The sequence below is a fragment of the Solenopsis invicta genome, chromosome 4, assembly GCF_016802725.1.
Source record: "Solenopsis invicta isolate M01_SB chromosome 4, UNIL_Sinv_3.0, whole genome shotgun sequence".
NCBI lineage: Eukaryota > Metazoa > Arthropoda > Insecta > Hymenoptera > Formicidae > Solenopsis > Solenopsis invicta.
The window spans coordinates 21,140,299-22,279,125 of NC_052667.1; the positions used below are offsets into that span (position 1 = coordinate 21,140,299).

General features: G+C 41.6%; 34 protein-coding genes and 2 long non-coding RNA genes across 115 annotated transcripts; 16 read left to right on the forward strand and 20 right to left on the reverse strand.

Annotated features, from left to right (window-relative positions):
- The first annotated feature begins 42,101 nt into the window (after window positions 1-42,101).
- On the forward strand, window positions 42,102-616,843 carry LOC105201456 (CUGBP Elav-like family member 4). 29 transcript variants are annotated; one of them, XM_039448062.1, is made up of 14 exons: window positions 528,739-529,331; window positions 537,544-537,592; window positions 543,431-543,510; window positions 543,631-543,702; window positions 546,347-546,472; window positions 586,985-587,064; window positions 598,797-598,937; window positions 599,432-599,561; window positions 602,383-602,550; window positions 603,628-603,732; window positions 607,232-607,309; window positions 611,871-612,029; window positions 613,751-613,935; window positions 614,157-616,843. In XM_039448062.1, the coding sequence occupies exons 5-13, from the start codon at window positions 546,367-546,369 to the stop codon at window positions 613,876-613,878; spliced, it is 1,095 nt and encodes a 364-aa protein (XP_039303996.1). In that variant the 5' UTR covers window positions 528,739-529,331; window positions 537,544-537,592; window positions 543,431-543,510; window positions 543,631-543,702; window positions 546,347-546,366; the 3' UTR covers window positions 613,879-613,935; window positions 614,157-616,843. The 29 variants fall into 29 exon arrangements, with proteins under 29 accessions (XP_039303983.1, XP_039303986.1, XP_039303987.1 ...); XM_039448049.1 differs by lacking the exons at window positions 528,739-529,331; window positions 543,431-543,510; window positions 543,631-543,702 and adding exons at window positions 42,102-42,294; window positions 99,068-99,150; XM_039448052.1 differs by lacking the exons at window positions 528,739-529,331; window positions 543,431-543,510; window positions 543,631-543,702 and adding exons at window positions 42,102-42,294; window positions 99,068-99,150 and having other exon boundaries at window positions 611,886-612,029.
- Window positions 48,594-281,547, reverse strand: LOC120357520. Its single transcript, XR_005574514.1, has 3 exons — window positions 281,333-281,547; window positions 138,241-138,362; window positions 48,594-49,794 (listed from the first exon to the last, which is right to left on the reverse strand). It is a non-coding gene; the product is annotated as an uncharacterized LOC120357520 (long non-coding RNA).
- LOC105201455 (major royal jelly protein 1) lies at window positions 191,171-193,649 on the forward strand. Its single transcript, XM_011169464.3, has 3 exons — window positions 191,171-192,093; window positions 192,275-192,681; window positions 193,016-193,649. Exons 1-3 carry the CDS (start codon window positions 191,746-191,748, stop codon window positions 193,497-193,499), a joined length of 1,239 nt encoding a protein of 412 aa, XP_011167766.2. The 5' UTR covers window positions 191,171-191,745; the 3' UTR covers window positions 193,500-193,649.
- Window positions 616,844-631,658: 14,815 nt separating the features above from the next.
- LOC105201453 (E3 ubiquitin-protein ligase RNF181) lies at window positions 631,659-633,627 on the reverse strand. Its single transcript, XM_011169462.3, has 2 exons — window positions 633,141-633,627; window positions 631,659-633,004 (listed from the first exon to the last, which is right to left on the reverse strand). The coding sequence occupies exons 1-2, from the start codon at window positions 633,495-633,497 to the stop codon at window positions 632,870-632,872; spliced, it is 492 nt and encodes a 163-aa protein (XP_011167764.1). The 5' UTR covers window positions 633,498-633,627; the 3' UTR covers window positions 631,659-632,869.
- A 32-nt stretch (window positions 633,628-633,659) lies between these two features.
- Window positions 633,660-637,327, forward strand: LOC105201454 (carboxypeptidase Q-like). Of its 4 annotated transcripts, none has more exons than XM_039448046.1 (7): window positions 633,660-633,794; window positions 635,270-635,628; window positions 635,714-635,864; window positions 635,955-636,204; window positions 636,265-636,505; window positions 636,612-636,797; window positions 636,995-637,327. In XM_039448046.1, exons 2-7 carry the CDS (start codon window positions 635,288-635,290, stop codon window positions 637,269-637,271), a joined length of 1,446 nt encoding a protein of 481 aa, XP_039303980.1. In that variant the 5' UTR covers window positions 633,660-633,794; window positions 635,270-635,287; the 3' UTR covers window positions 637,272-637,327. The 4 variants fall into 4 exon arrangements, with proteins under 4 accessions (XP_039303980.1, XP_039303981.1, XP_025991099.2 ...); XM_039448047.1 differs by having other exon boundaries at window positions 633,685-633,794; window positions 635,339-635,628; XM_026135314.2 differs by lacking the exon at window positions 633,660-633,794 and adding an exon at window positions 633,832-634,350.
- On the reverse strand, window positions 637,315-664,781 carry LOC105201484 (protein unc-80 homolog). 12 transcript variants are annotated; one of them, XM_026135306.2, is made up of 51 exons: window positions 664,494-664,766; window positions 664,283-664,393; window positions 664,152-664,200; window positions 662,616-662,642; window positions 662,032-662,052; window positions 661,697-661,842; window positions 661,461-661,608; window positions 661,149-661,380; window positions 660,892-660,965; window positions 660,724-660,813; window positions 660,576-660,653; window positions 660,363-660,508; window positions 659,997-660,257; window positions 659,545-659,723; window positions 659,290-659,453; window positions 658,928-659,079; window positions 657,953-657,982; window positions 656,549-656,678; window positions 656,177-656,368; window positions 655,966-656,107; window positions 655,412-655,792; window positions 654,882-655,314; window positions 654,274-654,397; window positions 653,997-654,189; window positions 653,779-653,920; window positions 653,560-653,669; window positions 653,228-653,418; window positions 652,932-653,147; window positions 652,712-652,847; window positions 652,362-652,631; window positions 651,991-652,245; window positions 651,119-651,605; window positions 650,228-650,867; window positions 649,520-649,700; window positions 649,278-649,450; window positions 648,948-649,196; window positions 648,576-648,849; window positions 648,184-648,488; window positions 647,677-648,102; window positions 647,371-647,589; window positions 647,139-647,284; window positions 645,597-645,909; window positions 645,027-645,347; window positions 643,901-644,171; window positions 643,629-643,832; window positions 643,131-643,481; window positions 642,710-642,985; window positions 642,432-642,524; window positions 640,511-640,633; window positions 638,679-638,827; window positions 637,315-638,458 (listed from the first exon to the last, which is right to left on the reverse strand). In XM_026135306.2, exons 2-51 carry the CDS (start codon window positions 664,366-664,368, stop codon window positions 637,868-637,870), a joined length of 10,590 nt encoding a protein of 3,529 aa, XP_025991091.1. In that variant the 5' UTR covers window positions 664,369-664,393; window positions 664,494-664,766; the 3' UTR covers window positions 637,315-637,867. The 12 variants fall into 12 exon arrangements, with proteins under 12 accessions (XP_025991091.1, XP_025991095.1, XP_025991089.1 ...); XM_026135310.2 differs by having other exon boundaries at window positions 642,851-642,985; window positions 664,494-664,765; XM_026135313.2 differs by lacking the exon at window positions 640,511-640,633 and adding an exon at window positions 641,863-641,875 and having other exon boundaries at window positions 638,207-638,458; window positions 642,851-642,985; window positions 664,494-664,777.
- Window positions 664,782-669,146: 4,365 nt separating this feature from the next.
- LOC105201452 lies at window positions 669,147-671,467 on the forward strand. The gene is made up of 3 exons (XM_011169461.3): window positions 669,147-669,455; window positions 669,696-669,898; window positions 670,440-671,467. Exons 1-3 carry the CDS (start codon window positions 669,362-669,364, stop codon window positions 671,163-671,165), a joined length of 1,023 nt encoding a protein of 340 aa, XP_011167763.1. The 5' UTR covers window positions 669,147-669,361; the 3' UTR covers window positions 671,166-671,467.
- Window positions 671,468-671,766: 299 nt separating this feature from the next.
- Window positions 671,767-675,605, forward strand: LOC105201451 (myosin light chain alkali). Of its 2 annotated transcripts, XM_011169459.3 has the most exons (6): window positions 671,768-671,894; window positions 672,064-672,091; window positions 673,172-673,480; window positions 673,762-673,848; window positions 674,188-674,259; window positions 675,148-675,605. In XM_011169459.3, the coding sequence occupies exons 1-5, from the start codon at window positions 671,892-671,894 to the stop codon at window positions 674,217-674,219; spliced, it is 459 nt and encodes a 152-aa protein (XP_011167761.1). In that variant the 5' UTR covers window positions 671,768-671,891; the 3' UTR covers window positions 674,220-674,259; window positions 675,148-675,605. The 2 variants fall into 2 exon arrangements, with proteins under 2 accessions (XP_011167760.1, XP_011167761.1); XM_011169458.3 differs by lacking the exon at window positions 674,188-674,259 and having other exon boundaries at window positions 671,767-671,894; window positions 675,148-675,603.
- Window positions 675,606-697,878: 22,273 nt separating this feature from the next.
- LOC105201483 (microtubule-associated protein tau) lies at window positions 697,879-711,965 on the forward strand. Of its 4 annotated transcripts, none has more exons than XM_026135318.2 (9): window positions 697,879-698,460; window positions 700,019-701,843; window positions 702,259-702,296; window positions 702,414-702,525; window positions 703,189-703,397; window positions 703,598-703,783; window positions 705,087-705,128; window positions 705,900-706,067; window positions 710,436-711,965. In XM_026135318.2, the coding sequence occupies exons 1-9, from the start codon at window positions 698,398-698,400 to the stop codon at window positions 711,114-711,116; spliced, it is 3,324 nt and encodes a 1,107-aa protein (XP_025991103.2). In that variant the 5' UTR covers window positions 697,879-698,397; the 3' UTR covers window positions 711,117-711,965. The 4 variants fall into 4 exon arrangements, with proteins under 4 accessions (XP_025991103.2, XP_039303639.1, XP_039303640.1 ...); XM_039447706.1 differs by lacking the exon at window positions 710,436-711,965 and adding an exon at window positions 707,142-709,558 and having other exon boundaries at window positions 697,948-698,460; XM_039447705.1 differs by lacking the exon at window positions 705,087-705,128 and having other exon boundaries at window positions 697,917-698,460.
- A 24-nt stretch (window positions 711,966-711,989) lies between these two features.
- LOC105201449 (cyclin-dependent kinase 2) lies at window positions 711,990-715,456 on the reverse strand. Of its 2 annotated transcripts, XM_039447709.1 has the most exons (6): window positions 714,842-715,456; window positions 713,399-714,722; window positions 712,980-713,175; window positions 712,628-712,900; window positions 712,335-712,538; window positions 711,990-712,251 (listed from the first exon to the last, which is right to left on the reverse strand). In XM_039447709.1, exons 2-6 carry the CDS (start codon window positions 713,422-713,424, stop codon window positions 712,141-712,143), a joined length of 810 nt encoding a protein of 269 aa, XP_039303643.1. In that variant the 5' UTR covers window positions 713,425-714,722; window positions 714,842-715,456; the 3' UTR covers window positions 711,990-712,140. The 2 variants fall into 2 exon arrangements, with proteins under 2 accessions (XP_039303643.1, XP_011167757.1); XM_011169455.3 differs by lacking the exon at window positions 713,399-714,722 and having other exon boundaries at window positions 714,842-715,453.
- Window positions 715,457-716,280: 824 nt separating this feature from the next.
- On the reverse strand, window positions 716,281-721,834 carry LOC105201448 (tetraspanin-13). 2 transcript variants are annotated; one of them, XR_851032.3, is made up of 7 exons: window positions 721,473-721,827; window positions 720,679-720,846; window positions 720,283-720,381; window positions 720,095-720,205; window positions 719,892-720,029; window positions 719,557-719,684; window positions 716,281-719,321 (listed from the first exon to the last, which is right to left on the reverse strand). XR_851032.3 is itself a non-coding variant. In XM_011169454.3 (6 exons), the coding sequence occupies exons 1-6, from the start codon at window positions 721,530-721,532 to the stop codon at window positions 719,223-719,225; spliced, it is 675 nt and encodes a 224-aa protein (XP_011167756.1). In that variant the 5' UTR covers window positions 721,533-721,834; the 3' UTR covers window positions 716,281-719,222. The 2 variants fall into 2 exon arrangements, 1 of the variants encoding a protein (XP_011167756.1); XM_011169454.3 differs by lacking the exon at window positions 719,557-719,684 and having other exon boundaries at window positions 721,473-721,834.
- Window positions 721,835-725,628: 3,794 nt separating this feature from the next.
- LOC105201447 (facilitated trehalose transporter Tret1) lies at window positions 725,629-731,439 on the forward strand. The gene is made up of 3 exons (XM_039448416.1): window positions 725,629-725,824; window positions 726,767-726,842; window positions 727,447-731,439. Exons 2-3 carry the CDS (start codon window positions 726,791-726,793, stop codon window positions 728,823-728,825), a joined length of 1,431 nt encoding a protein of 476 aa, XP_039304350.1. The 5' UTR covers window positions 725,629-725,824; window positions 726,767-726,790; the 3' UTR covers window positions 728,826-731,439.
- Window positions 728,551-757,932, reverse strand: LOC105201482 (ARS-binding factor 1). Of its 2 annotated transcripts, none has more exons than XM_026135323.2 (4): window positions 755,187-757,932; window positions 754,563-754,833; window positions 750,619-750,926; window positions 728,551-728,729 (listed from the first exon to the last, which is right to left on the reverse strand). In XM_026135323.2, the coding sequence occupies exons 1-4, from the start codon at window positions 755,668-755,670 to the stop codon at window positions 728,692-728,694; spliced, it is 1,101 nt and encodes a 366-aa protein (XP_025991108.1). In that variant the 5' UTR covers window positions 755,671-757,932; the 3' UTR covers window positions 728,551-728,691. The 2 variants fall into 2 exon arrangements, with proteins under 2 accessions (XP_025991108.1, XP_025991106.1); XM_026135321.2 differs by lacking the exon at window positions 728,551-728,729 and adding an exon at window positions 731,583-737,025 and having other exon boundaries at window positions 755,187-757,929.
- Window positions 756,887-769,257, reverse strand: LOC105201444 (urea transporter 1). Of its 3 annotated transcripts, none has more exons than XM_011169451.3 (11): window positions 768,502-769,257; window positions 768,035-768,157; window positions 766,369-766,488; window positions 765,873-766,024; window positions 765,063-765,210; window positions 763,748-763,834; window positions 763,062-763,209; window positions 762,615-762,799; window positions 762,360-762,524; window positions 759,014-761,825; window positions 756,887-757,072 (listed from the first exon to the last, which is right to left on the reverse strand). In XM_011169451.3, exons 1-10 carry the CDS (start codon window positions 768,538-768,540, stop codon window positions 761,757-761,759), a joined length of 1,236 nt encoding a protein of 411 aa, XP_011167753.2. In that variant the 5' UTR covers window positions 768,541-769,257; the 3' UTR covers window positions 756,887-757,072; window positions 759,014-761,756. The 3 variants fall into 3 exon arrangements, with proteins under 3 accessions (XP_011167753.2, XP_039304352.1, XP_039304351.1); XM_039448418.1 differs by having other exon boundaries at window positions 756,979-757,072; window positions 758,942-761,825; XM_039448417.1 differs by lacking the exon at window positions 756,887-757,072 and adding an exon at window positions 758,187-758,479.
- Window positions 769,258-769,436: 179 nt separating this feature from the next.
- LOC105201443 (DNA replication licensing factor Mcm6) lies at window positions 769,437-814,753 on the reverse strand. Its single transcript, XM_011169450.3, has 13 exons — window positions 814,309-814,753; window positions 799,838-799,980; window positions 772,776-773,080; window positions 772,518-772,661; window positions 772,184-772,448; window positions 771,900-772,102; window positions 771,629-771,827; window positions 771,018-771,548; window positions 770,650-770,955; window positions 770,247-770,577; window positions 770,032-770,157; window positions 769,816-769,955; window positions 769,437-769,744 (listed from the first exon to the last, which is right to left on the reverse strand). Exons 3-13 carry the CDS (start codon window positions 772,865-772,867, stop codon window positions 769,631-769,633), a joined length of 2,451 nt encoding a protein of 816 aa, XP_011167752.1. The 5' UTR covers window positions 772,868-773,080; window positions 799,838-799,980; window positions 814,309-814,753; the 3' UTR covers window positions 769,437-769,630.
- LOC105201481 lies at window positions 774,877-777,077 on the forward strand. The gene is made up of 3 exons (XM_011169508.3): window positions 774,877-775,064; window positions 775,714-775,988; window positions 776,479-777,077. Exons 1-3 carry the CDS (start codon window positions 775,029-775,031, stop codon window positions 777,002-777,004), a joined length of 837 nt encoding a protein of 278 aa, XP_011167810.2. The 5' UTR covers window positions 774,877-775,028; the 3' UTR covers window positions 777,005-777,077.
- Window positions 814,754-814,908: 155 nt separating the features above from the next.
- LOC105201442 (collagen alpha chain CG42342) lies at window positions 814,909-972,972 on the forward strand. Of its 15 annotated transcripts, none has more exons than XM_039448401.1 (26): window positions 814,909-816,360; window positions 916,543-916,622; window positions 918,160-918,195; window positions 919,532-919,567; window positions 924,673-924,744; window positions 927,506-927,592; window positions 928,483-928,536; window positions 934,993-935,172; window positions 936,762-936,867; window positions 942,107-942,195; window positions 948,582-948,708; window positions 950,368-950,456; window positions 951,396-951,485; window positions 951,562-951,606; window positions 952,667-952,693; window positions 952,869-952,904; window positions 953,382-953,486; window positions 954,146-954,190; window positions 955,759-955,821; window positions 962,185-962,211; window positions 962,472-962,525; window positions 963,152-963,178; window positions 964,819-964,854; window positions 966,310-966,444; window positions 966,995-967,271; window positions 971,509-972,972. In XM_039448401.1, the coding sequence occupies exons 1-25, from the start codon at window positions 815,940-815,942 to the stop codon at window positions 967,118-967,120; spliced, it is 2,193 nt and encodes a 730-aa protein (XP_039304335.1). In that variant the 5' UTR covers window positions 814,909-815,939; the 3' UTR covers window positions 967,121-967,271; window positions 971,509-972,972. The 15 variants fall into 15 exon arrangements, with proteins under 15 accessions (XP_039304335.1, XP_039304336.1, XP_039304341.1 ...); XM_039448402.1 differs by having other exon boundaries at window positions 966,998-967,271; XM_039448407.1 differs by lacking the exon at window positions 966,995-967,271.
- Window positions 972,973-974,365: 1,393 nt separating this feature from the next.
- LOC105201441 (putative peptidyl-tRNA hydrolase PTRHD1) lies at window positions 974,366-977,765 on the reverse strand. Its single transcript, XM_011169447.3, has 3 exons — window positions 977,414-977,765; window positions 975,253-975,441; window positions 974,366-974,580 (listed from the first exon to the last, which is right to left on the reverse strand). Exons 2-3 carry the CDS (start codon window positions 975,436-975,438, stop codon window positions 974,407-974,409), a joined length of 360 nt encoding a protein of 119 aa, XP_011167749.1. The 5' UTR covers window positions 975,439-975,441; window positions 977,414-977,765; the 3' UTR covers window positions 974,366-974,406.
- A 206-nt stretch (window positions 977,766-977,971) lies between these two features.
- LOC105201440 (peroxiredoxin 1) lies at window positions 977,972-984,218 on the forward strand. The gene is made up of 4 exons (XM_011169445.3): window positions 977,972-978,125; window positions 982,800-982,961; window positions 983,407-983,715; window positions 983,877-984,218. The coding sequence occupies exons 2-4, from the start codon at window positions 982,828-982,830 to the stop codon at window positions 984,019-984,021; spliced, it is 588 nt and encodes a 195-aa protein (XP_011167747.1). The 5' UTR covers window positions 977,972-978,125; window positions 982,800-982,827; the 3' UTR covers window positions 984,022-984,218.
- LOC120357588 lies at window positions 980,996-983,424 on the reverse strand. The gene is made up of 2 exons (XR_005574606.1): window positions 983,323-983,424; window positions 980,996-981,341 (listed from the first exon to the last, which is right to left on the reverse strand). It is a non-coding gene; the product is annotated as an uncharacterized LOC120357588 (long non-coding RNA).
- A 989-nt stretch (window positions 984,219-985,207) lies between the features above and the next one.
- On the forward strand, window positions 985,208-988,755 carry LOC105201480 (synaptic vesicle 2-related protein-like). Its single transcript, XM_039448458.1, has 7 exons — window positions 985,208-985,466; window positions 985,789-985,910; window positions 986,441-986,715; window positions 987,002-987,165; window positions 987,253-987,494; window positions 987,977-988,136; window positions 988,269-988,755. The coding sequence occupies exons 1-7, from the start codon at window positions 985,237-985,239 to the stop codon at window positions 988,753-988,755; spliced, it is 1,680 nt and encodes a 559-aa protein (XP_039304392.1). The 5' UTR covers window positions 985,208-985,236.
- A 2,653-nt stretch (window positions 988,756-991,408) lies between these two features.
- On the forward strand, window positions 991,409-1,003,790 carry LOC105201438. 4 transcript variants are annotated; one of them, XM_039447969.1, is made up of 14 exons: window positions 991,409-992,592; window positions 993,082-993,233; window positions 994,643-994,915; window positions 995,279-995,435; window positions 998,078-998,454; window positions 998,638-998,954; window positions 999,105-999,316; window positions 999,401-999,571; window positions 999,795-1,000,341; window positions 1,000,423-1,000,499; window positions 1,000,885-1,000,964; window positions 1,001,163-1,001,436; window positions 1,001,513-1,002,756; window positions 1,002,797-1,003,790. In XM_039447969.1, the coding sequence occupies exons 1-14, from the start codon at window positions 991,512-991,514 to the stop codon at window positions 1,003,643-1,003,645; spliced, it is 5,811 nt and encodes a 1,936-aa protein (XP_039303903.1). In that variant the 5' UTR covers window positions 991,409-991,511; the 3' UTR covers window positions 1,003,646-1,003,790. The 4 variants fall into 4 exon arrangements, with proteins under 4 accessions (XP_039303903.1, XP_039303902.1, XP_039303900.1 ...); XM_039447968.1 differs by having other exon boundaries at window positions 994,643-994,918; window positions 1,001,513-1,003,082; XM_039447966.1 differs by having other exon boundaries at window positions 994,643-994,918; window positions 999,105-999,571; window positions 1,001,513-1,003,082.
- LOC120357483 lies at window positions 996,384-998,091 on the reverse strand. The gene is made up of 2 exons (XM_039447970.1): window positions 997,444-998,091; window positions 996,384-997,126 (listed from the first exon to the last, which is right to left on the reverse strand). The coding sequence occupies exons 1-2, from the start codon at window positions 997,675-997,677 to the stop codon at window positions 996,461-996,463; spliced, it is 900 nt and encodes a 299-aa protein (XP_039303904.1). The 5' UTR covers window positions 997,678-998,091; the 3' UTR covers window positions 996,384-996,460.
- Window positions 1,003,791-1,007,526: 3,736 nt separating the features above from the next.
- Window positions 1,007,527-1,012,275, reverse strand: LOC105201436 (protein atonal). The gene has a single exon (XM_039448382.1). The coding sequence runs from the start codon at window positions 1,011,858-1,011,860 to the stop codon at window positions 1,010,991-1,010,993; it is 870 nt and encodes a 289-aa protein (XP_039304316.1). The 5' UTR covers window positions 1,011,861-1,012,275; the 3' UTR covers window positions 1,007,527-1,010,990.
- Window positions 1,012,276-1,046,366: 34,091 nt separating this feature from the next.
- Window positions 1,046,367-1,049,460, reverse strand: LOC105201435 (WD40 repeat-containing protein SMU1). Its single transcript, XM_011169441.3, has 8 exons — window positions 1,049,435-1,049,460; window positions 1,049,289-1,049,355; window positions 1,049,074-1,049,217; window positions 1,048,254-1,048,368; window positions 1,047,220-1,047,862; window positions 1,047,043-1,047,144; window positions 1,046,629-1,046,965; window positions 1,046,367-1,046,555 (listed from the first exon to the last, which is right to left on the reverse strand). Exons 1-8 carry the CDS (start codon window positions 1,049,458-1,049,460, stop codon window positions 1,046,457-1,046,459), a joined length of 1,533 nt encoding a protein of 510 aa, XP_011167743.1. The 3' UTR covers window positions 1,046,367-1,046,456.
- Window positions 1,049,461-1,049,541: 81 nt separating this feature from the next.
- Window positions 1,049,542-1,057,999, forward strand: LOC105201434 (adhesion G protein-coupled receptor A3). 2 transcript variants are annotated; one of them, XM_011169440.3, is made up of 13 exons: window positions 1,049,542-1,049,889; window positions 1,050,196-1,050,404; window positions 1,050,484-1,050,627; window positions 1,050,698-1,050,769; window positions 1,050,861-1,050,932; window positions 1,051,061-1,051,132; window positions 1,051,519-1,051,602; window positions 1,051,679-1,052,008; window positions 1,052,314-1,052,450; window positions 1,052,510-1,053,364; window positions 1,053,440-1,053,680; window positions 1,053,772-1,054,065; window positions 1,054,137-1,057,999. In XM_011169440.3, the coding sequence occupies exons 2-13, from the start codon at window positions 1,050,220-1,050,222 to the stop codon at window positions 1,056,481-1,056,483; spliced, it is 4,833 nt and encodes a 1,610-aa protein (XP_011167742.1). In that variant the 5' UTR covers window positions 1,049,542-1,049,889; window positions 1,050,196-1,050,219; the 3' UTR covers window positions 1,056,484-1,057,999. The 2 variants fall into 2 exon arrangements, with proteins under 2 accessions (XP_011167742.1, XP_039304608.1); XM_039448674.1 differs by lacking the exon at window positions 1,050,861-1,050,932.
- On the reverse strand, window positions 1,057,763-1,061,337 carry LOC105201431 (oxygen-dependent coproporphyrinogen-III oxidase). 6 transcript variants are annotated; one of them, XM_026135316.2, is made up of 3 exons: window positions 1,060,166-1,061,337; window positions 1,059,652-1,059,807; window positions 1,057,763-1,059,564 (listed from the first exon to the last, which is right to left on the reverse strand). In XM_026135316.2, the coding sequence occupies exons 2-3, from the start codon at window positions 1,059,784-1,059,786 to the stop codon at window positions 1,058,608-1,058,610; spliced, it is 1,092 nt and encodes a 363-aa protein (XP_025991101.1). In that variant the 5' UTR covers window positions 1,059,787-1,059,807; window positions 1,060,166-1,061,337; the 3' UTR covers window positions 1,057,763-1,058,607. The 6 variants fall into 6 exon arrangements, 5 of the variants coding, with proteins under 5 accessions (XP_025991101.1, XP_011167738.1, XP_011167739.1 ...); XM_011169436.3 differs by having other exon boundaries at window positions 1,057,763-1,058,428; window positions 1,058,569-1,059,807; window positions 1,060,166-1,061,330; XR_003268742.2 differs by having other exon boundaries at window positions 1,057,783-1,058,105; window positions 1,058,260-1,059,807; window positions 1,060,166-1,061,329.
- Window positions 1,061,338-1,061,933: 596 nt separating this feature from the next.
- On the reverse strand, window positions 1,061,934-1,063,822 carry LOC105201432 (28S ribosomal protein S18a, mitochondrial). Of its 2 annotated transcripts, XR_005574664.1 has the most exons (5): window positions 1,063,345-1,063,822; window positions 1,063,081-1,063,214; window positions 1,062,869-1,062,992; window positions 1,062,421-1,062,534; window positions 1,061,990-1,062,088 (listed from the first exon to the last, which is right to left on the reverse strand). XR_005574664.1 is itself a non-coding variant. In XM_011169438.3 (4 exons), exons 1-4 carry the CDS (start codon window positions 1,063,445-1,063,447, stop codon window positions 1,061,979-1,061,981), a joined length of 471 nt encoding a protein of 156 aa, XP_011167740.1. In that variant the 5' UTR covers window positions 1,063,448-1,063,803; the 3' UTR covers window positions 1,061,934-1,061,978. The 2 variants fall into 2 exon arrangements, 1 of the variants encoding a protein (XP_011167740.1); XM_011169438.3 differs by lacking the exon at window positions 1,062,421-1,062,534 and having other exon boundaries at window positions 1,061,934-1,062,088; window positions 1,063,345-1,063,803.
- A 1,386-nt stretch (window positions 1,063,823-1,065,208) lies between these two features.
- Window positions 1,065,209-1,080,857, forward strand: LOC105201433 (UBA-like domain-containing protein 2). Its single transcript, XM_011169439.3, has 4 exons — window positions 1,065,209-1,065,972; window positions 1,073,167-1,073,241; window positions 1,077,961-1,078,054; window positions 1,078,558-1,080,857. The coding sequence occupies exons 1-4, from the start codon at window positions 1,065,865-1,065,867 to the stop codon at window positions 1,078,719-1,078,721; spliced, it is 441 nt and encodes a 146-aa protein (XP_011167741.1). The 5' UTR covers window positions 1,065,209-1,065,864; the 3' UTR covers window positions 1,078,722-1,080,857.
- A 223-nt stretch (window positions 1,080,858-1,081,080) lies between these two features.
- On the reverse strand, window positions 1,081,081-1,089,861 carry LOC105201430 (1-phosphatidylinositol 3-phosphate 5-kinase). Its single transcript, XM_011169433.3, has 14 exons — window positions 1,089,463-1,089,861; window positions 1,088,882-1,089,087; window positions 1,088,596-1,088,785; window positions 1,088,287-1,088,524; window positions 1,088,007-1,088,213; window positions 1,087,705-1,087,919; window positions 1,087,292-1,087,634; window positions 1,086,856-1,087,216; window positions 1,086,491-1,086,761; window positions 1,083,693-1,086,393; window positions 1,082,730-1,083,286; window positions 1,082,227-1,082,559; window positions 1,081,997-1,082,158; window positions 1,081,081-1,081,916 (listed from the first exon to the last, which is right to left on the reverse strand). The coding sequence occupies exons 1-14, from the start codon at window positions 1,089,575-1,089,577 to the stop codon at window positions 1,081,711-1,081,713; spliced, it is 6,105 nt and encodes a 2,034-aa protein (XP_011167735.2). The 5' UTR covers window positions 1,089,578-1,089,861; the 3' UTR covers window positions 1,081,081-1,081,710.
- A 1,286-nt stretch (window positions 1,089,862-1,091,147) lies between these two features.
- On the reverse strand, window positions 1,091,148-1,093,290 carry LOC120357650 (ribonucleoside-diphosphate reductase large subunit-like). Of its 3 annotated transcripts, none has more exons than XR_005574666.1 (7): window positions 1,093,140-1,093,290; window positions 1,092,815-1,093,025; window positions 1,092,436-1,092,722; window positions 1,092,190-1,092,356; window positions 1,091,707-1,092,099; window positions 1,091,451-1,091,620; window positions 1,091,148-1,091,241 (listed from the first exon to the last, which is right to left on the reverse strand). XR_005574666.1 is itself a non-coding variant. In XM_039448680.1 (4 exons), the coding sequence occupies exons 2-4, from the start codon at window positions 1,092,496-1,092,498 to the stop codon at window positions 1,092,063-1,092,065; spliced, it is 267 nt and encodes an 88-aa protein (XP_039304614.1). In that variant the 5' UTR covers window positions 1,092,499-1,092,722; window positions 1,092,815-1,093,290; the 3' UTR covers window positions 1,091,999-1,092,062. The 3 variants fall into 3 exon arrangements, 1 of the variants encoding a protein (XP_039304614.1); XR_005574665.1 differs by having other exon boundaries at window positions 1,093,108-1,093,290; XM_039448680.1 differs by lacking the exons at window positions 1,091,148-1,091,241; window positions 1,091,451-1,091,620 and having other exon boundaries at window positions 1,091,999-1,092,099; window positions 1,092,815-1,093,290.
- Window positions 1,093,291-1,095,386: 2,096 nt separating this feature from the next.
- On the reverse strand, window positions 1,095,387-1,098,428 carry LOC120357647. Its single transcript, XM_039448675.1, has 2 exons — window positions 1,098,229-1,098,428; window positions 1,095,387-1,097,552 (listed from the first exon to the last, which is right to left on the reverse strand). Exons 1-2 carry the CDS (start codon window positions 1,098,383-1,098,385, stop codon window positions 1,096,273-1,096,275), a joined length of 1,437 nt encoding a protein of 478 aa, XP_039304609.1. The 5' UTR covers window positions 1,098,386-1,098,428; the 3' UTR covers window positions 1,095,387-1,096,272.
- A 2,579-nt stretch (window positions 1,098,429-1,101,007) lies between these two features.
- Window positions 1,101,008-1,102,965, forward strand: LOC120357648. Of its 2 annotated transcripts, XM_039448679.1 has the most exons (3): window positions 1,101,008-1,102,048; window positions 1,102,126-1,102,335; window positions 1,102,843-1,102,965. In XM_039448679.1, the coding sequence occupies exons 1-3, from the start codon at window positions 1,102,036-1,102,038 to the stop codon at window positions 1,102,902-1,102,904; spliced, it is 285 nt and encodes a 94-aa protein (XP_039304613.1). In that variant the 5' UTR covers window positions 1,101,008-1,102,035; the 3' UTR covers window positions 1,102,905-1,102,965. The 2 variants fall into 2 exon arrangements, with proteins under 2 accessions (XP_039304613.1, XP_039304612.1); XM_039448678.1 differs by lacking the exon at window positions 1,101,008-1,102,048 and having other exon boundaries at window positions 1,102,055-1,102,335.
- Window positions 1,102,966-1,120,366: 17,401 nt separating this feature from the next.
- On the forward strand, window positions 1,120,367-1,121,443 carry LOC113005758. Its single transcript, XM_026141630.2, has 3 exons — window positions 1,120,367-1,120,425; window positions 1,120,916-1,121,084; window positions 1,121,199-1,121,443. The coding sequence occupies exons 1-3, from the start codon at window positions 1,120,367-1,120,369 to the stop codon at window positions 1,121,433-1,121,435; spliced, it is 465 nt and encodes a 154-aa protein (XP_025997415.2). The 3' UTR covers window positions 1,121,436-1,121,443.
- A 6,632-nt stretch (window positions 1,121,444-1,128,075) lies between these two features.
- LOC113005759 lies at window positions 1,128,076-1,135,047 on the reverse strand. 2 transcript variants are annotated; one of them, XM_039448200.1, is made up of 3 exons: window positions 1,134,898-1,135,047; window positions 1,129,544-1,129,717; window positions 1,128,076-1,129,478 (listed from the first exon to the last, which is right to left on the reverse strand). In XM_039448200.1, exons 2-3 carry the CDS (start codon window positions 1,129,700-1,129,702, stop codon window positions 1,129,266-1,129,268), a joined length of 372 nt encoding a protein of 123 aa, XP_039304134.1. In that variant the 5' UTR covers window positions 1,129,703-1,129,717; window positions 1,134,898-1,135,047; the 3' UTR covers window positions 1,128,076-1,129,265. The 2 variants fall into 2 exon arrangements, with proteins under 2 accessions (XP_039304134.1, XP_039304133.1); XM_039448199.1 differs by lacking the exon at window positions 1,134,898-1,135,047 and adding an exon at window positions 1,134,285-1,134,713.
- Window positions 1,135,030-1,137,655, reverse strand: LOC120357612. The gene is given in 8 exon segments (XM_039448459.1): window positions 1,135,030-1,135,054; window positions 1,135,168-1,135,737; window positions 1,135,813-1,135,905; window positions 1,135,907-1,136,003; window positions 1,136,198-1,136,735; window positions 1,136,845-1,136,946; window positions 1,137,052-1,137,339; window positions 1,137,422-1,137,655. Coding segments are annotated over 8 exon segments (1,947 nt in total).
- Between the last annotated feature and the right edge of the window lie 1,172 nt (window positions 1,137,656-1,138,827).

The following is a 1,138,827-nucleotide window of genomic DNA, read 5'->3' on the forward strand; positions in this document are numbered from 1 at the left end:
ATATTGTGTTACATACGCGTGCCACCATAAAGCGTCAGCGGTTCGTTATAAATCACCGTCTAATGAAAACTCGCGTTAAATACTCCCATGATCACGTTGATTATTAATTAACGTGCAAATAGTGAGTCACGCGCGTCCAAATCGTCCGATGACAACTTCGATTTTAATTTGATGTCTGTACGAATACGGGTTCATTGCACGTGCGGCTATTACCGCGGAGTCGTGCGGATTTCCTTGCCGATTTCTTTTCGCGAAAGCGGATGAAATCATCGCAGTGTTCGTGAACACGGAATCCAGCGGAGAGGCAATGGTCCAAGGGAATCGCGCGCGATCCACGAGGAGGGTTGCGGCACCGAGTTCTGCGAATGATGTATTGGAAGTAACTGCAGCCAATAAAAATCAAGCGCTTTCTCTGGCCGGCGTGATTTGTGGCCGATAAATCAAAGGAGCCGCACTTCTTACGCGCGCCGTTCAGGCGAAAAACGCACGGAAGCGCATTCGGTGGGCTCGCCTTCTTATCCTTAATCCGAGCGCAAAGCGCGCGCGAAACTTGCTATTTGTAGTATCAGTTGGATCCGGCATGCGCATTCCTCTTTCTCTCTTTCTCTCTTTTAGTTCTCTTGCTTCCGGGTGTCTGAGAAATTCACTTTTCAATTAGGTAACATAACATATTTTTATCTGTTACGTTATATTTGTATATTTGTTTAATTACGTTATGCACGAAATTGAGATTTGACAATTTTGTTGAAATAATTGATAATTATTGATGAATAATTAATATCGGGACGCATACATATTCATGAAATCGGTAGACTAGATTTATTATTAGAGTTCTGAAGAAATCAAGTTCGCTGGAGATACAGATGAAAGAGAAATGCATTAGCATCGATTGGCACTAATTAGATTAATTAATTCAGATATACATTTGTAATACTCGGAAACCGAAGAGTCATCTGCAATCCGATTTTGATAGGATAGAATTTCGCTCGTTACGCGGGGGATTGTATTCTACAATCGAGATGTCTCGTTGCAAGTACGTCGTCGCGGGTCCGTCTGGCAGCGCGGCACGATGAATCATTTGATTACCGGAAAACTTATGATTTCTACTCTCAGCGGAAGGCAATTTACAAGATTGGTGGCCCGGCGCTATAATGCGATAGCGTCGGTACCGCTTCGGGGAAAGCGACGGCCGGTATATGGCCAAAGCTCGTAGGGTGTAGAGAAACACGAGAGGAAGAGAGCGCGGGAGAAAGCTCGCTTCGGCGAGAGAAAGTGCAGCGAGAGCGGAGCGAGGCCAACGAGGGGGATGAGGGAACGGACGAGACGGGGCCACGGGGTGCCTCCCGCTCGCTGTTTGTGTTTTTAATTTTCCCGGGCCGTTTTGTATGCAGATATCTAGCGTAATTTATCCGAGAGCGGAGGCAGGGAAGAGAGAGAGAGAGAGAGGGAGGGAGGGACAGAAACGGGCATGACGGAGGAGTGTACGTGTGGCGAGTAGCCAGCCTCGGCCGTGTACCGGCCGCCTGTGTCGACGAGGTTTTCGCCACTACCACTGTAGTTGAAAACTTGATGGAATCTTCCGCTGCCACGTCGCCGCGATACAGGCGCAAAACGTTTTCGTCAGTTCACCGCGTCCGAAAATGATCGATGCGAAAAATTTTGCACCACGGACAGCGAGCAATCTCGTTTTCCACCTTCTTTTTTAATCAGTATTTTCATTATCCTCTCGTGACAGTTATCAAAGTCGTTTATTCTTACGGAATAGTTCTCGCTAAATGAAAGACTAACTCTATCAATGTCCTTTTGAAAGGTCTTTTTTGCTAAACGCCATTATATTTTCTAAATTTATCTGGAGCAACGTGTCACTCGACTGCCGTTGTCAGGTTTCTTAAAATTGTGATTTTAACATCTCTGTCCCCCTCGCGCGATTTTTCATATCGCGGCGCGTTATTTTCGTTTGCTGGAAGAAGTATGGGCAAAATGAGACGACAGGTCTATATGCGCCGTGCAAATTAGCAGGTGGAAAAATAACGTCAGAAGTAATAAATCAGTTAAAATTTTTGGATAGATTCATTAACGATTGTTCGATTAAAGCAGCGCCGAGATAAATGGCTTGGCGTTCTTGTTAAATCGATGCTCATTATTCTTCTTTTCTTTCTTTGCGCAGTTTCTTTAACCAGCACTTAAATTTAGCTCTATCATAATAGACCCCTTCCGGCAATAATCACATTTAGGTGGTTTAAGCGGATCGACAAGCGGATTAAGATCGAAATATCAAAAGCCAGCCTAATTTGCAATATTTGCCAAGACGTTTCATCGATTTCATAAATCGCGGCATAAAGAAACGCTTGGCTCACGGTTTCGGTCACAAATCACCGGTAACGCGAACGGGCGAATGGGACAGAATCGATATCCGGTACACACAGTTTTGCCGTGCGATACTATAATTCCCTCGGGAGAACGGCTGCGATCGTATTTGCAAAGGGCAAGCTCCTAATACCCACCTACGAACGGGGACCGGCTTACCCGCTTGAACGAGAACGACGGCCCGGAATGGTTTTTCTCCAGATTGGCGAAGACACCGTCGTGGCACGTAGGAACACACTGCTGTTGGCCCCGAAGGCGCTTTCCAAGAGTAAGAACTTAATTATCTGCGAAACAATAGCGGCGAATTATGATTATTACCCTTGGAGACGGTCTTACGAGCGAACCAGGCCAGCAACGGGTTGCGCTCTGTATCCGCGGTGATAAAAGTTGCGAGAGCGTAAATAGAGGGATCCAGCTCCGTTTTCCCGAGGTCCCTCCGTGAGCGGAATCACGAGCTACGCCACCGATGAGCCTTTGTCGTCGTCCTTCCGTCGGTCCTTCCGTCCTGCCGGCCTCCTCTCTCGCTCGGCGGCTGCGGGATAAGCTGCAAAGATATTCTGTTTTAAGCCCAATCTATATTCGCGCTCTCAGCCGGCATTCCGTTGCTAAGTGGATTTCCATCTTGCCGGAAATTCTAAATTACCTCTTACGTTATAACGTTGGATGTTTGCAATTCTACGCATATCATGTTATTAAATCACGTTAATACATCGAATGTTATTTCACTGTAAAATTCATCGACTGCTTATTCAATTCTCAATTAAGATTTTAGCTAAACAGCGATTGCTATGAAAAAGTCATGCGTTAAGACATCTACGTTCTCGATGGTATTTCGATCTGGTCCTCGTCTGGAGCGAACGTCGCAACAGTCCCAAACGTCAAGAAACGTGCGATCGACAATTTCGTATCGCCGCGCGGTCGCGTCATCGAGTGCTCTGTTTACCAGTCGTGAAAAGACGACCTCGTTGCGATAACGGCGACGACGATAATCGATGTCGAAGCCGGATCTACCAACTCGGTATCCGCTGGATCCGGAATCGAGCGAGGGGCACCGTTGCTCCGCGCGACGTTATCTTAATCGAGTGCCGCGGTAACTTTTAACGAGTTCACCGTGCAACGCGAGGCGACGGGATAAGAAGCGACGCGAGACTTGTTTACGAAACCGCGCAACGTCGATGCACCATCGTTGATGTAAATGAAACTCCGCGAGAGATTGGCTCCGCGAAGAGATCCATCCGTTTAAGCGCGCGGTGACGGCGGTGGCGGCGGCCGGCGTCGTTGTTCGTGCGTGAGGTATCGCTCGACGGGGATCGACTCGGGGAAACCCTCATCTAGAGGGCTGGCCGTGGCTGCCTGGAAAATATGATAATGCCCATGGCGACGACAAGACGGATGGCTCTCCGCGATTTCCGCGCCGGTCGTCCCGCTGATTGGTCGTTGAGCCGCGAATTTGGTCGAAACGAATCTTCCGAACGGATCTCCGCGGTTTTTCGCGGATCTCCGCGGTTTTTCGCGGTGTATCAGCGGACCGACTCGTATTTCATCCCGGTTGCCTGCCTCTGTTTTTCTATCTGTTGACTGCGCGGCGCTCTCTCGCCGAGCGTCGAGCGTCGAGCATCGAGAAGCGATAATTCTCGAGAGAACTCGGAACTCGCGGAAGAAGCCCCTTCTTCGACGAGGAGGCGAATTGATGAACGGTGCCGATCGACGGACTCTCGAATTCCGCCGCGTTTGCGCAAATAGGATTATTTTTGTTTGCGGCGGATAGAGTCCGGTGGTCCCGTGATCGATGGAATCCCGTGGGATCTCTGCGGAGCGCGCCGAGTTTTTAAACGTCGCATCATGAACGAACGTCAGGTCGCGCGAAATATATTGTTACACACATCAACGAAACTTTTGCACCGCATTATTATCTTACGTTCCCGCGCGGCGGAGGTGGGCGCGGCATCATCAATTTCTTCCGTTAGACAACTTCTCTGACAAGTTGCTGAAGCAAACATCTCATCGCTTAGGTTCTTCATTCTTCGATCGTTTAGTAAGATTACCATTTTTCGTTTTCGACAAGAAACGGGCTAAGCGTGATCGGTGGCACGTTAACATTGTTATGGAGCGTGAAAACACGATTTTTCACAAAAGTGTCATATTTTTCTAATTGAAACGCAAAATTTCGATAGCCCAATTTCTTTGTTTTTATATTGTACACAAATTGCCTTTCCTATTTTGTAGACATCTTTTGTTGCATTTCATACAAATTGCGTTTCTTGTAGCAATTACATGTCCGCCTGCACTTAAATTCGAGCTAAATTTTTATCGGGTATACATGTCGCGTTATTAAAGATTCACGCTGTCATCTAATAGTTGGAACGAGAACCACCTAGGTTGGTTATCGTTTGCTAATTGGCTTCAGCAATCTTGGGACCAGAGAAACGAACGATAATCGATAACCGGGGCTAAACTACGGTTAAGCTATCGATGTCGTGAACTCTAAATCAGTCTTATTTCACGGTATTCGCACGGCCTCGGAAGTTCCGAACCTGCAGTATATAGGAAGAGCGGCCGCGGTCTGTGGAGGTGTATCCTCTCGTGTAGCTTCCAAAGTTTCGTACACCACGGGAACCTGCGAATCGCTGACCCGACGGCGTCGCCGCGGGATTTCAATTAATCCCCTGTCCCCTTCCCCTCGCGGAAAGCAATCGTGCTATCCCTTTGCCCTCATTGATCCATCCTTAACCTCCCATTCATTCGCTCCGTCCGCTCCACCCACTCGCGAAGTTACAACTCGGTTATCCGAATCGGCCCGCGCGGTCTTAATTTGCGCCTTTGAGTCACCGCCGGCTAACGTCTAATTGAGAAAATCCGACGCGTCGCGCAAATGCAATGCAATTATCGCGTGCGGTCCAACGCGCCGCGCAATAAACGCCGTTCCCGCTAAGGTAAACGGTATAAGAGAGATTTACCGGCGAAATGCCACGACCTGCGAAGCTAGTAAACGATCCCTTCCGGATTAGATAATGGATTATATACGAGGGCTTTTTTATGTCGGTCGTTCGATGGCATCAGCGGCATTATTCGCGTATTATTTGATGCACCACCGCGTTTCATTCTACGCTCTCTGCATCGCTGGCTCTCCCACCTCTCTCTCTCTCTCTCTCTCTCTCTCTCTCTGTCTCTCTTTCGCGCGAAAATACGTCTTCATTTACGCCGCCATAACTTTTTAATGGTCGCTCGGCGAGTGGTCGCGCGGTATTTGGCGTACCGGCATGTATGAACGCCGGCTGCATCGCCGCGTCGCGATGCTGCAAATATGCATCTCCGTTACGTACCAAATGCGAGATATTACGAGAGAATTGAGGCTAATGGGTGACCCGGCCGGGGGAATACTTCAAGGGGGATTACTGCCTGATGACATAATACGCCATTCGACAATCGAATCGGATAATCATGCGATGATAATGAATATTGCCCAAAACGGATATATCTCTCTACGCTCGCTGAGAGTATCGCGATGATTGAGTATTTTTCCCGGAAGCGTCGCATTTGGTAGAAGTTAACTGAAGAAGAAAACGTTACTTGTTTTACAGTCACATGTTCAGCACTAAACTTAAATTACGTTAAATTACGAGCTATTAAGAGAGGATTCTCTTTCCTTTAATTACAAGCGGATTTCGTACTTAAGTTTGGCCCAATTTGTAGTTTTGTAACATTAAAGCTTCACATTTATCGTCTACTCGCACGTCTACTCGCACGTTCTACTTATTTTATGATCTTAATAGTTTCTTATTCAAAAAGATACAAGAAGAGGATGTAGCCGAGTATACTTCTCTTGAAGTAGAAACGTAATTTTACGCAGCTGTGGTAAATTTAGCACGACAGCGAGATCGTACATCGTAGTTTTTTGCAACAGCAATTGTCGTAAACTTTTTTAACATTAATGAGCGCGATATGCCATGAAAAACCGAGCGTCACGCTGCAGCAAAAGCGAAACAGAGGCACATAAAGACTGGAAATAATTAACATTGCTGAGAGAAAGAGGGAGAGAGAGAGAGATGAGGAGAACAGCGTGTGTGAGCTGGAGCACCGCAAATTGAAATTTGCGTGCGACTGAATTCGTTCGCGCTCGCGCGTATTCACACCAGATTTTTCATCAATTCATGACACGTATGTACATCCAACGGTCGTTCGGCGATCGATGCCTATTAATACTCGACGGTGATTCGACGTCCGGTTGCTAGAACGACGTCGAGCATGTTTGGCATCGATTATTGATTTTATCATGCGGCGGTAATGACAAGCGCCGGACAGGCGCGACGCCTTGTTGCGAATGGTCCTGGTGCGCAAACGACCGCGAATGTTCGACGATCCGCGTATAACGGGCGCATAATACGCGCAACCCATTCGTCGCACTCGTCGCATCCATCTTCGACCGGCCCGGATATGGATGAGCGTGCGTCCGCGTCGCAACCTCGCCGCGCCGTTGATTTTGCCTCGTCCCCGCTATATAGCGAATGACGATCGCGCGTAACCGTCGAATTATGGTCGTCGAGCGACGCGAATGCGCGCGATAAAACAACGCGCCGCTCCACCCACCTATTTAAAAGCGACATGAACTACGCGGAAGTTAATTAATCGTTCTACGAGGAATTTCCTAACCGACGACGATCTTTCCCCGCGGATCATCGAATGGCTGACGACGACGACGACGACGACGACGACGACACGAAGGACGAGAAAGAGAGTGAGAGATAGGCGGGAATAAATAACATGATCGGGACGGGGAGGAGCACGTCATTATATTCATTAGTGCTCGTCCAAGCAGATAAAAGTTACCGGATATAATGGTGCTCCGCGTTATTAATGATCCCCGGTAATCTCTCCGCCTCTTTTCTATCCTTCTCTCCTCCCTCGGCCTCGTGGATACCTACGCCCACGACCGAACTTCCTCCCGTATATTCGCAGCCCCGAATTTGTTTGAAACCCCATCCTGCGCCGGCATTAAGGTCCGCTCGATTCATTCGGGCTATTATCCTTAACTGCATTCCAGCGGCCACACGAGCCACCGTTTCCCGGGATTGTTTTCAACCCTGATATTTTCCAGATATCTTCTCACACACGTACATGCAAATGTGGAAAAGGAAAAAAATTTATTTACACATTTGTTACATGAGCGTTTATTGTATCAACTCTTACGACAGATTTCCTTATACAAAAGCAGACGATCTCCATACATCGCATCTTTAACACATTTATTTATTCATTTATTTATTTACATGTAAAAAAATTGATAGAGAATAAGAAATATATAAGAAATTTTTTATCAGATTCCTCATAATTTTACAAATTCCATAAAATATTCAACTAAATTTCATGAATGTATTATTTTTGAGAATAATATTCTCAAGATGGTTAAAATTAGCACAGACTTGAAATGTACGTGCTTCTCGGGGCACATTATTCCGTCGTTTTAAAGAACGGAATTTATAAAAGAGGAATCGTTAGTAGGGTCTTTTTTTCTTGAATTTCTTATTCATCGTTTTACTCATGCGACATTGGTACCGCTCAATAATTTGCTTCATTCCCGTGCAGTTCAGGGGACAGCAGGGCAGACTGGGTATCATCAAAAGGAAACGCAAGTCGTGATAGGATAACGCGATGCTAATTAAGAAACATAGCAACGGGCTGCGTGTTCCGATCACCCTCATTTGGCATCTGCCTCACGTTTCGTATTGCTACTACAGAGTTCTGAATATCTTCGTTATTCGCAGACACTTCTCAGTCCTCGTCCTATCCGGCTGCAGCAGTCGAAGACGAATGATTTTCGTCCTTATTCCGAGGCCGATTGCGCCGCCGCGCCCGCCGCGTGCGCGCCATTAGCATAATCACGCATCTTTGTAAAGTTCGCGAAAATCTTCCAGGTAACGGTCGACAGCTGTAGATAAATGGCCCTTCTTGAGATCTTTGGGACCGTTCGTTCGTTCGTTCGTTCGTTCATTCGTTCGAACGGCCTATATACCGGCGAGCAGCGCCATTGTAGCGACGAATGGGCGTCGTAAAGAGTTTAACAACGCCGCATCGAGAACAGAAAGTTTCCCTTAAGACCCTTACGGAATCGTTAACTGCGCGTATTTTAAAGTAGTTGTAATGACGTTGGGAATGACCGACGGAAGTAGAAGCAATTCTCATTAAAACTGCCGTATCAGAGGTACATTAATATTTAACTTACTACGTTCCTAAGCATTAATGACATAAAATTTTTTATTAATATCTCGTAAATGATTACTGCAACAGGTTGTCATAGTAAACACTTTATTTTTTAATGGTTATGTAATATACATATACATATAATGATCACAGCTATGTAAAATTTATAAGCATTGTAAAAATCTTTCACGCTGACGTAAGTGTATAGTGTGCTCATAAAATATGAAATAAGAAATATAATATCGGAAAGATAAAGTGTAATAAAAGGAGCTCGAGATTTGTCGGCGTAAAACGTTCGGGAACGTAGACGATATCGTTTCCAATACTTTGCGCGGGCCACTGTTGAAATCCGTTTAGAGTTAGAAAACTTCGTCCGCCTTTTCGCCTCGTAATGTTGCCCGGAAGTGCTGGCACGTTGGCCGGCGAAAGAACAGAGGCTTTCCGGGGAAAACGAATATTTATCCGAATGGATGGACGCGAGCAAGGATCGTAACTACTGCGAAGCTGTCCTCCGTAGATAACTCCGAGGCTAGGCACCCACCAGCAGTCGCGAACACAGACACATTCGTATTACTTAGCGTGGCGATAAACTCACCCCCGAGACCTGTAAACCCCTAACTCCCTCCCGATGGTCCAACCTGCATTTTCGCCAGCATTAAACTGCCTGATTTGTCGACTCGAGTACAGACTTCCGGAGTTGGCCCCTATTATCCTTTGGGTCCATCGAGACCGAAGGAGGTGGCTCTGTACACATACACACACACACACACACACACACACACACACACACACACACATACATAATGTCACTCGAGCCAGTCCTTTAATATAAACAATTTCTTTCAAAAGGCCTGACAAATAGGTGGATGCTATATGAAAGAAAAGTTTACTAATTACAATAATAAAGTCATAAATTTAAAATATCACTGATCATTAAATGTAATACTTAATACGCCATGGTTTAACGATGTGGTAAAGTTATTATATTATTAAATTTATTAAATATCAATAAATGTCAATACGGTATTACTAAATGTCGACTCTTCGCTGTTACGAGTCATTAATCAGCTGATTGTCATCGCGCACGATTTACGTATTAAAAATCCTCCACGAGGTATCCAGCACGAGCATGCTCGGTTCATTAGCGGTTCTTTGCGGAGCGTCGAATGGTCACTATTGAATGGGTCGCGCGTGTTCATTTCGCGACTTAATTGGACTAACGGGGAGATCCGCGGACTCTTGTGCGGTGTTCCCGAGGTTGTTTCCCGCGTGTGGTCGTTATTCTCGCTCTTTCTTTTTTAATAACGAAACGTACGTTGTCCGTGAAAAAAAATGCACTGCTCCTCGGAATTGGACGCGTTGAAAGCGTTTCGGAGCGACGAGCGTAGGTCGATGGTTGCCGGACGTTGTAGCGAATTACGGGCCGACATTTTATCAATTTACGAGAAAAATCCGATTTGCGTCACGCGTGACGCGATGCTGTGCGTCGGCGGAGGGACAAAGAGGGACAGAAGAGCGGAGAGAGAGAGAGAGAGAGAGAGAGAGAGGGGAGGACTAGAGGAAGAGAGAGAGAGAGAGAGAGAGTAGGCGGTGGAGTACACGGCTAACGAGTGCTCGATTGTAAATAACTGCTGCAGATTGCCAGCCGGAATGCTGACCGATCGATGCCGCGTATCCGATCTTTCGCAAAAGTGTATATGTATATTCAGGAAATGAGATTGCCCTATCCGCGGACATCACGATGCCAGATGCGTGTAGGTTTGAGTCAATGCGCTTTCAAGGAAAATCTCAAGCAGTGTTGAAAAAAAATTTTTCGCAACAGATTTTTTACACTCATTTTTATTATTTCGACAAAATGATAGACAATAAATTGTATCGATCGAATAATTTTTATTACGGCACTCTCAACTGAGAACTATCGAACAACAAATCATTGGGAGGTTTACTCACTTGTTAATTAATAAAGCGTTGTTCGATAGTTCCCTGTTATATGCCATGTTATGCAATATACATGAAGCGCAAGGCATTAAATGGTATTATCCCAAAGTACGATAATTAATTAGCGCGATAAATTGATCTACCGGATATTATCATATAATCTCTTATAATTTTAATTTAGAATAACTGGACTTTATTATTCATTGAATTTGTATCTGGCATCGATACAAATTGTCGATTTTAATCAGCAAAATTTCCACGACAGATGAAATATTTTGCTAAATAATGCTCGTGATATTATTTTATTTATTTGCACGATATGGATTGTCATATGGGATTTTGAGCGGAGGGTTGAACGTCCGAACGTTTCGACCCTCGGCGATAGAGCCGAGTTCAAAGACTCACCGAGAGAAGTAGTTATCGCTGCAATAGACGGACTACGAGATGCCGCGTGGCTGCGTGATGTACGAGACGCCCGTTACGTAGGCGCATATACGCAGGATTCCGTGCGATATACGTCGGTTCATTACAGGAACGGTGCGCGCGACGCTAATGTGACATCAATTATGCGCCAATAACATAACAATACATAACACGTCGCATTGCTTGCATAACAATGCGCCGTGTGACCTCCCCCCGCTTCTCCTAGCCCCATACCGGTTGCCCTACGATTGGTACCCGCATATCCTTCTATTGTGCATCGTGTACGGCCGATTGCCGCGCGTAATACGCCGTGTAATTCTGTCGTCGCGATATTACATTAACGTCAGGTCGCGCGGCGCGGCGTGGCGCGGCGGCGAGTTTTCGACTACGACTACGTCCGATCCTGCGCGCTGGATTATACAACGCGTCCCGATCGTGCAAGGTCGTGCATTATTCCACGTTAAATGCGCCCGCTTTTGCATGACCATATGAAATGGGCAATTCATCGTTGCATTCGAGAGGAGATGGAGAGAGAGGAAAGTGGAGCGCGCGAGTCATTATTAAGTAATGTATCTTTGTGCGCCGCCGGAACAAATCGATGAATAGACAGATAAATAGAGACATTTATTCATATTGGCGTTATAGTTGTATATGCGCGAATTCGCCGCGTTATCGTTTGATTATCGCGCGGTTTCGAAAGTAATTATTTTCGAGGTGACTTTTAGAAGCGAGAAAAAAAGCGACCTCCAAGGCTGATTGAAAGCCATCATCGAAATGCAATTTTCGATCGCATGGCGTTCGCACCGCTACAAGTGCACCCGAGATAGCGATCAATAGGAAATTGTTTTTCCGTGTTTGCTATCGGCCGATCAGTGCGCGGATGATTAAATTAAAATGGTTAATCCGATAGCGACAATAAAGTGGTCGGGTATCGAGATATAACATGCACGATCGCGCGATTTTGCGTCATTAATACCATATTTGTTGCCGTCGCGACGACTACCGCGCGTGTTCACCGAAGAAGATATTGCAATTATTTTCCTACGAACTTTGCAAAAATTGACGATAAATCAGTCGCTGCGCGTCATGTCTCGTAAATAGGCTTATTATTATCTGAAATTGCCATTACATCAATCTAGTTCTTTTATGTGATAAATATTAATCATTAATATGTTGAAAAAATATTCTAATTTTATTTTAATATTTCAATACTGTTACAATTTTTTTATGTACACGGAAAGAACAATTTTGCTCAAATACAGATCTGTAGGTATAATAATTACGTCAAACTGTAAAAAAAAATTTTATCACATGTATAACTGGGTCGTTGGAATATTAAAACTGTTTGCAATATTATTATGCTTGGACGTCCACATAATTATTTTGATAGTCCAACATGAAATTATTTTCTGATCTGTATTTAGCTAAATTTTTAGATGCTACGGTAAAATTGTTCTTTCAATGTACAAACTCTTTTATATGAAAATAGACATCTCGTTAACAAAATTTTCTTTTATTTTACAGCTTTGTGGGGATCTCTCGTCGGATGCAGATAATAAGGTAAGAGGATAATCTTTGATCGTCGGAATCTTGGTAATGATTTAATCGTTGCTTTTCGCTGGGAAGATCATCCGCGGGTCGTGGATCGTTAGCTTAGTTTCCCGCGAACACGATGCGTTTGTGACGCGATAATCTGCTCGCAGCTGGTATGCGCACGCGGGACTATTCATTATGTAGGACCTGTCAAATGGCCCCGACCGCGAAGCTGCTAAAAGGACCTCCTCCCCCACTCTTCGGCATGAGGCGCAGGACGTACTCGTTCCTGTCGAGTTTGCGTTACGCTAGCATTTGCGGTGGTTCGGCGTTGCGGTCGCGATTCGATGCCCATTCAGCCGCCCCGTTTCGGTTTGCTTTGGAAATGACCCAAGCACTCTGAACGAAATCCCTCGAACCGGAAAGGCAAACCGTCTCCCGTCGCGTCGCGCTGCCGGGCCGCGGACGACCGTGGTGCGTAACGTCTCTTGGTGCCGCTCTGATCACAGGACGAAACCCAAAATCGACTATCCTCGCGCGAAGTTGTTTTCGCGAGATCGGGAATATTTTTATCGCCGTCGCGCACAAACGGACATTCGTGTCATGCGTTAAGCTTGTAGACGAAAACATCTCGACGATTGACGGGAAATGAATTTGGCATGATATCTCTTCGCTATTTGTTCGTGACTGTGTATACGCTCGAACCACTTCTAAAAGAGAGATTTATAGTCGTCGAAAATGAATCAGATTATTGGAAACCTGAATATACATGTTCACACAATGGATAGAGTTAGTTATTCTATGTCTCTGATAAACTTTTAAGTGCTAACTTGGTTGTGTATTTTTGGAGTATTGCAAAATTAATTTCAAGATTTATTTTCTTGTTTCTAAAATTTGTCGACGAATGATTATTCTCTATATTGAGGAAATTATTTTTGAAACAATTTCTCCAATTGTAAGAAGTGTCGACATAAATATATTGTGTGTGTATGTGTGTGTGTGTGTGTATATATATATATATATATATATATATATATATATATATATTGTTTTCGTTAAACGATATTCAATTCGAAAAGTTCTGATGTCGGTTTCTCGATGTCATTTTTATGTACGCGAAAAGGATGAGTGTGAATAAAAAAAATGTGGACTCAAGTTACAGACCGTTGCATCGCTTTCATATAGATGAGGGTGTACATACAAAAATCGAGCGTATCGCGGAGCCGGTGTAGCGTTTAGCGTATGTTCACACGAGCGAGTGAACGAGAGAGCCTTTATGGCAAACGAAGAATCGAAGTAGATGGCAGGGAAAGAGCGAGCCATGTAGAGATGGCATAGGAAACGAGAGAAGTGGCCGCGCAAAGGGGGAAGGGACGCGCAGCGGGGTTATACAGAGCGAGGGTTGTTATTGCAGATTGCGTGGGGCGAGGGCCGAGTGCAATACTCTCGGCGATGGAACCGAACGAGAACCACCACCGTGCAGGCCCGCACCGCTCTTTCGGCCGCTGATGCAGGTCTCTCAATAACGAAAATCTATACGGTTTCATTTGTCTGCTAGGCACGACTTTATTTGCGAATCGCCGAGGAGTTCGGCGACCGGTCGCGGCCCGCGCCGCTGCACACTGTGTGGGCGAAATCGGTAATCCGTACGGACAAAAGCCCGAAAATAAAATTTCACGCCGCGATGAAAAATTTCCCGGCTAACCTTGCTGGCGCCCGCGCGCGAGAGGCCGCGCCAAAATATCTAGAGTTTTATGATGCGGCCCCCAATCAATAGGATAAAATGGCGTATATAAATTCTCATTGGTGGAAACTGCATTTCCAGCTCCTGTACACATGCATAACGCAGTGCGTGTAACTCTCGGAATATTTTTATTACAACAAATTGCCATATGCCGCAATGTGCATGTTTCGACAACTGTTACAGAAACATGATGACACTTGTGTTAGATGCATGCCCGAATAAAAAGGAGAATTTATATGGAAAAATACGGCCTGACTAAAAATAAAAATAAAAAAGGGAGAAAAAAAAAACAGTATATTGCGATAAAGCTTACTATATGTAGTGTGTAAAATATTTTTTCTTTTTTTTTTTAAATTGAATATTCCATAGTGTCCGCATAGTCAATACCTTTTGCCTTTTTACAAACATATGGTACAAGGGCAAATTATTGAATAACTACCTCTCGATGATTTTTTAGTACTAGATAGTTCTTTCTTTGGCGAACGCGTGATCGGGTTAAACGCGCAATCGTGCTACAATCGAATCGTTAGCCCGGCCGTTAATGAACACCAACTGACGTCGCTCGTATTTTATTTAATAGCCGAAATGGCAGGCGCTGCAGGCAGTCGAACTGCGTTTTGTAACAAACAACAATGGGCGAGGCGTACGGTTCGGAACGACGCATAGATGCGTAATGTAGGCGCGGATTATTGCATCCTGTATGTGCACAGTCGCTGTCGCGGTACAATATAAAACGCGCACGCGTAGGTTTGTAATTAATTAAATAATTAATGGATTATACCGCGGTGACGGTTATAAACGTCGCGACTTCAAATTGGAACGCGGAACGCGGTTTCTCTTCCAAGGAAATTATCCTCCAAATATATACATACATGAGCTGTTGAGATAAAATGCAGAGAATTCCGTCTCGCACGATATTTTATATCAAATATAGAAGATATTGCGTCAAACGACATTGGCGCGTTTAATGGTAATTTTTAATTTGATCTCGCGGAAAGGGAGGGAAGAGAGGTGATTATTCTGGCAGAGAAGCGAAGAGCGTATCGAAGAACGGCGCGGCTCGATAAATTTTGATTCACGTGCCGATACTGCAGTTTCTTCAGTGTACGGAGCGCACGTGCCGATACACATATCGCGGGCACGCACACGTAACGCCGTGTGTACACGTAGCGGACGCGGCGCGGCGAGCGTAATCGCGTACATACGCACACGTTAGTTCCCTTTACTGCACTCTATTCGGTTCTATTCGGTGTTTACGGCTGAAAGCATTAACGGAGAAAGAGCGAGGCTGTGTGGGTGATGGCAGAGAGATAGAGAGAGAGGGAGAGGGAGGTAGAGACAGGGAGAGAGAATCGCATTATTGCAACTCGCTCGACCGAGCCCCGCCGCTACCCACTACCCCAGCTGCCGTTGCTGTACCAGGGTGTAACAGACCCCCCCGAGCCTGGTTCCAGCTCCGAACCAATAAGGTCATTTTTCTCCTGTATAATCCAGCCAACCGGCAAACCGGGTATCCCGTTTGCGCCGAGTTAACGCAGAGTTAATAGCCGGCCCATAATGTATCGAAGCACCAGGAATATTAAGGGATTATGGCGGCGCGCACGGCCGCTCCAAGTCAGCGAGGCAAGGCCGACGTACTTTTCGGCCCACGTTTTTCCGCCCTACTTTTCCTGGCTTTACGTAGCCGACTTGAAAGTTTAAGAGAAAAACGATAACGTGAAAGCCAGGTGGACGGTCTTGACTGCCGATCGTAGTGCACCCGGGACTGATACGATAATGGCAGTTTCTTCCGCAAAACGTGCAGGATGGCGATACATTTTCAAGAATATCAAGGTACTTTGTTCAGTGACTTGAACACAGTTATGCTAGTTGCATAATTCCTAACGAGAAATATCTTTCATTCGATATCTTTCTGAGTAGAATTGTAATTTGTGTCTTAATAATTTTGTTAATAATAAATAGAATTGGATAAGTTAATGTATTTTTTTTAAATTAAATTAAAGTTAATAATTTATAAAATTAATTTAGTTACGGTAAATGTTACATAAACAAAAAAGACTAACTAGTTGAAAGTTACGTTAAAATTAAATTAAATTTAAAGTTAATTTTGGAAAGCATTATTCATATTAAATTAGAAATTTATAGTTTTTAAAGTTAAAGCATTCAAAACAATTATAATATGTATTTTATTTGTATATTAAATTTATACGAAATAATAAAGAAATATTGCTTTTCTGTAACGTATTTTTTCTCTTATAAGTTTCTTTCTTTTACGTAGATAATTTTTTAACTTGGGAAAAAAAGTTGATAAATTAAAGTTTGTGTTTCAAAAATAACTAGTTGAAATAAAAAATTAAATTATTTAAAATAAATTAAACTAAACATTATTAACTTTTTAACTTTATTTTAACTTTTAATTTTCTAACTACTACCAAACTCTGATAATAAATGAAAACAATATATTTGAAAGTGATTAATATTTTATTTAAAGTGATATAGAAAAAAATATTAACTAAAGAAAATCCCTTAGTTGGTCTCTACAGTTTATTTTTAGTAATTATCTTGTAGCAATAAATTTTATTTGGAACTATATTTTCTCTGAAAAAATAGCATTTCCTTTTATTTACTCCATAAATATGCCAACGCGTATCGCGTACCGCACAAATTTATTACAAATAGAGTGCATTACTCGAGAAAAATATATTGCAATAATATTATGCGTAAAAGTCGCCGGTGACATTTTAGAGTCACGACACGGTGAGAAGCGGTCTAATCCAGAAGAGAGAAGTGGCTCGCCGGTACTTGCGGTCGGGTAATGTTGTTTTAAGCGCGGCACTTACCACAGCGACAAATAATCATTAGACAGAATTCAGAGGCTCGCCGGGAAGTTTGGAGAGTGGCGTGGGGAAACTCGCGGCTAGTAAATATCCTTCGTTTTCGCCGTTGCTCGGAGGCCTCTCGCCATCCCGCACGTGGATAGCCTATCCGCATCCCTAAGCCAGATTATCCCCCGGGAGATCGCCGAAATATATATTTTCATCTGTACATGCATTTTGGTTCTCAAATATATCGGTCAGCCGAGCTTGCATCACGACGAATATGTATCGTGAATATATATCGAGTCGCGCAGAAATGTCTCGTGAATACTGTATTAAACGCAACGGAAGCGGAAGGACGATATTCGAGAAGTTATTTCGAAATTCTGCATGGGCTATTTACTGAAATCGTTTATCTTGGAAGTGGCATAAGTCAAATTTTGACAACGATGGCGTCTGAGTAAGATGTCGATACTGGCGACACACCAATTCTAGATGAATACCCAACATTCATTTTGTACCATTTTTAAACGATTCTCCTCACATGCCAAAGATTTTACCAAGATGTCAATTCTCCAAATGCACTTTTCTATTCATTTTTAAATATAATTTAAAAAAAGAACAATTTTAAAAAGTTAGCCGTCTATTTACGATAGAATAAACTTGAATCTAATTAAACATAATTTTTAAACGGGAAATGTCAGAATAAAGAAATTTTTTTTGTCAATCGCCGTATGTTCGACCGATTCGATTTGACGAGAAAATGTCGCGTCTTTTTTTTTATGACGATGGTCAGAATAAATAATTACGTTTAATCTTTCGAAAGCGGCGTTTGCTCGTTTATAATTCACCGGTTACACGGCCGGAGAATCGCGTCAGCGATTTAGTATCATACGTGTTAACGTCGGCGGCCCTCGCCGCCGCCGCCGCCGCCGCCGACCGCTGCCGCGCATCGGGAGCAAGAGCGAACGGCAGACAGAGAGAGAGAGAGAGAGAGAGAGAGAGAGAGAGCGGGTTGATGCACGAGGGGCGCGAGTTTTATAAACTGGAATGAATGCGCGGGCTCGAATGCAAACTGCGGGCTCGGGCGAGGTCGCGGGGTCAAGGGTTGGAGGTTTATCTTCCCGCAGTTGCGAAGCGATACGCCCGCCATTGAAGTTGCAGCGGCATGCGGGCTGGCGGATGGCGGACGGCGGCAGTGTGTAGCGTAGGGCGCAGGGCGCATCCAGAGTGTTGCAAGTCGGGATTCGGAGCAGATTGCGTCACTCACCACGCGATACAGAGTGCCGCGCGCTATTGCAATAGTTGCGTCCGTATGGCACGATTCTACACGGCAGCGCGATTCTACGGGTAGCGTGTTTCTCCCCGTGTGAAAAGGGATATTGATAAAATGACACGTTTCTCCGCGGGCCGGCAGTCTTAGAACGGAGGCCGAGCTGAATGGCAATTTCGCCAGAGGATGCGCATTCCGTGGCGCATTCCGTGGCCCCCTCGTCCGTAGAGCATAATTGGAACGATCGTCGCCGTGTTATAACTGTGGAAGCTTTCTCTCTCGCCCTCTCTCGCGGTGTTCTCGCACTCTCGTTCATTAATTGGTATTCAGGCAATAATCGTATCGATACGCTTAAATGAACAGGACACGGACTTGGGCGAAATCGGTGCAGAAATGAAAAACTCCGCGTAATTAGAATCGCGCGCCCATTCCTTGCGCACCGGGCCAGGGAAATTGGCGCTTCTTTCTACCGTTATCCGCGCTATCTGGAATTAATATTCGCTACGGGGCGCAATTTACAATTTGCATATTACATCGAATATTATGTGACCACTGCGACTTTTCAAGGCGCGGCGAGCGCGCGTGTGCTCGCAATTATCGAAATAATATGCAGTTCAACAATTTCGTGATCTACACAACGCGCGATATCGCGCTACGCCCTACGCCCAATATAATTACATTGAATTTAATTAAATATACACCGCGCGTGTTTCTTCGTTAGAATAGTGTGCATGCACATCGCATGTTGCGCGGTAATAGCGATGGTGTTGTAAACGAATAGACCTCGTATCATTAAAGTTCTATTATATTTACACAGAAACGCTTTTAAACGATACATTTCGACAATTGTTCATATTTGCAGTTGGATGTTGCATTGTAGTCTTTAGCTATCTCAATTGTATTATATTATGTGATATTATATCGTATTCTTGTCTAAAAGAATATTTCATAGTCCAAATGGTTCGTACATTGATAAGCTTATTAATTATTATAAGCAACGTATATTGAAAGCTCGATATTGCGTTTAGAATAGATATCGTGCTTGATTGCACTTTGCTAATATTCCTACTGCTATATCGAACATTTCTATTTCGGTTTCACGGCCTGTCGATTATCGATGTGCTTTATATTAACACTTCGTAAAGTGCGCGCGAAGCCGTGCACGGGGCTTAAGAGACGCAACGATCGCCGCTAAACTTCTCAAGGAAATTAAACCGATAGCTCGACGCGGACGCCGGGGCTCATTTGCATCAATTACTGACCCCCGAAGTTTCTTCTACGGCGAATTAGCCGCCGGGGAGCGCGTCGAATGCGAGATAAAAGGAAGAAGAGGTGGCGGCGGGACCTATTAAAATAAAGGAGAAAAACAAGTTTCGAGATAGTTGCGTTACGAGCGACGGGGGACGCATAACGATCCGTGCTCGGCGGTCGGCTGAGTTACGTCGCCCGCCGGGAAGTTATGCTCTCTGCTTATCTTCCGAATTCCGCGCTTGTCCTGCAGGACGTATCCCTTGGTGCTTCCAGCTCGGCGGACTTGGCGAAGCGTCGGTCCTGATAACCCTCGATAGAAAGTATCGTGAATCACGGCCGTGAACGGTGGAATTGCTTGCTCTTTTTGTTTGTCTGTTCGGTGAAAAAATTTCATTAGAATCTAGGGGGACATTCGCAGATTTCTATTAGGCGCAGGTGTAAGGCGCAAATAATGTTGCAAAGAAATTTTATTACATTTCGTATATTAATTAGGAAGTAGGCTCATATTAGCTCACTATTTTAATTAAACGATGTTTTATTATTTTAATTTTATATACAATTAATCTTTTATATGTGTGCTACTTCCACTTTACATTTTGCAAGTACAGGAATTTATTTTTCAAGATACATTTCTATTACTTGCTATTTTTTAAATTAAACTTTCATTCAATATTGAAAAACATAAAAAAAATTACGTTATCACGTAATAAAAGCACGCTGTAAAAGAATTAGCGCAACTGATTGCGATCATTTTTTTGCCTGGCGCAAGAATCGTAACGAATGTCAGATTTTGAGGGCGCATTCGCGGTTCACATCGGTGGCGATTCACAGCATCTCGCTCGTCGGCGTTTAACGCCGAGTTCATTGATACGATCGACGCGCGCGGGCAAGCGATTAATGAAAGCGGCTGGTAGCTATAGCAGTCGTCTGGTCGAAACGCGTTTGGTATACGATGGAAACGTGGATCAGTTGAAACGGGGACCGTAAAGAGAAGCCTCCGCGAGAGACGCGGGGGTGCGCACACCGCTATAACACGTCGCGGGGGAGGTATACGACGGCGGAGAGAGAGAAGGGTACAACGGGGAGGGAAAGAAAAAAAGAAAAACGCGAAACGAGCGGCTGAAATTCCGCGCTGCAGCCTCGTCGTCGGTGACCGTAGCCGCGCGGATATTGTTGGACATTCCTCGGGTCGTGCGAATGCGGTCATCTGAATGCCGGGCGCGTAAACCACGCCGAATGGCCCCGCGAGTCTGGGTCGTGCGGAAAGGGCAGGGACCACGAGGGGGAGGGGGGAGGGAGAGATAGAAGCGAAGGACGAGGACGACGAGCAGGATGGTTAGGCGCAGGATACAGAGGAACGAACTGAAGAGAGATAGAGAGAGAGAGAGAGAACGAGAGACAGAGATACGGTCGGTCGTATCGTGGAAAATCTACCCACCGCTGCCGCAGCTATGCCGCCAAATCGCGTTCGCGCTATTTTAATTAATCGCCGCCGTCCGGGATGTTGATTCGCGCGAGCGAGCAAATAACGATCGAATGTTTTTCGATGGCTCAAAGTGATCAGAGTGGAGAGATCATCCGTCGCGAGAACGTCATCAATGACTTGATTAAATTAACGGAATCTCTCCTGAAATAGATTTTTTTTTCAATTTTAAAATATTTAGATAAATGACTGCCACGTTGGACATATGTACTCGTGAAAATATCAAGTTTTAAGAGAACTTTGCCTAATTAAGAGGACGAGAGGCTTTAATTTAATTAACAAATTTTGTTTACATCGAATTTTTTTATAGACATTTAATTATCGGAAGCAAAAAGGTGATTAATTCTCGAAATGATCGCGTAGCATTTTTTGTGTAAAGATACGCTTGTAGCGGGCAGCAATTGAATTTTTTATGCGTTCGCATGGAAGATCTAGGTGCGCGATAACTATCCTCGGCTCGACTGCCCTGTCTTCCTATAATCCAGGCGTTATCCCACAGCGGAGGCACGCCGTGTACACGGATATCGCCGAAGCGCACGGGACGCAACGTAACGAGACACGTCCGACATTTAACGGATCCAAGATATCCCCGTCGAATGCTTCAATCAGGGATCCGACGATGGCGGCGGCGAGGAGAGCGGACCGTGGGCTTTATACGTCATTCAGGCGAATATACACCGGTGTGTACCAGTGCCTGCAGCCGGTAGGTTTAATCAAACACAGGCGCAGCCGGTGCAGCACGGAAGGGTGCGGCTGGAGCGCTATTGAAACGGATGCCGAGATCGCCACCATCATCGTCGTTGTCGGGAGTATTTCGTTAGCGTGGCAATTGAAAAATACGAGACGAAGAAGGAGCGTAAAGTCGTGCCCGCACGGTCAGTTCGTCGAATATAAAAAGAACTCGATTAGGTACTACCTGGCACTAGTAATCAAGTCTTACAAATATTGCTCTTGCGTCAAGGGAACCAGGGTCGATTTGCGATTGAAAAATACAACTGTCGTTGTATTAATTCTGGCCTGTGTATTCTAAGCGCACTTCTAAATATGTTAACACTCTTTTTTGGGTTATTTTATATCTATTGTTCATTAGACTTAAAAATAAAATGACGAAAAAGCATGTTGACATTTTTATAAGCGCGTTTTAAACACTGACCTCTGAATATCGAATTTGGATATTCTGATTTTTTTTTTAAATAACTAATCACAAAGCGCAAATTCACAGTTTCGTATTTTATTTTATGACATGTAGAACCTAATCTTGCATTTAATAGAAAATATACTTTTATCACATAAAGAAAATAATTTTCTTTGATGAATACTAACTTTCAATTGAATTTTAATTATGCTAAAACGGAAAAGAATCTAAATTTCTATTTACATTGTTGCAATACCGCAATGGGTTAATTGGAAATTCGTACGTGGAAAAATTTGCTTTTTTTATTATTAATAAATTATTAACCATTTAACATTTAATAAATATTGCATGATCGTACAAAACGAAAGCACCAAATGTATTTACTAATGCACCAATTTCGATTGCAAGAACCAATTAAATTCTGGACGTGCTTAGTTTCAACAACGCGAAATCTAGATGTATTTAAAAAAAAGCTCAGCGTTTTCATTAACCGCCACTTTAGCAAACTGCAGCAAAATGTATGGTATTCACAGTATAAAATTTTTATAAACGGCTATTTTAGTTTTTACATTTGAAAATATGGCCTCTCTCGCTCTCTTTCTCTCTTTTTCTCTGCTTCCCGTTTTCCAAGCTTTATCATCTATTTTTCACAATCAGATGTAAATAACAAATATATATATTTTATCGACATCGTATTAAATTATTCGTTAACTATGATCGTTATCGGTTTGGTTATCATTCGTTGTTGTTATCTCGCGTCGAACAAGAGTCGTAAATTCGTTCCGTAAATATCGTTAGAATGATTTCTGGTCCCTCCACTAAGTGGGTACATCAGTTCGATTTCTACAACGTTCGCTCTGGTCTCGGGCTTAATTACGAACCCATGGTTTATGGCACGGAACAGGCAGGTCAACGTTCCTGACGTGTTACGACGCTTCGATAAACGCTTTCGACTATAACGTGTTACATACGGTCCCGGTTGTACAAGTCAATACGTGTGAGTTCGTACGGCCTTTCCTTTCTTTCGATTTTCGATTGGCAGAGTCGTGAAGTTTGTCACACACAGAGTTTCGATACACATTGCACAAAAATTTGTTTCATTACGTACAATAATTGTATTTTTATATTTAAATTGTTTTAAATATCTGGCAATTTTTTTTTTAGAAATTTTACATATTTATATTGGAAACTATCACGAAATTTAGATTGACTATTTTTTCACATTTAGTTGCTGGAATTTATTTCAAGGCGTATCAAGAATTTTATCTTTGTTTGAAAAAAAGATTGGAATTCTATATCAAATACATTCTAGAAATAAATTATTAACTTTCCACAGAGAAGTTCTGTATTTTCGCATTATATGAAATTTATTGTATCTCGCTGAATTTGAGACACACTCCTATCTAAAACGATATGACGGGTTGAAAAGTGTGAGACCAAGAATTCCACAGAAGAGTCCGGCACTTTATCGCGATGTAACCACGTGGGCGTGTATGATATCAGACGGGCGTCTAACACTGCACGTGATTACTGTCATAAAAATTTATACGCGTCGTCCATCGGGCATCGGCGACGGTGCACGATACTTGTGTAATAAAGTGAAAACGACCGTCCGAGATTTTGCGAAGGAAATAAATCGGCGGCGGGCAAGGACTTCGGAGACGATCGCTCTTTCGTACTTCTCAGTCACCCGTTGAGCCCGCCCGGGGGCCGCGTATATCGCGAAAGTCTTCTGGAAACGATCCCGCAAGTCGTAAACAACCCCGGAGCTCGTCTAGCCTTCCAGATATATGACGTAATATTTTTGTGCGTGACAGATCCCGCGGGCATTTCTACGGCCATCGATCGGGTCTGTACGCAGCGCGCTTGCACGCAACGGTTTCTCTTCGTCGTCGCTTCTCAATCCGAGCAGAAACGAAGACGAGATTATTTTTGCCGCTCAAGGGAAATGATTCAGAAATGATATTAGATACACGTTGTCATAAAGAAAAATCATTTTTTTAATAGATTGATCGCGTTTTTAACGAGTTCTTTTGTGTTGCGGAATTTTGATAATATTCTGACTACTCCTGAATATGACACTACCAGTGACATAATAATTAAGTGATATTTAAGTGAATTAAATAGCGGATTTGTTTGTATCTATTTTGATATCGAGAAGAATGGTCAAGCACCGAAAAGACGTGAGGGTACTAAACTTAAGAAACGGCTTGGTCACAGGAGAGTAAACAGGAAACGGCTGCCGTCGCGGCAGTGTATACCGGTAACAAGATATTGACACTGGCCGATAATGGCTGTTGGGCTAGCTGACGGGCGCAACTTGGCCGAAAAGCCGAGCGGCGACTTGAGAAAATGGGGTTGAAATTGGTGAGAGGCCTCTCTTCTCCCTCCCTCTCTCCCTCCCACCACCTCTTTCTCTGTCTCTCTTCCTTTCTTTCCTCTCTCGGGAATGGCGAGCTATCCGCACGGTGCTCCTTCAAGATACTTTTCCGCTCCAGAAATCGTCGCCATCGATTGGTTCTCGATATTGCAATGTCGACTAACTGGCGACACGTTCCCACAAGATTGGAGTATCCGATTATATGTGTTACCGCGAACAAAAAATTGATTGTGTAATTTTAACGGATTTTAAGCGCTTTTTAACAATGCTTGTTTTAAATTTGCGATAGTAGTATGGCTACCCTATAGTTCTATAGTGGATAATTAAAATATTGCATTTGACATTTTGCAAAAGTTTGAAATAAACGTAAATACTCAATATTTGTTCTTAACATTCTTAGTTAAACTTAAAAAGTATTGGATAAAGTATAATTTTTGAATTCGGTTGGCTAATTTTGAAGTTCAAAATATGAGAAATTTATTCCTCGGTTTTGTAATTCGTAAATGTCACAGACAGTTTATATTGCACAAAGTTATATTGCAAAATACGATCTCGAGTGGAGGGTAATATAATTGGAAACTTAACACGCGCGAGACGGACGGGGCTTGTTCGATTCCACGACGTTCATATTCGAGTGAAACGTGCTGCATTTCGAGGAACACGATCTTTTCTCCGGGAATATCGAATAATCCAGGACACATCTGCCGGTTGAGCCGATATCCGTCTTTGTCCCCGCAATAGTTGCCGTGTGATTTATACGTTAGAATATTGGCTCCAAGATGGCGTTACATCTACAGTGATGGATCGGCACGTTTTCTACTACAATCGCCACGCGAAATCACGACTCCCAAGTTGTTTCGCTTATTTCCAATGTAGTGCAGCGTGAATTATTCAGTACCCTGTCGCTTATCCCCTGGCTCTCCCTTCCTTTGTCGTCAGAGTTTTCTAAAAAAATACATCCACGTAGCAGAAAGATTTTTCAAACGACTTCCAAGATGACGAAATTATGTCGCAGAAATTACGGGAGAGGAAGAGCTGTCGTTTGATAAAATAGTCTGGCTCTTTCTCCGCTCACTTCTTGTCGAACGAACAGATAGGTCGTCGCCGTGTCCCACTCGAACGAGACAATATTGATGTGCGATGAGTTCAAGAGGTCCGGAGCAGGCACCATGGAACAACTTGCTCACCGCCGATAGGACGAGTGTCCTCTCGTTTTTCGAGTGGAGATAAATGCGGCGGAGGTCAGTTCCGGTTTTAAGACCGATTTCATCAACGGAGACTGCCGGTAACGTTCTTAATGGAAACGTCAGACGGCGATCCCGGAGCTACCGCAATCGCATCTGAATCCCCCTCCCTTTCACGGTAGCTTCGGAATAGATGAAGCTGATAAATCTATCGTACCATCGTGCTAATCGCTTCGTATTATTCGTACTGTGAGTTATCGCGATCAAGAAGCTACATTTATCAAGGGTGCGCATCGCGCGATCTTATTGTTATTCTAAAGCGTTGTCTCGCGGCTTGAAGCTTACACAAATATACGGCGTTACATAGTTGAAGTTTCATACATGTTTCATCTTTAATACATAACTATGCCAGGGGAGTAGTAGCGCATGCCTCGTCTAGTAGGCCCCTCGCGAAAATAATGCTGCTATGCGCCCAGCAGCAACAGCAACAGCAGCAGCAGCAGCAGCCAGTAACAACGGGTGCAACTTTGTGCACGTGGCTGCCAACGACGGCGCGAGATATGTCCGGGGCGCACGCCTTTCGTGAGAGTGCCGCATTTGCAAGACGAAACGGTTTCATTTCCTGGAATCCATTTTAGCGCCTCGCCTTCTGACAGGGTATTAGTAGTACATAGCTAACCCAGAACGAGCCGATTATACGCGCGTGAGCACCGGTGTCTCGTTTGTCGTCTTCGTAGTAGCTGCTATTTTCCCCGCCGGTAATGCTCTCACGCTGCAATTTCAAATATATCGATCTCTAATTGCCATGCATCCTGCATACGTTCCGCAGCAGCATTGCCGTGATTATAGCTGAATGATTATAACTGAATCTTCTCTTTATTACTAATTTCATCGTAATGGTTAATTTTCCAAGTTTGTTGTATGAATGAGTATTTTCTAGTCAAAATATGGCAATTAAATCGTAAGCTTTATTCGATCGCAGTTGGATCTTAGTACTGATATTTCTTGTGTGATTTCATATACAATTTTAAGTTTTATTAAAATTGCACATCGAATAAATTTTCAATTTTAAAACTGAGTTCTAAGCTAAACAAGAATAGCAATATTGTAATATTAAATTGATTATCAATTCAAAATTGTGTTTTTAATATCGAAAATTTATTCGTCGCGCAATTTAATAAACTTGAAACTGTGCTATGTATAAAATCAAGAAATATCAGCATTAAAATTCTGATATGTCCGAATTAAGTTCATCTTTATTAGTTGAGTAACATATCGGTTTATATTCTCTTATGATTGTTTTAATCGTGCTATTTTCATTAGAACAAGGTTCTATTTTAATGTCGATAAACGGACAAATAAAAATACTTCAAATAAATTCTATTAATTTTATAGAGGTATAAACTTAGTATTACATCGAGAAAAAAGTTGTTAAATTTGTTTGATTGATTTTTTCAACTCAATGAAATCTTTTTAATTCAAATATTTATGTATTTGATTTAATTACATAAAATATTTAAACTTTAATTTAAGCATTTATACATTTAACTTAATTACATATATTTAACTTAACTACATAAATACTTAAACTGAAAATGTTTAATCAAGTTGACAACTTTTTTACTCGGTGTACCAATGTAATGTTATTTCATTTCGTGTAGCATGAATACGATATAGGCAAATCTTGCTGATTTTGTAATCTCGATAACTGGTAATTCCTCGATATAATAAGCATAAAGTGAAACAGCTCGCGATAAGTTGGGTAGCATGAAATCTGTAATAGCGAACGTTATAAGCTCGTTGAAATTAGCATAAACTTGCCATCCGAAATATACATGGGGATAAATGCTCTTCGTTAATATTTTTTTCATTGTAATTTTACCCTACCGACAGAAAGATCTGCGTTTTTTCCACCCCGCAAGCAAAACATCGCGGTTGCGGCACCGCCCTGACGCTGCGGGACACACAGCGAGTCCTCGTATTTTATGCAGTTCACCGCGAAAGCGACTGGCGCGCGGCTATAAACCGTAATGTATTAGCAGGGAAATGTAAATTGAGCGCAAAACCACGGTTCGAAACAATGCTTTTAGTCATGGACGGGGTAGGGGTGTCGGCCGAAGAGCGGACCCGTGCGCGCGATGCCGGCTACTTCGTAAATTAACATTAACCCATTATAAATAAACGGTAACTCAAATTAATGCTAATGCCGTATCCGCGTATTTAAGCCGATAGCGCTCGCTGCTGTTCCGGCACCGACGATTGTATCGCGCGTATCAATTGTCGATCGCTGAGATTCATCGTCCTGTTTCATACAGAATAGGTATATCTAGCAACGTATATTCTTTCTCTCTCTCTCTCTCTCTCTCTCTCTCTCTGCTGACAGATATTAGCTAAGATATTACAACAGATTAACCTGAAAATGCATTCTGGTTCAATAATGTTTTATTACAATCACTTGCAAATCAGAAAGTTTTCCAGCAATCCGGTCTTAGATTGGCAAATAGGTGATAAGATCTCGTGCATTATTTAAATTCAAATGGATTTTACTTTAAAGAAGTTTAATTCTAACTTTCTGATCGGGATACTTAACGTTGAAAATGTAGAAGTTACGAAAGAAAGTGGCGCGAAACGAAAGTTTTGTTAAGAAGATATTAGCATTAAATTTATTAGTCTCGTAGTTGGTGTGGATTTTAATGTACTCGTTAAATATAAACGGCGCGCATCTGAGTTATTTCAAGCCTGAAGTCAGTCCTGATACGGGGCGTGTCATGCGTATTTTTACATGGCACTTCACAGCAATTACGGGGTGATGGAAGCTCGCATCAAATTGACGAGAAGGAATTGCGCGTATACGAGACGCGGCGGTAAACGCGAGACGAGAGCGTGTGATATCGAATTTCGATACTAAGACGATTCGGGTGTCGTCATCGCCGGCAGCGCTTTCGTATCTGACACGCTGCCTCGGTTCATTATACGGCGACGCTGGCGGCAGGGTGAGAAATGAGGAAAAAGGGAAGGGGAGGGGGAGAGAAAGGAGAGAAAGGCTGCAAAAGGACAGATACGCGGGAGGAAGCGAAGATGAGGCCGAGGACGGGACAAGGATAACGAAGAAGAGAAAGAGAAAGAGAGAAATAGATCGAAGGCACGAGATATGTTATCTGAATTCAAAGCAGACGTTGTAACAATGTTTCGCTTTTGCCACCGCGTGCATAATACAAGGTATCGAATTCGGGAACATACGAGCATGCATGCAGTTAGATCGCTGGTGGCGTCGCTTGGCTGTGATATTAAGAACGGAGCGTAAAAGAGGTAGAACGCAACATGTGGCCGTGTTACCCAGTTATTATTAATCATCTTTCTCTCCGATGATCTTTTACTATTTTCTCTCATTAAATTTTTCTTCGTCATTTGCCTGTTCTTTTCAACTATCTATTATGCATTGTATTACACAAAAATTACTGTAATATTTTAAGTAGCACTAGTTTTACGAAAGCTTACGCGTGTTTGAACAACTCGCAACTCGCTAAAACGGACAATACAATTGTATACCGCTGCAAGTTTCTAAGAATGTCGAACGTACTCGAATGTACTCGAGAATGTACTAGAGTGAAGATTATTCGTCGAATTTTATCCTCTCTCGCCTCTTACTCTTTCTCCCTACGCGTATCCATCTGCGTATCTAACTTGCGTCCGCGTCTTCTGGCGTTAATCCAGTTTCCACTCGTGGCGAACGCGTTTGCCTTGCGAACGAGTTTGTCAGTGAAACGGTGCACTATTAAATCTTAACTGCGTTCGCACGAGAACGTGCAGCGCAGCAATGCGCAGTGAATGCACACATTGAATAAATTAGAGAGGTGGATAAACACACGAGAATCAGCATCACCGGTCCTCTCCCCGCGGCGGAGAACATAGTGCGCGCCACCCTATCTCTCGCCCCTCCGCAATGGCCTCTTCGTTTAGTCGTTCGCAACGACGACGTGCCGTTTTCGTCATTGTGTTGCCGGATGAAAGCGGCTAACGCGCGTTTCTCGTTCTACTTGCACTATTAACGTTCTACTTCTGGGTAGAGGCGCTACGTCGTAAACGCGTAGAATTGTTCATCCGCGTTAGACGCATGTCTCTCGCTTTCGCGAATTCTCCGTTGCATTCAGCACTATTTTTGAGAAATAGCGGTATTAGTCGGCTTGTGCACAGTTCGTTCGACACACGCGGTGTATTTAGGCTACAAACACGGTGCACAAACACGGAGTTTGGATTATACATGCATAAACACGACGTGTGCGAAGTACATACCGGAAGATTTACAATGCATGTGAATCGGGCGTTTTGATTAACGACGAAAACAGCGATGCGTCAGTCGGGCGTGCGGGGTAATTTCTCAAAGCGATTATCCGTCCGCAGGTCGCGACGCTTTGCTCCTGATGAGACTGTACCTCACGGCGGTCCATAGTATTTAGACCGTGGCCTAACCCGCTACCAGGTCCCGGCACCAGGGAGGCCTGGGGCGAGAAGGGGTGGCAGCGCAATGTAATTAATAGGGAACACAATGGCTGTCTTGCGGAGACCGGGACGGATGGGGGTGGTTACGGAGGCGAGCGGCTGTGTAGAGGCCGCCAAGTAACGCGAGGGGTGGTAGTAATGCGTTCTGACGGATGCCGGTTGAGAGAGAGGCGACGTCTCCTGCGTGGCGGTGACTTCTGGGTCACAATAGGGTGCTCCTCTTCTGCACATTGTGCGAATGTAGAGCCTTCTACACACGTACGTCAGGCATCCCGGCTTGCTTCGCGAGGAAAACGGGCCCGCAATTCCTCGCCATCGTCCTCTTTCGTTTCTCCTTGTCCCATCGGAACCGTGTGCTTCGTCTTGCGTCACGCAATCGTGACGTCAATTTACCTCCGAGAGCTTACACAGGACTTTTTTCTCCAATGAGAAACACACCGATACATTTCCCTTCTGTAAAATTATATGTATACGCTCAAGCAGGAAGAAAAATTCTTTATTATTTAAAATTTTTTTATAAATTAATTTTCTAACTACTTATTAATTGAGTTTACTTTACTTACTGTCAATGTAACATTACCTATTGTCAATGAGTAAAGTCAATTAGTGATAGACATATTTAGGAGAAAGGATAAGTTTTGCTGAAATATTTAAAAAATTTAGTTAGGTACAGATTTGAAAATAAGTTTATTATTGTTTTGACATTTTAGAAATCAGTTTGAGCATGCCACATAATTATTTTGATAGTCTAACAAAAATTATTTTCAGATTTATATCCAAGTTCTTAGAAAGTCTGTGCAGTTCTGAAAAATCTTCTTTTTCTCCCTCTAGCGAATATTTTCCAAAGAACATCATCTACAATAGGTAAGATTTGTAAGGATTGCAAATTTTCTATTTATACTATAGATGCTCCGATGCCAGAGACTTGCATGTTTCACATTCGTGTCAAATCTTCACATGTCGCGTATCAAGTTATCGTGTTGCCATGTACTGAACACATAACTCGAGCACGCGACTTGCATCTTCGCTTCTTCGAGACGCGCTTACGGATTCAGGCACCGCGCCTCTGTGTCTTATCGGCGTGCCGCGTTTCGGTTCTCAGTACTTATCGCGGTCACCGGTACACGGTCTGTGAGCGTTATCTCCAAACCGGAATTAACCAGGCGGTGCCGATGTATCCTGTTCGTGCCGAAACAGCCCGGATGGCTTGGCTGACGCCCCCCCTAATGGTAATTCTAAGCACGGGCCGACCTTCCCACACGGCAGTTCCTCAAAGTCTCGGGTAGCTATGCCTTTGCACCAAGACGAATGTGCACTATGCGCGCACGAACCTGCTGGTTGTTGCATCCCTCCGCGTCCTCCCTGAGGGCTGAGCGTGCGGAGGGCTGCTGCGGTCTATAACGGCTAAACATGCACGGCTGAGCATGGATAAATGATTCAGAGTTTTAGAAATATGGAAAGTGGAGTGGCTTTAGGTAGATAGGCGGATAGGTAGAAGCGCGGAGACGGAACGGAAATAGGTGTCTACCTATCGAGGTGGGCATGCGATTGCTAAGAGTGCTCTCTTCTTGGATACAACTCTCGAATGCATACGTTTGTACGCACCTCGCCCGGCAGTGGTGGTCATTTCCTCTGATTCACGAAGAATTCGCGACCTCCCATCCTCTTTTGGCCCAACCGAAATCAGCTTGTGAAATATGCTCGGTCGCGTTTATGCGATCGCATAGATATCGCGCGATTCACGGCCGGTCGGATCTATTCTCGATTTGTAGTACCGGCCGATATTCGGTACTGAATACGGAACTGGAATTGTATGGCCCGATGTATCTCACCATCGCCGCCGAATATAACGAAATTTCGCGACGGGCCAACGATTTTGACTAATGGGCAGGAAATTGCTGGGTACTCTTCATAAATCAGAGAGTCTAGACTTCGATTATGCGGTGAAACGTTGAGTGCGAGTCGCTTTATTGATCACGCTCACATCGATCGACAAAGTTGTTATCGCGTTATAAACAGGCGGTGCAATCGGAATGCGGCGATATGTTCGACCGATGATTGAAAGCATGGCCGCATCTAAATCTCATTGTCGTAAAATATCACCGATTATTGATGAGGGAAGATCGTTCCGTGCCTCTTTACAGATGTATCAATTGAAATAATATTATGAAAGATGTCTCGATTTAATAATGGCAATCACATAAAAATTTTCACACTATTCCGCAACACATTTTGCGGTCCGTTATCCTTTAAACAAGAAGTGATAATGAGTAGGAGAAATCACGGCTAGCCGCTTTCGCTATTATGTTAATTTCGTTTTCCTCGAGAGAATAAATTTTCTTTCAATTTATACCCAACGCTGCCTGGCCTGGTTATGACCGACCCAGTTTACTGCGGGAGGATGATATTCCGGCGTTGAGCGCCTTCGCCCTAGTCTGATCCGAGGCTTACCAAACTTACTCATATCACGCTCTCTATCCGGCCCTCGTATGTACTTATGTACGGGCTTGTGCCTATACCGGCTGGGCATTTACCAAATTCGGTGTAAGGGTAGGCGTGGAAGCGATCGGAAATTAGGAACCATGTGGCGAGAGTCCCGAGTGTCGGAATTTCAAAACGTTCCGACAACTCGCCGAGCCCTGGAAAGAATGTGAAACTCGCTCGAACTTTACACACACGTGTCACGTATGCGCGCGCGTGCGCGTATACGTTTATATACGTATGCATATAAGCGTATATGTAATGCAAAGGGAAGGAAGGAAGGGTTGGAGGGAGGGAGGGATGGGTAGAGCCTAGCGGAAAATCTGTACTCGATATGAGTCGGGAGCAAACCGACGCGTTTATATATTATTTAATATCGCGAACAGAAGTATAGAGGATCAAATAACTTAAAAAAAATAAAAAAATAAAAAAATAGAGAGAGAAACAATGAGGGATATTATCAACATGAAAGCATAATTATATCTACATTTACAATACATTTATGATGTTCTGTAGTTTGTCAGATGTTACCTGAAAAAGATGCGATAATGCTTGCAGAATAAACGCTACTCTGATTTATTATTCATAATTCAATGCATAATTCAGTGCATAACCGAAAAACATCGTCAGCCCTGTATTTAGCCTCTGTAGGAGGCGGTCAACAATGATGTCACGCTTCCATTATGGAAATATCCGGTCTAGTCCAATTTTGTTTTCAGTAAGCAACGCCCGATATTTAATCAGTTTTAGCCAAATGTTGTATAACCGTATAACGCGGGTAACGAAATTCTGATAGTACCCACAGGGGCACTTTTATTTCCAGTTTACGTTATCGAAATAGAGAAAATCAATTTATAATGCTAACGGCGGTTATAGACCGCGTACACCGTTTCCTGCACAATTATCACGTTACGTTAATTTTACTATAGCCTACAATTAATAGGTTATTGCAAATTTAATCAATCACTGTATTATAAACTTCCCAGCCGTCTGGTCCGTTACGTATATAAGAATGGTTTTCGCCAGCGAAAACAACGGAAACGCGCGGGGTGGGCATTTTAATCATAGAAAATTTATATTAATGGTTCATACGCCATAATTGGTATATTTCATAATTCGCCGGTAACGCCGACGATGCGGTCGGGTGCGGTTTGACCTGACATGAGAGAGTCACGAATCTCCCCTCTCTCTCTCTCTCTCTCTCTCTCCCCTTTTGCATCCCTTTCTGTCTCTCCCTCTTTCTCTCTCTCCAAAAATCAAAACCGCTCCGTTGTGGCTGTACTCACTACGGGGTGGTTGCCCTTTTTTCAGTGAAATAACGTTAATTGATTGGTAATCGCTCGCGCGTGGGTCGCTACGTCATCAAGAATGCATAAATATTTGTTGTTCGGGTGCGACGGGCAGGAGCGCCGTTAAATGCCGCCGTCATATTGTGGCCGTACGGTTATTAAAGCGCGCGCGAATGCCGCGCGAATTCGTGGCAGCTTTATTCGAATAATTTTCAAGTGGCCCGGTATATATGCATTGGCGGGCTCGACCGGTTGGGGCGGAAATTTAAATCCGGATGCGCAAGAGCGGCATGCGTTAAAATGTCGCCGAGCGTTTGTAAAAATTATCCAACTATATTCATTGTTTTTTAATTCTTGGCGTGCGCGAAATCGCAATCTGCGTGATGTACGAATAAATTGCGACCGCGCGTAGCTTGGAGCTTATTTAATTTGGCTTTACGCGGAAAAAATACTGTAATCGGTCGGATGCTCTCGCGTATCATGAGTTTACCGTATATATTTTTCGACGAGCCTCCCAGCGCGATAAAATCACGCGGCCGTAACACATCGAGTTCTATGGTTCGGGAAATTGAGGTCCCGGGTTTACAACGTTCTTGCAAGTAAACCGAAAGAATTACTCGCGCGATACACGTGTACGTCTATCCTGGGAAACGCGCCCGCTGCATTCGAGTTATCGCGCTGGCGTTGGCTCTGTCACGATTGTTTTCGGTTCGAGTGCCAAGACTGTAGTCGCGACCAGGCGCGAGAGCTTCTTTCCTCCTTGCTTCTCATATTTTTTCTTCTCATCGTTGATTTACCGTCGGTAATTCCGTTAAGAGGCCACCGTCGTCGATTTACGACTCGTCGAATGTTCTAATTCACTTTTCCGTCCCCACCGCGCGCTATTCCGCCACCGGCCTTTGCGATCTTTCGCGCGGGATGCGTGTTTCGCTGATATACATCGCGAACGCGCCCACGGACCCGCTGAAAACACACTCATCGTTTCCGTCTTTCTGCTGGTTGTGTGCACGTATGCACCTGCGATGGACGTGTGTACGGGGAGTGATGGCGAACGAGAGCGCTCGGTAATTGATTGGCTCTAATCCTAAACTCTCGTGCGCATCGGCAGTTCCGGTGTAATGCGGCTTTACGACTTTCGCGATACGCCGTCGTTGAGGAGCCTAGGTGCTCTCGAGAGCGGTGCACGGTTGGATGCGAAGCGAGGTAAATACGCGCCGGCGATACGAAGACGACGAGGGACGAATTACGTCATTTTAATCAATTATTAAACTTGCCGGAAGAAACGGTCGTTCGTCTGCTCATCCGAGAATCCGGCTGTACCTACCGGGTGTTAAACTTGAAGACACTTGTCACCTTTGTTTCGTCGCTATCGACACGTTCAAGCGATTCGCATAAATTTGTAAAATCACGAGCTTCAGTTGGTGAAATCAATTTGCAAGTATCGCGAATTGCACGACGAGTACAACGGTAGCATCGCGAGCTTCATGTTTCGTTTCGTACACGATGGTTTTGCAGGTAGACGATGGATGGTGTGGAAGCCTACCTGCAAAAGTCTCAATGGCACAAAGCTTACACATTTAAGTGGCAACATAAACGACGAGTATTACGTTTCGCAAGTGTGCACGTGCTAGTTGGGGTCAAGCTGCATTATAATGATAACGAGAAAGCCACCTCGGTACGAAAGAGCCGGCGGAAGCAGTTTCGGGTCAGATCCTCGTGAAACCTAGAGATGGCTACGTGCAAAACATTAAGTTGCATTACGGTACGCTGAAGATTTCCTACTTAGGTAACTGTTCCCTCTTGGAAATACGATGTGACAAATAATTTCGACTAATTCTGTGTTAATTGGTTTTTTTGGAAATCGATAAACCATTTCTCGAGGCATATAGATGATCTCTTTCTTACTTTTATTCGTTAGACACTTAATGATTTATTACGTAGAATTAAAAATGCAAAATTGAAGACGTCTTAGAATATTCCAATTCATTTAATAAGATTTTATTATTTCTACACATGAAATTTTTCCGAGAGTGTCGAAATAGCGTTGATTTCAGTTTCAATAATTTTTATACATAATCTTAACTTAAAGCAAAGTAATAAGAAATTTTTTTTCCCGAAAAATATTACAGATAAATTTGAAATTAAAATGATATTAAAATCGAGAAGAAATATTTTCTGCGTTGATATATTTTTGAAATTCTGTATCTAAAGGAGTTTATAAATTTTATTTATAAATTTTGGATAAAAGCCGAGAAGAAAGCAACGAAGCAACAAATAATTTTCGGAACGTCGCTAGCGGGTAGCATCTTGCTGCATCTGTTTGCTAATGTTTGGCGCTAATCCGGCAAATCCCGTGGCACCCTCGCGCATTAAAGTCGGCCTTAGATGAGCCCCGAGATGGCGTAGGAAGAGAGAAGGGTTACGGGAGGTTAGTCTCGACGGGTGAAAGAGAGAGAGAGAGAGAGAGAGACAAAGAGCGAAAAGGGAGAGAACGGGCTTACAGCGGGATGGAAAGGGCGTTAGACGAAGGAACCCTTTGCAAAGGGTGGGTTGTATGGTAACGCTACTTGGCGATGAGGCTAATATGCATGCGCTCGACCCGGCCAAAGTTCACTTAGATCGCATTGCATTGCATTACGCGGTATTACAACGGTGCTCCATCTCGTACGGTGCAACCAACCAGCGGAGCAGGGTGATACAGGTGAGAGAGGAAGGAACGGAACCTCCGCCGGTGACCTCGTACATCCCTTGTCACTATCATCTCTCGGAGTTCCGCTCCTCCACCGTCCACGGATCCTTTGACCTTTATGTTCTCTCGATGTGGCCAACCCACCGTCCAACGTCGTCCCGTTTCTCGAACGGCAAAGGGACAACGCATGCTTAATAATTTACGCGGCACAAGTGGCCTGGAACTTTACCGTGAGTTATGTCATACTTGCCCATGCATTCTCGCGCGCGTGGACACGGGACCGTGTCTCGGCATATACGCGCGAGTACACCCACGAGGTTGGCCAATACCGCGGGGCTAGATGATACCGTTTATATACGCGCGCGTACGTATGTGTCTGTGTGTGCATGTGCTCGGAGGGAGCTGGCAAGGTAACAGCATCCTACATGCGTGAATTATTGCACGTAGGCTTTCTAGGGCATATGCGCCTGATATCGTAGAGTTATATTTTTCGGGTGTCTTTCTCGCGCGTTCAACGTGGCGGAGAAGCCGCCGCTGGGACACGTCGAGGTAGTTGGCTGGTATAAACCGCGGATATACACCATGTAATACCATGACGACGAGAGTAGGCCCCGCGGAGTGTGTCGGTATAAATCATGCGTGACTTAACTCGCTTTCGGCGTATATCGGGCGGTGAAAAAACGGAGCTAGGGGCTAAGTCCGTAATTCCGCTCTGCACGAGCTACCGAAAACGTTGCAGTCTTTCTGACGGTCCGAGAACGTCAGATATACATACTCCCAATACGAAGAGAACGCCGTGCCGTGATTAATTCTCCGGCGAGAGTACTTTTCTCTGAAAAACGGCTGCGTTCCATCTCCCGGTTCTGGAAACTGTTAGTTTCTCTTTCGCATTGCTCGATTCGTGTGTGTATCGGTTTGCGTAAAACCAATAAAATGTTTTTCTGTATACACGGTGTCTAACTTTCAAACAATTTCTTTTGCACGTAGATTTTTATTTAGAAACTTATATTTTAATCTACAGCACAAATGTCGAATCATCATTTTCTGCACAAGCTAATCTAAATTAATTAGTTTCTAACATTAAACTTTTTGAGATCGTAAACAGATTACATGATATTATACTTCATTTTTAATTATACGTTAATAGAATTTAAATCAAAGTGCAGATATTGAGATTTTTCAAATTGATATAAAAAGTTGCTGGGACACAATAATATGCACAAGTCACTAAAATTTTTACTAAAAGATTAAGAAATTCACAAATAGAAGTTGAATGATTTTGAGACACCATGTATAAGAGTATCGATGATTCCGCCCGCTTTTTGTCCTAATCGTAACATTATCTACGGACCATAGCGCACTTTTTGCAGATCACATTTCGCATCTCCGCCGTTCGGTGAGAAATTCGTACACTTTCGGGCAATTTCCTCGCTACTATAAATCAACGTCGACGTCGTCGAGTTTATCGCGTGTACGTTGAGCGTTGTCGATGTCGAACATTCTTCGCACCTTTTTCGCCATGGTTTCATTATAGCGAAAAATATAAATCAATAAGATTTACACAGGCGGAGTAGCTGCATGTTACATCGAGCGACACGTCATTGATCCCCCAATATTTCGAGATTGACGTTAGCCAAGCTTGTCCCGATGTCAGCGGAATCCCGGCAAGCTTTCCAAACTGCGCGCAATTTTTCATGAAAATATAGTGAGTCGTATAACAGAATTATGCATTGAGCATTAATAATATATTGCATCACGAAATACTTTAACCTGGAAAAAAGTGATCATACTCTTAAGGCAATTAAATTATTATCAGGACAATTGATAATGCTGTCAATAGTGATTTTTTTTTAACTTTTTATTATTACTTGAATGTATCCGAGTACAAAGTACGTTCTACTTATTATTACAAGAGGTAATAGTACAATATTCCAGCTGATAACAGTTACTAGAATCTGTTATAATTACATTACAACCATACATAACGAACAGGTTTGCGCGAGTTTATACCAAGTTTTACCGAGATTATCGGATTTTTAAAATATATCCATTTTATCTAGGCTACCTCTGTATTATTCTTAGCATTTCAATTGAATGTTAAGAGGATTAAAATCATTCGCGGGAAGATGCTTGTTTCGTGGCTGCGCATTCCCGTTCACTCTCGCGACAAGGTTTCAGCTTCGACGAGCAAGCAAGATAGCTTTTCAAACAGAAACAAAGGGTTACTTCACACGGTTGGATGAACGCTATGAGCGTAACGTTTGGCCAAACCATTGTACTGATCGCATTTTTTTCGAGAGATGGGAAACGATGTTTTCTTTCCACCCTCTGCCCCGCGAACCTACATTTAACCTCGTCTACTCTCGTTTTCTCCTTAGAGAAGAACAGCGATCGATAAGCGTGAAGTCTACACATATGTTCTAACTAAATTCGGAGATACGTGCGCCCGATGTTACTTCTCATGCGTATACATGCAGACACCAAATTTCTAGCAACAATGGCGGCAACGCCCCGTTGCAGCGTGGACCGTGATGTATAAATGCAGGCGTTTTGCATCGCGGATGTTCGCATTTATAGATATCAGCTCGGCTAGTCGGTAGTCGCCGTTTCAACGAGGCTGAATATTGTAACGTAGGAAATGGAACGAAAAAGCTTGTCGCGAAAAAAGCCGGCCGTTCACGGGTGTTGCCGCGGCGGCGCAACGTTCAGAGACTCGGATAAATAGAGCGTCGCGTAGCTTTGTATTCGGTTGAATGTTTTCGATTCTAACACGGCGAATAAAGTCGCGGATTTCGTTTCCGCATATAAGGCTCTCGCGTGCAGAAATGGAAGCCCATCCATACATTCACATAGATATACGCGCGCGCGAGGGAGGGAGAGTCGTTAATGAGACGTGCACGTTTACACGCGCTTGTTCGAGTGTGCGTGCTTACTAGAGGGTCGGTTTAGTACGATGCGATCGAGTAGCGCACGAGGCGATGACTCAGCTCGCCAACCCCCTATAAGACAGGGAACCCCATTATGCCAGGTACCCTTTTCAGCGTTGTTATAGCGAAAGCAGCGTCCATAAAAGCGGCGTAACGCCGATTGCTGTGATACATTTTTATCGAACGTGAAGAGTTGAAAAAAGATCAGCTCGTGCGAATGCAGTTACTTGCCGCATTTCATTCATCGGCACACGTTACTTCCAATTAATGTGTCATTGTACTTTTTTTCCAAAATTGTATCTAGAGTATATGATATAATTATATAAAAAAAATCTGACGTAACAGTCGTTTGAAATGATGTTACCATGTAATCGACATTTTTGTCGAAATTACTAAATGTAAAAATTTCGAAAAAAATTCTTCTTTCTTAAAGCAACGTTTTCGCTTGAAATTGTAATTCTTAAATTTTACTACAGCCTTCTTATCTTTTTTTTAGAAATGTTTCCTACCTTTCTGATAATATCTTACCTGATAATCGTCGCTGGATCGGCATGATTAGAAAATCCGTTTTGCTAGAATCCAATTTCGATGCGAATTCGGGTGAATGGGGCATCAGAGATTAAGGGCGGTCCGTGAAAATGGATGGTGCACATGCTGCTGCTAGGGATGGTAGGTAGGCTAATAAGAGGGAGCAAAGACGCCCTCGCAACGCTCGGCAAGGTCTCGGCACAAGGGGAAATGCGCCCCCCTCGAACATCGAGATGGGGTGACGTCGTCGTAGGGGTGGCACGCAGGCCAAGAGGGGTGGAGTGGGTGTTTGTATGTGTAAGTAATTTCCCCGTGGACGGTGGCGTCAGGGTGCGCGGTGCCGATCAGGCCGAGGGTCGTTCAACCATCAGTGTTGTCTCGTGTCTCGTGCAGCGTGTCGTAGTTTCTATTCTCTCGTGATCGTGAACGTGCTGTACTTGTGATCGTTTAGTTTAGGATATCGTCTAGGTAGGACGGCTGACCGTCACAGTCGCCAATGTGAACTATCGGCAAACGGTCACGCGGCGGAAGTAATCTGCGCAACTGCCACCGAGCAGAGATATTCGGCGTGATAAACTGGGTCTCGGAAACTAGATCAACTACGTATACGAAATTAAGAATTAAAGGGGAAGCGCTCGGACAACTACGCGCGTGGGAGTCGCGCTACGAGTTATCGCTCTCTTGCTTTACCGAAGTTTGCGATAAAATCACTGCGCGTTTGGCTGATATCACAAAATTTTACGGTGGCGGATCGCGAGATATTTTGCCGTCGTACATCAAGAAACGTATAAAAGTGTCTGTTGTTTGTGAAAGTGTGGTATCGTGATCGACTTCTGTTCGTCATTAATTTCTTATCGGATATACTTTGAGCGAATATTTTGGACTGGTGACGCTACAAATTTCATGACATTGAATAACGAAAAACCTTTCATTACTGTTACAAGCGATATGTCCAACGACACCGACACTACATTCGTCGAATGACCGCGTGGTGTTCATGCACATGCGCGCATGTAAAATCGTCTATCTGTAAGCTCCGATCAGCTGTAGGCAAATGCGTGCATGTTAACACACGTACACAGACGCAATACACGAAGATCGTTCGGCATATCGCTTGATTCCACGTATTGTAACACAATGCTTTTATCGTCAATAATTATTTAAGCGAATTTGATTGTATCTGTGCTTTTTATTCCGTGTGAACATTCATAGCCCCCGCTTCGGAACAAACGCGTATCATCACGTATCTAATGCATACGAGTGTATCTTAAACAGTTGTTGAACTATCTCGTTATTCTACGTTGCAAAATTCATTAATCGTTGCATGCGCGTTATTAGACTTCCTCCCATTGGCGTTTCCTCCTGTGTTCTCTCTCATTCTCTCGTCTCTCGTTCTTGTTAAGTATTTGCTTTCTTGCGCGCTCTCCGCATTAGCCATTCTCCACCCTCTTTACGGTGGTTCTATCTCGTTTCTGCATCCCTCTTTCCTTCTCCCGCTATCCCTGCACCTCGCTCTGTTTTTTCCGTTTCTACGAAGATTACGCTATCGTGTATTTTTTATCGAGCTCCTGATTAAAACCACCCTACGAACCGCCCGTTAGCTCTCCTCGCCGCTTCGTGACTGCCGTTTTCGGCGAATAACGCCTCCGTTTCACGACAACCTTCCACTCCCTCGAAGACGAGAGTTAACGAGTACCTCCGTGACGGTTAATTCACCCCCTTTTCTCTCCCCGGTCCCTTCACGTGTCAAGTACTCACTGACTTCGTCGCGGTCGTGCTTTATGCTGCGCGTGGCGATAAGTAATCAACGAACGCCATCGTTACTCGAGGCCACGTGGTGATCGGTGCTCGCCTTTCAAGGTGAAAGGAAAAAGAGCGAAGCTAGTGATCCGAGTGCGAGAGAGAAGCGAAATTCGTGAAAAGAAAAGTGACAGCGAAACTTAGCTGCGTAAAACTTGGTCTTGCTCGGGTTAAGAAATGCTGATACCGGTGCCGACATCGCCCTCGTCCAGCAACGACGACGGCGTCATCAAACTCTTCGTCGGGCAAATACCACGTCATCTCGAAGAAGACGCTCTCCGTCCAATGTTCGAGGAGTTTGGCAAGATTTACGAATTCACCGTGCTCAAGGATAAATACACGGGAATACACAAGGGTAAGGATTCAACGCGAGAGACGTAGAATTCCTTAATAAATTACGAGACATCGCGTCTCATTCTTATAAGAATTAATTATTAAAAAATTTCAAAAACGCAAAACTAGTGCGAGTCAATCGAGCAGATAAAATTATCACGCTCATAATAGCCGCTTTGGGTTTTTAATTTTTGTCAGTTTCGCGAGTCCGTTTATCTTAATTATTTATTAACTCATTCAACGTATAAAATTTCTGTCCTGAAATCGAGTAAGCTCCAGCGCGATAAAACTAAAAAAAAAAAATCCTTTAAAAAGAACATGAGCGAAAGCTCACGTCACAGCGACATATTAAAATTTTTATACTCTGGTTCTTACGTCCAGTTAGAGAGGGAAACTATTAGGAAACGTCCGCGTTTCAGCGGGATGTCATTTTAGCGGCGGCGCCACGTCGCGCGCTAACGTTACGAAATTATTTTTACGAAGCACCGCAGTCGCCAGCCACTAAATCCAAGCGGCCGGGCGCTCATTAATTTTTCAGCCGCGCAAGGACACGTAGAACTCGTTGCGCCGAGTGAAGCGTAATTCCGACGGTAACGATGAGGCAAGCGAGAGGATGCGCGCGCGCGCGTACGAGCGAGCGAGCGACGGCACCCTCGGCGGCTTTCGAAGCGCGACCGAGAGATTAATCAGGATTTATTCTTTTGTCCCCCGCGACGTAGTGTATGGCGTCCGGGGGCCGCGGTCAGGGTCGCGCGGAGAAGAGAGAAAGAGAGAGTGAGAGAAACGGTGAGGAAGAGAGGTAAAGAGAAAGAGAGAGGGAGAGACGAAGGGGTCGTATAGCGGAAGGGAAGTCAGGGAAGGGATCGTGTGGGTGCGAGAGCGTGCTAAGCCGCGGCGAAACAATAAATTTCGCGGGCATTCACGTCGATCGCCGAGAGGATGAGCCGACGTCGACGATCGACGGCCTTTGTTGGCCGACCGTAAGCCATCCTCCCTCCCCCTCCCCTCCACCCCCTCATCCTACCCGCGCGTCGGTACAACACCCTACTGCGCGCCGTTTCCTCCTCATCTCCCCGTCTCTGTCGTCCCCATCCTCCGCGAATGGCGATGCGCCATCCAGACGTCGACGGGTCTGATACAATGAGACAGCGCTCGCGGACGCGTTTCGGGCTGTTTCCGCGGCGGAAACTTGTCCCGGAAACGGGGACTTTAACACCGACGTGCCCGGTTACCAGTCACAGCCTCTTCTCGGGAACGGGCTATCCAACGCCACTATTCGATCCCCGGTGCTCGAATTACGACAGGAGCGTGTTACGCGATACCATCGTATGATGCTCGACGGGGCGCGGGGCGGCGCGGAGCGGAGCGGCGCGGTGAAGAGGTGAGCGGGAGGGACGTGAGCGATACGCGCAAAAGAGCAGACGCTGAGAGAGGAAAGCTTTACACCGTCGTCGCGCACGGTATCACGGGTATGGTTGGGATTTTAGAGGGGTATTTGGAAAAATGAGACAACGCGCCTCGAGACCGGTCGGATCGTCTTCATGAATTGTACATCAGTCGGAAAGCCGAGCGCCGAGCGATTCCGCGCGGAAATTCGGTCCCGACGGTCGCTTCGTTATTCCGGAACCGATTTTGTAATGGAGAAGTCATGTTATTCGATACTTATCAATAATGGAGGACGCGCCCGATATGGCGGCGAAAATTTCAAACGCTAGTTGTCCACGTAGCCGTATAAAGCTTAGCTCTTTCTCTCTTTCCAGACGTGAGCGGCTGCCGCATAAAAATTCGCGGTTAGAAATTCGCCGCTTCTGAAAATAACAGACTTTTGCCGGGCTCTACGGACCGCCGACGTAGCCCTTCGGCGGCCTCCGTTTATTTAATTTGCAGGAAAAATGGCCGCAATCCGCTTGCCTGACCGTAGCATCGGACTGTTGAGGGCGGGAGGGGAGGGGGAACGTAGGTATTTTACAATAAATATCCGGCCGATAAGCTGCACACAATCCCGGCGCACCATAGGGGGAGGTGGGGCGAGCGCATTTTTATTTTTGTAGGCATGCGGAATTTATGGTTGACGAATGGTCGTTCGAGTTTTTGCCTGGAAATAGCTCGTTAATCTTTCGAATTATCCTCCCTTCCAACTTCGCCGCCGCGCCGCCGCTCAGCTCGCGGCGTCCGCGACTCAACGACTTTCCGTTGTTTCACGACGGAAAAATCGAGGAAAATTCTGTATCCTAAACGACATGTGTATGTTTATGAAATTTTGTTAAGTTTCTATAAATTTTCAATAATGCAAAATTAATCAGTACAGTATTTTCTCGAGGGAGAGACTTTATGACAGAAAAGTCGAAAATAATTTAAATCTTGAAATTATAATATATATCTTTTTAAAATGTTGTACAAATTTACAATTTGATCAACGACTTGTAATCATGCAAAGCAACTATTTTATCACATTAAAGTATTAGCCTTAAATTAATTAAATTAATTTTATTTGATGTTGCAAGCCGCGCGCTTCAATAATACTAATTAAATTGCAAATTGTGCAAATATATCCTTTAGGAATTTAAATACTTTTCGATGGTCATGAGAAAGTTTTGTGTGCCGAAACATATCGCCGAACTAGCGTATATCGATCTGGCTCACATTCGGTGGGACAAACGGTAGGCGAGGGGAATGATTTTATCAACGTCGAATCAAATGCATTCGCTCGCATTGACGCACGTTCACTAAATCAAATAATCCGTGTCTACATATATCATACGCGCCGGACTTAAATCTGCACGGATACGAATCAACTGTACTGCAGTCTCAGTAATTTTGGAAATATGCTACTGAAACATAACGGTGTTGTCGAAATATCGTTAAAAAAATAAAACGAATGCATATAAGTTTGTGAGATTATAAACCCTGAGCTGTGAGTAACCCAACGCTAAATAGAACGTATTTTTTAATTGAAAAATATGCTTTACATTTAAAGTATATGCTTTATAAAAAATGGTGTATGATTTAATATAACATATAAAATGTTCAACTTTTTAAATATAGAAAATAAGAAATTTATTGTATGCACCGATTTCTTGAAATAAGTATATTTATTTTTGAGACAACATACTTATTAAATAAAGCCCACTTATATAACATTCTTTGTTTAACGATAATTTAACCATAAACTTCAAGAAATTTTATTTTTACAATTAATAGTTATTTTAAAACTGATAATGTTTAATTTCTTTATTATTTTTGGTTTATTTTTTATTTAAATTGTATTATAATATTCGTAAGTATATAATAAAGTCCAGATTTGAATCCATATAATATAAGTATAATGTTAGAGTTTAAAAAAAGATGTTTTTGTTTAAAAATATTTTATAGGAAAGATATATTCTATTTTTGTTTGTGATTAAAAAATAAATTTTATTATATTTTCACTTATAGCTTATTTTTATATCCTCATAAATAAAGTTTTAAAAAAAAATAAAATGTATTAAGTGGGACTTGTTTAGCTCACGTACTTCATATACATTGAATCAATTCATACACACTAATTTATTTACGTGTCTCGTAGTTAAGTTTTCATAATTGTAAGAACATCTTGATTACTTAGCTAGTAATTTAGCAAGATTTAATGTAACATTTATTTGAAATCTTTTGTCTGTAGTTTTAGATTCAATTCAACTTTCGATGACTGACTCAGATCTATCTCTATATGACATTTATAATAAATGTAGTATTTGACGAGATGCGCAATTGCAAAAATCGCATGTCGTTGGATGATGTGTTACATAGGTTCTTTATAATAATCGTCAGTAAGCGGAGCGGAAAAGATTCTTTTTGTTTCAACCTTTCACGGGATCACCGCGGCACGAAAGTAGGAGGACGCGAAGGGACGAGAGGTCGGACCGAGTTAGGAAAAGGTAATGCTCGACGGTGACGAGGCTGCAACCGACACAGCAGTCTCGCAGTTTCGAAACAGCTCTCCAATTTTAATGAGACCCGTCTATTTCTCCGCGATTCTGTCTCCGTGTTACGGCTTACCTTTGTGTAATTATATTTTGATTCCCCTAGCTGCGCGCCGCGTCTCTTCCCGGTTCGCCTCATTCTCTCGTCGTCTCTTACCGTCCGCGCCTCATACAACTGTGGATTTCCAGCTTGCCTCTTCTCGTTATTGTTATCAATTTATGCGTCCTCCCGTCGTTTTTCTCTCCCTCGTACCATCTCGAACGTTATACGCGAACGTTGATAAGCAAGCGTTCATTTCGTAACGGTGTCAGGCCATTGTTCACTCTGTCTGGAGACATAGTGACCTACCCTCGGTCTAGTTACCCTCCCTGCTCCACCTCGCTCTCTTCGTGGCACGTTCATCCCCGGATTGAATTACGACTGGGGATAAATAAAGAAAAAAAAAAAAAGGAAAGAAATACCGCTGCACCTTCATCGACGAGAATCCGTTTTGCATCTTCTTTATTCCGGTGGCCGCTCCATTGGCCGCCACTTCAGCATCCGTACTTAATTACTGGGTAGTTACGATACTTCGGTGACCTCCCGTCGTCGGTATTCGAGAGGCGTTCCCGTCGTTTCTGTTCTCCCTTGTCGCGCTGCCAACGTTGCTGTACGTACTAATGAGCGCGCTGAATTGTAGCTTCGAAGGCGAATAAGGAAATAATTCAGTTGTTTCGCCACAATCGGATATTCGCGCAATTCGTATTACGACTCATTCGCGATTTATTAATCGAGTTACGTATCTCGCCGTGAAAGATCACGGCTAGCTTTATTCCAGGATAAAGTCGCGCGACCTTCTTACGATTTGCTGTAACTCTTAAAGAGGAAAATGTTGGTTCTCGACTGGTCAGTAACGAGGGTTTTGGTGTTACTGTCAATTCAATGAGGAGCTAACAAAATGTGGAGCATTTTCTTTCAATTGCGAGCACTCCCTCGTCCACGGGGGAGGCTTTAAAGAGGATGCATTCGAAAGAGAGAAGAGAGATAGAGAGAGAGAGAAAGAGAGAGATCCGCTGGTATATATAGTATCGATTCGAGTGATAACTACGAGTTTAACTCTCGCGAATGGTTTGCTCGTTTCAACGTATTTAACAGCAGAGCGTACCAGAGGGCTCAGCTGCCGGGGTGGTTGGCACATGGGGACCATGGCACACGCCATTACAATGGCAACCAACCCCACCACCGACCTCTCCGCAATCTCCCTTCTCGCTTTCTCTTTTTGTCTCTTTCCCTTCCTCTTTGCTTCTCTCTCTTTCTCTCTCTTTCTCTCTCGTTCGTTCTCTCAACGCGAGGTGCACGAGGGCTGTCCGTTCGTCTGTCGGTCTCCCCCGTCGCGTGCACGGACGTATGTTATCCTACTTTTTTGCCGCAGGCTCTCTACATCCGTCTCTCTTTCCGTCCCGTCCGACCGATCGATCGAGAGTGCATACATCGCACTCTCGCTCATTGGGAATTGGTGGGATCATACGACAATGTTAGCGTTCATGATGAAACGCTTTACCCGCTTGTCACGTGAAAATCTGTCGACGATATTTCTTTGCATGATCAAACGATTCTTATCGCGGAAATTAATACGCGATATAGCGTGTAATACTACATAAATACTAGAGTGGAATAAAACAAGATTTTATTACGATTATCTAAGTTAGATTATTTAAACGAAAGTTTGATATCAAATGATATACATGTGTAAAATTACATTTTACACGGCAATTTTGTTCATTATATTAATTATGGAAATACGAAGGGGAATATTAGCCAGGAAGAAAAAAACTCCAATGCCTACATCCTTTTATCGTCGCATCGCTTCACTTCTATTATACTTTTACTCTGCATATCGATAGTTGTCTTGTCCTCTGTGAGCATATGAGGAATGCGAAATCCATTGAGAATATAATATGCGAATAGGTTGTTCCGGTATAAACATCAGGTGGGAAAGAGAAAGAGAGAAAGGGGGGAAAGAAAAGGAAGGAAAGGAACGAAGAAGCCGAGTGCGCGAGATGGTGGAATGGGTTATGGGCGAACACTCGCGTAAGAAGGATTTGCGCGATAGAAGGGGAAAGACGCTGGGGAAATAAGGTAATACCTGCGGCTTTGTCTCGATCGGGGGCAAGGAGAGTCGCTGTAAAGGAAAATACGGAGGATAAGTAGCGCTGCCTTTCTCTTCTTTCTCTCTTTCCGTCTTTTTTACTCCCTCCCACCATCCATGGTCTTTCGTTATTACATCGAAAGGAGAGTAGACAGGCCGCACGGCTATTGCGCTGGTATCAAACTAAAATTACGCTCTCGCACGGCACGGAGGAGGGAAGAAGTTCAGGCCGCCCGCCGAAGCCGCCTGCCGGAAAATTCCGGGCCGTCGAACGCGAAGAATGGGAATTCCCATCGAGGCAGCAACGGGAGGTAGGATCTCGAGATGGGAAGCATAACCTGCCGCTGTATTTTCCGTCGTTCGTTGTTCCGACGGACGCGAAATCCGCGCGCACTGCGGTTGCAGCGGTCGTCAGGATTCATTCGCAAGGGAAATTTTTGAGGGATATATTATTATATTGAAAACACTTTTACATTAACATTTATTTTTATTCCAGTAAGCTTATATATATACAGATATAAAATAATATCTTTGACTGTTGAGAACGAAAAAACATTAATCGTCAAAGGATATAAAAAATAACCTTTTCTGCGTTTCATGTACAAATTTTGCATGTTTAAAAAATACAATTACGTATATATGAAGAATGAATACATAGACATACAACATACAAGATAATTTTCCGAAAATAAAAAATTAAAACTCATCCCTCAGTCAAAGGTTTAAGAATTTATAAGCAGTTGTACTCTGCTACAACAAAACGAATAATTACCCGTTTTATAAAATGTTTTGCATATGCCGTAGCTTGGAACGACAAAAGAAACTTTTTCGCTGCTATCACTACGACACAAGCCAGCGTTGTGTAGAGATTAAAATATGTACTGAACTTTCCCATGCGCGCAGCATGCACGCTTTTTTTTCAAGTACCAAATAATGTTTACTGTAATTTGTATTTTAGAAATATGATGTTATCGCGTTTTTGTGCAAAACCAACAAATACTCTCGCCGCTCGCTGCACGAACAATGGCTATATTTGTACGTGGCTAGACCTTAAACGTGATAACCACTACCTACCGAAATTATTTTATACGATGCACGCGAGCGGCCGAATTTTCATGCGCAACTTAAATATTAGCGTCGTCGTTTTAGGTTCGCACACACAAGTGATTTATAACTCTGTACATGAAATAATTGAGACCGTCGTACTTTCCCCGGTAGCAAGATTTCTCTTTTACTCCCTCGCCGTCGTCTATATTCACTCTTCAGTTTAGGACGTGCTTTCCGCTCTCCCCGTCCCTTCTTCCCCTCGTAGTCTAATGTCTTAATCTTCCGTGTGTGAAGAATTGGGCCGGGCCAAATGAAATTTGCATAGTCGTTACCAGCCCGCCTTTACCGAGGGATAGTTCCGTAGATCCGCCCCAAGCTCTTTTGGCTCTGAGGAAAGAAGAAGACTGGTACAATGATCCGTTTGATTGCTTAAGATAACATTTTCTCCGTCGGTGATCCGAATCTTCAATAAGAGAAATTGTAAGAACATTTTTATGACGCGTATATCGCACGTAAGAGACAAGGATATAATTATATAAATAAAGTCACAGTTTTTCCCTGATTCTGTATTCCACTCTTAATTAATGTGACTTCTAAGAAAGAAGACGTTAATTTTGCATATAACGATTCGCTATTTCAACAGGCGATAATAAATATTTGCCATTCAGTCGAATCAATCAGATATAAGTATCACGATAAAAGTACGTGTCGCCTTACTACGAGGCGTCGTACGCCCGCGGTTCTCCAAGCAAATAAATTATGTATGTGGCGAGCGCGCCAAGCGTTTCTGGATTTCCAAGTTATATCCAATGCGATAACGCGGATAAAGGATGTCGCGGGGTTCTCGATCGATCTTTAATAAGCGCTCTGTTCCGAGGATAAAGATTCAGAGTAGTGTATATTGCGGGGAAGCCATCGCGTTGTTGGAGCGCACGGTAAAGGAGAATATAGGGGTAGAACGTAGAACGCGTTGGCTAGGTCAGGAGGTTTAGGAGCTACGGAACCGATAAGGGTTTGCCAGGCATGCTCGTTAACGACTATGTAAATTGACGGGTCTATTTATTCTAACCATCGTTATCGAAAGTGCTAGATGAAGAAATCAGAGGCCGGTAGTACGGGCCGTCGCTTCGACGACGCTACAATCAATTACACCGATATTGCATTAAAGCGCGATTATTCCAATGAGCGTTTATTATTCGCGATCGAAAATATCGGATTAATTTTCGTACACGCTTTCCCTGCATACTCATTCGTCGATGTTACATTTCCGTCGTCGTCAATAATATACACGTCTCACGCCGTGAGCGAAATCGCAAATAAATTTAGTGCCGGCAAAATAGCTTTCTCGATAGGTACTCGATAAGAGGGTAAGAGGGAGAGAGACAGCACGGGCTATCATAACGCGCTGTCCAACCATTTTATTGCAATGCTAAAGTAGGTATTGATCCGAATCTAGGAGAATCACGAACTAAGGTGCTCGACGACCATCGATCCGTCGTGGGAGGATGAGATGAAGGAGGAAGAGGTGGAGGGTAATCATTTTCCGTGTCCTCCTGCTTCTCCTCCTCCTCCTCCTTCTTCTCCTCCTCCTTTCCTTCCGTCGGTTATCCGAATTGGGTTCGAGGGGGTCTCGTAGCAAAGTTGGGGACTAGGAGAGGACACAAACACCTCCGTTCGGGCTACGAGAAGGAGGTGGAGGAGGAGGAGAGGGAGGAGGAGGAGGAGGAGGAGGAAGGGTTCGGTAGGGCCTCCGCTGGCGAGAAGAGGCGAAGAAGATTGAAGGAGGAAGAAGAGGAGGAAAAGAGAGAAAGCGAGGACATCCCCATGTCTCCCTCGCGCTCTTTCTCCCTTTCTATCTCGCTCTCCCTCCCGCTTTCGAACGAGAGGATGCATGAGAGACTGCTCCAGACCGTAGAGAGCGCGGAGAGAGGGTGCTGCCTTGGGGTTCATTATTCAGGGCTATTGATTTCCATCCACCTCCTACCATCAGCCCACCCAACGCCACCGGCGACCGTGAATGAGGGAGAAAGAGGGATTGAGCGATGGAGATGGAACGAGAGCGAGATTGACGGGTTGCTGTTCTCTCTTGCGAGCTTCCTATCTCTCTTTCTTTCCCTTCCTTAGACCCTCAACATTTCTGCTCCCAGCATGCTGCGTCAACCTACATACTGACTGACATCTGTTTAAACCGAGCTGCTTGCTCATGACGAGCCTGCGTCTTATAATATCGGTCCGTTGCTCATGGCGTCCCGATTTAATCCGTTTATCGATTGGACATTACTTCAGTAAGATCAATTTTGAGATAGGAAATGGAAATTCGTAATGAGTAATTCATTGTAATGCGTAATACATGACATATAATGGTGTATATATGTATATACACTGGCTATATATATGTATATTACGTATAACGTAATTTTACTTTAAACGTGTCGGATACACGAAAATGCAATATCTATAATTTGCGATTTACATGAATATGATTAATATGAAAAAGAAGAATATATATTACAAATATATAATTTTAATATAATTAAAATTTTAAATATATAATTTAACTAATACAATAATATTATATTAATTAAATTAATTTAATACAATTATAATTTTATTAACATAATAACAGTATAATAATAATAATAAAAATATGTCGGAATTATCGTTTATACAAATACTCATTTGAAAATTTCTGATAAAAATTTCTACGGATCGACATTACTCCATAAATATAGGTGTCAAAAATATATGTAGGATAATGTTCAGTATCAAATTCGACTCTCTCCTTCTCTTTCGAAATTGTCTACTTTTGCAAATTCTCGCGGAGTAGCGTTATCCTTGCCGATCCTTCATCTTGGATTCGGATTTCTCCGTCGTTTCCTATGGAGTTGACGGAGTTGGGAAGAAACTTCCACCGAAACTTTCCACCCATAACGGCGGTCCGATAGGGCTCCCAAGCTTTCTCTTCGGAATTTCATGCCCTGGGTTTCCTGTTTGTGGAGGATCAGTTTGAGGATCATGGATAATACCGCAAGACCAACGGCCAATCGGTTTTATCCCTTTGTTTTCAAATCAGTATGGATAAAATATCGCATCGTCCGCTCAACGAGAAGTTCGTGCTTTATCGTTTTCGATGATGCACGTTATTAAATCTTTTCATTAAATGTATTTCATTCTTAATGTATACGCGGTCATTTTAACATTATGGTACATTTACAATGAATGATTATTAATTGAAGCGAATATGACAAAAATAATTGCATAATATACGAAATAATTCAATATTAATATACGGACTGTTTTATTAATAATCGTATGGAGCTATAGTCATATATAATTTTTATCACTGAATAAATTTCACGTGTTTTTATCTTTTTTTTTGCATCTGGAAATAAGATTTATTCATTATCCGACACGTTTATCAGATACATTTTAATGATAAGTTATTATTAGAATAATCGGACTGACAGAACGTACTCGCTCGTATGTCTGAGCATATCGCGCTTTTACTACTTACGCCAAAGAGAATTATGAATTCGCGAAAGTTTTGACAGTTGTATCATCATATATTAAATGTTTTACAGATATTTCTGCATTCTATTGATATTTCTAACATTTCTATATTATTTATTAAAGTTGGTTTTATGAAAAACGTATAATAATTTTTTTTCCATTATTATACAATTTATTATCTCTCTATCATAAAAAATAATTTCGATTTGCCTCAATTGTGAAATATTATTAACGAGTTAATATATCTTGTTTTCCTATCGTATTCTTCGTATTAGTCGTACTTGTACGTCCCGAAGACCATAAATTACATCTGAATCACATGCAAGATCAAGCACACTTGAGATTACGGATATGCATGTGTTACAATCAATTACTAGTCACGAGGTTCCCGTTTTTCCGTCTCGAAATTGATCCAGTATGCGGAAGCGGCACGGGTTTGTTCTCTTTGACCGTGCCCAACGTGACGTAACGTAAAACCCCATTAGGTGTTAGCTCCTCCGTCGACGGTTAAACCGTTACTCGGCTGCCGTTCGTAGGTGGAACGAGAGTCGCTCGCCGGTAGTATTGGTGCATGGGATATATACGTAGTCAGCGCCAAGAGAAAGAGAAGGAGAAAGAGAAAGAGAGGGAGAAAGAGAGAAAGGGAAGCACACCGGCGCGCAGGGTTGTACTGGCACTGTGTGTGCCTATAGGGATTGCAGCCGCCGCGGGCGCCGGCGCGAAACCGTCGCTCGCGAGACCACCTCCGCGTGGTGGGCTCGTGACGTCAGCTATCCTCAGTGTGCGGAGAGCGACCGCAGTGTACACCATCTCCACGTTTTGGTAAAGAGGAGGCGGCGTCGTTGCCGGAGTGCACGAGTTGTATATCGCCGTTGATCGTACGACGATCAGCTGGAAACGCAGCTCGTCGTAGCCCTCTTCAATTTTTTCCCCCCCCCCCCATTTTCCACCACCGCCGTCGTCATCCTTCCCATCGTCGATCGCCGTGTGGGATCCGGTGGGATCTGGGCGACGTACGCGATACCTGGGACACGTACGAGGATTTCGGACGGATTTTCGTCGGTGGGAGAGGAGGACGCGTCGTCGTCGCCGTCGCCGTCGCCGCCGCCGCGCCAGTTGCTCGACGAACTCGCGCAATTTTCTTCCCGCGGCTGGCTCCGTCGTCCGCTCGTCACTCTGCTCCGAAGTGACGCGGCCCTTTCTTCTCCTTGATGTGTACGACGACGACGACGAGGCGGAGGACGGACGGTAGTCACGCGGACGACGCTCTCGCCGGCGGTACCAGCGCATCAGAGTCGAGTGACACCTAGCACGAGGAGCGTTCGTTGCGGGGACAACGGGGTGGCAAGTTCGAAACGACGATATTTCTCCCGCGTATCGGTGGTGATGTTATTGATGTTTTGCTCGTGTTTTGCGCGTTGGTGTTGAAACGTAACGAGTACTGACCACGCGCGACGTTGTTCGCCTCTCTGATTCTTCAAACCGCGAGTTTACGATTCAGTGTTGCTGTTTCTCCCTTTCTTCGTTTTAAGACACGAGATTCGCGTCATCGCGGATTAATTCGACGTTTTCGCAGGCCCAGTCACAGTTCAGGCGAGATCGAGGACACGTGGAGTCGTTGGATCGGATCTCTCTTAGCTCACGTGGTCGTCGGATGCGTGCCGGCGGCGCTGCTCGTCCTCGTGCGACTCCCGCGTACGTTCCGCGCGTAGTTTAGACTCGTCGTGGGTGATTACGCGAATAAGGAGGATTTTCTTCGCGCCCCCGTGAACTCGGTTACTCGGTTATTCATGGTGCCTCTGGGCACGCTCGACGTTTATCCGCACGTGAACGTGAACTGTACTCGATGAGTGTTGGCCTTTGAGTGAGGACAGGCGTTTCGTTTGTGCGACGACGACGACGCGTTCTTCAGTCTGCTGTCGACGAACGAAGCGTACATGTCGCGAATAGAAGGAGAGGGATGACGACGCACGACCATCGCGATTCCGTTGAAGGGGACAACGTGAACTCGTGAAGAAGAACGAGACGAGCGCGACTGTGTGACTACGAGACGAGAGACACGGCGGCTCACTCGTGGCTTGCGACTCTTCGTGGGATTTCCGAGATCCGCAAGCACGCGGAATCAACCAGGCAGCGTGGAGCGCTCGGCGATTGTGTGGCCGCGCGCCGCGGACCTTTATCTCTATCAGCCAGGTATCGAACGTAGCCCAGAAAAAAATTACTTGCCATTTCGCAATTCATTAGCGATGGAATTCTATTACCATATGCGTGCGACACGTGTCATTTTCTTTAGTTTCCGGAATAGTCGAGTCTGGAATAGGTATGCAGTTTCTAGAGGTATAATTATGTTTTTACATAATTATAGTTATAGTTTCTAACAATGTAGTTTCTAAAATAGAAACACACGCTATTCTTAAAATTACGACGAGCAAGTTGTCATCAGATCTAATTAGCTAGTAAAATTATTGTATGACTGACTAGTAGGCGTCTCGTAATGAGATGTGCCTTCTAAAATATTCGTAAAGTATTTCGTTACTCCGGTTGGCCCTTTTAATAGAATCAGCGGAATAGTTGGATTTACATGCTCAAAATGGCAGTGGGATGTTATTTTTCCGCGGGAAGAGCTACTTTGCATCGCTTGCTGTATATCTATTTATGAAGGGCGCGAAGGATGGAAATGAAAAGGGATAAGTTATTGCGTAGATACTTGACACGATTTATGCTCCGTGGGCTATCCTCGTTTTAATATCCGCCGGCTCGCACGAATTTTACATTTTCTACCTCCACAATTTTACATGACGGCGCGAGCCTCGAAAAAAGATGGCGAAGAACTTCTCGCGGTATGTCGGCCCATTCTTCAGTGACTGCAGCTGCGAGCTTTCGCCGCTTCGCGGGTGCATTCTTGCACCGCCGTCTGTGAGAGCATATTCCAAGTATGCTCAATAAGATTCATATCCGGTGACAAAGGGTGTGCTATTTTTCCGTGACATTGCATGCTTTGAACGTTTTTGAGAGAAACGCGTATTTTTCACGAGTCGAGGCGTAACGTGCAAGTATGTCTTATGACGATAATGAATTCTGTCGATAATATTTTACTATATATATATAGTTGGTAAAATAGTTGATGCTCCGTTTGCTAAAATAAGATTTTGCAGCAAAACGAATTCCGGTGATATGCTAGTGATATATATATATCAGAGTAATGATACATATTTTTATACTCCGCATAAATATTTTGAGCATTAAATTCGTGCTCCAAGAGGAAAATGGCTAGCGGGCGAGTTAAGAAAAGTTTAAAGATTACTGATTTTCGGTTAGATTTAGCGACGTGGTAAGCTATCTTCTTCAGTTTCCTAGCAGAGGTGGTGGTAGGTTTACGGATTTCTGAAGGAGCTGTGTATATATATATATATATATATATATATATATATATATATAGCTGTGGAAATTGCAGGGCTAGATTCGAGTGAATCGGTGCGGCAAAGGTCGATTAAATTTTCGCGTTTTTCGTCGTGTCGTGTACTCGACGCCTGGTGCTACTTGAGTTTTGGTTTTGGCAGCGCCTCCAAAAGTGTTTCCCTATATTTGCAATCGAGACAGGTTACAGCCTGACCCGAATCCTTAAGCTAGACCACGGTCACGGGATGCCTCGGCGAGCAGGCACGTAGTAACCTACACGCCAGGCTGTGCCAGGAGCGTCTTCCTTCCTTCCTCTTTTTCCGCTGTTCGGTTTATTCCATTCTTTCCCATGACCCTCGTCTGAAACTTCGTCTCCGAACGGCCCGCTCCTCGTTCCATGCTTTGCAAGAATACTCGATATAAAAGCGGTCGAATCTAGATATTATATGAGCCAAAGGGAAGTTTGAAGCAAGTATGGAATAAACGTATCGAATGAAAATTCCGTGCCCGTCGGTATTGTCTCTCGGTATCAAAATTCGCTCTTTTCCGCTACCTAAAATATTTTCTCGAGAGATGAGAAGGCTGATTTTAATAGAACTTGACGTAGCATTTTTTAGCATTAAGTTATTATTTAACACTAAATTTACTTTGTTAATTTTACGAAATCTTTTGATTTTTACAAAATATCAAACAATATCTTTTACCGCAGAGAAAATCTAATCCCATTCATATTGTCCCTCTATTCTATCCTCTCTCCGTTGAAACGCTCTAGTTTTTTTCGTAACGTAACATATCCCGCCGCAATACTTGAAACGGTCGTCAGTATTCCGGACGCATTTCCGACGCGATGTTGGTAAAGAGTCGCACTTGTTGGCGTCCAGGGACACGGGGACATTGGACGTGGAACACCGAAGAGCCGGTAGAGAAAAGGTAGTAGTGGTAGAGGGCGAGGATCGTACTCGGAGGGACACTGGAAAGCGAAGCGAGTGCGCGGTGGTCAGCCTGGAGGGTCTCTTGGGAGATTTCTGGACCGCAGTCCTAAATCAGGTTTCATTCCCCTGGCGAGTCTCTGGCACCTCGAACCCTTTCTTCTCTCTTCCTCCCTCTCTCGCTCTTTCATTGAACGTGCTTGCGATGTATCGAACAAAGCGTACGAGCGACTCGCTACAACCGCATCTTTTTTTCTATGTCTGACAATTTTCCTCTACGTGTCGAGTAGCGTTAAGCGTGGAAGACGGAGACTGAACCCGATCTGAAGAAATACTCAAACACCACGACATATATTTGACACGATCGGTCATCTACTATTTCGGTTCAATTTTTCAAAGTGGACCGAAAAGAACGTTCATTTTCGCGGAAATAGTTTCGATTGTAGCTTCTGTATTATTTTGCCTGTGAATGTGTGAAGTCGAAGGTAATGAAAACAACGCTGTATAGCGGAGAATGATCATTCGACCGAGAGATCTGTACTAGGCGCATGTATTATCGCAAACGATATCGCTGTAGCGCAGGCGTGGGTTACATACACCAACGTTACACATTCGAAGACACGTGCGCGTAATAAGATAGCGAGAACACGCTCGGATACGAGACATTGCAGGAACGAAGGGAGGTAATTTCTCTTCTTGTGCAAATAACTTCCTCAATCTTCCTCGGTCTTATCGACAGCTTTGCAGAAGGCGGAGTTAATCTTTCGCGCATTTATAAAATCTCTGAGAGTTAGTAATAATTTGCAGAATTATTTCCCCGCACATCTTCTCTTTGTTATCACAAGTAATTATATATATATACAATAGATATACAAATGACGCTTAATATTTGTGGCTAGCAAAAATAAATTGAAAATTAAATAAATTAAAAATAATTAATAAATTGACTGAAGTATTTAACATATGTAGTACAACGTAAAAATATATTTATACGTATATTTGTGAGGACGTCCTGTAACGTTAAAAGATGGAGATAGAAATTTTCGAAACACGTGAAACAATCCTTGGCATGCGTGTGTCAAAATGTTTCACGTGTGCTCGCAAAATGCCGCCGTCATACATTTGCGGACACCAAGCAGGAACCAAGGACCGCCTTTGTACTATTACGGCCGGAACATCATAGAAAGAGATACTCGCGGTTTCTGTGCGCTTCGTTGCTCCGTATGCAACGACGGCGACGACGACGGCGACCTATGCCGTTACGCCCATAAACATAGATCAAGCTCAACAATAGCCCGCCGGTAAACGTATTGACATTTTATACTTCCCACCAGCGCTGACTGGTTGCCTCCGCGAACGTCGGTGTGTTACTCAAACTGCGATACCGGGACAAACTGCAGGATACGCTGTCCTCGCCGCGATTCTACGCACGACGAGATGCTAATGGACGAGAACGATACGGCGGGCAGATTTATGAATGGTTGCGATCGAAGGCGCGTTCGAAATGTCGCTAGTTTACGGATCCGCGATCGCGGAAATCGAGACGGAACGGGTGAAATAAAACTGCAACTTCGTAACAAGATAAACTGACGTCCCGCTTCTAGATGATATATGCAATGTATTTCCATTCAATATTTGTAATATTTCTTAACGGCAAATTCAACAAATATTTTTTCAAGTGCAAATCTTTCTTAATACGCACGATACGTTTAATATCGTATGTTATTTACTAATCATTTACTCAATTTACGCGTATATCCGTGAAAGCCGTGTAATCTCAATTGGGCATTCCGCGCTATTATTTTGCGTAAATGGCGCTAAATCAGATTGATGGCCGATAATCCTCGTGCCTCTCGACGCAAGGTGAGATATACCTCGTTGAACGGTTGTTAACCAGATTCTAAACCATATGGCTGATATTGGGTTAATATGGTGAAAGTTCTCGGAGGGAACTTCTCATAGAAGTGTGTTACGGGAACAGCGACGTCTGAACGTAACGTTGCGTTCTACTTAGGGCACGTGATATTAAAGCGAGTAGATAAGGGCGGTATATAGTCAGACGTGGCACGCGTTTCAATGCGTCGCGGTCTCGTTTTCGTTTTTCTTTTTCTTGCAAGCCTTTTTTTCATTTTTATTGTCTTTGTAGAACTTTCATTTCTCACACGTCGTACACAGTTGCCATGTGTTCCTAATATTTCTTTGTCACGACATTTCGATATTTCGAAAAGAGACTTTAAAATTTAGCGTTATCCCTTTTTCGTTCGGAGAGTAAGCTTTTTTTCGTTCAGCCACAAGTGAATATTCATTAGGAGAATCCTCTTACGTAATCCTTTTACATAATTTTAAATACTCACGCAAAGCGTTATTCGGACGCCAATATGTTGCGAATGTTAGTGCAAGATTGCGTCATTATAAACTCTCTTAATCTCGCACGGAAGGGAAGGTAACCTGCGCTAGGGGAGGGTTAAATATTTATCACAGTCACGCGCACCGCATTATTCACGCTAGACCTTCGGGCATGGTGTTATTTCTTTGATAGACTTAATTTAGAAATAACAGGATTTTCCAACTCACGAATGTTTAGGGCAAACATTTTTCATCGATTATTTTATTCGCGAGTACGTTACCTACGAGATTCATCTTTTTGCTGTTTAACATAGCATTTTACTTTCTTACATTTTTTTACACGGAAGAAACTTTTTTTTTTTACAAAGATTTTAAGATATCGCACACGCTCGCGACAGTTTGTAGCGTTAGGAAGAACAAGCGGAGATGGAAAAACGGATAAACGAACGGTTCCCTTGTCCATGTAAACGTGACAGCTTTCACACATCGAAAAGCAATTTATACGATTATACGCGTGACACCTTGTGAATGCACCTTCATCAAATAAAACGTATTACGTCGCTTACATAAAATGAGAAGAATGTCGTGAATCGATGCGTTCAAACGCATCGAAAAATTTCCTCTCAAGCGATACAACTTGATGCACTGCCTCTAACGTCATAAAGAGATTACGTTGCTCCTTAATGTTACGAAAAGCATGAAAAATCCTTCCAAGTATTTGCATTCTATCATCATTTCTTAAAGGAAGAGAATTTCTCTCGCCAGAACAAGTGTTAGATTAGTTTCTCGACACAAATATTTGAAAACACGCAAAGTGGTATTCGCGAGACGCTTGATTTATGATATTCTTCCCGACATTATCTTCACCCGGAAAATATGAATTGCCAAAAGCGTGGAAAAGATGCGAGGATTACGAAAATTTTTGTCAGATGTCTTTCGTTACTCGCGATGAAAGAGAAACATTCGTGTTGAACCACCGTTTATTTCGGCGCGATAAAAATCTAGCCGATGCGTTAGGATGGAATAATGTCTTGAATTTTTGGGATAACGTATCGCGTGTTATACTGGAACCGGCCGTAAAACTGTGACAACGGCAGGTGACGGAGGAAAGTTTTCTTCACGCCGTGTGGCCCTTCAGCTGTTCACGTCGGATCCGTTTACGCCGGTCGGGGAAAATGTTTTCGAATACCGCAAGTTGGAATAGGCTGCCGTCGACGGTGGAAACGGTGCCAAAATCTCAAGAGAAACGCGCCCGTGTTCCTCCCCTGCCTTTGGCTCGACGTATCCTTCCTTTCCGACCGCCTCTCACTTCCCCTCGCCCCGCTCGGCCTCGCCTCGCTTTGTTATGTTAATTGTTTCAAACTCGGGGCATCATCGCTACGTTTATTTTCCATTCTCGTCGCCTTCCTTCCTCTCTTCCGCGCGGCACACACTCGCCGGCCTCCGTCGACACAAAGCCTCGTTTTCGTCCTGGGCTATTGAGCTACGAAGAATACGCCCTTTGTTGAGCAACATCCTCCTTTCGGATATCACTTCTGATGGTCGTTTAATCATATTTTATTCCCCAAGGAAATACCATCCTTTATATTTTATCGGAATGTAATGTATCTTGGATTTTACGTGTACATTTGATTTTACGTATATACGCGTGCGAAATAAAACGCGTGAATTCGAAATCACTTTTGTGCGGCTGCGACACAGATGTCTTGCGTATGATCGTATGAATCGTATTCGCGTAAATACTTCAGATTCCAATCTGATCTCTTTGTTTAACTACATGTGCGTTTTTTTTTTCCCTCCCTCCCCCTGTATTTCTCATTCGTTTGGAGTTGTGACGGTTGCGCACCCGTGGTACTCCATATATTTTAATGCCCACGTTGTGGAATGCGGACGAAACAGTTATTACAGTTTTAATTAAACGAAAATCATATCATTCCATACATACTTGATAGTAGTCTGGCTGCTGTGGGACATGCTGATGCATTCAGCGTAGCTGCACAGCGCGGAACATCCCCGATGGTTTTCCGTTTCAAATATTGTATGCCTACTATCCTCTGGGAGGTCGCCGCTGCCAACTTTTGGAGCGCCTCGGCGAGGCTCGTTGGTACAATTTTTGTTCTCCGTTTGCATCGGGAACAGTCAGTTTAAATGGACGTGCGAAAAGCGTGTTACTTGATACGGAAATATTAAGCATGCTGCATCGTTATTTATTATAAGATATATATCCTATTGAGATTCTCACATATATCGTAAAGTAATATTCATGGCAAACCACAAATATTGAAGGAATTTTGTGTGTAGCATTCTGGAATATTTTATGTACGCAAAATATGCCGGTAATGGGTCTTTCATCTTTGAATAGGCATACCTCGATATCTTTACGTATAGGGAGGCCTCGGCCGCGGTATGTGGAGTACGAGAGGTATTTACGTTACGGCCATAAATTCAAACGACGTCTCAAAACGAGGTTAGAAGTACGTTAGAGACCGTTTTCACATGCATACCGTTTTTCCTCTCGTGCGTAAAAATCGCTGGCGTAAAAATCGCTGGACTATTTCTTTCGATTCTAAAAGATGTTGGTAGCTATTTTTAACGATAGTACAGAAGCGAATGGAATTTCTGAAATATTATAGATATTAGAAATATTAATCTGACAACTGTGTGGATGTCACGGTAATATTTTAAGTTGTATTATAATATTTAGAACTTGCGAGTTTGGACTTCTCTGATGTATTATCGGCATGAAACTTAGAGATGGTTAAACAAGATCCTTTGTTACGAGGACGCAAGATTTAATAGTCTTGCAACCAGACGAGGATAAGACTCGCGCTGTGTTCTCACGTTGTAGCTTGTGTTCGGTAGCCGCGTTATTTAGCAAGATACACCAAGCCCAGGTGCGCTCATTCCTGTTGCTCGTCTCGTTAATTCGAATTCTGGCTTCTTGGACGGAACTGTGCCGTAATTTGAAAGCTTCGTAGCGGGCTTGCGGAGTCTTAGTAAGGTGTGGTGTTCGGTCAGTCGGCTTCCCCAGTCTTCTGGCAAGGTCACGTTGTCTGTCTTCGGCCTCTCTTACTTCGGTGTTTGCCTCCTTCTCCCTCTCCCTCTCTCTCTCGCTCTCGTTTCATCGCTTTTGGAGAGTAAGGGAGATGGACATAGCGAGCAGCTCCTTTGGTCTTTCCCGTAAGGGATGACCGCAGGATCTCGGGCGGGCTATCGACTTGGCTTGGACTCCGCCTGTGTGGGAGAAGGGCAAAGGAAGATCAGGGTTTGGTTGGTAGTCTGATGTTGTGTAACGGACGGCCTGGCTAACACCAAAGATGTCAGCACAGCATAATATTATCCTAGATGCCTCGCAGTTCGGAATTTACTCCGAAATACATAAGCCTGTGGTTAGCTAATACCGGCGCTTCCACGACCTTTACATCCTAGAAGTTGCTCGCTTGCATTAGGGAGAGAGAGAGAGAGCGAGAGAGAGGAGGAAATAATCCCCCCTTTCGATATTCGGCCATCTCCTGCATAATCGATCACGGTATTGGCGAAAGGCGAAAACAGCTCGGCGAGACTTTCGTGACCGGTCGCGACATTACGTGTCGTATCGGATTTAGTGCGTATCGTGAAGGGTGTAATATCGATCCTTCCGGGCTCAAGCGGAATTGCCGTTCCGCCGCGAGAGATGTAATGGGTCCTGTATACCATAGGTAGAGGTTGGTAGAGGTGTTAGGATAAAACTGCGAATTATTGGAAAGCGGGAATGCGGGTTTGTTTCGAAGCGACGGACGTGTCGGGCGCAAGGGTGGTGCGCGCAGGACGTATTATCTCACCCGCAGTTCAATAGAACGGACCGAAACAAAGGGGGCCACCGAGCAAAATAATGCCGACGTTCAGGGGACCAGGAACTAACTGAGAAAAGGGATCTTGGTGCCATTGTGTACGGGCGCGTAGATATTTATAGATGGCAAACGCGCGTGTTGGTAAACGCGTGAGACCGTGTGAGTGGAAAATGAGAAGAACTACGTGAGGGTGCTACCCACAAGGAGTGGAAACAATGGAAGAAATAAAATGAAGCTTAGGACCGGGATAGGGAGCAATCGCGGGGTAGAAAGAGAGAGAGCTCGAAGGTCGAAACGTGCTTTTATTCAAGATAACACGAGAAGGAAACAGAGCTGGGAGCTAAATGGAAGGAGGCGAAAGCTAGAGCCGCGGAAAGCGAAACTCTCGACTCTCTCTTTTGATTTTTCTTTTAACGCGAAACTAGATATTACCTTTGAGAAGACGAAGGGGGCGAACAACAGCGCGAGTAACAACTTTTTAATTCACCAAGTTGGATATAATGAACAACATGCCACCCGCTGTACAGCGCGCATCGATTGTATGAATTGAATCGTTACCCTCGAACATTAGTTAGGAATCAAGGTGTGCGGCTGCAAGTGGCGAACACGGTTTACGTGCCGTGGCGCTTTGCTTTCAATTCCACTTTCAAACTTTTCCACCCGCCACACGCCGCTCTCAAACAAACCGTACCGAACCGCCTATTTGTTTCTCGACGAGACACGACATTCGTGCAGCACGTTTTAATGCGGCAAGAAGATATTCACGGACAAACACGCGTTTGCCTTTATTATCATTGTCAGCACGTAGTGCCATTCGTTATCATCGATGATGTAGCTTCTTCATTTGCCAATTGTGAGTAATAGAAATTTGTTTTTATCAGATCTTACATCATTTTTCCATCCGGAAAATATGTAATTATAACAGGCTGATGTTTATCCGCACTCTTCATTATTTCGAAATAAGAGGGTTTTATTTCAGTATAATTAAGTTAAAAGAATCGTGATGATTGCACGAAGATACGAGGAGACGGGATAGACGCAAGGACACGCGCGGGAGCAAAGCCGGACGACGACCCCGGTCACCCCATATAAGCTCGTCTCCTCTTTCCCCCTTGCCCACGTCACTGACATAACCACCCTTGGCTCCGATCAATCTGGCGTCTGCTCTGCCATCGTCGCCTTTAGTTCCCGCTATGTGCTACTCTGCGTCGGACCGAAGCAAGTACCCATCGTACATCAATGTGTCTCGAACCTACTAGGATGATCAACTGTCAAAATCGGTGATCTGCAAGCGGCATCTCTATCCGTCTACGAAATCGATGACGGATAGTTGGGGTCGGTCAAAGATATTGCTAAGGACATCCGTGTATAAGCGGCCGAGATATACATGGATAGATTGCTGTAGGACTGGCGACGTCGGCTTAATCATCTTCGATATAACTCATCGAGATAGCTCGAGATACGTTACAGACGTTAGATATGAATGTGTAATTAAGTTTTTTTTTTAAATTTAGCAATATACGTGTTTACAACAAAATACCGGAAAGAAATTTAAAATTCTTTATCTTTTAGTCGTACGTTTTGTGTTTCGTATTTTTCTTCTTAAAATTTAATTTGTTTCACACAATTGCAATACAAGTGACAAGAATTTTCGCTACTTTATCGTAACGCTTTTTCAACTATCTATTAGAGGAAAACGAGACCACGATTAAACCGCAGAATGTCGTACGTTTTCCATTAGGATCCTCTATCGCCCGCAATGCTTCGATAATGTCTTCGAAGTGCGATCGTTCATTCTCTTGGGGCGCGGGTCAGATATTCGATAAAAATTCGTCCGTTCTCGTGAGTGCGGACGCGTGCAGTTCGCTAGCACGATAGCGCGATTTCATACGCGTTTGCAGTTGGTGCGAGGCCAGACCAACGTCGGGGAAAGGTTGGCTGGCCAGCCAGCCCGGCCTGCCGCAGTTGGCCATCCGTGAACGGCAGTTCGCTTTTTGGCCGGTGCGACCGGACAGAAATGTTGTTTAGCTTGATTGAACTTTCGCGGTACCGGGGGTTGACTTTCAAAGCAACGCGGCGTAGTGCTGTCTGTACCGTCGCCACCTATCCACCTGCATAAACCTCTGACCTCTTCTCTGACCGTCCGCACATCCGATCTTGTCTTCTTACTCTTTTTGCTGCACGCGCATTGTTGAAACTTTCCTGCGGCAACCGCGCAATTCTCTTGACGCTCTTGCAGCATTGATTACAATAGCGTTTCCCAATACCTTTTTGCTGCGAATCTTTTATCATATAAAAAGTCTGTTTAGTAATATTATTCCATAATTTTTTTTTATCTTAGACTCTACAATAAAATTCCTATTAGATATATTTAATTTTTAGAGTTTTTTTGGTTAAAAAATGCTTTTATTAAAAATAAAATGACACGTTATATTTCAATCAAAATATTTTCCCTCACTTGCTACAATCTTGTCTCATATTTTTGTCAATAAGTGGATTCCACTGTAGAAAAAAGATTTGTCTTTTGAAACGATCTATTTTTTTATTTTCTAAAAATTTTGAAAGTTTGTATCCTCAAGAGCATGTTGCAACAAGTAATAATCTGGTTTAGCAATGTTTGGAAAGGGTGGGATAAAATTCACTGTCCAAAATCTAATAACTTTGCTTTCATGGACTTAACGACATGTGACCTGGTATTATCGTGCCAGAATCACCTTATATCTTTTATTTGCTATTGGAGGTTATTTGTTGTCTAAAGCTTGCTGTAATTCGCTTAATTTGTTGCGAATAGCTGAAACAGTTTCATTTATTTATAGTAGCTCGTAGTACACAATACCTTCATAATCCTACCAAAGATCCTGCAAAGCGTAACCTTGTTTCCATGAATATTGAGTTTTGGAGTCTGTATTAATGCTCCGTATCTACCACGTATCTACGTGATTTTTTCCGTTTAACATAATAAATTCACTTTTTCTCTCCAGTAACAATTTGATATAAAAACTGCTTCTTCTTATGCCTTCTTTAAAGCAGTAAAACGCAAGTGTTGTAACGATTTTGGATGGCTAACTTTGACAATTCATGTGGAACCCATTTTCCTTCCTTTTGGATCTTTCCCATCGCTTTTAAACGCTTGGAAACAGCATTTTGGCTGACATCCAATAAACCTGCCAGTTCTTTTAACGTTCGAGCTGGATTTTGATCCAGAATTGCCTGCAATTCTTCACCTTCAAACTTTTTTGAGCTGTCCTGGGCATTCCTTGACTTTCAAGTCAAATCACCAGTTTTGAATCGTTTAAACAAGTATTCGTTTCAATAGATGGAGCAGAATCGGAATAAGTTTCAATGATGGTACTGTGAGCTTTAGCGTCTTTTTTTTTAATCAAAGAAGATAGTAATAAGTGTTACGCACATGTATATCACGATTTTTACGCGTTATAAACAATGAGTAATTTTATAACAACAATTTCACAACTGTTAAATTATGTGCAGAAATCCCAGAGCTTTAACATATAATAGATGTTATTAAAAAAATTTACTGTTATTCATTACTAACGCTATGTGAATGTCAATATTCAAAACTAAATGTAGTAATACATATTTTGACATTTCTTTCAAATTTAATCAATTTGTTATGTTTCTAAAATGAATGGTATATTTATATTAAGAGAATTACGTTATAAAAAACACTAAACATATGCACATTCATTTTGTACGTTTAATGAATTTTAATTTAATTAAAGAAGTGGTATAATCTCTATTCAAGTAAATTTTTTAATTTTCTTTTAATCAAGAAAATTTAATTAATATGATATAACTGCGGCTTTATCAAAATATTATTGCTAAATGCATTTCTTGTTTTTATTCTTCTAAAAATCTTGGGATTATAACATCTTGCTAAAATGAAGCCCGGAATTGCAAAGCGCCCTTCCATGAGCACGTAGCATCCACTATGGCCAGACTTCTCGATCCCTCATACGTGAATCGCATAAAGGGTGGCGATGAGATCGGAATGAAGTTCGCTGAAAGCATCAGAGAGATAGATTCTCCGGGAGGCTCGATATTACTTGCACACTTTACGCATACGAAGTAATCCGTACGCATGGAGGTGGCATATTGAACGAGCGTCATCCCGCTCTTCTCACTTGTAGGAACCACAGAGGGACAAGTTTCTCGTCTCGGAGGAGCTTGTCTTGGTTTACCGAGAACGAAACTATAGTAAACCTTTGTCGGTAATATTATTTATCCGGGACCAGACCACGCGAGCCGCCTGGCCGCCTCTTGGCGGGCGATGCGTTAACGCAAACGGCATGGAGACGCGGCTCGCCAAGATCAACGACATTCATATTGAACGTGGCGCAGGTTCTGAATATTCATGCCACCGTGTAGGGCGAACGTCGTCGACGTCAGGTTGCAAGGTGGAGACGACGAAGGGGTAGAGGCGGACTTAGTCGCCGCCGTGCAGAAGGGTAAAACGAGCCTTAATGCCTCGCTGATATGAGCAAAACATGCCGCGTGGTTGTTACTCATACGACGCAAAGGATTCGCGTTCTACAACATCGTATACGGGGTGGCTGATACGGCGATACGATAACCTTTAGCATTCGCTTCGTCTTGAGAGGATGCCGTTCGAATTAATTAATAATTATTCTTCTCCTAATTTACCTAACACTTGTTGTACATTTTCTTAAAGCTCTTGCAAAATTGAGAGACGTTGCATCCCTTCGTCGAGCATTAGTGATTAGATACACATTATTGACTGTCATAAAAGCAACATTTATCCATTCAGATTTTCATCTTGTCACTATTGTCGTACTCGACATGTCGTATAGAGGTGTGAATAATAAACTGGTCGATTTGATCTGAAAGAACAGACTCACTTTTCGCGAGTCGCCTTGCATGTACGTCTGCTGTGGGGAGAAAGGGGGGGAGGGGCAAAATTATCTATTGATTTTGAATGGGTGGCCACTATGGCGGATTAGGCTGACCAGCAGGTTGCGGTGATTGAGGCTGTGTCTGGCCTTCTGCCCCGGCCGTCCGCCAGCTTTATCATGCGCTCCCAACATTGGCGCGGAACACGTGTAATCAGCCGATCAGCCAAACATGAGGGCCAAGCCGGCCGCATATTATTTTGCGGTCGGCCGCGGCTTACGAGTAGACGCGGGAAAAATTTATAGCCCCGGGGAGGAGGGATTCGCTGGAAGAGAACAGCGGGCCGCGATCAAATATCCCGCAAAACTTGAAGTTTTCCCGGGGTCGAGTTAGATTAAGTTGGAAACATATGGATACTCTATATGAAACTTTGTTACACGCGAGCACTTTAATCAGGAACTTTATCGAGCGAAAACGTGCCTCCCCACAATTGATCGCGCCGAAGATCGGGTCTCGTCGTCGCGATCTGTCAAAATAGGGTAGTATGCAGAAACCTTGCAATTGGCTTCTACGATGTATATGCTAGCATATTAATACAAAATTAAAAAATTCTAATTTCGTAAACTATAGACGATTTATCGAAGTGTGTCGTGCGAAATGATCTCACGATCCGAGCGTAAGTCAGGTCGAATCGAATTTGCCCGGATAGATCGACTTTAAGAGAGCAGAAGGATGGGGGCGGAGAAATGCAGCTGGATGTCGCGAAATCGTCCGAGAACGGAAGCGCGATCAGAGACGCGAAGTCACAGCGCCGCGAACGAACCGCACGTGAGATAAACGTTTCCCCGCCGTGCCGGAGAACTGTCCGCTGATTTATTGAGCAAATTAAAGAACTTTTCAGTCGGCATTCCTAACCCTTCTCGCTCTTGTTTTACAAAGTGGCTCTAATTAAAAGACTATAAAGAGTCAGCCGCCACGTAACAACGGCGAGAGCTCACGTAGACGTAGGACGGGCAAAGGGCGGGTTGTGGGGAGGAGTGGAGTGCCTGGACGAGCATGAACGTTTCTTTCATGTCTGACCGTCGGTGTAACGCGCTCGGATGGAAGGGTTGTTTAAGGGTAGAGCGGGTGGCGTGGATTCCCAACTCGCAGATACGATATAACGAAGAGCGGGGTTGGGGGAGGACGCGAGTCATGCCGCAAGCAGACTGCGCGCACGTTAACCGGTCTCTCCAATTATTTTTACGTCGGTTCGCGAGTAACAACTGTATAACATGATTCTATTGTTTAACCGTTAATTTTTGCGGCGTGCGACCGTTGCGAGTTTTCGAGCGACGGTGGCACGCGAGACATGCTGTTAACTCGGAACGTTTCCTCCCCTAAATCCTAAATCTCTTTCGCCGTTATGCCAGTCGTGGGATATTCACTCCCTTCCTCCTCCTCGTGTACTTCCAAGATAATACTATCGTTCACGGAGCGTTTCCCGAGCCTTCAGCGAGCTTACCCAACGTAGCGTATATCTTCCATGCGGGAAACACGTCAGCAAAAAAAAGGTTTCATAATTCTTAATTCAGTTATTGGGGATCGATATGGGAAAGTGCCATATCTTGTAATGCATCAGCGCGAGAACAGGTGGAGGCTGTCTCATGCAGTTTTATTCACGCATCTGCAATCTCACAAAAAAATCCGTTCGTATACTTGTACAATAGTAGCCTGCTTGGTACTCAGTTTTCAAAATATAATATAATATATAAGAAAGATAAACTTATTGATTACAGTTTTTCCTATTTACTAGAAAATCTCATTATTATTAATAATCATTATCCTTTCTTTAAAACTTTAATCAACATTCTTATCTCTATCATAAAATTAATATTAATTAATGCTATTAATTAATTAATTATATTGTAGACCTTAATGATCATTAGATATGTATGGCAATATATGAGGTATAATTGATATAGCGACCTAAAATTTGCAGACGTGTTCTTGCATAAATTTGAAGCTGATATCTTCTTAGAGAAACTATCAATAATTTCTGAACTAGCTTCCTACAAATCAAAGTAATGAAAATAAGAAAGAATCATCAAACAATCAAATTTCTATTTTATTTCTAATTTTACTTTAACGTTTTTGTAAAAATCATACATTAAGGTATATAATATTTGCAAAAATAAAAAAATAAAAAGCGACTCACATTTTTGCAAGAAAAAAAGAAAAAGATCGATTCTAAATCAATCAAGGGAGTCATCCAAAAATATTGATCCGTGTAGTTCATTTACATCATGTTCATTTACATCATGCTGCGACGTAGATCGAAAATATCGTTGTATCTTCTAGAAACGCATCGGCGGCGGCGGCGTTACGACGCTTTTAAGGGCAGCGATCCAACGCCTTCCTCTTTAATGAGACAGGGCGACAGGGCTGCGCGCAGAAGAGGGGGAGGAAGATGTTCTCTCGGTCGCCCATGTCCCGTGGGGTAGGTTGATGCTGCGTATACCTACTATCTCCTTTCGGGAGCGCCGGGGGAGATGGAACGAGATGGAACAGTCACGACGAGACGGGGACGGGACGAGACGCGTTGGTTCGAATAAGAGACAGATCTATAGCACGGGGGTCTCGCCGGGGATGAGGGAGGAAAGCAAGCAAACACGGGCAAGGAAGCAAGGCAGGCAGGCAGGCAAGCAGGCAAGCAGGCAGGCAGGCAGGCAGGCAGGCAGGCAGGCAGGCAGGCAGGCAGACAGGCAAGCAAGGCAGGCTTGCGAAACGTTACCTATAGCAGTAGGCCGTGGCTGTATTGATCAAGACGAGGCGGGACGGCGGAGCCTCCCTACGCCTCTATTTCCGTTGTTGGCCCTGTTCTTGCCTCTCCTCGCGCTTACGAGGAGGAGGGTCTTGTTCCTTCGATCCCCTGTTCCACGCTGCCCTTCTTTTCTTTGGTACTGACCGCAACCTCCGCACTTCCACTGCTGGGGGCGAAACGCCGCCATCGCCGATACCAGCAGTAGGCAATCTCTCACGATCAACATCAACGACTGGTCTTCTAAAATCTATTCGTTTTCAGACGGCTCAGGCTGCGGGAGAGAGAGTGCGGCCCTTGGCACTCTGTTTTTCTCGCCTCATCGATTTTTCTTGTTCTCGTGTATTCATGCCGTGAATAATTTACGCGGATAATTTTGTACCGATTTCTTCCCGAGTCGCACCTTCCATTTGATTGCTTAGGTCCTTGAGTCAAGTTTGATGTTTCCGCATCATTGCGCCGTTTCAGGAGCCTATTATTTATAGATGACCTGTTCAGATAAAGGATCTTCGGTTCGATGCATCTCCAGCGGAGTGGAGTTTATCAATTTGTCGCGAAAGAATGAAGCACGCACATATAAAATTGATTTTATAAATTTTATTTATTATATTTACATCTTGCGGGACACAACATATTTTTCGAGGAGTATATCGGTATATTTCACGAACACGTTGGTTTTTTCCGCATAAATATATACATATAGATAGAAAGAAGCGCAGTTGCGTACAGGCATATAGAATGAGCAGCTGTTGCAAGCTCGATTCTTTTAACCTAGAGAGAACTATTTTGCTCTCAGTTTTCTACACGCCGTCGTATCTCATTTTTCCTTAAATTCTCCCGGAATTTCGTAAAAATTCGGCATATACGGCAGCCCGCGTGTCGCCGCGCCGCCTCCTTTCAAGGTGATCCGACGAACAAGTGAAACAGCTGTTTCGCGATACTTTTACGTTTTGCCTCGCGATTACAATTCGCAGATATTTTTGCGAAATATCGAAATGTGACGCGACGGTATCGCGCCGGAGCCGCTCGTACAAACTATGATTAAGGTACATGCGTCGAGCATTTCGCGCGTACCTATTTCTAGTTACGGTTCAGCCAGCATATCGCGACGGGCTAGGGGTGTGTGCACAGTTTTAGTCGGACTTTCCCAGGGAAATACCAGAAAATTTTATTTCGCCCGGTGTCGTGGCAGGCATAAACGTTCAGGGTAACAAAAAAAATATAAAAAAATGCACGGACATCCCGTCCGAGTACCATCCGGGTGCGAACGAACGAGTTTACGTTTCAGCCGTCGCGGATCGAGTAAATGTAGGGAAAGATGAGGGATTGCGGTTTTCGGGCTGTGGATCGAACTGGAAAGAGAGGGAGAGAGAAAGAGAGAGAGAGAATGAAGCGAGAACGGGAACGATTGAGGGGGAGGATTCGTGTCGCGGGGACAGACGACTGCCGTTTGAGGGTAGTGGAAAAAATTTCTCACCCCCCCCCCCTTCGCCCGCGTCCGTGCGCGTGGACGCGCGGGTGTGCGCGCCGGCACGTATATTTATGCGATACATTACGTATTCGGGTAAATGACACGTGGCTTGATTTACCGCCGTCGGAATACGGCGGCGGAATAAAACGCGCGAGCGGATGGCACCGCGTGACTCCTGAGTAAATGCACCTCGCGCAACGTCGACGCACGCGCGTTACGCTATCTGCATTTTAATCGTCTGGTTCCGTCGCTAATTAATCACCGGCGCGCGATGCCGGTGCGTTCGCGGTGTATTTTTCGTCGCGATTTATTTACCACCCACGGGCGAATTATGCCGCCTTATGATCGCGACCGCTCGCTGTTCTCTCCCCTTGGCGCGCGTTGTGTTGTGAATCTTTCTGCAGGGCGCGTCTAAAACTCATACACGGTCGAAAATAGTGCTGCAGCTGCATTGGCAACTGCTAATACGCTATGTTTATATTTTACACATCTGTTGCATTGTTCCGTGCCGACTATTCATTCAAACAAATATACTTTTCACCGCGATATTTTACCAGCGCCTTTTCACTATGACGAACGAAATCACGACGATTACAGGAAATAATTACGACTGGCTGTGAATAAAAATTGCTGCGAGATATTACGCGTTATACAATGGCAGAAATAAAGCGTGGATCTTTTTTAATTTCACCGAATATAACGTGGTAACCGGAGAACATTGTACCTGCATGACCACAGCGTTGATGAGTTGCGCTATCAGCCGTTCTGCATTTTGCGAGAGATGTAATCTGTAATAGCGATAACAGCAATTTGCAGAATCCAATGTTAGCTAGCCCATATCACAGAAATTAATGAGTAACAATCGTGATTTCAAACAGTAATTAGATAGGCAAATTGAAACGCTACGAATGCTATGTAGAGCATGTATTTTGTATTTTCGTGTGCAGGCGAGCGAAACGTTTTACATACTAGGCACAATACGCAATTAATCTTCCGTGCGACAGTAAAACAATGCATTTAAGGGCTAGAAGATATTTCATCGCTCTTGTTCCTGGAATTCAGCTGTCTCTTTAACCATGCAATTCCGGATATAGTTGAAAAGTGTGGCGTCGCGCCGCAAGACTGTAGAGGCTCACTTTGAACAGTGAACATGGCGCGGTATAACAAACCAGTTTGGGGAACGACGGAATTTAAGCGTCGAAAGTTTCGTCTGGAATACGCACCCAGTTTAATTCCCCTTTCGCCTTTCAGCCCTTAAAACTCGCGAACCGACGGCCACGTCTAATTGATGTAGTTTTTATCGACTTACGCACGCCTCGAGCTGTGGCGTTATTCATTCAATGCTTTTCGGTAACCGAGGGTTGAAAGAAACCGCATCGTTTACCGGCTTCCACGGCATGCGCTTTCGCACCCCCGTTCTATTCTCGTCTTCTTTGAATGCTTTCTACTTAACGAAATCAATACTCTAAAGTGACTCAACTAGCGTAAAGGGAAAAATAGCCTAAGTTGTTATAGTTTCTCAAGGCTATCGAGTGTACATGTAATACAATTCACAAACTATAAAAAAATTTATAAATTAGAAAAAGAAACACACTAAATGTTTCTGATGCAAGAATATAATTTGTCGTTTGCGTGTGAAATATACATTATAAATTATTATAAATGTGTTGAAAAAAAAAGAACGATTATACGCAGATATGAAAAGTTTTTATCTTAAAAAATGTTTTCAAAGAATGTTCATAAATTTTGCAGTACATATCTCATATTAGAATACGCATCAATTTTATTTTTGTATCTGACTACCAATTTATATATTCTTAGATATAATTAGTCATTAGTCAATTTATATTAATGAAGCTATGAGTCAAAATTTTTTGATGCTCCTGACGACACGTAGGATGAAGCGAGGTGAGACGAGAGTGGTCGCCGGAAGTCTATTGCTCCGTGAGACCAAAGCAGAGACCAGAGATAGCGAGATAGAAGGAACTCCTTAGGAAGAGTAGTCCGCTTCCTCGCGATCCAGACAAATGCACTCCAGTTGTTTTCCCCGGTTCGTTCCGTTTGGTCTTTATCAAATCTTCTCTCCCGTAGCCGGGTCGGGGGGCTTTCCGCAGTTTGGAAGACGCGGCCGATAAGGTCCCCTCACTCGCGCGCGGATCGCGCTTGACGAAAAAAGGACGGAAGGACGAGCGGGCCGTGCCCGAGGGCAGGAGAAGCCACGATAAATACTTTCCACCACGTCGCAAAACAGAACGGGAGGGAAGGTGAGGGCGAGGATGACGATAGTTCGCGGGGGCAAAGTGTGAGTGAAGAGAAAGAAGGGAAAGAGAGCGAGCTTCTTCACATCTCTCCGCTCGCCGTTCGCAAGGAAGAGTCGAAAGTTTCCACTCTGAAGGAAACTCGAGTAGTTTCACCGATCGAGAGGCACTCTACTTGTGCGTTTGCCTCCTTTCTTTCTTTCTGTCTCTTTCTCTCTCTCTTTCTCCTTTTCTCTTTGCAGAGATGCTGTCCGTGCTAGTTAAAATCGCACTTTTTTTAGTGCTCGAATATTTAATTGAGGCTACAAAGAAATAGTTTTAATTCGCGGACGTTAAAGACATATATTAGATATTTATATCTAAAATATATGTAGAGAGAGTAGATAAATAATTAATCTGTCACATTGGCAGAATATTGTCAAAAGGTGCTATGTACAAGTGGGAAATTTATCATAATTACGACTTTAATTTTTACGAATCGGTCTCAACTTTTACATCCGCTTTAAGTATGAATTATACATGCACTGCAATGCTTCATACATTAAGGCCACATTAAGGAACGAAAGGGAAGGTTGTTGATTTACGGATTTTTCGCGACGTGCACATTATTTCATAGCTGTACCCTCTCGCACGGGAGGGGAACTTAGCTATGGCTACGGAGTGAAGTGCAGAACTGTGGAAAAGGGAAGTAAGAAGAGAGGAAAGAACCGGGAGTAGCTCCTAGCAGACTGGCGCGAGGATGGAGCTGTCCCAACGGAGGGGGTGCGGAATATCGTCTCGGTCCTAGCCCTCTCTCGCTGCCGCGAGCGCAGCTGCCGTACTTTTAATATTGTTCTACCAGACTTAAAATATGAGACTGCGCCACAACTCCGGCCTCGTTGCAGGCTTCGAGGTCCGTTTCCGTCCTCCGGTCCAATCCTCCTTATGAAGAGGGAGACGCCGCGCCGCCGTGCCGCGCCGGGTCCGGTAATCTACTTGCGCGTAATAGCTTCGAAAAATCTCTCCTCCACCTAACTCGCGACTCCGAGAAATTACGTAGCAGCAATAATCACTAATTACCGAAGAACTTTCTCCGGAAGGTCTCCTTATTAAACAGCGAGTTTCATTTATCTCTCGAGGGGCAGGGAGGGGGAAAAGGGAGGAAGAGCGGATCGCCGGCACGCGGATACGGCACGCGATGTTCCTCTTTTTGTTATAACGTTATGTCGGACTGACGATAACAACTATACCTCGTGTTGTTTGTAGCCGTCGTGAATTTGCGCAAAGTATCGCTTCCGTTATTGAACGTAAACGCTGACCACTCGGATTCGCGAAACTCCGGAGTGTCAACGCTCAAGTTTGTTTCCACGTCAATACATTTATCAAGGATATTTTTGCAACCGACCACAATTCTCAGCGTCAGATAGATCGTTTTTTCTCCTGATAAAAAATAGAAGTGCCGTGCGGCGAAAAAAAGCCAGTAGGACGTATTTGTGGGACGCCGAGTGCGCCGGGGCATGAAGTACAACCTGTTTGTTTCGATACGTCCGAACTGTCGTTTGTCTTAATTGTTTACCAAATTTACTTTAGACCGTGGCACCGCTCTGTCACTCGCTTCGAACTCCGTTACTCGCCCAGTTCTCCGTATCGACTGTTCTCGTGCCTGGCCCGCGGATTTGTTTGTTCGCAAAGTTCCGGCGCATTACGTCAGAGGTGTCTGCCACGGTCCTGCGATTCCGCCGTTCGCGAATTCCTACGTTCGCAACTTCGTAGACGCGCAACGCGCCCATACATACTTACATGTAATACATGTATGTGCCGCATCTGCACACTTCACGGAGATCTCTCGCCGAGGTGACTACCGGTCCGACAAGATGCATCGCTTTTCTTTCCGACCGCCGTCGCGGAGATACCGGCGCGGATAGTTTCCGTTCTATATTTTATCGGTATTTTGAAATTCAAGGAGCCGCGGCGGCGTTCTTCTCGAAATTCGAACCGCACGGACTCAACTTGCACTTTGAAATTTTAACGCACTCGCGCTCGACAAGGTACACCGCTCGTGTTCGTACGATTGGTGCAGACATTGTCGTCTTCATTCTACTCCAAATGGTGTCTTTCGCAGGTAATAGAAGCAGCTCGGTATGGCATGTTATTTTACTTTCTCTACGCGTTTGTTCTTCTTATTATAAGTTTTATCATTAGAATACACGTCGGGAAACGTGACGTTGAGTTTATGACTGTAATATCGCTGAAATTCATATGTCGAACGTCCCGAAATGTATACAGAGATCTAGTAGAAGGAATTAATACACGAAATAGTGCTATACAAACTCCGAATTGACTGGGCATAAAATGTAGTCCGTTGGAACTCCAAAGTTGTAATTCTGGATGATACTCTGAGGGTTAATATTACATGAGGTTAATATTATGTATACTAAATTGACATTGGGTTTAAAAATCAGCTTAGGAAAGTAAAAAAATTATAAATTATTTCTTCCAACTTTATTTGACGTTTAAAAAACAATTAAATACCTTATAAACATTTTTCTTAATAACGAATGTTATATATTACTCGAAAAATATTTTGTTTTATAATACTTCAACTTTTTAACGCCTGTAAAAAATATACGATAGCGTATACTTGAAACGCTGTTGTTAAAAATAAGCATATCGTCATTAAATATTAACATCCTATCGAAGACTCTCGACACAAATGAAACGAAGATCGATGTCGCAGGTTTGCTACGCAAACAGGGTTGGCGCCTGCCTCTGCCACCCGACAAGAGGACCGAAAATCCCTCGATAAAACGCGTTTGCGAAATATTCTGTGTCGCGACACAAACGAAATGCAAATGGCCAGGCTACGCGTCGCACAGACGTTTGGCAACACTGTTTGGGTTTCGTCCGAGGGGTGGTTTTGGCAGTCGGTAGGTGAACATAGAGGGTGTATACAAGACAGATAGAGTCACGAGGAACGTTCGAAAGGGAGAGAAAGAAAGAGAGAGAGAGAGAGAGAGAGAGAAAGAGAGGAGACAGACCGAATGAATGAACATGGATGTGAGGAAAGAGAGATGAGAGGGGCGAGTAAAGAGGAGGGAGCGAGATGAGAGGCAGGCTGCGTTGGGTCGTTGTACCACGTCCGTCAACACCTCGCCACCCTCTGTCGAGCGAAACTATAAAATACACGCGACATCACCCACACTGCCACCGGTTTTTGGTACAGCGAACGCGTTATATCCGAGTCGATCGACTACGCTGCCGACGCTCCTCGTTGGACTTTGCGTTCGATTCACGCCGTTCCCTTGAAATCCGCCGTATTTCGGATACTCCCGAACGATGATTCACGCATTCGGCATACGCATACGCCCGCGCCGATAACACTGTCCGGCTAACTGCCGGATAGTGGATTTACGATGAGTTCCAGATGATTATCTCTTCGCGTTCGGCGTCGCGCAGCCGGAATTACCCGCCGCTCCGCATTCGCACGCTAATTGAAACGATCCCGGCCCCGCGCCCGGGATTCAAGCAATTTCCGCGGACGCGTTATTTCACCAAGTAGAATGGAGGTCGCGACGACAGCTCAAGGAAGTTTCGCCGACGCAGCCGCCGCGCGCCGTCGCCAATTCCGGGGAGTAATTATAAGTTGGTCGAGACGCGAGGAGAGACGTGCGGGGGAGGACGAGCTGGTCAAACACGCGGTCCATCCTGTCATTTTTATAATTCTCTTTAGTATTTCAACATGTTTTTCGGTGTACACTCGCACGTTCAATATACATTTCGCGTGTAAATCCGTGACCTCGTGGTGTCGCGATGCTTGCGCGGCTTCAGTTCTATAGGGTCGTCGCGGTGAAAGGGTCGGCACACACCGAGAGACACGTCGGACCTACAAAATGGGGAGTGCGTGTTTTACGACCCATGTAAATCCTCGTGTCTCCGTGTATTTGTTGTTTAATTTAGATGTTTTCTACTTCGCGCCAGTATATTCGCCATATGGCCCATAGTATTTCTCTCGTGGCGCGAACTCGTTGAATGCAGGTTGCTGCAATTAGTCTTTTCAACGTATAGCTAACGCGATAGGTATTGTGTACCTGAGAAATTATGTACGTTACTACTACAGTATGTAGCAACTGCTTCTTGAATTGTTTCTCAAATCTTGAGTTGTTGGACAGACTGAAATGTAACGAGCGAATGTCACATAAAGAATGTTTGCTGAGAGTACAATTTTTCTCTCTGAAACTAAGGCAACTGTAGGTATTAAGCTGCTGCCAAACGAAAGAAAGTCAGAATCGCAGAAAATGTTGGAGTAATAATATATCGGCCGGGTGTAACGGCGCGGTATTGGACATTTGCGATTTTTGCGGAGACCAGTAGACCGGTGGTCTATCCCTGTTGACAAACGAAGGAAGGCTAGGTCGAGACGTCGAATAGGATTTAGACGATCTGAGGATGGAATGGCATCGAGGGTGGGTCCCCGTCGAGGAAATAACGTCGGCAGCCCGCCGAATGGCAAACGCTACACAGGAGAGAGCGTGGTAGCACAATCAGGCTTGATGCCAAACAGTTCTAGCCACTCCCAACCGGTTCCACCCGTGGGATTGGTTGGCAATTACAAGATGTGCGATAATCCGCAGACTTGGCAGCGGGCGCCGCTTGCGTTAACCCACCAAGATTAACACTTACCTACACGTAACTCTTGGCTCCCGCTTGGCTGCCGCTTGCTTCTGCCTCTTGCTTCTTCGTCACCAGCCACCGCGCCGTTTCGCCCTCTTATGGATATTAATAACGTATCTTCCTGTACCTCTACGAATATTATACCGCCTGTAGGACCAGCAAGAACCAAGTTTCTCGACCCACAAAGAAACCACCTGTCTACCGTAATTTTCTACGCATCCGGAGCGGCAGGAAAACCGGAGAAAATTACATAAGTTCCTACAATAAGTTTCTCGCATCATAAAGTGTTAATTGCGATTTTTTTTGTTTCATTTACAACGTTTTATATCATAGCTTACATCATGATATGTTTCTAGCAATCTCTATAAGAAATCTCACTATATATTCTTGAAAAAAAGTGTCCATTATAGTAAACAATCCGCGCTATTTCATAAATATGAAGTTAATTAAAGCATAGTTTATATATTTTCATGCGACATTTAAAGCATCCCGCATCGATTTCGACCGTTATCAGGTTCCATGGTGGAGCTGCAGGCTTCCGCGTAGGAGCTCTACGTAATTCAACCAGAGGAGAACTACCGGGGGATTAAAGTTGCTCTGGCAAAAGTCCCTGAATCTTGCGGACTATGTCGGCCGACCCTCAGCAGCAGAACTTAGATTTATGCCGCGAAGCCCTTGGAATTACCGAATCGAGGATTTATTTCTCTTTTCGCTTCCGTTCGCTTTCCTCACCTTCGCGTATAGGTAACGCATCCCGCGAAAGCACAAACGCAGAGAATAGTAAAGTGCAAGTTAATATCTCCTCTTTCTCCCTTCCTCTTTCTCTCTAAATTATCAGACAATAGCGCTATAATAATTCTTAACTGAAGTCAAGCTTATCTCGACTATTGTTGTCTTTTCTGATACAGCTATTTTCATCGAGATACGAGAGGTAACATGCGATTCGGTTATTATATTAGTGTGGAGCCAGAGCGAGAGAGACTCATAATCGTTACCGCCATTTCCGAGCGTATCAGCGATAACTAAAGAACTTTTAAAGCCTGGAGTCCGGAGGGCGGTTGTATTTGGCGACGAAGATAACTGGTTTCTAATTGTGGATTTGCAGTTTCATTTAGCTATCGATTTCTCCGCGTTAAGGCCAATGGGAAGGTACTGCGTTATATCGTGTAACCGCATTTGGTGACGTTACATTAGTCCCGTAACAGACAGACCGTGGTTAAATGTCTACTCGACCGGAAGTCAGATAGCAGATTGTCATGTATAGCGCTATAAGCCGTGATTAATTTTCATTCAAGAAACCGTAAGAAGTTAAGCGCTTGCATTAACGATCAAACTATTCTATTTTTATCTTTGATTTAAATTAAAGAATAATCCGTCGTGCGTTTTGTGCAAGTACAATCGTTTGTCGGATTCTCAAATTTTTCTAAAGTCAACTCGTGCAATTTTACGTCATTGTGATTTCTTCGAAGTGAGATGGATTTTATTAATTTACTCATACACACGAATTTTTGTTGTTTCTCAAAACATTAATTGTGTGCTTTTAAAATGGATACGGCGGTCTGAGAGGGAAAAAAGCGGACAAGTAACGAGTGCGGAAGGTCTGACGGTACTTTTTACACTTGTCGCACACATCGGGCGCGGTGTTTCGCGAGCCGCGCGACTGCAGGAAACGTTTACGACTAATGCAGACGACCACGTCAGACACCTTAAAGGTTAGCATGCACGTGAGCCATTCGTCGAAGCGTGGTTAACAAGGTGTACCTGCGGCGCGACACTCGTAAACGGAAACTGTGCTATGGCGTCGCTTGGAATGCGTTTAAATTCCATCGGTCGGTGAGAGATGCAAAATATTCAGGGTCTTTCGCTAAATACGTGGCGGTTCTCGTCTGCTTCATGAGACTAAAACATCGCAAGACGGCAGGAAGCACGATAGATATGGATAGGATAGGTTGCTACGCATCGCAAATCTCTACGGCCTCCCTACCGTTCTTCGTTAATTTATGCGCGTGCACACCTAATTAAAATAAGAGTGCGAATGGTACTCGCTCCCGTGCACCCGTGTTATCATAACGGCTTGCGCCAGTTTTCCGCTGTTTCACTCGATCGCGAGCTTGCTCGCGGATCTTAAGGGAGCAACTGCTCTCCCCTGCCACTTCTCCTTCTTATCTCTCATCCTCTTATCCTCATGTCGCGATAGTTGGAAGACTCGGGCAAATGGAAGACCCTCGCAGACGGGTGAAACGCGAGGTGTTGGTTAGCGACCAGAAACTGTAACCTGTTATGTTAGCGGCTTAAAATCATTTCATTCAAAGAAGTAATTCTGGAAAGGTCGTTGGAGGTTTACCATTTAAATGCTTGTACTTTTTAATTAAAATCTATTTGCTACATAAACAATTATGACAAAAAAGGTAATACTTCCGCAATTCTACGACATAATAAAAAAAATTAGCATTGTAGATCTATTATAACAGTGGACATTCACTTATCATACACAAATTTGCAGATATATGATAAAGATATCTGCAGAATTAAATCACTCGTGTTGTCCACGAAAGAAAATCTATAAGATTGCAAGATGCATTTGATTTCTCTTCATCGCATTGATGGTTACTGGGTACGATTATTCAATAAATTATCATGACTTCAGGGGATTTCCATTATTATGGAAATGGATCGCCGTCGTGAAAGAAAGAAAGAAGCTTGTCTCGCGCTTAAGTTCTATCAACAAAGCGGGAAGTCTATCGCCGCCGTCGCCGTAACTGACCGAAAGATAGAGCACGCGCGATGCACTAACGAGATACAGTCATTAGCCGTATTTAGTTTACGAACGTAGCGGGGCTTCAAGAGGGTCCTGATGGGCAAAAATTCAATAGACCACCAAGCGATAGAACACGGTTCGCTGGCGCTGTTAAACGGTCCTCCACTCACGTAATGCTTCGCCACTTATAACGGACGGAAAACGTAGGAGAGAACGAAGGAGATTGGACAGCCAGATATTATATAAGTTTTATAACCGGGCCGAGCACCCCTCATGAACGCCCTTCTATCTTCCCGCTGCCGGGAGCGTTGTTGTTTTCGATTTGCGGCGAGACATTCATTATCGTCGATAACTGCTCCCAATTTATTTCAGTTAAGTTGGAAAAATTTGTGATTATATCAGTAAATTAGATGAAATTCGATCGTAGGTTATTCTATCCGGAACGCATTACGTACAACTCGTAGTCTTTTTAGTTTCTGTTTTATTGAAACTGCATCGTTTTGCAAAGGGAAAACTGATCGCACGATCTGGATTTTCAATTTTAAGTATTGGAATGTAAAAGAGAGAATTCATGCGGTGAACTCAACTGAAGAAAATACATGAAACACTATTCCATACAAACGCGAAACGCTATACTTCGATATCACGAGAAAGTTTGACGTTAGCGGAATCGTTCTGCTGACTATGTACGTAAATGAAATAATACTTACCGCTCACAAACTTTTTCGCACAATGTCGTCTCGGTTGATCCCAAACCCTCCCGGCTCGCGGAGGAACGTGAGCTCGACGTCTCGGTCGCCCCATATATATCGCTTCACTTTCCTTTTTTTCTGTTCGATTTTCCCTTCGCTCCACTTTCGCAGCTAGTGAGCGTGCACGTAACCACGGGCCGGTAATTTGCAAAAGTACGAACGTCTGCTCAAGCGGAGGGACGACTCGCGGAATATAAGAACGCGGGACTTGTTGCTGGTTCCAAGCGGCAGCCCGGAGTCCCGCAATATACCGGAGGAATTCGATGGTTTATTGGCTTTCCTTGGACGTGGTAGAACAACGGGCGGAAGAAGAAGGAAGAGAAACGGCAACGGGCGGAAGAGCAGCGAAAAAGAAAGAGAAATAGCAACGGGAGAAACAGAAAGGACGATAGAGAGAAGGAAGATGGAGAAGGAGAGAAGGGACGGTGCGAGAAGGAACGAAGAAACGAGACTGGTGGCTATAGACCGCGGCGTCGGCTTGTTTATGGGAGTGCCGATGCGCACCATCTGCTCAAAAAGACTTGTTGTTCTAAATGTGTACACTTCGCGTGCACCCCCGATGTGCACAGACCAGTTGGCACAACGAAATCACCGATCGTATCTCACTTCGCTTCTACGTTTCGGTCAGGTAGAGCGCAGGTCACCGCTCTCTCATTTTTCGACAAATGCCAGTCGAGGGGGAGACCGTCTCGCAACGACGATTAACTTGTCGTCGCAGCTATTCCGGGACTACAAATTTCGTTTCGAGCGAGTTTCATGCGCCAATTGCGCGTCGGAGATTCGCGTGGCCGTTTGATGAAAAATGTTTATCCTCTCTTCTCATTTTTCAACAGATCGCGCAGATATTTAAACATATTTATGTAGGATAATTGCCAGCCTTTAAAGTAATTAAACGCGTTAAACCTACAAGCAGGCAATATAAATCCACCGCTTTGATGGCATCATCGGTTTTCCGCGTTTGAGGGTAGCCTAACGTCTTCATGGTGGTCTTGGGCACGCGTTCGGGTACGAGAAAGTCCATTTGCGTGGACGAGGACGACGGCTGACGATAAACGCTCAAACCGTGCCACGCGCGTCTCCGGTGGTGGTGGTGGTAGTGGCGACGACGGTGGTGTTCACCCTCCGGGGAAAACAAAGAAGGCTCTAAACAGCAGCAGGCTCGTGTAGAGAAGAGTTTCCAGCGAGCGCCTCGCGCACAATGGCACAGTTAGGGTTACAAGCTTCTTGACGAGTTGCCAAGTCGCGTCGTTGACGGCGAGTCCTCTCCTTTGTCGCCGTCGCCAGTTAGACGTTGCGCGACGGTGACGATCGCTCCTGCGAGCGACGACGACAGCGGTGCGGCGCGGCGCGGCGCGGCGGAAGAGGCGACGCTGGCGGCGTCGACGTCGGGCGTCGTCGTTGTCTTCGACGGCACAAAGTACCCGCCACCGCTTCCCTTCTGCCCGCTTGGCGAGCCAGCCACCCGACGACCGCACGTCGGCGTTTGATCCGCTAGCCGGAATTGAAACGGAGCCAATGAATCTGCCGAACGGGATTGCGACCCGGGAGAAATCAAACTCAGGGGGAATATCGCCTCGTCGGAGGCGCTTATTTCTTTTCTTGTCTCGCCAGGGGGAGAAGGGTGGTAGGGGAGAAGTTTGCCGAGAGCAATGGGAAGATATATCTTCTTCTATGAAACGGATTTAAGTATCTTTATTTTCTTTACTCCTATGATGGCATTTCTCGTCGGCGTTCGTAATTCACACAATTTGTACCGTACGTATCACATATACGTATCGTACATAAGATCGTATACTTTGTATCTGATGTAGAGCGAGTAAAAGAGAGAGAGAGAGAGAGAGAGAAAGAGAGAGATACGCTAAAAGGAACACCACCACTTTTCGAGATTACTAGAATCGTTTTATAAAAGCGACCTACTTGGATGAGATACAATATGATGCATTTGGCCTTATCGAGTATTCGATGAAGTCATCCTATTTTTACACTTGCTACTTGTTACCTTGTTATCCTTTCGTTTTGACCTCGATATGTGACGGTTAATTTTTCTTCATTGGATATAATGCTAAGAAATAATCAAGATATATCGTATTATCGATATGCAAAAGAGATACTGTCAGCGCAACTTGGGATTCCGCGGCGGTATTTCAGCCGTGAATTATCGAAATTGCACTTTAAGTCGAATCTGATTCTACGGGGGTAAGCCGAAGCCCAAGCGATTCCGGAAAACGTGTCCGCTTTACCTTGTTGAGATCTCGCGCCGCCGCAAAAAGAGAATCCAAGCGGTTTATACTCACACGAACAGGCTCGGGACACACAACGGTTATACGTACGCTGGATGCGGTCGCGCGGACATAGGTATATGTACACACGTCTACGTGAAGGTACCTGCGGACAGATGCCGGAATGGAAGTCGAGCTTTGCGAAAGCCGCGCACGTAGCCGCGGGGGATAGAGGCGGCCGTAGCTTGGCTTGGCAATGATCGCCACCCGGTGACTGTGCCAGCCATTAACGGACACGTGTCTCTATCTGGTCCTTGCGCTAGAATCGCGAGATTTATCGTCCAGAACGACACGTCGCACCGCCGAAGACTCGAGTGTATTTTTATCACGCGTCATCGATCGCTCGCGTGTTAGTTTCTAGTCGACAGACTCATATGTGCGTTGCCTAGATGACCGTTTCCGAAATCGTATTTGGAGCACTAGATTTCATTTCGTTGGATTTAAGACATTTATCGCGATGTTCTGCGTTTCCCTAAAGAGTTGGTTGATTTGCTACGTACTTCTCGTGAACTTTCATACGAGTTTATTCTTAATTATCATTAACAGCTCTCTGAAAAGTCCAAAGTATGAAAAATATCTACGTACCTCGGTCTAATTTTAGTACAAAGTTAACTGTAGCAGCAGATACTTTCAGACAATAAACTTACTTTCACGTACAGTTTCTCACGGTACCTTACACATATATGTGTTGACGAAAAAAAATATTTTGTGTATCTTTTCAAGTATTGTCGTGATAGATGTGTCAAATTGCGAATGGGTCCTCTATTTTGCGAGGCGAACGAATTGTGAAAATTGTAGTGGCAGATATGTTCTTTTAAACGAGGCACGGCTATTAGTAGCATGCGTTGCCAAATCTCCGTCAATCACATAAGTTTTCTCGAACCGCACGGCCGCAATCAATATCGCCGCCAATATCAGTTTCAAAGGATACAATCGTATCGGCAAACTTATTGTTATCGCGATAACAGCGTCGCCGCTCTCAGCTACGCTGGCTGTTTAATGTTATGCGTTCGCAAATAACGGCGCGATTCATTTTAGCAGCAGGACCCCGCAGTGGTTTGTCAATGGCTCGATAGCGGCGTCGGCGCTCGGCTGTTCCGGTCATTAAAACTTGATCCATCGAACTATTTGTCCGTCGGTACATGCTGCAATCCCGAAAGTCTCGTTTTTCACGATATCGCCTCCCCGACGTGGGCTCTCGTTCACATTTTTTATGCGGTCGCCTATACATCATCGTAACGGTGAAAGCGAAGCGCGACAGATAATTCACGTGGACCCCGGACAGCGCTCGTAAAGCTGATAAAAGTGGCAGAATGACTTATTTTAATTGAAACGTTCGTAATCATTTCGCGATTGATCTGTGTATACGAGCGTGACACGGAACAAATGGCCATAATATTGTGTCTCGTAATTATATCGGGGCAAAAAATATCGAACTCACAAATTGACCGGAACGTAATTCGACATTGTCAATTTTTTTTTCTTATAATGGAGAAGCTGAAATTGCGCTAATTTTTTATATTTTATATTTTTTATATTTTATAATCGTGTCTAGTTAGGGAGCAATAAAGGAAAACTTTTAATTTTAAAATACATTGATCAAAAATAACTGAATAATTAAATAATATCTGAATAATTAAATAACGCTACAAGGATTGGCTGTAGACAATTGAAATGTTTTAAAATAGAATTTGCGGTTTCTATTTCTAAGTCTTACTATTCCTTCCTCACGGTCTTATTCTCCCTTTGTGCGAGTTTTCGTTAGTGATACGATTCGAACATGCTCGATACCATTGTGGCTTTTATTGTCATGCAAAAGTTCGAGCTTATGCTCGATGTGGAGCAATTCAGCAGTCGGTTGGACACAATAGACCGGACAGTCGGCCCGGTACAAAATATGCAAATTCGGCCGACGTCGGGGCCGGCCTGACAAAAACAATAAACGCGAACGATTGCATGTGTTCATACATCGATGGATTCATAAAAATATCCATACGAACACGGGCATGGATAGAGAGGGACGAGAATGGTGGTCGGGATGGGCCAAAGAGGAAAGAGAAAACGCCGCACGGCCGTGCGAGAGTAGAAGTACAATATTATTTAACCACAGTGTGAAACCGACCGCCCGTTATATTCTAACGGATTGACTACTAGCGAATTTGCGAGAAAGAACGAGGCATTTTCCTATTATGTTATGTAGCGAATGGGAGCAGCGATGGAAATGCTTTTACACTGATTTGCATACAATATTTTTTACATATAAGTGTTACACGTACAGAGTCAAAGAATTGCAGTATAATAGTAAAGGTATATGTATTTTTAAGTATTTATTCAAACATAATAAGTAACCGACGTTAAACAGAATCTTTTATGCCGTTTTTAATTTCAGATCTGTATGAAACTTTTCTGCTTGTAGTTTAATGTCGCCCTTTTTTCAGACTTGCGTCTTTATCTTGCCGGGTGACGTTCTATTTAGAACATGCCTTTCCAAAAGTGTCCGCCTAAGGCACACTTGTTCTAATTTTGGTCTCTCCGACGCAGTTTAACTGTTCGTTTTTTCCCCCCAAACTTTTTTAACGTTTCTTTAAACTTTTCTTTCAATCTGCTAAAGATTTTATCGTTTTCCGGCGATATGTACTGGCAAGAATTCTTTTCTACTTTTTCTATTGCTAATTTATTTACATTTTAATTTATAAAAGGATTAATTAAATCTAGACTAACAGATTTAATAGCCTGATCTTCGTTAAATAAGGCGATTATCTCAGTTTAGCGTTAATTTAAAAGCTAATTAAAAAGAGCTTATATTTGAAAACAATTGTGAATGAAGATGTCATTTAATTCAATTCTGTTTTAAAAAATTTGATTATGTTTTACATTCGACAAAAAATCTGCGACTGCACCACTTTAACGCGTATATTCGTATACCGACATCGAGCAGAATGTGCATCGATGGATAGATCCTGTTAGAAGCATTTGACCATTTGTTCCATCAAGTGCGCCGAACCTCTATCTTCACCTCATCTGGTCGAAAATCAGCACTGCAACAAATCGCGTGACGAGCGAGAAACGTTCGACGAGAACACCCGAGTGAATTCCGAGGATGCAACTTCCCTCGCAGCGACGGGCGGGAATAAAAATGGCGCAGATTGGGGAACGGATAGAGAGAAGCGAATCGTTGGCGGGTCCCACAGGCCGATTTGACGGGTACGTTCTCTTGATGTTTCATCCGTCCGCACTGCCCTCCGCCCCCTTGCCATTTCGACCATTTGCTACCGTCGCTTGTAAATATGAGCGGTCCTTCATTCGGACAGAGAGCAATAGCCCTAACAACGTCTTCCTGCCACCGTGCCCGGATGCCCGTTCAGCGCGACGGCGGTTTCCCTCCGTTAGGGAATGTACCGCCATTCCTTTCCTCAGGGCGGTAGACTGCGGAAAGAGAGAAGCGGCCGGAGTGGACGAAGAAAGGGACGCGGCGCGAGAGAGCGCGAGGAAGGAAAGTCCCCCGACAATCAACGTCTATGGCGCCGCGCCATCGTTCTTCCCATTTTACGTGGTGTCGTAAAAGATGCTTGTTACGAGCGGCGAACGGACAAAATGACGGATCGTAATAAGTTCTCGTTCAGCCGACGGCGGCATTGTAGGCCGGTCTCGCCCAAGTTCGAGACAACGACGGTCGTAAACGGTCGGGATAACCGAAAAATGATGAACGAATTTTGCGAATCATTGCGAGATTCGAGCCGTTCGGTTGTTACGTTTTGTATTAGCCGAGTGATATAAATAAATCATATATGTAGCACGTGTAACATACTAATTAATGCGCTACATTCAGGTACAACAATATTATTAACATGTGGCGTGTGATATATGATGATGGCTTATACATATGATATTTCACAATGTACCATCTGTGTCCATAAATTTAAATGGATGTTTAAGATCGCGCATTTTACGTGAATTCTCGCAATTTTAATCATTAGACACTCTTAACGTCGCAAACATGATTTATTTTCTATCCGTTTCTTCGCGGTTAGACAAATTGCAGCGTAATAAAGTTTTATAGCACGCCTCGGTTGCGTGCGATTGTAGCCGGTTCCTTCTACATACGTACGTATACATGCACCTATAAGGATATGCGCTCCCGTTGCTTGTGTGTCCGTATAAATTGCCGAGCTCACTTAGCCGGCCAAATTTATTCCAATCCCGTAATCCACGCCTATTCATATAGATGCAAATCGGAGAAACGTGTGCCAAATTCGTACGCATCCTTCTGGAAACGAGATATCTCGTGGGGGAAGGATAGCCTACCCGTAGTCCACTGTACGAGCCGTGCCGAGAATGAATTAATCCTTGCTGAGAGGAAAGAGGGGGAGAGAGAAAGAGAGAGAGAGAGAGAGAGAGAGAAGCGCGACCTGAGTAGATGCCGGTGTAATACAACGCATTGTCATGGTCCCACTGGAAGCCGACATTCGGGCTTTCGAACATACACCGCGCGAACATTACGATACCCGACGTACTACTGGCTCGTCCTGACCATCGTGAATTATTAAATGCCCGAATTAAATGCCGCGCCCGGTCATTAAACTGGCATAAGTCACACTTGCGTTCTAGTGGCCGCGTCGATGAAATATTAAACCGGAATTCTACAACGACGAATATATCACGGGCGACTCTATTATATCCGCAATATCCGTTTGTTTGCGCTCTTTCATGCTATTTTGCACTATGCAAACGCTACGTATTACATGCAACGTTTCTATATACCTTTGCGTTCGTAGAAAGAGACATGTATACGTATACATTTTGTTTTTCAATAATTTCCCAAAAATTATAATATCGTTCAATCTATCATCTCAATTATTTTCTGAAATTAATCTGATATTTACATCTGATGTCGACCAACGAATTGCCTGTAAGACTCATTTTCATCGACACGCGGTAGGCGCAACTCAAGATGTCTGGGGAAATGAAGCTATGCGGGCCGGACCCGTTTCATCTTCCTGCAAATAATTTAATCCTGACTAAGTACATATTTATGTCTGTACATAGGGAACGCGTAGGTAGCGAAGGGCCGTAGGTATATAGGCGAAATACATGGCTTAAGAAGACTATGTGCTCACCGTTCTACGTAGCAGAGCGCCGCGTCACGTGGCTTGGTGCTATTAAATAAAATAAATAAATAAATTTTGAAAAAGCTTAATTAAAAAGATAGTATGGAGTTGTGCCAATCGGTTTCTTTCGCAGAAAAAAATTTCTTTATTCGGGAACCATTCGCGACATTGAAGATCTCTTCTCTCCATCCTTTTATATATCTTATTTCTCGTCTGCTTCGTTCTATCGTCTCCTTCTTCTTCCATGACGATATACTGTGCGGCAAAGTAGTTGAAATTGGACGTGGCAGTGCATCCAAGACGCTTCTGAATATCCGAGGAGTTTCCTCGGAGATTTTCCGGGCGTAGTATTTAATTTGGTCGTTGTGAGAAGAAGCAGCAGCGGATGGGCAGAGTAAAGGGCGAAAAGGTGAAGAGGAAGGCAAATGGAGAAAATACGAGAGATAGAAAAAGATGAGGAATCGGATAGAAAGGAGAGACTAAAGGAAAGTGGGAGAGGAAAGAGCGAGAGGTCTTACTCGCGATGAAAACGCTTCGGTAAGATAGCCGGTACGTAGACTTAATAACTTTGTAGGTGGACTATTTTTACATTTCTACCATTCGTGACTTTCAAAACCCAGATTTAAAGTAAGCGTCGTTGCCCGAGCGTCGCGCTTTGAATAAAAATTGCCTTCAATGGAGCATTTTACGTTAATGCTCTGCTCTCTCCGAAACGTATTTATAATGAAGAAAGCGCGGGGCGATGAAAGCGGAGCAGAAATGCTGAAGAAAGTAAAGGCTAACGGTGATTTATTAGTAATTGTAATAGAGTTAATTAGATGGAGTTCTATTGATAGACAAAATATCTCAGATTCTGAATGACCTCGCAGAGATGACTAATTCGCACAGTCATTTGGCAGTTCAGCACGGATAGTATTCAGTGTAACACCAATGTAACTTGAATTTACATACATTTCTTTTTAAACATAAAGAATATTGTTGTAACAATCGTAGGAATTTTTCCGACATTTAATGAAAAATGATATTACAATGCCTTACTCTTCTTAGCTCAGGCTAAGTAAAAAATAAGAATAAAAAGAAGAGACTTTTATATATAAATATAGCGAATAAAACTTAATTTTATTTGTAATCTTTTAACAAAATCTGAATCTATTTTTCTACTTATGGCGAATATTATACCGAGAAAAAAGTTATTGACTAAATTTTTCCGCTCGATTAAACTTTTTCAGTTGATGTATTTGATTTAAATACATAAAAACTTCAGTTTAAGCATTTATATGTTTAACTAAAATGCATACATACTTGAATTGAAGAAATTCAATCAAGTTGAAAAATTTAGTCAAATTAACAATTGTCTAATAATCATTACTAATAGTTAGACATAATTGCATTTTATTTTGTTAGATATTTCACTCATTTTACAAATAAATTTCAGAAATAAAACAGAGCTAGAGAACGGACTTAGAAACTGTCACTCGTAGTGCTGTTAATAATTTTTATGACATGATTCAGTAGAATCGTCGATTTGGTTATTGATTGACTGAACTGTCCGGTCTATTTCTATACACTGTGGGTCAAAAGCATTTCTCAAAGGCCGACAATCTTTGACCGAGATCCGCCTTTGATCGGATCCGGAACAGAGGTTTGCGACGAGAACGATTTCACAGGTCGTATGACACTGCGTCACACAGACCGTATGAAGAACCGTATCAATAGGCATGGTAAAGTTAGATAAACGTTAGGCATATGAATTCTCTTCGAGCAGTAAAATATTAAATAAAAAAGTATTTCTATTCGCTGTTTATGATTTTGAAAAATCGTGCCGGAGAACTTGGATTAATCCCTATTCGATTAAACTTTCACGGCGCCTTTCTTCGCAAACGTCGCAAACAGTTGTCGCGTAGGTCGATGGCATAGAATGCCACAGAGCGGGTTCGTCGTTCCGTTGCCGTGCGACCACTTCACTTATGCGCACTCGTCGGCTTTATGGACCGAGACTTGGTGGTTACAGTAGCACGAGTCTTCTTTCTCGCTTCCTTTTCTCTCGTCTTCGCGAGGGAACTTCAAACCGTTCCGACGTTACGACGCTAACTTTTGCAAAGTGCCGAGGAGAATAGAATTAGCTCGACGTCTGATAATAGCGCGGTTGCTAATCGCCGGGAACGACCGACAGAGACGAAATAGGAACGGATGAATATTCATTCGCGCTCAGCGACGCGGAAGTCTGAGCGTGTGGTCTCGTAATATATGCATTCGCGACGTACGTTCCTCGATTCGAACGACAGCCCGGCACGTAGAACGTGGCAAGTCGTCCCGCGAATCGGACGGCCGATCACCTTCTTGAAATAGCAAATATCTCTCGCCGCTAGTCGACCGAACGGATGCAGCAGGCACAACGGATACAACGGATGCAACGGAGGAGGGGGGATAACCTGCTGTTATCGATATTCAAAAAGCCCGTTTTCGACGCAGAGGTATGTCCGGTGTGTTGACGATAAAACGCCGATACACTCCGCGGACGAAACATCAACCTTCGCAGAGTCGGCGCTACCTAGCTGCGGTTATTTGCATATTTCAATTTCCTCTGCGCAACACCGAAGGGGTGCCGTCGACGTGCGGCTGAAATACACGAACGCTCAAATACACTCGCATACCCTCACGCGCGTGCACACACATTCTCGGTTCTCTCTCTCTCTCTCTCTCTCTCTCTCTCTCTCTCTCTCTCTCTCCACCTTTCCGTTTTCGCACTCGTGTGCGTGTAGGTACCATTGTCTGTGTGTGCGCGACGGTGCGTCGCGAAGATCCAACGGAGAAAATTTCGTTGTCATGGACAACCATTACCACGCCGGGATATCGCGAATGTAAGTACATACACTGGCACAGAGCTCTTTCGTAGCGTGTTGGTGTGTCTCCATGTGTGTAAAGTCACGATACGCTTGCACACACACACACACACATACGCGCGCGCGCGCGCGCACACACACACACACACACACACACACACACACACACACACCTCGGTAGCAGGGGGTGTATGTATGTGTGTACCGTCAGTTAGAAACGCTTCTCGTTCCGCCGCTGCGGCTATATTACCTGCGTCCCTATTATAAAAGTCATTTCGCAGGACACTCTTCCCTGTCCATTGTACCGGTGCATTTCAATTTTCGCCCAAGATGCAAATTCCACCTCTGCGTGGTCCCCGGCAAGCCGGTCCCAACGCTGGCACGAGGACTTCCGTATACTATAACGGGTGATGTGTGGGTGCGGCCGGTGGGTGAGTCTACCAGAGGCTCGTTTCGTTTCAATTCATTAGAAGGACCGTAAAATCCTCATTCCCGGACTGCCTAGTACCTGGTTAAGAGCAATTTGGTTGGCGCGACGCGCTCTTTCTTCGACTCCGCGGTCGGGAAACTTTTCATTCCTGTTCACCGTGTCACTTGGGAGCTTTTACTTTCCAATTTTCGACAAGCAGCGCTGGGTGATTCGAGGGTTAAAAGAGTTCGCTCTAGACACCGGGATTTAACTTTCGCGCGTTTCTTTTCACTTCGGGATTTTCAACCCGTGACAATACACGCGACTTAATTCGAGACCAGATGTTATTTTTCACTCTTCTCTTTGCTCCAGATTTCTCACAAATGCCAATTAGTTTTCTCTTTCAAAATGTATTGTATTGTATGATAGCAAAAAATATAATTTTAAAAATCTTTGCCAATGATTCATTTCCATCAAAGGTATGCTTCTGATTTGTAGCAGAAAATAATCTCCCAATATCCTGTGTCAATTAGTTTCATGACTCTGTATATATTCAGAGATTTCACTATTCGGTATAGAGAATGAGATTATTATTTTATCGCCTCCGAAAAACAAAGCGGGGAACAAATTGGTCGGATTCTTTTTTCGTAGTATTCGAGTTTGTTCGAATGAACGACGTAGCCTCGCAAAGCTACCCTTCCTCGAAAGGTACGGACCGATATAGGGCATCGGCGGACATCCGATGGGAGAGCGAAAGAGGGGAACGGCGACTGTCGGAAAGCGAGAGAGAGAGAGATCTCGTTGTATCGATCGGCGTCATAAAATCCATTTTATGACTTGGACGCTGTCCAGTGACTGGTGTATTAGCCGTCGCATTGCCTCGCAAATAAAACGCTCTTCTACTCTTGAACCCCCTTTAACCACCTCGCCTGGCCCTCGTCGACGTCGGACGATGCCATCAACTCTCGTTTGTATCTCTCATCCTGCTTTCTCTCTCTTTATCTATATGTCTCTCCCACCCTCTCTCTCTTGCGATACACGTCGGCAGGTTTATAGGCAAAAACTCACAAGCTAGACGGTCCTTCTTCACGGTCTCATACCTCTCGGGGTTTTGCCAGCCTCTTCGCATACGGTCCACGGCAACGAGGAAAGAACTACTTGATTATCTACCTGCGTCCTCCACGTTCGTTCGACGACGTATTTGTTCCCACTCGAATCAGCGTAAAACAGTCTATAATCCGGCTTCACTGGATTTGCATGTGTGTGTCCTCGTCGTATATATCTCAAGACAAATGAAAGCTTTCCTCCGGATCGTAGCGAATCTGTAACGATGACCTTTTCGCGTATAATACGTGGTACTTTTCTCCTCGCGTGTTTAAACAATAGCTCTGCTCCGCTACATACACTCCCGATTCGCTTACACAGTGTTACAAGCAATAATAATAACCGTATTGTTCGCAATGATCAATACCGGCGGAGATTTCGCAACGTCATTGTGAAAATTTAACTTTATAATATTTATGCGACATAAATTATACACAAGAAGGTAATACAATATAGTAAAATGTAATACATACATTAATAGAATATATCGTTCTTATTTTATCGCGTTATTGTAATTTTACATTAAACAATCTTTTTATACTTTATTACGCCCCATATTTATCTCAGCCTCGTTTAATTTGCATTATCGTATGCACTACCAATATACTTACTGTATTCGGTCACTTGAGTTTTACACGGTGCATCGCGGTGAATACCAACGTAACAACGTGAGAGAAAAGCGGACCATCGCGCTACAGTGGTCGTTCTCGCAAATTGGCCTCGCGCATCGAGGATCAGCGAGGCCCGCGTGGACTCGTGATAATTAATCTCAATTGAATTAATTAGATTTGCCTGTGGAAAATTAAGCACCTATGGGATGTGCGAGTGAATCACACTGGAAATGCCGTACGTTCGGCGCCAACTTCAATCCTTTTTGTCCCGTATCTTCGTTAGAAACTTAACGACGAGACAAACTTCCTCGCGCACCGATTTGCCGCAGCTAATCCACGTCGTTGTTCGCAACTTGTACATTCGTATGCGTAAGCCTGAATATGACGAAAGTTTGCTGCACATGCAGGTGACTATGCGCATACCTGATGACAAGCTGTTTCATTATCTAGAATCAGTGAATTGTTCCTACACTACCAAATGTATAACTGCTTCATCTGCAATTTGCACGGGGCCGCGCCGCCACTCGACGCTTCGCTGTCAAGCTAATCGTAAGCCTTATCGTAATTGCCTATGCCGCTAGACGCGACGCGACGTGACTACGTCGAGGAGGAGGCGTGTCAAAATCGCAGTATAATCGTTACCGCTCGTCGCGTTAATTACCTTACACAGTGAGACTAGAATTTATTTCGAAAGACATTTTTCCCCCTCAAGTTCTTTAAATATTCCAGTGACATAATCCAATTGCATTTAAACATTTATTAATCTGGAAACTCTAATGAATTAACTCTTTTAATGGGGTCGTATTCTGTCCCAGTTCGAAAATAGATATCTCAAGAGCGGCTCTCTGATAGCGGAGTAAACAGCAGATTCCAAAGTCAAACTTACACACGTCAAACTTGCCCGCTAATGTATATATCCATTCGTGTATCTGGAGTACATATCTTATTTTCCCCGAGTGGACCGTATTGCGTCGCTCGCAGATTGAATTTAACCGAAAAAGACAAAAGCGGAGCAGGGGAGATTCATGGCAACGCGCGAGGAAACGATTGTCCCTGTTCTTGTCGCGTCGCTGGGAGCTAATTCATCCTCGGGAGGCCCGCGGGGCTTGCGATTTGCCGTCGCGACGAAGTTTTCTATTCCCGCTGGTATCCGGGTCGCAGAATAGGGGAGCCACAACGCACACGCGAGCCCAGTCCCCAATGCAATTAAGATAAGCGCGACCGCGATGTTTATAAATATTTTCGGGCATTTCCGAAATAGCGAGAGCGTGTATTCCCGTATCTGACGTCGAGTACCCGCGGCGTCGTGACCGGCCGCAGGCTACAGCCCCACGCGAACTTTCGACCACCCCGTCCCGTCCCGTCCCGTCCCGTCCCGCTGGTCCACGCTTCTCCGACGAAGGGAGCTTTTACACGCGGATTTGCCCCGGGTTAGGTTGGACGTTCTACGTGCGAATGAGATGTACTGCGATGCCGGAGATAACCGTGCGAGCCATGGACGCGTGCGACGTGTCGCATGAAAAATTACAAGTGCGCGCAGCGCGCTCCTCGCGCCTCTCTTACTTCCTCGTTCTCTCGTTTACGCGACGTGACTCCTCGGAGAGAGAAAGACCTCCGAAAGAGAGATTGTACATACTCTCCCGCCACATCGTCATGAAACTGCGTCGTCGAAGTCCTCGCGCGAGATTAAAACGTCTCAAGTATCACGCCGCAAACCAGCGTTGTTCAGAATTTAAGTTTCCTTTCCTTCGCGAATACAAGCGTAGTGATTTATACGAATAGTATTGACAGTTTGTTAATCAATTTGTCGCTTAAATAATTTCATACGGATCAAATAAATAATTGAAAAAAAATATATTAAAATTTAATGCGAATTGAATTGCTGTTAAAAATTAAGCAGCTTAGAGATTGTGTACGTGTGTATAAATTGCGCTAAGCGCTAAATTTAATTATTTTTGCAACAATAGAAACGTATTATTATATAATAACGTAATAACAGGCGATGTAAGAAAATAATTAGGGAGTGAGACGTACGTGTGTAATACATTGGCATGAATTAAGATTGAGATTGAGTGCGCGAATGGATTCTCCGCACGTGAGTGTATTTAACGAATTTAATGAATTCCGTAAGTGACAGAATCGCGCTGATAGAGTCGTGTCATAAATATTTGCGCAATCTTGGCTCTCCGTGGTCTGTCCGCGGGTTTTGCGCTACGCGTGCTTGCTCACATCCATCTCCCTATGTTGAGATAGTCAAATGGTGATCAGATAGGACCAAGAGGCCCTTTGAATAAATTCTCAGACCGATAGGAAGGCGGTCCCAAGGGGTTTGCTCGACAGTGCGATAGCCGATAATGGTCTGGTTCAGGCACCGTCCAATATTCTCGGGTTAATTACCATCGTTTTAACCCGCCGCGATATCGACGCTATTTCTTAAACCGAGTGTGGTTTACAAAAATTAATTCTACAGATTTTTATTTCTCTATATCTTTACACTACCGTAATGTTATACCGTCGAATCCTAATTGACGCCTGTTACCTTCGTACAATTCGTCTTATATAAATGGATATATTACCTCGTGACAATGACTTTCGTCGAAATTGGCTCGATTACGGATACTCGATAAAGAACGTTATATTTTGTGTAAATTATAAGTCTGCGTACAATTTTACGGTAACGGATAAGCAGCATATGAACTTCTGAAGTGCGACTAATACACGGCTATTTATATCAACCACGAGATAACGGCCTGATTCTAGAGTGTTGCGCGAGGCTTGCGTGAGCGCCGACGTTGGCGCGGGTGTGGGTGGGTTGTTTCCGTCGCTACATCGATATTACTATCTGACGAAGATGATAGCGTAGCGGACTCGCATAACGTGTTCTGCAGGGGCGCGATTAAGCGACGTATTTTACGAGTAACGGTATATCGCGCGCGGGAATCGAAACGCGTCGCGTGGGTGATGAATCCCCGGGGGGTGTCCCTGCAGAAATTATTCTTCCGTTGTTGACAAAATCAATGGTCGAAATCTCTCGGCGGGCGCGGTTTTTTGACGGTGACCGAGGCGGCCCGTGTTGTACGCGACGCGGTCGTACGTCGTCGTGGTCATCGATGGGCAAGAGCGGGAGCGTCATGTCTATTTTCGTGCGACAACGCGCGTTCGCGGCTTCAAGAAATTCGGTCGATTCGCGTGAGATCCATACATTTCCGGGGCGCGAAGGCGGCTTCGGGTCTCGTGTTCCCGCACGTCGTGCGTCGTAAAAATCGCGGCGTGAAAGTTTGGCGAATGGTGCTGTGCCGGCAATTACGCAACGAGAACTTTCCATCCATCTGTCTAATTACGATAGCACCCTGCCTTGCGTCACGCGTATAATCGCGTTATTCGTAATCGATCTTCGAGATTCGCCGCGCGGGGCCCGGGGTAAAACTTTTATTCCGACGGATCTCTCAGCTGTACAACGTCTGTGTAAAAAGCTTTTCGTTTTACGTTGCGCGACCGTTGCCGATAAACCTCGCCTCTCGCAAGCGAGCACGCCGTAATATTCCTCTAAGTGATTACGCCGCGCCGCCGCGCAAGCCGAATTCTCGCGTGCCCGCTTGTCGCGACCGGCCGCCCCACGATGCCTTTATGATAAAAAGGGTACGCGGAGAATTACTCTCTCGCGGATGCTATGTCGTAGTACACGCGACTTAATCTTCACGAGAGATAAGATTTCTGTTTTTCCTCGTTTTCAGGCTGTGCGTTCCTCACCTACTACAGCCGTGACAGCGCAATCAACGCCCAGAACGCTCTGCATGAGAAGCGGACTTTACCAGGGGTGAGTGTTTACAACGTTTACTGCAAGCGGTTTACCTACTTTTCAACCAATTATACTCCATTAATGCCATCTCATTCCGCGTCGCGCCCACCCTACCGAGGAAATCTTATCTCGGTCTCGCTTAATAAGCGCTCTCTCGTTAGTCCGCCATACTGCGAGCGTGCGCTTCGGTTTCTGGGGGACGTGAGGCCGTCCTCTGAAGACCTATAGGTCTAGATATATTTTTCTTAATCGTCAAGTCCCATCGACGTGCAGCGTGTGCGCGACGTTCCGAGTTTACGGAGTGTATCGCGGCGCGGCGCGGCCCAAAATTGTTCGGCATTACGAATACCTCGATACGCGTGAATTAGCTGTCGAGAGACGCAGACGCTGCGTTCGTTTTGCATGGCGAGACCGTTGGAGCGGCTCCAAGTTTGCGGGCGGGACTTCGAAATATCGATTTATTTAGTCTCCGATTTCCGTTCCATACCTCATGGAACGGCCGTTGAGCGTATATACGCGCGTAATTTTTAATCGAGTTGCGTTTGCGCGTGAAAAGTTCTAAATACGCACGCCACAGTAACGGATACTTATCGCCGTATGCCGTTTCTCCGATTAATTTCGGCGATTTGGCCGTCCGCGACTCGGGACATTAAAATGGCTCGACGTGACGAGTTAATCTCTTAACGCCGAGGGGGAGTCCGTTTAGGGAGGAGGAGAAGCGGTCGGGTAAAAGGGGAAGGAGCGCGATCGCGGGGATGGCACTGACGCGATGTATCATCAGACTTTCCGTGCGGGATTTCCTGCAAATGCCAGTACCGCCAGCACGCGTTCTTACACCCTTCCCAGATACGCGCGAAGAGCTTGCGTTTCTCTTCTACGGGGACTGTGAGAGGATATGCACTTGCCGCATTCGCCTAAGAAAAGTCGGTCTCAAGGATATAAGGAAGGGCGAAAGAAACGGTATGTCATAATCGTAGGGTCCGAACACGCGGCGTTCCTTTTCTCTCTCTCTCTCTCTCTTATTTATGGCGAGTAATGTCGTAAATAACGCTGGACATATCACGTTATCCTCGCCGTCTGAGTTGCTAACTCGACGCAGCTCTCCCTCGTACAACGTTAGAAAGTTACGATATCCGCGGGACGTTCGAGATATTTTCACCGGACATTTATCGCGTCCGTAGCTCGTGACACTCGGCCTCGAATATCGATGCCCCTCTTTCTTCGTGTAGTGTGATTGATCGCGTCATTATTTCTTTTAGATATATTTTTACGTATTTTTCGTAGTTAAACCCTTTCGCGTTGCTTAAGGTCTCTCGAATGCCCGAGTTGCCGAAACTCGCGAAATTTTCTATCGATCGTGGCCCCGGAGGCCCCAAGCCGCGGCATCGCCGGCACTGAATGCTGCTTAACTGCCAGAGCGGTGCCAACACGCCCCTTCCCATTATCTGAGCTACCCCTTGGAAGTCTGTAGCGAGTACTGGCGTTATGTTTCGTTAATCTATCCCCGAAACAACGCTGCTACGGTCTTGGCACGGCTGCCAGCGGAAATCGTTTTAAATGTTATGCCGAGGGATGCGCGCCGGGCGGAGGGCACGGTTGAGTTATGACTTTATGAAGAGGCAGACGCACGTACGCGCGTACGCCGACGAGGGTTTTTTTTTCTTCTTTTGCATGCACGCGGTTTCCGCGTGTTGGCCGCCCGCGAGATATATCTGAAAAAAATCTGCACGTCCGATTCTCGTGATATATGCGTCGCGGGCGAAACCGCTCCGTCCGAAATTGCGCGGTTTAGTCCACAATCCGACGACAGAAATATATATCGGCTTTTTTGTTGCGTTAACTTCGAACTCTGGCCGATAGTTAGGATTTTTGCAGTGCCACGACATGCATTCTCAATAACATATCTTTCAATTAAAATTAGTTAAAATAACGACGGCAAAGCAGGCTTTCGCAAGTTTGTAATTCTTGATTAAATTTCTTTTCGGCACAACGATGTCGCAAAACGACATATTTTTATGATTCCCACAGGGATGGCTGATCCGCAAACATTTGAGTTTAGTGAATCCATAAATATGAACTCAATACACACACACATTTATATGCTGCAGACACTTATGCGTTCATGTTTTATGAGAGAGAGAGAGAGAGAGAGAGAGAGAGAGAGAGAGAGAAAGAGCAATAATCGTTGAACAAAATTCGAGGCAAATTAAAGGATAATAAAAGGATAGAAATGTGGATGAGAATCAAACTCACATATGCAAAGAATCCCGAAATTCGCGATCAAAGTATTATAGCAAGAAAGTTCTCAAAAATCAAGTAGAATAATTATTTATAAATTTTTATTTCAAGCAATAGTTTTTGAAATATAAAGGCTTAAACGCAATCAGAGTTTGTTATCAATTAGCTTTAAATTCTTACATTTCAGAAACTATTAATTAGCTCTTTTGTTAACTATTGTTAAACTATTTTATTTAATTTTTCAAGAACTTTTCTTGCTGTATTTTTGATTCGCGAATTTCGAGATATCCTGTATATTCGATGTATATTCGATGTATAAAGCAGGATGTAAGCTAAAGTAGATGTAAACTAAAGTTGACTTTTTATTAAATTTTGTGTTTATTTAATTTATTTATATCTCGCATTTATATTAGTTTTTAAACATATATTTGTCAAAATAGAATTTGAAAATTCATTTAGACGCGCCATGCAAAATTTGCCATCGTGATACCTAACTAACTAGGCGCATATATGAACAGCTGCCTTTGGCTGTCATGCCATTGCCATGTATTCCTCCTCCTGTCACGTTTGCCGCGTCTTGATAAGATAAGGCAGCCCAGAATGATATTTAAACAGATGCTCGTCAGGGGCTTGCAAATTTCACTTTGATCAATCGAGTCTAGGATCTCTCAGTTTTCGCTATACATTACGCTAATTCGAACTCATCGCGAGCTTATAGAGATTGCGATCTCAGCGTGAAGTTGCATAAAGTTACGTAACGCGTCGCGCTATGTATGCATAAGTCGCGTCAGCCCGATCACATTAAAACACTTCGGCCGGAGAACGCGACAGTTATGCAAATCTTAATCTAGGCGCTTACATTCACACCGGGGCGGTTTTACGAGCCGTTACACGAGAGGGTAACGGAGCTTCCTCCGAGATGCCGATTTCATTCATTGGCGCAAGCTCCTGTAAACGCGACTAAACATCTGCGTTGGCGATATGTACGCGCATTTACGATGCACGCGCTCGCTCGTTTGCCGATCGAACCCTGGCCGAGTCGTAATATTCGAATACACCTGAGGCCATAACTCGGTCGAGCAACGGACCCTTCATAAACACAGATCTCGGAGCCGAGCAGCGCTGCTGCTGCTGCTGCTGCTGCTGCTGCTGCTGCTGCGCAAGCAATAACAATGCCGTCGGTCAGCATCTCGTCTATACTTAGCTCGCGCTTACTGCGGAAGCGATCGTTGCACGTGCGCACGCGAGAGAAACAGAAAGCGACAGAAAGTATTTCGGCTCCCCGCTTCCGGCCGTTTCCGTAATACTTCTAGCGTAGCTTGACGTGGCGTGTCAAACTTGTTGCTATACATACGTCCGATGATTCAGATCCCCGTCCCTTCCTTGAACGCTAAATTTAATGGCGCGTACATATCGCTGCTTCGACTTTCGTATACGCGGTACCGCACATCTCACCGCTGTATTTATCAACATCGTCATTAAGCGAACTGCATGTAAAATAACAATTACGTCACTCGATGCCGTCGAGCGTTCACTCTTTTTCTCCCTTTCTCTCTCTCTCTCTCTCTCTTTCTCTCTCCACAAAAAAAGAAAAACGATTCGCTTAATGTATTCCGTTTGGTGGATTTAAATGCACATTGCAGTTAACCGACTTTATTTGCTTTCTATTCTCTCTATATTTTTTTTCTCGGTCTCATTTGCTGCACTGAATCCGTATAGAAATATCCGAATCTTTTCGCTTCGGTAAAGCCTTCCAGATTTAATTCTTGTTTATTTGCTTTACTTCGTAAGCCATGCCTGAAACTTGGCCGTCGGTGTTGGTCTAGGCAGCCTCAACATTAACAAATCGCCAGATGTTCGCTGGTATCTCGCCGGCGACAGAAAAATTCGTATACGTTACAGCTCGTAGATAGGAATCCGATCTGTGCTCGTGGATGTTATAATCTTGGAATTTCGACGAGATATTCGGGAGAATGGAGATGGCTGCATTTTGAGGTACTATAAAGATCGATCGAAATGGCGAATTGGTATCACAAGAATCGTCAAATGAAAATGCAATTTTGAGGCATCGCCCGAGCGTCATGCTGTACGCGGAAAGTAATGTTCCGCCTAGCGCGTAATCGCTTGGCACCGGTTCCCTCGTGAGAATTGAAAAAATGCATTAAAGCTCACGCTTGCTTTCCGGCCGCTGCTGCTAGAGACCTTCGTTTTCAGTCGAAATCATGAGAGAGAGAGAGCTTAAGTGGCGAGGACGTCGAGGTGACGCGATAAGGAACGTTGAAATTCAGACGGACGAATTGCGGGTGACAAATTGGCGGGCCGATTTACGAGGGTGTAATTGGCGGTGTCGCACCATGGGGTTTACGCCGCCGGTACCGAAAGCAAAGAAACGTAGGCGCATGCAGCGAAAAGGCGAAAGGAACGGGCAGGCGAGAGGGGACGGAGTTCGCGCGGATTTGCATAAGGCGAGCGATACTCGCGCGTGCAAAACTCGACGTGGAGCCTGAAAAAAAAAGGGCAGGAAAAACGAGCGGCGGCGGTCGGGTGCGCTCGTGAACGTGAAGGCCCAAAGAAAAGAACGGAGCTGTCCGAACTCGTGCATTGTTTGCATTCTCTCCTAACGAAGTTTTTGCAACTACAGCGTGCACCTGCGCCGCACTTGCATTCAATGACATTTCAACGATTTCAGTCACTCCGAGTGTCCACTGTCATGCATAATTCACTGTCTCAGAGTAATGATAAAAATGTAAATTTTTCACGGACTCCTATCGCTAGCTCGATTTGTACAGAGCTAAAGGAGTAATACACCATTATGTTAATTTTTCGTTTTGTATCGCGCTACGTATATATTTTTAATAAGTCCCGTACCTTTCTCGTTCTACGACACAATGGCCTGGATTCAGCTTCGCGATGAAAGGGGATTTACAATCCGCTGACAAAGTGTATTAAAAGTAGCTATTATATATATTTCGCGTACACGGCGTAAAGTCGTCAGATCGTTACGTAATTATCGCGTGACTATTACGTACCGAGTTGAAACGAGGTCTCAGTCGCCATCAAACAATTACGCGGATCTCGCTGCGCCCACCGTGGCGACGGGGGTCGTTTTCGCGGGGCAAAAGATATCGAGACGAGAGAAGACGAGAGAAGGAAATATAGACGAAGACGGAGGAACGCCGAGGAGGGATGGAATGGAAATGGTAGGGGATTGGAACCCAAGGGGGGAGTCACTCCCGAAGAGAAGCAAGCCGAGTGGCGACGCCTCAGTGACCGAGCTTACTCTCCCTTGTGCTTTCGTTCGCAAGCGCGGCCCGCTAGATTCTCGTTTCCTCTGTATTACACACGCGGTCACTTACACCTGCGCACGAACGTACACACCTATACATCCTCGCCTTTCCCTCCGTACATCTTTGTCTGTGTAACGCCCCGCGCACACAGAGCCCGTCCGCTTTCCTACCTCCCTCGTGGTCGCCTCGTGGACCTTCCCTTTCGACTTCCGCGATACAGCCCTGGGAGCAGTTACGTGCGCCCTTCGCCGTTCCATTCCCTCGTTCTTTCTTCCCCTCGTGTTCGTGCATTAAATTGTTACGTATCCTTATCAAGAAACTGTCTCTCTCTTTCTTTGGTCCGCTGCGAAAAAAAATTTCCAACATTTTGTGCGCACTCGAAAGCTTCATAAAAAAAAAATATAAATCTTCATGGATCTTACATTGGATTAATATGATTTTAATAAGCCTAAAATGCCACGTGCGTCGTTCTTGTTGCCTACTAAGAACGAAAGTGCTTTGAACAATCATAAACGAATATCGTACACGCGTTTTTCGTGACAGTGAACAGAGTTTTGTATTTAATATTTTACATGATTGCTACTTTAAAAGTCATTGTTAGACCTTTGAGTGAAGTTTATGTTCAGTGAAATGATTTATATTACATTAAGATTGTGATTATATATTAGAAGAGAGAATTTGTGAAAATTACGTGTACTGAGTTGCAGTGACCGTTTACGGTCTGTCGAGTTTTATCTCTACGTGTAATCTCTGGAATTAGTGCCGCGTTATTTGCTATTCGGTTTATACATCGCAACAACATGGTCGACTTCATCGCCTATCCGGAGATCTCCTATCTCTACGATGAATTTATGATGGTACGACAAGCTTCTCTTTTAATTTTACAAATATTCATGTAGGAAGAAAGATTGGAGCGCAATCACATTGTAAAATATCACATGTCCCATTTAATTATATATATCAGAAATGTTATTATTATTAATGATCGGGGAATTACATCAGCCGCTAATTATTCACATCCACCCTGTGTAACAGCTGCGACTCGTTGCCTTCTATGGCTCATTCGGAGGCTATTAATCGTACAAGAGCTATTCTAGCTCTAATATGAAACTATGAAACTAATATATTGTGAACCATACTAAATAGAGCCATGATATATCTCTAAACACAGATATTAATTTCTAATTTCAATAGAAATGGGAGATAAATCGATTCTATTCAAAATGATCGCTCATATCTTTCTAAAACCGAACACGAACCGAGTGAACGAGCACAAACAAACGTGAATAAACAGTTTACGCGGAATCATTCATATTCATTCGAAGAACTTGTTCATTCATTTCCTGTTTAGCATTCGTTTCGGCTTAAGATTCAAGCAATTTTATTATATGATTATCTTTTAAATATTGTCACAGGAAATATTATTGGAAAATGTTATAAATTCTTAATAAAATTTAATTGTATTTCTCAGAGTTTTAAAGCTAATCCATAATATACACAGAGAATTAATTTAAGAAATCAATTTAAGAATTAATTTACTTTTTTTCCTTTTTTTACCTTTTTTCTAATATCTGCACAGAATAAAATTGGTATCAAATTAATAATTTATTGCTTTATATATAAACCTAAATATAAAATTTTCTTGAGAAAGAATTTAATAACGTGAAGAAATTAAATTTCTTGATATTAACAACTTATGTCTGTTTAAGATTATAAATCATTTCAAAGAGTTTTTATATTTTTGCTTTTATACAATACAATGAAACGTTTTTATACTAATTTTTTTTCTGAAATTCAAGAATCTAAATAAAATCTTCGATAAATCAGAATTTCGTTTTTCTTCACATATTTTGTCGCACTTTAAGCTGTTTCGCTTATCTTAATTAATGAAATCAATCTATGTAAAAAATAGAAAAAAATGTTATTTTTATCCTGGAAAGAATTTATCATATGATACGGATATCGGTACAGAAGTTTGCGTGAAATCGACACCTTCGCGTGAAGCACGAGGGCGGATTTTTCATTGTTCGTTATTCTGAGCCGTGGGACAACATCTCGCAATGACCTTACTAGGTAATTAATCGTTCGTACGACGGCGGCATAAAAGATTCACCTACATCTCTAGAGGAAAGTCACGATGTTCTCCCACCCTAATACCGTGATAGCGAGCGTGGAAACGTGTCGAGGGAGGTGAGGGTGGTAGAAAGGGTGAACCCTCACCACGAAGTGGAACTACTTTACGGGAATATCACTTTGATCCGACGCTTAATGAACGATGGACCGAGCTCGGTAAGAGTACCCAGACTGAATTTAATTAGGGCTCTTAACTTGCCGGGTCGAGAGCATGACGGAATCCCGTGCAGGTCCCGGTGCGTGCGACAGAGACTGTCGAGTGTCGCGGTAACGGCCGAGGAACCAGGGGGGAGGATATGGGGGTCGGTAAAAGCTCGGATGGAGAACGGCGCGGTGCGTACGCGCGCGCTCTCTCGAGAAGGGAAAAGGCTTTTTGCTTTGAGAAGGACGGAGCAGATCCGTCACGCTGATGACGACGTCGACGATTCGAGTCGAGCCGATTGTCATGCAAATCACGGAACGGAGCGGCCCGTTATTGACTCGCGACGCGGCGGCCGGCGACTCGTCGCTCCCGCGATTCGCGTTTTCATTCGGAGAGTAGGGAGAAAACCGAACCACCATCGCCGCTCGACGACGACGAGTCGCAGCCGCTTTTCCGCCGACGAGGCGCGGCGCGGTACGGCCGGTGCGAGCGTAGCGAGTAATTACACCGGGCTGAGCTAGTAATTAGAAGGAGGGAACGACTCTGCCACCGGACCGGATAGGAAAATTGAAACAGCGTCGGCGTGACGGTGGCCGAGCACTATCGGCTCGGATCTCGATGACCGGATCGTCCGCGCGATTTTACCTTTGGCGCTTTGATCCTTTGGTCGCGGAAACTCGCTCTCGCTCGCGAGCGCGTACGCGGCGCCTTTTAATTTTCCGAGGTAAACAGATCATTCAACACGATATTTTCAGCCGAGTAATTTCATGCTCTCTGAAGCGATTTCTATTTTTTACACCGAAACAATTACGTTGATGCGAGGTTAATTGCGTAAAAGAATGATCGCTATTACTGTAAATTGGTAATTTTATTTCTTTTAAATATGCATTAGCGTAAAAGCGATATTTTCATGCTAGCGCGATTTCTATTTTTTACGAAACAATTATGTTGATGCAAACGTAATTGCGTGAAAGAATTAGCGCTATTACGGCAAATTAGTAATTTTATTTATTTTAAATACGCATTAGTGTAAATGGCTGTTTATTCCCGTGGCACGGGAATAAACATAATTTCGCGATATGCACGTTCCGCTCTTCCGGCTTCCAATAGCGAGAGCACAGCGAGATAAGAGAGAATCCACAAACACGAAGATTATTACAAAACTAGGCGCATCGCGGAAACGTCTCTCTCTTTATCCCGTTGCGCACGATTGTGCGGGGAGGGACTTGTCTTTTTTTAGTTTTCCTTTCTTCCCGACCTATCGTCGCGATTTCTAATATTGCTGGCGACATCCTCGACAGAGGAGTTCCCGACAGAGACAGGCGCGGACGAGCGCGAAACGGAAATTGAATGCGTCCCCCCGGCGGAAAAATAATGTCCCAGTTTTAGAAGTTTGATCAGGCGGAGAGCTCGTTTCGTCGCGAGATCACGACACGGCCGCGTCGTCGTCGTCGTCGACGACGACGACGGTGGCTCGGTACAGAGCTCGTTCACCGCGGATCGACCTTTTCACGGTGAACGTGCATGACACGATGCAGTGCACCTCTCGTGCGCCACTTGCGTGCGCACGGCGGCGGCTCGATCTCCCGTGGAAATTGAGAAAACTTTATTTGCCCCGACGCGGTCGTGGAAAACATCGGGAAACGCGAGAAATAGGAATTGCGCCGAGCAAACCCCCTTTGCCGTTTGCCCAGGCGAACAAGGACGCGCCCCTCGTGGCCAGTCCCGGTGTCGAACTTATTTCCACGTTGCGATACCGTGGGGTAGTAAACCGTTCCGCAGAAAGTAGGGGAGTGTCTGACACGAAGATAGCGAGAGGTAATAGAAACGAGAGCGCAACTGTGCGCGACTCTTTGTTACTTTTCTAAGGATTAAGGTGGTTAACGTAAATGAAATTAAATTGACTTGGAGGGAAGCTCGTTTCGCAAGTTCCTACAACGAGAGAAATGAAATCAGCTAATAAACGTTTGCATTATTACAATATAATTACAATAAATTTCATCGAGAGAGAGAGAGAGAGAGAGAGAGAGAGGGCGAAATGTTGCGATATGCTTCTTCGCGGAGTTTCGCGAAAGGAAAAACTTGTATACACTTGGGTGGTACGTAGCGCACAGTATGTTGGATGTGGATGTGTATAGGCAGCTACGAAATTCGCGCTGCGAATACCTAAAAATAGTCGAAGATCGTGCAAACACTCGAGGCACCATTAGCCGTTACTATTTCCAGACAGCCGCTCTTTAAACAGCAGAAGTATTGGAGGAAATATCGGCGAGATTTCGGCGGAAATATCAGCCGGGCTAACTTTCTTTGCTCACTGGCGTTACCATATTTCCGACCGATTTCCCCGTCTCCATCCATGTACCGTCCATTTACTTAAATCATTTCGCGATTGCTCCGTCGGCACGTGTCTAATATAAATATTTACGCCGGCCCAGCCAGCCAGGCTGACATCACGTTCATTTTAGGTTTTCCGACAAAGATCGACTCGCCCGCTCTCAATTCCTCTCGGCTTACTTGGCTAAAATTACCCCGTGTGTAAACGTCATCGTGTAGATAAAGGTACTATCGCGAAGTTACGAGTATATTATCCCGGATGTACGTGTGTGTTGAAAATTCCTGTCTTCCACGGAGTAAGGACGACGTTGTTGTAGTTCTTAATTTCACTTAATGGATCTCATCTATTGCGCAGCGCAACTGTCAATCGAAATGAGGTCAATGGAGCCTCGTGATCCCGTGACGTGTACAAGTCAATATCGGAGCCAACTTTTTTCGTTATACGTAATTTACACGCGGGCTTATCGGATTTTACACAGCTTCCCTGCTCGCTCGTTCGCTCGTTCGCTCGCTCACTCGCGCGCGAACAAAATAAAACTAGAGTGAACACGCGAGAGGAGTTCGGGCAAGTGCTGGGAAAATATTCTGGGCTTTTCCAGCGAGTTTTATCAGCGATAGGTCGGTCCGCTTCTACGCGCTAGGACATGGAAAGAGTGTCCTTCCTCCAGTGCGTTCAGGTATTGTCGACGATATCTCGACCGGGTAGTGGGCAGGCTTTGTGTTTCTGCCCCAGTTTCCGCTAGCCAAGCCAGTGGCACACGGGTTTGGTAGTACATTACAGAGAGGGAGACGAAGGGCCGGGCCATAAAACATTTATGCGTTTTACATGTGTGTCCCGTGAGTTCGAGCGCGCACATCGCGTTAGACATGTGTGAGAGAGTATGTTGCCACCTTGAGTTAAAAATATCCGATACATATCGCGCAACACCGGTCGTATACGGTTGATTTTCCGTCGACATGGAACCACAAAGCGTGCGCTTTCGCGGTTTTGCGCTTTACGAGACTTTCAGCATCCGCCTCGCGCGCGCGGTTCGGTTCCGCTGCGTGCCTCGATCGATCGCCCCGTGCCTATGCTCAACATCGCACGAAACATTCTTCTCTTGCTCGCCCATGCTACGGTTCGACCTACGTGGGAGAATCGTTAAATACCACTGTCTAGACTCGAAACGAAAATCATTCCTCTTCTCTTGACTCTTGCTCTATTTCGAAAGAACGCAGAAACTCAATTTAGAAATCAGAAATTAAATTTTTAATCACAAAAGAATTACTAAACTATTACTAAGAATGGAAAAATTAATTAAAAAATCAAAATCAATCGTACGTTTTTTTTAGAATTCACATGTTTTATTACAGAAATTAAAATAAAAAATTTGTTTGGCAACTATAACATTTGCGAGCCAAATTGTATAAAAATTTGCTTGTTAGTTAAACGAGTACAGAGAAAGTTTAAAACCATCGAATGTCTTTTTAAGAGCAAACACTTTGGAATTTTTTAAGACAAAAATTTTTATATGAAAATGTCAAGACTATATTCATTTTAAAATTATTAACGATTTAAGACCATACACACACACACACACACACACACACACAAGTTGTGGAGCTGACATTTCGCGCACATGTTTTAACACGTGGTAAAATGATATCATGAATCAGCTCTTTTAACAACGTTGAGGACATAAAAACATACAATGATATTTTTATTAAAACATATTTCTGTTTTTATTCGAAACCTACTTGTATATTACATATGCATAATTAATATTGGAACGTATCACAAAATATCAATTCAATAGCAAAATATTACATGTGTGCGTTGTCAAAATAAATTCATCTATTTCATAAATGTTTTTGTCATAATATCTGTAGATAAACTATTTTTTTCATGAAAAAATTACCTTTTCATAAAAAGGTTTACTATTACGCAGAAATGAATTTTTTAATAACTCATACATGTAACGTTTCGATATTAAATTGATATTTTCAATTTTTGAATTGATATGTTCCGATATCTATTGTGCACGTGTAATGTACAAGGGTTGACTTTGTATAAAAACAGAAATGAGTTTTAATGAAAATATCATTGTATATAAAAGTTTCGTTATGTTAAAGTGGCTGTGTTCGTAGTAGCACTTTTACTATCTGTCACAACACTGTGTCTGAGGGCGTGAAATGTCAGCTCTACACAATTTGTAAACTTGAATAATTTAAAAACTATTATAGCCCCGACATTTTCATATTAAAATTTAAAATATTCCAAAGAATCCGTTCTCAGAAGGACATCCGGTGATTTTGAGATATCTTCTATACGTAACGAAAGTGAGCATTACGACGATAGGTATTTACGCGAGTAATCCGCGGCTGAAACTGCTCACTTCTAACGTCTTTTCCCGGTAGGGTCTAGAAGTTCGTTCATTTATATCTAGCCAGTGCAGAAAGCGCTGTCGGTCCAGTCGTTTTGGGTACCAAAACCCAAGGGAGAAAGAGAAAGAGAAAGAGAGAGTTCTCTTTGGTCGCATTCAACCGACATTAGCGTCACGCTCAGCAGCAAAGGAGACGGAAGTCGAACGTGAGAAAGAGACGTGGGCGTGAAAAGGAAAGAAGAAGGAAGCCCTTTCTATCTCTGGTAGGAAGGCTGAAGTTTGTAACTCCATTCGGGTGAAAGGGTCGCGGGGGGCATAATTCTGGTAGAGAGGCTATGACGAGCCAGCCAAGTTGGCCACCTCCAGGAGACGCCTCAAAGACTCTTCCGCTAATTTGATGATCCTCCAAAGACCTGGACTGCAATCTGCCGCTCGGCTCGTGCTCCTTCAGACATGGACCTTAGCCGATCTCGCTACGTCACTCTGACCTAGAGGGAACGGTTCTCTCCGAGGAACTAAGCGTCGGCTCTCTTCACCTTTCTCGCCTACACCCCTTAACCTCTGCATCCTCGTCCGCAGTTAAAAGAACAGTTGGCATTGTACTGACCTTATAAAACGTATATTATGGTAGGCTCAGTAAACTTGCATTTATTCTCATCCACGAAGTCGCCAGAAAGAGAGAGAGAGAGAGAGAGAGAGAGAGAAGAGTTACGTAATCTTCAAGATTTACCTATCCAAATATACCGTGTCAAATTTGAAAGCAGAATGTCAATAATTGATGAGAGGAATTAAATCAATGAGCAAATAAGGTATATAAATAAAGGTCACATAAATTAAATTAAATTATTCCGAGATTGAATATTGACGAGATATGGCACATATACACAGATTACTTGCTAATATAAACTAAAGAGTTGTCAGCCATAAGTAACAATCGAAAAATAATTATAGAGATATCACTATAACTTTAAGAGAAGATCGATATATCCGTGTGAAGAATTAAATTTTTCTTTGCTCTTTAACGGAATTACATTGCGCGGAACGTTTTGCGGTGGTGTACAGTACAAACTATCTGTGCTTTCCAAAGATCCTCTTCTGCAGCTTGTACGGTCTTACACGTATTGAATGTCTCGTGCGAGCTGCTTAATTCCGTGGGTAATTCGTTCGGGTCTCGTACCACGGGGATTACGGAAGATCTGATGAGTTCCTCGGGTAGGGTTTCGGCGCGAGTCGCCGTAGAGAGAAGAGCTGGGAGAACCTTCCAGATTCCAGAGAAGAAAGGGAGGAATAGCGAGGGTGAAGTAGGCGGCACAGAGGGCTAGGAGAGAAGCTGGGTCAGCGTCACCGGAGTGTATAATTGGCTTGATTGTCGGGTTCTAATCTGGTTCTGCTTCTGCCCCCTGTCGGGGTGGGACGTGTCCAGCCTGCTGCTAGTGGCATAGAAGGGTCCAGGAAATACGAGCAATGTGGCTCGCTTTTCTGGTCCGTTTCCTTATTTGTAATACATCCTTCTTCGAGTTAATCTACAACATGCCACACTACCGTCCACTCGACTAATGGATCAAGGAAAGGTCTCCTCGAAGAGAACCGAGGCCATGCCTCGCATAAAGGAAGCTTGCACATTACAACATAAAAAAATTAGGAAACTGACTGAAAGCCCTAGCTGCTGCGTCAGAGAATGTTATCGCGGTAATGAATCATGACAAGTCATAAAACTGAGTTACGGCATCCCTCGCAATTAGGCGACGAGGCATAAACAAGCTTCCTGGCAACGCTGAAAGCGACGTCGCGCAATCGTTCTATGTGCCTTTATAATTTTCGCGATTCTATCGCCGTGGACATTTATGACTACGAACACTACGAATACTACGAGCAATGAGTGCTTATTGAAAAATTCAGGACATGCATCATATCTATGAAAAATAGGCGGTAATATTTTTGCTACGTAAAAAAGTATGAGTAGTAGTTATTAGTATGAGTAGTTATTATCAATATTTTACGGGAAGAGTTTATATCGTCATCGTAAACTTAAAATGATGATTAACACTTTGTCTAGAGATATATTTCATAATCGTTTTAATTCTCTATAAACGCATCTTCTACTAAACGAAGTTAGTTATTAAAAGTAAAAAAAAAAGAGAAACGACGTTGAACTTTTATTACTATTTTTAACTAGTAACGTTCTGTTTTCACTTTCATATTTTGAAATCCATGTTAAAAATAATATCAACGCTTATGTAATTTCGCACTCGAAAATCCGTCTCGGTTTGTACTTAAGATCAACGAACGTTCTCTGTTAATATATGATTTCTCAGCATCGTGTAACGTTAAGTTTGCTTTGCGCGAACTTAGATAGTTCCCCAGGATGAGCCTCGGGGAGTCTGTTGCTGCATAAAGTAGAGATTGGAATTGAGGATAATGAAGCAGCATCGATGGCTAAGATAAATAGTGGCTAAGACGCACCCGGGGGCATTACCTTCGTAAGGTATACATCCTCTCGCGAGATAGTTACGCGATAATGAGGAAAATGGCCAAGGGTGGCTTAAAATGAGGCTGGTGCCGCAGAAGAGGAGATATTTTCGGAGACCAGCTCGGAAATTGCCTGTCCAATTGAATCGCAAACAATATGAAAATTTGTTCGAGAGTTTTGATTATACAAAGGAGACTACGGTAGACGTTGGCAAAAGCGGGAAAGTGGGAGGACAAAGAGGACGCGGACACATTCCACGATGGCGGAGCGAGACGGGGAGTCTTAGAGGCGCGCGGAAACAATGGGCCACCATCAGACTTGCAAAGCGGGATCGCATTTTTACTTTCAAATTAAATTATTTTCTCCGTTTCGTGTACGATTAATGCTCTTCAAATCCTAAGTACTTTTAATCGTCGAGCTCTTTCATTGATATTAGGCCATTAGTCGTTACGTTCATCGACGACAAATTATCTCGCTCGTCCATTTAGTTTTTACAATTAGATAAAGTTTCGTATGGAACTAAATTGTGAAAAATGAAAATATATGTAATAAGAATTGGCGTATATATATTTTTCTCAAACAGACGTACAAATATGTACGTAGAAAATACAATAGTATAAATTCATTTTATCTGAATAATAAATAATAAATTTACGAAAAGAAAATAAAATTTATATTGATTAATGAAATTTGATATTATTAAATATATTCGTGATATATCGTTGATAGCTAACAATTTATTTATTTATGCATCATGGATTATTTATTCTGACATGAATTATTTATGTTGGATGCAATATTATGCAGTTATCCCTGAAATGCTAATATGCATCATTGTAAAATGTAAATTTTTCTAGAATGAAAATGTTCATTGTATATTTCGGTGAAGCAACATTTTGGTAATAGCAATATTATCGTACAGTATTTGTTGTTTTCTCGAGATTCAGCTCTAACTGCTGCGCGATGACCAAAAGGAATAATGAGCTTGTCTCACAAGAATCTTAGCTTTATGTACACTGCAAATCCAAATGTGTAAAACGTGTAGTCACTTCTTACGCATTTATCTGTAATTTATGTGTAATTTAATATTGATACGCGTCTAAACGTTTAACAAGTACAAAAATTACACGCATAAATTTAATTTAATGCATAAAAAAATGCAAATGCGTAAAAAGTGAATATACGTTTAAGAAATAATTTTTAGATTCGTTGCAATTTTTTATTTTATACATCTTCGAAAAGCTCATTCTTTTGTATTTTTTTTTTAAATTGCTACGAAATTGTCTGTGAAAACGCTCCTATTTCGCGAGGTGGGATCAGGTGTTGCGAATAATTCCATTTCGAAGTCGAGAGGTGACGTAATCGCGCGAGTCTGATCGAAATGGCATAAAATCGATGGCGCATTCGAAAGGCGAGGAGACTGACGTGGCGAAGATACCGCCGATGTACCTCCGCGCGTGGCACAATTCACGGACGCGCGAGTGTATGACGACCGCGTTATTACGGCGTATCGAGAATACATGCGGTATATGAAATGTAAAAGGGCTTTCGGAGCATACTAGAGGCAGAGCCTGCTCGCGCGCCTCTGGGAAACTGGGTCGCGTATATTTCGAGAATTGTCCCTTATCTCTCTCACGGCGCGTAACCACGAATTCGTTTCCCCATGAATTTCAATCGAGTCAATCGTGTCGCGTCGACGCCCATTGACGCCACCGTTACGTACGTACGTCGCCGCGGAGTTGACTTTAAATTCCCGTGACGATCGACCGCCCGCGACGGTACGGCTCCTTTGTGACGCGGATCGGCAAGGAAATGAGAAACGTCGAGAAGAAAGGAAACGGTCCGCGTATTGTTTTTTTAAAAGAATCATTGCTTTTTAAAGGGGGCGACGCGAAAGCGCCGCGGTAATGCGACGCTTACGAGCAAGTAAGTGCTGGTATTAATATTGAAACTCAAAACGCTACCGCGTGCGTTGCGCAAGGCCCCCGCTAAAAGGAGAGCTTTGTACCTCGATATAAGGTTTTCCTTTATGTATGCCGCAGTCAATATTGCACACGCTAAATGCGAGCACGAACCCGCTTTATTTTATCATGCATTTTGATCAGACCGAGGCTTCGATTTCGGACGGGAAAATAATTGTTCCATTATGTCTTCCAAATTATTCATCGCATTATCGATCGTTTAGATCTGCTTTCTTTTTAATGTATATTGTTCCTGCATTCTCTCCATTTTTTTTCTATTTTCTCCAAATCACAAATGTTTGTCTGTTTCGTATTCTATTTTACGTATAGAAAATATATAACTGCCCTAAAAAGGGCAGTTCTCTTAATTTGCTGAAATTGCGTAGCAACGTTTCGCTAAAATCGTTTGCAACGTGCGATTTTTGAAACGATTTTGACGGGCACGAGACTTTTTATCGGATCGACCCATGCGCGTCACGATAAAGTGGCGTACATATTAAAAAATCAAAACACCGAGGGACGATGGAACGACTGTCAAGATGCAAAAAAGCGATATAGAGGACCGCGGGTTTATCCGGATGCGCGACGCGAATCGATGGCGACAACTTTGTGTCCCGTGGACCATTCGAGCTCCCTCATCCGCTGCGCCTAGCGTGCATGTGTATTCGTGTGCACGCGTCCGCGACGCGGAGATACGGCCGCTCACGCGTGCTAAACGCGCGCATCGCGCACGTCGCGTGTGAACGTGCGCGTAAACAGCCCCCGAAAAGCTAGCGTGAGTTGAGTGCATAGGTGGAGGGAGAGAGAGAGAGAGAGACGGAGGAAGAGAGCGGAGAATTTGGAACGAGATAGATAGAAATAGAAGCGGAGAGGGAGAGAGAGTTTAAGAGGGGTGGAGAGGTGGCTGGGTGAGAGGGATGGACGGACGCAAGGGAAAGAGACGAGAGAGTTGGGAGAGGCAACATAATGTGCGCGGTATACCGCGGCACTTTCGAATTACTCCTGCAAAATCTCCCCGCGTATTTGCATTCCCCCGCGGCGAACACAGACAGAAATTAATTGCGTACTTGCGCGGGCGACAATGAAACGTCGTTGTACACCGGCGAATTCTGCCGGCTACGCCGAAAATCGAAGGCATTCGGATATCCCGGATCCCTGAAGTCTCGTCGCCAAAATTTCATTTTCTAGCCGACTCGATTGAATTCGAATACGTACGCGAGAAGATCATATACGCCCACGCTCGTAACAGAGATGAATTAGGAACGTGTCAGCAACGTCATTCGACGCTAACTTTGATTGAGTAAATTTTCTTTCTCCTCTTATATCACAGATAGGATAATTTAGGAAGGAAGGAGCAAATTCGTCAGCTTAGTTTAAAGCTAAATCCATTCGGAGATTAATACACAATAGTTCTACCAATAATTTCTATCTATTTCTGTAACCACTGCCCAAACAGTATAGCAATTGGGATTTTAACAATAGCCGCCTCGATATTCCACGTCTATGTTCACACTACGCTCTCAAATATGAACGACGATGAATTAAGCCAATCTACATAGAAAAAAGATTCTGCTGAAATATCTAAACATTTAGCAAGATATAGATCTGAAAATAATTTTATTGGGTCGTCAAAAAAATTATGGATGTTCAAGCATAATAAGCAATGCTACAAAAAATATATAAAAATATTGACATTTTAGCAGTCAGTTTGAGAATCTAACATAATTATTTTTATGGACAAAATTATTTTTAGATCTGTATTCATTTAAATTCTTTAGATATTTTAACAAAACTATTTTTTTGGGGGGAAGGAGAAGTTATTTTCTAGTATTATACAAAATTTTCCAAACTTGTTATTTTGAAATCATATTTTTTGCTTTTCATACGCTATTATTATCGGTGTTTCATGTGTAATATTAAACATATTTTTGCTGTAGAAAAGGTTTTATAGAAGAATATATATTAAGTACACAATGATTTTGTGATCGTTCTTTTCGTGTACCTTTTTATATTTTACTGTTTATAATTAATATAATCCAGTATTTTAAGTCAAACTTCTGTTGATAACTGACATATTTGTCACTTTGAAACAGGTTACGTGGTCGTATTCTTGCATCTAATTAATTTTGATCGTTAACCATCCTTTTTGCTGTAGATGCTAAAATTGGCAAGTGTTGTATTCCGCAGTAAGGCGCGAACGCCTAACGCAAGCTCGCCGGTACGAAATATAGCGGCAGGTCGTTAATATCGTGAATAAGCGTTATCTCGCACGACACAATGTGACAAATCGTGCCCGGTTTTGCCGTTGTAGTGGCGTCGAATCACAACGACACAATGCGGAGTAGTTCTCGCGTACTGCGCGCGCGGTCTCAGCATATTCCGCTTCAACTCCTGACGAAGTTCTCGCTCTTGGGTAATTACTTGTCCTTGCGGAGGAGTTACACACCAAACGTCAGATGTACAAGCGACGCTACAATGACTGTTCAATCGGCTTAATCGCGGTCCCACAGTTGTGACCACGTGGATGATAGATTCGGATAAATGCCAGAATATATCTCCTTCCAATTCTCCTTGGAATTAATTCAAAAGCGTTACACGTGTACATTTCGCAACTCTCGTAGATATGCGATATACTCGCCCTTGTAATACACGTTCGCATCACGCAAAAAAGTTTCTGGTGAAATATTCAGGAGGAAACATACGCGAGACTGACAATTGTATCAAACGTGATCGCGCCTGTGATATACTCGCCCACTGCTGGAATTCTACTCTTGAACGTTTGACATTAACGCGGTGTGCCAACGATATTTTCTTACTTGCATTTTATCACGTCCTTCCTCTCGACCCCGGCGTGCCAGACGAGCCGGAGGGTATCCCCTTCGGCGACTTGTTTCGCGTAATTAAATCCAGGCAACCCGACGAGACGTCGGAGCTTGATAAATGAAGTGTTTCGCCAGGATAGAGTAGATCTTCTCTTCGTCAGAGGCTGTGGCGAGCGGAGAGGTCGACGAAGCAAGGGGTCATGTGAATATTGCAGGATCTCGCACCTCTCGTCGCCCGTCGTCGGACTCTCGTCGACACATTATTTAGCATACATAGACCGTGTAGTTCTCGCTCTAGACTGTGCTTTGTGGGGCAGGATCACCGCAATCGTCTTCTCTTCATTGTGACGAAGACTGTCACGTGCAAGGTTGCGATTTTATTTATTTATTTTTACGAATAGCAATTGCGCTCGAAAAGCTCCAAAAGAGGCTGAAATGATGAAAAAGATTCTTACTAAAATACCTAAATATTTAGCTGAATACAAATTTGAAAATAATTTCGTTAGACCATCAAAATAATTATGTGGAACGCTGAAATTGTATTGTCAAAATTTTTTATAACCTTGCTTATCCTTCTTGAACTTTCTTATAATTATTATAAAAATATAAAAGTATAGTTATTTTTAGATCTGACTTTAGCAAAATTTTCAGATGCTTCAGCAAAATTGTTTTTTCCATGCACGTATAAATTTGCGTCGACACTTGTTACGAATTTTTGCATTCATCGTTTTATTAAATTATGTATCCAGTGACGCATGTTCGATACTCTGCATATTATAGCGCGTCTACCACGTGTACGCGTCTCTAGCCAGTCCACAAAGACAAATTTCAGCAGTAAACACGTCTGGATCACTGCCAACCGTACTTTTTTTGGGCAGCTTTATCGCACTTCAGCTTATTCAGCCAACCTCAATTTTCAGAACAGGATTAATGATTCTCTTTATCCGTTACTTCCGCGATAAATAACGCGCGGCGACGTTAAAACAATGCGGGCGCGTATTTCTAAAATTATGGTAATTTTTTGCCGTACATAATTTACACGCCGAAAGGTTAATTAAGTAGCATCTCATTAGTGCGCGAGTTCCGTAATGTTTTTCTCGTAAATAATCCCGACTGCCCGTCAGACCATCACAGGACCCGCCTTTCGATCGATCGCTCTCCGATCATTATATTCAGACGGAGATGCGTAATTCAAAGGCTCTCTCGCTATATCTCTTGCGCACGGACATATTTCAGCGTCGGTCCTCAACCCGTGCGGCCTATAATCCCGAAGGATTTGTCGTACACATGTTTCCGCGCAAACTGTCCTCGAAACGTTCGATAACCCTCCCCTATAACAGATCCATGGTGGCGGGAAGATCAATGTCGCGCGTTTGGCTGCGAATGTCAGATGATTTCTGGTTGCACCTGAGGCCGTCCGTGAAGTTCACGCTTGTCACGCCGCGTCGCGTGATGTATGCACGCCCGCACCTGATACAAAATTTCGCCATTTATATTCGATCGATATTCGCCTGATAGCCGTGGACAGATTACGCGTTCCGCGATTCGGCCACCGAACCGTTCTCCCTCTCTGTTCCTCCTTCTTCCTCTCTCTTTTTCTCTCTTTCTCCCCCCTTTTTTTTACTAAACTCGCCGTTATATCGGAAATATCGATCTCGTCTCTTCTGCGGATGTGTTGGAGCTGCGGGCCTACACGTAAAGCACGAGCCGTCGCATCGCGAATCCAGACGTCACCATCGCTCTCATCCCGCGCCACCTACCCCCCGTCCCCCATCCCCCTTCTTTCAGTCAGTCCTCAGGGTTTTTGCGCGCCACCACGAAACGTAATATTTCCACCGGCCGCGTCCTACCGGCTACCAATCTTCGCAGAAGCAATAATAGCGTACCGTTCGTCCGACTGTCCATTCGGATCACCCCCCCCCCCTCGTTCCTCCCCTAGCTCCGTTATTCCTCGCCATACATCGATAGTCCCCTGTACTTTTACTCGCTCGGTCGACGTCGCCGTGACCGGGGTTGGTGACGGAGACGAAGAAACAGGAGGGTGAGGAAAAGGAGCGTCCCGTCATTCTCCGTGTACCACCTTCTCCTTTATCTCTCTCGCCTTGTGTTTAGCATCGATATTTGCCCTGACAAAACGGAATCGCCTCTGCTATGCGAACGAGTGGCGGCGACGCCCGAGGTGTTTGAACTATAGTAATTTGAGACTGGCTAATGAAAGTGCTGCGCAAACAGCGTCGCGACGCCTCTCTCCGACGTCAAAGCCGAAATCTCCGACCGTCGCGTCGCGTCGCCGTGTTTCCCCGCGCGTCCCTTTCCACCGTCTCCCCTTTTCGGTCCTGTCGCCCCGCGCGAATCAAAACTTTTTTGTGGTCATCCGCCAATGTGCGTTTGCCCTTATGACGAAACACCATATTCAGCACGCAGAAAATATCGAGCGAGCAACTCGTAATTTTTATTGCATGGCGTACGCAAAAAAAAGATATATCTGCGGCTGCACCTCTATGTAATATAAAATTAAGCGTAGGCGGAGCATTAAACACACGCACGCACCCACACACACGTAATCCGTTTCAGCTTTTCATTATAATACGTATGAGAGGTAGGTAGCCGAGGTATTAATACATTGCTGCCATTATACGCGGTAGAATGCCTTCATAATGCATAAAACACCATGCAATTCATGCCTGATCGACCATTATACACCACGCTTTGGTATTGTATCACGTAAAGGGAGAGTATCTTTTTTATAATGTGTATCATTCTTTAGCAATACATAAGTATTGTAGCGTAAATCTAGTTTTAAACGTAATAAAATATTGTAATATAAATTACACTCAAATTAAATATGAAAAGGACTGTGTTACGTGCTCGCAGGTAAATGAGGAATGATAAATTCGATTATAATCTGTATTAAACGAAACGGGCTGATTATATCATTTTTAGAGCTGATTGCATTTAATTGCATCAGCATTGCGAATAAATCTTTTTTATTAATTTAGATATTTTCTCTCTTTTTATACATTATCACTTTCAGTGCTTTGTGACTCTTCGCAAAAATGGTTATTTGCGGTTTTTTTTTTTAATAGAAAAAGATGAGATAAGAAATAAATTTGGAGGGAATATTTTGTAAACTCGCATGTAAAGAGACTCGTTGAGCTTTCCCCGTGAATTCCAAAAGAAATCTTCGAAAAAGGAATACTGTTTATTGAATGTTCGATTTTGAGGCGAGAGCTCGAGAGATGTGCCGAATAAAATGAAGCTGCGCATTCTTTTCCAAGATTTAGCCATCGTACACACGATTTGCCTCCTGGGCGTTACACGAAACCAGATAATCCATGGATAGCGTGCTAATGCAAGTTTTGGCATCAACGCAAACGCTTCTTCTTCATTTTTGTCGGCGCTCCGCGACTTACTCCGCTGGCATATACCGGATTACAGCGGTATCCGGGAGAGGCGTTAATCTCGAGGAATATTTTGCGCGCGTCCCCTTTCGCGCTATATCCGCGTCCTTGCTCCGTAACTGTAACCTAATAAGACCGCCTCCCTGCGAATCCCTGCTTTAGCTCGCTCGGATCCGACGCGACAAGTTCCAGCGCGGTGCAGCCACTCGGCAGTTTCGCAGTTGCCGAATGGTAATTTCAGCTAATGCCGCGCACATACCCGCTCATCTTTTCGATGAGCACCGGCAGAGCGAGGCGAGCAGCGCGCGAGCGAATTTATCGTTCGTCCCGTGTCTACGAAGATTAAATTGCCGCCGCGCGGCATTGTCCCAGGCTCTGCGAAACGATCGTCGCGTCCGCTGATCTTCGCGTCGGGGATATACATCTCGGCTCTCGACTCGAAGGTGACCCGGCCCGAAGTTTGCGGTACTCTCGAGAGGATCGAAAATATCCTCGACTTCGGATAACTGGATGGGGGCTGTGGTCAAACGTGTGCGTCGGCGCCATGTGGCTTCTGGTTTGCAGAGAGGATATAACGCCGCGATATGAGGCCGGCTTTCGCGTTATCTCTTCTCGTGTACTCTTGAACCAAGGCCCGAACTCGCAGCCGTTTCGTAAACTCTCTCTCTGTCTGTCTCTCTCCCCACTATCGTAGGGTAACTTTTACGTGTCGAGCACGAATCTCGACGTTCAACTTTGACTTTTCGCACCGTTACATGAAAAGAAAGTTTCGCAAAAATTTTGAGAGCCATCGTGAAGGCCAATCTGATCCCCGCGGTCTGTGTCGACGTGAAGTTAATGGTCGCCGATGAGAGCTGGCGAAGCGCTTTTAACTTTCTTGTTTTAAACTGGCGGCGCCCACGGTCGTAGCGTGAGTCACGGAGGCAGGTCGGAGAACGCGTTTCATTACACGCCAACGATGTAGTTACAACGGGTTAGTTGTTAAATGTCGTTAAGCGTCGTTATGGTCGCGACGATAATTATCGTACGTTGGCGAACAAAAGCGCGCGCGAAGAGGTTTTAGGATGATCGGGCACTGGTCAGCGGCCCCCGTGCTCTATGCACACGTTGTAAAAGATACCCTCTCTTTCCTTCATCCTTTCTCTTTTGCCTCCCCCCGTTACTATTCGCTACCCTCTTCCGTCGTAATTTCGAGACTTCCTGCGGCCGGCAGTCGCAGCAGATACCCCGTATTAATTCGAGGCGAGCTTTCGGGTCGTTTTAAGCTTTACGATCAGGCTATAAAGATTGTCTTGACCGATAATTATATAGACGAGCGAAATTGTAAACCGCTATCGTGCGACATCCTTTGAAACACTGTCTCCGAGGAAGCTTTAGTATCTACCATCTTGAGAACGGTGTGCGACCGGGTTATCGCGATTTGATTTACCTTGATTCTCCATTTGATATATCGTTGATTAGCTTTTGTTCAAGCTTTGTCCTATCGCACTGTACGATACACGAATTAAAGTACGTCGATTGCTATCTGATACACAATTACACTTCTTTTTAGATTGAAATAAAGTCGCACAAATATCTTTGTAAATATATTAAAATACTTTTTTTTAAGGAATATCATAAATATTACATCTTTTTAATACATTCACTAAAAATAGGAAAAAAATAATTGAAAGGAGTTTTCTATAAAAAATAAACAAGATTACATTTTTTAATATCGACTATAATGCCAAATTTTCTTTATCGGTATCACATTGTGGACAATTATTACGTGGACGACAGGAATCAAACACAAAAAATGGGAATTTTTCCGCAAGAAAAAACCAAACAAGTTCAAAGGTTTTTTAATCTTTTTTTTTAATCGGTCCTAACAAAATATTAACCAAAGCATAGAACGCTTTATTCTTGTATCCATTGTACCTATATTCAGAGAAAAATTACCATATTTATACAATGAAAGTTTGAAGATAAAGCTTTTTGTTTTCTAAAAATGTAACTTTTTGGATTGATTTGGTTTTTTTAGGAAACCTTTCAATTGTTATTTTATACTTATTTTGCTTTTGTTATTTTCGTGACATAATGCAGGAGATTCTCGCAACAGACATCGATTCATCACTCACACAATGACACGAAACAACACGCATACGAGTACGCTACTCGTCTCGCGAAAGGTAAACCTCGATGAATTGGCGAGCAGCGAATACCAAACATCATTATCGAAATTGGTGGAGATTCTGAAAGTTATGTACGACATTCGCCAAATTCCCGTGCGTTGCGTAAAAGGCGAATCGCCATGTAGCGCGATCGCGGATTAATACATTTGCCGCGGCGGCTGAAATTCGGTCGATTATCAGGAATAACCGGCCCAGCCATCGCGTTTCGGGCTCCAGAAATATCAGGAATGCTTTAGCCCTCTGCTCCGCGCTTCTATCTCATTCCAATTTACCACTTCCATTAGCTGGAAATGTAATGTAGCTATGTACAACTCCACGCGTAGATATTTCAAAGCGCAAAGCGCCATATATATATATATATACGCGTGTACATGCGTGTATCCGCGTACTCACGATAATTGTGCGTGAAATTTTTACACGTCGTCGGCACGTACACGTGCGCAACCGATAAAGATACGGATAAAGCGTCATGGAGCTCGTTTCGATACACGCGCCAGATATATTCGCCGGAGCTATTGTACTTGAGAAAGCTTTTAACTTCTCGGCGAGTCAAAAAAAACTGAGGGTCGTGAGCGAAAGTGGCGAGGAAAGCTGATTGTCATTGCACGATCGTAAACTCCGTTTCAATCCTGAACGAAGCAATAAAACTTGCTTGTGAGCGAGCAGTTTCGTAGAATGTTTGAACGGCCATGAAACGTGGCGAAAGTTGCCACAGGGCAATAACTCAAAGGGCGAGCTACGATGTGGTTGAAGACCGTGTAATGTAATTGCTGTTAATTCGTTTCGTCAAAGAAAAATCCTATCTCGTACAATCCTTTTCGTTAGAGCGCTCGATCATCTAATAATTGAATGATTAATTATTCTAGTGGATGGTGCGCGCTCGCGTCGCGTTTGACAGGAGAGAACACGGAGTTTGCGGGGGATGGATGAGGTCGATTCGCTAAAAATACAATTGCGAACCACCGCAGGCGCGCGCTTCTTTTCCTCCCGTTACAAATTGATTTCTTCTGACTTGAACCGGCTACTGGTTACAAATGCATTCTCGCATATATCTGCATACGTAAGTTACTTATGCGTGATGTAAATTCGGCGTACAGCCGGATGGAGAGAATAGTTGGATCGCTTTAACGTTTCATCGGATCGCTGTTGGGTTAATGGAGTTTCCATGATCTTCTGGAAAGCAATGAAAGACGAAGGACTGACGTTGCTGACACGGGTTACGCTTCTTTATCGCCTCTTTATCCGTTTTGACCCAGGGCAAGTGCCTCGAGCGACGTAAGGTTAGACAGGTTCTCGAAAATGATGGATGTCTCCCTTTCCTTCTCTCGTTTTGCACAACCGCTCGTCTATAAGGGGCCCTACCTCGTTACAGCTAGTGCGAATTGATAGTTATTGATAGCACGCTATCCTGACTCCGTTGGGAGCTTGATCGATGTCATGCGCAGTAGCGCGTTCTAATTATGGTCAGGGCGCCTGCAATTACGGTGATCATCCTTCGTCCCTTCGTCCCTCTCCGACGATTATCCGCTAAGTGATGCCGTCACCGGAGGTTTAGGGTCCTCCATTGACAAGGGAATAGAATTGTGTCTCTCGCGCGTCATAACCGAGATTCATTCCCGTTCGTCGAGGTGAGGTGCATACACGCTACTTGTGATTAACGCCTTGTTCTAAGAACGATTCTGATTCTCGCCAAGAGAGTACGAAGAACAGCCAGCACTTCTCACTGTTACCCGGAAAAATCGAACGACACGAATTCAGAATCTGCATGGACGAGCACTTGCATAAAGAGCGATTGACATTTTAGGAATTAATTCGGTATTGATCGACGAGCGACAGCGAAGACCAGATTAATCACAGGGAAGAAGAGGGACGTGGAAATGGACGGAAGAAGAATGGCAGTCGCTGCCAGTCGGATGGGAATAGGACCCGGTAGTGTGTTTGCCGGCCAAATTACATCTGCATAATAGCTACGCGGTGGGCTATCGATCCGTGAGCAGCGTCCCTTCGTCACATCAGCGTCGTGCATCTCGTGCGCGCCCGCATGCGGCAGGCATGGGCACATGCACAAGAATTAAATTTCATCCCGCGGTAGCGCGCCAAAATGGTTTTCGTAGATTAGAGGAACTCGGCCCTCTCTCTCTCTCTCTCTCTCTCTCTCTCTCTCTCTCTCTCTCTCTCTCTCTCTCTCTCTCTCTCTCTCTCTTTGCGCGCGCTTGCCCGTTCGCTCGGCCGGAATCCGGCCGGCACAATAGATTGGTAAACAGATTTACGTGAACGTAACTGTTAAGTTCTCGTATCTATCGGCACGAAATTGCTAGTCCTGTAACGAAATTGACCGTTGCCGCGCGGAATAAAGGTTCTCGTATGTTTTTTTTCCTCGTCCCTGTCTCTCTCTCTCTCTCTCCCCCCGCTTTCTCCCTCTATCTCCTTTTTTTTTCTTTTACATTGCCCGTAAACGTGGCAATTTTTTCTGCATATTACTGTCAGCTTTGTATCGCAGCCAGATGGGGATTTAAAGCGCGATCGTTGCCGGCGCAAATTAAATCTCGTGCCGCGCGCGACGGTGTCCCAAAATGATTTTCGTACGCCGGAAGAGAACGTTGTGCCGTCCTGCGTTGCGACATCAAAGGGCAGCACAATCCCAACGAGTATCGAGAGAACAGTAACCGCCGTGCCGCAACGCGACGCGACGCGGCGCGGCGCAGGGCGGTTACCGATCTCCCGCGCGGTCCAAAATCACCGCGGAAAATGATGACGACGCGCGATGGGCGCGCGCTAATCTAATTATATGATCACCCGCTCTCCCACCCGCCCCTCGCCCCCGGGTACCCGACGCTAATAAAGGACGGCTTGCTTGCCGATCGTCCATCATGCTGCGATTGTTGTATTCATCGGTGATTAGGCGTGACTTGCCAGCGAAACGACCGTACGGCTAACGACCCGCGCTCGGGCGTCACGTTGCGTCACGTCGTCACGCATGCACCTGTATGCATATTATTACGCGACTATATGCGTATTATGCGGCTCGCCTCAATTTTCCGAACATTGCGACGTGCCTCGCGCGAAACACCCGGATCGAGAGTCGAGAGGGTCCGGTTCCGACTGTCTCGATTCTAGATTCGTCAAACTAGATCCGAACGTTTAACGTTTCCACGTTCGCTGCGGACAATTCGTGACGCTTATGAATAATTTCGCGCCGTCGAATAATGCATTGTTCTATCGTATATTGGATCGTACGTGGAAGGTCAGAGAGCTTACTTTTACCATCGCTGGACACTAGCGTGAGGTAATCTCAGAAATTACGTTTGCGAATCGAAGTAAATGGGCGCAATTTACCGCAAATGCGACTACGGCCTTTCTCTCTTTACTCCTGGAGTCGCTCCGAATCGTTAGTGGTAATGGTTGTGTAGCGCCGCGCCGCGCCGCAGCCGAGCGATAATGTAAAACTACCGCAGGCATATCATGCGCGTAGGATAAGGGTCGATTCGCCGAATACGCAACCGGCAAAAATTCCTTTCCTTTGCATAACATGACAAACGGTAAACAAAGCGTAAAACACGCTTCTCCGAGCTGGCAAGAATATACTCTATTTGTCACTGTCCAACCAGGGAAACTCCACGATCATTCTTCACGGGTTGTCGACGCGAGAGGAGGCGGGGCGAGGAGGCGAGGAGGCGAGGAGGCGAGGAGGCGAGATGGCGAGAGACGAGAGACGAGAGATGAGGGACGAGAGGGTTGGCGGATAGGTATCGGGATCGTTTGGCGAGGAGGGTTGAGAGACGCGCGTCTATAACCGCCGGATAAGGCGTTGCGCGGACTGCCGGATTCGCAATAAACAACTATGCTCGTAATTACGCGTATACGAGCTGTCGGACGGACACGCACGGCGGGTGGTATCGTTGAATAATACATGCTGCATTAAAGTCGCATTACGTACACGTATGCGCGTGATCGGTACTCTGGCAGTTGCATGACCCGTAGAATTTTATACTTCAGCACGACGTTTCAAGTATCGGCCTCGTAAAACGACGCCTCTCGCTGATCCGTCCAACTGTGCAGGCGGTTTCCATCGTGCGTGCTAGCGCAAGCTGTCGATGCTCGTGTCCCACGTGATTATTTTTCGGATGCATCCCAGAATCCTTCGCGAGCTCTTTCGCGTGTGTGAATGCGCGGCATTGTGAATCGAACCGTCGTATGCGAATCGTCGGATCTCTTTCATCAGTGTTCCCCTCGGCTCGGAATGGAACTGCGGGACATGACGATGTGTAAGTCGCAGACAAAGGAAACGCCGTAATGGGCGAGTTAAGTTGAAGCCTAGCTAGCTGGCAACAGGCCTTGATAAAATCTCCATAATGACTGCATTCGGAGTGGAATTACGCTTCTGTTTCTCCGAGACCGAGGGACTCGGGAAAAGGAGGGATGTTGATGGGAAGCGGGTGCTGTGTGCTATTTCATAATTATATCAAATCCAGCTCGATACGAACTGAATGGTAACGACTGTTCCTCAAATGACGAATATTAGAAACGTTACAAAAGCAACATTTTTCCTAATGTCGTCATCGTTTTAAACTTATTAACGTCTCCCATTAGTTAATAATTAAAGGATATACAATTTATAGTATTTTAATTTTTATAATATAAATTGCTAATTAATAAATATGGGAATTGAAGTAGTAATTAGGTAGCCCGCTCTTTTGTTCCGTTTGATAATTACTACGACGCCTATCACACGAACTTTCCCCGCTGTCTCTGCCCCATCGACCGCGAGACGTGTTGTACTCGGAAAAGCAATCGCGGAGTAATTCGCGATGGATGCGATTAATTTCTCCGAGCAATAATAGGCGAGAGCTTGTGTTGCTATCTCGACTGGCGCAGACGATGGCCATTCATGCTAATCCTTCGGCGAACCGAAGCCGACAGTACTCCGCATGCGAAAGTCCCCGTCCACCATCCACCTATCCTCTCCCTTCTGTACCTTCTATCTTCGACTCCTCCGCATCAGCCGTTGGAGCCCAATGATGCTAGACTATCGATCCTCACTTCGGAGAATGGTAGAGGCTTGAACTCGTATTAGCACTGTCGAGCTTCAAGGGAAGTGTCACTCTTGTGACGTAAATGCATCATTACAGATGGACGATTATTCCTCCGTTTTACAAAATTATAACCTTTTAGATCATAAACAGTTCTTAAAATACTCGTAAAATTTACTTTACAATACTGATTATAATTCTTGCAATAATATTTGAAGAACTAATAATTTAGCGCAACAAATTCGCCATTTTTATTTTATTTAAATGCAAAGCATAAATATTTCTAAATATTCTTAGAAACTATATGTACTTCCTCTTAATAGGGGAAAGTACTGCCTAAATCGTATTTCCTTATTAAAATTTATATTTTTATTTAATACAAGCAAAATTTAGTGACAAAAATATAAAATAAATAAAAAATAATTAATATAAACAAAAATTTTAATTTTAGGGTTAAATTTTTAACATCGTGTTTTTTTCATCTTTTCTTATTAAATTTTTAACGTCTTGTTTTATTAATATATAACTGATAAGTGACAATAAGTGATCAATTATATTCAGTGCCATTTTTATTTGAGAAACACGAGAGTCGTTACATTTAATCGAAATCGTATTTCTACGAATTAAGTCCGGCAATTAAAGCCTATTGTATTTTCACTACTGCTATAGGATTATCTACCCGATTCGAGATTTTCTTAACCCTCATTTTCGCACGTCTTAGCATTCGCCGAAGCTTGAATGCTCGTGATCGTTCACACGTTATGAATATCCTTGTCGGACCAGTCGCGCGTGCATTTCCTTTCGCGTGCTTTCGCGTTTGCTTGTTCTACCGCGAAATCCATCCCATCGTTCCCCGAGTGGCAGCGATTTTTCTGTCATCAAAGGTAAAATGCATTGAAAGAATTTTTTATGATATTATTTGATTAATCAAAAAATATTTTGTTTTTGGTAACGCAAACGACGTTTGTAAATTAAATATCACGGATAATATTTTGGATTCCGATTGTCTCGCGATTAAATGTGAAAATGTGCTACGAAATATCGCGTGGAGAGATACGTAGACTACTTTGTTGGCCACTTTGCGAATGCCGTGCGAGGGAAAGAGCGAGAATAATGCGTGGAATAAGAAGAAGACAGCAGACAAAAATCAGGATCAGAAGCAGAGGGTTGCGGGTACCGGGTAGGTTCTTGGCACGGCCTCTCCTTTCGGAGTAAGGGTAAGGGAACAGCCGCCATCCATTACGGGCGGCTCATGACACCTCGAGAGATATATCGACTCACCGCATCCTCGAATTGAATCGAATGCCGCCGGCAAAAACACCAATGAGCAAAATAGAACATTGTGATCGATGCTTCGCCCGCCGAAATTTATCGGTGAATGAGTTACAGCGGCGGACTTGTATACTGCAGTAGCATTCTCGGCGATTCCGCCGATCCATTTTCCCTTCTGGCTACAAAAGTACCGACGATCCACCGACGTTACGGTAAATAGCTGTTTGAGACTGCAGATCGGATTCTCGGTGAGCATATACATATACGTATATGTATATACATATCCACTGGAGTACCAGCACGGCGTAGTAGGGCTGAAATCTTTCAGACCTTTCTCAACGATCTCGTTTCTCGACTCCCGTTTATTGTAGTTTTCTAGACACGTCGAACGTTGCTCAACGTAAACGCGAACAACTGTCGTTGGGGCCAACGGTTTTTATTATACGATTCGAGACGTGCGAATCAAAACCGACGAGATTTCTCGTAAGATGGACCAGCTGGAGCTAAGATTGGCTCTTGTCTAATACAAACGTTCGTAGAGGGCGCATGTATTTTGCTCGGCACGGCAGTTGGCGAAGCGCTTCTCCTTTGTGAAAACTTCTCCGCCTCGCTCAAGGCGCCAGTTCTGCCTTGCGGAGAGTTCTGAGCGTTGGGCTGCCGCCTTCCGTTCTCCCGACGCGCGGCGGTGGATTCGCCGGCGTAATATTCGGGATTAGCTGGAACTAGCGTACAAACAGAAGTTTCACTTTCAAACAGCGGGGCACAGTCGAGCAGTCGCGATGTGGCGTGGGGGTTGTTGTCGGAAAGCCGTATTAGCAGCCTTGCGCGAGTGTAAACATCGCATAAATCCGCCCATGCGCCTACCACCGCTCGACGCTCGGTGCCCTCTGCTGCGCCGGAGTAACTGTAAATACCTCGTATTACCTCGTACGGCTTTGTTGATTACCACGATGCCATTAACGAAAGAGAGTACCGGGATAATACTTCTCTCCGCGCGTGGCTTTGTGCGCGACTGGAGGCGCGTACGTCTCCCCTCCCCCCCGCCGTCCCCGCGCCAAGTGATATATTCTCTCATGTGGACCGTATAATTTCTCTGCGGTTAACTATGCTCGTTATCGGCTCGCGAAACACCAGAAGGCGACGTCGCGCAGTTATCAGAATAATTTATCTGGATTTTCCGGCGAGTACAATAATCTCATTAAGCGAACGAAATTTCCCAGCGGTAAGATCCGCGAGAAGAGGTAGGTGCAATCGATAACTCGGATTCCTCCTAACGTATGGGACGCGTGGTAAGCATCGTGGTAGGAGCCGAGCTACGCGCGCTACGTCCACGCCTAATTGAAAATTGAACTGTCTTATCTATCGTCATCGTCTGCCCATATCCTTTCGCTCATATTCTCCGTAACGTAGTCCCGACTGCCTTTCCGGCCTTCCAAATAACCATTTCCAGAGAGTGAATAGTTAATTTCCTAAAGTTTCAGCACGGCCGCCTGAATGCCGCATTGATTGGTACTCCAATCAGTTAGGAGTGAGCGTTGGCGAATGGGGGAAGAGGTCGTTCAGAATAGTCTAGGAGTGAAGGAAGGGAAGGATATAGGGGCGGTAGGCGCGCGGAGGGCGATAGGAATAGGGCGGTGGTGACGAAGGGAGTGAAAGATGCAGTCCGCTGCGGCGTTGAACCTTCCGAAGATAGGAACGGGTAAGGACGCGGAGCAGGGCGAAATTGAGTCTCCTAGAGGTGATTATCATTCGAAGTGGATCAGCCAAAGGTAGTGGCCTCATCCCCTTTGGCTCCGGCTTTCGCCTTTTTCTCCTACAACGATCGCTTGGAAAGATTGCCTTTATAAAATTCATTTTTAATGGAGTAGCCATAATCGCTATACGACGACGTCGCGATGAAATTGCGCGATAGGCACGTCTTACGTTCAGCGGAAGATAACGTATAATACCACTGTACAAAACTAAAAAGTTTTCCACGTGGGTCATGGCATCTATCAGGAAGAATATCTTTATTAAGATCGGTTTCTTTTTTATTTTCGCCATTTTTCACAGAAATTAAGAGTATAATGGTTTTTAGGACACTTGAGATAATCAGCTGTTACATTATATATATAATTGGCAATTTAACGTACACATTACAGTTCGTCCGGTTGATATCCAATTTCCGGAGAAACGAGACGGAAATCAAGGTGAGACGCTTTCTCGCGCGAAAGATGACCTTCATTTGTTGTCGGTCCGCTAAATCTCCTCCGAGACGGTCGAGGAAAAAGCTCCAATGCGGAGCTAAAAGCGTCCGATCTGACGGTAACATCGTCCGCGACGTTTCTCCGGGTATCTTGACCGATGATCGTCGTGACGATTTGGTGTCGAGTCTGTTGGAAGAATTTTCGTGGCAAGGGGAAAGAACGGACGACACAGGGAGCTCGAAAGAAGCGACGATTTGAGGTGCTGCCGGAAGAAATGGGTTGAGGAGGGAAATCCATCCGAAGCTTTCCAAGAATGTTAGGGCGATAAACTCCTGTCGGAGCCCAGCGGTATCTCTCGCCGGCAGTACCTGCTGCAGGGAGGCGCAGGGCATCGCGCCAAACCAGTTTTAAATGCGCTCTTAAATTTCACCAACTTGCGACGAGCCGTAAACCATCTCGGCGGCTCTACTCGAGTTAGGCTGCTGCTCTTGTCGTATTTGGCCGGGCGAAGTACCCGCAGAGTTCCTCCGCGCGATGAGATCTGCCGACGGATCCACCGTTCCTACCACCCGTCGTCCTGCGGATTACGTACCCACCCTAATCCTGATATCCAGATTTGATCTCTTTCCGTCTCGCTCCGCCGCACCGCGCCGCGCCGTCTCTTTCTCATCTAATGCTCACCGTGTCTCCTCGTCGTCTTTTTTTCCTCTAAGACTAGTCCTCAAGATGCCGTAGTTTGGCGAGATCAACGAACGCGTTACCCCGATTCCGCCTTGAGAATCTCCCTTTTAGGATCACGAGGCAATAGCCGATCCTCGTCTGTCTTGATGTTGCGATGTTAAAATAAAATATTTACGACGCAAATCGTTTCACGTGAACACGAGGAGCCGTGCCAGTAAACGGTGCGCTTACGTCATAGAGGCCATTCAATCGCGCAGATTAATCCGTCTCGTTGGCTTCGTCAGCGATATGAGGAAGGGGAACGGGAGCTGATTTAACAAGGAAGACAATCCCGATTTATCGCGATTTTGAAGACCGCCAGTTATGAAGCGGCGTAATGAAATCCTCCCCGCATAAGTATATATGCAGCTCGTATATGGGGTGGTGGGTCCCGTATGAGAGTGCGGTGTACATCTTAATGCCGCAGGCCCATAACAATAACCACCATGAAACGGGCGAGTAGCCTCGGCGGCAATAATACCGTCTGGGTTCTCTGCCTGCAACACCAGGCGGCAACGTACGCCGGAGCTCTCTCGGATATCTCGAAGCAATTACCGGCTAAGAGACTGGGGCCTCGTTAAGGTAATAGTGTCCATTATCTCCGGACATAAGGGAAGAAGTAAACCAGACCCCGAGCCCACGGAGTCCAAATAATCAACGGTTTCCCCCGCGAATAATCCGGCGTCTATGTTGCAGCTATAATTTCTTCATTATCGAACGAGACTAGAGATGGAACATATATCTTACATATATGTATATTAATAAAAGGTCATGTAAGATTTACAATTGTCAATGTAGTTGAATAATGCACATTTCTTTCGCAAATTTTTCAACGTCAAATGTAACAAAAATGAAGCTGTCACTGATAATTTTATCGCTGCGTTTCTCTGAGCCGAGAACGAACACCCTCGTTGTCCGTAGCTCACGTCCACGGCGATCGTTCACGCATTATCATAATCGCAATTGAACGGAATTCAATGAGGTGGATCGGACCCTAGATTCCCTTAATGGCACGAGCTCCGGGTGCCGTTTAGCTCCGGGCGATAGTAATGGGCTTGCATCGTGCTGCGGTTGAAATCGGAGGCGCCATCGAGCACCGACGAACCCACTCTTGTCGTCGTCGTCGTTGTCATTGTCGTCGTCGTTGTCGTCGTCGTCGTCGTCGTCGTCGTTCTCGTTCACGTCGCCGTCGCATTTTACGGTGCAATCAAGCAACTAATGTCGAATAGATTACGCGCGGCGTCTGGAAGTAGAGCAGACTGACGGCGGTAACTAGAGAGGAGCGGGTCATGATTCGACTGTCCCGCGCGTCGTCGACTGCCAGCTGCGATTGTCTTTTATGCGAGAAGGTTTGATCGCGCGCCTGCTTGAGAAAGCAAAGGAGTCTAGATAGAATAACGGCGCAGCCGTTCCAGCTCTGGCTGGTTTAAGCTCCCAAAGGACCGGGTAATTAAATAGGAGCCATATTACCGCGACGCGCCGCGGAAAGCCGTCAACCGCGAATGCAGCTTGAGTTGTTACTCCTCGAAGAAAGGCGTCTGTTTTTGGCGAATAATTAGCAATAACCGTTCTAAAATTGTTCATGAAACTTTTCTAAATCTAATTAGTAAGAAGTATTGAATTATTAAAAGATATCATTGCATTAAGTTAATGATACATTCTTGAACAAAATGAAAGGATCATTTCGAATCGATGATAAAAACAACAAAACACAATTTATACAATTTCGTGAAAAGTAACCTTAAAGCTCCATTTTTCAAAAAAAAAGTTTGGAAGCCTATAGATCCTGCTTTCAAACCCGGTCGAAGCTTTTTCTCGGCAATACTTCTCTGCTCCAAGTGGCGTTATTTCCAAGTCGATTGTGCAACATTGACTTTTTGTCTTTTAAAGTCTTGTGAAATTTTTTTAGCTTCAACTTTGAGATCATGCGGAATTCAAACAAATTGTTTTCAACTTTGCTTGGAATCTTCTGAAAGCTTAAATCCGCCGGCATTATTCCTAGTGATGAAAAGAAAACGTCGATTGGCCATTTCAAATTACGATAACTCGGTGAAGAAAAATCATAGCTCAATTTTTAAAGACATATTTTAAAGAGGAGATTTTAAGCTTTTAGAAAAAATGTAACTAAAATTTAAGTAAAATTGAAAACAAATTTTTCCCAACTTTCTGCATGATTTTAAAGTTGAAATACTTTTGTTAACTTTGCATTGATCGACTTGAAAATGACGTCGCAGAGCAGCAGCACTGCCAGAGAAAAAAATTTGATGGGTTTGAAAACAAACTCTTTAAGCTTTAAAATGTTTTTTTCTTGAAACTTTTCTATTATATTCTGCAACATCATAAATCTGTAATTTAACTTGGCCTTAATAATATAGCAGTTAGTAAGTTGAACATTATTATTTGCATCTTTTTTTATCTTAGTAGTCTTGTATAAATTTAATTGCATTTTGAAAAAAGTTGTACTTTTCTTCTCCACATAAAAACATTCTCATTAAAAAATAAAAATTTATAACGTCAAAATGGACTTTGAGGAACAAATAGTTAAGAAAATTTAGATACGAAGAAGCCGTTTCAAAATCTGGTTTCTACATTCCTCATGGGAGTATTCACGCTAGATACGAAAGATAGAAAAGAGTAAATGAGAGAGACAAGAAAATACAATACGCATTCTACTGTAGCGAGATCGGAAGTGCTTCGTGAAGTCTCTCGGAGCGCGAATCCGCGCTACCTCGTTATGAAAAAGCTGAGAGCAGATGTCGCCTAATAGAGATATACATGCCCGCGCATGCACAGAGAACAAGCACAAATCGGTGGAAGAAGTTTGTCGGCAACTTGCATTCGATGCACTTGTTAGCGACTGTTCGTGATAGGAGCTGTACGAGGAAAAGATCGGGCCGTCTCGAGGGTGTGAGAGGAGACAACTAAAGAAGAAAAAAAGTAGCGACGAACGAGGAAGTGAGAACGTGGCACGTTCTCCAGAGGGAAATGGACGAGGGATGATGCAAGTGAGGAAGACAAGAAAATAGAGAGAGAAAGAGAGAGAGAGAGAGAGGGGGGGGGGTGCAGGAAGAGAGAGTGTGCTTAAAGAGAGGAGAGAATTCGTGGGGAGAAAGGAGTCTCGTTCTTTCTCTCTCTTTCTTTTCCTTTTTTCTACGGCTATTCCAAGAAAGACAGAGAGAGAGAGAGAGAGAGAGAGAACTAGCGCGAAGAGGAGAGAACGGAAGAAGTGAGCGAGCGAGCGAACACACAAGCAGGGGGATGGCTGTTGCTGTTGCGGCCGCGGCATTACCTCCGCACCATTAACTCGCAAAACTTTCCGCTTGAATCTTGTTCTCGACTCGGCTCGTCTCCTCTCTACCTACCCTAACCGACCCGCCTTCCTTGCACGACCAAAAAGATCCGCGAATCCACCATCCCCCTTCTTCTCCCATACTTTGCAAGTGCTACCAGACCGCTGCCGGACCACCGCCGAACCGCCGGCACTCGGTACCGTGTATCTGACTCCATTCCGAAGTTATCAACATAAATAGTGGCACTGTAAACGACCGTGGTCGAGCGTGCAGGCGCGGGGATGCTTTATGCTCGCCGCCATTAACGCCATATACAACCACGCACGCGGATGTTCCCTCTTCTTTCCCTCTCGCGCTCTATCCTCCTTTCTCTCTTTCTCTCGTCTCACAACCGTCCTGCGCACGCCACCGAGCCAGAACGGACCCGAGATCGCGGTGCGTGCAGCTGGCCGAACTTTTCCAAGTTTTCGAGTGGCGCTTCCTTCGAGACAGGAAGAAATAACGTTTGCCAAAGTACCTTCTACAACGGCCGTGGAAGTCGATTCGCGCTCTAATTTATCGCGCCGCGGACACACCGTGCCCGGGACTCCCGGTAATAATCATTAGCCAAAATAGACCACATTTGCGTCGACATATTGTGTCGAAAAGCTTTGCTAGATTTTATTCGTCACGTGCTTGAAAATAGAGGCAAAAGCATTTCGTTTATCCGATTCTTTTCTCTTCCGAGGCTGTTTAAATTCAATCTACATACTTAAATATTTGATAATTATATTCACCTTGTATAGAGGAAAAAATATTTAGCTATATTTTAGTTTATTCAATTTATTCATTGCTTTATTCAATTTTATTTTAATTCTACGAAAATTTAGATACAAAGAAGTGCATTTTAATTCTCGATTGCGAAATTAGCATTTCGAGCCAGAGGCTGTCTATCTCTTTTTTTCCCTCTTTTCTCTCCACAATCGTTTCTGATGGAAAAATCATAAGTAGTTACTGAGCGCAGATTTTTAAATAGCCTCGCTAGTGCAAAGCCCGGATATACGATGGCGGAAGTAATCGTCGTAGATCGAAGTGGAAGATAATCCAGCCGTGCGATCGATACGTGCCACTTTCACGGTACAGACAGTCGGCTGACTCGAAGATCGTCGTCGTGCCTCGAATAATCCAAGACCCCGGTATAGCCTTGGTTTTCCTTGGGATGCGAATCCCGAGCCGCTATTCCGTCCGTTTCTTTTTCTCTCGTACCCGTTTCCTTTTTTCGCTCACGTTCTCCGAGGCATCTACTTACCTTCTCCCTCGTTCGGCTATAGCTCCTGTTTATTCTCTGTTTAGCCTTCTTGCTCCGCCAATCCACCCTATTTTCCACCGGTAAAAGGATGATCCTCCTTCGTCAGCCGATTGGAGATTAATCTGAAACCATATGGAGCGTGATCACTTCACTTGGATCTTATTCTCGAGTATTCTCGTAACGGAATTATCGATGTCTCTACCTTATCCGAGACTTATCTATTTATCGCGACGAATATCGACTACAGAAGAGTTTCATCTCAGAGTTTCGGATGCACGATACTCTCGCGCGACGTGTATGCGCCGGAGGGCGGACGAGCAACTTCTCCCGCATATCCGTATGAAAAGAACGGTTCTACGTTTCACGATATTACTTCGTGCAAGCCCCGTCGCTGCGAAAGTAGTATTGCATATTCCGGCGTTTTACGGCGCATGACGGACTCCTCGTACCTCGTACAAAGCGGCCTCGCATTGTGCGTTGCACGATCCGGCTCTTCCGCGCTTTCATTTTCAAGAGAGAGAGAGAGAGAGAGAGAGAAAGAGAAAAGGAGATCGATCTATGTCGAAAATATGGTATTGTCAGTAGAACGAAAAGAAGACCGGACGACTAGAACCCGGGAAATTTCCTTTTCCACGTCAAGGCAAAACGACTGCGGCGGAGGACCGCGGAATTGAAAAATAACTTTACGTCGGACTGTATACGTGTTCTTCTACGTTTAGTAGTCATCAACCTTTATTGTGCCTCGTAGGGTCATAAAGTCGGACCCTCCTACTTTTACTTGTACTTTTGCCCGTGAGGAACGAACATTTGGGAGGGAACCGTATAGCGTGATTCCGTCTCCGTTCTATCGGGTACAATATCTACACGCTCTCGGACAAAATGACGAACGATACGAGAGGAAAGATGAGACCAATCGCGCCGCAGAAGCTCACCATTTTTACGTTACAATGAAGGAAACGGTGTTCGTTGGAAAGAAAAGTTTAAAACAAGTCCCATTCTCTTCGCGCCAACGCAGATCCCTTTAAGCTTCGAAAATTCTCGTTATGCCACCAAGAGATTCAATTTGCATACTTCGAAATAAAAATGAGCAAGAAAAAAAAATACAAACAAAATTAAATAAACTTGCGACAGCTTTTGCGTCCTCGAAAATTAACGTTAATTTTCGAGATAAACATAAACTTTCGATAAATACAGGTGTGTATATCATAAAATATACATAGATTAATGTACCGGGAGATTAGTCCTCGCTACTAGAGGAAGACTCTTACGTACTTTACGACTACTTTGTCGACAGTACTAACTCGTCTGCACGGCGACGAGCAACATGCACGCGAAACTAGCAGTGTGTTCGTACTTTGAGTCTGCTTATACGCTCGTTAATACCTCAGGGGATCGCAAACAGGTATCCTCGTGTAAGGATGACGCAAGGTGTATCGTGTAGTTTCCGAGGCATGACCGCGCGAACTGCGAGGGCACTCGGGAACCGCAAGCTGGACCACGAAGACGAACCACCACTACCAGCCATTCCCAGCTATTATGTTGGCCCTAATTAATTTACGGGTTCGCGGATGTTGCCTGCTTTCTCAGTGTTTGACCGTCCTGCCCCTCCCTCGCGCCCTTTTTCTCCCTCGATAATTCAACTTCTCTGTGCACGCTCGACGCGCCGTGTCGTTTCGCTTCCCGTTACGCTGTCTCTCACGTTACGCCGCCGCAACGGAAAATGAAACGGCCGGCCAATTAACAATGCGAACACGACACCGTGGCACCAGGCTGCACTCCACCTCTCTAAGCCGAATTCGCCCAGCGGGGATCTGTTTCGCGTATATTTAAATTCCATTATTCATAATGCATGAGCGGCGCGAGGAGGAGCCGGCGGCCTCGGCCCTTTTTTTTCCTCCCCCGGGCGAAGTCCCGAATTAAACAGCCGCGTCGCGGATCTCTGCAGGCGCTGTTTTTTGCCCGGGGTTTCCTATCACCACCCCTCCGTCATCCTGGCCCCTGCTATGTTCCCGTGCCAGCCCAAAATGGCAGGCGTCGTCGCGGTGTTTTGCCGTACGAGGCTCCGCGAGACTCGCCGTGAAAGTTCTCCGTTTTTCTGCCGGTGACGCCGGCGATGCAGCCGATTTGCAAGCGTCGTACGCGGACGGAATGCGCGAGCACTAAGAGGCAAATCGGAAAGGAGATTTTTGTCGAGGACACGCAATTACGAGGGGAGAGCGGCCCTTCGGATATAAGCGTATGCAAAAAATACGGACGGCTTCATTTCGAGCATTTCACGGTTTTACGTATTCTTACGACGACGCAAGGCACGTCGTCTGTCTCTCTTCTTCCGTCTTTCTCTCTTAATTTATTTTGGTTAAACTGCCATGTAAAATCTCGGGTTTATACGAGATTTTGTTAAGTCGCGTAGAGTGTCTGCTGCCATAAGTTGGCATTTGCTTATCTGCGTTCGCGGAACGTTATCAAGCACCGCCTGTGGAGTTTCCGCGCGGTTCGCGGTGGTCGATCGCCACGCGGATAGCATATTTACACCGAATACAAATTATGCAATGTCTCGCGAATACAAGGTGGATCCCAGAAGCGAAGGACGTATCTTTAGTATGCATGCAGGTAGCTGTTTAAAGCTTTCCGTAAGGATTATCGTACATCGAATAAGTTCGACGACGATATAGTTCGGTGACGGCTACGGTGCAATAGCAGGTGCAACGTGGATGCATGGAAATAAGGTCGTTTCGATGATGGTGCCCCGAGACGTGCCGCGGAAAATGGGTAGCCGTTACGAGGCCGATTATCGGCCAGTTACGTTGAATTCTTCAGGAGCTCCGGTCCCCTTCGCGCTATCGAATGTCCGTGAACCTTGTCCGAGAACTGCTGAAATAACAATATACCGATCTGGGTAACGAGAAACCGATAGTATCGCGATGTGCCGTGCGCGGGGGATCATACTAAATTCCACGGGGTTACTCCCGTTACCGTTCGCGATGGCGGTCCTTTATCGCAGGCTCGTCATTTTCGCGTTTCGAAGGACCTCGTCGCCCGGCGTGTAACTATTCGCCTTGCTTTTTATCGCTCTTATTTCCGGCAGTATCTTACGAGCGTCACGTGTGCCTTTATCTGGATATGAGTAAAGGACGGAGGCACGGACGCTTTCGAAAGCATCTGTCGCTTCCGTTATTTTCCGTTTTGGAAGATGACGCTCTGGTGATTTTATTTAAATTAAATCAGCGCATCTCCCGTTCTCGTCATTAATACAATTTATACATTTATTATATTTATAATGGATAGGAAATTAATGTGCCATTGTACATCGCTTTATGCATTCATATTTATTCATTCGTGATGATTATTGTTAGGGATATCACTAAATATTGTACAATCATTAATTATAATCTATTTCCCTTTGCGTATCATATGTGACATCAGTAAAGAAGCATTTATCTGTCGAAAAACTACGTTTCTATAGATTTTAATCTCTTTAATCTCTAAAAAAAAAACAGATAGGCGCTACCGTTTCTAATTCGAAGCAATTCAAATGCTATATCGCACGGCTATGAAAGTAAAATCTGAGAATATCGAAACGAATGAAGTGACCTCTCGCAAGACGCTTGGGGATTGGCTTGAATTCCAGTATGGGGAAGTCCGCCGGGAAATGAGCCTCGACTCGACCCCCCACCACTTCCAATTAAAAGTTACGCTGCTGTTGAATCAGAGTTAATGAAGGAAATAGAGAAACTACAGCACGGCCGACCCTGTCCCCCATCCTGGCCCTTCGCCCATCGTATCACGTTTCCGCTCATTGATTTCTTTTTTTCTCCCCTTTCCGACGTTCTATCGCTACTCTTTCTCACTTCGTCCCGATCCTCTCCTTTTCTCTCCTTTTTCGACGGGAGAAATAAGAAATGAAAAGAAAACGTCTGGTGAGCGTCTGCGCGCTGCGTCGACACACCGCGCAACAATCTTCGAAGTGTCGGCCATCAGATAAATAACGTAGTTCGACTTTCGCTTTCAACGAATTTTCTCTCTTTCCTCTTTTTTCTTTCTTCTTGCAGTTAAAGTCCCCGTTATCCCACGAAGAAAAAAACTTTTATTGCCGAGTGTACCGACCGACCACCTTCGCGACTGCCTAACTTCCAGCACCTCCTCCACGGGATTTAATAGACCGACGATAAAGCTATTAGTCTTTATTAATTTCTAATTAGAGTGTAAAAGTTTAACGCGCTGAAAGTGGTCTTAAACTTCTCGGCGAACTGTACGTGCTGTCAGTGGTTTAGTATATGGGCGATCATTTTTTTTAAGATTACGCCCGGTCGTATCCGCACGAAGCGTTAATGCATGGAGGAAAGAAGATCGGCGCATATCAGACACTGACAAATGTATTTTTAAAATTATACCCATCTTTTTTTCTTCGGAGATACACGACGGATAAAAGCATTGATGGGTAATCTCAAATATTAGTTCGACTTTTCTGATATTTCTTCGCGCAGACTTTTGTTCTCCATCCACGACGCTTCCTCTCGACGTTCTCTCGGGGAGAAGAGGGGAGGGAGGGGGGAGCTTGACTTCAACCTTTTCCACTTTCAAGGAGTACGGTTCTTTCCTCCTACATCGTCGAAAGCCTCGGCGATTCTCTATTTATTTAATACAGCTGTGCTATCTACTAGGATTCGTCCAACCTTACTCCGCGTTCCCCGACCAACTTAGGAGATACGGCGGCAGACAACGCCCAAGGGTACGACTAACATCCACACAGAAGGAAGTCTTTTGTCGTTGCTGCTTTCTTATTTACCTCAGTCCAATTGTACCGGTAGCCGTGCATCAAATAACGTCGCGGATATATCAGGGCACGTCTGCCTTTTGACCGACGCCAAAAAATCAAATCTCCGCCAAGTCGCGGGTTAAATTTTCACGCTACGCTGACGCCCGCTCTGCTTTGTGCTGGGTCGAATCGTTGTTTGACTAGGTCGAAGATACGTATGAATATACAGCAACGGTGAGAGATACCTGCGCGAACGATGTCTCCCCCGTGACCAGATGAAAGAATCTTCCTGACGATGTTTGTAGACGGTAGACTGTTCGCAGCTTTTGCACGAGATGCGCTGTGATTTCTTTTTCTTTTCTTTTTGTTTTGTATTTCGACGATGCATTGTAGTCGTACCGCGGAAAATGTGAAAAGAAAACCCTCTAAAAATGAGTCTTTATCAAAAATAGAACCTTGTATTATCTATCAAAAAGAATGAACTTAAGCTCTTGTTTTTATTCTTTCGCAAAAATAAAATCTTGACATTTTATTAAATTTTTTTTTACATAATACGACATTAATGAAACGTTTTGTCCAAGACAAAATTAATTTCTTTTCTCTTACTTATTTTTGTACGCTAATATTTTTGTTTATTTGTAAATATGTAAATAATTAGCTTTCGTGATAAAGGTAAAGAATTAATTTTTAAAATATTACGACACATGTATTCACAGATACAAATATTTCTTTTCTACGAGCAATAATAAACGTTTCAAAAATTAGAACTTTAACGCGGATTTATTTTTCTATACTTTGCAGTATACGTACATTCATATCAATGCGCTTATGTTACAATGAGTAATGAAATTATCAGAGCTCGCGATTAAACGAATAAATCCTTATTAAGAATTTTTCGGTCGATCTCACGGGAAAATGATTGAGGTCGCAAATAAATTGAATGAATTTCGCGTTTAAAAGATGGAATTTATAGCGGATTGTAACTCTCTGTGTACGAGTAATCCAGATAAGAGAAAAGATTGAAGCTCCTCGTGCGGTACCAATGAGATCGCTTAGAGAAAAAAAAAGATGGCAAACGCGAGAGAGAGGAATACGAAGAGGTAAAAGAGGTGAAGGATATCGGTAAACACCGTGCATTCCTGGCTTTCCTTCCCTTTTCGCCGTCGCTATGCAAGGGATTATTCCATAATCCAAATACTATAAATACCAGACCAGTTTCGCTGCGCTGCAACTCATCCCCCTTGGATAAGAGTCTTAAATAAATAGAGCACGAATGTTGCTCCGTGTTGTTTGTTCTGCATGAACGGGCATCTACGGGGTTTTAATACGCTACATGTAGAGATGCGGGAGGAAAAATGTAATGCGAGATCCTTGGGTTTAATTGTTTCCCTAAGCGCAAAATTGAGAACGCCAAGTGGAACAAGTAAATGGCTGCTGCCGCGAGTATAAACGAGAAATCAAGGAAATTTAGAAGATGGAAGATACGATCTCTGTCTCTCTCCGTGAACCTCGCGTATCGCGGTCAATTTCAATGACGACGAAGACGGAGGTACATCTTCACGTAACTCGATACCAGCCGTCGAATTCGCTTTTCGTCCCGTCCATTATCCGATACCGTTTCGTCGCGGTTAAACCTGAGTCAAGTGTTCGTTTTCACTGCTCTGCGTTAGTATGAGTTTCTCATGGATATACATTTCAACTGCGTTCACAATACTTCTAATTGATGCCGCCGTCTCAGTTCAGATAAACGTGCGTTCGAAATATTCTGATAGAATTGACAAAAAAAATATTTAGTAAGATTTATAAGAAAATATCATATATTATTTATATAAATTTCAATTCGTTGCATCTTACTCTCTAACTCAAAATCCATTTGCGGTATCATATATATTTAGGAGAAAATTTTATTCTTCTTTTATCGCGAGAAGGCGTTACGATACGTGTACACGGAAATGCAGTAATTTGGCCTACTTTCACGCTGACACTTTTTAAGAGTACTACTACCACCTGAGATACGCGAGTGGCAATTTTTATGTCGCACGGCTACTAAGTAATGTTTATGGGTCAGCGTGCTACTCCCATAAATGTATACAACCGTACCCCCCGACGTGTGGGTTACCTCGACCAAAAAAGAAAAAAAAAAGAATCGTTCCGGAGGCAGTAAATATCCGTAAAGTATGGTCTCATATTTTGAAAGGCGGAAGAAGCCACCACTCCCGACGCGCCTTCTCTTGCCCTCGCTCTACCACGTCTCTCAGCCTTCTGCTCACGCCGCTCTTTTTCTACCCTTGAGAAACTAGCAACACCCCCAGTATAGAGGCACACTATGCTGAGAAAGTAGCCTTTAGCTACGAACTGGATAATGTAGGTAGGTTCCGCCCGCACCCATACCTGTAATATACTCAGCTCCGCAGCCGCGCTGGTTCACGGTTTTCTACAAAGGCATCGTATTATTTAAAGCTCTTACTTCCATTCTTTGTCCACGGCATTTCCTATTCCCCGAGCTGCTCTCCGGGCTTATCGCTAATAATGTATGGCGCGGGCAAACAATGGCCATCAGCGCGCCGTGCTCGGGGTCGAATCGGTCACACGGCGCTGGGCGTTCTTCTTCGTACCAAAAACGTTCATCCTTCTACCCGTCTCTCTCTCTCTCTCTCTCTCTCTCTCTCTCTCTCTCTCTTTCTCTCTCTCTCTCTCTCTTGCTCTCGCTTCTTCTCCTCTTAGCGTCGTCGCAACGAAGACGACTTCGAGAAGCGTACGTGTAACAAACATGGAAGCTCGCAGGAATTGCGATAAATTGCGACATCGGCCGCGCCGTGTTGCGCCAAGATATCTCATGTTCTTGCAAACGTCTGTGGACATTTGCGATGCAACCACGGTCGCTACGACGCGACGGATAGGTATTGCACGTTCGATTTTGCCGATCATCCCTGTGTATCAGGTAGACTCAGTCCTGGGTCACCAACACTGGGGCGAGGCATCCCTGCCAGTATCTGCAGCAGGCTGTAATTCGCCCAAGCTGCTGAGTACTCTCGATAATTCTGGAACGTGCGATGCATCGAATCTCCGTATGCGCGCCCTAACAGGCATCTCTCTATGCAACTAGATAAACCTAGTTACACAAGCCTGGAATCTGCGGCATGCACAAATGCAACCTGCATTCGAAGCGGCCTTGGGATACGTGATTTTTACTCCGTAAGACAATAGCGTCGAAACGATGGAATCGAATAGGGAATTTTCATTAAAAATGTATTATTTATCGATAAATCGCAGGTGACGGAGAAGTCACCGCGCCTTAGCGCGTATCCGCAGATATTCTATTACACAAGAAATCATCTCGAGTAATTTTGCATCCTTGGCGTGTCTGCAATATCGTTGCCGTCGTGGAGGAGCTCACCACAGATATGATGCTTCTGGTCTGGTTTACCTTGTGCCTGGCCTTTGTACACCGTGGGTGGCACGCGCGTGTGTACACATATCATTGAGTGTGACTCGAAATCGAAGCAGTTTCCTCGGACCGCGGACGTGACGCAGCGACGTAACGAATCGGTGAATATTTCCAGGAACGCCCCAACCCGCCACCCCGTGACCCTTTTTCGCGCCCGGTTATTTATTTATTATTAAGTCTTATCGCGGCGGATTATCTTCAGCTGATGCTACCGCTCGTAATTCGCTGCCATCAATTTTTCCTGGCCCGAGATAGCGGAGATGCGCGCAACCCCCGCTGATCGTACGATGCATATGCGATGTTCCTGATAAAAAGCGGAATACCTTCGAAACCCGTTTGCTTTTATTGAGACAGACTGCGCTGCTGCGGGCGGGTTTCGGATTTTCGAGCGCCGCCGCCGCGCCCGCTCGTTTCTCCCGCACCCGAGGAAAAAAAAGCCTCGACGTACAATTGACGCACCACACGAATGAATTCCGCCGAGCACCAAAAATTCGTGCTCTTGAAGCCGCGCGCGGCTGCCCCAAAATAATGGAAACATTTATACGCGCGCGCGGAACGCGCTACGATAATATTTTCTAACTGTAAAAATACACGTACAAAACCCGATCGCCGCGGAACGAATGTACGTTACATTTTTCTGCGCTGCTATAAATAGTATCATTGTTGCATTTATAATCTTATAGCTGGCCAACGTACGTTATAATAATTTCGTTCGCATTTATTTTGCGAGGAACGTACGGATCGGTGAGCTTTTGTTTCCTTTGAAACAACGAATGATCATCCGGGCGCGTTTTATTAAATACTCCTCGCATATATTTTAAATACGCTTGATACTTTCGTGCCAACTGGCGTCGCATTATTGCTATTAGCAATTACCTAATTGCGCGCCAATTATTGGGATCAATCTCGACAATATATTTGATGACTGACGCAAGGCGATAACAATGACTGCTTTTAGCAATCGAATCTTGTCGACGATGAAACGATCAAATTTATTTCCATTTATTTCCGTTTACGATAAATTCTTATTCTATATGTAATATTTATATTTGTTCTCGGCATAATACAAGTACGCGTATGAGAAGAGAAAAGAAAGGCAGAGTCGTCTGAAGTATCAACTCTCTGATATTATCGTAACTGAATATTTGTTTCAGCCCTGCTTTCGCGGTTATGCCAAAATAGTAAAAAAAATTTTATCCTCTCATAAAAAGTTTGACCATGAGAGGAGCCATGTAACTTTTACGGTCAATTCTCCGATGAAACATCGGATTGCTTTATTTTACGAGTTACAGATATCGTATTGTCCAAGACTGAGAGAAGAGCGCAAGGTCTCCTTCTCTTCCCACCGGAACCTAACTATGTTCTTCTTATTTGATACAGCGCCAGAGCAAAATTGTTAGAGTTATTTCGATCTCTTTCGAATCGATATACGCGTTAATGTATCTAATAAATTTCGTTCGCTATAACAATATTACGTGTCCTCTCCAAAAGTATTTTCTCGTTCATGTATTTCGTCAATTCACCGACATGTCGCTCTTCCATCTTAATCAGACGTAATGAATATTCACGCGTCATGGCGTACTGTGATGTGGAACGTAAATACTCTATATTCCATATTGATCACACGTCGTGCAAACCTCAGGCAGGATTTCTGAGATTCGCGCAAAATGCGGTCTCTGCCAAGGAATGACGGAAGGAGGAGGGGAGGAGAGGGGAAGTGATCGCCAAGGCGGTAAAACCGAATTCGCCGAAGCCGATGGGATTTCACGGACTTTCCGTCGGCGCTATGATAACCGTGTTGGTTACCTTCTGCACCATCTAACGGTACATCCCGAGCACCAGAAACGGCGGGCAGGCGGAGAAAATCCAATTGGCAAATTCCTGAGCGTCACTGGACCGCGAAATGGGGTGGCGGGCGCGGCCGCTGCTACTTCCATCTCTCGGGGTAGCGATTGTGACGACGGTGGCAGTGGTGGTGCGAGATGCGGGAGAAGGGCTTATAAATTGCATACGATAACGCTATCCCGAAACACCACCGCCCACGTGTGTCCAGCCAAGATTGCGCTTCGACCCTTTCAATTGATTTATTTAATGCCACGGTTCGGCCCATCGAGGGAAAGAGGGAGAGAAACGAGAAGTGGCCGATAGATTGGAAAAGATTTTCTCGAATTTTCTCGGATGATCTTTCGTTTTAACGGGAAGGATAAACCGATACTTGATAAAATATATATGATATCAGGTAAGCTATTCATATTGGAAAATTCAACGCGTAAATTTTTTTATATTACGATCTATGTATCATGTCTTCTTTTTTTATCGTGTACGAGGTTTTATTGAGGTTTTATTGAGGTATATCACACGGGTTAGTTAGAGACTGTACACGTACACATCTTTGAATGTTAATCCACTGCCGGGGCAAAAACTTGGATTGTTTCTGTCACGTCGCGTTTTATTTGCAACATGGAAAGGGTTCCGGAGCTATTGTATCTTGCCGCGAGATGAAATTTGGCACGCTCTACGAATCTCCCTCCCCTCGAGTCGGCTAGGTGTCGACGAGCCTGTGTTGGTTCCAAAGGAAATATCAAGTGGCAGCAAGATGGCGAGGGAGAAGCATCCGCGCCATGGATTGGGCTAGAGAGAGCTTGCCCGCGCTGGGTCCATCTGGCTCCCCAACGGGCTTAAGAGTAACCTGCCGGACAGATTGGAGTTTCTTGGCCCCTTACCAAAGAAGAAAAGCGAAGAGTGGCGGCGGGCGGAAGTGTAGCAGTTGCCGCCGATGTCGATAGTGTTGGGATGCGCTGGCGTAGAAGATGAGTGGAAGTGAATGTGAGGGAGGGAGGAGAGGGTTGATAGTCGAACGTGGAAGGAGATGAGGGCGGGGGGAGGGAGAGAAACCGGTAGCACATGGCCCGGTGCCTACGTGCACGCCGGTATCGCTTGGCCCTTGCGGCGACTGGGATCGACGTATTTACCTACATTGAATCTCTGCCAACCTACAATTACCGGTTACCCATCCTTCCACCCGTGCTCGCCCGGCTGCTCGCTCGACTCTGTGCCTCTATGCCAAAATTCACGAGGCTCGCGTGATGCTAGATGGATCTGCATAAAATGTTCATTCGTGGAGCGCATGGGTTGGCGAAAAGGACAGAGCAATTCGACGATCTCTCAGCGCCTGCTGTTCGTTCCTGAAAATTTAGACACACGACCGCGTGCCGATTTTCTGAGGAGAACGAAGAGATGTAGGGGACGAAGAGGAAACACAGGGGAAGGTAGATCCGAGTAAAAACTTGGTGCACTCGACTGAAAACGCGAGCCATTCCCGCTGGATTAAATCTGTTCGGTCACTCGATGTAGATTATCGCGAGGAGATACCAGCGGTGAGGTATTAAAACTTTTAATCCCCGACGAGAGAGAGGCACCATGAAAGAGCGTAGATATCACTTATTTCGCTACGCTGCACGTCCGAACTAGGTCTCGCTCTTGCGAATATTTGCAGTGCACAAGACTGCGAGTTTCTCTTTATATCTATACCGATACTAGCTTTTACGGCCGGCGGGTGAGCCGCGAGAAATCGAGTGCCGCGAAACGCCGGTGAACGCATTATCCACGCATCGTCGATTTATTCGCGCGAACGGGGCCGCGGAATTTCGACGCCTCGTTTTCGGTTTTATCGCTAACCCGGGGTTATTCGTCGTGCGGGATGAGCGGGAACGCTTGCGTTTAACACACATAAAGTCATCGCGTTCGTGTAACGTTCGAGTTCATCTCGTAATACTAACGCGTTGACCTCGGTCAACCTCTATCTACCCGGGGCCTTGCCCATTCGGTGATGCTGGCGAACGCGCGACCGCGACGACGTCGCCGCGCGCCCGCTCGGAGATTGAAACAAATATTTTACGAGGGCTCCAGAGTTACGGCGATAATAATTAAAAGGTGGTCCTGGCACGCTGTCCCCGGCTGTAAAGTCGGGCGCCAGATATTACCGTCCTTCCGACGACGGCAGTCTCGAGAGGCTTTGATGTCCGCGGCCTTCTTTCCAAGTCCTTGTGCTTCAATTATAGAACGACGACTTCGGAAAAGTTCCAAGTCGACGGAGCGCGGCCGGGTGAGCTACGGCTTAAATAAATATGCTTGAGATTTTATTACCCGACGTATAGATGTTTTTATAAATTTATTATACGTCTGGATAATGATTTAGTTAGCATTTTCTTAACAAATTTATAGTTACAAGATAACAAAATATTGAAATGCGTCTAGATACTGAAATTTAGCACGTTACTTTACGCTTGACGTATGAGTAAGAATCTAATGATCCAGATATAAATAAAGCAAAACATACACGTTGATCGAATTTCTTCCAATTATCCCATTTTGCATCATGTTTTGCATCAAAATTTCAGCGGAATTGGGTTATGCCCTTGGAAATTGATAGAGCTCCACAAACTCATCATAGGTGGAAGGGTTTGATCTAAATTGTAGCGAAAATCCGCCGAGAGCGTAGTGGTAGAACATCTACTAGGCCGACCGGCTACGGGTGACCTGGTTTAAAAACTTTTTAGCCTTAGGTACCACGTTTTACACATGAGTGCAGAAATAAGGACTTCTCCATATATTTTATAAATGTGAGCGAGATTATAATAAGTACAGTTACTTATATAGCTCACATAGACGTCATAGCTAACGTCAGAATGATTGAGCCTTTTTATTTCGTAACTTTTTTCCATGGGTTTTTCTTATTTCAATAGAAATCAAAGGCAGTAAGAAGTAAAATTGCAATATTAATAAAGTATGTCATATTAATTTTTGGTTAATATTTAATATATTTCATGTGTTAATAATTAACATTATTAAGCCCTGGGCACAACGAACGGAATAAGAAATCAGAAATAAGAAATAAGCAACAGTTTAATACGTTGAATAAAGTACATCTTGCGTTTTCTTTATTTAACATATTCTACTGTTCTTTATTTCCTGTTGCTGTCGTCTTTGCTTTTCGTTGTATCTGAAGCTTTACACTTCTTGTCTCGTAGAAGAATAAATTCACGAAAGTTATCCTCGAAACGAAAGGTGTCAACCGTTCTGACAGCGAGCACGAGTACGATTGAATATGTAGGAAAGTGATTCATCATGCATCTTCCGTCGTGCCTTAAACCTTGCGGCAGAACCTTAAAGTCTCGCACAAACGGCCTCATCTCGGCTTACTCACGACGTATCGTGCTGGTTCCAGTTATCGGGGATCATTTTCAGCCCCCGAGGGGATCAGACGAGAGCGGGGCTTAAAGCGAAACGAATCGCCGTCGATACACCCCCATATACGTGCACGAGAAGCGGAATCCTTTTTGCCCACGATACAAACGGATACGATTGCGGCGCTCGGCCGGCAGAGTTACGAAATTGCCGCAGAGACGGATTATTTCTCTTTGTTCCGCGCACGTTTCCGCGATAGCGTCGTTATCTCGCGCCGCGGAATAATCAGAGGGTAATACGTACGTGTATTAGCCGCAAATAGCCTCTCTTCGCGCGCATTTATCGCGCCGCTCTGTTTCGCCGCTAATTCTTTTAGCCGTTTCATTCGTGCGCCTGGAATATATATTACGTCTTCGTTTATTCCCATAAAATGGATTATTTCCTTTACAAACTAAATTCAGAACGCGGGGATATACGAAGGGATAAATCTTTCGCAAATTAAAGCAGCAGTCAGAGAACGCGTTCGTGGCTTTATGAGCGCATTTCTCGGAGAGCGTTTTATTCGATTCTACGTCTTCCTAATGTAAAAACTTTATTCAACTGAAACCCTGATTTTAGATTACGAGTTCTTTTCGACAGCAAAGTTCTGACTTTTCTGATTTTAAACATCAATTAATCCATTAGATACGACGGGGTTGCACTCTTTGCAAAATGCAAATGTATATACACGAAGAAAAATAATTTTAGCAGATTTTATGTAAAACCTTTTTATTCTTATGTGAACAGCAAAGAGATTAGTTAAGAGTACTAGTTGATTTTTGCTAGACATAAGTTCACTGAACCCATAAATTGTTTTGTTGTAACAAATTCATTTTTAAAGCAGCAGAGAGAGATGGAAAAGCGGTTTTAGTATTTTAGCTCCAATGTATAACTATTTGCTGAGAATATATCATTGTGCATTAACAACAAATTATTCTTAATTATAAAGACAAATATACACTAAGCAAATTTTTTTTATTTTAGCAACAAAACAGATTCTGCTCTACTAACGAATAATATCTAAAATTACTTGTGCCAACTAAACTTTGTCGCAGCCAAATATGCAACAAGCAAATAACAAATACAATTTTGTTAAAATAGCAAAATTATTTTTCTTCGTGTACATTTGTGTTTATTATTGTGTGGATACGCCAGAAAAGATAAAAGATCTTAAAGAAAAGAGTATTTCTTCATTCGAATTTTGATGGCCGCCTCATGGCAGTAGACATGGCGATAGGTCTGTACGCGCACGTTGCACATATTCCGTCGAAAAGCCTCGTTTCTGTACGGTCTGGAATACGTTAGTCGCGGAACAGATTGTCGTACTGTCGTGTAGTTGCGCCGGCGACATACGGAATTGTTCGTATTTGTCAGGAACCGACGACACGGTAGCTGCAGGAGGGGGAGGGAAGACTCGTTTCGGATTGAAGCCAGCTTTGCCTTAAAGAACACGAATGGAGCCGCGATTCGTACGGAATTTTAAATCGTCGGACCATGAGGCAGCGACGAGAAATAGGCTAGGGACACATGGGAAAAAAAACTTAAGCAGTAAGAAAATCAACATGTTTGATTTGCTACTGCTTACCTTACTACTTCTCGACTGTGATTGGCCAATTCGCTTACTGATTGCTCACGTTTTTTTTTTACGTGTCACTAGCAATAGTTGCAACGACCGCGCGTAAAAAAGAAGCGAAAGAAAAAGGAGAGGTCTCTCGACGTTTCTCACCGAGAGATACGATTATCGACGCGTACGGTAATTTCACCTCGCGGCGTTTGATACCGCCAGTTTATTTCCAGCGAAGACGTGTGCCGCGTCGTACGTGCTTGTAGTATCCACCCGTAAAACATCCTCGCGCACAAGTATGTACAGAAGTCATTTCCCCGGGGAATCCTGTTTATGATCACTCTCGAGTTATATACGTCGTATGAAGCGTGCCACATACTTTTTCAGCGGCGCGGCTCTCGGGCCCGCGAGACAGTCAAGACATACGAGGTAGGACGCAGGTTGCTCGTGCAACGTTACGGTTACGCGGCCTTATAATCGCGCCCTAAAATGGTAGAACGATTTACCTTTGCGAAACACATGCGGCCCTCGAAAGTTATATCGACTCGTTTATTAAATCGTCACCAGTTGCGCGTAGTAAAAGTCCCGGCGCGATCGCCGTGCCCCAAAAATCCGTCACTTTTACGACCGTTGGTGCCTTTTATCGATAAGTAGCTCATACGGGTATACGTGCCTCCCGTTCGCGTACCTCATCCCAGAGCAATACGAAGATGGGTCCCGATCGAGCAGCGATGGCGCTACGCGAGGAAAACCGTCCCACCACGTCCGTGCGCGACTGGTAGTGTCTTTGTATAAGGAAGACGCTCGTGATTATTTAAACGGTTACGGGCCTTTCGGGCGATATAATTTCTTCAATATTTCAGCTCCCATTGGAGCGCGGCGCCGGCCGCTGAAAGACCACCCACCCCACGATGGTTGGCAGACTTCCACGTCGTCACCGCAAAACTCCTTCATCCGGGAGCGGCGCGGCACCAGTGATTTCGAGGAAACCGCACCATTTCGCATGCATAATACATTCTAATAGCCCGGGTACTCCCCCTCCCCTCTGCCACCCTCCCCCTTGCAGCCTCGTCGTCGAATCAGCCACCGCGACCGAAAAGAAGCAACATGAAACGCGATCATTTCGCTCCCTTGTTCTCTCCTGCACGATAAACGGACTTTTCTACTGCCAACGTCGTCATCGAAATGTCCCTGGTCCTCGACTACTCTTCGGCATTTCGCGAAGCAATGCTTACGGTATACCTCGGGTTATTCCGACTCATTCCATTGCTCGCCTTAATCTATATTATGCTGACGTTCGCCGGAAGTTCGCTCTATGCTCATGCTGCTGTAGATATTATACTTCCTTCGAAATGTAGAAGACCGCTCTGTCTATCGATTATACTTGCACTCGAACCAGCTCTTAAAAACAGACAAGTAAACGTTTACGTGTATTGCTTCCTAATCCCTTAATAGTCTTCTTTTCTTTCTACCGTTTTCTCCGGCAATAAACTGTAGAAGTAGGCCGTAAATAGCGGGCGGTTTGTCGCTGTCGCGTCTCGAGTTCCGTCGTACTTCGGCTCAAGATCCCTTACACGAGATAGGGCTTTGTGCACATCATTGAGGATTTTCCTCAGACGCGCTTTTCACATAGCCGTCGTTGGCATCGGCGTTACGTAAGGAAGAAAAATGTCGCGCTTACAGTTTCCCGCGCACCCGCGCACGCTTTGCTAACTTTCATTCGAGAAAATTTTCAGCTGTTAGCTTAAATCTTTTAGAATCATGCCTAAAAGATACTATCAGGAAAATGACTAACGTACACGAAAGAGATTTTGCATATCAAGAAGCTGCACGTCCCTTTCCAAGAAAGTCGAATTTCATATCTGATTTTAGTCTTCAAGACGTCTTCGCTGTAGAAGTCTTAGGCGAACTTCTCGGAGGGATCGATCCACTGTTAGCGACAGCGAGAAAATCCCTTCTTTAAACTTTTAATTGCAAAAAGGCGGCGCAAGGGAACAAATCATTCGCAGGGCTAGGAGAAGCGGCATAACAAGGAAAATCATACTAAAGTTTCTTTTCTCAAGCAGTCAGCTTTAAGCCCCACTCTTATTATTTGAAATTAAAATCTACGCGAAAAGAGCGCCGGGCATTGCCGACCCTCGAATTTCGGTCGGCGCACTGATGAAGAGATTGAATGAAAGAGGTTACTTGGCCGCTTGAAGGCTTAGTGCCTTTTATTATAAGAAAAAAAAATACAGTTTGAGCGAATCTTCTTATGGAGCAGCGTTTTTTATGGCACTCGACACCTACTATAGAACAAAGGGAGAAAGAGACAGCAATTCTTTCTACCTGCGATTGTTACTTTTTGACGAAAGAGCAAGAAAAGGAATGCTAGTGTGAGAAAACGCGAACGACGTAGTGTAGCGCACGGTAAGAGGAATGGGAAACTTTTAATTGAATAGTAGGATGCCACGTCTCCTGCGATGTTGAAGCATACCAGCTGGAAAATCAATTGGATATCGGAGATTACGACGTGAGGGCTTTGCTGATACGACCTCGAGAGACGGAAGAGGAGAACGAGGAAGAAAACGGAAAGAGATAGAGGGAGGGGTAAAAGAGAGAGAAAGAGAAGCTCTCGAGAGCCTTTCAGTTACCCGAAGGCTTCGGTCATTGATCCGCACATAAGGTACACAAGATGCCACAAATGCCTTAACACATGACGCCGCGCCAATTTTTAACTTCGCCTTCCATCAGAGCGCGAAGACTTGACATGAGAATGATTCCTGTTGTATTAATCTCATTGCATATTTCCCGAGATCCGTTTATCAAGTGCATTGCATTATTTCTCAATTTCATTTTTCACAATCTGAAAAATATATTAAATTCAATTAAAATGAGTTTTAAATCAAATAAGCATCACATTAAATTTAACTGCCGCGATCAAGAATTACTTTTTTTATTAATTGCACAATCTGTTATTTAGCTTTTAATCGTGAACCAAGGAATTTACGAATATGAAATTGTCAAGCTCATAAATCAGCTGCTTCGTGTCGTTACCCAGAATGACTAACAATAATCGTGATGCACACGCTTGGAGTGTGCACCAAAAATACGAGTTTATCTGTTCAAGCATTTGTGACATCTGGCACATTGCTGACATCCACTTTATTGACACTACAAACCTCTTCATCTCGGTAGAGGGAACGATCGACCGCACATCTATACCTCGGACACGCTTCTTTCTCGCACGAATGATAATCGATATTTCCTCGCCGTGGCCTCGACAAACAGTGGCTCGTATAATACACCGAGAATCTGGCGTGAGAAATAATACGGGGCCAAGTTATTTTCCGCTCGAGCGAAAAACGGAGGCCCGATTCCAAGATAAGTTACTCTAATTAGAGTTTCGCGTTCGACTGCGCCAGCTGGTTAAGTACCGATACACCACCCGACAGAATTGTAGACTGTAGACCCTTTCTTCCGGGTGAACGATTCGATTTGAATCTAAGGACACCCCGTATGCACTCGGTATATTATTAGTACTCGCTAGGGTCGGGTTATAGAGTGTCTAAAAACATTGCACGTCGCGGTGCTCGCGCTGGAGGCGGCGGTTCAACACGTGCATCGTCCTCACGGGAGTCCCCGAGGAGAGTCGAAAAGATGCGACCATCGAGGAACGGAAGGAGCCGACGAGGGCGAAGAAGAGGGAAAGACGAGCGGCGCGGCGGTGACGGCGGCCGCAGCGACTAAGGTGGAGGGTGCTCTCATGGGAATCCTCTAAATTTAATATAGAGTCAATTGGAGAGAACCTAATAAAATTGCTACTGCCTGAAGCTACGAGGCGGTCGGCTTTTCGTCCCCGATGGCGTTCCAAACGTCTGAGAAATCGCCGGAGATGCAGCGTTAAACATCGTCGCTGCAAATCGATCGAAAAGCACACTCCGACGGAGAAACTTAAAGAACTTTTCTCTTTTTTCATTTTGCGAAATTGGCGCAAGTGGTGTTGGTGAGCAAGAAACAATCGCGTACATCGCTACTTGAAACTTTCGATAAGAGGGAAACGAGATTTGTGCTGAGCATCGCGTAAAAAGTAAAACTGAGATCCAAACAATCAGCTAGAAACATTTATTTCCAAGTATTTGCAAGTTGAGAATTTAGCCAGCGTCGCATCACACATTTAGCTCGTTAGACACGACGCTTGCGAGCTGCATCGAGTGCACATTTGTTTCAAAATAACGTCGCGTCGCGACGTCCGCGGCAAAGCGCGACTATCGTTAACCCTCATTAATTATTCGATGATACAAGCGCGTTAAATAAATTCTGTTTGTCTGTATAACGCGACATGTATTATGCCGAGGGTAATACAAACCGTTGTACGAATTGTATTTTCGGTATTCTCTCTCCCAATGGAACCGCCATGATTATTATCACCGTGTACGACAACAGAGAGCGCCAAATTAAAAAGCGCATTACATCGCGTCCTCGAATAGACGCGCCGCATGATTTTGTATACGCTCCGCGACATTTTCGTATCGCGCGTATAATTATTTCGCGTGTAATCATCGTAATATCGTGCATGACTACATGCAATTATTGCGCCGCATGCGGACGCGATGTTAACAAATTTCAATTAGCGGATCCGTCACATTCCGCGCGGGAACAATAACATTATGCATTTTAAAAGCATTCTCTCCTTCTCCCCTCCCCTCTTTCCCCTTTCCCCCTTCCTCCGCCCCTCCCCCCTTCCCCTTGGGCTGTTATTTCGGAAGGGATTGGACTGCGTCTTGCTCAAAAATCTCGCGCGTTAGCGGCGCCCGCTCATTTACATTCCGTCCACGACGGATAATGAAACCAGGAGAAAAACCGACGGCGGTTTAACGGGAATCAGCCAGCGAATAATGAAACTGCTTAGTATTCTTAGCGCCCGGGGGCGGAGATGAAATAATTAAAACGAAACGGAAGATCGAAAGTTATGGAGCCGGCAAAGGGTGCTTTCTCTTTAAGCGAACTTCCACGTCATCCTGCGCGGAGCATGACCCGGAGACCTCCTCTCTCCTGAAAGTTTTTCCAATTATGGATTAAAGCGAAGCGAAGCTTCTTCCGAAATATATGGAATATTTTCCTCCCGATAAAATATTTTTCTTTCCCCGCAAAATTTAATTTACTACACATATGTAATATTTTCCGATAGCGCGTCTGTAGCTGCAGGCAGCAGCACCGGCACAGTCGAAATCTCGCTCCGCCAATTTTTATGAATTATTTGTTTAAATAAAAGCAGCTATCGCAAGAGTTTCGCTGAAAATACGAGCACTACAGTACATTTGAATTATTTAAAATTTACAAATAAATACGATATCCACGCGACGCGCGGACCACTTCTGCTCGTAGAATATTTATGTTACGACGAATCCGCGAGTGCGCTTTGATACTGCCCGCGGCTCGTCCAAATGGACGAAAATATTTGCTCGGGGTCTACATGGTCCCCAATGATGGCTACGTACGATATTTTATTATATACGTAACGGCTTCTTTCCCCTAACCGGCGGCGCGCGGCACAGCGCGCGCAGTTCCTCGGGATTATTTATTCGGCAGATTTCCGCGGGGTACGCGATTCCGGCGAAACCGGATACCGCCTACGGTAATGCACCCCTGAGCCGACAGGCCGCGGCGCGCGGCGCGTGCGAGGCGGGGACGTGGAGTGCCAGGGATGAAATAGAGCAAAAAAGAACTGAATAAAACACGAAATAGCAGTTAGCGAAGAAAAATACGTTGCTCGGCGTTGGTACGTTGAGTTATTCTCTCTGTCGCGAGTTCAAAGCTGCCAGAATGCCCGGCAGAACCCTTTGTGTTCGGCATCGAGAGAGTTTTTCCGTTGCGCCCGAGCCCGCGTCCCATATACTTCTACCTTTTTTCACGATTGGGGATTCCTCACTGTCGCGGATAACAAAGTTGCGCCGGGAACATCGCAGTAGTTACTACTCGCAGCGCGCGCCGCGCCGCGCCGCGCGTTTGTACGGTATAGTATCACGAAAAGTGCTTTGTGCCCGATACGTATCCAAGTATTATAACGTCTCTCTAACAAAATACGGCTTTCGGCTTCCTTTTTATAGAAAGCAACCGGTCATTGAGCGATTCAATTTATTTGTAAATAAAACACCGGCTGGAATATTTCTGTGATGGAAAAGGTGGAACCTTTTTCTCCGGACGCCTGTCGATATTTTAATCTAAAATTGATATAACAGAATTGCAAGTTTTTGCAGCGAAGGTAAATATTTTATTTTTACAAGCTTGCGCGCGATCATCTAAAATGTACATTACGAAGGTACAGTCTGGGATATGTGGCGATGGTTTTACAATGTAACGCGCATTAACTCTCCAGGCGCGTTCAGATTTATACGTTCGGTTATCTCACGTCTCTCTTTTCCATGAGCCTGACAATGACGTACGCGGCATATGTCCTATCTGGAAGCCAGTTTAGCGCATTATGACGCGCGCTGATCGATCAGAGTGCGTGTAGAATAGTCTGCGTGTTCCTCGGTTCGCGTTCGTTCACGGGGACGCTTGCATTCCCGACGCATTGCGTGCCCGGCCGTACTAATCCGCGCCGTTACAGCCCCTACCTCGATGATAAGCACACTGACGCCCGCACTTCGTGCAGCGCTCCTCGTCTACAACTAAAAATGTGCCCCGATGTGTGTTTTATCGTCATGGAACATTACGTATTCCGATTCCCTCTCAGATTCGCTATCGGCCGCTAGCGGTTTTTCGCAGCCTATATAGCCTATAAATATTCTAAATCATCCAGCGCGAATTAATTGAAACGGTTTCGAGAAATTCGAAAATTTTATAGTGTCCAGTCAGGAAAGATATGGCTTTTTTTATGCTGTTTTCGCGTAAACAGCTCTGTCCTGTAGCAATTATCATTATGCATCTGTGCCAATTGCATGCAATTGAATATTTAATAAAGAGATAAGTTAATCAACGTATCAACATGTCATGACAAGAACAGGTTTAATAACCGCAAACTCATTAGCGCGAAAGGGAAAAAAACACGAGCTATGTCGTTTTAATTTAAAAAAAAAAAAAAAAAAAAAATGACGCGGATCGATCGCACGTAAGTGATCGCGGAATGAATTTAGAACACATTAGACACGCTATAAACCTTCGCGTTTGCATCTGTATATATTATACGAGCATGTACAGTTAATAATCACATGCATGAGGCTCTATGCGCATGCATGCTGCACAGTCGTTCCGTTTCTAAGATAACGAGCAACTTTTTCCCAATTATTATTGCGCTAGAACGCGATAAGAAGACCTCCACTGACTTGGCTATTAGACCATTATCGTTCCAGATTACGCAGTATATAGGTAGATTACGACTGCGTTGTCCGCGTTTCAGGCTTACAAAAGCGTCGCTTGTATGGGTCATGGCGCAACGATAATCGCTCCGATGAAACGGATAAGGTCTCCAGAAGGCAGTAGTTTCCCGTATTTGCGCGTATTTTTCGTCAATTATTTTTAACGTGCACGAACGGAGAAACCAAGCCCATATTTGATATCGCCCATGATATTATTTGTAAATTTTCGCTTTTAGTACGAACAGTAAAACAGCAGTGTATAAACGCACCGCTTTTGTCTGCAATTCGAAACGTGAATAATGTTTTTCCATTAGTTGGACCCATTATGCCGCACAAAACTATATGGAGTATACATATTTCTCTCCTTTTTTGGTTGAACGCGTCGATATATGGGCGTAGCTCGTATAATGCCCCCCTCCCAAGAGCGTAAATATACTTCACAAAGAGCTTCGCAAACCACATCGCCCGCCGAAAGTGACAAAGGCATTAAAAGAGCCATAAATTCAAATTAGCGGCCGATTTTACTCAATTTTCGCGAGGACCTGTTACATAACTTTTTGTTAACGGGCTACGCACTCCCCACCGTGACCGTTGCCGTTCGCCCGATATGTTTGAACCATATACCAACACACTCCCCGTTCGCCTCTCCAGATACATCAAACCACCCTCCTCCCACCCGGTTTAATTACACATTATAGGCGCCAGCTATACCTTGTTGTCGGCAAATGCGGGAATAAATGTTCATAAATATGCGCGAATCCCGTGTCGGAAAAGCGTTTCGCTTATAGCGCGCCGCAGGATTATCAAAAGTTCGCGACTAGGGCGCAATGTTATTCTACCTTCTAATCCGAAATTCAGCGGTTTAAAATTATCCACATATCCGCCATCATCGCGTAGACGTGGTATTTTCGGTATATCGCGATATTGCCGCGGGCTATGTGATTTACTTATCGAGAGCTAATTGACAAATGGATAACCGTTTTGAGGGTTTACCGTCACGATATACAATTTAACACTCCCGAGGGATATCAATCGATTATTGAAGTTAACCACAGCGTGCCTGCTTGATTTAATGCAATCAAAAATTTTTATATATGTATAGAATCTTATTAAAAATATTAATATCTTCTAATAAGGGAGACAAATCTCTCTCTCTCTCTCTCTCTCTCTCTCTCTGTTTGTCTATCTATACTAAGTCCATTCGACATGAATTACGTTTTAGTGATAAAATCACTAAATCTGATATCACTGATATCACGTTTTCGGTGATAAAAATTCACGATTGAACGGATTTCAAGCCGGCGGGCGATCCGCAGCTATGCCAGCGACGATTAAAGATATCATCGATTCATATCGCCGCTTGAATACGAAAGCAGCGTTTACGGTATTTCTAATTTATGACGTTGCCTTTGCAATGGTAATGCCCATGTAAACCGCGGCAACACGTACCGGTATCGCGCGTACCGGTTCATTCCGGATTGTTCGGTACGAGGATATAGCTTAAATTCAGGGTTTATGGTTTCTCGTACGTAAATGATCGCCCCGAGGACTCTGGCTGGCTCTTCCTTCCTTCGTCCCGCACGTACGCGACTGGCTTTCCGCGAAAACCAAAGGGCGTCATACATTTTTGAATGCACTTACCTGAGTGCTCTTAAGTACCGCGCTCGGTATGCACGCTGGTTTTATGCCGTATGAAATATGACAGAGCTAAAATGACATTTCCAATATTTCCGCGGCAACGAAGGTACGCAGTGTGCCGCGAAAATTTAAGCTAAGAATACTGTCTCTTTCTTTGCGAAAAAAAAAAAATATATATATATATATATATATATATATATGTATGTATGTATGTATGTATGTATAACTGCTCGCTGCCATAGAATTTTATATTATTTAAAATGTAATTGTATTATGCCCATATTAGAATTGAAAGTTGAAACCCATTAAAGATCAAATGCAAATGAATCTTTTATAACATATCTATTATCATTTAATTTTCCTTCGTAATTTAAAATATTTTCGTGATGGTAACTTGAGCTTGGCAAAATGCCGAATAATACCTTCTTCCCATGTTGGGAATCAGACAAATTTAAAAGTTAAAATTAGGTTTTCAAAAGTATCACGTCAGACAAATCTAACATATCAAAATTCAATTTAGATTTTACGATTTAACAATAGATGCCCATTCGTTATTTTAACTGAATAAAATAAATTCCATTTATATTTTGCATTTATAGTAGGTATTTTTATGATGATATTTTTTTTAAATTGTCGAGATTTCTGTAGAAAAAATTTATACAAATAAACTTCTTTTATTTCTTTAAAAAAACAGTCTCGTATACACTTGACGTATAACCCTTTATTCTTTCATGTGTCTCGAACCTCGGCGCTCGATTGATTATACAAAACGGAAATTTTATTATGCGATTGGTCACGAATGTCTTATTTCTTTCCTTGAAGCTCTCTTGCGAGCAATATCTTGTCGCGCGATATCTTGTCGCGCGAGTTGGTGTTATCGGCAAATGATTTGCAGTTCGGGGCACGGCACTTACGCGTTACACGTTCGTAATTCGCCAGCCGTGATGATTGTAACGTAGGCGGTACGTGCTATGCCAGTATTGTTTACCGTTCGAATTGACATATGCGGCACGCAGTTACACCTGCGTATTGCCGTTCTCGTTCGGAATACGAGCGATCGCATCGCGTTCAGACGCCGCACGTCGCGTCGCGTCGCGTCGCGTCGCGTCGCGTCGCGTCGCGTGCTCGCGTGCGTTTCATGCACGTATTACCACCGACGCAACGCGCGAGAGAGGACAATAAGTATAATTATTATAAACCCGCCGGTGCAGCGCGACCGCAAAATACACCTCACACGGGGCTGCACCGGGAACAGTTGCATGCGCGAGGATAATACGCTTCGCATTATAATCAAAGGGCGTGGTAGGAAGTTGCATATATATCGAGATCACCATCTGTCGTCAATATTGCATTGAAAACACGACGGATTTGTACGTAATCCGTGTCGTGAACAAGACGATTCGTTAATGGGCACACGAGAGCTGTTGCTGTTTGCCGCCAATGTGCAGTAAGTCGAGTAGGTGACGTTTTTAATGAAAATTAACAACTATAGGATTAAGCAGTACATTTTAATTGTAGATTGCTCTAATTTACGACATCTATAAACAGTAATATTTACGAATATTTCGACGGCGCGTAATTAATGCAAAATAATTTGTAAGTACTCTCTACGCATTGGAAATAAAATACGTTTCCCACAAACGATTGTGGCTGACGTCATAACTTTAGATTTATTAGGCGAGTTATAAATCTACTTTCTACCACAGAAGCGCGTCGGTATCCATCATGACCAGTCAGGCCAAAGAAAACGTCGTTACATTGTAATAAATCCTTATAAAATAAAAGTGTTCTTTGAACGCGTCATCAATCTTAGTAACGTCAGTTCTTAAACAGGGAAACGAATCAAAAAAAGGGCGGTATATAAGACATTCTCATTACCATTCTTATAATGCTTCGGAAAAAAGATCTGTCAAATATCATAATGTTTTCGCTCCCACTGTACGCACATTTCACAGAATTTCGTATCCGTCGGAAAAATGTACCAGCGATAGCGCTAAGATTCCAAGATTCTAAAACTGGTTTTCATAGTCCGTTCTTAAGACTGGTCTCTTTCAAGACCATCTTCGGTACAGTCTTAAAGATGCTAATACGGCTCTGTGACTGGTTGATGATATTTTAAGACAGTATTTAAGACGGTCTTAAAATGAAAAGCGCCTTAAGGGTGACACTTTTTCAACGACATTAGCACTCGTAATTCATTTTTGTCGTTGTAGCAAAATTATTCGGTGATATCTCTCTTACGCGCGATGGCTCCTGACATCAGACGAAAAGTTCGAAGATTTCTCTCGAGACTCAGCGGGACTCGTCCTCCCTATTGTACTGGTATTACCAGGTCCCTGGCGCAATATTCCGCCTTCAGACCCTTTTGCCCTTCATTTGTGCTTCGACCTGCTTTCCATTCTGCTTTTGCTTGATCTTCGACGTTATCCTGACGTCATCGCGAGAAATGAAGCTTCTTCATTCTCCCCTCTCGATCTTTGGAGCTTCTGATTAAAAGTTTGCCGATATTATGCCATGACACAACTCGAAACTAAATTTACCCGCTCGTCGTAGAAAACGGACAGACGGCGCAGTTGATAATGTCGTGGCACCCATCGTTCAAGCAGAAAGCCTGGCTTAAATTGCGTCTGACTTCATTTTCATCTTGTTTAAACGCAACTGCGTTTCTAAGATTCTATTTTTCTTCCTTTCTTTTTTTTTTAAGCGCACTTTCGCATCCGATTAAAATTTTCCATTGACGTTAATGTTAATTTACATGCGATTAAAATAATATTAGCATAATATTGACACACTGTTCCAGACATAAATATATTTATAACGCCTACGTGATATCTTTAAAAAATGTACCAATTCTTTTTTGTTTTCTCTGTTTCAGGTAAGCACGAAGATCTGATAAGGAGCGCGTTGGTACCAATGTTTCGATTCTTCGTAATAACTCGAATCAATCATTCGCGTTTATTATTACAACCTAGTAAGCACACTTGCAACATATGCTCGCGATGGGATATAGTATATTTCAATTCTCTAAATCCGACGTGGTGAACTGAAAATAGAGCATACCGTTTTGAAATAAAAGTCCGCTAACGCGCAGAGAGGAACAAAACGGCGGTACCTAACGTACGATTTCAGTATGAAGGGGGTGCGCAGCCCTTATCCGGGTGGCTCTCACGCGACAGCCAGCCAGTCCGCCGGCTGCGCCGCCGTTCGTAAAGGTGGGTGCACACGACTATGACAAAGTAAAGTATATTAAGCTCATCGGCATGCAGAGTTCGCTCGGGCCGGCTTAATACGCGAACCGGGAAGCCCGGGTACATCCACCCTCCCCTACAGTCCCCCTCTCTCGCTACCTATCTTTACCTAGCTACCTAGCAGCCCATCCACCGATGCCACCGACCTACGGTTCGCTGAAGTATCTGCCGCGGTGTCTGCAGGGTGCGTGCCTCTCGCGCTATCCACCTTCTCCACCTTCGTCTCCGTTCTCGAGCCGTTCTCGACCCTCGAAGCTTCCGAAAGCCCGCCGCCCGCCGTTACCCTCTCGCCGACCCTTTTCGTCCCCTCGCCCCCACACCGCTTTCCCTCGCCTCGCTTCGCCTCGCCTCACACAACCCCAAACCAGTCTTCTTCTCGAACCACCATCCTCCTCACACACTTACGGCGAACTACGACGTGCCGCGGGAATACAATAATTCCCGTGGGCGGCCGTATCTTTTTCCCCGTAACACAACGCCGCGAAAAAGCGGCCGTGTCGCGCCGTGAATATTAACGAGTCCTGCGGGGGTGCACTGCGGCGACGTGTAGGGTGGCAGGACCTGCTCGGTTCCACGGTGGAGACTCGAAGGTTTCGAATGGAGAACCGAGGCAGGTTGGAGCGAGTTACTTTTGCGTATATCGTGTCTGACACGTGGCTACGTTTTCATTTTAAAATTAGTCTTTCTTCGTCTAATAATAATAATAAATCAAAATAAGAGATGCATTATATCTGAACAAACACGTGTAATACGTAGAAATACAATAATTTCTCATTAATGTAATTTTACTTCATCTTTCAATAGTCTCTTCCGAGTACTTCTCGTTTTTTTCCTTTTTTTTTTTAATAAGAACACGATCTAGGGCGCACTCGAAGATGCAATCAAATTTCTTGAATAGAGTTCGATTTCGATTTAAATCCAGAATTCGATAGTCACGGAAAACCGGCGAATTGCTCGTCATCGTGCTCGTCGAAAATCTTTTCTGCAGTTTTAATGAGTTATCCATAGACACGAATAAAAGGCCTCTCCGAACAATTAGAAGGAGGTCGAAGACGTTGAAAGGGATGAGACTCGAGATGGAAAAGTAGACGGGAGTAGGGCAGAATGTACGCGTATATATAATATATATTTCTTACGTCGCGAGCGATGCAGCAGCCATACACCTTTAAGACGTGAATGGCTGCTACGTCGTTCGCGACGTGAGAAATACGCAGACAACAGCGTCGGGCACATCCCGTTAATAGGACGCGGACCAAAGTTTTCCCTCGGACTGGCGGGGATCAAGAAGACGCGGAATCGCGGCATCGCCGCCGCCGCGCTTATGTGATGTGTTGCCCGTCAATCGGTGAGCTATGGCAGGAAGAAAGTTTCGGCTCGCCCTCTTTCTCAACCCCTCGCGGCTACCCCTCTCCCGACCGTCGCGTCCTCAGCCAGCTGCAGCCATGGAAGTTTTAAGAGAAATGCGAAAGTTGGATAGAGAATGGCTAGGGTAGAGTTATCTATCGATAGCACGAAATATCTCTATCACTCCTTTCTGCCTACTCTGCTTCCATCCTTCGAGTCTTTCGAGCAACGCTGTCACGGCAGTCTCTCTCTCTCTCTCTCTCTTTCGTCTTCTCGATGCAATCGATAATTGTCGATAGACGTGTTTTAAAATCCGATATCATATTCGCATATGTCTCCCTTTGCACAATAATTTCCCAGATGCGCATTAGTATCGTGACGATGAAATGAAATAGACGTTCTCCCGCGTCGAATGTGTCCCACCCGTACGCGATTACACGTTATTTTTTAAACAGGAAATACAAAACTCTCATAAATGCGTGGTACTTTCATCCCCTCTATCCCTTCCTCCCTCTTTCTCGCATGGTTTTGCCGCATTTCCCGGGAGAGCGCGGTCTCGATTGCTGCTTCTTTCCCCGCTTTCCCCCGCACGTCACATCGTTCTTCTCGTCGTCGTAGAATCTCGACGACGAGTTCCTCTTCATAATGTCCTGGACGTTCTCGAGCGCATAGGCGCCTCCGGTCCGGACGACATTTTCCCTTCACGGCTGCTGTCCGAAATTAATTGCCACTCCATTTTTATCGTCGTCTATTTATCCCGCCAGTTGCCGCCTCGTCCCTTGTCTCTCGACAACCGTCTCATTAATCAAGCCTTCTTCGTCGCCGCGGTGACGGTCTTCTGCCTCTCTTCCTTCGTCGAAAGGATTCGTCGGTGAGGCGGAGCGCCGTGAGCTTGATTGATTGTCGTCGCGAATCGATTGATCCCGCACCGAGTTTAATGAACATTACCAGAAATCTCGTCAAGCGGGAAGAGTCGCAAATATTTCACAATCATTATTGTACAAATATGTTAAATTTTATATCCATTTATGGAAATCATATTATTCACGGGTGAAGCGTGGCCCGAACTGAATTAATCGTGTGATCCGAATAAATAATATAGTCCATTTTAATACATCGTTGCAAATTTATGTATCGCAATGTCGACAATGTGTCCGCAAAATTAACTTCTTGCCAATGTCCACGCGCGTATTTGCAATGCGAATCAAATATTGAACAGTGTTAACGATGTGTAACTATCACAATTATTAGTAACTCAGTAACCCTCTTCTACTCGTACGACGCAATATAAAATACGCCTCGTTCGTAGCGTAAAATATCTTCGTCTTTCACCGGCGGCGACGACGACGCCGAGGGATGAAGCGGTCCGGTGATTTTACGCACGGGAAATAAAAAAGAAAATTGCGAGGAGGCCGAGAACGTCCCGGTATTCTACGCGCGGGTCCCGGCGGGGCTCGTACAGTGCGCGTGTATCGTTCCTATTTTCACGACACCATTAAAACTGTAACCTCGTCGGGCGTCCTGGCCAGCCTGGCCGTGAGCTCCTCTCATAACGCGTTATGATCCTGTCGGCAAGGGCTGATGCGTTTCCTGGGGGTCGCGACGTCTTTGTTCCTGATATTCGTGCGCTCCGCGTCGCCGCGCCGGTCGTTTTGCGAGGTTGTGAGGAAAAACCGTGGACGTGGTGGTATAATGGTGCTGGTGGTGGTGGTGATGGTGGTGGTTGCTTGTCCGGGCATCGCGAGCCGGCATAATCACACGTACGCTTTCCGTTACTCCGCCACGTCCGCTTCTTGCTACCGTCGCCGCCGCCGCCGCCGCCGCCGTCCTTCGTATACCCGCGTTGCGCGACGCGAACTTCGCTTTACACCGCGTGCATTAATTATAACGTCGCGTTACACGGTCGCGTGGCACGCGCGAAGGAAATTGGCTTTCCAGCGCGCACAGTAAAAAGGAATTATGCTTCAACTACGTCCGCTGAAAACGTCACCGGCGATTACAACGCGAGGCGTACTAATCGCACACGCAACTACCGCTAAACGACCGCCTCGTTATCAACATCACGCTGTCTCGCATATCTTTCATCGCTCAATGATGGAAAATAAAATGTAGCAGTGACGGTTCGATTTACGTTCCCGACGGCCAGCGAAAAGCTTGTGTGCCGCGCGCGTAAAAATTTTGACAAAGGTAGCCAACAATGGTCACGGCTTCGTCGCTTCCATTTTCTCGAATCCGCACTGACAGCAGGCGGGCAGGAGAAAACTGGAGGAGGCTGTAAGATAGATCCTCGAGACAAAGGAACGAAATGGATATGGACAAAGGAGCGTAATAGGAGGAAACTGTGGTGGAGGACGCCGCGGGAATGCCGCCGCGCGCCATCCTGAGACGCGACTTTGTTGGATTTATGGATTATAAAGAGAAGCAGGACGGCGGAGGTCTGCTTGTGACAACACGACAATGAGAGGACGGGAAAGAAGTGAGCGATAAAGCTGTCGTGGAAATGCATAATTTATACACCACGCCTCATCCTGCCCCGGGTCCCTTCTTTCCCACCGCCGATCCTTTGCCTCGCAATAAATAATGCGGTACTTCTCGGAGGGACAGGCCCGGCGGAAAAAGAGTGGCAAAAAGATCCATGTGTTGTTTGCTGACTGTTGGACGCGCGAGTCGCTAATTAATTAGAATCTGGCAGAGAGAATTTTGAGAATTATATTCACTGCGCTAGCTAATCGATTCCCGGATGAAAATTAACACTGTTTTTCTCAGCATATCATTATTGCTAGTTATACGTTACAGGCTGAAAATTGCTGCTGAAATTATTATGTTCCAAAGACGTAGAGATCGCATTTGCGATTAGATTTAATTCTCTCTTGCTTCTGTCAAGAGGAAATCGGTCGTTTCTATAAAAATATTAATTATACACGAAGCGACAAATCTTTCCGTTCGTGACTTTCTATTACATATACGCGTTGCAAAATATTAATTTTTTAAATTCTTCTTTCAAGTACGACAGATTTATCTACCAAACGAACGTTGCACAAGTAAACTGTCTACTGTCAAGATCACGAGTTTAATTTTTTCCATAACTCACCTATGAGGATTTATACGTATGTTACTCGGAATACCGTGCTTTAAAGCTTATAAAGTCGATTTGAAATAAAATATAAAAGGATAAGTCGACCACCGAAGCAGTCGATACAAAGAGGCACACATCGTCGCCTCATTGATGTATTCACGGGAAATCCGTAAATCTCGCTCCTCCTACGTTCCCTTTCATGCCGTTTTAGAAAACTCCTTTATCAGAAGGACTGTGAGGCTGCAATTCCTTTCGCTTCCCAATGGCGTCGTAAAGGATTGCTACCGCGCGCAAAAGTTAGCGAAAGAGAGTGGAACAAGAAAGGGGCGGGTGGACGGAGAGACGCGGGGACTCCCCTTTACGACGAGCAGAACCCCGAAGAAGTTGCGCGGCCTCTTCCTCCGGGGGGAACTGAAATTAGGTTTGCAAAGAGGTAAACATCAGCGGGACTGTACGTTTGCATAAACGGAAGGCGTTGCTCGCATGGGGGGCACGGTGACAAATGCTTGTCGCCGCCGTTGCCTCCGTCGCCGTCGACGTTGTCGTCGTCGTCGTCGTCGTCGTCGTCGTCGTCGTCGTCGTCGTCGTCGTCTTCGTCTTCGTCTTCGTCGTCTTCGTCTTCCTCTTCTTACTCGTTCTTCCTTTTACTTATCCCTCTTCTTAGTCGTTGGTAGCGTACTTTGCGTCGACCGCGCCGCAACTTTTGCGAGACGGAGTTTGTTTTTGCACCATTAGGGCCACTTTGTTCGACTGTAGTAGAGCGAACCCATACCTCCGCAAATATTTCCACTCCGGTACCGTGGACACAAGGAAAACTAGGCAGAGCGTAAGAGGGACCGCGTATGATACGGGTCGAGGATGTTATGCACGTAGAGCAACGAGACGTGCTCCTACCAGGATATAAATCATCAGCTCGGAAGAAGGTTGTTAAATTCGCAGTTGCCGTTTCTTGCGGTAAGAAGTTCGCGTAAGGGCGATATCTTTACGACGTTGTGGTAAGAAGAAAGTCACGTTAAACGCCTGCGCGTTGCCTTTGAACGTACGAGGTCAGAAATTAAGATAACACTACAACGATGCAAGGACAAGAAACATGGTACGTGAGATTAAAAGTAGGTCCAGCCATTAGAAAGTTCTTCCCTCGCTCCGTACTTATGTACTTTCCGTCTAATAAAGTTCTGCGGTCAAGTAGGGAAGGAATGATTAAGCAACCGTATAATCGTGGCCGACGAATTGGCGTGTAGAAGGATCGGGAATGAAAATGTGGATGGAAGTAACATGCAAAATGCTGGTTGAAAGGAGAAAGTAGCAGATCAAAAGGAAGGAACGAGGAAAATGACGTAAAAGGGAGAACGATGGGGACGAACGTTGGTGGAAATCGTGATGTTCACTTGTTCGAGAGCTGTTTCGAAGTATATGCGTACGCTCCAGTAACCAAGACGAGAAGACCGTGGGCGCGGTAAATGCGCGCGGTAAGCTGCTGTCATTAAAATGTTCCGCAAGATCGACTAGGTTCTGTGGTGGCGCGGACGTTGGTAATGTCAGTGCTCTTTCTCGCTTCCTTCGCGCGCTTCTCCATCTTTATATTTCTCTCTCTCTCTCTCTTTCCCCTCTTTTATTCTCCATGCGTTTTACCCTCTCGTCATGATTGAGCAAGGAGATGTTGAGAATAAACCGACAGCGGAATGGGATGCGCTTGATGGACAGTGCATTGTGCTCCGTAATGATGCGTTCTCCAGTCGGCGTAAATCGTATGCGCCGACGACAACAACGTGCTCGGCGCGTTATTAAAACGCGTATTTTAAGAAGAAAATTTAACGCGCTTATTCACTAAACTTGAGAAATTTTGAAAACTAAATCTACGATGGATCTCTCAATTGATTTACGAATGATTTTCCACAAAGCTAAATTTCATTAGCTTACGTTAGAAATGTATCGAATATTGATGCTCATTAAAATAGAATTTCTGTATCGAACATCTTTTCTTATCAATGTCATGAAATCGTATTTTTGTGAGAAATTTTATAATTTTAAATCTTACGTCGTTAATCTACACTTGAACTCAATTATTTTCTTCGAAGGAAATGAATTCTCGTGCATAAAACGAAAGAATATTTTTAACGGTTTAGTAAGAAATATTTATGAACTTTTTATCCTAGCTCAGGTTTTTTTTTTGATTGAAGAGAGAAACTCGTAACTTTACCGATTAGTAAATATCATCCAGCTTGCAAATGCGCTTAGCCTGCGATAACGTAACGTCATGCACAATGATGGACGAAATGCGAAAAGCATCTGTTCGTGACCGAATTATTGCCAAGGATGTCGTCCATCATTCAAAGAATATTTTTAGATGCGGTAACGCAGAGGGATACGTGCGGAAACTCGAAACATTTATTTTGCAGAATGATTAATGTCCCGGCTTGGGAAACGGGACAGTTGACGCAGTGCGGGGGTGCACTCGGAGACTGCGCTGTTTTACTGTAATTAGGGCCATATTCTTCAGGCTTTTTGTAAGATCGCTTAGATAGCCGGTGTCTTGAACCGAGCTCTTTGTTCCCATCGAAACCTGCTTTTCCAATTATCAGTGTCAGTGGTTTTGCCAAGACCTTTGTGGTATTTTACCAGACCAGTGTCTTCGTTACAACCGCACTGGCTAATTTCGATTTGCCATTCGTATTTTTATTTCGCCACTTGGATTTTCATTAATGAATGTACACGCGAGAGCGAACGCGAGAGTGGCGGGAGGAATAAACGTCAAATGTGCGCACGCGTTCTCCGCACGGAAAAACGAAATTAGTTGCACTTATTGTTAGTTGCAGCAGCAAGAATGTGTGTGTGGTAGCTAAAGGGTGAAATGGCTTGATTTTGGTCTCTGGAGTAATAAGTAATAACGACATATTTTTGATTGTTTCCGAGCTGCTGAACTTGATTCTAATCTTTGAAAAATGTTAATTTGTCAGAGAATGAACAATGCCTTTTTTAATTTTAGTTAATATTTATAATAGTTCTCATCGATACTTTGGTTTTTAGACATTAATAACCTTATTTTTTCATCAAGCAGAGAACAAGCAACAATAATGATTTACGATAGATGTTTGATAATTTTATATGATGATTTTAATAAATTCCTGACAAATTAAAATTGTTTGAAAATCAGAATTAGATTCAGCAGCACAGAAATCACAAAAAAAAGTATCGTTTTTACTCGCTACTCCGGGAACCAAAATGGACTCATTTCATTCCTGGTTCTTTTAGCTCTGTATACATTTAACTAAAATTTAGTTACCATATACGGTTTCTTGATGCAACTATAATTCTTTTTTTCCCGTTAGCGCGCACTGTAGCTCATTTTCGAGTTTACGTAATATCCAGGTGATCATTTACGACTGATTAAACCTATGACCTGTCGCATCCGTACAAACGCCGCTCCGCGTTTTGCACGCGATCGGCATCGCGGCATCATTTGCAAAATGAAGAAACGCCCCAGTATTATAATGTATTCGAATCGCGCGGGGAAACGGTTTGGCTGGCCGGGATTTTGGGGCTAGAGTAACGCTGGAACACGAGCGGGTGCCGGGCTCCTGTGTACGCGCACGGAAGATTTCAGCACGGACCACAATATTACCATAAAGCCGCCGCCGTGGTTATGCATAAGCATAATTTTTCCGGCGGCCGTTGCGCAGCTTACGAGCGCGCGGCGGTCCCCGCGTCTCTAATTGGTCATGCGGCTAAACGTTGCATAAATTCGCAATAAAGCTACCGCGGAACCACGGACCGTTTCACTCCCCCGACCGTCCAAATTATCCGGGATTTCCTTCAAGTGCGCTAATGTACGTTCGTCGTCGCGGGATTGCCGCGGACTATCGCGAGTTAACACATGGAGAACGCAAAAATACGCTGGTCGCTCCGTGAAGAAACTCGTTTGGCGTCCTTGACTGAGCTCCTGTACGTGAACTTTCTAATCTTACTTGAAGGGTATACGCGATAAGAGGACGAAAAAAGATCGTGAGGGTGTGTACTCGGTATTTTCATTATTGCAAATTACACGCGGAGATGTCAAAAGTACCACCACCCAGAGTTGATAGAATAATTATAATAATTAGGAACTTCAGATCGATGCGTTTATGCGGTTCCGATACGCGATAAGCCGCGCGTCACGTGAGCGTTCGTGCGCGAAAGGGGCAATATTTAGAAGCGACTAAACGATAAAATCGACTTTCCTATACAAAGCGTTCATTAAAGCTTTGTCCACCGCCAATGTTTAACTTTTTCTCCAAGTTCATTAGGTCCTCCATTTTTCTTCCAGCTCTTTTCCATCGCGTTCTTTGTTCGCCGACCTTATTTCTTTTCTTTTACTTATACGACATTTTATGCTTTCGCCCTTCTCATCGTGGACTGCGCGGCCGCAAGTACGGGAGGGAGAGAGGGTCGAATGCCCAGGGCAATGCTTCCCACGACAGTCGAGTGTCCTCAGTTTCTCTCGGTGTTCTTTGCCACTTCTCGGATCTCCTATCGGACACGATAGATCTTCGCTAATGGTTACTTTTCGGCGGGACAGACGTCTTCCCACCAATGTGATCTCCGACCGCAAGAACTCGATTCACTTTAATGACGACATTGATTAAGTAAACGTATATCCTACGTAAGATACTCTTTACAGATAACAGGATACATAATCACACGTTGGAAATGTAGAGAAGCATATTTTTTTGCGAGCGAATTGCTGAAAACCATTTGTTCAAAAAAGAGAAACAAATGAAATATCGATTTTTTGAAAGCGTAAAACGTCGCTCGTTGCCTTTGCAGGCCGCTTCCTGTTCGGCGCAAAGAATTATTTGGAAACGATAATTGCTCTATTGTATCACGGAAAGACGATAGCGCTGCAAACACCGATCGATCGTGATCTAGACAATCACTCGGCATCAGATAGCAAAGCATCAGCATCGGATAGTCTATCGCGCTTCCAACTAAAGCGTAATCTCTTTCCTCGTCGAACGCTCGTTCATCGACACAGCGCGACCGAGTACCGGTCGGTGCACAGGCCAAGGGACGGGGGTAGAACTCCTCGTTGCTGCGCTGTAGAGATTAAACGGCATTGTCCGCAAAATGCCTCGTAGACAAAAGAAAATCACGGGACCAAACATTTAGTTTCGTTTCTGCAGTTTTTTAAATCTTTTTTTTTTTTTTTTTGTTTTACCACTGATAGCGTTGTGGACGATACTTACAGGCCTTTACAATGTTCGTAATAAATTTAATAAGCGCAAATACCCCGACGCGATTAGATATGAATTTTCTTCGATAAAAATTTTATTGTACGTTGTAGCAATTTTTTTTTTAAGTACGTGGATTTTCAACATAAACTATCTTATTATATCTTGAGTAAAAATGTTGTCAAGAAGTACTTAACTTTAATTGAGAAATGAAGAACTTTTATTATTTGTTTGACATTAAAAATTCTTTTAAATAGACAGAAAGAACGATTACCTTGAAGTGTCTAAAAATTTAGCTAGATGCAGATCTGATAGTAATCTTGTTTAAGCTATAATAATTATATGAGACACTCAAATTAATTGCTAGAATCTCAAAACTTTTTGCAGCGTTGATGATTATACTTAAGCGTCGAACAAAATTATTTTCGAATCTATATCTAGCTGAATTTGTAGATTAAAAAAATTTTTAGATTTAAACTTCAGCAAAACTCCTTGAAAAAAAGAACTGAAAAACTGTTTCAATTAACTGACTACATATATCGATAACTAATGATATTTTATTTACTGATGCAATAGTGAGTTTATTGGAACACTTTATCAGTTCTTTTTTTCAAGAGATTTTATCGAGCAGAAGATTCTTTTAGACTTTTAAAGAAATTTTTAATAATCAATAGAGTTTCTTTAATAGTCAGTATTAAATATTTTCTATCACGTCTTAATTTAAGAAACTTCATGTAACAACACAGGCTATATTTGATGGATTGGAAATCAATCAATTTATTATTGCTCCCTAGTGACCCGTAGCATATTTGCTGAGTTACCCGTTTTCTTCTCTACGCCGATCTCACGGTACTACTGCACACGTAGTTGCAAGTAAAGGGTTGAAGTTTCATAATGTATCGACAAGTCAATGAATGCAGATTAAGTTCTTCGAAATTATGTCGCCAGATATGCATCATTCGTGATAAACGTCCCAAGGTTGGAATGCGCCTCTCTTTAACAGCGTACATAAACGCGTTTCATTGACGTGTACATACATACATTGCCTTGTATGCGCCAGCGTTGCGCTGGACATTGTTCATCCGTACGTACGTACGTACATACATACATTCCGCGATACCGGAATTCCAATTCACATTGATGCGCGATCGGCGAACATGCGCGCCACTGCGAAATGAAGTTCGATGCGACCTACCCTTATCGGCCTCTGTGACGTATTACCACCCACCCACCCCCCTCCCTCCTGAAACTTTCAATTATTCCAGCAGGCCGCGGGGATTTAATATCACGCGATAATGTCGCCGCGCGGACGAACGTTTACACGTGTGCGCGGTGTAACGATAGCTGCCCTTCTCGCGAGGGGAAGGGGGAGGGGAGGCAAGGAAGGGCACATACTTGGGAACGGGTTATTAAATTTTCAGGAACGAGAGCAGCCTTAAATATCGATTTCGGCCCCGGTCCTTCCACCTTCCGTCTCTTCCTTTTTCTCCGCTTCAAGTTCTCTCCCGTCTTCCTCTCCCGTTCGCTCGTTTAAAGTCTCTCCACAACGCTGTCTCGCCACCGATCGACCGAACGCAGCATGATTAAACGGAAGACTTCCGAGCGCTCCGCGACGAGATAGATATCTCACATTTTTTGAAATTCCATCGGTGACTACGAAATTAGTTCGTACGAGAAAGAAAGGGAAGGGTGACGGGCCGGTAGGGGCATTAATCTCTTGAGGACTTCGACAGTTGCTCCCGGCTGAAAGAAGGAAAGTCCTCGATCTTCGCTGATACTTGGGCTATTTGTTATCGCTCTGGCACGATCTTTTTCGTTCATTACGGCACGTAGCAGCTACCGATCGAATTCCGAAATTTGGTATGGCTATGCCGTTCATCATGTTCCTGTCTCCATGAAGATTAATTCACTTCATTATCACGTCTGAGATATAATTTATGCGAAAAATTTTCCATGCCGAAATGTTGTGAGCGGGCGATGCAGTTTATTGAACTAGTGTTTATTATCCGCATTAAACCGAAACGAAAACATACTCTTTTATAGCTCGCAAGAAAATTCATAGCTTATCCACTTGTTAATTAGGCGACCGTTGTGCATTTTCACGTCTTACTGCGAGGGATATTTTGCACCAGACAAACAGCCGGCTTGCGAGCCAAGTGCTTCTTTTTAATTTCGTTGTCTCATCGCCCTTTTCACCGGGCCGCGACGACTGGCCATATCTACTTCTCGCAGCCGCACTGCAGCGGGACAGAGTAGGGTGTACAGAGTAGAGTAGAGTCGCGGCAGTGAAAGAAGAGTACGCGCGCGCGCGCGCGCGCGTGAGGGCCAGGGATACGAGCGCAAAGTAAGGTCGGCAGCTCTCATCCTCTCTTTGACGCGAAAGAGCCGCACAAAGAAATGGGCCAGGCCCGGGTCCAATGTCGCTGGAGGGCTAAGCAGATTACGTTAATAAATCCCTATGGCAGCGCAAGTCCATTTTCCGTAGGATCCAAAACTGACGCATTCGGAGCGACCGTTATACGACCGTGTCTTTCCCCGAGGTCGTACGTGCCTTCGACTTTCTTCGTGTCTCGCTTGACACGGAAACGCTTTATGCCTGCTACAATGCGCAAATTTCCGGTGCCTCCTGTCTGTTGCGGGGTCACGTATTACATGTGAGATTCCATAAATTCATTTGTTACGTGCCCGCGCGCGAAGAAGGTTTACGATTTTAGTTTAACCAAGTCACGGCAATGCGATAATAATAGCAAGTTCCTTCCTTTTTAACGCTCGTTATAACGTACTGGACGATATTCATTAATCCGTTTCTCTCTAATAACGGAAGAGCGTCGCAATAACTAAATTATTATACCTAATTATGTTAATATATCTCTCCTCGCTTTATTCATGTGTTACAGATGCAAAAATATTCTTATATTAAACGGCTAACAATTATGTGCATGGTTTATTTTATTAATCCAATTCGATTAATGTTTCGAAATTGTTTCTCTGGAATGGATAATTATACACGCATGTAACAAGTTTTCACTTCAAAATATGTGTTACTAGAGTATTACATTATTATTACATAGTATTCTCGAGCGAGAATCTGCTTAGTGCAAAAACATCATGCGGGATTAACCAACTGGCCGAAGCGGGAGCAAGGTCGTTGCATAAATTTACGAGGCACCCGCGAACGGAGTTTCTCCGCGTTGCTTTTCGTAAAGCCTTGAAAGTTATTACGCATTCTCTTACGAAACAGGCGTCCCAGGTTTAGTTATAAATGCACACAGCTCTTTTCACGCATACGCTACTCGCTGTTATGTAATTATGTACGTAATTATCCGCGCAGAAGTAGGATATAATTGTCTTTACCTTAGAGATACAATAATTTTACTCGGTCGTCGCTTTAATCGAAAACGAACGTGTTGTGTCGTTTTGCTATTTTATAATTTTCCCAGCCCTACACCGACAATCCATAATTATATGTGCCACATTGAAACGTGATGTTTTTTTGCGATACACGGCCGTTTTGACTGATAATCTTCTTATAACTTCGCAAATCGCGTGTGCACAGCCAGCGTAGAAGGGGGACGGGACGCACATCGAGTGTGCTTATCGCGTCGGTGCGCATCATTCTGCTCTCGTTATATTCTCGATATGAGCTCGACCGCTGGCATTTCAATGGTTACATTATTGTCGAGTGCCGAGCATCAAAATATACATTGATTCCATATGTGACACACAATAGGCATCGTGTTCCCGTCAGTCCGCACGACTCGCAGCCGTCTACCATTGCCGCGCAATCGACTAACTGTCAATCGATCGAGTCGGATTAAGATAATTTCGTTATCGGCTAGCGGACCTTGGTGTCCGTCAGACAACGAGACCGGCTTTCTGATGAACGTTCGCTTGCTGAAGCAACATTTTGTTCAGCGTAGATAAAAATACAGAGACGAACATTGAATTGTTTTATTTAAACGTTTGTGGTAGAAACTAGATCGTTCGAAACAGCATAAGCCGTCCCGACATTAATCTTGTTTACTGGCAGGTTAATGAATACGTTGCAAGAATGTTGATTTTTGCTTATTTACAATTTTTATTTACTTTCCAACTGTGTGTTACTGAAATATGAACCGACGTGTAACTCTTTTAAAATTATTATAAAATTTCGACAGAACGGTCACGATCGAATATAGCTTTCTACACGTTTCTCGCACTTAAAGAAACTTAAATCCCACTGCCACTTTCCACACGAGATTCTCGTTGTTCCCGGTCGATGTGCTCCGACATTATGAATTCCCGATCTCTCTCGAGGACGTCGGTCCAAGTTTTATGGCACCTGGCGCTCGCAATAAAGAGCGTTAGCATAATCGCGTCGCGTCGCCGCTAAATTCAGAAATCACGGTCTGGAATATTCGGTTTTATCGGTAGCCAAATCAGCACGCGAATACGAGAGGGCCGTGAGGGCGGTTAAGGGAAGGCAAAGAAGAGACTCGAAGAAGATCGGGCGAAGGCGAAGTCGAAGTCGACGAACGTTTGCCGCTGCTGCGTCAACGATGCGGAAAGCTCGAGGTGAAATTTGGGTCAGCATCAAGGAACGAAAACGATCGTCAATATTTTTTCTCCGCGAGCGCGGCATCGCTCCGTTCGGATCTCTTTTCTGATCCGGCGAAGCCCTGTTTTCGCCAAGTCGAACGTCATCCTCCTTATCGAGCCTCACCGTATGTCCTCGTTAGGGAAGGCAAAGTCGTTTGCCACAGCGCAAGCGACATAAACCCTCCTGGAAAGGGTCGGAATCGACTACGGCGAAAGTTCCTATCCTTCGTCCCTATCTCTCTTTTTTTTCTGACTCATCTCACTTCAGTTTTGTACGTGATAAAAAAGAGGGCGAGCGAAGGACGGCATCTGCAAAATGACTTTGAAAGGAATGCATCTGCGACCCGCGCTATTTAGCTGACTACTCGGCCTGAAAGCGCGATATCCGCTTTACGCGCCTCCGCTTTATCCCCCTCTATGCATATTTCACTTTCAGCTGTGCGTGTTGCCACTCCATGACACTTTCGTTTTCTTCTTCGACAGTGTCGTAAGAAGTATCTGGCTACTTGCTCGCGCTACACACGTCTAGTTACACATATTACGCAAACCACCTATCTCGTTTTTCCCACCAAACGATGATAAATATCCGCTGCCTTTAAACTAGCCCGTCAGCTTTATGATCAGACCTGCCGTTTCGGCTTTCACGCTCGGAAGGCGCGCGTATCGTGACACCTAATCGTAATATATCGATCACGCGGTTTAGCCTTTCGTGAAAACGTCAATATCGGCGGCCGGCGTATTGAAGCAGAATTATTGGCATGCGAATATTCCGCGGGCACACTCGCTTATCATTGCGGTATTCCGTGGCTTCCCGTGAACATCGAAATTCTTTATGCTGCGTTTTTACAGTGCCGCATATCAGTCGTTCGGATATTTCCCGCTTACTGAATAAGCGCCCGCGTTTATACTCGCGACTTAAAAATAGCATTAAAAACCTACTCAGAAGTTCAGAATTTCATGACAGTAGTAACCGGATGAGATTGAAATTGTATTTCTCACAGATAGGAAAAGATGTACCTTTAACCAATTTTTACATTTGTCTATTGTGCAAGTTTATTTTTGTGTCTAAAAACACAAACACAATTTTAAAATATTCTTTCGAGTATTGACATATATTGATATATATTTTTCGTAAATTTAATTAAATTGTTATTTTTTATATATTTATTTTAACATTGGGAAAAAATTAAATTCTTGTCAGAGCTCACAACATCTATGATGTATTATATAAAAGATGCGTGTAAGAGAAGTTGAGATATTTTCAAATTTTTTATATTTATATTTTTAACGTCTCTTTACATTATATAAAATTGTATAAAATATATGAACATCAATTTAAGCAAGTTAAAATAGTATAAGAACAGTTCCATATTACAAATTCAATCTTATTAAAAAATACAATTTCCTTGTAATAAATTTCTTTTTCAAAGCTTTATCTTGACTTTATCTTTTCTTTTCAAACTGTTGATCAAACAAAAAATTGATCAAACATTTACTCATTTTCTATTTGTAATTTTATAAATTGTAGATTAAGACAGTGTTGAATTTAAACAGTTTTTCGCTAGACGATTGATTAATAATATAGATAATTCAAATATAAGATATAATATATAATATATTAATTTATGAAATTGAGAGAATTTAAAATTACTTTTCGTTCATTCTTAGCCCTTGTATTCTCGTATAATTTTATTTTATTTTATTAATATTAAAATTACTTTATACTCAAACAATAAATGATTTTTCGCAACAACATGATTTACTTTATTATTAAAATGGTTGTAAAGCACTTTTTAGTAATCAAATTGCAAACTATATATTTTTACTTTCACAAGTATCCAATCGATAGTTTCATAGAATTATATAGTCAAAGGTACAACAGGTTGAAAAAGAACACCTTCTTTTCTTATGTCAATCTTATTAGCGTTCTTGCTTCAATAAAAATTTTATGTTTTTACATAACGTTACTTTTTCTTTATTGCAAAACTCAATTTATTTCTTGCGTCTTTAACTTTCCTTAAGAATGTAATAATTCGTTCATGTTGCGTCTGTGTTTTAGTTTGTAATTTATGTAGCAATTATTTACACAAAGACTAGTTTTAGAAAAAGTAATTAAAATATTGAACTATTCGCGTCCTGAAATATAAATCTCAGTTTCGAGGGTATCTTATTTGATTATAAATATGCAAAATCCTTGGTGCACGTGCAGATTGAGCTGATAATAAAGAGCGATGCGCGACAGTCGAAATACATTATTAAGCGGTTCACGATGTGTACAGGGTGCGTCACAGTGAATTTCGTCGTATTAAATGGGACTTTTTTGCCGGCACGTTTGGCAAGCCGAGACCAACCCTCCGTGTAATAACCGGTGCCGTGGCCAAGTCCCACGAGGGCGGTGAATAAGGGCCGCACCGTGGACTGACTTCGTAGTAGTTAGATCGCGCAAACTTTTCGTACCCTACTCGCGTAATTTTCGAAGTTACGTCGTCGGGCTGCCCGCGTAATTTCCACGGTGTATATTATAAGCCGTTCGTGACCCGACCCGCAATGTTTTTTAATTTTTCTTCCTCATACTTGAGGGGGACGAGACCAGCGCCTGCTCGAAATTACGTCATTCTCTCTCCTAGGCTGTAAACAAAGTTAATGAAGTAATACCTTCTAGATGAAAGCGGAATTATACGACCCTACCTGGTCATCTAGTTAATGAGGAACAAAATGAAAATCAGGGATAAAAGTATACGTGATAAATTAACGTATGAATCACGTATGAATTGCTAAAAGTAAATTATAGCGAGTAAATAAAAGTATATGCGTCCGCGCTGTTAATGTACCTTTCAAGATTGAAATCTCGCGTGAATTGGAAGCATGATTAAAGGAATCCGAGCGAATAAGACCTTTCATAGACACACACACACACACACATACCAATCTCTCGCCTCACGTCACTCGCTTCATTCTGCTGCTTTTTCCCCCGTTAGGAGAGTTCTGCTCGCAACGTGCGTCAGAAAAGTATCTCGGTTTTCTCGGAGTCGTCCCGCTGCCCACGGGTACCGGGAGAGCCGCAGTTGCGGAGTGCCCCTTTATTTTCATTTTCGTTGTTTCCCCCGTGGCGCTGTTTCTCCCTATATTTATCTAATAGCACCCCCGGACCCACAAAGTCGCTCCCCCGTCCCTCTCTCGTCGCCATCCTTTCGTCGCACTTGCATACAGTCGGCCGCGCGTACTTTGCGCCTCCATTATACGGGCAGTTTCCCTCCCCGCTCTGGCGTGTCCTCGAAATAATTAAGAGTTCATTAAGCCAAGATTGATTGCTCTGTTTAGAGTCAGCCCGCGCCGTGACCTGAGCCTTCCTCTACCGCGCGCTGGCGCTCGCACGACGCGACGCGGCGACGTGCGAATCCATGAATAGAAGACCGTTGTTTATCAACAGGCATTTCTCTCTCATCGTCTCTTCTCGTCGATTCTCGCCGTTTACGTTGGACACCTCCTAATGGATACGGAATATCGACTGCGAATTTAAGCTTTGTCGACAGTGAATGACGACTTGTCGAAGGAAACTCTGTCGCGCGTTTCGTCGTATATTAGAGGCTTATTCACAGCGTTTCAATAAGCATTCCACAAACAGGCAGCTGATATCGGGATCTTTTTAAGAAAGAAAGAAAAAAAAACTATTATTTTAAACCCGACAAAGGAGGTTCGCACAACGCTACGTGACATTATTATCCGATTCCGAGGGGAATCGTCGGATATATAATGCCGTAAAAACTTAATGGAAAAAAATTTTGAAGATGAGGCAAGGGCCGTCGCAGTCAAGTTAGACCTTTTCGTCCGTTTCCGTTTTACAGTAAAGAGGTCTGAAACGTCTCGGGGACGCCCTTAACAATACAAATGCTTGTCGTATTCTCGACGGGATCCGCGCAAACGATGTCGCTTGGCATTATGAAAATACCGGCCCTGGGCGAAGTAAAGGGGCTCGCCGCGCTGTCGTTTCGGAGACACGAATTATATTGGAAACAGTTTCTAGCTGAGTCAGGCTCCGTATAACGACTAACTACTCCGTTGGAGATTTCATGCCGGGAGCAGAATTTGTGCCGTGATGTTAATATTTATGTATTTAATGCAAACTGCGCGAAAGATTTGAAGATCGTTACTGTTAATTACCCTCTCTCCCTCTCTCTCTCTCTCTTGCTTCTTTATAATATTAATCTTTACGTCAACGAGTACCGGGCGAAATATTTAATTAATTCTCAAGGAGGAAAGTTATTACTTACGAACGACATGGAACGTGCGCGCGTTTCAACGGGCGTCAAGTTTATCCGCACGGAATCGAAGCGGCGCAAACCAAGTTTAATCGGCAAATCGCTAATCCAAGTTACCCAATGCACATCTTCTCTTACAAGTCACGCGCGCGAAATGACTGATTTAAGTACCCAGGCTCTCCTGGATGGATTTGACAATAAGATCGAAGGAGAGGTTCGAAAGAATAGTTACCTCCGAAGACCGATTCCCATTACGGTTATTACTCGTCGTCCGGAGTAACAAGAACCCGGTAGATTGCCTCAAATCACCGACTGCGATCCGCCTAGCAATCAAGCCACCCCGTTTTTCTCCGTCCTACCGATTCTAGCCTCCGACTATAAGTTACCTCCGGAACTCATTATCGATCGTCGCCTTCTATAACGAACTTTAAATCGATGATCGCACTAACGAGATGTCCAGGGGAGAACTCGTGCGCGCCTTCCTAATCCACAAAACTTACAAATTATATCAGCTCTCTCGCAGCTAAAAAAATTTGCCAGATAGAAGGTGTTTGCTTTTCTGTACCTAATTGCTTGAACCTCTGACTGTCGGGGAGTCTCTATATGTATACACCTGTGCGCTGTCGCAGCCCCTACTACGTTAACGTAACAAAGCGTAATTGAATTTCTACTCATGCGTAGATTAGGATTGCAAATACGAGATTTTTCGAGTTCTCGGCTTTTATTTACCATTGATTTCTCATTCGATCTTCGCTGTACGAAAAGATTATTTTCCTTTTTTCTCTCTCTCCCTTCTTTTTTTTACCGATTGGTTGACATGGCTGCAGGCGGCGAAACGTGCCGATGTGAAGTATTATTTTTCGCCGGTTCGTCGTCGTTGGTGGTCGAGATATCATACAAACTGCAAATTGAAAACCGAGCCGAGCAATTTCGAGCCAGCGACGAAGCGCCGCCGCCACGTCGGCGATCGGCCGTCCTTTCCTTCTCACCTATACGTCTCCTACTTTCCCCTTTTTTGAACTGCGCTTGAAAGCACGAAAAGCGAGCGGCATATCGTATTTACACAGCCGGCAGCGACTGCTGACAGCCAGACAGCTGAGGGAAAGAGCAGCGGCCATTGTGTTCCAGTGGGTCACATATGGAACAGTCGGGCCGTGGTAGTGGAACGAGAACAAACAGTTGTACACCAACTTGCTCGATTAAGGACGATTGAAACGAATCTCTTTTACCTATGGCAGGAGTATTTTACAGCAAGCTCGGCTTTATGTTTCGCGCAGACGTTGCAAATCGATGGTTCACAGTAGGCTAAAGAAATACGTGTACGCGTGTACGTGTATGCGCTCGCCTTACTTTTCTGCCGAATAAATTCACTAACAAACCTGTTTATCGGACTCACGTCGGATAAGTGGAACGAACGTGAAACTAATTAAATCGTATGACACGGGCAAAGGAAATACGTCGTGATCGAGGGCGTATAATAAGCCGCGAAAAGTACAATCGAGGTGACATCGCCGTGCCTGAGAGCGGAGCGTTCTGTGATTGATCGAGTATGCGAAATTGAAGCGGCTTTGATTGCCCATGCGGATCAAAGCGCGTCTCTCTCTCTCTCTCTCTCTCTCTCTCTGCGTTCGATGCGTGATGTATATCGTAACGTAATCACGAACTCGATAGACTCGACTGTGCGTAAGTTCGAAACAAGGAGCGGCGCGATCCCCCGTCGCGCTTGTTCGCGGCAAGTTACGATACCGCTCTGCGATCGCGATCCAATATATCTTCCGAAGCATGGATTCAATTCGGGCGAATATCAGGACGGTGGGTGCTTCTGTACAATGCGCGCGCCACGACGTACGAGAATACGACGCGAAGAAAGAACAGACGCGCCGGTAGAGGAAAGCTCGGAAAAATAAGCGAGACCATGGGTTACGGTGATAAATCACCCTCGATCTTACTCGGGAGATCTTTTCAGGTTCTTGTTAGCGAGACGTCGGTCCACGAAGGGGGGTATCCCGAGAAGCGGACGAGGACAGGGGGAAAAGCTGACGACGAGGGGGAGGGGGAGGGGGAGAAGGGCGGGTTAAATCTAGCATAGATACCACCAGCCTGACGATAAGATGCAGTTCTTCGCACGCAACAAAACACTACAAGATTCAGGTGACGCTATGGTAATCCTACTTGACTAACATGAGCTAAGCGTCTGGCGGTCGGAAGAAAAATTGCGGGTAGGAGTCCCCGCCGTAGGATTTCCGTTTCTCTTCGAAAAAGTAAATTGCGGCCCATGCTGCCTAGCACTCCCGATAATTAAAGTGCCGTATTAGGAGCGTCCGTTCGGGGGAGGAAGAAGCAAGCGGAGAATGGCCCAGGCTAAACGGCTCTAATCCCTTTCCCCGATTGTCCTAACAACTTCGGCTCTATTTATTCTCATGAGTTTACTTAAGCCACGATCGAACGGGAACGCGGCGGTTTGGAAGCGGAGGGAAAATCGGGTTTAGGGATTCAGCGACCGTATAATACCGATCAGAGGGTAATCGGTCCTGCAAAAACGATCCTCTATCTACGAGTTCACGGTCCGATAAGTATAGTCCGTGAAATAAATTATTCGATGGGTGCTCCAAGTTGCGCGACGACGACGACGACGACGACGATGATGAGGCTCGACCACGACGGCAGCGGCGGCGCGGGCGGCACGACGCACGATCGAACGATCGTTGAAACGTGAAATACAATTTGCACGCGCGTAACGTTCTAGGCTATCGGAGGCAGTTAATTGTAATCTTCGGCACATAAATGCCCGAGTCCGTGCCGCGACTCATTATTACTCGGCTTTTGCCTCGCGCTAGAATTCATATCGCACGCCCTACGTGCCGGGGAAAACTTCCCTTATCGTCCCTCCGTATCCGCGCCTATATTTTATTCCGGCCGGCTATTCCAAGTTCTACATTTAACTCGCGCGCGCTCTCGCACTGCGATGAAGCTGCGAGTCTCGGCTCGGTGCGGGTCTCGGACGAGTAACGATTTTCAATAGAGGCTGCAAATACCCTTATGTGTGCCACCGTCGTAGAACTCGATGAATGTGCAGAAAATGCGGTATTGTCAACGCTCAATCCTCAACCCTCAACCCTCCCTCGCGGCCGTTCTCCGTTGACGATGCGCGCGAGATGACGTGGTCTCGGGCCTCCAGGTAACGCGCCAAAATGGGCTAAAAACTCTTCCTACGGAAACTAGGCGAATGCCATTATTATTTTGGCAGAAACCTCTCCGCCGCTCGCTCGTCGTACTGACGGACAAGGATAGTCGAGTGGGCGTCGAATTAAGCTATTCGACGACGAGCAACAACGCCGACGAAATCGAGGGGGGTGGCCGCCGACGGCTAGCCCAGCTGTGGCATTCTAATGCGCCGCCTTTCGGAACTCGATTCGGTGAATTGCGTTATTCAAATTCGCGGCCCTCGACCGCTATTTTTCCGACACGCCTCGCGAAAGCGCGCGTCTGGCGAGGAAAGGGGCGAGAGACACGAGAGAACGTGGCAGATCGGGCGCGCACGAGATTCACCAAATTACAGGCAGTCGGTGAAAGAGAAAGAGAGAGAGAGAGAGAGAGAGAGAGAGAGAGAGAGCAGACTCGACGACTTCTCGCATTTTTATCGCTATCGACGATCGCATTAAGGATGGCACGGGAGGCGCGAGTGCGACGGTGTGCACGCCGGGGGAGGAATTAGCGTCGGTGGATCCCTACGACAAAACGGATGCGCGCGGAATATAATGAGGCTCCGCGTCGAGGCGGATGCGGCAAACGAAAGAGATTAAATACGCGTCTCTGAAACTCGAGGGGGTGCTAGAAACGGGGGAAAAATGTTCGTCGTTTGCGAAACCAGTGCGTTGCACAGTGCGACAGTACGTATCTCAGCGGCGCGACGGCGACGCACGTGTGCGGGAAAAGCGGGCTGCAGATACGCGCGTGGACACCGCGAATGTTTCATTTTCTCGGGATTAAGTAACCGCCGCGGCCGTTACGTGCATGCGCTCGCCGCTATTAACGATTTAATTAGCGTAAGTTTTCATCTCCCGGATTACGGTTAGAATAGTGGTGCGCGCCGGTCGGGAAGGGATGATACGGTCAGCGTCGGGAAACGGGGTTGCAAAAGGAGGGAGTACGATGGAGAGCGCGCACGCCCGTTTTTCACCGAGGCAGCCGGCTTATTATTGCGTTTTCGCGGATTACGTTCTCCCGGACTCGCGGCAATTTGCCGCTTGCGTGTAACGTAACGAGTCGAGAAGAGTGTCATTAATTTCGCGCGGCTCAAGGATCCCCCGAAGAAAACGGCTGCAGTCTGTGGTAACCGGCGCGGCGTGAAATCGCCGTTGAAGATGGACAAACAAAACGTCGTAATTCAATCCTCGCCGCGAGAGCGCTTTTCTCCAGCGGAATATTTGCGCGCCCGAAATATATACGCGTTTCTCCCGGAAACTGTAATCGACGTTAATCTGATTCCCATGTCGGAGCAATGAGCCAGGCTGTTTATACGCGCGCGTGTACTTTTTTGCCCCCCCCCCCCTCTCCTCTTCAAACTTTGTTATACTTTTTCTAGCAAACGTTTATCGAGTCCGTTCGATCGATCGCTCTCTCTCTCTCTCACGGCGATTCCGGCCATCGACGTTTCTCATTCCGTTAATGCCGTCGTTCGCTGTTTTGATTTAAGTACAACTCCCTCTGGTAAGAACGTCACGTCCGGTGGGTCCAACAGACGTGCTCGTGACACCAAACTCGAGTGGATTGGTCGACGGGTTAGCCGCTAGAGAGACAACCGCGAGACAGGCGTAGAAGCGAGAGAAAGGGTCGAGGGGGGTGAGGGGGAGGGGGAGCGGGGGCGAGATAGAGGGGCCCCCCAGCGCTCGTACTGTGTGCTCTCCTCTCAAACTATTTATTCCGGCACAAATCGCATTACCAACTTCAACTGCAAAATTGACTTCGTCCAACTTTTACGGCGCCTCCGCCCTCACGTCCCTTCGACGCCACCCGCACGGTCAGAACTTCGACTTGTACGAGGGTTTACCAAACTCAGTTTAAGAAGAAGAAGAACTGTTTCAGCCGTAGAAAGAGAGACGCATCTTGCGGGACTTTCTCTCCTACCTCGTCGATATAAAATCGCACGACGCGAGCTTCTGCCAGAGAATGGCAGTTTCGAAGTTCGAGCCGTCAGGTATAACGAACGCGATAGCGTAATCGTTACGTGTTGTTGTTCCTCCCTCATCGATCCGAATCTGAAGCTGAATCTTCGAATCGTCTCTTTCTACGCCTCCGTTCTAAATACTCATTCCACTTGAAATTCCATTTTAACGAGCTTCTCACATATGTGCGCTGTACTTTTCTTTAAATTTTACCGTAGGTTTCACGTAATGCGCAACCTTAATAACGTCCATGCTCCCATTCCGCGCGCAGAACGAAGTACAACGTTATGATTACCAAAACGAAAAAAAAAGCACTCGTTTATGAGCTCGCGCTTCTTACTCCAAGATATTGCTATTAGACGGTCTAATTCGCTCGAATAGATTTGCCTTTCCGTTGTTGGATAGAGAGAGACATATATATATATAAAGAAAGAGAGAGACGGAGAGCGTCCACGCTGCCCGTTCTCTTGCACTTTCCCGTTTTCCCTCTCGCTTTCATGCTCGAAGCAATTTCATTCGATTTCATGTGCACAAGTTTTACTGGTATTCGCGCTTCAACTGGCGCGTCCAATCGGAAATCCGGCAAATGTACCACGGCCACGGCACCGCAATTCGACGGTATCATCGTCGGGGGCGCGCGCGGCCGTGATTAATCAAAACGATAAACTATTCCTTATTAATAAGCCCTAAAGCGGTTCGCGCCCGAAGAGTGGGGCTATAACTCACGACGGAACAGATACCTTCTGGGCTTCGCATTAAAATTGAAATTAGCCACCCATTTGTCTTCCCGTTTGGCTTAATCGTGACTAGCCAGGTGATTTATGGTTTTCACTTCTGCCGGGCGCGAGTGTAGTTTCTCTTCCCGGATACGGCGCAACGCGTAATGCAATTCAAAGCCCGAAAGCCGACGGAGGAAAAAAGAAGTTTGGGCGCGGAGAGCGCGCGCGATGAAAAGCGTACTGCTTACAGCCGCGTTGCGTGATCGCGCTATAACAGCTGTTGGAAAATAGTTTTGCTCAACTCGCGAAACTCCTTATTACATTCTAAACACGCGTGGTCGTCCCGTGATACAGTGCCATCGCCCTATGCCGTGACACTGGCCACTGTTTATACGCTTCTATAACCAGTTTATTGCGTTTTAATTGACATTAACTGACGTAGACTTAACGAGAGAAGCTGAGGTGCTATGTATAGCTGCTACGTATGCGAAATCGCGCTTAACACCGCGATTTTCTATTATCTCAATGAATATGCAAGAAGACCTGCTTCTCGAGGTAGCGTAAGACGATCGATCGACAATAACAACGCTGACTAACATACTTTATGTAATGAGCATGCATATTCAATTAGGCAAAGACGTATTGAATTAAGTGAATGATTGACTGTTAGTAAAAAATAACATTTGCAGAACGTAAAGCGTGCTGACGTGTCAATTATAAATCCGTGAAACGGGCAGCATTCATGGCGTGAAAGTTTCAATGTATTGTCTCTCGGAGCACACGTAAACTTCGGATATGAAATTTATAGAAAATCTCGTTACATAGACACGCTCGTAATAGCTTTCGCAACGCGTTCGAGGAAATGCAACAAAGGTTCCTGGTTCTATATCAGGTAGACGTGCACTGTTTGCGAACACTTGCTCTAGTTTCCGATCACGCGGTGGCTAATGTGTGCGCTCAACCACATTCTGTATTTCATATTGATGTGCAGAACTTGATATCACCGATTTGCGTAACAATCAGTATACAGAACAGGTTTAAATAGATACATACGTAACGTGTATAGCAAATCTCGTGCGATCATAAAATATTACGCGGCCTAACCTCAGGCTGTTAACATCATTCATAGGAAATTCTGATGTTTAATGGATGTATTTACGTTTCTTTTTAGATATTCATCGCCGCATAAATTTTCACATCTTTTCGAAAGATTTTCAAATAATAACAATACCGCGTATACGTTGTTGCGTGATATATTTTTAAAATTGCATATAATATATTATTTTTATTATTTATATCTTTTACTCTTTACAAATTTTATTATTGTAATAATTAAAATATTTTATATTTATTCATATGGCACATATAAAATTGAGAATTTAAAAATAGATTATTTATAGATTTTTCAAATTAAGAAATATTCTCAAATTATCAAATATAAGATACTGTACATTTTTATTAAAATTGTTCATACCGTCTCGCGTGAGAGACGGCCTTGTTTTCTGCAGCAAATGCTAGGCGTTACTTATATGGCTACATGGTAGATTAGTAGGAAGAAGCAAACTCGGCTCTCTCGAGGCTCTTCTTGCTTCCTGATTATTCAATGAGTCATGTTACATGATGTACCTGAAGTATATCCAGATCAAGGTGAACCACACTCTCCCTGCTGTCATAAAAAGCGAAATAGGCGCGGTATGGGGGGTCGTGACGGGAGAGAAGGGTGGGGCCTGTCAGTTGCTGTCGAAAGAAACGATCTATGCCACTACGGCAATAACCATGTTCAGTTCCGTGATACAGTGGTCCCCCGATCGCGGACACGATCGAGACCCTGAGGATCGAAAGGCTCTCCGACGGCTAAAAACGCGTCGAAACGAATTAACGGTCAGTCGATCAGTGTCGCGGCCTAGGTCGTCGATGGGCTTCCGACCGTACGCAACATGGAATTGATTTGGGTGCTCGTTCTGTTCTTCGGGTTCGTACATCCGTCCCAGCCGTCGCACCTCGAAGTGGCTTACCAGTGGAAATATCTCGAATGGGTTTGGCCAAATATACATCTGACGGGAAAAAACTATACCCTGGGCAATGCTTTCACACAAGATGTGGATATCGACAGTCAGGGCCGCGTGTTCGTGACGAGTCCACAGTGGTTGGATGGTACACCAATTAGTTTGTCTTTGGTGACTAAGGCGCACGGTCCTGGTGGTCCTTTACTCGTACCGTATCCCAATTGGTCCTGGCACGTGTCGTTCAGTTGCGAGAGCATTATATCTGTCTACAGACTGGCGGTAATTTCACAGTTGTACCAGGCTAGATCCAAATTGTGGCAGAAAAATGTTTGAATGTGCGATCACTCACTCTCACGTGAGCATACGTCATTTCGTCTATTCAAAATTTTTTTGCTATCAATTTGGTGTTAAATTCCGTAACAATAGGTATAGAATTGATGAATTGGTACGTAATCTTTAGATCGATGAGTGCAATCGTTTATGGGTGGTCGACTCTGGCAGAGCAATGATGAAAGCGGTATGCCCCGCAAAAATATTGATCTTCGATCTTGCCACGGATCGGCTGATCCATAAATACGTGGTACCGGATGATCAAGTGCTGTACGGGAAGGCCTCATTAGTTACGCCAATCGTCGACGTCGGAAAAACGTGTCTCGATACTTATCTCTACGTGGCGGACGTGGATCAAAATGGACTGGTGATTTATGACTTATATCGCGACCATTCCTGGCGAGTAAACAACACCCGTGGTAACGCTTTTGGCCCGGACGAGGATGCTATGAATATTACGATCGCCGGCGAGTGGTTTGATTTGACCGACGGTACGCTCGGTATGTCACTGTCGCCGTACGGATACTTCAATCACAGGTACCAACGCTAATTACTATTATTTTGTATCAGTCAAACCGAGGAGCATTGCATTATTGGGGATTCAATCGAAATTCGAGTATATCTGATGTTGTTTTTCGAAACCAAGCTCAACAAGTTGAAGTCAAAAATTTCACGTTTGCTCAACGTAGTAAGATAAAAATATAAAAATTAGTCTGATTGTTTAAATTTTTTCCTATTCATGTAGCTTTTCTATTTCTACATCGTCAAGGAAAATTTTCGAAAATTTTTATAGTATAAATATGACCGACTACAAGTATGCTAATTCGAGCAAAAGTCGTTCACCATCTGTCACGATATTTATCACTTTCAGACATTTGTATTTTAACTCGCTCGCAAGCTTCCATATGAAACACTCGGATACATTTTCGTTGATCCAAAGCGAGTTTCGGGAGCCAATAATATTTGAATCAAATTACAAACTCGTGAGCCAAGCGGGCGCGCAAGCGACCTCTCGAAGAGGCGTAATATTTTTCCAATTGGTCCAATTAACTGCCATTGCCTGTTGGGACATCGGGAAACCATTTACTTCGGAGAACGTCGTGATAATAGCACAAGACGAGGAGACTCTGCAGTACGTGAGCGGCATTAAAGTGATCACGAATAGGGCCGGCGAGGAAGAATTGTGGTTCAATACCAACAGGCTTCAGAAGACGATAAACATGAGCCGCAAGCCGACGGAGACAAACTTCCGAATAATTAGAGGAGCAGTCGACGACATCATTCGGGGTACAAATTGCGAGCCGTATGGCATGAGGAGGCAAGCAGCAGACACCGTCTTCTGGCATCAAATATAACTTGCCACGACACTTTGCGCCTTTCATTACCTCACTCGAAATACCTTTAATGTGTTCCTGTACATTTCATTTGTTTTGCCATTTTAAATTTAATTTAACAAAGATTTTTTCAAATAAATTGACGCGTAATGGCGTGTTTTTATAAAAAAATTCCATTGCACTCTTCCTTCAAATTTCGCGTCCAGAGATGGATTTGTAACTAAAAGCGACAGATCGTTCGCATATCCGCGCACGGCCGAATAGAAGAACGGAGTGGCAGCTGGTCCTGCGAATGACAGCCGGAGCGTGTAGCAATTTAGTTAACCGTTTCATTGCTACCTTTTGAGATGTAACGATGAGGTCTGTCGGTGACACGAGCGCCGCCGCGAGTCCCGAATGTTTCGACAGGGTGGCTTGACGCCGTCAGTAACGGGAGCGGTCGTCGAGTTCGTAGCGGAGGAAGAGGAAAAGGGGAAACGACGCGACGAATTTCTTGTCAACCAAGTTTTGCCGGGCTTTTAGGTGCGCCGCCACCGATTCCGCCCGCCGCTGGTGCCGGATCCGGAATAAATGCGCATTCACGGGGAATTGTTCGCGTTGCTACCCCCCGGGATACCAATAGGGCGCGCGCAATTCCGGGAAATTCGTGTCACCTACTTCTCTTTCTACGGCGCGGTTCGGCGTGTGACTAATGGCGGCATATTCATGGCGCAACCTCCCGGCACCCTCCACGACACCATCCGATCCTCCCTCTTACGAAGCTCTGGCAGTTAACCTCAGACAACCCCTTCGTCGCGATAATATACGGCTGCCCTTAAATTTTCGTTCCCCTCCGGCATGCTTGTTCGGCCTATCTCACCTCGTGGAGCAAGAGCACACTCTTCTTTCTTTGGAATAGCTTCGGCCAACCCTGTGATTATTATTGCCAGGTTGAGCTAATTTTTTTTTTCTTCGAAGCGATTACGTCAGTACACCTACGTAACGCGAGTATCGTGAAAAATTGTTAATCGTTGATAGGATGAACGTGAGATATTGTGTTCTTAAGCTTCATCCGCGCCAAAGTACGTGTCTTCCTTGTCTTAAACATATCGGCCCGTGTTTATCTTTATGCCGCGTATGAATACTAATCGGTTACGGTTATGCTAAAATAGCGTTCGTACGATAAAGCACATTTTCCGCGGCGCGCTCGAGAGCACGCTCTCACGATCACGATCGTTACCTTAAGGGCAGGATGTGGAATTACTTAAGGAACGGTAGTACCTTAGCCGCGGTAAAAAGTCTCACTGCAGGTCCGGTGTGTCCGCGACACGGGGAAAGGATGTCTCAAATCGTTTTACGAGGATAGTTTTAAAACGACTTTACGAGAATGGCTCGGAATTTTGAAATAAATTTGCATCAGTTTTACTACCCCTGATATACATAACTACCGGTGTTTGGCACTGATACTGGCGCGTATACGGGCCTGAACGGCCCAGACTGGCGGTACTTCAGTGACTCGATATACATCGTAGAACACGCCTATCCTTCTAAAGGAAAAAAAAGAAAAAAAAGACACGATATGTACTCTAGATACGATTCTTTTTTTTATTACTTACTGTCGGAACGATAGCCGCGAGACATGTGTTTACACAATATCTCGTCGACCTCAAAGAGAAAAGATAATGATAAATTGGCATGATTTCCGCGGTATTCTGACTTGACGGAACCACGCGATTCTTACGAATTACTATATTACCGTTGGTAGCGGGCTTTATTATAATCGTTAAATATTCCGAAGCTTATGTTCTCTCGAGCAATTTACTTTTGACAGGAACAATTCTTTTTCACAGAGTTTCAAATAATTGTATTACTTCATAAAAGAAAGTACAATGTATTCCTCGGCGTTTCGTTGAGCAATGCGATATGGAACGAGCTACGCATGGAGCGTAACGTGAACGAATGCGTCGTCGACGCGGTACGTCACGCAGCGGCAGCGTCGGTTCGCAATTCGACGGAACCGCGGCGTTCCCGGCCCAGCCGATGGAACGCCGAGCGAGAATTTCGAGCATCCACCGCGTCTTTATTAAGGCCAGCTCGTCTATAATTCACAGGAGAGAGAGAGCGCGGCCCTAGGCCGTTCCGACAGTGAGGCTCGGACTCACCGGCCGCATAAACACACCGGCAGCGTCTCGCGCAGGAGGTTCGTGCTACACACGGCCGTGTGTGCCACGCATTGCGGTTGTCAGCCCTAGTCAACGTGTAATTTACTAGCTCACCCTCCCCATCCTCCCCCTTCGGCACGATGCAGATGCAGTCGCCGGTTTTGGACTCGGTCGGCGCGGCGCGACGCGGCGGTTGCAGCAGCAACGGCAGCAACAACATAACACCGTCAAAAGCGACCATCGTTACTGCTGTTGCTGTTGCTGCTACCGCGACTAGTTACGATGCAAATGGATAACGCCGCTGCACCAGCGGGTACCGTCCTCTGACCACTCGGAACACGACGACCACACGGCCGCTATAAACCAGCGGAGTACGCACTACGTTCTCCCGAAACGGCCAGAACTTTCGAGCTGTCGCGCCGAGATGATCGTCGAGCTTATCTACCGCTCTCACGCGTGAACATTTCTCGCGAAATATTAGGAAACTTTTAAATCTCTCGTTTTTCTCCTCTCTTTCTCTTCCTTTTAATTCACATTTGTATTCTATTTTTGTTTTGCATGTTACTGCAACCGTACTGTCACTACAATTAACAAGATACCTGAAAAGCTACTTCCCTTCTTTAATTATTATTCGTATCGCAGTTACTTCAATGGTTTAAGATACGTACATGGGAAGAACAATTTTGCAGAGGCATTTAAAAATTTAGCTATATGCAGACTTGAAAATAATTTTGTTAAATTATTAAAATAATTATGTAGAACGCTCAAGTATGATAAATAATGCTGTAAAAGTTTTGGCATTCAAGCAATCAACTTGAGTGTCCTGCACGATTATTTTGATGAAGCAATGCAGTCGTACTTATAGTGGTCAGTGATAAAAAATAATAAATAATTGAATTTAGTCGCGATAAAAACTGGCAAATTGTGTTTAATAATGAACTTTATTCACTAAACGTCATTTGATGGTCTAACAAAAATATTTTCAAATTTCTATTTAGCTACACTTTTAGATATTTTAGCAAAATTATTCTTCCCATTCATGAATTTCAATTATATTCCTTTGATACTTCGTCGAGAGTTGGTCGTGCGGAGAACGTGTTCCAAGTATAAATCAACTCATCCATCTATCTATCTACCTATTTGTCTTAGGCGCTACGTGCTCTACTCACTCTCTCCCTCGGAATCTCGCAAATAGTTTGCTTCCTCTTACCGCACGCACCGCCGTGCAACGCTCGGTCGAAATGTCGTTTGCTACGGGAACCGGTCTCTTACGTTCGCAACCGTTCGTTACCGTTAGTTCCGCCTGGCGTAGCGCGTTCGCAACGTAAACACGTATGTGTGCACGGTACCGTAGAGAGAGGCCGGAGGAGAGCGCGCGTTTCGAAGGTGTGGCTGCTTTGCCTTCTGCCATTCGTTACCTTTGCCGCGAGTGTACGCGCGTGCCTGTGTAGATGTGCAACGACGGTTGTTTACAGTTGTGCAAATAGCAAGAGGCCGCGTACACCGGCCGTGGGACATTTCACTTGGTTTCTTAGGTGTTCGCGAAGCGCGATATATACGCAACTGATCTCGCGCGCCGTTGAATATTACGCGGCGAGAACTAGTCATCATCGTTTTACGGTCGGCCCCCCGAATAACTTTCGGTCTCGACAATCTCGTCGGTCTTCCGCTAGTTACCTTCGCGACTCCGCCCGCGGCTTTTATCTCTCTTAGTGAGAAGAAAATAGACCTCGCGCGTGCAATTAAAATAATTTGCGCCGCTTACAACGGAAAGTGTAACGACCAGCCAGAAGTTCGGAAGAGTTAATTTGTAAAACGGCCCATTCGGTTAAATTACGCGTCGGATCTTTGTTGTAAAACTTCCTCTCCCTTGAAAATTGCCGGGTCATCGAGCGTGTATCACTTGTACATTCACTGCCAAAGCGCGGTAATCTCGGCACGGCACGGCTTTAGAGTCCTTCCGCGACGGGTAGAAGGATTCATGACGTGTCTGCAGTATGAATGCATAACCGCTACCGTGCCACTCGCCAATTTTCGTACATCGATGTATCGTGAAAGGAATCGTTGCGGAACGTAATGAATAGCTGGGTGGAAATGTACCGGGTCAGGTGCAGGTAGCAATGGAAGGATAGCTCGATGAATGTAGCGAGTGCGGCATAGGGGAGGGAGGTATAGGTGCAATCAGCGCGATGATAACCAGTATTACCGCGTCTACCCATCCCAGGCCGCCAGGCTCCGCGGCGTAATTCCCGAGGGTTCTATTTGCGACGAGAACAAGCGGCTAGTATGACGGCAATCCGCGGGGGATGATGTATTCGGTGTTATTTATTTCTAGCGATACCAAGCCGAGCCGATTGGCCGAGTGACAAAATAGAAATCAGTTCAGGAAGCCCTCGGATATTCGTGCTTTCAGTCAAGCTTTGTCCCTTCGGTTGGTCTATTCGTCCATGTCCTATTTTTCATTCAAATCACCTTCTCATCGTAATGTTCTCTTTAGAATAGAAACATTTAAATGTCGCTCGTACATTATGACACGCTCAAGTGATTTCTACAGTCAGATCTGCATTTATTCCTCGCGCCATAATTACGCGGTGATTAAATTTTTACTTTCTCCTTAGACAGAGATAAAGAATCACACTTGGTTATTTGCTTTTCACTCGCTTGCGCGCGCACGGAAGATGGAAGCTTAAACTCGCGAGTGAGTTTTCATCGAGAGGAAAACTAAGGAAGACGCGACTAACAGCTGGATGGAACTTTCTCACTGCGTAGCATACAAAGTAAACTTGCTCACGTTGTCTCTCACTCACTAACCCGCTTTTCTCTCGACTTCCTCGTCTCCCTCTCTTTCGGATATTACCCTCTCCCGTGCCACGTAATATTTCCGCCTATTCATATCCATACATTCGCCACGCTGTGTGCGTGTGCGCGAACCCATTTTTCGCGTCCCTCGAAAGTAATACAACCCTCTACTCCAGCAGGCACCCTATTTATTTCCGTACGAATTTTAGGAGGCAAACGGAAACAATGATTTTTAATAATATAGCGTACGTGCTCGCAGAGACAGAGCGGGAAGTCTTCTCTCGATTGTATCAAACTTATTTCTACCGTAATACTTTAACATGCTAAAAGACTGAATACGTTACAGGTTTCTATCTACTTACGACTGCCTCAACTTACGAATTTTCAGACTTACAAATCAGTACGCTATTGACTAAAAATTAATATATTATACTGAAACTGATTAAACGTTTGTTAACTGGAGGATCACATTAAATATTATATTCATTTTACAAAACTGAATATTACATTAAAAATTATATGAAAAAAAATATTATTTTTTAATTACTTGTTAAAGCTCATTCTTATTTAAACCAAATATTAAAGTACGTATTACATAAAAAATTAAAAACATTTTTTATTTTCTAAATAGAGATTTGTAATCGTTTTTAGTAATAAAATGATCATTTTATAAATCTCATTTATATGAAAGTTTAAATGCTGTTCCCAACTTACTATCAATTCGATTTACAACTAAAATTTAGAACGTAACGCTGTCGTAAGTAGAGGGATACCTCTAATTGTTATATACTCGTCACAAGCACACGTCTGTTGATACAATTATTTTTACTTTGTTTTTGCTTCATTGGAAATGAATATGTTTTATCGTACGGACGAACATTATCGTTCAACTCATGCCGAGGCACGTTGCGACAATATTTAATCCCCTCACATCGCGAGAGGAACAAGGATTTTTACGGTCTTTGCTTAAATACTTGGAGGTAATCGTGATCTCTCGCTATCAGCGTGCTAGAAACTACTACGTCGTCGCGAAGCGGAGTCTCTTTTATTAGAGTTAAATAAACCTTGTACGTATCCTTCTTACCGCGATGAGACACGTGCTGCGGATCTCACGAACGAGTCTCTTACGTTACACACAATTTATTCACCGACATCATTGCACGTGTTTTACGCTCGATTAAACGCCACGTTATTATAATTCTGCAATTTGCGTTGCAAAAATATTATACGGCAGCCTTCTCGACGTGCTTCGCGTCCAGACGGTTGTGCAAAAATCGTTAAATATCACTTCATGACAAGCGCGACCACTCTTTGGCGAGTGAGAGAGCTGAAGAAACTCCGTAGTTGTTTCCTAACAAGAGCCGGGTCGAGGGAGATCGGTTGTTTTTATCAATTGCGTGAGCGCCCTACGTATGAAAACTTTCATCCGCTCACGCCCTGTTTCCTGCTACGAAGATGACGGCTAGATGGACGAAAGGGCGCGCGATGGATGGCGCGCGGGATGAGGTAGGAGCCCGAGAGGAAGTTGTTGGACCATGTCGACTGCTTCCCAAGCCAGCCGAAGTGGACCTATCGACTCGAAACGAGTGTGCTCGACGTTAAAATCCCGGTCGCTGCTCCCGTTTCTAAGCCTCCCCTCTACCGATCGTCATCACTCTTTCTCTCTCTCTCTCTCTCTTCCTCTCGCTCCGCCAACTTTCTGCCTTTCCTTCACGTACGTGGCGCGCGCGCTCGTCTGCTCGTTCGTGTTAGACGTAAACGATGCAATAAGGGGGAGGTGGGAGAGGGTGGACACGGTCCAGCAAATCCGAAATCCCCTTTTCCTCGATATAAAGCTTCGTCCCTTTTTTCGGCTTCGATCCTCCACGTAGCGAGACTTCGCGCCGCTACTCTGTGTGAGCGAAGTATCGGAGCCACCGATAAAACCGAGTCGTAACAAACGAAATCGACACTGCCAGGTCAGACTCTCATACGTGAAGGCGCGCGTCAACAGTAGAATTCAATTTCGAACTAGACGCTAACTTTGTCCGATGTATTTCGATCACTTTAAATATCGAAGTTGGATCTATTTAGCACTTATATTTAGCACTGATTTTCAAAATTGACGTACCGATTCCGTATAAAAGCTTACGTTCGCTTTTTTTATTTGAAACAAATTTTCTGAGAAGACGATACCATTTCTGTTCTTAAATTTGACGGCAGTATACAGAGATCAAATATTTGTTAAATTATATCGTAAATATTTTTATAGACTTGGAATAATATGAATATTAAATATGGTGACGATATCGTACTAATTACCTACGAATATGTTTCTGTGATCATCGCGAGATGATCGCAGTGTATTGTTAACGAATTAATTATGTTAAACAACGCTTACAGAGGAGAGTCGGTAGGGATGGTATTTCTTCGCAGGGGGAGTGACAATATTATTCTGTTTCAGGGTGTGACGGGCGACCGGCTGGCCGGGGGCGCCGCACACCTCCTCCACCTCTTCTTCTTCTTGCCACGACCACAACACACAATGTAACAACAACTACTACTACTACTACTACTACTAGTGTCGTCCGCGCGAACCACGTTCTCAATGTACTCGATGTGGTACGTCACTATACCCCTACTCGGTGTCTCTGAAGATGTGTCATTAAGTTTTAACACACACGTGTCTCTCACTTTTACGTTATCGTGTCACACAATTAGCATTTCTCGTTGATGTTTTTGATGGGAGAGCTCTGCGAGGCTCAAGATCTGCCTTCGCCCTCATTGGGCGAACGTGGACCCGAGAGTGCTCTGTCTAATTGGCAATCTGGTTGGACTCGGTGGAGCATATTCTACACGCGGTATTCCGCAAATTTCGTCCTACAAAATTATTTCGACGAAACTTAACGTCGCGCTGTGGCAGAAGCATTCCTCGTGTGCACGTACGTATTTACGCGTCATTTTAACATTGTGTATACGTTTTGTATTCTACATATACACATATATTCATTCGTCACACAAACATGCGCACGCACACGCTCACACACACACATACACACACATATATGTATTGGTGGATTATGTCTTCACTGTTCGCTGAATTCCGTTACAATGTGACTTGTGGTTGGTTAAGTTTCGTTGGTTTATCGATGTTCAATGTTGACTGCTATTGTTGGTTGTTAGGTGTTTAGTGGTCATTCTGTGTTGGTGCTCACCCCCTACCGACTATTCCTTGTATTCGCTATCCCCGGCGACGAGCACCCTACCCATTTCCACAACACAAATTCCCTAAACTTGATGTTAGAAGTTACGATATCAAACCGCCACCATTTTCTCTACAGACGGCCTCCAGAATTTATTAATAGATATAGGTAAATAGGTAAGATTTCCATTAAATATTTGTTTCTTTAATAAGCATGTTGTTATTATTTGCGGGAAAATCTGCATGATGCGAAATAATGCATTCGAATTTTCAATCGCGATATCATTCACGATTTAATTTTCAAAGCACACAAGAGAATTTTGAATAAAATGCCTTTGCAAATTGGCGGACGAATCAAAAATCGAACACCGTTTCAACGTGGAATTTAAATTGATTTAAAGGATATATATATATATACACACACACATATATATAGATATATATGTATAAACCTTGTTCGGCCTGGTATATGTGTTCAGGTTGAACAAGGTTTTTATGCTGTACGCGCGGGAAAAATTTTTCTGAATAACCATTTTTCGCTCAGCCACGCGCAGCTTAGGAATGACCGACATTTGATTAGAGAATAGTACGTATTACCGTATGTTTTTCTTCTGGCATGCACGTTTCCACATTTAATCTCTAGCGAACGTATCTCTGAATATATTGAAAACTTTGTGCACCGTTACAAGGTTTTAGTTTATTTTTTTACGTCTCGATGCACATTTCAATAACAAGTCTTCTCCAGCCTATTTATATGTTAAATAGCAATTTTAATGTCATAGAAGCACCCCATGAATTCAGCAAATCGACACGCTGATACGTAAACACGCATTGCACGTAAATGAGTCGATAATTATATTGCGTGTAAATATTGTTCTCTAAATATGTTTTACATCTGTAATGATAATTAAGCTGAGAGCTCGCTACACGTTTGGGCTATTCTTTTAATGAGCTTGGAAAACGGTAGCAAACACTGGTCCGATGGTGGGTTAATCTGCGGTTGAAACGCTTGAATTCTTAACGAGGACGAACCGAGAGGGGGGCAAGAAAGAGAGACATACTTTTTAAAACAATTACACGAGTAGACAGCATGAAATTGGATGCTTTAAAACGTGAATGCTAGATACTCACGTTCCCCTTTTTTTTAACGCGATATGATATGCGATCTTGATAATACAAAGGGTAACGTACGCTCCAGCAATTTTATTGCAATTAACCAAAAACAATGAAATATAATCTGACGTTTCTGGTTCTCGGCTAACAATCTGAACAAGACACGAGAAAGTGCGCGCGCGATAAGACAAAAATATTTATTATACTTTCTTCCCATTTTCTTCGAGTTATGCGATCGATCGTAGCAAATTACGTTCCAAACTTCCCATTTCCATCGGAACTGGTCGCCGGCACTTTATTCCATTTGATAGCGATGGCGAGCCGTGGTGAGCAAATGGCTCCTAACAACGACGTATGTGAGAAAGGGACGCAGCTAGCCCGGAAGCATTTATTTGCCAGCGGGAGTTCTCCTCGTAGTTTTACAATGTGGTCGCGCGACGTTTCGCAAAGGCAGCTCGATTCCAGGCGCACCCCGATAATATTAAAAAGTAATTGGATTGCGATCCGGATGATGGTTGTTGCCGATTCGGCCGCGCCGGGGCTACGTCGCCGAAGGAAGGGTGATGGAATCGGCATCAAGAGGAGAGTGGAGGGGCAGGGGAAGGGGGATAAAGGCGGGGGGGAGTTCGCAGACCGGAATAATGGACAGTCGTTAAATTTAATTGGCACATAATTATCGGAAGTCCAAGCACCAAGCAGGTCGCCGCACGCCACCAATCGTCGCACAGTCCCTATTGCTCGGGCTTTAATATCGAGGAAATTCACATGCAAAGAGGGGGGAGAACATCCCATTTCGTCCGCGCGTATTTGGTAGAGCATGCCCGGCGCTTGTGGTTTGTGCCGGCCTAACGAGTCCGGAATCGACCTGCCCTTCATCCGAAATCGCTTTCCAGCGCCGCGCGCGCACGCTTGCGTTTTCTTCCTTTTTATCTACCTGGCCGCGCGCGCGTCGAACCGCGCTCTCGCCGCTTTTATTTCTTTCCGGGCGTACGAGAGCGCGTCCGCGCGCGATCTCCCTCGACTTTGAACATTCCCGTGACTAGATTGAATCTTCGCAGAATGTAATTTGTCTTGGATGCTCTTCCAAGCCACCATTTCGAGCTCGCCACTGGCGAGAGGAACTTTAATAAAACAATAAAGCGCTCACCTATGTCTGTGTTGCGAAATAATGGAGAGAAGAAGATGAAATTATGTCTCCCTCCCCCCCCATTTACATTTTGTACAACAATTATGTCAATAATCAATATTTTAAATTAAAAGCTTAATGGTCACATTCATCAATATATTGTGCAATCAATTTTAGAGTTAACGTTATGAAATATACTATTAATTACTTGAAGAGAAAAAAATGAGAAAGTATGTGTAATTAAATGCTAAAATATACCTTAAAAACGTTTTGAGAAATGCTCAAAAATAAAAATGACTTGTAATAAATGTTGACTACTTTGTATTAGCATAATACACATTCAGAGAGAATTTTCTCGTAGAATTTACCCTGAAAATTATGGTAGTCGTAGGGCAAATTGTACGTATTTTAAAGGCATTTCATATAATTCTTTGATTTATTAATATCTGCTATATACATACATTTACTAAAATATACCATAAAATTTCAGTGATTTTAACATATGTTGGCCAGTTTATGATTCTTTAATATTTTAAATAAAATAAATAATAACAATAAACATGTACAATATCTTATATAAATTTTACAATGCAGCATATTTTCAATCTGATTTAGTCGATCATAATAATTTTATCTTGCATAATAAATTGATCCGTGCGCTATTTATATTAAAAATAGATAATTTATAATTAACAGAATCTATCAATAGAAAAAATGACGTAATATGTAAGGTACAAGTGCCGGGTTTGAATCCTACTAGAGTAAACGTATTTTTTGAAAAACGATATATAATATTAATTACATAATTATATATAAATTTTATATATAATTATATATTAAAATTTTTTATAAGATATGCCATTATACAAGAATATTTTGTCTCAAATTCTAAAAATTTTGCCTCAAAATATTTTACAGTGCTGCATGGTAATTTTTATTAAGCAATTCAAATGTCATTTATATACTTTAAAAATTTCTATCGTTACTAATAATATTTAATAGGCTGTCAAATTGTTTCAAATTTATCATCACAAATGGTAAAATTTATAACGAATTTTATTATAAAATATAATAAAAAATTCTCTTTGCGTAGCATTATGCATAATGTTATAGATAATAAATAAATGATTCTATAAGTAATTACTAGAATTCATCTAATAACGTAGTGGCTACGAGCCGTTATATTTAAAGGGCTATACCACCTGTTTCTCTGGAGAATGTGCAAAGACGATAGCAGAGAACAAAGAAATGAATCAAAATAAATAAATAGTCAACGACTCATTTTCGCAAACAATCGTCTCAAGAAATTGATGCAAATACTGCAAATGTCATGCGCGTTCACGAGATTTCCTCAGATAGCTAAAAAAATTACTAAGAGCCATCAATGTGAGGTAGCTCGGACAAATTAATTTACGTATCAATTAGCGGAGTAGCGTTCGGTCAATTAGCAGGGTATCGCTATCGGTCGACGAGAGGCGCAGCCGTATACAACGTAACGTGGCTGCCACACCGTGGCTCGAAGCTACGACTAGGCGGCGCGTCGGATTATATGTTACCTCGATATCATCGTATACCAATAAATAAGCCCGCCGATATCATCTTTTATTTCGATAATTATTATAGCGCGATGTTAATTAATTAACAACTGAGGTCGCTGACTACCGAGGAGTAAGCGTCTTTCCTCCCACCCGCGCCGCTTCATCGCTTTCGCGCGCTCGGAACGGTAGGTAGGCAGGTTGACGAGCCGCCCCGCGCGTGTGTATAGCCACGATCGCGCCAGGTGATAACTCCTCGAGCTCTCTGGCTAATTACCGGATGAAAGAGCTATCTGGCGACTGTCGTCAAAGCACCGGCGAGAGCCGGTAAATGCACCTGCCGCGCTATTGTGCCGTGATATTTTAACGCGTTTCCAGCACGGTTTCGCGTACAGCCCACGCTCGCGTCGGTTTCGAGATATCTAATTTTCATTCGACGTTTTCAGCCCCGTGTACATGAATACCACGTCTGCAATCACGGTCGGCGGGATATGCAACGAATATTCAGCGCGAGTACGCACGCGGCAAACGCAATGTTATTCTCCGCCGGCGTTCTGTTCAAACACAATTATTGTTTCCTTTCTATTTAGCTCGTTAAAAAGTGACGGGAGTTCCGTTCGGTCTCGTTAAAAAGTTAAAAGTTGAAGCTAGTAAAGTACTGCCGCTATTTCAGATTTCGGACATTTCCGCAACGCGACTGGCCTGCACCGTCTGAATACTTATAGTAAATTCACTCTTGCAGCAATATTTTACTTATGAAGAATGCAATTAAAAATTTTATTCTCAATTTGGAATAGAGCCAGAAATGTTACGTGAGATTGTACATGAATATGTATTTTTCTGGGTCAGGACAGTTTACAGGAATGAAGAAATATGTAGGATCCTGCCGACGTGAAACAAAAGATTTTGAAATGATTTTCTTTCGATGTAAATTGTCTGAGACATCAAAGACGCCCGAGTGTGAAGCGTGCGTGAGACGGTAGCATGCGCGAGGCAAATACTGGGATACTCGCGAAAACCGTTCTATTCGGCCGAAAGCCAAGAAAAGAAGTGCGAGCGACAGATAAGAGAGAGCTCTAGTAATTTATTAATTTAATGCGTAACTTTTTGGGTCAGAATCGTATCTGGGTGAAAGCTGGTTGTGTGCGCTGGCGGCGTTCCCGGGTAAGAAAAAAAATATCTCCCTCTATACCCCTGTCCCTGCTCGCCGCGCCTTTACGTACACGTGTAGACGCTCGGTGTCCCGTCCGCTGTTGGTAAAAACGGACCAGTCGCAAACAACAAATAAATAAAGGCTGCATCCGCAGCGTATAACGTCCGACGCAGGAGTGCTGCTGAATATTTGATCGTTGTACACGGCGTTACGTTGACCGAGTACCTGGTCATAGGGTTGCTCGGTCGCAGAGGGAACCGCATTTTCCCCTTAACCCAGTACGAGAAGATGGAGCGAAAAAGGGGGACGGAGTTTTATTGCTGTATTGTGTAGGCGTTTGGCGCGAGGAGAATCCCGCCCTCGGGGCTGACGAAGTCCGGCTCTTCTTCCACGAAGGATCACTAGAAGGCGCGCGCGCGCTCCTCTATTACGTTTCGCACGCCACGAAATCTACGATCTCCTAAATCTCGGGAATCTCGACCTTCGCGTCGTCGTGGCGTATAATTGCGCGTCGTCACGCTTGATGGTTCAAAATAATGCCAGCGCGTGCCTCGAAACAACCGGTAACTTTGCGCGGTATTGGATTCAGTGATGCAAGTAGGCTCGATAACGCTCGCGACAGAAATTCAATAGTCGATAGATACTCACGATGAAATATCTCCGGTAAGGACTAGACTTTTGGTACGGGGGGTATGTTGAATGAGTATGAGAAAGGAGAACGGCGAGGGCTAGAGAAAGACAGAGCGATACCAGACACATCCTATAAAGAAAAGGAGTAGGAGATATGGAAGAGCGGTACAGCTATGAAGAGCTTGCTAGGCGTTGCGCTACTATTGAATTTAGCCGCGCCGTGCTACGGATCCTCACTTTCTCTCTCTCTCTCTCTCTCTCTCTCTCTCTCTCTCTCTCGCGTATACTCGTTGGGATTTGATTTACGCATAAAATATTCACGTTGCCCGAGATTTCGTTAGAGTTTCAAAGTTCCGGAACGCGCCGCCACCAGCTGCTACTGCTACTATTACCGCTTCTACCGTCGTCGCCGTCACTGCCATCGTAGCCGCGTTTGCGGCACAAATAGTGGTATGTAGCTGCGAGAAGAGTAGAGAACGGTGTCGCGGGAGTGAGTTGAAAGAGGGAGGGGAGGGAGATACCGCTAAGTATATACGTAAGAGAAGACCTGCGGAAGACAGAGCAACGAAGCAGTGTATAGGTATGATACTGGACTGTTGCGGGGGAGTCCGGGCACACAGGAGCCCCAGCAGGATCCCTGGGCAGGATACCTGCCAGGAAAACTTTGCAGGCATCGAACGAAAAAAGAGCTGCAAGTACTGAAGAAGAGAGAGAGAGAGAGAGAGAGAGAGAGAGAGAGAGAGAGAGAAAGGCCAAGAGATTCTGCAGCCTCCAAGATCGCTGTGCGCTTCTCTTGGCTTCCTGCCGCCTCCTCTTACCTTTTCCTTTCTTCTTGCGACCGTCCCTTTTTGTTTTCGTTCTATCACCCTGGTCCGTCGTGAAATCTAATAAATCAAGAAGCGGAGGGAGCGGAAGTTTCACCGTGAGATATTCGGAAAGACGCACGGACGCGGGCGCGCGCGCGAGTCGAAGATAGTGGACCACGAGTTTCGGGCGTTTCTGATAACGAGTTTCCATCCTGCCATCGCCTTCTTCTCTCCCCGAACATTTTACGGACGGTATCGTTTACCGTAGAACCGAATCGACGTGTCTGTCGAGCGTTTGTGTATTCCCACACAATGAGTATTCCTCTCTTTCCTTGCTCCTCCCAATCTCCTTTTCGTCTAGCCCCCGCTCGCCCGTGTGTCTCCTCGTCTGTATTCTCGCACGCAGACACGTTCGCGCTCAAGCTCTTCTTCGTTCTGTACTTCCTCGGTGTACTCGTGTCTCCATTGTGCGGCGTTTCCACTTTCACCAGCATTAAGCCCTCCGAGAAATGCATTCGGCCGCCTGGCGCGCGATTTCAGCTCAGCCCCGCGGACTTTCAGGGCGAGATGGCAAGGTAGATGGCTTCTCGGTGCTCAAGCAACGACAAAGAGAAATAGAGAGAGAGAGAGAGAGAGAGAGAGACAGAGAGAGAGAGCAAGAAGACTGGAAATGTGTAGATACTTAGAACTGAGATACTTAGAACAAGTCGTTACTTCATCAGTACAGTCGATGCACCAAGTTGCATAACGCATCACAATTTCGAACTGTTTCGCGGAGTGCAAAATGGTCGGGCAAAAAAAGGCTCGATAGGGGATATCGCGGGGAAAAACGTCACAGAGAGACCAGAGATTTGTCGAGAGCACGCTGCGCTGTATCAATTGCGAAGCAGTGTACGTTTGTGACATTGCCGTGCAGAAATGTTTCGTTCTCGCGGCGTATCATCGTTATAAAAACTGCCGCCGAATGTTGTTCGACGATCCGATCGTTTTACACACGTTTTCCGCGGAGAAAGAGAGAGAGCTCCATGGAAAACGAGCGCGTTTCAACGCGCGTTGCGTTTATACGCGTACGCGGTATAATTGTAAAATATTTCATTTCATCCGTCCGCGTTATTTTCCATGGAAAAATCCAATTTTACATCCTATTATTTCGCTTTATCCCGCTATTACTCGTTTCTCGCAGAAAATTCGTATAAAAACATTTTCACCCGCGGACGGTTGTTATTTTCATACCGCAAATAACTCGCGGCGGTGAACATTGCGCGTTTGTACGTCGCTTATTTGTCATTGGCAAAGGGCCTCTCTCTGTTCGCGTAGCCTCTGTCCGCCTTCGTATATACTCGTAGTTGAACTCGTAGTTGCCGCGGACGCGCACTTTGCCGGGAGTTGCGCGAGACGGAGCGAGACGCTCGAGACACACGGGGGATATCTCAGAGGGAATACGCGATAAAGGACGCTCGGGAAAAATTTAGGAACACTCCGCTCTCGCGGGCCGTTACCTCGCGTTAAGCGTCGTATGTAGACTTCCGGGGCGGTCGTCGATGCGTCTCTGCTGCTCCCCCGTCTTCGTCCCGCGAGGAAGTTTCGCCGGAAGTTTCGAGGATTTATCCGGCCCGCTACGTCTTCCGTCCGAAAACTTATCTGCCGTGCGGGGGGATGATGGAGGCCGCGTGCACACACGTTGACCACGCTAGCACGGATAATATGTGCGATGGCAGAAGCCGTTAGCTTGCTCTATTGGGTTCGAAGGACTCACGGCTCGAGACTCTTCTCTATTCCATTTATTCCGTATACATAATATATCGTATTTTGCGAACGAGCGTGTGGTGGCCCGCTTCTCTCTCTCTCTCTCTCTCTCTCTCTCTCTTTCTTGTCGGAGCTCGTAGGAATTCTTATTTTTTCGCTCGATTTAACGGGCCGCGATAGGAAGGCTCCTCTCCTCTTTTCGGCGTAGCCGCGGGGCTTTTTATGCTTAAACGCTTCTTCGCGATCATCAATCTCCGCCCGTAACGAACGGTGGAAGAACGGCTGCCGTAAGAACTGTAGCAGTTCGACGCTCTCCTAATGAAGAACTTTCTTAATAAGGGAACGCTGCTGCCGTACACGTGCAATTTTTCTTCGATCGAAGAAATTGTAGACGTTAAACAATCGAGGAATCTCTATATATTAACAACAGGTGTAATGTTGCTGATAAAGTTGTACTCTTCTTCCGCAAAAGCGGATTAATGCCTTCGATAACGGGTTTATCTACATGAACAGTAATTCGTATAAGTTCTGTTTATCACAAACTATTAATTTCACCAGGAACAGTTACGATGCCTCGCCCGGTGTCTTAACTCCCAACTTACAGTGTAGCAAGCCGTATACCAAGAAATTTATAGGTATATAAATTCAAGCTCCTTTCATGGGAAAGTTAGCAGGTACCTCTTGACCGGAAAGAACGGAGCGGAATGACCGCGCCTTTTTCCGGCAACGCCGAGCGTTTTGACAGACGTAATACATGTTTGAGCCGCTGCTTACATAGCGTCTATGAAGGAGAAGTTACGGAAATAAGAAGGAAAAACACGGAAAGGTCATAAAATTTATCGAAACATATAAAATATTAAAACATTCAAATTGGAGCAATCAGAAACGATAACAAAAGAAATTAAAATAATTATTTCATAGAATGCGTTAAACTGTATTCGTTGAAAAGTTGAATAAAACATGAATGTCAATTGCATAAAATAATTATTTGTACATATTATATTATAATTATGTGTACTAAAAAGTTGAATAAAAAAGTAAATGCCAATTGCATAAAATAATTATTTGTATCATGTATGTTTCTATTGTTCGGAAAAGCGAATGATATAGAATGAATAAATCTATCCTCCTTCCTCCGTCTGTCCCTTTTTCTCTCCGAAAAAAAAATCGAGAAAAAGGGCTTAACTCGATGAAATCCGCGACGGCGGCGGCGGCGGCGGCGGTGACGGCGGGGGCGATAACCGGGCTTTTCGAGTAGGTGCTTCATATAGAATATACGTTCCGATAATGCACGCGATGGAACGTAATTCCCGTAGCGACGGTGTGAGACGGGAGCGCTTCGGTTTCGCGGGGATGAAAATCGCATTCGGCTTGTTCGTCGCTTGCGCCTCGTATGGTTGGACACACGGGGCGCGAAATTTAGGCGAATCCTCGTGAATGGCCGGCCGGCGCCGCGCGGTATAGCGCGGATACGGCGCGTAATTACTTTATACGTTTATGGCGGCGACCCTTTCGTCGGGCCCCTTTTGTCGGTGCACCGTGTGATTTATCGCGGTAAACCTACCTACCGCGCCGCGCCGCGCCATCGCCATCGCCATCGCGCGCTCACTCACCCCCGCTGCTGTGCCGCGGCGAGAATTTCCAAAGCTCGCGTGGCTCTCGCCCTAAGCGCTGGATCGTTTACTACGCCCGAATTTGTAACTAATTCAGGCGCTTCCGCTCCTGACGTGTATTACCTTGCCAAGCCATTCCGACGGACAAGTAAAGCACACTCGTCTTTGCATCTATACACACGCTTTTCTACGCTCGATACATACGAGATTAAAGCGCAAAAAGAATTGTGAAATGCCGAAAAAGAAATGTTAGAAATGCCAAACTTCTCATGTTTAAAATAATAGGGAAACTAATGCTGAATGCATACTGAATTAATAATTTATACGAATAAAAATATGTCAATTGCAAGAATAAACTCAAGCCAATTTTATTTCCAAGTTTTTATTTTTTCATTATTGTCATTTATTAATTATTAAATATTTAATTCGTTTTTTGATCAATTATTAATAAAATAAAATAATAATTTAATTGGTTAATAATTTTTTTATTTTTAATTATATTAATTCAATGACTTCGAGAATAAATTCAATACTTTCAAAGGCGATATAGTTTTAATAAACCCAGTCAGTTGTAAATTGTACCCTTTGTAACATGCTGCAAAAAGGCTTATAATAAATGTATTTATTATTGGTGAAAAATTATACATTATAACTAGTATTTAAAATAGCATTCTACATTTTCTAACATTTATTTGTACAAATGGGGAATCAAATCAAATGGGGAATGTAGTAAAAAAATTACTTAAGTGGAGTACGCGTTTGGCAACTCTTCCCTACATTTTCATATGCGAATGGTATCACATTGAAAGCTAATCGACCTAATACCAGATGACGTAAGGCAATCGTTAAACGGAAACAAAAAGCACGGAAATTCCTAATTAGGATAAATCATGCGGTAATCGAGAGTCCGTATTTGCTCTCTCGAATACATCGGCGGTCTTTGGACGAGAATAGAGAGCCCGTAGCATGACGATTTCTGATGCTAGAATCGTGTTAATATTTGACAGGCATAATTTGGCTTTACGGACGGTGTAAATGCGTCGCACGTGCGCACATCGAGAATTATCGGAAATACTAGTAACGCGGAATCGATGGCACGGCGATTTTGGCGTTAGGGAGGAAGAGAGAGAGGATTTGCGTACGGCGCGGTATCATTTTGGTCATTGTTAGCGCCGTTTCGATCGCGTTGATCGTCGCAAAATACGGGTTCGCAGTGCGAACTGATATATCTCAATTGTGCATAATACCGACCCGAATTCTGATTCCCCGCTAGCATTTACATGTAACAGCAACGGCGTATTAGGCTGTTTGCGTTTTTGGCAAATGAAACGCATTATGCATGACACTATACGCGTTGTCTGAAAAGTCACGCGATAATCATCTAGCCATTTTAGCCCTACGTCAGATTTATGTCGAGGTAATTTGAATATCGGAGGAGGAGTGCAACGTACTATTCATGTATTCGACACTTTTTATTTTTCGGGACTGGGACTTCAGACGACACCTTACACGAGGCACTCGGTGTTAATGGTAGGACGTGAATACATCTGCATTAAAAAATGTGACATGGCATATTTTTACAATTTTTGTGGTTACAAAATATGCGGCTTCTACGTACAGGAGCTGTATATACGTATATTGGCCTTCATAAATAACGCCGAATTTTTTTACTCGCAATAATTTTTGTGTTAATTATTATGTGTCCCTGTCCCCAAAGTTTTATGAAAAAAAAATTATTTAGATTATGTATTGGGACAATATATTATAATCAACAATCTATTACTGTATTTGTTTAAATTTAAAACGTTCCTAAAGATATTTGAGTATGCTGTTAACGACAAGTTCTACAAGGTTGCTGATTTGATTTTGAGAACAGTGCTATAGAGAGATTATAGTCAGCCTTCTTTAATGGATGTCCTTTGAAGTAGGTGGAAATCGTAAGAAAAGAAAGGGAAAAAGGTTTCTTTTGCTATCGTAATGGGCGGGGAACTTCGAGTTAGGACGACATCGGGGCTGCTTTAGAAGCGAAAAGACACACAGACCAAAAGATTCTGCTCCAGAACCTTTAGACTTCCTTTCTCCGTTAGATCCTGAATAGTTGCGGGTATAGATGCTTGCTATTTCTAAATGAAAGTAGTTTTTCGATTCCGTCTTACCATCGGTCGAGCTGAATCTTTCGTGTACTTCAAAAGCAAAAGTCTTTACTTCTTAGATGATAAATCTAAAACGTATCACGTGTACGTATACACACGCAACTATACGATTTCTATCTCATTTGACATACAACATATTACATTTGAAAAAGTCAAATTCGAATTCATACGAAACAACATGCTTCACACGATCTTTCCAAATATACGTTTCACAATTTAAAGTTTAAAAATTAAAATTATACAAAAGATATTTTTTAATTCCCTTTTTCAAATCCAATTTCCATCCCATCTCGTTCAAAATATCGATATAAAGGAAGATTGAAAATGTATGAGATTGTAAAAAAGAGTCGGGCTACTTTCTGTTCTTATCATTCTGATACAAAACGTCAACTTGACATTCTTCCGCCATTCGCTAAATATCTCTTTCCGAAGACGCAGAATATCTTCGTTGCTGGATAATTCTGTTTCCCAAGGGAAACCCCTTGCAGCATTAGGCTGCCGGTCATACCTTGGCTCGAGGCGTGGAATGGGTTGCGTGGAGATGAGATCTCGGTAGTAGCGTGCAAGAAAGCGAGAATACAAGGGTAGAGACGTGTATAGAGGATAGCTGGAGAAAAAGAGAGAGAAGGAAGCGAGAGGGAATTTCGGGGAGATGCGGAGAAGTGGATGGGTACAGACCGGCCATGTAAAGCGGAATGAATCTCGCAGCCGCACGTGGCTTGGCCGCGATCCACGCTATCCCGACCACTGCTCGCGTTCTGCAAGCTTTTTATGTCGGGAATTTAAATTAGATACAACCACTCTCCATCCGCAGCCACTGAAACTCGCGCCGCGCCTACCGAATCACCCGGGAGAGATACTCCTTTATTTCACGGCACTTTATTCGACGGCGCCACGCAGCTCGTCTTCCTATTTAAAGAGAATCCAAAAGTTTCCATCATGGAAGTTACCGCGGAGAGAGCGTACAAAAATAGTATCGACGATTTAACGAGATTTCCTTTCCAGATGTGGAAAATTTTCCCCTATATGCATTTCGTTGACGCTTCGCTTATCGAACAGAGATGTTCCATGAATGTTCCACGTATAGCACTTGTTATACGCATATAGACACGCCTTCTCTCTCTCTCTCTCTCTCTCTCTCTCTCTCTCTCTCTCTCTCTCTCTCTCTCTCTCCTACGTAACCACTTTCTGGTATTGACGTGAATATCCATATTACGAGTATACATCCTATTAGCATAGAAGTGACAACAACGGCTGGATCGATACTTCCCTGTCAATGACACATAATATATGCGTACTACAGGACACTTGCGTAACAACCCAACGTGCAAAGATTTAAAGCGGACATAATAAAATAGTTTCGCTGTTTGTACATGACAGATTTATTGTTCGCATGTATCTGTGCTGTAATACGAGCTTAACAGTTAGTACACCAAAACTATGGGAAATAGGTATGTAGCTCGGCCGTATTTACATATAATGCGACCGTAGCCGCGATTTGATTTTCTCGGATGGATAGAATTAAATTAGATTTTACCGTCTACGTCGAAATTCAATGCGAAATACAATACGTGCGATCGATTTAATAGGAATGCCAGAAAACTGAGAAGCCGGCGCGACGTGACGCGAAGCAAGTTATAGACACGGCCGCCCGGATGTACAGCCAGGCCCGAATTTACACAGTGGCGAAGGCCTCCTCCTCCTTCTCTCTCTCTGTCTCTCGCGGTCGGCTCGCTCGGACCGTCGTTAGACGACCGTTCAAGTTCCGCACGGTCGATACCGGTCGAATTTAACACGGTGCTAGATATCGAAGGTACCTTCTCACCATCGGGAAGAGAAGCGGGAGGGGAGGTATCGGTTAGGCAGAGGCGTGCCAAAATGTGATTGCGGCAACATTGCGTCACCGCCACACCGGTCCCGGGGTATCTTTGGAGGCTCGTCGTTGGAGAGGACGAAGTAGGATTCTCCTCCTTTCGAAAGCGTCGTTAGAGGCTGCTGGCACCGGGCCAATCACATCGACTAGCTACTGTGTATGTTCCACCCCGGTGCAATGTGCGCTACCTTCCTCCGCACACTCTCCACGGCCCTCGGTCTGATCCAGCCTGCTCTGGCCAGCGCGGCGGTAAGGAGAATCGGGGAATGGGTATTCTCGTTTCTTGTTTGCACCTATCGCCTGACTGCCCACGCACCATCCCCCTCTCCTCCTTCGCAAACATTGATATGGCCATCGATACATTGGAATATAACTGGGACATTACGTTCAATCCGTTCGGATAATTTTTCATATGTTCGTTCTGGCTCTCGCGAAAAAAAAGAACGGCTTTCTTTCGATCGCTGAGTTCCACAGATGAATCTGATGAAGATTTATTATTCGAGATATTTCAATTGAACGATAAATCCGATCATCCTTTATACGAGGCTGATCAATTATATTTCGTAAAGCAGATGACGATGCTGCACAAGACGGGAATACGTGTATTGCATGCGTGATATCTGAACGCTCCCTCGTGGGGTAAGTGCGAATATCTACTTCGCGCGCATCGCAATTCTCGACATTTGCCACCTGTGATTCAGTTTCGCTGGAAGAGATAGAGAGAGAGAGAGAAAGAGAGAGAGAGGGAGGGAGCAACGAAAGCGCTCAACTCCAACTTCGAGGAGTAAAGGGTGCGAGGTAAGGGATGGAGTTAGTTAGCATGCTAATTCCGCCGAGGAAACACTTAAACGCATTATACAAGCTACTAATTACCGACATAATGAACCGTCGCTAATCAACGAAAGAAATGCATCTCGCAATTACGATGGAGTGCGAATCTTACCGGGCAGAGTGCTGAAATGAAAATATATCGATTCGGATGACTAAACACATCGCGTTAAAGCATTGCGTTCGCGCTCACGTATTTTCTCTCTCGCGCCCCGGTGAAGAGAATTATATCAAAGAGCGATTTCGATCATTGACATTCAATGGACGGGCGAGCGCGTGAGATCCGGCGCGCGGCCGGGAAAAAAAGTTTAACGTATTAATTACGAAAAGTTCCACCGGCTTTTCCTGCCTCCCAAACCGCGTTTTCTCTTTTTTTCCCCTGACTATCTCCTTCGTCTTTTTCGCCGACGAAGCGTATTGCATTACTTAATGCCGATGCCGGCACGGGCTGCCAGCTTTTATATATAACGAAGTGAAACGTTTGACGCCTCGTAAAAGGAGCGAGCCACCTAGCTTTTTTTTCAATTTTGTCGAGAAGCCTCGTGACATTTGCGATGGTAAATTGTACCGAGCGGATGAGGAATGCAGAATGAAGGTAAACGCGCTTCGATAAGCTTACAAAAGTTAAAAATTAAACCGCGAATGTAGCGAAATGTTGTCATTAACTTGATTACGTATTTTTTATTAAAATTTAATTATATATCGTCGCCAAAATTAAAAAATTTCTTGATATTATGACACAAATCGATATATAATTTCTCAGCGGTTCTTTTATGTTATGCAATTATTGTATATATGTAAAAGTATCTTACAATTGTATTTATATAATATATCTGCTATATTTCATTACGTAGAAAAATTGAGAATTTTTCACATTTCTCATCTCGTCTTTTCTTCTTAGAATTTCTCTCTATTTTCCTAATTTGAAATTCAAGCTTCAATTGATAGTCTGACAAGCAAGTACTTACGCCACCATGTTAAGTAGGATCTGTCAAAGACTGGCCCGCCGCGCCGGTCTGATCATGACTTCAGTACGATCAGCAACGGGTTGTGGGGCGAGAGTGTAGAGAATGGGGGACGTGACTGGCTTACGAGGGGTGGCATTATGCCTAGACGAGCCGGGATCAACGGTATGGCGCCAATCCCTAACCAGTGCCGTCCTACGAAGCACGTATATCGTTATGCTCACGACGCGGTGTAGCAGAGTCTATCTTCCTTAGATGTCTACGCGCACCATTATATTCGAGGGCAGTGAAATTTCCGTTCTTGGATTTTCCATACGAGCAAAAAGGAGTTGCTTCTTGCTTCAACTTTTTGCACAATTTTTAAATGTACATGAATAATAATTTGTGAAATTTTATAAATTATATAATTTATATACAAATATTCTTCTATTTACGAGTTACCTCGGCTTATGAATTTTCGGACTTATAATCGATATGTGATTTAAAAATGAAGTAGATTATAACGAATGGCACTGATGAACTGATTAAGTACATTTATTAGTCAATTCAAATTAAATATTAATTTTGTAATACTAAATATTATATTAAAAGTTATATTTTTAAGGCAAAAAATAGTATTGTTTTTTAATAATTTGTTAAAGTTAATTTGTAGCTTAATTTAAGCTAGATATTGACTTTATAATAGAAAATATTACATTAAGAATTTTAATCTTTAATAAAAAATTTGTTTTATCATTTCCTAAATAGAAGTCTATAATTATTTTATTAATAAAATAATTACTTTGCATAAATAACGTTTTATTTATATAAAATATAAATACTATTAAACTCGCGATCAATTCAATGTAAAATGTCAGAATATTAAAGTATATTAAAGTGGAATACCTGTAATTATATCGTACGTATATTATATCGTACATAAATTATGTAAATTAAAATATACATACGATCTGCACACGAGATAAACATAGGTTGTAGCTCCCTAATGTGTTACACGTTTTAACTAACGATAAAATCCTAGTGCCGAATAAAGCCTACATCGAAGTGATTTTCTTGGCAAAGGGCGCTAATGCGAGTTCCTCGTGCGCACCGCGGTAACTTTCACGATAAGTTACATATCTTTCCTGTGTAACAGTGCCGCTTGTAATTTGTCGTGAACGAAACGGACATGAGTGCACGGCTAACCTTCGTACGTGTAAAGACGTCGTTTACATGCAAACAGCGTACGCCCGGTAACTGGCCCCGTAAAGAAGCGGCGCAAGATACGCCGTCCAATGGTAATTTCGATCTCGCAGATAGGAAGTTACAGCGCGAGCGGGCTGTAATTACTCCCGCACTACCCCTCATACTTCGGCATCGTGTGTACCTACGTGCGAGCGGTCGGTGCTTTAACGTGCACGTCGATTTCACGTTGATAGCACGGCGGCGCATACACAGCCGGCCGGCGCCGGCCGATTCGCATATCGCATAAGGACAATACAATGGTAATTGCGCGCGAATGAGATTAGGCGCGTGGAAAGTTTATGAATGTTGGGAAGGTTCCCAACTTTCCTAGTTAATAAAGTGCGAGCGACAGAAGCGCGGAGCGGGCTGGTATATCACAGTATTTAGTGTAATGCACTAAGCACGCGTATAGACCTTCTCAGCGTGAGACCCTTAGCACGCTAAGAGTTTACGACGTGGAGATGCAGTCGAACGAACATATAGACAGTGATTAGATGTTAAATTAGTAATGTGCGGTTAATGCGGTTTGAAGTTCGCGCGGGCGTGTAATATAATCAGTTTTGGTTCTACGACCTGCTTGAACTTAAGCCCTCCGGGTTGAAGTCATACTTAACGTTAAGTAATGAATATGCAGATATAATGCTAAAGCGGATGGGAAGGGCGCGGCCACCATTGAGTTAACGAAACACGGCATAACGGTGTAAAACATAATTATCAGTAAGACGTACGGGGTTGCATTATTCATGGGCCGGTTAGCCCGCTTTCAGAACGCCGCCGCCACGTACTGACAAAATTGCAGGCTTACGACTCTATTTCTGATAAAATAACACCGAAATGTAGGCCACGCGCGCAAATTAGATCTCCCTCCCCGAAATCGTAGCTTTTGAATCTTTTCAACGGCTTCAAAACTACTTTGCTCGACGCAGAGTGTACCTCATATTTCATTATAATAGAAAATTCTAGTAGCAATATTTCACCGCGCCGTACTACGCGTCAACGATTGCAATTTGCCGGAACTTGATTACGTTCGCATAGATTGACGCGTCAAATGAAATCCGGAGGTAACTCGATAAATAAAGGAAGAATGAGACAAAAAAAAACATGGAAATATAAAATCCGCAGAGAAATATATTAAGAAATTAAAGATGCCGATCCATCTAAGATCGTCTGATTTTGCACGCTTACGATAATTTAGATGGATCGGCACTTTGAATTGTTTGCCGCTTTACGTCTCCATCACGAATGCCGCACGTCCAATATCGTCGAGCGAAATACATAATTTCGGAACGCGATCCCGCAATTATAATCGAGAAGCTAATTTCCACAGTAACAAGCGAATACAAAGATGGATTCGCAGCCCAATATCTTGCGTGCTACGAATCACAAGTAGGATGAGCCCGGTTGGTCGGGAGAAACGCAGCGCGGTACGCCGGTTCGTATGTTTTAGAAGATTAGTTGCCGAAGGGGTGGAAGGGAAAAGAGGTAAGAGAGGGAGAGAGAGAGAGAGAGAGAGGGGCCTCGAGTTGTTCTTGCTGCTAGAGATAATGGGGCCGGGCTGTCAGTCTGTTGGATAACATAATACTTGGACCTGTTTACACTAACCCCCCGTTCTCGCACCGGCCCAACCCCGTTCTGTCTTCCCTTAATTAATACCACAAATGTGTAGGACGGAGAAAGAGGAGGGGGTGGGGGGGGGCGGGCGTGTATATAACGGAATAAAGGAGAAATCAGTCAAACGAGGAGCAAGAACAAGAGAGCAAGAGAGAAAGAGAGCGGGGGATAGGCACGACGAGAAAGGGACGAAGAAGGACGGAAGGGAGGAGAAGAAGAGAGAGCGAAAGAGAAGGCCTCGGGCGTCCTAACCACCTAATGGAGCCTGCGCCATCGAGTTCATACTATTGGTTACATACCGCACTGTGTACCTGCGGCACTTTGAAAAGGGTTGGCCTCCTACATTGCGGCATAACGTATGCGCATACTCCATAAAATGTGCCGTACACCCGCGTTGCATACACATCGAAAGCCATTAGCGGCAGTGATGGCAAAATAATTGTAACGTTACAATGCGGTTTGTATTAATGAATCAAATTAATTTGATTGAGTCTTATAGAGAGTGGCGTCGAGGCCTGCGCCGTGTATTGTTTACTGTAACTATGAACATACATATATATATGTATGGCTGAAACATGATGTATGCCAAATTGTATGCCAATTAATTATTTATTATTTACACTGGGGGTCAGGTGATATAATTATATGTCGACACGGTCGAGTTCGATTAATGATATGTGATTTTCAGCGATGCAACGTGACAAATGTCTAAAAACTGATTCTACAAACTGTACTTCTGCGTGTAAAAGATTACGGCGAGTTCATTATTGCTTACAGCAATTACTTATCTCCACTTCACTTGCTTGACGTCGTAATCTTCGTAAGATTCAGCGCGCAATCTTCTTGTTTTCGTACTTAGAGAGAAGCCTTTTAAAGGAAGATTCCTTAACGGGCGAAGTTGACGTCGTTTCATTATGAGCCGTCGTCTGGAATCTCTGATGTGCCTGCCGCCTCCCAGCTCTTACTAGATATCACTTAATCGTCTAGTTCTATTGTTCCCTTAACCGCGAACGAGTTCCATTACAGTAGACACATCGTAATCGCTCACGAGGTGCGTCGCGTTCACAGCACAGATGAGCTGTTAACCGCGATGCCGGTCCATTGTTCGGTAATGAAGACTGATGACAGGATGTCAGCATGGCGCCGAATGAGCCTTACCCCGCGACAAGAAACCGTCGTCAGTTTATTAGACGTCGTTCGCGATAAACCTTCATTCTTTGTTTGGCTCGTCGTGACGAGCGATCCGCGACACGGCGGATTAATGAACTAGCGTCGTCCTTATAGGGATGGTCACGAAGATACCTGATTACCTGTACTCCATTGCACGAAGCAGGTCTTTGTCCTTTGCAAGCTTGCGCATTGTACTCAGATGTGACCTCGTTGACTTTGTTCTCATTTACAATAATTAACAAAGTAAATTTAACCAAAGTACTATGTAAACGTCGTGTATAAAACTCACGTATTTTAGACTAATTTTATCATACCTATTAACACATTCACGAAATTCGTTTACATCGCTGTACGTGTTTTTCATATAATATTTTTTATTATACTGCGAACGGTTCGTATTTCTATTGAGCCGTCATATAGTTATCGGTCTCAAAAATCTGTTTATAATAGATGCGCACAAAAAGGTTGTCATCTCAATCCTCGTCTAGAAACACATATGTCAATAACTGAATATTCGACTTACATATGAAAAATGAACGAGAAAGAGACTTGCACGCATCGGTATAAAAGAGAAGATAAAAAAAAAAATAGCGAAAAAGAAAGTGGGACGAAAGTGAGTCGGTATAGAGAGAAATATATATATATATCGATTCCCAATTCTCAATTGAATCTTCGATAGAACAGAGTTTAAAAGTACGATGCGCGATAGACGACGGTAGAAAGAAAAGCGAGATAAAGCACGACAGTAAAAGGAAAGATGGTAGATAGTCAGACGCAACTGATCAGAGAGAGCGGCTGTATAATCTGTCACGTTAATGCGACGGGGAAATTTCCCGTGGAATATACGTAGCTACGTACTTCACCTGAAAAGGGTACCATTCGCTCGGCAGTAATGGCCTAGGATTTTGAATGTCGCCAGCACGATAAGGAACGGAAAGGAAGCCATTATCGTGCTACGTGATCTTTGGCGTACGAGCGGAGCGTGCTCCTTAACCGTGCTTGCGCGCCGGGTTCTTATATTTCCGAAATATGCCGTGGACGTGGTCCGGTAAATCCGACCCGGTAAAAGTCATGAGAAATTGGCCCCGTCTAAGGTTATTAACGGCATATTTCACGGAGGAAAAATCCCTCCGCCAGGGAGAACTCGTTAAGATTTGCGAATTTCGCGTGCGATCGAGAGACGAGCGGACTGACTCGCGTACTATCTCTTACCACGCGAGTGTTATGTGGTGCAGAGTAGCCGATCCATTCTCTCTCTCTCTCTCTCTCTCTCTCCCTCACTCTTCTTCTCGACATTATTAATATTATATCTCAAAACGTCAGAGAGGACCGAGATCGTTCGTGTGCTTTATCGCCGGCTCGCAGATCCCGCAGATAAACTTTCCATTTCCACGCGGCTGGTCCGTCCCGCACGTAAAGAAAAACCACGGCGATAAAAGCGCTATCCTGTATTCGGGTCGTTCGTTATCGTGCCGCCACGTTATCGCGCCTTATATTTACGAGATACGAGAGAGCGAGTGTCGCGCAACCAGTACAGTGTGTCGCCGCGTGTCGTCCGCGCGAGAGAGCCTGGAGGAATTATTGGTCTACCGCCGGACGTTATCGCAGTTATCGCCGCCACGGCGCGGCGGAAACGGGCCGCGTTCGTCTAATTATTCCAAGAGGGGCCTTTTCTATTCTTCCCTTCCCAATCGACATGGTAGTTCGCGGGACGGAGACTTGGAAAAGGTAAGAAAGGCCGCTCGTCGGAAGAGGTGTCGACGGGGGATCGCGCGGGAGGGGGGAGGAGGGAAAGAGCGGGTACTGGGGATAAGGGAGCCCCTTTCATACCGAAACGGAGTTGCCCGTTCCCAGCCATTCAACGAACTTGGGCAGTTGACTCTTTATGCGCAAAGTTTCCCGGCATTTCGATTTTATGTTAATTTCAATTCACTACGCCGAACTTGTAGTCGAAAGAGTGTGTTCATCGATGAGTCGCGCGCGCACACAGCCGCGGAACACTCGGCCAAGTTTATCCACGACCATCGAATAGGAATCGACGAAATATCGTCTTCCCACCCTCCCTCGCCTTCACCTTGCTCCTTCCGCCCAATAGTCCGGATTGTAATTCCCTTTAAACGATTCCCCACGAGCGTGACTCCCGATTCAATTCTGCCTCGCAGGTGAGCGAACGAGAGAGAGTATCCTTTAACCCAGATATGCTGGAGTTTCCAATATCCTGTTTAACTTATTTCGTATGATCGCCTTTTTTTCCTATCGCTCATGAAATAATTATTGCAATGAAATTATCGATAGGAGCGTGCGCTATCGGAATCGGTGCAACCTCGTTTTTCAAACTAATGAAAGCGGAGCCTTCGACGTTTATCGCATTCGCTTGTCATTAACTGTTTAAATAGCACGGGACTGTTGTGTGCAATATTCAACTAGCAGCGGTTTTCGTCGGATGTGTGTCTGTGGCAACGGACACACACGTTTTCGCTGAAAATAAATATTTTATTCGCGAGGCATAGAAAGGAAGTCTGACAGCCCGGGCCTGTTAACAAAACGACACGACTGTGGCTTCAATGAAATTAATTACTGAATAACGTATATATATATGCCTCAAGATTGTTAGAGAGGTAAAACTTTTACAATTGCTGCGTCGTTAAATAGATATCTTCTTTTTCAACTTATTTAAACGTCACGCGAAACTAATCAACACAGATCGTAATATTAAATCAAAAGAATAATTAAATAAAAACAAACTTGAAGACCTCGAGGTAAATGTGACAGGCTCGCGTGTCGAGCTGAGGAATTAATGAAGCGCCTGCCGTCATTAAAGCTCATAAAGGAGCGAGTAGCAAGGTAGAGTCAGACGGTTTTAAGTCGGACATTCGTTCGTTCGACGCGTCGCTCGTGCATTTTCTTTCCTTTTCCTCGAAAGTGAGAGGACGCAAGAGAGAAAGATCGCGGAGAGGTGGTCGGTCGGGCTGCAAGTCATCGCGGGGTTATTATTTGCTCGTCTTTCGGAAGGCGAGTAGTCGGAGAGAACCCCCGCAGGAGAGACGGGAGAGGAGGGAGGGGGATGGCAGAAAGGGGGTGTATGCAAACAGCTGTGCGTGGCGGGCTCCTCACACCATTCATCCATCCATCCCTCGTAAAACCGAGCGACGCGAGAGGGATAGGCGGCTCGTTCCAAGGGTTTGACGGCAGTTCGAGGCAAAAGGGGTGGCGATCGCGGGACGCACGGGGCACAGCGACGGAGAGTGTAGTGCTGGTGCGACAGTGCGACCCTGAACTTGCCGCGAGTCGGTCGATACCAGGTTCACTGTCCTACCCTCCTGCATCCCGTCCACCTCCATCGCCGCCACCTCTCCCGCATCTCATCTTCCTCTCTCTCTATCCTCCATCCACCCACACGCCTCCTCCTCCTCCTCCTCCTCCTCTTCTTCCTCGTCTCTTCCGATCTGAGAGTCGAAGGGGGGCACCATAAAACCCCAAGACGCTTTCCGCGAGGATCCCGTTACACGAGCCCTGGCTCTTAGCTCGGCGTTAACGAAAAGCGCGACCGAGCGTGAAGAGACACGGCCGCTTCGAGAGTCGCTCCTCGCCGTCGTGTGGCGGTGGTACTACCCAAGGATCGATACCTTGATATCCTGCCACCCTGTCTCTGTACTTGTCCCCGACGGTCTCTTGAATATTTTTCTTCCTCTCTCGCATGCTCATCTTCGCTGGTTTTCACCCCAATTTCACGGAAACGAGATCCACGTTTGCGTTTCTCTCTCTCTCTCTCTCTCTTTCTCTCTCCCTCTCTGCTGCAACTTTTTCTCAATTCCGCAGCCTGGCAGCACTCTCTTTTTCTCCGCCTCTCTCTCTTCGTCCGTATATCGTCGGCATTTGGCGAATACGTAAATACATCTGGTTTATTTCATTAATTTAATTGCAGTGGCAGTCATTAAGAAATTATATGCGCTGACGACGACGTAACGAGCTGTACGTAGCGGCGGCCTGCTTTCGAAAGCGCGAAACGTACATAAATGTGGTACCGAGCGCTTTGAGAGGAAAAGAGCGAGGTTTTAATTAAAGGTCCCGTAATCGTCGGACAAACTAGCGCGGAGACAAAGTTTAGTACATTGCGAAGTTCGCGTATCGCGGATGTCGAACAGGCTGTCTCGGCGCGACACGCCAGCGCGGCGAAATTTAATTAATTAAGGGACGGAGCTGCGCGCGCGAACGACGTCTTGTGTCACGCGTCGTGAGTTTATACTGCGCTTCTCCGATACTTTCTAGTGGCTTTAAAGCCGCGCGAAAACTGGGTTACCCAAATATTAAACAACGCGATGTCGATAAGATTCAACCTCGCGCGCGAGCGGCTGAATTTATTCTCCGTTTAATGCAAGCGCGCTTCTCACACATATTCGTAACCACCATCACGTCGAAAGATCGATCCCTTCCCCCCCACACCACCCTCTGCTTCTCTCCTCCTCTCGAGCCACTCCAAGTCACGTTGCTGCCGTTATCGTCGTCAACGAGATCCGGTCGATGTCTCGTCGTCGTCCCTTTGAACGGGTAAAGGACGAAGGGTCGAGCGGCTACGCCATGTGCTGCGACAGAAACCTGTCGCTTCGCGTAATACGCCGTCCATTGCTCTCCGTAATAGCACCCCGAGGAATTAGCGGTAACTACGATCACGTGTCGCTGAGCTTCACGACGGCCGCGACTTGTCCAGGACGTGCTCGATAATTTCGAGCTTCAAATCAGTCGCCGGAGGCTGGTCTTGTCTTTCCCAGGCAACCCCGCCGGGCTATTTCCTCCAGCACATATTCATGCTTTTGACTCCCCCCCCCCGTTCGTCGAGATTCGTTCGCAAGGCAATCTTTTTACAGTCTATTGCATGTACATGGATATGTCGTAAAAAGATTGCCATGGAAATGATTATGAAGAATGTGAATGCGGGCACGTGTATTAGAGGGTCGAAAAAGTAAACGAGGGTGCGCGATGCACAGCGCTAGAGGGATACGTGTTTCGTTTGCGAAACGCTCGCAGTCACTTCGGAGTCTATTTCACGGAGCATGAATTATTTTCGAAGTATGTCACGCCGTCGGCGACATACTTGCAATGCGAAGTAATATAAAACCGTGTTCTTCTTTCAAAGTTAAAATACTTAATTTATGAGACTTCGACTCGTGGCCGATAAAAATAGTTAGGGCGATCCGTGGCCCATTTTGCGAGGAGAAGAGAGCCCCGCGGCAAACTTTTAGATCCGTTGATACTTTCGAATCGATGCTGAGCGCGAATAGGATTTAAGAGGTAACTGGGACAAAGCGCCGAAATTAGTGCCGCTCCGCGCGCTCAGCAAGCACCAATTAAAAACTGTTCACAGTTAATTAAAGCATTTTTTTCTGGCTTTTCAATGCATTTGTATATCTGGCGTGTCCGCAAAAGATTTTATTACATCTACGTTTTTGTTATCAGATTATTGTATATCAAAGCGCAATTTCCATTTCATATATATATCGACATTATCAAATATATTCCAGCGCATGTGGATCAAATTGACATTATTTCATCGCTAGATGACCGAATTTATCTCTGCCATTCTTTAAAAAGCTATTACAAACAAGCAGAGTTTTGATAATGATCAGCTTTCGAGCGAATTTTTTTTGAGAGGTGACATCTCGTTTTGCGCCTCGCTATCGTGTATTCCGAGGGAAAAATCGCGGGGAATGAATCCGGCGCACGGATAGTACGTCTCTGAGTAATTGGACCCGTTTGCATCCCTCCGGGATTCACTTTTTAATCGTGTCAGTCGGCTCTCCTACCCTCTTTTTTGCCTTCGTTAAATTTCGCCGCTCGCCATGAATATATACTGCAAATAAAAAATTTCAACGTGTAAACGGTACCGCGGTAAATGAGAGTACATGTACGAAAGAGATCTCCGCCTGGAAATATTCTAGTTCGTCTTAGGTGTTTCTCTTGAGGTACGTGAAATCTGGAAAATCAACGAATTCACTTATAAAGCTCGCGCGCAAGGCCGACGTTTGACGTTCTTCTTTCTGCATGAAAAACGGGACATGCATAATGCCGTCTCGGCTGTAATTGAATAGCTGTGGTTGGACTTAATGCACACGGAAAGTTTTATATAATCCAATCTCGCGTTTCGCGTTGCGTTCGACGGCCCTCGCGTTTCACATTACGCTCAAAGTTTCAGCGATACCATTCATCTCCCCGCGAAGAATGAATATTTCACCGTTTAAGATCGCATTAACGTCACCCATCTATTACGATACCTTTGTGAGCGAAGAGCCGTGTACGAACGCCCCCCCCCCCCCCCCTGCGCACCACGGTATACAGTTTCGGAGTTCTCTCCCCTGATTCTTCGTACCAAGATTTTTACGTGATGATACACTTCTTTTTTTTTTCTTCTTCGCGGCCGCACTTCCATCGTTTCTATCCGACGTTGTCGGGCCGATAATAAATCTACCGCAAAAGTAATGTGAGACCCGTGTTGCGCTCACCTATATATCGCGTATACCCCATTCAGACGTGTTGCCCTTACAGGCGCTTCTGGGGTGGTAATGGCCCCCGCGAGTATGTATACCCCACATATCAAGCTCCCGTTCGCACACAGAGCCCTGAGCTCGCCAAACCGGTAGCGGTTCGTCGCGCGCTGATCCGTACGAGGGTCGTACCTCCTAGACCGAGCTACGGAGTTTGCCCCTCCTTTTTCTTCACCTCGATACGATGCGTAAAGAAAAAACTTTTCCTCCCTTATTCATAAAGGAGCGCCATGCTACTCGTGTTGACGGAAGTGTGTTGGTTAACCATATTTCCCCCCTACGCACTTGTAGTCGGTGCGTACCTAGGACTAAGGTGACATATAACGATGACTAATAGCCGTTTCCCTCCGCCAGCGAGGGCTCATCAACCATGACTGGTGCCAAGTTGAGTGCCAACCGTATAAATGGATGTCGCGTATCGTGTACACGTGTCTGGCGAGACAAGATCGCCACAGCTGGCTACACGGCGACAGTAACTCACCAGCCGACGACGAAACGGCACCGCAACATCGACGCGAATATACCGAACCATGCGAAATGTTTATGCTCGGACTACTCGCGTACACACGAGACAGAATGAAATTGTCATTAACTATTAAAAAAAAAATAATTGCACTAAGAAATTTGAGAAAATAATTACAGGCATACGCGTGAATATGTAATCCTGACTTCCTACTTATTTTAACATCTACTCATATTTTTTACATTAACTAGTTGCCTCTTTTTTACGTAAACCAGAATAATCACTTAGGATCATTTTTACACTCCAATTAAAAGACATTGTTATTAATTATACTTTGTATATTATTGTTATATAATTTATTAATATCTAACACATTTAATCATTTTCTGAAAAAAATAAAGAGGAGATATTAAACAAATGGAAGAAGCACATTAACATATTATGATAATATGTCTAAAAAATAAAGAAATCAGTAAATAAAATAGTTTTATATTGCAAATTTTTGCGGGAACATTTAAAGAGTTTGTTAAAAATAACAATTAAAAAAAAATAAAATGTATTATATAATATTCATTTTTTAGCAATTTAAAATAACAGCAATTTAAAAGCTAAATTGCTGTTATATAAAGTCATTTATAATGTGTTCGCTCTTGCAAAATTGTTCTATGTTTATTTTTTTATTATATTTCAATAAAAATGTTTTTCCAATAAAAATGTGAAAATAAAAATAAACATTTGTATAAACGTGATATAAACGTAACATGAACTTTTATAATGTATAAACACAAGATATTAACAGCTTGTAATACTTTTTAACTCAAATCTAATTTAAACTTATATTATTATTTCAAATTTATAATATATGTGTAACTAAACTCTTGTCTTGATTAACTTTATTAACATAAATGATCACTGAGTGATTTCTACGTCCCAACTTGTTTCAATAAATCGGCACCGTGAATATATGAGTCATAACGTGTTTCTTGTACAAATTAGATTTCAAAGTCTTTAAATAAAATATAAATCTGGATTTTAAATTGGTGAAATAATTTTTTGGGACGTGAGTTCCATTTTTCCAACGCTGTGAGATGTAAAAAATTCGTCAGGTGACTATCTGGTAATTCTGAGTGAAAATTCAGTAATCAAATGGAGAACTTTTACACTTTAAATATTTTCACATTTTTTTCTACTTTATAGATTGCAAAGTGTCAAAATAACTGAATTAACATTATTTTAATGTGAACAAAATCTTATTTTAAAGTATCAAAATTTTAATAACGATACAATATAGCAGAGAAATTTAGATAACTTACGCAGAAGAAATGCCGAGAATTAAACGAGCTCAATGCGAGATCTAATGAAAAATATCCTGGTCGCACTTGGCGCGCCTTTCGCACCCCTATGGATATTAATCGTGAGACGGTGGTTCAATTATACTTCCAATCGTCCCTTTCCCGCGAACGACGATTTCGCGACGATCAGCCCGTGAAATTATTGCATCCCGGCTATATCTATAATTTCCCCTTCTTCTTTCCCGATATTTGCCGAGACAAGCGGCGGAGAAAAGGTAGGAGGCCGAGAGTAAAAAAAAAAAAAACGAGAAGAAATAAAAAAATCAGTATCGACGCGGGCGGAGCGAAGCGGACGGAATATCGTCGGTCGTTGAATCCTCTTTCCTCTCTATACAGGCAGATAAAAATTAACCGCACTTTCCAACAGCGCAGTTTGTCGCGTGCGTTCTCGTAATATTATAGCTCATGCGTTACCGCGCATAAAACACTCGTTTATTCTCAGACGACGTGTCGCAATAGCCTGACGTTATGTCAAACTGCGAACTTCGCGTATGATACCATAAATATAAGTATTCTTAGCGTAAACGCCGCCCGCACAAAACTTATTCGTACATTATCCGCTTTTAGCGTACAGTAATTTATTATATGACCAAAGGTAAAAAAATTTATTGTACCTGGAGATAGTATGGCGCTTAGACAAACAAAATTTGACGGCCGAGTATCAATTGTGAACGCAACTCCGACGATATCAAAAGTATCTCTCGTATAAACGTGTCATCGGTGTAAACTGTAAAGTTTTTTTGCCCGTGCGGCATTCGTATACTGCGTTCTCCAACGAGCACGACGACACCCCGTGACAGCGAGCCGCTTTAAAATGCGGACGAGATAAATCGCGACGGACATTCGAGGCGCACACACCGCGCCCGGTGATTTGCTCGTGAAACTACGTCTCCTTGCACACCGTGACCGTACATACGGTCATGTACGGGGGCTTATGTGTCCGCACGCACAATACATCGTGCCGGTCGGCGTATCAGAAATAATTACATGCAAATTATATGAATAAACATTGGAAATTTTCAGCGAATTTTCTCCTCCCTCCAGGCGATATGCCTGCTCGCTTTTCTGCCGCCCGCCGCCGTATTAAACCGGCGCGGCGCGATGCGATTGAAGGCATACCGGGTAGAAAACCACCGTCCGCCGGCACAAAGTGCCCGAAGCGGTGTGCGTGCGTGCGTGAGCGCGAATCGGCATACGCGCTTTCGGTATAATATCGCAACGTAAACGGGTGCAACGTAAACAATTTATACGATCCCGGCGTAGTGCAGCGCAGCGCAGTGCAGCGCGGTCGCAAAGCTATATACATGCACACACACATATACATATATATATGTATATACATATATATACATATAAATATATATATTTCAGTATCATTTTAATTTGCACACTCGGAATATTTTACCATCGCATTTGCATCCGCATTACAGCCGGCGCAATGTAATCTCGTCGATATTTTGCGCTGCATCGCGAGAACGCCGCGCTTCTCCCCTTCTCTCTTTCTCTCTGTCTCTCTATACCCGCCTTCCATTTTAATTATTTTCGCTCCGAAAGTAGATACCGGACTCCTGGGGGAGAGGGTTTGATACCGGCGGCTCGACGGTGCGGTTTGCTTCTACGCGGAAAAGCGGGAAGACGTAGATTTGCCGCGAATATTTGCGCTCTTTATTCCTCGGCTCTGCTTACCGGCAAACGCTGCGCCGCGCCGCGCCGGCGAATAATGGACGCGCGGCATGTGCACAAAGTACACGAATTCAACGTTCGGAACAATACGAGAAGCTCCGCTGGAGCGTATTTGCGTACTTTATAACAGTTTTGCGACGGGAAAAGCTAGGTAAATACCGATTTCGGATCTCGAACAAACTTGGAAAGTCGGAGGCGAGTCATTTGCGGAGACGGTATTTCACAGGAGTTATTTACTAGTAAATTTTTCCTTCTCCGATGAAGGAGGCAACATGGCAATTTATGCATGAACTTTTGCCCCGTAAGATTGGAGGAGCCTCAACATGTATAAGTTACTTTGGAAAGGCCGCGATTAGCAACCGTGTAATTAGCGTTCTACTTCTGATGCAACCACTATTCCGTAAGAATATCTCCTCTCTCTCTCTCTCTCTCTCTCTCTCTCTCTCTCTCTCTCTCTCTCGTACGTTCCGAGCTCACTGCGAGCAAGAGAACACATTGGTTCACATTACACCTAGTAATTTATTCGCACCGGCAAGAGAGTTGATGAGATCGTTATTCAAAATATCTCAGTCCATTACTTGCTATTCCTGAAATTTTGGTCGAGAGCACACGATAACGGCGATCTTATTGCAAGCTCTCGGGGCGTTTCGCAGCACCCTAATAATTCAGAAGGATTCCCGTCCGTCCCACCGCAATGCAGCGCGATTCTCCGAATCAATTCGCCTATACCTGACCTGACCCGAACACTTTCGACTCGATAGCAAATTTGCATAATACGGGAGAAAAATACAGCTTTGAAAATCTAACGCCCTCGGTGTATTTGCTATCGGCGGCTATCAAAATAATAGTGGCAAGAAATATCCGTGTGTGTGTGTGTGTGTGTGTGTGTGTATGTGTGTGTGTGTGACGAGGAGATGGCTGAACGTGCTACGGATTTGTACTATTCCTGATACACCTAAAGAGTATCCCGACGCATCACGTACTGGTTCCTTCCTGTAGCAGTGTGCGTACATTAATTACGTACACACGAGCCGGCCGACGCGGGGCGAATTAAGCTCGTCGAATAGCAGAATTCGTTAATGCCTCTCGCGTGAGGAAGATCGATTGGATTTACCTTGGTGCCACGCTAACGCAATCTCTTCGCCTCGCCCACCACCACCTTTCCGCAGCCCTCTACACGCTTTGTTCCCTCCACTCTTGCCCTCGAAACTTCCTCGCACGAATTAACCCGCAGACCGGCTGCACGCGTGCAGTGAAAACCAGAAGCACATCTTGTCGTAACGAGGCGGAGCGGTTAGGTATAATGCTTGTAACTAGGCTCTCGCCCTCTGGCGTGTTTGTGGTGTGACGTCACAAAGTTACATTCTACGTGAGTCTAGGCTTACCGCTGCGTGTACGACCAGGGTGAGGGCTACAACTGCTACTGCTGCTGCTACTGCTACTGCTGCTTTGCTGCCTCTCACCGGGTAGGTAAGGGTAACGATAAGTCGCAGGAATTGTCCCTTGGACCGCGCGTATGTTGTGACAGGTGACACTAATTACTTTCACATGCGGTCGTACTTTGGCCTGGATTCATTTCGATTAATGCATATATATATAAATATATATATATATATATATATATATGCATACACTGCTTACATTATTAATGTGGTTTGACTGCAACCAAAGTTACCTATTAAGTGCGTAAAATATAATTTCTTTCGTTTTTCCTCAAAGGAAAGAAAATTGTCGTGAAGAAATTCTGCTTGGCACAAAATAATTTTTCAATGCACTGTATCGTACGAAAAATGTCGGGTTGAATCCGAGAAAGCTTCATGAATCCATTTGGTAATTCCAACTTTTTACATCAAGTCAACGCGAGAGAGCAAAGCAAATGGATGCAAAGCATCTCGTGGCAAAAACCAAATTAGATCCGACCAGCGCGCCGTCCTTGGAGTAAGGGAGACAGCTATTCGAGAACAAATAATACCGATCTGTGGCGTACTTTATGTATGCATTATTTCTCTTATTGCGAAAAATTAATGAAATACAAAACACAAATCATTTCATTTGGCAACAACAAATAATGCTTTAACAAAATTGAACAAATTAGTAGTTTAGTTTGACGCGTTAGTGCGCAGATCACTTAAATTTTACTTAATTAAAATTTAGATTATTGTTCTTAATTTATTCGTTAACAGAATTTTATGTCGAAAAAACTGTATTCCGACGCCGACAAAGTGAAACTCATATCAGTGCCGAGTGCCAGCAAAGTTTGCCAGAACAAGACAGCTGCTTTTCGACTGTACACAACGATCATGAGCGTCTTGACAAATATAATATGGCTTTAATCGCGATACAGGATACTCCTGCAAGCTTATTTATTGCACATTCTTTGCCAGCTAGTTTTCTACCACAATCTCCACGCAAGCCTTTGTGCGGTACTTCCGCGTCATTCATAATATTGTATAGAGCAAAGTGCTTAAGAGATAAAAGATTCCCACAATCAATTATACATCTAACAATAAAAACAATCGTATAAATCATTGAGTTGAATCTAATCTATAATGCTTCACATTATAGATTACACGTTTCTTCCGCAATCTTCAAATAGCTTCGAGGAAAGTTTTCTGCTAACTCTGCTTAATATTGCATCGCGATGTCTGCGAGTTACATGATAAACTAGAGAAAAAAAAATGGAATTTTTTCGACGGGCTATCAATTATCGAGCCTTACTCGACTTGGCCCGCAAATATATCGTCGATTTTCGGTTTAGCAATTCCGCATTATGTCTAATATGTTCTTGGAACTGAAAACCCGAACTTTCTACCTCATAGATCTCGCGGGTAGACTGCATCGACCGTTAGGGGAAAGGGGAAAATGGGAAGAAAAGGGAAGGTCGCCGTAATCCTTCGACTAGTCTGGTAGGGCGGATGGCTCTGAGCCCATTGGCGAAGAGCTCGGCATACCACGCGACGGTCCCCGCTCTCCTGCCGTTTGTCATTACGGCTGGCCACATTTTATTTATAATAATTGGTTAGAAACAGTTACGCGGTTCTGGCTTAAGGTGGGGAGCGCGCACCCCCCTTGAATTTATGAAGTCGAAGGCGGGGAGGGGAGATCCGAACCGAGCCAGGAGATTCTGGGGTGTCTTGGTCTTTTGGAGACAGTCCAGATGCGGCTACGCTTCCCCTCTTCTCCCCTTGGCCAACCCCCTTGAATAAGGGTTTGGCTATCTTACCACGAAGAGACAGATCGCGTCGCCCGCCGCCGCGCATAGCCGGAATGATAAACGAGCGCGATGTTGCTGTATAATCATGGCTCCGGGACACCGACCGGGCACATTCTCCACGTCCGACCTCGTGACGGGGATGAAGGCGAGCCGCAAATGACGACGAGTTCCCGATTGTCTCGAGTTTAGCCTCGCATCCTGCATCTTGTTAACCGGAAACTTTGCATTCTAAGTCTTCATACCGCATTGCACTCGCTACCTTTCTAAAGCGTCGCGTCGGGTCCATATTTGTCTTTTCAGCAAGCGCGTCAAGCAAACTTATGAAACTATCATCGTGAGCGGACGTTTAGTCGGACGACGCAAAATGGCGGAATAGAATTATCTCGAGGTCTTTGAGGACTTACGACTCAAGGCAGCGGCGGCGGTGCAGCAGCCGCATCGAACAGCCGCCATGATTCCGACTTTCCTCGACGGAGTTATCCCTCCCGTCCCTCTTCTTCCGGCGCACGCATTACCAATGTAAATCCCAGAGACCTCCTCTCTCTCTCTCTCTCTGACTTTTTGTCGCGCGAATCCTCGCAAATCGGTTTGAATACGTACGGCGTGTAAAGTGCAGAGCCAAGCCAAGTCTAGACACCTCAGCCGCGGCCATGGCTTCCTGATTCCCGGCTTTCCCTCACCTCTCCCTTTGAGTGTAAGGTCTCCCACCCCACTTTCTCCGCGCCCGTCTTGACGTAGGGCGAGAACATTCACATAATTTCTCGCGACTTGATGCCAGACCGTTCTTCAGTCGACCAGCCGACGAATTGTAGGCACCCTGCGCTACCACCACCATCGCTACTGCACCATCACCATCATCCGCACTACCGACGGCAACGGCCAAGTCTCCGACGTTATTGCTGATCCAGGAGATTTATGGCGGACCTCCTGCACACATGGCGCTTTAATTATGTGTGCTAGCTAAAATGAATTGCCGAATATTTTATGCGACAGGAAACTGCCCCCTGGTCCCGCCAACCCCTATAGTCTCTTTACATGTCGAATTTATCGCGTGGTATATTTATTAAACGAATTCATCGCGAACAGCATTGTACGTGTGAATAAAGAAACTCGCTAAGACGAGTTATTCATCGTAGTTGCCGCGATTGCTGCTTTGTAGCCCGCGCGTGTCACTGCGCAGGCAGGCAGGCAAGAGATTTACGAATGACCTTTTGCCATATTCCACATTAGGTCGCGCCACGTGTCTCGTATCCATAGTAGCGCTCGTGCAATAATATTTTTGGGGCACCTCGACACGAAGAAATCTCTTTTTCTTCCTTCCTCCGCGCGCGTACGCGTGCTACATAAAACTTGCCGTAATTCCGGCCGGATCTCTCCCACCAGCGTGATTTAACGCGGACCTACGTTTTCTCTGTTTCGTCCTCTGACCTTTCTCGTCCACGAGGAGGAAGGTTGGCTGCGTTCCTCTTAATCTGTAAAAGTCCCGAGAAGTTAACCTACTTACGCGCGGATATCCAGATATCCGGGAATCACACGGGAATTCGAATACTGCTGAAGATTCAAGCGTTCGCCGAGCCAAGATTTTATATCGGCCATCAGTTTTTCTTGCCGTCTTGTGCAATGTGCATTTTACAAACGAATGAATTTCCGAGGTTTACCGAGAAACGCATTAGATATACGTAAATGCAAGATCGCGAGGATTGTCGTGCAGCGACCATGGCAGACGCGTCGGGATCAATTAATATTCAAGCGAACGAATTTATCCCGTTGAAATCTCGCGTCCATTGCAGACGCGAATGGTACAGACGGACGTGTTCCTAATTGGAAATTTTAGCAAATCTACCGTACGCTTTTTAACGCGGCCTCTCATATTCATGTCTTTCGGGACGCATCGGCACCTGGGCTGCGCCCGGCCGTGCCCGACTATCGTGTCATCTCGCCGTTTCTCGCCACGCGACGACACTAATTGGATGATTCAATACCGCGGAAACGTGATCGGAAACGAGATCGGCCGGCCGTCACGATTCGTTACATGCAATTTTTCTACGTGAATACCTCGCGCCGCGATAACGAGGGAAAGAAAATCGCGGCTGCGTCCGACGAACGGCGGAAGTGTCTTTGTGTCGCCGGCTAATAACGTCAAATTATACATAGTCGAGAATCATAGCTTCTTCCTTCACAAAACCACGTCCATGAACGGCGCTTTCTATGGGTGCACGGCACCCGCGCATGTACAATAAATATTTCTACAAATGAATATGCGTTTTCGTTCTAACTAGTGAAATAGAAAAAAAAATATTCTTTTTCTTCGTCGAATTTCACGAGACTCGTCGTGCCGTCGATGCGTTTCGAGAGAATCGAGAGACAAGGTAAACGGTGAACAAAGAGAAGAAAATGGAATTCTCGGTGACGTTAGTAATTTGTACCTCGTGAATTCTCGATCTAGCTAGGTCACCGCGCGGAAACACGGAGAAAGAAGCAAGTACGTTTTAATAGCTAATCAGTTAATTAATGTTTGTGCGGAGTGATTTACTTGACCTGAAAAAATTTAGTACGCTCGAGGATCGATAACGAAATGAAAAGTAGAAAGGGAACGACACGTGCAGGGAGGCTCGGATGAGTGAGAGAGAGGTGGTGTTGCAGGGGGTATTAATATACCTTGCTGTCGCCACTACGGGCCATGAATATGTAAACCCGCTTTGTGACGACGGGGCGACGACGCTTCGTAGACGATGCCTAACGTCGTTTCGTAGCAGGGTTGGACTTCGAGATAAGCGGCTTATAAGTATCGTTTGAAAATTCCTGCCCGACCAGAGCGATCCCGTGTTTTTCACCGCGCTTTGTTTGCGCGGCAACGGTGATTAATGCCGCGCAGTTATGGTTAACGGCCATTGCCGGGACCATAATATATCTATTTACGCAAATTACATAAGTCGTATATTACTCCTGACGCGATAAAACGTATATTACTGTATAGAGTTATACCTGCTTCACGTTACACCTTTGTAGTACATGTATGAGCATAGCGGTAAGTAAAAAAAAAAATGTCTACTATATTATAATTTACGAGAACCAGCTTATTGTTAGTTGTAACGATCTATGTTCACTGCACCGCTCATAAATTCACTTGATTAATATCGACAATTGTGATCTAACCAAATATCTCTTTTTCTGTTTCAGGTAAGTCGGTTCCACCAGTACCGTTTCTGTTTTACACGGGAAAGGTAAAGACAGCCATTGCCAATATTTTCACATATAAAGAAGGTACCGATCGTTGTAGACATTGTAGATGGCTTTCAGCCAGTTCGGAGGGTTGTTGGGTATTCGCGTTTCTTAAAGGAGTGTCCTTGAGCGATTGACTTCTTACAGTATTCAAGAGAGAATATATTTATTTCTCCGCTTTTTATACACCGCCGCGACACAGATATCTTAATCTTATTCCTATCAAAGAGACGTCGCGTTTTACTTATATAACCCGTATAGCCTACGGTCTTTTGAAATAACTGCATTCGGAAACGCGAGTACCGGGCATATCTAAATCTTGAAGTATATACCTCCGAAAAGACCGTACTTGTATGCTTTAGCCCTTTGAGACTTTTGGACTAACTCTTCGCTCGCAAACAACTCGCTCACGAAGCGAGCAACGTCGTCTCGCTGTCAACTTCCTCTTACTCTAAACATTTGGCTAATGATAGCTTTTAGACAATTATGCTCTTCCTTCCTGAACAGAGTACACTCCAAAGTTTAAAAGCACTCGGATTTCTCAAGTTTAGATTTTATAATATTTCGCAATCCTACATGATACGTAAAGTCGGTAATAATAACGATAGCTATACTTGCATGTATTTGTTATGTTGCGACGTACCTATTTACTTTTCTACATGTGCAAACCGACGGAAAGAAGAGAAGTGTTACACGCACTTAGCTTCACCGACGATAAAGAACGAAGGTGCATCCACATAGACTATACCCCGCATAACCGGAAAAGGAAGGCGGCCGACGACGGCGGCGGGGAGAAAGAGGGACGCGTATACACGTACTACGCGCGTGTGTTGTACATGCAAACCGTAAACCCCGCGCTTTATCCTAGCGAAGGTGCGCTCCGGTGTTCTGCGATCGTTAATTTCGCTCGAGGAGAAATACCGAGGCCGTTTCTACAAAAACCGCGAGCGATCCGGCCTCGGTCGAGCGCCCGTGGAACTTTCCGGCGGAAGAGCAGGAAGGAAAAGGGAGTGATTGGCCCGCACGCGGGAAAAGCTGGAGCGAAAATGTCGAGAGAGAGAGAGAGAGAGAGAGAGAGAGAGTGTGTGTGTGTGTGTGTGTGTGAGTGTGAGTGAGTGAGGGAGGGAACGTAGAGAAAGAGAGTCCTCCCAATAGCTCCGTTAACTTATTTTACGCTGATCTTGCCGCTCTATTCGATTCGGCCAGGTTGCCATCGCCGTGAAAATAGCTTCTCCTCGTCTCGACGAGGAAAGAGCGACTGCATAGATGCATAGATGCATAGATTTTTACAGAAGTGACGATTTTAAAACAGATTTTTAATATTATGTAAATCGCTGATGCCATTCTGTGTGTAAATGAGTAATTTCGCGGTCTGTTTGAATACATCAAAACGATACGATTTTCATTTAAATCAAATGTAAAGCTAAATATATTTCATAATGCAGTAACTATGCACGATATACCAGTAGTTCGTGAAATTCATGCAATTTAGTAAGTATATGCTACATGGCATTCAAGTTTGATTTCGCTCCGCGTAACTCAAAGTATTTTTCTTCTGTCTCTTTCTGCCCTGTCGCCTCGAGCTACCAAACTTTTATGATAGAAGAAAGACTTCAACTGCGTTTTGTACTAAAGCTTACACAGAACTATAATTTTAATGACAAATTTCATGCACAAACTAACTGTGTTTCCGGATAAAAATGATTAAAAAGCTTCGTTATTTGCTATAAGCTTTTAATATTTAGCATGATATATTTTAACAGATAAAAGGTATTTAAAGGGTTAAATTTATGATCTGCACAGTTTTGCAATATTTATTTGAGCCCGTTATTCAGAAGAGGCATAACACATTACGTATCGGTATACTTATCGCTAATATAGTAAAGTTGGGAAACTATCGAACTCGTAGGAACTGATTGATGCTTGCGAGAGCAAACGATGAACTTGCTCATTTAGGATTATTCAAGCTTTAAATTTGCACATACAACTGTTTCTCGAAAGCGCTATCGTATTCCGCGACGAGCCGTGATGTGCCGCAGTAACGGGAAACGAAGAAACTCCCGCAGCAGCCGGAGCGGCCACGAAATGTTTCCATTCCGAATCGGGAAACAATTTTAATTTACCAACCACTCGCCACCGCTCTCTCTCTCTCTCTCTCTCATTCTCTCCTGCCTCTTTTTCACCCCTCCCCTTTTCTCTCTTTCTCTCACTAACTTTTTCCGCACTCGTCCTCTTCCGTTTGGTGCGGATGCCCACCCTCTACTCCCCGCCTGTTCATCCCCGCTCGCTCGCGGGTGCAGAGGGTGAATAGCCATTCGTTGTAACGGCTTTGTTTCATTTAACAGACCGACCGTCGACCGTTTTCCCCTCAGGCCTTGCGAACCGTTTGCGCTGGCAGCTCGTTTAAAGCCAGGCTTTATTACTGATTACTGGAAAAATTGATGTCCACCGGCTAATGAACCCAATCTACCAGCGATCCCGTGTACGCGATACCGTTTCTATTCCAGCGAGCAGGCAATAATTCGCTCGGTCTGTATGCAAATCGAATATGTCAGCGAGTATGAACGGTTTGGGAAAAAACTTGTAACAGAATTCAACCGCGATATATCTGGCTGCTCTTTATTTTTTTTTGTTTTTTAAATTTAACCACCGGTCTTTGTACGCTTCAAAACCGAGTTTTTGTTCAGTGTTTAATCCTCTCGCGCCGTTGCTCTCTCGCGAGTTCGTTGCGAAACAACGCCATAAAGAGTCGGGTGCAATTATTAGAACGTTACTGATGTGGAGGTTTCAACCACATATGAAACACTTGGCTTTTCGCGTACGTAAAAAGAATTACTTTAACCGAGCGCGAGCGGTATCGTAAACAGGCTTCGTTAATGTTCGAGACTTAAAGCCCGGCGACAGGCTTGCCTCCAAACAACGGCAGTAATGAGAAACTTTTAATTAAAACCTTGGTGAGTCCGAGGCAATCGCAAAGCGGAACAATGGGAGAAGAAATACGTCGTTAATGGAAATCTTTTTTTTATACGACGCCGAGGCTTTGTCTTCGGCAACGCAATGGACAAAAAAGTGCAGTGATTGTTACAATCATCCTTGAAACGGAACGCGCTCGCAGTAACTTCTACGATTATTTGCCATTCTATAACGTTATAATTTCAGCCACACGGCTAAAAATCGTTACGTTTGCATTTCGATACGGGGGAATGAGGCAAAATTGCAGTGAACAGGGGTCGCATTTACAAGCCTGGGGTGCGTAATTAATTATAAGAGTTTGTGATGAACGAACAGACAGAGAATAGTATCGAAACACTCTGGGAGTCCCATCGGTTTTGTTGTTCAACGGCCAAAACCACGGGAATAGTTCGAAACCACATTACACGTTGCACCGTGTGCATTTCATTCCGGTGAAAGAGGTCTGTTGTACGTGTCGGTGAGATTGATGAGGGACAAGGCCCTGGTAAACGCTAATGAAAAGATACAGTCCACACAATCCAATTAACTCTCATAAACGTTGCTCCTATTTTTTTCTGCGAAATAACGAACACGAGCTACGAACCGAAAATCACCGCGCTAATTTCATAAATAAATCCGCCGTTATTTCGTACCGTTATTTCGAAATAAATTGTTTTTTTGCTGATGAAATGCTGTTTTTCTTTCGCAAGTTACAAATATAATTAAATAATCCCGTTACTAACAATGCTTTTGTAACACAAGAGAATCGGAGGCATGTAAATATCTCGATAGAGAGAAAACAAGTTCCAAGTAAATACAAGTATTTTGTTAATTTAATTATTAATAAAAGCATTCAGCTGGCAGAAATACTAATACCAATAGAAAAACAATATTGTACAAAATGGAAAAACCAGTTTTTTGTATGAATTGATATTTTTATAATATGACGATGATTTATATATCTAACTACACTTATCCTTCAAATGATTATATAGAAGATTCATCAAATTAAAGATTACTGTATCGATTGAAAATACGAGTGACCCGAAAGCATCGAAAAGCGCAACAGAGCGCAACATAAATTTCTGCGGGAAAACTATTTCCTAATGTATCTCCCACTAACTTAATTCAAAATTATTCCTTTCTCTCTACTCATTCTCTATTAGTTTACGCTTCGCTAATTTGACGCACGAGAGCAGAAAAATCGGAGCGAAGACGTAAATAACGAACGGAGCTAACCGAGGCAATTTGCATCTCTCATACATGCATTGTACGCATCGAAAATAATCAAGTCCAGCTTGTCACCGCGGCTTGCACCGATAATGTGAATATTTTATTAACCGAAACGCGCGACGCGACGCGACGCGACGGGGGACGCGATGCGGACGCGGCGCCGGCGATCTGCAACGCCACGTCGGAAATTGTATCCGGCTCCGTCGAAACGGGAAAGAACGAATTTACCGTAATAAACTTCCGCCTCGTTCGCGCGATTGAATTTCGGTCACGGAACGCCGGATCTTCCGCGCGCGAACGGCTAAAATTATTGATGACGTTTCGCGCGGCTGTTTAATGGAGGCTCGCACGCGCGCGCTTCGCGGTTTCGCGCGCGGAAAGAAACGGAAGGCAATTCATCAGAACGAGCACGCGAGCCGTGGTGATACGGTATTACGTAATATCCGCGCCCGTGCCGCGCGCGCGGGCACCTTGTCAATTTCGTAATATCGTCCCGATTACGGATGTTACGCTCGAGGTTTGCAATTCAAATTACTCGAGTGATCTATCCCGGGCACGGAAACCGTCCGCTCGTAAGATCATTCGAGACGACACGATTCCTTACGTACGAGTATGTTCGACGTCGCCCGGCAACGGCAAAGCGTGGGTATTACTTTGAGAGGCAAATTCTCGACCCACTCGGAAATACCAAGCATTCACCAGAGGACACAAATCGGGGTTGTCTAATAAGGTCGTCGTGGTGCGCAAAGCTTGAGCGATGGAGCTCCTCCGCCGGAGGACGGAATACTGTAGAATTCGAGATTCGGCCTATCACTCTGCTTTTTATCGTGTAAAGAGGATGGCGCGAAGCTGTACCTCGATGCAATGGCGTAAACCGCACTAAGGTTTATATTTATTCGCCAACATCGGTATCGCAACGTCCCAGTGCGAATACTTGCTTCAGCATTTTTATTTTCGTTTTGTTCTTCCGATTTGTTATTCAAATTAAATTTTTCCTTAGAAGATCGTTACTGCTGAATTTATGACTGTTAAACAACAGTCACGGATATATTGATATTACTGAGTGTTGCTCTGTTAAATCGCAGATGTATTGCGATTTAAAAATTTACTTTACTTAAAATTTTACTACTTGTTCTACATTATTACGAATGCTCGTACCATCGCGAGAATGTCGGGTGAGAGAAAAATCGAATCAATTTGATGTGCTTCAATAAGTCGTTAAAGACTTTTGCGCATAGTTAGACGATTGAGTTGAAATATTTCGGTGATTCGTCTAAAAGTCAATCCAGATTGTAAACATATTACATGGGAGATTTTTCGCTTGGAGTTCTCTCGATCCCTCGCTGCATGCTCCACTGCGTTTAGAGCGATATCGAAAGGTAAGGGCGGATACGGAGCTTGCAGGAGTCAATCCACTTATTGGAATGCCTCGCGTCTCGTTCTCGCGCACCGTATCGTCTACACACGGCATTCGAGCTCGCTCCGATTCGATTTGTATTGTTGTCGAGCGCCGTTACGACTACGGCCGATGAAAACGCCTCGATCGGTGACCGTGCATTTAAGGCACCTCGGCGCGTTAACGCCCGCCCCGGAGTCTGCCTGCATCGCAATAACGCTGGTTTATTCCGCCGCATTCCGCGCAGCCGTGAAATAAGCTAAAGCTGATAATCAAGCGATTGCGCTCGCGCTCGGCTGATCTAAACAAGCGGCGTACTATCTCGAGTTACCTAGACACGTAACGTAATTTCGCGTCAACGGGAAGCCTCTATCGCGCCCGCGATAATTCGATGAATAGTGCGAGACTCCGTTCCACGGCAGAGTGAGGGAAAGAGGGAGGGAGAGAGAGAGAGAGAGTGTGTGAGTTTCCATCTCGATAACGCGCGAAGAAAATGGGAAACCGATCGATCCATCGATCTCCCTAATAAATGTTTCTCGCGCACGGCATAAACCACCGTGTGCAAACGTGCGAACGAGGCAAATTCGAGCTAGGCAAATCGATTTCTATTAACAGGCTGTTTTTCGAAAAATTGGACGTTTAAGAAGATCTAAAGTCTCTTGATGCATACGCGGGACAACAATTTCGTATACGTTATGGTAAATTTTATTTTTGTAATTGTGTGGTAACCGCCCTGAAAAAAATTCCAACTGGACTAACTGGATTAAAGCTTCAGCCAGAGCGGCGGAGTCGTCCGGGCGATCCTCACCGGTGGCGTGGCACGAGATTAATGCACATGGCCCCGCCGCCGCTTCGTGCTAATCATCGTAAAGTACACACGTCCAGGAAAAGCCGGCTACCAAGGTGCTCTAGCAGTGCTCTCTTAGATTTCACTTTGTAAGAATTACGAGCTTAATATAGTCTCTACGACGAGAGAGAGAGAGAGAGAGAGAAAGAGTACGGCGCGCCGCGCTGCTCGATCCATAGCGAATTAAAAAATGGACGCGCGGGCTCTTGAAGCGAGTGACGATAAAAAGTAATGAAAGTAGTAAAAGCCCTACGCTCTAGAGCGGCCGGGGAAGGAGGGCCTGACTTCGTAGGTGGCACGACGCTGAATGGCGGTCGCCAGGAGAAACGGAAGAGGACGGGACGCAGGCTGAGAGCTCTTTTGAGAGACAGCAAGCCTGGGGCTTGACCAAAAAGATCCAGCGTCCTCCCTTTCTCCCTCTTCCCCGTTCTACCACGTTTCACCAGCACAAAGACGCCATAGTCGGTTCTATCTTACCGGTCGTTCCATTTCTGTGGACAACGTAATAACCACTTTCCGACGGTCGAAGGAATTATCCGGAACGACAATTGGACCCGCGCGTTACAAACGATGCGAAGAGTTTGCGTTCTTCTCCCGGGGCCAGGTCGCGAGAAAATACGGCGACCGAATCGAATAAAGTATTCCGCGGGCGAAGAATGCGCGGCGACGATACGTTTGTCGAATGCAGAAATAAATCCGCTTACCGCGTTAGCGCTTGATTTGCAGAGTAGCGAAAGTCCATCCCTCTTTCACTGCTCCTACGTTTATCCCTTTGATCGTGATAAATTTGATTTCTTCTCTCTCTCTCTCTCTCTCTCTCTCTCCTCTCTCTCCTCTCTCTTTCTCTCGTTCGACGATGATATCATCGTAGTGCAAGCCGAAGAAATATGTGTGAATTACGAAAGAGCGTTCTCCAGTTCGTCCAGCCTCTAATCCTGGTCCGCTGGACGACTCTTCGCATGTCGTATCAAGCGGTGCAACTGAATTATGAAACGTCAATCACGAGCCAGATGGAGTCGAGTGGCTGGAAAGAGAAGCGAAGGGATTGGAAAGGGAAGGAACAGGTCAATCGATACCTAGCCCAGACGGGTGGGGAATAGACAGCCAAGTATTATCGCGGCCAAAAAGTTACGATGTGTATCGACGTTTCCATCTCGTTACAACCCCTCCTTACTTTTGGAAAAATTGAAAAAGGAGTGGATATCTGGCATCACACAGGCACGCTTACTTCCTTGAATCCTATAGAATATCCTTTGATCCCCTCTTAATTTAAAAAATTTTCAAATTTTATAGAATTTTTTATGTTTATATGAAAAGAATAGTTTTGCTGAAATATCTAAAAATTTAAATAGGTTCAGGTTTGAAAATAATCTGGTTGAATCATGAAAATAATTATAAAGGACGTTAAAACATAATGAGAAACGCTGCAAAAAGTTTTCACATTCTAGCAATCAACTTGAACATCCTACATAATTATTTTTGATGGCCCAACAAAATTATTTTCAGATCTGTATTTAACTATATTTTTTTATGCTTCAGCAAAATCGTTTTTTCAACGTACTGAAAAGGTAACACGTATATTAAATATCATATGTTAAATAAAAGTAATTTATGATTGAAAAAACTAGATATATATGTATAGGTACAGATGTGAATAAAATAATGAACTACTATTTTTATAAGAAATATACTATTCTTTTCATTAATAATAGATTAATTCTGCAAATTTCTCTTTAATTCATATCCTTGTTGAAGCAATCATAGAATGCTTGAATAATCACTAATGGAATATAATACTGTTCTTTTAACAGAACGCTCTTCGATTTATTCATATAAGTAATGTTGGAAAAAAATTTGCTTCTCACGTTGGCTGATTAAAATTACCTCTCTTTTTCAAAACTTTAAACGTTTTTCTCGGTGAACGTGATTGCCTGACTTAAATATTATCAAGTCGTTGTGTGCAGTTTTGAAAGCTAGAATAAAAAAGTGAGATTTTTCTCCTTTAATATCTCTTAAAAAGTATTCTGCTGGAAGAATGGTTTAACAGTGCACTGATGGTTATTTAAGTATATGACCTTATTTCAAAGGATAACATTTTTTTAAAGGCTAATGATGAGCTAATCTTTTATTAATAAAATAAATAATGTATTTTAAATGTTTTTTTAGGTTGTTTGTTCTATCGTCCGCATGTATATACATACATACATACAGTTTCTTTTTATGTTCTTTTTTTTAATATACGTTTCTCAGAGAATATTTCAGCTGCATACTATTTTGCGAAATATAAAATATGTTACGGTCGCTCGGATTCAAGTAAGGGTTGTCGACAACTTTCCGGACGTGTGCCATTCTTGAAGTGTCAATTGTTCCTTCTATACACGCTGTTTTGTAGGCGAACAAATGCGTCGCGGCGGACATTGCATTTGTCTCGAAGCTAACTAACAGATAGAACGACGATAGGAAACACGCTACGCAATAAATTACGCTTTACTCGAGCGTACGTGTAGCAACATTCTTTCTTGAAACGGCAAAAAAATTAACGGGCGGTGGAGTGCAGTGCAGCAGCGAAGTCAAGTGATGTAGCGTTGATTGCGCGCGACCGCGACGATAAGCTCGCGGTCGCGAGCTCATTGATAATTCCGCGCCGTTATACGTAAGTTACAGGCGCCGGCACTCGTGACCGGAAGCAAAACCGTGCAGGAATAGGTGGAATCGGTTGGGAGGAGCGGCTCGAGCGGGGTTAAGGGGTAGGTGGGAAAAGGGTCGTCGGTTGGTCGCGCCCGAGGGGCGCGCGAGGAGAAAGGAGAGGACCGGCGAAAAAAAAGGGGGAAAATAACAAAGCGCCGGTTGGTGCATATATTCTCGGTAAAAACTGCCGCGGCAGAAAGCGGATGCGGGGAAACCGGCGTGGGGAAGGGCAGGACGATGGTAATCTTCCGGCTGATATTTTATGTGTGTCCTGCGAGCCGGGACTCCCTACCGTTGCCCTATGCGGTACACTCGCCCTCTTCCACTCTCCCGCTTTCGTTCCTCTCGCAACTCTCCTTTATTTGCCTCCTTCTGGGCCGGGTCCATTGATTACCGCAGGTAATCACGAAATCACGAAACCAGGGGAGAAGAAGCGAAATGATAGTTTCTTTCGCGTGTTCCTTCCAAGCGCAATGTAAATAATTTGCCATAAATCGCGTTCCTAAAAATCTTACCGCCGCAAATAATTTGCCGCAAATCAAGTTCTCACTGTACAATCTACGCGACTACGAAAGGAGGAAGGGAACTCTGATAAGTTAGACGATAACACGCTCAACTTGAAATAGTCGTTATACATCCAGGCCAAAGATAAGGCTGTAAAGAAGCTGACGTTTAAATGTTTTTTTTTCGAGAGCAACAAGGACGATCGTTATTATCCCTTTTTTTAGAGTTAGAATCCCTTTTTAAAATTAATTATCGTTTTACTCTAGATTGCTAAAAATAGCACGACGTTATCCCTATTAAGCTAGCTCCCCCGCCAGCGTAAAATTAAATTTAAAATATTTTAAAATTAAGTGCTAATTAGATACCAATTTAGTACTAAAGTCCGAAATTAGGTGCTCGAACCGTTTAGCAGAAAATAAAAAACAAAACTGGCCACTTAAAACACTACAAAAGAGTACCTTAATTTTTTTTAATGACTTCTTTCTTGTCAGTCAACCACGTGACCGGATTCTAAGTTCCATAATATATATTTTCAATTAATTTTTATTATTTGTTGAAGCACCTAGTTAGCAGTTAATTCTGCTGTATTTATTTATTCATTTACATAATAAATATTTATTTTTTTGTTGGGCGGAGAGGGGCTAGTTAAACCAGCGCCACCTAATTTTTTTTTAATTTTCTGCCAAACGGTTCAAGCACCTAATTTCGGACTTTAGTATTATATGCAAATTAACACCTAATTTTAGCACTTAATTTTAAACTATTTTAAAATTAATTTTGCATTGGTGGGAGGGGAGGGAGGGTCCAGCTTAGCATGGATCACGACGTTGCTCGACGAGAATACTTTCCTCTACAACAACGCACGTACAGCGTGGCACAAAGATATATCGCAGAAATTCGATAATTGTCGGGGAACACGTGGGCCCGGAGCTCGCGTGTTCGGGCCAACAGCGAACTTCGCGGCTAATGAATTTACGACGAGGAGCACTCTCGTGGACCACGTAGGGAATCAATAATGCGGTTAAATATTTCATGGATTTCGCGGAATGCGGCTGCCGGTGTACGGTCACGTCGCACCCATCTGTCGCGATCGGGCCAACTTCAATCGTTAATGGGAACAAACGGGCTCGCCGGCTGCGAGAGCCGTGCGGATGACGTAGCCCGTGTTTATGCGGGGCCATGTTGACGGCGCGCCCGCCGCCCGCGCATACACGCAATATTTACAAATTCCTGCCCGAAAATCGAGCACCGCGATCCGCGAGCGTCGTGTCAAGCCGAGCCCTGATGTATGCGCAGATGCCGCCGCTTGTAGCTCCCAGTACGCGCCGATGTGCTGTGCGATTAGCACTCGAGCGCTGCTCGTATCGCTCGATGGCGTATCGCTCAAATTCCACGGAATTTCGATGCGGCGCGACGGTTTAATTAACGTTCTCCGTATCGACAAAAATGCCGATTGAAATTCTACCGAGATAGATTCGACATGTATCCGATTCGCACGGTGGGCGATAATTGCGACGATAAATGCGAAAAAAAAGAAGTTTCTTTTATTTTATTTTTTTTCACGACAGGCGGAATTATCGGATAGAACATTTCAATTTGACAAGTTTCCAGTTTCGAGCAATCGACAGTATAAAATCTACGATTAAGGATAATCCGAAGTGTGCTGCGCGTCAATTTCCTGTCACGCGACAATAATTTTACAAAATTTCAATCGAGGATCTTTTTTTGTTTATACACATTATTCGCTTTTATTAAATTAAATATCGTTTATTATTATGATTTTTTTTTAAATACAAATCGTGGGGCTTGCACGAAGAGCAGAACGACCAACGGCACTGGATTCATCAAGAAGCAGCGTGAGTAACGGAGGCGTTTAACGACTGAGACTAGTTGCATATTCATGCTCAACCTTTCTACCTTCGCGTTGCGCAACCACCGCCGATAACATCGCGGCTTTTACGGGCTGCTTTGCTTTTTTGTCGTTAAAAGCACTTAGCCTGCCCTTCGGTCGCAATTGCGTCTCTTCCGCGTGCTTTCCTTCCGTCGGTCGGAACGGCTTGGCTCCCATCACGGCATTAAACTCTTACTTAACGGCCGTGCCCTGCAAAGCTCGGCCGCAAACAAAGCGGCCGGCGGATCCAGAACTTCTTGGAAGACGTTATAATTTAATGTTAACTCGTGTAACTCGCTGCCACGTTCGTCCCAATCGTGTGGATTATGTTGCTTGAGCTATGTAAGTGGTACAAAGACGGCGTTCTCCGAGAAAGTCACGAAGTGGAAGAGAAAGAACGAGAGGAAGAGGCGAACGGCGCCCCTCGCATTTTGCAAGGAAGCTTACTTTCGCGACTCACAATCAAGCCGGACTCGATAGCAAGTCCGGCCATCCGAAGTTTGCAATTTGGCACCGACGGGCAGGCGTATTAGCCGCTCGCGGAGTCGAGAGGTCGGCCGCAATTATTTAGGGGCTTTATCGTAACGCTTCTTTCTCTCTCTCCCTCTTACTTGTTCTCTCTCTCTCTCTCTCTCTCTCTCTCTCTCTCTCTCTTCTTTTTTTCCACTCGAGACGAGCGAAAAAGAAAGGAGCGCGCCGACTGAAACATGGGCCAGATAGGCGGGTTCGTCGCGTGCCGACGTACACTGCAGGCTCGCCCCTGCTTGTCTGCCCGCTAGCCTCACGAAACTCTAAAGATTAACGACGAGAGGTGGCGCAAGACATAACCCATCCGCGCGTAAAAAGCTAATAAAACCTTTTTGCATTCGCCAGCAATATAAATTTACCGGTTCCGCCGTTTCCCGCGATAATGCTCGCCCTTGTTGCTTCCAGGCACGCACAGCTTGTAGGTATCAGTATCGCCGAGCAAGATTTTAATAATCCAGCGACAGTCATATTGTTTTCTATCTTTTTCCCGAACGTCCTTCGACGCTCTGCGAAGGTGCGCCGTTATTCCTTTCGCGATCGTTACGTTGAATAAAAGTACCTCGGGAAACTCAATGATTTTTAACGATCGTAATGCGTGTATATATTAATTACTTTATTCTTAAGTGAATTAGAGGGACTTGGCGGAATCTTGGTGTAATACCGCGCGATCCAGCTCGGTCCGCGTGGTAACGGTTAGCTATTAATACGTGCACGTCTTACAACAGAGTCGTAGCGGGAGTAACTTTTACGTGAACTTCCTTTACGTGAAAGTTCGGCCTAATGCCGCGTTTAACGGGAGCGGCCGTTTCCTGGCGCATAACCGCCGTCGCCTCCAGGTAGGATCATTATCGCGGGCGTAACGGCGCATTTATGTTATACAAGTACTACAGCTGCAGTACGTCCAATGTTGGCGCGCGCGGATCAGGAACTATGGAACGTCGCCGACGTTGGCGCAACAACGATAATTGCCGCGACGTGACGGCGCTGTTTCGTTTTATTGCCAGGCTCGGTAACGGTTTATTGAGGATTTACGTGGGCGCAATATATCTCGGCGCACTGATCCCTTCGCTCGTGCGTTTCTTCGTGCTCCCGCAGCCCCCGAGGTTTTTCGGCCGAGGGACATTTATTAAGGGTTATCGCGGCGTCACCGAGAAACAGAAACGCGTATTGACAATCGGACGGAGTTCAGAAGTAATCTCCAATAATCCCTTTCCAGCCGCGTTCCCCTTTGCCGGTCACCTCTTAGCGAAAGAGAAGCCGCGCGCACTAAAATCGACGATCGGGGTTTACGACCGACGCTCGTATTTTCGTAAAACGGTGCGGGCGCCTGTCATCGTGTTTCCCTCGTGGAATTAGCAGATCACTTATCTTAAACGGTCCCCTCATCGTGCTTGCATGTATAAGCTCTCTCGCATAATGGACGCAGAGATGCATGCAAGCAAGCAGTTAAAGATACTGGCGTATTATAGCTCAGTAAGACGACAGAGTTCTCAAGAGTTGCATGACGCAAAGTTGCATTGTATCATGTTTTCAAACTGGACGATACAAATCGACAGCAATAATTCGGCGTCCTTAATCCAGAAATCGTCACCTCATTTTTTTTCTCTCTTCTTTTGCGTAAACTTGATTTTTGCTGTTAATTGCAAATTGTGTGTTAGTAATTGTTCTATATTTTATTAATACTCAAGGACATTATGCATATAGATTTAATTAATGTTTTTTGAAAGAAGTCAAAAGAAAGTAATCAAATATATTAAATAAATGGAAAAAGCTCATATTTTTAAAAAAAGTATTTTTTTTTAATTAAGAAATTAGTAAATAAAACGTTTTCACATTGCAAGTTTCAACAGAGATCTGTACTATGAATGCATGAATCGTAACTTGTTTCTATGGTACCAAATTGGATCTCTGAATCTTCGAATGAAAGCTAAGCGTGGATTTTGAATCAGTAAAGAAATTTCTTGTAACGCGAGTTTTATTTTTCCGATATTGGGGTGTAAAAGAAACAATCCAGATAATTATTGTCGAGTTAATACAACTTATGACAAAATAACTTAATGACACTTATATCTGGTCATGCAATATCTATTTCACGTAAGCGCCAATATTATAATATATTCACGTTTCACCGTGACATGTCGATAATATAATATGGATGTGCGGCAAATTTCACGAAAACTCGTGTATCGTCACTATCGCGTGTGCACGCACGCGAACGGATCGCATTAGGAAGGTGTTCCAAGTGCCAACACACAGAAGCCGGTTTCTCCTCGTTCTCCCGTACGTGTGTCTCAAGGGTTGGCGAGTACGTGTACGTGCACGTGTACGTGTATATACGTACGTAACCTGCAGTCGCTTGAAATATTGCTCGTCGCTCCCTGGAAGATGTACGACGCGTTATTGTTGAAAGCATCGAAGCGAAAATTTCAGTGTCTGGATATATCCCCGTGTTCCGCAGATTCGGCCCTATGGATACACCCTCGTCCCTCTTCATTCCGAAATACTGTGACATCCTCAAACCCCCATCCAATCTGGAGGGTGGATATAAATGTAAATAGAATGTCTGTACATCCGCGAGAAAGGCGGCTTTGCACAACGGCGTATCAAAGGCATTCTGGTTTTCGCTTCGGTTTGTACGCAATCTTCGCTGTCGTACAGTTTCTTCCTTTTTGCATTGATTCTCTTTTATTACGAATTTTATCAAATGTTGCGAACGTTAAAGAAAATTGTTTGAAAGCTCATTATTTTTTTAAGTTATTTATTTTTTTATTTTTCTATATATTATAATACAAATGGTAAAAATGTGTCTTTATACGTCACCACTATACGTATTCTACTATTTCATATCATAAACATCTTTATGAAATTTTTTTAAATACACATTTGATAAATTTCACGAATAAAATTAAACTTCATAATGCTCTCTCGTAACGAAGCGATCGTGATAACGAATATGCCAAAAAAATATTGGATATACATCATGAGTCTCACATATATTCGCATCGCTACGAATGATATTATACAGAAAAAAAAATATCTGATTTCGCAGCTTTATTTATGCGATTTAACGAAGCGCGCAGTTAATCGCGATATTTAAAGAAGCTGATGCTGGGCGTTATCAACGTGCAACGCATCGTTGGAGTGCGCGACAGCCCGATGCGCATCACGGCACGAAATATCGGTCAACTCTCCCGCGCCGGAAGTTGGGAAAACTCGGTGTGAAACGCAATTCCGAGTCTGCCGTGTATAATTACGCGCAGTCGTCGGCACTTCCGCGTTCCGGCTCTCCGGCGTTTCGTTCGTTATCGCACGCGTTAGAGCGTTCGCCCGTGTTACATTTTAAACTGCATTTCGATGCATCGTCGGGGGAGAACGGCGACCGGGATGATGGATTTATCCGGATTGCACCGCGCGATTCAACGTACTTATTTCTTCGGAGCCTGGTATCCTATAACAGCTAAATCCATTTTGGTATTAGATTTCTTCGTATGCCTTTCATCGTGCCATTGATGGATTAAAGAAGAAGAGGTGGATTAGGGGAGCGAGAAGGAAGGGCAGCGTCGGAAGAAGACGGCTTGGAACGTAGCCACGTTGCGACAAGACGCGGACTTAATACTTCGAGGATGGTGTCGTTCCGTCGTACTGGCGCTACTCTACCAGTCAGACTAAATCCGTTGGCTCGAAAAACTGCTTTGCCGTCGTCAGAGCTCGTATAAATGCGATAGTTAATTAAAGTGAGAAATCCAAGGGAATGGTCTTGTTAGGCTAGACTTATCAAATAAAGAAATGCTTAAAATTCGACAAAAACATTCAATAGTTTTTTAATGAACTAAGTAGTTGAAAACTTCTTTTGTCTATGAGAAAATGAAACGCTACAGACGTTCGCGTCGATTGCCAAGATTCGATGGCGAGAGGGCAACGGGAAGAATGATCTTCTCGTTGGTACGCACATTGAAACGCTCGCGTGAAGAAAAAGTCCTATGAATGGGCACCGAATGCGAAACGAACGAGATGGTTAAAGCAAGTGCACTCTACGCCCCGGCTAAGTGTTCGCTGAAAGAGGTACGAGGCGACGGGTGGAAAGTAAGGGGTGAGTGTCCGACCCCGGGAGAGTAGACGCGAAGTTATGACTCTGCGAAACGCCGAGCCGGAACGAAAATTGTGATGAGTGTAGTGTGAAATATTTACACGCGGAGGACAATCCATCACCACCACCACCTACCTTCACCCTCGACGCGTTCACCATCGCTTGCCGACGGTTGCCGCCGGTTGCCGTCGCCGCCGCTACCGCCGCCGCCGCCGCCGCCGCCTCCTTGCGTCCCGGTCTCGCACGATCGTAGAAACCTAGCCCAACCTACTTCACGCCTCCGCAACCTTCATACTTCGTAGAGTAAAGAGGAGTGCTCTTCATTTCTTGGCTTTCCCGTTCACCCCGCCGATACCTCCCCCCCCCACCCCATTCTACCCTACACCGCAACCCCGTTTTCACGACACAACGACTCCCTGGCCTCAACAGCGCCCCATCTTCCGCGCTGATAACGACAAACGGCGCCGCTATGTGATAATGGGCATCCTTGCTTTCACTCATCTCTTCGAAGCAAGGTCTTGGATGCCGAAGAGACTCTCGGCGTAACCTCGGTAGGCTAACTGAAAACTGTTGCCTAACGGCTGATGTCGTTCTGAGACAGATACGGATGACGTACTCTTTATATCGAAACCAACAATTTTATCATCCTAATAAAATACATTGTAACAATATTAATATTTTAAAAATTGTTTCCATGTAATTTGACGCATCGAAATCGCAACGATTAGAGTAAGATGTGATTCTTCGATGTTATAGAAGTTTTTATTTAACCGATATGATGTCATGCTGTGAATATCAGTTTGAAAGTAATACAGAATACGATCGGCGAGATCATTTTTCATCACGCTGCGTGGACGTCGGTGGTGGCGCTTAAAATTCCGCCAGAAATTGATGGTGGCGAAAATGGCAAAGAGCGCCGCTGGGATAACACAAATATCGTTTATGAGTAACAGTATTAATTTTTACGGCCGCTTGAATGGCGAACCGCGAAGTTGCCGGACGCTCTGTTAACCTGTGTCGAACACGAGGACAGTGCGATCGTTACGATTATGTCTTGCAATTACGATTGTGCAACCAGCGTTTCGATAGAATAATTCGAATTTATATGTAAATTGAATTTAATGGTCGGTGCAATACAGATAACTCGGCATAGCATTGAGCGGTGGTGGCGCACCACCTCCTACCCGTGATTAACGACGCTGCATGGTAGTAATTTGACATTAGTGTCTGTGATGAAGGATCGAATTCGCGTTTACCATTGTTTCAGTCGATTCCGCGTATCAACTGCTGTATCCATCTATTTGCGTGTGACGGCGCGCCATGATTTACATCAATTAACATTTCAAAAATCAGATAATACGTGTATCGAGATGTACGAATATATATATGCGAGTGCGACGGTTGTGTGTAACTCGAATTGTAATTTGGCAAAGAAAAGTTATCGAGACCGTTATCGCGTTATCGTCGATCTTTGATGCTATAATAGATGATAAGAATTTTCAATTACGATACGTTTCGATACATTTCAATTTAAAAATATTATATTTCACACTGAGAAAAAGATACTTAAAAATTTATTTATGTAAATATAATTTTATTTCACTGAAATAAATATTTAATGTCATGTAAAATTTTATATTTCCAGCAAATAAACTAATAATTAAGAAAGTTAAGATATATTTCACAAAAATGTACATTCGTCATTGCAATCAAAATTCCTATAAGCAATAAGTATTGAAACAAATATCAACAAGTAACAATTGCTAATGTATCGAACATTGTTTTATTTCTCAGTAAAAAAAAATTGCAATGTATTCATGTATTCTGTGCTGCAAATTTCTGATGAAGAGATAAAGTTATGTTTAAGTGACGCAAGTATACAAAAAATTTGTTTACGCCTTGAAGAAAATTGAATAACGCTTTGTAGCGTACGTCTAATACATACAGTGTTGAGTTGATAGTAACGATTCAGCTGTTATTCAACGATACATAAGGTTCCAGTGCAAACAGTCAGACTGCATGTGGTGCGGGAAGGTCTGGTTAATTACTCACCCCCATCCAGTCAGGCAGGGCAGGCAGGCTTCAGTGTGTTCCACCCACTGTTACTCCGAAGCCTTTCCCGTCCGAGCCCTGATGGATCACCCAGCCAGCCCGCCACCCACAGAATGGCCAACAATGGGTTTTTGTTTCTTTTTATTGGGAGTAGGCGGATAGGAAGCCGGTCAGAACAGAGTATTTGTCGCTATATAGCTCGTCCCTCACCCAACGGCCCTCACGATTCGATTCGTCCCCTTGTTCTCCGACCGTCAAGTTCTTTAACCCGCTGGACCGAAATAGTGCTACACCCGCAGAGAAAGAGAACGATGAACGCCGGGAGAGGCCAGAGAGGCGATAATGGCTTTCACGGGGCTTTACACGAGTCGGGTGCTAGCAGCGCAAACTCGTAACACGCCGATGTAAAACTGCCCTGCCTGGATTTGTAAAAGTTCTAAGACTCCGAAAATTCGATAGTTCCACGGGCCGATCGTTCGGTTGGAATTTTTATCCGGAAATCTTGCGCGACTGGAATTTACATTATTATATATGTTAATTAATTGTTAGGCTCTCAAATAAATACATTAAAAATGTATGATTCTTTCATATATAATATGTAAATGTTATAATGATTTAGAAATCATACTACTGAGAAACTACATATTGAGCTAACTGCGATGTATGTATTTAATCATAATTATTAAAATTTCGAGATCTCGTATAACTGCAAATAAAATATTCGAAAGAAAGTTGAAAAATCTTTTTTCATGTATTGTAAAATTTTTTTTATGTGAGTGAAGGATGTAATCGCGTCACACGAGCGAATGCTTGATATTTCAATTAGTACAGAAGAATGATCACATCAACTACTTCGAATTAAATCGCACAGTTTAAAGTTATGCGGATGACGTCTCTCATTATACCGTAATACGAAAGAGCACGGGGACCAGACGAATTTCTGAAACTGTTCCCGCAGGAAATCGATATGCTAATGCCGTGCCTTAAGTAATGAGAACCCCCGTAAGGTGGGACGCCCTTCCAAAAGTGGACGAGCGGTCGCGGAAGGAGGAACGAATGGGTAGAGATCCAAGGAGAAACCCGACCGAGGGTGATTAATCTTGGACACGGAGAGCTTAGGTGTTGGAGTTTGGGATACTGTAGTACAGGCTGGAGGTCGCGGTCACCGGCGATTCACCTCGACATTTCCCCGCGCAAAATCTCGGCAACTTTTCGCATAGTTTGCGGCGACAACTCGCGCATCTTCCAATAGTCAATAAATAACCATACAAATTGCAAATAGTTACTTATTGAGTTGAACGTTGAAAGCACGTGAGAGCGTTGAAAAATTTACGCGTAATTGATCTTCCGTGTTCCTCATTTCCTAAATTTGTCTATAAAATAATATCAACTTGGAACGGCAGTAATAATCGGAACGATTCGGCCTGTTAACTAAACTCCAAACTTATCGTCCGAGTCCTAATTGAATTTGTCCTCTTGGACCGCGTCGCCATGTTGCGGTAATGTTGGCAGTTCTCGACGCCAGCCTCTAAGGTATGCCAAGGGCTTCGCTTATTATAATGGCTACGAAATTTGCATAATGGATACATATGCACGCTCAGAGAGGTCTCCTCGACCTTACCGCTTGCTCCCTCACTCTCGTGCGGGAGAGGCGGAGGGCTGGCTCTGCCGACTCCGCGAAACGTCTTAGTTGTTAGTTGTTGCTCGCTGTACGTGTCCTATGCAAAGTTATGCCCCATTGTGCAAGCCCGCTAAGATCCAGACTCCTACGCTGGAGTATACGGCAGCGGGGGCTGTAACTCTTGCAAAAGAGTACTGATTAACTTACGAAAGTCACGAATGGGCTCCGCCCCGCTGCCGCGGATGGGCACGTTTTGCTTGCTGTTCTTTACAGGTTACACGGGCGGCACCGGCTCGCATCATAGTTATTCTTTAGCGGAATGTTTTTGCATCACTTTGCATGTTCAAGGATGCTAAAGTTCCTTGTCGTATCCTAGTACGCCGCAAAGAAAAGTCATTGCGTCACTTCACGCACGCGGCAATCTCAAGTAGCGGTGTTTCATCACTGTTATTCTTGCCGCACCGACTTGTTCGTTTTATTTCGCACATTGCTGTTTCCAATTTGAATACAGTATAGCAGAAAAACGCGTTACATTCCAAGGCTTGCACTTGGAATATCATGATTAGGATAGAATATTGAAAAAGATCGCATGTAGCATCGAGTATAATAATTTGCTAAAAATGTATTATTCGATTGACGATATTTCCAGTCTATCACTATAAACGCGATGCATCTACGAATCTTCTCACATGTAGTCGTCGTCATCAAAATTTCGCTGATCAACGCGACACGAAAGTGCATAGAACTGTATAATTGACCTATTTAAATATACGTCAGCAGGTGCGACAGTTATGTCTCGAGACGGCGTTATCGACCCCCGTAGAACAGTAAGGGAAAGCATCCTTGCATGTATCACCGCGACTCAGACAAAGCTCCGCAATTAACTCACCGAGACCCATGCGCCCGCGGCGGTTAAGACGAACTATCGGATGAGGGGCAACGAGGAAGTGGCTCTTGTATCAAATCGCACGTTCCCCGTGAGTAATCGCTGTTATTCCTAGACAATTTCCCCCGTCTCGACTGTACGTGACACGTTCGCTCGAAGGGTTCTCCGCGAAATTGCCGCTAATTCGTTTGTCTTACTGCGAAAAGTGCTTCTCGCATCGGGAAACCGTCGTCAGCTGCGCGCACGTTTGGTCGCATAATATTGCCGCTGTTGCTCTCCTTTTCCCGCTTTCCTTTTCGAAAGATAACACAGAGCGAACTCGCTCGAGCACTGTCTATAGATAATTTCGTAAATATTAGTACGTGTAATAATTACGACAGGTGGTTATTAATTATGTGCCGAACTTAATTTGCCTTAGCCCGAGGCACGTGCTTGTGATAAAATAGTAGATAGATACAGTCTACTGCGCGGTATAACTTAAATTCAACACTAATTGCACACCCCAATTAGTTACATGCGTAAACAGTAAATTATGATAATGTATGGATGCGAGAGACAATGTATTTGACCCGGTCGAATGCATAACCGGCTCTGCCCTCGCCCCCTTGCCCTCGCCGGATCGCTATTATACGCGTTCATGTCTAACGTATAACAAAACCGCAGTAGCCGTGGATAGATTGCGAGCAGATATGCGAAAGAGCGAAAGGGGGTGCTGGAAGAAGCAAAATGCGTGAGAAAAAGAGCGGACGGAGTGAAACAGAAGTAGAGAGAAAGAGAGAGAAAGACAGAAGGGCCGTTATACCAGCGACTCCTGAAACCAGCAGGCTCTTCGTGCCGTCGGTGCTTTCTGACGCAACATAATGTGACGACTATTGTGCTAAAGTTAGTAGCGGTGGGTTATTCAGCGGCGGCATTTCCATGCAAAGCTTCCCGGATGAAGCCCAGACAGAGAAGAGTAGCCGCGGGTGCCGCGCAAACCTCTCCGTATCCTGGTCCTCTAACTGCACTTCGCCGTCGGCCCTTCCTACCCGTCCTCTTTACGGTCAGGGTCCCTCATCCTACATCCACCTGCTCTATGCGCTCTATCCTACCGCGCCCCCATCCCAGTGTCATCCCCTTTCGCTAGTTGTCCTGCTACGCGCCATGGAGCTACATTTTACTTCATTGTGCGCCGAGCTTATCCATGGCCGCCCGCGCGATTCTGATAACGAACGGCCGTGAAACATTTTCTCCGATGATTTTATTTTTAAAATTCACCGCGTGTTTTCGCTCAACCGTTTCGTTCAAAAGCATTCGGATCAATGTTAGCGGCAGTATCAAGAGTAAAGGCAAAAATTCTATTACGAAAAGCATGATTATTAATATTGCAATAGAAATGGTTACGTGGTATAGTAATAATTAAAATGTGATAAATTTCTTATGTAAAAAATATTTTATGTAAGAAATTATTACACTGCTTCTAATTAATAGTAGAGGAAGTTGCTGAATGAGTATCATTTAACTTACTTTTTATTATATTTGTATTTGATATCGAATTTATGAATTAAAATAATTAAAAATATAAGGAATCATTAACTAATAATTTATCAAAAAAATCAAATATTTAATAATTAATAAATAACAATAATGAAAAGATACGAATGTCGAATAAAACTGGCTTAAATTTATTTTTGCAATTGACGTTTTATTCATATTAATTATTAGTTTTATTATTTCCACTTATCGGCCTTACGTTAACATCATTTATTGTAATAAAATGTGTGTGGTGATACAATTTGAAAAACTTGATAGATTTTATAAAAATATTCATTTAATCTTTATAATAACTGCAAATATGTAAATAAAAAGATTCTACAATAAACCTTTTATAAAAATAAAAAAATTTAATATAAAATTGTATAATTACATTATCAACTACATAAATTGATTAAAAATTGACATCAGTTGTATCTGAATTTTTTTAGTGTTGTTAGCATGTACGAATAAAAACAAAATCTCTTAAAAAATTGAACTACAATTCAGGCAACCACATTCAGCAACTCTCCTCTAAAATACCCAAGTTTACGTACTCATTATACAACCCGCCTCGTTCCTCATCGAGTGATTACGGGCATAACTTGGTATCGTCCTTGTACAACGGCAGAAAAGAGATAGCGAGAAAAAAAAATACTAATGGAACGCGGGAAATGATTAAACTAAATGCGCGGAGATGTTAATGGGGTGAGCAGCGTGTAATTGAACGCGAGACATGGGAATACCCGGCCATAGCCGCAGCTTTATTTCTTACTCAATGGGCGACGCAGACAGCAATTCCCAGAGAAATACGTTCCACTTTCGCGAAGTCAAGGCCGTTAATGCAAACCACCAAACTGCTAGAACGCTCCTTTCCTGCAGCTTAATCACTTAAGTTCCGCCTTTATCAGCCGTGTTTCGACGAACTCCGCGAGGTACTGAAACTTAGATCCCTATATCGGTAAACTATAGCCGAATGCATCTTCTCTCTGTAAGATATACTTATCCGCAGCAGGGAGTGAGAGAGAAAGGTGGCGGCGCGGGCGGGAGGAAGAGGCAGAGAGAGAGAGAGAGAGAGAGAGAGAGAGAGCGAAGAGTAATGAATAGACGCTCTGACCGTCCTTATAACGGACCGTTTCGTAGCGCAACAGATAACGGAGCAAACAAACGGTCAAAGGCAAGGATGTCATGAATAAAACGGAGCTAGTCGCTTTGCTTTTCGCTACGCGCGGCCCTGAAACAGAATTCGCTCGTACCGTCGTCCTATCAATGAATAAATTATTATGATAACCTGTAGCAAACACACGCACATCCACGCATCGAGTTTCATCCCTGCGTCTGCGGAACTACCGTGCATTATAATCACATATAATAATGTTCGTATCTATTCTAATTATACTCCATATTACGCATGAAATTTCATACGTCGAATAAATAACAAATGAGCGTCCAACGTGCATTACAATATAAATTGCGCCTACGGTAATGAACGTTACAATGCTCCGTTAATAATCGAACCCGCGTCCGCGGCGTACGAGGAGAAGTCCGCGAAATTTGGGGTATCGAGGCGGAACGACCTGACACGAGACTCTGACGAATTTCCCGTGCCCCGCAGGAAATATTGCTTTGCGTGATTCTTATATACATCGGACGGGAACGGCGCTGAATCCTCGCGCCGCCCGTCGTCGCGCACGCGAACAATCGTACGGGCCGATAAATAATAAAAGCTCGGAGACCTCGGGGGCGATTTTTCACGTATCTTCGCTCCGTATTCGGCGGACTGAAGGTGGGAGGCCGCTGGTGGATGGGAGAAAGTCGAATAGGGGATTTTCCTTGGGGATACTCCAATATCCTGGGAAGAGTACGTATATCTATACACGCGCGCCCCCCTTTCAACCCACGAATTTTATTAACGTATCGACGACGGCGGCGGCGGCGGCGGCGGCTGCTACGTAACGTAGCGGCACGAAGGCAGAACGGCGAAGGAGTGGCGGATTTAAAGGGCCCTTTCCCCCGTGCGCACTACCAGGCGGGGATGCGGGCAGGGTGTGAGTTGGGAGCCTCGCGCCGCATAATGTATAACATCATCTTTTACGATATCTCTTTCTGAGGCGCACCGGAGTATAGGTAATGCACGGTATTGTATTTTGCGATTGCATTTTCAGAGACGTCCGCCTGCGCTTTGAATATAAAGTGGCTCGACCGAGCGGTGCGCTTGTTTCACGTGCGGCAGCGTGCGCCGCTGCCGTCTCTCGCCGGCCGTACCAAATAGATACGGTGCTACTGGCAGCTGCGCCAGACTGCACGGTAACCATCCGTTATTATCGCGCTCAGAGTCGGTAGATACTTCTCGAGTGTGTTGCGATCAGAAGTCACTTTTGCGACGATACCCGGGCTAAATCGTTTCGTCGATTCTTGTACACGTCGAGTCTTTCGCCGTAAAGCGAAAGCAGTCGTGCTCTCACGCAATAAATCACAGTGATACAGTTAAAAGTGAATATTATATAGATCGTTATATTAATCGATATGTGACGTTTAATATAATTCAATATAATTTTTTTTCGTGCACGTAATAAGTTCTAAAAGCTTCGCGGTGTCTAAATTTAACGCGCGATATCGGTGGAAACGGAGAGCTTACGAGAAATATGACTGCACAATATGCGGTTACAAAGGGAAGAGTACTCGTGAAAGGTTTTCGATTCGCCGATTGATAGCGTACGTCTCTCTGCGGTTATACCGCAAATCCTCTCGTTTCAAGGAACAAGGAGGTGGAGTCGTTTCGCGGCGATGGCCATGGTTCCACTCGCGTAAAAATGGGAATGGTAATAGTTGAAAGCGTTGTAGGGTGAGGGACGGCGCTTAAGGGACGGGTAGGGGGCATTTCTGTGATAAATTAATCGTCGATTTCCGACGATTACAATTTGGTATGCTTCCAAATCGCTCGCACCCTTTTTGTGGCGGTGAATTTTAGCCGTGTGCATTTTTCATCCGGCGCGTTGCGGCTCTCAAAAAGAGGATATCCATCTTCCCTAGAGGCTGCCGGCCCTCCACGGTATCCCAACCGTATAACCCACCTCTGCAACCGTCTTTCTCTACCTTTCTTTCCCGTCGTTCCCTTTCCCTGTTCTCCGCGCTACCCCGCGCCCGACTGCCGCCTCGTCGGCTGAGACTGGCTCGCTTCCAAAAATATTATAAAATTCCCAATTACGTGGCATAGATTGGCGAGGTAAATTGCCCCTGGTGCGCGGCGGTGGCGGGCGGCAAGACGACGGTCACTCCCCCTCGTCCTGTGCCCCGACGTCGCCGCGCTACACCCTTCGTCGCTGCCCCGACGCCGACGTCGGCGACCGAATCGAACAGGGAACCGGATTCTCCGCTCCTCTCCAATCGGTAATCCATTACCGTGACGCGATTGGGTAATTGCAGGTGAGCGGCCTATCTAGAAACGTGCCCTCCGACGTGACTGCCTTCGCCCGCGCGCTGCGCTCGGTCCTCCTCGGCCGCCTTCACCCCCACAAAATTCAGGGTCCCGACCCTCTCCGTTCGGTCGATACTTCCTCTAATTAAACACCGGGGGCACAATGACAAATCTACCTTGTAGCTCGGCCCCGTCGCCGGTTACGACAGCGAATACCGCCGCCGCGCCGCCGCCGCTGCGCCGGTCCGTGGCATAGCGACCCATGCCGGCCCAGGAATCCAGTAATTCGGTTAATCTAAGGTTGGTTGTTGCGAAACGCGACTTGGAATAAATCACTCGTCCCTTGACTGCTGTAGTCCTCCCGGAACCTCCTTCTCGCTTCTCCGAGGGAGGTAGAATAAACCGAGAACAGAACAACGTCCTCCCGCCTGTGAGCATCACGCCACTGAGATAAACTTATCTTCATTGTACGTGGACACTTTGATAGTATAACAGATTACTCCTCCGATTACTTGAGTTTTATCAAAAACTTCTCCTACAGTTTACCGCATAAATATTACGTTATCGTTTCTTAATTAAGCTGTAAAAGTCTCTTCGGCTCTCGAGTTTTAACGTTTTAACCATCATCGTTACGGCGATATATTCGCCAACGATTGATACAGCATTCTGGATAATTCCGTGACTGGGCACGTCATTATGGTGATAAGAGGCAATTTACATTTCTATATTTTCCCTCTCGACGCGATCCATTCGCGGTCACGCCATTTCGTAGACCGAGGCACTGAAATTCTCCTGGATCGTTACTCAAGGCCGATCTGACAGGTATAAAGCGAGAAGCAGAGCGAACAACCTCATCGGTGGTCAGACGTACTCGTAGCCTGTCGCCATTAATACAGGGCTTGCTCCTATGATATGGAGTCGCGCAATTAAGTATCATCCATTTTCCATGCGAGCGTGTTAATCTACCGTGCTACCACATATACGTACTTTCGATTCTGTTTCCCAACTTCAATTACACTGAAAAACTATTGCTGAGTCCGCGGTATAATATTGATCCTTTTTTCTAGAACTATCTCCACAGTCATGATTTTTTTTCTTTTTTATTTAAAAGGGGGGAAACTATAACTAATGGAAACTATCACAATACCAGAGATACTATATGGATGTAAGACTCGTAAAAAAAAGCATATTTCTCGATTTAACTCAGACATTGTTCTGCGGCCCGGTCGATAAACAGCTTGCGTAAAAAAGGGATAACTTTTTAACGAGCGAATTAACTTCGTTCTTCGTTTTGACGTAAACACCATAAAAAGAGCCAAACCCATAAAAATTATATTTACGACGCCTCAACGAATCTCTATAGTCTGTCAGTTCTTTGCGCAAAACGAGGACGTTACTTTCCAGAGTATCAAAATTCTCATTTGCTTGTTCTTCGTATAATATCGCTTATCACTTTTGGAAATCTTTATCAAATCTTTGCCTTCTTGATTAACTTAATAATAACGTTTAATGAACTATTTTAATCCTTATCATTATTTACCTCTCCAATATCCCTAAACAGAAGAACCTTTCGCAGGACAAATCTCCAAGCGTGATGTCGCTGGACATTATCCCGTAAAAAAATTTAATAACAGAGAAGTACAAGCTGAACTTTTTTTCTGTCTGACTTGCACAGCGCATATGATGCTCGTAACGTATGTATCTTCATCGAGTGCGGTTCGGCGTTTAAGAAAAATTTAGCCTACTCAAATAAAAAAGTCGCCCTGGCCGAGACCCGAAGGATACTCCGCCTTAGGAGTCACCGTGCACCTGGTGCAGACCCGCGATATATCCGGCAAAACATAGCCTTCGAAGTTCCCGCTGGGCTTTGCCGCTCCTGAAGTTGGACCGTTCGGAGACTCGTAAACACATAGGACGCACCTGGGACTCGATGTCTTTACCGATAATGCGACGCCTATACACGCGGTACCATAACTCACAATTCTAAATATTTAACGCGCGGCTGCTGCTTCGCCCTTCGGCCCCTGTGTTTCTCCCTTTCCGACGACGCGAGTGCGTTCCGCTTATACGTATGTATTCGTTTCCCGAGTCAACAGCGGGGCGCATTGAATTATGGACAGACCAATCTTCCGTCGGGTGGGCAGTAAACGTAGCTCTAAATTTCGTCGAGTATTACGTAGACGTAATGTGTGGAGAACATGTGCAATTTGATTATGAATTAACCTAAATTATCACCGAAAATGAGGCAGAGGACATTGTGATAAATCTGATTTATATAAAGTACAATGATATTAGTCACATTTACACTTTTCATCGCAAATAAAATTATATTTAAATTCTCATGTGTTTCATAATGTAAAATAATTTTGAATAATTAGAAAGAAGGAATTATCATTATTTAATTACTATTTTTAGGAAACAATTTAAGTTCACTTTATGTAAATTTTAGTAGCAACTTTCGATTGTATATTTGGTAAAAAATAAAATTGAAAGTACTATACATGAGTGCATTACGCGGTGCGAAAACTTCTTGGTAGCAAAGTTCCGAAATACTAGGTTCTGAGTCATTTCTTTTCGCAGCTTTTTTTATCACCTTCGGCAAGCTCGCGTTAAACTTCATCGTCTTAATGTCGCGTGTCCGCGATCTCCGGCTCGTCGTATGCGAGAGACTCGTTGAGTTACTCAGACTGGACGAACGTCTCTGGAACACGTCGCGCTCTCGAGCTAATCGTTATTTTGCGTGGACAGTACGGGTGATCGATGCGAGGTACGGGTCGAGAAGGGCGCGCGACGCGCGGAGGGTGGAATAAGGGCGGCGCTCGACGCGCGAGGGGGGTAAAATCAATGATGGCCTCTTGAAAATTTCACCAGTCAAAACGGCAGAAATAGTCGTCGCTCTGCCCTCGCGCGCCGTTTTAAAGGAGCAACGCCGCCACCGTCGCCGCCACCACCGCATCCCGACCTCTTTTCGAGCGCGGGCGTGCTCGAAAATTTATAAATTTCTATAATATATTGACGCCGGCTCCGGCGGAGTTCCGGCCAATTTCTGCATACGTGTCTTCCCATGCCGCACGTATACACTCGCACGTACACTCGCGCATGCTACGTACGTACAGCGTGCGGAGTCACGGATAGATTTCAAATATGCAGAGATTGTTCTTCGAAATGGAGTGCAGCTGCGACCCTCGGGGTGTCGCGAATCGGGGTAAAAAATGGATGAGAAACGAACGCGGCGGGGTAAAGTGTGGAGCGTATCGGTTGTCGCGCAGCAACATGTGTTAACGTATTCACCGAGCGCGATGTGCAACAATGTTTTTCCGCCGGCGAGACAGGAAATATAAATTACGCTCGAATTATGAAGAGATCTGCCCTCATAATCTCTCTCTGTCTGCAACTAACATTTGCTTGTTACATTATATCATTAGATTCTCATGTCTCTCACCTATTATATTCACAGAATTATTTATATCGCACAAAATATTGAAAAAACTTTTTAAAAATAGAAAATGTTTTCTCAATATTTTCTTAAAAGAAATTACTTTTAATATAGTAAGTTTCAATAATTTTATTTCCAATAATTAAATAAAACTAAAGATCGTACGCTATATTTATATCCAAACAAATTTATTTTAATATATTATATATAATTTATGTATAATTATATATGTAATTATACCTAAATTAATATATATAATTATATATGAATTTATATATAATTAATTACCTCTTAAATTAATTTAGTTTAAGAGGTAATTATTTTTCACTAGATGTTTAATATTGAACACTAAGAAATTGATGAATGTTTCCTTGCAACATTTTCAAACATTCTTCCATAAAGACATTTTTCAGTAGTATAAAGTGATATATAAATTGCTGAATTCATTTTAACTCAATTGAGTTTTTGAAACTCCAAATTAAACCAGATAAGACAGATGAAGTTGTATCTTGTCGAGTTAGAAGATCCATATGGAGATGTTCATATATCCCGACCTCGAAACGCTCGAAACTTCGCGTCGTATATAGCAATCGCGAAGTGGAAAACTTCGAGTCGCATTAGGCGAGTCAGAGCGCGGGGTTTGAGGGAAGATAGTGATCGATTTCGTTTTACATCGGAGACTGTCGAGCGTCTCGCGCCGAATTTCAATGTAACGGAGCTCTATAAAAGTCGGAAGAAAGTCGGGTTGTTTGCCCAGAACTACCCGTAATGACATCCGATAAATCAAAGGCGCTTCAATCTATGTATAACACGTTACAGAATCGTAGCTTATCGTAGCATGGTTTACTTTACGATTTATTTCACGGCGCGGCGCGCGAAATGCGTCGAAGCACCGCAGAACCTCACGCACTGTTGTCGCACAGAATCACGGAAACATCTAGTGCGACCGGTCGCCGTCAGGATCGTTCCGCTTTTCAACGGAAATTATCGGACCACGGTGAATGTAATCCGTGTAACTATTCCCCAGAGAATGAGAATGCAATCGAGCACTTGCCGGGTTTCTCTCTGGTTTCTCCTGCAGGATGGAGCAGGAAAACGGCACGACTGTCGCTAACCGCCATCGGGGTTCGTACACATCCATGCTTGTACGTCTGCACGCGCGAAAGTGTGTGTATGTGTCTGCCGCGAGGGTGAAAGACTGCGAGAAGGGTCAAGCAATGACGATCGCCAGGGGTGCTCCCGTCGCACTTTTCCGACTCATTTTCTCCGCCGATATCTCCCGTCTCCGTTCGTGCTCGTAAATGTGAACGGCCCTTAGGCGTCGGCGTGTCTGTCGTTACCGCGAGCATAACGGAGGACGAGCGGTAACGATGGCGGAGACGAGAATCCGAGGAGAGAGAAAGAGAGACAGAGAGAGAGAGAAAAAGAGAAAAAAAGTAGAACGAACGACGTTATCGTGATCCCCAGCGATCGACATTTTACGACTGACCCTAACGCGTGTCCGATATGACGAATAACGTCGCTCGATGGGCGCTAAAACGTTAGCGTGTGTGCTAGTATCGTCCGTTCCGTTTTCCAAGGTCCATTGAGTCTCTTCTCGTGGATGCCGAAAACCATGTCACACGAGTTGCGCCGCTCTAATTCAATTATTAAAGCGGTATTCTCGTTTTTTGGCTTCAAAAACTCGATTATTATTTTTCTTTTTTTACATTTTTTAATAGTTTGAAGCTTAAAAGAGAGACAACAGATTAAAGATAATAGATTGCAGAAATTTTTATTAATGTAAAAAATTTTAAACGTGCCTTTTTTAAATAATATTGTTAAAAACTGTTGCCACGCGCGATAACTCATTTAGTTTTAATCTAATTCTAAATCCAAAAGTCTCAGAAAAATGAAAAAAAAAAAAACAGTGATTTTTTAAACCTGCTATTTTTTTAACTGAATTGTAGGTCAGATGAGAACAACATTTATATAGATTAAGAATTTCTTTTAATTTTTATTTTAGATGATTGATGTATCTCTTGAATCATGGCAACAGTAAGCCAGTATTTTTTTGACATGCATATAGACATGCAAATAATTGCTACAATATTCTTTTTTATGTTTCGAAAAATATATAAAAAATATTCAAATATCAAAGAAGAAATATACCAAATTTCAAGTTTATAGCTTTTATACTCTTTCTAAAAAAAAATTCCTAAAAAGAGTATAAAAATGGTATTGAAAGCGAGAATATACCTTTAATGCATCTTTACTATCGCTTTTTTAATTCGGTAAAATAATGTTTTAATAACTCTTTTCTAAAAAAAATATTTTAATATATATATGTATTATATTATAGAAATTCATGCAATAATTTGATCTACGAATGCTAAAGAATCACCCAAAAATAAAAAATTTTGGAATTGCAGAAAGAGAAAATTTATGTATTGTACTGCTTATTTATTCAAATAAATTCTTATTTTTTGCAAAAATGATAATAGATACTACCATTTTGTTAAATTTATTTTTTGCTATTGCTAAAGGTTGTCTCTTGTGAATTGGTCTGGCTAAACTCTCTTAAATTTCTTTCATTAGACTTCGAGATCACAATTTTTTATTAAGCTTTTTTAATATACTTTACTGTCTACACTGCCATTATATCTGCCACTTACTAATACAAGTGGAATTTTCTTTCTAAAGGGACAATAAAATTGTTTTTTCTCGCTCTTACTGCCCGTTTCTCTTTTTATTCCTCGGAGGAAGGAAAGCGACACGCTGAGTAGATATACTATCCAATAGCATTGTTCGCACTTGCTTCTGCTTCCCAGCGCTCTTTATTTCTTATTTATACTCGCGCTCACAGATTGTAACAGCGCAATTACAATGAAAGCGCAGTTGTGATAGTGCGCTGCGATCGATCCGGCCAGCGGTGTAACAATGCAACGTACACATCTGTAACGCGTACGGAAGAGTTATAAAAATAACTCTGGCAAAACATCATTTCGGACAGCCTTCGAAATGTAAAATGGGTCGTGGAAAGAGGATCCCCCGTGAGCAGTAGCGCCCGCACCAGCTTTTACTCTCGTTGTCGCGAAACAAAAAAGAAAAGGACGCGGTACATTCCTAATGAGATGCTCCACCGAAAAACCGGATCAATTGAATTATTCATTGAAAAGCCTCGCTCGTGTAAATGAGATATAATGGCGGCACAGCCTTCCGTTCGATTTAATCGCGCAGAGTCACGCGTACACCAATTTCATTTGATACATGTTAATATGCTTTTCTGAGGCACATCTATTTCCTTCCATTGTTTGGCCCACATTCACCAGCATACCTTCTTGCGGATACCTCATTCCTGCCTCGTTCGCAAATCACGGTTGTATGAATTAATATTTTAGCGCGCGATGTACATCCAATCATAAAGATTGCTCGACGCCACGAAGTTGTATATTTACATAAATGTATAACTTTATAAAAAGAACTGTGTAAAAACTGCATCTCGATTACGCGAACAAAATATAAATACTTTGTCGCTTGGTTATTAAAAATAAATCGCTCTGGCATATAAAAAAAAATGCGTCAGTCGGAAATTACGAATCAAATCGCAACGTGTGATGCCAGTTATTTCGGAGTCATTTAAAATTAAATATTAAAATATGTGACACGTGACAATTTTAAATTTAAAAACTGGTACGTTATATTCGACATGTATAATTCACGCGGTCATGTTATAAGTAGCTGTTTTATAAATCTTTAATATAGCTCTATGGATAGTTTTTAATATTTCTGTTAACGCTTTTCTTTCGTTTTATAAATTGGCATTTAATTTTTATCTAGGTGATGTGCATATATATCTTATGATAAGTATATTGCATTGTACGTAAACACACTTGTTGGATGAAAAACACAGAAGATCAATTTTTATCGCATTTTCATTGTATTCATTTTTCATGGAGTTAAACTATTTTAAAAATTCGATGCCACGTATGAAAGAATGTCTATCTTTTGCATGTAATTTCATATCTGCATTATAAAAAAAAATACGAAAACGCGTGCAATAGTATTTTTCAAGTGAAGTATGCTAACTCCATTAGTAGTTCGTGATTGCGATCGATATAATCATTAATATCGCATTGCAGCGAAATGTTTTCAAAAACTGAAACTTTAGTGTTCCTGATGAAAACACGATGATTCATCTCGTTCAACTAATTTGCGAGATATCGTTATTAATTACGAAAATGAAATTAATTTTGTTTCGAAATTGAGTTTCATGGTTTAAAGTAAAAATTACAATATACTCAAATTAATTTTTCATTATTTTTCATATCATATTCTTGCGTCTCAATAACATTTACGTTATTTGATTTTAATAAACAATGAAAATATAATTGTTAATTGTAATTAGTACATGCGTACTAATTATCATAATAAAACACTCGCGCAGAACTTTGCTTGGAACTCATATAATAATGTTGATCGTACGTGTTAAACATCTAAATTAACAAAAACTTCAAAGCTCAATGTAAAACACATTAACCCTTTAAGTATAGGTGCACATATACGATAAATGACATCTAATTTATTTATTGAATAATTAATTCTAATTAGTTCTAATGTAATTTATCTATTAAATAATTCATAAATAAGTCAGAGAAAAATATTTTAGTAAAAATTCTGGAAGTATGTGTTATACAACCAGTCGGATTTTAAGCTTAATATATGACGCTAAGCATCGCACTGTTTCATACTCAAAAGTTTAATATGTGTTCTGCTCTAGATCGTTAATGATTTCAACATGGTACCGCGAGTATAGATAGCTTCCACAATATTCTCGTAGCGCATACTTGGCTCGTATATTCGTGAGTTCTCATATATAAACGCATATTTATTGTTGCATATGTCGAAGATTAGGAACTCTTTTGTTTCCTCGTTCCATCATCAATTGCTCATCATTTCTATACATTATTAGTCATAAAACACATGCTTGTTTTAACAAGCTTCGAATGCTCGTCGCGCAATGGGTTGTAAAACATTTGAAATAATTCAATAACTATCGTAGAAACACGAGAATTTGATGAGAAAGTAATCTCCGCGATCGATTGCCTCATTTTATAATTAAGAGACATAAATAAAAACTGAGCTTCAGCTTTTGTTATCTTGCACCATTTCAAATATATATTATTTTTAAAAATTTTTGCTTTCACTTTTCCTCAAATATTTATTACATTATCACTTGCAGAAACATGTATACATGACGTATAAATGTATGTAAGTGTCCGCAATGTATCGAGTTCGGTTTGTGGATTTGCTAAACCCAAATGACTATGCGAATCAGTCATCCCTGTGGAGCAATCGATCGTGAGAAAACCAGGGATTCGTGTCGCCCTCTCTCTGCGGTGGTAGGCAACGGAGCAGGAAGGGGTGCTCAGCTGGAAGTCGCGTAGAGTGGCCTTGAACCACCACCGGATATCCTGCGCAACGTCATCGTCCGTCGACAAAGACGTTGACCTCGGGATATATTTTCTCCGGAGCCGTGCAAGCTGCCAAGCGTGCATCGTATATTTAATGCTCGGTTAATCACATGAATGTTATATATTTATATTCTCTTGAGTATCTTTTACAGTAATCTGTTCAACATTTTCTTCAAAAACGCTTGTAATAACGCATTTTGATTACTATCAGCAGAAATCTTATTAAAAGAGATATATAATTGAAAAAGCAAAAAAGAATACCACTTTAAAAGATTCATTTCATAATTGGCTGAAATTTTATTTTTTCTAAACGGCTAAGTAATATACGATTGAGATCGATACCAATTTAAATTCTTGAAAGCAAGCAGGTTCAGATATATTATTTGCCGAAAGGTCCGAATAATAATGCAAATAATTTGACCTATTTTTAATATTTTATACAACTCTGTTCTGGGTGTATTGATATTTTTTTTATTAAGAGAAATATATTTATGTATATTTTAGGGAATTGTTATATTTATAGATGTGATTTAGTGTTGATTCACAAACTTAACAAATTAATGCTTTATTGGCTCCATTTGTTATGAAAATTTCATCAAGTTTTGCGAAGGAAATCTATAATTTTGTATTGTTCAATGAAGCCTGAAGTTGATGAACACTGAATGATAAGGGGTTCCGAGCTTTCCTCAGGGGTGGCGCCACGAGATGCAAGCTCCAAAGCTTTCGCTGCAAGCACAGCTTCAGCATCAGAGATGCTGCCGTCTACCGGACGTTGGAGTGCGGCTCTCCGAATAAGCGCTGGTTAACAATGACCAATATTTCCGGCCACGTCACGAACGTTACCTTCAGTCGAGTGAATCATTTTTCTACATTTAAAGGATAAAATAATAAAATTGATACAAAAAAGGCTAATTCATCAGTTTTTATCGAGACGTCGCAATGTCTGATGCATCTCAATTAATATCATCAATTAAAAAAAAATATCTCGCATACAAGAAAGCAGGCAACCTAAAATTGTGCTTGTGCCACGATTTTCTCTACCTATTTTTTTTTTCAATCACGTAGAAGTTTCCATTTGCGCAAATTGTCCGCTATATCGATCTTGAACTGGTATTTAAACGCGGACGTCTCTAATCCGGTCGCTTTTCGACAATGTGCCGCTTTTTAATCGTTCACCGATGGACGAAACACAGCCTGTACAACGTGGGTGGTGAGATTTATTCGCATTTATTCTGCCGTCCGATCGCCTTGATCTTACGCTTCAAAAGACCCCGCTTTGCTCGAGCGGCGAGCGCTTTGCAATTATAAAAAGGTCCGCCCTCCTTTCGCCCTAGCCCCTTCAGTCCCACCCTTTCCCCACTTAGTACTTTCGTTTTTTTTCTCCCTTCCTTCTCTTTTTGTCTCCCTTTCTCTGTCTTTCCTTCGCGACGACAAGCGCAGAGCGAGCAATTGCTCGAGGATGGAAAACCGTTCGGTGTACGGCGGCGGAAGCGACGGAAGGGACGGGAGGGAATTAAAGGGAGAAAGGGTTGCTGAACTTCTAGCCCCGTTCCTTCTTCGTTATCTGTTTGGGCCGGACGCGCAGGCTTTTTAATTACGCGGCTAACTAATGAGCGAAATTCCTTACTTTCGAATCGCGAGGATGCAAGGTGGTACCCGTGCGATTAATTCGGCATACCGAGGATGCAACTGTTCCAAAAGGAGAGCACGGAGTAATTTGTCTTTTCGCTCCTCTTTCTCTTTTATAATAAAAAAAAGAGGCGACACGAAAAATCGTGACGTCGGTATTTTGATAGTTGGCGATAGTTCATTAATTTTTTTTATAAATGTGTTAGAAATATAATCTGCAGAGTTAAAATAGTATTATCAAGGATTTATCGCTTTTAATTAACATTTAAAAAATTAAAAAAATGAAAAAGTAGTAATTATAACGTTCAACCGCATTTTAAGAAATGCAGGGGTATGACATGTTTCATACGACCGAAATAAATAACTTCCCCTTCCCTTATCGCTTTGTCTCTGTCCGCCCTATGGCAAACCCTTTTCTAGGTACCTAACTGCCGCGTCTCTGAGTAATTGCGATTTAACTGGATGCAGGTAGGAGAAAGGACGACCGCAGGACCGAGGACCGCATTAAGTGCAGGAAAGAGTGAAATCGCAATTAATTACGTTCAACCCTTCTCGTTGTCGCCGGTGTCCGCCGAAAGGTTGGTCAGAGATGTGCGGAGAAGCAGAGAGGCGGCAAGCCGGAAAGTCCAATAGCTTAAATGCTCTTATAAGCCCATCGAATCTTTTACGAAAGCGAAGCCCTTTTCCTTATTTTCTTACATTCTATCTTTAGAAATTCGCAAAGTCACGTTCGAAGCATTTTATAATTTAATAGGATATTTTGCCGATAAAACGTACGAGTAAGAGGCATTAATAAAATAAAACCGCTGACAAAATTAAATCCCATAAAAAACTTGTTAACAAAGAATGAAATCAAATTTCGATTAAATTAATAATTTTTTCGCTTAAAAAAAATCTTTCTCAGGAAAGAAATTTTTACATTAATATATTTACATTAATTATAAACATTGTTTTCTCGCGTGCATTTTTTTTCTATCTCAATTAAATATTTTATCTATTGAAACTTTTTCTAGAAGAGATACATAGAAAAGATACACTCGTGCGTCCAAAAGTCGATAGTAACTGCCTCCCGTTTGATCTCGGTAGCTCGTGATTAATCAGCGCGTGTGAAGTCGTTTGCCGGCGGTGATTGGGTGGTTTACTTTGAAGAACCTTTCCACGGTTGTCGACGATGAATACGGCGGGTAGCAATTAAAGGGTTAAAAGGTCCGCGAGGACGCCCTGCACTATGCAATATAGCTCGTAGGCGCGACTCCCTCGCAGGACCTTCAAAGTATAGAGCGAGGCTAACTTCAATTCCATGGCAATCCGCTTACAGCCCCACGTAGAGCTGGTTCTATTCGTGCTACAGAAGTAAAGGGGGATGATGTACTGCCGCATGGCAAAGCCCTAGAGGATCGTACAATCGGTAGGCCTGCCAGCAATTCGATCGTGGCGGATAAAGATTCTTTTCCCTCTATCGACCATAATATTGACGCGACATTATTCTGTCAAGAGGCACGGATTTCGCTCGTAGGATTCAAGTAACTCCTGGTACACATTTTAATAGCCTGCACCGCGCTATCCCGATAGGTTGCGGCCACTGCGCTGCATTAGTTAAAAGTTTATCGGGTTAAATTTGTCGGAACGGCCCTTCATCGGGAGTATATTATTTTTCATCAACACATAAACCTATTTTCGTGCGACGAGGAATTACTTTGAAATTCAAGTAAAATTTAGGTGCACACGACCCATATAACAGAAAACGCTTTCCAAGTAATCCCTTGTGCCTGTAGCGAGTCACGTACACCCTTACCAGCGATCCTGTGTACCAAAATTTATTAAGCCGCGTTCGCGATCGATTCCAGGAAAGTTGACGCAAATACAGGCCATGAATTATAACTTACAATAACGGTATTAATTTTTGGGCTACGTAAACAAAATCGACAGTTTAATACATGCAAAAGTATTCGTATCTAAATTTATTTTTATGCTTTATACGTAATATACGCAGTAATTGAACAGAATTACAAATATCATCATCGAGAGAAGATTTATGGAAAAATGCAATAGTTAGTTATTTAAAATTCTGCCCGGAATACCAGCAGTTGCTGCCTGTAATGCACTTAGAATTTATGCAATGAAAACGGTAATTAATGCTAAATCACATTGCCGGGCTTTCGCGTTGTATAGGGTAACAAGAACGCCGTGATCCTCAAATAAACATTGACTAATATTATGCACGAGCACATGCAAAAATGGTAATATTCGTTATCAAAGGATCGTACGCTTTCCATGAACAATTAGTCCGAAGCTTTATTTCATCAACATTTAGTTAAATAAAAATAAAATAAAATAGTATGTATATAAAAAGATTTCTTGGTATTTTTCACTCTTACATTTTTCTTATCTCGTAAGCTTCAGTATTATTTTTCATTGAATATCATATATTAATAGAAACCTGTTGCAGTGTACGAGTATCTCTAACTCGCATACCAAGTAGAATCTCGTTTGCAGCTTATAATGCTAAAAGTCTGTTTTCTTCGTAAGCAGCGCGCAACAATATGAGAGAACGTCGTGTTTAAATGTCGATCGAATTTTTTTTTGTTAAGGAACGCGTTACGCGAGACGGTAATTTTAGAATATCGAATGGCGCGTGGGGCGCCGCACGGATGGATGATCGATATATCTGTTGATGTGTTATCGTTTCTGACGAGCACTTCGGACCCTACCTTGATCGCGCAGGGTCTCCTGACCATCCCTTGTCCTCCCTTAACCATCCCTCTTTCACCTTCTTCCATCTTCCGTCCTCTTCCAACTCTCTCTCTCTCTCTCTGTCTCTGTCTCTCTCTCATCCCTCTTTCACCTTCTTCCATCTTCCGTCCTCTTCCAACTCTCTCTCTCTCTCTCTCTCTCTGTCAACGTGCGTCTCTCTCACTTTCTCTCTCCTTTCCACCCCATCGTTCCCGCTGCCGCGCTCTCTTCCATCCTCACGCTCTCTATCTCCATCTATCTCTTTCCGTTTCTCTACACAGCTTTGAGCGCCACCCCGCGTTTCCATAGCGATAGGTAAATGGAATCCGTAGTGAAGCCGTTGCCATGGGGATTCGCTCCACAGCCTCACCTCGACTCACCTTACCTCACCTCGCCGTCCGTGCTTTAGCCTCTCATCCCGCTTGCTCCTTCGACCTGATCAAAACGCGGCTGAAGGCTAGTAGGCATCGGGCATGAGCAGCGGCGTATCGCCGCCGTCTTTGTCTTTCACTTCTTCTTCTTCTTCTTCCTCTTCCAGACAGTTGGACGCCTTTCTAACGACGCGACGTACTCATCCGGAAGAAACAACGGTGGAACTTTATTCCGCTGCCGCGACGACCGTTGTTCCTTCCATCCGTAGAAAAAGGGGTATAAACAACGCGATGTAAACGCTGTCGTGCTTCTCTCCACCCTTGCCGCACGTCGAACCTATTACGATGCCGCCTCATGAAAGAGACATGAACCGATCGGCCGAATAGAGCGTCGTGTCACGTGTGTTGACACGAGTACGCTCAAGCGCACGGTGGATTCGCGACGTAACGATTTATGTGAGATACATTCGGATCGGAATGGAAAAATCGTCGAGAAGTTTCAAACGTGTTGTATAATTTCGTAATATTATCGTGCATTCCGATTTGCGATATCTTCTATGTCAAATTAGTAAAATCGATAAGAATTAATTCGCAATGTTCATGATTTCGTTTGCTATCAAATTGATTCGCAGGAAACTATTGTTATCTTGTACTTTTCATGATGAATTAGAGTTATTACCTAAGCGGACATCTGTACTTCTAACGCACACTTTGCCATTAGCGACAGGATTAATGAGCGGAGAGATGTGTCCTAGGTGAGACACAATAGCGCCGGCAATTTTTTCCTCAGACTGTAATTACGCGTGTTCTTAATGAGAGGAGCTTGCTGGCCCGGAAGTAACAATGAGGGAGAATCTGCTCCCGTGTCAGATGTTTATACGGCGTATGGCGGAAAGGTGAGAATCAGGTTCTCCTACGCGCATAGCGGCGACGTGTTCGTATAGTGCCTAGTTGAGTACGTTGCTGGTACATCATGTCGAAGTTAGACTGCGGGAATTAGTTGTGCGCGGCTCCCTAACGACATGACGTACACCGCAGCCAATTAGGAGTTTGAGTCGATAAATTACGCGTTTCTCGAGATACGATTATACGCCGGTGACAGCGTTAATTGCCAATTCCAGGTCGCGAATCTGTCGCGTTGTATATTGCGTTAGGAAAGCAACCTAACTGGAATCTTCCGGCAAAACAACGCAACGACCATCTAGCGCTATGCGAAAACAAGATTCACGAGGCAAATCGTTATCCCAGATTGAATTTATCTCAACACGCACGTTGCTCATAAATGCCACGCACTACTGCTGACACACAAAGGAAGCGTTTCATTTCGTTTTTTTGCTTCACCAATCGGCATGGCTAATGTGTAAATCGCGCAATGCGTCAGATCGACAAAGGATTCGATATCGACGGCTCATTCGCGCGCAATTCTCGCGAAAGACACGTTGTAAGTGCTCGGCACTCTGTATAATTCGCAGGCAGTATTCGCTTCAGTGGCGTGCGTGCTCTGCGGTATCCTCGGCAACTTTACTCATTAGCAATAATTTGATTTGGAACTCCATTAACCATTAAACGCTGCCTGAACGACGAAGTGGATACGCGCACAATTTCATCGTCATTCACTTGAATAGGTTAAACTTCTTTAATGGACGCAATGTCTTCTATCGACACTCGGGTATCGGTGACACATTGAAATTATTGTCCAGGTATTAACAATAAAAAAAAGAGGAAAAATATCCATAAAAATCAAATTCACAAGAAAATCAACGTATGGTTAAAAAAAAGAGTCAAAATTAATTACGAGCACAAATTACGTATTTAAGAATTGATAAAACGTACCGATATCATAAAAAAATAATTATGTACTTTATATAAATTCAGAATTGTTTCCCATCGCTCTCCTCCTTTTTATCTAGATTCACGATCTTGTCGATTTCTTCTTCGTCTTTTTATTACGCGATTCTACCCTCCAATTCTCACATCGCCAATTTACATGGCAGTACATACAGTTTAGCTGTAGCTACTCATTGTACAATACTGTACATAGTGCCGTTAATTAGAGACACGTAAAAACCGAAGTTTCGAGTATGCCGCGCAGTAGCTACTATTCGTAGCATAAGAAACGTGAAGCTTGAGTAAAGTGCGTAACAAAAAGCGTAAGCAAAATTTTTGCCCGAAATGATTAAAGTCAGTAATATTTATCTGATTAGCGATAACGTTTTTCTCTCTTTTATACTTGTAGCCAAATTCTTGTAGCAAACATCTCCTTTGTCTATATTTGAAAATTCGTCGGCGTTTTGACGTCTCTACGTTTAAGAAAAATTTATTCTAAATTTGTCGAGAAATTTATGGACAAGAGGAAGCATGAAGACAAGCTTGAGATACCTTGTATTATTATCGATATATGTTCTTGAATGATCAAAGACGATTACACGATCAGAGCTTTACTACATGTACGTCTAATCCTATCGAACTCGTTGCGTACTCTACGTAATCAGCTTAGCCTTATTATCAACATAGAATTATAATTAACAGGCCCTTCTCTAGGAAATCTGCCTAGGGGATCGGCGCAACTGCTATAGACGCAATAGACGTATTGCGTATTGTGCAAAACGAGATGCGACGGTATCGCTGCGCCACGTGCACGTGAAACATCGATACCTTATAGGTAAATGCAATGCCATCTCCTTCGCAGTTCCGATTCCGCGATCGTATCCTGAATTGGGTCAGGCATGCGTGGAAACGGATTATCTGCTGGAGCAGAAAATATTTGTCGCGCAAGCGAGCGTGGAGAATCCGTTGCCGACGCGTTCTTCCTTACATGCATTCTCCTGTACGTATTTAACATACGTTCGTGGGAGATATATCGGCTCGTTTCTCTCAGATATGTATCACTATTTATCAAATATCTGTTAATTATACTTGATTCAATTAAATGCTGATAGAAATATTTACTATTAATTTTGAACAATTTTAGACCAATCTATTTGATCATATTAAAGTTATTTTTATATTACCATTTAATATATTATATTTTTATATTACCATTTAATATATTATGTCGTATTAATATCACGAAGATATTAACCTAATAAAACTTTTTGATGCTCTATATTCAAGTGGTAAAATCTAATCGCTGTGTTAAATTATGGGAATGTCACGTTACATTTTGATTCGTCGCAGTATGATTGTGTCGCTAAAACGTTTGACCTGCTCATTAAGACAACTTCTGGGCCGTGAAGTGCCTGAGCAAAGCGCAGAACTTTGATCGTCTTCGAGTAGAGAACTCGTAACCGCAGCAGCCGGGGGACCGACACGGTTACACGCGCTAATCAAAACGATAATGAGATGTCGAGTCATGATTAACATCTCACCTTTACGTCTACCATCTTCTTCCAATACTTAATGAAAGCTCGCACCTTCCTTCTTTAAACGACTTTTATTTCCTCCGCGCTACTATCCTTCATCGAGGTCGCGTTAATTACCATCACATTAAAAAATTCCTTTTGCAACAGAACAGTTATATCTCTAGTGCAATTTATGCTCATATTTACGTAACAACAAAAATTAAATATCTATCGTATAACCAATTAGCTTTATTAATGTCATTAATATCTTTCATATTTGTTAATTTTAATTTCTCATTTTCTCTGTTTCAGGTGAGTATCCGTTATAAATTTATACAAGAGCTTTGTAGACAAACATACTAATAATTAAGCTTCCGATTTCCTGGTAAGTAATAACAATTGCTTAGTTTATTAATTGAAAGCATGTCCAATGGTTTGAAAAAAGTTAATACCAAAGTAGCGAATAAATTAATAATTACATCCAACATAAAAGCGAATGAATGAAATATTAACATAATACACACAAATAATGAAGTACTCTTACTATATGGTTAAACGAACATTACATTACATTATTCAAATTATTACGCGAATTATAATAAATCTTTTTAAATATTAAAATTGTATTAATAAATTTTTATTCTACCGAATTAAAATATGTTGTACTTAATATGATATTGTGACGTAATAAATTAAGATAATTATTATAACAAAAAAATTTAATTATATATATATATATATATATATATATATATATATATATATATTGTGTGTGTGTGTGTGTGTTAAAATCGATTTTCATATATTAATAAATTTTTTTTGTAAGAAAAGATTACCTTCTCAAGTAAAGAGAGTTTCTCACTCATAATTTGGAATAAAAAATTTATATTACATTACTAAACTGCAAATCCAAGTTTGTAAAACGTGTAGACACTTTTTACGCATTTGTACTTTTTATGCATTAAATTAAATTTATGCTCGTGCTTTTTACACGCTTAGACGTATATAAATATTGAATTACAAGTCTAAGCATGTAAAAAATATAAAAATTACATGCACATAAATGGGAAAAAAGAAACATAATTTTATACACAAACATACACATTTGCAATGTAATCTTGTGATAGGTTACTTACCCCTCTCCCCGATTACGCTGCCTGGCACCGACTGACGTCGACCAAGCCTCTGCTTTCCCTCGTACGCTACGAAACAATAATTACGATATGATTAGGAAACGACAGTACGCATGAGCATCGATATACATATTTCAATTACAAACCACAAATTTTGGTCAGCGGTGATACAAAACAATCGACGAGACACGCGACGTAAGTGCGTAAGTCGCGAACGATTGGTATCGCGCGAGTAAACAAACAAATAAAGTTACCCTTCTCCGCAATCGCGCTGTCCGGTGTCGACCGACGCCGACCGAGCCTCTGCTGTTTCTTCCCTCGAAATCCTTCGCAACGCTGCTTCTCCGTAGCACTCAAACGCGCGCGCTTCTTATCGAAACGCAACAAATGCAGAATCAATTGCGCAGGCTGCACCTAATTCCCGATTAAACGCGATTTGAGAGTGCTTCGCTGCGCTGCGTCCGCTCCGTGGCGTTCCGTTGGCGGGAAAGAGCGTCGACAGCGGATGACGTCACGCCGGCAAGCTCACTTCGATTATCGCGGCGACTCGGTGCGAGAGTTAAGCGAGAGTTAAGAGGTCGAAATCGAGACGACTGATCGAGACGGCTTCCGTGCATGCAAAAGGTGTTCGACGCGTGCTGTAACGCGCGCTACTACGCATATAGAAAGTGAAAGTTAATCGCGTCGATTCGACATCTTAACTCTAGCTTGACTCGCGTCGTGTCGCGGCGATAAATGTGGAGTGAACTTGTCGACGTGACGTCATCCGCTAACGACGCTCTTTCCCGCCAGCGGAACGCCACGGAGACGCGGCGCAGCGAAGCGCTCTCGAATCGCGTTTAATCGGGAGTAATTACGTACGGCTTGCGCAATTGATTCTGTATTTGTTGGGCTTCGGTAATAAACGCGCGCGTGTGAGTGCTATGGAGGAGCAGCGTTGCGAAGGATTCCGAGGGAAGGAGCGAGCAGCAGAGGCTTGGTCGGCGTCGGTCGGCGCCGAACTGTGCGACCGCGGCGAAGGGTAACCTATCATTTGCTTGTTTATTTACTCGCGCGGTACGAATCACTCGTGACGCACTCGCGTCGTGTGTCTCGTCGATTGTTTTGTATCACCGCTGTCCAAGATTTTTGTGTGTGAAATTATGTAATCACTTCTTACGCACATTTGTGTACGTGTAATTTTTTATACGCTTAGACGTGTGATTCGACATTGATACACGTCTAAGCGTTTAACAAGTACAAAAATTACGTGCGTAAGTTTAATTTAATGCATAAAAAAATGCAAATGCGTAAAAAGTGACTACGCATTTTACACACTTGGATTTACAGTGTAATAATAAAAATTGAGAAAAACTCTATATAATTTCACAAATGATTGAATTGATATAATATAATAATGCATAATTGATTTATAATTATTAATTTGTATTTAATAATCGCGTCCTTATTAAATATATAATTAATGAGAATAGTTTAACGATGAGATCCATCAATGTATATTGTATATAACGGTCCCTGATGTGTAAGTAATTCTTTTATAATCTTGGATATTGGGGGTGGCTATGCATGAAATTTGCATAAAGCGCATTAAAGCATTTCCACAGATGGCTCAGCAATAATCACGACGTAATCCTCATGGTCCTAAATGCACTAGATTCACGAGTAATCGATTGATTTCACCGTGATCGGCTTAAATACTACGTTAATCACTCTAGCGAGATGCTGCTGTGCGAGGAATTGTTATGTAAGACATGTTTATCCTAGTTACAAGCAAACGAATATGCTTCTGCAGTAGGGATTTGTACACTCGAATAGCCTTTAAAAATAATATATCTCTGAGCTTTTATATGCATTAACTTTTATTATTAATTTATTATCATTATTATACATGAATGAATTTATATTTTCTTCTGATAAATTTTTATTTATAGGCGCATGTTATATAAGTAATTATTCCTTTACTATTTTGCAATTAATAATACTAGCGTTTAGATACAATTTTGCATTTAACTTTTATGTATTACTTTTAAGCTAATTTAAGAACAAGGTTTTGGGTGTGAGCAGATATTACCGTTTCCATCTCTCGTGCTTGTGCATTTTCCACAAGTGATGCGTACTATAGAATGGATCTGCGATGTGCGCGTATGAACGATAAACTTGTACATGCGGCACGAATTATAGCTCTGTTCAAAAGAGCAAACATTCCGTGTCGAGTAATATGTAAAATGCGCCATGTTAAATGCATTTTTTTTTTTTTTTTACGTGAATTGTGCTAAATCACGCTCATATAACTCAAGCTTATACTACAATCGGTTATGCGGGAGGTATTATATGAGATAGCGCGCTCAGATATATGCGCATATATCCGTTCGTCGTCGATATTTTCTTTTTGACATGACAGTGAACCGGAAAACTGGTTTTACGATCTCGAAGGGCGAACCAGACGAGATGAGAACTCCCCCCAAATTATCCGTTTTGAAATTGTCTGTACGTCAGCCTAGAGGACGTATCGATTACACGGTGTCCGAATTATCTTGAGGGGCAAGGATCCGGGGGTTGCGCGGGATTTGGATTGGGGTAGACATACCCCACGGCTAGCGTGTCACCACTTTAATTACATCCATCCTGCGCAGTGCCCTCCCCGTACGCTCCCGTACCCTGTGGCTCTCGTCAAACCGTTACCGAGCTATTTTCCGTGTAACACAACCTCTCTGAAACATTCGCGTTCCGGTATTTACGTACGCTTATACACTCCACTTTCATATATTTCTTGAAGGGTAAATATTTAGTAAAAAAAAAAGTGGAGAAGTACTTCTCAATATTATTCCACAGCTTATATTCACCTTTGCAAGCTTTTAATTGAAGGCATAAGCGATTTAATAAAAAAAAAACGCGACTTTTTCCCCAACGAAAAGTTATGAGATGCATGAAAATTATATTTTATGACACGTATATTGCCATTCATGTTATATAACATTTTAGAAATAACACGCCTTTTATATTATATTCCACCTTCAAACTTTGTAAGCGAATTATATTATCGTAGAAGTTATCCGATTATATATCCAGAAAAATTTAAGGAAAAATAATATTTTAGGAATATGGTACGTTTTTCGTTCATGCATTTTTTTAAACAAAATCAAATGCTAGAATTTTTAAGTAAAACTTAAATCTTGCTGAAAAGACTATTTCATTTTTTGAAGAAATATCATCTTTACTCGTCTGAATTTCAGTGTAATCAGCCTCTATTCTGCTACGAAACAATTTCGACGAACGATAAACTCTCTTTACTGTAAAACATGTCTACAACGCAGGAGTTCATGATCAAATGTAAACCATGATTTTCGCGTATATTGGGTAAAAATAGTTCGCCGTCTCTATCGCTCGTTACGCATATTCCCTTCGCCCATCCCCCTCTAGTTATCTCCCGTATTCTATCCCTCTCGTCACGCTCACGAATAATTCAAGCATTTCGTTACATCCGTGCATGATTGGCCGATTTCGATATTAAATGCGAGCGAGCAAATACTCGTTCCACAGCCCACTCGACATACCCATCTCTATCGGTCTCCCTTCTTTCTTTTGGCTCATATCGTTCCATCCCGGCCGGACTCGGCTGTTTCACGCTACTCGGCTCTTTCATTCGCGCACCGCTTTCATTTCGCGTATTAATTGGAAACAACTCCAAAATGATACCGGACGCGATGCTTTATGCACGTAAATATTCCGGCTGGAATTTAATATCGACCGTGGTCCTTCCCTGCAAAGTGTAAAAATACCACGATTATCCTCTCGCTACAGGATATAGGATCCACACCGAATAGGCGCGTAACTACATTTATTTTCAATATTTACAACCCGTTTCCGATTCCGATTTCAATAGTAAACTTTTTGAATTTCAGAATTATGCTCAGAGCTAAAGTAAATTTTTGCTTTTCTAAATATTGTTTTAGCCTTGCTTGTTTGATCAAAAATTCTTGAGAATTAAGAATCAATTTGTATAAATCCAATAAAATATTACTTTATGGTAAAGACACGTAGTTTATTTGGAGCATAAAAAAATTTGAATAAAAATAAAATTTTTTTATTTATTTAGAGCTGAAAAAAAAGAAATTAATATAATAAAAAATTATTTTGCCTTCGAAAATATTTGGTAAGCAAATTTGGTAATACTAAATATTTAAAAATGTAAAATTATTTTTTGTTACATTAATAATAATAATAATAATAAATCTGCTATGCCAAAATTAATATCTAATTTTTTATATTAATATCTAATATTTAATTGGCTCAACATTTGGTAGAGCTATTACCAAACTGTTTTTTTTCAATGCAGATCACCATTTCCATCAAGAGTAAGCGCATTCCATTCGAACGTAAAACAGACGACGTACCGATATGTTAGGTATGTCTTCGAACTTAGTTTCGAATTCGGAACCGGATTCGTGGCGGGGCATCGAACTGCGGTCTCTCTTCGACGCATCTTCCCTTTGGAGTTGCGAGCCGAGTTGAACACGAAACTACGTTGTTAGGGAAACTTTCCTTGCTAGTTAGCCGACGCCTTTCTCGGGCTTCTCGCAACCCTTTTGCGCGGCATAATTGAGTGTCACCTAGACATAACAAATGGACCCAACGAGGAGGAGACGGAAAGATGTGTAGGGAAAGATGGGAAACACGACGGTTTCAGTCTTCACTGTCGGAAGCTCGCCCTATGGCATCGCCGTCGCATGGGTCAAGTTACTTGTGACTCGTTTCTGATTAATGGACGTACTTGTTTAACATGCTAGACTCAGGTCGCGTTTGTCCACCAAATGTCCGTGTTAATGTCCATGCTGAAACGTTAACCGTTGCTGTTGAGACACGCTGCTCGTCGAAGTTTCAAATGCTTTGGGGGATCATTCCGATGGTATCCACGGTGCCAATAGCATTCGATACATTGTTTTTTTTTTTTTATATTTTTCCATTTATTCTAAAGATAATTTTTCCTCTATTTAAATTGTTAAATTTTTTTTAGTTAAAACTTAATAAACTAAAAACTATTCTAGGTATATTATTGTTAGTCGTTTTTTTTTTATTCTTATTACTATCACAAGACGTGAAATAATGAAATCACCTTAGGAGAAATTGATGTTGATTACTGGATGTAGTTTACTACAATTCTGTAATAATCTTTAAATGAAACGTACTTTTATTACGTGTAAAATTCGCCGTGCACGAAAAGTTCGCTCCCTAAAACGAGCCCCAAGATTCAGGTCGGCAAGATTCAGGTCGGCACAATCTTCGCTCACTTACTTAAATAAACTTCTCAACACTCTGTAAGGCATCTGCGCATGAAAATGTTAATAAGGCAAGTTTTAATGAGCCCGAAGCCCGTCTCGATCTGACCAATCGGAATTTTGTGCCTCTCGCTTTTGGCATTTGCTTATTATAGATTTTGATTAACAATGCGTGATGTAAACAATTTTTTTTATTATAAATGATTCTATAAAGTTGCGTTTAATTTACAATTAAAAAATTCTTTGCTATTCGCAATGTTTATGATTTACTAAATAGTAATTATAATAACAATAACGCAATGCATACGCATCGAAATTTAATTAAATTCATTACATTATTAACATTAATATCACAATTACTGTTGAAGTTCGTAATAACTAGTATTATTCAATTTAGTTATTCATGACTATAACAAATGCTGCCGAACGGAAATCAGCGGGTTGAATAGAGAACGAATCGTCCACTACACTTGCATTACTCCCTGGGATTAAAAAGGCCAGCTTTCGGAATTAAAAATCCTTGGATTCCCGAACGGTTCCCGGCATCCCTCCTCCCGCCTCACCCACCCACTCGCCACTTTTATTGGCCCCTCGAGCTAAAGGATGGATATTGCATTATCCGCTCAAACAAACCCCGGACGGCTTCAGTCGGCTAGCTTAAAGGTGAACCAACTCCGGGTTCAGTCAAAGTCGATAATAGTCGCCGCTGAGGTGTGCTGGGTTAGGAAGGTGGAAAAGGTTGAGGACGGAAGGAGGATCCGGAGGGTGTGATAAAGTCGTTATAGAGGCGACACCTGCCCCCCTGCCTCCCCTGCGCTCATCCACCTATTCGCCCCCTCCCCCCACCCCCACCGTCGGTTCACTCCTCACTCCTCAACCTCTCCTTTAGTCCCTCTTCATCCTCCCTATTACGGGCACAATGTTAAAGGGACTCCCGACGAGATTGAATTTGCTAACGGAAAACGCGAGTGAGTGAAACGTATTTGCTTTTTATCCCTCACTCCATTGAGAAGTCCTGCACTCCTCCCCCGACCCCGTTTCTCGCCGGCACTGCCGTTCCTGAAGATCCCGTTTCTCTTCTCCGTCCGTCCCTTCCCGCCGATCGACCACCTTCCGGTGCTCCCCTACTCCCTTACCCTTCCCTCTTTTCCGCCCCCTCAGCCCTCCAACCGATGTGACTACCCTTCCGTACCAGGTCTCCGGATCAACTCCCTCCACCGTTCTTCTTCGCACGTCTCGGCACATTTGTCCAACGTTAAGGAAGTGACTCGCCGTCGAAATCCCACGGAGCTGATGCGTCCTGGCACGTTCTGGAAACTGATGTGATGTGAGATTTTTCCGAAGTATTTCCTTCTCCGCCGAGAGAGCGATGCCTCCCCGATCCTACGATAGACATTAAATTATTAGCCGCTTTGAGGATTTTAAGTGTCGCAGCTTTTTTTTTCTTTTTACGGTGCGACTTTTTCAAAGTTACTACATGGCGGTAATGAAATAGAAGTGATAGTTTCACTTTACTGTTACGTTCGAAGATACGATCTCTTTCTCTCTCTCTCTCTCTCTCTCTCTCTCTCTCTCTTTCTCTCTCTCTCTCTCTCTGATATTGTCGAATTGCATGCCATTTTTTCTTTACGCCAATAAGACAGGCGTTAGACAACAAGTTAGACGGCAAGCATGTCCGTGACTCGTGCCGCGTTCATTAGCCTTGCTGTTTACGGCAGAGTATACACATCGTAAAGCGCGTCGAGTTTCTTTACTGTCTCAGCCCCGCTTCCTCGCCTCACTAAAACGTGCTTTCATAACGTTGTACGGATTCTCTACCACATGTTATAACACACCACTGTGCAAGATTTAATTACTTTGCGCAGTGTATTTAGCGACGTTGAGTGAAATTAATTTGTCGTGATTGTACGCTGGGGTCACTTGCAGATGATAGTAGCTTGGGGTAATCAAATGTTGATTCTTGTACAATACTGTACGCTTGAACAACAGTAGTTTCATTCTACAAAGTGGCTTATCGTTAAAACGTATTTAAGATTTTGCATATCTCAAAATTATCATATTATTATCACATTTATTTTCTGAGTACAATGTACAAATTTAGAGAGAAATAAAGGGGATTTGAATGTCTCTTATATTAATGCATTAGAGCTATATTTTAGAAAAGAAAACGTTATATTGCTCTCAAGATGATTGCGAATTCAAAATTCTCCATCGTAAACATGCCTTTAATTAGATTCGTGTCTGTGGTGATCGACACAGAGGCGACGACATTGAGAACGTCGCATTTCCGTTTTTTCCCCTCTATAGCAAGAAGCCGCTTGCCCAGAGAGGGGAGAGGGAGAGATATGGGATGAGACCTTTGAGAGTGCAACACGCGAAATCCTGAAACCGTCCTGAGTGCAGGATATATACAGGAAAGGGTGGTTAGAGCGGGTGGTAGGCTGCGCGCGCTGGGACCGCATGCGGCAGTCCCTCACTCTCTTCGCGTTCTGATGCGTCAAGTGCATCTCGCCCCCAACCCTCCCCGTCCAATCCATCCTTTCCCCGCAGTACCTTCCACCACCTCCTTCACCTGGACTCTACCTACCCCTCTTCTTCCGTCCCCGGCCCTCCCTCTTTCAACCCTTCGCCTATCAGGCGTCGCCAACAGGTCAATAGCGCAAGTAGGTCACGTCTGTACTCGCCGACGACGCTGCCGCCACCGACGACGACGAGGACGACGACGACGACGACAACGACGACAACATCGACGACAACGAATGCACTTTCGCGCTCGGTGCTACTTGTCTTCCAGGAGCAGACAAAGGAGAGAGTGAGAATGTGCGATCCGAGACACGTGGCACCGTGAACGGAATAGAGAAGCACATAGAGTATTATCGTTTACCGATACGATCGACACGTGGCTGTACCGTGCCAATGCATCTAATTGCATATTACTCTGTTCAACAATATCGAACGTTGCGATAAGATACGTCGTGCCATAATGAACCCAACGATTCTCTCTCTCTCTCTCTCTCTCAATTGAGAATCACGATGACGAACAGATCTCGCCAATTGTACCTTTCGCTCGGCTTCACTCGACCCAAACGTCGACGCGACTAATTGGCACGGGGAATGAAGGATTCGCGTTACGAAGGGAAAATAGCACAAGGAAAGAGAGAGCGATCTAAGGAAACGGCTCTGCCGGCCGGACCCAAGTTTTTCGCGAGTAGTGCTGCCGTCTCTACCCGGTAGCACGTAACAAGTTGAAATCGCGTCTGCTCGAGCACGGCCACGCTCCGCCCCAGACATGCACTCATTGGCGATGGCCTGCGTCGGCCTAGTGCCGCGGCCTATACCAGAACCCGGGTTGGAAAATGCGGGGGTCGTGGGTCGTGCCGGAGCACGGATTTCTGGCACGATGCCGCGTCGCCGCGCTCGTACGGGCAACAGTTATTCGCTGCTCCGTGCTGCGATATCTTGCCACTGGTGCTGTAGCTAAGGGTGGAATATGACGAGGCACTCGTTGTCTTGGAGAGTTTATCACGGGGGAGGAATTTAACACCTTTCGATCGCTCGATTAATCAGATATCACGTTGAAACTCAAATATCCAAAGCTGGAAGGAGATACGCAAAATTGTAGATAATAACATTGAAATTTACGTCGTATTGATCGTGTTGTATGCTACGCTTATTTGTATTTAAACGAGGTTTTAAATTAGCTTATTCGCTACTGGCTACCGGCTATTCACCGGCAAGTTCCTTTGCGCTATGCATGCGGAATTAATGAAATCACCAGTAGATTGTCATGCAGATTTTGCGATGCGAGAGTAATGTTTCTAGTTTCATTTTGCGCGATAAAAATGTGAGGATTACTAATAAAATTCCAAATATTTAGCGCTAATTTGATTTAACGTCATTGTTATTACACATATAACAAATAATTATATACGCTATATTCTTCGACAAAATTAATTTGGATTAAAATCGCATTTTTATTCAATGAGCTCTTAATCACAATTTATTGTCTACGGTTTATTTTCTTACACGATTTAGTGACAAAAAAATGTCTCGTATATAACGGAGGAACACGTGAAAAATATTCTTATCATCATTATAGATAGTAATGTGCTCTTTCGCCTTTCTCAGCGCATGTTCGAACCGCATTCGAAACAGTGCCATATTGAAAGAAGAAAATGTCTCTCCTCTCTCCCTCTCTCTTCTCTCGTTCTCATGTAAATCTTTGTTTGCTCGTAGAAGAAGGTATAAAAGGAACTTATTCTAAGATGGAGGACTCGTCCCTAGAATCTTCCTCTGTCCGTCTGTAAATTTTACGCGGCATTCGCTCCTCTTGAATATTCGTAAAGTTTCCTCCAGGACTTACAGATACTTAAATCTTTATTTGCTCCCCAAGGGAAAAATGATCTTCCTACAACGCTATCAGCCGGGTGAAAATCTATCTGACTACGTGTTTTAACGTGACATTAATATTCCAATGCGTTGGGGCATCGTGATTTACCCTCCGGCATGCGACACGTATGCAGATTGTAATGGAGACGGAAATGGCATGTGTCAGCAATACGAGTCGTACATTTGCGTATTTGTATTCTTGCGCGGTGCAAGATTCGCGATTGGTAACTTGTTTCCATTTCGCATCGCAAATATCAATCTTCGCTACCGTCTTAATGATTCTTACGTGTTTCGCGCGGAAAGGCACGAATAGCCATCACTCTTTTTCCGTAGATCCGTGGATAAGACGCGCTGAGGCAAGAACGCGTCGAGATCTCGACGAGCTCGGCGGTGCGGAAAGACGTTTCGGCGAAAGAAACTGGAGGTGTGTTAATTAAAGGCCGCCGAGCGCGAAAAGTTCTCGCGCGTTTTTTGACCGCGTCACGACCGTAACTCGGTTCTCCGTCACGTTACCCAGGGTTACGCCGGCGCGGAGCGGCGCGGCGCGGCGGTGCGAGCCTCCCCGACACATGCACGCGTCACATCCGCGCGATGCACATAATGATGGTGGTGCGAGTAGTACATATACCGGAGTGCGCGCGTCACGTACGCGGTTCTGGTACATATGTACATATGTAGCCGCGCGTACCTACTAGATGCACTGCTCTCGCTCGTACTGCCAGGCAGAATTCCGCTCGGCCCTATTACCTTCGATTTGTCAGCTGGCTGCAGACGATAACGCATTTCCCTGGTTCGTCCCATCTCTCACCCTTTCCCTGGCTGGCTTTATACCACCCGCACAATCTCCGTCTCTTTCTCTCGCGCCGCGCCACTCCCTCCTACCTCTTCATTTGCACGACCACCCTTTCTCCCCCTCCCGCCCCCTTCAGCATCGCTCTCTTTCCCTTCCTCTATCGCATTTACTCTTCTCTTTCTGCGTATGGCCATGTGCGCACTATGCAGCGGAGTAATGGTTTCGTTATTGAATTACCATCAACTGCAAATTTCATTTTATTTTGGGAAAGTGCTGATACACACGCACGCACGCCACGACCGTGCACGCCAAGACGAAATGAAATTTGTCAGGCTGTTTGTCGCGCGTGATCGTTTTGTCCGATGTAGAAAAGTTTTTTGGAGATTAAAGGCCGCGACTGGCGAGAAATAGCTGTTACATTGCGGCGCGCTCCTCGAGGTTTTTCCTTCGTTCTCCGTATGCGTACATAAAGACGGGATCATTGGAAACACGATCTTACTGGCCCATTAGTAGAATCTTTAGCGACCGAGTTCGCCGCACGATCTTACGCATTACTATTCCATTTTTGCGATCGCTCCGGTTACCCTTCATTAAATTCACGGCCACTCGAGGAGTAGCGGGTGTGAGGCTTCCAGAAGAAAGGATTGGCAACCGCTGAAGCGTTCGCCGTGCGACGATCTCGATGAATAAGAAGCTTTCTCAAAACATTTGATTTGAATAATAAATCCTTATCAGAGATAGAAGAAGGGCCGCGCGAGATCCAATTACTGCAGGGCGATGAATACCTATTCCAGGATAGTCTCTCTTCTTCGTTCCTCTTTACTTTCCTACTACTCCATCTTCTCTTCGTTATTATTCTCTTTGCTTTCACCATCCAGCTGCTATCAGTACTTCCTCCTCGCTTCTTCCCCATTCGTAGCGAGACGCTTCGCTGTTTCCACAATTTTCCCTCGGGCAATATGTGTCATTTACATTACGTGCAGTACACACAGGTGGGAGAAATGGCATTCCTTGCGCTTGCATTCAGCGTGCATCAAACGTCTCTCTCCATAGGCCTTAGTATACCTTCTCCTTTAGCAGTTTAGACGATTAGAGCATCAAGAACAGAGAGTGGTCGATCGAGTCAAACGAGGAAGATGCTCAATGCACGTTGTGAGTACACAGGTTACACGTTGATGTGTGTGTGTATACATCATTTTACATAAGATGTGCGCGAATAAGACTACTTGCTCATTTATCGATTAATTATTACAAATAATTATTTATACAGCGTTATAACGGAATAATATATTAAAGTTTAGAATACCCAGAATATCAATGTGAAGACGTTCCTTCGTTTGTCTGATGGAACGTACATCGGAGTAATTTATGTAGAAGCGAGTCATGATTGAGATGCCGCATCGTCGACGGAACACATTTCGAGTTCCGCGACAAAGTTCTCACGAGGCTCGCGTATACAGCAACGTCAGGCCTTTCGAGTAGCGCAATGGGATAAGGAGACTCGACGCGAAGACACTACCGGAGGGACGTTCCCAAAGTTATCGAGGAGGACGCATTCACGTCTCATAGAGTCATAGAATGTAATGAATTACTGTTTGCCGAACAATGCCGGTAGGTGCTTCCGGAGCAAGTAGGATAAACTGATTTACCGCTCGTGTAGACGTCACCGCACTGGCGAAGGACCGAGCCAGGAAGGGCGGAGGAACACGAAGTAGAGAAAAAAGAATGACACGAAGAGGCGAGCTATACTGTGAGCCGTACGTACATAGATATATACACACACACACACACACACACACACACACACACACACACACACACACACACACACACACACACACACACACACATACACACACATATAGATATACGTATAGTTTATTAAAGTTCGGTTACCTCTCTCGCTGTGCCACCCGTCCCTTATCTATTTTCTACATTAGAGAAGACTTCGAGTTATGTGACTGTCGAAAGTCGAAACTACTTCCGCGGAGGAGTTCGAGCTCGCCATGCGAAAGCGCCAGTTTCTTTTCTTGGAAGTGTGCCCGCGCCAGCTTTTTCGGGCTCCGCGAATCTGCGCGTAAACCGATGGGATCGTTACTTCGGGAGATTTCGGACGAAGTGATAAAGTACACGGAGCGTTTCGTTCTGACGGTAACCGTAACGAGAAAATCTTTCGCTAAATTTTCTATTCCCATTTACGCGAGAAACATTTAGATCTGTCGACGTTACGTCGTTTACAGGGAGAAGCATCGCGTCTCAATAGGAAGATGCTGTAATGCAGTGATACATTCGTGCTCTTGTATTCCCAAAATCTCTCGTGAATCGACTGGCAGCATTATGACAAGTTCCCAAAAGCGAAGCTTTGTTCGCTGCGTGCATTAGACATCATTGAAATACACAACGTGAAAGCTAGGAGCAATAAAGAGCGTGCAAACGAACAAGTAAAGGGTTGAAGAGAAAAGAGAAGAGCAAGATAGATAGATAGATAGAGAGAGAGAGAGAGAGAAGTAAGTAAAGAAGATGGAAAGAAGAGTGAAACGAGAGAGTTCGTAATAAACCTCTTGGGCTAGTTCCTGAAGCGAAGAAGAGCGAGCTACCTTATTTTTCTCTTTCGTCTACCTTGCCTCTTCCGCGTTCAAAAGGCTTTCTGTTACGCGTACGCTAGTACACGTGTTCAACTTACTTCGACTATTTATGAAGGAACGGATGGTGTCGAAAAGCAATTTAATATTAGCGAACAAGCGCATCTTAAGGTAATTAATGCTAAATGCAGCTGCCTTGCGCGATTGAACGTACATTCTTCTTTCATCGCTTTATTCTCTATTTACGAGCGTCTAATACGATTAAATTCGACTATAATTAGTATTTAACGACACATTTACTGATAAATTAATACTATTACGATGACTTTCACCGCCGGAAGTCATCTGTTTTCGTCCGCGTTACAACCTTGACCATTTATTGCGATGTCGAACGCTATTAAACGGTCGTATTGTCCATACGACGGTCTAACATGAAGGTCCGGTACCAAAGATAAAATCAATATTACGTCGGTCATGAAATACGAGCGTCACGTGATACAGCGAGCCCCTTACACATGATCTCTATGGTCATATCATGCTACAACGTATTCCTCTAGATGTGTACAATGTTACCGGCCCCTCAATGCAGCTGCAATATTATCCACGAAATCCCATCGCTTTCAAACTTCTCCTATACGCCGAATATCGACCTTCGAACGATAGCTGCAACCTTGATAGAGTCTAGGTGCGAGAATCAAAGCATGATGCACTGTGCGGCATGTAAAATGCATCAAGATGCTGCGGGGTATCACGGTGGAAATATCCCGCCGACATTGATAATGAATACGGCAAGTTTAAGTAAACGGCAAGCCCTAGCCTGGGGATCGCTAGCTCGTTGAGAAGATAATAGCGCGGACTCGAGGCAGCGAAGAATATGATGGAAGGACCATTAAACAAAAGCAAGCTAGTGCGGAGCGTTGCTAACAAAACGCGAGTAAGAAACTAGGGGGGGACGGTCTTCTCGACATAAATAACCGGAAACAACAAAGACTGTAATTAAGAGGAGCGTTCCGCGAGAAGCGAACGAAAATTTGTTAGTGACGCTGAAGTCGTCACGCGGCAAGCAACGCACGCGCTTGTTAATAGAGACGACGCATGATTTTGTCAATAGTTTTCACAATTAATAGTATCTCCGTCATGTGAGAATCTATCACAAGTTACAAAAATGTATATCACCGAAAAAAATTGTTATCCTCTTGAGAATTTTCTTCTTATATTTATAGTAGTCTTCTAAAATGGGCACCAACAAGATTTTCTTAACTTCAAAAGGAATTCTAAAAGATAGATTAGTAGCAGATATTCTTAATTTTTATAAGGGTATAGAAGTAAGATGAGATTTTATAGAATTTACTCTAGGACTGATTTTTCACAAATATATGAAAGAAAATAAATTTTAAAATAATGAACCTTGTTGGAAAACAATATTTACAGCTAATTATAAAGATTAAAAATAAACTGATAAAAAGTATAAATACCAAACTTTAAACATGTATGTCGTCTGAGACGATTAGCTTTTCGAGCCGTGTTTTTATTAGAGTCTCATCCATTATTTAAATCTTATAATTAAGATTTTGAGCACCAAATACTACAGTATATTATATTAATTTATAATTTATAATATACAATTATATTAATTATATTAATTTATAATGATAATTGTTGCAAACACCAAATGAAACACGATCTGCACAGAATGTTATTATCCATAAATTTATAATAGAAAGAATATGTTCTTAGTTTCTAAGGATATTCTAGAAAAAAAAAAAGAATACATTCATTAGAGGACTTGCAAACAATATAGTCCTTTTATTTTTGAAAATACAATTTTTTCGATGTATTATCTTATATTTTACAGGTGAACGTGATATCCAAATGATAATTCATTGTAATTATAATACATTTGCCATACATCTCGACGTTGCATCGCGTGGCATTGCATTATTGAGCTCACAAATTGTTCGCAACGTTCGAATTTTTTCGGAAACGGTAGATGTATACGCACGTAAATACTCAGCGTGTGTCCGCTTGGCGAGCTACATCAAACTCGGTTTACAAACTACCTTTCTGCGCGTTGCTGCTCTACACTGAATTTTTGGACGTGTATTACTTCCGTATCAATCTGTTCTTACGCTCCCGTAAGTGGTGCGACGAGTTTTATGCTTTACGTGAACGGAATGGGGTGCGCGGCGCCACGCCGCGTTCAGCAACGACGCGGCCGGAATAAAGGGAAAATTTGTAAAATGACGCGTTGCGAACAGTACTGCGAGCGAGCTTGAGGATTGAATGAGAAGCCCCGCCAAGGAAAACGACGTCAAACAACGAAAACATGAAGAAGGAGGAAAGCAATCCGCATGACTGAAGCCGTAACCATGACGATACCAGTCCGCGATGCCTGAGAAGAAATATTGAATCCTCTTCTATTACCTCCTTGCAAAATAGTTTGCGGCGAATGCATCTAGATGCACCCTGTCGCGGCTTGTTGCATCACATGCCTTGGAATATCCGGGTGCTCGCTGTTTTTCCGCGGGGATCTTACGCGAATTTGCCCTTAGAATGCCGGCGAATTGTACAAATCCCGCAGGGCAATAAGTGACAATAATATAATGACTCGGATTTCGAAAGCGCAAAATATCTTCGATACTGAGTTTCCACCTGAAAATGCGTTAAAGTTTTAACAATAGAAACATTTTATCTCTCGAATAACAGTATTTCAGTTTAATATTTTAACACACGAAAAAGTAATGTATATATGTGTGTGTGTGTGTGTGTGTGTGTGTGTGTGTGTGTGTGTGTATGTATGTATGTATTTTTTTGTGGAAATAACTGCAATAGGAAATAGATTTTGACGAGCGATAGAAAATACATTTCGACACAACGGCAGACTAATCGAATGTCCAAAGCAGCATATCGAATTCAGGTGTTAAATTTCGTTCTACCGACAAAGGGAAAATAAAATTGCGTTTTCCCTACAAATTGCCGATTATAACGATCAAGTATTATTTTTCGCGAATGAGGGACTTGGATGTTAAGATCCGCCTCGAAAGCTGCAATAATAAAGTATAGTGTGAGAATTTCAATGCTGATGGTAAAAGCATCGTTGAAAGTCTGTACGCTGAAATGACCGAGCGTTCGCTCTTCCTTGTGGACAGTCATAATATTATCTGACACAGCACTGCCTCATTTCCATTTGCATGTTTCATTATCCAGCTCGATGACCCGCAGGCGCAAAACCATCCAGTCAGAAAAGTAAAAAGAATCCGCTTTCCCGAGTAATCAAGAGTATCAGAACGCGAGCACCGACAGAAATGTTTTTCTCGTTAACGAGTTCGTTAGACCAATCAACGTGCTTACGTTTATTTGAGATTCCAACTTTTCAGGCGTACACAATTTTTGACGAAATCAAAGGAGGTACATAGCAAAATTTTCAACTCCGAACTCGAAACTTGTATACGCGTCGCATGAATGGCACGCCATAACGCGAATTTGCGCACTCGTTAGAGTCGTGAAAAGTACGACAGGACGTGAAATTTTGGCAACGTTTCAGGGCAGCTTGTCTAAAACGATGCATATGAGAACAATGCATATCGTGGCTTTGACGTGGCGTACTGCCACGGGCGAATACGTTATGTAATATGCAATAGTTATGTAACGAAACAATTAACAGTCAATTCTCCATTCGCGGATTGCGTTCTACATACGTAGCAGTCGTGCTCGTGAATGAACCGCAGCCTTTGTAGTCTTATATTTTGCACATGATATACCGTTAACTACCGACACATGCAGTTTGTAAAGTGCTTTTTACAATTACAGCGTTCATACTTTTTGAAAAACGCTTTCTCCTTCTTTTTCCTTCCTTGTTTCCTTGTTTGTTTAGTCGTTTCCGCTCGGCTTGTCAACGATGCATCAACCTAAATTGATAGATTCTATCTCCAAAGATCTCAGAGGTACAAGGAGCAAGAGAGAGAGAGAGAGAGAGAGAGAGAGAGAGGAAGGGAGAAAGAAAGCGCGGCGAAGAGGCAGAAACGAATAGAAGAGAGGGGAAAAATTGCGGAGCCCTCAATCAGAGGCAGTGCCGTCCTTTAAACCCGTGGCGGAGGTTTACCCCGGGAGTAGTTATTGGCTAATCTGCTTTTGACAATGCAACAAGAGCAACGAAAAAGAGACAGGGGATGGGAGACAGCGAACACGCAAACCCCGCCGTTGAGCACGTCGGGGCGACCATGGAGCGGTCGGTTGGATAGCATTATAACCCTCAGGCTATATCCTAAAAGTTATCTGAAAATTTCATTTACGACGAGAGAGTTAATAAATGTAAATATTAGCCGTAGAAGCAGTTTGACGGGAACTACCACTACCGCTACCGGGGGCTGGCGGCTGCTCTAAAACCAACCGAGGGTAGGCAACGCACCGGTGATGTAGCTCGCGCGCGCGCGGGGGAGGTTACACTTTGAGTTCATTAAAGTGCGTATCGACCTGCGAACGGCGGCTTGATAAAAAAAAAGTGAAAAATCAAATTCATACCGGTCCTGGAACTCTGCCATCCGGAGGATGAAGGATCTGATAGGACGACGATGAACACTTGAAGGCGGTGAACGTTTAGCAACGGCAGCGTCACGAAACGAGAAACATAAGCGGTAAAATAAATTCATTTCGCGATTCGCGTCATCTTCCATTCTTGGAATTCAAGAATGCGCGTTTTTATGAATGTTTCTTTTCATATTGGTAACCTATGTGTTTTCCGCTGTGTCGAAATAACAAGCAAAGACTGCCGTTGAGTATAAATTAAATGTAAATACGACGGAAAATGGAGAGCAAATACCGTGCCGCTGTTCCGAAACAACAATGCGGCTTAGAGGATGGGACCCTAGGTTGAAAAGGAGAACAGAATGAAAGAGAACACGATGGCGTAAGAGGCCGGCGAGGCAGGCAGGGTGGCGTAGGCGGGGGTTGAGTACCTGTCGAGAAATACCCAATAGATAAAATCGATAACGGCAGCTTTCAGCGGGCGTTCTATGAGAGTCCAGAAATTTTAGTCGACCTAGAGCGTAGTTTCGTTATACTCGGCGAAGTATCGAAGAATTTCCATATTAAATATCGGACGCTGCACAAACATTAATTGAAAGATACCGCCACCCACAGCATCGCTTCCAACGAAACGAGGAGACTCGACAAACGCGCGGAACCACGTCTTGCGAAATAAAGCGGTCAGCGTAAATATATGCATGTTTTAAATATACAACGTTTAACGCTTTGCGTAAAAATGCTGTCTAAATATCACGCGACGTCTCGTACTCGCTTGCCAGCCCCTCCTTCCCCCGCCGTACTTTACAGCGCGAGCCCGAACTCGTTTACGAACTTTTCGTTTATTATTCTTTCCACCTTTTCGCAACAAAATGAACGAATGCGAGCGCCGTCGTGTAACGCACGGCGAATATTTTGCGATGGCTCGCGACGGATATTTCATCGTTGATGAAGTAACAAATTAAGGAAGAGTAACTCGATACTGACGCATACTGACGCAAACACGTATAGCGTGGGCTTCTTATTTTACATGAAACGACTTCCCTTTGACAAGAAAATTTCTTCCTCCGCAGAAGCGGAGCGTGGCTTCCATTTTCCGCAGATCAATCGTATACCTCGATTGCTCCGACAACTTGTACGACTGCTGCACTTCCCATCTTCGCATCTCGTTTGGCGAACGGTCTTTTTCGCTTCATCTGTCTTACATCGATCCGTACACCGATTCCCGAGAACGGTTCATCGTTGGTGATGCGTCGAAATTGCCTTTCTTAAAGTCTAGCCGATTAGATCCGCGCGTCAGTCCGTGAAATCACGCTCGACGGTGAGTGGCGCCCCCCTCGCAAGGGTTGCTTGCGGTAGTTAGGTAAGATTGAGTTCTGGCATTTCTGGCGTTGGTCTTAGGGAGAGGCGCGGATGGTCTCTTGGCCGGGATAGTATCCAGCTGCGAAAATGACCCGTCATTCACAGCCTCCGGCGAAGGATCTGGAACCTCCTCCTCGACGGTGCGATCGAACGTCTGAGCGTTCAAATCTGGCTATGATCGACACTCGTTCCTGCCGTTTATATACCCATCTATCCGTAAGGGTAACGTCGAAAATGCGATCGGTGACATCTGCGTGATACCGGGGGATGCTGAAATTTCACGTGATTACGGTTTTCAAGCGCGACATATCGAGATAGTTGACGCGATAACACGCGAATGCGAATCGGAGGCATTCGTAAATGATGGATCATTCTTTCCGAAATCTCGCCCTCTCTCACCGGTTGCCGGTTGCATGCACGTCCATCCATCATGTTATCTTCTGTAATGGATATGCATCTTCGCGCGGGTAATGAATAACATGTCGAGCATATATGAGTTTTCTCATTGTGGATGACAAAACGTATTTTGTCATCGGTCACACGGATTATTAATTACGGGGAGAGATTATTTAATAATGATTCTAGCTTGATTGATTTTAAAAACATTAGTACGGAGCGGGAGTAAAAGTTATTATCCCAAACTTGTATTATAATACGACGTTCGTTAAAATGCAGCATCCCTTTTTTTCGGGATTCGCGCATAGGATGGCGTCAAGGGTTAATGGCGACTGTCCCGCCGCAAACCTGCGCACGATAAACCCTTGCTCGCAATTCTCGCTCAAAGTCGTTACGTCCGCCATACATCATGTGGAACGAGTTTACTTCATGCCGTAATGCCTACGGTGAAATGATTTTATGGCGCGATTCATTTTCGGCCAAAACGCACGTTCTCGAAAAATCCCTGATTTCCGTGCAGCGGAGTTATTCTCTTTCCCACGTGCAAACGGTCGGGCTTAACATTTTACAGTACGAATAAATCTGAAAGCTTAAAATAAAAATACCCTGGTGCTCGTATTACGATGGCGTGCTGGCAATGCTGCAGTAACGCGTACATACCTGTATGCGAAATAAAGATAACGTACTTTGGATTTCTCGCCCGATCTCAAATCTATACGAGCGCACAAATTGCGTATTGGTATTTATTAAAAAAAATATTCAATAAACGTTTAATACTTTACATTGAAAAAATTATATTATCGAAATAAACGAACTATACACTTTACAAACCCTCTTAACATGTATATTTTCAATAAATAAAAATGTATTCTTTTCTATTCTTTAAAACTAAGAATAGATCTTTTTAACTTTTAGACCAAATCATTCTTTGCAGACCATGATTCATTTGCAACAAAATTCTATCGTTAATGATTTAATACAGCCAGTGTAGTGTTTGGTGCCCAAAATCTTAAATATCGTAAATATTTTAATAATAGATGAAATAGTAATAAAAAGTAGCTCAAAGAGCTAATCAAATTGTCTCAGACAACATGTGTGTGTTTTAAAGATTATTTCTAATTTTTATTAGTTTGTCTTTACACTTTCTAATTGACAGAAGACAACGCGTGTTTTAATAAAGTCCAATATTTTAAAATTAAACAATTCCTTTCATATTTGTGAAAAATTAGTTCTACAGTAAATCTTATAATCTCATGTTACTTATATATCCTTAATAAAAATCATGAATATCTGCTACTAAAATCTACCTTCGAGAATTTCCTTTGAAATTAAGAAAATCCCTCTCGTTGCCCATTTTAGAAGAGACTATTATAAAAATAAGAGGGAAATCCTTAGGTAGAGAAAACAATTTTCTCCGTGATAGAATCTCAACAATAAACATCCTGATTGTCCAGGGGTCCCTCAAAAATGTTATAACGCAGAATCCAGAGATGAGTGTAATTTGAAATTTCGTACATGAGCCTTTTCGTTTAGCCGCGTATTCTTGAGTCGTAAAGTTTCATGGCGGCCGCCGCCCGGACCCTCTTGCCTCGGATACGTAAGAAAGTGTCGCGAGCACTTGGAACGATAGCGTACGAGGCTCTTCGGCGACGATTCACTCGAAGGTCGAGATTTTAAGGGTCGAAACGACTCGGGATCGCTCGTTCGAGGATCCTTATCCTCGATACGGCGGAACGATTCCGGATGACTGGACGGGCGATCAAGGTTCTCGAGAGGGGCAGAGAAGGGGGGGGGGAGACGCTGTAAGAATTCCCTCGAAGACACGGGGAATCGGTGAAATTGTATCCCAACATGCCCCGGCGTTACGATAATGGCGGCAAACACTCTCGCTCACGGATCATTAGTCAAAAATGTTCGGATTCGTTGCCGCACTGTCGTCGTCGCGATGCAATGGCCAACCGCGGCTAAAGGTGGTAGCAGAGGATGGACTCGTGTATTCGGACATAACCGTTCTATTCTACTCTCAAGCGGCTGCAATCACTTGTAATTTGCTTCTGTTCCACGAAACAACTTCCCCCTCCGGCTCAAGACAATGACCCGTGCTAGTATTTTTTAAATTTACATTTGCATTAAATTCATTTATACAACTACGTTGAAACAAGCGATTCAATGAACATTTATTTCTTTTAATATCATCGTTCTCTTTACGATCGATAATAATATCTAGCGTCGTTCAAGTATGAGCGGAAAATAAACGTGCTTGATATCTGGACGAATAAAATTTTAGCATACCTCCTCCTTTTTCCCTATATCTTTTTATGGAAATACGAATATTTAGGTATTGCATTATATTCCTGTTTTTATGAGACGGCAACCGCTCGGCTCTGACGCTCGATAATGGACGATTACAAGAGAATACCGAATAATGGACGTAGGATCAAGTGCCAGCGTACCTTATGAACTCTCAAAGCGGTACATGGCACGAACGTATGTTTGCAGCGTCCCATACATATGTAGTCGTCCGCAAAAGTTTCCTCGTTTGCCCGCCACTTTGCCGGTGCACACGTACTAATCCGTTACTCGTAATTAGAGTCGGATTGCCAATGGTTTAATCCCTCAATGTCAGTGTCCGCTTCGGTGGGAGGAAAGGATGGGCGGAGAAACGGAGAAAGGGAGAAGAAGAGAAAGATAGCGAAAGGAAGTGAGAATAGAAGGAAGAGAGAGAGAGAGAGAGAGAGAGAGAACAGAAGGAGTTACCACGAGAGAGTAGACCGAAAGGCACACGCAGTATGAAGGGAAACTGCCATTGCAACCTCCTTCGCTCCCCGGCCGACACTTTGAGTAATAAGATTAGGAGGCGTCTCTACTCAGTCCGAGCAGGCGAGATAACGTCATTGCGAACCAAATGGACCGAGATATAGATAACGGATAATTAGGAGAAAAGAGACAGACGGCGCGGAAACTGGATGAAGAGAAAATGAGAAAGAGAGTGAACGGAGAGAGACCGAGCGAGAGAAAGGGGGGAGGGAGAAAGACGAAAGAGAGACTGAGAGAGACAGCAACGGCCCGACCGAGGTGGCACAAGGATGACGTCGGACATTTATTACTACGGATTTTACAATGAGAGATTCTCCTTCACCCCCTTCACCACGAAAGTTTGGTGTGCGCTTCGTGCAATCATAGTCGATCTATGCCCGTATTCTCAAATGATATTCGAGAAACTTTGTAGCAACATTAGTTGTATATTATGAAGACAAAGCCTACTCATAAAACAATTATATATATTATAATATTTTTCGAATTTACTATATACATTAGACATTTAGATTCTATCGCGGCAGCTTTTAATTATATTTATAATATTTATTTTTTTTTATTTTGATGCACGATTAAGCATTAGTAATATTCAATGATATATGTTACGCTTTAATAACTTAAAATTATCTAGATAAAAGTTAAGTACATGTAAACGTATTTTAGGTAAGATAAAAATGATATAATTTTAAATTTATAATAGATAAATATGTGATAAAATTAAATATTATTTTACCTAGATAACTTTAAAATAATATTGTTGAGCAAAACAATTTAGGATTTAAAAACAATATATTTATACTTATATTTTCAAATTTTTATTTCTTAAAAATAAAAGTTTTCCAAATAATTCAATCTAAGTTCTTTTGATGAATACGTAAATCAAAAATCAAAGTTGAAAAATATAGAGGGAATATAATGAATCTAACAAAATTCTTTGTAAAAGTTTTCGAATCACTTGTAGTTTTGGGACAATTTTTATATTGTGCCACTATTTTTTTATTTGAGCAATCTGTTGTTCAAAAATTTCTCCTGTTAGAATAAATGGTAACTTGAAACCAAAAAAGTATTTCATTCGTCGTTCACATTGTTTAAAAAATTTAAAAAAAAACACTTCTTTTACTTAAGAGAAAAGAGAAATAATATACGAGAATAATATAAGAGAAATTATAATTCTCTCTTGTCTATATGTATGTTTCGTGTGTCATTTATATTCTCTCAGCTCGAATTTTTTTCCGTTTTGTCCAATTCCATCAAAATCGTATTTCTTCTCTATTTCTTCCACTTTTCTTACTTTTTTTGGAAATCGCAAACATCTTCATAAATTTTGAATAGTAAATTACCAAAATTACAAATAATATAAAATAATAACTTTAAAATGTGATACTTTTTTTAAACAGCTTGGACTTTAATTTTACCTTCACAATTCATTTTTAATTATTTTTTGTAATTGTTTTACAGGTAAGTAGCTGATTGATTGACTGAATAAATCGACTAGAACCACAGCGAAAGGTAGGAAAACTAGATAGTTTAGAGTATAAAAAGAACGCAGAATACAAGCAAGAACATCAGGTAATATTATTAAATTAGGTAATGTTAGAAGTTAAAAAGAAACTCTAATATTTGTGATATTCTATATTTGCTGTAAAAACTGATGAAAAGAGATATTCTTCAAGTGCGCAAAGTAATAGTGCATTCCAAACTTTGTCCAGTTAGCTTAAAGTCTGTGTGGAATAATGCTATAATAAAATAGATTCGACATATAGCTTTGGCATCAGTCTCATCAACGGGCGACGGCACGCATAGGAGATATCGCGTCATTAAATCGCATTTGCATATCACTGATCCGGTGAATAGAGGTCCTGCCATGGCTCACCGGAGCCAATTAAAATTGACAGCGCTGGCATCCGGAACTTCTCACTCCATCTCTCTCTTTTTTTTTCCCCACCGTGAGCTATGTGGCGTACGAGCGAGCGCGCGTGTTATCGGCGAGCTACAGTGATCGGCAGCTTGAACGGATACTCGGGGGGGTTGAAGCGCGTGGTGAACCATCGCTTCGATGTATCGGACGAGGCTGCGTCGTAAAAAAAAAAGAGCACTTTCGTCGTCGACTACCCAACCGAGCGATCCGTCGTAAACACGGCTGCGCCAGAAATGGCGGGACATAAAGAAAGAGCAAATAATCATGCGTGATGCTGCATGCATCAACGTCCATCGTTTCGGCCGCGTTACGCGTTTCATCACGTAAGCTCTCCTTATGTGAAGTCACGCGTGACCGCACGCGTGCGTGCGTGCGCGTTTCGTCCCATCGCCCTTTTCCTCTTCATTAAATTGTCGCTCCGATGTGTAAACAGGAATGATATGACAAATCGCGGATTCATGCGCGTTTCAGCATCAATTATCCCTTGCGGCGATGAGCGGTAACGAAAGCGCGAGTCGGCTTTCTGGGACATGCGGCGCGCGTTCAGTTTTAATACAACCCGTTTAAAACTGCCGCTCCGTTATCTTTCAACCCCCACGTTTCTTTCGACATCCCGTTGCCTCTTTCTTGACGCAGTTTGCTCCGTTTCCCCGCGCGTTACTCATGGCTCACTACCTCCAGACAAACATAACGAGGCACATACCGAACTTCCCTCTCGCGTTCTCCGCCTTCACGCTGCGTCTTTCCTTCGCCGAGCAAAGGGAGGGGGCGAAGGAGGAGGAAAAATACATATAAAGTGCAATATCGATATCCACATCGAGATATTCCCAATATCGTCGTGAGTATATCGAGTGTAGCACGACGTGGGAGGATGCCTGTTTGGACGTTGCGCGATACGCGCGTCGTTGTACGTCGATGTGGTTCGCAGAAGCGCGTTATATACCATCCAGAATATATAGGATGTCGTCCCGACTCCCATGGAGAAAGCTCGGTTTGACGAAAGCAAGAATAAAAGAACGGTTCTTAAGCCCTCGTCTCATCCCTTCCCCCCTCGCTAGACATGTATCCCGATCGACTGCGATTGACTGGCTGTTCGCGTGTGTGCAAACAGCGAGTCTGCACTCCATCCTACACTCCATCCGCTCCCTTACGTTGTAACAACGAGACGTTTGAAACCGACCGAATCAAATTATAATGGTTAAACGCGAAGGCGATAGTCCGAATTAAAGGGATTAAAAAAGATCGTCTGAGTGTTCTACACGTTTTTATGTAAAACCGTCATTGAATCCTAGCGAAGCGAGTGACTCTCCTTCTTTCGCACCACCTCGATCCATTGAATCGATTAAAGGGTGGCACCGGGCTGGAGAAGCGGCGTTACCTTTCGCAGTAACGGATCATTAGCATCCCCTCATTTAATTTAGATTAGCGGCGTTGGGGGAGGGTATGAGAAAACCGACGACGGCGATATCCGACCGAACTTCCGTCGAGGCCCCTGCGCGGGGTCCGCGGGGAAGGAAAACTGCGTTCGCGTAACGCTTTGTTTCGCCGGCGCGCATAATATCATGTAGATGCGTCGTGTCGTTTCGCCGCGAATGGAAATTCACCCCGTTTCACGGGGAAAAGTGTTTCGATAGAAATTCACTGGCGTGTGTCGCGCTGGCGGGGCGTAGCCAACCGCGCCAGGACGTCGCGACGCTGTGTTAGAATCGTTTCCATGCCGGCGATAGCGCGCACCACACACGAATCGAATGGAACCGGATGAGATAAGCGAACGTGTCCCCGTGCGCGCGGAACGGTGGCGTCGGACGACGGAAGCATCTCCCCACGGTTTGAAGGATAGTTCGATTTGTAATCCAGTCGGATACCCCTTTGCAAGGACTCGCCTGTCCTGTCCGGAAGCCTCGAGAACGACCGCCGACAGTCCCCGTTAATCTCGGCGCGCTGTACACGCGCGCGATGTAAAAAAAAAAAATCGTCGTTGTAATGTACACGCGGAGGTCAATCAAGGGAGAAATTTAATTACGCTGTATTTGACGAGAAGTAGATACGTACATGTACATGTATCGTGCGAACGCGTACGTACATTGCAACAACCGGTCCACGCGATCAATACGTTTGCGCTCGCCGAAAATCGTCCGTTAAAAGGGACCAGGGGGAAAAACGGCAGTGACGATTAATTAATACGGAATGTGTCCGGCATCGCAGTATCGAATGTGATTATCATAATGCACCTTAATTCGATGAGCGTCCGGCCCGAAACGGGTCGCGCGTAATTGCACAAACATGAAATATCAAAGCCGGTTTGCCGGCACATGCGTGTTACGCGTGTCGCCGTGTCGCGTATCCGTTTCTCTCGTGCGTAAACGGATCGGCCCGTGTGCGTCGTCGGTGTGCGTGCGGCGCGCGTGTCCCCGCGCGCCCGTCGATTGAAGTATATTTTCCACGTATCTCCGAAAAACGACCGACGTCCAACCGCAAAAACCAGTGGCGCAGTCGTGGACGCGACCATTTTCCTCCCCATCCCCTTGCCGATTGATCGATACGATCTGTGCCACGTCATATTTCCGCTTCTTCCAATTTTTCTTCCCTTTTTTTTCCTCGCGGACCGACGACATTTTTCACTCCCGCGTCGGCGCGTAATTGACAAAGGTATTCGCGCGATTTTGCGAATCAATGAACGCCGGCGCTCCATTATCCTCTCTAATTGTATGTCGCGATTTTCTTCAGTAGACGCCTATTTGATCTTTTTTGTCAGCAATTAGGATTTATCCTACATTAACGTCGAATTATCCGAACAATCGAAATTCCGCGCAGCCCCGACGTGGAAAATGGGTTGTAATTTGCAAATTACGTGTAACACAATCAGTCGAACAAAATGAGTCCCTTACCACCTTGCGAAGGGTTCGTACAAATTAGATGCGAACTTCTCGCATGTGAAGAATACGTGCGAAATGTACGAAGTGATGAAGCGCGAAGCTACGGAACACGTTAAACTTATCAGTAACTCTCCCTTTACGCCCGCTAAAAAACATTATTCTTCTTATTTGTCCTAATTCAGTTGGTTAAGGAAAATTAATTAGCTTTTCACATAAAAATGAGAAACGAATTGGTGCCCGAAGAAGCAGAACATTAAAACTTATTCGAGATCTTAATCTAGCAAACAAGATCCGTCAACATACAAGATGTAGACGAGAAAATAGAAGTTGATGCCAGCGCCGGGTGTCGTGGGGAGGCGGGTTGGCAAGCGGGGCGTGAGATGGAACCTGGAAATTCGAAATTCTAGCTGGGGACACTCGCAAGGAGAGAAGTTTGCGAAGGAGTTGTTTACGCGGAGTTCCCCCTCGTCGGTAACCTTTCGCGGTGCAAGGGTTGGCAAAGCCTTGCCTCGGGGTGCTGTAAAATACCGGTTAAACGTTGTCGCTACGTTAAAATTCTAGGCTCCGAATTTGCGTACTCGGTGGTTTTCGCAGGAAAGCGGGACGCGGCATTTCTATATTTCATTCGGAGGTATATAGTACGCACAAGAGTCCTCGCGCTCTCTCAAGAGATGTCACGATACTTTGATGATATTTGCAGTTACTCAATATTTCGTGGCATCGTTCAGGAACCGTACCAGACGTCACTTAATTTCATCATTCGCGTTTATAGCAGACGCACAAGCGGCCTTTAATTATACCCGACCCTCCGGAAAATTAAGAATTTGGCGCAATAAATAACCTTTTAATCAGTGGATTCCTCACCCGCGGAGAAGAGAGAGAGAGAGAGAGAGAGAGAGAGAGAGAGAGAGAGAGAGAGAGAGGAAGGTAGGGCGCAAATTAGCAACGGGGCAGCGCTATCTTTTCGCTATTATCTTAACCCCTTTTCTCTCTCAAATTTATCGCCCCTAGCAATTAATTGCTGGGGTCGATCCGTACTCGCTATTACCAGTCCAATGGTCGTCATCAAGAATAATGTGAACGAATATAAATTAATAGCGCGATAGCGAAAGATATCACATGTTCCAATAAAATAAAGTCGATATCATTGATCTAATTAACCTTATATCTACGAAATATATATATAAATATATATAAAAATAATCTAGTTTATACTACAAGCTTCTAACATCTTGAACGCAGATGTGCCATGTCTTTTGTAACTTGAAGGAAAGGGTTGCCTCCCTTATACAATAACCGAGGTTCTTTGGAATCGTATTTCCCTCATAGTCGTTGCGCATTGTCTCACATCCTTTGCTAAAGAGGCGGGATTGTGTCAGCTCCAGCAGTCTCTACTCTTCTGCACGTCCCTTTGTCCTTTGCTCGACCTCCTATACCTCTTTATAGCAATTTCTCTCTCTCTCTCTGTCTATCTATCTATCTATCTTTTTTCTATCTCTTTTTCCTCTTCTTGCCGAGTACCTCATAATTTTATCTTCACGTGTCTTCTTCAATTTCAATTAGGAATATTTCGTTATCTTTTGTCAATAACTACGATCTGCGAATTCAACTAGCCACTTCCACCGCGCTTGACGAGAAGCATTTCCGTAGCAATTATGTAATTACGACAAATTCAGATACTGGTAATGCATATCGAAGCAAAATTAATTTAATTGCTTTCTAGATATTCGCAGGAATTAATTCACGATAATTTGATTATTTCTCGCACGGGTTTGTTATAGATATTAAAAATTTAATCATACGTTTCATTCTATGTTAACGATATCAATTATATTCAGCTAATGATATCGATTTCCTAATTTCACGCTCTAAAAGGGCTTTTATATAAAAGATATATAAGTATATACGATCAACGCGGCTAAGAAAATACATTTCTAATAAGAAAAAAAAAAAAGAACCGGTCGCCGTTTCCCGTTTCCGCCGTTCCGTCCCATCTATTTTTCGCCGGTCTTCGCACGGAGCCAGCATTTTCCATTACGATTCCGATAAATTAATTTTCAGCTGCGCGCCGCGCGCACCTTGCCACGGGTATTGGGTCGTCGTCGTCGACGACGACGAAAAAGGAGACGACGTCTTATACGTGCCATTTATACTCTTTACGGGCAGCGTCAGTCTGCGGGGGTTGTAAGATGCATCCCCTCCCCCGCCCTCCTCCCCTGAGCCCCGCGATCCTCTCTCCGCTCTTTACCTCAGCCTCTACACCCTGGTTACCTCAACCCGCACCCGTCCTTCCGTGTGATGCGAGAGGAATTTTAAATCCAGTCCTCCAGCATTGATGAATCCGCTTTACCCGGAAATTGTTCCCATACGTCTCCACGGGGCGAGTTTCCTCCCCGCTCTACACGAAATCCACACGGGGCAGGTTTTCCGCCGTACGAACCACGGACGAGCGAGACGCGACTACACGTCTCGGATCAATCAAATTATTCACCAAAATTCTCTACCGCGCTTCACCTCACGGGACAAGATATTTTTCATACTTGAATAGATCGCTCGTCGTTTCGCGGTCGAAATACTTCTATCCGAAGGAATCATCGCACGGACGAGTGAGGATGAAAAAGCGGAATTTTCCGAGCGTTTGGCAGCCAGCTGCGTTCGTCGTGGTTGCATTTTTCAGGAATACATACGGATGTTTCCGGGACAGCCCGAGGCTCACGTTTTGCGACACATATGTGTGTTACGTCGTAAACAACTGTAGGGACTAGACGCGAAAGTTCTTTACTCAGCTGAGGAAGACTGCCTCGCGCGCGAGCACAAGCTTTCCTGTTCCTTTCCCATGGAATGATGAAACCGCGGGTCTACCGTCCGCGGCGACGATCGCCCGGTTGAGAACGTATCAAACGTGAATAATGTCAGCTGGGTCGTACGCTTCGTGGAAATGCAACCGGGCTCGAGCGCGGACATTCACAATAGAGGATTATGCCATTGAAGTATTATAATGACGTCGTGCGGCCGCATAATACGTAACATGCGAAGAGGAATTACGCGACGTGGAATGAATAGGGTATAATCGGCGTGCGGGGGAAGGCGAAGGTTAATGGTATTATGTAAATCGTATTACCCGAGACATTGTGAATATTTCACAAAGTAACGAAATACAACAACGAATGTGAATTTTTCCACGGAGTTTAATGAATTCGATGATACCCGGCGTATGCGTTGTGGCACGACGAAAAAGACTGCGAACAACTATACGCAATATAGCCGCGAGAGTAAATTGCATTGGCCGGATGTGATATTAATCTTTCGCAAGCATGTCGCCTTAGCGAGTGAAATATAACTTTACACGCCATTGGACAAAAATACGGCAATAATATAACATGACGAAAAAACCGTTAAGTATAAAAAAGTATTACATCACCTGCCACCAATGTTTTGATTTATGCACTGTGTTCCATCATCGTATATCGTAGTAATAAATTATTTTCCCATCAAAAAGAAAAAACGTTATTTATATACCGTGAGTTAATCATAACTAGTTGAACTAATGCAACATTGGCGAAGATGAATTGCGTCGCCATTCTCTTTACACACGTACCGCTCGAAGGACTTGGTCCATTTAACGTGATGGAATCGGTCGTGTGAAGGTTCACTGATAACTGAAAGGATACGTGGTAGGGAACACCGTGTGCCCAGCGAATGTCCTACAGCGGCCGCGAGTGTGTGGACTATGTACAGGGCGGACAAAGTTGGCAATTCTTCGGTAAGTTCCAGAGGAAGTCTTCAACAAGCCCTACCTGCGCTTTCGGAGGCTGTCCCCTACCCTTACCCTTCGTACACTGTCTGTTCGTGCTTCGCGTTTTCGCACTGGCCGCGACCACATCAAAGCGACCGTTGGACGAGCTTTGAGCACGATACGCCGTGCCCTGCCTAGCTTTGTGACACCGCAGCCAATATAGTCGGGCGTCCGTTATTACCGAGCTACCATTCAATATCCTTAATTAAATTCGGAAGCTTATTCACTGCGGTTAATTACGGTTTCGTTCGAGCGGACCCGCACGTCGGGCGTCGTTAAACAAGACCTTCCTACTGGGACACAAAGCAAAAAGCCCTAGGGAATCAGGTCTAGCTTGCCGTTCGAAGACCGTCGGTTATTTGTAATCGAGGCTTTCGTGCCGCGACAGAATGCGCCGAGGCCTCGATCGGTGGCTAACGCGGAAGCGCACTCGATTACGTGCGGCGATAGTTTGTAAGGCTGAGGCGAAGGAAGTTATGGCCACAAATTGTAAGCAATTAATAGCACCAGCAATAACGTGGAGGGTGAATTGTTCTGAAATATACGTCTGCATGTTAATTTCAGCGCGATCTATCTGGTCGTCTCGAAATTAATTTGCTCGGAATCTCTTTGTGTTAATGTGCAATATTGAGCTACACTCATCCAGCTTTCGTAGCATCATCGCCTGTAGCTCACTGTTTATCTTATCGACATATTTTATGTGAAGAAAAATGTAATTTTTCAATCAAATCTACTGTACAATATCGAATCGTCGCACGAACGAAATCGTTTACTAGATTCCTTGTATCTTAATGCTTTAAATTAGATATTGTGAATTAGTAACGCAATATGAGACGTTCTCTCAAGCAAAGGAGCGTTCTCTTTACGTACAGGAATAAAGAGAGATGTATAAACAGAAAGAGAAGAGAAAGAGAATGCTTCCTTAAGACCGGATCAAGTTTGAAGTTCTCAAAAACGGTCTACGCTGCCTTCGACTACGCTGCAACGGACTATTCGTGAAAAGAGGATTTTCCAGATGACTTCGCATGTAGTTGAATGCATTGTGTACACCAATATTGTGACGTTGATCGGGTTGCTTTTAGAGATTCGCAATAATAAGAACAACATTTGCGGAATGAAAAAAAATACACCTATTGCGACGTTACCATAATTGGATATTTTAGATCCTTATAAGCATCCAAAGCTTCACGTTCCAAAGATTTATAGTAAGATCGTGTCCTTACGTACACATTAAAGTTACGTTTAAGATCGTTTCATGTCGCGGCGCGATCGATACTGTCGATAAAACATCTACTTTTAATCCGTCATATCATCACAGTCTTGTGCCTGCAGCTCTTCATTCGCATCTCCAGAGAAAATTTCCAATTACCTTTATTGTAGAAGTGACAGGAAAGGACCAGACTACGTCACATTCTCCTACAGGATTACCCCGGATGCTTGCTCCTCGCTTTGTCTCCGACTCTCGGATCCAACTTCCGTTCTCGAGCTCTTGGCGGGAATACGGAAGGAGAGAAGACAGGAAGGGAAAGGTGAGGCGAGGAGGGAGGAGAGTGTTCGCTGGAGATTCGAAGGTGGAAATGAACTGCCGGCATCAACAACCTTAGTAATGACGCGGCTCCCCTGTCTGAGTCTATCTTCGCTGCGCCGCTCATTCCCGAGCGTCATTCCCAGACAATGGTCGCACTTGAAGCCGCCAGCTCGACGACAAAATGATAGTTTGGACAGCTTGCTAAATGAGATGCTCCATTTCCCGATCCTTCTCAACTTTCCGAAAATCGAAGCGCTCTATTTTTCGTTCGCGGCGGGGTGTAACACGCGGTACTTCAGAGCGAATAGACTTTTATCAGATTCGAATCTCACACCGTTGTTCGCTGCTCCTTCTTTCCCACGATGCTTAAATCTTTCTCGTTCACCGATGACATTCGCAGAGTATATTAAAATATTTAATGAAATAAAATGTACAATTAGTTTCTAATTGTAATCATAAAAATAGAGCTAGCTTTCTACTTTTTGATTGCAATTAAAAAATTATTTATTTTTCTTTAGAACGAAATATATATAGAAAAATTGTGTTTCTCTCTCTCTCTCTCTCTCTCTCTCTCTCTCTTTTATATTTACGAGTTGATAAGCATTATCTCCGTGTTTGAAATCCGCCATTTCCGTAGAGCAGATAAAGCGGTGTCGTCCTCTTGCGCTAATGATCGTGAATGTGCCAGCGGAAAGTCCAATTCGCGATCTTCATTCAACGCAACGGCACCGTCTGATCCAGGCGGACCGGCTAAACATCCACGAGGACTCGTTATGGTCTCGTACCTAAGTTGGCAATTATTCCATCCCAAGGGGATCCGCGGTATTTCTCGTGCCGGATTCGACAAATGCACGGTCTCGCGCAACGAATAAACGGAGGATTATAGTTAATGACGATCCATGGTATTGTACGCCAATGATGAAGGGCCGCATAAGCGGCTTTCAGTCTCGCGTCCATGTACGCCGCTATGGCAACGGCTCTCGCGTGCCTCCTTGACCCCATGGGAGATCTCAAATATCACCCAATATTAAAACCTGCCGCTTCCAAGCTCGTTATTTATGTTTCATCAAGGTTTCATAAAATGTTACATTGTTTAGAGATCGACGGATAAACAATTAATAATAATTTTATACACGACAAGTGGATACTTATACAAAGCAACTAACATAATTGATACACACGTAATTCATTTCAGTTTTTATTTATGGTATGCGCAACTCGAAAGGTAGCGTATCTTACATTATTCATATAATTTAAATTGAATTATTAAATTTAACATTAACGTTTGTATTGTATTGATAATACTTTTATCCTTTCAACTTTAGTTGTAACAATGTTGTTAATATGGGAACATTGAAACAGTAAGTAAACGTAGTCTCCAGTTGTCAATTAAAAGTAGAATGGGATGTGTGCTAAAAAGCAATGCGAAAGACTTGGCTAGTTCGAAGGGCCTGATGTAGCAACGGACGTAAAAACAGGGCTGCTTTGAATGGCGGGCACTTACTTAGGCAAATGCCTGCTATTCGGATTAAGTATTTGTTCTAAAAGCTAGAGGGGGAGGCGTCGGAGAGAAGGACGGTGGTGTGGGGCTGAACCGTAAGGGTGGCGACCGGGAGGATAGCGGCGGAAAACAATGGGAGGCAAAGAGGGCTGTAAAATCTCTCCACCCCAGTGCACGGCGAAAACCGGAAAATTTAGTGAAATTTACTTCTTACGCGCGCATCAAACGGAAACATTGGATTTCCGGGGAAATGCTGGTTGTTACGATACAGCAGAAAATCGTGGTTTACTGCCCACCACTTCATCCGATAATGCAAGAACGATATGCTTCAAATCTGTTATATTGCGCATTATGTATTATTCATATAAGTGCTATTCACGTAGATTCGGGAGCTTTAGGAGATATATTACAACCGCAGTATCATCGAGCGCCATTTCGACATTTCCCTGCAATTACTGGCCGATTATCACGGGATATTATCACTAAAAAAATGTGATAACTCGAAAATCGTGATCGATTGCGATATAAAACACGTCACGATAGAGGTAAATATAAAAGTTTAGTTTTTAATGAAATCCATTTTTTTGAGAAGAATCAAATTTTGGAGATATTTTCGCAAGTTTACCGTCGTCTTTTTTCCATCGTCTCACGGCAAACTTTCGCGGCCAGACGAGGGAGAGACGAGATTCAAGATAAAACACGTTCGCAACCGAATCGGAATCGAACTATATAGCGTTACTGCGCCGCCCGTTTCTAAAATGACCGCCGGCTTTCAACGAGATTACGAGTAGTCAACGTGTATTTCTAAAACGAAACCCTCGCCGCTCATTTTCACATGCAGCGCATAGCATGCGAGTTATGACTTTAGGTTTTATCGACTGTCAAGACACTCGCGGTATTGCGCTGTAAAGCGAAGGACGTTGGAACATCATGAATCCAAATTGAAACGTATCCTCGTTCGCGAATTCATCGTCCACGCTACAACGTTACACACGGTGGAAGTAAAAAAGGAAAGACAGAGGTCGCAACTGCAGAGGTCGCAACTGAAACACTTGAATCAAAAAGCAGCGTTCGCGAACGCGGGTTTATGAAAAAAACACGAGGACGGCCCATGCACACACTCACACGTCAGTTTTTTTATGCGTTTCGCTTTTTATCAGATTTTACAAAAAGCGAAATTCCGTTATTTATGTGTGTGCTCATTTCAACTCGGCCCTCTGTCGAAATGCGCGACGCAAATATCGCCAAATGTTTCAATATCGCAGCGTTCGCATGTATATGTAGCGCGCGTAGCCTCGCTCGTGACGGAATTCGCTCGTGACGGAATGCCAATTCGAATTAATTACTTGGATCTTGTTCGATCAACAATGGGAGGCAGACACATTGCGGCACGTTGCTCGTACGATTTGGGATCGGCCGAAAGTCACGTGCCAGAACGCACGCGAACGAAATCGAATCGCGGATTCGCATTCGGTGAAAGACGACGCGTCTAAAATTGTTCTCGGCAGGAACTTGGAGAAACGTAGAGTTTAATCAATATCCCGGAATGTTCACGCTGCGCGCTCTCCTGAATCGCGACAGGACCTCTTCTCTCCGCTTTCACGTGCCGCTCTTTGGTCGAGTGGTCGGCGACCGTCGAAGTAAGCTCGCCGTCGAAGAAAGCGAAGGGCAAACTCTTGCCTGAGTTTCGAAACATCGGCGATTCTCGAGCCGCGCTCGGCTATCACATTGCCAATGAAAATCGTCGTTGAACGGATTCCTTCGCCGTTTAGCGAAGTCGCTAGATTGGAAATTGGAATCGCGCGCTGTGTTACGCGACTCGTAAAGGCTTTCTACCGATGCGATGGTACCGCTTTTTTCATGGCTACTGCTCTGCGAAGCTAAAACGCGCTCAAGTACAAAAGGATTATCTTGACCAAAGCGCGGATTGATTTACTCCCTCGCGCTTTATATCACGGGTCTTTTACGTTTGTAGCATTCTTTGTCTGTCTTGAAAATTGGACGTAAGCACTCGGGAAAATTTAATTACGTTCGAAACAAATTGAGTGAGAGGAGTCCGTAATCATTAATGGTCCGAGTATCAGATTCTTAATTACCTGCAATTTCATCCTTTCTGCAAACTTTTATCCTATGTATGTCGAATCTATCGGTTACTCGAACATAACTCAGAAGTGGCTTTTATCGTTGAAAGATGAAACGCGAGCATACCGAGCGAAGGAATTTGTAAGCACTTTATGAGGCTTCGATGCTCCCTCACTGCTGTTCTCCCCTATCTGTCTCTCTCTATCTTTTTCTCCTTGCGCTTCCTTGCCCTTAATCTAAAAGCGCTGACAAACCGCGAAACTTTCCCCACCGTGAACAAACACGCGAATAAATCGACGCGAGGCGCCCTCGGATTTCTCGGTTTATATTCAAAGTTTTACGAAGGATACCTACCGTCGTTCGCCTTCTTTGTCTCTTTTTTTATTTCTAATGCCGCGCGCGCGCGCACGCGACTTCGGGCACGAACGTACTCGCCGCTGCAAGAAAAGTGATCGTTACGATTTATAACATTATCGGAGAGGTCACCGAAAACGTGCACGTGGCTAAGTGAGAGAGGCGAGACGATTGATGACCGATGAAAAATTGACACCTCGCCGGACAACGATTTACGACCGGACATTGTACACCGTCGGTGCGATCCGTCGAATTTAATAGCCGAATAACAGGAATAGCTCACTGCAGGCGTAAGACACGAGTCCATTTATCCCTGATGATCTTCATTATCTCGGGTTCAATTGCACCAATCGAATTTGGCGCGAGGGTTCTGCGATTACCAAACTCGACTGAATTTCGTGTCGGAGGGAGGAAAGAGATTCAAAATCGTAGCGTCCGTTGCGTAGGAAACTCGTCGGAGGCAGAACGAAAGGGCCAGGCCTCATTTTCGGGTCTACGTGTGTTGTCGTGCGACAACGTATCCGTACGCACTGAAGGGCCACGTCGCCGCGGGAATTGCCACGGTAATTAAATTATCAACGGTCGTGGCCTGTGGTCGGAAATAATTCGGCGCGGCAGCTTTCTGCTGCAATTCGCATGTAGTTTCCGCGGATGTCGAGGCCGAGGTTCCAGGTTTGCCGAAACCTCTCCTGGCTGTTCCATCTCCACATCGTAACGCGAGAGAGAGAGAGAGAGAGAGAGAGAGACGACGGATTGGAAAAGGAAGGAGGAGGAGAAGGAGGGAGGGATTACGCGAAGGGCAAAGGGGCATGGGGAGGCGGCGGTGGCGCGCGATGCGGTCTAACCCTCCGCGCCTGGTCAGGACATATAATAATACGGTCAATTTTGGATTGAGTTTAACCGGACGATTCCTCATACCCTTCTCTCCCCCTTCAGCCCCCATTTCTGCCCGCGACCTCATCGACAGCGCTTCGACCTCCACTCGACCTTTTCCCTCCCCCACTTACCCTCCCGCAGTCGCAATGCTGCATCTACAGGACCGGTTACCAGTTTTGCGAGCCTCGCTTAACCGCCAACAATTTGAGGCTCTGAATAATTCCTGGCGCTCCAATCTAACTGCGAACAAATTAGACCGAATTATCCGAGATTTGGTACGTGCTTTCAAACCGCCCTGCCGCCCCCCGCATCCCCCCTTCCCTTTCGCTACATCAGTACTAATCCACCCTCGTGCCACCTGCCTTCAAATTTCTACCTGCGGTATCGTTTCCAACGTACCACGGCCCATCTGTGCGCGCACGCGCGCGTATTACGCATATTCGACAAACAGCCTAAACGATGTTAATTTAATCATATGCGCGCGACTTTGACTCGGGCGCAGACCCGCTCGCTCGTATTACTCTCGCAAAATACGCCAAAGCGATGTCGTCCGCTCGAACTGATTTAACAATTTTAGACAGGAATCTGTCTTTGTCGTAAAATTCCTTGTGATAGGTTTTAGGAATGTATTTATATCAAGCGCCTAATAAGCGAAGAGATGCAACATTTTGTGTCGTGCTTGACACAAAGCAAAAACGATTGAGTGAGTTAAAAGAATGAAAGTAAATTGCTTTTTCTATATTAAATTCGAATTCAAATGTATCATAAATATAACATGTCGAAAGTTCCAAAAACGGCAATTAAAGAGGCGAGATCCTTTTCTGCGTTATTTTTACTATATATTATCAATAAAAAAACTATTTTTAAAGTTATAAAATATTAAGCTGCTACAGTCTATTCTATCGTACTGTGTAAATCATGATTTTTCAGAGATTGCGGGTGATCTAGTTGATACCTATGTTTGACTGAACCAAACGGCATTTCTCTCCGGACGTTTTCCACTGTAGTGTGAATGAACTAGAATAAAAAAAGTCCGGTAAAAATTAACAAAATAGCAAAAAATACAAAAAGCCGAAGAAATAGAGTATTTTTATTGGTATAAAATGTAAATAAATAGCAACAAATAATTGACGGTAGTTTGTTTTGTAAAAAATGTAATATTCTTTAATTAAAAAAAAAATACATCTTAATATCTTAATTAAATTATTATTACTTGATTAAGTAATATCTTATCATCCTAATATCTTCATTCATTCTCGAATTATCTTTGGAAAACTATAAATTTACAACGCGTGAAGTCTTATTGATCAATGAAATCTTACTGCTTTGCAATGTTGTACTTATGATCATCAGTGACTATTCATTGTCTTTTAGTAAATAACGCACTAATTCTGATTTAAAGCACAGAGCAGCTTTATACGTTAATATTTTATCATTTATTATTAATAAAATAATTTTTTTATTGTTAATATGTAATGTAAATAGGTCACCAAAAAAGAGATTTCAAATTCAATTTATTCAAAGTTTATCAAATTTTCCGTTATTACAAACCTTTCTATCCCCCTTAATTTAATTTTATAGTAAAGCGCGTGGAACATATTAATACAATATCCACGTCTTCGAATTGAAGTGCTTCGAAATCCCATCGGCTTTATATTAATATTCTCCTTTATGGAGGTCGAATTGTTGCCGCAAAGTTTGTAGCTCCTGATTTTGGGAATGTAATTTTACTCGAAACTGGAAAGACTATCTCGAAACTTAGCCATCGCCGCTTCGCCTTCGCCTTTCTATTCGCACGCTGTTTCGGCCGGCCGCTGTGAAGCTGATGTCGTGGGTGGATAGTAGAGGCGGGTCGGCCGAGGGTGTGGGCAAGTCGTCGGTGATGAATGCCGGTAAACTTCGCACGAAAAGTCGTTTATAAAGCAGTGCTACGCCACGCCACGGATGCTCGCACTTCATAACTTCCGCCCCATACCCCGGGCGCAACGCCCCGACTAACTTAGTAAAGACTTTCTTGAGATTCGGGTGGCACGATCCATACACGAGCGCGATACTTGGGAGACTTCTTCTGGAAGCACCCAATTTTTCGATCCAGCACAGACTTAATTTTCAATGGCGGTCCCCTTTCTCATTTCCGTCCGCTGTTTCCCCTTCGCGCCGCGAGCTTAATGCAAGTTTTACGCGAAATCAACTTTCACTTTCACTTTTACGCAAAATGCAGCGAATAATCGAGTAAATCGCGGCAATAAATGTTAAAGAGAATTGTTAGATGCGTAAAATATATAAAAAAAATGTCTGAGCCTCAACGGCAGATTCTGAACGATCGACGGCGTAACTCGCTTGTAAAATTCCGCGCATCGAATTTTCTAAAGTCGGGAATCTTTCGGGGTATCGTACGTGGGTATCGGGAGTATTGGTTAAAAGATGGCTGCAGGTTGCATACAGCTACACGCGTCCCATCCATCGTTCCGTGAAATTTAACCAGACACGAAATACGTTCCCTCCACGTCGGCCGTCCGTCCTCCCCGCATCGGCGGCGCGGCGCTCTCCTCCGAAGACGCACGGTGCTGGTAGCACGGCCTCTTCGTGTTTCTTCCTATCCTCCCTTCGCCCGCCATCCACCATCGGGTATAAGTTTCAACGGAGGTCGAGGTCGGCAATACATCATCCTCTCGAGGAGACATAGATTCACGGTGTATGCATAATATTTGCCGAGCCGGCGGGAAAATTAGAAGTAGCGTAAGCCGCTTTTCTTATCAGCTCCGTACTTTACGAGTGGAGGTTCTCCGGAGATGAAACGTTCGGAGGGGAGGGAAGGGGAGGGGGGGAGGCTCGCAGCGGGATATTGCGCGGATCGACCTCTCCGATTTTCTTCGAATCGCCGAAAGACGAGAGCGCTCCGTTGCAAGAATATCACCATCACTTTTCCACAATGTCATTTTGGTAATTAATCACGACCGACTCTCGGCACACGTGCGCGGTGTGACAAGGGACAGGATGACAGGGTGACTCTAATCGAGCGTGTTTCGCGCACCGCGATAAATCTCGTTACACATTCGCGCGCGGGTCGGTCCCGACGATAATAATTTTAGAGTATATTTTGGTGTAATAAATTATTCTCCCGCGCGCAAACGTGATCGCGACTTAAGACCGGAGCCGGTTGGGTACCATTTCAATGTTTCCGGCAATAGCGCAGTTATAGAGACCACGGCGGGCGGCATTATATGGTATTAACGTCCGAGCGAAGTACGCGGCTACGAATTGAATAATCGAATAACAATAAATTTGCATTTGCGTTGTTGTGGCCGGCGCTGACGCCGCAATGGATGTAGGCAGTTGCCATCGTACGCAGATATCCGACGAGCGGCAGGGACCCCGCCCTTCGGCCACATCATTTCATAATCAGGGCGCAAACCGGCTCCACGCGGCTCTATTTTCCGCTACAGCCGACTGACGGATGTAATCTGTGTCCGTGGGCGTATTTTGCAAATTCAATCGCACGTTTCCAACTGTTTATAATATATAAACCGATGTAATCTGCTAACTATAAAGCACCGGTGCGATTTGTATGGAACACGGCATCTGTAAATTGTGTGCGAGCCATTTGTACGTTTATCAAATGGAGTGCAGTTACTAATGGTCGCGATAGTTTGATCGGAGAATGCGGTTTACGATCGATAGGATTATTTTGCTTAAATCCGACCAGAGGATGGATTCGTTGCGAGCGACAGCTATATTCCGCGTCTGGAGAGAAAATTTAGGAAAGGACTCTTTGTGAAGAATTGACATCTAATTTCCGTAAATCCTGGAGATCCTTCTTAAAAGAGAAGGGCGGATCCGGATAGTTTCGCGTTGATGGAAAAGTAAGATATACCCGGGTTACAATTTACTCGATAATCAATATCTGTCCTCCCCCTCGAATGACGCGTACGAACGGACACATCGACACGCGTTTCGGTAAATTAAAAAGCATCGCGCGTGCAACAACACAAGCATTTCATCCTTCCAGAGATATTGCCGAGAAAAGTAGACGGGGCTATCCGTAAGACGATATTTCGCACACAATGCCGCGCGCGTACAAGGTAAATGACGTAGTGTGCGTGCGTGCGTACGTGTGTGTATGTGTGAGCTCAACGCGCAGTGGCGCGAACACTCTCGCGGCTTAATTACGCTCGCGTTGGTCGGTAAGCGACCTGCAGACAATAAATACCAAGTGGCAGTCGCGTCCTGTGCACTGTAAATTCAAGCAAGGGGAAAGGACCACCGCAGCCGCCGACGCCGCCGCCGCCGTTGCCGCCGACGCCGCCGCGCTGTCGCGTCGTTTTCGCGATACAGCCCCGTAACACACAATATCATTTTCCCGGCACAGTCGGCGACCCTCATTTCTCTCGCGGGCTAGCAGTCCAATTTCACACCGTTGTAAATACGCTTCTCTTATTTTTGACATCGTCTTCAATTCTTCTTACTTTGTCGTCCCGGCCGAGCGAATTCCTCCGCCGTTGCGCGGTCTCGAGTCGGAGCGGAGCGGGTGGATGGCTTCATTTATAATCATTTCCCGGGGCTGTATCTCTCCCTCTTCTTGCGCGCCTCCTTCCTGCTTTTCCCTCTTTCTCCTCCTCCTCCCCGCCTCTTCTCTACTTCTTCCCCCCCCCCCATTCTGATCGTCGGAGGCTGAGTTGTTTTGGGCGTCCATCAGGATCTTGTGTAGCCGTTTTCTTTGGCATTCATTAAATGCTATCTCTCTTCTTTCTCTGACGTTTATGATATCGAAAACAACTACTTAGTCGCTATAGTAGAATATGTGGATTCGCGATACGCTATTTTACGTTTTAATTCGCAACGCTTTGCAGAATGTGATAGCTAAAACCTTCGGCTGCAACCACACCAAAAAAATTGTATTTTCAATTTGAGAGATTTCTTCTTATTTTTATAGTAATCTACTAAAATAGGTATCAAGGGAATTTTTTTAACCTAAGGAAATTCTTCTAAAAGAAAGATTAGTAGCAGATATTCTTAATTTTTATAAGGATATGTTTATAAGAGATGTTTTTTTATAGGATTTCATAATTGATTTTCCGTAAATACAAAAGAAAATATAAGTTTTAAATATTGAACTTTATTGGAACATTTACTGTTTTCCCGATCACGAAGGTTAAATATAAAAACATAAATATATAAAAACATTGAATGAAACATAGTTTGCATAGAATGTCATTATCCAGAAGTCAGAAATAATATATTCTTAGTTCCAAAAGACATTCTAGAAGAGAAGAATACATTTTCATCCATTAAGAATATGTGTCAAGGGGGGACTTTCAAAATATATAGTCCTCTTTAAGAATACAATTTTTTTGTAAAGTCAGCAGCTTCGTAAAGTTTTATTTCGACGTCATTAATATGTATACTCGATCGTCTGATTATTATATACGGTACAAAATATTGAAACATCGTTTTAAGCAATCGCCGTAAAATAAAAGTCAGGAGATACATATGAAACATATAAATTGCAATTTCATTTTAATCCAAATTGAATTATGGGAAAAAAGAAAAATGCTCTTTCCTATACATGGACGTATTCAAATAAGCAACATTAAAAGGCTTCGAGGAGAAAAGATAGCTACAATGCGTAACAGTATTAGCAAGGAAACATCAATCACACGGCTGTCGGCCTCTTTCGATCGCATCAAGCAATCTTTTAAATAGTACCTTCGATGGTTATTATCGCTTTCGTGCAATTCTACTTGATGCACAATGAATAGCAGATCGCAATTCGCTTACAATTTCACAGCGAGACATGACATTAATCCAATGAGGAACTATGAAAAATAGAAGGCTGGAAGGAGGAATCTCGTCCTGCCAATTGAATGTGGAACTGCTCATTGAAATCGTTGCCCGAGGCGAGCGGGTTAATCACTGCCCCGTGACAAGCGAAACGTAATATCGCGAATCAAATTCATAAGAAAGTAGGTCACCTTCTATCACGACCAAATCCCCCGCCTTCCTTCGCACCCTTTTCACTTCAGATCTGTCCTCGTCCCATCGTCCCCTCTTTTCCCCGCCATCTACTTTTTATGCGCGACAAGAGGCGAATTATTCATCTCGGAATCTTTCCACGAATGCGGAACATAACGATCGATCTGTGAAATTATCTCGTAAACTGCGAGACATTATAATACCTACCATTAATAAATTCATGCTGATGTTCAAGGGCTCGTGAGCGTAGCTTTAAAGAAAAAAAAAGAAAAAAACATTATTTTATCATTTTAATCCTAGGCCATTAAAAATTTGTAGCATGCCGAGTAAAATGTTGTAATTTTATTATTTCGATTTGTTTATTAATGCCGTAACGGTATGCTTATTAATGATGGTGCAACATAATTAAATAGATTCGACCAGATGGATTAAAAATAATTGATAAATTATCCACACGAGCAATTTGCGTGTGTGCGCGATGTATCAGCTTACAATCAATACGATATTAGTTGATGTAATTATCCTCTAAAGTATATTAATTTGACTTTAGTGTTCCAATTCATAATCAATTAAATTTCATTAAAATAAGCTTCAGTCATTGATATGTAACTTAAAGATTTGCTCGTATCACTTCGAGCACAGTAAACCGTCTCTGGAATTTTAGTAGATCGATGTCGTGAGAAACCCGGTATTCACTTGGTGTGTCAGAACACGACACCGTAGCTCCTATTATATACCGTTGGGCGAACACGAGGCGTTGAGGCTTTGCCCAAAGGCGTGATTGGTAATTGATTTTCAGGCTTCAGCACCGTGCTCACTCGTCTCCTGTCCGCCCGCAGCTTTCTCCGTCTTTCTCTTATCTATCTATCGGAATCTTCCGCGCGCGCAACTTGCTGTGACAAAGCATACAAACTTTCAAGATATATACAGAAATAATACACGTCGGGAGATGTAGCATTCTTCGATCCCTGACGCATACACAACTTTAAGAAATTTACATAAAAAATACTTTGAGATTGCTACCTTTGAGATTGCTACTAATACAAAAATTATGAATTTATACATAATACGGACGATTGGCAATCGTCGTACGTATTAATATAGAGCAAAGTGTGCATTAAGTGACGTTTGCCTCGACCAATAGTCTCCGAGTATAACAGTGGATAATGCTCGCGGTATCTACAGATGGCATTCATATGCCAAGAGCAGGCGTAGTTCTACTGGCGCTTGGTAACACTGCGGTATGCAGTTGATTATGGAGGCTATATGAAGGAGCTCGACGTGGCCTAGCATCTTGAGTACCCCATCCATGCTCGGGACAGCACCACCTCTTAGCCTCGAAACCGTGCGCAGCATTATATACGTCACGCTATGGTTAATCCGCATGGGCGTTCTCAAGGGATGTCGAAGATTCATCTCAAGACGCTCAATATCGCCTGGCTGGCTCGACCGAGAGATTCAAGCATTTCCCGTTGTCTTTGCGCGCCACTTTCAACGTCCTATATTATTTTTATTTGTTCATCGACAGTTTGTTCATAATACACAAGTTGGTTTTTGCGTTATACATGTACGCCCTCGGTGAAGATAAATTACCTTTTTCAATCTCCAAGAACAATTATATAGAAAAACATTTTTGATGCGTAATAAAATAAAAGTCTCTAGCTTAAAAGCATGATGGAGACGTTGAAACGATACTACAATACTGCAAAACTACACAAGTCTCTCTGTCGTTGCCGTGGCAACGGTACCGGAGCTTTATGCAGCTTCACAAAAGATTTTTCACGCTGTATCCGGCAACGTCACTGAGAGACGTGATATTCCTGCGTCTCTCGATAGCCTACCATCCTTTCTGCTTTTGCATCGTTCCAAGTTTACACAGCCATCTAAACTGATCCGCCTGTGGTCCCGGTGGATCGCCCGGCTAATTCGAAAGTAAGGCGAGGATCAACGGGGTCTTCGGTCGGATGCTAGGAGGACGGAAACCTACGCAAGGAGCGCGACTGATACGAGATTTATCGGATAAATCGGATTTAAGTGCGACGCTATATCCGCCCGCAGACAGATTCAACGAAATCGCGAACTGTAGTGCGAGTAACAAACCGACATGAAAGACGGACCACTACCGAGAGAGAGAGAGCTGGTCTCTTCGCGCTTCAGATGGCTTAAAATGAAACGCCAATGCGCTACCAGACTAATTACGCTAATTGGCATAATACCTTCAATGGGTTCTCAGGTAGCAAAGTGCCGACGCTCCGATACCGTCCGGAATGTAACCAGAAATGCCGAGGGAAATGGAAAATGGCAAATGGCAAAGGAAAAAAATATTTATTTTGCGATCCCCTTGCCTACTTACGTAGACGGGTAGAAGGAAACTTTAGAGAAACCGGGTTAAGCTCCCTCGGACTATTGGAATAGCACTAGCTTGTTGACGTGTCCGTGATATATTTACGCACAAAGTACGATGTGAGCCGAGTATTACGACCTTTTACTAGCGCACGTGTGTGGTGCACGATGAATTTCAGATATATCTTTCTCTCTGGCTTTTAGAACTTACGCAATCTCGTTTCAAGAGCGTAATATCTTGCAAAATAATATTCCTATCTCATCAAGTTGTATTATGTTAAATTTTATACATGCCAAATTTGTATGCTGCAACATGGATAATAATACAAACGCGCGCGTGTGATTGCATATTTTTAATTTTCCACGATTCAAATTGCGAAATTAAAAATAAATTGCTTTTTTTTATAGTAAATCGATAAATCTTGATGAAGAAATGAAATGTGAACGACATCAATAGCAAGAGGAAAATAACAGAGAGATAGTTGTATGATTTATATAGGAGCGTATATAAAATGATGTCCTAAAATCAATGTCGTTCTGCGAAAGATTAATAGAAACTTCTTTTTGAATTCCATTTCGTAACGAGATTTTGCGAAACGAGTGTAGTATAATTTCTCTGCTTTATAGATCGAGAACCGGAAACATTTCTGGGAAATGATAAAAAATGTATTATTCACTGTCACAGACAGTGAAACATTTGAGTCTCCCTTTTAATTTTATTAACGTCGAAACTTTACGAATATCAATGAAACGGATATAGCTCTAAGTTTGGAGTCGAGACGTACTAGGAGAACTAAAATCATAGATCCCTGACTAACTTTACGAAGAATTTTATATCGCTCCACATACCCGCGTACATATATTTCATTGAAATGACGTACACTGAAAGAGAAGAGTTTCGATAATTTATCTCAGGCATGTACACACAGCGGCGATTTATTATCCTCACTGTTATTCGACGCGCAACGCATTTTTTTGCGTACGTATTTACTACCGCAGACAGAGTCATAACATGTCAAGGATATGAGAAAAAAAAGTCATTCGGTATCCCCGTGTACGCGAACGAGGGGGCGCATTCGAGGGAAGGAAAAGCAACGTGGAAATTTCTTTCGCGCGTGCAGAATGGTGTACGAGGAGGAGGGTCGAGCTGAAAGATTCGCGTCACACGCCACCATTATCCGCACTAGCCGAGCCGTAGATCGTTCAAGTTCCAAGTTTTAAAATGTGGGCCAGATAAGAGCTGCCGGCGAGGTCCACATCTTCCGATTCGAACTCACGGAGAAGTCGCGTATCCACTCCGTATCATCGATTCCGTTCCCCGTCCCCTCCTTTCTTTTCCTCTTCCGCTCTTTCTCCCTGCATACACCATTCCTCGATCTTTCCTTTCCGTTTCCCTTTCTCGCCGCGAATCTGTCTCGTCTCCGTCGCCCCTTCTTTCCTTTCCTTCTCGAAATCTACTCCTTTCTTCCGTACGTAAAGGCGGACTTGAGAGTGAGTGCTATGGCGGCAGCAGAAGTTCCTCCATTAGCGATAACAATGAAAGATGGACACTGGGCTCGGGGCCCCGATCATTCCTGACAAACGCACGCGTGGGCCACGTTCGTTGTCACTTGAGGATACACGGAAATGGGGAATATCGCGCCATGGCGTCGCGTCATAAAGCGCGCACCTCGACAGCCAACTTTTACTTTGATCGCCGCACTATAAATATGCTGCTGCATCTAGTGAGACGGCAAATCACAATTTATCGTTGGCTTTTGCCTTGACGCGTGCTCTCGCTGCTACGTATCTCTTTCAATATTTCCTTTCCTGTCTCTTTCGCTCGCGACGCTTTCAGAAGATATGTCACTATCGCGCCTCTTTGATAGCGCAACATTGGTATGCGCCGTTCCGCCCTTTCAGAAAAATATTGGCTGTATTATTCCTTTTCATGCTTTTTATGTTTACTGGTTGCGCTCGATATTGTGCCTTAACGGCGTCTTATCTTGCGTTCTTTCACTTTCATAATTGCTTTTAAGACTTGTAAGGAAATTAAAAACGCGCAAATCGCTCTGCCGGACTGTTGTTGCCGCGAATTTATTTTACGTTTGCAAAGAAACAGAAATGAAATGGCTTTAGTCTCGGTTATCCGGACCGGAAAGCGCATCCATTAACAGCTTTGCTAATGGACTCGTTACCAGTAATAACGCGAAAAAAAAAATATCAACGTAATATCCGCAGCTTGCAAAACGCAAACGAAACTTTTACACATCGCTAGCTTTCGTCACGCGCGTGTATAATTCCTCAAATTCCTGTACACGCCGCCACATATCGGCATCGCGCACGGGCTTGCATCGAAATTTCTATCGATTAACGATCAATACGACCGGATGATGAGAGATTTACCAAGTTAAGTGAAAGGAGGAACCAATTTGGGAGGGATCTTCCAGGCATCTGACATCTGTGGTTCGTTTTCATTCGATTGTTGTTCGCTCCGCTCGGTCTTCCTATTCTAGTCGGCCTTTTCATCGCTCGGCCGAATTGTACGTCATGAAACGAAATTTCCGGCAAGAGAATCGGATGAGGAGTGAGAGGTAGAGATAGAAAGGGACCGGTGGAAAGGGAGTGGAAACAGAGGAACTTCATACATGATTTCCCCCGAGTCCCTGAAGTGAAGCATTTCGGGCAATGCGCGCTCGTACGAGCGCGCGACCACTGGCTCGCGGCGTGGTATCTCGCTGACAAAGTTGCCCAATCATGCGTGCATTATGAGATTCGCGGACCAGAAGAATACCAGCGAGTGGAAAAAGTGGAGCGCTGCAGCCAGACAAGGCGGCCGATTACACCTATCCGTCGCGAAAGTGTCGTTGTCGAATCGCATATTTTCTTGTTCGGAGATGAAATTTCTGCCCGCGTGATGATCATGACGGAATTCCCGGGTTGCAATCATTAAACGCGATAAGCGTTAGTCTAATTACATTGGTCGAAATTAATTAAACAACAATAACGGAAATTCTATATTAGACGTGATTTAATGCCCCCGGATCTCGATTCCAAATGATTCACATTAATAATCGGTCTTTCGATATATTTTTGTTACAACCTGATTTTTTTTTATCACGACATTCGTCGATTCTGCCAATAATCTCGAATATACGAATGCGTATCATAACGTTAGTATCAACTTTCACGGCATAATAAAGGCAAAACGCGAATAAATATTCATGGAAACAAGCGAATATAATAGAAGCGCAACTATAGCAGCTTCGCTCATAATTTTGCCTTTTGTTATAGTAAAAATAATTCTCAAGGATTTTTACGTAATTTTGGATTTTTCGCAATATGTCCATGATCGGACATTCCTACCGAAGTTAGTCCAGAAGAATAAAAAAAAAGCTGTAATATATAATAATTATTACCCATAATACGTAATAATTATACCTATAATACAATACATAATAATTATTTATTCGAATTTTCGACTCATTGTCAGTATATCTCAAATTGGCGAAATTTAATTCTAGTAGTTCGCACAATTGGACGTTAATTTCCGATCGGATAAATTCAGTGCCAGCTCCGTTCGTTCATCGTTGCGATTGTATGCAATAACAAAAGGCGCTCGCGCGCGCCGTCCATAGGCGTCGTCTCCGCTTATCTTTAGATTCAACGGGGTTTCCAATCGTGTCCTTAGGGATAGCGCGAACGACAATGCGTGACGAACGTATTGTCGCAGCGCGAATCTCGTTCGTACCCTCGGATTACATCAATCACGATCTCGCTTCACGCTCAGGAACTCGCAGGTCGCGCAGAACCGGCGCGCGCGCACACGTGCGTGCATAGGCGCGCGCGCGCGAGTGTGAGAAGCGCTCACGCGGATCCGCTGTATACGGATGCTACGTTGGTAAACGGGCGGGACGTAGCGATTAGATGTTCGATCTGTATCAATATTTACCTCGCCTCGCTGCGGCGCGCCTTGCGCGAAATGGAAGCCAGACTTCCTTCATCCCCGACGTGTTTGCCCGTGCCGCGGAGCAGATACGCCGGATTCCCCGGGGAGGACGTGCCGCTAGTCCTACGGACAGGCTTACCCTTCGAGCTACAAACCGTCCCCTTTCCCGCGTCTTCTTTGGCCCCTCCTCCCTCTCTCTCTCTCTCTCTCTCTCTCTCTCTCTCTCTCTCTCTCTCTCTCTCTCTCTCTCTCTCTCTCTCTCTCTCTCGCCCCTCGCGTTCGCCTTACCCGCTACCCTCGTATACCCAAGTCGTCTTACCCCAAGCCCGGGTGCTCGCACCGGCACGATCGATCGGCCGGCATAATAAGAAGAGTAAACGGCAGGAGATATTGTATGCAAGATCAACCGGCAAACTGCACTCGAGCGGATGCGGCGTGGTCTACTGCGTGTTCTCCCACTTCCTCGTCATCTCCTGAAATATCTACGGGAAATCGCGGTAGGCGGGATGCAGTTTGATAAATGTTTAAGTTTGTGCTCCTTACCGGCTTTGTAACGCGTCGATCGGTAGAGAAGATAGCTTCATCTTGAAATTAGGCGATATACCTCGGGACCCCTCGCAGGCGCAAGCGGGTCTCGTCGGCTGTCGCTAAGACTCGTGCTGGATACGCAATCATCTTTGGCGAGCACGCGATATATAAGTCGAGTGACGTGGAAACGGCGAAATCCAGTAGGATCGATAGAGAAGCGGCAGTAAAATAATGATACTCTGGACCGCGGTTCTAATGGGAATTTGTGTTGGCCCCGGTCTCGCAAGAAAGATTCCGGAAAGTATTTCACTTAAGTTTCCGCGCTGCGCGTGAACGCGAAACAAAATCATCCGCGATAACTTCCACTTTAACTTTGCGGAATTCAAGGTTCTGACAGTTACTTCCATTTTAACTTCGCCCACTTCATCAATCATCCTAACGCAGTTTTTCCCTCAGTCTAGCAATAACTCCCAGTTTTGTTCCATTAGCTCACTCGATCGGATTCTTATCTCGGGAATACTCTACATGTTATAACGCGTACATATATCGATGACGAATGATACGCGCGCACATTCCTCTATCTCGCTTCCTTCGGGAGCACCATTAATCAATGCGAGCGGCTGACTGTAACATGTCTCGATTACGATCGCCGTTACGCTCGTATTCCGTTCAAAAATTAAAAGGCACGTCTTCTCACGGTTTTAAACATCCAAGTTTTACCGTCGCGGTTGATGTTTTGCGTCGAAAAATACTACCGCCATCAACCGTAAACGTTGTTCGTCCGCCGGGATATCGGGTGCTCGTGCAGCTCTGGCAATGAAGCAAGATTGCGATCTGTACGCAATGCGGGACGATGCCGGGGATAATGGACGAGTGAGAGGAGAGAATGCACGACCGTGCGAGAAAAAGGAGCGTGTCCTGCGGTGGAGTTGGCGCAACGAAAGGCGACACGGAATGCGGTTCGGTCGCGACACGGATAAGGGTACGGGGACGGAAGATCGAGGGATGGAGAGGACCGTGAGCGAAGGCCGAGGGGGGTGAGCCGACGGAAAAAAATACTCCCGCCAACAAGTCTCAAACCCTAGCTCGCACCCGCGTACCGCGTGCGGCACCGGGCAATTTTTCAATGGCTCCGGCCGAGCTTGAATTCTCGTTAATTTTTACTTTCTCTCGCCATCCGCCACGGGGATCCGCCATTGTCCGCACGGCTTCGCTCGGAACCCCTACAACGATAACAGAGAAAATGCAGCGAAGCGAGCCCGAGGTATATCTACCTACCAACCTACCAACCAACCTAACGGCGCGAAGCTGTCGATAGCAACACTCTCCAATAAAGCGGATCCCTCCCTACCATGCGGAACAATCGTTGCTTGAGAGTGCGCCCGCACAGCCGTCGTCGCGTCGCGCCACGCCGTCGGTTGTTCCACTGTTTTGCGGTTCCCTATATGTACGCACGGCTGTTCTCGGACAGTAACGCAATTTCGGTATTTGACGTATGAGCGGATGACAGAAAAAAAGAGGACGCGAGATTCTGAGATTTCAGCTCTGGCTTATCACAAAAATTACGTTTAAATTATTGCAAATTTACTTCGACAATGGACGAAGCTACAAAATGATTAACTATGAATTACAGCCGTATTGCTTGAATTAATTATTTAACAGCATTTTTTGTTACGCTAAAATTAAATCAGGATGTCTTTGCGGGTGAGAAGTCGATTGAAAGGGTGCGATGTTATCGGATTCCGTGCGTGCCGTATATGCAGAGGCATTGATCGCTGCTGCTGACCGCACAATCACGCTATCCTCTCCAACTCTTCTTCGTCCTCGTCGTCGACGCGTCCTCGTGCCGTGACAGCAATCGACAGATCTCACGTCGGGTCCAGACCTCGTTGCATGTTTCATTGCGTTCGACTGTTTTCAACAATTTTCTTTTTACACAGTACAACAGATCTCTCTTGTCAAGTTTAATGAAATAATAAGGTGATCAAGGCTATTAAGTTGCATTAAAACTGATAAAATTTTATATCCTTGCCTAAGGAGTAACGGTATAAATTTTTTTATTTAAATAATTCTTTGAAGTGTTTTCCAATCTATATCTAAATACATTTCTCTCGGTTAGTTTATTATTTTAATTCCGTCTTTAATAGAGATTCCGTCTTTCTATAGAGAAAAATGGTAATAATAATAAATTCTTTTTAACGATTTTCTTTCTTAACAACAAAATTTCTTCTCAAGTTTAATTTTATTATATAACTAGTCAGATAATAATTAAGCTATTAAATTTTAACAAAAGCTGAAAAATATTTTTATCTACTACCTGAGAATGTTATAAATTTCTATTTAATGAGTTTTTGGAGTGTGAAAAAAATAAAATAATCAAGAAATATATTTAGATAAATTTCTTTATTATTTTATTTTTTTTAAATCTGAATGTTTATCTATAAAACATAGTAATAACGATAAATTATTTTCAACAATTTTTTTACAGATTTTTTTTCAAGATTAATTTTATAATAAAATGATAAGATAATTACGCTATTACATTTCAATAAAAGTTTCAATAAAATTTTTTATTTCTGCCTGAAAAGCAACGTAATAAATTTTCTATTTAAATGATTCTTTGAAGTAATCTCCAATGACCATAAATCTATATAAAAATATCTCCATTTTTTATTTAATCATTTATATTATGTCATTTATATTATGCTTTTCTATAAGACAAAAAATAATAATAAATTGTCAAACATAAGGTCAACAGACAAAATAATAAATTGTTTTGATAACAATTGTAATTGTTATGATAATAATTGATGTACTTTAACATTTAGATACGCAGTAATATGTATTAATATTTAGATTAGATACACATAAATATGTATCGATCGATTAATTAATTGATCATTGCTTTTCGCAATAAGCATAATTTGCTGCACATATATATCAAAGGAATTAAAGGGGATTTAATGAATATACAGTACAGAATTTGCATAGATAGACATCCTCGCGGTTTTTCTTTTTTAATTCGCCGTCTGTTCTGCGTGACGGCTAAAAGGTAGACGCGGTTGTCACGTGGCGGATCAGATCACGTTCATCAGACCGCCGCCGCGCCGCCGCGCCGCCGGGTTACAGCTTGTGCACGCGCGCACGAAGAAAGCAAGAAAAAATTAAACATGCAGAATGTTACGTAGTTAAGCACACCTGTGGCCATGTAGAGAGAGTTACGTCATTCAGTTCCTTGAGTTCGCGCGAAACTTCCGCCAAAACCAACTAGTTTATACGAAATTATGTTTACTTATGCGCATCGCTAAAACTACTCGCCGAACTTGCTACGCGGAGGAATCCCCGTCGTTCGATCAGTTCGCATAGGAAATTCTTTGCTTCGTAACTGGCGTCTGTCGAATACATCGGGGACAAGGTAGTAATTTTTCCATTTACTGACCTCGCGCTATCCGATGAGTAATTCCTGCTGTTTGCTCGTAAGTTAACGACGCGGACGTGTGGCCTTCGCGAGTCGTGGCACGCGATCTTGAACCTCATCGATCTCCACGAATACACGACGAAAGTCGCGCGGATTCGGCGGCAATACGTTAACCAATATTCCCAGCTTTCGGCACGAGCAGGATTTAAACCCCGGCGGCTCGCGTATGGAAATTTATGAGACTATTTCGCATGTAAGCACTAACCAGGTGTGGCTACACATAAATTCCGCATCCTCCTGCGTATATTTCAGACCCATCGCCCTCTTCTCCTTCGTTGGCTCGGCTGGCGCGGGCCAACTTGCCAGAAGTTACCTGTGCCTAGAATCCCTTTCACCTCCCCGTTGTCCCCCCTCCCCCACTTCTCATTCTCACAGAGTGCGTTCCCACCCTTCTTCCTTCCTACACCCACCTTTTCTCCTTCCTTATTCGCCTTATACACCTGGCATGCACGCCATAGTCGACCCCTCTCTCTTATTCTTCGCTCTCGAGATCGTATCCCTAAATCACCCCCGACTACCCACCAGCACGGAGGCGCCCTTCTAATTGCTCTACGCTACGTTTAAATTACTTAACCCCCACCCCTCAAATTAGTTTCGGATAGTCGAAAAGAATGACGCATTCGTCGGTGAGCTTGTAGAACGCGGAAGAATCCTGTCGGGAATGCTAATTTAAGCCAGAGCCCATTTGCGCTTCGAGAAATCGTTTCGCCCCTTCTTACAAACTGTCTTTCTTACTTGCGAAGTATCTTTCGATTTGTCAATATCCTCCTACGCTCTTTCGAGAACGTGAGAAGTCATAATACGAGTATACCATTGCACTAGCTCGATTTATAATCTATAATAAAAGAACGAGATTTACATTTTTCCTGCATACGCGCGTTGCATGTTAAAATTTTGCACTTGGCATGTACAATAGGTTTATTAACAAAACGTGAGTAAACAGCGAGACGAAAAATTGGTTAATGTAAAGATGCTCGGTCTTTCGTTGATAATTGAATATCGTGCACAGCGCATACTTAATTTATAACGCATCTGTACTTGAGCGCGGGAGGAAAGCAAAATTCAAACGCGCGAATAAAGAGCCATTGAAAATGCTAATCGTCAAATTGCGATCTTCTGATATACCGTAAGGGCGCTTTCAGACGTTCCCATTTTGAACAAAGCTAGCTGATGCTCCCTCCGGCTACGACGAATCACGTTCGCAATTAAAGGCGAAGCCGCAACCACCGGCGGAAACTCGTGAAGGCCGGGGACGGAAACGTATCTCGTGTACGTTCGCCCTCGTTGCAACGACACGAGGTGCACTTACGGGGCGTCCTTTTAAATACGTGACCTGTAAATAATTATATGAAGGCACACACAAAGCGCGCGGTGCAAGAGAAAGAGTCGGCCGCGAGTCGATCGTGTCTTGCATATGTGTGCCAAGCATCTGCACACGTACACAGGATTCTTTTTCGTTTCTTTTCCCGTTCGCTATTTACTTCCTCCATTGAGAAGACGTACCGCCCTCCTTTTTACCTTGTACCGTGATTAAAACTTCTTTGAGAAAATGTTAGTCGAAAAGTGTCTCTGAAGCTATATGTGCGAAAATAAAACACGAAAGTATACGGAGGGTACAAGTATTCCAGTTTGCCCGCAAACGTAAAATAAATACGTAGGTTTTAAAGATAGTGCGTTCCGGTGTGGGTCGAGATATTTGGACGACGAATATAATTGCGGAGCGTCGATTCGATAAACTTCCGCTGATAACGTCCGCGCCGGAAAGGAAAATGGAACGGGAATTTGTTCGTAGAAATAACAAAAAGATCGCTGCTGCGTCGGAGCAACGTCTTAGTAACGGTGCGACGTTTACACAAAAGATGCTATTATTTTTAACTACTTCGCTGCAACAATCGCATTCGCACAGTTTTCCCCCCTTTACCGCAGCTGGCTTACACTTCTGCAAGAACGATCGCCCGATCGGTTCTGTGTACCGACTGCGGTTTTAATTTTCATAAAATTCGATATCCGCTCGTTTTGCGCGCGTATCATTTCTATGGATGCCATACGCGGCTACATGAAACGAAGGGCTCTCGGCGCCGCACACGTGAAGCTGGAGAACCGCAATCTGATTGTAAAGCTATTGTACCATTTCGGAAATCAAATCCGTTTCTCGCGGTCACCATCGATGACGACCAATCATTCTGATTGACCAGAATCGATCAGACGCCCTTGATGGCGCAGTGTTCCGATTTGGGATCTACACCTGTGTATCCGCAAGCAATTATCTTCGAATACCGCGAGCAATTATCTCATTCAACCAATGACACAGTTTTTTTTTTTTATTATTTCCCGTTCCCTGTATCAATCGTATCAATATTGTCGCTGATATCTGCTCGTGTTACGACGCGAATAAACGTCGAAAATAAGTCTTATGCATAAAGTGCGTCGAGATATGAGGATGCAAAGCTTCGCACAGAGCGTTCTTTGACATTGTCAAAAATAACGCGATCGCACCTCGCGCAAATACATTTTTCGCGATATCGCTTTCAAACGGATGCCGGCTGCACGCGTTTGCCGAGACGCTAAGGCGGAACGCACGTGGAAGAAACATGGCGAAACGCGGAGGAATATCCGAGACACGCGCTTAGTTTTGACAGAGGATTCGTACTCTCGCGAAACGTTTTCATAGATCTGAAAATTGAAGTTTCCACAAGCTCTCTTTCCCTCGGACCGTAATCGCGCCTCCTCGAAACGCACGCTTTGCTTTCAACTCTCCGTCTTCCGCCTTTCGTTTCCCTGCGCCACACCGCGCGTGCATCTACGGGCGGAAAAACCAATTCCGGATAAAGATATCCCGGCGGAGAGACAACGCGTCTTTCAGCCCGTCAAGTCGCGCAAGGTCGTCGTCGCCGTTGTCGTCGTCGTCGTCGTCGTCGTCGTCGTCGTCGTCGTCGTCGTTGTTGTCGTCAGTCGTGACGACAGCGCGGCGCGAAGTAACGAGGCGCTACGCGACGCGCTCTTTCCGCGACATTTCGCGGGCAAGTCATATACATATATATACATATATATTCGGCAGGAATTTATTTTATTTACCGGAACGGTACACTCTGTAAGCGCCGTCCGGGACATCCCTTCCCCACCCTTCAGCACACTGTCTGTTTCGGCGAGACGCGCGAGCTGGAAATAAAGATTGGGGGAGAGAGAAAGAGAGGGAGGGGGAAGAAGACTAACGCGCGACGAGCAGAGACGAAATCACCCCCTCTCTTGGGACCGGAGGCGTCTCATTAGGCGCGATTCAGTGTACCACACTCCGGCAGATCCCTGCCTTCCAGATTGTTCCATTTTCCTTCATACATATTTAAATTATTGAAATTGTGCGGCATTACCATATTCCATTGATTTATCGATGCCTCTCCGCGGTTTTCTCGTTCCCCATACCTCCCCCGCCCTCTATCCCTTCCGCCTCTTGTCCCGTTTCTGCTTTCACCTGCATCTCCCTCGCTCCTTATCTTTTATTCGCAACTGCTTTCTAATGCTAGGCAGCTCTATTTTTACCAACCAAGGCGCGATAAAAAATAAGAAGGGAAAAGCCTTGAAGTCCACCCACACGATAGACTTCTATTACCCTCTCTTGCTGTCGTTTTATCAATAAATATAAATAGATAGACTATAGATTGAGAGTAAAATTAGCGCGTTACAAGAATGAAGAATGAAGTAATTGATAATAATGAACACATTTTTCATGTGTTCATTATTATCAATTACTTCAAATATATTAGATGGAATATATTCTTTGTAATATAAAATATTTCTTTTTCACGTTTAAGTGCTTATGATATAGAAAATACCCGAGTGTTATTTTCTCTTACCAATTTAGCATATATTTAACTCTGGGAAAATGGAAGATCAAGTAGAACTTAAATTCTTTTAAAAATTATTTAGAGGGAAGAAAAAAGGAGAAAATAAAGGAACATTTAATTAATTAATTACACCCAATTAATTTTTTCCTATCATGGTTTTTTAAAGATATAAATTTATTTTGGTTTCATACATATTTTGTAACATATATATATAAATATCTTGTTTCTATTTTTATTGCATGAACATGAAAAGAAATTTATTAGATATAAGCTTTATGTTCTAAAACTATATTAATATTTCACGCACTCTATGATGTGTGTATACATATATATACACACACAATTCTTTTTCTCTTTTTTCATCATTTTTCATTACTTATTTAAACTATTTATTTAAATAACCAAAATTTAATCAATAAAAAATTAATTTATTATTATGTTACATTAAATTATTACATCTCAAAAAAAATGAGACTATATAATTTTAATTGAGAATTTTATTATAATTTTTCTTAATAAATCAAGAAAATAGAATTAAATACCGTAAATTAAGCAATTTAATTTTCTCTCTTTCTTGCTTCCTGATTATTTTACTTTCGAGACATAAAAAAGTTGATAAGAAAACATCGAGTATATATTCCATTTTTCTATAATAAGAACATAATAATGTTTAAAATTCAATTTACTTTAAATTTAATAATTGTTTCTAGGTGATATAATTAATCATAAAAACGTTTATTAACAAGATAAATAATTTACATGTAAAAGTTATCTACTATTAATAATCACCTTGTCAATATCAGCTGATTGCTAGGGTGTAATTGATTACTGTCATAGCTATATATGCAAGAAAAGATAAAAGACACAAAAGGCAAAATCAACTATGCAGTAAAATCAATATTACTGCGCGCTCTTAAAATTAAACTAAACGATTTTCTCAACCGGAATTCTTTCCCCATAAAACTCTTTTACGGTAAGATCTTTGTTTATAGATGTACTTATACTTGACATCAATTTTTAAGCCACAAACAATTTTAGTGTTCTTTATCTGTCTCTGAATATATTTCTCTTTTACCTCAACCGAACAATTCATTTCGTGTCGTTCGCCAATTATACGGCCGCGCGTTTTAGAGCTCTAGTAACATTTGACTGTTTTGTTCTAATGACCATGGCATCTGGGAACCTCTTACGTAGCGCTTGAGCGAGGATTTACAACTTTACAACCTATAAAGCTCATGCCCTGCGAAGCTGTACAGGTCAATCCCACTCCTGTCGGCGGTTCGAAGTCCGGTTGTGGACTCATCCCCTCGCTCCTTCCCGCTACCATCTTATCCTCACAATTCGGGCTCCCGTAGCTACATCCTTCAAACACCGGCCGATCGAATGGACGGTCAAACAACTTTACACCTATTTTATGGAGCCCGATATTGTATTTAGAATCGCGATAGTGCACGCCACCGATTCCGACACCGATCGAAAACGCGACTGTTATGACGGTGCTGAGGAAATATTGCCCGCGAACGATATGGGGATACAAATGGCTAACAAAACCGGAAAGTGTTTAAAAGATTACAAACGTTAAATGGTTTATGGGCTTTGCGATCCGCAGTTTATGGCAGAGAAATCGCATATAATTTATTCCAGTGCGTAAAAGAGATTCATTACGTTATTCATTAACTCCGGATAAATACAAGCGTATTCAGAGGCGACAACCGCGCGCGCCATCGTTATTATTCACCACTGTTGTTGCTGCATTTATTGAAATGATGATTTTTGCGGTGTTGTTCGCAAAGCAGGAAGAGCGCTGTGCAGTAACAGCGCTTCCCATGATCGAATTGTCTTTAAAATACACTGGTTAATATTTGCAAGATACCACCGGAATTATAATGGGAAACGAAGCTGTCTGTTCATCTTCGATCAAGTTTCGGAATTAATTACCGAGTCGCAATCTTTCTTCGAAGCATTCGTTATGCAAGCGCTTTAACGAGCTTCTACCCCTCCAGTTACTTTCAATCAGACGGGATAGTCTTTCTTTTTATGACTGGACGGCTTATTCTTGTCCGCCAAAGGTTCCTCGATCGCCACGTAAGACATATTAGTTAAATCATTAAGCTGTGTTTTCTTTTCTTTAACTGCGTTACGACGCACAGGAAACAATAAATTTACTCGTTTCCATTAATCCAGCAACAAATGTTGATCTTATTAGTGAAAACAAAAAATAGAGAACGGAGAAAATTCCAATAAAAGATATAAATACACATAAAAGAATAATTGGAATCGTAGTTTTTCTGCAATGGTAAGAGCGGAACATCGTCTTTTTCCTTCGAAAGGCGAAAGTAATGCGTGGTATCGGACGCGTCTGCGTGAGACGTAGGGTTTAACTACGTTTCCAGACGTGCTCCAGGTGGCCAATACTACATAGGTCGTTTGTCAGTATAGACTTTACTACACCAATAAAGCCAATGACGGGTCTCGCGTCTATTCGGATGCACGGTATCCTGCATTTTCTCTCTCTCCTATCCTGCGTCCTGCCTTTCGGCTGTCGGGCCTTCTGTCGGTCGTGTAATAGTGCGGCCGATCGTTCTGACATTCGTCATTCGTCGGTTGCAACCATTCGAAATTAACGGCTTTGAAGATACTCGGCAGAGGCGGCTACGTTGAAATTGCGCGCACGTATACGATGATACGCTTCACGTACAGCGAGGAATATCGAATTAATAACATCAAGAGCTAAAATAATAGAAGAGCGTATAAATTTCGGCAGATAAAGATGGATGCGGAATTTTTTTCACACTGACAAACACATTTTTGTATAATCCGAAAAATATATTCGAGCAATATATATTCTACATATTTTTTTGTTCGAAATAGCAACGCACGAAGGAACAAAGATGAATGCATGGTGCATCCCATGCTTCCATCCGTGCGTGTGTTGTTACTTTAACGCGCGCGCGAAGGTTTCGAGAGAAACAAAGTGCTGCTGAAAATTTTTCAACCGCTATTACGACACTGGCGAAGCCGGACGCGGCGATGAAATTCAAGCGAGCGTTTAGGTCGAAATTTACATTAGCAATCTACTAAGGATATTTCCGCCTCGCCTTTTAATATAATTTTCCCCACGTTGCGGAGCGGCAATGTCGAGAATTTCCCACGTTGCTTGCGTTCGCAGGTCACCACGGCGCGATTAAGGGTGAGATAAAGAATTTTTCGAGGCGATGCTTTATGACAAAAACAGCATACCGCGATGTTTCATTTGAAATTTAAAGACTCGCCCGTAATTCGTTTACGAAGACAGAGATGCAATTTGTATAATTAGAAATAAACGCAATAATGCACAACGCACAAAAAAAAAAATATATATATATATGTATGTATTGAGAACCCTTGCAACATTTCCACACGCTTACAGTAATATTGGCGAGAAAGGTAAAATTGGAGATACTTGGGCTATTTCGCAACTTACACGTTTCAGATCTCACGCGGAGGTGTTGTAGCCCTCGCCATTTACATGCGTATTACCTTCTTTTACACACGCGTTACCTACTTGCAGCGAGCGCAGGTGTGTCTTATGAGACACACAGACGTCCACGAGCACCAAAGTTTCCACTTGCGCAGCGTCATCGTTCCTAAATAGAGAATGCGGATTTCTTTCTCTTCGTCTGCACGTATCCAAGATACGCGGCTAATCCCGAAGCAGTGGACTCCGCCGAATTTCCCTGCGAGCTTCGACTGCCGCAAAACGTTTCCGGACAAATTCGCATCCTCCTTCCGCGGGCGAAAGCGAAAAAGCGCGTTTTCGGCTTAACGACGTTAACGAAAACGCGCGTAACTGTAACAAAACTGAATTCCAGGGCGAGCTATTCTCCGCAAGTTGGGAAAAAAACGGCGACGGCCAACCAGTTTTATAACGGACTGTCGAGCTTTCCCGAAATTGATTTTTCTCCGCTGTTACAGCTGCTGGCGCTCGCGTATACCCCCTTCGCATGCACCCTCGTGTTCCCACCGTTACTTTTATGTCATGGCCGCGCGCTGAATTTCCAGCAAGGGTTGTAAATCGAATAATCAAAACGTCAGAACCTTCCTACGTTGGAACACCGCGACCGTTTTGTACGCGGGTTTTAGTCGATGAAAGCGCGATATTTTGCTGGCGAAAATAGCGACAAGTAGCACTCCTTGAGAAAAAATAAAGCGCGAAGCAGAAAAGGGCGGAGTAAGAGAGAGGGAGAAAGACGTCGCGATCGCTGACGTCGCTGTTAATTTCATGTGGTTGCAACCGCTAAATCGTGACGAATGTCGGAACGATCGGCCACACTATGAAGGATAGCCGAAAGAAAGGACGCGGGATAGGAGAGAGAACGTGTCGTGTAAGAATATATGAATATTTTGTTTCCAACATTCGACGGAAACGCGCGATATCCGACGATGAACGCATCCGAATAATATAAATCATCCCGAGTAATGCGAACCGTCTTCTGACCAACACACCGTCTTCTGACCAACACACGGCGGAACGCGTGTCAGGGTAAGAAAATGCACGACCCCTCTCGCACTCCTTCCTCTTTGCTAGGTGGATCCTTACTTTCCTCCAGGAACGAGTTACCGTACCCTTCGACCGTACCCTCACGTTCCACCGTCAAAAGGTATTGCGGTGTTTTGTATTCAACGGAAAGTGCGAAATATCATAAATCTTTCGATTGTAGATCGTCGGGATAACTTAACATCCGGAACGAGCGCGCTACGAACAGCCCGACTACTTTCTTTCGCTATGTTAGTTATTAGGACGTATCTACAAATACTTGCAATTTTGCAGGAGGATAATCAGGTGTCGCTTATTTGCCGCAACTTAAAACTTGTTCTTTTTTACTTGTAAGAAAACGGAGAAATTCTGACGAGAATTTACGACATTGAGTGAAGAGTTAATGATACGATATGATTTTAGTACTCTACAATCAGTAGACTAAATCGTTACACCAAAAATCGCATTTAAAAGTAATATTACAAAAATTTTCAAAATATTCAAATTGGAGAATCTCTTTTCTTTTAGTTACATCATTATTGTAGCAAATGAACGATGTGTATTTTTAATGCGTTAATGTGTGCGTGCTTATATTTAAATGTTATCGTACATCTGATATTATCTTTTTAAAAAGTAAATATAGGGTAACTCCGGTATTTACGTCGTGCGAGGATTTACGCCGCAGTAGTCAGAAAAAATAGGAGTGTAGGTAGTGTTTGCTCGCAAACCATTCCGTTATATGCCTTTATGTTAGTGGTGTTGTGATTTCAGTGTTTTACTGTTAATGTCAAACCATTGAGAGTTGAACCAATTTGTCAACGCTTGTGAAAAGTGCAGTGATGTATTATAATCTACATAAAATGATTATTCTCTTTCTACAGGGAGCGTAAAAGACTAATGGTTATTTGACGTATAAGTGTAAAGGGATAGTAATGATGGAGCTAAAATACAAACGCTTGGTTGTATTCTTTGTTTAGCTTGATTGTCCTGTTGATAATTGGTCTCCCTTTTTAATATTATGACAAAAATGCAAGGAAATTTTTTTTCCAAATATAAAGGAATAAAGCTTTCAATTTTTTATTTTTTGTATAATAATAAACTTTTTATTTACTTTTTGTATAATAGTATAAAATTTTTCCCAAATATAAGGGAATAAAGCTTTCGTTTTTTTTTTAATTTTTTTGTATAATAATGGACCTTTTTTGTTTACTTTTTGTATCATAGTATAAAATTCTTATTGGTATAATTTTTTATCTTAAACATAGTAAATAATGGTTGATAAATTAAATTTTAATTGCGACATATGTACCAAAGTTATTTTATTCATGTATATGTTAAATAAATTTATTAGAAGTATTATTATTTCATAAATATATATAATTAATTTAAATTATACTAATTATTGATTAAAGGATCTGCACGTAAAAATAGAAAATTATTAATTGAAAATTATTACGTTTTATATAATACATAAAACCAATAGATTAAAAATTTCACCAAAACATATACATTGAGACTTCTATCATACATAAAAACACTAATATAATAATAAAATAAAATTAACGACATTAGTAAATCCTCTACAAAAAATCTTAAAAAAAATTTTATTGGATATGATAGGATTGAGAGAGTAAAAAAATAGAGTGAATTAATCTACTGATTTTACTTTCTAATATGCAGTTTCCATATTCTTTTATCATGATTCTATCGGTATTCATTCATATTCTAGTGTTCACGAGATACTCGACAGACCTCTAATCGACGTTTCTTACGGATAAGGATTTTGGACTGAACAGATTGAAGAAATGGTAAAAGAGCGCGCAGACGATGAAAACCGCGGCCAGCGCAATATCTATGGTGCGTCGATAACTCACGCTGCCTGTCGCTGCATGTATACGTGCATCACGTGACTTCTGCACGTCCTTCGTGGCGCAGATGCGCGAGGCTGTGCGAGAACGTGTACGTATGTATGTACACGCAGAGAAGCAACAAGAGCACGTGGTTTCTCCAAAAAAAGAGATAAAATTGTTCGTCCATAAATTTATGCTGCTTCGCGAAAAACATTTTCCCTCATTCCTTCTCAAACCCACCTTCCCTTTGCTTCGTATGTGTTCTTCTCATGCTGCCTTCCATTTTAGCAGTCGAGAACGGGAGAAAACGTTCCGATGAGATTATGCCTAAACACGACATTTGTAAGCAATAGTTTTATTAATTTTAAATTCTCTAGCCATATAACGATCGGCTGTCCAAAAAGGGGCGTGCAGAAATCGAGATTATGACTCTGATATCTATCCGTCGACAATTTCGATCTTCCGTTCTGCTCGTAGCATTACATTCGACATCAAAGCGCGCTTGTCGGCGCCGGTCGCTGAGCATTTCGCGTGCGGCATTTCAAACTTCAAATGGCCGAGAAATCCAATGCGAAAAGGGGATTTCGCCGGTAATCCGGAGGTGCGTCGGAAACAGGGACGAAAACCGATTTTACGAAACGGCCGGACAAAGGAAAAACGGCTACGTTGAAACTCCTTTATCTATCCAAGCCAATTTGTACAAATTTATTTCCGGCGATGTCATACGACGCGAGATGCACGAGGGGTGACGCAGCAACAGCTGTCCAACTGCGCGCGCTCGGGCGAATCTGAGGCGAGGCGAGTGGTCCGGAATTGGAAGAAGCGCGACGCCGGAAATCCCGTCCGCGGCGAGAAGCATTGGAACAATTCCCTCCCCCCCTCACCTCTTTTTTTTCTTTCTCTCTCCTTCCTCGCTTAGCCTACGAGTTTCCCGCGCTAGAACGCACGCGGCGCGGCGTGCTGTTTGCCGAATCGCGCGCCGGATATCGGAATAGCAATAATAATCAATTGTCCATGTAAAAGCCTCGACAAGTTACATGATCGGGAAATAACTGAAATCAATTCGCCGGACGCGCTGGGCGGCCGGCGCGCGTCCAACTGCACGTAGCCAGGCGTGAGTCTGCGGAAGGGTAGGGAAAGGGGACAGACAGGGTGACCAGGGAGAAACCCGATGGTGGGTTGCACGGTCGGTGCACTACGGGTCGTAAAATGCATCTGCCCTGCCGCCCGCCACCAGCAACGGCTTTTATTGCGTCACACACCCCCCTCCCCCCCGCGATTTCCCCCTTTTCACTCTTTTCTCTCTCTCCGCTCGCGCGACTCGCCTCTTGCTCTTCTGGTATCTCTTCCCGTCCTCCTCCCTCATTCTCGTGTCACCCTCTCCTCCCCTTCTGACCGCCCACCAGCTCAACGAAAAAACAACAACGCCAACTGATTTATAACCCCCGTACACTCGTTAAACTGATTCGATAGATTTTACTGCGCTTACGCCGATTTCTTCTCTCTGCCTCATTCTCCCCGTCTCTTCGCGTACTCATTCCCGTCTTCCTCTCCGTTCTTCAACTTGCACGCCACTTTTATTCTCGCAGCATCCCGCAATTTTTTTTTCTCATTCCTTCTGCCTCCGTCCACTCAAGGTTTACAGCCGGACTTACATCATTCAGTCGAGTTTACACGGGCCGTCGACATTCCGACGAAGGCATTATCGTACGTAGCGATCCGTGACATAGTCCGTGACACGGTCCGTGACCCTTTAGACTTAAGCTTCCGTGGTATTTCTCTTGGTATTCCACGGTCACGTGTTACCTCGCATTTTTGAGAGTCCGCGCAGTTGGAGTTAGTGTCGTTTCGACGAATGGAACGGTCACCGTCATTTAAGTACGTGCTCAGGTGAAATGCACCGTGAATCTCTCGCCTAGTCATTAAGAACTTGGCTATTAGAAGATAGCTTTCTGACATTTGATTTAAAAATGTGATCGGCGATAGAGAAAAAAAAAGTATTCAACCGTTCGCTCATTACAAATTGCATCAATAAGTTAATAAATGAATCTACCGCACTATATTCTTACTTACTTAGGATTGTTTTCTCCTAAAACAGATCCTAAGAAAGATTGGTCCACCTCTTGCATGAGAAATAAATTTATTTTTATGAAAATTCATGAAAGCATACGCCGAGACAGATTGCGCGAATTATAGGCTTGAGTTATGGGCGGATTGCGGAAAGCAAGCCTAAATGAAGCGTCTGCGAAGGGGCGTGACGGCATTCAAAAGCGCAGCAGCGAGATCAAAGGTGCGCGAGCGAAACCGAAGAGTTTAAACCGCGCCACTTATTCAGCACTTCGTCATTGTCCTCTCCAGCCCTCGCGTGTTCTTCTGTTTACCTTGTTCGTTGCACCCCGGAGGGTTATCAGCGGTAACGTGTAGGCTCTTGTAGTGAAAAATGAAGGGTATCGGAAGCCCCTACAAAGGTACCTCTAGGCAAGGGATGAGAACACGTTTCCGAGTGAAAGTGTGCGTGCGCGATATTAAGGGGTAAACGCTACATATGTATTCCGATTGCGCATACAAGAAAGCAAATGTAACAGTATCAAAGTGAAACGATTACCAACGTTACCTTCGATCGCAATGCTACGGAAGAAATCTCTACAATTCAGAAAGGAGGGTGGGAGAAGGCTTTTTCACTTTACGTACTGGCCATATAGTTATCGTTTCTCGGAATATCGTAGTCTGGAGAACAGTGATTAAAGCGGAGCGCGTAAAGTGCAGCTGTTAATAAAATGTTAGGTAGATGAGGTAAATGAGTTAAGACTTTACGGTCAATAAATTATAAGCTTTCATTATACGACCCACTGCCCCTGCGGTTAAATCCTTTATTCCCTCTTTTATTTGATCGTAGCTCTGTCCCAAAAGCACTTGGATTCAAGCAGGAAAATTAATGTATTGATTGCGACTGATGCTATTGCGGTATCTGCGGGGCAACAAAAAGTCGATCGTCGAAGAATTAAGACTCGCCGCGAGAATCGTGATAAGAAATCGGCAGAAAGCACTGGAACTTACACGATTTAATAACGTGAGACTTGTTCTCGATGTACTTGCCCGGGGTTGGATAACTCGGCCCAGTTCGAAAGCCCCGCGGTACTTAAACTCAAAGCACACATCGAGAGGTATTTGAAAAGTTTCTCAACAATTAGGATTAACGGGGGTGTATTCCTGCCGACCTATAGATTCCGGGCGAACGTAGCCATAAAGCGCGGAACAGGGTGATTCGGAGGTGGAAGGGAGACGATGGAGGAGAATGGAAACGGGGCATGAAGGAGCGAGCAAGGGGGAGAAACTCCGGTCGTGGAGGCTTGCGGCAAGCTTCACCAGCGGCGATACACATTAGATACCAAGTTCTTACAGCTGTATCCTCGGGCAAGAATCGCGCCAATATGAACTACGAGCGCGCGATAATGCCGCCTGAATATACGGTTGTCACAGATTCCTCGGAGTGCTCCCACACACGTTTTTCTTGCCTCCTCTTCTCTTCTCCTCGTGTTTTAAATAGTGCGTATTGGTTCGTCACTCACTCTCTCTGTCTCTCTCTCTTCCTTCCTCTCTCTCTCTCTCTCTCTCTCTCTCTCTCTCTCTCTCTTTCGTCGACAGGTCACGTCTTGCTCAGGACGCAATTTTATTTGCTGTAACCTGCGAGTCACATCTCCGTGAAGTAATTTTCAGGCTGTCGTGAAGTTTTCAGCCTGTAATATTACTTCCAGAAGACGTTACGCCTTAATACCTGGGTAAGCAGGAAAACACAGCCACGGTGTTGAACGAGATTTCATGATTATTAAACTTCTGCGCCCCGACGTCCGATATTAAGCATGGATTACAGGATACGGAGCATAATTAAAGCATTGCAAACTCGACGGATTAACGTGCACGAAATACTTAATACCTAATATAATTAGCGAACGTTTTTTTAAGTTTCAATAAGATCGAAAAAATGTGCGCAATAATAATAAAGTTATTCACATATATATACATATATATAATGCCAAATAGTTTCGCTAATTTATTATTGATAAATAAATAATTTATTGCACGGGGATAATAAATGTAAATCTCGCAATGTCGTTGGTAGTTCTCTTCGAATTTTTTCGACCTTTATATAAATCATTCAACCGTATAAGTTTGAAGTAAAGCGGGCATGCATTTCCGGTAAATCCATTTGAAAACCATATCTGCTTCCTGACTGACACTTGGCGTGAAATCGAAAGTCTGTTTATATTACGGTTAAGAATTTATTGCGAAAGTATACGCGCGCGTATTTGCGAAGCTGTCGCAAACGATGCGGATCCAGCGAGCGGCAAACGCGTGACTCGTGCGAATTCGGTGAGACACGCAAGAATGTATCGATCTGCCCGACATACCAGTCGGCCGCGAGATCTCTAAGGGCGACACTGGCTGGCATTTCGCACCTCGTGGAGCGCCTTGAAATCCTCTTGCACGACTTTCATCGACCGATTTCATATTCGCCTACGTGCATAGAATATCTGCTCAAACATTTGTTGATGAAGATAAGAATGTTACAAGGAAAAATATTTTTAGGAAGAACATGCATTTTGTAGGAAGTAAAGAGTTTTGTAAATTCTCTCTTTCTCTCTCTCTTTACGTTTTTTTTTTCTTATATCAGTCAATAAACTAAAATAGTCTCTACACAATTGCGCGACATTTATTCCCATAAAATTAGAAATCATTACACAAGCATTACGGTTCTCGAAGTTTGCGATTCTACAACTTTCCTTGCAAGAGCAATGTTTACGTGGAAAAAGAATCTGGAATGAGGAATGAACAGCTTTTGTTAAGCTCCGGTAAAGCCATGGTGTCAAGAGCGAGGGAAAATTCTCCGGCGCGGGTATTTGCGAATGCAAGTGAAAGGAACATTACGGTGCGTGATTGCCGTTTTATTAGACAAAGGGCGAGAACTGAACGTAGACTTACTCCTATTAACGTCTCTTTATCACCAAGCATTACATCAGAGGGAAATGAAAAGCCACGCGGACCCTCAAGTGCTGGCAAGGGTCTTTTCGTAGACAATCTAAATTGTCATTGCACATCTTACGACAGCTACGAACGATTACTTCCCGACGTGCAGTTTGATAATTATCGAAAATGTTTAACTGTTTGCCTAAACGGATGAATATTTAATGAACAACTCTTACAAACCTAGCAAATAAAATAAAAGTTTCATAATAAAGACATTTTATTTAAAAAAAGTTATTGAAAGTTTTCCGCGTAGGTATACATCGCTTTGGAAATTCAAAAACAAATTTTTTAGACTTTGCAAAAACGTTAGACACTAATGAATTTTAAATAATTAACATTTTGAAGTTAAAAGTTTTTTCCTCAATTAAATATCGTGATGTATTGTTAGATAAAATTTTAATCTTCAAGTTTAGATTGTAATTTTCTGGAATTACACAATATATTATTAACTTTAACTGGCGTGCTTATGTTTGCTTCCCACTAAAGCTCGCAAGCAATTTTCGAAATGACAATGGACACATGCGTCATGAATAAACAAAAGTACGACGTAAATTTTAAATCCGAACGATGTACTCTATTTTACGTAGTAATATAAAAATAACTTTTTCAATAATTCTAGCGGTCTTATGGGTTCATTACCTACCCAATGGCATCATTTATGTTATTATCGTAGTATTTTCTGGATTCTATAATGACATTAAATTACATACGGCAACTCCCCTTGCTTTCCGGTAGGGAAAATTGTAGCTATATATTATTCAATTACAGAATTTCTTTGTACTCTTTTTCCCCGTTCATAATAAACCCACGGTAGTATACTAAAACAGTAATTTTCCTTCCCTAAATAGAAGTGTTTTACTAGTAAATAATCTGAGATATTCACGTCTGAGTTCACCTAGTAATTTTACAAATTATACGCTCTTGTAATGGCGTGGAAGAATATTTGGGATTCAGTAATGAGTTGCGTACAAAGCGCGGTTTTCTTTAAACATCTTAGAACGTTCCTGTTCTATTCATTCATTCAATATTCACTCAAAGTCCCTTAGACTGTGCTTCCGTCCTTTCTATCTTCCATCTCGATTTGTCCCCAATCCCACGGTATCACGGGCGCCCATCGGCGGCATCGGCGACGGGCAAGAAGCAATGGCCCTGTGATGGTGGGCAATTTAAATATCTTCTCTCGTCGGAAAAAAGATTATTATTCGAGGTGAAGTTGACAGCTACATCATATTCCAATATCGAACTCAAGGGGGTCGAGATGCGACGTCGTACTTACGAAGTACTTCGTCGCACCGTATATTCATCCCTCTTCCTGGTGTAGGCTAATATTGATGGCTCTAAGTGAAATACATTAAAGTTTTTGAATTTCATTAGGAGTCCCCGCGCGCGCGGAGCCGTACTTTGATGGCGGATGACATTTATGGAGAATCACGCGTCACCGCGAAATCGAATAACAGCACGAATGACACGCTCCGTCAGGTGTCAAATGATTATGTTTTCTGTTCGCGCGATTCGCTAATACGATGCGTACGGGCATTCCGAATCGAAGATAAAACAAGCTGAAATAAAACGTGCACAAATCGTATCGTGCGTTGCAAACGAGCGTCGTGAGTTTCATTTGGTCGCTTTCGAGAATTTTTTTATATTCGTCCAATCTAGCCTTATGTTCATAATTATTGCGCGCCTCAATTGTTCATAAACTCGATGTAAATTAAAAATTAACGTTAACACGCACGCGAGCGGGATTTCAGCGGGTTTCCACGATATCCTGGAGGCGTATTACAAATAGCCGCGCAATGCAGTCACGTACGTCACGCGTCTGGAAAGTAATTTAAAACTTGGTAGTGTTATCGCGCAACGCGCCTCACCAGACGATGTTTGACTTGAGAGCTTAAGGTTAAGTCTCGGTATGTAATAACACGCATGCACGTTGCCGCCCAAAGTTTGTAACGAGCGCGACGTACGTAGGGCTCATGCTCCTTTGGCTCTCTGTACTCCGTGCAGTCGTCTACACACCTCTGCTTTTCTTCCGCCGTCTTCTTTCTTGGCGAACGCACTACTGTATTGCGAATCGACCCTTGCGCATTCTCACATCTCCCAACCCTATTTTCTCTCCTCGCTCTTGCCCCTGCGACGGAGGTGGGTACTGCGAGAAAACTTTGGTGGCGCGTTCAACTTGACGCAATATCTGTGCGAGCTCGTATAACGTAAACAACGTGTCAGTATCCGCTGCGACATGTATATGGTGACTCCCTTCCCCCCTCCCCCAAACCGCACCGCTGTATATTCACGCACGAAATGTACGTTAAGGGAAAACTGCGCATCAGGATTTGCGAGATTTTTTAATAAATACAAGTTATGTCCATTATTATTTCTGAACTGAGATCGTGGAATAACGTACGAATAATTTGCGAGCAAATGGTTCAAGTAACATAAAGCCACGTGATGCTGACCAAAAAATTAATAATAATAATTCGTGTATTTTTACGCGCTTAACGCGACTGATTAATTTTTTCATATATGGTGCGCTCTTACCAAATTTTCAAAACTCCAAATAAATGGACGACAAAAATATGCAACGAAAACTTGCGTGACTTTTGGTCTTTTTCGTTTCGCGTCGCGTATAAAGAAATGCATGTGGAAATATTTGTCTAACATTTGCTACATTGTTAGTGCACTTGTACGCAAAAAAATATAATGCACACTAAATTGAGGCATAAATCCGTGTATAACGAAAGAGCGAGCATCACTGTATATAATTATTTTTAAAAAATTTTTTGTTAAGGTAAGAATAAGCGGTTAAAGCGATTATCGACTTATTGAGGATTTGAATGAAAGCTATAGGGATGCAGTTTAGCAGTGTAGTGGCACTAAGAGATAAGCAAGGAAAAAAAAGAGAAAAAGAGAAACAGGTCTAGAAGGGAAAAGAAGAAAAAGAACGTGTCGCGACTGACAGGTCATTTTCCAGAGCCGAGCACCCTCTCGTCGGGTGCGACTTTGGTTCTCCCTCTTCATACCTGCCTGCCTTCGTCCTCCTCGTGCCTGCCCTAAGGATCACGCGGCTATCCTAAACTCTCATCTGCCGATTCTCCAGGCAATCCTCGATATCTCGTTTGCCAAGTTCGAATTTGCAATGACGCGCCTATACAGCCGTACCAATATCTAATTTGATCTCGCTCGTGAAATGCCATCCATCCGCATGCAAGCGAGCGAACGGGGAAGAAGAAGAGGCAGGAAGAGAGAGAGAGAGAGAGAGAGAGAGAGAGAGAGAGAGAGAGAGGGAGAGAGAGATACTGTGAGACTGTCGGCACGTACTTGCGTTATACCGATAAAATTTCAACGTTTCGCTCTATCGCTGTGCTCAAGGTATTCCTCGAATCTGTTCCTCGTGTTGCTTAGCGTGAGTATGCGAAATCATAATTAATTGCGGAATTCGCATGAGTGAGTATCCTTGATGCAATCAAAATGATACAGCCTCAGGGAGAAATTCGAGCGCGAGCGGAGCAACCGATACAGCCAACCGTAACGACGGCACTGAGCGACAGTGCTGAGAGCATTCATTTATTACGCTCGTGCGACTAATTGTTTATTTATTTCCAACGATTCCGGTATCGCGTTGTAATGGTCATTTGACAGACGCGTTGACAGATGATTCGCTGCAAGTCTCGAATTAAATAATGCAGAATAAAATATGATTAACTTGCAACATGTTGACAACAATATCACATTTCATAAAATCATCACATGTACAAAATATATTCCATAGAATTAACAATGCATGAAATTTCATGTTTCTCGCAACGGCATCGCGTACTCGTAACGCGCTCCGAGCGCGACAAATTTTTCCTAACTGTTTTTCTAAATCTCCAAAGGAGCTTGCTTCGACTGCGAGGCGCCGGCTGATTTATGCGAACAATATTTCATCGCGTCCTATCGCTCGTGAAAATGTTTGGATTTTGATTATCACATGATTGAGATCTAAAGCTATACCGGGAAGGTACTGAGAACGTGACGTTGATGTTGAGGAATGAACAAGATTCATCAAACCGCATCCGGTGAACGATGAAGGTTCGCCTCGGCTTGATTTCCGCTCGGCTGCTCATTGATATTCACGCTAATCACACGACGTTATCGATGCTGATGTATTTTGCCTTAAGGTTCCTCCTTTTTATTTGGCAAGGAGATTGCAGAAGATAAACTCTTCGTGAAATATGGGCCTATTAATCATGCGTAAGTAGAGTAATTTATCGCGCTGGTAATGTAACAAAATACTGTATTTAATTTGTATAATACATCACGTAAGTACGCCGTAAATGAAACATCCATTACGAAGGAAATGTATTTAGCGTAATACTGATGTTTCGAATTCCATTTGATTTGTATAAACGTCACAGGGGATTAATCAAAGTGTGTAATAGTACGGAGACCGCTTGTAATATGTAGCGCCGCGTTGCGAGATTGAAAGCGAAATATAATGTATTTTCATGCCGTATATTTTATCTACTTTTTTAATGCTTTAATGTTAGCAACGTAGCAGGAATCAAAAAATCATTAAAAAATTTGCAAAAGAGAAATATCGTAGACGTCACCGCATCTATACTACAACGAAACGATAAGATTACCAATTTTTAATACATGAGATGTAGATTTTAATCAATATAAAAAGCGCAAATGGACAATCGTTTTCAATGACGCGTATTTTATAATCTCTTTCTTATCGGCATATCCACCGAATTCACTTAAATTTAACGACGATTACGCGCCAGTGCTTCTTCTGCAAAATGGACTTGCGAGATACGTTTCGCGGTACAGCGAGTCCCCGTTTCGCTCGAAAAAGCCACAATGGGTGCGTTCAATCGCTTAAGTGCAGGTCGTGGTTTGTCCGCCTGCCTGCAAGTGAAAGGGCGGTATTCAAGTTTTCTTACTGCGACGAATGTATACGTAGGTACTGGACGTTACATAACTAATGAATTGTACATCGGTGCTTACATAACTTACAGGCGTGCAACTAAAGCAGAGGGAATGACAAAGAGGGAAAAAGAGAGAATGAGAGAACGAGAAAGGCAAATACGGATGGAAACAGAGAGAGAGAGAGAAGGAGAGAGAGAGAAAGAGAGAGGCTGAAAACGGAGGGTGAAGCTCAACGAATGCGCTGCATGAATAACATGCATTTATGCAGTGCCGACGCAATATGTAAGGAGTCCTTCTCTCCTTATCCGCGAAGGACCAAGAAAACGCAGCGGTACCTCCATATTTTAGGGAACCCGACAAAGTGCTCGATCCATGCCCCACTTCCCTTTCTCGTAGTCCATGCATTTATGCAATGACGTAATAATTTCGCGCCTACGTCCGTGCGACATCACGCTCAATTTCCTGCGTCCTCCTCAATCTCTGGCGCGACACGCATATACCGCGCTCTCTCATATTTATCGTTTATTCACAAATTTTATCTTACGCGCCGTCGCAAATATATCAGTTGAAGTAAAAAAAGACAAATAAACTCGGGAAAAAAAGTAACAACGTAACGCATCTTTCCTGGTATTGAAAAGATGAATTAAATCGAGCAGCGAAAGGCTGCTCTTCGCAGAAGAACGAGATCCGAGGAAGCTACGTTCGAAAGGTAATTATCTCGGGCAGATATACGACGGCTATAAACGTAAACGATTATGGACGTGCTTACTGAGATGCGACCAAGTTGCTCCGCACAGAGATTCCCGGCTATCACTCCTCCGTGTACCATACTCAACTGCTTAAGTTATGTGTGGCGGTTCCTGTGGTTTCTGGCCGCTCGCTGGAGTTTACACTAGCAAAGGCGCTGCTCCTCTCAAGGTATCAAGGCGCGATAGCACGTGCCATGAAGCACTATCCCACTGATTGTTCAACGAGCTGACACGACTCGTGTATACGCGTGTGCACGCAAATTACATTTTTCATCAATTGCGCCGCCGGGAATCTACATTTCATCATATTTTAATTCCCGTGTTTTCGTTTCAACAAATTTTAATAAATATGGCACATTTATAATTAACGCTATCTCCAGACGGAACGTTAACGAATTTTACTTTGCCCCGGGGGCGCACAGAAATTGTAACAATATTTCGTTGTTACGAGATCGCCAATTACATAACGCGAATCCGCGATTTACTGCCGATTAAATGCCATTTTCCGGAAGGGAGAGAAAAAAAAGAGTACGAGGAGAAATAACAGAGGAGGAGCTTCTCGTTAAGATCGCTTCCGAATCGGGAACTTTGCCATCTTAGCCACTCAGATCTCGGGCCGAGGGTTGGAAGAGCGCGGAGCTATGTCGGCGCAAGAATCACGGCTCAAATCAGAGTAATTCCGCGTTTATCCGATTGGAAGGTGATTTTAAAACTTGCCACTTTCTATTCCGGAAAGTCGGTCCCTCGGTAATGACTTGTGGAGTACTTCGCGGAAGATGACAAAGATCCTATTTACCCCTCTCGATCAACGAACAGTGCACTAATCCTTTTACGTTACTTCGCGAACTAGGAAATATACCGCGGTACATGTATATGTATGTATGTATGTATGTATGTATGTATGTATGTATGTATATATATATATATATATACTATGTGTGTGTGTGTGTGTGTGTGTGTGTGTGTGTGTGTGTGCATACACCTGTATATATATATATATATAAAAAGAAGGAAAGGGTATCGGCTGTACGGCTGCGGAATTGGCTATTAAGCACAATTAAATTTTCGTTGAAAATGCCGTTCCGACAAACAAGATTTTATTGACTTTTAATCGTTACATGCGAAGCGTAAAGATAATTGGCAATATTTTGCGTTAACGTCGGTATTTCGACCGTACCTATCAATATTGCTTTAATCATCGGCGCATTTGTAAAACGGGGATGAATAACCCGATCGACGTTAATTATATCTAGTACATCGCTGAAAAGAATAGTTTTAAAAAATGATTGCACCCACCCAAATCGACGCGGCACGCGCAGGCCTGGCACAGGTTTAAATTACATTCCGCTTCGCTTCTTTCGAAGATACATTTTATAAACGCACGTTGCGAGAGAAAGAGAGAGAGAGAGAGAGAGAGAGAGAGAGAGAGAGAGAGAGAGAGTCGGCCGTACTTTATTGGAAATATTCACTTTGAACCCTATAGCCCTACAAGCCAATTTTACCGAACGAATGAGGGAACAGGGATAAAATTTTGGCGATTACGGGTACACGTCGGAGTTAAAAATTCTCGGCTTTGCACGAATACTATGTTTAATTGAGGCTACGTTTAAAATATTTCTGTTATGCGCGCGCGGCGTTTACTCTGACGATATACGGAAGTGCATTGTGCCAAACTCGCTTGTGTATGATCGAGGCAATGTAAATGTCCCTGTAAAATATTTACACGTATTTGCGCCGAGTCGCGTTGAATATTTAATTTTCTCCTTACCCCTCGCGTTTATTAAAATTGATAATTCCAGTGAAATCCTCGCAAATATTTGCCGAATTTTGTACATCAATGTATCCAATATTAACTCGTAATCCGCGTTAATACCGAAATTCGAGGTTTTCGCCTAACTAACCGTTAACCGGCATATTACACGGCTCGTCTTCTCACACAATCGCCGCCGGTAGGCCTCCCCGAGCGCTGATAGGGATCGAAATTCTTTGGCCTTCCACTAGAAATTCCGAGGGTAGGCGGCACGGTGCGTCAAGGCGCGTGATCCTCTTAGCTGTAGTTGGCGCATAATCTACGCTCCCAAGTCGCTCTCAATCAGCGCTACGCGGCCTATAATTCAATATATCGAACCCTTACCCGGGCGGCCTAACTTCAGCCCACCTGCGTGCTTTCGTCTTCGAGCCCTATCCCACAACCCCTCCTCGCTCGACCACTCCGCGCATGGCGCCCCGAAATGATACGCCTGGAATCTCTAAGAGAAAAGAAAGAAATGAAGCGCGCGCGCGCGCTCGGCACTTTTTGTCTCTCCACAATTCCATTCTGTGACTGGTGTGGGAAAGAGGTTTCGAGCGTCGCTGGTGGTCGTCGTGAACGTCGCCGAGCAGAAGGGGATGAACGGAGTTACCTTCCATCGGCGTTGCGCCTCTTAGCCCGTAATTGAATAACGTGTCTCGAGGTACCAACTGGGATCTGGGTAGCGTGATATAGTGGGATACGACCTTCGTCCGCACCTCGGCGACTTCAATCTTTTCCTCCACTCCTTCTTGTTCTTCCCACCGGCACTCGTGCTCTCGTTCGGTCCGATACGTGATGAAAGATTGCCCGGCGGATAAGTTTCGTAGGCTTCTTGTTTTAGGCTAGATCCCGAGAGTTTAGTTCGTAATCGTTCGCCCCTTTCCCTCTTTCCCCCGTCTACCGTTCCTTTCTAACCGTCTCTCCTCCCTCCACCGCCCCTCTTCCAAGAAGATCGATCGAAACGCTAGGCTCGTGCACGCGTTCGCGCTACGCTCCGGAAAAGTGATACCCGCGCGCGCTTCCGTGCGGCAAGTCAGATGATGTATGTGAGTCGAACCTTTAAAATATTCGCGGTGTCGGTCAGGAGCACGTACATTCTTACTTGTCGCGGGTAAATAATGCGACGTGATAAACGGGGCCGGGATTAATGCGGCCAGCCGAGGCCGCCGAAAAAACAGGGGCAGGTCGGCGCGTCGCAAGCTTTATTTCGAGGAGAACGCCTTTCTACCCCGCAACACTACGTAATAAGTAATGTCGGCGTGTCCTTGCATCTCATAAGTATCCGCGTACGGAACTCTCGCGAGCAGAAAGGAAGGCAGACTTAATATATCGACACCATTACCGGTATTATTACCAGCGAAAATTGGAGCCGACGTCCCACCATTATTTTATGTCATACGTATCTTTTACACGCGAGATAACCGTGATAGAAATTAATCTGTGTTGACAAAATTCTTAATATGTCTGATCACGCCGATACTCACGACGATATTTCTATTGATTAATACGTATTTGATCAGCGTTTTAATGGAGTGTATAAAAACTGATATATACGACGTGAAAAAAAAAAAACTGCCGAGTACGGTGTTCTGTCATCGTGATCTGGATGGGGTATGACATTTTCCCAAGCACACTTTCTGTAGTTAAGAATAAGTGATCCGGAAAAGCATTTCGGGTAACGCGTAAGCCTGGAAACTTTGCACCGTTTCCAATATGACGTAAAAGGTCTTTCAAAGCATCGTAGCGTCGTCACGCCTTTAGCACTTGCGCCGTATAGTAAATTTCAAGTATCATCGAGCCAGTGGCTTGAGGTAAATTCGCCGTTTAACTGCCCCGTTAGAAACCATGACTAGAAATATGTGGCCATATATTTAGATGTCTAAAATGTTTGGGAAAAAAAATGTCCCGCAATACATACCGTCTTGTGATTTATTCGTTTTCTGATTTTATATTAAACAACAATGTATTAAGTCGGCTTAATAAACTTTTCCGTATTAACTAGTAATTCTAATAAACTGTCGAGTCGATAATAAAGATCTATAATAATAATGCCAACGGTGCTTGTTTCCAATTAAACAGAAATGCTAAGTATGCTACTGTATATTTATGCGACGAAATTAAATCGATATACTCTCTAAATTCTTTAGAGTGGAATTTCATCTAAAAGAGTGGAATCCCACTCTAAAAGTGTGAAAGTACTGCCACTCTTTATCAAGACTGGCAGTATTTTCACACTTTTAGAGTGGGATTTCACTCCAAAGAATTTAGAGAGTAAGCGATATGATAATCAGAGAGCTCGATTTAATCGAAAATATAACGAATTCGCCAGACATGGGGGTATTTCCCAAAATGTCCCCCAAAAGTATGTTTCCAAATTGGATACGGGATATTTCCTATATTTCGCGGAACCTACTCTCTTTGTACGTAGGAAATCTTACGTCTCTAGAAATAAGCTTCGAATCGAGATGATCGTAGGAAGATCTATATATTCAGAATAGCTGGTACGGTGCATTGGTGCACTGTAAAATCGCCAGATTCGAAAAGATCGCCCACGGGAGTGGGAGTGTAGGATAGAGGAAAGCAGGACCTTTCATCTGAAAAAAAAGAGAGAAACGAAGAATGTAAGGAGAAAGAGCGGGCGGAAACACGGATGGAGGATACTGCACGCGCGCGGTACAGATATTCGTAGGTGCGGAGAAACAATCTGGGATACGGTCTGCGCGATACGGGACGGCGACGAGGTCCGGGGACGCGAAGGGCGCCCGGGTATAGGAATCGGAAGCGAGTAAAGAAAGGGGCTACGGAAAGTGTAGTCTAGAAACTTTATCCACTTTGCATGCTGATGGTCACAGATTCGGGAAGACAAAATGGCGCGCGGTAGCAAAGGGTAGAACGAAAAGAGGAGGGGAGGAAAAAGAAAAGAGAAAGCGGCTGGTGGGCGCGCGGATCGCGATTCACACAAAATCGATTCCCTTTGTGCCTCACCGCCGCTACCGCGCGCGCCACCGCCTCTGTTGCCTCCCCCTTCTCCCCCCCCCTCTCTCTCTCACTCTCTCCAAACTTTGTAGCCAATTTACGAGCGACCAAGTCAGCGCCCTTCGATTTTACGCTAATCCGATGCCGATGTCGTGCCGTAGACGAGGCAAACCTCTCCCTTTACGCCGAGCAGGGACCGAAGGGGATTTCATTTTCCGCGGTCCGTGCCATTCCTTTCCCGGCAGGTCTGTTTCAAGGTAACCACTTCCCTTCACCCTCCGGCATCCGGCACCCTCTACATCGTTGCTGTTTCTTTGCGCCCTCCTCTCCTTCCGCTCATCCCCCGCCTGTACACTATTCTCTCTCTTCTCCTCTCCTCTCCTCTCCTCTCTCCATCACGATCTTGTCTCTCGTAACTCAGCCCTGACGAGCATCCGCGGTCGTTCGAGAAGGTAATGGGGTTTACCGGGGAGAACCGGCGGTACATTTCATCCGGTGTGGCCGATCGAGTTACAGAATTAAGTTCAGCCGTACCGGAATAACGACCAGGCCTCTCATTCCCTCTTCTCTCCGCTGCTCGAGCTGCTCTACCATTTCCGCTCGGTTTCGTGACCAGGCAAAAGAACGATTTGAAACCACGATAACGATTTAAGAAAAAATACTCTTGTTTCAATTGATTCTCCGTGTCGTTTGCGTGAACTGCGAAACGCGCGATAAGACGCGGCTTTATGACAGTCATCCGCGATTGAAAAGTCGTCGAGAAACCGAGCTTCGATTCAAGGACTAATGTCCCGATAGATTACGGAAGGATCTGTGCTCCGGGTTCAAACATGGGGCGGCGATAAAAAGGCGGGTCGTTATATCCGGATCGTTTCAACCTCCTGATAAATTTTTCCTGATAGAAATAAATTTTAATCATCCGCCGGGGAGTCACGCCGCGTTGCCATCGTCGATACGACGCTCCCGGGTGAATGTATTATCCGATTACCCACAAGCTCGTAACTTGTAAAATTTCCTCAATTTTTACATCGCGATCGGTACGACCCGCGCGACGATCGATTACGTTTACGAGTCGCTCGCGAGTTTACAGCACGAACAGCTGCACAAAAGCCTCCTATACGATCTTTCGGGACGTCGACGATCAGTCGCGAGCGCCTTGACTGCCAATAACGGAGACATTCTGTCCACCTAAAAATTGAAATTCGAGACGATCGTATAACCGGCGCGCGGACGATTTTCCGATGCAGATACGTATTCCCAACCGTGCTATATCCGGTGACGACCTGGCGATGGCGGGAAGAGATGAAGGCGGTTTCACGGAGAGAAGGAAGGAAGGAGAAAGAGGAGAGACGAGAGAGGGTAATATAAGAAACGGAAGGAACACAGGGGCGACGCCGACAATTGTTAAGGAGACGAGAGTTGAAAGGTGCCAAAAACTCATAAAGAAAGTCGAAGGGATCAAACGCCTTGTTGGAAGTAGCTGTACCACCCATACCACCCGCGGCCCGATCGTGTGCTGCAGTGGATGTTGAAAATCTCGGAGATGTCACATCTCTCTCCCGCAGAACGGGACGCGCGCGACCTGCCCGATGCTCCGATTTCAAAAATCGGCTCGAGTGTGCGATCCGAAAAAAAATTGAAATTCCTGGGGAGAAAAATGCGGGAATATTCGAACGGGCGTGCGAGTCAGCTGTCATTCCCGTGATTGCACGTCCGTCAGTCATCAGGAGCGGAATGCGCCATTCTCGCAACGCGCCCGTTCGACATCCCACGGCACGACGGAAAGGTTCATTAATTTTCGACGATGACGCTACAGTTCCTTCCGCGTCGACGAGGCTGACACTCGATATCGGGCGCTCGACACGCTATATGTTGGGATTCATCCTTGCCACGCCGAATTTCGCGTTCGCGAGGAGCCACCGCGCGTCACCCTCATCAAAAATGTCATTGCGACAATCGTTGCGTTAATAGGATTTCGAATAGGCATCCTCTACACGTTCGCGCCCGCGCGCCCACGTTCAATTAACAGCCGGTCGATGTTACTTTTGCGAAGGCGTAGAAATTTCAGTCGTGTAAATTCAGAAATTCAAGTGAAGACAGATCGCTCCACGTGTATCGGGTGCGAATGCGCGACGGATCATGAAACACACGTTGTCTTCGAATCCGTAAAACTTTGTACCGTGAAAACTGAAAGCCGATTCAGCTAGCTCTTCTCGTATCTCGCTTCTACATCGTGTCCGCGATTGGCCTGCACTCGGGGGGAGGGGAGAGGGGGATGAGAGAAAGAGATAGAGGAAAATGGAGTAAATCGGAGCGAGAGACGATTGTGGTGGTAGTCGCGCCGCACAGTTGTAACCGTGTCGCGCACGAACGGGTCCGGTAGGTTCTAAATGGCGAAGCGGATATATCTGCGTATCGGAAGGGGGGCTACACCCCTTTATTGCTTCGCGTATGGAGTCGTAAACAATGCGCCCATATGAAACAATGTTACGGCGTTACCGCGAAACTGCGCGAGGATTGCTCGGGTGTTTCCCAGCAGCTTCCACCGTCATTCCCGCGACACTGCGCGCCTCCCTCTCTCTCCCCCCCCCCCTCTCTTTCTCTCACCTCAGGGATACGAGGCTGTCTACACTACTGTGACGTGGTTACCGCCACGACGGAGTTTCAGTTACGAAAAACAATGCCCGGTGACACGACGAAAACCGTGAGAAACGTCGGCTCTCGTCGACGATATTTTTTTTTCCATCCCCCTTCACTCCCCTCCGACCCCTCCGCAACCCGCTCGCTAAAGTACCGCGTGCTCGCGAGTGCACGCTAAAATTATTTCGCACCTACGGAAAAATACACGTTGAAACTCATGAAATGTTTTTAACTAGACACCAGTGATGTGCGAAGAGTTTAGATTGAAAAGCACTCTCGCTTAACTCTCTGCACGATAGACAAGTTTTTTTTTAATTCATTGCTTGATCAATCGCATTATGCGCAAATGCAGTTTTTACAGAGCAAAATTGCAGTTGCGCGTAATGTGATTGATCAATAGATGAATTAAAAAAAGAACTCGCCTCTATACTAACAAACGGCGCACAAACGCCGCATGACAAATCAATCCTCGTATCGATCGTACTAGATATCACGCGGTCGGGAAAAAAAAAACAGAAAGGACGCGACAGAGATTTGATCGCTCGGGGAAAGTAAGTAGAAAAAACGCTCGTGTCGCATCGCTGTTTTGTATGGATCGCAATCACGATGGGATAGGCCGCTCGGTAGTCTCGGAATAAAGCCACACTCCCCTTCTTTCCGGTACGCTGCACTCTGATCCATTTCAGACAAACCGCCGCTGGACAATTTGCCTTGATATAATGGTTCTTGCTTACCTACTCTTGCATCCACGTGCTCCAAATCGTATCAACTTAATTCATATTCACGGAACGAACTTGAGAGTGGAAAGTCGGGAATCGAGGGGGAGATGGAAACGCGGCAAGAGCGCGGAAGGGTACGGTCGAGATGGCTGGATTGGGGCGCGGCGGAGAGGATGAAGGACGGCGGTGGGCGAGCGAACGTTTGCCCGAGCGAGCTGGATTTTAGCCCCGCTTCCGTCTCATTACTCGCTACACTCTGATTGAATTACCTACAATCAACATCAAACATTTTTAAACTCAATTTCATGTACGCGCAATCGTGTATTTTCCCGCTTTTTCTGCGTTATGAAACCGCTTTGAGAAGTACGGAGGGCTCTATTCCGCGAAGAGTCCGCGAGACGAGTCTGTTCCGTATTCGTATTACGTGTAGATGTACACGACCGAGCACACCGGGGCAATCGTTACATCGTAATTGCTATCTCTCTTTCCCTCATCCTATCCCGCTCCTTTCCTCAGACAGATTAGAATAGACATCTTTGTAAAAAAAATTTCTTCAACATTATATCTCGGATTAATTCATTCGTCTTAATTCATTAACTGAACATTTCCTTGTACATCGTTGTTTTCTAGCAACACGATTCAAATTCTAATATTTTTTTGTTAAAAATTGACAAAGAAGAGATCCAGGGTACAGGTGATCAAGAAGCACCTTTATTAAACGTCCTTCCTATTTAATACCTAATAATAGAATTTTTAATTGGAGATGATTCTAAAAACGTGTTATGTAAAGTGCAGTTTGAAATGGATTCTCTTTTTCTGATTATAGCACCGACTGCATGCGATCAGATCAAATTGCTCGAATTCCGTTGATAACGCAGCGAAGCGTAACAAGACGTATGTAGCGTACGTACGTACTCGCTTTATGACCTGCTAGCGAACAAGCCGCATCTTAGAGTCCTTAATTTAATAGACATTTTTACTGCGAGCTTGCTCGACTAATGTTACAATTATGCAACTAATTAGGGTTCCTTTGTAACGTAATTTGTGGACGCGCGAGCCCGACGAGGTATGTCCCGCCTATCGTCCCTCAGAGAGAAGGAGGTCACGTGGCATAAACATAATTAGGTCGAGGGTAAGAGAGGCACGGGGGGGCTCGAAGGGTGGCGAAGGGAGGGCTGGAAGCATACCGAGGAATACTCATCTCTGTTGCCATGGGATCCTATTAACGCAGGAAATACTCACTCGACCGAGCGGCGCGAGTGGGATGTATTCTAATACTTTCGAGATATAATTTCGCCAGCGTAAAATGCGAGGGGATCAAAAGCGACTTCAAAAGAAGCAATTAAATGTTTAATTTAAATATTTTATACATGCACCAACTGCGGTATAACGCACAGTAACATTTATTACATAATATTTATATTTTTTTATCGCTTGATATTTTTCATCAAATTACCTGTATTTCTCGATTGATTCTGTACTCATAGAATGCTAATAAAAATATTGATGCGTTTAATAAACGGTAATTATTTATATACTTTATATTTTTTTTAATCTATCAAATTATTTCTGTCTTATTTTACAATTATTCAATATAGTTTTACCTCCCCATCGATCTCGTTATTCTTATAGTAACGTATTAATTGATTTAAAGAAACATATATAATTTCGTTTATGGGGGTAGGAAAAGGCTACTAATTTCTCGAGTAATTTTATTAAAAACCGCACTAAACAACTCACGGAGTGAGTTTTTAATTATTTTTTTTTATCCACGTGTCTTACTTTCGTTATATTTATTGTATCAAGAGATGATTCCTAATCTAATACGAGCACTATTGTCGTAAAGCTACGGAAAATCTCGGGCACCCTTGTATCTCCGGGAAGCGTTGATTTCGAATACGCGAGCGGATTCTGTCACAAAGGCTGGGTTTCGGAATTAAATTATTGCATGTGCGCGGCCTGTTCATTGGAATCCATAATGGCGGAATTGAATCGCTTTCCCGAGAGCGCGATTGATTCGCCAAAACGAAGCACTAATCAAAATTAATTTCCATTATTTCGTTAATGACACCGTGCATCGCGCTGCTCGTCACGCCTGCAAGCTCGATTTGGTGCGAATTAAAGATAATTAAGAACCTATTTATGCCGGAGGTAGAATCCCAACCCTCGCGAAGAAGCAGGAATCGATTCTGTAACCTTTCTGTTTCTTTATCGTCGTAAATTGCTCCGTTTTTTTCTATTTGCGGGAGGAATTTTCTTTGAAGAGGAGAATATCGCAATTAACTGGGAGATCGATATCGTGACTATGCCTGCAAAGTGCCTAAGTATTTTTTCATTCCAACGACATTTGCTAAAGCAGTACAATAAAATTGTCCATACATAAAACGCTTTTACGATCAAGTATTAAAAGCGTAATTTCTCTTCGGCTTAAAGCTTATACCTACTTGCAATAATTAGCATGCGTAACTTTACAATGCATCGCAGTTGCCAGGACGATAAGTCCATTAATAAGGTATGTCTCCAAACCCTCGTGGGCGGAGAAGAGCCGTATGTTATCGACATACAGAAATGGTCCATCCTGTATGCGAATGCATCCAAAGCAATTCATCCACCGTACATGGAAATCTCATTAGTCCCAGATACATATAACGCCGCGGCATGCCTAATGGTTGAGTTCGGATCAAGCCATAGGACAGACGCTTTACTCGGAACTTGATCGTGTCGATGTTCATAATGCGTGAGCCGTGATGTGCTGCGTTTCCCAACGCATAATAACCAACGTAGCGTACAAAATTGCCGCAATCAATACACGATCCAGCTACCGCGACTGATCGCGCGGCTCTCTTGTTTCAGTTTGATTTCTCTAGAACGGCGAAATTAATCGCGTACAAAATTGCATAGTTTTAATTCGCTGTTGCCTTCTTTGGAATCAAATGAATTGAAAATAAAAATGAATCGATGGATCTTAATCCACGATCACCGAAGAGATCAAAGTAATCGGTTTCCATTGTAATCGCCGAGAGAGAGAGAGAGAATTTGCGTTATCAATAAAGCATGTATAATATAATATCCCCATAATCTTTCCTTCTCCCTCTCCTCTTCAATGATGGATACTGGATGGTTGGGGATGGGAGGAACGATGAGACACGACGACGACGTGCGTTACGCAACGATGAGGCAAGTAGCGGACGAGCGAACGCGGGCGAGTAGGCGAGCAGGCGTGCAGAGGGCGAACAGGAGGGAGAGGCAGGGACTTCATTATAACCTCATCTCTTCCCAGGGAGTGCATTCGAATTGAAAAACGCGCAGGCTTGTTTTGAGGCACGGTTACCGTGACAACGCACGTATACACACCAACACGCGCGCGTACAAGCTCGCGCGCTCACTTTCCCTCTACCTTTTACCCCGCACAGTCTTTTTCTCTCTCTCTCTCTCTCTCTCTTTCTCTCTCACCTTTCCACCCTTCCGCTATTCTCCCCGTTTCGTTCGCCCTTCACTCGCTCGCTCACTCTCGCAAGCTAGTATACGCCGTCGGCGTATATCGGATGTAGGCGAAGAGAGCGCGGCACTCGCGCGCGCGCGGGGAGAACGAGGACGAGAGAGAGAAAGAGAGAGAGAGAGAGTGAGAGAGAGAGAAAGAGCAAGAGGGGTTGCGAGAACGGGGGTGGGATGGTTGCTCGGCGCACGGGGAGAGTGGGGTGAACACGGAGCGCGCGGGGTGACGCAAGGGCGGCAGCGAAACGCGGGCATCGGCGAAGCAGTCACTATGACAACGGTGACAGGCGAGGTGTTAGTGCGCATCCGTGACCACGCCTACGTCACGACGCCGTGACGTCAGAGCGTCGACGGCAACGGCGCCAGCCGCCGACGAGGAACGTGGTACACAGCTCTCGCCGGCACTAGCGAAGAAGAGAGAGGACGGCTGCCGCCTGTTGCTACTTCGCTACACGTCGCGCGCGCGGGCGTCGGGCGGGTGGGCAACCCCTTCGAAGCACCTCGGCACCGCGCTTGTCTCCCTCTCGCGCGTATCTCCGCCACGAGGCGAATTCTCTCCCGCAACCCCATGCGCGGTAACCCACCCGCGCGCGCGACGCTCTCTCTTCCCTTCTCTCATCTCCCAGCCAGCGCGCGTTGTCTCTTTCCTTCCCGCCGTCGTACTCAGCCGTATCTCCGTCTCTCCCTCTCTCCTCGCTCCTCGTTCCTCTCTCAATGCGCGCGGTCGTACGCGAAACCCCCCCGTTCACCATCGCCGCCGCGCCGCTACCCTACCCTACCCCACCGGGTTTCCAGCCACCAACACACCCCCTAGGACCCCTCACCCTCCCCGCCGAGCACCCTCCCGCGCGCGCGTTACCAGCCAGCAGCGATCCCCACGGCACGACCGAGAGCCGAGACCGACCGAGAGTTGTCGGCTCTCCGCCAGTCAGCCATCCGACTCGCCGCCACGCCACGCCACGCCGCGCGTAGCGTGTGTTTCTCTCTGCATCGCGTTTCAAAAGCCTGCGAGAGCGTGAGAAGCCTTATCGCGCGTCCCTCGTACCGTAAATCATCGGCGAGGCGCAATTTCGCGCGGCAACCCCTAAGGGTTCCGCCTGGTTAATCATCGCGCACACCGTCTTTCCGTCACGGTGACCGTCACAGTACCGTGATACCGCGAGATACCACAGAGACAACAGAGAAAGAGAAAGGGAGAATCGACGACGACGACGACGACGACGAGAACGACGACGTGTTAAGGGGAGGGGGGTGAGACGACGAAAAGTTCAAGGTAAATTGCGCTCGCGCCGGAGTTGCGCAGCGCGTGCGTTCGTTCGTTCGTTCGTTTCTACACATCCCGAGAGAGACCCGAAAACAAGAGACCGGACGAACAGCGTGCAGCGGCTGGCGGACGATACGCGGCCACGCGTATGCGTACGGCACGCGCGCAAGTGCGCTGTCGCTCATCGGGGGTAACACTTAGGGAAGCAGCCTAAGTGGTCGCCGGCACACACGTGCCTGTGTGACGGCGGGGGTGCGACGCGGGACGCCTCGGGCGACGCAGCAACGTCACGTTGAGACGCTGGTTCGCAGCAACGCAGCCGGCTTTTGGCGCCACGCTCTATTCGGAGAACGGTCTATGGATCATAGGTCAGATCAAAGTAACATCATATTATCAAGTTGCGAGATACCAATCGCGTGCGATAATGCGATAGTGCGACGCCATAAGGGATTTTACCCACAGGCTTGCGGGTGGTCAGGGTGGCAGTGAGAAAAAGTGAGAGAGTGAGAGCGAAAGAGAGAGAGAGAGAGAGTGTGTGTGTGAGAGAGAGGGGAGGGGGTGAGAACGAGTGAAAGAGGGACATGCGACGATCGAGCGCGCAGCACACGCACACAGGGCGCGATGCGGCCGTGGTCGACTCGACTCGACAAGTCGGCGAGTGGCGCGTGCTGGTAACCTGTTGCCGCCGCCGTGAACGAGACTCCCGAAGCCGGTAATCGCGAGCTTAAGGATACATTACTGCGCGACTACCTAAATGGATGATATTGCGTTGCGCCGGTGCGTACCATAACGGATGAACAGGGCACGTTATGGGAGAGACGGGATTCGCAAAAATCGCAAAGTGTACGCGCCTCTGGAAATACGTGGCGAGCAACAGGGAAGCGGGCTTGCGTCATTGCGCTAACCGACTCACTTCGTGCCGCCAATGAAAATTTAGGGGGGCACGTGGGACGTGCAAAGTCTTCGCGCGATTGCTTCGGGAACGCGATACCAGTAGTAATAGGAGTTTAGAGAAATGGTACTTGTTACATTTACTTTCTCGAATTTCTCCCTTGGTTCTCGCTTTACAAAGTTTACCTTCGCGAACAAGATGTTTATCGAAAAACTACCATTTAAAACTTTATATTTATTCATTAAAACCTCGGTGGAAGTAGGACCTCCTGCTCGCTTGCAATTCGCAGAATGCTGTTTCTCTAACTATAAGTAAGCCACTGACAGTGTATACATTCGGTGAATTGCGTCTACGCGAAAGTAGTACGATTTTGCAGCGTGTGTACAACTGGCTGGACACAAACGTACCATACGTACACAATAATATCTTTTAGTTTATTTTCACGTCAGATGCAAAATCAGATAAGAATGCCAGCTTTTATTGAAGCTACTTAATCAAGACAAGAATGCATCGAATGGATAAACGAGGTCAGAATAGAGCAAAAAGTAGGCGATGCGAATATCTAGGTCATCTATCACGGTTCTTCTGCGAATGAAAAATTTACAAGTCGCCGTCTGGAATACATTTGCATAGAATTTCGTAGAATTCGTTTGTTCAATATCTGTTTTGAATATATTAATAACGAATTTCATGGGTACCAGAATCTCTCTCGTGCATATTCACGTACCTATTAAGTTTCTCGAATACGAGTGCCACTTCTAATATAAAACCATTTCTTTCTTAGCAAATTAACACATTTTGGAAACACTCCTTCTTTGGAAGTTGTTATGTATAAGTCAGAAAATATTTCTGAATTTATCTATATTTGATAATGCGAAAAATGTAAGATTAATTCATATAGCCGATTTAGTATATGAGTCCATTATGTAAAAAAAGAATAATAATAATTCTATCTTAATATGGCTTCAGAATTATACTTAATGCGTAAATATCTACAAATAGAAAAAGACAATCTGTGTGAAGGACATCCAACTATAAGTCTCACTGAGCTTATCGCTAATAAATCATGCCATCTACCTACCCATTTGAAGATTACAGAAAGAGTTGACACGATTTTTATCACATACATAATGTAAGAATTTCAATGTGAAATGATTTCAATCCCTATAATTTCAAATCCCTATAATTTGTCATAGATCGCGGAAAAAAAATGTAGCGAGCAATAACCTTCTTGCTTTGATATGAAATGATAACCGTGCTTGTCCATTTTATGCAACGTATACGCATGGGTTACAGCAGCAGGGAGCTTTATGTACAAGGGAATTAGATTTCAAAAACTTTGCCGTCGCGCCATTTCGAACAAAAGGTATTTATTACCAAAGTAAGCGTCGTGTCATTTTCAACAAATAAAATTTTTCACACAGATATCGCGCACAAAGTAACAGAAAGATGACACCGCTGGTACGTGAAACTTTATTCACAGAGTTACCGTAATCCACGTAGAGAATACACGTCACGTTCATCATGCTATACGATCTGTTTGATTCTTTTTGCGAGATCGCGCGCATTTCCTCGCTGACGCTTACAATGATATTTGTAAATTGTGAAAAAAAAATTGTTTCGCCCGCGTAAGATTTCCACCGCGATATTGCTTACCGAGATACAGCAACAAATTGCTTTTTAAAACACCGCTCGTCGCAATGCGATTCAGTTTTTTTTTTTTTTTTTTTTTTTGCGAGAATGTTTGCCAATGACGACGTAAATTCATTAAATGCGGTTTAACCTGAGCCAAGTGGGTGCCGTATAAGTTTTTAGGGAGCGTGTGACATTAGCTTCGGGGGGCGTACCGAAGAATGTGGAATGAGGTTGGAAAGTAGGGTACGTGAAGAAGGACCCGAGACCCAAGACGCACCGTGCGAGATATACGATATATATCTTTGGACGAGGCTACGTGACCGGAATCCCGAGGAGGTTAAAGTTGGATTTGTAACGTATTTTTCGCCGACGTGGAAATACCTATCGAGTTGGCGCGCCGCGTGCAACGGCGTCCCGTAATTTCCGTCCTGGGGTCCCTTCGATTGACACGGGGGAAGGAAAGATTTACGTTCAAAGGACCTAGGCGACGCGACGCGTACGCGTACACGCACACACTTATGCATAGGGGGATTTGCCGCACTACTTGTCGCATATAAAATTGCTTCCAAATTTCTCGTAAACCACGATTTTTTCCTTCTCGCCTGGCGACAAAGGCATTTTTCAATTTCACTAATGTACCCTCGTCGTCCGTGAGGAGTCACGAATTGACACGTGTAATGCCCGCACCAATTTATATTCTCCCCGAAATTACGCGTCGCATGTCCGCCACAACGTCCCTATGGCACACGCCGATGCTCTGCGGCAGCCTTCGAATACCACCGGTGAATTTTCGATTTCCTCAATTTGCTCTGTTTCCTCAACGGTCTCCCCGGCAGCCTTTTTTGATCGCGTACATAAAACTCCCCGTCCGGCGTTTCATCTCTCCCGGCGTTTGTCCCTGCGCGCTGCTGTACCTTCGAAAGTTTATCCAACGGTGCATTCTCCCAGCGGTGTTGCATTTGTCGAGATGCAACGCGATTCCGAGCAAGATAAATGAAGCTCGCGCCCGTTGTTTCTTCGGAACGGAAGAGAAAGAGGGCGAGCAACATAAAATGCGCATTCGTTGAAATATGTTCGCCGGTGTTACGTTGACAAAGTCTCTTTACATAAATTGCGACCGTCGTATCTTGGCGATCGGCATTATTTAATTGAACAATCCGTTAATCGGGCTTTTTAATGGCATCCGTTCTCATTACGAATTACTTTCCAGATCGGCTGCATTCGCGATAATATGGCATTATTATTTATAATTTAGAGTCGCATATGAATAAATGAACCGAAATATTAACGACGCGATAACACGCGACACGCTTGATAGAAGCATATTTTATATTCGTACGCATTGAAACGCTTGTAGATATAGACGGTAAACTCTGATAACGTAGCTCATACAAAGCTAATCAGATATAATGCATTACGCTAGTGCGTTGCGACAGAATACAGAGAGCTTGTACGATGCAATACCGGAGAATGGAGCAGGCTCTATAGATACTAGAACCGCGCTGAATTATACGCCGTTATGTTTGTGCCTTTATAGGTGCTGCTTACCGGAGAGCTCGCAACGCTGTACTCCCTGATATTCACTATATATACATATATCTGGCGTGCCTTCTAATCGAATAGACCTTTAATCGGAAAGAGGATGACATCGAATGCTTGGCGATATACCCGATATATTTTTTTTAAAGCGCGAAGCGATCACGGAGGTTTGTAAATACGTGGGGTTACCGAAGCTTAAGGAGCGACCCGCGCCCCTAAAGTAGAATTGATTCTCTTTATGCGCTCTTAGAATCCAGCGAGTCCGCTAGAATCGTATCCGCCACTTGCCGCGTTATACGAGATTCCTTTTTATTGTCGCGAACTCGAAGTTCGATACCGCGACGCTCATAAACACCGCGGAAAGGAAGACGCCTGCGACCGATGTTTACGCCTTTATTGCTAATATCGTTGGTTCACGCTCGATTGTTCTTCGCGGTCGTATCGTATCGTTCGCGAAAGCGTTGCGGTGCTACTATCACGCATTGATATTTCACGGTTCCTCTTTACGGCCTTTGTTCTTTCGCGTCCCCCGAGACGCGCCTTGCGGATAAAAATCTTTGGGATTTTAGTGCTCATCAAAATTTATAATATACCTTTCCGTCAGCTTGATTGCGTTTGGAAGTTGTCGTTCACACATTTAAAGGTCGTACCTTTCTTTTCATAAATCTATTCGACGTAAAAATATATAGGCTGAAATATATTAAAACGAGAGATCAACAGTTTCATTGTCATCCAAATTTTATTAAATTTCATGAAAAGCAGCAAGTATGGAATAACATATAAAATATTGATCGTTATATAAATTTAAATCATACAATTTTTTAAATGTATAAATATTATTTAGATAATGACAGTGCGCTAAGTATATTTAAAAAATCTTTATAATGCAACAGCAATTAATGTGATTCAGCAAGTTAACGATTCTGTTCTTTTTTCTTTACAGGTAAGTGTCACACGATCGCGCCCAATGGTACTCTCGATACGTAAGTTATCAAAGTTACGTTAGTTCGTAGTCACCATTTCATTGTGTAACAAGAGGTAATAATCAGGTGGGGTTGGGCGAAGGTGGAGGAGGAAAATGCAATTCACTTTGTAATAAAAATGGAAATTAACACGAACTACGTGGACGGAAAACAAGGCTAACCTCCTCCGCCAGTAGCTCAGAGGGTAACGTGAAAGCTTGAATAAACAAACTCACCCCGCTACGCCGGTTGCCACCCTCTTTGCCGTCTCCATCAGTCTCAAGGCACGGGCCAAAGGACGTTGTTATGATTGCTAATGGAAAACTATCCAATTCAAAGAACAAAGTGAAGTAACGAGTTACTTTACCACCGCACGAATACACTGACGGGGGCTGTGAAACTTTCGGACGGGGTGGAGACGGACGCGCGGAGAGAAAATAGCACGGTTTGTTAACATTAGCAATGAGAGTGGCGAAAGATCATGGACGGACAAAAGCGGCTTTATTTGTCGCAAATAGATCGCAATTACGAAAGGATTGAAATTTATACGAAATAAATATTAAACGTGCAAAATATAAAATTTTCCATACGCAATATTTTATTTTCCAATCCTCGCTCGCCGGGATACTAATTCAGTCGATCGCGCGTCGGTCGCACACACGTACGAATTATTCATATAGTTTTCTCTTATGTTATTTGTCAGCCGCCATTTCGAACGGTACACAAAGGATTCGTAAATAAATGTAGCGGAGGTATTTTCATCGAATTAACTGCAATATTTCCGCATATAATCAATCCATCGTCTGGTACTCGAGTCGGGAACACGATTCATACATTGTGATGCATATAAATCTGGAATGAAGCGTTCTCGGCATCCGAGTTCGCACGTGCAACGCGCTCCGCCGTCGTGTCAAGCACCGTTTGATCTCTCTGAATTTCTCTCGCTCCGACGAAATTATCCGACAATTAGCAAGACCTTGCCCGCACTCGAATACTTGCATTCCCCTCTCGCTTCCGCCCCGTCTCCTCCCGCGGGAGGCCGCGGACTTTTTAAGCTTAAGTCCCGGCAAGATTTAAATTTCAAAATTTCAATCTGGCTTGCAAATCTGCTCGCCTCCTTCCGCCCGCGCGAGCGAACGACCGCGCTTCCGTCTCCTCCTAGACGCGGCCAGATTGCGCGGGTCCGACATCAAAAGTCTTTTACGTCGCGTGCTCTTTTTCTTTCCCCCTTTCGTCCCTCTCGCTCCCCTTCTTTCGCTCCCCTCTTACCTATTCGCTTCTCTTGACGCTCTTGCGTAAAGTCGCCGAATTGAAAATTTCATCGCTGAATGGAGACACGCGTGCTCCGCCGACAAACATCCTCCGCCGCTTTCATTACTTACCTGAAAAATAAAATTAAGTCTAAGTAATATCGATTTTATCATTAAACTATTGTTGAAGAACTCAAATCGATTTCTTGTTACAAGTAAATTATTCTTATAAAAGATGAAAGAACTTATCAACATGTTTCTATTAATACTGAATGTCTGGAATTACAAATGACTATTTTGATTGGACAAAAGTTATTTTGTATTTTAATTTTTTAAACTGATGCTTAAAAAATTATTATATAATATGCATAGACTATACAGCCAGTGTAATAAATATTTGTACAGAGAATATTTTTTAAAACATTTTTAAAAAGTAAACATTAATTAGCAATTTATTAACAATGTTAACAATGAATCCAAGTTTATATATACAATCTATTAGGTTTGTTATTAATAAATTGCTAATTAATGTTATTTAAAAAAATAAGATTTTATTAAAAATATGTAATTTAAATACTTTTTACAGTGATTTAAATAAAAATAAATATATACATTACATATATGATGGTCATGAAAATAGAGCCAATGAGAAAGAAAAACAATAATCATCAGTAAAAGTACTAAAGTTTAAATGTGTACTAAATTTATTTTACTGCATTATTTATTCCAAATATAAGAAACTAAAAACAAATTTTTACTTGATTGCAACTTATATTAAAATAAAAGAAATGATAAATGCATCAATTTTTATATAAATGGTTCTATTTTCATGACCATCACTCTGTATATGAGAATTATATCTACAAAAAATATAACGACTCAAAGCAAATAAATTACCTTCTTAAATATTTTATTATGTAATCGTTTTTGACGAATGTTCGTTTCGTACATTCCGAAATGCATAAATAAGTTATGCGACGATCGTATCAAAATGATTGCTGGATCGCAATATTTCGAGCAATAAATCAGCTTTCTATATCCACTCGGAAATCACTTCCTGTGAGTGACTTTGTCGGCGTAATGACCTTACGAGATATTAAGATACGGTGAGATACTCGCGTACCTTCAGGAGAAAAGCTTGTCAACCGACGAAAGGGGAATGTCGCGTCGCGACGCGTCGCAGCGGACGGCGGCGCGGTCAGGGGCGACGCTATGGCGAACGCGACGGCAAAACTTTTAATTTTTCCTCGAAAAACTTTAGCTGCTCGTTACGTCGTCCCGAGTACATCGCGCGACCGCCGACGAGGCGGGGCGAAATTAAAATTCATGCGACGGCGCGCCTTTTCTCGGCCGCGTGTCTCCGCGGGATCCGCAGGGCGTCCTGCAGGACGAAGCGCGCGCAATGAAGGACGCCGCCGTCGCCGCTGCCGTACATTGCCGCGCGAGTAGCAGCGAGAAACAAGGAGAGACTTGGCGAGGAAGTGTGGGGAATTTACCCAAATTTGCAAATCAAATTCGTTCTCTGCTAGCGCGCGCGCGCTCTTTCGTACCAATTACCGTTCCTAAATCGCCTTTGCTTCCGTTCATGCACCTGCGATGGCAAATGATTATCTCGCAACTTAAATTAGATCATTCAAATGATTATTTTCGGTGTCCCTCGGCGAGCAACATATCTATTTTCCTTTTTTTATTTTTTATTTTTATTTTTTATTTTTTATAGACACGCTATTTGTACAAATGGTGCGTAGACCGGATTATGGAGCGAATAATTCGGTCAAGATAATTACACGGACTCGTAAAGTTCGGTGAATTTTTCGATGTGCGCCGTTGGATAGCGCGTCGATCCGCGCGATTCCAATAAACGAGCCGAAATTCGCGTTGCGATCACCGGTAATCGGAGTTTCGATTTTACAGTCCAGTGGGCGCCGTCAGATATTAATTCCATTCGAGCCCTTTTGTTCCGGCCGATTTTATAGCGAGCGTGCCATTCGAGACGGGTTGTCATATAATTTTTCAGGATGGGGCAGCGGACCAGCACTTCGCTGACAATCAACGCGATCAACACGTGACAGGTCATGATAAAATTTCATTCGCAGACCGGCGGCGCCGAATTATGATTATTTGCGCGAATCAACGCAAACGTGGCGATTTAAAACGCACGTACTAACCGCGTTCGCCAAGTTTCGCGCGGTGAATCCCCGAGGAAATTACATCTTACAAGCTCCGCCACCGCTCCGTACGCACAAGTTACAACATTTCAATACGACTCGCATGCCCCAAAGTTTCACATCTCGTGTGCATTCCAGCTTTCACCGGGAGTTAGTACCTTGTATCGCGATATATCCGGCTCCGTGGGCGAAATCTCGTGACAATTACGTTAATGGAACCACCGCCACGGTGAACTGAATGATTAGTGCAACAGAAGAGACGAGATTGCGTGCGTCAAGAGAGAACAGGGGGAGTGAGAAGCCGCTGTTCGTGTTTTGCCTTTAATCCAAAATCGAGTCGGGAATTCACTCGTGCGGGACAAATCAGTCTATTGCGAGGTCCCAATTTTTATATCCCTTTATCGGTACTGTCTCCTCTCTATATATCCCGACACGTCTTTCGTCTTCCTTATCCCGCATCATCTCGCAAAAGTTTTCGAAACTGGTGCGTCCGCCTCGGAAAGTTTTAACGAGATCGATTTTACGCCGGGGCGAACGGCGAAGGTACCAGCGAGCGAAGAGATTGTCCTGGGAATGCTGGACGACGTTTTGTTGACAGTGAGCCATGTATTGTTCCTCGAGTCTCCCTCTCTCTTTTGCCAAATGTGAAGTGCTCGAAGCGGCTGCTACGCTTCTTGAAACTTCAATATCGGACCGGCATTGTATGTTGTAGCTCGGCGAGCATTCTATTCCCGATTTTCTTACAACTTCAACTTCCACCGTATTTATTATTATTTTATCGTACTAGGAGCATATTCGAAGGGAGCATAATATTCGATTAAATTCAGGGGAAACGTTCGGGCAAGTAAGACGCGGTTGTATTTACAGTTGGATTTGTTGTATTTTTGCAATCTGCTTTTTGTGGTAGCGAAGGCAGATATTTAAGAGAGAGTGAGGGGGGGATAAATTTCACTGTACGTTTTGTGAATCTACATATTTCGCGTACAAGATTTTAAAAACAGCACCGACTAACCCTCGGTGTCCCTATCATGTCGTAATAAAATGCACGAACTCGTGCGGAAATTGAATCGCGAATATATGTACAAGATACGTAATTTACAATTATGATTCTTATTTCTACCTGGAAATTTTCTAATAATCGCAATTTTCGATAAATACTGCGAACCGAAATTACTACAATTATGTAAATATTGGTGGTGGTCCATATTCCATATCACAGCGTTTCATGCTCGTTTATTTCGTAATATGAGTCGGCGAATAGCACATCGTCACTAACGTAATGAGGGCATGACGGCAGATATGCGTGGGTCCATATTGATTGCATATTAATATCGGCCAGATCGTCGTGTACATGGAAATTATAGATTCCGCGTATCTCCGCAATCACACCCGAAAGTAACGCATAGCTAGCTCTTCACTTTTGCAAAAACCGATCACCCGCGCTAAATCTAGCGTGCGCTCGCATATTACATCGCACAGTATCAGCGACAGTTAAACAACGTTATCGTTTGCTATCAGAAACGCGATACACAATGATGTACATAATATTTACCGCGTGCACACGGAACGCATTACATTATCGTTTCGCAGGGTATTATCTCGGTCCAGTCCCAATTTTAATTTCAATACCAGATTCTTTGACCAACCGGTGGAACTGTTTTTTTGCCCATGAAAATGTCGAATTATCAATGCAGCACGTTTCTCGTAATTGTTACAAAATATGACGGAACGTTACTTCACTCGATACAATGTTTTTATGTGAATATTACTAGCACGCTATTTCCCACATCTTTCCTTCTACATTCCACTATCATTAATGCCATGTAACACTCGCAAGCGGACACGCAGCTCTGCAAAAACGCGGGAAGTAATCTGGCTTAAGTTTCCATTTGCAGCGACATAAAATTCGCGGGTATGCTAAAGAGATTTGCCAGATGGATTATTTGTGCGAAATAAATTTTGCGCAGAGCTTGGAATCAGCACGCGCGTGGAATCAGCACTTTCGTTAGCCGCGAAGGATGGTTTTTGAAAGGACTGTTCGAGGTATTAAGGCTCAAGCACGAAATTGAAAACGTACGCTTCGCGGAGATGAACTGGGGAGAAGAGGGGACGCCGCGCGCCGAAGCAAAAGAGAGAGAGAGAGAGAGAGAGAGAAAGAGAGAAAACGAGCAAAGGATGAGAGGGGTGGGTCAACGTGCAAACGGACGGCCAAACCAACCCCATTCCACACTCCAACTCGGCGTCAGTCACTGTTTCCAATCCCATTAGCGACACGGTGATTCGTGAATGGGCGCGAAAATGCGAGGCTTTTAATCAACGAGACTCATTATCATCAAGCGTTCCGCGATTTTCACCGCGTCGTGTCGCCCTTGCGAGTTAATGAACAGAATCGATCTGAATGACACTCGCGTACGGCAGTTTGCGTCCTAAGATTAGCAGCCGCTGCGCGGACGATCTGCATTTTCTCCCATGTACGAGGCCAACCTGTGTGAAAACGACGGTTCCTAATGCATGTCTATTAATCGAGGTGGGGCAGTTAGAGGGTTTTATGTAAGAACTTTCCAAGTACCATTTAATTTAATGGCACTTCGAGACTTCGTACATAAAGCTTTTCATTTATAACATCTTGCACATAGTCGTCGAGTCTTAATTCTGGTTTCCACACTAAGCCACGACAATCCAGGGAACGCTGTTAGCTCATGTTCACATAACTTGCCCGAGTACTTTCGTCAGGTAACGTACTATATATGCGATCCATTTGATAATAGCGCAGATGCTTCTTCGCGATATAATCTGCATTCGGCGAGAATCTGCATTCTGTTTACGTATCCCACGGCGATCCTCGATTCGCTTTTATATCTCTCTGAAGAAACCTTCATACTCGCAATTGCTCGAACGATTCGTATTACTCCCGCGGGTGTCGTGGTCGGCAAAATACGTCGTTTTGCGGACACTGCATCCTCGTCTGGGTATTTCGATACGCGCCACGAGCACGAATTCGTCCAGACAGCGAAAACATCCGCCTGGCTTCGAGGGAGGAAAGCGAAAGAGACTTGGCGATAATAAAAGAAAGCGAGCAGATGGCGGACGTTGGCGCCACGCTAAAGTGACGTTATTGTGATACAAATTGAGATATAGAGTGCCGGAGGTTCGGGAGGTGGTGACGAAGAAGGTTGAAGGATCAGCCGAAGCTGTTAGTCTTGATTATCGCGGACAGTCGTTCTGGAACCCTCGCGATGTCGACGCGAATCCGAGGGAAGACGCATTGTGTCCTTCCCGCCGCGTAGTCATGCTGTCCTCCGTGCTCATTGGGGGGCTATTAATTTGTACAAATGCCATCCTTTATTAGACACGGGGCTCATTAGTTCAAGGGATAGCGTTCTAACACACCGCTGCGCGTGCCCGGCATCCCGCGGTGATTCGTATATATAAACTAATTTTTATTCTTTAAATATAATCTCATTTTCTTCCTATCGCGCGCGCACGCAGCTTTACGCTCGTGAAATAAAAGCGGGATATAATAATGATTAAGCCCACGAGTATTTTTCATTCTTCTGCGCGATGAAATTTCATCACGCTTGATTAAGAAAACGTTGCCTCTAAGCCACGATGCATAAATCAAATCCATGCACGAGATGTTAAATACTATAAGCAATTAGAAGAGATAGCAGCGTACTTGTTTAACTTTGTTTACAATTTGCATAGCGACGCATCATAGTTGAGTTAAATTCGTATATATGTATATACATATATGTATACATGCACATTGTGATCAAAGTGGGCGCATTTTATCGAGGTGCCTGAATCGAATGTACCATAAAGCTTCGAGGCTACTCGGCAGTTTAGCGACGCCGACATAGTACCATCCTCATCACTCTCCGTGACCATCTTGCCTGGCACTTCGGCAAGAGCTTTATTGAAGTCCAGTCAATCTCTGTCGCCCGTAGTTTCCGATCTGAAGCGCACCGTCCAGCCTTTGAACCGGTATACCGGTTGCGAGGAGACGAGGGTGGACGATCGGCTTTATATATAAACTTGAGAGACAAATGGCGCGAGGTCGTACTATGGTGGCAAAGGCACAAGTGCTAGGAGCAGGTGTAGCGCCGGGTATATACTGCCGGTGAATGGGAAGCCGGTAATTAAAATGTCCTCCCTTAGGAAACTCTCCACGCCCGCAGTGGCTCGAGCTGTAGCCAACTTTCTTTCGGATATTCTACTTACGTGTCACTGGTCCTTGCCAAGGACTAATAAATCGGTTACTGATACTGAGATGTATATAATTTTGAATATTATGATTAATAAAAATATAAATCAATATAGACGATTAATGTTTATGAGATTAATATTGCAATTAAAGGGGGTGAAATGTTTTTTTTTTCTATCCTGTAACGTAACTCCAATACTTGAAACCTTTTAGGCTTTTTCGCAAATTTATTCGCTTTCTTTTAATGCATCTTGGAAAATATAAATGACATTGCTTTATTTTCGCCCGATTATTTTGCAACGTAAATTCAAGAAGATATCATTTCTGTACGACAAAAATATGCAATCCGTGCGTTTTCCAACGAGAAATCCTTAGCAAATCTTTCTGACACTTTCAGCCTCGACGTGTTCCGATGGGCGGTAATGCTCGCTTACTCTTTCCTGACACTTTTTCGTCCATCTCTCCCTCTTCTTTCTCGTTAGTAGTTTCTGCAGGTGGAGAAAGCCGCGAGGCATGCGATTTCTCGAACGACATCGGCGCGCGCAACGGTACCTAAAAGTGCCAAAAACTTTCGGCGAACAAGTTTCTCTAAAAGTCACACGGATCGCCGTATTATCTGGCCTCCCTTCTCTCTTTGCTCCTTTTTCTCTTAGTCTTCTCTAACACGTCGTGCCGATGACACGCGAGATTGGGCGGAGTAATTCCGGTCGAGCGGTTCAATATTCGGCGGCGCTTTCCGTCGTTAAAAACTACGGGGGATAAGTCCGCGAGTGGACAGCGTATAAGCGAAAGAATTTTGTCGACCTTCGTCATTCTTCGCTGGCGCTGAAGCAGCGGAGGCCGGCGAAGGAAAGAGGATGGGTCCCTTAGTCTCCGGGGATTATGGACCTCCGTCGATGGTCCTGGACCGAGTTGGATGACGGGAGAAGACCGGGATCAAAAGCAAAGTGTATCCTCGACGGAAGAACTCCGGGGAAATCGATCGGTCGAGTTTCGATAGTTAATTAAACTTGGAGTTATTAAATCCGCAAGAAGTGTACGATCGGCGATGTTTGAGCCTCCCGTGGATACACGTGCGTCCATCACGAAATTATTTTCTATTTACCGTGCCACTACCAATTACATACAAACACACCCACACACACACACACACATACACACCACGTATATAATTAGTTTTATCAAATATTGACGGGCAAAACGTAAATAATAAACATATAATTATGAGAGTTGGATCAGTCATAAAGGGCGTGGTAATCGAGAAAACACACGATATAATATTCAATGATGAATATTATGTGGCGGAGATAATTGCATACACGCAAGAGAGGAGTACGGCCTTTTTAAAAATAGTCCCCCTCTTTTTCATTATGCAAAATCTCTGCTTTCGCATCGAGCCTCGCTCACATCGGAGGGTTATAAAAGAAAACATCACGGGCAGAACGGCGAGACGATTTTATTTGTAGCCAAGGTTGCGGCGCTTTATGCGCCAGGCCCTATCGCGAAAGATTCATCGAGACAATCCGCGCACCTGCGTACCTCCGATCTCCTCTTCCAGACTCGCGTTTGACGTAGGAGGATTTACGATCTTGCGCCCCGGGCCAGATTAGGCTGGCGCGCAGCGCAACGGCGGATTTTCCAGGAGCGATTCCACGTAGGGGGTTTTTAAAGGAGGTGCTTTTAAAACGCCCCCGCGCGTTTCTCCCTACCATCTCCGGCGATGCCGCTCGACCTTCCATGTTCGCAGCAACCCGCCTGCGTTTTTCGCCATAAAGCGACGCGAAAGCTCGCCAATGATGTGGCACCAAACGCGTCGGCAAAAGTTATAGTTTTATCTGGTTCAACGGCGGACGCCGTTGGAAAAGGTGAGGAGCGACGAGGCGAGAGAGAGAAGGAGAAGTATAAAAACGGAAAGGCCATGAAGCGGGTTGTGCGAACCGGGCGGGGAAAAGAGAAAGAGAGGAAGGTATTTTTGCCCCTTTATGATTGTAGAATCTCTCGCGCATTTTACATCGCCTCGTAAACTTCTCTCTTTGCGCCGCTCGCGGTCCTTAATAATAGATTACCACGTGCATCACGAGCGACGACGAGGAGCGGACGGGCGAGAGGGTAGGAACGCGTGACGCGCGCGAGGGATGCATCGATGCCCGAGCTGGCATAACTTCGCTGGCGATTGCCGGTCGAGACTGCGTCTTTTTCCAGCGCGGAAGCGGCGATAACTTTGAAAATTTATTTAGCACCTGCCGTATAACCTGCGACTGGTCGTATACGTACGCAGACTCGGGCGTGACGGCTCGCCCGAATGTGATGCGCGGCATCGATATTACGGAACGAAAGAAGGATGAGGGAGGAAGTCTTCCGAAGGAATACATCGTACCGTCATACATCGGTAAAGACACGGCCTCCGCTCCTCCTTCGTGCGTGCACTCGCGAGCACCCGCCGCGCCGCGCCGGCCGGATAAACCGCTGAGTCAAGCTGTTTGACTTGCACATTTCTAGCGCCGCTTTCACTGCCACCCCTCGGACACCACTCCGGGGGGATATAAACGAGCGCTTTAGAGCTCCCTTGAAATTGGAATACTGGAAATGAATGCCCGCTTGTCCTCTCCTCTCTCCCTGTCTATTTTCTTTTTTTTTGAATCTCCTTGCTTTTTCTCATTGCCTCCTAAACTCGGCTTAACATTAACCTCAGACAGTGAAATGTCTCTCGACGTTTCTGTATCACAAAATGCGACGAGGTCGCGGAAACTGTTGACTGATGGCATGAAGCGGAGAGAAGATAGCTTTCGCGATATAACAATATCGACAACACTCTTTTCTGCATTTGCATATACACGAAGTTATGACGTGACACGTCTGGAACTTTGAAGTGATAGTGCTCTTTGTCTTAATTTATTTAACGTGTAATTAATTATTATGGAAGATTGCATTAATTTATATAATTAATTCCGCTTTTTATACGATTCTCGCAAGCAATCTTTCGTAACCGACTTGGCGGAAGAAGAATTTATACGCATGTATCACACATTGTTCTAGAAGACAGATATATTTCGTGACGAGAAGATCTTTCTTATGAAACTCTGCTGTTAAGAGATCGAGTTTCACAGACATTTCTATCGCAGCTCATTTAGACAGATACGTAAAAAGAAAGACATTTATGTGCGATCGGTGACGCTCTTCTGACTTCTAGAACAATAGAACGCGCGCAACACTATCGATAAAATCCCTTTATTTCGTCGTGCGATGCGTGAATTCCGGAACAATGCACGCCGAAAATTTCGAGCACGGTCACCGGGAGTCTCCTTTCGAAGAGGGCGGACGGGCGGGCGGGACGCGCGCGGCACTGGACGGTGGAGAAGTAATGGGACAGGGAAGTGCCATTGTACGCGCATAAATACAATTCCGGGATTAAAAAAGTGGAGCGAATCCCCGCCGACGAGGGGCCGCGATCTCTTTCCTGTGACGCGTCCGTGGCGCAACCGCAATACTCGTAAAGAAGATCCGACTGGCGTGCTACCATTGCGGATGCTGAGCCGCCGGAGCGTAAAGAGAAAGCAGCTATCTCCATTCCACCCTCACCCCTTCCCCGGTTCGACTACACCCGGTAAACCCTTCCGTTACACCCGCCTGTCGCTGCTTTTTTCGACCGCCACTGCCATTGCGTCTTGCATTTGTTTGTCGTTTTCCCTGTGCGTACCCCCGAGAACTCTCGACTTAACACCGTCTGTAATGTCGACCCCGTCGCGCTTGCGTTGTGACGAGATTTCTACCCCGGAGCAGGATTTTTTTAAGATTAAGAGTGCAGAAATGCAAACGCGAAAATAGAATTCTGTACAAATTAATAACAAAAATTGTGTATTTAATAATTGTGATAATTGTTTCGACCTAATAGATGTTCTGTAAGAGGTACTAAAAATAATATGCAATACATCTGAGCTTCTTTTAAAATAAAATTCAATTAATAATTTTATTCAAAAATATTCGAAATATTCATTGTGTAATTAGTACATCATCTACTCAACGAATGATATCGCAGCGAAAAAAGTTGTGACAAGTTATTTATACAAACGACATTCTAAATCTGTCGCTAATGCCGATGACTAATCACTATCCATCAACGTTTTAGCAAAAAGCCATCTATCTTTCGATATTTCCCTCCTATCAGACGTGATGTCATATTCGTGATATGATGTAGAGTCGAGACTTGTAAATAGTCGAGGCCGTAAAAGTGTCGACTTGGCTCGTAGTAATAAAATCGAGTATAGTACGTACCTGTTCACGGCAACCACGATTTTTACGGTCGACGATCGATCGACGACCTGGCTCGGTAGATGGATTAGTGAATGACGTTAGGCAATAACGGTAATGGAAGGTGGCAGCGTTTAACCGTAGGCTATCGGTGAACGAACCGGAAGTTATCCGGCTCATCGCCCGCGGAATAGGCGAACGAGCGAGCGAGCGAGCGAGAGAGAGAGAGAGAGAGGGGGGGGAAGTGAGATGGGCAATAGATCGGAGTATGGTAATTGCGTCTCGTACCGGACCAATCCGCAGTGCTCTGAAATAGGTTGGCAAAAGTCCTTGGATGCCTGGGCGCCCGGACGATCGCGATCGATCGATCAGAACCGCCGAGTCGAAGGAGACAAAGCGTGTTGCAAGTGTTAAAGTGTCGGACGTCTAGTAATACCAATTCACTGTCGGTTCTAGATACTTAGCAGTGTGCGACGTGGCAGATATTGAAAGAGGAAGCACGTAGTATCCCGCGAAATTGGACAGTATTGACAAGTATCCTGAAGGGATAGCAAACGTACTGTACACGTACCTATACAGTCCAAGAAACTTGCATCTTACTACGCGTATACACAAGACATTTATTTTTTAGCGTATGTGCGAGTACCTAAAACGGAACTTCAACTTAAGTTTTTACATTGAATATTTACTATTTATTTTTAATGAATTTTTGAATCTACTTGCGATAATCTCTCGGTTCTCTCTCTCAAGATATTCATAATAACATCACGTGCTTGTAACGTTACTGAAAATGGTACGATGACGTAATACATATTCGGGCGTTTGCAATCACGAGTCGTAATCCCCCTTCTTATCGGTAGCATCAATCTGACAATATTGATTCGAGTACGCAGTCGGGCCTTCCGGCTGCCCATTTCGACCTATTGGCAAGTGCTCCGAAGCACATTATATTCTCGATTTATTGGAAAGGCTTGCGAACTGATAAAGAAAGAAAGAGAGAGAGAGAGAGAGAGAAAATAAAAGAAAAAGAAGCAAAAAGGAAGAGTTAGATGCACTACTAGCGCGAAACGGAAAAAGTCGTCGTTGAAGAGAAAAGAAAAGAAAAGAACAGAAAGGAGAAAAAGGGCGAATGGAGACCGCGCCGTATACTCGGAAGGACGAGGACACGAGCGGCTACAAACACTCTCGTGCGTGGTCCCCTCTTGGGGAAAAGCTCCCGGCTACGACTCATTCCCGTGGTCCGTAAAGAGGCTAAGGGAGCACTAGGGGGGACGCGGGGACGAGCGAGCCAGGAACGTATAAAATGAAGACCAGGTCTGAAATGATAAAACTGAGGATATTTCTAGCTTACGCCGGTATAAAGAAAGGTCTTCGCGAGATGGAATGTCCCCGGCTGGATGGCAGAGAGGCTAGATCGAGTCTCTTTCATATATGGACAATATCACCAAAATATGGTCAGTTTTAAGAACCATCCCGGCTCCGGAGAGGTTCCTCTCGTCGTCGTAGTGATTTCCGCGCCGCGTTTATATACAATCCCTCTCGCTTCTTCCATCTCTTTTCCGTCACGAGGGGACACGGCCATCGGCGGGCTCTTTGCACGCCCGTTGAACTTTACGAATTTTATTTTTCGCAAGGGCGGAGCGGCAGACCGAGCCCGAGCGGGGAGCGCCACTCGCCTTTAATAAAGTTACACGCATTCGTTCCACCTCTATGAATACGTAAACGGCTGGGCGCTTATACCCCGATAGAAATATCCTCTTTAAAAGCGATTCCTTTCAGGATCGCATTTGCAGCGCGCACGGACGCCAAGTGGAACGCGACGTGGGCATGCCTTAAATCCTGGGATATGCCCGGGCAACTACGGAAAGAGACGGAGAATTATGAATAAGACGCGGCGTTTATCTCGGAACGAGGTACGATAAAAGTATCCGGTATGTGGATATATCGTTGGAATTGCCATCCGCTCGAATACCGAGCACGGAGCGCGTATCTTTTGATTCGGTTGGCGACGATGGTTCATACCGTAGCGCGTAGGTTTCCCTGCTTGGCGCAGCCGCGCGACGAAAGGGAGGCCTGCCATTGAGAAAAGTAAAGAGGCTACCCGATACTGCCCTACGCTGCACCGCGCGCCGTTGCGCTATTGTCAAAGAGCGAATTGCAATTTTGGGCGTATAAAGAAACGCGCAGATGGGTCTCGCGGATCCTTGCTGTCGCGCTGCTAACACTCGTCCCGCGCATTAATGCGGAATGAGATTACTTAGGTACGTGAGAGAGGGTCGTCGTCGCCTTCCGAGGCTCTCTCTAGCACTGTTAATTTAAATTGACTATCGTTCTCGAAATAATGGCGGTGTCTTTGTCGCCTTTGCGCCGAGCTCCCGCTCCCTCGTCCTCGCCCTTCCAGGTCGTTGGTGCTCATTTTCGTCCCTCTCGCTCCCGGCCCACCCCGATCCTTCTCTGCGTTCTTCTCTCCTTTGAACGAGCGCGCGGAACTTGGCGTCGCGAAATTGTATTTCGTCTCCAAATTAACAATTACATCGTTTTAAAAAGCTGCGCGCTCCGGCTTAAGGGTTCTTCCTTCTGCAATCGTTCCGTCGTATAGCGAGAGAGCGAACGACCGAAGACAGAAGGCGGAAGCGAAAGCGACGCCGAGGACGACGTCCGGGGAAAGGGACACATCCCGTTAAAAAACTCTTTCAATTATTTGCCGCACTAACGCACCCAGCGAACTTTTAGTTTTTAATCTGGCAGCCACGACGTGGCTACCGGGAAAATGAAAAAGGGGAAGGCTAGAGATGGGCCGCGTGTCCCTGCTCGAGCCTCTCTGCGAAGCGAACGGTGTACGGGGGTCAAAGAAAATTCCTGGACCTTAAATTGCTTTCGAGACTTTGTCCCCTCCCTCTTGCCCCCCCCCTCTCTCTCTCTCTCTCGCTTTCCATCGACTGACGATAGAAATGCTGATATCTGTATCAAAAATGTAGTCACGCGCTATTCACGTGTCTCCGTCGTGTTTGCGTATCGCACCGAGCTGACATTTGTCTCGCTCATGTCCGGTTTTCTCATTTTTCAATAGTAAAGAACGTATCGTTCGTGCGGAAGGTTATATCAAGAAGTCGGTCGAAGCACGCCCTCACCCTTCTACGCGCGCGAATGAATCTTTTCATCCCGGAGCAATTTCCGCGAAACGGTTTTTGCACACGCAGCTGTTGGTAGGCATTATCGTTTCGAGTCCCTTCGCGATTTCGCGCAAATCAAATGGCGGCGCGGCGGGCTCCGGCGGCGCGGGCGTTCGGCTTTTTCTTTGATGCTCTTTCGAGCCTTCGCCATGCTGGAGAGAAGGCAGTCGAGTGAGAGCGTGCAGCCATCCCTTGGCAGGGGTTGGCGGCGAGGCGATCGCGACGTAAGGGGCGTTCGAAGCGATGCTATGCGATGCCTCGACGCCTCGTACCTTCGGCCCACACAAAGGTCTCTCTCTCGCGTTATTGGCAGACCGCTTTACCGCGTCACCCTCCGCCACGTCTCTTCCTCTTCCTACACCCCGTTCCGACACCGTTCTGGACGTGTTACGTCGAATATTCCACCGTATCGCCGGATCGCAAGATTTTCTCTCGCCCTCCTTCGCTCGATAGACGAAGGAAAGATCCGTCACGTTGCTCGTGAAAGCCGATATCTTCTGTGTAACCTCTGCAAAGTCTGGGCTATCCCCGACGTTGCTAGAATTTTGATGGCACGCGGAAAAATCAATCGCTGCGACTTGGAGTTTTAGGAAAAATACGACCGCAAAGGTAGCCGATAAATACATTCGTTCGCGGTAATTTCTTGGGCGCTTTCCTCCAAATTCTCTCTGTCTTCTTTGATATACACTTGTATATATTTCTGAGATATATACGTATACACACCAAAGTCATAGTGCACTTCTACTGATTTCTGCTAGATATTAGAGCACGGTGAGGTAACCGGGCGTTTCTATTGGTCCTCTCCTGTTAAAATAATACTTGCCGAACGGACTGCGAAAAATATCTTCAAAATAGCAGACACGGTACGAGTGCCGGCAACGAAATCCCTTTATTTACCCATGAACGAAAATCAACACGTGGGCAAAGTCGGAAACGCACACACGCTCTCACACGAGAAATACGCATGCGAGCAAAAACGTCTGGCCAGCTTGCCGCAGAGCCCTGACATACGTGTACCACCCTGTGGAAAGCACTGCAATTTGCGCGATTACGTTTTCGGTTTTCCTGTCGCGAGTCATACGAGTTTCTACCCACATCCGGCATGATGGAATATTACCGAGCAAAACGGCTGAAACTCCGCCACATAAATCAGCTGGACCCCAAGGTGATTTATTTATTTGTTAAGAGGAATAGAACTGCCACTGTCGACGGCTCGTAGGAAGCGAGTCTGCACATATTGCATACGTAAGCCTGGAAATTGCTTTAGGAAGAGCGCGTGCTACAATATTGCGAATGTATACGAAATAAAATATTTAAACGCGAACAGCGGCAGTTCTTCGTCAATGTCGATAATATATTAAACATTTCTTCACCAAGTCCTCTTTCGCAGACTGCGCGACAGGATAAGCACGAAAATGTGTGATAAATAAAAATTTCCTTGTTTATGATACGGAGAAAGAAGTTTAATTAACATAATATAGATATGACGCGCTTTTACCTTTTTAAATTCTACGAGAGATTAAATCAGATCCGCGTAATTAGAAATTCTTTGCTTTAAGTAATTTTATACCATTATGGAGAAAATCTTATTCATTTATAGAGACTTAAACGCGCGGCGAAGCGTTGAAATACGCCGAGCTTGTTACGTAAGTTTGTTACATAAGCTCTCTCCCATACTCACATACTGTGACATGCGCGCGTACGTATCTTTCCCGAGTTCGATGGTTTTGGCCTTTGTGCTCGGGCGGGTTAAAAGGAATAGGAGGTCGGTCGTAAAAAAAAAAAGAGCCGGTGCGCTGAAAGAATTAGCTAATTGACGAAACCTCTCAGAAAGAAAGGAGCCGAGAGAGGAAAGCTTTTTCAGGGAAGACAAAGAAGTAGAGAACCAAACTTTCAGTTCTATTGTCCGCCTCGAACAATTTGATCCGCTCCAGTATAGGTTGACTTTGTGAAACCCAAGGCAGAGCTTCGCGATTACTTACCCGAATAGCATTCCACGGCGTCGCGGATATCTGAGATATTTAAAACTTCTTTCCGCCCGCTTATAATAAATGCCTTCCTACACAGAAACGCCATTGCAACCGTTCGAATCCCCCCTATTTGCCGTACGCGCGCATTTCGAGCAGTTCGCGCCCGTTGTTCGCGCTTTGAGCAATTTCACCCTTGACTTTTACAAACGATTACAGTCGCTATGTTCCACATTCCCCAACCTTCATAATCGCAAGCAATTAAGTGTTCTCGACGTGACTAATGCGCGAAGTAAGGCGGCGCCTTATCTGCACGGCGAATGCCCCGCGCCAGATTTTCGATGCTACGTACAAGATACGCGGAGCGAAATTATAAGAGCTAATATGCGCCTGTCTGAATCGTTGCTAGACTCTTATGTCTTCAGGTTCTCGGTTCGTGTCTAAATTATTGCTGTAGCCTCTTCAAACTTCCTAGATCTTTCTCAACGAGATGAGATCGCAGATATTATCTCTATAATTTCATGACTACGTGCAAATCGGTGCAAATTGCAGAACAATTACAACGTACGTGTGACAAGTACGAGCGAAAGGAAACGTAATTGAAGAGCAAATGGTAGTGTAAAAAATTATTCTATAAATACGCTCAGTTTTGTAAGTACAATCGTCTTTTCTTGAAAGTCTTTCTCTCTCAAGGAGACTATCTTGTTATCGCAAAACATTGCTTAGACAATTTACCTTGCATCACTTTGAAATACTACAACACAAATATACGCTCGAACGCTACTGACAACTTATCATTATCGGAATACGTATAGAATCCCTAAATAGGATTTCCTTGTCAGTTATTATCATCGTTATATTCCATATGCCGACAACGTGGACGTTGTCGATACGACGTCACATCGTTCCAAATCCATCATAACTCCCACATAACGAGATACTTATCGTTAGGGATGCCTTCAAATTGCCACTCATTGTTTTACCCTTATCGTACTTAGTTGCGACATGTGAATGATTTACAGAGAAATACATTGTCGTAAATAAATGTCTTGAATAATTTTTTTCGGATATCATCATAATTTACATCACGTTCGAGCATTATCGTTATTCGCAATCGAATAGAATTTTATTCGCTTGCTAATATTAACGAATAAAAGACCATTTTCTACTGACATTATTAATAAAGTAAATACTTATTGATAAAATAACGCAACATTAAATTATTAATAAATATTTTAATAATAATGGAATTCTAAAATGCGCAAAATATATATAGTGATTAAATTCGAAATTAAAGGAAGAGCAACGCGAAATTTTCTCCCGAACTGTAACTTGAAATGTTTTGACTCGTCATTTTAAACTAGGAAAAATAAATTTCATTTTGCAGAGAAAGCACGTCGTTAAAATGCAGATCGGAAACACTGAAACATTCTGCATACATTTCAACACATAAAACATACTTTTGCCAAACGTAGCTCTTGGTACATGGTCACCATGTCGACCAGGATACTGGACTGCGGGCGCAGTTTGTGCAAGGGACACGCCTCTGAATGGGGTATAATTAAGTCACAACATCGACGCGGTCCCCCAACCGCGTGGCCCTTGGGAAAGGACGGGCAAGAACAAACACGGCTAAATGAGCGCCGCAGTTTCTCTCGTTACCGCCCGGCCTACAAGCTTGCGGGCATCTTCTATCTTCGGCGTCGTTATCAAGGACTTTGTGGACGGACGCGCGCCGACCTGTCCATTTCTGAAAACTCATCGAGGTCGCGCGCGAATCTATCGATGGTCCCTCGCAGAGCCATAATTTCGTTTCGCGACGCGCTCGCTGGAATCTCAATGCCGGTACACGAACGTCGACGATGAAATCACGGCGAAACGCGAGAATATATCTCCTTTCGTTATATCAGTGGTTTAACTAATTCTTTTTCTTCCGACGTTAGGATAAAGAGATTACAACTCGTTACTCCTAAGAATCTTATTTTATCATAAAAATTGAATCAGTGTCAAAATCCCAACTGCCAAAAAACAAATGGTAGAGCAAAACAAATTTTTCTCGTGATTTCTAAACTAAATACAAACATGAAACGCAGAAAGCTCTATCATATTTTTTTCAAATATTCGATAAAAAGTGACGCTTTTGTACGTAAATGTATTACGTACAATTATTTTAGTTGAGCAATTTGCAGCAATGAAGCGACAGCTGCACGCAAACGAGGGTACGAAATAAGATGAAGCGACACACGGTGCGATGATGCACATGTCACAACGTGTTTAGTTACACGCAGCGAGAAATCTTGATTGCGCCTTTTCACCAGTGCAGCGCCCGGCTGGACATGTAGTAATAAAGAGCGAAACACGACTACGAATTACACGTACGAATCACTACGCTTGTACGTGAGAGCGAGCTTCTTCCTATATGTGTCCATTTCGTTGATTTTCAAAGGGTCAATATAGTTTCCGCGCACGGAATATCGTAATTAAGAGCCGTTGGAAACAGTCCGTCGGTAACCTGCTGACTTTTTTACACGAAGCGGAGAGAAATATTGGCTACCATCGCTACCATTGTTTACGTCACACTTGGCGCGATTTCAATTGAATTAGCTGGAACGTGAAACGCTTGTGTACAGGCTACGTGTTTGCGAAAGCTTTCAGCGCAATAACACCTAAATTTTTATTTCTTTGTTAGCTTAAGTGGCATAAGACAAACAAGCCGAATATTTTATCGGAAACTATCGACGCGCGATTTTTATTTCTAATGATTGCGCAAGATGAAAACACTTTGCGTATTCCAAAGAATGGACTGTTCCAATAACTACGATTGGTACTTGGCGTAAACTCTCGAGGAGTTCGGTGGGCGAATTTCATGAAGAATGGGAGGGAGAAAAAGACGTGAGGCAGATCGGTGAATGACTTTTCATTAAGGCTCGATTCATTCCTCATTTTTTTTCCTCCTTTCCCCTCTCTCTCTCTCTCTCTCTCTACTCTAGATGGTCACAGATAAATTACTGAATCTTTGGCACCTCTTTCTCCCTCGAGCTCTTCACGGACAATTTAGCTACGCGGCGTCTTCCGCTTCTCGCTCTTGCAGAAGCACGTCCTCTCTCACTCGCTCTCACTTCCTCTCTTTTCCTCTTCTGTCCGATACAAACTTTTAAATAAGACGCTTCTGGGCGAATTGACTTCCTACGACGACGCCGCTTTGAGGGCGTCGGTACCTCGTCTGAGCGCCCTCCGTTTCTACCTCGCCCTATCCCACGCTTCCCTCTTCTTTGTTCCGTTCCGTTCTCCCTCAAGAAGACGTCGGCTATCGAGTGCATGTCATCAACATTGTTATTGTGGTATCAATTTCCGCCTGCGATTCCAATTACCCAGACTTCCCGCCGGTGTAAAATTCAGCCCTACGTCTGCACGGACCCTAATGAAAACTCGGAACGAAGTTGAAACGAAACGAATAACGGCGAGTTTATGAGAGAAAGAACACCTCCCTCTATACCCTAGTCGACTGTTCTTGCGGAATATTTTCAGAAATTGACAATAATACGTTTATTTTCCTCGTTGGGTATTCCACGTAACATTATTTGCGTTCGCAAACAGCTTTATGCGCGTTGCACTGTTCCCGAGCTTCTGCGCTCCCGCGTATTCGAAATATTTTTGTGTACTTCAACTCGTATTTTTTTTATAACTTTGGTGACTTCTTACCGAATATTATGCGCATCTATTTTTCCAATTTATTTTTTTCTAATTGCTTAAAAATACATTTGTGATACGGAAATTGTGTGACCAAGTTTTCTAAACATTAATTACAGTGAAATTAACTTGGGTGGAAAGGCGAATTTAGAGTAACTCCGATTCACTAAAATATTTGTAATGTTACGTCAAAGCATATTCTAGGCAAAATGATCGCGACAGTCGGAATAGATAATGATAACATTTTAGTAAAACGCCAAAGTTGAGATTCACCAAGAATGTGACTCGAAAATCACTTGTCTTCCGCTAATTAGAGCAGAGTGCTCTGCCATCTTTGCGGTCTTAAAGCGTATGCGAACTTCGCTCGAAGTACGGCAGGAGAGCATACAATCCTCAGCATACGTATCCCCAACATTTGTTAAACATACCCGTTGAATGTACTCACGAAATTTCCATATATATATATATGGCCTACACACCGACTGTTATATAAGATATCGCACTTTGGTCGGATGTTCCTAATACACGCGGCTACATCAAAAGAAATCTTTTCCTTTTTTTTTACACGCGAGGATAAGGCCATTTTTACGAATTTTTTTGGTAAAAACCACACGACGGATCGATTTTTAATTTCGTACGTTTACATACTCCATAACGTGTAAAAAATAGTTGTGTATAAAATAATCATACCTAAAACTTTAAACGCGTTTCTCTCGAAACTTTTTTCAAAACCTGCATGCACAATATTTCAAAAACTATAGAATCGATTGACTTTTACTTTGCCATTTATTTTTAGTATTTATCCATTTAAAGAATTTTTAAAATTTTCAACCTTTTAAAAATAAATATTTTTTCACTGTAATAAAAGCTGATTTTTTAATGAAAATATGCAATGTTAATTTTAACCGACATTGTTTTGTCAAATTACAATTTTTCTAAAATCAAAGGTCCATTCTCTACCCTTTTAATAAATAAAATGCAATTAAAATTTTTTGTTTTAGATTATCTTGAGTTACATTATCATGTTTTGAGCTTTTTTTTAGAAACGCTTTCTTCATTATTCTATATCTTTTAAACAAATTAACATTTTTTAATAATTTTTATTTTATACATTGTTGAAGATACATCGAATAAACGTATAAAATTTGAAATCGATCTGTCGCATAGTTTTTAGCAAAAAAATTTTATAAAAATAATCTCGTTTTCGCGTGTAAAAAAAACGAGAAAGGTCCCTTAAGTGAAAATAATCGACATTCCTTCGACACATTCGGCTTGCAATGTACTAGCCTAGAGATACACAGGCGTATACACATGCCCTCGGATAGATCGATTTCGCTATTTGGTTATCCGACAGCTTCGGAATCCGGGCCGTGCCCGTGGGACAGCTGAAATGGGATCACGGTGGCTCGCTTTCGGAACGTGGCAGAAAGAGAGAGAGAGAGAGAGAGAGAGAGCAGGGGGCGGGACGAAAGTTCGGACGATTTCATGAATCACAAATGAGGAACGAAATGATATTAAACTCGCGGACTTTCGCACGTACAACCAGCGGAGGGAGCTACACATAAGGCGGTGCGTCGCGCTGGCGACGCAAAAAGGGAGAAAGGCCGCGATATCATCTCGCGTAAAAGCACCCTTACGGCGTTATCAGCATTTACGATAGCTGTTTTGTCGCTAAATGTGCATTGAAACGAATGTGCCATTATCCTCACGCTAATTCAGCCTTATGTTCTTTGTTCCAGGTAAGTTCGGTAATCGTGCTACTGGGAGTACCTTCGAGATCCCCCGACATTTTGGTATCCTTAACGTCAGCGAGGGGAAGGGGGGTGAGTTTTCGCGCGATGTATCGCCGACTCCTTTATGTTCACGTTAACAGAGATTTCTTTAAATAAATACACGCGAAAGCGGTAGATAAGAGCCCGAACTTAATTTGGAAGAAACTTTCGGGATGGATGGTATCGAAATTTAAGTCTCGTCTTGTATCACTTTGCATAAAATCGTAGAAGTAGAATGTTATTCCACAATTTTGGTAACTAGGTCAAAATTCAACGAGGATATCGCAACGATGAATTTTGCAAAATTCACAGTTTTAGCAGAGATCTTCCTACGAAAGTATAATTCGTGCGTTTACGAAATTATATATTATTGCGCGTAATTACAGTAAATTTCGTGTGTCAGGGAGATATTCGAAATAGCACCGCCGTAAAATTTCAATGTCTTTTATCTGTGCGAGTAACGCTAACGTATGTTCCAAATGCGCTAAACAGACAGTAAAACAATTTTATACGGCTGTTAAAGCTTTGAAATAGATAAAAATACGTCCCGTGGAAATCTACCGTATGCGTACGAATACACACAGCTATTTCCTTTTATGTTCTGTACATCATATAATAAAATACACGTACATTATACAAAATTCCACAATTTGTATCTGTATTATTTTGCATCCTTTTACTGTTTTGTTATATCCCCCCCCACACACACACACACACACACTCCTCTCTCCCGATGCATAATTTAAAATCTGATATGATAATACTCTTTCGGAAAAGTTAATTTTATTTTTATTAACAGCCTTAAGCGCTAATCGTTGTTCCCACGAGATAATTATTATTTATTTTTTTTATTCTGGAATTAATTGCTCGTGGTATATCGAGATAAATAGAAAAACGGTTGTTTTTATTCGCAGCAAGGCGTTATGTCCAAGATCGTCCGTCCTCCGACGAATAATTCACGGGGGAGCCTAAGCAAATACTTATCGATAGCCTGTATTTTCCTATCGTGGACGATCAGTTCGCGCCCGACCCCCCTTTTAGCATAGTTCGCGCGATTTCCGTCTCTCGGTCTCACTCGCCCCTGTCGTGACTTTAGCGCTATCGTTAGATGCGTGTGACCGATAGTCAATGACCATCGGTCGATTGTTCGACGCTTCAACTTTACTCGATAGCACAATGGATCCATTTAGCCTACGGTTGGTCGTCTACTCGAAATCGTCGTCCCTTCCGCGCCCCCGAACCGCAGAAATGTTTGCATTTACCAGAGCTAGGTTGTGTATGTTCCCGGTGAAAGCTTTTGGGGTTGTTCGAAGTGTCAACTCGGAATGCGTCCATCTATCGTACGGTATACAACACACGGCCATCAGGACGAGGACCAGTGTGCCGGGACACTTTATCTTCGTACATCCAGGGACGGCAATGTTGCACGTAATAAAAAAATCCGGTCCAATAAAGGGGAAAACTCTATACCTTGCAGAGTCTCTCGTGAGTCAATCTTAACATTTGGACCTCGGGTGAGTTTTCTGAGATAACTCGGTTGTTTAAAATCATTTTAAAGTAATATCCATCGTTTCTCGTGGCTAAGCACGGAGATACACGAAACAGTGATAACACCTGAATGAAAACAATTATACTTTCAGTATAAATTTTTAATGTAAATAAGAATTAAACCGTCATAAGCAGTTGAAGGGGGCGGATCTACTTATCGCGATTTTTCAATTCTGTTATCGGACGCCAGGCAGTACATTATATTATACGAGACGTTGCCTTGCGGCAACAGTAACTAAGATGATATTTTATCCTTTCCAATCCCGATGTATCCTAGAGGTAGCTAGCGCCTCCCGGTAAATGCGGTTATTATGTTATCTCAATTCAGCAGGAGGACGGTGTATCCATATGCAGGGAGAGCGCCCCCGGTATCGGATGAGTTCAGCTCAGGCGGCGAGAAATACGCACATTATTTTTCCCGCTCTCATTTTTGTCACGATTTTAACAACCTTCGTTACGGCAGGGGAATTAGTATAATCTGTTGGCCGTCCTAATTAACGCTTAAAGCGCGGCGCCTTTTTTTCCTCGCCTTACGGTTTTTCTCTCTTTCCGTCGTTAATTCTTTCACGGGAGACCGTTAATTTTTATCAACCTCCCTCGTGGAGCTTGTACTTCCCGCTTTATTCCTAGCGGAGATATACACAGGTAATAATAACTCGGCGGAAATATATTCCTCTGCTATACTTACGCGATATGATATTGCCTCATCGATACGAGTTCGATAATTGTGCTGGAACGTAAATTACGGAAGAAACAAATTTTATAACTAGACTGTATAAAATTAGATACGCCCTCTGATCCCGAAAAAAGCTGAACATTCTTTTACTCTCAAGTGTTAGGGTGAATAAATTTTCATTTCCAAATGTTAATTCAAGTATAGTACAGTTTTTGTTATAAAAATTTTGATAGTTTAAAATAACATTTAATAAAATTTTGTTTACATTAAAATGGTGTTAGTCATTAATTTTAATACCTTGCAATCTATAAAGTAAAAAAAGTGTAAAAAGAGTTCTTAAAAATAAAAGAAATATTTTTAGTTTTGTGCGTAAATTTTCACTTAAAGTAACGTTAATACAAGAAAAATTTAAGTAGCACTCTAGGATTAAAAATAATTACGAATATATCTTGTTTTCCTATCCTACCATTTAACTCGAGATTTACCGAGCGTACCATGTCGTGTTTCTTGCATCGGAAACAATTCGACGGGCATTACAATTGAGTCTCGTGTTTAAACTCAAGATATCTGCAGCGAGGGAAGCGCTTCCGCTTGTGATAGCGTTAAAATCTCGCGTTCTCCGACGACGTATTTCCACACGGCGTCCGGCGCACGCTCGGAAGTACTCCGACAGTGCTTGAAAATTGTGGCGCACACACCCGTTGGTAATCGAGATAGCGCGGGATCAAAGGGTCTATATAACTAAATACACATTTGGTCCTCGGGTCGTGGTGTAACGGGCAATATTTCGCGGTGGCGGCAGCATCACGCGATGACGGTATTGGTGGTGTGCTCTCGCCACGCCGATACCTTTAGCTAGTTGGCCTTGCTTGGACTCCCAAGTTCGGAGTCCGGCACATTAACGGAGATAGTAGCTCCGCTCAAACGTATAATTGCGGGACGAGGCAATTGAGGGAGTCCCTTGGGAACCGAGGCTCCCGCAAATCCGCCCGCCCACCAACTTCGAACCCCTTCAGTCCACACGTTTCTCCCGACACAAGCCTCTCCTCTCTCTCTCTCTCTCTCTCTTTCTCTCGATAAGATGCCCCTTTCCTCCATTGAGTCGCCTCCGCACGACCGCCTCCTATCTTCTCTCTCGCGGCAGATAACCGAAAACGATGATATTACGTGTCCAATCCCGCGCGTCAGCCCGGTCTCCACGTCTAGTCGCGATTATCCCTTGTCCTCGTACAGATTTTCGCCTCCTTCTCGAGGCCCCCGTCCCGAAATCCTCCTATATGTTTCTCCACGTCCTTCCTATCGTGATAGTTCACTTATACTTCGCGGCAGAATGACATATAGCAAGCGATAGCAAAACTGAAACTGCAATGTGGTCGTGTTCTCTATCGATTAGCAATGACGGTAAATAAAAATCGCGATTACGCTCAAATCGCGAGCTCTGGTACGTAAAGAATTGCCGAATAAATGACTCTGCGAAACGTATTAATGAACCGTTCGTTTTCCGTTCGTTTCGCACTGCAATCATCCAATGTTATTTATTCCTTTGATGTGCACACAGTACGTACGCGTACCATCGACGAATTCAGCGCGTGATATTTCGGCGAATCTAATATAATGAAATGTAACTTCAAACGGTTAATATATTGAACGATCGCCGCGCCGCGTTACGCCACGTCGATGGGCGTACACAATTTAACGAGGCGTCGAAACTATGACGGATACCACGCTCTACTCTCGGAAATTCCAGACATATCGTCCCAATTTTCTGCATACGCGGCTAATGAGGTATGGCCGCATTCACTTGCACACTACGCGCCACTCTGTCACTTTGATCGTGCATAATACACCAGGCTAAGTTACGGAGGGACCATATAACTAATTATACACTATTACGCGCCTGATTTCCCCGCGGGCGAAAAATAGAGGAAATATATCAGAAAGCCTCCGACGAGAGTAATAAGTGCTATTAAGATCCGCCACCTCGCGCTCGTTTCCACCCCCGCGCCACCCTCCCTTTCTCTCTGTCGCTCGCGCAACGGCGAAAACCGAGAACGGGAGGAGGAGAAGGAGGGGTAGGGAAAAAAGGAAAGAAAAGACGGAAACAACGTGGCGGCAAGAATATGGAGAAAATAGCTTACTACCCTCCCGTCAACCAGAGCCGCCTTCGGATAACATCGTGGATTGCTTATTAATGGCCGTACTTCATTCAATTAGAATAAATTACCGCTACTCCTTTCGGATGCTGTGCACACCTCCCGGCACGTCTCGAATGGCCGAGGGGAGAAATTCGATTCATGGAAACGCTATCGCGGTGCTTCCGCCCGATACGTTATCCGTCGTTGTTCTTTTTCCTTCCTAACCGCTCTCGTCAATGCGAATTAAGCGCGTTAATTCGGCAACAAGTGCGCGAATTTATCTAAGATTTCGTACAAGTTAAATCGAACGAACGGGCGCTCTTTCGATAATTCAATGAAATCTCAACGCGAATCGATAACCGACCAAAAATATTACCGTCTTTACGGACGATCGCTTTTTTGCATCAAATCTTCGTGACCTCGTTTAAGATAGTTGCTTGATTGCAATTTTGACTGTAGAGCTACGCACGGTTGTCTTATCGGATTTAGCAGAGTCTAGACTCCGGATGGGGAAGGGGAAGAAACGGGGGAGAAAGCGAATACCCTGGTTAGGTGGAAAGTTAAGGTTGGGTCTTTACTTAACCGTAATCGGAAGATATTGCCGGCAGCACTGTACCAAGGGCACTTTACCAGCCGCCTTAAGAAAGCACTAGCTTCGCGAGGCCCGGTAACGCCGGTCCGGACCGTTATTAAAAGAACCCCCTTTATCTCAGCCCCTCTCCGTCTCTCTCTCTTTCTTCTTTTCCCCCTTGTCTTCTCTGCCAAGATGCCGCTTCCAGTCACTCTCGTTCTCTTTGAAGCTAAGAGTATTTCTATGTCAACCTTTGTACTTTTTAGTGAGGGACCTATGGCGCCGATGGGTCTACTATGCGCACCTCCGTAACGTCGCAAGCGTCGCAAGGTAACGTCCGTTTCAGCGTGCGACCGCGCGCGCCTTAATGGCGCTTCTTAATTTCTTGGTGAGACGGGATCTCGAAATGGTTACGGACGAGAGAGGTGCAGCAACAGGAGATTGCAGCGTCTCTCCGCAGGGACAAATACCGGAATAACGTTGCCGACGCGTTTCATTCGCCGTTCACCTTCCTCTTTTTGATAACCCCCCTTCCCCCCGCGCCCCCTATCCACTTTTTTAATTACGTCTATTCCGCACAAGCGCTTAACGTTTATTCGTCAACACGGAGAACTGTCGTAGAATAGAGGACCGTCGGAAAATTTCGACGTGCAAGTAGATGAGTAATGGAGTTTTTATAATCCATTGTTAAACGTCATCGGTCACGTCAAGTCGCGTTTTTCACGGTGGACGCTACCGGAAATTTCGCGTTTGATCATACCACCTCCGACTACCTCCACGGTGTGACGGTGGAAAGTTGACACTTCCGGGTCGCGCACCCGATGCCCATAAATTCCTGCGGCGGCGACACTTTTCATCAGGCTCTGATTACTTATTCACGCGCCGACGAACGCGACGATAGAAGAGTGCAGACGACGTGTGAGTAAGAGTGTGTGATGTGTGCGTGTATGCGCATGTCTATGTGCCGACTTGCTCGCAGCTCGGCGCTGCCACTGTGATTGATAATAATGCAAGTCCGACGTCGACGCTAGCGCCCGATATTACTGAAACATTATTTACGGAGGTAAAATGAAATTTTTCGATCCCAGAATGAGAATTATAATGGAAAGCGTGCAGCCGATAAACCGAGGGTATATTCGCGTAACAGGCAAACTCGTTACGTTGACGAGAAGTTTGAAGTTCAGATCACCAAAACCGTGCTGAAAGCTATGGAAAACGTATCTCTCTCACGTGCACGAATAATCTTTGATATTCAATATTATCTGTACGAGTATGACATAGACCCCTCTCTCATTCATTTTTCCCGCTGAACGTTACGATCTCGCTCTCCTCCGCGACTCCTCTTTTTCAATATTTCTACGTTCGCATGAATTTAATTTTGAAACTCGCACAATTCCCCATAAGTCCGCAGCAATTATTAATTACATTACACGATTTGGGCACGTCAAGCGGATTAAATCCTCGTCCTGTCTAATACCTTCGACTAGTCACCATGAAAATACCTTCCCCTTTAATTTCAGCGTCGTTAGATATTAACAAGGCTAAATAAATCCGTGGGACGGCGCGGCGCCTCGCGCGAGCAGCCCCGTATTTTCGCGTAGGTATCTCGTTTGTGAAATTTGCGTACGTGTGCATCCCCAGACATTCGACGTAGTTACAGCGCGTTACGTGTACACGTGCACGCGCGAATATCTTATCCTACAGAATAGTAGCGGATACATCACACCCAGAAACGAGAGACGGAGAGAGAGAGAGAGAGAGAGAGAGGAGCCCCTCGTTGTCGCGCGTTTCACTCCTTCTCCCTCGTCTTCATCCCTTTCGCTCCTCATCTTCTCTGTCTTTGTTCCAACGAGGAACAACGACGGCAACACCGTTTCAACTGTGACTGTCCTGTCACCCTCTACCGTACATCTCCCTTCCCGCTTCTCGTCGTCGTCATCACCGCCGCCACCGTCGTCGTCGTCGTCGTCGTCGTCATTCCCCACTGCGTCGCTCGTCTCTGAAATAGCAGGCTACACAACTATCATATTCCCCCTTATTTTTTGCGGCGCTGTCATGCGGCGCCATATATTTTGACGTCCATATTCCCTTTTCCTCCTGTACGCGATACCTACATGCGATGAGATACGTACCGCGTGTCAACGTTGCAGGTGCACGCGTCCGAGCGTCATTTCTGCAAGTTATCGCCGGTTTTCACCGTTTTAAACGCATGTAACGTACTCTTGTCGGATAATTTCGTCGTAAACGCTATAATATGCATACGCGTACGTTTTCAAAGTTAAGAGATGAGTTTTATTAGCACCGTAATACCAAAAGTTTCACGAAAGTCCAACAAAGTCGACACACTGATCGTTATGCTCTTTTTCCTCTACTGATTTCTACAAGAAATATGAAATATTTATCGCGCGGATTCCTTTGAAGAGAATTTTTCTTTCGCGGAGAAGTTTTCCAGCTCTTTCTGCCACATTTCACGTGACAAAAGATAATGATTGCGTTGTTTTCTTTTTTTTTTTCTCCGCGACTCGACCCGAACGCTGAAACGTTCCGTAAGTCTGCGATAGCAGAACGGATTGAAGGTGCGTCCGCGGGTAAAACGACGAAGAAAAAGGAAGAAGGGGGCAAAGATAGTTAGGGGGGTTGTTTGTCTCTGCTTCCGTCTACGCCATTGAATCAAGTCGAACAGAGCCGCGGGCTGTTGTGTAAACCTTGGACCTTGATTGAAAAGCTCCGCACTCAAATATTGGATGATAAATCAGAGAGTCCAGAGCTCCGATATCCCAGATTGTATGCCTTTCGCTCATATAGGCGTATCCGTCCGTGATTAGCGTACAAATACCTCGAATAGTCGGAAAGCAATAATCAGGATGTTCCGAAGCTAATTGCGCGGCAAATAGTACACCGCCTATGTTTGCAGCGATAGTGCACGATTCTGCACGAGCCTCCGCGGCGCGCCGCGCTCGCTGAATTATTCATAAGCATCGTCTCGCGCTTCGCATCGTTACGTTCCACGACCTCGACTTACATCATTACGCATCGGATGAGACGAATCGGGTTATCGTAGCGAATCTGGTCTCGCGTCATCATTCTAGGACTCTGAAGGGAGGTGGCGGACGCGCCGAGAATGAGCCCTCGGCGAGGAGCTTCGGGTTCGCGCGCGCAAATCAAGTCGGTATATTGGAACATATCGGATGTAAATCGACAGGCAATGGCATTGACGTGCTACGTGCTATCTTCATGTCTCACGCAACTGTTCGTTGCACGACTTTCGATCTTCGTACATCCTTTGCGTCCTTGCCACGTATTTTCTCCGTGCCACGTATTCTCTACGCCGTCTCGCTTCTGGCTTCTCCCCCCCTTTTCTCCTCCTTTTTCCTCGCATACTACCGCGCATCCAAGAACACTTACGAGCGAACACTTTGCCGAACACCTCCCCGCTAATACCGATATTGCGACCGAAGTGGGCAGATACGGGGCACGAGGGGACGAGGGTTGCGTGCTATAGTAGTCTCTCGTCTCCTATTTCCCTGCAATTCCACGTCGTTCACAAATTATCCCCTTCGCGCGCACGCCGTACGAAAGTGGCGGAGCTCGCCCGACATCGCCGCCAACGCCGCCCCTACGGGAAAGGGGTGGCGGTCCCCAAGAATGGCGACGGTGCCGGCTCATATTTAGCCATCGTATAAATCCGGCTCCGGCTTCAAGGAGAGGTTTAATTTTACACGGAGGTTGCAGAGGCCTTCTGTGTCGAGATAACGTGCGGGAGTTCCGTGGAGCGCGCTACGAGGTCGCCGGCACACCGACCCAACGACCCATCTCCGTATGCTGCTCCACCGATACGAAAATTCCAGTTTTAATCGAGCAACGCGTTTTTCTCTTCGGATTAGTAACAAATTGACGTACATAATTATATATATATATAAATGATATTCCTTTGATCAACAGTTTTGTCGTCCTATCTATAATATGATCTGTCACTGATGATTGAATCCGTATTAATATAATTATACATTCATGTATATGATATGTACCGTGATCATGTTTGTAATAATTACGAAAACATATCATTACGACAACGAGCTCGCTAAAGGACAACAAATGCGCATATATGTGTAAGCGACATGGCTGGAGGAAATTTGCAACATTGTAAATTATGTAACAAGTACATGTCGGAACAACGACAGTATACGCGTACTAATTTCATCGTAGATGGTAATAATACCCCGGTAGTCGCTCGAATGTCCTTCGAGGAATGCGAGCTCCGGCGAGAAAGATAATGAAATGAAATACGCTAGAAATATTTAATAAATTTCCGCAGCTCGCGAGATGCTCCTTCCATGGCATCCTGGCCCTTAGCGAATTCTCCTTCAGATATTCCGCGCGCAGATTAGAGCCCTGTTTCTCCCCCTTCCTCCCCCCCCCCTTCCTCCATTTATCTCTAGACCCTTCACGCTCCGTCTTTAAGAACGCACGTACTTCCGTAGCGTCGGTACTTCTAGCTTGATTTGACGAAGACTACGCGCTTGGATCGCAACGTTTCCACATTCTACTCGATAACCGTGACATTTCGATTAGACTATACTCGTTACTACAATTCGAGTTCAACAGAAGCGTCCTCCTTTCGACAATCGTTACCGCTTGTTTTTCCTCCTGTCGAAAGATCTTCCCGTAACTGCGACTTCGCTTCGTCCGCGTGTCGAAAGAAATACCGCCGGGTTAGTCCACAATAGTTGTACGATACTCTTTACACGACCTGGAAAACGCGGCCAAATGCATACATATGCGAAACGAGCCGTGATACCCCGCGCGCGCTTTTACAACCGTCGAGAACTTTTGCATACGCGTATAATTCCACGCTCGAATCGCGCCGCGCGCATGGTACCGCGCGTCAATCCATCCGCGGTTCTCGCCTGTAATCCCCGATCGTTTGACCGGGGCATCCGCTATTTTCGCCGGTAAAACGTACGCGCAGCTTTCACGCGAAACGTGGTTTTATCGCGAGCAGTAGCGGCAGAAGCGAGAGAGCAATTCTGTCGGAACTTTCAGCAAATGCCCCGCGCAGTTTGAACTATACAAAGGCCATTATTCGAGGTAAATAAACGATTCTGTTCAATGCACGATTCATCAGGAATCATTCGGCGTCTTCCTACCCCCCCCCCCAAAGAGCATCAGATTCAAAATATCCGCGCGTGTTAGGTAATCGCGCATTGTGAGAACCAATTATGAAGTGAGTAACTACGACTGCTCGCGAGAGAGGCTTCAGTTTTTAGCTTTCTCTTTCTCTCTCTCTCGCGTTTCCTACTTCTTTTGCATCAGCACGCTGCACTCAATCTGGACGTAACGTCGCGTAAGCGCTTTTACGATCGTGTTCGAGTTACGATAGCGACCGTCATGCCGCGAGCCTTCAAGTCGAGAGCCGACGACGACGACGACGACGACGACGACGACGCGCCTTGTTCGATTCCATCGTCGAATTTATCGACGAAAAACAACGCTCTGCGTACCGGTTCGCTCTTCCGAGTCTTTCCTTCTGCTTTCCGTCCCGGAAATAGGCGTTTCATCAGTATTCAAATTGACAGTACGGCCGTCAAAGGTACGTCGATTCTCCTGTCTTTTCTGTTTCGCCGCGGTAATGTCAATCTTCGCGGCTTATCTTCGCCTTCTTTGGTCTTTGAGGACTTGATCGATTAACGCCTGAAGATATCGTGAATTACGAAAGAATCGATATTTCGACGGTAAAAACGTAACCCAGCAAACATCGCTTTTATATCTGCGCATCTCAATCTTTATCTTACCTCGTCCCGATGCATTTTAACGAGCTCTACTTCTCATCATGCACGTCTAAATAGAAATAATCTGGTATATGGGGCACACGTACAGAGAATATTTTCTGTTTGCTCTAGAGCTCTTGTGTTCTCTTTCAACTGAGCTCCTTCTACTCTCCGGCTAGCATTAATTAAAGAGCAATAAAAGTCACGGTGACATTTCAGTCCAGAAAGCCTTTTGTGTCTATCCACGCTCGGGAATTAATTAGAACTTAGCAAAAACATGAGCCCCGCTGCTACCTATTGGGCCACTTAAAATACAATCGTCAAGAGAAAAAGAAAGAAAAAGAGAGTACTAAGGACAACGTATCTCTTCCAAGAAAGATCCATCTTTTGCTAGAGAAATCTCTCTCTCTCTCTCTCTCTCTCTCTCTCTCTCTCTCTCTCTCTCTTGCTCTATTTCTTCGCGAAGGTTCCGGAATGAGAGATGCTGGTCTTCGTCATCGAGAGTTCTCTCACCACTAAAGTTCCCTCTTACTGGTAATGTCGGAGGATACCCGTCGTACAGTATCTCACATGCGAGAGTTGTACTCACACATACATATATGTACACGTATGTACATATAGATAGGAATCTGCGCAACATTCGTAGAACGCACACAAGCACGACCTCGTACACGCGCACTGTCGACGTTGCAAACGGCTTCGCTATGTTGGGTTGCATTTGCATGTGAAAACCAGGAAGTCTCGAGGCTTGCTCGCCTCTTACTCGCGAAGGCGAAGAACGGGGGGGCGGAGGGGGAGGGAGGGGTTATACGGTGTGCCGGATACTGGGACCGGAGCAAACCCCCGCCGGAGACTAACGGAGGGTGCACCACTACCGCGGCGACAGAAGCTGCTGCTGCTGCTGCAACGCGCAAGGGTGCTCTCTCACTTCGGCCGTCTTAAATATTCAATGGCGTCACGTTCTCGACTCGGCATGCAGATTAGCAGCGGCGAATCACATGTTCCCGCACCAGGCCTGATTTTGTATCCAGACTCGCGTTCCTCCACTTCCCCGCTTCTTCCCTCGTCGCGCTTTCTCTGTCGCGCGTTTTCCATCTACTCTCCCCCCCTTCCCCCACCCTCATCCTACCGTCTTATGTCTCTCGATGGTTCTAGTTTCCACTTAAATGTTCATCAGTGTTTCTCCAGCGTAACTTTCTGATCTCTCCGGATACGAGAGGCGGCAAGAATTTCTCACTAGTAAACTCGAAGAAGCCGCTATCGCGACTACGGCACCCTTATGTCAAGTATAATAAGGAGAATAATGCACTCGAGAAGCTGTGCTTTATATCAATGAAGACCGTCTAATTTTGCATGTGCAGAATATTTTAGAATTTTACCTTTGGTTTCTTTAATAATTAAAAAAGAATTCAAGATCTTCAATAAGTTAATGATAAATTAAAAGTCTGAATAATTGATTTTTAAGACAAAGTAGATATCAGTCGGATCAAAAAAATTCAAATATTTAAAATTGAGAAATCAGTTGAAATTTTTACTTTTGCACATTCTCTAAGCATATATGTATGAAGAGCGTTGAAATAAACGGTTAATGTACCGTTCCGATAGCGAAAACGGAATAATTGCACATCTTTAAAGTGTATATGTTGCATAGTACTAAGTAACCTCTCGCGTCATAATGCAATCCGGAAAGCTTTGTGCAAATGGTTGCACCGCGTAGATAGGTAAAGCACGAGAGACTGCTGACAGACGAGCGGAGAGAAACACATAGAAGAAAGGAAAGAGCGGAAAGGCGAAGTTACTTTATGTTTCTTAAGTTTCCTTTTAGCTACGCGCGCGCGCGCGCGCGCGCGCGGCAGACCCAACTTGACTGTTCGGCCCCGTAAGGTTACTCCATATAAATGCAAAGAGATCCACGGCTCTTTCGTGTTGTTAACGTAGCTTGCAACCCCCTCTTGCCACTTTCCCTTCTTATCCCCTTCGTCGTTCCCCTTCCGTTCTCGTCATTGCTACGTTAGAAGAACGGATGCCAAGCGAGTCGAAGGCAGAAGCCCATTAAAATCCGCAAAAGCGACCGGTTTGAAGCAAAACTTGAAAAAAAAAAAATTAATGTTTCTTTGTACCAAATCGCTGTGAAAGGGAACGAGCAAAGTTCTTAACTCCCCAAGTTTTATACTCACTTTCATTCCATCCGCCTTTATTAAAACAAAGATCGCAACTAACTTTCTACCGACGACATATTTGCGGGATGGCGAAATAAGAGACAAGAGATGAATGAAAGAAAGAGAGAGAGAGGGATAAAAGAAAAGAGACGCGTTATGATATTATAACTTACACGAGTTGCGTGGCTACCGTATTGTTAAATATATCTTTTTGTTTTTTTGCTTCATGAACATTTTAGTGGATCTCTCCGGGTGCTCATGATATTAGGCTATAAATTCGTTAACGCGAAACCGTTAAAGCTCCACAAGTAGATTTCTTTCAATTACGTAACATTTTGTTCCTAATCCTATCTCAAAGAACTAAATTCCGATTTCGCCTGCAATCGTCTCCCAGCAGCTTACTCTCTATCTTCCGTTATTCTTTCGTACGTTGTCTTACCGGCTCTCGGCAACTGTTGTTTTTCGTTTTCGCGCCACGGATCTTTAGTTTTAATTACCGCAGAGGCCTGACGTTTATTGCTGCTTCTTGTGGCGTTTGCCGAGCACGAGGGACGAGTTCGGGGTGAGTTTCGCTGTTAGGGGCTGCATAAACCTTAGGGCTGCTCGAAATTGTTCGGAGATGAATTCCCAAAAGTAGACAGGTTCCGAAACAAACTTCCTTCGTGGAACAGCGTAAGAATTCGCGAGAGATGAATTATCCTATAAAATTATAACGCTTACGAATATTTCATGAATCAATTAAATCGAATACTAATTGAACACTAAATACTAAATAATCCCGGCGTAAGAAATACAAGACGGTATTGTGGTCTGTTTTCGCACGGCTTTAATACCGAAACGGCTGAAGGATAATTCTCGTGTTTCTGTCTTTCTTAACTATTATATGAATAAATGATGTGTGTAAGCGGTGTCATATATCCTCATTCAGTCTCTATTGTCGGGACTGGTACTTGCCCAGAAGTACTCGATACATCGCCGCGCTCGCTGGAGCGCCACGGAGCTATAATTGGCTTGCCCTGCAATAAAGTCCCGTACCGGAGCAGCTTGGGTATCTCACGGACGACCCAACCGTGATATAGCGACGATAACCTCCGATACCCTCCTACTTGCTCCTCGGGGTCCTTCGCGTTAGGGTCCTTCTCACCCACTTACCGTGATTTACTTCCCGGACGCGCAAAACGTGAGACTGCTAACAGACGGTATTTCCTGGGCGAACCAAGTATCGAAAGGAGACGGCGGCTTTCCCCATTTCATTATCCCGCAGGTCGAACGACACGGCAAGGACGCACGACAAAGATTTGCGGTATAATATTTCGACGCGACGCGTATCAGAGCCGATGTTATTTCTCGCCGCCGTTCGCCGTAATCGCGTTATCATCGAGGTAACGCGATCTTTATGAGCTGCATAGTTTCGAGGCCGTAATACGCGGCCGCCGGCGGATATCTATCTTCTCCGTTAGAAGCATCCGTTTTAGCGGCAACTTTGGGCACGTTTGTTGGCTACCACGTAGAAAGTAAAGCGTGCGCGTATTTACACCGTAAGCGCGGCCGAGCTCGGCGCGAAGTAATAAAAATCCCGGAACAACAGATTACCCTTTCGTACCCGCAACAACTAATCACGGCTTAGCGCTCGTGTAAAAGCTCCTAGTTCCACCCCGCTCGCCCTCGCACCCTTCGCGCCTCGCACCCTCATCTCCGCCTGTTCCGCCCCCAGCCTTCTCTCGCCCCTCGTCCGTCCGGACGCGCGCGCCTTACGCCTTACGCCTTACGCGCCTCGGATGATGAATGAGGGATTATTTCCAACGCGCCCGCGCCCGCGCCCGCGGCGAGAGGAGAGTTTGCGATAAATTTAAAGTTTCTTTAAAACAATAAGTTTGCGAGAGCGTGCGCACGGGCGCGCCGCCGCCGCCGCCGCCGCCGCCGCCGAGTCGATACGAGGAACCGTCATCTTTCATAATCGATTATTAACGAACGCGGGGTACCGCGCGCGCTGAAAGAAGGAAAGTTTTCTCCTCACGAGGCCGGCTACCGTGTATACATAAATGAACATTGCGCCGCCGCGCGGTGATGGACGAGCACCAGGTGCGGCCGGAGCCGTACTTAAGTCTCGTTCGATTAATCGATTGCAGCCAGAAATAGATACCCGCGTAGAAGGCAAAGTGTAATGACAGTAATGCCGCCGCCGGCGTTTCTCCCGGCTCGGGGCTTCATAGTCTCATATTTCGCCCGTTCTCGCGCGAGTTTCCCGTTCGGTGCTTTCGTGTCAAACACGTGTGTAAGGCGATGCGATTTTCTTCGATGCTGCTTCGTGAAACGTCGCATCTTATCCGCGCCTCGGCGCGCGCTTGCATTATCAAAGATTGCCGCGTCCTCCTCCCGTCTTTATCGAGTTATTTTCCCCGCGACGCCGACGCGTCCCCGCGATTTCGTTCGTTTGTTTCGCTCGGCGTTTCAAAAAGATCACTAAAGAAACACGCGCGGCGACTACGGTTTATCTCCGACGTCGCCGGATTTCAGATATTACAGTTTTCCGCGTATCCCCGGAATCGAAATCGCCGCTTACCAAATCGCATTGCGTTAGCCACATCTATTATTCCTGGTCTCTCTCCTGTCGTCCAATCGGATTCCGGCGCGACAACGACAGTCCGATTCGATTCTCATCGGATGCGACGGCGGAGGTAGCGGCGGCGGCGGCGGCGGCGGTCGGGAATCCCAATTCCCTGAAAGATCGTGTTGTAATCTTCGGCTAAAGCAACGGGGTGGAACAACAATTACGGATTGTATACGATCGACAGAGAGGGTGATTCCCCAGGCCGGAGATGCTCGGATACATCGCCGTGTACACTCTCCACGTGCACACATATACACACACGTGTCGGTGAAACGCGGACGCGTGTCTGCGTGTAAATCAATTGTCGTGGCAACCGCAAATCCTCGTGCTACGGAGTGACGCGTGAAGGCGCTGCCGAAGCCGCCGGGCATGACGGAGAGTGGAGACGAAAAAAAAAAAGAGAATCGGCAACGAGTAGAGAGAACGACGGAGAGAAAGAGAGAAAGAGAGAGAGAGAGAGAGAGAGAGAAACCTAATGGAATATTCGGAAAATGGAACGAGGAGATTAAAGGGTTTTTCCCTAAGCGCGACCCATGGTCGCCAACAAATTACAGATTTATTCGGAGATAGAGTCTATATTGAAGCGCGGTGATGAATATCGCAGAACTGGCACCTCTCTCCCGGATGCTGTAATAATAATAACGAATCGGCAATAACATCATTGATCGCAGAGAATCCAATCGTAATTTGCTAGATAACTATATTTTGAATTAATTCGTATTGTGATAATTAAACATAGATCGAATGGACGTGTTGGATTTTTTCAAAAATAATTTCTGTCACTCTAATTCTTACTCCTACATGCACGTTCCATCAACCACATCTAAAAATGTAGAATAACATGTACATTATGAAAATGAGTTTCAGGGAATTGGAAAGTTCCGAACGCGCGCGGCTCCAGCGTGTGCGCGCTGACAGGAGTTCGCACCGCTGAGTGACACGCGGCATAACTTGCAATTTGGTAACGACAGGTGCTCCGGTCACGCTAAACCGCAGTTTAATTACTGTACCCGCGCGAATTGGCTCGCTGGCGGCGCTGTCACGTGCAACGCCGTGCAAATTGATCTCGGCGGTCTTCCGTTTGGCGCACCCGGGCCCAAGCATCGGGATAAGACTCCTCTATCGGAATCGCAGTAACAAGACGGACCGTTAATATTTCCGAAATGCCAGCGAACACGCGGAAGACGTTACGGGCACGTCAATTTTCAGATATGATATTTCAAAAATCAATTGCCGCGTAGAGTTTGAAGAAATCGTTGAAAAATTTTCATGTGATAAATAAGGAAAAAAAATTTGTTTAAATAATCATTTTGTACATTACTCAATTACTATAGTATTGTAGTAATTACGTGAAACAATTTTTAAGTTTTAAAATTCTTTAACACGAGTGTTACGTTTCTGATTAATTGGAAATTTCCAAATTCGGATAACGTAAAAAAGTCAGACTGTGGTGTGTAATTTTTTGTATAATAATTTTTTTATAAAATATCGAGCTCCTCTTGAAGTCGTCTTAATTCATATTGCATTATATAGTAATTGATTCAGTTGTTAACATCAGAAGTCTTGGGGAATGCAACGTTTCCACCAACTTCGGCGCCTATCTCGCAAGTTGAAGCAGAAGTTATACCCAATTTCGCGATGGTTTTCAACGTTATAACGAGCTCTCGTTATATAATAACGAGCAGCTTTCTCGGGCTTCGTTTGTTGGTTGCAAGCACTAATACCAGGCGTATATATTCATTCACATCGCTACGTGGTTATAGCGGCTTAGTAATGGGAGTTGCTAAAACATGACGTTTTGCTGATTATTTTGTTTACGACGTGAGGAGAACGCGTATACATTGCGTACATTACCGTGCACATAACGGTTGCCTTCGATTAAATATGAATATAAATGTGCAGGCTTTAAAACACAAATTCAGTTTTTTGTAAAATGATAGAAATTTAATATCTCGCAAGCAGCTTACTTTTTCAAAAGAATATTTATATCGCATAAAATGTTATTCCGTAAAGTAATTATTCATCAATTTACATGCTAAATGATGATTTTCACATTTTTGGTATTACTTATTTTCTTGTAATATATGCGCAAACGATTAAAAGACATAAAATTTATATTTCGATGAACCGGTCGAATCATTTGAACCGCAACAACGATAATTACGCTGATGATAATAATAAGAGTAATAATTTTATTTCCGTCCAAAAACCGCGTTAAATCATTATTAAATAGCGAAGGGGGAGAGAATCGGAGAAAAAGCTTGCCACGCGCGGGTAGGGACAAGTTTAATAATGATAAATACACATTACACGGTTGGAAGGGTATTTGTTAATTCAGTGAATGCACGCGGTACATATCCTCATCGCCCTCCTGCATAATTCCATTCCGACCATGCACCTGTATTTCCAGTAGCGCCCAAAAACACCGATACGTTTATTTCTAGAAATCAAAACGCTGACCGACGTTTGAAAGAAAACTCGGGTGAAAGTTACTATTCGCGGTAGCAAGAATTAAGAAATCTAGTTGAGACGGTCACGTAATACAAATAAAGAGGTGCACGCTCGTCAAAGTCACCGCCGTACCCCTCCCCCTCTGGTTACGTGAGAAAGGAATGACGGACAGACGGAGAAACAGCGAGACGCAAGTTTAATTATGGAACTAAAAACTTCAGGCTAGCAAAAAAGGTGTGTTACCGCACGTGCCCGCGATTCGTTCTGACAAACATACGAGAGAGGAAAGAAGAGAAGAAAGAGAGGAAAAGAGGAGAGAGGAAGGGTGTGAGAGAGAGAGAGAGAGAGAAATAGAAAGAGGGCCGAAACGGGAGTAGAGAAGTGCGGAGGAAGGAACTCTTTTTAAAACGTTTGCATCTCTGACAGAGGGTGCAATTCTGCGTGGAGGTTTCGCCGTTTTCATTCCCGGCGCAGGCGTTGCCAAGTGTCAATGCCCCTAATGGCGTTCAGGAAAGCTTTCAATGCTTTTAATTATTTCCATCTTTTTTTTCCTTCGGCTCGACTTCAAAGAGTACTCGATCGACCGTCCCTGCGCCTCGGCAGCTTCAACCCCCATCGTCCGTTCATCGGCGTCCATCGACGGCGATCCTCCGACTTCGAGCCGGGCCGACCGTTTAAAAAGTAAAAAGGGAGGGTAGAACCCGCGCTCGGCGCGGCGTTGACGATAATTGGCTGTTGGAATAGCTGCAGCTGATAACTTAATTATGAAATTCCTATCTCATTTCATAGCTAGCGTCTCTCGTACCTCCGCGAATTCCACCTTGGCGAGTGTCGATTGTCGGATACTTTTCGTATTGGGTTGAAACGGTCCGCTGCACCGGTATGCCTCGAAAAGAAACGATTTATAAACTTCAACGACCGAGCAACAAAAACACAGATGGATGATTCTAATGAAAATGTGATATAATAATTATTATTCGAATAGAATATAATGCGACTAATTGTATGTCATAGTTACTAGAGAATGCTCAACCAAGTCAAGCCAGAACGTGCATAAGCTAAAAATATTTTATCATCACATATGCCTTAGTGATCAAAGTGACTAACCGCCCCTGGGAAGTCCTTCCAAGTTTGATCTCTAACTGAAGTGTTATTTTTGAAAGAAATTCTTTAATTTTTTTTTGTTTAAGGAAAAAGGGTTTTTTTTATTGACATCATTGCCACATTAGATGTTGTTTGGCGAACTTGAAAGTGTATGTAAAATTACACGAAAAATATTAGCACTAAGATCTAGCTATAATGGTGGAGGTTCTTTAATTAGTTAAAAATATTTAATTCAAGGAGTTCACCAGTCCTAAAAATTACTTTTCTTTAAAACAAGATGCGCGTGTCTATGAGCGACTACGATAGACTATCATTATACAGAACTGTCTTGTTCTTAATTTCTTGCCTGTCCGCAACAGGCGCACAATGAACGAGGATTAAACCGTCTTCGCTGAACGAGCGGGTCAATCGTTCCCAAATGTTTCCTCATTGCCGACCGTTCCTTAGCTAAGTTTTGCAAAGAAGGTACGTCGACGGGCGAACCCCCAGAAGAATCGGCATGAAAGGCAGCGTCGGCAATCGGCATGGAGAGTCGGGAAACGGTGTGCGCGGGCAACCGCCAAACTTAGTTAAAAACTTTGCAGTCAGCTTGGAATTCCAAGCTCGCCTTCTCGGGCACAATTCGCAAGCAAGCAAGAACGAGAGGAAGAAAGACACGTAGAAATCTAAGAAAGCGAAGGCTGTCTTTTTCCTTTGCCTTTCTGCGAGAGAGTGAGAAGAAAGAAAGTGAAGAAGGGAGAGAGAGCTCGCTGTTCTACGTGCCGCCGGAAAACTATTTCCGAATTTTCAAGCGATTTCGAAGTCGATGGCGTGCCGATGCCTGTTCGACGAGGTCTTAAAGAGACCCGCGGAATCGGCAGTTATCCTTTAGCATGCTTCCCAGACGGCACGACCGACTGCCGCTCGTCTGGATAGTGGCATAAAGCGCGTGCCCCGCATGCGAAACATGCGACGACGTGCATGCCGTAAATTATGAAGGCAGTAAAATTCGCAATATGACATTACCGAGTTACTGTCAGAACCGCGCGGTATATATCGTTGCGTTAATAACGTCGCGCAGCTACGACATCACGCTGCCGTTTGTCCCAAGTCGTCGTGCTGCAACGGCAGTTGTTGTTCGTCGCGATTTCATTGATAATAAGTCGTGGCTTTTTTTTTGTCGTGGATTTTGACGCGCAAGATCTCGGAGACTATGACGCGAGAAAGCGAACGTACTACACAGGACGACAAAGACGACAGCGACGACAACGACGAATGCTCGCGAAACAGAATACGATGTCGTAAACGTCCTGTACTTTTAATACGATAAAATCGGGGAAAGGTACAATAATGCGGATAAGACGGGGAAAAACAAGGAGAAGTAATTTCTCCCGATGGTCTAGCGCGAAATCGCGGCGTACGTACTTTCGGAGGCGCAATTCCTCCTTGGCATTATCGCACTCGCCATTAATCTCGATCATAAACGATCCGCGATCTCCGCGCGATGCAACTGCGCCGTAACCGCTTTAACGTCGTGAACCACGCTCTAATCCTCGGGCATAAAACTCGTCGACCGTCGAGCGTCGTACAGTCGCGATTATGCCGCGGTCGTTAGTAAGTCATTTCGTGTCACGGGGACGTCGCCTTCGGAACGATTTGAGGAACGACAAAAATGTTTTCGCTGGCTCTGGATCTGCGGCAAAGTCGAGACAAGGGGAAAATAAAAACGTGGGCGGCGATGAGAGAGAAAAAAAGTGGAGGAGAGAAAGAGAGAGAGAGAGGAGGAAAAAAGGCGAGCGCCGATATACGACCGTGCCCGCACACTCGGGGCCATCGGGCACCGTAAACGATGGCGATAATAACAGTTGCAGCTTTATCGTCACGTTCCGTTAATGGAGGCTGAATCGGAAATATCATCGCCCTCCCCCCTCCCCCATTGAATCGTTCTACGACGCTCGTACAAAATCCGAGACGTGCCCTACGAGCATTTTGAGAGACTCTCGCGTCGAGAAAAACGTAACTTCGATCCCGCGTTTACAAACAGCCCCTTAAAAATCTTCTTTTCCTAATTTTCCTCTCTTTCTCGGATTTTTCCACCCTTCCGTAAGACGCTCATACAGACCTTTACTCAATTACTCTGCGACGTAGACAACGGCGGAAATTAAATCGCAAAAACGTCACCGGTATACAGCCTCGCTAACTGCTACGTTTAATTAATTTCTGTCAAAAAGACTTATTGTAAAACGTACGAACATAGTGTAAATCGCTCGTGACATACCTACGTGTAGAATGCACGTTGTGTCACTTATCAACTTGACCTTTGTATCGATTCCAGTTATTATTATCTAACTGAGCACCTTACTTGTAACCACGATATCTTTTTAAGAAAAGTGCATTCTTGTCATAATTAGATCAGATTTTACCGTGCGCAGCATTCATCCAAAATTACACAACTCACGGTAAGTACGGCATTCCCGGACTTTCTCCGGTCGGGTATTAGAAGATTCGAAGACCAAAGTCGGCCGATAGATACCAGGTCTTACCGTGGGTACGACGAGTAGCATGGCGGACCATTGTCTCACTTCCTCTCCGGTAGCCGTGCTACCTCCGGTAATATCGCATTATGCCCTCGCGACTAATGGAGATGCTAATTCCGTCTCCGCAACGGCGGCTTCCTTGGGAAACGACAAGAAGGTTGATGGCGCAGAGGGAGAGAGAGAGAGAGAGAGTAAGAGGAGGGAAGAGAGAGAGGTGAGGGCGGTGGTGTGGCTCTTCCATCTCCGAGTCACCTCAATCTCCCGCAATCGTGCGGAATATCATGAATGCCGGAGTGTATCTCGATGAATGGCTGCAGTCGGAAGGGAGGTATTGCTGGTTAGGGGTGACGGTAGGGGGAGGAAGAATGGGCCATTCAACGGATTGATTGATTTACTTCCTCGCCGCCCAACCGTCGTCACGGCGCGAAACGAAAATGTTACGTTGTACCGTCTCGAGTCTCCTGGCGACTCGCTTCCAGAACAATGCGATCGCTCTTCGCTCGAGAAATGAGAAAGAGTACGAGGATGACATCGATCGCGTAATTGTTCCCGCGAGCAACGTTCCTCGCGCCTCAGAGCATCGAGGATATTCGTTTCGATACTTGCATATTTTTATTATATTGTATTTCGCTACAACGTTCAGCACGTTTCGCAGAATGATTGTATTTACGTTAAGTAAAAAATTGAATTTTGCTGAAAAATATGGACGAATCGTGTTATTTACAGACCGTGTGACATATTGCATCGCTGCGCACACAGCGCGTTATTGCCTGGCTTCGTTATACCGATCAAAAGTCTGCCGACCAAATTTCATGTGGACCGCGCAATCAAATCCGACCGATATAACGAACATGCCTTTCTCCCTCGACCTTCTGTACAAGGGGGCAGGTTCGAACGTGCGCGCCAACCAAGTTCCGTACGACATGTCTCGATTGACCGTAATCTTTTAACGCTCCGTGTCAAACAATGCGAAAATCAAGCCTCCGATTATCATTACGAAAATAGAAATCCACGGACGAAAACTTATTAGCTTAATTTTCTCTTATCACGAATTCGCCATGAAGATCTTTGCGTTTCCGCTGTGATTAGCTTGCTCTGATCAAGTTTAACAACGCGGGATTGAGCCGTAGGCAAGATTGCGTGGTGTCCCTCCATGTAATATTCAACAAGGCGAATCTAAGCAAGCATCGCGTGCATTCGTAACACCAACAGCCTTAAATGTCCCACACGACTCTGCCCCCTCCCCGCTTCCCTGTCCACTACTACTTCCTGGCTGCCATTCGCCATTTCGCTTCTTCGTCCCCAGCCACCGATTCGACCATATAACCGCTTCCGTCTGCAGCTTACCTTCCGTGCCCTTCTTCTCTCTACCCTGGCCCTTATTCCTTCAATCTCGCATTATCCCGCAAATAGCTCGCCTACTCGACGATCCCGAAAGTCCAGCTGTCCTCGCTCCTGCAGCTAACCAGACGTATCGCGATCGATATTCGTCCTCGCTACTTCTCTTCTCGTATTTCTTTCGAATCTACGACTTTTTTCTCCGTAAATCAATTTCACGTAACTTGGAACCTTGATCTTTTTTACGCGCAAACGCTATTCAACTCGTTAATAACCCGATTAATCTACTCGAATTAAATATTACAAGATGACGCAACAAATCAGTCGCGAGATACTTATTAATCTTCGGGTTACGAGTAATGCTTTTAGCCAATTGAGAACGATCGATAAACGCTAAGCGAGTTTGGGAATTCTTTCCCTCTCGTCTGCTTCTTTTCCGTCCTGCTGCTTCGAGTCTTCCTCTAGAAAGCATCGAGAATTCAGTGCTTTGCAGTGCCTGCAGCGGCGGCACCTTAAATTAATGATCTTGAAAGCCTAAAGCGTCGGTAGACACTGCGGAACAGGAGAATGCACTCAAGGGGTGACCGCTAGCTTCTAAGTCTCTTAGACCACGGGTGGCTCTCGCTAGCCCCGCATAAACCCTTGGCTCCGTCCAAATGTTAGTAAACTAAATATCTTATTAACCCCTTAAGCTGCCACGAGTTAAGCCTCGTGTTACGCTTCATAACTTTTCGCGGTGGTTTAACGCCCTTATGGGACTAATTCGATCCATTCCTTTGTGTGTAAGTTAAACGACGGAAAGATGGATGTAACGCGATTAAGCGAAAATCGATTAAAGTTAAGCGCGCTTGACTCGAATGCATTTCAATCGACAATCATCGGCGTTTACCTATAACCCGGGCGAAGTTGACGTACGATAAAGGCGAGAAGACAATCCTGGGAATCCACGATCTAATCTCAATTGAGTGTATATTTCTTAAAATATCTAATTCAAATAATTTTATTAAAAAAAAAAAGAAGCCGCGAAAACCTGAAGATTTCCATGATAATCTCGACCCGTTCGCGAGCTCGAATTTTCGCGATTGCCTGAGTAGAAGCAGTCGGGGCAAGTTAAACCGGAACTTTCGGCCCGCTGCCGCGAAACGACGTGGAATGTACATTAAGCAGTAGTACTTAAAACATAACCGACTATTTCATTAGCGCCTTGTCTCTGTACCGACGCCTTCTCACTCGAGCGAGCACTTAAACTGCGCTTTTCTCTTGCCCACACTCTATCCTTCCCTCTCCCCCCCCCCTCTCTCTCTCTCTCCGTTCGTCTCTCTTTTCGACTTTTCCCTTTTTCACTCGGACTTTCGCTTTACTCCTGGCCTCTTTTCCTTACAGCTCAGACTCTCCTTCCGACTCGTAGCGAACCCGACAACTCCACCATTTTCTGCATACGTAAACGGCACTGCACTCTAGTTAACTTCGCTAAGTACTGGTTTTTACTCTCATCGTCCGCCTCGACTCTCGGAAAGGGTTTCAACGCGGACTTTCTTCCTTTCATTCCCGCAAATTTTTGATATCCATTTCATCTTATAAAAATTCCAATATAAAAATGTTTTCTACATTTCCACATTTTCATTTGTAACTTCGCAAAATACCACTATATAAATTTGTATAAATTTATTTTTTGCTCATTTCAAAAATTTTAATAACAAAATAGCTAATTACATTATTGTTACAAAATGTATAAATTAACTCATTAATTATAATACGTAAATGTAAACAAGAGCTTTTTTCATTATTCGTTGAATATTAAATGTAGGATGTATTTCTTTTTTCTCTCAGATCGGTAATAAACAAGGCAAAATTTAGCTATACCGCCACATTAAAATTCAGTCTGACATTTTTAATTTGTCGCATATAGTTTTTAACCGACGATAAAACTTTCCGTCGTATATTATCGTAGAAACAAACAGTGGGGTCTTAAAGATGATTAATTAACTACGTGCAATCAACTGGAAAAAAAGAACGGTGTTCCCGTTAATGTTGTTAAACGCGGGAATAAACGCATGCAACTATCTCGTTAACGCTTTTTCGCATATTCAGTACGTTCATTACGAATGCAAAGCGCAGATGTCGTTAATTTGTAATACGCGTCGCACAACGTAAAAGAAAAAAAAAAAAAACACATGAGGGTTGCTAAAGGACTGCAAGAGTTGTGCATTAAACGCGGGTGACGAAAGGTACAGGTCTCCTCCTCGTGAGCGGTAACGCGGGCACAATCGATACTTTTTCATTATGACTACCCGAGGCAATTACTCCGCGTCATGGTAAAAGTGAGGTACCTAAATGTAATTAGTTGTCGTCGGCAGGGTGCTTACCTAGATGGTCCGCGCCATTGTATACGTGGTGCAATTACAATTTAATTTTGTTTCCCCGGTCCGTTATAAACGAGTGTGCTTCATGGCCAGCTTCCTGCGTCGAGACGAAACTCGGGCTAACTTTCAGCGACCGTTCTAACTAGACGCTTCGTTCGAGCCGCCGCTCTCGCCCCCTCGTACCCGTTGGCTCCCTTTGATTCACACGCTAATTAATTATATTTCAATAAAGCCCTACGCAATTTTCGCGTCGCAATATCGCGTTGCCAGTAATGCCCTCGCGGTAACGCACCTCACATTTTCATATGCGCGATGCAAGCGCACCTCTCCGCGGCTCGTTATTCTCAGATTCGTAACGGATAGAAGGGAGGAAACGTATATACCTTTCCACGCCGATTTTCAAACGGCACGGATGAAAAGAAAAAAGAATTTAACGAACCGATTAATCCCCGATAGCTTGCGTTCGCAACGACAAAGCGACATTAACGTTTATCGTTATTACCAGCACGGCCGTAAGTCACGGCGAAAGACCGCGGGCACTCTTTTATTGCGAGAAACGAGCGCGGTTTAAAGGTGGTACGGAGAAAATGGGCCGGCACGACACACACAGAAGCAGAACAAGCGCGGGGAGAGCGAGGGAGGATGCTGGCGGCGAAGAGGATAGAGAATAAGGGTCGGCGAAGGAAGGGAAGAAAGGGAAGAAAGGGGTGCGGGGTGCGCGCGGTGCGCGGGGGAGGTGCCACGCAGCACGAGCCAGTAAGGTCCGAAGTCTTGAAAAGCCGCGCTAAAATTCTTCCCCGAGAAAAATTGTTTTCCGATATTGGATTCGCATTGGCCGCGCGTGCTACGCGCTTTGCGGCAGTGCATCTCAAATGAGTCGGAGAGAGAACGCGCCGAGAGTGTGACGACGCGAAATGACACAAGCGGCGGTGGTGGTCGCGGCGCGAACGGAAATTGTCGCATCAGTCCCGGGTCCCGTAACCGGCTTTTTTTTTACACAGGAAAAATTGCCTACGATCGCGTTGCACATTGTAATTACTTCCGATACGATTTTTGGAGCACAATTTGCCGCTAGCAATTTAGCGCGCGGCTGGTTTGTTTATCGGCTCTCTGATGATACGTTTCGCCGTTACCGAAGTCGCGCAATTGCGAATGATTTTCCGTATCGGGCTATCGGGCAAACCGTCGAGGGATACATTCGCATTGAATAAAAATTCGTTTCTCTACTGGACGACAGATAGTTGAAAATTATTCCCTCCCACATGTTTCCAACGACCTATTTTACAGTACATTAATAAAGATACACGCGCAGAACGACTCTTACCGCCAGAACTAAGGAACCGTTGAACTTTTCGAGTGATATTTACACGGGCCGCTGGGATGAGACCAGCTATGAATATTCAGGGCAAACTGCTGCTAAACTAGGCAATGAATGAGTCGGTTAGTCCCGAGCCAGGCTCTCACCACTGAGCGAGACAGCAATGAACGGTGAAAACCGGAGAAAGAGAGAGAGAGAGAAAGAGAGAGAGATAGCGCTCTAAGCATGCCACTCGGAATATTCGACGATTATAACACTCGCAAATCTCTTATACTTGAAAGAGTGAAGATATGCTAAATTCTTCTAGCCAAATAACTCAGCTATATTCTCACAATAATTCATGAATTACAATTTCCAAGGACTGCTATCTCTAAATAACTTGGCGCATTAAATATACTGTCGTATTTCTTCAGCTTTGTTGATTCAAATAATTTTAAAATAATTAACGTTTCTCGAAAATTTAAACACATTGCTTTCACGCAATGAGGTTTGCGAGATTACAAATCTGGATTAGGCTTCTCGCAAGGTTTAATTAAGAGATTACGTAAAATTATTACGTGTAGAATCAATATTTGATATTTGACGATTCGATGGAATGCATAACCAGCAGATTGCATGCAATATCGATTACTAGTTAAGTAGTTGGTCGAACAGGAATAGCCATTTATGCAACACGAGTTTATGAGTTATGAGGTTCAAATCATAGCAATTCTCACGCAAATCGTAAATGTCTTTCAAACTATCAGTCTAATGTAACATACATTAATATACTTTACGCTATTCCGGTATGAAAAATGCAGTACACCGAAAAAATTGTATTCTTGAAATTGACTATATGTATGTGGGTTAAGGAGTTAATAATGAAATTTTTCTTCAATTCTGCACATGACATTTGCAAAGAATTAAAATATAATAAGAAAATTAATTTCTGACTCACCAATTTGATGCGCAACGAGCGGAGTTAATCAGCCACGAAGGTGATTACTGAAACACACAAACATAAGAATTAAAAATTAAAACTGCGCTCAAAATAATCAAAATTTCAAATGTAAATTCTTATACACTCAGAGAAAAGTTTCAACAATATTTTTTTTTACTTAAAGAAGTTCATGCGCTGTTATACGATTAAAGAAAAGTTTCTTTGATTTCAACAAATTTTATGATTGTTTCTTTTATTAGAATTAAAGAAACAGTTCGGTTGTGCAACGCAAATTCTACTTAAATGAAAGAAACATATTTTTAAAACCAGTTCGTTTCTTTATTAAAAATCGACGACGGTGGGTGTTGTCCTTTCCATAACGAGAAATATCTGTAATATACCATTGAAGTAAGAATACCTACTACTATTTTATTCTTTAGAAGAATTTCTCTTCAAGCTAAAAAAAATCCTTTTCGTGCCTATTTTAGAAGAAACTACTATAAAAATAAAAACAAAATTTTCAAGTTAAAAAGACAATTTTTTTCGGCGTATGAATAGACACATAAAATTTAAAATTATCAAATATTATATCGCACTGCATTGATACAATAAAATTGACTTGACAACAATTGATGTATCGGGAGAAGAACTACATGTACGATCAGTTAGTTGAAGAACGTGGCCGGCCGCTTTGAGTCAGAGAACCGCTTATAAGGAGCGTTAAAAGGAGGAGCCGTGGTCGAGTGTGCTCTCGGATAGCCTTAAAGGGGCCAACTGTTGCAATAGCCGTGCAAAAAGTCGACTGCGGGCGTGCCGCTAGCTTTCGAAGTCTCAGCTCTCGGCCAGGCAGACTCCCTTGCCCAAGCAGACGCGAATGCTTAAACTTCGTCGACAACCTAGAATACCTTCGCCATCCATCTGAGCATACGCCTTGCATAATTTATACGTAGTCGACGATGCACGCGTGGCGGAGCGCCGGAAGAAGTACGTACTACAGCGCGATACTTCACGTGCGAAGCACGCAACCCTCTGCCGCGCTCCTTTAATACGTAATCATTTCGCATTCGCGTTACGGAAAACTCTCATTGCGTATGAATAAAAATACGCGACTACGATAGACTCTCGAGAAACTCTCTAGCAGGACGGTGTGCTGACGTAACGATAAACTGCAACGCGAAGACGACGTACGTATTGTACGGAAGGAAATTTATTTCCGAATACGCAAAGCTCTCTCCTACAAATAAATTCAGCTGTAACGCATTTAGTGGTCGTTCTTTCGCGGAAATCGCGAGATGTACCTATCCCCACGGAGAAGGGACAGTCAAAGACGCGTTGAACGCGTGCGATCCCAGCAAACGTCATATTTTCTTTATTGGCCTTACGTCTAGCCGCCCATTTCAGACTCGTAAGAGAACCCGGAATATTCCTTATTCCGCCGGTAAATCCCACTCTTTGCTCGGAACGAGTTTCCACGCGCACTGGATATCATAGCCCCCTACTTTCACAGACCCTGCACTTTCCTCCTGCCCATCCCCGCGCTAACGGCAGCGGTTGCATTTACGAGCGCGAAGGTGGAATGCCGTACTCGTTTCTTTCTCTCGAGGCAAGATCGCGACTTCGCGAAGCGCGAGCAACGACGGAAAGACAGAAGGAATTCATTCAAGGAATTTTTTTTCTTGGTATCCATATAACTAGGGTTATTTAAAAAAAAAAAAAAATTGTTTTGTCAGAATTAGGGTGTGGATTTCTTCTTCGCGAGCTACATACAAAAAAAGCTTCACACGCGTATCTTTTTCTCGTGGGAATGCGATGTCACGATGACCACCAGACTTTATATTTATTCGAGGGTAATCTCCCACCCTCCCCCCTCTTTCCCCGCCCTTAAAGTCGCTCCTTCGAGCGCTGGCCAGCGCGTAGGGAGAAATCGCGATCACGTTTGGTGTTGCGGTCACGTTCGCGTATTTCGGTGTACGTGATGTTTGTGAGATGTCCACGATCATTAAGCTCCCAGCTGCGCGCGATCAGCAAGCGTCGGGGTCCGGAAATTTCATTACACGTGCGGAAATACCAAATTTATCGGGCATCGAATATCGCGCGCGGGATTTTCCCGCGGGATAACAAAAAGCGATTTCGACTGAAAAAAAAGGAGGAGGGGGGAGGTCATTTATCTCCGAGATCGTATCGGAGAATGGGTAGACTCCAACATTATCGAGGCTCCCTTTAATCCCATTAGGATTTACGAGTTTTACGGGATCTCATTATGGATGCAACTAATTGCCAGTAGGATAAAGTCTTCTTTCATGGGTCGTATAACTGATTCGAGAGGCCACGAGAGACGCAAGAGAGGCCCATCGAATCTCTGAATTTTCATTGCTTCATCCCAATCTGTGACGACGTAATACCCGCTTTTTGCCTTTTTTTTATTCCTTAAATAACTGTTACACGCTCCGTTGATACGGGGAAAAAAAACGGAGAATAATCAAAGAGGTAAAATATGTGCCAACTGACGTGATCCACTTATTGTAAATTTGCGGTAAAATCCAGACTTGCGATTTTAGCAGCAATACAATTGAAAACGTTCAAAACATAGCTACGTTGAAATATCGTACTTCCATATCGAGCAAAATTTGTCGCTGTTTCACTCATTTTACGAGCTAAAAACAGGAGTTTAATTCGTGCTTCGACAACGTGAACCAACGGCGACGTACCGCGCGATGAAGTCAACACTGAAGTCTCGATGCGTGATGCGGATGCGAATATGCATTTGCGAAAGGGGGATAACCGTGGTACTCGTGCTCTTCTCCCAAGCCCTGTTTCTCCCTGCGGTATTTCCGCTCTTGGATTTCCGACGCAACAGTAAATTCCTCACTTTGAGAATATGAAATTTCCCGCGTTTACATCCACACGTACGTACGTACGTACGGGCGGGCGGTCGACAGGGCTGGATACTCTTCTCGTACTCGTACAAAGGTCTCCACCGAGATACAAGTCAGATAAGACCGGCGGAACAATATTTTTCTGGCGGGCATTTTGCCAGAAGCTTGCGGCTAGGGTGAAGATTAGCGCAACCTTGGTAACGACCTTATAAAACACCGAGCTCAGCCGGCGTACGCCGAAAATATTGCCTCGCAAATTGAAAGGTACGGCGGAGGCGTGCTCCAGCTTCAGCTTCTCTGTTCCTAGTCTCTGTCTCTTTCTCTTTTCCGGTGTGCACCGCTATCTTCGCTCGATGCCGCGTGTTCTCCTCGTCTCGAAGAGAACAGATTCGCCCCCGAAAACGCGTCGTGAGAAGTTTCGCTCCAAGATTTCGCTGAATAGTACGTTCACGAAAGTCTCCGCAAAGTTTCGCGAGGATCAATGGGCGTGACTGTATCCTCGATCTTATAATGTGAGAGTAATAAGTTTATGCATTCACATATTTGATTCTCTACTGCACAGTAAAAAGGAGATTATTCAATTTACTTTTTTCTTTTAGCAAGTAAGAGTTATTTTTAACAAAAAATATTTTCTTAATAATTGTTTTAAAATGTAACAAATTAAAAAAAATTATTATTTAAAAAAAAGAATTTATATTCTTTCGAAGAATATTATAAAATTGTACACAAAAAAAAACAGTTTTGCTGAAATAGCTAAAAATTTAGCCAGAGAGAGAGATATAAATCTAAAAATAATTTTGTTGGATTATCAAAATAATTATAAAGAATTCAAACATGATGAGCAATGTTACAAAAAGTTTTGATATTCTAGCAGTCCGTTTGAGCGTCCTACATAATTACTTTAATAATGTAACAAAATTATTAAAGTAATTATTTTCAGATTTATATCCAGCTAAATTTTTATATTCTTTAGCAACACCGAAAAAAAAAGATTAAAGAATAATAAATCAAATTTTTTGTATTAACTTAATATTTTAGATTGAAGTATTAAATTACTAGGATTCAGAATATGTTTTAAATAAACTTGAAGCTCACATACTTTGCACAAAAAATAATATTTTTCTACATGCATTTCAGAAATGGAAAATAAAATTTCGAAGACAAAATAGCTATAATACTAACAATAAGATGGATAAAAATTGCAATGACAAATTACGTCAATTATTATTATCTAATTTAGATAACGTACAATTATCGCAATGATATCAATAAGCTCTGTTTAAGAGTTTAAAGGGCAAGATCGAAAGAAACGGAAGTGATTCTATTACATTTTTCTAAAAAACGCGAAATAGTATAATTGGTTTAAAAAATACAAGTTATGGACTCTGAAGTTTTATAAATTGGATTTAAGAAAAAAAATTAATTAAAATTAAAATTGGTGAACGTGAAAACAATTCTATTGCATTAAACCTTTTTATCTTCCTTTCAGTGCCAGTTTTTGCTTACAAAGCGTTTTGATACGAGCAATTACAAATGAAAACGATGCGAGTGCATTCCACGGATACGTAAATACACAATTCCTTCGTATTCGCGGCCAGCGCAACACGTTACATGGCTTCACGTTACATTCCTTTTTTTTCGCCGTATGAAGCACACCATCTCTCCCGAGGGAAAGCGAATCGTTGCAGTACCCTTGAAACCATGAAGTATATTCCCCATGTATATCCCCTCTACCCTTCCGAAGCGAGCGAACGCGTGTGCGGCCCGACGTAATTATTTCGCAATTTACTACCCTTCGCAGGATGTAGATTTAAAATAGCCCGTATTTATTGTACTCGTCGGTGAGACGGGACACCCGAGGGAACAGTAAGCTGCCGCTCTCTCGCGCAAACGTACGCGGCATGCCGCTCGTATAATAAGACTCACTCCGGAAACTTGCATGTGCGAAAAATAAGATACACACCCGAGTGCAATAATCTCCAGCTCCACGCGCACATTCACCGAAAATTGTCCTCGTTATTGTAAACAACCAAGTTCGCCCGAGTCTCCCGCGTCCGTTCGTGCGCGAGATACTTTCGCGAGGAGAAAATAGCCCTCCCGACTGTGTTGCGGTAGCCGACCTGCTGTTTCTACCAAACACAAGGGGACCGGATCTCCGATAATTATCGTCCGTACAACCGCTTTTTCTTCCACGCGCGCGCGGGCGCGCGCGCGCGCGCGCTGGGTAATGCCGAGACATTAGGGGTAGATAGGTGGATGGGTGGGCCGGACTTGGCTCCGTGCACCGGGCACTAGAGACGATTCGGCGTGTGCAATGGCTCGTAACGCCGCGCACAGCGAGAACGCACGGGGATCCGCCTCGCCGACGCGAGAGGCTGGAGATCCGGAGCTTGGCCGGCAGCCAAGCACCGCTTTACTTTACTCGACTTTCGCGCGAGAGGCGCGGGGAGCCGGAGAGCAAAGTACACACCGGGACAGATATATCGGTGCTCGCCAAAAAAATTGTCGCGTCACTGAATATCCCACGTAACTGCGACTACGCTAAGTTTGCTCCGTCGATCGAAGCGGAACTTTCGCTTCGTCGCGTGTGAGCATCAATCTCATATCCAATAGAAATATTCTTTAGCTGTTGTTTTGCTAGTGAAAATTGCATTCACGAAAAATCAATGGGATTAACAAAGATTAAACGTTAATGAAATACTAAAAAACTTGTTTTTTTTTTTTAATAAGAGCATCGCAAACAAAATGAAAGTATAAAATGAGACTTGGTAGAAGCTAGAGAGCTTCTTATTGTTTATGATAAGCGTAAAATACCGTTTTCGTACTTTGCACAGGGTAAAGCGTTCTCAATTAAGCAACTTGTTCACAATTAAGTAGCTAGCTGTACGTTATATTGGCGATCGTTACGGAAAGTTCTGTTTATTAAAAAAAAAACCGAGGAGAGAGACTGCTTAAAATTATCTTTCGTTTTCCCTGATCTACTTTAAAAATAAATATCGAACCCGAGCTTAACGAGAGGAGTGTATATCGCCCTGTGGACTGAGGAGAAGAGAGGGAAGAACAAGAAAGCGGAGGGCGTAATCCTTCGGTTCGACAGTCTCAGAAGCTGGCCACGGACTTCTCCTTCGTATTATATGGTTCTTTTACGGAGCGGGCAGTCCGTTTCTGCGGATAAGAGAATCAAGCCGGTACCTACAACGGCACTGCAGAGAAAAGGTTAACGGCGCTTTAATTGGCCGGGCGCATCGCCCCGAGTTAGGAAACGGGAACTAATCCAACGTGAACCGGGCGAGCTTGACCAAGAAAATGCCCCATGGTCACTAACGTCAAGCACAGACGCGCAACCTCTCTGCACCCCGCGTTCTTCCCTTTCCCCCATGCGCTTTCCGTTTTCTCCCATTGCTTTCACTGCGAACACCCAGCATACAGACACGCTCGAGCGAAATCGTTTCTTCTGCTTTACGGTTTTAATAAATCTCCGCGAGGTAATTCGCGGTGGGTCGGGACGGACATTAAACTCACTGCTTCCCTGAGTTCCGCTCACTCGATTCGCCTTCCTTTCCTCTTTTCGTACTGGATATCCTATACGATACGACTGGAGACCGATCCGGTAGGGATTAATAGTGGAGATGGGATGTGTTACAGTGTGCATGCGAGTAACAAATACGCATAAACAGGGTACAGATAAATAATGCCGCTCTCAAGACTTTATCCGAGCTTTATTCGAAGCATTAATTATTTTCAAACGATATTTTATGTTATCACCATACGATTCTGGAAATTGATTGAAGTCGAGAATCTTGATACAGTGAGTTTACAGATCACTAGTGATTAAAGTCCGCAAACAATATCACATAGAATTTTTGTATTTAAGTCTATAACTAGGTTTACACGCGTATTGCGAGCGATTTTTATTTCTCAGATAAAAATACTTTTTCATAAAATTGATTAAATTGGAGATCGTTTTATTAAAATTCTATTTACGGATTTATAGAATATTATATTGTTTTTATATATTTTTTGTTCAAAAAATCAAATTAATAATAAATTTTAAATAATTAATAAATAGATAATCTATCAAAGATTAGAATAAAGTAAAATTAATGTGTTATGGAATAAATTAGTAATTATCAAATTTTATTGAATAAATTATATAAATTACTTACAGTTGTGTAACATATTTTATGATTTATATTTGTGATGTATAATATATATATTTAAAAATCTGGATATTATTTTCTCTCCTCTTCTCTCTCTTATATATCACTTTATATAATATTTAACCCTGAATAAGGAAGTTAAACGCAAACCTTGCGCGCAAATATTATTAAAGAAATATTTGACAAGAAAAAAAGTAAAAATAAAATAACAAAAATTTGCTAAATATCAAGAATTTTTCCCTTGCGTTTTATAAAATAATTTACTTTCTATTTTATATAAATACAACATATATAAAAATTTTTCTCCTTGGTCCATGAGATGTGAACATCATGAAAGAACTTTAATAAAAGCTTTACGTTCTAAAAATGCCAGTACTTGTCTTTTCTTTTCCTTTTTTAAATTTTATCTTTTATCTAAGCAATAACCTCGTAAATTTAATAATATTAAAATTTCCTAAATAACTTTATCAATATGTACGATATTCTTAAATAGCATTTTCTGAAAATAAATTTATGAAACGTGTTTGACAAAAAATAAAGAACGATACATGGTTTTGACTAAATTTGAAAACAATTTCTCTTTTGTGAAAATCAATATTTATCAATCACTTTTTATCAAGTATACTTAATAATTTAGTATACTTAGTATGCTAGATAGAGAAAGAGAGAGAGAGAACAAATAATATCCAAATTCTTCATACACATGAACCACAAATATAAGTCATAAAACACCTAAGTAATTCATATAATTCAATAAAACTTGATAATTATTAATTTATTCCAATTTATTCTAGAGCATAAATTTTATTTATCTAGATAATTTGTAATTATAATAATATCCCATTCCATAATAAAATACCTATCAGTAAATGATCAAATTAATCAATCTTACCAATACTATCATCAATACCAAAACAATATTATCATCGATAATAAGTTTTATTTTTAATAAACTTTGTGTATTTGCATGTTTATATACACAATAAATCTCACGACTGAATTATTTCAGGATTAAGTCTTTACACTAATACTCCCTTTTCCAGTCCAATTATTATAAAATACCAAAAAAGAATTATAAGACGCGATATTCACTTGTACTATAATTTGATGCAAACTATGCATGCTATACATATCTCATGAATATTTGATTTTATTTTCAGAGGTCCATTATCTGATATAAAAAAATAAATAATTACTCATTTCGTGGATTCACCGATGATGCTTTCCCGAGTCTCTTCCTCTTCCTCTACCTTCTAAATTCATGTTCATTGGATATCAACACTCAACACTCGCAGAGGACGCGGTTAATTACGATCGAATTGCAATAACAACCCTACATATAACAATCACGTGACACATTGTGCGACATTAGCAACAATTTTTTTTTTTACTAAATTACTCTCAATCTGATTTGCTTATTATTCCGCGCTATTAATTTGAAACGACTTTGATATGTTTAGGTTTAAGAGAGTCAATTAATCATACGGTAATTGCTTTTGTAAGAAATAATCGTACGTCGAAAATTAATAAGATGAAGGAAGCAGAGATAAAGGGAGCATCTAGCCCGTTTAAATCTCAACCCGTGAGTGATAGTACGACTTTGTGTACATACCGCTACGCAACAGTATGCCGCGCACAGAAAAACAAATGGTACTAAGTTTTCACCAAAATTTTAATTGTAAGATAAATACTAAATAAGTATATATTTTACGTTCCTAGCATCTCGACTTAGGAGTTGCAAAACAATTAATGTGTCGTGAATTTCTGTTGCTTGGATTATTCATAAGTCAATTTGTGTATTTTTCTGCATTTCTAATCCAAAAATAATAGAACAATAAATTGCGTAATGTATAAATTGTTAACAAAATTTGAAGCGTGATGCGAGAATGTATTCGAGTTCAAGCACAACATATGAAACAAAACTGTCGCCTGTAAGTATTATCATAGAAAAGGTAGATCGAACGTAAAATGCGAAATCAATGATCACGTAAAAAGATGGAAGATAATGGTTAACAGTAAAAGAGAAGAAACAATTGCGTGAAACAATTGCAGAAAAAGAAATACGGTAACTGCTCTCTGTTATTTTCAACTTGATCCTTACTATCTGACGTCAGACACGTTCGATCTATTCTCACTGTATCTACGAGTATTTCAAAACGGTAATAACTTGCAATTCTTATGCCCTTGTCTCGATTCGTACTTCCGACATATAGATCGCGCGAGATATACCTATACTTGAACAGTTGTCTCAATAAGCTTACGCGGTATGTTACTCGATCGCGTGAACTTGTAGTTGCTAATTATCCATGAGGCATAATCGCGTTTCAGTATCTATCGTATTGTTTCGAGAGCTAATGCGACGATACACAGAGCGTCTCACGGTACTAACTACCCGCTCAAGTTTCGACACACTGAATGGTCAGGAGTGCGACAGCTCGTGTATACGCAACGCTACGCCGGGCGCAAAGAAAACAAACGCTGAACACCGTGTGTCGATCAAATTAATACCGTTACGAAATATTTAATGTTACTATAACGTAAATGCCGAATATTTTGGTTTCCAGCTATTCAAGTTGATGTTGATAAATGGGCCATTACAAAATATAAAATTAGTATTCGTTTGGGGAATAAAATTTACATCATTTTGGCAAAAGAAATATTAAACAACACCATTGTTATAAAACTGTATGATTTTAATACAACACAAAAGTGAAATACAATAAAAAATTGTTAAGAGTAGCGACTTTTTGTTTTTCTTTTTTTTGGTTTATTAAAATCCACAATTTTGCTTGTATCAGAATGTAAAATTTTTTGGAAAAAGATGTAATAATAATAAATAATATAATTTATTTTTATTTTTTTAATCACGAAACAAAGATAAACTTTATTCTACAAATCCAGATTTAAAATTGGATTCAACAATTCTTTTTAAATAATTTAATCAAATTTTAAAATTTTAATTAAAAAGAATAAAACAATTTGCATGTAATATGTTAAAATTTATCATTAATAATTGTCTAAATGTCACTGGTTGCTATAATATACATACATCCCGTATATAAGAAATCACTCTACATAAGAAATAAAAAAACAAAATCAATAGTGAGTAATAGAAATAGATATTATTTCAATTGCAAAACTTAATAACAGGTGATAAATCGATACTTATATGAGCACAATCGTCGTTTTAAATTATACAATACCGTCAGCTAATTTAAATTGTTTTATAACTCGAGACTAACACGATCGTTTTTATATTAGGATTTTCGATTCTAATTAATCTCCCAAATTGCTCGGTTAAATTAATGCTAAGTGGACACTTCGCATATACATACTTTTGTAATGTTTTGTGATATATACACGCACCCCTTTCGTTAAGCCCAACGTGGAAGATGAGCTTTTCACAAAACATGCGGGATTAGCGTCAATCTTCTCGAGCACGTTCGTGCTGGCGTGACATATTTTCGGCTTTGAATTTCCGTTCCTCGCGAGTGACGCGCGCTTTAATCATTGGCCGATCGCGGCGAGCAATCTTCGTGGATCGTGGGTTGTTTGTCAAGCAAAATTCTCGTCACGACGCTCGCACGCGCATTTCACCCATCTACACTTTCCCGGCTATCTTAACTCCGCCGCCAAAGAAAACCGCTGTGTTGCGGTAATGTTTATCGAACATGATTTCGGCGGGTTCGCGAGGATTAAACGCGAGCTGGATTGCTTTAATGAACCCGAGCGTGCCAGCCGAACGGCACCGAATTTACGCCGTTACTCGTGTAAAGGCACAGGCGTTACGGTAAATGAAAATTTAATCTGCAGATCGATGCTGTCAGTAGCATTTTGCGAAGCAATACGTTCACCAGTCATTAATTCATAGTGACTTTCACTGCTGCTGTATTATTAAAGTGTACGAATACGCGCAGCCTCAAAATGCAACGGTAAAAGGAGATAATAGGGAATAGACTACTAATAGGAAGAGAGGCTTATTTTTTTAAAGAAAGCACTGTATAGGTAATCGCTTAAAGTTATTACAAAACACGCTCTAATGAACAGGGCAACAATTGCTTTTTTTATACAAGTATACTGCAAATCCAAATGCGTAGTCACTTTTTACATATTTGCATTTTTTATGCATTAAACTAAATTTATGCATGTAATTTTTGTACTTCTTAAACGTTTAGACGTGTATCAATATTATTAAATTACACGTCTAAGCGTGTCAAAAATACAAAAAAATACATAAAAAGCGTAAAAAGTAACAACATAATTTTATATACAAAAATATACTTATATTTTTTTATTTTTTATAAAAACTATAATTAATTTTCATAAATTTTTCATATTTTAAAGTTATTTATCATTGTGTAATAATTTCATTTTATATAAACTATCATTTTAGATTACTCCAGCACAAAAATGTTTTTTATCCTTGTGAATAATATTTTGATGATAATGTTTATTTTATGTAATAATTTAAGATTTAGTTTTATGTTTTTATTGCCCATGTGTAAATATTGTTATTTTATTTTTGTGTACCGTATTGTACAGTTAAAATATTAATTGCGTTTAATTTTATTCTGATCGGTTTACATAAATAAACAAGTTTGCATTTATTGTATTGTTCATTTGTAACATTTGATCTCTATTCCTGTTATATCCCATTTTTTAACCCTCTCTTTTTCACATTTTTTATTTTTTTGTTAATACTAAAATTAGATTTAAATTTTGTGGATCTCCATTAATTGGATGTTATAGCTGAGAAATGTTTCTTAGAGTTCTATATAATTTAGAAGTCTTAATATATATTATATTTATATCAAAACATATTAATTTAAAAATAGATATTTTGTATTGCATATATTTATCCCGCCAATAGTATCAAATACAATATATAGTATTGGTTCACTTTTCTAGTCAATAACGTTTTTTTCTTTCTTTTCAGGTGAGTCATATGTCACGAAGCTACTTCATATTTATGGTACCTGAAAACGATGGGTAAGCGCAATATAAAAATAGTGCCGATGCTAGCTCAATTGTCAGAAAATCCATTTTTTTCACAGAATCTCGAAAGAAACGCGCTTATATTGCAAATCTTGTAATTCGTGATTTTAAGGATACGACGGAAAAATAGAAATCATGATGCTTGAGTTTCAAGCTTAATAAGCTAATAAACTGGCTACTGTAATAATAGCTTATTAAGCTTGAAACTCAAACATCATAATTTTATATATACATATATATAAATCGCGTTATACGGACGAACTATTTCAAAGATACGGGAAAAGTTTAAAAGTTAGCGAACGCCGCGTATAACTCGCGATATTTTTCATTCTGTTTACGGCAGTGGAGTTGTCAGGCATAATGGCGTAATCGTTTGTCAAAGTCGAACGGGGGTCTCTTCGCTCTCGTGAAACATAAATCCCGTGATTTACAAAAGTGACACGTAATACGGACGGAGGAAATGGCGATTTATGCATAATCCGGAACGCAATTTTCCGTACATCAACGAAAACTTATCCTGTTCCCCGCTTTTCTCCGAGTGAGAGTGGATGCGCGCGCGAGTAGAATACTGCGGTGCTCTCTCCTCAAAGAGGAGTGGATACAATCGTGATTTTAGCGAGGTCCACGAGGCAACATAATAAAAGTCTTATTCCAGCGGAATAAGAATCCCGCCTGTATCTTATTGCATTCGACGACATTTCATTACGGCGACTCGGAACGACGGCGTCGCGGGGCGTACGACAAATAAATGCGAATTATTCTGATACCGGATGGGACCCTCCGCTAACATCGAGGGGTTGGTTGGCGCGGAGAAGGCCAGATAAGGAGAGCGTAGCGAGTGGAAGCGTAGGTCGGCTCGAGAATGAGAACGACTGACTGCGAGGGGTAGTTTGTAGCCCGGGGGTACCGTTCGCAAAACGGAGGTGGAGCGAAGAGGATCGCGAGTGGGAGGGAGATGCGGAGACGATAACTCGATCGGACATCCCGAGGCGGACGATGCGATGCAATAGTTTGTATCCGGTGGAGGGTGAGCCACCTCCAATCTTGGCCACGAAGCGCCGCCGCTTAAACAGCCACGACAGAAGCCATTACTTACTCCCTCGTAGCCCGTGGCGCTGAGGAAGAAGAGCACCTACTCGAATTATTTTCACGGATTCGGCCGCTTCGATCGCGCTCACCGTCCTCGACTAATATGTACATATATATACATATCTCTCTTTTTCGGGACAAACTTTGTTAGGATAATACGCCCTATTGCGTAATGAAGGTGATTAAAGTCGCTTGCCTAATTACTGCCTAATGGTAATGAATTCGCGAGTACATCGATCGCGAGCTTAGTGTATAGCACGGGACGCCCGAGATGTTCGACGTTATAGTCTCGACGGCTGAAACGACGCGGGGGATGTGGACATTTAACATTCAACGCGTATGATTAGACAGTCTGGCGGTGCACAGCGAATACGCTCTGCCGGGAGGGCGGGCGGAAACTTCGGGATGAATTATGTAAGGCAAAGTACTTCATTCGTCTTGCTCTTGTTATTTGGTGGGTGTAGTTAAACTCCGCGTATTACCGCGTCTGAAATATCGCCCGTAATTTTTAAGGCGAACGTGCCACCGACTGTACCCTATTCCCTTTCCGCGTCGCCGGTTGTTATTCCGTCGCCTCCGTTTGTGTAGAACATACCGACGTCGTCGTCGCCGCCGCCGCCGGTGTGACGCGACGCCGAGGCCCCGTGCGACGTTAAAATTTCACAGAGGTCGCCCACGTGTCTCGTAACAAGCCGCCGCGCCGAGGTACTGGAATATTGCGTTCATTTTCAAACCGTTTAGCGATCAGTTGTCCCAACGGATTGATCCAAGGATTGACCTTCTAAGTTCTGGAATATTGCGATAATTATCGTAATTGAGTAACCTTTGCCATTCCATTTAAAATGTATCATTTGAGTTTCCATTGGTTTTCGAATATAACGTCCCAAGGTCCAGTAAATTTCTAGTAGAGTAGACTATGCGTACCAAAGTTCGAGAGAAGTTGTTAACCATCCCAACCACGAGATCGAAATCGGAGAGCTTTCGCCTACTTATCACGGGTATTAATCTTGTCGTATGCACTGCGGATGATCTCAAAGCAGGTTCAAGTAGATTCGGGCACGAGTATATTCGTGAGCGAATTTGCGCGAGATCGAATGAAGATTGACGGCTGCATCGGCTGGCGTGTGAGCTATTCCTCTATTCTAGCGATTCACGGTAAAAAGTTTATGAGGAGATGAGGAGATGGTTCCGTAAGAGGAAACTAAACGAAACGCCTGTCAAGACTGAACACGGGAGAAGCGAGAGTAGCGTCGAAAACCATGCGGAAGCAGCGAGAAACAGATTTGTCGCAAAGGAGAGAGGGCTACACGTAGAAGCAAATGCCGATGTAAGCCGCTCATCCGGCAAACATTACACAAGCTTACCGGACCGCGTCTCTCGGCTGGACCGTACCTAGAAATTTGCTCGTTCAACACGCGGCGGATATATGTAGTACACAACAGGTAACTGCTTGTTGCACCCCCGTGCATCCTTGGATAACTCTATTCGGGCGACCTCCGCCCTGAGAGACCTCCAGCCTGTCTTAAACCACGGCAAAGCGGATGTGTTTCCAGCGAAAGACGACACAGAGCAAAGCTGCGCCGTGAGATACCGTGGAACCGAACGGTAACCGCTCAACCGTGAGCTCGGATGACTACGGGTTTTCACGCTAAATAAGGAAACTGCTGCTGCCGCTGTTGCTGCGGTACGATACACGTGCTTCTCTTAGCAGGATGTTGAGGATAAAAGACGCGGATGTATTGTACGATGTACCGCGTACGGCAGAATAACGACGTGCGTGTAATTGTGCATCTAAAATCGCTGAATATACAAATAAAAAATTTAAAATAAAATGGAAAGATATCGTGACGTCATTCGTAGCTTATTTTGCAGAAAAGAGATGTTTGCAATGCAATGTTTGGAAATATGGTAAAAATATAGAAATAAATTAAGAGACTGATCTCTAATGTATTACCAAGCTAGAAATCCTAGAAATCCTAGAAATCCTAGGAATTGGTGTCCGACTTCCTCTTGCATAACCATGCTGTATTTTGGGGAAACAACCCAGCGCGCCTGAAAGTCGCATTGGGCGAGACATTCCGTTTACATCAGCCTAAAAGGTTTCGCCCGGCGGAATAATTAGGAAAGCCGCGACGAAGATTTAGGTAGACATTTAGGTGCCGGTGAGACGGCGACGGTTTAAAGCGCGACGGTGGCAGCGGCGGCGGCGGCGGCGGCGACGGTGGGCGACGCGTCACGCGGACGTCGAGACGCTGCAAACGCCGGTTAATCGTCTTGGTTATATGCCCGGCATACCCGGGCGGTAGAAAGCGCGGATTTAATTAAAACTAGTAGCCCACGGCGAACATATTTTCCGAGAGAGGATACGCCCTCCTCGTACTCCTCGTTACACGGGCGGAGAGAGAGAACTCGGTGGGCGTTTCGGTTCCGGCATTCCGCGCAATGCCGCCGGCCTTTTTCCTGCCGAGGAGATGAGAAAATGTACAAAGTGCGTCCGAATTCAGAACACGAAATACGATGAATGGAATCTCCGCGCGGGCAAGCGCGGATTCGACGCTCCGACGTGGCGATAAATTATTTATTATGGGCGCGCAGAGAGGCCAAGGCGAAACGCGATGCCCCCTCGCGCGCGGTGTTATCGAAAAAATTCTATATACGCGTTCGTTCGTGCGATAGACGCTTATACGCTTCCGCGATCCGGCGCCCGATTCATACAATTCGCCGTTACGAGCGCATAATTGCTGTACAGAATATAATATCGGGACTGCATAGTCATAATTAGGGCCAGCCTGAATGCTCGCAATTCAGGTAATAATGCTATTGATTGAGAAGAACCATTACGCATGTATATCGCGTGTAGTTATTAATGTACGATAAATGCACCGGATACAAGCGTCTACGTGTATTAATTAGTTCCCGTGTAATCGCAAATGTACACACGCTTATGCATCCATTCAGTCTACAAAACCTATACACCTCTATTGATCCATCGGTTACACGAAACCGACGAGCATTCTTCCTCGTCCATCGTGCCGTTCCGATTCAACGCTATCGCGCGATTGGATGGACTACTCGCCAAAGTTCCACACAAAGCGCCGATATTCCTCGCCATTAAGTGGACAATTAAATAGATGAGAGAGGAAGAGAGACAGAGAGAGAGAGATATCGCGCTCGCGATCGATGTTGTAATTCGAGCCGGCCATTTTAACGGATAAACCACCTTGGCATATTGCGTATCTCTGCGTCGACGAATTAGCGGATACATCTCGCGACCTTCCCGTAAACGTTTTACGGGCCGCTACGGGGTCGAAATGGATGCACACGCAATCAAGAACTTGCACACGCTGCGGCCGACAGGGTTCCGCGTAAATGACAATTTACAACGTAAAACCCTTGCCCGAGGGCCTCGCTGTTCCAAAAGGGGGGAGGTACACCATCCTCCGGAAACTTTGAGGGAAAGTACGAACGCGCATTCCCTCGAGATGCGCTGATACGTCCGATCGCCGTGAAACGTGAGCCGTACTGCGCGACATAAAAGTAAGGATCCACCTAGCATCGGCGTCGTGGCGGCACGTAACGCATGAAATCGCTAGGAAGGAGCGACATAAACGCGCTCGGTCGCGCCGTTTATCGCTTCGTTCCGCGAGACGTGAATGACGCGCACCGGTGCGATTCCCGTGAACGTGATACGAACAACGAGAAGCACGGTAATAATGGTAAGAATAATGCGATGCGCCAGTAGTAACGCGGCAGAAACGTACGATCGATTATAAACCTAGCCCGGCGCGGCGATTCGACTCCGATGACGACGCAGATGGACCGTCGCTCATCGTCGGTTTTATGCGCGTTTTAAGTATGTTTGGGACAGATTAAGCAAGCGATTTACGGTTTACGATCTCTCTCACTCTCTCCCTCTCTCGAATCGGACCTTCGTCCAACCCGCTGGTAAATAATTTACAGATCGGATCGAGCGACGGAGGTTAAAGGAGTTTTAGTGTTCGAATGTAAACGAAAATCCGACGTGATAGTCGATGCATGATTTAAAGCACCGATGCGGCGAACTAAGGACGGTAAAAGACCCAAAGTCTACTTCGGGCGCGCACGATCAAAGAGTTTTATCAAGACAGAGTAGAAGCTACTTCGAAAACTCAAAGAACTGGAATAGAACTTTATCTGATGAGAGATTTGCGATTGTAACGATTATTCGATAATCTCTTTTTATAAGAATACAAACAAATTTAAACGATCGTTTTGTTTTTCGTCATCGCTTAGAGATACCACTTTGCTTCAATTCTGACTTGAACAAACGTTATTCTTGTTCTCCAGATTTTATCGCCGTTGCTCAGATGCAGCACTTTAGAAAAACGTCTATGTAAAAAAAAAATCTACTAATCGGGTCCAAGAATAATCCAACCAAAATCAAATACACTTTGCAGTATATTATATCACGATGAAAGATGTAATATCTTGTATTTTTTTGTAACTTGTCATGAAAAACAAAAATTTAAGCTGTAATGTACACAATAATAATTATCAAATATCAATTATAAAATGATCCTACTTTTGAAATGTGTGTAAAAGAAGCGGAAGGAGGATGATTTTTGTTTGTGCATATTCAAACGTCAGACGGGATGGACGATGGGGACTTGGCGAATATCCTGTATAATTTTCAACTTTGTACATTCAAATTCGGACGTTGTTACCGCGAAAGCGCGATAGCCCCGCCGGTACACCGTGATTTTTTCGCAGAATGTTTTTGCGCAGTATTCTCTCGTGATACGATTAAAATCACTCCCTTTGTACGGGCGAGCGTGCGCACTTATACAAATCGAACGTCCACACCAACGCGAGTATACCATCGCGACTCTAATGCCGGGTAGCGCGACGTATTTCCATGACGAGACCGTGCGCCGCCTCCGGTACTTTCCGTCCCGACAGATCAATTTCCATCGCGATATCCCGGTGCCTGCCTCTCGACGAAGACCCGCAGGCCGGACAATCGAAAACCTGGCCCGAGGGTGTACGCGGATTTCTCGTTTCACGGCGCCGCCTGCGTCGGCGATGCCGCCGTGTTTTCGGTGTCCCCGCGGACGTCGGCACGTCTGTTTGTCCACTTCGGTCTCCACGGCCTCGGAGATATCCGGCCGACCCTACTCCTTTCCCTGCATTGACCACCCCCGCTCGTCCCGCGCGATCACGTACGTGTGTGAGATCGAGTATACACCCGCGCGTATGTATATATACACGTGTGTGTGTGTGTATATGTATATTGTATATATATGTTGTGTACATATGTACATCTCTATCTATATGCACGTAGGTATACGCCTCCGCCTCCGTGAGAGACCGTCCCTCCGGTGTCAGTTGCGCGTGTTTGCTATGCTCGCCCAGGCATGTTTCCAACTAAACTAACCCCGCCACGCCTCGTCGCATCGACGACGCCGCTGCGGCGAGGCGCGCCGCCCCGAATCGAGTCGTTCTCGAGACCTGCGGATACCCGCGCTATAACGACGCGGACGAGTCCATACGTCCATCAAATAAAATTAAGGAAATTTGTGCGCTCGATGAGAGGAAAGAAACGCAAAAGGAACGGCGGCGCAAGGGTCGCCTGCCCGCGGTGCTTATTTGTCATTAACATGAAATTTCCTTATTAATTAGAGTAGAGTTTAAATAAAAGTGATGAAATCGCGACAAATCGTGTTCAATTTAAAGCACGTTCGTGGTTGAAAGAGAAATCTCAGAAAACGCTGCATCGCGTCGGTGGCACAGCGAGGTCCTTGTCCGAAGACAAGGAACGATAACTCCGGTGATCTCCCCAACTGACGACGGGGTTAACCGAGCGTCGCTCGGCAGCCTTCGAGCTTGCTTTTACATTTGCATTCGACCGTCCGTCCGGTCGGTCCTTTGCCCGTGCTTAATTCGAGCAGAAAGTAGTCGAGCGAACCCGTAGTGTACAGGGACTCATAATTTCTGCTCGACGGCGCCTTCAAAGACGTGGAGAAACGTAATAACGTGGGGAAAGAGGGAGGACGGAGAGAAAGAGAGAGGGAGAGATGGAAAACGGGGGAGAGGAGAAATGGGGAAGAGCGTGCTGCTGGAGAAAGAGCCATCGGGAGAAAGAGGGAAATGAGGGTCAGAGCGAGACAGCGGCAGATACGGAGAAATGGTTGAAATCGTGACCAAACCGCTGCTTTGATATACTTTATATAGTCCCTGCTCCAGAGGAAAGAGAGGTCGGGACCACTTTGATTACCAGATGATATACTGAAAGTCCGCGACGAAATGGCGATTCGCCCAGGCAAGTCGAGGGATGCGCCCAACCATAAAGATTTCCGGGAGGAGTCTTGTGCACAATCGTATGCACGTTATTTCGTTATATTCATCAAAGGAGATATAAAACATATTTGCACCGCAATTAATGCTGCATATGACGGAAGAGTGAAAGCGCGATTCGTCGAGCGTTCCGAAATGTTTCGAAATTTTATATCGCTCATCGGTCACACCTCGATCTCATCTCGATCATCGTAAATTGCGGTATCTTTTTATTAATTGCTTCCTACCGATATCGAGGCTTCACGTACAACGTCTGAAATTCTTAAGGAAACACTTGCTTCCTTCCTTTGAAGTGACGGGGCGAACTATAATTTCCTTATTTGAACGTTATATAAAGCGAACCAGCCGGGATAGAACGCGGAATTCCAATATCGACAACGAACAATATCCGCGCGAGCTCCCGCTCCGGGAGAGAAGGGAAGAAAAAGAGAGAGAGAGAGACGCAGAGGGACGGAGAGAGGCGAGAATACAGCGGTGAGCTCAATAACTGGGATGAATAATATCGAAGACGTCGTAACTATGTATTATATACCGGACACGGCACAGGGGATTAAACCGTCTGTATTTTTATAACGGGATATTACCCGCTGCCAAATCGCCACTAAACGTAATCTCGGCCGAGCCTGCCGCTTAATAACGCCAAACGAAGTTTCGCAACTGCTTATATATTTTGTAAATATATATAATCAACCGCGCGGCTTCACCCGAGCCATATTTAATAGCTTGGATGCCAGTTTCCATGGAGTAATCCAGATGAACCCACGAGAGATTTAGGCCAGGGACGAATACCCGTTCTAGGCGACGCGACGTCAAGATTTGTAAGCGCGATTCGTAACCACTCCGTGACAAGTTCAATTTACAGAGTCACAAGTAATTTAAAAAAAAAGAAAAGAAAAAAATTATCATGTTTGTTCATTAATTTGCTACACTTTACATCTGAAGTAAATAACAAGACACGAGTCTATTTAGCGTAAATCTGCGAGTTCTGAGGCACTTTTGAATACGAATATCGAAACGTCGCGAGAAGTTTAGTGGAAACTCTAGAAACATCAAGTTCCACTTGAGATGTTATCGAGTATTCGAGGCGCGCGATTTTGCAGATGAGACTACGCCATTGATTCGGATCCACGGTTTGATCGTCTGTCGTCGGTTAATTTTTCAAATTATTCGGAATAAACCTGTAACTGCTCGAAGTAGAAACCCCAGAGTGATAGCCGTGGCTGTGATTGTCGATGCAAATACACGCTCTCTCTCTCTCTCTCTCTCTCTCTCTCTCTCTCTCTCTCTCACTTCACTTCCGTCTCAACCCCCTGCTTCCCATCAGGTTTTCCTCCTCGCTCTCTTTCGGTCGGTCTGATTCCGTTGCTCTACCAAGGGAGGAAAAGAGAAGAGCTGGAGCTTTCTGCGGCCTGCACCCAACCCCCCCATGAATAATGCAAGCCCGATGTAATTGATCGCCCAATCGGAATGGCCTTTTATTTACTTTCCTCCGTTCCTAACCGTCCGTTCGTTCCTTCGCTCCCTTCGAAAGTTATTTGACATCGCTTACGAGCGCGGAATGCGTTTCGCTCTTCCCTCCGTCACGTCGCGCAGCACGTCCGTCGTTCGTCGATGTCGATGGCACCGCCGTGCGATGATGACATTAAATGCCATCGGTATCGCGTCTCATCACCGTTCCCGGACATCCGATTTGGAAGATAACGTTACGAGAAACTTACATGACAGCAATCGCACGACGCAATCTCGCGAACATGCTCGCTTCGTCGTAGCTGTCTCAAATTTTGCTGTGACGACGTGGCTACATACGCACGGTAAACCTCGTCTCAAAATAACTACGGCACGTAGCTAACCATAGAGCATAGACATTTGTATGCTTTTATCCTGTAACTTTGCGATAACTATATGCCTGCATCCTGTAATAGCACGTACACACACACACACACACACACACACACCCTGTACCTCTTTGAGGAAGATTTGTAGTCACCGAATAATTCCCTCGCGACTGCTCCTGTCGACTCAATCGCATATCATGTTTGATTGGTTTCGAAGCGAGTCCAGGTGTCGAAATAAATCAATCGTAAAGGGCAATCGCGCACCCCCGTCTTGGGAAATATCTTCCCCGATTCGGGCAGATCTGACACGACATCGGACATCGCCGTTACCTTTGGGCGTCAGAAACTTTGATGCTCACGTATTCGTAAGCATCTAGGTATTGCTTGGCCTCACATTTCGTTCTTTTCCCTTTGCTTTTCGCGAACTTCGTTGCCCAAGATCGCGACAGAAGCAAAGGGGAGAGATCGTATATACAGTATAGCTCGAAATCCCGTTGGGGTTTGGGCGACCCGATTCAGTGCGGTGGCAACGAATCGGACAGGAAAATGTGTGGGTGAAGGCGAGATGGAAGGGAAAAGAGAGGATGGCCGTGTTAAAAAGTGTGAGCGAGAAAGGGAGACGGAGAGAGAACAGACTAAAAGGATGAGGGAGTCACCAGACTGCACGGTAAACGTGGGTCATTTCGAATCCTGGGCAAGCCCGTTCCCCAGCCCGAAAAGTTTCTTTCCGTCCTCGAGTACTATAACTCGACAAATTCAATCTAATGCCGGCTCGAACCGAATCCCGTTTTATCGAAATTTCAGGCAACATAATTTTCGGCGGTTCGCGAACGAAAGAGGGCGAACCGAGTTGGCATAGGCAGGCTGCAGGCGGTAGACGGGCAAGGCGGCAGACAGGGCGTAGGTCGATGTAGGTTGGCAGGAGAGGGTGGCCGTGAAGGGGCGGTAGCAGCCGCTTCCACAGAGATAATGCAGTTATTTCATGCCCGGGCACCGGTAATTGGCTGCACGTTCGCGGCGGAGGCAGCCAACACCGGCTCTTCGTCCGCTCTCGGTCGCGAGACATTACGACGTTGCTCCGGGCCAATTTCTCAGTCACGAAGTTAATGGCTACTTCTGACGAGAATTATCCCTTTTTTTCCGCCTTCTCCTCCCCGATCTGGCAAACTCAATAATACACCGCATCGTCGATAGGCATCGCGACCCGCCAAGGATTGGAATTTTGTACGAGCTTGCAACAAACACCAACGTCATAATTGATAAAAATTTTTTCGTGAAAGTTCATTACCCTATCAGCCTCTCGCGCAACAACGTTTTCCAACTTTAGCGCTCTAAACCCCTCGGTCGCAGTAATCGCGTTTACCGTTGCCCAACTTTTGATTATGTGGAAACGATTCACGGTGTTAATAAGGTTTCTGCTTGGTCGCGCCGAGTTAACAGAATGGAGCTTGCGTAAAATTAATGGCAAATGCGTTCCGTTTCGAATTATCTTCTTCACCTTATTAACCACTCAAAATTTTTCTGTCTATGTTTCCACTAAAGCAAAAATTCTCAAACTGATTGCTACAACCACGAATCTATAAAAGTATTTCTTCGCACACTCAAAGAAAAAAAAATCTTACCAGCAACTAGAAATTTAAGGACAAATAGCACCTCAGCTATGTTTGAAGTTGTAATGAGAACAATAAATAAGTTACATGAACTAAAAAAATATAGCATAACCATTTGTTAAATAATACAGAAATTAATATTACAGAAAAATAGTAACACAAATGTAGGTAATGAGAAAAAATGGAGTCTGTTAAAATTCGAATTTCATTTTCTCTCAGTGAATATTATTCTGACAAAAATTTTACTCAATAATTTTTCATAAACGGCAATATAATATATTTATCAAACGTAACATATTTATCAAACGATCGTAAACAAATATTGCCAACAATCTGTGGTATCGCATATTACTACTAATTTATTACTAAAATCTAATTTATTTTAAAATTTAGTTGTAAGAATCTTATTATTGAATGCTTGATAAAACTCAGTATCTCTCTTATTAAATGTCGCATCTCTATTCATACCTCGATAACCTCGGAAAGATAACTAATAACGGAGAGAGAGATATACATATAAATGCGAGACCAATGTTAACACAGTTAAGTGGTAAAATTTGTTTTTGTACACGCGGAATTGTGGAGAAACACCCTTCAACGCCGCTTTATTTGCGGTGCTATATCGGTTGATGTATGCGCGCCGTGAGAACGGCGGCGAAAATTTATGGACGACGCGCGCTTACAGAATGGCAGTACGTCGACGCGGGACGAAGTTGGCCTCTTTTCGCGAAGCCGTCGATGTCCCGAGCCACCCTTTAGCGATTGTCTCGTCCGAGAGGCCATTACCTCGGATAACAAATGCTAAGTGTTTCTCCCGCTATGCCTGGGATACTTCGGGAAAATTGAAGCAAAGTAACATTGCACGTTCTCAATATGCGACTCAACCGATAGTAGATGCATGTGTTTATGCGGAAAGGGAGTAAAAGCGTGTGACAAACGGCAAAATGTTTTTTTTTTTGTATTTCCTCTCGAATATTGGCTATTCTTACGTTAGGCTCATGAATGAGACGATAACAATTTTGTATTTACAAATACAAATATATCTGAAGCTCTATTAAAATTTAATGAATAAAACATTTGTTTCTAAAACAATTATTAAAAAACAACTTTACTTAATTAAAATTATTCCATTTATTTTTCTTTTCTTTCTTTATTAGCTGAGAAAGCATTAAATACTGTCTTCCAAAATAAATGCCCATTTTATAAGTATCGATTTCTTGAAAACTATACTTTTATTCAAAATTTATTCTCATTCGACGTTGAACTATTTCGAAAAAAAAGAAATTCCTCTCCTCTCTTCTTTTCCCTTTGACCTCTTGCTATCGAGTGAACAATATCCTCCACATAATATGGCTTTAGTGTCTCATGCTTTTACTTTTCGCTCGCTGGTCTGATAATGGAGAGTGACAGACCCTTTGATGATGTCTGGGGAAAAAAAGGTGGAGAAAACGCGTACAAGAATAGTACTTTAGTAACTTTCCAGCTGTCGGCGATGACAATGCTCTGTCAGAAATAGAAGGAAAAAGCTAGTTACAATAGAGAATTCCCCATATAGAATGCTTTCTTGAAAAAGTTATCTTAAATTCTTTGCGTGTGACAAAACATAATAATTTTAAACGCGATATTGCAACATCTTGTAAAACATGGCGTAAAATCTTTTGTAAAGTGAATGAAATTCTCATAAAAGACATTTGTGGATGCAATTTCCCATGCTAATTACATGCACGTGCAATTTAATAATTCCTTGTGTTAGCCTTCCACTCTATTTCGTGACATTTAATAAGATTACGAGAGCAACGGAGAGATCAGCTTGTTTCCGCATGAAACTCGGAGGACTGGGCAATATCATTCTCGGCGCGTACGCGCAAAGATGCGACCGACCCCTGACGGAGTATGATGTTCGATCTTGGTGGTGAGAGCAAGGAAGGTATGAAAAAAGCGACACAGACATCGACAGTAGACGACGGGGTCGACTTCTGAAGGCCAAGCAAAACGCTTCGAGCACCAAGACGTCGTTCTCTCGCGGCATGCAGTTGTACGTAGAAGCATCCGACCCAAAACCATCCCTAGATACACGTACGCTTAAGTAATTTAATTAGAGCAACTCCGGTCTGGAGACGTGACTCCGTCTCTTTGGTCTGAGCTCTCTGCCAGAAAGAGAGGGTAAGAGAAGGGAGGAAGGGGGAGGGGGGAAGGAGCAAAGGGAAAAGGAGATGCTATGATGGATAGAGAAGGTCGCGCAGACGGTCGGAAGATGAGGAGAAAGCGGGATAAGTGTAAGGACGAGGAAAGACGACCGAGAGACGACGGAGATATACGTGCTGAGCCTCGCGTGTGTTAGGTGAGAGAAGAGAAGTCCTGGTAGAAACACCGTGCGGGCGTCACGATAGCATTGCTCTCGGTTCGTGACCTCGGAGTTTCCCCAAAGGCTCGACGACAACCGTGTCACCCCCTCGCGGCCTGTACGTCGCGACGAGCGTGGAATACGTTAAAAGAATGATGAAGAGACCATATTATGCTCGCGAGCGGCAGATCAACGCGCGTCACACGATCTTCTAGGTGCATTCGCGTGTTACGCGCAGGTGTGTCGCTTCTAGCGCGGGATAGAAATGCGGGACAAGATATTAATATCGTACGAATCACATTTTTCGAGATCAGCCTGCATTATTCTAGCTCGCTCGTCACATTCTGCGAATTATTCTCTGGCGAAATGTACATTCTCGAGCGCACCTGACCGGATTCGAAAACAGCGCGTAATGATCAGTTTCATGAACATTATTTTGCTTGACGTACGTGAAAAATACATACGATTGACCTTTCGTGAATGAACGCGACACGGTAACGGTTTTAAGTTTCGTCGGCCTATGGCGAGGTGTATTAATTGAAAGTCAATATTAGTGGACGAGTTGCGTAGCGAGCAACGTTGGTGCGGCCAGTGTTATAACGGTGCGGCCTGATTACGTAAATGTTGTCACCCCGTCATTAGCCGCCGCGGCCGTGTGCGGAATATAGACGCGGGAACATAAATCGAATCGCACGCGGGCCCGAATCGCGAAAGTGAATCTCGTCGCCACGTACCACCAAATCTCGGGCACGAATCGAATTACTCCCGGCAAATCATGATTTAACAGGGCTTGCAGATCTATTACTCGTACGTGGAATGAAAGGTTCAACGTCGCGCAGGGCCGCGCTCGCCGACGATCGGTCCGATCTTTCCAGGGAAGTTCTCGTGCTCGGCATTTCGCACACAGCACGTGAGACCGCGCTCTTTCCGTCGCGAAGGAGGGAAAATGGACTCGTGTACTTAATATATACGCTCATCTCTCCATTCTCCCCCTTTTTCCGCCTCTCCTCTTTCCTCGTACACGCTTAACTGTTTAATATTGCATTAAGCTCGCGCGTATTCTCTTTGGCACTTTTGGCGCCGTCACTAAGGAGACCCGCGGAAAGGTACAATTTAGCCGAAGACCAATTTCGCCCTCCAGCCACGGGAAACGTATTCAACGATTTTCGAATTTCAAACCAGATCTCTCCGGCCACTCTCCTCTTACGTAACTCCTCGAAAGCCTGGTCCAATAAACGTCCAATAAAAGCGGGCGCGATTTGAAATAACGATTATATACCTCCTCGACGATTTTACGAGACCGACATTGCGCCACGTTCCACGACCGTATCGGTCGTACATACAGTCGACGGAGGATTCACGAGCCAGCCGAACGTACACGGACGCGCGATACTCATTCTTTTTTTTCTCCTTCCCGCCCACCGATTTCAGCAGCTCGCAACGACGCGATCCATTTTTCTCCGCGGATAGACAAACGCATCTTAGATAACTGGGTGGCAAAGCATGTAACGCGCGCGTTGCTCGCTGGCATTGCCGGATGATAAATACAATCTCGCGCGCACTAAACTCGGGCTGCTTTATCGGCAGCCATTTAGACAATGAAGATAGTATTTTTCTCGCGGTTTTATGCTGTATATCAACCCCTCCCTCCCTTCTTCTTTCCGTGACGAGACGGACGGCGGTGCAACATGCGCCGAGATATCCGCACGCTACCAATAACCGAGATCTGCCGAGGGAAAAAGGCGAATGTAGGGAAGACAGGTGCGCGAAAGGAGAAATCGAGAGGGTATAAGTACGTGAGTGAAAGAAAAACTGAGAATTTTTTTTATTTCAGCCGCGCGAAAGAGAAACGCAACGATTGCCTGACATTGTAATGGATGGTTACTTACACCGTTCGCCAAAACCGCCGCGCTTATCGCTCTCAAAATTAAAATCTGCTGGTGCCGTGAATAAATTTGTCGCCGCGCGTTTACAATTCACGAGTTGCCACGTTGCCCGCTCACCAGAGACACAACCCGCTCCGTTAATGATGAGATGATCTCTCGGGACCGCCGTCAACCATCGATGAATTAACCAAATCGTGGCGCCGCGCAAGTTGTAATCCCGTAAACCGGCAACGTCACAGAGTCTCGTGAAAACGCATTTAGCCACATTTGCCCATGGCGGTCTCGCGAACGCGACAAAGGGAATTTGCGACACAATTTCCGCGATTGTTACAATCGCGTCCTGCAATTGAAGTGCACGATGCCGACGATCGATTGCGCCGATATCGTGCGCTGCGGAGAATTTCAGAACGTCGCGCCGAGCCGTTCCGATATACGGCAAGTGATACCGCGGCCAATAATAATCATCTCGTAATATTTATCGTCATGGTACGTCCCACTACGATCGATGCTCTGACTTATTGTCCTGGAGCGCATCCAGGCCGGCTGACAGATTGTTATAATACCGTCGAGACCTCGACCGTGATTCCAATTTAGCCGTGAGGCCAATACGTGGATGCCAATAATTCTCTACACCGCGATACTTAATACCACATCGGAAACGAAGAAAAGAGATAAATATTTCACTGTTTCTGTCATGTAAATCACGTTCCATTTTTGCATAAAACCGCATAACGTGTAGCACATAACGTACAACGAAATGTCAAACGTTCTGCACTTTCAAACAAGTGACGTTCTCCTTAAAAGTTATTAATAATAAAATAATAAAAAAAAAATTATATTCTTCAATATTAACTTTGCGCATTAAATTTTAAGAAAGCCTAAAAAATTTATGCTTTATCGTCGATTTATCGTCGAGGATCTGACATCGGGCTTTGACATCCGTCTCTGGCGATTAAACCGAAATACCGAGCCGTCATCTGGCCGCGTCGTGCCAACGTTGAAATTAAGCCACGGTGCGCGTTTAATGTGTCATTAAGATCGGCCTACAAATTTTCTCTCATGGAGCACGGCGCTATTTATCGCCGGTCGTTTCGAGGGTTGACGCTGCACCCTTTTTTTATTGGTTAATCAAGCGAGTTCTCGAATATTTTCAATAAAATTTATGTCATTAAAAGACGAGGAGAGATAGAAAGCCTGCGGGGCAAACTCTCAGACCCTTTCCTTCCCTTATTACAACAAGCCCCAACTTTCATTCCCGCTGCTCGGATGGCACCAATTATAAGAGAAAAAAAAATAGATGAAGGAGCGTTGTTCTCGGTGTTACGACTTGTCGTAAGTCGAGTTTTACGACTTTATGCTACGTGTTCGTCGGAGTCGAGTTCCAATTCGTCGTTCCCAACCCCTTGATCCCACGGACATCGCGCAAGACCTCCGGTATTCGCGCGATCCTCCCAGGATCCAGGGGAGGATCCGCGCTCGGACGTTGACGAGATTGGCTATAAATTTATTTGCTCTTTTAAACGTGATATTGTTTTATTGCTGGATAAAGCGAACGGGCAATCTTATGTTTCTATGTCTAGTTCACGTTACATCTCCGGGGAACGTGTCTCATGTTATTGAAGGTAGAGACTATTTTCCAAGCGTGAGTGCAGGTACCCCACGCGCACACAGACACATATAAGTTTTCACAAGCGGGCGTCGCGTCGTAAGGAAAAAAGAACAAAATACGATGCCATAAAAAAAGAAAACGTTACAGACTAACCGGGCTTGAAAATTATTACGTAGAGGTTGTAAACTCACGAATTATGAATGGAATCCTTTTTTCTTTATCTAGTTAGACACGCGCGCGTTATCACCTGATATTTACGGAAGGCAGTAAATCCGATGCATCGGAGAGAAAGGTAGGTAGAGCTACTCGCTGGGACGACGATCCTGACGAAAGAAATCATCGCAAAAGTTTGGCCGGACTGGAGAAACGACGGAAGCGTCGGGCGCGACCATCTCGCCGGTGATTTTCTCGCCGGTGATTTGCAACTTCTTTATCGCAGTTTTGCGACGTTCCCCGGGGAAGGCCGCGTATGCGCGGGGACAGACGAGAGCGGGGGCAGTCGGAATGATTCAGTGCGGCCTAGATGCTCCCTGGCGACTCTCCAAATCACTTCCTGCCCCGCTAGTCGTATACCTAACTTCGGACCGCGGGACTCTGAGGGTTGTTTGTCCTTAAGCGGCTAGACGACGCGCGAGACGACCGGGAAAACATTTCGCTCGTGGGGCGCTCTCTCGCTTGAAACAATAAACGCTCCGTCCAATCGAGCGTGGAAGATAACGAGCGAGAGAAACAGCCGCGGAAGTGACGAAAGAGAGAGAAAGAGAGAGAGAGAGGAAGAAAGGAGAAAGAGGCGATTGGGGTGGCGGGTCACGGTGGTAGCGAAGACGAGCGAAGCGAAAGCGGAGGAAAGAGTTGTTTGTTAGATCGGCGACGATTCCGTGGAATTGCGGGACCGACGAAGTTTCGCGTCGCGTCTTTGCCTCCTCTTTCCGTTGTCGGGCGAGAAATTTCCTGATAGCTCTTAATAATGCACTTCGGGACGGCATTCCTCGCGCCTCTCGGTCCGAGAGACCCTTTAAGGTTGCGGTAAAGAGAACGGTGAACTTTGAGTATTATACAAGAGAGCGGAGAAAGAGAGAGAAGGGGGGGGGGAAGATAAAGAGAGCGCTGTGTGAATTTTCCGTGTCCGCGAACGAGCGCGATTCGCTTAAGAGGTAGACGGATATTACCACGAGACGGAAAATCGTGTCACCATGGGTTGATAGCATCGATACTGCGTGTGTGTCGAGACGACGACGATTCAAATGCACTAGTCGCGTTCCAGAAAGATAGAGAAATGTAAAGTGGGACACCAAATTGACGCGGGTAAGCTTGTCTATATAGAGATAAGCCGTATCTAAAACCGTAACGTTAAAAGCGGTATCGCCCTTACCGCTTTACCTCCGTCTCTCCGCCCGCCGCGAAGCCGTTTCCAGAACCCGCGGCGCGACTCTCGTTGGGCATCCTCGCAACAGCTAATAGTGATTTGTCAGCGGTTTTTCCGAACGGCACAAAAGTATTCGACGGGAAAAAGCTCGGCGGCGGAAAGGAAATTACGAGGCCCCCAAGTGCCAGGCCGGATGACAAACGGTTTAGACGGAGACGCGAAATACGCTTTCTGGTTTCGGGATCACAGTCAGCTCGCATTTGCCACGCTCCGACTAACTTGCCTTCCACCTCATCAATCTTAGGCCACTTGGGTAGCACCGGCAATTACAATATCGGCTTGCTCAACGAGGAGTTTGAGGTTGCGGCCCGAAAGTGGGCGGGTTCTTGGCACGCTAACCCGAGCCAAAGCTTCTGGCTCAGCCTGACGGTGGTGCTCCACCTGCCTGGAGAGAACATGTCCCACCTGTTGCGAGCGATCAGTCACTTGAGCCGTGGATTTGTTTAAATCTTGATAACGCGGACCTCGTATCGGCTTAATTTCAATTCTCCCGACCCGCCGAGGAGCCATACAGTGCGCGCCCCGCCAGCGGATTATCGGCCGATTTAACCCGATTGATCGGACCAAGTGTGCGGACGACGGTGTATAATTGAAACGTTAGCGTCGCGCGCGCGCGGAGCGCTCGGTTAGCGCTGTATGTTCCCGAGCGTCTGTATCTACTCCGGGCAATTAATTCGGAAAACCTGCGCGACGTTTAATGGAATTTGCGCCTCGGACTGCGTCACGAGATACTGTCTAACTGTGCACGACGCGATAACGCTGTATAACGACGGCAGTTTATTGCGCAAACGGGAGCGAGCGATCGCGCGCGAAAGTCTTGCTGATTTGGGGGGGGGATCTTGAATAGAAGATCCGACAATTCTCTCGTGTCGAGGCGAGGCAAAAAGCAAATGGGTTAACGGGTTAATTTGTACAGAGTGCGCGAGCTTACCTCATTCGTGTTTTACAGGAACGCTTATCCGGAGCTGCGAGGCGGAAGATGACCGCGGGAATTTATGGTGCCGTTAAAGCGTCCCCTTTGGTCCCGTAAGCTTGCCCCCTACCGCGTTGTTTTTTACGACTTCTACGTTAACACGTTCGCCACTGCACGCGTCTATCGTTGTTTTATTACGTCGTGCGGTCGGTATTAACGAAAACGCAATTTTGCGAATCTCTGCGTGGCGTGATAAATAAAGTAAATTCAACCTGAACGTGACCCAAGTGTAATGTCATTATGCGCGTGACTTATTTCTAGAGAGATTTTATACATCGGGAGTAAAAAAAAGGTGCGAATAATAACTGTCGCGATCGCTTTCCATTTTTGCTAAAAAAAAAAAAATGTTTGTAAAGCTCGGATAACATTTAATTAGTACCGATAGCTCGCAAAGTTTCAAGAAGCCGTGCATGATCAAGCGTGTCTACGATGTTCACTCTTCAACACATAGCAGGCTTGTTCTCTTCGGTAACAATCTGCTAGAGTTTAGCCCAAACGAGACTGCTTCACGTCCGCCTTATGCCCTAGGTGCCAATTAGTTACTGGCATTACCAAACGACTTGCTCCTAATTAACAAAGTTTCATTTATCGACGATAAAAGTAAAGACGAGTCCGCAGGCGATCGCGCTTTTTGAAACGATAACGATTAGTTGAACGCAATTTGTCGAATCGATATCTACTTAAGTTTTAATTTGTCAATCGTTGATGGCGCCCGGCCGAATGTCGAATTATATTAAGCCAGGAATGGTATGACAGGAATGATTTTTGGAAATCGCACGTGACAAACGACATTTCGCATACCACTGACATATAATCATCGGTCATTAATTAATTTTTAATAACAGTCGCAATGCAGAAATTGATGTGAAATATAAAATAGCAAAGAGTACTTCTCTATGAGGATTTTACGCGAATGGCGCTTTAATATTTCACATACAATTGCAGCCAACATGAAATTTCAACAAACGCTAGGAAATACATCGTAATGTGTCATATTAAATATCGGATACCGCTGTGATAAAGTTTCTGTGACGTAATTTTATCTAATATATTGTCCGTTATAATGCGATCAAAGCAACGCATGCAGCGTGACAGTGAAACTAATAACTTTGGAACGCATCATATTGTTACGTTTATTAAATATTATAGAACGTAGTCTCCTTTGTGAATTTCCATACGCCTCTGCATTGGTTGTGTTATTTGATTAACAATGTAATATATACGCGACTGAGTGAAACATTAATAATCGTCGTTTCATGTGCGGCACGGACCGCCGCCGGTGCTATCGGCATACGTATGTAACGCGAAGGTTAATTTAATTTTGTTTAATTCCTATTAGCCTCGTTCTCCCTGAGCGAAGCGGCGCTGATCAGTCTGCCGACGAGTCAACGATAATTAAGTTTGATGAAAAGTCTGCTTACACAGAAAGCGCCCTGATGTGGGAAACGCCTCTAATGGAGGCGGTTACTCGCAGCGCCGGTAATCAACTACGACGCTAGTTCGACAAGTTCGATAAAATCCAAACTTCTAAACAATAACGCAATTATAAAGTTCGCGGCGCCCTTGCCGGTAGGTAGGTAGGTAGGTAGGGCTCGCGCGCGCGTTTCCGGCCCAGCCAGGTAATCGACTAAGCCGATATCCTGACGCCGAGCGTATCGAGCGTTCCGTGCTGCTTCCGTTGTCACTGTTGCCCGCTCTGAGAGAACGTGAGAGAACACAAATCTCTGGCATAGGCAGATAAAGCGAATTCTTCATCAGCGAAGAATGATTATTCTTGTCTACAGAGAGAAAGAGAGAAAGAGAATAAAATTGTGTATGTACACGTCACACGCGAAATGACTTGCTAACCAAATTGTTTTTACCGGTAATTTAATTTTCCTGTACGGCGGAGCGTCTCGGCCAAGAAACTTGTTGGATAATCGTAACATTTCCACATAACCAAAAACAAAACAGTTCACCGTTGCGAATCTGTCCGGAACAAGAGGAAAGGACAACGGTGGCAACAAAGGTTGCCGTCGAGAGTTGTAAGTTAAAACGGGGGGCGACAGAAGGAATTCACGTTAGTTTCCGGGGAAGAAGGCGACAAAGGAATAGCCGGCAATCGTAAACAAACTTTCAGGTTTATCGAGCGAGGCATTGTTGGCTAAAGGCGCTGCAAATATTTGATAGCCGCTGCTCCTTCCACAAAACAGAGACAGAGACAAGCACGGGGCCAGGGAGAACGCGGCATCTTACCGTCGTACTCCGCCCCTTTCAACTTCGCTATTCCCGTTCCCATTCCCCCCTGCCCGGGATGGCTTCGTCATTCCCCGTTTCCAGTGCCCGACTACCACGACAACTCGTCCTTCGCGTTGCATCGTTCAACGTTGCCCTCTTTCTATTTCGACAAAAACGGCAGAGCGTCGAGCGTCGTTATCCGGGAACTTCTATCGCAGCTGCTCGAGCATCCCGCCTCTGATAACAATTCGCTTTAATAAAAAAAAAAAAAGTTATCATTTATTGGTCGCGCGACATCGCCGTCGCGTTTGTCGCGACGCAACGCGTGTTCTCGCACCCGCTACCCCCATTTTATATCTTCGAGGGTGGGAAGTTCCAGATAAAGACTGCCTTTCATAGACTATCTTCATCGGTAAAACTTAGTCGGTCTTCTGAAATTGCCCTTCCGGATCACGCCGGAAAAAGCAGTTTGCTTATATCACCGCCAGTAAAAAGCGCATCCATTCTGATGTGTTAGATATGTGGCTATTTGAATAATTTCGAGTGATATTCCGGTATTCCCTATTCTTCGGTTAAAAAAAAAAAAAAACGAGTGGGAGATAAACATATTCATAAAGTAACTCTCGAGCAAAATATTCTGAATGAATTGTAAAATTATTCGCATTTTACAAGCGAAAAATTGATTTCTATACACATTCCTGATTGCAATCATAAATATGTATCGATCAATCGCAAACTACGCATAATAGATGCTTTATGATAATGAAGCATAAATAAAAATCAGTTGTATTAGCATATAACTACGAGAGCCATAAGAATTATATTCTTAACAATAAATGACATCAGAACCCTCTTCACATGTCTGCTCTTTACATCGCTGATAAAGCATTTCAATGTTCTCTTCCCTGGTAACGTTATCCAATCGACAGACTTCTTTTTACGATCGTTCTCGAGTACCTATCTCGTTGCGGCTGATCCAAGCGGAAAGTTTCGTGGAACAAAAGAAGTCGCGCGGGAGAGACTAGTTGGTAACAGTGTTAGCGGTTCAATTTGCGATTAATCGAGTTCGGCAAGTCTGTTTGAACGGCACGGCCAAACACAACGAATAATCCCGAACTATAACTCGGACGTCGAAATACCGCATAATGAAAGTACCGTCTGTTGTTACGCTACTTTCGCAATTAATATTCAGTGCGATTGTCGCAGTAGTAAAATGAGCTGGCTAATTGATTCTCTTCGAATGAAGGGATACACTGTCCGTTGTATCGAAACGTTGAATAACAGAGGGGGACTGACTATCCCGCATTCCGGGAAGAACAGATGAGAAGGCGGTGGTCACTCCGCGTTCTCGCGAATACTGTGTATAGTTGATTTTACGTTCGTACAGAGATTGCGCGAGAAGAGAAAGAAAATAGGATGAAGGGGCGGAAGAAAAGGAGGGAGGGGGAGAGGTACGGTAAAGCCAGACTAAAAAATAGAGAGAAAAGTGTATATGGATGGAGAAGTGCAAACGAGTAGGAATTTTCAGCGGGCGAAAGTCTCTTCGAAAACGCGCACGGTCCCTGCAGGCCGTTTTCAGCGTCGGGTTAATTATACCACCCCGCGTGAGAAGCGGGAAGAGCGTAAAAAAAAAGAGGACCCGCCCGGGCAGCACACATTAAACGTGAATTAAACGTCGAGATTTCCGTTTCTCCGCAGCGAGCAAGGGATGACGGCGGTGGCCCAGCTTGGCATTTTCTTTCTCTCTCTCTCTCTCTTTCTCTTTTTAGACTTTCCCGCGTCCCTGGGGGCTTGACTTTAGTTGCGCGCCAGTGTTCATTCGATTTTAGAGTCTTCATGAAAAAAAAAAAGAGGACAAGTAAAAACCGAGAAAGAAGACGGCGAAGTTTCTAGTGGAAATACGATAATCTATGGCGTCATAATTTTTATCGAGTTAAACTCGTTGAGGCTATAGCTAAAGAGAATGACGATAAGACGGCCGACGCGAAATTACCTCTTTATCTCGCCTCGAGTTATTTTCTTGAGAAAAATAGCACAAAAGTCCAAATTATATTATGCGTGTACTTCTAACAGCGATACTTACAACCTGCTACCGGCACGCGCAACAAAGGAGAGCTAATCGCAGAAAATGTTTAATCTCACATCCCACGATTAGCTTGTGAATTAATGCTCCTTTGAGAACTCGTCTTGCCCCGAACCCTTCGTAGCAGTAACCCCAAACCAGGCTCTAAGGAAACCTTGCCACCGTCACGGACTGACGGACTGGATTGAAGAGGGTAAGAACGGTAATGAAAGGAAAGGGGGAAGAAGGAGGGAATGACGGTGGCATAGCATTTAATTTTAATTGCGGTTCTCTCCGAGAATCCTTAGGAAAGACCCTCTGCTCTCACGAACTTGACCGCACGTGTATCACTTATGCAATGCCATAATTTATACGTTCGTATTCTCTTACACTTGAATACCGTTACGTTAGCCTTGATTACGTATTGTTCGCTATGTATTTAATTGCAGTTATCTTAGGTTACACACAGCCGATAATATTGTGCTATAATTTGTTTCTCACAGTCTCACTGTTAATTTCTCCAAATTTATCCATAATTTATACGTTCGTATTCTCTTACATTTGAATACGGTTACGTTAGCCTTGATTACGTATCGTTCGCTACGTATTTAATTGGAGTTTACAAACAGCCGATAATAATGATGTGCTGTACCTACTCCCTAAATTTGAATCAGTGAAATCTTACTGATTTACAATGCTATACTTATAACGTACTCTCACTGATTGGAAATAGCGTATTATTACTGATCTCATTAATTAGAACCAGTGTATTATCATTGAAAGGTAGTGTATATATGCTGATTGATATAATTATACGTATATCACTGAAATCAAGCTGTTCCTTGTCTTTGAATGAATAATACACTAATTCCGATTTAGAGAGTAATTTGTTTCTCGGTATCAATGCTAAATTCTGAATATTATTTCAAGTTATTTCGAGTGTGTCTGAGGAGATAGACGTTATTAGCACTATTTGCATCATTCTATCTTTGTTGTATGTTGTATGTTCTATCCTTGTACACCTAATGGATGATAAAATTAGAAAACACAAAAGCCCTAATTTTGTAAAATAATTCCCTGAAAATTCCCAGATTTTTATTCAAAATTTTAGATAAAATTAGAGAGTTTTTAAAATGTAGATTTAAAATAAATTTATAATATTTTATTATTTCTCTTTTAATCCTTTTTAACCATACAATCATAAAAAAATGCTACTTAACTTTGAATATTAAATTTGATTAGATAAAAGTAAACTAAAAAGAAATAATATGAACTGAATAATTGACATATAATAATCTGTCCGTAGGATCTAACTGATCAAAAATATGGAAAATACTCTTTAAAAATTTGAAACGTGATTAAACACATAATCGATTTAGAAAAATATTGTCCTGTATTATCACTGGATTTTTTAAATTAAAATTCACGAGTTATACGAAAACGTACGTGAATGTACATGAATGTATGCTATATTTGTTGGAAAGAGATAAAAGTGAATTAAAAAAAAAAAATTCTAAAAATTTTTCCCGAGTATTAATAAAATCCCATAAAAATCCAGGATTTTCAAAGAATAAAAACGGTTTTTCTCAGTAGTAAAAACCTAATAACATAAGAATATTACATTTTTTATAGTGAATTCACTCGTCCAGCACAAATCCTATCGCTCATTATTTTCGTACGACGCGTTTTTCGCTACACGAAAGGTCTTTGTTCAGTTAAAGGGAAAACGGCGTCACGTCGGGATCCAAGATGCGCCCAGAAACAATCGCACGTAGTCCTTACTTTTCAGACAACGTAAGTGCCACCCGATATCGAGAGAATGAGCGCGCATCTGAGGAAAATGGAGCACGGCAAGAACAAGGGGATAAAATAATTGAGGCAACGGTGAAACAAGGGCTGCCTGGCTCGTCTGCCTTTTGCCTTCGTTCAATCAAAATTCCCACCTTGAAAGAAAGACGAGAACGGGAAGCCTGAAACCATGCGTCCGGTAATGAGGAATCTTCTTGGATCGTTGTTCGACTCCCTGCTTAAATAGGATCGGACGGGCTCTCACAAGTGATGGGAAACGAAAGAAGGGAGAGGGGTTGAGGAAACACCGTAGATGAAGAAATAGAACAATCTAACGAAATTGTTATTATTACACGACGTTATCCAATTACTGAATAAACAAATGCAATCTCAAGCATGCCACGAGGCAACTTAAAGACCGTAATTTCGGTACTTGCACATTATTGAGCTACAATTCTGTCAGTTATTCGAGTAATTGCAAAACACGTGATCTCTCACTTTGTTAACTATCCTCGTTTCCTGTAAATCGCGCTGTCGATACTATTCACGCAGCCGAGCGATTAGACGGAGATCCGAGCAAAACAACCGCGCGCAACAAACTCTTTGTTGCGGGCAGCGAGAAAAAAAACACGTCTCGGCGCGAAAGAAACGCGTTCCCTCCTCGTACGATCGATTCTACCCTCTTCAATCACATGACCGCGAGTGTATCTCGTCATCTGCCGTGAAACGCGGGACAGCAGGAAAGCTTCGCACGCCGACGGTACAATCAATCTTTGTCCTGCGAATCAGGCGCTTTCCCCGCGACCGTTCATCATCGCCGGTCGAACGATTACGGGCTCGTATGTACGTCCGACACCGATGCGCGGCGCAAAGGAAAAGACGAGGCGGCGAACACTTTTTCGCGCGGTCGTGAAACGGAGAGCGGAGAGCGAAGAGCGGAGAGGTCAACCGTACGCGTTCTCCAACGCGCAGGAGGCAAATAGGAATACCGACGGTGAACCTGCGGCCGCCGCCGCCGACTTTCCAAACGACGTTTGTGTACACAGACGTTAAATTCCGTACGTAGCGCGGCGTTATACAGACGCAGGTAGGTACGTTCACCGCTCATATATCCCCGATGTACGGTCGCGCGGGTTTGCGCACGTAACGTTTCGTAATGAGTCTAACCTCCGAGGGCTGTAAAAAGGAAGGAGCTGACGCGAGCGTTACTTTTTGCTCGCGCTCGCAAGAAACGCGCGCTTACGCCGGTGTAGAAATGTCTTCGTCCGTGTGTGTACGTGGGGGTGCCTGTGTAAACCGGGGTGCTGCTGAGTTACACACGCGCGGCAATGTGCACCGTAGTAGGAAGCGGTAAGTGCGGTCTGTGATTTCGCAGCGAGTAAGTACGACGTCGTCCCGAAAGGAAGAACGGAAGAAAGTACCGCTTTTTTGCACGAACGGCGAGTCCAGCCTTCTCTCTCTCTCTCTCTCTCTCCCCCCCCTCTCTCCAGCTTTGAACATAGTATTGAATTTTTTTTCAACGTTAATTTAAAGGTTTTTTTTTTTAAGCAAACCCTATTCACAGCATCCTTTTCTGTTTGATAGTTTAAAAGTGTTTTGAATGTTGGATAATGTATGAACGCTGTTCAAAAAGAATTTGAGAACTTTGCGAAAACAGAGCAGGCGCATACGCGAGGGGGAAAAAAAACGCAAGAAAGACACTTTCGCGTTTTAGACAGGCATTTTAGATCCAAGGAAGATATTCGGTCCCGAAGACATACAAATTGTGTCTGAAACCGGAAGAAAGGAGGTAGAGATGGGAATGGTAGATAGGGAGGGAAAAAGTGGAGTGGTATCGGCGGGTATTCTCGAAATTTCGACGAAAGCGAATTCTCGCGCTTTCACTGTAATTTCCTCGCCACCGCCGCACGTGAAAATCGCATCAAGCGGGACGGGAGAGGGTAGGGCGTCGTATCGCCTCGCTTTCCGCGAATCCCAACTAATATATTTCCGAAGCAACTCGATTGCGTCGAGTCGGAGAAAGATAGACAGATAGAGAGAATTAGAGTACGGGAGGATGGAAAAGAGGAGAGAAAGGGAAGAGGAGAGGTACACGACGGGGACGCATTGTGCCTAGGGCAATGGTACCGAGTGGAGCTGGTACCCGCGAAGGGATGGAGGATACCAGCTACCCCTCCCTACGTCTCATCCTATTTGTTTCTGCTTCCCGTGTACGACGCACCCTCCAGCGCTAAAAGAAGAGAGAGAATTGAAGAGGAGAGAAAAGAGGACGAAAGAAGAGAAAAAGGGAGGGAGGAAAGCGGAGGGGGAGGGGAGATGGTTTGTCAATATTCATTATGTTTGCGCCGAAAAAGGAAAGGCAGGAGGAGGAGGAAGGGGGAGGAGGAAAAGAGAAAAATGGTAGCGAAACGAGACGGTGGGAATACACGCGTGCATGGAAAGCGTGCGCGAGGCGAAGCGAGGAGAGGCGAGGCGAGGCGAGACGCGGCACGCAAGAATTTACAGCTACGAGAGCGCGTGTAAAGAGGACCGGCGAAAAAGGAAACCGAAAAAATGTGCCGCCAAACCAATGTAGTCGGCCGACTGAATTAATACCCCGCGAAAAGCTTTTTTGTCGTTACCACACTCCCGCGACGCGATTTCACGTGGAATGCTCGCGTCCGCGGAAACCGCGTTCCAGAATCAAAGCGCGACTAATCAGCCAAGTATGCCAGGGATTTATTGCGCGATGAATGCCCGCAATTTTTCATTATATTTAATATACGTGTGCGTATTCATTTCCTTGTTCAGCGCGACGCGAACAATGGGCAAACGCGATACGCGGTAGGTACAAGCGACACGCGCGATACGCGTGTGCAGCGTGCCGAAAGCGGGAGCGGAATTGGAACGTGTGCGCGCGCGACGCGGCGTCATCTCCGCGCGTCGATATCCACAAGCGGAATTTCGCTCAAGTTTTGTCTCGCCGCCCTGCGGATTAATGGCAATCCTCTTTATTACAATTAGTGCGAAGCACGCGGCGCGTGTGTATTAAGGGAAATAGCTGTCCGCTGAATATTTGACGCCCCGTTGCACCTGTCGCGTCGTCCACCGAAGCGCGCCGCGCGCGCCACGCTACGAGCGTAATTTAATTTGATATTCCCCCTTTGTTAATTTGATAGTCTGCGGGGGAGGGTGAGGCCGGCGAGGTAGAGACGAGGAGAGAGTACAACGCGAGGGGGGAACGGACCGAGTGAATGTGGAATGAGAGAAAAATACTTCAGATTCTCGGCTGTATCAGCGGCAGGCAGGCAGCCTCCGGCCTCCGGTGTCACGCGATCCCTCTCGCTCTCTCTCTCTCTCTCTCTCTCTCTCTCTCTCGCTCTCCCTCGACACCGACCGGTTGCGTCGAAACGCATCATCGTGTCGCACGTAGCATTCCCGCTCAGACCACTGCGATGTGACTGTTCGCCGCACGTCGCATACGCCACGCTGCGCCGGCACCGGGATACTGACGCCTCGCTGACGTTGCTGGTGCGCGCCGCGCGTAATACAGTCGCAATTTGTGCGACGCGATATGCCACCTCCGCGATCGAACGTCACCGACGACGCCGGCGAACGTTGTGCCGCACATGCAGCGAGGACACAGCCGGACACGAGCTCGCGAGGGAATTAAATGTATTTACAGTTACGTATTCGTTGACGTTTACTCGAATAATTAACAGTTTACTGACTATTAGAAAATAGTTCCCTTCTGTAATCTTCATCGTTAATTGTATCGCGCTTCTGCAGCAACGCGCAAAAGTGGAGCGACTCGATTAACGTTTTCGCATATCTGCATTCTTCCTGTGCGGTACGCGAGATATGAACTTGGACGCGTGGAGAGGATGTAATTTAACGTCCCTCTCGAGCACGAGAGTTTCGGAACAGCCCGGATCTCTCAGCGGGTATAGCCGATGATAGGAACCTTTATGCGGAACAGCAGGGCATCATAGATCCAGCCGTGCGAAAGGATCCAAGAGGTGACGGGCGCACAGTCAGTGTGTGGTCATAACGAAGCTGTCGACATGATGGATGAGGAGGAGGGCGGACGCGACGGTGGTTCCTGAAGGGAGGACGAGGAAGAGAGGCGCACACCGGCCCATCGTCCGGCACGATACAAGGGATGCTATCGCTATCGGACCCGCACACCCTGTCTGTCATCAGCACGCCTCACCACCTCAAACACACTCCGGCCACCCGCTGCACGCATGATGGAATATGCAGTATTATATAATTATCCCCGCAGATACTATCTTGACCGGCGCAACGCGTAATTAGAAACTGTCGAGCGAGCAGAAGCTTGCCGCCCCTGGGAGTTTACAGCGCGTAACGGAAGATATCGATTTACCGAAAGAAAGCTGTCGACGTTGCTATCGCACTCGGTACTCGTATCTAATTATTGCCTTTCGCGTATTAGAAATTTAATCGCGACAGGTTTTTGCGCCAACGTGACGCTTAATATAACGGCCAGCTCTTTCTTTCAGCCAGTTGCTTTTTACGCCCAACCTCTGAGGTTGATTTTTTTTTCTCAACATCACTTTTCTTCTGTCTAACAAACGTATCTTATTATAATCACAAAGTACCTTTCGTAATACTTGCCACGAAATTTCACGAAGAAAATAACTCTCGTCATAAGATTTATTTCATTTCTTGTCCTTTATCGACTTTGATAGATATTGCGTCGTGAGGGAGCGCGCGAAGCGCGAAATGAGAAATGAAGAGGCCTAACGAATACCTCGGGTCGGTGCGCAATTTCTTAAGGAACGACACGTGGACCCCTCGGCGACGAATCGTGTCGCCTTGACACCGAAAGAATTTTTTTTCTAACAAAGTCACACCCCTCTTAACCCCCGGTGTTCTCACGACGCGCGAGGGATGCGTAGAGACCCAAGAACCCCGGAGGCGTCGATCGCATACCAATGTCCGCTGGAATTTATTGTACGTTCCGTGAAAAAGAGAGGAGATGGGCCTCCAGCGAAAGTACAAAGGAGAACGTACCTATGCAATGGTCGACGATGAAGGATGGGGGTGTGAATATGTATCCGGCATAGAAAATACCGGAGAAGAAGTTCGGCCGTTTTATTCTTGCAAAAATTTCAACCTCTTATTCCCTTTATAGTCACGAATTCGCCCCAATCATATCGATATCAATTACGGACGAGCCACGCGAGTGAAAATTAGAAATCGACAAAAGCTGATACAAGTAAATAATTCTTGAAGAAGATCATTGCTTTTTGCATGAGTTTAGTGAGTCGTATGTATCATTACCATTCTAATACTCTCTCTTGACAATCGGCGTGATAAAGCGCAGCGAAGGAATTCGTTGTATAAGAATCATTCAAGGGTGAAATTGTCATTTATTTTAATGGTGTTATATACTAAACGGGACTTCTTCGAGAAGATTGAAAACCGACGTTTCGTGTGCCGCTTTACGATTATTGTGACGCTAAGTGCAAGCTTGCGAGACATTCTGGAAGCGAGTATTCGCGCGCCCGGGACTGTACGTAGACTTCAATAGATCGGCGGAGACGAGGGCGGTCGTTGTCGTCGGTTGTCGTCGTCGACGACGACGACGGGATTTTGGTATTCGGTGGGTGCCGCGCGACGTTCACTTTTCGTTCTCGAGCGTCGCGCTTCATCCCCCTCCGCGAACAAGAATGACACGAAGAATCGTCTTATTCGAGCGAGAGAACACGACGACGAGGAAACTTCTTCTCACGCGTTCCCGAGCGACAATAAGGGTCTTTGCCGGCTCCAGCATCAGTTTCTATTTAGTTACGCTCTCTCTGCGAAGGCGTGTCGAGGTAAGAGTAACCGGAGAGACGGAGGGGAGAGAGAGAGGGGAGAAAGGGAGAGACGAGAGAGACTCGGGAGAGGTGCGACGCGAGATGCTTCGCAAAAGTTTCCCCGAGGAAAGCTGTTCGCCTCTAACAATTTCAAAGGGGGAACATCCTTCCTGAGAAATGATTGCACTAAACTTCGACGTCTTAGGTGGAAATAATTACAGCCACACAGGCACCGGGTTGTTACGCCATATTGATCGACGCGTCGATGGGAAACGGGCGAGACCCATCCGACGCGATAACGCCGTCAAATGTAAGATCTCTGTTAATCTGATTTGCTGGAACGCGCAACGGCGAGAAAACGTAACGCGATACGCCGCGCCAGTGCCGTCGTGTGCGCACTGCGCTCGAAAACTTGGCGGTAGAAAATCGAATCCGCCCACGGCGGATAATCGCGTCGCGCAAAATTGTAACGTAACATGGCACTTAACGGATTGTTACAAATTCGTCAAACTTATATTAACTGTCTTCGCCGACAGTTATCGAAACGTCGCGGCGCGTCGCGTGCTATTTAAAGCGTCATTTTACATATGCAGCTCCAACAGAGAGACCGTTTGCAATCGCGCGAATTACGACGCGACACTATGTGTACATTTCGCTCTTTCTCTCTTTCTTCTATCCTCCTCCTCCTCCTCTTCCACTATCCATTATCATTTTTCTCTTTGTGCACTTTCATTATTCCCGCTGTCTTTCTCAGCGCGCTAAACATGTCTTGTAAGCATTTTACGATCGGCACGATGCGCACACACGCCTAGAACCCCGCCCAACGTTCCCCGTACTATTCTCTTAACACGAAGCAGAGTATGCGGGCGTGTGGTTTACGTGCATCCATAAAAGTAACACCACGTAGCGAGACGCCATGTATACACCATTTTCTCGTCACACTGCGCCCTTAACCGGTATCGAAATATCGTGATAAAATGCGCCGCGCCCCTCCACAGCCGATACTCCCGCCGCCGTGCCGTTTGCATGAAATTTTCATGCAAGCCGAAATGCAACGGACCGAGCGACCGTCGCCGTTGACGTGTATCGCGCATCGAAGTCAGCCGACGCAATCGCGACGATATCTCCTTATCGACGTCATTCTTTCTCCTATCGTTTCAGTTCCGAATAATTTATTACACGTCAGTCGAGCCGTTGCGCGCTCGACTGGGGATTTCAAAAAACAAACTGCATCTAATTTATTCACTCGTATTTTCATCAATCGCGCTCGTAATGGTAGGACGTACCATCGATTGTTCGAGAGCGCGAGAGCCGCGCGCGCTTTTGACGACAAAGATCTGATACGCGGCGGATTTAGCGCATGAAATAAAACTCCAGAGTAATCAGCGTATCTACCGTCATCCGCGCGCGGCTTCGACGCGGATCTTCATCACTAGCGATTTTAATTAAAGTTACTATCAAGTTGCACAGATATTCACGTTTGATTGGCAAGTTTTAATTTGCCGGCGAACCCCCGGTAACGCGGTACCGGCCTCTAAAACCCACTCCTCGCCGCCCCTCGTTCCCTCCAACCGCTTGTTGCCGGCCTGCGTTGCCGTCGCCCTCGCCCGGCCTCTCGTCCGCTCGTACGCGTTTCTCATTCCACTCGTCAATTTAATCAATGTACGCAAATTACAGCGGTTGCCGAACCGTGAGTAACCAACGCGGACGCGATTACAACGTGCGATCTCGCTCGCACGTTGCGAGGCGGTGCGGCGGCGAATGGGGAGGGAAGCGGCCGTCGGTGGTGGCGAAGCTGGGCGCTGTTCGAGAACGGAAAGCGTCGGCGGCGCCTCGCAAACGGTAACAAGCAGCGCGCGCTAACGTCGGATCGGGCGTCGGCCGCAAGATCGGTATGGCTATACTCTATGACTGCCTCCTAAACCGACACCTGCGTCGGCAAGGATGTCCGGGCTGGAGCCAGGTCAGCCTGGATGAGTCCCTGTTACACGCGTGTTTACAATGGCTCAGCCGCTCATGCGATTCATATCCGCTAACCGTCGCGTCGTGTCTCCATTCCTCCTCCTCCTCCTTCTCCTCTTCCTCCTCCTCCTCCTCCTCCTCCTTCACCTCCGCCTCTGCCGATTCCTCTCTCGCTGCCGTTATACCCACACACACTCTCGCCTACACGTTATACATGTATATATTTCTCTCCCTATATATCCCTGGTACTTTGCCTGCCCTTCTCTCCTCCTCCTCTCTCTCTTCCGGCAGGAATCTAGTTCGGCTCTGATCTGGCGAAAGTAATTAAACCTACCTCGCGAGCCTAAGCCTAATTAATGTGTACCGACGTACCGTTAGAGAGAGGCTAGTCCAGACCCGGTGGTTTACGCTCGATAATACCTGCATTGGAGTTACCGATCTGACAGGAATCAAAGGAAGTAAATATCATCTAGAGCGAATTGGCGATTGTACTATAGATCAGCGAGATTACTCGGCAAGTTCGATGCTTCGTCGAGCGTAATTATTACCGATGCTTAAATTTCTTGTGGAAAATATTACCTTGGTTCTTGCACACCTATTATCCGCTTTGCGCAATCTCACTACGATATTATAATAAAAGAATTACAAAAAAAATCAAGATGCAAAGTAATATAAATCCAAAGTAATACAATACGATTTTTCATTATTGTTTCTTGCCGAATCCAATCATTCTCGATTTTGCACATTAATCTTCGATATGTAAATGATATATATAATATCTAGTAAAAAAATCCATATGCAAATGAGAATATATAATTTCATTGAAATTAATACGCGTATGTACGTGATAAGATCCATCCAAATATTTATATGTGAAGCATTGTTATATTGGAGCTTAAACTTTTCTTTAGCGGTAGTCGAGCGGAATTTGAGTCGTCGAATTGAAAACAGTGGTACGCGGTCGATTCTCGCTGATGAACGACGTTCGCAGCGGGATAAAAGCCGTTTCACGGCGGGCAGTTCCTTTCTGACCAAAGAGACCCGGAGAAGCGAGGGTAGTAGAGACAGAGAGTCGAAAGAGAAAGAGCGCGGGGGTCGACGGCGGAGGGAAGTAGATCGTGATATTCCTCCGTGAGGTTAATAATAGAGGCTTCTTGAGCGTGTACACAATAGAAGACACTCTGTCTGCTCGCATTTGATCCCCGTAACGAGCCGTGCGGCGAGCCGTGAGAAAATGCGCGGAGAAGATCCGAGAGGCGAGAAAGGAGCCGAGCGGTGGCGGGCGTCGCCAAGGTGACGATTCTTCCACATACACACACACACACACACACACACACATACACACATACACACTCAGAGACCCGACGTACCGGGGGCGACATTAATTATGATATTTAATCCCGTGGATACCGGGACGGCACCCATTGTTCGGTCAGCGCGAGAACAGGTGCAGACTGTGACACGGTGTCTCCCGTCTTTTTTACTCCTTTTTTCCCTCTCTCTCTCAAACCCGGTAAGCATACTCCGTTCTCTCCATCGCGCGCGAGCTTTCTCCTCTCGCATTTTTCTGCCGATTACGTTTTGCGAATCTATCGAGGTGCCGCCCGTCCGGTAGATATTGTTCCCGCCGGAGGGAAAGTCGCCTTGGGAACTTGTCCTTTGCGAAGGATTGACTCTGCGCGATTGCGAACGCCCTACGCCGTTTGTCAAAAGGAGCTTCGATCGAGCGCGAATAATTTCTCTCGCTTGTCCGAAGACTCGTCGAACTTTCTGGTGAAAGGCTGCCATCGAAAGAATCTCTTCTCTCTCTCTCTCTCTCTCTCTCTCTCTCTCTCTCTCTCTCTCTCTCTCTGTCGGCAAGGAATATTTTGCAAAAAATATATATATTCCTTTGAAGTATATCGTTTGTCACATGTACCTCATCAAAGAATGCATTCCATATCGCCAAGTAGCGCGCGTATCAATCGCAAACTTTTTCAATAAAAAAAAAGAAATATTCCTGTATATTACTCGATCGTAGTCTCGGTTGGCTATATTGATTCATCCGGCAAACGCTTTGCAAGATATTACAGCATTCTTCTTTCACAGCACATTTTTATTCTCCGCGCGTTTAACAAGTAGTGACGATCGATATTGGTCAGACGGCTCGAGATCTCGGCGAGAAAAACGTACATCTTTACGTTAAAAGTTTTTAATTCACGAAATCTTACAAATACATATTTAACAATATTCCGATTTCTTTTTCTTTTAAAAGAGCAAACGTAGAAAACAATTTGGTAGGATGTAAGCTCGAAGCAGTCATTTTGGAAATGTCGTCTTGTGCCGTTTCGATTGAATCCAATTCCAGTGGATTTTCACTTTGCCTTCCGAGCAGTGTCGCAAAATATTCGTTGGCGAAAAAGAAAGCGGAATATCGATTAAGAAGTCATTCAAAAAGCTGCATCGTAATGACTGGGTCCAGTCAGAGGCGACGGAAACTGTATTCTTTGAGCAAAACTGCTTGGCGTAACTGCCGCAACAGGACTGCATCCAATCGCCGGCTGAATGTCCGCAATTCCGGACGCCATTAGGTGGCTTATTATTTCGTTTTCCCGGGGCGCTATCGCGACACTAGCTTCACTCCGGAGGGACCGTTATCCGGATACGCGACGCCCGAGATCTGGACGGCATTGTGTGCCCGCGTCAGAAGAAAGAATGTAATCGAAAACAACTGCAGCCAAGCCCAGAGCGAGCTGTTTAAAGAAAGAAAATCGTTTGCGAGGCATTCCATCGTCGCGGCCTAAGGACGGAGAGGCGCAGACAGCGGAAATAAAATTCCCTGGACTACTAGAGAAAACTAATTATATCGTAACGTAGAATAACGATCGGTTCTTTTATCCAGCTATTACGCTCCATCAAGGCGTTCTTCTTTGCAAATTCCCTCGTTGCTATATCTCCTGTAACGTAATAGTAAGTGGCACATTCGTCTTCGCGTTGTTTCTGGCCATCATTAGATTTGTACTCCTGAATAAATTGCGTGGAATAATCCGGTCCGGAGAGAGAGAGAGCTCTTATATCCTAATTTACGCAGCAATGGCGGGCACTCCTTGCCTCCGCGGCGAGGAGGTAAGCCAGAACCATCGGTAAGAATTCCTTTCTTCGCAATGGTACCTGTCATCCCCACCCGTGTTTTTATTACGCTATTACCATCGGGCCGCGTCCAACCGTAAAATATGTTTTGTACGGCGCGTGATGAACGCGGTGCCAGAAGAAAGCGAGAGAGAAAGCGAGCGTGTGGGTCGGCGCCGCGCCGTTCACACAGCACAGGAGGGATAGAAAGGCTTTTGCCGGCTCCGGGGGGAGGTGGAGAACCTCCTCTACCCATGCCGGTACCCTGGCTGCGAGGTCGCGACCACAATCTCTATAATGGACTCGCTAAAGTGTATCCAGAATCTAGGTTCTGCGAGAAAACGGGACGGAGAATGGAGGGGAACAGACCCTTTCCGTTCGTAGCCGCACGCTACGGACGCTGCATTATAATCGCGCCTCCCCCTCCCCCCCGACCTCCTTCTCCTTCTCCGTTCTCCTCCTCCTCTCGCACACACGCCACCTTCCCGGTTGCATTTTATTCACAATGTACCCGCATACGAGCCTGCACAATCGCGAATAAGGCGATAAGATGCCCCGCGTAAATCCCGCGTATATAGCTAAACATGTATGAACTTCTCCCGGCTGCACCGCGTCTAACGTTACAAGAGCTTCGAAACAGCTTCCAGCGAGAGATATGGTCATTTATTTTCGCCTTCACGGACACAATCGCGTTGGAGGGCGTTAAATCATTTCGAGACGCATTCGCGATGAAAATTATCGCGATGCATGAATAGAGAAGAAAGTTCACGAGGAATTATAAGAACGTAATTTAATCAGTTTATAAACGGAAGATTATCTCTTCGATAATGTTGACTTGGGGATTAATTTGCATTTTACGTGACTGTCGCGTGTATTTCTTGCTTCTGTGAATGTTCTGAAAAAAAAATCGTTTTATTGCGCGCGATATCGAGTCAAAGCGAAATGCCAAAGAGAAGACTTTCGTCGCAAGAACGACATTTTTTACTTCGCAGCCAGCAATGTTGATGCCTGCTTCTTGCTATGTATACGTGTATCAGCTTCACCATTATTCTGCTGTCGATCCCTGACAAGATAGATGGTGCCTTGATATAAGTGCAGCATCGCGTCCTCCTAGTTGGTGCGTCCGTACGAGAAATATGGTTGCTAAGTGATCGATAAGTGTACGGACCGTGATGCCCGGCCATATGTTATGTTTTCGCCAACGTCCGTTCTTGTTTTCATTTTTCTTACCTTTCTCTTCGATAATAACGTCTATATTCTCTAAGGCATTTCTGGCGCGGTGCAGATATAGGTGTATCCACAAGATATATATGTATATATATACACATATATAAAAGTAAATCAAATATACCTTTCATGTTATGATCAAATCAGGCAATGATATATCTCACGACGTTGTTATTACGTCGTTATTTAATAGAATATATCCGACTTTCGAAAATATGGAGGAGTCTTATTTTCATATTCATCGTCACGTGAAAATTTTTCTAGTTAAAGTTCACTACGTTTTACAATATTCTCTTTCGGAACCACCGAACATCAGCCGCCAAGAGACAATGTCTTGAACCGCCGGGGTCGACAGTTGACTTCGCCGTTTGTTATTCTCCGATCGCATAGACAAATTCGATTTCCCGAAGTTCCGAACTAGCAAGAAGCATTCGTCACTGCGAATCTAAATTCGACGAAGTTTTTTCGTGCCGCTGCACAATGACCTCATCTGAACGTCGCGTGACGTCTGGTAAAGTTTGGAATAAAGAAGACGATAGGCGGGAAAGGAGCGAAAAGGCAGAGAGGGGTAGACGCGGGGCAAGAAATAGATTGATTCCTAGCCCTGTCCCCCGAAGACAATTTGTACTCGACCTCGTACTCTCTCCACGATCGTCTCTTTCGTTCGCTCGTGAGCGGGAAGTAAAGCCCGGCTCTTTTTTTTCCATCTGGGGCATCCACCCCTCGTCCCCGCCATGCCGCAGGTCCGTCGCTCGTTTCGTCTCGTACGAAAGTCGGGTACGGGGCGACGTGGAATCGTGGGATCAACGGGGAGAGACGTTTCACCCCTCTCACCCTCTTCCCACTTCCCCCCTCCCCCCACCTCTCTGCCCCCGTGGACCTACGAGACGGCACATAGCGAGACTTACCCTCCGACACCGCGGTCATTAATCACTCGACGGTCTCGTGTAGCACCGTCACCGTGGCTCTGAAAACGGTGGCTTCTTCATCCCGATCTGGATGATCAAACTCGCCGCCGAAACGGTACAACGGAAGAAGAGAAACGCGAGCGCAATCTGCCTAAGTGATCCCGGGCCGGCTCTTTTCCGATGATGCCATCGCATCTGTCGCGATAATTTGATATGTAAATATAGCGCACCCCCTTGAAACGCGGTATACGAAATGTTGTTTCACTTCCCTTGCGTCACATGTTACCTCATTTCCCTAAATATTCTCGGATTTGCAGAATTATAGACATTGCTATTTTTAATAATATGGTACAAATATGTGTGTGCGCGTATAACGATAGAATATACTGTTCACGATACTTTGGAAAACTTCAGAAGCTCCTCGTGGAGATAGAAGCGCAACGTGCAATTGCGGAAATAGTGTTGTAAAATCGAGGGATTCCAACTTTAAAAGTGTAATAAAATAAGAGACCCCGAGCAAAGTAAGGCGTAGTTAGATCCTACGTTAACGATATCGCATTTTAAAGCGTCGAACATTCTGCCAATATTCTGATAGCAGTTTCTACTCTGCGATTACATCGAAAAAAAGCTTCGTCGAAGCTGAAGCATATGCCGAAAATTCGCGTTCAAATTCTCTCACTCCGAAGAAGGAATACGAGAGGTGCACGAGGGATATCAAATTGAGCGGTTTTAAAAATAATATTTGTTAATTGACAACTAACGCGCCGTTATTCGTAACACGTTTAGCAAAATCTTTGACGAAAATCGGTGAATACATATCAAGGATTGGCGGGGGAAGGATTTTCTTCCAATGATAATGGATTCTGCAAGATGGGAACTTGAACAATGCTGGTACTTTTAACGCGACACGATTTTAACCGGGCGTAAGGATACGAATAAAACGCGAGATATCGACTGGCGATCATAAAGGGAAGAAAGGACCTTCCATTTCGGTCGAAACAGGCCATTACTCGAAACTTGCCCCGCCCTCGAGAGCACAAAGTCGTCGACGAACATAGCACATCCTTCCGTGTAAGAGAGAGAGAGAAAGAGAAAGACCAGAAGAAGCGAAAGAAGCTCCGGCGGATTAATTAAGTCTCTCCTAACGGTGTAGACTTCGCTGTCGACTTTTCTTATCCTTCTATACCCTGGCCCCACCTCCGCCTCAACTTCCGAATCTGCTTCTCGATCTCGTTCCTTTCTGCGCACGTCGATGATTTCTTCTATTTTTTTTTTATTTCCTTTTCTTTTTTTCAACCCGACTCGGTTGCTCCTCCATTTAGCCGTTCTAGGACTCGGACCCTCCAATTTCGCGTCACCGCCTGCCGAGCATTTAATATTTAATTCGAGCACGCGAAAGGAAAGCGACAGAGTTTCCCGGAGCTTCAGGACGGCCGGCTATAACGGATGGAGCAGGAACGTCGACGTCGCGGACTGCTCTATATGCCGCACGCCGCTTCCTAACGTCGCCTTTAACGAGTCGACAAGTACCTTCGCCAAGTCACCTCTCGCGCCTCGTCGCTCTTCTTAGGCCGGTAGGCGCACTTTGCATTCCAAGGAGCACCTCGATGAGGGAGGGAGGGGCTGGGGGAAGGGGGGCGAGCACCGTCGAGCAGTCGTCAGTCGAATGACGTCAGAGAATTTGAAGGATCGATTCTGAATTCCGACTTCTTTTCAGAGCACGCAGCGAACGAGGGCGTGTTCTCCCTTTTCGCACAAAATCGCACGATATTATCCGGACCAGTGGGGAGTTAATTTCATTACAGATACAATTGGCTACGTGAATCTCGCAAATGAACATTGATAATCTGCTGAGTGCCGCAGTTTTCGAAACTCCGGGCGTAATTGACGAACATTATTTATCGTATCAAAGCAATTCTGCATTAATACATGCAAAAAAGAATAAACCGTTCCATTTGTTCGTTCGCTCGTTCGTTATTCAAATTTTAAAATAAAACGTTTCAGATTTTTGATTCCGGGTTTTTCGTGCGATTTTAAGGCAAGCATTTACATTTATATCTCGAGGTGATCTCGCAATAACGGAAACGATATCGATCGCGAGTTTTCAATTAACACACTTCTCTCCCTCGATCGAGAAACTCCGCGGGAAAGCGTAGTAGCTGATGAAAATAATCAGATGCGTTTAAGAAAACGGCGAGCTCTCTCATTGACGATTGCTCCTCCGGAAAAGAGTCGACCGTAAGAATCCCGAGCGAACCGGTTTCATTCTCGCGCTCGCGCGTAAAAATCCATCGCTTCTCTCGCCCTCGTTTCTCTTTTTCTCTCTCTCTCTCTCCCTCTCGCGTTTCACTCCTTCGCTTCACACGGCATTTGGACCCTCGACGATTCGCGGGAAAGCTTTACGAGAGTCAGGCGAAGAAACTCGGCGAGCTCGCGACCCTCGAGCTTTAACAGACGTACTTTCATTAACGCCTCGACGGTCTGCCAGAGCCTGCCGAGCTCGCTCTCTCTCTTCGAGAAGAGGAAGAAGAGGTGTCGAGTAGGAAACATTTCGTAGCGAATCGACGCCCAGAAATTAAACACGCTGCGTCCCATTCACGCGAACAACGGTCAGTTAAAGAACGAACGATTTTCAAACGCGAGATGTTAATTTCATGCGCCATTGAATGCGTACAACTAACCAATCCGTCCGCGTAAATCCGCTCGTGCGAAGCGGCACGAAATTACTTTGACGATTTTATCGCGAGATAACCATAAGGGATACAATAAAATTGAAAATTCTCAATCGCGAGGGATAAATCCGAACGCAACGTAACCGCGCCATCGCCGTCGTTAACGAAAACAAATCTTCGCCAGGGACGTTGGCGCCCAGTAAGAGGATCACCGGCACTTTGTAATAATGATTCGTGCGAAATCGACGTAATCCCTTATGTAATATCCCAGCTGTCGCGACCGAAGTGTTAAAATTCCTGCGTCCCAGCCAGCGTACCCAGCCAGCCGTAGCCCGACGCCGGAAACTTCATACATTTTCCATGGTCCGCTGATTCCCGGATTCACCAACGCGCATTATCGCGCTGATGGCGGCTACTTCCACTCCATCTCTGTACATCGCACCCCCGTCTACCAGCGCGCTGCTGTCTTTGTCCTCATATTTCCAAATCCGATGCTTCGGTGAGGGGGAAAAAAAACCGGCAAAAACCATTGGCCAGTGCTTTATTTCGCGGTATAATATCAGAAGCGTATTCCGAACGGTACAGCGATAAAATATCCTAGTAATTTTAACGCAAACCATTTGGAACTTTTATTTAAACTATCCGTCAAACATTTCCGCGCGTAAAGAAAAAAAATGTTTGTTTTCTTTTTTTTTACCTTTCATTCTCGCATTGATTTCATTGACAATACTGGATTTTATTACAAAATAGCAAATATTCTGCTCTCATTAACGATCATCGAGCAATTATCGAAAGTAGTGAAATTTTAACCGGTTTAATTTTCGATGCAAAAGCATGCGTTGCGTCGACAGTCATCAGATTTGCATTGCCCCGAAGTGATTGTCGTTTTCTTGCGCGTCGACATTCAAATCCATCGACAGTATATCGATTTTAATCATCGTTATTCAGTAGTAACCTGAATACTATAATGACCTCGTAATACTAATAAAGTTCAGGAAGTTTATGAACTTCCAGACCGGTCGTGTCGTCGTTTTCCCAATGGAAGAGTGCTACACTCAATTAAACTTGCTCGAAATCAAGGCTGGGACCAGCCGGCCGCACCGGCATCAGTGCGATGGCACATCTCATTCGTAAATTCGCTTTTTGCGCGCAGCGTGACGCGAATAATTTTCCAGCGACCCTTTGCGCCGTCGGTCTCTTCCTACCTCGCACCCTCCGAGCTCGGATCGATATTTGTAATTTATCATTTGTATGCAGCGCGATAGAGAGCAGCCGACGTGGAGACCGCCACCGATGCGTCCGCTTCAAGGAGAAATGATCCGCCGATGTCCTTCGAGCACTCCGCAGGGAACGAGGCGTGAAAAACATAGGAGAAGAAGAAGGAGAAGGGAGAGGGAGAGAAAGAGAAAAGACGGAAATTTCTGTTTCATGTATCTAGAAATCGCATGGGATGCGCCACGGTTTTCTGTCTTTACCCGCGACAAAAAAAGAGCTTAATTTCATTAGCCATTCGCATCGAGACAATGCAACCTATTCGGGGAACATCTACGCGGTACCGAGGGGCGAATTAAATAAACGCGCGTGGGAGAGATATCCGGAGTACCGGACGCTATTCAAGGGAATGCATCCAGTGCATCTCTGAATTCTCTGAATGTCGGTCGTCGACCCTTTCACGCGTATTAGTCGACGTTGCACGCTCTACGTACCCAGCATATTTAAATGTTAATATTTTAATTGGCAAGCCTACATCTTCTCGCGAGCAAATTGGTACAGGGGGGCTTCTTTAAATTCCTTTTTTTTTTTAAATTATGCGCTTGGAGCAAATGGCGCGCGGTCCTATAAAGCGTTGCTATTACATGCTATGCAAACACTAATCTTGAGAGCCGTGTTCATTTCAATTCACATTACGGCTGTCCGCGCAGCTTGGAAATAACGTAGTCGTCGAGGACGCAAGTAGCGAATGCGCTTATCGCGATGTAAAGCAGTTTCGCGCTCAATGTGGCCCGACGAAGAAATTTCTCCGGGCGCGACGCGACGACTAAATCGAGACATCGTCGCGAAACACGACACGGACACACGTGTACAGGCCATCCGTTTCTCCTTTCGGCGTCTCGAGAGCTGAACACTCTCGTCGCTCAATTTGTATGTTAATTCGCGAGTGTTTGTCGGGCAGCGGTCCGCTTAATAATGTCATGTTTATTCAGCGATGATATCGCTGTGGGCGCCGTGGCGCGCGGCACATTCGCAATCGGTGTCACCGGCTACTCGCACCCTTCGCGTACGCGGCGGGGGGAGGGGAGGGGGAGGAAGGGGGCGAAAAAAAACGTCGGCCCATAATTATATCCCCTTTTTCACCCTCACGCAACATCGCCAGGCGGTTTCGTACAAAAATCGCCGCGCCGCTAGTTCTCGTTTGCATAAATACGGGCACTGTCGCCGTACCGTACATACGGGTCGAGATAAAAAGTCACGCACGAGAAGTAAGAATAATGACCGTCGCCGCCACCGCCGCCGCGGAGCTGAAGCGAGCCCGGCAATATGACAAAACATGAGAATGATATTTATTTAATTGCCGGATGTTACGCGCTCGTAAACGCATTAGCGGCCCGTAAGTCGCCACGGCGCGGTCGACCACGCGCGCGACGGCGGTGATTTCTGCGGCGCGCGGGCGGCAGAGGCCCCCGCAATCAGGGGATAGCTTCATTTCGCGACTTCATCAATTTTTATTAGGATCACGAACGCGCGCGTTCGTTTATATTCCCGCGTGGAGGCGAACGAACAAGCGCCTAAAATTCGATCAAATGGACATTCATATAGAGTGGCGACTCGTGTGCGATGCAACGAGTGTATCTATATTTATTGCACGCGTGTGCACCGCGTGCATTCGGAACCGTCCATTAAACTGAGCAAAAACGCCTTACGACAGAATCAAATTTGACCTTCGGCGCGTTCAACCTACCGTCCTCGGATCGATAGCGCCGATGATCAGCGGAAAATCGTATAGCCGGAGGTTTCTCGGAGTACAGCGGAAAAGCGGATGGTGCGTCATTCGCTTGCCGCAAACAATCCAGCGGGCGTTCGACCAATCCCAAAGCATTCCAATCCCTTTTTTTATACTCAAGCGTAAACCCGCCTGATCTAGAGCGGAACCAATGAACTCTATCCGGCGCATCACTCCTACCAATCTACTTCCCCCGCAGCTATCAAAGCAGGATTCTCCTTTCCCTCGCAACCGAGCGCGAGCTCGGTCTGCCTGCCTGCCTGCCTGCCTGCCTGCCTACCGGCAGCACCCTCTCTCGCGTTTACACACGCGAGAGAGGGTGGTAGGTACTCGAGCGAGTCGAATTACCCGACGGGCGCGTCGGGCTTCTGGTACCACAGGCTTCAATCCATTCGTCGCTCCGGCCACCCACCCCCCGTCCCACCCTACGCTTTTCCGCCCTCACTCTTTCTCTCGTTCCCGACGAGAGAACAGCCGCCGAATACGAGCTGCTGAATGTCCGCGGTACACTCTTGTGCGCGTGCGACCACCCGTAAAAATGCGAAAAACAAGATGACGCGCCGTATATTGGATTCCGAAATTCCGCGACGCGATGCGACGCGACGCGTCGCCCGTCGTCCGGCTGTTTGCGTTCGTCCGCTTCCGTGCAACAATTATCCACCTCACCGTCCAATGGGACCGAAGTTACTTCCGTCGTTTGAAATTCCGTGTTGTACGACGGTAATTATGGCAATCCGCGCACGCGAGGGACCGACGCTGTAAATAATATACGTACAGGGATACATTTATTATGCAGACGTTACCGCGATGCCGTATGTGCTGACGACTCCCGTGAAAGAATAATGGAAGAGAATTGAATGATCGATCGGTCACTCAATAATGCACACGTCCACGGCTGACACTAACGAACAAAAAATGTTTTCTTAAGGTGACGCGCGACGATCGACCTAAAGATCAATGACATCCTACTCATTCTAATGAAATTCTCTCTTTCTAATTCGTTCAAAGATGAATCAGCAATCTTTGAAAAAAGTATAGCAAAGTCCTTGACATTTATAGCTTTGCGTTGTAAAAGGAATCGGCAATCATCCATTAGTTTTAACATTAAAGAATCTCTCTCTCTCTCTCTTTCTCTCGACAGAGTTCATTAAATTTGTCACGTTTCGCTTTCGCTGCTTTTAATATATCGCGCGACAGGGTGGATCGAACGAAAATTCTCGGCGCCTTTAATTACTGCCGGCAATAAGTAATTTCACAACGGCACACGGAGCGCATAATAAGGCAACTATGTTACCACGCGACGCAGCTTCGACGGATATGATGTTGTAAAATATATGACGTTACTCGTCATTACAAGTTTGTAGAATGCGCCGAGTTAATTAGCGAAGGACTTTGTCGTCCGTCCGCTCTCTGCCTCTTCTATGAATCTTCGAGCCCACGGTGCGGAAACACGAAAGGAGCGAGCACGATAGAAGGATAGATGACGGCTAAGGACACTTTGTCCCGAAGTTTCGTCGCCCATCCGGCAAATCGCCGCTCCATTCGCCCGCTAGCTTTCTCTCGTTATATAAGATCAAGCCGAAACGTTATATATTCATTAACCCTCCGCTAGTTTTATTTCTCGCGCCACAGGGACTTGGTTCTACCGTTGGGCGATCCCCTTCCCCTTGGTTGCCAGCGGTTTATGTCGGTGGACCGTATTATAAAGCTCTTCATTACACTAACTCGAGCCGGATCTCCGTAAGGAGAGATAGGTACCCATTCGTCCCTTTTTATCCTCTTCTTTCATCCACGCTCTCGTCGTCGTCGTCGTAGTCGTCGTCGTCGTCACCTAAAAGGAAACGAGCCCGGGCTCCGCGGCTCAAGGCGAGAAATCCTTGATTAGTTCGCCCGGCCCGGTCTCCCTCCTTCCTGCCACCTTTCTCTTCTCGCAAGAGATACGATCTTCTCGCGAATTTCTGAAGTATCATGTTTCCTTTCGTCTCGCCCCCGTGAGACTCGATCCTTTGATTCTCCGAGAGCCTTTCAGCACCAACTCCTGCGAAAGCTCACTACGTACGATGGTGCGAGACGGTTGTATATATGACGGTTTAATTACATTTCACACACGTCGAAATAAAGAAAAAAAATCACGTATATACATGGCACAAATGGCGATCAAACATTACAATAGCATTATATGACTGCAGCCTACATTGAGAATGGAGATTGACTGTTCTAAGCTTTCAGCAATTTATAGACTGCTCTCGTCTACACGTAGCAAGAATGGTTTTTACTTATTTGCAACCTCAAAATACGGGCACACGTAACATCTAGTGCGCTCCTTTCACCCGCCTTCGCGATCGCGAACACCTTCCCTCGATTTCTTCAATTCTCTCTCTCTCTCTCTCTCTCTCTCTCTCTCTCTTTCTCGATATTATTCGAACACACACAAAGGTCTTCCGTGTATTTCTTTCTTTGCCGGCGTGGCATAGTCGTCGCGTCTCGCACATAAGTTCGACGTCAGCGTCTCGACCAGCGTGCCGACCTAGTCGCGAGGCTGCCGCAGTTGATTTCAATCCACCGTTTCTCCCCGCCTACCCACCGTCTCTAGCAGTCGTTCGAGCTACCAACCCTTATTCCTATCCGGGGGAGATTTCAATGGAAAGTTATAGGAAATTCACGGTGGCGGCGACAAGAGCCGTCGGTGTCGGTGAGAGTCAAACTGGTAACGTCTACGGACCATTGTCGAGCACGCCTAGCTGCCGACAGTCGAATGCCGACATTCGACACTGGCAGACGACGACGACGACGACGACGACAGCGATGACGGCGACGACGTCAAGGACGACATATTGTACGATCCAACTAGATGGTTGAGAGATGGTGAGGAACGCGAAGGAACGCGTTGCGCTAACCGAAAACTATAATCCAAGATTAGAATTCCCTACCACCTACCTGCTTGAACGAAGGAGTGCAACGAACTGCATAATCGTAATATGATATCGAGTTACGGCTTTGCTGATCCTTCCGTCGTTCTAACTCTGATGACTCTTTTCATCAGTTACATTGTTATAAGAATTCTCGCAAAAAAAATTATATCGTCCAATCGTTTCTGCAACATTTTAATATTTTGTAATTCAAAGTTGAAAACAAATTTCTTTGCGCATCGAAGTAACTTGTTGTAAATATTACATGCTTAAAATGCGACCAAGTGTCGAGTACAAAGGTGAAACCGCGGTTCGTTAATTTCACCTCTCAAGAAATTCAGTCTAAGCCGATCGGGAAACGTATTTCCTTCGTATAACGATGCATTGTTGAATTAATGAAAATTCATTCTTCGCCAATAATTATGCTTTCGCGGGCGCTCCGAGCGTGAACAAGCGCGCCGGCGGAAACCGATCAACGGTTGGAGAAGGGACGGGGGGCGCTGAGCCATAAGGATATGCAATCAAGCCCAAAGTAAGCGAGTTAATTTACGTGGAGTGTGCACTCTCGCCACGAAACTTGCTCCGTGCACGGCGTTAGTAGAGATACTCCGCCGTTGGAGAAGTTGTACCATCGAGATGTTACCGCGCTCATGAGAGAGCGAGAGAAATTGAGAGGGGAAGGTAAAGGAGAGTTTGGCGAGGGTGGGCATGTGGGGGTGAGCGGGGGAGAGTGTGAGAGGCGGACCGCGCACCCTCTGTCATCTTTCCCTTACTGCGGCGTACTTTCACCGTTGGTTCCCTCCACAAGGCGACAGGGAGCACCAAGATGCCTCGAAACTACGCGCTTCACCTTACCCCATTCCCTGCCTACTCCGTACCCTCTCGAACTATCGCAGTAACTAGCAGTGCCTGTAATAGCGTCGCGCTTCCACCGTAAAGTGACGTCTTTCGAAACCCAATTCAGGAACCCAGTCGCTTCTAATGGGGCTCCGATATTACGAGAGTAGAGCCGCGCACTGATTCCTCGAGCACCGAAATCACCGGGGTGGAGCTCCTTCGCCACGCGCGCGCTGTAAGTCTCGCTAGAAATTCGGATCGACGAGCCACGAAGAGGTCGACCCTTACGGAGAGAATCCGCGACTGAGTTATTATATCTTTATTCATACCGTTCAGGTAACGTCTCGTTTAAGTTATATCCTTCCTTCGTGCACCACAGAACAGATTCGAGACTCGTATTTTTTAAGAAAAAAGAAAACATAATATAGTGGACATGTGATATACTATACATGTATTTCCATGATTAACCGTCTCACAACATTCACGCTTTAATACCTCAAACTTCAAAGATTCTGAATTTATATTAGGATAAGGTGATACGACTTCAAACTCAATATATATTTTTATTTTTTTAACACAAAATGTAATCAAACATTTAAACTTAAGTATAATTAAATAGTTTTTATTAATTAAATTATGCTGAATTAGTTAACACGCAAATATAAAAAAGAAATTATTGCTGACGTAATTTATTTCTTTCAAGAAAAATTAAAAAATGTACTGCTACAAGTGCTATTTTAAAAAGCATGATATAATTGTAGTATTTTTCATATATAAACTGTTACTTTTTAGCGTCTACATTTCATAATAGAACAATTTTTGACGAAAAAAAAATAATATGATTGCTAAACTAAAAATAATAATATTCCAAATTGTACAGTGTTCAGATTTGAACTTTATGTTATATTTGTGTTTCTATAATTATGTCTTCGAACAAAAAAAAGAACAAAAAATTGTGACAAAAAATTTTCTACGCAACTTTTACACAGTAAGATTAAATAAACCAATGATTGTGATACACAGTAAGATCAGAATTATCAAACTTTTATCTCGAGAATCTTATTTCATACAATTTGTATCATGTTTGAAGTTGTACTACCTGTAATTTACTAGAACTCTAATTACAGAGTTCGTTTCCACAACTTCCACATTATAAGATAATATCGAAATGTGATAGCCCCGTGTTTAGAATAATACATGCATATGAAATTATAAGTCTCTAACATCTTTCTTCTCTATATAGAATTAATGAGTTTTATAGATTGTGCTCCTAAGATTATACACCTTTTACACGATTAAATTATTAAGCGCGCAAACTCCCGGCGCGGGAAGAGCTCGTGGCTTCATTAATTTTTACAGGGCACTGCGGCGCAAGTGTACGAAGCGGTAAAGTAAGAACGAATCGAGAGAGCGAGGGATGTTTTGCGCGCGATTGCATTTACCGCGGACGCAGCAACAACCACACCGTAGCGAAGAGGCAGGCAGGCAGGCAGGCAGGCAGGCAGGCAGGCTTGAATGGAAGCTCTGGTACTCCGTGTGCTTAGCACTCGTCCTCGAGTGGCTCGCAGTACGCGGAACTCCATCTCGCCGACTCTCCATCTCGAAACGCGCGCTACACCCTATAATACACCGACCGGTCCCGCCATCAGCAGCAGCCCCCATGGCACAAACATCCGACCGCACGGCACTAAACAATAAACTATTTCCCTCGTGTACTCTCAACTAGCTACAGTCGTGTTTATCTGGGACGTGCAGTCTCTTCATTATCCACCGACGTAGCTCGCGTCGAAGTTCCAAATGTTTCGAAGGGATCGGAAGACATAGAACATTGTCCTTCGCGACTGTGTTAGCATCGACGTAGACAAAACGTTGCGAAAGCTGTATTCTAATGGCGAAAGTTGGCACGATGTTCTTCTCTATCGCTCGCTTCTCCACTGAACTTTACGACTTTCAGTTCTTTGAGAACAATGGTCGACAGAAAAATGAAGAATTAAATATCAAAATTATTTTATGTAAAATGAGATAAAAGTAATTTTATGGAGATACTAAAGAATATTTTCTTTCGTTTGTTTCAGGTAAGTTGGCAAGAGATAACTAACAATCATGTCAGGAGGAACCGAAGTAGGATGCCATGTGATAGGAATTGGTCCTGTCAAGGTTTGAAATCATTCTTTTTTTTTTCAATACTAGATTCTAGAAACAATCTACTCAATAGCTTTTACTTCAATAGATAATGCTCTTTTGGATCTAAATATTAACGCGTTAACTGCAAAATTAAAATTAATTAATTAGTCACACTTTAATTTAAATTTAAAATAATTCTATCAATGAGATATATTTAAGGAAAACATTTGCGAATGTTCTCGTTTTAATATTCAATTATCGTTCTTTTCACACGACTACGTCGTTACAACACGTCTCCTTCCCCAGATCCAAGTTAGTAATCGGAGGTACTGCATTTAACTCAAGTTCATTAATTACAAAGCCGTGCAGGAATTTCGCGCACGTTTCTGGAATACATTCCGTGACTCGGCGACCGCTTCATCCATTATCCCAAGGACAAATTTGTTTTCCGATACAAATACAGATACTGCCGGCGAGGGAGTAAAGTATGCGAGCGGATCAAAGTCAGTGCATTGCAAAGCGCGTTCGGGATGACTTGCTGATTAATGAACGGTTCGTTGAAAATCTTGAGATAATCGTAATGACAATTATTCCTCGCGTTGTTAGTACCCTGACGGTTATTAAAATACAAAGCTAGTTAATTTTTAATGCGAGCAGTCGTCGCGACTATAAGCACTTTTTTTCCTACCTTCACACTCTCAGAGCACGAAGGATATATTAAATGCATCTTGCATTCGCGCAGAAGGAAAGACCACATCCTCCGAAACTTCCTGGAAAATCACAAACGACGACCGTAACCATCGCCGAAATCGCAACGGTTATACAGACCGTATGCAGACTCTCGCGTTGAGAAAAGCGCCGCGAGATTGAACCGCCGCGGAAAACAGCTTACGCGGAGAGGTGAAGTGAGCGCTGGGAAGCCATTATTGCGGGATTCGGAATATGGGGTATGATTATTAAGTGAGAACCGCCTCTCGCGGGAAGACGATTACGCGGTCTCCGCGATAATAGCCGCTTGAATGGGCTTCATTAAGACTTCAGGACGGCCCGCCGTCTTACCGTGGTACACTCGCGCGTGACGCACACGCGTGCCCTATGTAAAAGCCTTTTACATATGTACACACGCATACGGGGACTTTCGCGTCGCCAGCTCCCGCAGCCAACGACGGCGAAGACGACGACGACGACAACGTAGCTTCTATGAATGTTTAAATGGCCCGACCCTTGCCCCCGCGAACTGCGCAGACAGGTAGCTCGCACCAGCTGTGGGCTTCGACGGTAACGAGATTACCGCGTCAGCGCGAACGAGCAGCCAACCTTTTCAAGGTATATGTGACAATATAACAGTGCCGTGCACAATGTTCAATTTAATAGAAAGAGATGCGTGGCGTGATGCGCGACCAGTAGCGCGAGAATCGATAAAAGTCAAAAAATTTTCGGATGACGATACTTCCGATATACATATTCGTACTTTCGGTGATTCACAGCGATATCGTAAAAAATTATTTGCATTCAAACGATTAACATTTAACGCATCAAATAAATACATTAAATTACATACGACTATAGAATATAATATGCTACAATACGTATTATGAAAGCGTTCTTTGAGCCCAGAAATAGAAATCGGACCAGCCGAACACAATATCGATACTGAATATCTTGCATAACATGAGCTATTTCAAAGAGACGGACGACAGATGAATATGAAGTGTACAGTGGCGAAACTATCTTACGTGTAATTGAAATGTGTTAATGACACGTGTTGAAATGAAATAATATCTAAATTTATATGTCGCTGTGGAAAAGGGAAACGGGGTACATTATCTGCAGATAACGAAACAATACCTAAATCTATATGTCATTTGAAAAGGGGAACGGTATATTATCTCTAGATGAGCGTTTTAGTCCGAAGTGGCTAATGGCGACGATATATAACCCGGCATAGGATCGAAACGCCGGAGAATAGGCAGGAACGGAGCAATTGCATACAGAACTAACTCCACTCCACGGAGGCCGCTTTAACGGCGCATCACTTATGTATCGCGCGGCCTCCGACTTACAAAGCGATCCCCCGAGATTTGCAGCAACAGCAGCAATAGCAGCAGCCACAGCAGTAGCAGCCGCCGCCGCTGCCGCCGTCGCCGCCACGTTTAGCTGCACTACTAAAAGAACAACCTGTCCCGAGTTATCGTCGCTACGTGTGGATCTTACGTATGATGCACCTGTTGAACCGTATTTTAATGACACTTTGTCAGAGTATTGTTTATTTAACATTAACGACTCAAGTCCAATTTTTAGTTCAGTGAGATTTAAAAGAACTATAAAATGGACGATTTATTTGTATAGCAATTCAAATTCTCGTTAATCATATAAATGTATCTATAATTTTAAGTAATTTCTGACACACTTAAGATTTATATCGCATATGCACCTTTAGAATCTTTACGAAGCTAACAGGTACATTTTGATTATAAAAAAAGCAGAAGGTATATGATAATTGTGTTGCAGAATGTAATTGTTAATTTTTTTTATATTTATACTGTTTCTAATCGTGAAAAAATTAATAAAGAAAATGATAACGATGTAGAAAACCGTTTCACCCTATTGATTAGCACGGAAGATGCAGATAATTGAAACGCTCGATTAAAACAAAAAGGCTTACGCTAATGCGCGAACGTTGAAAAGAATTTTAACTGCACAGAAGGTATCACACTCTTGGAGTGTAGAGGATTTTCAGAAATATCCTTTCCCAATTATCCAGACCGCGTCAGATTTGGCTTTTCAGAGCAGACTTGGCCAAATTGGGACGTGACATCGAACCACGTCGACCGATTAACTAAACGAAATTCTCTCGACAAAACCGATCAGAGAAGAGCGGCTCTCATTGGTTCATAATAAATTGGAGGGCGTTTCAACGTGTCCAACTCTATCCGTGCGCGGGACGTCACAATCAAACAGATTTTTTTTTGTCTCTTTCAACAACGAGACATCCTTTCCTCTCGCACAAGCGACTTCATTGTTACCGATGAACGATCGTACTCGTATCCATTCTGCGCTCAAGTATGCTACGCGTATGTCATGTCTCTTCCACCGCAAATTTTGAAATCTCGCTATACACCGATTTATCGTTTTTGCCAATAATGCAAGAGTGTTGGGACGCTTATTATTCATCGCCGAGTATCGATTCGCGGACTCGTAACTCACGCGTGGTGAACCGCGGAAAAGCCACGTCGCGATGCAATATTCGCGCGACCCTCCTGTTCGCATGAATGTTTACTCAACTGCGAAAGAATCTCTCGATTTTCTACAAAACAGTAACCGCAGCGCTAATAGCGCAGATATCGCGCGTATGCTATTTGCAATGTATTAAAATTTTAACGATGTCAGACCCAATCTGCCATCGTATTTTCGTAAGAGGGGAGGGGAGCGAAAGGTGTACCCTGCTCCGAGCAGCGGGCGCATCGGACGCAATTTCCAAATTGAGCCCAAACTCGGTGCAAGCAAGGCGGACACGACGCAGGTTTCACCGGCAGGCTTGGCAGGGAAGTAAACTCTAACTCAATCGACGACGGTTTAGGAAGTTTAACTAGAGCTAGCTATCAACGTCCGTCCGAAACCCCGTCTCCGCGATGCTGTCCAAGGAAGTTCTGCGATATACATGCAGATTACGAAAAAAAGAGGTATAACACTTTCTAAATTCGTAAGAAAAAAAAATTAGCCAGATCTAAATTCTCTCTCTCTCTCTCTCTCTCTCTCTCTCTCTCTGACCCGCAAATTGAATGGCCGCGGCGGCGCGCGGCGTCCCCCCCGTTACAGTTGGAAATAATTTTAAGCTTTTTGTATCGATCAAGCCCTAATGCGATGTTATTAACGAGTTAATAACAGTAGAGCTGTGTGTACGGGTAATTGCTGTCTTTAATTATTTCGACCTATTACATGACGTCAAGCCGAAGTGCCGAGGCCTTCGCTATACGTGACGTTGCCTGAAACCGCAACCGTGTTAGTTCACATTCAATATGGATTGCGCATATTGCGGTTGTCTTCCATAAAATTCAGCACGCAATGTCCTCGACTAATTCCGACACAATTTTAGGAACAGTCACGTTCGTGAAATTTCGTGAAATTTGACGTCCTGAAATTTCACACGTGGTATCTCGTTAAGTATTTTAAAATTGTTAGTGATACTCGCGAAACTCAAAATTCCGTTAAAAAAGATAGTGCACGATAGAGCTCAACGTGGCGGAAGGGGAGAGGGGAGGGAGTGCTTTATTATCTCGAGGATGAACTACGATATGAAATAGGTTAGCGTTCCATAAAGAGGAGACACCGTGGCAGAGACACAGAAGCAATTTTACCGCGTAGTAGAAATTCATATACTCACCTGCGGACGTATAAAAGCGAGACGGGTGAAGCGAGTCGAGACGCTTTCCGAATAGCGCACACCGTATAAAAGAAAAGTAGCATGATTGAACTGTAATGACGGTACTTTCGCGGTGCGCGTGGCAGGGCGAAAGCTAGAGGAGGAAAGAGAGAACGTAGCCTCGAAATTGCAAGGGAAGATAACAAAAGGGTAAACGCCACCAAAGGAAAGGAAGGAAGGCAACTTTCATATCTGCCCTGTGTGCTTCTTCGTAAAATTACATGAAAATAAAACAAAACTCGCGCGCGCGCGATGCCCGGGCACCGAGTCAACGTCAATGACGATCGTCGTGTTCGTCAAAAAGAGTTTTTAATAATTCCCGACGCGAGTATCCGAGAAACGGTGCGGCGCGTTGCTTGCGCGGAGAGAAAAATACATTTTCAGCGAAGGACGGAAGTGGACGTAGTGACGTTTACGAAGCGGAGTTTATTTCGTAAAGAGAATCCACCTTGCATTTCCTCGCCTGCCGCGGAGACATTTGCGAAGCGCGACCTTTTCTTTGGTCTTTGCGAGACGGAAACCGTCTGACCGTGTGCGTTGATGTACGTGTGTGTAGGTGTGTACGCGCCGCGAATGCACGTCGTAAACATATACGGTCTGCGCAGGGAAAGGCGTGTGTACACCTGACTGTTTGTGGCACCACCTACCTGCTCCTTCTTTGAGCAAGGCAAGTCGTTATGAAATAAGGCCATCATCCCCTTTCCTCCTCTCGCTCCCCGAGAGTGTCCTCGTGCGCACACGTGCGCAAACGTTCGCATACCGAGCTCTTTTATCTCATATGCCTCTCTCGAGCCCCTACTTACCAGCACTTAGAAGGTGTTCACCGACTACGCTTAATACCCCATGTGCCTGCTAAAGCCTTCCGTTCCCTTTCGAAGACGGGGCTTGAGAGCAGCAGAGGTCGCCCCGATGCTCCCGTCCTTTAGAAGAAATTCGATTTAGCAATCCGTCTCGTCGGCACCGTCGCCGTCGTCTCTTACGACGCTCGACATTTTGCAATTTTCTTACCTTCCCTTTTGCACGGAGAGACGGAAAGGACACCGCGATAACGACACTGCGAGCTGTGCACTCCGTCGCGAAAGCACTCAGCACAAAGTCCAGCACAAAAGCTGCGAGCATAGCAACGGCGACTTGTAAAATTGTTCGATCGGACATTCCCCTGGATGGAACAGCGGATTCAACAGCTTTGCAGATATCCGCGCAACGCGATGCGACGCGACGCGACACGACGCAACGCGACGCGACGCGACGTCTTCTTGTTCGCCGCTTTCGATCGGCTCCCGGAGCTTTAATCGACAAACTCGTCCCGTTATTCCGGCAAAGCGCTTTTTAAGTCGCCAATCTTCCGTAGCAACCTGTAGCTCGGGGGTGAGCGCTTCGCTGGCGTGTCTACTGCACTTCGGGGTAGTGAGTGCCCCTCGAGCCTCCTCGCAACACGCAACACTCAACTTAATGAGAAGAGAGACCGAACCCGCGCTCTCCATCTAACCTCAAGCCACTTCGAAACGACTCGACCGTCAGTATTCGATGCTACTTCGGCCCGAAGTAACTAAGATATACCGCCCATGCGCACCATGTTATTTTCCACATGCAAATGAACGTGCATACTGAATTAGTCGAAATTAAATGCAAGATAAAATCGTAGTTGCGAAATGATAAAACTCATATTTTAAATATTTTAAATATTCGCGCACGAATACGTTTAATCCGAGATTAAATTTTCCATAATTAAATCCTATGTTAATGACTTCGCATTAAAACTTATTGGTGTTTATCGCGTAAACCGATGTAATATCGGAATATGCATTGTTATCGCAAATGAAGGTTTTTCAAGCAATAAACGGTTTATCGCGATTATTACAGCGATTACATCCGATAATTTGGAATTTGCAGCTTTTCGAGAGATTTGAGAGCCGAAGTGTTATGCGAACGCTGCTGACGAGAACCGTTCAAATTACAGGACACGTTCACCGACGTTCCGCGTAATACGACGCATGAGAGCGGTATAATATTGATTAGTAATTACAGCACGTAGAATCAGGGCGTAGCTTGGATAGGCGCGAATTGCCGGTTGGTATATGGACCACTTGTTGGCGCCGCGCCACCGTGCTTCGAATTCAAGACCAGGTAACAGCGGAAGAGGAACTTGCGCGAAGCACACTCGCCCTTAACCGAGTCGTCGTTGAGATTTTTGAGTGCCACCGACTGTAAAAAGTTCCAATCTCAAAATCTTAATTAAAACGGAACGCGCTAACGTTACGCGAAGCATTAAAGAGCAGTGAGATATCGTATTTTTGTGAAGGAATCGCGCAGCGAACTTTTATATATCGGAAAATTCTGTCATAATAAAAATCTTGCGATACGACTAATACTTTGATCATATTTTTTTGTAGATGGCACATCGGACTTTAGCAAACCGTGCTTTTTCTTCTTTTTTTATAATTAATTATTTCTTAATATCTTTCTCAATTGTCATGTAACATTGAGTTCGTCTATTTTCTTTCTAAAAGTTCATTTCGCGTACATCTCGAAATTCGAAATAACGATAAATCATGAAACGTCAGCGAATGATCCCGCTACGAGCCACCTGAGCCAAGAAAACCTCTCTCTGGCAGCCTCTCCGATGCTCACAGAAGTACATAAACGCATACTATAACGTGCGAAAGGACGACAATGCTGCAACTGGAAACGATGACTCATTCTGTCGCACGGAAGCAATTTGTCAAGGCTTCCGTTGGCGTCGCTCCGAGAAGGAACGGGCGGACCTTACAAAGAAACACTCTACGAATGCAACAGGCGATATGAAACTACGTATTACATTTTACGTAGGCCTACAACATGTAAAACGTGAGCTTGTGCGCCCGTACACGTTACAGATTTCAAGGCTCTTTCGCGCTCTCAGTCTCTCTCTTTCTCTCTTTCCCTCGCTCTATGCTGCTCGACCTCACTCTGATAGCGTGGTAGCAACTGGTGGTTGCACCGGCGTGTCGTGCCAGCGACACCACTTGCATCGTTTCGTTCCGTTTGTTCTCAAATAGAGAGAAAATCCGAGAGGATAAGCGCACGGCCTTGGCTACGGTCCAAGGCCGGTCTTGTCGAATTCTGCGACTACTATCGTCGCTGCGGCGTACGGCCGCACGTCGTTATCCATACGGTGGTTCGGCCAATTTATTCGGTCGAGCGAGAAAGGGAACCTGGCACGAGATACCTATTTGAAAAATGAGACCTGTCGCAAGCGCTCAAAGAATCTTTCCGAGATCGTCCCGAATAAGGGGAGAAGGAAAAAAAAAACGATGTCGGAAATCACGTGAAATGTGCGGATAAACAAATGTAAACGCAATCTTAGTTCCGAATAAACGTATGTGATATACACGCAAATAAAAACGAATAATTGAAGCGAGGGCACGTACACACAGCAATAATTCTCTCGGATCTTCCGCGTGGAGTTGCGAATGAAGATAACTCCGGCTATACATCGTAGATAGGTGAAGGCACCACACGAGTGCCATGCCGCCTCTTATCCTCGAAAAGGCTTCCTCTACATACATAAATGATGTGGATTCTCGAAAGGGCCACCCGCGGTCTACAGCCAACGTTTCGCCATCGCCGCTCTGCGGCCCTTCTCTGCTCGGCCCTCGGGCCGACTCAGAACCGCATCAATAATGCACTAGCTGTAAGAACGCACTAAACATCCACGATCTGCCATTAGTATTCCCCAAGGATCCCAAATGGTGTATCAGTGTCCCACGGACCCTACCGCTTTTCCACTCCTCGTGCCTCGATCACGGTCCCGCAGTACAATGTATTTTAATAATGCCCTTCAGTTGCGCCTCTTTCCGCCCATAAATACGTTTCTCTTGTAGTTTCGCGGCATTTATCATGTATTCGAACTCGCCTGACGCGAGAGTTATAACAAGCAAAAGACTCCTTTTATTCCATTACGAGAACGTATAATGATTTTCGTTACTCGCGAAATATGAGAATAATAAGCCGCGCAACACAATGTGGCATGCTGGATAAAGACCTAGGCTGCATATATATAATACGCGGTATGTGATAACGGATAATATAATTATATCGCGCGTGGTTGGCCACGCGCGGAAATTGTAGAGCGGCGGGAAAACGCTTCGCGAGGACTCCGGTAAACAAGTTTCCTTGCCACGTTTCTGCAGAGATCTTTATTTAACGAACGGATTAAGTGACAGCGATGTAAACAGCGGCGCATCGTAGCTCTGTCTTTACCACTTACTTCCGCCAGTCGCAGCACTACCACGCCTACCTTTTCGCCTCGTCGCGCCGCTATACACCGTGTTTGCATTATCCCCAACGCAATGTTTCCGCGACTGTTACTCGATAATTTACGGCAACGGGGAAAAGTACGGGACAATGATAATTTTAATTACTGCAAATCTAATCGCGCTCGAATATCCGTTTCCTACGACTGCAGCGTCACGCTCGTATTTCTGTTCTTTTAACACCGATATTACGTCGCGCTGCAGGATTTCATCAAAAATTTTTTCCCCGCGCTGCTACCGTTTACTAAAATAATAAAACTTGGCAGCGAGGACATTTTTACCGGAGAGTATTGCACATATTTTGCCGGAGAGAAGACGGAATTTTGTAACTGCTGTCGCGAAACGTAGCTGATATACTTTCCGTGAAATGCGGCGAACTTTCTCACTGTTCTCCCAGTTGGCGCTACATGAAGCAGCAATGGGAATTTTACCCTGGACAACGGTCGAGGACAAATCGTACGTCCGCTTGACAAATGGAAAAATGCGGCTCTCGATATCGTCACAGGACAGCGGCGATTCCAATCTGACTCAAATTGAATCGCGCGAGACGGAAACCAATAGGAAATGCAGTCGAAAACGACAAATGACTCGTTTAATTTCAAGTACCAAGATAAAGCGTTTCCAACTTGAACTTGACCCACTTCTGTGTTTCCTTCGCTCGGATAAAACGATTACTTACATCAGCATTCCTATTTACCTAGCGAAAGCCGGTTTACGCAAAGTGATTCCATTTAATTTTCCAAAAGTTACTTTCTCGCGTTATTTTGGTTGAGTAACGCTCTAAAAAGGAGCGAGAAAAGGAACAACCGGAGATAAATCGATCATTAGAAGATCATTTTTCTACTGGACCTAACCAATTATTTGCGTAACGCGATGATAGCGAGGAACGCGAACGCCGGACGCGGGGATAGAAGGGATCTAGGAAGCAATTACTCACGTCCGATTGAATTATTTACCGATCGATAATCGGAATACTACGACGCAGCCGGTGCCCGCAAAGAAGGGCACCCCAGAAAGTTGCCGATGCCGGATTATTAAATTCCTTAAGACCCCATTGCGAATACCTAGTCGGGAATCGATACATTCACTGAATATCTCAGACACGAAGAACGCCTGCCTCCCCTGGCCATCCCAGGACGGATGCGACGACGGAAGCAAACCCGCGCTGCCATCAACGAAATACGTCTTCCTTCTCTCTTTTTCGAGATCGCACAAACAATTTCGTCAGCCGTCCGCGCTGAGACTTTAATTTAATTTAATAATTCCCGACGTCGTTCTCTCTCTCTCTCTCTCTCTCTCTCTGCCTTGCGCGCGCGACGTATTTTAAATACGTATCTGAAAATTAGTTCAGAAATATCGACGCGGAACGCGCGGGATTAACGAGACGGTATCGGAAACGCAATGTACAAATTTATTCTGCCCGACATTATCCCTCATGTAACGGAGCATGTCGAGGCAGTCAGTGTGCTGTATAATTAAATCTGCATCATCAATAAATGTACAGATGGACGGTCAAATACGTGTGTCGCAGTAACAACGTCCTATTAATTCGGCCCGCGTTATCACGTATGCAGCTCGGAAAAGGTCGCGCTCGTCAATAGTCTCGCCTTATTACACGGCGGAGACGTCTCGTTGCGAGAACATACAAATACGTCGTTCGATCAGATCGACGGGGGTTTCTCAAAGTCACGCCCAGGGCGATCCGCAATATAGCGCGCGGACTCTCTTTGCACTTTCGCACAGTGAATATCCGTTCCATTGTCGTCGAGAGCGAAGCTTTGATCGAAAACACCCGAGGGTGAGTCAAGGCGTTCGAGAAAGCCTCTTCCGTGATAGCGGGAGTGGGAGAAAATACAGCGCCCCGAGCCGGCAATATTGTATGGAATGACGTAATCAACGTGCCTGCTTCTCTCGCGAATACTTAAATGGGAATTTAATGAAGTCACTTACGGCGTACTTTTCTTCAACTTGTTGCTACGGTGTAATATACGTTTCGTATAATTTACCACGTAATTATACGAACTTTCATCGCGATCTCTTTTTTTTCCTACTTTTTTATTTTTTTATTTTTTTTGATAACTACCATGGGCGCGGAAGAGAAGCGCCAGTTTCCGGAGAAGTTTCCAATAAGCCAGCGTAACAAGTGGCTTAATCTCCACTGGCGTTCCATTATTTTATACATCCTCGCGCGTGAAATACGGACCTCGCAAGTTTGCGCGATATTGTGCCTCGTATTTTTTTCCTCTTTTTTTTTTATTTTAATACGAATACAGAAATAAACAGGTTATCATCGCAAGAGGGAAATCTCCCGGGACGTGACAGCCTCGCGCGAGAAAGTTGGTATACTTCCGACGCGCGATCTCTCCTACAGACGAGAAATATTACTACTCCGGTTCCTGATATTCTCGAGCTTATTACCACACGCGTCTACCGAGACGCCAAACGCGATATCCGAAATTGGATGGCAGAGGACACGGATAAACACAAGGAATCGTTTAACGTCCTCCACCGTCGTCATTTCGATTGTTCGTAGCCGCTGTTGACGAATTTACCGTCAGAGATCTGAAATGCTAAGTTGCCCGGGCAGTAACCACGCGCCAACGGTATTTATGTCGCACTCTTGACCGTCCTCGTTCAAAATTGCTTCGCTCGGGCAATTCCTCGAATAGCTAGCTTACATACATTTCAAATGATGATATTTTATTGCAAAGAAAAATAAAATAAAATATAATCTCTGATGTGTATTCTTCCCAAGTAAAACAAATTAGAGAAAAATATTTTTAGAAAGTGTGTTCGTGAAAAAATCTTGTTTGAAATCTTATACTTGTAAAAATCTTAATATCGCCTTCCCTAGAGAGAAAGACCAATCTGTAAGAGTTATCAAGTGGAATAATTAAGAAATATAACTTCTAACGAAGCCTTACGGAGATATAAAGATGGCAAAATCAAAGCGACGACGTATTTCGATATCCTGTCAGCGCGGCTTTGACTTTGTCCAACATGTTACAGAGAGAAAGAGAGAGAGAGAGAGAGAGTAAAGAGAAAAGTTTTGACGTCGTAGTCGGCAAATCAAATGGCCGTGGGTGAAAAGGCGCCGGAAAGGAGAGATCGGTGTAACGAACTTCGCTAACGGGATTAACAGCCTAAATCCTTTCCCCGGTCCCGTCCTTAGTGCGTCTAGGTAGTCGTAGGGTTAAGGTTTAATTACACGGCTTCATCCCTTAAGCTCAACGATTCGCGGATGGATCGATGAAATTTCATTCGCGACGGGTGTGGCATAAGTTTAATAAACGCCGCCATTACGGATGTGTATATAAGCACCCGGCAATGTAAATGATACATTTTTCAGCAAGCGCTAAGTAAACTATCATATATTAACGCAACGTTGCGCGAGTTAATGCCGTGTACTTTGCTGTAACCCCAAACGCAAAGAAAACGACGGGCCATATAAAATGAAAGTCAGAGGTCACACGAACTGGGATCTGGGAACGACATTCTGGTCGCGACAAACCACGTCGTAAAGCCGGCTAACTCAGTTTGCTCCGGTACACGTTCGTGGGAGGGCTGGCTCGATGGAGGGCAGCGCGCGTATACGGTATAAGGTACACCCTTGATTGTGGTATTCATGCGCGATTAACTCGGCCGAAACTCAAACTACCTTCGGATTTGTCGGCGGACTCCGTCGTAGGTGGGTGCGACCCGAGAAGCGGGCTATCGGCCGAAGAGTATCGCAAAGTTTCGCTGCCGATAATGGAATCGAGTCTGATCGCGGCTGGCCGTGGCGCTCTCTCGGCCCTGAGAACCGGGAAGAGTAAGAGGTCGAGGCTGGTAAAAGCGAACTGTGCGCGCGATACGTTCCATTAAAACTTAAAATTAATTCCGGCCCAACGACGGCGGCGACGACGCCGACGCCGACGACGACGACAGCGACAGCGACGGCGACGGCGACGGCGATGACGACGGTGGGCCACGGTGGCGAGGGTGAAGCGGAGAAATGCGGGCGGTGACGACCGGCGCGTCAACGCCGCGCCAACTCCGCCGCGTGCGCGTATATCCAATCCAACTACGCAAATTCCCTCTAAAACCCGCCGCTTTCGGAAACCCCAACCGTCGTCGCCGTCATCGACGTCGCATGCTGCCGAAACCACCGTTGCCGTCTATACACGTACATAAGAGGGATGTAACAATGCAATTACGCGTCGCATAAGCCGGCGACGAAATTACGCTTTAATCCACGCGACGGGCGCGACGGTGGCGGTGTGTTCGGTTCTCGGTCGAGACAGCCCTTGGGTTCTCTCTATACCCTCTTCCGCCAGCGAAATCGTTCGCCTCGCTGCGTCACGCGAGCATATTTTTCCGCCGCGCCGCACCGCTATCCGCGAATTTCGCGGACTAGTCGCCGCGACGTACAATCGTACCCGACCGCCGTGATATCGTAACGAAGCTAATTCACCGTCGTCGTTACAACACACTGTCGGCGGTCGACGGCTTCGCCTCGGGGCGCCGCGCCGCGCGGCAAAGGACCGCCGCCGCAGCATTCTGCCGATACGCGTGCCGGTATCGTTCATCAAAGGAAATAAAATAAAAAAAAGGACACGCTGAAACTCGTTCGCAAGCGAGCATGTGCCGTCGAGGGGGACTAACGCGGAGAAACGAATGTTGCTCGCGAGATTCGCAAAAAACGCTACTTTGATCAACCGTCGAAATGCAACGGAAAAGATTACGTGACGTACGTTGCAATGGAATCATGAAAGGGTATCGGTGCAAATGCAATAGTCAAACCGCAATATTTTCCAACGAACAAAATTGATGGCCGACCAAAAACGCTAGGATAACAATAGAAGGTAATTTAAGCCCCCGTACAATCGGTAAACAAGATTTATTATTAATTTTGAGTAATACAAGCGCAGACCATCTATATGAGCCGCTCCGTTATAATTAAACCTATATTTGATACCCATAAATATCCCATTTTAATAAAAAAGTAAATATACGAAATTTATTATTAACCAAAGCGCGCATTGTAGAAGTTAATATATTTCCATTACATAATAATGGAATGTTACTGTTAAACTAAGGGCAGAAAGAGAAATATCGAATACCAACTGAACAAATATATTTCCGAAAAATTTTATATGTGCGTCCCGCTTTGATGATATTGCTCGTAGCGTCAAACCAATCTTCCGTAATTAATCATGGTTATAATGAATTTGGCAGCAATGCAGCCAATATGTAACGAACGCGAGCCTCGCTCAAAGGCAGCTATTGTGCGATCGAAAAATATTGTGCGAAATACACCAATGTTGTTATTTGAATTTTGTTTTCAACGAAATTTTAGGGCGTGGCAAATAAATCCATTAAATAAAATTCAAGGGGAAAAGCAAGAGCACGATGCGCGATAATTATATTTTTCTCTACTTGTTTGCGCCCGGCATAGAGATAATTTGCAATTCTTTGCAGATCGGAAGGCGTAATCGGTAAAGTAAATGTTTTCAATCGCTATTTAATCTCGTTGAAACAAGGCTGAAAGTGTAATTGCGATTCTATAATGAATTTCAATACGGATATTCGTAAACTGCAAGTCTTTTATGAATCAAGTTTTCAATGTATCGACGACGCGAACAATCCGCGGGATAATTTCGACCGCAATTAGTCAGGCGGCAACCCTTTTATCACGTCGAGGAACAATTGATCGCAAACCGCGGTAGAAATGGCAGTCGGTAATAAACAGACCCGTGTTGACGCGCGTCCGTTCAAGTGAATTTACACTATGCACCCTCGATAATTGCCTTGGATGAATCCACCAAAAATGAATACGAGTCCAATGAACGAGTTTTTGTACGAAAGCGTTAACATCAGATATATTTCATCAAGCACGGTTCAATGAATCTCCGGACATTCATGTGATTTCCTGATGAATTCGAAGATCGCCTCTGTCAGCATTTCGGTTATTAATTACGGACGAACAACAAAATCAATGTGTGTTAGGCTTTTCCAATTAGAAATCGAGATTTTTATTAAAATTTCTCACGATCCGCGAAACATTTTACTTAACATTTTACTTTTATTCTTTCGTCTGTGAGGCGCTGTATACAAAATTCGTTATACAGAGAAGTATTAAAGAAAAACACTATTTCACTATCGGTTAATTTAATGGAAGCTACTTCCTGCAAGGTACCGCATAACTTTAGTAGTTATATGTGCATGCGTAATTCACTTAACAGAATAATCATTACAGTAACTACAGTTACAGTAACGTCGGTAAATGTAGAAGCACATATTTCTTCTTTTCTTTCTTTCTTTATACATTATTGAAACGGTAGGCGCAGTGTGTATCGTACAATTAGCACTTGATGGATTTACGCTAATGGAATCCTTCGTTAATTCCATCCTCGCTAAACGTGCGCGCGGCAGCTCTACGTTTGAAGTAAAGGAAAAATACTTAACGAATATATTTCCTGAAGGCTCTCTCCCTCGTCTTTACTGGTTACTTCGTAAACTGCGAAACAAGCTGTAATGCCTCGTTCTATTGCGTCACGGTACGGTCTCAACTTTTAATATATTTTTCATTAATTTATTTCCCTGCTGCTCGTTATTACAATTCAGGCGCCGTAGGTTCAGCGTAATGGAAAAATGTCCCCCCCCCTCCCCCGGTTCGCAGCAGGGTGGTACCTGCCGACGTAATTGCAGCCGCCCCGTGTTAACGAAGTCCCCTAAGTTGGCACAATTAAAATGTAATAGTACGTCGTTCCCCCATACCTACCCACCCGCCATCTCAATTGAATGATCCAACTAGTTTCAATTAAAATAAAACATTCACTGGAGTACATACAATATTTACAATATTTGCAATATTTAGACATGTAAATGACTGCGCGCTTGTAATTTGACTTTTATAATTGTACGCTTCACGTGTCGTTAACTGTGACACCTTGGAGATCTCGAAGATTTGCACGTTTGATTAAATATTGTAGCAAATTTGGTTATGCAACCGTAATGAAAGGACAATTCATTGCTCGAATTGACTTTCCCGTCCTTTATATACACGGTATATAAATATACAACTAGATATGCAGCATATACAAAATGTATATCCATGCTTCGATCATTTTTCGTAAACTACTATATGTAATTTAATCCTTTCTCTATAGAATCTGAGTCTATTTCAATGAAAACTTTCCGACGACGAAATTTTAATCAAAATATTTCGTGTACCGTTTCATATTATTTTACATCCTGACAGGGAGAACAATTTTTTGATCGAAAGATCGACAGTCTGATTAAAATTTAATATTTGGTACAGAATCAATACGATATCGCGTTTCCCATACTCGCAGGCCACGCCGCACGCTGATATGCCGTACGGAAAACGCAGGCATTGAATTTAATGCGCATGCATATGAATCATTTAACGAATGCGTGATAATTAAATTTCGAGAAGCGATCTTGAAATGTATGCACGCATTTAATTCCGTTGAAAATCTGACGCACACGCGTCGATTAGTCTAAAAAATTAATGGAGTCGCGCATGTAATTACACTTGCAAAATACAGCCCGTTTCCGATACTTCGACGTTACTTTGCAGAGCGATAAAAAAATTACGCATTTTCCATCATCAACTTTACGCGAAAAAAACAGATTTGAAAATAGCTTTGGATATTTATACAAAATATTCATACAAAACTCAAGCGTGATGAGTAAAGGCTGCAAAAAGTTTTGACGTTCTAGCAACCAATTTGAACGTTGTATCCAGAAAATTATAATATTTTCAGATCTGTATCCAGCTAAATTTTTAGACACTTCAGCAAAACTGTTCTTTTCGTACAGATACAAGAAATGAAATTAAAAAAAGAGTATCGTTTGCTCCCATGCTCGAAATCTCGATGGTGTTCTCGAGCTATAAATAATTGAGATTTATAAGAATTAAGCTCGCAATTATAAACGGACAGCGAAATCTTATTTCTCGTTTCATAAATTTCATAAAGAGGGTAATATAATTTAATACGCGCCACTCACGAAGCTGTTTAAGGTCAAATATTAAAGGTTGCGAAGCAAAGTAACGACCGATCAAAATATTCACTTAAAACAAATTGACTTCGAATTTATCGTGAAATTTGTAACGACGAGCAGTCTTAGAAATGTATTATACATGTAATCCTATGTATATGAAACCCATGACGGACGAGTACTGTTCCGAGGAAGGAAACTTTCGAGTTTGAACAATTAAGACGATAACGCAGCAACGTAGGCGGCTTCCCATTGCGTTTCAGTCCTCTTCGGCGTTCCGTAACGATACCTTGGGGCAAAGTTACCATCACTTCGAGCCGTCTATGGGTTAATCCGGCAGTCCGCCATTTGGACCGTAAAGGCATAAAGCTTTCTTGTCTTGGAGCCAAGACCCGTCTTTCGAATCCCAATGGCATAAAGGATGCAGCCGCGCGTAATACACAAATTGCGTGACATCTTTAAAACGGGGCCGGTACTGGTAATTTTACGTGCATCGAAATTGACGAATTTCACGGCAGAGAATACCCGAAGAGATAAATGTTCAATTAATGTTGTTGTGAAAACTCAAACTAAATTATTAAATCTCTCAATTCGGTAATAATGAAATTCGAAAATGAAAGGAATCGTTGTAAAATGAACAAGTTTAGCTGTGCGTCATATGCCATTGACGATTGCGTGCCTAGCATCGTGCACTATCATTAAGAAATACCGCGCGCGTATTTCTACCAGCTGCATCTGCTTTTTATACGGCTTTAACGCCACGCGTGTAACGTGGCGCTAATAAAAATTATATTGTCCATGACCTCTGATATAACGTACTCGTCTCCTCTTGAGCAGTGTTCGCGTGCGAGACAATGTACGTCGAAAAAAGGTACGCTCTATCACGCGATCGGGCACACCGATCCACGTGTTCAACACTGTCAGGCCGAGCTCTCAAACTCCTTGTTAAAACTTTGCCCTCGCTTCTTTCTTGTCTTTCTCTTTCTCTCCTCTCTCTCTCTCTTCTAGTGCCGCCGTCTCTCAGGTCGATAATCGTCGAGCACCGATCACGGCGAGCGAGATATAAATGTCCTTCTTTATCGGGCTCTCGAAATCCCCAGCAGCTCCCGTCGTGTCTCGCGATACTTCCCGCCGCCCTTATCCTCCTCTCCCCCGCCCCTTTCCTTTCTTTCGTTCCCGTCCAAAACTTAATACCCTCGAGTCTGAAAGGCTTAATCTCTCCGCTATTACTCGTTCTTTTCCCTCGTCATCCATTAAAGCGAGCCGGGACGGCTCCCGACGGTTCGGACGGACGTTCGAGAGGAGGCTGATACCCGGAATCGATGGAACTAATATATCCGCGGAATCAGTCACTGCACGCGTGTGCGTCAGCGTCGACGGTAACAGCCCGCCGCCACCACCGCCGCCGCGAATCACCGGGCGGGATGAAGCGGAAGAAAAAGAGTGGCGGGAAATCGAAAGAAACGAGATAGCGAAAGAAAGAAGGACAGGAGACGGGGGATAGAGGTATTAAGGAATTGAATCGCGGGAATCGCTTGCGCCACTGCCGCCGCGCCGGACGGAGGTCGCGTAGTTTCGAGGTATCGCCTTCGCTGCGTTCTGGCTATCGCTCATGGCACGCCTCGTTGAACGAGACCATCGCCGATCCGCCCCCGCGTCCACACTTCCTTCCCTGTGGCGCCCACGAAGAACACCGTCGACATATTGGACGGGTAACGGCAAGCTTCGAAGGCTGCAGGTTGCCGCGGGGCTTCCGCGTTGCGGTCATCCATCACGTCGTCATTACGGGCTACGTTCGACGGCGCTCGATGCCTCGGGCTTCACGCCCGATCGGCGCGAAGAAAGCCTTTCCTACACCCCCCTCGCCTTTCGCGGTACTTTTTCTTTATCGCGCGCTGCGGAAAGTGCACGTGGAAACTGCAAAGGCTAGTGTAACGATTCGTCGAAACTAAATTGCAATCCAACGAATTAACACTAAAAGGTCTGCTTCTCTCCCGCTCGCTTTTCACCCCGCGTTCGATCTCCTTTCGCATTATTTCTTCGCGTCCCGAATGCGGGTTATCGAGGTAAAGAATATGCCAAGTAAAGCACTAATGTTTCGTCGAGTGCACACGATGTTGAATGAATGCACAAATCTCAAAACTGGAAACCGTGTCACGAGCTACGTGACGGAGCTCTCCTGCGAGTTTGTATCGTGGGGGGATCATAGTCGAATCACGCCAACTGAATGTGCCAATCTCGACGCTCCCATGGGCGACGGCGCCTTTCATTTAAGGCATAACGCAAACACTCGCCGGACGACCGGTGCGAACGCGATAAAGAGAGAGACGGAGAAAGCCCGATATATATCCCGGCGTTACTCTCCCCCCCCCCTCCCCTCGTCTTACTCCCGCGACTGTTGAAACTGTTGTAAGAGAGAAGTATTATTATCCGGGGAAATCTGGCGGCGTCCCCTCGAGATGTCAGATCGGTCACGTTCGGATGGAAACGCGGCGAAAGTTTCTCCACCCCCGCTTCGTGACCCCAGAAGAGAAGCTGACCGAGAAAGGGACAACACAGAAGCGCAAAGAAGAAGAAAAACGGATAGTCCACACTCTCGCTTTGCATCAATCGTAAGACGGGAAGAAAAAAAGCGAAACGTTCGCCTGGGATAAAAGAGAAAGAGAGAGAGAGAGAGAGAGAGACATAATAAAGATGACGAGAGAGTATCCAGGCAGAAACGTTTGCGACGTCGACGACGGAGGATTATCTCCGCGAGCGTCTTTGAGAAAAGGTCGAAGGTGGAAGGGTGGACGGACGACGGGGAGGCGATCGATAAAGTTATTTTCAAAACGTTCATTATTAGCGCGCAGTAGTAATATCGTAGACGTGCGCGCGACGGAGAACTTTATAAACGCGATATACACGGCGTATATCATGTGCAGGCAAGAGTAATGAAGAGAATCCATACTCCGCACCCGCTCTCCCTTCTCACCGGGCTTTGTTTCTTAATCCGAAGATAAAACAGGGACACGACTGCGTGCGCGAGTGAAATGGAGCGAACATCAAGATAAAGTAGCTCGTATTTCCTTAGAGTAAGAAGGATCGAATGCGCTATAAAATCCGGCCAGGGTCGGAAGCACGGAGGCGAAGCGGTTCTGCCACCTTCGAGAGGCATTGCGAGGGTTAGTGCGACGAAAACCGGACCGTTTCAGACGAATGGAGATTTAAATAAATTTTGCCCTATTTTTTTCAGAACGTGCCCGTAAGATCTCCAGAAAGATCTTCAATGATGGAAGGATGGAAACTTTATTGGCTATTATTTTCAATCAACCTAAATATTGAAAATTATTATAGAGTACCATACCATTGATTACATCATTGAAGAACAATTCAAGAATAATTTACGTAAATTGGAAATTTAAAACAATAGCAACGTCAAATAAAAATAATTGATTGTGAGTACACATTGAATACGCACTGAAAAAAAATATGGTAAACATCAAATGTCGAGTGAAATTATGTCTAAATATTTGTTTAGTAATTAAAAATAATTTAAAAATTAAGAATAATTAAATGTAACAGATAATTTAACTTTTCTAAATATTTAATAAGTATAATTTAATAATACTAAATAACTGCAATTACTAAGCTTTGGTAAAAATAATTTTAATAAAAGCCAAATTAATATAACTAAATATTTAGTTATATATTTAATAACTCTTTGGTTACTATAAATATATGTACTAAATATTATTAAATATTTGATTATATTAATGAAACATTAATTGAAATTATTTTACCAAAGCTTCATTATTATTATCAAATTACTTTTTCAATGTGATAAGCGTGCACAAAAAATTAATTGTTGCATATTACATTATGAGAGTTGCATATTACATTATCTAACTTCAAAAATATAGAGATAAATATATAAAAGGCATTGAATTACAAAAGAAAGAAACTTTATACCTAAAGATAGGAATCATTAAAGTTCATTGGAATGAAATGTGTAACACTACCTACAAAATATGAAAAGAGACAATTAGTTACACATACTAGATTTGTCAGATTATTGTTTCGCGTTGGGAGGATGAAAATGAAAAGACGAAAGCTACCAAATTGTTATAAATGCAGCGAACGTGCACTTTCGTGATGCACTTTTGTAGTTCGCTTTTGAGCCCGGATTGAATTATGCGCGAACAGCGACGTCACGAAAGCGCAGAATACGTGACTTACAATAATTAGTACAAACAATCGGCGTCGTTTGCCGGTGCGCCTAACGGCACGTGGTGCATTCACACGGTAAACACGAGCACCGGGCGCCAATCGCAAGCCTATTGGATTCGAAGCTCGCGCGTAAACGCGGCCTAATAAAGTTTAGGTACTCACGCAAAACGTCAACCAGATTCGTCACGTCGCAACCACGTTGAACGTGCCCTCGGACAGCAATGCAAAATCAAAACTGGGATGGGAGTGCGGAGTAGGGAATAGGGCGTAGGGTGCGATCGAGCAAGCGGGAAAAACAATGCTGTTGCTCGCACGGATGAGCGAATTTCGTGCCATCTTTGTAGGCCTTCCTTTGTTCTCGCATTAAGCCACTGGGAATACACCGCACGCGGAGCAATGAGGAGAAACAAGGGTGGCGAAATCGGCGAACCGAGTGCGCTCAACTATAAAAAATAAACATAACGAGATGTAGAGAGAGAGAGAGAGAGAGAGAGAGGGGGGGGGGGAGAGAGAGGAAATTGTGTTGCGGCCTCGATCGCGAGTATGTGCTATCAAACATTTATTCGCGCACGTTGAAAGGTCAGTTTCCGTTGACGTTACATATTGCGTATATGCATCTCTAGCGCGGAATTATTGAAGGATGCAATTCCAGTGAAAAATCCGCGATATAGTATTCAGTATTTAATAAATCTCTTTTTTATATATAAATTGCCGTATTTTTTTGAGAGCGATAACGTCTATGTGGCGGAAGAAGCGAACGGTAAAAATGTGTGCCTTGTTACGAGAGAAAACGTATAGGATACGAACTCGATTCAGTGACACTGCAATTATGGTTGGCCGCTCGCCTCTTTCCGCATTGACCGACCGTCTGCTGGCTGTGCGACTTCCGGCCAGGTGGGCGAAACTTGTTTCTATTTTTACGTACCGTGCACCGAGCTCATACGCATTGTCGCTTCGAATGGCACGAAATATCGAGTATCACTCTCTCTCTGTGCCTCATCCGCGTTTCGCTTTTGATGGAACGTACGTCGACGGTAACAATGGAGAATATAAAAGAACATGTGCAGTTTTACGTGCGTGATACTTTTGATGTTTATTCCGGCATACCGGATGATGGAAGACTACACGTCGGATCGAGTTAATTCAGCATAGCCTAGAAATGTAATGGTAATGTATTACGTTCCTTCGCGCCAAGTTTTTTTTTAATTCGCTGTTACTTTGCTTGGCATTGTTCGTATCTCTTCGCGAATTCGTGCAAATGTATCGTAGCGCTCGCGCGCTTACGCGCCAAATGTGTGTCGTACAATACAGACACATCGAGGCGGTAAGATTCCAGGACGTTTACGTGCAAGTACATGAGCTACCGCTATAATGATACTGCCAGTTATGTAAGAGTAATGCGATTAATAAGCACGGATGGATTACGATGCGATCCTACACGAGCGTCGACCGTTAATCATTATAACGAGGGCGCGTTTCCCGAATTAATTACCAGAATTTCAGTTTCTCAATATCGCTTACAAAGATTAAACAAGATAACGCATGAGAACAATCACGACAATGTGTAAAGCGATGAGAATTTTTAATATCCACAAATCCTTGATTATTTGTGTTCACATTGTATCATTTAATTATTAACCGTTGTTATTTCAGAATTCAGCAAACAGTTTATAATGTTAATCAATATGGTTATTTATTTAGATTATAAATAATCGCAGAAGGCAAACAAAGTATTTTCCTGTTTATTTTATATTCATGAATAAATAATCGATTTATTTCGGAAACTGTAGCATTATGGCGTAGACGCGGCCATGTAAATTAACGTTATTATAAATTAAAAATTCATGTAATAAACATTTCGACGAGGTTAATCCCGTTAGTTGGAATATATATTATTCCGTCGGATGGAAGAAGTTCGAACCAAAATTCAAATAACGCGACGGATACAAATGAAGATCCGTATAAAGGCTTATTTCCGCGCGTTTGTCAGATACGTGTTTGTGGTTGATGACGTCACGTCTCGTATGGGGATGACGGTATGTCGAGACTCTGAAGGGGAATACCGATGTGCTGCGGTCAGTAGTCACGTTCGCCCTTAATATTACACCCTTAAGTCCACGGGCCGCACGCTCACAATTAAGAGCGCCCTCGGCTAAGTCGGAATCGTCTCACGTGCTCGGTTTCCAGAGAAAACCTCTTCCAAGCCCGTTCGTGAGAAAGGATAGGATTATTGACGGTCGCATTAATATAGATCGATCTCCGCCGCCAAAGGATACGCTTTCTAATTAATGGCATTATCGATTTTACCCGTAAAATTGCCATTTACGATGAGACATGAATGATTAATTAGTGCTCGATATTCCGTAAAATCACATTATAATACGATTAAATCGTTAAATTATTTATTAAAGGGCGAGTTGGCGTAAAATTGGAGAGAAAGAAATTAATAATGAATTGCGCGCGTCGAAGATACGAAACGACGCACGGATGGAAGATACTTAAATTTAATTTTATTATAAGTCTTCTGAGAGAGTCAAGTCAATTTAATTCCATTCAATATTGAGTAACGCGCATATATGTATAAGTGTGGGGCGACGTAAGGAACTAATACTACAAAAATATTAAGACTTTTTCTTTGTGCAGCGTGTCTTCGATGTAACCCGTACAAGAGATAATTAATCTGCAAGTCTTCGGATCGCAGATATCGCGCGCGATGTTCAATTGATATTCCTTAATTAATGATAATGATATCGTCGCTAATACGCCAACGAGATCAATGCTAATAATATTCTGAATGTCAAGAGAGAAAGAGATGGAGGAATGGAAGAAAAAAAGAAAGAGATATCGATACTGTAGATAAAAGTAATTACTCTCGCACGTTTTCACTTTCGGCCCTTGTCGAATCGACAACGTGAAAACGATCGAGTTTTACATCCGTGACGCACGTGCAATTCGAGAGCGCAGTTCGAGCCCTATTTACGGGCCTCTGAGACGCGCACTTTATTAAATCGCGCATCATTTAGCACGGTCGTTCAATTAATTTCTACACGTAGCGACGCACACCGAGAGGACAAACGGCATTTCGCTCGCGCGTTGTTTCGCTAATAAAATCTGAATTTACGATCTTGTACATCACGCGCCGCGTTATCTGGTTTTCCGAACCACTACGGCACAAAATGATGTGTTCCAGTATTGTGCTGTAGCGTTAAGCGCAACGGGAAAGCGCGATAATTGTTTCCAAATGACAACGGTGGCCGTCCGCAAATGCGACGGTTGTGAATATCGATGTATACGCGGGCGTCTATCGTAGAGAGAGTACGTAAATACACACTGCATCTGCCTGCCTGCAAAAGATATGGCGCGGGGCAAACACATGTACTCTGCATTCGTCGGAGAATTAATCGGCGATTGTGCGCCGATAAACGTTCGTTACAATCGAATTCAATGTAATTTAATCCAACCCTTCTTATTTTAAGATCTCTCGCATCCACAATTTCAGTAATATTATTTTATATTTTATAAAACGTGCTTCGAAATACGCACCTTTATCAATAATACAACATCTACATAATATGATACTAAAATCTTGGATATGAATTTATCATGAAGCTTTATCGCGCGAATTAAATTACTCGACAATTTGAAATGAAATAAAATACTTTACAAAAAGAAAGTCAAACGCAAAGAATATCCTTATTTTCTGTTTGAGGAAACGAAAGATGTAACGCGTCACGCACTTTAGCCGTACATTTATCGATTGCATATCTTGGATCGTCGTCGTGTGTGTGTGTATGTGTGTGTAAAGTGTGTGTGTGTGTATGTGTGTGTGTGTGTGTGTGTGTGTGTGTGTGTGTGTGTGTGTGTGTGTGTGTGTGTGTGTGTGCGCGCGCGCGCGCGGGCGCGCGCTTATCTATATGTACGGAAAACTAGTCGCAGATTTGCTGAAGCCACGTATTTCGGCTGGAGATAGCCGGCGGAGAGGAGGCAGCCAAGTCCTCAGCGGCGTTATCATAACTAACGGCTTCATCTGCATAATTATCCGAGGAAAGTACGTTACTTAGCCGTCTACGGCAGGCTGTGCTCGCTACAGAACACCGAGACGCCTGGATTCCGGGATACCGTGGCACCGGTCCGAACCCGGGACGAGAGCCTGTCTCCTCGGGAATGAAACCAATTACTCGGTGACCCCCTCGGGCCAGTACGTTTCCAGGGCGCAAGAGAAAGAGAGATTGACACAGGCGCGGAGGGAGAGAAATTGTGCAGTAACGCGAGAGGGAATGAGCCGGCGAGACGCGAAGGAACGCGGCTGTATGAAAAAAGATCGCGAGTGCATGCGATCTGAAGTAGAATGAGCGAAAAGTTGGCGAAAACGGCTGGCCGGCGGGGGATTCGAAAAGAACATGTTATCGATCGTTAGTTAAGCTAACTGAATGAACGAGATAACTATTATACTAGATAGATTCGCATCAATTTGCAATATTTGATACGTTCAATGTAAGTGTGAAAAGAATTACGAGCGAATAATCGAAGAACGTCTAAAAGTCAAGGAGGCTAATCGTTATAAAACTGGCTATAAGTATGCCAGACAAATCCCTTAACCCTTATAACTTCTTTAAATCCCTGAAATGTCCGGCTTTCAGCAACTTGCAAGCTCAACGATTCCTAAATGTCGCGAACTAGCGAGACTGGAAGAGCAGGCAGAGAGAAGGAAAATAGAAGAAACGACGAGCGAGGTATCAGACCACGATAATTGACCTTCTTTTGCTCTGTTCCGGTTCTTGCACGCTGATACAGTCAGCCCGCACTCGAATGTTTCGGATCGATGTTATCCGGCAGTTCCGGGTGAAGGTTGGAGGAAGGTCGAGGTTCTCCCCCATGCGAATTGTGCTCGTTTCCATTCCCCTTTACTCGCTCCTATATTCCTCGCCCCCGGGGGTGGAAATGGGAAACCCTCGAAATATCTGGGCGCGAGTATCAACCCCCGCACATCAGGTAGAGAGAGAAAGAGAGAGAGAGAGAGCCATCCGAGAAAGAGGGCAACTACACGAGACAGAATAGAGATAGAGATGAGCGCTCGAGAAAGAGAAAAGAGAAAAAGAGTTCTCTTCCCGAAAACAGTTTCTTCGTCGGCGCGATTCCGAAAAGCGACTGCTCGAGGGATGGCACGAAGGCTTAAAGATGGGGCGGAGGAAAACCAACCTGCCTATCGGGATTATTAGAGTCGTTATTTTTCCCGAAAACGACGTCTCTCGTGTTTCCCTCTTGAAGATTATAATAGCGTGCAGGTACGGTTTTCTCCAACGACGAGAAAACGCTTCGGGATCATTACATCACGGCAACCCTTTAAGCCGATCGTAATTTTGCCTCGATCATCATTTTGCTTTAAGGCATGGCCCTCTTTTTCATAACGTAATCTGACTTAACAAAGTATACAATCGCGATGAATAGAGCAGAATCAAAACGTCCGCAAGGGTTATATTCTCATGCATCATTATATAATCCGTGGCGCATTAAACGCTTGTAAGGAACTCGGCAAATATACACGAGAGTGGGATAAAAGTATAATTTGGCGATAGGATCGCTACGTGTGCGTGGCGGGACGTAAGAGCGAATGTGGTGCGAAGGGGAGGAGGACGAGCTGAGAGAGAATGGATGGCGGCATGCGCGGGGAGCGTACGCGGTGCTTGGGAAAATGGCCGTGGGAGGGAAAGCGAGAAAAGAGCCGGAGGAAAAAGCGCGCCTGTTCGCAAGCGATAAGCCAGCCCATAGAACTGCCTCGGCCATTCTCAACTGCCTTCGGCTTCTCTCCGTCTAGGACGAAAACCTTCGGGATCGCCTCTCCTCTCTCCCCGACATCCTTTACGATTCTCAATGTGGCAACTGCCTGCCCCAGATCCACCGGACCAATCCCGACCCGATCGCACAGGACTTTAATATGAATTGCCTCCTGATGGCGACGACGTGTCCTCGTGGGAGGACGGCACGTCGATACTTAGAATTATCGGTCCGTTGCCGGCGACGACGGCGACGCTTGCATGACATCGCGATGTCGCGCGGCGTCTGCTCGATCATTGAAATACGCCATGTCCTCGCGCGACGGAAGTGACGGTCTGTTTGTCGTCCAAATGGATTGATCCTTCCGCAAAGGCGTTTAACGCGCCAGTCGCATCGGGGATCCTTCCCACCGCGCGGAGATTGTGCGCGAGATTGTAGAAAATATTAGCAAATTTTACAGCGTTACTTATGGAAATCTCCGCTGCGCGGGGAATAACGTCGCTTTATTACATTTCGTATTTCGTGTGCAAGCAGAATTTTCATTTCCTTTCGTCTAATACGCGCGGAAGTTCTATTTATGCATAGGTCGCGCGCCAGCGTGTGCCTACATTTACATTTATATGCTTCCATCAAACGCGCTTGAATGTTACAGCGGTAACAACTTTCGCAAGGACTTGCCAAGTTGCGCATATCGGCGCACCGTTCGCCGTTCGCCGTTGCACGTTAAGAGCGTTGCACACCGAAGATGCACGCCGCGTGCGCTATCCTACGAACGATACGTCGTTGCCGCGGACTACACTCGTAAAGAGAACTGCTGTCGCTGACTCGACTGGATTAGAAATGGTAACTAAGCCGTGATATTGCTAAACAAACAGAACTCCTGGCGAGTCGCCATCGAAATTACGATGTACCGGTGGACCTTATCGTACTGGGTCAAACGTAACGCGTGCCATCGTATTCGCCAACTTTCCTGCCAAGTGTACCGTAATATCGGAAAAACATCGGTGCAAATTTATTTTATCATTCCGCTCCTACCTATAAAACTGCGTGATAAATGCTTATCGAACATTTGCAATCAAACTTATCGAAAAACGCACATATTTTTTTTTATTCTCTTCTTCAAAATATTCTTTCCCTTCCTGAATTAAATAAAGAAAATAAAATTAACTTAATAATTTCCGCGAAACTGTCGCAAGGTTTAATTAAAAATTTATTTAAAATATTAATTAATTAAATATTAATTTACCTTTATGATACATTAATAGAGGAAAATTCGATTAAAATTATATGCACGTGAAATATTAACTTATTAAACAAACTCGCGAATGAACGTTTGTCTCAATTTTTTTCTAAATCAATTTCGATTTTCTAAATCGAAGTTCATTGCCCACGATACATTTGCATCGGCTTTTCGAAAATATCCGCGCGTTTGATCGCGAAAAATCTGAGAAACCTTTGAAACCGTCTCGCGACGACGACGTTGAGAGATCGTCTCGACGGCTGGGCCGTTTGGCGGGTTCGCTAGTTTACGATCGCAACGTCAGACGATGCGACGATCCCTCGATGTGCCCCGCACCTCGACGATACACCTCCACGAAGCATCCCTTATGCGCCATCGATATTTATGGCCATCTACATATTGCCAAACATATTGAGCCTCGGCAAATGGCCGCGGGCACGCGCGAAACTCCTGAATATTCAAGCAGGTAACGAAGCAAAGTTCGTTTGCGTTAGCGCCTGCTCCAGGCACTGATACACCTCCGGGTCATCAAGCAGTGCCTTATTACCTGATTGCATATTGAGCAGAGATGGAATTATCTTATAGTGTACAGTTACGCGCGCGTGTTCGCACGCCAGAACCGATTTGCGATCAAGAATCGCCAAGTGAGGAAAACTTAACACTATCTCATCGGTGTGCATGTGTGTTTACATTTCAAGAGTCTTGTTACCACATTACATGCTTAGAAGAGCGTTCCCAATACCGACAGTTCCGAAATTAATCTCTTTACGGTATTATGGTAAGTCCTATGGAACACTTTTTAGAAAAATACATGTTTCCAAAGAACGTTTTATCTCAATAAATGTTGAGTGCGTCATTTTCGAGGAAACAACGCTTCTTTCATTCAAACGATTTATATCTCGGCGAAGTAAATTCAAGAGGATTCAGAAATAACGTCGATCGTCGCGCGGCAGCGTTGGTCTATCCGACGTTACATAAGAACCGCTTGTTCTTAGTCCCGCTATAAAGCAGAAGAAACGAAGCCCGCGTTTATCACTTCTGACTCGAGTCGAAAACTATATCGACGAGACGAACCCACTTTCCTAGATTAATCTAAGATAAATGTCGCTACCGGGAGGAAACGGCGCGGACAATTTTATTGTATTGAACAAAACGAGGAAGCTACAGGAAGCGAAAGGCAGCGAATTCGTTCGTTGAAATCCCCTGTCTTCGTATTTTGCACCTTGTCTCCATTCGTTCATCTATGCCATAGCTGTAATTTCTCTTAAATGAATTAAAAGGAAGGCACGGCATAATTCGCAGATATGATTAACGCGTACGTAGTTGTAATGTTGTTTAAGAATGTCTTCTAATCTAAAGCGTCAAGTTTACCTATTTTCAAGAATTTTTTTTTTGAAAAAAATTATTGCGCATATTTTTCTATGCTTTTAAACACTTATTTGTACACATTTAATAGATCTCTACAAATTTTGGTATGGCTAAACGTTTATTAGTTTTCATGTTATATAAATTTAAAAACTTTTTTTTTAAGTCGATTGATCTTGTGTCTATGACCATTCGAAACATCGTCTCGTTTCGTGTAATAAATTATCTCTCAATCTATTTGAAGAAGATAAAATCTGCAAAACAATTAACTCTTGATTCTTGTCTTATTTTATCATTTCAAATGTATTTATATACATAGAACTTATTTGACATATACAAGGTGTTTGGCAACAGGTGGAAAATTTAAAGAGTGATTCTATAGATAATAAAATAAGAAAATCAAGAATGATAACATTTCAATGAAGCTTTGTTCTATAATTATAGTGTCTAAATATGTATGTGACTGAGACACTTTTTACATGAATATTTCAATGTTTATAATTAAATAATAAAGTCTTAATTTTGTTATTCTTGATTTTTGTCTTATTTTATCATCTAGAATCGCTTCTTAAATCTCTTTTCATCTTAAATATTCTACATTTACGTATAAAATAAGAAATAATGAAAAAAGCTAGAAGTAATAAAAATATCTCAGTTTTTTTTTGTACCAATGTTCTACTCGATCAACAGCTATACAATGAGCTAAACGAAAAAATATTCGACAATAAGTTATATCTCCAGACAATTACTGTCTAACCTTCTCGTTATACAGCTCGCGTCATTTTTTATAACTCCTTATGTCATTTCTTATAACTCCTTTTGTAATCCAGTCTATTTCTTCGCGTTCGGATGAGCGTGATTTGTCACTCTAATAAGAGCAAAAACTTACTTTCGTAAGTGAAAATTTATTCCTACGGAGTAAAAATTGAGCTAGTGCAATTTTTCGAGTGATTTTTCACTCTACGAGATTTGGAGAGTAGATATTTAATAAATATGTACCAACAGATGTGCGTAAAATATAAAACATGTAAAACTATTTTCTTAAAAAAAAAAAATAAGATACTTTTTCACGTTGTAGACTAAAACTACTCTCTTGAACATTGAAAAATACTAGGACGAGACAAAAGTATCTTACATAAAAAAGAAAACGAGTAAAGAGGATACAAAATCCGCGGGAAAAAGAAAAAATTCAGTGACAGATACAGAAAATGGCTATGCAATAGGATTAATCCGTTCTTCCTATAAATGCCCGGGAGCATTCAAATAAAACGGCTTGAACGCCAACGCGCACGAGCACGTACAGAGGGATTATTAATAATGACGCGCGGGCAGATGCACTTCCTGAAATACACGGCGAACCACCGCGGGAAATGCGTCCAACCAGCCGGTGCGGCAATATTTGCTGGTTCGCTCCCGAAACACACGCACGTAGCGGGAAACAGCGAATAGAGTTGGCGTTGAAACTTTTCTGTATCGCGCGGAGTGTCCGTTTCTTTCGCGCTCGTGTTCCCACGACGCCGTCAACGACGAGAACGACGACGACGACGACGACGACGACGAAGACAACTACGACCAAGGCGACAGAGTTAACGGACGAGAGAAGTTTCGGGGAAAGTCGCCGCGACATCTCGCGCGCGAAAATATTGCCGGGTATCCATCTTGGACCCTCATCAAGAGTGGTCTCCGAGGGGTCTCCTCCAGTCGTTACGGCCTGTCACGTTGGGTCACTCAAGGGTCAACGGCACCCGGAGGAGCTCTAGCAAGCTCGTCGGTCATCCGCGGCGGGCGGAGTTATGGCGCCGCTCACCGCCGGTCGTTGTTTTCGCAATTCGCCTTTAATACGTCTCCGGGCGCCGCCATTATCGCCCGGTGCCGTTTGCAAATTGCCGCATGTACCGTGCTTGTGTATGGCTGTATAAATGCCGCGGACAACTGTATGCGACTCGTTGTCACGGTTAAATATGGCCGCAGCTTGCATCGCGTTACGCAACAGCGGTTCTGCGCGTGCATTGCCCGTCGCTATTAAGGCCTCGGCTGGCCAGCAGCACCGTCAGTTTCCAGAATCATGGCGCCGCTACGATTTAACCGGATTATTGCGGCCTGGAGACTGGAGATCGATTCCGCAGTGTTGCGATCTGCAGGAAACGTTCGAACGCACAACGATACAATTCGCCTTTGACTTTCTTGATTTATTCCGTCTCTTGTGGCGCGCAAGTTCAAAAGAAATTCAGCACGACGGCGTTGATATTATTTAATGTGGAAGAGCACAAAGTTGAATTTATTCACGCAAACTCGAAAAGAAAGTTGGCGCGCGAGCACAGCAACCGAAACTGCAAACTTGGAAGCTGGATGGTGTATCTCGCTACGATCTTCGCTCTCTCGGTAAATCAAAGTAAGACTCGAGGCTCGAGTTGTTTACCGACAATTTCATGCCTTATCAAGTTTTGCATCGCACAAAACAAACAGCGCAAGGTCTACAAATGTGAACTTTCTTGCCGCATCGCGAAGGTTCCCGATAAACTGATATCCCAAAACGCGTCAATCTCTCTCTCTCTCTCTCTCTCTTTATCTCCTATCCACCCTCACCTCTTGCTCTTTCTCCGAAAGCGAGAAAGCGCGAAATAAGCGCGGCTGTGAATTTGCATTAATACCACGTATGCCAGGCGCTCTCGGGGAAGCGATCGAAGCCCATCCCTGAAATGCTCCCCGTTTGACTGCACAGGAAAAAATTGTGAGGCGGAGTAGTGGTCGGGAGGAGGGAGGGGGAGGAGGAGGAGGAGGAGAGTGACGGCGAGAGGGGATGCGAAGCGCGCGGCGCGGCGGTGGAGAAGAAAAATATAGCGTACCGCGCCAACCTCGATCACTCGACTCTCCGCCGCCGCGCACCGGCATTAAAAGCTTTCGCTGATTTTACGCTTTGATTTCGCCCGGGTGATCGAGGGGCTACCCGCTGTACAACACGTACACTTTGACAGAAAGTTCAACCGCGCTCGCCGACCTCGATTCTCCGGCGTCAACGTCCCGGTCAAGCTCTGCCGAAGAACTTGGCGAAAGCGCCCTTTCCACCATCGTCCAACCCCCTCAGTTTCTCCCGGCTAGAAAGCAGCCTGCTGCCTCGACCCTTCGCTCTTGGTCCTCTTCAGCATCGGTGTTACCCATACACTCCTCTGCTGCTACTCCCTCTCCTCCCTTATTCCGGTCCTCGACACTCGCGCGCGCTCTCTCCCTAGCTCTCTCTCTCTCTCTCTCTCTCTCTCTCTCTCTCTCTCTCTCTCTCTCTCTCTCTCTCTCTCTCTCTCCCTCCGCTGCCCGTGGACCAATGTGTTTTCGAGCGAGCCGTCGTCCGTCCGCTCACAAAGTGGACGAATCGATATATCGCAGCACGCAGCGCGCACTGCGCTACGGGAAAGTGGATTTCGATAACCTCGTGACGCTCTATTGCATTTTTATTCAGTTTCACGGGCATTAGCGGCAACCTGATTACGGCGGCGCGGCGCGGCGCGGCGCGGCGCGGCGCGGCGCGGTGCGGCGCGGCGCGGCGCGCGGTGGATGGAACGGCAAAGTGACTCGGCAGGGAAAAAAAGGACGTTATAGAGAAACGCGGGTATGAGAACGCGGCTATGAAAACAGAGCAAAGGGGAGAGAATCGGATTATAAGCGCGCCTTCCTCCCCGCGAGAGTACCCAACGCGCAGTCATAACAATTATACCCTCTCGCGAGCGAGTCCCCCGTACCAAATTTTACGTTTCCGACCGAATTTCGTGCGATTAACAGCGGGGCTGTTACATAACTAATCGTAGGACGCGCGTTAATCCGCGATAAAACTTGCATCGATCCGATGCGAATTGCTCTAACGCTCGGCGCTCAGCACGCACGGATTACAATCGCGAATCGAATGTACAATTACTAGTTAAAATCAGCGCGGATGTTAAACGTGATTAATACACGACATTGTTATAGTTACGGTTAAAGGATTCTTAAAGGATTCTCCCGTTCTCGGGAGAAGGCCAACTTCGACGTAACTCGCGAACCACCGGCAAGTAACCGTCGTCGTTACTTGACGATAAAGTTCGAGTCTGCGATAACCGCCGTGGAATTTAGCGGTATCTAAACCGACCAGAACTAACGCGTCGCGACGACGAAGTCGATGCGGTTGCGGGTCGCAGTTTTCGTTCGGAAATTCCGCGAATCTATTACACCCACGGGTATTACCGCCTTGGGGTGTAACCGACGTCGTAACGATCGACGATAGTTATCGCGAGGTAAACAAAAGGATGCGCTGGCGGTCTTATAAGCCGATATATGTGGCTCGTACACCGTACGACAAGCAGCGAAGAAAAGATGGTGCGCGCTGATAGAAAGAACAGGCGGCGGTGACGGCGACGGCGGATGAGAGGAAGAAGAGTCGGACGATATATAGGTACATGCATGCAGCGAGGGTAGAACGAGGGAAAGTCATAAGAGGAGGTGCAAGGGCATAAGAGAGAATAGGTAGCTCGAGGTTGATGAGGAGACAAGAGGGGTAAATATTACATAAGATAGTGCGTCTCTCCCTTTTCTCTTTTGACGTAGATGTGTCCCTCCCAGTCGATATCAGTTGCCCTCGATACGTACACACCTCTAAAGCTCCAGCGTCGTCCCTTTCGCATCGTACAACTATATGAAAACCCTCCTCCGCGCAAGGCCTATCGTGTCATCCTCTCGACTGTCATCGCCACCACTCAGCCGCGGTCTCCTCTCCGCAAAGCGGACCAACGCTGCGAAGCTGCAGAGGCATTCCGTCCACTGACGAGAGAAGAGACCGCGACCGGAGATACTTTAATTTGTCTCCTGCGAGTTAAAGCGACAGTCTGCGAAGTATTGTCTCTCGCGCTCTTGAAACCCGGCTTTCCGAGCTCGCGAAATTAGATGTAACGCGCGAGACCTTAATTTCAGCCTGACCGCGGTGGTGCGGAGCGAGAAGGAGAAGACGAGCGCATTACGACCGTGGGCAGACACAAAGCGCAAAATATGCTTACAAAAGAATCTGCTCGCGTCGGAAGACGCATCTACCTACCCGACGGGATACAAGGAAGCTAAAAGCCCGCGGGGACTATATCGCGTAGGGTGCATCCTTTGTGCAACGCGCGCGGCGGTCGTCTCGTCCCTTCGACAATAGTTGGCACGAATTTTCACCGAATCTTCAACTTTTTCAATTTACCACCAGCCGTTTCTGGTACATATAACTTGATAACGTGTTATAATTATGTCGGCACATCTATGACGTGAATATGCAATACGGTCGACTTTATACGAACACTCGCAAAGTCGGCGAGTAACTGTAATCTACTTATGCTAGCTCATGCATGAAGTTAATATACAAGGTTGTTGGCTTTGTACTTAGTCTGTGAACCTGTACACGCATAAAGAGATTAATTTCGAAGTCTACGCGCATTACAAACGTTTATGTCGCATATTCCCCGTGATGTTTTTTTTAAATAAACATTATAATATTATGTATCTAAATACATTAATGATAACGCTACGGTACGGTCTCTTTTGCATGTTATACGCGCAAACTGATGTTTGCGATATTATCAAATACCTCTTTCGTGAAACCTTATGAGAGAAATAATCATTGATCAATTCAAATGAATCTGCGTTATCATGTTTAAGTTACACACGTGTATATTCATTAAAAATGTCTAGAGCTCTCTCGCAAATATTATATTTCAAAATGTACACACATTTACAGATACAGTTTCATATACTTTACGTATAAAAGTTTCGCGTTCTGACCTTTGGGCGAGCGAAAAAGACATTTTATACTCAAGTCTTTCCTCCGTTTACAATATTAAAATGCTACGATAGCGTTACAACGTAAAAGTCTAGCGTACACTCCCATATGGCTAAAGAAGAAACTAATATACCTCGCTTGGCACCAGAAAGACTAAAGATGCACCGGACTATACATCGAACTTTATTTCTCCTCCATATGCGACGTTACTTGCTACGTGATATTTTTACTCAAAGATCGCCATCTCTTTCTTTCTTGGACGCGTAAACACTTTTTGTTATTTATAATTTTTAGTGTTCAAAGCGTGCAAATTATTAATATAAACACATCCATAATAATGATGCGCGGTGATCATTATGTAAGATTTAATAGTATTATAAATAATTGTAATTTTAATCGTATTGATTGAAAGTCCTTTAACTCTTAAATATTTATGTATATTTAATATTTAATTCTTAATTCTTAAATATTTATGTATAAGTAAGCGTATGTATTTATCTGCATTTAACTCGGTAATTCGAAATAAAAATTGCAGGTAGCTGATACATATTTTTTTTCCACAGTCTTTTCACCGCGCTTTTTTCCCCCCGTTACCGAATTTACCCCGTTTCCGGATTTCCCTCTGTATAAAACACTTCCATCGCGGCTTTGTCACGCGGCTGGGCCTCGCAGCGTTAATTTGTCGTTACCTCACAGTCAGGCGTTTGTCAGTGACAGCCGGACACAGGGGTGGCATTGTCGAGGTCGCGTGGCCGAGGGGTTGCGCCACGAGGGTATCCGGCGGCGGCGAGGAACGCTAGCGTGTACCGTCTTTCTTGCTGGCGGGGATGAAAAGGGAGAATGTCGACGAGTTTGCGAACCCGATCGCGCCGCGGACGAGATCGCGCGTGCGACGCACGGTGAGGGGCGGCGGTTTCGAGCTCGGTGGTCAGTGTACCGGAACCTCAAGGGAAGAAAAAGGAAGGAGAGTCAGGGATGGTGTCGTCGACGGTGGTACAGGCGACGACGATGGCGTTCGCGAGTAGTGGTAGTCGAGCAGGTAGTAATAGTGATAATGGTGATGGTGGTGGTGGTGGTGGTGGTGGTGGTGGTAGTGGTGGTAGTGGTGGTAGTGGTGGTAGTGGAGGTAGTAGTAGTAGCGATGGTGGCTGGTATACGCCTTGCGCCGTTTCCCGCGCTGAATTATTGAGACACCACCAGATCGATGTCACAAAAGGAAAACGGCTGTGCGGCTTGAAATGACGGGCTTTCGCGTCGCTCATACATTATGCACGCCGCTTCTGCCCGGTGGCCTGCGCACGTATATTCGTGCGCTAACGTACAAAAAAAAACTAACCCTCCCCTGGCGGAGTTCGCCACCGTGTCGAGAGCCGCCGTCCCTTCTGAGTTTCTCGTGCGATTATGTCGCGTTATTGCCTGTAAAGTGAAAAAAAGAAGCGAGAGACGCGCCGAGGTCAGGACCTCCGTCGGAAGGTCCCTGCCTTCGTTCCGTTCACTGCGCATTCCCAAGTGTAGAGCAACACGATGCGACTGTGCAAATGAGCTATTTTGTAGCGACGTTGCTATTCCGACGTTGTTATTATACCTTATCGCGTATTGCGGTGATCTGAAGCTTAACTTACGAAGAAAATCGTTGGGCTCATTAGTTATTAGTGGAAATAATTTAATTAACCATCGCATTTTTAAAATTTTACAAGATCTCAAAATAGATTGTGTGAGACATTTTCTCCTAATAATAAAATACCAGCACGTGTGAAACTAACATATTTCCAATATATAGATAAAGATTCAATCTTATATCCAATTTTGGACAAAAATATAATGCGGATTTAATGCAGAAAATATAATGCAGAGTTAAACGTGTTCTCGGAAATTTATTGCCACAGTAAATTTTTATGTAGCATTGTATCAAGATATTTTAAACAATTGTTAAAAATATGTAAATTTTAATTCATAAAGGAGCTATCATTATACTTCATCTTATGACGGTAAAATGTTCCAATACTTTGACAAAGACTATAGATCACAAACCGAACCAAAGCAGGCACATACATAACACAACCAAATGAAACAGCTTATGCCACGGTTAGGAAGAGAAATTTGGGAATTATCGATTTTTCATCTAACTCGTTGAACTGTGAGACATAATAAACCATATACGTTAGTACGCACCGTTAGCAGGGGTAACATGTTGCGCAATTTATATACACGGATGTGCCCGATCGATTGGCCTCGTTTGTCACTTCGATAAAAACAACAGAAGAATCTAGTTAGAGTAAATATTGAGACGCAAATGTTCGTATATATAGCGTACTTTTTCCTGACTTAATGGGCAATTACGTAGTTGACCCTTCAGACATTATCTTCTGACATCATCAATTATTACTGTACGTTAATTGCTATTAACAACCGTGTACACATGTACGTTTACGGTTATTAATAATCAGTTAATGAAATGTAACTACTAGCTTCATTCGACCATTTTATTTTATACACTGTCGAATATTATTTCTGCATCGAGAAGAAAAGTTAGATTATAAAATTGTCTATCGCATAAAGCCTTCCATAGGATGACACTGACGTCACTGAATCGATAGTAGCGATTACTCTTCGTAAACTCCGGAGCACGGTAAACAAAGCCTACGCCTTCCAATTTAACGCACACTACTTTTATCTACAATTTTCTTAACCGTGTCGTAGAGTGGACAAAGCAATATCATGTAACATTGCGTTTATCTATCCGATCGAATGTCCGGCTGAAAAGAGGAAAAATGAAAAAAGCAAACATTAACCGCGCATCCGATTGTTCGGACATTATTTCACGAAATAGATAAACAGAGCCTTATATTTATATTGATACACAACGTGCGCATGTACCTTACATTGCAGACCATTCGCACCAACTTCTATTTTGCACAAAGAATTCATCATAAAAATGAATGCGTAAATAGATAATTGGATCCGTCGATTCAATATACTATAGAAATTAAAAAATAACAAGGGAATACAATGCGATGTATGAAATATTTAACACTGAAAATTATCTGTGACGGGCAGTTCCAAAAGCGTGAAGAAGCAATATCTTGTTCAATACAGCAAATTCTATTTAACGTGTCTTTCTCAAAGTTTCGTATTGTCATCGCCCTGCCAAGACCTTTCCGATGTTAAAAATTGAAAGAGCAACGAGGAACGAAAGTGGGATAATACAAAGGTGGAAGTATCGTGCGCTACAAAGTTCTCGAAGGGAGAAACGAGGCAGGACGGAAAGGGTCGAAGCGAAACGAAACGGTTTCTTTGTCCTCCCCTCGCAGCAGTTACATAATTCCATTATTTATAGCCAATATCCAGTAGAGATAGGGGAATGAAAGGAGAAGAACGAGGCTGCGGCTTAGCCTAATTAATTTACGAAGTATCCGCGCGCGTCCAATCGTCTCGATAAAGGAAATAGAATTTCTTGTGTCGCGCTGCCCGACGTGACCTTGCGATCGTATAAAATATTTATCAAATATCTTTCGTTATTAAAAAACTTGATACAAATTATACTGGGCGAGCTGAATGTACGTACCTACGGTAAAAACAAATGTAGCAAAGATGAATGTCGGGAGATTGAACATCGATATGAGTCGAGGTCATTGTACCTCGCACAACCAGCCTGACTTTTAATGCACCTGGCCTGCTCTCCCCTTCGTCCTTTCGAACTACCCCTCATCGCAATTGTGCTGTATCTAGCAATTTTCTCTCCTCCCTACTGAAATACCGCGCCATGACTTCCACCGTGTTTTTTTCGCACAACAATCAATCGCTATGGGTAATCACCGTTGGATCTTGTAAATTTTCGATGAATTTCTGGACTTTTAGAAGCCAAATATGTAAGTCATATCTTTTACACAATGTCTTACACTAAAAAATTGTATGTTGTCTTCTAACAATAAATGTGAAATTTATATAATCATGATTCACTTTGTCATGAACTAATATAAAAAATATTGAATATTGTATAGGCAATAGTTTGATCGTTTCAAATACTCATTACATACTTAAAATATGCAACGTGAATTTTACGCGGAATTGTATTACACATCGAAATCACGTTATATATATGTGGAAAAAGTTGAGTCGCGCTTATGAGTTGCTAAAAAGGCCGAAGCCGGAGGATCGGAGTCTCAAGACGCGCAGCATGCTCCGGAGCTGCTGACTAGGCCGAAGTATTTACCTAGCGGCGAAGGGCGAAGATGGACGCGCACGGGGAAAGGAAGTAAGTGAAAGTTCGTAAGGAAAACTCCAACGAACCAGGCCGCGTTGCTTTTTGATGACTTCGGCGAAGTTCGTCCCGGGACGATGAGGTCTGGGAAAGACTTCGAAACTCGAACGTCGATATGGAAAGTGCGGGAGCCCGGATGTTATGGATTACGCGATCAATCTCGTGCGAAAATGGCGAAAAGTTCGCGGGCCATGAAGCGCGCGAGAAAGAAAGAGAGGACAAAAAAGTTTTGCCGTTTCATTCGCCTGTTCCGACGTCCGTACATCCGTTGCGATCACTTTTTACACCTATTGTGGCAAGATTGATTTCATAAATTCGCAATGAGCTCTACAAGACGAATGATGTGCCGATAGGCTGGTGCTGTATCCGAGGAGGTATCAACTCCGTTATATATATCTAAATATATTGTGCACTGCTTCAATAGAAATTGTGTTGAATATATATTATAGCTATCAGTCATTTAGACAATCGCGTAGGATCATTTAGATAACATTAGAAAATTTCTATAATGGAGATCTTGGTGCTTTTCTCAATCGAGATTTGTTCACAAAAAAAATTTGTGATATGTGTGAAATTAATATTTTAATATAATTTATATGTAAATATATATATATATATATATAATATATGAACTATATAACTATAATCTGTAAATCTGCGTTTGTATATTCTCGTATTAATTCAACAGAATTTCACGTAATCGTAAACAATCTATTATGTCACTTGGCAGTTCAAACGATCAACAGTTTGACTATTCTCATAAATAAGATGAGATGATTCTCGACCAACTTTGACGAGACGTGCGCTCATTTTTCATCAAGCATGACTTATAACGTGATGTTACGATTCTGATCCTCCATCTTCTGTTTTTACGTCTTTCTCAATCAGCACAAGTCCGAAAGAGCGAGTAACGCGTCCCGATCGACAGTTGTCGAAATTTTTCAATGGCAGTTACACATCGTTCGTCTTTAGCGCAGATACGATTCAATCGCAGAACGGTTATTGCGCGTACGCGAAATCGTATTATGTAAAAGGTAATAATACCGAGATACGAATACGATAGAAGTAGATTTTAATGTCCTCAAGGGTGATATTGATACCGCGAAGGTTGAAACAGTGCTCTCTTGAGAATACGACGAAATCTGATCGTGGACGATGTTATCGCGATACGTATATCCGGGGCGGTGATATTATTCATACGCGGTGTGCGTTTATAAAGAAGCCACAGGCCAGGGTAGAGAGATGCGATCGTGGACTCTAGAGCGACCCTCTCCATAGCAACCCGCGAGGAAACCTCTTACCCGGTTTCCCGGTATCAGAGTCCGCGATTAGCGACCCTTTCTACCAACTCGCAGCCCGTATTCGCTACGAAGATCCTTCGCTCCGTGACTCTTCAACAATCTCCGTATTGGCCTTATTACGTTTCTTCCTTTCTCGCCGGTTCTTACCTCTTCTTTGCCTAATGATTCTTTCTATCGCTCACCGAGAGAACTTTCCTTCGTTCGTACTTTATATTTTTCTTTTTTTTTTATCTTGCCATGATACTCGAGTTCTCGTTTTGTGATCTTACATAATCAAGGATAGATTTTTTCGATTCTTTTTTGTGTACAATTGAAATTGCGAGCCTTAGAAAATTGAATATATTGCATATGTATATAGTCTCGAGCTTTTGTATAATCAGAAAGGATCATTCGAAAGTGGGTTGGCCCGTGATTGATCGGCTTTGCGTAAGAAATGAAAAAACGACCGAGTTTCAGTAGGGTAACTGATGGCATCAGCGCGCTTTGCCCCCTTCGCATTGCGCTTTGGCTCTTATATTCGAGCAGGCGCACGCAATCAGCTAGTTATTTTGATAGCTAAAAAGAACCGTGCCATCTGTGTTGTTTCCCGGAGAGAAAGTATACATGAACATACGGTTCGGTACTTGAAACTCGTTTCTGCTTTTATAACATTTATATTCGTACTTGAGCAAGATTACTACTATCATTACATAGCAAATGTTATTTTATAATAATTTTAGTATTGATCGTATTAATAGTAATTATTTAAATAATGTAGATGTTTTTTCGTACAGGAAAAATGAAAAAAAAAATAAAGTTTTATATAATAAACATGAATATTCAATTGTAAACGCTCTATTTAGATAAGACACAATATTAACAATAAATAGTTGTGATATGGTGAATGCTTAATAAGGGGAAGGCCAAAGTTCGAATCCCATTCGTGCCAAGGGGCGTTCTGATATTTTTTTTGTTCGTCCATTGCTTACAATGTAAAAATATCTCTCGTTTTATATTCAAATTTAAACAACTTTTAGAATCAAACTTACACATCAATCGCACGAATATTGAGCAACTTGCACTGTAGCTGCGTTTCAACGTACGCTGCCATTATATTGGCAATAATGAAAATTCGTTCTCCGATTGGCGCATAGAGTATCGCAGCAATACTGCCAATAAAAGCGGAACACAGCCTTCGTAGAACGGATCGCACATTAAACGGCCAACCGATGGCGACCCGTCTCTATCGCCGTTCGCTTACCTCCTACTACGGCGAATAATGCGAGAGAGACGGATCTTTCGCACGATATACCTCGCCACGATCGCACTTCGTTAAAGCCAAGCCCATAGCCAACGACCATTCGTCGTCGCGCCTCATCCCTGATGCAGAAGCGACCGAGCCGAGCCGCTATCCAAATCCGCCATTATCGGAACTCTTGCCGCCTCGGTAGGTACCTACTCGTGAAATCGTCGATGGCAGAAGAGGAAGATAGATAAAGAGAAGAAAAAGAGGGGCATACGTGAACGGAGCAGAGAAAGGGTAGGTAGAGAACGATGGGGGAGGAGGGGTCGGTCGAGAGAGGGACAGATATAGAACCGGCCGTAACGTCGGAAGAGCCGGCAGCAATTTCCGGTGGCTTTTGTGCGCCCTTTAAAAACGCGAACTGCGGATGATGCCCGTAGGAAGGGATGGTATGGCGAGAGAGAGCTCGGCAGAGAGAGTTTCGCGAATGTACGTACGAGTGGTCCTTCTGGACCAACAAATCCCCGAGGCGGAAGGAGAGAGCCAAGTCGAGAGGTTAACTGCGGGTCCCTCCGCGTTCCACGTTCCACCTCCTCTCTATTCGCATGTTTTATTTTGCCTCCTTTCGAGCGATGTTCGTTCGGATTCGAAATGCATCTCCTTACGCTTAAGCACTCGGCAAAGATAAATTTTCGCATGAATAGTGGGATTAAGCCGGATCTCATACGTCGCTCACGGACGTTTCATCTAGCCCCATCAAGGGTTGATTCTCCCTTCGTGAGAGATAACGTCCGACGGTGACCTAATTTCATCGTCGAATCGCATCGTATAATACCTCGAATACCAAATTCTGCGGTATATAAGCTGCGATCCTTTTTATTCGTGCCTCTTTCACCTTTTTAATACAATTTGCTTTTCCCTCCTCTCTCTCTCTCTCTCTTTTGCTTTACGAAAAGAACAACTTGCAACGTCGAGTATTCTGTGCTAATAGATATCGTCCTATCTCATCTCGCAGAACAGACCTAAGACTCGGGGAACGTTTCCCCATTACAGCTTCGATCTAGAACACATCCCCGCCTACTCCCCAAGGATGCGTAGTATGTAAGTGTGTACAATACACGCATATACGCGTCTTTCCCAGAGTTAGAATTCCGGTCCTTAGTACCTTTCGAAGCCCCAGCTTCTCTTCTCTTGTGCGTGCATGTATGTGTATGTGTGTGTCTGTGTGTCCTGGTTTTCTCTTTTTCTTCTTTTTTTCTTTGAGGACCGCAAGCTCGGGAACCCTGGAAACGCGCCCATTTGATTGGCCGAATGTTATGGGGTTCCGTCAATATAGGACGATAGAAAAGGACACCCTAGGAAAAAGACTACGATATCAGGAGAGACGGAGAGTAGAAAGGGAGCTATGAGAAAATGCGTAAGGTGGAAAAGAGATAAAGGAATGGAGAAAGAAGAAAAAAACGAGAGATGTAGCATATCGGCTGCTCCGAGGGTGCGTGGGCTTCCTCGCAAAGGGTGCGTAGCGTTAGGAGAGGGGGGCGCACGTAGGGGATAAGAGGGAGACTTACGAAGGGTAAGAGGAGCGCGGAGGGTGGCGGAAAAGGAGGCGGGGGCAGGCGAGGACAGAAGAGGAGGTGGAGGAGGAGGAAGGGGATAGTGGTCGAGAGGGTGGGTAGTGGGGGATGAAAGGGAGAAAACTAGAGGGTGCGTGTAGGCCTGGAGAATCAGTCGCGGGCGAGCTGCGTTCGGGGTTTTATCTATAGCTCTGTCCCCTCTATTCCTTTTGCTCTCATTGTCGCGCCCGCTCGCTCGCTCGCTCGTGCCCTCCCTGTACGCACACGTGTGGCACACGCCGAACCCCGCGTACCTATACCGGCGAGGCTATACGCGACTACGCGATATATCCGCGGTGTGATCGCTCGCTTCCGCGTGCGGAGAAGAAAATTGAGAAGAGACAAAACGCTGGAATTCGTGTGACGCTGAACTCCTGAACGGTATCGCAAATGCGCTGACAGTACCGATCCGGATATTTGTCGCGTAGCTCGAGATACAACGTGTGCTATCGACGTGTGCTATCTCTCACCTCGCGCAAACTCCTCGTTCCGTTCTGTGATAATTCGTGACGGGTGTCGATCACCGATCGACGATCGCGCGACCTCGTTGTGCGCTCGCGAAGAGCGGAAGTTTACAAAGTTCGCGGGTTCGCGTATCCGCCAGTACCACGACCACCCGGGCTTAATTGTTCACCAATGGTTCATATTCTGGAAGTGGTATCGTCGCGTCGGAACGACCTGCAGATGGTGAGTGCGCTTGCGCGAATAGTTTTAAATCTCCCCGACTACTCTCCTTCGCCCCTACGAGGGGGAGGAGTAGGAAAGCCTCTTGCACGTGTCGCTCGGACGAAGATGTGTGTACACGTTAAACATTCGTCGCGTCGCATCGAGAGCTAAACTGCCGCACGTCCTCCGACGACGGATCGATCGATCGGCGGATCGCGAGACGGGATTAGGCTCGTGAATGTCGGATTTCTTTTCCGGGGTCCGCGATGTTCGTGTGCATCCCGCTCAAACTTGCTCGTGATGCACGCATCAAGATTCAAGTCACGTAGTCGCTTTCGACGTACGATTCGCGTACGCGGAAATGTACGGTGAGATCGTAAAAGCGGAGAGGAGAGGAACGACGACGTGGAAGACGTCGTCTTGACGGGCACGCGTGAAAATGCATATGATACCTCGCGAGTTTACGACCGACGGCCGATTTCCAGGCTTTCCAGCGGATCTCTCCCCCCCTCGTTCTTCCGCCTGTCGATGCGTTATCGCACAGTCCTTTCACGCGCCCAAGTCGTAAAAGATCCTCACGCCCGTGTGTTTACGCGCGACTATTTCTGGCGACCTAACGGGCGACGCGCGCTGTGCGCGGGCGCGGATGTAACGCATACACACCTATCCATATGTCGCGCAGCTTCTACATGCGTAACGTTTACAATAACACCCTCGTCACGCCGGTTTTCCTGCTTCTCTCCCCCTCGCGCTGACCCTATGCATAACGTTAGCAGCAGCGGCGCGTACTGCACGCGAGCGACATACGCGTGAATCGCGCGCGCACACGCCGAGACACGCGAGCAGCTGTTTCGACGCCGCGGGCGTGTCTGCATTCGGTTACTCAGCGGTTTGGGAAGGGGGAAGGAGGAAGGGAGCAGTGGGGCATCGTCCGTCTGATTACTCGTATATTTTTTTTTTATTTTATTTTACAGCCCCCTCCCGCGTCGATTTAAATATTGCAGCGCATTCGCTTTCGAAGAATCTATCGAAACCCCGCGTGCGCTTCTCAGAAATGAATTAACTGGAGCGCGTTCATTAAGTAAAGTGATACTTGCCGATGCACGAGATATATTTCGCGTGTAATTAAAAAGCGCGAAAAATGGAAGAAGATAAGATTAATTGCCGCGCACGATGCGACCGTAGTTGCAATGGGTTACGCACGTAATGCGTTTTGGTTATCGCTCGTGAAAAAGCGACAATTCGAACGACGAAAACATCCGCGAACATATTAGATCTCGTCGCCGACCTGTCCGTCTCGCTCTAGATCGCAGAACTTCATCTCTCGCATATACCGTCTGTGTTTATGGATGCAAAACCATTGGACGATTGTATCGGGAAGTCTCCATTGCCGAAGCACATGACGAGTTCTCACGAGACGCTCACGGGCTGGGTGTTGATGCAGAGGACGTGCATCAATTAATGCGGCGGCACACATGAATGTGCTGGTGCATAACGTTGTCGGTAATGTGGCCCGCCACATGGCCGCGCGGCGCTTTGCACGGCACATCAATCCTAAATCCGGATGCCGGCCCATTGCCAATAATAAACCGGATCGTACGCGCCAGCAGACGACAAACGAATGCCTGGACCAGCATCTGGACACGAATGCAATCCACGACGTGACGTCGATTAAAATTCGTGATGACGAAACTCAAATGTAGAAGGTTTATTGAATTTAAATCGCTTTAATCGTCGCCACCTTTATCCCAACGTAGAGATGACGGTGCTATGCGCTTCGACAAATGCATCTATCGATCATGACAAAATTGGGATTTCGTTGGGATTCTACCTGGACCGATCGTAATTTAAAACAGCGACGCGGGCTTGAAAATCGAAGATTCCGACGATCACGTGCATTGTTAGCTTTTCGCCAACTTCGTGATTCTCTTTGACCTTCTTCCCCCGAGTTGAAATTTCCGTCGAAAATCTGGGCGTTTTCTTGGATCGCGTCTTTCAAGCTCTATAACCATTTCCCAATCTGCGTGATGTCGATTTCTTATGCGCGACGCGAACATTTGCCTCGAGCGGATCATGTAGACGCAATGAAGTTTCGATGTTGTTACGACTGTAACCCGCCAAATGGGCGACGATCGAAGCTCGGAATGGCGGTACGTGACAACGGAACCGCGTCAAAGAGCGCTGTAAACTGTTGGGGGGGGGGGGCAATCGCATCCCGCCGCCTCGCGATTTTCCGAGCGTTTGTCCAGCCGACTGCCACATCCAACGCCCCGACGCTCGCTACCGCAGAGCCGTGAAATAGAGAGGCGTATAACGTTTGACATTTAATGCGCGCCGAAGCATTGGCTTAGATTACAATCGGTGAACGACGAGCGGCCCGGAGGAGGGGCGCGAAAGCTCACTCGACTCGAATGCTCTTTCGGCGGGGGGTATAGTCGGCGCTCAAATATTTGTAGAGCGTTAGGGAAAAAACTGATGGAGCTGAATAAAAAAAAAGAAAAAAAGGAGAGAAATTGAATAGGTGGGAAAGCGAATGCTTTATACCTCGTGCAGGTACAATCGTGTAATCGTGTAAAAAAAATTCGCTGGCCGTATACATCAGAGTATGGTTACGAAACTGCGAAAAAGCACAACGTTCTCCCGTTTCGGGAGAATGCGTTACGTTGCCGCGGCATCACAACCCGGCGATACACACAGTAAAGAGATACAGCGATACGCGTGGCAATCGTTCGATTTCTACTTGCGTCTGAATTTTAGCGCGATGTCCCGGAAAAACACGGCCGACACGACCGCCGTGGAATTGGTTCTCTGAACTTGCGTTTTTATTTAACGTACAACGGCGCAAACGTGATCATCGACGTTCAAAGTGCGCAACATACAAAATGGAAACGTTACATGTTTCCGTTAAAGAAAAAATTTGTCCTGCAACACGTGTGCCTTTAACAATTCGCGAACAAAGACATCGCACACAACAACGCGTATGTACAAAAAAAAAACAATACTGTGACTAAAAACAATTTTTACATCTCTTCTAAATGAATAAAATATTTATAGTTACGCTTCAAAACCATAATTAAGGCTATAGCTTTCAAATTATTTTCAACAGCATTGTAGTCTCTAAGTTTTTTTTATCTATGTAGTATCACACACACACATATCTAGAATAAAATATAAAATAAATTGTATATTTATAAACCAATTCGTCGGAAATGGAAATGTTTCAAATTTCGTAACACACCCAAGTATTCTTTAAAAGGTTATTTTTAATGAACTGATTAATTGACTGATTCTTGTTTCGCGTAATCAGTTATATCCGCATTAATTCGAGTTCGCATGGCCCGAGTGGCGGACATCACCGTTATATGGCACGATGTCCAATCACATTGTTTCCGACAATAAAGCGCGAATCCTATTTATAATCACGTACACGCGAACCGGCAGGCACCGCCGCCGGTCGTGTCGATGTGTCGGGGGTGCAGGTGCACATTTATTTATTTTGCACCAAACAGCAACCTGGGCTTCAATGCGAGTTATCACCGCCGGAGACGCATTGTTTGACCGCGTCAAAAAGTGACGCCAATAACGCGCTAAGCGCGCGATACTGCCGACAAATTCGCACGGAAATTGGACGAAATACGGTATGAACTGAACAATGGAACAGCTCTCTCGCGATCGACCAGCTCTGTCGCGGATTCTAAACGAAACGTACGTTAGAAAAAAGCGCGAATCCATTTCGAGGGGCCAGGTAGCCGGCGACAGACGAAACGGCAAATATCAATTATCGGCGAAATTAATTGCAATTAATTTGTCGATTAGGTGTCGGCCGAGATTTATTTAGATGTAATCTATTTGCTGACAGCTCGTCCTCTTTCCCTCTGCTTTGGTCTCTACCTTTGCGCAGCATCCGACGCGAACACACAGAGAGGCCCGGCATTCGCTCCGAAGCAGTCGACAAATTAACCGTATTAACGGGCACAACCGCGAACGCAGATTTCGCGCAGTTAGCATGCAGTTCCCCACTTGATATCCACGCGAAGGATTATTCAAGTTAACTCGAACCAGACGCTCGCGCGACCGCGCACCCGTACTAATTAGAATAACTGAATTATGTAACGAAAATGTCGAGAGCTCGTAGCCGAACCGTGTCTTCGGTGTGCTTTGACGATTTTCGCGTTCGGTTGATGAAATCATCCGAGATAATATGCACAGAGCCAATTGCGAATTTTAAGAGCTAAGCGACGCAATTGCTTTCCATCAGAGAAAATCAGAGCAAAGTTTGTCAAACTCAATGATCAAGCATCAATGGCATTAGATCACGTTCGAGGATGCGAATACGAGTTTCTACTCGTATACGAATGACGAATATGAATATTTTTCGCGAGACAGATATCAAATATTTGTGGTAGTCTCTTATAGGATCGCGATCGGTATTAACTTGCCATTGGGTAATCAAGTAATGAATACATCGCCGGCAAAGACCGTACGTATATAAATCATGGCGAGGAGAATGCCGGGAGCTACAGGGCGAGCCCTTATCTCCAATCAGTACATTGATTGCGCGCAGGCAGGTCAAATACCGGCAGCGCCACTCGGTAGTTCGGCCCTAGCACGATAGCTTATTCAATTTCCGAAACGGCACATTCACCATTCAATTCGGCGGTTATCAGCCTGCGCCCATCCTCTATCTGGGTTTTGCGTGGCACTCTAGAAAGCCTCGTCTCGAAAGAAGACTCGGTTTATCAATGGGTATAAATTGATACGATCAAGATTCCGGTAGCGAAGGGACCGCTCGGTCCATTATTTTCACGAAAAGCGTCACGCGGATCCTCGAATTTCGATCGCGATTGATACGTTACGCGCGTCCTCCGACGTCATCTCGAATGTACATCAACTCGTCGAAGAAAAGAGTATTCTCCACTACGCGAGAGATATGCTCTGACGTTAATTCGATAAGACGAAGTACTACCGCGAGTACAAGGTGGCATTATCATTCGGAGCATTTGCCGCGCGCGTGGCTATCATTCAGTATCTACCGGGCGGTAGCGAGGCTGCGCACTTTCCCGCAGTGTACATAGATAATCGAGCTTAATTAATTGCTCGTGATGCGCGCTCGGGGCTCAGCAAACACATTTACTTATTACCATCCATCTTGAGCGGTGCCTCTCAAGGGGATCGATTTTCCAAGTGTACGCGGCTGATGACACAAATTGCCAAAGGGTCGACGCTCGATCGTAACGCGATCGTTAAATAGAGGCGCGGCTTTTTTCGTGATCTCTCTCCACGAGAGAGAGAGAGAGAGAGAGAGAGAGCACGACGGCGTTCGGCGTCCCGTTGAAAAAAAAGCGTACTTAATTATCCAGCTTCCTCTGGTAGCGTTCCAAAAAGAACAAGAGTTAATCGCGAACCCAAAACGACTTTTATGCATGAGGCGGCTTGGAACTATCTGTCTTCGTTCGTCCGTTTTGCATATAATGCGTGCGGCGCGTGCGATGTTCCTCTCCGCGTGTGTTAGCTTTAATCTAAAATTCCTTTGCGAGGATAACGCGCGTCGACATATTCAACAAGCGTCGCTGCCAATTAGTACGCAGAAAGTATCAGCTTTCAATTTTAATAACGCTCTTCTCCCGCAACATTCATCACCTTTTCACATCTTCGCATCTTCACACACTCATAAATCGCAAATAGCGACACCATTTTAATAATGAAATAATATAGACTTTCAAACGACAGAGCTAATGTAAACCTCGGAGAGGTAACGGGCGGCAGCGTCGTGGCACATTGCCAATTGACATCACCTCGCCGCTCCAATCGAGTATCTACGACCGGGCGCAACACACAATGAGATTACGCGGTAGTTAATAGTCGGCCACGTTAATCGGCACGTCCCGTCGTCGAAGAACGGTCTATCCGAGCGGAAGTCTCTCTCATCTGATCGTTATTGACTGGTACAGATCCCTTGGGTCGTAAGAGACATTTACACGATACATTCAACGTTAAACTCGTCCGGGGAGACAAGGCGGGAGACGGAGCGTCGTATCTCAGTTCCGGTATCTATACGGACACCAGGTTCCCCTGACAACGAGGCAACAACAAACGCCTAATGGCCAGTTCTCGACTCAAAGTTTAATTTCCTGACCAGCGGACAGTGCTTAAAGTGACCTTCTCCCCTCCCCCCTCTCTCTCCCTCTTTCTCACCACCTCGATCTTCCTCTCCCTCTTTCTCCGTTTCCCCCTCGCTGTCTTGCTTGTCGTCACGACCGCTTTCTCTCCTTCTGTTGTCCCTCGCGCACGCTGGTCTACGGGAATCGCGACCGGACGTACAGCCGCCGCTATGAAATATTAAAGAGTTAATGGCGACCCTCTTCACAGAGTCGCGAGTAATTACCGCCTGACAGTCCGCGTATCGCCTGGATTAATCGATAGCGCGGAGTTTGATCCCTCGAGACGCCGTTAATTGCTCGTACGTTCGAGAGACGTGCAATCTCTCGCGTTTTCCATCCCTTCCACAGACCCTCCAATCTCGCGTTTCCTATCCCTTCGTGACTCGCTCATACGACCACGATGATGCGCGGCGCGGGCGCCGTTAAAAAATTTCTTCCACCGAGGGACTACGGTACGTACAGGCGACGATAGTATGGTTGCGTTATATCGATCACGGAGAAGAGAGCTCCATGAACCCGGAACACTCATGCTCGCTCGTTTGACGTACATGTACATTGTATAACGTCTACGTGATCGTGGCACTGACCCCGACCGTAACGTCGCTTCTCTTTGTGCCCGATATGCATACGCGCAGAAAAAGTTTCGGGGTTGCCGAGCACGTTCTCACCCTGCCGCATGTCGCGCATCTTTCCCTCGTAATTCTTACGTTAGAGTATAATAAAAATAAAAGAAATGGCGCGTCAGAAGACAGATGGTCGTAATGTCCAGTTGTATGCATTAAAAACCAGATTTCTGAGCTTAACGTCTCGTTGCACATTATAATATCATCTTTTTCTAGTCATTCATTCTGTTCATATAGAGTGTATGCGTCCATATGTTAATGGAAATGAAATTTTACAATGGGTAAAATCAGAATAATCAATACAGATAATATCGCGACAGTGATGTATTATTCTTGTTAAATTTTTTTTTATATAACTATACTCGCATATAGCTTCTTTTCTCGTATACAGTTTTCTTTCTCGACATGTGCATACGTTTGCATATTACAAACATTTGAAGGGTAAAATCATGTCACTGGTAAACCGTAAGGTCTTGCAACTCTTTTGCGTCTGTGGCAGTATTCAGTGATCCTCGGAGGAAAATTGGTCAGAGAGAAAGGATCTGCAAGGCCAGCAGTAGGATAATACCACTGTTGGAAGCGGCATTCGCGCCAATGGAGACACGGAAGTGGCGGAAAGTAGGGGGTGGGAAAGAGGTGTATTGTGCAAAGAGTTCAAGACCGAGCGAAGTCGATGGAAGGAATGAAAGCGTACGAGACGCGGACGGAGACGGAACGAGGGGGAGGGAGGGAAGAGACGGGAGGAGTGGAAACTAGGATCGAAGTACGGTTCTGTGTCCCCCACGTCATGAATCATGCATCCTCATCCCCTAGGAGCGAACTGGAACGCGCTGTGGCGGTGCGACCCGTCCGAGAAATAAACAATGTTATTTGTTCGTTGGGATCCCGACCCATCCGCAGCGGTCCAAAGGACTTCTAGCAGGACCGCGGCGGAAGGACGAGTGGCGGGTTCCGTGCTTTCGTAACCCACAACGGTGGGATGAGAAACCCGGCTACTACTCTCTCTCCACCTCGCCCTCTTCGTCCTTTCTCGAGCGCTTCTGTCATTCGTTCCATCTCGTTCGCGAGCCCACGCGAGCGCACACTCTGACAGCCAGAACTGTCAACGGCAGAGGAAGCTCTTGCAACCACTGATGGTGTTTGAACGGGGCCGAAGTGACGCGAAGGACGAGCGCATACATGCCGGACAAATAACGATACTTCCGCTTTCTCGGCAAACTGGATATTCCTGTTCCCCCACACCCTCCTCGCCCTTCATGCCGGTTTCGCGTCCTTCGTCGTCATGGGCTTTCGTGCTTCTTGCTCCACTTCCATCCTCTCAGAAAGGATAAAAGCAGAAATAGAAAGACGAAAGTCCGCGACTGTCTGTAAATATAAGAAATATCATACGAACCAGAAACGCGTCTTATTGCGAGACGACTAACGGTGTCATTTTTATTTCTGTTGCAGATGAACCGTCCTATTCAAGTGAAGCCAGCGGACAGTGAAAACCGCGGAGGTAAGAACAAGCGATTAAACCAATATATATATTTCGATATCGAGAAAATGATTTATCGTTAATTTAATTATTGTATAACGATCGAGGAATATGAAAAAAATTCTCATCAAATTCTACGTGTTACATTAAATTCAGCTAAGCGAATTATTAAAACGAATCGTGACGCTCTCGAAGTAACGTTTCTATTTTTTTTTTGTCCACAATATTTTCCATTCTTACACCAAGTAAAAAGACTCGGTACGTCGCAAGAGATTGTAATCACACACATTTTGGATATTCATGAACGACAGCGAATAATTAAATATCTCACGAACTCATGCTGTGATGAATCAATTGCAAATTAGTTTCACGCTAGAAGTACACCTCTCGTATTGTACGCGAGTATGGGGAAAACAATTTTATTCCGCGCAGTACATGTGCACACGGTGCCTCTAACAGCGTTAGATTCCATATCAATCGTGTGTAAGAGCACTATGTAATAAACTACAGATAATTCGTTGTAATAGTGAGAGCCGCGATAACAAGTTCGTCGTATAAAATTTATACTCGCGCCGGCGGCGCGATAGACTACACGATAAAAAATGTACACCGCGCGCGGGTACCACCCACCCAGCCGTGCGCTGCTGATATTCATCGGCTCGTTCTCTCTACAGAGTTGTCGCGCGCGCGCGGGGCTTCCTTTTCGCGCCCGCGCCGTATCTTCCCCGTGCACATCTTGCGCCAGGAACCAATTTTATTAATTACGCAGAATTTTACAGCTAGCCGTCATGTTGACATTCGCTTATCGCCGCAGTGGCCGCGGGTCATAAATTTTGCGTCACGGTAGGATAAACGGGGCACCCGCGTACGTATGACGAGGCTTCAGATAATCGAGAGACAAATTGCCGATTGACCATCGTTTTTAATGAGTCGTCGCTTGCGCTCGTGCCCGCCTCGCGTTTCCTCCCAATCGCGTGACTGCGCGCCCAACGTTATCTCGCTGATCTAAATACTTTCCCATGTATACAAATACATAATTCGGTCGGTATTATTATTCGAATAAAAAAAAAAACGCACGATCTTTGATGCGGTTACGAGCGTTATAAAATGCTATCTTGCGCGAAAATCTAACGCCCTTTCATTCTTCGTTCATTCATTTCGCGCTCGCGCTCGAAATTCGGCCCATACGTTAATTTCTATAAAGCATCTCGGCAAATATAACTCGTACCATCCATCGGAGCCACGATTTAATTAAAAATATGGTATTTATCTTTGGAGGCGGGTCGTAACCGATCGATACTGTTCCATCCGTTCGGCGAGCGCCATCGTCGAAGCTCCCGGCGTCGCTTCCGATGCATGTAAATAGCAGGGAAGCTCGTCCGGGAATTCCCGAAGGCTAAGAGCCGTTGGGGCCCCCTTCGTTACCATTCGCAAAGTCCGCGCCGCACCGGGGACAGCGTTCCCGACGAGCCGGCAACTACTCCGAAGTCCTTCCTTCCGACGAAGGTGGGCAGGACTCCAACGCAAGGAGCACACGGAGATAAAGGAGGAGAGCGGTGCATATAAGAGAGAGCGAGAAAGAGAAGAGAGAGAGAGAGAGAGGGAGGGAGATACATATAGAAATGCGAAGGAAGAGATCGAGGGAGATCGCGCAGGGCGTTAGACCGGGATACGCGGAAGAAGGCAGCACTAGGTACGGGGGGCGGCGAAGGGGAGTAGATGAGGGGGATCGTAATTCATATGCTAATCTGGAGGAGATGCCATTGTAATCTCCGGTCGCCTGCCTCCGTGCGGCCCCACAAAGCCTCGGCTTGACGCGGATGCAGGAGTGATCCTGAGCACGGTGCCGCTGCGCCGCACCGCTCCCGCCGTTGCTTCTGCGGCGCGGTATATACCTATGTAGACGCTGTATCCACGTAGTCGCAGAGAGTTCAATCAGGGAGGTTACTGAACTTCGACAACACCGTCGAGCCGCCTCCACCCTCATCGGCATCGCCGATATCTATCCTCCGTCGCGTACGATCGTACAAGATGGTTTCCGCCGCTTCATCTTCTCGCGCGTCTCTCACTCTCTTTGTCCACCCCCTAATCGCCTCATCCTTAACAACCATCCCGGCGTGATCTTTATAATCCTTCATGACCGCTGACATGATCCCTCATCGGGTTCTCCTCGACGCGGGAAGGAAATGTTAATGGCATCATGTTATTTGTTGAGATAACGCATAGGACCGTGGCAAATCCACGGTCGCGTAATTACCGATCCCAATGTTACGCGTAATTATCTTAAGAATGTCAAGACCGGTCTGCCTCATCTGATCATCAACGTCCGTCGGAATTAAACTATCTCGAAGACGTATTACGTTTTAGTAACCTCCGGCATTTGATCGCCTCTCGCAATTAACGATATTATGGGATTAACTGCCCGGTAACAATCGGCCCACGCATTTAGGTCACTCGAATACGCCCGTCAGCGCACACTAACTCGTTTTTCGCTTTAATCCATATATAAATTTTATCTTGATCGCGTAAATGGATTCTAAGAATTTCATCTTGATTCGAAAATGAATTTAAATCGAATTGAATCACTTTAAGTTGCCCCAAGTAGGTCGAATATGTCATAATCGTAATTTCTTGTCGATTTCACAAACTGTCAAGTGAAAAACATAGTATTCTTAGTAAGCAAAATCGACGTAACTTGCACACAATTCCTATTAAAAAAAGAAAAGGCTCTACCACTTTATTTTCATAAAATGATAGTTTGAGATAGCGACGCCTATAATCGCTCCTCTCTTCCATCGAGAACGGTCGCATTGTTCCAAGGGATTCCTTCGCCTTTTTCCACGTTAATGACTGCCCTTTACGCCTGCGTTTCGCAGTCCCCGACATGCGGCTTAATTACATCATTTTATGGATTTCCTTCTGTAACGACTGGCAGTCGAACGACGACTCCGCAAAGTAACGTCCTATTAGCGGCACAAAAGATAAATCAGGCTTTAATTACGAGACGATGCGACGCTAGAACATTCGACTGCGGAAATAGCGGATTGTTCCGCTGTATCGCTTCTCATATCGCGCGTCCTGCCCTCGGGAGACTTATATACGCGCGAGATACCGCGCAAAATGTTTGTGCAATAAATCCGTCCGCAAATTTTACGACAAACAGTCCAAAAGATATTTCATGCTGAATTTGACTTTATCTTAAATCCTTGCTAACGTTTATAGATTTACCGTGTCGAAATGCGCGAACAATGGCCGTTCATAAACGCACTATCTTTCGCAATATCGGCTCAGAATTTTACGACCGTAACTCGACACGAGCTATGCACTTATCCTTTCCGGTTCTTATCGCGGTGGTGTATCATCGGAGATGCGTTTACCTCGAAAGGATTTTCAGCGAAAACCATTCGAGATTCCCGACGAAGCTCCTTCCCGAAACATTTTTCACGCACGTCGATGGTAAGACTCTCCGCGCGCGCGATAGTAGCAGCCGAAGCAGCCGGAATTAAGTTTACAGCGACGAGAACAGATTTGAGAAATGCGTATCTCGCGCGGAAGTTGGCCCGCGCCAACTCAGGGTCGGTCGAAGTTTCTACGACTGGATAAGGGTGGGTGCTGCTGTACCGGAGCTAGTTGAGCAAGTAGATAAGTTTCGATCCCTCAGCGAGCCACCTTGCTCCCACCGCCATCACTCGCCCTACCGCTACCTCTTCGTCGTAGATAAACGTATCCTGGAATATCGGGTTGGGGAAAAGGGGTGGGCCCACGGCCGCCTTCTCGCCGCGTCGCTGCTAAGTTCGGCTCGGCTGACGTGACGTGGACTGGTCTTAAACCCGTCCGAGAGAAATCCTCGCGGATTATAAGAGTCCGTCTTCGTACTTCTTCTTACGAAGAAGAACGCGACGGATGACGGGGTACCGTCGTAAGGCAAGCGCCAACTTACTCACTGGATTTGTAACTGTAGTTTCATTTTATGATGTGTCAGAGTATTCGCCAAGTTAGTTCACTTCCGAACAACGTGTCAGAGATATATGAAAATTACAAAACGCGTTTATAAAACACTCTTTTTTACTATTTATAATCTTCATTTGAATGAACATTTCATAAATGTAGAATATTTAATCGAAATTTTAGAGAAAAGGAATTTTATATTAGCGTCGTTTAATTTTATCTTATTTTAATGATTGAAATATAATTATAGTTAGTTTTTCTTCAATTTCCAAATAATAAATTTATAAAAACATTGAATATATATTCAAAGATAGAAAAATTTAATGAACCGAATATAGTACCAAAAAAATTTAGAGATTTAATTAGATTTACCTTTAAGTATTTTAATACCAATTTCATATTTCTAAAAGAAGAATAAAAATTTGCCAATAATCGTTTCTTTTAAAATATGTTTCAATTTACTGATTATCATATACAAACGTAGCAACTCACGGATAATAATTAACATTGACGATAATTCGACAGAACCGCCATTTAGTAGACCCATAATAATACAGAAGAATACTCGTTAACACGAATAAAATGCGGTTTCGGTTTCATCCACGCCGAACCGCGTCGTGTCAAACAAAACGTTCGCTTTGTTCTCGTCGTTCGGCGAGATGATAATTTCCCGAGAGTTAATTCCTCTTTCGCTTCCGCTTGGGGAGTCGAAGGAAAGCGGCGCGAAAGGCGCGTTAACACTTAACTCCGGCGACAAAGGTCCAATTCTTGGTCCCTACGGTATCCTGACGCGACAATGGGAGCGAACTCCTGGCGAAAAGTACCCGGGGCTAAGGACAGACGGGATATTCCCCGACGAGGAGAACGACGAGGAGGCGTTGATACGCCGAAGGGAATCGAGACGGGTATGGGCGGTATGAGGATTGCCGGGGGTGAAAGCAGCAGAGGGGAGGGAGGGAAGAATCTGCGGAAAGCGGGGATGCAACGAGGCTGCAAGTCAGGCGAGAATCTAATTTCCCGAGACAAATCCTTAAATGTGCCCCGGAGCCCGGCTGGAAGGCGCGAGCCAAGGCATCTCACGGAATGAGTTCTCGTCTAGCATCCGCGACAACGACCTTTAACTCGGCTCGCCAATTTTGCGTCTCCATAACCCCCCCTCACGCGAAACGCATCATTAAGCTCATTCACGCGGGAAATGCGGTAGATCGAAAACAGAGCGTCGCAATCCGGGATGCAGTCGCGCGATCTAACCGGAAAAACATAAACTTTCTCAATGTTTTTTGCAGGAACGCAAAACGTCGAGATTACCCGACGTATAATGTAAAGGTGTCGTCTCTTATTTCATTTATATAATAAAAATAAAGAAATAAGATTGTTTCAGGAAAAAAATTTAAAATAAATTCCCACTGATCGATTTCGATGTAGACCTTTGATGCGAGAGATTTATCAATTAGTTAAAATCAACATATTGAAGTGTTTGTGAAAATTATCCGAGTTTCATTATCATAAATAGCATAATATGAGTTTCGAATCTTGTTACTGGTGCTATTGATATTTTGTGATAGTTTAATTCCTGCGATTATTAAACTGATTGCATAATAATTCCACGACTAATGTTATATTATGAAAATTAGGTTACTATAATTACAATATCTAATTGCTCTGTTAAAATCAAAAATACCTATACTTGATATTTAACAATAACGGAATATACATTTTAATGAGACTTAATCGTTGCTACGTAAATGAATTCAGTATAGTACCTGAAAACCGATTAGTAATAATGATCAATTATAAAATAAATTTACAAAAGAAATAGCTTTCGCTCAAATCAGCGATATCTTTTAAACGCATTCTTTTTTAAATGATATTCTTGTTACTGATGATAAATTTTTTTTTATAATCTGATAGGTCGTAACGTATTCATCACGCAGAAGATCCAATCGAAAGAAATGTCCTGTACTGTACGAGTATACGAAAGAAACGCACGGGTACGATATGCAGTTGGGCGAGACTAAGATCGAATTGAATCATGCGAGGATTCATATAGACGACGAATGGTGTATTTTTTGGGTCCAATGCCATTTCTTTGTTTCTGTTCTGTATTCCAGAGTGCATGATGGACGACGGGAGCGCCTGTGCCATCTTCTGGAAGTAGGAAGCACCGGTTTCGGCCGCTGAAGGTAACTTCGACTTCCAGGAGATAGCTAGCTTCCTTCCAGTACCTCTATTCTTCTTCTCCGCAAATTGGCAGAAAGAGAACTCCCCCCTCCCCCCCCCCCACCTCGATGAAATGAGAACAAAATGAATAAGGAAAGAGAAACGGGTCCAACTACCCAGCCTCCCCCCACCCCCTATTCTCTCCCGCCAACATCACGCCAACACCGCTGATTCAGCCAGCACAGCCCGCCGCAAAGTTCATTTTGCTGCTCGCTAGTGTTTGAACCACCGAACTCCAGCATTCCCTCACGAACCACTATCCCTTAGCCCGACTTAGTGCAGCCGGTGCATATCCATCCGTCGAGGAGGCTAAATTTGCACAAAGCGCTCGTCCAAATTCTTTCGCAAAAAGAGATTTCGAGTTTCTCGAAACTTTCGACACACACGCGCAACTCATTAGGTCTCTCGCGTACGTTTAGGTCATGGGATTCGTATGCACGTCCGTAAATTGGCTCTGGATTGGCACAAACAATTGGCTCAAAATTCGAAAAGGTCGATTTCTTCAAAACACAATTTCGAAAAACAAAATTTTTATCGTCATTTTTATCGCACGCTCATCCGGTAGCGCGCACTGCTTATCCGCGTGATGAAAATTATTGCTATTGGGCTCCTCTATGTCAGCCTCCCCTTCTCATCCGTCTCTCATCTGGCACGATACGCATCGTTTTACGCATTACAGAAGGTATTATAGACAGTGTTGTGCGTACCCACATGCGTGATTGAAACCTGTAGCCGTAAACCTGTCGTTCGTGTTTTTTTTTGCTCTGTTTATTACGCACCGCCGTTACATCACACTATTGAAGCCTCGTTCACGACGAGGCGTGCGTGGCGTGGACGCTCTTAGAATTCTACAGACCGGCACAATGGACCGAGAGTGATGCAGAATATATGAGAGAATCGCGGTCTTAGAGCGTCTACCGACCGTACGACAGCAACGACCCTTTGCTCCGAGTACCGAGTTTATTGTACGTTTCTAAGTCCACAGTCCCGTCGTCTTACATTCCCGAAACCCCTGTCTAATCTCATATCCATATTCGTATGGACAAAACCATCTTGATCGTACATATTATATATATATAAAATTATTATATATATATACATATATCGCTCTTTACAGCTATGATCATATAATAGTGGCTCGCTCGTTGGATGTGTTGTCTCGTTCGTTGTCAATGTGTTTTTTATCACCTTTGTACATATTTTCTCATTATGATATAATATATGTGAGCTACATTTATCTTATTGTATTACCTAGATTTGATTCTATATATGACAATTTATATGACATCCCTATTTCTCAACAGTCGACTTAACCGCTCTCCAACCTGCCACATTCCCTTTCCCAATTCAACTGGAGCTCTCTTTCCTGTGTTATCCTACTAATTGTGAATCTCGCACAGCCATGATCGTGTTTTATACTGTTTGATATTACACGAGGATACACACATACATACACATACATACGCGTTGACTTACACAGTGCAGATATTTCTAAACAAACTTACCGTCGCTAATTTATCAAGATTTGATTTCTGTAATCTGTAGCTGCTACAATTATTTTAGGATAAATTTACCTTACACAAAATCGAAAATGCTTTTAAAACCAGAATTGAGTAAAACTTTTTGCCAAACTTTTGTCAAGCTGCATCCACTTGAAAAATAAGCGAAATGGAAATCAGAATAAGTTTTCAATCTTGAAAAAGTCTCGATCAAACCCAAACATCATCAGAGATAAGACAAAATCATATTCTAACTGAAAAAGTACCTCGTATGACTTACTCGTTTTTTCTTATTCAACTTTTCGCGCATAACTTAGAAATAGCTGCAGAATAAGTATTCATTGTTAAATTTTGTGTAGCGGTGATCCATTTCGAGTATACATTATGTTTTTCCGTCTAGCCAGCAATTTAACGGAAACGCTTCTCTACATCTATAAAAAACAAATCGTAAAAACGTTAACTCGACACGGATCACCGTCCAAAGTGTCAGCCACAATTGGATCGCTTAATATCCTACTTGATTTTATCGCGATTTCGTGTGTCAGTTCGTTTCCGGTTTTGATATATTATAATATCGAACGTAGAACAACATTGGTTGAATTATTTTTCTTATTCTTTGTTATTACAATTTCCGTTACCGTTCCCTTTATAAAATTCCGTTTCCACTGTTACATATGTATGTTACATTGTTATCGGTTATGATAATTGTTCCCGTGGTTGTCCTCGGTTACTATTGTCGCACAGAAAACACACATATAACCCATACACACGTACACTTGCGCGGTTTCCAGTGCTATTAGATGTACACGTTGACGTAATGACGAGTGTAATCGTGCGCGTCGAAGGTACCGTACGCGTGCACATACAGATATGTTACGTTTTTATATATATATATTTATATATCTATATCTATATATCCCTATCTCCCCTTCCCTTTAGGATGGTGGATGCTGGTGTAACCGTGTAACTTTGTCGTTCTCGGTGTTAGCCGCAAGATCTTCTCTTTAACGCCTATAACGCTTAGCCCGCACACGGAACTGACTAACGTTGTTCTTTCTTTTTTTTCTCTGTTCCCTCTATTTCGCAACGCGCCGTCGTCGACCCGCAGACAGAAAGCTGTTCGTTGGTATGTTAAGCAAGCAACAAACTGAAGACGATGTGCGACAGCTGTTTACTACCTTCGGTTCAATAGAGGAGTGCACCATCCTCCGTGGACCCGACGGAAGCAGCAGAGGTGAGTACCTATCGCCAGCTTTTTACTATGCGTACATTTGACAACTATTGCATGATCATATGCGTATGTGAAAGAACAAGATGCAGCATAATCGCTTTCGACAAACGACCCTCTTCGAAAATAATATCTTCTCGGAATAGCTCTGAAATATTTAGGTATAATCTCGTTTACCTCATTACTTTGGTCATCGATAGAGATTTGCTGAAAATCTATAAAAATAGACGCGAGAGTCGCAAATATTGCAACCAACGATTAGCTGTCATAAAAAGTTCAAAGATCGCCGATAAAGGAATTTAAAAATAGCACGCTTCAGTCCCTGAGGGATTAAGCACGAAAACCGTATTCTCTCTAGTACTAAGTGTACCGTAATGTGGTGCGCGTATATTTTTATGTCGTGGGATAAAAGCATAGACACATTGTCCATAAAAATACGGGTATCTATGCAATTTTTAGCCGCAGGGCGGGGTAATCGCGTTCCTCTTTACTTCACGATCATTTTACATCTTCGCCGCGCGCGTTACCTCTTCCACTCAATTCATATCAGTTTTAATCCTTCAAAAAATCAGCGACGATAACAGTATATAATCTGAAGTAAAAGCTTACGCAATTGCAACGCTGCCGTTTCATCTTTTTGTTAGAGCGTAAAAGTAATTTTCACGATATATACAGAATGTAACAAATGCTCGCTACATTTTTTAGTTTCTTTTAACATTTAACTGTAAATGTTTAAGTTGCAAGTAAAAAAATTGCAAGTTTGTTAAAACAAAGTTGAATTTAAATTAAACAAAGAAGACGAGTTTCTACAATCTATCTGCATCCAAGACCGACGTGTAAAAAAATCTCTCCATTCTTATGTGCAAAAGAAATCATTGACATTTTATTTATAAAAAAAATGGATTTTAAAATAGCCAAAGAAATAAAAAAGAGGTAGTGTAGTAACTTTGGACACTTTGTACATCAATATCTGAGAGAGCCACGAAGCTCATAATCCGCGGCGTCTTCAAGCGTTTTCATCGAACGATGAAGCGAGCAAAGAGACTCTCCGGGGCACCTGGTTTTCAAAGGGGTGGGGTCGAACGGACTCCGCGAAATTAATCACAAGATGAGGCAGCAAAAAGGGAGGGAGGGAGGAAGGGCGACTATCTCAAAGGAAAGAAGGCAATTGCCTCGACCAGGCATTACGAGAAGAAAAAAGAGATAGAGGCTCACCGCCCGACGATGATGCACGACTAAACCCAGGCGGAAGGGATATAATCGCGACGGCATTTGAATATCCGCTCGCGCTGTAAACAGCGCGGAAGGGTAGGTAGGCGGCGAGAGATGGATGTAATTCGGGCGGGGATAACTGGCAGAATGGCGGACGAAAAGTGGATGCGGAGCTGCAGTCGGACGAAGCGGCGAGAGCAATAATTTCCGCTGGACGAGGCGGCGAAATTTAAATATTTTCATTCAAGAGTGAAGACCTCGCGATGCGTCTTCACTCGGCAGGCAACACGAGAGGTGGAGGGGAGGGGTTAGCAACAAGCTGCGGAAGAGGTGATCGAAGAAAATGAGAAAGCAAGACGGACCAGCGAGAAGAGAAAGGGAAGAAAGAGTGAGAGCTAGCGTAGAGAGGAGATAGGGCAAACCGAGGGGCAACTGGGAGAAATAAGAAAACGGGTAGGAAGGGCGCGGGTAGGCAGGCGCGAATGTAATTAAATTCCACTTTGAAGTGAAACTCACTTTCAGCAGTTAATAAGATTTTGATTCGCAGTCGGTGACGTAACGCAGCGCGCCCATCGTCTTTGGCAGGTAGGCGCGCTGCTCGCCCGCGACGACGACGACGACGACGCGGCGAAGGGAGAAGTAACGGAAGTAGTATGCGAGAGAAGAGAGCTTTACAATGTGCGAAGTCTGTGCTCCTTCGCTTCCAGCAAAGACCAAGCCCACCGCCGCGCCGCGGCGCCGCCGCCGCCACCCGGCCTCTCCCTGTCCTCTACGTTCTACCGTTGCGTCAGAGCTCCGGTTCTTTGTCGAAAGCCAGGACGATGTTGCGCCGGCTTTCCGAGCTCTTTAATTAAAATTACGTGGGCGCGCGCAGCACGACGACAGTTTCCAACCGGCAGTCGGTTTATCACGTAGAATGCATTCGCGATTACCCGCCGAGAATCTCAGGTATGTCGTCCCGACAATTACAATACCTTTGACGAAATGAAGCACGCGAGGTCTCGACGCAATCTCGAGCTTAATCTCCGCTTCGCGAAGTTGACCTTCCAACGTTGGTGGGGCAGGGCGTCGATCGCGCAGAGTGACCATTGCGACGTTAACCGCGCACACACGCGGCTGCATCCATTCCTCCGAACGAGTTTCAATTCTAAGCTGGCGCTCAGAGCGAATCTTTCACAGATAATTCCTCCGCAATCCCAACCGCGACATTCGTCCTTGGACATTCGTATCAGAACGAAGTTACTTGGCAGGGATGGATGTGCGCTCGTCGTGGGAAGGGCCTGATCGCTTATTCCGCGCAACTCCACCGCGGCATATCCCACGCCCCGGATCTCGTCCCGGCGGAAACTTTCCCAACACGCTTCATCACCGCTCGCCGAGCCTCGGTTGAGTTTCATAACTAGCTAATCCGACCCGTAATAGAGAGATCAGGCAGAGCTCCGACGAGCGCGGCCATATATATGTGTATATATATTATATAGATACACACATATGTATCGCCACGCCGCGAATCTACGCAAGCATCGAAATTACAGTAGGGAGGATATCGTTTCGATAACTCTTATTCCGGCATCATCCGTCAGAAAAGCACAGGGATCAGTTACGCGTCGAGAATGTAAGCGCACGCGACCGGAATATCTCGTTAGCACACGTAATTCGCGCAACTTCCGTCAGCCCCGATGCGACCCTCCCCTCCCCCTCCCTCCTCAATGAGTTACGACGATCGAAAGTTATCGACGATATCCTCTCTCCCTTCGCTACTCTTTCAACTTAACTTTTCTTATCGGATGACGCTACCTATCTTGAAAGGTGATGGAGAAGATTTGTCGGTAACGAGGAGTCTAAAAAAAAAAAAAAGGGAACTCGGATCTTCGAGTTTTTAGGGAGACGCGATGTCGGTCGCCATCATCTCCGTCGTTGTTGTCGTCGTCGCCTTCGTCATCGCCTTCGTCGAAACGACGCACTGCGTTGCGTCCCTACCCCGCAGCTTTCTCTCAGAGACCTCCCCCCCTCGCTCTACCACCGTCGTATCCCAGGGGGGGAAGAGGGGAACGACGATGGAGCTCTTCGTCCAATTATTTTTCCCTCGCTTCGAAACATTTCAACGCCACTTCAACGAACGAACTCGTTCTATTCTCGTTGCCGCGCAACCCTCTCCGCCACCCTCCGCCAGAACAGAACCGCGTCACTTCTTCCCCCTCCCTCCCCCCCGGCTCACTCCCGTCCCTTGTTGGAGTTACATTCCCTCCTAACTGTGCGTACGCGATCTCAACTGGGCCACCCCTTAACTCGGTGGAGTCCGCATTATTTCAATTGCGCGAACGGCAATAATTCACCGCGCTAAGAAGATTATAAAATGTTTATGAATAATGGAACAAAATATATATTCTGAGCAGGGCCCTTCTACGTACCGCGAGACGTGGGAAGGTATACGACGCTCTCTTTCTCTTTCTCTCTCGTCGAGGTAAAACGCTACCACGGAGTAAAACGGAGGCACCCTCTGTGATAGCAACCGAGCCACGTGTACTCTGTGTGCGTCAGGATTGCGCAACCGTGTGCCGTAAGCGCGATACGATTATTCAAACCGGGGAAACAATTCCGTGCATTAAGTCGTAATAACATTGCGCGCCGGTATTCCCGATCCTCTTTTGTCGCCGGGACTCGCAAAACGCGGTATTTGGTACTCACAGCCCCGGCCGCGCTAACTATCGGGTGGCATTATGTAACATTTAACCACCCCCGGGCACGGGAGAAGTACAATAGATCATGAGTTCGCGAGTTACTGCGCGAACAATGCAATTACGAGAAACATTATATCGTTCGCTTCAAGATCTCACCTTAAGGGATGCGGCGGATGCTAATTTACTCGGTTTTAACATCCAAGTACTAGCATAACGTCTATCGCTTTATGCAAACTTCTGATGTGTCGCTATAAACATATTCGATTAGTAATCTCGCACGAATAAATGGGAGCTTTAATTAGGTAGCCAGCTATAAAAACAAATGATATTTCTCCAATTAACAAGTTACCGAGCGTTCTTTGTCAATATGCTCTTGCAGCCGATCCGTCAGCGCGGCGCGCGTTTCATCGACTAGAAACGATGAGTGTTTAGGGATTAAACACGAGCGAGCGGCGCGTAATCGGTTGTTTTCTCAGTACGTTTGTGTCAGTGCGATTTATCGTCGTGGTAATAGTTAGCGCCCTTTAAATCGTCGCTGCAGTTCGCCGATTATAGCGCCCAACCCGGCAACGAGGGGCGGCACTCGCATTTCGGTGCTCTCGCGAAATCATTTCCGATCATTTTCGATGGAGCCTCGTTTTTGACTGCGCGACGCAAAGAGATTGCGATGGCCGCGGTAACGATATTGCTGACGGGAAATATGACGAATCAATAATTTCCTCAGCCTAGCATTTTATGATGGGGCATTAAACGAGCGATGGTTATCGACGATTAATCGTTCGGCTGTCACTTGCACCGGCGCGTCCGCGCTCGGTATGTATCGTGCCTTAATACGCGCGGACAATTTGCGTCCTTTATCTTCGACACGCACATGGGGCGTACGCCACCTCCATTATTGCAGGCACACGGTATATTACTGTCGCGAGGATTATAGGAAAAATATCCCGCGCTTTACGGGCACATCCTCATTATCGCGAGACTATAAACTTGTCCGTCCTCATTATCCTGCAGGGCCGTGCAGTTATCAAGCGGTAATTCCATTAATGATTCTACTTATTACTGACGCGATGCAAATTGCAGAATACAAACGTAGCGTTTCTGCGTCGCACCTCAGCCAAGCCACGGTGTGTATGCAAAAATAAAATATTGAATTTCACGCTGCAAAAAATCGGATCGAAATCGCGCTGGAAGCGCATATTACGTCGAAATGACCGGTCATATTTATAGCGGTAAAGCCACCACCTTCTTGGTTTAAGCATCGCCGCCACCTTCTGGCGCTGCTCTACTCGTAGAAGGAGGGTGCCCTCGGGTGGAAGCTCTCAATATGTCCGACCTAATCCTCTCCCGGAGGACTCGGCGTCCCCTCTCGCGCTTTACTTTGCAATACGTACAAACATTTCGAGCCCAGCTGCGCCACGGGATTTAGGAGCTGAGCGATTAATAAATGCTCCGTACGACGAGCTGGCACCAGGACTCTCCGACAGCCACTCGACGAGGAGGCTGCCCGTGATTTACAGTCCGGACTCGCGTGTCTGCATCCAAGCCCCTGCCGCTTCGTCTGGATTTTCGGTGATTTCGCGGCATCGTTATGATTTAGTACCGCGCTCTGCTGGAAACATCAACGATCGGTCTTTCTCTTTCAACGTTCGGGAACTTGGGACAGCATAAGACGTCGCGTCGATGTGATTGACAGACGAATAAGTCGTAACACAAAAACTAACAGCTTTACGCTATCTTTAAATATCACACCTGTATTTTGTTCTAATATGTATTAAACACTCGCAATTTTATATTGAACTTTTGTGCTACATTTTAAAGCCGCAAAGCAGAGTTGGCATTATTTCTTTTTTTTTTTTAATAAATTCCACGCCAATGATAAAAATTGATTTTTACCGATATTTTCCGAAAAAAAAACCTAGCAAAAATGTATCTTGTCCATTAAACACGATAAAATATATAGAAAACTTTTTTATATTGTACTTCTCACACTGTGCACTGTTTGAATTTAGTTAGCAAAGAAATTTCCAAAATAAAAAAACATTTGAGATTAACAACATATATTAAAAATCCAGAGGTATTTAAAAAAATCACCATTGCGCATGGCTAAAAAATTATGAAAAGTTATGCAAATCTCAATTGTCTGGTGAAACAGAGATAGACAATAATTCTTAATATTTAATATATTAATTAAATTATATAATAATTCATAATAAATTAATATTACATTTGAAATTAAAATTATGAAGCACCTCAACTAAAAAATTCGCCAAATTTCGTGATAAAATTATCATAAACTAATGATTCGGAGCTTGTTCAAAAATCTCGATTCAATCATTTAATTCTGCTGAAACGTATGTAAATGCTAAAAAGTTAGTTGGGCATGGTTTTCATCGTAAAGACAACTGACAGCAAAAGAAGTTTAAAGTCGATCTCAAAGTTAGATTGAATACAGACTTATAGTTGTCTAACAGCCGACAAATGTGTCTACTATAGTCGGCTGTCAGTCAGCCAACATAATCATTTCTAAGTCGATTTTATAACAGCTATAAGTCGACTTTTAGTTAATTTGACGTCGTCTAAATTTATTACGGTAAGCGACGGAAAAATTAACAGAACCGATTGGGGCATTCGGGATCCTTCGTTTACTTCACGTGTGAATCATGTAAATAAATTAGCTTTATGTTGAATAGTAAACATAAACCAGTTTTATATTGGTAATAAAAATTTGTAATTCTGTTACTATTGTTTTCTTCATACAACTAAAAATTAATATAAAAAAATGTTATAACATTTATATTTGCAAAATTTGTTTCAAAAAATATATTTCATATATTAATTTGCATGAAAAGACACTTTATTGTTATAAAATTTTGTTTTTCTTTAAATTATAGTAATTAGTATGTACTTTACCAATTAAAGCAAAATTATCTTTTTGCAGAGAGTTGTATTAATGTATTTTAGGGTTATTTATTAATTTTTGCCAGTTTATTTCATTAGATAAAATCTGAGGCGATAAAAACCGGAATTTGCTACAATTTTTTCCACGCACTGAACTTTTCTGACCAATCCTGGTTACCAGTCGGCGTTACGAATGGAAAAACCCAGGAACGAGTGGCCGGCCTCGAGCTTTAATATCTCCTCCGGCACGATGATAAGGTTGCGAGAAAAATATCCGAGAATCAATTTCATTGTCGAACTGTGCGCGATGCAGTGGCTCGCGTCTTGGTCGCGTATCAATTTCATTTTCGGATCGGCGACATCGGCGCGTATACATGTACGCATCGGCAGTATTTGCGTAGCGGTTATTTTATCGGAGCCCGACCTCTATTTTCGAAGCACACTGATAAATTCGCCCTACGGTTTATTCTTCGCTTTTTCGAGCAAACATTGGTATTCCATCGACGTCGACCCGCACGGCCGTGCGGTGCGTATTCGCGATGCGCGATTAAAGATCGCTGTTGACTCGAATCGAAGAACGCAAATCGAGTAGCCGGAAGCACGCAGAATTTATTTTCGCATGCAAATAGAGAAGAAACATCAAATCCTGTGAAACGGGAAATTAATTGTTCTGGTTTCAGTTTGTGAGATGAGATTTCTTCGATTATACGAAAACGGTTATTTCTACCGGATGTAATCGGAAAAAAAGTCTTTCAGCGAATGAAAGTTCAATTACATACATGCACGATAAATGAAAACGCTTGTACGTTTTGTCGATCTTTGAGAACTGATATCGCAGTTTTTCTGTTTTTTTTTTTTTTTTTTTTTTGTAAACTAGCCTCTGCGGAGAGGATAAACAACGATGAAAGGGAGACAAAAGACTTGAAGAAGGGAGATGAAAATTCGAGTAGATGCGGCTCGCTAAAAGCGCGAGGGTGAATCGGGCGAACCTTCGGGGCAGCGATTTCAGAGCCGGCTCGATCCGAGGGTCGCTCGGCCGACTGTGTGTCGCATGTAGTTTTATAATTATTGCGAGCCTCGGGGGATTACGGGATCGAGCTTTATCCTATATGAAATGCATGCGAGCGCATGTGCGCACGGCCACGCGTCACACGTGCGCGTCGATCGTATGCGCAGTGAGATACGTTATCTCCACCGACCCCTCATCCCTCGTGACACGAGGGATGAAAATGCACGCGAGTGCTAATTCGAACGATTTCGACACGGGCAGGCTGCTATTTTTGGAACGCGCGTTTCCCTCGCGCGCGAACGACCACGATAATAAATTCACGCGACTGCGACGGCCCTCTTCGGCTCGTCGAGATCTCCGTCGACGGCCACCGTAAACACAATGTAAAGTTCAGGTAAAAGTTAAAATCGCTCTAAGGCTCCGTCGCGCCGGTCGATACTCGCGTGAGTACACGCGGCGCGTATAAGCGGCGCCCATGTACGTGTACATCGCGGCGAAATATACATTGTACGTGTGCTCTCTCGTGAAATAGCAAATACACATGCAAACGTACATACAGAGTCTTGGCGGAGGAAACGAAAATTCGATGGTTCGATGGGCGGTACCATCGCCGCCACCGCCGCCGCTGCCGCAAATGTACTCGGTAGGCAGATTAACGCGCATTTACGAAACGCATCGCGAGCGCTCACACGTACGCACACACGCGCGTGCATGCGACTCTGGCGACTACCACAGCAACCGGCGTTACCTGTGTTGCTGTATCAACCCTCCTGGCTTCCATCTCTCTCGCTGCCGCTGCCGCCGCCGCCGCCGCCGCCGCTGCCACCGCCACCCTCGCGTCGCCTCTTCCGCGCGCAGTAATCCAATCATCCGCGTCCTACGATTTGTACGTAGTAATTCCGTCTGTTTGATCATCCGGACGGCTCGGCTTTTCCCTACACGCGCTGCCGTTTGTTTCAATACGGCCTGCTTCTACGCGTGCACACAGGTAACTGCGAGCGATACGCGAGATTTGTATCGGTAATCGCTGATTGGTGATTGGGGTGAGGCCGTTGACGGAGTGATTCGACCATAGGTGGAGAAGTATGAAAAATTGTAACGTCCAAAAAATGGCTGTAATAACCTTTTTCCCGAGCGCGACGACAAAACTGCTAGGCGAGAAATCGTAATGGTTTTGTACAGATCACCGGACTCCACTTTTCGTCCACGGATATATCGTTGGAATAAATTATCAATATTTAATTGGCAAAAAAAAGTTGCAAACATGATTTCAATAAAACTGATTGTTGATTAATTTCTCGTCATGCGATACATTAATAGATTTAATTACGTTGGACGATATATTTTTCATCTCTTTTATCGAGCACGATTTTTATATTATAACATTTGTTACGTGAAATATCCTTTTTGTATTGTAATAAGTTCAATTATTAAATCCGCACGATTCAAAAAGATAAAATTTTTATTGCGAGGATATTCAACACGTGTGCATATAGCGACATAACTTTCAATTATCAATACGAACACTAGCGCTCGCGTATGAATTCCGTTTGTTCATTCGGCGCGTCGACCACACACACGCCGCATCGGCAACGTATTATTCCACGCGTCATCTGGCGTGATCGTTAATCCTGGATGTCGAGCAAGACGATAATCCCGGGACAACGGGGTTATAAGCCACAACAACGACCGTTTCCGTCGGGCCTACGAGGTCCTTCATCTATCGCTCTTCACCTGTCGATAATACGCGTCGCAGGCGGACAAACGAAAAAAGCAAAACAAAAAACAAAAAAAAACGAAGAATAGAAAATAAAAGGTAGGACGTTTCCCCGCACGCCCCGTCGCCCGTCCATGAGCGTAATGATGCACGTAATGTACCCAGCCGTGGCTGAATCGTTTAACGCGCGGATAAGCAGCGGTATTTCCATTACGTGAGAAACATAGGCTGACTCGTCGTTACGAGTTTCATAGTGCATTACAGCGAGGAGGGCTGGCAGAGCGAGATCGGGCGCGCATCGGCCGCAATAGGGGGATACAGTAGGGGTGCGTCGATACTTCGGGCGCGCACGAGAGGGGCTGAATAAAACGAGGGAGACGGCGGTATAAACCGGTCGGCGGCGAGCAAGAGAGAGAAAGAGAGCGAGGACGGTCCGTAAAATTTCTCGTTACGATTACGACGTGGTCGTTGCCGTATACGCCATCCACCGACGGTCACGTCCCGCGACGCGAAGATACGAGATGGATTATTAAATTTCTAGTGCCGCGTGCGTGTGCCGCGTTATGAATTTCCTCCCCCCCCCCCCTTACCCTTCTCCTTCCCTGTCCCTTCACGGGAGGCTCGATCGTCCTGCGAAAATCTTGGGAAAAAGCCCTCCCGCGACTACGATGTTTACGGATCGCGTAAAAATGCGAGACGCGTATGGGATCGTTAAGAGAATGTCCGAGGTACCCGTTAATCGCGTTATACAATTTCGATAGAGCGTCGTTGCGAAGAATGTATGTATATCTGATTGTTTCCTAACGCAAAAAATGTGGTACAGCTAAGTAGCTTATAATTTGATTGCTAAATGAGAAAAAATTTTAGCTAAATACTAATAAAGTACGTACTCAAAAATTAAATTTTATGCCTCGTATCATCTAGACAGAACTTTTAAAACTAAAGCCAGAACTCTCAATTAGTTTCCACACGCGAAACGATACGCCAACTTTACATAGTGATATCACGCTATCCTTCATTTGCTGCAACATAATTCAAAAAACAAAGTTATCTGGTTTAAGTAATTTGAATTATTACACTTTTGATATCATTTTTCGATGCGATTTTGGTGTGGCGATTTAATCTACTGATTGTAGAGAAATAAAAATACCATTTGTTCTTCACTCGATGTATTAAATTGTCATCAGGATTCTCTTTTTTTTGCAGGCAACTCAAGAATAACAATCTTTTGGTTACGTTGTGAAGTATTATTTTTAATTCGTTATTTTCTAATTATAATATCTAATAGTAGCAACGGGAGCAGGTAGAACTGTGTCAGTCCTTGTACGTTTCACCTAGATCTAAAAAAGTTCCTTTGTGACTCCCGCCGAGTTGTCAGATAGAGATTACAAACTTAAAATCCGTATATATACGGAATACGTGATGAAACTCGCCACCTGTCGCTTACAAGTCTGCCGTTCTCACACGACATCTCTTATTATCTACTGAAAACTGTATAAAATCTTGTACGTATATACAGCCGCCGCTTTTGTGTATTTTTGATTTATTCGCGGAAGATCTGGGTCGATGTTAACGTAAGAATGATTGCAAATTGAAAAGGGATAAAATATTCGGTCAGCTATGGTATTGCTGCCGTCGCATTGCGGAAAAAGGTACAGCGGCACGTACAAACGAGAAGTCGCAAATCACACGGTGAATGAGATCGGATAGAAAAAAAGGGGGAAACAGTATAAGAAGATAGATATCGCGCGGCGCACTATTGTCTTGTCCTCGAATTTCTGCTTCGTGCAGATAACAAGCTGTCGCGTTTGCCATGGAAATAACTGTGACAGCGCGGCATTATCGACATTGCGATAAAAGTAAACGGCGTCGGTATACGTTATTCGCGGTGAGACCTGCTTTACAAAACTTGTAACTGATTATACGGTTACAAGCACGGTCGTACTTGATGCCACGTCGATGAACACGACGCGAACGCGGCGCGAGGGCGATGAGGCTAGTAATGGATTATTAAATCTCTCCCATGCTACTTTACGACACAGTTCTGCAATGCCCCACGGCTTGTAAAGCTACGAAAACGTCGTTTTCCTCTTAACGGCTTTCTAGAGTCTCGACCGGTACATAGTATATCTAGTTATTATTAATAATACTGTTACCAGTTCTCTGAGAGACTTAATATTAATATTACACTGCTCTTGCTGATCTTTCATTATGATTACGTCGTAATATTTTCGCCGCTTCACGTTCGATTTACGGCATGGAGTTATAATTGTTACGGTTTGTCGGTTAAATCTTTGTTCGCAGACATACACACACACATACACACACATGTCATAAATTTTTATGTCGTTTGAATTATTACATTCTGATCTGATTTAACTTTACGTAAGTCATATTCGTGAAGAATTGTTATCGAGCGTCGTAGGAATTTTATAAATGTTGCGTCGCGTTCAGATTCGGATGCGTCGAATAGCTTTTACGATCAATATGCAACATCATAAACCGGATGGAAATCCCGTAAACATTCGATAGTAACTTGCGCAGTGTTATTTCGTGTGGCATGATATAATATTACCTCGATATAACATTACCGCAAATTCTGTAATCGACTGCGAGACGTGGTGAGAGAGAGAGAAAGAGAAAGAGAGGGGGGGGAGAGAAAAGGGCACGGAATCATGAATTAGCAAATCGAGTAATTTACGGATGAATTAGTCGCGAAATTTTGTTAGTTTTCGTAAACGATCGCCGCGAAACACAGAGAGCCGCGTCCCGTAATGGATCGGATATGAAGGTTTCGGACAGATGCGGCGCGGAGGGAAAGAGAATGCTGCTTTGGAGCGGTCTGTTAAGCTGCCCACCATGGGTTATTCGATAACGCACAGCGACGAGCTGCCGCTCTCGTCGAAGGGACGAAGCGTCGAATCGGGATGGGTAATGCACGAATGCGAAGGTTTATGGGCAATATGGTATATTTACGGTTGACGGGCAAAAGCCGTCGTATGGAGGCTAACAGAAGGGGACCGAGGTATCCTCTCTCGCGCTTTTCCTTCTCCCGTCATCTCCTCTCTGCGAACCACGTCGAGTGAAAAGCTCGCGGATATTGACGAAGAAAGCTCCCACCACACGTGCAATATCCCCCGGTGGATATTGACGCGGTGTCAGGCAGGGAACCAAGGAGCCGCTGCGAGACGACCGCGAGGATCTTACGACGACCGCGTGCTTTCTGCGGCCTTTCGTGAACCAGCTAGGACGGTAATCGCATTAATATAAAGACGGTAAATCTTGATGCGCACAATGCCGCGCTGCTTGATGCCGCCTCGTGCCATGCCAACAAAGACACGTTGCTTCCTAGCTGTTGTTGCTTACAATTTCACAATAGGGGACCACGTCGTGTCACGGCGATCAACGAGATTGCAAAAGCGAGGCCCCGGCTGTAATTCGTGCGAACGACGACCGATAGACAAGAGGACCTAACTTTTAATAACGGCTTCGATGGAGTTCTTTAATCCGGTTGATCGTGTCTGGAAATATCGCGCGCGTTAAAAAGAAGGTGCCGGACTTCGGATATCGTGCGAACTTCGTCGCCCGTTCGCGAAACTTCATAACGCCCTGGAGCGAAATCCGCCTCCCGCAAAAACCAATTAAAAACCGAATTACGTCTTAACCCCCTCTGGAGATACCATTTAGCTGCCATTTCCGCCTCGAAGCTGCATGTACCTAACCTGATGAAAGGTGTGAGGAATTATACTCGGCGTAGAGCTTTCGTCGGCGGATAGTCTAACTTTCCATCTTCTTCAACTACTGGTGTGTACGTCTGTGTGTGTATTCGCAGTAGCAATTATATTATTCTTTTGTTTCTTCAGTAGATAATAATATAAATTATCAAATACAGACTTATGTAGGTATATTCAAAATTTCGAGATTTTTTTGTGCCAAATGTTTGTCAAATCGTTGAAATAGCAAAATTTATAGTTATTTTTGATGATGATATCGCGCATAGTAATGTTTTTTTTTCCAAGTACTTTAGTTTTGTAAAAGATTGAAGCAAACTCCACTCAAACGAATCATCGAAACTTCAATATCGAGTGTTTGTCGTTAAATATTAAGTTTGCCGTTCGCTGCATTGATTCATCGATTGCTATTGATATTTGCATATTTCGACGCAAGTACGTATTCGGTATAATTATCGGTGCACGAGTTTTTCGTCGAACGAGACCAAGTATTTCGTCACGAGACTGAATACACTCCTCCGCGGAAAATTTACGAGAGATCGACCGCGAATCGCAATTGGGAAATGGAGCTCTTTTTCTTTTCATTACGGCACGGCTTTGACACGGATGACGACGCGTACTTTTAGCGAGGCTTGTACCTTAGGTGCGAAACCGCCGTCGTTGTTTACGCATGTTTACGAATGCAAAGTGTTTGCAGGCATTGTGTGCAATTCCCGCGTGTGCAACGCGTGAGCGCGGCCGCGTTCAATGGGACCTGGCGTGGTGCGTGTCGCTCGCGAAAGGGTAGCGAGAGAGGAGGGCTGCTCCTCCATGGGCGCGAGAGAGGGTGTTAGCACACTTGGCGAGCTGCCATTTAGAGCTGGAAACAACGGGATGAGGGTCGGAGGCCGTTCTTCCCTCGCCGCATGGCGTTTCGCAGCGGCGCCTTTACAAACGGATGTGGAAAAGACGGCGGTGGGCGGTTTCTTCCCGTCTTTCGGTTGGCTCGTCTCTCTTTTGTAAATACATTAAAAGGGGAGCCCGGAACGAACGAACGAACGAACGAGCGAGCGAGCGAGCGAGCGAGCGAGCCATCTCTCCGCGCGTTTAAGGTCCACTTTTCGAAAATATTGACATTCTTTTGTGCGCGCGATCCCTCTCTCTTAGACGGAGTACCACTAATTTAAATGTCTTCCATTCTTTAAACATTACAAAGGGTACGTGAGCGCACACGCCGGCGTGCTCAGACCTGTACACGAACGGAACTTAAATTAACAAAAAATACTTTTATATGAGCAATTAATATTTTAATTTTGTAATTAACGTGTAACGACAAAGCGCAAACCTGAAAATTTATTAAAAGGGAACGGAATATTTAATGCCCCTCCATGCCAAATATCCAGCCCGTTGCACGCTGCGTAAAATGTATATTACATTTTAAGTCTGCAGTAGTCCGATAAACGACATTACCGGTAATGCAATATGTATAAAAACGTCGGATATATAACGAGATGCTGACGCGAACCATGGGATTTTGTAATATCAACGCTTTTTCGCTCGCTCCCGCCGCCCCTTTTCCCCTCTAACGTGCGTATATCAGCGAAATCACGCTGGCGCGTTGCAACCGAGGAACGACACGACCAAAATAGTTTTTCGTCTCGTATAATCCAGTGCGATTGTCATCGGCCGCGACACATAGCCGGACGTTGACACATTTCGCTCTTGTGGGATGCGGCACGTGACGTTCCCACAGATGAACGCGTCGGTAACACGCGCATCCCGGCGCGCTTTATTCCGCCCGACAATGAGGTCCGGTCTTATCGATTCGTTAACGATGTCGCTGACGTTGTCGACAAAGGAACAATACCTAGGTGCCGCCGTATTGCGAAAGTAAGGCTGACACGCATTAGCGTAACGTTTTACCGCCCCGGCGCGGCGTACACCTCATTTTGGAATTTTGATGAAAATCTTTATGCATCGCATGTAGGAACTTTGCCTGTGATTACATTTAATCTTAGTAGCACGCATTTGTGGCAATCATTAAATGTCCGCTGGGGCTTAATGAGAGCCATCATGTTCACTTATTTTCTCTTCCTGAGTTTTTTTTCAATTAATTAACAACGTTAAGAAAATCAACACGTAAAAGAAAATGAGTGAAAACAAAATTAATGTTTTTGTGATGGCAGATATTTCACGTTACGTAGCAATCTTGGCAAAACGTTTAAATTGGAGGAAAAATATCAAAGTTTATTGAATTTTTAATTCTTTCTAAAAAAAAAAAAAATAATAAAAACTAAAAATTATCCTTATCTTTATTACAGATATCACGAACAAAAATTTGCTCTGTATCCATATTTAGTTTAAAAAAAGTTAATTATACTATTTAAAATAATATTAATACAAGCAAATAAGAATTTATTTGTGCCAAGTGTGAAAACTCTCTTGGAGTTTATATATAGAGAAACAAAATTTATCGTTTATATAACAACGTATTGTAGCGCAAGTTGTGAAATTGTAGAAGACACGCGGAAATAAAAAGTTGGATGATTTCACTAAAATCTCGCCGGCTAACCGTGCTGCCGCCGTAATCTTGCCGGCTCGCTTCTTTCTTTCTCAGCCGCTCATTTTCTTCATGTCGCCGACAGCTGCTAATGCAATATGTTCGTGCTCGCGAAAACATATGCGTCCGTGGTATACCGCGAAACAATTTCTGTGGCCACCGATGCAACGAATTCCGCTTGTACTTTCAAGCATCTGAAAGCGTTAGGTGCGACAGCCTCTCTTTCTCTCTCGCTCACCCACCCTCTCGTCTCTTTATCGCGTTATTATTTACGTTAACGCCCGAGAACGTTGCCCGAGACAGGTTGAAACACAAAAGGCCGTCAGGTTAATAGCGAGTACGGCCATGGTAAATCTCTATGTGGCGATGCATTTCGAGCGATCGATACGAATTACTTTGTAAGCACCTGCTACGTCGACAACACGGTTCAACGGGTTACTGAATTATTTTATTGTTTGTGAATTTGGCTAATAACTACCGCAATAATAATCGATGAAGACTGGACGCTTCGACACCTATAAAGTTTTGATAACAATATAGAAAATGCACAATGTGAATTAAAACTGGGAATTTTATACAATTAAAAGATTTTTGGAACAAGATCAATTATTTCTATCGGAATGCTTTTTCTAACGTATCAGCTGCGTGGAGGGTATCTGAAATTATCATGGTTCGCAAACCGGGTAAAACTATCTAAACAAAAGTTCATCATATCGGTTTAGCTTATTATGACCGATAATATCGAAGTTCTTTGAGAAACTTCCAAGAAGACTTAAGCCTATAATTAAAGAAAAACAATTCATCCTCGCACCAACTTGGATTTAGAATCAAGCACTTAATCTTAGATCAAGCACAAATTAGAATTACAAATATAGAAAAAACGGTAGAAGAGGTCTGCTCTAAGATATAAGATGAAGGATTATTTTAAAAAGTTACTTCCTTCGTATCTTTCATAAGGTAAACAATAAAGAAATCGTGACGAAAATATAATGAGAGCGATCGTTTTTGTTAATATTATACAATTCACATTTCCGAACCACCCGGTATACGCTTACGTGGCACAGAATTTTACCCTTGCTAGTCACCCCAACGCGGATAGTGCGGCAAGTAGTTGTGTTTGAAACTCATTCACTACATTGATTTTCTTTCTCGACCCTTTGTCCCCCCTAAAGTCCACCCCTAAGTCCCATCGACGGGAAACTTGTTACTGACTTCGTCGAAAAACAGCGATCCTACATTTTCGGCGAATAAATTAGACGATTACTTTTAAGTTACTTTTGCATATTTGCGATACATATAGTAAATTGCACATTTTGTATTAACGGTAGCGATTAAATTATAGTAAAAAAAAAAATTGAATTCTAATAGTAATTCGTGCTTATGATAAATAGATGATGCGCTGAAGAAACATTTTTAGGAATTGGACGATCGTGAATCTCGGTTCACTGCAAAGAAAAATTGTTAGAAATATCGTGGCTTAATCGAATAGAAAGTCTAATCACTCTGAGGCCGTAACGTATCATTATTATCGCAAAACCAATATTGCCGAAAAAAACTTGGACGATAAAAGGCCTTTCCGCCGCGAAAGAACGAGGTTGCTCTCATCGGCGAGAGAGCGTGTTCCATGTTGCGCGCCTTGAAATCACTGACCCGGCATCGGACTTTAACGCGCGGTCGCCCGAAGGCCGGGATTGTCCGCCTCTCTCAATATTCTCCGGCGACGGCGTATATATACCATCCAAAAACGTGATCAATTCGAGGGGTAGCGCGTATTGGAGGGACTCAAATATAGAGACTGCACGAAGTCGTCATAAAATTCTCCGCCGCGCTGCAAGCGGCGGCTCCGCGACGTAAATCGTGCACGGAAACCCGAGCGTGAACCCAGTAAGAGCGTGCGGGATCCCCGGGAATAGGGTGAGGGGCGATGCAGGAGGGCGACGAAGAGAATTTTCACGGGGGTCGCCGGGAGGGTCTCGTTAAAATTCGCGAGCGACGTCGCGGTCGGGGTTCAGGGGGAATGGGGAGAGGGGGTGTAAAAGAAAATAAAGGAGCGTTTAATATTAATGTCGCGATTCGTGAACGTGTCACGTAGTGGACCGTCTCCGTCGCCGATGGCGGCGCCTACCTATTGCGCCGCCGATGCCACGGGATCCTGTCATCCTATAATGCGAAATAACCGTGATCGCGCCGCACTCCATGCCGCGACAATTTCAATAAACGATAAATCTCACGGCGCATACGCCGTCACCCGACACCGATAGATATGCCGTTAGCGCGCGATGTCGCTCGGCACACATTTCGGTTACGTGTCATACGAGGAATCGCTCGTACTTGACGAGCGAAAATAAAAATGGGACCTGCCACTCTCCGACGAATGGATCGCATAAAAGCGTATTTGTTAATTAACGCGATCTTGTGCGGGATAATTACTAAAATAATATTGAGAATTCTCAGGAGAATAATACCTATAATTTATCTCTAATATCTGAACAGAGAGGAATTATAGCACTATGAATTTACAATTTACCGGCTCTCTAATAATTTATTCATCGATTTCCATTTATTTATTTTCTTCTCGTTCGGTTCTATTGAATTCATTAATTTATCAAGCGTGAAGTTGAGAAATTATTATGTTAATATAATTATCACACTCATTCGCTTGTTCACTCATCTCACTTTGTATTCCGATTAGGTGTAGGTACCTCTGTTACACGTTCGCAAAGCTATCTTAACTTTTGCACAGAAACATTTTGTATTTATGTCAAAACCGGTTCTTGTTAAAATTTTTGCGTTGAGTTTTTGAAATATCCAATTATTAATTTAACGTAATGCAGTTATTTATACATTTATACAGTAAATGAACAAATAAAAATAACGTAGTTTTAAAACATAAAATCTAAGATAAATGAATGAAATGTACGTGTCAACACACCAATGTTAATTTTTAACTAATTAGAGAAATATGTTTCCAAACTCTGTCTCTCTCTCTCTCTCTCTCTGTTTCCAAATTGTATCAAAGTGTTACATTTTCTTGTGTTAATTTTTTGCGTAATATTTATTTTCTAATTTACTTCTTAACATATTCATTTTACGTTAAATTAACAAAACTTTGAGACATGCGATATATATATATGTTAAATTTTACACAAATTTTACAACTGCCAATAGACTTCAAGGGAAAGTATTCCCTAGACAATAAATATGTCTAGGACATATGTTCGTCTATCTTTATCGACTTTATTATAGGCTTACACTGATTACTTAGATTTATATTATTCTTCTTTTCGATAAGATCAAATAAACCCTATCCAATATAGTAGATGGTGAGAAAGAAGGGAATCAGACATCCGAGGGGATCAGACGTTCTATAACTTTACATGCGTATCATTCGAAAGATCCATTTGATCCTGATCTTGTTGAATTGACAAAGCAAGCCTGCAGCCGAAGGGAGCGGTTCAGTTGACGTGATACGGATTCTTATCGCGCTTCGCACGCCTCGCGTGACCAGGGGGGCGGGGGAAGAGAAGGGGGGGATACGAGATCTAGTTTGACGAGCCCTCAATGAAAAGACTGTGATGTAACATGCGATTTAAATAAATCTGTCACGCGAGTCGTTATTTATATCGCCCTTCTCGCCATTCACTCTCGGAATGTGTTCGCGTGCGGGATTTGGCGTACAGCTGAGGTCCGGGGCCGAATGTCGAAACTCTCAATACATTAAATGCATCACACGGTCGGTGAATAGATTTACTTCTTTTCAGACGACGATGATTGAACGCGATGCTGTTTATCGAACGTGTATCGAGTAAATCAAAATAATTCTGATCAGAAAACAGTGTCTATGAAATGGTACCAATACCATGACTGCACACAGAAAAAAGAACATTCTTGTTTTGAGAATATCCTTATTTTTGAATTGTTAAATATTAAAAAAAAATTACGTAGGTTTAAACATACATAATTTACTTACATAAAGAAATTTTTTGTATAGTATCATAAAAAAAATATTTTCTCATTATTCAATAATAATTTTCATGAGTTAAAAAGAAAAATTGTCGAATAGAAAATAATATCATCTTCAAATCAAGAATGAGAATTTTTTAAGTACGTATTAATAAATTAATCATATTTGCACCTCTCTCTCTCTCTCTCTCTCTCTCTCTCTCTCTCTCTCTCTCTCTCTAGAGGACTATAATATTAAAAATTTAATATTTTATAATTTAAATTTAATATTTTATGAAATTTGAAATTATCAAATTTTTTAAAAAAGATTAAATTATATAAGCAAAATTATCCTTATTTCATATATAAACAAGAATATAATTTCTTGCTAGTATACGAAACAATGATTATTGGAAAGAATACATTTTAATTTGATACTGTTGTTTTTCTGTATAAATGCATCTTTTCTATGAAACCAATATTAAAAAATCATTTAGATTGAAACCATTACAAAACAATTGTTTCTCTGTTATTTACAATATCGGAATATTTTAAAAGATATGTCGGAAAATCTATATAAAAGTAATGCATATGTTATAATGCAAAAGTACATGTTCGGAGATGGATGGATTAAAACGATAATTCTTTTTGGAACTCCATTATGGTTTATTAATTTCGGACTTACTAATTTTTAATTGTTTACCGTCGAACAGTAATTTTTGAAATTTAATTCTATATTCGCACTGTAACCGTCGAAATGAAACGGAACGCGTGAAAATCGCGACCCATGATTGCGCCGTGATTCTATTAGGCACGAGTTTCCCGGCTCGCATCCGGAAATTGTGTTTTTAATTCTCCCCGATAAATCGGCCGTGGCTAAACAAGTATTAACATTCCAGCGTAGCCAGTAGCGAAACCGCGACGATCGGCCGCGGTTTGTGGCGACCGCGGTTGGCAGCGCAGTGCAAAAAGAAAAAAAAGAGAAGCGGAAAAGACCGCGAAAATACAAAAAAAAAGAGAGAGAGAGAGAGACAAGTAGAGTGACGATTGGTGGATGAATGGGTCAAAGTCGAAACCTCTAATGCGATTAACAAAATCGTTAAATCGGAACATTCCTTTTGGGATACTCGTGTCGCCTATTCATAGAAAAATATTTTTTTCTGGCTTCTCCACTTTTCTACGCTTTCCATCTCCCGTCACTCTCTTGTCACTACGTACACTACATATACCAGGAACAATGTAACAAAGGCACGCGAGAGGGAGAAATCGTATTCACCGCCTATTCTGCGAGAGGGGCAAGTCGAAACGTAGCACGTCGACAAATTTGATTTGTCTGTCGGAGGGTGGGACGATATTATTTCGGGCTAAAGCGCGAGCGAAATGCCTCGAGGGTTGCAATGAAAGATCAATATTCGAAATCCGGGTAATCATACTATCATAGTAATCACAGGCCGAAATCGGAGCTCGGTTGAATGGCGCGGAAGAACGAAAATGGAACATTCTTCTTCGCGACAATCATTACAACGTTGACAAGATTACGGCGCGATACGCTACGCGACTTCTAGTGAAACTTCAATATTTGCCAACTATGATTACATCCTGTATCAGCAAATTCTATTTTGACTTCAAGTTTCTCGTGCCCAAGTTTGATCTCAAATATTGGATACAGTATATGTTTAATGGATACGCATTAAAATATAGCTTGTATAGGGCGCGAATAGTTTGCACGATAGTATAAATACTCCGAACAAAGATATAATAATCCATATACAAACATGTGCATTTATCATAAACTATAAGTTAATAATTTATAATGTAAATATTGTAGAAATAATCTTAAGCCCTGCGCACAATGGAGAAATATTAAACTGAGAGGAATATCAAGCAAATATTTAGTTAAATAATGATCAATTGAATTTTGCAGTACCAAAAAACTTAATTATATTTAATAAACTTAATTATATTTAATAAACAATTGTTTTAATTTCTCAAAAATTTTTCTAAAATTAATATATTCCATTATGTAGCATCGTTTGGCATGGAATTCGGTTCGAACTTTGAGAGCCGCAAAATGGGTGAAATTTGCCCTCATTCCTTCTCCGCGTCGAACGTCTCGATAGCAATGCCGTTACGCGAAGAACGCAAAAGCCTTTTATTGGCGTGTACACGAGTCGCTAGTTAAAAGAGAACTCATCGCCTAATAAAAGTCAGCAGTGTCTTCCGGATACGGAGCGTGGTGGAACATCAGAAGAGGAAAAAGAGCGAGAGAAGAAGAAGAGAAGGGGGTTGAAAGGAGAGGAGGGGGGGGGGGAAGTGGTCGAGTATAAGGGAGAATCTCCGGACTAATTAAATAACTAGCAAAGTCACCTAGCAACTTGGCACCTCGGCCCAGTCCATCCCACTTTCCAAGTCCGCGCGTTTTCTTACTGCCGGCTTCTGTGTTTCTAGCTGTCTCTGCCGGTCCCCTTTCTTCCACCAGCCTCTCTCGCGCCACCTCTATCTCCCCCTCGTCCTCCTTCGCGTCGTCTTTCCCGCCAGCAACGTCACCTCGTTATTTAATTAAACTTCGCGGGAGCAGCCCCGTAGAGTCGCTTGATACCGAAGCACGTACCTTGTCATCGTCCATTTTCGCAGTATCTTACATTTTCAACTGCTAGTTTTGTCTGCCTTTTGCGGCTTGTACGCTACCGCCGCCGCCTTCGCCGCTATTCGTGGAAAATGCGCGGAATTTTGAGATACCGTCTATGCGGACGTCGCATTACCAGGATAATTCCTTCAGAAACTAAATCGCGCATGACTCGCGACAAGCAAGCGAAAGTTGCCCGTACTATTAAACGAATTATATTCTGCGCTTGAATTTTCTACAAAATTCGGGTCCAACTTGCATGCACGCGGCAAGAATATAACGCGACTGCTAATTAAATGCAAAATTCTTTCACTTTAGTTTCCTTTTGTTTTAATAAATTAACTTCTTAATTGTGGAAAGGCAAATAAAACAGAATTGTATAGACTTATATCCTTCTATTTGTTTTACATAAATGATTATTTAAGGTATATGTATTAGAGACAGAGATGCATATAATTTCTACATGTGTAATGAAAAATTGTAATGTGTTATTAATATTCTGTACACACGGTTCGACAAAATTTTGTCCTTCAAATTTCTTACAAAAAATATGAGCACTAACTGATTTTAACGTTAATATATAATTTTTTTTAATAAACAGCAAATACTTTATAAAAATATTTTTATAACTTTTTAGATATTTGTAAGTCATTGAAAAACTTTCTTATACTTATTTAGTACTTAAAAATAATTGAAATTTATCTTTTGTCACACCGAGATCAAAATGATTCCAGCGCGTTTTATCGGTTGTCATATTTACAGTTTTCGTTTTTTGAAGTAAAAAATTTACTGGACATACTTTAAACATTGTAGAATATAGAAATACAGCGATTTTATAAAGATTTAATTGCAACATATTAAAAAAAAAAATCGTGAAACATTTTTGAAAAAATTAACCTTACTAAAAAAATCATAGTTTAAAAAATTTTTAATTTTTTGATAAAAAATTGAATTTAAAGATATAAGTCTGAAATTTTTTGGGAGATCAAAGTGACCTCGCGTGACCTCGAAGGATTAACTTAGAAGTGCCGTAACCCAACGTATGTGGAGGTTCCAAAAAACAACGTACATATAGAGCATCAATTCTTCGAGCAGTAACGTTCTTTTGGTCACCTAACTAGTAAACGAACTAGTTCAACCCTTACTGACCATTCAGCATTATAAAGGGTGCTCAAATATTGATTCGCCTGGCAATTATGAGTGGTTTTTCACCAGTCTCCGCGAGCATACCCTTCGGCCTTGTTTCCCGGGATCGCTTAATTACGGGATGTTTGCGTTTCTCAAAATTAAACTCCTGCTGGTCGAGATAGCGCATCGTGGCAGCCCTCAGGGTAGTCTAAACAAATTTGCGTGAAACGAGAGGGCGCGGGTCAATACGGATCGTGATTTTCTATTGGTTCGATACGACGACGTAAGCTCGTGCGCATCGCTCAATAAAGGCGGATTTACCATCTCGTTCTGTCACGCTCCAATTCGGCCCGTTACACCAGTACTTGAGACGTCTTTGAAAATCGCTACAGAAACTCGGAAAATCGTCTAGCGCGCGATTAGAATGCAGAAACGTTCGCCGATGCGCGAGATATTTACAGATCGAGATGTTATTTCGAGAAATAGGATGCATTTGTAAAGCGGAAGAGTAAATTTTTTTTTCTTTTTTCGAGAAATGAAATTTAGAGAGAAAATATATCTCACAAAATGATTTTTTGTGATGACTCACGAACGTCATCGTGGCGACGGTGCGAGCAATTCGTCATTCGGACATCGATCTCGCTCGCCGTCGGGTTACTTCTGCGACAAAGTAGCGCGAGGTGACAATTCTCCGCGTTTTCGCAATTACGGAAGTCGTTTAATAGCCCAGTTTCCAACAGTCTGGAAATTCGTTTCCGCTCGCGACGAAAGGAGTAGTCTCAAAGGAGGAAGTTATTGTCGGCGCGCTCGAGGGGTGCGGTTGAGAAACTTAACTTCCCATAGCGTATATCATGGGAAGCGAGAAGGACAGGACGGGGGGAGGAGGGGGAGAAGGGAGACGGCAAGAAGAAACAGGACGGGGAAGTATGAGACGAGTTTCTTCGACGATCCCCCGCGGTTTATTTTCGCGGCGGTAAATTAACGGCTCGTGGCTAGACTACCCCCGGGACTATTTCGCAAGCAGTAACAGCACCCGGTGATTCTACACCGAAATTAGCGAGAGATGAAACACTTGGACAAACGTGCGGCAAGTCGACAAACATTTTCTTCCGCGCTTCGTTAATTGCAATTAAACAACGTCGAAGGGGAGCTCATAAATTAAAAAAAGACGCTAGCCAAAACTACGGAAAATTATCAGCACGACAATTCTGCCACTTCGTGGAACATGATAAGAAAAAATTCCTATTAAAATGTTATATAAATCAGTATGTAATTGTCAGTAAAGGTAAGAATATAGTAGCATATAGATAAAGATAAGAAAAACATAAATTAATAAAGATAAATGCATATACACTTGGAGAAAAATTTATAGTGATGATAAATATAAAAGTGACAGCTGTACAAGTATGTAGAATTAATGTACTAGTTCAATAAATTATTTAAAGCTATGCAACTAAAGTTCATTATCACAACAATATTTGCACAACTATTAATTTATCAAATAGTACTTTAATTACAAGGAAACATCAATTTTGCTACAAAATCTAAATTTCTAGATCCAGCAATAAATTGATCTGATCTGTATCTAGATACAGAATTTTATGTTGGGCCATTAAAATAATTATATAGAACGCCCAAGTATGATAATGTTCCTGCAAATTGGATTTTTTTTCTCAGTGTAGTCATATAAATAAAGATGTATAAACGTATAAGTGTACAAAATATAAAAAAAAAGGTACAAGTTTAGTTACGTTTAAATTTTTGGTTTTAAGTATCTAGTATTGAGTTTAAGTCCAAGTTTTAAAGATAAAAGTGCAAAGTACAAAGAAATATGTGCATTGTTAACAATTTAATGTAATGTAACAAAAGCAAATTTCAAAAAGATATATTAAAAACGTTTAACGTTGCCAGAAATGCACTAAATTTCATGCGCATACTTTTCAATTGTAGATACATTAAATACATTTAATATACTTGTGTAACTTAAAAATTCGATGTTAACGTATTTGTAATTAAAAAGTATACTTGCGCATGTGTGCATGAAATTGAGTACACTTAAATGTTTTAATATACCTGCTTGAAATTTGCTTTTGTTATATATACATTAAATTTAATATACTTTCTTTCAACAATGTACGTAGACATAGAATTAAAAGGCGTTAGATAGCAAGGGTACGAATGGCTCAGCGGGTAAGAAATATTTGTAAGTCAGGTCTTAGCTTACACTGCTGAAGCGAATAAATATTTTATTCTAATATAAATCAGTATGACTCAAATATATTTATACGAGTCGTTGTTGCGTCACGTAGCGTATATAAAAACCGCGTTGCCCTGCGATTACGTTACGGATCTTGCCCGAGAGTTTTCCCTCTCAGTACCGTCGCATCTGGCGTCCGCCACGCGAATCGTTCTTTCCCGCCTATGTGCCGGGTGTCTTTCAGAATTTCTTAAGACAATGTAAAAAGGAAAATACAGATAAACGTGGCAAAGGGATCCGCGCGTTCGGCACTCGCGAGGAAATTCTGGTCACGTACGGTACTTCCGTTTCGCTCGACGGACGTCTCTCGAGAGCGAACATTTACCCATGCAAATTTTTAGTTATGGCTGAAGCGCGCGAAGGGGACGCGCTTTTAGCGCCCGGTAATCCCTGCTTCGCCGTTAAATAAACAATTTTCCTTCGCGTCGCGCTTTGGCGAAAATGCAGCCGGGGGAAAAAGAGGGAGAGGGCGAGAGAAGTACGCATGTGAGGCTGCCGATAACGTGTCGCTCGCTCCTGTAAAACGAAAGTATAACGTGTAACGGCACGGTTACCCTCCTCCTCCTTCCCACCCACCCCCTCCCCCGCGCGAGAGAGACTTTTCATACACAGTATAAATTTTCATCCCCGGCCGGCGAGACACTTTCGCGTAATTGCGACGAAATCTCGATAATTGCAGCCTCTATTGCCGCTACAGGAAAGCGGCTTATTAATTAGGGAATGGTAGAGATTAGAAGTGCTCTCGTAACTCGAGGGTGAGATTTTCTTCTCGTTATTCATAATAGAATCGCGGGAAATATGTACAATACAAGCAATTGGGCGATGGATCAATTCAATTTCCCGATAATTACGACTTCTTTCCTCACGTACTTTACTTCCGGTGGCGAACGAGGAGAGGGAGGGAGAGAGAGAGAGAGAGAGAGAGAGAGAGAGAGAGAGAGAGAGAGGAGGTTCCGGAGCACGTTTCTCGCGCGGCGTTCTCGTTCGAGTCGAGGATCGCCTCGTATTCAATATTCCGTGGGATTTCCGCTTTATCGTTAGCCGCCTGTGTGTAGTATCGGCACGACCGTTAGGGAATCCTCGATTCCGCGGCCTTAAGGGACTTAGGAAGGACTGCCTGGTGAAGGGGTTAACGCACGATTTTCGCGATATTGCGAGTTCGTTACGGCGTGCGGCGCAATTCGCCCTGAGGTAATTCCGATAATACCAGCAATCATCCTGTCACCGAGTTAAGCCCTCGTAAGCTCCCAGTGCCTTTCCGGCAGCAACTCCGCTGGAAACGAGAGCGCGGGGAGGTGGGAGAAAGGGGAGAGGCAGGTATAGGGAAAGGTTGGCGACTTCCCATGGGGAATCTATTCGTTTTCCTTGCCGGAGAGGACGCCACCCCTCTGCCTCTTTCTCGCCGATCTCTCTTTCTCGTGCCGTTTCCACGTGTATTTAGGACCGAGCGAGCGCGGCGAGAGGAGAATCGAAAAGGGACGTTCCTGCGGACGCGGGCGAACCGAATGTCGTTATCGAAATGGCCGTTTTCTGGTTTTGTTCCCAATTTCGCCGTCAGGAAATCAGCGGCGGATACGATGATACTTTTATTTTACGATGTATTACTTAATTGAGTATCGACGATAACGGTTACGAGGCTCACGAGGAAGCAACTTCTTTTTTTTTTACACGAAAAACGCGAAAATCCTTTATTGGCGCGTACACGAGTCGCTAGCTAAAAAAAGAACTCGTCGTTTGATAAAAGTCAGCAGTATCTTCCGGATACGGAACGTGGTGGTGAAACATCGGAAGGAGGAAAAAGAGCGAGGGAAGAGGAGGTTGAGAAAGTAGGAGGCCGATGGGGATGGGGAAAAGTGGGGCCGAGTATATCCGGAGAATCTTCGGACTAATTAAATAGCTAGTGTAAGCGATTAGAGGTTAATAAAAGATAATTTAGATTGCCGTATCTAGAGCAAAACTCAGCTGAGACAAGAGAGATACCGCTGCCGAAATTGTCGCCAATAGTGGCGAGAAATTATGCGGTGAGTAACGGCGGTCAAATGCGCCGCTACGACAGATCAAGTAGATGAATTATGTTTTTCCGGAATAGCACGTGAGATTGTTCGCGGGGCAGTACGAAAAATTCGCAAATATTATAAGCAGAGTCATGTGTCGTCATGTGTGTCGCAATTTGTGACTTACGAAATAAACAATGGTACTAGCTTATTTTTAATTATAATTATCCACATATACAGTTATTAGTTTATTAATTAATTAGTTTTTTGTTCACTAGATCTATAGGATGTTTGCTCAAAAATTTTGTAAAAAAATTTTCTGATGGTTCCCGAATTTTCTAAAAATTTTATTCAAAATCTTAGATAAAATTAGAGAATTTTTAAAAAATGTCATTTATTTGAAATAAATTTTTTGTTTTATTTTATTACGTTTTGATTTTCTCGAACCCTTCGTGACCAAAATGGCCCCAGCCATTTAACCGATTGTAGTATTCATAATTTTCATTTTTGACATAAAAAAATATTGAACATTGTACAATGTTACATAAAAATACAAAGGTTTTATAAAGATTTTAATCGTAACATATTTTAAAAAATCGCCAAAATTAACTTGTCAAAAAATGAGTTTTATTTAAAAAATCATTATTTTATTTTCATTTTTTTGTTTTATAATTGAAATTGAACTCAAAGATACAGAGCGTTAAACTTTTTTTGGAGTTATTATAAATTAATCCCAGGTTACCACGAAGGATTCATTATACAATCATAAAGAAAAGCCACTTGAGTTTTGAATTGAATATTAAATTTGGGAAAGTACACTAAAAAAGTAATATTGCACTAAATATTGCATATAACGATCTGTGCGAAATACACGGATCTAGCTCCAGAAAAATACGAAATTAAATGTGATTGAAAGCACAACGTCAATTTAAAACGACGTATTGTCTTCTATTGACATTATAAAATTTGTTTTAATAAAAATCCGCGAGTCGCGAGAGATCGTATGCGAGCGAACATTTATTGCTTATCAATTTTTCATTACCAAGAAAAAACGATCGAAGAAACAATTTTGGCGAAACAAAGGACAAAATTTTAATTCAATTAAAAATAGTTTCCCAAAAATTTTTCGGAGTAACCGATAAACTCCTACGATTTTCAGGGACAGAAAAATAGATTCTCTGAAAATTCCAGGATTTTTTTGGGTTTTCCCGGTGGCAAACCCTGTTATCTGTACTTGATCGAATTACCGTTATTGAAACCTGGCGGTAAGTGATAAGCGTAATGCAACAAGTAACTCACTCACCGGTCGATGCGTCGTTGTTTGCCTCGTTCCTCTCTGCTTTCGGGCATCCCTCTTTCCTGCCTTCTGCTGCAGCATGCATCCTTGGTCGTATCCATATTGCCACTATCACTATCACTAACACTCGAACGGCGTACATCGCCGTGTACGAACGACCGGACGATAGGTTAGATTATCGCGATGCCGTTCACGAATTTTACCGAGACGATCGCCCGTTGTTTCGTTCGATTCACTCCCGATGCTCGCTCTCACGCTCACGAAAATCCATTCACTTGACGTAAGATAAAGGATAAAATGACGCGAAATCGCGGAGTGCTCCGATACGTCTCCGTGTCTCCGCGATAGAATTGAGGTTACTTTCTCACCGAAAACTTGAAAGTAACAGAAAGGAAAAATAGAGCTCGCTTTGAGTCACCTTTACGGAAGCATCGCGAATACGCTTCTCCAGAGGAGAAACTAGCCACGATAAAACGCGAGCCAGGCTCGCGCAACACTTTCGAAATCTCAACTTTAGCATTCGCGTCGACGAAACGCAGAACGGAGTCATTTCGGACAAGCAATGGACGCGCGACGCACTTCACGATATTGGCATCTGCTGAGCACTTCACGCGCGACTTGCTCTTGGCGTTCTCGAACCTTCCTTCGAGGATTTACGAATCGCAGGCGATCACCCCTTATTCGCGATAATCTCTTTCGACAGATGAAAAGATGCGCAATAACGAAATAATTAATATGATCTTGTATGTACGCCCGGTGTCACGACGAAGGGTTTATCGAAAACTAAAGCAGCGAGGACGGCAGGGAGAAGGGCACGTCGACCACCTCGATGCCGACGTATACTTTCCGAGAAAAAGAAACTAGCCACGCGTAAACACGAGCGAGGCGCGAGCCTCCGAAATCTCAATAAACACGCACTCGGCGCGGCGACGGAGCGAAGACCACGCAGCCACTTCGGACGAGCGCGCTCGAGCGACTGATACTGCGCACTGATACGCGACGCACTTCATTACGTAAATAATTCCCATATATACTCGCGACGTTGTTTTTTTCACCTCATCGGCCTAACAAACACACCGAGATGGTCACCGTTGTTCCCTTCCGACGCGCGATCGCGAAATGGGTGACCTAACCTCGCGCGCCCGGCTCCGTATCACGACGAAGGCACCGACGTATTTATCGAAAATTGGAGGAGTGGAGAGGGGGGAGGGGGGCCACTTCGGAGCCGATTGACTTTTCGAGACGATTGACTTTTCGAGATAGAAAATCTAACCGCACGTAAACGCGAGCTTTCGAAATCTCGGTTAATGCGTACCGACGGCACGAAGAACACGCACAGCCACTGTCGCGGGGAAGCGACGGCCGCTACGAAGTGAACTGAGGCGCGATGTACGGTGACGTATACTGAAAACTCGACGCACTTCACACGCAACGTTGCTTGCAGACTGTTCTCGAATCTCGCGAGAATTTACGTACTCACGGAGGCGATCACCTGTTTACGACTTATTCACCTTCGACGAGGGCAGAGAGGTCCACGCCAGATATCGTGCCTCGACAATGAGATCAAGGTATTTATCAGTGAAGGAATGGTGAAGGGGAGAGACGATCGGTCGGTCACGTCAATGCGAGCAAACTTGTCGAAAGAAAGAGACTGAACGGGAGCGAGGTTAGAACTTTTCTTTTAATATCTTAATTTCTATATGTACGAAATAAATAACACGGAGATTTTTCGAGCCGCGAGTGTTACGAACTGAAACACTGTTGTTTACTGCAGTCACCTTTCAAAAACGTGGCACTAGATAACAGGCGGACTATCCGTTGTCTGTCTGTTTGACACTCACAACGCTCGTTCGTACAACGACGTCCACTCGCGACGAATAGAACGATCGCGGAGCGTGTACGCGACACAACCTCACGCCCGTGTTTTCGCGACGAAAATGATCACTAGTTGCTTTGCATGCAGAAGAGTCAGAAACAATGGGAAGGGGCAAAAATTTTGGGAGAGACGTGTAGCTGATTGGCTACTTCGCCAATTTTCTAAGCATCGACATTTCCTAAAAAAACTGTGCCCGCAGCTGACACCTGCAGTGCCTGGCGCCTCGAACACGTGCCATGTATGGCATATCTCGTCCCGAAATCTTTACGGCTATGAATAGAAACTTGTTAACAGGTTTTTTTTTCTTGTCGGACAAGCGACAACACTCGAAATCAAAGCGCCGGTGATGGCAAGTGACTTCCAAGAATAGATCGTAAATCCATCATTGTCCCCGTGACAGGATTGAAAAACTCATTTAAGACGGAAAAAAGTGAGCGGCGATGTGGCCCGACGCGATTTCTGCAAAAAAAGTAAGCTGCGTTAAAACAGAGGGCCCAACACTCAATATCATGGTGAATAGAAGCTTGTTAAAGGCTTATTTTCTTGTTGAACAAGCGACACGTTCGAAATCAAAGCGGTACGACGAATGCGTATAAACAGATCGCAAATCGTCAACGTAAAAGTTTATAATTTTTAGTTATTATTACTACGTAAATATTAAATTAAAATATTTAATAAATTACTACTTAAATCTGTGTGCTTCTCTAGTGTGATCTCGAAATTTAGCTTCTACTTTTGACTTTTATTAGACTCTTTACGCCGTTTTGATATTTTAAACACTCAAATAGATCTCTTCAACCTATTTACTATGATGTAGTTTGAAGAGTTTTAGGAGATTTTACTAAAAACCTCTTTTTAACCTCAAGGGAAATTTTCCGATAATTAGCATTTTGAAGCACAAAGTAAGAGTTTTCGACTCCCACGATTAGAACTACGTTGACGATACGTCCGAGTTGAAAATTTTGATCCTTCATTAAACCTTTAAATTCTGAAATTTAATAGAAGCTAAGATATCAAGATAGGCATAATTATAATTTGCTGCGCGCGCTAACTTGATCCTAATAATATCTTAAATTTCTCTCACACTGTTTTTTAGCCTTAAAATAGATTGATTTATATAGGAGCTAAGTTAGCAAAATAGGTTTTATTACAAACCTCTACTAAACCTTTACTTTACTGTCTGAAATTTACTTTCCATTCATTGATGGATGTAACATATTATTTGTAATGACAAATTTATATGAAAATTTTGAAAAATCATATGAAAAATTTTGAGAGAAATATTATATTGCTTGTAAAAATTTTTCTCAGAAATTTTATATAATTTTTAGAATTTTTATATAAATATACAACGTTTTAGAAATTTTTTTAAATTTTCTATATGCTTCTTAGAATATTTCAGAATTCATATATACGAAAAATTCTGAGAAAAGATGTAAATTTTTTCACAATCAGCTCTGAAACATGTTCTAATACATATAAAAAATCTGGGAAAAATTTCAAAGCAGTATTAAAATTAATATAAAATAAAAAGTTAAAAAAAATTAATGCATGCAATATCATCAGAGCAGGTTTTCTCTAATTTATAAAATATTTAAATAGGTATAAATTATTCTTAAAAATATTAAAGCAGTATCAAAATTACGATTAAAGAACAGTTTCTTACTTTACATAGCTGACTTTTTAATTTTTTCTTAAACTCAATTTTATTTATTCATTTATTTTAACAATACTGCAAGTAAATAATTTTTAAATTGGTGTTCCATTAATGAACGATTTTTTATAGAAACGACCAACAAATTCAGTTTTGTGCAGCATAATTTATTTAGTCTTTTGTTAATTATATTTTTCAATTTTTTGATTAAATTATTCAGTTTAGATTTGTTCTCATTTTTTATCATTTAGAATCTAATTTAGATTCAAACCAAGGGTTTGTTTCAACATAGGCAAACCAATTCTAAACTATCAGAAAACTCTGTAATATCTCATTTTAATATATTGTGCAAGAAAATTTTGTAATGCGCAGACTTCTGACCGTCATAAAATGGTTTGGAAAGAAAAATGGTTTGTAGGAACAAAGCCGTAAAATTGTTAGAGGTTTAACCTTTATTTTCTCTAAGAAAATATAGTCACCGTAATTATAACCAATCATAATTCTCTAAAACCTACGTCCTAAAATTAAGGTTGAAAAAGGGTGAAGAAATTTCTCGTATTTCTTTCTCATTTTTCAAAGAATGTACGGATTAATAGACGCGTCGGGCCATCATCTGTTACTCGATTCGTAACTGACAATGAAATAGTGATTTGGAAAGATAAGAAACGCTTCGGTGCGGGACGTATCGGTGCAGACGTGTCGTTCGGAAAATAAAAGACTACTCGCGATATGAACAGTAACGAGCAAAGCTCGTGCGACGTTGCTGAAATTATTACGACGAGACAGTAGATAAGAATTATTTGTGTGCTGCGATGGATGATATCAAGTGGTATACCGACCGTGAAACGAGACGCACTTCTAAATACAGAATACCACAGGCATGTGTCTCATACTATATATCTCTGAAAACTTTGAAACATATTCTAGTCAAGTTTCAAGAGTCCCTCAAATACATTATAGTTCTATAATTTGTGTTATAGTCCAGAAGATGGAATTCCATTTATATTTTATATGTATAAAAAATAGAGAAGCAAGAAGAATATTAAAATACAGTTTGAAAAATTAAAATACACGTGTATATAAAATATATATTAAGGAGGGTAAATAGAGAGGTTTGTGTATAACAGTGAAAACATTCGACGAACTTTAACTAAAGAGTCAAAGTTGACTAAAGAATTACTGGGCTACTTTTTATTACAGACAGAAATGAATTAAATAGAGATTATTTTAACAATACTGCAAGAAAATAAGAGAGATTCTTTTGTGGGCTATTTTTGTTATATTAACAGTAAGAAACTATTTACAAAATATTAAATGTATTTGCAAAATATAAAAAAATTATTTTTGTAACAAACGGTCTGGATAATATTGGCTAGGATTTCCATGTATCCCGTTACGATGATAATCCTCGACGAGTGAAAGGAAACGTATACGGAGAGGCTAATTGAGAAAATAACCCGAGTCACATGCGTGCCTTAATTTTAGCAGTTAGAGATACTCATTTTTTCCCGGATTCCTGTTAAAGGAGAGACAGCTAATTTTATGCGCGGCTCGGCTGACTGAGCCGCGACATTTCTCGAATGTAGGACGAGGGACCTTCCGGTCGAAAATTTATCTCCCCGTAATAACACCGTGGCACTGGCGCTTTCCGGGTGTGTCACGCCCGGTAACGGTTCGTGTACGTGCCCGTGTCTCTTTGTCTTCCGCCTTCTTTCTCTGCACACCCTCCGTGCATCCCTCCGGGAACGCGGCCGTGTCCGCATTATAATGGCATTACGTGTCCTCACATTACACTTGCTGTCCCAGCTCGTAATACACATTTCTCCCCACGTTTCGCTATCCCCCATGCCGAGTCTTATTTTTTTCTCCTCGGATACGTCCGTCCCGGATATATCCTACATCGTGATTCGGAGCTTGTGCAGTATTTACAGAACCTCGGGCGGGAAGGTGCCGTGCGAACACCATCGAAAAATTGAGTTAGAAATGGCACGACCGAATAAAGTCGGCTCCCATGATAGCATTTATCCAATGAAATTCCGTTAAATTATAATATCGTATTATAGTTCGCATTTCTTTTACAATTTAAAAAGGGGACGAAATGTAAAGATTGTATTTTTACTCGTAACTTTCAACATTTGAAATAGAATCTTTTTAGAAATATTAACTAAAATTCTACGATTAACTAATAAATATTTCTACTTGAATATTGGAACAATGATTAAAAATACAATGATCCCTGCAAGAAGATTATTTTGCAAACCACGTTTTTTTGATTAAACTCCAATCTCATACGCTGCTAGGAAATCATTTAATATTCCCTTCGACCATCTTTTTTTGCTACTCGGAATTTAAAAAAAAAAGTTTTTATATGACCTGTCGAATTTTTCTGCTTGTCTAAAAGTTTGCTACTTTCTCTGTTGCTCGTGACAGTCCTCTTGTTCTTCTGGTTCGTTTCGTCCTCGCGCAACCTCGGCTTCCCATCTCACGAATATAAAAAGGGCCGACATACACGAGTGTTTAGTAACTTTGTCAGCGTTTTTAATGCTCGCCTCTTTTTCGTTCCGACTCCCGTACGGCGCGCTCGTTTCGTTCTTCTCGTACTAGGATCCAATAGACCCCGCCGACCAAACACTTTGTGAAACCTGCAGCCGTAGCAATTACCCCGTAAAATTTGTGCTCCATTCCCGCGGAATTTAGTGGCTTCGTTAATGAAATGAACTCGTCCATTCCTGCTATCGATGGCAATTCGTATTCGATTCATAATCGATACAGGCAATACCTAGTCACCAGACTGTTTGCTATGCGAAACCTACGTAAAAACTTTCATTTCAATTTAATTGCGGTCATAATTATGATGTAACAATTTATTCCGAGGCTACAGACGAAAGTAATAAAATAGATAGGAGATATAACATGCGCTTTTATTTTTAAACGGACGTATAAAATGCTAATACACAGTGCTTGTATATAAGTGACTGTTGTATCTGAAATTAAAATGAATGGATAGTTAATTGACAGGCGTCTAGAAAGATGTAAATTTCATTGAATATGGTGCGAAATGCAAACAAAATGGATCGAATGTGTCACAAAGTAACGTACGTGAAAGCTTCACGTTACGGGCTCGCGCTCGATATCAAATCCCACCTGACCTATTCTGCGTGGTCGCACCCTAACAGACATTTCGCAAAGTCGTTAATAATTTTTTTTTAGCGAGTCCTTCTTTCAGCACTCCGCGCCATTAGCGAAATAGTCGGGACTCCACCCATTCGCTGCGTGTCAGCCGGACCGTACACACGTATTCTTTCATACCCGTGACACGAATCTATCCGGTTTGGCCGGATATCTCGCCCTCTGTGTCCGCGCGATAAAAAATATTCCGTTTTTTAATCATAAAAATGAGAGTACGTCACTCTCGAAAGCATTGTATTCCGAAATTTCAGAAGAGGCCGACTTGGGAGTGAATTGAAAATTTACATTACTGACAGATATTATCATATGCAAACTCGATTGTGTATTGATGCATACTTGACATGATTATTATAAATAATTGTTATATCAATTATTAACGATCCCGTATTTGCGCTTGATTTGTTTGCGCGTATTAATCGTATAACTTCCGGTGTTATACGGCATATCATATCAATGTTAATTGACAAATGATCATATTAGCTTTCATGTCGGCTTGTATATATATATTTATTTATGTTAAAATATCTAATATATTTATAAAATACTTAACAGCGTTGCACTGTTGTAATACATTCTGTAACAAATAACGAATTCCCCACGCGGTCACCCTTAACAATTACAAAAAAAAAAAAATGAAAACAGATGTTCGCTGGAGAGACTTTTACAACTACGTCGCAAAGGTTGACACACACGAGAGGCGCGTATATCGACGGGGTTATATTCAAATCGCCCTCTTTCATCAGCAACGGTAACAGATGTTCGTCGCCCATCGATCACGACGATTCTATTTTTGAGCCTGACGCTTCTTTCGGAGCGTCGACTACGCGCCTGGATAAAAGATCCATCGATCGGCGGTGTAGCGCCTTCGCGTAACGTAGCGAAATAATTATTCTCTAATGAGGCCCCTCTAACACCGAGGCGAACTCAAACGAGAGAGCGCGCGGCATTTTTTCGAACTTAGTTCGCGGCTTGATTTAATTATCAACTGTTGATTAATGAAGCGTACAACTTCCGCCAAGTTTTACTCGCGGAAACGAGTATAAGAAGATCGATCGCTAAACGCGCTATGCACCTCGCCTTGACTCGCTATCGAGCGGCAGCTCGTCAAACGAGTTAACACACCCGTACTATAAGGCCACGAACCGTTTATAGTAGTAAAAGCGAAGCCTAATGGCGCGACACAGTTACAGTGTTAAAGAATAATTGAATAAGCGATTACAAAGAGGGGAATGAATAGAAGTTTGTCTTTCTTCCGCTCGACATTGTCGCCGATGTGCGTAATAAATATTTTATAGTTGCCGCGCACAGCCGCTTGAATTTAGAACGAGCGTTTATACATCGAAAACCGTCAGGAAAGTAGAATGTTTTGCCAGCAAAGGGGTTTCTAGCTCGCGTGTCGATCGCTCTTATGTCGTTCCGTCATCGAGACCGAATACTTCGGTAACTTCGTAGCGTTCAATTACATCGCAGCCTTAATAGGATCGAATTACTTTAAGCGCAACGCCCTGAGCGAACAAACTCGCGACGACATCTGAGAGCGGGCTGGCTCGTAGGATACGTGCATGAGAGCTCGCGAGTAGTCGTGGCATTGCCCGCGTCGTAGTAGTCGCTCGGCAATGACGATGGCTGCGGGATAAACTTAGGCATGTTTGCCGAGCAATCAAATATATGAGTGGAAAGTCTCGTGGGCGCTATCGATCGGCTCGAAGTCCCCGCGATGATGGCGCACGAGGGCTGCTTGAATTGGAGGACGAAGGATTCAGGACGAAACGGGTGAAGCGGGAGAAGCCGACTAAACTCGACTCGCCCACCATGAACGAGGAGCCACCGATTCGACCAGCGTTTGATTATACCCGCTGTTTGTCTCTGGTATAACTGTCGTTATTCACATTGCGGTTACAAAAGGAGGACATTAAGTATAGTCTTTGAGTCGACAGAGAAAATCCGTCTACTCATAGACCAGCTATTGTTATACATATACCGCTTTGTTAAGCTCTGTGACATAAGAATCTAAATATTTCCTACATGTCTTTTTTCATTACAGTTAGTAATAGGGTAATCGATAAATTATCTAGAGTAGCTGTATCTATTTTGAAACACAAATTCACGTGCATCTTATTAATAACGATATACCTTCGAGTTAATTTATTTTACAGTTGTTCCATTTTTCCCGTTTAAATACTTTTTTTTACAAATTGCTTATTACATTATTATAAAACGTGTAATATATTTTTGATGTACGTAAAATATTAGTAAAAAGACGTCATTATCGTCATAAATATTGATTCACATACGTTCACGTACGCGCGCGATCTCGGTTGGATACATGCGATATTTTGCGAAATTCGAATCCTTTATTTTCGCGCAAGCTTGCATCCCGTCGATGTGAAAAACGTCGTAGAAAAATCTCAAGTGCGCATCGTTTTCGAGAGATCCGTGGGAAGCGAAAGACGGGGGAGGAACGCTTTCTGGAAGCTCCAGAGAATTCTTACGTTCGCATACGACTCCAGGATCTACAGGATCCGACAAGAGAGTTCTCCCTTCTAGTCTGTATGTTTGCTCGATATCGGTTCTTCAGAAATTTCGACCATTTTTCCGTCTCGAATTCCGCGAAGCGCGCGATGATCGCGAATAATTGACCGCACCTGCAAATTAACGCGATATAAAAGGAAATAGTATTATTCAGTTTACGTGATCGAATTAATTTATTACTTATTAATCTGTTTACTATTGTAGCATGCGAATTGCAGGTGTGCGTTCGCGTGCGTACATTAGCAGTGGTCTCTCGATCCTAGTTAAATATTCGAGTTTTCGGGATTCAAAGGCCTGATTAATGTAACGGCATGAGGTTGACATGGCGACATTATCATCGCTACAATGGACGCCAGGTGTTCCAGACAGGGAGGGCCAGAGAGGCAAGGAGTATAATGCCGTCAAGCAATGCCACTTAATGAGCTGCCGGGAACAAAGCGGGAAGAACCGCTTTGTCATTTTTTTTCGTGCTCCAATTACTTAGCGTTTTAGAACAGTTGTACGTGATTATCTTTTCTTTACTCCGCTTCATCTAACACACCTCGAAATGCGCGCGGTGCGTGTTCTTTCACGAAAATTGATTTGCGTAAATTGAATAATATTCGCATAATTTTCTTTCAAGCGCGCGTGACGTATATTTTTGCCGATATTTTCCGTATAATACATCATAAAGTTTTGAAACGTGATATATTGATCGGAAGTCTAAAATTGTCCGCCTATTCCGACTTTCTTGTGTCATATCGTTCAAGCAAGGAACGGGAGTTTGAAACTGGGATGTCGAAGACGAGGGCTGCTGAGATCAGAGGAAGGTCCAGGGCTTAGGAAAGGGACGGGTGGGTACGTTATCTTGTCGTACTTCAGCAAGTACGGGGATGGGCGCTCTCTCTTTTCGCCCTAATTCCCTTCAATCCCTGATCCGTCCCATCCCCCAGAAGCATATCGCAATCGAGTTTCGTTTATTTTTCAAGAGGCACCCGTCCGACAGAAATTGGCGAGTATATTGGACGATATTCGATCTACTCGAAAAGATTAATCTCATTTTTTAAAAGCGTTACCGCGTTACGCAATTTTCGCGTAGTTAAAACTCGCAAAGTATTTTAGTTGGCTATCTGGTTTAAACGTAGTTACGTTAAATTTAATTATTACTTTCATCGGTCAGTATTTTACGTGGCGAAAAACTCGAGGCGTCGATTGAATCAAATTTGCTATCTATAAAACTCAGCGTACCCCCCTAAAAAAAGGAAGCAAATGGACCGATACGATATCATCTGCTATCGACATAAAATATCGTTTGGATATCGCTATATGACGCGACCTCAATGCACTGGCGGCAAACTCCACCAAGTTTCTTGCCGCGGTGATAACATCGAGAGGTTTATCTTCGAGCAAGTCCGTTTCGACAGATCGAACGCGACGATCCAGTGGATTATCCCATTCTCACACGAGGCTTGCGCGAAAGATGATAACAATTGTCCCGGGTATCGTTCCCCTCGCGACGATACAAATAGTTGTTGCACGAAACCGCGATCACCGTCGTCTCGGATTACGAGGCACGTTGTCCGCGCGCGGTAAACATCTTTTATTAAAGTGCACGTTGCGCTCCGTTGGCGCGTCAATTTTTCAAAGAGCCCCTGAGCTCTTTGTCTTCACCGCGTCTCCATCTAACTACCGGCGATGAGCGCACGTGGCAGGTGGTAGGAGAGCGATTAATCGTTCCATCATCCTCGTCGCGGACGGTCTCGCTCCTCGACAATGGCGGAAACGGAACCCTCTCTTCGTCGCGCGGATCACTCGTGAAGATAAAACGGATAAAACTATTTTCGCCTCCTTCCGGGTTTTCGAGTGTACGCCGCGAAATTTTTGTGATGAAAAAAGGAAGAGCGGCTGCTGCTGCTCGCGACGCTCCTTCCGGCAAATGAATAGCGACGTTACGAGTTCTATTTAACCCTTTGTTTCGCCGTAGCTTCTATCTTGATGATAAAAATAGTATGGTTTTAGACAAGCGCATTTGTACAATTATAGAATGTACGTTTTTTTTTTAAATAAAAGTTTATCTTTCCGACTCTCTTAAACAAAGACGTTGATACAAAACATTTTTATGACATATAATAGAGAGCTTTTACATTAATAGAGAGAATAAGGGACATTTTCAATATTTAAGATATGGTAATGTAAAATCTAAAATCTGATATGATATTATTCATTGAATTAACAATGCTATCTCTTTCTGTTTCAGGCTGTGCCTTCGTGAAACTCTCGTCGCACCAAGAAGCACTGGCAGCAATAAACTCTCTACACGGTAGCCAAACTATGCCGGTGAGTATCCGTCGTGTAATATTACAACAACGAGCATTGATCGACCCCTTCACTCTTGGAGCGCGCGTTTATTTTTTTATCTTTCGATCCGCCTCTTCAGCCGATGACCGCCAGTCATCGTGTTCACGGACGCCAGCGCGTATTTACGCTCGGAAAATGTCACGTACGCGATATTAACGGAAAGGAGGGTAAATATTCATAGAAGCGCTACACTGGACGAAGGGGGACTGATATGAATATCGAGGATAGGGATGCGCGCCATGGCCGGGCAGTAGATGGCCGTCTTCCGTTAACGGCAGAAGGACGTCAGGGGGGTTAAAGGGTGAGAGAGGTAACTGGTAGCTGGTGGTTGGAGATCGGACCGGGTAGCCGTAGCAATGGCTGTCGTGCCTGCAAACACCCCAGTAATGACTGGCCAAACAGAAATCTGCATAACACTTGGAGAAGCGCGGCTCGCCGCCTCCTTCCTCTCCGCAGCCCTCCGGAGAGAAGAGCGTCCCTCGGTCTCCGTCAAACCGCCGAACTTTCTCGGCTTAGGGTCGGACCAGGAATTCCCAGTTGTAATTGAATTGTCAGTGAGTTCCGTCCGGGATTCCACCTGCTGATTGGCGAAACTTTGCAAAGCCGCTCGCCGGACCCCCGATCGTCCTTGTCGGCGTTATATTGCCTATCGACCGCCGCTCACTCTGACATGCATTGACGCGCCTAAGGGAGTTTGTGTCTCAGACAATTATTAGACGATGTACAATTAAGATCGAGGTGAAGATTTACGTTGAACTGTCGCTTCTACATATTGTTCGAGTACCTTGGAATCTTCTAATTTAATTGAGGCCATTAGAGAGAGAATTTGTTAAAATATTAAAGAGACAGCACACACAAATTAAAATAACTCGACATTTAAAAAATTTCAAAAAATCGGAAAAAATCTAGCGACGACAGACGAAATATATTTTATTAGTAATCAGAAGCTAGTACTTCTGGTAAAAAAGAAATCTATGTACCCAGCCATATTGCCTATTTTTCTATGAGAGCCTCTGAGATTCTGACACAAGTAGGAAACATAAAACCGTATCGTCTTATCACTTTTCATCAGAGCTACTACAAAAGAGTAACGGGATTCATCATATTTCACGTCCTTGTACGAAGGAAAGCTCGCGCCGCTTTTGATATTTGACGGGGGATTCGCGGTTCACGTCATGCATTAAACGCGTGTACGTGCGTTGGGGTGAATCGCGTGGGTGGTAGTGCGGAACAGTTACGTGAATATTACTCGTTACAACCCTCTAATCTAATAGCCGAATACATGGGCAGAAGACGAAGCAGGGGCCGACTTTAGGACCGCGACTATTTGCCCACGAAAGAGATGCACGCGCGCGCGCGTGGGCCGTAATATGCAGATTGCTTAATTATCGCAACGAATTATGCAAATCTTGACGTCGATGTTACGAGATTTCGCGGCACAGTCGTGACCGGAGGGACGGGGAAGTGAGAGGACGAAAGCAGCGGCGAGTGTTGGGGTTAACGCTTTCGCCGAAATGCCGACCTTCGACCCTGAACTATTCGACCCAGAAGAGATAGAGAAGGGCACGTGGTTGCGTTCTGCGCTTAATTATTGCGGCAAATTATGCAGATCCCGAAACAAAATGAAATTCTGCACGACACGGGCGAAGAGCAGCGGGGAAGAGAAAGCTGTTCGTCAAACAATTTAATCCCAGTCATGTGCGAGCGTGATTCGATGCAGAAATTAAAACTACATTTTTCTTCCCCGTTAATACATGCATGGATAACAAAGAATTAATCAATTTGATATTTATCTGATCGTACTTGAATATCGTACGTTTTTACTTCAACCACTATTTTTAAAGATAACACGAGACAATAACAAGTAGTAACAAAAAGCTCTTATGCTCTTTTCAATCGATAAATCTTTTGCAGAAAACAATCGCTGTCGCGAAGTTAGGGAGCCCCAAGAGTAATTCGACTTAACTATGTTCGTTCCAGTTTCCTCTGACCCGGCGGAAGATCGACCCCTTCCAATTTTCCCCTCTCCTATCAGATCCGTCGATCTATATAGGCACGTATGTGAGCGCATAAAAATGTCGGGTATACGTACGGCTGCACACGTATGTCATTTCGCGTACGTGTGTGCCTCTCTGCTTTCAGCCACTCGAACACGTCGACACTCTCGGTCACGAAACTGCATTACGGACGCAACATCTCGGCTCATACCTACGAAATGAGATATTGATTTGCAATCTGATACTGTAATACGCGACGACGCGCTGTCGGCCTGCAGACGACGTACTGGCTTGTTGCGGAAGTGTGAAATCGTAACACCTTATGAAATCCCACATGCTGTAGATATGCACTACGTTACTATTTTTTTTTTTTTTTAAGCAAGCGTCAAAACTGCTTCCTTCTCCACTTTTTTTTTATGAATCGTCTAAATCACAGTGCCCAATTCAGTTTTTAACTACAAATATAAATAATTGATAAAAATTGAAGGATTGCGTACATTTAACAAGAGTTTGCAGCCTTATACTTTTACGCAACTTCGAAAATATATTTTTATACATATTTTTAACATACACATTACAGATATTTTGTTACATTTATCTCATAAATCTGCCGCGAGAATTGTTATTGTATTATCGCACAAGTATCATAAACATAATTTATGACTGATATATTATTGTTACATAAATATACTGTTTAAAAGTTGCGACAGATTGTACGTTTCCCATTAAAAACGCGATATTTTTAATAGATGCGATGTATGTAGCCGCTGAGATTAATATTACTGCACTTTCGCTGACAAAAACATTACCATAAAACTTCTCTGCTGCCAACACGCATGCATATACATTTTATTTCGTTTTCACGTGCGGGATAATGCGATTTATGCCTCTCGGATCGACGCATTTACGCGTCACGCAGCAGGCAATATTTCTTCGGCCGCTCAATATTTCAGCCGATTTTACAATTTGTCGTTCAGGGGGTATTAAACTGGAGAAGTTTTTAATTTCTAACAATACCGAGACGTTTATACACCGACCGCGGGTAGTACAAACACTTTTTCCCCGATTTCACGGCCCGTATAATGTGGTTTACGCTTCTCACGGCGACGTTTCCGCGCTTCTCCTCACAAGCAATATTTCTCCAGCAGCTCGATGTATTCCCGGATTTTGCCATTCTCTCTTCGTGGCTTTAAATTCATTTTTTTATTTTTTTTTTCAAATAAACGCTTTAACAGAAAAATAATTTCACCATCGCAGAGCGCGTAAATCCCTATTCGCGGGGTCAGCTGGGTTCTCCAGGCTAATGCTTTATAAAATATTACAGAAAAATTTCCATTACAGAAAAATTTGACCTAATGACATTAGAAACCACGAATTCTGTCATGCGAAATGTCGAGTTAAAGCGGTTTTACTCTTCCGTAGTACAAAGGGTCAGATCTCTTTATTCGCGAGAACACCACGTTCCGGACGCACACGCAATTCTGTATCAGCTGCGTAAGAGTATTATACCTCCGAGTTCCGAACTTTTTTCACGTGCTTGTTTTATTTGATCGCATCGATCCACAGGCTGTTTACACGTCTCGAATCAGAGACGCGTTCGTGCATCACGCAACGGGCAATATTTCTTCGGAGGCTCTCAATATTTTCGCTCATCGCGAACTTCGACGCTCTCTTTCTCCCTTTCTCTCATATCTTGCGTGTATGTGTCTCCTCGTGTGTCAACGTTGCGATATGCGACCGGGCCTCACGTAGTTATGTTTTCCGAAGCGTGACATTTCTTGTCACGCCTCGCGAACCCTCCAACGCCACGCTCCTCGCGCACCGAGATCTTCCCCTCGTATACATATATCTTCCGGAAATGCCTCGTAATAAAAGACAAAAACCGCGTGAAGTGTTTCGTCGCGGCGCACCAAAACGACGTCCCGGTGGTCCTATTTGCGTAACTTTGGCGTACCGCCGATCGTTGGCGTCTCTTTTCGCGATAAAGTGAGAAACGTGCGACAATCTATCTAGAAAAATTTTGCAATTTGAAATACATAATCAATTCAAGTGATATTTTGGTGATGTTGAGCCGACATAACGAAGAAAGAAATTTATGAACGCTAGATTGAACTATAATAACTATATTAAATAATACGTGTTAAATGCCACAAGATGTCACAGTTGATACCGAGTCTTTTTCCTCAGACCTCACGAGAGTAATCGGAATCCACGTGGCATTCAATGTGTTAAATTGGATTCCAAATAGACGGGAATTTGTCGTATAGAGTTCCACAGAATACGATGGTCAATTGAAGTTATTCCGAACTTTAACGAGTACAGAACCAGAGCCGAATGCCTACGAGCGTTGCGGAAGAATATGCGCGTTTCTCGATCGGAACGGGGAAAATTGAAGGATGGAATTCGATACTTGTCGAGAGAGACTCTCGAATGGACATTGACGCGAACGATCAGGCATGCAAATTTTAAAACTTCGTTAAGTCGAGATATCTGCGGATCTGGACGTAACGTGGACGTAACGGGGGCTCTTCCATCTCCGGCCGGATGTTGCCTTTCTCATCCGGGGTAGCACGCGCGCGCGCACGGAAAGTGGATGGAAGGAAATTGTCTCTGCATTAACGGAGGCTCGGAAACTGCTCCCAACATTTAATTAAAGACATTCCCTGAGTAATTCCCTTGGCGGCCTCGTAATTGCATTGCTTTTATCTCCAGTACAACTGTTACTTGTTTGGCGGGTCGCCTTTCGTGTGTATCGGGAGTCAGAACGACTGTTGGGCCTGAATCTGCGCGGTGGGTGGGAGAAGAAGAATGGATGACCGTAGAAAAGAAGCGCGATCGACCGTGAGAGCCCGGGAGCCCATCAGCAAAATCCCATCCTTAGTGCAGGATTCGAAGCGATTATTCGTACGATAAGGCTCTTGTCGTGATTCCTCATTGTGCGCCGACTCCCCCTCCGTTACAAGGTGGTATCGCCGAATCGATACGAACGTATCCGGCACGAAGAACGTCGCGTTTGTGATAGAGACACCTCGTCAACAAAGCAAGGCGATGTTAATGTTAATAATTGATTTCCGTGTACATTCGAGCACGCCAATTTCAGCGGATCTCGATAAAGGCAACGTTTTTTTTAAGTCTTTATTACGATACTAATAAAAGACATCTAGCTAGATGGAAAGATACAGACACATAAATACATAAATGTCTATTCTATTCTAGATAAAAAAATCTCTCTTTTTTTTTAAATATATAATACATTAAAAAAGCACGATGCTTGAAAATAAATGAATAATAAGAAGAGAGAACACTATATGCAATATAAATAAGATGAAGAAATGCAACAAGAAATATGAATTAATAGAAACAGAAAATTCAAAAGAGCGAAAACGGGAATTATATTTAAAGATTAAACAGTCATTTAACAAATCAGAGAGAAAGAAATAATTATTTTAAGTAACGTTTTTGTAATTAGTTTTAGACGTAATATTTGCAAAGTACATTACGAATAATTTGTGTAACATCGTAGCTTTATTATAGTTAGCATCACATTTTACATTTCTGATATATTTTTTAAATAATTTTTGAATAATTTTTAATTATTTTCTATATTTTTTAGTTTAGTATTTATTTCTTATCTTATTACACGCACACACATACACACTCACGCACACACAAATGTCAGGATAAAAGTATATATGATACATTCAAAATAAATATTTGCGGAAAACAAAAACGCAGATCAATTTACATGCTCACATCCATTTTTTTGTAAAGTTATAGCGTTTTGAAAATTTGGCGTGCAGCATCAAACATGAAAGAATGCCGTGCGTATTTAATTTCACATGTAATTTTACGCCTGCGCTACGAAAAAAAAAAAACGTGTGTGAATGCACGTGTAGTATTTTTTTATAAGTACTTTGAAATACGATATGTCACTGTTGCCAAAAACGTATATACAAGCGTGCCAAAATAGAGATTATGACATGATATAACTGCTAATATCTTTACGTAGAAAAATCGAAGTGAGACGATCTTGACATCGTTTAAAAGCTGAAGGTTTAGCGTTTCTAATGAGTACAAAAAGTCACTTATCTTCGGTCTTTAGTTTTAAATATAAGAAAAATAAAATTAATTTGGCTCTAAAAATCATACTCACATAGTTTCATATATGTATATTTTTTTAATTATTTACAGAATTATAATATTTATAAATAAATATTATAAAAAAAGAAACGCAAATATTTTAGCAAGAGTTATATCTAGTTTTATCTTGAATAATTTTTTTCCTTCAATTTGACGTGAGAAAAAACTTTAACCATACTTGTTACTGCTGGTGTGTTCGGCTACACAGAACATTCGTGTAATACCGCGCTCAAAGGGTTAAATTGTCTCGTTTCTCGCTACTAGTCGATCCTCTGCGCGTATAGGTACTCGAAATCTTTCAATGTTATCGATTTAATAACAGTGATAGATATCAGATTTTTTTACACACTTACGGTTTTCCAATTAGTTATTTTCCATTGACATTTAAAAGGATCACAGAGGCGTTTGTAATTTGCGATACATCGACGAATTAAACCGCTCTCTCCCGTATTTCGATTCGACAGAGAATCACACGGATGAAGGGCAATCGGCGTTCCGGCCAGTCTTGCGGTTCCAGTTGAATCTATTGAAATTACCGTGTAGCAGATTGGCAAGTGTGATGGTGCGGCTAACGTGAGAGCCTCCAATCAGCAAGTAATTGCTTCATTCCGCTGGCAAGGTCTTCCCAATATTGTGGCCCTCTGAGCTAAGCTTCGACGTCGAGATGTTGCTCCAAGCATCTGGGCTAGAGATATCACCAACTTTTACTTTAGTGCTGTCGATTGATCCACGGCTGATATCTTCGGTTAATGAGAAAAGCGTCGAGATAGACGGCAACCAGCAAGGATATAAACAGCATCAATCGTCTCTACGCGTCCTTATGGGTGACAAACCCGGATTTAACCGTAGACAACGGCGCGGCGGATGAAACATCAAACGTGACGCACATCCAAGTTCATTGGCTCATGAAATCGTAATAAAAGAAAAAGCGTGCGGTTTAATATCGACATTTTTAAAGGGGCAACTTTAATAGGGGGGAGGGGGGGCGACACGTAGGACAGACATAACGAGCAAGGGGAAACGGCGGTGGCGGCAGCTTCAAACGTTCTCCGCATGATACCCCCGGCTCTCGGGAGGACGGCTTTTCCTTTCCGCGTGCAGTTCAGAACGTTGGATCGGAATTAATGAACCGTAATCCCCCAATAATGAGGCTTCGGCTCCACTGGCTCCGATACGACCTCGTCGATCCTACCCTTGCAACCCCTACCGCGCCGCGCCACGTTCTAGCCTCATCTCCTCCATGCCATACACGTGTGCGCCGACGTACATATGTGCTCGCGTAAATGTCACATACACCTTATAGGCACCTACGTTACACCTGCGTGCTGCACAAGGCCTCCGAGCTCGAGACTGTCGACGCGAGACAAATTATCTTTCCGACGATGCACGCGTCGATGCCGTTCACCAGCGGCGTGTAACCAGCGCGGCTCGACGATTTTTCTCGCACGAAAGCGTGTAACGCACGCGTGGATAGACACACGCCCTAGCGTCTGCTTGAAAATTCGACGTTTCAAATTTTTTTTTGTTTTTGTTTTTTTGCGTCAACGCTGACCTCGAACTCATTAATATTTAGAGCGTGCGACGCATTCGGTGAACTTGAAGCATCGCGGATTAGCTCGAAATTTCTCGTACGCAATAAGGATTTTTGTAAATGTTACAGTTAACTTTCAATGAAAGTATTTTGGCGAACTGTCTTAGAAAACAAGAAACGTAGAGACTTCCGATACACTGTAAAAAAATTCAGTAAATTCACATATAATAGATCTAAAAATCACACGATTAATTCCGTAAATATAAAAAAATTATGTAATTTCATAGAAATTATGTAATTCTACAAAAAATGTGCCGATTTGCTTTTATGAAGTATATATATCTTACTTTATACGGAAAATTACGTATATTTAACGGGATATTTAAATATTATATGTAATTATCTAAATTTTTGTAACATTACGCAATACAAGAATATTTCATATATCGTTGTGAATATAATACGATCAACGTTTACTGTGCGTGAAAACTCTGCCCACCTAGTATCACTATATGCGAGCACAGTAAATAGTCATTCTATTGTTCATAACATGTATGATAGAGAGACAATATTTGAATGTATGATATGTAATACAATTGCAAAACGAATTGTTATCTTATCATTTCTATAACTTTCCATACGCGTTGTAAATTTACTTTTGCAGTCTGCTTAATTACAAATTACAAAATTAATCCTACCTTTATACGTTGTAAATTTACATCTATTTAGTAATTTTTTACTTATTATAATAGGTAATTTTTAGAGAAAATTTTTTTACAGTGCATGACAATCGTCGCTGTTTTTTAGTGAATCGTTTAAATTCGTATTCTTGCGAAGAATATGAATTTCAGTTGAGCGGCTGTCTCGATTCTTTTGGATATGGCAAAGTTACATCTAGGAAAAGACCGAAAGGATTTATATGTGTGTGCAAGGAAAAGGTAAAACTTCTTTGATACATTATACCTCTTTTGATTAAATTTGATCCCTCAAGACTACACAAAATATTTAGGAACGTGGATGTATTCGAATAAAATATTACAGAGTTCCGTATATTTAAGTAATTTACGTTTACTAAATAAGATGGGAAGAAGATTTTAGATAAATTCAATATTGCAACATCGAAAACAAATGGCGCTTGAAGAACGTAAAGATATCACGACGTTTCACAGTTTTGCTTCTTTGCTGAGCTTCAGAGAGTAACGCAGACGCGTATAGCTGAAAGGCAAAAAGGGTGGGGTATCGCAAAACTCCCGATATTAGTTGTAGTTACAGTAACACGGAAAGTTACATCCACTCCTGGAAACTTTTATGGCTTTGTATACTGCAAGCTCGTCGCTGATTTTCTCGCGACGCTCGCGGTTATACGCGCGTTTGACCCCGTTCGAACAAGCCCGGCCACAAACGGAACTTTTAATAATCGAGATGCCCATGTATACATAGTGTGAGCCTTTCAGCGATAACAAATACTAAATGCGCCCCGGCGTGTCCGCCGCACGCGTTGCCGAAGGTAAAACCGCGGATTAAAAAGTCAAAGGAAGAGAGGATGATTTTCACAAACCGCGATCTCTCACGGGGGGGTTACGCAGTAACCTTCCGAGTCTCCGACCTTGTACTACGTATTATCGACTGAAGCTGTAACGCTGTATTTCCGCCAAGTTTCAAGGTATACGCGTATTTCGAAACGCGAGATGCGAACGTTCGTCTTTGTTTGGCTCCCTCTCGCTCGTGCAGCGAATATTTCGAGAATTTACGAAAGTTCGCTCCTATGAGAGCGAGATGGTTCGCTCGCATTACACATTTAAGCGAAGCCTGCGTGGGCACGATAGGAAAAGGCTTTCTCTATGAAAGCCGTTCGCTTTCGCGTGATTTTGTTCGCCACGCCAACACCCATTCGGATCGAAACGACGTAGGAAAAAAAAGCAAAAATAATGAAAGCAAAATTCGGCGGGGCGACACGCGAGCGAGTGTTTCTGACAGCGTCGATTGGCATCGCACAAAATCGCCCCCTCTTTCATTTCCGAGGCGAACATTTAACGCACATAGCACATAGCCTGACGCGCGCGTGGTACATGCATTACGCCGAGAATGTCAGAGCGGACTTTCCGGACTGCGCGCACACGTCGAAAAGGTTTCGTCAGGATTGTCTTTGAAATCGCCGAAGCGTCGTCACGATCGATCTAATAGGAACGGGACACGATGTATCACAAGGTGACGTTCCGTGGAAATCTGTCAAGCGGATATATCGCGTTACCGGTCCGACTCTGACTGTGTCCTCGTCGTTAAATTACAAGCAATTGCACCAGCCAGCGTATGCGCTTCGCTGATGAATAACGGCCTCGAGCCTTTTGTCGAGAATTGCCGCAGGGTGAAGACAGTCGACCGATTATCGATGTACGCTCCAGTTGTTGTCAATGCAATAACAGTCATGCCACAGATCGAACTTTTCTTTACGGTTTTTTGACTCCATTGTCCGTTCCACTTTTTAGCATACGTATAATTAAATCTATCCATAAAATAATTGATCGTTTTGAGAGTTTTACTTGCAACTTCAAACTCTTCAATTATTTGATTAAATTCGATTAAATCTAGATTATTTTTAAAAATTTTTAATTTAATATAAGTATTTATTATTTTTTTAAATATTTGATGAAAATCCTATTGTTATATTTATTTTTAATAATATTTTTATATCTATTTTCAATTGATTTCAATTTTGGTAGCACAATTTAATGGTGAACAATTTAATTCAATCAACATACTAGCGTATTACGAATTTAATGATGCTTTATCAACAAACTCTTACATGTGTGTGATATAGAGATTGATTTTTCCAAAAATCTTCAGGAAATAAATGTGTTTATCTATCTAATACTTTTATTTTTAATTTATTTTTATATGAATTCTGATTGCGCAACAATTTTTATGTGCGATACGAGGCTTTTGCGTGTTAGAGAAAAGATCGTTTATCACGGTAGTATCGATTTAATGTCAATACATAAAAGATGAAATCAGTGAACGTTGTATCAACATAAAAGTTATATCTGACCGAAATCACAAAAGCTATAAATTAATCTGAAAGAATTATATGAATACTTTTACGTGCTATAGATCGGTCTTCTATTACCATCGTGTTAGACTTCCTGAAGAGAAACGCTGACGTGAGACAAAGTCAAAAAAACTGTAGAAAAAAAAGGAAAGTGGGGAAAAAGGCACGCGAGTGAAGCGCACGGTGAAGTGCACCATGCGAAGTCGCGTGACCAAAGCTAGAAGTCTCGTTACGCAAGTTGTAACACTACAAACGTTATATAAACTCAGGAACGCCCAGCCAGCATTTGCATTGATGACGTGAATATAATGTATCACCGGGAGCTCGAATGCCGAGCTTTTCTCCGCAGCCACAATGGCCACTGACCACCTGTTGCCTTTCCATTTATATTTTAGACATTGTGAGAACGTCATCGCCTTACATATCCTCGCAAGCATCTCGAAAGAGAAGAAGTCTTTTTTTCGTGCAAAAGGACCGTGAATCACTTATTCGTCTTGTGCTTTTTATACTTGTATCTGTATCCCTTCACATCTAGCGAATATTATATAAGATTTTATACAATGAATTCTATATTGTTTTACATGAGTCTGATTATATAATATCATCAAATTTTAATTAATTTTAAAATTAATGTCGAATTGCATAGAAAAACTTTATATAGTTTTTAGTTACGGTTCAACAATTTCTGTTAATTAAAATCACATGAAAGATTGATTTAATGAATTTATTTAACACTTCTCTGCTTTTCATTTATTAAATAAAAAAGAATAGATCGCTATCATAAAATATGGTATAAAAATCTTCAATTATTCGTTTACTCGTAAAACCTTTCAGTTGAAATATTTTTTTTCTAGTCATAACACATGGTATAAATGATAGCTCGTTGAGGAGATTGCTAAAATATACTGTGCTTGTACGTCGCAAAATTGCATAGTATCATAAAAATTCTAGTGTTATATGAAAGCGAAAAATCAATAATCTGCATTATCTGTTGCAGGGTGCGTCATCCAGCATAGTGGTAAAATTCGCAGACACTGATAAAGAGAGACAGATAAGACGCATGCAGCAAATGGCCGGGAACATGAGCATCCTTAACCCCTTCTTTAATCATTTCGGCGCTTACAACGCTTACGCTCAGGTGGGTCGTGTTACCGTTAATGGCTCTCGCGTTACCGCATTACCGCCTTGTTGTCCTCGTTACCACGACTCACAATCTGATGGTTCGTCCCTCATTACTCTCGGAAATGATCGGCCGAAACTCGATGCTGTCGCGTTAACGCCGGCATGCAAAAAGGTCCCTCGCAATCACCTTTCGTGGTTTAATTTTTCCCAGGCTTGTAACTAGTAACAAGATAAAAACGTCGTTTTGAATTTCTACATTTATTAACATCGTGCAATGTAGTATATACAAATATTTATCCAACGACATTTTAAGAACGGTATATTTTATTTCCTTTTTATTAAGTTGAAATAAAATTTTTTCTTCTAACAAAAGAAATTGTTCTGACTATGCAGAAAATCACGTGTTTTTTTTTTAATGATTTTATTTGCTAAATTAATAAAAAAAAGAGATATATATAAAATTCGAAGAAAAACGTTTTCTCTGACAATGATAGTCTTTTTGTATTGTAGCAGCAAGCAGCGCTTATGGCAGCCGCGACTGCACAGGGAACATACATCAATCCAATGACCGCGTTGGCAGCTGGACAATTACCGCATACATTGAACGGCATGCCAAATCCCGTGGTCCCACCAACTTCTGGTAAGCCTACATCCGGCTAAAAAAAAAATAAATTAAAATGCTGGATACCTTACGACATGCAAATATTCGCGAGAGAAAAACTTATTTGCCGTATTTGAAACATTATTATGTTCTTCGAGAATAAAATTCGAATTCAAACCAAACTTTTTTCAGGAAACTTTTGTAACTTAAGAATATCTATATGTAATGTTTTTGCTATAAGCCGTATTCTTTTCTTGCGAATATGTTCTATTACATGTGTATTCTTTTTTTTATTACACGGAAAAAATTGTTATGATTGTTACAACAATATTTTTTAGAAAAGAAATGTGAATTGATATTATATTGAACACGGATGTTAAGATATGGTTCTCACAACTGTGATTCTTATTATAAGTAACAGTCAGTTAGAATACCGTTATATATAGTTGCCTCAACTTAAAAAATTATTACTATCTCTCCAGTATCGTCTGCAAAACAAATAGTCGAAAATAACATTATTTTGTTGAGGCAGCCTTAATTTTTTTCTCCGTGTACATGACGTTTTTTTTTAATACGTAGATATTTGTATATTTGTAGATATAGGACTTTACAATATTCTCGTTTAATCAGGAAATGTTTATTCGGCTGTTAAATTAATACAAAATATTGATCCATAATGAAAAAATATAACGTATATACCTTGCTAATATTGATGAACGTCCGTCATGATATTTTAATGACAATTTACGAAGATTACTTGGAAAACATTTTTCCAATTCAGATTAATCAATTCCAAGTTAATCAACTAACAGCACCAATCCGATAAAACGTGCATTTTACCGAAAAGGAAAGAAGCACTCGAGGGCACACGAATTATCCGCCATCAATTTGATAGCCGTCCGTCCGATTTCAGTAATATAAAACATATTTCCCGTCCGGTCGCCCTTTCCCTCCCCCTGATCCGTTCCTCTATAGTTTCCCTGGATTCTCGCGACGGACGAGGCGTGCAGTCGGTTGCCTTATAACCGACTCGTAAATCAATACAACATTTTCATCGAACGTGACTCAAGCGAGAGATATTGCTGGTGCCGCGAAACTTTATCGAGAGCTCATTGCGGGGGAAGAAGAAAGCCAAAGAAACGCCTCCTTCTCGCCCTTCTTTGCTCACACCTTCTTTTTTCCCTTTTCCTTCTCACTCGGCCGCGGCATGGCGATGCAAGAAACAGCGAAGAGAGAGGTGCTATGGAGAAGTAAAGTAAGCGCGGAAATCGGCTCCGTTATATGTCGAGTCTCGTCGAGCGGAAGGTAATACCGTTTGATAGGGAAATAATATTTTATTTCTCTGCACCGAACCCCTTGGCTCCGCCGCGCGCCGCGTCCGTCCGCTTTACTCCACACTGAAGATTACCGTAGCAGCGAGCTTTTATTTTCGACGAAACGACGGCGTAACCGCAAACTGCGTGTATACAGGGTAGCATTGGCAGGTGGATCTCAGGAATCGTTCTGTAACTGTAATCCTACCAATAATCGCGTGCATTGCAAAGCGTTATAAAAAATCGAAGTCGAATCTTTTAATAACCGGGAATTCAAAATAAAATTATTTTAGTTAAAAAATCATTTTAGTTAAAAAAAATTAATACTTCAGTAAACCGTTTAGAGACTGTCTCTGAGACACAGCTTCGTTTACAGTTTTATGGAATTCGTATCATCGTGAAGTTTAATGAAGTAGCCCCGATCGCTGCGCGCAATGCATTTTGCAACATCGTCGAATAGCGCTCTCCAAGTCGCTGTAAGTCTTTCACCCTGTATAGAAACCGCTTGACCTGCTCAACCGGATCGACAATGCTGCAGCGTATATCGTGCAGTCGCGGGAGTTTAAGTTTACGACGTACCGTCATACACGATGCACGTAACCGACCATGAGCGACAATGTGAGCGCATGCAGCGTAATCCGAGTGTTATCGTGGCAACGAGATTCTTCTCCATCCCGGAGATCTTCCATCTTTCGCAACCATAGACCCGATTCGAAAATATTGAAGTGTCGGAGCTTACTTCTCGTTATCCAGCAGCCAATTACGATGTCTTATCTCATTAAAAAAAAATTTGTATTCATCTCGCATCGAACGGAAGATCGACGAAAATCGGACTCGTAAAAACAAAAAGAGTTACACTCGATTAAGTTGTAATAAACGCTGATATTATGGTTATCGTGTGCCCTTGACTGCGTATTTTCCATAGTCACGTGCTAACTCGATAGAAATAATAGATGTTGTCCAAACATAATTATGTCTCATTACCTGCGCCGAGTCATATTGACGTGACACCAAACGTTGGTCACCGGCGCGATCAATGCGTTATTAGCGCAACGCAAGGCTTTGATCGCTGATCCGAATCGCATCGTTGACACAGACGGGAGGCAAACTATTATCGATAAACACGACCTTTTCGCGTAAACTAAAATCGTAATTCAAGAACTGAGCGTGTACAGTTACAGTAACATTCCATCACAAAAGTCACGTGCTACGCGAAGGTGAAGCGTATAAAGAGAAAGAAAAATTAGACGTAGTTTTTTGATCGAAACGATAGTTCCGCGATATCAACTAAGGTTCTGGTCTACGAAATCGATAATCGTCGACGGCTCGCGGTTCGTTCGATCTCTCAAACGCTGCACGTACGGATCGTTAACGACCTTTCTCGACGGCCGATCAATTATGCTATACTTATCGCAGAGAAAAAGTGAAAATAAATGAGAGAAGGGAAGAAAATCAAAGATTGCGTTCCCGATCGGGTGCTTCGCGCGCAAAGGACAATCGTGGTTGGTGTTGAAAGTGCAAGAGGGTAACCGGTGTGTACTGATCAGGTTTGCTCGTAGGTACCGGCACAGGGCAACCGGTTAACGGAGCATTACCGTCGCTACCGTCGCCAACGATGCCCAATTTTAACATGGCCGCTCAAACGCCGAACGGCCAGCCGGCAGGCTCGGATCCAGGTGTCTACACCAACGGAATACCGCAGACTTATGCGGGACGTGAGTATCAACTCAGGCGCAGTGTGCCGCCCCTGCGCAATACCCGGCCAATCGGCGGCGGACTTTATTATTCCACGGGGATGTAAATAACTTCGCGCAGGCCAAGTACCATGCCAAGTACGCCGGGCGGTACTCGCGCGTCATACTTTCGCCGTACTTCGGTGAGGAAGCTCCGCTACGTTCGTTCGCGTTTATTTGCAAGGAAAACCTACCATTAACGTTTCGCAGACTCTTGCTAGAGTTCTAAATAATTAAAACCGATATTACGAGCTCTGATTGATCAGTTCTAATGTCAATCGTGTAATTGACTTGACATTTATGATAATAATATTATTATATATTTATATTTTATCGACAATTATGTTATTATCTTATGTGTTCTTTATCTTTCATCTATTTAGTCAACGTAATGTGCATTTATTTTTCGTTTATTTCATTACCTCATGTAAGGAAATTCTCATAATTTGAAGTTATTTTTAATATTTTCTGTTTGCAATATTACATAAGCCGGTTATACGCTTATTTAGAATTCTAGCTCGTGCAAAGTGCAAGATTTATGTTTATTCAAAAATGATTCAAATTTAGCAATGAACAATTGAACTCGTAACAAGTAAATGAATGTGAATTAATGAGTAAAAATTTATTGAGAGAGATCCTTTCTCTCTATGTGCATTTTCGGAATTATTCTCGGAATTTTCCACGCTGAGCATCGATCTTTCCATTCGACGAGATGCGTTAGAAAATTAGGTAGAGATATAAGCGTTCAGTTATTGATCAAGCTAAAACTGTACAACTGTACAACTGCACATTTGATAAATCTTTCAAACGTACGTCATTTAAATTGGAACTTGCGTACCGCAAGAACAAATGAATTTCACGATATGGAAATGTATAATTATTCCTATAGCCAATCCTTCATTAATCTTCGTCCTTTATCGCTATTTGGGTAGTCATTACTAGTTGAATACATAGTCGGTGGAAATATCGAGCGATATCGATCGGCATAATGGGTATTGCGACAGGGGCCTCTAGGCTAGGCCCCTCTCCCCGATAAGAGCTGAGCTTACTGAAGTGTAGATGCCCTCCATCTGTCCATTCCAGCGCAGGGGTTGGCCAACGGGGAGGCGGCACTTCAGCATGCCGCCGCGTATCCTGGAATGCAGGCTTATGCTGGAGTGGCCGGTAAGTGTTTCCCCAGCTTCAATTTTTATCTCTACGGCTTGTCAAGGTGCTGTCTACCCTGTCCGTGTCTTCCGTGCAATGACTGTAGCGCGTTTCGTCCAGCCAGCCCCACCCAAGCAGACTCACGGCTATTATCGACGTGAAAATATACGCAACGTGAGACGAATACGTTCGTTTCCATAGACTTTATTCTGAATCGAATAAATAATTTCACGTAAACGATGATTGTAGTTGTCTCGCAATTTAATATATCGGTTGATCATGAATTACTGTATGAACGGAATTGTAACGACATTTCGCAAATTCTTTTTACGTAAGCGTAAAATTAATTCACGTACGTGTATTTCAATATCGTTCCGTATATTAGTTTTCAATTTCCGTATTATCGTTTTACGTTTCGCATTATCGCGGCATCAGTTTTAACGCGCGCAAGATAATGCTTTGCGTACTCATCTCGCCCGGATGTTGCCTATCGCGATCTTGAGCAGGTCGAAAAACGCGCGCGTGGCCGTGAGATGAGTCGGAGGATCGTCTAGTATGTAAAGGGAAAAATGCATCAGGGAACGTCCAACGTTTACGTGCTTTTATCCGGGCGCCGCCGTCGGAGCACTTACCTGCGAAAAAATTCGATTTCGCTGATCGCGTTGCTGGTTGTTTGCATGCAACTATGTCCGCATGCGTATACACACCGTACATGTACACGTCATACATAATCGTGTACGCGTCAACGTTTCGTTCTATAATGCTTCTGCTGTGGTGCTACGATGTACTTCGATGTCCTTCTAAATGTACTTCGTGTACATATTATATTGTAGTTTTACACGTTTACACGTTTCCTCTCGTGCATGCTCCCTCACCAACACCAACGGCGAATTATATTCGCCATCGACCGTCGACGTTGCAGCGTCAAAGTGCAGCGCATCGGCGCAAATTATGATCGAATAAAGCCCGGCAAAATGGATGATCTCGTTTCACGGATAATCAGCGTCTCGATGGACCTATACTTCTATTACATTCCAATCACTCTCCGATAACAGGACGACGGAGGGAGGGGGTGTTTAACAAATTCCGCGTTAACAAATTCCGCGTTTACGCCACTCGATTGGAGATACCGCGGCGGACCGCTTATCGAATGCGAAAGTACAACCGAGAATAAAACAACCGGGAAGAAAGGGGACGCCACTTATTTTTGTCCGTATCACCGATCAATTCCACCCTTCGTGTCTCTCAACGTGCGCCGCCGCCGCCACCGCGCCGCGCCGTATCGGGCGGAAACTCAACAAATTCGAGTCATAACAAACGTACGGCTCGCGCGCGAGCCCCGCCGTTCGTATTTACCGAGAACTCAAAAGCGGTATATTTTTTTCTATGTATTTTCGGCCAGTGTACACATACGCCATCGAGATCAGCGAGTGGAAAAAAAGCAATCCCGGAATAACGGCGTACCTCTATCTGAGCGTGACGCGGCCCCGACGTATGATGGCGTATTTATTTCATACGCCAAACGTTGATCCATCGCGCACCGGGGGGGCCTCGGGTAACGTCAATCGGAATATATTAAAGCGATGTTTGCACGGAAATAATTAATTCCGGGGTGAAAATTTACCTCTGCCGATCTGAGAGCGTAACTCGCGCGCACGCTCCGCCTATCCGTCACAAACAGGTATCAATCACGAGCATTTTAAATATTTATCAAGCTATAATTAATAACGACGTACTTGCTTTCTGCCTCGTCGCGTGTAGCGAACGGTAGAATGCTGGCTCGCGCGCGCGTTTATAGCGAGATCCAAATTTACAGACTAACCAATTGTCATCAAGCGTACGATCGCATTGCGAATTAAAATATAGCTGGCACTTTTGTTTAACGTGAAATATTTTGCATCTCGATTCCCCGTTGATCAAACGTGATATTGATATCTGTTCTTTTTTCGTTTTTTCCCCCTTTCTAATTTCGTAAAATATTATGTTACAAGTTTTATGAAGTTTTTTTTAAAATAAAATTTTGTCTTAGAATTTCATTAATCTCGAATAATCGTTAACGTATTGATGCGTCAACATTAGTACGAGATGTTAAAATTTTGTCGTAACAAAGAGCTCGTTATAATGAGATCTCCTGTGTCGATTCGTTGTAACGTGATATTAAGCAAACGCTATTATGATAATGTCTCTCCAATTTCAGAGCCTTATACGAATCATATGTCCTCGCTGGGAGATCTCCCGTTTTAGCATCGTTTGTCTCGGAACGTTCGTCTCGCGATTGCTTAAATATTTAATTTCGCAAATTGCAACGGGATATTCCATGCAGTTGTGCACACAGACGAATTTTGCTGCATCATTGCGCTAAGAAGGCGTTTCCCATTTTAATGAGGCACGTCGTTTCAAGAATCGGCTTTGAAGAGATATCTGATGTCAGCTAATGACGCACCCGGATGCAACGCTGCATTTTCGCAGGCTGCGACGCGTACAAAAGTATCGTGTTGAAAGTCCCGCGGTGCGGTGAGAACGTTGAGAGACGAATATCCTTGTCGGTAGAAACGCTGTGATGAATGCCACCCGGAATCGCCTGTGCGAGACGAGAGCTTTCGTATCGGCGAGTCGCTTCTCGCTCGCTTTTACACCGACAGGGCAAACAGGCCACTCGACTAGAACCGCGATTTCCATATTTCGCGTTAACGATGAGATTATGCGGGATCTCTCCTAGAAATAACAGTTTGGCGGAGAAAATTTTGCTCGGGATCAGCATTTGTTATATTCATCGGTATCTCTCGTACATCAAATATTTGTCTTTATAATCAAGCCTATAGGCGTGATATTTTTGAATAAAGTTTACTAGATTCGAGTAAATGTTGTATCTAAAAATTAAAGTTCAAAGAGCTCTCAATTCTCAAAATGCTTGCCATTCCATTGTGCGATCGGAGAAATTCATCATTAATATTGAGACCGGAATAACTCGCATAATTCAAATTGCATCTCGCGATTCACGGAATGACGTAGAAATGTGTCTCCCTTCGCGTACTTTACGCGTAATGTCCTCTTAATGTTGACGCTTTGACCTTTCCCTCCGTTCGTTATCGCGACGAATCTTTGGCAAGTCGCAAGAATAAATGGTCGCGTCCGATTTACGTGTCTCTGCCCCGACGTTTCCTGAAAGCCACGGTCATAAATTACGCCGTTGTAATCTGTCTAGCGATGGCAACGCAATTTTCCGTTGAATCTGTTGACGTTTATTGGACTGTTCGGCTTTTATTACTGTCATCGTCCATTATGTATGCGCTATCGCTGCATTGAATTACGACGCCTATATTCGTTCGGCGGTCACCGGTTTCGCGCTGTCGCTGACTCTTAACCGTCGACGGCCGACAGCGGATCGCAGTGGGAACTAGGAAAAGGACAAAAAAAAGAAAAGAGGGTTTATGAGGGGAACAGAGGATAGGCAGTGGCACGCACAGATCTAGATGTGGACAGATCATGATGTACTTGTTATTTGTTATTGTCGCAGCTTACCCCGCCGTCTACGGCCAGTTTCCTCAGGCTATTCCTCAGCCGATGACCGCGGTGGCACCCACGCAGAGGGAAGGTAAGTACAACACGCTCATCAACGTCTAACTGTTGACTGTAAACACGAACGTCTGTAGACCTGAGATTGTAGACCCACGTCTCGTACACACGTCCAGACACGAATTATCCATCGTTGGCGCCTAACGAGGTGCAAGACAGAATTTCGACTTCTCCCGCCGTCGCCGCCACCGCCGCCGTTGCCCACCGCAGCAAACCGTTTCATGTAATTGCACATCTCGCAAAATAAAGCGACGTCGCGTCACGAAGCTCGATTATGCGAGAAAAAGTGACGAGCGGAAGAGTAAATCGATTTAGAACGCTTCGTGCTCCATTTCGTTTTTCGCGTCTGATTATCTAAAAACGCCGAAATTCTTTACGCTAGTCTGTCACTTTTGTCATCTCGAACATCGCGGATATTTCAATTCGACACAGTTTCAGTAATTTCGGTCTCTATAGTCGTACGAAAGTTGAACGATTAGTTAAAAACCACGCGATCGATCAGAGAGACGAGTCTCACCTATCAAGTATATCGGTGCGGACTGTGTACTGTCATTCATGCTGTGCCATCTTTTGCGGAAAGATATACCGAAGGAGAGCCGAAGACAAGGGAAAAAGTCGACCAATCCGGGGTTAGAGGAGGGTTGAGCGAGCCAGCGCCTAATTGCAATTAACAACTCGCCATTATTAGAATATACGACGCCTCGCAATGAGATAATGCAAATAAAACGAAAGTTTTAATTACTTTGCCGCTACGCCCGCCGGCGATCCGTTGTTACATCGCAGGATAATGGAAAGTTTACCGCGACAGCGCTACCCCGCCTCCGTTTTATCCGGCCTCAACCCTCTGCTCCGACCGCTGTGTTCCCTCCCCTCGTCTCCTCGCTCGTCTTACCCGTTCCCATTTTCATTCCGCCTGATCTTTTCGTCTTGTCGATGCGTTCTGACATTTTCCCATGCATCGCGATTAAACCGTAAAGCGGTACACGGAAAAGTAAGAGGAATTTTTAATCGAATTTATTTCCCGTACGTGATGACAAATACTTGGCGTATTTATTTCAACGTGCGCATTTTTCTCTCTCACCCCTTCCCTTGGATAAAAAAAAGTATTGCTGATAACTTCAGACGGATATAAACTCTACGAGATGAAATCACCTATAACACTAATCGTAAGCGATTCGCTTCTTGTCAAACTTGTACGATCTTAAATTATTGTCAAAGCTTTATACTGTACAGCTATATGCATCTCACATCATGTTTATTTTTACATGAATTTGAATGATCTACATAATTCAAATGACAACTATGTCATACCTGTTATTATTTTTCTCTCTTTTTCTGTTTTTCTTTTTCTCTCTCTCTGTAATTGTAAAATACACTGTCAAGAACACAAATAGTTTTCAAAGTTTCAAAAAAAAGAGTGCAACGTTTATCATATTGCTGACTTTCTGGAAAACTTTTGTGTTAGATACAAGTTTTGTGAAAATAAAGAAAACGTGTGTGTGCAGACACTTTATCTTTTGGAGAAACTTATGTTAGATGTCAAAGTCGTTAGGCGTGCCGCAATATCGGACGGAACCCAAGGGAGCTGAAGGGGAATCGACGTTATTGTCATCATTGCATGACAGTGGTATCGATCTATTATTGACTGTCGCTTCGCGAGTTTACCCTTGCTCCGTGTTACTTTAAGCTCCTTGATCGTTGTTCTGGGTGTTCTACGTCTTACACGATGTTTTTTTCGGTGTTCGTATATACATTTCTTCTCTCTGACCATAACTGTGTCATAATATTTTTAACGTTGTGCGGATAGCTCTCCTCTTCCTTCCTTTATCTTTTTTTTTTTACTTTACGTCAGCGTATATCTCGGATGTTCGTCGTTAATTCGGTGTTTCGCCGTTGCACTCGATGTCAGTGGCTGTTCTGGTTCTCGGTGTTGCGCTGTCGACCAATGTTGGTTGTTGCTTCGCTAAGAAACAGTGATACGTGCATTGCGACATTTTATGACTTGTACCAGAAATCGACACGAATCCGTTTCGCGATCGGCAACACCGTCACTTGAAAAGAAATTCTACCGTTACAGTTATGTAAACAAAATAATTTGAGTTTGAATAAAAAATAAAATCAAATTCATGTAACGTCAAATATTTAGATCGCTAAAAATATTATTCTTCTGCATATAAATTTCGCATACATATTTTCAAAAAATATGTACGTAAAGTTGCATAATATTTTAATTATATTAAAATTATGCGTTGTCAAATTTAACAGATATTTGATTATATGAAAAGAACGAGAGATTCGCGATTTAAGCATCTTGATGTTTCATGTAGCCGTTTTGCTATTACTTTTCGACAGAAGTAGACATAGAAGTAGACAAGGTAGTCGTTCTCATTAAATTCGCGTGCACGTACCGCGTGTGTGCCAATTAGAGAGGCGAAAACCAATTTCAGGATCAACGATCGCGCGCGCGGGGCACGACGACGGGCTTTAATTTATGGCTCGTTCTTCGTGATTTCGTCGTTCACCGCATTTCCCCTCGGTGCTTTCCCTAGCTTCGGAACCGGAAACCCGTCGACACTCGTGCTAATTTGGGTTTCGCGTGACAGCCACGATCGAGTTATTACCAGGACGAAGTCGTTTCGCGTAAGAGAGGGAGAGTTTGTCACTCTTTGCGTAGACCGCAGGACAGGTTTGTGATTTCTCGAGGCGCTAAGTACCCAACAACATTAATTCATAATTGACGGAAAAGTTTATATTAAATTGGTCTGATTTTACTCGCGCCATGTCAAATCGCTTTTTCATATCAAATTGACCCCTTGCAGAGCATTTTTCGCACCGCGCACGAATTACTTTGCAAATTTTGATATGAATTACATGACATCTGAGCAGGAAAACATGTAGAGTAATGCTCGAGGATAGGAAAGTTTTATCCCTTTGAATCTCGAGAAGTTTTGTGACTTGAAACGAACTTTTGCAAACGTTGATCGTGGTGCGCTATTTTCGACAACTGCAATTAAACTTTTACCCCCGGACAATCGACGAAAATCACCTCCGAATCGGATGAAAATATCCTCGTAAAACCGCCGTAAAATTTTGTCAGTGTCGCATTAATTCTTAAACTTTGCCGGAATTCGCGATGATAATCTTATCGACCAGCAAATATGTTCAACGAGTCATGCGGTGTTATCGTTGAGCAGCGACATGCCGGAAGTCGTAATCGGGCTGAAAATGGACAATTATGTTCCGCGATGATTCGACCGGCATATTCCGACGACGGGTTTCCCGGAGGAATCTTTCCGCAAAAGATCTTTCGGGTAGAGGCGAACAGGTCGCGATGAGTAGCACCCTAAAAGTTGAGTGGCAGCCATCTCATTACTTAAATGCGTCCGTTAGTCGGGAGGAGCTCCGGCCAAGAGAGCCAGAAGTTTCCACGGTCATAATCGCCGCTAATTGACGTCGGAGTTATAAAGTTCAGTGAAATTAGCTAAATCCTTATTTGGACTGTCGTTGTTCGGGTAGTCTTCCCTCGCACTTCGCCTCCACCCTTGAGATTTTCTTCACCGGCCTAAATTAAACCTCGATGTCTTTGGCATTTAATACCGGAAGTCGAAAAAGAGACCTACTTAAGCAGTCGTAGGGTAGAATAATCAATTATTCAAAAATCAAATTACGATCAACAGACATGGAAATACGGAACGTAAAATTACAAATGTAATTTTAGAACCTGGATCGTGACTACATTATCTTTCAGGATAATTATATTACGTTCATATATCATTAATATTTGTTTCATATTAATCTCATTTATAATCAATGTAATGTAATACGGGCGAAAAGAGATGTGTGTGCAAAAGAGTTTTTGCGCAGGGTGACGGCAAACTTGTATCATTCAGAATGCTCATGTAGAAAATGTAAAGCGACGGATTATCGTGTCTGGCGAAAATACGGGAGTAATCGCACCATCGTAATCAGTGTCATCACTATCATCGTCACCATGCCCATACCCATTCACTCATATCAGCATCCATCACCTCATCCGTCATTGTGTTGTAAATCCTAGTGTTGTGTGTGTATATTTGAAAGTATAAATACTCAACGTTATTTGAATCGGGAAATTTCTATCAAAAGTCACGAAACAATGTTCGTGACGTTTTCTAATCGTTTTGCTCTCAGCATTTTTTGGTCATTTTCACATCATTTTCTGTCACTCATTTGCAGTCTATTTAACTTCTCGCTTGATTCATTCTCACGTCATTTCGCATCATTCGTGGCAGACAAAATCATGATATATGTCATCATCATTTCGCACTCGAGCGGACGAGAGAAATCGGTATTGTCGTCAAGAGTCAGTCGTAGATTCATCTTCATTCATCAGAGAAAAAGAAAGACGACTCCAGACGAAGAAAAAGCAATCAGAAAGAAAAGCAGTGGCCCGCTGGTGACCTCGCTAACGGGTTGAAGCTCTCGTATCGCGCGGAATCATTTATATTTGCGAAGAACAAAGCTCATCCAGAACTAACATTCTAACTTGAGTATTATACTTCAAGTTTAGATGTTTAGATGTGCTCTGATTTATATGGTAGGATGCTCTATCTCAGGACCCGAGGGCTGCAACCTGTTCATCTACCACCTGCCCCAGGAGTTTGGTGACGGCGAGCTCATGCAGATGTTCCTCCCGTTTGGCAACGTCATCTCCTCTAAGGTCTTCATCGACCGGGCGACCAACCAGAGTAAATGCTTTGGTAAGTGCAACGGTAACAAATTTCAGAGCGACTAGCAACAACGAAAGATACGTCCCACCTGACGTATCATGGATTCCTTAACAGCCAAGGTAGGAGAACGTCAATATTTCGGTGCCAATCAACAGCGTGGAAACGGATACAAATTCATATTCGAAATTTTAATATTTCTCGTTTTCTATATTGTACAATTATATATGATTTTATTTACGGCGAAAAAGCTACAGCAAAAAGTAATATTAAAAGGCTCGCGTATGTGTACACATATTACTTTCACAAAAATATTTTAATATATTTTTGCTTTCGAATCGTATAACTGAACGTAAAAAAAAAATATATATATATACGGGTATATATAATCACGATGTGCATGGATACGTCTGTGATTATTATTATGACTTTCGATCAGTCACATGCTACAGTGCTCTAAATGACTCTACACGTTTCCAATCAGAGAGTGGTGGATTAATCATGGAAATTTAATTCGTCTCGTCCGTATTAGCGAACGAACCGGGCAGACTGAATATGAATGCCGTTTCAATGGAACCGGAATCAAACTGCGCAGTTCTTTTTTAGAGACTGTGCAGAGAGGACCGAAACAGAGAATGCGGATAAAAGCCGCTAGCGTTCCTTTGATTAATCGTATCCGAGAGTATGAGGATACAGATAATTGGACGATTCCATTCGCGTTCGTTCGTTCGGTCCTTGGTCTATCTTCGCATTCGTCCGCATGCGATTCACACATTTTGCGTCCGTGTATTTTGTCTCCTCCTGTGTTTCAGAGGCTCGTCATTCCCTCCCAAAAAAGAAGGCAGGCTCTCTCTCAACGACGCGTCATAATTATGCCCGCAGCGTGAAAAAAATATGCGGAAGTTTGTGTCTCTTTGAAGGCATTTTCCTCGCCGCGATCAATCTAACGAAAGGACCCTTTGACGCAACAGTTTCTACCGAGGATTCGCTCTGTATAATAATAACCACTGCGATTGAGAGAAAATTTTCTCCTAGATGAATTTTTTTAAAAAATATATTGTGTGATGCGATACTATTGTGATGTAGTTTAACCCTTCTTCGCGACAAATTCTTGTCGTGGGACGAAAGGGAGTTAAAATAATCAGGCTACCCCTTGGTATTAAAGTAAAAGTAATTTGCGGAGCAAATAACCGAGTAGGCAGACGATGACGGAGGGACTCGACCAAGAGATTTAGACCATTACGATATCGAAACTAAAATGCTAAAATTGCCCAAAATTGCCTGAAAATTGGGTCAAAATTTAAACCGAGAAAGTCGTGACGATTTTTCGGAAACGTTTTCTTTAAGGATCTTCGTTATCGTGTACCTGCCTTTCCGGTATAACTGGGGCAACGTACGAAAACTTTTTATTCCTCACAGAAGATCTTTGCCTAAATTGTTAATTTTCAAATAATCAATACTGTCTTCAAAATGTAATAGCTTAAATCTGCTAAAACTATATTTTCTTTTACCATATATATTTTTTTTCTTTATGTAATTATGGATATTATTATGACAAAAACTGAATTGCTATTTTGTTGTATTATATTTATTGTACTGCATTTATGATTAATCATTATCTTTGTCAAATATTTAACATCTTTTCTCGCAACAATAAATAAAAATTACATTTTTACACGATATCGAAAGAAGATTTTTCACGAGGGACAGAAAATTTATTACACACTGCAGGATTCAACGTTCGGTATTTTCAGGTTTTGTGTCGTTCGATAATCCAGCGAGCGCGCAAACAGCGATCCAAGCGATGAACGGCTTCCAAATAGGGATGAAACGATTAAAAGTCCAATTGAAGAGGCCCAAGGACGCCAGCCGGCCATACTAACCCACGTCCTAGCCTAGAAAATCTGGACGAGTCGCGCCCTATGTCGTAACTTACAGAGTAAGTTTCCTTTTCCGTAAAAAGAAAACATTTCTATGTACAGTGTCACATGTTTTTCTTTCGTGATACAATTATTAGTTTTAAAACAGCGATAATTTTTATTAATGATTCTTTAAGTAGAAACAATATTAATGTTTTGAAAAAAGAAAAAAAAACACGTGACAATTTTATTATACATTCAAGTCCCAGAAATTACACAATATTGTTGCTCTGAATTGCAGATGTCGTCCGAGAACGTGAACTCGATGGACGCTCGACGATCAGGAGTGACGAGTTGAATCACCGTTACAACGCTCTCCGCCGTAACTTAGTATACTAGCTAGTTAATTCATTAGAGGATAAAAATTTAGAGGTCAGTAGGACAGCAACGGCTTCAACGTCGTTGAAGTTCGTGCGACGGCGGCGAAGAGGCGTAAGCGAATGTGATGAAGGATGTTCTGCGCTGAACCCAGACCGAGAAGAAGAGCCGAAGAGAGAAGAGGACGAGGCACGCTGAGACGACGTTTCACAGATGTTCGGATAATCGGAATCCATCGATAGGCAACATCGGCTTTACCTTCTGTCTCCTTCTCGTCTACTCCCACTACAAATCTGCATGTTTCTTTTTATCCTCCGCGAGTTTAGTCTCTGGTCCCTACTGCCAGGTGAGAGATTACGTTCGAGCTCGAGGACGAGGACGCGAATGGACACGAGCGGCGGAACCTGTTGCGAACCTTTCAAGGATCCGAGAGATCCTGGAGAGATCTGCCAGAGGCACTGGAAGTATTAAAAACTGATCACGTCGTCCGGATATACACGGCGACGATTCCGTTATAGTTACACGCGCGAGTCACACAACATTGCGCCGCGACGATCGTCCAGCATCAAACCGACAATAGCTATCGCGAAATATCCCGTCGATGAAACGCCACTAGACGTCTCGTCGTGTTCGTTGCGACCAGTCCGACGACGCACAGCGTGGAATTCGATGCGATGCCACACGGCAGAGGAAAATTTGCCGTACTCGTACATCCGGTCTGATTGTGATCCTCGACGAAGACTCTCGACGAGGGCCGCCGCGCCGGATCGTCGTATCCGTCGGCCGGACAAAACAACCTGATGATCATCGTAGTACGAGAGGTCGACGAACTTTTTGTACCGCACTCAGCGAACGATGTAGTCGTCGCGACCAAGACCCCGCGCTCGTCATCCTCGACGACGACGACGACGACGACGACGACGGGACGGATAATAATTCCCGCGCGACTGACGAAAGTAGGATAAAACGCAGGCTCGTCCCAAAAACGCGGACGAGGTCCGATATCTCTCTCCCAAAAAGACAAATGTCAATCATATGCTATACAGGGTGCTCGTCTGACGAAACGCGTCTGAAAACTTTGAAAAAAAAAAGACAAAAAAATATAAAAAAAAAAAGAGAAAAACAGAGAATCAAGCGGCGAACATGGGCTCAGCGCCGGTCCGACATCCCAGCCGGATATCGGGTTCTCCTTAACGTTTAAGATTTAAACACGTACGACGCGCTGTAGATTTTATATACTGCAGATAGAGGAGTGAGAGAGTGAAAGAGAGAGAAAGGAAGTGTGCGTGACGAGGAGTTTGCGCGCGTCGTGCTGCGCGTCGAGGAGGAAGCGAGAAAGTCCTGTCCTACTCGCGCGTGCTCGCACGGTGCTCGTCCTCCGCGACTAATAGCTCTTATTACTACTATGGTTATGGTGATTATCATTATAATTATCGCTAAGTAAGTGACGCGCGAGTTTCCGGCCGAAAGTATAACTCTACTCCGTTGTGGTTCCTGCGTGAACATCGAGAGAGGAATCGCGTGTGAGGGCGCGATTGCCCCGCCCGTCCCGCCATCGATCCGCCGCGGCTCCGATCTCCGATCCTCCGATTTACGCGTGGATCGACGATCAACTCTTGCCTGATCGGTTAAGCATCGCCCGAGAAATGTCAGCCAGGCTGTGATTGTCCAGACAATGACGATGTCGCCAATGATAGTCCTCTTTAAGTTTTGTTTAGTAATGACGCTGTCTTCTGTTATTGTTGAATATAGGAAGAAATAGGGAAAAGCGATGAAAACCAAAGAAAATGATATAAGAATAATGACAATGCAACGGTGTAAAATGCAATATTTATACTAGAATCGCTTATCGTCTTTCTTTAGGCTACGATACAGAAAGGGGAACAAACAGCTAGGGAATAATATTTTTTACGTCCGACTTTATTTTTTAAGTATAAAGGAAATAAGTTTAGGGTGGATTACGGGGGCCGATTGTCGTGCAATGATTTAATTAACTATATGACTTTATTCGATGTTGGCCGGGACTCTTAAAACTGACAGGTTTGAACGTATCTTTTCGAAAGAAGAGGACCGCGCGCTGCTGGATGCAAGTTCGGTACGCCCAATTGATCAATCATGTGTGTTCATGCGGAATTCCTGTGACTGAAATAGACAAAACATTGAACATTTCGCGCGCGATGCCCGGTCGGATACGCAGAGTGTCTTGAGCGAGTTCGCGAAAGAAAGCCAAAGAACAGGGGGAAGGAAGGGCGAGGGAGGGGAAGATGGGTGGAATAAGAGATAAAACCGAATATATAAAATACGCGTATAGGGTAGGTGATAAGGTAGGCGAGCGATGAAGCGGAGAGGAAAACTCTGATCTAGCAGAAATAATCATTCAAAGTACCAACATATATATGTATATATATATGATAATTATTAAATATTATGTATATTTATATATATACATATATAATATTATATTATATATATGCGTACGCATACATACACATTTACGTACGTGATGTGTGTACATGTGTATATATGTATCGATCGAAAGGAGACTTAGTAAATTATTCTAGTTTTAGCTAAATCAACGTCTAATAAATTATTGCGCGGAGCACACGCGGAGAGGGGAACGGGGAGAGAACGAGTTTAGTGAGACGAGAAATTGCTTGGTCCGGCGCGCTGCCACGGCTACTTTGCGTTTATATATTGCATTATACACACATACACACACGTACATACACATATAAATAGTTATATATATATACATATGTACCTACGTTTTTGGACGAGCAAAAATCTTCTCGTTTTATAATCCGCTCCGCGAATTTGTTGCTCGTCCGAATATGCAACGCGCGCGGTACGCATGTTCGCGCGACGCACGTGCGCAATTAACGGACACCCAGTCACGCACGTGCGCGTGTGTAATTGTGCGTGCACACGTGTGTACGTATGAGGCTAATTATACGACGAAGAGAGAAGCGCTTGGAGAACAAGGACTTGCTAGTTACGAATTGACGATATATTATTAATATACATATATAGATATAATGATAAACCAAATAACGCTAAAATGACAAAGATGAAGGAATAATAACGATAACGATTATTTATGGTACATATACATAACTTATACACTACGGTAACGTAAACATACGCATATATTCTTGTCATTTTTAGAAGGTTAAATTTATATAATATATACATACATACATACATACATATATATATATATATATATATATATATATATATATATATATATATATATATATATATATATATATGTATATGTATATGTATATGTATATGTATATGTATATGTATATGTATATGTATATGTATATGTATATGTATATATGTATGTATATATATATATATATATATATATATGTATATGTATATATGTATATGTATATGTATGTATGTATGTATGTATGAAAAAGGGGGAAGCTATTAACGACGTCGGGCGTAGTTGACTTAACAACAGGAGACTCGCGGATATTTATAGGATGCGCGAAAGTTCATCGTGATATTATCGGCAAGATCGTAGATAAATCTTTGCCGCGCCGTACACTCCAACTCGTGCACGGATGCGAAGTGGAAATGAGCAGCCACAGTCTCGTTAATCGTTCATGCATAAATCTTTCTCCTTTAAAGTTTTTGATAGCGTTCTTGGAGGAAAGATGGAATAAAACAATATAAAATATAATAGAAGTTAATACGCGAATTCCACTTTAATATAAATAATTAACAAAATATATCTTTTATTGTAATATAATTTTTTTTATATGAAACATTTAATTTTTTTTGTGAATTGTAACGTTACTACCACATTGTTGAATTTTCAGAGCATTTAAATTTATCTGAATAATATAAATTGTGTCGAGATAACCTGTCTCAATTTAAATTCGAAAAACGTGATACAAATGCGATAAAGTGCGCAGTCTCTTTTTAACAATTGCGCACAAACTGTTCTGTTCTCGTGATTTTGGCTGTTATAATCCGAATTAGCGGGTAATCGCCGTAGAAATCACATATGTGCGTACATGGAGGCGTCCATAAATCCTTTGCTGTATAAGCGCGTGCGTAATCATAATTAGAAAGCGCGATCAGCCTGCGTGCCGGTCCGTGCCAAATTATGCACGCCTGCGAGATGAGATTATCGCCTCCGCGAGCGAACATTTCGTTTCTCACGGATGATCGTCAAGGGCTCTGTGGTACACGTGCACGGGGTCCGTGTGACGTACGTGCGCGAAATACGGTTACAAGATGAATGGATCGGATCGGATCGGATCGAAATGGATTAGGCGCTTGTCTGCGATTCTCCTTGTCCGTAGATAGAGATACGTCGGTCCGATCGCGTAGATTGAGTCGGAGGGTTTCCATCCCTCCGGGTGCATTCTCCATCGAGACCGTAATCACACGAGAGTAGCGCATGCTCGTCCTCAAACAGCAAGCGAACTTGCCACGGTTTTCTTTCAACTGGATCGCGTTCATTCTACAATTACATCGTCTCGCAATCGAGAGACGCGCGGAAATTAGGTGATGAATCGTAGGGAAAATCTTTGCCACGTCTCGTAGTGCAGTGGGATCCGAGGGATATGTTCTTTGTTCCGCATCGATTTTCGATACGGCTAGGATATCCGGCTTCATCGGGATGCTTTTTGCGTTTGAATGTTCTCACGCGAGCCGTGGATTGCGAATAGTTCGATTCTTCCGTGGAATTATTCGAACGTGTTCTTCGCTCTCGTGGGACGTGCAAATTTCAGAGAGAGAGAGAGAGAGAGAGAGAGAGAGAGAAAGTGAGGCACGAGATTACTCGCTCGAGCGACAAGCTCGACGAAATCCATTTGAAAGAAATCGCAAACCGACACGACGCAGAGTGGACGCCCGAAGATAGAAATTCAGAAAAATGATGGTGCCAGATCGCTAATATGAGTACTTACAGAGACACACGCGCATCGCGCGAATCTCCTCTCATATATACATGCAGAAATATACAAAGACGACACACACACACACACACACACACACACACACACACACACACACATCCACACACCAACACACGCAACACACACGTCCACACACCAGAGACACGTATACTGGAGATGCTTCTATGCAAGCACCAATTGATAATATCACTACAATCTAAGCTTTTTAAAGTCTAACAGTACTATTAGCGAATATCAAGGAACACAACCTACCATAATAGATACCATAATGGGATAACGATATAGATACATATAAATATAAATAATATACATATATAAATATATAAATACGAAGGTAACGGCTATTGTAACAAAAAAAAAAAATACAACTATTTTATCCAAACAAAGTTTTTGCTACAACCGAAGTAGTGTGCATCTCGCTATGAAGTAAATGAGACTTAACTAAAAAAAAAGAATATTCTTAGCTCTAAGGAGAAATAATAATATGATAATAGTATAATCCGTGAGGATCAGCTTTGAATTTATTTTTACATGACGTGATTGTAATGCTGAGACGAATTCGACGCTCGCAATTAATGTTCCGAATTCTGGGAAGCGACGAGCTCGCGCATGCAAAATCCCAGATGTCAGAATGCACCGCGTCCGAAAATCGAATACGCGATTCTCGTATCAATTCGAGGCGCCCAATCCACCGCGTAAATTCATTTGCATCAACTAAGCGAAGATTGTCGATTACACGGGTCGGTTGCCAAATGAAAATCGATACTCCCAATAGTCTGGGATGCACGTAGTACATGCATACACTTGTCTGGATGCAAACGGATTCCCGCGGCTACTCGATATCGAAGTGAATCTATCTAAATTTACGACGAAGACACGATGAAGTACAAGAATAGAGAAAACAGCATGTAGTGTACAATAAGATAATAGTCGTAAGTATTAATCAATTAGGAAGCATAAAACGAACGATCTACTTTTTCTATCAAACTCGGCTTGTATAAGTTGCGTAAGCAAATATCCGTGCTTCGCATTGAAATATCATTTTACCATCTGGTTGCGTTCCGCTTATTTCTCGCCGCTCTCGTATCTTATTTAGTTGGTATCTTATTCATCGTGTCTTGGTCCTCAGTAAATCAGGATGCCGCGAACAGCGCAAATCGCGAATTCGATGTCACGAACGTCCGTCGATCTCGCGCCGTGAACCTCGGACAGTGCCCCGCGAACGAACGACGTGCACGCGATTGTTCATGTGCTATTTCATAATTCCTAATTCGTCTCGTCGAAACGATGAGAGAGAAAGAGAGAAAGCAGCGTGAAGTCGATATTCGCGGATCGTATCTTCCTCCGGTCGGCTGCCGTTGTACGCGCGCGCGCGCGCGCGCGCGAGAAGACGCGATTTAAAGGGAGACGAGAGTTCCCATGCTCTCGCTTCTAGAAAAGGGAAACGAACATCGGACACACCAGCAGCACCCGCCACCGCACTCACACGGAGAAAAACAGCCAAAAACCTATCAACCCTCACGACACCGCTACGCCGCGTTGTTACCAAGTCCCAATTAGACGTAGAACGTAAATTGGAATCAAGTCACACGCGCCGCGATGCGATCCGGCAGCCGTGGTGTCGGTGATACTAGGAAACAGGGTATGTTTTTTGCAATTATTTGCGTAACTTGTAAAAAAAAAAAGGTGAAGTTAACGAGAAATACATCTTCATGTATACACGCAGGACACGCACTCACACGTACACACGACAATCTTACACGTACATGCAGATTCGCGCACGCACATACACACAGGGGTATCGCAAACACGCGCCAATCCACGAGGGAGCCTATATGAGTCGCGCATGTAAAAGCATAGACACGAGAGGCGAACGAGGCTAAAACACTTAAACTAAGGCCGCTAATCGCACTACTTCTTAAATATACGAGTAAGTTAAAAAGAAAAAAAACTGTGTGTGTCGTCGTAGACTTTAAGCGTGAACGTTAGAGACTCGTCGCGGATTCGGGAGTGAATTTCATCGTCACGGTTTGGGAATGAAGCCGAGTTTTTAGCGGGCCGTCCTAGTATCGCGTATTGCCGATGGAGCCTTAGTTTCCTTGTCTTCGCGAAGATGCGCGTTCGCCAGGTCGTGCCGTTCGTCGGTGCCGAGACGTGTCCGTTTTGGGGACGTCGCGTCGGTGCCGTCGGCACCGATCTGCAGGAACGCGTCGCGTTCTCCGATAGGTGAGCACAATCATATGCTCGTTCTTCCTTCCCTGTCCCGCGTAATTCTCTCTTCTCGCAATCCGCTTCTCCCCGTTTATCTCGCTTCGACGTCGCGATCGCTTCCTCGCCACCCCCTCCCCGACTCGGTATGTAAACTAATGAGGGGAATGCGAACGGACTGCGACGACACGTCGCGACCGCTAGCTATTATAACTCGCCGTTCGACACGACGTTCAGGGCGACCGATGTCAATTCTTTCAGGTACGCTTACGCGCTATTACTCTGACGAGAGCGATCGAAAATTCGCATTTTTGTCCCTTTCCTTTTGGCGTAATGAAACTTTACGCGCGCGATTCGAAGCTGGCCATCATCCACGTATATCTTCGCCGCGCGTCATCGCGACACCGCGCACGTCCTCGCGAGAGATCTGTCTGTCTCACGCGGTATCATCCCGTGCCTCTCTACCCGGCCACTACTTCAATCGACTTACCCGGGACCAATCGTTCCTTATCCCCGAAGAACAGTGCGTTTCCTAGTTATGCTATGCAACATGCGAGAAATCATTTGGGTACGCGAATACGCGGTCCGGATTATAGCAAAGTGTCAGTTTTTTTTTCTTCGAAGGCATCGTTTCCTTCCTCATTCTCGCTTTCCCCTCTCCCCCCCTCCCTACTTCTCGGAAAACACGCGAGCCCGCCTTGGACCAACGACACGCGAGATGACGAGAGCGTGCGAGAGAACGAGGCTTTTCTGCACCGCGTTTATGATGCGAACGACGAATTTTAACGATGGGGAAGCAACTTTATATTCTAGAACACTAGAAACTCTACGTGTAACGAGCTTAACTTAGTGCGCTGAAATACTTAATAATAACGAAGCCAAGTTTCCAATTTCCAAAGAGTCTTTTCTTTCGTAAAGCGAATAAGACACTACCGTTCGTTAAACGAGCGCGTACGTGTGTCCTTACGCGTAGATTGGGATCCAACGATTTATCTGTATACTGTTCGCTGTCGTTGAGAAAAGCGGGCCGGTATGGATAACATGATTTCGTGCTTTTTCCAAGCGTTCCTCGCGTTTGCCGGGTGATTGGGAGTGATTCTATTCTTCTTCTTCGAATCTACGATCTGACATTTTTTAAATTCCTAGTCGCTCTTTATTCCACTGAACGATTGCTTGTATACTGTCTGCTTGTATACGTTGCCGCGTATCTTCATAAAACAAACATTCTCATTTTGTTTGTCTGCTATTTACTTCGATAAACTTGAGAAAGTATAATTGAGACTAGAGACGTGCAAAACGTCTTCACCTCAGGCTCGAGCCTAATAAGAAGAACTTGAGTTCAACGGAGCTTGAAACCAAGGTGAAGTCTGAAATGGAGACATTTTACCGCGCCTCTAATTGAGAAAAGAACGTGGAGAAAAAAAAAGAGCAGTATATTTATTTGCTTATTCTCTATATTTATTTGCAGGATCGATAATAGAATCTCGAATGTCTTTCTACTAGTATTCTTACATAAAATAGATCTTCTCAAGTACAACAGGCTAAAATTATTTTGAAATTAGAGAAAAAAAGTTACTGAAGTTTAGTAACGATTTTTGCAATTGCTCGCTTCCAAGACTTTTCCGTGTGTCTTGTGCCCGTGTCAAACTGGAGATTAAGAATTGAGATTGGATTGGAATTTAACCAATCGGAAGAAAACCAATTTAAAATTTAGCGAAGTTTACTTTAATTGATCAAATTCCAATCCAATTTTAATCTCAATCTCTAGTCTTACAGATCTTGGCATATTAGTCCAATTCTTTGGTTATTCTCAAGCTTGTTTTACTTTCGCTGAATCTAAATTCGCCGAAATTACTCTTGACTTCAAAAACACAACTGAAACATCATCAATATCAATATCTTGCGATTATTAATAATGCTCTAGTATGCGAGGATCAGAAACGTAGTTGCGTAGTAAAAAACGTCGATTCGTGGCGGTGATAAGATATTATCTTCTCATTTACTGCTCACGCTATTGCGAATGACGCGGGAAGACAAACCTGCAATGCAAAAAGATGGAAGATATATTATTCTAATTTCTAGCGAAAATTTGGAACGAGCGATAATAAGTAACGTAAAACTGAGAGTTTAAGGATAGCGGATATAGAATAATATATTCCGCGATTCTATTCAGAAATAAATCATATTTTTATTTAGCCTCAAATATTTTCTGAACGTACATCGACTGAGCGAGCTTGAAACGGAATAGATATCATAAAAATGAATAAAAAAAGTCACGTGTCACGAATCGGTCGTAAAAAAAAAATTATTATAGTTCTTTGCGTTAGAGTATACAGAAACGTATCGAGAAGAGAAAAATCACGGACGTTAGAGCAAGGAACGCGTAATTAAGAACGCAAGTAGGGCTTGTGGTACGTAGTTCTTACGAGATGCTGAGTAGTGGTTTGAAAAGATTCGCATATAGCGTAGTTTTATATAGCGAGCCATCTTAAGGAAATGGATATATACATAATGATTATATGACTATCGCTAACGCGCGTACTTATTAGAACTAAACGCACTATAATCATCTGTCACGAGGGTAGAATTTACACACGTCACACTGATCACAGCGCTAAAAGTGCGTCACTCTCTTACATACTCGACATATACATATACGCGTATATATATCGAGTTTGTGTATATATATATAAATACATATAAATAGCACACTTTTGAGATATGAGCAACGCTAGCCCGAGAGAACCCGACGAAAGACAAGCGTGAAAAAATCGACAGGACGACACTACGCGGAACTGCAGAGAAAGAGAAGCAAGTGGATGTGCGTGTATGCGACGTACGCGTGTAATGAACGAGAGCGAAGCAGAGAACATGGCAGTAAGCGAGGGGGCACGACGTTAAATGGTTACTCTTACAGACAAAACATATTTTAAATAATTAATCGCCAAAAGACAAGTTTTTAACTTTAATCTCGTAGCGCATAAGATCAAGACATAATTTAACGTATATTATATTATACATACTATATATATATTATATATATAAAATATTATATATAATATAATGATTGAAAGTCGACTCTAAAATTAAATTTAAATCGAGAGCATATGGGAAGGCATAAGAGTTCTTGCCAACGGCCACGCGAAGGTAAAAAAAAAGAACTCGTATAACGACGGATCTCTAAAAGGAGGAAACGAAACGGAGGGACGGGAAACGCGAGTGACGAAGCCTCGAGTCGTCGCACTCGAAAATCGGCAGTCCCGAGGATTTCCGTCACGTAAAGCCCACAATTCGGATATATCCTTCTCGTCCTAATTCTAAAATCTTTGTGCAATTATTATTGCAATTGTAACGCGTCGCGTTCGCACTTTTATCGTACGCGACGATATTGCGGACTTTGCGCGCGGCAGGGAGCGGAAGTTTGATGGACGTAGGGGTATCTTTCGAAAGGAGATTCTCTTTCTCTCTTTTTTTTAAGACAAAAATATTCTCTCTTTGGGTAAAAATGTTTATTTGTCAATTGTCATATTTTTATAACTCCACAGGCCAATTTGTAAGATTGAATTTATCGAAAACTGTTGACAGATGTTACTCTTTTCATTGGACGTCCATCGGACATCCGTTGTTATGCGCGCGTCAAAGAAATAATACGTAAATCTAGAATCGGCAACTGCGAGAGGTTGCGTATCAGGGACGAAAAAGCCTAGAGTCGAAATTTTTCGTGGAGAGCGAACACTTTTTTTTCTTTCTAGCGCGCTTGAGCTAATTGCGAATAAGGATAAGGATAACGTTTTTTTTTTTGTTATCGGGAACGATCCGTTCCCGGCGTTATGCCAATGACACTTACTTAGGTAACACGCGAGAATAGAACGCCTCAAATTTCTATTCGTCATCAGTGACTTGCGAGACCGTTTGACAAAGGCTTGCCGGCCGATATATAAGCACGAGCGATATATAATTTCCGCTTTCGAGGTCTCGTTTCGATTAGCGTGAGGGTGAGAATAATTGTGCCAACATCAACTCTTCCAAATTTATCGCCGTTCCGAGCACACGTCGCGTCGTGCGCGAACAGCGAGATAATGTCACGTCGGTCGTACGCTCTTTAAAGCATGACCGACACAGCGTTCTCGTATTTTCTCTTTCGACACGATGCAACCATTCGTTCGTGTCACCACATACTTTACGATCGAATTTCCCTCTAATTTCTTCATTTAATTACGTTGAAGTAATTTGTCGCTTATTTGAAACGAGAGATTTGATCGCAATTAGATACTCGCAATTTTATTTTTTTTTCCTCGCAAATTGACTCAAGGGGCAACTTTGAGAGAACAAAATCGGACTGGAAAATTATAATGCACCTCGGCGCCTGCTCGGAATGCAACAGTTGGCTAACAAGTGGTCTCTTTCGCACGAGATGCGGTATGATAACGCGCGAACGGCCGATGAAATAAAATACGACGCGCTTTCGAAATGGTCGACTCTGGTCTGAGTTTTCCAATTGACAGTATTCATTGTCCCCGTCGAAAATTTTGAGTTGTTCATTCATTGGTACAAATTGCGGAATCACCAAAGTCGACGCTAACGCGGTTAATATTCTTTTTCCGGAAAGCAGCAGTTATCACAAATATAGTAATAGCATAATCTAGAAAAATAAGACAAAATGAGTCCTTTTTCTGATGAAGTTTACTTATGACTTATGTCAAGTTTGTATTTACTTTTCTGAAAGATTCAAATGTCAGGTCTTGTGGTGGCACGTTCATCCGTATCAAGAAGAGATAAGCACGAGGATGAAGCTGATAAAATTGAAATTAATATTATGTGAAATGAGATTACTTAACTACGAACTTAACGCGCTCTTTTATATTCCGTAAACGCGAGACAATCCCGACAATCTTGGAACGTAACTGGCGGGAGTCGCGCGGAAAGGAAGCGCGAAGTTTTGCACGTCCGAACGGAAAATCGACGCGCGCGACGAGAGACGCGTTATTCCTTCTTAGAATCTCGCTCTTGATTTTTCATTGCGGTTCCGGGTGACCCGGGATTGAGTCGGCCGGAGCGCGTGCCGGTGATCTGAACGCCCGCATATGATACGCGCACTCTCCAGTCGTTGAAACGATTCTCATGATTGATGCTAAAACCGCAACGCTGTGATCCTACGATTTTAATAAACGCCTCTATCCTCGAAAGCTGTCCTCGAAACGTTTACGGTCGCGCGATTATCGAGTCCCAAAGATATCTTCTAGTCGAGTCGAACGTTTAGTGAAACCGTACACTTAGTACAGTGATTGTTTGTCACGATTATTTATTTGCTTGATTATATTTATACCGATCGTACCTTATTACGTTGGCTTATAGTTTCCCGCATTTCTCGTAACGATGCGCTTTTGCTGTTTACTTGAGATGTTATATATACTGTTGCGAATATTATACTTGTTAAGTGTCTCCTTAATAAGCGAACCAACGACAGTTGCCCGTGGCGAGTTGCCTGTTGCTGAAGAACGGAATTGTTTCATAGACCCAGATTGTACCGTCCAGACGAGAGTAGTGTTTCTCAAACATCGGTGATATCGTTCCAGCGGACGGTTTATCTATCCACGTGCAATTTATCTTAGCAAGAAAATCTTGAAAATTCTGATAACACGAGTGCTGAATATTTATTTATTAAAATAGTTGCCCATATAAAAAGAATTACATTTGATATCTACAAACAAATTTCTAAAATTCTACGTCCAATATTTAAATTCCATTCACATTAATCAGCATTTTTAATTACATTTTTGCTTTCGCAGAGAACTTTTAATCTTTAATATTCGATTACGTCGATGGATGAACCATTTCCAGAACAGGCAACGCAAGTAAAATGTATAACAATTTCTCGCACGCGTTAGCCGTTTTCGACGGGTCATGCGCCACCAAGGCTCAATAGCGATCGGCAACGATCGATCCGGCAATTGTCGTTCGTAATAGGAGACATGTAAGTCTAATCGTACGAAATCACGACGGTGCGCGGCGTCACGCGCACCGCGAGACTGACTTTAACGCTCGCTTGCAGGAATTTCGGAAACAGTGCAATTACGACTTAAAAGTCTGTGGATCTAGTCAGAGAATCTAGAAGAAGGGGAGGAGGAGTTTGGGGTGGGAATTGGGAGCAGGGCGCGCGGAATTTCTAGTGATCTCTAGTCAGGACAGGTCGTGTTTTTTCTTTTTTTGAGTCCATTCGAGAGAATGTCGATCGTACCGGACATCATGGACACGTCCGCGCGCAAGCAAGTCTTTAAATAATTGCTATATAAAAAATTATATATATTATACATAAATATAGTTTAGGTATCCTTACGAAAGTGCAAAGGAACGGCTAATATATTGTGCGGCGGTCGGTGTGGAAAAAAGAATGCGTCTCGCGTGACGACGCGATCGCGTGCTTTATCGAGACGGTACGTGAAGATGATGGTGAATGCGCGATGTATATTTGTACAACACGTGGTCCATTACGCACGTCCCCCTTTTGTTTTTCATCACCGTGCTCACGGCAATGGAAAGAAGGCGTTCGCGGCTGCGTTATTACCTGCTACATACCTTCCTCGCACGCGGCATGTCCGATCGACGACGATATCGAGTTTACGATGGCGTTTCACTTGCGTTCTCGGATTTGGATTTGCTTTCGACCGCCGTAGATCACTCTGAGGACGATCCGACTGCATCCCGTACTCGAGGCTAAAAGTGTAGAATTTTCTAACTGTACTTACGACTATATAACACCTAACCTGTATATTTTTACATATTGAATATAGGAAAGCGAAATTGAGGGTTGACGGGAGAAGGCGCGGGTGAGAGTCGAGTATATATATATAAAAAAAAGAAGAAGTACGCGAATAGCATAGAGACGAGTATATACACGTACATTCATACACAAACTTAATATAAACTTGATAAAGATACGCATAACTCATACACACGTACACATAAACATACGCATACTTGGGCGCGACACGATAAGTATCGTCGAGCCTTGAGGGAGAAAGATATTATTACAGGTCGTGAGTTTTATTGTTGATTTCGGCGTGGCATACAATAAAATTTTGTAATCGGCGGCCCCGAGTCTCGCTCTTTCGCGCTCGGGGCCCGAGAACGTTGCGTAGTATAATCAAACCCCGACGTAACAATGCGAGTTTTTCCTCGATCAGACTCGGGGCGACTCTCGGGGGCGATCTAGATCGCCGAGAGCGCGAAGAACGGGCGCGAGAAGAATCAGCGTGCCGATTAATCCAGACGGGCGAGCGAGAGTGTATCTCTCGGCGATCTTGAGAATGCGCCACGATATTCGCCGCAGTAAGTCGGAAGAAGATATCTGTACATAGGAAAACTACAACATAGCACAGGGTGTACGTACATGCCGGTGCACACGTAATGTCCTATATAGCGGAAGTACTAACTATGATAGTGTATGAAAATAATAAGACGTTCGCAGAGCAGGCCAGGCGCTTGGTGACGGAGGGTGCATCGCCCCTTTTCCCCTTCACGACGAATCTCGCCCTCGCAGGTACGACCCTCGAAATGAGAGAAAGAGAGAGAGAGAGAGAGAGAGAGAGAAAGAGAGAAAGAGATGGTGCCCTACGGCATAGTAATGGAAATAAGTTATGATCGCTACGCTCGCACCTTTAAATCAGATGGCAAATTGGATCGATACGCGCAAGGCGGCGAATAGGAAAAGGAAAAAAAAGAAAGAAGGTGAGAAAAAAGTAGCGAGAATATCCGGGCACGCTCCCAAATTGGATTCAAGTTGAGTTTTTTATTCCTGTTGTTTAAGAATAACTCTCGCCGATGATAATGCAGGGGATGTGCATTAATAGTTTAATTGATCTAGTCAAAGTATATTGTCATTTTTATTAATCGGTTGTTTACGACAAGGCATAAAGGTGCCCCTACAAGTTTTATAAATGCAACCGTAGACTAGTTTTTTTATTTTAATACAGTAATATATTCGGGTGCAAAACGGGACATGTTAAAAAAAAATGTTTTTTAGTTAGCAATGAAACAGAGAACGCATTACAATGACTATTTACATTACGAATAAAACCGTATTAACATTTGACGATAATGCATTGTAAGCGAGTGTGCAAAATTTACGAGTTGATCGATTGAATAGACGAAATGGTTGATTTATTGCTATTAAGATTATTATTGTTTGATTATTATTGTATTATTATTATCACTATTATGAATGCTACTGTCGCTATTACCGCAAATATTATTGCAACTATTAATATTCGATCAATGGCGATTATTATAATAATTTTGTAATAAATTATCAAATCGGACGACTGGATCGGACGTAGATATGGAACTTCACAAAACGTGCGTGCGTACGGAAAGGCGACGACTCGTTCGTCAGACTTAATAACAAAATTCGATTTGGTTGCGAGCGTATGCCGAGAGGACAGACGACCGATGCCACGTAGATCAAAAGTAATCGATAAAACGGTAGTTGCGCAAGATGCGACAGTTATTAGCATATCAGCGTGTTGAGCTTAGAGAGGCGCGCGGAACAATGAGACCACGCGTGATAATAATATTACCAGTAGTATGTGTGCATTTAGAGAAGAAATGAGAGAGAGAGAGAGAGAGAGAGAGAGAGAGAGAGAGAGAGAGAGAGAGAGAGAGAGAGAGAGAAAGTACGTACAACGGCTCGCGGGTGTTTCGGAGAAGCGAGAGGCGTTGCACCTGAAAATGCGTTTCTCCGTCAGCGTTAAAAAACGCGATGTCACCGACACTGCTGTAAGTTACCAGTTACTATTATCAGAGATACTGTACATTGCAATTATATCATTGTATCACCATGCTAATATAATAGGGACAAATAATATATTATTACCGTCTCTACACTAATGCAACGCATTAGCGTTGGATTAGCAGTATTGCCGTCTATGCACTTTTCACGAAGTTTAACTGTTCTTAGGATTCAACATCCCAAGTTATATACATCGACCTGTAATATATCCTAAACGAGTGAAAACGAGCCTAGAGAGCAACCAAGTGCAAGAATACGATATCGCATCACAGACGGTACGTGAAATGAATTGATGAGACGTTCCGGGAATAGGTTCGTATATTGCTACACGAGAGACGATATCGCAGTGTCGATGGCATCGAATGCCGCGAGAACGAAGTTGTAATTTTGTAGCGAAGTGAGCGAAAGGAAAACGCTTGTGTTTGACCGAAATCTCCGTGAAGCTTTCAACGGCAGAATTTTTCGTCGAAACGAAACGAGAGAGTCGCAGTGTGACGTGTGTAGATGTCACGTTTACGAAGTTAGGTGACACGTGTTTCAGAGAGATTACGATGGATTATTCATCGCGCGGCGAACGTCGAGAAATTCTGCCGACGCCTGTAGAATAAATAGTTATTTATAAAGTCACTCTATCGAGGGCGAGAAGTATGATACGAGAGGCGGAGCGAGGGATGGAGGCGCGAGGGGCGCGATGCAGGGGTGGGAATAGTGTGCGAACGGAAGATATGCCATTTTGAATTATTATTTTCATAAGGAACGTGTAATATAAAATATAATATATATAATATATATATATATAAATATATATATCGATATGGACGAATTAACAACATCATCGGGACTTATGATCGCGACGATGATGATGGTTAATATTATTATTATTGCTATTATTATGGTTATTGATTATGATTATTATGGAATGACGATTATTATTATAATGAGAAAAAGAAGCTAATGCATTATATAAAAGAAATAAAAGTAATTACACTTAACACTTACGTTAGGAAGCTAGATACATACATTTGATGCAAGCGAGAAAATGGAGTAACCTACGCGTTCGACGAAAAGTCTGTAAGTAACATGAAAAAAAAAATTAACGTCGTACATTTCTATATCATGGTAGAACACGGGGACGTATATAAAGGACTAATATTTTTTAGCGAACGTCGCGGATATCCGCATTTCGTCAAAAAATCATGGGATACGGAATGGTCAAGTCTATGATAAAAGAAAAAAAAAAGAAAAAAACACGTTAAATATCATTGAGCTGTATAAATCTGTCCTTCATATATATTTCTGTTGAGATGATATATTATGTTAAATCGATGAAAATGGATTCTGACACGTGTTGTCGTGCCGAATCCGGAACCATGTATCGATGGACGGAAAAGGGGTCTCCCGACGTTTGCATTTACGCGCCACGGACGTGTTCCCGTATTCGAACGTAAAAACTACAATGATTTGTTTCATCGTTCGTTTATCTTACGTGAATGCCGAGCCGAAAGTTCTGTACGACGTACCTTATCCCACTTGAAGCTCGCATACAGATTACATAACTAGCTATTACGGACATGGCCATTAGCAGAGAAGTGTATCATTCAAGATAGTTTATCATTAAAGAAACGGTAATCATCATAGATATATTAACGACATTATTTATATTATTACGCATATTATATATAAATAATTGATAAAATACTAACCCCCTCTAGGGTGAAGTATTGTGAGGGGGGGATGAGAATGGGAAAGGAAAAACTACGAAATGGTCGCATCCATGTGGGCGCGACGGCGGCGGTGCGTCGTTTTTTTCGGAATGTCGTCACCGATACGAGTGAAAAAAAAAAGATAATGAATAAACCGCCAATTACTTTAACTTCGACAGTACTATTATTTGTATATGCCGAACGATTATGCCGTTTTCAGCGCAACATATTTTGGCAATTCTCTTTGGTGATATGGTTCATAGCGATCGTGTTTTGGTGAGAAAGAGACAGAGCGAAAGCGAGAGAGAATGAGAGAATGAACGAGCGAGCGAGGAAGAGAGGAAGAGAGAGAGAGAAAGAGAGGGAGAGAGAGGGAGGGAGAAAAAGAAAGAATGAGGCGTAGAGTGAAAGAAGACGAAGAGACCGGAGAGAGGGAGAGAAAGAGGAATAAAAGAATAAACCAAACGAACAAAATAAAAATCAGAAGTTTCTATACTTTTTACGGAGATTGTTATAGTCTAAGCGCACACTGATCAAGGCATTCGTCGCTCGGCAAAAAACATAATACAATTATTAATATAAAATTTATAACAGAAATAAAAATAAATGAAGTTAATAAATATGTACACTGTATAATAAACATTATTTCCTATTAATAATTCATGTCTCTTTATTCAACCATCACATTTACTACATTTCGCATCACAAACGAGATACCGGCAATACCGTATTCTCCAGATAATGTACATATAAAAATATACGTTCTATACATGTATTTCCTTTTTTATACAATTTTTTATTACGAGTGATATTTTCTTTAATAAATAATTATAAATCTGATTTGATATACGTACATTTATTATATAAAATTACTGTCTTTCCAACTACCAGTATAGAGTAATTTAAGGTTCTAGCTAACGAATGATATTCAATGGTGATAATACTTAACTTACATAACAGATAAAGTGCAATTTTTTAATTAAAATTTATATTACTACGTAAACATAGAATTATGCAATGTTTCTAAATCCTTCTCTCTTTCTACTGCTCGTTTTTTCTCTTTCCTGTACATTTCATAGTCCTCATCGTCTGTTGGCAATTCGTATCGGCAGAGTGGACACGAGTTAGTCTAAAAAGGCAAAGTTATAAATATTTAAAAAAACACAACAAATTCTTGCATATTGAAATTTGGATTATTGTTATTGTTGATAACATCAATGCAAATTTTATATTATTTTTTATTATTAATATTATCTTGTTTTTACCTTTTCTAACCATGGTAAAATGCATTCTTGATGAAACACATGATGACATGGCATTGATTTTGCTTTACTGTCTGTCTCGAATTCCTTCAAGCAAATCGGACACTGCTTAGTTTCACTGGATTCAATTTTAATTTCTGGTAAATTAGCCACCGCCTCCTTCGACGCTGGCGGTGGAAGTTCCGTTTCTCCGACCAAGTCCCACATGCCTAAATCTCGCAGTAACCGTGCCATTTGAATCAGATGATTCGGCGCCTCTCCGTCACCCAGAGGCGTCCAGCCCATCTCCGTAAAATAATCGGACATATCGTTGAAATTGTTACAAGAGCCTCGAGAATAAAACGACAAAATCGATTGCATGCAACGTCCACCTTTATCACGATGAATGATAACTTCACTTTTATCTTCGAGACTTGCGATCAGATCATCACCTTGTGGACATCTTGCTAGGTTGTACAAATATCACTACACAACTCTGCGCAACTGCACGCCAGTCAACGTCAGTACGCGTCCATTAAAAGTCGCGAGTCATAGTGAGAACGAGCAGTCACAGTCTGGAACACGGAATAGGAGGACGTTAGAAAGCATTCGCTCAACTAAACGTCAGAACGGGAGTCGCCGCAACTAGGTTCTGCATTCGCTAGTGCAATATTAATCGTAAGCATAAATCAATGTTTCAAATTGATAGACATTAAATTAAATTTTTAATCTATGCGTGTTCGGATGTAAAGAATACACTAAATTTATTAAAGATGAAACACTCTTTTCCTCATTTGTGAATAGTTCTTCATTAATTTACCGTAGTCTGATAAAGCAATTCTCTATAAAATAATTTCTTTTTATTTCACGCGAATCTATCATACGCGTGTTAGTACAATAGTACAATGAAGCAAATCAATTCTTTAACACCAATTTGATTTATATTAATTTACATTAGCATTTATCGCAATTACATTAAATTGTTTCAAATATATTTCGAAAACATCTCCAAATAAACGATTGACTTTATACAATCACTAAATCGTGAAGATAACTCTGAGAAATCTAATTTACCAACGACTCTAACACATATCCAACAACTGTTGAAGCAATCATTAAAACCCATGTTTATCTGTCAATTAGTTTCATTTCAGTGTGGTACGTGAGACCACTTCCTTCGTAAAATATTTTATTATACGTGCGTAATTTTAACGTATTGTGAATAATACTTTTGGTAAGAATATTTTTATCGAAAGTTTTATATAAAATAATTAGAAGTAACAAACATGAAAAATACAAATTACGATTATGTTAAATTAATACTTTTTTTAAAAAATATTTTTTAATTAATAAGGAAAAATAAAATTACATTTAATGATATTTGAAATATTTTTAATATACTCGCTTTAACTTTTGCGGATTAAAACATTTATCTTCGATATCTGATTACTGAGTGGTGTTATAAATTATTATAAATTATTTTGCAACATAACGTATAGTATTTTATTGTTTTGTACAAAAGTAATTTATTATTTTATTTTTAATAGTTTTTTAAAAATTATAAATCTATAATTTAAATTAAGTTTTTGTAAAATTAATTGTTAAAAGTGTTTTACGGAATATAGAATTATTGTCTCGTAAATCAGTACTTTACAATGTTAAGCGTTAACTAAATATGATATTATTCTATTTATTAAAATTAATTTTATTTACTGCATTAATATGAAAAAGAACAAATTACATATTGCATTTTAAATATTATAATTTCTATTTTGACACAGATATTATATATGTATATATATTTAATATAAAGAAAAAAATGTAAATAGCAGTGTGTATTTGTAAAATATAGTAACATCGCATAATATACACATGATTTATTATTAATTATTTATTCAAATATGATCAAGATTTTTGGAACAATTATTGCTAAATTGACTTGGGTTTAATAATCTTCTTCTTGCATTTTGATATTAATCTACTAAATCACTTATCTCGTGTTATTATTGATACAACTGCGCTTATCGTTCCACTTTACGTTTATTATTATCGTGATCGAATACTGTAATTAACGATGTCAGTGTCATAATAGAGTGTAATGTTTAACTTGTTCAATGTAATTTCTATAATGATACGCAATATTCATGGCACAGGAAACTCATTTAGCGATAATGTGGTACAACGCGGGGAGCGTTATCTTCATGTGTCTGCTATGCTTCCAGTCAACGATAATGGCACAGTATGTCGACGATTCTTGTAATCTGCCGAAGAGCTTAATTGACGAGATAGACTCTTACGCTGTAGTGGTGCAGCGAATTATCAACGAATGTATGCAAGGTTCTTTCAAAGGTGTTACATGGCAAGATTTGGCGACATTTGTAGACAAGTTTGGTCCGAGGTTTACCGGTACTCAAACTCTTGAAGATTCTATTGATTATGTATTGAACAAATCGATCAGCTTGGGTCTAGATAATGTCCATGGTGAAGCGGCCACTGTACCACATTGGGTCAGGTACAATTCTTAAGTGCTCATTAAAATTAAATAATAAAAAAAAATAAAAGACAAATATGATCATTGTATTAATGAATATTCACAGAGGCTCGGAATCTGCAACTCTTTTGCAACCACGGCAGAAAAATCTGGCGATGTTGGGATTGGGTTACAGCATTGGCACTCCGCCAGAAGGTATAACTGCTAATGCTGTCGTAGTGAATAGCTTCGAAGAACTTAAAAAAAGGGCAGACGAGGTAAATTTAACAAGTAGAAGGGCGAAGTGTTTCACGCAACGCATACTCTAATGTCAATAATAATAATAAAGTAACTTTTAAATGTATCAGATTCCCGGAAAAATCGTTGTATACAATCAAAAGTTTGTTTCGTACGGAGAAACCGTGGAATATAGAAGCTCGGGGGCCGTAAGAGCGGCGGAACTGGGAGCCGTAGCTGCCTTGATCAGATCGGTAACGCCATTTTCATTGTACACCCCTCACACGGGTATGATGAGTTACGCAGAGAACGTTACTAAAATCCCAGCTGCTTGTATAACTGTTGAAGACGCGGCTCTTCTAGGAAGAATGGCAGATCGAGGTAACGAACAAAAACATTGAGATCTCTTCACCGGACTAACAGTATTATAATTTCATCTAGGTGAAACAATAGTGATAAACTTGAAAATGGAAGCAAAAAGATATCCAGATACTCAGTCGCGAAACGTTATAGCGGATATTACCGGCAGTAGCGAGCCTGAAAAGGCAGTCGTCGTTTCTGGACACATAGACAGTTGGGATGTTGGAGAAGGCGCAATGGATGACGGAGGCGGCATTTTCATATCCTGGACCGCATTAAAGTTACTGAAACATCTCGGCCTTCGGCCGCGAAGAACGATAAGGTGGCTCCAAATATATTTCGAAATATACAATTTAACTAATTGTTAATATAAGATTAATTATTTTCCATAAGCATTTTTTTTATACAACAAATTATTTATATTGCAGAATGATAATGTGGACCTCCGAGGAACTTGGCCTTGTCGGAGCGGAACAGTACATACGAAATCATGCTGCGGAGAACGGAAATATGCAATTCGTGATGGAATCTGATTTTGGCACTTTTGCACCTATGGGCCTCGAAGTCTCGGGAAACGAAATGGTCCAAGGTGTACTTCAAAGAATAATTTCTCGGTTAGTTCTCTTGTTGCAGATTACATCGCTACAACATTTCTCACTTCATTTTCATTCGATTTGTATTTGTTACTGCAATTTAAAAATTCACATTTTATTTTCAAGTCATTATTTGTATTTCTGAAAACTTTTGAAGCTTAAAAAAAATGTTTGCTATATAATTTCACAAAATAGCATAGGATCTTTTGTATTTTTAGATTGTTATCTCCGTTGGGTGATCTGAAACTGAAAAGCCCATGCACAGCGCCCGATATATCTTTCTGGATTAAAGCTGGTGTACCAGGTGCTGCTCTTTTGAATCAAAACGAAAAATATTTCTATTATCACCATACGAACGCGGATACCATGGTGGTGGAAAATCCGAAATCTTTGGATATGAACACAGCTCTATTTGCAGCGGTCGCATACGTTCTAGCAGATATCAGCGTCGATCTGCCTCGACACAATTGCACTAACGATGTTTTTCAAAATTAGTTTGATGCATTATATGATGGATATGTAAATCACTAAAATTGTGTATTCGTAGAGTATTTTATTTCAAATATGCCTGTATATACAATCACAGCATATAAACGATTAGGCCTACTGCATTGCCTAGTCTAAACTCTTTAAAAGCATCGAAATGCACGTGATCAAACAAGCTAAATTTTACGAATCATCAATTTGATCTCTCTGCTTGTGCTTTAACAATTTTATAATATTTTATTAAAAGACTCTTCAAAGACTATTCAAAATATACTATATCGCAGCTATCTCGCAAAAATTCTAAACAGAACGTTACGTGTTTCACGAAGTTTAATTATCGGGACATATATACGTCTCACATTTACGATTTGTAAAATTCATTGTATTAGTATAAAAACATTTCTTATGCCAAATTACGATAGGACACATACATCTCACTAGCCACGGAGGATTTAAGAGGTAAATAAGTTTAGTGATCTTATAATCCTCCATGTATATCAATCCCGATATTTAAACATGAATTTGAATTATCAGTTATCATTAAATTCTTACCTCTCACATTGATCATATTAAATTATCAGTCTCAATCAATGGATTTTTGCGATTTATATTAATGTATCTTCATCCTGATTTGGTTGAAAGACCATTAATAGAGAATGCTGAGAAGTTGTTTTCTGGCTCGAAGTTAACAGAGCGGTTTTCTCGCCTCCGCTGCCATTCATCGAGCAATCCGGAGAACTGCCATCGAAGGCAATATAATTCGTGGTCGTGCTGCTCGTGGATGGCATGTCATTTAGATCCGGCGATGCCAAAGGCGGTGCCTGGCCCGAGCGAGCATTGTTGCCGTCTAATGACACGATCTGCATACTGTACGACTCACGGTACCCGGAAGTACTGGACGTGTCTTCGTCCCAGGACACGTCTGACGCCTGAGGATGCATGTGGTGATGAAAGTGGTGATGACAATGATGATGCTGATGTCCCGCTCCGTGGAATTGTTGCTGGTCCGCAGGCACATTGGAGTTTTTATCTCCGTCCGATTTGCGAGTAGACAGACTTCGCTTGGAACGCACGGACGAGGAATTGGATGGGATGTTAGATGATGATGGATCCGCCGCCGATGACGTCTGCGTTATCGTTTTCGATTGAGTCGTTGATTGTTCCGCGATGGTCGCACTTGTCTGTTCCAATTTCGTCTGAAAGACAATATTTTATGTTTACAAGGTACATTCAGAGCTTATTGCGTTATAAATAATTATTAAATTATAATTGAAAAGAAAAATATATGATGACAGTGTGAGGATTGTCGAGAAGCTGTATGCAAAACTAAATAATTTTGTAACGCAGTATAATGATCGGTAATTTGAGACCGGAAACACTGATAATACGTAAATGTATATACGTAAATGTTATCACCTCAATGTGACTCTTTCGACTTTTTCTTAAGCGGAAGGTCTTCTTGCTTTGGCCCATAGAACGTTGTAAGCGAGGCCTGTCGGTACGTAATTCTCCGGAACTGTCTTCGGTCGGACTGCTTGGACTTAGCTGGCCCGTCACCGTCTCCCCTGGCGGGACAGTCGACGATCACACATGTCGCGTCTACCGTCTTATTCACGAATTCTACTCTACGATCCATCTACTCATGCTTCTCTTTCGAAATGTATGATTCAAGATTGTTTTTTCAAGTGCACGGGAAATATTTTACACCCGCGTCCCGTACTTGATGTAACATGGCACTATGTACATCTAGTGTGTAAAATAAGTTCTCTTACGGTTATAAGTATACTCTACTCTTTTCAACTTTCAAACATTCTTTAGATGTGTGACTTCGGGAAAGAAATTATTTACAGAAAATTGTAGTGGGTGCATTTCCTTTGATATAGAGTGACATTTAGACCATTAATTCGGAAACCAAATATTTCGACTTCCATATTTTGTGCCCAAAGGTATTTGAGAGATTGAAATGTTTTCATGCTAGAAAACACGGATGAGTATTTAAAAAATCAGACATTAATTAGAAAGTATTACTGTACAGAGAATGTATAGAGATTGACGTGTGGTGGTAGGCAAAGATTTTACTGCACGTATAGAATATCGCAAGTAAGTTATATGTTGAAAATCAGACCATATTAATAATCTGTAAAATGTTACAGTATCTATTACGTGCATGCAAGATTGTATTTGTGAACAGAACAGATTATTTTAATATCGCTTAGGAGCGACAGTGTGAAAATATTGCGAGGCAGTAAAAATTAAAATTACAATTAAGATTACGCACGTTACATATCCGCGCATTAAATTACCGGAGAGACAAATATTTATGTCAGAAAAATTGCAGGTGAAACTTTTTTTGCAAAAGGCGGAATTAATTAAATGTGAAAAAGAAATGGAAATGCTCGTCACGTTACGTGTTAAACGTAAGGTTTGAATGTTTCTAAAATAATTCCGGAAATATAACTTCTATTTTCTAGCAAAAATAATAATAATGAAAATAATGGCAGCTTGTACTAGTTATTTAAAATGCAAAGCCTATAACTAGCTTTTCTTGTCTTTTTTTTTTAAATAAATTAAAGCATGAATAAGTTAAAGCGTAATCTATAAAACTTAATAAAAAAATTTTAATTTAAAATTTATTATGGTTTTTACTTCATGCTTAACTAAATTTACGAAATCTAAACTACGAATTCATCTCTATTTAATTTAATTTCTAAATAATCTCTAATATATCGAATGAAGAATGTTGTATAATGTGCAGATATACAAAATGAATGAGCAATATGTGCAACTAAAATAAATGTAAGAAATAAAAGAAATGTTTTCTACAATCTTGCATTTTTCTTAAACTTCTGTTTAAAGCTATCTGTTTCGCAAGAACGCGGTAATGACATTAATGAAAAGTATATTATAGTTTGTGCGATATGTAGACATTATTGTAAAAAAAAAGAAACAGGCGAATTAAACAAATTTAAATCAGAAATCCACTCTGTAATTATACATTTCAAATTATATTTTTGAAATTGAACTTCTAATCAATCGATTCAATAGAAGCACTTTAATCCTTAAGAACGAAGAGAGCTGAGGAAAGTTCAATCTTTCAAAATAAATCTCTATAAATTTATTCAATTCATCTGTTTCTTTTGAGGTAATATTTAAATACTGTACCATATTGGAAGAAGGGAAAATGAAGTCTTCCAAGGATCATAATAAATACATTATATATAAGCTAAAGCGGGGACTGAGGGATTTACCTGATGAGTTTCTAAACTCTACAGAAGAGACAAAGCGCAGCTTTGGCGCCTTTTGGTGAGGTAAGATAGAATGAAGCTTAACATGGTTACGTTCATCGCTAGTAGAAGATGATTGGAATCTATCTGAAACATGCCACATCGAACGTCTAATATGAGGGGGGGAGGGATAACAAGTAAGACAGACCACGATATAATCATCGTCGATACGTTGTTCACGATCGTACATCGTGTCGATGTTGCACACCTCGAGCCTGAGTCTCGGGAACATTGATTAAGTGTGATGCGATAAAATGTAAATGCCTTAACGATTTTGTCCTCGGAAATGAAGTTGCCTAAATTTGTAGCTTAAGAATTTTATGAACATTATGGTTCGTGATACCTCGTACGAATTTTTGCACCTTTCTCGATGTAATTCAAAATTGTATGAGTTCCGAAATGATATATTGTTTCCATATGTTGATTCCGTAATCTTGTAAATATAGTTTAACTCAATAAAAATGGTTGCAAATGTGATGAGAATTCCACGATATTACGCATACGCACGACGTAGTTACGTGAATCGCTGTAAACATCTGTACGATGTTGCTTCGATTAGAAAAGACGATTTAAATACTAGTACACCATATTAATGAAGACAGTTAGAGCAAACAATAACCGAACAAAGAATTTCAAAACGAAAGACTTTCGTGTTATCTGATATAATTAATCGATATCAATGTTGAACGTGTTCTTTAAATTAAGAAGACTGCTAAAATTGAGTGTGTCAATATGGAATTGTCGATATACCGATACATGTTGTCGTCGTGCTAACTGTGAAAACAATTAATGACAGTTAGTTTCGTGCTGTCGAGTAAAGGAAGAAAGCGATAGAACATCGAAGCAACTACGTAGTAGAGAGTGACTACGCAACGATCAGTAGGGTACCAACTGTTGGACATTACCATTGTCTAAATACTGCTATGTAATAAATTCCTTATGAGTTTGCGTATAAAACGTGATAGAGGAGACGATAATAGATATCAGTGGACTAAGAGAAAATATCGTGAAAAGAGATTGCGGGCTCTACTGTTATTATCATATAATAATATTTCTATAAAATTTTGTAATTTTGTAATTTTATCTAAATTGCAATTGATGGAACTGTTTAAATCGCCGTTTAATCAATCTTGTTTCACGATAAAAGTAGATTAAGGGGGCAATAAGAAGTGGACGAAGACCGAGGTAGGCGACGAGCGATCGAGGTATGATTAAAATTACAAAAAAAGTGAAAAGCGTGAGAGGGGCATACACCAGCAGGATATATATTATAGATCGTGTTAGAATTGATTGAGTTGTAGAATCGGTCCGCTTACCTCCGTTCCCTAGCTAGCAATGGAAGCAACGTAATGATCAATGTGTCAATAATACGACCAGGGAGAGAGAGAGAGAAAAAGAGAAAGAGGCGCGAACGACTTATGCCTTAAAACGACGCCTTAAATGATATGCGATTAATCGAGAGATCTTTTCCCGATGGTGGGGGGCGGCATTGCTATCGTCCGAGACGAGAATTCTCGTCCTTAAACGAAAGGAGAACGACTAAACTCTCAAGTTGCAAGCCTCGCTGTAAAAGGAAAAATGAAGTGAAGACACTTGAGTCATTGTGCAAGAATCGCGCGAGAAACCACGAGAGTAAGGAAAAGAATCATTGTTGCTAAGAAAGAGAAAAAGAGTGATAGACAAAGAGAAAAGAGAAAGAGAGATACAGACTGTTGGCAGTGGTCTATAGACAATGGCTCGATCCAACTGTGGTAGCGGTCAGCGATTCTTCATACTGACTGCCCATACGACAATAATGAAACATATGCGAGAGGCTTGCAGTCGCATCGATCGTAATCGACAGGTCGGGACCTTCTTTATAGGGTTTTCGAAAATGATGGAATACCTGTCGTCGACGGCGGCTGCTCGGCACAGGTTTCTTTCGTTTCACTCACTTCACGCAGAGTAGCAGATCCAGCGCTAGTACTCGATACGGATCCTGTAATTATAAAAAAAAAAAAAATAATAATAAGTGGAAAAAATTAGAAAATGCACAATGGAATATATTTAACATAGCATATTGTTTAAATTTGATTCTGCGTTTACCATCTATATTTACTATGTTTTAGATAATTGTGATAGGTTGTGCATTGAAAGAAAGCAGAAGAGTCAATAGTGTAGTACCACCAATACGAGCGCCGTTCGGCGGTGCTGTTACTTGAGTGGGATGTGCAGTTTTAACAGTGCTACTCGTATTGGATTGAGTCGAATAAGATTGCGATTGAATCGCTGTGGAATGAGACACTGGTGTCTCAGAAGGCGTACGATTTGCGTGAGATCTCGATCCCAAATCACCGGTCAAAAGGTCCATCAGCAGGGACGGCCTCTGAGTACGCGGTTGGCCCTCGCTTATCGAATGCATATCCACCACGCTTCTCTTAGGTTCCGGTAGCATCTCGTCTGTATGTAAAAATTATAAAGCACTTAAAAAATTGTTAATTAATTTAAATTTTTACATAAGTATTTTAATTAATTGAAGGTAAACATGCTTTACTAGAGATATGAAGTGCTCAATTAAGTTTTTCAACGTTGTTAAAACACTAACCGCATCTTCGAGTCTCAATTTCTTGCTTTAGATTTTTTAATTCGTGAATGAGATCCAACAGCAGCGCGCCCCGCGATTTTGGCACGGTGGTACTGCTACCATGGATCTTCTCGCGTATGATAGAGTGCATGTTTCGTTCGTGCTCAGATATCGGCGCTTGTCCGATCTTATACACGATAAACGGAAGCATTTGAATGTACAAGGCTGTACGATGCGTCACAATAAATTCTATGAAGTTCCAGAGGTATGTGGAAGCTTCGTTGCGCTTATTCAGAAGACGCATTGCGCGTAGAATTACCCGACATTCAGTTCTCAGTTCAGTTTCGAAACATATTGTCATTATTTTAAGTGCTGGAAACAGATATTCAGATATTAAATGTGTGTCGCTCGTAAGAGCAACAAGTACATAGTTTACGTCCACGTAATGATAATTTTAAAGAAAACTTATAATAATTTATTTTCTAATTTTTACTAAATATACTTTCTTACAAATCTTACCTAGAAAAGCGACCTGGTATAATGTTAACGATGTTTTCGTTAAAGCCTTCGGATCTCTCGCGGTAAACGTTATACTGCCGGTCCTTGTATCCGTCGGTGGTCTTTGCATCGTCAGCGGTATCGGTTTTGCACCCGGCGGCCAAAGTGTGTTCAACACGGTTGTTAGAGCAAAAGAGATGTCCGATTGTTTCAGTCTCGGTACGTCTAAAGATATCATGTTTAAGATAATATTCGTAATGACATTCTCCCGAATATTGCAACGCATCTGTTACCTTTTCTTCCAGTTCCAACGCGCAGAAATAGTGGTATTAACAAGTTCAATAGTGCATTTTCCGTGCGTGTTTGAGTAGCGAACATGTTCTGACCACCGATAACATTCTCCAAGGAATATCCCTCGCCGAAAGATATCACATGTAGAGCAATCAGACGTAACACCGCCGAGCAAAAATGCGGAGGTGGAATTGGAGAGGGCAGCTTGTTCATTAAAGCAGCCGTAGAAGCCGAAGTTAAATCTTCAGATAGATTGTCTCCAACAATTAAAGCCTAAAAAGATTAACGACAATTAAAATTGAAATTTGATTAAATCAAAATAGATCCAAATACATTTGATCTCGAGAGATGTCGCCAAGGCTAGGTGGAAGAGAAATAAATTTGTTTTAATGGAATGCCTTATTTTTTATTATTTTAGAATATAATAACTGGTATCAAGAGCTGTTCAAAACAGTAAAATAAAGTTGATTTTTCTTAACTACTTTCCAAGTTATAACGTTTAACTGGGTAGAATTTGTTGCACTCCGTAGTACTCCGTAACATTTTGCTAAAGATATGTTTTACAAAAATTGTTTTAGATAAAAGTTATAAGGCATGATATGATCTATCTATTAATTATACCACTCCCAGGAAGAAATGATAATCGGATCGATATTAGACGACATTGCTGGCGTCGATAATTTTTCCACGTCAAAAAATATCAATCACATCTGTGTCGGTAACATTTATAATCTTTGACAGGTGTAATTAATAAACCCCAATAGAAATTTTAAAAGTTGCACAAAAAACTAAATTGTTTAAAAGTTGCACTAAGATATTAAATTAAGTTAAATTAAATGTGTATTTTTAAAAGTATTATTTATATTAATTGTTTTAATAAATATTTTAACTTTTGATATAGTTTTTCCGTTCTTTCAGTCTATTAAACGTCTCCCGAGAAATAATTTAATTGATGCCAAATTGATATTAATTTGATGTCGATATTAATATCCAAATGGCATCAAAATTCAATCATTTTAACATTGACATCAAATTTGATTTTATTTCAACCGTCAAAATGATATCGATTAGTCGATCCAATTTATTATTTCTCCCGGGGATAATAGCATAATAGGTTCTAATATTTACCTGACATGTAGATAACAACGTCTTTAAATATTGAAAGTGCGCAATGTATGGAGATTTCGCCAGAGTTTCGTAAATTCCTTGCAAAAGATTACTGGCAGCCACCCAATCCGTATTCCTTCTGATCGATGGTTTCTTGTGTATTTTACTGAATGTTTTGTCTAATCTTCTGAGAATGAGCGTTAACGCCGGCCTCATTTCGTCGGCCACCCACTCCGTTGAAGGAAGAATATCATTCATGTATCGTTTAAGACCACGGCAAGCCATAGTGATCGGATCGTATGGAGAGATCTTTAGAAGACTATGAGCGATATCAGCCAGACGCTAAACAATACAAATTATTTTAAATCCTTTATATAAATTTGTTCTAGTAAAAGATATAACTATATACTAAAAATAAAAACACAAAAAGTTATATTTTATAAAAAATAAAGATAAAATATTGCTAATTTTATTACTTATTAAATTCATTATCTAGAAATAAATTAAACACACTCTGCAAAAGAAGAGGAAAAGAGAAAGAATGAAAGAAGATACATGCTACAAAGATACATAAAAAAATCGCCAATTTACCACATGACATTTTGAATCCAGCAACTCAATGGTTTTTCCGTCTTGAGACTTCTTATTGAGCTCTACTAAACGAGTGGAACACCGAGCTACGAAATCTCCAACCATATTTAATAAAGTATCACGTGGTCTCCTAAACTCGTTTTTATGGAAATCTTCGTCTCGATCGTAAAAATGTCGAGCTTTCGAGTGCTCTATGTACTTCGTATGAGTGTCGTCTTCGAAGTCGAAACCTGGTGAATACGGACCTTTACCGAAATTTCTTTGACTAGAACCTTTGTGCTCGGGGCTCGATTTTTGCGGACCGTTATAATACCTGCATAAATTAATGAGACATTGATTTTATTAAGTAGCTCAGGGAAGAAAGTAAAAGACTGTAAGATAAGTGGTTATTAAAAATGTTAATACTATTTTTTTGTGTATATTCGCTCTATTTTCTTTTTTTTTCATTCTTTATTTTAAACTCTTTCTTTTTCCTTTTCTGAAAATTTCTTTTATAACTATTTTTTTATACAAATAAACTTTTAATTTTAGTAAAAAGTTAATACACTAAAGTTTATGTGTTTCAAAAATAATTAGTTAAAGTTAAAAATTAAATTATTTAAAATTAACTAAGTTATAATAAGTTAAAAGTTATTAATTTTATTATTTAACTTTTAATTTTTTAATTACCCAACCCTGCAAATAAGTTATAAGAATTTGTAACGCATTGCAATGCAAAAAAATCTCCCTAAAAGTCAATGCGGTAGTCTCACACAGCGAGAGAGAATTCGCTTAGCCAAAGCGCGCGTGCACGCCGGTTAATGCCTCCCCACTCGGGTCGTTGACCGCACGCGGTCACGTGAGACAGGCGCACGTGCTTGCCGTCTGGCCCGCCTCCCCACTCTCCTCGGCCGACGGAGAGTGGGGAGGCGGCCCAGACGGCAAGCACGTGCGCCTGTCTGCCGGGACTGCGTGCGGTCAACGACCCGAGTGGAGGGGCTTTAACTGGCGGGCACGCGCGCGTTGGGCTATGCGAAGTCTCTCGCTGAGCGAGACTACCGCAACGATTTTTAGGCAGATTTTTTTGTATCACACCGCGTTACAAACACTCATAACTCATTTGCAGGGTTGGGTAATTAAAAAATTAAAAGCTTGCGGTAACGTTGAAATGTCCGCAATTTTAAACCTGAAAATTTTTATACGTTTTGGACTATTTAGGATTGTCTACTGGTTTTACTAGTGGAAGAAACGAAACGCAACGCCAGTAATTTTCATTTATGACAACTACATTATTTTTACTAGTAACCCATTTTTGAATAGATTACTGGCATGATTTTTCCGTTCTTTCAGTCCATTAAACGACTTCCGAGAAATAATAGAATTGATGTCGAATCGATATCAATTCGATATCAATATTAACATCCAAGTAGCATCGAAATTCGGACATTTTAACATTGATGTAAACGTCAAATTTGATCTCATTTCAACCGTTATGATATCGATTTGATGTCGATCCAACTTATTATTTCTCCCTGGGAAATTGTGAATAAATTTAATTCGTACTTCGTCAATGCCTCGGAATTATTGACTAATGTCCTAACTGCAATTGCTAATTGATTTATTATCTCCTTCTCCGTTTTGCCTTCTTTATTATACGTAGGTAATTGGATCTGTTGAACGTAGCACGGCAGTATTGCTTCCAATATTGTCTGTAAAAAATGCAATGTGTATTATACACTTTGTAAAATAAAATTAACGACAGCATAAATTAGCAACATTATGCGAAATGTCTTACCAGCATCTGTTGACCTCTGATCGAGTCAGGAGCGTAAGCTATCACCATCACACAGAGAGATATACAGTCGAGTACGTCGACCATTTCATTTTCGTCATGGTAACAAAAATCTATCGCCTTTAAAGGTTTCTCTTCCTTCACCAATTCTCCTATATTGAGTGGATCCGGCGACGGAGTTTCCAAACTCAATAATAAGTTAAATAGGCACGTAGATGGAACCTTAACAATATACTTTTCTTATTAATATCATTTTTTAAAAATGTTTCTAGATATGTTTTTTATTTATTCATAAAGGAGAAAACGAACCTTATGAGCCTCGCCGTGAACGCTTATCAAATCCGTGTCCAATATTGTGGACACACTGCCAAACATTTGTAGAATAAAGGGTTTACGGTTCATGAGATAAAATTGTTTAACGGCATACTCGACAGTGGTCGTCACGAGCTTGTTCGTCTGATGCGTCGAGTACAGCTGTAGTAAGGTCGGCATGATCAGCAAGTAACCGTTGGTCGAGAAGATATTTTTGAAATTATGCGCAGCGTTTATGTAAGTCGCCACGACGTAGCGTAGAATGCAGGAATCCTCGCTGTGAATGATCACGGCGCCATTCAGAACATTCAGGAAGAGATGTATATCACCAGAATACGCGAAATTGCCGGCCATGGCCTCGAACATGCGCGCGATCAGTCTAACCCACATAAATTTATGCATCACGTCCAGCCCAAGAAGCTCCTAAAGTCGAAGAGAGAATTTTGTAACAAGGTACTCTATGTATATATTTAAGTGTGTGAATAAAATGTTTAAAATACATACTCTCCCAATTTCACCGCCTTTGTACAGATCTAAGTCCGCTTCCAGCGCTTTTCGCGGGAATGATGGTAGCTTCATAAGCTCTTCGTGAAGAAACACAACTCTTTGCACTACCATATCGACATTCTTCAGAATCGCCCAGGTCAACAGTACCTTTCCTATCTCTACGAATTTGTGCATCAATTCCTGCCGTTGCAACGCGTTGAATGCATCTTCCGGCTTCATGTGAACGAGTTCAATTTGCGGAAATTGAGATCTCTTGAAGAAATAGTAGTCTCTAACGTATGACGAAGGATTGTGTATTTGATCTGCAAGTTAATGAAGTTTGGTCAACCATTAACAGAATGAAATATTATTACATTGTAAGGATGAGGTAAATAAAATAAGAAACTCACGCGTCTTATAATCTACAAGGAAATACTCTTGATGCTTCGCTTCTTCAATACCGAAAAAGTCCAAAGACTCTCGCAGTATCTGGCAAAATTGCGTGTCCTCTTGGACCGGAAACTGCGAGGGTATTTCTCCGGCATCGGGATCCTGTGGGCCGTGAACGATTATCTTTTTCGCTGACGGAACATTCGCCGTAAGTAGGATTGACGCATCACATTGTTCCTTCCGCAGGATTTGCTTTAGATCTTTAAACATAATGCCGTGTACACTGTGCACCACCTGATTTCAGAAAATCATTATCAGCAATTCTGTATTAACGAGCGATAATATTTGTAAAAAAAATGATTAAAAAGAAGAAAATTGAAGATATGTTTTACCATCCACAAGATTGACAATGCGGTTCCAATCAACTTTTGGCCCTCCTCGTGCGGAGTACGCACGTAAAACATGACATATCCAATAATATAATTGTACAGTGCAAACGCAGCCTGTTGTGGTAATTTCGGCACAAATCTAATAAGATGTCTCAAAATTTTGAACATCAACTCTTGCTTCTCTCTCGTGAGACGCTCTAGCACGTATCGAAGAAACAAAGCGCTATCTTCCACCAAACAACTCCAGATTACCTGATATAAGATAAATTAACATTATTAAATGACAACGTAAGATGTGTAAAATTACAGTTAAAAAATTTACTTTGTTTATACCTGATATGCCACTTCATATACCGCGTTTCCATCGTCAGAGACCGCTGGATCGTCCAAAAGATTAATAATTTGAACAATCGCTGAACATAGCGATGAAGGAAACAACGAGAGAGCTGACTGACCGTGATGCGATTGAGTATTCCTCGGGACAGTCTCAGCAGCATCTTCATCTCCTACATTATTTTCATAAAATAATGAGAGAATTATTGCAAGAAGTGAATAAAGATGGACTATATATATACCTTCATCGTGATCATCGCCCACTGGGCTGGGCTCGTAAGCGGCTTGTACAGTAATCGGTATCGTCGTAATTAAAAAATTTTCTCTTTCTTCCCGCTTTTTATCATCCTGTGCCTGAAGAGCCTTCGTGATTAGTTCGGTCTGCTGCTTCTTTCGCGTCTTCGTTGCAGTTACCAAAGATCTCTAAAATACGAAGCAAACTCCATGGATTATTTACTAATTTTCGAAAATGTGATGCACCAATCATTTCAAAGAATATTCTATGCAATAAAATGCGCTCGTTACGAAAAAAAAAGAACATTCCTGTTTTGAGAATTTATTTTAAAAATATTAAATTTTTTTAAACAATTATAACTTTAAACAAACATAACTTACAATAATGAAGAATTTAGTGTTATAAAAAAATATTAAGAGAAGAATATTAAATAAAAATAAAAAATTTTCAAGAATTAAACATTTTGAATACTATTATTGTCGAAACAATTAGATTGTGCTTTTTAAATAACTTATAATAAAAATATAAAAATTATTATACTGAAATTTAAGATTATTTAAATGCGATTAAATTATATGTAACAAGATTATCATTGTTTCATACACAAGCAAGAATATAAAACAATGATTGTTAAATCGAATGTATTAATTTAATACTGATTGATACGGTTTTTTTTGTACGTTCTCACGTTGGCTAAATATTTTTATTCACTCACATGATGTTCCTGATTGATAGTGACTTCTTCCATTTTGGTTTTGACCTGAGGCATCCAGGGCGGATCAACTACCGGTAAGGATTCTATTCCAATTTTCGGCGAAGGCAAGGTAAATTCTATTCCTGGTGGAGGTACTTTGAAAGTTAAGTGAGCCGCCTCTTCCATCCGCGGCCACACTTGATACCGTAATTTCCATAAAACTTGAAATCGCAAAATAGCATTGATGCGCACACTAGTATTATTGTGCTGAAGACCTTTATGCATTATATCGCTGGCCTGATTCGGTGCTCGCACGGCCGATATTATAAAAAGCGCCGCTGCTGATGCGGCGACTTCTTGATTGGATTCTAATAAGAGCTCCCACGCGACAGGTAGCACTTCCACAAACAGATCTTCCGTCATGACGACCGCCCCTTTGATTAAAGTCGCCAAAGGTGCATGGAAAGCATCCTTCACTTGAGTCTTTATGTATTTCAAGATTGGCGGTGGCTCTTTATCTCTTTCCTCTTCAACGTCGTATTTTGTTGTAGTCCTTCTCAGGGACTCCTTGCCTCTTTCTGAGTCCTGCTCTGCGAGATCTTTCGAGGAATCCCTTTGAGTTAATCGACCAGATTGAGAACCATCTAGATTTTTCTCTATTCTGTAAAAATATTCATTAAATTTGTGTCAAACGTAATTTAAACAATAGTTATTTATAAATTTTTAATTGCAAATTTTTTAATAATTACATATATATTTATCCACAAGAATATATTTAATAATATTTTAATTCATATAAATATTTATATTTATTTTTCATATTTATTTAATATTTAATAAATTTGAAATACATTGCTTATTCAATTAACAAATAATAAATATAATAATATATTTTTAAAAAATCTGTATTACTTGTACTTGCGTCCCACGCTGTCTTTTCTTCGAATAGGCGACACCTGCGTGCTTGTTTGATCAGACACTTTGCGGCTGCGTTTGTCTTTCTTGTCCTCTTTCTTATCAGTGTCAATATCCAATAGACCTGTACCGTTTAGTATACCAAATTTCTCTCCGTAGATCTTTCTAACGGATTTTATTAATCTGCTGCTAGCGCGCATTTGCCGTCGATGGCAAAAAGGATGGCAGAAGTTCTGATGAGAGCAATAAAAATTGAAGGAATTGGCGACCTGCACAAGCACCTTCATCCACGGGAAATTCTTGTTGGTCTCATCGGTTTCGTTGCTGTCACTCGGACTCTCCGGTGGTTGATCGTCGCTGAGAATGCCCGGCGATTCATCGCCACTGACTTCACCGCCGGCACCAGGTTCAGACGTGTCACTTCTGTCGGAAAGCGAGCTCACTTTCCTCTTGGACTGAATCGAATCGGCACGCTTTACTGTATCTATGGAACGTAACATTATTACGAAATTAATTCTACAATATTAATCTATAATTTAAAAAGTTAATTAAAAAGATAATAATTAATTATGTTGTTGTTGAGAAGAAACTTACTATCTATCGTCTATACTCTAAGAAAACTTGTGATAACTTGATTAAATTGATCATTGATTTGACTAAATTTTTCAATTTGATTGAGTTTCTTCAGTTCAAGTATTTATATGTATTTAAGTTAAATAAAATTTCTTTAGTTCAAACATTTATATATATTTAACTTAAAAACATAAATGCTTAAACAAATTTGATTAGGTTGAGGAGTTTAGTCAGATTAACCGTTTCTTTTTCTCAGTGTACTCTCCTCAATTTTTTTGTTTCATGATTTTACTTACACGCCTCGCACTCCGTTTCTTTGCCCTCCTTAGTATTGCGACGAAGTTTAAGGCTTCTCTTTTTAAACGAGCCAGTCGCAGCTCCGGCAGTACTGCGACGAAGAAGGAATGGTCTAGTTTGAGGTGTCTGCACCCTCTTCGCTTTTTCCTTCTCGACATTTTGGAGTTCCTCACCTTGAATCGTAACATTCGATTTGCTGCTTCCCTCAGACTCATTATCGGGTTCGTAGAGGACAAAACTGATTTTGCGCTCCGCTATGGAATAAATTTATATTTTTGCCTGTCAAATACTTTGTGACCCGTCTTCAAGACAAGATAATTTTTATTTATAATAATGCGCTCATTACAATTACATATTGTTCTAGACTAACCGACAACTTCACGATCACCGGCTATAGACTGAAGACTCTGCGCGGAAGCTTGCGAATGGCCCATGGACGATAAAGCCACGCTCCACCGTCGATTCGCTTCACGACTGTACATTCTTTCCCAAGGCGGAGGACGTTCTTTCGTCAACAATTTACTCGACTTCGGCAAAGTTTGGTAAGTTTCTCTCAGGAAAGCTGTCACTTCCAGCAACAGAACGCAAGCGACGAGACGTAAGGCAAATGGACATTGAGATCCGTAATTATTTATGCTCGCTGAAAGTTATTAAATCTTACATTACATCCTATCCAACTACTAAATTGATTTTCTAATATCTCAAGCGCAGAAATATTACCATCATCTAGAAAATCTTCCTCCTCGTCTTCCAGAACCAAATCTCTTTGTTTGCTCTCGTCGGACACTATGCTGGTCACCTGCTCCATATTTTGCTTATCCTCTGCCAAGAACTCTTCCAAACGTGCTCCTATAGCCTGTTTTCATTACAATCTCGTATTTTATTTCTTTGACAAATTTTTTTAAGGAAGAAGAAATGTTCATTGCTAAATTAGAAGTACCTCTGCCCACTGGTAAAACATTTTTCCCGCGGTGCGTTGTAGTACGTGAACGCGTCTGAGCGCGGTGGAGGCGTTTCGATTGTTCATCGGCACAGACGGTCGAAATATGGGAAAATTGTGCTTCATCCACGCGGGCCAGTGGCCCTTGTTGCATTGGTGCACCAAATTCGCGCATTCCAATATCAAGCAAGCGCGAGATACTACTGGCGCGTACGGCTGTAATTACGTAATTAAATACTTGCAGTTTCTATTGCGCCTCACAAAAATATAAAGTGAAAATACAAGGTAATTATTACAAGGTCCAGAAGCGACGCCATCAGATGGGGATCGGGAACAGAGCCTGGTTGACAGGTCTCCAGAAGAAAGGAGAATCGTAACATTCCTTCGAACACAGCGAAGCGAGGTACCAATCTTCTCTCTTTCAGTACAACGAACTCGGATTCTCTGCAAGCCTCGCCGAGCTCCATGGAATTCTTTCGACTGAAATCTAAACGAAAACAGATGCATGCCTCGACCATGAATAAACATTCATGGTGTTCGCGATGTGGCAAAGAAATAATTTCAACATGACACATAAAAGATTAATTTATGTAAAATATAAATATAAATAATATAAATCTGCTCTTACAGTTGCCGGGCGTCTCTTCCATGCTTTCTTTTTTCTTGCTCTTTCCGAAACCGATTTTATTCAACTGATCCTCCATTCGACGTTTCGCTTTTTGCAAAGTTACACCAACCCTGTAGGAAAAAATTACGCGTATCTCAATATACAATCTATTATTTTTTATTCCTCGAAATAATAGAATAATTCGCGTAGACGAGTTAACGCTTTAAATAGTCAACTTACCCACGTCCGCTTCGCGACGCGTTGCGATGATGGCCGTAATGGAAGCTGGGTTGTCTAACAAAGCTGCCGTCTGTGGGCGATTCACTACTTTCATGGCTATCTGTGGAATCGGTCCGACTGTACTCCTTCCGGAACCAATTAACTAAAACCGATCGAAACGATTCAGTATAATGGCTCACAGTACGTCGCAAATGATACGCGCAATTCTTGCCGCTCACCGATACCGCCAATTTGAAATCGCGTCGACTTCCGCGGTCCCAGGGAAGGCTCGCCAACGCCTAAATTACGTTCGCTCTGTCTGGGTGTCAACACGTGATGCTTCTTGCGCAAATTACCCAACGGGCTTTGACTGATCTTCATGTTCTCCTCGCTCAATTCCGTCTCGAGAAGACTCTGCAAGTTGGAGCCCGCCTACCCAGTTAACCCTTTTAATACTATACAGAATGACGGACAACAGTGTAAGTATTGTGCAATTGTTATCATTGTAATATTTACAGCGCAAGTAGACGATGTGCTCCTTTTCTTAAAGAGAAATTTGCGCGTGCCTCTGTCGTCAACGGTGTAACACGTGTCTCCTCCGATATCCGGGTGTTCCTCTAAATCCGATTGATGAATATGTCTGTGAAATTATTAGATATTTAAAAAAAAATTGCAAGAGTGTTCTTAAAAAGTGTTTATTCGCTTTGCAGCAAGCTGTAAGCAAAATTAGATTTTCTAACAGAATTATTTAATTGAAGAACTTTCCACAAGCAAACAAGTCTATTTTTTTTCAATCTAATTTATGGTGCCACATTGTGACAACTTTGTTCTAAAAAAAATCAAACAGGGAATAAGAAATATAAATAGGTTATAGCAAATATAAAATTTCAGCAAAAACTAAACAGATTTTTTATTTTTTTTAAATTGATCTTTAAAATATTAATCAAAACCTACATCTTTGTTTTTTTTATTTATTATATGTCTGGAAAAAATTATCATATTTATACAATGAATATTGAAGATAAAAAGTACCTTTCGTTTTACGAAATTTACATTTTTTAAACGTATTTAGTTCTTGTAGGAAACCTTTCAATTATTATTAAAATATATTTTTATTCATAAACCTTATGACACGTGTTGTCTGCATGTTGCTGTTACATCGTTTATTCGGTCGATCCGCGGATTCCAGAATTCCGCTTAGAGCGACCCGCCGAAAAATGCCACCGTGCGCTTCCTTGACGTAGGTCATCAATTGTCGCACGTCGCAATAGAGACTGATGTTCTCTTGCGCCTTTAGATGCTTTGTGGAATCGATGAGCCGCGTGACCAAGACTTTGAAGACGCAGGCAAAGATTTGCCCCTCGATACCACGCGCTCCGTAACCGCCGGTGTTGTACGACGTCGCGACGCCGTTCGTCGTCATGTTCCCGCCGCTTGCGCCGGAAGTACCGACCCCGCTCCCGCCGGTTCCAGAACTGATCATGCCAGCACCAAAGTTTGTCGCGTATCCACTTTGGGTGACCACGTCCGGTGATTTTCCCGACATTCTTTTTTGGTCTAAGTAGAAGATAAAAGGAATATATCTTTTCTATATAAGAATGGAATTATTTTCAAATCATGTATAATATTTTCGCTTTGCATTTAATTTACTTACTTAGCGGCGATAACAATGAACTTGGATCGACGCAGTATCCAACGTACGCGTGAAAGAAGTCCAAGATTTCTGTCAGCGGTTGCTCCCGCATCATCGCTCGTAAGAATCGTGAGAATTGACGGGAACTCGCACGATGCAGTTTTGTCAAGATAGTTTGGCCTTGGGATCGACAGATATCAGCTTGAGGCCCGCGCACTCCGTCTAGGCAACCATGTGGACAGCCTAGGTGCCTTAGCACTCTGATCACGCAATTCATAAGAAGATTGTGAGCGGTCGGTTTGTCCTTGCCGTTCGAATCGTATCTAGGTTCTTGATGTAATTCTGTTGGCGAATCCTGCTTCTTTCCTGTTTCGGACTTATTGTCGATCCCCGTACCGGATCCTGTACGAGAAGTAAAATTGACTTTGAAGTGAACGTGATGAGTTTTTTTTTTTATTTCATCCTTGTTATTAAAAAATGAAAAAAACAGAAATTATTTAAAAATACAAAACTGTAGTTTGAAAGATTATTGCATTCTAAATAATATAATTATGTAAATAATCTGATTTCATTACCTGCATTACTGCCGATGGCTTCCTCTCGGAGGCAATGCTTCATCACTCCCATGTCCATTAAGAGTTCCATCAAGTTCAGCATAATCTCGCAGACTCGCGGCGTGCAGGTGGTATTATCTCGCAAAGCGACGAAGTGTATCGCCTACAAAAATGATAAAATGTGCATTTTATCAATTTTTTTCACAAAATGCGATCATATTTCGTTATTTACCTTCAAGACGACTTGCAGATCAATATCACCTTCTTTGGTGATATAACACGCAGAACCTGGAGCTTCCGGCATTTCGTCGCTCATGTAAGTAATGTTCGAATCCGTCTGAGACCTCGTAAGACTGGGTTTCCTCTCGGAACACAAACGAGGACCTTGAACGCTGATGACATCTAATTGACTGTCGATGGATCCCTGAAAAAAAATTAAAAATAATTGAATGACAGTTATAATAATAATTCCAAGAATAATTAGCAAATAACGTTGCTGTTAATTAAATTGCATCCTACACACAAATGATAAAAATTAGTTTAAAGATACGATTCTGACTTTATCGTGCGATCGTACTTTGCTGAAAATCGCAGGTTTCTTTACCTGACGCTTCATATAATCAGGGGATGGGGTTGGCGTGTGTTCCGTGACAGTGATAATAGGGTTCGGCGCGGCGTAAGACTGACTATAAAACTGACTCTGCTTCCTCTCGATGCGAGTATCGCCGATGTACCTACAAAACAGCGTAGATTAGAAATCCAATTCGACGGTGTTGTCTTGAATATCCTCATGCCAGTTGCCAACGTGAGCCCTAATCAAGCACTACAGTCTTGTCTTTATGATGTCGATCTACAATCGTGCGCCTGTTATTCCGTTGACACATGCACGATGATTTTTAATAAACTTTTCGTATCAACGTTGCCCATACCATGACAATCATGAGTCTTATATTTTAAAAATTAATATATAATTAGAATAAATTAAAAAAAACATTAAAATAACTTTAGATAGATGGAGAAGAAAGAAAGTTTTAGTTAGAACAATAAATTAAATATTAAAAACACTGTATTTGTATAAATATTAAAGTTAATTAAATTTCTATAGGAGCTGGAGATTAAGATTAATAGACATATTTGTTTTATCTTTTGTAAATATATGTGAGAAAAATTTAAAAAGATAAAATTACTCACATATTCAATTGTTACATCAATTTATTTGAATAAAATAAAAGAAATGAGAGAGAAATTTTTATTTGTTTTTGTTGAGAAACGAACAATATTTCAATTTTTTTAACAATTTTAAGTAGTAATTTAAAGAATTAAAGGGCAACGTTATTCGATTTTTTATGTATTTTATTTTATACAACATGCATAAATATGTAAAACATGAGGATGTTTCTACAATGTAATCTTCTGATTTATATATATCAGAATATTTATTAGGATTATGCTGGAATATAAAGCAATAGATTATGAAAGCAACATAAGGAAGAACTTACTAACTCTGATAATGGATTTTAATTAGTGCACGATTATAATTTTAATGTAACGTAGTACATTACATATATTTAAAAATTATAAAAGAAATAACGTAATTAAAATAGAGGTGTCATGAAGAAAAAGTCACTGATTTTGGAGCTTAGAAAATTATTATTTTGCATGAATGAATTAAAAAGATGGAAAAAGAAAGAATAAAAAAGGAAACGGTTTTGTGTACAAAATAAAGCAATTATTATTAAAATTGTTATTAAAGAATCAAAGTTATTACATAACAGAAAGGAGCGTCAAAAAATGATTATAGGTAAGATTTGCCAATAATATACGGAGCAGGTTTGATGATGTGCCTCATGTGCCTTCGTGGGTTCTTGCCGATGTGCCGATGCGACTGAATTTCGGTGTGTTATTAAAGGGTAAAAGTGCGCCCTACCAAAAGCAGGAAGCTCGTAAAAAGAAGCGTGTGAACCGAGCTGCAGTACGTAACTTCCTCCGAATGACGTTGATGACTTACCCTCCCGCGGTCAGCTCGTTAATCAAGCAGCTGAGCACGAGTTCGGGGTGAAAGGGCGAACGAGAGAGAGAAAAGAGACACACACAGAGAAAGACCATTACGCATAAGTATTACGATAGGTTTATCGATATTTAAGCGCTGGATTAATAGTCGGAAAACATGTGAACTACATTCTTAGACCATATATCAGGCCAATTACATCTAGCTTCCAATACATAGCATAAATTGTTTCAATTAAGACACATCGTCACTATTTTTAACAAAAAATATATATATATATTAGACTGTTTTTTATCCTAAAAAATTTGTAGTATAAACCGGGGGAAATTACAAATGAATCTAGATATACGTATTATCCACCCGATTTATATGGCCGATAACATCGATCGTCAGTGTTGGATCAAACTTTTTTATTAGAATTTTGTATATGATTTTATATTCTCAATAAATATAATATAATTACAATCAAAGTAATTGAAATTCAAAATTTGTTTGTTATGATATTTGGTTACAATAGCAAGAAGAATTTTTGATTCAACATTGATTCCAACATTGATTCTGTACTCATAAAGAATTTTTGCTCTAAACGTTCATCTCTTATTGCATACAGCCTAAACACAACTACGTTTCTCTTGTCTATTATTGTTGTCACACTGTTAAGATATAAATGTAATTGTAATTTTTTAAACTATATATATATATATATATATATATATATATATATATATATATACTTATATATATATAGTTTACGGAAATATGTTTGCACGTAAATACGCACTAGGCGTCTCTTTTACTGACAATTAAAAGCGCGTATAATTATGCAAAACTGTTATTAAGCAAGTTAAAAAATTCCATGAGTTAGAATAACGACAAAACACGCATATATTTAAGTGCAAACGAAAAGAAAGTTAGAGAGAAGAAAATCATATAATGTCGAAATTGCTTTCTTCGAGCAAAGCTAACAGCGCCTACCTTAAACTCGGCATACTCTTTCCTTTGATTAGATTTGAAGGATGCTTCATGTAATCAATGTCTTTTGCCTCAAAAATTTTTGAACTGCTTGGTACCGAAGTCGGTCTTGCGGTCAGATGATCTTCTCCAGTATCAAGACTCGTATGACGTTCCTAGAACGTTACAGATAAATATTAGAGAGTACCGTACATTATCAATAAATCTCTTAGTTTCTAGGTAAGAATTTAAAGAGGCAATCTAATGATGTTACAAGAATTACATAATAAATTTATCAAAATGGAATATGATTTATAACACAAATATAAATTAAATTATTACATTTTCCTATTATTATCGTGTAATTAAAATACTCGGTCATTTACCTGCTCAAATAACATTTTAGGTTCTTCCTGGCCAATCTTCTCAAGTGCCTTGTCAGATTTTGATAGAAGCTTTGTTTCCACAAAGGCTCTGAGATCGGCCATCTTCATGCGCTTTTTCGTTTTCTCGCTGGCGCGTCTGGTATGCTTCGATTCGCCTTCTTGGGCTTCGCATGTGTAATAATTCTAAAAATGTGACCAAGTCTACACAGAGAAAGAGAAAGGATCCGTTTTGAGATGGCAAAAGTGATCACGAACCCGTTGTCGAAGAGGGATCGCGCGTGTCAGGCACCTCTATGAAATCCTTTATAGAAACGTCCTTTTTCTTGCTCTCGGGGCTTTGATAAATCGAAACTTCAATTTTCGGAATAGGCAAGGAGTTGCTCCGGCGACGTGGCATCTGTTGCACTGAGGTTTCTTCGTTGATTCTTCGTAGCCTATAATATATTTTAAGAATTATATACTTAAATAATTGCAATGTGTGTGTTATTTTTTCAGATGTTTATTTTGAGATATTGGAATTATTTTAATATAGCAAAGTATAAGAAGATATAAACGCAGAAGAATTATTTTATATAATCTTTATCTGTATCCTTGCACTTGTCAAAATCATTTTATTTTAATATTTATATCAAACATTAAATTCTGTATATGAAAACATTATTTGTTAACAATGTAACATTAATTCTAATTTTTATGGAATAACTGACCGGTAGTAGAAAAATTGGAGAGCCCAGTGCACGCCTTCCTCCTGCCATTGAGGCACGAACAAACATCTCAAAGTGGCTACGTCCAGAAAGGTTGCCGCACGAACGTCCGAATCAACGACTGTAGAACCAGTGATGTGCTCGGCTGCAGGTGTATCTGCAGCCGCTTGACGTTGCAGCGAGAAACTTCCACGCGTTTTGGAAGTTTCCTGCACTTCCTTCTCCGCCTTAGAAGTTTTCTCTTCTTTCTCCTTATCCATACCTCTAATGAAGAAGGCACATTTATACACGAAAGCTTATTCTTCTTAATAATCTTATATTTCGCTCGAAATGATTGAATAAAAGTTGCAATTGTAAAATTTAACTGACCCGGATTTCGTAGATCTTCCGTGATACTGTTTGCAAGTGTCCAATCCGGAAATTGCCGTGACTTGTTCTATCGTGAACTGTTCTATTGTAGATCTCGAGGAGGTGGTTGTCCTGCCCATCGCGACGTGAAAGATGCTCGCCTCGCCCTGCGATAGCCATAAAAATGTTATTCGCTCTGCTCTCAGTCTCAAAATATTACTTCGTACAACTCACCGCGAATATGGTGGAAACCTCTTTTACTCCGTCAAGCATTCTCTCCGATTCAGTCAAAGATGGTAACCTGAATATTACCTAAAGCAATGAAAAACGTGTTATTTAATGAATAATTTGCGATTAACGCTTATCACAGTCATAAATTTACCACGTGCTCGTCCTCTGCGCCAGAGCTCTCCTCAGGGATCGTTTCCGGGAAAACCGTGTCTTTTGGTGAGGACAGCCAAGTACTCTGTTGCTGTTATTATTTTTACAAAGTTACTTTCCGTTTGCAATTTAAAATACTTTGATAATCTTATTTGAAGCGCAAACTTACATCTTCGTCAATTACTCTCGAAGACGGTGGAGCACTTTGTTCCGAAGTCGATTGGCTGGGAGGACTTTCGACATCTAAACAATGATTAATCAAAGAATAAGGTAACAAGATAAAAAAGATATTTTAAAGATAAATTAAGAAAGATTAAATATGACAGCTAATACCGAATTAAATATTAATAAGTATCTTATAAAGCAATTTATATATATATTACATGATTATATAGATTTTTATTTAATTAATCTAAGTGGTCTTACTTCCTCCAACGAAAACGCCATCCATCAACATGTGATGCTTGGCGGATTTAAAAGCTTGGTTCCAATAAACGCGCGGTTTGCCACGACAATGCGCTGTGAAGCAAGATGCATCCGGATGACGGCATTCGTACATGGCGGACCATACTTTTAGGCCGTTCTCTAATCGCAAACTCGACTTGAAGTCAATGTCCTTTAAGTGATTGCATAGAGGTGCAAATAGATAGATGAAGAGCTGAAATCAAGAAAGATCCATCATTACCGTAATCTATGTTCTATTAAACCACATGAAGAAGCAGGATCTCAATAACTTACAGTCATGGTAGGTATCGGAAACAAGTAGAAAAAAGGATTCGACGGATCGGACTCGTTCTCCGCGCATTCTTCAGCTGAATCCAAAAGTATCCAGTGAAGAATGTAAAGAAGAGTCGTTTCCATTGTGCCGAGAGTCTGAAAATCCTTCCTGAAAGATATTAATAGTGATGATTATGTCGTGTGAAAATTCAAGGCACTAGCCTGAAGATTACACACTATACTTAAGTATGGCTCACCTATTGTGCAAGAGGCTGGCCGTAGCATGAAGGACGTAAGGAAGAGCGGCTTGAATCAAACGCCAACGTGGCACGGTTCTCAATATCTTACTTAGCGAGGGTACCACATCATTGTGGAGATTTTGCACTAAAACCCTTTCAAGGCACTATAAAAAAAGAGAAAGAAACGATTTAATAAAAGCTTTATTATTCTTTATAATCGTCGATTTTTATCAAAATTTTATGTGCTCAATATATGTCAATTTTATTTAAACAAAATATAATTAATAATATAATATTATTAATAACTGATTATTATACTTTTTTATATTTTTTTAGAGAGTACATATACTAACCGTGCATGCTTCCTTCATTTCCTGTGCGAGCATTTTGGGAATAAATAAACAATATTAATAAAAAATTAATAAAATATCGAGAAATAAATGAAATAAAATTAACAGAGTAAATGAGCTACAATAATAATTATTTGTAACGTCCTACAAGCAAAGCTAAGTGATACGTTATTACATTTAATAAATAATAAATTATATGTAACCGTTTAATGCAGATTGATTAATAATGATGTAGATACTGATATGAAATCGATTTGAACAACATCTGCATACATCTAATATATATGACAATACAAATAGTATTATAAATTTGTCTAAAAATTAATTACATTAATCCGTATTAAAATCAAAATAGTAACAGATATACTTTTTTAAAGTTAAACACATAATTGTAATTTTATTTAATGTTGTGTGCTGAAGAATTAATGCAGTATCTACAATTATTTTGCCTCATCATCTTAAGAGAAAACTGAGCATGCGAGAAACGCAATAGTGATAAAATGATAGAATACAATATATACATCGGGCAGGAAAGCAGTCTTGTGTGCAATTTCATATGCAGATATTAAACGAGCGAGCCAACTTACATGATGGCCTGGCGCGTTTTGACAGAACTGCAGGTTACACGTGGAGGCGGCCGCGTGGAATGGACATTTTGTTAGTGCAAGTAAAGCAGGTATTGCGTAACGTAGAATTGACAGGTGAAAGCAATCAATTATACGCATTGTATTAAATTTCTATTTAATTGTGTATAAAATTTTTATAGATAGGGACTAATATGCTCTTAAGATAAATTAAAGATATATAGAATAGATAAGAAAAGAATGTAAAGTATATCCATTAAATACATACAAAAAAGCATTGTGTTTGATTTATTGTAAAACAAATAAAGAAATAAATTATTACTTTAAATGCACATGAAATTATAATTATTTTAAATCCTCCATGACTTGGTGTCTGTAAATAGCATGTACATGATGTTAAAGCAAAATATATAAAATTGTGAATTAATCAGGATTGGGTAGTAACCGGTTAAAAAGTTAAAAGTTAAATAATAAAGTTAAAAAAAAAATAATTTTTAAATTAATTTAATTAATTTTAAACAATTTAATTTTTAATTTTTATTTCATCTAGTTATTTTTAAAACATATAAATTTTAATTTATCAACTTTCTAAGTTAAAAATTTATATATGTAAAAGAAAGAAATTATATAAAAATAAAAATACATTTTTACATAAATATTTCTTGGTTATTTTATGTTAACTTAATTTATAAATAAAGTATTAAATTTAACTAATCAGCCATATATATGTATAATTTTTAGTACATACTTTTTACAATTAATTTTTAATTTAATTTAAGTTAATTTAATCTCAACTTAACTAAATTTTCTGTTTAGGTAACTTTTAACGTAACTAAATTAACTTTATAAGTCATTAACCTTAATTTAATTTAGTAAAAAGTATATTAATTTTTACTCAATCCTGAAATTAATATAAGTATTCTCACGACATTCTTAAAAAAGTGATAAGCACTATAACGTCAAATTACATAACGATCTTTATAGATTCGTTTGCGTTGCTCGAAATCCCCAAAAGTTTTTGCACTTGAAACAATTAAAGATAATTATATTAAGCGTAGGAGAGAGAGAGAGAGAGAGAGAGAGAGAGAAAGAGAGAATGAAGATACTTGCAAAAAATGCAAGCAAGGGAAACAATTAAGTAAACTTTATGAGTCATTGTCACCCAAGATAGATTGAAGCCACAAAGTAGAATAGCTTCACGTTGGTGAACACATGAAGCAGGCTTTGTACAAAAAGCACAACTATTTCGACAGAGACGATTACGGAAAGCAAAAACCGGAAAGAAGTTCTTCCATATAGTAGAGTGAAATATTTACAATTATGATTTTATATTTACAAAAATATCCATTAAAATATTAATATCGGGAAGAATCGAATATTTCATTTGATCGACCGTCTTCACGAATCTTGCTCGCAATACTGAGAATACATTTTTATACGTTTTAAAATTAGATAATTGATTTAAGCGTCTTTAATAATAGAGTGATTTTCATTAATTTTTCTTAAAGTTTAAAAGTAGAATATTGAGTCGATTGTTACCGTGCAAGACGCTTCATGAAGTTTTCCTAGTTTAGCTCGAATAAATGGCCTGAAAAATAATAAAATAAATCAGATGCTTATTTTAAAATGGGTATGTAAAAATAATAAAAAATTCTATGTAATCAACTGACCTTATTTTACTCCAAAGGAACATCTGAACCGGAGCAGGCAAAGGATATTCCTGCGTTCCTCCGTCCATGGATCGCCGTTTATCCATGTTTGCTCCAAATGTTACTAAAACTCTTTTGAGATCGCGAATAACGAGATTGAGTAGCTCAATTAATCAAATACAATTATAATTAGTTTAATCGTTGGTACTGTCATCACTACCACGTGTCTCACCTCGCAGAACAGACCCTTCCGACTCCAGCCGCTAATACGCATATGTCTTGAACACACCCTCGGTACAGTCAACAACACTCATCAGCCGGAGTGGATCAATCCTCGATTGGGGAACGTCAAAGCCGTATGCTCACAAGAATCGAGAACCAAAATGAAAACGATCTCGTCTTCCCACACAAGATTCATACGCTCTTCTATCTCTCGAGTAAAATTTATTCTACGAAAAGGCGCGATTATCGCGCAATATCATCGTCGCGTGTTGGACGCAGCCGCCGGAAAACGCCGACGCCGGGCATGACGTCGTCGAAGAATAGCGCCGCACCGAGAAGAGAGAGAGAGAGAGAGAGAGAGAGAGAGAAAGAGAGAGAGAGACAGAGTATCACGTGCCACTCGGCCTAGTAACACACTTCCGTCATTCCCTGTGGATACCCTGCGCGACGCGGGTATGCACCCCGGCGCCGGGATAGCGTGTAACTGAAGGGACTACGCGGTCTACGCGCCCTCGCGGGAAGGATGGTGAATGCGCGTGCGACTCTCGGAAAATCCAATGCGCCGGTCGTTCCATCGATCAGCCCAGGAATCTGCTGCTGGACCACCCCTATGGGAGGTAAACCACCCATCGCGGCGCGCCCGCCTTGCGCCGCGTCGCGCCACGTTCCTATCAACCCATTTACCCACCTAGCCCATCTAGCCGTCTATTCGAGCAGCTCCCGATATAACGATGGGCGAGGCCATCTTCCTGCTGAGCAATGACTGGCAAAGAACGCGCAATTCACCTTTTCGTAATTTACCCTCCGTTACAGGGTGTGTACTGTTGGATTATGATAGATTGATCCGGGGGGCTACACCAACCGATAATTTATTTTTCATGCTGTTTTTGCGCCATAAAGGTTAGTTAAAGCCATATCCGTGAAGATGCGAGTATACGATAACGTTAAAAACGTGAAAAAGACATCAAAGATGATAAAAGACATTTAAATGAGATCGACGTGAAACCGCTATATATATTCTCAGGTATACATATTAGGACTCGACTAATGAGTCTGCTTTAAAATCGTTTCCCACCGCCTGCTGCTCCAATTCATAACATCTTCAGCATCCTCATGTGTGTCAAGACGCTCTTTGGCGAGTCTTTTGTCGAGGAAGTTCTCAACGTTCTTTAACGTCATATCCAACTCGAACACGATTTCCTGTGCACACATCATTACTTTACCAGCTTTTAAAGTCTCTTCAGGGTTTACTGGACTAATTTCTATACAAATTTCTGTGTTATCATACGCATCGCCGCCTATTTTTCTCACTTCTTCACTTATTGTCCTACAAACGTCGCGCCACAATTCTCTTTCATCAGGATGAAGAATTTCGACAAATTTCCGAAAATTTTCCCAGTCCATGTCTTCACTGTCCTCAAGAATTTTACGATAAAATAGCAAGATCTCTCTATTTCCATCGTCATTTTCAGTGATATTTTTTAATGCCGCATCCTTGTAAACAATTTGCCGCACGATTTTCTTTTTACAATTATCTGCACACTTGTCAAAAGAAATAAGAGTTGCATCGTCGTGAAAAATCTTGACGGAATCTTTGGAGAGGGATTTATTCACATACTGGTTACGTATATTTGCAAAGTTATCTTGCCTCCTAAGCAAGCGATTCCTATCTTCTGGTAACTCGGACAATTTAGTTGGAATATAATCATCATCCGCGCAAATGTTCATTTTCTCATTGTCTATTTTATAACGCTTATTAGAATAATCTAACGCAGCGTTTGCGGATTTAGAATGCAGCAATTTTTTACTATTTAACGTTTCGTTTGATAAATACTTTTGCCGAAAGAAAGTCGAATCTTTAGCCGGCGATACAATTGTTTTGATTAAATGACAAATCTTCCTACGCGTTTCTGGCGATAATCGAACTGAGATATGCGAGTCATGTGTACATGGGTCGCCTATCGATTCTTTTGCCTTACCAGACCGTCTATCTTTCGCAATTTGAGCTCTGACATGTCGAGAGATATCTAGAGAGGGTCTTGACGAAACTAATTTGCGACCTCGAGGAATGTCTTCGTCATTTATCTCATATTTTCTATCCAGAGATTCATGTATCAAATTCTCAACGGATGACGAGCTAAGAATGGTAACATTGCTTTCCTCTCTCTGTTTCAAGAGAGTGCAATTCTCGAGAGAATCCTTTTCCATATAGTTAGACTGGTTACCCACTTTTATCTTTTCAGTCGTATGAGAATATCCCGAGATATTTGCAGAGACGTTAACTCTATTATTATCTGTTCTCGGTATTGGCAGACAATCGTCTAAAGGATTTTGAATTAAACGTCCCGATTCGTCGAACAACCAAAATCCTGCGCCACGTTCTGGATAATCTTCTCGACTGCCATACAAGACGGAACTTCCTCCGTTTCTCGCGTTATCCAGACGAGTGCAACGCCTTTCCTGCAATTTGGCAAAAAGTTCGTTCTCTTTCCTATCTAATTCCGTAAACTGGCCACGAGCCAAATATTTCACGGTATCGACAATCGGATAAATATCGCCGTGCTTGTCGAACATTCGTTGAGAAACTTTGACCGTTTGCGCGATACTAGAACGTCGATCTCTTGCCAACAACTCATCGATTTGCGATTTAGGTTCATATGAAATCTCCCTTACAACTTCTTCAGTGCTGGCATAGACTTTTATTGCATTTGAAGATTCGTACTTATCAGGATTATTTCGTGTAACACGATTGCACTCATATTTTTTATTCTTTTTCTCCGTCTCCAAATCCATAAATAATTTATTAATAATATTATTATCAGGATAAAATTTATTTTTGATCGCGTTATCGGCTTTCGTAATGGACATATTAGCTTCATTCAAACTTTTAATACGACTCTTCATTAATGAAGTGCGTTTATCGGTTGACAATTCCTTTTCGCTCAATTTGTCTTTATATTCAGTTCGATTATTCATTTTAGAATTATTAATTCTCGATTCCGCATTATTTATTAAATTTGGGTGACTTATTGAAATGTCTAATTCCTCATTATTTTGATCATTATTAATACAATCGCGTTCGGCAATTATCTCATCATCGTACTTGGTTTTTAATCTATTCTTTTTAATTTGTTCGATAGTAGGATGCGATCCTAGTATATAACTTATTACTCCGCAACGCTCGCATCTGCGCAAAGAGGAATCTTTTGAAAGAAGATCCTCTAATTTCTTATCGTGACGCTGAACTAACAAACATTGCAATGTTCGCAAAATCTCGTTACAGCAATTATTAATCAGCGTAGAAACTTCAGGATTAGAATCTGTAATAAAATCCAGGATTTTATAAACCGCTCCTAGCTCGATGAAAAGTGCATCCGATGCATTATTCATGTCTTCACATGTTTGAGAATGTATATCTTCTTTACTTATTTTAGCGTTTAATTCCTTTTCATTTTTTTGTAACATAGAGATAAGCTGTTTATCCGATTTGAAAGAACAATCCGAATAATCACGATTTAATTTTTGACAGGTAAGAGGTAAAGATGTAATTTTTGATCTTTCAGCATTTTTATACGTATCCTCTTTTCTTTTATTTCCGTCTAATAAAAGACAAAAATCTTTGCTTTCTCTCTCGCTTATAGTACTTAATACTCTCGTCGAAAGTGCTATTGTATCATTTGAAGATGTAGTTTGGGATGTAACAGATGGGACTATCGTTACCTTCCATGGATCATTGTAATCCATATTCGATGATATACAATAATTATAGAAGGATCTTCTAGGTAATACATTTTTTTATGTCGATGTCTGTAAGAGGAAATAAACATTATCATTTATTTATTCTTCAAGATTACTTAACTATTAAATATATCAGTAAAATTCGTTTAACAAGTAATTTTATTACCAGCTATGTTGCATATTTATCTTGAAAGTAAATCGTAAAAAATGATGCATCTTCAATAATTTAAAATACTTCTGTTTTAATTGAATTTTGATTATTAGTGTTCAATTACAAGATATTCTTATCGAAATTATATACATGTGCGCATATATTGTATAACGTGTACATAGGTTATAAATAAAGTTTGATAAGATTAACATGAAATTTGCTATTTAAATATCTCGTTCCTAAATTCCATATAAACAGCAATCATGTGTAAAAAACGTCTTTAAGATATTTTTTTAGAGCTCTGTACGTAATATTTCAAATTAATTTGATCATTAGATTTAATCTTTAAAAAACATTAATTGGTTGGGTGATATTTTTAGCAATAAGTTCTTTAGTTTTTTAAGATGCTTATAGTATTATTATCAAATTTGACCATTAAATTAATTTGAAATATTGTTTTTAGCTTTGGTTTACAATTGCATTTTAAATCTGACAATCATATCGGCATGCAGTTTATAAAACTGTAAAATATCTTTATTATAACAACTGATACGAAAATATATTAAACACCAAGATCTACATACTTCGCTTGAAAAATATGTAATACTTTTTATTTTTTTGTGTCATTTACATATGCCACAATGGATTTAACCAATTTATTATTAATTACTTATGTAACGTATTCAAAATTTAATATATTTCTTATATTTTAATGTTAAATTAAATTTTAATGATATTTTTGTATCTCTTCATTATTGAAGACAATTTAAAATATAATGATATTAAACCAATTGTTTTATTATTAAGGCTAAAGTACTTAATTAATATTATGTGTCACCCTTTATGCAATGAACAAAACATAATCTACGTGGAGATTAAAAATCGCTGCTTGTGAATTGCATCTACAAAATCGATTACGCTCGCGGAAACAAGTGACTGTTTGGCGTCCCGTCAAAAACAGCGCGTGAAAGAGGTTGTCTTTTGTGAGAATGCCTCAAATCATGGCAGAGGCGTTTGCAAGAGGACTGCTAGACAAGATAATGATAGAAGTTTTGGACGTTGTAAATCGCGATGCAGAGGATGGTAAGGTGTAAGCTCGTCTATATGTTTAGTGAATGTAACGGCGGGTTGAATAGAAACGTTATTGTATGCGCATACGATGTTGTTCATTGATAAACATCGTTTCATGATGTTGTCCTACAACAGCACGGTTTTCAGTTGCGATCGACATGCACCTCGCGAAGATAACTGCGCACAGACGCCGTATAATTATCCCTATTAGACGCAAATAATATATATATACACGATGAATCCTGTTATTAGGAAAATCCTGGGAACAGCACGTCAATGAAGAAACAGGCGATGCTCTGTATGGTAGACCGCAAGCAAATGAACATACACACATAAATTACAGCAAGGCCGAGGAGATAGATTTGATCGCAAAGATAGTTCGCGATTTACGCGACATACGAATCGGAGATTCGCGTTATGTACTTCCGCCTTCATTGTTAGCGTTGGAGAAACAGGTAATTGGATATAGCTACACGAGAGATAATAAACTTTCCAAGACACAATTATGCTATTATAATCAATCGCAAAGATTATAATTATTTAAGAAAGGGAGGAGGAAGAGAGAAGTAGGTGATAACAAAAATACAAAAGACTTTAAATTATAATAAAATTTTTAATAAGTCAAAAGATATAATATTAAATTCTTTTATATTGTTTTTTTAAAGTTTATAAATTAATTTACTTCTAAAACCATCTTGTCGCTTATTAATCTTTTCAATGTTAAAGTATTAAAGAAATACATGTGTTTATTTAACCGAATTTCATGAGAAAAAAAAAACAACAAAGCCAACGTATTTCCGTACGTTTGTTTCATCTCAGGCGGTTCTAGACGAGCCGTGTGACCTCAATTGCAGGGCACTCACGTGTGAGAGGTCTTGCATGTGCAACGCACTCGCGGTTCACTCTAGTGCCGCATCTGTGCCACATTAATTCCGTGCACGATATTAGGATAAGAAGGTTTACTCACGAGACACGCGCTTGTCCTCGCTTGAACAGGTGAAATGCGCCGCGTGCAATGTCGACGATGCGCCACTCACGAATCCAACGACAACCGACGTCGTCGAAACTCAGCGCACGACCCGAGGTCAAGGCGACACGCACCAGATTGTACACGCGGCGATCCTCGAGTCACCGACTGAACCGATGGAGCCGGTGAAATTGAATCGGAAGAAGAAGGAAGGCGAAGCGACCAACGAGGCAACCAACGTGTCCGTTGGTCTGCTACAGCAGCTAATCGAAGATATGGAGAACAAAACGAGTTCAATCTGCTCCGAAGACGATGCCCCTTCAGACTCGATTAGCAAGGAACACATTGTCGTCTGGGAGGAGAAGAAAGATCAATTCGTTAGAACTATTGAGAGCAATAATGATGACAGACAGATTACGACGGGAACTCTTCCGAATAGCGAATCAATCGGCCGCTTCCGCGTCGTCGAACTGAAGCACGACGAAGAACTGAGATCTCATTCGAGTCAACACGTGGCGTCCACCTCGAGGGAAGTCAACCTCGAAGAAATTCAGCTCGAGAAACGCAGCTCGAACTCATTATCGTCGTTGAAACCATCACACGACGACGGCACCAAGACCGTGGATCAGATACTACCCATCGAGGACGCGGAGAAGCGAAAAACGTTCAGCGAATTGACAGTGAAGAAGAAGAAAGGCTTTGGCAGCCGACTGAGGAAACTCTTCCGCGCCGCCTTCGGTCGCCGGAAGAATTGATGCTGAGTTCTGAAAGGAATGCTACCTCGCGATCTACGTCAAACGGCGACGACTCCCCCGTTCGTTCGCTCAGCAGCAGTCATGCATTTTTTTTTTTTAGAGGGAACACGTCCACGATACAGCGAGTAAAAATAACCGACCGGAGTATAGTCATCGGTCGCGGGTGTCTGCAACTTCGGCGTCCAACGCGATTTCGGTGCGATACGTGAATCAGAATCTCTATACATTCCTGTATGGTAATCGCAAGTGTTGTATACAAAAATCCGCAAAATTCTGTAAAATATACATGATGATCCCACATATATGATGCGTGTCACGTTCTTGCGTTAGCTTAAGCGATTTAATTTAAAGATCAATGTAATCGTAGAGGTTGACTTTCGACAAAAGCCGAAGATATATTTTTGCCTGATGTGTCCATCGGGCGCTGCAGATTTGGCAATTTGGCATAGGGATGTTGTCGTCAAAGCTCCATTTATCGCAGCAGGCATTCGCCGCGACTCTCACCTCTCCTCGCTTCTCGAACTGTTTTTGGACCGCGGCGTTGCCATGCCCCGTCGTCGTCGGTCCGGTCCGAAACTCCTCTCGTAGATCTGGACCTCAGCATCATTCGAGGGTGTCCTCGTAGCGCCATCTGCAAAAATAAAATGAGTAAATTTGGTAACACCAGGTACCACTTCTGGTTCAAGCTTCGTTCAGTCAACATCCACTGGTACCAGACGATCGACAATGGTAAGTCTCGATACCCAGCCTCCTTTTCTTTTGCGATTGAGAACTTTCCTGGTGATTTTCTTGTGACTGGCACAAATTTAATAATTACAATTAAATTGTTTTTATAAATTAATAATGCAATATATATTTCAAAAAATCTTATATTAAATGAAAATCTTCTATTTTACAGGCAGATCTCGGCAGCAAGGATGTTGAAAGTGAGTAAAACAATCTTCAAGTAGTTTTTTCATATTTTTGACGCGTTCTACATAAATCGTGAAACGGAAACAATTAAGGAAGATTGATTAATCATTTTACATCGCAGTTAGTGAAGCTATAAGTGACTTTTACATATAACTTTGTAGAACTTTGAGTCACGCCATTAGAAAGAAGTGAATAAAGTTTCAACAGAAAAATGTAAAACATTTACTATTACTAAAATTGATAGTAATGCTGGTTAACGTAATTAAATTACTTCGTTATTTAATAATGGTATTAATATTAAATAATGCATTACAGAATTTTAATACAAAATAAAATTACAATTTTTAATGCTTTTGGCAACAATTTAACCAATTAATAATTTCTTCATATAACATTAAATGTAACTTTTATTCTGTAATTATTAGATTACTTTATAAGTATTTAAAAAATTTTAAAAATATTGACAATTTTTGAAATATTTTACTTGCTGCTACTTTTTAGCATTAGAGAAACAAATATTTTTTTTTACAATAAATTGTTTCTGTTAATTTAAAGAAAGTTGTAGTTTTTCGCAATTGAAATTTATATTTGTTTTCGTATTTCTTTTTCCTGAATAATAATTTTTTTTTATTAAGTTCAATGAATTAAATTCACCAATTCTTCATGGCATTTTCAATTTGTGCGTGCCATTTTAGACGTTACATAATGACTAGGTGGATACGATCATTCCGTAGCGCGTCAAAAATAGGTTGTAGGCTGTTCTTATATGGTTCGGCGGGGGGTAATCTGACCCACTACTTCCACTCCACCACCGGCTTCTTCAATCAGCGGTGGGGCTTGCCGCCTCTCCCAAAATAGAAGAATATTTTTGAAGGAAGGTGCGCACGCGGTGCACCATGCCTGCGACTGGTATTAACCCAGATTTCGTGCCTCGCACATTTCAAAGCGAGACCAAATATCCACGACCGATGACGGCGAACCATATAGCAAGATTCTGTTTAATCAGTGATCCTCTTATCGAAAATGTCTGGTGAAGATATCTCTTGCGGTATAGCTGGAAAAGTGAGTGAGACAGCATTTCTTTTGTCAAAAAGGGGCAGAATTCGCCTTCTCCATTTACGACTCTGACGGCACCAACGTCATCGATGCAGTTGATCTTGGCAACGTCCTTCGCGCGCTGAACTTGAACCCCACAAACGCGACCATCGAGAAGCTGGGCGGCACGAAGAAGAAGGGCGAGAAGAAAATGAAACTGGACGAATTCCTGCCCATTTTCAGCCAGTGCAAAAAGGACAAGGAACAGGGATGCTATGAGGACTTCCTCGAGTGTTTGAAACTGTACGACAAACAGGAAAACGGAATGATGCTCAGCGCGGAATTGTCCCACACACTTCTCTCACTTGGTACAATTATTTCTTTTTTCTCTTTTGCTAACAATTATTTAATATGTATAAAAATAACAATTCAAAATTTATTTCTCTATTTTTGTTACATAATATATAGTATAATCTCGTAATATAATTTTTCTACTGGATAATCCATCTATGTTAGTCTTAATATTTGTATATTTTTTTATTATGCTGCGGATAATAAATATTAATTTATAAACATTAGCTTTCAAGATTTATAGTGAATAAATGTTCTAACTGTAAAAGAAGTAAGTTAATATGAGTGTCTGTCATAGGTGAACGTCTCAATGATGCGGAATGCGAGACGGTGCTGAAGGATTGCATGGATCCAGAAGACGAAGACGGTTTCATCCCCTATGCCCGTAAGTATCAATTCGTTTTGGGTCGGGTAACGTGAATGTGCCCTCCCCCCCCCCTCCGTCCAAGATAGACAAAGAGTGTTAAGTCACCTGCATCACATTGACCTATGATAGAATATGTTAGTTTGAAAAAAAAAATTGTTGAAATCTTCATCTAGTCTTCACAAAGCCCCTAAATCCGTTTCGTTAGAACTAGAAGATCCCTTTTGTATATAATGTACAGTTGAGGAACCCTTCGTAATACGGCCCTCCGGTAACTTCCGGCAACGTGAAGAGAAGCCCCCCGGATTCGATTTGTTCCCTCTCCATCGTTTGACACTTCCACATTTTTGTGTTTCACAGCTTTCTTGAAGAAGATGATGGTACTGTTGTAAGCGATCACGAGGTGTTATACAGAGACAATGATCATCCATCGTGAGTACATCCTGTAGCACAGCTCCATGACTGTCCGCCATTTCTTCATCTATTTGTCTCTCTGTCTCTTTCTCTCTCTGTCTCTCTTTCTCTGCTTCTCTATCTTTTTTCTCTATCTATTAACATCGTCTCGTTCGCGTTTTCTCGCTGAGCATATTCCAGAATTTATAGGACGCAACGTTGCAGCTCAACAGGGATGCTGGAAATCGATAACCCGCTTCTCGTGCTGAAACACGTATGAAGGTTTTGCTCGCGCGCGAGGTTGATGACCTGATGAGATCATCGAGGCAAATTTTACACGGAATAAAATTAATCCAGACATTTACAAAAAATTACAACCAAACAGGAAAAATATATGTTGAACGATAATTTTTTCTACAACTTGTAACGTGCTTTTAAATTCGTTTTTTAATTTGATTTTATTCAAACATCTTTATTTTTTAACTCTTTTGAAGGAAAACAAATGATTCGATATAAAACAATTTTAATATACAAATTTCATATTAATTACATAATACATAACTGTACAAATTATATTCTTCCGTATACACTTCTATTACAAGAGCAGTTTTCAAAATTCGAATTCTTATATTTCTCTGCTACGTGTATTAATTAATGCTTCTTGTATATTTACGTATCTGTCGCTTCTATATATTTTTCGCTTTGCTATTGAGAGAAAAATCTACATAGCAGCGTAAAATTGAGCACAGACTGCTATTTAAATTAAACTAAATCGTTCAGAACATTTTCAGAGCTTCGGCATAAACTAATTTCTTATCTCTCGCTTGAAGTATACGTTTATCGTCTCTATGAGAACGTGCTTATTTACTCGTTAATAATTCGCAACTTGCGTGGAAAAATATACTGATCATTCTGTTTCATTCGCAGCGTTCCTTCGTAAACTGTGTGACAGGGCGGCAGCAGCAGATGACGAATAGTAGGATGATCGCTGTCAACATCAGTCCGCCAAGATCCACGTTGACGATGGACATATTCGCCATATTCGCTCGTCACATTCACCACTTTTCTTATCTCCCCGCAAAGATCCATTGACGTAAATAGCGATACGAACCTGGAATCAGTAATGTCAAGACGTCATCAGCATTTTATCGAAAGGAAAGCAAGAAGAAAGGGAAAGTTCACGGAACATCGAGAAAAAGAAAAGCAACTCGAATGCACGCAACATCGTTATTTAATTCGGTTTCATACGACACAGCGTCCACATTAAATTTACAGAATGCAAAATATCTTAATCGCAACATTGTACAAAGTCAAATGAAAAAGTATTAATTTACTTCTTATTGTTACTGTAATAAATCGCTCCTCTCAAATCAACGGAGAGGATTAAAAAAAAATCTGTCATTGTTATCTTGTAAATATCCTGTTTAATATGAATCGCATTTTTTTTATGTTACTTAATTTTCTTCTTTAATACAATATATTTTAAATGATTACCATTTATTCACATGTTGTAATATTGCATAAAATTGCAAGCTTTGGTAACACAAAACACTTTAACATTGTTGTGACAAAATATGATGTGTCACAACGACCATCAGATTAACATAGATTCTCTGTCGCTGGCGTATAAGTCTGTCTATTTTTGTCCGACTGACATTTTCTTGCTCTACTTAAGCAATCGCGTGAGAAACATAGACAATAAGGCATGTCACTGCCGAAATCTATTTATTATAAAAGCTGCGTCGTCACGCTGGATTTCCTGTATTACAAACACGTGCATAATAATGCAACCACTATCTTCTCTATACTCTCAATCGTATGTTATGCAATACTGTCATTAATCAGTTCAGGTAGAAATTCTCGTCCTTTATATTCAAGACACATTCATAAGAGACACTCTCTAAACTGAAATCTGTCAAATCAATAAGATCCGTGAAATCTTTGCAGTACTTATAATCGTGATCATCCAGTAACTGACTTTCAGTGATTCCGATTAAGAATAGAATTCTTTCAAAATCAGTGTGTTATAATTCAGTCAGAAATAATAATGAAATTGACGTCGATTCAACGTCGAAATCATCAAATTGGCGTTGATTCAACGTCGAAGTCATTATGTCTGGTTTGGGATTGATATTCCTAACAGAATAAGATATCGTATGAACATTCTACAAAAACTCGTACAATATCACAATATCGTATGATATCACAAAATATTCGTTTTGATATCATATGCTGTTAGAAACAGTTATAATGTGGCACTGAAATCAGTAGGGTGTTACTGATTCCAATTTAAAGAGCACGGACGGAATTGAAGTCGATATAGAAGCAATTTTCGCGCAAAACCACAAGTGAAGTTCAATAGAATAAAATTCATGTAAAATTAAGGCCGAAAACGATATAGTTTCGAATCATGAAGTCACGATGTTCTCGCACAACGCGAATCAGTTTAGATCGAGATCCCCGGCTGATCTCCGGCAACTATCCCGTGGCACGTATCTCTCAGCATCCGGAACGAGCGTGAGAGTGCGTGACTCGATCGATAGATCGCGCGTTTAAGCGCGGATTTCAATCGCGCGTGAGATCTCTCTCTTTTTCCCCCCTCGTCGTCGTTCATCATCATCATCGTACCTGTTCCGTATGATGACGGAGCGTGTTTGTTGTGGGTGGACGAACACGACGCGTTCGTTCGTACGCGCTCGGCAGGCTTCGCTTACAGGGAGACAGAGAGGCAGGCGTGGGGCCACGGCTTGGTCCCGGCGAGTCAGCGGCGGCAGTCGGTTCAAACGCGTCGATTCAAGCGCAGCGCGGTCTCTCTCTCTTTCTCTCCCGAGCACGTTTTCCGTGTGGTATACAACGTCGTCTGCTCGTTTACCTCACGGTCCTCTTCTCGATCGTCCTCGCCGTGCGTCTGCACCTCGCGTACGTGTGTGCTTCAAATCGGCGTGTCTGGTTACGCACCTCGGCGCAACGCGCGCGCGCGCGAGACGTTGAAGAGGAGTGTGCTCGACGCGGAGCCGGAGGTCGCGGGAGGAGAGAAATCTCCGGAGCAATTCCCAAGTGACGACTACCGCCTAGATCGCCCTAGTAAAGGATGACGGACGTCCAGGTGAACCCGGGCAAGGACGTCGGCAGACTGCAGCAGAGCGAGGCTGCCGCGGCGCATCAAACAGGTTGGTTTTGGTCGCGAACGCATCTCCGCGCGATTCCTCCTGCGCTTCATCGTACGCTTATTTTCGCGACCGTTGACAACCTTGAGACGACGATGTCCGTGGTCCATCGTCGATTGGAGCCAGCAACGCGCGCGCGCGCTCGCCCTCCGCCATTTTGACCCGACTTGCGGTAGAGAGAAGATCTGATCTCGCGGAAAAATCGTGTTTTCCCGCATGTCGTATTGTCCCTGCGCCGCTGATCTTCTCACGCGATCGTTAGAGCTACAATGTGTTTGCGAAACGGCGTTCCTGATACGCTGTCGGGCGCGGTCCACGAGATACGCGCGCGATATCAGAGATCGCCGATGATTGACGCACAACTCAATTTCACCCTTTCGGGGAGTTTAGATGATCGTCGAAACCCAAGCGCGAACAATGTGTAACACTGCATTCAATTTCTCTTCAGAAACGACAATACAATTATCTTGAAAACCAAGGAGAAACTCATTAAAAATGTAAATCTCTGCAGAGAATCCACATCCGTTAGCCTTCCAGAAACATCGATGGACAACTTCTCCTCGAAGCACCATCGCTTTATTGCTAATAAAATCTCGGAATATAAATTGAGTTGAATCTTTTTTTACGAACTATGAATTAATTAATCCATCGATGAATTCATTTCTGCCTACTTTTTCCTTTCACTAATAATTTATTGCGCGTCGCTGAAAAAAAAGTGTTTTATGTTCAAGTAAATATATTTATCTTAACATTATTTCCTTGATGTTGGTTAGTATAAAATAATTTATTCTTAAGCTTGTATAAAATATTTTTTCGAGGAAACGACGTTGAAATAAATGTATTTACTTGGACATAAAAATTTTTTTTCAGTGTGCACTCTTTGTTAACTTTCATGTTATTTATTTGCCACACGTCATAATCTTTATTTTGCTGCATCATAATAATGTTCATTTATAATAATTACTCCGCGTTTATAGGCAGTTAAATTTGCGAGAATGGCTCGTAAATTTATTTTAACGTTTGATTTGACGCGGCAGTGTTCCTCGAGTCTTGATCAAACGAGAATCTTGTGGTTTTACTAGACACTTGTCTCGTCTGAATTTTCATTTGTAATATGTAAGGTATGTAATTTATAATATTACGCAAATTTGCGTAAGTCATAATAATTATACCGCATTTAGACAGTTACATTACGGAAATAGTTCGTAAATTAATCTTTACATCCGAGTTGACATCGCAATATTCCTTAATTCTCGATTAAACGAGAATCTTGCGGTTCTACAAGACATTCGCATCGTCTCAACTTTTATTTGAGCGTTAAGTATGTCGAATGAAACAGTAAATTGCAACTATCGAACGAAGGAGCATGTGAAATAATGAAGTGACCTATTTTCCATCATTCATTTTAATATTATCTATTTTTAACTTAAACGCTTTAAATAATGCACGCTGAAAGTCAATTTTGCCACTTATCTCTCAAGTAACAAGTATTTCTAATCAAAAAGACATATCGATGTACGAAAAGTGCTTTTGTAGGAAATAAATACGTCACAAACTTCCTGTATACAAAAGTAACTGCGATATATTTATTAATTCATAAATAGAACTTCATAATTCAATAACTTCGTACTTCAAGGTTTTGCCAACTTCCTCGTAAAAAGATAAACTATATTTTTATTGATAAGAGATAAGGAAGAACGTGACACAGAACAGGCTTGCGATACATTTCATTCCAGAATTACATATATATTACTTGTAATATACATTTATATCCATTCAAATATGCAAATGCTAATATTTTCTTGGCTTGCTTACATTTTTGTATCTATTTATAATATGGACACTTGCTAACGGGTCGCGCACGCGAAACATTGTAAAATATTACACGGAATCTATGTGCGCCTGTCATCATTAATTATCGAAGAGATCCCAATGCATGGCTGCATGGGAACCAGCAAGAAATATTATTACGACGCTTGCATAGATTTATGAGGAAGACTGTACGGTGGCCTCAACGTCTGAGGGCATTATACCCGAGGCGATGAGAAAATCCAGCGTGTAACGTAGAACCGTATGACTGGGAAGCTTTTTTAACCGGCACTTTAATCTCAGCCGTGCTCTCCGCCGCTGCTCTTGTACGCAATTGGCCTCTCTTCTGCTGGCGGAATCAATCACGGTAACGGAAATCATTATGCGCGACCGTGGGAAAAAATATTTGTCTTTAGTTTATTACCGTCGACACGCCGCGAAAAAGTTCGACAGCAGTTTTGCATCTCTATAATTGCTGTACTTGGCACGGTTTTACCTGTAATCTATAAACACTCTCTTTCTCTCTCTCTCTCTCTCTCTCTCTCTCTCTCTCTCTCTCTCTTTCTGTTATTTAAAATGGGACTTGGATGACACTTGCCATTTTAAATGGCAATAATCTGCGAGAGAATCAAAGCGACAGAAAGTTATTTGCGCTCAAAATTACAAACACTACACTCTCGGTATCTCAAACAGTCTGGCTACTCTCGTACTGCAATTTGCTGTAAATCAGTACCGACCTACATCAAATAGATGCTCAAGGTCTCGACAATGAGTAACGATGATCGCACGCGAGCGATCGCGAGCTCTTCCCGCGAGTCGCGACGGATTGTTTACTCGAAGTACCGGAGAGTACCGGTACTTTGTAACCCGTCGACTTATTGCTAGGCAAACTTCAATACGAGGTCACGATAAGAGGAGGACTCGGATCATCGAACTTCAACGTGAGATGAGTAGATCCACTTCTTCGCAGCAAACGGAGCAGAAAAATCGGCGCACGTGAAGTGTATCGGCCATCGCGATCGGCCAATTAGGAAATTGATGAGCGTCAATAAGCTAACGATGTTTCGTAGGCGTGTAATTGCCGGAATTGGCAGGACTCGCCTCCGATGGCAGCTACGATCGCAGCTTTAATTGGAGTGTCGCAGCATTTTCGAATGGGATGATGCTTTGGGCATCCGCTATTTCCGGATCACGATCAAGTCCAGGGGGAAATTTCGCAGTTGTATTAATTATCATGCGGATATGACACCGAAACATTTGATTAAAGCTTCTCTAGTTTTTATTTACGCCCAGTTTGCAAAAATTACTAATTAAATTATTTGATTCCAAAGTATGCGATTGATTAAAGCTAATTCAAAGGCTTGAGACGTGATAACAGTCGTGATTACAAAGATATAATCGTTGTGCAATCTTAATCTGCGTGACAGAGGCTAATCTGACGTTGAGGTCAGTTCACCACATTGTTTATTTGATTCAAACAGATTCTCTGCCGCTAATCATTACACTTGAGATTAATGGCTCGTAACCAGGCGGCGCGACCCGAGAACTCAGTAAAGTTACGTGAATTTAACAGTATGTGAGTACGAGGCCAAGGTTCTGCTCGTTACCCACGTCCCGCTTCGGGCCCTAACGCTCGGCCATTACTGAAACACGCGTCAAATACTACATCACGGACCCTAGCTCGCCTATCAGCCACCTACGTTTTTTTACGCGAATAGAAAAGCTGTTATTCTCATTCATTTTGCGGTTCTATATATTTTTCCATGGGATTAAATATTTCTGTTCCGCCATCGGGATTTGTTTGGATCGTCCATTTCTTCTAACAAGATATTAAAGATTAAAAGTAAAGTATCTGTTACAAAAAGGGCGACGCAATCTTATTGCTATTCGATGCAGTTCAATTTTACGCGAGCTCCGCTGAATAATGCACTACGGTAGGATAACACGAGGCATGTGATGGACGTCGGTTGATTTTCAACACATACACACGTTTCGAGCACGCCACCGATAATTATATAAACTTTGGCGGAGGTGCAGATGAAAGACTTAAACAAACTCGGAGAGTAGATTATGCCTCGCACGGCGAGCGCGGTATCGACCAAACTCTTCGATGATACGTCGCAACGACCTGCCGCAAATTGCGAAACGCCGGCATGCAGTTGGTCCCATTAGCGAAATCGTCTCCGTTGGCAGGCGTCCGCGCTCGAGGTTCAGCGACCTGGGCTCTCTTGCGCGCGAAAAGAAGGCTCTCGAGCGACAGGCACCTATTCAGCATCGGCGATTCTCCCACCAGGAAGGGAGGAAGGGCCCTACTTTTCAACGGAGCCCCATCGGCTAAGCGTCACGTTCAGGGGAACTCGGCCAAACGATACTCTAGTTAATGGTGTCAATATCCGACTTTGGCAACGCGCGGCACTTAACGCAAGAGTTAAAACCCAGACATTTACGCGTAACGGGAAAAAACTCAGCTAATATCGAATTCTTCTGAGTCGCTTCATTTAAATTGCAGATTCATAAAAATGCAATATGTGTGTTTTAAAAGCGTAAATACTCGTTTACATAATTTGCTTGCTTTCTCTCGTCGCTACAATACCACATAGAAAATGCTATTTATGGAAGATTTATTTGCGATAGAAGAGATTGGAAAACCTGTATAATTCGGTCATATACCTGTCAGCCTGTCGCGGTTATTTTTGTAGCAAATGTTGTCGATTGCGTAAAACAATTTACTGTTACGTTACGCCAAGGACATGCGCACCGATCATGTCTGCCTACCTGTGTAAACGCGCGAAACGCATCGCGATAACAGTTCAGAACGTACACTGCGAACGATTACGTCAGCTTTAAAATTATATCACGCGACATAATCACCGGAATCGTTTGCGCGGATATACGAGCATACTAGAGACGAAGTACCTCTCATAACGCACACTGATCTTGTCAATGGATTTTGTAAAAGAGTTCGCTTGTAGCTCGACAAAAATTACACAAATCACTTTTGGCGAGCCAATAATTATTTCCAACACTGCTTATGACGTAAATAATATCTCCTGTAATACGCCTACAAGCTATTCGAGAGAAAGTGCATAATATGCATTATTAATAGACAAATAATACGTGCTGATGTTACATATTATTAAACAATAAAAAAATATATATATAAGGATTATCAATTGGCGAAGAAGAAATGTATTAGAAAAATGGAAAATGAAATTAATAAAAATTTCAAATTGCAGGGTAAAAAGAAATTGTATATTATAAGTATTTACATAATTATGAATTATGTAGAATCTTCTAACACTAGTGTAACAAGTCGTGTGACGTCATTTAGTTTAGACTAACTTTGGTCGTAATAATCGATGACGTCATATCTCATGAACGTGAGTTGTTAAATGACTGAGAACACTGGGACATTATGATTATTTGGGTTTTACGACTTCAACGGGCATAATATATTCGTATTTAATATTCATAATAGGGATGACTGCAAGAAATAAGGAAGTTAAAAAACAGGTAATCAAACAACATGTTTTTCTTACGAAAGGAAGTATTCCTATTCATATAAAATATGTATACACATGCATTAATCAGGTTTTATTGAATATCTAAGTAGATTTCAGGTTTACGCAATATGACTACTGACCGTAGTACAATACAATGTAGAAAGTTGAAGTTTACAGAATTTTAATTCGCGTTAATGCTTATTCATTTATGTACACAGAAAGAACGGTTTTGATGAAGCATCTAAAAATTAAGCTAGATACAGATCTGAAGATAGTTTTATTGGACCATCGAAATAATTATGTAGGACCTTTAAGCATGAAGAATAAGACTGAAAAAAATTTTGATGTTCTAACAATTAATTTGATCGTGCTATACAATTATTTTGATGGCACAAGATTATTTACAAATCCGTATCCAGCTAAAATTTTAAACAGGCCAACAAATTCATTTTAATACACACTCTTTTTTTTTCTTAATACTATTATTATCAAAATAATCATATTGTACTCGTTAGATGATTTCTGTAATATTCAAATAAAGAAAACATTTTTTATTGAAATTTAACATTATACAATTCTTTGAAAAAAATTAAATTATGTAAATAAGATTATTATTGTTTCATACATAAGTAAGAATATAATTTTTTGATAAATTTATTCATCAAATTTAAATAAAATATAATAATTGTAATTTGATACTAATTTTTGATCCTGTTTTTCTGTACATGTGTTTATACCAAAATATAATTTAACTGACAGTCTAAAGGGCAATCATTTTAAAATGCTATTAAAGAATAATCTTATCTTTATCGTGGACAAACTTTCGTACAAACTTGGCTTGTAAGCTTCAGGAAGGCAAACTTTTCTTGCATTGAAAGTGCAGTATGTTGGCGTCATGCCCTTCCATAGCGCGTGTCTCGGTGAGGGTAAACCGGGAAAGGGAGCGCGTAGTCGTACAAAGGCGAGTAAAGGGCGAGGGTAGAAATTGTACGAGAGGGGTTTGTCGGTGATAGTAAAGACGCGGTTTGTCGGTGGTAGTAGAGAGAATCGATAATAAAACGGCGCGGCGACGCACAGCATCCTGCTACAGTGGAGTCGCTGACGTTCAAAGGTTTGTTGCATTGCGTCTCTATAGAGAATGAAAAAAAGAAAACGTGCGACGAATTTTAAATCGACAATTAATTGAAGCACTCTGACGCGAAGACTAATGTTTATAATAAAATTGAGCTTCTCAAATATCACTCGCGTGCGTAATTGCGCAAGCAATTTCGACGTTATCGCATCAGAAAAAAAATTGAATAAGATAAAGTCTGACAAATAATTTATGGTATTTAAATCTGTCCTTACATTTCTCGCGATGTATTCATGATTTCTTAAGATGTACAGAAAGAGATAGAGAGACCTTTGTTGATTATTATGAAGACACTCTGAAGCGAACGAAGAATTGCATTCCGTATCGTATGACACGTGAAATTACTAATTGGCCTATGCGATTTAACGTCGTTCGCAATGCGTTTAATAAGACGAGACAGTAAAGCGACAGTGATCTTACGACAAAGTCTTTAATTTGCTTGAATAAATCGGTGGGACACACCCGTGACAATCGTCATTATTGTACCTCTCGAGATGTCGAGGCGTGACCGATTGCCTAGGATTGCGTTACCGATAATTTTACAAGCGGCTAATGGACCAGATCGTCGTCGTTCAGACCGTCTAATTGTTCATGCCTTACTGGCGCAATCGGCGGCGGTCGCGAGCTCTACTCGCGATGTTAAAAAAACTCTCGGCTCTCAATTAACGATCGTTGTCATCCTTGATCGAATCATGTTTTTATGTAGACGAACGCGTGCACGTTACTTTATTAGAGACGTGACGAAATTACAACGGAGCTATTTAAGTTCACATTCTTTTCTAAAAGAAATTTCACTCGCATTCACGCACGTGACATCGTGTGATGTTAAAACAAACAATTAAAAATCAAATCAAAACTCTATTTATTAATTATTTATTATAATTATTACTTTTAAATATAAAAAAATGACAAATTTAAATCACAATTACGCTATAGTTTAGAACTAGAACTTTTTATCTACCCTAGAGATCGTGGAATAATAACTTTAGAATAATCGCATGTTGAACGCTCTGGATTATCTACATGTTTAGGCAAGATAACTTTCGTGCAGCAGCAATAGATTCGTGCTGAAGAAATTGAAGAATCTAAATACGGGTAGAGAGAGAGAGAGAGAGAGAGAGAGAGAGAGAGAGAGAGAGAGAGAAGCAAAAAGCGCGTGCGTGAGTGCGTGCGTCTGTGCAAGCGTGATTGCATGACAGCGTTTCTAACGAATCCAACGGCTTTAAACAGGTATCCACTGGTCTACCGGTTCACGCGCCAAGAATAGCAGCGTGTCACCTTTTCGTTATCCACTAATTTCAAACGTGCAATATAGATATAGCGTCCTGTTTACTGGCCGTCTATTTTACGTTATCTGACCATCGCTTTGACTATTTGTCTGCTTTAAAATATGAAGTTTATGATTCAATTTATATTTTGTTTAAGTTAGAAAATGCTATTGCGCAATTGAATATATTGTAATATATTAGCAATATAATTTTAAAATTTGTACATCTAGAAAAAATTAAATCGATGTTCTACTTGTGCAAAATGTCGTAAATCTGACTTACGTCAGTTAGACATACGACGTTTTGTAAATAGACCATCGATATATTCTACAGAAGTTAAGTCTTTTTCGTCATACTTTTTTCTAACATTGAAAAAATATTTTGTAATAAGATAATTATAGTTTCAAGCCTGTTTGCATCAATGCAAATTAACTTTGATATGGTTTGATATTAATTCAACTCACTTTCTATCTTTTTTTAGAACTAGAAAAAGAGGCAAAATTTTTTAAATTAAACAAAATAATTAATAAGTCGGACTTCATATTATAAGCTGACAATAGTAGTAATAGTATTGATGAGTTAAATGAGACTTAAAATAAGTAAAAATTTTCAATGCATAAATATGTAATAATTAGGATTTTAAAAGACACGTGCATAAAAAGATCAAAGAATATACGTACATTGATATGTCACTGATACATATATGTCTCACTTGAGACTTTTAATATATATTTAGCACAAATAATATCACTAAATTGCAAATTCTTATGCAAAATGGAACGCCTACAATCAAGTGAGCAATTATAAAATTCTCGTCACACGTATTGAAAGAGACAGAATATAAAAAGATTGCAGTCACAATAATCGCTAGCTGCTTTAGATATTTGTAGAAACGATCTGACGTAACGTTGCAACATCGAGAATCTAATCAATTTATTTTTTAATTAAAGGAAAAATTTTCTATTTTGTAAAGAAGAACATCTACGCTTGCAAAACTATATTAATATACAATACATGAATATAAACCAGTATAAAATGCGAGAATACTAGATACATATATTGCGAGAACGCGATATGTTAAGATTGCACAATATTCATGTTTGTTGTTCCGCTGAGGGAAGCCTGAGCATGCAGATATCAATTTTACAGTCCGCCTTAACTTACCATGTAATAAATGCTGAGCTTTGAGGCCATTCAGCGTTCGCCGGGATAAGAGACAAGCCAGACTATCGATTCCCATCAATATAAGAGACTGTCTACTGAGCACGTTTTAAGAGGGAACCTTGCAGGGCTTCCGCCGGGGTGGATTAATGCTCTTCGAGTGAACACAAGGCTACTCAGAACTCTTATACGCGAAAGAAAGAACTATTATAGTATGTGTTTTCCTTTATTTTCATCTCTCTTGAAACAAGTTAACGCACATTTTTGGTGAAGCTGTGTACGAGAAACACTGGAGGATTCATAAAGGAAATTTGTTTTGAATCGAAGAAATAAATAATCATTTACTCATGAGAAATTTCTTTAATCAATATGATTATATTTTATTATAAAATATTTTTAATTAAAAAATAAAATGTATTTAATAGTATAATAACTATTTTCAAAGTTAATTATAAAGTTTAAAACAATATGAGCTATTTTAATTACAAATAATGTAGATGAGCGATAAAATTAGACTAATACATGAATTTTCAAATATTTATATACTTTTGTTTAAAGATAAAATAATTCGTATACCTATTTCGCACGGAAGAGTTGCTTGACGCGCGCCTTGGTGCTTTAGGTGTATAACTAATAAACAGGTAGGGGATGTAAAAGCTCATGATAAGCGAAGGCTTTACACTCTGTCGGTATCATGTCACCTGCTCTGCTCGACTGGTACGCGTTTCAAACGTTTGAGCTTAGCTCGCAAGCTGTGCTTTCCTACTGAAGAAATCCCCTTATTGATCTAGCCTCGTCCTACCGACCGTATATTAATTCAATTATACCATACGTAGGTTTGGTCACTCGCCAAAAATCAATAATCCCAGCAGGAGAAAGCGTTGCAAAATTAAACTGTATGAATATTAATGATCAAAGTTTGCCATACGATTCATATGGTATGAAAGTGTAAACAACAAATACAGAAGTTACTTGAATTCACATGTCAGATAAATTACATATCCCAAAAGTATAAATTAAAAATATTGACGATTGGAGTTTAAGCTACAAAATCTCAGTTATTAAATTTTATATTATATAGATTTATTATATTAATATTTATAATATTATAATTTGAAATGGCGCACATACATACACACCAATGAAAGTGTAAATAGACGGTAATGGAATTTGTAGTTGTTAAAACAATCATGGTTCACATTTTGCTGCCACTTTGTATTTGCTTTGCGCCTCATCTCACATTTGTTTGAATTCGTGCTGCTATTAATTGCAAGCGATCGATTCAGCGTGACAGGCTAATGCAGGCCAGCAGTGGAAATTTCAAACGATCGTTCATCGGTGACGACGTTGACTGTCATGCAACCGGAGGGCTAAATCGTCTGTATGGCAAAATTCTTGTTCCTTGTTATTCCGTGTATCACCGACAGGCACCAATTTATTGCTAGTTATCCTCCGGAAAACATTTCAGCGTGCATATATCTAAAATATATTTCAATCAAATTGATATTTATTATTACAAAATTAGAATTTTTGCTTCGCAAATAAAAATTAATATTTAGCGTGTATATTAATAAAGCAACATTCTCTTTATCTTTCTCTATCCATCTATTTCTCTCTCAACGATCATTTGTTAGCACCTAATAACAGTTAATGCCACTTAGAAAAGTCATTACTTATATTACTCATCACATACAATACACACGATGATAGGAAAATTGTAAACGTGTGAATTTCCTGCATGTCACTGGGTCACCATAACTACATACGTTACAACAACTATATACATTGTAGATAAACGATTTCTTCGTACTAGCATTTTTCACTCCTGCCGTGCACACGGCATCGATTTCTTAAACGCAACACTAGCATTATGCCAATTTCGCGTACCTAGTGCTTAACAGCCGTCAAATTCTACATTCGCGCGTTTCGGTGATTTTACGACGACCTGGCGAGAGCAATTTGCCCTAACCGTGCAATCGATTTTATTTACTGCTTTTTGTTCGCGTTATCGCCATCCGCTGATCTTGATAATAAACCGAAAAATTTTTCTTCCAGGTAAGGGCAGCAGGATAACATCTGAGTTCTTTTTCCTTCGGGGCGTACGTCATCGCTCAAGCGAACACCGAAGCAAAGTCTCGACTCGTCTCCTTCGAGAAAATGGATAAACACATTTCTCTCTCACTCTTTTCTCTACGGAGAGGAAACGCACCGATCGATCTCGAGCGGCATGTTCCGCCGACGAGATGCGGCGACTCCAAGACGCGACTGCACTCGCCGGTCTGCTTGAGCGATAGCATCGTGGCCAAGGCATCCACGGCGAGGGCAGTAACGCCGAATGAATGGCCGAACTGTTTTCAGATTGAAGAAAAGTTAGGCCTCCGCGCGAACGAATAGCGATCTATCGTGTGATAACTCTGAGACGAGGTAATACGACGAGGCGCGATGAAAGATTGACTCAGGAAAGCTACGCCAACAACGTCTCGCGGATGTTGAAAGCGGCTCCAGGCGCCGTCAATCGCGTTAACGCTTCAAAGAGGCTTTTCCGTGTCGGCATAATCGGCTTTTATCGTTAAATCGCGTTAAAACATTTGAAGTCATGTCGAATCATTTGCATTCCAATGTCTGCTTCGAGATACTATGACAATCAAATTTAATAATAAACTCGAAACAAAGTACTATAACTGATCACTGTATCAAATTTTTTACACTAAATATTTTTGGGTTTTCATAAAAACTCTCGTGTTTAGGTGAAACATTTTTTTAAAAAGAAGAAAGCTCTTCAGCCTAATTGAATTTGAATGTCAAATGTTACACACAAATGACATTGTTAGTATTCGAGAAAACGTTTAATTATGAAAAGAAATAATATATAAATTATATTTTACATATTAATTTGTAAAAGAAATAGAAATGTGTGAAAGAAGGTTTTTGAATCAAATCGAATCGAATTTGATTTCTCTGTTTAAATGCAGAATCAAATTAAATCAATAAAATTTTACTCGAATTTAATTAAATCGAGTTGAATTGTAACTTTACGTTGAAACGCAATTTTTAGTTATTAACATTATAATTGAAGGGTTTTTTAACAAAAATCAATCAAATTCAAAAAATTAAATTTTCAAAAAATCAAAAAAATTTTTTATCTTTAAACTGTTTAAATATAGTAGTTTAAATTTTTTTTGAACATATAATAAGTTGTAAATTTATTTATTATTTAGGTTAATTAATAATTTGAGGACCTTTATAAAATTTTAGTAGTTCTTAAATATCTTTGTTTTTCGTACAAATATAAATTTTTCTTTGGATAATAAGTATACAAAGACTTTAGGAATAATATTTTAAGAAATCCATCAAAAAGTAAAAAACTCTCTGGACTTGTTTGATTCTAATCGAAAAATTTATATTTACTACCTATTTACATTTATATTTTCAATTTTGATTCTCGTTTGGACAAAATTGTTCACGATGTGATCGTACTGAATAAAAATGATTTGACGTTAGAAACAGATTTTGATAAAAATGGACTTGTTTGGTTTTTGCAGAAAACTTTCAAGGATTGCAATGTTACGTTTAATTTTAATATGTATTATACAGATAATAAAAAAAATTCTATACAAGAAAAATAATATCGATCATACACGATATAAAATCACTTAAAATATGATTTTGTAAGTTGTCAATACATGATTCATATTTAAAACTCTTAAATTTGAAACTTTGAATGATTCAGATTTAAACCATCAAGATCCAAAATTGAATTAAATTCAACGTTACATTACATTCAAAGTTTACAAATCTCTAAAAATATATTTGATTTTTTCTCCAAATAATTTATTATCCAAAAATATAAAAAAATATGATGCAAAATGTTTTTTGTGACCAGTTCTTTCACGACTTTTTTTGTGCAATTGTTATTCATTTTTAATCAAACGATAAATTAACGATAATTATTAACAATACACAAACAATATATAATAGTGAATGCCATCGTTGGTCGGAACAAAAAAGTGCGCAGAGTTCTTCGGATTCTCTCCCTTCTGAATGAGCTCCTCCCATCTCTCCATAAATGTACTAAAACAGCCGTGCCCGCGACGCATTAAGGTAATAACATTGGAATTGAAGTGACCGCACGCAAGGGTGCGTCTCTGACTTTTATTCACTCTAGTAAATATTACGTGCGAATGATAAGCAGAACGCTAAGACCTGCCACGGCACGAAAAAGGGCGGTGGTAATTGAGACGGGGAATCAAGGTGCGTTTATGAATTTCTTAGGGACATTATAAGATGACAGGCACTTTTCGCAATGACACGCGCAATGACACGGAATTTGCAAACGAGCGAATCTTGTCGAGTGAAAGCGTACAATTAATCGAATAATCAGGTAGTTTGAATCGGAATGCAGCTTTCGTTCCCTTATTCGTAATCATCGGAGCAACGTCTCGATTGTTGGAACGCGTCCTAATCGTCGAAACATTTGGCACGCTTGCTCTATCGAGCACGAAAATCCGCAGCGGCCGGAGCGACGTGCAGGCCGCGGTGAATGTCCCCGGAAGGAACTGCATACTGGAACGCACGTATGATCTTCCGCAAAATATGGCCGTTTGTAAAAGGCTGTCCAAGTCCCGTCCGACGTCTCTTACCTAAGCGATGGCCTTAAATAAATAAAGGAAACTTAAATATAAATAGAGTTCCGGCACATGACATTCTCGTACACGGGTAGGCTCGTGAAGTCTTGTTGGTAGTATATGTAGGACCGTGTCTCGTCTTGAAAAAACTGCGTGGAAAATCCAATTACGCGGCAAAAGAGAGCGACGCGAGAGAGAATGCGCGAGAGAACATTTATAATTTATAGATTCTCTCTCTCTCTCTCTCTCTCTCTGTCTCTCTGTCTCTCTTTCTCTTCTCGCGAATCCGCCTTGTTCATAGCGGACCAGCATCGTCGAATGGTAGTGCGCAGGGTAAGGTTGAGTTTGGTTGGGCGTTGGAGCGCAGGAGCAGAGAAACGGCAGGACAAACCGACGGCAGCGGTCTGACCAAGCGAGCTCTGTACGTTCCTTGCCGAGACGACTTCCGCAGGGTATCGCGCGCGAGCGTAGTGACTCACGAGCCGACGTAGGTTGAGGTGTTTCAACAAAAGTGAAACCGGACGGCGCCAGGTAAGCCGACTTCTCCGACCAGGGGCCGGGCCGCGACGTCGTCGATCAACCCCGAAAATAATCGTAGAGTCCTCCGAAACGAAGAGCTACGAAGCTCTTCCCCGTGACTCTCTGTATTTTAATTGTTACTTGCGCGTCTGAAAAATTCTCACTGTCCTCGACGAGAAATCAGGTTTCGTCCGCGATAAGCGAACTCTGTCTCGTCGCTTCCTCTTTCGATGGGACATTTTGCTTTTCGTCCATCCGGTGTCTAGTCCGCGCGCCGGACCCTCGAGACGCGGTGTCTTTGACCGGATAATTAAACGCGATGATTAAAGAAAGCCGAATATAACACGTTGAATAACAGCCGTACGTTACTTTCCGGTTCGTAAATAAGGCTGAATGACGCAGATGACCTCTTGCCCGGGCCCGAAAATTAATTGAGCTCGTGGGTGTTTTAGACCCTAAGTAGCCATGCGTTAAAAGTGACGTAAGCTTATCGTGCACAAGCAGGAGATAGCTAGTGGAGTAACGCAAGAGAGCCTCGCGCTGTCACAGTCGCTGTTCAATCATCGGTAATTATCAATGCAGCCGATCTTGCCATTAAAGGAACATCGCTTGTGCAATTCGTAGACCTTGCTGCTCAGTAAATTGTTCACAATTGGCCGCTGTATACAAAGATACAAATTGATAGTTCAGTCACACATCGTAGTAGTAGCCATCCTAGAAATATGTTACGCACGTAGACTATTTACGCATTAAGCAATTACTGTACACGTACTGTAGTTTCAAGACTGCGCCGGTTGATCAAAGTAAAATGCCCTTTTCTCTCGAACATACCTCGCTTTTACGTGCGCTGAGTACTATGACAAAAACTGTATCTTAAAGACACTCGGAACATACAAATTTTTATGAGATTTTGGTATGTCCGATGCGTTACTTTCTTCTCATGCCCGTTATTTAATTACGTATTCAGAGGCGTAGCAATTGCAGTGAAAACTACGATAACTCTCCCGCCGGCGCGAAGAAAGTTTCTAGAAAATGAGGAAAGGGGTAAAAGACGGTCGGTGCTGAGCGAGTTCTCAATTATAAAGAGCTGAAAACTTATTTAGCTTTATACATCCGTCTGTAACTTGTCTTTATTGCAACGAAACTTTCATTCGATACTTCTATACAATAATGCGATAATGATTAAAAATCAGAAATAGTAACGACGAATAAAAAATACGGATTGTAATGAGACACATTGATTAGGGGAAATATCAATAGGAAGCAGGATGTTCGTGTTGAGACACGTGTATTAATTAAAATGCAGATTATTAATGCGGGAGCGTCTACGTCCGACAAGATGGCACTTTGTGCAAGAGGCGTAAAGTGGCTCTCTCGTTTCGCCGCCAAATAAAAAGCTCGATAAAAGCGTCTTAAATCATTACGGCGGCATCGCGATGGAGGGCTGTACCAGGTGTGTCTACGAGCGGAATTTATTTCGAAAGCCGATCGCATCATCGATTATCGACCAGTACCAGTCTCTCCGTTGGCACTCGAACCCTTTTCAATCCGGCACTTCTTTCGTGACTTTAGACGGCACGCACGCGTATCGTTACTATCGCCACCTCGAGATCGTGGGCCATTCCCGTTTCTTGTTTCTTTGATCGAGAAATGAATTCCGCCGAGTGTCAGAAACGAAAGCGCAATGTTTCTGGCTTTCCCAGAATTACTCAGGGAAGATCTTAATCTGACTGAGTTTTACATTACTGCATTCGTTTCCTATCGTTTCAATGCTGTCACTTTTTGCCACTTGTACTGCTTACAAATATCTGGGGAACGATATTTCAAGTGTGACATATCGCCGTGGTGATTCTTGCCGGAATTCATTAGCTTGAAACTTTAATATAGGTACGCTTCTCTATCCACATGGATCTCATTGGCAAAACGCTCGTAAGGCAGGTAAATGGGTTAACATCCAGGAATCCGTTATCGATAAACTGACGCATGTGACAATTGCACGTCACAGGTCTGTCGCAGGTGATTCAAAGATATTCCTGCGTGATAAACCCACGTCGCCATAAACTATACCTTGGTGAAGCACCACCGTCGTCACTATCATCTGTCGTTACTCCCCTTACCCCATATGTCTCTCTCTCTCTCTGTTTCGTCAAGACTCGTAAATGCTAACAAGTCGTGCAATGGATCTCAACTTTACCTGCGAGCGAATCCCTACGAATTCGTGCGATTTTTCATCCCACTGAAACGTATCCTTGTCTTAATCAAATCTAACAACGCATCAGGTTATGTCATGAGCAATGTTGCGCAAACAAACGCAAAAAAAAATTATAATTAATTGAGCCATCCCCGAGAGTATGATTCAGCATAAAATTGCTTGACGTGAAACGCGAACATGAAGTGTAATTTATTATACAAAATGTGTCGCGCTGTCTTGCGTCATCGCATTTTTATTTGAGCGTAACCCAAATTCTGTATTTTTCTTTCTTTCCTCCACGTAGTTCTGGTAATACTACGAGCTATATTTATAGAACATGGATAAACGTCATACGTTATGGTAGCGATAACGAAGAATAATTTATCTCACTGTTAGTAGCAATTAGTGCAATGAGTTCCGATCGCATCCAGCGATGACACCAAAAGTCGATTCAAAGGGGAGTGACGCGAGTGAAGTTTTACGAGCTTTTTCTTCCCTTTTTTTTGTCGCCGCGCGAGGAAGCCCCGGTAGAAAATTGCATCGTGTTACTTGGTATTACTTGCCATTCGATGACCTGAATGTAGGTCTCACAGAATTACAGGCATTGCGTGAGCTCGGTATCGATCGCGTGTAATCGACAAAAAATCAAAATTAGCGCATGCATGTCTCACGCGCGAAACGTCCTCCTTCGCAAAGAAAAAAAAGAGAATGGCACTCCGCTGACAATAACAAAGTTGCTTCGTGTGGCTAGTATTCCGGAATTTATCAAATTAATCTCTCTTGTATTTTAATCGAGTCGAACAGTAAAATTTTCGGCAAGTGGAAAACTAAATTCTTTACTCTCTTTTATCTGCACTAATATCACGCGTGGCAATAAAATTAACATTATTTGTAATTAATTTTTAATTAATGATAAAATATTAGAATTTATTAAGGTGAGAGATTTTGATTTTTTTAAAATCAATTATTTAATTAAAAATAAATTAATCAAGATGTTGCGTGAACGTTACAAATTATTAAATGTATTAAAAAGATACTTTGAAATTTTTTCTCTTTTTATTAAATTAACTCTTAATATGTAGCTCTATATTTATTTATATCTAATCAATCATATTCGCAAACTTTTTATGGCGACTTTTAATTGTCTAGTGAAGTTATAGCGTTACAGATTGATGAGACCAATCGATTAATTTTACGATTAATTGTGCAATTAGCGTACGTGATTCAACCTTCCACCTTTGATGGATTCCTATTTTCTCAACTTTGGTGCTAATAGGGAAGTCATGCTACCCAATATTATTTCGTATCGCAGCTACGATCATGCTTTTAATTAAAAGTTGCGCATCGCGTTGAAATCGAGGCCGATTTGGTCATACGGGCGTCGACGGGTTCATCTTCTCTTTACGGGGAGTCCACCGCCCTTGTTTAAACGTGTCAACTTAGTCATATTACATGACGCATCCATGTGTACACACGTGAGCGACGGAGTCGAACACGCTCACCGGGTCGGATCAATAACTCTAGGAATGGGCACTTGCCGCCTGGTAAAGCGCTGCTCTGGAGTTTCTGGTTTTGCAGTCGGAAACGAAAGCGGAAGTGACCAACGTGCTTAGGATTTCCACCCAGACTTATTCTTGACGCCTCTCGTGCGAATCCGCCAACTTAAAAAAGTAATGATCGTGTCTTCAAGAAATAATTCGAATTTTATTTTCCTCGCCTGAAAAAGTTGGGTGATCAGGCAAATTTTATAGCAAAATTTTATGAAAGTTTGTATGCATTTTGGACTTGCAACCTGTCGATCTTTGAATTATATCTTAAATAACAAAAAATGTACATAAAAATTAAAGTTACTAAAATTACTATAATTTAAAAAATTATATTAAAATTATATTTACAAAATTGTCTTATTGCTACATACAATTTAGCAAGCTGTACAAGTTAAAAATGTATATTTGATAGAACGTGTTATATTGTGTTATAAAAACGCTGGAGAGATTGTCTGATAATATACCTAGCCTCAAATCTGATTTTGATGAAATGTATTATAAAAATGCTGAAGAGATTTTCTGATAATGTACAGAACTTTTTTTTAGGATGTACAGTAGTCATGGTTGCCGGTCGTAAAGCAAGATACACAGTCTGACAAAATGAATTGCTTTCGCTAGTGCAGTTATTTCTAACGATCCGATATATTACTCTCGCCACGTGTTCACCGTGATAGAGTTCGCGTAAAGTTCCCACCATGTATTATAGATTCCTCTATTCCAGTAATATGGACAGGGGAAGAAATGAAGATGTATCAAAATACTTTTTGGAAATCTTTGTACTTGTATGTGGAAAAAAGTTTGGGAGAAGATTGAAAGAAAAAAAGTCGTAGAAATACACAGATTGACGAAGGTCAATGTCGAAATGTCCGGAGACTTTCGCAAGATTAAACGTAGCTAAAGTTGGTAGCTAAAGCTAACCACGCAATACACGCAACGTATGTTGGGTCGCTTTTTACTTACTTGTGATTTCATCGGGCACTCAGGTCACCATACTTGATGCGTGCAAAATATTTTATTTTAAGGTTTATTTCGTGTCTCCTACCGACTTAATTACTGGCAGCCGCGGTGACGTGATCAACGACGAGTAATTCGATTTACCTCCGAGAGAGCCGCATGCCGTAAATTGAAAGTGAAATTCATAGCCATGTTTCGCGAAAGCTTTTATCTCGGTCAACAAATTATTCCTACACCCTCTTTTTAGTATATCATTTTTAATAGGATTTATTTTTAAATCTGACACACTCGGAACTACGCTTCACTCTCTTTATCTCTCTCTTTAATTGACATCTATATCGATTTAAATAAATTTCCCTGTTTACGATAAAAGATTATTCTATTTTCCAACTGATACGCAATCTACGATAAGTATCACAAAACAACGTTCCACATGTCTGCAAGAACTATGGGAAATTTACTTCGTGAAAAAGGTCAATGCCGAATCCGAATGCAAACTCGAGACCACTCGAGACTGACGTTTTACAATGTAATGTCACAATGATTAATGGACGATGAGACTAAGGGAAATTGGAACGATACATAAAATATGAAGGAATGAATAAGATCGATGAGTTTTCGATTTGCCGGTTGTAAATGTAGTAATTGTTAGGCCCGCTCAAGGAACATTGCTCCTTTAGTTATCGTTCCTGAGCACGGAGTCTTCTTCGTCTCAAGGAATAATTTTACTATGTTACTTACCAAGGTTAATCGACGTCGATCCACAGCAATACGATCTGTTTCGCCATTCCGCGCCAGTTATGATCGTTCGCGTGTCTTACTCCGTTTATGTTCGACTCTCAGCCAGTTTTACCTTCCGCTCCTTACGTCGGTCGAAATCACGCTTACGCAGTTAGACTTGATGTATCGTATATTCGAAGAATTGTTCGATAAATCAAACGTCTGAAGATAGCCGCTCGTTTCTAGTGTAAGGGTAAACTAAAAGAATTTCTTTTAGACGGAACATATTTTTACTTCAGTTTATTTTTATTCCAAGTGTCACGTTTGTAACTAATAATATTTTAATTCTAAATTTAAAACAAAAAACTGATTTCATAAATTTTGCGAATTCTTTGCAAACTTTATTCAATATCGTAAAAATTTTGTTTGAGCAGTTTGTTGATTCAAGAAAGATTTAAGAAAAGACTTTCTTTTTATAATAAAGAGAAATAAACGAAAAATTTTTTTTTTATTTCAAACGACTCCAAACATTTTCATTGAGACGTATTTTATTTTCTTTCATTTCTTAATATACTGTTACTACATTTTAATTATCGTTACTGTATTGTTAAACTGAAATATTTAATTGAATCACGCATTTCTCTGTCTATTCACTGATATAGTATTTGCACTTGTAAAACATCGTTGAAAATTTGATTGCTGTAATCTCATTGTCGCGTTGGCACGTAATATTTGTGGCACGTAGAGAGCAGGTGGTAATTTATAATTGAAGGCTATCGTCATTGCACGCATTGTAGGGTTATATCGAGGTAAACACTGCATAACTGTCGAGTATTTACATATTCGGCTGTGAATTATTCATAGTATTCAAATGCCCGAGATTTTAAATATTCTGATGTTCGAGTAAATATTGTGTTTCACATATTAAAAGAATTCTTCTGTAATAATGAATTAATAAAATTTAAATAATCCTGTATAAAATTTTTGGCAAAATACAATTTCTCTGCATTAGCTTTCCCAGTAAAGTTTATATTAATTATTAATTTATCAATATACACACAATTAATATTTATTAAATATGCTGTGTTAATAAAAAATCAATTTTTTTGTAAATCAACAAATAATATTACATATTGCGTACGCAAGTACTCTTTTAGATTACAAAATATTATAGTACAATTTTTTTTAGATAATTTAAAATCTGATTTAAATGATTGAAATTGTTCTTTTCACGTTTTTCTCACGTTTGACGTAAAATTTAATATTGGAGCTACTCTCCGTTAGCTCCACTTCTGGTACAAAGTGTATTTTCTTCTGGCACGTCTCGAGTATCTTCCTCGCCGCTTTTATCACGCGCGTATGCCGTAATGCAGTGTCTCTAGTAGTACGAGACAAGGGTAGTCTTCGTCTGACACGCTGCAACATTCATTCACTACGTAGCGGCATTCTTGTCGTTCGTTTAGTTCGTGAACCTTCACGAAGACTGGTTGGTCACATGTTTACGCAACAGGTTTACGGGCGTCCATATTGTCCAAAGCGAGGTTGAAGTATATCCCATAAGAGTACGTGAAAAAAATCGATATGGACTCGCAGGAAACCACGAACAGAGTGGCTGAACCTGCTTCGGGCCATGGAGAAACTATGGTAAGATATAAGGAGATACATAGAACGAAATACAATCAACGATCATTAACAAAGGATTCATATTTTTGTTCTAATTCTATATTCACTATGCGATCTATTTAATTCTAATAGATTAATAAATAAATTTGATCTTGATACGGGTAAAAAATTGCGATTTTTTTGAAAGAATAGTGAGGGTCTTTATAACGCAAGCATAACGTCGCTCGTTGCATCCGTCGAAGCGAATGAATCGCGATGGAAGTTGAGTCGTTCGTGGCACGATCCCATAATGAACTGAAAGTAAAACGGTGGCAGGCACGGTAAGACGTCACCGACCCGCATTATCAAAAGATCGATAAACTCAGGGCCACGATTTCACGAATTTCGACTCCCGTCTGGGAACTGTAGTTCTCTCGTGGTTTCTACATTGTTATCGTAGAACGTTTATACGCTTTACCGTCGTACAGATTAGCCCGCAACACGAAATGTCGCGTTAGGAACTAACAAAATTGAATTATGAAAACACTGACGTTGGAAAAACAATCGCTAACGTGCGGCGTTGAAACGCAGTCATTTAAAATTGATAACAAGAAAATCGATGATGCTTTTGTATCTCAGAAGTTATGGGATTACACAGTTAGAGGATGACGCAGAAAATTGAGTCAACGTCTGTAGGCTCCCAATTTGAAGCGGCATAACAAAAAGATCGATGGGACTAAGGTCAAGGTTAATACTGTCGATCACAATTCGCGCCAATAAGCCTTCGGTTTCTTTACGTTCCAATATCGCTCGAGATTAAAATCGGTTTGTAATCGCGTCGCAAACGTTTTTAGTGCCAAACTACGCGTTTGAGATCTGACTACATATCGAATTAAGGTATCATAATTCATTTAAATCTCTGTAACAAAAAGAAGATAAAATCAACGTTTAGACAAAGGCAGGAAACTTAGACTAAATTGGATATATATTAATTCGTTCCGACTACCTTCGAACAAGAATAGGAACAGGTTCACGTTTCAATGTCAGAAACGCCAACAAACGTAATCTCTATATTCGTTCACGACGATGAAAACTGCTGGTTTAATCTGATGATGATTATATCAGCATCTCGAAAATTGACGCAAGAAGTCAGACTTCTTCTTACCTAGGGAAATAAACTTTTTTATAATTTAGTTATATCGCCCAATCTACGGTGACATTTTCCACAAAAAGGTCTTTTTACTTTTAAGTTTTCTAAGATGCTTGTAACATTATTGTCACATTTGAAAATAAATTAATTTACTTTCTTGATCATGATATCTTCAATTCTTGCTTTTTAATCTAATTATGAAGCACCGCGGTCATATAAGTATATTTGACTAGGACGACATATTATTAAATTGGGAAATACAAAATATCTAATATTTCTCTTTTTAAATTAAAAAAAAATGAATGAACTTATGATGTAACGCGAACATACCAAAGAAAAGAACTATTTCCAGGCTCGTCTGTTCTCTGTCAAATTGACTTGTCATAACAGACTCACCGACGAGTACACATTTCCGCACAGATGTACGCGACACGTGCTATTCTTCCGCAGGTGAAACCAAACGTTCCTTTGCCACCGCAAGGATTTCAAGCCCGACCGCAAGGTCCTCCTCCGACTCCCAGAAATTCGATAAATAATGGTCCCGTAGGCGCACCTCGACCGGGACCACCATTACGACGATTGGATAGCCGTTCTTCTCTAGGTCCGCCGCCAGCCTCGGGTCAGTTCGTGCAGCTTAGGCCTTACAGTCCGCCGAGACCACCAGGAGGCTCTTTCCCACCAAGGGCACCGCAGCCCGGTCAGCTACCTCCGCAAAATCCGCTATTACCTCCGCATCAACGTTTCGTATACTCTCCGGGGATTCGAGGTCCTCCGCCGCAGGGTGCAGGAGGTCAACGGCCACCCTTTGTTGTTAATCAACAGGCGTATCAGGCGCAACAGCAACAGCAACAGCAGCAGCAGCAACAGCAGCAACAGCAACAGCGAAGCGGCAACGATCCGCGATTTCAGCGACCAGACGTCGCGCCTCCCCAGAACGAACCGCGGCGACCCAGTCAAGAATCCGTCTTTCCGCGACAGTTACTGAGGAATGACTCGTCGTTGAGCCTGCAACGACAACAGCTTTTGTCAAACGAGGAGATCAAGCAACCGATACGACCACGCATTGTCATCGAGAAGATGGCGGATATTAATGAGACCGGTGTTGATAAACCGGAGGGTTATCTGCAGAGAAAGAAGTCTGACGTTCGCGAGAACGGCGAGGATGACGACGACGACGTCGTGATGGATAACAAGAAGTCGCCGCGACACATTGACGATGGTACTCCCGAGGGACTGGTGAACGGCTCGAAATCGCCTTCAACCCCGAGGAAACTCGATGATACTAGTAGACCCGAGAGTCGACCGGGTACGGCTACTATCGAGGATAAAATGGAAAAAATGGACGACAAGCAGGACGTACCCTCAAGACCAATTTCTGCTAACATCGATGACACGGCGACGCTCATTTCTCAAAGCAGACCATCCTCCGCAATAAATAATGATAGAGAGGAGCAACTGGCTGATAGACCGCCATCGAGCAAAGAAATCAATGCTGCATCGACTCCTCCAAAATCTTCAGACAATTCGCGATCTGCCACTCCGTCTCATTTGAATGCGCCTCAGAACGCGGAACAGGACAGAAATTCAGATAAATCACGTTCCAGTACTCCAGCCCGACTGGAGTCGCCTGGAAACACGGAACGAGAATCGACTCCAGTCAAGACTCCGGATAAGTCGCGTTCGAGTACTCCAGCCGGTTTGGAATTGCCCGAAAATGCGGAACAGGAATCGAGAACACCTGAGTCGAAGACGCCAGATAAGTCACGCGCGAGCACCCCGGCTTCGCAGTTGGCGCCGTCTCCGAATGCGGAGAGAGAGTCGGAATCCGCGGCGAGAACGCCCAACAAGTCACGTTTGAGCACACCTCAAGCTGAAATAGAATCGGGCGACAACGAGGCCTCTGCCGAGCCGGACAAATCCGCCGACAGCACTCTACATGTGAAAGACTCCAGCAGACCAGCGTCATCGTTGAGCTCGGCGAGCGAGAAAGGCGGTAAATCACCGAGATCTCCCACGACACCGAAATCGCTCGAGAACGTAAAGGGCTTCGACAACGGACAACAGAGAACGCTGTCTTCCGGTAGTAGTCCTCGATCACCGAAATCACCCGTTGATAGCGAAAAACAGACGGAGGACGGGAAGAAGAGAACGTCCTTCGTCGAGGATTCCGCCGAAAAAGCGGACAAGACATCGCCAGTGAAGCCCACCACTCTAACAGTTAAAACTCCACGCGAGCAAACACCGGATGACGAGAAGAAAGCTGCTGAGAAAAAAGGTCCTTGCGTGCGAACGCGCAAATTGAATAAGACAAAACAGATTCTGATTCATTTGCTTCACAAATATTAATTTGCTTGCAATTCATGCACTCGCCTCGTAAAGATTCAGAGGAGCTATTTTCGTCCCTTCATCCTATATAAAAATTCGATGTAACAAGATAATTTAAGAAACAAGGATATTTTATTTCTCTTGTAGAGTAAAATTAGATTTCTTATTCTTAGGTCTCTTGTTATTAAAATAGAATATTTTAACGATTATTCAAAGCAAATCGATGACGTTACAAAGAACTGAACTAATATCTAATCTAATTCTATATTCGAGGCTCTTGAGACTTTGCTTCGGTGCAATTCTGACGTACACATGTCTTTAACCGATTATTACAATGTAATCATATATTGTTTTTTCTTTCACAGCGATCCAAAATGGTAGAGCAAGAGAATCGGCTAGTGGGGTGAGTATCTTAAATTACATTTATATTTGTCTTTTCCTTTTTTTCTTATACGTTGTATAAGATTTCAGAGAATATTAGAAATATCTTTTTTCGATAAATTAAAATTGTTCCAAATAGGCAGCGAGTAGAGACTCCGATAAAAGATCGAACGCCGGATCGCCTACAAAATCCACTAAATCATTGCCGCGAACTCCCGACACACCTACGTCGACCTCTGAAGATAAAAAGAGTAAGTTCCTTATTTCATACTGGTTTACGAATAAGTTAATCTATAAGGTACCTGAGTCGAATAAAGCAACACTAAATAAAGGCCCCTTTTTAATTATTTAAAAACATATGTGCTAAAAGATGTATCATGGGAAGTGAAAAGGGGGGCCAGAGAATTAGGACCAATAACGTATCTGTTTACAAAAAAGACTTCGTGACAAAATACGTGCATTGCCTTGTTATTCGTAATCACATTTGAAGGTTCAATATCAGAGTTTGAAAAAAATTTTGTTTTGCTTATTGGAATATTTTATACGGAAAATACATTTTATTTGAGTAATAGAAATAAAAATTATCTCACTTAATTATATGTCGATATCCTTATAAATAAATTTAAAAAAAAGAAATAAAATAAATGAATGGGTCTTATTCGATTCAGATACTTTACTTCGCGCGTAGATAAAACCCAACTCACGCCGTCAACCCTAAGGCATTTGATTACTATCATAATATTTTTAACGTTAGCCTTCATTTCATATGAATATAATTGCATCTCTTTTACATCGCTGAGAAATCGGACTGAATGCCCTAGAAAGAATTAGAGTAAGAAGAACAATGTTTAAAAAAGTCATATTACGTTGACATAGCGTATGTCCAAACAATCTTGTGTCTTTTAATTCTGCAGAGCTACCGATGAACAAAGTTCAAGTCGGCGCCGCGCCTTCCCCGAACCTGAAGACTGTACGATCGAAGATCGGTTCTCTAGACAATGCGAGTTACAGGCCGGGCGGTGGCAAAGTGAAAATTGAGAACAGGAAGCTCGACTTCAGCAAAGCGCAACCGAAGATCGCCGCGAAGAACGATAAATACATACCCAGCGGTGGCGACAAAAAGGTTGATCCCTTAAGATCCCGGTTGAAAATTGGTCATCCCATAAAAAAATTATTTCCGCGTGAAATATTTCTTAGAGAATATTTCTGATTTTTTTTTTTTTTTCAATTTCTGTCAACTACGAAAAATAACATTGAAAGTAGAAAGATTGAGAAACAATACATGCCGAGCATTACAAATATCAAATCCAATTTCAATCACAGATCTCCCAAGTGAAACTTCAATGGAATGCCAAGTCCAAAGTGGGCTCCTTGGAGAACGCAACTTACAAACCGGGCGGTGGTGACAAGAAGATCGAAACAGTAAAGCTCGACTTCAAGGACAAGGCAAAGCCAAAAGTCGGATCCAAAGAAAATGCGAAGCATGTTCCTGGTGGCGGTACTGTCAAGGTGAGATCCGTCGAAATCCTAGCTAAGTTACATGTTTGCAACTTGTATTAATAGTTTAACCCTCCGCAGATATCGCTAAATTTCACTGCTTTAGTTAGACATTGAATGTCACTAAGTTTTTCAAAAAGTTTTTAAGCTCAAAAAAATCTGAAAAAATTCTGTAATATTCTTTCAATATTTAAGAGAATACAATTTTACAGTTATTCGATCTAAAACGTGTCTTACTGTTTTTATACACGCCTAAATTTGAGATCGAATAATTCAAGATCGAAAGATTGCCTGGGTCCTGAAAGACCCACGATGTCTGCGGAGAGTTGAAAACGTTTTCTATTACCAGTTATATAAATTTTCGATTTTATTAATAAATCTTTCTACTTTTCTGACTCTTTTGTACAAGCAACGTTGAATGAGATTTTTGGCTAATCAAAATTCTTAGTTTTAATTATAAAGTATCATTTTGATTCTAACGATGCTTTAATTAATATTAGCACGGTCATGCCATTCTTGCATCAAGCAATTAATCCTGAAAAAAATTATTAACATTATTTATTGCATGCATTTACATGTATGCGTTTACATTAGTAATATTAGTATTTTATCTTTGGCATTTCATAATAACTGAACGAAAGAGCAACAAAACTATTTACTTACTGCTACAGAAAGTCATTACATAAGTTCTTATCTTCACGTAAATATTTTTTGACGACTTGTGCAGATGGCTGATTCAATGACAGAAGCTTAATTGGAATAGAATCCATTAAATGCAATGCTCGCTTCGTTCATTTTATGTCACTTCATTTTATGTCACAAAAATATCCGAGATAATTACCCAGTAATGCGCTAGTTCAAATTTCATTGCATGCGGAATGCTGGCATAGATAGTAAAATATACATACATACATTCATATACATATATGTAATACATATTTCGAACGAAGTTATTAACTTCGAATTAGATTCTAATTAATAGAAGAATGATGATCCAACAAGGAAACAGCTATACGTATATTTCAACGATTTTAAAACAGAATTAATAATTCCAAGTTGCACTTCGCCTTGCAGTCCTTAAAGTCATTGGACTTGAAATTATTAATTTGATTTGACGACAGTCCGAGATTTTTAGCGTAGAGGAACATTTGTCGATTCGTCAAGCGCAGCAGAGCATTAATCTCATTAAAACCCGAATCGAAAAATCTCCTTGTTGTCATGGGAAGCCGCAAAAACCAATTGCGCAGCTAATTCGTACACGCATGTGTTGTCTATTGTCATTATTAACAAGTCATTGTTATTTCTTGATGTTCAGTCCGCAACTTCACCAAAGACACCGCAGGAAACGAAGAACGACGTAAGTATATCATATAGCTAACGAAATGGCATGCTAATTACGTGTATCACGTGTCGCTTTCTCTCTGTCTTCTTTACTCCGGCTCTTTATCCATTATGGCCTTCGTCGTCTGACATCATGATTGAAATTAATTTCTCGTACTTCATCAAAATCGCGGAGGTAAAACGAGTAAAACGAAATCCCACTAACGAACGGCTGCCTATATATCGCGTACATCGATATTCCTACGCTGGAAATTACTATTTATAATCAGCGTGATGGATCAACCGGTTTACCTCCACGAGATACGAAAATGTGCTTATCATCACTTTGCAATAAAGTGGTAAAGTTCTATCTATATCGCCGGATATAGACGTAAGTAAGATATACAATGGATGAGAAATTCTAGCATGTGTTTCTGCATGTTTCCAAATTTATTTATACTCTAAATCAATTGTCACTTCCGTGCTTTTAAGTCTAATTTCATTGACGAGCGGATACTGCAATAAAAATATCTTATTGGAACAAAAGTTCTCGCGTAGTGTTGTTTGAGTGAAATTCAAAAACAATGTTCAGGTATTTGTACATAAAGTTATTTGACAGTAATGTGTATCGTTATGAACTTTTGTAACATTACCAAGCTGATATTATGTGCTTATTCGATTTCGTGAAAGAAACAGGAAAAAAACTTCTATTTTTAGCTTTTTGTTTTCACTTTCCTCTAGCCGCTTATCAAACGTGGTTTTGTTAACGAATAAATAATACCGTTCATTTTCTCGTTCATTTTCTCAGATCCCGACGCAAAAACTAGACATCAAGGCCGAAAGCAAGATCGGTTCGTTAGATAACGTGAAGCACAAGCCGGGCGGTGGTGACAAAAAGATTTTCAACGACAGAGAATATCTTCGGCAGACGAGTGACCGTTCCAATGTCGAGAGCGTGAACGGCAGCGGGTCCCAGGTACGTTTCTTCGCAAAAGTAAAAGTCTTGAGAATAATCTCATCACGAAAGTTAAATATAGACTTCTTTCATTTGAGAATTTTTGCACGTGCAGAATTTCTGACGTGCACTACGTGAAGAAACACTTTGCAAGAACGAAAAGTTCTCTAATAACATTACTTCTCGAGATTTTTCGCATTTAATAACTGCACCTACGTGCTTAAACACGCGCGTTGCATGCGTATTCGCAATGCCATACACAGCACATTTAAATATTGCATTGATAGATAAATAATATTCGAAACGTTGTATTAATTCATCTTAGAAACTTTTTCAAAAATTCTACGATAAGTTTAGTTTCCGAGTTATAGAAATCCTTTATTTGAAAAATATCGAAAAATATAACATTTCTGACCGCAAGACGGAGGAAATTCTCTCTTAACAATAAAAAAAACAGTCATTCGTTCATTATACTGATTTTCTACATTGTCCGAATTTATTTTTATGAGTACGAGTGACGCTTCCTTTTTTACTTTATTACTCTCTTTTATTATTCATATCACGTTCTCTATCGACTTGAACTATTTCTGCTGGTTGTTACCTTCGCAAAAATCCCGTCTGATTACGCAATTGTGGTTTTCATATCACAGATATTAAGGGTCATTACTCCTGCGCCGTAGATTACATTTAATAATATCGTTTGTTTATCTCTTTTTAAATCTCATTTGTAAAAAAAAAGTGAAAACTAAAAAAATATAATTTACAATTATATTTTTGAAATTAATCGATGTTGAAGAAATCGATTCTTTTACAATGCAGTATTCTTAAACTGTGCGCATACTAATCAGGATAAACCATATGAAATGAGAAGGAAAAGTTTTGTTTCATGGGAAAATCTTTTGAAAAGCTATTTGAATTTGATTATTAGAATAATTGTCTGTGATGGGACAACGGTGGAATGCTAGCCTGTCGCACAGCCTGTGAAAGGGGTTAATGTGCATTAAAAGGAGGACACTTATTTATCTATTTTTCTCAGTCGATTTACTCAGTTCGCAAAGATGCTGCGGGCTTAATCCTGATGTCTTATGCCCGCAGAGCCCCGTGCCTTCCGGCGCGATCACCGATTCCGGCAAGAACGGCCTGCCAGCCTCGGACGAGAACCTGAACCAGGAATGCTAGGTCATGAAAAATCGGCCGATAGATCCGCTTTAATTATATCATTTGCATGTGATTAATCACGTTTATCCATCTAACCCCCCTTTGGAGGACGAACGAGAGCTGTCCTCGCGCGATCGAGAAAATCATCGAGGCGTACGATGCACGGAACTCCTCGAAAAAAGAAAAGAAAGGAGCACCGCGATCAATATCTCGCGTCTACGCATGCGAAAAAAAATTTGCGCGACCGACGAATTAAATGAACTAGCGAGGCAATATATGTTATCGCGTTGGTTTGTTTTATCGAGTATATACAACGCGCGAGGTTCCCGCGTATCTCGCGCGCGTGTATTCACAGCAATTTTAGTTATCTTTAAGAGATAAAAGTCATCGACATCATGCGTTGCGTGAAAACTCCCTATGTCCACAAAAAACACGTATTTACGTAACGTAATTATATAAGTACGAGTATCATAAGGCACAGGGAAGGAGCGAAAGAACTGAGAACAATATATTTCACTTTGCTTTAGTATACGAACGAAGAAGAAACCGAATTTGAGAAATAATTTCCACGCGCATGGAAGCTCTTTTTAAGCGATATCTATTTCTATCGGCGATTGCATTCTCTCCCGTCACCATCCGTCTTTGTGACTTTTTAAATCATTGTGCCGACATTTCTCATGCGCCCTCGCTACATGAATGTTAATATTTGCGAACTATTTCGACTTTTGATACGCATTTGTGCCATAATCGACATTATCGGTGTATCGCGAAGTATAACTTAGCTCTTTCACACACAAATTCAACCTGTTTTAACGCATCACAATACGGCATAATCGCTTAAGAAGCTAAGGCAACGATGCGCGTGAAGACGACAAACGTATCGATAGAGAATAATGAAGCAGATTGTACAAATGTCTTCAAATATTTTATCGTCGATTTTGGGGAAACACGAGTGTAACGTACTTCCTTTATATAATTTTTAATATTGCTAACCGTATTCTATAATTTCGCGAATGTCTTTACTCGTATTACTTAACTTATCGCTAGTGTCTTATTCGCTTTCGTGTATCTGTAGAAGATACCAATGAAAGTACAAAGATCACACATCTCCGTGCGTCGTTATAAACTTGTGCAGAAAGAATGGTCGCGTCCTCTTATAGGGGGAATAGATTAACGCGCGTACATCAATTTCCGCATGGGGAAGTCTTAACATCCGACAATCCCCCGGGTACATCGTACATCGCATTTCCGAAATTATGTCACCGAAGGGGAAAACGTCATCCCGAATCGAATGAATCACGAACGACTATGCGTAGTTTACCGTTCACGCGAGCGATCTTCGATTTTCGAGGAAACGGAAGACTAGGCGGGCAACAATCGACACGAACGAGTAGTTGGGGAGCCGAGCGTTGCACCGACGTCGATTAATCGTGGATAGCTTAGCTTTGTGCACCATATCTACATTGCAGCCGCGAATATAGAAGGAATCGTTATATCTCAGAGCTTTACGCGCGGATTTAACAGTTATCCAGGATTACGCTCGGCGTGCAGCGAGGAACGAGAAGGAAAGTGCTAGAAGGACCGTGTAACACGCAAGTGACCCGCGACGCGTTCGCGCGTGACACCGTCAGGTACATCGGAGATCGATTAGACAGAGATTGCGGTCAGACGACAGGACATACGAGATATTCGTGTAAACCTTATTGTAGATACGTAATCGACACACATACACACATTGCATCCCACGAGCATATATAAAATTTCGCTGGTGCGAAAAAGAGGTGCAGAGGTGAAGATGATCGATGATGGTGAGGGTTCGTCAACGGAAAAGAGAGATCGATGTGATAGAGATTGCGTGCGGCCACGCCAAAAATAAAAATCTCTCACTTACGTCACTACACTACCTTAGGTACCTCGTGCAATTTACACATCGCTAAAAAGAGAAAGAAAAGGAAAGAGAAAGAGAGAAAGAGGTGAAGGAGATATGTAACACATTATTTACACTGTATTGCTTCCACATGGATTATTAAGAGATAATTTGATTCAATTAACGTACTGCGATATTTCACGGAGACAAAGAATGATAATTAATGTTTAGATCCTCGTAATTGTCACAAGTTACCACTTCGTACGAACGCAATAGTGTAACGACGCGCCCGCAGCGCGTCCTGGATTAGGATCGCTCTGGAGAGGCATTATAATAATATTTTTGTTTTTAAATTTATATCGGTTCTTTTCTGTCTCTCAACACCCGAACAGCATCCTTCTCCGATTTTCTTGCAGAGGAAGAAGCGGCTGCATCCCCTTTTATCTTTATAAGAATTTATCTTTATAAAAATATATGTAGAACATAATTATTTAGTCTCTTTATATAAACACCAAAGACAAAATGTGCAGCAGAAAATATGTATAATCGTCGTCACGCGATAGGTAACATCCAGGAGCAAGATTCTCTGATTATATTCTTTTTAGGGTCCACTCGTCTAATCTAATCTATTTAAACTTTTAATTTATTAACGTTACAATAAGAGCAACAACATTGTTTAAAAAAAAAAAATAAAAGAATTAAAAGTGATTTATATACTATTTGTAAATATTAAAATTTCTGCTTTCAAAATTAGGCGTTACATTTAATTCTCTTCTGTTAAACGGCATAAAAGAATGTATGCAGGTAGCTTTTCAAAATTAGATCTATTAAGATTAATTATTCTTTTTCATATCACGTTTAGGATATAACGAGCTCATAACTTAAATACCGTCTCAAGCACTAGAAACTCAACTTCGCAGGCTTGTCAGTTAAAAATTAACTACTTCGTGCAAGATTTACAATACGAAGATTTAGTATCGACGTAGGCACGACCCTGAAACTGATTCCTGCTGCAGTTTAGCACGAACGGTACTGGCAAACACGAATAGCTCCTCAGTCCTTCCTTATCGATACCCCTATCTACTAGAAGTATTTAGAAAACTTGCCATCCCTTAAAAAGGATAATACGCACAGCGTGTACTTCACCCTCACGTGCAATTCACTCAAGGTCCGCAAAGTATCGCTACCATTCACCGCCTGCCAATCAAGGTCAGTTTGCACATACTTATGTAACAAAGGGGTGCATCGAGTATCATAGCTCGCTAAAATGATCAATGATGACATTACTAGATGCACCTAAGTATGTTACTCATCTTATTTCATCGTTGAACGCATTTGGAAATAAATGATTCGATTCTCCCCAGATTCGGACTTCCGTGAAGGATGATTCGCAAGATGGTCGTTCGAAGATCAGCGACAACGAGATACCCCAGCCTCAACCGCCACCCTCGACGCCGACCAAAGTCCGTGACGTCGTATCACCCTCAGCCGTCGTGACGCCCCAGGCCGTTAAAAGCGGATTGGCCAGATCTCCGGAAGCCATGACGCCCCGAAAGCGACTCACGCAGGAAACGGGGGGTTCAACCCTCGCAAACGGACGCGCGTCCAAAACACCCTCGCCAGACGTGACGAATGCCAAAGGCACGCCGAAGGGTCGCTCACCGGGGAGGTCGCCAACTTCCCCGCGTCCACCTAGCAGCCTGCGCGTTAGATCCGCTGGCGACAAGTCCTCCCCTGACACACCTAGGAAATCATCCCCCGTCACACCTAGGAAATCATCCCCCGTCACACCTAGGAAATCACCCCCAGTCACATCTAGGAAATCATCCCCCGTCACACCTAGGAAATCATCCCCCGGCACACCTAGAATATCTCCCGTAACACCAAGGAAAACTCCGTCCCCCAAGGAGCTGCGTCTTCCGAAAATCGCGTCTTCGCCGATATCTCGAGAAGCAAGTTCAGCAGTTGCCGAAACTCAACCTTCAAAAATCAATCTACCGAAGTTGATCGAGCCGTCCTCGCAATCCGCCCGAAAGGCATATTAAAGCTATTGAATCAAAAACGGGCTTTCTAGTACTTTAGTACAGGGTGCCACAGACTCGTCGCAGATTCTCTCATCTGCGATTATTTTAAAGTTGAGCTTTTCTCAACAAAAATTTGGTTAACTGAAACTTAATTCATAATTTATAAATAAAACAACTTTTAATGTCAAATTAAGAAAAGAAGGTACATTAAAGGAGTCACAGTCTAGAGCATCCTGTTCATCTCATAAAAGTGAAAGTGCAAATTAATTAGTAACTTAGAAAAAATAACGAACTACACTTGCTAGAACAGATGTCTTCATTCTATTACTCTAATCCTATGTAAAGATAAGCTTTTTTATTCTAGGATTAATTTCAATCGAATGAAAAAGTTGGCTAAAGAATAAAACAAAATTCGAGACGAAACGGAACAGGAACTTGTCCTCGCAAGTCCTATTTTTTCAATTAAATCACGTAACTTCCAACCAACGTGTCTTCCATATGTGGAAGATTCCGTATATGAGTATCGGAAACAAACATTTCCGTTCATCAAATATCAAAAATTGACGTTATTTCTTAGTTACAAATAATAATATTATTTTATCTTATTTTTCTAAAGCAATTTCTCGATATATATAAACATTATAAATCGCGTGTAAATTCTTTAAAAAATGATTTTAATTGCTAATTATGAATTAATGACTTATATCTATACTAATGCTACGCACAATTTTCAAAAAAATATATAAATAAAAGATATATATTACGCAACATATAATTATTAAAAAATTGAATATTTCCATGTCATTGTGTGATAAATGGGAAACAGGTGAGAAAGAGGATATTAAAAAAAAATATCGACAAATAAAATATTAATATATACGGGAGAGAAATTTATAGAAGTAATAAAAATATATATATATTTTAGACTATACCGTATTTGTGAACACACTCGCAGTATAAAGTTATATCCGTCCAAAATTATTTCGCCTTCACGTTTATAAAAAATTGTAAAAATACAATATTTTAATCGGCTGTAAAGTCTATGTCAGTTTTTCTTTGGCAGTGGAGGTGGAACTAATTTGACCCCAGTAAAATACGGGTGAGTCAATCCTTTTTTTGCCGTTATCCTCTGATTAGGATCGTACGTCAGCATTTTCTAAAAAGAAAAAAAAACCAAAAATAAATATATGTATGCACAAAAACGCGCGCACGCGGAACAGATTTCGGATTTTTCCTTACTGAAAGTAAGTCTTTGGCATCATCATCGAAACTGGGTAAAACATCGTCTATATTAGTTGCCTCCCATCTCGGGAATCTAGATGTGTAATCCGGAAGCTGTGACACCCCCGGCCAGATTGTTTCATCCGGCGTGCCGAGCATGCGAAATATTCTAAATAACTGATCTATCTCGGAGTCTCCAGGAAACAGAGCTCTCCTAGTCGCCTACAAAGATCGTGTCATTACGCAGAAATCCACTATTTTATCCCGACATTTGATAGACTCGGATAAACTGTCGCGCAATTTTCACATACCATTTCTGCAAATATACAACCGAGACTCCATATGTCCAGCGCGCAAGTGTACAATTTAGTTCCTAGGAGGACCTCCGGTGCGCGATACCAAAGCGTGACAACCTCGTGCGTGTAAGTGCGCACGGGCACGCCGATCATTCTGGCCAATCCAAAGTCGGCCAGTTTTATATGACCCTCTCGATCTATCAATAAATTCTGCGGTTTTAAGTCTCTGTGCAATATACAACGGAGATGGCAAAAGGAAATTGCTTTCAGCAATTGGTACAGGTAGCTCTGTAACACAAACCGCCCCATTTTGTTGTTTTTTAAAAACCTACGTATATACGCGTTGCGAAATGCAGCTTCGCATTACCTTAACGAGAGCTGGCTCTAGGCCTCCCTTAACGGAGTCTAGCAATTTTTTCAGGTCCTGCTGTAGAAATTCAAATACGAGGTACAGATGATTGTCGCCGTCTACGACATCGAACAACTGTATGATGTTTGGATGAGCGAGATCTTTTAATAACGATATCTCCCGAATGGCGGTAGATGGAACGCCTTCCCTTTCCCTGATTTAAAGTAGCACTATTTAATTAGTTTAAGCAAAATTAAACGAATCTGACGAATACGTTCAAAAAAATCTCAATTCTTCATAGGAAAGTTTCGCTCAGTTTTGTAAAAAAAAAAAAAAAAAAAAAAGTAAAACTTTCTTATGAAAAATTGAGATTTTTTTAACATATTCATCAAATTCATTCAATTTTGCTTAAACTAATTAAATAGTTATTTACTTACAAATATCTTATAAACATGTACAACATAATATTTAAGACATCAAAGTTACATCGGCGGAAGAAAGATAAATATAATAATATAATGTAAAAGCAATTCCGTTAATCTCTGTATACCCAAGGAAAAATGTGTTATCTTCAATAAAAATGCTATAATTGTAGAAGATGTATAAATATATATATACATACATACGTACACAAAGATTTTATCTCAAAAATAATCCTGACGGAACACATCTTATTAAATTAATAATTACAGTGTATTAAAATAAAAAAAATACCAAATCAAAAACCAGGCGAGCATGGCATAATGGGACAAGCTGAATAATGTGGTGCTACGAAAATTAGTGTAACGTGGCCCCCGCAGATTCAGCTGACCCCAATATGCAGATTGTTAGCAGTGTGTTAGCAGTGTGCACAAGCAAAAGCCCAGCTGATATTGCAGTTCTGCAAACTGATAATTTTTAACATATATATGAATAATGGCCGAATTAATTTTGTAAAGTTGGACAAGTCAACAGCGCGTACCTTAATTAAACATTTGGATTAGCTGTTATTAAATTTACAAGGATACACCATTAAAAGTCTGACACGCCATTAAATTATTCTGATGATTTTACCCCTAGGAAATGAATAAAATTAATAATGTAGTTCAGTTTTAAAATACAATTTTAAAAAAATTGGCAAATGTCATTTCTTGCAAAAATGATTCAAGTATTCTTATGCCTGCAAGATTCAATTAGTGTTTTAATTTTTATACAGACATATTGTAAGTGAAGAATATAGAATATTTTTATTAAAATAGTAATGTATCAAGCTTTGAAAAAGAATAAATATTAATGGTATGTAGCCATGGGAATTATGTTCAAAGATAGATTAATAAAAGCTTAACAATATGTTATACAAATCTACATATAAATAAGTAAAAATGTTTTTAAAAATACATTTAAATATACGTATCTTTCATTTAAAAAAAAAAGCGAAATTGGTTAAATTAAAAGAGTTAGTAATAATATTAATATATTTATTGTGATTAAATATATGAGAGAAAGAGAGGGAAAAAAATACTTCCTGCATTGCTCCTGTTCTCTTGATATATCACGTACGACAAAAAACAAGGATACAGTATAAGGAATGTTTTTAAAAACAGTTAACACTTAACCGAACGAATGATTTTCTTCTTCGAATATTCGTTATCTCGTTCGGATTTTGCCGAGTTTCTGATAACAAAATTATCGTAATAAATTCCTTTAAAACGAAGTCTCATCTAGCTTTAGCATCCTGCAGAAAACGTTCCTCTTCCTGATGTCCGCGTTTACAGGATGACACTGTTAACGAGCGAGAAACAGAGAAGGAGAAAGAGAGAGAGGGAGGGAGAGAGAAAGAAAAAGAAAGAGAAAAGCAATTTTTTTTTGTTTCTTAGATAAATTGATGAAGCCGCACATACGTCTCAAGACGGATCTTCTTGAGGGCCACCAGATTCCCGGTGAGTTTGTCCCGGGCCTTGTAGACGACCCCGTACGTTCCCTCCCCTATCTTCTCTATCTTCACGAAGTTGTCCATAACCTCAACGTTGCCGCGCTCGTTGTCACCGCCACTGTGAGTTCGGGGACGCCGCTCCTCGGCCAAGGCCGTCGCCGCGCCTTCCCTGCTCTTCTCCACCGTCGACGCCGTTGTTGATTTGTTTCGCACCAGGGTCACCGGCACGCCGGAACGTCGAGAATATGATCGACCGTCGCAGGCCGTTCTACCGCCCGACTGTTTATCAACACCACACAGCCTGATACAGCTACCTGCGCGCGCTCGCGGTGGCCATTTTTATTTTTTAGGAGGGATGGTGAGAGGAATCGATAGCACGAATCGATGGACTCGAGATCGACATATGGCTATTGACCCGCGTTAAATAATCGACAACGTAACGGGGTGAATGAACTCGTCTCGCGATATTACTAATGTAAATAATTCTCATTGAGCGCCTAGAGATCATTAAAAAAATCAGTCGTGAGAAATTATGTCCATTTCTATCCATATCCTGATTAATATGTTTTTTTTAATTTTTAAGTAAATTTCAAAATTTCTATTTAAATTAATTTTAGAAATTTCAGAAAATCTTTGAAAATTTCTTTGATTTTTACATGAATTGAAACACTTTTCAAAAATATTGAGAAAGCCTACATCTTTTTTAGAATTTTTCATATGTATTAATGTATAAATTCTGTAAAATATCCTAAGATTTCTTATTCCATAATTTCTGAAAAATATAAAATCTGAACAAGTTTAAAATATTTTTAAGAAATACATAAAAACAAATTAAAAATAATTTTAAGAAATCAAAGGATGAGAAATTTCAAGAAATTTTAAAATATATCAAGATTTATATACATGTACGAAAAATTCTAAGATGTGTAGATTTTGTTTATATTTCTGAAATGTTCCAATTCGTATAAACATTTTCACCAGACTATAGATTAATTTTAATCCTAGTTTAAATTATTCTTTATTTTGTCTATTTCTTAGAACTTTTTATCTTTTCCTAATTTCTAGAAAGAGATAAAAGGCAAGTTAAATCAAGATTAAAGTTAATTTACGCTAGATACAGAAATGGACATGAGACGTTTATCTTGCTTTGGTTAAAGTTTCAGTTTGCTATGTCGAAAAATTCAAATAATACTTTTTATACATCTTCACTTTTCAAAAAGAAAGATTTTAACAATGATTTTTCAATTAACAGAATATAAGCAATCATTGACTAAAAAATTACGCTCGAAGAAGCTCGGAAAATATACTACGTTATCTCTTTCGTAAATTTATTATATTTTTTTAATAGCAACTTTCGATTTCAAATGTATTCAAGAAATACTTCCTTCAATATTAAATACATACATGTCCAAACATCATTCATTTATTTATTTATCATAATCGTTACGCGAGAGCTCTGACAATTGAGACTTTATTGCTCGCAATCGTTTAGCCCGCAATCGTTTAGCCCTTGATACTTCTTCGATACCTGATACATACAGCGTTGTACAATAACATGTATTTCTCTCTTAATTGGAATTGTTTAAATCCTCATTCTTAACATATTCAAGATTGTTTGCCGTCCGTTGCGGAATGCACGAGTATTGGAATTAAACGTAGCTTTTTCGAAATCCGATTAATTTCGAACCTTTGGTCACAGGCGCAATGCCTCGAATTCTTTGGAGAGGATATACATGAGGCTGCCCTTTGCACTTTCTATGTCTCACCGCACAACGCTCAATTATATATATTTACGTTTTTTTTTTATTTTAACTTCAGAAAGAGTGATGTAACGTGGTTACAAAGAATGGATGTACAGAATCAAGACATTCGATATGAGGAGATAAATCGAATGTAATTCGAATATGATTTCTAACGTGTACAATATATGATTTCCGTCACTTAGGATTGTCATTCAAGTCTTCCCACATCAGATTTTGATTTCAAGAGATTCCTCTCTCACGCACGCACTACATTATACATATAATATAATCGGGCGTGGCTTACGTAGTTCTATCTTTCAGTTACGCAGAGATGCGTGTAAATCGCTCCTATACATACGCATTTCTCGATTGTTTTCAGCTCTCAGGACATACGTACAGTGATTTGTCTAATTACGAGTAGATTGGTTACGATACGTATTTCTTTTTTTAGGTAAAAATATTGTATAGGAATTATACTACCGTATATACTTTTCATACCATATATTCGAGTCCTCAATTCCGTGCACGCGCAAAATACATGCACGTTTTCTACCAAAGCCAGAGGGAAGAGGCGCATAAAAATTGGAATGTTTACGTTATTTTTATTTCGTACGCTTACATAGGAAGATATATCCGCGGGTAACTTTCCACTATTCGTGAGACGTGACTGGCATAACTTCGTAAATTTGCGCGGACTCGAATCGTTCGTTAAAACGATATTGGGTAATTCGTCAAAGTGACATATATTCCACAAATATTAAAAAAAAAAAATTCGTCAAATGTGCGATTCGTTAAACTACGATTTTATCGTTTTTATATTCAATAACGAATTCCATGAATTTTGTTCAATTATCGTTTCATTGTATTCTTAAAATTAAAACGCGATGGAGCAACAAGTTCGATTCGTTATTGAACATTAAAGATGTGATGTAACTATAAATGTATACTACGATGTATCTTAACAGCTGTTTTTCAGACAGAGAGAGACTCTCGGAAATGTAATTATGGCGAGATTCGTCCCATCTGCATCTCACGCAATGAGATTAGATAGAAAATATGCTACATTCTCTAATACCTAGAATAGGGCACAATGTAAACAATATTTTCATGCACATTAAATTCACAACACGTGTCTTTCGTAAAGTTTTATCTATAATATATAAATTTTGTCCGAAAAAACCTGGAAGGATATTATCTTATTCAAGACGTCATTCAATAAATTTCATTTTTTATCGCAAATAAAATACAATTTTCGCTACTATTAAATTCGTACGGTCGTAAGTCTAATGATATTCGACAAGATGATTTAAATATTCCCCCTTCGTCTCCTCCTTACGACCGCAAAAGCTTAAAAGCCCACGACGAGTAGTCCATTAGGAACTCTACATTATGCAAGAAAGCGAGACTATTATAAAGTTCTTTAATAACTTCCCACCAGGCTGTTTAGGACGTCTTATATTCAGCTTATTATGCGTAAATTTTCTTAGAGTGCACAATCAGCATAGAATTTAATTTCAAGCAAAGCGCTCGTATTGGATATTTTTCGTGGATGAAACTTGAAATACGATTATCTCGCTGACGGCGCATTATCATAGGATAAATAATTCGATAGTTTATACATTTCAAGTATAATTTCTTATCATACGATTTTCCATCATACGATATCATAAGCGAGTGTACGACAGCTGTCAAAAGTAAGCCAAGTTTCATCAGATATGGTTTGTTGTAAGATTATATTACAATTTCTCTTCCGATTTTGATTACAATTTCATATAACAGAAGTTATATCGTAACACACTATAAAATATTTTAAAATATAAAAACAATCTCTTCGCAGGCATAAAAATATTATAAAGTTGTCTAAAAGTACTCAAAGATGATATGACAGAATTTTTACTCGGAAGATGTAAATTTCTAGATATTACTGAATATAATTATATATATATCTAATATGGTTCATTTATATGTGGGAGAAAAATATGATTGACAAGATCATGGATGTTATCTATGCTTTTAACATAATAAACTACATTTTTTCATGAAAATATATTTTAAAAAATGGATATTACTTTATACCGTTCTTTTTATATCATTTCACATTTTTTAGAATGGCTTTAAATGTTGTAGTTTATCTGAATTGTAGAACCAAATGATACAATTATAATAGTGTACTAGATTTTCATCGTCAACTTCCATTATCCTCAAACTATTGCAGAAAAATAATGCAACAAAATTTAATAGAAATTTATACTCACGTGATGTTTTCTGTCACTAGACTACAAGGCGCATTGAGGCTTGTTATGAGTGTTCTAAGTATATGACTAGAGCACACATTTCAGTTATTTGTCTAACTCATTCTAAAACCTATGATTGCCCAGTTAAAAATGTATTAACTTCTGTCACTATTGAGCATTATGTATAATAAAAAGAATTAAAGTATTAAAAAGAAAAGTTTTTTAAATCTAGCCCTTGGAAAATATGTTGCACAACATATTCAGGCAATCAAAAATAAAATTAATTTCAGACATTTGTCCTCTTCATATCGACAAAAATCATAATACCAATAAAAAAAAGATTATTAATTTTCAGTTGGAATGTATCGTCAAATCAATATAAATAATTGTGCTGCGGAAAAATAGCTCTTGCAGCTTTTTCCTGTGGATCTAATTGATTACGGTAATGTCTTGCCAAGAAAGCTGCGATCACCTGAAAATGTTTAGATTCATAAGGTCCGGTCATAAATCCAAAGAGAAGAAGAATAAGAAAAAAAATACAAAAGTTAGGGATATATCATGTAAATCTCTAAATACTATATACCGCATATAACTTATGTAGAATATTATGAATGAACATTAGCGAATGAATATTTGAATCGGTAGTGCTATACAACACTGGAAAAAAAAAAATCAAAAGACCACAACCGACATGTGAAGCCACCCACCATCTGTTAGGAGGATCGTATGAAGTGACAGAGGACATGGCGATGGTGTTAGACTAGAGAAAAGCACTAGGATTAGCTCGTGGATCTTTCTGGTTCCGGTACCTCACGGTCAACCATACACCAACAAACTGTAATCGGGCACACGTGTTAGCATTAGCAAAATGAGAATACTTCCATTACAATTGGTGATATCGCAATATGGATATAGTGCACTTTTTTAATTTAGATAAAACTTAAATATTAATACTATCATATTCTGTGCAATATTTAATATTATATCCTGTACAATTGTGCAATTAATGTGAAATGACATGCAGTCGTTCGTAAAACCTTACCTCTGTAAAGCTAAAGAACAATCCTATACTGCCACATAATTTGAACGCATAGTCAATAGTCGATTGTAGCTTATGCATACACGTTGGACAAGGCGGACAAGATATTTGATCGACACTGAGGGTTTGACAACAGATTTTCTGTAAAAGATTCCAATTATTTGATAAGCCGTCATGACGAACGCCACTCTTACTCTGCAACTTACATTGACTTCTTCGCAAGGTACACCAGGTTCATCATTAGTGCTATTAAATCCACAACAGTTAAAGGTAGTTTGAACTTTCATCCTTAAGTCAGATCCAACATGTTTCCAGCCCTAAATAGAATTATTAAATCTCATCCCATTCTGCAAACGTGATATCGCAATGTCTTCTAAATAAAAAAAGCAATTACCTGTTCTGCAAGTTGTTCTTGCTGCTTAGTATTGACAGCAAGGCAGGCGCAGGCGATACTGAATTGAATCAGGAACAAAAGGAATAAGATAAGCATGTACTGTAAACTATAATTAAGGAAGCATACCCATATTCTTTTATCCAGAATATCGTTTCATATTGAGATGTTTAATAAAGACTCATGTAAATGATTATATTAGATTAACAATGATAAAACATAAATGTATAAAAAATTTTGATATCAAAGAGAACAAAAAGAATATGCAGAATATTCTAATAAATATTTCAGATTCATGATACCAATAATCGCAATGGTAAACAAAATAAAAACACTGATCTTCGCGTTCACAAACTTAGCTCACTAAAACTGCTACTGCAAAAGCTAGCATAAGGATACAAAGAACAGCAAGACCTGATGGTGTTTAACGGCACCGATCAGGCCCAGTATAGAAATGAGGAACAGGATCACTCCGCATGCTAAAATACCACCTATAATAGGGAGATTTGTGACTAAGGCGGATGCCCTGCCATATACAGCGACTCCTATTAATATAAAGGCAACAACCTGCAAGAGAAGAAACAGCAATTAAAATATAAAATGTCCACAGGCGTTCTCTACAGCGTAATATGGAATTGGCTCTCCGTCCACCAGGTGATCCGAAGCTGGCACATTAAACTCGCGCATAATCCGAGTACCAGTTGTCAATTTATCTTACTCGTGCAAAGCTAGCACAAAAGTATTCGGTAGAAGACACTCGCGGCAAGATCCGCGATAATTCTTAAAGCAATTATTCGATGAAGTGACAGAAAGACGTCAATGAGCGCTAATAAGATTAAGTCTTCAGGTGTCACGCGCGTATATACGTCAAAGGAAAGACGGGAGGACGCAAGGAAGGGGGGGGGGAGGAGCGAGCTATCCTAATCAGCCAGTACGCCGCAAAGCGGCTGAGGCAATTATGCAACCACGGAGATGCTCCCGTAAACATATCATAGGACGAAGCCAAACGACGAAACGCGCAATCAGATGGACGGGAGAGAGCGAGAGAGAGAGAGGGAAGCGTCGATTGATAACTTCGGCCTTCGACCCGATAAAGATCGGAGAGAGCGAGAGAGAGATATACAGAGACGGAGCGAGAGAGCGCCGCGAGAAGGTGTCGGAGTCCACGGAGTAGGCTCCAGGTGTCTACTCACGATGTAGAGGATGTTGAGTGCTGTCAGCGCATTTTTCGAGCACGTAAAGCCGCCGCACATCTTCGACTGTGCCCGTCCGCCGCTCGCTGTCAGATCTCCTGCAGGTCCGCAGGTCGACGCGCCTGCGGTCGCAGCGGTTCACGGCGTGCGAGAGGACGATCCCCCTGGGAGAACGACACGGATAACCTAGTTCGCGTTCAGCTTCCGCTACGGAGCAGACGTTCGCGACCGTGCGCACGAATTTGTCCGCGTGCTCGCACGAATTTTCGAGCCCTGCCGAGATATACACGCGCGAGAACGACACGCTACGACAGGCAGACGACTCACGACTGACCGAGCAGGCGCGATGATGGCGGCTGGTCTCGACACGCTCGATAGATTGCGAGTGTCACGCGCGAAACACGAACGTCGGAGAGACGGGAGCCCGGGAGAATCCGGGAGCCGAATCTGCGGAATTTTCCTCGTAAATCGAATCGCTCGATAGGAACTCGCGTCCCGACGATGCGTTCCAAACGATCCTTTCGTTCCTTATGTTTTATTTGTAACAATTGGGCTCTCGCAATGGTTGACTCGCAGCGAGATTGAGACGCGACGCGCACCGATCGTAAAAAGAATCGATCCATCGAGCGGCGATGCGAACGAATTTTAATTTATAATTTATCTTGCATATCTTTCGTCCTCGTTGAAAAAGATTAGATTTCACTTTCTCAGGCCAAATATAGAAGCGCTAGTGTCACATCGATGTTTATCGGTCGTTGACGTTTATTATTTCTTTATCGCGTATTTCTTCACACCAGCTATGTCTTCACCGCGAAGAAACGCGAGAGGGAGAAACGGAGAGGAGCGTGTTCTCAGTTTGTTTTGCGTTTCGTTACGGAAATATAGGCAAGGCATCACAGGCGTGATAAAATATTCGCATTTATTTCGTCACTGCTAACGAACGTCGCCGTCGTAAATATGTCACATTGCACAGCTCACGTGGATTAAACATTAACGACGCTTGGCCCAGATAACGCATAAACACTTTTCGTATTTGATTGCAATTCCCTGCCACTATCTGCATATTGCATTTTTCTCTATACGTTCTGAAATGCCCAGCCTTATTCGTATTTGGTTCAAATGAAAACTGGTACGTACAATATCGTGCAAACGACGGCGTTTTTTATTTTTTCAAACAAACCTTTATTAAAATTTTACTTTCAAATTCCCAACAAAATTGTAACGATCATTGATTAGTTAGTTATTAACAAACGATATTCTTTCATATCTATTGACTGATTTCAATGTTTGCGAAATTAATACTTTGAAGATATTCAGGTAGGAAATGCATGCAGTTTTTCAATCCAATACTGCGTAGGAAATGTAAATCTGTTCGAGTTTTATGCAATGGCTAAACCAGTTTTCTTAATAAAAATATGCGTGGATATCTGTTCAATTATCTAGCTATTAACAGATTATTATTAGTTGACATAGTTCGTTTATTATCCTGTTTCTGTTCAGTAAATGAGTTCAGATTTTGCGCATGTTTTATGCGCAGTTACTGCAAGCAAAGCGTTACATTTTAAATGAGACCCGAAGTAGTTTTATTTCTCATTGTCAGTTACTAGACAAAAGTAATGTAACTGTTCAAAAATACATGAAATTTCTACCAGGAATAAACATAAACTAATATTTTTTTCTATTATAATATTGTAAATATCATTAAGATCAATTATCAACAAATAATTAAAAATTCTATTTTTTTATGTCACAAGTATTAAAATATACTATATATATTATAGACATTTACACACACACATACAAACAAAATGGTAATTATCATATTACGTAATATGTACATTTAAACATAATTCTCATCATATTTATAATTCTAATTTATAACTAATTATAATTATTTTAATTTTAATAATTTGTTTATAATTTATTATAACTGTATTATAACTGTATTACAACTGTAATTTATCCTATATTATCACTTTTATATTATTTAGCTTATAAATCTCTGCCTTTTTTCTTTTTTGTTTTACAAAAATCTATTTTCCATTTAATTTAATGCGTCTCTGAAAAGCAATTGTGTTTATCTGCATCGTGGAAAACTACACATAATGTTGAACGTTTATAAGACTTTGTATCTTTGTAACAATATGACTCTATTGCGAAAACACACGATCTATTTTCCGCAGGCTAATTACGGCCGATAAGGAATATTCGTGCGTTTTCGCAAAAGAAAAAAAAACTTGCGATGCACCACGTCTGCGTACAGGTATTAGTGATACAGTGCAAAGCGCATATTTACGCCAGAAATTATCAAGGTTTCAAAACGCGATAACGCATAACATTGTATGTTTGATTTAAAAGTGGCCAAGAAAAGATTCCTTGGAATTAAGAGAGTTTATAAACAATGATCATTCTTGTGAAAATGCATTGCTATGCGCACAAATTATCTCCTTATTTCAAACAGTACGAATCACGAAGTGGCTCACGTGATATGTTACGCAATGATATATGTAGGAAGAAGAAAGTAGGGAGGTAGAAAGTATAAAAAGAGATTAAAGATAAAGATAAAGATCGGAATCCTAGATGACACTATAAGTCTCGTAGTCATCTAAGAGGCTCTTAAAATTTCAAAGACATTTCACTATCAGAACTATCGATAGAACTATCTGAGCGACACTCAATCTCTTAGAAAGAAAAGACATCTCTGTAACATCTTTTAAATCTTATCTCAGATATGTAAAGAAATAAAAATGATTTCTCATTACCATTTTGACGTAAGAGTATCTTATTTTGTAATCCACGACACAATCTGTACTAACAGAATTTATGTATCTACCCTTCACGCGCGAGCAGAATATAAACAATGGTTTAAAAAATGTTCATTACAAAAAATAATGATCACACTTTTTTTGCTCTTGCTTGTCCACTGTTACCGTCCATTATTCATGACAGTTCCAGAGAGACCGTTGTTTCCAAGGGAGACTATTATATCACAGCTGGCGATGCAGTAAAGTGATTAATTACTTATACCAATAAGCTTGTAATGTTATTGCACGTTCGTTACTGCCGTTAATCAGCGGCACAACAAAAAGGCATTATTTATAAATAACCCCACGTATAGGATTTTCTCTTTTTAATTAATATATAAAATATTAATCCTATTAAATATCTGCATAACCAAAACAAATACGCGATTATCGCGTTTTTGCAATTTTCTATGAAAATTCACTCGATTAATACTTAATGTAGCTAAATAATACGAAAGGCAGCAGTATATTTAATCTTTCTTATATAAATATTACTGCATTCGAATTAATTGAAATGACATTTAAATGTCAGAGTGGCGAACATGGCGCTAATGTCTTTTTCATTCTTTGAAAATTTTATTAATATTTAACGACAAAATTGAATGTTATAGTTTGTCAAAAATGATTGTTATATTAATTATTGCCTCTAATAAAAATGCATGCAATTTCCTTCGACACTTATTCTCTTATAGAGAATGGACAACAACTTGATAAAACTTTATCGAGTAACTGAAGCAATTTTTTAAAAATGTGCGTAGACACCTATCTAATTATTATCTAGTATTAACAAACAGATTTTTTTTAGATTTGCTTATTAATAGTTCAATTTAATAGTCTATTAATTGTCTTGTTTTTATTCAGTACAGGGATGCAGACTTTGCGTAATAACTGCGCATCTTTTGTGCGCAATAATTGCGAGCAAAGCGTTACACCTTGATTGGAATTCCAAGTGGTTTCACTTCTTACTTGACAGAAGTAAAGCAACTGATAAAAAATGAATACCATTTCTACTAAAGACATTACCAATTTTATTGACTTGTCGTACAATGAAGTTGATAATCAAGAGACGTGGTATCATTTCGTACCGAGTACACATAGCGGTACAGTAATCCCTCGAGATATTTGATATTGCCTCTTCGAAACGCGCATTAATTGCACAATTCAAAGAATTACACCGTGCCTTTATCGTGTTTTAATTGGGTTACTTTAAGACCTTTGTCGCCGTCTTGAATAATCAAGCACGCGCAAAAGCTTGCAATAGCTCGCACGTGGGCAGAAAAATAATTCAATGTTTATTCTACCTGTCCTTCATGCGAACTAACTTACTAGTAATAAGTAAACAGTCTCAAGTGACGACAAGTGGGGACAGCGACAGATTTGACACGATCGCTGATAAGGAAAGCGCTGATAAAGTAACATATATAATCTACGGCGCCATGGATGCCTTGTTATTCCATCTGAAATGCATTAAAATCCGGGTGTCGTTAGGCTCGTGGAGGTTCCTGGTCATCTTTCCTGGTAGCATTAGAGCGTTTCATCTATATCTCTGTAAGCACAATATCAATTAAAATTTAATAAAATTATCTATACAGACAGCGCGGCGTAAGAAGCAGTAGTTGATTAAACCCTCAATTTGCAAGATTTATTATGAACATGACATTATGAATTATTATACTGCTAATGTTGATTAATTATTTATCCATCTTGTTCTACATTTTTTATATAAAAATTTTATATTAAAATAATTGAAAATATATGTAAATATAAATTTTAAAAGGAAAGATTACACACGTTATTTATAACATTGTACAGTACAATTAAATTTATCTATTTATAAATTTATAAATATATTGAGAAACAAACTAATTCTGACAACCAAATGATTTATTATAATAGAGGTTCATTAGCTCTCCCATCTACCAGTACTTATTAGTTTCGATAATAGCATTTTACTTTAGAAGCTAACATTGTAAGTTTCAGAAAGCTGAAGTTGAAAAAAAAGTCGGGTACATTTATGTGTTTTGTGCTAGCTATTACATATTTTAACATTAAAAGACATTGTGCATATTATAAATTGCTGATGTGTCGTGTACATTTATTCTAAAAAAATGTATTTATTTAATTCAATGACACAAAAGAATTAAAATAATAGTGAACAATGATTGAAGCTCGAATACAAAAAAAAAATGACGAAAGATATGGACTACGAATCAAAGAAAGCTTTTAATTCTAATATTATAAACCATTTTAAATGTAAGTTTAATAGACGTGTTGACTTATATCATCTTTAGTGTAATGTATTCGATATAATGTAACAAACCTTGCTTGGCTCATAGCCCATAATTTTCGTACAAAAGAATTAATTTGTTATTCAAAAACTTTGAACTTACAAGGTTCTTTCAATCATTAAGGCATCGCAAAGTAATTTAATTCCAATACAATCGCGTCTGTACTTTCTTAATAATAAAGAAGTTGTAATTTTTTCTTCAGTCCTACGATAAGAAGAAATAAAAGATGGAGCAATCCCGTGTTAAACGGTGGCCGCAATATTTAGCAGCGATTACAGGTAAACAAGTCTAAACTACTTTTAACTTGTTTAATAAAAAATAATATAAATGATTTAAAATAAAAGCGTTCAATAATTTATTTTGCCAGTAATTTGAAACTTTAAAGCACCGCACTAATGAAGATTTACGTCTTAATTAATTTAGAGCCATTTTAGAAAAATGATCAAAAGTACAAATTTTCCATTTCTGACGTTGCCTATTGATAATGATAGCTCAGTGTGATTGATATTGAATTGATTGAGATCGATATTAAAATGGTAATCACGGGCCTTGACAATTTCGAAATCAAGAGTGTCTAAAGTCCGGAGCACAAAATCGAACAAGCATTCGTTAAATCAGAGTTTTATCGTAAAAGCTATCTTCATTTATTATAGTTAAGATGGCATTTCTGGCAAAGATGTAATTTCTCAAAACTTATATCTATATTTTCTACGCGTGAATAATAATTTATTTGTCCTGCTTTACATTATCTAGAAAAAATTATATAATTAATCTATGAACTTTTTTTACATACTCAAGAATCGGCATAAAAATAATATAAATAATGATAATATAACTTTGTCGTATTATCATGATTTATTCGTTCGTTCGATTTTACCGTAGCTACCTTATCGCTGGCAACTACCGGGTCTCACATTGGCTGGACGTCACCCACCTTGCCAATACTGAAGTCATCCGAATCCCACGTCCCGATAACATCCGACGATGCTTCCTGGATCGCCTCTTTCTATCTTTTGGGCACCATTCCCGGATGCATTGTGGCGGCCCTCATTGTAGATCGGCTAGGTCGGAAAACGAGTCTGCTGGTAGGCGGCATACCTCTGACTCTCTCGTACATTCTCATCATTGTAGCATGGAATCCCTATGTTCTCTACGCCGCTCGTGGTATCGGTGGTATCGGCCAGGGCATAGCGTACGTCGTCTGTCCGATGTACATCGGCGAGATTGCCGATAAGGAAATCAGGGGTACCCTCGGCTCCTTCATCAAACTGATGGTAACCTTCGGAGAGTTGTACGCTCACGCGGTCGGTCCGTTCGTCTCCTATGAATGGCTCGGTTACAGCTGTCTGTTGATCCCGCTGGTATTCTTCATGAGCTTCCCCTGGATGCCCGAGTCACCGTATTATTTGCTGATGAAGAACCGCCAGAAGAAAGCGATGAAGAACCTAAGACGTCTGAGGCGCCGTGTTTCTGACAATCAACTGGAGACGGACATGGAACAGATGCAGAAGATAATTGTCCGCGATCTTAGCGATCGCGGCGGATTCTGTGATCTATTTGGTACGCCCGGTAATCGACGCGCCGTCATTATCAGCATCGGCCTGCAGCTGGTCCTCCAGTTCAGCGGTATCGCCGCGGTCGAGTCGTACACTCAGGAGATTCTCGAGGAAGGCGACGCGGGTCTTCCCGCCAGTATCTCTGTCATCCTGATGAGTGCGCTTCAGTTGATAGCCGGTCTCGGAGCGGTGGTCTTGGTCGACAAACTTGGTAGACGACCGTTACTCATCACCACCTCTCTTCTAGCTGGAATCGCATTGACCATCGCCGGAACCTTCTATTTCGTAAAATTCCAATTCAAAGTAGACACGACCGGATACGGCTGGCTGCTTCATTCCTCCATAATATTCTACGAACTGATCATCGCTCTGGGCCTGAATCCATTGCCCTACATGATGCTGGGCGAGCTATTTCCAACGAATGTCAAGGGCGCCGCCGTGTCGTTGGCCAATCTGCTGTCCTCGGTGCTGGCCTTCATCGTCTCCAAGATGTATCAAGTAATCGCCGACAGTGTGGGAGTGTACGCGGCCTTCGGCTGGTTCGCTATCAGCTGTTATCTTGGCGTAATCTTCATCGCGCTGATCGTCCCCGAAACCAAAGGCAAGTCACTGTTGGAAATTCAGGAGGAGCTTAACTGCATTCAGAAGAAGAAGAAGAAGAGCAACGCAAAAGAGCAGCAATTTCAAATAAGTACGATTGCTTAGGTCGATAGGCATAAGCGAAGTAAGGCCGCGATACTTACGAAGAATTCACGCACGATAATTTTTAAACGATAGAAATAAGCGATGCGCTTTTCCTGGATTACGGGACATTCGACAGGGAACGGCTTGGGCCGGCTGATCGCCCTTCCGGTTACGTTCGGATCGCTCGTAAAAATGGATGAGAGAATATTTTCAACGATCATCGGTAAGATCAATTGCAATATTTGAATACACAATTGGATTGTCTCTCGAGTCAGACATAAACAAAATTAATTAACGATACTGTTTGAAACTTTATATGACAGACGATTTGCAAAATTTAAACTAAAACAAATTGTTCTTGTTTGTGAATTATCCAAATGAACCGGAGAGAGTATTCCCTGTCGATGGATTTACGCATTTTACCATACAAGAAATTCGAAAGGAAATTTTGAGAATCTCTATATTACTAGTTGCAGAGTCCCTTGCGTTTTGATTTCAATCTTATTACAGAAATATTATTTTTTTTTTATTTTCTACATTTTATCGTTTCAACTAGGAAACTGAATGGAGTGTTAATTATTGAATCGCATTTTACTTATTAGAATATGGAGGAAAGATTCTTCAGAGAATAGCTAGTTTATAAGATTTTAGTGTCTAGAAAAAGGGCCCTTATATTCCTTTGAAGAAGGCACTTCGATTGAAGTAATGAGAGATCGCCAAAAGATTTTTCCCGATCGAGATATCGTACGATGTTATAAGTTAAAGAGTAACTCCAACTTGTGACGCATATCTGTTTGGATAATGTACATTTACATTTTAAACACGCAAACAGGCGCCCGTCACTTGTGCAAACGTTATATTAATTCGAGAATAATCTCAATTCAAACATCTCAAAAAGACGCGTGTCTAATTACGCAGAAGTTAAACGGAAAAATAATGACGTAAATTTTGCGCCATTATTCTTTGTTGTCATTAGCAACACGTGAGAGTCGAGCCTTTTATTTCATACACACAATGAGCACAAGTCGAGTGGAAGATTTTAGCGTACACATGCGGAACTGGCAACATTTAATAACGATCTGTTATTGAGGTGTTATTTTTACGTGTCAAAACACAAATGTGTTCTCGCCAAGAGCGAGATCATTCAACCGCTGTGTTCGCTGGAGGTTTTCTACAGCAATTGTACAGGCGACTGTCGTCGACGTGTCAGCTTTGAAAACGTTAGCTCGATCGGGCAAAAGTCTTGAAAATGGCGAAGAAATCTCCGCGACCGAGAATAATGCGAATTTACAGTGTGTGTCCGGTGGTTCCCGAAGTGGCATTTCGGAGAAATCGTTCCTTCGGGAGCCATCGTGCATCCAACGTGCGCTAGCTAGGGTCCCCCCAAATATGGTAAGAGCAATCTTGCATGACCATCTTTTTTCCCTTTTAGGCAGGGTTAAACTCAAGCTTGAGACTGATAGTTTTTAATTAATCGTAAAGTATTTATTTGTCGCTCTGGCCGAGCTCCGAACAGGCAAAAGATTTTTTCAGTGGAAGAATTCCATGCGGAAAAAAAATCAGTCAGCTTTTAACTCCGCATGATTTATAGATCTTTCTTTCGATAAGATATCCTTACGAATAATTTTGCGCCTTGAACTTGAACTGAACTCTCGAAGAATCTCTGATAAAGTAGAAGAAAACTAATGAATGTAAAATGAAAAGTGAAATAATGGAGCAAGCGCATAAAGAATCTCTCTGGAGAGAAGAAGAAGAAAAAGAAGCGAAAGAAAAAGAAAGAAGCAGCAAACTCCTGTTCGGCGCGACGCCACGGCGATTAGAAACATCTTTTTTTTATCCCTTTAAAGCAGGGTGCAAAACAACACGACATAACGCGATTACGATTAAACGTTATCGAAGAATAGTGCGTGTGAATCGCGCGTACGCAGGTACGCGCGCACGCCTATGGCCCTGATGCGAGGATTTAGACGAGCACTGTGGCATGACTACTAACTTATATTTCCCTTTCAGGCAGGGTGAGAGACATACGTATGTCATAGAAATAGCTTCGGCGTAGAATATAACTGGCCCGTTATTAGAGTTAAAGAAAACACTCGCGCATGTTCTGCACATGCGTTATAAACTTACCCGGGATAAATCCAGGTTGCGTGCTCTCGTGCGTAAATGGTCGCCAATAATAAATGGTTCGTCTGGCCGAGCGTGATGCAAAATCCCGATTTCATAATCGGAATAGCTAACGACACCCCCGCTCAAGAGAAGGGTTTATTCTCGTTACTGCCGACGCGATCCACCTGTTACGTAGACCGAAGAAACCCATAAGCCGTGTTTGGCAAGTAAACAAGGCCGAAGGCATATGAATGGACATCGCGTTTAGTTAGACGGAAATAATTCGCGGACGACCGGTCATTCGCCTTTATCATCACGGCCACACGCTGTACGCACGCGGAGCATGTTATATTTGATAAGCTTACAACTTAACTCGAGTGTCAAGTATGTTCGCGCTATTGCATGACTCTCTACACGTCCCTTTTAGGCAGGGTTCAAATGTTAATCGAACTCCACCTCGACCTCACAGATTTCTACGATGTAGAAGTTTGCAATATACGTTGACAAATAAAGAAACTCACCGTTTTCATCTGCAGCTGTAATCTCTTTCTCGCATCCTCCCTCGCACATACACACACTCTCTCTCTTTCTCTCTCTCTTTTTTCTCTTTTTTTCAAAATCATTTCAGGATGCGGCGCGATTCGGCAAGAGGTCAGTAAAGAGGCGGTCGCAAACCGGACAACTAGTACGTATATTTTTGCATTATAATAATCTCGTTATACATAAACGTTATTACAATATAGAAACATAAATTTTTTTTTTTATAATATCTCATCCATTGTAACATCTCTCTCACAACGCCTCGCTATGATACACACCTCGTGGTCGAGATTATTATATTAGTGCTACAATCCCTGGCATAAAATCTCGTCAGCGTGCCCGGAATACACGATTCGCGTGACACTTTTCCTTGAATAAAACACGCGTGCCTCGCGTACGAGAGCGACAAGGTAAAACTTGCACACAGCTTTTTATCCCGCTTATTATTTAATGTTACGCACGTCGCCCAATTTTACCGAAAGAAGAAAAGAGACAGACCGCATATTATCCACGTGCATATTTTATAATTGTATTCAGACCGCAAAATTGTGGTTTCTTATTTAATACGCATTATTTCAAAGAGATTATGTCGCATCGTGGGAAAAAAAGAACACAAGAAAAATGATTGTTTTAAGACCTAAGCTCTCAGCACTGAATAACTAAAAGGGATTTTGGCGCAATGAAAGCGTAAAGACAGACTCTTTTGTCTCTTGTACGGAAAAAAAATTATGCGAATGCTTTCTGCATTTTAATTTAGGCATTATTATGTACGCAAAGTTGCGTGGAAACATTCGGGAAAATTTTTTCATTCAAGATAGATAAATCTTTTTTTTTTTTTAATCTCTTTCGAGAAATTCGATAATATTGAGCTATGTGCCTCTCTCACAATCGCGAATCTCTCGATCGCAGTACCGTTGGTACTTGAACTGTATAGACAAAGTTTTCTTTTTCATTGAAGTTAAAATTTTGTACGTTTTATCGGTGCCTCATCTCCTGTTTATTCGTTGCGAACACATTTTTCCGCCGGCGGACGCGTGCAGTGTCGCCGGCACGACATCGAAGCTATATAAGGTAAGAAGCGATGAGAAGCACGAGAGTCATTTCTGCTCGACGGTCCCGAGCGATCAACGATCGGAGAACAATCCGCTTACTCCTGAGTGGAGAGCTTATCGCTCGTGTAAAACGAGCGTCGTCACGACGCAGAAAATGCCCTCTTCTTCTCTCTCTCTCTCTCTCTCTCTCTCTCTTTCTCTCTCTCGTAAAAACGCGCACACAAGCGATCGCGTATACTCACGTACCGGCACTATGATTGTCGAAGGGAACTGGAGTGCGTGCCTTCGTACGCACGCACAGCTTTGGCACACGCATCTCGTATCTCGGGGGGTGCTTAAAACTTTAGTCGCGATCGACCTTGACAAAGGGAGTCGTTAATCGTCACGCAAAGTGCCAAGTCGGGGCGCGATTGTATCGTTATCCTCGGTGGTATCATAGTGTCGTAAGAAATAGAAACGCGACCAGCGCAAATATTTCTCTCTCTCTCTCTTTCTCTTTTTTTCCTCTCGGTTTGTCCTCGAAGTTTCTAACGGCCACTATACGCGCGAATACTCGTCGAGCTCGTTTAGCCCTCGTGGGATCTCTTCGAGACTCATACCCCGAGTATGAGCCACGAGCGCGCGAATACTAAGCTATTTAGTAGCTCGCTTATTAAACGGATCTCTCGCGGGTTAGGCCAAGTGATCTCCAAGCATATGCAAAAAAAAAAAAGACGGGAGTGAAGACTCGTCGCGAGAGACAGGCTTATAGTGAAAAAAGGTCCTCGTTCTATAACGCTCTACGACGTCTACCAAGTGGCCCTAGAAATTAGTAATTATTATAGGAGGTAAAAAAGGGAGATATATCTTTATAGAAAAAGGCTTTTGCGCAACGTGTAGCGAATTATTGTGCCCCTCCGAGCCGCCGAGTCGATCGGCGACCGAGGTCTATGGCCGTGGTACGCGCTTCCGGCGAGAGATCTACGGCCGTGAGCTCTGCTTTAAGACTACGTTAACAAGCTTATCAGCGTAAATCTGACTGTGCCTCCGAACGATCTCCGAATGCCGATATTATCTAGAAAAAAGAAGCTTGACGTATACGCCCGAAAAATCGCTCGATAATTCCTAACTTATACGCTCTTATTGCGATACATATCGCGAAAGATATATCGGCGATCTACGTTTTGCCGATTGATTGTGTGACGCAAACGAGCCTGTCAAACTGATCGTCTCCCGGCCACGACGATAATAAACCAGTCGTCCGATGTGTGCGATCAGCCGATCGATCGAGCCCTGCATCGCCGGCCCCGTCCGTCGTTCGTATAATAGATAGAGCAAAGGATATCAAACGCGCCTTCGGCGAAGTATAGTACAATGGTTTCTGCGGTGTGAAACATAATTTTTCAGGACGGTTGTCTTTAGAATAGACAGCGAAAACGAAGCGCAACGCAGACGCGTTGATTCGGCACGTAGCGCGTGGGACAGAGAAATTGACGAGTCGAAGAGATTTGGTCGAAAAAGACGAAGAGAATTCTTCTTGCCACTCCTCCTCTCATCTGCAATCGATCTGTCGCGCGATCGTAAACATTTCGAAGATGTGCGTATATCTTCACGTTCGACGTATACGTGTGAGCCTGGTAACAAGTTAATCATGAAAATTCTAAAATTCGCCCGTGTCCCTCCCTATTTTTTCTTTAATAAGCGCTCGATATTCCGCGTCGCGTTTAATTTTACATTGTCGCGGAAACGGCATTAGGGGCTAAGGTGTCACTATACATGTGATGCGCGTGTAAACTCCGACAGTTGTTTATAGACGTTATCGTACATTATCTCATTGTCGGATAGAAAAAGTCTTTCCGCGTAGCGATCGCTATCGAAACTCTGCAGATTCGAAACTGTGGCCGTGCTCCCTCGAAAAACCGATACGCTCTGAATTAAAATCAGTTTACGAGAATATATCACATTCATTTCCACATTCATGCGGAAAGATAAATAAAAACGGCATACATGGCGATAACTGCGTTTACGTTTTAATGCGCTTCGCGCACCAGTAGCGGGTGGAGAAAAAAAACATTGCGATAAATGTCATAGATGTAAAAAAAATAATGTTCATACATATATATATATATATATATATATATATATATATATCAATCTGAACGATTCAATTTACCCTGCGTATTCGACGCGAGAAAAGCTTTCGTGGACGAGAGAGATTTTCACGAATTTCCTATAAATTTCTTTCAGCCTTAGCGATATTGAAGTCTGACCCTGTTGTGTCACAGAGACTTTTGTTGCCAAATATGACGGTTATTTTTCAGCTTACACCAGATTGCATCTATCGGTACATAACTAGTATCTATGTATACGAAAAACTATATTTTTAACGATGTATGTATGTATATATATCATTGACCCTTTTACTGCCACGACACGTCACGTGTATTAACGACATAAAATTTGACCTAACGTTTCAAATTAAAATAATTTCAATCGCGAACAGAACAAACGTGAATCGCGATAAAATTCAATAACAAAAATTTAAAATGTTTTCCCTGCGAGTAATGATAACGCATACATATCTAAATAAAAGATAATAGGCACTGGGGTTGTAGAAAAATTTAATAAATTTAACAAAATTTAAAGGATATAAATTTTATGAATTTTGCTATCAAAATTATAAATTGTTTAATTGCGAAATATTAAATTTATAGGATCAAATTATGCTCGGCAAATATTTCCCGTGGTCGTAGGAAAGGATTGCGGAGTTAAATGTATCGGAAAAAGTTTGTGCTGAATCGCCGTCATCATAGCGAAAAATATCCGATAAAACTTTAAGCAATTAGTCACAAAGCAAAATAGGAAATTGCATCGACGGTGTAGCGGAGAGTGAAACGAATAAAAATACTTTGGTTGTTTCATGCAAAGTGTGAATTGTATCCTTACTCGTGTAATAATGTACAGTCACACATACGCACACATACGCAGGTACACACATTTTAATAACCGATCGCTCTAGTGCTTCGTTTCTTTTCCTCTCTCCTCTTTCCTATATCGCGCGATCACGGCGGGTATCTTTTATGACAATTTATCTTACAATTGACAACAACAAATTTGGCTCTTATCTCGATTATCCTCCCGACGTGCGTAACTACAAACGATTGTTAATAACGAACGTTCTTATGTACAGCTTTCTACACGCACAAAAACGTACAAGGCCGTCGTCAGCGCGAGGAATCGGCGGCGGCCCGAGAGAGTCCCCGTTCGTTGAGCTCGTGTCCCTCTTTCTCGTTCTGGAAGACATGTGAAAAAGCACCGAGGACCCTACACGTCCTACGTCGGTTTTATGTCTGAATATCTGATACGATCGCGAGTGAAACTCATAAAGCTCGTATTCGCATGTTGATACTCACGCGAATCGATGCACACGTGTATAGCCAATTCGGGCCACGTACAACCTCTCGCACATCCGAGGAAGTAAATAGACGAGAGGTCTCAATGTACCAGCCGATTTCTTCGCCGACGGACGAACGGCCGAGTGCCACGTCTACGGCATCACGGCATCTCCTCGCGTGACTTCTAAATCGTTCCTTCGTTGTTGACATTCGGTATGCGACCTATCGTCGGAATAAATTTGCAACGAAACTGCGCGAACTCGTCAAAGATCGCGATCGCGCTTGCTGAAGAGTTACGGTTCGCTTCCACGCAGATCAGGCGCTCTTAATTGCTCAATCGCTTCGCATTTATTATCGCGTATTGGACAATTGTATCAGACAATTGCTGCTGGGTGAGCTAAATGATTACCGCGACTACGTTAGAAATCGCCAATTTACAACGCGGAGCGTATTTTTATTCGATCAAATAGAAATTTCACCATTAAGTTTAAGTACTGATGTTGCAGTGATTAATTTGGCCGAGCATCACCAATAACTTAGATTGTGTTCTGCGCTTGTGTGTTTCTAGTCGGAGTGAGCCCATATTGACGAAGCTTGCTGGAATTGGGGGCACCTAGTCTGTATCGATACGAAATATATATGTATACCAATGCGACGTTTTCGTACGCAGCGACAATACAATCGACGATGCGACACAATGTGTCGCGATCAGGACTTTTCGCGACACACATTGTACGCCGTGTATATACAGGAACGCGTCTCTGGAGCGTCGCGTTAAAATGCTGCGATACACCTAATCAGCGTGCTGCGGCGCGTTCCGAGACCTGTCGATTTTTCTCACCGTCCGTCGTCGTCTCGGAATATCTTCCCCTGAATCGCTTCCGCGGACGTTTCTCCGTGAAGCGAAACGCGTTGGCGACACGTTGATTCCTAAACGACGTTGTCCGCCGTCGTGAAATGTGTCGTCGTTGCTCCTCGCGAGACGGAAGATTTCGTGTCACGCGGCTGAAGCGAATCGAGATTGACGGACGAGCGATGCCATTTCCGTCCGGAAGAATTCACCCCCGTTTTAGGGAGGCGCCGTGACGTTCTCGGGCACGGAAAGGTCTCTGTTCAGGGAGTTCAGCAGCTCCTCGTTCTCCTTTCGTACTGAAACGATAAGAGTGCCGGTAAGTGAGAGGTGAAAAACTCAAACTTATCTTTTCAGAGATATATGGAGCAAAGAATTAGCATCTCGCGTCCCGGCCCTGTTTTCGCAATGCGGCCGAGCAACGACCGTATAGATTTATATTACTTCCTTCCCACGTCGGGACAGATTTTTCCTAACTTCGACGGCGGATTAAATTTAATCGTTCGTGAGTCAGAAGTGGCGCAAAACTTAAATTAGTCCTATCGAGCGTTGCGGCGAAATTTTATTACAGAAGTTAAATCCGCAAGCAAAGTAAATTAACTGCGAAGAAAAGCCATTTAGCTTAAAGTGACGGGGAACAAAGGATGAGAGTCGTGGTTAGTAAAATTTCGAATACGGCAAATACAAATTTCCGAGGCATTTCTCTTTATATTCTAATGGAAGTGCTCGACGTATAACTTTATGATTCGGAGTTAGTATCCAAACTTTGAGACTTTGTGATTTACAATTGAGCTCGGTCTGCTCCTGCGAGTCGGACGCAGGGCTCAGGAAGCTGCTGTGCGTCAAGGTGATCACCACCACCAGCACCGAAGCCGCCAAGAGGAAGATGAAGGTTCCCAGAACGATCATGGCGATTCGTCGATGACGCCTCGTTTGCTCGAGCTGCTGAGTGTCCTCTATTATCTTTCGCGTCTGCTTAGCATCCGCCTTCGTCGGGTGGACGGACTCCTTTCGAGGGGGCGCGGTGCTTGCCCTTCGTGGCCTGGTTTTCTTGCTAACGCTGGCTCTTCTATCATCCCCTGAAGTTTCACGTCGTCGTCACGTATTAATGTTAAAAGTTTCCCACCCACCCACGGGAATCGAACGATAGAAGAGATAATCCCTTTTGTGGATGTTTCGAGGCAAAACACGATACATTCCATACGTCTTTAATGCATTCGAGCTACGAACGTCATACGAAGTTGAGAAGGTCCAAATATTTTATCCGATTGCATTTTGATGTCGAGAAAAGAGACGTGAAACGTGAACTGTGAAATATACTCGTAAGCTTCGCGAAGGTAATATTGATTCAAGGCTAATTATAGTTCCCTTTAATTAGTTATGAGAAATATAGCATTTTCTTTCATTCGTTCACCTTTCAATTATCTCCTACCTAAAGGAGTCGGTCTGCTGCAGCTGTTCGTCCTCGAGCGATTCGACTGCGAGCTGGAGCGTCTGCTGGACCGCTGGTCGACGTCTAAATTGGAGCATCTGGAGCGTTTCGGAGTGCTCAAGAGATTAGGGGAGGGCGATCTGTCGGCGGGATCGAGAAGGTAAAGTCCGGGGCGATCGTCCAGCTGGAAGCCCACACTGTCGAGAGTGGGTGGATACAGACTGGAACGATGACCTATCCGCGCACCATTCGGCGGCGGTTCGCCGGATAACGCGTAAACATCCCTGGCGCGGTTATAGAATCCCAACGACAAGTCCTGGCCGGTCGCCGCCGCGAAATCGTCCACGTAAAGAATGATCCTCTCGCACGACGCGGCACTCGGTCGTCGATTCCGATCGTCCCGATGATTAATGTCCATGGCGAGCGAATTGATGGCCTCGGGAACGCGCCGAAAAGTTCGTTCCTCACCGTCACATTTTCGCCATCGATTGCTTTACGTTTATTTGACTGAGAGGCCGCACTAAGGGATGAATTTTTCCGCGAGGGAATTGTAAGTCTGACACTTATAAAATGACCGATCCATAACCCGTCGTATTATCGATGATGCATATCGCACCGGCGAGGGTCGGTCCCCTTCTTATCCATCACTTTGTCCCCCGTGGAATCGAAGATTCGCTATCGTTCAAGCGCCGTTATCAGCGCGGAGATTATTATTTCTCGAAATAGCGAATTGATTTCGCGCAGAAACTTTTTAGTCGTCTCCTCGCCGTTGACTGACGGGAAAAAATTTTTACGGCGAGTAGGTGATAAATAACTAGAAAGCTATTTATATATCGCGTCGCAAAGGGTGATTAAAGTAGATCGACCGCGGTTTCACGGGTTTTCCATCTCAGGGCTGATGGAATACTCTCTCTTGCGCGCGCTTTCGCGTTTAATCGCGACCACGGTGCACTGTAACGAGCTCGAGGTGGGATGGGGGGAAGGGCACATCGTCTTCCACCCATGAACGTTAGCGGTATGCGAATATTCTTGCAAGAATGCCGCATAAGCGCTTTCCAGGCACGAGATGTTTACAGAATGTTCTGTAGTGTTATATTCGTCAGCAAATTACTCGACCTTGTTCACGATCTTATGACGGCAATCTAGAAATATTTAATTAATCGTCGATATTTATCGGTGACTTAGCAGATAATTGATTCTTCTAAATATTTTTTTCTTTTTTGCTTCAAATATTTCTTCGTTAAAATGAATGTCGTTCATTATAATGTCGTGCCCTACGTGGAATTCGTTGCGGATATTAAAGTTACCAATGATCGTTCCAAGACCACTTGAAGTTTGAAAACGGAACGACTTTAAAACCTTTTATAATGAGATGATTAAACTGTGCAACTACAATGCGGATAACGAGAATAATGTTCTTGGCCTTGATTCTCAAGGACTTTGAACCCGCAGACACGACGTCATTAATTATCCTTGACGTAATGTTACGTTGAGCAGATGTATTATTATAATAAACCTGTCGGAAAGGCAAACGTTGACGTAATCAACGCGATTATATTTAATCCTAATTGTTATCGCTCCGATTAAATGCATCAAACATCGCACACGGAAAGGAAGCAAAGCAAAGGGGAAAAAAAAATCTATTAGAGACGAAAATTTCACGCATCGCGACTACGTAAAGCGTTACCAAAAATTTTTCTCTTGCGCTTATTTTTACTCTTCGAGAATACGGCCGTCGTTGATGAAATTATCCCAAATTCACGGCGGCGAACGGCGAGTAATGACGCAAACACTGTGGAACGGTAATCTTCAGAACGGTAATTATAGAGAAGAAACAAAAGTTCTCTCGAAGAAGAAGAAAAAGAAGAAGAAGAAGGACGGCTAAAAACGTCGTCGATCCGCGTGGTGGACGTCACCCTTGAGTTTATTGCGACGCGTATTTTTAGCGACGTAGATCCAACAGGCACCGCCGATCCCCGTGGTCTCTTTTCCGCCCGCGCCGGCCCAAAATCCCGCGTGCGTGCGTGCGACGCGCACGCACACATATTTCGACGTGCATGCCGATAAATATACTCGGCCAAATATTTAGAGAACTCACCACCCACACGCGGGTGGTGGCGGTCGAAAATTATTTGAATATCGTCGCCGGCGTGTAGAACGAAGATGACGATCGATTTCTCGCCCGTCCCTTGGCAAAGGTCCCTTGGCAAAGTGAATTCGACGGACCCTCGAATACGGCTCGCCTCGGTGGGATGGATGGGACGTAAGCGACAGCCTCAATGGCGGGGCCGTGTCGATTTTTCTCTCCCGCTTCGAAATCTATCGCGAAGCGGTGAGCGGTGAAGTCGACGGCCGACACGCGGAGCGTGTTATCCGTCCCAAGGGCGAAATGCCCTTAACGGTGATCACGACCACGATTTACCGCGCTCCGATACCCGCGCCCGGTCATGGGATTGAGAAATTGGTATCCGGAAACGGAAACTAAGTGCACTCTGAGTGCATCGACGGGTTCTTTTTGTTTGACGACTCTCGCGGTCTCTCCCGACTTTTCAATCCACCTTGATTGAGTGCATGATCGGATGAAAGTGCCGCACTGCGTAAGATCGGACGATAAGAATTTATAGACATTTCGGCCCGAAAGACTCTCGTGGCGTGTGTGACAAATTGCACGGGCGTCTCACGTTTGAGACCGTAAATGCGATTTCATTTTATTCCTCGTATCCGACGGTACTTTCCTTGTCGCCGTGTACGACGTTCGAGATTGGCTCCGGCACGACATCTCGCACGGCTGAATTTCCCATTGATCCGTTCGTCACTATGCGCAACGCCACACATCGGTAATCGATCGGTCCCTCTCGCGCCAGTTACAGATGTTAACACATGCGAAGTACTGAATGTTATGAAGGGCCTAATAACGCTCGGGATATTTGGAGAAGCGCGGAAGAGCGAATGACAGGCGTAACAGGTGATACGGGCACTTACAGTGTCGCCGGAACTGCGGATTCGCGCAGTTACTACCGGCAATGCTCCATTAATTTCCCAACCACGCTCTCGTACCTATCGATGTCAGACCTAATTCAGCTCGCATAGGTTTCCACAAATGTAGAATGTAGCCGTCATAATACAAATGTTTATGAAGATTCGTCGAATATTCTGCGATTCTTTCTCACATTGTTAATTATTTAAATTTAATATCGCGATAAACGTAAACGTGCCGTTGGAAAATTAATGTAGATTCCTTGTAACAAACTTTGACTTGATTTTTCCTCAGCTAAAAAAAATGATATATAAATAATTTCTTTTTTTTTACATTTCTGGGAAAAATGTCTTTCTAAAACTGAATAAACTAAAAAATTTAATCGAGATTTGATAGTCGGTTTCAAGGTGACGAGTATCCAACTTGACCTTTAAATTTTAAGGCAAAAATGATTTTCCTAGATAATTTTAACAGTAAAAATGCTGAATCAGCTGAAAAGAAGATGAATCGTAAATTATCTTCACGGCCATCCAGAATGCAGCCAAGAATCATACATATACATCATGATCTGATATATTCCTGATTAATTAATGTGCGATTTAACTTTTGCGTAATTAATGAATGAGGTTTGTAAGTTATTTCTTGAAATTGTAATAACTTTGTTGTAATTTAATATAATAGCAAAAAGAGTTTATTAAGAATGAATATAAAATATTTAAAAAATCTTTATCAATCTCTTTCGTATTTTTAAGAATTAAAACAATCTATCAATTTCAAGGTGACATACTGCATTTAACGGTTTTTTTAAATAGCGCAATTGGAATATTTTTTGCACGTTTATATTTGCAATAAAATATTTGTCATAAAAAGAACGAACGTAAATATATTTTGCGAGCACGAGATAACAGATTTTTTAAACTCTTACAATTTTCGAATAAGAAGTATACGAATAATCCGAGCTCAACCGGCTTTTCTACCTTGGTGCAATAACTGAGGGCTAATATTTGGAGCTCGCGAATCGGAGCGAGAATATTCCGAAAGAAGTGATTCGTGTCCGAATAAATGGGACGCGCGCGCATATTGCGATCCGCCATTTCTTCCTCGCGTAAAAATGCTTTTAAAAGTACGAATAAATGAGATGCGCGAGATGTGAAATTTCCTGATCTATGTTATTTTAATTGCTGTTTTAGCTCCTCTCTCTCTCTCTCTCTCTCTCTCTCTATCCCTCGTAATTATCCCGCGAGAGAAATTGCAGTAGACAATGTTTTGACAGACAGTACGCCGGTGATACGTCAATGAAAAAATAATCATCGTACTTTTTCTTCACGAACGAGAATAACGCGAGACGCGAAATCATTTCTGCGCAGCATTATTTACGCCATGCGCGTTTATTTGCGCAAAGCGAGAATCCCACCTTCCCAAATATTCGTTCTATTAGCAATATCGAAGCAATCGTCGAACGTAAAACACCTCATGCATCTCAAAAGCGCAATCAAAAGCAGCTCGAGGCTTTGACCGCGAACATTTGAAGTTTGAATAAACCAACGGCTACGCACCGCCAAAGGGTGTGAGGCATCTGTTTCAACACTGTCCAAGCGCTGCCCTGATTTTCCGCGCGGGGAAATATTATCGCGAGACAACGAGGGATACGCTGGGATGATCAAGTGGAAGCGCCTCTCGAGCCTCGAGAGAGACTGAATAAACGTTGCCAGGAAAACGATAGATTTGCGATCATACGGAGATGATGAAACTGCCCTTTTCGCTCGAGCATCAATTTTGCAAACGATTCGAGATGAAAGCGCGAAGTTTTGCCGCGGAAGCTCGAGAGAATAGAATGAGAAATGGTGTTGATGACTGCACGCATCGGACGTCAGCATTTCCAGTCTAGAGAACGGAAGGGGATAAGTCTAAAATTATCGAGTTTGACACGCGAATATACATGTATCGTTAAAATGGGGGGAAAAACAAGTTCTACAAGGCGCAATAAGTCAGAGGCGCTTCCAAGTCAGAAAGCTGTGTGCCAGTAAAATATTATTCGTGCTTTTTTCTAAATATAAATTATTTAAATCAATGCGAAACGTGTTACGCGAGATTCATCGTGATTAAATTTACGCTCTTGAACAAATTTTTTTATTTGCCCTGAAAGCTTCGCGCGAGAGATTAAATTTTCAGTTTTAAAATCCGACCGCCTCTCTCTCTCTCTCTCTCTCTCTCAACAAGAGATTTATGATATACTGCCAATTGCCTGTTTACTTTATTGGCCTGTTATGAAGAACGACATGCGCTATCCAATCTAATTTCAGCGCGCGTTTCGACTTCGGTTCGGCTGTCGAAATTAACGAGAATACCGCGCGTAATGCAATTTTCCGCAGGAGTGACCGTTTCGCCGTCACTTCAAAAAACGCGATTGGCATCGACGACCAAACGCGCAATTCGACTGCCAGTAAAATTCTTCCCGCCAGCATTTTACGATTGTTAATCCAGCAGCTTAAGGAAAGAAAGTGAAGGCCAACGGGGATTACCGGCGCATTCTTTTACCGAAATTATGCCGCAGTGGCGGAAGCAGAAGTCGTATATTCCACCGCATCTCGCAGTAAATCTCGTGGATTGCTCTTTGTTTCGGTTATCGCGGGGCAATGAAATATAGAAGAGTATCCATCACGATGATATATCGCGTCTTCGCCTTCGGTCTGCGAACGTTAAATACAAGCAGTGCGCACAGTGAGAGACAATGAGCTGTCGAGGTGTCACGCTCCAATTTACCGCATGGATCGATCATAAGCTGGCGAAGTGTGAGACAGCGTCTGGAAGCAGTCTCCGAAACTTGCACTCGCTCAATGGACTACCCGTGTAGTCCAGAGCAGCGCCAGCGACGGCTGCGCGAGCTGCCAAAAGCGTAAGAAACCGCTTGTTTCTTTTCTTAATAACGAACGAGAAGGAAAAATTGAGAAATCGACCGCGGCCTCAAAGAAATTGACCCTGTTTCGGCGCGAAACCGCGCGTTGACGTCATTATGCACACAGCGGAGCGTCAAAATAGGCTTTCCTGATGAGCGGCTACGTGTCCGTGTGAGGGGGGAAACTTCGTTGCATAAACAGAAAATTATGCTATTCGTCGACACCGATGCACCAAGTGACACGCATGTACAAATCGCATTATATTAATGGCGCCATCGCCGCCGCCGTAACCCGAGACTTTCTGAGTTTCTCGTGCAAATGAAGTTTTCATAAATGCCGAATACATTTCTGCTTGAAGCTCGCGCGAGCACTTTAAAGAATCCATGCGCCGAGGAGTGCTGGAACATGAGGGCTTTCAAATTACGACGGGAGTCGTATTTACGGCCCGTCCGCTTTTTTAATCCACTGAAACGCGAAAGAAGTTAAATCCCTCTGTCGCAGCGGTTTCGCGGATTTGCCTCCGGATGTTCGGCTTAGGGCTACATTCGGCCGGAAAATGACGTAAACTCGTTTCAGAAGTTCTAATGCGTTCCCACCTGTGCGCAATCCCTGTGAGCCGAATCGAGAGATCCGACGTATAAAGGTCCAATCTGATTCCGCAAAGTAATATAATAATACGCGAATACATATGCTCGCATTAAATTTCACTCTCCAAATGCACATGGACTATCCCACGTTGGATTATATTTTATATTACATACCGTTGCATTCGAAACTGGCATAATATCAAATTTCTCATCCGCGAAATAAATGATTCCCTTTTTCAAGTCAACAAGTTATTACGCTGCGATAGTGTCTCTTTAATTTTACAGACTCACAAAGTAAATAATATATAATATGTATCGGTAAAAAATTTACTTTGTAAGAGCAAAAAATATAGGAGAGAATCATCGAATATGCGTTCTATTTAAATTATTTTTTACTATATTTCTATATTTTATTAACTTGTAAGCAAACTTGGAAATTGCTTGATGTTTTAGATCCCTATTACAACAATGTTTAACCAATAACAAATCAATTTATTATAAACTTTTTTGCACGCGACAAACAATTACCTACATCGTATCTATGGATCTTTTAAATAGCATATCCTTTGAAAGCATCGAATTTATAAATTAAAATAATGAAATAACACAAGGAATCAATTAACTAATGCTCTTTTTATTAATTTATTGAATAAAACAGATCAAATATGTAATAATTAATAAAGAATGATGTAATAAAAATATCGAAATACACCTGGCTTGATATATTTTTATTCATATCAAAATTATTAATTTTATCATTTATCAGTTTTATATAAATTAAATTTTTGTCTACATTACTTACTTCATTTTATTTCATATTTTCGTCGCAAAATGTTGTTCATACTAAATAAAAATGTTGGATATAATTTAGGAAAAGCAATGCGTAATATTCAGCAGACCTCGTACTCGTACTTTAATTAAGAATTGTGCGCATTCGGTTATCATCAGTTGACTCGAAAGCCCAAAATACCCGTAGGAATATAAATGATCGTCATTTCAGAGACGATGACAACGCGTCAATACCTCGTGATGCGTCGAATGTAGTTCATGCCTACCCGTATTCCGCGATACATAGGTGTCATCTGATCACGCATGGCACGACGCAGCGGACCACGTATTGTCGCAACGGAGTTATGCAAATACCGGACGCGTATAATTTACGTGGTAGATGTCATCTCCTAACTACACAAGATCGATACACACTGCTTTACGGTATTGCCGAGGCGCACTGTACGCAAGCATAATGGCTGGCGGCGTATCACTCGGTCGTTATACGACTTTGCAAGTAAGCCACCGTGCCTTTTAAAATTTTTATTCATCCCCCCTACCCGTTTCGCTTGCTCTCCTTCTCTCTCTCTCTTTTTCCACTCCCCTCCTCGTGACAGCAAAATAAAAAATTCACGTACTTCGTAGTGCAATTTTACGCGGGAGCACGAGATGTAAAAGCAATGCGGCATTAGCGCTTCGGAGTCACAATGTCGACTTTAATACGCGCGGTTTTCCACGAGAAAGAAATGTAAAGTTTTATTCGCCGTTTAATGTAAACGCGCAACTTTCTAGTTGATGTTAAACCGAAGCCGGGAATTCCGCCGTGCCGATTTCCATCGAATTTCGAGTATGGGAAATGTATGAAGCGGGCATTATGGACTTCTGTACGAGCATTAACTCAAAGGATTTAACGTATAATTGGCAGGTGGAAGTAATTAAAGACCGCTAATTGATTGATCACTCGATCCAGTGCGCGCAAAACGCACGATTGACGCGGAAATGATCGTAATGAATCAAATGCAGCAGTTGTGGGTGTAACCAAATGTCAGCAATGACGATCGCTCTATATTCGTACCCTTTAATGACGTGCTACGTCAAAATCGAACGGTGGCGAAAATCAACCGCCGTGTTCAGGCCTGACCTGATTCTCGCCGTGAGCGCGAAACGATGTAAACGTGATGCCTGTAAAGTGCCGAAACGAGACGCCTTCCGTGAAATTTGCGCGCGGAAAGTCATCTTGCGAATTTAAGATCAATACGATGCCCCGGTAATTTTGCCCGCGCGGATCGCGTTGTAACTTATTATAGGCATTCGACAGTTATCTTTCGCCGTTTCCTGAAATTCTGTATAGCTTTCGCCGTTTCCTGAAAGTCACGAACGTCAGAAGAAGCAAGAATTGAGTTTGCTTTGAAACTCCATTTGAAGATTAATTCGCTTCCTTTCTGCGAACAGAATGAATTTGTTTGCAAAGTGTTCTAAAAAGGATATTGTATACCAGACGTATGTATTAAAAGGTACGTAGGATGCTTTAAAAAAAAAGTAAATATAAATTCAGTAACGTTAAAGTGAAAAGTATAAGTTACTTAATATAATAAAGAGAGAGTGTAGCCCTTTTACAAAATGTTAATCTTATAATTTCACTTAATTCAATCATGACACACAAAGGTATATTTATTTAACAACCGATATTACCTTTTAAACTGTGAGGAATATAAAAGCTGTAAATCCGTGTGATGAGGGTGATATATATTCTATTAAAATGTTGCGAATATTGACATCGACAAAAAAGCAGACGCAAAGGAACGTCGTATTTAGTCCGAATCAATATGCTAACATTTTTGCAAATAATTCCACGCTCGAGCACGAGACAATATCCGATACATCTAACTATTAAAACTCGGTGTTTTACAAAAATTCTGTTATATGTAAAAATAATTAATTGATTTTATTCATATATATATATATATATATATATATATATATGTGTGTGTGTGTGTGTGTGTGTGTGTGTGTGTGTGTGTGTGTGTGTGTGTGTGTGTGTAATATAAACTTGTGTGTGTAGAAATGTTGTTTCTACATATATATAAACAACATTTGAAAATAATTGATATTTACAGTAAACCTGATTTCAATGTAAATGTGACATGCAAATATCATTAGATGTTTATGCAGTCAATCAATAATTTTCTGTTTACAATCTAGCACGGTTGACACGGTTTCATGAAGATTACCAATTCTATATTTTGCGCGAAATTACTTTGTTTAATAACAATTTGTACTTTTATTCAAGAAAAATACACTCACAATGACTCAAGAAAGTGTTGAAATTTCACAACTTGTTAAAGCATGGATGAAAAGATTAAAAACACACAAAACAAATCAATTTTTATGCAGCCTTGTGCGGTGGTTGAAAAATTAATTTCGTGCGCGATTTAAGATCACTCTACTGCGGTTTATTTCTGGGAGTTTATTAGCTCCGACGTTAAATATTATGAAACGTTTGCGCCGTGGACGATCATCAAACGAAAGATTAATAATCTCATCTCCTTGGATCAATAATTCCGCAACGCTTCCGACCTACTGCACAGGATGACATTCGCTTCCGCAAATCTCTCGACATAGAAACATCGTTTGAAACGTGTAAGTTTCCAGTATCGACTCTGACTTGTTGATTTCGCGCGCAATGGTGTATTTATACAACGTCATCCGTACTTTGATGCGTACTATCGGAAACGGATATTGCTCATGGCCAGCACAAAAGTTTTAAAAATTTCAAATTTTAATACATTTAAGAAGAATCGTGGTAAATAGCGTGAAGCAAAAAGTTTTATCAAAAAAATATTATAATAAATAAAAATCACTATTAGTACAAGCTCTTTTTTTTTAAGACAAACATGAGGAAAAATGTCATTTCTCAGTCGAAGCAGATGTTGATGCTCAATAATATTTTCGTATCAATTATTAAATATATTTTTTTAATTCGATAAATCTGCGTTGTCAAACTTGAAACGCAAATAGAAGTTAAAAATAACTCAATTTAAATTTTCTTAAGATATCACCTAAGCACGTATTACGGAATTGTTCGGAGTGAATTCCAATCGAAATTATTCTGTTTCCTTTAGAAAACACAATAGAAATACAGGGAATAATTGAATAATTTCAATCAAAATCCATTCACAGCTTCCACAATACATGCCTCGAATATTCATCTCCACACACAATCAAAGAGCGAGATATTCAGAAACTTCTCAACGATAATTAATCTCTACCACAGGACACTTTTTTTTTATTTCTCACGATGGTTGCTAATGTCAGCGATTTAACGGCCGTTAAGCGATCTTTAGAATCTCGAAGCGTTAAAAATCGCGTTGCCGTCGGCGATTCCACGAGAGGGCGGTTTTATTTTTGCCTTACTGCTCTCGGGCACGGATGTGTCCAGGAAATTGTTTCCTTTCAAGGAGAGCCGACAGTTAACTCCCGCAGACCACCCGCTCCAACAATTTCACATCGCGAGAGAGAAACGCGGGCGCCGGAAATGTGGAAATTGGTCGAAACTTTAATTCCATTTCTCGCGTAATGCTCCCGATTGGGAGCCACGATCACAACGGCAGGTCACCGACGGAACCGTAATCGCATTTTGCCGCGCGGTAGCATCCTCGGACACTCGGTCGTCGCAAGAGGATCAACGACACTGAGAGGGATCAGCGAGACACGTTGCTGGCTCGCGCGAAGATGACGCGCACTTGTCGAAAGCAACTCCCGGCGATCGTAGAACGGCGAATGCGAGCTTCAAGGTGGCTTAGCTGCGGAAATCCGACGGCTGACTGGAGGATTCGCAGACGCGCGCCTTTAATTTAGAAACGCGAGACGCCCTCGACCTCGCACGCTGCAGACGGTTTATTTGTGCCGGTGGAAATTCGCGTATTGTACGTACGTGTGTATTCTTGGTACATCTTACGACTCGTGTACCTGAGGTAGAAGTACTTTCGTGTCGGACATGCGCGACATCCAGGGAGTGTCGTCACTCACCACTGCATGTAATGCTACTAGTTAATGGACGAGAATCCATGCACCCTTTCTCTCTACGGGGAAAGCCGATGGTTTAGAGAACCATCGATAGCTCGCTATCTAGTGTACGAGGAAACGCGGTTTTGTGGTTTGCAGGAAGGAGACGACGCAAGCGTCCACCACGAAACCGCTAACGACGATGAGCATTATCACATCGGAATTAACTTGCCAATTATCATAATCGAATCATCGAACTGCTAGTTCCTGTGCTTCTTCGCACATTAATATCAAGAATGTTAACTTGATCACAATTAGTTCTACGATGCATTGAGATTGGTGCTTCGTTAAAAACTGGAGAATCCAAAACATTTCATTTAAAAAGTTGAGCGTAAAATAATTAGGAAGAGACTTGTGTTGTGACGCACTTTTATAAACCCTTTTATCTTCATTTTATCTCTCTTAATTGTGCACAATTCAAAAAGAATCGTTTAAAAGAGTAATTCGTAATTGTGTTCTAAAAGTATATAGATACAGTATACAAATTGTAAATACTAATACAGTAACAAGAAATCTCATTGTTATATTAAAGAATTAGCATCGGTACGTAGTGATGACAAGAAAGAAGACAGTTCTTCATGAAATGGGAGCTGATAAGAGGCTTAATTAAATCTGAATTCGTGAGAACTTGGCAATGCACTTAATCGGATCTACTTAAGCGACACTATCGTTTCTCGAGTACAGGATCGTATAATAAAGACGAATTAAATCATTAATGCTTTGCAATTTCATCCGGGGGTTACTACCCTCGGGAGCGTGTTGCATATTTTAACGCCGGTAATCTGGCATGATTTTCTCCCACGCTCTCAAATCGGCGTATAAATCCGCGTTACTATTTAGCTACTATTTTTGGACGCATCGCGTCAACCACTGGATGGCTTTCCGCCCGTGAAAAGTCCGTAGTGCGTAATAAATCGCAGGCTTTATCGCGCTCTAAATAAAATCGTCGGGAAATAAACGCGTTTATCGAGCAGTACGCTTTCTACGACTCGTCTTCTCGCAAATTTAATAGAAGAAGAGGAAAGAGAAGCCGCGCGTTGTGACTAACTATAAAGTACATGGCAAAAGCGAGGACAATAAAAAAATATCGTTAAACGCGATAAACGCGCAACGCTCGATTTTTCACTCGATTAAAGACAAAGGATTTATTACTGCAACTGACTCACCCATGTCGTCAATTATAGGCGCCATTCGCAGCGTAACACCGACCAGGAGCAAGGACATGGCGAGCAGAAGACAAGCGGTCGCGACGATCGTCCATCGTGCACGAGGCGGGAGGTCGTCCGGATCGACGAGTTCCTCTTCCGGACAGACGGGTTCGATCTTGCGTCGTTTACGTTTGCGCTTTCTTCGCGGTCGGTGATACCTTCCCTGAGACTCGTCCACCTTCTCCGGTCCGCTCAGAGTCTCCTCCTCCTCGAGCTCGTCGGCTACGTTCAACGCCACGTAGTCGTCATCGTCGTAATGAATTTTTCTGAAAACATAAAAAAAAATCAAAGAATCAAAAGGGATTCCTCTATTCGTCAATAAAAATTTGCTCGCAACTCGTCGAGTGAGAGACGGACGATCTGAGACGGACGATCTGCTCTGAAACGACGTATGCAAAAACCGCGCGTAATAATACCGAGCTATTGTTTCCATAACGGGGGCTATTGCTATTGTTTATCGAATCGTTACTTTTGATCAATACCGTTTCGGAAATGAAATGTGCTGGTACTCCGGCTGCGTCTGACGTTTAATTTAAATTGAAAAATAACATTTTTCTTGCTCATCTCATGCAGATGTTCAAAAATAGACTTTTTCTGCTTGATCAAATTGTCTAATAATAGAAAAAACAAATGTCGAGATGAATTTACAAATTGTCAAAACAGTGTCTTCAATAAAGAGATTATTTAAATAAAAAACGACTATTTACGTCTCTTTTTACGCTATCTCGACAATGAAATTTTATATTCGCTTTCTGAATGAGAAATAGTCCGTCTCAAGCTATCGATATGGCATCATTAATTAAAATCTACATTTATTCGCACTTCGTTCGCAATCCGAGTGGCGGAATACCATTTCTGACTCTGGTACTGATTGTAAAGGCTCGAAAAAGGACGAGCGACGAACGAGTATCGATCATAGTGGTACCTGCATTGTTCGTGAAACTCAAGAAGTTGCTGTTTGCGCGGATGGCGGACTGAAAGGCCGACATTCATTGTTATGTACCGCGTACCCTCAGTCAAGACTTAGAATTAGAAATGTTATCCCATTTTAGATCAAAAGAAGAAAGTTGAACGGCACGAGAGGAATGGAAGCCTGTAGAAATCATACGCGTTTTCGCAATGCTAAGGAAAACTAGACATTTTATTTTTTTATTCGTTATTCCTTATTCATGAAATTGCCTCTGCTCTCAAGTTCATTCGTGAGTAAAAAATGATCTTTTATTTTATTAAAAATTTATTCCTCTACCTCAAATAAAATTATATTTAAATAAAATTTATATTCGTATATTACAAACAATATTTTATTTAAATTGACTTTTAATTTAAATAAAATATTATTTGGAATAAACGAATAAGCTTGTAATCAAATAAACAATTATTTTTTATTCATAAATAAAACTTTATTCTTTATTCATTATTCTTTATTTGGAAAATTGTTCCACTTTGATTTAATTATTTCAGGGTGAATTCAGGCAGTAAAAAGTATTTCTTATTACATATTGGAGTATCCTCTACGCAATGATAAAGTTTCATTTGCAATTTTTGAATTTTAATCTTTTTTGTAAATAATAATAATATACAAAAAAAATAATATAATAAAAAATAAAGTATAATGCTAACAACGAATATTAGCTACTACTATAAATAACGAATAATAATATAAATAAATAAATGATTTGAATAATAAATAATATGAATAACTAATAATGTAAATAATGATTACAATTTTATTTAAATAATAATCAAAATAAAAAAATATTTGAATAATGCTCAGCTCAGCTTAAAAACAAAACTGAAATTCAAAATTAATAAATTTTAACGAAACATAATATTATGGATAAAGATATAGGCCGCGAATAAATCTTTGTGATATTAAATATGGAAAATATTCAACAAAAAAAAATGGTTAAAAATGTATTGATAAAAATAAAGATAGTGTATGATAGAGCTATGTATAGTTTTGCTGACGTATGAAATAGGTATAGAGCACCAAACAAGGGGATGCTTGATAAATTTGCGGTAAAACTATTCAACCCGCTCTCTACTATACATTTAAACTCGGTAACGTACGGAAAAGCGGGCCAGCAATTCGATATACGTTCGCAACGACCAACGAGAAGCAGACCCTGATATCGAGCTGAACAAAGAACAATCGTTGCACTATCTACGTCACACACACGAAGGCCATCACGTGCTCTCTGAGTATAATTTTAGAAAATGCCGCTGGAATAGGACGGAAAAGTGGAAAAACGATAACCGAGGTGTCGGGGCATTGTGAAGGGGCTGGATGAAATTCGAAGTAGTGATAACAGCCGGCGGTATGGTCGGACAATGGCGATTCACGTTGATTCGCCGTATTATCGCCATTTGCACACTCCTTCCGTCGTATCTGTTGAGAGAAACTGTACTTTTCCGGAACATATAAATACACGTCTTCATCATTCTGCAGTTATGCAGCGATAAAGTTAATTCCTGAACATTTATTAATATATTATATCCAAAGTTCATCTATTAATAACGCTTAGCGAGAGGAACGCGAAAACCTTATAAATAGAAGCCACTACCTATGGTGACAGGATATTCAATTAAAAGGAAATATTCGATAAAAAAAAAGAAAAGTAAATTGATATACTATTAACTGTATCGAAAAAGACCGTATCAAGTAGTAAACGTCGATGTTGAATCAGTCGCAGTGTGACAGCTATTTTCTCGTGCAAAAAGAAAAATTTCAATTAACATTGTGACATGTCGGACAGTTATTTAATAACTGTCAACTGTACGTTATCCCGCGATCTTGCACGCATATCTAGGGCACGCTTGTCATTACGTTTAACCAAATAATAATAACCAGATAAGTACAATTTACCAGCGCAATTTAAAAATTAAAAATGTTTTATTTTTTAATAAATTTATATTAATCTTATAAATAAAATAAAATTAATTTATATTAATTTTTAAAACCTTACGTTATCATTTATCATACCTAATTAATTACGTACATTTAGCTGCTGCGATAAGAAAAAAAATATTTGTGGCAATTTATTAATAAAAAAATTATTACTAAAAGTATATATATAAACCGGTTAAGTGGTAGACCATGAGATTTCAATGCCTATCAATGTGGGTTATACATAAAAGAGGTCTTTTTCCACGTCGAGTACTTAAAAGTTATCGACTGCTCACGCCGTGTAATTTTAGAAATCGTGTCGCCAAATTAAAAATGAAAAAAAGGGAACGCGGAACAATGATGCGATGACGCCTTTACGTGAGCACTAATTGCCGCTGGCTATCTCCCCAGTTTCATTACACGGTCCAACGGTGCGCCTGTCCTTTGTCGCCCAGGTGGTTCAGCCGCCAAATCGTGTGCCGAGAGCGGCATGTGACGGAGGCGAGCAACCACGCACCACACTGACCCAGTTCCATTGGGTGTGCTGGCTCATACAGAAACCGTGCCTTTTCTCTCTCGCTTTTCACTCGTGGTCGGCCGATCGAATATGGAAGAAGGACGAGACTCGCGCGGCAATCCTCCAGGCGATCTCCCGTAAACGAGAAGACGGCGAGCGAAAGCTCGCGAGCGCGACGCGGCGACGCAGCAAAGCTAGGGGACCTCGCAGCTTTACTGAGACCGTAAATGCGGAAACTATGCCAAAGTACGCGAAGATTTCCTGAGATACTCTGAATCTCTACGAGAGAGGATAAGTTCCGGTGGAATTTAAAGTCGATTTCTTCCTAGAGAAGACGTTTTTACCGCGACGATGTCCTAATTTTCGTTGAGAAAATACTTCCATAGATTGACTCGACTTTCCAGAAAAAGTCTTATATTTCTTCCGCGAAACGCATTGAAAATTTATCCTGCCGACATTGTTATTTAAACGCGTTTAATTGTATTTTAAGGTACTCACAATTGAGCTGCGCTTTGAGAAAAGTAGCAGGCACTTCGGTGCAGCCGCGGATATTCGCAGGAGTCGCCGAGGACTTCTTTAGCCCTTTCGAAATTTATTAGGGCCACGTCTTGGTCGCCGTCAATGCCGAGCAGCTCGAAGCGCGAATCGAGGCCGGCGTGAACGTCTTGGACAACGCCTTGAAGAACGTTTGGGCTCCTCGAATGCCTGCGCTTCTTTCGAGGGCTTCGAGGGCTTCGAGGACTTTCGGAGGCTCTTCTCCGTCCCCTTTCTGCCAGAACGAAAAGACCACGATTAGTAAATATTGCTTAGCCCTATTCAATATTTAATGCCGTAAATACTTTCGTTATTTGTATGCATCCCGACGTATTTTATATAGGTACCTCATTCATTATAATACATAAATATATCAATATTTCATTGTACGTACATTCACTTTTTTTTTCAAATTTGCGTGAGTGACAGTAAATTCAATATTTTGCTTTGGAAGCTTAAAGAGATCTCACAAGTTTTCATCGATATTAAAAAAGTTAAAAACTCATGTTCTTTCTTGCGTTTGTAGATTGAAGGGATCCAAATTAATTATCGCCATGATGTTAACGTTCGTAACAACGATTCACTTACCATTAGATAACTTGTGCTGAGAATGATCCGTCGCGTTGTTGAGATAATCACTCCCGCATGGCGCGGAGTCGTGACGTCTGCGACGATGGCGGTGATGCTGCTGCTGCTGTTGCTGCTGCTGTTGATGATGATGATGATGATGATGATGGTCCTTTTTCTTATTGTGCTGCTGCTGCTGTTGTTGCTGTTGCTGCTGCGAATGATGATGATGATGGTGATGGTGATGATGATGGTGGTGAGGATGATTCAATGAGGAGGAGGCCGTCGAGGTCGAGGTCAGTCTAGGTCGACGCGGACTGGTAGGCGCGCTGCCGGAACGTCGGCTAAGCGTCGACGACGCTTTCATCGCCTCCACCTTCGTCTCCACCAGGGCGGCGAGGACGGCCTCGAGACGCGCCACCTCCATGCCGCCGCTGCCGCCATCGTCCGTCGACACCGCCTTGTCGGCGACGTCGGACGTCGACGGCGTCATCGTCACCGTCATCTCTTCGCCTGCCTTCGCCGCCGGCGTCACATCACCACCCTCATCGGCGGCGATCGTGGCGATCGCCGCCGCTTCGCTACCGCGATCGGTTGTGGCGCGGGAACGATCGGCCCGCTGCCGAAACGATCACAAGCCCTCCTCCTTCCGTTTCGCCGCGACGGCACTCCTGTTGTCCGCTGACGACAGCTCCTGCAGGAAGCGCGACAACATCAAGCCGCCCGCCTGTGTCACCGATCGCTGGACCGGAGATGAGAGGGAGAGACTGGGAAAGCCGCGACGTTGTTTTTCCTCGGCCGCGGTTCCTTATCGGTTACAGTCGCCGCGACGCTGCTCCGCCGGCCACACCGTTCATTAATCTTCCACAGGATTTCCGGGCGACGCTACTAACGATCTTCTTCCTCGGTAACGGTAGCAGCTACAAGCCGCGTAAAAGCTGGTAATCACCGTTGTTCCGATACGTCCGCATTAGCAGCCAGTGCGAGGGAAATGATCTTTCTTCGCGGATGTTTCTTCACCAAATCGAAAAGCACGAGCAAGAGAAGCGCCCGCTTCTATTTCTCTCGCGTGCCAAATAATTGTACGCAATTCGTGTAAGTATCTCGATATCTGCGCAAGCATTTTTTTGCTGGCAGTATCCGACTCGATCCTGCTTGCTTACCGCTAATTGGTCTACTGACGCAATTGGCGACAAAGATAAAATATTGATAATTCCTCATTCAATCCAATTTCTCGTGCTTCTCTCGTCGTGCTGCTCCGCCGTGGATCCAAAAATCGCGGCGGTCGAGGATTATTCGCAGATGTAACTGCACGCCCGATTAGCTCGTTCAGGCGCGCTCGCCTCGTCAGGAAGGAATCTGGATTCGTTCTGTTGCCCGGAGCCAATCGATGTTCGGCGAACCGTCCTCGGCTGCAACGGTCAGCTTCGCGATGCGAGTCTTAGCCGGATTCGCGCTCCATTATCGGCGATGGCCGTGCATTATCTGATGGCAAATATCAGATGATTCGCCGTGCTCAACGAAGCGGATGATTCCCCGCGGTTGCCGTAAATTTCTTTCAGCGGTTCCGCCGGCGCTCGCGTTTCCATCATACGCGAGTATCTCTTCCACAAGTGTCCGCTTTATGGGATGATTAATCGGATCCACTGTTCGCGCAGATGTACACGCGCGGATGTCGAAAGTACACGAAAAAACTTGATATAGTGCTCGCCAGTGTTGTGCTTTACGTCTCTTAGTTTCTCATCGCGAGATCTTATAGTGTCCGTTACACTGCTATCGTATCCTTCCAGTGGATACAATTTTAATGCAACGAAGGATAATCATCAATCGGCCGTCGATTTTTCAAAATTGACTGCGACATCCAAAATTGGTGCTCGTTCTCGGCCCTTCCCGAAAAACTTCAAGTCCTTTAAATCATCAGAAATACGTGCTTGAGTATCATTCGGTAGCGCACAACTCTCGTAGATATTGTCGCGTATTTTGCAAAAAACACGAAATCGCACTCGTGACGCTGACGTCAGAGCCTAAGGAAGCAACGGTGATGGATCGACTGGCTTCTCTCGAAACATATTCAGAATCGCGCCGGTACTCGTTTCTGCTCAAGCGATTTCCCACGACCCATTCCGACTATCCACGTAGCTAATGACCTCGTTCCTCCGTACGACGCAATGCGAAAGACGGTCGAAACACGCAGCCAGGCCCGGCTAGAATGCGGTATACGAGGAATCGCGAGGAAATAATTCTCGAGGGTAATTGAGATTAGGGAACGTTCAATGCTGAAATCTCGGAACAACGAGATTTCAGGGGTTAACTAGTTATTAGTAAATCGGGATTTTTTTACGTTCCGAGAGAGTCGCGAATTTCGAAATAAATTCTGAAACTTCTGAATTCGATGATATAATGTTGAGAATTTAAAATTATTAGTTACATCGATGTTATCGCAGTAATTAAATTATTATACTCAATAAATTTTTAGATTCTTCAATATCTTGAATAGCCTCGAATAATACGCGAGTACTGTATATTTTCTGAACAGTAAGCTTTCCGTTCAAGAGCGTTCTCAACGATAAATAACTGGAACCCGTTTTATCGGCCCATTTCAAAAGATTAATATCCAATAATATTGGTTGAATTGGGTTTAATGTGCAACATCACAGGTTTAAAAAGATGTTGTGCACCAGCGCAAAAATTTCGATGCTCCAGCGCGTTTCAATAAGGAACGTAAATTATTATTTAAAATATAATGAAAATATTCTTAAACTTGTAATATAATTTTCAATATGAAAAACACTCTTCATCATATATCCTTTTCATTTTAACAATATAGAAAAAAAATGATTCTTTAAAGAACTCTCTTTCTAATTTAAATGCGGTGAGAGAAGGGTGAAATTCTTCTTTTCATAAAAAGCGGTAAACAATGGAGCGAGTGAAGTGGCTCGTTGGCAAGCATCATCGCTCTAGTCTCTAGCGTCAAAGCATCTGAAGGACTGCTAGCGCAAACGATACACATCAATACGCTTTGGCAGCCGATTGACCATAAAGTCATCCGATACTACGTGGATGTGCCGAGAATGTTGGACTATGCGGAGACTTTCCCGCGCTTTGAGCCATCCGATGATCCCGCGATCTCGTCCGTATCTGTGAAAGTGCGAAGGCAGACCCGAGCTTCAAACTACCCAGCGGCTATCTCCAAACATCGTTCTAATTTATTCGCTAGGTTCACCATGACGTAGTATCCAATCTGCTCACGTCGCCCCCAATTTTTCCAAGCGATTCTTCTTCCGTGAGAGATCCCAAACACCTTACCCGTGGCCCTTCAGGGAATAATAGAGAAGATGTAGCTATCTCAAAGGTACACATGATATCTCGTAAACGGGAAGAGGTGCCGAAACAAAGCGTACACGAGGGATAGCCAAACGTAGGGGCGACAAGAGGGGCGACTGAAAGATGATACAGAGCTTCAGAAAAATGAAATATCGCCAACACAAATACGTTTCTTGTTCTTGAAATATCTCTTTTTGCGAAAAAACTTTTGGTAATATGTCTGTCAAGAGATACAGATGGAAACAGAGCGACCTCGGACCAGATAATCTAAACATCACGAGCGCGAGTTTGATCATTAAAATATTTTTTATAAAGAAAGAGCAGACTATCTGTTGAAAATGAGAGAGAGAGAGAGAGAGAGATGTATTTGCAAAGAATGGAGAAAGGGAGAGGGAGAACAGGAAGTAGAAAGTGAAGCAGTGTAAAGTGTAATAGATCTCTCTCAAGCTAACGTGAGTACACTTGTTGTCACACACACAAACACAAACACTACTATTTACTGTCCTTAAGACAATACTACTCACTACTCGCGATTCTCTTCTGTACACATTTACAGGCGATTACATTACTCCTATCTCGCGGATGCTGCTGACCAGAGGTCCGCGGTTAGCTCTCCTCTCATGCGCCTAATGCGGGAGGTCGTGACGCTTGTAGGCACCCCGTGCACCCTCGCGCGGCACGGGCGCGAGGGTTGATCGAGCTATTAGCGTGCCACGCGGGGTGGCTACGTTACGCTGCTGGCTGCCACTGCGATCGGCAGCACCCTCAGCGAGCAGCACGCACGCACACACATACATGCAGACACGGTGGCGCGCACCCCCGACACGGAGGGATGTCGCGTGTGCGGGTGCTAGCGATCGCCCGAGTACTGGGGTAGCGTCGCGGAACGAACAGGGTTGGCGGCGGGCAGGTAGCCGATCTGGCAGGGATGCGTTCAGCCCTACCCCTTCCTGACGACGCCGCGCCGCTACCACCACCAGCACCATCGACGTCGGCGCCGTCGTCACCGTCGACGAACGACTCTTCTCCCTTCTCCCAGCTGAAACTGGACTCTAAGGGTGCCAACGAACCGAGATGTTTATCCTTTAAAGTCCTTACAACCCTTACCTCGCACGCGCTTCTTATTCTGCACGCGAACGCGCCAGTTTCAGCGACTGCGAAATGTAGGTTTGTGTGCTAGTTAAGCTGACGGAGGCATGTATCGCTCTGTATATTGCGCAGTCTCTCTTTCTCTGCGGATTAGAAATATTCAAAGCCAAACTAAAAAGGATGGTAGCTCTTAAAATACCCAAGAATCAATAGCTTTTACGGTATAAAAAGCCCTAGAGTACTGCAAAATCTTTCAAATCGCATTTCAGTAATACAGAGAGATTATAATGTACGATTAATATTATTAATTTAATTTTCTCTTAAATAAATTTTAGAATTTCGTTAAACTTTAATTTGCAATTTAATTATCAATATGTAACGCGCTCACTGTCCTGCTATTAGTGAGTGAGTGAGTTGATGTACCGAATTAAAATTATTGCCCTTTAATTACTGCCGAAATGGCAAACTGCGTGTCGGCAAACCGCAAATTACCAGCATTAATGTTAATGTATTATCGTATATAATTATCTACGCGAGATATCTACTGTCCGTTACATAGCTTTCGCAGAGGAAAAGTCGACTTTGCGGAGGCATCTGGGCCCTGTGTTAAACCAGGCTTATCGAGGTATAAATCATTTTATTACTTGCTGCAACAGCGCAGTTACGGGTTACGTTATAAAGATAGATCGTGATACTCGCTGTACCAGACTAAGATAAAATTCTACATTTTAACAACGTCGTAACGCACTACAGCGCATTCTCAACGCATTAATGATCAAGAGTTCGAATATAAATCTCGAACATCAAACCTAAAAAAAAAAAAGAATGCTGCTAAAGTAACGATCGCGTTAAGTATAACGATCGTGCGGCGAATCTGAAATTCCACTTTTCTTCATTAGCTCCCCTTTCTTTGGAGAACGAGGGCAAATTGTAGCAGTTGTTGCCGCACGAAACAGTACGATTCTCTTCTCGCTAGTTTGATTAGGTCGGCTGGAGGGTGTCGCGAGAAAAGCCCGAGGGCTGGCCTCGTCTTTGTTAAAACGTCCTCGAAACGAACTTCTTTCGCACACTCACTTACTCTTCGCCATCCATTCGCTTTGGAACAGCCCCAATCGAGCTCTCTTCTTCAAACGCGGACTTTCGTTTGCTCTGTATTTTACGGCAGCTTACCTTCGTACAAATGTAAGAATCGAAATCCAGTAGCAATGAGCAGTCGAGCTCCGTATGGCTCTCCTAATATAATTTCACTTCTGCAGAAGATCTGGCGATCAATTTTATTTTATAACCCGTGACAGCGCGAAAGCGTCGAAATAAATTTCATCGATCGACCTGTAGCTTCTCGCAGCTCAATAAAGGCGCCCCGCCAAAAAAACCCCCTTCCATCAGAATTAGCCTTTATATATCATCTTCTCCCTCCCGTGTTCTGGATCGCCCACGCAAGATAAGAAGATTAGCACGTACGCCATTATCTGAAAACGCGACTAAGAATCTTGGAATCAGAAATGTTCCTAGAACGTTAGCGCAAACTCTATTAAAAGGAGAGCGTGCGTGCGTGGCTTGAAAAATCAGTTTTTTTTTTTTTTAATGGAATAGTTCCAGCAAATTTATATTAATGTATTTTTTTATGACCTTCGAAGCAGTAAGCGCAATGTATAATTTTCTATACATCGACTTGTCTTCGTAAATTTTACATTTCATGCTTTTCAAAAGTTTTAATGTATTATTTTCGTTGCTAACTTCTACAAAATATTATGTACAGGATACAACAAAGTAGTTATATCTAGCTATCACTCTTCTATCTGTACAAATCTGATTTCTATTAGCATTCACTGATGCTTGAAAGACGTGTACATTCGCAAGTTTCACAAGACTAACTTTATCTATTCCGCATGAACGAATCGGCGGAAAGGGCTCCTTCTCGAGAAGATACAGATGGTAAACTCGGTTATTGGATTGACGTTACAATTAAATCGAAGGCCACTGTCAGAGATAGACGGCGAGTTCAAGCTAAACCGTCAATTGTTAGTCAATCATAAATACACACTTGTATAAACAATATTGAAAAGCGGTAGGAAATTGTTTTAAACGATTAAGACGATACGAAAAACGATGAAAATTATCTCCTATTACGTAATACTAAACTGTAATTACATATCACTCAAAGGGAGGGATAAGCTGTTAATTATCCGACGGGATTGGCTTCCTTTCATCCCGTGTGACGAGCTCAAGTTCTTCCGCTGCAACTTCCTATACAACAATGCACAAATTTAAACAATACATTATTCTAAATTGTCCGTACATTTGATCTAATTTTACATTACTTGTAGTAAAAAAAATATTAATTACATCATTTCATCTGTATTCGAATTTCAGTGATATTTTTAAAAAAATTTACTTTCCAGCTTTTCCACCGGATCATTAATTATAATCATGATATCGCAGCTTCGAGCGTCCATAATTCTACTTCTTTTTCTTAACCTATGATTTATCGAGTAGACAATTCGACCTACGCACAAGCTGAGAGTAGGGCAAGAAATCAATTTCCGTCCTTCTTGTAGGGCGTGGTTTTCATGGGTCCTGAGATTCATCTTATCGCGGGAGAAGTTTCAGTCACAAATCAGATTTGGGCAGGACGGAATTCGATATAAGCCGCGATGACAAAGTACGCCGTTTATCTCGACCTCTATCATCGCGAATATAAAATTTTATATCTAGAATCTAGACGAAGGGGTAGGAGGGAGAGACCTAGCGAGAGAGCGTATGAAATCGGGAGAGACGTACCTCTCGAGCTGCCGCGCGGCGACGAGCGAGATAATTATGACGCTGTTTCTCGGGAAAGGTGATCGATACGGGCCACGGGAACGTTGGATCCTCCTTGCCGCCGCTCAATTTTAGAAACAACGAGGTCGCCGTCACGAACGGCAGCGACAGCACCGGTAACTGCGTCTGAAATATTAATAAAAATGTTAACGGTCTCCGCGAGAGAGAGGAACATTGCGAATTAATCGAGTAGAAGGGAAGAGAGGCTTCGGTCACTTTTGCAAATATCGATTCTATGGTGTACTGCAGGAGTGGAGTGTAAATAATCGCCACGATGGCAGCGGCGGCCGTTTGACCGTTCAGCACCAACAGATTTCCTCCCAAAGCGGCCCCGGTCAAGAGACTATTGTACCCCCACAACCCGCTGTAGACTTTGTGTCTGTCCTCTCCGAGCTCCAAGCCTAACGGAAAATTTATGACGATGATAATTCATACTGTTCCCGCTTTTATCCTAAAACAATTATGCTCTTGCTTTTAGTTCCTCTGAGAGAATTTCAGCCGCGAAGCTTAATCACTCTCTACGCCCCATTAAACATACATTTTAATTGCTCAATGAGATCAACGATTCTTTCTCGTCTCTCTCTTCCTCTCCTCCCCATCCCCATATCTTTTCCGTGTCTCTTCTTTATATATAAATATCCTATAAAAATTATTTGAATATACCTGCGAGTGTTCCGCAGAGAGCGCCAAAGTACGAAAATGCGGTTGAGATAGGCGAGTATATTAGCATCGCCAGATACATGACAGCACCAACGATCACATTATCAATCGCCAACAGCTGTGACGCGGATACAACACTGCCTCGTACAATCTGAAACATGATTTAACTTTGAGCACAAGCAAATAGATTGATATCTCCATTTATATACCTTTCCCAGCATTTCCCTCGAGCAACCGAAGTACGGATATATTTATTTCCATTTTATTTTTATACGCCTCACAAACGCACAGTTATTCCGAGCAGCTACGAAAGAGATACTGTTGCACAACAAACATCTCTCTCTGAATATTATATTACAATATTCAATCAATTTAAATTTAGAAGTATCTTCCCTCTGAGTGGCTACCAATGTATGATGAGGCTCAATATAGTGAAATGCAAACGTCAAAAATTGTTTGCGTAAAGTTGAAAAGAAAAAGTTTGTTAAAGTGCCTTGTGTAATAAGATTGAACTTTAATGTACAAGCATATGTTTGCAATTGGAAATGTAATCACGAGTTCTCCTCTCTCGAAGTACGAAACTATGTGACTAACGAAGACTTGTGGCACTTGTCGTGACCCTTGAGACGTTAATACATGCAGAGTAAGGAATATAAAGTTTCAAAAAGTAGAACATGAGTAAACTCTACCATTCCCCAGTCGATGTAAACGCTGGTAGCATTCTGCTCATAGAAACCGGCGCCGTCCGTTGTCGTCGTCTCACTTGTTGCATTGTGCTGAAAACAATGCGAGAGTCTTGCACAATAACCCGCACATGATAGAGAAATGCACGCGATGCAGTCACTCGACAAGTCTAGAGAAGGTTCAAACTATTTTATGATGAAATATGCTCCGCGGACGAGTAATTTATGCTACACCACGCGCATCAAGTTCGGCCGTAAATTTTTGTAATACGGGGAAGAAACTTTTCACAGGTGAGGAAGAAGATGCATTTTTTCCATAAAAAGCCGCAATTTTCTTTTTTTTTTTACAAATTTCTCTACTTGCGCTTAAGGTATATATATTACGCTGCACGTGAGAATCGTAAAGTTTAACGACAGTACAAAGTTAATTTTTCGCGTTGTCGCGAGGATGCACAGCCCAGTTAGCAGAAGTGATGTTACGCTCGCACGACGTATACAGATATATACAAGTTAATATATTTACATATACGCGAAAAGGCAGCCTCACCCCCAACTGAGCAGTATTTTCAAATATTCCACTGTTGTAGTGCTATTTGCTAACGGAAAACAGTCTGCGAAAAAGAGAAACGCGGAGAGAACTTGCCCAATATTTAACCGAAACAAACAACCGGCGACTAGTTAGGGTGAAATAAATCCGAGCCAAGATAAGTTATCGTCGGTGGAGTTGTTCGTGCTGGAGTTTGATCAATACGGAGAAAAGCCATGCTCCCCGACCCACGGAGGATAGCATTCTCCCTCGTGAAGGCACGTCAAATATGTATGGTCTGAATACTGAAAGCGCTTTTCCAAGCGAATTTTATTCCGCACCGTGGCCTCCGCCCTATTCTCATCAAATTTACTCTCTCGTTCGGGACCAATACTCTAAAATTGTGATTTTATCTCAATCGCTCATTTCCTAACGTTCCAAATGTGAATAGCAATTATCAAATAAAACGCCTTTAGCGTAATATTGGTCTCATAAATTCTCCGTTCGTTTCCCTCTCATTAAATTATACGTATATTTAAGCTTGTTAAAATTATTTAAGGTAATTAAATATTATTATAAAATCAATTTTATTATTAGCTTTGAGTTCTTCGAACAAAAGGCATCGATGACTTTACTAATAAATTACAAAATTAAAATCTTATTTCAGGAGATTTATTCGTTCTATCAAAATTTATTATATTCTTTCATATCAGTTATTTTTATTAAAATTCATATTTATTGTTAGATCTAAATGTTGCGCCTAATCGTTAAAAATATTACGTAAAGTCAATTTACCATTTCAAATATTGGCTCCACAGATTTGGCCACCACGTCCGAGCCATTCTGCGTTGAGAGGGCGAAAATCAACGCGAACTCCACCAAGTTAAATGGCCATGCTGTGCACGAGAATTTATCGCTTCTCAGGGACCGCGCGAGATAAACACTGGAAAACATTAACCAGGAGCTGTTGAAATTTGCAAAACGTTACCGCTCAGCCGCAACGTGGATGACGAGTGAACCTCCAGCTAACTCCGGATAATCCGGTTTGCCGCATAATCTACCGCGTCGCGAATTATTCCAGATATCTTGCTTGAATATCAAGCCGAAACTGTCACGATGCGTCTCGCGTTAGTTTCTACATACGCGTTCTCAGCTTCGAGTTGTCCAAACTCATAACGTTATTCGCATCGCTCAATTCATAAAGTTCTGGCTTTAAGAGGTATTATTATGCGCGCAACTGTGCATTATAATGCACGTTATTCTCTCTGACAATATAACAATTATCCACATCAATTTACATTAATTTGCGTATATTTCGGCTTAATTAAATGTCACCGTCACTATCACAAGATGTTATTTATAAATAAATAATTTGCACGCAGGATTATTTTATACTCATACCTCTGTGTGGGCGCTACGTGTTTATCTGAACATTGCTCCCGGAAGCGTATTTATCGTTTATCATTTTCGTGCATCGCTATGTACCTCGAGTTCATTTAACCGTGAAATTTACGACAATTGAAGTATTATATTTGTGGCTTATCATGCGATATATCATGCGATATTTTCTGAATACTCCGTGGAGCGTGAGATAACTGGATGTACCTGAGTATCGTGGCCAGGAGCACGAGCAGGAAGCTGAAGGCATCGAAGCTTCCATAAATCTGCGGTATTAGACTGTACGATACCGCCCCAACCAGTACAGGGTTGAAGACAGTTAGCCCGTTTTCTACAAGATCGTCAGGCTCTCGTATGAGCTGCAATAGAACGGAAGAATTCTTAGACTAATCGCGAAACAAAGAGGGTGCAATGAGGATCGTAGAGAGAATTCCGCACTGGCACCCTCCTCGGGTCGCTGCCAGCAGCGAAAAGCGCTGCCGCATTGCAGTGATTTTTCCCCGTGTGCACGCAAACGGTCCATTAGGTCCGAAAGAGATGAAAAAGAGGTAGAGAACGTTCGTCGCGATGCATCGTCGTGTATGAATAGCGACGGTGGAAATGAGCGTCCATCTTTCAAGCGCAATGCGGCAAAAAGTGTATTGCCTCTTTCTGGCAAGAAACAGACCGCTTGACACTGCAGCTAATAATTAATAAAACATACCACGGACAGTAAGAGGCCAAGGCCGGCGGTGGCCGCAGACAACGCCAATGCACCTGGCGCTACCGCAGCCAAGGTAACTATTATCAGCAGCCCGCTGAGAGGATTATTCGCAAAAACGATCTGCAACGTTAATTAAAGCCCATCGACGTTAATTAAAGATACGCGCGGCGATTCCGGTGTGATATTACAGTGCAACGCGCAAAAAAGTAATCCGATCTTATCGTTATAACAAATACCGGATTCTTTTTATCACGGATCATCCTTTGGTGCAACTTAAGATGGCATGTAACATTTTTCAATATAATAATGAAACTATAAAGTAACTTTTCGTAAAAATGATATAAATTTCTTTGTGTTTTTAATTAATAAGAATTACGAAGAATTTTTCTAGTACTTTTTTTGCGTTCTTATGGATCTATTCTCTAAATTGAAATCAGTATTGTTCACTAATTTGCAGTGCTATACTTATGACTATGATCGTCAAGGAGTATTGACCGTCCTTTAGTGATTCCGATTAAGAGAGGGAAGTCTCTCACTAAACAAAACGTATTATCAATATTATCACTGACAGATGTGTACATATTACTCTGATTAATATAAGTATAGCATCGAAATCAATAAAATTTTACTGACTTCGATTTAAGGAACATAATAATGCATCAAATATAGTGATACAATTGTCTTTTCACTAACTTCTCTTTCAAAAAAGTAGTTACAAATTATGCGAATTGCGATATCACACCAAAATTAAGATACTTGAACCGTATAAGGCCCAACACTAAGAAAAACTTATTTTTTAATTTGCCATTAAAAATGTACTTTATGCAATGCCTAGAATATATGCTTAAAAGGTGGTGTCATAGAAAGTAGGTAAAGAGGGACTAGGGAATTAAACCCAGCAACAACACGTTTATTTAGTGCAACAAAAAATTGTGACAAAGTGGGCAAATAAACCGTTTTTATAAAAACGGTTCATTTATCCACTTCGTTGCAAAGTTTATTACATTATTTTATGATTTATTACAATATTATATTATTCAATTTCCTACCTATAGAAAAAAACAAATGTATATATCAATTTTTTGGAATAAGTATACTTTTTTAGATAATATATGATTTCGTTTTTGTGATTAATAATTATTGAAAATTTATTTGAAAAATATTTAATTCCTTTGTTATTTTCAATTCGGGCTTTATTAAAAACACGAGTATTTAATGAGTCAATGTCAGAGTTTAAAAAATTTTTTTGTTTATTTACAAATGTTTTATACAGAAGATAAATTTTATTTTTGTCAGTGATTAAAATAAACATTATATTTTCACTTATATTCACGTTTATATTAATTTCGATCTTTGCAAAATGTTTACAAAATGACATTTGATTATTAGTTTAAACAGTAAAGAAGGTTAAGTTAAGTCAAAATATTTTTGTTTTAATTTAATCTCAAATAATTTATACAAATAAACATTTTGTTGTTGCTCACTAATTGATCATTTCTCTTGCTTTGCATTTAACGAGTTTGTTGTGTTTTTGTTTTTCTTACTTAGTTTATTTTAATATCACCATAAATAGAGTTTATAAGAAATAAAATTAATTAGATGGGCCTTATTTGGCTAAAGTACTTTATATGTAATTTGTTAGATTTTTTTATCGATTTATACACACCTGTCCAAATCCACGCAAAAAAACTTCAAGTAATTGCACCGCGTACCAAATTCGTCGTTTTTTGTGCGCAAAGAACTCCTTTAAAATCGCAAAGTCACCTACGAACGCTACCCATGTTTTTTCCTGTCAATTTATTTATTTTATAATTTATTGCAAAATTTCATTGTAACTTTCAAAACTAAAAAAACGCGATTTATAAAAAAACCAATTTAAATATAAAAGTTTTGAACCAAGAAAACCTACTATCAAAAAATAAGTATAAACAAATCGTGAATAGCAAAATATAAAATTATGTTTCACAGTGAAGACAATCAGTAATTTTGCAGATAGGTATGTACTTTCCATATCACTGCACAACAGAAATTATCAGGCTAGATCTATGATAATGTAGAAAGCTATTATGAAATTGTGTCATTGATAATTTCTCACTTCACACTCAAATATAACATATATTAAATAACGCTCACTTGTCGTAATTCTGCTATCGGTAACTCTTTTGCAGACATCGCGCGTATCGACAAATAATATTAAAATCGTCTGGCCAAGTGATTGCGTTTCTAATTACTGCATAGAATACCCCCACCATACGCAGTTAACACGTTTGTAACATACTTTGTGTACATTAAAACAGCAATAAAAGCACGTGTTATATCCCCTACGCGTTAAAACTGCAAACATTGATAAATGTACTAAAATAGCACAGCATGTCGATCATATACGCACGTTAATCTCTACAAATAATTAAACTTCATTTCAAATTATTGTAAATCAAATAACAAAAGATTTTTAAAGATTATACTTTGATTTTTTTCATTAATTGATAACATGAACGTTTTTATAATGTAACTTTTAAAATATAAATCTCATTGTATTTATAATTCTGTTTAAAATGCACATAGTATTTCTTATCATAGATGTAATGAAAAATGACCCGGACCTGTTCAAGCTACTGAAGCTACTGTCGATTTAAACATTTGATTTAGAACAGAAGGTTCACTTTTTAACAAGTGCATTAAAATGCATGTTAATTAACGCATCACAGTAAATCATGGTACGTTAATTATCATGACTTACACTATGTTAATTAGTATACTCTTGAAACAGATATAAGTTAAAACTGTCTTACGTTTTTATGATAACTACAATCTATATAAAGCACGTTATGTTTAAATAAATGGTTGTTTGTTAGTTTTAACATTTAAAAAAAAATAAAACATTACAAAATACATGTTTTTATTAAAAAAGATGTACTTATCTTGACACATGTCGTAATCAGGCTGATTTTAATGATTTACTTCATGAGTAATGTTAAATATGTGAGGTCACAGTAAACAAGATATGTTTATAGTCCTCCATGAGGTATTTAAGTGAATTATAAGGAATGAATAAATGCTCTTAAAGATGCTATAAAAACGTGTTTTATGATCATCATAATAGTCGAAAAAATTCCATGAAACATTCACAAAATTCACAGAATTCAGGTAAAAAAATATAGCATTAGTATATCAAGATAAAAAAATGCTTATAAAATGCTACAAGCTCTTTTTATAAAATAATAAATCGCGTTTTCCCATCAAGGCACCTCGATTCTTAAAACTATATATCCATAACATAATTGGGATGAACAACGAGTAAAGGATCCTCCTCTTCTTCGCCTTCTTTATCTCTGCTTTTCAAGCTGGTCGTTGTTAAAGGTATTATAATTTGATCCTAAAAGAGTAAAATTGTACAATAAAAATTCTAAAATACAAACGTGCCAGCTATAAAATATTAATACATACATGGTACGTAAGTCTATCAATAATTTTTTCAATAAAATTTTTCCGGTCTAGTAATTCTTCTTCTGAATCTAGTTGATCTTGTATTTGATCAAGATACCACGCAATTAATTCAGATTTCCGTATGCCACCCTTAGCGTCATCTAAAAACATTTTAATAGTTGGATATATAATAAAAAATAATAGTACTCTTATTGTCAATACAATAATAAAAAATACCTTCACTCTCAGTACGACTTTCCTCGCCTCTCATATAAAGAACTAACATATTTGAAAGATTCTTATATTCCTCAAAAGACATAGTTAATTTTTTCTTTGGCGGTTCGCGCGATGTTTCGTTAGCCGCTAAACAATTAGTAAATATAAATATTAAAATAAACGTATATAAAATTAATAAACTACTATTATATGCAATAAAATAAATGGGAACATACGTGATGAAGGCGGTGCATCATCATTGCCTCCTGCAAATGCTGCCATGAGCGGTGGTGGCTCATCAATGTCCATTCCCACATTTGCATCATTCATGCCTTCCTCAAGATCTACATCAGGCTGCTCTACCGTAATTATACTCTTCTGTAACAATCGTTTAGCTTCTTTGACGTGTTTCACTGTCACTTCGTCCATGCATTCTATTTTCGCTAATGCTTCTGACAATCTAATCATGCTTTCCAACTGCCTCACGGTGACTCTCCATTTGCCACTTCCACTGCCCGTTCTTTGTCTAAGAGCTGTGTAATTTTCGACTAAAAGCTCAGCGGCTTCCTACAAAAATTTAACGAAATTAATCAATAACTTTGATATCGCCAACTAATGTATTCCAATATTATATTTTACCTGACTTAAAATGGGTTTAAACTGTTTAGCAAAATTGATATAATTAATAATGTCTTCTTGCTGGTATATCACTTCAATATCATTCAAATTATCGCAATGTAAATCTACGATTCTCTTGGCAATCGCGTTATCAACGATTTCGTTGCACTCGTCCAGCACTACAAAGAACAAATCAAATCTCGACATAATAGGTGCGGTTAATTGTACATTTTGCTGTAATGACTTTCTCCTATCGTATCGTCCGCCGATGGGATTTGCTGCCGCTAGTATAGAAGTTCGAGCATTTAAAGTTGCTCTTACACCAGCCTAAAAATATATCAACTTTAGTACAAAGTTCTCTATATATTATACAAATTTTAAATACTTACCTTAGTTATCGAAATTGTCTGCTGTTCCATGGCTTCGTGAATCGCGACCTGATCCTTTGGATCCATCTTATCGAATTCATCGATGCAGCAGATACCATGATCGGCGAGCATCAGTGCTCCAGCTTCTATGACAAAGTCCGAGGATTCTTCGTCTCGTACAACTGCGGCCGTCAAACCAGCCGCGCTCGATGCCTTTCCAGATGTGTAAACTGCTCTGGGCGAAAGATCAGTTACACATTTGAGGAATTGTGATTTTGCAGTGCTGGGATCGCCGACGATGCAGACATTGATATCTCCTCTCAGCGACGTGCCCTCCTCTGTAGTTTTCGCTACACCGCCAAAGAACATCAGCGTAATCCCCTTTTTAATTTCGTCGTTGCCGTGTATAGCGGGAAACAGGCTGGAAACTATGTTCTTGTACAGATTTTTATCACGACTCATCTCATAGATGTTATTCCACTGTGCTTCTGTCATTCGTCTCTTCATCGCTTCTTGTGAAATTTCTTCCATTCCATCTCCTGTACCTCCAAACTGTAACATAAAATCAATCAAATAATCTTTGTTAAAAAATAGCATATGTATTTTAATTTTATATTCTTATGTCTACTTACCCTTGGGTTTGAATTGGCAACACTGCAGGCAAGAAATGCCATTTTATACGTCAGTTCCCTAACACCAAGCGCCTTAAGGCCTGATACGCCTTCCCTCTGATCATTATTCCTGCTTCTTGGTCCAATTTCTGCTTTGGCACTTGGTAAAGATAATACTCCTACATCTGGCACTACTATAAGAGTTCCTATAAAATCGTACCTATAAAAATAAGAATGGTTTTATTAAAGTTGACAATATTAATCATTAAAACATTTATATTTTTAAACCTACCTGTCACCAGCTTGCACCGTTTCAACTATCTCAGATCTCAGAATGACTTCAACAGAGCGAGGTATAGAGCCTCGAGGAAGTTCAGCTTGTGTTTCTTGAATCCTCACTTTTTGGAAGTCAACAAACACTGAATTATCCACATCTAATAGAAAACGACGTCTGTTGCTACATACTGGATTAGAACAGATTGTTGGATTCGTAAACTGAAAACAATGAAAACTGAATGAGTTAAACCAAAGTTAATCGTGTTCTATGCATGTGGATTTAAATTTTAATACATTTACCTTAAATTGCTGCTCCACATTTCTAATATATGCATTACAGTCCATACAAATAAATGTGCCAAAAACTAACTCTGGATGAACAGGATGGGTTCGAACAACCTGGCCAGATATCCAAATCAAAGTACCCAACAGCGATGTATTTAACTCTCTTAATTTATGCCTAATATGCACTTTGGTAAAACTGACATAACATTCCTTATCTTTTGTTAAGTTTCCCACATCTTTAACAAAGTTGCTTACTGCTTGACATAAAAATGGATATACTCTGGTACAAAAAATTCTTATTTTTATTTCTCATAAATAAAAAAAAGATAGTGATCACTGATTATACAACCTGTAGTATTCTTCAACTATAGTTGTAGCAAGCATTTGATTATATGCTTCTGTATCTTCAAAAGATACTTCCAGTGTACAGCGTTCTGGACTGATGAGTTCTTTAGCTGGTTCCAGGTATTTAACAACATCGTATTCCTTGAATCTGTGATGTAAAAACAGTTAACAAAAAGAAAACAATATTATTAATTTTCAACTTTAAATCGAGTTAAGTCTTACAACGTTTAGTGTTAAACATATTCATCCTAAAAAAAATTACCTCTCCAAGAAATCTTGAAATAATTTTTGACACTTGACCCCGATCTCATCTCGTACACGTGCTAGAACAGCTTGTGGGCCTGCAGCATCCATTTCTTCAATAAATTATAAGAAGTCACACTTTATATATTTAGAAAGGTACGAAATTAATTGACGCTGATGTGAAACATGGTCGGAAAACGAGAACGCTGGAAATTTGGCGGGAAGACAAACTTCATGCACGTTCTCAAACATCTGATTGATCTGATGTTTTTATTAAGGTGAATATCTATGTCACTTTATTTCATTGTCGGAATATCGTATTGGCTGAAACGAGAAATAAACCCAAAATCACCAACAGGAGACTATTAAAGATCACTGACTTTATGTAAGAAATTGATAATAGATTATTTTTATGATTTATTATAATCCTGATGTTGCATAGATATGTTTATACTTATTTAATGAGTATAGCGTCATTAATTAGATTTAAATTAGGTCAAGACCCACTGCACTTAAAAGCGCTATTATTTCAAGATCGTTTCAAATAATATCTTAATGCTAATACGTCTAAAAGACGTCCAATTAGACGTCTTAGACATCTAAAATTGTCTAAAAAGATGTCCAATGAGACGTGTAAAAAACATCAGATAAACGTTTAATTCGAAGCATAAAAAGATGTCCGATTGGACATCTGATTGGATGTCCAATCGGACGTCTTTTTATTGGGCATCCAATTAGATGTTCAATTAGACGGTCCAAAATATGTCCGATTAGATGTTCAAAAAGACGTTTGATTGAACGACCAATTAAAGTCCGATTGAACGTCCAAAAAGACGATCCAATTAGAGACTTCTTTTTGGACGTCCAATCGGACATCAGCGTGAACATAGCACAGATGAGAACCATAAAGTGAATCTTACCGATGCGATCATGGACAGAATAGTTCAATGTTGAGGTTTTATGATAGAGGCGCTCCTAACAGCGTAATAAATTGCAGGCATGGCCACCCTACTTTCTATACCAAGTGTACTATGTTTACGCTCTCTACTTCTCTCTGAATCATATACCAGCAGTCGATCAAAGAAGTTAGAAGACACATCATACAAAGATCACTTATTATCTTTGAATTCTTATTTATTTTGTTCATTCAAAACATGAATGTGTCATAAATTTCAAGATTACATCTACATGGATTATTGTATTGTTTACACAAATGTATTTCATGTAGACAATAAAAGCAATACAAAATATTATAAATTGTATAATACAAAAAAAAGTAATTAACTTTTAAAATTGTTAATTAATCTGACTTTAGTATTGATAAAACAAAAGTGTATAATATTAAAAATCAAAAAATAAATATAATTTTCATATTTTCTGATAAAATTTGAATTTTCTAATGATATTAATGTTTCTTTAATTGTTTAGAGATTAGATGACACGTAAAATATAATTTATATTGTATACACATAATGTAAATTATTTTTATTTTACGTGCAAATACTCAACTCTGATTCAGAGATCATAAGAAATATCAACTGTAATGTTGCGCACTCTAGATGGAAAATACGAATTAAAGTGACGCGCGGACAAGTCGCCATTTTGTCGGCCCTATTTATCTTTAAATAAAACAGAAATTAGAATCTGTGATTAATTAATGATTTTAATTAATTTATTGTACGATGATAGTAAAATTATATAGACTAATCTATGATTGATTCATGCAACATTTCTTAAAACTTATTATATTCCGTTCTGTCTACTTTCTCAATTATAATAACTGTTTATTAATAATCATTAACGTTTTGAGTTAGTCCTAAATGTATTCTTCTTCTGCATAAAAGAAACGTATGCTTGCAAATGATGAAAGACATGTTCGATTCTAAATCCGAAATTGCATCCGCAATCCACATGACAAGAGAGTTTACTGTTTCGACAAAATAAAACACAAAATGACAAAAGAAATTTAAATAAAACAGAAGTTATTCGTCATGCAGAATTCGTCTCGCAACTATCTTCTCGGAGACAAAAGGAAAGTTCCTAATAATGCTTCGCAATTCGCGTGAATAGCGCGTATATATCGGTCTTAACACAGGAAAAGGGAGAAAGCGTAGAAATCTTCGTATAAAGAACAGAGACGGGCGTAACATCGCTCTACGCATTTCCTGGCCCAGACAAGACTTGGCTCTTAAGCAGACGCGACGGCACGCTGTATAAATGGCACGCGAAGTGCGTGCCGCCGTTTTAGTCCTTTTTACGAAACGGAAGGAGGATGGCCGTCGCCAAGAAAATCGGTATTGTCTATCTGGTAACGAGAGTTCCAAAAATATTTAAGTTATGTCGTTTCGCGATTCTATGCGTTGCGTATGGTGATAATAATAATAATAATAATAATAATAATCAGAAGAAATATATTGGTTAATACAAAATAACAATGCTGTGCGCCATAAAATACACTGGAAAGTATGTGAAGTTATATGAACAGTAAATAAAAATTATACGATTTATAACAAATACGGATCTTTTATCATGATTTATAATGTATATTTTCTACTATGATGATAATTACACGTAAATAATAATTATATTTTTTCATTATAAATCGCGTAATTTTGTTTTTACCGTTAACATAATTTTGCAACTTTTAACAGCGTATATTTTAATGTGATGTTAATCAAAATGTGAAACTGATATCGGTTTATTTTTATTACTGGTGTTAACAGAGTGATTTTTTTCTATCGCGAAATAAGAAATTCCAAAGTAGGTTGGACAGTCTCGAAATTTGCTATCGATGCCATGAACTTGGTTGTCGACTCGTATAGGATGATTAGGTGCATCGACCCTGGTCCTAAAACGAACCTGGCGCTGTGCCGCCGAATAACGGAACGGAATGATGGGGACACATTCGAAAGACAGCGTGAATACGGCTAACAAACATACCCTTGCCTTGAATGTAGGTGACACGCGTCTACCTGACGAGTGCCATAATGGTGACCAAGGAATCCTTGGAGTCGACGAGCGCACCGCGTTTGTGGCATAGTTATTTGCCCGTTACGAGCTCTCCATTTCCGAAACATTCAAACCATCAATACGATGATCATCGCGCGATTAGCAACGCGGCTCTGGAAAAACTGACGTCTTCTAGAGATTCACAGACAGAGCATCCAACGGGACTTCAATCCGCGTCGACCTCCAATAATCGTAGGCAGAAATTGCAAACAGGCTCTCAGAGGTATGAAAATTATTACTTCTTTTTTTAAATTATGAAAGTGTGTCAAGAAAAGAAAGAAAGTAATAAATATATTTACACATAAAATGCATGACATTTTAGGCATTCTTAAAAGAGAATCGTAAAGAAATTCTTCTTCCTCGCAATGGAATTCTTTGATCACTCTACCGTCAAATTTTTCCTCGTTAAAAGAGCCAAAGATTATCTATCATAAATTTCCAATTTTTGGCAATGAATTTCTAGGAAAGGAAAGCTTGAGTAAAATTTGTAAATATAACCAAATGTAAAAACTGAATTAAATTCATATATGTAAATACAAATTTGAATATCGTACTGAAAAATATAATTAAAATTATTTCAGTTTTAAAATATGTAATAAACAAGATTTTTTAAAATACAAATTGATTATTTTCGTTTCGATACAAAAGAATCTTATAAAAAATGTCTCTTGTAAAAAATGCTCATATTATATTTTCTTCTTCAATACTCGAAGGTTCCCTACGGAAATTCAGGACGGTGTTTTGCTTTTGGCAAAAGTGCCGAACGCATCTCCACCACCATCAACGACGACGACGACGGCGAGGACGACAACGTTGTCGAGACCTCGAGATACTCGGGAATATCATCATCACGCACCTCAACAGTTCGCGTACCAGAATGCCGAAGTACACGACGAATACCTCACGCACGAGCTGGATGACGATAAATTGCCGTATCGTGGAAAAGTTGGGACAGCGACGTATTACCATCGAAGGCCTCAAGACATAACGGCTGCTATCAAGGCCCTCGATCGCTTTCTGAGCCATACTCTAAACGACGATGGCTACAATAGCAAGGTACATCCGCCGCCCAATCCCGTTCTAGCCCTCGTCTTGTCCCGATACGGACGTTACGTGCCCGGACCGCGAAACCCTCGGGTATACGCGTATTTGGCGGCGAACAATATCCACAACCATCAACCCTTTGGCAAGTACAAATACGAATTCGACGAGGAGCCGATTTACACGACGAGAAGATAATGCATGTAACCAATATTAATTTGCCCCCAAACGCAATTGAAAACATGACAGTGTAAACAAATGTATGACAATAAAATTATCATAATTAATTTCAATTGGCAAATTTCATCTTCGGAGTAGATATCTCCGAGAATGTGGTGGTAAGGATGATCGACAAGAGAATAAAATATCTTTTGCACGTTGTCGTGCTCCGAAATTCTGGAATGCGTTGTATGAGAATTTCTCATAGTTCGCACGTAATATCAGATGCTATCTAGTCAAAGGTTGCTATTGCCTCTAGGCTATTGCACCTAATTCATAACATTCCTGACTTTTGACTTCATATTAAGCCGCACAAATCTGATGCTATCTCAGTTCTTTCGCGGAGGAAAAAAAAGATTGTATATGTATGTTTAAAAAGAAAGGATCAATTTTAATTTCGAACAATTGTTCGCAGTTGCGAAAATCAAAAAATAAAGATAAATATACGAGAGAAAGTACAATTTAATACGATTCTCGTGTTTCCTAGGCGTGGGCGTTCGGCGTTCAGGCATTTGTTTTTCTCTTCGGTGTGTTCGGACTTATAAAAATATTCCCCGCGCCTATTCCCCCGTGCCGCCTACAATGTAATTTGTCCCATAGCCATTCAAAGAGGCATAACGACGCCCATCAAGGCCCTCGGCCGCTTCCTGCGCGGGACCCTGAACGACCGTAGCAGCTAGCTCTCTCCGCAGCGCAAACTGCGTCCCGTCGGTCAATCTGGCATTAAACGTTTGCTGACCGCGCTTAAACACGGATGGTACGTACCTATCTATTCGTGTATTACGTTTTATTTGCTCGCGATCGGCGGAATCGATATCTTTGGGAAATTTCTGGTCAAATTTAAACGTTCGCGGGAAAGCGAGATTCTATAACACAGTAGCATTACAATTGTCTTCTCCGTACGGCAGCTACGCTGTAATTAACAGAATGAAAACCTTTAGAAAGCGCTACTAAAAAGATCCTTAACTCACCGTTGCGATCTGACTGGCTGGACGGTTAATCGATATCGTACCGAATTTATCCTTGAACCTATTCACAATCGGATTTTACGACGGGTTAATTGGAGTAGTTGGGGAATCCGCGCTCGAGAAACTCCGATTAAGCAGTAAACTACTCTCGTTACACCTTTCTGTCTCACCGCCGGAGTCTCAGGATAGATGCTCCTCTGTTCGACTTCATTTATCTGAACCGCCTCGTACCTCCTCGGCGAGATAGACTCGCAATTATAAAACAATTATCGATTATTCCTGATTCAATAACTCGTCAGGTATACGTCGGCGGTAACAAGTTGATTAGTTGCGAAAGCGTCTTTCACCGAAGTAACCGGTGGAAGAGCGAAATTTGCAAGCATCACATGAAGATAAATAGATGATCCCGCGCAGAGATCTCATTCCGCACATCAAATTTCACCCTTGACGCGGGGCGTAACTGTGCAAACTCAGCTAAAACACACACATCGCAATTAATATTCTAGACCTATTGTATATAAATATTCAAATGTACATTACGGCCGGATACGAATCTATTCGTTTCCACAAGATTATCCTATGAATAAATTTTGAATTAGACCGTGAATATGATATATATATATATATATATATATATATATATATGTACGGACATACGTTATCCGGATGTACGCGAGCCTCCATTTACACCGGCGAGTTTTAGTCAATAAATATAAATACGTATATTGTGCGACGCGTGTTATATATTACGTGTGTATGTACACAGCGTTCAGTTCCCCACATACGTGTATGTCTTCATTTGCATTGCTGATACAGGTAATAAATTCGGATGCGGGGCTGCACGGGAATCGCTCAACCATAACGCGTTCGACAAGCGCTGTAAACGAACGTGTAACGAAATTACCAAATGCGTTTTGAAGGAACATGATCCGAGGCGGGACGGCAAAGGGAGATATCGCGAATTTGGCATCGGCGGTGGCGGCGGCGACGGTGGCGTCGGCCAGATTTTCGCAGATCGTTCAATCTCGCTCGTTCGCCACGAGATCATAAAACGGACGATCGTGCTCTTATAAGTGACGCTTGATTGCCTCTCGTCCGCTAGGAAAGCATATTGTCGGAAAATTGTGTTTGTTCCGTGTTGGCTCGCCGTACCGTTTCTTCCCGAGGTTTACGGTAGCGAAATCGGTACGGGCCTTAATAACTTTGACCGGATACGTACACGACCACTCGAGATTAGCCGTGCACTCAGACTTTCCTCTGTGATACCTTTCCATTCTCTTCGCGAGAGTAGCTTGCATCCGTATTGGATTATCCGTCCGTTATCGATTCGACGTGATTCGACGCGAAAGAGACTTAGACGAGGTCGACGAACCCCTAAGAAAAGTATCGGTTGGTTGTGGATACAGACGATAGCGCGAAAAAAAATTCAGTTAGTTACAAGTCTGTATTTTCGCGCGAATGACTCGCGCGCGACAGCCAAGAGAACCGAGACGTACGTCGCGCCATCCCTTCGTGCCGCTCCCGAGTGGCCTCCGCCGCAAATGTCCTTGCATTATTTAAATCATACGGCGACGATGAATATTTTATACCGAAAGTCAGCAACACAACAGCGGCAGACACGCGCGGGCGTACGCGCGGAATCGCAAACGAGAGGAGGAGGGCGACTCACCGTCACGTTCGCCGCGTTGAATTTCGCGCATCTCTTTTCTTTTAATAGTCAGAACGATATCTGAGAGCAGAATGGATAAAGCGGCTCATTCATCATTCCGAGCGGGAGACGCGCAAATTTCTTCACGTTTCCTTTCCTTTCCTGTAATTCCCGTGCTCTTCTTTAGGCGCTCTCCGCGTTAGAATAGCTACGGGCTATATGTGTGCGCCCCGCCCGCAACTTCGGCGGGGGAGGAGGTTCAAATCAAACTGTGATGAAAAAAAGGGCGACGGTAAAAAGCAGCGGGAATAAAATATGAGAAATACGCTTCTCCTCGAGGCGATACGATTCATTTTGCCGATCCCGCTTTGCTTTCGCGCGGCCGCGTGAAAGAAAACGAAACGAGTTGCGAGAGAAGAGAGAGAGAGAAAGAGAGAGAGAAGGAGGCTTGCAAAGGCATATGATATTAACCCGTCACGTTAAATTCCCTTTTTCTTCTCTGAAACTTTCTCTTTACAGAGCTTTCACCGGATCTATCTAATTCTCTCGGCGCTACTTTAAATCAGCTAATTACAATGCACAGTAAATATTTAATATAATTTCTACAGTTTTATACGGGTACTTTTCTCCAATTAAATATTACGTTTCTCACTATTCGATTACAAAAGGAACGCTTTTGCTAAAATTTTGCTAAAAATTTAGCTATGTAGATGTAGACCTGGAAATAACTTTGCTGCGCTACTAAAATGATTTTAGAGGACACTCAAATAATTAATTGCTAGAATGTCAAAATTTTTTGCAGCTCGTTTTTGCTTGAGCGTCACATAAATTATTTTGATGGTCAAATAAAATTAATTGATAAATCTGTATCCAGCTAAACTTTAGATACTTCGGTAAAATCGTTCTTCCTGCGCACGCAAAAATAAATTTTACAATAAATTCTTTTCTAAAAATATAACAAGTATTTTTTCTACGACGTAAAGCGTAAAGTAACATCGTCGTATTTCACCATCGAATCTCGGCCCTCTCATCTCGCGATGCAAACAACGATACTTTAACTTGAGCACAGGCTGAGTTTCAGGTATCACCACCGTGTTGGTACCTTATCAAATTCTCATACAAAACTCCGGGGAATGGCGAGGAATGACGGAGCACAAAGCATCGAACGAGATACGGACAGCGCATCCATACGTACTACCTACTTGCTGTCAATACCGATCAATTCCGCGTCGGCTTGCCTTCATACCCACCCTCATTCTTGTTCCCTCTATCGGGAGAACGATGACCATTGAAATTTCGATCGAAAGACTCCGATACATTCGGTGGCTTTTCGATGCGTGGGGACTGACGTTCGATTTGTCTCCAAGTCGCGCATTTCATTTCTCTCGTTTGCCACACCGGTTACCGTGCATGAATGCGATGTGACTGCATGGCACGTCTGTGTGACGCAGTGGTCTATCGGGACTGGTTTAAAATTGTCTCCGACACCGCAACCACAAAGGATCGCGGACAAAGGAGATTCGCAACGCAAAGAAGAAGTTTAACTGCTTAAAATATGCAAAATTATTTTTCCACGCATTTCTTGTTATTCTTTACGTATTGCAAATTGTTACAAAAATTCACACAAAAAAATAAATTCTTAATTCACACATATTCTTGAATGCTATTTGTTTTTCATTTAAGTATGAAATGCTCTCTTCAATTACAACTGTTTCACTTGCATCATTTTAAACTCTATTTCTTTCTTTTCTTTGCTTTTCCTTCTTTTAACATTTTTTTCTTTTGTAACCTTTTATTATACAAATAAATTTTTAACTTAGGTAAAAAGTTAATAAATTACAGTTCATGTTTAAAAAATAACTAGTTAAAGCTAAAAAGTAAATCATTTAAAATTAACTGTGAGTTAAGTTAAAAATTAACTTTATTATTTAACTTTTAATTTTTTAATTACCAGCTCTGCAAATGTTACAAGAGTTTGTAATGCAGTGTGATGCAGGAAGATCTCCTTAAAAGCCGTTGCGATAGTCTCGTGCAGCGAGAGAGACTCCACTTAAAAGCCAAGGCGCGCATACACGCCGGTTAATGCCCCCTCACTCGGGTCGTTGACCGCATATGGTCTCGTCAGACAGGCGCACGTGCGTCGGCCGAGGAGAGTGGGGAGGCAGCCCAGAAGGCAAATAAAGTATTTGTTTTCAATTAAGAATATCTTTTCGCTTTGTTTTCAGAATAATTTATTCTTAATCGAAAATTATTTATTCTTAGCGCTATTCCAAAATATTCTTAGATTAAAGCATTTAAGCATTTATTTCTTTAAGAATTCATTTTTGTGTGTGTTCTAAAATTGCCATCGTTTTTCTTTTAAGGACAAATTTTCCAATCAAAGAGATTTAATTTTTCCTCAACATTGTCTTAATTATATAACATTTTACGTCACAAATTACTGTCTACGATTATTATCTTTCTTGTTAATATTTTAAATTAAGATACCAAAGACTCGATCATGCTTTCACGTGAAACTTTTTACGTTTTACACATATGTATATAATCTTTCTTCTGTCAACGGAATACTAATAAGAATTCTCATTAGTATTGCATTGGCAGAAGAAAAGTTATACATGTATGAAACGTGAAAAGTTTCTCATAAAATTATATGATTGATTCCAGATAAAATTACATTGTAGTACAGTTAGTTTAAAGTAAAAAAAAATAACTTATCTTCTCTTCAAATTTCTCTATCTTTTTAACTTTTATAACTTTTATAATTTAGAGATCATTGTTCCGATATTTCTATTTAAAAAAAGACGCATTTAAATTGATTTTAAACTGACAAGGTACGCGACAGTAATTTGTACATGGTCCGACAGTTTTGGAACATGTGTCTATACAGAAATTCTTCAAATCTTGTTTCGCAAAAGGTCCCGAAATATTCTTGGCCAACCCTGATATATACTCGATCAGCCTCCGTTGAGAAACTGAAGTGATCAATGAATACGGGGGACAAAGAGCGACTCATTGAATGAAACCAACGATTTTGGAACACTGATCGCCCACGCATAAGCTTCTGATCGACAATTCGCATCGGCTAACTCAACACATTGACGTATAGTCAATCGGTGCAACGAGAATAACAGATCTGTCTAAACAGCACGATGTTTGCTTTTTTTCCCCCGATGAAAAACAGCCAAAACGCTCGTCGTTTTTTCCACAGAATTTTTCGACTGTTTATTTGTCGATATTGCGGCTGTCTTTTGAACTGAAGGGCTTGAAGTGTATTAAGTGGAGTATGTAAAATATTTTCCTATTCAAAAGTAGCAATCGATGTATAAAATCTTAGGCAATCGTAATATTGGGATAATTTCTACTCGGTTTAAATAATAATATGAAATCATAAACCGGAATAATGTAGCTTTAACATAATTAATTTCGAGAGAAGATCAATCAGCAGAATCTTACTACTCAATAATATTTCTTACGTGATTTTTTTTTATACACATTAAGAACTTATTAGCATCAGTATTATTAAATTAATTTTCAATTTAATATTGCAATGTTACTATTTTGATTCAATTTAAAAACTACGCTTCAAGATCAAAATAACACCGTGCAGTTTAAAGAATAATGTAAATAAAAAAAGTTACATGAGAAATATATAGTATGTAACCTTCTCCCGAATTTAATTGTGTTGTGCACATCACGTCTTATCTCAATTATTGTTTAAAATATAGACTTTAAAAATATAAGCTTTAAAATTGAAACTCGTCAATTATAATGGATCTATTAATACTGTAATTGCTTTTGGAAGTAAAGTACACTAACACAGATATTACATCTCGTAATGTAATGATAAATAGTTATTGCATGCACTGAAATGGATTCCCTCAAGCGCGAGACAATATATGTATAATTACACAAATTATCATTAAATCGTAAATATATAATATGTTATGCACGTTATAAAGTGCATAATATGATGCAATACACGACGAAATACGTCAACAGTGAATGCAATAAAGAAATTATGAAATCTCATTACAAATATTTTCACAGAAACTTATCAAATCTTATTGCAATCGCGATGCAACCGTAACGAATCTAAGCTGTGGCACGTAAGAGGATCGAGCAATGAGAGACAAGTCGGTTTGCGCCTCGCATTCGCAACGTTGGTAGGTATGGTGAGTTGCGGTTGTCGCGCAGTGTTAAAATTTATGCGCTCGCACACCATCACTGTCTTTATTATTGGTATTATTCCTTTCTCAAAGGAACGTAACCCCGAAACGCGTGTAATTGCCAACACAAAAGAGAATGGAAATAAACCGTCGAGATTCCACACGTGATACGGCCGAGAAGCCACTCGGTTTCAGCGCGGACACACTCGTGTCATGCCGGCTCAATTGTGAGGGTGGTGAAAAGTACTCCGCGCGCCGGAGATATTGCGAGAGAGTAGGTGTTCAAGGCTCGCTAGCAGTGATGAAGAGCACCGTCGGCTTCTTCCGCGGTTGCGGTCATGACAACTGAGTCGTGGTTCACCGAGAGGAAGTGAAAGAGAGAGAAAGATAGAGAGAGAGAGAGAGAGAGAGAACGCACACGCAGCTCTCAGTAATTGCTCCCGTGTTTATAATTGTTGCGCTCTCCTCCTTCGCTCCTTTGTGAGGAACGACTCTCGAGGTTTGCCGCTCCTTCTTCCGGTCGCCCTTGCGCGCGTACCGCCGACCGCCACTCCGCCACACCGTAACTGTGGAAGCAAGCCACCCCTTGAGCTGTTCGCGTGTTCACGAGACACGGGGCGAGACGGAAAATTAGTCCACGGACACATTAAACGGTGGTCGGTTCGTCCCTCGTCTCTTCACGGGGTGGCTTATAGCGCCAACGAAAAAGTCGTCTCGAGGGAGAAGTGTGCGCGCCCGCACACTTTATTCTCTCCTTGCAGTATTTCGTGCCTCTTAAGACGGCGGCGCTCGTTCTTTCTTGTGACGCTGGCGCGAATGCACGGCGAAAATTAATGCCGAAAAATAATGGATGAAACATTGGATCTATTATATCCGCATTTTAATCGTTCCCTCTCGTAAACTTTGACGAGTTCATATGCCAAACTAATAATTTTGTCAGTTATTTATAAAGTTTTAAATAGACATATATATTGTGTCAACAATTGATAAAACTTCAACAAACGTTACTTGCAATCGAGGGGTTAGTCATTGAGGTAATTTTTGTACAAGGGCTAGGTAATTCAGCGGCAATCCAAACTAGGTAATTCAGCGGCAATCCAAACGGAATTTTGGGTAATCCAATGTAATTTTTAGGAAATCCTAAGTAATCTAAGGGTAATATCAAATAATCTGTAGGTAATTCTAAAGTAATCTCAGATAATCTGAGATAATCTAAGGTAATCTTTGATTTTTTAGTAAACGTTATTGCTGAGCATGTTATATTTTTGTACAATAATATACATTTTTAATCAACTTTTGGAGTTGACGTAAAAGAATTGCTTTTTTTATAATCTAAAAATTGTCATTGCTAGATTTTTGCGGTATTACATCTTGTAACGCTTTCTCTCAGGCTGTAGATATACGAGCGTTTAAAAATTGCGAAATTTTCAAACTATTTTAAGCAAATTTCTTTACGTTAAAAAATTTGCCTAAAGTAAATCTTTTAATTCCTTAAAACGGAATTCTCTCTCTCGAAATGAACAATGGGTTGTATTTATTTTCCTGCTGGATATAAATGGAATAATGCCGTTCAAATTGGTATATAAAGTTTCATAAGTCCGCCTGATTTAAAACAAATTTTAAAGAAACTAAAAATAACTAAAAATATATAAAAATTGCGAAATACATTTTTATCTACAATGAAAAGATATGTGCAAAATCTTTTAAAAAATTTTTTATATTGATTATTCTTTGAATTTGTTTTAGAATTGTTAAGAATTACTGTTTCAAAAAGTTGTGCCCGCTACATGTGCTTACAGAAGATTTCATCGTTTCATTGTTTTGCGTATACGCATACGCGATGCATTTCGCTGCCGAGAAACAATCACATATCGGAAACGCAGTCTTTTTCGAGTCTGTACTGGTCTATACTTGATGTAAGCGAGACGTTACGCGCTCTGTGCTTGATACAGTTTTTGTGGTTTTATTATCGAAATCGATCAAAATGGAAAATTCATTTTTAAACAAAAATTTGGCTCATAGAAAGAGATTATTTTTAATTTGAAAATCTGTATTTATTTTCTGAATATGGCAAAACTGGATCTTAGAATAAAATGATTTAACTCTATCAAAAAATGTCATTACTTCAAATTTCTATATGTCAGTAGAAATCAATGCTCACTTCTTACTTATGCTTTTTAAAAAAATTGTATCTGACTCTAACTTGAATTCTAGTATGTGCGTCCCATGGTTGATGAGTAGCCAACCATGCAAACAAATTTTTTGTTCAACAAGAAACTTAACTTCGACTTTTTTTACAATAGTCAATTTTAGTTTGAACGATATTATGAATAGAATTTAAAAAATTCAAATCATACAAAACGTCAAAAATGATTTAAAAGATCAGTTTATTTTCCCAAGGGAAGTACATAATCGTTTAGGTATTGGAAGTAATGAAAATTTAGATGATATCCCAGATGATGTAAAAATTGAAAACATTATTTATTATGTCAACTCTTACAGAAGCTAAATCGGACCTTAATAAAATTGGCATAAACAACATTCCTGAATCGTATTGGAAAAATATTAATTGTTTCCCAAAATTTTTGGAAAAAAATTTTTTGGAAGATATTGATTTAAATAATGATGAGGATGATAATTTAATTTATAAAATACCTATTAATATTTATTATGTGTTAACTTCACAAAGGTTTAATATTTATATTTAATAGGATAATGTTTTGTTAGTATATTAAAAGATCTCAAACGTTAAAAGTAGTCAAACTTCTTACTATGTATACATATAATACATATTCTGTTTGTAAAAATTTTTATATTTTTGTGTTCTTGTATGCAATAAATATTTGTTTTGTAAAATTGTTTTTTTTAGCATTGAAAATCTAAAATTGATTTGAAGAAATAATACTTTAGCTACTCGTATAAGATAATTTTAGATGATCAAAGTAAATTTGGTAAAATCTTGGGTAATCTCAGAAAATATGACGTAATTTTTAATACTCTAAGGAAGGTAATCTTGGGTAATATAAAGTAGTATTTGATAATCTGAGGTAGTATTAGGTAATCTGAGGTAGTATTGGGTAATCTGAGGTAGTATTGGGTAATCTGAGGTAGTATTGTGTAATCTGAGGTAATATTGGGTAATCTTAAGTAATCCGAGGTAATTTAAAGGTAATCCGTGTTGAAGTGTAATTTTTGTACATCATAACCGCTAATGACCAACCCCTTGCTTGCAATAGAAACAAGGCAGTCTGATTTCTCATGAAGTTATGTAATATTCACTCACTATATTATGATAAAGTCGCCAGTAATTTAATATTCAGGTATTATTGAGAAAATAACCATTTTCCTAGCAACATTTAGACCTATGACTCTAGACCAACAATGTTAATAGAAAAAAAAAACATTGGAAACTATAGGACTGGACATAGAAAAATATTTCTGGCATAAAAGTACATTGTAAATAAATCAATTTTGGAATAACTTGGTATAAACAAATTATTAAAGATTTAAAGAGGAAAACTGTTACGCCAATCGATCCTAATACATGGGAGAAATGGTTTTGTTAAAGTATCTAAAAATTTAGTTGCATACAGATCTGAAAAAAATGTTGTTAGACTGTCAAAATAATATTTGATTTTAAGAATAAATCGCTAGAATATCATAAATTTTTGCAACATTGCTTGAACATTCGTAATTATTTTGATGGTCCAAAATTATTTTCAGATCTGTATCCAGTTAAATATTTAGACAATTTAATAAAATCGTCATTTAGGAAAACAGTTACCAAAGGAAAACGTATAACTTTTTCTTAAAATGATCTTATTTTATGCAAAAAGATAACTTGAACTCAACGAGGCTAGCCGGATCCCTCTTGTTAAAAATTAACAAAAGTTGTTAAATTATTCTTCTAAAATTCTTCTAAAATAATTAATAAAAGGTAGAGACAAGGACCACAATAGATGTAGTCCAATAAAAGCTGCGAGCGTAGAATATTTCGCAGCCCTCTTCTCAGATCCGTCTTGGTGTTAACGGCGCTCTCGTGGAATTTGCTACGAGCGCGAATTTATCTGTCTCGACGCGCGCGACGCAGCGAGTTACATCAAGATTTATAACGGCGTCGTGTCGAGGGACTTCCGAAGACGTCGGACGTCGACGCCTATTTATTCGACGAGGCCGTCGACGCGCCTTGTTGCCGTTCACCTCGAGTTTCCTGTTCCGTTGCGATTCGATCAAGTCGGACTGCGTTATACGATCGGAACCGGCCGCAGGAACCACTTATATTCGTGTTTATTACATCGAGATGTAACGTCACTTCCTGAGGGAGGGAGGACGGAATAACTTCATCATCGTATCCCACAGACACGTCGGCGGCGGTGACGGTGGCAATGGTGGTGGCGATGGTGGCGGCGGAGGCAATGGTGGCGGTGAATCCCCCCTTTTGAATAGAGCCGAATGGATCCGCGCATTGGTTCTCTCTTCCTCACTTCCTCTCTCGGTCTTTCGCCGCTTCCTCTTCCTCCCTCGTCGCTCTCTCTTCACCGGTCGTAAAGCTCTATCCACCGCTTTATACGCGGCTTCGAGAATTCGCTCCGAGAGCCTCGATACCGACTGCCTTTGACTCGTGCAGCGAGAAGAAGAGCGTCGCCGCCCGCGTTCAAAAGACGGTGGGCGAAAGTCGATGTCGCCGAATGAAAAACGCCAAGGCTGACTTCCGCCGGACGAGAAAATGTACAGGGTGGAACAGAAGAGGGCGGAACCGCAGATGGCAAGCTGCAAATTCGTCGCTCGATTCGCACTTTGCATAAGAACGATCGGCCGCTCTTTTCGCCCAGTTCTTCCATCGCCGTCTTCCGCTTCTATCGTAACTTTTTGTGCTTTCATTTCGCTCGACTGGGAACATCTTTTTCGTAATGCCCGATAACTTCCATCGTGTTGCGATTCAGCGAGAGACGAGTGTCGTCGCGACGCGACGTGACGTTACACTGAATACTCATCTATTTCTGATAGATATTAAAATATATCGCATAATATTTCTTAAGTATACATTATACATTTTTTTAAATATTTTATTTAGAATACAGTCCTGACGGAAAAATTACTGACTTATCAAAGAGAATTATTGACTCACCATATTTCCGCGTATTTCTCTTTTCTGTATATCTCTATTTAATAAGATAATAAAAAATGCAATATTAGAAAGAGAGAAAAAGTGTGTAATACTGTAAAATGTTTCTCCACTCTTTCATTTCCTCCGTAATACCAAGTCTAATACGAATCTTTCGTCGAAATGCGAGGTGCAAGTGTCGCCCGATATCTTTCTACGTCAAAGGCTCTTGCAGTAACACGTAAAGGTGACTTCTTCATGGATATATGGCAACGGGCGTGAAACGGCACCGCACGGTCTTGGTAATCTACCGCTTCGCTGGTCCCGGCGCGGTCCCGCCCTCCTCTTTCAGATGTAAATGCATTTCCGAGAGAGATCGAATCGCGCGGACTCGTAAAAAGGAAAATCGCATAGTCGCTTCATCATCGTTTCGAGGTCATGACGTACGGCTACTCATTTTACTGCGTGCATTCAGCGTCGAGGGTACGTCGTAAGACAATTGTTTACGGCTGAATCCGAGAGTACCCGAGTAACGCGAGGGTCGGCAAGAACCTTCCCGAGATAGAGCTGTTCCACCGCCATGGAATTAGACGGTTGTCTGCACGCTCGCCCATGCAGACGCCTCACTAAATTGATAATTAGATAATCTCCCGGCATCTGGCGAATGTAAAGATCTCTTGCGCATATGAGGACCGCTCGTTTTCGAATTAGACGGCCGCTTACGTGCCTCCTGTGGCGCGAGAATCCCGTGGAAGAGAATCCGAGAGAGAGGTGCTCCCTGGCTAAATCATGGTCTTCATTTTACTTCCGGGGCAAGCAAGTTGCGCACTTGTGTAATAGCTTCTCATATAACAGCCTCGCCAGACCCGCTAACATTGCGCCACGGGGACTTGGTATAATTTTCACCTAAGGCGTGGCTAGATGTAGGATTGTCCAGATCCGTGGCGGTCATGCCACATTCGCATAATAATGGCCGCATTAAAACCAGTTGAATGAGATCAGAGGCTTAAAAAATTTAACCTCGCAGCTGAAAAATTGTGCGGAAGCGTAAAACGGAATCTCTTATAGCTCCGTTGAAATCGCGATTCATCTCACAAAGACTATTAAGTCATTTTCTACTACTCTGAAAAATTCTTCACTCTTAAACGAGAAAGATGGGACCCTCCTCTTTCACGTTGCTGCTGCATTATTAGGCACGCTTCCGCTTACTTCTCTATTAACATTTCTGTACTATGCAGTAACTCTCTTAGTAGCCGGAAAGTGTCATCATTACTCTCACACCGGGTTGGGAGATTTTAACTTCCATCACCGATTTACCCTGGAGAGTCCCGGATCCCCGGCTGTATTCGTACTCCTGGACTCCCGACGATAATGCTATTTAACGTGCCGTACCGTCGCGAGTGCAAAGTGTCGTACCATTACAGAGCGCGGACGCGCCGCTCCATTAAGCAACGCATACGTTCCTCGCTCATATATATACGCTGGCTACGAGATAGGAGAGCGGGAGCGGGAGTCAACGATACAGGGGGACCGGGTAATCGGGGTGGTCGACGGCGATGGCAGCGGTGGCAACATTTGGCGGACAACGCCTTTAATTAAACCGAAAGAGCGACGTGTATTGTCATTCCGCGCGGCGACTATGGCGACGGCATTGCATTGTGCAGAAGCCGCCGCGTGGTCGCGGCCAGTTACCGGAGAGAGACAGAGAGAGCGAGAGAGGAGGAAACGCGACCTCGTGAAACGTGCTCTCGCGAGGAAATTCGCGCCCATTCCGCTTCATTCGCACGCGCGATACTCGGCCCAGCCAGGTCTGCTGCTGCAAAAACGGGCAAAACCCGACGTAACGAGATCTTCCGCTTGGATTGCACGCGGCGGGAACGAGACTTGGCTCTCCCCCTTTCACACTGTCGTCGTTCTCTTCCGCTTCTCTCTCTTGGTCCCCCCCTTTCCCCTCCTCCCCCCGTCCAACGTCTGCTCTTGCTCCGTTGCGTCCTTTTGCTTCAATTCGACGGCCTCGGTGTCGCCTCGCGCTATTAATTGACAGTCGTCGGTTTAATCGCTACTTAATTACTTCGCAGCCGGCGAGAAGCGTCTAATTATCAGACGCCTGTCCCTGTCTTATCCTTCGGCTCGTTTAGACGAGGTGCCGATGCCTAAGTGCGACGTTCGAGTATAATTTCGCTGTCCGTCGGTACACGTTTCTCATCGGGAACGTGAAATTAACGTCGCGCTTGTAATTCGGTGTGGATAACGTAGAAAAGGCTAATGCCGCAAAGTAGATACTCTTACAGAATCGTAAAGGAGTTAAATATAAAAAAAATACGTTTCACCAGAAGCTCAAATGTTAATATCTTAACGTTTCGTTCGCGGTAAAACGGACAGTATTTCTCCGTAAAACTCGCCAGAGAAAAATTTTAGAATTTCCTCTTACTTAAAATATGTACATACTTGTTCGCATTCACGTTGATGAAGACATAAATCGTCCTGGAAATTTAAAAAAAATTTTAAAATTCTGAAAACTATTAAAACGTCGCGATGTATAAGGATCCTTTTAAAAATCCTTAACTAAGAAGATGCCATTAAAAAAAATTAGAATCTCGCGTCCCGGAGTGCTCCATCTCTATGCAATTCGCTGTCACCTGCGTCGCGTAAAACGTAACGCGAAAAGAGAAAGTAGCGCAACTAGATGAAACGAGATTACTTTCTTCGGAAAAAGCGAATGCAATTGCAAATAACACACCTCTCGTATCTCGACGTTACTTTTTTTTTTCACGTAATAACACGTAGCAACACGCTGCGCAGATGCAGCGTGCGCGCGGACGTCCGGTTCGAGCGATACCATCGATATTAGCAAGGCAGCGCGAGAGAAGCGTCATCAGCGGCAGCGGCCCGTGTCAATCGTCACGTGTGACTAGCCGCGAGACTCATTTCCGCGCAGAAATGACAATGAAAATTGAGCTGGCAGAAATTACACGGATATTACACATCGAACGTCACGGCGTGGGGCGGCGCGGGCAGCGCGGGCGGCGCGGCGCGACGGAATACGGCCGGCCGTACCTCGCGGGACTCAAAAATACGATTTCTATGACACGATCGAGTCTAGGAAGGAATGATGTGGAGGCTCGTCGTTTGACCCACGTCCGCTGATTTCTCTCGCGTACCTTTCCATCCCGCTTTCCACCCGAGAGACGACGAGGTCGGCTCTCGTCATTAGGACTTTACAACCTCGACGTGAACTCTCGGAGGAAGGGCGGCGGGAAAGGGAGGGGCGGGCGGCTCCGGACGGCCGAAACGTGCCGGGAATCGTAACTTTTTCCCGGCATCTGTCGGCAAGGAGACGGAGGGATGCGCGCGAATTTAAAGCGTCCGTTATACTTTCCACGCGGAACGCGAGCCACCCGCGTTCCTTCTTCCTACCTCCCTTATTCCTCGCGTGCGAGGGAAGGACCCGCTTCTAAACGAGTAAACGAAATCGTGCCGGGCGAATAAATTTCCGAGACTCTAATCACGTTGCCGCTCAAACGCGCTTACGAATGGGCGAATTACCATCCGTCGGATTACCGCCCGGAAACTTTTCTCTCGCGGCACACACACGCTTAACTCAACAGTTTTGCACCAATCGGATTTTGCACGGGTAATTACGGGCTTTAGTTTCGGCAAGGGTTTAAAAGCGAGAAACGCGCGCGGCGTACGCGCTCGTACACATTTTCGAGTCGCAACCCAACCATGGCTTCGGTCAATTATGTCTGCATTTAATAATAATTATTGCATCGAGGGCCTTGATAAATTTCGCCTCTCCCGCACAAAAGGACCCGCTCACTTCGATTCAAGGAAACGATGAGGCTGCAGCCGCCGCCTCGTGATGGCCAATCGCAGGGCGCTTGCGATTCGATTATGCTAATGCATCGCGACGCGATACGATTCGCCGCTCGTCCGCACGATCGGCATAATCGTCGTTAACTTCTTAATAACGCTTATCGCGATTATCCGCGAGGGATGCCTTTCCGGCGCGCAGGCGGGGACGGACGAGGGACGTCGCAATACAATTTAATCGTTCCCGCGTCCTGGAAACGATTCGTCGACTTCCCGTCCCTCTTCACCGCGCGCGGGCGTTGAACTCTTTCCTCCGGTTTCCTCGCTAGAAAATAGTTTGCTCTCGCTTCAACGAATTTCCCTTTATCCCGGGCGACGGCCAGCGCTCGGCAACAAAAAGGATGCTCCGCGCGTCGTAATTTCCGTTCGCGGGGTCGCACTTCGGGATTTTACCGCGCAGATTAAAGAAGCCGGCAAGACATTTTAAATTCTGGATCTTCCTTTTTCCATATGTTCTCATTACCCGCGTCTGCTAAAAATTCAAGGAAATTGTTTATTAATCCTTTTGACGCCGCGCTACACGCTCGCACTCCGCGCTTTTAATCTCCACTTTAATAAAGAAAGTAGTAATTAACGTTGCTAGCCCGCCGCTTGATAGTTCCTTCAAGCCGCAATAAAACAGACAAAATCCACTGCGGCCGTATGAGATGCACATGAGGAGGAACGTGGCCGTAAAAGAGTAATTTGCGTGAAGTGTAAAGCGGAATATAAAGACACGACTAACTCGCTGTTGACCTCCGTTAAAACATTTTTCTCTGCGTATGATAATAACTCTGCACTCTTTTATGTAGATACTTATCGCAAATTATTTCAAGTACCTCCCCAACTTTCAGATTTATAAACTTACATAATTTATAACGTTACAATTTCTGCAATACTTTTTTTCCTCTCCCCAAGAGGGCGGAGAGTTACGGATACAGGAGTTTGTAATTTTTTATTTTCTCGTGCAATGCCAGCTTCATCGAAATATAAAAAACTTGTTTAAATATTCAGTTCCATTTGCGCGAATAAAAGACATCGTAATCCGCGAATTTAAAGCGACGAGTGTAAAGTGAACATAAAACATCCTTCATCTCCCCCGCTAATCCGCGTTATGAAAAATGGTACCCTATTACGAGGATTAATGCTACCGCGGATTCGAGACTCGAGTGGAAATTGAATTCTCGATAGCCTCGATAGATATCGTGACGAAGCCGTCTAAATCTGTCCGCTGTTTGTGCATTATGCGCGTCCACACGGTGAAAGGGTGGCCCGACGATCCATTTGAGGTATTTTTCCCCGCCGCATTCACCACTCGCGGCCGCTGGCTCTCGCGGATATTTTCCTCGATCTATTTATACTTCAAATAGTTCGCCTTTTGTTGCGAATGAAAATATATACTTTGTGTTAATGTCGTGAGAAAGAGTTTTGTAAGGGAGGAGGGGTGGGGGAGGAATTAAAGGCACGGGGAACATTGCACGCGCGAGCGGATGTACAAGCGGCGGAAATGCAAATATTGAAAAAGCGACGGAAGACGCTTCGCAAATACGGCACGCGCGCGCGGCTGACGGTTGAGGGTATCTGAGATACCTTGATACGAGAGTATCGTAATATTTTATCATCGTCAATATTGAACGGCGCGTTTGCGTATCAATGAAACGGCACGTTTGCTTTTCACTTTCGCACGGAACCAGCGAAAGAGAGAAAGAGGAAGAAAGAGAAAGAGGAGAGACTCCGGAGGAACGACAGATTTACGCGGACCGACCGCATCAGCTTTATGTGAGCGAGCCACGCAAAATTCCATCCTTCCCATTTGCCGGCCGTAACGGCGGGGAATGCCATGAGCTGCGTCGCGGGTGTCCGCAATAAATCGCAATAAATCCCTCCGCACCGGCCGCGAATCGTAAATCGTTGTAAATCGTAGTTTCGGTATCGTTACCGCGCCGACAGTTCGCGGTAATCGATCGCGCGTGTTCGGGGGGAGGATTCCGCTTCGCCGTCGCGAACGCAAAGACGCGGTATTTCGCGTTTCGCGAAAGTGGGTCAGTCTACGGTCGAGCTGGCGCGTATTCGCCGCGATTTGTACATTTCGCGTTTCAGGAGGGAGACAGATATACCGCCGCGTCACGCCGCGGCTCGTAATCCCCGTTTACAGCGACGCGTTTACATTTCCGCGTTTTTACAGTGCGACCGATTTGAATGCCGAATGAATATTCACGTGAACACCGCGTGAATATTCACAATCGTGGAAAAAAAATCGGTAATACGATGGGGAGGCACGCTCTATTAGAATTAAATTTCCACCTTCTCCCCCTCCCCTATGTTATGGATGCGGCATCGTGCGCGCTGTAAACATGTTAATGAGAGGCTCGCGAGTTTATTACTATCCCGCGCGAATCGTCGGTCCGTTAATTACAATAAAATCCAGGGAGGGGGAGGGCAGGCACAAATTAAATTTGATGTCATTACACGACTGCTTCCGCATTCTGTCGATAGTTAATAGTTAACTCAAAATTTATACCGCGTATGTTACGGGACTAATTATAATTTGGCAACGTAATCTATATCTTACAGCCTTAATTTAACTACCGCCAACTCTGCGCGTATAGCACCACGTATAGTAGAACAAACTGAAACTTATTAACTCTCCTCGAGATACCGAAGATGCTCAGGTCGGCTCACGATGTAGTCTGCCGCCAAGCCTCTCGCGATTTTGTGAACTATCTTCCGTAGCGTTTCGCATTTACACGACAGACTCGTTAAAACTGAGATAATGCGTTCTCGCCGGGAGTGAGGTGTTCCGTGTATTTCGAGGCGGAGAAACTCAACTTCCCACGTCATTCCCGGGATCTCGTTGATGATCTTGTTACCACGTTTATGGCGCGGATGCCACACCAAAGTGTCGCGGAAAATCCGCTCTATGAATACACTGCAATCTGCCTGTGCTTGCGTACTCCGACTTTAGTCCTCTGTCGCATTCTAAAGTAATCTGCAGCAATTTAAGGTATTGCGAATGCCGATGCGTCCGGTCATTCAACCTTTGGATCTTCCGTTAGAAAAAAATCTCCGAATTGAACAAAACTCGCAAAATTTATGTTATTGACAAAATTTAATAAATCAATGAAAAAAAATACAGTGACATTTTTCTTTCCGTATGTACACATGATTTTAATCCCCCAACGTTTTTTCACTGCTTTCCGAGTTCAACCGAGTTACAGGTGTCTGATAGTGTTTTTGAAAGGGCTTTCAGGCTCTAAAAATCTGAAAAAATTCTGGCACACTCTTCCAATATTCCAGAATACGATTTCACAATTATTTGACTCAAAATCTTTTTTTTCACTTATTTTACACGTGTTCAAATTTGAGATAGAATAATTCAAAATTAAAAATTTATCTGGATCTTTGAATCCTCGATTGGGCCATGGAAAGTTAAAACAACTATTTATACAGTTAATATAATTTTCATAAAAATAGAGAATTCCCTCAGTCGTGCTGTGCACTACGACGAGATATGTTAAGGTTAATCGCGCGTGTCGAATTTCGCAATAATCGCAGCCAACTACATCGAGACCGTCGACGAAGGAGAGAAATTCCATGACTATGGGAGAGAACCGAGTGCGAGGTGTTGGATAACGTACGAGCCATTACCTCGGGGACCTGTAACTCGATGCGACCGGTAAACGTCGTCGTGACGTGCCCGCGACAACGCATACGTGATCCTACGCGTAACCATAGGTCTCATTGATCGGCCACTGGCCGTTGTTCGACACTGTGTGGCGTGTGACCATCGCAAAACGAGTACAACCGTTCCGCGTATGTATGCCTCACGAGCGAGCAACGTCTTTTATCCATCTCGATGAAAGTATCAATGTAAATCACAAACTCATTTTAAAACGCAAGGATGATAAACGACGCGAGGAGAGCTAAGTAAAATTATTTGGAAAACGATTTACATTTTTTTTCTCACGTATCGATTTTTAAAATAATTATCTAGCTAAAGATTTGTGTGCGGAGAAGTAGAATTCTCAGGTATTGTAATTTTCGCAAGCTCCTTTTGACGAACACGAATGTTCGTGATATTTATTTTACGATTCGACTCTGCCCCACATTAAAATAAGAAAATAAAATAAATACTAATAAGAAGAAACTGAAAAACGAAATTAGAAAGAGAGATGGCGATAGTTATGCTCGATGTTGAAGCGAAAGTTGCCGAGATGGAAATTATCATTTCTGAGTCATACGTACTACAGTGTAAAGGAAAGGCTGCCTTATAAACTCAGAGGGACCTCGCTAAACCCTATTTGCATATGTTCTGTGTGTCTCAACGATGTTACATACATTCTCGCTAAGTCCGATCTGCATAACAATAGACAACACGAGAATACCGGTTGAGTTATATAAAATATATGTCGAAGTAACCTGTTATGCCGTATTGCGTTATATTTTCATCGATTATCTCCCATGAATTATATGTTTACTGAGTCTCTGCCTAAGTGCCAATGTCATTTTACACCGCAATATAATATCGAGAATCCGACATACACTTTCACGGTTCGAGAGTCGTTCACAGCATCACGCGAAGCGCGCATTAAAGCCACTTGGAACAATCGCATTATTGTCGAGCATTACATGTCGGCTATCCGAGACCCCAGTGTCGGGATCTTTTAAACTCACGCTTCCGCCTCCGTTCTCCACGGTCATTCTATGGTCAAGTACCCGAGAGGAAGAGGGTCAGAAAAAGATAGATTTATCGTGTCTCTCGAAAAAAATCTCTTAAAACGAAGAAAATGTACAATATATATAAGTAAGTAAAGTAACACAAATAAAATTATATAAAATATATTTGAGATGAAAACACATTTAGACTCATATTTATAATCAATAAATAAATCAGGTTTGAAAAAGCATGTCAAACGAGATTAAGAATAAAATTTCATATATTGAAAAACAGACGGTTCAATAATAACAATTTAATTAAACAAGATTAAAAAAGTACCTAAAAAGGTACAAAGGAAATGGTAAAAAGCGAGAAGCTTGCGTAACGAGTAAATTTCGTTAATAAAAGTTTTTGTTTCAAGATATACAAAGCTAAGCCGATAAATAAGAATGGCTACGCTATGAAAAATTAAAATAATATTATCTCTTATATATTTAAAAAATATATATTAATTAATATTCATTGGAGTTTTATTAAATAAATTATTCGATGTATATTATTTAACATTATAATTTTATTTGATCATCTTTTAGTTATGCTTTATTGCATGTATGTGTATGTGTAAATAAAAGCTTATATAATATTTAACCTTAAAAATATAGAGAAATTAAACAATGCTATCATAATTTATTAAAAAAAAAAAATATGTAGAAAAAAGAAGCAAATTGTAACCCAATTAAATTAACAATTTTCTTTACTACGTTACATAATTTATATTTTGCATAAATAATGAAATTACATTGCATAAGTAATTTAAATTTATTTTGTTTAAATAATGAAAATGCGAAATACAGGGCATATGAACGTTTTGCTCCATCAACGAGATACAAACAACACGAAGAGAATTAATGTAAAATTTTATATTTAAAAAATGTCAATATTCTATCCTTGATATAATATTATTTGATTTCTCGTTTTTTGTTTACTAATTTAGCAAATTGAATAAAAAATAAAACTTATAATATTGACAAAAAACTCATAACAAAATTAATAAAATAAAGTTAATCATATATACTTTCACGATATTCTCAATTGCTTGAAAATTTCCCTGAAAATCTTGTTTAAAATTTTAATTGTGAATACGTTCAGCAAAAATTGTTTTATATACATTTTTAAATTAAATAATTATACTAATTTGTCCTAGCCCATCCATTCCAAGGTAACATAATACATCTTAATAAGATGTTCTATTTATTTATAATTTTATACGTGTATTTGTAACATAATATACATATGTTCAACATAAATGTTCGCACCAAACTTGATATAAATTCGAAAATAATAACTTTGATAAATTCAAAAATAATAATTTACTCATCTCATGCTTGTTCCGACATCATCCGATGTTTTCCAGGCTTCCTCTTCCTCTCTCGTTCAAATTTGTTCGCACTTGTACAACACAACACTCGTGAAAACACCATTAATTACAATCGCGTATAGTAATCACCGAAATAAAATAGTTACATGACACTGCACGGTACTCCCGGCATTAATCGCTACGTGCACTTTGTTATTGCGTATATTACAAAGGTTTATAATCTACTCGACAATTGCAAATTAGCATAAGCAAATTAAATTTCACAAATTAGAATAAGCAACCTATGAAGAACTATGTATATCACATTCACATAAATAAAACAATAATTTATATTCTCTATCGTTTTGATTACTACAAGAAATGAATTAAGCGCGATATTGATTTCGTAGGTGATACATTCACGATTGTCAATCGCAAACATTAATTAGAATTGCGTAAATAGCAGCTAATTGTTCGTAAAAAAATAAAAAATAATTACATTTAGTTTATTTTAACATTTTTATCGCGACTGTATTTTCATTGATTGATGGTATAAGCGATGATACACGGCTCGTGCCGTTACCTGCCTGCACGAGTTTCATCGCGCGAATGATAATACGATGCACGGCGACCTTCTGACAAAATGAACATCAAGGCCAGACAGTCTAGCCTTGCACAAAATGTTGTATGTAACGAAGTAAATATAAGTTAAATATTCTTTCTCTCTTTCATCACAGTATCAGTACAAAATCGATATAAGCACGGCCTCCCGTCACTCGATTCGCGTATTATTCCGCGTTATCGATTTCAATATGATAATTTGAAATGAAAATTTAAAGCACGATGCGGGATATATTCAAATTCAAGCGTTGCTAAAGAGATAATTATTGGAGATAATTAAATGCTATGAAACAATGATTTATAATTCTCGTTCCTCTCTATCGTTTTTGAGTCTTACACCAAATAAATGAATCACGGTAATAATTGCCAATATCAGCGACCATCGATATGCGAATCCTTAAGCGCACGAGATTAATTGCTTATCGTAATAATTACTTACCTCAGTAACTGCTACACACGGCGTTCAGCATTTTCGAGTCACTTGTCACGAACAGCTTTTGAGACGCGATGCGACGACACACGATGCGATTTTCGTTACTACCTGCCAGCCTCTCGTTACACGATTGACGGCGGTCTCGCGTGCTGTAAACCATAAGAAACAAATGTTACGAAAATATTCAATGTATTACGAAGCAAACGTACGTTAAAGATTTCATTTTTTTAAATTAATTTCGATAAACAAATTGTCAGTGTAAGTCGCAATAAATATAAGTATTGAAGATGTAAAACTAAGTATGAGATAAAAATCAAAAGATAAAATAATGAGCATACTATATATAAATGAAAATGAATAAACTTCAAAGACTGGAGAATGAATATTTCAAGATGTTTTCGTAATTGCTGTTTTCCGGAGATGTAGGCTATAAAGTAGCAAAAATAAATTCCTTAAGTTAGCGATATTTGCCAGTATCTTGTTGAAAGGCATCGCGCAAGATATAACCGCCGCCGCAGAGAGAAATTGATGGAATACCATAACTTCCAACTATACATTCGAAGTTACTACCTCAATCTACCGGCTGTAACTACAGCCTGACGACATTTTGCAACGCTTTTTAAGATACTGACAAGAATCGTATACGGAGCAAAGTATCTCAGAGGGAGGGAGAGAGGAAGAGAGAGAAAGAGAGAGAGACACGCTTGATTTTCTCTGTGCGTTGTGTCGTACACGATGCTCTCGCGGCCCTCTCGCGTACATGTCCACGTGTAATGGGGCTTAAACCAATTCCGCCTTGCTCTCGCACAAAGTACTCAGGCCGGAGCCGTCTGTGCCACCCACTTAAAGCGTCGCGCGGCCGTCCGATGTGCAGCGGCGAACGATCACCACGGCAATTCCCGGCTAATGGCACTGCGGCGACGTGGAAAGGCGATGCATCGTGCACAACATACATACGTACACGTAACGTACCGGACAGACGACGACGTGCCGATATAAAGTCGTCTTCAAAGCGCCGCCATATGGTACCCAATTCGCACCGGAATCGATAACGCGCGAATACGGTACAAGCGATAACCGGTCTCCCTCTCCCTTTCTCTCGTTTGGCAGTAAATCGACAACGCTCGTTCCGTCACATTTTGATGCTCACCATCATCGCGTTACACGAATGCGACGTAACGCGCTTTTATGTAAAAATATAGGGACTTCAATGGCGTGTTCGCGGCTAGAAGAATCGCGTGAGACGGTTGGCTCGGTCGTCAGTAAATTTTATATCGAGATTTCACGTCTAAAAAAAGGCTAGTTCGATCGCTGGTACATTATATGTAATAAATTTTGTCTTTAGAACTTTTACTGGGGTTCGATCAGGGTAGACGTGAACTTTTGGCGGAGCCGTGTGTGCTAAAAATAATTCGCCGAGAGAAATGCTCGTAAAGAGAAGTGAAAACAGTCATAACATTTCTCACGGACTTTAACCAACTAAAATAACATAATATATATCATGGTTTAATGCATGTGTACGTAAATAAAACGATATGATAAATTAATAAAAAGATAAAACGGGCGGAAAAGAGAGAGAAAGAGACAGAGATTTAGAGACATTACTTTTATTTATTAGAATATCGCAAAGGAATTTCACTATTTTGTCAATTCCCACAGTGTTTTAACGCCGTTTGTTAACGCTAGATATTTAGAAGTAAAACGATATATAATTGTGTCGGGAGAATAATAACGCCGAGGTTGAGAACCGATATGTCGCATTGTTAATTCCGGCGTTAATAATCTTGCATCAATAATTGGCGTGATAAATTGCGGTAATGGATGAATCGTCTGGATTGTAATATACGTTAAATTGACCTATTTGTCGCAATTTCGCTGCGCGCGGCAATTTGCAGGAGAGCATTAATCGCGTGCCGGCGATACCTTTGTGCTCAAACTGTATGTGTCGTCTCTCGTGCCGGAATCTTGCGAAGCGACGTTGAACGGACGTATGCGGCTACGAAAATGCGTTTCCTAAATCCCCAGTGAAATATGACGTTCAAACGATACGTACATGCTCTCGGTATTTTCTCGTGCAGAATGTTTTTAACTCATTCTTTCTAGTAAATGTCAGACGCGTGACAGCAATGCAGAGAACGTGAATTCCTTATGTCGTGCGACACGATATTTAAAACGACGGGTCTCGTAAATTATTTCGCATTTCGGTATGCAGAAAGAAAAGATCTCGCCACGTCTTTCTGTATTTTTGGATTCTCCGCGTCGTAAACAAGTATCCTGTACAAAGTCTTCGTATAGAGGTAGATTGAATAATAATTTTCAATCTATCTCCATTCGTCATTAGGAGAGCTGCTATATATTCATTAATTCATACAATGTCGTCACTAATTACTCTCCTTAGTCATCCATTTAGCAAGGCCGATAACTCATCGACAGCTATTCATTCGGTCTTATCTGAGATTCTCATCTAAAGGCTCGGGGTCTAAAATTCTATATCGTGACCGCGCGCATCGACGTCTACATAGAGAAACTGTCCGTCGGACGATTTAACCCCGTCGTCGAGTAGGTGGCACACAGGCGGAGTAACGCGGTGACTAACAGGCGGAGTTAACGGCCGGTCGCGCTCGTCAACGGGAAACACAGATCCCGCATTCGCGATAACGTGCGACGAAAGGCGACGTTATACAGCAACGTATGACGTCCGGATAGAGCCTGACCAGACCACGCGAGTCTCTATTTCTGGCGCGAGACGCGACAAACTATGCGCGTCGCGTAATGCGAAAAAGCTACACAACTTTTCACCCCTTTCGCACCAGAGGCGGCGACTCGCGACTTTTCTACTTTCCGCCTTCGCTCGCGCGCGAGCGAGAAAATCCTAGCTGTACTGTTATAAATGTCTTTTATATCGAAAAACCTGATCTTAGCTTTTTTTTATATTCTTATAATATTAATATTTTTATATTTTGCACGTCATGAAACGTTATTAAATTGCGTTAGTACAAATTTAATACTTTGACATAATTTATATTTAATATCGGCTTCTCGACCTTCAAGGTTCTCAGCACGAAATAGTTTTTAAATGAGTTTTCTTCCCCTATCAAGATGTAACAGGGTGTAAGAGCATTCCCTTATATCGTCTCACGGGGATGTGCATGTCTATGCAACATACGCCTTTGGTTCCGACACGCTTCTAAACTCGGGAAATTGTTCCTCGCACGAAGTCCGCGTCATTTTCAAGAAACTTCCGCGAAGCTCTTACGTTTATATTTAAACCTTTCCCCGCGACATGTCGCAGTAGTTCGAGGAAGCTTCACGGCTTACGGCATGTTAAGTTGTCTTTTAGAAATTACAAGCAAAAGAGAAAGAGAGAGAGAAGGAGACGTGGAATAACAGCACATAATTACGACACATTGTAATTACGATATTTCCATATAAATCAATATAATATAATAATGATAACATTAACAATAAGAATTTTCAACCAAACTTTTATGAAACATTCCATGTAATTACGAAGCAAAATCTCATTTTATAATTCATACTTAAATTTTAAATCGGCTTTGTATTTCACAGAGATCCATATTTTTAATCAAACTTTAATTAAATAGACATTTAGAATTAACTCTTTTTTCAAAGGAAAACTTCAAAGTATTAATTATTATAACTAACAAGATCAAGGGTTTCCGATTCTCGTAACTTTTCAGATAAAGGATTCAATTCTCCGTACAAAATAATTCTTTATTACAAGATAAAATTTCAATAGCGTACGTGCACAAGCGTACGTGCACTCGTAGAGGTAAGATACGTCGTATCACGAAATGTGTCGACCGAACCGTATTTCTCGCGTGGAGAAATAAAAAAAAAAATCGAGCGACAACGACAAAACTCAACGACAAAACTCAGCGATACGAGAGTTTTATCACCAAACATATCCATTCTCGAGCTGCAAAGGAACAATTGTAAACGGGCGATATCTCGATTATTATCGTAGCAAAGCGCGAGAGAGCGACGCTTTGATTATTGTTTCGACGCCAGGCGTGCAGAGCCCCGAGACGTCTTTCTCGATCACGTCGACGGATCAGGGTGTAGCATTATCGTTCGGAAGACGATATCTCGCAGATGTTTACGAGAGTGGCTTCGTCAGGCGGACCGAGTGCTTGACCCAAATCGACCGAGGCACTTCGACTTGCCCACGAGTCGGCCACGAACCGCGCCGACGAACTCCTCGTTCGAATGGCTGTTTATTTCACTTGCCCCCTTTTTCGCGAACGCTCGAGACGTTCTCGACGCGATAAATCCCAGAGCGAGGGCAATAGAAAGCTCGCATTGTACAGGATGCCCCTTCGACCAATCGCGCAAATTTCCAAGCGGTAGATAATGGAGTTGGAGGTAAAAAGAATGGCGGTTGTTCGACAGTCATGGAATGAATAGTCCTCGAGCTGTCAGCGATTGGAAAATTACGACCAAGCGGAATAGAGACTCAACGGTGTGTGGGGAGAGGGGGGGAAGGAAGGTTCCGGAATAAATGAAGTCTTAATCTCAAGGCGACTTTAATCGCGCAAACAAGGAGCGCGTCGCGCGAAAGAAGAGAGTTCTGCGGAAAAGAGAAATTTCTTAATGGCAAGAAGCATAACGCCGCGTAAAAACCGTGTATATCCACTTGTATATATTAAATAGTCAGAAATAATAATCTCTTGCCCAGCTTTCGCCGAGGAAAATTCAATCTCAAGTTTCTCAAATAATCTAAACGTGAATTACGCTATCCAGGACACCTTTGTGGAGGGAACAACTAGAGCGAGACAATTACGACTTTGGCGAACTCGAGAAGGGGTGAGCGAGAAGCACCTAATTATCGTAAATTGCTTCGTGGTATCCATTTTCTGACCCGTAACAGTAAGTTCTGATAATAAAGTGCGCGCTCGCGCGCACGCGCTCGGAGGGAGGAAACTGCACGATCTCGGCTTCCGTGAAGTCTCCGCGAAGCGTCCTGAATATCTCATGTTGAGCAATATCTATCATTTTGACGACCGATCGCTCTGATGACTCGGCCGACGAGCGGAAAGGAAAACGAGCGCCCCGGTAATCCATGGCGCGGAACGAAGACGAAGACGACGACGACGACGACGAGGACGACGACGACGACGGGAGTGAAGTATTCGGGACGTGCCGATGGTAATCTCCTTAATTTCGTAACCGCCGTCAGCTGTTTCTAAGATTGCCTCTCGGCGAATGGCGAGAGAAAAGAGAGAGAAATAGCGAGAATACGATTCCGTTGAAATAACTTAGAATGGCAATGGCGTACGCGTCACGTTACATCGTTTATTCTCCTCCGTTGTAATTGTTCCACCGTCGGCAATGCTTTAAACTTGACAGGATAGAGGAGAGGAAGAATGAAATAAAAGCAAGGCTGCCTCTCGGAAAGCAATAGAAAGTCACTACGTCAGCTGCGTAGATCGATTGTTGCGAGGGCTAATTTCTCTTCGAGCTCGCAAATCGGACGGACTCGCCTGCTCATTTAACAACGCGGGGAATATAGAGAAACGCTTCATACCGTCATCGGTTTCAAACACAGTTGGAAGTTTCGGTACATAACGTCTTCTACATCTAACAACCATACCGTCTGCGAAGAAATCGGGACTCGCTGCGCGCCCGGAGGGTGTGGAGTTTCCGTCGAGAGGGATACTCCTCGCCTCGTTCCACCGCATTCAACTTTAAAGCCGTTTTTCTCGAAAACTCGATTCCGGCGAGTACGCCATTGGTATTCCGAGGGGGCTATTCGCTTATCCTCGTCCCTTCGGGCCTTTATCCGGGAAGCGTCTGGTCTCTCTTACTCTCTTTCTCCTTCTCCCTCGTTGATCCGAGTTCGGAAGCACCAAGTCGCCCGCCGTCGCGCGCACACGCTCCTTGTCCGGCCAATAACGATGACGAGACCCCTCGTTGCGCCTCTTCATCCGCGGACGACCGGTCGTCCATACGGAGAGGGAAGTATCCACTTGTCCTGTTACCCTAGCATTAGCCGCATCGTCCGCCGCCTATCGTTCGCACGAAAATAAACAATCGTGCTGTTCGCGCCGCGCCGGAGCTGTATGCGATCCGAGATCCGATCTTCCTTCCGTCACCTCCCTCCGTTGCTTCCTCATATTTATTCCTCTTCCGTTAAAGAAAGAAACGAAAAAGAGGGATGAAACCCTTACTGCCGCTGTCGAGTCCTTTCGCTCTTATTACATTGGATTTACTTGTACAGCATTATATTCATACCGTTAAAATTTAGATGCGAGAGCACAGCGTGCGCTTTCATACACGTGCCGTTTCATCCGTAATCAAGCGTAATGTATTTTTACATATTCGCGTACGTGCCGTCAAAGCAATCAATATAAAACGTTGTCATTTTCGCGCAGATAAATATTTTCGAGAATAAAAATCGTTGTTAAGTCCTTTTATCAAAACCGACGTAAAATGTTGCAACAGCGTGTTAAAATCAGAGAGATGAAAACGTATCATGCAGTAAATGATGTAAATCTTTGTCGTAATTTCTCTCTCTCTCTCTCTCTCTCTTTCTCTCTCTCTCTATTAATTATGTTCGTTTAATTATATTATTGTTATAAGTTTGCACTATTTTTCTTTTCTTTTCTTTTAGTTTATATCATCTTGTTTCATGGTTTAATTAAGTTTCTCTTTTTATCATTATACGCTATACTTCTACTGTATTTATTCTTAAAGAGCAGGTCCCTAAAATACCAATAAAGCTTAGTCAGTCAGTCAGTCGGTCTATTTGGAAGGGTTATTTAATAAAACATTCCTGCCTGTCTGTTTTCAAACAATTCTCTCATCATTTTATCACCATCTCCACCATCGAAAGGATTATGCTAGCTGGTGCTGACTCGCTGGAAAAGTCGGCTATCAAACACGAAATTGCGTTTACTCTCGGACACTCATGATACCGCGTCGTCAGATCCGCAATCACGCGTCGTCCGCGGCGTCGACGTGGCGATCGACGTCGTAAAATTTAATGAAGCGATCGAAATCCCGTTTCCTCGCCTTTGTGCCGTCCCGTCTCGGCCACGATGTGCCGTGCGTACATATTTCGCCATCGTATTTTATTTTCCGTCCTACGGCCCATTGGCTGAGAAGCGAATGAAAAACGACGGAAAAAGAGAAGGGAAAAACGGATCCCCGATGCGACCAATCGTAAAGCGCGCGTGCCCGGCGTTTAACGCCCGCAACATTGTAAAATGACAACCAAACGACCGTGTTAAATAACGAAGGGCGAATTCCGATAACGCCGCAAACACGCGACGATCTGTGTTTGTCATTGATTTTTGAAGGGAACATTTGTCTCGGCGATCGCAGCTTTGTAAACTTCCAAATGAAAATCATTTAGCGCGCTTAACACATATTTCTTCCACCACGATGAAAATGGCGGAAGGTAACTACCACCGGGATATCCTGAAGATAACAGATAAGTAAACGTCAAAGTAATAAAGGAGAATCATCCGATAGTAACGAGAACGGAGCGTAGATATAGCGATGAAAAAGGAGAAGCCGAGAGACCTCATATAAAATGGCAAGTCAGAAATCGTCGCGATTCTAACGGGAAATTAATACATCGCGCTCGCAGTTCGTATTTCTTCGCGCTCGGCGTCGTCATGAATATAAAGCCGAGGCAAGGATGAATCCGACGACGACGACGACATGCACGGACGTCGGCAACGAGGAGTGAGTTTCGGCGAGTGCGTCGGCCTGCTACGGTGTGTAACGAACGAGTCTTTTCTGCCGAGCGGAATACAAACTGCGCATTGACTCTGATCCCCCGCCGAGCCCCCGCCCCTCCCCCTCGCGCTCTCACGGCACGTGCAGACACATTCGCGGGGGCTGGATTCGGGATTCACCCCCCGAAATGAGAGGCTGCTTCAGCGAACGTGTCCGCCGGTATATAACCGGTCCGCTTCCCTCTCTCGCCGCTCTACCCCGTTCCTCTCGATCATCCCTTCCGTCGTTGCCGTCGTTGCCGTCGTCCTCCCCTGCGCTTCCGTCATCGTCCGCGCGCGAGGGGCACGTTCTCTCTCTCGGCGCGAGCAAACGAGCGGCGCGGAAGCGCGCGGGCAGGTCGTCACCGGCTGCGCCCTAGCTGCTTCCTGGCGGGAGAACGGACGCGCGCGCGACATAATGCGCCTGGTATACACACGTACCGCGCCCCACGGCAGCGATGACCAGCGTGCCGTGAAGAGGGCATCGTCCGCGATGATTTTTTAATCGCGCGGCGCACGCTGGTGCGCCCACCCCACGAAAAGCGTACACAGCGACTCTCAACAGCGTTTTTATTGCGCCGCTCGACCATGTTTTTCACCCTTGATTTCACTCAATCTTCACACGTTACGTAGGGTGCACCGTGAACCCCGTTATAGCTCATAATGTCGTTTATTAAAGCGCACAACCGGAAAGATCATGTTATCTGCGTGTTTCCTCGGTGAGTGATTGATTTCACTGTTTCAATGTTGGAAAAAAAAAACAAACTCTCTCTCACACGTAATACAAACAAATAGAAAAATATTTGTCTACTTTCATATCTGGATGCACTGCCGCAATTTCCATTGCACAAACGCGATGCAATTCCGATCTCCGTTGTGTAATCTGGCGCGGGCTTTAGAAACCGAGAGTCAGAGAAGAGAGAGCAAAAAAAAAAAAAAAAAAAAAAAATATGAGAGTGGCAAGAAGCAGAAGAGATAAGAAAGCAGAAGCCAAGAGCAGGGAAGTAAGAGATGGGAATTAATGGGAGAGGGCCGAGGAATTCCATGTTCGCTGGCTGTTTCCTGTCGAGGAGTCGTGTACGAGACGTTTCGGAAATCCAGAGATTAGTGCGGCGAGCGGTAAGAGGATGACTCCGCTCGAGCAATTTGTCCGTACTTAAGACTGTTGGTCCGGTCCGCGAGATAAAAGAAGCATGCTGAAGGCATTAAATGTATGTAAGCAAGTGCGGCTGCGGGCGGCGACGACGCGGCACGAGGGAAATATATATCGACATCGGGTGGAATGTCCTTTATCCGCGGAACGATGGCACCGATCGCGCCGATGTCTGGGAAAATGAGAGACGAGCACGTCGCGGAGGCCACGGACGGTCCCCCGAGTGAATTCGGGACGGAGACGACGGCGATAGGAGATTGGAATGCGGCGCGTGCAGTGCGTCGAAACGTGCCGCAGCGTTTTCTTTCGGGCGCGATGCTTTCTCTCCGCCTCGATGAGACTCGCGTTATGGTCGTAAAGGACGTCCCTTCTGACAAAGACTTATCTCGACGGCTGCATGTCAATTAGCAGGATTAATTGTATACATTAAGAAATCTTCCTTAAAACAGTACCTCCACTATGTTCAATGCACACTGAAGAAAAATTTTTCATGTTCAAGTAAATGTATTTATATTTATTTTAACATTACTTCCTTGATTAAAAAAAAATATATAGGTATATATAAATCTGCTGTTAACATCGAAGTACAATTTCTGAGATATTCCGTCATCCTCATAAGAAATAAAATTAAAATATCCTACAGATGAGGCAGTATTGAGAATATATAAGTTTTACACACGCTTATAATAAATAATGACAAATATAAAGATAAGAACAGATCCACATGCAAAATTAAAAAATTGGATTAAGGCAATTGCCAGAAGAGAAACAAGTAAGAATAATGGCCTGAGCAGAAAGATAGTCGTAATAGAGTCGCAGTCGTAAATCTAACGCATAAACAAGTGACGTTAATCGTCAATCATATGGCATCGATTGACGATTAATATCAATTGTTTGTGTGTTGGATTTATGACTGCGACTATGACTTTATTATGGTCTCTCTACTCGGGCCTTAAAGTCCACAGAAATTGTACAGGAATCATTACGGAAAAGCAGAACGTTATTCACGTGTAATATAATCAATTTTGTATGTAATATTGCATGTAATTCATTAAAATTTATGTAAATGTGCGAATTTGTAATTTTCAAATTATTAACGAAATGACACTAAACATAATCCGATATAAAGGTTGAAATATTTGTTTATAAAGGTTAAAAGTATAAATAAATAATAGTTAGCATTAATATCTAACTCGATCTTGACGCTCTCATTTAATTAATTTTATTTTTAAATTTTGTAAGCCGTAGATAGTGAATGTTAAAAAAAATTTCCTAAGTTTAAAAATAAATTATTTTATTAAGATTTTAACTATGATCGCCTCAATAAGAATATTTCACGTCTATGTTACTACACACTCATATTTGAAAGCCTCAATAGGCGGCCATAGTTAAAATCGTAATAAGAGCTAATATTTATTTAAATTAAGAAAATTATAATAAAATAAATACATTTACTTAAACATGAAAACTTTCTTGTCAGTGCATACAGCTGATATTTTTATCAAAATTCGATCGATTAATAAGTTGCGAGTTTCGCTTTCTCGTTTGCACAGTGAAATCTCTTCGAGACGTAATAACTTTTCCAAACAGTGCGCGGTATCAGTATCTTAATTTCTCTTATTATTTCTCCTTCACGTTCTTTATTATATTATCTTTTAAAATTCCAACTAAGAAATGTGTCACAAGATCTCTTTATCATTACACAAGACCTCTTTATTTCTCCAACATTTTAGCGCAATTTTCGTACCGGAATGTATTTAATTTACTTTAATCAGTTTTATCTACGTGATTTAGGCTCGCGCGTATTTAATTAATAAGCGGAAGCGGATGATCGCGCTCTCCACATCTAAGTGGCGAGCACTCGTCGACGCGACGTTGACTGACGCCCATCGATAATGATTACCGCAGGTATTCGTACAAATAGCGGAATCTCCCGCTCATACCGTATCGTCCCGTATCGATTCGCCTCTCGCGACGATTTCCTCGCACACGCCGGCCGTCCCGGCCGGCATTCGATTCGATTTAGCAAGCGTGCACGGGGCGAGCGCTCCAGGATGTAGTCTATAATCACTTCCTCTGCCTAGCCAGCCGATTGGGTGGTAGTGGCCGAGGGGTCGTTCTCGTTGCACGTATCCGCCTCGCGTGTATGTACACAACGGCGGGGATACGATCGATTCCGCCGATCAATGTTCCCTAATACAGGGTGTCTGGTAATTGCTGCCAACAGTAGTAGTGGCGGTGCAACCTCAGACGGCACCAAATGGCCGATAGGTAATCTTGGATAGCTGCCCGGATTTCGAGATACTTAATACTCGCCGTTTACCGGGTTACCCGTAGGTACGAGGAGACACGCTCGGATTGAAACTAAACAAAACTAGGTACGGAGTCGTCGTGCATAGAGAAACAACCGCGTTAACTAATTATGAAACGGGACAAAGTAGAACGGGCTAACGTCCCACATTACGCCGGGACGAATAAAAAGTTACGTACAAGTGTAAAAGTGTACGTCTAGGTCTAGAGAATAAAGTATTTTATGCTTGTGTCAAGGACTTTGCGTGTGTAAGGCACTCTCGTGTAACGCTCGCCTGAATAACAGCTTCGTTACACCGCCGATTTATACGCTTGAATTAAACGATCGCCCGAGGTCTCGGGAAGATGCTGCGAGGACCCACAGTGCGAAATACCCTCGCATTCGAATTAAACGAATTAAGCTTCTGCATGTGCGAGGCACTCACAAGGGCGACGGACCCGAACGCGCGGAGCGACGTGGACGGGAATTCACATGGTCTTAGCCCGAGGCATCGCGCTACCTTCCGTACCATCTCTAATTAATAGTTACTAAGAGACTAAGTGCCGGGAGAATATTATCTTGTCGCAAGATACGGCGTACCAATTGTCGGGCAGCGATAGACGCGTCGCGTCGCAAACCAAATTGGAAAAAAAAAAAATGTACCGTGAAGTAAAAACGGGAGAATTTTTTTTTACCCGCATCTTCTTCCCGTTTCGAAAAATATTCTGCTCTTGGATTTACGAGGAGCAAGAAGCTTGTAACGCTCAATATTTCAAAGCTTTACGGAGTTTATTTCCACGATCTCTCTGATAATGCGATCGAACAAATCGTCAATTCCGCAACGAGACGGAAAATGTAGGAAGGATGTCGGATAGTGTCGAAAGAGCGTCAGCTGTGTGTTCTAGCGTTGAAAGAGTTGGGGATATTACAATAATATGAAACCGAACTCGCGCACAGATGGACCGTCCACGGCTGCGGACATTCGTTCGCGACCCTCCAGCACTCGAGGACTGTCAAAACAAATATCGCTTTCGAGATGATGTTACCCTCGTGCGATGGAATGTGAGTTTAATATTATTCTTCGGTAGATAACGCCTCCAAATGAAGTGTAAACGTAGCGAAACCATGCAGATACCGTACGAAACATTTATCGTTCACAATGAATATATCGGAAAGTACGTGGCAGAGAAATGTAACGATATAAAATTTCAATCAAAATTTTGTAAAGTTATAGAGAGTAGAAAATTTCTTTGTGAAAGACCGTTGTCACAGAGGCAATTCCGTCGCTGGCAAATTAAATGAATGCATGAAGCACTCTTTTCTCGTTGCATTGGCTAGTTTGTCTTTCCTTTCAGAGGATCCCGCATAAGAAGGTAAATGCTGTGATTCGATAAAACTCACGGGGTAGACAGTCGTTCGAGACTCTGTTCCTTATTTAGAATTTGTGCGATCGAAGTCGAAACTGTACAAAGACTATAAGCGGTTGCATACATTTTTAATCCATCACACCGTTCCATTCAAGACACGGAGGAGAGTAAATTGACAATAATTCTGTTCTATTAAATCTAAGAGATGCGATTTAAAAGCTGATTCTGTATTTTACACTTAAAACGCGAGGAAAAGATTTTAATTTGCTGACTTTTTTATTTAATAACTGCTCCAAATGTCGAAACAGCTGATTTTATAATAATACGTCAGTGTTCTCGCTAATCCATAAACTAGACGTGTTAGTTACGTTTCAGAATTTCTCGATAGCTTTGCTAATAAATTTGTAAAAAATTTCAACGCGCTGAAATATTGCTCAAAAAACTTGTTACATTAAGACATTTTTAATCTAGAAAAGTACGTTTACAGGAATACACGGTATTTCTAATTAATTTTATTAACAAACAGTAAGAAGTAAAACTTCTTATAAACACTAATGTTTTATCTTTCGTTTTGAAACTTTTTTCCCCAAGATAACATTAAATGTTCGTTAAAATATAAATGATAATAATTTTAATAAAGAATATTATTAAAAATATTAAAGATTGTAAAACGATCTCTTTCTTTTTTTCTGAAAGAAGTAACCTTAAATGTATATCTAAAAACTCGAGCATTTATCTACGTTTTTTCATAATAACGGTTCAATTATTTCAGAAAAAATATACATTTTAAAAGAGGAAACCTTTCAGGAGAAAGAATAAGTTTTTCGTTATCATCCATTATTGATCGCTGTTTTTAAAAAAATACGACATTATGAACCTTGATATAATTTTTAGAAAAGATAATTTAAGATAACGCAAGAAGATATTTTAATAATATTAGTATAAAAAATTATTTTAATAATAATCAAAATTATATATAGAAAGAATTCGTAATATATTGTTAAAGAATCCTTGTTATAACATATAATAACATATTAATTTACACAGGGTGAATCAAAAGCATGGGTCATACGTTTGATGGAAGAATAAAAAAACAAGACATTGGAATTATTTATATATATATATATATATATATATATATATATATATATATATATATATCTTTTATATAATATGATTCCTTTATTTTGCATATTAAGCATAAGAGTTATCAGAAAATTAAGTTCAAAAGATATTTTATATACTTCATACCAAAATATGCAAAAATAAAGTACAGAAAACATCTTGTAAACATCTCTATTAACTTTTAATGGTTTTGTCTTTGTAATTTTATATACAGAATAATTAAAAGAATTGTATTATGTAAAAGAATAATGTAATTTAATTTTAAAAAGTGGCGATGATCGTTGTATGCTCTTGAAAAATTAATTATTTCCAACAATTAATTTTACTATTATTACTCTCGCTCCCCCTCCACAACTTTAGTATGAAACATTTTTTTCGCAATTGTCTTGTTTTCGAGAGATATTTTATATAAACAATTACAATCATTTTATATATATTTTATATCGAAATAAATAAGAATAAAGTATATAAAATATTATGTAAATTATTAATTTTTTCACGACTCTCAGTAATTTTATATGCAGAATAATTAGAGAAATTAAAATTATGTGAAAAATCATGTAATTTGATTTTAAAAGTTGCGATGATCGTTATCCCCCCTCCTCCTCCCCCCCTCCGCTCCACCATAACCTCTGTATGAAATATTTTTTCTCAACCATTTTGTTTCTGAGATATTTGATCAGTCCGATGCTTTTCGCCTCGTATAATATATAATATATAAGAGAGCAAAAATCTACGAAGGGACATAAACGTCACGAACGTTAAATATGCGAACATGTAAAAAAAAACATAGGTACCTGAGAGTCAACAATGAAGATAGGTGAATGCATTACATTCGTGGAACCGTCTGGCAGCGACGGGACAAAAAACAATCTCTCGATGTTAAAGCCGTTTACGTGCGTACGAAAGCGGAATCCTCCGGTGTGTAATCCGAGTGGATAATGGACATGAACGGAGATAAAGGTGGGACGAGAAACTGAAAGAGGCGCGCATTTCATGTCGATTTCCCTCGCTCTTGCTCACTCTATCTCTCTCTCTCTCTCTTTGTCCGTCTTCGTTCACTCCATGTCCGTTGGCCGCGTTGTTGTGCCGAATCGCTCGCTTAGGACCGGCGAACGGCGGTGGCGAGTGCGGCTTCGTGCCGCGGAATGAAACGTGGCTGAAGGGTGCGAATCGGTGCGAATCGGTGCGAATGTAGAATGGGAAGAAGCGGTGGTTGTTTCGTAAGGTCGCCGTCGCTCGCTGCGTATGTTTACGTGCGTGCACGTTCGACGGGCCGTTGGAACGAAGTGGTTGCGCGACGGCGGCGCGTCGACGAGGCGGCCGCCGAGGACGGCCGAGCGCGGCCGAGCGCGGCCGAAGCGACGAACCCTCTGTCCTCGCGGCGCAGTGTCGCCCCACCACATCCAGTCGTACCGCGAATGTTACAGTGTGCGCTTCGTGTGCGCGCTTCCCCGTACTTTTCTCCCTCGTAACGGCGACGTGGTGCTGCGCGAGGTCCGACAAAACGCGAAAAGCGAGCGTTTCGTTTCGTCACGCGGCGCTCGCCCGCCGGCGCCTCGTTCTTCTCTCACGCTCTCTCCTTTCTTCCTCCGTCTTTTTGTCACCGCCGAAATTCTCAATCTTTCTTCGAGCAATCGTGAAGTTTGCCGCCGTCGGCCGTCGGTGGACGGCGCACATTCTCGTCCCGTTCGCGTCGACGAAGGAAAGAAGAAGGCAAGACAGCAAAGTCGCAAGGGAAGAGGGAGGAAACGCAGGAGGAACAACGGCAAGAGGTGACGATCGTCGTCCCCACTCCCCCTCCGCCCTCCGTTGTCATCGTTCGATGTGTGAAAAGTGCGCGAGCCCGCGAGATCGTAACGGTAGCGTAACGTGCTGAACGTCGCCGCGGAAGAAGGCGCGCGGCACTCGCGGCAGTTTCACGCGGAACGGTAGCGCGCGCGGTCGCGCGTGTCGCCCGATTGTCCTCGTCGCTGTTGTTTGTATCGCGCGTATACGATTGAAATCGGAGTAACCGTGGACGCGGAGTGGTAAGTCGAGATCCGCCGAGATCAACGTCATTGCGATAGGTTTACGTTAAGCGAGATCGCGATAACGAGGAGGCGAGCGGGCGAGCGGTCGAGCGGCGAAGATGCATTCCAGATGGACGATGACGCCGCGACCTCTGTAACGGTCGTCGTCGGGTAAGAGCGTCGTCCCTACCGTATTTACTATTTATTGTTTTCCTTCACGCGAAAGTCCGCCGCCGCGGTCACGCGCGACGGTGTATCGACGTGTATCGCGCGGGTTATGACGCGACGCGCCGCTTAGGGACGCTCGTCAAGCGCCGCTCGTCAACCGGAGCTACCCGGGGTAGCAGCCGCGAGTGCGTGCGTGCGTGCCTGTCGTGCGTGCGTGCGTGCGTGCGTGCTCGACGACAGCAACAGCGATGAAGAACAACCCGGCGGCCGAGTCCTGGCCGCCGTCGGACCCGGGGACGGGTAAGGGATCGTCGTCGCCGTCCTGCCTGGAGGCGTCGATGCCGCGGAAGTTTCGCGATGGGGCCCTTCGCGCGGCGGGGACCACCGTCGCCGGCCTCAATTGGGCGATGTGCGCCCTCTGCCTGGCCAGCTTCGCCGTGTCCGGCGTGCTCTTCTACCGCGAGCTCGGCCTCGAGTCCAGGATCGCGAGTTTGGAGGCGCGCTGCCTGCGCGTCCAGGAGCCGGAGTATCATCTGCCGATGGACGCTCTGGTGCAGAGGGTCAAGGCGGATATACTGGAGCAGATGCGGCAGCAGCAGCCGCAACGGATTGAGCCCGGCGCGGTCTTCAGGCACAAACGCGACATCTCCGAGTGCAATTGTCCTCCAGGTAAGTCCACCTCGTCGCACCGTGAAAATCCTCCCCACCCTCGTCCGTCGTCCACGCTGGCATTTTACTGACAGCGTGGCAGCGTTCGACGTTTCCACCGCAACGTACCCGGCTCGCGAAATGTTGATTAATTTTTGACGTGAATAATTAGTGCAATTACGGAATTTCAATATGGTGAACTGTTGCACGCAGTACTGCCGTAAATGTAGTACAAAAATCTTTTGCAATTACGCCGAAAGTTTAATACACGAGGTGGATGATTTTAACGTTCCAAACTCTTCTGTAGATTATTTCTTAAAAAAAAAAAAAAAATATTTTTGGTACTGTGAGTTACATGCTATGAATTTACAATTTTTAAATGGTTATTCAGTTGTAATGAAATAAATATACGACTTTAAAATTAAATAATCATTTTCTAATGCAAATAATTAAAACAGATAATGGTGTCTAGAATTTCACGCGTCATTTATCTGAAAATAATTGGAACGCATGCGAATGAAATGATTTTAACCCTTTGGGCCCTAAAATATACATTTATTATACATGTCTCATCAAGTATCAAGAATATGCTATACAATTCCCGTTTTACGTCAATAAGTAAAAATTGTCTAAAATAATTATCAAAGGACAAAGGAAAAAAAAATTGAGTCCCAAAGGGTCAACATGCGCACTTGCAAAGAAATGTGAAATTTTTAAATCAGCAGTTATTTCTTTCCGAAAACAAATTATTCGACGTAATGTCGAAATTTGAAACAGTACTGTGAATTATCGCAAATTCTTCATTTAATTACGCCGTCGGTTTGTTTAGTCGGGTAAACGTGTGAGAACGCTTAATGATGGCATTACGCCGAATTGACGTGTCAGTAAAGGGTTAATCGAAGGACCGCGTCGCTAGGTAATTTACGGCGACTCCTAATTGCGGAAGCAATCCAGGAAACACAAAGTCCGCGTGTTCGCTCCCGGCAAATCCAATATATTACATCGGAAGGCATTCTTGTTTCCAACCGTATTGTAGGTCTTGGAAATCTCTTCTCTCGCGCAAGGAGAGCAGAGCGAGGAATTTTTGCGGTCGTCGTAAATCGGGTTTCTCGCAAACGCCTCCTAAAAGGGTGTCGTCGCCCGTAAGCCCTCGGTTCATCGAAGAGAGCGAGGGTGGGGAGCGAGCGTAGACTCGGTAAACTCGTAAACGTTACGCTGTTTTTTCAGTCTCGAGAGCGATAGTACTATGCAATCTTCTTTATTATACAAACAAAAATGCAACCGCACTTTTTCACGGTTAACGAATTGAGATTTGCGAGACCGCGAATACGCCAGCGTCGCTACTTATCTCCCTCTCTCTGACTACGACGAGGAGGAGTGGAGAGGGGAGGGCGGGATTTAAAGAGTCGGAGGGAAATTACATATTGCGTATTCTGAATCAAGTTACAGCACGGAAAGGTACTTTGTTATCAAATTGCCCTGCGAACGTTGAAATTAGCCGACTGTAAAAAAATACTCCGACCACTTGATATCGTATATCGTGCATTTACATTTTTATTACCACGGTGGACTCGTAATTCCATTTTGCCCACTCGACGTCGTGTCTGATATCGTTTTGCGCAAAAGCGGCGCATTGCGCTGCTTTTCCCGTTGCGTCTTCTGTTTGAAACTCTATTCTAACCAAGCGATTCTCTCCGCAAACTCCCGCTTTACGCTCCGCGGCTTACCTCTGCCGCGGCTTCCCTCTTGGACTCTTATTCATGACAGAACAAAGTAGTAAAAGGGCAAAACGCAAAAGCCGCAACACCAGAAGAAGCCGCGAACAGAGTCACCTCGCGAACGTGATAAAAATGAGAAAGAAAATTTGCCATGAAAAGAGTAGGAGAAAGATCACGGTGGTTTCTCATTTCGTATGTTGATTTTGAATTAATCCTTTCGTGTCTGATTTTTTATCTAGAAATAATTAACATCTATCTCACGTCTTACTGGAAATTCTTATGGTCACTGAAAACCAGAACAATTAAATTTTTACAGTACCTTCTTTTAATTAAATTCAAATCAAACAAATAATTTATTTTATTTACTTCTGAAAAAGTTAGTAATGTCATTTCTTGAAATCAAAAAAATTTTTATTTTCCGCAAAAGTATTTTAACTTTAACTTAAAAAAAATCAATTAAAGAAACAAGTTAAAGAAATAATTTCATCAATCTAAATGTAATTTTTCTCTCCATGTATGGTAAACATTTTCAAATTCAAGAATTTAGATATAATTGTCAAATAGTAAATAAAAAAAAGTTGAAACTGATTTTAAATTAGCATTCCAAATCTTTAGAATATGAGTTTTATTCAAATTCAGGAAAATTTTATATTTCATTCCGCCGTATTGCATTTTAAAATTTCGATTACAGATTCATAATCAGTGACTCCAAAAACTCTTAAAGTATGAGTTTCATTCAAATCCAAGACAATTATACATTTTGGTCCGTGTCGAGTCCGCTATTTTGAAATTAAATAGCGATTTTTTAAAATAAATAGTCCTTACGTTGACTTTCAAGATAAATCCAGAAAGAACTCGCTATCTTAATTTTAATGGTGGAAGATACATACATCTTTCACTTTTACAAGTTTTTGACAAGGTATGCGGATTAATGGGGGAAATTTTCAAAGGTACGGAGCTTTTTTGTAAAAAGTCGTATTTTTTATCTTTAAGATGAGTCCTGGAAGAAGATGCTATTTTTATTTTTATGGAAGATATGAATTTTTGAAGGTTGGCACGTATATGTGCCACGAGGCACGAGAGGGTTAAGCACTCGCGTCATTCCGATCAAATGCTGAGAGCAAATGTCATCGTGCACTTTGAACGACGACGACGAGACGAAGTTGACGACAACGCTTCTTCCTGCATTCTTATCTCGCTCGCCGACATTCCATCCGCGCGAGCCAAAGATCGCGACACGTGATCGTCGTTGATCGTCGTCAATCGGCTAATGAATACAATTGGGATAAAGGGAAAAGGAAAGGCCGTCTGCGTGTTGACTCGGTGAAATCGAGGCTTCGTGCGCGGGACTTCTTCCTGTCATTAAGACAGATGCGCGATTGCTTCATTGCAGCTTTCATCAAGTCGCACTCTCCGACGCTCAATATAGCTGTTATGATAATCGTGCTGTGTACCCGCGTGTCATGACAACTCCACATATGCATCATCGGACGTGAGGAACCGTTGGCGAGGGCGATGTAAAAAGTACTGCAAATATGATACCTATGTATTTATTTTACTTCGTGTGTACTCTCTGATCGTTTATTTCATTATAAATACCTGCGTTTTGGGGCAATCTACGTGTTTACACGATTTTACGAATATTTGATGGTAGCAAATTAATGCACAGGTAAATGTTGATATAAAAATATTTCGCATATTTTTATAATAACGAAAACAGAGCACGTTTTTTTTGGCCAATAATATATTGCGTATTTTTTTTTTTTTTACTCGCGAGAGAAAATAACATTTAGCTGCTGCCGTAACATTTTAACGCGGTACCGAAATTTTACACGGGAGAAGACCACCCCTGCCGCCGCCCTCGTTCGAGCGGTCGCTTTACAATGAGAAAGCGGGAAACAAGGAAAATCCCAGTGTTTTAGAACCCGAAACTTGCGCAACCAGCGCGAAACCATCGAACTCTCGCGGGTGGGCGAAATTTACGACCAATAAATGCAACTCCGGCCCTTCGTGGCTTGCGGCAAGTCTATATGGAGCAAATGACGTAGTCGCGAGCATCATTAAGAGAGTCATTTTACGATAGCGGTGCTATTCACTCCTCTCCGCGAAATTCGCGATTTTCAAAGCGCGCGAACCGCGCGAGTATCGACCACCTTTTCTCCCCTGGTCCTTTCGCACAGTCGTGTACGAAAAAGCATCTCTCTCTCCCCTTCCCCTTTGTCTCTCTTTCTCCCTCTCCGCGGAGTAGGTAGCTCGCTAATTGCAATAATTACTCCATTGTCGGATGCCGCTCTCAGAGTCCGAGGTAGGAACTATTTTCCGGCGAAGTACGGCCGGGACGGAAACGGAAGCGCGTATACGGCGGCGAAGAGGAGGAGGAGGAAGAGGGGAACTGCCGACCGGATTAATTCCGCGCTTCGTTCCTACTCGCAGTCCGCCCGCCGCTATCTCGTCTGACTCTTCTCTTCTTTATTTTCTTTCCTTTTTTTTCTCCCATCCCCGTTCTGTCGGTAGCCGTACCTTTCCCTTATCGCGCGTCCACGGCACGACGAGCAACAAAGGGAGGGAAAGAGATAGAGAGAGCTACCGAACTCGGTTCCCGTTGACTCTCGGCGACGGCGTCCCGAAATTGAGACGTGCGAGCTGACGCACCGGCATCATAAATCTTTGCCTTCTCCCTCGTAGCCAGCCAACGGAGGGCGTCCGTATCTATCGTATCCCTCGCCCGCGCGCATCATTCCTCCCTCTCGGTCCTGCTCGACTCTGTCTACGCGTAGAACTGGAGCCGCCTCCCGCTATCGCGAATTCTGATGCGCGAAACGCTCGGAATCGCCGAACTTCGACGCCGGGAACGTAAAATTTCCTCGAGAAACGAAGATCTATTTATATTTTATTCGTGCGAGATGCGCGAGGAAACGTCGATGCGCCATCGACTCCCGTCGAGAGCCACCTCGAGAGAGAAGCGCGATATTTTTTGCCTTTGGGAATCTTCGCGCGCGTGTAAGATGCAATTTGGGTCGCGTAAAATATCGTCATGAGTGAAGTATTCCCTACAAATTTTATGCTATGGAAATTTTATCGTGTTCCAGGACGTCGCATGATACTATCGGAATAACGTGATCGGAAAGTTACGAAATGCGGCCGACAAGTGTCGTTAACTGTCCCAAACGAGCTTCGATTTTATGTAACGGAAGTAATCGCCGGGTAAAGCACGGGCTTTCGCGCTCGACCTTTTTCCCGGAGCGCACTTATCGCCGATTCGCCACTCGCAGTCGTTGTTGCCCGCTTACGTGCTGTGCCGTGGCCGTGCTCGCGTCGCGGCGGCGGGGTCGAACGCGGTAATGCGATTGACCGTGTGACAAATGATGCGTGGTCGGACCATCGCGATCGAATCGCGTCAGGACGAATAGGAGGAGGCAGGGAGGAGGAGAAGAGGGAGGACGGATCCTCCGCCCTGTGAAAAGGGCATGTCGGTAAGAAACGACGTGGTTCCGAACGCGACGCCGCATACTTCTCGTTATATCCGGGCGTTTTTCCACGCCTCGGGGAAATCGATGGGCGTCCGAGGACTTCTCATCTCGCATCTCTTCCTCTCACTCTCTCTCTCTCTCTCCCTCCCTCCCCCGCGAACGACAGTACGCGTAGTCGGGGGATCTGCCGTTAATTCGCTCCATTTGAAATCGAATCGAAAGCTATTCCACAGATAGATTACCTTCGTATGCAGCCCGTACGCTCGAAAGAATGTTGAATAGAGGGGAATAGAATCGTTAGAGCGAACACGCCGCGCTTTGTCCCGCTCGACGCAGGAATGAAGCGATCATGTTGCATCCCGGGAATTTTGGTTTCTGTACTTCGTTAGAGAAGAGATGCGGCATTGAGATCGCCAAGTCTTTTTTTTTTTGTCTTCCATTGAGAATCAGTACGGCCCATTAAAAGGCACAATCGTTCGACAAGCGGAAGTGAAAGGCAAAAGTGTGGATACAATAATCTTTCTGCGGGAAAGCGAGACGTTTCGTCCTATATAAAATCGGAGAATAATGCATCGGCAATTGGCGAAATTGGACACCAATCTCTTTTTCATAACTTTTTAATTTCTGACGTCGGACATCTCGGTAACCCGTAGTTGCATGTTAAACTCCGCAGACACAAAATAATTTATGAGAAATTAATCGGTGGAAAGGAGAGAAAGAGATTCTGCGAACGATCACGTCAAAATCGTTGAAACTTTAATCACTTATAATGGAAAAGTTGTCAATATCTACGTATAATTATTAATGCACACGGCCTCTCCGTCCTCCCTAATCAGCCTTCGCTTAATACCTTGAAATAACTGCAGTCGAGATGCTCGGTTCACCAGAATGCGGTAAATGTATTCGCAAGTACGCGCAAGAGTCGATATACATGTACGTCTCGAACATCGGAATTTCCTTTAAACGTATATACGTTACATAATCGATGCGCGATGTTGTACGTCGCTCGAACGTGTCACGGACGAAGTGGAGCGAAGAGATCTACGGGAATGCACGTGGAAAGATCAAGGTCGATTAGCCGATCGCTCGTTCTCGGATGTCCTGAGAAATTGATGGTCGCTCGCAAACTACGTCGATGAAACGCCTACTCCGGTTCGTGCCGCGTTCGGTCCATGCATGCGCTTTCAGTCACCCTCCTTCTCTTCCTCTTTCTCTCCCTCTCTCTCCACTTTCAGCCAAATTGCCATCTATCTCGGTAGATGCACGGGAAGGAGGAGAATGATGCATTGTCTCGGCGGTGTACAGGTAGCATGCACCAGCCAGCCACCAGGAATATGGACGTCTTCCTGTAGCTTACCCTAATAGAAATTAAACTTGCAGCATCTCGCTGACCGGAGATGTTCGGACCGTTTATCATAGAAAATACGACGTGGAATTATGTTTCCTTCAGGAAGGACGGGGGCGAGGCGCGGAGTTAACTCCTCCATTGTATCTTACCCGGCAGTATAAGGCAACGCGAAGTCGTACATTCGTTTGGTAAATAAAGCAAATATCCGGCATATAATTACGTAAAAAGGGTGTGGTATTACAATGACAAACGATGGGATTCGCGCCAACTTCCGCCGGTCCGGTATAAATTATTATCCTTCGATGAAGTTGAAGTCGATTTTTCCCCGACGAGAATACCGAGACAATTTATAGTTGTTCGAGTTAAAGACGATCGGCGATTTAAACTTCTTTCGGTGAAAGAAGAATAGACAGCGTAAACTCGTTCTTCGGTTACATTAAAGCCGAACTTTACTTCGGCGGAATCTTAATTTGCGGCTTAATTAGAGAGACTTCTAACGTTGTAAACTTGTTAAATCAAATTTCCGTTAGGAAAATTCCATTCTAAATTGTTCCGTAGATTCTGCAGAGCGGAGAGAAATCGTCGCGCGGCATCTGGTATTTTATATGCGAGTAAATATGAAGCGCACGGCGGACGAATCTTTTTGTCGGGCTTAGATATCACTTCGTGTATCGCGGGAAATAGACGCGCGCGAGTGTACCGGATACGTGCGTACGTATAGCTATCGCGAAAGCGAAATAAAGAAGTGAAAGAGATCGAAATCGAGAGGCGAAGGTTGTCCGGGAATTGACTTTCGAAAAAACTCGACGAGCCCCCTCCGCCGACTCTCGTCGGTGAAGACGACGTTTCCTTCCGTCTGGATGTGCCTGGATAAGCGACTCGCTCGTGTGTGCCCGTTTGGAGCCAAATTACCAACTACTACACTCCGGAAGTACACTTTGCGTCGCGAGAAGGATGGGGGCGACTTTACTACGTAGGTAACGTGTACCTATAGAGGAGGAATATAGGGGTAGAGTTACGTAATGCGTCTTTGCCGGCAAACTTTTAACATGCTGTGCCCCGACATAAAATCTATCCACGCCGAAATGCACGCCAAAGTATTTTGCTCTCCCGCTTGTTTATTGAAAATTAGTTTAATAAAGAAATTCTAACTACGGCTTGAATATACGTTTGACACGAAATTTTTCGAATTTTGTACGGCGACGCAACTCCGCGGAATAATTTAATACTGCAGGAATAAAAGCCGCGTAATAATTGTACCCGATTAGGGAATGTTGCTGAATGCTTACCCTTTCATTCGTTATTTATTATAATTAATAGCGACCAAATATTTAATAATTTAAATATTTCATCGCTTTTTCGATAAATTATTAATAAAATAAACATTAATCAATAATTTCTTACATTTTTAATTACTCTAATCCGTAAATTCGATATTTTCGAGGATGATACGATTTAAGAGACCACAGATACGCTTTAGGCGATCAGTTTTGTAAATCACACCTTTTGTAGCATGTCACGGAAAAGATGATAACAAATTAATTTGTTATTACTGAAAAATTTAACATATAATAATAGATGACTGAAATATCAAGTCATAATATCGATCTTTGTTCCAAAACAGCACGCAAATGCGAAATATATTTAAAAAATAGCTTAAATGGTAACGCATGGGCAACTCTCCCCTATATATTATAAGGACTCGATTACGTAATTTTAAAATTCATCCCTTAAATAAAGTGCATTTTTTTTGTCGATTTCTTTGTCGGTTCTTTATGACCTTGCTACAGGAGGAGAAGGGATTATAGGAAGAAATGGTTGTATCGCATTAGCTTTTTCTCAACCAGATTGCGAAGTAGCTTATAACCGAGTCCTCAGAGTCCGGAGTCCTCTGCTGAGTTTAATGGTTCCTTGATATCCTTTCTTATTTCTCTACACGTACTTCTTGTGCCATCCTCTCTCACTCTCTTTCATCGCGCCGATAAAGAAATCATTTATTCATTAATTCCTTTTTCATTTGAGCAAAATATTGCTTGGAAAGTCCAAGGGTATAAACGTGCTTACAATTTATGCATGGCTCGATACTTGAACGAACTTTGCACAAATTGTGGACTCGTTTGCCGGTCCCGTGAAACCTCCCGTACGTAGCGACGGAATTACCGTCACCTTTAATCCGCAATGAGTTCGCACGAGACGTCGCTAGGCGAGGTGACACGTCGCGGCGAGAGAGAAGCCTTCCTTCCTTCCTTCCTCCTCCTCCTCCCTATCGGGCGAAACTGCAACAAATTGAATTCCGTGTTCGGTAACGCGAGAGAGTGGTATGTACGTCGGCCCCGCGAAAGTTGGCGCGGCGGCAAGCGGGTTGGCGCGATTTACGATTGGCGCACGTGTGTCAGAGACGGGGACCGTGGAAGTTTATGCCGGCGAACCGCTCGCGCCATCCGACAAAACTTATTACCGCGCCCGGATCGCGCGCGCCACGAGAGCAGGGAGGCTGCCCTTGTTTCGCGAGAGTTCTGGCGTATGTCACATTTACCGTTTCCGCGTCTCCTTCTTTTTTTCCTCCTTGTTTCCTCCGAAAACGTGCCCGGCGGAAGCGCGCGTTCGCGTTCGAAGGTCGCGATCGATTCGCGAAACGGGGCGTGTCTCTCTCTCTCCGGTGAGCTTTCGCACCTCGATAGATTCGAGTGAGTCTTCCGTTAAATATTTGGACAATGAGAGAGGAAGAGCTTTCTTTGAAGGTCCTGGCGAGAGGAGGCTCGCGACCTCGAAACGAGAACGAGAACGTGCGAAATATCGAAATTAAAGATTTCTATTGCGATGGTAGGAACGTGATGGTATAGTGATTCAATCAATTGTTCGAGTTCTTGGAAGATAGTGATTGCTGGTAAATAAAGAAAGGAAGAAAGAAAGAAGGAAGGAACTGCACACATTTATCGTTTCAATTTTTAAGAAACTTTGGATAATAAGATTTTTGCTCTCTCCATTTACTTCCAAATGCACTTTTTTTTTCATTAACAGGCTAGTGTAGCTTAAGTCTCTCTCGCTGAGCTATCTAGTATTGGGGATTTAAAAGTTGCGCCCGACAAAATGAACATTAATGGTTCTACTAGAGCGGTTGCGTAATAATTTAACTTAAAGTTCGTCCCTTGAAAATCTGTAGAGGAACACGGCTTTGCTATCAGCACATATTTCCCGTAATATTCCCGTAATTGCTAGAAACCACGTTAACAATCGATACGATAGAAAAGAATGTTAATTGGACGATAAATATGTCGAACTGTCCAGCATAGTTTTGAAAATATGCTTCTGCCACTGGCGCGTACAGATGGATGGGCTTTTACCGAATTAACAGTCCCGATAAATTCCGGAGTGCACGATAAATAACGCTCCGGGATCGCTCGACGTGACGAGCGAATTCCGACACAGCCAGAATTCGTCTCCGAACGATCGGTACTATCGTTTCTCGTATCGACAACTTCGGTTAACGGACGGCCTCCGATTAACCCGGCCTCGGTTAACTAATGACACCATTGGAAACGGGCTCCCGTTTCTCTCGCCGCTCTCCCCTGCCCTTTCCTACGCGGATTCTCACGAGGATTTTACGACGGGTCCGCGGGTGCACGGACCGGCGAAAGAAATAATATACGCGCATATCACGAATTTTACGATTGCAATTAATTTTAATATCGCGTCGTTGCATCTCGCACGCACGCTTCCTCGTTGCACGAGAAGCACGCGGAAGCACGATTCGCTTTGTACAATTATTTCAAACGCGCGATCGTCTATTCTTGTTTAAACAACAAAATTGCCGTCAAAAGATCTGTATAAAATACCAAAACTAGGTCAAAATCGAATAAAAAAGCCTGTTAATATCTCGTATTACCCGCAGCTCTATTTCCGACAGTTATGAATGCATTGTTCAGTCTGAAAATACTTATATATATTTTACGTGTTTTGAATACAACGTCCGTACCAAAATGAATTTAGATTATCGTGCCTTACACTCGTTTGAGGCATTTGTATAATAAATAAATTTGTGCATTAATTATTCGGCTAAATGTCACAAAAGAATACGTCTTAAATGTATTTGCCTTATTTCGGAAACACTAATTTTCACAAAGTGTCGCTTGATTTACTGCACAAGCGTCATACAACTGTTATTCTCAAATTATTTTTTTTGCAAAATCTGTGATCGCAAATTCAATTTATTAATAAGTAGGTTATTCCTTTTAACTTTACGCTCCGAGAAAAAAATGGTTGAAAAACAAAAATATTTAGCGTGATACGTAACTGAATATTGAATTAGTTTAATTAAGTCCTGGTTAAAAATTTTGAATGAACTTTTACCTCTTTTTGTGCAATTAAATAAAATTTGGGTTGAATCAATTTAGTTGATCGTATCGGACTAAATATTTTAGCCTCTTAACAATTTTTTTTTCTCAATGTACTTTATATCACATACAACGGAAATTGATTTAATTTTTAACAAAATTTTTTTACAATGAGAAATGTACTCGCTAGTTTTTAAATATTTTGACTCAATAATACAACATTGATTTTTTCCTAACTAATCTTACGCGTTAGATGTTTAAAAATCTTTTTATTAAAGATACACATCTCTATTTGTCTTGGACAATGATTGTTTCCTTTCATCGCAAACTCATAGCACTTTCTAGAACACACTTTCAAACCGCTGATAGAAATGAATTAGATTTCAATGTTGACCGATCGAGAAATCAGAAGTAGGATTTTCCTTTAACTATTCAGGCAAACTAAATTTGGACTGATTCAATTTGCTTTAATGCAATCTTTATGAGAATTGCATGCGCTCGTCAATTCTTCTAATAATTTGATTCAATAATGCAGCTATACGTGCAAGAAACACGTGGTTATTTTTGTCTCTCGATCATTTTGTACAGAATTCCGTAGTCACTAAATGTATTATTTCGTTTCTTTGGACGATTTGTTTGAAAATGCCATGTCTTCTTGCGTTCATGTTGCGCATTTATTCTATCAGCGTTACCACAAGATAAATAGTACTACGAGTTCTAAGCTCGCGCGAGATAAGTTTTACATAACTAAATGTAAATGATATGCGCATTACGGTGCGCGTTATAACGTAACCTGTCCATATTCTACATTCATCCGGGGAGCAAATTACGTTTAACCATACGGTTAACGTCACGTCTAACGTTACTTTCCGACTGATTCGCGTGCGGCACTTTGCACTCGTGTCCTTTCTGCATTTACGACTCCATATAAGAATAAAGGTCGGATGAATGGTAAACTAAAGGTTAACAGAGAGAGAGAGAGAGAGAGAGAGAGAGACACAGCCTCCTTCGCTCTTGCGCGCAGTTCGGCGGACGTAGGACTTCCCATCGGCGACCTCGTTTAACCCGTTCGCCGTTGGTTAACTCTCTCACTATTCTATTCTACCGCTACTGCTCTTTCGGCTTAGACCTGGATTAAATCGAATCCGCGCATAGGGCCGTACCTCTTCTTCAGTGGGCTAGTTTGAGGTCGACCGTCGTTCGCCGGGATGCATTTACCGTGATTCCATTCGTGCATTACAAAGAGATGCTCGCGCACCGACTGCGAAGCGGGAAAACGCAGGAAGGTCGGAATGCCGAGGGAAGAAAGCCGCCGATGTTATGGAGGTTGGGATCGCTAAGGTGGAGTTGATGCGTTTTCTGATCGAGCTAGAAGTCGACTTTTCGTTGACGAAATCAAATCAGGAGCCATCTCTACGCATGAAATATCCGCAACGCCGAAAAATTCGGTTAGAATTACACTTATTTTCCTTTATTCAAGCTAAATTCATCAAATCGTTCCGTCTTCGTCAATCCGTTTCCGTCGGTGTTCCCTTGGAATTGAAACTTTTGTTGCCCCTTTTGTTTTCTTTGAAGAAAATCGATTACATCCCCTTTGCCGATACCCTAACTTCTGCGATTCACCCCGTGTACCTGAGAACGCCTACCGCGAAAGGGAAAGGACGAGGGGGAGCAAGACGTAGGGAAGAAGAGAACGGCCGGGAGGAAACACTTCGCTCGGAAGTCGTTGAATTTGCATGAATCGCAGCCGGTCGTTACGTTTCAATGCCCGCTTGCCTTCCGCTCGCTTAAATGTCGTTTAATTAGTCGGAACGACTAAGGGGGGCGACGGTACTCGCGTACAGACGGTACTCCATCGGCCGCGAGAGTCGCGAATGCGAGTTAAGTCTATCGGAGATGCGAGCCGCTCCGTGGCCGTGAGGTAGGAAGAGCGTCTCTAACAACAATTACGCGACTGCTTGAGTAAATCGTTAACAGAATCGGTAAACGGTGCGTGCTAATAAGATCTCGTGTTTTTTTACGTCCCTGACGAAACAAGAGGAGTGAAACATCGAAATTTAATAGTATTTCTCGTACTTTCGATATTACGCGATTTTTTCCGCTTTTATCTTTCGTAAAAGATTATATTTAGATATTATAAAATGGAAAATATGACGTGTAAAATATTTGATAAGGTTTCGTGCATAATCTTAGATATATGTCACATTTTTTATAAGACTTTTCGGAGCATATCATTGACATAGATACATTCTTAATACATTGAATTCTCAAAGTCATTTTCTGCGAGGATATACGAAGGTTTTCAGCAATCTAGCAGTTAAATTTTTATGACTTCTCATTTATTCATAAATAGAATTGAAGCAAGAATAAATTGGTATTTTATCTTGCGGAGCGAATATAGAGATGATAGTGCTTCAACATTTCCATTAGTGCATTTCATGTTTTGCGCCTCTTTATCGCGTCGAGATATTGTGCGTCGGCTAAAATAATTCTGACGTAAACTAGAAACTGTATTGATGCGTCAGTCAATCCATTCGCGAGAAATAGATTTATTTCGCTGCTTTAAATTGTATTAATAATTAATAATACAATTTTGCTAGATTATGCGAGTCTGGAACACGAATGACGCGAAATAAACGGTCTGATAACGAAGCGAAACGAGAATTCGCCGCGATATAAACGACGTTTCGTCGGGATTCGGCAACTCATTTAGTCCGTGAATTTATTCTCTCTATATGCGCTTCAAACTCGCCGCGGTCGCGAATACGCTTATGCGCGAAATCGAGGGGGAGCAATTCGGTGAGGCGTAAAATAAAAAATTCCTGGTTACTAGTAGAAATTTATAAATAGAGAGAGACGGAAAACGGGGAGATAGACACAATTATGACAATGCGATAACACATGTGGCAGTTGTTATATCGAAATTTTTCCGGGAGGATGATTAGCTTCGACGATCAAAGGGCGAACATGAGAGAGACACACACGTCGTCTACGCGTTTGTACGCATTGGCATGCAACGAGCGAACGCGGCATAATTAGGGATGAATCGTACGTGAATAACCGCGAGCAGCGTGAACGATCCGATGATGTTTCTGTCTGATCGGATACGACATCACTGTAAATACCACACAGCTGTAAATATCGTGTACACGGTATCCCAGGAGAAATTTCGATTCGGGAAGGTATTCTGATATATTAAATACAGAAATCGAATGTGGATACATGCGTCATACGTGATTCTTTTGTAAAGTTATGAAAGATGAAAATATTCAAAAATTATGCTAAAAGCAGAAATAGCGAAGAAAGCACAAATATAATTATCTAAAACTGTAGCTAGGTACAGATCTAATAATGCTTTTAAATCATTAAAAAGTAATTGTGTGAGACGTTTAAGCATGATGAGCAGTGGTGTAAAAATTTGCGACATTTTTGCAATCAGCTTGAACGTTCTAAAAATTATTTTAATAACTTGATAAATAATTATTTTAATTATTTTGAAACTTATAACAAAATTATTTTTAGACTTGTATCTAACTAGATTTTTAGATGTTTCAACAAAATTGTTCTTTAAGGTAATATAAAAATAATTTAATACTGTTTCTTGTTTATGGATACAGTGCATTTCTTTTTTTAGAAGTTACAATTCAATGACTATTCTCTTTAAATTATTCGTGCTTTTGCGCGCTTTCTCTCGCATCAAATCGCAATGAGGCGTTAGGAAGCACATAGGGAAAGTGTGGTACGACGGCTTTTCGGAATACTGTATATACGCGCACAGCATACAGAAGATTTAATGTACATTGAAATTTAGGCGTCATACCCGTAATGATAACGAGTTAGAAACTAATTCGCGCAAACCAGTTCGCGACGAAAATCAGACCGCCGTAACGAAAGCGCGAAATCGATAAGGTAATGAATCGCGAGCTGCACTTGGTGACACGATAGCCGATGCCCTTTCACGAAAGCGATAATGACGCTTCGATGATGTTTACTGGGTACTCCCGTTAATTGCGGCACGATATTGATCGCGCCTAAAATACAACGGCAGTCCTAGGACTGCCGACATTTTGTTTGTAAATTCTCTAAATCTGATCTGTAATTTTTTAACACCGAAGTCCACGCCATTCGTCTTATAGCTACTCGGAAGAATTTATGAGATATTAAGTTTTAAGCATGGATTGAGGTAATCAAATTTTTGTTATTCACTCATGAAGTTCAAAAAGTCTTCTTTGAAAATAATTTCAGTGTAATTTTGTACAAGGCTTAACTATTAATTATATAAATTATATAAAAGGAGAAGAATTGTTTTTTATATTTGGCTGGGCAAAGATCGATTTTGAACTGATCAAAATTTTATTCATTTTATTCTTTTAGATAATAAAATTATTTATCCTCTCCCTGATTTTAAAATTTTTTTCAAAAATAATTTGAGTGTAATTTTTTATAAAGCTTTACACTTTAGATGGAAAAGAATTGTCTTTTATCTTTCGCTGGGCAAAGATCGATTTTGAACCGATAAAAATTTTAACGCGTGAAAGAAAGAACGATAGCTTTTGTACACCCAATAGATGGGCGCAATGTGATACACATTTTGCGGTTTATAAAATCGTAGAACGCGTGGAAATTGTCGCGCATGCAAGTCAAATCAGAATTTAACCGGTGCGGTCGCTTCTATGTACGCCGTTTGTCGTTAATTCCGGCGTTGCAATTAGCTCATTTATGGCAGCCGCATGTGAAAGCGAGGCGTAATCGTTCGAGTTACTTACGGCTTGCGTGAATGTTGCCTCGGCTGCAGTGAATGCGTCGTCACTGTCAATTGGGATCTTCCTGACCTTACTGAAGTCAATGCAGGAGTGTTTAAAGTTTAAACGATGGCGTAATATACGGTATCCCGTTGCAAGCGGATGTTCTTTCATCTACAGATTCTTTGAATCCAATTTGAGTCAGAGAGTATTTGTAGAGAGAGAGAGAGAGAGTAGATAGGCTTTGCTTTACGGAAACGTTCTATATTAAGGCACTTGAGCTTCTGCGGAAGTAACGAGAATAATCCTGGTACGAATTAAACGAAAGAGATGATCTATTTTTATTATTGATAACGCAAGTAACAATTTGTTCCGCACGATCTCTCCCCCACGACCGTTCCAAAACAATCGTTATTCCTCTGTGTCCGGGAAACGTGCGATTCAGCATCGAAACCCGGGGATCGTTTCTCGATTCCGCGCGACGACGAATCCGAAAGCTCAGCGAATTTCAGCAGCGCGAATTATTATCGGAGCCGGTGAGACAAATGTTTCCTTCGGGCCGCGTTTCCTCGGTCGGGCGGTATCTAGACAGGCTATCTTTCCACTGTCTCGGGTAACGCAACCCCGAAGGCATAACAGTTTCCTCGGCGCGATAACGACGAGACGAGACGAGGAGAGTGGGGTCCCGAGGAATACACACGATGTTGCGCCCGCTGACAGGACCTAGCGTGCAATAGACCGTCCGTGCAATCGCGCACTATTCATCGATCATCAGGGACGGCGGATCGTTTCTATGGCTACGCCGCAATCGATCGATCGGCCGTTCGACGCTATTATATGCACGCCGCGAATCCGTTTCTGTGTTCCGCGCGCCGCAACTGTACCTTGGAATTCATTGGTGAGATGGCACGCTGTCTTGAAAGGTATTTAGCGCAACGGAATACAGGTGCAAAATATTGAGAGCGCGGGATACAATCTCGAAGATGAATAATATCTCGGAATGATGTTTCTGCACAATGCATACGGTGCTCATCATTCTCCCTATTTCCACTTACGTGGGAATTCTGTGTGTTTAATTGATTTCTCCATTGAAAATGTTATCGACGTTAATCTTCCTGACAAACAAATTTAAATATTTACTTAATTAACTACAATACTTAGAGAAACACTTATATATATCAGAAAAAAAATCCACTTTAAAATTAAACGAAGATTTTTTGTTTTAAAGCGCAGGGGCTTATTTTTTTTATTAACAATAAATCTCTTTTATCCTCTAAATTGGTTAAGATATTCATATATGAGGGAAAGTGTAATAAATTTGGAACATTTTGCATATCACGTATACGTATAACTTACGCGTCTGATAAAATATGTGGGGTGTAATACCCCAGAGTGGTGTAGCCAGTGGTCTCTCGCTTCTGGTTGTGTAAGTTGTACTGCGGACAACACGTGACTTTTGCGATTTGCAGTAATACATCGGCTCGCGTAATTGGAAATTAAGCATACCTGGCGATTCTGTTTACCAATGCACATACCGCAAAACTCTCTCTCTCTCTCTCTCTCTCTCTCTCTTTCTGTGGAGAAGGAAATAACACGTCTCATTGTAGCCGATCGCGTGGAAAAGCAGTTTGATCGATGCCCGAGGGGAAATTCACAGCCGGCATTGGTGTACAAAATTTCGGCAGTGGACTGCCGAAAAAAGTAGGCAGTGACCTATAATATTGACGGCATTGTCGTCAGTGGTTGGGGAGTGGTGAGCTCACTTCAGAGTCGGTTTTTCGATCATGGAGTTGAGCACAAAAATTTTTGAATACTTCGGGAAAGCTTTAGAATTCTTGTGCAGGCATTGACGTATGATAATGGGCACGCGGTAGTGTTCATAATTGCATGGCATTGCCTTAATTTTAATATAGGATTGACGGCATTGTAGGCATTGACTAACAATAAGCATTGTCGGCAGTGTACAAAAATGTCGGCAGTGTTTTACAGCAATGCCAAAAATCGGCATTGGTGTACAAAATTTTGTAGCCGATCGCGTGGAAAAGCAGTTTGATCGATGCCTGATAGCCGAGCTCGAGAGCCATTATGATAATTCGAGAGCTCAAATAAAGGTTAGATAGACATCTGAGCGAGGCGTAATCAATTAATTTGCGTACCGCAAAGAGTCGTTGAAAGCAAATAACGTGTCGCGTCGCATTTTATCATAGCTTCACGCAAAACCGTGATTTGGTTCGCGGCCGTTTCTTGCGTGACTCAGTTCTGCGCCAAGTATCTTTCTACGGGAACGCTAACATCGTGTAATTTGAAACTTTAACTTGCAATTTACTGATAAGCGTCACGAGTGCCGAGCCCAATTAATTTGCATACTGCAAAAATCAACATGGGCAATGTAACAAGCTGGTTCGTTTGATGGTAGTTTGTGCCTGAATTGTTGATAATGTTGATGATGTTAATATTATTATATAAAATTTAGATTGCGGATCGCACGAGCACCCGCGAGAATAACTAGGTGGAAAAAGAGAAGTTTAATTAATTATTCCAAAGATTATAAAGTTGAGATCTGTATTCACACTGATAAGTAAGATCTACATAATTAGTCCTGAGCTGCGTTGAAAATCTGGCCTTAATCCGAATTTATCTGTGATAGTAAACTTTTTCTCTTTATTGCCGGGTTGGCGTACACACACATAGCGACAGACTGAAAATGAATCTTCGGCCGGTGAGAGAGAGAGAGAGAGAGAGAGAGAGAGAGAGAGAGAGAGAGAGAGTGGCCGAATACGTTCACGAATATATTTTAGGATGCAGTATACATCCGCTCCGCGACAGCGATACGTTCACGGGGATAAAAATCAAGCCGGACCCAAGCCCCAAGGCTGGCCTGCCACGGCATTATTTCATCAGGATTCCACCCGCGGTGATTGTTGGACTCCACGGTCATTGTTCGGGACTTCGCCTTCTCTGCAGCTGCAGCTCGCGAAATGCATACCTCGATAGAGAGAGGGATGAGCGGCTACCGCATCGGCATGCAGGCCGCACACAGACGCGCGCTTAGGTATGACGCGCATGTTGTATATCTCAGGCATTGTGCATTAATACACGTCGCGATTCAGCGGCACAATTTTGTACGTACCGCACACGGGCCTCCAATACCAGAATCAACGAATGTCAACCTACAACGTCGAGAATTATGTTATAAATCTCGCGGCTCCGCCCACAGTACTTCGTCTGCTCAATTCAATTTTGTTTTAAGCCATATATAATCCGCCTTTCTTACTCTGAGAAAATTGTATGAAATAGACCAAACATTTAGTTAAATAGTGAAATAAATTTTGTAGTTATAATTACTAAATATGGTAGTTGTTTTGACCAAACAATTGTTTTTATACCACGATAACCAAATGGTTTGTTAAATGTAACTAAATTTTTGGTACCAACAACTGCAAAATTCATTCGATCACTATTTAACTAAAATGTTTGGTTAATATTCCTTTCAGTGTAATTTTACAGTAGCCGCGCAGCAGCCTAAATATATTTGCGAAAATGTACGGCAACTCACCGATCGAATAAAGATTCATTTTCAGTCTGTCATTACTATATATACGCCGATCTAACGATAAACAAAGAAAAGTTGACTATCCACAGATAAATAGAGGTATAGGTTGAGTGATGAGCGTAATTAAGTGTACAGGCAAATTAAAGTCTTACGTAACTTAGCGAGGACGATACTAACAGAGTATACATATTTACGTATTATCTCTACAGTGTGTTAGTTTTATATTATCTCGAGCGTCGAGCTGCGAAAGAACAAAGCAACAGCAATATTCTACCCTCATGGCTTGGAGTTAATGGCAAAGTAATCCTACGCGACACACCCTTATTTTAAACACACCCTTTCTTTGAGGGGTCTTAACCCTTCGGGGCATAATGCTCTGTTTTATGGCAGGTTACTTTCAGTTATATTCATTCGTTCATCTTGCATTATGAAAAGCTGACATTTTTTCAGGAAAAGCGAAAGCAGAGAGCTATTTAATATGTTAAGTTAAACAACAGGATAATTTAGCGAATTAAATTAAACTTTGCATAGTTGTGATGTATGATGATTAATCTTTGTTTGCGAACATTCAATATTTAGTTACAAAATCGCATATAATTAACTTGTGCATTCCTGAAAGATATCATCATGAAATTATATTTAAGGTAAATATACATATACCGTTTTTAAATATAATATTACGTTCAGGCGCTCGATCGAATCCTCCTCGTAATATAAACTCTCTTATGCAATTTACAAAAAAAAAAGTTTATAAACTTACATGTATGAATGGCAGTTACGACAACCCATTTAACTGGAAGATACAAGTGGTTGGATAACCTTGAAAGCCTCTTGAAAGTTTCTTTACAACAACTGCATGTGCTAGAATCAGCAGAGCTACATCTCATACGAGATAAGCCTGCGTAAGATAAACTCATTGCCAGAATCAGGCGGGCACATTTAACGTCAAACGTACGGATATGAATGCGAATGTAAGGAGCGACAGCGAACTGTCTTTGAAAGGAGGCGACGTTCCACGTGTGCACCTTATTCCATCGCCTCGTTCAAACCCCCTTGTTCCCGATTTAGCCGCGTTGTCTCCCGTCGTCGCTCGCTCGACAGGTATTCGAGCGGCGCATCTGCGTGCACACTATCGTATCGCCAGCCGGTTGACACACCGGACTCCGACATGGGTATATCGCGGCGAATGAATTTGCGAACGCGATGACTCATCATCGGATTCGTGGACGCGCGAATAATGCGGCAGCTACCTGAGCGCTCGGTGGCGTCGCGTCGCGTCGACGCCTACGCGTCGCGTGTTGAGCGACGTAATCACGATCTATCGTACATCCACGCGAGTCAACGACAAATTTGCATGACTAGATCTGTCCGAACGAGGCCGGTTCGCGCGATTCTCGCTCGACGAGACGCGACAGCGTGGAATTGAGCTAGCAATGAACGAGCGCGCCGGAGAGAGGTGTGCATCGCGAGAGAGCTGCATCGCGGTAGTCGCATCTGCCAGACGCGAATCAAAACGACACAACCAACGCGCTTGCCGAGGAGATAAAGCGTAAAGCGAGAAAGATTTACGACCGCGTGCGGGGTCGGTATATATCTCACTTTGATCGCCGAGTGAAAATAAAGCGTCATTCGCTCGCGGGAGTTATTAGGGTAATATCAAGCGTCGGGTCCTCTCCTTGAGATATTAGAAGACGGAAAAAAGAAGGCGACGTAAGAAGACGGCGTTTAATCATATCTTTCACTAAGATAAGATTGCTCCTAGATTCCTCAAAGGATTTGCAGTTAAGAGAGAATGTGCGATCCTTCTTTCATTTTCTTTATTCATCTCGATTAAAGCGCGCAAGACACGGCGCGCGTCTACCTCCTTATCCTTAAAAACTTTTAATATCTGAGAAGAATTGATAATAATGCTGTTTTTTAACGAAAAAAAAGAGAAAGAGAGTGAGAGTGAGAGTGCGCACGTGCGCACGCAGTACAGCTGTACGTGTTACAGACTTATGATGATAATTAGTCGAAAGTACCGTGCGCATAGCTGCCATTTACGACGGAAATCCGGGAGGCCCGTATTGGCGACGTCGACGTGTAATTTCAGGCGTGCACGAGCGCGCGATCACGTTATTTTAACAACGAAGCAAACGTCAAATCATGTGGAATTAACTTGCGTCGGTGAAACCTGCGCGAACGATAATAGAAACATATTTCCCGTCGATCAGCAAGTCCCGGGCAAGTCCGTCGCGCGACGTAAATCGTGGATAAAATTCGCGCGCCCACCGCGCCGGAGTATGATGTGCCGCATGCGTGGCCGAATAAATTCGGACGCGACGCGGCGCGACGGCTCTCTAAAAGCGGCGGATTGTCCGATATCAGGTTTGAATATTTTCGCATTAACAATCGAAATACCTCCGGCCTGCCGAACTGCCCTCGGCTGGCGCTCGTTTTTCGACGATATCGATAATATTATCCGGCCGTCGGCAAACAGGGCCGCGATATCGGAAAATATGAATCCAACGCCAATATCATTGAGCTATAGTGTATTTATCAAATTTAGATATATACATTACGATGATTTTCACGATAAATAGAGAGAGAGGGGGGGGGATGAAATTTTCCACAGCTATTTAATGAGAAAGTCGAAGCGATTATCGTCGCCACTTTCATCCCGGTTCCATAAACTCCAAGGCGATTAATCGACGAGGGCTGCGAAACGGTAGTTGTCGAGCACACGGTGGTGCTGCTGAGGGCACTAAAACTATTCCCGACCACGCGCTACGAGGGATAATTCACTTTACGGAAACCTAGTGGTCCACGAGTGCTTATATCCGGCAAAATAGCCGGCGATGCAATTCCGATGTGTCCGGCAGCTAAAATTCGGTCATCGCGTTCCGGAAACGTGTCGTTCCAGATTGTATGGACCGCAGCTGTCTCGCTCTTCCGTAAAATCGTAGAAAACACGCGATTCGAGTTGGCTCTGAATTTACAGCAGTTCAAAATAAAAGAGCGACAAACTCGCGTTTAAAAAAAAAATGAAAAAGAAAGGAGGTAGGTAGATTTAGAAGTTGTAAAACCTTTCTTCTACATCGATGACAGAGCTTGTCTCCCGGCGAGGGAAAAACTTTTTCTTAGTATCGTAAAATTTCCGATTCCCCTACCTACAGTCAATCGAATATTAAAGGACTCTGCCAATTTGAAGAAAATAGGAGATTATATAGCAATTTGCGAGGATAAAAAAGAAAAAAAAGCGAGAATTTTTCGAGCATACTTTTGACATTTTTATATTTTGTCCCCAGTTTTGTCGCGATTTTCACCTTCATGGTTAAAAAAAAACTATTTTGATACATGACGTAGAAACATTTCTCAAAGTGAGAGACTATGTGTAATTTAGTGATTATTTTTGCTGTTAAAAAACGTACGATGAAACTTAAGTCGTTTGATTTGATATGACGGCTAAAGCAGTCTTGATTCCAGTCTCGAGATTCTATGGCATGAGTTCGACAAATTCGAATAATAATCAGTCGAAATCGAGATTGTCGGGTTCGACAATAAGAATGAGGGAAAGGAAGATCGAGAGGGAGATAAGAATGGAGAGGATTTTGGTCTCGCGTGGGCAAATAAAGAACGCGTCACGTGTAAACGCATCGATTCTTGTTGGCGGGGCTGCGACTTGTGTACAACGGCCCGTTACGCGCCGGCCTTCTTTAACGACCTCTCATTATCGTTAGATTATCGTACAAGAGGATTTGACGTCGTAACAGGCAGCAATGAATCCATTGACCGCGCCGACGAACTAATGACGGCCCCGTCATTCATCGGCAATCGACGGCGTGCGAGCGCGTAGGTGCCGCGCGTCGCCTCGCGCCCCCGCGGCTTTGTCTCTTGATTCTCATCGCGCGTTCAAACGCGCCTCTATGTCTCTCATCTCACGCTCATCTCCCTCGAAACGAGCGCGAGTCCCGTGTCAGGCAAATTGCAGTGGAATTCAAAGAGCGATTATCGTCATTCACTGCAACTGTTCTGATAATTTTCATTTTTTTTCAATCAAATGAGTAATTTTTTATAATAATAACACCAAGTGAGGTGAATAATGCGTTTTGACTCGTCCAATCGGGTAGATATATGCGACACTATCTGACTCTTGCGTCACGTTTCATCGATCATGGTCTTTGTACCAAGCGGATAAAATTTGGGATTGTGTGACCGTATTTAGCAATACGTGCGATGCTGCGCGATGAAAATGAGAACGTGGGCCTTTGGTTAACTTAATCGCACGTTTATCATTAATATGCCTGTTTCACAATCGATTCTTGTTCTATGACATCGCGCAATAAGCCATTTATATTTTGATATCGAATGTAGCGCGTTAAACGAGAGTGCCCATGTTTGTTTCTCAAAGACTTCATTTTGTCAAACTTTTTTGTCAAAAATAATATGTTTACGAGACGTTTGCTTAAGTGTCGAGTCGATGTTTAATTGGAGTTTCAAAACGATTATTAAAGTATTTATGAGTTGAAAACACTCTTGGAACATTTGCAATATTCTGAAAACATAGAACACTTTTAATAAAACATTCCCCGAACATTTGTAACTTTTCCAAAGCACTTTTCGCACGTCTATCAAACGGTCGTGAAACTCTCATAAACAATTCCATGTTTAAATTTTCATCTCATACTTTGATAAATGTTTAATAAATATATTATTGTCGCGAGGAACATGAGGGACGAGCAATCGGATTCACGCCGCTGCCGCGATGACACGCGTTCGCACGCATTCGTGCGTGCACGCGCGTCGTGTCCCCGTGGCCGTAGCAGACGTCGCGCGCGACACGATGTCCTTCTGCGCGACATTGCGCCGATTTAACACTCGATGAGCATACGAACGTAACGGCCGGATAATCGATCGTCGGATCGTCGCGCGGCTTATTGGAACGACAGGTCGCGGGAAATACTCGACGTGACGAGCTTGCTCGTCAGCTTCTCTCTGGGAACGCTCGGGGGTCGTACGATCTTCGGGTAATAAACGCCTGTAATAAAGCGGAGCGAGGATACACTCCGTTCAATAAAATTATCCGTCATCTAGCAATCAATAAGATAGCGTCGCATAAATTGTTGTGAGAATAAAACCACGGTGAGGTTGAGTAATGTAAAGTTTAAGCGGCGCGGGATTAAAGTAAACGATGCTCGAATTATAAATCACTTTTACGCTCGGGCTAATGTCCCGCGCTAGAAAAATGTTCATGCGAGGCAAGTGAAACGAAAAGTATAATGCGCGTTGATTGCGGACGTGATTGATTAACAATCGTCGCAGCAGTAATAATGCACTCTCGTATAATATTGACGTATAAAGCCAATGTATTATATATTTCGAAGCGCTCGATTAATTTTTAACCAAAATAAAATTGCAATCTCATATTTTCAAGCTGCGCTTATCCCGTTACGCATCGATAATTTCAAGTAAACTTATGAAAGCCATTCTTGATACGCGGGGCCATTTAACGGGTAATTTATGAAAGTGGGATAGACAGGATCACTCTTCACCGGCTCTCGACGGGCGGCGCTTACGAGTTATGAATTCCGAGAGTTCGCTTAACTCCCGATATCGCGGACGCACCGTTGAGTTCTTTATAGGGATATCCGAGTCCGATAAAGCGCGGATATCTCGTAAAAGATGCACCAGGCGCGCACGCGATACATATTGCATTCGAGGGCGCTCGCGTGCGCGCGCGCACACACACACACACACACAACACGCACATACACACGTGTACGTACATAGATGTATTGCGAACCTCTCGTAAATCTTCTTTCGCTATTTATCGAGATTTATTCACCCAAACACTCGGCGCGTCGTCGCCGCCGCGATATGACCCGCTAGAGTATCAAAGCGGAATTTTTGCCGGTCTCTCGCCGCGCTACCGATCTTTGTCTACAACGGGGCCATAAGTTACGCGTACGCGTTTTGCAAAACGAGTTCCACGACTGCCAATGAAATACGGAGTACGAACAGGGTCCTTCGATGCGGTTCTTCTTCCACTTGAGCGTTTTCGTGACTTATCACAGTGAATGGAGTCAAGTATCTCTGATTTATTAGAACGATCTTTTACAGAGCAGAAAAATGTTGCAAGGTATTAAGATAACTACGATAATACATTAACGACTGACGATGTTTATGATCTTCTTTGTGACCCGAGAGCACAAAATTACAAAGAAGACTTTATCCAAGGAAGAATGTCAAGAAAGCTTTATTAATACATGAACAGGGAATAAGAAACGGAAGATAATAGGGAGAGAATATGATCTTTACCTCCTTTTCTCTTTCTCCTTTTATATTACCCATAAAAAAAATTCCGTCGGGAAACTATTAGGTAATATGCATAATTCGTATGTTTCTTTTCTTCTCGCGTTATCCCACGCATTTCCATGCGGAGCAGATGGGGAAAGCTTCATTGCCGCTTCATTTCACGCGGCGCGGCGCGGCGCACCGCGATGCGCAGATGGGAAAATAAAACTAGCTCTTTATTCCGTCTATGTGCCGCATTCAACATCCCGATGGATGTTAACTCGTGCACGCCGATCGCCGTGTGTCGAGCATTCTGCAGCGGCGGAATTTTCTCTCAGCTATACGAACGAGTAACGAGCTGCAACTTGACTCGAGCGCTGCACACTCTTTCCCGTCCTCTCGCCCCCTTCCTACAGCAACTAATGTATGTAACGTCAGGTCCATCGTTATACTCGCGAGGGATCATTAGTGCGAGAAGAAGGCGAGAAGTGCGCGAGTTTGTGCAACTTAGGGCGAATTTACGCGTCTCACTATTGGCAACTGGGCTAAATAAATTATTTAACGCGGAGAGAAAACGAATCGTGTAAACGCAAAAGCAGCGCATTTTCTGCCTTCGCTCTATAAAATATGCAATATAGCATTCTTCCTGCCTCGCATGTACGGATCGTTTAAATTCAAAATCTATTTTTTGCCAAGCGAAAATCTAATTTTGCCATTCGTTTCTTTTGGCTTTCTAAAACACGTTTGTCTATTTAAATAACTGTTACACGAAAATTCCGTAAAAATAGAGCTTACCTCGAAACGAAAAAGAAGATTTTGCTTTCTATTCTCGAGCTCTTTTCGATAAAATGTATGTACATTTTCAATTGCTCATGAAAGTTTGCATATCTAATTATTCTATCTCGAGTAACTTAACCGACACGATTAGACACGATAGCTTTGATTTCATATATATAGATAAGTCGAGGCATATTCAAGAATATTTTAATGAATTCTGCGAAAGGAGGATATATATCTGGACTATTTAAAAAAATCAGTTCACCGTAGCTGGCAGAGATCTGCGCACTGGCGGACTTCCTAAATGAACATCGTCAAGTTGCGAGAAGTATGTCGAGAGCAGTCGCGCTTTTCGTTCGCTTAACGGCCTCGTCATGTCTCGTATATCCGGCATGCGCACAGTATGATGGATAGGAGAGTACGCGATTAGCAGCTCGCTGTCGCCTTCTCAAACGAGAACGTTCTTAATTAAACAGAACCAGGTCGCCAAACAGATAGAAATATCTCGCATCTATCGAGAGACTTGAACACGTTTTTTATAAGGTTTCATAATTTAAAATCGTATTATAGATGGATCGTTTTCAGAATCCGTAGACCTTATCTCTCGAAAGTGATTTGCTTTAACAGGTTTATTTAATATCTTCGTCAGTTTCATGTGTCGCAATGTCTCTGCAGATGATTAGCGATACAATCTCACTGCGAATTTCTTATCACTTTAGATATACGGTAATGAACTGTAAAATAAACTGATAATGAACTAATATAAATGTAACGTTCATTAATGTTAAATACACTAAAAAAAGTTTGATAATTAAACTTTACAGATGATAGTTCGATGAAATAATTTTAATTAAACATTCAGTTAATATAACTGAATGTTTAATTAAATATTTAGTAACACCCGTTTAACAACCGTTTAGTGGTCATTTAGTAATCGATTACTAACTGTAATTATATTTAGTAAACTATTAATATAATTATTAAATAATACTAAATACTTGACTATATTAATTAAATGCTTAATTAAAATTATTTCAGCAATGCTTGATTATTATTATCAAACTCTTTTTCAATGTGTATTTAAATTGCAAACAAACGGAATAAAATCAAGATGAAGAAATAAAGAAGCATCTTGGAGGAAGTTTGATGTTCGTGTTTAGGGTTAAGTGTTACTCGAATTCTTCCGTTCGATTCGTTCAAATTCTTCCACGAAGAGTCGCTCTCGGAAAGCAAAACTTTTAAGTTGCCTCTCCCTTGGAGAATCTGTATTCGCAGTTTTATTATCGAGATCTGTCTCCTCCTCGGAGAGTAAAATTCTAATATAGCGTCCCATCGAGTCACTCTCAATTTTTAGGTAGTCACTGGAGAATTTTATCGAGAATCGTTTTCGGGGAATAAAACTTTTGACTGGATTCTCATTAATAGCCACTCCCGCATCGAAGTTTTACTTTTGTGGATCATTGTCGAACGATAAAACTCTCAAGTGTAGACTATGCGGAAAGAACGGTTTTGCTAAAGTATCTAAAAACTTGGCTGGATATAGATCTGAAAATAATTTTGTTAGATCATCAAAATAATTGTGTAGAACACTCAAACTGACTACAATTTTAAACTTTTCCGCAGCATTTATTTATCCATTGTGCACTGAAAACAAAGTTTAGTAATAAGCTAATGTAACCACAAATAATTTTATTTTTTTACATAATTAGCAAGTATATTATAAAATATTAGCTTTGATAATACTTGCTAAATATTAAAAAATGTAAAATAATTTTTATTATATTAAATGAATATTTAATTGGCATTATTTTATTTAACTATTATATTATCAAACTTTTTTTCAGTGCTTGAAACATTTTTAATTATTTTAATGGTCCAACGAAATCATTTTCATATTCGTATCTAGCTAAATTAGATATTTCAGTAAAACCGTCCTTTCTGTGTAAGCTCTTTTTTTACATTAATTTTTTCATCACAAAACAACGAATTTTTAAGGGACTAGATACTATTATCACGCGAGCTTACGTTTTGTCACGTTATATTACATTCTGCACGTAGCGATAATATTGGTTTTCTGGAATTAATACAAAAAGGTCGAAATTGAGCGACCGTGTAACTTGTACTCGCAGTTTGAATTATTTAATATAGATTTAAATAATGCATTTTATTGAAATTGCGTGATATTGATGATCGATGTTACGCATCGCGTAATGCCTTTTGTTATTCCCCAGGACGCAATCCACGCATTTTGAAAAACGCCGCGTCGCATCACGTATATCGCTTTAACACTTCACACGCGAGATATGCATGCAGCATTCGACGGAGACGGGGGGGAGGGAAAAGATGCATACCGATGAGTATCAGCACATAAAACGGGAAGAACAGGAATAAATTGGAGATTAAATGGAAGATACAAACGGGCGATAACTTTATTAACGCTATTACACGTAATATAATGTACGCCTTATCTTTACGCGCGTCGAATTCTTTTCCTTTTACAACGGGCGTATCTGAAAAAGGACTTGGATTCGATCGCCAACTACCATTTACGAATGTACCATCTATACATGTCGATTATCTTCGTCGAGCCGCGTTTAGACTTTTAGACTCGAATATCGGCGGTATTCGCGCGATACACGTTCCAACTAAATACACTAACGTGGCGCTTATTTGCATTCTACTTTCTCCGTTTCTCCGGATTCTTTTTCCGCCCTCGCCGCGGTGGCCGAGCGGATTCGAGGCCCACACTTTCTCCACTCGCTCGTGCACAATTCGTCGGTTCCGCACGCACGTGCGCGCGCGCGCACACACACGCCCGCCGCCGGCGGGATTTAATTTAAACGAATTCCAGCGAATCACGGAGGTCGACGTTTGCAACGCGGTATATTGCCATTCCTGAGCGGCACGTCGGGGAGCACGATCAAACGAACGAGACGTGCCCTCGCCCGCACGCGCGGGCGCGGGCTTATCTGCGATTTCGCCGTGGATGGCAATCTGCCGCGTTCTCTCGGCGCCGCCTAAAGGATAAACGTCGCGCTAAGAAGGTCGCCCAGGAGAAAAGGGAGAAAAATGGTGGGTACGACGGAAGCGTGGCGAACGCGTTGCGAGAGAGAGGAGGACGGGGGATGCGCGCGGCGCGAAAATACCGAGAATTCTTATCGAGACTTCGCGCACGATTTATCGGTTTAATTAGAAAACGCTCCGCGTATTAAAACGCTCGGGTGCGAGTGTTTGCCGTGTTGGGTGTCAGCGAAATCTTGGTATATTGTACCGGGGAGAGACGCCTCTCGTAAAGAAACTGCTTTTTTCCTTTCCGACGGAGAAGGGCTTTGTCGGATTTTTATCGAAATAGGTAGAGCTTATCAGATTGTAGAAAGACAATGTACGTAACAATAAAATAAATAGATTAACGAATGAGATTTAAAGCCGCTGTCGAAGAAGCGGAGAAAATTCATCCTTTCTTCCGGTTAATGTTAGAGAAAGAAATCTCGCTTAAAAAGAGCTTAATGAACTCAGTCGAGGTGTTGAGTTTCACTGTCGCAATGTTAAGGTTAAGGGTAAAAGGCGCACAGTCGATTAACGGACACGCTTGCCAAGAAGCAAGAGCACACTTGGGTACTCTCTTTTCGCGTCGTATTTCCGTTCTGGCATGCCTTCGTAAACGTGACACGCACACGATCGCGCACGATGTGGAGCACGTGCTTGAAGCCGAGACTTTTTCGACGATGCGGCAGCATCTGTCAGCGGACGGTATCCGTAGAAATAAAATAAACCTGGCCGCGCTGGGGGAAGCGAAGTGGGATGTGGGAAGTGGGAAATGTGGTGGATGGAGAGCGGAATGGGAGACACACGGTGAAAGCGCAGGAAGGAAGGAAGGAAGGAAGGAAGGAAAGGAGGAAGGAAGGAAGAGAGGAATGGGAAAAGCGCGACACACACACATACACACACACACACACAGAATCGAGGATACCTCTACGCCTGTTTCCCCTTCTTGCCACTCTTCTCTCTTACCCTTCGACCAACCCTCGGGATTCTCATCGACCCTACGCCGCTACCCTCTCACAGGGATACGAGAACACGCCGAGATTTCCGTCGAAAAAGACGCGTGATATACGGCACGGCGCGAACCGTTTTGCTCGTTCGAACGCGCGAACGGACGCCGTCACGCGAACAAAACGATCCGCGAAAGAGTATAATTCAGTCGGCTATAAACCGCGCGGCAGAATTTCCGCCCGGTTGGCCGGCCACCGACATTTTTAACCTTTAAGCGGCGTGAAATATTTCGGGGCGCGGAGCGTAATGCTAACTATGAACGCGCACCGGGCAACTGTGTACGCGGCAGCAAATAACTCGCATTGTGCGCTCTCATTTCGGAAGATATTTTTTTAAATTAAATTTGGCTCCTTGCATAAATTCGCGTAATTACGAAAAATCGCGGATACTTCCGTGAAATTTTTCATGACGTTTTAAACCGTTGTATATTTTCGCGTTGATATTCGCCGCTAAAAATCTAAATTGCAATAATCCTGAATTTACGTAAATTTCAACGCCATTAAGCATGAGCGTATGTAATGATAGTAGTCAGTAATGGTCGCGTCACAAAACTGATATCGATTATCCGCGTATATTAAAATTCACGTCCAAATCCGTCGAAATTCGGAAATGACCGCGCATCCGGTATAACGACAGTTTAAATTTGCTAGGTTTTTTTTAGCAATTTTAGAATTACCTGCATATTCAGAAAGCTGTTGGAGCTATTTAGAAAATTGCGGAGAATCAGTCTTTGATGTTGCCTCTTTCATTCCCCCTTCGGTTGAACAACTTGAATTTAACACAGCAGACGAACACCATTCCAATATTCGAGTAGATTTTACGGGATTACCAAGAAGGAATCCGATTATTGTTCACTTTCGTGCACATCTTCCGCTCACGATTATCCCCGTTACGCACAGGGTGCCGGGCGAATGCGGAACAAGTCGGAAATGCGTCTTTTTTTTTCGCAAGACACATAGCTTTCCGCATCCAAACTACGGAACCTTGTAAACATCTTCAAAAGCGGTTGCTAACTGTGATTTATATTCATGAAGTAATTTGCAGGCATCCGCACTTTTGAAAGATTATTTTGCGTTGTATATTAACAGCAAATTCGCGCTTTCTTTGCGTTTTCGGAGATTTTCATCATGTTAGCAATTGCGATAAAATAACGAGACATTTGAATCAAAATAAAATAGAAAATTGATAATACATCTCGAGATTTTTTTATCAATCAATGTTATTTCGCAATAGCGAGAAATAGCATGGAAAAAATATTAAGACTATGTTACACAAAACATTTCATCAAAAGAATTAGAATTTTTAATCCAATTTGAAGAAAATTAACATATAAACGTATTTTTTTCTAATAACTCGACTAGCTTTTTCATTTTTTATATATTATTATAACTTATATTTTTTAAATATATGCCATATTCATTTGTAGGAAATTTTCTCCGTGTTATTTTGCTGGAAAATGACGTTTGAATTTATGTCCTTTATATCGAACGCTAAAGATTTCTTACAGTGACATTCGTGTAAGTCCCGTAAAACTCGTCGCCTTGCTCGAGAAACGTCGTCGTCGTTTCAGCGCTTCGCGTTTTTTCCCGATACCCCGACCATGCGGATCCGTGCACGCACACAGACGCGACGGTATCCAAAGTATCTGGTCATGTGCGTGCGTGTGTGGGTATATCGACGCGAGCGATAAGACTTGCGAGCGAGATCATTCGCTTCGGCTTAAGCTTCCAGGCTTAAGTCCGCCTTCCCTCGCCTAGGACGGGTTATATTGCCGGCACTTTATTTCGGAGGACCTTCGTCCTCGACGTTATCGCACGGGGATCCAGCTTGGACTATCGATCGCGTCCGTCGAGGCTCCTCCTCGCTTTCGTCCTGTCTTCGTCCTGCCTCCTCGCAAGGCCGTCTCTCCTCGAGCGCGCAATCCTTTCTGCGGTGTGCATACACTCTCGCGCTACACACACACATGCACATGCACACGCGCACGTACGCATGCATGCACACACGCAAACACACGCACGCACGCACGCACGCACACACACGCACATGTACGCGCGCGAGTTTACCCGAGAGGCCGGATTAAGCGAATCAGGGTTTGGTGGATTGAATTTAATATGGTGATTACGTCCGACGAAAACGCGCGTCTCGTCTTTGCTCGAAGAAACTTGGAGGGGGAAAGCACCTTGCGCGGAATTCAATTCGCGCTAGCGACGGGTGTCAGCTTAATTCGAGCAAAAGACAACAAGGGATTGCCATTTAACCCTTTGCGATACAAAATAATTCGTGTGGAAATTTAATAAACATCGAGTAATTTGTCTTATAATAAAATGCTGTAATTTACATTTACATTTACATTTGATGTAACAAAATTTCGCGAAACTACATTTATTATTGCTCATTTTGCATTTGGGAAAAGATAAGCAATTTTCGTTTATTAAACATTTGTAATTAAAAGATCTCGCCCTTTCGTAGCGTTCAGTGAAATTTTCGAGAATTAAATTTAACGGTTTGATATAAAAAATAAGTGCTCATAAGCATAACTACGACATAATTACTTGATATCGTTTTCCCTTGCGTAATGTTTTACAGAAATGTTTAGATATGTTGAGGATGAATATAATTACTTTAGTTATCAGGTTATCGGGGTAGGATTCTATTTATGAGATGGTTAGGAACACGTGTTTACTTAATTAGCTCTGGTTAATTGATCATTTAAATTTTTCAGTGTATTTAGCCACTTTCTTTTGTAACGTAAGCACGTAGATGCAAAGTATATCACTTAATGCTCGACTATCATAAATGATTAAGTGGTAGCGATTTATGTCAGTACGTCCCGCGGTTTTTAATGGATCGTACTGCGGCTCCAATTAAAGTACCTCGATAAATCACCGAGAGATAATTCTACAGGTATTAGAGATATATTACCGCGTCGTTACATCGTATCAAATGAGATCGTTACATTTCCACTAATTGCATCGTAGCAACACCGTTCTTATTCTCGATACTTCTGGTACGTGTACAGGCAGGTACGTCACGTGTGTATACAAAACCTAAATAATCATCAGACTGTAATTTCACTGAAATTTAATTAAATGTCAGCCAATTTAAATAAATGATTTGGCTATCCATATCGATTTTCAAGCATACGCGCGTTTCGGAGGAAAGTTCCTAAATATACATTTTATGTTTATTTCATACCTCTAATTTTTATTATAAAATATTTTAAATGTTTTTACGCGTCTTCTGTTTCTGGCATCGTACATTGCTACTTTAACAGTGATTTACAATTTATCTAGATATTGGAAAAATAATCATTTTTAATTGCTGAATAGGGGGGAGAAGAAGCTTATCGATTTCTTCAACAAAAATTAGAGTTCGTTAAATAATTGATATTGCGCTTCGGCGAATCGAGTGGAAACAGGCGCCAACAAATTAGCCCCACTTTGCCAGCGGAGATCATCAGCATTCGCGGCGGCCTTTTTACCAAAACTTATCCGCTTTGAGAAGTTTCTCTGTTTCTCCGGCAACGGGTGCGCGCACACACCGCTGGCTCTGCAAACCGGCCTTTCCTTCGTTAAGGCTCGCCGAGCGTGCCTCCTCGAGGCTCCGCCATCGTTCGCCGTGAATCGTAAACGTAATTTAACTTGCGTCGCGCCTCGAAACCCCAAAGCGTGGAGCGAGAGAGAGAGAAAAGGAGGCGTGTGGAGAAAGAGACGGCAGAGAGGAGGACGGAGTGAGCTTCTCTTTGGCCGCATCTCGCGGGAACTTTGCCTCGAACCTGGATACTATCGGGTAAGATACCTACGCAACTACCTGTTGTGCATAATTTACGTGCTTCATCGTCCGGCGGGCGACTTAACGACGCGATTTCATGTTAAACTCCGCCGAAATCAGCTTACTCGCCTCTCGTGCGACGACACTTGATTGTCATGACTTCGGAATCGACGTTCCTTTACGCTTCTCACTCTCAGTCCCCAACGCGCGTAATCGCCTCGATTGTGAACAATCGACCCCCGAATCACATCGGCGAGCGTCGGATTTGGTTATCACACTTGAACGCCCACGTCAGTATTTTCCGCCCGGTTACGCAATTTGTCGAAAACCTTTTCTGATAATTCACGATCGGTTGTGACATAAGCTTTCATGTATTATTTATGAAACACAGCTTGCTCTTCTCTTTTGAAACATTTTGAGGTTCTTTTATCTTCCGTCATGTATCCTGACGTTTGAAATGCGATATCCAAAAAATTCCGCTGTATAATAATGTTATTCAAATTATTTGCGTTTTAATATCTTTCCTGCTAAACGTAAATACAACTACTTTAGCAATGCGAAGTGTTTTAACTCGAAAAAGTCAGCAACTTTCTCGAACGATTTCTGTTGAATAATTCCATGAATCTTCTATCTTAAAAAAAGAAACTCGTTAAAACCTTAATTCCTTTGAATCTCTTGAGAAGATATCCGTAACAACAAGATTACATTACTGTCTGGAATAAATCACACAATAGGAAATAATAATAAAAAAACACTACTTTTTGTCGTATTACGTAAGTATGAATGATGCATGTAATCAACGAGAATTCGATTGACGTCCCGCTCAGATTTCGGTCGCACAAAAACAGCAGTCAGGAAATCTTGAAAAACTACTTTGACAAGTTGAAGAATAAGTTGCAGCGAGATTTTCGAAGAACTCTGAGCCACATCGGTTACATCACTTCCATTAAAGATGTCGAAACGTTTGCTCTTTACACCGTATCCGAATGAGTAGGGACAGTTGTTAAGAGATCCCAAAGATATACACGATATACATATAAAACGAGTCAATCCTCCGGAGGACACTATTGCGGCTAACTTGCTCCGTCGCTCGTGATATCGCGCGGCATCCATCCGGATGTGTGCCGAACAACGTCGTCCCTTCCCAGCGCGAGCGACTAGAACTACGACGTCCGGGAACCCAATCCCGCTAAACTTGGCCGAACTCGATTTCGTTGGGCCGCAGAGTTACTGAATCGAGCGACTTGACACTCGGACGGACGGACGGACGGACGGAACTTCGTTTCCATTTCCAGTTCGACACCGTGCTATCGACGGCACATCCACGCAACGATCTCCTATATCGACTTGCTATGTCATACGCGACGATTTAATCGCTTTCCACGATGTTTTTGCTCTGGAATGTATACATTTCTCATTTAAATGGAAACGCGTTCTCATTTAAATGTAAACTTAAAAGAAAACTAATCGTCTTGTCTCGAAAAAATGTCTGCAAGTTATTTCTTTTTTAAACATTTTTTTTTATTTATGCCTTGAGAAAAAAAAGTTAAATTGACTAAATTTTTCAACATGATTAAATTTCATTAGTTCAAATATTTATGTATTTGACTTAAACACAAAATATTTGAACTTCAATTTAAGCATTGATATATTTAACTTAAATACATAACTGCTTAAACTGAAGAACTTTCGTTAAGTTGAAAATTTTAATCAAGTTAACAACTTTTTTCTCAGTATGCTTGAGGTAACAAATAACTTTTCATTGATTCTTTTTCCATCGCTCTTCGAAATGTGTCGCAACATGAAATTATGTATTTGACTTTTTTTGTATAAATATTGCCAAATTATTGGAATTTTTTAAACTTTCGATAATTAAAAATAATAAAAGCTCGCAGTTAAAATTTCTTTTATGCAAAATCGTTCATTCACTTAATTACAATTTTACATTTCAAATATTTTTTCCGTGGATGAAACATTACGTTTAATATTTACATGAAATTCTAACATTTACGCGAAAAATGTTTGATCCTAAAATTTGTGCTGTTTACCTTCACCGAACAAATGTTTTGCGATAAAGAGAGACATGACATGCTGCGTATTGAATATGTTAAACCATCAAACGGTAACGAATACGAGTTAGTTTTTTTTTTTAAATAACATGTGGAATTATTTTAATTACCGTTGCTGCGCTTATAAACAGTTCTTGGTAATCAATTCAAGAATAAAAACGATCAATACTCGTTGCGCTGAATCTACGAAACGCTACCGAGCTCTAATAATTTTGCATGTAGATTAAGTCGTTTCTTGATCGAAATATTTCTCCTCGCAATCGTGGAAACTGCCATCGTGCTGGACGGTAGGACTTGACCAAATTCGGTTTGACGAGGCAAATGCGCGCCGTAGAAACATTACGACGTTTCGGCGCGGGCGGCTGTCGAGGCCGGCCCGAATTGGAGTTCAATTGGAGATTGACCTCTCCAGCGCGATATTTCTGTAATTACATTTCGCATTCCTCGGTGTTACGAGCGACCCAACGAGCGCCGAACGAGCGCCGAACGAGCGCGACAACGCTCTCGGTCGGCGGGACCGGTTCCGTTCCTCGGTTAGCCCGCAAGTGTTCGCGGCATGCAACACGCGCATTGCTTTCAATTAAAACGACCAATGTATAATAAACATCGATGCTTTCGCGTGCCCGATTAGATTTTTAACGAATGAGAATTAAGCATTAGCATCCAGCGTAAATAAAGTTACGTTTGCATTGCGTTATTAACGTAGAAAAGTATAAATTCAGAAAAATTACACACAATTATTATCTTGAATTATTATATTACTAGATACACTTGAGACGTGTTTATATTATTACACTGAGAGAAAAAAATTACTAAATTTTAATAAATATTTGTTTGAATATACCTGCAATGAAATATTTACTAAATGTAAATAAATATTTATTTAGTACAAGAACCACTGATTTAACTCATCATCTTTTTTTTTATTGAATAAATGTTTATGTACCGTAAGTGAATATTTAATTTATTGCAAGTATTCAAACATGTAATTATTACAAATCCGTAATTTTTTTTCTCAATGTACTATTGACGTACGTAGAGTTTTTATGCATTACTTACACATGCCTAATTATGTTTTATATTAAAATTTTTTTTTATGATCTTTCTTACTTCGTAGGAATTTAATACTTAGAAAATGTTTTATATATCTGTAACTTGCAACTTGTTTTATACATCTCTTGTATTCTTCCTTTGACATCATTCAGCATACAACTTTCTCTTGATTAAAAACGAGTAATATAATCTCATATAAATCTCTTGACATGCAGAGTTGAGTTTGCAATGAAATGACTTTTTCGTTAGCTAATTAATCTTCTCATACGCGCGTCTTTTACTTTATTCACTCCGTTATTTATTCACTGAACGCCATGCGACAAATTAAACATGACATATGAGACATGTTAAAAAATTATATTAATTAATTTAATTAACATAAATGTAGTACGTAAAGATGGAAAAAAGAAAATGGCCCTTTGTGCAGCTCCCTGATATAATATTCTAGAGATTCATTAATGATGATGCGTAGGCGAGTGGCGCTTTCTCTCAGTACTGGGCGTGGTTTCTTCGAGTCGAGGCGTTGAAAGAGGTGCGATGTGTTCGGATTTATTCGTCGACCTGACCTACTATCGATGATCGCAATTATTCTCTTAAATCCCGAACGTTTGTTGCCAAGAGGATAATATGAACTAAATCTGGCCTTTTGGAGAGTAGATTTTGAAGTTCAACTGTAATATTATCCATCGAGAGGAGATTTTGAATTGTTCAAAGCGTAATGCTCTTCTCCCAATAGATGACTTTTACCTATAAATAATTATTGACCCGTCGCCGCGTCGTTATGGCGAGAAAAAGGTTTTCTTGAAAATGAGCAAGTTAGAAATTGATGAAATTACCCGAACGCGCTGCCGAACCCTTTGAGAAGGGTCTAAATAACTTTAACAAAGCCTCTCACCCGTTTCATCGAAGCGGGTTATTTGTAGATTATATACAGAGTGTCGAATTTCTTTGTAATGTACCTAATAGTAACCCAAATGTCCTCGGGGAAAGGGCGCGTCGGGCGGTAGGTAGGCGCCTAATTTTCGAGGCTTGGTCAGGCCCCACCCGCGTGTCATCTTGAAACGGGTCCGTGCCTAATGAGACAAGATGGCAAGTCGCCCTTTGTTCGCTGCCCCCGGCAGAGTTTACTCGTATAGAAGACAAACTACGAGGGAAATATGGGCAGTCGAGAGTGAACAGCTAGGCGAAGGTAGAGACGTATTGAGGAGAAAGAGAGAGAGAGAGAGAGGCGAAAGATAGGGTAATACAAAAAAAAAGGAAGTATAGAGGAACTAAAGTAGCCGCTGGCTGGTTCGAGAGGTCGGAGGGTAACGGCCCAGCAGGTAGGAACGAATACAAAGAAAGAAAAGAGAAACGTATTCTGTAGGTACTCTTGAATTAACAAGTTGTATAAGTCTCTTATGCCATATAATGAGACATGAAGATTACGAGGAAAATATTTACGCAACGAACACAATTACTTATGCGCTACAACAAATAATAATGTTCTTTATCGAAGTATAAGACAAGTGCCTCTGTAAGAGGCTACAGGAGGAAAGCCGTAGTAGCAAGAATAATTGAGGCATTCAAGAACTAGCCTGAGTCGAGATCTCTGCAAACTCGAAACGTCCATTCTCTTTATACATATTTCATTCTATTCTATTCGAAAAATAGAGAATTAATTGACGTTTTTAACAGAGAAAACTCTGATAGTTGGTACACGGTACTATAGTTCGTTACGAAAAATAATCTTTTCCACGAGTCGTTTCTCGTTAAAAACTACGGCAGTTTTTGAGTTGTTTAACAACATTTGCGAAATAATTAAAAAAAAAATAAATAAATTCTTGGTCAAATTGACTTTTGATTTACTTAAATCTTCCATCACAAACGTTTCGTAAATTCAATTGTGGAAAATAACGACTTCTACGATAGGATAAAAATATGGATGGGATAAAGGATGTAGATGGGAATAAAAAGAAAATGCATTGGAGAGATAGAAGACGTACGAAGAGAATAGAACGTATTCCCCGAATGCTCCTCGCAAAGCTGATTCGGCGCGGATGAGCCGTGGAGGCCTCGCGGCTTTCCATCGAAGATACCTGATAGAGGATATTCGCGGGAGGGCGGAGGCAAGGCAAGTAGAAGAAGAGCGCGGCAGCGTGTCCCTTCCGACTGCGGCCCGTGGAAATCGGATCCTTATCGCGGGTTGCAGCGCGAAGCATCGGCGGCCGAGGCGTTTCGTTGATGAGCGGCGCGCGCCGATACGATCTTCGGTTAAGTGATTTTTCGCCTCGGCGGAGAAATCCTGCCGAGTCGCCGAGTTCGCGGTCGGAATTCGTTCCGATCGAGATACCGATCGGCTCAGGGCTGTGAGGTTCGCGAGACCGGGGACGGGAAGCGAAGGCGTGCGGGACACCACCTCGCATCGATCCGGCTGTCGAGCGACCGAGCGAAGCGCGCGGAGAACAGTCGCGCGATCTCGCCCTTATCTCGCTATTTATCGGTCGATTCGCGATAATGTTAATGCGCGCGTTTTCAGCCCTTCCCCTTGGCGCGTCTCTCTCTCTCTTATGGGAGATCGATAGCGTTATTAGGATTTGGACCCGAGGACGATCCACAGTTTGGGTAATTGCCACGATTACACATCAGCATTTCGTTTGCCTCGCAAGGATCGTCTTTCGTCGAACGCGATTTCGTAAAAGTCAGTGCCGTTGGAGATACGAAGTCGGAAAATATTCTCGGAATATTCCTAGGGAATATTCTTCTCAGAGAATATTGTGAGGACGTTTTGAGAGATATTCGTTCCAAACATTTTAGATATCTCTGCCGTTCCACAGAACCGGTTGCATAACATAAATTCTTCTCTCAATGGGATATACTTAAATTGGCAGAATGCACTAACAAGTTCGATTTCTTCAATGGCTCGTAGCATCCGCCTCTACAATCTCGATTCATCACCTTTATTCGCGTCATTTTTCAAGTAAATTTACGTTTAATTTCTGTGTTCACGCGTTCGTTTATAAACGACTGAATAGATCGACAGTATTTTTCTTCTCAAATCTCATTCTCAAAAGAAAAAGGAAACATCATTATTGTGTTTCTCGAGAATAATTTTGTCCTCGATCTAAATTCTTTCATCATCATCCAACTAAGTCTTCAAAGAGAGAAAAAAAAACGAGTCCGTTGCCCTTAATAGCGTTGGGAAAACACTTTCGGGACATGGCGCGCGTGCGCGTGCATCGTCCGGCGAAGCGGACCGCGACGATTACCTGGGATTTCGAAACGGGCTTTCACGCCGCCCTGTCGAAGATAGAGAGATTATGGAAGCGCGCGGCGAGCGAGAGACCGAGAACGAGAGAAAGAGAGAGGGAGAGAGCGGATAATGTTTAGGGATCAAATCCCCCGAAAGCTATAATAAATTAGCGTCCCTAGCGCGGTGGTAGAGAAGGTACTATCGACCCGCTCGCCGCGGTCGAGAGATATCTAGGTATCGTGGGACACACGTAACTATCGAGCGAGAGAGGCTGTCGTATAACAGTGTGTGCGCCCGAGACGATCGAGATACCGTGCGAGGCATGGAATTACCAGCGGAACCGATAACAGCGAATTAAATCTCGGGGTATTATAACGGCGAGTTACCGGGAGTTACTTCCCCTTTTACGGCCGGAACCAACGCGCGGCGCGGCGCGGCGCGGCGCGGCGGGCGGCGAGGACAAAAGATAAAAGTGAAGTCTTAAGCAGCGGATTTTTATAGGACTGCCTCTCGCAGGTCCATCGTGGAGTTCATCGTGGCGCTTCTTATCGAGGTTTTCTCTCCCCCCTCTCCCCCTTACCCTCCCTAGACAACGAAACACACAATCGCTGGGTAGTATAATGCGAGATTTTTATTTTCTTTGAAACCGACAATTGGAACCTGAGGTACCTTAATGAAAATATCAGTCTTGCGAATTAGGAATTAGCAAATATTAAATAGAGTGCTATTTGCCGTCCTCTTTGTAATTACAGTTAACAAACGTAATCTTCTTTGGTTCTTTTAAATCCACCACTGTAGAGTTAAGCGTCACATTTTATTTTCCAGTTTGTTTTTTTTATTTTTTTATTTTTTACAGAAATATAATAGATCAAAAAATGTGCGAAAATAGTAGCTACGATTAAGAAACTTATATATACGCGATCACATCTCTCAGTTATAATAACATGCAAGCTATATGCAAATTGATTAAATATACATGATATGGATGGCATTAATAACTGCATAATTTATCAGTCGCCACCGCACTGCGCACGGCCGCGGTCAATAATTAAATCGATCTCGTTACGACGAATAAGGTCATTTAACTTTAATCGGACGACGGCGAGCGCGAAAAGAAAGGAATAGTACGTCCCCTCGAAATGGACAAAATGGAAGCGTCCGATCACGAAATCGGCGAAAGAGATTGTCGTGCCCGTTACGTACGACCAAGAGAGTTGGCTCGCTCTTCCCTCCTTTACTTTTTCCTTTATCGGGGGCCGGGGACGTGCAAAAGGCAGATTTAAGGTGGGTCCATTCGATGCGGCGGGGTGCGACCACGGGGCGACGAAATTATACGGTGCTCGGGCCGATCCTCCGCGTAATACCACGTTATTACGTCGAGATTATTATTATAGACTGCCTATTAGCCGCTTAATCCGATCGAACGCTTTGTAACGCGCTCTAGGCCGCGTTCCCGCTTAATACGACGATTCTGAGTCGCATGCGATATATACAGGGTGTTTGATAATTGGCGCTACATAACCGGGAAACAGTTGGCTCCTCCGTTTCGCAGGGCAGATAAGACTAAGCCGATTCGTAAGGATGACTCTTCTCCCGTATAAACAGTTGCGCATTTCGGTAATTCTCAACTCAACTTGTCGTACAGAAAGCTCATTAATACTGTCGCACTTGAACGTGTGTGCGCGCCGCTTGCTTTAAACGTTTAAACGATAAGTGACGATGTAGAATACGTTAACGTAATCGCTAATACGCGAAATTGTAATCTGCACTGTATCATGCGATATTAATTACAAGCACGCTTGTACTTGCCACAATGAGCGAAAAATACGCGTGTAATTTGAAAATATAATTGTAAATGAAAATATCGTTAAAATATAAGCTGCTTTTACAAATCAATTTACTTGGTGCTGAAAAATCGTTGTTTCTTTCGCTTTTTTGTGTCGTTAATTTATCAAGCACCCTGTATGTAACGCAACATTTACTGCACGCCGCGCACGTAGCATCGCTTGTCCGACAATCGATTATTGCGATCGTCGGTCGAATTCATCGCGATTGAACGCGCGTGCCCCTAACCGGAGCAGCACGGTTCTTTTCTTGATACGAAATCAAACATAGGAGATCTAAAAGTGGTCATCGCAGATTTAAATAATTTCATTCTGTATTCAGCGCGCAACAAAGGACGTTGATTCCGCGCAGTTTCGACGAGAAGTGACCCGTTATTAATTCGAGCTAAATTAAATTGTGTTCTTTATGCGAAGGTCGACGCTTTCGTGTAAAAGAGAATTATGGAGATAAGACAAGAAAACCGATTCTCAAATTCAGTTAAACGCAGAAAGGTAGTTCAGAAAGACACAAAAGGATTAACTTCAATTGAGGATATAATCCAGTAATTTCTTTTGTAGCGGGAATATCAATTAATAGAATAAAAGAGAGGTGAACGTAATATGAAATATCGGAGAGAGAAACTCTATTAAAATGCTGTTATAATTTATGTCCTAAGCTGTATTGACGCTTTGTTTGGAGCCACGGAATACTTAATGACATCCATGTCGCAGCGTGTAGCTGTGGGAAAGGGCGACATCCAAGGAATATCCCCCACTTCAAAGACGTTTATCATTCCCTATTGATCGCGTTGTATCTGATAACAATTTCCTCTTCCTTTTTGCCGCGATGAAAATTATTATTATCTCCACGATTTCTGGTATATCTGAATATTTCCCCCAGGCGCAATCGAAGTTTTTTTTTTTATTCATTTGATTATCACACTTTATTGGATAATAACTCGTATTATGTGTCGCATTTTATTGATACCTTCGGGACATTTGTGCGAGGTGTTAATCAGTAACAGCCTGTCAATGCTTATCATTATCACCGACACGACGTCTATTGATTACGTAACAATGCAGACAAATACATTCGTACTCAATAAATAGATATCCGCTGCATGCGCATTGCGATACATTAATAAATACGAGATTAAACCTTTATGAATATAGTGAAGTCCATAGACTCCGCATATTCCCAAGTCGCTTTGAAACCTTTTGTGGTTTTAATATCCACTAATGAAAATAATTATACTCTATTCAATAACGGTTAAACAAAAAGAAAATAAATGTACAATGTTCAAAGAAACAAAATAAAACAATTTCAAGTCTTACATTTTTATAAATATAAATTTGCAAAGTGCTCTTTGGCCGAATTTTCTCATCGTTAGGGACATTAAGCTGACAATGAATAAATAAAGCTGAATATTGAAACGATTGTATCTTTTTTGTTCGCAAGAGTGAGGCGGGCGAGCGTGGAAGATACAGTTATGATTTACCTGCGGAAGTCCCGGGGACGACTTTGCGACGAATATGCAAGCCGCGGGTGCTTCGGAGACGCGGGTAAAAGGCAAAAATACGAGCGGAGCGTAAGAAATACGGGGCCGAGTGGTGAGCGATGTTCGTCTCGAGGAACATAAAGCTACAGGAAGCATAGAGTGCGAATAAAAGGGGACGAAAATATGCCGGGAAATCCGAGACGATTTACCGGGAACCGGCTCGGGCGCGGTTTTCGCCGGCTTGAGAAACTATCGTTTCACGTCGCCTCGAGAGCACGAACGAACGAAGGTATTGTAGCCGCCAGAAATCGTCGTGATGATTTACGTTCTTGCGCATCGAACAGGAATATTTTGTAACTCGTGCAAAAATTCGTGCTGCGCGTGAGCAGAATAGAAAATGCAGGAGAGTGCGTTGCGATGTAGATATCTGAATATAATACTCCCGAAATATATATAGTATAATATTAATTGCATTAAATATTAATTGAGACTCAGTATAATTAATATTTTATTTCTGAATTGTGTACATAATTATTGTATGTGCACATTAATGCGCATATTAATTTAATAATGCACCGATACGATTAACCGTAAGATTCAATAGAAAATGTCAACAAGCATTTTTAAAAATTTATGATATATATTAAGCTGAAAATACGAAATTAGCTTTATTCAAAAGTTAACTGTTAAAAAATGAATATGAAGTCGATACAATTAGTCAAGTATATCATTAGGAAAAAGACTTTGAGAAGCTATATTGTGAAAACTTATTTAACATTACTTGTGTAAAAATGAATAAATCAATGCAATTATCCCAAAATTATTATATAATTTAATAAAAGTTTAATGCATTTAAAAAATATATTCAGCAAAAGTTCAACACATTCATTGTCTTTCATTCAAATACCAAGTCGCATAGTGAATAAAATGACCAATGGGATCGTATTCAATTGCACCTTACAATTTATATCTATTATTTTTGCATTTCCAACACTATGTTATTGATGCAATAAATGTATTCACAGGAATGCAATTAATGTGATCCGGGCACGCCAAATGCGTCGCTTAATATTTGTGCATAGATTTATATAACCACATATGTGCCGCTACTAACTTTGGTTCGAACCCGACATTCATGACTAATTCCGAGAGACTCGACGAGGTTTTAATCAATCAGAAATGCTCACATATTATGCTGTCACATGCTTCATTCTTTTCAAGATAAATTTTACATATGGTAAAGCAGCGATCACATGCGTGTGACAGCCTCCAAAGATTTACGATAACGTATAATCGTATTCGTCTTCGTTGGAGGAGCATCAGTGCTGATCCAGAAGTTGACATAGTATTACAAAAGAAAAATTGTCCCTTCTAACCACTTTGTAAAAAATCGATCATACCATCTGCCCCGACAATGTAAGAACTATTCTCATGCAAAGTGACTCACGGCGTCGCAATTTCAAGAGAGAGATTCGCTCTGCGCCATCGTTACCCATCGGCTGCGATCGTCTTCGCTTTTCGTCCCCCCGACTTCTTCCGTTCTTGCCACTCTCTCCTCCTTTCCTCGTTTCTTGCGCCTCCTCCACTCGACGACGTAGCCGTCGAGGGATTTGGCGCCGCTGCTTTCCGTAAGTAGGCGGGATACGATGGTACAGGTCGAAGACCGTTCCCGTCCGACGGGAATGCCCGTGTCGTCTCAACAGCCCGTATGTTATCATCCTCGCGTACGTTTATACGACCATGCGCGGCGGAGAACGAGGCGGCGCTGCACCTAATCTCGCGGCGATCGCGTCGTCGCGTCGGTCACGGTGTTCCAAGGAGCGCGAAGATCGAGCTACTCGTTCCCAGGCGAGGCACCGGGGCTGGCATTTTACGTCATTTCCCCGCGTAATATATGCCGGCCGAGTAAATACTATTACGGGATAAATTTAGTTTCGAGACGTCTAACGATTCAGAGGCATCGCGCTCGCGCTTGCTTCGTCCCTTTGGATATTACTCGCGCGCTTCAACCGCGATGGATGCGTGAATGAGTTTCGTTCTGCAATGAACATTCGAGATAAATTCTCTCCGTAAAACGGAGTATCACATCGCTGAGGCAAGTAAGAATATTATTTTAGTCGGGAGTACGTAACGCGACCGCAGCGGAATTTTTTTTTTTACACAACCATCCCATCTGTCAAAATCTCCCTTCTTTTCTCTTTGCGTCATCAAATATGCGCAAAGCGTCGCAGCGCTGCGCTGCGCCCGAGACGAGACGAGCGACGCGTCCGAGCGGGTTTTGAGCGCGCGTCTTCTAAGATACTCGTTTGTGTCCCTGCGGTTAACCGAGAACACAATGCAAGCGTGGCGGGCATGCGGAGCCAAGCCGATCCGCTTCGATACGGTCCACCGCGTAACCTCAATTTTCGTGGGTCACGCCGGATGCCTTTCGGGAGAGACACGGGAGAATTACTCAGGGATACCTATTACGAGCCATAGTCTGTCGCCCCTATCAGGGGCAGATAGCGCGAGCATTATTCCTGAAATAGGTTTCGGCGGCGTGGGCGGCGACGTGTACGTACTGTTGTGTGCCCGTGTGCACCTGAACGGCGGCTAGAAACGGAGAGAACCGCCACCCGTGCGATTTACGAGCGGCGGGCTCGTATGGCGATTCAAAGCGGCAGCAGCCGGGTCCTAACGGGGCTTGCAAATTTGCATCTTGTCGGGATAGAGCGAGCGGTGCAATGATGGGCCCCTTGAGCGACTTGAAACCTACGTTTATATTGTCCAAGGGAGGTAGCGATCGTCTACCCGCAATTCTCATCTTTCGCCCGTGCGAAACGAACGGCGAGCTGGAAATGCTCGCCGGAATGAATTTTCATCGATCTCGATATTTTAATCGAATCTCTCGACTTTCATTTCTGCCTCTCCCTTCCCCCCCGCCCGGCCTCTTCGAAATTTAATACCCGCGTTATTACGCTCTCGCAGCGCTTCGCTGTATCTGTTTTTATATGTTTTATGTTTAGAAAGTTGAGTTGTGTATTATAAAACGAACGTAATTTATTTATATAGCAGAGAAGGGAGTATTATGGCTACTGTGGGCATTACGGCTATCCCTATTATCCCCATTATTTCTGGATGAATTCTAACAATTGTTTATGGAATTATTCGTTTAGTAGATTGTCATTTTTTAATGGCGCTAATATGCCAATACACAACAGCTGACAATTGTTATAAAACATTTTTACTTTTGAAACTTCCAAGGTACATTTTAGCACTTAATTATACATACTTCCTCATTAACTTGAGCCTTCTTAAACTTGAGCAATTATTACACGAGTTTTTTTGTTATTTAACTTTCTATTTGACTATACACTTTTCGAGTTACGCAAAGTTAATATGGGATTTTGTTAGTATGACTTTTTAATCGATATTTTCATATCAAAATGTCTCTTCGATAAATCGATTGTCAATCTAGAGGGCTGTGCTTAGAAACTTGTTTACATTAAACAACAAGGATAAAATATCTTTAATGTCTCTGAGCGCACGATAATGTTAAATCAGGAAAATTCTAAATAATGTTAAAAAAAAAATAAAAAATATAATTTTGCAACAAAATACTGTTTTTGACAATATAAACTAAACCAATTTTTTAAATTTATTTTTGGGCTAACCATATTACCACCACTTTTCCTTGCATGATGCAGTGCATCACATTTTTATAATTCACATTTTCTAAGTAAGAAATATTTCATTACTTTGAGTCCGGAATTTATTAAATAATATTTTGACTAATATAATTGTTCATGTTTCAATATAAAATATAGATTATCAACAAAGTTATTCAATAAAATGAAAACGCCATATTAGCCCCTTCTCTTCTACTATAGTTCTGTTTCGATGTTTTATAATCACTGTGACATCGCACGGCATAAAAGTTTTCTCGGAGCCTTTCACGCGACTCGGTTGAAAAGAGCTCAACAGGGCCACAGAGTCTTCTTTAAACGGCTTGTATACGTGTCGCGCAGCGCGAATGTAGGAAAAATGCCGAAAGTTCCCCCATCTCCGCGGGCAATTTTGACTGAGTTACGATGTTGTAAAGTTTGCGGCTTATCATTCATAAATTTACGAGTGAGCGCATCGGAGTGTGCACGGCGGAGGACAACAAGCGCAAAGTAGGGCGCGCTTGGTTTTTATGCGAATAATGTATCTGTTTCATATTTTCTCCATATCTGCCATCGTACACCTCATCCGTATTTGTTCCGTTTACGCGAAACGACTGATCGCGGCAACTTCCTCGTATACAACAATAACGTTTAAAAAACAATAGAATTAACTTGGTTGAATTCTCCCGTTTTATTTACAATTCGCGGAAATATCTCTCGTAATCTCGCGCGCCTACGCCGCCGCTGAACGAGCTGTTAACTTTTTGTTTGTTATTAGGAGGAACATTCCTGAGTGATTGCTTTTTCGTTTCAATTTAAATCATTATCCATTATCGCTTTTTGTTCTCTCTCTCTCTCTCTCTCTCTTTTCTCGGGAGATCGGTGGCTCGTACAATTCCATGAAAATTGAGCTGGATCCTTTTCCGTAACATCCGCCGTTCTTGATACAATATCATCGAAATATCAAGGGAACGCTATTGTTTCTCGGCGCGCATGGAAATAAATAAAACTCCGGGGATCTATACGTGGGAAGAGGGGTTCTGTGATCGTAAATCAGAGGGCAGTGGCACGGCGCAACGCTCTAATCTATTCGAGACGATAGGCATAGAGCCGCGTCTCTATATACGTAATCTGGCGACCGGTAGTTTGACTATTTATAGAAAGGGAAAAAAAAATGGCCCGTGTCGATATATCGATTCACGCCGGCCTCCTCCTCGTCTTGAGCTCACCTCATCGCCGTTATATATCTCGTCGTCTCGGCCGACTGGTGCTTTTAGTCGCTTCGTCGACCGCGTGCTGTCGCTGAATTTCAATATAACGGGGAATGTTATCCGGCATGCAGGTAGAGAAATTTGTTTCTGTCGTGCACAATAACATCCCTCGCGGCGCGCGTATGCTGCCCTTCGAGGGCGCGTCACTCTTGATCTTCGCGTGATCGAGTTCGTTTGGATGTTTCTCCGCGATCTGAATGCGATTTGCACAATATAAAAGCTATTCTCCTCTTTTCACTCAATTTCATCGTACACGAAACAACCGAGCGCCGAAATTGAATACAGCCAATGATATGAAATGACTGCGGAGTGTGAAAAACGAGTGTAGAATGTTTCGCGAACTTTCAGATTTTTTTTTTGTTTTTTCGATTCATAATATGAATCGAAACTCCGACGAACGTTTTATATTTGCTAATTGTAACAACGGGATTTCTCCAAGTTAAGTTTTTTTTTCTCCCTCATAGCACGCTGCTTATCGCGATGGCGAGATGGACATTTAACACGCGGCTCATTCAACTTTACGATAGACGGTGAGCCGCGTAATTAAAATAAAAAATGCCGCGTGACGCGATACAGAGAAGTTTCAACTCGCTAACTGCCGTCGCGTCGGTGGTTCTCTCTCTCTCTTTTTTTTTTAAATTCACGATGAGGCGAAAAATGTGTCTCGCCGCTGCGTTATCTCGGTACAAGGGGACACTTTGTTAGCGTTAACTACCACCGCTACTTCCTCGCGTTCCGCGAGAGACGGATAATTAAAATGAAAATTTTATAGCGAGCGTCCCTTTTAATACGTCTCTAGCGGACATTCCAAAAGAATATATACTCGAACTCGTAATTCGCATAGAAATAGAAATTTACGTTTTAATAGAAATTTCCGCTTTAATTCGTTCTCTGTGCACCTCGCTCGTCGTGGAAATACTGCATACTTTGCTTTTTCTCTCTCTCTCTCTCTTTCCGTATCGTAACGCTCGTGCCATGTGACGTGAGAAAATTCAAGAAAGCTTTTCCGGTATGTCGAATCCCTTTTACATGGAATCTCTTTCTCGGAAGTCGGCATTATAGAGCATACCTTGCCGCATAGACGTGTCCTATCGGCACTTCGTGTTCCATGATTCCATGGCGCTTCACCCTACGCACGATATCGGCATAGTGAAAATTAGTATTTGGTTATTACTACTAAAAGGCTATTTCTGATGAATTCACGGTGCCCGATAATTGGACTTATAGCCAGTTTGATTAACACCGGTTAATTCCAATTATAATTTACCTGATTGTTTGTTTGGAATTGGATGACCCACAACACTTTAGAGAATTTAATTAGGAATCATAGTAGTGGCTGTGAGTTACACTGAAGTTGGTCAATAATATTTTATATTCTCATTCGCGTTCTCTCTATCGTCCTCAAAATATACCTAGATTCGTAATTGCATTCAGCAGACTATCGGTTTATCGATTTTTTATATCTTTTAATATCAAATTTGCGATATTTCATTTAATTTTTTTTTAGACAAATATTTATATGGCATTAATTTTTCCATTAAAAAAGAAAACAAAATCTAATCTCACTTAAATTTATCTTTATTTAATATGATTAAAAAAAATAATCTGTCGTCATTTCTTTCTTAAATCTCCTTACATTCCGAAAGTGATAAAATGCGCGATTTTAACAAATTAACAAATTAAGATCAGTTATTACATTTTCTGCGGCGATTTAATTCTATTTTCTTAGTGAAGTCGCGCACAATTTCACTTCTCTCGGAACGCAAATGTATTGAAATAAAAAGTAAAAGGAATAAAAAGTATTAATTTGTATGGACTTTTGATCGAAGCGAAGACAAATTTTAACATTCGTTAGAAAAAAGCAATTAGATATGCGACAATATGCGACAATAACCCGATCAAAATTAACTGCGAATGTAATAGAGAGAATATTCGACACGAATTTGTATTATAAAGCATTAGGACTTATATTTTGATTAAAATATTAGATTCATGCAATATTTTTATACGATAACAGGCTCTCGCGGCCTTCGTGTTTGTTTTTATAATGCAGCGCGACGCTGCGTACACACAGAAGGTCGATTGCCACGCTATCATTCGTACCGAGGTCTTCGAGCGGGTAACTGTTGCGAATTACTCTTCGAAACGCGATGAATACTCACGAACGGCAAATTTCGCCAAAGTTGCTTCGCATTTCGTGCGCGGGATAATGCACGAAACGAGATGAAATCGAATGACTTAAGTAGAGGAAAGCGTACGCGTCGCGCGTCGCGAGTGCCGTGCGAAGTAGTGTCGCCCCGATTGTCGCACTTCGGTGATTATTTCGGTCGCTTTCGGTCGTAATTAAACGCCTTTTCCAGAGTGTTACGTGAATGTGTGCAACGAAGCAATCTGAGAGGAGAAAAAGGAGAGAGAGAGAGAGAGAGAGAGGAGGATCTAGGAGACAACGAACAACAGTTGAATAATAATTCATCGTTTATTATTTTATTTGTAATTATAATACTAATTACGTTATTTGAACTTGGATTATATCCTTCCTTCCTCTTTTAAATTTCTTCTAAATATTTTTTAAACAGAATTTGAGGTTCGCGTTTGCAATCCTCGTATATTTTTTATCGCAGAGTTGAATATTATTATTATTATTATTATTCATGAAAACATGTATTCACATTTTTTCAATATGCACGTATTTCGAGTAGAAATCACAAAATATTTCACAATCAAGTGGCATGTAATTGCTCTAATGGATGTAAATCGTATTTATTATTGCAATCGCAAATATTTTATCCCGATCTTTAATAATCCATCCGTATCTATTAATAATTGATCAATTACGTGTCATTTGCAAGCGCGATGTAATATTTAATAAATACCTGTAAATAAAAACCCAAAATCAGCCGAACAATAGGAACTTGTGTTAGCTCAGCTGTGAAATTCTATAACAGATAACAGATCGATACACGTGTAAACGTATTTGTGGACGTGAATTCTATGTTATGTCATTGGTTAATTTTAATCGCGTGTAATTCGAAATTGATTATACCCTCGACATTCTTGTACGAATATTTCCGATCTCTAATTGACTTATATAACGTACGTTGTTAAAGTACCGTACGCGCAGCCTGCACATTAAAGCGTCAAGATTAAACGAGCGAAGTGATTAATTATGTGTCGCTCATTTAATTAGTTAATTCACGATATCCCGAAAAAAAAAATTCCAACGATGTAAGATCACACGGCGATTTCGCGTTTCAATTTTTCGTGGGCCACTCTCACGTTATTCGCACGATACGGGACGCTATCCCTTTATCGGTGCACGTGCAACTATTTCAGTAATACGTCTATCGCGCAATCTCACGCCGCGCCGCGCAGTGCCACGTAGGGGTAAAAAGGGAGACGAAAATCGGGGAATGCCGGATTCCACGGCGTGACCCGCCGCGCGCGAACGAGAAGGAAGGTCGAAGGTGCGCGACCGGCACGGCAGGAAATTGGTTTCGTTTGTGAAATTCTTCGAGCGGAAAGTACCTCGCTCACCCTTCGTCATCTTTCTCACACTCGCCGGGTGTGGGTCTGCCCCTCGCCGCCGTCGCGTCGCCGGTCGTCGGATTGGAACTTGTCGCGATCGGATGGCTCGGGAGTTTACAACGAAGGTATTACTCGCGCGCATCTTACCCTATTCAACGATCGAATGGTAGTTGTACAACAGGCAAACTACCTTTAACAATCCTTCAAGAAGATTGTCTTTTATAGAATCGCGTCTCTTTTGCCGTAGATAAGGATAATGCCGGAAAAGGGAATGAGAGACTTGTAACAAAAGCGCAGCCGTGTGATTTAAATCTCTTCGTCAGACGGAGAAAATCGAAGGACGGGGAGGGGGAATAACCTAACGATATTCAAATCGCAATAGGAAATCAGTTTTCAATTTTCCTAATTATCAAAATAAAAATTATATATTCATAATATGATATCGGAATCTGATGGCCGCGCGTTCGGCGGCCTCGCGATCGATAATGAGGGTTCACGGGACGTGTGGGGATGTAATGCGTTTAGCGATTTAGCGAGGACTAGTGAATTTTTCGCGGACGGTTAATTAGCAAAAACGACCGAACCGCGCTGATTGCGCGCGCGGAACATTGCAGAATTATTCGTTGACGAAGCGACGCGCTCGCGAATTACGCCGTTGAATAATTCGGAGAGTTTTTAGGAAGAACCACGCGGAGAGGGAGCTGACGAGGTACGTCGCTCGCGTGAAAACTTTTGTAATTTACGTTGCGACGCCAAGCGGAACAACGAGCTCGTAATCAGGCGAGCGCGATTAATTTCGATAATCTTTTCGATTCCCCCGCACGAACTTTCCGCGAGGAGATCAGCACAATTTTTTTTCTTAATCAAGCACAGCAATGGGGTCGGCGCGTTACGTTCCGTCATAATCGTAAATATTCGCGCGCGACTGTAAAACGCGTCACACGACGCGGCGCGGTCCAACAAATCTTCGGGTTTGCGCTCGCTCATTCCGCTCGTATCGCGTTCGCGATCGTGTTACAGCAGTTATACGATACTATTTACCGGTAATACCCCCATAATACCCATGGCTCTCGACAAGATAAGCGCGGAGAATTTGTTACTGACGAATCACGTGTGCCGGCATAAGGCACTATACTCGACCCATTATGTGCTTTGGAATAATAAGCCACTAAGCGCGTGAACGCGCGTGAACGTGCGCGCGCGCGCGCGCGCTAAGCTAAACCAACGGGCTGCAACCCGAGCAAGCGTTTACGTATACAACGACCAGGCGATGAAATAGCGAGCTCGCTGCGAATGCAAATGTTGATACGCTGCGCGTTTATACGCGTTCGTTCGCCACTGCACCGGAAGCATCGTAAAAAGTAAGCGTTTCGTTTGCAGGCAGTGTTTCCCTTCGCTCGTTCGCTCGTTCCTCCTTTATCAGTAATAAACTCCGCGACGTGCGGCTGCATCGACGAGTCGGGCTAGAGGTAGCTCCCGGAATGATTAAAGACCTCGCATACGGGCGCGAGGATGCGCCGCGAGATTAACGTCGATTTAGACGATTTTGCACGCCGACGATATTAATCAAGTTAAAGTATCGATCCGGGAGACTGACGCTGCCCGTTTCCGCCACGCTCCGACACCCGGGACTGAAGTGTTTAGCATAATAAATCGGGGAAGCCGGATCGTCCCCGTGCACCGGCTCAATGACCGGTTTCCGGTTTCGCGGGGCGATTTGTCGTTTACGCTCGATGATCGAATTCGCTTCGTTACCGAGCCACGAGCGCGTATCGTCATGCACTGCTGACGTCTCGTTGGAGATTTGTCCAATGAAGAGCCGGACCAATCATTCGTTTCGCAAATGATTCAATTGTTACTGTCAGTAACTGTTGGTTTAGTTAACTAGTTAAAGGAACATTTGGAGTCGAGTCTTTTTCAGCGAGAGATTCGATACACACGATGTCATGACTTCTTCATTTATCATAGGGTGGGAATATACATAAAAATATTATACGTTGCTTGTAACATTTATAAAATTTTAATTGTAATTCTGAGTGTGCATGGTTTTGTTCAAAAGCATTGCGAAATTTTACAGTGAGAAAAAAGTGAAATATTAGCAAATAAATGTTACTGGTGACGTTTTCTTAGATTTATTGGTTTAAAAAATTTGATGACGAAATAATACATTTCTGTGAAATACAGCTCGTTTTTTTCATTCATTGATTTATTTGCTAGAAATAAAATATTTCGCCGTATTTAAATAGAGATTTATTTCAGTGAAAAAAATTTATATCCCATATATAAATAAATTTTTAAATATTCTTTCCGTATAAATTTATAATATGTAAACGCATAAAATAATTGTGTTATATATATATATATATATATATATATACATATCATAATTATACATTTATAAAATTATACTATAATAATATACAATATAATTTTATAAATATATAAAATAGATAAATAAGTTTTTCTATTTTTCTGTTTTCTCAAAATTATCACAAAGCGGATTTTTGTTGCTCTCACTATTTATCTGTGGTTGCCTCGAGTAACTTATTATACGCTGCATCGCTCGCAATATTTCGTATTAGTTTCCGTATGAGGCTCTATAAGCGTCGCTTTACGAGCACATGCAGATAATCGTTGTTCTTGCTTTCCTCACTCGATCACGATCAGCCTGAGCCGTGTCGTCACCCACGCGCGCATCCAGCATCCTCGATCGACACGCTCGTCGCGTAGTTATCCGGACGAAAGCCGTGTAGAGCCAATGGCGGTTGCCAATATCCGCGAGGAAAGAGCAATTTCGGGGAATCTTTCACGGGCGCGCGAGTGCGCGCAGCAAAGAAAAAAAAGAAAAGAGGAACGAGCGAAACGCGCGGTGGAAGTCAACGAACTGGAGAGGAATCGGCCTCTTCCTCCCTCGCGACGTGTATTATCGGCGATCGCACGTAGGCGCGCAACGACCGATTATCGTGTTTCCTCCCGGCCGATCGGACGGGAAACGGGCCTGGGAATGATTCTACTTAGAATGAATTACCGGTCGAATCGTTACGGTAATGGCCGGCTTCGACGTCGCCGCGGTCATGGCGAGCCCATTACGTTAATTACACGCGACGTCGTTATTGCCGCGACTTCTCATCCCGTGACGAGCGCCGCGCGCTCGCGTAAAATTCGTCGTTTCTCCGCACTTTATACCCCGTCATTCCCGCATGGGAATCGCCGTGAGATGACGACGGCGGCGGATTTCGCAGATCGACTTTCATGGCGAGAGTTATGTTCCCCTGCATCGGACGGTCGAAGTTTAATTCCCGCGGCAGTTGTCTGTTTAGTGACCGATGTGAATCGTGGCTCGCTGGCGCAATCAACGCGTCAATTAACTTTTAAATAATCGCCGGATATAAATAGCATGCCCTTTTAAATTGGCATATATTTCATTGCTTTACTATTAAGTGAATAATAGCAAATACCGCGTCGTGATATTCGAGTCGGTTGCACTGGTGTCGTATTATTTATACGTATATCGTGTATCCCAATTATTAAAACTGTTTCCATGAAAAATTTTTCGTTCCGATATTCTCAGTATTCCAAGTATCTCATATGTGCGCCGTCGTCAATTGTATGTGGTGCTTAACCGCATGTCTACGAGATCCGTTGTATCGTATAACGAGTTAGAGAAGAAAGAAAAGGTAGAATAGGAAAATATTACGGAAGAAACATTCGAGTTTCAAAAACATTATACAAGCTAATTAGCTTCCTTCTCTCTCTCTCTCTCTCTTTCTGCAAAATCCTTTTAAAAAATATATTTTTTATCTTGAAAGCTATGAAAATATGTTCGCAATATTGTGTAATGAAAGATAATTTATGAAACCGTAAGCTAAACCGTTGATTAACATTATTCAGCGATATAATATCGAAGAAAAGAATTTGATAATAATAATTGAGGTGAAATAATCTCAATTCAACATTTGTTTAATGTAACAAATATTTATTAATATTTAGTAATTATATCAATATTAATCAAAGTAATCGGTTATTAAACGATTACTATTAAATATTACTAATAAATATTCGGTTACATTAATCAAATATTTAATTGAAATTATTTCACTAAAGCTTATAGTAACTTTCACGTAGGTTGATTATTATTATCAGACTCTATTTTTATTTTTTTTTACTGCAGCGAGAATGAGAGGAAGCAACACGGACGCGATGGCAATATCTATGTAGTAGATTAAGGGATAATCCTTAACGGGCTGTAAGCAGTTATAATCGACGCGAGTCGCGTCTGCCGCGTATCAAGACATTAAAATGGAACGTTTATCTGCGTTATCCGCGCGATTACACCCCGGGGAGAGACGTTGCGACGCGGTTTCGCATTCCGCCGAAATTCTGGATTATTTAACGCCGCGCGCCGTGGTCTCCGAGCGGCCACTTCCGGAAAATTAACCGCGGGGCCGAGACCGGTCCTCGTTACATTAAAGTATGAAAGCCAGGTCGTTTATAAAGGATCTCCGCTTTATACGCCCTCCGCGTTGCCGACATTCTTTACGCTTTCGTGTTTTCTCGGTGCAGTGACCTTAACATCGTTGTCGTCGTCGCCGTCGTTGTTGTCGTTGTCGTCGTCGTCCCTGGTGCGCACCGCTGTTGCAGGTACACACTGCAGCAACTTGCATCGCGGCGCATGCAAATGCCCGGGTTCCCGCGTCGCGCGTCGTCGCGACAACCGCAAACCCCTCGTCGCAAGATGTTGCTTGTCCCGCTGAGAGAAGTACGCGATCGCGTCCCGCGGATATTAAGGAAACTTTTTACGAAAGGGAGTTACGAAATGACGTTTACACGCGACGACTCTCTGACTTTTACGAACGTAAGTCGGATATTGCTTCCGCGATTTTGACGCGCTATATCACGGCGCGCCGAGATGAAAATTCGACTCTCCGGCAACTTGAATGAAATAATATTTAATTTTCATGTCAGCTGATTCTCAGTGACAGATCATATATCTTCCGACTTGTTCTTTATGAAAATAAATTAGAATTATATATCAGGGAGAAAAATTTGCGTCAGTGGAATAAAAGAAAAAAAAAACGTTCTCGACTATATATTTTAAGATATTATTTAAAAATGGTACGTCTCGCTCGAAAGAGTGAATGGTATTATTCAGAGCTCAATATATTTAATCGATAAAATAATATACGTGATTGACGACCGTTCACCTGTTCCGTTTGGAAAAATAACAAATTTTCTTTAAATAGCGGGCTAAATATCGCGCAGATAAAATCTCTGGCAAAGCACTTGGTGTCCAGAAATGAAGGATTGTTATGAGAAGAAACGGGGGCGATCGGTAAAAGCGTCAGCCGTTAAAAATAAAGTGACGCGAGGCGCTGAAAATAAACCGGTTGCTCGGCGGCGGGTTAATTGCGCGGGAGATTAATCGCACGCTGGAAAACAAGCCTCTTTTCGCCGCTGCCGATCGGCTTCGCGACTGCCTTGGACATCACCCGAAAGAGCTTCCCGACGACGACGTCCGTCGCGGTCATTGCGACACGCCGAGCCAAGTCGAGAAGCGGCTTAAGGACGTTGCATGCAGATCACGCTGATTCTCCCGCGTCGCATTGTCCTCCTAAAGGCAAATGTTTAGCCGGAAGATGCTGCACGCCAAGATTTCGTCCCACGCTCGTGTTTGTTCGCCCGAAGCACTTCCACGGCCCTTTTAAATCCGCGCGACGGCGGTCTTCAAAGCACGCGGAACACAGCTAACGCAACGAAAATAAACGGAGCACGGCGTGGACGTTGAGCGAGTTAATTATGTCGGGGATTAGTTGTTTCTGGTCCTCTCTCGGGCAGAGAGACCAAGTGGCTGTCGGCGCTCCTTACCTCGACATCTGTCGTTTTTTTCTTTTCTTTTTTAGATCGAACTGCAGTTGCACCTAATTCCTCCCGGAGTTCGATACACGGAGGAAAGTATATACGGAACTAATCTTCTGAAAAACTTGCCCGAGACTGTCTCGTCGAGAAGTGGTAACTTATTTTTCCAACACCAGAAAAATCTTTAAAAGTATTCTATTCGCGTACGAGTATTGAAAATAAATCCCTCTAAATTGTTGTGGACAATATATATATATATATTTTTTTTTTACATACCGCGAGCTTCACAAAGCACACGACAATCGTGGAGACGCATACGGTTCTAAGCTTGCGTACAAAATGGGTCGTGTACAACAAACTGCATATATCACTTGAAAGGATCACAAATGTCACTCGGTCTCTGGCCGCTTTTAGACCACCGTCGCTGCCAGATACGAGCGCGACTCGTCATTTTAAGGGAAGGGGGAGGTGGGTTAAACATCGTGCCGTCCGCCGAGATGGATGTTACGCTCGCGCGGATTGTAACCGGGCGCATACAAATGTTCGGATTCGTTCCGCTCCGTTGCTGCGAACGCGCGACGACGACCATTGCAGACGCGGTTGTAAGGCGTTACACGTCGAGAGGTTTCCCGCTTATACGCTCCGGGGATTTACCGTGATCGCGGAAATTCACCGTGGACACTCGCGGCAGGGGGATACCAGCAAGAATAACTGGACGTTCTTTTTTATGAAACGAGGCGGCCGTATCTCAAAACTGAGGCATAGCGTCCTAAAGTTCTCTCCGGGGAGAATTATGGGACAGTACTCCAGGCCACTGAATAATTTACAGCACCGTTGCATGCGAGCCTTTTGGTCTACTTAATAATCTGACCATTGGATTTTAAATGCGCGAATACACTTGCGTTTAAAGCTCATTTTTTACAAAAACTTACACGGAAAGAACAATTTTGCTCAAGTACAGATCTGAAAATAAATTATATTGAACCATTTATAAAGTTGTATCGAATGTTTAACTCAATCGTTTAACCATAGCTCCCCACACACGGGTACGACAACGTACTCTATGCAATTTTTTACATTGCTGTAATTTTTATATATAACAATTAAAAAACTTTAACTATCCAGAGTCCTCATTTTTTTGCGAATTTTTGCAACACAATTTAAAAAAAATTGTAATTACTTGAGAATAAAACATTTTTTATTCGGGTCTCGTTTATCGTCTTTATCAGACTCTGAGATTTCATATTTCATGAGCTAAGAAATAAGTTTTCTGTTTAGATATATAGCGTATCAAAATTTATAGGGTTCCACAAACTCATAGATAAGGAGAAAGATAATAAAAAATAAGTGGGGAGTTAGGTTTAAAATAGCTGCTAGAACGTCAATGTCTACAGCAACATTATCATGCTTGGACGTCCTACATAATTACCTTGGTTCAACATGAAATTATCTTCTGATTTGTATCTAGCTAAATTCTTAGATGCTACAGTAAAAATTGTTGTTTCCGTGTAAAATAAGAATTTTCAGAATGAAAATTCGGAAACCGTCGAAAATCGCTATACGATTTTCTACAAGTTACAAGCGCTGTTTGATATAATAGTCTCAAAATTGAACCAAACCGTTTGGAAATAGGTGGTAAACGTCCATAGCGGTGTCGAGAGTAACGAGGAACGGACGAAGCGATCGAATAGAAAGTTAATTATCTCGACGCTGGAATCCCTTTCTCTACCGACCTTTCCTAGCTCAATCGCTAGAGATATTAGAACCTGCCCGCAATGCAATTACGATAAACTCAACAAAGAATAGAGATAGGTAACTCAATCAACTGGGTACGTCTTACCTTCGTTAAATCGGTTCGCAGATACATCTATTCATCCTTGGACGTGACTGTATAATATAGTAGAACATAATATTCTCCACTGCATATCTCTAGGATCTTTTATTAGAACTTAATCGAAATCTAATGTTTCTTCGTTATCTCAGCAATCATTTTTCGTGTTGCTTTTCTTCTATCAGTTTTATAATTAGATTTTTTTATCAACCTTATGATTATTTTTCTCTCGATTTTCATTATTTTATTTATTTGTTCTTCATTTAAAATCGAGACATTGCAAGCGTAACCTCTGGTATTCCCTTCCCTTCCCTTCCCTTTACGGGAAGCACAAGTTTGCGAGTTTCGTGTGATATAGCTGGACATACGCCAAAATATCCCGTCGACGACGGCGCTTCCTACGTCGGGTTGACGGACGGTATATCAAGACGACTACTCGTCAGCTATTATTCACGACCACCCGTAACCAGCGAACACGAAAGCACATGTCCGTCGCTCGAAAACCAGTTTTGGACCTGTCATCCTAACTTATTGTTCTCACGACGAGAGAAACCAATTTTAAAGCCGGTAACATAATTGTAACGACATTCGTTTCTTCAAACCGTAGCGATGTTTCGAGAGATGTTTACCAGATGACTGACCAAATTCAATTTAGGTTTAAATTAATTTCAAGCAAATTACACGAACAAGCGTCTATTTCATCCATCGTAATTATATTTCTCATAAAAATCCCATTTTAATTTAGAACTACTGGCTGATAGTTATCGCTAAGAGGGATCGCGTGATAGGGGAAGACCGTGTACATAGTCGTGTATTCGACTGGGGCTCAATCGCGCGTAAACTTTCTTCCTACCTCACGCGATACTACGGCCGCATCCTCTCTCGTGCATCCGTAGGTAGGTAGGTAGATAGGAAAGGGAAACCCTGAGAAAATGTACGAGACGCAACGGCGGCGGCGGCGGCGGCGGCGGCGGCGACGGCGGAAGGACCCAGGAAGCTCGCTTTATTCCGGAGTCCGCTATGCGTCGTCGATGCCGCGGCAAAGTCATCCGCTTACACGACGATATTGTATTTACTCGCGAAACTAACTGTAAACTAGCGCGCGCTCGCGCGCGCGTGAAACTTCGTTAGAGGTAGCACGTGCTGCCGTTGCAGCGCGTCGCCACGAAGCCGCGATACCGCGGACGAACACGAGCGGATGGACGGGCGGTGGGTGGGTGCGGAAACGCCGACGCCGCCCGCTCCGCTCGTCTCCCGGATAATTAAAACTTTCCGCGCGAGTGTAATTCCACGAACGACGCGCACCCGTTGTTCCGCAGCCTCCTTATCGCGCGGCCCGGCCATTTAGCAGCGAGACCTGAAATTGTGATTGTTGTACCTCATGTAGTCTTCTTCCCCCCTTTCCTCGGCCGGTGGCGCTTCTCCGTGACGACGCGGCGCTTACGGTAGTAAAAGAACTTACCATCCTCTCCGACCCGGTCGTCGTTTCGCCTGAACTTGAGATTCCGGATCGAGTTTCCACCCGTTCGTGCTCGTATACGATTTAATGCGGACGCGCTGTTTGCCTCTTGCATTTGTATTTCTCTTTACTATCTAACGACTCTCTTCATTTTTTTTTAATTCCGTAAATTTATTACCCCCTATAAATGCGTAAAGTGGTAATTATTCCGAGTGCTAATAATAATTTTGTACGTTTATCCCTGTCGGGAGTAATCGACGCGATGGTGCGCTGTATCCTGGGCGATGTTTTTCCTCGATAAGCGTCTCTCTCGTTTCGCGCGCGCTCCTTGGGATTATTACTGCCTTCTCGTCGGGTCCGTCGTTACCTGTCTCTTCGCGACCTATTAAAGCCCCGTAGCCGGAGGTACAAATTCGTCCCCTCGGAGGGATAAGTAACGGGCGCGTGAATTAATTACGCGTCCGCCTTGTGTATCGACGACCGAGCGACGCGCGACGCCCCCGCACTCTTGTTACAACGAGAGAAGAACCGTCTCAGAGAAACGACTGGAGGAGACGCGACGAAAATTTATTTAGCTAATTAAGCGAAGCCGGTCGTTCGCGTCGCGACGAAACGCCGCCGTCGGGCATATTGGGCGGTGGTCGGGTGGTACTGCAGCTTTCGTGGATTAATTCAGGGTGTAACACCCAGAGGCGATCGTACTTCGTTAAACGAAAAGCATTACGATGTAAAAGGGGGAGGGGGGGAGAGGGAAAAGAAAGGCGGCGTTTCTGCGAGAGGAGATAAAACAGATACAGCCCGACAGGTCGGTTCTCGTTTTCCTCACCGGCTAATGCGCGCCTCGCCCGTGATGGATCGATAACGATCGATCTTACGTGACCGTTAAGGAAAAATCGGAGACGCCGTAACCGTGTCCGCGAGCGGGAAAACGATTGCGACACGACAGTGCGAAAGAGGAGAGAAATAAAAGCGCCGCTCTCGACACGGTGGTGCATTTGCATAGGTACATACCGGCGCGGGTTTTATATTATCGCAATCGCGATTCGTGCGCAGCATCCGTTCTCGCGCGGTAAATACCGGAGCCCATGTCGGCTGCTTCATTATTTGCGTATAAGCGCATTGCCATTTCTCTCTTTCTCTCTCTTTTTCTTTTTGTCCGTTAATTTCCGCCGTCGCGGTGATAAGTCTCCGCATACGTGTAAAAATACTGGGAGGAGGACCGTTTCTCGGCTGCGTGTTGGACGTCACGCATGCATTCCGCACAGAATATCGTCCGTTATACGCTGTATCAAGGGCGCTGCGCGGCGCGAAACGCGTTTCGAGATAATTTCCATTGTTTATGCGTTTACCACGCATCCACGTGTTTATTTCTTTGTGAATAATGTGATGTTGCGCGTAAATATACCGAACCATTCATTTCGAAAATGTCGGAAGTCGAATTTTACAATTTTACGTGTAAAAATTAAGAATATTTTGGCTATAAAATACGAGCTAAAAGTGAAATTCAAAAACTGAAGCCTCCTCTGGGTTTATTTTTTTTTCCCCAATCAACAACAAAAAATTTTGATTTGCAAATGCCCGATTTTTGGCCCTGAAATTAGCTGCAAAAAAGGAAGCGATAAAAGATTTGATTTATAATGATTTTTGCAGAGAGAAAATTATATTTTGCCGCAGTTTTAAACGAATAACTTTTAAACGAATATTTATTACAGTTTTATTAGTATATGTAAACATTTTAATTGGCAACGCTACTTCTCCATCAAATTTGCAAATAAATACAATTTATTGCAAAATGCGATTTTACATGAGGAACAAGAGTAAATAAAAAATTATATAACTTTATAACCAACAAGTGAATTGTGGTCAAATTTTAAGTGCATACTTGAACTTAATATTAGAATATTCTATGAAATTTTTATAATTTTGGTAATGTTTTTTGAGATATAACATACACATTCTTAATTTGTGCTCGTAATAGCGAGATGAGCGAAATTGGCACTCCAACATATATGTATAATTTATAGATATTATTTTCACACGAAGTTCTGTTAAATTCTATCCAATTTGAATTATTTTTAACATTCGTATAGATCGCCATTGCTTCAACTTTAATTAAAACAGTAAAGTCAAACGAGTTAATTTTAAAAAGGTTAAATTTGACTGAAATGTAATTTATTATTTACTAGATGCGTACGTTAATATGGACGCTACTAACTTTGATAACAATTTAATAACAGAAATAGGTTAAGTAAAGTTGTTCCTTTAACTACATATTTTTCGTTGAAATAATAAAATTTCCACACACAAATAGAAGTTAAAAATAACAGAATGCCAACTCAAGGAATTGGTTTAAATTTGATATTTAAGAGCTCATAATGAATCCTTACTGTTATACATTTGATTGAAATGAGAAATTAATTAGGAAAACTAATATTAATTTCCGGCATTATTTTCTTGGACGCGCAATTCACATTTTGTTTTCTTGTATTTCTGTTTGGTTCTTACGGAACAAACTCGGTAAGCGATGTAAATGAAAATTAATTGGATAAGAGAGTTGTGGCATTTCTGCGCTAATTTGGGATGCCTAGTTTATCATTTTCGAAAGAAGCCCGCTGACTGCACTCAATTTAAACAAAAGTTAATTAAACAGGAAAACCGATATCGTTACCTCGGTTTTAATGTGACTGGCCCGCTCTCACGCCCTGGCAAACTGTTGGAAGTTAATGCAATTATTGGGTTCCGCGTTATCACACACACAGCTTGCGAAAACGCGTATCTCCCTCACGAAACTAGCGGAAGCGGTTGGGAAAATATCACCGGCTGACGCTCGCATTCGCTGCTGTATTTGAGCGCGATGTCAGCGATTTAGGGCAGAAAAGAAGGAAAAAAAAGGAGGGCGCACGTCGGCACTTTTACGCTCGCGAGCAGCATGCCGCACGTGGCCGCATGCGGTTCGGCGCGGTTTAACAGTTCGTGCAACCGACCATAACCGAGAACTCACGTACGGATATTTTCCGCGAGGCTCGTTCGATTCGTCGCGCTCGGTCGCGCTCGCGATGTCGTACACGTACGCGTATTACGACTCGCGTTACAATCAGTTTGGTTCGTGACAAGGACTTCCTCCGGTTCGTAGAGCGAGCAACCGATCGATCGTTACCGAGCGCACATGATTGCGGTGATGGTCCGACGTTGAAGCTACCTTCTCGAAAATTGCCACGTAGAACTGGGACGAAATCGAGCATGATTCGTATAAGGATTAGATAAAAGAAAGATTAAGAAAGAATGAGATCTCTAGAACATATTTCAAAAACAGAAAATGATACTTGTACACTGGAGGAAAAATTTGTTGAAAATAAATATTGAATTAGTTGAGTTGATTCTTGATTTAAAAAATTTATTGACGTGAATGAGCTATATCTTTTTTTTTCTCCAAAACAATTGTCGAATCAACCCAATGTTTAGCGAAAATTGAACTAAGAATTTATGGACTTATTACTATCAGATAATAATCTTTTTCATGTGTCTCAATATTGTATTTCATATTTTTATTATATTTTTTTATTACATAGAAAAAATTTCACATATTATACTTTCGTTCAGCACGACTATAAAAGTTCGTAAATTTTTTTTACAATAACATACAGGTGAAAATGATGCATTATGTAAGACTCAGACAGAGAAAAAAAAATTTGTTGGAAAACTAATATATTTAGTCCGCTACGTTCAATTAAACATTGGGTTGTAACTAAATAATTATTTAGTTGCAAAAAAAAGGGTGCAGTACATTCCTGTCAACCATTAAAACCTTTTAATTAAGAATTAAATCAATATTTAACCGAATCGAACTAAATATTTTAGTTTTTCAACAAATATTTTTCTCGGTGTGTTATTTTCTCTTTTTGAAATATGTTCCAACTACATGGTACGGAAATTTATGTCCATTAGAACGAATGCTGAAAGAGTCATTGATAATGATTATTAACTCTCGTTTCATTTATTCGTCGCGTGATTAAATTCGCTGTAAACCTGAGTTACACTGTCGCAATAACCGGTTCATTCGTATCGCGTGAAATTCTCTAGATGTCGAAAGACCCGTGCTAGCGACTGCCGCGACCGAGCCCAAAGCACGTTATCAACCTGGCGAGGCCAAGTGCATAAGAACAGAGTCATCGTCCTGCGAAAGAGGACGAGTTATACGGTAAACGTTGGGAGGGGAAGGTGAAGACGTTGTCTCTTTGCATACGTATGGGAGAAAGAGAGAGAGAGAGAGAGAGAGAGAGAGCGGATGCTGTGCGCCGGTGGCGCTTATCCGCGGAATTTATTACGCTGTTTCCGGCGATGTTACAGGACCTTAAACCGCCGGCGTTCGACGTTAAGTGACTTTGCGGGATTTCAATGTAACGCTTGCGTAGTAACGGCCCACGGAGGGTGGTGGCACGGTGCGGGGGCAGATATTACGATGACTCTGAAAGGGCGCGACATGGGGCGTGCTCGTAACGTAGAATCGAGATAATCCGCGCCGAAGTTACGAGCGCGACCAACACCACCGTCGACTCCATAACGCCCGCGATCTTGCTTGCACGACGATTCTGACGAAAGTATCGTTTCCCCTCGCAAAACACTCGGTTGATCCTTCCGCTTTCGTATCGCACGATTTCTCCCATTTTGCGGTTGATCGTACCAGTTATATTTTACAAAATATCAGCGACGCTTAGAGCGCCGGTCTCGCGCCGTGAACGAGTAGTGCGAATGATCACATTTATTTTTATATGAGTTAAACGTAGAAGTTGCACCTTCAATTGAATATTATTAAGAGTTTAATTTTAAAAAGCTGCTTAAAGTGACATGGCAAATGGTGTCATCCGGGTTAAATGTAGATAATGTTAAGAAAGAATCGAAATAAGATAAAAAAATCTGCCGTTTAAATTTTACTCATTTATTATGCGACATCTTGTACGTACAATGAAAAATTACTGTGTAAATAATAGTGACAAGCATCGTCGAGTCTCTTCATCATCATTACGTTACACAGACGCTTTTCCGCGGTTTCCTCCACTAACATGGAACGAAAGACTGCCAGGAAATTACTCTTATCTTGGCAACGTCTCTTCTCTGTAACCAAAAGCCATTTTCTCTGGCTTGGTAAAACGGAACAATTACTTAATAAAAATCGTGGACAAATGGAGATGGAAGCTTCTCAGATAGACCGAGGACAGTGAACGAGCGCGCTGAAGCTAAACCGACTGCTCCGTCTTTCAAACGTAAAAAATCTTCATCGTGCGGATTAATTAGCGCCGCGATAACTTCTCAGAGAGAAACGCAAACTTGGATCCGATCTGTCTCCGGTTTCTCGCGTCGTTATTCTCGTCGTCTTACGAAGTCTCACGAGACGTAGCGCCGTTTCCTAAACACTCAAATTCCTCTCCCTCTCGAGTCTCTCTCTCTCTCTCTCCCCTCTCCCCGAACTTTCCGGGTGTTCTCAAACATCTCGGATTTCTGTTTCTCTGCCGTATGAGTTATAGACGCTCATGTCTATCCGACTGTCTCGAGGGGTGGTGTATAAATTAGTATCTTTTATTAAGTGCTGCGACAGGCAGCGTGTCAAACAAATCCGCTCATCCTCGCAGGGATGACTGATCCTCATAGTCATTTGGACCTAGTAGACCCAAACTGAATAATCTGCATTCACATGCAATGACACATTATATACACACATTTTCACGGCAAACATCTGAGAAAAAGTAGAAACAAGTATAACGTGAGAATAAAGTAGGAATATAAGAATAAAAATTAGATTCGCATATATCTTTGATGGAACGGAGGATAGCAGGAGAGCAGGAAATTAAAGCTCATCTTTTACTTGTATTTTTTTAACAAAAAAATAAAACTCCGCTTGTGCTCAGCAAAATCATCCTTTATATACGTATCCGTGTGTATACGACGTTTTATTGTAGTCGAGACAGTCGCAACGCCGCGGGGGAGCCGTCCGTTCGTTCGTTTATTCGGCAGTCCAGTGACGCTCGTAAACCCTGAAATACGTGTTACCGAGTCTGCCTTGGCACTTCATGGCCTCGCGATGCCACAAACGTCACCTTCACGTGTCGCCGCGTTAATCGTACTCTCGCGGGTCGTTACGGCTAATGAAAGCGTCCAAGGATCGTGATCGGAAATGCCGAGGATGGCGAAATCGAGGGTACATTTGTAGCTGTTTGCGATGCTACAAACAGTTGTGGCAGTTGAGGTAAACTCGATTTACCGCCTATATATATGACAATATAGAGCATAAGGAATGTACGTCGGCGCATGCGAAATGACAAGAGTCCTACCATAGCTAATCGAAGCTTAATTGAATTGAAAGATCTGAGCTTGAAATTAGATGCGAACTTTAACAAACACACGGCTGGAAGTTTAACAAATATTTGGTCGAATAACTCGGCTACGTAGTTGACTAAAGACATTTTCGTTTAACTAATTTGCCGAGATATAAACGAGGTATAAAATAAATTACTTCTACGCTATTAAACGTTTCACTTTATCAGATTATGCTTGGAATTATCACGTAAACTTGCGAGGGATGCAAAATAATGTGACGCTCTCTCTCATAATGTGCGTCGCATTAAAAATATTTAGCGAGCACATAACGTTAAACGAGCTCCCCTGAAAGCACAGGCGTACGTCCCTTCGTCTCTCTTTCGCTCTCCCCTTTGCATTATAACGTTACTCTCGTACACGAAATAAGGTTTTCCGGGCGATTAGCGGCAATGGCAAGTAGTATAACTAAACGGATGCAGCAACGATATAAAAATTTGCACGGATACGCGTCCGCGCGGCTCTTATTTCGACGGCGGATTCCGGGATCCTCGGAGGCAGTTTTAAAAGTTGCACGCCATGTGCCTCGGAAGGTTAAAATGAGATTAAACCCGATCGATGCGCGTCGCTCCCGCGTAAAGTGCAGCGCGAACACACCGCTGCGGGCGTCGTATTGCAAGGCTAGACACGGTGTGTAGCTTCGTAGGTCGGCCACGTAGTAGAGCTCGCGCAACAACGAGAGCACTTACTCGTTTCCTCGACGAGACGAGTTGAAATTCCTCTACTGTCGCTATACACCCACGGTCGCACATTCGTGCTCAACTCACTCACTCATACGCGCGCTCTAAGCTAAGGGCCAACTCTCGCATTTAGGATTGAGAACAATTTGTTATAACAATGGTAGCTGTCGGAGTCAGGATTAATCCTTGTGCGCGTACACTTTTCCTGTTATTACAATTTTATTATTGCAATTTCACTTTTTATTACAATTCTTATTATTGCAATCGCGTAATTCAAGATATACGCCTTTCTTTCGCTTCGCCTTGTAACTCACGCATTGTTAGGAGAGAATGTTGTAGGATTATTATCGTTCGTGAAATTCCAGCCTTTCGCTGCCTTTCGGGATCTGCATGCGCGACTCCGAGGCGCACGTCCGCCTTGGCGAACTTCTCCCCGTATCGGGGCCGAGGTCGGGAGCCGGTGCGTACGCAAAGTCGAGAGCGAGCATAAGTACATCAAAGACAGCGTCTTATTAAACGGGGGGAGGGGAGAAGGGAAAAAAAGAATCGAGAGAGAGAGAGAGAGATGAGAACAAACAACTCTTTTTCCCGCGACTCGCTTGGAGCTTCTGGTCTCGCTTACGGTGCGTGCACACTCTCGAGTGAATTACGCGAGCGGCCAGGTCTTTGCCGAAACTGTGGTCCACGAGGCGATATCGTTCAGGGTCGCCTTCAGACAGAAGCATAACGACGCAATCGAAACCGTATTGATTTTATGTTCAGGATTTGTCTTCCAAACAATCGGGTACCTACCTCGCTTATACACTTTATCGTGTGTCGGGCGCACCCCGTCTGCCTCGAAGTTAGGTGTTTCGAGGGTATTGCTTGTTTCGAGACGCGAAGGGTTCTCCCGTTTCCAATCGAAGGTTTCTATATTCCGCACATGTCGCTGCTATAGCATATATTCTCTCATATTACCTCTCAGATATTTTCGAGGAATCTTATTTCCGCCACGTGTTGGGTACTTTCGAAAATTGATGCGGAGAACGCTCGTATCGCATTTTCTCGCCGATGGAATAGACGTGTGTTAGCGCGCGACCTCCCCTGTGAACGCCGATCGACAATTCTTGCGCCTCGCAGTCGTTGAACGCGTATTTTCCGCTATCGTTTTTATCACCTCCGACGTTAAAGAATTAACGCACGCGGAAGACGGACTATGGCTGTAATTCCATCCGAAATCTCGCAGCCGCGGGGAAAGTTAACGCGTGCGAAACGTTCGTTCGTGCAGTCCATTACTTTAATGACGGTGCTTAGAGCGGCTTCAGTAAAGACGCAGCGGCGCATCATTGCGCCCGCCCCTTCCTTATTTAACTTGGCCTTTACGCCGCTCGCGCCGCCGTAATCTGCATATTTTCTATTAAATCAGCCGCCACGTCGCAGCAACTTTATTACTCCCCGTAGTTTGTCCCTTGTATTTCGTACTGTCTAAAGCGCGCAAACTTTGCGACTCGTTCCACGTTCGAGCGGGCGTTCGCTGCTCGTTCAAGGACATAATAAATTGCATCCATCTATATAGCGTGTATCGTCTCTCCGTCTTCCGTCATCTCCATTCGCGTCGCGCCATCTCCTCCTCCTCCTCCTCCTCCTTCCTCTTTGCCAACATGCTCGTGTTATATCCTCTACCGACGCTGATTAAGATGTCGATCTTGTATCCCCCGTCGTAATAGCGGATAGAAATACTTCAAGCACAGTATGGACAATATGGACAATATATGGCATACGTAATTCGTTGCTGTGCTTCGCTTCGCTCCGTCATAAGATAACATTCGAACATCATGAGTGAACATTATCTTATTGATACTCAATTTATTGATGCAATTTAACTATTGTACAGCTATTATGCAATTATAACTATCGTACAATTGTACAGCTGAGGCAATGAAAATGATGTAAATGTTACTCTCTAAATCTGAATCAGTAAAATTTTACTAATTTACAGTATTATACTTATGTGATCATCAGTGATTATTCATTGTTTTTCAGTGATTCCGTTTAAGAAGGGGGTACTCTTACTGATCGATATCAGAGTATTATCACTGAAAAGGGCAGTGCATATATTATTGATTGAGATAGTTATAAATAGATCACTGAAACCAGACTGTTCACTGTCTTTCAATGAATAATACACTTTCGATTTAGAGAGTACTTTCAATTTGTAACAAAATTTGATTTAACCTGATAATTTTGCTATGAATAATTTTACACTCCACGGCTAGGATACATGGTATCCTTCAAAAGATTCGATTCTAATTTATATTGACTTATTATTCTGCGAGTATCAATTAGCCTGGTTAATGTCATACAAAATGGGATCACATTTCGTTAAGTGCTAAAGTGCCAAGTTACCCCAGACTTTGATATTCGCGATTCGTAATCCGGACGATCTAATAAATGGTGCGACGCGTGCTCCCTTTCACCAAGTAACCGCGAACTAATTTCTGCCAGTCCGTCGAGAAAATCGCATCTGGCTTTTTCGGGGTTAATGGCTATCTGGAGTGTCGGGAGGGTGAACTTTCTTCACGGAGGGTGCGAGATGGCTTCCCGCAGGAAGATAAACGGTCGACGACCATGGATCGGAAGAAAATGCGTGTTTGGGTTCTAACGCTCAAAGTTGGAACTTCCAAGATTCTTTTATACCAGACGATATTATTTCCGAGAGAAAATGCTGGCTCCATCGCTATCGACACTATATTGTAATATTCGTCACGATATACTTTTACCTTATTCTTTTCCTACAATATATTATGTCTGACGTTAACTAAACTTTTTTCAAATAATGGAATATAAATATAAAATATTTTACTGAAATATAATAAGAAAGAGAGATCGATTGTCAAGCAATGGAACGCTTGAATTTTTTTTAAACTGTTGAAGTCTATTATAAATATTGAAATTTATTTAAATCTAATTTGTAGACATATGTTTGTAAGTATAATATATTTTTTTCTTGATATTATTTTCCATTTTAAACGACGAAAATCATTAACTTACTTTCAAATAAATTTAACTCGCACACGGAGAGAATTTTCTCATAAAATTTATCCTAAAAATATCATGGCAGCTGTAGGATAACATCATATTTTAGAATTTTATGCGATTTTCTCTGATTTATTAATATCTACTACATACATTTTATATTTTAACACAGTAAAATATCAAATATATTTGATAATTTTTACCGAAGTGTATAGTGAAATTTGTTTTTGTATTAACATTAAACATTGTTATATAAAGGCAACTTTTGCATGTAATTATATGTCATTGTACAAGAAAATATTTTGTAAAAATTTTGCGTTAGAACGTTTTACAATGCTGCATGGTCATTTTTATGAAGCAGTTATAGAACGTCTTTTGCAATTATATTCAAAACATTTTTATCGTTATCATAATATTTGATAAGTTGTCAAGTTGTTCGAAGCTTATCACGTGGTAAAATGTGTAGCGAATTTCGCGGTAAAATATAACGGAAAATTCTCTCCGTATATCGTATCATTAATTTTAATTAAAAAGGCGCATGCAATATTTAACGTTAATAATGTTTACGTAACTAACATGATTCCTCTCCGCATAATTGCGATATTCCTTTACTGAGATCTCCGGAGAATCTTCAGCTTCAGAAATTCCGTTAATTGCTTATGTAGACAGTTCAGATACGACGTGCGCTCGGCACAGCCTCCGCAGTTGTTTGCGGAGAACGCAATGTTTTCCGATAGCAGCACGCGTGAGTAAGAAAGAGAGAAAAAGAGACGCGCGCGAGCGGTTCCGTTGTCGGAGACAACGACGGACCTCCTCCCGGTTGACAGGATCTTCCGCAAACGGCGTTTTCCGCGCTAGAAGCAGGAAATGGTACAGCCAGGAGACCCAGGAGGGTAGCGCGCGCGGAAAGAAAAACACGCTAAAAAAAAAACCAGGAACAACGCGATGGGCAACAGCGAGCTGCTCACCCGGGGGAATACGGAACGAATAACGCGTTTCACGATAAAAGCCAGCAGCAGCATGAAAGTAAGAATAAATGATATACAGCCGCGGATCGCGGTGTATACGGCGCGATAGCTGGGGAAACGTGTTGGGCGTGTGGGGAAATTTACAGTGGCGAGAACGATAACGAGGGGGTCGCGGGAGCACACACACGCGCGAACCGTTATTATTTATCCTCCATTATTCCCAATTTATCATTGCTGCGGATTATTCTGGTTTCGCTATTTGTCGACGCCGCCGGACAAATGTTTCGTCCGCGATAATTTCACCTGTCCGGCGCGGTAAATAAGCCGCTTTGATGTTCAACCGGAACAATTGAACGGTTTTATGATGACAGTCCGCATACCGACGTCGTCGTTTAACTTTGACTTTAGATTCGATCGCGAGTCGTCCGCGCGCGCTTTCGCGAATTCGCGTCTGCTATTAATGAGCAAAAGGGAACCGCGGGAGCTCTCGCGTTGGCTGCTAATTAGTATAACGATCAGTGATAACTGTCCTTCCGAGAAACAATATCTCTTTCCTCCTATTTCCAATAGGAATATTTCCTTTTAAATTCCCGATTTCTTCGAAGAGTATCATGCGCGCTCGTATCTTCCAAGTAACGATGATAGCATAACATAGGAATTCAAATCGTCTTATTATATGCATTGTCTCTATCTAGGCTAATTCCAATTAACTCTCACCATATACCCAGATTAGCTTAAACTCAAAGTAACCCGCAGCTGTGAAGAATTTAAGCCGTCCTCGAACTGCTGTTCAGTTCAGACGTCTAATTCTCCGGGCGCGGGCGGCCCGAATTTGGACTTTAAGCCCCGCTTAAAGTACAGACAGAGACGGCGGCGAATGCCCGCCTAAAATCGCATTTATGCAAAATACTCTCGCACCGCGGAGGCAGCGAACGCGAGCGAATGGAGCAGGGAGATTTTAAGGAGAGAAAGATGGCCCCGTGAAATCGTCGGGGCCACACCGCGAGACCTGGGAATCGTCGGGAAAGGCCGCACGGGGAGGGGAAAAAATAAGCGATAGCACGTGGTCGCCTCGTAAATATCTTCTTACGCTCATGAAAATTAATCGGTCGACGGAATCCGGTATAAGGTCGTAAAACAACGGCGAGACGCGCGCGAGCTTTTCCGTCCTAGCCTCAAGTCGGAACGCCCTAAAAACAACATTCTTCTTCCGCCGCGCTTCGCGTTCGGACGACGATCGGTGTGTATGTGTATCGCGTCGCGGAGAGCTTTACTCGCGACTTAAATTTAGAGCGTGGAATGTTCCACGTGGCTAACGACGACGTCACGTGTCGTGCATTTAGCGCGATTGAATTAATGTTGCGTGAATTGCTTCAGAAACGAGAAAAACGTTCGGCAGTACGTCTGATGCAGATTAGAGGCGGTCCTCTCTTTTTTTTCTTTTTCCTTGAAGGCAAGTAGGCGGAAAATGTCCTCTTCGTACGAATGTATTTATATTAAACAGTCGAAAAAGCTTTGAACCCAACAAATTACAAATGACGCCAATAATAAAAAGCGATGACAATTTTATATCAATTTTCTCGAAATCTGTTTATATGTATCCCCTGAAGGATAAGCGAATCGTGAAAGAGAGAGAGGGAGGGACTGAAAAACGATATTAATTATGATATTTTGCCGTTGATTGAATATCCAACAGGTAACCATCTAATGCAATTAATTCGCGATGGATTTAATAAAATCATTTATTCCGCTATAATTCGAATGCGATAATAAGCAGGTAAGCGCAACGTGTCCTGACTGTATAATAGAATATGCCGCAATTATATTTTACGAGGACGGGAGCGGCTATTGGTCAGGAAGCCGATATTAAAATAATAATCGATCTCCGGGACGGAGACAGCGGCGGAGACTTGAAATAATAATAACTCCTTACCGCGACATATTACGGAATTAGAATTTGGTAAAAAATGCGCCGACGTACGACATACTTTCCGCGGTCGTAAACATAGCTTGCGTTTAGTACATTAGTCGGAACATTTTCATATTCAGAATAATAGTAATTACGAGAGTAATCTAACGAACCGTGTCCAATGATATTATTCATCCCTCGATCGAGATTCTCGGTTCTCGTACGCGGCGATATTTGCATTCTTTTTTTCGACTGTGGAGTTCGGAATATTCATAAAAACACTTGAAAAGCTGAACGCTGCTGACGCCGAGTAATAAGATTTCTCAGGAAATCACATCGAAGAGGGCGGGAATATAAAATCGCACTCAGAGTTAACGTGGAAAATCGCAGTCGCGGCAATAAGAGCGACTCCCGAGCAAATATACATAGCGTTTTTATCGCATTAAATCTTAATGACAGATGCCACGGCAGCCAGATGGAAATCAATTTATAAGACGATTAAATATCACGGCAAATGGATCTTAAAACGTCAGAAAGTAAGAAACTCTGTTCTCCGGAAGGAGGAAATAGAATTTTTCTACCTCCTTGCGTCCTCGAAACTCGAAATTGATGGCGTGACTTATAAATTCCTCAAGGAACATATTACTGAAATTTGATACGAATAAAAACGGTGGAATCGTATAAACAGAGGAGAGGAATAAAAGAGACGTAAAGGAGATCTCGATAAGGAAAAGAAGAGACGTAGTGCTTGATTTTGTTTTGTCAGCCTCCGGCTCGTCTGCGGTATAATCTCGCGGCAAGAAATTGGTACCTGCCGGTGCCACAATTAAGCTCACCGGCGAAGTAAACGGATCGCATGGCTCCCCCTCGATGTCGCGACTATTCCCCCTCTCACATTTTATCGGGTATAATTGCTCTATTATGCTTGCACGTTCGCAAACTTGCGCGAGCAATCGTCTCTACGTTTCATGCACATGTTCGCCGACGTGATTTCATAGCGCACTCGACGCACTTAACCCTACGCGCCTCGTTTGCGTGCGTAGATAATATGAAATCGAGCGCAAGAGTCGTGGAATGGAGAATTGTACAATAATGTTGAAATATTATAGTTGTAGCTCTAGCGACGACCCGTCCGTCGGATTTCTGAAATTTCCGCGGCATGCGCAGCTTTACGTCGCGGAGATATATCCTCTGGTTTTTACCATAAAAAATGTCGCGTCTGTAAAAAGAAATATTTTTCAGCGGAACGCTGTAAGCCGGTGCTTCAATCGAAAGCGTGTTCCCGCATGTTTGAATTTTAAAATAGGACAAGAATATCACATCCCCGGTTTAATGTTAATCCCATACCTAACATGAGCATGTGACTTCACGGTAACATCGTATATATTTGAATTTTATTTTCAGCTTTTCCAATTCGGCGACTCAAGTCGTCGACTTGGAAGTAAAAGAAAGGAAACGTTACGCGTGTATACATATATGTATATCACAGCGTGTCGTCGATAATCGAATGTTACCTCGAAGATGATTCTGCTATCGAAAAAAAAGATGCGAAATTTTCACAATAAAATACGATTTCGGGCGTAATTCTTGTAATAATGAAGCGGTAAAACTATCACTAATTAAATTTTGCTAAGAGAAATCATCGATCATACTTTCTTCAATCAATACACAGTTGGAAAATTTGTGCTTTTAACATATGCCGCGTGTTCCAAATGGTCCACTAAAATTTTTGTGTTAATTTAACACAAGGTGAATATGTTTAGAAAGTAACATAAATATTGTGTGAAAAATTAACATAAAAAGTGTAACACTTCAACAAAATTTAAAAACGAAAATTAACATTTATAATATGACACGTATATATAATTCGTTTATCTTGGACTTTATGTTTTAAAACTACATTTTTATGTTATTTATTCGCTCATAAATTGTGTTATTTTAACGCTGAGAAAGGTTAAATATCAATACAACATAAAATGTTCAAGTAACATAATCACGTTACGTTAAATTAACACTTGGGTATGTTAAAAATTTAACACAAAAATTTTAATGAGTATTATAGTTTTAACACAAATACAAAATACTTTCTGCTGTGTCTAGTGATCTTTCAAAATTATCTTCATTCTTTTTGATTTCTCAATCAACCTGAAACCTAATTTTTCCCTTCGAAATTTTGAACCGTTTTACATTATTTTATAATTTCATATTTTTAATGCTTTTGCATAACAATTATAGTTCCTCCATGCGACATGATCAACATTAATTTCTTAATTTGTAAAAAACGTTCTGTCGTTTTGAATGAACATGTGTGTACTTTTTTTTTACCAACGAACATTTTTCGATCAAACAGGCGTTGAACCATATCGATATAGATTTTTCACCGGTTCTAATCGGATCGTATGATGAACGCGCACATGAGTATACATCTAGGCTGTACGGATTTAGCAGGGAAATACAGCAATCGACGCGTTATTCGGCAGTTTGCATACTCGTCGAGACGATTAAACCTACAAATCGAGAAGCGACAGAGACGTAATTGCTTTTCGCTGCGGGATCGATGCTACATATTTGTCCAGCCTAATTAGGTTTTCCAAATGCACGACGCGCGAATTGCGGGCCAACGCTACATTGTATTATCCGCTGATGTCCGGGAAGTTGGTCGGTTCACTCATAGTCAAAGCAGACAATGTAATGGAGAACACGCGGCACGGGATAATGTCCACTTCCTAGCATTGTTTACTAGAATTAGGTGGAATTGTAAAGCACGGGCGGAAATTGTAAAGGATCATTAAAAACGGGAGAAATTTATCAGCGTTCAAAATTCTTCAAACATTTCAAGCTTTTTTGGATTATTGATATTTTCACCAAGAGAGCAATTAAGGATGCCGACATGTTTTCAATCCTAACCTTGCTTTTTTTATCGTGTGTTAAAATAAAATTCTAAATGTGCGAATTAACACGACGTTAGCAACGTATTTAATCTTTCTTAGCAAATGGCAGAACTAATAAAGAAGGAAGAACAAAGCGGAGAGTTAAAATGGTTTATCGAGAACCTCGCAGTCGCGGCATGAGCGGTCGCGAGGCCGAGTCAACGGGAGAACGGCAGAAAAATATTAAAAACGTCACGTATCCGTAATTATACGCTTCGGTGCGACAAAGGACGGCTCTCGCGACAGAGAAACGGCAAAGAGCAAACAAAACTATTAAAGACCTCGCGTCGCTGGCGATTCTAACGAAAGACCGGATACAAAAACGGAAAAATAAAGAGAATATTAAAATCTCACGGGATTCCGCGTCGGATCGAAGCGTGTAGGGAAAGTCGAGCAATTACTTGGCAAACACATCGCTGGATCAATCCGATTTGCCGCAGTACGTCTCATCTAGCGATGTTCGATTCCAATAACGTGTAAACTTGACGCGTTTTACTTTTACGAATGCCGACCGATATTTGTCGTATCGATACATCGCTCTTGATAAAAAGAAGAATAAATCTTTGCAAGCTTTGCTTGTAAATTAATGTACGAAGAGTCAATAGAGATGATTAACGTATAAAACGTGTATACTTACGGAATTATTGCTTATCTATGTGCAATTAAGCATAATTAAAAGATATAAGAAAGGTGCAGCTTCTTGCGAGTAAGCATCCGTGATTCCGTCGTGTCTCGTGCGGGGCTCATGCTTCGCATGTTATTAAGCTGCGCTCCGATAAACTCGCTGGTGTAATGAACGACACGCAGGAGACATCCGTCTCTTATTTTCTAACCGTCTAATTGCGCATAATAGCCCTTTCGCGGACGTTTCACGTATCAATCCACTCTCTTAATCGGCACCGCTCGCGACAAAGCCGTCGACATCCTCCTGTCGGCCTCTTCGCCCTTCGTGTCTGGCGCAGTCTGATTTTCATCGCGCCTTCTCCGAGGTAAGACCGAGACGTATGGAATGGACTTGGAACGATTTAATCACAAAAAGAAAGGAGGACAAAAGTCTTTCAAGGCCATGAAAGAAGTAAAATCAATTAATAGTATGTTTATTTTCCGGATAACAGAGATGAGATTCAAATGACGATACATAAATTAATTTAAGAAATTAAACAAGTACACAGAGGTCGATCGTAGTTAAAATAAAATACATTATTGTTTATTATTTTAAATAACTTCTTATGACTTATTTCTTATTTTAAATTAAGAAATGAAAGAAATTATTTAACTTTAAATAAGTATTTTAAATAAATTTTTATTGCTAATTAATTTCAATTAAATTTGGCTTTCTTTATTGAAATCATAAAACAAAAACCGGTGTTGTAAACAGGATTCGATCGTATTTAAAACAACAATATTTAAAATATTTAAACTAAAATAGTTATTTAATATTTATTATTTTTAATAACTTCTTGTGACGTTCTTATTTCGTATTTTGAATAAATTGCATCGATTATTTTAACGATTCTTACCGGTACATTTCGCGCGGCACAGAACTCACGAATTAAACAAATGAAAAAGAAAGGAAATTTAATGAAAAGGAAATCCCTCAGAGTGATTCAACTAACAACAGGCGAGTGACATCTCGATGAGTTTGAAAAGGATTTAGTTTGAAAATATGGTTAAGGAATAATCATATTGAAGCTCGATATAATCCGAAGAATATCAGATGATCTACTTTTCGTGAGGCCCAATTAGTGGCAATCTAGAATAGATCTCTCGTCGTTTCTATCTTGAGTTCACGGTACTTTCTCGGACTGTCTGTTCTCAGGCTTAGGCCGGGTACGGGGCTTATACCGTTCGCCAGACAAATGACTCATTATTGAACCATCGCGAAAACGGCACAGCGGCGAAGTTCCGTTCCGCCCACATCGATGATCGACGTACCGCGTCGAAATGCCGCGACTCGCTTTTGCGCGCCTACGCGCCATCGAACCCGCCGCATACCGCCGTATTTTGCAGCTTCTCTCTTCATCGTTGCTCTAATGCGTGCCTGGCACACGATGGCTATGTTACGACCGCGTCACGATTCATTGGTTCCCCCGGAGACCTCGCATTCTCCCGTTTCTCGCGCGACTGTAATCCGACCATATATATAGACACTTAGCGTCAAATGGACTTTCATCGACGACGACCAATTTCGTCATGAACGCTCGTCTGTCACTCTAATTTAACGCTACAGTGGATAGTAGATAGGTCTCTCCCTTTTTTTTATATATAACGTAAAAACGTTTCTGTCTTCTTATTTCGTATCACTTTTTTTTTTTATTTGATACAATTCACATAGAAGTAATTTTGTAATTTGCGTGAGCGTGTTATCAAGCAAAACTTGAGCGAATATTTGGACAAAATCTGCTTGAATCGAAGCAGATGTAATCAAATCGACTAGATTTGATTACAGGTGTTTGGTTAATTCTGACGTATTTTTTTCGATATTCCGATATTCACGGCTGTGTGAAATGATCCTCGATGTGTTTGTATTTGCGTGTCGAATTTTATTTTGGCTTATCTCTCTCTCTCTCTCTCTCTCTCTCTCTATATATATATATATATATAGCTGGAAATTATTGACGCTAAAATAACATTTCGCAGTTTTCAAGTTACTTAAATAACGCGTCGAGAACGTTCGCATCCATATCCGATAACGGCATTTTATTATAGATATCCATTTATTGAAAACCCTAAAAATAAGCATTAAAATGAGTTAAACGCGTAAAATACTTGATTTGCGTGCGATCTAGCCATTCGAACCGACCAATCGCACTTTCGAGCAGCAACGAGATAAATTTGACCCGCAAATATTGATCATGACTTAACACGGTAATGCGCGATCTTTACGTATCTCACAGTCAACATCATACAGGCGTACATACACGCTTATGTCGAGTGTGTATTTCATCGCGAAGCGACATCGTCGTCGTGGCAATCGTCCAGAAGCGCCGACCGAACGCCTTTAACGTGGCGAATATATATTTTTTAACGCTCTTCGCTTCTCTTCTCCTACACGCTTCTCCTTTTTCTGCGCGACAAGGCTCACCGCAGCTACATATGTGAACCGTTGCCGTAGGCGTCTCCGGCGATGTCCTCTTCTCTAAGAAGTTGCATGTTTGCGCTCGCGTATCTTTGAACGCTTCGCCGTGTGTTTACCGGAGATAGTACATTTACCGCTGAAACGTTTTGGTAAATATGTAAATTCGGATTCTCGTCTTTGCCTCTCGAGAAGCCACATTTTTAGTCAAGCGACTAAATCTTTCAGCACAGTCCCGCATTCGTTGCGAATAATTGAGTATCAATCCGTTCATTATGCAGCTGCTGCAGCTTTCTGGAGCAGCTGCATAATGAATGGAAAAAAGTTCTTTTTTTTTCGACTGATTTTTAAACTCGTTTGTTGTAATATTAACTTAACATTACTTAAAAAAAAAACTGAAATATTGAACAAAAAAATTGTTGTTTCAATAATTTTTGTATCAATTCTATTTACATAATTTGGTCCCAAGAATCAAACTGAATTTAGAACATTCTAAAAATTTCGATTTAAGCTCGTAAATTAGTTGAGGTTTAATAAACTCCATTTTAATAAACGTGCCATATATATTTTTACTTTAATAAGTCAAGTTTCCTGAGAAATGAAGATTTTGGGTTGAATTGAAGGTTGAAACTTCACTAAAAGCACCCGATATTTTATACATTATTGCGAGATACACTTCTAGATAACACACTATAAATAGTGAGTGGAAAATTTTACATTTTTCTACCGCATGTATCTTCAATGTTAAACTTGCATCACTTAACTAAACGCGATCCCATCTGTGAGATCTCGCAAGGCTTCGTGGTTTGTACAGTCGCGTCTGCTTTTAGAGTACGTCACGCAGGCGGGTTAAAATGCTTTGCTCATTAACCAGTCCTGCGTTAATTCACCCGCCGTTGTTTGCGACGACCACGAGAGGGAGATAAAACAGAGAGAAAATGGAAAGGAGAGAGAGAGAGAGAGAGAGAGAGAGAGAGAGGAAGGGAGAGAGAAATGCTATTTATTACAAAACTCTAAGTCCTGACTAAATCCCTCGGTACCTAACACCGGACTAAATAAGTAAACATTATTCAGTAAATAATATATCCAAAGTAAATATATAATAGATGCACTGAGAGAAGAAATTACTGAATTTTAATAAATATGTTTAAATATTTGCAATAAAATAATTTATTAAATAAATTAAATATTTGTTTAGTATAAGAATTACTAATATAATTTAACTATTGTTTTTTTTATTGAACTGTAAATAAATATTTCCTTGCAAGTATTCAGATAAATTTTTTTCTCTGTGTATACCTATTAAATTTTTTTACAGAAACTTCACGTTGCTTAAATAATAATACAATCAGCTTGCATACATAAATTTCAATATTGAATAAGTCATAATATCTGACATTTTTGTGGTATATATTTTTTTTCAAAGACACAATTTTTCATCAAATCCTGTAGAACGTTACAAAGTCTTATCAGTTTACCCCCCTCCCGTAACGGGCCGTAAGAATACTATCATTTTCTATTTTCCCTTGATACGGAGAAGCTTGGAAAACGCTGAGGTCAGCGAGGGTGGGAAAGGTGGAGAGGCCGCGCATCCGCCTTTATTTGAATTTCCTGGCCGTTCTGGCGAGGCACGTCGATTCTGAGCCACGTAAGTTAGCCTTTATCTACTCGTCACACCGGGCAAGCAGGCGGTCCACGTGGATGCCCTTTCACGCGCTCGTGCGCCCTTTCCTCCTCTCGAAAGCTCTCTCGTCTTTCGGCCACTCCGCCTAATAAACGTATCCACCTAGCCGACCGTGGTTCCCTCGCTGGAACTCGAGACCAAGACTCGAGTCAGACGCATAAATAGCGACTTCTCTCCTCTCGTCTCTTCGTACGCCTCGCTCTCTCTGGTTTCTCTTTTCTCTCCTCTTCGCCACTTCGAGACATCCTTTTGCCATGTTTTGCCTCACGTCCCGCGTCCCGCCGCGCGAATACGGTTCCATGTATCCGTAACTTCGCACCTCGTACCATCCATGCCTCCCGGCCTTTGCGCTGCCTAAGCTATTTCTCGCTTGTCGCGATCATCGTTGACACTGCTAGTGCAAACTGCTTCTACGAAAGCGCCCGTTTCCGTGACGAGTGACTGTTCCGGAAAACGGCAAATGTTGAAACTGAGAAAAGCACACGTAACTGAATCGTGAATTGTGTGCATTGAAAGGACAAGACGTAGTCAAGAAAGTAATGCTGCAATCGTTCACTATCGTAACGACGTAATAATAAACTTATTACTATTATTACGTCGTTGCGAGAATTAATTTCCGCAGGCGCACAAGCCGGAGAACTTTATCATTTTTAATACCTCGCTTTTATTGACCCTGAATAATTTAGTCGGAATATAATTAAAACCGCCGATCAGTTTGCATTGATCATAAGGATTGAAATCGGAAACGCGGAGATAGATTTGATATATTAATGGCAAGGAGTTTAATCACATGATGTATCGTCGAGATACCAGAAAAGATGGGTAAGAGAAATACGAGATAGAGAACGTAATCCAGCAGGAGAGATTATCCCGAGCCCTCTGCGGCATTGTATTACCGCGCACAATGCATTTTGCGAAATTGAAAGACTCTCGGAAGTGAACGTGAATAGAGGTTTCACTATATCGTATGTACTGTGCCACGTGGAGCGGATTTAATAGGCTCTACCTAACGAAGAGTAAAACATTATCGGGATTAATATTCATCTCCAGACTTCATCTCGATGCACTGTTCCTAAAGAAAGTTATATCGGGGATTTCGTGTTTATCAGTAAATAATTTTGTCCGATGCTTAAACTCGCTACATTAACTTCTTATACGCGTCGCATCGTTTAACTTATTGTTGAAGAATAATCAGTGCATTTTTCATTGCAGCAGAATCGGAAAGATTTGTTTCAAATAGTTTTTTCCTTTTGGCTCTTAGTTTATGTTATTGTACATCTAGAATTTTACGTTTCGCAAAACTCGCTATTTCTTCGGTTAATCGCGGATAAATATGATCGCGCGAACGCAGGCTAGTAATTCTATTGTGAAAAGATTCGCTCGGATGAAATAGATACGTCGCTTTGCGACGGGCGAGTATAACGACTTGCATAATATTCAAATCCGCCAGTCGTGCTCGCGTTACGTGCTAGTCGAGGCGTGGATTATTTCCGACGTTTATCGCGATGCATTAATGTAAAGCGTATCAGATAAGATGTCCTACGTCGGACGAGAGAGAAAATCTCGATGTATCGCGAGCGTACAATTTGACAGACGACATGCTTAGCTTTGTATATTGAAGTACCATTAAATCTTCCAATTAGTGTCTCCTGCCTCTCGCAATAATCGCGGTAGATACTCGTATTTTCCTTTTGGAAAGAAAAACGTCGTTTCCTGTGATCTCTTCTGCGCCATTAATAGAAACAATATTACGCTGTAAAAACAATCTTAAACAATGGCGGTAATAACACATTTAAATCGTAGAATGTCAACGACTGTCTCAAAACGGATCTCAGCGCTCAAATAATATTTTCTACGTGACTTACAATTGGTGATAATAATTTTTTCCCACTTGTCATATTAAAGCCTGATGTTGCACTTTGTACAACCGTGACAGTACAAAGCGCACATTTGTCCCTCATTAATAACAGCTCGACGAAAATCGTCTCTAACGGGCGTTATTTATCATCCGATCGGAGAGAGAGAGAGAGAGAGAGAGAGAGAGAGAGGCAGAGAATTCGCGCACGGCCAAGTGAGTAACTGAAACCCTTGCGATCGTATCGATCCTGACAACACGGACTTGATGCTTCGATATCGTAGGAGACGATCAACGCGTGAGAGAACGGGCGATCACGGCGCGATCGGCCTTGGGGCGGACGCGCGTGTAATCGGAAATCCCACCGGCACTCGGAATCCATGGGATAACGAGTTCATTGTCGTCGACGGCGTAAATCTCGCGTGAAAAGAACATACGATAAAGCACCGCCCACGTGGTCGTATGTGCGGCTGTAGCGATGGGACCGATACCCTCTCGCGTGACATTAGTGAGCTTGTACGATACCGTACGTCGAATACGGTAATCGGAGTATTTTGTTCGATGCAAAGCAGAGGACGTCTCGTAGCAATTTCCATATTGAACTGGTATTATCGTGTCGTTACAAAATTCAGGACAAATAAATACGCACGCTTTTTCCGATAGCAGCATTGTTCAGAAGATTTTTAGATAGAATCAAATAAAAATGCATCGCGTCTTTTGGACTGTTAATATCTTTATTGTTAATTGCAAATGAATAATACGAATATTATTAGGGATGTTAACAAATAATAGTAGAATAGTTTGCGCCTGATTTACTCGAACTTCGCAAGTAAGTATCGGCTCGAGGGCCATTACTACATACGGGCGCCTACGTGATCCCGTTAGCCAGTATTTCAGAAAGAGACTGGAGAAGCAAGAAGGGCGGATCTGGATACGGGCGTGTTAGGGTTCGTCGTGTGAGCGGAGAAGGGCTCGGAAATGTGTTTTCCTCCCGGTGGAAGTTATCCTCTGTATAGAGGAGGAGATTTCTATAGAGAAGCGAGAAATGGAGGTAGTTGGAGTGTAATTGGGTCCAACTGTTACGTCAGGAAGACTGATTAACGAAGCAATTTTCGACAGTTTGGTTATTAATAATAATGACGCCTTTGAGCAACTTCGACAATTTCGTAGCAGAAACGCAAAATCCGAAGACCCGACTTGACTTATGATCAGAACGCAGTCTTTGAAAAGTTTAGATGTAAGCGGATAATGATTAAGGCAAATGTTCCAGTAAAACGGACATGTAACGGCGCAGAGCCGAGATTGTTAAATTTTTGTAACGATTCACGAGATAAAATGACCTGATTATATAATTAATTAAAATATGAAATTTTTGAAGCATTATTAAATATAAAAGTGAAAAGATACGAACAATTTTTTTATTATTCCGAAAATAAGTGTAGAAACATCTAAATAAACCAATAAACGATCTAAAACGCTTAGTTTTAATATCCTGAATGCTTGTTCTTAGTGTATTATTTTTTAAATAAATACAGAACAGATTATTTTGACAAATACATAATGTTCTTTAAAAATTTTGAAAACATCAAAATAAAACTCTAATCTAGTTGTGTAACATATTAATTTTTTTAAATATTACTTTCTGTAATATTTAAAAATGATCTACCTTATAATGTCTTAAAATATTTAACGATTACAATTTTAATATTATAAGATATTAAACATTTAAGATTAATGTTTAAGTGTTCGAGTACAGAGACATGTTCGATCACTGGGACAATTATCTTGAAAACAAAAAGAAACACAATTTATAATAAAGAATATAAATTAAAACATTATATGTAAACAAATTATAAGGAACTTTTAATATTTAAAAATTTCACATGTTACGTATTTTTCTTAAGTAATTTTAGATTTTAAGACGATCTAATCTAATTCGTCTGATTATAATTCTCTCTCTTCCTCAATGTTTTTTAACGTTTTTCAACATTCTGTAGACAAAAATTTATTACATTAGACAACGCTAATAGAATGCTAAATAAAAACTAGGCATTTATCATCGTCGTTATTTATAATACACTTCTCGAAATCATCTCGAGCCCGCAGAGTTTAAAATAGATTTCACGTAAGGAAATCTAAACTGCTATTCACCAAACGTATCGAGTTTCATGTCATGATATCTTTTCCCAGCTGGACAGTTATAAGTTCGGGCGAATTATATCGATGTGATAGCATGCTTCTCCGAAGATTCTTCGAAGAGAGCTGCAACGAACGCTCGCACGTGTTCAACCGAGAAGAAGAGGAGATAGAGGAAGAGAGAGATGAGAGTCTCGGGTTTCGGACGTAGAGATGATGGTCCGTCGAGAATGAAAGCGAAGCGTAGCGAAACAATTCAAAGAAGAAAGATGGATAATAAGACACGGAGTGGACGACTCCTCATTGTGTAGCTCGCCGCGTGCGGTCCTCCCGCGCTCCGACGGGACCCCCCGTTGCTCACCGCGCCGGATTCCGCTTAGCAGCCGGCCAGAGGTACTGAAATTCGTGTCCTGGGTTGTAAGGTACGGTTACGAGTCACACATCGCGGGGACGGATCCGGTCCTGTGCGGAGATTGTGCTTCCGCTCGTGTTTCCACTGCTCTTTCTCCACGTGGTTTTTCAGAACTCTTCAAACTCGACAATCTCTCCACGACGAACATCATTCATCGCCGCGAATTACGTATTTTTCGTCAGGCTGAGCATCGCGAAGAGACGAACAAAAAAAAAGCATTTCATGATTACGTTCAATCATACTCGTCAATTTCATTTCCCGAGAACACGCAAGAAACTCTCTTACAGGGACTTTAAATGATTTCTTTCCTCTTTTTTTTTAACGCGGATAATTATCTTTGTTCGTCGTTTAATGATTCATTTTTCTTTGGCTTTGAATAATGGTCCATCAGGAATGGGCCGTGTAAATTCGCCGTTGTATCGCCCCGCAGCGCTAAACAGTTATTGATTATACCTTTTTGCGTTCCCGTCGCGCGTAATGCTTTGCGTCGAATAATATGTCAGCAATTTTACGGGGCTGTGCAAAAACAGGTCTGCGAACGAGCGTCGGTTTATGGACCGATATGTGTCCGCGCATTTCGGCTTTATATCTCATTTTAAGATCGTATATCTCGACCCGACGCTGTTATGGACCGACCGATACCAATGCGCCCGTAATTGCGGGTCCATCATGTCGTCTATTCAGGTTTGCATCGTCGCGCCTCGCTATTTCGCTTGTTTCCAGTTGACTCTTTAGCTGACTACCGAATTTTAATTAAAAAATATATCGAAGGTGCCAAGCGAACCTAGTGTTGCTTTTAATTAGACCGAGATTTCAATAATTTAATTTACAACTTTTATTGATTAAACAAAATTTATAAGTTGAATTACATTTAATTGAATTTTTAAATTAATCCTCCGCATCTGGATCTTTTTTGCTACAAGCGCAATTTTATTTTTAAATTTCGATTTTTATTAATTTAAGGTTTTAACGTTTGAATTAAACGACTATTTAATAACGTGGCAAAGATGTTGGAAAATAATTTAGAATTTTTCGAAATTTTGTGAAAACTTGGTGAAAAAATCGAACTAGACAAAAGATTCAAATTATCTGCGGAGAATTAAATATTTAATAACATTTTACATCAATTTTTTATTAGATGACATTCTCTATACCGTTATAACAAATTATGTTCTCGTACTCATCGCGAATTAAATAAAAAGATCTATTCGCAAGAGATAAGGCAATAAATATGTTATCAATTAGGGTTTGTGTCAACGATCACGTTTCTACTAATGCGAGAGCCATAACAACTCGCCTGATACAGGTTTTTTATCAGTCGCCTCACGAATATTTTGCACACAATACGGTCATTAAGCTTTTAAATCGCGCCACAGAGATGCGCATACATTTTCGTCACGTGTCGACCATACGTGTCGACAATTTTACGGACGTTGCATCGTTAATAGCCGTTGTCATCCTTGAAATTTCGCTTCCGCCGCGAATTCTGTCGATTCATCTTCGCAGGCTTGAGCGAAAACCAGTTTTAGTGTACTTACAACTGGGCGAGCAGAGGCGGTAGGCGGATTTTATCGCGGCGTTTTTCTCAAATTCTATTTCATGTTGCGGTACTATTATCTAGCGATTACGGCGAGAAAGCTTTTGGCCATTTATGTCGCAAATATCGTCGCTGTGATACGCCCATTAAGCGCTTTATCGTAGTCGAGATACACACTAGAGAAGGCGATCTCTTCCTCTATGCTCCACTGCTGCGGAGTTTAGCCTTTACCGTTCGGAAACCCTGTCCTGGATATAAATCCTCGTTTAGAAAGTCTCTATGAGATACATCTACTTCATTGCTATTAATTTCCCATGCGAATATAAATACGTTTTCTATATTTTTGCACAGTCATGTTCGTGTAATCCTAGTAGGATCAAGGTTCGAACTACATATTTATGTACAGGATTGAAAGATGGGTCGCGTATTATTCACATTTTACAACTAGAGAATCACTGAAAAACTACACGCTGAGAAAAGTATTTGATACCTGTGGCTATAACTAAATGTTAAAATAATTATAGTTGGAAGCTCTGTTTTTAGTTATTACATAAATACTGTAATAGTTGTAAATAAATACCAAGTGCTACAGTGAGAAAAAATTTCAGTACAACTGGCGCCTAAAATAATTATAAACAATAGTCATCTTTGGTACCAACTGTATTTATTACATGCATGTTTATATTTTATATCAGAAATAAATAAAGCTTCTAATTAAAATTATTTTAACGTTCAATTATAGTCTTAAATATTTTTCTCTCCCAATCAGTATAAAGGTATTACACAATTTTCTATTTTCATTCCTGCAGCAAAACCCAGATAAAATCGATTACTTGAAGATGCTTGAAAGTTTGTTGTTTAAATTCTTAGAGGGATGATACGGATGCAAGAGACCTTTATCTTACGTTTCACGATTATTGAAATTTTGGGTATTGCACGTCACGATATCCGAAGCATTGTGGCATTCAGCCATCTGTTCGTCGCAAATTACTGTACTCTCGAATGCCCCCGCCTTTAATCGAGCCCCTGCGAAGTTAGTCAAAGTCCGCGCAATCCGCAAATGCGATAGATAAACCGAGAGAGCTTGCAGCCGGTTCGGTAGCGGGATTGCCGACACGATCGCAACAAGCCCTGCGGAACCCCTGGCTCCCTCGCGCCCGGGGGTCTCTGTCGTGGCACGGAGGTATTCATCGTCAGCGGACGACGCGTATGATTTAAAGGGAGGGCCGCGGGGACTACCGCTGCGCCTGCGGGGCCCCGCAGAACGTTTCTCTCCCCATGGTGAAATCCTGTCCTACTAGTCAGCGGAAGAATACCTCGCGTTGATTGGAACGCAGTTATCGCTAAAGTACGATGTTTGCATCTGGGAGAGAAGCGACGCTTGATTACTATTCTTTTTTCCCGGCATGTGCGGCCATCAGATACGCGTTATTTTACATTCGCCAGAGAAAAAGAATTCTTGAAAACTATTGCCAAACTTCATTGAGGAAGATTATGTTAGGAAAAAATTATCAACTCAAAATTTTCAGTCTTGAAATATTTCCGCCTCAAATTCAGACACGTACAAAAAAAAAGTAAAAAAATGTTTCGGGTGAAATAATTATGAAATCGTATTCTGGAATGTTGGAAGAATGTACCAGGATTTTTTTCACATTTTTCAGAGCTTTAAATCCCTTTCTCAAACACTATGAGGCACCAGCGGCCCGGTTGAATTAGGAAAGCAGCGTAAAAAGCGTTGAGCCATGGAGGGTTAATTTTTTAAAATTATCACTGCATTAATTCTCGTCTGAATTCAATGTTGAGTTAGCAGCAATAGCGTTTGCCTGACCACTTTCAAACGCATCTCCTTGACTGGGCGGGACCAATCGTTCGTACATACGCAACGAGTACGATATGTATGTACGCGGCATATCTTTATAAAGTTTTCCAATTTGTAAAAGCAATTTCCGCATCTTCCAAGGTTGCTTACATCTGTTTTAGATTTCAGCAACGAATAAGATATCTTCTAACGTACAACTTCGATATACCGAAGCGAGATATGTCCTTTCTGAACTTTAAAGTTAATTTTGCCGCATAGTATCAATAAGTTTCCTTATCATATCGAACTTTCAAAGACTGAATTTCAAAATAAGTCTCAAATTTCCAATACAGATTGCTCCGCAGGGATGAATGATTCACAGAATCATTTGGGGTTAACGAACCCGAGCTCAATACACTGCGGACACTCTCACACACACGTTTTCGTGAGCGCGATAATGCGATAAATATTTAAGGAAAAGTGGAAGAGCAAGGTACAATCCGATTTAAGAACTAGAAACTGATCTCGTATACGTGTTTTTGATATAGACGGAGCGAGAAGCGCAAGTTCATTTCATATTAATTCTTTAATTGAAAAGAACGACGCAGTAGGAAATGACGTGCGGAGCGAGAGAGAAAGAGAGAGGCTGCAGAAGAAGAGAGCGCGACTTCGCGAGACGGTAGGTCTTTGTGAGATAGCGTAGTATACATCGGGGAGTACCGATTATGTATCTCAATCATGGGAAACTACCGGGGCGGGAATCGGAGCTCGGCCCAGTATAACCGTACTGCCCCGCGGCCGCGACATGTGAGGTCCTGTGCTCTCTCTTTCTCTCTTTCTCTCTCTCTCTCTCTCTCTCTCTCTCTCTCTCTCTCTCTGTCTTTCTCGTCCTGCCCGCCGGCTTGCCTGCCTGCCCGCCTGCTTTTCTGTCTGTCGTGCCTGCTCTCTCCCGTGTCGACAGCAGAGTCTCTCAACTATCTCTCGGAAGCTTAGGGAGAACTCCGGTTAGGTTACACCATGCCTCTTGATTGGCGTCGAGAATCTAAATATAAGAGCAAAACCTAAGGTCGATTGAAGTAATCGTGTTGCCACGTGGCTGAAGTGAACTATCGCGTTAACGATAGGTATCCTTCAATGACGAGCCTAATGATAATTATGAAGCCACCTTGTTTAGTCGATATCACTTCGTAAGACGTGATTACTCGTTATTAAAAGGAGTTCTCTCCAAATAAAAGTTAAAGTTAAAATTTGTACCCTTCCACACTTGTTATCTTTTAATTAAAGGCCATTCAATATACTGTATATAACGTGAATATCGATTTGTGTCAACAAAATTCTATTAAAAAATATTATAATAACAATTCGTATAAATTTTCTATTGCAAATCGCGCGCTTTCGCAAGAAACGAATCTCATTTACAGGTTTTCCTTTATATTTTATATTTAACAAAAGTAACAATTGTGCGCGCCCTTAGCGTGCTTCCTACCCCATTGTAGCAGCCTTACCCCGGTCTCTTCGATCAGACGGTGCTTCGCTACGCGAGTTATGCGCGGATCCACGCGCCGCATTTGATAAACGCACGTTCGGAGAACGTTGTTTTTCGATAGCCGCGAGAGAAGCGGCCGGGAGCACGTAATGGATTTTACGACCGGCGCGTTCCGTTTATCCGCGCGCCTCTCCCGCATGGCGAAAAAAAGAGCGAGAGAGAGAAAAACCAGGGGCACGGAAAACATTGCATATAAATCTGGCATATTCGGTTGTCGCGACGCGACCGGGCGCATCGGCGTCGAGTACCTTGCAACTCTCGGCGTCAATGCCGGAACTCCTCGTCCCTGCGTGTATATCGTCGAGAGATAAACCCCCTGCGTTGCGGAACCGCTGCGCTACTCGATTATGAAGACGATATTTCCCGTTCGAAGAGAGGCAGATAGTGGAAACTAACTCCCGGCTGGTCGCATTAAAGCTTGTCAGCGGTGGCTCGATATAATTGCGGGAGCGCGTCGAAGGGGAGAGTGCAATACCGCGCAACAAAGTTTATATCCTGTTCCTGCTGTTGAAAATTTGGAACAAAACGACTGGCTCGTGTCGCTTGCAAAATTAGTCCGAGCCAAATTTACGTCTGATTTACATTGGTACTGCTCCAATTTGATCTTTAACTCGAGCATAAAGCTTCCACACGAAGAAAACGATTTCTTTGGACTTGGTGAATTTTATTGTATCTAAACAAATTGATTTGGAATGGTCTAAACTCTAAACACTAATACAATGTTTGAATCAATAAGTATGATCGATAATAGTGTTATTTTCGTTAAATAATAAATGTTTTTATTCAAACCAATAATGTTTTGTGTAAACGTATGTTGTTTCAATGAAACAATCTTCGGTCAAATAAATAGGAATATTAATTTCCAATGAAACCTTTTTCTCTGTGCATACATATTAAAACCAAGTTGAGATTAATTAAGTAATTGTTTTTTTTACATCGTACATCGTCATATATACGTGTAAAAAAAAGCGTTTTATATGTCACGTTAATATTTATTGATGAATTTATATCATAAAAATTTTTGTTGAATTTATATCATAAAAAATGTTTGTTTATTTTAAAAAATGAATAAAAACAAAAATTTCAGCGCGTTAAACATATCGTAACGCAATTTTCAAACGTAAACGTTGGGTAACGGGACTAAACTGATAAAAAAAATTTATATAAGATTGAGAATATGAGTTAGGGCGGGCAATTTGTTTCTTAGTGTTTCCCGTTTCTTCCGCTCGTGATCGTCGTGCGCATTTTGTGCATCAAACATCGCTTCATTCGTATTTCAGATATTGCAAAAAGCGTAAAAACAAATTGATTTGATGGAAAAGATCGATAATTCTCGCTCCGTCATCTTCGCGGAGGCGGATAAAAGCGAAGCAAAGGTGAGGCCGAGGGGAGCCCATGTTGATTTTGATCGTGCGCGTTCCGCAAGAAACGCGGACGGCGGAAGGGTAATTATTTTCTTTGGCTATCGACGGCTCTCTCTCTCTCTCTCTTTCTCCGTCGGCTTCCGCTAAATACACTCCCGGGAGTCCCTCCCCCGACCGACGGGCACGGTTCGCAAATACGGTCGCGGCGAGTAATTGCTTTTTAACAACCCGCGTCCGACAAAGGTAATTAACTCCTCGGAAATGCGCGGGCCGTCGGTGTGTGTTTCGGAGACGAGCCGCGCGAAAGTCGCATCGGTACACATTTATAACGACTGTTCTCTGACAGAGATGCACCGGCGCGGCGGCGCTCGCGAAAAGTTTGGGGAAAAAGGAGAAGAATAAACGTCACGGCGCGTTCCGCGAAAATAAATTTCACGGAAGTGCAAGCCGAAGGCTTGTCGGGGATATACCAAACAAGTTCTTCTCTCGGTGTGTGTGGGGCGAAGGAAAGGTGAAAAAAGTCGCTCGAGACACATCGAGGCTTTTACGAAATATATTTTCTTCCACTTAAAATGTGTGCTGTCCACTTAGCTGTGTGTAATGAAGATACAGCGGCTCTTTCGGATTTCGCGCGCGAAAGTTTCGTTTTGCGGACAGCTGTCATATTCAGAAATGTATTGGCTTTTTCGACGAAAATTGGAGCCGATAAATCCGTTTAGTTTTTTTTTTTTTACGCGTTATCTAAACTGCATTTGATGCTCTTTTGTATCAATCGACCAATTGCCACGCGTGGAACGCTAAATGACCTGAAAACAAACTGTCATAAGCCAGAATTTTTTTTTTATTACATTTGTGTAGATTTATTTATGTCATTTAATTTTTTTTATCACACGCGCCTATTGACATAGAACATATATTTCTCGTATCAGCAATTTATCAGAGTTAAAAAGAAAAGTGGCGGAGTTTCGCGAAACTCCGCCACATTTTTTTTCCAAGATAAATCTCAGAGACCTCGTTACCGTATTTGGCACACGTCTTTTTGCCGTTAATCGATTTCAATTCAGGACATCTCCATAAATTATAACGACGACTTCTAATTGATTACTGTGCGTTTGCATATAATTAATGAGAAACAAAGAAAATTTAGGATTGAGAGCGCGGCGATGATCAATCAATTCTCTCCATAGCGAGCCGTCGTCCCATTCTGAATTATAGCCCCCAGTTATTACGCAGGGACGAGGAAGAAAAAATGAAGCCAATCAGCAGCGTCAGTCAATCTCGATGCATCGGCCCGGCGATTCACAGTAGTTTTCACGGCTGTTCCGTGGACCGTGGGGGAATTCGGTCGATTTCTTTTCCCGTCGAACGCTCGCGGAGAAAGGACCATTGCGCGTCTCAGCGGCGCCTAATAGAAAAGGGGGAAATCCCGCGGAAAATGCGCCTGTCGGGGAAACGGGGGCTCTTCTACGTGTACTGGGGGCTTTACGGCCGTCGCCGCCACCGCGATCATTTTCCAGCCGCGTGACTCTATTTTGCGGAACGAGCGCGTGGTGTGTCGTTAATGCGGCGCCCGTTGTATACACGGTCTCTTCCTTGTCTCTCTCTCCATCTCATTCTCCCTCTCTCTCTCTCTCTCTCTCTCTCTCTCTCTCTCTCTCTCTCCTCGGAACTTTGCCAAAACGTCGCGTTAATCTCGTTCTTATTCACGCGAGAGATTCCAAGAGAGTTGACAACATTGGAAAGTGCGAGGAAGAGGGAGAGAGACCGGAGAGACGCGAGGTTTCCCGCAGGAGCGAGAGATGAAAGTTTCTATCTTTCCGTGTGTCGCCGTCCCGAAGTATTTCAGTCGTGTCTAGACTACGCGGTTATTTCCCGTGCGTGTTTCTTTATTTTCTCTTTGCTTGTTTCCTGGTCGCGATGCGCTCCTTGCTCTCTCTCTCTCTCTCTCTCTCTCTCTCTCTCTCTCTCTTTCTCCTGTTTCGTCTCGCTTCGCTTCACCTTGCGCTTTCATTCCGCACATTCGTGCAAATCGTACAGCGAAAAGATGAAGACACGCCGAATTACCGAGCAATTGGGCCGCTACCGTCGCTGGAATCGCACGTATGCGAACTATCCCGGTGGGCGAAATGCACAAACGCGAACCGGCGCATTCTCCAGCTCGATTGGAGCAGGAAGTGTCCTGTAAACGTGCTGCAATTCAGCCTTGCTTTTAAGGATGCAAGGTATGCTATTACGTATAACGTACGACAGCTTGAATAAGCAATATAACTATAGTTAACTCGAAAAGAACGAGGGAAAAAAATACAGGGAAAAAATTTATATTAAGACGACCGACGATTTTTTTTAATGAGCATGTACGTTGAATTTAATTTTTTAATAGCCTAAAAATTTCTGAAATATATTCACCTTTTTTCTACATCTCTCTTTAAATACGACGAATTATTTAAGGAATTTTACTTATTTATTTCAAGAAAAACTTTGAAATGTGTGATTGTTATAATATATTTGTTCAATTTTTTCAGTATTAAATATTTTTATAATTAAATATCTTGTGTAAATTGCAATGGAGAAATAATTAAAAATAAATGATGGGATTTCATTAGATACCAAAGAATGAAAGGGGAAAGATATAGGGGAAAAAAAATAATCTTACAACTGACGATTTTTTAAAATAAATGTACAATGTCGAATTTGATGTTTTAATATCCTGAAGATTTCTGAAATATTCACTTTTTTCTTCATCTCTCTTTAAAAATACGACGCACTACTTACTAATTTATTTCAAGAAAAACTTTGAAATATATCATTATTTGTTATAACACGTTAAATTATTTCAATATCGAATTTTATTATAATTAAATGTCTTATGTAGACTGCAATCAATGAATAATTAAATTTGAATGAAGTTTCATTAGACGCTATACGCGTGAATTTATAGCTTCGACAAAATGAGAGTTCACTGTTTACGAAACTCGAAAGATTTATTTCGCTTACAAGAATTTATTTTAAAGCTTTCTTTAATTTTAAAGCGACAGCTGTTACTCTCCTTTCCTTCGCGTATCTCATACCGCAATCCGCTCGACATGACTGCCGCGTCGCGGCCCGCAAACTTCGTTTTGGTCGCTTCTTGCCGAGCCGCGAGCGGCAGCGATCGGCGATGTCCGTCGGCGCAAACTTTCCTCGTTATACCCCGGGTATTCGCGACAAGTACAAGTATTCGGGGTGGCGAGGCGGCGGCACACCCGTCATCTGCGCGGTCTGATGAGAACCGCGGGGTGGCGAAAACTTGCCGCGTCAAGAGAATAGCGTGCGGCGCAGCTGAGACGCAGCGAGGAGAGAGAGCGAGAGAGAGAGAGAGAGAGTCTCACCTCTTTTTTACCTCGCTACTGATCGACATCGATCGATCGTTGCTTCGCCGTCGTCGGCTTCTTCGTCCCGTTCGCGCCTGCCTCCTCCGCTTCTTCCTCCCGATGCCGGGGCATTACCGAACTTGCGCTCGTCGCTTCTTATCGCGGTACGATACCGCTGCAGGAACTGGATATCGTGTTACACTGCAAAAAGGGAATCGCCGAGTTCTACGAGAGTGACATGCCAATTTTTCAAAGTAGAACAGCGTACTTTTATCGTCTCGTATATTAGTACGAGTAGTTTATCCAGAATTACAAAGAACTCTCTCGGAGCTGAAGACTGTATACATAAACAATCTGCAGGACACCTTGCTTAATAATTTTCTTACAAATAAACTCTTTCAAACTAACGTGCAAACGGAAATAATAATGGGAACGTGTACGTCGAATGTATTATTTAAATAACTCGTTCGCGTTGATGAATTCATTTATAGCGTCTTTCGCGGGCTTACGGCCCTGCAAATCCGTGTCGGATTTAAGAGTGGCGCACCGCGCTTCACTTATATAATTTTGATAAAGCCGTCTGTCGGACATTCAGTAGCCGCAGCAGCGGCGGCGGCGGCGGCGGCGGCGCATCCTTCGCCCTCCTCGCCGCGTAATCCTCGAAAGGGCCGTGTTCCTCGACGTGTGGCGGGATTATGCCATCTGCCTTTTCTGACTTTTTACTCGGAGTATACGAGATACAAACCGGTGCGCTCTCTTGAGACGCGGAGAGACGTACACACGTCCATACGCGTTCGCCAGCAGCCGCCAAGAGAAATACGCGCGATCGGCACGTACGTCGTTATTTCTACACACGTCGTGGATTACGGCCGAGGTGTAACCGTCAGGGCGGATTATCCGGAATTGCTGTGGAACGCTACGGGCGATCGTACTGACAGTTCCGTGTCTATTAAATGGAGTGTGCTCATATCCACCCCTCGAGAGAGCAGTTGGACGTTTCGACGAATTTTCGCGATTAAACAACTGGTTTGTGCGGTAACACTCTCTGGTCGTTCTTCGTCAATTTAATAATTGACAGTTAAATAAAACTCCTATTAATATTAATTAATTGGTAATATCGATCAGATTTATGATAAATTAATTGTTAATATTTATTCGTTTATTAATTTATATCACTGAGATAAAAGCACCATCGCTTTTTCGTGACATTTTAAGACCTAAAAGTCATATTATGATAAAATTGAAATGACGAAATCTTCGCTTTCTACGAAACATTCCAAAATTCAATTAGCTAAGTTAAAATTTTATCGAAATGTAATCCACTTCAAAAATATTTGTTCTAAAAAACTTAATGTTTTTAATTTCATTGTAATAATTATATTAGATCAATAACTTCGCCATTCTTTTTTATCTGTAAGAAATCAAGTATAAATTATTCAAGATTTGTCTGCGGACAAAATTATAAAAATTAATCACAAGTAGGCTACGTAAATAAAAGCTGTCATCTGACGTTTGCTTGCAAGTTTGCCGACACTTCGGTAAAAAAAAAGACTTGTTTTTTTTTCGGGCAACTTTTTCCTCTTGCAGTTTCACGCGTTATCGCTCGAAGCTCTTCAGTTGTAAAAAAAAAAATCTGGCAAAAGTTACTTATCCACTGCAACGTGGATGCGCTTCGACCCCGCGGGCGGCTTCAGTTCGCGGCTTCCCTCCCTGGAGGATATGACGTCATCCCCTGTGCGATGCTTGCCGGTGGCGATAAATGGAAAATAAAAGGAGAGCCGCTTGTCGCGCCCTTGTCCGAGCGGCCAGCAGCCCCGGGAATAAATCACGATCGAATTGTTCTCCGGGTGAGTGAAAAGACAGAGAGAGGAAGAGACAGAGAGAGGATTCCCCGACCCTGAATGTCAGGCAAGTCCCTACCGGAAATTAGAATAACGTGAACGATGAGAGACAAGCTGCAGCGGCATCCCACCCTCGGGCGAATGCGTTCGTATCACCGTGGAAATGCACGTCCAACTGCGGCCATTTGTTATGATTTATAACAATTTCCAATTTACTCGCTGAAATATGCAGTTTCTGTCAGAAGCACTTTTAATTAAGCTGCGAATTACGGTCAACGTTCCCATAAATTAAAAGGCATGCACGGGGCACATCTTTTCTAAATGTCTCGTTAGTTATTTTATTATCTCTGAACGCACTACACGGTCTACTGTGAAAAAATGTGTTTAATACGCGAACTGCGCAGGTTGGTCCGACTGTAACAATTCATTAAAGGTGCTCCATGCTTTTCGACAGGAAAACGTGTGGATATGATTTTCTCTTTTTGGATATTGTTTAACCACGATGGGTCGAACGTTGGAACATAGCGTTGTACGGTATATTTCCATTCGTTGCGCTCGTCGAAACTGGGTGAGCTCGGGATTTTCGTTTTTCCTAGTAATGAAGCTGAAAGGGGGATACGTACGCGTACGGGCGTAACGTCCACTGCCGGAGCCACCGTGAAATAAAATGGAAAAAAAAAATCAAATGTCAAATAAAAGAATTAGTCCCGTTATGTTTCATGCCGCGAAGCCGGTCGATCAGATTTTCGCCTGCACGCCGCACATTCGTTCCCCCACGATTTTCGGAAATCCTCCAGCGGACGAGAGCGACGATGTAATTTCATTACGCGTCAAATCTATCGGTCTTTTCGCCCATTCACTTCGACCCGCAGGCATTCGCACACCATGGGGTGGTCCGCCGTTACCGGATGCCCTTTCATCACGCAACCGCGGGAATGAAGTTAGGATAATGATAGATTTGTCCGAACGTCGTTCGAACTACGTATGATTACGAAACTACTTAACGTGGAAAATGGAAACGTTACCGAGCCTCGAAATAGACTAGAAGCCAGGGGGTAGAATGGAACGGACCAGACAGGATGTAAATAAATAGCAATGTTAATAATTCAAAAGCACTACTACCAGTCGTAAATAACAATAATTAATAGTCTGTACGATTTCCCAACTTTATATATATATATACACACACATACCACAAATGATTTTTTTTAAGTATTCTATCTTTATATATATACATACTTATATTACTTAACTTTTATTTTTTAATTCTTATTGAATATACTTTTACAAATCTATTTCTTTGAATATACGCGGAAAAAACAATTTTACTAAAATACAGATCTCAAAACAATTATGTTTGCCAGAAGGTTAAAACGTTTATATTAACGTTATCATGCTTGGATGTGCTATATAATTATTTTGATGGCACAACAAAAAATTATTATTATTTTCTGACCTGTATTCAACAAAATTTTTAAATGTTGCAATAAAATTATTCTTTTTATGTACATAATGAGGTACAAAGATGTAAAAAAAAATGCGTTGTTGACTAACAACCTTGACGTCGATGGAATTATTTTTATATGTACAAGAATTGTAGTTTAGTTGAGATTTAATTTCCACTCCTACCATCGCTGAAAACTTTTTCGCGATCCAGCTAGAAATCGGCTTGCGACCTACTAGTGCCCGTACTTTGGGAATCCCTAGTCTATTGTTTCGAATTTCTCTTTAAGTATCTACGAACAAGATATTGAATGGTGTCGGGGCAACCTATATAGCTATACCGCCAAAGTTCATCCGCAGGCGCAATCCCGAAAACTCATTTTCAGCACGATGCTAACACTTCGTTAGCGGTAACGCTCGGACTGTATAGGGTGTCCGTTACATGGTGATTTTCTAAGTGATTGGTCACAGGATGAAAGTTCTTTTCTCGTAAACTTCAATACTCCGCCAGAATCTTCGAATGAACATTTCGCAGGAATGACTTCGTCTAAAAACGACCTCATTCCTGCAGAGTTGAAACAGCGGCTTGCGATTCGAGGATTCTGCAAGTACACGCTCTTACCTAAAATCGAAACTGCAGTGCAGATTTAAAATGTGTCACGTAGCCGGCGAATAATTGGAGTTTCGAATTTTCGTGCACTTTGAAGCGTGAAGCACGCGAGGTGGAGAGTTCCCGCTTAGATCGAAAAGCCGAACGACTTGTTTAAAGAGTTAAACAAGCTCTTGGTTCTTTAACGTAGCTGTAAGACAAGTTGAAATAGCTATCTCTAGTATATATTTTTCTTGCTCGGCAACCGAAACTGCGCTTGCCATCCATCCTATCGCTGAGAGAGAGAGAGAGAGAGAGAGAGAGAGAGAGGGGGGGGGGGAGAATCGAAGGTGTTTCAGGTATGTGTACGACTTCATAGTTTTCATTGTTTGTGTTTCAGGTCCACCCGGTGAGCCGGGTCCGCCCGGAAAGAGGGGCAAGAAAGGGAAGAAGGGCGATCCCGGGGAGCCCGGTGCGCCGGTGAGTACCTTCGTGCCGATGCTTTGGTATTGCGCAGGGCACGCCGTACATAATTATATACGTATATATACATAAACCCTCCAATATTAGTGCACCGATACATCGCACGTGCAGCTCTGTGTGTGTGTGTGTGTGTGTGTGTGTGTACGTATGCGAGTGTGTTTATTAGGGAGTGCAGCAGCTCCATGCATGAAATAGTAGTTAACGGTACGCGTTATATTATCTCCCCCCTGTGTTCCCTTTTTCTGGACCCGAGACTTTTCGAGTACGCTGACTGGTGACTAATGTAAGTAGTGCGCGCTTTTGCGGGTCTTGCGCGCGCACGCGTGCCCGGTAAAGAGAATTGAAGACACTTCCCCTTCCGCGATGAAGAAGCGGTCTAAAACCGTAAAGTTTAAAGAACGAGCTGAGTGCTACCGTGTATTAATCATGGTGTACGTTATAAACTCCATTTTTCTTCGGGGGAAATCAATTTTTCTTCCTCCTAAGAAAGTAGAAGTTTGTTAGACCGCTCCTGCGGGCGTGTCTTCAATTCAACACGAGTGTTATCGAAAAGTTTCTCGCGTAATTACGCCGGATCGAAAATGTAGCAGCATTCCAGTTGCGGAGCTGGGCTTTATTTGGTGTTTAATTGGTACTTTCCTGTTAGCTGCATCTCTTATAAAGAAATATCGATGTCGGATAAGTCGGATGATTAAAATGCGAAGTTGCAATGTGACTTGCCGTTGTTACATAGTGGAGAAACAAATTTATATTAATCTGACTCGCGCGATACCAACTTACATTATGTCAAGGCGTAATTAATTAGTTGCAAAGTTATATACGTACATGCAAGCGCAACTTATTCACAATTTTGTTTTTTTCATCCCAATGCAAAACTCGAGGACCACAATTCCCTCCTTTAATTTGATTTTATCGTTAAATCTTGTATTTATTTTCCCGACGTAAATGTCCGCCGAATTAAATTTCCAAATTATGAGAAATAATGGATTTAGAGTCGGATCGTTATCTACCGTACTTAATCATCATCGACGTCGAAATTTTGTGCCCGTCGCGACGAGCGGGTTCTCTCTCACACCGGGCTGCAGCGTCGTGGGTGTTCCAGAAGCGCGCGCGATCGGATTTCCCTCGCGATTGGCGATCGAGCGAAGCGCATCGTCGCGTAATCAAAGATCGGATTGGCGGAACACCGGCGGAACGGGGAAGGGGGAACGGGGAACGGATCGGCAAACTCGTGTGCGTGCGCGCGTGCTTATACGGCGCGTGCTTATACGCTCGTGGAATATCTAATTGGCCGGAATAATTATCGGCGGGCGGTAGTGTATACGGGTCCTTACAGCATTACGGGATCGTATACATACGTAGATACATACATATGCGACCCGGGGCCGATAATATCGCGGGCACGATCGGCCGGTCCGCGAAATAATCGCTTTTGCATGCGCGCGAGAGAGTACCCTGAGTAAATCCCCCCTCCCCTACCCCTCCTGCCTTCTCGTGTAAACGAGTTTTTAATTTTTTATACCCCTTCTTACAGGGTGTGGCCGGGACGCCGGGCAAGAACGGTTTTCCGGTATATTATTTTTTATTTTCTTTCTCCACAACACTCCTTCTCGCTTTTCTCTCTCTCTCTCTCTCTTTCTTTCTCTCTGTGTACGTCTGACTGTCGCGTACCCTCACATTTGCATTCGTTTCTCTTTCTTTCTGCCTCTTTCTCGCTGTCACGTATCTTGAACACCACGAACTCTCACCACACTATGTGCATCGAACATAACAGCCATTAAGTACCATTAATGCGTATCTTGTAGCCGCTGATGTGCGATTATTGCTCGTTTGACCTGCTTCTTTATCCGCGAGCTGTCTCTCGATCCTCTTCTCGATACAAGCTACCTTTTTTTATTCTCTTTTTTTTTGTATCACGTACCAGCGCGATTCATATGCGCGATTGAAGCGCGAAATCGGACTCCGGCATTCTCACCTCCAACATTGTATCGCGCGTCGCTTTGACGACTGAAGGTGCAACTGTTATACGAGCCGAGGAAACGGGTTAATTGCATTCTTCGCCCGTTGCAAGTATCACTCTTCGTTTTAATTGCTGGCAATCTTGAGCCGCCTATCAACGTTTCCAATTTACCAAGTATCAAGTTATTCATTTCGATGCAGCTGTAATTGCCAAATGAAAACTCGCGATCGATCGATCTATTTATAGAAAAAAAAAAAAAAATAAAATAAATATCTCTCGACTAGTACCTTGCGAAAGGCTCTCTTTAATAAAAATTAGATCGTATCGGAAAATAAAATTCTTTTGCAGGAATTAATCATTTACAAATACATACGCGATTTGTAAAATTCGATCATTTGATAACGAGTGTTGCGTGTGTTTCCTCTTATTTAAATTGCATGCAATCAAAAATACGTAAATTAGATATGAAAATAACTGACATTTATCTGTCGAGTCTGATTAATCACGGTGGCAATGCGGCGGTATCGAAAGAAATTTAGTATGAATTGGCGCGATGGCGAAATATACCAATTTCGAGATGTGACCCCGGCATCAAATATGAAAGTTGCTCCATCACGATCGAAGCTGCGCGAAATTAAACATTCACGTGTGCCGAATGAATTTTCTATTAACAGCGCTTCCTCGCGATTCTCGCGGCCGTCGCAAAATGTGTTACGCGTCACATCACAGAGAGGATCATGCGAATGCACTTTTGTCACGCCTGGAAGCATAACGGACTCATCACGGTTCTGGTTTGTCGCGTTCGACCGTGTTTATTACATGTTACATACACAAGGAATGAGATTTTCAAGGGCTCGCTCAGCCCGCACGCAATTTTTCACTTTTCCTCGTTCGTCGTTACGGACGCGCGAGCGACGACTGGCACTCACTGGCGGTGTTCTTTCAGGGACCCATCGGCTTGGACGGGCCCAAAGGTGATCCGGTAAGTTCACCGCATAATTTACATTTTAATTTCGTCGTGGCGTTACAAGCGTGCGAAATTAATTGCTTCGTGAAAAAAAAACGCGAGATGCAATATTTTATTTCGCAACGCTTAACGTTCCGAGAATAACACTATTTAATAGAATAATGGTTATGGGCGTGAAAGATCTTTAATCATAATATTTCGTGCGGCGAGAAACCTGTTTTACCAAAATTTATGCTTATAGGCGAGGTGCCATAATAATAAATCCGAACATTTTTTCTTTTTTATCGCGGTCACACACGAGTACGTTCAGACTGTATACGTTGATTTATGAAATTTTTAAACGTTTTATTGCGTCAAGTCGATCGGCACAAAAACAAACGCTAGAAACTACCAAACAATAAATTCAATGATTAAATAGACGAGATATTTCTGAAATTACTTATTTGACCGAACTGTCGATATATCGGCTGATTGTTCATATATATTTTAATCGGCAAGATATAAAATTAGATGTCCTTTCTAGATTTTTAGTCCTTTTAGCGCAGGAGACTTTCTGTCCTATTTGTGAAACGGGGACACATAAGATATTTTTAGGATTGTCTCACGTACACTATTCTCGAATAGGAGATGAACAATTTATTTTAATTTTGTGTCTCTCTCTCTCTCTCTCTTTCCAATCAATTTAAGTTAAATAAGCATTTACACATATATACTGTATATAATATCTATATAGTCATGCGTCAGGGAGGGGGAAGAGAGGACGTCGTCGGAAAAGACGACGATCGAGAAAGCAATGAAATCGAGCGCTCGGAATGACGGACGTAAAGATAATGACACGGGAGAAGGAGAACGAGAATTTTGATATCGAGTTCCCGTCAAATGCAGCTGTTCCTAAAAGGATGAAAACTTTTCCGGTCTACTTCGCGTCACATTTCAGTAGGAATCGGAGTTAGATATTTAATCTTGATGTTTCGAGACACGAGACCCCCGATCGGTGTTCGCGCGAGTCGCAATCCATGATTATAGGTACGCGTTTATCGGTAGGTATACCGAACGCTCCGGATTCGAGTTGTCCTGGCGCTTTTTCTCGGACCCCTTGTTCGCAACAGCTGACGTATGTTGAACGAATTAACCGCAAAAATGCAGGATGATCAATCATGTGGGTGATACATTCGGTGTACCATACGTTTCGCTATCGGACTTGGTTTTTGATGGGCGCGGATCAAATGCACGCAATGAGAATGAAAACGTATCGAAGTTTAAAATCAAATGGAGCATTACGCGGATACGATGCAGATATTTTCGCTGGCATTTATATGGATACGAATTACGAAAATATCGACTAATTGAGAAGATCTTATTGATGCAAATTGGTTAAATAAAGTATTTCTATGGTATTTTAATATTCGCAATGCATAGCATATTGGTAAAAAGAAACATACAGTATTAAAGTTGTAATATTGATCTGCGAGTTTACAGGCGTCGACTTTTTCAACTAGACAACTTTTTTAACATAAAAATAGTATTGGAAAATATCACCATTAATTTCACTTACTTATGAATATATTTACGCAGCGAAAAGGGCTTTTTATCAAAAGGATATACAAAAACGACGCTATTCCGCAGCAACATTATTGCATTGCATAATTTATTCGAATGCAATATACAAATTTATATTATATTTTTTTTCATTACGTGATCATTTTGTGATTAGAGTTATCATAGTTTATTAGTCGTGATTGTAGTGTAGCGATATATAGCAATGTTATTGCATCACGTAACGTCATTATTATAGGGCTAATAAATTAAGATCATCAGCATTGGCAAACAAAAGTAATTTATACGAATGCAATATACAAAATTTACATTGTATTTTTTTTTACGCGCGACCATTTTGTAGGTACGAGTTATTGTGATTTATTGAGACAACTTTGGTCGCGGTTGTAGTGTAGCGAGACGTTCGAATAGGATTGGAAGATGAATCGGATTTTAAATTGAAGATTTGCTCGCTCACTTGCACTCACTTACTCTATTAACTCTGCCGTTCGTCGGGAAGCAGTTACTCGTCTGCGCTCGATCGTTTTCTCGGAGATGCAAGTCCAACTCCTCCAATACGATTCATCGTTCAAACCTATTCATCAACTGGCCTGCTATCACCTTCTTTTCCATCACCTTCCGCTAAACGGACGCAAGGTCGTTCCTCCATCGCCGTCATTTCGTTTATCATTCATAAATGTGTAACAGTCCATACATAGGTAATGGCGACCTGTCCCCATTGAGAAAACGGACATGTGAATCGACACGAGCACAGATTGATTATTCCGCATTCCTTGTTCATCGTATTACATTTGTCTGGTCGTTGCACATGCAGGACGGCTGCAGTGCACGCGAGAGACGTCGCATCGTCGTTGCGCTTTTGGAGTTCTCGATTCCAACGAGAGAGAGAGAGAGAGAGAGAAAGACTAGATCTGTGTACATACGTACTCGCGAGAGGAAAAGAGAGAGAGAGAGAGAGAGAGAGACTAGATCTGTGTACATACGTACTCGCGAGAGGTAAAACGAGAACCATCGCGTCTAACGGAATACGTAAATTCGCGTATTAGGATAGAAGTTCCATAGTCTACGCGGTTCGCTTCGACGACCCGTTGGTACCCTGGCACACGAGATGCTTGCACGAGGCTCGTGCTGGTTACACGAGCCCGGGGTTCTTGTATTATATCCTCGTATATAACACATCCTCGTGTATATGCGTGACTCACGGTTATGCAAGGTCCTCGTGACACGCAAAGTCTTTTCGCATGACAGGTCCTTGTATGCGCGCCGGTGGCCCTTTGTGGCCACCTAGTTTACCTTACCGTAGAGAGAACAGCCTCTGTCTATTCGTGTACACACACGTGCCTGGCGGTGAGTCGCGTATACGTTTGATGTCGCGCAGGATGTCGCGGAATTACCGCTATTTCCCTTAATTACAGATGCTACGTGATTAATTAAGAGGGCTGACGACACGCTAATAAGTGTTTTCGCGATGCGGGTGACCAGATAAAAAAATACAACTTCATAATTGAGAAGCCGAGTGGACTTTAATTGAATGTCGTCATGATTTGAGACACGCAGCCACCAAAGTGCTGCTGCGTGCTAAGAAATAGAAGAAGATTGCGTCTTAATTGAATATTGTCATAATTTGAGGCACGCACTGGGGAGGTGCTGCGTGCTCGGAAATGGAAAGAGATTGTGTCCGATAAAATTTTCATTAAAAAAACAATCGGTTCTTCGAGGAATTTACGAACGATGATTTCAGAACACTATGTACGCTCAGGTTGTACCCGACAGACTGGGGAGAATATACATGAGGACGTGTTGTGTAGTAGGAGATACTGACGTGACTGGATCTCGGTGGTGGCGGTGAGGTACAAACGACAGAGCAAACAGATAGCGGGGAAATGTGTCCGAGAAGAAGAGAAACGTGTGCGATTGAAAAAGAGAGAGAGAGAGAGAAAGAGAGAGTGCGAGATAGGATGGACAGGAGGGAAGGGGAGGGAGAGGGAGAGCAATAAGTGCATTGCAAATATCGCGAGTTGTTTGTTCTGTCGATGGCCGGGAAGAAAGGACCCGCACACGATCGACTCCTTCCTCGCGTTCCTCTCTTTGCCCGGCCGGCGCGTTTTCTTTTTAAACGAGTGTGGCAAACGAGTGTGTACACAGTCGCCGGGGCGACCAATACCTTTCGCGGAGCCGTACTAAGGGTATTCCGAGATTCAAATAACGAATCTGGCGTTTATATCGGATTTCGTGCAAATAGTCGTAGCGCGGGTTACAGCGGTAGCAGTGACTCCGCAATTTGCCTCGGGATCGCGGAGTTTACTCTCCACTCGCCACTCCGGGAGCAGAAGAGAGGGGGGAGGAAAAGATCCGACGCGCAAACACACGGGTTTATCTTCTTGGGAAATTTACAACCGTGCTCTCTGCACTGCGACCTGACTCGGACGAAATATTAAATCGCGATTTTGGCCCTCGCTGAATCGGAATCGTCCTCGTACGTCCGCGGGTTTCGCGAAGTTCCGAAATTTTATGCAGGTTCTCTGAATTAAGGTATGTCTCGGGAGGATACTCGCCGCACGATAATACAGTTCTCGTCGTGCATTGATACAGCAGTACGCAGAAATGGATCCGAATAAATGCGATGGAATAGGAATGATTCGGTTTTTTTACGATTCGAGTTTTTGACCGGATACTCTCACTGCGGAGCACAACTGTAGATTAAATCTATGATCCTAGCGCAATATTTTATACTCGATAAAAAAAATGCAATTTGGTTAAAAATCTTCTCTTCTTCTGAGTCAATTCGTTTGATAATTTTATGTTTTCATTTTTTTCCCTTTTTTTCGTTATGAAGAGAGACGTAATACAATAAAAAGTACAATTGACGTTGCTTTCAAATCTATTGGCATGAATTGTAGCGAGCATTTGTATCTATCAAGTCTACATTGATACAAGTAATTGTGTTTGTAAAGTTACGGTAGTTAAGGGCTAATTGTGTTGCGTGAAGTTAAAGTAGTTAAAGACTAATTATGTGTGTTTTTATGGAAGAATAATTTACGAGGAGATTAAAGTGCGAAGGCTCGCGCGCAGCATCCAACTTCCTCGCAAATTTTAGAAAGGAAAATTATTTCGAAAGAAAATCTCATTTAATTTAATAGCGAAATCTGCAGAATCTCCGTACAGACATTTTGAAGCTATCGGATATCTCTCTGAAAACTGGAACGTGCGCCAGAATTCTTAATTAAAGCTGAAAGTGTCTTCATAGTGATTCAACGCGCAAAGTTGATATGAAAACGAAATCTCGGCGCATCTAACATTTAACATTGATCAAAAGCGGAAGATGGTAAAATCCCTTTATAAAATATTGCACGAAATTCCGGAAAAAATTGCACTTTTCTCTCGGAGTTTTATAGCTTGCTTCCAAATTAGAGTTAATGTTCAACAAGAGCCAAGAGGTATTTGATCGCCGTACAGTTATGATACAACAGAGAGAACGCTCATTTCGAAAAAGGTTGTTGTTCATTCTGTTTATCGTGTCGTTGTTACAACTCTTGCGTAATACAGAGCTGTTTTGTTCGCAGGGCCGACCAGGCGACAAAGGGCAGAAGGGCGAGCTGGGCAGCCCCGGATTCGACGTCTTGTCCGCAGTGAAGGTATCTAAGCTACGCTATCTGGCGCGGAGTAAAGCAATATCCGCCGGCGCACTCGTAACGCGAAAATGCGTGCCGCGCGTTCTCTCATTTCTCGCCCTGCAACCTCCGTCGCCGTTCTTCAGAGAGCAATCTCGTAAAGCCCCGTGTGTACCAGGGGGCGTGTGGTACTGCCAGCGCGCCGCGCCAGGCTGACGCACATTGCAGAGAGCGGAGAGAGAAAGAGGCGAGAAGAATACGGGATAAATCCTGAAAGGACGGCGCGCGGAAGGTGCGCGGGCGCGGAAGGAGTAAAACGATATTTTCATCGCGCGTAAAGCTGCAAATCCCATTTTACGTGGTAAAAGTGCACTCGAGCGGGAACGTTATTAACGCCTTCTCGATCGCGTCGCCGTGAAGCGTCAAAGGACCGACGATTAATCGAATAAATTATACGGATTTCGTGATTTCAGTCCGAAGAATTTCAAAAATATCAGGAGCGAGTCGAAGCGAAGAAATTAGTGTCACGCGCAGAGGGGAAGAAGCTCCCTTTGGTGCGATTCGAGGGATAGAACGAGGACTCTTTTATAACGAATCCTCCGGGAAATCATATAACCGAGGCTCTCTCCGGATGGCCTAATTCGCCACCGCGTTTATCCGTGATAATTAAATCTCAGCTCTTGCGCGAAAGCGAGATTTGTAAAATCGCTAAAGCATCTGAAATAACATTTCACGCGGCAATCCTGCGTCGTATAACGAACACCCGACGTTTTGTTTAATCTGTCGCCGTTTTCTTTTTTTTCCTCCTTTTTTTGAGGTCGAGAAGACGAGGCTTCTTTATTCCGCTCGAGCACACTTGCGCGCATCGCGTCGATCGCGCGCATCGCGTCGATCGCGTGCGATTTCTTTCGCAAAGTGTCACACGACAAGAGGGCATCTCCTTCTGTCGTCGTCGTAGTAGTAGTAGTAGTAGTAGTAGTAGTAGTCGTCGTTGTCGTTGTCGTCGTCGAGTTCGAGAACCTAGCCAGCTTCGCCCTGGAGAAGTCGAGCGATATTCACCCGACCGATTTCATTGCACGGGAACAACGCGTGCACAACGCAAACGTCCGTGCACATGCATATGCATATACGCTCGTGTCCAGGGCGAAATCAAGCGAGGCTCCGCGTTCTCTCGATCCAGCGTGCAACAAGCGCGTCCGGTGTATCGATCAAATGCGTTTGCCGCGCGACGACGAGCACATCGCGCGCGGAGTCCGTGTGCGACGAAATCCAGAGACGATCGATAATTAAAGGAGGTTATACAATTCGAAAAGTCTCAATATTTTTCTAACATTCGTTTTCTCGCTCGAATAAAGATTTATTTCGAATGCATCTAATCGATAGATGCAGTTGTCTTATAACGAATTCGATTAGACTCACTAGCGTGCACCGATGCTTATTAAAGCTGTCGTATACACATCGATGTATTTTAAAATGGATTAAATTGCGAAAAAATCCTTAATATACTTTATTATGCCGTTTGATATATATTTTATCATTCGAGATATTTGCATTTTATTTTTACGCTTAGATTAGATCAGTGTATAATAGTTTTAAAGTGCACCAGTGCGCACTAGTGCAGTCCAATCGAATGCGCTATTAGATATTAACCCTCCGCAGACAACTTGAGTCATATCGATGCAATCCTCTTTCCCATTTCTATTTCAAATTCGAATATGTACAAAAAAAGTAAAAAAAAAACATTTCATATACAATGGAGCCTTCCATATCCGAAGTTCCATTATTTGAATACTTTAATATTCGAACGTTCTACTATCCGAATGCCGTAACATATTGTGAAATTAATTTTGTTTTCTTTACGCAAAGAATACAAGTTCTTTTGAATTTATAAAGTCTTTTTTGTTAAAAATTTAAGTTTCTCTTTGAATAAATGAAATTTAATAAAAATGCGTTTATTCTATCATCCGAAAATTCTCTTATTCGAACAATTTTATCTCCCTATTATTTCTGATATGAGAGGCTTCATTGTAATTATGAGTATTCCTAAATGTTGAAAAGGACCAAATGGCCTAAAGAATTATACCAGAATTATTTCAAATTCTTCAAAACCCCAAAATCCTTTGGGAAAAAAAAACAATCGTCTACCAATTACTTAAGTAATCTGATTAAGCAGTGTGAAAAACAGAGTAGTCTGCGGAAGATTAAAGAAAGAAGCAACAATTAATTTAATTTTCAAGTAATTAGACGCTCTCAGAAGTTTTGCAAATGAAATTGGTCGAAAGTGATATTTTATTTTATGCACTTGCAGTACGAAGGAAGGTAATAATTCGCACAGTGCAAACATTTGTCAATTAAATAATGGTAAGAAGATTATCGTCGTCCCGGGCAAAAATTGCGCCAGCTGTTGCGCGCGATTTGTCGTCGTGAAGCTCGTCCACGACGTTCCGCACGTTCGAACGACGAGCAGCGAAAAACGAACGATCGCGATCCGTCGCGCGTCATCCGTCAAAATGCAGACGGCGGCGCAGAATCGACGTGATTGCCTTAGCCCGGTGAACCCGGTGAACGCGCTGGGCGCGAGAGAGAGAAAAAAAAGAGAGAATCAATCTCTCGCGCGTCGCGCCTCTTTCCCGCACGCGGACTCCGCCTGTCGTGAAAAACGAATTTCACGCAAAAAAAAATCTGTTTCGCGTTCGCTCGCCCGTCGGCCGCCAACAGCCAACAGCAACGCGACATCACAGTACGAGAATAAATAAATAAACCTTGCCTTTTTTCTCGCCTACGGGTCAATGCACAGGGATTGGGGTTAAAGAGGTCGGTGACGACGCTCCGCGGCGGGACGCTCGGCTACGCGGAAATCGTCGCCCTCAAGGTAAACCGACCTCCTCCTCTTCGGAAGGCGCGACACGCTTCTCGGTGTCGCGATCCGGACGGACGTCCTCCAATTCCCTCAATCGCATCCCCGCTGTTTCTTACATCCGTCATCTCGTCATTGTCCAAACACTGCCGTAGTCGTCGTCGCTTCTTCTCTTCTTCTTTTCATCCCTCGTTCCAACTGTCCACTTTTCCCATCGCCCATCCCCTGTTATACCACCTGTGTGTCAGTCTTTTTTTTGTGTCCGCGCGTCGTCGCATACAATGCGGATGCGCGACAGGCCGGATCTCGTCGTCCAGTTGTTCTTTAGCTAGTCGTTGCCTCGTGCGGTGCTTTCGGTGTAGCGTTCTCTCGTTGGTTTTATACGAAACGAAGCGCGTCGTCGATGCTCGATCGAATCGGGATCTCTTCTTTCTCCGCCGATCATCGATCCCTCGAGTTTACTGTTCAATGTGCTCTCGGAATTTGTCTTGAGACATGTACAGGAAAGCAATTGGGTATAAGAATATCGATGCGCATAATACGTTACAGCACTTACCACGTGCTATTGATCATGATCGAACGATAATGAGAGATCGCTGAACGGACGGCCATCGGCGACGCACTCTTTCATTTTTTGGTTTTTGGTTGGTAATGGTGTTTACTTTAAGTTACAGTATTTAGGTATATCTCTGGGCATGCCTTGGATTCGGAAGAGCAGTGAGATACGAGAACCTTTATCTCCCCACCCACCCACCCCGCCTTCTGAAAAAAAAAAAAAAATCGCGTGAAAATTTTCCCCCATACGTTTCCCGCCCGATCGAAAATCGTCTGATCCCCCTCCCCCCTCCCCCGTTCTTGTCTTGTAGCGATTTGGTTTTTTACCCGTAGTGTTGACCTACTTTTAGGATCTTCAGGAGAAAGGGGTTAATATCTCAGCGCAGAACATCATACCACTGAAAGTAAGTGCGCCTGCTTTACGGGAGTTTCCCCTATTTCCTTCCCCCCTTAACGTCGAACCCTCGACGAATGGTGCTCGATTCGCGTTTTGCACCGGGACACTTCGGCTTTTGGAAAAAGAGTAATTTTATTTTTACGCTTTTCATAAATTTAGAACTGTGTATCAAAATCGCTGATTATTATTCGATATTTTAATCGAGAACGTAAACGTCGTCCGCATTTCATTATCGTTAAGACGTTAAACTCTCTTCAAGCTACACTGACATATTTTAATTAAAAAGAAAGAAAGAAAGAAAGAAAGAAAAATATCGCAAATTAACTTAAATATTTTAAAAACTTATCTTTTGCTTATTCATACTTTCCCGAGGACACTTTCGAACGCCACTGAGCTCATTCTAAATTCGCCGGTGAAAGTGGAAAATGCACCGCTGAAACGAGCTGTCGCGCAGCAAAGAAGTTGCAAAAGTTTACTCACCTCGGAGGAATCCCCGGGGCGATTTAATTCCACCTTTCTCCGAGATTGCGAACTTAGTTCTCGCCTGGCCGTCGCGACAACCGGAAGTTGTCCGGGGGGAGCTTATTTATCGGTCGGATAGCCGATACCGAACGCGCGCTCCCTGTCCTTTAATCGCGTATAGAGGAATTTTGTCGCGGTCGACGCGGCTTCACGCTGAGCACCGTTCGTCCGAGGGAACGGACGGGGCGCGAACACGGCGAAGGGAAGTTTTCGAGCAGTTGTTACCTCGGAAGATCGCACGAGCGATCGGATCGAATCATCCCGCTGTGCTCGCGCCGTATCGACGTTCGCGAGGTTCGCTAGACCCTTTACAACATACCCTTTTTACTTTACGGTTCGATACCTCCGTTCTTTCGCCCCATCTTCCCTTTCTCTTTCTCTCTATTCTGACTCTCTTTATCTGAGGGGGGGTCGTGTACAAGTTACCGCGCGCCTCGTACACCATCCCGGCAATCGATTGTTCCGATACGCGAAAGGAAAGACCACGGAGGGAAGCCGCCGTTTTGCCATTCCGCGATATTCCATCTCGGGCGAATGCAAATCCTTCCGCGAAAGGCACAGGCACAGCCTCTTGGCTCAGCTGCTGCCGCTGTTGCTGCTTGTCGGTGTCGAATTCGTATTCCTCGGAAAGATCGGAGACTCGGTCGGATAGTAGTGGAGTGCCAACAGCACGATATCCTATACTCTTTCGGAGTAAGAGATGGAACCGGTTCCCCCTCGTACGTCTTGTACATCCGCTCCGCGCTAGTGCTTTGACTTGGCACGACGGCGGCTTCCACGAGCGCCGTTTGGATTTCAAAGGGGATATCGTTCGAGACGCATCGCTTTATCAAATTCCGAAGGCGGAAGATTTTTAGAATTACAGTTTCACAACGTCGAAATTTTCAGAGTCGAATTTATAGTCGAGGAAGTTTCAGATATTCGGCTACGCTGACGAAGGAATTTCCAACTTGAATTTTACGACGAAAGAGATTCAGATTTGAATTTTTTTTTTGTAATACGGGCTATCACTCGCTTAAATTTCATCCGAGATATCTGTTATAAATTTTTACGAGAATCAAATTAGCTATTTTTACTGCAACAAACTATATATATGGGAGAATTGCCGAATGCATACTACTTTTTTATTATATTTCGTATTTGGATGCAAATCAAAATTCGATGTTTCAGTCATCAGTTATCTATTATTACATGATAAACCGTTCAGTAATAACAAATTAATTTGTTGTAAGCTTTTTTATAACATGTTGTGAAAAGTGAGAAAACCGATCGCCTAAAGCGTACCATCTCTTAAATTGTATTGCAAATATTAAATTTACGAATTAAAATAATTAAAAATATAAGGAACCATTGACTAATATTTATTTTATTAATAATTTATCGAAAAAGCAATAAAATTCAATAATTAATTAATGATAATAATGAAAAGGAAGAAATACCGGAATAAAAATAGCTTGAATTTATTGTTGTGATTAACTTATTTTTATTCATAGCAATTACTAGTTTTATTATTATTATTACTTATCAATTTTACGTTAATATCATTCCTCTATAGTAAGATTTGTGATAGTACAAATTAGGAAACTTGATAGAGTTTATAACAATCAATTTAATTTTTATAATAATTCTAAATATGTATACACAACGAATGTAAAATATTCTACATGCTTTTTTTTATGAAAGTATAACAGTTCAAAATAAAATTGCATGATTACGTTATTATCAGCTATATAAGTTGATGAAAAATTTATATCAGAGGTATCTAATTTTCTAAAATGCTGATAGCATGCATAAAATAAAATAAAGTCTGTTAAATTTTTGTCTATATTACTTATTTTTTTACTTTTTATTTTTGTCACTAAATGTTGCTTATATGAGGTAAAAATATAAAATATTTAATAGGTACGCATTCAGCAACTTTTCCCTATATTCGTAATAATAAGTTCTGGTGAAATACTGACAGAATTTTCAAGATTTACTTGGTAGAATATATATATATTCACTATTATTATTAACGACATTTCTCGAATAAATCTTCGTGATGATTGAGTTTTGCATTCGACGCGACATGCAGGCAAGGTGTGTCAATAGTAAAAAAAACAAAACGAAGAAACATGTACGTGAGGAAAAAAACGTCCGAAATTCACCAACGCCTCCGCGAGAGGAAATTTTACGCGAGAAGCGTGGATTACGTGGTCGCGTAGCCGCGAAAAAATCCCGGTGGGAACGCGCGCGAGAAAAAAAAAGGTTGGAAGAACGGGGAAAAAAAGCACAAACGCTACGTTGGCGCACATAAGGCGCGAGTAAAAAATGCACGACCCCGCCGCATCCGTCCCGCATGCCGATGCGAAAATCGCACACGCGCCCTTACAGACGAGGCGCGTGCGTGCGTTGCATGATACTATTTTGTAACATCTGCAGTCTATCCTGTTCTCTTTCTCTCTGTGCCGTAGTGCGATGCGTGTGTATGCGTGCGTGTGTTTGTACGTGTGCGTTTAGCCAGCCACCTACGCACGTGCGGGTGTGCTCCACGTGTGTGTCCACCCCGCTGGATGAATGCGCGGGCGATTTATAGCGCGTAGGTGGTATCCGTAGACTTGCCTGTGATCGTATCGCAGTCGCATGATCGCACGATGATGGTGTATTGATGTAGCTGTCGGGAATGAGTGAGTAACTGCTGATCTCCTCCGGCAAGCGTTGGTCAACCGAAACCCAAATATTCGATAGAACGAGACGAGATGGTTATCCCGATTAGCTCGCGTCGAAATCCGCGTTATTAGATGCACGGCATTTAAAAGGAAAGGGATGTCGCGATGAAGAAAGCGCGATTGCACCGAAAGTCGCGATTCATTTCGAAGTGGCTGCCGCGAAAAGTGTACTTGCTAAAAGAGAAGCGCGCTTGACCTGTTTCATTCAATATAATCGCGATTGTGAGCATCGATAGAGACGCTTTTGAAGATACAAGCGCTTTGTAATATATTTACATGACAATAAACGTGTGCGCTTGACACAATAGCAGTGATAATGCATAAGCGACCGCGGAATATTGGAAGGGCTGGTTAACCATAATGAGTTAAATTTCCTTTCTCTAGCGATCTACAGCTAGATCTACGTTCGAGGATACAATAATGAACGCTTACCGCAGTTAATTAGCCTGTTAAAGTACCGTATTACGTCTGAGTATTCATGAGATACGAGAAGTTTGTCGTTCTTATGCTTTCCCGTTTTTTCGCGTAGAAGATTGCGCGGAAATAAAGTTAAAGTGAAATATTCTACGCCGATTTAATTAGTCGTGTCTAAGCGAGATTCATTAAACAACTTGATGTTTGTTACATTAGAATAAACAAAAATTTTGTTTAACTAAAGCCTCTGAAAATCTCTTATAATAATATGTCGTATTCTATTCTAAATGTTAAAGAATCAATATATTTTTATAATTGAACTTTTTAATTATAGTTAATTTTATAGATAATTATTTAACTTCATTGTTTTGGTTAAATTAAGGCATATTAAGGAGCAATGATGACTTGGTAGGAAGGATTTAAAGTAACTCAAATTGGATACAATTTGACATTAGAAATTTAACAGTAACGAATAAAATGATTTTTGAATGATTTAAAAAATTGTTCACGTTCATAATTTTTTAATTCTTTTTTATAACAGAAAAAAAAATTTAAATCACTTTTAGACACGACAGAATTCTCTATTTGTCTACTCGCATGAATATTCAGACCTATTTAATTACGGCTCTCGGTGGTGCGTCGGGCCTCTATCGTTTCCAGCCGTACATGCCGGGAGAGAAATTAAAAAATAGGCTGCGCGCCGAAGTTATTCTATGCTATAGCCCCCCCCCACCTTTTTTTTATTTCCAGCCATGAAACATGTTGCCCTCGCGCAAAATGCCCGCCACGACCGCGTATATCTCCGAAAACGCGTCTCGACGGGCTATTCCGGTTGAGTTTTCATCCGCGGGGGCACCTGCGCCCCCGGGATATGTGTACGCGCGTGTACATACGTCTGGCGCATGCATGCCGCGTGTCGTAGACTCGCGTGTCGTAGACTTCTCTCTAAACGTTGCGCTGCTCGTACATTTCTGTCTGCCTGGGCATATGTGCGTATGTATGTGGTGTCCCGCTGTATACGCACCGAACGACGATCCATCGTTATTTGTCTCGGCCATCATCCGGCTGGGGATGCGTCGCGATCGCATGCATGCGCATGCTGCACGTATGTGGTCGAGTCGCGACGCGCGTTATCGCACACCTATCGTCTTCCTCGCGTTGTCTCCCGCGAGCGCATATAAACACGTGTTCTCCGTGCGCGCATTTGCTAACGGGGGTGGTTGCTCCGGCAGGGGAGAGGCTGCTCTCGGCCCGCTGATGTGTCTCTCCGGTCGTGACAGAAATTAATTGCTCGCTCGTATACGCGCGGGGCTGTCTCATCGCCGCTGGAAAATGCTGTTTCAATAGCCGGGCCTTCGACGAACCGCGGCATTCATCGTCCCGAATGCGTTTGATGAAGGGTCTAATTAATATTTGACCCGCGAGAGCACGTCTATAGTATTCCGCATATGACACGTACTGACAGCGATATTTTTTCCACCGTCGTATAACGCGGCCGCGCATTATTAATTATTAAAAATAATTTTGCTCATCGGGTAGTTTTAACGGAATTTTACTTCAATAGAAATTCTAAAATATTTGTCATTTTATTATCGAGATATTTAATTTGGGCAAAATTGACAAATAATTTGACCGTACGTTCTGAACTGCCATCGGATTTCCCCGGGCAAGAAATTCACCGATGAATTTCTCTCCGATGACAATAAAATGTATAAAAATCGGGAATTAATTAAACGTTTTCACAAAGATACATCCTGTTGCGTAAAACTAATTAAAAATATAATCAAAAGTTATCTCTCTCTCTCTCTCTCTCTCTTTTATCTTACACCTTTCCACTCTTTCTGTTTCGTTAAATTACTTTACTTCGGGAATAAGTACCAATAGCTGCAGAGAAGAAAAGATAAAACTTGCTCGCTTAAAGATATTTCAAAATTGCCTTCGAACTTATCGCACCGCGATTTTAGCTCCGGATCCGGACAATGGACATCGTCTTTTAACGCGCTCCCCGGCACGTCTCGGAAAGTTTTCTACATTACGTCGAAAACGATCGCGCGAAAGTATCCATGGAAGAAAGAAACGATCCTAAAGAGGCCATCACGAAGGTGTTTCTTCGCGGGATCCGGTTACACCTCTCGAGCATCTTTCGGCGTCTTCTTACGAGGGAGATAATGAAAAATTTTCTCGCGCTAAACGAAAACTCTTCAAGCCGCGTTATCGCGCCGTCGCGTCGGAGTAGCTCCCGCGTAGTATAATACGATAATACGGTAAAAAAGTCCATTCCGTATAACTCGCTGTTGTAGCTCGCCGCATCGTGAAACCATAAATCCGCGCGAAGAGCAACCCCGAACCCCCGTGTGCACGCCGAGAGATCTTTCTCGTTTCCATGCACTGTTCTCTCGCGAATTCTCCTTTTTCCTGCGTCCACCCGCCAGTCCACATACTCTTCCTCTAATATATCTCTTTCTCAGTCTCTGTCTCTCTCTTTCTTTCTCTTTTCTCTCTGAGGTCTTTACTAACTTCGTCTACCTCTTTATCTCTCTGGCTCTGTCTATCTTGGCTCTGTCTATCTTTCGTTCTCTCGCTCTCCTATCTACTTCTTTTTACTCTTCCGCCGTCCTCATGTACGCTCACCCGAGAGATCGTACACCACACATACGGCTCTCCTTCTTCTTTGACCCTCCCCTCTTCTTCTCTCTTCCCCTCGTCGATTCCCCGTCAGTCCGTGGCACAAACCGACGAGTACCGAGAGACACTCTTGTGTCGAGGGCTCTCGCCGGAGAGAAAAGCCGTAACGACGTAACGCTCTTGGGACGTAACAGGGAGAGCCGGGTGAACCCGGGCCGCCGGGACCACCCGGTCCGTCAGGAGCCGAGGGTCTTCCCGGACACGAGGGCAGACAGGGGATTCCGGGCGAGGTTGGCGCACCAGGGGAGAAGGGCCCGCCCGGGCCGATCGGACCCATCGGCCCGACGGGCGCGCCAGGACTTCCAGGTCCCAAGGTGAGTCCGAGAGATTAATCCACGCTGTATCTCCAGTTACACATCGCCGTCGACCATCCTCCTCTTTCGGACATCGAGGTATCAAATGTCATCCATTTCCCTAGATTTCAAGAGCTTTTCTTGGTCAGCGCGATTCTCCTCTTCTTTCTGGCGTGACAGGTGCATCCCGTCACAAAAGGGGTGAAAGTAACATTCTCTTGATGGAGAACGCATCGACATTGAAAGGATGAGAGAATAAGAGATTCTATTTTTTTTTTAATCTTTTCTAGTATCACTTTTTCAATAAGTATATATTAAAATACTATAAAAGAAATATCCTACAAGGAATTTTAAAAAATTCCATTAAAGTTTATCAATCTCATTCTCGCATCCTTTTCGCATGTAGCGATAATTTCTAAACATGAAAATAATTAAATTCAGATTGCAGCTTGGAAATATAGGAAAGATAATGAAGATACTGAAATTATCTCTCGAATAATTGTGAATAATTCTCGCTAATGTATTAATTGTTAACGTGCATTAAAAGGATTTATAATTATTCCAGGATTAAAGAAATAAAGACAAAGACCGAAAAATATGTATAAGGCAAAAATTGGATTTTCGCATTTGAACATTGTATGTTTACAAGATAATGTAAATGTGTTTACAAAATAATGTAGGCATTATTTTCATAAATACGTTACACCATATTGTTGCATAAATTATCCCCAGTTCCTGTCGATATCTGGATTGATAATACGGAATTTCAACTTAACTTTATTTACCCAATAGAAATTATAAAGCGCGATTTCACGCACAATCGTCAGCTTGCGTATTTCGAAATATCAAACGTCCGATACCGTGTTCAAAATTCCGCAGGGAGTGATTTAATATTACGGATGTATCACCGCGGGTAACCACGTTATATCGTGGAATTATGTAATGATTACCGGCCGCGCGCGCTTTCAAGTACGTGGTTTGAAACAAATCCGGCTAATCTCGCGGGATTTTGAATTTCTCTCAAATTTCAACGGGGCATTCTCAATTTCGCTTAATCGCGCACGATGAATCTTCCAGTACAATCGGCGCAAAGGAATATGCGGTGTTTTTCCGAGTTAAAAACCTTTTGCACTTGAGCAAAGCAAGCTCGTGTGTAGCTGCCCGTTGCCGTGTCGTTGCAAAAAAAGCGCAGCTTTTACCTAGATATCACGCTCTTAATATTGCGCCATTCAAGAGGTTACGTAACCGATAATTATTAATGGAGTATAACAGAGCGATTACAGAACAATGGAGTATTAATTACGTCCGGCGCATTGTTAATTTAATCTAACTATAATTAATTACATTCGAAAGCGCGTTCCTGTATATTAATTACCGACGCTTGATACTGCCACGATAAAGGATCATCAAACGCTATCCATTTAGGAAAGTATTCTTTTAATTAACTTGTCGTACGCAGAACTGTCGCGTAAAATAAAGCGCGTCAGATGTTTCACATCTTCAGGAAATAATTATTTATATTATAATGAAAGCGAGCAATGTGAGAAGAGGAGCTATTGTAAAAATGCATAATAAATATCGACAGATCATCGAAAGTTTATTTTCGGCAGGGTGACAGGGGTGATAAAGGCGATCGGGGCTTCACGACGACCTTAAAGGGTGAGCAGTTCCCAACTGGAGTATTCGAAGGCCCACCTGGTCCACCAGGACCACCTGGTAAGCATATAAACGAGATAATCTGCATACGAAATAAACGATTAAACATTACACGTCAATTGCATTCCCGTGAGGAATACGAGAACGGCGGTCACGGTAATTCTCTACGTAATCCTCTATGCAAATTATTTATTTCGTCAGCGTTTTATTTGAATTTGATGTCGTAGCTTTTTTCTGATTGTATCAGGATATCATGAGACTAGGCGGTTTTTTTAAAATTTTTTATTTGTTTATTTGCATCGTTATATTTACTTTTCATTTTCTCGACAGTATTTTACATTTCTAGTTGTACACGTTTCATTAAAATTGCTCTCTATTTTCTGTGTTATTTATTTAATATGTTAATCTCGACACGCTATAATCTTCCGCTCTATAATTCTGTTCGCGGATTGTTTGGACAGCGCGCTATTGAGAGGAATCATTAGTATCGTGATACGCGAAAGGATTAAGTCGGCCGTGCGTGATTATTCGGGATCGATGCGCCACTCATCCGTGAATCCGCGAATATCCCCGTGACCTCGGGCGAAGAAAACGCGGAAATGTTTGGCGAGGAAATCTCGACTCGGATGACCGTGCAGGTTTCTTCGAGAGGATCGAGAGGCGATCACACCACGGCTGTACGCGGTGGGCGTACACACGCGCTGTGTCTCGCCGTATAGTAATATATGCGGCCGCGAGCAAATCTTTCTTTGCCATTCGCGCGAGACTCCCTTTTTTTTTCTCGATGCCACTCCGTCCCGCGCGGATCGGACGTTAACCCTTCGGGAGTTGAGCGTCCTCGAGGAGTCCAAAAAACTGCGCTACACATTTACGTACATGGTGATATCTTGCGAAATTCGTAGAGAAAAGTCGCCAGTATCGAGCCAAGTCTCTGAAGAATGGTGATAAAAACGTGATGTGTTTTGATAATTAAAAAAGATAATTAAAAAAACCTCATAATTTATATATATCCGTAGCTTATTTCTATATAAGCTCAGTCACAAAAAAATTTTTGAATTGCAAAAATAATATTTTAAAAATATTTTTACAATTTTGCAAAAATATTTTTACAATATTTTTACAATTCTATAAAAATAATATTTTTAAAATATTTTTACAATTTTATAAAAATAATATTTGGAAATAATATTTTTACAATTTTGTAAACTGGACAGTGTAAACAATAGTAGATAACAATATTATTGATAATACTACACGTTTGTACCGTTCTAAAGTTGTTTTATTTATATTTTTCTCTTTCTTATTTTCCTCAATGCGATTTTAAATCAAATCGGGGTGCACAGCATAAACTAGCACACCCGTCGATAAAACAAGTATATAAGATAGTAAAGACCACGTACAGAATAAAGAACAGCATTATAAGATTTATCTACCAAGTTAGTGACCGGATATAATTTTATATATTGTCGCGTTGTACACGTTGCATCTTGCGAAACAGTATAAGGTACCTGTGCATTTGGAAGAAAAAAACTTCTTGCCAAAATTTTTTAATTTTTCAATTTTTTAATTAAATTTTTTCAGTTCAATTATTTATGTATTTGACTTGAATACATAAAGTACTTGAACTTCAGTCTGAGCATTTATATGTTTAACTTAACTACATATATATTCAATTTAAATGCGTAAATGCTTGAACTGAAGAAATTCATTCAAGTTGAAAAATTTAGTCAAATTAACAACTTTTTTCTCCAGTGTATAAATTGTAAAAAAAAACCCGTTTTACATCGAAGCAAAAGGCTTCTAGAAATTTTCATATACATAAATTTAGAAATTTATACATATTATACAGATATTTATTTTATACGGATGACTTTTTAAAAGGAAAAAAAAGGAAAGTGTAACATTACTATCTACCATATCGATTCTGCAGTTCATTTTGTCAGACGCTCATTTTTGCTTAACTTACTAAACAACTGAATGATTGCAAAATTTGAGATGATATTATAAAAATTGGAATTTTATCGGATAAAAGACATCTTGTAGTTTGTATTTATGTTTTCAAGATTTTATTTTAGTTTTAGTTTAAAAATATAACTCAAAAAGAAAGTGGTACTGGCGACCTTCCTCTAATCAGATTATCGCAAAAAATAATCTTACAAAAAGCGGCGATTACAAGAAAAATTTATTATAATAAAAGGAAAATGGAAGTCAACGTTACTTAAGCGCGTTAAAAGTATTACTGTACGCAGCGTTACTTCAAGATTTTATAGTTCGAAAGTAAATAGGATGTGAAAAACAGATTTTAAAAAATTCATCGGTAAATCTTAATTTTGTAGAAAATTGACTTAGATTCATCACGCAATCCGAATTTTGTTGCACTAAGATATTCAGTAGCACTAACGCGATAAAGATGCGAACGACGTGGAAGCTTCATGAAATATTCGTCGAGAAAAAATCGCTTCTAAGCGCAACCGAGAAATCTGTAGTTTCTGGGAGTCGTCGCGACAATTCTGAGATACTCTGCGTGTAAAAGATTCAGCCTTGCTTAAAATTACAAGACAAGAGACACCACGCGCAACACTTCTCGTGAATAGTGCAGAGGGTAATAAATGCGCAGTTCTGAGGCACGGCGCGGCGTTCGCGAGCGGAAGCTGGGGAATATCTCGTCGCACGCGCGGAAGGACGGGCGTGACTCTGCCGGCTTAAAAAATTCTGACCCTCCTCGCACCAATATCTCACGATTCGGTCGTTCGTCAACGTTCTATACGCCACCCCGCTGCTCCGTACCGCGCGACGACGGCGAGAAAATGATTTACGATCGCGGATGTATTCAAAATCCGATCTCGCTACTCGTAAACGACCGTTTACCGTGCGCCGTGTTGACCGTGATACCGTCGAATATTGGCAAAAGCGTCGCAGTATCAGTTATCTGCCTCGACATGATTGATCCGCGAGACAAACTCCGTGATTGTAATTGAGTGAGAATTGTCGGGAAATAAAAATAGGAAACATCGAAACAATTTTGAGCTCGTTGTAAAACCTTTAACCAATTTAAAGAGATCGTTGTGAAAATAGCACGACTTATGCAATTATAAAGGAACGTGTCCGCGTTTATTTTTCGCGCAAATAGATTTATTCGATTCGAATGACGTTGTTGGATTACTCGCTTCCACGATGGAAGGTAATTAGATATTATAATATCTAAAGATAGCAAATTTTTTATCGGTAATCAAGAATAAACTAAAGGTAGAGGCTTCAAAAGGAAGAAAGACTGGATCAATGTGTCGTCTTTTTTTGTGGACCTTGCAAATTTTAGATGAGGAGCTCCGCGTCGATTTACCTTCTCGTTGCAAGAAAATAATCTGACGTTGGTAAGATAGTTTCAACGGTATGATCGTCGTGCCGAGAACAATGTCGTGAAAAGCGTGGCTAGCAATTGTGAGTCCGATGCATTCGACAGAACGAAATTACGCGAACGCTAATCCGTCCTTATACCGTTGTGCGACGACAGCAAGGGAACCAAGGACGGGTAACAACGTTTCCGGGCATTATACATGCGCGCCTGACAGAATTAATTTAGCCACATACAAATCCGTCTCGCAATTTCATGGCACGAACTGCAACAAGCAGCGGAGTCGCGGAAACTCGCTACTGTCGATATTGCACAAAGTCGTATTTTAGAATCAACGACGCGCGCCATACGGTGTATTTACTCTGCTCGGCGCGATTCGTTCACACGATCCTCGAATTTCGTTTTACGCGCGTGGGAATTTTTGCAGTCACAAAATTCGTGCCTTTATAGTATAAATAACACATAGAAGAGGTAGCTCGCGCGTTGGAACATTAACAGTTTATGAGTACAGCGATATTGCTCAAATCTTGCTGAAGAAAGGTACGCAATAACAAGATGAAAACAAATCGATGTACGGACCAAGAATGAGCAAATTTAAAATGGGTGTGAAAAGTAAATTAATATAGTGATTAACACACCCAGAGAAAAGTTATGTTTAAATTGATGAAATCGTTTCTTTAACTTGGTTTCGTTGAATTGAAGTGAAAATACCTTTGAGGAAAATAAAAATTTTTTTTATTTCAAGAATAGTCTATTTTAAAGTAAATAAATTTGTTTAATTTAAGCAAGTAATGTTTTAATTCAAAAAAAGTACTGACAGAAATGTAAGAAATAATTTAGCTGGTCTGGTTTTCAAAAATATATTTCTTTCATATAAAAAAAAGATTTACAATGCATAATTAAACTTTTGAATTCTAATAAAAGGGACAATCAAAAAATCTCTCTCATCAAATCAAAAAAACTTTTTTAACCGTATAGCAATATACAATTTTTTTATTCAAATAAATACTTTAATCCAGAATGAATAACGAAAAAATGTAGATTGGAACCGCAAAATCATATCAAAATTACGATTAAAGTGTAAAAAGAATATGATGAAATTTTTATCATATGTTACGTAATTTGTCAATATATTAATCCTTATTTATTTATACACGTTATAATATTTGCTCGTCCTTACATTGATTTGTTCTGAATTTGTTATTACAATAATGAGCTGGATTTATATTGTGTGAAGATAAATAAATTTTAAATTCAAAAAAGATATGTAGAATATTAGAATATAAATTTATTTAAAGTCCCATAAATTTTTACTTAATATTGAATGAATATAAATTGTGAAGTGATGTCGTTATATTAATATCATAACAAATATTTATCTATTACTGGCGAGCAAATGAAAGAAAATTATTTATAATGCAGTTATAAAAATTACTGTATGACAAAATAATATTGATCGTTCTCGTTGCGACATACATCATACTGTTAGCTGTCAGTTTTATCTGAGAACCGTAGACGCGAGTTATGTTGATTAAAAAATAACGATTGGACACATCGCTACAAACAAAATGTTAATCCGTACGACGTTTGACAGACCGCAATTCCAACTCTTAGCCGCTCAATTCGGATTGATAACGTTACAATTCGAGTTTACATCGCGACATTTCAGCCGATCGCGTTGCTCGTCACAAAAATTCCTTCTCTTCGTACAAATCGTTTCGTTCCAAACGAATCGTCATACAAACCGCGTTCTTTCGGCCCAGATATCTACTTCCGTAAATTTCGGTCACGCGATCCATCGAACAGTGCGCATATTCGAGCATAATACTCGGAGAGAATCTTCGAAAAGCGCCATTGACCGGAAATTCCGCGCGGCTCGTTCGCGTGCGTGCGGACGCGCCAGCGTGGTGTGCGAGCACCAAGTCTCATCTTATCCACGGCACGCAGGGTCCCCGGGCGAGAAGGGAGAACTGGGCCCGACAGGACCGCCCGGCCTGCCCGGCGAGAAGGGTGCTCGGGGAAAGCAAGGGAAGAGGGTAAGCTTCAGCGAGGTCCTCCGACCGCCGCCGACCATCGACCAAAGCAACCCCCGTACGACCATCCACCCACCCATCTCCTACCCAGCCGTCCATTCGTCCGACCGATCCCGTTATCCGTTGATTGAATCCGAACGTAGCAGGAAGTGGAAAGAAATTAAAAAAAAAGGAAAAAAAGAAAAAAAGGAAAGAAAGGGATGGTCCATCCAATCTGTTCCCCGATATCCTGTACCCTCTTGAAAGCCCCCTCCCCCATGCCTCCCGCATGCTATGTGCATGCTTTTGCATGGTAGCAAAAAATACATCGGACACTCACGTCCCTCGGATGCTGATAACCGCATGCCTCTTGACTTGGATGTCAACTAGACTGTAGATCTTTTGATGTGCGTAGCATGACGTAACCGTAGCTATCTTCCGCGTGGGATACAATCTCTTTTTACACAGCGTCACAACACATGCCTCTCCAGTCTGTATCTATATTTAGATACATATAAACCGAGTGTTTAGCCTCAGCGAAGTTTCTGTCGTTCGGCCCTGGATTGCCTGATTTGATATTCACGATTACGTCGCTCTTAATACCGCGTTGTAATTGGAGGAGCGGGTCTCGCGAATCGCGCTGCGTTTACATATCGATCTTTTATTTATCGTATTGTGTTCATTTTACCCCACTTTTGAAACCAATCAGCCTGATTTGAGAGATTATAAAAAAATTAATTATCCTTCAATTTTTGCCGACCGATGACAATTTGACGAATTTCAGCATTAATTATCTCGGGAGACTTGAAATTTGAAATTGCGCTCGATTCTTTCAGAGACTTTCAATCGTCGATCTTCCATTTTTACCGATTAAATAATTCTCCGCAGAGAGTGCCGTAGAGAACAAACGCCGTAATTCTCCCTTCTGCGCGAAAAAAAAAAATAACCGACTCCTTTTTGTCCTCGCACCTTTTCGCCTTCTTGGTTTCCCACGCCCTACTTTCGAGCATCGCCGACGCGCTCGCGCTTTTCCCGCGGAATATTAGATTTTGTAATCCTCGAGATCTCCAGTCCCGAAAACGAGCGACTCCGTCGCGCTGCCGAAAGACGCTTCGAGCCGCAAGCACGGCGCCGCGTGCACGGCACGGCACGACACGGCACGGCACTCTTCACGCAGTCACGCGAGCATGAGCACGTACGTCACTCCGTCACATTTGCATCGTCGAATAAACTGCAGCCGAACAGCATCATCGCTCGGTTACGGTTACGGGCCGAGGGAAGTTCTTCGCCGTGAGGCGATTTGTAATTTCACTTCGCGAAGGTGTTTACATCCCACGAAGGAACGTGGGTGCGCGACGCGAAGAAACGGTGACGAAAGGACGCAAGACGAATTTCCTCCATTTGATTTTACATCTCGAATGTTGAATGCTGGCGTAAAGTCGATCGATTAATTGTTCCTTTCATTTGAGTGTAACAACGTATTTACGGTGCAATTTAACGAAAGCGACGGATTTTAGAGGAAAGTTGCTGAATGCATACTGGTCTCCTAAAGCGTACCTATTCAATACTTTACGTTATTTTTACTTCATATAAACAACATTTAGTGACGAAAATAAAAAGCAAAAAATAAGTATTATAAACAAAATTTCAAGCTTCGTTTTATTTTGTGCGTGTTATCAGCATTTTAAAGAATTAAGTAGCTCTGATGTCAATTTTCCATCAACTTACATAGCTGATAATAATGTAATTATGTAATTTTATTTTAAATTGTTATATTTTCATAAAAGGATTGTTGTAGAATATTTTACATTTATTGTACATATTTACAATTATTATAAAAATTAAATCGATTTTTATTAACTCTATCAAGTTTCCTAATTCGTACCACCACAAATTTTACTATAAAGAAATGATACTAATGATTGCTATGAATAAAAATACAATTACAAAAATAAATTTATATACCAGTTTTATTTCGATATTCTTACCTTTTTATTATTGTTATTTATTAATTATTGAATATTTAATCGGTTTTTCGATAAATTATTAATAAAATAAACACTAATTAAAGCTTCTTTATATTCTTAATTACTTTAATTGATAAATTCGATATTTTCAGAAATGGTAGGTTTAAGAGACCACAGATGCGCTTTAGACGACTGGTTTTCTAAATCACATCTTTCGCAATATGTTACAAAAAAGCTTATAACAAATTCATTTGTTATTACTGAAAAGTTCAACATGTAATAATGCATGACTGAAACATCAAACTTTGATTTGCACCCAATGCGAAATTTAATAAAAAATAGCGTAAGTGATACGCATTCGGCAACTCTCTCCTAAGTGCGGTTGCCTATATGCATATTCTATTCCGCAGAATCGGAAATTCATACATTTATAAATTGACCGCGGAATATTTTTTGTTATTTATTGTTCGGTAACATTGTCACAGTTATGTCGCTCTTGTCGCCACTCGATTCACGAAACCGTAGTATAACGTAAGCCCGAAACGTAAAAATATATATAATTTCTCTTTACACACATTTTCATTCGCGCCTCCTTCGGGAACTTTTCTCGCCCGTCCGTGTCTATTCGCGGAACTGCATACGTACCTAGCTCGAGCGACTGTTGGGACTCGTCTGTCCCATAAAAAAAATGTGAAAAAAAGAACAACGACATGAAAAAAGAAAAAGAGTAGAATAGCAGGCAAGAACGGGAAAAAAGCAGATAGAAAAAAAAAACGTTGGTGGCAGCAAATAACACGTACCCATGTTGTAGTATCCGAGGCTTCCCCTCGGATTCTCCCTTTTCTCATCCCTTAACTGTGTTTCTCTCTTTCTCTCTCTCTCTCTCTCTCTTGTTTTTTCTTTCTCTCGTTTCTTTTATTCCCTTCGCGCGAACGTCGAGACGTCGATCGTCTCCACGCATTCGCGCGCATCACCACCGGCACCATTCGCGAACCGCAGACTGTGAGCTGGCAAACAAACAAGCAAGCAAGCAAGCGAGCGAGCGAACACGGGGGTGGCGGGCTTAAAGCGCTCTTCTTCCGGCCGAATTACACGCCTACGCGCCTAACACCTGTAAACTAGTGCGCCTAAGAGCTTGGCGTGCGACCGTACCACTCTTTCGGGTCCATCGTAAGTATACTCGTAGATCTCTGCCGAGCGATCGTAACTCTCCCGACGGCTGCTGCAAACGGCGACCACACGCGGCGCACATCCACAGACGTTTTTACTTAACACGTTTTCCGCGAATAATCGATTAACATCTCTGTAATTGAGAACACGCGATGCATTTAATTATTATATATAAAAACAAAATGAAATACTCTTGACGTACACATGCCAGCTCGCTCGTTCATTGATCCACTGACGCAACATGTGACTTCCTGAACGTTCGTGGTTGCATCGAAAATTAATGAAACGCATGATTGCACTGACCATAGGTGACCGTGGCATTTAATGTATTTGAAATTGTCAATCGAAACGTGATTCGAAATGTAATTTTATTTAATTTATGAAGTTAGTTCTGACTTGGCAAGGAAAATTAGTTTCTCTTTCAACGTTCTTCTTTTTGTACCAAGTTGGAATGCACGTGCATTTTAACTTTTAACATACTTTTAGTGAATCTCGCAACAGAGGAACTTAACGCATTTGAAAATATTAATGCTAATGATAATGAAACAGAGCTTTGTTACAATTTAACAAAGAAAATAATTCTATTAAATTTTTCTTATTTTTAAATTTTATTATACATCAGCATTTTGCGCATATAATATTTTAGGACATACATAATAAATTTTTTTGCTAATTAAGTTGTAATAAAACGTTTGAAATACATGAATTAATAAGTAAAATTTTTTTACAAAATGATTGCATTTGTTCAATAAGCTATTGTCTTACGGAACCAAATTTCATATAAATTAACGATATTAATTTTTAGTTCATATATTCATTTGACGTATATTTCATGTGCAAATATGTGTTCCTTGCTGTAATGTGTGAAAGTTAGTCTGTCCATTTTATGTGTTTACCAGCGGAAAAGTACCCCGTTTTTCAATTTAGAAGTTATTAAATTCTCCATGTATTTTATTTCCGTGGATTTAGAGCGAGCCGTTTTCTGCAGCGAAATGGCTAGCGAAGTCAACGAGCTTGTCCTTTCGACAGCGAATTTTACCACGTGTAATGCTAAAAGCATGACAAATTTTAAACTAAATGAATAAAAAAACAAGTATATTCACGAATTATATATCTCCCGATGGAAAAATACACGCAGTAAGTCCAAATGCATAAGCGAAACTAAATTAAGATGCAGTGGGAGACTAAATGACATTTACTGAAATTCTGCCACGTAGAGATAACAAAGTGTGTCGTATCTTCTCTTTACGCGAAATTAAAATTTCTGCCTTAAGGCTTGTTCTTAATGTAATTTGTCGTGGAGTTTCGCAGCCTCCTTTTGCGATTATGGTGGAATAATTTCGCGGACAACGGAAATGTACGCAAGTCCTTTACAGACGCGGTTTCGGACGCTGGAAATTACCCTTCGGAGCAGCAACTTCAGCAGTTTCACTGTTGCAGTTTCGGTTGAACCGCGATGGTAAACTCGCGGGTACACGTGTCCGCCCGCGATACTTACCTTCGGCTCACCGAACCATAAAATTCGCCATTCGACCACAAAGCAAGCTCGCTCGCAACTTTGAACGTCCGCTCGATTTGCCTCTCTAACGAGACGCGAAGCCGGCATGTTTGTCTCGGATGCGCTGCGTGCGTCCCGATTGCAAAGCCGCGGCCAAGTATATGTCTAACTACAGCTAACGTATACGGGGTCCGCCAAATTCGTCGAAAAATATCTTAAAGACGGATCCTCGAGAGCAAAACCTGGAGTTGATCTCTCACGAAAGTTTCGATGATTTTTCCAGATGGCTCCTCAAATTGTTTTCCGTCAGATTTAATTTCAATTTGCATATATATCAAATTTAATTCTACGTTTTTTTCAATATTTGCCGGAAAAACAAAGAAAGACTTGAGTTTTGGCAACACTTTTTTTGCTAAGGAAAAATGGACCTTTAATTTGTCGAAGAATCCCTAAGATATTTTTGGACCGCCGTGTAGATCTACCGCGTTCGCCACTGTCCTTTTGGGATGACAGGGGCGATATTGATAATGTGTGTGTGTGTGTGTGTGAGAGTGTGTGTGTGCGCGCGCGCGCGCGCGCGTGCACGCGTGTATGTTATGTGTATAGTTAGTCAGTAGTGATTCTCGGCGTAGTGTACGTAGCTTGTGTAACTAATTTGTGTTTATGTAGCGAGTAACACCACCCCACTACTTCTCCCGCGTGTATCGGTTCGATTCACTAATCACTAATAACCACTACTACCCCCGGCTTGTTGTTGAGGCTCTCGCAACCCTATCGACCGGCGATCGCAAGCGCCTGCAGGCTGTCGCGTAAGTATTCAAGTATCCTGTCAAAGTATGTAGCTTACACTGTCGCGACCATGGTGTGTCTCTCTCTCTCTCTCTCTCTCTCTCTCTCTCTCTCTCTCTCTCTCTCTCTGCTCTCATTTTACGCGCGATATTAATATTTTTATCTATTTTTATTTAATACTTTTTCTCTGTCGGTCCTATCCCTCGCTCGCCATTTCTCTTTCTCTCTCGCGCAGCGTTTCCTGATGGGCCACGCATTCGCAAATTACAACTATTACATAAATTTAATAAAGGGTTCCTTTGTTACATCAACTTATTAATATTTCGAGGCATAAATTATACCACTACATTTTAATAACCATGCAAATTGAAAGTTTTTATTGCTGCGTAAACGTACGGAATTGCCAATATATAATAAGTCATAATTTAGGGCATGCCTTTTTGCGTTTTGCGAACAAGAAAGGATCCTATTAAGCACAGTAGGACTGGCTCTACAGGTTGTAATTATGAGGAGAGACTATAAATCATAGATATTATCGTAGCACGAGAGAGAAGGAGACATACCAGTAGTCCTCAATTTCTTTTCTACTAAATTCGGACCCTAACTAACGAATCCTCCGTAGTCGCATGAGTATTAGTAGTCGTTGTCTACGTCACGAAGTAAACATTGATTTGTTCAAACCGCAAGTGTGTTTAATTGTGTTGTACAAAAGTAGCTGGACGATCTTGGTATCCAAGGTGACAAACGAGATAATACAGATATCGCATGCGAAGATATTAAATTGTAAAAATTTAATGGGCGTGAAGGGGAGGATACCAAGATCGACCGAATAATCGACGTAGATCTCGAGACATCATCCTCTCCTCCTCTCCCTCCTCTCTGAAAGAAGACAGATTAACGCTTCGTTTATAGAAGCAAAAATGAAAAAGAAATTAACAGCGCACATGGAGGACCTGGTTGGATCTGACCTTGCAGTGTCATTGTAGGATTTCAAGGTTGGGAGCGGTTTGGCATTGGCGAGGGGTGCCCCCGGCCTGCCGGGTGCGAAGGGTGAGCCCGGCGAACGGGGTTACCGGGGCGATAAGGGCGCCAAGGGAGACGCGGGTTCATCAGGTAGATTACCACGAAAGCCATTCTAGCGCGACGGGAAAATTGGCGGTAAAAGACGAAAGATAAGCACCGAAAAGAAGAAAAAAAAAGATTGTGCGTCCGCCTCTTATTCCGCGTGGGGTATTCTCTCCACGGAGGTTCGCGTTTTCTTCTCATACCTTCGGCCGCGCCTCTCCGCTCCTGTGCACCCGTGCGGAAAATTCGAAAATTACAAAGATTCGTATAGTCTTTTCCAGGACGATGGAGTCGTGGCTGCAATAGCCACGTCCTTCTTTCAGAAAATAGTCAGTGATCGAGCGATGATTAAATTTTTATGTTTTTTTTTATTTTCTTTTTTTTCTTTTTCTTGAGTTTTAAGGACTTAACATTCGATACGGGTTCTAAAATTTATTGCATTTCTTCTAGGAAAACAAACAGGCAGATATTCGTCATACGCGGTTCACTTAACTTGATCGAATCGTCAACGGCCCCGCATCCACTTTCGAATATTTTTGCATATAATCTTATGGAAGAATAATACCTCATAATTTCATAGTATATATGCGAAGTGAACGTGATATTTTTCAAAGAATCTTCTTTTTCCATTTGTGATTATGCAAACCTACAGAGAATAATGCGGGTCCACGGGCGCTAGATCAGTTCGGGGTTACTTGTTTAACTTTCCGAAGATATGTAATAGCGGAACAATTCGAAAAGTTCTTTCACGAAACTTGTGAAAACGACCCCGCACGCCGCCGCGCGCCGGCCGCCAGGGAAAGAATTCGAAGGCTGTGCCCTCAATTCTCTTCCGTAACGCGCCAGCTTCGCCTTCCGTGAAAAAATTTTAATCAAAAGTTAATAACGCCGAATCGCTCGGTGGGAAATTAAATATTAATCCGCTTCGTATCGAATTGGACATTTAATTAAACGTTTGTTTCCTAAACGGGTCATCGGGCCGATCGATATTTATCATTATAATAACGGCGTCGCGAATATTATTGCGCGTTTAGCGGTAAAAGTTGAGGGAATCGTCAGCATGGCAGTCTGCTGATGAATGCTTTTCACGACGTCAATCAAAATATCGGAAGAGTATGCAAAAGGTATTAATGCATTGCAAATATTTCATTCATTGCCGCTTTAAAATCACCGTGCAATCTAAATTTATAATATATTCAAGCGAACGAGATTCGTCAATGCGAACGACATCGTCGGCCAACCGGACTGCTCTTTGTAATCGACTTATTTCTAAGAGGTTATCGATTAATTTTAAAAGGTCATCGATTTATTTGATTAATACGTTCGTCCGTTCTTTACCATTTTTAAAAGAATACGATGCGCACTTATTTAAAGATTCCCGATACTTAAATCGACAATAAATGTCTGCGGGATGTCCCTCGGGTGAGCCATTCTTCCGAGACGCGATAAACACGCCGGAAGTATTCTCGGCATGGGGAAATCGCCCGGGGCGAAATGAGAAGTTGGAGGCGGAAAAACGACGCGGAAGGAAGGCGAAGCGGGCAACCCCCCGGCGCGCGCGCGGGGGTGGTAGTTTTCTTGCCACACGCGCGTTTACGGGATTGCGAGGAGTCATCGATCGCGCTCTCTCGCGCGCGAATTAATCTAACTTCGGCGAGCCCAAGAGCAACTACATGAATGGCTCACGGCCGGCAAATTCGCTTTCAGGGCCCAAGGGAGAGGCGGGAGCGCAGGGCTTGTCGGGGCTCAACGGAACCGACGGCGAACCTGGTATCCAAGGACCCCCCGGATTACCGGTAAGTGGGAAAATGAGAAATGGTTCACCTCAAATCTTCTGGTCTTCACGGTATAATATTCGGGAAACGTTACGTGACACACACCCCGTGTTTTACAAAGGTAGCGCAAATTTAATATCCCTCTCGCCGTCGGACTTTTGCATAATGTCACAAGCATATTTCACGTTGCAACGATTGTTGAATCAAGTTGAGAAAATGCGAGAGAGGCACTTCAGTTGTAGAAAAATGAAAATTCCTAACACATTACGGTACTGTCCGCTACATTTTCCGACGTTTCGGGATTTAACGTAACTTTCGATAGCATCAGCACATATCCTTTCAAGTAATTGAATATATTTTAACGTTACCAAAATACGTGAAAGTGCATTATTATGTAAAGCTCTTTTAGATTCCCGACGATAATGCAAACCTTTCAATAGCATTTTCAACAAAAATCTTTCACGTAATTGATATATTTTAATATTATATTACCAAAGTAAGAGTGCATTATCGTGTAAAACACATCTTTTATTATAGATCCTCTTGCGTCGGTAATAGCCGCGTATTTTGTAGATCGGATTGAATATCGCTGTTGTCGTGTTTCCGCGCGACCCTGCGATCTAATAAGCATTGTTCAAACAAACATTGAAAGAACATTAAGCACATTATTCCAAGAAGTATATACGTCTGCAATATATCAAGTATCACAATAATATTCGCTAAATATTAAATATCTCTTCCACCGCGAGCTGAGCTTTCAATACACAATACCCGTAATATTATATCAATGCAACTGTGATCAGTAACTGCACTGATATAATATTGCAAATATCGCGTTGGATCTAATTAATATGCAAGCGCTGTATTACGTAACACACGGAGAATTTTTTTACGGAATTAAGGAAAAATATAAACATGTAACACATTTTATGTGCACGCTCGTTTGTCTTTTTTTTTCAGGGAATATCCGGACCTAAAGGTGAAAAGGGCGATTACGGCGACATTGGTCCGCCCGGCCTTATGGGACCTCCGGGTCTACCCGGCCCACCGGTACGTAAATGGCTTAAAGGCCCTCGACGACCTTCTTATCGTAAATATTTCGTCTTATGTGTCTACTTGTCGACAGGGATATCCTGGGCTGAAAGGCGAAAAGGGAGAAAAAGGCGAATCGGTGAGTGTGTTTGTTAAATTTTTTACCTGCGTTCATCGAGCTACATTCCACTGCTCCAAAAACTGACGTGATATCATTAATCTCTACTCAATAAAGAGAAAATAAACTAATAAAACTAATAAAAGACTGAATCATGATACGTAACAAAAAATTCTACAAGTATAATATGTGAACTACAATGCAGACCAAAAGTTTGGATTTTCTTTTGCAATTTTCTCATATCTCACGAAACTTTAAATATCTCGATAAAAAAATTCTACCAATTTTTTTTTAAACATTTTAAAATCTATTTTAAACTAGTTTTGTATTAAATTTTGTTTTCATGATGTTTCAAGTTAAAGCGCTTCAAAATAAAATAAAAATATCGAAAAATATTCATTTTTGATTTTTGTTATTCGGGAACAAAACACGTAGAGAAAAAATTACAACACACTTAGAGTTTTATTTTTGCTCTTTAAAATGCGTATTTGAAAACTTCTCCACGATTTTTTTCATCAAGAAATTAACTTTTTATGAGATGCAAGGAAAATTGCAAGAGTTTCCCAACTTTTGGCACGCAGTTTACATGGTAAGAGAAATATAAGGAATTATATAGAGTTTATATAAAAATCTTTATCCAATATTTTTTCTCATACATCATTTTGAACTACGTTTTTTATTATTTGATCTTTTTAATACCGCGACATGTACTGATATTGCGTATGTAGTAATTATATAAAATACGATCTCGCCGGAGCAATTTCACAAAAATTAGTTTCATTCAGAGTCCAATAAATTTAAGCAAAATTCTATTATTGAAGAATAATACCGGCATATATATCTTTTGCGGACGGCCGTTCGATAAATGTACAGCTGCCGCGATTTCCGATCGATCGCGAGGCTGCCGCTATCTTCCATAGATGCCATCGTATTTTTGTCACAATAGCTCCCGATCGATTGCGAGTTTCGGTGCGATCGCGATAGCATAGAAACTACGATTTCCACGCAGACGTGTGTTAGGCAGAATCTCACGATAAAATGAATTTCTTTTCATGACTGGACGTCGACCTACCACCCGTAGAAGTACAAAAAGCTCAGGCGAAGACAGGTATGTGACAGCTTGTATCTGAGATATCTTCGTGTCTTCATTCTCGATCGCGCGACAAAAGAATCGCCCCCGATCGAGGAAGGATGCGCGAAAGAGAATCGTTACCTCGAATAGCGTGTAACGTGATGTTAATGCAACATTTATAAATATACGTCGTATGCGCGTTTGTTCACAGGGAGACGGCACGTTCGAGATGAACGCCGGGGAAGTGGTAAGTTATCACACGAATGCATCCGCTAGTCACACGCGATACGCGTAATGTCCATGTTTGTTAAAAGAATAAACGGCGCGATAATGTCACTTCGCTCCCGTGTTTTCTGTCAGGACGGGTTTTTAATTTTTTCTGTCGCTTCGTCATTGCCACACCGACTTTGCGCTCCATTATGGCCGCGTTTTATGTAGTTATGTGCGCCTTTGCGGCGCACGATTTATGGGGATTATAAAGCGATTCACCCAAAGCTGTAAAAATTGTCGAACGAAACCTGTTCTCCTCTTTTCTCTTGATTTTATGACATATTTATCCGCGTCGGAATTTTTAGGACAACCAAATGTGTATTACATTTATTTCTCGACCGTTATAATCGATAAAAATCTCTACAACGGTTTTAGATCTCATTCCAAGCTCCAAATCTCTTTCTCATTGGTAAGTGTCGATCGTTTTTAATTCTATGGTATTGTCGATGCGTAGATAATGGGCCCGCCCGGACCCCCAGGACCCGCTGGTACTCCCGGACTGCAGGGCCCACCCGGGATCAAGGGTGACAGAGGACACGACGGCGCCAAGGGCGATCCTGTCAGTAACCATTACTCATCTGTGTTGTCCGCGCGTATAGAATGTAAAAGTACAGTTACACGCGTTCGCGTTCGCGCAATGGGAAACGAGTGTTGATTTCTGTCTCCCCGAGAGTACAGACATCGAATAACAAAATCGATCTGTTTGCGTCGCCCCATTTTGCGCGCAAAACCATCGCGAAAACCTTTTATACATCGTCTATAGATTCATATTTTTATTTATCTCCGTCGCACTATCACCGAATTTGGGGAATGTAATGGCTACAGCGAGACCGGTTATACGTGTTCGCAATAATAAATGACGTTATTTTGTCACGTTATTAGTTTAGCTCGTGCTGCATGAACAAAAAAAATATTTGCAATACGCCGACTAACGGGATAAATCCTTTTCGACGTTTTAAATTTCTAATATCTCTTGTTTTATATCTCGCGACGATATTAAAAGCAAAATCGAGAAATATATTTGCTCCGATCGCAAAGGGCGAAGGGCGTAGTTGAGAACCCTCCGAACGCGAGAAAGATCGCGTTTGTGATGTGATTCTCGAGGCGTGAAGCTATTCACGCCGGTGATCTTTGAGATCACCTTTTTGCGTGCGCGACACCATCGCGATGCGGACAAGCTCGTTCTCATGCGCCGCTCTTTCTTTTTTCACGTTACAGGGAGAAAAGGGTGGCAAAGGGGATCCTGGTCCGATGGGACTGCCCGTACGTATTTTCTCTCCAGATTACACACAGCATGCACACGCACACACGTGTAGCTTTAAGCGCACTCTAAAAAGGAAACGCGGATCAGGGTGTTTACTGCCGGGAAAAATCCCCAGGAAAACCTGAAATTTATTTTTTATCCTTAAAACTCGTGGATTTTCGCGGGACTTTATTAAGACTCGGGCAAATTTTTGGAAATTCTATCTCTCCTTTTCTGGGGGGAAAAAAATCGTTTTTTTTTGTCATGTTTTCTTGGTAATACAAAACCAATCAACAATGAAGATGGCATACACGTCACGTCCACTCTTTTGTGACGCGCGAATTTTTATAAAGAAAAAATAGTAACAATAGAGGACAATGCATCGTTTTAAATGACGTTGTGCTTTAATCACGAATTTCGCACACATTTCGTATTGTAATTTCGAATTCTATACTTCGGTGAGCTAGATTTGTATTATTGCAGATTATTATGCCATACTTATTGTATATATTTTTTTAATACTGCCAGATTTTTAATATTCGATACTTAAATGGCTTTTTTGTGATTGATTAAGGAACGTTAAAACGAGATAACATAAAATTTATTTCAAAGAGAGCTACATAAAAAAATTCTCTAATCTTAATTGAAATTTTATTTTGCATGAAACTTCTGGAAATCCGAAAATTTTCAGACAATTCTTTTCCAAAATTTTTTAGTAAACACCCTGCGGATACACAGGACGCACAAAGGCAAATAGAATACAGTCGGAACCCCCGAACGGTCTCGGGATCATAAAAAACGTCCTGTGTCCTTCGCTTTTTCTGCAAAAATCGCGTTCCGAAAATTCCGAACGTGCGTTAGTATCCCCTTCGGTCCATTTTGTGAGTTTACTGCATTTCATCGATACACAATATTTTTCGCGCGAAAAACAAGAAAATACGTCGTTTACGAGTTCACTTTTTATCAATACACTCGATATGTAATATCATCATTCATTTGCTATACAACGACATGACTCAAAAATTTCAATTTGTTTGCAAAAAAAATGAGATTGAAATAAAGAGCTATTGATACCTTTATTCTTCTACAATCACCAAGTGGTTACACCAAAATCGCCTTTATAAAATCGCAAAAATTAGAAAATTTTAATAATTCAAACCGTAATTCGAGCTGGAAATTTTTTTTTTTTTTTTGAGCCATGTCGTTGTAGCAAGTGGACGACGATGTGAGATTTCTTTCTCCACTCTTTGGCAACGGAAAACTTGGGACTGAAAGGGTTGTAGGGTATTGTGGCACGTGGTACAATTAACGAATTGGACTTTATCGGCAGAACGAAGTAGGTACACACGAGAAAGAAAGACGGGAGGAGGCGTGCGCACAATGTTACGAAGGTATACGCAATCTCTCTGCATGACAAAAGAATACGAATACGAGCGTTAGCCTGCATATCCTCCTCCGAGCGGCGGAGAAGTCGCGCGCTTGTTGACCACCACCTGCGAGACCCGCTGTGCGCGGGCTCGCTCGCCAAAAACCGCATCGAATCGACGGCGAGACGTTGCTGATGGGCGTTCTGTCTATCTACTTTCAGGGCCCCATGGGACTGAGGGGAGAGTCCGGAAAACCCGGGGATTCCGGGAAACCTGGCGCCATGGTAAGAACGCGGACCTCCCGCTCCTAACGTCATCGTAACTTGGCGTCGCCGCCGCGGAATTCGCTGATAAGCCGATAAGTGCGTTCACATTAAATCGCGCGACGCAGCGCACCATGGCGAGCGTGCCTCTCGATCGCCTCTCGAGTACGCTTACTTCTGCGTGTACATACGATACATACAAAAAAAAAAAAAATGAAGAAGAGGGGCATAGGGGTAAGAGGGAGGTGTTGCGACGAGCGGCGGCCGTCGTCGTCACGTCGTGAGCGGCGATTCGAGAGGAGGCGAGCGGACGCTCCTGATAAAATACTTGTCGCGCGCGAGGACAGTCGCTTCCGCCGCCGCCGCCGATGACGACGACTGCCGTTTTAACGCGTCCATAGATCGATAGAATTGCTAATCGCGAGAGGCGCTTAGTCCCGGAGTCGGCTGTTGAATTCTACGACCGAGTTCTCCTGCCAGCGAGGTCGCCGCAAGTGTTGCGATCGCGGAGGTGTCTTAATTCGCGAAATTCAAGAGCAGCCTTCTCCGGAATTGTTGAGGAGACTCGATTCACTCTACCGAAAAATCGTTGCCGATGCTTGACGTTTCCAAGAGACTATATGAGAACGCGGAAGGAACGTCTTCCAGGGTATAGAGACTCGTCGAGGTCGGCCACGAAGTGAACATCACCACCAGTATCGGCGATATCGGAACGAAGCTGTATACGGAACTGTCCGATTACTGCCTAAAATTATTTTAGAAGACGGATTCTTTGACGAATTTTTAAATGCGTATTTTCGAACGTTCTCTCCTAATTTATAATCGCCCTGAAATTATCGGCTGAAAAAAAAATTTGCGATTCGTCAAAAAAATCGTTGCTAAAATAAAATCTTCCCGAGATCGTCCCTGTACGCGTTCGATGCCGTGTACGCGTCGCGGAGCACGCTTATTTTGCAAAGGGTCCAACAGATCTGGCGAAATGACGAACTAGTTAACTTAGTTCGCGGGCGAAGGGACCGCGGTACACCGCACCGTTCGTTTTAACGAGGTTTCCACGGGTTTTTGGTTTACGCCACTTTCAAAGTAAGCTGCTCGCACACGGACCGCGCGTTAACGCATCGCCAGCCATCCGTCCTCTTAACTTACTCTACATGTGTCGGCTTGATAGCAAACCGCTCGCGCCGGCCGAGAACTACCTGTTCTCGGCCGAGTACTCGCGGACACTCCGAGTTTGGTGGGTCTGGGAAAGACACGAACTTTTCGCCGTCCCGCTAAATCTTGTATCGTCAGCGTATACGAAAAAGAAAAGAAAAAGAAGCGTACGGGGACGCCGTTCTCCGAACAAGTCGCTAGTGTAAGCGTGCAAGGACTTCTCGATCTTATCGAGTAAAACGTGAAGACGGCGCTTTGGTTACCGCACTATTGCAGCATCTCGGAATAAAGTATACGACGATTATTTTATCGCATTATATATACGAAATATTTTTAGATTATTTCATAATTTCTCGCGATATTTTATTCCTTCAGATCGCGCACCCGACAAATTTGCGCGATGAGTTTTGCAAGAAACTTGAGGAGCGTGCTTTTTCAAGTTAGAGGACTCAAATTTTACTTAAATTAAAATATATTTTACAAATACATAAGATAAGAGTTAGAAGAAAGGAAAAAAAAGAAAATTAGACAAAGGCGTAGTTACCGATCTGGAAACGCGTATCAAAAAGTGGAGGTTTAATTTTCGTCTAAACTAATTTGGACGAGCCTTGAGAAACAATTTTCAGTCTGTCCCTTGTCTGGCAAAATCTACTTTTCCGTTGTGCCTCTCCTGAGAATAATTCAGTCGGCTTGTACTTAACGAAAGCTCGCTCTCGCAGCATCGCCGGCACCTAATAATAACCCAGCCATTTATCATGATTCCTCTTCGTTCTACATTTCTTCGTAGCATTCCAGTCGCATTTCACGAACCATCAAGAATTCCGCACGGCTACGTGGGGAATTCTGCAAGATATATTGACGAAGGGAAAAAAGGGGGGAGAAAAATAGAAGGGAATAAAAATTAAGACTCCTGATCACATCGCTATTGTACTAAATTGTGACGTCAAAAGCGAGAAATCGGACATGAGGCTTTCTCTCGCGGTAGAGATTGGAGCACGAATATAAAAACAAAATTATATATATCGACGCGCGTAGGTATCGCGTGAAAAATTATTTTCCAGATTACTCGTTACTGGCGTCAGGATGGGCTTCATCAGGTACATCGATAACGTCTCTCATCTCTCAACGCTGCTCGATCCGGACGCGAACGTTGATAAGAACGCGATTGATTGACAATTAAATTCGCTAAAAGCGGCTTCTCCCTCGCGCAGAATAGCTGGATGCGTTTTAAATCATCGCTTGCATAAAGGCTTGCATAAAGAAGCAGCAGTCGAGGCGCGGTAGCGAGAGAGGGAGGAGGAAAAAAAAGTCAGGACCTGCATTCGGCGGGCCCCCCTTATATTCAACGAGCACCTTTTACGAGAGTCGTGGGAAACGTTGGCGATATCGTGCATCGTGAGCATCGGTCGCGAGAAAATTTCACGTTTTCGCCGAACAGTAGTAAAACTGTTTCGGTGACTGGCCGCCTTGAATACCAAGTAGGAGAGATACATCAGTCCTCTCTCTCTCTCTCTCTCTCTTTCCCTCTCTCGCCGTCTGCTTTCGGCTTTTCCGCTACTATCCCGTCGGGTGCACTAACGTGTGCTATCGATAGTCCGCGAGATTTTTCCTGCGAAACTCTAACGTAGCTGAGAAACACGAGTGCGTGACGTTTTCGTCAATAATAAAGTCGATACGACATACTCGTTCGGCGATAAACTAGACGTCAACCACATAAGCGTTCGCGGACGCGATTTAACGTTTACGATAGTCAATAATTTCGACAAGCGTTTCTCGGCGACGTGGTCTCGACAAATTTGGAGTTAGCCAAAAGCCCGTCGTTCCTTTACAAGGGCGTTTTGTGAATGCTGACAGAAATGTGGAAGAGTATATCTCGATATTGCGAGTTACGATCCTCATCGCGTCGGTCGACTCGGGAATCGTGCGATATACACGCGAGATGTAATTATCGGTAATCACTCGGCCTAAGAAGGATCTTACTCGAAGTACAACGAGATGCCCTGTCGAAACATCTCCGAAGACGATATCTCGGTGTCTGGGAAAGGCGAAGGTACTAACTGCTTCCTGCGGAGGATCGACGGCTGATGTGCGGTTGCGATCGCACGGAAATTGATCTACACAGAATTATCCTTTCACAGTAAAAAAAAAAAACAAGCTAGAGACGTGGTGGATGGTGAAAATCATCTCTCATCCACGAGTGCGGGAGCTAATAGCAATTTCATGTGTTGAAGAAATATTGTTACCGTTATGTCGTGTCGGGTACAGCATTTTGCGATCGTTTAAATCAACTTCCGCGCCGATCGATCGCGCACCATCCTCGGCGTCTAAAAATACAAGGAGCAAGAGGAATCGCGAGAATGTACAGTGTAGAATAGACGGTGCTCTCTCGGCGCGCCGTCACAATCGATGTACCGTATACCACGGACTATACGAGCGGACTACTTCTAACACCCTATTCCCTGTGTGTACACCCCGATAAATTAACGCAGATTTAGTCTTAAGAGGATAAACTGGACGAGAGAGACTGCGCGAGAGCGAAACGAAAAAGCTCCGACGACCCTATCTGCCCGGCAATTCTCCTCTGTGCGTGTAAAGAGAGTTTACGACGCCCCACATATACATATTTAATACACGAGCACAAACACGTCATATATGTATACAAACCGCTCACACGTACATACACGCGCGAGAGACACACACGTGGATATACACGAAGGAACGTATGCGTGAAACGAGAAACGCAGTCGCGTCGCGAGATGCGCAAGTCGAGAGATGTGTATATAAATATACGGGGCGATTCTCACTCCTATCGACGAACGTACGGTTTCTTCGGGGCGCCAGAACGGGGTTTCTCATTTCTATTAGATACCCTCGCTCTCGCGATGCGATGTTTTACCTCGGCGTGAGAAAGCTTGTTGGCTTTCGTGTCAAAACGATATGGAAAATCTTCTGTAATTATCGATCCTGCGCGGGACAAGAAGGAATATCCCACGTTTGTTTTAAATTTCGATTCGACATGCAGTTCCGTCCTCGTCGAAATTTCCCGTAGCGCGGGATACTCGCGTATGAGAGTGCCCATTAAAAAGTTCCGTTTTAGTGCTCCGGATAGATCACGAAAGTTCGCCGATGAAACTCGGGGAAAACGCGCTGTATACTCATTTGTATGTGTATGTCTGTAAATGTAAGTACAAGTAAAAGACGCATATACACACGTAACTGCGTGTCGTGTGTTGGTATATATGTATATGTACACACACACACACACACACAAACACACACAGGCTGTCTCACGTTGTGTCGAAGGCTCGCTGGAATTCGTTGACGAATGCAGGATTTCTCTACTTCTAAATGAAAATTTGAGGGAATCTAATTACTATGTTTCCTGACATCCAAGATTAAAGGGTTTTCCCCGACTGTACACCGGTGCGAGAGCGGCTAATTTTTCAGCTAATTTAAAACGAGTTTTGCCTTAACGAAAATTTCAACTTTACTTGCCAAATATTTGATCGAATTTTCGCCCGAGCGAAAGTCGAGACTGCACGACTTCGCGGAAGAACCCATAATTGGAGGAGCGTTCCGGTAGACACAAGAGACACTCTGTGTGCACATGTATGCATATATAGGTGTGTATGTATATATATATATATATATGTGTGTATATATATATATATGCACGACACACACACACACACACACACACACACACACACACACACACACACACACACACACACACACACACACACACGAATATATACATACGCACGAATCTCCAGGCGTGTGTGTGTGCGCGCGTGCGTTAATTGTTAAGGCGGCGCTCCTCTTAAGCCGATCAACTTAAGGCGACCTAATTGAATGCGTATGTGAATACTGACTCTAACAGCAGTTTTGTTTTACATTGTCCCGATTAATAAACAGAATGTGCATGTGCCTGTGTCCTTTGCTTCTAAAACTGCCTACCAAATTAATGCTTTCACACACGGTAATCCAGTAACATACAATCAGATACCTGCTTCTTTGCATTGTGCTCCGACTGTTTTGCGAAACCGGCCAATCCGGATAACGAGATTCCTGCTCACTCTCGTTCTTCCGTTCTCTCTCTATATATGTATTTGCATCTGTTTTGCAAGTTGCAATGGAAAACGATTAAAGACAAGGAAGGAACAACCAAAAATTAACACGTGTTAATTTGCTGCGACCACGACGGTGGCGTTAATCGGCGGATCGTTCAGGTCGGCGATTAATCTTGCTACCTTAGAAATAAGATCGAAAAGAAGAGAAAAGAAAAAAAATGGATAAACACAAAGACGCGACAAGCGTCGACGCTTCGGTACGAAGTACGCTCGTTTTTTTTTCTCTCAACTTTGCTCAAGCTCCTGCTTTACTTTCCACGACGCCGACCGCCCTCGATTGTCAGTCTGTCCCCCTCTCTCTCTCTCTCTTTCTCACTCTTTCTCCCTCCCTCTCTCTCTCGGTGCCGGGATTAATTTTGGTAATACGAAAGCGGGGGCGAAGATTATCTTGCGACGACGGGTCGAAGATGAGTTTAGTTGAAACGACGCCCGTAGAAGGGAAACTAAACGAATCTAATTCATTACACGCCGAGTGAGAGAGTTTTACTCGCGAAAGCAATGTTTGCACATCGTTTTTAAGGGCAAAAATGGCTCGAAACGTTCACCATCACGAAATTATATATAATAAATCCGTAGTTACACCTCAAATATTTACCGAGGACGGCGGGGGGATATTCGTTGTAACAAGTGCGCGAATGCAGAATCCAATAGAAACGCAATTTCGTTACAACGAAAGCCGATCGAATATCCCCGGCCAATATCTGTACCGGCACATCAAGCGCGATATAGCGCAACTATAACTTAATTTGAAAATCCGAACGAGAGTTTGAAAACTTCATCGCGCGGGGGAGGGAGGGGGAGGCTGCGGCAGGGTGTAACGCAGCTATATATATTTATGTAGCGAAACAGCAGCGCTGTGCAAATATTCTTTCTCGCCGAGCCGGCGGAATGTTCGCGCGAATCGATCGACGAGAATCAAACGAGGACCGAGCCTGAAACACTCGAGGGCGCAGCGACGGTGTCAAAAGGGCGATCTCTAATAATAAAAAAACTCCCCTCCGCGACATAGTTTTAAGTCGCTGTCTCGACAATATTACACACGCTCGATATTATCGATGGGCTACGCCGTGTATCTGACGAGGTTTCCTCTACCTTTCAGGGATCACCAGGATTAGACGGCATGAAGGTGAGCGATCCACGGGATGACCCCGTTTTCAATATAAGATTACCTCTATCTCGTTCTCGGACACGCTCTATTCTCGTTCTCTCGGCTGTCTCGTCTCGTCTCGTCTCGCGATCCGAAATACATGATCAATCGGCCGAAATTAGACCGAGTTCGAGGAAAACGTGACCGCGCGTGCCCCTCATTGGGGTTTCCTTACGACGAGAGCGAGCCGAGTTGCCAAAGAAAAAAAAACTGTCCGTCATACTTGTTCGTACTTTCAGGGCGCGCAGGGCGAACCAGGAACGAAGGGAGAAAGGGGAGATCCGGGATTGCCTGTAAGTCCTAACGCTTCATCAAGTATTTATCCACCGTCGAATCTGATCCGTGATAACGCGCGATAACATCCCCTCGGTTTGCCGCTCGTATTTATTGAGAATTCTCGGATATATATATATATATATATATATATATATATATATCAAGATTTACCGAGTATTATCCCGGGGCAATCTTGCCCTTCATCAAACAATAATTTTCCGGTTCCGCGGTCGGATCGTTCCAGGCGATCTCTCGATAAATATTTTACAGATAGATTTCTCTCTTTATACATTTAAAGTCGATCTCTGCACGGCAATCGAATTCCTCGACAAATAAGGCCGCGAATAAATAAAGTCTCTCCCGCGCGGCGCGCAACCGGGGCGAGAGGGACTCGCGGATCTCGCCGTTCTCGACCGCGAATTCTCGATCAAATCGTCAATCGTCAATCGTGATTCCCATCGATCGCCGATTCCTCTCAATCTTTGTTTCACGTCTCTCCCGCGAGATCGCCGTGCAAGCACGTACCGAGATCGAGCCATGTCCGAGGAGCGGCGTCAAGCCGATCCGCTGACTCGATTACATTTCACCGTCGTCGTCGTCGTCGTCGTCACACGCTAACGAGTCGATCTGTGTTTGTCCCCAGGGTACCGACGGGATTCCCGGCGCGGAGGTACAGTTGGCTTTCGATTATCACTCGTCCTCCGGCGCGACTGCGACACAGTCTGACACGGTCTGACCAGCCCGGGGTAACGACGACACATTCCGCCTGATCTACCCCGGGGACTGTCTCGGAAAAAAAAGAAAAGAAAAGAAAAAGAAAAAAAATGAAAATATCGAAAGGAGCCCTCTCTTTTTGCCTCCTCCGTCCGATTTCGAAGAGAACGGAGCAGCGTCTTGCGCCTTTCTCCCTCTTTCGTTCGGAATCTATTCTCGCAATCTCTTTTTTTTTTTAATTTCTTTTCGGCATATGTTGCATATTCAATGGAAAAACCCGTTGTGATCTGCGCAGAAGATTTTTCACAATACTCTTAAACTCTCAATACCTCAGTAGTTATTGTTAGTTCTCTCAACGTTCAGCTATGTAGAATATTTCCTTGGCACAATTGGATTCCGACGCGATCGATTCCGTATACCGCTTTAACATTTTCGCGCATAATAACAACGCATAATAACGTTTGACCTTTGTGCAAAGAGGACCGTCGCCCGGGTCATTCGATATTATTTTTGCGCGCGCAAATCTGCCGGGCAAGTAGCTGTTGAACCGATTTAAGAACTAGGTAAGACTCCCGTGCCACCGCCTTCGGCGTGTCGGACCAAGTTGGAGAGGGTCGCGGCCCGATCAAAATTTATGACTGAATTATAACGGAGGGGGAAACGCGCAACTCCCTCGTGCTTCTCTGTGGAGTGTCCGGAAGGATGCTCGAGCAGTGCTCGTGTGACCGCTCGATGCGCATCAATGCGAGGAACGTACATAAACGGAATGACTCTCTGTCTCTCTCTCGTATGTACCCTCGAATGCACAGGAAGGTATTTGAAGGAGGATAATCCCTTTCACCTTTGAACATACGACAGCTATATTTCGGACCGTACCGCGCATTTCCTTTCTGTTTAAGAGATTAGTCATCCTTCTTCTTCCTCAGCAGACGGGGTTGCAGCTAAATTAAAAGCACCCGCGTAACTTATTCTTCTGCGATAATATATCGATCGGAGGAAAGAAATTAAAAAGTGATTAATAGAGAAAAATGTTAAATAAGAAAGTTATTAACATACATTTTGCTGAAGCCGTAATTTTTGTTGCAAGTTGCAATTCTGGAAACTTACCCCGAGACATTTACTCAAATAATTGCACGTGAGTCTGCAGCTAACAAAATTCTAATTGCACGGAAAGTTAAACTGAATCTAAAACGGGGAACTTTGTGCCTGCGTCCTCCCTCTCTCGTATATCGGGACCGTTTATTGACATCGGATATTCTCGGTTTATTGACGTCTCTCGTCCGAGGGAAGAGCAATAACCAAGTGATCCACTCGAAATACCGTGCCCGTGGTTCCGGCCGCGAATCGATATGCCACCCTTCCACCCCTTACGGGGCTCGATAGGTGACGGTTGACGGTAACGGAAAAGCTGCCGCTCTCTCTGATCGATATAACGTATATATACGACATCGCGGTCACACGCGGCACCCTTCCTCGAGCCCCCTTTCGAACCTTTGGAAAAACGTTTTCTCTGGAACGACCGTGCGTCTCGCGCGCGCAAAACGACGGCCAACGTTTACCGAATAAATTCCTTTTGACCGTGTTCACCAATTCCAGGGACCGAAGGGAGAGAAAGGTGCCAAAGGCGAATCTGTGAGTATTGACTTAATTCGAGTAATTCACGTTTTCGACGTTTCGCGTGCTCCGCCGCGCGACGCCGATTGACCGCGATCTCCACTCGGAGTTATACCGCCACTCTCTCTCTCTCTCTCTCTCTCTCTCTCTCTTCTTCTATTTCTCGCTCTTCTTCTAATCTCTCCCTCGCTCTATCTCTGTCTCTTTCTCTCGCGAGAATGCGAAAACGGATCGCGCGTGATTACATCGCTCGCTGTGCTTTACCGAGATTGTTTGCCGAGCGATAACTGACAGACCGAGAAGAGCGCTATATCCGAATGCGGCTCGTCTCCTAACGGACATACAATCGTACGCATGTATCCATGGCGAGTTAGCGAACGATCTCCCGTATACCCGGATGGATCCTTGCATTAGTTGATTAGTTTACCTTACTGCCAAAGTCATCGAAATCGAGACATCGAACCGACTGATGTGCAGGCGAAATTAATTACCGTTGGTTCCGCAACGTCGGGACTTTGCTTAATTAGCTTGATTTTGGGTTTTGCATTAGAACGGAAGGGGATCGATACGTGTATCATCTCGGGCGCGTATCGGGTTTCGTGAGCAAAAACAGAACGTCACGGAGCGCCCGGTCAGCTTTTCGCATCCTCGCGACTTATCAAGAGAGAGACACACACACACACACACACGATAGTGTGTCTCTTTTATTCACGACTATTGCTGCAAGCACCGTCGGTGGGACACCCTCGCGTGCCACGTCGCCGACGTCATCGTCGTCGTGAACGACGACGAGGAGACTGCGGGGATCTCCGCGCAACCACAAGGTCACGAAAAATAGGAAGCGGAGGAAGCTCTAGTTGTAGTAGGAACACGAACGAGAATAATACGCCCTCATACACGCCCACCATTTCCACCAAGTTCCACATGAGACTAACACACTTTGCGCGTACATAGAAATTTGTAAATATATTTATATATATACATATATATATATGCTGCCACCACCGTACCGTGAAAGAGCGCATAGTGACGAGGCGCGAGTAATGTTAGAGGAGACGCTAACATTAAACGCTCGAGGAACGAAGCGCCAAGCGGGAGCGCTGTCGCCGTCGCCTTTTTTCTTTCTCGCTCTTCCTCTCTCTAGGAAATCATTTTCAGCTTTGATAACAGAAAAGATCGCGTGCCTCGGCGATCCGGTAATTACAAGTGAGTCAAGTCAAAAGGGCATGGTCGGCCGAGTGAGCGAAAGGCCTTCGTAATAATTATCAATTAAAATCTGTTATAATTAAACTGCGACCCGCGACACGCTCACCTTCGCTCTTTGTACTCGACTCGGGGTATTGTGCACCGGATCGATCAAGTACTATAATGCATAATCCAACAATATTATGCCTGGCCTTATTTGCACGTCGCGTACTTGCATCGGGTGCTTCGCGCTGTCAGAGAGATGATGCATTTCGCGTGTGCGCGCAGGGGCCGCCGGGTAAACGCGGCAGAAAAGGCGACAAGGGCAACAAGGGAGATCAAGGTGTTCCAGGATTGGATGCCCCGTGTCCGCTGGGACCGGACGGACTCCCCTTACCAGGCTGCGGCTGGAGACCACCGCAGGTAATCGATGGCTTTATTTTGTTTCGAAGTTTACGGGTAGAAGGGGGATTGTGGGAATAAAAGTTACGCCGTATATAATCTCGGTTCGCGTAGCGAAGTAAATTAACGGAGAGTGGCAAGACGAAAATATATATAGGTATTACGAAATCCATGCGAATATCTTGGATCGTAACGATAATTTATCGATGGCAACTATAGTATAGTATGCAACTTTCGATAAATTAGCAGTCGCATTCGCAGGACGAGAGAAACGCGCAGCTGTTCCATGGACGCCAATTGTTCTGCAATGCGATGGAATGTGTGTGAAGAGATACTTCCGCGGATTTCGAATTAATCGACTGATCGTTAATAGAGCTTCTGCGAATATTTATTCGTTGAAATCGGATCATTGTCCTGTGCAAAAACAGGCCACGTCCTTCGCTAGCTATTTACAGGGGTGTTATAATAATAAAACGGATACTAATAGTCTACTAACACCGAAGGCGGGGGTAAAAAGGGATATAGAAGGAAAGTAGTGCGGGGGTACGCTTGGATTCTGGTGTGTGCTTAGCAGGATATCACGAGCACGTCCACGCCGGCGAACGAGGGTCCCGAGCCCGCGGAGACGGATTACGAGGAGCCGGAGGACGAGTACGAGGACTATACGGACCCGAACGGGAACCTAGCCGAGCAATAATGCTCGTTTTTGTGCGCTGCCCTAATAACTACCGACAACTACCACCAATACCAACACCATCATCATCATCACCACCACTACCACCACCACCACCACCACTGCCACCTTCATCACTCGTCTCACCCCGTTCTCCCAAACTAACGTGGTCCCGGTAATTGCGAATCCCGTGATAATACTAACGCAATGCGATGTTCGTCGACAGCTTGATCTCGCATCGAGATCCTATTTGCGCTCGCTGCTTTCTAATGCGATATCTATTGGTTGCGATACTGACGATGAAACGCTGCTTAATGTGTTTGAAGCCTAACGGAATCTGTCATACGAACAGAATTGCCAGAATCTTTCTTGTAGACAATGTAGACTTATCCTCTTAGACGTAGATCGCTTGAATATTTTTTATTTGCTATATTAACGTATTCACGAATTTGCACGTTGCGCATACAATATACAGAAGAAAGGAACATTCTTTTTTTTTTAGAATATCCTTATTTTCAAAATATTAAAAAGAGATTACGTAGCGTTAAACAGACATGTTTATTAAGTTCGTATAGCTGTTTTAGCACAATCAAATACTCATACAGAAAATATTTGCTATGTTTTTGCTAATTTTTGTTCCATTTAAAATTTTTTAGCAAAATGGCTGGAACAAAAAAACGTAAATGGAGCAAAAAATTACCAAATAATCTATCAATATATATAACAAAGATTCATTTCACAGAAAAAAATTTAGTATTAAATCAACAATTCATTGTTTTATATATAAACAAGAATATAAAATCTTGGAAGAATTTATAATCTTAAATAGACAAAATTTGTTTACATGAAGAAAAAACGTTTCTCTAAATAAATTGTATCTGCTTAAGATTATAAATTCTTCCAAAAAGATTTTATATTCTTACTTGATATGAAACTCTATATAAAACAATGAATTGTCGATTTAATATTAATTTTTTTCTGTCTACATAGATTAAAATTTATCACTCACCGACACACGATGCGCAGCAGCGGAGTTTTCAACGTTGACCTGTAAAACACAAATAAATATAATTCACATTATAGTAGTGTCCGCAAAAATTAATATTGCAAACATTAATTACGTTATATTGAGTTTTTATTATCTTCTTTAAGCACAAATTATTAATCAAATAATTATAGTTTTACAAAAATCTCTATCTCCTAAATAGACTTGACAAATTCGACGAATGAGTCCTCTTAAAGTAATTAAATTTATACATCATGTACTCGTTTACGTAGCTAACCTCGTAGTTGCTCCGCCGTTGCTCGATGCCTCCCACATCCTCTTCTTCCTCTCTCGCTCCTGCTTGTTGCTTTTTTATAGCACTGGCACTCACGAGACACTGCTATTTACGGTTAGCAATAATCACCTCGATACGATGATCGTGCGACATCCTAAATTGCATTCCCGTGCGGATGTTGACGGTGCACGACAAACGCGACATCCTGGACGGGGATTACGCGGTTACCTTCACCGCGACGCGTAACCTAACCTAACCTAACTTAACCCTTTCGACCGGTTGGCCGCAATCGTTGTACACAACAGACAACAAACGCGCAGACGATTATGTCCACGTTCTCACGTACACAAATAAACATACGAATTGACACTGAAAACAAACATCCGCGGATCAAAAACTGCGATCGACCGACGGCCGACGGATCATTGACGCCGTCGCTTGCGCGACGAGCTTCGGTCGAACGGACTTTCACGAAATTCGCGATCTAACAAGTTGCCGATGCACTTGTGAGTACGGCGGTAATCACCTTGGTAACAATACCTCCGATTTGCGCGATGCGCAGTTTATTATGTCGCATACGGGAAATTAACGCAAAACGGCAAGCGCTATCCACGAGCTGCAATCACTCGCGTCACTCGGCACCCGACGGCAATGACGTTGGCCGACTCTCGAACGATGGGAACGCGCGGCCACCTTCACGCGATACCTTCGTCTCGCCGCGGTGCGCGATATAACCTTTGATCCGGTGCCCGCAACCGTTGCTAACGCACAACATACATGCATGTCTCCGGACGATTATTACATCCGCGTTCTCACGTACGTTGATAAACGAACGAATTGAGTCTGAAAATAAACACCCGCGGATCGAAAAATGCGATCGACCGACGGATCACAGATGCCGTCGCTCGCTCGACGAGCTTCGGTCGAACGAATTCTCACGAAATTCGCGATCTACCAAGTTGTTGGTACATACACTTGTGAGTACGGTGATAATCACTTTGATAATAACACTTCCAATGTGCGCCGATGCGCAGTTCATTATGTCGCGACAACGAGAAATTAATACAAAAACGACAAGTGCTATCGTACGAAGTTGCCACTCGCGTCGCGTCACTCGGCTTCCGACGGCAACGATGTTTGTTGGTCGACAAATTCTCGAATGCCGGCGACAAGCGGGCACATTCACGCGATACTCGCAGCGACGAGCAACATAACCTTTGGCCGCAACTGTTGCTAACGCACAACACACGCACGTTTTCGAACGATTATTATGTCCGCGTTCTCACATACACTGCTAAACGTACGAATTGGCACTGAAAACAAACGGCCGCGGATCAAAAGATGCAATTGGCCGACGGCCGACGGTCCACTGGTGCCGTCGCTCGCGCGACGAGCTTTGGTCGAATAGAATCTCACGAAACTCGCGATCTAGCAACAGATTACCAGTACACACGTGAGTACGATGTTAATCATCTTGATGTGAAGATCGCACACGATGCTTCCGATGCTGACCGTGTGCCACGCGCAGTTTACTAACGATCATTTTCACGCAGTTTAGGCGACAGTTGCGACACCGGCGACCCCCCCCCGGTAGGAATAGTAATAGGGGGTCAGGAGTAAATAAAGCGGGAGTAAAATAAAAATCGCAAATAAAGTACAAAATTAGCAAAAAATAGCAAATAATTCCTACGAGTTACATTTGATTGTGCTAACATGACTGTACTAGCTTAACGTTAAACAGACATAATTTATTTACACATATGAAGAATTTGTTAGTTTTATCAACAAAACTCTCATTATTCAATAATAATTTTTATGAATTGAGAACAAAAAGTATCACACAGAAAACATTTTTAAATTAAAAATGAGCATTTTTTAATATATATTATTATCAAAACACAAACATATTGTGCTTAGAGTACCATTATAATATTAAAATAAAAATACAATATTTTACTAAAATTTAAGATTATAAAATTTTTTGAAGAAGATTAAATTATATAAACAAGATAATTTCATGTATAAGCAAGAATATAATTTCTTATAAGTATATATGAAACAATGATTTGTTGGAGAAAATATGTCAGTTTTAATTGGATGTTAATATTTGACACTATTTTTTTGTGTTTCGTTCAAAAGGTGTTTGCTCACTTTGTCTTGCTTAATTATTAGGTTGGCAAAAAAGTCATGTCGTTCTTTCTCTGTTTAAATGAAAGGTATTTTTTCATACAAAGCAAAAACTTTCATTTACATTGAAAACAAAACAATACGACTTTTGCCAATCTAAATGATGGAAATTTTGAAGAGTGAATTTAAATCTTCTAAATATTTAATAATAATCTTAATGGCTCAAAATTTTACATTCTTTATATGTAAAGAAAATATGGTAGAATTCAAACGAAGTTCAGGAATATGAAAGAGATACGTGCAAAAATCGGAGCAAATACTTTTAAAATGTGTAGTGTATTTATCTAACAAATCAAACAAATCTTTAATTTTTATTATTGGAAATGCATGTATAATTATATACAGCATGCAAATTTTTCTTTCCTGTCCTTTTGTAACACTCATTAATGCAACGCGATAAGGAAATTTTGCATATTATCTATACTGTTAAAAATGTCATAAAATTCAATGTATCTTTAAGTTAAACTTCAAATTTTTTGAAAGTACATTAAATTTAATGTATCTACGACTGAAAATATGTGCATGAAATTTAGTACTCTTTTAACATTAAATATTTTTTAATGCACCTGCTTGAAATTTACTTCCCTTACGTTAAATTTTGCTGCCGATTTTTAACAGTGTAGAGATACCAGATTCTTCATAAAAGAAAAGAATTAATGCATGAAAACATTGTCTTTCTTAATTTACGGCTCATCTATCCGCTCATGTATCGCTCGTATGTGTTTCTCTGTGTTTCTCTCCTTCACAAATCGATCTGTACATCCCGAAATTAAGCTGGCCAACTCTCGAAAAGATTTCTAGAAATCTAATGCAGCTTCTTCTGTCTTGCGCCCATTGGACGCGTCGAGACGAATTCCATCGGGAATAAATAAGCTTGCTTGTGCGAAGAATAATTCCGTTCTCAAGAAGAAACGGTTGATGACAGCCTTTTGTTTTGCTTTGCAGCCGAGGAGCAACATCCTGCGCCAATGGCTGCAGGAGGAGCAGGAGGATGGGGAGGAGGAGGAGGAGAACGAGCGGCAGTGATGTTGCAAGGACAATAGCGTATTTTTTTCATAAGGACTTCTGTATATCTTCCCGTTCCCGCCTCCGTCTCGTTACGACCGCGTTACGAAAAAAAAAATCTCTATATATATATACATACTATATATACGCCAAAATAATCATCTTGCCAACGAGAGTGTTGTAAATATGTGTACTTACAGTGTCTAGCGTCCGCAGTGCGTGTACATAAGTAATTAGAGCTTACTGCGAATTTACGATCGTATCGCGACGACAACGATGGTCGTCGTATCGTCGGCCGATACGGTTACAGCCCGTTAACATCACACACATCCACACACACATACACAGACATGCACATATACACACGTGCACGCATACAAAAGTATACGGTGACGGATCCGCGGATCGATACCTCCGGTTCCGTGCGCGAGGAGAGACGAGGAAGAGGCTCTTCCGGGTGAACTCGAGACGATCCCTGCGTGGAAGAACGTCGCGTCTCCAGGACTGCGAGGACACACTTCGGAGCAAACGGACGAGCGACAATCCCGGAAAGAATCGCAGTGAAGTGCGCGAAGGACGCATCTCGCGGATCGGGCGTGACAGTACGGATGAGATGAGGAAGAAGAAACTCGAATCCGCTTCCCGTGCGGATCTCGCGTCGACGCGAGGAGCTGCGAAAGGACACACTCTCTGCGGATTTGGAAAACGAGCTACGAGAGAGCCACGAGAGAGGGAAAAATTGCAATCCACCGACGGGATTAGCTTTTAGCCGCGGCTTGAGGTGCGCCTCGAATCCACAGTCTCCTTCCTCCTTTTGTTCTCCTGTCTTTTATCTTCCAAACATTATTTTTATTTCCTCTCTCGCGTCGACACTCTCGTTGCAAACTCCGCCCGATATGAGAGAGACATTGCCGATACAGACGAGCTCGAGGACTTCTTGAAAATTGCTTTTCTTCATCAGGTCGCGCGTTTATAATAGCTAATCCCGCGGGAGGAGACGGACGCCGCCGATCCGTGCGACCTGCGAAGAGAGACGAGCTTCGCCGTACTTTGATCGCGCGACGAAAGGGAACTTTTTGATACGATTCTAGTTTGATTAGTGGCGCGCCGTTCCGCGTTATTGCCGTCTAGATCAGAGAATCGTATTCTAGCGTCAGGTACCGTGTGTAACGCGAGGAAGGAGAAAGGGGCGGGACTCATGTCTTGTACACACATGCATTATCAATGCTTGCGAGAGGTACCGCGGAATGAATCAGCGAGTGTATGTCTTCTCGATGTCAGAAATAAGCTCGCAGCTGTACTGCCTTTTTCCCTTTCTATCCTTCTCGGACGTTCGTAGCTTCGTTTCCTCACGCGCAAATATTTTCCATACGTCGCGAGGTGATGTCGCGCGCGCTCGAGGCGGAAAAAAAAGGGAAAAACGAAGGAAGATAAAAGAGATAGAACCCGAGGTGTGTTGCCCGTTGCAGTATCGACGTTGCAGACGCGACGTACGAGCTACGCGCGTGGAGCGCGGCTTATCTCCAGCGCATTGATCTTTTCCCCTCCGTTCGAGCAGAGTAAAATATAAACGGTACTCTCTTCCGTAAGTTAGTATTTATCTCGCGCGAGCTCCGGAAAGTCGTATCTCACTTGTAGAGCCTCTCAGGGTTGTCAAAATCTTTCGAATTATCGCGCTCGATCACTCGGCCGCGCAATCTCGCATCTGTTTGAAATTAAGAATTCTCGAAGACCTCCTCCTTTCGGATATAGACGACTAGATTGTTTTAGAAGCGTGGCGCCAGAAGAATTAACTTTGAAGATCATGTAAAAAAAAATATACGATCACAGGTATCTCGCGCCCAACTACTTTTTCATCTATTTAAAGTAATTTAAAAAGGTATCTAAAAACTCATGGACACATTTCAAGTTTCTAGAACTAATGTCTGTATTTCATTTTGAAAAAAAAGAAACCTAAAATGTTACAAATACAGTCTTGGTCGAAAATATTAGACACCTCATATTTTTTAAAAATATTTTTAATTGGAAGGATTTAAACAGAAATTCAAATGTGAATTATCTTTTGTTTTAAAAACCAATAATCAATACAGTAAATAATACGGTTACGAAAAGAATTCCAGATAAATGAAAAAATGTAGGTGCCTAATAATTTCGGCCAAGCCTATAATTTAAGGATGTATTGGATATATGGTCTCTGCAAAGTAAATAAAATTTGTAAAAATGTTAATATTAACACCTGAAATAAATTATACACATATCAAAGTTGAGTGAATAAGATTATATTTTTATAATCTATTTACTCTATTTGTTTTAAGAAACTAAATTATTTTATACATTAAGAAAAATCTCAATTTTTCTGTATAAGTATTTGAATTAAAATGATTTGTACAAATTTTTATTGTGATTGTTTAGTTATTTTGTAAATAGATAAATAAATTGTTTATTTTACAAAACTGATCTCTGCATCGCAATGAAACTTTACATAAATCATCTTGAATATTTAAAATACTTAAATAAAAAAAATTCAGTTTTTTTTCATTATTTCATTACTAATTTATATTTTCATTAGAGCACATTTTTATTTCTTATTGAAATAACTTTTCATTCCGACAGAAAATCTCCGCCAAATTTTTTCATAATTTTCATACTATTTTGAGAAGTGTCCTATACATCCTTAATTGCCTTTGAAATTTTGCGAAACTGCCATGCATGGAAATCGGTCGGACACGAGTTACCAATGATCGTGGCTCGAGAATTAATTTGGATTCGGTGTAACGTAGGAAGTAACTACGAGACGTTCCGTGTCTTCATTCGTGTTTATATTGTCATTTACATCCGTCACATCTTGAGTAACTTGTACTTCTTGAAATACGACTGCACCTTGTCCTTGGGGTAGGGCTTGATTACCAAGCATGTCGCAACGTTCTCGGGCTGTTCTATCCACAATTTGTGCTGAATGTCGTCCTCCCTCAGTTTTGCGCACAGCGCCTGCAGACCGGCTTCGTCGGCGGCCTATTATTCATACTCATGATTTCCGACCGCTTTACTCAGTGGCTCGAGAACGATTTGTTTCGGCAGACTATGCACATTCTTACAGCGAGCAATATTTTCACGCACACACGGAATAACAGAGAATGGTTTAATCCTGCTGTTCTGTTTGAATTTTCTGTACTATTACAGCGTTTGCGATCAAAGAGCTTTACAAAATAAAAAAATAAAAAATTTTCACAGAAATTTCCTTGCATTAACAAACGAGATTATCAAATAAGCCAGAAAAAAGTTTTTAATCCGGAAATAACTGCGCCTGAGGTATTTTTTACACCCCGGCAGCGAAAAAATGAAGCTCAGTACAATAGTTTTATCGTAGCTTTCGTTACTGAATCGAGAATTCGTACCAATTTTTTCCATTTCTCTTAACTTTAAAAAAATGGAGCATACATTTACAACACAATAATTTCAAGTAAATTACAGAACAGGTAATTGTTCACGCAAAAAATTAGATAACTATGTTTGGATTAAATAAAATATTAAAAAGACAATAAATTGCGTTTTGGGTCTATTAGATCGGAACAGAACAGCAGGGTCAAAATTAATTCGCTCTGCGCAAGCATCACGATGCAAGTAGACCACTCGCAATTAACGCGCGTGGATTAACACCCCCTTCGCGAAAATCGCGACACTTACCTCAAGGACCACCTTGTGCATATTGTCCAAATCAGCGAGGTAGGCCTGCGTGTGGGCGTCATTGTAAAAGAGATGTATAACGGCGGTGCACGCGTGACACGCTTGGGCAACCACAGCGCCCAGCGGCCACCCCATTGTCCTCATAAGATCTCCCCGCACCACCACATACTGAACTATTCCGGACATATTCTGTAGCGAGAAAGAGAGAAAGCTCTCCTAATATAGATACGCCTCGAAAGCGATCTTAAGGATGTGTCATGTCTCGAAACATTGCCAAAAATACATGAATTTCATAGATTTCTATTATTACGTATGTATGTAAAATTTGAACACAATTTCTCTTATTGAATTAAAAGTTATTTAATTTTTTGTTTACTTTTGATTCTTATGTACAATAAAATGGCATTTTGTAGTACTTATTTGCAAATATGACAAGAAAGTAGTATTACAAATTAAATCGAAATTTTTATATACATATATAGTAATAAAACTCTAATAAATATTCGTGCAAAAGTTTATTTGGATCTGCTTGCTCGTTAAATTATTTTTATTAAAAACTGTAGCAAAATATGGCTATCTTCTCTATACAAATCATTACACACAGAAAAATGTCATCCCGTTAAGAGAAGAGATTACTCAATTTTTAGTTTTTTTCTTTTAAGTAACGATTATATTTGCAAAAAGTATTTTTTTTTAACAATAATCTTAATCTTATCGTTTACTTGAAACAAGTAATATTTACTTAAAATGAACAGTATACACAAAAAAAATATATTTTTGAATTAAGTAAATATTACTTAATTAACTGAATAAAAACTTGAATTAGTCAAATATTAAGTTAATACAAAAATTCTATTATTTTTCCTATTATTCTAATTTTTCTTTGACATAATTTTATAATATTCTTTGCAAGAATACAAACTCTTTCTTTTCAGTATATGATAATAATTAAATTTCTCTCTAAAATTTGTGATGAGTAAATTTGAAGAAAATTATCAAGAAAATATTCTTAAAAGTTTTTCTTATTGATTTAAAAGTTATTTAATTTTTTACTTACTCTTGATTCTTATAAACAATAAAATCGCATTTTGTTGTACTTATTTGCAAATATGATGAGGAAATAATTTTACAAATTAAATCAACGTACACTAATAAAAATTCGTGCAGAGAAAATATTCTTTGTTAAAGATAACCGTTACTTAAAGGAGAAAAAATAAATTAAATAAACGCTTAGCAAGAGAATTGATATTTTTTGTTCGTATAAGTAACAAATTTTTTGTTATTTTTTATTTTTTGCAGCAAATTTGTGACTGAGAAACAACAATAAATCTAAGAAGCCTGCAGTTTTTTAATTACGATAAATTTTTATAAATGATACATAGTCAAAACATCCTTAAGGTGGAGTTCGGGGAGAACGGAGGAGAAAGGGAGTGCGAAAAAAAGGAAAGGGATTGTCGAGGAATCTCTCTCGCGGAATCGAGCCTAATACGCGTTCGTCTAACGTTTAATAAATAAGATCCTCTCATCCCCCTCACCCCCACCACCATCCCGCCCAGGTTTCGATTAATTATTAGTAAGTGCCAAAAAAAGTATATTATCATTCTTACAGATAAGAGGTATAACGCACACGCAGATGTATATTCGCGTGTTATTTATATATCGGAATTGTGTATCTCCTGCCCGAAATCCGCGGCGAAATTAGGCGCCGCGGGATCGCGCGTAGAAACACGTTCGCTATAGCATCGTTCTTTCGATGTCGCGGCATAACGCAAAAGATGTATTATTTATACAGATTGTTGTTATTAAAGACAAATAACGCTGAAATAATTAGCACATACGACACATTATGGTTTACGAGACGGTGATTTATTCACACCCGATACTCTTTCTCTCTTCTCTTGATTATTTGCTATCTTCTGTTATATTATTATTATTATTATTATTATTATTATTAATATATTCCTCTTCACTATTATCTTCTTATGCAAAATGATCACAGCACGCTACGGAGGGACACTGATTCAAGGAGAAAACGAAGAGAAGGGAAGATATTTTGACATATTTTCAAATATTGAGAATGTATTTTTAAGAAATGTAATGCACGCCACTACAGATACAAATTAAATGAAGAACTGCACAGCGGCAGGGAAAGAGAACTTACCTTTGAGCGATAACTTTTCGACAACGGTAGCGTCCGCCGAGAGGTTAGCTGCTGTTAACCGTGCGATAAACAATTTTCTTCCAACGATATAACATAAAAGGACGCCAAAGCACGAGACTCGGAGTGCAATCTGATGCGATCTGGATCTAATTGAGTATAAATTCGAAGTAAAAGTAACGAATTACTCGCACACACTTGTCACCCGCTGTCGCCGCGTGTGTCGTCGTCTGCTGACAGGTGTAAACATCAGTGCTGCCAACTTCAGAAGATTCATTCTCCCAGCTCGTCCGAGGAACTAGCTGCTCTCGCTTTTCATAGGTCGACTGAAGGAAGTTCCAAGCTCATACTTTTTTTAAATAAAGTAGACCCTAAAAAAACAAAATACGACTTTTTGCAAATTAATATTTGTAAATTATATAATAATGAAGTACCTGTTCACACGCAAGCGTTCAGAGAGAAAAAGGATCGAAACGTCCAAAAGCGCACGAAATGCAAACGGACGGATTTCTTTTGTTCCCAAGTTCACGTGATTGGACGGTTGACCGTTAGATGTCGCGACGACTCCCAACGCTCAGCTTCTTCGCGTGTATATATGCGGCGGTCGATACCAAAAGGTTCTCAGACACCGGTCACCGGCGAGTTCCCATTGCTCTCTCGTTACTGTTACTGTTGCGTCTTTCGCGGATCACAGTCTTCGAGGAAGCTACTCGAGGTAACTATTATATTGTTATTCCGAATTTTCCATTTACTTGTCGTTCGTCACACAAATGTCTGACAGAATCGGTATTTCCGCGAACAAACGACGCAGACAATGTCGGAAGATCCGATCCAATTCCGGCGGCGGCATTCTTTTGTCTGAATGCAACGGTCGAAATTCGGCGGCTTATCGGAAGACTACGCCCGGCGTAGCACAACGCGTCATTGTGATCGAGGCAGGAGAGTCGCGAAAATGAATTACGTAATTCGGATGTTCCGCCCTTCAGCGTCCATCGGTAGCCCCGTTTTCGTGATCCCATCTCGCACGAATTACGCTCTATTTCGCAAGACCGGAGGTCAATCGAAAGAGGGAAAGAGATAGAGGCGGAAAGGACAGCCACAACTATTCGGCGTCGTTGCTATTCGGAGAGTCGCGTGTCATGAGACGAATCGAGTTCGTGGAATCTTGAGACTAGTTCTTGTTGAAACTACAACGCAATTCATCCGAGGGAACGATCGTCCACTCGGATGAAAATTCTCTCACGAAATTACCGGCGAGATTTGGCGTATTCGTCGGGGAGGAACATGCGAATTATCGCGTGTCCTTGCCGCTAATTTTATCCTGCCCTTGACTGTCAAGAACGAAAAACTGGACGAGTGCTGCCGTTCTCATTGTGTAACACATAGTTTTGATTAACATCTCAATTTTATTTAACCTACCTATGCAACCTGTAACTCGTGTAATAAATCTTTCATCTGTAGGTCTATTCCGTAGGATTCTGCGCACAATGGAGGAATATTAGATGTTAGGATTTGGAATTAGAATTTTAGAATCAATTTCTTCAACGTTGAAAGTAACAAACAATCGATGCAAATAAAATACAAAGGCATAAGAAACAATATGAAACATATTATCTAATTCCCTGGCAAAAATTTTTTGAACATTTATTAAATATTTATTGAAATATTTAATATTTCAGTTTGAGATCGAAATTTAAACATGGTATTGTTTATGAAATATTTACGACTGTTTGATACATGTTCGAAAAGTTGTACGTTTTTGGAATGTTTGGGGAATGTTTTATTAAAAGTGTTTTATATTTTCAGAATATTGCAAGTTACAGACTCTTTGAACATTTGCTACATTCTAAAAACAACACTTTTCGAATGTCTATCAAACAGTTGTAAATATTTCATAAACAATTTCGTGTTTAAATTTTCATCTCGTAAATACTTCAATAAATGTTTTAAAATTCCAATTAGACATTTATTCAACACTTGAGCAAACATCTTATAAACATACTGTTTTCGCCAGAATTAAAAAGTTGAATAACAAAGTTAAAAAGTTGAATTTTAAACTATTTAATTTTTTACTTCTTTTTACTAAAGAACCTTAGTTTTAACTTGAAGTAAAAAATTAAATAATTTAAAATCGACTAAATTAAGTTAAAAGCATGAATTTTTAACTTTATAATTAAACTTAATTTTTTCAAATAATTATACTATCCAATTCTGGCAACATCTAATATTCCTTCATTTCGCGCAGTAGCGGATTCTGTAACTCTTATCAACGGTATCGATGTTGTGGAACGCAGATATTATATATGGTTAAAAAATTAATAACGATAATGTAACGATACTGATACTGTCGTTAAAGAGTTATGAGATACTACAGGATCTAACTCTTAACGAGTTTTGTTATCTTTTTTTAACGGCAACTTTTTTACTATGTACCTGCGTAACGATGTTGTTAAGATGACGAAACTGTCGTTAAGGCTTACAGAATGAGTTTTCTGAAATTTATTCCTCCTTCCAGATTGTTTCAAAGAATCGGTAGAATTTTAAGAATTCTTGCATTAAGTTGCAACATTATCTTCTTTCCTAGAAGCGTTTACGTAAGCGAGGCGAGAAAGAAACGACACATCGATATGGAATTCACGACTGATCTCTATTTTTTTTAAGACTGTTTTCCGCGTTCGATCGTTGCGCGAATTAACGCAATTTGGCTCGCCGGCTCGTGCTTGGCGTGCAGAGCGGCAATTGTATTCGCAGGCGCACATCGCATATGGATTTATGCGCGATAATCTCTCTCTCTCTCTCTCTCTCTCTCTCTCTCTCTCGTCAGCTAACGTGGCGAATTACGGAAATAATTACGAACAGATTAGCCGTATTGTCTCTCGTGGGAATTCTTTAGCATTGTCATCGAAAACAATTCAAAATCTAACGAGATTCTAACGAAGGTAGCAGCGCGGAAAGCAACGAGTCGATTTTAGTACCAAATATACGTTATGTGTAAATTTGTTATATTAATTCTGAATTTTGATATCATTAATTTTGCTACGAAATATGATCATATGGTATATTATGTATAAATTTATTAATTACATAGGAAACAATTGTTAAATAGAATATATTAGTTTTAATTTGATAACAATGTCTAACGGTATCTTTTCTGTGCATGCAATCTATTATATTGATTGCGCAATTACAGATTGCAGAAAAAAATGGAAAAAAATTACAGAAAAATCTTAATTTGGTTTATATATTTTTTTCGATGAAAGTATGCAATGTTTCTTTATATCAGACAATTATGTCTATTTCATGTTGTATAATCGCATTTCAATATTTAACATCTTAAAAATAAATATGTTCTCAAAACCAGAATCGTTTTTCTGTGTATACGCCATTGCATAATATTCATATTTTTTACGTAACGTATTTCAGAATGTTTGGCAATTAATCAAAGTTTAAAAAAAAAAAGAATTGCCTCTTAACCGTAAATGTCAAGCAAGGCCTACGTTGTGTCTGGCGCTGTTACTATTCGATTATAACTTTACTAGAGCTACATGCAAGAGCAAAAATTATCCGTAAAATTACACGTTTACATTTTTTTTTTTTTAACTAAAATAGATGTAATACAAGGTCGTGGTTATCGTTGAGAGCATTATAAGGTGGAATTACAGAGCTCGGAATGGAGTCGTCTAACAAAGGAAAGTTCCGCCATAATGCGAGGTCGTCCGAGCGATTAGGTGATCTGTCCTTTTCAGTACTCCTGCGCGAAGTCGCTTTACAAGCGAAGCTTTTCCTCATACGATTCCTTTGTACGTGGCTTCTTTTCTTTTTCTATCTTACACAAAACCTCGGCTTATGTATACATGATCGTTGCGCAATCCAAAATCCACCTGGTGTCCCAGTTCAATCGATTCCTCGTGTGCTCATCCCGATTTCCCTTCTGGAAAATACAGAATCCAATATCCCGAGAAGCATTACGTTCAATCTTGCATTATCGAAGCTTAAGAATTGTCGAATTAAATTAATATTTATATGCAGTGAGAGAAAAAATTTCTAAATTTTAATAAGTATTTATTCAATCAGTACTAATGAAATATTTACTTTACAAGAAAAAATGATACTTTAATTAATGATTCTTGTACTAAATAAATATATATTTATTATTTAAATAAAAATTTTATTAGTACTATTCGAATAAATATTTATTAAAATTTGGTTATATTTTTCTCGGTGTAGAATTCCGCGGAGAATTCCTACATAAATTAAAAAGTTTGACGCCTAGTGTGCCAAAGAGATCCTTGATTTATGACATGCGTGGCATCCGAATAAACAAGCTGAGAATTTATAAAGTCCATTTTGCTTGTGTTCCTAAACGGGCGATTCATTTATATAATAAAATTTATTTACTTGCGATTCTCCCGGTAAATAAATTTGGCATGTTTAATAAATTTCGAATTATTAATTTCTGCGTCATAGTATCATACTCCTTATCCGCGCTTCATTTGTCTCGTCGTCGCGATTGGCATTTTAATATTTATTGGCTCGTCATTCATCAGAGATAACGGCACACGCGTACAAACGTCTTGTGGTAATATGACAAAGTCGATACACAAAACACGCAAGGATCTTTGCTTAAGTTATCGTTGAACAAACGTTTAACTAGCAGCAGCACGGGAGAGCTTATCGCTCAAACCCACTCGTGCGCTAAGTGCTGATTTAACGCTGTAGATTGCACTTGCGAATTATTTAATCTTAAGTACGTTCTCTAGTCGGCATGAAACGCGCGATATATTCTCGCTATGTATTATCACCAAATATCCTATCGCGCGGCTGGCAGGAATTCTGAAAGTTTCACGTCAGTCCCCTGACACTTCTATAGTTCCAATATTCATGCTACGTGGACATAATGATACTGTGGCCCTGACAACTTGTAACCTGTTAATATGTATAAGGTATACATGATGCTGCGAGTGTATTCACAATATTGTTTCATACTCCTCAGTTGTGTACATTTCACACAACTAAAGTTACAATAGATACAAGATTATATGTTGTCAGCGCCATGCATTTAATGATTCAGTGACATTAAGTGAACACGCCATTAGTAATGGTTAATGTCAGGGGGCTGATTCACGTTCAAGGTCGTTTCTTCTCCAGAGAGACAGGTTGCAAAGGCCAATACTAATTACTCTGTTTCTGAGTGCGACGATAAAGAGAGCTGCGTATGGGTCATCGAGTTTCTCGCGCTGTCGTGGACGTAGACGTGGATTCGTTTCAAAGCTTGCAAGAGTAGCGATTCTTTCGTATAACGGTTTATTGGAAATAAGTCATTTGATACATGAGATAGTCGCTGTATAAGATCTAAGATTATAGAGCTCTTTTGTATTGCTGATTACAGCGACAAACACCAACAAACGACAACAAACATGCCAGTGCCTCAGCTTCAGAAACCAGCGCCCGCTTTCTCAGGCACCGCTGTTGTGAATGGACAATTCAAGGACATTAAACTCTCCGATTACAAGGGCAAATATCTTGTGCTGTTCTTCTACCCGTTGGACTTGTAAGCATGTTACGTTTATATTTTCATAGTCTGATATAACGAAACAGAGTTATGAAATTCTTAATTGCTGCTACATAAGAAATGCAAAAGTTGTATAGTTGTTTACCATTTACATCAAGTACACTTGATCCTTAGTTGAAACGTTTTAAACGATAGCAAAGAGACGTTGTTCTACATTCTAAAAGAGAAAGCACGTCCGTTTTAAAATTACGCTACTAGTTTAATACAAGTCAAATTCAAAGATTTATATTCTTACGTATTTATCTTACAAATTAATAATTGATAGATTTACCGAAGATATATTTGAATTCCGAGAAATTTCTACTTGGGGAACAAAATTTTAAAAATTTTATTGCCATACCTTGAAGATTTCGGATGAATGCGAAATAGGCAGTTTAGGTGGGCTCTGCCTATGGACTGTGATTGCGTAATTCTTTTATCGCAGCACTTTCGTATGTCCAACGGAAATCATCGCTTTCTCCGATCGGGCGAAGGAGTTCACTGACATCGGCTGCCATGTGATCGCCGCGTCCACTGATTCTCACTTCAGCCACCTCGCGTGGGTAAACACGCCACGCAAGCAGGGCGGTCTCGGTGAAATGAGTATTCCTCTCTTGGCGGACAAGAGCTGCAAAATTGCCCGCGACTACGGCGTGCTCGACGAGGAGACGGGAATCCCATTCCGTGGACTTTTCATCATCGACAGTAAGCAGAACTTGCGCCAGGTCACCATCAATGATTTACCTGTAGGAAGGTGAGTATTTGGTTAGAATTATAAAATTTATAAAAATTTATTTTGCGCCTAACAATATAAATTTTCAGAATATATTCTCAAGTGGCATTGAATATATCTCTGAATTGCGATTTTGGTATTGCTAATAATACTGATGATCTAATCTTGCATATTGATTACAGATCCGTGGACGAGACCCTGCGTCTTGTACAAGCATTCCAATTCACCGATGAGCACGGCGAAGTTTGTCCAGCCAATTGGAAACCCGGCAAGAAGAGCATGAAGCCCGACGTGGTTGGCTCGAAAGAGTACTTCAAGGATCAATAGACAATAAATTCGTACCAATATTTCTTCATACTTACTGTTAATTACATTTGTGTGTGCGTGTTTTGTACTCTTTTGCTGCGAAAGTTCGCTTCTGATTTTGACACATTCTGTTTCCTATTTAGCATAGTTAGATATACATATCGTGATCTTCATACTGAAACATCCGTCTTTATCTGAATAAACGGATTTATTTTGTACATGTTCTTACAGAATTTTTTATTACTCCACATAGTATAAGAATTGCGAATCATTTGATATCGATACATCAAAAAATGCACGTAATTGGCGATACAGATCAATCGTGATAACGATACTCGTGATAACGATTAATCGAATTTCTTAAGAAATACTGAATGAACCTAGCGGCATGAAAAACTCGATAAGAAAAAACGCTGAATGATTTGAATAATATACCAAAGTCCGTGTAAAGTTCAAATTCAAGTCGTTGGAAATACCACACTTTATTTTCAACGCGTTTTAGTGTTTTTTCTTTAATCTTCTATTGCTATAATTGGTAATTTAATGTAAAAATTTGCGAAACTCGAGCTGGCAAACAGCAGAGAACTTCATTTTACGTTCGCTATTTGATTCAATAACCTAGTCTTCGACAAATTTACACCGTTGCGATAAGATCGTCACTATACTTTTGCGTGGCATGAGTGACGATTGCGAAACTGCAATAACTGAAACAGGTAAGGAGTGAAAAATTTGACAAAACAAATTGCATTTTTCGAGAATTATTACTACTTCAATTATCATCGATTTATGTTTCGTGATAGAAAAAATCAAATGATAACGAGGCACCTTACGCAACTTTGATATTACATAATAATTACGGAGTATCTGCATTTGAAAAATAATTTTTTCTAGCTAAAAAAAAATCTAAAAATACATATTTAAAATTCAATGCAGGATGGGGTATCTGGCATTATTTCACCGTTGCATTGTGTGGCTTATTATCGCTTGCGGAAGCAAACGCTTCTCTGACTGTTCCCGTTGTGGCACCATTGATAGCATGCGATTTAAAGCTCAGCAGATATCAGGCCACATTGCCCATTACTACTTCTAGTTTTGGTATGCGATATCAACATCTACAATGAATCTCGTAATTTAATAAAATATTAAAATAGCAATTTAATGATTAATTTAGTTAGCAATTTAATGATTAATTTAGTTATCCGATATACAGAAATATATAATTTACATCTCTCGTCTATGTTTAAAAATTTAAATTTATTGCAAAGATTTTCAGTTATAATTTTTTTAATATTGGATCATGTAGGAATGGCAGTAGGTGCTTTTCTGTTTGGAACCATATCAGATGTTGCAGGTCGTAAAGAATTGATTCCAATTACTATGGGCATCGTGTTTTGCGCCTCGGCTATTCTTTCTTTCGCCCAAGCTAATTTCTTGATAAACTTATCGGTATTCTTGTTAGGATTGGGGTAAGTTCCTATCCTTCTAAACGAAAATGATACAATTTCATAAATCTTATGACGACAGATTGAAATAATAAATGCGCGATACATTTACACATTGAAAATGTTTTTTAATTCTTCTGCCGTTATTAGTGATGTTTATATTTCATATTTGCAATTCTATTGATTCTTATTACGTGGTATTTCTGTTTGTATTTTTGGTATATGAAAGATATCGCGAGATATCGCACAAATCAAAATCATGCATTCGTAATTGCATGATAGCGAAGGCGCGCGTTTATTTAATTATTTAATAATTGCGTTGTTGACATAGAATTGATATTTGTAGAGTGGCTGGAAGTAATACTATTTTGAGAGTGTATCTCATCGAGTGCCTACCGATGAAAAAGAGAGGAGCTTGTTTAGCTGTAATCGACATGTTTTGGATGGTCGGCTATTTATCAGCCTTAGGTAATCGATTAATTTTACAAAATAATTCTTGATTTAGATTTGATTAAATTGATTTTACATTTTATGTTCTTTGATCATTGATCATATATATGTAAAATTTCAAGTTAATCCATAATTCATTCTTTTTGTTAAACATTTTATTTCTCTAATACTGAAACTACGGACGTTAAAATGTAATTTCAATGAATAAAGATCAAGCTTATTGATATATAAGCTGATATATAAATCATTTTTATTTTATTTGTAACATCTTTGTTTATTTAAAAAATACAACACGACTTTTGAAGATAATCTCATCACACTTTTACATTGATGAGATTTAACGGCGTTAAGGAAATTGGAAGATTGAGTAGATCAATTAAAAAAAAAAAAAAAGAAACGGTTGATATAAATTTAATCTTCAACTAACAATTGTCCAATAAATAATGTTCAATATTTGCAGCAAGCTTAGCTTAAATTTTTAACTGTTTTCTTTTTGGGAGAAATATTATGTCTAAAAGAGACTCAAAGAGACTCCTTTGTTCAAACAGGCGTTTCCTGGTTCATGATGCCGTCCGTCGTGCGTATGCTGGACAAGCAATTCAGACCGAGTTCCTGGCGAGTACTCGCCCTTGTCAGCGGCACGCCGAGCCTGGTGATCGCCTGCATCTCGGCTTTCCTACCGCCGAGTCCTCGGTATTTGTTGCACCGTCGACGGATGGGACAAGCGCTCACGGTTCTCCAACAGATGTACGCCATCAATAATTCGAAGCACGCCGATACCTATCCGGTACGGCGACCCGACGCGCTCCATCGAGATCTCGTTATTTCCTAAGCCATTTCCAGTCCTCATTCTCTATCCCTCGAGTTCTGATTGTATAAGATTGTGGTAAAAAAAAATGAAACAGAAACATGAAAATAGGACAATAAAAATAAGGACAGGAAGTTAATAATCACAGTTAGGAAATATCACTTATTTATAGTTATATAAAAAATGCATATCTTAATTGATCATATCTCAGGTGAATAGCATCCGTTTTCTAATGTGCTCTTCATAATTTATTTATCGATGACTCCCCTTTATTTCTTCGGAATTGTTCTCCACGCTCCAGATCAGAGACTTAGAAGGCTACGTACGTCCAGACGACGAGAATGGAACTGGCAGTATTCAAAGATACTTTACGAAAACCTGGGAACGACTCAACAGAGTACGCAAGCCTCCGTATAAGCGTATGACACTGTACGGAATGTTAGCGTGTCTTCTGCACTTTCCCGGGTAATAAAGGAGTGTCTCCATAAGCTACGTATCTATCTCTCGTATTCCGATTATAAGGAGAAATCGACACCGACAACGATGTTTAAGATTCGTCTGGCTCGCTCTGTGGAACACGCACGTTCTCCGAGAAATGGAAAAAGACTACGTCGTAAACGGGAACGATACGTGCAAGATCGACGTCCAGGACATGGTAATGGATTTTTTACGAAGCTGCGACGAGGTGAACGAGCCTCATTTCGGCCTGCTGTCGCTGATATCGCTGGGCTACGTGCTGGGAGAGACGTTGCTCATCGTTGGAATCGATGCCATTGGCAGAAGGCCCTATTTAAGTAAGCGCCCAAACGACCGCCAGGAATCATTGTCGCTATTAAGATCATTCAATCAAAAAGTGCACTGTTAAATGGCATCTAAAATTTTTTAAACTTTTTCTCCGAAATGTTTTCTAAAATTCGTAGTTCTCAAATTACTACTTGGAATCTTTTTGTAATCATAAAGGTATTTATACGCGGAGAAAAAAATACCGTTGAATCAACGGCATTAGTCTAATTGGAAATATTTGGTTGATTCAATAACAGTATTAATAAAACAAGAAGTAAAGGCAATAATAAATATAGTTGAATGAATAAAATTTAGTTGAATCAACTACATAGATGAATGATGGTCCGTGATTGTGAATGTTCAATTGAATCAAACTACGTTTTAATTCATATTACAGGATACTTTTTCAGTATACTTTAATATAAAAAGTAGTTATTTTTAGTACAATATACTTCAGTTTTAAAAGAATCTCTTCTTCTCTAATTGCCCTCAGTATTTTCGGGACTGGTGGGTGGCGTGGCCTCGCTCATGCTTATTCTTCGGTTGCACCACGCGATTCGTGTAACTCTGTCGTTGATTTTCCTGGCCGCTTACGCTATCGGGCGCACAACGACGTGCGTTTTGCTGCTGGAAAATTATCCCACCGCTCTGAGGTAGGTCGCGCAAAACGGTATGGTCGGCACGTCCGGCTAATCTTAGATCATCAGACGCGTTTTCGGGAATCAAATGTTTGCAAATGCGCGACGCGTATAAAACTCTAAACTAGTTTCTGGTATCGGTTCCAGGGGCACGGTGATGGGTCTGACGAAGACGCTTCCTCACTTGGTGGTCTTCGCGTTGCAGCTCTTTCTAAGGACGAGTTGCCTGCTAAGTATAATCGTCGCGTCGGCCAGCTTGATGGGTACGAAGAAGCATTTTGCCGTTACGTTTATTACGATCTGCTATATTAAATATCGAACATCTCGCAGGTGCGGCGATCGTGATGCTGCTAGTGCCCGATTTAACCAGATTACCGATGAAAGAATAGTTCATACTTTTGAGTATAAGAGAGAAGGTGTACTTTCTGGAACTGCGCGACTGTATTTTTCTCAAATAAACAAAAATCCCTTTATGCGCATCCTCCTTTCCCGTGCCGTTTATCGCCCTGGTGAACATTTTTCTCAGAACTTTTCGTATAATAAATTAGTTAATATAATTATAAATTATCACTTTTTTCTTGAACTCTTTTACCAGGGTGTTTACGACCGAGAAAACCTATTTCAGGAAATTTAGTCATAAATTTAATTTAATCATAGATTTTCATGGATGAGATTTTTTATTGGTATATTCTGGGAAATCTTTGAAATTTTATTTTTAAATTTAAATTCCATTTCTCTTTCGTCTCATTTTATATTTGTCAATCTCTTTTTTCCCGATAATATTGTTCCTTTAATCATTTTTTTTAATAATGCAACATCGATTAGCAATACATTCACGTATATTCTCGTGCTACTCATAAGTTTTTATTACAAAATTAATAATAGAAGATAATATATCGTCCTAAATTATGTTCAATCACCCTGAATTTTGTACTTCCAGTGAGTTTGATCCGAACAGATAGTTATATCCCATATTTTACTTCGTATTATTTCTTTTTAGTATTTTTTCAAATAAAAAAAATTATAATGGAAAAATTTTATTTCAAAACAGCATTAAAAATTCTCTACTCTTTTTTTATACAAATTGGAACATTTTTCAGAAATGCTGATAAAATTTAATTTCTTTTAAAATTGTATATGCAAATTCTGAAGTATTAAAACATTTTTAAGTTTCCTCATTCTATAATTTTTGAAGAGAGCTTATTTCAACAAATTTATTTTTCAGTATTTTTTTAGAAATCTTCATAAATTTAAAATACGAAAGAATTCTTGAATATGAGACATTGATGAGACTTTTTTTTTCAACACTGCAGTGTTGAACAATTGGTCAAATCGCAGTTATTTCCGAGTCTCGGATCTTGAAACATCAATTTAATATCCCGTCGAGCGGGTCTCGTAGAAGATCTTATTCTACTTTTTCCTAATGGGCCTACAACTCTTAGCGATCGCAAGGCTCTCGGCAGGGTTCTTCTCTATCGCGCGGCGAAAGTAGCACCGGGCGAGCTTTATGATCGGTAGCGTCATTCCGCGGCGCTTATAAATAAGGACCGTACGGTCGCGTCTTCCCGCCGCGCCTTCCCGTCTATTTTCGACGGGAACAGGAAGAGCGCTCGCACGCGAACGGTCGCGCATGCCCGCCTCCCGACGCGAGAGAGACTCTCGTCTTGGCGTCGCGACGCCTTTGCAACTCGTGCGTGTACTCAACACACACACACACACACACACGGGCATCCGCCGTAAATACGTACGGCGAATGCTCGTCACCGAAAATAATTCGGCGCGCTATCGTCGAAGTCTCGAAACGCGCGGCGCCCGACGAGCTTCTCGCTGTCGCGGCGAAGAGGCGACCTCGCGAGGTCGCACGAGCGAATTCCCGTCGCTTCAGAGGTCGTCGGTCGGCGAGGACGAAACGATCGAGAGTGCGCCGAGAACACGAATCTGCGAATTTCCGTCGTCTGGTGATCGAATGCAAAAATAAAGAGGCAGCGAAGGGCGTCGTTCTCACGTGGACGTAATCGCGACCGATTAATCGAAACGCTCCGTCGAGAAATCTTTCAACTACCGCGCTAATCATCGGTGTACGTACGTGGATGGTGGAAAGCAATACATATATTTCCAGTGTGCGTCAAGGGTATTTTTCGAAAGAAAGGGCCGGGAATAAATTTTTCAGAGTAAAAATAAAAAAAAATGAGAACGTTCTCAGGGCGTAGCGTCGCTCTCATCCCCGGATCCGGATAAAGCGACATGAAAGAAATTCGAGGGGCGGACCGTGACAAAGGAATCGTTCTCCGCGTAAGACAGAGATGCCGTGACCTACACAAAGAGATACTCAAACAGGCGACTTAACATTGTCGCAGCAAAGGGTATTTGTTACAATGAGGGCTAGTGAATTTTTTTTTTTTTTAATTCATTGAATCACGTTCGATCGAATAAGAAGAAATAAAAGAACCAGTGAAGAAGCTTAATGAAGCAATCGTACGAGAACCGTAGAACGCACAAGCCGTGATGAAGAGTCTCAGTGCTAAATAAATAAAGAAAGAAAGGAACGGACGTTTGTTCCTTTCACTTTTTGTGCTTTCCAATTCTCACCGACAGGAGGAAAAACGCGGACGGAGAAACGGCGGTAGTGCACATCCGAACCTATTACCGCGCGTTCGCTTCCCATAATATTTATACGATCGGATGTTTACGGGAGGAATCAACACTTCGCTTGTACCATCAATTTATAGATCGCATTTCCGTCTACCGGAGCGTACAGAAACAAATCTGACAAAGAACATTTATTATAGTACAAACATTTGGACAAAGATATTCGGAGATACCTCTTCGAGTAAACCGAAGTAAACGAAATATACCAGTGGCATAAAAGAACACGCAATAGAATTCTTATGATAAAAAAAAGAAACGCTTGACACACGTAATAATGATGAAATAAAAAAAAACAGTGATCGCTTTATGAAATATTCCGATATGTTACAATTTTGTCCTTTCAGTTTACTGTAAACAACAAAATACAAAGTAAAATTACCGAAACGTACCGCATACTCTCAATCTTGTTAGATTTTAATAAATAATTTAATTAATAACCGTCTTGCTCGTTTATGGATTTAATTATTCTGTAAAACAAAATTAATTTATAAGGAAAAAAAAGTAAAAACACTTGGATTCGAAAAGATACTCGATATTCAAAGGCAAATCGCTCGAATTTTACGGTCGGCGTAACCGCGTGACGACAAGTTGCGACGCTGTTTCGGTAAAGCCACATAAAAGATGACAGCGTCAAAGATGACAGCGTCGTTAAAGTCCCATAATTGTCATTCGTTAAATATCGCCCGTCACGTACCGCGGAGAAGCGTCTAGATCTCGCGTCTTCGCTTAGCAATTCGTCCGATGGCGAAGGATAATGCCCGGCCGACCGAGGAATCCGGTGCGCTCGAGGCCGAGAAGAAGCTCGACAGGTCGGGCTGCCCGAGTCGCCCGCGAGATCAGAGAGGAGGACCCAGGGTCAAGAACAAGCCCGAAGAGGGTCGACTCCCGACCCCGCCTCCGGATCCGCAGTGTCCACCTGCGGTTGCACTCGCATCACGGGATCATCGCTCGGGGGTAACATCCCGCGGACCCGAAGAGGAGGAGGAAGATCTCGCGGCTTACCTCGGCGAGCTCGGCGCGTCGCCGTTCGAGGGCCAATCGTTCGACTACGACACCACACCGAATTCAGCGACCTCGGCGATGGGCGGCGACGCGACCCCTTGCACCGAGGAGGCGTTCGAGCACCTGGACCGACTGTGCGCGCTGACGGAGCAGATCCTGGAGCTGCGTACACGAAGCTCCGAGTACTTTCGGCGCGTGCGGAATCTGGAGCGCGCGAAGGTGCAGCGAAATGCCAATCGGCGGCTGGAGATCGCTCTGGCGAACGGCGAGGAACTCTATCATGATTTCGTTGACGAGGACACCGGCTTCGCGGAATCGCTGCTGGACGCGATGCTGTCGAACTGCCGGGATGCCGCGTCCTCGACGCCCAGAAGGAACGAGCGTTCGGCCGTGCGATCGTCCGCGTCGTCGTCATCGTCGTCGTCGAGACAGCGAAGCCGATCGCTCGTGCCGGTCGAGCAGAATCTCGGATCGCGCCTGGTCGAGCAGACGGTCGAGGTAGATAAATGTGCCGCTAGGAATGCTAGTCGCAACGGTGGTCCGAAGGTGAGCAAGTGGACCAGGGTGAAGGCGGCCTTCAAATGGGAGCGCGCGTGCACGAACGATCTCGCGGACATCGCGGAATCGGAGTCGGCGCCGGCGACTACGTCCTCGCCGCCGACTACGAGGTATCTGCGAATCCCGGATGCAACCACCGCCGCCGGAAGCTGGAGCACCGGATCGACGACGCTCTCGCCCTGTACCAGCGAAGTCTCCAGCCCGTCTACCCCGATCGGCAGAGTATCGTCCGCGTCGTCGTCCAACGACGAGGTGTTTGACGGTGAGAACATATGCGGTCTACCGTTTTCACGATGCAGCATGCTAAAGTGGATGCTGCATTATACATTCATTAATTCAGAGGCAATTTGCTTCAGGATAGAAATTTCGAGACTAATATCGGAGTAGTTTTTAAATTAAGGATGTTTACGGATCAAAATTGTAAATTGATAATTATAAAAGCTTCTGATTAGCCACAAGAAGATTTTTGCTTAATAGAAAATATTATCAAAGTATTTTGTATTAAAAATACATAATAGAAAATATTATCGAAGCATCTTATATTGAAAGAACGAAGTTAATTTTAAATTTGGTAATAAATAAGTTCGATGACTGCTTTATAATAATTTGATTCAACAATATGGTATAAAGTAGATACTTGTGTCTTCTTTTATCAAAATACTAAAATACTATAGAAAAATGATCTTTCTACATGTCTACAATAATCAATAATTTTCAGTATACAGTGGAAGATAATATAACATCTTTTCAGATTCGCGCAAAAATGTCGTGAACTATCCGGACCGACAGTCGCCTTTCGTGAAGGACGATAAAAAAAGAGACGATCCAGATCGATACGGTCGATCGCTCGATCGCGACACTTCTGTCACAGAGAGCGTCGATTCCATAGAATCTCCTAGTGAGGTAATGTTAAAATGGGAGAAATCCCTCAATTTATTATAATTACAGCATGCTGCTAAAATTTTATTTTGCGAGCAATACAGATATCCCTCTATTTACGACCGGCATGCTGTAAACTAAAAGTGAACTATTATAGCGATTTATAATGAAACTGATTAAGCACTCGTTAACTAGTGATCCAAATTAAATATTAATTTTATAATACTAAATATTATACTAAGGATTATATTAGAAAAAAATAGTATTGTTTTTCAATTGTTGAAGCTAATTTGTGTTTAAGCTAAATATTAATTTTGTAATAACAAACATATTACGATTTATAATATTTAAAAACAATTTTTTTGTCACGTCCTAAGCAGAAGTCTATAATCGCGTTTAGTAATAAAATCATAATTTTATGTTTTATTTATAGTAAATATAAATACTATTTTTTCGACTTACGATCAATTCGACGAAAGTCTCGGAATGCAATCCCGTCGTAAGTAGAAGCATATCTTTATAGTATAAAGACGCAATTGCCAACATTTCATTGCCACGGAACGTCACGTCAGTTCGCGTCGCGAGAGCAGCTAGTTCGATAGGAACGTCTCGCGAAATTCCTTTTTCGCGACAGGCGAGTGGCGGTATACATACATACAAGTGCAGACTTAAAAATATCCGCGGCAACATGCGCGTGCCGAGCACGACCGCGCCCGTTGAATTTCTTTGATCAACGCATCGCGAGCGTATCCGTTAACAGACAGACAGTTCCATTCTGAAACGAATCTCTTCGAGACAGACAATCCCTAAATCACACTCGTATGTACATCTGTAACTGAGATTTTCTGTTGTTAACGATTATCGCGATAGTTATGTATTATTAAAGTCTCCTCCGATTCCCCGATGCAATTAAACGCAGGTCACAATATTTAATGTGCCGGAATATAATTTTTTATTTTTTCTTCTCCCAACCACAAAATGTTTTTATTGCTTTTCAAGATCCTTTTTTTGGCATTAGACACATTAATGAATGCACATTATTTGTTATTAATCACTGCAATATTCGTAAACGTATGTATTGAGAAAAAAAGCTGAAATATTAGCAGGTAAACTTATTGCGATGTTTTCTTCGACATTTATTGGTTATAAAAAAATTTGATTGCGATGGAGAAACATATATCTCTGCAAAATCTCATTTCTCTTATTAATTACTTTATTTAGTAAAAATACTTTAATTACTTTATTTAATAAAAATAAAATTTTATTTTGCTATATCTAAAGATTTATTTCAGTGAAATAAATTTATGTTCTATAAATAAGTTTTTAAGTCTTTTCCTCTAAGCAGATTCTCTATTTTTTTTTTTTTCAAAGAAAAAAGACGATGGAAATTTTCATTTGATTATTGCGTGCAATTTTTGCATTTCCTTGACCAGGCTAATCGCGGTAAACCACTGATTCGCATTATATCGGATGCGGATGCGGCAGTACATGCTGCGAGCGGAAGCGGGAAAGATCCGGAATCGCCGAAGAGACCGATGCCGATTCTGACGATCACGATACCATCGAACGAGGAGGAAATCAGAAGCTTGTCCTCCCCCGAATCGATGTCTCCTCTTCCGTCGAGCGCGCAGGATTCCGGCGGAAGCTCGCCGCAACGTCCCCGAATGCGACCAGACATTTTCTACCTTAAGGAATTCAAACGACAGGTAGTGGTTTTCAAGTGGTTTTCAAGTGGTTTTCATGCGTCTGGCGTTCGCAATCCCCTATATTTTCATATTTGTTGTCGTCACTCTTAAATATAGACTTAATGGTCGCGTCGAGAAAAAACCGACGCCGCGCACAGTGTTGATCGAAATTAAAACAAAATTTCTATCTTCACGTTTGGGGACGCGTCGCTGCGGCATTTGGAACGAAGCACATCGATTTGTCTACGAAAAAAGAAAATAATAAAAATAAAACTAACGATGTAAATAACGCCGAAATTTCCCCGAATTCCGCGGCGACGCTTCCTCTTGCCAGACGTTTGTCACGGGCGACGTCCGTGACATGCAGAATATGTTTTCTTCCAGTATTCGACGATCGAGGAAGCGGTAACGCCAACGCCAAAGATACAACAGCAAGATTCGAAATGGAACAAGGTCAGACGCGCCTTTCTGACAAACGCCACCTTCAGCGTTCCTCCAAGTCCGATTAGATTGATCGCGCCGCAATCGTTCCCGAACGATGGTGAGAATTCGATGAAGCTTTTCAGAAAACGCATCGCGCAATCTATCAGAGTTAACATTAATAATGGTATAACCGTGGAAGGAGCTATTAATTCAAAGAACTTAATTTGTAACGTACATGCTGTACAGAGTTGGGTAGTAACTAATTAAAAAGTTAAATAGTTAATAGCTTTTGACGTAACTTAGTTTTTAATAATCTAATTTTTAACTTTAATTATTTTTTAAACATAAATTTCAATTTATTAACTTTTTTTCCAAATTAAAAATTTATCTATGTAAAGGCAAATTAAAAAAAAAAATAATGTATATTTCTACATAAAAATAATATTTCTTTGTTATTTCATATAAACTTAATTTACACATAAAACATTAAATTTGTTTGGTGATCTATATTCTAATTGCTTTGAATAATCTAACTTTAAAAACTTGCGAATTTCTAATATGAATAAAATTTCTTTTCGAAATTAACTTTTAATTTGACTTAAGTTGATATAATCTTGACGTAACTTTTAACTAGTTGGTTTTTTATTCGTGCAACTTTTAATGTAACTAAATTAATTTTATAAGTCATTAACTTTAACTTAATTTAGTTAAAAAAATATATTAACTTACCCAACCCTGGGGTTTCTGTTTAATTAGATCTTTAATTAGCTTTTTAAAAGGCTAGAAAAAATTTCAAGCCCTCCAGTTTTAAAATCCTGTTTCCTCACCTAGTAGTTTTATTATTGATTCTTGCGAAGTCTTTCACACTTTTCTGCCATAAATCTTCAGTCAAAGGAAACATTATGTGCGTATAACCGTCTTACAAAGGCACGCGAAGATAAACGATTCTGTTTCGCATTTATTTCTAAAGTTTGAAATAGCGGGGTCGACTCTTTCAAATTGTGTAAAATTTCAAGAGATCTAATTAATTAAATAACTGATTGAATAAAACAATTAAAATTAATTTTTTCATTTCACTTATTGGTGTTAGAATTGCATTTCTAGAGTTTGTTTAATAGCTTGATCATGTTGTTTGTCTGTTTCTCAATTGTTCTTCTGCGACTTCTTCGACTTCTTCAGCTGGACGATACATTTTTCCAGATACTTTAAAAAATTGGCAGTTTTTTTACAGTTTATCTGCATCGTTTCCCGCGCCGTCGTCTCGTGCGCTCTCAGGATCGTTTCGCGAAACTTGGCGATCTCCTTGAACTTACGACGCGCTTCCTCGTTCATCCAATCAAGCGTTCTCGTCGCTTCGTCGAACTGTGTCTTCGTGCATTTCGTGAGATCGGAAGGAAGACCGTGCTTGCGACACACGACGAGACGTCTCTCCGCGTTCTCGACGCAAGTCAACACATCACTTCGCAATTTCTTCAGCATAATCGCAATGCGCTTCTCGTTTAGATCGATCGCTCGTTCCAGAGCATCAAAAGATCGCCTTATCTCGTCATTGAGTAATAACGTTTCCTTTCGCATCCAGCAGCCGTAAGAAACGTCCAACTTAATTATTTCGTCCAACTTTTTCGTCGTCTTCTCGAAGAAATTCTCCAGCTGAGTCGCACGAACGGCCTTGCTGCTGTCCAAACGACTCTTTACATCGTTTGAAATCAGTTGCGACTCATCGTCCACGAATTTTATCAAATCTTTAATACGGAGCTTTAGGGATTGTCGCGTCTTTATATAAACGTCACCAGCTGTATCTGCCTTGCACTACAGTTTATGAAATAATGTTCATAAATGACATGATATTATAATCGTTAGATACTCTGAGAAAGTTTTTAGAAGGACGAAAGTCTATCTTTACAAAGCAGCCTTTATTAAATAATTAAATACTCGAGACTTACGGCCTCTTAATTTTTTTATCGACAATTGATTAAATTCTTCTTAATAAAAAATGATTTTATATAAATTATTGAAGGATTTATATAGTATAAGACATGTCATTTTCAAAATTTGCATTTAACCTATTTTCATTGCAAAGCAAGTTTGATTAGAAACAGAGTGAAATTAAATAAATTGCGATTTACTTTAGGCTTAGGCTTGGAAAACAACTTTTTACAGCAGAGTTGTACGAACGACGGTTTCGGGCATTGCTCGAGCTTCTTCCGGTATTGTTCGGGGGTTAAACGAATCTTATTCTCTGTCCACTCAATAAATTTGCCTTTTCGTGACACTTTCTTACTGAAGTGAAGAATGGGTAACGAATTTCTCGCAATATAATTCAGAATTTGACGGCCCACTTGAAAATTTTTTGCCAACATGCCACTCGCACTATGTGTCACATGTTGCTCTTGTCAAAACGAAATAAAAATAAGTAGTGAGCAACAGTGGGTATATACGCGACAAACAAAAGACACTGATTCTAATTAAAAAAAATATATATATTAAAGTCTATTCAAAGCAAAAATACACATTATCAAACATTAAGAATGTAATAAAGGATTTTCGAAGACACTAACGTTTTTGTGAATAATTCATGCTCGTTGTCTAATCTAATGCCTGTCATTAAGCTTCCATAAGCTCTTCTATTTCTAACTTTAAGTTTTGCTTGAGAAACACGACTAATCCGCGCGAAAGAATCGCAAAGATATCTCTCGACTGTTCTGCACGTTTGTTACGCGCTTCTCGTCGCCGCATAAAATGTCTTCGTTGTAAACGCAGATACGCGCCGAGCTCGCAGCTGTAGCGAAAGCGTCGAGGATCTCGGTAAAACCGTTGCAGGTACCAACAACAACGGCAACTATCGGGAAGCGCGCAGAGATTATCAGGCGCTGCGGGAGAAGTTCGGCGCCGAGTTCCATCGGAAGCTGATCGAGTGGGAGCGGCTGAAGGGCGGTCCGCAGAACGTTCGCAACGGCCTGCCGTTGAACGAGGAGCGGCTCGCGCCCGAGTTTCGGAAGAAGCTGCAGGAATGGAAGCGAGCGAAGAAAGGTCGTCGGTCCAGCGCGGCCATCGAGCAGCAGCGCGTCAGCCGTCGACGGTTGACCGACTGGCAGCTCTGGCGCACCTCCTCGAAACCTGAGCCCAGGTGTTACGGCGTACGTTGAATCTCGCGAGCAATCGCGTATAAAAATAACAAGTATCTCGAAAGACACTGAAAAAAGAGCCTTCTTTTGAGGCGAGTTTTCTCTTTGCGATTTTTCGCAACGTTCTTAATTTCTTTTTTTTTCAATTTTTTCGTAATTTTTTAAATATTTTTTTCAACATTATCCGTACGATAGAAAAATCAGAGCTCAATCGGCTCGCGCGGAAGCTGCGCGAGTATCGGCAGCGCGGGCAGCTTCGGCAGCGATGGGAAGCAGCATCTCTGCGAAGATTTCATCAAGAGGATGGAGGCATGGAGGAGGATGAGCGAGGCTGCCTGTCGAAGCGACAGACCGAAATCACCGACGACGATGAATCGTGTTGCGTCCGACATCGACGAAACGGAGTTTCTCGCTTTGGAAAAGCTGCTGTTGCTATTCGGGCAAAGGACCAGGAAGGAACTTCGAGAGAGTGATGCGAGGCAGCTGAACGATTGCTTCGACGGCGACTCGAGGTAAGAAGTTTTATTGATTAAATAAAAACTTTAATTTTCTCGTCGTGAAAAGCACAATTTTTAGATTTTTCGCTGTAATACCTTTATTAAATAAAATATGGAAGCTAATCGTGCTTTGCAAATTATATTGAGCTTTTCGGTCGATTCAAGATTCATGGCTGCATCTCGAGGCGACGAAGTGTTGATCCGTACGTCAGTTGGCTCTTACCGTTTTGAGGGTATATCTCGAGAGTTTACGAGAAAGCTGTACGACTGGGAGAAGTACCGCGGGATATCACCGAGATCCTCCACGTTCCGCCTCTTGGGGCCGGGCTACACGCCGTTCGCGCAAGATTCGGACGAAGCTGCATTGGCAGAACCAAGTACGACGAGTAAAGATAAAATAATTTTGAGAAAAAGACTTAATAAACTGAAGCTACTAAAATATTATTATTCGGTACTTGCAGACAAGAATGCATTCCACTGGACTCTAAAACGATCCAAGTCTGACGGCAGCATCTTCGAAGGTAGCCTTCGTGACGAATCGTTCACGCTACGTCGCTCCGCGAGTCTCCAATCTCTCACTTCTGCGGACAAGCTCGAAGACGATACACGGATGGACATTTTGCCGGTATCTAGTGAGTATGCTAACGTTGCAATATTCTCAAACTATCTTACATTATTAGCTAATCGCAATCTAATTTTCAAAATTGTGATTTCATATCGTTGATTATTTATAAGAATTTTATACCTAATTTTATTATGTTTTACTATTTTTCACTTCTGCTAACTCTCACGTTTGATTTGTCTTGAGCAATTTTTCATTAGTTATTAACGATTCATTCTATTTATTTGTTGCAGATAATTCGCAGAGGATCAAAGATCCAGAGGATATAGCGGTGGAGGACTCCGAGCCAGAGGCGATGATCGTCGATATCGAGGACGTTATCGAGGAGACCGCCAGTCCCTTGACAGGAGTACAACCCCATCAAACGCCGGTGTACTCCGTCGCGGCTAGCGAAACAACCAGCATCGCCGTTCCTCTGGGCACAGTTACATCGAGCCACGAGCCCTCGCCAGTGTTTCTGGTCAAGACCGAAGGGGATGAAGACTGCGAACGATGGAATAGCGGGAAACTCGAGTCGGAAGCTTTCTCGAGAGAGAACAGTCCAAGTCCGGAATACTTTCCAGGGTCCGATGACTGGCGCGAAAAAGCGACGTCTTTGGACGAGGACAAGCCGAGCTGGGAGCCGAGCTGGTGCAAGGAAAGCAAGGAAGACAACGACTCCGCGGGTTGGACCGAGAAGAAGCGACGCTCGATTCCGGATTCCGGCGATTCTGTGAAGTCCGATCGTTCGATCGGATGGAATCGAGACACTTGGGACGAGTCGGGCGACGAAGCGAATAGGTAAACTAAACCCACGAATCATCTCCTTAAAAAGTGATCACTCTTTGACAATCGTGTGAAGAATCGATGATGTGTTTTCAGAGATTCGACAGAGCTCGAATTACACTCTACACCCACTTGCGAGAGTAAAAATGATACAAGAAAACAAGATTTTTTTGGTAAAATATTGAAGATATATTATATATCAGGATGTATTATGTATGTGTTACTAATTTTAAAGATTTAAGTCTTTACACAGTAAAAAATAAAATGTCTCAGAAAGTTCACTCTAAATTTTATGTTAAAACTCTTAGTTTGAGTTATTAAGTTAAAATAACTTAAAATAAGAGTTATTTTAACTTAACTTTTGAGTTATTTCAACATAACATTTTTAGAGTGGACTTTCTGGGACATTTTATTTTTTACTGTGTAATAGTAATTCGATAGTAATTTTTTCTTTTATTTTGCGACGTTTTCTAAGTTTATATTTTCCGTAAACCGCGTGTGTCTCAGAAGGCAAGCAAAGATATATTACTTTCCCTGTTTTACGATCTTCTATTTCAGAAAGTGATAACGTCAGATCTACGGACTTCGCGAAGAGCCTCGAAACCTCATCGACGGCTTCGAATGCGGAAGAATTTATGGTACATTTAAAATTAAAGCTCCATCTTACTTTAATCTTACTTTAATTTCGCACGTTGCCGTTTTTTCACCTAACTTCTCGCTATCGCTAGTTAAAATTCGCAAGACACTCGAGTCACTGCGTTGAGGCTCAAACTTTTTGGAGAAAAGTAAGTTTTATCATAGCGCAATTGAAATTAGAGTCCTGTCGGTACAACCAGGACCCACCGCACACGTGCAAGGGGATGGACGAGACGTGTCAGGACGAGACGTGTGAGGAGAAGCTCGAGGATCTAGCGGACGAATCATCGAACAACGAGGGCACGAGCGACGCAAAGGACCTCCAGGATGACGAAGGCGACGACGAGAAGGCCAAACGGGGCGAAATAATTCTCAACGCGGATTTTTGCGCGTATCAACTAACAAGTACGGTACCATCGTCGGGCTGCTGCGATTCCAAGGAAACTTCACTGAAAATATCGAATTTGAAGTTAGGTAAGTCCATGTCTTTCTTTGATTTTTAAATTATATCTTTTGTTTTTACTAGAATCTTATAATTCTTCTATCACAGACGATAACAAAGATGCATCGGAATGCGGCGGCGTCGATAGCGAAAGCGAGGCTTCGGCGCATTATGAGAGTTGCGGTTCGCCCGAGTTGCAGACCGACGCGGATCGGCATTACGAGATTCTCACGTTTAAAACCGACACGTGCGGCGATACGATGGACAATGGCTTGTACGAGCCAGTTGATTACCACGAAACACGCGGCTCCTGCTACGATAGCAGAAGCAACTGCGTAAAGGAGATTTCTTCGTCATCGAGATTGACGGAAGTGAAGAAGGCAAATCTACTGGAAACTTCGAGAGATCTCCTGATCAACTCGACCGTTCAGACTGTCCCTGTAACAATCTCGAGGAACAACGATGCGCGCTGCTTAGAGAGAATTCTTATCAACGAGGAAACCTTGAACAAGATCGTTGTTCCCACGGCGTGCGCGGAAAACGAGACGAGATCTACCGAGAAAATTCGAAATCGTTTTGCAAGCATGAATCGCACCGATGAGACCGCGGTCGTCAACAATCACGCGTCTAAAAGAGTAATTCGCGATCACGAAGTCGAGAGCGTTAAAAAGGACGGTTCTTCTACTAGAAACGTCTTCGTGAAGACGAAGCGCATGATCTTCGGCCCGTTTCGGCGATCGGAAGACCGACCGTCGTCGAGAAAGCAGAGCGACAGCTCCATCGACGGCCGGCTTCCACGTTCGTCGAAATCCAAGAGTAAATCTAGATCGGCGTCGCCGAAATCGTGCCGACAGGACGCTCTGCTGCGGGTTTCGCTGTCGCTGCCGTGGCCTCTACGCTCCACGTCGAAGGAGGGTGAGATTACCTCCAAAACTGAGTCCAGGAGAAACTCGGAAAGCAAGGCGGAAGATGCGACAACGATCCAGGACAAAAATTCATTATGCGAAGAGAGTAATGTGGAAAATAAGAGACTAAACAAGCAACTAAGTAACAAAGAGCTACCATTTATTGACGTAGATGAAGAAGAAAATTGTCCATCAGATACAGAGTTCGCGACCGCGCCGATAAACGCGTGCTCGATCGCGACACGAATTTCTGAGCAACGGGAGAAATCAAAATCAACAATGATCGAGCGGGATCAAAGCGTACGTCGAATGCGAGGTGAGCTTAAACGCGGTCAGACGCAGGACGATGCAGAACGCGACAAGATCGAGAATAGTCAAGTGCAATTCGATGGAAAGTACAACAGGGGACGAAGTCTCAGCCAGAAGCGAGAAGAAGGATGGCGAGAGGAGGTGAAATTCGGTCGAAAACAGGACGAAGCGAGGCAGCAAACAGGACGAAGCGAGGCAGCAAGACGAGAATCACGCGAGGAGCGACGCGGTACCGTCGGATCTGATGCACAAGCTCAGAATACTTTCGGACGCCGCGGCGAAGAGGGAAGGTCGCGCGACGACAGCGGAATCATCCGTGGTCAACAGTTTGGAGTCGCGTTCCTCCAGGATACGACGCGCCAAGGAGAGCTTCCTGTCGCGGCGGGGCGGTCCTTTCTGTCGCTCCGAATCGACGGATGCTATCGCCAGCTCCGAAAATAATCCTTGGAGGCGAACGTCGACGACTCGGATATCGACAACCACGGAAATGTCGGGGCCGAGCGAGATCGCGATGAACTCGAGATCTGCTTCGATCTCGGGAAAATCGGAAGACATGAGAAAACGAGAGGAAGCAACGTCGTCGACCGCGGAGAACGAAATCGTTTCTCCGATCGAGGACAAGATCGACGCGCGCCAGGTAGAAGAGCAAGCGATCGACGTTGCCGTTCGATCCGATTCCCTTGTGAAATCGGCGAGCGCCGGCATGATCAATGTGGATCCCGACACGTTCGATCGTTTGGTCACGGTCGATCGCGGATGTGAGTCTCTACCGAGGGCCATTGCGAAGCGCCGCGACTCCTCGAGCCCGCTGGCGAAGATTGTCGGCAAACTGAAGCTTTCGCGATTGATTCGCGCCCGGAACGTCGACGGAGGTAGCATGAGCACGATCACGACGTTGTGCAGACAGAGTCTGCTGATCGATATGAGAAATCGACGAAGTAACGAGCGGGAGATTGAGAACGATCCGGTTGAGGATGATACCGATGACGACCATTCGGGGGAATCTTCTAAGACGATTCACGAGTGAATCCGTTCTCTAATCGAGATTATTTACGTCGTATTCCAGGTGTTTGTAAATTTTTTTTAAATCTGTCTCTTAAGTTTGCGCTTTGGTCTTATAACAACGTAAAGGTATTAATCAGTAATATAATAGCCTACGAGATAATTAGAAAGTATAGCGTGTAATTAAATGTTTTAAAAAAATTGTATTTGTTAATTAAATCGCGTTTACAATAAAGAGAATAACACGTTTAACTTTATGAAGGACGTGCACTATGATGTTAATTAAACTAATAATTAAAAGCTCAAATAGAGCAAATAGAGCACACATCGTCAATGTAAGATAATATCTAAGTTTCGCTCTCTCATTTTATTTATAAATTCTTCCAATTGGGATATTAAGGTTTAGATAATTTATTTATTAACAAGAACGTTGAGCATTACGATATTAAAAAATTTATTAAATTATACGCGATTAAAAGAAAAAAAACTTGCAAATTAAGGGAGTTAATAAGTAACAAGAAACTAATTGTTAATTAGTTAAAAAAAACTAATTATTAATTCTAATTATTACATATTAAATCAAGCAAGAAGTCGTGTCTTTTTTTTTTTAAACAATGCTCGTGCAAGCACCGTATCTCCCTTTCTTCCTCCCAAATAGCAAACACAATGAGACGACGGTTACGGGTATAGTGTTTGATTAAACGGGATTAATGTCCCCGGGGCGATCTCAAGTGGCGAGGGGAGAGCGAGGGGAGATGAGGCGCGTGTCGCGAGCGCGTGCCTCCCCGAAGTCGCCACAGCTCGATTCTCCCTCACCCCTTCGCCGTCCCACGTGCTTGCCCTCTCGAGCCCGCTCCTCCGGTCGGGCCGACCCTTCCGCGTCGCGGAAGCCCTTTCCACGTGGAACCGGGAGAGGATCGGAACCGTCGAACCGTCACTCGATCGTATTAAGCGGATTTCATTTGGCCTCCAAACGATCGTGCAAACAAACCGCTCGACCGACGTCAGCGACTCGCTTTCGGTTCGCGTATCGACGACGGGAGTGCCATGGGAAGAATGTTGATCTCCGACAAATCGACATCCCTTGGGACACCGGGCATGCAAACTCGCGTTTACGTTTCGCTGAGTTTTAATTTTCTTCTATGTACATATACGTGTGTATCATAAACGAAACGTTTAATTTTCCTCCGTGAGTGTCGCAAGGAAACGTTTATTGATGGTGATAATAATGACGATATAAGTCTACTTGTGTTTATAAATAATAGCATCGAAAGAATACTTTTATAATCAAAGATAATTATTTAAAAAATTTATGAAACGGTTTTGACAATATCAAGGTTTACTCAAGTATCTAAAAATTTAACTATAATATACAGATCTGAAAATAATTTAATTATGCTGGACTCTTAAAATGATTATATACGACGCTCAAGCTGGTTGCTAGAATGTCAAAATTTTTGCAGCATTTATCATAAATAATTATTTTGACCCAAAAAAACTACTAACTAAATTTTTAAATAATTTAGGAAACTGTTTTTTCCTTGTATTATGGTAAAGGAAAATTATATCATTGCATGAAAACTTTGAGAGCAATACACTAGGAAAAAAATTATTAAGTTTTAATAAATATTTGTTTGAACAATTGCAATAGAATATTTACTAGATGTAAATCAATGTTTATTTAGTACAAGAATCACTAATTAAATTTAACCATCATTTTTTTATTGAGTAAATATTTATGTACCGTAAGTAAATATTTCACTGCAATTATTCAAACAAATATTTATTGAAATTTAGTAGTTTTTTTTCTCAGTGTATTAGAAAAATAGTATTTTGCCCACATCTCGTGTATCCTTCGATACTCGGAGATAATCGAGGAACGAGGACATTAAAAAGATGACGAGATATTGTATCTTCTGTGGGGTGGGACCGATACGTCGGTTCGAAACGCGTTGGGAAAAGCGATCGCAGGTACAGAATCCTTCGCCGATTTACGATTTGAGACGCGCGAACGGCGGGATCATCGACGCACAGGGCACAATGGGCGGTCGTGTTGCTCGTTGCCTTCTCCAGGATCGAGCTGTCCGTCTACCTGCGCCTATAATCCGGAAGCGTTCGCGGGAGCACGCACGAGCAGGCACGTTGTAAGAGATATTACATCGTGGGATCGCAATGTGATTTCGTACATCTCTTCGTACGAAAAGGAGATCGCTCCCCTTCCCTTTCTTCTTAGACAATACGCGCGATCGACTTCCGTCGGACCACCCGGACGCGGCTGTGTGTGCGACGATTTTAGAGCGTCCCCTGCGATACCCTGTTGAAAGGGATCAGGAATTACCCTTCTGCATTTGTCGAGTTTAATTTTCTATTGCGCCCGTATATTTATATAACGTTCGTGACTGACTTCTGCATCCGCGATTGAGAGTCACTCCGTACATTTATTCATTTCTTCGTCTCTGCCTTGCAAAATGGAAACGTTTTCCCCGCGAACAAGCTCGAGTGAGTTCGCTGAATGTATTATGCAGCAGACTCGAGCCGGAGCGAACGTTGCAGAAGGCACGTTGCACGTTTGCGACTTGGTCGCGCGAGCGAATGCCAGCAAAACGTCGTCGAAGAGAAGCGGCTGATTTATGTCCACCGCGGTTGGCACAGGAGTAATTCCGCCGCGACGAGTGCACAAGTAAATGTATACGTTGTTTATCTTCTCCCACGTGGCCGGGATCTCATCCTGCCACGTGTCTCAATGCCTCTCATTTCCAACGAGATCGATTAAAAGTGCGAAATATTTATATTGAATGATTGTTCGACTTTTTAAAGTCAATGCTCCAAAATATTACAAAATACATACAGAAAAGCACATAACGTAAATTACGTTTTACGTAATTTGAATTACGTAAAACTTGTTTCAAATATTTCACAAGTTTATATCTCGTCAAATCTATCACAAGTTCATCGTAAACATGAAATTTATTCAAAATATATTCTAAATCCTAATAATTTAATATTGTATTTTAATCAAGAATCTTAAGTTGAGACAAAAATTCGATTTACTTATTATTCTAAATTTTCTTCAAAAGTCTTATAACATTCTACAAAAAAAATGAATTTTTCTTTTTTTAAGTACACAATAATGAGTTTTTCTAAAATTTGTGATGAATACATTTTAAAAGTGTTATCAAGAAAATATTCTTCATTAAAGATAACAGTTACTTAAAAGAATAAAGATAATTGAGTAATTTATTTTTTAAAAGTAAAACTGATTGATATGTAGAAGCTTTATTTTTAAATATTAATTTATTTAAAATATATGAATCTTGTGATTGATAAGGTTTAAGAAAATTTTTTTACTGATATTTGAATTAAAGATTAAATCCCAGAGATTCTACACATACAATATTAAATAAATTAAAGCTATGTTATGTATCCTATGTATTAAACATTTTAATCATTATTTGCAAAACTGTAATGAACAGAAGCCTTGTCTTCAGCTTTCTGAAAAGATAAAAAAAAGTTTAGGGTCCCTCCCTTCAATCCTTAATTAATATGGCTTGAAGAGCAATTCAACTAGCCAAGCGCAACGAAACGCGCATTTCCGCCGCATATTTCGTCGCAATCCCTAATTCCAGTCGCTTAGGTATCTCATCCATAAATTACTATTCAGTCTGTCCGGCTATGGCTGCGAAGAAGAAGGGGCAAAGAACGGGGCCGAGAAGGAGACACAGGTGCTGCGGAGACGCTGGCTGCCGAATGCGCGGTCTGCGCGGACAAATTTCGACCGGCCGATCGTGGTTATCGCTCGATCCGGTCGCGAGATTGCACCGTCTCGACGCTTAATCCCCGCCGCCGCCGCGCCGCCGGTCCCGGCGATCTCGTTGCGATGCGGTAGCCCGATCCCAATCCCGAGGACCGAGATATTCGGTTGCGTATTCGGCGCGCGCGTTAGACCGTCTTTCAAATAAAGCAATCTCCAAGATCAGACAACGACGCGACGCGACGCGGCGGCGTTTGTCCCTTTATCCACCGCCCCTTCGTTCGCAACCCCTTCCCGCGCGATCGCGAAAGTAGCCACTGGCCGCTGGATGCAGCCGGACTTACCCTTTGTAAGAAAACGAAGCCTGCTGACAGAGCGAAGGTGGTAGTCGACTCCGCAGAATTAATCGCCTCGGAGAATATTTACGTTCTCTCGTCCAAAAAGGCCTGTCCCACCTCCCTCTTTCTCCCATGATGAGGGTCCCTCAGTATTTCTCCTCCTCTATAGGAGGAGATCCTCGCGGTTAGATGAGACCGAGAATCGGTGCTTCGCTACAACCACTTACGGTAGCTTGATCTTATCACGATCGAGACCGCAGCGGGGGCGAAAGAAAGTTAAATGCTACGCGATGAGGCGCGAATCGCGCATACTCGAGTGCGATTAGCTTCCTGAATATTTTAATTCATATGTTTTGTAGCGCGATAAAAACTCTTTGAAGAGCCGCCAGAGAGTGCTATATTAATAATTTTAGATTTTAAAACTCTGGAATTTCGAACTTTTTAAAATAATTTATATATATATTTATTTAATGTGTAATAACTTTTATATGTATTCAATGTAATAATTCCTGCTAAAGCGGAATTGTAATTAAGCTTGTTAGCTACAGTTACAACGAATATGTGAAATATGAAGAAAAATAAATTTTTTATTATCGGAAATGTAATAAAGCAATTGGCAAAACGCGCTTCTTCGAGAAAAGGGATGTTGCTGTACAAGTTAGCACTTGGGATCTACTTTTCTCGACGTTCTGGTTGAAAAGGACGTTCAAGCGCGGTGGGTTTGCACACGGAAGTTTGCTCTATCCCCGAAACGGCGTTAAATGCGAAAGGGCGAAGGCACTTCTATTGCCACTGGAACACTAGCCGGTTTATGATTCCCCAGCTGTTTACTTAGATGCCGCATTTCTTCTTTTACCGGTATCCCCAAATATTTCATATTTATCTAACTTTTGCGGTATCCAGAAGTTTACGTTCACATGTTTTCTTACGCGAAACTTAGAAGCCGAATTTCATAAAATTGAAGCAATCTAATTCTTTAAACAATTAAGGAAGCGAATTATACTCTTACGCCTATCAATGTACTGTATTATATTTATCAATCGTAGTTTAATGGCAAACGTGTAATAAATTGCCAGTAAAATAGTTATTCTTCCTGAAAGATTTTTCGAGAAATTAAATGTTTTGGAAAATCGTAACTTTACGCGCAAAATAACGAGAGTCGAGATTTATGGCACATCGTTATGATAGATGAGAATAAAATAAAGAGAAACGTAAATGTAACTTCTATCAAAATACTAGAATCATAGAAAAAAGTATATTGGGTGATTCGGATAAGCTATAGCTTGCTGAGCGGGTTCAATATCTAAAACTAAGGAGATTTGAACAAATTCAACAAAGAAATTATGTCTGAAAACAATAAATGAAGTGTTAGAGCAATTAGTTTTTTGCTATAAAAAAATTGGTAATGTAACCAGTTTTCTTCATTACGGCAGTAAAAGTACGTACCACCTTAGCTAGAAGTTTTGTTAAAGTTTTAATCGACATATTAGATTGATTTTCGCAGAAGATTGTCTCGCTGTGTTAACAAATTTACTACGCTATTTTAACAAATGTGATTAGTTGCGCTGTTAAAAATCAGCAGCAAACTTTAATATAATGTGACGGAAGCAAATTTCAAGCAGGTTCATTAAAAGACATTTAGTGTTCTCAAAAGTACACTAAATTCCATACATGTACTTTTCAGTTATGAATACATTAACATTACATTTAATGTACTTTTAATGTTTAACTTAAAAATACATTGAATTTCATGACATTTTTAACAATATATAATCGCAAAATTTAGTCAGCTATAAAACTTTGCTATTTTAACATAGAAAACTGTCCGTATATTACGACTATGGATCTGCTAAAACAGTAAAACTGTTAGCTGTTTTAACAAATCTTTTTTATTCACAATATCAAATCATCGTCAAATTTATTTTTATTTGCAAGAAAGAGCTGCTACGCAGAAACATTATCTTCTTCGTTATAAAACAGGGATTCGTGATCCTGCAAATTTTGCTAAGCAAAATTTGAAAGCTTCATCCGTTGGAAGAAGAATAGGCTGAGAACGTGTAAAGTGCACACGCTGAACGCGTGAGAAGGAAGAAAGGGAAGGAAGGAGTCATCGCCGAAGGAAGAAGTCTGCAGGTTCTCAAATTGCGATGAAACCGGGCACCGACGCGTCGCGCGGGTTTCATATAACGACCGGACCACCGATGATGGTGCTGCCCGTCTCTTTTGCTTCTTCGACGGATACTCATCCATCCATCGACCCCGACGCGCTGGCGAATTCTTGCTCCACGGAGCTGCGTGCACGCACGAAAAATGGATCGACGATCAGTATCCGACGTATGGAGGACAAATGCGCACGAAAGATGACGATAAACGTTTGAAAGTACGAGAAACATTACGGAAAATGTTAGATCTATAATCGAAATAATTTCAAATATTACATGTGATACAATATAACGCAGTGGTAGACATTTAATGGTTGCAGGGGTATCATTGCAGAACATAGTTATCATAGAATAATTTTATTTTGTAAAAATACATCGCGTTTTCAGTCTCGCAGGAAGTATAACATATAGTTATATGTCGTATTAAAAATAAATTATCGTATACACAGTTTAGCGGGCGATATGGTACAGCGCTTAAGACTAACTAACTTAACGATCTATGATACAAAATTTACAGATCTATTTACACACGTATCGCTAATATTCTGTATAGCTGTTATCGGCTATTATCACATTTTCCAGTATTATGCAGTTCCTATGAATACGTAATAGTTTCATGAATTTGAAAAATGTCGAATGTGTTGAAACCTGTAGAAAGTACTGGTAAATATTATCGAACTTACGTAATTTCAAAGCGATAGAAACATAAATTGACGAAACAATTACTCATCCAATTTACATATACGAGTTACATGTATAAACAATTTTTTCATTTAAAGGCACACGTCTCAGATGCGATAATATCAGCCGTATTAAAGTAATGAATCGTTCTCCAAAGTTCTGTGTCGGATTTGTCAGAGTTAATCTACCGTTTTCTAATCAAGTTAGTTTTCACGCAGGGCTTACGTTCGCCGTTTTAGCTGCAGCTGTTTTAATCGTGACGGTGACTAAATTAATGTCGAAAAGAAAAACTCGCGAATCACGTGCTCGCGGACCCTCTCGTTCAGTCAGTTTCTCTTCGTCGAGTTTAGCGAACTTGTTGGCTTCCGGTATCGCGGCAAACGCACTCTCTCTCCTTCTCAGCTTCCGCTTCTTCCTGCTCGCATCTCTTCCCTATCCTCACTGCAGTAGATCGTAAAGCGCGGTGATGTAGGATTGAGCCATCTGCAGCGTCTCGTATTTCGATAACTGTCTATCGTTGCCCAGAGACGGTAGATAAGTACGCAGCCTGTCGAACGCCTTGTTCAGATTCTGCATCCGTCTCCTCTCGCGCGCGTTCGCTGCCAGTCGGCGTTTCCTCACGATGGTCGAGTTGACGTACTTGCCCCTCCTGCGAGAATCGCGCCCGCCGGAAGTGATGTGCGCGTTCTCCTGATCCGCGCCTCCGTCGCTGATGCCGTCGTCCGCATCCTCCTCGCTGTCACCGTCCAACGTCCGGTCGGACAAGCCGCTGCTGCTGATGCTGCCGTGACAGGATCGCGTCTTGTCAGCGTCCAGGTTGATGATCGTCTCCTCGGCGTCCTCGCGCTCGCCGTCCAGATTGATCATCTCCTCGGCCACGAGGTGGTGATCCATCGCGTTGACGCGCATCCGCTTGCTCCCAATGTTGCTCAGCCCGACGGTTGTTGATGATCCCCTCTTCGTCACACTCCTCTTGTCTTTGATGGTCGAACCCAGCAGTCGATACGTCGGCGGCGCGCTGTTGATCGTTTCCGGCTCCGACGAGATCGACAACGTGGTGGCGGGGCTGACGGAGCGCAGACTGGCGGTGGGACTCGGGGTGTGCCAGCCGTCGCTGCAGTTGCTGCTGTCGTAGACGAGGGCCTGCGGCACGGCGAGGGTGCTGACGGGCGGCAGGCCGACGATCGCGGTCTTGCTCGTTGTCTTCGCGTAACTCGGCAGGTCCAAGTATGCGCAGGCAGACACGAGCGGCTCGTCCTCGCGCGGCGGGAACATGTATCCGTAACGGAACATCTCCTGCAGTTCCATAGCAGGATCTGCGTTGGTTCGCGATGCACGCGCGCGCGACGACTTCACGTGGAGGAGAGCGTAGGATTCGCCGGCGCTCTTATTTCCTCAAAAAGATTCTTTCACTGAAACTTCGCACTTGGTTAAACGCGGATGGAGAACGAAGAGACGCCGCCTCTTCTCTTCTTCCGCGGTTTCGATTCTCTCTTCTCAGGATCGCGATCGGGTCGAATGAGAAATCGATGAGCGCGATGTGGTACGAGGCTCAATAGTTAAGATGAACTCGGATGACTTTCTCGCGCGTCGGTCGATACGTCGAGTCGAGTCACGGGGTGGTTCTAAAGTTGGATGGAGCAGCGTCGGGATATTTATGCGTTTGCGGAGCGAGGCACCCTCGTGTAGCACGTGCCGGGCCACCAATCGTGGTCGAGCTCGGTTCCCCACTTTACGAATGGTACCGGGGCCCCGAAGCCGGTCGGCCGGACCAGGGTACGTAAGCGGGGGCCGCAACAGGTGGCCCGGCGCCTCCGTTGTACACGCACGATCTCCTCGCACATGGAGCCGCGTAGCCATTAAAGTCATAGCGCACAAAAAGATGTAAGCAGAGGAACTTGAGTAGCGAGCGAACAAATGAATCGCGGTCGAGCATTCTCGAAAATGTATTAAGCTATAGGTCGGATTGATTCGCTCAAGTTCCACTTCCTTACACGTATTATCATGAAATTTTCCTCAGCTCTTTGCAACGCGATTACGGAACGCGATTAAATAATGATGACAATGACGAGGGTACCCTCCTCGTAATGATGCTCGCTACGTGCTGTCGAGGCACTTCCTCTTTCTATGTTCTATGTTCTTGTGCCACCTCAAGCGCGACACCAAAAAATTGCTTTTAACATGTGCACAAGGGAGAATACGCACGTCGCGGTTGGACACAGGCATTTGTGGCAGGTGGAAAGTATCACTAGTAGCACAATTCATTGGCAAAACATTGGTATACATTGGAGACGTATTGGCTCCATATTGCGCTAATAAATTGTGCTACTAGAAATTGTATTAAATATTTTAACTAAAGTTTTGTTTAATAATTTTCTACAATTTTATATAATTTTTATATAATTTTACAAATTTTATGTAATTATGTATAGTATTAAAAATGTCATATAATTAATGTATTTTTAAATTTTACAAGTACATTAAATTTAATGTACTATCTTATAACTTATAAAATATGTGCCTGAAATTTTGTACACATTGACATTAAATATGTTTAATGTGTCTGTGTAGAATTTGCTTTCCGTTACATTATGTTAAATTTTGCTGCGTATTTTTAATAGTGCATTCAATAACATGTAATCTGTTTAAAAAGAGATATCATAAAAGCGAGTTTTTTTCCGATGTATGAAAATAATTTCAAATAGATTTATTGCGTCAAGGTTTTGCAAAGCGATTTTGTACATCACATTGTGATTATATCATCATCGCTACACAGAAAAAAAATTATTATCAAATCAATAATCATTGTTTCATATATAAGCAAGAATTTAAATCTTCTTCAAAAAATTTATAATCTTAAACAGACACGATTTGCTTACATGAAGAGAAAAATTTTCTTGATGTAAGCAAATTATGTCTGTTTAAGATTATAAATTCTTCCAAGAAGATTTTATATTCTTGCTTACATATGAAACAAAGATTTTTGATTTGACACTAAATTTCCTCCTATGTATCTTTGCAAATAAAAATTCCGTTGATGTAATCACGACAATATTAAATAAATTGTAGTTGGACGTATGGCTGGCAAATTATAATATAATAGCAGAATCAAAGCTTAAAGAGAATAATGAATAGGAATCTGCTCTACAGTCACGATCGAATTTACTAGCTTACTGTTGGCATGTACTACTTACTAGCAAAATGCTTTTTGCTATCTGAAATATCATATTGAGTCGATGTTTCGCGCTGATAAATTATCTTAAGAACTTGTGTAGAAAACATTCAATCTTTAACTATGATCGAAAGAAGATTTGGAGCCCAAAGAAAGTTAGAAACTTTTCGAAACTGTTCCAAATGCATCAACTCCGTTCGAGTGCCACGTGAACCGAGAGATCGACAGATCTGGGTTGCCCGCTTTCCCAAGATAAAAACAGATCGCGTCTGCACAAAAGGGTGCAAATACTTTAAGGGCGTAAGGTCCAGTTACATCTTTACTCGCTCAATTAGCGAAAACAGGTAGGATAAGGTTTGCGGCGACCGCGACAAGGTGGTCCGTGGCAATCCGATCTCTGTCATTCCCCGTTCCGAGCGCGCAGCCGTCTTGGATTTCGGAGATCGCCTCACAGCCGCCCGAAAATTCTTCCTAAGTAGTCGGAACGATAATCCTCTACTTAAAAACCTTCCGTATCTTTTCGGCGAGGACGCCCGTGCAAAATGCAAACGTGCGCGACTTCGCGACTTCGCGACTCCGCGACTCGACATGCGATTTCGTTTCGCGTGTCCTAAGGTATGGCAAGGTTTCCTTAAAAAACAAAAAAATTCGAGAAGATGGAAAAGACAATCTAGAAAAAGAAGGCATTCTTAATTTTTGCAATTCAATTTTCAAATTATCGGAATTGTAATTCTTGGAAATGGAGAACATTCACGGAATTTTTAAAAATTCTGAAAATTTTAGATAATACAATCTTTCTTTGCACACTGATGCTTTATCAATTTTTTTTCAATTTACATTTTTACGTTTTTAAACTCGAAATTAGGATTTGCAATTATTGGAATTTTTCGTTAGTTTCTCTAGCGAATAAAAATAAATATAAAAGTGCATTTATCCAGAACAGGTGTCCGTATAACAAACATGTAACGTAATGTAATTTAAAATCTTTGAAAATTACAAAATATCATACATTATTAACGATAAGTATTTCAGAAGTCATTAGATGACTTGAAAACATCATAACGTCCTCTGGGCTCTTATTTTAAAACACCTCTTCTCGCGGATAGCTCGTTACGTGCTACGAAATTTTTCTTGCAACGCGTCTCCCCTTCGGTTTCCAATATCCCGCGCGAGATATTCTCGCTTTTTTTCCCGTTCATCAGGCGCAATTTAAAAATTGATCGCTTTCATCTATTATCATCTCGTTCCACGGATGGAATTGTGGCGGAACCAATAATTAGGACGGCGAAGCGTAAGTCTGGCCTACCTGCCTCTCTGCCCTTGCCCTAATCCACCTATACATATATGTATAACTCCACCTTTTACCTTTGTATCTACCTGCCCGTGACGTCGGAGTTGCACGCTCAACCCACTCATTCCGCTGCGTGTCTGGACTCCTTGACTTGCCAGAAACTCGCCGACGTAATCGGAATGGACGAGATAACGCATTTATCAAGAGACGGCTTTTCTGAAGACCCGAAATTACACGGCTCATAATACGATTTTTCACGATTTGTACAAACGTAAACTGAGAAAGCAAAACTGAGATGCTTCACGAAAATGCTTTACTAATTGTGGAATAATTGTGTTCAAAGATACCCAATAATCTTTAGTATTAATATGGAAAAAGATATCAAAAATTATATATATAAAAAAATATCAAAGTAGATCCAACGCATTTTATCTACAAGGATAATGTGCGAGTTCTCTTTGAAGGCATAAAAAGCGTGAGAAGGCAAATAATTCTCTTTGTAAGTAAACCGCTTCGAGAGAGGAAAACATGCCACTTCGATAATAAGCGTAGAATTAGGTAGCGCCGGGCCCGAGATGAGGATTGCACGAGCAATCGTTGCGGGCGCGGCGAAGAAGAAAGAAGCGAGGAGGAAGAGAAACTGCGCGCGAGGCGGTCCGCCGCGGCGGCAGGGTGGATCCGCCATCGGGATACGCCCTGGGCGTGAGCCGAGTAATTAAATACAAAGTGAACTCATTTGTGGAGCTCGGTGGCAAATAACATGTTACCCGGCAACTAGCGGTAATTTATGAGAGCGCCGTATGACGGCGATCCCTCTCGCCGGCCCTCCACGAAGATTTCGAAACCCTCGCCTGGCTTCGTTGCGTCTAGCCTGCAGTTTTACCGGGGCCAGTCCGATGAATATGCATTCACAAATAGAGACGTGAGCTTTCGCGGACTGGACGAAACATTTCGGAAGGGCTGGGATATACTTCTATTCGGAGGGACGCCACATTTATTCCACCCTCATCTTCGACGGCTATCGTCCGCCGCGCCGTCGACTGACCTTTCCCTTCCTTTCGCTACGACCACGTCGTTTCATCAATAATTCATTGAATCCAACGTTGCTGATAGATATGTTCTCCATTAGATCGAGAAGCGAGCAATTAACCCAAAATCATTATTGCTACCTTCCGAGAACGGATTCCCGTCCTTCATAACTTGCAACTCGCTCATTCGCTCACAAACTTCCGATTTTTTCCTTAAAATTTCTAGAGCACGGGGGGGAATGTTAAAAAGATAAATAACACTTGAGCATACGTCTTGCATTCCGCACATTTTTCTCAGAAATTAAACTCTTGTATTAATTCATTTTTGTATCTATCTATAAAATGTTAAAAGAATCATCGAAAGTGATAGCACTAGCTTTAAAAAGTATCTCGTAGGATCTTCGAAACATTATTATTATTAAAAAGCATTGGTATGTGTGCGTTACGCGCGGAAGGCTAGAAAGACGGGCACAGCATAAACAATTTGTCGCCAGCATTCGTTGTCTCTAGTACATCTTCTTTTTTCTTAATTAATGGACGAGCTACTGCGTCTGTTGGTGCGTGGCCGAGGGTGTTCCTAGGCCCTGCTCTCGTGTCTACAGCCGGCCAGACAGAACGAGCCTCGTAGAGGCTTGTTAGGAGAGTGCGTGCCTACTCTGATTCTAGGAATACAATTACCGCATTATACGGTTCCGCTTTTCGAATTCCTCATTTTGTCCTTACGGGAGAGTGCCGCCGCCGTTTCGTTTCATTGTGTTGTTGCCCGGCGATTCTAGGCATGACGTGCGCTCCTCCATTCTGCCCGAGCGCGTGAAACATTTCACAAACGAGGCCCCCATCGTCGTAACGAAGGCTCGAAACGAGACGAGCTATCGGCCCGCGGTGATTTCTTCGTCTCGCAACGCCAATCGATCCAATCGACGTTCTTAAGGATCGTAATACACGCTGCACGACTGCCTGTTGAATCGGCCGCTCATTGACGTCTCCATATAATTTCATTCAGCTTCGGAGCGCGCTCGTTATTTTAGAGCGTCGATGTTTCGAGCCTGCTCGAACTGCTACTTGCGAAGTTGCTGAAGAATCCTTATTCGATTACCGAATGATTGAAAAGTAGTAATTTAAGTGGTTCCATTTGTTTTCATAAATAATTAAATAATAAAAAATTAAGTGGTATCGAAACATCAATAAGACTCCCTGCCGCTCATTTTTCTTCCGCTTCGTAACGCGTCAGAGCCGGTATAATAAAGAAATAGAGCGACTTTACGATCTCCGATAGACACGCGTTCGTCGAAGTCATAAAGCCAATTCCCCGAGCGATCGGTATGCCATAGCTGACGACAGCTAGCGGCTAGCTTACGCTTTCGGTGGTCAACCGCGACGTTAGAAGCGTAACGACGCGACCGCCACGGGGGTGGGTCCGCTTCTCGTTTGCGACTTTGTGCCCTTCCCTGAAATCTGGGGGTCAATTAGCGATTACGTCGGACGAAATGGCATATCGGGGCGCGCGCAAATAACTAGGCGGCGCGCCTCGGCCGCGGCGCGATCAGACGCACCAAAAACCACCGGGAAATCGTTCCCGGGGTAAAATGAAGTTATTGTCGATAATCGTTCGTCGTATCCGGAAGAACGTAGATCCGCTGTCCGGTGACCCTCCTCTCGGTGGTCGTCGCCGCCGCCGCTGCTTTTTCGGCCGCCCAAATGCGGGAACGTTTAGAAACGTCGCGGCCCGTCGTTTCTAATAATGCCGCTCGCTCACTCGCTCTTTTTCATCGCGATATAATAGATATAATACAGCTGTGGACCCTCATACAATTTCCACAATTTTAAAAATTTGTCAGCTCGATAGGAATCGGATTAGAACAAATTTAATACTTTTTTATTTTAAGTAATTATAGTGGAAGAGTCATAACAACTATGCGAGTCATCTGCCTACAATTTTTACAAATTTTTACAGAAAGGGAAAAAAAAGTCTTTGTATGTTAATTTATTGATATTGATGGCGAAGAAATGATTCATTATAAGACGATTTCCAAGCAATTACTGTTAGGATTATTCACATTCCATATGCGTATAAATAACACGTAATCGTGGATGATAAGAGTCATCATCGCTAATGATCACATGTATATTAGATACGCATGATTAAAGGAAACTCACGCGCGCCGCCGACGACGAAGGAAAGACAATGGGGGAAACAAAGGGTGCAATAAAGGAAAATGGTCGTTCCTCCGTACCTTCCTACGAATGATATAGAAGCAGGGTCACTTGCAATCATCATAGACTACCCTTACATTTTTTAACATTCATGAAACGCGCGCGTCGTTAATCGGGTGTAATATATGTATTGTAATATGGTAACGATCGGCGTCGGGCCGACCCGCCGCAGGAAGGTAGTCATAATTAACTTAAGCCTAATAGAGCGTTTAGTGGAGGCTGCTTTGGGGTAGGTCCGTCGCATTAGCATAAATCATAGAGGCAAATTCCCGTGGCCCCGTAGGCGAGCGCTAGTTTATCATAGTTTAAAAATGAACGGGTTACCTGACTGCTATACGTCGTTGGTAATTACGATGGTGGAGATAATCTCTCAGTCTTTCCCGACGAATTTTCCGTCGTGGCCGAACACGAATGCATCAGAGTTTTCCGAGCGTATCTGATATTCAGAATAAACAGCACAACATTAGAACGTTGAAGTTTAAAAGTATAGAGTGCATTACAGATCTAAATGAATTTAAAAATATTGAAAAATCTCTTTAATATTTATGTATTGTTAAAACATAATGAAGTAATGAGGTCCGAAATTTATTAACATTTTTAAATTCATAATAAAATATAATATTTAAACAATAAGAAAAATATGCAGCACCTTCGGCAAAAGCTAGTTAGTTGAGGATATTTTAGCAGCAATCAAATATTTTGTTTTATGTAACAAAAAATTTAGTTGCTTTTACAAAATATATGTAAGTAAAAAAAATATTTGTTTATACTAACTAAAAACTTTTGCTCGAACTACCTTTCATCGAACAAAACTACTTAGTATAATCATAAAAATATATTTTTATTTACACATACCTCGCAGAAGCAACTAATTTTTTATTACATAAAACAAAGTATTTGTTTGTTATTAAAAAATATTTTAATTAAATAGCTTTTGCTAAAAGCTAAATTTTTTCTTACATTAATAAAAATGTAATTAAAAGTTTAGTAATAGAATATATATTCTTGAGATTTAAGAATATAGTAATCAGTTTACTGAAACACTTTATCATTTCCTTTTTTCAAGGGTAAATTTATTTCACTGAAATAAATTTATTTAAATACAGTAAAATAAAATTTTATTTCCAGTAAACAAATCAATTAATAAAAAAAATGATGTATGAGATATGTTTTACTAAAATGTATATTTCGTCACTGCAATAATTTCTTTTTATAACTAATAAATATCGAAAAAAGCATCAAGTAACATTTGTTATCTTGACTTTTTTCTCAGTGTAATAAATCTTTAAATAAAGATACTTGGATATTTAAATTCTCCGTAAATTATAATAAATCTTTGTTTTCTATTTATAATCATCATAAATATTTGTTTTTTAGCTTCATACGCTTTAATACGCTTGTATAGATTTAGTTTTCAAAATCCTTAGACGTTCGGAATAAATTTTGGACGGTAATAGACGGACGTACTCGACATAATAGAAATGTAATAGCGCGGTAATGAGGTGCGCCAAGAGTACCATACGGTCCATGCCTTCAGCGATTCCTGCGCATCGTAATAAGCGAAAAGAGAAAAAAGGAAGGCAAAGCGAAAAGCGTTATCCACTTTGTGCGTGAGCGCGGCTCCGATTGTGAGAACGCGTGGTCCGGACGGAGCGAGACAGGTCGTCGACAACAGGATGCGCCACTGCTTAATATTCAAATATAAAAATTGAATATATAGTTACCGTTGATTGTTCCGCGGAACCTGTATGCCAAGTTTAATGTGCGTTAGCCGACTTGTGTGGTCCCGCACACAAAGATATATTATAGTTCATCCTCGGATCAACTTTGCATCGAGGTTTCGCGGACGATACATCAACGCACGGTTTACGATTTTATCGTCGGGTGCAATTACTTCGTCGACCGCGATATTTAATATGACGCAGGATATAAAAGACTCGGAGATAACTACCTATTTTAGAAGAAAGGAAAGACAGATCTGAATTTAAAATTTGCAGCAGCGTGAAAATCGCGTGTAGTTTGTTGTAACAGCAATTTATCGAGTTATATTTTGAAGGTTTTCCAAGGTTCCTCCACAAGGCTGCCATAGGTCCGATCGGATCTCTACGAAGAGATCCGTTCGATTGCCGCAAATTAGATTCGATTGCGCAACGGGAAAGTTGGCTGGGGAAGAAACTTCGACCCGGATCGTTCATCTCTCTATCTCTCTCTCTTTCGATTGAGCCACTCGAAAGCGGGCGATAGCGTTGTCGGAAGGGTTTTTCAACCCTTGGCTACATTAACACCCGAGGGTCGATACCGCGCGCGATCCTAGAATCCCTACCGCAGAGATTAACCTCGGTTACCGAAAGCCATAAAAATAAATATAAATGGCCAGTTTTTGAAATTAACGTTGCCATATTGGACGAAACGCCCTGATTTCCAAGCTTTGGGAAAGTTTCGAACCGAATCGGGGCGCGATCAAGTTGTGGGCGGGATATTTTTCCCACGAGTTGGAATTCTTCCTCCGACGTCAGATGTGAACGTATGCGTGCGTGCGTTTATAAATTAAGATTTTCATTTTCCATTAAAAGAAAAACGTTTTACAGGCAAGCAAACGTAAATTAAATATTAAAGAAATCAATAAAATATGAAGAATTTAGGCTTTGAAAGTCAAACGCAATTATTTTTGCGCGAATAATTAAAACATCCTTAATTCTTAGGTGGGAAGTAGACTCACCAAAGTTAATTTTTCCACGTGAGAAAAATTGCTTAGTAGGATATAATGGATATTAAAGTGCACGCGTCTGGGAAACGATTAATTTTCCCGAATGTTACTCTGAAAAGCAAATTGTCCCAAATATCATGATGTCCTCAGACTTGAAAAGATAATTTTACACGCGATCACGCGAAATAGAGGAATAAAGAAGGATACAGTGGTGATTCAACGATGATCGGTCATTCATCGGTACGTCCAACGAGGGAAGTTACCGATACACAGCGACAATCTCATCTGCGTGGAGAGACGAGCCTTTGTAGTGAATGAGCAAATTTGCGTGGAGCGATTTACACGTCTCTGCCCGAATTACGCAAAAAGTGTCCCGCTAAATGTTCCTCTCGCCCTATACAATGCCAATAACGCTCCTGATTAGCGTCAATGACGGGATAAATGGCTAAACGTTTTAACCTGTCGGTCGGCCGCGACGCACAATGACAGCCGCAGGCGCGGCACCGATTTCTTCGACGAACCGACCGGCGCATATTCCAGTCGCCATAGAAATGCTAACGCAGCTTAGAACTATCAAAAGGACCGCTCCTCTGCCACAATGACCCGGCTATTGTATATATGCCTCGCGTGCCATGCGACTTTCGCTCTCTCGAGCGCGCGAGAATGTTACAAAATTAGTACGAGAAACTTGATTCCCGAAGAGATTCGGCCCGCCGCCGTTGTCGCCCGGCGAGAAAACGAAGGGAAGGATAAGTATATTCCACGATATACGGTTCTCTATGTGTGAATCTACCAATCGCCTCGAAGGTCGTCGGCGAAGATGCGAAGACACACTTGTGCGAGCAGACCTAAAACGAACAAGAAGATGAGACGGCTCGACAAACTTCATTTTTCTTTTACGGGAATCCGTGGAAAGAAAAGTAAGTTTAATCGACGTTTAATTTTTTCCCCTCTTCGTCTTTGATTAGAAAACCCAGTGTGTTTATAAATGTATATTTTATCGATAAATCTGACTAAAGAGACTTTTCCCTTTCGTTCTAATCCACGAGAACCCAAGAGAATAGTGTGAAATCAAATTTCAATCTAAATCTCGGCTTTTCTCAGCGCACACTAGCAAAAACATTGCAAAATATCGCTACAATGTTTCAGCAATATTGCAGTAACGATAAAATTTTCGCTTCAAAAATAAATTGATATTCAAATTGTTGCAGCGACGTTAATGCAATGTTATATCTGTTGCTGCAATATATTGTTGCAACGTTACGTATCAATATTTCTGAAGCGGACATTATACCATTGCCGCAACGTTGCTGAAACATTGCAGCAATATTTGGCGACGTTTTTTCTATGCTGTGCTATGGGATCAGAGCGGAATAGCAGACGATAAAAAAATACGAAAAGCACGGTTTCTTCTGTGGGATGAGAGTACAATATATAGGATACAATACAGATTAAAGGGCACAATGTAGATTGACCGTGTAAATATGTTTCTTGGCGCGCTTGTCGCCACGATTAATGCAAATTAGCGATTTTCGGCCTTAACACTTTCCGGAGCTGACGGCCGTCTACAAGCGTGTGATGTGCAACATGTGTGAGACAAACATGATTCCGTCTCGTAATTATCTCGACGCCGTAGTACCGTGACTGACTCCTAAACAACGACCGAGAGACGATTGTTCGAATCAAATTATCGCCCGGGGTCGGCACGCACGCCGCGAAAATCGATAATCAATAATCTACTAGCGCTATGCGCCGGGATTGGATGCGTCTGCACGAAAATCGCCGCCGTCTCCTGCACGAATCGCAAAGAGGAGCCGGGCCCCGTAGGTATGTATACACATGCGTTCGTTGCATTTCCATAATTGGAAAGCAATCGCCGTGCCGTTTAGCGAGACGCGCAAGGACGCGTCTAATATCGCTTCTTGCCGAAAGCATATTAAGCGTATTTAGCATTTCAAAAATTAGAAGGCTAAGACACGAAGACGCAAAATGTATGCGCGGCTTGAAAAAAAACAAAATAACGTTGCTTTAATTACAAGCAGTGCTCGTAACGTTTTTATCTGTCTTCTCTAGGAGGATAATGATACACAAAGTTGCGCCGACTGAGAGTAAAAAATCATATGATGTGTAATTTAAATGTTTCACGGTACTATACTTCAGCAAAACTTCAATAAAAAATATAATAATTATACTTTCTTACATTTCAATTTTTTATACATATATAATTTAAATAATTGTGAAATCTATAAAATGTACGTTTGAATAAAGAATTTCAAAAGGCGTGTTATAAAATAATATGTAATATAATGCACTCTGTCTTACATTCAGTTAATAGTACAGTAAGAAATAGAATCATTTCATTTCCAATTAATAAATAAATTTCGTCTTTCATTTTGTTGCAAAATTTTTGTTTATTTTTGGCTATATAATATATACATGTATATCAGCTCAAAGTTATTATTCAAAACTGTAGGCTTTTTAGGTTTATTCTTCATTTTCTTAATTAACAGCAAAAACGTGTGATTGTGATTCAAATGTTGCAAATAACTTTAAAGTACTTTATATAAGAATCAAAAGTAAACAAAAAATTAAGTAACTTTTAAATCACTAAGAGAATATTGTGATCAAATTTTACACGTATACTCAAACATATATGATAATAGAACATAGAATTTATGAATTTGTTATATTTTGGATAATGTTTTGAGAAGTGGCATGTACAGTCTTAATCAATTATTAAGTATAACAAGTTAATGTTCATTACATTTAGCTTCAAGAAATACTAAAGTAAATTTACGGTTTTTACAAGAGATTAAGGTAAAAGTTGTCGTTATTACGGTATACATGTTAACCACTTGAATTTTAATACTATCAGGCATTTTAGAAATGAGAAGGCGCGCTTTCCAGAATCAAAATATTAAATATTTAAAAGGTAGAACCGTTAATTCAGAAATATATTGCATCTCGCTTCGAAGGACGCACGATACCATGGCGATCAGGCAGAAGCGAATGCGAGAGAGACAGACCGGCATAACGAGAGTTTTGTGTCTTTAAGCACGAAGGTGCTGCTCACCTCGCGTGTTCGTTAAGCGTGACGGCGCCGGCGGCGGTGGTGCGAACCGTGGCGGCGGTGGCGGTGATGGTGGTGGTGGCGACGGCAGTCAAGGGAACGATCGGAAGCAACTTAAGGGCGGGGAATCGGAATCGAGGACTAGCAGCACGCGCCAGCCACACGCCTCGAGTCCTCCCGGGCCTCCTCACCTTCGTCCTGGGCCCAGGGAACACGTACACCTGGGACAGTTGGCAAGCGGGAGACAGGAGGGCCCCAAGATCGTCTACTAGAACGAGCCTCTTCTCTTCGGGGAATCGACGAATCGAGTGTCGGCGGCGACGCGCGATACCAAACGATTACCAGTCGTGTCCCTCGTTACAATCTCGAGACGCACCCGCGGATATCGATTGCCCCTTTCTCGATTGCTTTCTCCCTCTAAACTCTAAATACTTCCGATTCTCCTGATCTGCCTTTACGGCGAACCACATCGTCACCCTCTGACCCTTTCGTCCATCGCAATATTGCACCGTACTGGCTTATAGTACTGTATTATTTTAAACAATCAAGAGTTACTCCTACGTCAAGACACTAACACGAGCAGAACGAAAGACCTAACATTCTCCATATAGCACAGAATAGCAAACACATTGCACGATATTGCTACAATGTTTCAGCAATATTGCAGCAACGTTAATATAGTATTATATGTGTTGCTGCAACGTTGCTGCAGCATTACGTATCAATATGTTCGGAGCGGACATTTTATCATTGCTTCAATGTTGCAGCAATATTTTGCAATGTTTTTTGCAATGCTGTGCCGTGTGGGTCGTAGCACCGAAGATCGCGTTAAGATAAAGTTTGGCTCGAAATAGATTGGTGCGTCGTTATTAAAAATTCCGTCAGATTGCTTTACGCGGCAACGATCGAGAGGGTCGGGGGACGCGTCAACACGGGCAGAATAAATGACGTAACATCCTTCGTTCCACAAGCGCGTCGAGATAATCTCCCGAGAGCGGATCCATACGTCACGTGCGCGCGCGTCCGCGTCCGCACATATGTAAAAATGCCTAATAGCGGAAACGGAGACGCGCTAAAGTTTGGAGCTTACCTGATTTCTTTGGACGGTAGTTTGGCGGGCGCGGGTAGATTAAACCCTCGAAAGAGGGAAGCGGGTGCGGAGAGAGCCTGCTGCTGCTCGCCGTATGCTCTCCATATGGCCCTGTCGTCCTCCCTCGACAGGGCCAACCCGTGCAGCGATCGCGCGCGAGCGCCTCGTCCTCTCTCACCCCCTCTTTTATATATATGTATATATACACGTATATCTAGGTACATATGTTGTGGCCTTTAGCTTAATTCTCACTACCCTCGGACGACGACGGGGTTCGGGGACCGCGATACACACACCCGTGCTTTGAAGAAATCGTGCCGAATCATGACGCCGGAAATCATCTCGCGACGACAGTCGGAGCTGAGATGAACAGAAAGGGGATGCGCTTTATTTCGATGCCCCCTTTTGTACGACGCTGATTCGAGGTATGGATGAAGAATTTCGCAGCTGACTGTTTTGTATTTCCAGTGATATTATATTAACAGCGTGATGCTATTACACTGAGCAAAGGAGTTGTTAACTTAACTAAATTTTTTATCTTAATTATATTTTTTCAAGTTAAATACATAAAATACTTGAACTGAAAAAATTATAACCGAGTTAACAATTTTTTCTCAGTGTTCACACAGAATATTCAACTTCTACCGAATTCGGCTTCAAGAAAATTTCTTGGATTTGTCTAAATTGCATACACGGAAAGAACAAGTTTGTTGAAATACAGATCTGAAAATAATTATGTTAAACCATTAAAAAATTTATATTGGACGTTTGAGGATGTTTTAGTTATACAATACGAGCTATATAAAAGCTATCAAAATTTAAAAACTGAAGGTTTCTCTAGGTTTTTCTTCTTTTCCCTAATAAACTATAAAAAATTTTGTTTATAAATGCCTGAATTTTGGTCCTAAAACTAGCTGCAAAAAAGAAAATGAAAAATTTGATTTATAATGATTTCTACAAAGAAAATTATTATATTTTGCTGCAGTTTTAAACAAATAACTTTTAAACGAGTAAGAGGATCTAAATAAATTTTTGCACAAATATTTATTAGAATTTTATTAGTATATGTAAAAAATGTTATTTAATTAGTAATGCTACTTGTCTCTCAAATTTGCAAAGTATTGAAAAACGCGATTTTACGTAAGAATCAAGAGCATAAACCAAAAAATTAAATAACTTTTAGAGCAACAAGTGACATGTGCTGAAATTTTACACGGATACTCAAACGTAATACTAAAACATAATAACATAATTATTTCGATAGTTCGACGTTAAAATTATTTTCTGATCTGCATATAGATACATTTTTACATACTGCAATAAAATTGCTCTTTCCGTGTATTCACGAAAATGAATTAAACACTCCAGTCTGCGAAATCGTGTCGAGTCTCTCTCGTGAGGGCGGAAAGACGTCAACGTCCTGCTTCACGTCTCGCGAGAAACGTTACGGCGATGCCCTCACCTTCAGCACGGTAAACGGCACCGCCGTTCTCGTGCTGCATTATCTGAAATTGGACCGACGACGGACGGACGGGTCCGTGAGATTTATGAGAGCGGCCCAATTTACGACGGGGGCCCCGAGATCCGCGCGCGGGATAAACGCGCGAATTAACGATTTCATAAACCAACAAACGCCTCACGAGGCGATCCGGAGGCGATGGCGCCGCCGGCCGCCACCACCGCCTCCGCTCGATGCCTCCGGATGTGGGCGGCGACGGTTTTCGATAGCCCGACCGGACGTTTTATCGCGCGGTCCTCGTGAGAACCCGTTTGAATTTTCGTCGGCGTTTACTTAAAAGCATCCACGCACACTTGCATTTATAATTTCGAGGTCGATACCTGTTCTTGATCAATTATTCTTCACGCAGACATAAAAGAGCGAACGCTGAACGTGACATGGAGATCAATCACACAGAAGTTTTGACTACGTGAACAGATAGCAAGAGAGAAACTCGAGAAATTGAATTACATAATTTAAATATGCAGGTCGCTTTTCTCAATTTGTCACAATTCTAACATCAGTGACATAATCAGGTACAGATTATTAGAACTAAAGAAGAAACTGCACGAATAATCCGGATATCAAATATCAAACCTCGCAACGTTCGCAGCTTTCCCAGGACTGAGAAAGGCTTTCCGGAAAGCAACGCGATAACTCCTGATCGTTTTGCCGTCTTGTGTTTCCCGAGGCGACGAAATAGCTCGAGATCTGGATCGCGTCGGGCGTAGCCGGGAGAACGAAAACAGCGAGGCTCGTGAGGCAGCAGAATTTCTCGTTTGGGAGACAAATACCGGCTGATCCGATCCGCGATAAAGTCTGCGCGTTGAAATAGGTGCGAAGAGAGAACCCCGAGACCCTTCCGTTGAAGATCGTGTCGTCTCTACACCGTCCTTCGATCTTTTCGTTTCTTCTCACTCCTATCCCTCCGCGTTACTCTCCTCTCTCGCCTGGGTTTTCGCCAGTATCAAAGGATACGATCAGATTACGATATTCCCTTGCACTAACTCCTCGGAAGAGGAAATTTACAAGGATAGCACTTTCTTCACTTCGGATATCTAGCAAAGTTCTCCCGATCTTCTTCCCGAAATGCATAGTTAATGAATAGACGAAATACGCGTTTGGAAAATCCGAAGACGGCGGGGTCTCCCTTTCGCCGGTTGTCCGTCATTAACAAATGCTGACGTCCGACCGGTCGCGAAAAGAAAGGTTTCGGTGAAATACGATTAGTAGATAATACCTTACAGATTACGCGTCGATTGTCTTCGAAACGCATACTTATTGTGAGATCAAACCGATTGTTCAAGATGTACGATTGCGTTCGCATCCTATAAAGAACTTCCTCGATTCTTGTTTCTCGAAATTAAAAAAAAAACGTTACGTGCTTACTGAATATTAATATAGTATTCAAAAGATTAAAAAGCGTTATTAACGCTTCTTAATTTTCTGAATACTATATTAATATTCAGAAGCTCTAATCTTTATTACTTTAACATAGAAATCTGACTATCCATATGTTACGGCTTTTCTGAATCAATTCAAAATTCTTATACAATTGTTTCAATAAATCTTTCTTTTCTATATTTTAATATATAAGAAATCTCTATCACATATTATTTAAAACTGTTAAAATTTTAATAAAATAAAAACTGTATTGAACTTGAATTAGCACTTAGGTAGAGATTCACTAAGAATAGCATTAAGGTGTACAGGGTTAAATCTATTTATATAATTTTTTTTTTATTTTCTAATGCAATTTTTGCTTTATTTTTAAACATACGATGTAAAATTAAACTTTTATAAATTAGATAATTCATAGTAACTAAATTGCCATTAATAACTCGTGTGATGGGTTAACGACGGGAAAACAGTTTACTGTATCAACATGTAGATGCGTTCGAGATAGCAGAGAGCGTTCGAGATAGCGACGCGTCACGTTGCGTCATATCGTACTTGACGATCAAGACGATGACGATGATTGGTAATGCCACTGATTTTTGTATGTACAGACAACCGCTTACAGGTGTCGAACATTCCCGATGGGACATAGGACACCGCGGGATCGTGTCGTACCTCACATTCGGGCGTGTCACTCTGAATAGTCCGGGTGGTCCGGGCGGGCTTGTTTCGGGCCCTATCGATACACGATCTCGGTTCGACGACGATCGAAGGTTACTTGGCGTTTATTAAGTGGAGTGCGTAGAGAAGCGGAGCGGGATTACGGCGGCCGAAATTCGGCCGCGTGTAACGCTGTGAAATTACAAGCTCATACGCTTCGGAGCACGCTCGTCGGTGCCGAAAACACGCGTTCACCTTATTTCTTCGGAAGAAATCAGCGTTCCATATAGATTGTCGAATTACACACGGGAAGAACGGTTTTGCTAAAGCATCGAAAAATTTATCTAAAACTAATTTTGTTAGATTATCAAAATAATTATGCAGGACATTCAAACTGATTGCCAAAATGTCAAAACTTTTTGTAACATTGCTTAGCATGCTTGAACATTCTTCAGAATTATTTTCATAGTCCAACAAAGTTATTTTCAGATCTGTATCTAGCTTTAGCTTGGATTTTAATATTTTAATTGTAAAAGATTTCAATATTTAAAATCTTATTAAATATTATTTAAAATTTTAATAATTGAAATTTAACAATAAATTTGTGATAGTTTTAAATAATACTTAAGATATTTTTACATTAAAATATACGAAAAGAAAGATTTGTTAAAATCAATTAAGAGCTATGCTGATTCAGAAAAATTATAGCTTGAATGTTTTAATATTTTAGGACGTTCATTCAGTGTAAAACAATTCTATAAATTATAAAACAAAGAATTGTAATGTCATCATTATTTTAACGTAGATACATTAATGTTTCCTACTTAAAGAACTTCGGAGGCATCAACGCATGTCATATTGAAATTTTCATATTTCCCTCTCAACGATCCTAACAATAAATTAAATCTTTATCCAAGAAATAACTTTTCTAGTAATCGACAAAAATAAAAAAAATCATTTTTCTCTTAAATAAAAAATCATTTTAAAGTTAGAAATATTTATGCACTCGGTTCTAAATATAATGATGTTCTAAGATTAACTTTTATTTCGACCGAATGATAAAAGAATATTTATTGTCTTCAAGATTATTTCGGTCCACATATCGTAGTAAGAATCTCTTGCAAGTGCTACTGGAGATCAATCCCAAGTCGTTCGTGCTACTTGATCGTGTACTCGTGTCATTCGCCAAAGTAGATACGATTAATTACGTATTTACGGCTAGGAGATAACGGTGAGGAAGCCCGTTAGCGTTAATAGTGGAAATATATCTTCGGACGGGTGTCAGTTCGTTGTCTCGGCGAGAAGAACGAGCGGCAGCATCTGTGCCGACTCTTTCTGGTTGATCTTGAGCACGAACGACAGGTGCCTAAAGACTTTTATCGCGCTACGTTCTCGCGCGTTATGGCTTCGTACGGCTTCGTCTCTCTGTCTCTGTATCCGTACTCTTTGCTCGACTCGTGCGCGCATGAGTCCCTCTCTTTATGGTCACATTAAAAACAACTTCGTCTCTTTAGCAGGTAGCCCGAGGAAGAAGCCTGTCCTCGCGACGACAAAAGAATATCTTTTTGCAATTAAAAATATATTCCGGCGACGGAGTTCTTTGATATTTTTGCGGGTGCTTTAAATACATGTAGATCAATGAAGCTTTTGCCGGTAAAAGAAAATCAATATTAAGATAATTAAAGAATACTCATACACGGAAAGAACGGTTTTGCTAAAATATCTGAAAATTTAGTTGGTTACAGATCTGATAATAATTATATAGAATGTTCAAGCTGTTTGATATAATATGTCAAAACTTTTTACATAATCATATTGCTGATCCAATGAAATTATTTTCAGATCTGTATCCGCTAATTTTTAGATACTACAACTGTTCTTTCCCTATAATTAACATCACAATTATAGGGAAAGAACAGTTGTAGTATATTTAATATCCTTATTAAAGTGTACTTTAATAGATGCGAAATATATTTTGCTAACGATGGATGCTTTACGTATTTGGTGCAATTTGTATTTAGATATCTTCGTATTGCAAGAGAATGTTGAGGTCTTTTTTACGTCTCCCTAATGCAAATTCGTTCTCCTTGATACTGATAACGTGCGATTTAAGCAATTGAGAGATTCGTTCCGGAGTTAAGCAAACGATTAGCCTGCTCCCGTTGAACGAAAGCTCATTTTGTAATCTGCGTAAGGGCGATATATTTTTTACAACCTGCTCACGGGTTGCAGTTACGCCCGCTTCGCGGTTTCGCATTGCGAAAGCCGCGGCTCTCTTACGCGGTCACACGCACACGCATTGAGCCATCAAAGCAGGATATATTGAGGAAGAGGCGGTTCGCTTATTACAGACGCACCCGGCTCTTCCTCTCTCTACTCCGGCCACAAATCAAATAACACTTTACCTTGACCGATAGCCAGAACACCTCGGCGGAGGAAATAAAAGAGCGGCCGGGATGCAGCTTACGCGTAAATGACACGTGCGCTTCGTGTACGTGCAACGCTGCGCGAAGCTTTTACGAGACGTGCTTGCGAAACGTCTCCGCCCTGCTCATGTGAAAACGTATAACTTTTTTTTTGCGGAACAATCCGTATGAAAGACATGCACTGCCATGTATCCGTTAAAACTTGCGTGACAAAATTAGAATTAAAAATTGATACGTTAGAACAAGAATTCTCAAAATATAGGTCGCTACCCACTGGTGGAGCGTGACAAATTTTTCTGTGATGATAGGAATCGAGAAAAATTAAATTTCTTGATATAAATTACAATTATAAAATTTTTTGAACGAACACAGAAAAAAATTGGCGTTAAATCAACAATTCATTGTTTCATGTATAAACAAGAATATAAAATCTTTTTTAAAAGAATGTGGTAATCTTAAACAGAGACATAATTTGCTTACATAAAGAAACAAAATTGTTTATTTAAAATTATAAATTCTCTCAAGATGATTTTATATTCTTATGCTTTTCTTATGATTTTATAAGTTTATAATATAAAATAATTAATTGTTGATTTAATATTGATTTTTTTTCTGTGTACATAAAATAATTCACGTCAATGTCAAAATCAAAGCTGACATAATAAAAATAGGAAATAAATATATTATTCATTCCATCATACTTCATTATATATTTGAGAAACAAATTTATAAAATTATATTCAATAAAAAATTAAGAAATAAGATAAGTAAAGAAGTTGAATAAATCAATTTGCTCCCTCTCTTCCCACTTTTTTATACCCCCTAAAGCTATAATAGATGGATTGCGGATTTAGTATTTGATTTGCCTTTATAAGAAATATTGTTTCATATAAGTTTGGAAAAACCCTGCATTAGAATATTGACGTGCCAAATATAATAAATTATATTTTTGTAGCGTTTTTACAATAAGGATCAAGAAAGGTAAATCTTTCGATTTGTGACAACCTTTCTTCGGGCTTACTGAAACTGGAAGTAAATCGTTAGCCTTTTATGTGAAACGTATCTCGCGCAAAGTGGTTCGCGATAATAATCGCGTTGCCACGATGATCGTTCACGGGGAGCGGTTTCTAAAACGTGAACGAGGTATCCTCGACGCGTGTTGCTGAAAACTTACGTGATAAATAAGCCGAAATATCCTCTCGGCCTACGAAACGAAATCTTACCAGCCGCTATCCCTGCGAGATGTAAAGGCGCGCGCGAATTATACGCGGAACGAAGGGAGGAGGGATAAGCTGCGAGGGAGAAAATTATCCCGTCAAGATATAAGGCGAAACGACGCGTCTCACGCACCGACGTCCGCCCACACCTCGCAACTCGTTAAGGGGATCCCTCAAAGGGGACCCCGCGATAAGCGGGGGTGACCCTGTCAGCGTTTTACCACCTTTAGCATCTTTACATTGTAATCCGGTAATTGCCGACCGGGAGGAGGTTGTCATAACGTTAACCAGGTTGGATCCTAACGAGATCTCGTTTCTCACCTCATCGCGAAATAGCGAATGCCCCGAAAAAGCCGCGAGAGGAGCGAGAGTTGTCGTGCCGGTGAACACCCCGCGGTCCGTCCCCCTCGCCTGTCAGTCACGCTCACACCTCTTTTGTAGCAAAAAATGTAATCGTGCATCGCACACCGGCTCGACGTTAATTGCCCAACTCTCGTTTCCCTATACGCAGCCGTATACGACCAGTTATCAGTCTCAGGCCTCAGCGGAAAGCAAATTACGCCTATGAGATTCATTATTTGCCTCATAAATTCTCAGCTTGTGTGTTTTCTAAATTCATAACATTTTGAATGGCACGTTCATTTTCCCTCGTTTTGCATAAGACATTCGCAAAGATAGAAAAAAAAAGAGAGATTCCGTTCCTCTTTGTTATTCGTCGTCGTTCATCAATCATAGTTCGCAGTAAGCTTTCCATGTAGTCCGGAAGAGCTTTCTTCGAATGTTACAATGTTTTTCCTCCTGTTTATCTAGCGGATAAACGTGTAGATCATTTATCAACGGGAGTATGGAGAACGCGTTTATATACGATAATGCAAATTGCTCGCAGCATCTGCGCGGGTAACGGTATGCGACGATATTACACGAGGATTACATCTCGAGTTTCTCGCGGCTAATTAGCGCGATAGCGCTCTCGCGATTGTTATTGGCTCGCGGGATTAAAAGCGGGCCACGTGCCATTTATCGCGTAACGACGGTCGAGCAGCGCAGGGGCATGCAGCAACACACGGCGGCACGTGCATTGCGGTAACGCAGCTGCATATATGGACGCGCAGCATCGCGGTCCACTTCATTTTCTCGACCGACCGTTACCCTATTCATCCTATTATGATAAGTACTAAGAAAGAGAAAGGACGCCGCGTGCGTCATATTATTTTAATATAATATACACGCGCGGATCGTACCTTTGCTTATTTTAGAACGAACTGTCTGCTAAGGTGAGCATTCTTTCCCCTGCTTTTTCGCATGTAATGGAGAAATTTGAAAATCTTATTTATCTAAGGTATGCAGGATATTAATTACAATAGCATATATCAACATGGAAAAGGTCTTGCTAAAGTATCTAGAAATCAGGGTTGGGTAAATTAATATATTTTTTTAACTAAATTAAGTTAATATCTTGTAAAGTCATTTAACTACGTTAAAAGTACAAACAAAAAACTAACTAGTTAAAAATTACGTTAAGATTAAGTTAAATTGAAAGTTAATTTTAAAAAGCACTTTATTTATATTAAATAAGAAATACGCAAGTTAGTTTTTAAAGTTAAATTACTCAAAACGTATTATAATATAAATCATCAAACAAATTCAATATTTTGTAAATTAAGTTTACATGAAATAAAAGAAATATTGTTTTTACGTGAGCATGTATTTTTTCTTATATAATTTTTTTTCCTTTACATAGATTTTGTAACGTAGAGAAAAAGTTAATAAATCAAAGATTGAGTTTTAAAAATAATTAGATAAGGTTAAAATGTAAACCATTTTAAATTAACTAAGTTAACTTTTTAACTAATAACTATTCAACCTTGTAAAAAAGGTAACTAGATATAAATCAGAAAATAATTTTGTTGAATTATTAAAAGAATTATGGATGACGTCCACACGTAATGAGCAAAAAGTTTCAATATTTTAGTATAAGTAATCAATTTAAGAGTTCATAATTATTTTGATGATCTAATAAAGTTACTTTTAGATCTGTTTTCAGCTAAATTTTTTATATACTTTATCATTCTTTCCATAAATATATTCAGAAACAGACAGGTACAATTTCACTAATGATCGTGTTTGACTCAAATTAACGTACAATAAATACTGGCCGTTTCGACGTAGCTGCAAAAAATATTGACATTATTCTTCTTCTCACATGGTCGTGTCTGCACGAGCTCGGTACATCCGATCGGACGCCGATCTGGCCCTAAATTCGCCGCTCGGGGCCCATCAATGTCCGAAAAACAAACAACTCCTCCCCTTCGTTATTTTATGTACGCGCCGGAGCTCGATAATCAAATAACGTCGATTCGATCGAGCGCAGGATCCACATAATTAAAGAGTATACATAATTACGGCCTTCTTTCAGCCCGGAGTGTATTAAGTTATTATTAGTTATTAGTTGCTTTATTAGATTAAGTAAGCATAGAGGCCGTGGGTCCCGAGCGTAAAATAATAACTCGTGTATAGAGTAATAACTTTCCTCGCAAACGTTCATCTCATCCTTGAGGTTAGCGGAAACCCTGTTTCCCTGTTGAAAGTGGTTCGAAGATTCCACTTTGTTTAGAGGAATACATTTTTCAGCTCTTATCACGAGATGTAATAAAAAATAAATAAAAAGTTTTAGAGCTTCCGATTCTCTGCTCGCGTACGCGTGCCATTTCATTTTCTTTTTTTGGTTTTTTTCTGGCCGATGCATCGACTCTAGTTTTATAAACTCCTCGCGCGAATTTCAAAGGGCCAATATTACTTCGCCCAAGAGCGCCTCACGTTGCGCTTCAGGGAGATGCAGCCGGGCGTAAAAGGGCACTCGGCGTCGGTAGCGCACGGCGGTTCGGAATTCTATCCGGAATCCTTGCCATGCCTTTCCCGCGCGCGGCAGGAGAAAGACGATTGTCGAATATCGACGGCGCGGGGGCCCCAAAAAAGAGAAAAGGAAAATAAACGGTGCCTCCACGCCTTCCCGGCGCGTCGACCGGACCGTGAGGAGGGAAAGGGGGCGAGAGCTGCAAGATCGAGACGAAGGGTGCCCGCGCTCGAATCGATCCGATCCGCGCGATCCATCCCCGAAGCGGATCGCGGTGGTGATGCCTCCTCGATTGTTACGAATTGTCTCGTGAAGGAGGGCCCCTACGTGTATAAAGATCGCCCTCCGCCGCCTTCTCCTCCTCCTCCTTTCATCCCCCCCCCCCCCTCCCCCACCCTTTCTTTCCAAGCGTGCCGTGGCTCGCCGTGACTCGAAGCACAACACTCGAGCGTCACGACGGACGACCGACCGAAGTTCGATCGATTCTCCTTCGGGAATCTCTAGCGTGCCTATATATTTAGCATATCCCCCATAACTGACAGCATGTTATTTCACCAACAAATAATACGCAAGAACCATTGTGGATCCGGGGCAGGAGAGCACTCGAGCGCTGGAGAGCGCCCTTAAACGCTTTTAAATACGCGCGGGTTGCAGCGGGCGACCGGGTGACCGGGAGGAAGGGCCTCGGTCGAGCGAGCGAACGAACGAGGGGGGCCGGGTGGAAGGGCTCGTGAGATAGGGCGACTGGTGATCCCCGACCGCGAGACCACGACCGGGCCTTTGGCTACCTGCTAAATTACTACGACCGACTGCAACGAAGAGGGACGACGATCCACCGAGACGTAGGAATACTTCTCTCCTGAGCCACCAATTATCGCGCGCGTCGATGGGGTCCGGTCTTGTACGCGTGGCCCGCCGCCACACGGCCGTGTCCTCCTCTTTCTCCTTGGAAAAAACGTCTCTATTGTATTTAACGGCAAATTATCTGGGAACATTGTAAGCTTGTAGCTCGCGTCCTAATAAAAATGCACTTGCCGCTCAAGAAACGTGACTCCTGGGACGCGCGCGAGAAATGCTCTCTTAATTAAACTGGAAAAAGATTTTGGTAATAGTTACCGGTAATAGTTATGTTGAGTAAAATAATACTAATTAAATATTTAGTTAGTATAACCAAAAATAATTTTACTTTTTTACATATTCAGTAAGTATTGTCGAATTTAGTAAATTTGATAGTACAATTATTTTTGGTTATATCAATCAAATATTGGATTGGTATTATTTCATTCAATATTCAGTAGCTTTTATTAAACTCTTTTTTTCAATGTGCAATAAGAATCATTAAATACGCGCAATACTTCTTTCGATAAAAACTTGTCGACGCTTCACGTAACTTTTTTGTAAATATGACGAAAAGCGTCAAAACAAACTTTTAATTAAATCATTATTTTAATATACATATATATGAGAATTTTATTTTAATCGGTATTTAAGTTTAAAGTGCAAAGGATAAACGTTGTAACACAAGATGAAGATGCGTTTAAGAGGCATGAGCGTAAAATTAATCATGCACCATGTAATAATAATCAACTACCTCCGCGAGATCCACATGAGTTCCGCAAGAATCCTGCAGAGAGAGAGAGAGAGAGAGAGAGAGAGAGAGAGCAAGTGATAAAAAATTACTTTGTGTATTAACTGCGTTTATGCGGAGCAAGATTGCGCCTCGCGGATCAAAAGGGTTGCAAGCTATCGATAAGCGGCGACCGTACAAGTGTTTTGGTACGTGTCGCCCCGTCGAAACCCTCTTCGTCGACGCGGAGAGTTTACACGGCCGGTGCAATAAGGCCTCAAACAATATAACGCTTTGATCAAGCCCATAATACTGGAAGTACCATTGACGCACTCCAGCAGCACAACGGATCGTTATAGCGTCCGCGTTTCTGGTACTCCGGGTTGAAAAGAGGGAGAAAGAGAAAGAGTGAGAAATTCGGGGATCAGCCTCTGTCCGCGTTCAGCCCTCCCTCTCTTCCTCTCGTATCCTCATCCTGCCCTCCGTTCATTTCTCCACCTCGAGATCCGCCGAGGTCCGTCCTTCCTTCCTTCTTCCTTCTACTCTTCGCAGCCTCGTCCTCCTCTTCCTTCACGCCGGTTCCCACGATCTCCGACGCGAGGTAAAGCACCACCGACGCACACGTGCGCGCTCCTATAATCGTAATTATACGAGAGTAGAGAAAACAACGGGGCCGTGCGTTCATAGCCCATGTACTCGCTTCTCATCACAGTGCACGTGAACGACCGCCTTTCGCGTGTCAAACATTACTTTATCCGTCAATTGCAGCGCTCGTCAGGTCGCGATCGTCAGGTTATCTTTTGTACGAGAAAGAAAAAAATTAGTCAAATCTCGGATCTTTCTCTGATGAAATTGCCGCGAAATATATGGATTTTTATTAGCAAACATTCTAGATCAAACTTGCGTTTTCTTACTATTTATAAGAATGTGTCTTTAGCGCGGCTTGAGGTCTACGACGGATTACAATGTTCGGACTAACGTAATATGTTAGATAACAGCTGGACATGGATGAACGTGTATATGAAAACACGTATTGACGTCCCGCCGCGAACGGCCACACTTCCGAAATGAATCACTCAGTGTGAGATAACGGCGGGATGCGTGCGCGTTTAATCGCAAGAAGCGACCGGTGGCACGAGTATAATTAATAACTAGGACGCGGGTGTAATAGACCGGTTTGAACCCCCGCGGCTCCACGACGAGACGAGACGAGACTGACGGGCGTAAAAGACTCTCGTTTTCGTTTCTTGTCTGATGAAGTCGTCGGCAGTTATTACCGAGTAATACTTTGAAGATATACTGAAGCGTCTAACCAGAGAGATGGAGATCCTTAGCTCATATTATAGCTCTTCAAAATCTCTTTGTTGATGCGGAGCTTCGTAAAAGCATCAACAATCAGAATTTGCTTCTAAATAATAATAAAAAATATGTATGTAATAGCATTTATATCAATATATGATATGCAGTCACGAAACTAATTATAAGGACACAGGAAATTGGGAGTTTATTTTATGCTAAAATTAACCAAATATTATAATTTTTTAGGAAAAACTTGATTGTAGAAGCAATGTCTGTCAATAATCACATTTCCATCAGAAGTAAACTTGTGCTCAAACTAAAAAGATTCGCTGACTTATTATCAACAAAATCAGATTGGAAAATGCATTGAAATAAAATTGCAACAAAGCAATGATTATTTATCTGTTTTTTTTTTAAATATATGTAAAGGATGGTAAAAAATGGTAAATTATATGTGTGTGGCAAAATAATATTAAATAAACAAGATAATATTACATAATTTAGATTTTATTTTATGCTGCTTTTGATGGAAACGCATGTAAACTTTCATTTCAAACTAAGTTTTCCGTAACAAAGTTATAATAGTTAATGAATTTGTAGCATAAAGTAAACTTTCACGTTCTGTCTCCGCGTAATTAGCTTCGTGACTGAATATATATCATATTATCCTATTTATGATACTTGTCTAACGAATAAATTTTTAGTTATAAATGCATTTAAAAAAGTGCGAATAGACTTAAAATCTAAAAATCTCCGTTTTTCCCATAATTCATCTTATCCCATTTATTTCTCATTTGTATATATTACGGATGATATATGAAGTAAATATAATAGAGCTCTTATTTCATCACCTCGTAAAGATATCGTCTTCCGAACCGTCTCCTTCACCTGCTCAGCTACTCGTGAAAGAAGTCGCTCGTTCTTTCCGCTCGTAATCCGCACAAGTAGGACGATACGACGCGCCTAAAGTATCGCGTCACAATGAATAGGATTACTATTAGCGCCATTTAGCAAGCGTCACCCTTTGAGTACCTCGACCACGGTGTGTTTTATGTAATCCGACACGCGTTTCTCTCTCTCTCTCTTTCCGCTTATATTTCGCGCGTATATTTCACGAGATTAGAATTGTCAAAGCGCGCCTAATTCGCGCCGCTGCGTTTTTCGCTTCGCGCGTTCCTTATTCGGTCTTCGAAGGAAAGAAAGAAGGAAAGTAGGGGCCCCTCGGATCTCTCGACCCTTCTCGCACGTTCGATCGCGTTAACTGCGAACACGTGTAAGCCGATTATACGCGCACTCATGGTCGAGTGTATAATCGAGAGATGAAATAGAGAATTCCGCCGAGTCACACCTAATTCGCACATTAATCGCCGAGGCCGGCGATTAAAGTCGCTCGCCGATCTAAACTCGCGTACGACAAGTGCATGTTTGCAAACCTTCGTATTTCGTATACTCACTACCTAAAATAATAATATATGCAAATGACGAGAGTATCACGTTTTTTTCCCTCTACACTCGCATCTCTTGCTACAATTCTCATAATATTAGTTTAACATTATTCCCGCGGTGGAATAGAGTCGTCGATTAGGCGGGCGAAATGCATGCGAGAGATGACGTCTAGCCGATGATACCTAAATATTTGTTCTCCTGTCGTTACTACTATTGCCGCTTGCCCGAGAAAACCGGTGCCGAGTCACGTCCTCTCCAGAGGGATTAACACCTAGACGAATGACCCTCGAGAGAGAGAACGATTGCAGTAGCCGAAAGACTGAAAATTGCAATGGTCGCTAGAAACGAGGAGCAACAGCGACGATTAAGGCTTCCGAAGACCGAAATCATTGCTCTCTCTCCCTCTTTCTCTCGTCCGGACCTACGTCGAAGACGGAAAAATTCCGCTTAATTGACGCCCTGGGGAAAAAAATTGATTTTCGGAACTTTCGAGGGGCCGCCTCGGTTGAGAAAAGGACTCCGGGAATCGTGGTGGCCCCGGGGGCCATTTCGGTGATTTGTAATGCGGCTCGAGAAGACCGCTGGCCTCGTTTGTGCGCGACTATCTGCCAAAGGGAAATGAATGAGAGAGGAAAATCTATCCAAGAGATCGTAATAAAGGTCAGCCTCGGTGTCTGTTAGGAAAGCTACTAATTGAGGAAAATCGGGAATTTCTAGAATAAAACGACACAAGTCGAGAGAATCCCTCCCTAGAAGGAACGCTGGACCGTGGCTAGACGAATCATTTCTCGATCGCCCTCAATGTCGCGTCGGACACAGGTAACGCCGGAAGGAGAGAAGACGAGGATCGACGCAGAATTTTCCCAAGCACGGCTTCGTTAAATGAATACGGAGCGTCGGTAGCTTAGTGATTAAGGACGAGGAAGGCGCCCTTCGAAACGAGAGGGTGGTGCCCGCGATTGAATCGGAGTTTCCAGCCGCAGTACAGGGACAGTTACGAATGCTTTTGTCCAAAAAAATTGACGGGCTTCACACGGTGCCGCGCGACACGCCTATAAGATCCGCGAGAAACAATGAATCCATTTATCTAAAGAGAACGCCAGGGTAAATTTTTCTCTCTGAAGAAAAGAGTTACGGAATACTTGTAGATGTGAAATGCAAGTTCTATCGCGTTATTAAAATTGTATAAAATTGTTATCAGCATTTCCCAGGATCTGTTTCACAGATCCGGAGTTACCAGCATCTCTCGCCGATCCGAGAGGTTCAGGGGGATTCGAAACGATTTAGTTTTACGGCGCGTCAGCGCTCCAGACTTTCGAGGTTCCTCCTAAACTGACGCTGGTGATTTTCGTAAATCGTCGCCGGTGCCGGTGAATGCCGGCAGATTAGCCGGCGCCGAGAAGAATAGACTCAAAGAAGAGTGAAACAATCGCGCGGCCTATTTTGAAATTCGTGCATTGAAATCGACCGGTACAATGGACGTTTTTCAGCAGCTCCGCGCGAGACAATGAGGCCCGCGCGAATGAGGGAGGCGCAACGTGGACGGGAAGGTGAAAATGAAGGCTATAAAGTAACAATGACGGCACCCTCCTGCGCGACCGAGTGGCCTCTTCGATCGAGAGCAAAGTTTTCTCATACGTCTGCGCTACCAATCGCTCGATCGATTTCCTCCGCTCGATCGTGGCAGACAGGCATGCGTTACGCCACGTCAAATTATTACCGATATTTCATAACAGATGATATCTTGAAAAGAAGGAATTTTCATGAGAAGAGGAGAACCGTGGAGCTCCGCAATCTTCTCTTCGTCTTATTCCGGACGTTCGATCTGTTCTAAACGGCGGAATAAGATAGATAACGCTGATGGTCGATATTTCCCGATCGGAATGCATCGGAAGAAAGCGAAATCGTCCGTTAAGATCGCTATTAGAGCAAACGGTGCGTGCGTACGTAACGTGCAAGGTAAATTACATGATGCACCGCACGAATCGGCCGCCCCACATTCCCTGACGCTTCGGCCCGGCGAATTTCGGCGCTCGCCCGGTCAGCCGGTTCCCAATGATTATCCACTTAAATCGTGAAGTCGCGAGCAATTATGTGGGGGTGCGAGGGTTAATTCGATAATTGCGTTATATTCCGTTCCGCGAGTAATTGCCACCTTTCCGCGAATGCAAATCCCTCTTCGCCGCGGTACCACCGAAACTTACCATCGCCGGCACAACTACACACGACGATACCCCATTTAACCATTTTACTGTCTCGTTCGCCGAAGTCCCGCCAATTGCACGGTAATTAACGAAAAATCTGTCACTAATTTACTTTAACATGAATAATTATATTTTTATTCCCCCCCCTCCCTCCGACTTCCTCGGCCAATCCGGGATCGATTTTTGTGAATGAGAAAGTTTGCCACTTGGTTCGACGTAGTTTCGTAATTCTATAGGAAATTGAGATTTTGCGAAGAGAAAAAAAAATTATTTAATGTAATTTATAAATTAAACAAAGAACAACATCGTCCGCTATCCATTTGCGTGTCTACTGAAAGATCCTCAGAGTTTGATTTGACTGATCCAGTCGATTCGACCAATTAATCTTCTTCTCTTTAGTAACATTTTTCTCACGCACAACGTTACGTTATAATTTGATTATCCTACAATTTCGTGCGCTGCTTCTCACGCATCTGTGAATCAATATCTGCGAATAGGAATTTCGCGCGCGCGCGTCAAATTGCGGCGAGAACGATCGGAGGCGCGCTCAGGAAGACGAGAGGCGGATGGAAGAGGCGAACACAGGGTGAAAGAAGCAGAGGAAGACGAAGAAGAAGAAAAGAAGAAGGAGAAGAAGAAGAAAGGAGCGAATCGAATCGAACGCGTTTGGCTGCAAGCGAAGGTTAAAAGAGGGGAGAAGCACGCGTCCGCCACGCTCCCCGTGCACACACCTGGGGCCAGTTGGCTAGCGAGAGGAAGGCCCTTCTACCATTGGGCCCACAACCCAAAATGTCCAATTATTAACAAATTATGATCGCGAAATTGGGGAGTCTTCCGGAAATACGGAAACGAGAGCTAGGCGAGGAAGATCGAGAGCAGAGAATCCGCGGCCGTATCGCTAATATCATCGACGGCCTATCCAGAAAGATTCGCCTCGAGTTATTAAGATCCGTAATACCTCGGGAAAGACTCTTAAACAGCGCCTAATTGCTGGTAGACACGGGAATAAAACTAATACTATATAGCTTTTAAAAAAACATAATTATAGACAGACGGATTTTACTGTTAAAAAGACTCGTGCGCGCGTAGGGATGAAGGAAGCGGTGCTCTTGATTGACCCGATAATGTTTGAAGGCACTCGTACGATATCACGTCGGAAGAAGCAAAATTAGTGGAGCGAATTTCCTCTCCCCGAAGACCAACCGTTCGTAGTTCCTCCCTCGCAATGGGGATTCGCCGTGTCTTTTTCCCCAACGCCCTTTCACGAGACCTGGGTGCACTTTACGGGGCACCTGCCTCGTTGCATTTCGTTACGTAATCCCATTGCACTCGATTCCCCTCCGATTAAATGCACGCTTTTGCTCACATTCGAACCCATGAGTATCATCGTCAATCGTAATCGACGTGATTGTCACGTGCATCTGTAAAGCCAAGCCGTCTCTCCGAGCGGTGGTAGCAAACGTGGGTATAAGGCGCCGGTTATGGTAACGGTAACGTTTAATAGTGGCATCTGGTTTTGCGGTACACACGGTCGGCGTGTATACAGTTAATTCGACCGCTCGAAAATCCTTTACGGCACGCTGGAATATGATTACACGCATTTCATTCGGATACAAAACAGTCCCGCAGACACGCGGCGCGTTATTGTGTTGCGTTGCGTCTAATCGTCTCGAGCGTGCATCCTCGCGGTAGGTCACAGACACAGACGCACGAAGTCGTTGATTATCCTAGCATAGACAGCCTCATTCGGCTTTCAAACAGTTTTCTTTGTGCTTTTGTAACATCGGGAATATAACGTATACCGCAACATAGGAAATATATTGGAAATATAAAATGTAAAAAAGTAAAATGTTTCGTATTTCGCTACTAGATTAATTCATATTCGTCTCATCAATTTATTTGACTCAAAGTTACTTTAGATTTCACATAATTAAATTAACACTAGGGTAATTGTCCCAATTATTGCTTTTTTCTTCAATTGTGTTTAGAATACAATCAAAATTATGAGAATGTTATATATTAAAAATGTTTTAATGTCAAACTCTAAGACTATCACATGAATATATAAATGCGTGGCAGTAAATACAGAAAAATATATTTAAAACATTTTGACTGGTAATAAGTTCAATACCTTATTTTTTTTCTTTCATCTATATTTAAATAATCAAACAGTTTTTAATTTCATTTTGTGAATATTAAAGTTTTGTTTTGAGCAATGATGAATAAAAATGTTTATTATACAAAAACTGTAAAATATGTAAGTATATCAATTATGTACTTAAAGTAAAAATAATTGGGGCAAGAGCTACCCTTATCCTAGAGCTACCAAAGTAGTCAAAATGATTGATTATTTAAAAAAAACTACTCAAATTTAACAATACATTTTCCAAACTTTTTTATGAATTTTATTGCAATATGTACATGACAAAATTGATGAATTTATTTTCCCTTTTCCTTTCTTTTTTTTTTTAAGTTTCCCCGAAGTTTACCAAACGTTAAACAAAGACAAATGATGTTGTATATTTAGGACGTATGTAGAAATTAATCATTGGTAGTTCTAATTTTAAACCAAAAGACTAATACACCGAATGCAACTCGATAATTGCCTCTGCTGTTGCTAAAATTATATTGCGCTTGTTCCCTCATTGCCAATGATTACGCTTACTTTCCGTACAACAACTCGTAACGTCGAAGAATAATCAAAAATCACGTAAGAATTGTCGGCGGTACCGGGAATAACTACAAGGAAGAAAAATTGCCGATGAGACCAAGAATCCAACCGATAATTGGACCAACTTGGTCCAACTACACGCCGACAGGAAACTGGAGTACAAAGTGAAAAACTTCCAATGATATTAAAGTCGCATTAGCCGGGACTGGGAAGGAAGCGGAACGACTTTCCGGTCCATTTGTTTCCACGTGTGGATTACTACATGCCAAAAGGACCGACAGTGAACTTTCACGCGGTCTTCCACTCCCGGCTCTGTGAGAAAATCGCTGATCTCGTATACTTGTGTCATCAAAATGACAGGTTCTGTACCGCTGGAAGACAACGAAATGCTTTGTTTCGCATCGATAAAGAAGCGCATTATATATTATAGGAGCAAACGTTCAATGTGAAAACAATTTGTTTTCCTTATCAAACAAATTAAAAAAAAGTTCTACTCTCTCGCCAAAATATTTAATATTAACAATAAATAAAAGAATCTTGCGTGAATTAAGCTTCAGAGATTTGTATGAACAATAAACTCCCGTTACTCTTAATTTCATGTATCCGCTTTTATAAAAGAAATTTAAAATTAAACTAAATAAACAAAATTAGAATTGTTTATGTAAAAAGCATTGATAAAATATAAAGTAGCAGAGATCAACTAAAAAAAAAGTGACTAATATTATGTCATTGGCCAAAGCGAGGATCTCGCTTGGAGTAAAATTTTCGATTAGGTTCATGTAAACGCGCAACAGTTTGATTAATCGCCGTCCCTCGGCCGGATACATTTTCGCGCATAGGGTTTTATGAAGATATTAAGGAAAGGTCGTTTTCGGTAAGCGGCCATACGAGCCGTAAACAGACGCGCGCAAAAAGGAGCAGCAGGTCGGTGCTGGTTTTGGCGCTGTCTAAGACGCCTGAGCCGACCACCGATCGTACGACCGATAACCCGGTTAACCCTACCAGTCTGTTATTATAATATTTGCCGAGCCGAAATATAGTGATTGCTTATTTGCTCGGGCCCAATTACGTTCAAGCGCGCGCCGGCTAAGGGCCCGCGCTACGTGACGACGTGCAGGGGGATAGGTACGAGAGGGAGGTGCACTTAGTCCCGAACGAGCCAACCACCCACCCTGTATCCTATCTACCTGCCTCGACCAACGTCGGCGACGCTATAACGATTAGGTTCGCACGATCAGATACAGGCGAGCATGTAATGTCTATTATTGCTCGTGAAGAACGCGTTACGTCGAATGCTTCAGCGATATAATGACGATTTTTCCGTGAAAAATTATGCCTTTCCTTTCCTCATTAACGCGCCCGGTCTTAACGAGAAGAGAAACGAATCGTTAAAAATGTAAAGAGAAGTTGTATTTATAGTCTCGACATTTTGGTACATGTAAGAAAATAGTCAGTCCTGTTTATTTTATTTTTAAAATTGTGAAAATTACTCGATAAACGCGTAATATTATTTTTATATTACATAATATTTTTGTAATATTAATAAAAATAGCTGTATGTCCATTCCTGATAATATTACATGAATATTATATAAGTAAATAATATTTACGTCAATATTTTAAATTATCGAAAATATTATAACTCTTAAATGTAATAATTAGAAAGTATATGATTATTTTATGAATAATAATTCACATTAATTTTTGATCTCAATAATATTAATATAAAACTAATATTATGTACAAACAGACATAACAAACACACACAATAGTCCAAAAATTAAAATAGTATTAAAAATAATATTGAATAATATTCTTGAAATATTATTTTAATATTTTAATTTTTAATAATATTAGTATGATATTTTAGCAATATTGTGCTTATAGGGTATTTATATGGATATGTATATGGGTATTTTTTTTCATGGTCGGATAGTATTAAAAGGAAAGAGCAAATGGACTAAAATTGTATAATAATTTGGGAATAAACTCGTACCTCTATAGTCCTTGTAAAATTGCTGTATTATAATACATGAAGAAGACATTCTCCTTTGCGGTCAAATGTAAAAAGAAATGAGAATTTCTTAGTTTATTTACGGCTTCCATAATTTTAGCAAACCATCCTCGCTGTAAGAACATAATAAATTTTGATGGGGATGATGCGCCAAGCCGATTACGTCTTTCTCGTGTATCTAAAAAGGCCGAGATGCTGTTAATTAAGATAAACAAACATATGACATCGAAAAAATGTGAAGCCACACTCACATTCAACGTCCTCTCGAGTTTTCCCGACGACGTAGAAAAACAGTAAAGTACAAGATCCTCGCCGACGCAATAGATAAATTCGCCACGCGGACTCACTACTGTAGTCACGAAGTCACCTCCTTCTCGTTTACCACTGGAGAACGATCTTACTATCTGTCCTTGCATATTCATAATTACTACCGTATTAGAACGATTGCACACGACAAAGTGCTCCGGGTTTCGAGGAAGAGCATGTATACTGTTCACCGTGAGATCAGCGGCTCCTAATGATTTGTAAGTGCCTATGCACTCGGTGGTCTTCAAGCTCCAAATTTTCACAGTTCCATCCGACGACGCGCTACAAAATAAAAATTAATACTTTATAAAAAACGGAAATTATTATTTCCTATTTGTAATAATGCTTGCGATAAATACCTGATTATATTGTGACCGTCTGGAGAAAATATGACTTCGTTGACAAACGAGGAGTGACCGCGGAATTCCTTGAGCGTTTTTCCAGATTTAAGGCCATGTATTCTACAAAATATATTTGAAGCTATTAATAATACTGTTTAATTGTTAAAGTATACAAAATATAACTTTTTATTTTACCTTATAGTAGTGTCGAACGAAGTTGATAATATTTGACTGTTATCTCTGCTAAACTGTAGGCAAGTAACACCTTTTGAGTGCGCCTTTTCGAATCTCCTCAAGCACTGTCCGCTCTGCACTCTCCAGACCTTAATTTTACCATCTTGACCACCACCCGCCAGCATCTCGCTGTCACGACTAAACGCCATCGACAGAACCGCCTGCTCCATCATCATAAAATTGTCCTGCGCCTGGTATTTCAAGTCCTTTCTAATTTTACCAGTCGTGAAGTTCCACACTTCGATAAAACCGTCCACCGAACCAGTCACCAAATACTGGCCATCGGGCGAGAAACGCGCGCACTCCACGTGTGATTTTTGACCGAATTTGATTTGTTTAGATAACTGCGTCGGGTATTTCTCGTCCTCTTGATCGCGAACCGCCGCTTTTCCTCGGAACAAATCTATTGTGGTACCGGGAGGTAACAGACCCTGATGTTGCTGCCATTTCAACGCTTGTCCCAACAGGGCGAGCAATCTGCTGGACGGTACTACCGACACTTCGCCAGCGAGAGCGGTGGCTATGTACGCTCTTCGTTTTTCTTTTGTGCTTCCATCGGGATATGCCTCGCGCGGATCGAAATATGAGCGCGCAAGTAGATTCTCTGTATAAAACGACATATTACATATTGATGGGCGATTAATCGATTCACAATCGATTATATCGATTATCGAGGGATGAATAATCGAAAGCAATCGATTATGGAAAGAAGGGGGATTAATTGAGAAAATCGGTTATTTAAAGCAATTAATCGAATATTTTTTCAGTTCTTTTTTTTATTTTATTTCTTTTCAATTAAGGCTGAATGCCCGCAGAACGTGTTAACGCGTTACGTGCAATGAAAATGCACTGGGACGACATTTATAACCAATACTCTATCGATTCATCAATTACTTAAAAAATGTAATCAACTGATTACACCCATCACTAATTATAGGCAATAATTGCAAAAAGAAATTTTGATTAAATAAGTTATAAATAAATGCGAAAAATACCTAGGTGAATGTATCTTTCAGGTTCTTGTTGCTTCATCATGATCATTGGGTCGGTCTGCCTTAATAAAGAACGTGCAGCACCTAATTCTCGTAGCTCAATTAATTCTAAAACAACCTAAAAAATAATAAAATCTATGAAAATTGTGGGAAAATATAATAATACATTACAAATTTTACTTTCTAAATTTCGTAAAAATCACTTGAAAAAAACTCAATTTTTATTCTTTTAGAGAGTGATATTTCACTCTATACGAGATTTAGAGAATAACTTAGATTTACAAAAAATTTAGAAAAAAAATATCTACATATTACATATTTAAAATGTTTACAAAATATATTTGAGACTATTACACTAATTTTAATGTAAGATATCTGAATAAAACTCCCTTAATTTATTTCATTTTATAATACCTCTTTTTATTAAGAGATATTGAAATAAGTTTTACTTCAATTCTATTTATAGATATACATTATGTTCCAATATCTTTATTAAACTTAAAAAAAATAAAAAATAAAATAAATTATTAATATTAATTAAATTATAAATGAAATATTTATTACTGTATTATATTACTATTCTTGTTCAATTCATAATCATGTTTCAAGATCGAAAATTTATTCAATACTTAATTTGATAAACCTGAAAAGTTTAATGAACATAAAATCTCACAAGAAATATTAGCACAAAGATTGAACTATGGCTGAAAAAGGTTCACCTTTAATTGTGTACATTTTCATATATCTGTATTCTTCTATTATTAAAATAAATTAGGTGGACCCTATTTCTAGATACCTTATAATTCTAATTTAATGTATCTACCTGTTCATACAAGTCTATGAGTTTCTTGTCAGGCAGCTTCAATGATTGTATAGCTTTCAAAACTGTATCCCAATGGCCATTATTTATATCCGCTACAAATCCATCCACGCTGTCCACAGTGTTCAGTGATACACCAGTTTCTTCCTGCACACAAAATATATTAGCAAGCAAGCAACGAGCAAGCGTGCGTTAAAACATCAACAAAAAAGAAGTACCTGTAGAGTTTGCAGCGTCTTCACGAGATTCGCCTCCTTGAGATACTGCTGTATCAACCGAATCACGCTGAAAATGAAATTACATTACATGATACAATTTATATTTAACGAATCAATTCAGTATCAAAACGAATCATTCTACTCACTCGGCAGACTCGATTTCGATCGACATCTCCGGGTATCTTGCAATTCAGATACGCAAAACAAATGCTCCGTTGATGACAGGTTATGTTCTAAACAGTTTCAGGTGTCCGGCGACGCGGATGACCGCGCATCCGCATCGTTTCGCGAACGCAGCGTAAAGACGAGAATGGTTGCGGTTGCTCGATCGTAATCGAATATCTGAAACGTGTCTGTGTCCTCCGAGAAAAACAATCCTGCATGCAAAGCAGCAAGGTCCAGCCCAGCCTACCAAGCCAAGTGCCGGCCGCTCTCATCAGATAGCGTCACGAGTCTCTGGGCTCCGTGTGCTCCAGATTCTCCTCTACCTAGTCCATCCTGGTCCGCAGCGTCAATAACATACGGGGCTACACAAATAAAATGCGGCTATTTAAAATCCATTTCGCTCGACAATGTGAGAGCCGTGATCTTTAATTGGGCCGTGAGTATCTCGGGCATCCCTTTCTCGCCCCGCGCTCTCGTTAATTCTCGTGGCGACGAAAAATAGGCAGCTCTAACGATCCGCAGTGTGTCCTCTCGTATATCTGTCATTCAGAGAGTAATGGCAAAGTATTTCTTTCGTTTTACTTTTCTGTTTTTCTAAAAGAATCCTATCGCCTCGATCATTTATTATCTCAATTCAGAGACATTTAGGTCGTGGAGCATATCGAACGGTAACCGCGTGTGCGCTGTGTATGTGATGCTGTGCTCAGTTTCAGTTTCAAGATGAGGATTTTTTGTTTTTCAGATTAACGGCCACCTTCCTCTAATCATGAAGGCCAGTCTTCTGTTCGCTATACTGCTTCCAACATGGGCCAGCGCGGTTGTGTGTCCACAGCATTGCACATGCAAGTCGGTCGGCGCTCAAGCCGAATGGCTGCGTCTCAAGTGCGGCAACCTCTTGGAAGAAGTCAAGGATGTGGACCTCAACAAAGTCAGCGTGGAACTTATACAGCTGTAAGACTGCTTTGTACTATTCTCTGCATATACCTTTTGTATACTCTTGATGGTATGATAATAGCCGAATTGATTACAGAGATTTGAGCAAGAATGCCATTTATACAGTTCAAGTAGACTCCTTTGTGAATCTGACGAATCTCAGGAGACTCGATTTATCAAACAACAAGATTAATTCTATTGGCGAGGGTTGTTTCAATGGCTTGGAAAACTTGGAGCGATTGTAAGAACTTGTAAATAGAAATTTAGCTATCAATATGCTTCAGTCTTCTATAATCTCTTCGCGATTTCAGGGATTTGAGCCAGAATCAGATATCAACAATAGACAGTTATGCATTCAAGAAATTATTGAATCTCAAAAGGCTGTAAGTTTAGAGTGAAAACGTTGATATACAAAGTTTTCTTGTAAAGATATTTCTTTTCATCTTATGCATTCTTTGCTTTGTTTTGCTCTAGCGATTTGTCTGAAAATCAAATTACTGCTCTGGTGCCATCCTTATTTCATGATTTGTTGGTCTTAGATCGTTTGTAAGTTAAAGCAAAATTTATTTACGTTAGCAGATATTATTTTATTAGCTCTCTATTATTGCATTATGTCTACATATTATTGCATTGAAGTGCATTTTGTGTTACACATACATGTCTCTATATTTTAGGAAATTAAATGGAAACAGTTTAACTACTTTGAAAGAAGGCACATTTCATGGACTTAAGATGTTAAAGCAGCTGTGAGTAAAACCAATTTGCACTTATTTCTATGATGAGAAAAAAATTCTCATAATATTTAAGAATTATACATATTTTTAATTTATAAAGAATCCTTAAACATGTTAATTTTTTTCTGAGAATTATAGAAGGAGAAATCTTAGAAATCCTAAAATATTTTAGAATTCACAAGCGTTATAAAAAAGATGTAAACTTTCTGAAAAGTTTTCCAATTTGCATAAAAAATCTGAAAAAAATTAAAAAGCTATAAAACTATATAAAAATTGTGAAAAATTCTGAAATTTATATAAAAATTCTAAAAAATTATATGAAGAATTCTAAGAAAGGTTTTCACCACGATCATTAATATATTCATATGTAATTTATAATTGATTTGCGTATATTTTAGGGACTTGTCTAATAATCCTTGGAAGTGTAACTGTGATCTATACTGGTTTAGTAATTGGATCTACAATTCTTCGATTAAATTAAAGTAATATATATCGCATATCTTTGATTAATTTCAGTTATATCTTATAGTTTTTTACACGTTTGATTTAACATTTTAGTCCAACGCCCAAGTGCGCATCGCCAGCGCTCGCTAAAGGGCAACCAGTGAAGAAATTGAAATTCTTGGAGGAGCTTCAATGTCAGTGGATATCTCCGGCAGTTGAAATTCGTCCATTTCAAAACCAAGTAGTCTTCGCTGGAGATTCGATTACCTTGAAATGCAGAGCACCTAGCGTCACGGTAGACAAAACCGCTAGATTGAATTGGTTGTGGTATCCTAATGCTACCGCCGAAATCACAGACTTAAATGCCTACAAAGATCCGCGGCAGAATTTACCTAACATTAAGGTTGATAACAGATATCTTTCGGACAGCGGCATCGTAGACAGGTAATAAATTCCTTAAATTACTTTCACACTAGTTTCGATGGTATTATACTGGAATTGTTGAAGGTGTCAATTTGATAATTTCCTTTCCTTTTTCTTTGAGTTAATGAAGAATTATTATGATATTATTTGTATCATTAGAATTATTTGTATTATATTTACATTTTTTAAAAATTGTGTACTGTATAATATAAAAAAAATATAAAAAAAAATAGAAATGATTATTAAAGTCAAAATAGCACCGTCCGCGATGGTATTAGTATTAAAAAATCACATATTAAGTAATTATTATATCTTTTGTTTGACAGTGCTCTTAGTATAGTCCCGATCAAGGAGGAACATAATGGGCAATGGAATTGTTTATTGGTTTCCGTAAACGGCAACAAGTCGAGAGCAGTTAGCGTCATCGTAATATCCGAGCAAACGCGTTATTGTCCTTTAACAGGTAACGAATCAAATCTTGTAGCACTAAAGAATCGCATAATCGCAATCTTTTTTTTTTAGTAACGACGGACAACAAGGGTATTTACACATGGCCGAGAACGGTAGTAGGATGGAAAGCAGAGCTGCCGTGCGAAGGCAGTCGTCTATCGGGCTTAATGCAAGCGCCCTTGAAAGCTTTTTATCACTGTAACATGAGCGGTCAGTGGGAACATCTAAATACAGAATCGTGTCCCTACATATCTCATACGACGAAAATCTTGGAACAATTTTCGAAAGTTAATCTATCTCTGACAAAAAGCAGCTTACTGGAAACGGCTAAGAGATTTAAAAATTATACGGGAAACGGATCAGTGAAACTAACAGATCCGGTTGAAATTCATTTTATCGTGCGAACTATAGAGAATTACTTGAATTTCTTAATAGATGAGAAAGAACTTGGAATCATGCTGGTCGACATCGTTAGTTCGATGATGAAATTGCCGAAGGAGATGTTAAAGAAAGCGGAAATAAATTTCAAAGCTTGTACGAGACTTATCAGAGCGGTCGAGCGTATTACGGAATTTACACCGTCTATACAGTCACATAAAAAATACATGGTACTCGAAGAGTTTCGAGTCAAGCGCGACAGTTTTGGCGGATTAACGTGTACGTGGTACACAAATATCGCCGCAAACGCCGACGCGGACGCGAGATATCTGCATTGCACAACGATTAACAGAACGTCGCCAATGAATACGAAGGATAAAGCGATAGAGGCTTCCATTCAGTTACCCGCTTCTTTGCTACAACACTCGCAAGATGGTGTAATAACTCAGCAGCTCATGATATCTATGTATAGCGACAGCAGATTATTTCCTAAGACGACTGCAAATGATAGCATGGACATATCAACGTGCATTGTCGGCAGTAAATTAAGTAAGTACGAAAAACTTTGCATATAAAGTCTATGTTATCCACTTTTTAAAATAATTGCGTAATTTTCTTTTGCAGTTGGTACATCAGTACGAAATCTGTCCGAACCGGTTTATGTCATGCTAAAAGCGCCGTTGTATCATTATAACGGGAAAAGGCCGAGACCAGTGGTATGGGACGAAACGTTGAACAACGTGGGAGCATGGACTAGTGATGGATGCCATTTAACCAACCTATTGAATAATCTGATTGTTTTTCATTGCGATAGATTGGGATATTATGGACTTTTGCAGGATGTTTCGCATCTTGATATGAATGGGTATAAAGCCTCTCTATATTAGATCTTTTTTTATATTTTCTTCGAGTTTTCTTTTCAATTGTCATTTTATTATTATTGTATTCTTTTGTAGCTTGCACAGAGCGAAATTCAGGTACTCGCATCCCGCGATTTACATCGGAAGCTTCGTGACAATAACTTGCTTGATGATCATGTCTGTGACGTACATTATTTCTTACACGTCCATCACGATGCCTAAGAAGGCGAAACATTCCGTTATCAATACTTGGTTCGCCATGGCACTGTTATCATTTTTATACAGCATCGGCATCCAGCAAACGGAGCACATCGAGATTTGTCAGGGTGTTGGTCTTGTTTTACATTATTTGTCGTTGTGTTGCTTGCTGTGGATGGCAGTATCCGCCAGGTAAGAATACATTTATATTATAAATACTCGTCAAAGAAATTAAAACATTAATCGAGATCTTTCTATTTCAGCAATATGTACAAAAAATTGACGAAACCAGGTCTCGATGTAATACCCGACGATGAGCTTCCGGATCAACCTTTACCCAAGCCGTTGTTAGGACTTTATTTGGTCGGGTGGGGCGTGGCCTTGATAATCTGCGGAATATCCGGCGCGATCAATCTGCGCGAGTACGCCGGTTACTCCCATTGCTTCCTCATGTCTGGACCGCCGCTCGCCGCGCTTTTCATACCATCCGGAATTTTAATAGCGTACTTGTTAATCTTCCTCTTGCTCATCAGACGCGCGATTCAGAACGTCGACACGAACGCACAATTGTCCGAGGGTACTCAGGCAACGGAGAACATGGATCTGGAATTATTGGAGCCGAATGCGAATCCTTCCGGGGACAGGAACAGCATGCGTAGCACGCAGACGGTGTCATCCGATATCGAAGACCCGGAACACTCGCAGTTTACGCAGTGGAAAGGCCAAGTTATAATGTTGGTGTTATATTTGATATCCTGGTGTGGTGCGGCCGCGGTGACGGTCAAACCGTTCAATTCTCCGTTTGAGGAGACCGTGTTTGCTGTATCGTACGCCATCACCACGAGTTCCCTGGGTATGTTCGTGCTGTTTTTCTATGGGATCGCTCGTAATGACGTCCGGAGTCAGTGGTTGAAAATGCGATGCTGGTTGGAAAAACGCAAGAATCGTTGCTGCCGCACTAGGAGCGTGTGCGATGCGAACGCTGCAATTCCGACACAGCCTTTGGTGCAAAATTTCGTTCCGCCATTGTCGAATTCACAAGCCACTCAAGCGATATCCGATTCGAACTCTATCGCTTCATCGAGAAACACTAATCAGTCGCAGCAGATCTACAACAGCTCGAAACTCACGGAATTCGTGGCCAATCGAGAAAATATGCCTGCCATTCCCGTGAATACGAAAGCGGCGAATCTAATAGTAATGCATCGTCATCAGTATCGTTCTAACAATTCCGTCACCACGTACACCGAACCGTCGTCGGCCTGCGTCGAGATGTTCTACAATCCTCATCAGAGCGGCGTTGCCAGGAAGTTCTTCAAGAAACAACGTAGACACGCGACCGCGAAGAAGAACAATCTCGGCCCGAGGAAGCAGGGCGACGGCGGAGCTACTAGTGACGGCGGCAGTTGCATCTCCATACCTCGGCCTAAGATCAATAATAGCTTAGAACGCAGCATTCTGAGCAGCAGCGCTAAAGTGAACAACACCAATATACACGTTGAACTGAATCCCATAAATGACATAAAAAACGTGAATATATTGTCCGACAGTGGTGGTAGCATCTCTGAAGAAAGAAACATCCCAATACGCTTTGTTATCGGTCAGGAGAACTTGATGCATAATATCAAGAAGATCAATAACAGCATGCAACAGGATAGTTTACACATTAACATCGCGACGTCTAACACAATGAGAGAAACGCCACAACCGAGACGAGCGGCACTAGACTCGGACGCGGACGTTTCGAAGACGGACGAAGAGTGGCACTTACGGAACGTCTCTCAGCAATGTAGCTTGGAATATAGCTCCGAGGTGGACACTGTCACGCAGATGACTAGCGAACGAAGTGATCATAATCTACCGGAAATCTGTGAGAACATGGAAACGGCAGAGGAGGAGCGTTTCTCGAGGAAGAGGTGTCCCAGCGTAAACGAGATTGATGTCGTCACCGAGGAGGAACGCGCGTCGAGAGACGTAAGACGGTTGTATCTTTCCAACAGCATGTACTGTCTATCATTGGAACATGAGAAACTGCCGATGAACAGCTACTGCAATTCGTTGAACGACATCACATCGCTGATGAGCGTGCAGCACCGCGACTACTCGAAACCATCGTTCGTAGATGTACAAAGCACAACCAGTTCAAATCTATGTGGGCAAGAAGTTCCTGAATCCCGAGAATCATTTAACCGCTCAGAACGTTCGCTGTTCGAGATAAACAGCTTGACCAGTGATAATCCATGTACCTTGACACCGCACGCAGAGACTCCCTACGCCTGTTCCCTGTCGAATATCTATTGTACCTCAGACAAAAGTTTGGAGGAGAACAACTTTCGCGAGGAGCCGCAACTGCCAGACGTGGATCATAATGTGTTTAATGCACCCGAGTCGAAAGATCTTCTGCTGGAAAAGAACTTCAGTTCTCTTGCTGATATTCCGTCAATTAGTAGGTCTAGTTCGCGTGATATTAATAATCTCAATTTAATCGGCGAAATGAACGCGTGTACGGAACCTGCAAAGTCGAGTGATATACAACAATTCGAGGCTAATGAAATCTATTTAGATGAATCGATGAGCCATTTGCCAGTTAAGAAAGAAACGAGTGTTTAATGTAATTATATATATAATTAAACATAAAGTATAATTTATATATCAATGTATACATAATTTATATTAAAAAATATATATCATATATATTTTTGTATAAATTATGTATGATTTATATATAAACTACACATATATATAATATACATATATCATTATATACATATATAATTTATATATGTATGTATATAATAGATCACACTTTGTTCGTTTGCCACAGCAATATATTTATTTTTATGCATAATTTCTATAGACTGCACAATATTGAAACTAGCACATTTTATAATTTGTACTTTATAATCTTTACTAGAATCGTGTGTTCAATGCGCCTCATATATTAAATACTCGCATCTTCTCTGCTATTTATATCGCGTTTAGAGACGCGATTATTTAAAGATTTTGTACATAATGAAAATTATTCGCCTACAAAATAGTCTTCAATCAGCTTGATAGCTCTTTTTAACTAGTATAAATAGGTAAATGACTAAGCAAAAGCTGCATTTGAAATGACTTTGATCAGTTGAAAAAAAAATTAGATTCAAGATAGATCTGAATAATCTTTACAATATTATCACGTCCAAGTATCACTCGTTACCACGGCGTATATATAGATAAAAAAACATCAATTGCAAAAGGAGAATAATACTTTAACACAACGAAACACAATCATAATCAGAAAATCATCAAGAGATCTTTCAATTGCTCAAAACTCGTCAGTCCAACATGTCGATTTCTTGTTAAAATCTTTTAAAACTGACGAGTTGTCAATTGCGAAGATCGATCAAGTCAAAAACTTAGCGTTGATTTTTTAATTTAACTAACTCGATTTCGCAACACTATTATTAATCCTAAATACTCTTTAATATACATTGTATATGCACATCACACGGAGATATGATTGTAAAATCATTTTGGCTGTGAAATACTTATCCTTAATTTCATCGAAAAAATTACTTGATAATTATCATATTTGAACTTTATAACATGGCAATATTATCGTTTACGTAATTTTTTTATACATGTTTATAAATATCTTTATAGATATCGTATTTGTATGATCTCTAAAGTTAAATAATATTCCATTTCGTTTTTTAGCAAGATAACTTGCTTTGTATAACTGCCTAATATGAATTAAGATAGAAACGAAATTTCTGTAAACTGAAGACTGAATATTAAGCTAAATTTATAAAATTTGAATATGATTATGATATATGATCACTGACTTCCGCTTAAATATATACATATATATAGTATACGTATACATCTTAACGAAAAACCTCGTTTTGGGCAACGATTTGCCTGGTATTATATTGTAAATAATGTTTATTTAAGTTTTTTAGAATAAATGTAGTTGGTATTAAGCGCGTTAAAGCAGCTTGCTAGAGAGACTTTATGTACTACATTTTCTTTTTCTTCATTCTTATTTTTACTTTTATATTGATTTCTTTTTAAGAAATATAAATTTCGATGTACGATTGTATACAAAACCAGTTGCTAATTAATACATGTATATTGTACAAAATTTGTGCTTATTTTCTAGACGATCATTTATAACATAGTTATAGTATTTGGCACTCCAAGCATCACATTCAATTGATGTTAAAACACCTCGACATCACTTGACTCACCTGTTAACATTTTCGGTATCTTTAACGAAATATTGCAAGCTAGTTTGTATACCTATAAAACCGACTCTCAAAATATCGATCTGATTTATAATATATATTTTTATCATTTTAAATCTCGCTTATGAACTAAGATAATCTATATTTGTAATATTACCTCTTGCACTTTTCTGTAATTTTTCATAATTGAAAATTACTTCGAGATTATTACGATCGACGTTCGCGTATTTAACAATCCTTAAAATATAGGTCCTTGATTTGTATATTTTTATCATTTCAGATTTTGCTTAAGATAATCTATATTTGCAATGTTACTTCGTACCTTCCTGTAATTTTTCGCAATTGAAAGTTATTTCAAGTTTATTATGATCGCGTATTAACTGACTTTCAAAATATTGATTTGTATATTTTTATCATTTTAGATCTTATGAACTAAAAAAATTATATTTGCAATGTTACCTCGTACCTTTTTATAATTTTTCATATTTGAAAATTGCTCCGAGATCTACGCTCGTGTGTTGTTCGACTTTGCTTCGCCCAACCAATCCTTCGGGTTTTTCAACACCTCCAGAAGTTTCGACTCCTTCGAACCAGCTTTAGGTTCGTGCATGTACTCCCATTTGGCGTTCAATGGCAGAGACATGAGTATACTCTCATATCGCGCACCGGGCGTGTACAGGCCAAATTTGGTGCCGCGATCGTAGATCAAATTGAATTCGACGTATCTACCGCGACGCAATAATTGCCATTGCCTCTCGTGATATCCGTAACCGTCGTTTTTGTGTTTCTTTACTAAGGGAATGTATGAAGGAATGACTGATTCGGCGCAAGAGGTGACAAACTGAAACGCCTCGTTCTGATTCGGAGTGTCGAGGTCGTCGAAAAATATCCCACCCACGCCTCGCCGTTCCCCTCGGTGCACGATGTTGAAGTAATTGTCGCACCACTCCTTGAACTTGGCATAGTAGGTGGGATCGTGCTTGTCACATGCGGCTTTCAGCGATCTGTGAAAGTGACTAGCATCTTCCTCGTCCAGATAGTATGGGGTGAGATCCGTGCCGCCTCCAAACCACCATTGGGTCGTACCGTCCGGATTCTTCACTTCGAAGTAGCGATAGTTAAAATGAATCGTGGGGATCATGGGATTGCGAGGGTGAATCACGGCGCTCACGCCGGCCGCGAAGAACGGAACCGAGTCCTCCAGCTTTTTGCCGCGTGCTCTCATCTGTTGAATCGCGTTTGGCGGTAACACGCCGGTCACGACGGAAACATTAACGCCAGCCTTCTCGAACACCTCTCCATCCTGCAACACACAGGTGACCCCGCCACCACCTTCCTTCCTGGTCCAGCGATCCACCTTGAAAGACTTGTCTTCTTCTAGGGACTCAAGCGCCCTACAGAAATCCGCCTGAGTCTTCATCACCAGTAATTCCATTTTCGTTCTCATATCGTTCTGGCTTTTCTGTAATTTCTCAATGGCAGTGATAGGCTCTGCCATAAAAGTTTTAACGTAAGTGTGCAGATCATTTTGCGCAGCTAGAACTGTTACCCTGGACACGCTGTACGCCGCGAACCCTGTTAGGATTCCTGCTCCAACGTGCTTCAGGTTCTTCGATCTGCTCCATGCGTAACAATAAACGCCAATGGAACGTAGGCTTCTTCGCATCATAAAACTTGCAGCCATGATTTTTCCGAATTATTATTTCTGGAACAAAATTTGAAACCTGGTTTTTTAATGTTATCAGAAGATAGTCTTACGGTTTTATAATCGGAAGTTTCCGATTAGATATCAGTTTTGTTAGATTAGATAAATCCTACTCTGTTTTGTTCGGGTCTATTTAACTCAAATTGTATTTTCTTTTCTACTAATATTTTTAACAACTTCTTTTCCTGACATTTAAAGATTTCGTCTATTAATGTACGATTTTTTCGATAAAAATGTTTTCTCTTTTTATTGTATTGATTCAAACGATATGATAGAACGATAGAATAAAGAGACCCGAATGAAGATTAACAAGCACATTATATTTATATGAACTAAGTGTAAAGAGCACATTGTGTACCTTGCACGATTACTATTACTGTCGTTCGTGTCAGGCACCTATTTCACATCGTTAATGCAGTTATTTACGCTGCTTCGAATTTAAACTCAAGATAAAAAACGAGTTTTAAAGTACCTCTCAATGAGGTTAACGAATCAGCTGATAGAGCAGGGATACGTCAGATGCGCGATCGAGACGCTATCTCTACAACGTGGACATACACTACAATGTAGAAGTTAGACCTCGAAAAGCACTGTTGGCATTCCTGACGAAAAGAGCGCCAAACTCGCACACAAACTTCAAATCGTTCCTGTCCTAATCGCTTTCGCACGATTCACTCATCACACTATACCGACGACAATTTACGCAAATGCAATAAAAACGAGGCGCGAATACCGAATTGTAGGGGCGAATAAATAGTAGATACGAGTCTCAGCCGCGCTTTCGAAGATCCAAGATCTACCTCCTCTTGATTCATATTTGGCACAAACGCGCGACGGTTCGTTTTCGGCATCTTCAGCTCCCATGCCCGTCGGAAACTCAAGATATGGAAGCAACGGGAAAGACGCGATTGAACACGCGACGCGACTTCGCGCCGTCCTGACCGACCGTCCATTGTCATCTGATTGTGAGTGACACAGAGAATCAAAGATTCTCCTCACGACGATTCGTCTTGATTCATACTTGCCACGAACGCGCGAGCTTTTGTTTTCGGAACTCTCGAAACCCTTCCGGTGCTCACGCGTGTCGGAAACTCAAAATAAGAGGCAACGGAGAAGCTGCGAAACACGATTGAATGCGACACGATTTCGCACCATGCATTCGACACGACGGATGTTGGTACGAACGTACGTCGACACTTCACTTTCGGCAGTCCACGATACTCTCGAAACACTACGAGAAGACGAGAATGTGAGTTGAAACGTGCTGCGACGCACCGCGACCTTTCGCCGGCAAACGAATGGCACCTTCAAAATTGTTATATCTGTTAAATCGTATTTCGCATCTTCTCCGTTGCCTCGTATCTCGGTTTCAGACGCGGGTAAGTATCAGGACAAAACGAAGGATCGCGCGTTCGTGCCAAGTGTGAATCAAGACGTGTTATCATGAGAAAGATCTTGGACGGATTCGAACGTTCGAGAGCTGCGGCTTAGACAGAGCTGGACGGAGCGATTAGCGGCGAACGTGAGTCAATTCATTTGTATCTACTGTTTATTCGCCCCTACAGGCCACAGTATTCGTGCCTCGTCATGATTACGCTTGCATAAATTGCGACAAGACTACTGAATAAATCACACGAAAGCCGTTAAGATAGAAAAAATTTGAAGTTTGGGTACATGCACTTGGCGCTCTTTCCGCCAGGTGTGCCAACAGTCGCGGATATCGTTTTTTCCGACATCTAACCTGTGCATACGTTGGCATCGTAGTGTATGTTCACGTTGTAGAGATGGCAGTGTATCAGCTAAATCGTTGATATGACCACACTCGGGCTTCTTTCCTTCGATTTTCTCGTAAAATGTATTTTCTTCAAATTTTTTTGCTGCGTACTTTTATTCTACAAAAGGATTTTGTGATCTGTTAAATTAATTCAAAAATTAATTTATTCCGTAATGCGATTGGTATTTAGAATCTTCTTAACGATAAGTATTTTATAAATATTTCTTTACCTATACAATTGCAAAGAGTGTAAATTATACAAATTTTTGTATGTCAATGAAATTCTTTAAGTATCTTTAACTCAAAAATATTGTGAAGGAGAAAAACATTTTTGATAAATAAGTGAACTGAGTAAAGAAAAAATATGCTATTTGATTCTATATTCTGTGTACAATTCTTAGCGCTTATATTTGTATTGTATAGTATTCTCATCGTAATATGTATTGTATCTTTTCCACGCTGGTCCCCTCTTGTTTTCTCGTTCTATAGATTTACTTGGTAACAAGCCTAAAAAACAGGGTAAATTTTAGTGCCAGAAACATATACAATGGCGTGCAAAAGTTTCCAGCCAGTGACATTTTGTACTCTAATTTATTAAAAAAACAGCCTAATAAAATTTTCATAATTATCATTATTTTACTATATTATTTCATTACCTATATCTTCTACTCATATCTGATAATTATGAAAATTTTATTAGGCTGCTTTTAAATAAATTAGAATACAAAATGTTACTGGCTGGAAACTTTTGCATGCTACTTTGAAATTTGTTTTTTTCCCACACCCTGGGATCAAATTGCCCACTTTATCTTCCCTTTAAAGAATACTATTGAACTTACAGAAAAACTATTGAATATAATTAGAAAATCATTTAAATCCAATATCGTACACTTATAATTTTTTCACAATAGTTTAATAGTATTTTTCGATAAAAATATTCTCTTTTTTTCTTTCTGAAAAGAAAAAGAGGAAAGATGAATTTTGCAAGAAGTATAATCCTAGAGTGTAAAAAAAGAACAAGACTTCTATACAATGTGTAATACACATTTGATGTATTTAATTCTTCAGAGCTGACATCGAAATCTATAACACAGTCACTGATTCTAGGAGATCCATTTAATTTATGCTAACTAGGAGGCACTAATAAATTTCAAGAAATTAAAGTAACTCATATAAATGAAAGTAAATATCAGTTTCTTTTATATATTTACTCCAAAAAATATTTATAATTGAATGGATTTAAAAGACTGACCGTCAGCTCTGGAAAGTCAACACTCATTGACGAACCTGCTTTCTGAGCCATAGTCACCAAAACAGAAATTCTTTTCTGCTGTACTTTACACAGACCAGTTATCCTGCGTGGCAACACACCGCCATTTGACCGCACGAACTGATTTAGAATAAGAACATCCTGCAAAACGAACAAGACTCAGATTTAAGAACTAAATATTAAATTTTCACGTAACACAAATACATATTTTTAGTACCACGAAACTTACGGTGTGCTTAACGTTAACTCCTGCAGCGCAAAGAGGACACGCCTTAGAATTAAACTTTAATAATAAATGCTCCTGCTTGTGTGGTACTTTTACACCTTCGATGGTTAAGACTTTATCTTCTTTCTTCTTAATTACTGCAAGTAGACAGTATATAAATAAATTCGAGGTATCAAAGAAAGGTTATATTCACAAAAGTTAGGTTAGGATCGTAGTAAAATCACGTTTCTTGCTTTCTTGTCAAGCGATGTCTAATAGTAAACTCACTTTCTCTTAAATATGCGGTTGCGGACAGCGACAAGTTTCTATTAGATTCGGCAAAAATCAGACTTCTTCCAAATTGCTTTATGGACTGATACAGAATTGCCATTTTTATGGGGCGTCGAACTTTCAGCCAAATTCAGCGGCCATCAGTGACTCTCGATAGTCTCGATCTCGATGCCGTGTTCGGAATGATAATTTATTATAATTTTCGATAAATAAATTGTTATATTTTTTTGAAAAATTATATGTCAATATTTACGAAGAATTTGAAGTGCAGTTTGTATACATGGAGAATTAAACAAAACTCTCGCGAGTTTTTTAAGTTAAATCGATATATTTTTCTATCCTCTTCGCATACTTTATACATTTCTTTATATTAATAATTAAATTTGGAAAGTTTTTAAAGGATATTTATGTAATATTTGTTTATCGTGAGCATCCGGTAGATTTATTTCTCATACACATTTGCATTACACTTTTTGAAAATTAGACTAATTAAAATTAAATAAAAAAACCTGAAAAAAAGGAAAAAAGAAAAATTAAGAGCGTTTCGGCAAGATACAAAAGTGCAGGGACACAGAAAGTGAATTATTTCATCCTTGTTTGATAAACATTGATAAACAACGAAGTGATTCATTGTGTTCCACTGCAGGTTGCGTTTAGCGGAAAAAACAATTTTGCAACTGTTGCAAAATTTTTTAATATTTTTTATGTTTATATAATATTCAAATTCGGCAGGAACTATAAAGGACAAAATCCAATCGTATTAAAGAATCTTACAACAGTTGCAAAGCCTCTATTTCCGTTGAATGCAATTGTCACTGTGTCATTTGCTAAAATTTAAATGAGAATTGAGGAGAAAAAAAAAGATGATACGCGTAGTCAAGATTGAAAGGTCAGGGTTGTGCCATAAATTTCAAGATTACGTCTACATACATGATTTATGTATTGTTATGTTTACGCAAATCTTTCTGCAGACAATACAAGTCATGTAAATTATCATCAATATGATAATTTAATATAGAAAGAATAATAAAGTTATAAAATTGTTACTATATCTGACCTTAGTATTGATCCTAGATAACACGTACGTTATATAGTTTAAAAGACGTCTTCATGATATCTTTTATACATTTTTTAAACATGCGTATTGTTGTCTGGGATAATTGAAATGAAAAAAAAAAAAACAAAAAGAGCTTTGATACCTAATGCAAAAACAAGAGAGAGAAAAAACTACTAGAAAAACTTTATTTTTTTTTAATTTCACGTATTTTGATGAAATAAAAATACATTTGATTGTATAAGGTTGAGTAGTAAAACTAGTTAAAAAGTTAAATAATAAACTTAAAAAGTTAATGACCTAAGACTTTAAATTTTTAACTGTTAATTTTAAATGATTAATTTTTAATTTCCACTAGTTATTTTTACAACACAAACTTTTACTTATTAACCTTTTTTTTAAATTAGAATCTTATACATGTAAAAGAAAAAAAATTATAAAAGAAAAATACATATAAAAAGTAATATTTCTTTGTAATTTCATAAATTCTTAATTTACAAATAAAAAATTAAATTTATTTCATAATCCATATTAAAGATGTTTTGAGTAATCTAACTTTTAAAAAATTGCAAATTTCTAATTTAATATAAATAATGCTTTTTAAAGTTAAGGTTCTTTTTAAAGTTTGTTCTTCAAAGTAAATTTAATCTTAACGTAACTTTTAACTGAATTAGTTTTTTGTTTATGTAACTTTTAATTAAATTAATTTTATAAGCATATTAACTTTAACTTAATTTAAAAAAAGAATATTACCTTATTCAACCCTGATCGTAAGAAACTAGTTATTTTTAAACAGAAAGACATCGACAACGATGCCTTTTGTAATGTCGCGGCACACTGTGCAACGTGACGTCATCATGCACATTGCCGCACACTTCACATCGCTCAAGTCACGTGCGCGTCCCTCACGTCCCAGACGTTCCGCGTGTTCCCTACGTCACGCCGCCGTCGTCGCTGCCGTCGTTGTCGTCGTCGTCGTCGTCGTCGTCATCGTCGTCGCCGCATGCCGTCGCCGCGCGGCCGTAGCGCTCTCGCGGCAGTCGCGCTCGTCTGCGATGAGTTTAGTTTTGAAAACAAAGGGCCACCCGCCGTTTACCGTGGTGCGTCGTCGTCGCCGCCGTCATCACACGGCTCGCGCGTAAGAAAAGCGGAAGCGCTCGGTTCGCAAGCGCGGCGCAGAGACGGCAGACGAGGATTAAACACCGCGAGCCGCGGGACAAGTCGTGTGTGTATACGATTTAACGACGGGTCCTTCCGTCCCCGCTTCGTTCAGCTGTTTGTTCGTACGTCCGTCCATCCGTTCCTGTCTCTCTTTCTCCCTTATTCCCTCTTCCTCTGCATAAAGATATTTATCTCGATTATCTCCTTTCTCGCTCTCTCTCTCTCCCCCGACCGTCCTCGAACTCCTCGTGACGAGCTGTCCCTTCGTATCATTGTTGGAAACGTAATCACAACACAAAAAAATGGACGCACTTCGGGAGCAGGTGATGATCAATCAGTTTGTGTTGGCCGCGGGCTGTGCCAGGGAGCAGGCGAAGCAATTGCTGCAAGCGGCGCATTGGCAATTCGAGGTGAGGACAACGAAGAGACGGAGAGGATCGAGAGATCGGTGCTAGGAAACCAAGGGAAAGAGGAGAGAGAAAGAGAGAGAATGTATCTGAAAATGTGCGTTTCTCGAATGCGTACTCTCTCCCTCCTCCCCTTCTCTGCATGACGTTTGTGCATCGCAACAAGCTCGCGTTGTGTACGCGACGAGTGTGTGTACTGTGTATTCTCGCTCGGACACTGCTACGTAAACAAAGCGACCGAAAATGGCCGCCGTCGAAGCTGACTCGGTCGCTTTAACGCCTGGCTCGTCGATCGCCTCAAGAGCGACGAGAGAATGCGCGGCGGCTTCGACAATCGTCGCACATTGCCGTCGTTGACGTCCACCTGCGGCGGATGACGACGGCGACGCCGACCGCGCCGTCGTCGAGAGCGCGACTCGCGTCGAGGTCGCCGTCGCGCCGTCTCGGTTCCTCGCTTCATTCATAAAAATCGCCCGTTGTTGCTAACGCGCGTGGCAACGCTCGCGATCGGCAGAAGCGATGCTCTGTCTCGTGAACCTCGCATGCCGCGTACATCTTCTTTTAGCGGATATCCTCGCGGTTGCCGTAAACGTGCGACACCGTGGAACAGCGAGCGTAAATAACAACTTTTTAGTCCCTTTTTAATTCCGCGGCGATATCTCGATTGTTTGGACAGTAAATACAGAATCGATTCGGGAACACAAGTCGTTCTTGGAATGCGGGGGCATTTCGATTGCATCAGCGAAACCCTCGAAAATTTTTCAGGTCGAAGCACGTCCAAACGTGTTCACGGTCTCGGCAGGGACGATCTTTTCTTATCGATGTTGTGTTTGTTCTTTTTGACTGAACTTTTCATATAGTTTATCTCTTCTCTTTTCTCCAACGCGGTAGGAAAAAGAGGAAAGGTGAACCATATGAGAGATTTGACCAAAACGAATGGGCTTGTGAAAGCGTTGTGGCACGTTGGCTATGTTTAGCTTTGCAACTGTTTTTTAAATAACATTTTTTTTTACCTTTAAATAGACACATTAGCAGAATCACACAAGTGGGCGCAGTGACTTCAACTTGTTTTTTAAAATTCAAGTAAACCAAGAGGGATTTAAAAATAAAAAATATCAAATATTGAAATAAAATCACACAATATTAGTGTTCAGATCTAGTTTTGATCTATAAGGCTTTTCGTTCAATATTTGTGTTTTCACATTTGGGTCAATGTTTTAAAAAAAAATCAGTTTGACAATCAACATTTCTATAAGCACACACAATATTCTTAGAATATTATTAAAAATTTAAATAATATTACTGTCAATATTCCAAGAATATTGTTTAATATCATGGAAATTCTGCTAACGTTATATGTCTACTTTACATAATATTCTTGGTATATATTACTTTCATATCCGTGGAATATTTTAAAAATATTCAGTTTTGAGATTTGAAGGAATAAACATTTCTTGAAATATTATTAAGTTATTAATAATAATGGTACATTTTAACTCTATTTTTGCATAAACTTTATTTCACTTTAATAAAATAACATGCAATAATATTATTTTAAAAATATTAATTTATATTACAAATAATATTATCTTAAAAATATTATTTAATATTAAATAATATTACACGTTTTATAAGGATTTATTAGGTTTACAAGAAATAAAAATCAAATCAATTCTCTTAAAGTTATCAACAAAAATTTTTTATATGCAAGTAAATGCATTCTGTATTTTTTTAGCAATTGAAGTGGCTCTGACACATGTGTCTATGTAATTTAAGCCTTGGCAGATTAACCCTTTCGCAAATACTGTTGAATTTCTCTACTTATGTTCATTTCCAGCAATGTAAATTAACTGTGATCTCAGTTTATCTTACTTTTTATCCTTTTCTAATTTTTTTAATTAAAAAAGGATGCAGAGTAAATTAAACCGAGATTAAAGTTAATCTACATTAGTGAAAATTAATATTGGTTAGAGATCGTAAAACACGCTGAGCTAAAAAAAATTTTGAAAAATTCTGGAGTACTCTTCAATATTTAGAAATATGATTTTACAATTATTTTATTTAAAATATATTTTTTACTGTTTTTGTACATGTCCGAATTTAAGGCCGAATAATTCAGGAAAAAAAAATCGCCTTTGAAAGACCCACAATGTCTGCGGAGAGTTAAAATTCTTTAAACATAATTGATTTATATTTTCAAACTCGATGGAGGAAACTAAGGGCGAAAACTAATCGTATTAAAGAATATTACAACGGTCACAAAGCTGCTTTTTCTGCTGAACACGGTCGTTGCATCGGTCTCATTGCGTCGCGCAATCCGCGTTTGTTTTCCTTCGCAGATTCGCGCCGCAGAGATCGTCATCGTTGCGCAACAGGATTATTTCGTCGCCGTTATTGATTCATCAACAATCCTTCGTCGGTGTACGTAAGGATGTCGTACGTTGCTAGAGTCGCTATATTATGCCGTAGGTTGCCGAGAAATTATTGCTTAGAGCCGATTACAGCGTTTCTCTTCTCGGTACGACGCCGTCGGCCGTTTTTCGCACACGCAAAATCCTATCCCAATTGACGGACACAGGGCGACGGGGGAGGGATCGATAATTGCTATTTGCGGCGAGTCACGTGGTGCGCCGTGTTTACACTCGCCTTCTGTAATCCTGTTAAACTGACGTTACACAATCCTGTGCGTTAAAAGCAGGAACGGGAACCGGCCGTGAATTCGGCGAATTCAGGTCCCCGAGCACGCTAGCGTGACTCATTTACGCAATTTTCTGCAGACAATGGAATCTCACCATTACCGAGACGCAAAATCCCATATTTTTCCGTATATATGTGTATATACACATGTCTAATTTAAAGAAAATTAAACTCGCTGAATTTATGCCGGTTTTAAATTTGGCTGACGGTAAAAATGCGCGCGTCGGTCTTCCTCCCGGAAAATGTTGAGCTTCTAATTAATTGCATCAGATTGTAGCAATTTTTCATTCGTCCTGAAACGTGAAACGGTAAGAGACGAGAAAAAGCAAAATTGTAACTGTATACGTAATATTCTTTTTATTTTTTTATTTAGCAATAAATCCGGCAGAATGAGATTGATCGTTTATCGCGAACAAAAGGAAACCCTTCGTCATTTTCGATGGGTTTCAGGTATGTTGCAGCCAAAAATAGACACGTATTTTTCTATATGTGCTTTTACACATTTAGGTATTGAAACCTTCGAACTTAATTTCGTATATGATCTGATTTCATTTGAAGGTTTTCAGGTCATTTTGAGAAACCGTGCAGCATATAAAAAATGTTTTAGACCAATGTTTCATGGTATTTTATATATTTTAATTATATTGTTAGATTTTTTGAAAATATCACATTTCACTTCTTTCAAATTAAAGTTTTTTTTTTTTTATTAGGAATATTAAAGCTTTTTTTACTATCTAATTAATCTTGTAATGTTCAATCACGTATTGTTTTATATATATAGAGTTCCAGACCTCGCGTGACATCCGTTAATAAACTTCTGAGATTTCAAGACGAAAAGAAAGAAAAATTTTAAATATCAAAATGTCGAGGCTACTATAGTTTTTTAAATGAAAAAAGAGTTAAAAGTTGGCAAATTAAATTGTCCGGAATTTGCGCGTTCAAATATATGGCATACCGTAATATGAAGATGTATGCAAAATCAATACGAAAAATGAGTATCATATTTAGAAACACCTTCATTAATGTGCAATGTGTTACTAAGATTTTTGTCTTGAAATGATTTTAAGAGTCTATTATTAACGAATGTTACACGAAATCTGAGACACTGTGTATACATATATATTTATTTATATAAATATTTCATAACTGTAAAATTATATTTACAAGCGATTATTATTACATGTCTGGTCTCCACATCTCGGAATCCAATTTTATTCATTCTTTTTTTTCATATATGTATATATATATATATATATATATATGTATGTATGTATGTATGTATGTATGTATTATTGAGAAAAAAGAAAGAAAAGAAAAAAAATTAGATTCTAAAATGTAAAAATTAGACGTATAATAATAATAATCATTTGCATTTACTTGTTTCAGGGAAATCTTGCAATAGATTCCTATATTCGCTTGTATTCAGCATCACGCAATTCACTTTTAAACACGTCGATAGAACAAGAAATGAAGGAATGAAAGAGAGAGAGAAAGAGCGAAGGACGGAGAGAAATTTATATTGCGACACGCTAACGTGCTAATACATCATCGTGATTAGAGTTAGCTCGAGGAATCTTTCTGTGTCTTTGACCACAACGTAAACAATGCGGCAATGTGTATTTATATACGCTTCTCGGCTCGTCTCGCCTTGGCACGTAGGTACGTGTCAACCCGGTGCAGCGCAATATACACAGTGTTTCGTTATTATATCTCATTATATATTAACCTCCGTGATTCAATGTTTTTTCGCTGCCTTTTTCGTCCAATCGGGTCACTGATTCCTGATAGTGTTTTTAAAATTGTTTCTGAACTCCAAAAAATTTGAGAAAATTTTAGTACACTCTTCCAGCGTTCTAGAATACAATTGTGTCACTCGAAATGTTTTTCCCGTGTCCAAATTTGAGGCTGAATAATTCAAAATTGAAAATTTGTTTGCGTCTTTAAACTCTCGGTTGGACTACAAAGTGTTGATCATCAAAAAAGGAAAGATTAGTCTCTGTTAAAAGCCTGCTCTTCTGGTTTTGTAATCGATATCGTGACACGTCAGTGTGAATCTTCAGAAGATTTTTTGAGATTGTTTCATAACGAAAAGAAAGAAGAATCTTAATATCGAAATGTCGAGGCTACAATAAATTTCTTCTTTAGAAAAAAAATTAGTATCAGATTAACAATCATATTCTCATATTCATATAAGCAAGAGTATAAAATGTTATTGAAAGAATTTGATAATCTTGAGCAAATATAACTTGCTTACACATGAAGAAACAAAATTTTTCGTGTAAGAGACAATTTCTTCACATAAGCATGTTATATCCAAGATTACCAAATTCTTTCAAGAAGTTTTATAAATTTGCTTACCCTCCTGAGAAAAAAAAGTTGTTGACCAAATTTTTCTTATTAAATTTCTTTGCTTCGAGTATTTATGTTAAGTTAAATGTATAAATGCTTAAACTGAAGTTCAAGTATTTTATGTATTTACGTCAAATACATAAAACAGTTTGAACTGAAAAAGTTTAATCGGGTTGAAAAATTTATTTAAGTTAACAACTCTTTTTTTTTAGTATAAGCAAGAGTATAAAATTTTAAAAGAATTTGATAATCTTGGACGTAACTTGAGAACGATTTTTAATTTGATATTAATTTTTTTTTTCTGTGTACCAATTTCAGTATTATTTCCATTACTTTCGAATATTTGTTTAATATGTGTGTGTTGGAGTTATCTTTTTCTCTTTTCTTTTTTTTCTTTTTAATTGCGGTCTAAAACTTGTTAGCAATTAAATCGATTTCAATTCATGTTGCGACAGACGCAAAACAGCCACTAGATAGATAATACGTGAATGTTACAGAACAAATTCTCTCCGTCCGAGAACTTTCTCCGTTCGAGCGAGTGGCGCGGAGTATTAACGCGGAATGCTTCTATCCGAAGTTGTCGTCGAATTTCGATTTATTTACTTCTCGTTAAAGCCTATCATACATATTATCTCTTCTCCTCCCCCTCCCCACTGCCCCATTTTAAATGAATCATTACATCAACAGGAAGAAAAATATGGATATCTATAAATTATATAATATTAATTAGGTTTATGCATATATAGCAACTTTATTTATTAAACAAATAAAAACTGACTGTATCTCCTTCCAAACAAATGTCAGACGTCCATCGAGTTATTAATAAGCACATATTACGTGTTGGAGTAGCGAATTTTACGTAATCGCGGTATAATTACACCAGACAATCGTAGTTATTAATTCAAGATTTATCACGTTATTTATGTAACTCGTTTAATTGATGCAGTATTTCTTGAAACGAAGTTAATTGCTAGTTTTATTTATTCAATATTTTTTTTATTAATTTGCCTTATTTCCAATCTTTTTAATTTCGCGAATACTTTTATTTAATCGAACGGTGTTTTTCTTTCGCTGCGATCCTCTTATCTCGGGTGGAGTAGCTTCTTCTTGTTTTGTTTTTATGAGGATGTAAATAAATATATCGGAAAGACCAGACGCATACACACGTAGCGAATCTATCCCCGCACGCTTTACTCCTTTCGCGCTGCAACTCCGAGCTCTGACCGAAATATGAAACGCCGTTCCATACGCTGGCCTATTACATTCTTATGCTAATGCCCTCAATGTATCCGCGAGTATCCAGTATCACCGGCGCTTTAATTAAACGCTAATGGTTGAATGTCATGGTATATTGCGTAACGCGTTTGCCTTGCAATAACAAGCGTTAAACTTGTTGCCGCCTCGATTCGCGTGCAATACTGCTCTAATAAAATCTAATAACATTCATATAATTGTAAAATTATTATTTCGTTATTTAATTAATATCGCAGGGAATAAAATTGTTGCCAGGTGATCGAGAAGCGCGGAGCGAGCTGTTTATAGATAATTATTGATACATTAATAACCGCTGATAACTGACGAACCGTTGGAAACTACCATCGTGTTACGGCGGTTATCAGCAATTATCGGATATCTTTATCGGTAGCTCTTGGCAAGTGCAAACGTATGGATATCCGATGCCCCGCCGTAGTATCGGATATCGATACTATGAAGCAACGGGCGATACTGACGAAGCAGCTTGCAAGACGATCGGAAGATTGCGATGGCCGCTTTAATGACATCTGGCAGTGTTCTTGCTCGGTCCGATTACGTCGTTCTCTCCCTGTTCCTAATCATAGAGACTGCTGTATACGATCCCTTGTATTCGATCAAGATTAACCCGCCTAGAGACGCAAAAACAGCGAAACATTATGTACTATCCTAGAAGAAATCAGTTCGGAAATCAGAAAAAGAAAAGGAATTTTTAATAACTAAGCCAACATGTTGTAATTTTTTATGACTAGAGAAATCTCAGGGATAATTTTTCTCCTTGGTTTAAATAGACACTTTGCTGTATACCAGCAGAAGCAATAATGCAGAAACTTTTTTTTACGTATTATTTTCACGCATTATTTAATCAAGCATGTTCTAATGGTGCTTTTTTTGTTGCAGACCGCTCTCAGTATTTTCTTCCAAGAGGCGGCGATACCCTCCTGTGCGCAAGGAGCCGGCACCCACTTCGGCCAAGTAAGTCCTCGCATCGTTCACTTCTAACGTGACTTGAACGTGACTGACGAGAAAAGCATGTAAAAGCGAACCACGTAGATACACCGGTGCACTCTGTGCAATCAATGAGTATTTCCGCATCGGCGAGTTGCCGTCGGTTTCTCGTTTCGAACATTTAAAGTACAGACGAACAAAATAAAACTTGTACTCACGTGGCGAGAAAATTTATTATTATTATACAAAATTCAAAACACAAAGAAATGCAAGATAAAAAATATGATACCTGTGCTTTCTAATCATAGCCGTAATTGACCGTGCTCAGCATATTTATATTTTTAACAAGTTTGAAATTTATATTTTTATGTTTTGTGACGTATTCTGTGTCAATTGAAAGAAAGAATAATATGTATTCATATTCACATCACGAAACATAAAAATACATATTGTTTGAATTTAAAAATATAATCTTCTATACGACATATTATTGCATATTATAAATTATTTTTATGTAAGGCATAATTGACGTTTACGATCAATTAATAATAGCAATAACATACTGTATATAATATTATTAGCTATAATATATAGTTGCATATGATATATTATTGCTATTATTGACCACGAATGTCAATAATTTCTTACCTAATAAACCGCCATTCAGCACTACGTATTTTTCGAGTTTTTATATGCATTATTATAATAATGTATATTACATTTTTATATTACATTATGACCATTATGTCATTAATACGAAACAAAAGCGATTAAACTCACACAGGCATGTTTCATAACGTAGATTACATGCACTTAAATCTGAAAGACTTGGATAAATCTTGACTTTTTAAAATAGCTTAATTCATCAAACGCATTATTATGCAATAACACTAATTTTTTTCTAATATCGTCAATATTGAAGAATTGCAAATTCCTAAGAATGTTAAGGATTTGAAATTTTTATCGAATCTCGCGAACCCATGTGTATAATCCTAGAATTATTGTCTAATTCATATTATTAATAGAATAGATATTAATATGGTTTAATTAAATTAAATTGATTACTCGCAACAATCCTTAAAATCCACTCTACTAAATCACTCATTCTGCAAAGTTCTTCAAAGGTCAGCTATTTATTTAAAAGTTATTTTTATATACGTTATATATTACATCAAGAAATAGCTTCATTATTTATAATTTAGCTGTATTACATCAGAAAATCAAGCTTTCGTCATTGACGAAAAGTAGTCAGTGTGTCTTTTCGCTCTCCAATTTCCTGATGGATTCGATTACAGCAAATAGACTCACAATCTGAGCGGCCACGTCTCCTCTTCCGTCTGCGTAATGTGACATAATACAGTCGCGTTTAAAGTGTCGGACCTAGTCAGCGAGTCGCGTAGGCCGTCGACTGGTGTGTTCTCGTCTTATTGATTATTCAAAAGTAGGTTCAGCGAGCGCGAGAGATCACAGAGCGCGAAGCCCGGAACAATACGGCCGGGCAGATCCAATTCACGAATCTTCGTTCTCATCCTCCGACGCGTCTAATGTGCAGACACACAGGCAGGAAAATCGATTCTAGCGCGTGTCTGACCTTCACCAGATTGACCAGATCGTCCCTTCCGCGACGGTTTACCCCGTTCTTTGATTAATTGCCCGTTCTCGCGAGCTTCTTTGTCAGGCACAATTTCGTAGTTACGCAAAGCGACCGTGCAGCGATGACGGATACAAAACATTTAGTTTGATTATATTTTTACCTTCGGCCTTTCCGTGACCAAAAGAAGAAAAAAGAAAAAAAACGCGTCTTGTGGCATCTTGTCGTGGTTTTCTAGATAGGTCTTGATATATTGCTTGGCTTATAGATACACGGTCCGATACATTGTAGTTTATTCTGGTATCCTGACTAGATTTGCGATTATTTATTCTTTATTTTTCTATAACATTCAATGCTCTATATATACAGCGTCCATTAACAAGTTTATTAATAAAAATTCTTTATTACAAATTATTTATATTTATTAATAAATCATATATAATATCCTTATATTAAAAAGTGTCTTAAAAATAACGTTCTTTTTACAATAGTAAACATTTCTTTTAATTAGTGTTAATTTTTATCATATATCATATATTAAATAATGTTTGTCGTTTAAAAATCAAGATATAAATAGTTCTTGAATCACGGTCAATTAAAAGAGAAGTTTTAGACGGTTAACTTTAAAGTAGATATTACACTGAGAAAAAAAATTTTTTTAATGAAAGAAATTTTCTTAAAATTTTTATTTTTGTTTAAATAAAAATATTTACATTCAAGTAAATAGGCACCGTAAGTATATAATATTATTAAATTGTTTTCTTAGATTAAAAATATCTGATTATCTCGAATATAAAAATAGTCTAATAGTAAATATTTTCTAGAACTCTGTAAGAAAAAATTATTTCAATAAAAATTATGTTTTTATTATATTTACATAAATGTTTCAATTAAGAACTTTTTAATATGACTGCAAGTAAATAAGCTATTAGAACGAGTAAATAATCGAGTAAATAATTTTTTTGTGTTAAGTTCAATTTTTTGTTTTAAGATATTTTTTTTTCAGTATAGATATCTGAGAGATTCAATTTGTATAGTTCTGGAGTTGACGCAATAACGATGAAAATAATGGTACAATAATGTTTTATCTGGAAATTGCTTAAACGGTCTTAATTGACAGTTCAGTAAATTCAGTCAAATGAGTAGTCGCATTAAGTAAATCGGTTGCGAAGGCCTCACTGGCAAATGTCAAGACCAGCTTTTTCGATGAGCTTTGATATCTAATGAAGGCGATGCTCTTGAGACAAAAGACTAAAGAAAATCGTTGGCGACCATCGCTAGTAGTAGGAGCGTTACTATTCTCGGTCGACGACGGTACATTCCGATCAGTCGTGTGCCAAATCTCGTTCGTAGAACTGGACGAACATCATGACGCACACATGACTTTCCGGTTCCCTTTTATTTCACGCATCTGTTCCACAATCGGTCACGTTATCTTGCTTGCTGTAATTTGCATACTGCTTGATCTATTCAAGGACAAAAGCATTTTGTCTAGTTATAGAGCGTGTGTGGTGCACACGTTACTTTAATGTATTATAAATATTTAAGCTCAAATATTTTAATCGTGTCTTTATTTTAAGAGAAAGTGTCTTCAATTTGAGAGAAGTAAGATGGAAATAAAATTATAATTATTAGATAGATATTTATTTCTTAAGTATGCACATATAGCCAAGAAAGAAAAAATTATAATTATTATAATTATTAAAATTATAATTACTAAGTATTACTAAGTATTATCATTTTAAGAAAGAAATAAATGCACGCAGATTTTTAAATCATACACGTCATTGAGAGACGCTGTATATCTTTGTTTATAAAATATGTATGCATAATCTGATTCTTGTATTGCATAAATATTATTAAGATAAAATCATGTAAAAAAGTGTCACAGTAATTTGAAATAATTTACATTTTATTTTAACACATTTGAACATTTAAAATGTAAAATAATTCACAGAGGATATTTATTTTAATGACTTGAATGACTTATTTATATACTTTTATGCACAGAACATTAAGATCAATGTAAAAAAATAAATAATTTATTGCATTTAAACAATCCTTAATGGTTGCTTTAAAATTAGTCCAAATATATTAAACAAATTGAAATTGAAATTAAAGCCTCATAAATATACATACGCTCACAAAAAATTTTAAATGCAAAGAAGTGTGAATTTGTTTTCTATAACGTGATAAAAAAATTATAGGATTTGTAAGAAAACTTGGATGATTTTTGTTACAGCGATTCTTCACGCATATAAATCCAACGAGCGAAGAAACATTATGAATATCTAATTTTTGAATCTTCTCGTAAAACAATTATTGGATCGTGCAAAAAGTCACAAGTACGGAAACTTTTCTAGCGGAAAGTAAATGCGTAAGCATTTAGTTCAGAGTAAAAAGTATGAGGCAAAGAAAGTACTCCACATTTCGTGAATAACTGTTGTATTTTGTTACCTAAATTTAAATATAATCGGGGGTCATCGAAACGCTGAATTATTTGACCGAGATAATCTTATCTGGAACAATTATGTGGTTTCATTCATGAAACACGTTGAAAACACAAACAAAAGCAACAAGGTTCACTTTGTGAGGAAACATCGTCAATAGCGGTTATTTAATAGCCGCTTATCGGCGGCGAGTTATCGCGACTGGTCGTTGCCATGCTAATACACACGTTTCTGTATTGTTTGGCCACCGTATCCGTATACCTGACCGTTGTCACATGCAAGAGCCTAAGGTTCAACAACCCTATTAGCTAATGGTCTGATAAATTTCTTGTCTGATGGATTTCTTGTTTGGTCTAGCTTTTACATTATTTTAACTATAGAACTTGCTGTTTGAAGTTATCTAAATAATCTAAGAAAATTCTTAAGAAAATTTGTCGAAATTATCTCTTATACAAAAATTGTATTTTTATTTTGTGAATATTAAATATATAAAGATTATTGTATTTTTTCACTATCGATGTGCTACATAGTCTTGTTTAAGATTTTTTAATGGTTTGGAAGTATTATTTTAAAGAAGGAAATTTAGTTTTCTCGTTTCCTGTAAAATAAAGATAAAAGTAATGTAACGGAAGAAAGGAATTTATTCTGCATAATTAAAGGATATAAACCTTTCTAAAAAAACAACTCTTTTCCTGTATTTTCCAGATAACACCATGCAACACACCTGCCACTCCGCCGAATTTCCCGGACGCGTTGTTGGCGTTTTCCAAAATGTCTGCGGGCGAAAAAACTCCATCGGGTAAGTTATTAATTACAATAATTGTAGCTTTAATATACTGTAATTAAAAACTAATACCATGTAACTGTCTCGTAAACTCATTTTAAACGAGCTGGAATTCGCGTAAAAATTCAGAGCAGAATTTGTTCATAATTTTACGTATATTTCGTACATTTTGTCGTGAACGTTATTTGTATTCTGATATACGTATATTTGTTTATATTTTACGCGTATAATCCAATTTTTTTAATTTTGTTTTACCCGGCGCATAACAAGATAAAAGTACTGTGATATAATTGGTTTAACAAGGCTTTAACACTGACTTGTTGAATCAATTACATAACACATTGTTTTATTTATATCAGTATCTCTTTCGACAATGTATGTTATCGATAAAATGTTAGGCTTAATTATATTTATGTACTATGTAATTAAAAAAAAAGAAAAAGATTGTCGTATCAATAGTCATAAGTCGTCGTAAAGCAATTTAATGTTCAGAAATTGTTTTACTAAACGTGTTGCAGGAATGTCTCCGAGCCAAAATGGATTTCAGGTAAATTCGACACCGATGGCGAGCATCGTGCAGCATCATACTGCCGGTGGCCGGTGTAGTGCATCCGGCAACACGACACAACAACAGACACAATCCCAACAAACGCAATTCGGCCTGGGTGAGCCGCAGAGATAAAAATGACTGTGCTAATTGGCGATGCGCGAGCACGAAACGTCACGTAGATGCGCGCGATAACGTTTCCGGATTAACAAAATAATGCGCTCTAAACATGGATAGAGAGAGTGCGAAAAGGAGAAAGAGAGGGAAAGAAAGAGAGAGAAAGAAGTGAAAAATATATATACACGAAAGGGAGGAGACTCTCTGTTTTCTGAGAGATAATACGTCCTTCCCAGAAGAGAACAAAGAAAATTCGCGAGCAAGATTGTAATAGCTGTACGGATATCTTTTGCAAATTGGAACTGAATTGCTATTGAATCGCTACGTTATTTACGCACAATAAGCGTGCATATTGTGTTACGTGCGTACTCGCGAATAAGTCCGAATGTTGATTTCCCTGATGACGCTCGAGAGTGTGACATGTATTTCGATTGCTAGATTTCCTTTTCGGTTTCCTCGAAAGATCTAGCATTAGAGTGGCACGTTGAGTAGTCTGCTATATATACGTATATGGCCGGCACGAAACACGAGTGAGGGAGAATGATAAAAATCATATCGAAAGCCTTTTTTTCTGACACGTCGGGACCATTTTGTAGGTTCAAAACGGTCGAAGACATTGATAATTTGGAATCGCATTCGTACTGTGAGGACGACTCCTTCACTCAAATCTGACTTCCTTATTTCCCTAGATACTATAGACACGTGACTGTTTCTCAGATTCACCGTACGTCACCGTTAGACTAGGCGAATGAATTTCCGCTATCACTTTCACATCACAAGTACAAAAGAGTTGCGAGGTACAGTTTCCTCGGTTACTTGAAAACTTACTTTATCGCACCTTTTTGCGGAAGGCAACGGGAGAATGTACGTATCTTTAATGTAGATGGAAAACAACATCGCTATTGCACGATGACTTCGCAGACATTTAATCGTGGAGCTCGAGTGTTTTATTACGATCCTTTCGCTGTTCTCTTAAAATAGTGATGCTTGCAGTACGCGTTTACTCGCGCGACGCGTGCCGTTTCCATATACATAAGCGATATTTCGATGGTATAAATATACGAGGCTAAGTATATATAATAATAAACGAAGCTCTAACGTGTAAAAATTTGTAAAAAGAGTTATTCCAAGTTATGTAACGTTCGTTTTACATAATAAATAACTATGTAAAAAGTAAGTAAAATAAAATCAAGGAAGATCTCGCGAGTAATAAGGGTGATAATAGTCTGAAGAATTAATTCAGGAAACAATACATGTGCCCGGTGAATATGAGCGGTGAGGATTCTTGATTCGATTATTTCGGCTCGCGCGAATGTATTTGAGATTACTGCCTGGTTTTACGCAGCACCAGACTTCACGATGTTCACAAAAGAATGCTCTTATATGGCAGCTGGCAATATGCGATTCTGATATCATAGTATATCAATATCCGAATATATGGAACTCTGTATCTTTCATTATATTTCTCGTAACACATACATGGACAATTGTTCGTACTATAGATACATTTGTTTTCATTAAGATTCTATTTATTCGATGTAGCAAGCGAATTTAGTTCTTCACTGCTTTTTAGAAACCTGTCTCTAGTTTAAGGCTCCCGTTCCTTCGCTGCAACCTCATTGAATTATGACATCGGAAATGAGAAATTATTAATTTTTTCTTACACCAAATTTTTTTCTTAGTCCTTTCGTCTTCCATTATTCGCGATATTGTAAATTAATAAAATATCCTGAAAAAAAATTCTTTTTATTATATATTATTATTTTGAGTTAAGATTGTACAATAAATGCAATATGAATGTATCTTTTCTATCGAAAATGACCTTTATAGAGACATATATATGTGCAGTTGATTTTTAAAACGAAAAGTCTAATTATATTTTATCAAACGTGTGTGGAAGAACTAATCTATTTCCATGACGTAGAAAAAAATAATCTCATGATTCCTCGTCGTTGATATCGTAATTCAATATGGTTATAGTACGATAATAGGATCCTTGACATAAAATAACTAACAGAATTCTTTATTCTTTATATTCTCAATATATCTGACAACAAAATGTCTTTACAGATGTAATACGGTCTATTTGATCTTTTTATTTGTAGTCAATAATAGTCTCGATTTTAATAAAAATTAATAGTTCAAGTTTGATAATTTAACTCTCATGCAATAGTACCCAGGCATCATATAATTTTGTTTAATGGGTTTATGTAAATAATAGTAGATATTTAGTCATAAGAAAAAAAAGTACTTTGATGAAGTACGAGATATTTTTTCCAATAAGGTACACGCTTTAATATCTTCCTTATGTTTGTCCTAGGCTGTATTCAAAGATATGGTATAAAATTGTCGACGAGAATGTTTTACTATGTTGAAATTAAGATTATTATTGTTTATTTGACTATTACAAAGACAGATAATGGTCATGTACATAATTTTGAAAAATTAAATAAAATATTGATAATAGTGCTTTTCCTTCTCTTCTTTCTTAGTTTCTTACGGTCTTATTTCATTGGTACCTTTGTACTGTAGAGTTTCAGAACGAGCAGCCGCTTTCAAAACGAACATGTTAGAAAATACTATGTACATCCGGTTAATGTATATGTATGTATATGTGTGTGTGTGTGTGTGTGTGTGTGTGTGTGTGTGTGTGTGTGCGCGCGCGCGCGCGCGTGTGTGTGTGTGTGTGTGTGTGTATATGTATATATGCAAATTAAGATTTATACATATACACCTAATCTCTCACGAGCAGCCGTAAAAGTTATTTCTATACGATAAGTTAAAATATTGATTTACACATTACGTAACAATTAATAAGTTACTTAAAACTGGTAACTATTGATATCACTTTTCATCGATACATATCTCAAGTATGTTATCACGGTATAAAATATATAAATACACGACGCGCTCGTATCTTTGCAACGCGTATAAAAAATCTACACCAATTATGTAATTGCCGCGTGTAAAATTGCATTCGTATATCTTAGCTCTTTCAAAGGTACGTTTATTGCGGTGGTATCTCAACGCTTCTACCTAGACCTGACCATCTGTCCGGTACCGGCAGAAAATAGCGATGCATCGCGGCTATAAACCTAGCGCGATATTCTTCTGGCGATATTATGGTCGGTAATTTACCTTGTCCACCCAATATACCGGATTTCTTCACCATCGTCTCCAGTTTTTTATCCCACGTAAACGTTCTTATATAATCTGTACGGATTGAAAGAGATAATAAACATCAGATCGATGCCGGTCGACGAAAAGACGATAATATACGCAGTCATTCTCACCTATTATACCGAGTACGAGTTCGTCGGAACTCGGCTCCAAGCCTACTAATAACGAGTAATCCATCACAGAGTTGTCGGCTAAAAACTTGGTGTCTTGTTCGATGGCTCGATTTAATACTGCCTTGGAATGTGATCGGATATATAAAGGAGAGTCGCAGCTCACTGAAACGCGATTACTACAGTTAATTTTATGAATGATACTCGCTCATAGATAATCGGAGAGTACATACTGTTCAACAGATTCTCGTCTAGTAAGACCAATTCACCCTCGTGGCACGAATCGTCCGGATTCACCAGCCGATTTCGCACGGATCCCTTCAGATCGAACTTGTCGGTGATGATTCGATTATAAAAGAGATTTTCCATTACTAGTACGCTGGTACGAAGTGCCGCATTGGTCGTGTTGTTTTTAAATGACACTCTGTACACGCCAACTATCTTGCCCAGTAATGTTGGTTGTTTAGTTTGCTGACACTTTTCCATATAAGCGAAATAATTGGGTGCAAAGTCGAGAAAGATCTGCATTTCGAGTCGAGACATCTCCTTTATGATAAATCTATCATCTGCAAAGGTAATTGTCTCGATATTACATTATAATCGAGTATTTATTAAAGCAATTAAAGATTATTTTACAAAACACTTCTTTTACCTTATAAATTATTGTAAATGCAGATTTATATATAAATGTAGTCTGTAGGATAATTGAAGCGTACAAGCCTTCGCTATTACATACCTCTACTCTTACAGAAAGCACTGCCACTCTTCCCACCTCTGGCCGCCCACTGCACAGTTCGACTTAGGCTCCTCGTAAAGCCGTCTTCGCCGCAGGGCAGAACGTTCTCTCTCAGCGCGGCAAACTGCGCGGCAAAGTATATCCTGCAGAAGAAATAGGTCGTAGCATCGTTGAACTGCACTTCGATATAATTTTGCTGCTTTATCGCTTTCTTATCATCGTCGACATCGGGACCGACGACGCCGCTGCCGCCGCCGCTCGTTTCCGCGTTTGACACATTCTTATCGGATTCAATAGGACTGCTGGCTGGATTGGGACTATTGCCTCGGAAGAAGGACAGTACGGATGGTCGCTTAAACTCGCCCGACTGTGCCAGATCTAGAGAGCTGTCTCTACCTTCGGGAAACTTGCGTTTGCTCAGTGGACTAGGATTCAACTCCGGTCCTTTCGCTGAACGTAAAAGCTCCTGCAACGTGTGTTTGTAGTCGTGCGAATCCAAGGCGTACGCGATTATGGATGAAAGCTCGGATTCGTAAACTACTATGGGTACCACGGATCTGTAAAAGAAGTGAAACTAGATACGTATATACATATATAAAACATATATTTGAAATCAGTACAATTAAAATTTCTTAGCGATAATCTCGCAATCGATTCACGTGCAAAAAATAATATCTGTTAAGTGTCTTAAAAAGAATGTTATTGTTCATTTAATACAGAATGAAAAATTCCATTTCTGAAAAAATAGTCTCTGAGAATACTTCGATTCATCAGACATTTTTATTTATACTTCCAAATAAAATAACAGTATTTTTAAATGTAGAGCTAAAAAGTTGTCATTATCTGAGTTTCTTTTAATCTAATCAATCTCATTTTGTTCCATTGTTGTAGTTTAAAATATCAGCGAATTGGAATTTATCACTACCACACTGAATACTGCAAGATTTAAGATATTCAATATACCCAAGAGGCAGCAGATAATGCTCTAAAGGCCCCAAAGGATTCGATATTGTATGGTTCACAGAAACGGACGGCAGCAATTGCGAAAGGATCGTCTTTTTCTTTTTCTTCTTATCGTGAATATCATCGGAGGACAGAGGTAGAACGTCGGAATGCGATCTCTGATGCATCTTCGGCGAATCCGGAACGGTAGCGACATCGTCGGGATTATTGGCAGACTCCACTGGCTCATTGTCAGAATTCTCGATCACTTCGGACACTTGGAAGTCACTCTGCGCCGCTGCGATCGCGTCAACAGCGTTATAATCGGCTGACATGGGACTCAGATCCTCGACCTGCGATTCCGATGCGGTGTCTTCAGTTATGTATCCATCGTTTTCGACTATGCTGTTACTGCCGACTGTCATGGATCGTTCGGTGAATCGACGTGGCCGCTCATCCTTCTTTTTAGCTGACAACTCCGACAATTTGTTATTCCATGTGAAGACAGCCTCCGCAATGAGTCTTTTAAGTATCACAATGCCATCCTCGATTCTAAACATCATCCCTTGCACCTGTTTTTCAGACGTCTTACCTTCTAATTTCTTATTCTCAAGTGTTGGTGATGTTAACTTTAGTTGCATTTCTTCGATTTTATTCTTGAAGTACTGCTGATCCTTAGCCAGTTGTTGCTTGGCGAGATTCAGACCTTCCAAGTCCGTCTGCAAACTCGTTAGCTTTTCTCTTATCATCGTGAATACTTCGTCGCCCTTCAACGTCACACTCTTCATCTCTTCGATCACATTGGCGTGCTGCTTTGCGTCATAGATGATGTTGATCAACGGCGGCGGTAGAGAGATCTCCCACTGTGAGATCTTGGTGAACTTGAATACGGCCAGCATATTTTTGCGCGTGAAGTACTGATAGTGATCGTGATGCAGAGAGTGTTGACACGTGTCCATTCCACGTTTCGTATAGACTCCACCGTAAAAGCGTAATTCGAGATACTTGGCGAACGATAAACACCATGTGTCACCCGACATTGGTATTACCGGCGACACGCTGTTACACTTGACGCATTTGCTCCACATCAGGATTTGATCGGTGTCCTCTTGCACAAACGGCTCGCAGTTCATCTCGCTGAGGCTGATGTGCACACAACCGCCATCGTGTGCGAAACGCCTAATATGCTGAGCTATTTGCGCGCGACAATCTTGCGCCGGGCACTTGTATTCCGTCGTCAGGCAATAACGCTCCAGGAAACGACCGAGGGCGATGTCGTTCTGACCATACATTGTCATATTTACGACCCAGGGATTTACGCAGAATGCTGGAGTGTCGTTACCGGTATGTGAGAAACTACAAAATAGAACGGACAGACGTTGGTGACTGGTGGGATCCAAACAATCCGGCCAGGAAGGCATCTGTTGCTCGTTGCTTTCAAACGATGTTGGTGACTGCTGTGTTCTGTCCAACAATACGTTATGTGTTGGATAAAGTCTGTTACCACACGCACGGAAATTCGCCAGAAGACTCTGCACCTCGCGATCATCGACGTCCGTGGTTAAACGAGCCTGAACGAATGGATGCTGCGGCTTTAGTTTAATGTTCATCCACTCGCGATTCTCGGAGGTAAGCTGCTCGTTTACAGTAACGCTATTCGTTCTAGTCTCCTTGACATTGTCTAAAAATTGCGTAGAGTAATAGATCTCTCGCGGAAAGAAGCTTCTCAGTACGCAATTTCTCCCAATCTCAGTCTCCAGATAGGGTATCGAAAATTTTAAATACGGCGATACGCTCAGCACGGTGCCCTCAAGTGCCTTTTTAAATTTGTTGAACAGTGGAAAATCAGCAACGCTCAGATGTTGACCGCTCGGACTTGTTCGATTGAATACATCCTCATCATCCTCATTCAAATATTGATGCAATGGATCACTTCGGTCGCTTATGGACTCCCCGTAAATACGCTTCTCTTCGGAGGATATCCTGTCTTTCAACTTAGCTTTGTCGGCGAGTTCGTCAGTCTTTTGCTCAACGCACGTCTCTTTGTTCGCGAAAGGTCCCATGGAGTTACATACTTCAGTGATATCGGAATTGAAATCCGAAGTATTTGTTAGCAAATTTTTAGATTTATCATCGTTATGTAAAACTGAATCATTTTCGCAAGATACTGGCGCAGTATCTTTCGTGTCGTGCAGAGATGGTTTTAATTTCGTCTTAAATAACTTTAAGGTGTCGTAAGGATCGGAATCTTCTGACAATATCGACGACATTTCTTTCAAAGAATTAGCATTTAAAATATTCTCAGAGTCATTTTTATTTTTTATAGGTATACTTGAATTATCTTTTTGAATATTCTGTGTCTTCTGTTCATTGTTAGGAATACTTTCTTGATTTTGATTTATTTTCGACAGTTTTTTTATCCCATCAATCGCGTGTATCTGTTCGTCAATAACGCAGCTTTCGTTCTCGGTCTTCTCACCATTTGAAGAATCTTTTTGAGACGTTTCATCTAGAAACGAATTGTCCTTAGGTGATGGTGGTTTAGCGAACTCATCCATGAGGAATGACTTTTCAAGACGCCATGAATAAGCTGCGAAAATCATCATTGATGTGACGTTCTTCACTTTCTTTAATTCGGACTGTGATCCACCTCGTAATACAATTGTCGCGCCTAAATGCGGATTTGCACAGCCTTCGAAATACATTAGTGTCTTGACACCTCCTGAAAAAGAAATAGGCGGAAAGAGAATATTAAAGTTATGTAAAATATATATAATATGCACATTATGTTTTTATGAATATAGATGAATTAAACTTACTTCGCTCATCTGGAAAATTTCTTAGATAGAATTTCTTACATGTGCCAAGCATATATCTTGCGCTTATGTGCGCATCTATAGTGTTCACAATACTTGCGCCCGTGCATCGCGCGACTCTCTTTAATACACTAAGTTTCACATTTAGCACTAATGTCACGCCACATTCCCTTAGTCTATCCTGAGCTAATCTGGCTACAGATCGATGTATTAATACTACATCCGGACCTAAAGCGGTAATTCTCGCCACTGTGTGTCCCAGATATTCGTTTTCCTAGAAATTTGTCCAAATTAAGATATTATAGCATTATCTTTAAAAATGATAGAAATAATCGAGCAGATATGAATAAAAAAAGTTTACAATATACCTGCATCATCACAGGCTCTAAGCTTATCAACTTGCCCTCTACGCGCTGATACATCAGTCCGCATTGCAATAATAAGATTTTCGGATGAGCGATCATGGCGTTCATACCGCGATGAGCGATATTTTTACTACAAATTATGCCAGACACGATCTCGCAGTCATCCCTGCTATCACCAGGGCACTTCTTGAATTGTACATACTGTCGAATGTCCAAATTATCCGCGTCGTGATTTAGATCCGGTCTAACATGATCGATTATTTGATGTGTGATAGACAGAATCGTATTCGACCACGTTTGCGATAAGCCTTCCTTGCTAAGAAGTTGTTTAATGAAAGAATCTTCATGTGCTTTATACGCAGATCTGTGTAAAAAAATGTCGTTTCCTTTTTTATTCTGCTATTATTATTAATTATTAAATATTACGAGAAAAACGTACGTTAAACACTCGTATGCGCTTAATTCGCCAAAGGCTGTTCTCAGATTAGTCGCTCTGTGCCAACCATTTTTTTCCTTGAATTCGTGTACTTGGAGTGTATCGCTTAAAAGATCATCGCATATTTTGAGATTACAATCATGAGATTTAAGATTAATTTCCTTTTGCTCAATTATTCCATCGCTACTGTCGACGGAAATCGCGGTTAAATCTTCCGAGGTCGGTCTCTTTAATGTGACAGTGGATGCTTCTAGATTTAAATCTAAATAAAAGCTCGAACTGGATGACGGTAAGCGACCAAAAGTTTGCGAATGTGAGCTCATCGGTCTAGTCTCGCTTTCAGAATCTGTAAATCAATTAAACATTGTCAAGCAATTGCTCGTTTCATTGTTGAAATTTTTAATTAGTTGTATTACCCGTAGCCGAGTCATGTTGAGGAATGGTTTTTACCCAGGCTGGCTCTTGCGCATCACACGTCGTTCGTTTTTCCGTTAATAAATCTATGTTCTGCAAAGAGGACAATGGTACTGGTCTAAACACGATCGCCGAATCGCTGAATACATAATCAGGAATAACCGATTCGATGAAACTCGCTTCTAGCAATGCCTGGCCTATCGCAGTCGCCTGCACACTAAAAGAACGCAAATCACAATCGAACAAATTTGAATTAGCGTGATTAGAAATAATAATCTAATGCTGTTGTAAATAAAGCATGTACCGAGTGGCCGCTTTATTTTGAACTATCATCCAATTCACTAATTCATTCGCTAGAAAACAATTGTGATAACTCTTCAATCGAATTCTGTGCGTTTGCAACTGTATAGCTTGACTAGAGCGAAACAATTCTTCCCATATCATCCTTAAAGAAGCTGAATTTTGTAACGCAAGAGAACGTTCCTGCGATGTTAAATAGCTACCGCTTGGCCTGTAAAAGATAAATGCAAATTTGTAAGAAATAAGTATGTAATTCATAAATGTACATTGATTAATTAATGTACCGTCCAGTTGCATAATTCTCCTCCATATATCCTACGCTTGGCTTTCGACAAGTTGACGTTTCGTCGCCCATAGCTTCATTAGCGTGTTTTCGCGCCAATAGTGGTGAATCATTTCCGTACTTCACTTGAAGATCTTCCTGCACAGCTTTCAAATCCGCTGATAAATCGCTCCTCATGTCCGACGATTGCAAGTATGAAAGAACTACTTTACAGCAGTACGTACAAACTCTGAGATCTCCTGAAAAATATATGAAAAGAAAGTAACGTAAAGAATAAAAACACACATGTGTGCGTGCGTATTTGTAGTACCAGTGCATCCCATAATTTTTCCTGGTATCTGATCAGAACAGCATTTGGAACAGAAAATTTGTCCGCATACGCGACAGTGGTGTCTTCGCCGGAACGTCGTAAATCTTTCGCCGCACTCGTAACACTGTTTGCTCACACTATCTGGCATCCAGTAGCTTCTTAACTGAGAGTCCTTGTACGAACGTAGATTCTGTGTGTAAATAGGAATAATTTTTATTAAAATCTTATATAAAGCAGCAAAGTAAAATGTACTCATTCAATGTAGAAGCATTTTTGAAAAACTTACATTACTTTTTAATGCTACAATATTACTGATGCGTTTCAGAACATTTGGTAGGCTACGACCCTCACTAGTGTCCAATGGAAAATTTATTATACTAGCGCTATCATCATCTGGGGTTTGTTCCGTACTCTCTGACTGCTTCCAGGATTCTGAATCGGAAGAACTGCGCTCATCATTGTTGGGAGATACTGTGGAATCATTAGCACTACCTATATGAATAACACAATGATCAGAAATTACTTTATTATTATAACAGAGACATTTATTTTATCATTATAATAACATTAGCTTATTAAGCTTAATGAAAACATTGTCTTACAGTATTTTATTATAATAAAATACTTTGATATCCAACTGATATAATAATAACACACTGATAAATTACATATGGATAGAATAATAACCCAGGTAAAGCCATAAGAACATCATAACGACGTCATGACTTTATTTATCATTTATAAGGCAGTAAATGTTACTTATGATATCATTGTGATGTCATCGAGTAACAAATGAATGACTTAAGATACTATTATGACTTTTGTGTTCTACCTAGGAACGTCTAGCTATATGCTCCGAATACTAACTCTTGGTGAAGCTGAAGAACTTGGAGAAGAGCGACGCTACGACGGGCTGGCTCTCCTCGGGGCTCAACGGAGCGAACTCCGTGAGCTTCGATGGTGAATTCATGTTCGTGTTCATTCTCGCCGATACTATCTTCTTACATGCATTTTGAGGCCAGACGAGATCACTAGACACTCAGGAACGCGCCTCTCTTCCAATCATTTCCGCATCCGTTGATCTCCAGGATTCATACAGCTCGATCCTGCCGAGCAGATGCGAGGACGCACGAGGACGACAGACGAGGGGGGGATTTTGACAGGCGATCAGATGATTGCGACCGTGGCGACCGCTGGCACCGACGTTCCCGGCGGGGAGAAGCGGTCACCTCCGCGCTGTCAGCTGTCGGACTAATGGCTCTGGCCAGAGAGGAACCTGAAAGCAGCCACGGCGGCCTTTTTCCAGTAACGCTTGAAAACTCCCGTACACTAGCGACGCACATCCATTTAGGCCGGAATGGGAACTACATGTCACATCCATTTGCAACTTGCCGTTAAAAACAGTACCTCGTGAAGGTGGATGTGGGTTGTTGTCTTTGCTAACATCCATTTTCCCGTCGATAAATTATTTGACGTTATGCATGTCCGTGCTAAAATGTTCTTTTCTGGTTAGATAAAGACGGACAATCTCTGTTTGTTCTCTGTTTACATCACCGGTCAGAGAGAGAAAGCATCGCGGTGGCAAACACGGAGCAAGCGGCGATGTTATCTCTATGGATACCCTCCTCTCCACTTTCCTCCCGCCGATCTCATTTTCCGTGCTACGTCCTAGCCGTAAAATGCAGAAAGAGGATTTCGGACGATTTTTGGGCAGCCCAGATAGACAAATTTCGGCATATTGTCTGCATATTGCCGAAATTTGCCGATTGAAAATGCTTGCATAAAGACATCAAGATGCGTCGCCAAATGAGATAAATGTTATCAGCATATAAAAGATGGCTTTTCATGCTGCAAAAATTGCGACAATATGCTGTTTATTTAATTAGAAATGGAGTGTGCTTAATCTTATATGTGTTTGCCGCATATGGAAGAGTGCATCTAATGTTGCAAAAATTGCGGCAATATGCTGCTTATTTATTCAGAAATAGTGTGATTATAAATAGTGACAATAAAATTTATACACGTTTTTTTATTAAGATAATTTATTGAATTTTACAATAAGGTTTAATATTTCATTGCATGAAAATCTAACAAATATTCGATAAAATATATAATAGACAAATTTGTAATATACTTAGTGTATAATAAAAAAATACTAGACGAGGCAAGAAAAAATGTTTCCATTATAAATGCTATATGAAAAATCTTTTGATATTGTTAAAATTATTGAAATTATTATTGAAACACACTTAAGTTATACTTAAATTGAAAAGAAATAAAATTCTTAAGATATAAAAATTAATATAAATATAAAAATTACATAAACAAATAAAATAAATTTTTAAAATAATACTTTGTGTAACAAAATTTAAACTTTCTTCGATAATTTAATTCTCTTTCTCCTTTTTTCTATATCATTTCTCTTGACTTTTCTATATTATTACTCTTTTCGCAAATGCTTTTGTTGACGCTGCATAAAAATTCTTTGCATTTCTTCTTCTCTGATATAACGTTTCCCTCTATTTTCCTTTTTATTGATTGTATTTCTTTTACGTTGTTTAGCGTTACCGACAAATGGCTTCAATCATATCGTGACGGACTCCGTACCACTTTGTATCTGAAAATGTTTATTCTCGGAGAGTGCTTCTGAAAAATTAAGAAATTATTTATCACATGACATTTTAGATACATTTGTCATTTATAAGTAGTAGAAATAAAGTTAACCTTGAATGGCTGAGGAAAGTTTTGTTTTAAAAAATGAATAAATTCCTTCTTCTTTATTGCCATAGATACTTTAGTTTAGTGAATTTACTATTGAAAGAGATAATAGAATAATATTTACTTTAAATACATACACATTTACTGACTGGATTGCCTTCATATGACTCATCAGGACCTTTTCAGTAACCATTTCGCAACTTGTTTCTAGAGCGCCATAATAAAGTCTCAAAAATGTGGACGTTGAGTTCCTTAGCTTTGTTACTTTCAAATGAGTATCTCATTGAAATCAATGCATCTGCTAATCCTTGTACAATAATACCAGTTTTAAAAATAAATTTTTAAAACAGCAATATACATATATAATACGTTAATTATGTATAAATAGCTTACCGATAGACCTGTGTGTATCATATAACAATTTCACCTCTGGCAGAGAATAAAAATTAATACCAATCATTTTATCCCAATTGTAGGTGACGATTTTTGCTACTTTGTTAAGTTTATAAAAATCAAAGTTCTCTATGAGAACTTTAGAAAGTAGAATTCATAAACATGTTGACAGCGATTGAAGCCATATGTTACACATGACAACTTTATTGGAAGTACTTCAGTAGAGAAACTGTTGTATTCAATTGTACCCAGATTCTGACGATTTAATTTGCGATTACAACTTTAAAAACTGCATATATGGTACTCCTGTTTCAAATTGTATTTGAATGATGAGAAACCTCATCAATTCCTTGGCTTTAACTTGTCTTCGAGAACCTATCCTTTTTTTTATATCTAAATATGACAAAGAAATATATTTTTTCGTAAATTATATTACCTCCAGTAGTGTAATTTTCAATAATATTCAAAATACATATCAATTACCTGGTACACAAAGCTTCAAATTCATCACCCCAAGTTTCAATTAATACAGGGCACTCATGCGGACAAATTAGATTAGATACATCATCACAAACGCGTTTCATGATGAAAACTTCATTGAAATGTGGAGTCCACAACCTATAACATATGTTCTCAAAACTGCTCCTCGCCTACAAAATAATTGTTTTAAATATATATTTCTATGTATTTAACAATCGTGCAAAAGAAATAACAATAAAAGATAATAACACTTCTTTTGAGATCCAAGAATTCAAAGATATCAGCATAAATATACAGTAATCGGTCCTTCATTTTTACCCATTTTGGAGACAGTCTCAATAGCTGTATTATACACTTTTAACATAGATACCAATCCATCCGACACACTCTCTGTGCCTCTTATAGGCATATCTTTGCCCGAATTCAATGCACGAAACCTACTTCGCCATCATGATGATAGAGAATAGCAAATCATTCCTATGTATTCAATATTGCATCAATGCTGTCACCGAACATTTTTTGTCAATAAAAATAAACTGTAAAAAAACATTATTTATTGAGTAACATATTATAACTTACTAACACTTAATATAATAAATTTGCTTGTTAGCAATAAAGATAAAATCACCTAGCTATTTGATGTGTAACGGCATATGCAGTATTTATTGTCTGTATAGCATGTACGAAATATTGCATCGACATAAAATATATGTTTCAATAATCTTAATCTTTGCTGTGAATATTTACAGCAACTTGCATTAACATGTGCTCTCTCAACAATTTTTCCATTCACTTTTAACAAGTGATCATTCTTTCCATCATTTTAAAGATTAACATAACTATAATTAAAATCTCTATCATATATTATTGCAGAATTCAACTTATCTGCATTACTTTGCATAATTTGATAATATTTCTCACTGATTGGCAGAGGCATTTGTTTGTGATCGAACCTTTTGCCAACTTTTGCAGACCTTGGCCCGCAGTTGTTCTACGTTTTGCAGGTTTGACTTTGGCCCGGTTGTTCCACCTTTTGGTAAGTATCAAGTTAATTTAACTGATAAGTAAACCCTTGCGATCTGCGGACAGTTAAATTTACTTGATACTTACCAAAAGGTGGAACAACCAGGCTCTTTGCCTCGAGCGGTTGAACACACTACACACACAACCTCACCAACGGCCACCACGCACTTAACCTCACCGTTCACCGCTCGTCAAAACGCGAGCTGTCGGCTGTCGCGCGCGCGCGATCTCAATCGCAGCCAATCGACATCGCGGAAAGCGGTCGACAATTTTAACAATTATTATATATGTTCTGTGGGCTTTTAATACACGGCGTGATAATAATGCAACCAAAAACGCACTTCACGGATTTTAACCAAAACTTTTTTTATTTAGAAGAGGAGATATAAAGAAAAAAATTTAGTATCAAATCAATAACCGATTGTTTATATTATAATTGCTATTTCTCTAAAAGTAATGAGAAACAGTAAAATGATGGCATAATACCAAGATTTTATGTATTTAAAAATATGGTTTAGATACCTATAGTTATAATTGAATTGTAATATGCAATATTTTATTTCAACAAAATGTTGTGTACTTTGACTGATAATATGCATATTTAATACAGCATAAAAATGCAACTATCTCATATATACATTACAACTACATAATGCTAAATTAACATACATCGAATAGATTGCTCAATTATTGTTCTCACAAATAATACAAATAAAACATAATTTTCTACTAGAAATATTTCATATATAATTGCAGTTATGCGTTTGTAGTAAAATGGCAACATATTGCTATATTGTGAAACATATAAATTATATAACAGCAATATGACAGCATAATCGCAACATTTAATTGTTTGTAATTTTATGCTGTCATAATGGCATCATAAAGGATACATGAAATGTTTGCATTCTTATGTCCAGCATGCTTGTCTATCTGGGAGGGACGTAAAGAGGCCAGAAAGCGCCTCTTTTATAAATTTTTTTATTTTGTTATAATGGAATATGCGCGCATATATGATTGAATTAAAAATGATAATACGCGCGTGTTTAATATTGTATAATAAATAATAATGTAATAAAGATTAATATGGAATATATATATGACCCAGATAGCCAAACATGACGGGAGCACAAAATAAAAATTTATGATACACATTATGCTGGCAAAAATGAAGCAGCAGCCACGCATGATTTGTTGTTTCAGTTAACGTTAGCAGAAAAATAGCAAAATCCCAGCAGAGACTACGTCATAATATGTTTAAAAAAATGCAGCAAAAATGTAGCAAAACTTACTGACATAAAGTAAACAGAAATCGAGCATTGTATGTTGGCATAATAAAACAACAAAAATAAGCACAATTTATACATACTAAATAACGTCACATTCAGTAGGCAAAATGTAGTTGAAAATCTATCATAAGAACTGTCATATTATGACAGCAGAACCGCGGCAAAGATGCAGCACGATATGTCTCACTAAGTACTGAGAGCAAAAATACAGCAAAAATCGAGCACGACGTGCCGTCATGGCGTGACAGCGAAAACGCGGCAGATATGAAACGCGATCTGCTTTATCAGTTGTTGATTGCAAAACTGTTGCAGAAATCGAGCACAGTGTGCCGTCACGACATGACAGCTAAAACGCGACAGATATAGAACACGATTTGATTAATCAGTAATAGACGGCAAAATCGCAACAGATATCGAACACAACCCTATAAGCGCATAATATTCCTGGAATATTATATGAATATTATTAAAAATTAAAATAATATTATTGTAATATTCCGAGAATATGATATAATATTTTTTAATATCTTGGGACTATTCTGTGGATGTTATATGTCCACTTCATATAATATTTTACAAATATTATTTTAATGTCCATGGAATATTATTTTAATATCCGCGAAATATTATTTTAATATCCGTAGAATATTACTTTAACATCTGTGAAATATTATTTTAATATCCGTGGAATATTATTTTAATATCCGCGAAATATTAAAAAAATGTTCTTAGAATATTATTCTGGTCCAAAATTGACGTTCATATAACATTCCTGGGATATCAGATTTTATTTTTTTAATGAAAATTAATCTATATTTAAAATATTTTTATTTAATAAATTGTTTAATCAAAATTTTTTATTACAATAAATAATAATATGCCATAAAATATATATTCCAATATTTTTATTTTAATACAAATGTACAAATTTTATACATATTATATACCTATTACAACATACATATTACAAAATAAATTTCTCTGTATTATGTTCGTTATGCAGCAATGGTAATACAACGAATTTGTTTTTATACGGTAATACGAACATTTTATTTTTAATTTTGTTCAATGGCCACATTTTTTCTTGCGAAAGCTGAGAAACCACATAAATTTGGAGTAAAGAAGATTCACATGGGATTGTAAATAAATTATCTTTTCGCTCGTATCTTTTCCCACAAATGATTAATTCTTCCTTCTCAAAGTCGTAAGAAAATTTTGTTATTTGTACAATGTCTCCATTTGTCAATATACAACAATTATCATTGATAGTATTTACTCGAAAACGATAATTAATTGAAATAGCTTCTGTATACAAAGGTGCTCTTTTTCCATTGGGCAAAATACAATAAGTATTTTGCGATTCGCTGACTACAAGTTTAGTTGTACGATAATCAGTCCTTTTCACGTTAGATTTAATTTCATGATACCGATTATACAATTGTTCTAAAGGTTGCGCATACTTTTTGACTACTCGTTTTAGATGCTGTAAAAAATTTTCATATTTAAATGCACTGTAATTGTCTAATGGTCCAAATGTTTTTACATCTTGTATAACGTGTATCAATCCATGTACATTATGCGATACAAAAGATTCATGATACAAATGTGGCATTGCATCCACAAATTTTTCTAACAGTTGACCTGCATATTCGATGTACTGACTATAATCATCACTACACAGAATTCGTACAGATACGTGTAAAACCAAGAAATGGTTAAACAAATTTTTATCTAAAATGTTTTTTAAAACAACAGGACCGGTATATAAAAGCAATCATCTGTATTCGGTTGCTTTAAAATATTTAACTAATTGTAACGATCGAGGTTTACGTGAAAATTCGTTAGGAACAAACGATGCAATGTTTTCAAACAAAACGGATAAACGTTGTATACTTTGAGCATTTAAAGAATATGGTTGTTTTGATTTACTTAACCATAAATATAAGAGTTTACGCATAACACCGAGGCATATTAAGTGCATGTATTCCAAAGGAATTTGATTAACAATATCAAAATCCGGAATGTCTGTCAAAATACTATGCCCTAAATGATAATTAGGATCAGTTTTATTTTTAAATTCAAAATCATTTCGCAATTGTTCATGATTATTTAACATATAAACGCGCCTATGAGCATATTTGCCTTTTACATGGCATTTAGTACAACTATAATATCCGCAGTGACCTTTGACATTTAAAATATATGATTTTGCTGGTGCATCAGCTATAACAGAAACAATTCGACAGTTATAATGTAATCCTTCAATTGTTATACCATTTTGACATACATCTTTAATATCATTTACAGTAGCACTTAAATAAAGATTACTATCATATGGCTTTTCAGGACCGTAATAAGCTCCAATAAGAAAAATATCACTAGTATTTTTTACAGAACCAACAATAGGCCACAATGATGCACTTGATTTGAATAACGGAATACCATCTATGAAAATTGATATTTCTATTCCACTGAGAAATAATTCTTTGTTTGTATTTAAAATTGTTTCTGTAATTCCTTTTTGTAAACCTATGTGTATATATCTACCTGGTACCATGGATATGATATTTACTTTATTGCGAGGAGTATTCATCAATGTCTTTGATTGTATTGGTAAAGTTTGAAAACAAGAGTGCAATTTGAAATGATGTAACAACTCAGTCACAGCTGTATGACAAATATTATTCCTCAGTTTCCAATTTCTTAAAAATTCTTTTGTATTCTCGATCTCTTTATTTTTATGCTCTTTTGTAGAACACTCCGTTTCACTCATCACATTTTCGTATTCAGGAAGATATGGTGTCACTACTGTTGTATCATCTGTATTATTAAAGCATTCAATATCTGAATCAATTGGATTATCATCCGAATCTAGACAATTTATATCAATATGACAATTTTCTTCATCAAATATATCTACTATTTCTTCGAATTTATTTTCACATTGATTCTGATGCTGTAAAAATCTATCAAATGGATCTTGTTTAGAAGAGCCTGGTCTATGTAATGATTCAGTCGTAACAGTACATTGTTCTTCGTACAAATCGAGCAATTCTGAAAAAAATATAATAATGGATTACAATTAATAAATTCTTTAGCATCCATAATAGCGCATAATATTGCAAAATGTAATACAACATTTAAGCAATATTACAAAAATATAATATTATACAAGATATTGTGAGAATATTTCAAAACATATTTAATATCATAAAAATATTTTTTATAAATATTTTAAAATAAAACACTTAAATTAATATTGCTTTTCTACATTATACTTCTTATTTGAAATATATTGTGCTAAAATAATACATGTTACATGATATATAAATATTTTCACTGAAATATTTTTAATATTGAAGTAAACTTCATGAACTTCCCGGAATATTTAAGATGCCTATAATATTTATGTAATAAGAAATTAAAATATTTTATATATTATCTGCATATTTATAACATTTAAAATCAGTATTTTCTGATACAATAATTATAAATGTATAAAAATACCATTAAATTGTATAAATTTTTATTCTGTGTTAAATAATTGCAGAAAAACGTTATTAATAATTGTGTTACTTTTATTACAAAATAAAAATGTTTTAATTGCTTGTTAATACAAATAATTTTAATATAATTTTCTTTTTAAAATAACACTTCCATAGGATGAAATAAATTGTTTCATACATAATACAAATAATTTTACAATAAAATAATATTGCAAAAATTATACCTTTTCTTGTTTCTTCATCTCTATCATCATAATCATCATTATCTTTTATGTTCTCGAAAATACATCTCATCACTTTTTCCGTTTCACTTGTTATGCGACGGCGGAACTGACGATTACTCAATTCCGAAATGTGTTTTTTAAAACGTTTCGACATCATACAAGTTATCCGGCAATATATACTCAATTGACAAAACGTTATTCTGTTACATTTTTATCTAATATTAAATTAAAATGTTAAGAGAGTGAGATTTCATTGTAAAAACAAAATCATAATGTAATTTCCAAAATGTAAGTTTTACTTAAAATAAATAAAATAGCAAATTTAATATCAAAAAAATTGAAACTTTGTGGTTGCAAATTTAAATACTTACGCCGCGCTGTCCGCAAATTTAAATAATCGGATAAAAAATTCATCATTTACATTTATATGTTTTAAAAACAATGTGATAAACAAAATATCAACAACATATTTGTCTTATTATTAGAAAGAAAGAAATATACTCTCAAAGGGATAAATTTTTGCTTGGCATTATAATTATTTAAATTTGAAACTACGAAGTTTTCATTATTTTAATATACTATTTTATTTATTTCAACTAAAATCTACATTTTTGAGATTATGTTATGATCTTGTTATGAAAACGAGAATAATGGATAAACGCTAGTGCGATTATCCATTTTACATGTCATAAATAATTATTATATTATAATTATTATATTACAATTATACCTATATGTACTATAGTACTTATCCCACATAGCACGTAATATTGCAGTGATATCATAGCAATATCATTTTTACATTGCAATATTACAAATGAAATATTGCAGAAATATCACGAAATATTACTGTGATATCACAGTAATATTAAAATGTCCGCGAAAACGCATCACAGTAATATTACTGTGATATTTTATAGTAATATTACTGTGATATTTCACAATATTTCTGTGATGTTTATATGATATTTAAATAATATTGCAAGAAATTAAATAAATAAATTATTTCAATTTATTTTATTTTTATTGTTATTCTTAATATTATTTTCATATTGTTACATGTAATACATATTAAACATAAAAAAAAGAATTATATTAAAACAGAATACAATAATGTAAACGTAATAAATGTTTAATTTACAAAAAATGATCTCTTGTATCCTTTTTCATTTTTGTTGAAAAAGATTCAATTTGAATTATAATTTTAATTTATGTTCAAGATTAAATAACAATACAAAATATTATTTACATGTAAAAATATAAAATTTTATATGGAACAGCGTTCCACGCGTACCCCTTAAAAAAAAATTGATAAACTTGTTTCAATAAACTGATTACTGATCAGTAACTGACAAAATATAATCAGTTACTGATCAGTAATCAGTTTATTGAAACAAGTTTATCAACTTTTTTTTCAAGGGACGTTACATTGGAAAAAAAATTAGAACAAGTATTCGTTTCCAAATTACAACAAGCAACGATTTTCTTTAAAATCTCACTGAAGTGTGAGCTAGTGAGTCATGGTGAGTCGGCCCGGTCGGCCGTAGTGGCGTCTAGATATAACACCTGTGGCTGCACTTGACTCACGAGAAGGTCTCCAGCGGCGCGGCCACCTAGCGGTGGTGCCAGCACTCACTTGTTTGCGTGGAGTCTTATACACACGGCGGGACCGCATAGCGGCTGTGCACGCGCTCGCTTGTTTCGTCGTATGTTGTGACGGTCGGTGACCGAGCCGCAACATTATATACATACATATAATTAATGAACATTGTAAAATACCTAATTAATGATAGAATATATATAATCATATTTTTTAATAGAGTTGAAAAAAAGTGAAATCTAAAGAAAAATTTGTTGGAAATTTAATATTTTAATTAACTTGAAAAACCTTTTACTGTGGTGTATAATAGTCTAATCAATATTAATGAATAAACTATTTCACAAAATAATGTACCAAACAGTAAATATTAAATGACGTGAAAATGTATATTTTTTTAAAAACTTCTAAATATACTTTAAAATATTTATTGCCAAGTGAATAATAAATGTGTATTAACAAAACTTTTTGTAAACATTTTTTTTTTAAATTCCTCACGATAAAAAATTTTAAAAATTAAAATCAATTTTGTGCTCCTGTAAAAATTATAAATGGCAATAAGACAAATACAAAGGTTTTTCTGTCATTTTTTAATAAAATCATTATTGATCGAGTTGTAAAGCAATAATTAAATTGATAGATTACATAGAAGAGCGTACATTATAGTTTATACATATATACAGTTTAAGGAATAAACTAAGTAAATATCTAAACTAATAATAAAAATTAATTAATTTTTTTTCTTAACATTTACTTTTATTCCACGAAAGGGCAAAAACATAATTATTTTATTTGTAAGTTGATTTCTTCTATAGGATACCGAAATTACCAAGAATATTAAGGATACTAAAAATATCGAAATTAATCAAAGAGATAGTGACGTTGCATTAATAAGACATAATAAAAACGTCATTTGACATTACCTTGTTCTTTGAAATTAAATATTGCAACAATATATTGCAATAATATCATTGGAATATTTTAATGTTATTATCACTGTGTAATATCACAATAATATTTCTGTGATATTTCTGTGATATCAGTGGAATATTTCAATGTCATTATCACTGTGTAATATCATAGTAATATTTCTGTGATATTTCACAGTAATATGTAATATTTCTGTGATATTGCAATGATTCTGTGATATCACAGAAATATTACGTGCTATGTGGGATACTTACGACACTTATAATGCAAATTGATTTGAATTAATTTTGCTTTCAAAATCTTTTAATTAAATTGATACTTTGTACTGTATTTACAACGGATGGCCAAAATGTATACTCCTTGTCATCAGTTAATCATTGTTTCGGTACTATAATCAAGCCATTGTTCAATAAAATTATGTAAAATATGTCGCTTTTTTCTTTTTCTAAAAAAGATGATAAAAATATGTGCGCATGCTGCTAACATTTTGCTTATTGGACTATTTCATACAATGTAGTACTTACCAATACGACATTCATAATGCTAATTGATTACATTACAGTACTTAATTACTATTAATGTACTACTATTATAATTAGCCTACGCTGCAGAACATGTGACCACGTGGCATTAGATATTATAAATACGTAGCACCGTATTTCTAGATTTTTCCTTTGTCGAACGGAATTTCACTGTGTACATACTACTAACTAGCTTATGCTGAACTGTGCTGAACAACGTGTGTCACGTGTGTGCTGAGCAGCCAAGTGTAGTGTTGCCTTTACCAGCCATGCGCTGGCCGCGCTGTCCATGGAGGGGACTAGCTCCCAGTGATATCGTTGAGGCGCCAATTTGAACCACCGAGTGCAGAAGAAACTGCACCCGCTGGTGGAGAGAGAATGCCGCGGGTGCTGTTCCTTCTGCACTCGATGGCTGCAAATTGGCGCCTCAACGGCATTACTGCTAGCTCCCCTCCATGGACAGCGCGGCCGGCGCATGGCTGGTAAAGGCAACACTACATTGGCTGCTCAGCACACACGTTGTTCAGCATAGGCTACTTATGGCTCTGGCAGACCAGCGCGATTTGCGACACGCGACGCGCGATTATCCAATAGGCGTTTACAATTTTTTGAAAAGACGTACGCCTATTGGATAATCGCACGTCGCGTGTCGCAAATCGCGCTGATCTGCCAGAGCCATTAGTAGTACACAGTGAAATTCCGTTCGACAAAGGAAAAGTCTAGAAATACGTTTCCACGTATTTATAATTAATTAGCATTATGAGTGTCATAGGTAAGTACCACATTGCATAAAATAACCTAAGAAGCAAAATGTTAGCATGTGCGTACATTTTTACCATTTGTTTCCAGAAAAAGTACAGAAAAATGACAAATTTTACATAGTTTTACTGAAGGATGGCTTAGTTACAGTACCGAAACAATGGTTAACAAATGACAAGAAATATACATATTGGCCATCTGATATAAACATAGCACAACGTATGAATTTAATTAAATCTTGTGCCGAAGTAAACTTAGAATGGGAAAAATACGAGATAGAATGTAGATATGGAACAGCAGGTTTGTATTTACCCATTATCTATTCTTAAATTATGTATACCTTTATTTAGACTTGCAATAATTTCGGCCGTAAAATTAATTTAATTTAACGTGAATTTAATTATTGGTTTAATTCTTAATTTTAATCATGCATATTCTATGCTGAATCATTGATTTATATAAATATTATTTCTGAAATATCACTCTTTATAATTGTCAAAAAATAATCTAGTAAACTCTTGTAGTTATATTTAATTTTGTACTTAAGCAGTAATATTAAAATAATAGAGCTTTAATATTGAACAATTAATATTTATTATTTGAGTAAAGAAATCTAATTTTGCAGAACATCATTAGAATATATTAATTTTTAATTTTACAATTAAATAAAATCCCGGGAAAACAAATTTATATATAATCATATAGGATCATTTATATACCATTATATAAGAATTATAGATAATATACGACCATACATAATTACGGTACATAATTGTATATAATTATTATAATTATATTACTTATCAGAAGCATTATACCTCCTCATCGTGATAATCTTTATACATTGGTCTGGGACACCCTGTATATAAAATTATAATACGTAACTTACATAAAATGCTTTTCGTAAGTGATTATATTTCATATATGATTATATATACGAGGTGTGTTCAAAAAGTATCGCGAATTTTGTGTTTTTTCAAAAATTATTTATTTATTCATGAATATCTATTTTGTCCCCTTCAAAGTAATCCCCATGAGATATTATACACTTGTGCCAACGGTTTTTCCAATCTTCGAAGCACTTCAAAAAATCATTTTTTTTTTATCTTGTTCAGCTCCTCCTTCGATGCCGTCTTTATCTCGTCAAGCGTAGCGTAACGTCGTCCTTTCATGGGCCTCTTCAGTTTAGGGAACAAGAAAAAGTCACAGGGGGCCAGATCTGAGGAATATGGTGGCTGCGGCATCATTAGTGTGTTGTTTTTGGCCAAAAAGTCGCGCACAAGCAACGATGTGTGAGCAGGGGCGTTATCGTGGTGCAAAAGCCAATTTTTGTTCTTCCACAAATCCGGGCGTTTCTGGCGGATTGCTTCGCGCAAATTGCGCATAACTTGCAGGTAATATTCCTTATTGACCGTTCTACCCTGTGGCAAGAACTCATGATGCACCACGTTCCTGCAATCGAAGAAAACTGTCAGCAAAACTTTCACATTCGACCGAACTTGGCGCGCTTTTTTCGGTCTTGGTTCGTGCGGCAGCTTCCATTGAGATGATTGAGCTTTGGTTTCCACGTCATAACCATAAACCCACGATTCGTCACCAGTTATGACCCTCTGGAGCAAATTTGGGTCGTCGCGGACAGAGTCCAACATCTCATTAGCAATGTTCATGCGATGCTGTTTTTGGTCGCAATTGAGCAATTTTGGTACGAATTTCGCGGCGACCCGTCTCATGCCCAAATCATTGATAAAAATCGAATGGCACGAGCCAATCGATATGTTTAGGTCCTCAGCAACTTCTCTAACGGTGATTCGACGATTGGCCAATACCATTTTCTCCACTTCATTAATTTTTTCGTCTGTTGTTGAAGTGCTCGGGCGTCCGGCACGCTCTTCGTCGTTCACATCTTCTCGGCCTTCTGAGAACATTTTGTACCACCGATAAACGTTGCTTCGGTCCAAGGTAGCTTCTCCGTATGCCACAGTCAACATTCGGAATGCATCCGCGCACTTAATTTCGTTTTTCACACAAAATTTGATACAGGTTCTTTGATCCATTTTTTTGAATAGGTAAAAATCGAAGACGATCCAAAACACGTGCAAGCAAAGCAGCTGTCAACAATTAAGTGAACATTCAAAATGGCCGAGCTTGTCGGCATAAGTGAGAGACATGAGTACCAACATAACGCCACAAAAAGATCGAAATTCGAATATACGTAACCCGCGAAAATTCAAAATTCGCGATACTTTTTGAACACACCTCGTATTTTCATTATTTATCGCTCTCTCTCTCTTTTTTCTCTCTGTCTTTCTCTCTTTAGTTTGTAATTATTTTTACATAATTTAAAAAAATGAAAAATTTTAATTTTCAATATTTTTTTATTTAAAAAGAGAAAAAGAAAAGAAAAAAATAATACAGAATAGATGAAAAAAAATTAGATAGAAGAAAGTAAATAAAGGATAAAGAAGAAGAAGAAAAAAGTAGAAAAGAGAAAATAAAAAAATTTAAAAGAAGGAAGGAAAAAAGGAAAGCATTTGAAAAAAAAGTAATTTATATTTTTGTGAATCTTCTTAATATTTACTTTATCATATTTAGTAATTTTACAAATTCATATTTTCTCTCATTTACTTTGATACTGTCTTGGTCTTTCAGTTTCTTATTCTTTTATATTCTCGTGTTCCGTTCATTTTTCTCACACGTTGACTTTTTTGTGTTTTTTCGTTCTCTTAAGAAAAAATTAAGAAATGAGAGTTTTGAATAACTATATAAATAAAAATATTAATTTTTAATTAAAATTAAAATTTGGATTTATATTGTAAAGTTCCTTTTTTAAAATTAAATTATTTTGTTTTTAATAAGTCTACATTAAATACATAAAATAATCTTATTAAATTATTATAACCTAAAATTTAAGTACTAATTTATTTAACATTTTTAGATTTAATGCAAAAAGTATTTAAAAAAAATTTTTTTGTATTATAATTTTTTAAATATTTTTTGGTTATTATTCTATTTTTTTATTTTATTGTTTATCTTTCATGACTCTCATGCAATCTTAGATCCTCACACATACATTTTCTTTCTTTTTTTCTCTTCTCTCTTTTTGTAATTATTTTTAAAGTTTAAAGAAATAAATGTTTAATTTTTAAAATTTTTATTTAAAATAGGAAAAAGAAGAAAAAAGAGGTAAAATAGAATCAAAGGAAAAACGGAAGAGAAAAAAAGAAATAAAAGAGAAAAAAAATAGGAAGAAAAAGCAGAATCAAGAAATTAATTAAAAGGAAGAAAAAAATAAAGTTTCAAAAAAGTAAAATAAAATTTTTAGGAATGTTATTATTTGCTTTATCGCATTTTTTGTTGTTTATTTTTTTGTTTTATCATTCTTCTTTAATTCTTTTATATACTTTTGTATTAACTTTTTCTGTATCTTACCTCCATTTTCTGTAACTCTTTTTCTTTTTCTCCTTACACAGTTGTAATATAGTCTCTTAAAAATAAAAAAAAAATTTGTAATTTTTGAATTAAAAGTAAGAACACGTAATTATGTTGCTTTTTTATTATTATAAATAATTTGAAAACATTTTCTACATAAAAACGCAATCAAAATATTTTAGGAATAAATATTAATTGTTGTTGTTTGTTTTAAGAAAGAATTTAAGAAGCCGTTTCTGAAGACATAATTTGATTTATATATATGTGTGTGGTAATATTGTTATTTATAAGTATTATATATAATATTATATACTAAACACATAAAAAAATATTTTATGTAATGACATTATATGTAAGAATATTGCGTATGTAACAATTAAATAAAGTTTAACATTATTTATAATATTAATGAATTAAATAAAATTTGATGATGACAATAATAATGATGACTATGATAATAATGATGATAACAATAATGATGATGACGATGATGATAACAATGATGATAATGATGGTGATGATAACAATGATGATAAATATGATGATAATAATGATAATAGTGATAACAATGATGATAATAATGATAAATATAATGATAATAATGATGATAGTGATGACAATGATGATGATGAATATGATGATAACTTTTGATTAAAAATCAAATTCATCAAACGAACGTCAGAAGTAAGATTATTTCGCGAAATTGGTTAATTTAAACTTTCGAAAAGAAACTTAATTTTTTCAACTTTTAATGATATATTTTACTTAAATATTAATAAAAATTTAGTTTAAACTTATTATACTTAATAAATAGAAAATATCATACATACATTCAATTGAACGTAAAAAGTAAGATTATTTCGCGAAATTGGTTAATTTCAACTTTCAAAGAAAAACTTAATTTTTCAACTTTTAATTATGTATTTTTATTAAATATTAATAAAAATTTAGTTTAAATTTATTATAATTAATAAATGAAAAGTATCATATATACATTTATTTTCAATATATAAAAATTGGTAAATTTAAATTTGCGAGATATTTGTTATTGAATTTGTTTAAATATATTAATTAATATATATATAAATTTATGTTTACTTATAATATTTAAATCAAGTTTCTTATAATATTTAAATTAAATATTCAAAATTTTTTTTATTAATAAAATTATTTTTTGTTTTATAGTAAATTAATTTTATTAAAACAAATGATAATTATAAATTTTATTATTATATATTTTTTTTACAAAATGCCCAGACGTAAAGTTCATCGTACCTTAGAAGAAGAAGAGGAGTTTCAACGACGACGTCGTGAAAAGAAGGCGGAAAATCAACGTCGTTATAATCAGATTGCAAAAGTAACAAATAATTCAACAACAAATAATTGTAGAAATTATGTTGTTGATGTACAAGATGCTGCAATATATAATAATCAACAAGGTGTTTTTACTTCTAATTCAACACTTGATAATCGAGTAATAGAGTTAGATGAAGAAATAATTGAAGAAAATACTGAAGAAATAATTCAAGTAAATATGACAAATATTACACCAGTATGTCAACAACGCCATGCAGAATATCAATCTCATCATCGATCACGAAGAAAACAAATGTGTCGTTTAGATATTAATAGAATACTAATTGATAATATAAATGAGTATTATATTGGTTCTATGAATGTATCTTGTATTCATTGTAATGCAAAACATTTTGCAGCTGAAAAAATATCTAATAAAGGAAATTCATTTCATGATTGTTGTAATCATGGTACGATTTATTTGGAATCATTACCTCAATCTCCACAATTTCTTCATAATCTATTTGATGGTACTCATACCAAATCAAATAACTTTTTCAAACATATTCGTAGTTATAATAGTTCATTTTCATTTGCATCATTTAATGCTAATTTAGTTAATTTTCCAAATAGACGACCAGGTCCATATTGTTTTAAAATACAAGGACAAATTTATTATCAAATAAATACAGCATTATATGCTGCTCAAAATGAAAAACCGACTTATGGTCAGCTTTTTATTATAGATTCTAATGAAGCAATAAATTATCGTCTTACTGAAAATTTTGAATTAGATTTAGAAATTATACAAAATCTTGAATGTATAATGCGAGAAAGTAATGCATTTGCTAAATCTTATCAAATGATGGGTGAAGAATTAGAAATTCAACGACGATTAGAAATAGAATCGGGAAAATTGTTACCAGAATTACAATTATTATTTACGTTAAAACCAGGAATTGATCGATGACGATATAATACTCAAAGAACTAATGAAGTTGCAGCCGTTTTTCGAACTTCTGCTGATGGAGAAATTCCAGAATCATACGTAACAATACGTAATAGAAATACCAAAACTTTGCAAAATGTTAGTAGCATGGATCCTAATGTTGAACCATGGATTTATCCATTATTTTATCCATATGGTACTCAAGGATGGCATTGTAATTTAACAAAATTAAATAGTAATAAACGAGTTACTAGAGGTCAATATATTAAATATCGCATGGCTATTCGTAATGAATTTAACATTTTTATATTAGGACGCCGTTTATTTCAACAATGGCTTGTAGATAATTATGTAAAAATTGAAAAAGACAGAATAAATTATTGTAAAGATCATCGAAAAGAATTACGTTCTGAAACTTATCAAGGTTTAAAAGATTACATACAAACTATGGCGAATAATTTAAATGGACGTATCGGAAAGATGATTATACTTCCCTCCACATTTATTGGATCACCGCGTAATATGTTACAAAATTACCAAGATGCAATGGCAATTGTTAATAAATTTGATAAACCGGACCTCTTTATTACTATGACTTGTAATCCAAAATGGCGCGAAATCGAGGAAAATCTTTTGCATGGTCAACAAGCTTCTGATAGACCTGACATTTGTACACGAGTTTTTAATATTAAAAAGGATTATTTAATTGATTTAATTATAAAACAAAAATTTTTTGGAGAAGTAGCAGCCTATGTATATGTAATTAAATTTCAAAAACGCGGTTTACCACATATTCATATGTTAGTTACTTTAAAATATAATTTCAAAATAACAACACCTCAGATTGTTGATAAGTATATTTCTGCTGAAATTCCTAATCCAAATGAAAATCGTACTTTACATAATATAGTTATGATACACATGATTCATGGACCTTGTGGCGATTGATGTTTAGTAAATGGAAAATGTTCAAAACATTATCCTAAGCCATATCAAGAAGAAACTAGGATGGATGAAGATGCTTATCCTTATTATCGTCGAAGAAACAATAATAAGAGTTTTGAACGCCCTGGTGGATATATAGTAGATAATCGTTATGCAGTTCCGTATTGTCCTATTTTATCGATTATTTTTAATTGCCATATAAATGTTGAAGTAGTTTCAAGTATCAAATCAATTAAGTATCTTTATAAATATATTTACAAAGGACACGATGCTGCTACTATCATAATTGAACCTGAAACAAATAATGTAATTGTTGATCATGATGAGATACGTAATTTTATAGAAACTCGTTATGTTGGACCTGTAGAAGCTTGTTGGCTATTTTCGAAAAAAAGTTACAAGATAAAAGTCATGCTATATTTCGTTTACCTGTCCATCTTCCTAATGAACAAAATGTTATAATTGAAAATGAAGCTAATGAAGAAGCAATGACTTCTGCTTTAAATCAAGTTACGATGTTAATTGATTACTTTTCTTTAAATTCTCGTGATGAAGAAGCAAGACAATATTTATATGTAGAAATTCCTCGCTTTTATACGTTCAAAAAAGAAAAAATTAATGGAAGAAGTGTAGCATATTGGGCCAAACGTAAAAATCATTACAATTGCATAGGACGAATATATTCCATTAGTCCAACACAAATAGAATTATTTCATTTACGGTTATTATTACTCACTGTAAAGGGAGCTACGAGTTTTGATGATTTAAAAACTGTTAATGGAGAAAAATGTAAATCGTTTTCAGCGGCATGTCTAGCTTTAGGTTTAATTAATGATGATGAATGGAAACGAGCTATGAACGAAGCTGTTGGATGGATGATGCCTCGACAACTTCGTAGATTATTTGTACGTATATTGTTACATTGTCAACCATTACATCCTGAAGAACTTTGGAAAAATTTTAAAACAGCAATGTCAGAAGATTATATTCGACACCTTGGATTGATACAAGGACAAAAGAAAGCATATACGCAAATTAATACTATGCTTTGTGCTGAAGGTAAAAGTCTTGCTGATTTTCTCCAAATGGAACAATTTATAGATAATGATATAGAGAATGATTATGTAACACTTGAAAAAGCTATGGAAATTGGTACTAAACAATATGAACAATTAAATAATAAACAAAAAGAAATAATAGATTTCGTATTAAACAAATTAGATACTAATAATCATGATAATAATTGTATTTATGTCGATGGTCCCGGTGGTTCAGGTAAAACATTTATATATACTACTATATATCATTTAGTCAAAATTCGAAATAAACATATATGTTCAATGGCTTTTACGGGTATAGCAGCCACATTATTACCAGAAGGAAAAACAGTTCATAAAATATTTGGATTACCAGTTCCATTATATGCTAATTCGACATCTAACATTAAAATTCAATCTAAAGAAGCTCATTATTTGAAAGAAATGGATATTTTTATTTGGGATGAAGCGCCAATGGCACCACGATATGCTTTAGAAATTATGGATCGAACACTACGTGATATTATGAATAATGATTTACCTTTCGGTGGAAAAATTATTGTATTAGGTGGTGATTTTAGACAACTTCTTCCTATTAAAGTATATGGTACTCGTAGTGAAATTGTGAATCTTTCAATTAAATTTAGTTCTATTTGGAAATATTTTATAAATTTCTCTTTAACGGAAAACATGCGAGTTCTTCCTGAAGAAACTAAATTTGCAAAATTCTTCTTGGATATGGGAGATGGGATATTAAATGATTCTAATGATAATATACAACTTCCTGATTGTTGTATTACACCTATTAATGCCGATATTGTACAAGATATATATAGTGATTTAATACGAAATAAAAAATTTGATAAAATAGCGAAGTGTGCAATACTTTCTGCAAGAAATGTTGATGTTGATGAAATTAATCAACAAGTTGTTGAATTATTAGATACATTTGAAGAACGAATTTATACAAGTATAGATAGTACTGAAAATTGTAATGATAATGGCGATATTGGTGAAGCTTTGTTACCAGAATATTTAAATACTTTATCTCCATCATCTCTTCCACCTTATAAATTACGTTTAAAACCTAAATGTGTTATTATGTTAATTAGAAATCTTAGTATTAATGAAGGTCTTTGTAATGGGACTAGACTAATGATTATTGAACTTGCAGATCATTTATTAAAATGTAAAATTTTAACAGGAGATAAAATAGGAGATATTGTTTTTTTGAATCGTATAACGTTGTATTGTGAAAATATATACCCTTTTACTTTTAAAAGAAGACAATTTCCGATAAAATTAGCTTTTGCTATGACAATTAATAAATCACAAGGACAAACATTTGATAAAGTAGGAATTGATCTTCGCAAAGATGTATTTAATCATGGTCAACTTTATGTTGCTTTTTCACGAGTACGTTCCTGGAAAGCATTAAAAGTTTATCTTGGTAATCAGCGTAATAATAAACAAGTAAAAAATTATGTATATAAGGAAATATATATATGATTTGATGTTTTTATACTTTTTATAGTGAAAGATCACTAACGTTTATACACTATTTTATATTTAAAATTATATTTCTTTTCGCAAAAATATAATATATTTACAAAATATATTTTTTGATTTTTATTTTACATACAAGCTATAAAATATTAATTAGAATGAAAGTGATAAAACGAAAAATCGAGCTATTTCACGAATAGAAATATGGCAAACATTGTACTCAAAAATAAAAATAATATAATTTGAAAACTTTAAAAATATATTAAATACAAATTGATATTATTAATAATATAGATATTATACTTTTTAAATTATATAATTTAATAAAAAAAAATTGTGTAAATTTCATTTTCTTTATTTTAAACATGTTCATTTATTGGGACACTTTAATTACTTTCAATCAAGATTGCATACATCAATGTGTTTTCAATACGCATATTGGTTAAATCAAAACGATTTTTTATATAGATTATGCGCTTTGTAACTTGGAACACACTTATATTTCGTTGCTACGTGACGTCAACATTTATATAAACAAACAAATTTTGTTTATTATTTAAAAAAAGAACTTCATTCCTTATCAAATTCGACGAAGAAGAACACGATAAAACACAAAGAGGTAAAGGTTAATAATATACAGAAAATAAGAAAAAAATAAAAATAATCATAAAAGATTAAAAAGAAGAAAAGAGAGAAAAGAAGACAAATATATTATTAAAAGGAGAACAGATTATAAGGACAAAAAAAGACAAAAGATTTAACAGAATTTAAAAAAAGTAAGTAATTAATAATTAATAATTTATTAAAAAAAGCTAATTGTAAACGAGAGAAAGAGAGAGGGAGAGAGAAAGAGAGAGATTTATTCTAGAGCTCTATATTATAAGAGTAGCGCAAACGCCGCCCTGTTGGAATGTTAATTGACTGAAAATTGTGGAAACAAAAATCACTGAATGCTCAGTGCATGAGAGATCATTAGGTCCAACAGTCGGCATTGCTAAAAGATAAAAGATTTGCAATACTCTTATAATATAGAGCTCTAATGTATTCATATTCTCTCTCTCTCTCTCTCTCTTTATCCCTCTTACTCTCTCTCTCTCTCTCTCTCTCTCTCTTTCATTCTCTCTCTCTCTCTCTTTCTCTCTCTCTCTCTCTCTCTCTGATCATGTTCAGAATTTACATATTATTGATGTTCTTTAACTACACATATGAGTTGATGTACCAAGAGATGATATAAATTTTTATCAAAGTGGTTAAAAAAATAAATAAAGACTAAATATTAAATATAACTATAAGACATCTACATAATATTCATACAAAAAAATTATTATTACTATTTCCACTTTAAACATATTTAACTTTAAATGTATTTCATTGTAATATGCAGTTAATATTTTAAATACATGATTGGTTCTGAAAAAAGAAAGGATAACAATTGTTATTTTAATCTTGTGAGTTAAAATAGATTATATAACCTATGAAAATTTCTTTTGAATTGAAAGAATAAGAACCATTTCATTTCAATACAAATATATTGATTAAAAATAAAAAATGTCCGCAATATTTTCATTAATATAATCAAACATTCTTTTAGATTTATAAATATATATTAAATATATTATTTTAATATATTTAAATGTGCTAAATTAATATGTTTTAAATACGCTCTGATTTTAAATAATAAGAAATATGTATAAAATATTTTCCATTAATTTACAAGTATGTATATAAGAAAGTACATTTGAATTTAAAGTAAAATTTTCAATAAATAAAAAGTCTTATCACACAACTAATTAAAATTAAAATTTTTATCTAATGTCAAATATAATAACACATTAAATAAATTACTGAACATATTTAACTTTAAATATGAATGTGATTCAAATTTCAAACTGCAATATTAATATGCATTCCTCCGATATCATTCGGTTTCTTAAATATACGTATAAAACGCATGACGCGCATACAAAATTTGGACTTCCTGAGTTATCTATGCGTTGAGAGTTGATGTACCAAAGGATAATATAAATCTTTATCAAATTAGTTGAAAAAATAAATAAACAATAAATGTTAAATATAAATATAAGACATTTACGTGATATTTGTACAAAAAAATTATTATTATTATTATTTCCATTTTAAACATATTTAACTTTAAATGTATTTTATTATAATACACAGTTAATATTTTAAACATATGATTGGTTCTGAAAAAAAGAAAACATAACAATTATTATTTTAATCCTGTGAGTTAAAATGGATTAGGTGACCTATAAAAACTTCTTTTGAATTGAAAAAATAAGAACTGCTTTATTTTAATTCAGATATATTAATTAAAATTAAAAAATGTCCGCATTATTTTCATTAATTAATCAAATATTTTTTTCAGATTTATAAATATATTTTAAATATATTATTTTAATAAATTTAAATGTGCTAAATTAATATGTTTTAAATACACTCTGATTTTAAATAATAAGAAATATGTAGAAAATATTTTCCATTAATTTACAAGTATGTATGTAAGAAAGTACATATGAATTTAAAGTAAAATTTTCAATAAATAAAAAGTCTTATCACACAACTAATTAAAATTAAAATTTTTATCTAATGTCAAATATAATAACACATTAAATGAATTACTGAATCTATTTAACTTTAAATATGAATGCGATTCGAATTTCAAACTGCAATATTAATATGCATTTTTCCAATATCATTCGGTTTCTTAAATATACGTATAAAACGCATGAAGCGCATACAAAATTTGGATTTCCTGAGCTATTTATGCGTTGAGAGTTGATGTACTGAGGAATAATATAAATCTTTATCAAAATAGTTGAAAAAATAAATAAAGAATAAATGATAAATATAAATATAAGACATTTACGTGATATTTGTACAAAAAAATTATTATTATTATTATTTCCATTTTAAACATATTTAACTTTAAATGTATTTTATTATAATACACAGTTAATATTTTAAACATATGATTGGTTCTGAAAAAAAGAAAACATAACAATTATTATTTTAATCCTGTGAGTTAAAATGGATTATGTGACCTATAAAAACTTCTTTTGAATTGAAAAAATAAGAACTGCTTTATTTTAATTCAGATATGTTAATTAAAATTAAAAAATGTCCGCATTATTTTCATTAATTAATCAAATATTTTTTTCAGATTTATAAATATATTTTAAATATATTATTTTAATAAATTTAAATGTGCTAAATCAATGTTTTAAATATACTCTGATTTTAAATAATAAGAAATATGTAGAAAATATTTTCCATTAATTTACAAGTATGTATGTAAGAAAATACATATGAATTTAAAGTAAAATTTTCAATAAATGAAAAGTCTTATCACACAACTAATTAAAATTAAAATTTTTATCTAATGTCAAATATAATAACACATTAAATAAATTACTAAACATATTTAACTTTAAATATGAATGTGATTCAAATTTCAAACTGCAATATTAATATGCATTCCTCCGATATCATTCGGTTTCTTAAATATACGTATAAAACGCATGAAGCGCATACAAAATTTGGACTGAGCTATTTATGCGTTGAGAGTTGATGTACCGAAGGATAATATAAATCTTTATCAAAATAGTTGAAAAAATAAATAAACAATAAATGTTAAATATATATATAAGACATTTACGTGATATCTGTACAAAAAAATTATTATTATTATTATTTCCATTTTAAACATATTTAACTTCATATGTATTTTATTATAATACACAGTTAATATTTTAAACATATGATTGGTTCTGAAAAAAAGAAAACATAACAATTATTATTTTAATCCTGTGAATTAAAATGGATAATGTGACCTATAAAAACTTCTTTTGAATTGAAAAAATAAAAACTACTTTATTTTAATTCAGATATATTAATTAAAATTAAAAAATCTCCGCATTATTTTCATTAATTAATCAAACATTTTTTTTAATTTATAAATATATTTTAAATATATTATTTAAATATATTAAAATGTGCTAAATTAATATGTTTCAAATACGCTTTGATTTTAAATAGTAAGAAATATGTAGAAAATATTTTCAATTAATTTACAAGTATGTATGTAAGAAAGTACATTTAAATTTAAAGTAAAATTTTCATTAAGTAAAAAGTCTTATCACACAACCAATTAAAATTAAAATTTTTATTTAATGTCAAATATAATAACACATTAAATGAATTACTGAATCTATTTAACTTTAAATATGAATGCGATTCGAATTTCAAACTGAAATATTAATATGCATTTTCCAATATCATTCGGTTTCTTAAATATACGTATAAAACGCATGAAGCGCATACAAAATTTGGATTTCCTGAGCTATTTATGCGTTGAGAGTTGATGTACCGAGTAATAAATCTTTATCAAAATAGTTGAAAAAATAAATAAAGAATAAGTGATAAATATAAATATAAGTCATCTACATGATATACATACATAGTAATATGTTATTCTATTTGTTGATTGTACTTGTATATTTGTTAATTTGTTAATTATATAATTTCTTTTAATTTCTTTCTTGAATTACCTTGTTCTTTACAAAACTTTCTTAAAGCCTTTTATATTATATGATTTTTATTGACAAAAAATTCTACTTCACAACGTCCGTCTGTTGACAGTGCATATAATTAAAAAACTTAATAATTTGAATATACGCAACAATATACATAAATCATTATACATCTTTTGTTGTCGTCATGTTTTTATTATAGTGCTCAAGATGGAACGACAAATTATTTTTACTATCATATTGCTGTCATATTGTTGATAATAACATAACATACTAATGATGCTAACCGTTTACTTTTGTTTCGTCCCTGATTGCGTGTGTAAGCAATCACGTTGCGGCACTTGTAACGTATTCTTTTTCGAATCAGCAAATACATAGCAAATTATAATAACACATGCGATACATTGATTAATTTCTTCAATACGTTATTATACATGTATCATGTTTATTATTATATCCATGTCTCTTTGCATTATAATTATTGTTAAGAAAATAAACATATAAATAAATAATTAACATGTCAAAATTATTTTTCATCATGATCATTTGAAGCCAGAAAAATGCCAAAAAGGATTAAGTAAACGGAAGAGAAAAAAATAAATCACGAAGATAATAGTATGTTTTCCGACGAAGAAAATATTAATTTAAATAATATGAATATTTCAACAAATAGTAACGATTTAAATATGGAGGAAAATAATGCGATTCCTTCCTTATTTTTGAAAATCTTATACATTTACTCTGTTGTTTTCTCGCATGTTTTCTCGTTTGTTCTCTCATTCTCTCACATGTTTGATATCTCGCGTGTTTAATGTCTTGTACGCTCAATGTTTCGCTCTCTCTCTCTCTCTCTCTCTCTCTCTCTCTCTCTCTCTCTCTTTCTTTTCCTCTCTAAATTACTAATATACAGTAGTAAAAAAGTGGAAATATATATTTTTTCAAATTAAATAGACCAAGCCTTCTACGGTTGTAGCTAGATCTTCATCCTATTTTTGTTGGTGTAAATTTCTATACACATTCAAACTTAGCAAAATTGCGCGTTGATTACTTTTCAGATATAACATAATCCTAAGCTAAAAAAGAATAAGTAATATCATATAATTTATTAAATTAAGATTAATTTAATATAATAGTAAAGTATAATATATAAAATATGAAAGATCAACTGTAGAAAATTATATTGTGAAATTATAACGTGTAATGTCAATAATTATTATTAAAAGAAAAATGAAAAGTTTTAATTATGTGAAAACATAAAAAATGATTTAAAAGTTAATTATTTTGTTTCTTTTAACAAAATAAATTTAAAGAAAAGAAATATATATTTTTACAAATTAAATAAACCAAGCCTTCTACGATCATAGTTAGACCTTCGTGCTATATTTGTTTGTTTAAATTTATATACACATTCAAACTTAGCAAAACTGTGAGATAATAAATTTATTATAGAAATATTATGGAAACTAAAATGAACGTTTTGACTCGCAATATTTTTAAAAGCGTTTTACAATATTTAGTATTCACAATTTTAAAAATTGTGAATAAATTAAGTACATTGTAAATTTCGTTAATGTAAAAGTAACAGTGAGTTGTCAAAATTCTTCAGCATGGTCAAGATTAAAATTTCGACATGTAGTCATCATTTAATGGCAAGAATAAAGTGAATCAAATAATTAAATGTTACGATCCGCCGGGTCTGTAGACTGGCGGGTCGTAATGGGGTTTTGATTTCTGGCCGCTGTCACCAGTCGCCATGATTCGGGTGGTATGCCCCTTCTCATGACAACAATTATTTGTAGATTGACTTGTTTTTCTTTATATGTTAGATGGGATTTTGGCTGTTACGTGGAAGAGGGTGCGTGGTACAGAGGGTGAAAAGAAAGGAAAGAGAAAAGAAACAGTTAGATTTGATTTTACCTTTCGACTGTTTATTGGTTATCATTTTCATGATGTGATTACATGATGCCTTAATACTACGCGTGAATAATCTAGTTTAATGCGAGATAGAAATTTAGTTAGAGATAAGCGGGGATGGATATCAATGCTTTCTGCTTGTCTATAATTTTGTGGAGGTCTCGCGTGGACCTTAAAACTGTCACGCCTGATGGGAGACCTTGGAGAGAGCAATTGATTTGCTCTATTTTTTTTATAGTGGGTATCCTTTTTGGGGGCGGGACCGCGATAGATAGTCGGGGTCTCGTGACCCGGCTAAGGGGGAAAGGCCGCGTAATCCTTCGTTGCGGAACGAAATCGGCAAGAGGCCTCGCCGTCTTACTCCGCAAGTCGGGCAAGTGTGAAGGCTGCGGGGTCGTGCGTTTTAAGCGGAGAGGAGGAGGAGGTTTTTGTTGCTCCCGTGGAGTGGTTACTGCGGGGAGGTAGGCTCTTGTCTCTGAGTCCCTTGAAGATGGAGGGATCAAAGGTCTCAAACGTATGGAGCTCGTGTTTGAGCCCTTTTAAAAATGCCCGTCGGCCGCCTCGCTTCCCTCTATGGGTCTTTTTGCCCATGATTGCCTAAATGACGTCATCGTTGTAAATTTTGTATTTGCATGCCACAAGAATTAAAGAATGGAATCTCTTACCGTTGTGTGTAAAGTGAGAGAGAAGAGAGAATATGAGCGCGTGTGAGCGTGGGTGTGAGTGGTTTTTTTTAGTGATCTAGAAGAACGAATTTTTTTAGAAGAGTAAGAAATGGATAGAATCTTCCATTAAGGATTCGAGAAGTCCCGTCGCTCTCTCTCTCTTTATTTTTTTATTTGTAGGTTTAGCAGGTTTTAAGGGGAGTGCTGATTGGAGGAGCGAGCCGACGAAGGCGCTATGCGAGTGGACTCGGGAGCGCGCATTCGCGTCTCGCTTTGCGGGATGGGGTAGATTTTCCCTAGTCTGGGGTAGCGCCGAGGAGGCGCTGTTTGAGCGAGGCTCATTCAGCGCACTACCTGGCTGCCGTACCTGACGTGGGAATCAGGAAAAAGGTTTAGCGGAAGGGTGAAGGGTTTTTAAGAGAGAGTGAGACATCTAGAGATCCTTCATGGATGTCAGAATTATTGACCCACCCGTTATCTCATCAGCAATCTGTATATTGGGAGGCTGCAATGGTTTTGCGCGCTCGCAATTGCTGACTTGATACTTGTCACAGAAGAAGTGCTCGATCTCCGATTTCGCGTCTCTACCGTCTGGTTGTCGACGAGGGGTACCAGGGAGGAGAGGTTCCCAATTTCTGTTAGTTTTTCAATATAGGTAGGCTCTTTAACGATCACGCGCTCTCCGCGTGCCGCGCGGCTCGCGAGTTCGTGGGAAATCGCGTACGAGATCAAGAATTAATTTTGAAGCTTTAAAATTCGATATAAAATATAACTTCCCAAGGATCCCTGAATTGAGCGCACAGAACTGTTGTGTTGATTTTTCTGTATCGCTACATATCGAAAGAATCAAAATTTTACGACGCGAACTATTTTTTTATCGAACTTGAATTTTCAGAGGACTCTAGCGGTTGTACCTTTTACGGGTTTTCAATGTAGTGCAACAGAGTGCAAGCTGAGAGTGAGTGTAAATGATTTCTAAAATGAAATTAATAAGTTTATTAAAGATACTATTTTTAATGGTCTTGCAAAGATAGACGAAATTATCGTACGAGAGTCGCGAGGAGCGTGCGCCCGCGCGCACCGGTGTCGCGACGAAAATTATTCCGAGATCCTTTAAAAATTCGTGCAGGCTACAACTCTTGAGCTATATTAATTTTGCCTTGACAGGATGGTAATGCCGATTTTTCTGAATCGTTACGTTTCCGATAAGTTTAAATTTTAATATGGCTTTTAGGTGAAATTGATTTTTATACTTTGGTAGTTTTTAGTGCTCTCGGTTCTCTCGTTTTTCTAATTGCGCGTGCATAGTAGGATAGTGGAGTAGGCGCTCTACAAAAGTGCACGTTGAAGTTTGCAAGTTTATTATTTCTACTGTGAGAAAACTATTTTTCTTTATGCCAGGATAAATCTTGAGATTCGGTGCGCGCGCGAGCTTGTCTATGGCGGCGGGGGCCGCGAGGCACGGGGAGACCGCGCGCGAGCGTTGTGAATCGCATTCCGCGCATTATTTTCGATTTAATCAAATTTATACCTTAACTAGTGATCTGTAATATCCTTTATAAGGTTCAAAGTTACGTTAACAAATGCGTGCGGATGGTGCGTAAAGTTAGGGGAAAATTTTGGGCACCAGACGTAACATAAAAAAGTCGTGATGATATATTAAATGTCCGAAACATTACACATTACGATAAAACGTTAAAAAGAATTTTTCTAATAATGTATAATTTTAGAATTATTGAAATATAATAAAGTAATATATATTCCTATCTTATGTATAAAGTAAGTTTTATGAATATTCCTAAATTAAATTTTGTTTTTTACATTTTGTTATTATATTTATAGAATATAGTCTTAACCACTCAAATAAAAAAAATATATTTTTTAATAATAAAAAAAAACAGCAAATACGAATCAAGTGCAGTAAATGGTGCACAATAAATAGCAATCTTAAGTTCTTAAATTGACATAATTTATATATTTTTTAGAAATATATGCAACAATGTAAACGATCCGTTTGAAGAGTTTGAAAACTTAGATGGAATGGATGTTTTAACATCCAATGAAGATTTAGAGAAAATTAAATTATATGATTTAACCGTGTAAGTATGATTTTGAATATTTTCCGTTTTGGATATTTTTCAATTATTTATTAGTTGTTGAATATTTGTTCATTTTATTTAATAAAAAAATATTCAAAAAGTTAAATGTTTTTAAAATTATTGTAAATAATTATTATAAAATCAAAAATAAATTAATTTTGAATAAATGTTCTGTAAATATTTTTTAAAATTATTATTGCAAATAAATCATTAATATGACATAGATATTAAATAAACATTAAGTAAATATTAAATTAATATTTTCTCTAAATTATTATTTTAAATCAATAATAAATTTTATTTTTTAATAACTATTTAATAAATTCATTTTTATAATAAATTATATAATAAATAATTAAATAAATAATATAAAATAAATATTTAAAAAACACTGTCTACTGATTGTTTTAGGAAGCTATATAACTCTGATTTGTATAAAAATAGATTAATTAATAATTAAACGGTCTTAATTATTTCATTATTTTTATAGTGAAATAATAGGATACGTTGATGGTATTGAAGCTCCAAGATATGTAGGAGATAAACACCAATATAAAGTATTTAAATTTTTCCTAAATAACGGATCGGGGAAACGTGTCCAAGTTATATCTTGGAATGACGAAATTGACCGGGTGGAATCTCACATAAAATCAAATTATGTAGGTGTTTTCATCATGCACTTTATTTTCTTTATATGTATACATACATGTACATACATACGTATATTATAAATTTCGCATAATTAATAAATTATTTTAATCATTTTTTAACAGATTATTCATTTAGACGGTGCACATTCTCGTCCACCAAAAACAGCTCAATTTAATAATGGAAATGTTAATTATGAATTACAAATCTCATCAAGTACCCGAATTTCATGTTTAGGAAAATATAAATTTGAAAACACATTAAATCTGCCAGAACTGGAAGAAGTTAATTTTTCGGAAATTTTAAATACAACAACAAGAGTCAGTAAGTTTGTCAGGTTTATCAATTTATTATATAAATAAAGAAAGTCGACAATGCTAACAAAAACTAATTATACAATACATCACATTTTTTAATACATCACATTAACATTTTAATATAAAATAAAATTTTTCTTTAACAATAAATAATTATTACAGTGATAGAAGGTTATATCAAAACAAATTTTGCAACAGTATACAATAACAAATTAAATAAAAAAATTGGTTGCGGTTCAATAACTGACGGAAGATACAAATTGGAAGTTCACATATCAAACTTCGATGCAGAAGAATATAATGACTTAAATTTAAAAAAGGGAGATAAAATAAAAATAATAGGAATGATACAAACAGGTAAAGTATAAAAGAAATGAGTGCAAATTTATATAATATAAAAAATGTAAAAAAATTTATACACTTTTTATAAAATTAAAAAATTTTTTTTATTCGTGTGCACCAATTACCATATCTATTTACCAATTTATTAAAATACTTAAATTTTTAACTAAATATATATTTTTTATAATAAATCTACATGATTACACGGATACTTTTTCCCATTTTTAATAAATTTATTTTATTGAAAGAAACATAATTATCGTTTAAATTATTTTTTATGTTTTCTCATAAATAAAACTATTTTCATTTTTCTTTTAAAAATAATTATTGACATTACACATTTATAATAATTTCATAATATAATTTTTTACAGTTGAACCACCATATTTTATAATCCAAAATATAAAAGATATTATTAAAATAAAAGGACAGATGCTGTTAAAAGCAATTTTAAAAATTGGCGAATGTCTAAAGAAAAGAAATTCAGAAAATAATTTTCAAGAGGTATGTACAAAATCCTCATGCAAAAAAAATATTGAAATTATTCAATAAAATTATTAAATTTATACAATATTTTTATATTATACCAAAAAATTATTTGTAATTAATAAATTAATCTTAACCACATCGTAAAAGAAACACCGTAAAAGAAATTTAATTAATTTGTAGCATGAAATGATCGAAAAAACTCAAAATATATTAATATTAACCCTTCAATTGTAATTCTCGTAAAAATCTTATTATTGATAAACATTGATTTAACAAACTGTTAGCAAATTTTTGTTAATTTTAAAATTTCCTTATAATAAAAAATGTAGATTTTTAATTCTTTTAAATATTATAAATAAATACAAAAAATATTTTAATATAAAAATTACAAAAAAAAGATATACAAGATGCCTCTAAAATCCATAGAATTTTATCTACTACATTTCGAAAACATTTTAAATTATAAAAAATCATGAAATACATATTTAATCATGTTTAATCATTAAAGAACTTATTTTTAAGGGAATTAAAACTTCAACTAAAATATTTTAAATAGCAAGGAAATTAATTATTATATTAAATAAAATTTTAACAGCGGTATGTAAAATCAACATTACAATTTAAGGATTAAAACTATAAATATTTTCTTAATTTTTAATTATCTAACGAAATGACAAAGAAATAATACATTTTCTTTTTATAGCATCAAAATATGAAGAGTAAACAATAATTGAAGAAAAAGTTGTACCTTAAATTAGATGTTATCAAAGCAACAAATTTTCTAAGTATTTACTTAATAAAATGTAAATATTTGAGTTTATTTATTAATTATAAAAATTTGTATTATTTAATTATGTTTTTCACAAACACACACACTCACACACACACACACACACACACACACACACACACACACACACACATCTTTAGTTTACTGAATTATAACTGTGTTACATATGCATAAAGTTCATGTTAAATGAATAATAATAAAAAAATAAAAAAATAAATTTTTATTAATTTACGAAAAATTTTTCTGCACACACACACGCGCGCACACACACACACACACACATTTAGTTATATTTAATTATATATGTATTACATATGAATAAAGTTCATGCTAAATCGATAATCATATTTCTCAAAATTTATTGTTAACGCTTTTCCGTAATACTGATTAGTTCTCCCGTTTATTTCAAAGTTGTTAATTATATAATGTGTGTGTGTGTGTGTGTGTGTGTGTGTGTGTTCAAGCATTTTATTTTTCTTTTAAATTGCATGTTTTTTACAACATCAATTCACAATTATCTATTTATTAAGTATTTAAAACAGTTACATATTTTTACGAAAATATAATTTTGCAAAATTACTAAAATTTGGAAATTTTTTTTTAAATAATTATGTAATTATTTGTATTATGTTATTAAAATAATTATATAAGATGCTGAAAATGTCAAAACTTTTACAACATTGTTATACTTAAGCATCATACATAATTACTTTTTTATTATATATAAAGGTCAATAAACCGAGCAAATAAAATAAAATATTATAAAAGTATTGTATGTATATATTGCTTCGAATATTACATAAATTTGTTTGTGTAATATTCTATTCTTATTTGCTCGGCTAATTGATCTATGTCCTAATTATAAAGAGTTTGTAAGTGCTCACTTATTATTACTTTTGATAAGTAATAATAGTAATAATTGATTTAAATAAAAAAATATTAATTGCAAAAAAAATTTAAACCCGTTTTATTTTGACGTTATCTTATTATCTTTATTTATTTATTATTAAACATTTAATTCTTTCTGAAAAATAATTCCTTGTATTTTTAATTACTTTAATTAATAAATTCAATATTTTGAAAGGTGATACAATTTAGAAGATTTGATCGATTACTTAAATCCCAATACCTATTGCAGTATATTGATAATAGCTAATTAAGTTATAATACAGAAAAATTGCAGTAATATTGATGAATTATTTCAAGATTGCAACACTGCAAAAAACTTGAGAAATATTGCAATATTACTACAACATTACAACAATATTGGTAATACGTCTTTTAAAATTTATGCAATGCAATATTGCAAAAATGCAATATTGTATAAGGCAACATTGAAACAGTGTTGCTGTATATGAAAGGCTTATAATAAATTGATTTGTTTTTTATGAAAAGTTAAACATTCTTGTAATAAATCTGAATCAATGTTTATTTGCATACAAATTAATATTTAGTGGAAAATATAATAAAAACTATTTAAATGTTATCTAATTAAGTTAAAAATTAAATAACACGCATTTGGCAACTTTTCCAAAAGGAGAAATACTTGCTAATTACAAGTTTTTCTTCGATTGCAGTCACGTTGTTATATTGCAGACGCTGAAGTTTAAACAACTTTTGTCTGGGATTGTATAACCAGAACATCCTTAAAGAAAATTTCATTTTAATAACAGAAAATTATAAATATTATGATATTTAACCGTTATTAAAAAAAAACTTTCAAACACATGTTCAATTACATTTTTTATTTCTTAAACCTTTACCTTCTCCGCTTTCTTTAATTCATTTCTTTTTTTTATTTTATTACCATTTTACACTCCTTCGATTCAACCTCCTTCCTTCCTTCCTTTTTACATTATTTTATTACTCTTCTTTTAATAACATATTAATAGCAATATTGTAATAATATTAAAAAAATTGCTGAAAATAAAATATAACACAAAGTATCAATTCTTTATAATGATATTATAACCATAAACATAAACGTTTAATAAGACTTATCTAAAATAATCATGAAGTCTTCCAAACAGAAAAGAAAAGTCTTCATCAATGCAGGAAACAGAACCAACACATTATTATAACACTATTAACCTCGTGATGTATGTAACAGTTATGTCTACTAACTGTCAAAACATAATCTCCGCGATGACAGCAGCTCACGAAGTAAGCACAACGCGAGAACCAATGAGCATTTTGGAAAAGCGGCAACAATAAACTTCGAGAGACTGCGACTATCGATTTAACACGGATTTTTTCAGAAAGGATACTTTAAAGAATATTTTTAAAAGAGCAAATACGATTCAATAACATTATTATTTAATTGTGTTAAAATTATTTTTACAGATTTTGATTTATCTTCAATTGTGGCTAAAATAAAATAATTTTTTTAAAACTTCACATTGATCGAGAATTCTAATCACGTATTTTTGTAAAACAAGTCATCATGCTTTACATAATCCTAGAATTTTTTGTTTTTTTTTACCTAAAAAAATTCTTGAAATTTTGTTAAAAATGCGTACCTTTTTGCACTACTCGATATATAAGTTGCAACTTCTTTCATTAAAATCACAAAAATCCGGTAATTTTTTGCTTGTTTTATTGGCTATTATCGCAAAAAAATGGCAAATACAATTTAATAAAATTACAGACGGTACCTCTAACTGCAAATGTGAAAAAACGAATTATTGCATCTTATCATCACTAATGCATTATCGCTTGCTATTTCAACATTTCTTATAGAGATATATTTATTATTTAAAATTTACTTAAATTTTTCAAAAAGTTAACTTGCTGAACTGTTTGTAGTGTCTAATGAAGATAATTCTAACAATTAAATTTTAACAATTTTCTCTTTTTGCAACCAAAATTGTACAAGAATACACAACAAGAATACACATAAACTTTGTATTACCAATATCTGTACTTTCATTTACTAAAATTGAGAAGCTATAATTTTTTTAAATATTTTACGTTCTTTCGTATTCGGTTTCACGTATTGCTATTACATTTTTAACGATGGAAATGCACTTACAAGGGGCCGCGAGATGAGAATCACCAACAAAATTTTATGAAAGTGTAGTATTTATTCACACATTTACTGCAGTAAAGCAGTTTGTTGTGGATATTGAGCATTTTCGTGAAAACATTTTTTTTTAATTAAATTTTATAGTTTTAAATTGTTATATACAAGGTTTAGACCGTTTTTAATTATTTAACATAAAATATGTTATTAAAAGAAATTAATAATTTTATATATGCACAATAACTCAAAGAATTGTATTATATGTAATTATATTGGAGTTTTAGGTGTATTGCTGATTTTTAGCTGAATTGTGTTTAAAATATTAAGAAATATATTATTTTTAAATTATAATAAAAAAATACTTAATAATAAAGAATATTGCAAAATAAAAATTTATATATTTATTCAACACATTTATACAAATTTTAAATAAAAAATTAGCAACTTTTGAGATGCACATAATCAGAACTTTTAGAAGTGTTCGTCGAACATTTATATATAATCAGGTATCGTATCCTGACATTTTACTCTTTTAAGTAACATACAATGTTTATGTTAAATATTTATAATTATTTATTGTTATTTATATTTTAAATATTAAATAAATATTTTATATTATATTAATAAGTAAAACAGTAATACATATAATATTTTATAAATATCTTATAAATATTTTTATGAGATTAATAATAAATCTTTATGACAACTTTACTCTTTAATTTAAAATAACAAAAATATTATATATTTATGAATTATTTTTGTAAGTATTTATAGAAGTTACAAATAATTATTATAAATATTTTGTGAATCTTTTATGAATATTTTGTGTTATCTGAGCTATTTGTATAATGCTAAATTGGATAAATAAAAAAATTTTATATACCTTGTAATATGCTCTACTGACATTATATTTCATAAACTTAATATTTATTTATTATAGATTTTGCGCCTGGTACATGACATTTGTTTAAACTTGTTACATATTGTATACGCGAATTTGACAGCATCATAATCATGTGCATGAGCGCATTTTGATTAATATCGGGTGTTCTTAAATTCATCGGAAAAAAAAATATCGCAATCTTCCGATTGTATGTTTGTATGTATATTTTATTACATACACCAAGCGTCTGTAGAACGGTAGTCCGGCAAGCGCAAGAGCAAAAGAGAGAGAGCGAGCGTCGATCGCCGGGCGCCGACCCGTGTCGCTTAGTACCGCGCGCGCCGGTAGATGGCCGCGCTTGCGAGTAGTTTCTTCTGTTCAAGATTCCACAATTAGGATATAAGAGTCGCGATGTTACAGACGCCGTTGCTCGTTTGAGCCCATCTTTAACAGTGAAAAACCGTATTTCGAGCTCTGTTGAGCGTATTTCTTGTTCTGTGGTGGTACAGGGTGGTACACATATTGTGTGTTAATAGTGAACGAAGTCTATGGAAGAAGTTTACAGATTTAACAAATATAAATGTTTCTAGTAGAGTACATGTTATATTTTTATATTTATTTTTCTGTTATGTATATAACTATTAAAATAGTTTTTTTATTTAAAGCACAAGTGATATGAATAAGAACGTACAGTGTATTTATTATTCAAAATATTCATATTTAAAATGGATACGATACATCTCGTTTGTTTCAATAAAATTCAATGTTTTGGCATCAAGATTATAATTATGACGATTTATCATGCCTTCGTAAATCATAAACGTGTACTGAGGTGTCAAAATGGAATTAAATCGTTCCGCCGGCGGATTCATTATGATATCGCGTATTTCGGTGGCATAACGCGGATTGATCGCCGTTAACGCGTACCCGAATTTCGTTGTATCGACTGTAATCCCGGCTGTCTGAAAGTTGCGGTCCACGATACTGAACCACAGCCACGCCACGGGGGTGACACTGCCAAGACACAGTACATACTGTGGCCAAGATTTACGCGTCTCGATTTTGTCTCACGGGAACATTAAACCGCTAGTTGCATAAATCGACCTGCATCCCGGACCCCGGGCTGCATTCTTACGATCCTTACATTTTTAATTTTTGAGAAGGGAAAAAACTTAATCAATTAAAACTGTAACAAAATATATTTCATACAATTAGTACATATGTATATAGATATATATGTAACATACCTTATACACACATACATTATACATACAACATACATGATACAGTTTATATATCATGATATAAAAATATTTATGTCACATGAAACTTTGCCGTTTTTTTTGTATGGCGATTTAATTTTTTTTGTTCATTATTAATTTTCTTGCAATGTTGCTGTATGTGTAATTGCATATAATATTGTACAATATAAGAAATTATATCGTTCATATGGATTGAACAAGGAAAAGAGAAAATATTAGCCCTAATAGCTGTATTGAGAACATCATCAAAAACAGTTGATGATTCAGCATGCTGCAAAAATATATTTTCCAATGATTGAATCAAATAAAAAAAATTTATATTAGGATGAATAAAAGGTGATTTATTATGTTTATTTAATCTATTTAAAAGAGCAGCTGCCGACTGATCACTGTAATTTTTGGGGTGCATGATAGCGTTTTTACAAACCTCACAACTGATAAATTTATAAATTCTATTTAAAATATCTGCCGTAAAACAATATATTACGCAGTCGCTTACTTCAGGGCGACTATAATCGTGATCAGCAAGTTTCTTAAAATTCCAATCGTCGTATTTGACAGCGTTATTAATTCTATCTTTAATTTCTTTTATTAATGCTTTGGATGTTTTTATAGATAGATTTGAGATCAGATAGAGAGATGAGAATTTGACTTTGTTCTGATTGGATAATTGTGCAATTGCCACTGGCAGGAGGTTTGACAACTACACCAAGGATACATAGGATACGGTAGATCTGTAGGAACGTAGGTGTGCCAGAATGGTCATTAGATCCACCAATTTGCCTTACACTACCAAAAAATCTCTATAAAATAAAAATAAACAGCCACACATATACAAATTTAATAAAAAGTAGTGTACTATGACAAATCTCCTATAAGACAAATCTCGGTTATAATCTGAATGTTGATCATTAGGTCAAAGTTTCTTTACAAATGATTTGAAGCTTAATTTGATTTATTAATCAGAATAAAGAATTTCACAAATTGACTAATCAAAAAATGCATTTGCAGCATCATCTTTACCATACCCGTTTTCTACTAAATAAATAAATTCATTCATTTATTTTATACCATAAAAGTAAATATATTAAACCTCGAGAGCATCTTGATTTACTTTTCCTGTATATAATTCGTTGAATCCATACTTCTCTACAAGTTCACAAGTTAAATCCATGCTGAACTTCAACGTCACTCTCAAACCATCAACAGTTTGCGTAGTTAGGAATAAGTTTTTGCTTATTTCCTTCTGTTCTATGCGTTCTTCCCATTCATCCAGTTTTTTTAGTGACTCTTGCAAAATCTGTACAATGTTTTGTAAGGCGAGGTGAAAATAAATATGTTAATTATATAAATTGTATAATTTACCTTAAAATTTGAACAGTCTGGTTTCATTCCTTCTGAATCACTGCCGAGATTTAATGCATTAAACATCTCGTTCATCCACTCACAAAATACGGCGGTAGATTCACAATCCTTTAATCCCGGCAGCCCATCATCTCTATAAAAACGCAATCCTTTGGCCATGGAATTGCTGAAAACCTAAAAATATTAAGAATGTATTATGGCTACATGTATATTATATATATGTATATATATATATATATATATATATATATATATATATATATATAAGACTCTTATTTATCTTGAAGGATTAGTAGTTTATTTAACTAAATTGTGTTGCTCTGTAAACAAAGTTTTTTTATTAACACCAATTATATTAGCACGATTTACATTATTTACGAATACTCTCACCTGTAAACAAAGAAACGACAATTAAAGTTTATATTTTCTATAACGACGATATAATTTTACGACAAAAAAACTTCTCAAATTCTCACTGTCACACGTGTCAGCGGTTATCCAGTATCATTTTTCTCTACCATTCGAAGCGATCTCTATTTTACCTACGCGTGTACGAAAGAGTATTTAAATGAGGAAATATATTTTCTTTACATCTTCCCTCCTGGGGAAGAAAATTTGCAAAAATTTTCATTGTAGCTGAATCTAGTTCAGTCTTTTTCTTCTATGCTTCTTATAGATACCGGGACTAGCTTTGTGATGTGAAAAAAATTGGATTCTTCCTTCTTGTGTCCGATGTTTAATTTGTAGATGGAGTCCGAAATCTTCTCTGTAATCTTGTATGGTCCAATATTTAGTTCGTGCAATTTTTTCCTATTTAATTTATTGCCGTTTTCCACGTATACCATGTCTCCTATTTTATAGTTATAGTTCTTGCGATCTTTGTCAAATAGACTTTTGTTATATGCGTGTGATTTTTTTGTATTCTCAATGGCTGTTTCTAGGTCCTTAATCCAGTTTTCTTTTTGTACCTCTTGTTTTAACTCTTTTGGTATCAATGTAACATCTGTCCCATATAACAGATATCTTGGAGCGAAACCCGTGACTGTATGCTCAGTATCATTGTATTTATTTACACACTCTTGAGCTGTCGTAGTCCATGCTTTCTTATTTCCTCTCTCGTTTATTTTACATCTGATTTTGTTGACTAGTGTCTGGTTCAATCTTTCGTTCAGACCATTGGAGAACGGTGCATTGACTGCTGTGAAAATCATTGTTATTGACTTTTCTTCTAAGAAGTCTTTGACTTCCTTTGAATTGATCCCTGGATATTGATCCGTCAGTAGCATATTAATGTCATCCGTTTCAGTGATTTTCGTAATTAGTTTTACGAAATCCTTTGTACTTTGAGTTTTCGATGTTAAAATAAATGCGAATCTCGTAAAGTGATCTACTAACAGATGCAAATATCTCTTCGTCGATCTTGAGCTCCCGAGTCCACCGATTGTATCTATAGAGACTATTTCAAATGGTTTCGTGGCCGGACCTAAGTGAGACATTAGACCAAGTTTGTCCCGACCTCTGGATTTGTTTTTTATGCAGACCTCACAATTCCGGCAAATTCTTATGTTTCGTGTTAAATTTGTTGATGTATATATGGAGCTTATTTTTTTGCATTTGTTTTATACCGATGTGACACAACTTGTTGTGTACATCTTTCATTAGTTTCAAAGCTAATTTTTCTGTTAGAATAATTTTTTCTTTTTTTCTAACTCTTTTATAGTACACATTATCCTTTTTTATAAATCTCTTTTTATTTTTCTGAATTTCTTCATTTTTTGTTTGATCTGTTAAGATTTCTTTCAATGTTATTGAATTTACAACTTTTAATTGTTCATCTTCATTTTCATTTTCGCTTAAGACCGGATTTCTGCTCAAACAATCCGCTTCTAAATTTTCCTTACCTGGAGCATAGTGGATTTTGAAATCATACTGCGAAAGATAGTAAGTTAGATCCCCTAGCTCTTCATCTGTCCTTGATTTTAGGTTCATATTTTATAGCGGCTTATGGTCTGAGAAAACTGTGAACGATTTATTTATCAGCCAGTATTGCCAGTATTTCACAGCTTCTTTAATTGCTAGGCATTCCAGGTAAATAGCTTTTTTCTTTTTCTGAGCTTCATTTAATTTTTTTGAAAAGTATGCTACAGGCTTCTCTTTCCCATCCGGTTGTACTTGTTTCAGAACTGCTCCTACACCTATCAAGCAAGCGTCTGTATAAATATTTATTGGCAAATCTTGATCAAATATTGCTAGGACTGGTTTTGTGCAAAGCATATGTTTTACTTTCTCAAACGATTTTTGGCATTTCTCTGTCCATGTAAAAATTTGATTTTTTCGTAATAAGTTATGTAAAGGATCTAAAATTATTGCACTGCTTGGTATATATTCGTGATAAAAATTTATCTTCCCTAAAAATTGTCTGATGTTTTTTTGTGTTTTTGGAACTGGGAAATTTTTTATTGCTACTAAGTTGTCCTTTACTGGTTTAATTGAATTATTCTGGATAATGTGACCAAGGTATTTTACTGAGTCCGAGGCAAACGTGCATTTTTTAAATTTTATTCTGAAACCTTCTGTTTTTATAGCTTGTAGCAATTGTGTTAAGTGATTAATGTGTTCTGAGAAAGACTTCGAGAAAATTAAGATGTCGTCTATATAATTTACTGCAAAACTAGTTAATTTATATTTTCTTAATATGTTACTGAGTATTCTCTGGAAGATGGCTGGGGCTGTCTTTAGGCCAAAAGGGAGACATGTCCATTGATAATGCCCCTCCTGCGTTACAAATCCGGTTTTTCTTCTGTCTTCGATTCTCAGAGGGATCGACCAAAAGGCTGAGTTAATATCCAGCGTTGTGAAAAATATGCAGTTTCTTGTTTTTGCCGTCAGGTCCTCCATTAGTGGAAATGGCTGGGCCTGAGGGACAACTATTTTATTTAGGTCCCTAAAATCCACACATAGCCTAGATCTTTTGTTTTCTTCTTTTTTAAGCGCGAGAGTTACTGGTGCCGAAAATGGGCTGTAAGATTCTTCTATAAGATTTTTCTCTAGTAATTTAGATATTTGATCTTCAATTTTTTTTCTGTCCTCCATAGTGCACCTATATGGTCTCTTACTACAGTATGTATCAACTAGTAAGTCTATTCTTGCTTCATAGTTTTTCACTGAGCCAGTATCGTATTTATCTCTGGCAAATACTGACTTATATATTTATAATATTCCGTTTATTTTATTTCTTTGATATGGAGTTAAGTGTTCCATATTTATGACAAAATCTTCTTCTTTTATATGCTCATTGAAATTTACTAAAAATTCTTTTGTATTTTTGTTTTCTTTTTTAATATCTGATACCTCAGACCTTATTGCCTCTGAAATTTTCTCTGTTTCATTATTGTTTGTTCTTTTTTCCATATCGATTTTTTGTGTTATATTTAAATTTTCGTCTTGACATAATTTAAATTTTGTTATCATGTCGAGTCCGATTAAAAAGTCATATTTAAAGTTTTCATCGTCAACAATTACCACATTTGTTTTTTCTTCTATGTCAAAGATCTTAATTTTTAGGTTTGTTGAACCACTTGATTTTTTAACACCATTAATTGTCATCAAATTTTCATTATTAAGGTTATTGTCTTCTTGTTTCAATCTTAATAGTTTATAATTGATTATAGAAACATTGGATCCTGAATCGTATATTCCAAATATTGTCCACTTATCATTTATCTGTAATTTGATTTTTATTAATGGTGTTATTGGTCGTTTTTTTGATCCATGTTATTTAATTTTGCCTCTATTTCCGAATTATTAACATGTTTTATCGAAATGTTCTGTCCTTGATCATGTTTTTTTTGTTTATACCAGCATTTTTCCTCCGGATGATAACGATTGGTTTTTCCTAGTTTCTCACAATTTTTACACGGTTTATGTTCCTCATTGTCTTTCCTTGTATTTATTGTGTCACTTCTTTTTGTAAAGACTTTTTTTTTATTAACTATGTGCTCATATTTGCTAATTTCATTATGCAGATCTGTTGTATCTTTCAATGCTTCTCTATCAATTTTGTTGATTATTACCTGTGGTATAAGATCTATTAATGTTCCTGCATCTATAGAATTTCTCATATCTAACAATAGTTTTTCTTTTCTTATCGCATAGTCAAGTAGTGATCCTTCCTTATATTTAAATAATAGTGCGTATATCACTGGACTCCAGCCTTTATTAGCAAATGTCTCGCAGAATTTTTGTTTCCACACTGACCACTCTGAGTTTAGAGATAATTTTATTATCATAGAGCTGTACCAGTCTGTAGTTGACTTATCCATGAAGAGTCTAAGAATTTCAATTTTTTTTTCATCCCTGGTTATATCAAAGCGTAAACACTCTTTTTCAAATATCTCCATCCACTGATTTGCATTAGTATTTTTGCTTGTAAATTTTTCTATTATGAATTGTTGTGAAATTTTCTGTAAATTTTCTTGCTTAGCCGTTTGAGTATTTTCTATTAATTTTTCTAAAAGTTTGTTCAAGGTGCTGCTTTCTTCTTGTGTTTTAGCTGTTCCAAGTTCCTCAGTGACTTCTTCTAAAAATTCCTCTCCAAATTTCATGTTCCCCATTTGATCCATGTAAATTTTAGCTAAATCGTCAGTTAATTCTAACTAAACCTTTCTAAATTGATATCTTTTCTTTAAGCTTTTTTTTATCATATCATATGTAGTTGTTCTTATTATTTCTTTATGATTACCTGCTGCTTGATATTCCTCTGGTATTAAGAACGTTCTATCGTCCTCGGTAGTAATTGAGGTTATGCAGATAATATTTGACTTGCCATCATTCCCTGGCTTCACTTTGAACTCAAATTGTAGCTTCTTCATATTTTCCATTTGATAAACAAAATTGTCGTTTTATAAGACTCTTATTTATCTTGAAGGATTAGTAGTTTATTTAACTAAATTGTGTTGCTCTGTAAACAAAGTTTTTTTATTAACACCAATTATATTAGCACGATTTACATTATTTACATTATTTACGAATACCCTCACCTGTAAACAAAGAAACGACAATTAAAGTTTATATTTTCTATAACGACGATATAATTTTACAACGACAAAAGAACTTCTCAAATTCTCACTGTCACACGTGTCAGCGGTTATCCAGCTGTATCATTTTTTCTATCGTTCGAAGCAATCTCTATTTTACCTACGCGTGTACGCAAGAGTATTTAAATGAGGAAATATATTTTCTTTACATATATATATATATATATATATATATATATATGTGTGTTTTCTTTTTATGTTAAAGAAACATTAAATTTCCTGTATAAAATAAGTAATAAAGTTATATTATTAACATACCTGTACGGCTAAAGAAACTCATCTTATCTGAGCATTTTAAGGTAATGTGATTATCGGTGAGTTTATTGCATACTCTAAGAGTCGAAACCAATTTACTATCTTCTTTTTGAAGAATGTGAAAATGTTCCCATTTTATAAATAATCCGTTGGGATCCATCTAATAACACAAAAATTTTATAATTATTTATGATTCACAATTATTATATAATAATCATCACAATGCAAATGCAAAATCCAGTTACAATAAAAACATTCAATACATTAAATTACCTCAGCTGCGAATTATTGGCAAGCCGGTTGCGAATGGTCTTAATAAGATGTGGAGTGTCAGAGAAAACAAAAACTTTTCTGTCCTTCACCATGGGGTGTAAAAAATAATTTTTTAGTCCCTTCTTTTTTCCGCTCACTCCTATATTTTCCCAAAAATTTCGATTTGTTGAAGCACCATCGGTAATAACAGCGTGAACTTTAGCTCCAGCATTTTCTACCAATGAAATTGCTTTTACTACAAGTTGTGTTAAGACGTAGCCAGTGACTGGTCCGCGTGAAGCAAAGACAGCGATTGGTTGAATATACACATCAGCGAATGGTTTAAACATTATAACTAATCCGTGGTCTGCTTTTTCATTCAGATTTGTGGCATGATTATCTTTACCAAAATCCACAAGACCTTTGTACGTTAGATTAGTACTCTTTACGCTGATACTTTTGCGAGTGGACATTTCATCGATGAGAAGCGCTCCGTGCCTCTGCAGATCTAATTTGTCGGCCATAAATTTGGTGAACAATTTGAAAAAGTTCTCATCAAATCCACACTTCGTATCGATAATAGAAAGATACCTGTAAAAAATTAAATCTGTATTTATCAGATTTAATATTGCACATTAATGTAAGGAGTTTCTGAGAAATCTTTACCTTCGAACTGTTCGTATAGCAGGTAAAGGCAATATGCTTTGGTTGCGTAGGAATCTGTAGCCTCGAGGAGAACGCATATGTATTAACATGCAGCAGGATCCATTCTTGGGAGTATCGTCTTCCTTTCAAGCTTTTGCATCGACTTGTTTGCAAAATTTCCTTTATTGCAGTACGCTGATTTTCCGGAATATTTTTTTATCCATCAACAGTTCTTCCGTTTTTGTTTTATACATTTTTTTTAATTTAGCTTCTTTTTTTGCAAGCTGGGTTTTCGATTTTTTAAAAGAGTGTAAAGCTCGAGATTTCATTTTTTTGGCTGCTGCGTTTAGTTTTCGTATACGCTGTAACAGCTTTTGTTCTGTCAATGAATGCGTTAAGTGTATACTTTGGCTCTTTTTCTCACATTGTTTTGTTCGCAATATACGTTTGACCAATGTTCTTTTCAAACGAATGCAATATTTGCATGCTTTTTTGCTATCGCTCAATAACAACAGACACTTATTATGCCGCCACTTACCCAATTTATCTTCGTAAGCGTAACGGTGGTCTATTTGTTGCAGTTCATGCCTCGAAGTAGTAGAGCCGATACAGATTTTCATAGAATCCACTTGACTTAGCAAGATTTCGAGATGCTCAATCTCAGTAATTGATTCCTCGAATAATCCAATTGCAGCGACAGAATGGCCTATAACATTTATCTTTGTACTTATGCCCTTGTTATCCTCGGATAAAATTATTTCTTTTTCAATCTGGAGAGAGACAGTATTTCGAAAGTCTTTATAATAATTGCTGATGTAAAATCCAATGACGTAGACTCCATCAAAAATTTGATTTGCCATCTGCCAAGCCTTCGGCATGCGAATAGTATTATGTAAAATGTCCTGCAGTGTCAAACGGCAGGCCTTATCCAACACACTCGGTACCTATAGAAACAGAGGAAAGAAACTGAAGTGACAGTTCTAACATAATATTTCTAAATACACTTTAAATATGTAAGTAATAAATAACAATAATAAATAATAATGTCAATACATTAGTAACGGGTTCGCTCTCAGAAGTATCCATTGTTTCTAAAAATTTGTTTGCCTCCATTGACTGCAATGTTAAACGGGTCTTATCCAGTACATTCGGTACCTGTAGAAACATAAGAAAAAAAACTTAAGTAACAGTTCTACTATAATAATATTTTTAAATAGACTTTAAATATGTAAATAATAAGTAATAATAAATAATAAATACATCAATAACGGGTTCGCTCCGTTCGCTCTTAGAAGTATCCATTATTTCCAATGATTGATCGATTGCCTTCATTGACTCCGTTGTAGCTCCAAAAACTTCATTGGAGATTGACATATCGATAGAAGTGTTTTTACCCGGTGCTATCTCCGCAGTTGCTGTAGAAGCAAAGACTTGGACCAATGTTGCGCTCTCCGACGGATGTGTGTCGGCAATGTTGACAAATTCTGTCCATGGAAAAATTGATGGAACAGTGCCAGGCTTCAGTCGCGGAATTTGAGTTTTAGCACCCTAAAAAATAACAAAATACTTGCAATATATTTCATGATACTATACGTATTATATAAATGTATCATTTTATGAATTTACTTACCACGCCAATTATATTTCCATCCGCATCTTTTAGAATGTTTTGCCATACAATATTGCTTGGGTGAAAGTGGTTTTCGCACACGCAATGTTTTTGCGTTAATTGCACGTCTTTTCGACGTATAGCAGCCTGCCACTGTTGTTGCATATCTTTGTTTTTTGGAACACAGAAAAAGTGTTTTTTGTCAGGGTTACTTTTGTAGCCCAAGGTGCAGCCTATTACTATGCAGCGAGGCATTGTACCAAATTGACCAAATACAGACTTGGGTAGTAACGGTAGTAGCTAGTTAAAAAGTTAATAGTTAAACAAAAGTTAAAAAGTTAGTAACTTAATTTAGTTAATTTTAAATGCGTTAATTTTTAACTTTAATTTTTTATTTATATAACTTTTAGCGTAACTAATCTAGTTAATTTAGTTAATCTAGTTAAAAAAATGTATTAACTTACCCAACTTTAAGCAAATATAAAACACAAAATTCACGAAACGAACGAAACTCACAAAATTCACGAAACGCACAAAACTCACACAAAATGCAAGCAATCAACGAAATGTGCAACCTGCATAACCTAGATCAATCGAGGATGCGATCGATACGATGCACGATGCAGGGATCGCAGGGATGCAGATAGGAACTAGCGCCTCTTGCGGATTTTCTGGGCGTAAAAGCATAGCGAAGTATAAGCAGTGTCACCCCCGTGACCACAGCTCAGGGTTATGAACTGCGGCATACGCATCCCGACACGGCTCACTTCGGGACCGGACATGAGGTAACCCGCCGGTTTCACAATAGCAGCTCGTCTTGTCGGCTGCATGATCGGTTGCACCATCGGCTGCATCGTCGGCTGTATAAGCGGCTGCACTGTCGGCTCTCTTATTGCCGCTGCATCGTGTCTTCATCATCTTTCATGATAGGCATGCTGCACGTTTTGTCCTATTCGTACACTCACAACTCACGCACGGTTTTGCTCAAGTTTGCGTTAAATGTAAAAAAAAAATTATTACATTTTACTGTTCCAATGACAGAAAAAAAAGAAATTGTTTAACCGATCACGTCAGGTCGTCACCACTATAGAATTCTTGTAAAAAATTGGAGCGTTTATTTTAAATATTGAGCTTAGATTGAATGGCTTGATTGAATAATTGAAGATGGTTTAATTTATTACGAATGAGTCACTTTATTACGATTGAATATAATAGATAATTTCGTTGTACAACGTCGTCACAAGAATTATGCTCTCCTTTCGGCAATACAATCGCGAATGTAACTACTAACGTACGCCGGATTCCTTCGACCGAGGATCCTTGTCCCCACCTACTTGAGAATTGTCATGCGCGGTTCGATACGTACATCGATTTCAAAACTACATCGTTTCATGAACTATCGCTCTACAAATTTGTACAGTTCTGTT

What these genes read in the sequence shown, in the direction of transcription:
- LOC105201456 (XM_039448049.1), top strand. Translation starts at nt 42,117, where the DNA reads ATGCTGATACCGGTGCCGACATCGCCCTCGTCCAGCAACGACGACGGC. An exon ending in ATACACGGGAATACACAAGG is followed by an intron (nt 42,295 to 99,067) that starts GTAAGGATTCAA and finishes CCTCGTTTTCAG; the next exon opens with GCTGTGCGTTCCTCACCTAC. An exon ending in GGCTTATGCTGGAGTGGCCG is followed by an intron (nt 603,733 to 607,231) that starts GTAAGTGTTTCC and finishes TTATTGTCGCAG; the next exon opens with CTTACCCCGCCGTCTACGGC.
- LOC105201455 (XM_011169464.3), top strand. Translation starts at nt 191,746, where the DNA reads ATGGAATTGATTTGGGTGCTCGTTCTGTTCTTCGGGTTCGTACATCCG. An exon ending in TATCTGTCTACAGACTGGCG is followed by an intron (nt 192,094 to 192,274) that starts GTAATTTCACAG and finishes CGTAATCTTTAG; the next exon opens with ATCGATGAGTGCAATCGTTT. An exon ending in TACGGATACTTCAATCACAG is followed by an intron (nt 192,682 to 193,015) that starts GTACCAACGCTA and finishes TATCACTTTCAG; the next exon opens with ACATTTGTATTTTAACTCGC.
- LOC105201453 (XM_011169462.3), bottom strand. Translation starts at nt 633,497, where the DNA reads ATGCAATCGATTTTGTCGTTTTATTCTCGAGGCTCTTGTAACAATTTC. An exon ending in TTTTACCATGGTTAGAAAAG is followed by an intron (nt 633,005 to 633,140) that starts GTAAAAACAAGA and finishes TTGCCTTTTTAG; the next exon opens with ACTAACTCGTGTCCACTCTG.
- LOC105201454 (XM_039448046.1), top strand. Translation starts at nt 635,288, where the DNA reads ATGTGGTACAACGCGGGGAGCGTTATCTTCATGTGTCTGCTATGCTTC. An exon ending in TTAAAAAAAGGGCAGACGAG is followed by an intron (nt 635,865 to 635,954) that starts GTAAATTTAACA and finishes TAAATGTATCAG; the next exon opens with ATTCCCGGAAAAATCGTTGT. An exon ending in CTTCAAAGAATAATTTCTCG is followed by an intron (nt 636,798 to 636,994) that starts GTTAGTTCTCTT and finishes TTGTATTTTTAG; the next exon opens with ATTGTTATCTCCGTTGGGTG.
- LOC105201484 (XM_026135303.2), bottom strand. Translation starts at nt 664,368, where the DNA reads ATGGATAAACGGCGATCCATGGACGGAGGAACGCAGGAATATCCTTTG. An exon ending in ATCTGCAAGTCGTCTTGAAG is followed by an intron (nt 656,108 to 656,176) that starts GTAAATAACGAA and finishes TCATTTTTGTAG; the next exon opens with GCGATACACTTCGTCGCTTT. An exon ending in CCTTGTAGATTATAAGACGC is followed by an intron (nt 648,489 to 648,575) that starts GTGAGTTTCTTA and finishes ATTAACTTGCAG; the next exon opens with ATCAAATACACAATCCTTCG.
- LOC105201452 (XM_011169461.3), top strand. Translation starts at nt 669,362, where the DNA reads ATGCCTCAAATCATGGCAGAGGCGTTTGCAAGAGGACTGCTAGACAAG. An exon ending in AAATCGCGATGCAGAGGATG is followed by an intron (nt 669,456 to 669,695) that starts GTAAGGTGTAAG and finishes TCCTGTTATTAG; the next exon opens with GAAAATCCTGGGAACAGCAC. An exon ending in TGTTAGCGTTGGAGAAACAG is followed by an intron (nt 669,899 to 670,439) that starts GTAATTGGATAT and finishes TCGCTTGAACAG; the next exon opens with GTGAAATGCGCCGCGTGCAA.
- LOC105201451 (XM_011169458.3), top strand. An exon ending in CCACACACTTCTCTCACTTG is followed by an intron (nt 673,481 to 673,761) that starts GTACAATTATTT and finishes TGTCTGTCATAG; the next exon opens with GTGAACGTCTCAATGATGCG. An exon ending in CGGTTTCATCCCCTATGCCC is followed by an intron (nt 673,849 to 675,147) that starts GTAAGTATCAAT and finishes TTTCATTCGCAG; the next exon opens with CGTTCCTTCGTAAACTGTGT.
- LOC105201483 (XM_026135318.2), top strand. Translation starts at nt 698,398, where the DNA reads ATGGACTCGCAGGAAACCACGAACAGAGTGGCTGAACCTGCTTCGGGC. An exon ending in CGCAGGAAACGAAGAACGAC is followed by an intron (nt 705,129 to 705,899) that starts GTAAGTATATCA and finishes TCATTTTCTCAG; the next exon opens with ATCCCGACGCAAAAACTAGA. An exon ending in TGAACGGCAGCGGGTCCCAG is followed by an intron (nt 706,068 to 710,435) that starts GTACGTTTCTTC and finishes GATTCTCCCCAG; the next exon opens with ATTCGGACTTCCGTGAAGGA.
- LOC105201449 (XM_011169455.3), bottom strand. Translation starts at nt 714,957, where the DNA reads ATGGACAACTTCGTGAAGATAGAGAAGATAGGGGAGGGAACGTACGGG. An exon ending in AAGAAGATCCGTCTTGAGAC is followed by an intron (nt 713,176 to 714,841) that starts GTATGTGCGGCT and finishes ACTTTAAATCAG; the next exon opens with GGAAAGGGAAGGCGTTCCAT. An exon ending in ATGCCAAAGACTTACTTTCA is followed by an intron (nt 712,252 to 712,334) that starts GTAAGGAAAAAT and finishes TTTTCTTTTTAG; the next exon opens with AAAATGCTGACGTACGATCC.
- LOC105201448 (XM_011169454.3), bottom strand. Translation starts at nt 721,532, where the DNA reads ATGTGCGGCGGCTTTACGTGCTCGAAAAATGCGCTGACAGCACTCAAC. An exon ending in CACTCAACATCCTCTACATC is followed by an intron (nt 720,847 to 721,472) that starts GTGAGTAGACAC and finishes CTTCTCTTGCAG; the next exon opens with GTTGTTGCCTTTATATTAAT. An exon ending in TGTTCTTTAGCTTTACAGAG is followed by an intron (nt 719,322 to 719,891) that starts GTAAGGTTTTAC and finishes AAACATTTTCAG; the next exon opens with GTGATCGCAGCTTTCTTGGC.
- LOC105201447 (XM_039448416.1), top strand. Translation starts at nt 726,791, where the DNA reads ATGGAGCAATCCCGTGTTAAACGGTGGCCGCAATATTTAGCAGCGATT. An exon ending in ATATTTAGCAGCGATTACAG is followed by an intron (nt 726,843 to 727,446) that starts GTAAACAAGTCT and finishes ATTTTACCGTAG; the next exon opens with CTACCTTATCGCTGGCAACT.
- LOC105201482 (XM_026135321.2), bottom strand. Translation starts at nt 755,670, where the DNA reads ATGACGGTGACGATGACGCCGTCGACGTCCGACGTCGCCGACAAGGCG. An exon ending in TCAGCACAAGTTATCTAATG is followed by an intron (nt 754,834 to 755,186) that starts GTAAGTGAATCG and finishes TCGTTCTGGCAG; the next exon opens with AAAGGGGACGGAGAAGAGCC. An exon ending in GCCTATAATTGACGACATGG is followed by an intron (nt 737,026 to 750,618) that starts GTGAGTCAGTTG and finishes TTATCGTTTCAG; the next exon opens with TACGAAAGGAGAACGAGGAG.
- LOC105201444 (XM_011169451.3), bottom strand. Translation starts at nt 768,540, where the DNA reads ATGTCTGCAAAAGAGTTACCGATAGCAGAATTACGACAA. An exon ending in TTGGCCTCTTACTGTCCGTG is followed by an intron (nt 766,025 to 766,368) that starts GTATGTTTTATT and finishes GTTCTATTGCAG; the next exon opens with CTCATACGAGAGCCTGACGA. An exon ending in TCTCTGCGGAACACTCGCAG is followed by an intron (nt 762,800 to 763,061) that starts GTATATTCAAAT and finishes ATTTTCCGTTAG; the next exon opens with GCTTGGAGCTCGGAGAGGAC.
- LOC105201443 (XM_011169450.3), bottom strand. Translation starts at nt 772,867, where the DNA reads ATGGATGCTGCAGGCCCACAAGCTGTTCTAGCACGTGTACGAGATGAG. An exon ending in TTTCAAGATTTCTTGGAGAG is followed by an intron (nt 772,662 to 772,775) that starts GTAATTTTTTTT and finishes TTTACATCACAG; the next exon opens with ATTCAAGGAATACGATGTTG. An exon ending in TTGATAGACTTACGTACCAT is followed by an intron (nt 769,745 to 769,815) that starts GTATGTATTAAT and finishes TTACTCTTTTAG; the next exon opens with GATCAAATTATAATACCTTT.
- LOC105201481 (XM_011169508.3), top strand. Translation starts at nt 775,029, where the DNA reads ATGGCCGTCGCCAAGAAAATCGGTATTGTCTATCTG. An exon ending in AAATCGGTATTGTCTATCTG is followed by an intron (nt 775,065 to 775,713) that starts GTAACGAGAGTT and finishes CCTTGAATGTAG; the next exon opens with GTGACACGCGTCTACCTGAC. An exon ending in TTGCAAACAGGCTCTCAGAG is followed by an intron (nt 775,989 to 776,478) that starts GTATGAAAATTA and finishes CAATACTCGAAG; the next exon opens with GTTCCCTACGGAAATTCAGG.
- LOC105201442 (XM_039448401.1), top strand. Translation starts at nt 815,940, where the DNA reads ATGAAGAACAACCCGGCGGCCGAGTCCTGGCCGCCGTCGGACCCGGGG. An exon ending in ACGGGCCCAAAGGTGATCCG is followed by an intron (nt 919,568 to 924,672) that starts GTAAGTTCACCG and finishes TTTTGTTCGCAG; the next exon opens with GGCCGACCAGGCGACAAAGG. An exon ending in GGGAGACGCGGGTTCATCAG is followed by an intron (nt 948,709 to 950,367) that starts GTAGATTACCAC and finishes ATTCGCTTTCAG; the next exon opens with GGCCCAAGGGAGAGGCGGGA.
- LOC105201441 (XM_011169447.3), bottom strand. Translation starts at nt 975,438, where the DNA reads ATGTCCGGAATAGTTCAGTATGTGGTGGTGCGGGGAGATCTTATGAGG. An exon ending in TGCACAAGGTGGTCCTTGAG is followed by an intron (nt 974,581 to 975,252) that starts GTAAGTGTCGCG and finishes TATGAATAATAG; the next exon opens with GCCGCCGACGAAGCCGGTCT.
- LOC105201440 (XM_011169445.3), top strand. Translation starts at nt 982,828, where the DNA reads ATGCCAGTGCCTCAGCTTCAGAAACCAGCGCCCGCTTTCTCAGGCACC. An exon ending in TTCTTCTACCCGTTGGACTT is followed by an intron (nt 982,962 to 983,406) that starts GTAAGCATGTTA and finishes CTTTTATCGCAG; the next exon opens with CACTTTCGTATGTCCAACGG. An exon ending in AATGATTTACCTGTAGGAAG is followed by an intron (nt 983,716 to 983,876) that starts GTGAGTATTTGG and finishes TATTGATTACAG; the next exon opens with ATCCGTGGACGAGACCCTGC.
- LOC105201480 (XM_039448458.1), top strand. Translation starts at nt 985,237, where the DNA reads ATGTTTAAAAATTTAAATTTATTGCAAAGATTTTCAGTTATAATTTTT. An exon ending in TGTCTTCTGCACTTTCCCGG is followed by an intron (nt 987,166 to 987,252) that starts GTAATAAAGGAG and finishes ACGATGTTTAAG; the next exon opens with ATTCGTCTGGCTCGCTCTGT. An exon ending in AATTATCCCACCGCTCTGAG is followed by an intron (nt 988,137 to 988,268) that starts GTAGGTCGCGCA and finishes TATCGGTTCCAG; the next exon opens with GGGCACGGTGATGGGTCTGA.
- LOC105201438 (XM_039447969.1), top strand. Translation starts at nt 991,512, where the DNA reads ATGGCGAAGGATAATGCCCGGCCGACCGAGGAATCCGGTGCGCTCGAG. An exon ending in CAACGACGAGGTGTTTGACG is followed by an intron (nt 992,593 to 993,081) that starts GTGAGAACATAT and finishes ACATCTTTTCAG; the next exon opens with ATTCGCGCAAAAATGTCGTG. An exon ending in GGACATTTTGCCGGTATCTA is followed by an intron (nt 999,572 to 999,794) that starts GTGAGTATGCTA and finishes TATTTGTTGCAG; the next exon opens with ATAATTCGCAGAGGATCAAA.
- LOC120357483 (XM_039447970.1), bottom strand. Translation starts at nt 997,677, where the DNA reads ATGTTGGCAAAAAATTTTCAAGTGGGCCGTCAAATTCTGAATTATATT. An exon ending in TTTCCAAGCCTAAGCCTAAA is followed by an intron (nt 997,127 to 997,443) that starts GTAAATCGCAAT and finishes CATAAACTGTAG; the next exon opens with TGCAAGGCAGATACAGCTGG.
- LOC105201436 (XM_039448382.1), bottom strand. Translation starts at nt 1,011,860, where the DNA reads ATGGAACTGCAGGAGATGTTCCGTTACGGATACATGTTCCCGCCGCGC.
- LOC105201435 (XM_011169441.3), bottom strand. Translation starts at nt 1,049,460, where the DNA reads ATGTCGATCGAAATCGAGTCTGCCGA. An exon ending in AGACGCTGCAAACTCTACAG is followed by an intron (nt 1,049,218 to 1,049,288) that starts GTACTTCTTTTT and finishes TTTTGTGTGCAG; the next exon opens with GAAGAAACTGGTGTATCACT. An exon ending in TGAAAGATACATTCACCTAG is followed by an intron (nt 1,047,863 to 1,048,253) that starts GTATTTTTCGCA and finishes CGTTTTATACAG; the next exon opens with AGAATCTACTTGCGCGCTCA.
- LOC105201434 (XM_011169440.3), top strand. Translation starts at nt 1,050,220, where the DNA reads ATGAAGGCCAGTCTTCTGTTCGCTATACTGCTTCCAACATGGGCCAGC. An exon ending in TTATTGAATCTCAAAAGGCT is followed by an intron (nt 1,050,770 to 1,050,860) that starts GTAAGTTTAGAG and finishes GTTTTGCTCTAG; the next exon opens with CGATTTGTCTGAAAATCAAA. An exon ending in AATTCTTCGATTAAATTAAA is followed by an intron (nt 1,051,603 to 1,051,678) that starts GTAATATATATC and finishes TTAACATTTTAG; the next exon opens with TCCAACGCCCAAGTGCGCAT.
- LOC105201431 (XM_011169437.3), bottom strand. Translation starts at nt 1,059,786, where the DNA reads ATGGCTGCAAGTTTTATGATGCGAAGAAGCCTACGTTCCATTGGCGTT.
- LOC105201432 (XM_011169438.3), bottom strand. Translation starts at nt 1,063,447, where the DNA reads ATGGCAATTCTGTATCAGTCCATAAAGCAATTTGGAAGAAGTCTGATT. An exon ending in GAGTTAACGTTAAGCACACC is followed by an intron (nt 1,062,993 to 1,063,080) that starts GTAAGTTTCGTG and finishes TTCGTTTTGCAG; the next exon opens with GATGTTCTTATTCTAAATCA. An exon ending in GACTATGGCTCAGAAAGCAG is followed by an intron (nt 1,062,089 to 1,062,868) that starts GTTCGTCAATGA and finishes CCTGTTTTTTAG; the next exon opens with GCTTGTTACCAAGTAAATCT.
- LOC105201433 (XM_011169439.3), top strand. Translation starts at nt 1,065,865, where the DNA reads ATGGACGCACTTCGGGAGCAGGTGATGATCAATCAGTTTGTGTTGGCC. An exon ending in CGGCGCATTGGCAATTCGAG is followed by an intron (nt 1,065,973 to 1,073,166) that starts GTGAGGACAACG and finishes TTTTTGTTGCAG; the next exon opens with ACCGCTCTCAGTATTTTCTT. An exon ending in GGGCGAAAAAACTCCATCGG is followed by an intron (nt 1,078,055 to 1,078,557) that starts GTAAGTTATTAA and finishes AACGTGTTGCAG; the next exon opens with GAATGTCTCCGAGCCAAAAT.
- LOC105201430 (XM_011169433.3), bottom strand. Translation starts at nt 1,089,577, where the DNA reads ATGAACACGAACATGAATTCACCATCGAAGCTCACGGAGTTCGCTCCG. An exon ending in TTGTAGCATTAAAAAGTAAT is followed by an intron (nt 1,088,786 to 1,088,881) that starts GTAAGTTTTTCA and finishes ATTTACACACAG; the next exon opens with AATCTACGTTCGTACAAGGA. An exon ending in TGCTTTCTGTAAGAGTAGAG is followed by an intron (nt 1,082,560 to 1,082,729) that starts GTATGTAATAGC and finishes TTACCTTTGCAG; the next exon opens with ATGATAGATTTATCATAAAG.
- LOC120357650 (XM_039448680.1), bottom strand. Translation starts at nt 1,092,498, where the DNA reads ATGAAGGACCGATTACTGTATATTTATGCTGATATCTTTGAATTCTTG. An exon ending in TCTTGGATCTCAAAAGAAGT is followed by an intron (nt 1,092,357 to 1,092,435) that starts GTTATTATCTTT and finishes ATTATTTTGTAG; the next exon opens with GCGAGGAGCAGTTTTGAGAA. An exon ending in TTTGAAGCTTTGTGTACCAG is followed by an intron (nt 1,092,100 to 1,092,189) that starts GTAATTGATATG and finishes TGTCATATTTAG; the next exon opens with ATATAAAAAAAAGGATAGGT.
- LOC120357647 (XM_039448675.1), bottom strand. Translation starts at nt 1,098,385, where the DNA reads ATGATGTCGAAACGTTTTAAAAAACACATTTCGGAATTGAGTAATCGT. An exon ending in AGATGAAGAAACAAGAAAAG is followed by an intron (nt 1,097,553 to 1,098,228) that starts GTATAATTTTTG and finishes TATTTTTTTCAG; the next exon opens with AATTGCTCGATTTGTACGAA.
- LOC120357648 (XM_039448678.1), top strand. Translation starts at nt 1,102,095, where the DNA reads ATGTGCGTACATTTTTACCATTTGTTTCCAGAAAAAGTACAGAAAAAT. An exon ending in ATGTAGATATGGAACAGCAG is followed by an intron (nt 1,102,336 to 1,102,842) that starts GTTTGTATTTAC and finishes ATTACTTATCAG; the next exon opens with AAGCATTATACCTCCTCATC.
- LOC113005758 (XM_026141630.2), top strand. Translation starts at nt 1,120,367, where the DNA reads ATGGATGTTTTAACATCCAATGAAGATTTAGAGAAAATTAAATTATAT. An exon ending in AAATTATATGATTTAACCGT is followed by an intron (nt 1,120,426 to 1,120,915) that starts GTAAGTATGATT and finishes TTATTTTTATAG; the next exon opens with TGAAATAATAGGATACGTTG. An exon ending in CTCACATAAAATCAAATTAT is followed by an intron (nt 1,121,085 to 1,121,198) that starts GTAGGTGTTTTC and finishes ATTTTTTAACAG; the next exon opens with ATTATTCATTTAGACGGTGC.
- LOC113005759 (XM_039448200.1), bottom strand. Translation starts at nt 1,129,702, where the DNA reads ATGGCCAAAGGATTGCGTTTTTATAGAGATGATGGGCTGCCGGGATTA. An exon ending in CAGACTGTTCAAATTTTAAG is followed by an intron (nt 1,129,479 to 1,129,543) that starts GTAAATTATACA and finishes AACATTGTACAG; the next exon opens with ATTTTGCAAGAGTCACTAAA.